This window comes from Nycticebus coucang, chromosome 6 (assembly GCF_027406575.1).
Source record: "Nycticebus coucang isolate mNycCou1 chromosome 6, mNycCou1.pri, whole genome shotgun sequence".
NCBI classification, from domain to species: Eukaryota; Metazoa; Chordata; class Mammalia; order Primates; family Lorisidae; genus Nycticebus; species Nycticebus coucang.
Genome location: NC_069785.1, coordinates 21,937,975 through 22,898,821, shown reverse-complemented (window position 1 = coordinate 22,898,821; position 960,847 = coordinate 21,937,975). Strand labels below are relative to the sequence as shown.

Genomic DNA, 960,847 nt, shown 5'->3' with positions numbered 1-960,847 from the left:
AATTTGTATCTAAAATATATAAGGAACACTTATAACCCATTAAAAGACAACTCAATTTAAAAATTAACAAACGTTCAGGGTGGCACCTGTAGGCTCAAGGAGTAGGGCACTGGCCCCATATACCAGAAGTGCCGAATTCAAACCTGGCCCCGGCCAAGAAAACTGCAGCAACAACAACAAATTAGCAAAGGTTCATATATAAAGACAGTGTTACTGTTTGAGCTCCTATGGAATACTGATGGTATGGAAGCTTTGGGCTATTTCTTGTGGTGCCATAAACATATTATAATGGAGAAACAGAGTAAGCATTACAAAAGGCCTAATGTGTTATTTAATGGTATCACATTCATCTAAATTGCATGCTTTGATCTTAAAGTCCAATTTTAATGATCAGATAAAAAAATAAAAATTGGCAAAGGATTTTAACAGATACTTCAGCAGAGAAGAGATGCTATTGAAAAATAGCATGAGAATGCTTAACATTTTTAGTCATTAAGGCAATGCAAATTAAAACCACAATGAGATACCACTAACACAGCACTAAAATGGCTACAGTTAAAAAGATTAGCCATATCATATATTGATGACAATATGGATCCACTAGAAATCTCGAACACTGTTGATGGAAATGTAAAATAATACCACTTCAGAAACAGTTCAGGTATACTTACCACACAGCCTAGCTATTCTGCTTCTAGATATTTACCCAAGACAAATGAGACATACGTGCTAATGAAGACTTACATACACACGTTCATATCAGCTGTGTTTATAATATCCAAAAGCTGGAAACAGCTCCAATATGCATCAAAAGGTGAATGAAGTTTTCCATATCTTTATAATATCAGTATAATAATCTATGTGGTCGGACAATTTAGTTTGTGAACTCATCCTAGAAAAAGTGCTGCTTACTACATTGCTGAATATCACTATGGGCCATCTTGGAGGTACTCAGAGTTCTTAGCAATAAAATGAAATAAATTATTAATACAATAATAAATATGTCTTAAAATAATGATTCTTAATGTAAGAGGCAGACAAAAAGGAGTAAAACCTGTATAATTCCATTTATATACAGTTTTAGAAAATGCAGACTTAACTACGTAATAAAGTAGATTAGTGGTTGCCTAGAGATAGGTAGGAGGAGAAAGATTTGGAGAGAGGAATGGATTAAAAAGGAAATGAGGAAACTGCCGGTAGTGATAGAAATGTTCACTGACTTGATTATGGTGGTGATTTCATAGGCATATACATAGATCAAAATTCATCAAATTGTACACTTTTAAAACGTGAAGTTTATTGTGCATCAGTTATACTTCAATAAAGTGGTAAAAAAGTGACATATTAATGCATCACTTTCTGATTGTGGATTATTCTTTTCAGAATACTAATTATATAAGAAGTAAACTTTTTTAAATGCCTGACAAGTTACAACTTCCTTTCTTATATGTTTGTTTTCAAGTCCTTTTTTCAAAGACTTTCCCCCCCAACCCCTTACCGCCCCTTTTCTAAACTAAAAGATATCTATTGAAAAAGTAGGTGAGCATTCACTCATTCTAGATGAGCTAGTTTGAATGAATTATGTTTGGAGTTCAAGTTGAAACCTCAAGGATAATGAATTCAGTTATTTGCTTCCTTTCCCACTTGCTTCCTTTCCCACTTTCCCAGATCCTACAGTGTGATGTGGAGCAGCTAATTGTTTTCACATTTAAAACTTTTAAAAATAATTTGGGTTAAAGTTTCCATAGAATGTAGTGACACTAGAACTTGATCTCAGACCACTTGCCTAATCAGAAACTCGTATTGACATAACAGTTAAACCCTATGTTCATGTTAAAGTTCCTAAAAGTGCTCTGAAAACCTTATTAAACTCTGAAATTGGATGACCTATATAAATATTGATGTACCATAGTTTCAACTTGTTAATTGAAAAGTAGCTGACTTTTTTCCCATGCATGTCCGGTTGGTAGCAGATAACTTGGTTGATAGGGAAAGGTATTTTAATACCAAAGAATGCTCTTTAAAAAGAGGACAAAAACATAACTGTGTATTTAAAGTTTTTTTTCAAACTACTTTCCTGCTGTTTATTATGTTTATTCTTTATAGATATCTTAAGTTCCATGGTAGTTTTTGTTTTAGCTCATTTATACCCTACACTTTTGGTAATTTTTATACTGCAGGTTACTTTAGGCTTTTACAGACATCATTTGTCTCTTACAAATTAAATATGTCAAGCAATAAATTATTTTAATTCTTTATAATTTTAATTGAGAAATAAGATAGGAGAACAGTATGTTGTCTTCAATGATACCTGTTTCAGGCCTTAACAAAAGAACATTTTGAAGAACATGGGTGTTGCAGCTGTTGAACTGTTACTTAAACATTACTTCTCACCAAGTGCCTAATAGACTTAATTATGGCTCATACAGTTGTTTCTTTATCCTCTCTTCAGATGGAGAACTATACAGATACATTGTAAACTACTATGAGAACATGTTATTAGGCTGTCTGCGCTGATGAAGGTACTTTCAAATTATGTGATAAAAGTCCCTGGCAAATAGATTCCATTAAGCACTGGTTTTCTCTTAGTTCACTCTTCATAGTTGCTCACCTATTGCACAACAGAAAGGTAACATATCCAAACTAAATGACCTTGTTGTGACTGGACCCAAATATTGACAAGAGCAACTAGTCTAAAATTCATTTAACATTGAGAAGAACCAATCAGAAATAATTCTCCAACTCTTATTCCACCCTCACTTACTAGGGAGTTCATACTTTAATGGAGGACACTATCACACATTAACTATCTCAAATCGAGTACATTTCAATAAAAGCCCAAATCCTGACTTGTAGTGCATTATTTCAGGGAAATGAAGTGGATAAAAAAGATCTGGAATCAGGTTTCATGAATAGCTAGTTGAATATTAGAAAATAACATGAGCAAAGAAATGAGAGGGGGAGAGTAGGCTGAAAAGGAGTGTACGAATAGCTATGGGAAAACTAGCCTACTTAAGAGAGGTAGTTTCTTATTTAAAAGTAATAGAGAATAGGATGGAAAAATAGGACTGATCAGAGTGCAGAGGGTCTTGAATGACATGAAGTGCAGTTGACTTTGAGGAAGTAGACGATCATTTGGTATTTTTAAAATAACATGCCTTTCAGACTTCAGACAAAATTTTTTAAGTATAAAAAGGCATTCCAGGGAACATAATTTTCCCTTTTAATAGAACATAACAAACAGATTTTTTAAATTTTTACGAAGAACAAGGATCTGAGAATAGCTGAGCAACTCCTAAAGGAGAAGGAGTAGGAGGGCCGAGGGAGGGGGAAGGCAAATTTCTCAGGGTTAGTGAAACTTAACAGTGCTGCGATAATTGGTTATTCATATGGGAAAAAATGGCCATACAAAATTCAATTTTATGGGCAAAATTATAAAATTTAGAAGAAAATATAGGACTTTTTCTAACCTTGGGAAGAATTTCTTAAACAAGATATAAAAGGTACTTAAAAGATTGATAAATTTGTCTGCATTACAATTAAGAACATCTCTTCAGTAAAAGATACCATATAGAAGGGGGAGAGGGGCAGAGACAAGATGGCTGACTGAAGCCAGCTTTCCACAGAGGCTCCTGTCCAGAAAGAAAGTTAAAGGACAGAAATTTAGCAAGTAACCTGGCAGATTAGAGCTGCGCCAAGAGAGAAGGTTGAAGAATGCACATTAACCCTGCTGAGGCGAGCTGCAACCCCAAGGACACAAACGAAAGGTACAAAATCCATCAACAAGCGGACAGGAGTCCCCTCCCCCATGACAACAGCTCAGGGTATCCCATAAACAAATGAGCAGAGTTCAAAAGTCCTCCCATTATACTCCATGGGAGAGCCCCTCTAAAAACTGGACCTACTTCCCCTACTAGGGTGCCATGGCAGGCATAAAACTGTGTAAAACTATATATATTCTCCAGGCAGGTGTAAAACTGTGTAAAACTGTATATATATTCTACCTGCAATTCTGAGGTCCCAGCACTCCCCTTTAGGCACTTCCCCTACTAGGGTGCTATGGCAGGCATAAAACTGTATATATTCTCCTCTTGCCAGGCATAAAACTGTATAAAACTATATATATTCTCTACCTGCAATTCTGAGGTCCCAGCACTCCCCTCCACTCTCATTCTGAGGTCTGGAGGCCTGTCCCCCAGGAGTCCAGATTCTTGGGTGATTTCTCAAGGGGTGTGGACAGGGCCAGGGCTGCTGCTGATCAATGCAGATTCTGCGGCACGGGAGTGAGGAAAGACGGTTGGCTGAGAGGGAACCATGCCGGAGCAGTGGTGCCCCGAGGTGCAGAACAGCACTCATTTTTTGAAACAATAGGGCTCACCCTTGGATATTCTGGAGTCACACCCCCTATCTCTCTGGGCAACTAGAGGAGGCGGGGCATCTTCTCAGGTGGCAACCACTGGCAGAACAGATCTGGGAGGGAAACACAGGCCCCGTGAGTAAAGGGTTTGCCTGAGGCGGTACCGGCCTGGGTGGAGCATGGGGACTAGAAAACGTATATGCAGTGTCTGCTGACTCCCAAGGCGGGGATGACCCAAAGAACCCCTTTACTGAGCCTAAGACACACCCGGCCCCCAGGGGATCATCAGCCTAGACAAAGGAGGGAGGAGGCTAGAACTGACAGCTAACCATCCTGTGAATACAAACTTTCAGCAGCAAAAACGGGGCCAGAGGCGCAGGTTCTGTGAAATCAAAACAGCTTCTCTTCTGCAGGGGAATTTAGCCGGGACAGAAACAAATTCCGCAAAGTTGTTCTGTTCTGTTAGTAACATCAATCGGGCAGGGCTGGAACTGAGTGAACAGCCCAGCCTCCATTAAGCTCCTGAGGTTGTCAAGCCTCACCTCCCCCTGCCAGAGAGTGGTAGAGAGGAGCGGCCTGGCTGAAATAAATTTCCTTGTGATTCAGGCAGGTGTAAACCCCTGGAGTATGTGCTTATTGGAGGCAACTGGGTCACAACCCTCCGGGGTTATCAGTGACCGGGTGTGACAGAGGTACAAGGTGGGGAAGGAGGCATCAACCTTGCCAGAATAATCTATTTGCTGGGTTAGTCCTCCTGACTTTACAAAGCACTGGAGCAAGTCATATTTGAGTTGTCAGCAGACCCCTGCAATCTAGTTGTCAGAGACCTTTTAAACTCTTCCACCTGAGACAGGTACTGACTGAGGCACTTGATTTGGACCTTTGGTTATTTTTTTTTGTATTTTTTTGATTATTGTTAAATCATATTTGTGTACATTAGTGCAATCAAGGAGTACAATGTGCTGGTTTCATATACAATCTGAAATAGTCTCATAAAACTGCTCAACATAGCTTTCATGGCATTTTTTTAGATATTGTATGTAGACATTTGTATTCTGCATTTAGTTGATTTGGACCTTTAGAATTGAGCCAAGCGCCTGAGGACTATCCAAGTGGTGCCCTGGGTGTGTGGTTGTAGGAAGGTTTGATTTTCCTTTTCCAATTGTTGCCTGTGGGGAGGGTGGGGTGACTTAATTGCTGGTATTTCTCCACAGCTGAGACATCAACCCAGAGTAACTGTTTCACTAGGGTCAGACAGAGACCAGCTGAAAACTAGACAGAGCCACTTAGACCCATCACACGAAACAGGTCCCCAGTTTCTCAGGCCGTAGCACAGTACAGGTCCTCAAAAAAGCTCCAGGGGAAAAGTCAAATGGTATAAAATAACCATAGGGCGAAATCAGCAGAACTCATTTAACATGAATAACCAGAGTAGATCAACACGCCCGCCCAAGGAAAGATATGGCAGATGTAACTGAAGATCCCATTCATAAACAGATGGCCGAGATGTCAGAAATCGAATTCAGAATTTGGATCGCAAACAAGATTAATAGAATGGAGGAGATGTTGGAATTAGAAATTCGAGAAGCAATTCAAAAGTTGGAATTAGAAATTTGAGGAGAAATTCAAAAATTATCTGAAGAATTCAAGGAATTTAAAGACAAAACCACCAAACATTTTGACACATTGAAGCAAGAATTTGCAGTCCTCAAAGATCTGAAAAATACAATACAATCCCTCAGTAACAGAGTGGAGAAAGAAGAAAGGATTTCTGACATTGAAGACAAAGCTTTTGAATGCTCCCAAACTCTCAAAGAGGAAGAGAAATGGAGAGCAAAAATGGATCATTCTCTCCTACAGCTCTGGGATAATTCAAAGAAGGCTAATATTCGCCTCATTGGAATCCCTGAAAGCGATGAAGTGGCTACGCAAGGCATAGAGGCTCTTCTCCATGAAATTATGAAAGAGAATTTTCCAGACATGCCAAGAGATTCTGAAATTCAGATAGCAGAAAGTTTCAGAACCGCAGCACAACTCAACCTGAATAAGACATCCCCCAGGCCCATCATAATTAACTTCAGTAAAGTTAATATGAAGGAGAAGATTGTGAAAGCAGCCAGACATAAGAAAACCATAACCTACAAAGGGAAGAATATTAGAATGACTGCAGATCTCTCTGCTGAAACTTTTCAAGCCAGAAGAGGGTGATCATTGACTTTTAATCTCCTAAAACAAAATAACTTTCAACCCTGGATCCTGTATCTAGCTAAACTGAGTTTCATTTAATGACATTCATATGTTGAAGAAATTTCAATAACCAAACCAGCTCTTCAGGATATTCTCAGACCTATCCTCCATAATGACCAGTCCAATCCTCTACCAAAAAAGGAAACTCACTCAGAAACTTTTGATCAAACACCAACTTTAACAGTGGCGAAAGGATTAAAAATGTCCACGGGACTTTCAAAAAACTCGATACCCAAAATTTTACCAGAATTATCAATATTCTCCATGAATATGAACAGCTTAAACTGTCCTCTAAAGAGGTACAGGTTAGGTGAATGGATACAAAAATTTAGGCCAGATATTTGCTGCATACAAGAGTCACATCTTACCTTAAAAGACAAATATACACTCAGGGTGAAAGGATGGTCATCCATATTTCAAGCAAATGGTAATCAGAAAAAAGCAGGCGTTGCAATTCTATTTGCAGATACAATAGACTTTAAACCAAAAACAGTAAGGAAGGACAGGAATGGTCATTTCATATTTGTTAAGGGTAATACTCAACATGATGAGATTTCAATTATTAATATTTATGCACCTAACCAGAATGTGCCTCAATTTATAAGAGAAACTCTAACAGACACGAGCAACGTAATATCCTCCAGCTCCATAATAGGCGGAGATTTCAACACTCCTTTGACAGTGTTAGATAGATCCTCCAATAAGAAGCTGAGCAAAGAAATTTTAGATTTAAAGCTAACCATCCAACATTAGGATTTAACAGACATCTACAGAACATTTCATCCCAACAAAACTGAATACACATACTCCTCATCAGCCCACGGAACATACTCCAAAATTGATCACATCTTAGGTCACAAGTCTAACCTCAGTAAATTTAAAGGAATAGAAATTATTCCTGGCATCTTCTTGGACCACCATGGAATAAAAGTTGAACTCAGAAACAACAGAAATCTGCATACTCATACAAAAACATGGAAGTTAAATAACCTTATGCTGAATGATAGCTGGGTCACAGATGAGATTAAGAAAAAAAACTGCCAAATTTTTGGAACAAAACGGCAATGTAGACACGAATTATCAGAACCTCTGGGATACTGCAAAGGCAGGCCTAAGAGGGACATTTATAGCACTACAAGCCTTCCTCAAGAGAACGGAAAGAGAGAAAGTTAACAACTTAATGGGACATCTCAAGCAACTGGAAAAGGAGGAACATTCCAACCCCAAACCCATTAGAAGAAAAGAACCAAAACTAGAGCAGAATTAAATGAAATTGAAAACAAAAGAATTATGCAACAGATCAATAAATCAAAAAGTTGGTTTTTTGAAAAGGTCAATAAAATAGATAAACCTTTGGCTAAGCTCACCAGGAAAAAAAGAGTGAAATCTCTAATTTTATCAATCAGAAATGACAAAGACAAAATAACAACAGACTCGTCAGAAATTCAAAAAATCCTTATGAATATTACAAGAAACTTTATTCTCAGAAATATGAAAATCTGAAGGAAATTGACCAAACTTGGAAGCACGTCACCTTCCAAGACTTAGCAAGACTCAAGTGGAAATGTTGAACAGGCCCATATCAAGTTCTGAAATAGCATCAACCATACAAAATCCCCCTACAAAGAAAAGCCTGGGACCAGATAGCTTCACGTCAGAATTCTACCAAACTTTTAAAGAGGAATTAGTACTTATATTACTCAACCTGTTCCAAAATATAGAAAAAGAAGGAAGACTACCCAACAGGTTCTATGAAGCAAACATCACCCTGATCCCCAAACTGGGAAAAGACCCAAGAAGAAAAGAAAAGTATACACCAGTATCACTAATGAATATAGATGCAAAAATATTCAACAAGATTCTAACAAACAGAATCCAGCAACACATCAAACAAATCCAGCAATACATCATGACCAAGATGGTTTTATGCCAAGGTCACAAGGCTGGTTCAATATACGTAAATCTATAAATATAATTCAGCACATAAACAAACTAAAAAAAAATAAAGACCGTACAATTCTCTCAATTGATACAGAAAAAGCTTTTGATAATATCTGGCATTCCTTCATGATCAGAACACTTAAGAAATTTGGTATAGCAGGAACATTTCCTAAACTGATAGAGGCCATCTACAGCAAACCCACAGCCAATATCATATTGAATGGAGTAAAATTGAAATCATTTCCACTTAGATCAGGAAACAGACAAGGTTGCCCATTGTCTCCACTACTCTTTAACATTGTAATGGAAGTTTTAGCCATCACAATTAGGGAAGAAAAGGCGATCAAGAGTATCCATTAGGCTCAGAAGAGATCAAACTTTCGCCCTTCACAGACGATATGATTGTATATCTGGAAAACACAAGGGATTCTACTACAAAACTCTTAGAAGTGATCAAGGAATACAGCAGCATCTCAGGTTACATAATCAACATTTATACATTGGTAGCCTTTATATATACCAAAAATAGTCAAGTGAAGAAACAGTTAAGGACTCTATTCCATTCACAGTAGTGCCTAATCAAGTGAAAAAACAGTTAAGGACTATATTCCATTCACAGTAGTGCCAAAGAAGATGAAATATTTGGGAGTTTATCTAACAAAGGACGTGAAAGATCTCTATAAAGAGAACTATGAAACTCTAAGAAAAGAAATAGCTAAAAATGTTAACAAATGGAAAAACATACCAGGCTCATGGGTGAGAAGAATCAACATTGTTAAAATGTCCATACTACCCAAAGCAATATACAGTTTTAATGTAATCCCTATTAAAGCTCCACTGTCATACTTTAAAGATCTTGAAAAAATAATACTTCGTTTTATATGGAATCAGAAAAAAACCTCGAATAGCCAAGACATAACTCAGACATAAAGACAATCTAGAAGGAATCACGCTTCCAGACCTCAGACTATGCTATAAATCGATAGTGATCAAAACAGCATGAAACTGGCACTAAAACAGAGAAGTAGATGTATGGAACAGAGTAGAGAACCAAGAGATGAACCCAGCTATTTACCATTATTTGATCTTTGACAAGCCAATTAAAAACGTACAGTGGGGAAAAGATTCCCTATTTAACAAATGATGCTGGGTGAACTGGCTGGCAATCTGTAGATGACTGAAACTGGACCCACATCATTCACCGTTAACTAAGATAGACTCTCACTGGATTAAACATTTACTTTTTTTTATTAAATCATAGCTGTGTACATTAATGCAATCATGGGACACCATATACTGGTTTTATATACCATTTGACACATTTTCATCACACTGGTTAACATAGCCTTCCTGGCATTTTCTTAGCTACTGTGTTAAGACATTGACATTCTACATATACTAAGTTTCACATATACCCTTGTAAGATGCACCACAGGTGTAATCCACCAATCACCCTACCTCCACCCACCTCCCACCTCCCTCCCCTCCCTTATTCCCTTCCCCCTATTCTTAGGTTAAACTGGGTTGTAGCTTTCATGTGAAAACCATAAATTAGTTTCACAGTAGGGCTGAGTACATTGGATACTTTTTCTTCCTTTCTTGAGATATTTTACTAAGAAGACTATGTTCCAGCTCCATCATGTAAACATGAAAGAGGTAAAGTCTCCATCTTTCTTTAAGGCTGCATAATATTCCATGGTGTACATATACCACAATTTATTAATCCATTTGTGGATCGATGGGCACTTGGGCTTTTTCCATGACTTAGCAATTATGAATTGGGCTGCAATAAACATTCTGGTACAAATATCTTTGTTATGATGTGATTTTTGGTCTTCTGGGTATATACCTAGTAGAGGAATTATAGGATTGAATGGCAGGTCTATTTTTAGATCTCTTAAGTGTTCTCCAAACATCTTTCCAAAAGGAATGTATTAATTTGCATTCCCACCAGCAGTGTAGAAGTGTTCCCTTTTCTCCACATCCACGCCAACATCTCTGGTCTTGGGATTTTGTGATATGGGCTAATCTTACTGGAGTTAGATGGTATCTCAAAGTAGTTTTGATTTGCATTTCTCTGATGATTAAGGATGATGAGCATTTTTTTCATATGTCTATAGGCCGTGCGCTGGTCTTCTTCAGAGAAGTTTCTCTTCAAATCCCTTGCCCAGCCTGCAATGGGGTCACTTGTTCTTTTCTTGCTTATACGTTTGAGTTCTCTGTGGATTCTGGTCATTAATCCTTTGTCAGAGACATAACCTGCAAATATCTTCTCCCATTCTGAGGGCTGTTTGCTTGTTTTACTTACTGTGTTCTTGGTTGCGCAGAAACTTTTTAGTTTGATCAGGTCCCAGTAGTGTATTTTTGAAGCTGCTTCAATTGCCCAGGGGATCCTCCTCATAAAATATTCGCCCAGACAGATTTCTTCAAGAGTTTTCCCTGCACTCTATTCTAGTATTTTTATAGTTTCATGTCTTAAGTTTAAATGAGTAATCCAGGGGCGGAGACATGATGGCTGACTGAAGCCAGCTTTCTACAGAGGCTCCCATCCAGAAGGAGAGTTAAAGGAAAGAAATTTAGCAGGTAACCTAGTGGATTAGAGCTGCACCAAGAGAGAAGGTTGAAGAATGCACATCAACCCCGCTGAGGCGAGCTGCGACCCCAAGGATACAACAAAAAGTACAAAATCCATCACCAAACGGACGGGAGTCCCCTCCCCCATGAGAATGGCTTGAGGGCCCCACAAACAAACAAGCAGAGTTCAAAGGTCCTCCCACTACACTCCATGGGAGAGACCCTCTAAAAACTGGACCTACCTCCCGTACTAGGGTGCCATGGCGTCCTCGTACCAGGCATAAAACTGTATAATACTATATATATTCTCTACTGGCAACTCTGAGCGCCCAGCACTCCCCTCCACTTTCACTCTGAGGTCTGGAGGCCTTTCCCCCAGGAGTCCAGATACTTGGGTGATTTCTCAAGGGGTGTGAACAGGGCCTAAACTGCAGCTGGTCAGTGCTGACTCTGGGGCACCGGAGTGGGGAGAGGATGTTGCCTGAGAGGGAAACACACAGAAGCGGCAGTGCCCCGAGGCACAGAGCAGCAACCATCTTTTAGCAACAATAGGGCTCACTCCCGGACATTCTGAAGCCACCCCCCACCCCCTGTCTCCCTGGGCAACCAGATGAGGCCGGGCATCTACTCAGGTGGCAACCACCATGGGACAGATCTGGGATGGAAACACAGGCCCCGTGAGTAAAGGGTTTGCCTGAGACGGTACCGGCCTGGGTGGAGCGCGGAGACTAGAAATACATACACAGAGCTGGGAAGTTCCCAGCGCGGGGCTGACCCAGAGAACCGCCTTACTGACCCTAAGATGCACCCGGCCCTTATCGTCAGCCTATAGACAAAGGAAGACAGGAGGCTAGAACGGACAGGTAACTGAATGCAAACCTGCAGGAGCAAAGACAGGGCCTGCGGCACAGGCTCTAGGAACTCAGAACAGCTTCTCTTCTGCAGGGGAATTTAGTAGGGACAGAAACAAATTCCCGCAAAGTTGTTCTGTTCTGTTCTGTCAGTAACATCAATCAGGGGCAGGGCTGGAACTTAATGAACACCCACCCAGTCTCCATCAAGCACCCGAGGTTGTCAGGCCTCACCTCCCCCTGCTAGATAGAGGCAGAGCGCAGCGGCCTGGCTGAGCAGAAATAGATTTCCTTGTGATTCAGGCAGGTGCAAACCCCTGGAGTATCTATTCACTACAGGCAACTGGGGCAAAGCCTGGCAGGACTATCAGTGACTGGGTGTGACAGAGATGCAAGGTGGGGAAGGAGGCATCAAACTTCCCAGACTGATCTATATGCTGGGTGGGTCCACCTGACTCCATGGAGCACTGGAGTAAGCCATATCAGAATAATTATGAAAGAGAATTTTCCAGACATGCCAAGAGATTCTGAAATTCAGATAGCAGACAGTTTCAGAACCCCAGCACGACTCAATCCCAATAAGACATCCCTCAGGCACATCATAATTAACTTCACTAAAGTTAATATGAAGGAGAAAATTCTGAAAGCAGCCAGACATAAGAAATCCATTACCTACAAAGGGAAGAATATTAGAATGACTATAGATCTCTCTGCTGAACCTTTTCAAGCCAGAAGAGGGTGGTCATTGAATTTAATCTCCTAAAGCAAAATAACTTTCAACCCTGGATCCTGTATCCAGCTAAACTGAGTTTCATTTATGATGGAGAAATTAAATACTTTAATGACATTCATATGTTGAAGAAATTTCAGTAACCAAACCAGCTCTTCAGGATATTCTCAGACCTATCCTCCATAATGACCAGTCCAATCCTCTACCAAAAAAGGAAACTCACTCAGAAACTTTTGATCAAACACCTTCAACAGTGGCGAAAGGATTAAAAATGTCCACTGGACTTTAAAAAAACTCAATACCCAAAATTTTACCAGACTTATCAATATTCTCCATTAATGTGAACGGCTTAAACTGTCCTTTAAAGAGGTACAGGTTAGGTGAATGGATACAAAAACTTAGGCCAGATATTTGCTGCATACAAGAGTCACATCTTACCTTAAAAGACAAATATAGACTCAGGGTGAAAGGATGGTCATCCATATTTCAGGCAAATGGTAATCAGAAAAGTGTAGGTGTTGCAATTTTATTTGGAGATACAATGGGCTTTAAACCAACAAAAGTAAGGAATGATAAGAATGGTCACTTCATATTTGTTAAGGGTAATACTAAATATGATGAGATTTCAATTATTAATATCTATCCACCCAACCAGAATGCGCCTCAATTTAGGAGAGAAACTAACAGACATGAGCAATTTGATTTCCTCCAGCTCCATAAGAGTTGGAGATTTCAACACTCCTTTGCCAGTGTTGAATAAATCCTCAAATAAGAAGCTGAGCAAAGAAATTTTAGATTTAAAGCTAACCATCCAACATTGGGATTTAGCAGACATCTACAGAACATTTCATCCCAACAAAACTGAATACACATACTCCTCATCAGCCCACGGAATATACTCCAAAATTGATCACATCTTAGGTCACAAGTCTAACCTCAGTAAATTTAAAGGAATAGAAATTATTCCTTGCATCTTCTCAAACCACCATGGAACTCAGTAACAACAGGAATCTGCATACTCATTCAAAAACATAGAAGTTAAATAACCTTATGCTGAATTATAGCTGGGTCAGAGATGAGATGAGATTAAGAAGGAAATTGTCAAATTTTTGGAACAAAACGACAATGAAGACACAAATTATCAGAACCTCGGGGATACTGCAAAAGCAGGCCTAAGAGGGAAATTTATAGCACTGCAAGCCTTCCTTAAGAGAACAGAAAGAGAGGAAGTTAACAACTTAATGGGATATCTCAAGTAACTGTGGAGAAGGAAGAACATTCCAACCCCCAGCCCAGTATAAGAAAAGAAATAACCAAAATTAGAGCAGAATTAAATGAAACTGAAAACAAAAGAATTATACAACAGATCAATAAATCAAAAAGCTGGTTTTTTGAAAAGGTCAATAAAACAGATAAACCTTTGGCCAACCTAACCAGGAAAAAAAGACTAAAATCTCTAATCTCATCAATCAGAAACGACAAAGGCGAAATAACAACAGACTCCTTAGAAATTAAAAAAATCCTTAATGAATATTACAAGAAACTTTATTCTCAGAAATATGAAAACCTGAAGGAAATTGACTAATACTTGTAAGCACGTCACCTTCCAAGATTAGCCAGAATCAAGTGGAAATTTTGAACAGGCCCATATCAAGTTCTGAAATAGCATCAACCATACAAAACCTCCCTACAAAGAAAACCCGGGACCAGATGGCTTCACATCAGAATTCAATCAAACCTTTAAAGAGGAATTAGTACCTATATTACTCAACCTGTTCCAAGATGTAGAAAAAGAAGGAAGACTACCCACCATGTTCCAAGAAGCAAACATCACCCTGATCCTCAAACCAGGAAAAGACCCAACAAGAAAAGAAAATTATAGACCAATATCACTAATGAATATAGATGCAAAAATATTCAACAAGATCCTAACAAACAGAATCCAGCAACACATCAAACAAAGTATACATCATGACCAAGTTGGTTTTATCCCAGGGTCTCAAGACTGCTTCAATATATGTAAATCTATAAGTATAAGTCAGCACATAAACAAATTAAAAAACAAAGACCATGTGATTCTCTCAATTGATGCAGAAAAATCTTTTGATAATATACAGCATCCCTTCATGATCAGAACACTTAAGAAAACTGGTATAGAAGGGACATTTCATAAACTGATAGAGGCCATCTACAGCAAACCCACAGCCAGTATCGTATTGAATGGAGTAAAATTGAAATCATTTCCACTCAGGAACCAGACAAGACTGCCCATTGTCTCTACTGCTCTTTAACATTGCAATGGAAGTTTTAGCCATGACAATTAGGGAAGAAAAGGCGATCAAGGGTATCCATATAGGGTCAGAAGAGATCAAACTTTCACTATTTGCGATGGTATGATTGTATATCTGGAAAACACCAGGGATTCTACTACAAAACTCTTAGAAGTGATCAAGGAATACATAGTGTCTCAGGTTACAAAATCAACATTCATAAATAGGTAGCCTTTATATATACCAAAAATAGTGAAGCTGAAAAAACAGTTAAGGACTCTATTCCATTCACAATAGTGCCAAAGAAGATGAAATATTTGGGAGTTTATCTAACAAAGGACGTGAAAGATCTCTATAAAGAGAACTATGAAACTCTAAGAAAAGAAATAGCTGAAAATGTTAACAAATGGAAAAACATACCATGCTTATGGGTGAGAAGAATCAACATCGTTAAAATGTCCATACTACCCAAAGCAATATACAATTTTAGTGCAATCCCTATTAAAGATCCACTGTCATACTTTAAAGATCTTGAAAAACTAATAGTTTTATGTGGAATCAGAAAAAACCTCAAATAGCCAAGACATCACTCAGAAATAAAAACAAAGCAGGAGGAATCATGCTACTAGACATCAGGCTATACTATAAATCGATAGTAATCAAAACAGCATGGTACTGGCACAAAAACAGGTAGATGTATGGAACAGAATAGAGAACCAAGAGATGAGTCCTACTACTTATCGTTATTTGATCTTTGACAAGCCAATTCAAAACATTCAGTGGGGAAAAGATTCCCTATTTAACAAATGTTGCTGGGTGAACTGGCTGGCAACCTGCAGAAGGCTGAAACTGGACCCACACCTTTCACCATTAACTAAGATAGACTCTCAATGGATTAAAGATTCAAACTTAAGACATGAAACTATAAAAATACTAGAAGAGAGTGCAGGGAAAACCCTTGAAGAAATCGGTCTGGGCGAGTATGTTATGAGGAGGATCCCCCGGGCAATTGAAACAGCTTCAAAAATACACTACTGGGACCTGATCAAACTAAAAAGCTTCTGCGCAACCAAGAACACAGTAAGTAAAACAAGCAAACAGCCCTCAGAATGGGAGAAGATATTTGCAGGTTATGTCTCTGACAAAGGATTAATGACCAGAATCCACAGAGAACTCAAACATATAAGTAAGAAAAGAACAAGTGACCCCATTGCAGGCTGGGCAAGGGATTTGAAGAGAAACTTCTCTGAAGAAGACCAGCGCACGGCCTATAGACATATGAAAAAAATGCTCATCATCCTTAATCATCAGAGAAATGCAAATCAAAACTACTTTGAGATACCATCTAACTCCAGTAAGATTAGCCCATATCACAAAATCCCAAGACCAGAGATGTTGGCGTGGATGTGGAGAAAAGGGAACACTTCTACACTGCTGGTGGGAATGCAAATTAATACATTCCTTTTGGAAAGATGTTTGGAGAACACTTAAGAGATCTAAAAATAGACCTGCCATTCAATCCTATAATTCCTCTACTAGGTATATACCCAGAAGACCAAAAATCACATCATAACAAAGATATTTGTACCAGAATGTTTATTGCAGCCCAATTCATAATTGCTAAGTCATGGAAAAAGCCCAAGTGCCCATCGATCCACAAATGGATTAATAAATTGTGGTATATGTACACCATGGAATATTATGCAGCCTTAAAGAAAGATGGAGACTTTACCTCTTTCATGTTTACATGATGGAGCTGGAACATAGTCTTCTTAGTAAAATATCTCAAGAAAGGAAGAAAAAGTATCCAATGTACTCAGCCCTACTGTGAAACTAATTTATGGTTTTCACATGAAAGCTACAACCCAGTTTAACCTAAGAATAGGGGGAAGGGAATAAGGGAGGGGAGGGAGGTGGGAGGTGGGTGGAGGTAGGGTGATTGGTGGATTACACCTGCGGTGCATCTTAGAAGGGTATATGTGAAACTTAGTATATGTAGAATGTCAATGTCTTAACACAATAACTAAGAAAATGCCAGGAAGGCTATGTTAACCAGTGTGATGAAAATGTGTCAAATGGTATATAAAACCAGTGTATGGTGCCCCATGATCGCATTAATGTACACAGCTATGATTTAATGAAAAAAAAAAGTGAGGAAGTAAGCCACAAACTGAGAGAACATTAGAAGTGTTAGTAATGAGCGAAGAAGTAGTTATTTGGAATAATTTTAGAAAGCCTATGAATCTGTAAGTTAAAAAAGGATAATTTAATTGAAACTGGGTAATAAAATTAGCTGAGCATGGTGGCACACACCTGTAGCCCCACATACTCAGGGTTGTGAGGCAGAAGGATTCTTAGAGCACATGAATTTGAGGTTGCTGTGAGCTATGATGACACCACTGCCTTCCAGTCTGGGTAACAGAGTGAGACCCTGTCTTTTGGAGAGAAAGAGGAAAGAAAACTAAGCAATAGAAACAAACAGGCATTTCACAGAAAAGGTGAATCGTCAAAAAACAGAAGCTCAGTACCAGTAGTAACCAGTAGAATGTAAATCAAAACCAATGAGATGCCATTTTACACTCAGTAGATGGTAAAAATTAGAAAGTCTGAAAATGCGTTGGAATCAATGTGTTTAGCATGTTGCTGGTAGGAGTGGTTAAGGAGCTATTGTGTGGAGCACTTCATTACAATATTGAAATAATCCATTTTAGTATTACTTCACGGAATTTTACTTCAAATACTCCATTTCTTTATCTTCCCTGAACAATTTTTGTGCATACTTACCCGAAGACACATGCAGGAAATTCTTAGTAGAACTGTTCAAAGGAGCAAAAACCTACAAATAACCCAGTTGTCTGGTTCTTTAGTTTCAATGTTTGTGTTCTCACCCAGATTAATATCAGGAGGTGAGGACTGGGGTGGGGTGGTTATTAGGCCGTAAGGACGGAGCACTCATGATTGGGATCAATGCCCTCATAAAAGAGAACCAAGAAAGCCAGCTGGTTCCTACTTTTCCGTTATGCGAGGTTATAGTGAAAAGCAGCCATCAGTGGATCAGAAGTGGACCCACACCAGGCATTTTAGTAATGGACTTCTCAGTCTCTGGAACTGTGAGAAATACATTTCTCTTGTTTATAAGCTACCCAGTCTGTAGTGCCTGAACAGACTAACATCTAGGGGCAGAAAAACGTGTTTTTTTTGTTGTAGGTTTGTTTGTTTGGGGAGCTGCAGTCTCACCATTTAGGACTTTTGTTATTACACCCTTACCCACCCTTCCATGACACTTGCAAGTTAGCACTCTTAGATCAACAGTTCTCAACACTTACTGGTGACAAGTTGAGATCTCTTTTCCAGGAAAGGCCAGCGTTCTGTTTCTTTTCTGGGTGTTTTTCATAGTGAAGTTAGTGAGCAGTGTATTTATGTTTGGAGAAGATCAAGGTATGTATGGCTGAAAATATAGAATATATGATAATTCTGGTGTCAAACTCTTGGCCTTAAGCAATCTGCCTGCCTCAGCCTCCCAAGGTACTAGGATTACATGCACAAGCTACCACACCCAGCCTATTTTTACTGTTTTTTAAGTGGAAACTGCTGACATTTTAACATAAAAGCCCTATCTGTGTTTTCCTTTCCTGCCTCTCATCTCTTCTTCTTCAGCACTTTTTGCCATTGTTACTCTTCTTGGTCTTTTTGCCAGAATGAGGCCAGCTGGTCATGTGCAGACATATTGATCGTAGTGCTGTGTTAGTGACTGCTGTCCTGTTTCCATGAGCCGTGGAGTCATCGCCCTCACCAGTACAAACCAGTCCTTGTGAGAGCAGCTGACCCTTTGAACATCTGTTGTCCTTTACGTCATTTATAGGAGTCAGAGATCCACTTGAAGTTTTTTCTGTCATACCACTGGGATTTTCTAAAACTTGTGTTATTTCCTGTAGCCCAGAGATTGTTTCATTTCCCTGTATGAGGGGGGAAAGGATCTAAATGCTTCCTGTGATTGCATAAAGTTTATTTTAGGAACTAAACTCTGCAGCTTTTTTTTTTTTTTTTTTTTTTCTGATTACACACTATCTTCCTTGCTGAAGAATTTCTAGGGAATGTTGAGTGATGTTTACTTACTTCTTTGCACCAAGGAAATGTTTCTCGTATTGACTAGAAAGTATTAAAATAAATATTTGGTGACCTTCCAGTTCAAAGTCCAGGCTTTTGATGTGTTTTGTGGAAGAGAAACAAAACATGCTCCGAATTTCTCTCCTTACTTGAGTTGTTAGCTTTCAAACTATTGCTTGAACCACCATTGTTTAGTCTCCCTCTACACTAACCAGTTTTTATAAATAATGTACATAAAATCTCACCAGTAAACAAAAGTATCAAAACCTCTTCTTAGGTTGTATGTCTTTTATGGTGAGGAAAGTTTTTTACTGTCTTGAATTAGCAAGTATGGCAATTGCTTTCTATTGAATCAGGAAGATTTCTTGTCCTTTCTAAGGAAGACTTTTCATATAAACAGTCTTTTGTATCTATGTAAGGCTTCTGATTAATTACAGTTTATAATGAATTATCAAAATGAAGATTCTGTAACGATCAGTTCATGTTAGAAAAGGATAGGAGATAGGAACTCTTTAGTCAACTTTCTTTGTATAAAATGAAGTATTTGAAAGGATAGGAAAATATGCCATCTAAGCATTTAGGCTGGAATCTGTATAATCCACTTTTATTTCTGAACGATGGCTTTACTGCCATGGTTTTTAGAATGCGTTGGTGTTCTGACTTGCTTCCTCATTTTCCAACAGCATATTTTCCAAATGCAGCCTAGGTGCTGCCACTTCACTTTTGGTTTCATTTCACAACCCTGTTAATAAAAATCCTTGTTGCAAACTAATTTTCCTTGACAGTTCATAGCAACCCTAACATGTTATTATTTTAAACAATAAATGAAGGAGTTACTAGTGCCCATGTAAAGAAGAGCATTAGTCATTATCCCTAAAATTAGTTTAAGGAAGAAGGAGAGGATGATTTCCTGATGATATGGGAGACCAAATTATGGGAATAATTTCCTTTTTGTTTAGTTAATTTATCTGTGCTTGAAGGTACCTTACTGGCTGGGCACCTGTAGCTCAAGCAGCTAAGGCGCCAGCCACATACATCAGATCTGGCAGGTTTGAATCCAGCCCAGGCTTGCCAAACAACAATGACAACTACAACCAAAAAATAGCCAGGCATTGTGGTGGGCACCTGTAGTTCCAGCTACCTGAGAGGCTGAGGCAAGAGAATCGCTTAAGCCCAGGAGTTGGAGGTTGCTGTGATGTCACGGCACTCTACCCAGGGTGACAGCTAGAGGCTCTGTATCAAAAAAAAAAAAAAGAAAGAAAAAATGTACCTTACCAAAGTGAATTTCTTTCCCTATATTTTTTCATATATTGGCAAGCCTAAGAGACACATTATTTTCAGGTGGACAAAACAGAATTGATAAGTTTAATGCTTTTGCATAGGTAAAACCATCAAGGGATAATATACACCCAGGAAGTCATCACAAGCCTTTATTAGCTGAAACAGTCCGCAGTATTCAGGGTATATCATTTGATTTGGGGTAAGATCCTATACACATTGCCCTACATTATACATTAGAATTTCCTTGCCTTATTTTTTGGACTGCCAGATATGAATTTGAAGGGAAATTTTAATTCAAACAGCTATCCCAGATAAATCAGAATAAATGTAAGTGGCCTTCTTATTGAATAAAATACTAATCGAGAATAATATAATATTGACTTATTTATTTTACTTATTTACTGTTTCCTTCCTCTGAAAGATTTATTTTATAGCTGTAAAGAAATATTTGCTTTCTTCATCTCCATTGCTCACACATATCTGCTTTGTTCCTCCCCACCCCCCACCTCCTCCCCGCCCCCCCGTCAAACTACAGCAAACAGCGTATCTGTTTTTTGTAATAGTTGGGAAAGTTCTCAAGAGAGCTTGGCATCTGGGATAAATGAAAAGGTTGCTTCTTGATTCCCCACCATGAAGGGAAGTGGAAAGGAAGTGTGGAGTGCTTGAAGTGATTAAATTTGCTCGGCCATCTGGTCATCAGGAAAAGGCTGTGTTTTCAATTTCACAGTGAATAAGAAATTTATTAAGAAAGGGGAGGGTTTAGCTTAAGGAATAAAGGAATCATACCTTTCTTCCACTGAGAGCTTCAGTTTGCATAATTGTAAAAAGAATGGTTACCTGGGGAAGGCTGACCACAGGCAGAACTATATAATGATGTTGTTTGTATCACCAGGGAAACTTGGAGATGGAGGATTGCGAAGGTGAACAAACATGTGAGGGTAGGCATTTGCCATGGAGTTACTGCAGTCCTCTGATGTCTCTCCCCACCTTATACGACTCTCATGGAGGGAAGAAAATGTGTCAAATGGGTCAATTTTTTCATGCCAAGGAGAGAAATCAGAGTGCCTGATTCCTTGAAATTTATTGCCAGAGCCTTAATCCGGGTATCAATTGGAAAGCTATGAATCAGTGTAATTGACTATAATCCATCCACTCATCTATTTATTGAACTACCTCATGCTCTAAATGTTAAAACCAGGCTCATGTCTTATTTACCACTTTTTAAATATAGTACTAAGTTCAAGAGAGGCTAGAGGAAGAAAAGAATAATAAAAGAAGTCCATGTAAAGAAGAATACATTTGCATTAAACGTTGAAATCGGAAGTTTGGCAGAGAGATAGCATTGGACAAGGATATGCAAAAAATTAAGACCTTGAAGCTGAGTTCACACATTGCCACTTGCTGCAGGTTTATCATCATCTTTGCAAGTAATTGATACAATTCTCTGAGGCTATGTGAATTGAACCTAGGATGCTCAAATACTAGATGTGATTGAGATTGAGTAGCCTGAAACTTCTTAAAGGGTTTGTAGAACCTGCAGTTCTACAGAAAAGTGAAGTTTGCTTCATTCAAGGTACACTTAATCACTAACTATAGGATGAAATTTTTCTATCCTTTGGAAGACTATTGCCGCATATGAAGAATAGATCACACCTATGGCCCAAGGTAAAGGAGGGAGGAGGGGGGATGAGAGGGGAGTGGGGAGGTCAGATTGAGGGAAGGTTAATGGTGGGATCACACCTATGGTGCATATTGAAAGGGTACATGTCAGATCTGTTAGTATAGAGTATAAATGTCTTAACACAATAATTAAATAAACAAGATGAGGTATATATTAACCAGTGTGATGTAAGCATTCCTACTTCTATATGAAATCACATTATACCACATAAATGCATTAATGTATACATGATCTATGTGTTTATGATTTGATAAAAATAAATAAAAATAAATAAAAATGAAAGACTATTGCCCAAAGGGCTTTTGGTATACCAGGAGTGCTTGTCAAATTGAGAATTTTTTTTGGCTTCATTTGAAACCAAAGTATGGAGAAGAGGGGGTGGGGCCAGGAATGCCAGGCAGGAAGAATGGAATGTGCAGAGGTTTGAATGCCAAGAACTTAATCTGTTCCTAGATCACAGACAAGGTCAGTGTAGCTGAAGCCTGGCTGGGCTGGGGCTGAGATAGAGTTGAGCTAGGAAGGTGCAAAGGGCCAGGTTACACAGGACCTTCATGCCATGCGAGGAGTTCTATGTTAGTTACAAATGACATTGAGGAATCTTACCAGATGCAGCTCCATGTCTGCTGACACCTGCCTGGCAGTCTTCAGTCTTTTCTGTTCCTTCCAAGCTGATGCTTAGGCCAGATTCCCAGCTTCAGTGTGCATGTGGATATTGCATCCAGCACCCAAGTCTCAAAGACTTTTTCAGTTTCCAAGTTCTCTACCTCCACTCCTGATTTTGTTCATTTTCAGATCTGCATCTGAAATCTGAAACTCAAGTATACCTCTGAATGTGGTAACATATCCTTCCTATTTCCACATTCCATTACTTTCACTAAATTTGCTTTTCAGGACTCTGGTACCTTAATGTCCCTTCACCCAATCTTCCTGTCTCCTGTATAACCTTCTGTATTAGTCAGGGTTCTCCAGAGAAACAGAACCAATAGGATGTGTACGTAAATAAAGAGAGGTTTTGTTTTAAGGAATTAGCTTACGTGATTACGAAGGCCGACAAGTCCAAAATTTGCAGGGTGGGCTGGCAAGCTAGAGACTCAAGCATCCAATGTTGTGGTTCACATCCGATGTTGTGGTTCAAGTGTGAATGCTATTTGTTGGCAAAATTCCTTCTTGCTCAGGTCAGTGTTTTATCCTATTCAGGCCTTCAACTGATTAAATGAGGCCCACGCACATTCTGAGGGGCAGTCTACTCTAAGTCCGTTGATTTAAATATTAACCTCATCTAAAACCACCCTTAGGAAAACATCCAGAACTATGTAAATATTTGATCAACTATCTAGACCTGTGGCCCAGCCAAGCTGACAAACAAAATTAACAGTCATACTTTTCTTTTCCAACCTAGACCTGCGCAAGGAATGGCTGTGTTTGCTGCCCTTAGCCCCTTACCGTGTTATGTAACCACTGCATCTACTTTGTTAATGCCAAACCTTGTATCAGTCCTGCAGTCTGCTTCCTCTCATCTTGAAACTGGTCAACACTGAAGAAAACCACAAGCCCAAATGTAGTGATGCTATAATAAATGTCTATTTTCCAGCTTCACATGGGCCCACATTGCTGGAAAGGACTGGTATGTCCCCGGTCAACTTCTTTATCCCCACAGAGGCTGTTCCAGACCTATGTAGTCCTTTGGGGTCCTTCACCCATCTCTCTCCTCTCAGCAGATTAACTTACCTGTTTACCTGTTACTGTACAGTGAAAATCATGGTCTCGGTTATGAACCCTCTCAACTTGCTGCCCTTCCTCCCTGTCCTAACCATTTGAATAATCTTGGTTTGCCCACACTTAATAGAAATGAATGAAAAGTCCAGTAGCGGCTGGGTATAATGGCTCATTCCTGCAGTCCTGGCTCCTTTAGAAGCTGAGATGGGAAGATCACTTAAGGGTAGGAGTTTGAGACCAGTTGGGCAACATAATCAGACCATGTTTCTTAAAAAAAAAAATTTTTTTTTTAATTTGCCAGGCATAGTGGTATTAACTTGTGGTCTGAGCTCAGAGGTGGAAAACCTGTGGCCTTCTATTTTGATAAAATCCTTTTATTTTTTATTGATACATTTTTATTTTTTTTACATATATAATTTTCTTTTAATCTAGGATTTGTTCTGTAAAATTTGGATTTAGTCAAAAGGCCTCATTTCAGGATCTAAAATGACCTACCTACTCTGGAGGCTGAGGTGCAAGATTTGCTTTAAATCCAGGAGTTCAAGGCTGATTGCGTTCCAGCCTGGGGGATAGAGAGAGACCCTGTCTCAAAAAACATACAAATGAAACAAAAGCCCACTTTGTGTTCAGAGCCCATCAGGAACGATCTGGCCTTTTCCCAGTTTGATTCTCCCGGTGCCTTGATTCCTTGTCCCATTTTCCAATTCACTGCCCTCCATTTCCACCTCATCTTCTCAGGTAGAAACTCAGTTTGAACTCAGTGTGCTGGCTTTGACCTTCACACTCCTCAAGGTCACATGTTCTTGTGGTGGCTCTCCTGAGGAAGGGAGGGGAGGGTGGTGGCTGGAGAGGCCTGCATTCAGTTCCTCTATCTGTGACTCAGCTGGATCGCACGCCTTGTTCAGACCACAGAGTTCCTGCAGGTGGCTCCACATCAAACATGACACTTGGGTGGCGCCTGTGGCTCAGTGAGTAGGGCGCCGGCCCCATATGCTGACGGTGGCGGGTTCAAACCCAGCCTGAGCCAAACTGCAACAAAAAAATAGCCAGGTGTTGCGGCAGGCACCTGTAGTCCCAGCTGCTTGGGAGGCTAAGGCAAGAGAATCGCGTAAGCCCAAGAGTTAGAGGTTGCTGTGAGCCATGTGACATCATGGCACTCTACCCGAGGGTGGTACAGCCTGGGGGATATTTTTTCTGTCTCCACAAAAAAAATAAATAAATAAAAATAAAAACATGACACTCTAGTTTTTACCTTACTAGCCTCTCATTGGCAAACTAATGCTTACAGCAATTACAAATCTCTATGAGGACGTCCCTATACTCTCTGGTATACTAAGAAGCTTTCAATCAATTCTCATCTCTGTGGGGTGGGAGACGCTGTGTGGTTCTCCTCCTTCACGGATGCTCTGCCCAGAAATGACTAGCTCACTCCCAAGTCTCACTGAAGGGCAGAGGCCATTACTGCTCCATCCTGACTCCATCTGGCCCTACATGGCAGGACTTGCCTCTCCTGCTAAATGTCCACTTTGAACTCTACATCTGGTCCAACAGCTCAAAGTGAGGATCCTAAATAGGATTTAGAAATGGTAGGACATCTGGATGTGGTTTGGGCAGATGGTGCCAGTCACAGAGAGATGGCGGTAGAAAGAGAGGATATTTTAGGAGGAAGATAATAAGTGATGTGGCCATGCTAGGCCATTGTGACCTCGTCACTGGATTTTATTCCTAGATCATACAGCCCAACCTTTTCCTTCCCTTCAGGCCACTGGGGTTCACTTTTCATTTGGGGGGTTGTTAAAAGGAAAAGTGCTAATCACCTAATCTCAGTCATTTAAACAAGAAGGAATTTGTTGTGTGCAACTGAAAGTTCACATTGAAATTCCTTTTTCACAGCAGAAATACACTATGTATACATCGGGACAACTCCTTCCTTGTGGCAGCTTTAGCAGTCTCTCAGCCTCTTTGAACTACGGTATCTTACCATCTTTGCCTAACTGTTCATGGTCTCAAGCACATCCCAAATGAGAGGATTCAGAAGATGTGGAGCTAGTAGGGGGAAATACCTTTAAAATCACCAACCAACCTGTTTTCTTATTTGGGTTAAATGTATAGTTTCTGCAGAACTATTAAAGTTTCTCAAAAGGAACTTTATATATTCATCAGTTAATCTAAGCATATAATGTAGCTTCTTCAATGCTAGTCACGAAGAGTAATGAGGACAGCACTTAAAGGCTCTGCAGGCAGCTGGGAGGGTCTGGAATTGTCAGTTGCCATTTGTAACATTGGCTGGCATCAGAAACAGGCATGTAAGAAACCATGTGCTGAGACATTGCCTGAGTGTATCTCTAAGTCCGATTTATTTCCTGCACAAAGGCCTACTCTTTTTTTTTTTGAGACAGAGTCTCACTATGTTGCCTTCAATAGAGTGCCTAGAGTACTATGACGTCACTGCTCACAGCAACCTCCAAGTCTTGGGCCCAAGTGATTCTCTTGTCTCAGCCTCCCAAGGAGCTGGGACTATAGGCACCAGCCACAACAGCCAGCTATTTTTTGGTTGTAGTTGTCATTGTTGTTTGGCAGGCCCCGGCTTGGCTCGAACCCGCCAGCTCCGGTGTATGTGTCTGGCGCCCTAGCCACTTGATCTACAGGCGCTGAGCCCAAAGTGCCCCAGCCCTGGGAAACAAAGGGGTCAGTCGAACGAGGGGACAAGAGACACGAAAGAATGAGAGCAAGTCAAGAGTCTGATCTAGCTCCGAAGAGTTTATTGTTTCAGCTGGGCTTATAAACATTCAAACGAGGAAGTAACTAAGGGCTATTCCTAACGGGGCCGGGAGGGGGCTAGTTTCTGGAAAATTACTAGGAGAAGGACCCTAAGGCAGGGGGTGCATTTTTGAAGAGATACGCAAGGGGAAAGTACCATTGCTGTTTACAGTTGAATTCCTGAGAACAGTTTGCCTGTAAAATCAAGATAGCAAGGGGTATTCTTGTGAGATGTTTTGGCTCCCAGCATCTCCTCCCTTTTAGTTTTTTAAATTGTTGGGGTCTGTCAGTTGTCAGCATAGAAGAGAGGGCATTAACCTTTTGGGGGGAAGTATTGACATGATTCCTCCCGTGGGCATAATGACCGCATGATAAGTTTGAGCGTCTTTTGGGGAGGAGAGGAGAAATTTTTACAACGCTAACCTCTATGCAAATCAGGTTTGCTTCCAAGGGACTCAGAGAGGCTGTTTATGCCTTCCCTCTGCAGTGTCTTTATTGCACCCCGTAAAAAGGTACCCAGGTTGTACTCACATATGATGGTGAGTCAACGTGCATAGCTCTGAGTGCTTACGCGGTTCCCAGAGGAATATCTTCGTTGTTAGGTTCGGCAAGGCCCCGGTCTGCAAGGTCGAGTCTATGATAATGGACTTGAATGGGTTTTGATGCCAGGGAGTCAATCTGTGATTTGATAAAATTCATGATTTTGTTAAGAATAATGGGTCCAAGGGTGATTATTAATAGCAAGCTAATAAGGGGACCTGCAAGGGGCATGAGTAAGGAGTACATGGAGGATTTCCACCATTCGTTTGCCTCAGAAGAAAATTTTTGTTTTTGTAAATCAACAAGCAAAGGGCTTGGTGACCACTGGAACAGGTTGGCCCAGTGCTGGGAGGCAGAAGATCAGGAGATAAGGCAGCATCATGGATGGAAATCTGTGGTTCTGGAAGGGAAAGGAGAAAGATAATCTCAGGGAGGTTTTTCTCCCTGGATTTTAGAATTGTTATCAATTTGTTTTACTAATCTTTCAGGCAGCCATCTGGCTGCATTTTCTTTCATATTTGGACTGCACATAATTAGTCTTAGTTGGGCCAGGATGTCTCTGCCCCAGAGATTGACTGGGAGGCCAGGCACAACATAAGGTTGGACAGTACCAGTGTTGCCTTCCTCGTCTGTCCATTTGAGGATTTCAGCACTCTGTTGGGGGTTGGAGGTTTGGCCAATACCCCGGAGATGGGTTAGGGAAGTAGTGAGGGGCCAGGAAGGGGGCCAGTATTTACTGGCGATTACTGTGGCGTCTGCCCCAGTGTCAAGTAATCCTTCAAAAGTTTTGCCGTTCAATTGTAGCTTAAGGAGGGGTTTTTCTTGTGTGATTTGTCTGACCCAATAAGCGTCAGAGGAACCGAGGTTATGAGTACTCCGGGTTTTTAGAGAATAAGGATGGTTGGAGGGTAAGAGGGGAAGTAATATTAGCTGAGCTATTCTTTGGCCTGGGTGAATGGTTATAGGGTCGAGGGAGGCGGAAGCAAGTATTTTAATTTCTCCGGCGTAATCGTTATCAATGATGCCGGGGGGAATAGTGAGGCCTTGCAGGGTGGTACTGGCACGGCCAAGAAGAAGTCCAAAAGTGTTGGGGGGCAAGGGACCATAAACCCCAGTAGGGAGGATTTGGATGCCCATTTCAGGTGTTAGTATTGCGCCGGTGGAGGAACAGAGGTCCGGTCCTGCGCTGCCGGCAGTTGCTCGGAAGAGGGAGAGGAGGCTTGGACTTGAGGGGGCGGGTTTTGGGGGACAAACCTGATAGCCCCAGGGGTTTGTGCCCGTTTGGGGGCCAGGGGCTGGCCCCATAGGAAGTTTCCCTGCTTCTGAGGTAAGGGATTGCCTTGGGCGTCTGTTTTTGAATGGCATTCGGACACCCAGTGTTTGCCTCGCTTGCATCGTGGACAAAGAGCGGGCGGTATGGGTCGTTCCGCCTTAGGGGCCGTGCAGTCTCTAGAAAAGTGTCCTGGTTGTTTACAACTAAAACAAGTTTTTTGGGTTGTTTCCCTGAGCGAATTCTTTAAGGGCAGCTCCAATAGCGAGTCCCATGGAGTGAGCGGTGCCGATACCTGCACAAAGTTTAACATAATCAGAAATGGTCTTGCCGCTGCGGTGAGGCCGTATGGCGGCTTGACATGCAGGGTTTGCATTTTCAAATGCGAGATGTTTAATGAACTCGCTTTCATTTTCTTGTTGGCCGACGAGCCTCTCAGCCGCATCGGTAAGGCGGCTGATGAAATTACTATAAGGCTCGTCAGGGCCCTGTCGAATGTTGGCCAAGGAGGTAGTTGCCGATCCCTTGGGAGGGAGCTTTCTCCATGCTTTAAGGGCAGCATTCTGTATTTGGGCCAGGAGGCCGGGGGAAAATTTAGCTTGTATGATGTTACTATCATAGGGACTACGTCCCATGAGTTTATCCCTAGTCCATTTCTTGGAGGTCTTATTTTCAAGATTACGGGCTGCTGTTCCTTTGCAGTTATCAGCATATTCGGTTCTCCAGAGGACATAATCACCTCCAGGCAGGGTGGCACGGGTTATAAAGAACCAGTCATTTGGGGTGAGCCACCGCTCGCTCAGAGATTCAACTATAGATATAGTGAAAGGGGCTGTGGGGCCATAGAGGGACACAGCAGTTTTTAATTCTTTAACATGCTTGAAATTCAAGCGACAATACTGCTGATCGGCAGTTTCAGCTTTTTCAGCATCTGAGTCAGAGGCCTCGTGGTCATTATCTGAGGCTTCATCTGCCGAGGGGTGTTCATCCCCATCAGAGGGGGGTTTTGGTTCTGATTCGGGAGGGGGATTCCCTTTTATCTTAGTTACAGGAAAGGCGTGCAGTGCCTTTAAAGGTTTTTGATTTGAGCTATGTTTATGAAACGTTGGGGTGGGGGGGGGATTTTTAGTTCTAATTCTAAAGCACATAACTCTTGAATGAGTTTTAAATGTTCCTTCCTTGTTTGGAGTAAGTCCTTAAGGGAGGAGACCTCTTGACATAATTTGCGTTTGACATTTTCAGTTGGTGTATCTACGCCTAGAATCGGAGCACAAAATGGAGGGGCAGAAGCATAGGAAGGGGGATGATTTAGGACGGAAGGGAAGGGAGGCCAGTCAGAATTGTGATACTTAGGCTTCCTCTTCCCGGGTGGTCGTTTCTTCCGGGGAGAGGGAGTCGGGAGGGGGCTCCTCGAGGGAGGGGTATAGGGAATTAATAGGAGGTTTGAGAGGTTCAGGATTGGGGGGAGTGTCAGACTCAGGCATAGGAACAGAAACAGAAGGGCAGGCTGAGGGTGGTCTGGAGTGTTCTTTAAGCGCCTTTTCTCCTTCTTTAACAACTTCTTGGATATCAGGCCATTGGTTGTAAGTTTTTAAAATATCATAGATCAAGTTCCAGTAGGAAAATGCCTGAACAGGGATTTTTTCGGGGCCGAATGTTCTATAATAATCTTTTAGACAATCACCGACTCTAGTCCATCTCAGAACATCAATAGTGCCTTCTTGGGGGAACCAAGGACAGATATCACCAATAAAAACAAAAAATTTATAGAGATCTTTTTTCTTTACCCGAATTCCTCGTGTCTTGAGGGACTCCTTGAGTCCCTGAATAAACAAGTCATGTTTACTTAACGTTTGTCCCATAAACTCGTTGCTTTCTCTTACCTTGACGGATCAGACTTGCAGGTGGGCAATTCTGCGGCGATCTCAGTGCGGATCTTCACTCACGTCCTTCTTGTGGCGCGGCGATCACAGTGCGGATTTTCACTCACAACCTTGGTGTTGCGGCAATCCAATGATAAGGGTACCCTTACTGGCAGCAACATTCGATGACACCCCCGTACCCTTGCCCCACGTCGGGCGCCAATTGCCCCGGCCCGTGGGGAATTCAGGGAGGACCTGGGAAACAAAGGGGTCAGTCGAATGAGGGGACAAGAGACATGAAAGAATGAGAGCAAGTCAAGAGTCTGATCAAGCTCCGAAGAGTTTATTGTTTCAGCTGGGCTTATAAACATTCAAACGAGGAAGTAACTAAGGGCTATTCCTAACGGGGCGGGGAGGGGGCTAGTTTCTGGAAAATTACTAGGAGAAGGCAGGGGGTGCATTTTTGAAGAGATACGCAAGGGGAAAGTACCATTGCTGTTTACAGTTGAATTCCTGAGAACAGTTTGCCTGTAAAATCAAGATAGCAAGGGGTATTCTTGTGAGATGTTTTGGCTCCCGGCACCAAAGACCTACTCTTAAAAGGCCATTTTATGAATTAATGATAGCAGATGCCAAGTATACACGTTTGTGTGAGCCCATGTACTTGAATGGTGAGCATTTGACACAGGTCTTACAGACCTTTCTATATCCTTGGAGTGATAGTGTTAGGAGTGCAGCTCCATGTCCACCCTGGAGCTCAAAACAGAGGCTGGGCTGCACATAGACTTTTGGAGGTCATTGAAATGCTGGTGAAGGTTGGAGCATTGTGGGTACCTTTTGCATCCTTTAGTTCCCAAAAGACAGGTCAACTTTTAAAATTCTAAAGTACTTCTAAAAGTACGCCCAAGTACAAAATTAAAGAGGACTCAGTGAATGAATATATGAATGAATGAACAAGTCCGTAAGTGCTCCCTGAGAGTAAATTAAACTCTTGGGAATGTTCCTTATCTTCCTCAGCCTACTTACAAATTAATGCCCTGGTATTCCTTTAGTGCCTGAGGTTCTCTTGTTATTCCTAAGCCAAAAGTAAAAAAATGATGGCTCTAACATTTCTATTAATTCATTAGTTAATGCTGCATATTTCAGGGGTCACCAAGGAATCACTGTCAGTCATTCAGTTTTCTTTTTCTCTAATGTATAGAGCTGCCCTAGATAATGTATGTGTTTTTCATTCATTCTTAGCTCTCCAAGGGAGGTGATGTCCTTAGGCCAGGAGACCAAACTCAGTATCTGTTGGTAGTAAAAGATTTTAATTAATGAAACCAAATATGTTTGGTTGAGAATACTGATAAAGCTATTCATTTTTACTGAGGGCTGTACTTGCTGATAGATGGTCAAATACAAGAAGGAAAATAAAAAAATAAATGCCACTGACTTTTTTCATTATTTTAACATTTTTCTATGTAGTCTATAGGTGTGAATAGGTACCAAACTACATTTAATTTTCCTGTTACCTCCTAGAATTGTAGTTGTTAGTTTTATATACTGATTCTTACAGGAAAAGGTACTCTTCTCTATGAAATTTGGGTGCTTCAACTTGATAATGTGATTCCTGCTTTCTAAACATGTTAGAGTTACTACAAAATTTAATTAATGAGGATACATGTTTAATGAGATATATAAATTATTTGAAATATAGATTAATTGAAACTTGCCTAAAATGAAATTTTTATGTTTCCATACCTTAATAAATTATATTCAGTATGGTCTATTTATCTTCCCTTGATTAATATGGATTTTTTCATGCTTCAGGAAATAAGCAATCATTTGTTCTCATTCTATATATATATGCAGATAGAGAGGGAGAAAGTAATTTCACTATATTTCTAGGATTAGCGTCAGAATTGGAGTTAAAACAACTAAAATCCTTTATTCCCATTTGGTTTCCTTTTGGTTGCCTCTTTAACCTCAGGGCTAACTGACTACTGTCCCAAATTCAATTTCACTATTTGAGGTTTTAGAATCACTACTAACCTTTTTTTTTTTCCTATTTCAATTGGCAGTCATACATTTTAATAAAATATGTTTAAGTTGCTGACTAAGGCAAAGAAATGAGTGTCTTCCAAGTAACAGAAAGCAAGCATTTTTTTAAACGAAATTCTAAATTAGATTACCGTAGATGTGACTGTATCTGCTGGTTGAATGCTGATTGAATCATCTCCAGTCTTTCTCCTAACTCTTCATTCATTGTTCTGGTAATGAATATTTATCAAGTGTCTACAGCCTGTCAGACAGTATGTCAGATGCTCAGAAACACATCAATGGCAAACTACAGTTTCTGCTCTATTGTACTAACAAGGTTAGTGGGGCAGCAGACAGGTCTCCTAAGCATCACTGGCTGAGAGGATCAAGGCTAGATTTCAAGTTCATTATTCTCAGTCAATTAAAAAGCAAAATTTTAGCACCTATCTTGGAAACTTTAAGTTTGACTCTGGCTGCCAATGTGTGAAAGAGACTTCAGTGATTCTCAAATTTTGATGTGCCTGGAATCAATGGAGGAGTTGCTAAAACACAGATTGCTGGGCCCCACCTTAGAGGTTCTGATTCAGTAGGTCCAGGTTTGGAGGGTCATAGAAGGGTGGATTTGTGTTTCTCTGCTTTTTGAGACAGAGTCTTACTATGTTGCCCTTGGTAGAGTGCTGTGACATCATAGCTCACAGCAACCTCAAACTCTTGGGCTTAAGTGATTCTCTTGCCTCAGCCTCCCAAGTAGCTCGGACTACAGGTGCCCGCCACAACACCCAGCTATTTTTGTTGTTGTTGTTGTAGTTGTCATTATTCGAACCCAGGCCAGGTTCCAACCCACCAGCTCCAGTGTATGTGGCCAACACCCTAACCACTGAGCTACAGGCGCCAAACCTGGTCTTGTGTTTCTTTTTTTTTTTTTTTTTTTAATTTACTAACATTTATTGCAGAAGCCAGGCAATTACTGCCAAGTATTCAAAGCTTAAATGATGGTACTAATTTGATGAAGAATAGGTTTCAGCATCTTAGAAAGAACAATTCCAATAGAACAAAACACTCAAGAACCTATGAAACTAATTGGTATAAAAAAGGGAGAGGGAGCCTAAGGCATTACTTTACAGTGTTTCCTAGATAGTTTAAATATACCTCACTCTCACTTAGCTTTACTTTCTCTTTAATATTTCCATCTCACTTATCAATTACTCATAACATCTAGAAAATAGAGAACTCCTATTCCTTACACTCTCAAACTTAACAGACTAAACCTCAAAACACTTAGATTTTAATTATAAAGGAAATTAATTAGAAAAAAATTTCTTCAAGGAAATTATACATCACTTTATGAGAAGATAATATTTCCACTTAGAATTCAAACATCTTGCCAAAGCTCTTTACAAGTCTTTTAGGAGTAGTTAGGCAATAAAGAACAATGCGAAGGTTGGACAGATGTCACGCAGTACTATCAGTCACCAATTTAGCAGCGCCCTTTCCCAACATCAGACACAATGAAATTACCATAACTTCTGAAAAGAAGACATTTTTTATACAGAAATACCAAGGGTGGTTATTTCACAACATTTCCCTAAAATATGAGTTGGAATGAAGGTGTTCAATCTCCTCTGGAGAATTCAAAGATATGGGTGTCTGGGACATTCTTTAGCCGTGGCCCACAGTACGGCAATAGTGAAGAAATACATTTTACATCAGAGTATACATAAACACATCTAACTACAAATATCTGTGCATATGTACTACGTTTTACAAAACAATGGGTTTTCTATTCTTTACTAATTCTTTTCATTGTTTTAAACAGTAGTCATTAAACTGATTTCATGTGAAGAGCTACAACTCATAGTCTTGAAAACACTGGACTGAGACCAACCTTACACTGGAGTATCCCTATATAGGATCAGGACAGAGCCAGACCCTATGCCTAGGAGCCCTGGGATTCCTGAGTATGTTTCAGGAGCCATGTAGAAGAGGGAGAAAAGAAAGGCTCAGCACACTCAGAGCCAGGCCCTGCCCCAAGTAAACCAAAGTTCCTCAACAATTATCTGGGATTTCATGTAAGATTTATCCTAGAGACAGGAAGCAAAAGGGTTAAAAAAAATTAAAAGGTTTGAAAATCACTGGGAGTTAGATGATCTTTCAAGGATCCCTTTCCAGTGTGTAAGTCTGGAAATATTTGTTCCAAACTACCAAATAAACCAAAAATCAACATATTACTATAGAATCAAAACCATATTAGACCACAGAAACTTTTAATACTGATCATTCAAAGCTTTGTAATTTATAATGTTAGAACTTCTGAACATACTCTTGATTAAAAGTGCTGAAGCCACCTCAGCCTCCCCTCAAATACCCTCCCCATCCTCTAGAAACATGCCCCAAGACTTCTGTACTAAAAGGAAGTTCTGTTCATGGTTCTTATTAATGAAGCAATTTTATATTTGCTAAATATGACATAATACTAGTAAACTCACTAAGCCACATGAATTACTAGGTCCCTTAGTGATCAATTTGAACAAACCAAAAACTCAGCAGCTTTTGTCACTCATAAAAACATGTATCTTCCCACTGGAATTACCTCCAGCCATTATATACCGAGTCGGGTGCATAGCATTGATGGAACACACGGAGACAAGGCACTCCCCACCAAGATAAGAATGCACCCCCTTTCCTGTCTTGTGGAAAATTTCTACCCGCTGTGGACAGGCCATGCTGGCAATTATGAAACAATCTTCTTGTTTAGGGTCCCACACAGCTTGGAACCTGGTCAGCCATCGCCCAGTGATAGTGTTGTGCCTGATGGTGGTGAGGAGCGGAATCTGAGAGGATATACAGCTGCTGTCTAAGACTGGTTGCCGGCGTGATTAGGTCGATCGAACACACGCAACCACTTGCCAGTTTTCCACTGTTTTTGTCCTCCTCTTGGGGTCCAGAAGTCCCTTGCTGGCTCCCTGTATCCTCAAGGGGATGATTATAGGCAGATCCCACCCGCCAGAGTCTCCCCAGACTCGCTGTTCCCAGTTGCAGGGAAGCTGTTACTCGGCCGCCATCTTTAATCTCTCCTCCTGGACTTGTGTTTCTAATGACTCCACAGATGCTGCTGTTGGGGACCACACTTTGAGAACCACTAGTCTAAATTATCTTGATCCTTCCAGGGACCACAGTAATGTTAATAATAATAATGAGAATGAGTCATATTTAGTGAGGTCTTGTGGAGTATCAGGTATTTTGTCCTTTACATCCATCATTACCATCACTCTTCACTATAATGAAATAGGCTTGGTTACTATCCTTATTCTACAAGTAAGGAAATGAACATTTCGAGAAGCAATTAATTTGCCCAAGATCCTAGAGCTAGTAAGTGACAAAGGCCAGGATTTGAACCTGAATCTTTTTGACACGTATCAGGGCTCCACATACCATGCTCTTCTGTGTTTCTCTGACAGCAGCATAGTTGGGCAGAGATAAAACAGTATAATCATAATTTCCTTAGGAGACACCCACGGGCATCTGTTTGACCTGTGTGCATGTACGCCTGCCCCTTAGGGGACTCTGAAGAGATGGTTCTTTAGGTTTTTGTGACAGTACTTTCCTTAATAATCTATTCTAGTGTCTAATAAGCTTTTGATGGAAAATTTTCTTTTTAATTGGATAACATGTTTCTGTTTTACAGATTTTTAAAAGCTATTAAATCATCAAGAATTAGATAACCATAGCAGAGTACCAAGTTAAATTGACCACAGCTCTATATAAAACAGAATTTGAGAGTGAAGCCTATAATAATTCTGTTGCTTTTTTCAGAAGGTTAATACCATCCCCTTTCCAATCCTTATCCATTTATAATCCTTTTCAAAAGATGTCTGCAAAATTAGTTTGAGCTTTTCTCACCTGTCTCAGTTGAAGTACTTTTTGCATATCTCCTGACATAAAACAGTAATTATCCAGTATATTAATTAATAGTCCTCTGAGGAGGGTTCAATGATCCCCATCCCCACACGGAAATCAGAAAATGTGCTAGTGGTCCATTCCCAGGATCCTGAGACATACATTTTGCTGTTTGACATTGTGAGGAATTGCTCCCGTCTCCCAACCCTGCATCAGACTCTGATCCCCCAACAAAGTGGGGAAGCCCTTCCAGGTGGGAGCTCAGAGGCCCATCCTGTCTCCATATTTGATCTTGATTCTTTGCTTCTCTTTTTCCTTCTTCTTTTTAATACCCATTTTTTATTTTCTCATAGAAGATCACTAAACCCTAACCCGATGTACAGAAATTATGTTATTGCCTTTACCCAGTGACTGATGAGCAAATGGAATATTCTGTCATATTCCTTGTCTTTAGAACCCTGTTAATGTGTCTTAGTCGTCTTTATGGAAATTGTGAAGCCTCAGCTCTGTTCATTTGCCAGATGTCAAGCTTTAAAAGTTAACTCTCCCGCTAGAGGCCTTTTTTGGAAGCCAGTCTGACCAAACTACTTTATTAAGTGTTAGGGAGTTCTTTTATTATTATTTTATCATCATCATCATCATCACTATAAAATAAAGCACATATGCTGAAAACAGTATAAAACAACTGTATAGCATAATTAATTATTTTAAGGTGAATATTCTTGAAATGATAGCCCAATCAAGAAATAGAACTTTGTTACCCACCCAGAAATGCATTGCGTTCACCTCATTCCAATCACAGGTCCTTCCCTCCCTGCAAAAGTAATTATATCCTGACTTGATCATAATTGCTTCAATGTGTTTTTATGGTATTATCTGGAATTTATATATCCTGAGCACTGTAGCTTAATCTTGCTCATCTTTAACATTTGATATGCCTTTAAATCTCTCTTAATTTACATATTTCCTCTCCCTCCTTCTCTTTTTCTTAAAATGTATGTGGACGAATCTAGACCATTTGACCTTTAGAGTTTCCCAGTCTGGATTTTGCTGATTACAGCCTCTTGGTGCAGTATAGCATGTTCCCCTGTCCTCTGTATTTCCTAAAAATTGGCAACTAGATTCAGATGCTGGATCAGAGTCATGTTTACTACTTTTGGCAAAATTCTAGATGGTACTTGGCAAGATCATAGGAGGCATATGATATCTGGTTGCCTCTCTTTTTGCCTTAGGAACAGCTTTTATATTTAACGTCTATATCTATTAATTCATTAGGGTTACAAAATGGTGCTGTTCTAATTCTGTCATTTCCTTTCGTATTTATTAGCTGGAATATACTTATAAAGAGATACTTGGTTACTATTGATTTCTCAATAGCATGTAGGAAAAGGAGGATAAATGCTCAACTCTTTCCTTTTATTTACTAATTCTCAATATCATGAATTATATCTAGTCTTCTGTATTTGTGGGTTCTGTGTCTGTGGATTCAGTGAGCCACAGACTGAAAATATTTGGAAAAAACCCAGATGGTTGTATCTGTACTGAATATCTTACAAATGTTTTCTTGTTATTATTCTCTAAATTTTATAGCATGACAACTATTTACATAATATTTATACTGTATTAGGTATTATAAGTAATCTAGAGTTGATTTAAAGTATGTGAGAGGATGTGCATAGATTATATGCAAATAGTATACCATTTTATATAAAGAACTTGAGCAACCATGGATTTTGGTGTCCACATAGGGAGCAGGGGGTATCCTGGCAGTCCCCCATGGATGTTAACTCTTGTCATTCTTTCTTGTACTTCAAAGGTGGCCAATTCTTTTTTAACAAGATCATTTAAGAACTTGTAGATTTAAACAAATTTAATAGGTCTCAACATTGCATTTATCATCACTATTGACGCTCACATCATCACATCTTCCATGGACAGTGGAAGCCTCTCCCTCAGACTCCTTAGTCCTTTTGACACGATCTGAGTAGTTTTTGATAGTTTTCTTTATAGTAGTGTGAGGAGATGTTCTTGGCTTGTCCTGTAAACTTCCTGTGCCACACCTAGAATTTACCATTTCTCTAATAAGTGAGAAATAGTACTTTAAAACACAGAGGGTGCCAAAAATATGTGTACACGGTTCTGATTTTTTTTTTTTTACTTTAGATTAATATGAGACTACGGATGATTAGGTTACACTGTTTGCATTTGTTAGGTAGATACACATTTTAAGAAAGGAAAAAACTATTGAAAATTGTGATAATCAATATATGCTGATAATAAAAGATGAATATGCGTCACATTGAACACTTCTTGTAATTGCAGAAGTCAAATGTGACTTGAGTATTACAAATGTAATACATACACTCTTTTCCTTGTTTAAAATGTGTATATATATATTTTGGCACCCTCTGTTTGGTGCAGGGATGCTCTTGGCTTCTGGATTTGTACGTTCTTAGGACTTGTCAGTAGACAGAGCTAGGAAAGGTGAACATATAGACACCTACATACATATGTGCACATAATTTGAATCTGCCCTTCCCCTCATTTTTTCATTAGTTGTACTTCGTATTATTTGTACTTTGTCTTTTTTTTTTTTTTGTAGAGAGAGAGAGACAGAGTCTCACTCTGTCACCCTGGGTAGAGTGATGTGGCGTCACAGCTCATAGCAACCTCCAGCTCCTGGGCTTAAGCGATTCTCTTGCCTCAGCCTCCTGAGTAGCTGGGACTACAGGCGCCCACCACAACGCCCAGCTATTTTTTTGTTGCAATTTGGCCAGGGCTGGGTTTGAACCCGCCATCCTTGGTATATGGGGCCAGCGCCCTACTCACTGAGCCACAGGTGCCACCTGTACTTTGTCTTATTTCTTAGCCCTCACATAGTCTTAATTCCATAGGTAAAGTGTGCATTTAATTCCTACCAGCAATTCTTATGTGGGTGCTAAACCTAGTCATTTAGGTTGTTTAATCATTTGTCTAATCATTTTGGCTTGTTCCTTGGGAAAGGCTCCGGGGATGATATTTCCTGAGTCATTGTATGTTGATAAGTTTATGCCCTTTATACTTGAAAGTGAGTTTTTCTCAATATAACATTATTTACTCATTCTTTCTTTGAGTATCTTAAATATATTACTCCATTTCCTCTGGCAAAAAGCATTGCTGTGGAAAAAACCTAATGGCAATTTAATGAATATAGATGTTATAATTTACGTGTTTTTTGTCTAGGTGCCCAGAGGATCTCTGCTCTCTTCCCCTCTTTGCCCCTCCTCTTCCCTTCTTTCCCCTCTCCTATTTTCTTTTTTCTTTTTCTTTTTTTTTTTTTTTTTGACAGTGTATTTTACTAGAATGTGGCTTGGTATTGGTCATTGTGGGTTGACATTTTCAGGTACATGTGTTTTCTTCAATATGCAGTTTCAAGTCTTTTTTAAATTTAGGAAAGTTTTTTTGTGTGAATTACAGTTTTTAGTATTTGTTCTATTTCCTAATTTTGGCTTTTCTCATGCAAAGTACTCTTACCATCAACCTGTTGACACTCATTTACATATCTTTAATATTTCAATACTTTTTTCATTTCTTGCTAGTTCAAAAATAACTTTTTTGTACATTTTGTTTTCTTAAGACATTATCTGTTGTATGTATTTGCTCTTATGTTCCTTCTCGTTTATTCTTGATTTCTGAACTGTTTTATTTCCAATTTTTATGACTTTTGTCACTTCATTTGAGTCTTTCTAAATTTGAGGGTTTTTTTAGTATTCTTTTATTTTCTTAATGTCTTCTAACTTCTTTTAAATTATTAGTTTACAATTTTGTTATTTTATGTACATGTCTTTCCAGCATGCTTTCTTTGCCTGTGGAATGCTTTTCAACTGATTCTCTTTTTCCTTATTTTAGCTTTGTGTGATATCTCACTTGAGACTTCTCTGTAGCTCATTTTTAGTGAAATTACTTTTTCTGAACTTTAGAATCAGGCAAGGTTCAGAAAAGCTTTTCTTACTCCACTGAGCCCCCTGCTTTGTTGTTTCTGTGTACTATTCAAATATATGGCAGCTTACTTCTGAGCTTTCCTGGCTCTGTTTCCCTCCCCTACTTTAGTCTGAACTTTCTGTTTCCTTTGTCTCTGCTGTTCTTAGTCTGCCCAGTTTTGATTGCACTCCAGCTACTTCTCACCACCATGGCCCCTGTCCTAGAAAGGGGCACTGATGAGTTGGTTGGGGAGTTCATAGGAACCCTCAGTCCTTCTTACTGCAGGCCCCTTACGCTCAATTGCTATCTGAGAAGGCAGCACCTCCCAGTTTCAACCGCTGGTCTTATATTGGTTCTTCATATTTTTCAGTGAATACCTATTGTGGTTTTTCTGTTCTCAGGTCCGTAAGTCAGACGCCCAGTGCTTTCTTCTTCCTCCTCCTGCACGGATGGGCTATCATGCAGGTCTTAGGCGTGTTGGTCGTTTGTTCCACTCACTCATATTTTGAGATTCGTGGGGATACTTTGTCATCTTAATTTTGTTATAAATACTGCCCATGGGTTTTGGTCTTTCAACTAGTTCTATTCTTATATGAGAATTAGGAGAGATTGAAAAACTATGCTTGCTGCTACTACTGTCTTCCCAGAGCTTCCCCTAGCAGAGAGCTCTTGACAAATGTCCCCCTAAGTCTCCTTCTCCCTTAGTGCAAGCACAACTATTTTACCCTCCATGGTGGAGACCTTGAAACATGTTTTTGATGGAGAATTCTCTCTCTATTCTTTGTTGTTGTTATTTTAATTTTAGATTAATATGAGGGTACAAATGATTAGGTTACAATGTTTGGCATTTGTTAGATGTCCCAAACTCGGGAGGTGTGCCATGTACCCTTAGCTTGTGCCCATTAGGTGGGAGCACATGAACCCTCCTCTTCCGACCACCCCCCTTCCCCCAACTTGAATTGAATTGAGTTTTTCTCTTGCGTGGATGTGTATTAGTTTGTCTACTGGCTTCATACTAATATTGAGTACATTGGATAGTTACTTTCCCATTCTTGTGATACTTTACTAAGAAGAATGGGTTTCATCTCCATCCAGATTAATCTCTGTAGTCTTTGACCTGTTCAAGACCCTCTTTTCTTTTCTTATTCTCCCAGGTAGGTTTAAGTAGGATGGAGGCTGTAGGCTTTAGAACTTAGCAGTGTTTGAATGTCATGATATATTGTAAAAAAAAAAAAAAATAGAGAACTTAGCAGTGTGACAGGATAATTGGAATATTTTTCTGTCTTGTTCTGCCTTAGACTAAATCAAAAGATGAGTGAAAGTGGAATGCTTCAGAGATAAAAGCTGTTTCTGCCCCACCTAAAGCTTTAGTTACTCACTCTTAAATGAAAGGAAATAATTTAAAATACACTTTTCCTGAGGCTGATATCACACTTCCAATTGGAGCAGGCACCACTAGGGAAGCCAGAACTGTGCCCTGAGGAACATTTTTAATGTTTATATTTGCGTGGGGGGGGGGGATCGGAGAGGTCTAGGCTTTTACCCTGTTACGGCAGTCAGTGTGAGTGCCCCCTCACTAGCCTCTGGAGGAAGGTAGCCGTGTGACCGAAGTCACTGCTCCTTCCCCCTGCTTAGCAGGCCCTGTCCTCCCCAGGTCAGTGAGGGACTGTCAAGTCATTGGGCTCTGCAGTTTTTCAGTGCAGGTGCTGGGCATTCTCAGCAACCCAAGCACTGTCCTGCTTGGGGTCCTGCCTGAAGGCTCGGGCTCCATTTGAGTGTGGACTAGGCCAGAAGGCCCCTTTGATTGGCATTTCCTTTATTAGCTGGGAACCTACAAACAATCAGCCCTTCTACCCCATGCCAGCATTCAGTGTTTGGCCTGCAAGTGTCTCTTGGTGACCTTTATTTGCATTGGCCTGTAGATAATAGTCAGTTTCCTTAGTGAGGAGGAGGCCGGAGGAGGTAAAGAGCATATGTGAAGCCTCACTATTAACTGTGAGGACTTAAGTATAGGATGTGCAGCCTGCGCTGGCAGCCTCAGCTCCACTCCCCTTTATAACGGGGACAATGACTGTCATTGGCCGTCCTGGTCAAGCACTGCTGTGAGCATTTTAGAGATTAAACAGCCAGTGTCCTTCAGAGAGCCCTAAACAGGAGGCCACACCTGATAACGATGAAAGGGATCAAACTTTGCCATGTAGGAAAATTTGAAAAACATTTAAGAATTTGTTGCCAGCATACAAATATCAGAAGACTGTATTTAAAAAAAAAGAAAAAGTTAACTTCTGGCTTTTCTTGAGAAACAAGAAAACAATTGGCTGGAGCTGAGTGGCAGCCATCTGCTAATTTAGGGGCCTGCATGCTCCTTGTTGCCATCGTCCCCTCTTTCTCCTCTACCATTACATTTGTACCTTTTCCTGGATTATTCCCATCAGCACACAAACCTAATGTTACTTCTCCCTTCTTAAAAATGTCAACGTTTTCTTGACTTCTTTTCTCCTCCTAGCTGCTCTCTATTTGCTTTTTCCTTTTTGTAACAAAAGCTCCTCAAAAGAATAGTTCATACTGTCTCCATTCCTCTGCTCTCACTCGTCCTGCAGTCAAGCTCTGGCCTCCCTGGCTCCACCCTGACACTGTGTGACATATGTCACAGCATGACACTTGTGATTCACCTTTCCCCTGGAGTCCACCTGTGAGCTGCCTGTGAGGTCCCTCCCTTCGTTCCTCTGCTGTGTACTCTCTGCTCACCCATCCTCCAGGTTCCAAACTTTGGAGCTTTGCCTTCTCTCCAGCCTCTAAGCCTAGAGATCCTTGAGTCTCTGCCCTTGGTCCTCATCTCTCCAACATACCCTCTGGGATGACCTTTAGTGTCAAGGCTTTAAAAATCCTGAACCTAAGTATATCTGCATCTCAGGCCTCCCTCCAGAGCAGCAGTCATAGATTCACTTGACACCTCCTCCTGAAGCCTACTGACCTCTCGTATCCTGCACATCAAGACTGAACCCTTGTTCTTTCTGCCTCGGCCAGCTCACTTCCATGCATCTCTCCATCCCCTGGGGAGAGTAACTTGTCTGCACAATTCTTTTCTCTGGCTTCTGCATGCTATATCCCAACAGGAGATCGAGGAGAGAGGAGAGTGAGATCAGGGTGTTTATTTCTGGGACAGCTCGGGGCTGGCTCCATCCTTCTGTCAAAGGTAAGTCAACACAGCCACTTCCACAAGGTTTTCTTTCTGGGTCTGGCAACCAGCCCCTTCAGGCCTAGGGCTAGTCACTGCCCCACTGTTTGCTAGCTTCCGGGTATCACACTATCACTAGTAGTTTCCCTACACCCAGTCCACACCTTTGTAAATAGCCCCCTCATTAAACCCTCCATGAATGATCCTAATTTGAGTATGCCATCTGTTTCCTGCTGGGACCTTGATTAGATTCCATATTGTCGCCCTTTTTATTTGAAGAGAACATTATTGAAAGTGACCATCCTTTGTGTGAGGACAGTTAGATAGTTAGATGTGTGTCTGTCATTTTAATGGTGCACTTTGCTGGAAGCCTGAGGGGGAAGCAGAGCCACACAGTCTATCCAATAAAGGTCTGTGACTAGACCTTCACCCAAGAGGACAGATAACAATTGGGAAGTAAACGCAAATGAGATAAATGAGCATTTACCTTAGATAATGACTCCTGTGATTCATTCCAGCTGTGGGAATATAAAGGTTTCATAGAAACCTTGAAAGAAGGCTGTGAAATGCATTCCTGTACAAATCCAACCATTTTTGCCAAGATACATATAGTGGAGTAATAGTGCATCTCCCTACTTTGAAGAGCAGGTATTGATTTAGCTGCCAGAGACACAGGAAGCCATTATTAATTTATCTGCAGACACTGACCCAGGCCATTCAATAAGCAGGAGGACCAATGCAAGGATTGTGTTTTATTGATATCATTGTTTACTCTTGTTAATGCTATTTATGTGCTCAGCAAAAACTCAAGCAGGATCTCAGTTTCTTAATGCTTCACATTCTTTTTGCGTTTGATTATGAAAGGAAGAAGTATGGTAGCTCATCTACTGCAGATGGTGGGGAAAGCAGAAAGGGAGACTCAGTGTGAAATTTTAAGGTACACAGAGAGTTTATTTCTAATTTCACTTCCACTTTCTCTTCCTCCCACCCCATGGCACAATCTAGAACTCCTTTTACGATTTAGTGATAGCCTTTTTCCTTTCTGCAAATCAAACAATCTGATAAATGTATTAACAGAAAGTCTTCAGAGAACAGATACGTGGATTTTTCCAAGGGCATTTTTGTCTTTAAAGCAACAACAACAAAAGAAATAGTAAAGTGTGTAAAGCATAAATCAAGATGAAATAAGAATTACTTATATTATTTGGGGAGGTCAAAAATTATTATTTTTTGTTTATTTTGTTTTGTTTTGTTTTGAGATAGAGTCTCACTATGTTGCCCTCAGAGTACAGTGGCGTCACAGCTCACAGCAACCTCAAACCTTTGGGCGTAAGCAATTCTCTTGTTTCAGCCTCCCAAGTAGCTGGGACTACAGGCACCTGCCACAACACCGGGCTTTTTTTTTTTTGTTTTTAGAGACAGAGTCTCACTTTATCGCCCTTGGTAGAGGGCTGTGGCATCACAGCTCACAGCAACCTCCAGTTCTTGGGCTTAGGTGATTCTCTTGCCTCAGCCTCCTGAGTAGCTGGGACTATAGGCGCCTGCCACAACTCCCAGCTATTTTTTTGTTGCAGTTTGGCCGGGGTCGGGTTTGAACCCGCCACCCTCAGTATATGGGACCGGCGCCCTACTCAATGAGCCACAGGCGCCGCCCGGTCAAAAATTATCTTTAAAAATTCTGTTTTGAAGGGGCTGTCAACTGAAGAAGGTGATGAGGTTCATAAATTGAAAAGGAGAGCTTTATTTCTCATAAAGGGTTGCAGCCTGCAGGGTGGCCATTCTGACAGGCTGGGAAACAGCAGCCTCAGGCAGAAACTCAGACCTTTCACTTCAAGGGAGGGACAAGAACTGGAATTTGTACTGAGATGGGTGGCTGAAGATACATTATTGAACAAGCTGTAGGAGGAGGTATGAATATTTATGAAAGGACGAACGTGTACATGCGCAGTTGCGCTTTATGCAGCTCTGTGTGTTCAGAAACTAGTGGCCTTGACATGATCCAGGGGTGGAGTTTTGGGCCCTCTGATGTCAAAAGGTGGAGCAGAGGGGGAGAAAACACTCTCTGCCCACTTCCCTAGACTGGTCAGAAACGCTGCATGGTCGGTAGTCTCTTATTAGGAAATGAATACTGGTCAGGTATTGTTTAAAAGGGAGGAACAGCATTAAGCGGTTGATAGAAATCAAATCAGCATTGGGGGAGGGGAGGATAATTAGGCAAAGATTTATGTACCAGAAGGTTTATTCTAAAATTGTGCATTCTGATAGAAGCAACAAAAATATCCTACAGTAGAGGAATAGTTAAGTAAATTGTGATATATCTATACATAGTTAAATAAATTGTTACACCCATAAGCACTCATCAAATAGTACCTTTTAAAGTATGTTTGAACATATAGGAACCTGTTAACGGTGAATGTTAAGTGGAAAAATCAGGCATGTGTTTAGTATTATTCCTGTTTTGATTACATATACACATATGTAAATACATATATGTATACTTATGTAAATAGATAAAAAATTGGGAGAGCATATGCCAAAATGTTAGCAGTGATCATCTCTGAATGGTTAGATAATCAATATGTGGTACTGTGTGTTGTATTTTATAGATTGTTTGTGATAAACATATAAAACCTGTTAATTTTATAATTAAATGTGGATAGTGAGGTGTGATGACATGTACACATAGTCCTAGCTACTCAGGAGGCTGAGGCAGGAGGATTGCTTGAGCCCAGCCAGGAGTTTGAGGCTGCAGTGAATTATGATGATGCCACTGAACTCTAGCCCCAGTGACAGTGTGAGACTATGTTAAAAAAACAAACAACAACAACAAAAAGAATAATTCAATTGGAAAAGTTACTCTTTAAAGAAAAAGTCTTATAGAAATGAATGGTAGAATTTCAGGCTGTGAGGAGTGGGCATTTTAATATGTGTAAGAGGCTTCTATTAAACATAATAGACATAGGTAATTAACAGCAAGTTTCATAGAATATTAAATAACAGTCATTTATTGTGTACTAAACATTTGCCAGGCATCATGCATTAGCACATCTTATATTCATTGTATCTCTTTTAATCTTCTTAATAGCACTGTGAAGGTAGGTCCTAGAATTATCTGAAGAGGCAATGGAGGGTTAGGAAGGTTAAGTATGTTGGTTAGGTTAAAACAAATTGCTGTAATACAAACCTGAAGTCTTCCCAGATTAACAAAAAGAAAGATTATTTGTTAATCATATCAAATCCTATTGGCAGCACCAGTGAGGCCTGGGGTTGGGTTTCTACTCCATGCATTGATGGAGGCCCTGCTGTCTTTAACACATAGATTCCAGAGTTACTCTGGATATTCATATCAAGCCAGAATCCAGGGCAATTGTGAGAGCAGAGGCCTGTGCAGTCTTTAGGTGCCAGTCCTAGAAGTGCTATAATTTCTACCCACATTCCAGTGGCCAGAACTCAATTATGTGATCACTGCTAACTGCAAGGGAGGCTAGGAAAGAGAGTCTGATTGTATGTCCAGACAGAAAGTGAAAAGGATTTGGTAAATGGCTCACTGATTTCTGCTATGTGAGATATCTTTCTAGATATCAAACACCAAGTAAGTGACAGAGCCAGGATCTGAATACAGTCAGTCCTATTCCAAAGTCGAGTTGACCATCTTAACCACCGAGCCATGCATTTACCCTATAGAGGACTAAAAGTTTAAAAATTGACTCCATTAGGTTTTGGCTTCTAGAACACCAGCTTCCTTGTCTTTCGTAATGAGATCTTCAACCTTTTGCTTTTACTTACTTTTAAAAAGGAAGTTTTAACATTCCCTACCAGAATGATACATTTGTTATATTAATAACTAATGAAACCTTCATTGATATTTCATAATCACCCAAAGTCCATAGTTCACATTAGGGTTCGCTCTTGGTGTTATACATTCTATGGGTTTTGGACAAATGTATAGTGACATATATCCATCATGATATTAACATTCAGAGAACTTTCACTGCCCTAAAAATCCTCTGTGTTCCATCTATTCATTCCTCTTCTTCCCCCTCCTCTTCTCCCTCTTATCTTTCTCCCCCTCCTCCTCCTTTTTTTTCTTGAGATGGGGGTCTGGCTTTGTTACTCAGGCTGGTCTCAAACTCTTTGGCTTGAGTGATTCTTCCACCTCAGCCTTCAAAGTAGCTGAGATTACAGGTGCACCCACTGTGATCTAGATGGCAAGGTCTTCTACACTATTTGACTTCTTCATGCATTATCTTGAGAAGTCAATCAGTCAAGCCCTCAAGATTCTCTTACTTTATAGCGCATGATATTTTCTCAGAGAACATATTAGAACAGTGGTTCTCAACCTGTGGGTCTCCTAAGACCATCGGAAAACACATATTTCCGATGGTCTTAGGAACTGAGACACCGCTCCTCATGTGTGGGGGTCACCACAACATGAGGAACTGTATTAAAGGGTCGCGACATTAGGAAGGTTGAAAACCACTGTATTAGAATGTAGATTTCTGGCCCTGCTTCCAGATTGTTTAATTTAGTAGGAGTTCTGATATAAGTGATCCATGGGCCATGTGTTAGGAATTATGGTTCTAGGCTGTGAGAAATCATATCCATGTCACTGCCAAAATCATAGATGTGAGAGTTGAACTATATCCTTTGATCTTAGCCTTACCATGATCCTTTGAAATGAGGTATTCAAGTCTGGCTACTCACTTCCTAAAGTTAGAGGGGACGTATGGGAAAGGTCTAGTGACCTGTGCCACAGATGAGCCTGAGAAGATGGCTCCATCTTAGTGATCTCCCTGTGGTATATGACCAGTACCTTCTGTTTTAAGTCTAGAAACAGTCTTTTCTGGACCCTGAGAGCCACAAAGTCACTATTCATTTATAATGAGAAGGTGACTGCCACTTGGACTAGATATTCAAATTTGCCTGACCAGCACACTCTTTTCTTATGACAAAACTATGTAGACAATCACAATAAATCTAGTAAGTGTCTTTGTAGATGCGGAACCAAAGTTTGTTAGATGAATAGAATGTTTTATAGAATGTGACTCTGATCCCCCATCCATCTCCACGGCATAAATATACCTATTAGAACAGCACTTCCCAACTTTAGCAGCACATCACACTCACAAAAAGATCTTTTCAAAAGCACCAGCCTAGCCTCCTCCTTTATTAACTGAATCAGAATCTCCAAAGCTGGGGCCAGGGCATTGGTACCTCTGTTAAGCTCCCCGGGCGATCTTAAGGTCCAGCCAGAATTGAGAGTGATGGTGCATGGGAGTCCCAGGGCACTCTCAGTGTTCTCACCAAGTTGTCTGAGGACTGCTTTTCCCTGGCCCCCAAGGGAGGAGTGTGGAGCCATCCCAGGCCAAGCGTGGTGGTTCAGGCCTGTAATCCTAGTACTCTGGGAGACTGAGGCAGGTGTGGATTGCTTGAGCTCAGGAGTTTAAGAACAGCCTGAGCAAGAACAAGACCCTGTCACTACTAAAAACAGAAAAACTAGCTGGGCATGGTGGCACATGCTTGTAGTCCCAGCTACTCGGAAGGCTGAGGCAAGAGAATCTCTTGAGGCCAGGAGTTTGAGGGTGCTGTGAGCTATCATGCCGTTTCACTCTACCAGGGTGACAGAGTAAGTCTCTAAAAAAAAAAAAAAGATGTGCATCCCAGAGAAAGGCCTAAATGCTTCTGGCACCGCTTTGGTGATTAGTTCTAACATAATGTTGTCTGTAAAAGAAGTAAAAGCTTGCTTTATGTGTATTAATTGGTTAATTACATAGCAGCCCTGTGACATAGGTACTTTTGTTATTTGCATTTCATAGATGTGGAAGCTAAGGAAACAGGAGTTAAGTCAATTGTCCACGGTCACACAATTGTTAGGTATGAGAACCAGAACATAAATGCTGGTGGCCACAGTCCAGACTCTTAACTCTTCTTTTTCCTTGTCAATCACTCACTTTGACTCCTCCTTGCTTCTCATTTTGGCTGATGGCCTTGATTCTTACTACCCTGAGAAAACCAAAGCCATCGGAAAGGCCTTCCGTCAGCTTCTATGACCTCCTCCAGCCACCTGCCGTGTCCCTGGCTCTCTTTTCTCTTTGTGCATCAGATCCCACCTCCTGTTGCTGCCTCAGGAACACTCTTCAAACACGTGAGCCACCTCTCTCCTCATAATCAGTCATTTCCTCAAGTGCTCTTTCTCACTAGCTGCGCACACAAAAGCTGTTACGCATATGTTATAACATCTTTCATGGAAAAAATCCTTCCTTTATCGCTTATCTGTCTCCAGCTGCCACCCCGTTTTCCTTCTCTCCTATACAGCATGGTTCCTGAGAAGAGCAATCTATACTTGTCTTCACCACTTCTCTCATTCTACTCCAGGCAAACTTTAGAGCTCTCTCTCCCCCAACACACACACAGTCATTAAAACAGCACTTGTCCAGTGACCTCCATACTGCCAGCTCCAGTGTCCACTCTGGGGCTCATCTCTCCCCACCAATCAGCAGCATCTGCCACATGAAGAGCCCCACCTGGAAGCTTCTGGGACCCTCTCTCAGGAAGGTCTAATCTTACCTAATGGATCATCCACTCACTTGCCAGTTCCCATCACCCCTTTCTTTTCTAAGCATTGACTGCCGTCATTTCCTAAGTTTTGTTATCCAGTTTGCCTGTAATGTTTCTAAATTATATTTCTAAATACAGTATTTTCATTACCATACAGTAGGAAGACTTTTTAAACAGAACATAAACGTGCTAACTTTAAAGGGAAAATGAATAAATGAAAATTAAATTTATTAAATTTATTAAATTTTATTTATTCATTAAAATTTAGATTGTAAATCAAAAGACACTATTCAGGGCGGTGCCTGTGGCTCAGTGAGTAGGGCGCCAGCCCCATATGCCGAGGGTGGCGGGTTCAAACCCAGCCCTGGCCAAACTGCAACAAAAAAATAGCTGGGCATTGTGGCGGGCGCCTGTAGTCCCAGCTGCTTGGGAGGCTGAGGCAAGAGAATCGCGTAAGCCCAAGAGTTAGAGGTTGCCGTGAGCCGTGTGACGCCACGGCATTCTACCTGAGGGCAGTAAAGTGAGACTCTGTCTCTACAAAAAAAAAAAAAAAGACACTATTCAGGGTGAAAAGGTAAGCCACAGTATAGAAGATATTTATAATGCATATATAAATATACGAAAGACCTATATCTATAGGACAAATAACTCCCATAGATAATAACAAAAAGGTAAACAAAGCAATGGAAACACGAACAAAGGCTTAAACAGCCCAGATCTCTTCCCCCGACTCCAGACTCAAATATACAACTGCATATTCATTATCCCCCCTTAACTGGGCATCTTAATAATTTCTGCTTCCTCCCTTCCCTCTCAACCTGCTCCTTCTCCAGTAAAAGGCAACTCCAGGTGCTAGTTGCATAGGCCAAAACCAGTGGAGTCATCCTCAACTGGTCTCTTTTATATCCTATATACAACCTATATTAGTTATATATTGCTAGGCAACAATTATCATACTTTCCTTTCTCTGTGTCAGGAATCTGGGCATGGCTTAGCTGGATCCCCTGCTCAGGCTCTAATATGAGGCGTTGGCCAGGGCTACAGTCGTCTCAAGGCTAAATCATGTGGGGACCACTTCCAAGCTCACAGACTCGGCTGTTGGCAAACAGTTACTTGCAACATGGGCTTCTCCAAAGGCAGATTACAGTGTGGCGCCTGGCTTTCCCCAGAGTGAGCCAGAGTGAGAATAAAGAAGGGACACAAGACAGAAGTCACATTTTGAAACCTCATCTCAAAATTGATAGACCATCACTTTTGCCATATTCTTTTCATTAGAAGTGAGTCACGAGGTCCAACCCACACTAAGGGAGACATCCAAATTATTGGCAGCTATCACAAAGGCAGCCAATTATGCAATTAATAGAAAATTCTTTTGTACTTTTGAAATATGTGGAGAATCTAAGTGCTTCTCAACCCTGCCCTTGCTAGAACCCTGGTCCAAGCCCCCATCTTCTCATACCTAGATTATTACAATAGGTTCTTTAAAAAAAAAAAAAAAAAAAAAACAGCTTCCTGGTTCACAGATGCAATCCAGGTGTGACTGTATCTGGAACCAACGACTCTTGACCTTGCTCCCAGGTTCGGCTCTCCAGCTCCTTCCCAGATTTCTGGGTCTGCCTAAACTTTTGTTCCCAGATTTCTCCACCCTAACTAGTCTGATGAACACATCGATCCTCAACTGGACATTTCTGTGAAGGGCGCAGCAAGATGGCAGCCGAGTAACAGCTTCCTTGCATCTGGGCACCATGAGTCTGGGGATATAGGACTCCAGGCATTTCTGGCTGGTGGGATCTGCCTATCATCACCCCTGAGAGGATACAGGGAGTCAGCGCGAGACTTCTGGACCCCAAGAGGAGGACTAAAACAGTGGAAAACCGGCAAGTGGTCGCGTGTGTTCAATCCGTCTAAACCCACCCGCAACTGTAAGTTCAGTAGCAGCGAGACTGCAAACCAGAAAGGCCTTACCTGTGAACTGTTTTGGTGTCTTTGGACTTGGCACTCAGCTGAACTGCCTTGGGGAGAGCCTGAGTGGGAGTGCGGAGAACTTTGGCCTTTGTCTAGGGCCCCAGTCTGAGCTGCTGAGCCAGACGGAGCTAATAGTGTTTGGCTCTGGGTCACAGGCAGACATTGTGAGCCATCTACCCCGGCAAGCTCCGCCCTCAGGGTCGCAGAGCTGGAATTGGGTGGGAGCTGGTAACCCAGCGACCAAGTAGCCTAAGAGTGGGGTCTGAGCCGCCTTGCAGCCCTAACCCTCTGGGGCTGACCAGTTTTGACACACAGAGGGAGACCAGTTTTGACACACAGGGTAAGTGGATAGCCACTTCAGCAGTGATTCCAGCAACAAGCACTTCCCTGAGAAAGCTTCTGCTCAGTAAGTGAACAAGTTCAAAGTGCCTTTTAAGTGGGCTGAAGAGAGATTTAGGGTGTCTACCTGCTGGGGTTTGAGAAACTAGCAGCCTCAGTCGTATCAGAACTGTGATTAACATCTCATACCCCAGAAGACCACATGTTGCCCAGACAATATTCAATAACATATACATACTGCTTTGTTTTTGGTTGTGTTTTTTTTGGTTTGGTTGTTTTTTTTGTTTATTTTGATGTTGTGGATTGTTGTTTTGTTTTTTAAGTTCAACCTTTTCCATACAGATCCTTTTTCTTTCTCAATTTTATTAAAAAAAATGGAGACTTTACATCCTTCGTATTAACCTGGATGGAAGTGGAAGACATTATTCTTAGTAAAGCATCACAAGAATGGAGAAGCATGAATCCTATGTACTCAATTTTGATATGAGGACAATTAATGACAATTAAGGTTATGGGGGGGAACAGAAAGAGGGAAGGAGGGAGGTGGGTGGGGCCTTGGTGTGTGTCACGCTTTATGGGGGCAAGACATGATTGCAAGAGGGACTTTACCTAACAATTTTAATCAGTGTAACCTGGCTTATTGTACCCTCAATGAATCCCCAACAATAAATAAAAAAAAGAAAAAACAAAACAAACAAACAAAAAAAACAGTCTCACTCTGTCATCCCTGGGTAGAGTGCCATGCAGCAACCTCAAACTCCTGGGCTTGAGCAATCCTCTTGCCTCAGCCTTCCAAATAGCTGGGACTACAGGCATGCACCACTATACCAGGACAGTTTTTCTGTTTTTAGTAGGGTCTTGCTCCTGAGATCAAGCATTCCACCCTTCACAGCCTCCCAGAGTGCTAGGATTACGAGTGTGAGCTTCCACACTTGGCCTACAAGAGGGTCTTTACCTTCTTCCCAAATTCCTACTGCTCACAATTTGCCATACGACAGTGAGAGTTAGCCTTTTAAAATAAGAGTGAGATCTTGTGATCTTCTGCTAAAAAATCTCCAGTGTTCTATTATTAGAAGGCCCTATGTGTTCTGTTCATGTCCTGACCTCTTCTGTTAACTCCTCCCTTTGCTCATTGCTCCAGCCATGCTGGCCTCCTCCATGTTCCTGGACTGTGCCAAGCATACCCCCACGTTAGGCCATGTTGTGTGTGTGTCTTCTCTTAGATATCTGCACGGCTGGGTAAATGTCACCTTTCAGTGATGCCTTCACTGAATTCATCACTTCACTCTAGATGAATTTATCACGTAACTCTATTATAAGTAGGGGCAGGGGAGTAGGGGTGTGGAAGAAAAGCCAAGGGAGGGATTGGATGTCTCCAGTCCTCCTGCAGCCCCTTCCAACCCATTGGTTCTTCATCCTCTTACAAAACCCTTCCTCCTTGGAGCCTCCTGGAATCTGTCAAGAAGCTGCCTGCTTGCTGTCATTTCTAGACACCACCTTTATCCAGTGTCTTAGTTCATATATACCCTCAGTACAGACCCCCTGTACCATGTTAGTGGTGTAGTGGTGAGTATAGCTACCTTCCCGACCCATGGCTCTTGCTCTACCTCTGAAATACCCATCTCTGACCCCAGTCTTCTATTCTTTTAATTTATTCCCTTCCTATTTGCTCTTGAAATGCACCAAAACTGCCTCCTTGCTCTCATCCATTTTCTGTCAGACGCTTATCCCCTTTTGGCTTCATCTCTTCCTCTATCCAGCCTAAATGCCTGATTCTGGTCTTATTTTGTACTGAAAAAAATATGCATTACTGATAGAAATGTGAGCTTTGCTGACACAGACATAAATTCAAAGTCTGGCTCCACCACTTGCTAAATCATGTGATTGTGGGCAAATTAATCTATCTAAAGCTCACTTCCATGGTTATAAAGTAAGAACACTACCTTCCTTAGAGGGAGGTTGTGAGGATTGCATGACATTTAGAAAAGCATGTTGTTAATAGAGAACAATAAATAGAACAATAAATACAAACAATTACTGTTGATATAAATTTTATTAATATATTTAAGATCTACAGCATGATGTAATAGATACATATCGATAGTAAAAAAGGCTACAATTATGTAGCAAATTAATATAATCCATTATCTCACATAGTTACCCATTATTCTTTTGTTTTTTTGTGGCGAGAGCAACTAAAATCTACTCATTTAGCATGAATTCCAGATATAATACAGTTTTATTACCTGAAGTCCTCCTGTGGTACTTAGATCTCTAGACTTGTTCATCCTACATTTCTCCTACTTTGTGTTGTAGTAGTAGATCAAGAGATTGACCCTAACTTCCCATTTCCTCTCCCCGGGCTCCCAACACTGATAACTACTGTTCTGCTCTTTACCTCTATATATCTGAATTTTTTAATATACCACAAAGATGAGATCATGCAATATTTTTTTTCTGCATCTAGCTTATTTTATTTAGTATAATGTCCTTTAGGCTCATCCGTGTTGTGGCAAAGATTCCATTCTTTTTTAGGGCCAAGTGATACTCCATTGTATGTACCACAGTTTCTTTATTCATTTGTCTATCAGGAGACACTTGGGTTGTTTCTACACCTTGGTTATTGTGAATAATGCTGCAATGAACATGATGAGCAGATATCTTTATGAGGTGGTGGTGTCATTTCCTTTGGGTATATGTCCAGAAGAGAGATTGCTGAGCCATATGGTAGTTCTAATTTTAGTTTCTTTAGAACCTCCATACTGTTTTCCATAATGGCTGAATCAATATTTATTCTGCCAACAATGTACAAGAGTTCCCTTTTCTGTATATCCTTACCAATATTTGTTATCTTTTGGCTTTTTGATAATAACCATTCTAACAGGGTGAGGTGGTAATCTTATAGTGATTTTGATTTGCATTTCCCTGATGATTAATGATGACCTTTTATATACCTGTTGGTCATTTTTATGTCTTTTTTTTTTCTTTTGAGTCAGGGGTCTTACTTTTTCATCTGAGTTAGAGTATGGTAGCTTAGTGCAGCCTTAAACTCCTGGGTTCAAGTGAGCCTCCTGCCTCAGCTTCACGAGAAGTTGGGACCACAGGTTCATTCTACCAGGCCTGGCTAATTTCTCTACTTTTTGTAGAGGCAGGATCTTGTTCCAGCTCAGGCTGTTTTCAAACTCCTGGCTTCAAGTGATCTTCCCATCTCGCCCTAAATTGCTGAGATTACAGGAGTGAGCTGCTTTACCCAGCTCATTTTTATGTCTTCTTTTAAGAAATGTCTATTCAAGTCTGATGACCATCTGGGTTACAGATCTGTCATAAATTGAATACATCCTAATTCAAAAGTGTACTTTCAACTTCTAATACTATAACCTCATTGTTAAGTGGAGGAGCTTACTGAATGCATATTGCGTTTGTACCATCCTAAAGTCAAGAAATTCTAAGTACATCAGGGACTGTCTGTATTAGTTTTTCCACTATTGAGTTCTTTATAAATTTGGATATAAACCCTTTATTAGATATTTTGTTTGCATCAAAGGGCAGCCATTTCATCTTGTTGATTGTTTCCTTTGCTCTGCAGAAGCTTTTCAGTTTGATGATGTACAGTTGACTATTGAACGGCACAGGTTTGAACTGCTGGGTCCGCTAATATGCAGATTTTCTTCTACCTCTGCTACTCTTGAGACAGCAAGATCAGCCTCTCCTCTGGTTCCTCCTCAGCTTACTCAGTGTGAAGATCAAAGATGAGGCTGAAGCCTCATCCACTTAATGGTGGACCCACATCCACTTAATGAATAGTAAACATATTTCCTCTTTCTTAGGATTTTCTTTTCTTTTTTTCCAGCTTACTTTATTGTGAGAATACAGTATATAATACATATGACATACAAAATACGAGTTAATTTACTGTTGATGTCAACAGCGAGGCTTCTGGGTCAGTAGTATATTGGTACATTTTTGCGAAGTCAGAAGTTAAATGTGTATTTTCAACTGTGTGGGAATCAGCACACCTAACCCCACGTTGTTCAAGAGTCAACTGAAGTCCCACGTATTTGTTTCTGTTTTTGTGGCCTAAATTTATGGTGTAATAACAAAAAAATCATTGCCAAGACCATTGTCCAGAGGCTTTCCCCCTGTGTTCTCTGGTCTTATATTTAGATCTTTTATCCATTCTGAGTTGATTTTTGTATATGGTATAAGATAGGGTCTGATTTCATTCTTTTGCTTGTAGAAAAGCAGTTTTCCCAGCACCATTTATTGAGGAGACTGTCCTTTCTCCTTGGGTCCTTTGGTGCCCTTGTCGAGAGTTAGTGGACTGTACGTGTGTAGATGTGTTTCCAGGCTCTCTGTTGAGTCCCACTGGTCTCTGTATCTGTTTTTATGCCAGTTTTCCCACTCTATTTTGGTTACTATAACTTAGTAATATAATTTAAAATCAAGAATTGTTTTGGCTATTCAGAGTCTTTTCTTTTTCCAAATAAATTTTAGGATTGTTTTTCCTATTTCTGTGAATAATGTCATTGGGGTTTTAATAGGGATTGTATTAAATCGGTATATTGCTTTAGGTACTATGGATACTTTAAAAGTATGTATTCTTCCAGTCCATAAGCAGCTTTTTTCATCAATGTTTTATAGTTTTCAGTATACAGATAATTCACATCCTTTAAATTTATCCTAGATATTTTATTTATTTAATGATTTTTTGGTGGTATCTAAATGGGACTTGTTGATTTCTTTTTCAATTAGGTTGTCATTTGTATATAAAAATGCTACTGATTTTTGTATGTTAATTTTGTACCCTGTAGCTTTACTGAATTCATTTATTAGTTCTAACTGTCTAATTGTTTTCTTAATGTGGAACCTTTGGGGTTTTAGATACAACTACTGATTTCTCTTCCCTTCATACTGAAGTTTCTTGAAAAGAAAATAAATAGCCTTTGATATTTTCCCCCTTGCTGTAGTGCTTACTTTTTCTTCTTTGTCACATGCATTGCCCAACTCTCCCATTAAGCTGTTTTTGCTTACAGTTTATAAAAACCATACACTAGTTTTACAGACCATTTAACATATTTTCATCACACTGGTTAACATAGCCTTCCTGGCATTTTCTTAGTTATTGTGTTGAGACATTTACATTCTACATTTAGTAAGTTTCACATGTACCCTTACAAGATGCACCGTATTTTTTTTAACTTGGAAAATGAACTGGTCTGATACTCTCATGTTACTGAATTGGTTGTCGTCAGCTTCTGACTAGAGAAAGGCTTTTATAGAAAGGCAGCCCAGGAGTGAAGTGGCATCAGGTGGGGGAGCCAAAGCTGTAACTAAAGCAATGTTGGTGCCTTTGGTCATAGATTTGCTAGGGTAGCACATTTAGAGGAAAATTTATAGCTTCTGCTCCTTAGTAGTAAATGGGAACTCACTTGACTAAGGCAATGAATTGGGGAGGAGGGGTTCTGTAATTGTCTCTGTGGGTGATCACCAGCCTCTTGTCAGCAGTATTAGAAGTCAGAGGTTTACTTTGCTGCCTATTTTACTGTACCTTTTATTGAGTTTTCCCACTTGGAGATTGGATAATAGCACATTTTATTCACAGAACAACTAACTTTTTACTAGAAACCAAGAAGATTACTTATTATGTCCCTGCCTTAGGGTCTTTTGTGTGATGTGTTTTGACCATATGGCAGGGGAGACCAAAAATGACCCTGGGGTTGCCACAATTTTAAGAGAATTTTGACACAGTATGCTTAGAAATGTTGAAAGCATTTGTTTTCTTACTTAACCTGATCAAAGGCTCATCTTTCCTGGAAATGTTTTATTAGCTTGGAAAGTACTTGATTATTTGGTTTTTAAAAAATATTATTCTAAATATTTCTGGAAGATCTGGCTAATATCCTCAGGAATGAATGGTTGGCATAATTAATTATACTTTTTTTTACCTTTCTATTTCCAGCAGTGGTTGTTTAATTAAAGGCTTATGGCATTATCTTTTTCTTTAGAAGGGAGAAATGTTTGAATTCATGAATCTCATATATTACATTAAGGAAACATCCTCAACAAATAAACTTCAAACTTCATATCAAGATAGTATATCCTCCCTGATCAGTTAGCCTTATGAATAGAAGATTAAACAGAAGTACAATTTATGAGTTATATTGACAGATATTAGGACATTGACATTCATACTAAATACATGGCTTATATACAGCACTATACAATTTGTGATCATAGGAAAATTTTCTCATGTAGATTAATCTGCCCTGTATCCCTTAGCTTCTTGTATATATTTGAATATATTCTATGTTTGCTCCCTAATTCTGTTATGCCACAGAATTGAAATGCCAACTCCTGGGATGGGTATTCTTTCACATTCAACCATTGTTCTATAGCTAAAGATCCCCTTTCAAATTCTGGTACAATCACTAGATTTTCTTAAATCTGATGCTTCAATAGCAAGATACTTTAGTTATTTGGTGTTTACAACATAGTGAGTAGGAAAGGAATTTATTTAATTGTTCACGGCTTAAGCTAACAGGACTAAAAACCCAGATAATATGTGTTACAAGCATATGGCCCCTTTTCATGACTAATAACTTAAGATATATAAATGGTGTCACCATAGAAGCAGCTGAAGGAATTATAAAAATATGTGATATAATTATGTTTCAGAGGAGAAATGACCAGTTATAATACAGAAGATCAGCTCTAAGAATCAAGAAACTTCTTATGTTTGGCCAGGATCAAACAGGGCTTTATCAAACAAACAAGTTCCAAACCAAAGTCCAGGATTAAAAGGACTGTTATAAAGGATGCAAAATGCTTAGTACAGTCGCAATCTTTGATGCAAATGTCACAGTTCTAAAAATCGCCTGGTAGTGCAGGGCAGCCTTTGAAATTTGGTTCATATGTCGTGCTTGTCAATACATTACCCATTCTGCCAGAGGCTTAAAATTGGTTCTTTCTTGGTTCCTTTGGGGTGGGGGTGAGGGAATGCAAAATTTGCTGCTCATTTATTATGTGTACAAGGCAACATCTGTTCTCTGCTAATGTTTCAGTTGCATTTCTGTCTTCAGAGTATATTAAGTAACCATAGAAATGAACTTTATAGTCGAAATTTACTAACCCAAAGGTGAAAATAGATAGGTAAGCACATTATTTGGGCTAGTTGTTCAGCAGGGATGTACCAGCTGTTAAAACACTAAACCTTTCCATGTTGATTGGTAAATAGCTGTGATCCTGATCTGTCCCAAGTGCTATCTGCCCTGCTGCGCCAACCCTGTCCTTGTGACCCTTTAGATCCTTCTGTAATCCAGCAACTATAGGGATAATACCTGGTAAATCAGGGTATTATGTTTACTATTTTGATTAGCACCTCTGCATATTGTCAGACTTTTTAAAAAGCAAACTTCCATAAAAGATGAAAATGTTACTACTCCTCAATATCGAGCAGTATCGCATTACCCGGTCAGAATCTAACACCAAGAGGATGACACACTGAAATTAAGGTAATCTGATCAGAGTCTATTTAAAATGGAACTATTGGGCGGTGCCTGTGGCTCAGTGGGTAGGGCACAGGCCCCATGTACCGAGAGTGGTGGGTTCAAACCCAGCCCTGGCCAAACTGCAACAAAAAATAGCTGGGTGTTGTGGCGGGTGCCTATAGTCCCAGCTACTCAGGAGGCTGAGGCAAGAGAATCACCTAAACCCAAAAGCTGGAGGTTGCTGTGAGCTGTGTGACGCTGCGGCACTTTACCGTGGGCAATAAAGTGAGACTCTGTCTCTAAAAATAAAATAAAATGGAACTATTTACAGAGATGTTCATGAGAGGGTAGGTATGTAGATGGGATAGGGGGAACCACAGACATAGTGTAGTAACCTAGGGCTAGGAGCAGCAAAACTGTCCTCACCCTGAGCCCTAGTGGATGTGATATGGAGGAGTCTGCCTTGAGAGAAGTGGCCTCAAATCAAGTCCAGTCAGCCTGAAGCAACTCTGGGGCATGGATTCTGAGAAGCCAGGAACAAGTGGCAGAGCTGCCTATTGGCAGAACCCAGTGGGAAGCCAGAAAACCCAAAAGCCCACTGACAGAGTCTGTAGGTTGTGCCTCCTGGGGCCGTGCTCAGAGTGGAGAACAGATCTGGAAGGGCAAAAGGAAGGCGCCCAGCCCACCCTCTAGTTATAATCCTTCTCCTCTGGAATTTTTCAAGATAATTCATATCGCACATCAAGCGCTCTGTACTTCACAAGGAGGATATTAAAGATTTAGCCAGTGTCTTTAGATTTACTGCATTGGATTAGGAGACATATGTTTGAGTTTTGTTCACTAGCTTCATTCTCTCTGTTATGCTCAACATCTCACCGGAGCCACATCTCTCAAATTGATTTTTCACAAAGATTTACACAAAATTTCAATATCAACATGATAACAAACAAACAAGTATGTAATTGTTCAATTGATATTCCTGAAAATAAAGTGACAGAAACTCTGACAGATGTGATTTCTTCTGAGGCAGGCAGTGTAATCATTTATTCTTAGTAAGATTCAGTTGAGTCCTTGTGATGTCTGCAGGTGTGACAATACATCCCTGTGGGTAAAAGCACAGTCTTTCTTGGAGAGGGCACTGTTATTTCTGACCGAGCTAACTTATGTTTCCTTCCCAAGTAAGAACGGGTGTTTACTATCTACGTATTAAAAGATGGAGAGACAAATTATAGGCGGAAGGGAAACTATGCATCTTTTTTGCCTCTGTTTCTTTCCAGTCTCTCCTCCAAAGTGCTGAACATACGGTGGCCTTCGTCGGAGTTGATTTGTGCTGCCTGTGACTTGCCTCCAGGTTTCCATAGGTTTCTGCTGACACATGTGCTCTCTTGGCACCTTCAGACTTGTAGGGAGCATTGAGGTGACAGAGCACATGTGTGGCTGGCCAGCAGTGGGAGAAATGGCTACTAAGAGGTGGGACAGCAAAAATCCTATTGCCCTGTTGACACAATCAATTTGGGAATATTGCCACTGCCTTAATCCATGAGGGACCCTGGCCACACTATGATGTTTGGACCATTATCCCAGGAGTAACATTCTTACACCTACAACCGGTGGCAAGGAAGAACTGAATTCTACATTCCAATTAGACAACTCTTAACTTCTTGCAATATGGGGATCCTGTTTAACTTCACAGGGCTTTGGAGGAGTAAGGACTACTCAGCACCGTGGCAGCCTGCCCTGGCCAGCGGAACCACTTCCCTTTTAGTCAGGATCGTGGAAGGCCATTTTCACTCCTTTGTCAACTGTGGCTTTTGCATTCATGGTGATGTTAGCCCTCCTTGGCACCATACTAAGGAAATTATTATGTCCCCAAACATACAGTTTGGGGATGTATTCTATCCAGACAGAAGAGGAGAAACAAAATGAGTTTTAAAATTATCTGAGTATTGAATTTTTCTCTTTTAACCATATAGCTCAATTGAGGAGCAAGAAACTTGGATAATAAAACTAGTTAATTCTAAGTTACTAAACATGTGTTAAGTGTCCACTAAGTGTCCAGCACTGTGTCAAGTATTAAAGCAATGATAGAATATGATGTCTACCTTGGCCTCATGAAGTTTATGGTCTGATATGAGAGAACATTTAGACTTAGGAGCACATGGGTTGCAGAGTAGGGAGAATTAGCAGTTAGTAGGAACAGGGAAGCCTTCTCAGAAGAGGTGGACTTGAAGGATATATTGTAAACAGAGGGAACAACCCAAGCAAAGGCATGGGATGTGACCAACAGCTTGGTGGGTTTGGAGAAGGCATAGTTGAGGAGGATGAGTCTGAAGAGGCACAGACTGTTATGGAGGGCCTGCATCCGGTATGCAGGGGGGAACTATTGTAGGGCCTTAGACCAGGCAGAGGCCTGTAATGTCAAATAGTACTCTAAAATTTGACATTTTAGAACCACCAGCCTCATGTAGGTGTAGGAGATTAACTAAATGTTAATCCAAACATTTGTTTTAGACCTTAAGATATGCTAAATAGCTTTCTAATTTACTTTAATTTAAATTAACAATGAAATTAATCATCTATCAGTCAGGAGACAGAAACCACATTAATTATTTTAATGGAGAGAATTTAACAGAAATAATTGTTAACTAGGTGTTGAAGAACTGAAAAGACAAGGAATACGTTAAAGTATTCATTGTGGTAGTGACTGAAGGAACAGTTACCGACCCCAGGGCTCCAGGGGGATGGGGAGAGGTGAGAATTATTAAAACATGAAGGCTTGGTGGATGCTGGTTACACACTATAAGCCTGGTTCTGTGAGTTTTAAGTAAAACTGCACTAGAATCTACTGTTGCTGCTGGATGAACTGCCCCTGGCAGGATGAGGAAGGGAGACTGAGGAGGCACCAACAAGTAGGAAGCAACCAGAAAGCAAACGGGAATGAGCAGGTCCCATGTTCCAGCCTTCCATCTCTGTCTAGCACTCCTTGGCAGAGCCTGCTCTGGAGCCAGCAGGCCAGAGAGTCCCAGCCCAGAAACACAAGCCAGAGCAGAGGAGTTTAGAGTTGAGAGAGTAACTAGCACGATCGTCATTCCCAGAGTGCATATCAGTGGGTGACAAAAAATGGGGCAGATATCCTGGCAGCTACAGATTCCCTAAAATACAAGGTGGACATAAAGTTCATGTGCAGTTTAAACAGTTACAACTATACTATTTGAATATCAAATGCTGAATCCACATGATCAAGCCTCCCAGGTTCAATTCTACAAACAAGTACAAAGGCCTACAAAGAGCAAGGCTGTGCACAGAGTACTTGCAGGGACATTAATGAAGTGGAAATAACTAAAGGAAGTAAGATTTTTCTAACAGTACACATAAATGCCTCAGATTATCCAAGATAACTGAGAAAATAGCCATGAAGTTGTATGCTCAAGATGGCACTGCCCACCTTTTGAGACACCTGGGCCTGTCCTTTCCCTTAAGCTCCCTGGTCTTTTTCCCTAAGTCTGTGGTCTCAGGGTAACAGACTTGAGGGGAGGGATGTTACTAAGTCCTAAGACATTTAAGAGAATGAGCACTAGAGGTCACAAAGACAGCTGTAGTACCCACAGGTAACTATGAAAATAAGTCTAAAAGGTGATTGATTACTTGTTAATACAGGTGGCCATAAAGTTCCTGTGCCATTTTGCACTTGTTTGTAGAATTGAACCTGGGAGTCTTGATCACGTGGATTTAGCATTTGATCATGTACTGTTGTTTTTCTCCAATTGATGTCTGTATGTAAGTCTTGCCTTACCCACTAGGTGGCAGTCTTTTTGAGGGCAGGTCTGTGTGGTAGGAAAGTGTGGATGCAGAATCAATAAATAGCATTGCATCAAATCCCAGCTCTGACCCTTAGTGAGTACTATAAGCAAGTAAAATAATCTCTCTAAATCTTCGGTTGTCATCTGCAAAATAGTGTACGTACCTATTTTTATTAGGTTTGGGTGGGTGAAGTGAAAGGATATCATAATACAGAATCTGGTACTTAATAGGTGTTTAATAACTAACTTGCTTTTCCCTCCCTTTATTTTGTATCTCTTTTAACATATATTTTTATGTTAATAGTAGGAAAGCCGTAATATTGGTGTGCCCCGACTTAACCAAAATAGAGTAGCTGTTGGGATCCTTTTAGGAGAGAAACTGAAATATCTTTATACAATGTTCTCACAGGCATCTAGAACATTGAGTACATTAATAACATTTTTTAAAACTATATAATGACTGGAAGTTATTTCTGAAGAGGAAGGTTGTCTTTGGTGTATGCAGATCCGAGTAGCCGGATACTGTGTCAGAACAATAGCTATTCATTGTGTCGTTTCATAGCTGGGAGCGGCCAGCTAGTATTTTGGTGTTAATTCTGGTTATCCCCACACAAATCTCAAGCAAAATTTCCATGACCTGGTGGATCAGTGTAAACAACTGGCTGCAAAGACTTCTTACGTGTATGCCCATGTCATTCATTCAGATGCTCAGTGCTTTTCAGGGGGTTGTGTAAGCACAGCTTAAGAATTAATGATTTTTTTTAAACAAATCCTTATCAACCCCTACCCTCAGGATGGTGTTTTGTCGCAGAGTACACATGCTGAATAGCTCAGTTCCTTCCACAGAGCTGCAGATGGGAGATACAGCCATCAGATAACACAAGCTGACGGAAAAGTCCTTTAAAAAGCACCAAAGCGTTAGCAGGCTAGTAAGGCGTACAGGCTGCCAGAGGTCCTGACTTCTGAGCCAAAGAATAATGGCAGGCTTTTTATTTTTAAGTAGTAGTTAGCATTTGATAGCACTTAATATTTGCAGTGACCTTTACAGCTATTGTTGTTAGTCGTTCCTCCCAGGGGCTCTTTGAACTAAATGACACAACTATTTTTACTCTACTACCCCCAACTCCTTCTCCTTTCACTCCAATCACAAGACTAGTGAGGTTCTCAGCACATCATGATGACATTTGCTGAAGCGTGAGCTCAGTGATAAGGAATATTTTCAAGTCAAAACAATATTAAATGTGCATTTTAATATATTCGGTGTAAGTCGGATCATGTCATTTCTCTGCTTCAAACACTGCAGTGGTTCTCAGCTCACTCAGTGTCAAGTCAGCATCTTTGCAATGGCCTGGAGGACCCACGACCACTCCTCTCACTGCTTGGATCTGAACTCCTCACCCCTTGCCTGGCTGCCCTGTCTGCGGCAGCCTTCTTGCAGCAACTCCAGCCAGCCAGGCGCTTGACCCAGGCTTTGTGCTGGATGTTTCCTTTGCTCAGACTTTCTTCTTTCAGCTACAGCTGCCTCTGTCGCCTATTTCAGGTTTTGCTTGATGTCACCTTCTCAAGAAGGTCTCCCATGCCAACCTAACTTAAAACTACAGCTATGATCAAATATTTTTTATCTCCTAGTATACTATATCATTTACTCAGTTATTATGTTTACTGTTTATTTTCTCTTTGCCCACAAGACTGTAAAAATCCACAAGGGTAAGGGTCTTTATCCATTTAGTTTGCTGCCATATAGCAAGGCCCTAGAACAATACATGTAGAAGGCATGCAATAAATATTAGTTGAGCTAATAAACTCTCTTCCTGTAAAGGCTGTCATCATGAGATTTGACCTGTAGACCTAGAGTGTGTCTCAATATGTGGTTTCTCTTTATATTTCTTAGCAGTAGTTCCTAAGCTTGTTTTCTGCCATAATTCATTTTGATAGCAATTTTGTAGAGCTAAATAGAGCACACAAATTCCTACGGTTAGAAGGAAGTGTTGCATAGAAAAGAACTTTGTAGGTATTCCTGTCCAGCCACCCTTCTCTTCTAATCCCATCAACTGTACTACCATTTGGCTTTGCATCTTCCTTTCCACCCTTACAAAAATAGTCTCTGCAATCGGGTGCCCCTGTCATATAATTCTTGTTCTGCCCATGACTGCCTTAAACAACATAGTGTAGCCTCTGAAATCCTAGTTTCCTCATCTATAAAGGGTAATAAAAATAGTACCTACCTCATAGGGATCCCCCCGATTTTTTTTTGTTGTGGCAAAATACACCTAACATTTACTATCTTACTCAATTTATAACTGAACAGTTTAGCAATAGTAAATTGATTCATAATGTTGTGCAAATAATGAGAGAGGAATCTGTAACCTCAAGGCCACATGTGGCCCTCCAGATCCCCAAGTGCACCCCCTTCCTTTGTTCTGTAAAATTTGGATTCAGTCAGAAGGTCACTCAAAGGTCCTGAAGGCCACAAGTGCTCTTTTTGTGACTGGCTTGTTTCACTGAACAGAATATCATCAGGGTCCATCCACATTGCAGCACGTATCTGAATTTAAATATTCAAATTCCTCTTTAAGTTTGAATAATATTCCGTTGTATGTACATGCCACATTTTGTTTATCCATTCATTTGCCTATGGACACTTGAGTTGCTTCCACATAGAGTTTTGTGATGATTAATGAGCTAAAGCAGGTAAAGAGTTTGGCAAATAGTAAGCAGTGAATAAATATTAGCTGCTATTATTATTTTTATTATTCTGATTTTTTTTAAAGTTCTTAACAATATGCTTAATGTAGTTTTACTAAATGTATCTAACTGATAAAACCCACTTAAATGATTTGGGGAGTACAAATAATAGATATGTCTTCTCCCCCACCCCCACTAATTGCCAGAATATCTTCCTGTTCACATAAACAGGAAGTCCAATATATATCTCTTAATGCCACTACCTCACACCTCTTCTAAACAGCCAAGATTGCCAAGAACACCCTGATCTTAATTCATTCCAAATGTAAGCAGAGAAAAAACTGGGAAGTCTGACTGGTCTGCCAATATAGCTACCTTCCTGCTGTGGGGCACCACTAAAAACTGGCAGCATGTGGATCAGTAGCCACTTCCCCACTGTTGCAGGGGTTCTCTGATTGACCTAAGTCCTCTGCATGGCACCTAGTGCTTGGGCTCCAAGATTACAGCTCTTCAGTTCACAGTGCTAAATCACTGTTCTCATATCACACTCACATTTAGAAGGGTTTTAGCCTAAGCCATAGGCTGGGTTGCAACCAACCCCCCCTCCCCCACATCCCTGCCACCCTTCATTCTGCCATCCTTAGATATGCCTTAGATCCTTAGGTCATCATCAGTCTAACTGGTCTCTTTTCTCATGGTGACTTTCTCCTTTATAGTCTTTATGTCCTTTTCTCCTGATGGCTTCTATGGGATCTATCCTATTCCATCACAGAGGTTCTAATAATGTCTTCTCCCAGGGGGCTCCTCTCATAAGAGACTAGTTCTGGATAAGAAGGGATATTGGAGCAGCAGGCCTTGTCAAGCCACACATAGCCCTACCAGGCCCTCCCCTCCAGGACATAGAGGGTAAGAATCTATGGCAGCGGTTCTCAACCTGTGGGTGGCGACTCACAGGAACTGTATGCAGCATTAGGAAGGTTGAGAACCACAGATCTATGGCATCCTAGCTGAGAGTAGCCACATAATGACTCTTCCCTGAATGGGAAAAGTCTGTATCCACTTACGCAGAAAAGCAACTGAGATTACCCAGATAATTAATTTCAGGCTTTATCCTAGCAGACAACCTGTTACACTTCTGTTAGCTGGGTCTGGTTCTACTTCAAGTCTACTTCTTTCTCCTTCCCTTTACAGACCTACACCAAATAACTACCCTGGATTCTTTTTTTTTTGCAGTTTTTGGCTGGGGCCAGGTTTGAACCCACCACCTCTAGTATATGGGGCTAGTGCCCTACTCTTTGAGCCACAGGCGCTGCCCCGAGTTGGATTCTTATCCATTGGCTAACCTCCAACAGGCCCCCAGTGCTTAACCCTAGGCCACGTAGCTCCTGGGATTCGAATCCAGGCTCCCAGACTCCATAGCCCACAGTGATGCAATGCTGCTTCCCTGATTCAGTTTTATAGAACAGAGGTACTTATCTCAGAATGTCGTGGTGAAGATTAGATGCAATCAAGTCTGAAAAAATTATTAGCACTGGCTCTGTAAGTGCCTTAAAAATATTCATTTGCCACCTTTTTCCTTCCATTCAAATGAACATCTCATATTTTAACTACTATACATTTTTAAGGTGCCTGACAGAGAGTGGGCACTCAGTGGGTGGTAACTACTATTATTACAGGATGTGCTTTTAAGTCTCTGTTCTCTAGCTCATGTAGATCTTAGATTGTGATGTCCAGAATCGCACATGCTTGTGTAAAGCATGTAGAAGGGGACAGTCACCTGCCTCCCCAGGGCACTGTGTTCTATTACTTGCAGTTCTAGAAGACATTACTTTTTTAGCTATTTATGCTGTCAACAGATACTGATGTCAAATCCTTGACATCGCCTTACTTAGGCTGTTGCTGGTCCACACCTTGCTCAGCCTATCCTTGATGTTTTCTTTTCCAAAAATGTTCTCTCTTTTTTTTTTTTTGGTGGTTATTTAAATGCTACTATACATTTGTTGTGGAAACTTTGAAAAATGTAGAAAAGCACAAAGAAGAAAATCAAAGTTACCTTGAATAACATGACAGCGATACCCACTATTAATATCTGCATATATATCTTTGTAACAAGTAGGTGTATCTCTTTTTATAAAATTAGACTCATACTGTCCAAAATATATTCTTAGTCTGCCACTTTTCACCATTTTCTCCCGGTCTAAGCCACTACTGTCTTTTAAACTACAGTAGAACTTACCTCTGTAAGTTGACCACCCTAGGCACTGTAACAAACTGGTCTACATATGGAGGTGGTCAACATAAGGAACCAGGCCTACTGTACATTGAGTATGTGTGGGGCATGTCTGGGCTGTGAAAACAGATCGACTTAAGGGGTGATCAGTGTAGGGAGGTGGTTAACTATGGAGGTTCTACTGTATTGCAAAACTACTAAACTATTATCCGTTAAAATTGATTTCCCTGCTTCCATTCTTAGCCCCCTACGGTCTATTCTCCAAAAAATAACAAGTGTGATCCTTTAAAATCATAACTCTCTTCTGCACAAAGCCCTCCAGTGGCTTCTCATATGACATAAAACACAACCCCGTTGGTGCTTACTCTGGCCTGTAGGCTCTGGCAGGATGAGGCTCCTCCAGTTTCATGCCCATCTACTCCCCTTTGCTTTCCGGCTCCAGCCTCATGGGCTTCTTTCCAACTCAGGCCCTTTCCATTTTGCTCTTCCCAGTACTGCTTGCCACAGTCCCTCATTTCAGTCCCTGATCCAATAGCATCTCCCTAGAGGCCTCCTGCCCCAACAGTTCTGCTGCCTCCATCACTCTCCTTTCCCTTGCTCTGATGTATTTTCTTCCTTGCTTAAATATGCTTTTATAACACGATTTTATTTATTTTTATTTATTTATTTGTGTCCTTTGACCTACATATTCCCACTGTCTCAATTCTGGACGCTGGTGACTACTGTTCTACTCTCCATTTCTGTATATTCATTTTTTTTCTTTTACATTCCACATAGAAGCAAAATCATGCAATATTTTTCTTTCTGTGTCTGGATTATTTCATTTAACGTAATGTCCTCATCCACATTATCATAAATGGTAGGATCTCCTTTTAAAGGCTGACTATTATCCCATTGTGTGCATGTATATGTATGTGAGTGTGTAGATCTCCATATCACAATTTCTTTTTCTGTTCATCCGTTGATGGGCACTTCAGTTGTTTCCATATCATGGCTGTTGTGAATGGAAGTACAGATATCTTTATGTGGTGGTAATTTCATTTGGGAGGACATATACGCAGAAGAGGATTGCTGGGAACCACCATACTTGACTACCTCCTTGAGTTGACCTAATTTTCATAGACTGGACATGCCCCACATGTACTCAATATACAGTAGGCCTACTTCCTTATATAGACCAAGTTTGCTACAGTCCCTTGGGTGGTCAATTTACAGAGGCTGTACTGTAATTCTGTTTTTAATTTCTTTAGAAACCTCCACAGTTTTCCACAATGGCTGCGCCAATTTACATTTCCATCCACACTGTGCAAACATTTCCTTTTATCCCCCCTCACCAACACTCATTATCTCTTGTGTTTTTCCTAATAACCATCCTAACAGGTGTGAGATGATATCTCTTTGTGATTTTGATTTACATTTCCCTGATGATTAGTGATGTTGAGTACCTTTTCATATACTTGTTGGCCATTTGTATGTTTTCTTTTGAGATATGTCTATTCACGTCCTTTGCCTATTTCTTAATCAGGTTATTCATTTGTTTGCTATGGAGTTGTGTGAGTTCCTTATGTAGATAATTACCTTTAGATAATTACCCCCTTATCAGATATATGGCTTATAAATATTTTCTCCCAATCCATAGGCTGCCTTTTCATTTTATTGATTATTTCCTTTGCTGTACAGATTTTTAGTTAGATGTAGTTTCACTTGTTTATTTTTGCCTTTGCTGCCTATAACATGATTTTAATAGCTGTAATATTATGTAATATGTATGTACTAGGGATTCCCTATTGTTAGACTTTTAGGTTGTTTTCCTCTTGGGGCAATACCACCACATAAAGATATCTGCAATAGTAATAACTTACCCTGGGTAAGTTATAGTGAATATTTTATCTCAGTAGCTTTCATTTTGTGAGATTCCAGAATTTCAGCCTGACAGAGGTGGTGGGGATCCTATTTATAATTATGACTTTTGTAATCGGCTACTGTTCTAAATGGTTTATATGGAATAATTTAATTTATCTCATTTAGTGAGGTAGATACAATTATTATCCCCATTTCCCAAATGAGGAAATTGAGTCAGAGAGTGTAAGTAACTTCCTTAACATCACACAACTAGTAAGTGGTAGAGCTGAAATTAAAACAGGTCTCTGCCTCCATAGCCTGAGGGCTCAACCCTTTCTCTACTTTGCCAGCTGTCTCCTGGTCTTTCTCCCAGCAGATGTCAGCAAAATTCCTTTATCCTGCTTCATTACTGCTCTCTTTATAGAGGGCACTGAAGACCAAGTCACATGCCATTCACATCCCAGTACAGACTAATGCTAATCTGTTCTGCAGTCCTCTCTGGGGATTATACGGTCAAGCCACTCTGAGTGCTCCTAATTGTATATCATGGAGGCTGTATTTTTCTACATTGTCAACAAAGAGATTATATAGCCTTTTCCTAACCGTTTCCTAACTAGATGGTGTCTATAGAACAAATTTACTCTCTAAGGAACCCTGTCAGAAAGGAGATGAGGTTAGTCTGACTAGCACTCATCTTACTGGGTCAATGCAAGGTATCTAATCTGTTCTAAATTTTTGCTAAAAGTCTCTGTTAATAAAATTGAGACATTTGCCCTTCTTCAGGTTTCTGTAAGTTCTACCATGCTTTATAAACTCATATTTTATCATATTGCTATTTTTTCCAGATAATGTCAGATATGGTGCTCATGAATGCTTTTTCTTTTAGAGTCCTTAGGGCTGTTTACTTCACTGTGCCTGTTGCAATATTCAGGTGCATATATAGACGCCACTGAGATGTAATTCATCTGAGCCTGGAGACTTAAATGCAGCAGCCAGGTGCATCCTATCTCCTTGCTATCTCAGACTTTAATTTCCTCTTGGCCATATTTTTGCTCTCTTTTCTGGCTCAGAGGTCATTCTTGAGAGAGAAGATGGAAGCAAAGTAGGAGTTGAGTAATTCTGTTTTCACTATATCATCTCTAAGTTAATTGTGTCATCTGCCACAAGCAGTAAGCCAAGGCTTCTCTTGTTCTCTTCCTTGTTCTGCACATACCCAGTGGCACTTCTTGCTGTTTTATGTATGTGTTCTCCCCAGCCCCAGCCTTCCAGTTCCTTGCCTGAACACTTCGTTTTTATGTACTCCTTTGTATCTGCTCTTGGCTGGATTCCTTCTTCCTGCCTTTATAAGCATCCTTGTAAAATATAGGCTTATTGGAGACACAGTGATTTCTTTGGATAGTTTTCTCTTTTCTTCCTCTGCAGAATTATTTATGAATGTACAGTCAGAATTAAATTATGTGGAGCCTCCAGTCTTTCTAGAATCAGGTTCTACATGGTTAGAATCTCTGCCCATGGAATTAAAGAGCAGTTAGCCTTGTGCCTTGCACACAGGGAACCCCTCAATAATGGTAGCAAAAGCAACGATCAAACCTAACCTGTACTGAGTGTTTATTATGATTGTAAGCTGTGCTAGGACTTTTATATACACTGTCTCATTTATTTCTCACAACCAACATATAAGGTAGGTATTATTATTTATGATTACAGGTCAGGAAAGTAAGGTATAGGGGAGTGGTATTTGCACAATAAGGATAGAGCCAAGAGTGACTCAGGTGTGTCTAGATTTTTGAGTGTGTGCTTTAACCTCCACATTATGCTGTCCCCTGAGATTTGGTCCACTAAATCACCTTCTTTTCTCTGGACTTTGGAGTTCTGCTTTCCTCCAGTCTCAGGAACACAAACTGCTCATCTTTCCTTTCTTGGTCCTTACAAATCATGTGATGACAGGGTCCCCTGTTCTCTCTAAGTGCCAGTCACTTCCACTCTGTCATCCATCTAGTTCTCCCTCACTAGCCCAAAATAGGTCAAAGCAGCAACTCTCTTCCTTTCATCCTTGTCCTTCTGTGACGTGAAGTTGTCAGTAGAGCGAGGCCTGAATGAGTTGGATGCTCTGCTCTGGCAGAGCTGGGCTCCTAGCAGACCTCTGGATTGTTCTTCCATAGTTTCTCAGCCTGGGCTGGCTGCAGCCATCAGCTCAGTCAGTCCTCCTGATCCCATCTTTCATTTCTGTGTCTTCTCTTGTGTTGTATTTTTCTCAGTCCCCACCAATTTCACTCCCCTTCCCGGTGCTGGTTAATGACAGGTGGCGTCTGGACAGGGACCAGAGTACAGAATAGTAGATATATACGCAGGTGAGGGAGTCCCTCCTGAGAACCAAGAAGTGAAACCGCGCAGTTGAGACAGAGTCAGGAACCTATGCTGGGTACTGGAAAGAAGCGGGCTCTTGTAAATAAGGAGGTGATGGCTTGTCACTGCCTATCACATAGCAGCATTGTTACATGGCAAAAGAGCAAAGTCTGAGAGCTCAGGGACCTTCCTGCAGGAGACTGAAGGAGTAGAGATGGTGATCGTGTCTCTATTGTAGCAGGATGAGAAGACTCCTGTCTTCATTGATTAGCTGCCACAGGAGCAGCCGCAGGAGGGCTTGTTGGCAACCCAGGAGCACCTTTAAGAGGCGGAGCAAGATGGCAGCGGAGTAACAGCTTTCTTGCATCTGGGCACCATGAGTCTGGGGAGATAGAACTCCAGGCATCTCTGGCTGGTGGGATCTGCCTATCATCACCCCTGCGCGGATACAGGGAGTCAGCGAGAGACTTCTGGACCCCAAGAGGAGGACTAAAACAGTGGAAAACTGGCAAGTGGTCGCGTGTGTTCAATCCGTCTAAACCCGCCCACAACTGTAAGTTCAGTAGCAGCGAGACTGCAAACCAGAAAGGCCTTACCTGTGAACTGTTTTGGTGTCTTTGGACTTGGCACTCAGTTGAACTGCCTTGGGGAGAGCCTGAGTGGGAGTGCGGAGAACTTTGGCCTTTGTCTAGGGCCCCAGTCTGAGCCGCTGAGCCAGGCGGAGCTAATGGTGTTTGGCAGTGGGTCACAGGGAGCCATTGTGAGCGATCTACCCCGGCAAGCTCCGCCCTCAGGGTCGCAGAGCTAGAATTGGGTGGGAGCTGGTAACCCAGCGACCAAGTAGCCTAAGGGCGGGGTCTGAGCCGCCTTGCAGCCCTAACCCTCAGGGGCAGAGTGAGACCAGTTTTGGCACACTGGGTAAGTGGACAGCCACTTCAGCAGTGATTCCAGCGACAAGCACTTTCCTGGGAAAGCTTCTGCTCAGCAAGTTTACAAATTCAAAGTGCCTTTTAAGTGGGCTGAAGAGAGATTTAGGTTGTCTACCTGCTGGGGTTTGAGAAATCAGCACCCTCCAGTTGTATCAGAACTGTGATTAACATCTCATACCCCAGAAGACCACGTGTTGCCCAGACAATATTCAATAACATATACATACTGCTTTGTTTTTGGTTGTGTTCTTTTTTTTTGTTTTTTTTTTGGGTCTGGTTGGTTTTTCTTTTGTTTATTTTGATGTTGTTGATGTTGTTTTGTTTTATAAGTTCAACCTTTTCCATACAGATCCTTTTTCTTTCTCAATTTTTCTAGTTTAATTATAATTTCCCATTGCTGTCTTTTTCAATAATTAGAACTTCATTTTTGCTAGTGTTTCTACTGCTATTATTTGGTTTTTCACCCAATTTTATCCCATAAAGTTTTCTGTTTGCTTGTTTTGGTTTGATATAGCATTTTTGTCTTTCCTCTCTACTGGGTGGAGGTGGGGTACTGTGTCTGATCAGGTTAGCAAAGAGCTGCTGACCTCAAGGGAACCACCCAACTGGGCACCCCCAGAAGGTGGGGTTTTTTTAAGGTTGTGTCAAAGTACCCTTACTGTACATATATATTGTTTGTCTCCCTCTTTCTGTGCCTCTCTTCTTTTTGTCAATATTCCTTTTACCCACCCCCTCTCCTTTCTCTATTTTTCTTTTTTTTTCTTATCACTCGGTCCTCCTTTCTTTCATCCCTTTTTTGCTCTTCAACCTTCTCACCCCTCTGGTCCTGTAACCCTTAGTCCACAGGCACGAGAACTTAAAGAGCAAGAGGAAGTGAAAGGAAAATTAGGGCAAGGAAACAGATAAAAGAAATCACTCATGAGGAAAAATCAGTAGAAAACTTCAGGCAACATGAAGAACCAGTCTAGAACAACCCCGCCAAGGGACCATGAGGTAGCTACTGCAGATGATTCCACCTATGAAGAAATGTTAGGAATGACAGAAAGGGAATTTAGAATACACATGTTGAAAACAATGAAAGAAATGATGGAAACAATGAAGGAAACTGCTAATAAAGTGGAAAATAACCAAAAGGAAATCCAAAAACAGAATCAAATCAGAGATGAATGATATGAAGAATATAAAAAGGATATAGCAGAGCTGAAGGAACTGAAACATAGTTTCTCAGCCTGCAGAGAACACAGCTTGATGGTGGGAGTGACAGGTGCACCCATGGTAGGCCTGAGGATACCTGGCCTCTGCCTCACCTCCTCCTCACTGAGCTTTTCATGCCCTAGAAATGTTATGATGTTTTGAAGGTTTTTCTTCAACTATGATTTAACCTGCCACCTACTCTCAAAAAGAATGTGAAGTAGTTTTCAATAAAACATCTCTAAAACAGGATAGTTAAAACTCATTTTTTAAAAGAAAGGCAGACAGAGAGGACAGAAATCACTTACTTCAATCCCCGACAAGAAGTTATGGCACATGAATATATTTGATCAATTCCCAGTGCAGATGTCTAGTGCACAGGCATTAGGAGAAAGAACCCTGCAGACAGGAAGAACCTAGATTCCCTGGAGCCCATTCCACACATGGAGTCAAAGTAAATGGCATCATGCCTCACAACATCCATGGATATATTCATTCATACTACCTCATCTCAGGAAGCCTCAAGGGGAGGCAACAGAGAGAAAATCACTTGGGTTAATTCTAAGTATAGGGAGCCAGTCTGCCTAAGAGGGTTAGAACCAAGATGATTCATCATTATCATCAACGAAGGACCACAATAAATTTGTCTTTAAATATTAATACTTAATTCACATATTATATAGATAGAACTCTTACGCTTAATTTATCTCTCTTATTATTTTTAAACACAAAAACACTACAAATCATAATGGAACTTTTAAAAATTACCACACTTACTTCAGGTGATGCTTACACTATGGCTTATCTGTTAGACAAGATTTCCAGCAGGGAATGGATGAGTGCGGAATGAATGAATGAATGCATGCACATATGGTCTATGACACCAATGAATCAGTCTCACACTACTTATGCCACAAATAGTTCATTCATTAGAGCTGGGCTGACCTCTATTAGCACTTCCTGTTATGACTTAGGCTGGCACTAGGTAGTACTGAGTCAGAGTCCTGGTCAGCAACATGACTCAGTGCATCCTGGGGCAGGGCAAAGGAGCACAGGCACTTCTCTGACCCTTGTTCAGATATGCACCCACCACTACCTGGATAGTTTTACATGCGATCAAGTTCATTCTACAGACAAATGGGAAAATGGAGAAGGAACATTGGTGGTAGAGGGTTGGCCTGTGAATTTCGTTATCACTAGAGATGTAATAAATACTCAAAGTGACAAGATGAGAGTCACTGAGGTCCCTAGTGGGCATTTTTGCTCCTTCGTACTCTTCTGGAGGGGCATTTCTGTAGTTTGTTGAATGAAATCAAAGAGAAACTCACTACTGGCCAGGTCCAATTAAAAGCAAACAAATAAGGAAATATCAGGCAAAAGATCTAACTAAAACTATTCTGTTAATTATTTCTGTTTTCTTAATGGGAAGGTGTTAAGCATACAAGTATTTATTGGACATATTGTAGTTATTTGCTTTAGGCAAGTACTGATACTCTCTTGGCTGCCGGAAGTCATTAAAGATGGGAATGATTAGTACAGGGGAAATGGCATTGGTAAGTATGGATGTGGCTGGCTTTTATTTTTTAGCTTGATAGAGTTTGGTGAGTAATAATATTTACACTTGTCTTGTAAGGCTGGATTAAAATACATTAAAATAAGGCTGGATTAAAACCTTTGGGATGATATTATAGCAAAACCAAGTCTTCATGAGGATTGTATAAATCATTAAATATTTATTACCTCATTATCCATTAACCATCAGTCTATCCATCTGCTCATCCACCCATCCTTCCATCATTTACTCATACAACACTTTTTTTTTTTTTCTCTTGAAACAGAGACTCACTGTGTTGCCCTGGGGTTGAGTGTCATTGTGTCATAGCTCACAGCAACCTCAAATTCTTGGGTTTGAGTGGTCCTCTTGCCTCAGCCTCCTCAGTAGCTGGGACTACAGGTGCCCGACACAACCCCTAGCTAGCTTTTCTATTTTTAGTCGAGATGCTCTTGCTCAGGCTGGTCTCATACTCCTGAACTTAAGTGATCCACCTACCTTGGCCTCCCAGAGTGCTAGGATTACAGGCATGAGCCACCACGCCTGGCCCAAAACAGCACTCATGATCAATATTATGGGCTGAATTGTACCTCCTGCCCCTAAGTACCTCAGAATGTTACTGTATTTGGAGATAATGTCTTTGAAGAGAATTTAGTTAAGAAGAGTTCCCTGGGGCAGGCCCTAATCCAGTTTAACAGGGGTCTTGACATAAGAAGGGGAAATTTGGACAGACACACACAGAGGGGAGACCATGTGAAGATGGAGAAAACATGGCCATCTGTAAGCCAAGAAGAGAGGCCTCAGAAGAAACTGGCTCTGCTGATGCCTTGATCTAACCTCCAGACTTGCAAGAAAATAAATTTCTGTTGCTTAAACCTCCAGACTTGTGAGAAAATAAATTTGTGTTGCTTAAAACACTCAGTATGTGGTATTTTATTATAGTAGGGCTAAGTAACTAATACAAGCACCTATAGTACACCAGTGCATTATGCTAGATATGAATGAAGTATATTTCTCTGCCTTCAAAGAGTTTGGCAGGTGCAAAATACTGGTAACTTTGGGGGAAATGATTATATAAAGCTACAATGATGAATCAAATGTTTAGTTCTATGGGATCTTAGCATTCTATAAAACCAAGCCCTCCCTCCTGTGGGTTGGAGGATAGGGGCTAAGATTGACATGTGCTCCTATTTTATTTTTAATTCTGACAAAAATGTTTTGGGGAGGGTCTGTTGAATGTTAAGTGAAATTGGTATCAGCCACAAGAAATTAAAAGGTGTTAGAGGTATGGGAGGTATTTAAATTCATGTGGCATCATTTAGGTATAAAACAGTCTTTAGAGCATTTTTGTTTCTTTAAACTCATCAGCAAACTCATTTTCCCTGTAAAATCCTGTCTTCATGGCAGATCCATTTATTCCCAGCTCACAGAGCTTCAGCTGATCTCCAGAGTAAGCAGAAGCTACAGCAGTGACAGCTGGCAGCCTGGTTCACTGAGATGCTGTTTGTGCAATTTCTGTTCATATGGGGCCACTGACTGAGGACACACATCACGGCTTGAACGGAGATGGAGGACATGGAGCAGGACCCTGTGGTTCTGGAGTAGAATGTAGTTACACATGCTAACAAGCAGCATGCACTAAATGGTGTAAACGTGCAATTTTGAGAGCTACACGGGACTTCGGATGTTGCCCAAAGCCTTCATTTTATATATTTGGAACCAGAGTCACAAGATCAATGTTAAATGACTTGCCTCAAGTCAAAAAGCCATAGCAGAAATGGGAGGAAGGCCTTTGTCTCTTGCTCTAAGTGCAGCTGTCTTTTCTGCCGCTATAGGTTCAGGTTTGGGGAAGTTATGGTCCACAGCTAACACCCTCACAAACCCCGTGTCTGTACTTCAGGTATATTGTGCTGAGGAGACAGTGCTATCTGCTCCTTGGTGTTGGTCTGACCAGTGAGACTTCCTATCACTTTGGGATACTGAGTCAAGAAAATATAGCCTGTTTCCACTCAAAAACAGCTGTTTAATATATAAAAAGGAGAAGAAATTGGAAAAAGAAATGAATGCCTGTTAGGTGCCAGCCGTGTGGCAGGCGATGTGCTGGCCCTTTAGAGCAACTTACATATGAGAAGATAGGATGGACGAGACTATGTCTCTTGTTTCAGATCTGGAAGTACCAGCCGACAGTTCCAGGGTTTGTTCTATTCCAGAGCCTGCAGTTCTTCCGCTAATTTACACTTCCTCTCTCAGCATAATTACATAAATGATACATTATGAAGCTAAACTAAGTGTATACCAAGATATACAAACATAGCGTTATATCTTATTTATTAACCTTTAAGTTTTCCCATTCGGTCTTAATGTAGCACTGGTTCCATCTCCAGGCTAAAATAGGACACCAATGCTACCCACTTTGAACATCCTTTGTCCAAGAATTTTTCCAGGGTTCTAAACCTTGGACTGCTTTACATCCAAACCTGTTGGAGGGAGTTTTCGTTTACCTGTGTAGAGAGAGATGCACCATCTCCATAGGTCTCTTGTCAGGTCTGTCTGTTTTTACAGCTGAAGTGTGGTTCCCTTTTATGAAGATCAGATTATTATTCCAGAAACGACCTTGGATACCAGGATACCACATCCTCTTCTCATAGAACTGAGAGTGCTTCAGTGTGCTGCATTTTGTTTTTATTTCATGGACACAGAAAAGAAGAGAATGACCACAGTGATATACAGTGTGGCAGTCTGGCCTACTTAGATTCTATTTGTGGAGTTCCCTTTTCTATGGAGCTAATATTTACTGAGCACTGATGTTCTGGGCACCCTGTGGTGTCCCAGGCCCCACACTAAGCCCTTTCTATGGATGGTCTCCTTTAAGACTCAGAGTAACCTTTTGTTCCACCTACCTACTTTACAGAGATGTAAACTGTTGCTCAGGAGGATCAGACAACTCAGCCTGTTGGTTCATACAGCCAACAAGAAGCAGAGCTGAGCTTTCAAACCATCATGCGTGCTACCTCTTGAATCTTTATTTCTTTGTGCATTTCTCTAGTCAGGAGGTTTTCCTCTACCTGCCTATTTATTTTCCATAATTCTTGCTCTTGGAACAGATGACTTCCAAGGTTTGAGTATTGAAACTCCATAACAGATTAAAGTTGTATTTTATGCAGTTTGATTAATTTGCATTAATGCCTTTGTTCATTCACAATGTTAATTTCTCTTCTGAAGGTTCCAGCAGCCTCTTAGTTTACTTATAGATTCTCCTTCTTATGTTAAAGGAGTCATGCTGCCTTTCCTAGAATAACATTTAAAACCCTGATTTTAAAAATGTAATTTAAAAACATATCTGAAAGGATTTTGCCATGGCATGCAACATACCAATTTTCCATATGGACCAAAATCATCATTTGAAGCCCCTGTTCTCTTGGTTGTCTTTCCCTAGCCTCACAGATGCAGTGCTAATTGCATGCAGATTTAGATCCTTCATGACATGAGGTAACAATTTGAGCGTCTTAGGCTTGAGTGCTACATTTGTTAGAAGTGCCAGGCCTGGAATTGGTGCTGAATCCACATGGAGACCAACTCAACTAAGCTTCCTGGAGAACCTTCTATTGTGCTCCTCTGAGATTCGGTATGAGAGTCAGTGGTGTGGCTGGTTCCTTTGCCAGGATGCCTTTTGGTCAGAGTTTTGGATGATGGCCCTTTTGGACCAGTGCAGGTGTTTGAATCTTTCTAGTCAAGCTATGCTTGTTGAAAAATGATTCCAGAAGTGATATCTCCTCACAGACCTACCAGTTGGGCTAGCTCTGGATGTCTGAGTGCCTCTTTGCAGCTCCAGGCAGACTCTGCTTGAGACCCATCTAAAATCCATTCTGATTAGATTAAGAAAACAAGGAGAGCAAAAAGAAAGGGGATGGCAGGATTCTGCAGTCATACCTGTAATTAGGGAGGCTTGGGTATCACTTTGGAGAATATCTTGCTTGACCTTGCTTTAGCACCTGGTCTGTGGTTCTAGTCTTTGGAGTCAGGCAAGCCTGAGTTCTAGCCAAGCTGTGCTCTTAATGCTGTGTGATAATGAGGACATCCCTCCACTTCTTGATTGTCAGTTTCCTCATCTGTAAATTGGGATGACATACCTCCCCCAAGAGGCTGTTGTGAGGATAACATGTGTTTGGTGGGGGGGTGTTGTTTTTTTGTTTGTTTGGAGACAGAGTCTCACTCCGTTGCCCTGGGTAGAGTGCCATAGTGCCATCATAGCTCATGGCAATCTCAAACTCCTGGGCTCTAGCAATCCTCCTGTCTCAGCCTCCCGAGTAGCTGGGACTACAGGTGCCCGCCACAATATCCAGCTAGTTTTTCTATTTTTAGTAGAGATGGGGTCTCGTTCTTGCTCAGGCTGGACTCAAACTCCCGAGCTCAGGCAATCTACCCACCTCGGTCTCCCAAAGTGCTAAGATTACGGGTGTGAGCCACCTCTTCCAGCCTGTTAAATCTAAATTAAAATCTTATTTTAAATATACTTAGGGAAACACAGAAAGGTACCTCACAGCAGGTTGTTTTATAAAGATTATAATCATTTTTGAATTTCTGTGTTAGAGGACTAGCAAAGGGGAAGGGACCTCCAGGAGCTGCTTGATCCTCGATCCAGTGGTCAGATCCCCCGCCTCCCCTTTGCCCCCTCCATGGCTCCCCCCTCCTCTTCATATTTTCTATAGATTGGAGAAACTCAGGTACCAGCTGACCCAGAGGGAGACCCTGCCTGGCCAAGGGCATCACAGGTTTACAGTGGATGATCCCTCTGCCTATGAGATGTAAGGGTTGGCTCTGGACTTTGAACCCAAGCTTCACCCACTTCTGAGTGCGGCCATTATTCCCCTTGCTTTACTCAGGGGAGAGGGTGGTATGAGGCTTGGGGCTGAATCTGCAGAAAATAGAAAGTCTGTGGGCAGCCATTGACTCATGAGAATAAGCCTGCTGTTTCCTCCCTGCCCCGCTCCCCACCCCTCTCCTTTGAACTATAGTGCCTTGGCTTCCTGCAAAGCTCAGGTGCCACTGGCCTTTGCCATGGCCTCTTGAGAGGCTTTTAAGTCATCACTTCCACCCCAGGGATTCAGAAACTATGTCTTTGAAGAATGCATGAGGATATCTGCAGGGGATACACTGGAGGGAAGGTGATTTATAGAGGGAATGGCTTGATCAGAGCCACAGAGGTGAACAACTGTGTTCTGGGAATATTGAATGGTTGTTATACTGGAACATAGACACAGCTAAAAGGGAATGGTAACAGTCTGGTTGCAGCCCAGTTATACAGGGCTTTAAATCCCTGGCTGAAGAGTTTGTCCTATATTTGGTAAAAAATAAAAAAAGTAAAGTCATAGACAGGAAGGAGGAATAATAAATGAGAGATATCTTTTCCTTTAGAGATGGAGAGGTTTTTGAAAGAATTTATTGCCATTCTCCTGTCAAAATTTAACACAAGTCTGGCTCAGCACCCATAGCACAGTGGTTATGGTGCCAGCCACATATACCAAGGCTGGTGGGTTGGAACCAGCTAAACAGCAATGACAATTTCCACAAAAAATAGCCAGGCATTGTGGCAGGCACCTGTAGTCCCAGCTACTTGGGAGGCTGAGGCAAGAGAATAGCTTAAGCCCAAGAGTTTGAGGTTGCTATGAGCTGTGATGCTACAACACTCTACTGAGGGCAACAAAGTGAGACTCTGTCTCAAAAAAAAAAAAAAAAAAAAAATTTAACACAAGTCTTCATGCCTTGAGACACACAAAACTTGTAAATCCTGTCATCCATTACCACCCCTTCTCCATCCCACGCCCCAGACTCCGGTACAGTGTGATGTGTGTTCTTTCAGACTTTCCTCCATACATAGAGATATGTAGAGATTCAAAAACTTTTAAACACAATTGGCTCTTGCTATACTTACTGTTCTGCAATTTACCTTTTTAAGCATAGTGTGGTAAAATACATATAACAAAAAATTAACCATTTTTAAATCAATAGTTCAGTGGTGTTAAGTACATTTATAGTGTTGTACAACCATCACCATCGTCTATCTCTACAACTTTTTTAATCTTCCCAAACTGAAACCTTATACCCGTTAAAACACTAACTCTACCCTCCTCCCTCCTTCTATCCCCGACAGCCACCATTCTGTGTTTCCTCCATGACTTTGATGACTCTAGTACTTCTTATAAGGAATCGCTTCTTTCACTTAGCTTAATGTCTTGAAGGGTCATCCATATTGTGGGATGTGGCCGATTTTCCTTTCTTTTGGGGGTTGAATAACATTCCATTATAGGTGTATACCACATTTTGTTTGTTGATCCATCAATAATGGGTGGGTTCCTACCTTTTGGCTGCTATGTTAAATAATATACTGTGAACATCTTTCCATGTGAGTTTCTATAAAGCTACCTCATCCTCCTTCATGGCTGCCTAACATTTTCTTAGATGAAAGAGACTGTGTGAAATCATAACCACCTAGTGGGACAGCATGGATTTGAACCCAGTTTTTTCTAGCTACAAAGACTGAGTGCTTTTCGCCACTCCAGGAAACATGAGGGATGTGATATGGCTGGCATGGTGTTATACCCAGACAAACATAAAATAATGTGGTCTGATTTGATTAGATTCTGAGAGGATTCTGATGAATGTGTGAGGCCATGTCTAGCCCTGAGTTAGGCATCCCTACCCTGTGTCTTCCCACAAAAAGTTATCACCAGCTCTTGGTTCATATTGACCTGGCCACTTTTCAGGTAGCTCTGGAATAATAATAACAGCACCTTTAGGCCAGCAGACCTTACAGTTCATCAGAGCCAATCCTTTGACTTAGGAGAGGAGGAAACCAGAGCCTGAGAGATGAAGTCCCCAGGCTATGTGTGAGTGCCCTTTGGCCTCCACTGAAAGGGTGTGGCTGCTGGCTGAGTAGCATAAGGAGGTGCTCCATGCTGTTTTCATCCCAATTAATATTGACTCATATAGTCACTATATTGATGTTGGAAACTTATTTCCCCAAGTGTATTATTTTTATTGTTTATTTCTACTGTATACATGTATTGTTCCAGCCCTGGCTTTATTAAAAGATATTTACGTTTTCTGATCACTCCCAGTTCCTTCTTCCTTCCAGGAATCCGTGTCATTAAGAGAATATTCCCTGAAGAAGGTTGCTGGCGACAGTGGATCTGTCATCTGACTTAGTTTCCTTCACTGAGCAATTGGAATTTCTTTGACAGGGAATGCGCCCACGTGTTATTTCGCCATCTGAAGCCAGTGCTCTCACTGACTCGCCAAGTTTTCATTCCCTTGTCTCTCTGTCATTGGCTTATCTGATCTCTTCGCTGATTAATTCCTTTCAAGGCCCTTCATATCGACCTTGTTTAATTTGTGTCAGAAAATTTCTGAGAACATTTCCTTTAGACTCTGATAAGGGGCATTTTTTAAAAAAATGTCCTGTTGGAGATCCCCTAGGGGAGAGAGGTTGTCTCTTGAATTACAGAGAGCAAATGCCAAAAAGATAGCAGGATTCTTCTTACTGCCAGGTCTGGATGCTTTGACAACAGGCAAATCTGGCTGCTAACGGGGCAGAAGCACCTGAGGGTGTGTCTTCCCAGCTCTAAAGCTTGTCTGAGCCAGCTCTAAGCATCCAATCCTGGCCTGCTGGCCACCCACCCTACCATCCAGGGCCTAGACTAGGGGTGGGGACCCTGTGGCCTTGGGGCCATGTGTGGCCTTTTGGATCCTTGACTGTAACCTTTTGACTGAATCCAAATTTTACAATAACAAATCATTTCAATTAAGGATTTGAGCCAGGCCACTTCATCAGCTCCTGTCTCATGCACCTTGATCCATAAATACCTTCCTTTTTTTTTTTTGTCTGTGATCTCCTCAGGAGCAGTTGGAGTAAAAAAATCTCAAATTTGGGGCGGCGCCTGTGGCTCAAAGGAGTAGGGAGCCAGCCCCATATGCCGTAGGTGGCCAGTTCAAACCCAGCCCCGGCCAAAAACTGCAAAAAAAAAAAAAACCCTCAAATTTGAATGTTTTCACTTCTGTCACAAAGAGAAGTGGATGGGGAGAACAAGATATATGGTTTCAAAGAGGAGAAGGAGATTCAGCTAAGAGCAAAACCCCATCCTGGACTCAGCACTGATTCACAGCACTGAATATGCCTTTTGAGGCGTGGTTACTCACTGTCTAGAACTAAAATTCTAATAGCTACTTTCCCAAACAGCAACTACCAGGACGCAGGGAGCTTGTTTATCTAACAAGATCAGACCACTGTGTCCAACTAATCTCTACTTGCAGATCTCCCCTCAGATAAGCTTCATAACAATGTGTAAATAAGATCTTAGAATCTTCTTAAAATTCCCTGAAAGCCGTCTCCAACGGCCTATCCCCTGGCTGGATCTGTCCAGGCAGTGGGTCTGGTGTCCCCTCTCTGTGGGAGGCTTCTCATGCATCTCCAACAGGAAGGCAGGGGCTGTAGCCAGAGACAAGCTCCCTACACAGCCTCCTGCATGCAAGGCAGGGCCCTGGGAGCCGCTGCGCAGGCTGCAGCGTTCGGCTGATTCATTTGTCTTCATTAATGTTGCTTATAGCTGAGGCCTTTTGTCACATATATGATTATGTAAGATTCAATTCTCATGAATGTGCAAACACAGAAAGCTGGTGTGAGGCTACAAGCAGGCTGCAGTCTGCAGAGAAGCTTTTCTGCTTATGCTGTCAGCCCCTAGGGATGGGACCACACTGGGGGACCCAGATCTTAAATGTCAGAAACTGGTACTTGGAGTGATAAAGGTTAGAAATGCTACTGCCTTGGTCCTTGGCCCCAGGCCCCAGGGCTTGCCTCTGTAGGCCAGTCCCTTCATAGAGTATGTCCTCCCCCCATGCCTCCCTCCCCTCGCCTCCACATTCACCAAGCTGGCTCAGTGCTGCCCCCTGAACATCTCTCCACTCTCTTCCTATATCCTCCTCCAGGGTACTGTTTTTACCTAAGGCCACCATCATCTTGTTGCTGGATTCCTGCAACAACCTCTTAATCATCCTCCCTACCTCCAGTCTTGCCCCTCTAATCCAGTTCTACACCTGCTGGTATCTCAGTCTTTCTAAAATGCACACCAGTGTGGTCATTCCCCTTCTCGGGGAGAAGGTCAGACTGTTTAGGATGCTTATTCTCTCAACCCCCCCACCCCCAACTTTCTCCCTCTTTGGGGGCTATACTTTGTCACAGGATTTTAAGACCATTTTACCTTGTGCCTAATATCTTAGGGTTTTCAGATAAAGTAATTTTTATGATTTTTTTACTCACCCACTGCACTATTTCTCAGATTAGAATAAGAGAACTTGGGATGCCAGACCAAGCGAAAAGTCCCCCCTAGTCACTGCTTTACTAGGCGTCACTTCTCAGTTTCCTTTTAGAAATGTTGTTCTTAAGCCACTTTAGGTACAAGAAAAAGAACAAACAAGTGCCCAAGGAAAGAAAGAAGGGGGGTTTTATTAAAGGATATGCAAGTGTAGGAATCCAGAGAAATCTGACTAACAAGGGCAGAAACAACTCTAGGGCTCAGCTAGTCTCTCTCTCTCTTCCTTTCCCTGTCTGTCTGTCTCTCTCTCTCTCCAGCTTTGCTTCTCTTCATTCTTCCTGTTTTGTCTCACTTCTATTTACTCATCTCATACATAGCCCAAAATGGCAGCCACATGCCCGGGGTCACATGAACTTCCAAATCAGCGCCTACTACCCACTACAATGTCCTCTAGTTCGAGAGAGAATGTGATGGTGCTGAGTCATTTCTCTGAGCCTGGCTGCACCAGCCCTGGGTCCTGGCAAGCGTGTGAATGTTGCCTTTCACTTAGACCTTTCCCCCCACTCTCTTCCCCCATAGCTTGGACTCAAGGAGGGAAGGTTACAAGGGTATCCTGCCTTCTTATTATGCTGGGAGTGGGGGCAGCTTATTTGTACACTGTGTGGCTTGAAGAACAGAAATGTGTCAGTGCTTGAGGCTCAAAGTCTGAAACCAGGGTGTCAACAGAACTGTTCCTTCTGAGGGCTGTGAGAGAGACTTTGTTCTATACCCTACTCTTAGCTTCTGGTAGCTTCAGTTATTCTTTGCCTTATGGATGGCATTCTCCCTGTGTCATCATATTGCCTTACTTAGGTATATGTCTGTCTCTAGGTCTAACTTTTCCCTTTTTATAAGGACACCAGTCATGTTGGGTTAAGGCTCACACTTACAAGCTCATCATAACTTGATCATCTGCAAAGACTCTATTTCCAAATAAAGTAACATTTGCTGTACTGAAGATTGAGAGGTCACAATTCAACACATGACAGGCTAAGGGCAGGGCCAGCAGACATATCTGTAGGAGCTCGCTGGTGAGCTTGCTTCGCGTGTGTCCTTCTGGCATGACTAGACACTAGAACAGACAGAAATGTTAAGTTGAAACTAAGGCTCCCAGTACAGACAGAAACAAACCTGAAAACTCCAGGTAAACGCATGTTCCACCCTTGGGAAGGAATACAGCCTTTCTGTTTTGTAAGACCTCCATGGAAAGATCATTTATACCAAAGATAGCCCTATAGCCATGACAGCAGCTGTTAACATGGTCACTGATAATTACAATAGTCATGGTGATACTGTGTACCACGTGTGGTACATTAGAGTTATCAAATGTTTTCACATACATTATTTTATTCAACCCTAACAATGACTCTGTGAAGTAGGAAAGGTAGATTTTTGTCATATTCTCTTTCTGTGCCTCAATTTCCTCATTCGTGAAATGAAGATAGAGATAATATCCATGTGAAGGGTAGTTGTGTAGGCTAACCGCATAAAGCACTGGCAGGCCCCCCAAAGCCCCCACAAAGCTGGAGCTGACCCTTACAGCTCAGGGGCGGGAGGGCCAAATGTGGAGCCAGAAAGGAGGTGCGTCTCGGCCCCGTCCCTTATTCCTGTCCTATATCCTGCAGTTACTTGGCTGGAGGCTCCTGTAGTTCCATTTCTTTAAACTATGTTTTCATTAATTTTATTTCCTGTCAAAGCTACAGGTGTACCTCTTTTTATTGCACTTCATAATATTACCTTTTTTTTTTTTTTTTTTTACAAATCGGAGGTTTGTAGCAACCCTGCACCGAGCAAGTATGTTGGTGCCATTGTTCTAACAGCATGTGCCCACGTGTGTCTCTGTTGTCACATTTTGGCAATTCTTGCAATGTTTCAAACTTTTTCATTATTATTATGTCTATTAAGATGATTTGAAATAAACGATCCTTGATGTTACTATTGTAACTGTTGTGGGATACTGTGAATCACATGTGTGTAAGATGGTGAACTTATTGATCAATGTGTTATGTTCTGAGCATAACCAACCAGCCATCCCCTCATTCTCTCTTCTCAGGCCTCCCTATGCCCTGAGACATAACAATATTGAAATTAGGCTAATTAATAACCCTGTAGTGGCCTCTAAGAGTCCCATGTCTCCCACTTTAAATCAAAAGCTAGAAATGGTTAAGCTCTGTGAGGAAGGATGTCAAAAGCCCCACTGACAGAAAGCTGTGCGCTAACCAGTTAGCCAAGTTGTAAATGCAAAGGAAAAGATTTTGAAGGAAAGTAAAAATGAACACATGAGTGATAAGAAAATGAAACAGGATTATTGCTGATATGGAGAAATTTTAGTGGTTTAGGTAGAAGATCAAACCGGCCTGACAACATTCTTTTAACCTAAAGCCTAATCCAGAGAAAGGCCCTAACTTCCTTCAATTTTTGTGAAGGCTGAGAGAGGTGAGGAAGCTGCAGAAGGAAAGTTGGAAGCTGGCAGAGGTTGGTTCGTGATGTTTAAGAAATTGTTTCCATACTATGAAAGTGCAAGGTGAAGCAGCAGATGCTGATGTAGAAGCTATAGCAAATTATCCAGAGGATCTAGCTAAGATGGTTGATGAGGGTGGCTGCAATAAACAGATTGTCAAGGTAGATGAAACAGCCTTCTATTGGAGGATGTCACTGAGGACTTTCATAGCTAAAGAGGATAAATCAGTGCCTACTTTCAAAGGACAGGCTGACTGTCTTATTAGAGGCTAATGGAGCTGGGAACTTTACGTGAAAGCCAATGCTAATATACTGCTCTTAAAATTCTAGAACCCTTAAGAATTATGTTAAATCTACTCTGCCTGTGCTCTATAAATGGAACAACAAAGTCTGAATGACAATACATCTGTTTACAGCATGGTTTACTAAATATTTTAAGCCCACTGTTGAGATCTCAGTGGCACCTAGTCACCCAAGAACTCTAAGGGAGATATACAAGGAAATGAATGTTGTTTACATGCCTGCCAACACAACATCCATTCTGTAGCCCAGGGATCAAGAAGTAATTTTGACTTTCTGACTTTCGAGTCTTACTATTTAAGAAATATATTTTAGGGCATCACCTGTGGCTCAAGGAGTAGGGCGCCAGCCCCGAATACTGGAGGCGGTGGGTACAAACCCAGTCCCAGCCAAAAACTGCAAAAAAAAAAAAAAAAAAAAAGAAAAAGAAAGCAATACATTTCATAAGACTATAGCTGCCATACATAGTGATTCATCTAATGAATCAATGAAAACCTTCTGGAAAGGATACACCATCCTTGATACCATTAAGGGCAAAATCAATGAAAACCTTCTGGAAAGGATCCACCATTCTTGATACCATTAAGAACATTCATGATTCATAGGAGGTCAAAATTACAACATTAACAGGAAGAAATTGGAAGAAATTGATTCCAACCCTCATGGATGACTGAGAGGTTCAAGACTTCATTGGGAGGAAGTAACTGCAGATATGGTGGAAATAGCAAGAGAACTAGTCAGAAGTGGAACCTGAAGATGTGACTGAATTGCATGCAATCTCATAATAAAATTTGAGCAGGGGTGGTGCCCATAGCTCAGTTGGTAGTACCCTGGCCACATACACAGAGGTTGGCAGCTTCAAACCTGCCCCACTCCTGCTAAGCAGCAATGACAACTGCAACAAAAAAATAGCCCGGCATAGAGTTTGAGGTTGCTGTGAGTTGTGACTCCACAGCACTCTACCGAGGGCAGCATAGTGAGACTCTGTCTCAAAAAAAAAAAAAAAAAAAACTTGAGCAGGTGAGGAGTGGCTTCTTACAACTGAGCAAAGAAACTGGTTCTTTTTTTTTGCAGTCTTTGGCCAGGACTGGGTTTGAACCCGCCACTTCCGGCATATGGGGTTGGCGCCCTACTCCTTTGAGCCACAGGCACTGCCCAGAAACTGGTTTCTTAAGATAGAATCTACTTCTGGTGAAGATGCTAAGAACACTGTTGAAATGATAAAAAAGGATTTAGAACAGTGGTTCTCAACCTTCCTTATGCTGCGGCCCTTTAATACTTTTCCTGTGGGTCACAAACCATAGGTTGAGAACCACTAATTTAGAATATTCCAAAAACTAAGTTGATAAAGCAGCCGCAGGGTTTGAGAGGACTGACTCCAATTTCGAAAGAAGTTCTACTGTGGGTAAAATGCTATCAAATAGCATTGCATGCTACAGAGAAATCTTTCATGAAAGGAAGCATCTGTTGATGCAACAGACTTTATTATTGTCTTATTTTAATAAATTACCACAGCCACCCTAACCTTCAGCAATCACCAGATAGGAGAAATTTCAAAAAAGGCTATGAGGATGGGCACAGTGGCTCACATCTGTAATCCTAGCACTCTGGGAGGGCCAAGGCAGGTGAATTGCCTGAGCTCACAGGTTCCAGACCAGCCTGAGCCAGAGCGAGACCTTGTCTCTAAAGCGCCTGTGGCTTAAAGCAGTAGGGCGCCAGCCTCATATGCTGTAGGTGGTGGGTTCAAACCCAGCCCCGGCCAAAAACTGCAAAAAAAAAAAAGAATAGCCAGGCATTGTGGTGGGCACCTGTAGTCCCAGCTACTTGGGAGGCTGAGAAAAGAGAATCGCTTGAGCCCAAGAGTTTGAGGTTGCTGTGAGATAAGATGCCATGGTACTCTACCAAGGGTGACAAAGTGAGACTCTGTCTCAAAAAAAAAAAAAAAAAATGTTGTATCAACACAAAGCTAACAGGAATATTACACTTATTTTGGTCTTCTAACCAAATCAATAATAACCTTTCCATTGCAGTAGTTAGTCCACTGCACTGCTTAGTGATAACTGATACTTCCCTGGGAGCATTGCCTTTCACAAGTTCCATTATTTTCACTTTATCCTTTATAATTGTTCCGATATTGAAGTGACTGAAGCCTAATGTTTTCTCAGTGATTAATGACATCTGGCCTTCCTCCAAATGCTTAATTATTTCTACTTTTGTTTCCACTGTAATCACCTTTCTCTGCACTGCAGGCTTACCTGGACTTGCAATGAACTTTCACTTTGGAGGCAAGGTCACAAGGGTAAACACAGACTTACAAAATTGAATAAAGAAGTTAAGAAGGACTAGTCACCAGCCTAAAGACCCTGCACCAATGAACCACTATGCCTGGGAATTTATTCACACGCATGGAAGAAACTAATTCCCAAATTATTAATTTAGTTATTTAATTATAAATTATCTTCATGGGGAGCCCGTTTGTAAGTACAGGTCATCCATAACCTGGAGACTGCCTATATTGGCTTTACTGTGGTATTTGCTTTATTGTGATGATCTGGAACCAAAACTGCAGTATCTCTGAGCTATGCCTATATTTTGTTTTTACCAAAACTAGGAAAGTATAAAGAAAATACCTTTAAGGAGAAAATAACATATGACTTTTAGTCTGAAAGGCATGCAATATATTCCTTTACCAGAAAGATAGGGAAAACATATACTCACATGTGAGTGCATGCCTCACTTATTAGAAGACTTAGGGGGTCTGGAAGATGTTACAAAATGTTTCTTTATTTTTCCCTTCAAGCCTTTCAGTCCATATGTCAGTCCTTTCGTTTTCTTCCTACATCTCCTGACCTGTCACCCTGTGGAGATTTCTTTCTCTCTCTCTCCCCTCCCTGCAGTCTCTTAGCTCCATTCTAGAATATCTTCGGTTGTATTCTCTAGAGGCTGCTGCCAAGAAAGGGAATCATGTGAAAGTGATTTATTAGGAAGCATGTTCAGGAAAAGTTAGTGGGGGAGTGGGGCTGGGAGGGAATGGATAGAGGGGTGCAGGGGTATAAAGTCCCACAGAGGCATTTTAGAGACAATGGAGGTCTTATGTCAGACTCGTCACCATTGGGAAGGGGTGGACAAGGAGCTGGGGTAGTTTGTACCCCTGCGGCCAACAGTCATTGGTTGTTAAGGGCTTCCCCTATGTTCCCCCCCAGGACAGAAGTCCCAGATCACTTCAGCTGTCTGTGCAGGCCTGAGGGTGGTCCTTTGGCAGGAGAACAGGGGAGGGCCATTGGCAATGAAGGCATAGCTGAAGCTGGGGCATGAAGGAAAAGGGGCCTGCTCCATCAGGTCTTGATGAAGCCTGACGGTTCTGGTTCCTAACTCCAACAGGTGGCGACAGGTCAGGAGGTGTAGGAAGAAAATGAAAGAGGAGGGTCTGACCTATGGACGGAAAGGAAACTTGATGGGGAAAATAACATCACTCCTGTAGGGCGCTAAGGGAGGCTTTAGATCAGCGGTTCTCAATCTGTGGGTCACGACCCACAGGAACTGTATTAAAGGGCCGTGGCATTAGGAAGGTTGAAAACCACTGCTTTAGATCCTTTAGAATGGAGAGTCTACAAAACAAATGTGCCTCTCTCCTGGCAAAGCTTTGATGGGTTTTGTGCTTAACAGGATCTGTTTTTATATTTGTCTTAGCAAACTCAGAGAAAGGAGAGAAATGATGAAAGTGAAGATTGTAGAAAACCCTACTAGGCCACAAACATAAATGTGTTTTAGTTCCACCTTCTTGACTGCAAAAATAAAATTAAGAATTGATGACATTTTCATGCCAATTAAAAGTATATCTCGGGCAGCACCATGGCTCAGTGGGTAGGGCACCAGCCCCATATACCAAGGGTGGCAGATTCAAACCCAGCTCGGGCCAAAGTGCAATAACAATAAAAAATAGCCGGGCATTGTGGTGGGCGTCTGTAGTCCCAGTTACTTGGGAGGCTGAGGCGAGAGAATTGCCTAAGCCGAGGAGTTGGAGGTTCCTGTGAGCTGTGACCACGGCACTCTACCGAGGGCGAGGGCGACAAAGTGAAACTCTATCTCCAAAAAAAAAAAAGTATGTCTCAGCCTTCAATCTCTGCCCTCCTTGGAAGGGTTCCTAGTTCAGTATCTAGTCCTCCTTGCCATGAGTCCTAAGACTCTCAACCCACATCTTTCTTTTTCTTTGTTCTCCTCACTCTTTCCTCTTCAACCCATGAATTGCCCTTGATTTCTTTATTTCCTTCTTTTATCTTCTTTGCAAGCCATGGGTTGAATAATAGGGGAGAATTTTGAGAGAGGGTCATTGAACATCCAGTCTGGATCACTTTGGGAACTGGAGTTTTATTTGAGGTGAGAAGAGACTCTGAGAGCTAACCTTTAATGCCAAGAATAAAAAATTATGTGTGTGAATTAAAAGGAATGGGGTGATAAGGAAGAGCATGAGGTCTGGACTCTGCGTCAGAGGGTGACTTTGGAAGAGAAGATGCATAAATGGGGAAGGTGGGTCTCTGGCCTACGAAAGACAGGATAGGGGAGGAGGAAGTGCTAGTCTGGGAGGAGGCTGCTGGCAGCCAGCACATGTGGCAGGGAACTAGGCCATTCACCTTCAGTGCCTCTTGGCAGAAAGGCAAGGTACTTCCTAATGGAGACTGAAGAAGCCGGAACTTGGAGAGATAATGAACTGAAACATTATTCCTCTCTGAATTGAATGTCAAGGCTGATGATAATAAATGCAGTTGTCTCTATTGAGCCCAGAAGCTCTACTATGTATGGGACTTCGTGAAATGAGGCCTTTCTTGTATAACAACAGATTGTAAGAAGAGGAATCTATGTTTAATTGCTGTTAAACAGAGCTAAGGAAAGTCAAGCATTAGCCTTCTAACTCCACAGATTAATCCCGCAAGCTAGGTGCTTGGAAATCTCTAAGAGGCTTGAAAGCTTCTGAAGTCTTTTGGCAACCTCTGAAAGGAACAGGTGCAAAATTCCTTCTGCTATAAAGGAGCTGAAGCATCTCAAGGGGAACCAGCAACTCCGAGGTTGTTTCTTGGAATGGAGGGACATCTTCAAGTCAGAAGTTTGTGATGTTCTGAAGCAAACACAAGGAGACAGAACTTCAGGTATAATCACGTCAAAAATCTAGAGAGATGTTTTCTGGCCTGGTGGGGGAGAGGCTATCAACAATATATTCCAGACTTTGTGTCACATGAAAGAAGAAACTGAATGTTTATCTTATGACAAGGTCACACAAGTCTAATGATCCTGGACACCTAATGTAACTCCCAAATCACTATCATTTCTACTGTGCAGAATGAAAAAAGTGTGATCTAGACCAGAGAGGTTTGGTTTTGCGGTTGAATAGTTTATTGGTTTTTAAAAATTGATATTTATCTGTATAACATTTGATATTTGCATTGTCACTCCCGACTCTTGCACAAGTTTGTGAACTTAATTGTCCAACCTTATATGTATAATCTGCGCTTTAGAAATTGTTGCTTAAGAATGGAGAAGCATGAATCCTATGTACTCAATTTTGATATGAGGACTATTAATGACAATTAAGGTTATGGGGGGGGAGGAAAATCAGAAAAAGGGACGGAGGGAGGGGGGTGGGGCCTTGGTGTGTGTCACAGTTTATGGGGGCAAGACATGATTGCAAGAGGGACTTTACCTAACAATTGCAATCAGCGTAACCTGGCTTATTGTACCCTCAATGAATCCCCAACAATAAAAAAAAAAAAAAAAAGAGGAAAAAAAATTAAAAAAAAAAAGAAAATGTTGCTTAAATTGAACTTGTATAAATCATAATTTTAATGATCAAAGGATGGAGATAACATCATTTGCAAAACATTTCAGCGTACAGGATCTCAGTTTTCACAACATCTTTTTGAGAAGGTGGTGTCATCTCCATTTTCTAGATGAGGAAACTAAGATGCACAGGGATTAAGTGATGTGCTCAAATCTTCTGCTTGCTGGATCGTGTTCAGAAATCAGAAATCAAAAGCCTGTGAATCTTAGGTTTTTCTTTATTCTTTACTCACTAATTAAATTAATTTCTTCTTAGTGTAAATATTCATTCTTTCAGGTTAATTTTTCTGTCGTATGTATTATGTATGTGTGTGTATATGATGTCAATAAATATTTATTTTTATTTATCAAATTGTTGTAAGGTGGGACACACCTAGGGTCAACATTGAATGAATGTCAATTAAGACTAAAATAAAGAGCATCGTCCTCATATTGTAGTTAAGAAAATGAAAGAATAGTAAGATTAAGTGAATCTTCTAAAGTCTTGGTGAAATGTTGGTATCAGCACTGGGTATTTCAAGCCTCCTGATTCGCCCATACAATACCACTGCATTTGCATTTCTGTTCTGATAGGCTGGTTATTGCAATGCCCATAAGAACACTTCTAATGGAAGCACAACACGTGAGTTTACACAAGACCCAGTGGCAGATCCAGTTTGGCATACCAGTTTTAAGAAGAAGAATACAACTTAATGAAGGACACTCAAGCTTAAGCTTTGTTAGCTTCACAGTAAATCCACTTCTGCCAATACCTGGCAGGGCTCTCTAGCAGCCTTCTTCCTGGTGGTCACCACACACCACAATCTGGAGTCACACTGTCCCAATGAGCAGGAATGAATCGATTCTTGTTTCTCTTCATCACTGGGGATACACCATGAAGATGTAGAGTGAAACCCCAATTGAGGACAAAGATTTTGAGAGCAGCTAGTCATTTGAGATGCATCCACATCTCTAAGATCAAATAAATTACTTTCCAGAGAACCAAAATAATTTAAAGAGATGATTAAGAAACTACCTTCAATAGTCTTTGAACAAATTACCAGGGAGTGAACATGAACTGATCAGAGGGGAAATTGTTACCCCAAGTTTCAGAGGTGGATTCTATAAACCACTTTGATAATCTTCACATTTAGTCACCAGCAAATTTTTAGAATGGGTTATCAAACCGTTTGTTCAAATGTAAAAAGGGGAGACATGATTGCTAGGTTTTGTTACCCCAAGTTTCAGAGGTGGATTCTATAAACCACTTTGATAATCTTCACATTTAGTCACCAGCAAATTTTTAGAATGGGTTATCAAACCGTTTGTTCAAATGTAAAAAGGGGAGACATGATTGCTAGGTTTTAACATGGATTCACTAAGGAGAAATTGTCACAAATTAAGTTCATTTTTATTAAAATACTAAACCCCAAAATCAGGGAGATACATATGGGTTATAGAAGGCTATTTAACAGAATCTTTTATGATACATTTTCAGACAAGTTGGAGAAGATTAAATTGTGGGATAATTAAGTAGATTGGTTTGATTGACTGATAGAGGGAAATAAATCAGTGCTGAAGTAGAAAGTTAGAAGAATTGCCCATTTCTTTCCAGCTCTTGTCAGGGATAATCAAGATACAAAGATGAATAAGATAGGACTCCTGTCTTCAAGAGTTCATCAGAGAAAAAATGAATATACACAACTAGTCCAGCTCATTATGGAGTAGGCTTAGCCAGGATATATAAAGAATATGGGAGTTGAAAAAACATTATGGAGAAGGCTTAGCCAGGATATATAAAGAATATGGGAGTTGAAAAAAACAGAAGACCAATGGACTCTATCCCATTCACAGTAACGCCAAAGAAGATGAAATATTTGGGAATTTATCTAACAAAGGACGTGAAAGATCTCTATAAAGAGAACTATGAAACTCTAAGAAAAGAAATAGCTGAAAATATTTACAAATGGAAAAACATACCATGCTCATGGCTGGGAAGAATCAACATTGTTAAAATGTCTATACTACCCAAAGCAATATATAATTTCAATGCAATCCCTATTAAAGCTCCACTGTCATACTTTAAAGATCTTGAAAAAACAATACTTCGTTTTATATGGAATCAGAAAAAACCTCGAATAGCCAAGACATTACTCAGAAATAAAAACAAAGTAGGAGGAATTATGCTACCAGACCTCAGACTATACTACAAATCAATAGTGATCAAAACAGCATGGTATTGGCACAAAAACAGAGAAGTAGAGGTCTGGAACAGAATAGAGAACCAAGAGATGAATCCAGCTACTTACCGTTATTTAATCTTTGACAAGCCAATTAAAACATTCAGTGGGGAAAAGATTCCCTATTTAACAAATGGTGCTGGGTGAACTGGCTGGCAACCTGCAGAAGACTGAAAGTGGACCCACACCTTTCACCATTAACTAAGATAGACTCTCACTGGATCAAAGATTTAAACTTAAGACATGAAACTATAAAAATACTAGAGGAGAGTGCAGGGAAAACCCTTGAAGAAATCGGTCTGGGTGAGTATTTTATGAGGAGGACCCCCCTGGGCAATTGAAGCAGCTTCAAAAATACACTACTGGGACTTGATCAAACTAAAAAGCTTCTGCACAGCCAAGAACACAGTAAGTAAAGCAAGCAAACAGCCCTCAGAATGGGAGAAGATATCTGTAGGTTATGTCTCCGACAAAGGTTTAATAACCAGAATCCACAGAGAACTCAAATGCAATAGCAAGAATAGAACAAGGGATCCCATCGCAGGCTGGGCAAGGGATTTGAAGAGAAACTTTTCTGAAGAAGACAGGCACGCGGCCTTCAGACATATGAAAAAATGCTCATCATCTTTAATCATCAGAGAAATGCAAATCAAAACTACTTTGAGATACCATCTAACTCCAGTGAGACTAGCCTATATCACAAAATCCCAAGACCAGAGATGTTGGCGCGGATGTGGAGAAAAGGGAACACTTTTGCACTGCTGGTGGGAATACAAATTAATACATTCCTTTTGGAAAGAGAGATGGAGAACACTTAGAGATCTAAAAATAGATCTGCCATTCAATCCTGTAATCCCTCTACTGGGCATATACCCAGAAGACCAAAAATCACATCATAGCAAAGATATTTGTACCAGAATGTTTATTGCAGCCCAATTCATAATTGCTAAGTCATGGAAGAAGCCCAAGTGCCCATCGATCCACGAATGGATTAATAAATTGTGGTATATGTACACCATGGAATATTATGCAGCCTTAAAGAAAGATGGAGACTTTACCTCTTTCATGTTTACATGGATGGAGCTGGAACATATTCTTAGTAAAGTATCTCAAGAATGGAAGAAAAAGTACCCAATGTACTCAGCCCTACTATGAAACTAATTTAGGGTTTTCCAATGAAAGCTATAACCCAGTTACAATCTAAGAATAGGGAGAAGGGGGAAAGGGAGGGGAGGGAGGGGGGAGGTGGGTAGAGGGAAGGGGATTGGTGGGATTACACCAGCGGTGCATCTTACAAGGGTATATGTGAAACTTGGTAAACGGTCTGTGAAGCTAGTGAATGATGCCCCATGATCATATCAATGTACACAGCTATGATTTCATTAAAAAAAAAAGAATATGGGATGACAGAAGGAGAACCACTGGGGTGAGGAGTGGGAGACCTTTATGGTGATTAGTGTCTAACTGTTGCATAGATTCTCTTATCAAGCAGTGAGGATTTCAAATAGAAAGGAGATAACTGTTGGGGAAGAACATTGAACCAGAGGGACCAGATTTCAGGTTCTCTTCAAATGCAGAGGTCCTGAGTTTGCTCATGGTTAAACCACAACAGCTGATCTCAGCATACCCAGGCCTGCTCAGAGGTCTGACTATGGACTTGACAGCCAGACTGGGTGGAACCAAACTGCTGAAGTGAATTTTGGAGTTGGCTTAGAGATCACAACCACACTAGGATTGAAGGAAGGGGACCAAGAACTTGTTAGCTTGCTCAAGTTATTGGGATCTTCACAAAAGGAATATATTTGGCTATTCAAAAAATTACAAGACTGGCTCAGCATCTGTAGCACAGTGGTTATGGCGCCAACCACATATACCGAGGCTGGCAGGTTCAAACCCAACCCGGGCCAGCTAAACTACAATGACAACTGCAACAAAAAATAGCCAGGCGTTGTGGCAGGCACCTGTAGTCCCAGCTACTTGGGAGGCTGAGGCAAGAGAATCGCTTAAGCCCAAGAGTCGGAGGTTGCTGTGAGCTGTGACACCATGCACTCTACCGAGGGCAACACAGTGAGACTCTATCTCCAAAAAAAAAAAAAAAAAAAATTACAAGCCAAAGGGTCCAGGAATTAAGGGAGTCTTGTGGTCCAGCGAAGGGAAGCTGGCAATATGGGTGGGAGGCCCTCCACATAGAGGGATTGTATTTGTGTCTGAAGAGTATGAAAACCCTCCGTACGGTCCTCATTTCAAGGCTTTTCAAGCCATTGAAAAGATTGATTCTGCTTTCCTAAGGAACAGTGTGAGTTATTTAACATTTATAAGAAATACTTCTGTTAATACCACCTCAGGGTTTGAAAACAAACTGGATGAGACACATCTTAAGTCTGAAAATCCTAATAATGTCAACCTTGTTTCCTGTGTAGAGCATAGCTAAAATGAAATATTAAGTCATTGAGTCATTTAAGTACCTGGAAACAATTCACATTGGACTGGGAAGAATTTATTAGAAAAACACATCTCAGTCCCGCCAGATATAGGAGCCTGTAGTTCACCGTGCCCGGTTCCCAGCAGCAGAGTTCTGTTAGATTCCATCACCTGCAAGAGCACCGGCCACTTTCAGACTGGAAATCTCCTCCCCGCCCCAGAGGCACTGTAACAAGATAGCTTTATAAACGTTTCTCCCTAGGGGCTCACCCTTTCTCAGACTGGCAGCCTCCTCTGAGGACAAAAACTGGGCATGTGGTGCGAGCAAAGCCCTTTTCATGAGGCCAGCTCCTAATTACGCACAGCCTTTCCCCAGTGTTCTCAGCGTCAAAGCCGGGCAAGCACAATTAACTCATGTTGCAGGGCTCCGGATAATGCTGGCCATTTAATGTGGTTGAATATCGCAGCCAGGGCCTTCCTGTTTCCAAACGAGTCAATAGAGCTATGGGCCCTTGAGTGTGTTTCACAGCCTTTTGCCATCCCCATGGGAAACAAAGAAGAGTTGGATGTGTGTGCCCTGAATGCTTAGCATAGGATGCTGAAGTCTGCCACCAACTCTGCACAGAGATGGAAGGTTGTGGCACCTAGACAAATTAGGGAGAGCTTAGTTTTCTAGGCAGCACCATGCCTCTTTATTCACAGGTCTCAACGTGACTAGAAAGTTCTTAAAATATTATCTATTCTGCACAAATAGACGTCATACTTCAGTTCCTCTGGGAACCTAAAATATTTGTTGAATTTAACCATCCATTTTTGTGCCCTGGCATTTCATGTTTTATTTGTTAAAACCACTTGTGTACTTTAAAGTTTAATGAAACAATATTAAATAAATAATCCAGAAGCAACATCATAAAACACCAATACATCCAGGCTGTGACTCTGCTCTGAGAAATGGATGATGTGTAAATCTTGCCTTCTTTCTATTCAAGGAACAAACTACCCTGCTAATCCACATGTGTGAGAAACCAGCTGGGATGGGCCTTTGCCCTTTGGCTCTCAGTAATAAAAGAGGAATACAGATTTGTACAGTGCAGCCTCTTCATTTTATCCATAATAGTTTGGCAGTCAGATTATTCTCACGTTTTGATTGAAAAAGAAATGCTATGAATAGCAATAGAGTGTGTGGAACCAATAGGTGTGAGTGTTTCAGGAGTGAGTGTCCAAGGCGTTCCTCTCTCCTCCCCTTTCCACCCAAGCCTCCACTTGTAAGCAGCACTATCCCAAACATCTCAGGCAGCTAGGAATGAAAACCCACAGAGATCTTGCAAAAAAGTACATCCTCGTGCTTTGACCCAGACAAGTCTACAAGTACGCAGGATGTCATGGCATACATTTGAATAATTTTTCTCCCTTCATTCATTCCACAGGCCTGTCTTTTTGTTCTATTTGACTTCTAGTCAAGCAATAGATGTAGGTCAACTCGTATTCCTTTTACACAAGGTAGAATGTATGGATGAATGGATAGATATATAGGTATAAACATAATTACATTATCATCTAGTAATAATAAGTATTTGCTAGATGATAGTTCTCCCTGGAACCCCTCCCCTGCTAACTTCAGATTCTAAGAAACACTGACTCTGGGAAATCTTTCATAATCTCCTAAGACTGGTTTAGCTGCCCTTGTTGTGCACTCTCATCTCATGTTATCTGTCCCTTCTCAGAGCGCCCTCCCACTAGGATGTAGTGTAACTGCTTGTCTCACTGTCTTTCCCACTGATCCGGAAGCTCTCTGAGATCAAGGACTGCTCCTGTCTCTTTCATTTTGATCTCCAGCGCAGATTGCATGCAATAGGTATTCAATAGACATGCATCGCATGAATGAATGACCTCACCATAATTAAAGGTCACCCTGGACTTCACAGAACAAATAAATGTGAATTGTAACTCCATTCAGTGCAAACACTGTGTTCTTTTCCTGGTTCTGTGTAGGTGACTGAAGGATACAAGGAGTGGCCCTGCTTGCAAATCACTTGCATGCTAGCTAGATAAATGAGACAATCAGAAACGTATCAGGAGCCACATGGAGCTGCTGACTTCGGCTGGAATTCAGAGGAGCAAGAGATGGTGGAGGCCTAAGAAGTACGGTGAGGGTTCAAGAAGTGAATGGGATACAGCTGGTCTTAAAGGAAGGGTAGAATCTGATTAGACAGTGAGGGTGAGGAGGGCATTGCAGGAAGGAGGAACAAGAAATGGAGATGAGGGCTCAGCGCCTGTGGCTCAAGCGGCTAAGGCTCCAGCCACATACACCTGAGCTGGTGGGTTCGAATCCAACCCAGGCCCACCAAACAACAATGAGGCTGCAACCAAAAAATAGCCGAGCATTGTGGGAGGCACCTGTAGTCCCAGCTAGTTGGGAGGCAGAGGCAAGAGAATAGCTTGAGCTCAGGAGTTGGAGGTTGCTGTGAGCTGTGATGCCATGGCACTCTACCCAGGGTGACAGCTTGAGGCTCTGTCTCAAAAAAAAAAAAAGGAGATGAGAACAGACTGGCATGAACAGAGCCAGGAGGAGCCAGATTCCACCAGCTGTATAAGCTGGGGTTCCATTATGGAGAATTTGAAAAGTCAGGCAGAAAGGTCTAGGCTTCAGACACAGCATTATAGGACATGGGTGTAAAATATCAAATAATTAAAAATAGTTTAGGAAGAAGGTCTTAGGGTCATGGCAGGGAAGACCAGACTGGGGAGATAGCTGTTCTGAGTAGGAGATGCTTCACCCTGAGCTAGGGCACTGAATGAATGAAGAGAAGAAAAAGTAAAACAGGAAAATATTTTGAAGAAAGTGGCTAACCTCACACAGAGACACCTGATGCTTTTTCAAGGCCTGCTTCTCCTGAATCTGTAAGTAGCAGCTGGGAAGCAGCAGCCAGGGACCAGGATGGCTAGTGAGGAGGAAGGAGATGGTGTTGAGGTCTTTGTGCTGCTCACGCCCCTGTGGGTTGCAGGCTGTGTCCCTGAGGGACTTTATGCTCACTCCCAAAGTATCGCCTTCTCCTCCCAGCTCCACTTTAATATTCCAGGCATGTGCTTTAAGGATAGTTGTCCTGCTGCCTTGCAGAGCTTTGAGTCCCTCCAGAACAAAGCACCCAGGCTGTGCTGGAGGCTGAGCTGAGGTCCATGTGCTCAGCAGGAGCAGGACGCCACTGGAGCTGGGGAAGAATTATTTTTTCCCAGCATGTACTATCCTTTGACCGCGACCACCTTCTCTAAGGCCTCATGGTCCTGCTTTCACACTTGCTTCCAATGGCTTTTCTTTGTGGTCTTAATAACCTTCCTGGCAACATCTTACTTTAAAAGAAAAGGAAGCGTTTTACAAGAATGTGCTCAGGAGGAGTTTCTGTTTCCCTTGTCACTGCCACACCCAGCTAAGCTGTCAGCCCGGAGAACTTGGGACCTTGAAGCCATGATTTATCATTCTGGTGTCATTCCCGGACAGCCTGCCTGCTTCCCTGGTGCAGCTTTTCATCATCATTTTGAGGCTGTTTGCTCAGCCTTCGCTATTGCTGTTGCAATTGTGTTTTGGATCTGACCTCCTGGCAAGCTGCAGAGCTTGGCTAAGGAGGCTGCCAGAGGCTGAGCCCAGCAGAAAGGAGCACGGAGAGTTCATGAGGAAGGGGAGGAGTTTGGGAAGGAACTCAGATACACATGGGCTTTCTAAGCTGGAAGAGGATTTGTGGAGCAAACAGACACTCTTTGGGAGCATCCCCCAGTGATGGGGGTGATGGGCATCAACCATTGCCTAGGGCTCACTGCTTGTCTCTCCTTAATCCTTACCGTCCCTTCAGACTTACATGGTGTTGTCACCTCCCAACAAAATGATAGTAATTCTCTCCACTTCCTTGAAGTGAATCCCAAAGCAGCCCTGATGGCAGGCACAGCTGCCTGCCTCCTTTTAGGAGCTGAGGCCTTAGAGTCAGAGGCCTTCTCAGCCTGCCAAATGCTTCCTCCTCCCACTTCTCCTACCCCTCAGCGTGAGCCTGCAGGCTGGCAAGACAGCCGAGAGCAAAAAGAGGAAAGGGCTTTGACCTGGACATCTGGAAACGTAGGAGTCCAGAACTGTCTCTTATACTGCTTTCTTGTTACTCTGCAGCAGCCTCCATCTTTGCCTACAGTGGGTGGGTTTAGCATTATTGATTATGTTTTATGTGTTAAGCTGTTTACATAGGCTGTTAATCCTCAGGGCAACTCTTAAGTAAATAGTAGAATCGGAAAGTAATTACCTAACACTGGATAGCTAATAAGTGCCAATGCTGGAATTGGGGTCTTCCTAACTTCAAACCCAGGCTTTTTCCTCTTTAAGGGGGTTATTCCTGGAGTTGGTGGAAACTGCCCTCCATGTACTCAATAGCCTGCATAGAAGGCTTGAGCCCTCTGGTGGATCTCAGCCAGTCCTGAGGCCTTCTCATGCCTCTCCTCCTCCTCTTCCCTAGATGACCTCACCCTTGCTCATGGCCCTGTCCTTAACTCCAGCTCTGCCATGGCTCATAGGTTACGTTATGTGTATCAACACCAGCCACCCACTAATGACTGCACGAAATAGAGTGCTGACAAGGAGGCTGAAGGTAAGTCTTGGTTTGGTGGGAAAGAGTAGCCTACCCTTGTTAGCAGTGTCCTCCACGGGTATGGCATGGAAAGGGCCGAGATGCATACTGGGTATTTGCTGTCTCTGCACCAGCATGAAGAGCTTGTTTTCCTGGCCTTACATCCAGTGTTTTGTGTTGTTTGTTTAATCTTTATTCAGCTCACACATTTCCCCCTTGGATGTGCAGTACCATTTTTCCTCTGATAAAAGAGTAGCATATTTAAAAGTACACATTTACATTTTATCATAATTCTCCTCCTCCATACAGTGATTTTTGGAGGAGGGCTACTCTTTTTACCACTGAGTTCTGTGGAAATCTTTGAAATAGGTATTAGAAATATAATCACTCACTAAAGAAGTCTTTTTTTTTTTTTAATGGGACAGAGGCTCATTTGTAGAGTGCTATGGCATCATAGCTCACAGCAAGCTCAAACTCTTGGGCTCAAGCAATTCTCCTGCTTCACCCTCCCTAGTAGCTGGGACTACAGGCACCTGCTACAACGCCTGGCTATGTTTTTTATTGTTGTTATTGTTTAGCAGGCCCAGGCCAGGTTCGGCCAGGTTCAAATCCACTAGCCCCGGTGCATGTGGCTAGAGCCCGAACCACTGAGCTATGGATGCCCCCACTAAAGAAGTTTTTATTGAGTGGTAATTATGTGCTAGAAATTTATAGTCCCATAATTTTGTACCTAGGGATACAAAAGTGGAAATGGCATGGACTCCCCTTGCAAGAAGTTCATGTTTTAGTCCAGAAAAGCCATGTGTTAACAAACTATAGATAAAACATGAAGCCATACCACTCCTCTAAGGGGAACCTCCATGATGTTCTTGAAACTGGAGAGTTTTTCTCACCAATTTCATTCTCTAGAGAGGTTGATCTATTGAAGGAAGAACTACTTCCTCCAAGTTGTTATCTATCAGTGATTCTCAGTTCCCAGTGACAGAGTGCCTTTAAAATGCTCTCAGGTAAAAACTGCTGAACTGGGCTAATAAATCTGACTGAAGTAGCAACAGACTGGCAACAGTTCTCACAACTATCCTGTTCACCCTGTTCTGCTCCATTGGTTGCCCACGCTGGCTTCTCAGCCACCTCTGCCTTGGGCCTGAGACCTTCAGGCTATGCTCCCTACTCCTGGTGCAACCTTACCCCCCACTGCGGGGGTCAGATTTGAGGCTTCATCCTAAAGCAGCATTTGGTGCCTTCTTGTGTGCATTCCACAGCTAACACTGCTGCCCAGCCTCACTGCTGCCTTCTCAGACAAGCCTGACCCATTACTGACCTGGCATGCTCAAATCCCATTTCTGATCAGAGTCATTGCACTAGAACGGGTCACCCGTGCAGTTGCTCAATAGTGCTAGAGCATGGGGAAATGCCTGAATTACTTTGGCAATGTCCAGGTATTTCACATTTGCTTTCATTGTGATTCTGGGCTGAATTTCAGTGCTCATCAACATGTTTGACAATACAGAGACACAGCCTTGGCCTGGAGAAGGCTTAAGCCATCTGTTCTTTTAAGTGACAGAAAGGATGAGACTGAATCTAGCTAGAACCAGGAAAATACAAGCAATGCTTTCTGAAGAGAATGACTCTGCTGGAAATTTTGCTTTGTGTGCATATACAGAGATCTACAAAACTGTTGAATGTGATGGTCAGAAATCCATGGTCCAGAGGCAGAAAGTAGATTAATGTTTGCCACTGGCTGGGAAGAGGGGAGGATGAGGTGATAAATATGGGTACAGAGGTTTTTTTGGGGGGGAGTGATGAAACATTTCTAAAATTAGATTGTGGCAGGCTAGGCATGGTAGCTTGTGCCTATAATTCTAGCACTTTGGGAAGCTGAGGCAGGAGGATCATTTGAGACCAGCCTGGGAAACGTAGTGAGAAATTAAAAAAAAAAAAGCAATTATCTGGATGTAGTGGCATGAGCCTGTAATCCTAGCTACTCAGAAGGTTTAGGCAGGAGGATTGTCTGTCTGTGCCTACAAGGTCAAGGTTGCAGTGAGCTATGCTAATGCCACTGGGATCAAGCCTGGGCAACAGAGTAAGACTGTCTCAAAACAAACAAACAAATAAACAAAAAAAAAAAAACACAACTAGGTAGAGATGATGATTCCTTAACTGTGAATATACTAAGAAAAGCACTAAACTATACAGTTTAAAAGGGTAAATTTTAGGCCAGTTGCCATGGCTCACACCTATAATCTCAGCACTCCAGGAGGCCAATGTGGGAGAATTGCTTGAGCTCAGGAATTCAAGACCAGCCTGAGCAAGAGTGAGACTCCTCTCTATAAAAATAGAAAAAGTAGCTGGGCTTGGTGGTGGGCACGAGGGGCTATAGTCCCAGCTACTTGGGAGGCTGAGGCAGGAGGATTGCTTGAGCCTAGGAGTTTGAGGTTGCCGTGAGCTATATTGACACCACTGCACCCTAGCCAGAGCTACAGAGCAAGACTCTATCTTAAAAACAAACAAACCAGATGAATTTTATGATATGTGAAGTATATCTCAATAAAGCCGTTATTTTAAAAAGGAAATCTTTGATATGCAGCAAAAACAGACAAACAAAAAAAACCCTGTTCACCCATATAATGAACATTAGCATCTAATATGCACCAGGCTTTGTCTCAGGCATTAGAGGCATTCAGAAATGAGACAAACAAGAAATTTTTAGCTCCAAATAACCAAAGATGTGTTAAAACATCTTGTCCTGCATCTACAGCTCCCTTGAAATTTTGTTAGCCTAGAGCCAGGTGTAGACACCCCCCTGGCCACAGTGGTCACCTTTGCATCTTCTGATGTGGAGATACTGCCTGTCTCGGCAACCTTTGAAGCCCTTTCATCTCCAGGGAGTGTTTCACTGATGAGCTGGCTTATCTCAGTTGTTACTTAATAATCACAGGAACAGAACTGGCTTCAGTGAATCGTTTTCTTCTTCCACGCTGTGGGAATCCTCCAGGCTTTTCTCTGGAGCACCACAATGTAGAGGTTGGGTAGTGAGAGCTGTCAAACAGGTCCTCCTGAGTGGGTAGCGCTCCTGCCAGGTGGAATTGGCTGGCAGTTCCAAGCAGTAGATGGGCCACCGGATCTAATTCTCATCCTTACCTTGTGGGGTTAAGCCCCCTGGAGGGGCAATTGTGACCTGGACACAGTGAGGCCCTACCTTCACTTCCTATCTGGCACACTGGATCTGCCTTTGCAGGGGCAACATATTATTTAAGTGAAATTGTTTTCAGCCATTGTACCTGGCCACACCTCTATCTATGACCAAAATTAAAAGAGCTTTAAAGAAATCCTGCCCTCCATAGGTTAACACTTTTTAGCTTCTGGAAATATCCAACATCTGTTCTTCAAACTTCTCTCTGACCAAAGCAAGGCCAGGACCTGACTGACCCCACTAAATAAAACCCAGTTGTTTGACACCCACCTCTCTCCTGTAGAACAAAACCAATTGCAACCAGATGAGAATTTCCATATGTGCCAAATGAGTCCCCAGGCAGGAGAACAAAGGGACAGTGTTGAAAAGCTGTCACCCAGGAGGGAGACAGGCAGGAGTCCACATCCTGGGGGCTCCCTGGATTTAAACTGTCCCCCAGGGAAGGGAAAGCTGTATAGGCAAGCAAGGCCCTAATGTTGTGCTTAGAAACTTCTGGAACAGTAAGGAGAGCTAGTGGGAGGACAGGAGGACTTGGCATCTAGAAAGTAGATACTTCCCATTTAGAAGCTGACTGGGGAGTCGGGTAGGAGCTGGTGATACCTTCTATAAAGACTTGATCTGGGTGGGGAAGCTTGCTCCACAGAGGCAGTAGAAACAAGACAGTTCATTTTTATTTTTTTTATTTTTTATTTTTTTTGTAGAGACAGAGTCTCACTGTACTGCCCTCGGGTAGAGTGCCATGGCATCACACGGCTCACAGCAACCTCTACTCTTTGGGCTTACGTGATTCTCTTGCCTCAGCCTCCGCAGCAGCTGAGACTACAGGCACCCGCCACAACACCCGGCTATTTTTTTTTTGTTGCAGTTTGGCCGGGGCTGGGTTTGAACCCACCACCCTCGGCATATGGGGCCGGCGCCCTACTCACTGAGCCACAGGGGCCGCCCAGTTCATTTGATGAAGTGAAACTTCAGCTTAAAAACAAATCTGTAGCAACCAGAGTCTATCTCACATATAAACACACAAAAGCACTATTGGCTGCAGCCATCCACCCTCAGGCATTGTGCCTTGAAAATCACAATAAGTGGCAGTTTGAAGGTCATGAACAGGTTCTATCTAACAGGAGGAGCAAACCTGCGGGGAGCAGAAGGGGAAGAGTTTAAAATAACAAGGGGGCTCTTTAAATAGAGCTATAAAACTGGGTGGCAAACCCAGTCCAAGGGTTAAAAACAAGCCTTTCCTCCAAAGTTTCTATGGTAACTAGATAAAATCTACAGCAAAAGTGTAGTTAATGAAATATTTCTTCTAGACCAACATGTAGCAGTAAGCAATGAAGACTGACTTTGTGCATGCTCCAACACAGGTTACATTTTTAGCTGCTGCTTCTCTGGCAAGAATTGAGCATAGAGTTTGGTGAGACTCCATTTACTATAGGCACTAATCTCTCTTTCTCGTAGCATAGAATCTTGAAAGCTGGGGCAGAATCCATGATGCTGATCCAAATCACTTGGAATGGAGAGAAACCACTCCTACCCTCTTTCCTCGCCCTCAGCAACAGTTTGGATTCATTTGATACAACTTGCAGTGTTAATCTGGACATTTAGAATAAATGCTTGTGGGTAATTTTATCTGTACACAAAGAGTAAACACAATCTGGTGAGGTTAGTAGGAGCTATTTGAGTTGCACATGACTAAGCAAGCTTAGACTTACAGGCCTTGAAATGATATTTTAACTTGGTCAGATACGTGCAGTGGGACTTTGGGCAAATTATTTAAATTTTCTGAATCCATTCCCCATAAAATAAGTCTGAGGATAGAACCCAAGCAAAAGTTGATTTAAGGATTAAAAGGAATTAAAATATATAAATGTGCCTAGCTGTGACTGGTATACAATGTATTCAGCAAGTGTGTATGGAACCTGATTTCTTTGGCTACAAATTACTTTGGGGTTCCAGAGAAGTTCTACTATATTTCTCACCAAGAAGATTGAATCCCCAGTCTATTTTATTAGAGTGGCTTATCAGAGAACAATGAAAAATATTAGATTATCCCAAGTGTATCTTAATTATCATCCTATAATTAGATGATAATAAAAGTAGCTAACACTGGGCGGTGCCTGTGGCTCAGTTGGTAAGGCGCCGGCCCCATATACTGAGGGTGGCGGGTTCAAACCCGGCCCTGGCCAAACTACAACCAAAAAATAGCCGGGCGTTGTGGCGGGCATCTGTAGTCTCAGCTACTCAGGAGGCTGAGGCAAGAGAATCACTTGAGCCCAGGAGTTGGAGGTTGCTGTGAACTGTGTGAGGCCACGGCACTCTACAGAGGGCCATAAAGTGAGACTCTGTCTCTACAAAAAAAAAAAAAAAGTAGCTAACACTTATGAACACTTATTTTGTATCAGATGATGTTCTAAGCACTTTATATGAATTTTCTTATAATCCTTATAAATCCTATGAGACAAGAAACATTACTGACACTGTTTAACAGATAAGGAAACTGAGGGATAGAGACATGAAAATTCTAGATAAAGTCCTGGATTGGTTAAGTTGCCACCACTGCCACCGTCATTAGCAAGCAACACTGACATTTCATAAGCGTGTCATGTGCTAAGCACTGTATGTGTATTATTTCGTCCATGTGCATAATGTGGTATTACCATTTTACAGCTGAGGACATAAGTGTTGTTATACTAAATAATTAGCCCAAGATCGCAAAGCTAGTAAATGGTAGTCATGATTCAATAAAAATAATCATGCCATATCTAAATAAAGACAGTTTTACTTTTTCTTTCAGATATTTCTGCTCTTTATTTCTTTTCTTGCTTTATTGCACTGGTTACAACCTCTATGTATAATGATGGCTAGAAATGGTAAGAATGACAACGTTTCTTTGTTCCCATTCTTGGAACAGGAAACAGCCAATATTTCCTAGTATGTTTGCTGTAGGTTTTTATAGATGCTCTTTATCATACTCAGAAAATTTCCTTCTATTTCGCATTAGCTTCTACAGTTGTGGGGGCTGTCTAATCAAGTCCAGCATTTGTAGGACAGGCCATCAGAAAGGCAGAATGGAAACTCTTAGGCAGGAGCTAAAGTTTCAGTCCAGAGGGAGAATTTTTTCTTCCTCAGAGAAACCTTAGTTTTGATCCTAAATCTTTCAGCTGAGTCAGACCCCCTCAGATTATTGAAGATAATCTCCTTTACTTAAGGTCAATTTATTCTAGATGTTGCTTACATCTACAAAATACCAGCAGAGCAACCCCTAGGTTAATTTTGGTAGCATAATTGAGGACTGTTGCCTAGTAGAGTTGACACATAAATCTGACCATCATAGTCTATCCTTTGTCACCTTGGTGCCCATACACATCTCCTTAAACCATACTTAATCTCATAATAATGATAATGACAAAGCCATACTTGTGTCTACCAGGACATAAGCATCCTGTATATATCCAACAATGCACAGACTTTTCTGAAGAAGATGCAAAGACCTGAGGTGGTGATCACTCTTCTCCTTAATGTCCTGTAACTTAAATACTGTCATGTAAATTACATGTTATAAATGCATCTTATGTTAGATGATAGAGGGGATGAGAGAGGGGAAAAACAAAAATATTTGATATATAATAAAATTAGGTATATATGTAAACATGTTTATAAAAAAATAAGAAAAAATACTCATAACAATTGTAGTCCTTATTTCTATTATCACATACTTCTAGCCGATATTTCTAACTACCTTCTTCCGCTACCATTTTCATATCCCCAGCAAGCATCTCATCTGGTTATGGCCCTTTCCCAGTAGGGTGACCCAAACTTTCATTTCCGAAGGGAATGAGCCACTAACCTGCTCAAATTGGGTAGTTGTAATTTGTCCACTGACTTCAATCTTGGGGAATGGCAGTTGTCTTAGCTCAGGCTGCTAAATGAAAATACCATAAACTAGGTGATCAAGGTGCAGGCTGATTTGGTTCCTCCTGAGGGTCCTTGTCCTGGTTTGCAGACAGACACCTTCTGGCTGTGACCTCACATGTTGAAAGGATAAACTGTTTCTCTGTGTCTCTTCGTATGAGGGCAATAATCCCATGTATGAGGACTCCACCTTCATGACCTACATGACCCAATTACCTCCTAAAGGCCCCACCTCTAAATACCATCAGTTGGGGACTAGGGCCTCCACATATAAATTTAAGGGAGATATGATCATTCCATCTGTAGCAGTAATACTAAGAGTTACCATCAAGGATCTCCTGTATTCTAGACATATTCTTCCTTACCTCCATTGTGTAGTACCATTGCAGTTTTCCCTTGATAATCAGTATCAAAACCCCAACCAGTACAATAATCCTCTTCTTTAACTGTTGACTTGGATGCCTAGGAACCCAAAGTGGCCAGATGTCAGTCTTAACTTCCAGTTCAATGGAATCATTCTTATGTCTCCTGGTAGAAGCATTTCTACCTTTGAAATCAAGTTCTTTAGACCATAAGGTCACATGTATGGGAAGCAAAAAGTTTTGCTAGTGGACCCAAAGAGGTAATAGTGACTGGTACTAATCCTATTTCCACTTATTGATGCCTGTGAATCCTGACTGTGGGAGAAGGAGCATCATATACCACATAGAATGGGCTGATTTAAAGCACATGCAGCCTTCTGGAGGGAGGTGCTGTAGGGTATTGATACCTGATTGGTGCTGTGACTGAGTTCTCCAAAGGCCATTCCATCATTCTCTCAAGCCAGCTGCTTCAGGAAGATGGGGAAGGGAGCAGGACCAGTGAATTCCATAAGCATGGATCTGCTCCCACATGCCATTTTCCTCAGGGTGACTTTTTTGATCAGAAGCAACTTATGTGGACCAGGACGGTGGATGAGATCAATGGGTAGTAGTTTGGGTAGAAACATTGTGTACAAGGGGAGAATTTCCATATTGAGAGTAAATATTTATTCCAGTAAATGTTTAAGAGAATCTCTTGTAAAAAACTATCTGGGCCTGAATTTTCTTTGTGGGAAAGTTTTAACTACAAATTCAATTTCTTTAATAAGCATAGAGTTGGTCAGATTTTCTCTATCTTCATGTTTTTGTTTTGACAGTTTGAGATTTTCAAGGAATTTTTCTAGTACTTCTAAATTGCCAAATTTATTAGTGTGAAAATTTTAACAGAACTGCCTCATTGTCCCTTAATATCTGGAGGATCTATAGTACCATCCTTTCTTTTATTCTTAATGTGAATTATTTGTATTTTTTTCTCTCTCTCTCTTTTTTTCTCAATCTTGCTATGGCATTATCACGTCATTATTTTTAAGAACCAAATTTAGCACGATGTTAATGTTCTTTATTGTTTCTTTGTTTTCTATCATTGACTTTTGTTATATGTCTTGTTTCTCTATTTCAACTTAGTTTGGGTTTAGTTTGCTTCCCCACCCCCGATTTATAATGTAAACAGTGAGATCTTTGAACTTAAATCATTATTATTTTCTAGTATAAGCTAAACATAAGGCTATAAATTTCCTTCTAAGCACTGCTTTAGCTGCAGCACACAAATTTTGGTATGTTGTGTATCATTATCATTCACTTTGGAATATTTTTATAATTTTCCTTGTGACTTCTTTTAAGTGTGATGTTTAATTTCAAATTATTTTGGTACTTTCCAGATATCATCCTTTTATAAGTTTCTAAGTTAATTCCATTGTAGTTCCAGAACATGCTTTATAAAATTTCATTGTTTTCAATTTTTTTAAGACACAGTCTCACTCTCACCCTGGCTAGAATGCCATGGTGTCAATCATAGCTCACAGCAATCTCATGCAATTCTTCTGCCTCAGCCTCCTGAGTAGCTGGGACTATAGATGCCTACCACAATGCCTGGCTATTTTTAGGGATGGGGTCTGGCTTTTGCTCACGCTGGTCTTGAACTCCTGAGTTCAAGCAATCCACCTGCCTTGGCCTCCCAGAGTGCTAGGATTGGAGGCGTGAGCCACCAAACTCAGTCAATTCATGTTATTTTCAAATATGAGTTCTGTCATGGAACTATTGCAGCGCAGACAGCTCAAAATAGGTTTCAACACATGAATTTTGGAAGCGACACAAACAGGCAGTACATAACAGTAAACTATCTCTTTTTTTCTTGGTTGCTTTTAATAATGTCTCTGTATCTTTTTTTTTTAGAGTTTGACAGATATATAATAGTTCTCTCTGTAATCGTCCTGCTTCGAGTTTCCTGAGTTTCTTGGATCTGTGGTTTGATGCTTTCCACCAGAATTGAAGAAATTTTAGCTCTTATTTCTTCAAATATATTTTCTACCCTATTCTTTCTCTTTATTCTCCACAGAAGTCCACTTACATGTGTGCCAGATGTGACTGTCCCATAGAACAAATGAGGTTTGTTCACTTTTTAACATATCTCTTATTTAGATTGGATGCAATCTAATCTAGATTTCTGTGCATCTTTCTTCAAGTTTCCTTATCATTTAACCTGAAGTCTATAATCGACTGCTATATACTGTACTTTCAGTTGTAGAATTTCCAGTTCTTTTCTATATTTCTAAGATTCCACATCTGTGCGCTCATCGTGCCCAGATACAATGTATTTGTAGCAGCTGCTTTAAAGCCCTGTTCTAGTAGTTCCAACATCTGGATTATCTTGCATTCTGTATTGTATTTTATTCCTTTAGCTTAGGTCACAATTTTCTGTGTTTTTGCGTGTCTCATAAAATTTGATTGTAACCTGAACATTATAGATGATGCATTATAGGGACTCTAAATCATGTGTAGAGTGTTGAGTCTTATTGTGGCAGTTACATCCCTGGTGGATTCCTTTTTGGTTCTGGCAAACACTACCTTGTTCCTTGCTAGGGCAGTTCTGTCTTGGTTTTGAATTCCATCCTAGGTTTGCCCTTACTCTGTGATATGGTCCTTACTCCTAAGGTGCTTTTTTCTAATGTAGGGACTTTATTCCTAAAGTACAGTTTTTCTAGGGTGTTAACTGAATTCTAGGCTGGAACTCCAGTGTCTCCCAGCACCACAAGGTACATTGCGACTCTGCAGCAGTCAATCCCTGCTAGGCTCCATGGAGACTTGCCCGCACAAGTGCAGTTCAGTCTGTGCTAAAAGGCCCATGGTGAATCCCCACTCAGACTTTTGGGACTTCCCCCTTGTACAGGTGCTTCTTTGGCACCCAGTGTCATAAATTCCAACTGTGTTAGCAACCTGGAACTGTAATCTCTGCGTCATCTGTTCACTTTGCCTTAGCTCCATCTCCCTGTGCTGTTAGGAATGTGCCCCAGGCAGAATGCTGGGCACTTGTGGGGCTCACCTCATGCTTCCCTTCTCTCAAGAATTACATTTCTGTGCTGCCTATTGTTCTTTTTTTGAAAACAGTTGCCTCATATATTTTGTTCATTGTTATAGTTTATTTCAGTGGGTGTCTGTTCCTGTGTCACTGTGGGAAACTGAAGTCTCTGAACACATCATCTTAAACCATTTTGAAATATTGTTAAAAAAAAAAAAAGTATGTGATGCTTGCTAATGAGAAGATCCAACTTCTGTAAAGAAAAACAGTTGTCTGTGATCTTCTTTAATGAATGTTTTAAAATGTTGCAAGTGAAAATGTAACACCATTAGTTCTTTTATCAAATAGCTTAGAAGTGTCTACATTTTTCACTTCATGTGTGCCAAAGAAGGATAAAATCAGTTCAACAAATATTCTTGATAACTCATGTATAAGTAAAGAGGCATTTAAAAAATAAGATGGGCTGGGTACGGTGGCTCACTCTTAGCTCACTCTTAGCACTTTGGGAAGCTAAGGCAGAGGGATCACTTGAGCTCAGAAGCTCAAGATCAGCCTAAGCAAGAGCAAGACCCTGTCTCTACTAAAAATACAAAAATTATCTGGGTGTGGTGGCATGTGCCTGTAGTCCCAGCTACTCGGGAGGCTGATGTAGGAGGATTGCTTGAGGCCAGGATTTTGAGGTTGGTATGAGCTATGATGATGCCACTGCACTCTAGCCAGGGTGACACAGCCAGACTGTCTCCAAAAAATAAAAATAAGGCAGAACCCTAACATCAAGAACCTTTTTCTGTACCAGGAAAGATAGGTCATTCATACAAAACAGATTAAGTGTGAAGGTAAGGCACAGTATGATTTTATGCTAAGACTGATTAGAACGAGTGAGGCAAACCCAGCTTACCTTCCTCTTCTAATTGGAGGCACCTCTGCTCACACAGGATCCCCCCCATGAACCCAAGTTATGGGAGCTGGGTTAGACTGAACACCTAACTATAAGGGTCCCAATCCATGGATAGGGCTTACCCAAACTAAGAATTTGAGTTAAGAAGCTCAGAGGTTGCAGTCAGATGGTAGTGGGTGTTTGACAGGTAGGATCATGTAGATTGGGCAGTGGAGACGGTAAGCCAAAGTCATGGCTAAGTCATGGCTATAGAGAGACATGGGCAAGTGGTCTGCCAGAAGACTAGAGTAGATGCACAGACAGAAAAAGAGATATTCCAGAGGCACAGGAAAAACTCATTAACACATTTGGCACCTGTGGCTCAAGCGGCTAAAGTGTCAGCCACATACACCTGAGCTGGCGGGTTCGAATCCAGCCCAGGCCCAACAAACAACAATGACGGCTGCAACCGAAAAATAGCCAGGCGTTGTGGCGGGCGCCTGTAGTCCCAGCTACTTGGGAGGCAGAGGCAGGAGAATCGCTTGAGTCCAGGAGTTGGAGGTTGCTATGAGCTGTGATGCCACGGTACTCTACCCAGAGTGACAGCTTGAGGCTCTGTCTCAAAAAAGAAAAATACATTAACAGAATCCTACTAGATAATTTTCTAGTTAAGTCTTCTTTGCTTCTTTCATTAGATTCCTAGTCAACTGTATCCTTTCAGTAATTTTCTTTTTACTTAAGATGTTTTTAGTGATTTTTTTCTTCCCCTTGCAGTGAAATATAGTCTAACTAGAACCATGGTTTAGGTGAAAGGTGCTGTAGGAGTTTGGCCAAGACAGAAATTACTCCAATTTATAGAAGTCAAAGAAGGCTTCATTGCAGAGATTAAACTTAAGGTTCATCTCAAAGGAAAAACTGAATGGAATAACATGTGGGTTGCCTTCACATGCCTCAGAAATGCCCTTTACAGTCCCTACTGTGCCGTCTTTAAAAATAAACCAGTAGCTTGAACTTTGTGCTATTTCCATCAGTCATCCACGGTTTCTCCTCTGTCGGCTACCTTTGTAAAAGGGTGAATCATCTGGTTCTTTGAGAGGCCTCAAGGTTTCAGTCTGCTGTGTCCTGTTCCCTTTTGGTTTGATATGTTATACCTCAGGCAAAGAACTACAGGCAAAAGTTACAGAAAAGCTATCAAAACTCCATGGAATCATTTTTATGTTTACTTCATCCTGACTGTCCCTCATGTCTGTTGTGTGCCTGTAAGGTGGAGAATCATTTAAGGTAGCCCTAGCACTGAACGAGAATCACAATATTAGGTTTTAATTCGAGGCTGGCTAATTCCTTTGCAGCCTACCAGCCTTATGACTCACTTTTCTGATGTGTAAAGAGAGTGAGTTTTGAAGTTCTTGCTTCCTCTCAGAATACTGTATCATTATAGAAATCGATGAAATCATGTTCATAAGAGGAATTTGATTTCTTCATTGTGGTAATGAAACATTAGAGATTGCAAACCCACCCAACAATTACAGTCAGCAACAGAAAATCTAAGGCGACCAGTGGTTTTCTTTTTGTATAGTTTTAGGAGGGTAAGGAGCTCCTTATCTGAGGGGACACACCAGCCCCGGCCCCCCCAGAGTCCTAGAATTGTGGGTGTGAGTCAACACACCCCGCTGAACACCACTGTTATGCTTGTTTTTCTCTTTCCATCCTTCTTCTCTCCTTTAAAAAAAAAATTTTTTTTTCTGTAATTTTAAAGAAGTTTGAGACTAGAAAAGGATGGGGTTGAGAAATGAAAGCCAGCCTTGGCATCTGGCTTTCTCTTGGAGGTAGATGGAGATAAGAGGAGCCTCAGAAGGAATAATTTCCTAATCCTTTATTCTGCATCACCACAACATTCTCACTGTCCCCTTTGACAGAGCACGTGAAAACAGCTCTGTCCTTAACTAATGTTTTCTTATTTGTTAGGATAAATGGTGACATTTGGTGTACTGGTAGTACAGGTTAGTTTGAACAATTGCTTTTCTGTGAAGGGATACTGCAGCAGAAGACAGAAGCCGTAAACAACGCCAAAAAGGAACAGTATTAAATTTGCAATGCCTAGTGAGATAAAGGGCCTCATTCTGCAGGTTTGGGATGGTCTGTGCTTATGTACAGAGAGCATTCAGATAGGTGTTGGCAGAAATATTAGACAAGACTGCATGAGTGATAATATTCCCCAGGAAGAGAAAAGACAGGGGCCAGAAGGCAACTAACTATCATAAAAGTAATTAATTGTTTTACTTTTTAACGGTCTGGCAAGATTGCTGTTTAAAAAATGAATCATACAAATGGGACCATGATGTCAGACAGATTGTCCATTGAGACTTAAGAGACTAGTTCCTGCTATAAATTATGTTAATGAGTTCATTTTTAAAATGTTTTATGAGGTTGAGAAGTGTGGTGTCAAATTATTTTTCTTAAATCTCACATTGCTTTGATTGCCTTTCAGAATTCAGAGGTTAAAATTTCCTTTCAAAAATTCCTTCCAAGTTTAGTGGCTGTTGTTTTACCAATCAGGTCTTTCTCCAAGGATGGTTTTAGTGCATGATTTTCATGACTCAGCTTAAAATGGACAAGACCCCATTGTTGGCTTTCTTGTTTTTGCACCAGCGTTATTGACAAGGTCTGCATGACTCTTGGAAAAAGGTCTGTTGTCTAACCAAGCTACTATGGAAACCTGATCCAGTCCATTTAGAAGCCTAACGCCTTTTCCTCTTGAATGTGTGAAGAATTTGAGGCTGGTCAAACTTCACTTAGAAAATATTCATCAGGGCAGAAGGGTACAGCTTATTCACTCCATTTCACTTTTCTTCTTAAATCAGCTTTGCAAAAAGACTCACTGGCCCAGAGTGATGGGGGCAGGCCCATGAGGTCGTTGTAAAGCAGGAAGATTTCACTCATTTTATTCCTTCTGTTCTGATGGGGCAGGAGCAGGGAGGACGAAGAGCTCGTCTTCTTCTTGTTCCTCTTTTTTTAAAGCGTGCTCACAAAATTGATATCTGGAAGAATACTATAGTTGCTTGCTCTACATCTGTATTCATGAGGAGAGCTGAAGCTTTGCCTCAAGCCTGCATGCTCTAAAGGGAAGCCCTGAGTCACAGTGTATGCTTTGTTCTCCCAGGAGAATTTCCATCTCCCAACCTCTTTCCCTTAGATATCAACTTCTGAAGTAGCAGAACACTTACAGAAAGTGGAGAAAGAGTCTATGCATCACCCTGGCAGTGTGCTCTACCCTCTTAGAGAAAAAAGCACCAGGAATACCCTGGACTGTGTCTGGTCAAGGACTTTCCTCAATAAATTCTTCAAGCCATTTCCTTTCCTAGTTTATCACTAAATATTCTGAGGCCTTAAAAGTGTAGAGAGAGGCTTCACTGCCAGTGTCTTTAGGTGAAAACCTCATCTCAGTAAAAGAAGCCTTGCACAATTGGTAATGTGGTTATTCATCATTATTTCTGACTCATATGTATGGACACTTTATGCTGACTCTGACCATAGCAGTCTCCCATAGAACACAGGCCCAAAGGGCACGGCTCTGGGGACATGTCCTTTAACATTGATAAGATTCCTCACTACGTAACAACCAGGAACTGGATATCTTAAATGAGTGACAGTCTCCTTCTTGAGTCTGATACACATGTTAAACCTGGGATGCACCTGGTAGGGTGCAGGACCTGAGGAGACCACAGCCTCTCACATTTCCCTTTCACCTTCCCTAGAGTAATGATGATACAACCTCATGATTAGTTCAGGTAATTGGGATAACCCAATTCACAAACTGTGCCTCTAATTCTCATTGATATTTCAAACTCTCTTCTGCTAGTCTTCTTATGCAAGATGAAAAATCAGTGCTATTAAGATTTATGTCTTTCCCCACTCCTTTATTCAAGTTGCGCTGATCTTTTCAATAGTGTTGTAGCAAAACAAAACAAAGAAAAGTGGTCCAATGCTGGATTAGCCACCTTCAATGAGCAGGAACTATGATCACTCCTGGCCAAGAAGGTACAGATGTAGCTGGGGTACAGCTTGGGCTTTCTCAGATTTCCCCGAGGAGAGGGAAGTTTCCACTACAGCCACCAACATAGAATCTAACCTATTAGCACAGAGACTTCAAGGAGGTAATCATATTCCTGGTGGATTCAATGGGAGGCAGATTCTAGGTCTGGGGGAAAGACTATTGCATTATAAAAATTAGATCTTCAACTGATTCAGTGAACAAATTTTATTTTGTATCTACCAGGAATACACTGAACAAAAAACATCAAAAATTTCTGCCCTTAAGGAGCTTACATTCTACAGTGGAAATAAATAATAAAAATAGGACAAATAAGTAAATACTAAGATAAAGGGAATTGGAGGGGAATGCAGTTATGATTTTAAGCAGTATTAATTAACCAGGTGGCCAGGATAGACCTCTGTGTCCCTCCCCTCCCTTTGCCGTTCCTACCACTCTGCTCTCTCACCTTGATTAATGCAACATCCTCCTGCCTGGTCTCTGCTTGCACCCTCATTCTCCTGTAGGCTATTGTTAGTACAGCAGCTAGAGTGACCCTTTTAAAGGTACCAGATCATGTCACTTCTCTGTTCAAACTTTCTGGTGGCTGCCTGTCTCCTGGAGAGGAAAAGACAAAGTCCTTATGAGTGATAAGGTTTGAGGTTATAGCGAGCTAGAATCATTCTGCTGCACTCCAGCCTGAGTGACAGAGTGGCACTGCCTGGCTTTGCTTGGTCCTGACCCAGCCTGTCCCAGACTTCTGGCTTGTCCTTCCCATTTCTCTACTCAGTCCCAGTTGCCTTCAGGGTGGTAAGTCAAAATAATATTCAATTTACAGTTTAAAACTTATGTATTCATCTTGCAAACATATGTGTGGCAGCTATTTTGTGCCAGTTGCTGAGCTGAATCCGGAGGATAAGAAACTTGGAATCATGCTTTGGTTTACTCAGGTGTGCTGGGATCTCTGCTTAGTGCCTCGTATCATCTCTTTCAGTTTCTTCCAACAACTCTGTGAGATAAAGACTGCTTTTATCTCCGTTGTACAGATGAGGAAACTGGAGCTTAGAAAAGTTAAAAATAGCTTTCCAAAGTCACACAGCGAGGAAAGGGTGAGCTATGATTTGAACCCAGGTGTGCCTGACCTCGCCTCTCTGCTCTAAAACAGAAATTGGCCATCTGTTTTTTGTGAAAGGCCAGGGAAGAAATGTTTAGTTTTTATGGACCACGCGGTCCCTCTTATTGTGGTGCTAACGCAGTCATAGGCAGTACATAAATAGGGGTGTGGCTGTGTTCCAATAAAACTTTATTTGTGGACACTGAAATCTGGATTTCACATCATTTTCATGTCATTAGATATTATTCTTCTTTTGATTTTTTCCCAGCCATTTTAAACTGTAAACAGCATTCTTAGATTGTGGATCATTAAAAACAGCAAACTGGATTTGGCCCATGGACCACAGTTTCAAGTCCTACTCTAAAAGATAAGATCTCTTACCTAATACACTTAAAACCTAGGAATTTTCCACACACAATTTATCAATTAGATTTTGATCCTTATAATTCTGATATTTAGAGATGAGGAAGCTGAGGCCCACAGGGGCTGTCACTTGCTAAACCACAGAGTAGAGAGACTGTCTTGGGTTTGCGGTATGCATTAGCGGACTACGGAGGTGGGGCAGGGGTCATTTCCCCATCTCTTATTCCTGCACACTGTCTGTAGAATGTCCAGGTCAACAGCCTCCTTGGAATATCATTGGGGTCCATGCAGCCCCTCAAAGTGCTTAGCTCTGGGGTCCTCACCTGTGCAATCTTGAGACCAGGACAGAAAACAAGTGCTAGTAGAGGAGACATAAAGAATATATAAGGGATTAATTACACATCTTTCAGAGACTTAGTTTCCAACATCAGAACTGAACAAAATAGTTGTCTCCCGCCAGGCTGTTGGCTTTGAATAGAGCTGCCTCGGAATGAAAAGGTCCAATGAATCTCCTACTGCATTTAAAGGGGTATGTAGATGAAAGAGCATCCCTTGGAGATGGAGGAAGATAGTATTTGGGAGGTCAATGCCTGATCCTTCTAGCAGTTGTCCCTTCTGAGTGAGAAGCAGACAACACAATGCCCTCACCTCACCTGGGTGAATGGCCCCTGGAGGGCACCTGCTCGTGAGTTGAGAAACTGGAGAGGGAGGAACTGTGGGCCTGGCCCACAGAGAGGGTCTGAGACCACTGGATTCCTCTTTTGGTGAACTGTGAGAGCTGATGGAGAGGAGAAGAGGTCAGCTTGGGGTGGGGGCTGTCATATGGCACAGCGCCAGCTGGGGTTGTGAGAAAAGAGGAACTGAGAAGACATCAAGTATAGTAATGAGGACGTACCGAGGTCAGGCTCTTCCTTACCCTGCTGCTCAAGTCCTGGTGGCTCTCTCCAGTTCTTGCCTCCAGGTTCCCCGCCTGGCCCTACCAAGGAGCCCACTGGCATCCCCGTTCTTGGATTTCTGTAAGAGTCCTTCCTATTAAGTTAAATCCCCTTTACTTAAGCTTGCTTCAGAGAGTGTTCCCATCACCCAGAGGAGCCGTGACTAGAACACAAGTTCAGTCATCTGCTCATTCACTAGGTCAATCTTAATTTCTAGGCTCTGTGGTCCCATGGTGAACAAGACAAAGCAACTGTTGCTATCAATGTCTCATTCTAGAGGGTTGGAGGAAATAAAGATGCTAAACAAGTAAATAGGTGAACATATACTATATCAGATGCTGGTAAGTACAGTGGAGGAATGTGAGGAATGCAGAGGGATGAGGGAAATGATAGAAATTCTCACTGATAAGTTCTCACCTTTCAGCAGAGACCTTAGGAAATGGAGGAGCCAATCCCACAAATATATGGGGGAAACATTCCAGGGCCAAAGCACAGTGAGCACAAAGGGAGGAGTGCGCTTCACATGTCTGAGGATCAGCCAGAGACCAGTGGGGCTGGGCTGAGAGAATGAGGGTGAAAGCAGTGAAGGGTGTTTCAGAGAGGCTTCAAGCTATTACAGCATTCAACAATCTTTATTGAACCTTACCTATGTGCCAGGTATCCAGAATGGCCCTGGAATCAGGAATTAGGATGCAAGTGTCTTTGCCCATCAGAGCCTCCAAATTTCACTACAGCCATCAGAAACTAAAATAATTGGTAGATTGATCCTGTGCTAGGAAAATGAAACAAATATATTACCCTGTTTTCCCCGAAAATAAGACATCCTCCGAAAATAAGACCTACTTACAGGAAAGATAAAACGTCCCCTGAAAATAAGACCTAGCGCATCTTTGGGAGCACACCTTAAAATAAGACACTGTCTTATTTTCGGGGAAACAGGGTAGGAGAGCTAAAATGATTGATTCTCTTACTTCCTGGGACCAGTATATCACATGGAAAAAGATAGAGAATTGCAGAATTGAAATGAGACTTGAAAGTTTTCTTTATCCACTTCCACCCCTGTCTTTCTGAGAGAATGCTCCCAGGTTGCCCCCAAAGGGCAACCCTATCTCCTGTGTTTTGAAAAGATTCAAATGAGGAATTCCCATAGCTTTCTCTGGACATGCCTCATCCAAGCCTGACACATTGAACTTGTGTAATTCTGCAGGCTCCCCCTTAATGTTCTGCTACTACCAAAAAATGTCACCAAGTGACCCAATTCCTTCATTCAAATGTTATTTTTAGTGAATGTCAGATAAGGGAAAAAGGATCAGGATGAAGCTGGGAACGAATCCCCTGCATGTGCCTCCTCTTTTCATCCGCCCACCTGTGAAGGACAAGCCTGACACTTGGCCAGTCTCACGAAGGAGATGGTATCGGACTAGATCCCAAAATAGGCATGCTGCAGCCGAAGGATAACTTCGCCTTTTCTCTTCCAAAGAAAATCAAAACTGTCCCCAAATTAAGTCCCTAAATGCATAATAACTCTGCTAAGTAATGGACTTGAATGTAATTTATCACTTCCCCAGAGACAGAAATAACATTAATAACTATAATTTGGATACGGCTGCTCCTCGGATTTACAATCAATCTAACAGATTGTTTCTGTGTCTTCCATGAAGCATCTACACAGTGACCTGTGGTCTCTTAAAGAAAATGCATGACAGTGAAATATTACCAAATCTCCCACTGTGTTCTTGTGATGGACAGATAGATCACTAGTCAATCTTGCCTCTGCTATTCTGCTTTTGGTGTCTACGTGTATGTGTGTCTACGTGAGCACACATGCATGTGTGTTTGTGTGCATGTGTGACTCTGTGTATGTAGGTTTGGAAGAATATGTTATAAGTCTGCCTTCTACTCATCCCAGTGCATTTCTACTTTTTTATTCCTTTTGTTTTACAACCCAGGAAAGGCAAAAATGCTTAATTGTCAGAAACACAGATCACTGCCATCTGTTTGCCAGGTTACAAAAATGAAAATTTTCAAGATAACACTTGGGATTTGATGAAAGCAGTTAGTTTCTTTGGGTAAAGTTCAGTACTATTAATTCAACTAGGGCACAGGTTTAATCCCTATGGGCCGCCTGAAGTTGAACAGATAAAACCAGCTTAACAGTCGGTATTTCTATTATCTAAACATCGACCAGTTATCACCTAAGTGTTTGCTGTTGGCCACATTTGGGAAGTCACATGAAGTGAGCTTGGCTGTATGAAATTATTATGGAGGAAGTGGCTCAAGGGCTGGCCTTGCTGATGGAAATACTGTCTTCATGAAATAACGAGTAAATGGCAGTAGACTGCCCACATTTGGTGCTTGTGTTAAATATAAGGAACCCAGCATTTGCATACGCATCTATTTTTTCAGTATGATAAATTTTATACTCAGTAGAGTCTATTAGTTAAGATTTTGAGTTTTAGAGTCAGAGAATTTTTCATTCAAAGTCCTCCTTCACTTCTTACTAGCTGTGTCAACTTGGACAAATTAACGAACCTCTCTAGGGCTCAACTTCTTGTTAAATTGATGTTTAATAGGGCCCAACTTATTATTATAAGGATTATATAAAGTGATACACACAAAACACTTGCAGTTAATACCCTCCTGTTAGCTGTTGTTAGCTGTTGTTATCCAATATTATTTGCTTCTATGGATAATAGTGTCTACATAATCAGGTTATTGCAAGCATTAAATCAGATAATCCACATAGACAGCTAAGTACAGTGCCTAACTCAGAGTAAGGGCTCAGTTAATGCTGGCCTTGATGACAGTGATGATGATGACAGTCACCTGAAAGATGGAGGAATGATCCAAATTCACACAGATGATACCCATCACCTGAATAGTGTACATTGTACCCAGTAGGTAATTTTTTATTTCACACCTCCTTCATCCCCCTAATGCATCTCCAGTGTCCATTATGTTGCTCCACATGACCATACGTGCCCAGTGGCTTACCTAAGTGAGAACATGTGGTATTTGGGTTTGTGTTCCTGGATTACTTTGATGGTTGGGTAGTAATCCATGGTATATGTCCTACATTTTCTTTATTCACTCAGCCATTGGTGGGCACTTAGGTTGGTTTTATATATCTTTGCAATTGTGAATTGTGCTATAGTGAATATACGGGTGCAGGTATCTTTTATTTTTTTAAATAAAATTACTCCTTTTCCTTTCGGTAGATGCCCCATAGTGGGATTGCTGGATTGAATGGTAGATCTGCTTTTATTTATTTATTTTATTTTATTTTTTTGTAGAGACAGAGTCTCACTTTATGGCCCTCGGTAGAATGCTGTGGCATCACACAGCTCACAGCAACCTCCAACTCCTGGACTTAGGTGATTCTCTCGCCTCAGCCTCCTGAGTAGCTGGGACTACCGGACTACATCACAATGCCCGGCTATTTTGTTGTTGTTGTTGCAGTTTGGCTGGGGCCGAGTTTGAACCTGCCCAGGTTTGAACATGCCACCCTTGGTATATGGGGCCGGCGCCTTACCGACTGAGCCACAGGCACCACCGTAGATCTGGTTTTAGTTCTTTGAGAATTGTCCATACTGTTTTCCACAGAAGCTGTACTAATTAACATTCTCACCAACAGTGTATAAACATTCCTTTTCAACTGCACGTGCATCATCTGTTTTTTTGTTTTTACTTTTTGACAATGACCATATGACAGGGGTATGGTGGTGTTTCATGTGGTTTTAATTTTCATTTCCCTGATGATGACTGACATTGAGCATTTTTTCCTGTTTGTTGACTGTATTATGTACTTCATTTTCTTCATTCATCTGTTGATGGATGCTGAGGTTGATTCCATATCTTAACTGTATGGACAGTGCTACAGTAAACATAAGGGGGCAGATATCTCTTGGATATATTGATATTTTTCTTTAGAACATATAACCAGTAGTGGGATTAGTGAATCATATAATAGCTCTATTTTTAGTTTTCGAGGAAACTCCAATCAGTTTTCCATAGTGGCTGTACTAATTCACATTCCCACCGAGTGTGTCCCTTTCTCCACGTCCTCAACGGCATGTATTATTTTGTCTTTTTGATAATAGCCATTTTAACTGAAGTAAGATGTTATCTCATTGTGGTTTTGGTTTGCATTTTCCTGATGATTAGTGACATTGAGCATACCTGCTGGCCATTTGTATGTCTTCTTTTGAAAAAAAGAAGGTTGCTTCTCCTTGGTTTGGAGAATCTAGGTTTTTCTAGAACCACATTTCTAATAAAAAGTCAGTTTCTTATACCTTTCTTCACATCATGAATTAACCACCCCTTCAATGTTCAATGAATTCATTGGTTGGTAATTTTTTATAGAATTTATCATATCTGGAAAGTTATTGAGTGCAGAGCAGTAGAGAATAACAAATGCACATCAAGATGACGTTGAAAATGACAAATTCCTCTGTCTCATAGAACTGCAGGGTCACACACAAGGGGGTAGGAACTGCAGATTATAAATACGCCAGTGTTAAATCCTCAAACGCCATGGGTCTGCTCTCCCCCGTGTAATTCTCAGAATATTGTTCTAGAACAAATCTTTGGAGAATTTGGGGAAAAGCCCAAAACAATTTAAAAGAACATTAACTTTAAACTGTCTCTTGGTATTTGCGTTATCTACAAGTTCAGATTTGATCAAATTCATTTTCAAAAGTTTAAATAAAGCGATATCATAAAGGACACCTATTATCATAGTCAGTGGTAGAGAGAGTTATTGTTTTTTGTTTTGTTTTGTTTTGTTTTGTGGAGACAGAGTCTCACTGTACTGCCCTCAATAGAGTGCCATGACATCACAGGACTCACAGCAACCTCCAGCTCTTGGGCTTAAGCGATTCTCCTGCCTCAGCCTCCCGAGCAGCTGGGACTACAGGTGCCCGCCACAACGCCCGGCTGTTTTTTTGTTGCAGTTTGGCAGGGGCTGGGTTTGAACCCACCACCCTCGGTATATGGGGCCGGCGCCCTACTCACTGAGCCACAGGCACCACCCGAGAGAGTTATTGTTTTAATTGCAGTAATTCATCAAGGTGGTTGAGATGGTTGGAGATGGAAAATGTACATTTCCTCAGGAAACTGAGAGACTGTTTTCTTCAACAAAACTCATTTAGAATTTTAGATTTTATCATATTTTTAATTGTATTTATTTACACCAACTAATTATTATTTTGGATTCAAGATAAGCATTTTTCAAAAGCCATTCTACCTAACAAAATTGGGTCTTACAGAGGGCAATAATAGATTTTATAGACAACAATCCCTGGCCTAAATGTTTCTGGGATATTATGGAAATACTTAAATATATTTCTCACTTTATTGTGTTTCTCTTCTCAGCAGAACTTTCCTCTCATTTTCATAATAGTGACAATTATTCAAGACATTCTAATGAGTGGTAGAGGAGGATAATGGGAAGGGCTCATAGAAAGAGCCAGTCTTAAGCAATATCAGACACCAATGGCGTAGGTTGTTTCTTACATGGTTAGGTGTCAGTGGAGAGCAGATGAAACTCAGCTCTCCCATGCAGGGTGCACTCCATGATAATAGAACTTTTCTGGAATTGGGTGGGAGGAAGAAGGAAGGAGTGGCATCCCTGGCTCTTGGTTCCTGCTTCCAGCAAAATAGTTTATGGATCATCTAACCATCCATGCGTGTGTGCGGTCCTTTCCCACACATGATACTCAGCACCCTTCCCTAATTGGCACTAAGCAATAAAGCAACAGAAAGCCCTCACTTGAGACTGTGGTGTGTATAGCAGACTTTATATAAATGTGGGGAGATGGAGGGATTTTAAAACCCCTGAAATGTAAACAACTTAAAACTAAATTTAGTATACCCCTGAGCTTAAATAACTGCTCCTGTCTCCTGAAATGTTGTTTAGGCTTCTCATTCTTACCTTTCTTTCCTCTCTTAAGGGCTAATTTATTCCATTTTCTTATGTATAACCATCCAGCTTTTCCTTTGTTCTACTTGCCCTTCTAGGTGCTATGTTTGGCCCATCTAAATGGCCACCAATGTGGTTTTTATGCATTCATTTTTTTCAGTAAGTATTTATTGGGCACCTACTACGTGCCTGGCACTGAGCTAAGCACTGAGGATCCAAAGAGGAATAAAAGACTGTTGTCCCTGCCCTCACGGAGCTTAGCAGCTAGTGCTCTTCACCAAAGGAATTCTGGTAGCTATGAAGTTATCACACTAATTCTTTTTACACTTCACTACATTATATGTTGGCATCCACATGTTCTAATTCATCATGACGTCCAATGTTCTGTTATCATCATAATTTCCAAGTGTGCCCTCATAAGAATATGGCAGTGGGCTATACATGTCCCAAGTAAGTTTCTGTACATTGAAATAAAGAAAGGGAGAACCAGATCTATAATAAATATTGAAAATGCTAAGTACAGAGGAGATTATTTCAAATTCTCCACAAAAACCTCCTTCAGAACTGTCATGAAGAAGAAGGAGAAAGAGCCTGGTCATCACTGCCTAGCTTCCTTCTTTTGGGGAAAAAAAAAAATACAAGGGAAGTACCCACCATGTTCCTAGGGGTATGGGTCAAAATAAACAGTGCATTGTGGAGGCATGAAAACAGCATTCTTCAAACATGTTTTAGACTTAAATTAGAGATTCCCAAGACACACAAGAGTGGAACAAGTGTGAGGCCAGGAGTCTTTTGAATCAGCTCAAAGGGAACCTTTTTTCTTCTCTTACAAGTACCATGCAGGTGCAACTGAAAGGGATTCAATTGGGGACAGCTAGAGACATGCAAAATAAGAGTCTAAGCCAGAAGACCCTGGTACTTGGGACTGGAAAGGAAGGCCAGCAGTCAATGGGCAGATTGTGCTGGCTTCTTATCAGGCCTCACAAGCTAAATAGTGCAGGGCTTGTCCAATATGCAGATGGGGAAAGAGCAGATTCTTGTTTTCTACTAATGGCCTCACTACTACTGTCAAGTGAGAAGCAACAGCAACAGACAGTGGGGATTTATATAGAGCAGGAGCGGGATGGCTAGTTTGGCCTGGCATCATGCAACCCACCCACACAGCTTCACGCGTGGGGCAGGCCTGTCTAGCAGAACCCCGGCTGCTGAACAGCCTCAGAACACTGATGTGGCAGGTAGTCTTTGTTAGAGAGCAAGATATATTTCCCAGGTGTTTCTGCCCCAGTACCCCTCCACCTCTGGCAAGAGAAAGGAAATGCCACTTTCTGGAAGCCTGGCACTTAGCAGAATATTTCAATTAGAAAATTTGGTTCCACTCTCTGCTTTTGTATTAAAAATATATTTGTATGTTATACTCTATGATACATTGATTTTAAATATAACATTGTTTAAATTACCAATTAAATTGCTTTATATGTCTCAAGCCCTGAATCTTTGAGGAAAACTTTAGATTCTAGGAAAATGGACTTGTTTATCCCGTGGCTACTAGTACCTGACACATGGTTGTATGTTCTCAAGGGGGGGCAGTGTGTGTGCTCTGGCTTGAGAAGTAGAGCTTGATGGAAATGAGGAGCAATACCAATAGACATGCTGTCTTGTGTATGCAGAGAGAGGGATGCAGTTGTTTACTGAGTCATTGTTTCGTCATTACCAACCCCACTGTCCTCCCTTTCCAGCCTGTGTCCTCATGTTGGTTCATTTGAATGTCAGTTCTCGCCAATTCTCAGTCACTTAATATGATAAACAACCACATAGCCACCTCCTTATATTGAAATCTACTCATTACAGTCTTTCACAGACAGAATCAACACAGTCCTGGATAGAACTATGAGGAATACACTGAAACAGCTATCCTAACCATTTGATTATCAATTTCTTCCATTTCCATCTTGGAGTGGAAATAATGAGAATAAAAAAAGATGGGTAAGTTCCTAAAATAGGATAGAAATAGAGAAGCAAAGAAAGTAAAAGAACCAAAAATATAATCCTTTCTCAACTTAACAATATGACCACTTTGGGGCAGGTAATCCATGTGAGAGATACTTGTGAGACTTCAGTTACATCCAAAAAGTCACATCTTTAAAGTAAAACAGAATATGGGAGAGAAATGCAAATCAAACTACTCTGAGATATTACCTAACCCCAGTAAGAGTAGCCCACATAACCAAATCCCAAAACCAGAAATGTTGGCGTGGGTGTGGAGGAAAGGGCACACTTCTACACTGCTGGTGGGAATGCCCACTAATACGTTCCTTCTGGAAGGATGTTTGGAGAATACTTAGAGACCTAAAAATAGACCTGCCATTCAATCCTATAATTCCTTTACTAGGTTTATACCCAGAAGACCAAAAGTCACAATGTAACAAAGACATCTGTACCAGAATGTTTATTGCAGCCCAATTCATAATTGCTAAGTCATGGAAGAGGCCCAAATGCCCATCGACCCACGAATGGACTAGCAAATTGTGGTACATGTATACCATGGAATACTATGCAGCCTTAAAGAAAGATGGAGACTTTACCTCTTTCATGTTTACATGGATGGAGCTGGAACATATTCTTCTTAGCAAAGTATCTCAGGAATGGAAGAAAAAGTATCCAGTGTACTCAGCCCTACTATGAAGCTAAATTATAGCTTTCACATGAAGGCTATAACCCAACTATAGCACAAGACTATGGGGAAAGGCCAAGGAAGGGGAAGGGAAGGGGGAAGTTTTGGTGGAGGGAGGGTAATGGGTGGGGCCACATCTATGGTGCATCTTAGAATGGGTACAGGCGATTGCACTAATGTACACAGCTATGATTTAACAATAAAAAAAACAAACAGAATATGGGGACAAGTATCAAGGTGAAGTTCTAGCTTCTTCCTAAATTAACACAAGTGAAATTTTGCCCACATGGCCCAGATAATTACTCATTTCCTATGGCAACTGAGATGATGAGTGCTCGCTCCAAATGAAGACTATGAATGCAACTGCTTAAGACATACCATGGTCAGAAGCACAAGTCCTTAAAAACTTAGTTGCAGGAGAAACTTTTCTTTCTTACTTTTCTCCTCTCTAGTTGGAAATGCCGCTTGAGCCACCCAGCAAAATTGAGGAGGCATTCCATCACAAAGTCAAGAATACATTTCCATGTTCAGGATGTGCCACTTGAGAGGAAATCAAAACATCTAACAAAGCTGAGGGAGAAAAGCTATCTTTTAACTTAGAGGTTTGTGTACAGGCTGACTCCTGGAAGACTTGCTGTCTTAAATGAAGCAAGAAACATCACGGCTTAGTATGAAATGCTCACCAGCAAGGGTAGGACCTAGCCGATGAAGATGCTGTCAGGGACAGCTGCCTTGCCAAAATCCATAGACAATGAAAACTCAAAAATCAAATTTGAAATCACTTCTGAAATTCCAGCCTTAAAACCAAAAAGAGAGTTCAGCCCTTGTGTTTTAGTAATTGCCAGTGAATGACACACTGTTATCAGGAATAAGAATTACAAAAGAGGCTCCTCGCCCAAACGGCCTGTTCAGGACTGAGTGGGCAGCACTGGCAAATAATTTCTACTCACCCAAAAGGTAGCCAGGCACGTTGTCAACTTTCCTTTTTAATCTTTTTCCTTTTTTAAAACCAAGCCTCCGAGGGTAAATCTCAGAGAAAATTGCCAAAATACAAAGCTGAGATTTTTTTTTTTTTTGGCCTAATTTGACAAACTCGTTAAAACCCCGTACTGAAAACTTAGGGTCACAGATCAAGTTGGCGAGGGGTCCCCACTGAGAGAAGCACCGGTGAGGCGAAACTAGTCATGGAGTCCTAAAAACCATCGACTGGCCGGATGGAAGAGAGAGACCTGGATGCCTGTTCCCACTCCTTCTATAGCTCTAGCTGCATCCTCCCAGAAGGGGCCTGGGCAGCCCTGCTGATGGAAGAGTCCGCCTGCCTGCCCTCCCTGCTTCCCTTCCCGGCGCCCAGCAGCCCAGACACCTGGAAGTAGCCTCCCGCCTCCAGCCCCCTTCCAGAGGGAGTGATCTGATGAACAAATTCCCACTGGCTTGTTAACGATTCGCTGCGGGATTTGTTGTCTTCTCTCAGGAGATAGAAAGCAAGGCATCTCTAACGATGGAATTTCACACATGGCATTGAGCAGAGAGGGAGTGTCGCCTGGGAAGAGGGCCTTCTCCTCTCCTCTCAGTGCCCATCACCTTCTCGGACTGGGGGACAGTCTGCCCACCCTCCCACACTCAACTCCACACTTTCTGTTCTGACACAGAGTTCGTCAAGGCTCCTTGACCCAGGGGAAGCCAGTCTTGCCTGGTGGATTGCTGTCAGAGGAAAAGAATAGAGCGACTTTTCTGTCTGGAGTCTGTGCAAAGGCAAACAGTTACATAAGGAAAGAGAGACTCACTTTGGTCCTGAGTCTTCGATGGGGCTTACAGTACCACGTGGGCTATTAAACAATAATGTGGGGATTATCACCATCTCTTCCCTGTTTGCTCTTCTGAGTCATGCTTGAGTTTAAGCAGCAAGAAAGGCAATGACCTTTCTCATGAGTTTAACTTAAAGAGTAGCTGATGCCTAATGGAAAATTTTGAAAGTTGTCATTATGAACCAATTCAATGGCTGGAGTATTTCCTGCGAGGCTGTTTTCTGGAGGTAGAGGTTTCAGGGTGAGAAGCTGACGTGGTGGGAGAATGATTTGGGAGGTCTAGGGAAGCATTAGGCGGCAAGAGACCGTGAACAAACTCTCCAGCACAGCTGTGGCACTCAGATTTCCTTGAGATTTTTCTGAACTTTTAACTTGAAGACATGCTTAGTTTGAAAGAGAATTCTTCTTTCTTAAGGATATTTTGGCTTATAGGCAGGGCAAGAAAGTTCAAGTCCAGACACTGGAGACTTTTCCTTGCTATGTTGATAACCTACCTGTAAGAAAACATTCTGTTTTCCTCTCTGGTGTGGAGGTGTTAATGTGTGCCCATATCAGTCTTACAAAAAATGTTTGGAAGATTATGTGGTTAATGTTTGGGTGAAAATCTATGCTAAATACTAAAGAAAAGAGCAGTTAATTCCTAATCTGAAAATTTTTTTGTTGTGATTCTCTTCCCATGGCAGAGGTTCATGAAGCTGTGTATTAGGGTGTGTTAGCAAAAGGCAGAAAGGTCTCATTATCTACTGAGTTATCTTTCCAAGCCTTCCTTGAGGGGAGATGGCTAATGAATGGCCAAGAGTATAGAGCAGTGCTTTCTGTACAGAAGACTGACACTGATTAATCTACTCTGCTGAAGTTGGAAAGAGAGGAAAAAAGGAACTTGTATTAAAGCAAGAGAGCTATAAGTTAGACATAATAAAGAACTTGTGATTATGAGCATTTTAGGTTGCTGAGGAGGGCAGGCAGAACCGTAATCTTGATTTGGCCAGTATAGAAAGCAATGATACCAGCCAAATTTTATACAAGGAGACAGTGGTGTCTATATGACCTGAAAAAGTTAGGTGTGTTTCTGGCATAAGCAGGTTTCATTTCCCCATAACCAGCACTCTAACCTGTAGATGTGGCAATTATTTTAGGTTCTCTCCCTAGAAAAGTCCCCTTTGGAAGCCTTTCTCCTCACTACGAAAGCAAATTCATCGACAGTTGGAAGACTATAGATTTTTTTAAGCTGAGAGGATTTTTTTTCTTTTCTTAAACCTTTTTATTCAGTCTATTAAACCACCAGAGATACAGATTCTTCCCAAGGGGCTATTTCCGCCTTCATTTATTGAGACTACCAGGTCATATCACTTGTTTTCAATTAACCCAGAACTATTTAAAACTATTGGGCCATTAACTGTTTTACTAGACGCCTGCTCCCCCCAGTCACCCTCCCCTTCCTCCAACCTGGTCACCCCACGATCCTTCTCTCCTTCTATATGCTCCTCTGTCCCTCCTGACTGTCTAAGCCAGTGTTTTTCAACCGTTTTTATCTCATGGCACACTTGAACCTATAGTTAAACTTCCACAGCACACTTAAATCATGGTGATCAAAAACAAGAGTAAAAGGGGCAGTGCCTGTGGCTCAAAGAAGTAGGGCACTGGCCCCATATGCCAGAGGTGGCAGGTTCAAACCCAGCCCCAGCCAAAAACTGCAAAAAAAAAAAAAAAGAGTAAAAAGAATATACTTACTGTTCTTTGAACTTCTTTTGAAAATAATTTAATTAATGATCTTTAAAATTTTTTGCAACACACCTAAGATCCTCTCACGGCACACTGATTGAAAATCACTACTCTAACTGGTGCTGTGGCTCACGCCTGTAATCCTAGCACTCTGGGAGACACAGGTGATGGATTGCTTGATCTCAGGAGTTTAAGACCAGCCTGAGCAAGGGCGAGACCCCCATTTTTACTAAAAATAGGTAAACTAGCTAGGCGCTGTGGCGGACGCCTGTAATCCCAGCTACTCAGGAGCTGAGGCAAGAGGATCACCCGAGCCCAAGAGTTTGAGTTTGCTATGAGCTATGATGCCATGATGCTATTCAGGGGCATAGAGTGAGATAGATAGATAGATAGATAGATAGATAGATAGATAGATAGATAGATAGATAGATAGATAGATAATCACTGCTCTAAACCCTCTGCATCTTCCTCTGTCCTTCAGAGGAAGCCCTCCTTCTGGACGGCTTCTTGGTGCTCCTTGTGAGCACCTTTTTAGTGCTTGCCACTCCTGGTAGCACGTCCCTCCGTCCCTCCCTCCCTCTCTTTCTTTCTCCCTCCCTTCCTCCTCTCTTCCTCCCTCCTTCTGTATTTTTCTCTCTTTCTCCCTTATAAGCCATATTCCCTGCACCTTCCTGAGCCATGGTTGGAAAAATTAGATTGCTTCCTGGAATCTACAATAAAACATCTAACTAAAAATCCCTCTGGGAGAGCTAGGAAAGCCAGAACAGGCCTTCAGATTTGTTTATTCATTCAACAAATATTTATTGAGCAGCTACTTATGTGCCAGGCCCCTGAGATTAAAACTATTGGCAATCCATAAGCAGAGAAAGAGATAATTTTACCCATCTGACATACAAGCTTAATTGAAGATTAGGGGATACACTAAAAGACCTTGTTGTATTCCCTAGCCCTCTGTTCATAATCACTGATTATTGCTACAAAAAAAGTATAGCCAGAGACCTTTCACAAATATTGTGAGCATCCTAATGGCCATACTGTTTTGCCTTGGAATGTCACTAGGATTGTGTGTGGTCATTAGTTTCCTTTTTCCAGCCAGGGGCCCTTCAGCATTGCATGTCTGGCTCTTTCAAATTCTTTCTAAGCAACCAGTTTCCAGATAATTGTAATCAGTTGTTTCCTATGGGCAAACCCTTCTCAATAATGAGCTCATCATCCCATCAGGTGAAAATATAGCAGTACGATTAATATTTGGGCATGCAAACAAATTACTGTTTCCTGAATAATGAGTTCTGAGTCCTGTTTTAAAGCTGAATATGCAGAGCAAAACCAAAATTTAATTCTTTTCATGAGAGCTGACAGACTTTACTTCAAACCAACTCTACTTCATTATAACCATGATAAAAGTCTGCAAGACAGCATAGAAATATCGCAATTGTAGGCTCACTGAGAAAGGGAAGAATCCTTATATTGTTCAAGTACCACACAATGGGTTTGTAATGGAGTCGCTCCATCCCAGATGGAGTCAGCTTCTCCTCCCTTACCATCCAGGTTCACTTCATGACAAAACGGAGGCAGCAACCAAAGCTGTCAACTCCTTTACTTGCTTTTGACTCTACAGGAACTGAGCAACCTGATTTGGGTACTGGGGGAGGATGAAGGATAATGAGGATGAGTTCCCTGTGAAAAAGTCTGGTACCAGGATCAACAGCAACTGGGTCAAGTCATGTCCAGCCAAGATGTGAAGGAGGGGAAGGTGCACCGAGGCTCACCAGGCCTCTGTGGGGGTGGAGATGGTGACCAATCTTTATGACTGCATTAGCGACCCTGCCCCTGGACTAGGGACTGGGGTCTGAGGTTCCTCGGGGAATATCTTCTCCAGGAAGCCTTTTCTTTTTTTTTTTTTTTGTAGAGACAGAGTCTCACATACCGCCCTCAGGTAGAGTGCCGTGGCATCACACAGCTCACAGCAACCTCTAACTCTTGGGCTTACATGATTCTCTTGCCTCAGCCTCCCGAGCAGCTGGGACTACAGGCGCCTGCCACAACGCCCGGCTATTTTTTTGTTGCAATTTGGCCGGGGCTGGGTTTGAACCCGCCACCCTCGGCATATGGGGCCGGCGCCCTACTCACTGAGCCACAGGCGCCACCCAGAAGCCTTTTCTAACTCTGCAGACTGTTGGATGGCTCCTTGGTGCTCCTTGCGAGCACTCCTTTATAGTTCTTGCCACTTTTTGAAATTCTCTACTTTTTCACAGTGTTGACACCAGGGTGTTTGGAGAAAGGCTGTATGGTTTTATTCCTAATTAGCTGTATGACCTTGGACAAGTCACTTAACCTCTCTGAGCCTTGGCTTCCTCATGAATAATATTTAATAGGATTGATGTGGAGAGTAAATGAGTTAGTAAAAGGCCTGGCATATGTATACTAATCATTATGACCATCCTCATCAATAATATCATTTTTCCCACTTGATCAATAATATCTTTCTCACTTCTCAAGTTCATGGTTCAGTTATTTATCTTCATCTAGTAAGAGCTAAACTCATAGATGTTCTCAGTAAATTCAATGGATTTCATATAAGTAGCTGCCAGATCGTAGAGATGCTGATGTGCCTCTCTCGGGAAGCTGATTATTACCCTGGAGAAATCTTGGAGTCCAGAGTGATACCGAGGTAGTCATTTGCTCTTCTATGTGTTTGCAGCAGTCGATGACAAGTGACAGGAATAGCCTTTACTGTGAGGGATTGGGATAAGAAAGATTCTTGATAAGAAGATGGTATGATGAATCCAGAGAATCTTTCACCAGAGTCAGGCTTCCAGTCAGACCTCGGGTGTGTCCATTTACAAGGGTGTGACTGAGGGGGCATGGCCACCAGGAGAAGCTCCCTGGAAAGGAGCCCAGAGCAATAGTAGTAGGGGTTATATATATGTTATGAGAGAGAGAGAGAGAGAAAGAGGGGGAGGATAAGAAAAAAAGAAGAGAAACTTACAGCATCTCTAACCAAATTGATTCCACAATAATGTTGCCCTTCTTAAAATTAACATAGCTAGTGAAATGAAGAGGTGACTGGTGACTTGGAAGTATTTCAGACAGCAGCATTTCTACCAATTCATCAAAGATATCATTAAGCCTAAGAATGACTAAAATCTGGTGATATAAATACTGCTTTCAGCAGCTTTTCTCAAGGGGTGAAACTGGCTCGCCTCTGGCACAGTGGACGTCAAAATTAAAGGGGGAGATATGCATGTGACATGGTAGCAAAATACAGCTTAGGAGAAAGCCTCATTACTGAGCAAGGAATAGAAGGGAAAATGCCGACTGGGAGTTTGGACCTCTGGGCTCTAGTCCAAAATCTGCTACTTACAAATATGTGACCTTGGGCGAGTCACTTCATTTCTTGGCACCTCAGTTTTGATATGTGGCATATCTTCTCCAGCTCTCATATTTTAACTTATTAAAGCACCAAAGAACATCCAAATGAAATATCCAATAAGACATAGCTATATTCTTTCCCTGTCTTTGCACACTGGAATTGTGCTAGTCCGTGTTTATCAGTGTCTAGACAAATACTTGAACGGGTTGCATATCAATTCTCTTACAAAAGTTTCCTGCAATGAAAATTGCTCTGTCATTTAAACAAATGAACAGATTCCCAGGTCATGGCATCTAATTCAGTAGATGATTTCTACAATTAATTCTTTCACCAAGTTACTTAATAGTCATGTTTCATACCAGCTCTGTGCCCAGTGTTGTTCAAAGGGAGATGGCAACAAGACCACCGCACTTAAAAACCTGCCTCCAAATGACAGCCCAGTAAAACACTATTGGCAGCATCCTGGAATCTGTCTCAGGATCTCATATGCATATTCATTTCAAAGTGAGCACGCACACGAGCATTTCAGCTGAAGGCAGCTTAGCCCAGGGTGTGCCTACCTGCAGCATCATATGAAATGCTTTCTTCAGGACTGCGTCAGCCAGGTTTGCATTGACTAACTTCAGTCAAGGCTGGCACAAAATTCCATTTCCTTTGTCCAGGGGACAATAGAAATATAAAGGGGAAGTTCCCACCCAAAGTCCAAAAGGACAGGGCCTGGGATGCATGCTAACTTTGCAGGGGATGATGACTGTCCCCTTTGTGTTGGGGCCATCCACTGGGTTCCACCTCCTAAGAGGTGGTACTAGGGGTGAAAACTGGCACCTGGCCATGGAGGATGTCCACTGCACATTTTCCTGTAGACTTTTCTCTGCTTCCCTGAGGATATGATCAGGCCTCCTAGTGCTGGTATTGCAAAGGCCCAAGTGTTTTAACTACCAAAAACCCATGAAGAAGCAAGTGACCAGCAAAGTGGGCACTACAGGTAAAGATGCAGCTTTGTAACATTCAACAGGAGTTTGTAAAAAAAGGTTTCTGACTTAAACCTTTAAGTCACTAACCTGTGAGACAGTGTGTGTGTCTGTGTGCGTATGTGTAAGAAATGTTTTCTCTGTTCTCCTTTCTTAAGTATTAGGGAGCCCTAACGGTTGGGGCAGAGCAGGGGCAGATATGACTGGTAGGAGAAATCAAGGCAGCAGTTCCCAACCCTCAGTCATCCTGGTTCACAAGAGTCTGCTGTACAAGAATTTGTACTGAGTCCTCTGCAAACTGGAGGAAATTTGAGAGAAAAGATAATCAAACACTAAATTGCAAGAGCTGTGCAATTCCTGGGAGAAAATTTGTCCTTAAGGGACAGAAAATTCTGGCACAGTAAGCTGGGCTTAGCAATAGGGCTTAAGGAGTAATGATCCTTCGTTCAGCATGAGGGCGGTTCCTTTAACCCACCCTGGCCCAATTATCTTGGTGTTGTATGCTACCCCTAGAGAGAAGAATGAATATTAAAAAAACTGGCGAAGCTGTGTTACCAAACTTTGTGATACCATGTAGCCCAAATGACTCCACTGCAGGATGTGGCCTCTCCCCCAAGAAAGCAAAACACAAGGTAGAACACTATTTTCTTTCTTTGTAAGTCTGCCATGTGACAGAGGCACTTGGTAAGGCTCTGCCCCCACAGCCTCAGTCGTAGCAGGGCATCAACCTGGATGGGCAGAGGCTGGCAGTATTGGCAACAGGATGTATACAGCAGGGTGTCACAATGCACCCATGCCCACAAGGAATCTCAAACGCATTTGAGACAACTCCCAGGTCTGCCAAGGACACCTCCGTGGTGAAGGACTGTGGAGAGGGAGTAATGCACGTTGAGTCCTGTGAGTCAGTAAAACTCTATATTAAGGGCCAAATTGAAGGCAGGCACAGTGGCTCATGCCTGTAATCTTAGCACTCTAGAAGCCCAAGGCAGGAGGATCACTTGAGGTCAGGAGTTCAAGACTAGCCTGAGCAAGAGCAAGATCCCATCTCTATAAAAAATAGAAAAAGTAGCCAGGTATGGTGACACGTGTCTGTAGTCCCAGCTACTCGGGAGGCTGCAGTGAACTGTGTTGATGCCCCTACACTCTAGACAGGGTGACAGAGCCAAACTCTGTCTCAAAAAAAAAAAAAAAAGGACCAAATTGCTTCCTAGGTTGATATGGCCTGAAGACAGTTGGGTCACGCTTCTGTGGAAATGTGATTTTAAGGGACATATCCAATCCTTATGTTTCATTTCAGATATGCTCAGCCTCCCTTGTCTTATTCCAGCTGCTGCAGAATGACCAGCTCTGCCTGGATTTGAACAACCAAGGGAACAGGTGGCTGATACTGTGGATATAAGCCAGTGTCTCTCCTCGGCTACTCAGTGTTTGCGCAATGATCCTGTAAACAGAGTGACCGAGGTAGCAAGGTTGGAGCCTATTCATGGGCCCAAAACTAGGGTTCCCTCTTGTTGGTGCTTTTCTAACTACTGTGACTGCCAGAGCAGAAACTGATCTTGATTCCTTGATATGACACCATTCTTCAAGGAGATCAGTCCACCATGTCATAATAGGATAGTTATGTTGGACCCCTGATACACTAACGGGGCAGCAATTCATCTTTACTGAAATAATACCTACTCTGGACATGGGTAATTTGTTTTTCCTTCTCATGGTGCCTCCACCAGCAAGATCATCTAGGCCTTTCCAAATGCTGGTAAATATAGGTGTGGCAGCCCTTATACTACCTGCAACCAGGAAACTGATTTTGTAGCAATAGCATAAGAAGTGTGACAATAGGCACAAAACTACAGGATCTACCATAGACCTCACCAACCGGGACCAGCCAGTTTAATGGGATGGTGGGATGGGCTATTAAATGCTCAGCTGAAACACCAGCTCAGGGAAAGTACTCCAAAAAGTTGGATCACTCTCCTTTGGGCATGCAGTTTGTGTGATGAACTAACAGCCAATACATGGACCCAGTAGTTAGAATACATGAGTCTGGGAAATAGGCATGACCTTGCTCATCATTACTCATAATGACCTTCTTATGGAATTTGTGTTTTCCATCCCCACAAACTTAGAACTTCCCAGATTCCCAGAGGTCAGTAAGGTTTCCACTGAATGTGAAGCTGCAACTTGCTACTAGCTCACTTGGGGCTTCTCACGCTGGTAGATCAGCAAGCAAAGAAAATCACTGTACTCAATATGTTAAGGAGCTGGTATTGTGCTGCATAATGTGAACAGAAGAAAGTAGGTCTGCAATCCACGGCACTCACAAGGATGTGTGTTAGCACATCCAGAGAAAATGCACATAGTAGCAATCACAGACCAAGGGCCCCTTGGTGAAGTAGGTCTTGATCACACTACTGGGCAAGCAGTACAGGTCAGAGCAAAGTGCTGGCCAGGGGTGACAGAAATCTAAAATGGGGGTGGGGATGTGAATGTCAAGTATGGCCTTAGGACCAGCTGCCACTACAGGGCTACATCTTACTTTACTCATCTTCTTGCCTTGGATCTTTTTGGAAATTCAACCGCCACCATCTTAAAGGAGACTATGACTACACCACTCCCTTCAAAGAAAAAATGAGGGCATCTTGTTCTCAGAAAATAGAGGCTCCAGAGTGTACCCAGTAAGCCAGATGATGGAGGGCACGAGCAGACCACTGGGGATGAGGAGTGCATCCTTAGACCAGCAGTCCCCAGCCTTTTAGGCACCAGGGACCAGTTTCGGGGAAGGCAGTTTTCACACAGATTGGGGGGGTGGTTTGGGATGATTCAAGCATATTACATCTTCACCTCAGATCGTCAGGCATAGCACTCTCAAAAGGAGTGCCCAACACAGGTCTCTGGTACACACAGGTCACAGTAGGGTTTGCGCTCCTCTGAGGATCTAATGCCACCGCTGATCTGGCAGGAGGCAGGTCTCAGGCAGTGATGGGAGCAATGGAGAGCAGCTGTAAATATGGGTGAAGTATCACCTGCCACGAACCTCCTTCTGTCAGCCCAGTTCTCTATCAGGCCATAGACCAGGCCTGGGGTTGGGGACTGCAACCTTAGGCTGTTCCTGTTCACCACTTTAAATCCCTTGGCTTCACTTGTCCTTTGTTCCAGATGTAACTGCAGCGAGCAGCTTCCCAAAGGCACAGCCACCCAGTGCTTTGCCTCACGCCCACCCTGTTACTCTAGGGCTAATAATCTGTTTGATACCAAGATGTAGAAATTCACAGCAACCCTTACATGTGTACAGTCTGGGTGCGGAGGAGAATGAATCCTTACAAATGAACCCTTAACTGATGGAAAATGGATGCAGGGGATAAATTCTTCCCCTTTTTTCACCTGGATGAACATTCCTGTGACATTGTTTGCAAGGCTTTGCTGAAGGTAATCCTGCGATAGTAATCCATTGTGCCTCGTGGTAGCCAGCTCATACTTCCTTGGACCTGTTTTGGTTTTATCTCCTTTTCTGTCTCGCTTTCCTTGTCCTTCCCTTCTGGTCCTTACTGTATGCTCTCTAACAAAATAATGGCATATAAGTCCTGCCTCACACTCTGCTTTCTGAAGAAATCAGCTAAGAAAGTTGTGTCCCTAAGGAAAGAAAAAGTGAATTGTACAAAAATGAAAATATTCCCCTCCATAAAGGAAAAGTAAGTCAAAGTTTAAACCTAACTGTAGATGAACAGCGCCCTAGAGAGATAAGATCTGGGCTTGAGTCCTTTAGTATCAAGCAGCAAAAGCCACAGAAGGGCAGTTTAAAAGCCTTTTCAAATTGCCACAGGACACCTCCAGTGGAGTTTCAGAAATACTTTGTACAGAATTCAAGAGCAGCAAACCCTATTATCAGGATTTGGGTTGGCCCAGGGTAACCTCGTAAAGAAGGGGAAGCTGATCTTTAATGCCTCTGCAGACAGTCTTTGAGCACCTCCCGCTCCTCTGCCCTAAGATATCCAGTGTTTATGTTCTCTTTTCCCTCTCCTTCATTCCAACCCTTTTAGCTACATGTTATTTGGAAGTGGTCACTTAAATTGATTTTCACTTAAGTATTAATGACTAATGGAGTTTAATCTGATAGTTCTCCAAGAATCCCAAGAGGTTTTTATATAATAACCCCTTACTCAAAAGACCATGTTTCTAATAGTAGATTTTCTGGCATCAACAATTGACTAGTAAAGATAGATTCAAGGGTTCCTTAAAATAAACCTCATTCACAATTAGTACTTTCCATTTATGTCTAGGACTTAGTCCAAGCTGTTTTATTTCTGTGTCCTTTCAGATAATGGTCTTTAACTATTAGAAGAAAGGGCTCAACAAAAAAATCCCTGATTCGGTTTTTCCCACCATATAATTATGAAAATCTTTATAGTAAAGTTGAAAGTTAAAATAATTTTACCTGAATACCATTATACCTATCACCTAGATTTTTGTCATTAATATTTTACTATACTTTATCACGTATCTACATATCTACCCATTGCTTTATCTATCTCTTTTTGATCCATTTCAAAGCAAATTGCAGTCATCTGCTCTTCTCTTTATATACTTCCCTGACTTGATTTTCCTCTTGAGTTGTCTGCATGTCAGAACAAAGCAAAGAAGAATTCAGCAACTGCTGCTTAAAACTCACTCAGTACTTTAGGAAGAGTGAAATACATGGATGGAATGAATTCAACCCCTCCTCCTGCTGTTTCTCTGGCTAGTAGGTGACCAAAGCTATAAATGTTTTCTGGAAACTAAAGTCCCAACTTGTCATCTTCATTGTGAGAAAGAGCCTCAGACATATTAGTTTTTATGTAGCCACATGCTATAGTAAAATCAGCTCTCAAATATTTATCTTAAATACTCAAATCATTCTGCAGTTGCTTTGTGTTTGTAGGTGAAAGTGTCGGAAGATATAAAACCTACCTGGAACTAAATGGAAAGTTTGAGTCAAACCAGCACACATTGTCTGATTGCATTCTTGACCTCCACAGATATTCTTTGTGCATAAAACAAGTTGTCCCATCTCAAGCCTTTCTAATCTGTGATTTCTCAGACAGGGCACCAGCCATTGGGATCTGGCTTCTCCACCAAGTGTCCCTTGGCAACTTCAGTCAGCCCTAGTACCCCTGGTCACCTGGCATAACTCTACTTGCTACCACACAGTCCAGCACTTAATTATTTTGTGTAGCTTGTTTCTTTCTTTCTTTTGGAGTCTGAGTTTTTAGAGGTAAAAGTCATCTTCTGAATCTTCTAAATTCACTGCTGGGGACTCTGCAAAGGCTCTTACATACATTTTCTCATTTAAATTTAATGTATAGTAGACTGCTTGGCCTACTTGCTTTCAAAAAGCTGGCTGAGTACTTTTAAAGTATTTCTCCTCAGATACGCTATCACGGCAGTTAATATCAGCCAGAATACTTTTCCAACAAGTCCCCAGGCAGTCATCATGAGCAGGGACTTAGAGACAGGGCTTTTCTGTGTCAGAGCCAGAATTCAGAAATGCCCTGCTTTTTTTGGTTAAAGGAGACCCTTTTTTTTTTCTTTTCAACACTCATTTGCACTGACCTCTTTTTCTGGTTTCTCAATAAAAGGATTAAGGATTCAGGAAGCATGGGGGGAGTGGCTTATTTAGCTAGAGAGAGGGCTTAGGCAAGTCTGATGCTGTGGGCTGGAAAAGCCATGAAGAAGCTTCCATTGCCATTTCTGGTGGTTCAGAAACACAGGTCCCTGTCCAACTCTGAGTCATGTCATAGCGATGTGCATGGCCATAGATTACATGTGTATTAGGTACACGAGTTACACTGTTCCCCTGGAGTTAGCAGGACAAGAGTGCTGAAGTACTGGGGTAATTCATTAACGAACACCATGACCTAAATCATTTATGTCAGCTTCCAGAAAGGTCCAATCTCCTCTGACAGTGTAGCCCTTGGCAATGGTTAGGTAAATAATAAATACATTGATATGCTTAATAAATGAAACTGGATTCAGGCAGAAGATGAACATGCCTTTCTTCTAAATATCTCTAAATAAACTTCCTTCTCATTTTGAATTTTATGTAATAGCAAAACCATCTACAAGTGCACCAGAGATATTGAAAACAATAGCATTGAGGTCTGGTGATAGGCAACAACAACTGGGTCTCACAGCTCATTCCTGACCTAAGCTGGGTTTAATTCCAAATCCAAGTGTGAAGTAGCCCTATTTTCATTATCCTTGTTTTTATTATAATTATGCAGTGGTTTCAGTGAAGAACAGATTGACAGAAATCTTTAGGGACTTATCATCAAAGACAGATATAGAAGCAGAAATATAAGGTACCCAGCAGGAAACCAATTGTCTAGAGAAGAGTGAGCCAGAATTTCTGCTTCTATAATTTTTCCTTCCTCTGTCATTCTATAAAATCATTGTCTTCAACATTTTTCAGAACAGTCTGCCCAGGAGTGATCTGGGCAAAAAAGGAGTGAGGAAAATAGTTTGTCAGAAGAAATATAAACGCACTAGGGAGCAAAGGTGGGGCAGCTATCTTGGCAAAGAAGCACCTGGGAGCACTAGGAGCCACTCAGTCCTCCCCTCCTCACCCACACATGTGACAGCCTTGCATTCCCAGTAGGACCTATTTGCTGTGGCACTTGGGGGTTGAAGAGATTCCTGCAGCAGCCTCAGACCTGGCCTCTGGGTTGCCAGATTGGGACCCCTGTGGCCCAGTAAGATGTAGCCAGCCTTGAAGGCCTGCTTGTTTTGCAGCTAGATCCTGCTCAAATGAAGTAGGGTAAGGGGTTAACAGCACACCCTTCTCCATTAAACCCTGATTCCTACACAAAAGGCTGTTATCAGGCCCATAGTCTATTCAAGGGAGTTCCCAGAGCAGATTAAAGAAAGTCATTCTCAGACTGGGGGGAGGAAGCATCTCACTCTACCAAAGGAGGACACAGCACGTGGTGAGCAAAGCCAACGGAGCAGCCGGAGCCAGAGATGGCAGGGCTTAACCCCTGGTTTAATAATGACAACATTGAATGTGATTGTTCAGCTGCTAGTAACAGAAAATCCAGTATAAGAATATCTTTGTTTACTTAAGAAGATCTTGAGCTAGGCAGTCCCAGGGTTGGGCTAGCATCTCCACAATGCAAGGACACTGAGTCAGAATCCTTGCAATTCTCTTTATCTTCCCCACTTGGTCACAAAACCATTGCCATAATCCCAGGCATCCTGCCTCACAAAGCCTCTTCCAAAGGCAGAAAGAAAGAATGCTCATCATGCCTGCCTTCTTTTATTAATTATAATACTAACTAACTTTTTTTAACATTTACTATAGATCAGGTATTATCCTAGGCTCTTTGTATTAAATCATTTAATTCTACAGTGGATAAGGAAAACCAAAGAACAAAGAACTTTGGTTTGACTTTCTCAGCCTCACTCAGACAAGAAATGGTAGAACATTAGCAGGGAGTTGTAGTGGGTACCTGTGGTCCCAGCTACCTTTGAGGCTGAGTCAGGAGGAGGATCACTTGAACCCAGGAGTTTGAGGTTGCTGTGAGGTAGGCTGACGTCATAGCACAGGCTCTGTCTCCAAAAAAAAGGTAGAGCTGGGACTTAAGTGTCTGACGCTTGGGCTCCAGAGCCCTTATGGTGCCAAATCACCTCTCAGTTAGGGAGGAGAGGTTTGTTTCCCAGAAGCCCTTGAACAAACTTTACTTCCTTCTCCACTGTTTAGACGTGGGTCACATGACCACTCTGGCTAAGGGAGGCAGAGAGTATAACTGTCTGATTCAACCTTAAGAAAAAAGGTGGGCTGTGAAGGCCAAGTGAGTAGCCACCACCCAACAGTGTCCATCTGCCACTCCCCACCGCCACTGCCACCACTGTAAAAGAAACAGTGGCCTCCGTTTGAGGGGAAAGGTCCTGGTGCACTAAGCGCTCAGGTCACTGAGGTCACTGGGCTGTTTGGCTCACTGCCATAGAGAGAAAAGCCAAGCTTCCACTCAAAACCAGCCAGAAAGAGCAAAAATGCCAGCAGCCTCACCATCTTGTCTTCCATCCAGTACTGGAGTATCTGTGCATAAGCAGTTCTTATTAAATTATTCATCCTGAGTTAACGGGGAGGAAATCAGATGCAACAGGTATGGTTCTTCCCATGTTGAAAGGCTTTAAAACAAGCTCTCAGACACTGGTTGCCGCAGGGAAAGCAGCAGGAGGACAAATCAGCTGTATTTTAAGCTAATTACCGAAATGCTACACTACCTGTCAAATGGGGACATTTTGTTCCAGGGTCAGTGGTCATAGAAATAGAAGAGAACTCAGGGAAGGAAAGAGGAGAATTACATAGGCAATTTGCTTTACATACACTTAAAAAAACCCATCAGATATATGACATGATTACACTCCAAGTGTTATTGTACCTGCCTATAATTCGGGTAGAATCTCATAAGCTGAGGAGACTTCCAAATTGCTACATTAGATCCAAAGCTCATTAAACTTGAAGCCTATTGCTATAATATACTGAAATATACAGCATTGTTTCCTGAATTTAAAATTTATTCCCACAAAGCAAATGTTAGGTGTACAATTCATTTGCAAATGACATGTGGGGAGAGGGAGGAAGGGGCGGGTCTCCAAAGGTTGTGCTTGGCTTGCTCCAACACAGTAGAGCCAGAGAAGGTAAATGATGCGACATCCTTCTGCAATGACTGTATTTGAATGCAACACGATATCTTAATAAAATATGACATGTTTTTCCAACGTTGGGTGGTTGTGTTTTGCAGTTTTCTAAACTGCGTAGTTGGTCGTTTTTGCCCCAATTTTTCTTTCTCTTTTTTTGGCCAAGAGCTCATTGTATTAGTTCTAACAGCTAAAGAATGCTGTAAAATGAGCAGGGTTTTGAATTGCCATTATCTATTCAGAGGATAATTACAGGTACACTGAAGACAGTCTGAAACAGGAAGGCAAGGAGAGCTCACAGCACAAACCTACCCAGGTCTGTTTTCGCTCTCCCCAGCTCTGGAAAGCTCTCACCTCCACTGTCTCTAGTGTCCCTGAGCCTCAGTTTTCTTATTTGCAAAATAGGGAACTGGACTGTGATCCGTGAAGCCTGTGATCTCTAGAGCCTTTGAAGTTCTGAAGTTCTATGATTCGGCACACTCTGATTCAGGATTTAACAAAATCCCCAAGTTTTAGAAATAATGCTAAGTCACAAACTGACATGCTTTTCCAGATGCTGCTAAGCATATTTCACAGAGAGATAAACTACCACATGCAAAGGAAAATATCTTCATACAAAAGATGGACTATTAGAAGAACAAATGCTTTGTGTGACTAGGATATTTTTCTCCATGGTTTCCTGTATCCACACTGACAAATACTGCTAACATGTGAAATTCTTTCAAGGCATGGAAATAGCTCGGTTGGATGTTGAAACGGCATTTCCACTACATTATGCTTTATGAATGGGAGGTTAATGACATTGTTTATGTCTCAGTTTTCATTCTGTAGATTATTTTGTAATAGGGGGAGACTGTCCTACCTTTAATTTGGTGTTTTATTAAATTAAATGCAATGCAAAGGAAGGACCATTTTATCCTGCTATTCTATCTTATATTCACTAGTAATACGGCATGCTAAACCCTTTCCCATATTGATTCTTTGAACAGTCTCCTGTTTCTAGAGAAATTGATATAAGAGAAAACTGAATTTATTTGAAACTTAAACTGAGGTGAGAGCTTCCTTATGGATTCCTATGGTTTGCTCTAGGAAGGGAAGAAGGAAGGAAGGAGGAAGGAGAGGCATTAGGCATGTCCCTTTACTCAGTGATTTTCACCTTGGGGCCTAAAGTATCTCTTCTCAACTAGGGGGCTGTTGGCTTCTAGGGGGACAATATTGGGTCTGTGACTGTTCATGCATTGCAAGGTATTTAGCATCCCTGGCTCCCACCCACTAAACACCCCCAAAGCCGTCCTTAACCACCCCCACACACATTTCCATATGTCAACTTCTCTGAAAAAGTCCAAATTTGTAGCATCCCTCTGGAGAAAGGAGGCCTCATAAAAAGAGGTTAGTTTTCATTTCTGTATGTGGAGAAATGCAGCTTCAAACATTCCAGCCTCCATTTCCAGATAACGGACCTTGACAATATTCCTGCTCCCCAGATGATGACACATATTTAGAGGAAAAGCATAAGATGTTTGAGAATCACGTGGCTTATTAAAAAATACTCTCTTCCTAGACCTTAAAGTAAGAATTAAGCCTCTCATGTTTCTCTTTCATACTCCATAGAATAAAGTGTGGTCCACAACAAAATGACCCTTCAGAAGTAAAGATCCTGCATACGAAACACACACAGAAGAATGAGTGGATTTTGTTTTCATGTTCCAGACTCCTCTGTGGTGTCAGGGTTTTGAATTCCAATAAGATTCAACATATAGGTATTGGGTGCTAAATGAGAGAGATGCTTGCTTTGGCTGTGGCAGTGTAACAGGTGCGTTATGTCTTCTGCCCATGAGGCTCACCCCTGTGCCTGGGAAACTGACTATTGTATACTTCAGATGTAAAATAATAAACACCATCAAGGAAGTATTTTTATGTGGCATAGGAATTTGGTAAAGGGACAGGTGATTTCACCTAGGCATGGGAAAGTGGTGGTGATGGGAGGAGAAATAGAGAGTAAGAGATCCAGGGAAAGCTTCTGAGAAAAGGCATCAATTGATTTGGGCCTTGAAGGATAAGTGGGCATTTAACAGATGGTGACAGGTAGAGAATGGCATGGTCACAGAAGTGTGAAAGAGAATGCTGAAAATCCAATGTGGTGGGACACTGATGGAAGGGTGGTGGAGAGGAAGGTAGAAATTAATTAAAGCAGCAGTAGGCTAAGAACTAAGGCCTTTATCTCATAAGTAGAAGGGAACCAACTTAAATTTTTAATCAAGAAAGTAAAATAATCAAATTTATGTGGGGACAAGAACTCTGATAGAAGTATAGAAAATGGGTAGATGAGACGAACTTTACCCAGGGATAGCAGTTAAGTGCCAGTGATTGTCATACTTCACTTTTAAGCACTCCTTCATAAAAAGATTTAGGAACCTAAGTGAATCCTTAGCAAATTGAAGGCAAATAATATATGTGAAGATTTTCCCCAGTGTAATTTTTAATGATTTACCCTATGTTCTGAGCATTCACTACAACGGCTCTTTCCTTCTGAACAAGGAAGCATGAAGCATTGCCTTACCCCAAGCTAGCGTGTTTGTGTGCTATATCCCCACTACCTACTACCATAGTCACAGTGGATTGAGTCAGCCACACCAGGCAGAAAAGCAGCCATTGGTGGGGCTTCCTGTGTGGGCTGGCTCTAGGTTCTGGCCAGTGATGACGGCCCTAGATAAAGTCTACCTAGCAGTCGGGTCCTCTCAGGGTATCTGAGCATAGGACGTAAACAGAGACTTGCAAAAAACACAGTGGTAAAGAAGCCACGATACGCAAAGAGAAAAACTTTCTGTGCCATGAATGGGAAGAAACCAGGAGGTGCTGAGAAGCAGAGGCCGGGCAGAAGCAGCAGAAAGGGAGGAGCTGACCCTGTGTGTGGGGCCCCTCCTGACAGGTGGGGCGGAGCCCCCGGGACTACTGTCCCACCATTAGAGCCCTCACACCACCTATGCAATGTTTGGGTGCCAAGGAGCTGGCTGTGTGGCTGCTCAGACTTTTCCCCCTGCTCTTTCTTATTTCTTATGTCTCTAAAAAAGTTAATTCAAATTAACTGAGATAATTTTTTTACTGTTTCTTGCAAACTGAAGGGACTCTAACACATCTCACTGAGATGGTAGGTAGCATTGCTTCAGAGTTAATAATAAAAACAGCCACCATTTACTCAGTGCTCTTTATATGCTGGGCATTGTGATGGGAGTTGTATATTCATGACCTCATTTAAACCCCATGACAACACTATGAGACAGATGCTTCCACTATCCCATTTTACAGATGAGGAAAGGAGTTTGGAGAGGGGCTATAATGTGCCAGCATTCACAAAGCTAGTGAGTGGCAGACTGGGGCCTGAATCCAGGTACCCTGGGCTCCAGAACTGGGCATTCTTGACAACTGTACCTTTGTGTTAGAGATGGCTAGATGGGCTCCACCTTCCCTAGAACTCGATTGTTACTGGGAAGTCCCCGCCTAGCTGGTCATTGAACTTCCCGACCTTCCTTGCTTCTAGGGGAATCCATGTGACCAGTTTGGGTCAGTGAAATAGGAGCTTTGGTTTTCAGCATCACCTGTGGGCTAAGATAGCTTCCTCCTCTCCCAGGTGCACTCTGAGAATAACAGAACCACACTGTGGAAAGGCCCATGTCCCTGACTCGTAACATGAAGGAAAACTACTGGGCAGGGGCACCGGCATTGTATTATTAATATTACATAAGCAGGACATAACTGAGATTTGGGGGCCAAGAGCAGGACCACAGGCTTAAAGCTTGAATCTCTGGTGCTCCGGTAAGTTACCCAAAGAGCTGCTGAAAGATTGTGGGAATGACCTTAGACGGCACTGTTTTCCCATACCAAGAGTAGCTCTCTCTTTTCATTCAGCATAACTGAAAAACCAGAAGGTGTCATACACACAGAGTGTGTTTGTAAACACATTGTTCTCACGCTTTCCCCAAATCCTTGAAAACTCAGGAGGAAAAAACATCAGAGCATTGAGCCTTGTAGCACCTCTCATCTGTTAGAAGCCCCATTCCAATCCAATTTATATTTAGATGTTATTTCCTATTTTATGCCCCTACCTGCCAAATTGCAGCACCTTTGGTGTGAAACACAGCACCTGTTTAATGGGCGTGCAAGAGATGACACAGCTGTTTCCAATAGTAAGCAAAAGAGTAACACCCAGGAAGAGACAGCGTGACTGGAAAGGAGAAAAGCTAGGAATTTGGAGAGTTTGCCTGTGATAGAGTTTGCCTAGTTGAGGCCTTTGCCACTGATGTGGGCCACTGGGATATACCCCACCAGGATCCTCAAAGGCAAGAGATAAAATGAACGCACCTCCGAGTTCTCTACCTGAGAACAGAAGAAGGAAGCACGTGCCCATTAGCTTTCATCCCTTGTTGGCCAAGAGCAGCCCTATGGGACATTAAGACCCCTGCACTTCCAGGTTGCACATTCACGAGGGTCCATTGCAGTAGGTCTATCAGGCTTGGGTGTTACAGAGGTCCTGTTAAAGAAGGAGAGGCTACGAGGGGGCTCCAGTAGTGTCTAATACAGACCTCAATACTAGAAAATGCAGGAAGGATTTAAGCCCATACCTTCTAATGCTGGAAGTGCCACAGGGCCAATGGCCACACACCACCGCTCACGTGGCTTGGGGAAAAGCTGCAGGCCTGGGAGAGGGGATGTTTGCTCTGGTTCTGGAATTGCTGCTGTTGGCTACTTGACTTAGGCAAACCATTTAGTATCTAAAATAGGGATATTGGAAAATTCATTATTTCCAAAAGTATGTTCAGTGGTCCCAAGTATGTTAATGGTAATGTTGCAGAATGTCAATTGAAAGGCATAGCTGGGAAGGAGTTTTGTGGCCAAATAAGGTTAGTAAATGGAGCTAAAAAAATTATGCACATTTCTACCCTGAAGGATATCTAGTTTTTATAATATTACATACATAGTGCACAAAATTCTTTACATGAGAGACATCTCCCAGAACCAGAACCAACCTTTTTAGCCCATATTTATTGAGCACTTAATGTTTGCCAAGCATCATGCTAAGAATGTTTCACATAATCACCTTTAATCATTTTATTTATTTAAAAATCTTTATTATGGTCTGCTATGTGCACCGCATTGTTCCGGGCACTGGGGATACCTTTATGAAAAAGACAAACTCCTTGATATTTACCTTGGGGGTGAAGCAGAGGAAGACAGACCATAAATAGTGGACAAATATGGAGTACATGAACAAAACTCTTGGCATGTGTGATGTTATTCTCACAACCACTAATGAGATGGGAACTATCTTTATCATATCATTTTATAAATAACAAGACTGAGGATTAGAGAGGTCTTCTTATTTAAAATCACAGAGGTTGAAATGCCAAATCTAGGACTATATCTGCACTAAAGTCTGCTTAAAAATGTTTTTGACATCTGTAACTCACAGAATTGGATTAATCATGTTCTGGGTCCATTATATACCTTGTCATTGACCCACCTCAAAGCCAGGCCTGTAACCAGTGTATTCTCAACCACTCTGATCTATTGTCTCTTCTTCTATCCTGAAGGTTCATACTCTGCAAAACATCAGTTTGAGAAACAATGCACTGGATAGTCTGGAGAGAGGACCTTTTGGTTCTAATAAGATAAGAAGCAGCAAGAGATTTCACTTACACATGGTGGAGAATTGAAACTTGAATGATTGAGAGGTGATGGTACTGCAAAGTGCATAATGCCTTATAAATTATGCCTCTCAACAATTCTCAACGTACTTACATTATTATTCTTTTCTTACCATAACAATTAAATTTTTTTCCATAAAACGTAAATGATGTTTGTGGAAGTTCTTGCAACTTTAATAGTCAAAGGAAAGAGTGACTTATCCGTGATAAGCTGATTTTAAAAGCATATACTTTATCTTGACGTCTTCCTTTGAAGAATTTAAAAAATCCAGGACCCAATTTTGATGATCCTTTTGTCTGTGATATCACTGTGAGAAATAATAAAGTAGGGAAAGGAGGATTATACTTTCTGCATATATGGCCTATTGAAGTGGTTAGGATTTCTGAATGTTAGAAAGAACAAAATATCCTTTGAAGGTATCAGCTATTTGTATGTAGATAATGCTTTCCTAAATGCTTTGCTGCTTTTTAGCATTAAAAGATTCCTCTTAAAACCCAGTCTAGATCTAATCTGATTTTAAAACTTCCCCATGAAAAGGAACTTGGGAGAGTTATAAGTTGTGAACAATCCCCACACCAAGATGGAAACATCACACACACACAACCACCACCACCACCATCACCGCCGCCACCACCACTACCACCACCACCGCCACCACCATCACCACCACTACCACCACCACCACCGCCACCATCACTGCCGCCACCATCACCACCACTACCACCACCACTACCACCACCACCACCGCCACCACCATCACCACCACTACCGCCACCACCACCGCCACCGCCACCACCATCACCACCACTACCACTACCACCACCACCACCGCCACCGCCACCACCACCACTACCACCATCATCATCATCACACACACATTTTTTCTACCACTTCCACTGATTGACATTTGGCTGGGTCCATATTCTTTAGAAATGCATTAGGGAAAGGAATGGGAACTGGAAAAGGAGCAAAGGAGTCAATGTATTAACCATTAACCATTCACCATAGACCTTTTTTTTAAACTTTTTTTTTATTATTAAATCATAGCTGTGTACATTAATGCGATCATGGGGCACCATACACTGGTTTCATAGACCATTTGACATGATTTTCATCACACTGGTTAACATAGCCTTCCTGGCATTTTCCTAGTTATTGTGTTAAGATATTTATATTCTACATTTACTAAGTTTCTCATGTACCCTTGTAAGATGCACCGTAGGTGTAATCCCACCAATCACCCTCCCTCTGCCCATCCTCTCCCCACCCTCCTCTCCCTCTCCCTCTTCCCCATAGACCTTTTTTTATAGCATCTTAGCTAAGGGGCTGAGGCAGGAATGACATATCTTTGATTTCTGAAACATGGTAAAAGTGACTTAGAATGCATTGGAAGCTTTGCTGAGTGAATGATGAAAGCCAAAAATTTTTTTTTTTTTTTTTGTAGAGACAGAGTTTCACTTTATTGCCCTCGGTAGAGTGCTGTGGCGTCACACAGCTCACAGCAACCTCCAACTCCTGGGCTTAGGCGATTCTCCTGCCTCAGCCTCCCAAGTAGCTGGGACTACAGGCGCCCACCACAATGCCCGGCTATTTTTTTGTTGCAGTTTGGCCGGGGCTGGGTTTGAACCCGCCACCCTCGGCATATGGGGCCCGCGCCCTGCTCACTGAGCCACAGGCGCCGCCGAAAGCCAAAATTTTTTTGTGACTTGCCACTACCCCTTAATGTAAGTCTCAAAAACTAGTTCTCTGCCTTCTTACAAGAAAATATAATCTGTGCCAAACCATTTTTTAATAACCTAGGTTTCATCAAACCCAGAGTAACTATACAGTATTCAAGTAGATGATCAAGGGAAATGAATTCCTTGTTCTAAATAGAGCATAACGGAAAACTAATTGCAGATGACTGCAAAAAGAAAATGGCAGAGTATATGGATAGTGAGATAGAAAAACACATTGTAAAGCAAACACTATCTCATTTGGTCTTTGAAATGATTGATTCAGGATTCCCAGGACCTGATTAAGAGGAAGTAAATGTTGAAGCTATAGATCTTGTCTGAAACTAGAAGACCATTTAATACCCCTACAAAAATCTTTGGATACTCACCCAAGTCTGAAAGAAGGGGAAAACCTCTTGCAAAGGAAACATCTATTCTACTAGAATGAAATAAGAATTAGAACTGCTTTCTAGCAATGACTGGTACAGTAGAGGTCTGGTTCTCTGTTTTAAAGGGAATTTAGTCCAATGCGGCCTCCTATGATTTGATCCTTTCTACCTTGTTACCACCAAGCTTAGACTTCTCCAGGTCAAACACCTATTTCTAGTCTGAGACAGCTTACTTTCTCATAAGGATGACACAACAGAACACCTCCCTCTCTAGAAGTTCCCTTTGCTCACTACAAGTATGATATTATAGTTACAGGTGGCTAATTTTCCCATTTACTGATTCATCAAACATATATTGAGTATCTGCCATGTCTCTACTAGGCCTTAGAACACCAAAGTGTTACCTTAACTTCATAGAGCTTTCAGTTTAATGTGAGTGATGGATAATATCATAGGAAACCATAGCATGGTAGTTAATGGGGGGAGATGTGAGGGCACAGGGGAGAGGGGTGCTAAGAAGACCTTAGGAAGTCAGTGAAAGCTGCCACAAGCTGTCCAGCAACAATGCCTTGTGAAGAGGGGACTCATAGTTGAGTAAAAATCCTCCCTTTATGCATGTTGTTATCTTATTGTCCAAGTGCACAGAAACCCCTTTTAGAAGCTACCATATTTTCTTCCCCGGAATGCCACCACCCTATGCTTTGGTGGGTTGAATGACTCCAGCTTGAGGACCTGTTGGTGGCCTCTTGTTTACCTTCACATAGTCTGACAGGCCACATTTGTTACCACATTGGTCTGACTCCTTTTCCAGGTTTGATACAAAAACAGGTCCAATGGAAGAGCACGACCTTCATCATTGTCTTTTAGCCGAAGCACAATGTCAGCTTTGTCTCTTTTATTATGCTAGTCACTGGCACCAGTCAAATTTAATGTTTTTTTTCCTAGAACTCTCATTCTTTTACCACACTGTTACTTCTTCAGAAAGTTACTTCTTCTGAAAATGTTTCATTTTCTAGAACTCTCCTTCCTTTACCACATTGTTACTTCTTCAGAAGAAGCTGGAACATATTCTTCTTAGTAAAGTATCTCAAGAATGGAAGAAAAAGTATCCAATGTACTCAGCCCTACTATGAAACTAATTTATGGCTTTCACATGAAAGCTATAACCCAGTTATAACCTAAGAATATGGGGAAGAGGGAGGGGAGGGAGGGGGGAGGATGGGCGGAGGGAGGGTGATTGGTGGGATTACACCTGCGGTGCATCTTACAAGGGTATGTGTGAAACTTAGTAAATGTAGAATGTAAATGTCTTAACACAATAACTAAGAAAATGCCAGGAAGGCTATGTTAACCAGTGTGATGAAAATGTGTCAAACGGTCTATAAAACCAGTGTATGGTGCCCCATGATCACAATAATGTACACAGCTATGATTTAATAAAAAAAAAAGAAAGAAAAAAAAAACAGTGTTTATCCAAGATGGCAGGAGTGGGTGTGAAAAAGAAGCCAATTGCAAAACATTATCTAACCAGAGATTCACATAAAAATAGTTAATATCAATTCAACAACAACAACAACAACAAAAAGAGATTATTTTGTGCCAAGTATAGGAAGTTAAATTTGAAATATATAACTTAATGTGTATGCAAATAAATACACCCATGGTTGTATGGATAGATGGATGGATATGGATGGAAGAACAGTCAAACAGGTAAGGCAGGTGCCTCTGCCCTCTAAAATATCACCAAAAGGAAAGTAATTGACACCACTCATGGGATATATGCCATAACTGCAGCTGCCATGTTGTCTAAATCAAGACTGCCAAGTACTGGCATGCTCATATCGATGAGCTGACAGAATATTTGAAACTGAGGTTGCCAGATAGCTAGGACTTAAGTTTCCTCTATCTATAACACAAGACAAAATAAAATCTTAAAAGAACAAATTAGGCTTCACGCCCGTAGCTCAATGGTTAGGGTGCCGGCCACATACACCAGGGCTGGTGGGTTCAAACCCGGCCCAGGCCTGCTAACCAACAATGACAACTGCAACAAAAAGAATAGCTGGGCATTGTGGTGCACGCCTGTAGTCCCAGCTACTTGGGATTAAGCTCAAGAGGTTGAGGTTGCTGTGAGCTGTGACCCCATAGCACTCTGTCAAGAGCGACACAGTGAGACTTTGTCTCAAAAAAAAAAGAAAAAAAACGTAATGACTTAAATGACTCACCTTGCTACTTAAATGACTCACATACTACTCAATGATAAAACCAAATTCCTGCCTTTGCCATTCACTATCTCTGTGGCTTTAAGCAAATTATTAATTTCTCCAAGTCTTAGTTTCCTTGGATGGATGGTTATTTTGTATTAATATAAGTAGGGCTTAGCAAAATGTCTGACATGTAGGAAGAAAATATTAACAAATATTATTATTAACAACAAAAAATAACTACAATATTACTGAAGTTACCTGATTCTGTCCATTGTTCTTTATGCATGCCAGTACTACCCAAACCTAGCTGGTCATCTGAATCACAGGATGTTATGTTTCTAGGCCTACTGCAGATTCACTGACTCTGAATTTTGACGTGGTTTGGAAATCTGAATGTTTGGAACGGTTGGTAGATGGTCCTAACAATAAGAACAAGGATTTGAACCAACTGTCTGTATTTACTGCTATTTAAATTTAATTTTCTTGGTCTTTGGATAAGAACACAGAATCATTTTGCAATGGTTAAGTCCTGTAAATGTAGGTGTAGGTACACAAGGCGGAGTGTACCTGGGTGGAGGGAGGGGAATTGCACATAATTCTGGCTTCCCAAGAGGTTAGAAACACACGTGTCTGTGCTCAAAAGGAAAGGATTGGACAGCAAGACTGGGAAGTGGGGTAATCATCATTAGAAGTAATTAATTATGCCCAAATGTGTGTAGTTTTGTGTAATATATTTGTATGCCTCTTAATATAACATATGCAAATACATCTTTAATAGCATAATTTGTTTGCCAATGTTGAATGCTAACTGTAAATAATTTCTATTTTCTGTAGTGTTTAGGAAACTTCAATATGGCACTTGCTGGCAGACAGTTGTATCTTCTAGATTTAGCAACATATTAAATAATCATTACAAAAACATTTTTCACTTACTACTAACAAAAGAAGTCTAGACAACAATCTGTTTTTGTCTTTAGAAACAGGATAGGTAAGACAGAAATAATTTACGTTTATGGGACATTTTTTAAATATGGACCTATAGTTTCTTTTTTCTTCTCCTACTAATTTTTTTGCTAATCCAGAATAAAATAAATAATTAGAAGTTTCACTTCTCCTTTTAGGGTCCTCTCAACAGCCAATAAAAAAAAAGGTGGGGGCAGAAGAATGAAGAGGGGCCAAGTAGTCAGTGCCTGGAAATACTATTCCCTGAATACCCACCTCTTGATGCCCTGGTTCCCAAACCATTGTTCTCAATCTGTATAAGAATCTCAAAAAGTCTTTTTTTTCCCCATCCTCAGGACAAGAATCTCAGAAATTCTGGTTTGACAAGCAGATCCCTGGGCCTTACCTCTGCAGTTTCTGATAACAGTGTATCTAGGCTGAACCTAGGAATATCCACTAATGACAATCTCTCTCATTCTTCAAACAACTCTGTGATTTTTGTCTGTCCTCCAGATAGACTTTGAGACACACCCTGGTTAAAGTAGAGCCCTGAATTTTTTTACAGGTCCTTGTCAGTAGCATCAAACTCAACATTACCTGAGAATTTGTGAGCAAGATAGAAAGCCAGGACTCCCCCCAGGCTTCTCGGTCAAAGTCTGCACTGATAGGCACATGCAAGTTTTACAAACACTGGGCTAGAGAAGGCATCTTCTTCCTTCTTTGCATGTGCCTGTTTTCCTTGCACCCTTCTCTTCTTAAATGGCCAGAGATTGCTTAAATCAGCGGTTCTTAAGATGGGTTCCCAGACCAACTGAGTCAGAAACTCTGGGAAGAGATCCCAGAAATGTGATGACCACTGGCAGAGTTAATATTATTGGACTGCATTTTAAAATGAATGTCACCAAAATACTCAGTATATTCAGTGTGTTGAACAAATATGCCAGTGCCACCAGATGCAGAGCAGATCACACGAAGCCTTGCTTCCTGTTGTCAGTCCTCCAGAATCAATCAATCCTATGATATCTCTACCTCCTGCTTCACTGATGAAGATGCTTTGACTAATGTTGAGTGTCAGAGGCCATCATCTTTTGTAGTAATTAGTGAAATGCCAGGAGCAGCCTGGACAGCCGTGCTGTACAATGGTATCAGAGGATGAGTAACTCAGAGTTGAGTTTCAAATGAAAAATAACTTCCTGATCCAAACACCTGGGAGGTTATAAATTAGTATTCTTTGCTTCAGATTGACCTGCCTGGAACAATGGGAGTGAAAACTCCAAGGTTGGATGATGCTCTGAAGAGAGCCCCTGAGCATGAATGAGGGTGCAGTGGTGGAAAGGTTGGGGGAAATAAGACTGGACCACTGAACAAGTCAGTTTCAGCTGAGTACATTCACTTTTTCTTGGACTTTGCAATAGACTATTACACTCAACTCCTAACCTAACACCAAATAGCTCCAACCAACTTAAGAGGTTTTAATTAAATTATCTTCCCCTCTCTCCATGTCATATGTCTTGGGCCCTCTCTGCTTCTCCATCTCTCCCCACTATCTCTGTGTTTCTTCCTCTGTCTGATTCCCTCCATTACAATCTATGTCCCTCTTTTCCTTTTTTTTTTTTTTATGCCCCTCCTTTCCTATTCCAGTCTCTTTAGTGGAAGATTCAGCATACCTCCCAGGGGATGAGGGTGGGGGTGTGTGGATTTCAATAGGGGTCAAGCAAAAGGCTGCCAGTTTTTGTGGGTACTATTGATTTTTTTTTTTCTGATGCTGCAGAGTTCCATGTTATCCAGCTATCTGTTCTTTTTTTTTTTTTTTAATTTGCAAGCGTTTGCCACAGATTATTATCATGCTATTTCTCGATGGAACTGTAGTACTAGTTTATCAAAATGTCAGCATAAAGACCAAAAGTCAGGCAAATTTGCTGCAATAAGGAAAGGCTGTAAATTTGCTGTCAGTTAAGAAAGTCTCTCAAAGTGCAAGCCCAGCTGAAAGCATTTTTTTGGTAATTGTGACTGAATGACTGTGAAGTTGACCCAGTGTGTACACTTTGATCTTGTGCCTTGTTAAATTTCTCAGTTTTAATAATTGGGGCTATTATTTATGCTATGATTCCAGGAGCTCAAAGGGAATGTCTAAAATATAAAATCAGGTTCGTTTTGCTAATTTCATTTGTTGAAACTCACACATCTATCCTCCTTTTATTCTTTTTGAATGTTAATGATGATGTACCCTAGAATAACTTTCTTCTTCAAGTCTTAATTATAGTTTGGTTGAAAAACTGAACCATTTTAACATTGAAAATATTTGGCAAATAAGCCTAAGAGAAATCTTATGAATTTTCATTGTGGTGTCTTGAACATAAGCACAAAGAGATAAAAGACCTCTATCTCCTCCGAATTTTAAGTCTTTTTGCAATACGTAAAACAGTGGAATCACAGAAGACAATAAAAAAAAGAAGATTTTCTCAAATCTAATTATCAAAAAGCAATTCATCTTGACTATCTCAATCAACGCATCCATGAAGCCACTATCTCGATTTGCCCTGTGTATGGATTTTTTTGTGTGTTACCATTTAGAGAAACCTCTTAGCATATGGTGGGGGGTGCAGTTTTGCTAATTTTATGTTTTATTTCTTAATGACCTACTTATCTGCAGCAGCTTTTGCAGAGTGGTAGAAGCTAGGTCTAATTTTTTTCTGAGTTCTGTACTCTGTGGTAGTGACTCAGCTGGGATAGAGCCAAGATGTTTATATGATGGGGAGGGGGGTTGCATCGCCCTCAGCTTTTGCTGCTTTTGCAGAGAGCTTACAAATTGTAGGCACTCAGAATAAGTGGTATCATCAGTAGGTGTAAAATGCCCAAAGGGTATGGGAATGATTTAGAACTCTGGGATTCAGTGAATAAAGAAGGCAGGGACTCAGGTGTTGAGGGAACTGGAGCCAAAAGTAGCATTGAAATGTGACCTTGAGGATATTACTTGACCCTGAATCTTTACCTTTAAAATAACATGAATATTATGCATTTTACTTTTATTGGAATGCTGCAAGTTATCAGGGCAGTATTTACCAAGCTCATGGAAATTTTTCCACTTAAAAAAAATTATTTTAGGTAAGGTTTGGCAGAAAATTATTTAACATAGGCAGGTTCACTGCTGGGTTTCCAGAACCTTAGCTATAGTCCTAGCTCTTGAAGGGTTTACCTTTTAGACTAGCACTCTTCAATAGGACTTTCTACTATGAAGGAAATGCTGTACACTGGTGCTATCTAATGCTGTTGACACTAGCCACTTGAGCACTTGAAACATGGTTAGTATAACTCAGAATCTAAATTTTAAATTTTATGTCAATTTAGTCAATTTAATTTAACTTTTTATTATTTTTTTATTATTAAATCAAAGCTATGTACATTAATGCAATCATGGGGTACAATGTGCTGGTTTTATATATAATTTGAAATATTTTCATCAAACTGGTTAACATAGCCTTCATGGCATTTTCTTAGTTATTGTGTTAAGACATTTATATTCTACATTTAGAAATTTCACATGTACCCTTGTAAGTAGTCAATTTAATTTTAAATAACTACACAACACCAGTGACTACCTTGTTTGACGACCATTTTAATTAAAGATAAAATTTAATACCCATAAGAATGTTATTGGCCGGGCGGCGCCTGTGGCTCAGTCGGTAGGGCACCGGCCCCATACACCGAGGGTGGCGGGTTCAAACCCGGCCCCGGCCAAACTGCAACCAAAAAAATAGCCAGGCATTGTGGCGGGTGCCTATAGTCCCAGCTACTCTGGAGGCTGAGGCAAGAGAATCGCTTAAGCCCAGGAGTTGGAGGTTGCTGTGAGCTGTGTGAGGCCACAGCGCTCTACCAAGGGCCATAAAGTGAGACTCTGTCTCTACAAAAAAAAAAAAAAAAAAAGAATGTTATTGGCCATACATAAGGAGATATATAAAGTAATGTTATTTTGCATGGAGGGGAATTTGAGGTGAGCCTTGTACGTTAAGATAAGACAGAAGGTGGAAAAGTGAAGGGAAGATGTTCTGGGCTGAGAAATAATAAACCAGCAACCCAGAGGCAAGAGGGCCTGGTGCTAATGGTGAAAAGTTAAGAGATTACCTTGATAGCAGCTGAAGATTCTTGCTGAAGAGGAAAGGTGACTTGAGGGTAAAGGATGAAGGGGATGAAAATGCTTTTTATGTACCATGCACCTCACATGTATATTATAATTTCCGTAACTAGTTGATGAAGAAGTTATTACTATTATCCTTATTTTATTCTTAGAGAAGTTATGTAATTTTCCCCAAGATCACATAGCTCAAGGGAGCCAAGCTTTAGAACCCTGGTAGTGTTCCGTTAGATGCCATGTACCTTAACCACTCACTCTACCGCAGTGGTTGAGAATTTGGACTCTGGATTTATTCAACTCTGTCTGTCTCTATTAGCATGTGACCATGGGCATCCATAAATTGAGGATATAAAAAGTACATCATTTAAGGCTACCAGGTTAGGGTCATATAAGATGTTGCCTATGGAACCCCTAGCACTGCCTGGCACGTAGTAAAGTCTCAATAAATCTTTACCTAATCTTATTAAGTTATAAATAGACCCAAAATCCAGCAAAGAAATCAGAGCTTGCTTGAGTAGGCATTAAGCAACCATTGCAGCCTCTTGAACTGAGCACAGGAAAGGAATGCAACTTTATTTCCCACAAAAACAGAAGTAATACATATTGATTAGGGATCATTTTAAAATTCCAGAAAAGGTTGGGGGGATTAAAATCATAGATAATACCACATCTAAGAGATAATCACCCTTGGCATTTTGGTATATGTCCTCCCAGGTTTTTATGTTTGTATCTGTGTGTGCTAATTCACTTTTCAAGTTTACTTTATTTACCTTCAATAAAATTCACACTTTTGGAGTGCTGTTCTGTGAGATTTGACAACCACACATACACTATTATGTAACTACCAGCACAGTCAAGATATAGAACAGTTCTACTATTCTCCCAATTCCTTTTGCTGCCCTGTAGTCAATTCCTCCTCTTATTCCTGTCTCCAGCCCATGGTGATCATTAATCTATTTCCTATCCCTGTAACTTTGCCTTTTCTGGGATGTCATATATGTGGAAGCCTACGTAGTATAGGATATAGCATTTTAAGTCAAGCTTCTTTCTCTATCTTTGCATAAAATACTTATTTGAGATTCATCCATGTTGTTGCAATATGAGTAGTTCATTTCCTTTTTTACTGAGGAGTATTTCACTGTATAGATGCACCAGTGTTTGTTTCCACTCACCAGTTGAAGGACATTTGAGTTGTCTCTAGTTTTTGGCAATTATGAATAATGGAACCACAAGAATCAAATAAAGGTTTTATTTTCAGAGTATGAAAGTAAGTTTTCATTTTGCTTGGGTAAATACCTAGGAATGGGATTACCAAATCATATGATAAGTACATGTTTAACTTTATAAGAAAATATCAAACTGTTTTCTGGAGTAGCTACACCATCTTATAATCCTACCAACAAGAATAGGGTTTCAATTGTTCCATACCCTGACCAGCACTTGGTATGATCAGTACTTTTAAAGCCACTCTAATAGATATGTAGTTGTGTGTCACAGTAGTTTTAATTTGCATTTTTTTCAGTAACTAATGTTGAGCATCCTTAGATGTGTTCATTTATGGAGAACATTTTCTCATTTCTAATCTATATGCATTTATTTCTTTTTCTTATTGTTTTAGCTTGGACATTCAGGATGATGTTGAATAGGGGTGTTGAGAGGATCCTTACATTGTTTTTATTCTTGAGGGGAAAGCACTCATTCTTTTACCATTCAATATGATGCTAGCAACAGGTATTTTTATACACAGCCTTTATTAAGCAATAAAGGTTAAGCAGTTTCCCTTTATTTTTTAGTTTGCTTAGAGTATTATGAATGGATTTAGAATTTTCTCAAATGCTTTTGTATATATACTGAAATGATTGTGTGAATTTTTCTTCTTTAGTGTATTGTAATTTAGTGTAAATTACATTGATTGATTTTTTCAATGTTAAACCAGCCTTGCATTCCCCAGGATAAGTCCTATTTAGCAATGACATCTTCTTCTTCTATATGTTGCTGTATTTGATTTGCTCGTGTACATGTATATTTTTTTATTTTTTGTGTATTTTTTTAAAAACAAAATCAATGGTAATGTATATACTGATTTATAATCTCTTTGAAATCTAGATTTAAAAATGCACATTTATAAGAAAAGCTCTTTCCAATTACTTAAGTAGACTTATTGTTTTCCTATGTTTCTTGTAGTAGAGGAGTAGATAGTTATTATGCATATTTTATTTCAGATTCATTAAATTAAAAAACTGTGATGAGAAATTTCAGCTCACACAAACCAACTCTTCTAATTAGCTGATAAACTCGGAAAAGAATGATTTCCATCTTTGACAAAATGTATAGAGGAAACTGCTTTAAGTTTGGAATGCCATTATAAATGGTAAGGGCAAAGGAATGAGCATAGATCTTTGAAATCCAAGCGGTCATCAGATATCTGAGGAGTCCAAAATCTGCCTTCTGTTGATAACCTTAAATAATATCCTTCGCCAGGTGTGGTGGCTCATGCCTGTAATCCTGGCACTCTGGAAGGCCAAGGTGGGTGGATTGCCTGAGCTCAGGAGTTTGAGACCAACCTGAGCCAGAGTTAGACTCTGTCTCTTGAAAAAAAAAAAAAGATATGGACCTCCCATGAGCCTCTCTGAGAACCCATTGAGGCTGTTAAGACTCTGCTTTACCTGTTGCTATGCAGGAGCATTTTTTATAACCTTTTGCAGTTGGCATGCTAAGTTCTGCTTGGTAGGTTGGTAGGCTGGTCCTTCCTCCCCAAGTGTGGGTAATCACTTGGGAGAAAATTAAGGTGGGAGACACCACGTTAGAGGCCTCGGGCCCTGTCTTGTCCTCCTTCCCAGGTAGGCAAAACCAACCAACCAACCAATCAAATAAAAGCTAGCAAACAAAACTCATTTCAGGGACAGAATTGCATTTTGAGAGTAATTAAGAATTTTTGGAGACAGTTTTGGCACACTGGAGCCTTGGGCTGTTGCCCTGGGTAGAGTGCCGTGACATCACAGCTCATAGCAACCTCAAACTCCTGGGCTTGGCGCCACCCAGACCTCCATAAGAGCTGTGCAGTGACCCCTGACTGGTGACCTGCACCCACCAGGCCTCCACATTCCCTGACCAGGAACTGCGGGAGCCATGCAACCCTGTGTCCTCCCTCCTGGGTCCTCCCAGCTTCCACACTAGCCCGTTCATCTGGACAGGGACTCTGGTAGCTGCGTGACCTTTGGAGCCCTCCCTGCCTCTGCGCAGAGCTCTTCTCCTGGTCAGAGACTGCTGGAGCCTTGGGCTCTCTGTGCCAAAGTCACTGGGCGCCTGGCACTCCCAGAACTGTGCACACAACCCCCAGCCCTGTTGCTGGATCCGGGTGTGTCACAAACTGGAGCTGCTTCCACAACCAGAACTCCCTAGCTAGAGCAGCCCCATAGGAACTACACAGGGTCACTCCCTACAAAGACCCAGCAACAATAGAGTGATCCCGCTGGTGTCTAATCTTGGAGAGACACCTCCTCAACTCTGAGGACAGCCAGAGGCAACGGTGAAAAACAATCATGAGGTGAAATCAACAGAAAAACTCAGCAATATGAATAATCACAGTAGATCAACTCCCCCAAGGATCAATGGGGCAGAAACAGCACAAGACCCTATGCACAAACAAATAGCTGAGATGTCAGAAATTGAATTCAGGATCTGGATAGCAAATAAGATCGAATTAGAATTCCAAAAATTATCTCAAGAATTCAGTGGATTCAAAGACCAAATGACCAAAGATTTCGACACATTGAGACAAGAAGTTGCATCCCCAAAGATCTGAGAAACACAGTAGAATCCCTCAGTAACAGAATGGAGCAAGCAGAAGAAAGGATTTCTGACATTGAAGACAAAGCTTTCGAATGCTCCCAAACCCTCAAAGAAGAAGAGAAATGGAGAGCAAAAACAGACCACTCTCTCAGAGAGCTCTCGGATAATTTGAAGAAAACCAATATTCGTCTTACAGGGATCCCCAAAAGCGACGAAGTGGCTTCACAAGGCACAGAGTCTCTTCTCCATGAGATTATGAAGGAGAACTTTCCAGACATGCCAAGAGATTCCAAAATTCAGATAGCAGACAGTTTCAGAACTCCAGCACGACTCAACCCAAATAAGACATCCCCAGACACATCATGATCAATTTCACTAAAGTTAATATGAAGGAGAAAATTCTGAAAGCTGCCAGACGAAAGAAAACCATTACCTACAAGGGGAAGAATATCAGAATAACTGCAGATCTCTCTGCTGAAACCTTTCAAGCTAGAAGAGGATGGTCATCGACTTTTAATCTCCTAAAACAAAATAACTTTCAACCCAGGATCCTGTACCCAGCTAAACTGAGCGTCATTTATGATGGAGAAATTAAATACTTCAATGACATTCACATGTGAAGAAATTTGCGATAACTAAACCAGCTCTCCAGGATATTCTCAGACCTATCCTCCATAAAGACCAGCGTAATTCTCTACCACAAAAGTAAACTCACCCAGAAAATTTTGATCAAATTCCAACTTCCACAGTCGCAAAAGGATTAAAAATGTCCACGGGACCCTCAAAAGGCTTATCAATATTCTCAATTAATGTGAATGGTTTAAATTGTCCTCTAAAGAGGCATAGGTTGGCTGACTGGATACAAAAACTCAAGCCAGATATCTGCTGCCTACAAGAATCGCATCTTACATTAAAAGACAAACATAGACTCAAGGTAAAGGGATGGTCATCTATATTCCAGGCAAATGGAAAGCAGAAAAAAGCAGGCGTTGCAATCCTGTTCGCAGATGCAATAGGCTTTAAACCAACCAAAATAATTAAGGATAAGGATGGACACTTCATATTTGCTAAAGGTAATACTCAATATGATGAGATCTCTATTATTAATATTTATGCACCCAACCACAACGCACCTCAATTTATAAGAGAAACTCTAACAGACATGAGCAACTCAATTTCCTCCACTTCCATAGTAGTTGGAGATTTTAACACCCCTTTAGCAGTGCTGGATAGATCCTCCAAAAAGAAGCTAAGCAAAGAAATTTTAGATTTAAACTCAACCATTCAACATCTGGACTTAAGGGACATCTACAGAACATTACATCCCAACAAAACTGAATACACATTCTTCTCATCAGCCCACAGAACATACTCCAAAATTGACCACATCCTAGGCCAGAAATCTAACCTCAGCAAATTTAAAAAAATAGAAATTATTCCTTGCATCTTCTCAGACCATCATGGAATAAAAGTTGAACTCAATAACAACAGGAACCTGCATACCCATACAAGAACATGGAAGCTAAACAACCTTATGCTGAAGGATAGATGGGTTATAGACAAGATTAAGAAGGAAATCACCAAATTTTTGGAACTAAACAACAATCAAGACACGAATTACCAGAACCTCTGGGATACTGCAAAGGCAGTCCTAAGAGGGAAATTTATAGCACTGCAAGCCTTCCTCAAGAAAACGGAAAGAGAGGAAGTTAATAACTTAATTGGACATCTCAAGCAACTGCAGAAAGAAGAACACTCCAACCCCAAACCCAGCAGAAGAAAAGAAATAACCAAAATCAGAGCAGAGCTAAATGAAATTGAAAACAAAAGAATTATACAATAGATCAATAAATCCAAAAGCTGGTTTTTTGAAAAGATCAATAAAATAGATAAACCTTTGGCCAACCTAACCAGGAAAAAAAGAGTAAAATCTCTAATTTCATCAATCAGAAATGGTAATGATGAAATAACAACAGACCCCTCAGAAATTCAAAAAACCCTTAACAAATACTACAAGAAACTCTACTCTCACAAATGTGAAAATCTGAAAGAAATCGACCAATACCTGGAAGCACGTCACCACCAAGACTTAGCCAGAACAAAGTGGAAATGTTGAACAGGCCTATATCAAGTTCTGAAATAGCATCAACTATACAAAATCTCCCTAAAAAGAAAATCCCAGGACCAGATGGCTTTACATCAGAATTCTACCAAACATTTAAAGAAGAACTAGTACCTATACTACTAAACCTCTTCCAAAATATAGAAAAAGAAGGAATATTACCTAGCACATTCTAAAAGCAAACATCACCTTGATCCCCAAACCAGGGAAAGACCCAACAAGAAAAGAAAATTATAGACCAATATCACTAATGAATATAGATGCCAAAATACTCAATAAGATCCTAACAAACAGAATCCAACAACACATCAAAAAAATTATACACCATGACCAAGTCGCATTTATCCCAGGGTCTCAAGGCTGGTTCAATATACGTAAATCTATAAATGTAATTCAACACATAAACAAACTTAAAGACCATATGATTCTTTCAATTGATGCAGAAAAGGCTTTTGATAATATCCAGCATCCCTTCATGATCAGAGCACTTAAGAAAATTGGTATAGAAGGGACATTTCTTAAAGTAATAGAGGCCATCTACAGCAAACCCACAGCCAATATCGTATTGAATGGAGTTAAATTGAAATCATTTCCACTTAGATCAGGAACCAGGCAAGGTTGCCCATTGTCTCCATTGCTTTTTAATATTGTAATGGAAGTTTTAGCCATTGCAATTAGGGAAGAAAAGGCGATGAAGGGTATCCACATAGGGTCAGAAGAGATCAAACTTTCACTCTTCGCAGATGATATGATCGTATATCTGGAAAACACTAGGGATTCTACTACAAAACTTTTAGAAGTGATCAAGGAATATAGCAATGTCTCAGGCTACAAAATCAACACCCATATATATACCAACACCTTTATATATACCAACAATAACCAAGCAGAACAAACAATCAAGGACTCTATTCCTTTCACAGTAGTGCCAAAAAGATGAAATATTTTGGAGTATACCTAACAAAGGACGTGAAACATCTCTACAAAGAGAAATATGAAACTCTAAGAAAAGAAATAGCCGAAGATGTTAACAGATGGAAAAACATACCATGCTCATGGCTGGGAAGAATCAACATTGTTAAAATGTCCATACTGCCCAAAGCAATATATAATTTTAATGCAATCCCTATTAAAGCTCCATTGTCATACTTTAAAGATCTTGAAAAAAATAATACTTCATTTCATATGGAATCAGAAAAAACCTCGAATAGCCAAAACATTTACTGAGCAATAAAAAAAACAAAGCAGGAGGAGTCACACTACCAGACCTGAGACTGTACTATAAATTGATAGTGATTAAAACAGCATGGTACTGGCACAAAAGCAGAGAAGTAGATGTCTGGAACAGAATAGAGAACCAAGAGATGGATCCAGCTACTTACCATTATTTGATCTTTGACAAGCCAATTAAAAACATTCAGTGGGGAAAAGATTCCCTATTTAACAAATGGTGCTGGGTAAACTGGCTGGCAACCTGTAGAAGAATGAAACTGGACCCACACCTTTCACCATTAACTAAGATAGACTCTCACTGGATAAAAGATTTAAACTTAAGACATGAAACTATAAAAATACTTGAAGAAAGTGCAGGGAAAACTCTTGAAGGAATTGGCCTCGGTGAATATTTAATGAGGAGGACTCCCCAGGCAATTGAAGCAGTATCAAAAATACACTACTGGGACCTGATCAAACTAAAAAGCTTCTGCACAGCCAAGAACATATAGTAAGTAAAGCAAGCAGACAGCCCTCAGAATGGGAGAAAATATTTGCACGTTATACCTCTGATAAAGGTCTAATAACCAGAATCCACAGAGAACTCAAACATATTAGCAAGAAAAGAACACGTGATTCCATCTCAGGGTGGGCAAGGGACTTGAAGAGAAACGTCTCTAAAGAAGACCGACACAAGATCTACAAACACATGAAAAAAAGCTCATCATCCTTAATCATCAGAGAAATGCAAATCAAAACTACTCTGAGATATCACCTAACCCCAGTAAGAGTAGCCCACATAACAAAATCCCAAAACCAGAAATGTTGGCGTGGATGTGGAGGAAAGGGCACACTTCTACACTGCTGGTGGGAATGCACACTAATACGTTCCTTCTGGAAGGATGTCTGGAGAATACTTAGAGACCTAAAAATAGACCTGCCATTCGAGCCTATAATTCCTTTACTAGGTTTATACCCAGAAGACCAAAAGTCACAATATAACAAAGACATCTGTACCAGAATGTTTATTGCGGCCCAATTCATAATTGCTAAGTCATGGAAGAAGCCCAAATGCCCATCGACCCACGATGGACTAGCAAATTGTGGTACATGTATACCATGGAATATTATGTAGCCTTAAAGAAAGATGGAGACTTTACCTCTTTCATGTTTACATGGATGGAGCTGGAACATACTCTTCTTAGCACAGTATCTCAGGAATGGAAGAAAAAGTATCCAATGTACTCAGCCCTACTATGAAGCTAAATTATAGCTTTCACATGAAGACTACAACCCAACTATAGCACAAGACTATGGGGAAAGGGCCAAGGAAGGGAAAGGGAGGGGGGAGGTTTTGGTGGAGGGAGGGTAATGGGTGGGGCCACATCTATGGCGCATCTTAGAATGGCTACAGGTGATTGCACTAATGTACACAGCTATGATTTAACAATAAAAAAAAGAAAAGAAAAAAAAAATAGCCAGCCATTGTGGCAGGCACCTATAGTCCCAGCCTCTCAGGAGGTTGAGGCAAGAGAATTACTTGAGCCCAAGAGTTTGAGGTTGCAGTGAGTTGTGATGCCATGGCACTCTACCATGGGTGACAAAGTGAGACTCTGTCTCAAACAAAACAAAACAAACAAACAAAAAAAACCCTTAAATATACATCAGAGAGCTCTAGCATTTGTAAAGAAAGTTTTCTTTCTTCCATTGGAAAAAATCATGTATGCATATGTATGGAGAAAGAGCATCAATAAACTTTTAATAAATTTAATTTTAAAGCATATTTTTACTTGAGGTGTTTCTTTCCTGGACAAGTGAGTCTTTTCATTAAGGAAAAGAAAATTAGAAATGTGAGCCTTCTCTACTCCAGAAACATGAAGTAAAGATTGATTCTTTCTATGTACCCACTTCAGTTATTTTTAGCATGCTAAGAATCTGATCCCCCTCCCCCAAGTTTTACTTTAGAAAATGCAATCTCGTTACTCTTCCCTCCTCATAAGGAAAATGGCATTGCTTTATTTTATACTTGAGACAGAGCATGACATAATGGTAAATCTTGCCAGAGGCCTCAAGGATACTAAGCATGAACTTTTGGAGGAATTTTTTTGTTTTGTTTGTCAGGGCAGGGAGTGGTAGGGTGTCCCTCATTCCCAGCCGTGGGTAAAGATGATTCTGGGTCTCTCAAAATGTTTGTATGAGAGAATGAACTTCAATGTTTGCATCATTCCCCTGTTTTATACTCTCCTCTCATAGACTACAGCTGAGAGTTTTAGAGAAAAGGCGCTTTCGGCAAGTGCAAAGTGGTATTGTCGTGTTGCTACTGGAGCTGTCTGTGACAGCCAAGAAAATAGGACAGAATCAAAAGGAAGTAAAATAAGTCATAGTGAAACCTTCTCCCTCAGAGGAAGGAAAGCAAACACTGAAATATTGCTTTTTCCTGGCTGCTTACTAAAGGGGAAATTTGCCTACTGTGCTGGAAGAGTCTTTTATTCATCATTCTGTTAATGTGAAGCACCCAAGGAGCTTTGTTTTTGTATGCACATCCCATTCTGTTTCTTAAGGTGAACTCTTTATCGACAGTCTATTGAACAGACTCAGCATTTCTCTGATTAGAAAAGATGTTGATTTGTTTTAATCATCCAATGATTTAAACTAGACTCAATTTCCTAAAACTGTTCAATTTTAAAATGCTTGCTGCAAAATGCTTTCACATTTCTAAAATATCTGAAGTCATTATTTATACGAGAGTCTTATTTTACTTTTAACATGGATCAGTTTGTTTGAAATAAAATGCTGTTTGGATCTTTGGTAAAATGTATGCAGTTTTGTCACTTTCAGAAATGTTTAGGCCCAAGGTATTGTAAGTTAATCAACAAATACAAAAAACTCAAGTTTGTAGGTATAGAATTGTAGTGCCACATCATGCAATTAAATATCCAACTTTCTATTTTCATAAGTCCAAGGTCATTGGTCTAAATTACAATTATGTAATTTCTGTTATGATTGTTAGTGATTAGTATAATTTGACTAATTATTGCCCAAACAATGAAAGTTGGCTGGGACTCAAACTGCAACAAATGCCTTTTTATGTGAGAAGAATAAAGAAACTGAATGCTTCTTTAATTTTGTCATTCATTGAGTGGGGCTGCAATTAATCATAAATATTGCACGAGGAGTTGGGGAGTGTAGAAAGCTTTCTTTATGTTCTAGGATCATCTTTCTTGAACAGGATAGAAAGCAACACTCCAGAGAAAAATAAAGGATCATGTTTAGAGAAACATCCCTTTGACTGACTAATTGGAAGGACAGTGGAAAAATCCCACAGGAAATGGTCTTGCAGCCTGTGACTTTTATAGTCAATACTCTTCTTAGGCAGAGCAAATATTACATTTAAATTGGAAGAACCATCTGCCCAACCTTCTAATCTGACCGTAGGTTCAAAAATTAACAGAGAAATAATGTTTTGTGAAATACAGGATGAATGTGTGTCTAGACAATAAGGCTGTAATTACAAATGAAGATGATATCTTTTGAAAAGGCACTTGTACTTTTAGGCAATTTAATTTACAAAAACTTGCTTAACCTTTTCAGTCTTATCAAGTAATTTCTTTGTCTGTTTTGACCACAAGCTCACTTGGTAATTGTCAGTTTCCAAAGGCTTATGATCTACATAAGCGCAGATAACACGGAACCCCACAAGTCAGATAGAAAAAATAGGGGAAAATTGATACAGGACAGGTGGCACCCCAGCAGGGGAACCAGCAGGCTGGAGGGAAGGCAAGGGGGACCCCACCTCCGAAGTTCTAGCAGCCAGAGGGGTCGGACAATTGCCTAGTAGATGGCCGGCACCTTGGTCTCTCCTTTCCCTTGCACTCTTGTCTGAACAGGGAACCCCATTTCCTATGCCCAGGTCAATTTCATGTAAGTTTCCTAGGCCTCAATTCCAGGAATGGACCCTGTCCATTCATTAATACATTCATTCACCTTGCCCCAGATGAAAGGACTGTATCCATTCATTTCCTGGCCTCATATACAAGGAATCCATGCACCTAATACATACCCCTAGACAAAGAGCCTGGGACAGATGGGGACACAGAGAGGCAGAGAAGGAGAGAGAGAGCGCGCTCCCCCTGCCACACTTGGGTTTTTTCTCTCTGCCAGGAGCTTTGGTGTTTTTGTATTCTTTTCTTTTCTGTAAATAAATCCTGTCTTACCACTGATCTGTGGTCCGTGGATTCATTCTTTGAATCACCGAGACCAAGAACCCACTGAAGACGAAATTCCGGTATCAAAATGGCATGCATAATTTTGCTGTGCCCTTGAAATGTTAGGAATTGCGCAGGGTTCCTGAGATTCCTCAGTTCTCTACTGAGGATAAGAAACCCGCTCTTCCCTAAAGGTGAAGGGTGGACTGTAAGGGTCCCACTGCTGGGGAGCTGGGACATCCCAGGCTCACTGGTCAGAGTTTGGAACAAGTTTCTTTCAGATACCTCAAGACAGTGAGGTTTTTACCCAAAGTCATATAGATGAGAATTCTGTCTTGTGGCCATTTCCCAGAATTCTAAGTAGAGAGCTGTCTCGTCTTCCCTGCCCCCTTGCAAATAGCTTTATAACTTGGCATGTGTTCACAGAGGCCATATTTCCATGCCCCTAAGTTTCGTATCCTCAATGCTAGAGAAATTCCTATTGAATAATAGAGTAAACAGCAAGTCTTCCTTTTTAATATCACATCACAAAATTAATAGTATGGCTTCTGAAGTACTAATAAAATAAATTACCTTTAGTGTAGTACAATGTAGGATAAATAAAAATATATAAGTTCCTTACTTAAGTCTCATTTGAACATTTTATGCTACTTACCTCAGAGACTGCCTCATTTCCTTTGCAACTAACTATAGGTAGGCAGAGAGATAAGCTGACTGTTGCAGACCTGGGCTCGTGGAAACGAAAGAAAAGTCTCCTTCTGCTCTTCACTTCTGGAAGGTAGTATATCGTACTTTTTAAACATGTCAGATCTAGACCCCAGGTGCTTGAGTTAAATTCTGATTCTCCCATTACCAATCATGAATCCTTAGACAAGTTGCTTAACTTCTTCAGGCCTCAGTTGCCCTCTCTGTAAAACAATATATATCTGCCTCAAAGGATTGCTGTGAGGGTTAACTAAGATCATGCTTGTCAAACATTTGATAAGTTTTGGATGCTGTTATAATTAATTCTATTTATCTACTTTGATAGTCCTTATTCTGGCCTTTCAGATTCTAGAATTATTTAGAATTATTATTATTGAGAGTTATGTGGTCTATCAATTTACAAAATAGTTATATTTCCAACAAAGTCTTGTATCTGTTTTCTTCTCAGAATTGATAGGATATCTTTAGTCCAAAGTTGTTTAAGTTGCCCAGAGCTTCTAAGAAATTAGGTAATTAAGTCCAAATTTTGCAAGCAAAGTTGCATTCTAATGATTTCTGAAAGTTGTGATTCTAAAGTCCGTGGTCCACTGGGGCACACTCATCTCTTTGGCTTGGTAGAGACAACTTTATAGTTGCACCACCCCCTTTCAGGTTCTTAGAACTGTTTTCTCACTTCGGAAGATACAGCAAATGAAAAGGGAGAAGGTCCTAGAGCACCTGTAATTGCCTCTCTGGTCTTTGGTGGCTGTGGTTTGGTTCTGAATTCTGCATTTTGGGTTGTGTGTGGATTAAAGGTTATTGGCTAGAATTTTTTTTTAAGTCAGAAAAAAAACACAGTTACTTTGGTTTTTTAGGTCATAGAATTCATGGATGTTATTAAAGATGAGAACAAAATATTTAAAAATCGTTTTCTTATTCTTGACCTAAAGAAGTAAAACTTTTCATTTTAACTTCTGAGCTTACCTTACAACACAAGTAAATAGACTGTAGCAATATTATGCTCCTTACCTGCAGCAGAAAACATTTTATTATTCTTGGATGCTGCAGAATTATTAACTGAAGAAGTCAAAGTCAAGTTATGAATTCTCCAAGATCTTCAGAAGGAAATAGCTAGAAAATACATAGAAGAAGTATATTTATCCTTATGATACATGCAAAATAATCTCAGTACACTTCCCTATTGATTCTACCATGCTACATAGGCTATGTAAGATTATGAATGCATCGAGTTTACTTAGGATGCTTTTGGGAATGTGGCATAATTGAAAGCTTTGGAGATAAAACTAGCATCAATTGAGTCGAAAAGTTTCTTTTTAAATAAGAGCTGTTAAATTATACTGCAAAATGTTGGAGGAAATATTACATACTATCTAAATGTGAAATTAATGTCTCCCTCAACATTGCTTTAAGTGGTGCATTTCAGCTTAGTTCATAATTGAATGAATTGTTTCTTTCGTTTCTGGTGATATAGATTTCCCATGTAATAACGTATCTTTTCATTGTCTCTTTCTGCAACCAAATTCTGCTGCTAGGTTATTGTGTTTGAACAAGTAAATGAGTGCCTCCTGGGAAGATTTTAATAAGTCATAAAGCAAAGAGGAATCTTTCAAGGGAAGAGGTAAACATATATACAGTTTTCTGAAGGTACAGCACGTTTGCTTCATGATTTTCCTTGTTGCATTAGAACCACAGAGCTCTTGCACTGGTGACCTCCCTTCTCTGTTGTGACTTATGAGTTCATTTGTGTGACTCGTTTCACTAACTAAGCTTGTCTCCATGGACACTAACCATCCAATATGCCGTTCTGTGGGCATTTTTATCCAAGACATAAATCAGCAATTCTTATGTTATTGTAAATCAAGGGGTATCTTTAGTTTGTAAAAAAGAAACTCAAGGTGCTATTGAACATTAGAATGAATGATTATATGATAACTTGATGTCTAAGATTTGAAATACTATATACTTGAAGTATTCTTAGTTACTGAAACAACTACCTAATCAGTCATTAAGTAAACAACTGAATCGTCTTAATGATATGTTATACCTGCTTCTATCTTTGAATTCCCATTTCTTTCACCCAAACCCATAAATTTGGAGGTACTGTGTTGACATCACAAATGTGTAAAGAAACTAGACTTTGCATCTTACATTTTACCACTCAGATTTTTAGACTCTGTAGATAAATTATCATTTAAATATTTAGCTTTCTTCGGCCAAATAAAATTATAGATACGTGAATCTCTTCATTTTACATGTGAGGAAACAAAGGCCCACAAAATTTTTAGGAATTATTTGAGTTTTGCCAATTTATTATTCTAGAGTTTTACCTAGAATCCAGGCCTCTTCCCACCACTGTTGTATATTTTTCTGGCTACACCAGACTATCTCTTTGGCAAAGCTCCATATATCTTAGAATGAATTGAGTTAAGGCAAGGGAATAATAAATTGACAATTGGCAATTTTGGATAAGGTCTATGACATTTTTGCTCAAAGTGTGACCTGATGATCACTTCCATTAATCACTTGGATGCCTATAAAAGGGGTACCTTTTCCCCCACATCTATTGAATCCCAATATCCAGGAGTGGGACCCAAGAATATATAACTTAAAAAAGCTCTCTGGGTAATTTTCATATATGCTAAGGTTTGCATTCCAAAGGCCAATGATCAACTATCCTGCATATTTCACTTGAATGTTATTTAATAAGTTTTAAATGGATAAAATAACAGAGTCCCATTTGAGGAACATGATGTTTTGTTGTAGATTCTAAAGAGTGGGCAGAGGAGACCTGTTGTGAAAGGGAAGGGCACTGAGTTTGGGTTCCAATACAGGCTCCACCACCTTGCAGTATGAGCCTGGGCAAGTTTTTCTTCTTTAAAGTAACAATAATAATGCCACCCTTGCAGGATTGCTGAAAGATAATGGATAGAAAAGAAATTTTAGGCACTGGGCCTGGTCTAGGGAAGGAATATAACTATTAATTACTGTCATTATCTAAGCTAATATAACTATTATTTTCCATGCCTCTTCCCTTCCCTCGTAAAGTAGAAATACACTGAATTCTACATTGCTCAGACTTAGCTATCATTTGTGGATTATTCCTGTCCTTTGCTCCTCCCCAACCCCCTTCTCTCAGGCTTCTTGCCTACTTCTTGGGCATTTCACTGTTCATTAGTCACCTCCATCAGAAGGAGGAACGGGAACATAAGAAATGCAACTCAAAACATCCATTTTCCCCATATACTTTTAGTATTAGGTATGAATTGAGGGATAGAGGCTGAATCATTGCCTAAAATAACATTTTTGAGTTTTCTGGGAGCTTTATTTACCTATTTTTTTTTTGACAATTTCTGTTCCTGCTCTCATTATGAATAAGTAGTAGTCATCTTCTTGAAATGCCCTTATTTGAAACAGTGATTTTACCCAACATTGCATGAGGAAAAGATATTTCTAAATAAGCCATTTTGAATCTTGTTTCCTTCCTTACTTTTTAGGGGAACTGAGATTTGGCTAAACGAAACTCATTAAGATCCTACGGAGAAGGAGCCCGAGTATGAAGTAGGTCAAATTGAGTCTCCTTGGTCATGCCCTGCAGGCACGGCTGACGCTGGTTTCCAGTTCAGCAGAGGTGGACTGTGTGTGGATGGATTCCTAGATTGCAGAGCTACTCAGTGTGGGCTCTAACCTAAGGAAAAGGTGCCTGTGAAAGGCCTGCAGTCAGAAGTCTTGGATTTTCATGTAAAACGCCCTCAGTTCCTTCAGATCTTCAGGTTTTTCCTCATGTAAAGCTTTATATCCCACGTTAATAGGCATCTACTGTTTGGAAAGAAGGAGAGCCACACTGCAAATGCAGCAACTGTGAGACTCCAGAGACAGTAACAAACCAAGGGATCACACAAAGGTGAGTGTGGCAAGAGGGAAAATTTTTCTAACCATCCTGGTGTGTAGCCAGACTCCAGCAGAAGAGTGCAGATTGTGGGTGGTGTGCTTTATTCACTGCACCTGGGATGGGGTCGGGCATAGAGAAGACACTCAGTAAATATTTGTTGAATAAATGGAGGAATTAAACATCAGATTTAAAAGATGTTTGTTGAAAGAAAGGAAGAAAAGGGGAGAAAATAAAAGAGGGAGATCAAATCATGGAATGATAATTGTCTTGGTTGAGCCAGTCTGATTATCTGAAGAGAATGCCCTTTTCAGATAAAAGAAGATACTTCTTTCTGGCTCTGCGCCCATAGCTCAGCATTTAGGGCGCCGGCCACGTACACTGAGGCTGGCAGGTTTGAGCCCAGCTCGGCCCTGCCGAACAACAATGACAACCACACCAAAAATTAGCCAGGCATTATGGCGGGCACCTGTAGTCCCACCTACTTGGGAGACTGAGGCAAGAGAATCACTTAAGCCCAAGAGTCTGAGGTTGCTGTGAGCTGTGACGCCATTGCACTCTACCGAGAGCGACATAATGAGACTCTGTCTCAAAAAAAAAGAAGATACTTCTTTGGTCAAAGGTATATGAAGTTTCCTGCTACTGGTAGACTCTCCAAATAAGGTCTCAGAGTCTACCCCTAATAGTATTAATGCTGCTGACTGGTTGGATTTGAAAAACAACAATAAAAATAATGATGAATAACAAAAACAGCAATAGCAGCAACAAACATTTTATAGCACTTAAACTGTGCATTATCTTTTCTAATTTATTTGGTAAAATTTAACAAATGATAATGAAAGTATAATGGCTCTTTGCTACAGCAGTGGAGGTTTGACATTAATATGGTATCAAGGGCATTCAGTCAAAGAAATGCACTCTTACAAACAGGTCCTAAGGGTAGCAGGTGAGTGTGGTTTCCCTAAATAGACACTGCGTGTATGTGTGTGTGTGTGCACAAACTTGTGTGTGTATGTGTGTGCATATAGCCTATTCAAAATCATTTTGGTAGTAACCTTGATTCTGGGATTTGGGTTGCTAGATAAAGCTAAGGGTAATCATTGCCTTAATACATATCCTTTTATTCACATCATAGTTTTCTGGAGTTTCCAAAACCACGAATGCAAATGACATATGCATCTCTAGAAATTTCCTTCTTAGGAAAATGGCAGTATACTAACAAAGGTGAAGTAAAGAGCATATTTACAAAAAGAGCCCTAACTAGTCCTGCATTTTATAGGTCTGCTATGTGACCTTATTTTGTCATATCTATTTGCTGCTTTAACCCTTTGGCACTTGAAGGCACTTTAAATTCAGTGAATCATTAAATGGTGGTGTCCTTGAACGTGTCCTCTGTGGAAGGCTGTGGACTTTGGAGGAAGACAGACTTGGCTAGCTCTGCTGATGATCATGTGTACACCCTTAGATGACTTTCTAAGTAATCAGATTCCTCCTTTGCAAAATAGAGAAAGAAATAATTTCTTGGTGTTGTTGTGAGGATCAACTGAAATAATACATATAAAAATGCTTAGCACAATGACATAGAAAGTATAAGGTGTGAACATAATTACTTCCTTCACTACCTGGTCTTACTCAGCATCCTGCGTAGTATAGACTTCCGGAAAGCCTTGACATCCTCAGGACTAGAATCTCTGGGAAGTCCCTTCTTTCTCTCCTATACCACGGCAGCTACAGGTAGACTTTGTGTGCCAGTCTACTCTCTACATTGCCTCAGTGTTATCTTAAACACACAAACACACACACACACGTTTTATTCTACTTGCTTCTTAGTTTTCTGCAGCCTGTAAGATAAAGCCTAAGCTCCTTGTTAACGCATGCAAAGCTTCCTTGTCTAGCTTTAGGTCTGTTGATTTCTTGCTGGTCCTGCACTGTTTCTTTGGCTTTGTCATACCCTTTTACACCTCTGTGCCATTGCATGTATGTTTGTGTCAGCCTGGAATACCCTTCTACTCCAACCAGTGAATATCTACTTTCTCTTCTTTTAAGGTAAAGCTCAAATGTAATCTCCTCTATAAAACATTACCAGACTGCCTGAACCTAGTCAATCCCTCCCTTTTAGGTCATTTTGGCTCCCATAGCTCTTTTTTTATATCTCTATTGCAGCAACATCCTGTGGTAATTAAAATACAAACATACCCAGCAATGACACTTTCTGGATGTGTGACCTTAAGCAAGTAGTTAACCTCTATCAGCCTTATTGCCTTTGTTTATAAGATGGAGACACTATTAGTACCTATCTGACAGAGTTGTTTTCAGTATCAAATAAGATAATCTCATGACTGATTAATAGTATCTCACTATAATATAATAATCTTTCTACGATTGAGCTACTTCATTTTTGTATGTACAGTATCTAGCCCAAACCCAGAACACAGTAGGTCTTTAATATACATTTGCTGGAAGGAAACAAGGAAGGAAGCAGGCAAGATACCTTTTTTTTTATACTGAAGAGAAAAGAAAATGTTAAACTGGATAATATTTATGAGAATGGCTCATTAACTGTCCTTGCTTTCACTCTTCAGTTAATAATCTTAGATCTTCAGTTTTACCAGCTATAAAATGGTAGCTCCCTTCCCTAAAAAGCTTATAAGTTATAATACGTTAAAACTTACAGGGCTGTAAAGCCTTTGGATACTACTTGGTATATAGAAACTGTATGTGCACCAATACTTCCCTCCACAAGGGAAGAAAAATGACTTCCTATTCTAAGGATGTATATAAACTGTGAAATTAAAGAACTTGGGTTAAATAGAGAGCAGACAAGCCATTTAATAGCATTTCTAGTGTTCTCCATATTCCGTATATAGTGCCAATACTTTTGTTTTCAGGAAAATTCAGTTACTCAATTATCAATTCATTTGTGTTCTGAATTGTTAAAAACATAATACTGTTGTCTTCTTGAAATTCAAAACTTAATTATTAAAAATAGACATTGTTTCTGATGGGGCATGGCGGCTCACACTTATAATCCTGGCACTTGTGGATGTCAAAGTGGAAAGATCCCTTGAGCTCAGGAGTTGAAGACCAGCCTGAGCAGAATTTTTCTACTAAAAATAGAAAAATTAGCCAGGTTTGTGGTGGGCATCTGCAATCCTAGCTACATGGGATGCTGAGGCAGGAGGATTGCTTGAACCCAGGAGTTCGAGGTTGCTGTGCGCTAGGCTGATGCTATGGTACTATATCCTAGGCAACAGAGTGAGACTCTGTCTCAAAACCCCCCCACTGTTTCATTGTCATGAACTATACAGCATTGCCTTTTTTGTCTGTCTTGAAGTGAAATGTGGCAGTGGGTAGCAAGATTCTAGGGTTCTAGTTCAGGAACAAGTATTGACAGGTCGATTAATCCAGCCAAATGTATAGTTTTCCATCCTAATGGTACTGCTGATTATTTCTTAGATACTTTGAATTTTTTTTGCAATTCAAGGTCTTAATTTTCAAGGAGAAAGTAAAAATACCTATGTGAAGATATGAAGGTTAAATGAATTTTATCCATAAAAACATGGTGCTTGGCAGGTAGTTAGTGCTCTTTCTCATCAGGATTTTATGACACCATGTTTTATTCAGATTCACCTGTTTACAAATGGGACTACCCCACTACCATGTGAATTCATCCAAAGCAGGGATTATGTCATTCTCATCTTAGGATTCCTAGCACCTAGCCCACTGATGCATTAGAGGTGTTTAATACATATTTATAGAAGGAAGGCAGGCAGAAAGAATGGCGGGGGGAAGGAGGGGAAAAAGGGAGGAGAGAGAAAGAAAAGGAGAGAATTAAGTAGTAGATAAAGTTGAGTATCATGGAACAAAAATCCCTATATGGTACAGGTTATTATATTTTAATTATTTATGTTTTATCATATTAGTTATAATAATTCTAAGAAATTATCAGCATTATAAAATATATAGTTAAATTCTTCTTCATAGTTTTGAATGAAAAGAACCAGATATATTCACGACAAGCATTACTAAATGAAAATCACTTGTCAAAAATACAACAAATGTGCTAGGGGACTGTGATTTTGATGGTATGTGTCACTCATGTCAGCAAAATGAGAGGAGTGTCACCATGTTTCAGGGCTCTTCTATGGCACTTAAAAAACTGCAGTGTGTAATCTACTAGTTCTGTGACATAGTCAAGGTGATTTATCATGGGTAAAATGCACGTGTTTTATGCCTTTTTAGTGACACCCTTGACACATATGGTATAAAGTTGCGATGCATTCCAATCAGAGATGTTACGGTTTTGGGTTACATAATTCAGTTTGAAAATACCCTATCTGTTATCAAGAAAAGAGTAGGAAGCTGGAACCAAGATCATTTTCAGCTTTTTCAAACAGATCCTTAGTAGTTCCTTCCATAAGGTGGGCTGTGGATCCTAACTTACTTTATTTTAGGTTTTTTGTGGCTCTTGTTCTTTTCTCTTAGTTAAAAATTGATTGCATTCTGGTTTGGATTTTTTTAATTTTAAAAAGTTTTAATCATAAACACTTAGCATAAAAGCATGAGAAGTAACTCCTTTTGGCCATCTCCTTACCTACCTTCCATTGTACCCCATCCACTTTTCCTCTGCAGGTTTGCATCCTCCAAACCTTTTCCAGTGTACTAAATTTATACATATATGTACACAAACATACACATATATTTGCTCATATAAATGATACCTGGCTATGTATATTATTAAGCAACATGCTTTTTTTCTTTATGTACTAATATATTGCAGAGATCTTTTCATATTATATGAATAGATCTCATTCACTCTAATAGTTCTGTACTATTCCATGCCAGTTTTAACATAACCTATTTAGTCATTCCCCTTTTAAACAGAGTGTATTTTTCATTTTTCACTAGTATAAATAGTACATCAACAGACATTCTTCTCTATTGACCTTTCCACAAAATAGAAGCCCTAGAAGTGGAATTGCTATGTTAAAGGGCATATCATTTCTGAGTGCCTCTTAAAACAATCTAATTATTATTAATAATTTATCTAATTAATAATAGCCCTTTAGGCTCGGTGCTTGTAGCTCAGCAGCTAGGGCGCCAGCCACATACACCAGAACTGGCGGGTTCGAATCCAGCCCCAGCCTGCAAAACAACAATGACAACTACAACCAAAAAAAATAAAATAAAATAGTAGGGCATTATAGCAGGTGCCTGTAGTCCCAGGCACCTCCCAGGCTACTTGGGAGGCTCAGGCTGCGCTTGAGCCCAAGAGTTAGAAGTTGGTGTGAGCTGTGATGCTATATCACTCTACTGAGGGTGACAAAGTGAGACTCTGTCTCAAAAAAAAAAAAAGTCCTTTGTTTTGTTATTTTTTTCTCTCTTTTATATGATGTTGGAATTCTGCTTTGCTTTAACAGATCCTGCAAATACTTTGTGATATCATCATAAAGAAGCTTTAGGTTCTCAAACAAAAGGGGGACGAAGAAAAGATTGTGTACTTTTGTTAATTTAATTAGAAACTTTTAATGATGTCTTAACATTTGGTTGTTTTTTCTTTCTTTCTTTCTTTTGAGACAGAGTCTCAAGCTGTCACCTTGGGTAGACTGCCATGGCGTCATAGCTCACAGCAACCTCAAACTCTTGGGCTTAAGCGATTCTCTTTTCTCAGTCTCCCAAGTAGCTGGGACTACAGGCACCTGCCACAATGGCTGGCTATTTTGTTGTTGTTGTTGTTGCAGTTGTCATTGTTGTTTTAGCAGGCCGAGGCCGCGTTCAAACCTGCCAGCCTTGGTGTATGTTTGTGGCCGGCACCCTACACACTGAGCTATGGGCACTGCCAACATTTGGGTTTTTATAATAACACGATTTGTTTTAAAGTTGAGTTTGGTTTAAATTTTATATTTATTCTATATTGCACCACATCCAAGGAGAGTAAAACTCTTTAAATAAAGTAAGTCCTCTAAAAAATTATCCCACAGTATGGACTTTAAGGTGCAGGCAAAAATGGAATGAAATACTTCCAGAGGAGGCAATTGTAATCCAGTTCTGTTAAAGCTCCACAAAGTGATTGCTACTAAATATAATGTACATTTTCTGGCTATTTTTTTTTTTTTTTAACAAATGCTCCCATTATTTCTTTTCTGTTAGAGCAAGAGAGGCATCTAAGAATTCACAATTTTTTAAGCATTGAAAAATGAGAAATTTAGGCTATAACTACATGGGTCATGTTGTTTTTAAAAGGTCATGGAGATTTCTAAGAATAGGAATCTATCACAACCTCCCACATGGAAAGTTATAAATAATGTTCAAAGAGGGTAAAGGAACCAGGGCTGTAGAATTCTGCAAAAATATTGGATGATGTCTTAAATTATGGGCCACTGGGCTGCAGCTCCAGGACTTCTCCTGTATTCTCCCTGCACCTTCTCGCACCTATTCTGTCTGCTGTGGTCCACAAATGAGAATTGACCTTCTTTATCTCTTTTGTTGTGAAGTCTGTGCTACAGCATAAAAATATGGAACATTTTAAAGTGGAAAATGGGTTCTTGGGGACCAGTGATGCCTTATTCTAGCCCTAAGCAACAAAAGTATGAGCAGCAGTCTGATGTAGTCATGGTTCATCTGTCTTTCCAAATGATTTCTACAGAATTTCCTTCTTTTACTTTTTTAATTAATTTAAAAAGATATAGATAAGGAAAACAGAATAAACTTAAGCCAAAACTCAAAACTCCCCCTTTCCACACATCTCAGAAGTACCCATTCCTTGGCCCTTCCCTACTCTGTTCATAACAGCTCCTTCTTTTCCTTCAGGCTCCAGTTAGTCATTTGAATAGAGTAAGTGTGTTCCATTTCTTCACGGTACATCAACAGACATTCTTCTCTATTTACCTTTCCACAGGATAGAGCCCTCGAAATGGAATTACTGTGTTAAAGGGCATATCATTTTTGAGTGCCTCTTAAAACACTCTATTATAACATTTATTAATAATAGCCCCTTGTTTTGTTATTTTTTCCCCTCTTTTATATGGTGTTGGAATTCTGCTTTGGTTTAACAGATCCTGCAAATACTTTGCAATATCATCATAAAGAAGCTTTAGTTTCTCAGAGAAACTAAAGAACCCTTCCTTGGTACGTATTTACTCCCAGCGGAGAGTGTTCTATCATGATTATCCCTACGGTTTGATATTGCTCTCCTGTTTGTCTCTCACAGTAAATGATGAGGAAAGGGATTTCTCTTTATCCCCCTATCTCTACCACCAAGTACAACACCCAACACTCAGAAAATGTTGGTCAAATGAATGGATAAATGAACAATTGACTGAATAAGCCAACTGGACAAACAATCATTCTTTGATGTCACAATGTATATTTCAGTCTAGAGAAAAAAGGATGGTTTAGAGGTCACTGTCTACTTTCTGAGTCCATATTAAAAGCTACAGTTATTCAACTTGTACTTCTTAAAGTCTTTGTGTAGAAAAACTAACCATTACTTTGGAAAATGCCTCCTGGGTGATTTAGTGTTGATGTGCCAAAAGCCATCAAGACAGCAACTGTCTGTCCATCGTGTAAGTCTGTGCTGCAGCGTAATTCGCTGGATTTATACTCAGCCCATAGTAGTGATTCTGGACGTTTGTTGCAGAGCCCTCTGACCAATTGGACAGGGACAAACTGGTGTATAAGCATTTGAATTTTTCCAGGCCATTGTACCAAGAAGCATTCCAAAATTTGCATGTGATTGTGATGAGGCTCAATTACTTTTTTTTCTTTATTAGGATGAATATAAGCATGATAAGACTAGTATCAGAACTAAATATGCTGTGAAAATTGCTAACCAGTGGCATTTGGAAAACATGGCTAAGTGTATGTGCTTTTATAAAAGCGATCAAACTAAAACATGATTAGCAAAAATTTAAGGTTCAAGATTAGTATAGAAATTAATTTCTGAACAAGCAGGTTGTCTTGTTTCATTTAATTACTTCCTGTGTGATTGTATAAAGCTTAAATTAATTTCTGAACTTTTTTTCCTTTTAGTTTGAAAACTATAGTAGTGCTTCTCAGTTATTTGTGTCTGTGTCTAGAATCCCAGTTGGGGTCCCCTTGACCATGTGGTAGCCAATCAAGGACCTGTTTCTGCCCTTGCAAGTTTCTGACAAGTTGCTTCTGACCCTAATTATCTCATGCATCACTTTCCAGTTTGTATCTGAACCATCCCCTACTCAGTTTATTTATTTATTTTTTGAGACAGAGCCTCAAGCTATCGCTCTGGGTAGAATGCCCTGGTGTCAGAGCTCATAGCGAGCTCAAACTCTTGGGCTTACGCGATTCTCTTGCCTCAGCCTCTCGAGAGCTGGGACTACAGGCGCTTGTCACAATGCCCAGCTATTTTTGGTTGTTGTTGTCACTGTTTAACAGGCCCGGGCCGGATTCGAACCTGCCAGCTCTGGTGTATGTGGCTGGTGCCTTAGCCACTTGAGCTACAGGAGCCACCTACTCAGTTTATTTTATTTTATTTTTATATTTTTTAAACAATTTCTTTCCTCTTTCACTCCCATCATGCAAGGCCAGGCAACATCACAAGTCACAATATCTGAATTTACTTTGATTATATTTTTGTTTCTCACACTTAAAATTATTTTGTATTATACTACCTACCTCTTTATCTAAAATCAACATTGTTGATTTTAAACTGTTATAAAGTCAGACTTTACCAAGGCATTTAAAACAATTGGAGAACCAGGCGGTGCCTGTGGCTCAGGGATTAGGGTGCCGGCCCGATATACTGGGGGTGGTGGTTCAAGCCCGGCCCCGACCAAAAAATGCAAAAAAAAACCCCCCAAAATTGGAGAACCCTGTGAATGAAAGAAAATAATTGCCTCCAGCCTATTCTTTTAAAGTAAAAGAATTTTAGGTATTTGCAGTTTACTAGACAATAAGACTTTAGGGGTCCATATGTCATATGCTCACCTCTTGTTATACACTGTAAACAAGGATAAGGTACCTCTGACTGCTGCCTATGAAGAATCTACTTTTTTAAAAATACATTCTTCACATTCTAAATATGATTCTGGTAGGTCTCTTAAGAGCTTATTTCCCAAAAAGAAAACTGTTACATGAAATCGTCCTGATTAAAAAAAATCTAAAGCCTTAGATTTGTGTGGAGTGAATATAATATGTGAGGTGAAGTTATTGCATTTTCCACAGTCCGATGTGCAAAGAAGCATGTACAAAAGAAACGTACGCAGCTTCTATTTCAAACTCCAGGCAGGATAGAATAGTGCATAGAGAAGAGAAGGATTTTCAGGTCAGATAGTGGAAGAAACAGTACTCACCTAAATCAGTAAGTTTGTGAGCAACACATAAATACACAACGCCATTCCACCATATGCCAGCAAGACCAATTAGAGATTGCACTATGATATCCACACATTTTTGAGAAAAATTCCCAAGCCAGCCGAATGTGGGTTGGGATAAAGACATAGGCAGTGTAGGCTCAGCGTCTGTAGCTCAAGTGGCTAAGATGCTGGCCACATACGTGAGAGCTGGCCAGTTTGAATCCAGCCCAGGCCTGCCAAACAGCAATGACAACTACAACCAAAAAATGGCTGGGCATTGTGGCGGGCACCTGTAGTCCCAGCTTCTTGGGAGGCTGAGGCAAGAGAATCGCTTAAGCCCAGGAGTTTGAGGTTGCTGTGAGCTGTGATGCCACAGCACTCTACCCAGGGCGACAGCTTGAGGCTCTGTCTAAAAATAATAATAATAGTAAAAAAAAATAAAAGACATAGGCAGTGCAGACGATCATAGCAAAAATGGTTAGTAAGATGGTGTTGAACATGGATTGCTCCCAGGGCTCCAGGATGGAACAGCAGCTAATGATTTGGTATTGATAGTAGAGCCAGGAGAAGTATTCCTTCATATGTCTGAAGTTCATGGTTGGTGCCTTTAAGCTGCAGAAACTTTATCCTGCCCAGGAGGGTACGGCTCTTGCTCCTTCACAAAAGGGTCCGTGCAGGTTACTTCTTCTCTCTTGGTTGCTGTTTCTTCATCTCCCAGTCCATGTTTCTCCTGGTGGCTTAGGTGAGCCCTGGCACTGCGGCTCCTCCCCAGAGGCTGCCAGCTTCCCTCTGCCTATTCAGTTTATTTTTGAAGATGATCCTCCTCTACGGACTCCACCAACCAATCCTGGGAAAGCTTCTTGAAGAGACTGCTCAGCAGCCTTGAATCTGCAAATGTTTAATCAGTATGCAAAGCCTGCTTCTCTGGTTTGGAGAATTAGTTTCCATAAATGTGTCTATTTTCAGACAGGCGGGTGTGAAGAGGACTAACCCTTAGAGGGGCCTATAAGAGGGTCTAGTCTTCTCACTTCTTTCAGGAATGAAACCCATAAGAAGGAAGGGCTGAGGTGACAGATGTCTCAGTGCCATATGCCTGGTTTTGTGGAAGTCTTCTGAGTTTAAGTTTCTCCTATCCTAGGTTCTATTTTTCTCCTTTCCACTGCCAGTTAAACCACTGAACGTTTATCATGCTTATCTTGGCATAACTCCTTAGATGCTTAATGTAATTTTTTACACCTACGTGAAATGTCAACATACTGAGCCCTTGTTAAGCTGGTACTGGTTGATCCTGAACAGTAGTTCTATTGCTCCGTTTGAAAGCTACTCTTCTTCCTGATATATTATGTATTCACTTGGCTTTAAAACATTGACTATCCAAAATTTCTTGGCTATTTTTTCATTTCTAGACTCCAAGTATTTTAAACCAAAAATGTTTTACTGTGATTAGGCCTTACAATGGTGATATAGTTAAGAATCAAAGTTACTCCTGTGGCCACCTAAAATATCCAGTGGAAGTTTAAAATGATCGAGAAAAGGAAGAGAAATGTGTAGGGCATTTAGATATTATATATGTGTTTGCGTATAGAATAATATTAGTTTTGTTTGGGTATTAGTTTTAAGAAAAACATGTTGAGAAGGGTAAAATAAATGCTAACAGTAACTCTAGAATCATATTAGTGAAGAAAAATAAACATAACAAATAGGTCAATAAACATTAAAATTCAAATGTGACTTGATGTTTAAAAATTAAAGAATGTATTAAAATTTCTAAGAACAGCACTTATTAGAATTTTACTAACTCATTTATTTTCGGAATTTTCTTTTAAATGCTATTTACATAAAGTATAGTTCAACTTCATCATTTAAAAAACATATACAAACTGATATAGCAGCATTACAATCTTTTAATCAATTATAATCAAATAAACTAGAAAAATACTGATTAACTCTTATCAGTAATTAGGAAAATGATAATTTTGGAGAAGAATATCACCTACAGTTATTATTTCAGTAACTTATTACTATAAAGAGAACATAAACAGCTTCTTTTAGCATTCTTTGCAGAAATCATCTCCTAATAAGAGTGCTGTTCTAATCTATGCCACTGACTTACTATGTGATCCTTTAGACCTGCGGTTCTCAACCTGTGGGTCGCAACCCACAGGAACAATATTAAAGGGCCGCAGCATTAGGATGGTTGAGAACCACTGCTTTAGACAGACTTTAGTATTTCCAACTATAATATGTAGCATAGGGATGAAAATGTTCAAACCCAATTTTTAAGATGTACTGACTGTTATGGTATGAATGTTTGTATCCTCCCAAAATTCATATGTTGAAACCTAATTCCCAATATGATAAAATTAAGAATTGGGTTTTTTGGGGGAGGTGAGTAGATTATAAGGATGGAACCCTCATGGATAAAATTAATTCTTTTATAAAAGAGGCCCAAGGGAGCTTGTTTGCTTCTTGTACTATGTGAGGACACAGTAAGAAAATGCCGTCTATGAGGTATAACTCTTCACCAGATGCCGAATCTTCTGGCAACCACCTTGATCTTAAGTTTCCAGCCTCTAGAACTATGGATAACAGATTTCTCTTGTTGATAAATTACCCAGTCTATGGGTTTTTTTAAATAGCAGCCCAAATGGACTAAGACATTGACTAAATGAAACATAAATGATAAAAGCATTATTTAAGAGTAGTCATACTGAATATTTATAATGGATTCACTAAACATAAATACATAGAGATATTGATAAATTTCTTGTAAGAACAACTTCCCAAGTATGCAAAACATATAATATTGCCACACATATGACATTTAAATCCAGTTGTTTGTGGTTGCTAAATAAAGGACCTGATGTAATCAAAGAACTTCTACAGCTCAAAGGATCTAAAAGAAAAACTAGTTCAATCTCCTTATATTATAAATGAGAAATTTAAGGTTCAAAAAGAGAGAAGATATTTTCTTATGTGTTCAAGGAGTTACAGCAGAGCTAGGTCTCCTCAGACCTGGTTCTTATTTCCAAACTGTTGGTTCAGATCCCTGAGAGGGGTGACTGTTACTAGGAACCCTTAAATATGCATACTAAGCATTGTCTAGAGATTTAACTTATAGTGTCCTTTGGGTACTATTTTTTCAAATGTATATAAATGCCATTGGGATTAACAAAATCCACTCAAAATGGTATGAAATTCATGGCTTTTAAAAATGATTTTGTATTTGTTCCATATTTTGTCAAAATACAAAATATCACGTGGAAACTCTTGAAATTTCTTGAAGTGAATCTGAAGTTTGGGAACCATAGTACAATATCCCTTCTGTCTATTTCTTAAAACTTTGGATGATTCAAAATGTCAAAAATATTAGAAAGGAATAATGATTTAATCCAGCATTATTCTTATGGTAACTATCATTAATGTTAACTATGGGAACAGAGGATCAGTAGTTGATACAAAGATGAGTCTGAGACCAAAGACTCAGACAAATGATCTAATGAAGAAACATTATTAAAAGAAAAAGAAAGAGGCTTGGGCACCTGTAGTTCAAGCAGCTAGGGCACCAGCCATATACACTGGAGCCAGAGGGTTCAAATACAGCCTGGGCCCGCCAAACAACAACGACAACTACAACCAAAAAATTACCAGTTGTGGGTGCCTGTAGTCTCAGCTACTTGGGAGGCTAAGACAAGAGAATCACTTAAGCCCAAGAGTCTGAGGTTGCTGTGAGCTGTGATGCTGTGATGCCACAACACTCTACCCACGGCGATAGCTTGAGACTCTGCCTCAAAAAAAAAGAAAAGAAACACTATAATACAACAAGAGTGTTGGTATTGGTATGCATAACGTGCCATCAAAGCACTGCTTACCATGAGCTCATACCAAGTGAAAGGTAATCACTTTGTTTTATGGGCATGTTAAGATACCTGGAACCTTTTATTTTAATGGCATCTTTCACTTGGCAAGAGAAGTATCCTGAGCACAAACACCTACTCTTTTATCCCAATTCACCAGCACCACACCTTACTCACTCTGGTTTTTAAGCACCTGTAGAGAAGCCTGCAAAACCCTGTAGAATTTAATCTTTACACTGAGCACTGTCAGGACATTTTTCCTTCTTTTTAACTTTATGGTAGTGTAAGCTCATTTTCTTTTGTTCATTCTTCCCTGCATCGTTTATGTGCTTAAAAATAGTTTTCCTCTTCTTAAGCAAAGGAATCCAAGTTACTTCAGCTCTGATGGAGCATATTTCCCATAAATTAGTGCACTCAGAAGTATTTGTATTAAGTTGTACTCAGTGAAGAGAGCGCAATCTGCCTATCACTAAAATAAAACAGACCTTTACAAAGGCAGCATTCAAAAAAATGTTCCAAGGCTTTCCCAGATAAAACAAGGACCCAGGATAAAATCCTTATTACCATTCAACAAACCAAATGGACATTCACAATCAGGACGTTCTCAGTGTTTCCTCTGCTATTATATTCTGTGGGTTCTTTGCTTGCCTTGATGTATGTGCCTCATCCCCTTTAACTTTCATGAGTTTTTACAAGCACATCAAAAGAGACTGATCCTCGTATGAGGAGCAGCCATTAGCTGTATTTCTTAGGAAACAAAATGCCACAGGAATAATATTACATCAAAATACGTGGTATGGCCAAGGTCTTCCTTAAGGCCTTCTCTCCACTGCAGAATCTGTCCCTTAGTTCTTCTTTGCATTTAAAGGACTTGGAGTCCATATACATTTTTGCATTTAAAAGAAAAAACTAAGATTTTTAGGCTAAAAATTTGGCAACCCAGAAAAACTAGTTTTTGTTTAAACAGCTTGTGAAATAGCACACATTACTAAAGAATTATGAATATTATTTGTATTGGACAAGTAATACATGTACAAATATTGACATTTTTAATTCTGCAATTTTTTAAATTCATTGAAAAGGGTTGATGTTTTAAGTTTTATGCTATACATTATGATTTTTATTTTTTATACTACTCTTACTAATGAGTCTACTCCTGCTCTTGTATTATTAATACCACCAGGAGGACTTGCGTAAGAATTCTGGGTTTTCCTTGTCTTAAAACACCTCTCTTTATCACTTTTCTTGGAATGTTCTGCTAAAAGTTTAATTACATTGAAGGACATGGAAACAGTATATAAAGGAGGGATGGCTTTTATGAAATGGAATTTGTGGAATGCCCTTATTTTGGATGTGTTGCAGACTTCCAAATTCCACAGAAACCCAAATAAAAACAGTTATATGCCAGTTAAAACAAGACTTCACTCAGTTTCCGAATGGCCTTTATGTCATTTGGTGGCATGTGGCTAACCTAAATGCTGCAAAACTAAAACCACGAGATTACAAATCTGACAGTAGAAGAGAAGAACAAAAGAGTTGATTCAAAGTGCCTCTAAACATTTGCAATGTGAGTTTTTAAAACACCCTAATCATATAAGTGATTTGAGCAAGTTCGTTGGTCAGTTACAAAAGAGAAAGTATTGTGCATTCCAATTTGCCACTTTCCAAAAGACTCCATCATCAGTCATCAATCTATATCTATTAGTCTGTCTGTCTTTTTTTATCATGTTTATAATATTTAAAACCAGAAATTATAAATGATAAAGCTATTGCAGTGTAACAGAATTTGGATGACTTATTTGCTCTTCACTAAAAGGTATGATCTATGGGCCTTCTCAGTTAAGGTCCAATCCTAGGACATGAAGATGAGCTTGTTGTAGGTAGGAATCATGCCTTTCATCTTTATATATCTAGCTTGAGCAGTGTTTGGCACACAGTGGGTATAAACTGATAGTCGTTGAATGAGAGAATATCTCAAAATAATACTCCAGAGAGAAAGTCTAAGATTGTATTCCACCAATCACTGTAATATTAAGCAATGTTTTAAATGAGAAGATTCAATTAGCAAGTGCAGCATTAAAAAAATCCTTTTCTAGGGGGACTTAAGAGAGGTTCTGGATCTCTAGATTATCAGCATTCCAAAAGTGTTTCTATGGGTACTTTGTCTGAAGACACCATTTCAAAGGAAGACATTTCCTTTTGTTCTCTATGTCTTGGGAGAGTTTGATAGGCAAGAATTCTTCCTAAGCTACAGGTGTACATAATGGTATTTGATCAGAAAATACCTTTAAAGATAGCAATTATCGTGATGATTTAGCTAAAAATGCTTATCTGAATGGTGGGCTGTGGCAGTGGATTACACTGAGTTAACTGATGAGATGATTGAGAAGGTGAAGAGTTTTACCCTCAGGTAAACACAAAGAATTGTCAGCAGCCTGCTCCCTTACAAGGCAAACGTACAGAACACTGTCAAAGCCAGAGCTCTTTTATTAGAATTAGGATGACACTTGGGATGCTTAGCACAGTAACATGAACCTGCAGGCCACACTGCGGATGTACACGTAGTAAATCTGAAGTGAGTATCCACACTGCAGTAGCCTTTTTTCTTTCTAATCCCTAAATCACTGTGGCACATGATTTCTTTGGGGCCAAGAAGTTGCCTTGCACTGCAATAGACTAAAAGACATGGCAATATTTTGAGGCATCAAATAAAAAGATCATTTTGAACAATAGTAAAACTGTACTCCCTTGGCTTAAAAGAGTTAACTCACTTTCAGAGATACTAACTGAAAATGAATAGGCACCAAGGAGAAGAAGGTTAGTTGTAGTCATTCCCTTTTGATTGATATGCCTCAGAAGTCCTGTGCAATGCTCATGTTATTGAGCTGGAGATCCTAATTGCAAGTGGATTAGGTAGAATATTGCTCACTGTTTAATACTCCTTTGCTGATTTTCTGATAGAATGAATGTACTGTTTTACAACAAAGTCAAATAGGATAACTGACATGAAGCTATTCTATTTGAGCAAGGAGGAATAGGAAAAGTCCAAACAACAATGTATTGCCAGTGAAGTAGAATGGCTGTAAAAATGCCCTAAAAGAGAGAGTATTTTATTTAATAACATTATATCTTTGACAACTTTTTGCAAGCTGGGAAAAAGAAACTGCTAACATACAAGGAAATGATTCTTGGGAAGGATTATAAGAAAAATATTAATATAAAGTCATCATTGCATTAAGAAAACATGTTAAGGATTTGTTTTGAAAATTTAGTCAAAGAATTTAAGATCCAGTGAAGTTTAACTCAATTATAAGACCAACAATCCAATTTAAAAATGAGCAAAATATTTGAATAGATATCAAAGAAGAGATATCAATGGCTAATAAGCACATAAAAAGATGATGAACATTATTTGTCATATAGCAAAATGTGAATTCAAGCTACAATGAGATACCACTTTGTACCTACTAGAATGGCTATTATAAAAAAGGCTGAGGTAAGTGGATTGCCTGAGCTCAAGAGTTCGAGACTAGCATGAGCAAGAGTGAAACCCTGTCTCGAAAAATAGCTAGGTATGTGGCAAATGCCTATAGCCCCAGCTACTTGGGAGGCTGGATCACTTGACTCCAAGAGTTTGAATATGAGCTATATAATGCTGTGGCACTCTACCCAAGTGAAAAAGCAACACTCTGTCTAAAAAAAAAAAAAGAGAGAGAGAGAGACAGTACTATTGTAGAGAAACTTGAACTATCATATGTATCTGGAAGGAATATAAAATAATTCAGCTGCTTTGAAGGATATTTGGCATCTTCTTACAAAATTAAACATAAATTTACCATTTATTACTCTTGAATTCTACCCATAAATATCTACCCCAAAGAAATGGAAACATTTGTCCATACAAACATTTGTATGTGGTTATTCATAGCAACATTATCTATAATTGCCAAAAAGCAGAAACGACATAAATACTAATTAATGAAGGAATATGTAGTAGATAAAACAAAATGTAGTATATCCATGCAATGGAATACTATTGAGCAATGAAAAGGTATAAACTACTGAAGCATGCCAAAACATATACAAATTTCAAAAATATTATGTTAAATAATAAGACAGATCTATAAGATCACATATGATTTAATTTATATGAAATGTTCAGAAGAGGCATATATGTCTAGTGACAAAAAGTATGTTGGTGATTGTCTGGGGGCTAAGAATGAAAATGGGACTGGTTGTAACTAGGTACAGGGAGAAAAGATGCCTGAATAGATGTCTCAGCAGAGGACCTACGATGGACTAGTGGATGCTCTGGATTACACTGCTTGGGGGCAAAGTGATGAATACATTTTAAGAGTCAAAAAAATTGTGGGCTTAGAAAGTACAAGGCAACCTTTTGGTAAAGAAAGTGCAAAGTAAATGACCATATAATTCACAAGGAACAGACTTGTTCTGGGAAATAAGATTCAAATCTAATGAAAAAGATTTTAGGATAAGTTTATATATAAAGTTTGGTTGAATATAAATTTACTTGGTTTCACCTGGGTGAAGTTTTGGGGTTTTCTTGAGGGTTTTTTTTTTTTTTTATCTTTGTGGGGAAAGATGCAGTAAGTGCCCTAGAAAAAACCCAAAGGTAAGCTAAGAGTAACAGCTTTGTCCTAGATATGGTGATGGGTGTAAGTGGGTGTGAAATTGTGAATCAGGAAGAAGTAAAGCCTGGTCTGCAGGCTAAACTTATAAAATTAACTTCAAACTAAATAATGTTAGAGTGGCAAAGAGACCATCGTATGGATGAGGAAACCAGTTCAGGGAGAGTCAGTGACTTCCAAAGATCACATGGTGGGAGAACCTGGGATAAGATTCAGGTCTCTTGACTCCCAATTTTGATGATCTTTTTACAACAGACTTATTTGTACATAATAATCACTTTACACTACAGTAAGACCATTTTTACCTTTTCTTTAAAAGGTAAAATTTAAGAGGAAAGGAAAGGAAGATGAAGAATCAAAAAGAAAAAGAAAGGAAGAAACACTTAAATTAAGACTAAGAGGGGAAAAAAGAGCAAAGGAAAGAATAAAAGAAAGAATTGAAAGATGTACTGTATGTGGTAGGCAGTTATGTTGCTTCAAGACAATTTATCTTGCTTTAACTTTTGTGTCTTTGTCTTTCTCAATTTTCAACCACACTGTAATTCAAATTTTTATTGTATAAGAAATAATATGCTCACTGTAGACAATTAGAAAATACAGAATGGCAAAAAGAAGAAAATAAACACTAACTATTAATATAATGCCACCATCTAGATTAAATTTCTATTTATATGTTGGTCAATAGTACCATCATTTTGTTTTAGAAATTTTATTTTTATAAAAATCATATTGCCTTCATTGTTCTACAACCTGACTTACTTTCCATATAAAATATTATGGCTATTTTTCTACTGCAGTAAATATGTGCTTCTAAAATGTTATTTTAGCCAGGTGCAGTGGCTTATGCCTATAATCCCATCACTCTGGGAGGCCAGGGTGGGTGGATTGGTTGAGCTTATGAGTTTGAGACCAGCCTGAGCAAGAGCAGAAACCCTGTCTCTAAAAAATAGCTGGGCACGTCAGGCACCAATAGTACCAGCTACTGGGGAAGCCAAGGCAAGAGAATGACTTGAGCCCAAGAGTTTGACGTTGCTGTAAGCTATGACACTATGGCACTCTATCAAGGGTGACAAAGTGAGACTGTCTCAAAAATAATAATAATTTTAAATAATTGCCTTCATTTTGGATTTATTGGTTGTATACAGCTCTTTGTCAATTTTTGCCATATCACTTTTATTTTATTATATGTTTGTAAAAATCTCAAAATTCCTAATGTAAATACATCTTATTGTATTTACAATAAAAATACATATATCACATTTTGTGGAAAAAATAAAAAGTAGTTATTTAATGTACATTTCTATAAGAACTAAAATGAGAAACAAATGAAGTATGTGATATAGCCCTGTCCTGGGCTGTGCTGAAGAGGGGTGGGAAGTCTAATTGGAGAAATATGAGTATTATTGTTCTGCACTATAAAATAAATATATATGAAAGAAGTTATATATTCATCAGAAAAATCACATTGTAGGCTTAGTGCCTGTAGCTCAGTGAGTAGGGTGCCAGCCACATACACTGAAGGTAGAGGGTTTAAGCCTGGCCCGGGCCTGCTAAACAACAGTGATGACTGCAACCAAAAAATACTTGTGTTGTGGTGGGCACTTATAGTCCCAGCTACTTGGGAGGCTGAGGCAAGAGAATCACTTAAGACCAAGAGTTTGAGGTTGCTGTGAGCTGTGACATCACAGCGCTCTATCGAGGGTGACATAGTGAGACTCTGTCTCAAAAAAGAAAAGAAAAATCACATTGTAATTTGAGAAGTATACAGATGGTCCTTGACTTACAGTGGGGTTATATCTCAATAAACCCATCGTAAGTTGAAAATATCATAAAGTCTAAAATGTATTTAATACATCCAACCTATGGAACATTATAGCTTAGCCTTGTCTGCCTTAAACATTCTCAAAACACTTACATTAGCCTACATTTGGGCAAAATCATGTAACATAAAGCCTATTTTATGATAAAGTGTTAGTCATTTAATGTATTGAACACTGAACTGAAAGTGAAAATCACAATGGTTGAAGTTATGGGTGTTCAGTAGTTTTTACCAAGTGCTATCACTTTCACACTATTCTTCAAAAAGTCAAAAATTGTTAAGTCAGACCATTGTAAGTTGGTGACCACCTGTATTTAGAAATATGTATATATTTATTGAACTAGAAAAATAGCCAAAATATTTTTGGCTTTTTGAGGAAAACACAGAAGCATGGATTGACAAAATAGGTATTTACCATCTATTATAGTTTATAATAGGAAAAACTAACAAATTTAATTGTAAAGTAATTAGCTACCTTATTATGGATTTCAGAAATTCCTATTCCTCACCAGTCTTTTAGGATGTTTCCTGATGTTTCAGAATTATAGCTGTTTTTTGCTAATAACACATTTACCTACCAGAGACGTGAGGAGATGTGTGGAAAGACATCTCACTCAACTTTCACAGGCTAATTCAGCAATTTCTTTAGCTAATTTGTATTTTCCAAAGTGATTATCTCAGGTGGCACTTCAAAATATACTCTAAATAAAGCCTTCTATTAGAAGTAAATCACTGACAAGCTAAGATGGCGGCTGTAACAGCTTCCCTGCAACAGGGCATGGTGAGTCTGGGGAAATAAGACTCCAGGCATCTCTGGCTGGTGGAATCTGCCTATAATCATCCCTTTGAGGATACAGGGAGTCAGCAAAGGACTTCTGAACCTCAAGAGGAGGACAAAAACAGTGGAAAACTGGCAAGTGGTTGTGTGTGTTCAATTGACCTAATCCCGCTGGCAGCTGTAATACAAGCAGCAGTGAGACTGCAAACCCGAAAGGCCTTACCTGTGAACTGTTTCGGTGTTTTGGAGTTGGCACTCAGTTGAACTGCCTTGGGGAGATCTTGAGCAGGAATGCGGAGAACTTTGGGCATTGTCTAGGGCCCTAGACTAAGCCGCTGAGCCAGACGGAGCTAATAGTGTTCAGCTGTGGGACACAGGGAGCCATTGTGAGAGAACTGCCCCAGCAAGCTCCACCCTCAGGGTCGCAGAGCAAGGATTGGGCAGGAGCTAGTAACCTAGTGATTGAGCAGCCTAAGGGACTGAGCTGCCTTACAGCCTTAACCCTCAGGGGCAGAGTGAGACCAGTTTTGGCACACTGGAGTCTCGGGCTGTTGCCCTGGGTAGAGTGTCGTGGCGTCACAGCTCATAGCAACCTCAAACTCCTGGGCTTGGCACCGCCTGGACCTCCATAAGAGCTGCACTGCGACCCCCAACCAGCATCACACGCCCGCCGGGCCTCCGCATGCCCTGACCAGGAACTGCAGGAGCCGTGCAAACCTGCATCCTCCCTCCTGTAACCTCCCTGCCTCCACACCGGCCCGCTTGTCTGGCCAGGGACCCTGGTAGCTGCATGCCCTCTGGAGCCCTCCCTGCCTCTGCGCAGAGCCCTTCTCCTTTGCCAGAGACTGCTGGAGCCTTGAGCTCTCTGTGCCAAAGTCACTGGGCGCCAGGCACTCCCAGAATCATGTGCACCACCTCCCGCCCTGTTGCTGGATCCGAGTGTGTCACACTCTGAAACTGCTTCCACAACAAGAACTCCCTGGCTGGGGTAGCCCCAGAGGAACTACACAGGGTCACTCCCTACAAAGATCCAGCAACAATAGAGTGATCCTGCTGGGGTCTAATCTTAGAGAGACACCTCCCCAACTCTGAGGACAGCCAGAGGCAATGGTGAAAAACAATCATGAGGTGAAATCAACAGAAAAACTCTGGCAATATGAATGATCAGAGTAGATCAACTCCCCCAAGGATCAAAGGGGCAGACAAAGCACAAGATCCCATGCACAAACAAATAGCTGAGATGTCAGAAATTGAATTCAGAATATGGATAGCAAATAAGATCGAATTAGAATTCCAAGCAGTAACCCAAAAGATATCTCAAGAATTCAACGAATTCAAAGACAAAAGGACCAAAGATTTTGACACATTGAGACAAGTAGTTGCAGCCCTCAAAGATCTGAGAAACACTGTAGAATCCCTCAGTAACAGAATGGAGTGAGCAGAAGAAAGGATTTCTGACATTAAAGACAAAGCTTTCGAATGCTCCCAAACTCTCAAAGAGGAAGAAAAATGGAGGGCAAAAACAGATCATTCTCTCAGAGAGCTCTGGGATAATTCGAACAAAACTAATATTCGTATTATAGGGATCCCCGAAAGTGACAAAGTAGCTTCACAAGGCACAGAGTTTCTTCTCCATGAGATTATGAAGGATAACTTTCCAGATATGCCAAGAGATTCTGAAATTCAGATAGCAGACAGTTTCAGAACTCCAGCACGACTCAACCCAAATAAGATATCTCCCAGACACATCAGAATCAATTTCATTAAAGTTAATATGAAGGAGAAAATTCTGAAAGCAGCCAGACGAAAGAAAACCGTCACCTACAAGGGCAAGAATATTAGAATAACTGCAGATCTCTCTGCTGAAACCTTTCAAGCTAGAAGAGGATGGTCATTGACTTTTAATCTCCTAAAACAAAATAACTTTCAACCCAGGATCCTGTACCCAGCTAAACTGAGTTTCATTTATGACAGAGAAATTAAATACTTCAATGACATTCACATGTTGAAGAAATTTGCCATGAGTAAACCAGATCTCCAGGATATTCTCAGACCTATCCTCCATAAAGACCATCATAATCCTCCACCACAAAAGTAAAGCCACCCAGAAAATTTTGATCAAATTCCAACTTCCACAGTCACAAAAGGATTAAAAATGTCCACTGGACACTCGAAAGGCTTATCAATATTCTCAATTAATATGAATGGTTGTCCTCTAAAAAGGCACAGGTTGGCTGACTGGATACACAAACTCAAGCCAGATATCTGCTGCCTACAAGAATCGCATCTTACATTAAAAGACAAATATAGACTCAAGGTGAAGGGATGGTCATCTATACTCCAGGCAAATGGCAAGAAGAAAAAAGCAGACATTGCAATCCTGTTCGCAGATGCAATATGCTTTAAAACAACCGAAATAAAGAAGGATAAAGATGGACACTTCATATTTGTTAAAGGTAATACTCATTATGATGAGATTTCAATTATTAAGATTTATGCACCCTACCAGACATACCTCAATTTATAAGAGAAACTCTAACAGACATGAGCAACTTGATTTCCTCCAGTTCCATAGTAGTTGGAGATTTTAACACCCCTTTAGCAGTGCTGGATAGATCCTCCAAAAAGAAACTAAGCAAAGAAATTTTAGATTTAAACTTAACGATTCAACATCTGGACTTAACAGACATCTACAGAACATTTCATCCCAACAAAACTGAATACACATTCTTTTCATCAGCCCACGGAACATACTCCAAAATCCACCACATCCTAGGCCATAAATCTAACCTCAGCAAATAAAAAAACAAAAAATAGTAATTATTCCTTGCATCTTCTCAGACCATCATGGAATAAAAGTTGAACTCAAAAACAACAGGAACCTGCATACCCATACAAAAACATGGAAGCTAAACAACCTTTTGCTGAAGGATAGATGGGTTATAGACAAGATTAAGAAGGAAATCACCAAATTTTTGGAACAAAATAACAATCAAGACACAAATTACCAGAACCTCTGGGATACTGCAAAGGTAGTCCTAAGAGGGAAATTTATAGCCCTACATGCCTTCCTCAAGAAAACGGAAAGAGAGGAAGTTAATAACTTAATGGGACATCTCAAGCAACTGGAGAAGGAAGAATACTCCAACCCCAAACCCAGCAGAAGAAAAGAAATAACCAAAATTAGAGCAGAATTAAATGAAATTGAAAACAAAAGAATTATACAACAGATCAATAAATCCAAAAGTTGGTTTTTTGAAAAGATCAATAAAATAGATAAACCTTTGGCCAACCTAACCAGGAAAAAAAGAGTAAAATCTCTAATTTCATCAATCAGAAATGGTAATGATGAAATAACAACAGACCCCTCAGAAATTCAAAAAATCCTTATGAATACTACAAGAAACTCTACTCTCAGAAATATAAAAATCTGAAAGAAATCGACCAATACCTGGAAGTACGCAATGTACCAAGACTTAGCCAAAATGAAGTGGAACTGTTGAACAGGCTTATATCAAGTTCTGAAATAGCATCAACTATACAAAATCTCCCTAAAAAGAAAAGCCCAGGACCAGATGGCTTTACATCAGAATTCTACCAAATCTTTAAAGAAGAACTAGTACCTATATTACTAAACCTCTTCCAAAATATAGAAAAAGAAGGAATATTACCCAGCACACTCTACAAAGCAAATATCACCTTGATCCCCAAACCAGGGAAAGACCCAACAAGAAAAGAAAATTATAGACCAATATCACTAATGAATATTGATGCTAAAATACTCAAGAAGATCATAACAAACAGAATCCAACAACACATCAAAAAAATTATACACCATGACCACGAGGGATTTATCCCAGGGTCTGAAGGCTGGTTCAATATATGTAAATCTATAAATGTAATTCAGCACATAAACAAACTAAAAAATAAGGACCATATTATTCTTTCAATTGATGCAGAAAAAGCTTTTGATAATATCCAGCATCCTTCATGATCAGAACACTTAAGAAAATTGGTATAGAAGGGACATTTCTTAAACAAATAGAGGCCATCTACAGCAAACCCACAGCCAATATCATATTGAATGGAGTTAAATTGAAATCATTTCCACTTAGATCAGGAACCAGGCAAGGTTGCCCATTGTCTCCATTGCTCTTTAACATTATAGTGGAAGTTTTAGCCATTGCAATTAGGGAAGAAAAGGCAATCAAGGGTATCCACATAGGGTCAGAAGAGATCAAACTTTCACTCTTTGCAGATGATATGATCGTATATCTGGAAAACACTAGGGATTCTACTACAAAACTTTTAGAAGTGATCAAGGAATATAGCAATGTCTCAGGCTACAAAATCAACACCCATAAATCTGTAGCCTTTACATATACCAACAATAACCAAGCCGAAAAAAGAGTCAAAGACTCTATTCCTTTCACAGTAGTGGCAAAGAAGATGAAATATTTTGGAGTATACCTAACAAAGGACGTGAAAGATCTCTATAAAGAGAACTATGAAACTTTAAGAAAAGAAATAGGTGAAGATGATAACAAATGGAAAAACATACCACGCTCATGGCTGCGAAGAATCAACATTGTTAAAATGTCTGTACTACCCAAAGCAATATATAATTTTAATGCAATCCCTATTAAAGCTCCATTGTCATATTTTAAAGATCTTGAAAAAATAATACTTCGTTTTATATGGAATCAGAAAAAACCTCGAATAGCCAAAACATTACTCAGCAATAACAAAACAGCAGGAGGAATCACAGTACCAGACCTGAGACTATACTATAAATCGATAGTGATCAAGATAGCATGGTATTGGCATAAAAACAGAGAAGTAGATGTCTGGAACAGAATAGAGAACCAAGAGATGAATCCAGCTACTTACCATTATTTGATCTTTGACAAGCCAATTAAAAATTCAGTGGGGAAAAGATTCCCTATTTAACAAATGGTGCTGGAGGAACTGGCTGGCAACCTGTGAAGATTGAAACTGGACCCACACCTTTCACCATTAACTAAGATAGACTCTCACTGGATTAAAGATTTAAACTTAAGACACGAAACTATAAAAATACTTGAAGAAAGTGCAGGGAAAACTCTTGAAGGAATTGGCCTCGGTGAATATTTAATGAGGAGGACTCCCCAGGCAATTGAAGCAGTATCAAAAATACACTACTGGGACCTGATCAAACTAAAAAGCTTCTGCACAGCCAAGAACATACAGTAAGTAAAGCAAGCAGACAGCCCCAGAATGGGAGAAAATATTTTCAGGTTATACCTCCAATAAAGGTCTAATAACCAAAATCCACAGAGAACTCAAACGTATTAGCAAGAAAAGAACACGTGATCCCATCTCAGGGTGGGCAAGGGACTTGAAGAGAAACTTCTCTAAAGAAGACAAACACACGCTCTACAAACACATGAAAAAAAGCTCATCATCCTTAATCATCAGAGAAATGCAAATCAAAACTACTCTGAGATATCACCTAACCCCAGTAAGAGTAGCCCACATAACAAAATCCCAAAACCAGAGATGTTGGTGTGGATGTGGAGAAAAGGGCACACTTCTACACTGCTGGTGGGAATGCACACTAATACGTTCCTTCTGGAAGGATGTCTGGAGAATACTTAGAGACCTAAAAATAGACCTGCCATTCGATCCTATAATTTCTTTACTAGGTTTATATCCAGAAGACCAAAACTCACAATATAACAAAGACAACTGTACCAGAATGTTTATTGCAGCCCAATTCATAATTGCTAAGTCATGGAAGATGCCCAAGTGCCCATCAACCCACTAATGGACTAGCAAATTGTGGTACATGTATACCATGGAATATTATGCAGCCTTAAAGAAAGATGGAGACTTTACCTCTTTCATGTTTACATGGATGGAGCTGGAACATATTCTTCTTAGCAAAGTATCTCAGGAATGGAAGAAAAAGTGTCCAATGTACTCAGCCCTACTATGAAGCTAAATTATAGCTTTCACATGAAGGCTATAACCCAACTATAGCACAAGACTATGAGGAAAGGGCCAAGGAAGGGGAAGGGAGGGGGGAGGTTAGGGTCGGGGAAGAATTATGGGTGGGGCCACACCTACTGTGCATCTCAGAATGAGTACAGGCGAAACTTACTAAAGGCAGAATACAAATGTCTACGTACAATAACTAAGAAAATGCCATGAAGGCTACGTTGAACAGTTTGATGAGAATATTTCAGATTATATATGAAACCAGCACATTGTACCCCTTGATTGCACTAATGTACACAGCTATGATTTAACCATAAAAAAAAGTAAATCCACAGAAATCCGTAAAACCTAGAGTGTTTCATAGTGATATCATCAAACATTTATTGAGCTCTCTACTAGTGACCTTCTAGTTATTATATAGAGCCAAATGTTGATTTGTTATTCCTATCTAGAGGGGCTCACACTCTAAATTTGGTCTAAAGAGAGTAGGAAATTCACAAAAATTATGTTCATGTAGTTAAAGAGTCAAGCAATATAAATTCCTGTTTCCCATTGTAATGATGTACAAATGACAGTGGTAACAATCTCAAAGAGAGAATTCAAATCTTTCAGTTTGCAACCCTTGCAATTATTTTTTAGCTTTATGGGGTTAACCCCATTCGGGTTGATTAAATTCAAGCTGTGATCTTTCATAAAAACTCAATGGAGGGTCCAGATGGCCCAACAATACCTCCTTTTGTGAGAGGAAATAATTTGAAGACTTTTGTCTAATTAAAGTATTTGTGCTGGTGGGACCTGAATGAATTGTTATTCTTTTAAAAGGAGTCTGCATTACAAATAATCTTTATAAAATACTAATTACTTAAAAATAGATTTGCTGCTTTTCACATTCAGTTATGTCCTAGGACCATAGTGGCATAACTGAACATGATGTTTTCAAGCTATACTCTGATACCATCTTTGGGATTTTTCCCTGAAAATACAATTCTGAAAAATCAACAGAACAAAGCTCTGTGGAACAGAATACCCAGAAGGTCAATGCATTACTTTCCTCCTGTTCCAGTTCCATGCTCACAATTACCTTAACTCTTGTCAAAATATTTTCTACAGTTACAGCCAAGACATAATTAGTGCCTTTTCTTCATGTTGAAAATATCATTAATAGCCATAAAACAAATTTGGGGAAAGCCCTCAAGCACCTTAACTCAACAAATGGCTACCATGGATTGGAATACCATGATTTGCCAACCTGCAGGAGTAACATGTCATCTTATCCTGCCATCCTCTTTCCACAGTAGTCCTAACTGAATGAGACAGGAAGAAAAAGAGAAGTCTGGGCAGGAGTTAGGGATAAGTCCTAGAGTACCAATGAGTTGTGAAATGCCATAGGAAATGAAACAAATAATCTTACCTGTGATTTGATTATTTAGTTAATTAAATCACTATTCTCCAACTTCTTTGCATATTTTGTTTGTAATCAAGGTGATATTCTGAGATAGTTTATTCTCCAAGAGCCTGTCGTGTATCAGAGGCAAAAATACTAGTCAACTTTGTTATGAGTGGAAAGTCTATTTGGCTATTAAGTTTTTGGTTGAAGCTACAGAAGCCAAAGTTGTTATGATCAAAGATTTCCAGCAGGGGGTGTAGCCGCTTCTGTAGGGTAAGTTCTTTTGAAGCTACATGGCATTAAATATTTGAATATTGTGGTGTTACCATTCATGGTAGAAGTTGGAATTGTGATAACAATTTTTTATGACTGCTATGTCTTTTGAGCTAAAAAAGACCATGCCTATTAATACTTCATTAGAATGTGTTGAAGAACTAGAAATTTGTGAAGAAAATTTAAATGAAAAACCTAAAATGCCTGACAAATCTTATTCTGCTAATTTTTCAAAGTAAACTATGAACAAAGCTTCAGGTGATTTTAATTGTCCAGTACAGCAGAATATAGGCTTAAATTTTTTATTCTAGATACAAAGAGTAGTCAATCTGAGAGGGCTTGGAAATACTAACCATTTTTCTCCCATACTTTGTATGTGTGTGTGTGTATGTAAAAAGAATAAATTCATTATCTTTTCAAAATTTCTCCTTTTCGGTAGGGAGGGTTTTTACACCTTTTTCTTTGAAGGTATGGCTCCTGATCAATTATAAAAGATGCCATCTTACCCTTTGTTTTTACCCCTACTTTTTAATGCCTTTTATTTATGGATACATAAGCATTATCAAGCAGAGAATGTTGCCCCCATTCTCATTTTCAGACTTTTATTGGTACAAAAACTGTATACTTTATTTTTTGAGAAAAGCAAATAATATAAAAACAATAAAAGTGATGGCTTATTTGTATTGGTAATCAGCTTTAGTCGGTTAATAAAAAGCAAAGTCCTAAATTTCCAGGCTCCCTAAATCAAGATGGATGATGTAGGACTAAAAATAATGTTGGCTATGAAAATTATTGTTTAAAAACCATTATTATTATTTTTTTACATTCTCTGTTGTTTTCTTTATGAGAAAATGCTATTCACCCCCCCATCATGTCCTATAACCAAAATATCACACAATTTGAATGTTAATGTTTCCCTTAAAAGCCCTGATTTGATTTTAATTTATATTAATACATGTCCATGATTATTCAAATTTTTGTTCATTTAGGAAATAATTTTTAAGGTATCTTTAGGGTGGACACTCGATAGTACTTAACATTTTACTCAGGTTATACCTTTGAATTGGCTTCACATATTTTTTAAGCGTTTTTAGTAAAGATCAAAAATACATTTAAATGCACTAACCTTCCCACCTAATTAAGGGTTGTGGATAACTGGACCCCTTCTCCCTTGTCCTTTTCTCAGTTTACTTTCATTCCAAATTTTCTTCAGAGTTCCTCTTTCTATCCTAAAGTTTGTAACTGAAAGAATTACCTACAGACCTAACTTAACCTATTCAGCAGGTAGCATTCAGATGCAAGGGAGTAGCTGGAGTAAGGAATTCTAGCCATGCATTTTTATAATTAGGATAGAAATATTAGAACTGTCTCTTCTGCCTTTATCTATTATAAAGATTACCTTTGAGAAATATAGAGAGTAGGAGGGCAGGGGAATGGAACAAACAAGCAGAACTTCTGCTGGAATATTATGACAGATTTACTGACAAATATTTTCTAACAGATTTTTACCAACAGGCAATTTTTGCTTTCTTTACTGACAAACCGTAAATATACTCCTGGCTGGCGGCAGCTGCATCATTATAACACTAAAAAGCAACCGTGGCTAACTTCAGTACCTTATGTAGCATAAGAAATAAAGAATAATTTGAATTTAAAAGACTTTTTGTATGTTAACTTTCCTGATGATCAACCACAGTATTTTTAGTGCAGGAAATAAATCCTTCCCAAAGAGAAGTTCCACCAATTATTTCTTCGTCTTAGATTTTCCAAAAGATTTGGGGTAGATTTGCATTTTTGTTCATTCTTTTATCTGCTGGCAACTATTTTAGGACCTCTGTGTAAGGCAGATTCTGTTGACCTTGGGAAAGTCATAGGGCTCCAGTTTCTTCAATAGTAAAAGCAAAGGCAGTGGTTTCTCCTGTCCTTTCTACTCCCTCATTGACTGTCAATGGGCTGATGATATACCGAAAGCCCAATGAACTGTACCCCCAAACTTTAGCAATTCTGTAAGTCTCAAAAAATAGTGACTATATTTAAGGCAGTTTAATAAAAGCCAGGTGGCCGGTAGTTCCTAAAGCAGGGCTTGGTAGTGTTGTCAGCAGGGGTCTTTGGGACCACTCTAAAACCCACTCCAAGTCTTGACATCTTGCTGAACTTCCATTGAAGAACGGACTGAATCAAGAGCTGAGGTCCCTCTGCGGCGTCGACAAAGAAATGGACTCCTCTTCTTGCTTCCATGAAGTTTGCCTTCTGGGTGAGTGTAGCTCCAGGTCCTGGGAGGGTGATGTCTGCAGTTGGGAGGCGATCCCCCGCCAAAAAACTGCCTGCACAAACTGCATGTATACCGCGAGCCTGTCCCTGCCAGCGAGCTTGCGCGCATATTTTCCTCCCTTCTATTCCTCACTGCTCAGAGACCACAGGATATATGGAGAAGCATGCCGTGCCCATGCCATGTTTTGCCAAGGCTAACACGGAAGGTTCCTTTGCAGTACTGTGGTATGCTCTGAGTTACGACCAGAAACCGGAACAGAAGGAAAGGGCTAGAAAGCAGGGGAAGTTCAGGGACGACGGTGCTGCTCTGGGCAGCACGACAGCAGCTTCCGAAGCGTGGAGGATGGGATGGAGGAGGAGCAGAACACGGAGAAAGGGGAAAGCTGAGGAAAAACACTCACGCCAATGGGTAAAAGGGAAAAGGTGAGAAGGAATGGAGTAGGAGAGGGAACCAATGGGTGGGAGAGGCGGAGGAAGAAGGGGAGGGGCAGAAGCCAATGGGGGCGCGGGGGGGAGAGGGAGCGGGGACGCGAGCGAGGACGCGGCCTCGCGCGCTCGCTCCCCTGCCTCAGGCTCGATTGCTGGCGCCTTCCCAGGCTCCCGGGAGACGAGGGCAGGGGCGGGGCCGTGCCGGGCGCGCTGCTCGGGAGGCGTCGCGAGGTGAGCGAGGCAGGGGTGGGGGATTGTGGGGCCGGGGGCGCGCGCGCGCGACCAGTCCAGGCTGCGCCGCTGCTCCGCCCCCGTCCGGGTGTGTGGCTGCGCGCGCGCGTGTGTTCCGGCGGTGCGCGCCGGGAGAGATGCTGAGGTAAAGTTCGGGAGAGAGGGGGAGATCCGTCAGCGAGAGGGAGCCCGAGTGGCCGCCATTACTGAGCCCGGCGCAGCGGCGGGCGCAGGGGCAGGGGGGAGGGACGGGGCCGCCGCTGGTGGCGGGGAGGGAGGGAGGGTGGGTTACTAGGCAGCGGGAGCAGCGGGGCTGGGGTTTCGGGGCGTGTGAGTTGGGGAGGGTGGGGGGAGGTGGCTAAAGGGACGCGGCGCACGGTGAGCGCGCCGGGGAAGAGAGGCGAGCAGAGAGTGGAGGAGGAGGTGGCGGCGGCGGGAGCGCTCCCCAGGAATGTCGCTGCCGCCGCCACCGCCGGGGCCGCTGCCGTTGAGGAGGAGACGGAGGAGACCGACGTTATTAGGTAGGACCTTGCGGCCCCCTGCTCCTCCGGGCCCGCCCGCCCCCTCCCTGCCCGGACGCGGACCCTCCCGCCGCCGCCGCCGGTTGTAACCAGTTGAAGGGGCTGGGGCCCCTCGGCCGCCGAGGGGAGCCTGGCGCAGCGCTCCGTCCTCGCAGGCCGGGCGGGAGCAGCGGCGGCGGCGGGGATACGGTCGGCGTGAAGGACAGAGAGGCCGAGGGAGGGGTGCTTTCTCCACAGGTGACGGGGCCGGGGTCGGCGGAGGCCTGCTGGGGCCGGGGGCCGCGCCGGCCGGGCCGGGCTCCCGCTGGCCGCCCGCACTTGCCCGGGGCGGGGATGGTAGGTGGGGAGAGGAGGCGGCGGTGGCTGCCGACCCGGCGGCTGCTGTTAACGAGTTCCACCTGGAAGGGGACAGCGGGCGGGCGCCGATCGGGGGAGCGGAGGCTCGGCTGCAAACTTAAACGCCTTCGGGGGGATCGGCCCTTTCACTTTTTCCTTATCTCCCAGACTCCTCCCCGGGTTCTAGAGACCAGTTTTCCATCTGCTGCTAGAGCTGGGGAAAAGGGAGGAGAAGTTGCACCGCGCAGCCTAAATACAGAGTCCGGTCGGCTGACTGCGTCCGGGCGGAGGCTCTGATACTGAGTTTTCGCTGGAATCATCTCTGGATTCTTCCTCTGTTTCCACTAAAGAAAAGTATCGGGGTGGGGGCGGGGAGCCGCGCGGGAGCGCGCGCACTTCTCCACACAGAAATACACGCTCGCTCGCTCACACCCGCCCCACGGCATTATTAGAAATGCAAGTAAGGTGGAGGCTGGGGGTGCCGCGGAGGCTGGAGGGTGCTAGGGAGTAAGGGCCAGCGGCTAGGACGTCTAGTAAAATTCCGAGAAAGTTGCGGGAGGGGGGGCGGCTCTTGTACTTTTCACCATATAACATGAATCCGACTTTGCCAACGTTTAGTAACTGGAAATTTAAATGTTTTAAAGCAGACCGAGACTGGCAGGCATGCAGATGGTTTTGTGCGCTAGCTTTTAAATTGAAATCACCGTCGATAATTTGCTTTTGCCTTGTAATAGGTAGGAAACTTTTTTTTTTTTTTAATGTTCAGGTGTGGAGCAGTGATAATGCGTCGCTAGTATTGACTAGTCCTTGCTTGTGCTGCCTTCTACAGGTGTTGTGGGGGAGGGGGGAGTGTGGCCAGTTCCTCTTAAATCCAACACCAATCTTCACTTTGAACAGGATGTTAGCGGATGTTTGTCTGTAGTATCTCATTCACTGGGAAGTTTTCCCTAAATCACCATTTAAAATAGTTCTAACAAAAACTAATTTAGACGAAACTGTTTGAAATTCTGAATAATATATGGTATAAAAATGTATTAGTAAAGTGTGTCTGGAGATATTTATCATCAATTCCAGTTTATTTGTACTTTAATATGATAAAACGATACTCTTTATTCAGTATTTTTTAGATAAATAGACTTAACCATATAGATAATCTACTGGATAGTTTCCAGAATAAGGTTTTGCTTTCATTTTAAATTTCTTTCTCATTCTCTTTCATCTATTTTGTAATTAACCCCATTTCTTTTATCTGTGGTATATAGAGCAGAGGAAAAGAGTGGGATAAGCGTTGGCCACAAAAAACTTGTAAAGGCAAATTAAGACTAAACACAGTGGAGTGAAAGGCTGGAGTTACCTGTGGCTTTCAACATTCAAGAAATAGCACTATTGATCTGATTGACTTCAAGCAGAATCAGTAAGATGGTACAGATGTTTAGATAACTATCAATTTGCCTTGTCTTGAGTAGGCTACATTTTTTAACCCAGGTCATATCTTATTTTACCAATCTTTGTGCATTAATTATTTGAAGGCATTGGGGAATTGGGTGGGTTACACTTCAATATAAGAAGTCACAGAATTTTGTTACTTTTATCTATTTTAGTGGCCCTTCCCTTCATTTAAAGTACTTTAGTAGTTTAAAAAATGTATTGTAAAATTAGTATCTTATTTTGTCATGTGGTCCTTATCCTAAATGTTTGGAAAACTATCTCCTCTTTTTTGAAAGGCAGACTTTTTGGATAGTACAGTAATTCTTTTGTAGAAAATGAATTACTTTACATGAAAGTTAAGATACTTTTTAGGGAATAAAACATTGTCTTTGCATTCCTTTTTTGAATTTGAGGTTTCAATACAGTATTAGAATAATGGCTTTGTGAATCACATTTTTTAATGGAAGACAAAGTTTGTCTCATGAAGACTGTACTAAACTTTTAAACATTATCATGACGAATAGTGAGTTTTGGCCTTCATTATTCACTTAAATGTGAAATGGCATAAGAGATTTTTCTTGGTAGTTTTGTCACAACTGCCGTCTTTATAAATACTCTTTTAAGAATTTCTGTATCAGGACTGTAAGATCCATAGTTCTTTTTTTTTTTTTTTTCTTTGCCGGTCAAGAAGGTATGGAATAATATAATTCACTCAAGAAACATTGTATAGTGATCTGTAATGTCTGTGTTCCTAAAAGATGTCTGTATGTACTACTAAGGTACACTAGGGAAATTTAATTTTTGAAAGAACTACAAAGAAACTTTGATACAAAGTGATGCATCATTTCATAATTTGAGTATTAAAGTTTTTTCTTAAATGCAGGCTTCTGTTGATGATTTTATCAAATTTGGAAAAACCATACTAAAAAGTTCAACATTAAGAATTTTAAGTATGAGCTTTCTTTGGTTTTCAAATTCTGTTCCTTGGATTCCTATGACTTTTCTACTTTTGTAAAAAAAAGAGTTGATCTGCATTAAAAAATGTTAAAGCCTCTGGTTTGTTATTCATTAATTAACATTATCTTTATTTAGCACTTACTATGTGTTTACCCTTGGGAATACCCAGATAAATTAGAAATAGCATAGCTCAAGCTATCGTTGGAGAGGTAGTAACTATAGAGGAGTAATTACTAAATAGTTAAAAATACTAAGAGGCATAGAGTAGAGAACATCTATTTTTGTCAAGGCATCTTTGAGAATTCTTCATGGAAGAAACATTTTGAGGTTTTGTTTTTGTTTTCTTTGAGACAGAGTGTTACTTTGTCACCCGTGCTAGAGTGCTGTTGAGTCACAGCTCACAGCAACCTCAAACTCCTGGGCTCAATCAATTATTTTGACTCAGCTTCCCAAATAGCTGGGACTACAGGCTCCGGACACAATGACTGGCTATTTTTAGAGGTAGGGTCTCCTCTTGCTCAGGCTGGTCTCATACCTGTGAGCTCAAGTAGTCCACCCAACTTGACCTAACATTTTGAGTTTTAACTGCAAGTACTAGTGTAAGAGAAACAAAAAAAGATGGTCTCCCCCATCCTTGTATTTTGGAAGCTGTCTACATGCCTAAAGTTTGTAGTGAGATGAATAAAAATAAAAGAAAAATAAAATACTAAAAATGTTAACATCTGGCCATATCTGTGTATTTTACTTATTACAATTAGAACTGTTAACTCATGAAAAGGATTTATGTATAACTTTTTAATTTCTTGATTAAAATATGAGTAGTATTAAGTCACTTGGTTAGATCCTCAAGCTTTTCATCATAAAGAGTTAATAGTAAAAGTGAATTTTCCTTTTTCTAGCTTCAGATTAGATTTAGTCTATTTATTACCCTGACCAACATTTTATTGAACAGCTAGACAGTGTGAGTGATATAAGATGTATAAAATATTGCTCCTTTAAAGAGCTTATTAGTTTAATGAAGAGAGAGTATGGCAACTTAGGTATTTGGGCTACATACAGGGCAGTACATACTGATTTTAAAATAGGTGTAATTTTTTTTTTTTTTTTTTGAAGACAGTGTCACTTTGTTGCCCAGGCTGGAGTGCCATGGTGTTTAGTCTAACTTACAGCAATCTCAAACAAGGGATCCTCTTGCCTCAACCTCCCAAGTAGATGGGACTACGGTGCCCACCACAATGCCCAGCTACTTTTTTGGATGAAGTCTTGCTCTTGCTTAGGCTAGTCTCCAACTCCTGAGCTCAAGGAATCCTCCCACTCAGCATTCCAGAATGCTAGAATTACAGGCATGAACCACTACACCTGGCCTAAAAATTGATATAAAGGAATATAAGGATATAAGGAGATGTTACTTTGTAAGAAGCGTTACTTGTGAGAAGTATAATATCTAAGGATTGGGAGGCTAAGGGGGAAAAGACATTCAGGTAAGTTAATGACCATGGGACCTAAAAGCACAGGGAAATGAGGGACAGATCTACAGGATATAAGGAGAAAATATACAGATACAGGAGCATCAGTTTATACCTTATGAGCTGGAGTGAAAGATTTGGGAAAATGTTAACACAAGGGTAATAGGGTGGTAGAGAAAGAAACACATTGGTGGGGCGGCGCCTGTGGCTCAGTCGGTAGGGCGCCGGCCCCATATGCCGAGGGTGGCGGGTTCAAACCCAGCCCCGGCCAAACTGCAACAAAAAATAAAAATAGCCGGGCGTTGTGGCGGGCGCCTGTAGTCCCAGCTACTCGGGAGGCTGAGGCAAGAGAATCGCTTAAGCCCAGGAGTTGGAGGTTGCTGTGAGCTGTGTGAGGCCACGGCACTCTACCGAGGGCCATAAAGTGAGACTCTGTCTCTACAAAAAAAAAAAAAAAAAAAAAAAAAAGAAACACATTGGTGTAATTATCTGTCCTAGTTGCTATATTTGGCTTTTTTTTTTTTTTTTGCGGTTTTTGGCCGGGGCTGGGTTTGAACCCACCTCCAGCATATGGGGCCAGCATCCTACTCCTTTGAGCCACAGGCACTGCCTCTTACTTTGCTATCTGATACCAGATGGTTTATTCATTTTCTTCCTGTTGATTATGTCTTCTCATTCAAAATAGTATGTTTCTGTACTTTCCAGAGTTAAGGTAATACCTCTTCATTGCAAAGAACTAGTAAAAATGTAATATTCCTATGATTTGGGAAATTGAAGGATCATGTTTATATTCCCCCTTATTAACCAAGTGTGTAATTCTTCAGTTTTTTGTTTTGTTTTGTTTTTGAGACAGAGTCTTACTTCATCATCGTGGGTAGAGCCCTGTGGCATCACAGCTCACAACAACCTCAAAATTTTGGTCTCAAGTGATTGATTCTCTTGCCTCAGCCTCCGGAATAGCTGGGATTACAGACACCCACCAAAGAGCCCAGCTATTTTTAGAGAGGAGATATCCCTCTTGCTCAGGCTGGTCTTAAACTCCTGAACTTAAGCAGTCCACCTGCATTGGCCTTCCAGAGTGCTAGTCTTTAGATGTTTCTTTATAAAATAAGAGTATTAAACCAAATGCTGTTTCAAATAATTTTCTGAAGTTTGTTACTTTCAAATTTGAATTACTAATCTTAACCTTGCTTCACTCATTTCATTACTGAAGTTTCATTTGTCTTTGGAAGTATCACCTGAAACTCTAGCGATACCACCATCTTTTGCGGAAACTGATTAGTTTTCTATTAAGAAACATTTATCTGTCTTGTATTTTATAAGTAGTAGCCAGTCTCCAAGCTTTCTTTGTCTTGAATTGCTCTTTTCAAGTCTATTAGTCAGGTGCATGGAGGCTGCAGTATTTGTCTATCTCTGGGGCTTTGTGTTCCACCATCTTGTATTCCACTTCTATACTAATCTGTAGTGACTTCCTGTTGCTTATTACAAGGTGTAACTCCTGTTTGCCCTAAGAACTATAGTCTTGTCTTACATGTTCAACCATATTTCTCTGCTTTCTACCGTGGCTACTACGCTCAATCACGCCACACCTGGAATGACTTCTCTTTAAAATCAAAACGTCTTATTTTTTATGTTCACTTAAATTTATCTTATATGGAACTATTAATCTGTTTCAGGGCTGCAAACTGTGGCCTCTGGGTCAGATCTGGCAGGCTGCCCATTTATGTATATAATGTTTTTGTACATTTTGAAATGGGGGAAAATTAAAAGATGATATTTTGTGATATGTGATATTATATGGAATTCAAATTTCAGTGTCCCTGAATAGTTTTATTTAACCTAGCCATGGTCATTCATTTAGGTATTGTCTATGACTGCTTTTGGTAGTCCATGGCAGAGTTAAGTATTGTGACAGATACTGTACAGCATGCAAACCCTAAAATATTTGCTGCCTAGCCCTTTTGTAGAAAAAGTTTATAAACCCTAACCTATTTCAATCTTCCGTTTCTTGGAATTCCTGTTGCACTTATCAGTACCACAGTAGAGCGAGCACATTGCCTTTATCTCCTCAGCCATGGTGTGGAAAGTGCTTTTGGCCTTTTTTTTTTTCTTTTAAATCAGCGATTCCTTTTCAGTCTGTACCCCTTCCTTCTATTCTTGTTTGACTTCTTCACGTTCCCATTTCCCATCACCAAGCATTCTCATCGTTAAGAAAATTGTTAATCCTTACCTGATGTTTGTTCCTCTTCTTTATAGCATTATAATACTGATTGTCAAGTTGACTGAGACACTGGGAGGTGAACGTGGTCAACTGACGTAGGGGACTTCTCTATACATACCTTTGTACTTTAAGAATTTCTGACATAAAGTTAAGCAGATAGAAGCTAAGCAGAGTAATTGCTAATGGATTATTTACATAGGTTGATATAAATGAGATGACCTTTGGTTCTTCTGTTTTCACCATAGAATAAGGAAATGGACTACATAGAATTGGAATAACTTGCATAGCAAGACGTTGGGTACATAAGGTTATCAAAGAAGGATATAGATTAAGTATTAAATAATAGAGTAGGTGGTTAGCCTCTTTTAGAATAGTTTTTAGCCATTGGTTTTTCAAATGTTTTTCAGCAGTGAATTTTTTTATTTTTTTTACCGTTTCTGGCCGCTGCTGGGTTTGAACTTGCCACCTCTGGGATATGGGGCTGGCACCCTACTCCTTTGAGCCACAGGCGCTGCCCAGCAGTGAAACTTTTTTTAAAACTAACTTGAAAAGTCAAAAGCTAAAAGTGGGTATTTGGTCACTGTATAAATTGTTGAAATGTTTGATAGGTTATCTTTTTATTCACTTAGTTATACTCTTAAGATTAATTCATAGTAATGATAATCTTTTTTTAGGGCTCCTTTCAACCTAAGGATTGTGTGCTTTGTATGGTAGAAACCTTGGTTCAGCAGTAAAAAAACAAAAATACAGAATAGGAGTGACTACTGTAGGCATTACATTGTTGAATTACCTAGCTGTCTTACGTATGTTAAGACTTCCTTTTTATTTATTTATTTATTTTGAGATCAAGCTGTTGCTGTGGCATCACAGCTCACAGCAACCTCTTGGGCTGAAGTGAGCCTCTTGCCTTAGCCTCCCAAGTAGCTGGGACTACAGGCACCCACCACAATGCCCCGCTGTTTTTTTGTTTGCAGTTGTCATTGTTGTAGCTGGCCCGTGCTGTGTTCAAACCCGCTAGCCTCAGCGTATGTAGCCAGTGCCCTACCCAGTGAGCTACGGGTTCCTCCCTGTTAAGACTCTCTTTTCCTCTTCACAGCATGGATAAATTTGTCATTGAGAATTAGCATAGAGAACCTTAAGAATAGTAATATATTATACTGTTCATTTTTTAGTATGCACTTGATTTTTTTATTAATGATACAAACTTTTGGACAGATTTGCCTAAGATTGTAGAACATATATGATAATCTTTGGGCTTGGATCTCTTTTGGATATTTGCTTAGAGTTATTCTATTTATTTGATTTAAAGACGATAGAGCATGTATTTACAAAGCTCTCTTGGTGTAATTAGGTGTTGGAAATATAATTTCCTATAATAAATATATATGATTTTTAAAAAGTCTTTAAGCATCCAAATATTTTGAGTCTACTTTATTTGGGTTCATACCTTCATTTTTGAAAATGTTGTTTTTTTTAGTGTGATAAAAATTAGATTATTATGTTGGCTCAATACATTATTATAGATTATAATTAGCCGTCATTCTGCTGGCTTCATTTCTTTTTTGTTTGTTTTGTTTTGTTTTGGGGGGGTTTTTTGGACATAGAATCTTGCTCTGTCGCCCTGGGTTGAGTGTTGTGGAGCCATCGTAGCTCACAGCAACCTGTAACTCTTGGGCTCAAGTGATCTTCTTGGTGAGACTACAGGCACCTGCCACAACACCCGGTCTATTTTTAGTAGACACAGGGTCTCATTCTTGGTTAGGCTGGTCTTGACCTCCTGAGCTCAAGCAATCTGCCTGCCTCGGCCTCTTAGAATGCTAGGATTACAGGTGTGAACCACCGTGCCAGGCTTGTTTGGTTTGTTTTGGTTGTTTGTTTTTTTGAGACTGAGTCTTTCTCTGTCAGCCTCATCCCAGCTGACTGCAACCTTAAACTCCTGAGCTCAAGTGATCCTCCTGCCTCAGCCTCCCAAGTAGCTGGGACAACAGTCATGGCGATGCACCCAGCTAATTTTTCTATTTTTAGTACAGATCAGGTCTCACTCTTGTTCAGGCTGGTCTTGAACTCCTAAGCTCAAGCTATCCTCCCTCATGGGCTTCCCAAAGTGCTAATCAGGATGCATGACTCAGCCTTATGTTTTAGAAGGAATACTCTGCTGTGGTATGTTCTTTTTTTTGTTTTTTTTTTGTTTTTTTTGTGGTTTTTGGCCGGGGCTGGGTTTGAACTCGGCACCTCTGGCATATGGGACTGGCGCCCTACTCCTTGAGCTACAGGAGCCGCCCTACTCTGCTGTGGTATGAATAGACCAGGGGAAGGGAAGCAGAGAAGTTTAGTTTAGAAGACTTTGGGCCAGAGGTATTGATGGGTGGGATCAGTGTTATAGCAATACAAGTAGAGAAAACTGGTAAATTATGGATATATTTGAACATAGGGCCAATGGGACCTTCCTTACGATATAGTAATTTAAAAACAATGTTTCTGAAATTCCACCTTTTATTAGTGCTTGTGACAGTTTTGCGAAAAGGTACAAAGCAAGTTTTAGTTTAAATATTGGATTACTGAATCTATTTTTTCATTTTTCTAGTTTCGATTCCATGTAAAACTTTTTAATTTGTAGAAAGCCACTTTATTACTAAAACTCCATTAAAAAAAGCATATAATATTTCTAGTAAAATATTTTATAAAACTTAAGTTGTGGAGATAGCTTAATTTTGACAGAAATAGTAGGACAGTTTTAGCCAAAAGTATTCTGAAAGGATACTTAAATATTTCCCCGAATAAATAAGTTTATAATAGCGGTTCTCAACCTGTGGGCCCACAGGAACCTGTATTAAAGGGCCGTGACATTAGGAAGGTTTGAGAACCACTGGTTTGTAAGATAATCTTAAAGGCAGAAATGCGAGACTGCATTGCAAACCATTAAAAGGAGCACTGTTATTTAAGAAAGTAAAAGATTGGGCCTCAGGAGACTTTCATCCTAACCTAAGAACTTTGAGTAGGTCATTGCTACTTTTGTCTTGGTTTCATCATCAGTAAAAATGTAATGGTAAGTGTTAGGAGAACAAGTTATATGAAAGTAATCTTATGTTAAAAGTAGAAAAGACATGCATGATTGACAGATAATACTGTTAGGCATATTTAAAAGTTTTTTTCCAAATTAAGCAGTCCACATGTAGTTGAAGACATTGGCCATAAGATTATTAGTGAAAGCATGAAAAACAGAAGGGTGGCTTTAATCTGGATGTTGGGGGCCAGTGGATAATTCTTACCTATATAAACTATCCCATGTTTCAAAATAAATTCCTTTATAACCTGTTACAGCCAGCTTCATGAGATCTGTCTTCCTTGAGGTGGTGATACCATAGCAAACTCCTTTTGAGGGCAAGGTGACAACAATTTCTTTTCTAGTCTAGGATTTTTCAAAGTTTTTGTATGTTTTGTTAACTTGAAGACACTTTTTTTTTTTTTTGGAACTAAAGCTTCTAAGTTAAGGAAACCTGTCAGGCAGATAAGGAAGACACTTCTCTGGTCAAAAAGCTAGAAAAGGGCAACCAAGTATTGGCCCAACATCCTCTTTCCATCTCTAGGTAGAAGAATATTTTTATCACTGGTAAATACTTTACCAGTCTGAAAATCACCATATGGTGGGTGACTAATGATTTAAGCTTTTTAGGAGACTTAAAGAACACCAGCAGGTAGTCTACCTGACAGTATTTGTTAATAAGGCCGTGACTGTTCCTCCCTCTGTCAAATTGGCAGTTAACTGTGAATTGGTGTGAAACCATAAGTCTCACAAAACTACTTTATTTTTAATTTAAACTTTAATATTCATGATTCAGAGGTTGCCACTACCAAATTAATTAGGAAGTCCTGAAGCTTTATTATCAAAATTTAGCCTCAACATAATAGTTTTATTTCTCTTTTAGATAAAAAGCCTTCTAGTTTCGGTGACCAACCAATAAAAGTGGTGATGACTTAATGCCTTCACTCTTCATTTAATTATAAGAGCTTTTTCTTTCTGGAACTCTGGAATTTTAAAAATACATTTTATTATAGGATGTTTTCATTTCTACTCTGCCTTTCTAAAGGTTTAGAGTGTATCTCATACTTTGGGGTTTATGCCATAGGAGAGCAGAAGTGAGTCTTTTAATGAGTAATAGTATCCAAAATTATATTATATTCTTACATAAAACATATATAAAAAATATAAATGAAGATGTGACAGTTATAGTAAAGATTAGGTTTGTAGTTGAATTTTTCTGCAATACTTACGGTCCTTATTATATTGTGGTGTTCTTCTATTAACCAATCTATGTCTATGAAACTGGAAGCCAAGGGACAGTAGTCTTACATATCTTTGAATTACTCTTAGTTTTCAGAATAGATGTTTGGTTAATAAAGAATTATATTTCATTGTGTAGTTTTAGTGTTCTTACTGCTTAAAGTAAGAATTCCCCAAAGTAATCATTAGATAAGTTTTCTTTTATATGAATTTTGAAATATATATCACCTAGAAATACATATCACCTATAAGTTTTGCTTTTCTGTAAAAAAAAGAGTGTATCTTGTCTTCTATTTTCTATTTTTTTCTTAGTTACTAGCTGTGAAATCATTGTACTGCTTTCACGTATAATTTCTCTTTTTATTACTGTGAATAATTTTGTTGTCCAGTTAATAGACTGTTTTCTTTCTTTCTGGTTTTTTTTTTTTTTTTCTGAGACAGGGTCTCACTTAGTTACGCTTGGTAGAGTGCTGTGGTGTCTAGCTCACAGCAACCTAAAACTCTTGGGTTCAAGTGATCCTCTTGCCTCAGCCTCCCAAGTATATGGGACTACAGGCATCCGCCACAATGCCCAGCTATTTTTTAGAGATGGGGTCTTCTTCTGACTCAGGCTGGTCTTGCATCTGTACGCTCAGCAATCCAACCTCCTCGACCTCCCAAGATTACAGGCGTGATATGTTTTCTTTTCTGTAAATATTCATAGATAGTCTGATTGTTCTTTACATAGTTTAGGTAAAAATGTTAAACTTGATGCTGGGTGTAAATATTAAGTATGACTAGATTAAGATTTTTAAGAATTTTCTTTAACAAAAGGAAGTTAAGGATTAGATGAGATTTCCTTAATTTTTTTTTTTTTGCTACTTATTTCCATAAATACTGCTGTCACTTAATATTTGTAATAAGTCTTTTTTTTTTTTAAATTTTGGGTATTCATTGAGGGTGCAAGCATCCAGGTTATGCTGATTGCATTTGTTAGGTAAAGTCCCTCTTACAATTGTGTCTTGCCCCCTGTAATAAGTCTTATCGCATTATTTTTCGTACGTTTCCCATGGTTGATCTAATTATATTTATTAAGACCCTTTTGTTTGCAAGGTACTTAACATTTTAAAAATGATTTGGTTCTTAAATTTGTATAGGTATGCAGTCCCATTTTATAGATGAGGTAACCATGGTTAAGAGGTTTAGGGCTTTACTGCTGTCATCACCTAGTAAATAATAGGAGTCAGATTTTGAAATCAATTCTATTTGCATGTAGTTCTACTTCCTTGCGTTGCTGCTTCAGTATGGTAATAGTTTTATTACAGAAATAAATCTAATACATCTTTTATTTTACTATTAGGTGGCTGATAAAATTGATACTTAGTTGGGGCTGTCAGAAGAAAATTCTTGAATACAAGAATAAATCTGAAATTTTGTTTTTAAAAATTACATATTATTGTTTTACCAGAAATATTAGTCAAGATTTTAGTTATAAGAACAATTTCTCATCACCATTACTATAGCAGATGTGTAGTATAATCAAAATAGATGTTTACTTGCAGTGGAGTGGTCAGTGCACAAACCAGAGGTAGTCTTTTCTTGTTCTTTATATCCTTTATTTTGTCGAGATTGAAGATAGTTTTTACACATGTTGATAGGAAAAAAAATCCAGTAATACTCCTATCTTATGAAATTTTAAAGTACTAGAAATGATGTATTGCTTTTAATTCAGCCTCAAAAGAATATGAAGACTCTTCAAATAAGACTTTAAAATGACTGATTCATTGCTCATACATAAATAATCAAAATTAAATATCATATAATTCTTAAAAGTTATGTAATGTTGCTAGTATATCAAATAATTATTAAAAATTGTCTCAAATATATAATCTTAAGATGCTTGGCGCTATTCAAAATGTGATTCTTGAGCTCTTTGTAACTACTTGGAGAAGAAATAAATCCAGAAATTAAGAATATTTAGAAACAATTTGACAATAATTTTATGTCTTTTGAATGTAATACAAAGTCAAGGCTTGGATTTTTTTTCTAAGTTTCATTTACATTTTACAAGAATATTTTATATTTTAAAATTTCATTTATGATTACTTTTTATTTCATTCCTTACAGATTTGAAATGAAAATTGCTCCTTCGTCTGCTTAGTTTGGGACCCTATGGTCCACTTAAATGGTTGTCGCTATTTGTATTAACTCTTCACTTATTTCTATTTCCCTGTTTAAATATTTGAATTCTCTTTGTTGCTGTGGTGCATAAAATTTGATAGGTTTCACAAGAGTGTGTTAAAACTTACTGAAACTTTCTTTATTCTAAAATCTTACTAAATTCTTATGAAATCCTATTTTAGGGAATAAGTTTTGAGAAACCCTATAGTGCAAAGGAGGTTGTTTTGTATTGAGGGAGTTGCTAAGGCAATTACTAAATTTTAGTTGCCACCAACATAGCCTTCAATCACAGAAGGCAGGAAAATTAAGGGAGTGGGAAATACTGGTTGTTTCTTCAAACTCACAGGAAGAGAATAATTAAAAGCAAAAAAATGTATGTTTGGTTAATAGAAGTTTATCTTAAAAGTTTGTGAGGCATTACATTAGATTTTGCATTTAATTATTTTAATTGTTTGCCTTAAATTTTGAAGTCAGCTTGCATTTATAACAGTAAATTATAAACTGTAATGATTTCTTAAAGTATATGTAACATGATTAGCATTACTATTAACTTGTATGGTGACTTGTTACAAACGTCTTTAATATGTGTAATTCATTGTATATAATTCATCATTAAGATGTGTCCTTTCTTTCCCTCTTTCTAGGAAGATGATCCATATGATCTTGAAGACCTTTCTGCAGAGAAATGAGGGAAATACAGAGCACCAAGTACACTTCTTAAATTTGGGATCTGTATTTTGAGATGATTTTATTTTCAGAATGAGAAGTATATGTGGTTACCTTTATGAATGTAGAGACATGAGAAGAGAGTTATGATGGCAAAAAACAAAGAGCCTCGTCCCCCATCCTATACTATCAGTGTAGTTGGACTGTCTGGGACTGAAAAAGACAAAGGTAACTGTGGTGTTGGAAAGTCTTGTTTGTGCAATAGATTTGTACGCTCAAAAGCAGATGAATATTATCCAGAGCATACTTCTGTGCTTAGCACTATTGACTTCGGAGGACGAGTAGTAAACAATGATCACTTTTTGTACTGGGGTGACATAACACAAAATGGTGAAGATGGAGTAGAATGCAAAATTCATGTCATTGAACAAACAGAGTTCATTGATGACCAGACTTTCTTGCCTCATCGGAGTACGAATTTGCAACCATACATAAAACGTGCAGCTGCCTCTAAATTGCAGTCAGCAGAAAAACTAATGTACATTTGCACTGATCAGTTAGGCTTGGAGCAAGACTTTGAACAGAAGCAAATGCCTGAAGGGAAGCTCAACGTAGATGGATTTTTATTGTGCATTGATGTAAGTCAGGGATGCAATAGGAAGTTTGATGATCAACTTAAATTTGTGAATAACCTTTTTGTCCAGCTATCAAAATCTAAAAAACCTGTAATAATAGCGGCAACTAAATGTGACGAATGTGTGGATCATTATCTTAGAGAAGTTCAGGCATTTGCTTCAAACAAAAAGAACCTTCTTGTAGTGGAAACATCAGCACGATTTAATGTCAACATTGAGACATGTTTCACTGCACTGGTACAAATGTTGGATAAAACTCGTGGCAAGCCTAAAATTATTCCCTATCTGGATGCTTATAAAACACAGAGACAACTTGTTGTCACAGCAACAGATAAGTTTGAAAAACTTGTGCAGACTGTGAGAGATTATCATGCAACTTGGAAAACTGTTAGTAATAAATTAAAAAATCATCCAGATTATGAAGAATACATCAACTTAGAGGGAACAAGAAAGGCCAGAAATACGTTTTCCAAACACATAGAACAACTTAAACAGGAACATATAAGAAAAAGGAGAGAAGAATATATAAATACTTTACCAAGAGCTTTTAATACTCTTTTGCCAAATCTAGAAGAGATTGAACATTTGAATTGGTCAGAAGCTTTGAAGTTACTGGAAAAGAGAGCAGATTTTCAGTTATGTTTTGTGGTGCTAGAAAAAACACCTTGGGATGAAACTGACCATATAGATAAAATTAATGATAGAAGGATACCATTTGACCTCCTGAGCACTTTAGAAGCTGAAAAAGTCTATCAGAATCATGTACAACACCTAATATCAGAGAAGAGGAGGGTGGAAATGAAGGAAAAATTCAAAAAGACTTTGGAAAAAATTCAGTTCATTTCACCTGGGCAGCCATGGGAGGAAGTTATGTGCTTTGTTATGGAGGATGAAGCCTTCAAATACATCACTGAGGCTGATAGCAAAGAGGTATATGGTAGACATCAGCGAGAAATAGTTGAAAAAGCCAAAGAAGAGTTTCAGGAAATGCTTTTTGAGCATTCTGAACTTTTTTATGATTTAGATCTTAATGCAACACCTAGTTCAGACAAAATGAGTGAAATTCATACAGTTCTGAGTGAAGAACCTAGATACAAAGCTTTACAAAAACTTGCACCTGATAGGGAATCTCTTCTACTTAAACATATAGGATTTGTTTATCATCCCACTAAAGAAACATGTCTTAGTGGCCAAAATTGTACAGATATTAAAGTGGAGCAGTTACTTGCCAGTAGTCTTTTGCAGTTGGATCATGGCCGCTTACGGTTGTATCATGATAGTACCAATATAGATAAAGTTAACCTTTTCATTTTAGGGAAGGATGGCCTTGCCCAAGAACTAACAAATGAGATAAGGACCCAATCCACTGATGATGAATATGCCTTAGATGGAAAAATTTATGAACTTGAACTCCGGCCCATTGATGCCAAATCGCCTTACTTTTTGAGTCAATTATGGACTGCCGCCTTTAAACCACATGGGTGCTTCTGTGTATTTAATTCTATTGAGTCACTGAGTTTGATTGGGGAGTTTATTGGAAAAATAAGAACTGAAGCTTCTCAGATCAGAAAAGATAAATATATGGCCAATCTTCCATTTACATTAATTCTGGCTAATCAGAGAGATTCCATCAGTAAGAATCTACCAATTCTCAGGCACCAAGGGCAGCAGTTGGCGAACAAACTACAATGTCCTTTTGTAGATGTACCCACTGGTACATATCCTCGTAAATTTAATGAAACCCAAATTAAACAAGCTCTAAGAGGAGTATTGGAATCAGTTAAACACAATTTGGATGTGATGAGCCCAGTTCCCACCAATAAAGATGTATCGGAAGCTGACTTGAGAATTGTCATGTGTGCCATGTGTGGTGATCCATTTAGTGTGGATCTTATCCTTTCACCCTTCCTTGATTCTCATTCTTGCAGTGCTGCTCAAGCTGGACAAAATAATTCCCTAATGCTTGATAAAATCATTGGTGAAAAGAGGAGGCGAATACAGATCACAATATTATCATACCATTCTTCAATTGGAGTAAGGAAAGATGAACTGGTTCATGGGTATATATTAGTTTACTCTGCCAAACGGAAAGCATCAATGGGAATGCTTCGCGCATTTCTATCAGAAGTTCAAGATACCATTCCAGTACAACTGGTAGCAGTTACTGACAGCCAAGCAGATTTTTTTGAAAATGAGGCTATTAAGGAGTTAATGACTGAAGGAGAACACATTGCAACTGAGATCACTGCTAAGTTTACAGCATTATATTCTTTATCTCAGTACCATCGTCAAACTGAAGTTTTTACTCTGTTTTTCAGTGATGTTCTAGAGAAAAAAAATATGATAGAAAATTCCTATTTGTCTGATAATACAAGGGAATCAACTCATCAAAGTGAAGATGTTTTTCTACCATCTCCCAGAGACTGTTTTCCCTATAACAACTACCCTGATTCAGATGATGACACAGAAGCACCACCTCCGTATAGTCCAATTGGAGATGATGTACAGTTGCTTCCAACACCTAGTGACCGTTCCAGGTATAGGTTAGATCTGGAAGGAAATGAATATCCTATTCATAGTACCCCAAACTGTCATGACCATGAACGCAACCATAAAGTGCCTCCACCTATTAAACCTAAACCAGTTGTACCTAAGACAAATGTGAAAAAACTGGATCCAAACCTTTTAAAAACAATTGAAGCTGGTATTGGTAAAAATCCAAGAAAGCAGACTTCTCGGGTGCCTTTGGCACATCCTGAAGATACGGATCCTTCAGATAACTACGCAGAACCTATTGATACAATTTTCAAACAGAAGGGCTATTCTGATGAGATTTATGTTGTCCCAGATGATAGTCAGAATCGCATTATTAAAATTCGAAACTCATATGTAAATAATACCCAAGGAGATGAAGAAAATGGATTTTCTGATAGAACCTCCAAAAGTCATGGGGAACGGAGACCTTCAAAATATAAATACAAATCTAAAACCTTGTTTAGTAAAGCCAAGTCATACTATAGAAGAACACATTCCGATGCAAGTGATGATGAGGCTTTCACCACTTCTAAAACAAAAAGAAAAGGAAGACATCGCGGAAGTGAAGAAGACCCACTTCTTTCTCCTGTTGAAACTTGGAAAGGTGGTATTGATAATCCTGCAATCACTTCTGATCAGGAATTAGATGACAAGAAGATGAAAAAGAAAACCCATAAAGTAAAAGAAGATAAAAAGGTAAGTTTCATTTATGGTTTGTGATATTTATGAAGTTGCTTGCTTTTATTTTTTAAAACGTGATATATGTATGTATATACATAAAGATAATAGATGGACATCAGCGACAACTTGGACTATCTTATTCACTCAGTAAATTAGTGAATTTGAATATTTTGTGGAGAGAAATTATTTCAATGCATTTTATTTGGGATAGAAGTTTGATTTCATATTCTGTAGCATAATTCTAAGTAAACTTTTTTTAAAAAAAAATACCCAGATAATGAAGTTGATTTTGCTCATTTTTCAGTTTATAATCATCCTATGTATCTGTTTTTCTTTCTCACCTACCAGTTTTGTGATATTAATTTGATATACTCCCTATCTTGCTTAAGGAATTAATAATACAATAAAACAACAATTTGTGGTCTTCAATATTTATTAAATTTTTCCAGGCAGCCTCTTTGTAGATAGTGGTATATTGCCTGAAGACATATAGAGTAGTTTCTGAAATTTGAATTACAGAATTCTGGTTCAATAGCATGTTTTCATCTTTCATACTTTTTTGATAGGTAATAATTCATCTGATGGTATTAAGCATTAGAAACCTAAATATGTATGCTATTAAAGTTGTACTTAGTAATTTTTATTTTTATTAGATCTTTTTCACAGTGATATTTTAGCAACTTCATTTCTAATACTCTTATACTAGATTGCACACAAAATTATATTCAAGGATTTTATCGTCTTAAGATAGCATCCAATAGGCTTTTATTCTAATATGTTGATAATTTCTTCATCAGTGAAGTCTTATAAATTATCAATACATTTTTTCCATGGCTGACTGCTGTTTATATGAGCCCCAATTGCAGATAGGGATATTTTGAATAAACTTATTCTAGGTAGTTTTCCTACATTCATAACTGTCCATTATAGTTGGATAAACTTTTATTTCCTAAGTTTCTGATTCTAAGATATCTAATACTTAATTCTAAGTATCTAATTCTAAGATATTGTATTTCTCTATTTTGCCATTAACAATTCTCTAGATAAGGCATGTAAACAGTTTTTATATAAGAAGACTCATCTAGACTTATCGCACATATACTTAATTTACAACATACACTACCAGCAATAATTATCTCTGGCATCTCTTTATACTCACCCTATTATCACTAGTTCCATCTATACATTTTATCACTGCCAAAGGACTGCAATATTTTTGTCTTAATTTGCTTACATGAAAACATCACAGCCCATTTTTAAATTGCTTTTATTTTTGTGTAATTTTTCCGTTTTTGTTCAGAAGTTAATTGCTTTGGTAACTTCTTATTTTTAGATAATTTCAACATAGAAAATAGTTGCAGGAATAGTAAAACACTCATATTCTTTACCCAGCTTTACCAGTTGTTTGTATTTTGTTCCACCTACATGAGTTTGTGTATATATGCATTCTTTTGAGCCCTTTGAGATTAATTGGAGATATTATACTCTTTGCCATTAAATATTTCTTTGTGTGTTCCCTAAGAACAGAAGCATCCTCTTCAATAGCATTAGTGCATATTTTTCCATATTGGTGCTTTGTCTTTCAAATTATATTTAATATAATTTTATACTTTTAGTCAAGGGGCAAATGTACGCATTTAGTTATAAAGTGATGGAGATACAGAGACCACAACAGAAATCAAGCTAAATGCTGATTTTTTAAAAAAGACTAGAAAAATAGAGTAGACAAACCTCTGAAAATAATGTTGAAAAAATAGAAGGCATTATCAGTACAGTAGGCCTAGTTTGTGTTGACCACTTCTATTTGTTGACCAGTTTGTCACAGTCCCTTAGGTGGTCAACTTAACAGAGGTTCTGTTGTAGTTACAGGTCATTCAGATTAAAAAGACAATAGAGAATACTATCAACAATTTTATATTTGTTTATATATATATTTATTTATATCAACAAATTTGAAAGTTTAAACAAAATAGACTAACTTCTACAAAAGTACAGTTTACCTAAACAAGAAAGCTTGGAATAATCCTGTAATTATTAAATAAATTTTGTAGTAGTAAATTTTCCCACCAAGGAACTAGTACGCTAAGATAATTTTACAGGAGACTTTTCAAGCAGTAAGTCATTGCAGTATTGTGTAAATTGTTCCAGAGAATAGAAGCAAAGGAATACATTCTTTAGTTTACTCTTCAAACTCACCTAAACTTAATTCTAGAACCAGACATGAATGGTATAAGAAAGGAATATTATAGTCCCATTTTAATCATGACAGTGTGTATAAAACTCTTAAATGAATGACAGGTCCATAGAATCCTGAGTGCTATTTCGAAATCCAATAGCCTCTGAAAACTCAAAATTTCAATTTCACAACTTGGTAACACAACCTGATTAGACCGCTTCTCATTAGTGGCAGATCCTGACTTGAACAGATGAGTCTGCTTATAATCATCCCTGCATTTCACTGTGAAAATTTTAATTTGTTTGAGTACTAGGTGCTGAGTTTGTTACATAATATACTTTGTGTACCATGTGAGGTCAAAGTCCTATAATTAAGTTTACAAACTTATCCTAGAAAAAGTGCCACATACTTCATTGCTGAATATCTCTAGTCACCTTCAAAGTACTCCCCTTGGCCATCTGATGACTGAGATGATACTCAACAATGACATGTAATATTTTTTCTAGAATGAGTTTGCCATCTTAATTGGCAGACCTTGTACATTGTTGCTAGTGACGAAAAAGTTTGAATTCTGAAATGTATCTTAAATCTGAGGGTTTCGTATGAGGGATTTGGGGTCTATAATATCAAAAAAGCCCAACATATCAATAGTATATAAAAGGAAAATTATGTCCATGTTGAATTTATACTACATGTGCAAAGGATGGTTTAATAGAAAATCTATATATGTGGTTTACTCCGTAAACAGACCAAAGGAGAAAAATACTACAATGGCAGTAGATGTAGAAAAAGCACTTGATAAAATTTAACAAATAAATGAGAAAACTAATAAATTAGGAACAGACGAGAACTTTTTTTTTTTTGAGACAGAGTCTCAAGCTATCACCTTGGGTAGAGTGCGGTGGCATCACAGCTCGCAGCAACCTCCAGCTCCTGGACTCAAGCGATTCTCCTGCCTCTGCCTCCCAAGTAGCTGGGACTACAGGTGCCCGCCACAATGCCTGGCTATTTTTTTTTTTTTTTTTGGTTGCAGCTGTCGTTGTTTGGTGGGCCCGGGCTGGATTTGAACCCCTCAGCTCAGGTGTATGTGGCTGGCGCGTTAGCCACTTGAGCCATAGGCGCTGAGCCTGGATGAGAACTTTCTTAATGTGAAAAAAGATATCCACAAATGAGCAAAATTTACAATGAAGATCATTTGTCATCCTACATAGGGAAGGATATTCCCTTTTCAATCAGAAAAATAATGGGTATACACAGTCATCACTCTTTTTCAGTAATCAAAGTTCAGTTTTGTCTCTGTATATCAGCAAAAAGTGACTAGAAAAAGTAATTAGAGAAGGCATTATTTATTTACAAAAGCATGGTAGGTTATCAAGTCCTCCAGAATAATCATAACATGTAATATCTCTGTGGAAAAGTATAAAGCTTTATTCAAAGACATTAAAGAGATATGAACAAATCACAGAATTAACTACTTTTTTGTCCATGAGTGTGGTATATCATAGAGAAGTCAGTGTTCTTCAGGCTGAACTTTGGTTGCTCTGTTGTTTTGTTGGCTGTTTCAAGAAATTTCCAGAAATTTCACGTGCTGATTCTAATCTATGTGAAAGAGTGGAGGACTTAGAATAACCTGGACACTTGTTAGAATAACCTGGACACTTGTGAAGAAGAAAAGCAGAATGGAATGGTGATGGTGGTGGCATGTATGCTTATTCTGTCATATAAAATAAAACTTTCGTATTTAAGACAGTGTGATATTGGTGCAGGGATAGGCACATTGACCAGGAGAGTAGGGAGTCCAGAAACAGACACAGACAGCTGCTTTAGGGCTGTCCTTTGAACACAGTAGCCACTTGAAACTGTTTAACACTTGATAAGTGACTAGGCTGAACTGGAATGTGCTGGTCTAAATGGTGAGGGAAGGCCTCCTTGAAAAGTACCATTTTTAGTTACAGCTGAGAGATAAATGTGTGTTAAGTTGGGGGAATGGTAGGGTGGAATGGAGAGTTATTTAATGCTGAATAAATAGTATTGTGCATGTGGTAGGAAGGAACACAGAATATTCTTGAAGGAAGTCAATGTGTTTGGGTAGGCATTGGCAAACTTCGGTAAAGGGCCAGATAGTAAATATTTTTAAAGTAAAGTAAAGTAAAGCTTTTTATATGTAGTCCCTGTTATAACTGGTTAACTCTGTTGTACTGCAAAAGTAGTCATAGATAATATATAAGCTAGTAAGTATAGCTGTGTTTTCATAAAACTATTTTCAAAAACAGTTGGCTGATGGATTTTGCCCCTGGCCATATAATTTGCTCACTATCTAGGGGAGAGAGTAGTATAAAGAAACGCAAAGTAGGGACCAGACTCAGAGACCTGTTAGCAATTTAGCCTAAGAATAACTGGAAACTAGGGAGTGAGTGGCTTTGTTTCTTGAGATCACTTATCACATTTGGTTACGGTATGGAGGATGAATTGAGTGAGGGCTAGAAAAGATATGGAAGACCGGTTAGTACATTATAGTAGTCTTAAGTTAACCCTGATGAAAGCTTGGAGTAGTATGGGTCCTCAGCAGAGGTCTGAGTTGAAGATACATATTTAGAAGACAATGAAATGGAGATGGCAACATGAAATTCCCTAGGGAGTAAATTCAGAGGATTGTCTGCCTATATTGAGGAACTGCCAATATTCAAGTAGCAGAGAGTCAGAGAATAAGAATAAACCATTTATTCTTTCTTAGCTGTTTCCCTCACCTATAAATGAGGAATTACATTATTTTCCTTGGAGTTGTGGTAAAAACTGGAAATCTGTGTTTCTGGTGCCTGGCACATAGCAGTGCTCAATAAATAACATAGTGTGCATACTATTCATTCAGTATATACAGAAATGTGTACTCTAGATAGATGTGGCCTATATTTAGAACAGCCCTTTGCCCCATTTGCTGGATTAGTTTTCTGACTCCTTTTTAAATATTCCTATAATTTTTCTTTGAGTTTATGTACTTCTTTGCTTTTTTACCTACACAAGAAAAGGTCACTGTTTTACCTTCATTCTTCATTCCAAATGGGAGCTCTCATCTAGGAATCTCAGATTCCTTGAACCCTGAAAAATCATAACTTTGGGGCATTAGTGGCATGTAAGGAAAGCTCTTAAAGTTAACTTTTAGTTGTCATTCCTACCAATCAGAAGAGGCTTTATGCTTGGCTGTTTTTTGTTTTGTATTCCAAAATGAGGTTAGTGTTAATTATAGGAGCAAAATCTCTAAAATATTTTTGATTGTAACCAGCAGACTTATTATTATTTTTTTCTTTTTTTTTTTTTGCAGTTTTTGGCCGGGGCTGGGTTTGAACCTGCTACCTCTGGCATATGGGGCTGGCACCCTACTCCTTTGAGCCATAGGCGCTGCCCAGTGAGAATTATTTTTTAAAAAATCATGACCCATTGTACACAAAGATATTTCTGCATAAATGAAATGCAATTTTACAAAACAATGCTTATCTTATTGTACAGTGGTCTCTCTCTGTCCATGGGTTTTGTATCCTCAAATTCAGCAAACTGAATTGGAAATACTCAGGGGGAAAAAAAAATAGAACGATACAATAATTAAAAGATACAAATTTTAAAACAATATAGTAAATGACTACAGTGGAAATTTCATAGTTGGACACCTCTCTGCATTGACCACCTCCTTAAGTTGATCTAATTTTCATAGACCGAACATGTACCATATGTCCATATCAGTACAGTAGGCCTAGTTCCTTTTGTTTACCACCTCTGCATGTTGACCAGCTTGTTACAATCCCTTGGGTGGTCAGTTTACAGAAGTTCTTCATTTAATAGCATTTATATTATATTATAGTATTATAGGTAATCTAGAGATAATTTAAAGTATAAAGGAAGATGACTGTAAGTATATGCAAGTAGTATGCCATTTCATATAAGGGACTTGAGCATCTTCAGATTTTATTATTTGCAGAGGTCTTGCAGGATACTGTGGGACAACTGTATTTGTTATTTTGATTTTCTGGTATATTAAAGTGAAAAATACTGATTGTGACCTATTGAATTGATTTAGCAACTACTAGTGTTTGAAAAGCAATACTTCAAGAGAATGAAGCTGAATGAGAAAATTTGAGTTGTATTAATAAAATGCCAGGGTTTTGTTTTGTTTTGTTTTATATTTTGGGAAAGCATCTTGCTCTCTGAGGCAAGAGTGTAGTGGTGTCATCATAGCTCCCTGCATCATCAAACTCCCAGGCTCAAGTGATCATCCCACTTTGGCCTCCTACATGGGCTTTCTTCAGTAACCAATTTCTGTTGCTTTTCTTTGGCAGTTTTTGGCCGGGTCTGGGTTTGAACCTGCTACTTCCGGCATATGGGACCAGTGCCCTACTCCTTTGAGCCACAGGCGCCACCCTTCTGTTGCTTTTTTATTGGCTAAACTGTTGAACCTGTGATAGATTAACTAGATCTATGGTGTTTCTGTAATTTCTCGTGAAGTTAAATTTTGTTTCTTCAGTAGCATTTTTGGTGTTAGCTGCATCAATTAATGTCAATATGTAAGTATAGATATAGAGTACAGGTATTTCTGCCTGTATTTTACTATCTGCTATTTCTTTAAATTTGTTTCTGTGTTGTCCATTTGACCATGATTTTTTTTTTAGATTTCAGATTAATGTGAGGGTACAGACTTAGGTTACCAAGTTTGCGTTTGTCAAGTAAGGTCCTTTTTGTAGTTGTGCTCCTTACCCAGAATGTGTGCCATATACCCTTACATTGCACCCATTAGGTAAAAATATGAAACAGTTCATGAATTTGCGTGTCATCCTTGCACAGGGGCTGTGCTAATCTTCTCTGTATCGTTTTCCAGTTTTAGTATATGGGCTGCCAAAATAAGCACCATTTGACCATGATTTATTGCTTTTCACATTCAGATTGAAATACAAGATTGTATCAGTGGCATACTTGTTTTCACAAATTTAAAAGTAATTTGACAAATTTTTTCAGTGTGGCTCTTTTCATGCTTTTTTCTTAGTGTTTGTAGCAGCATATTAAATAGCAAAAACCAACATAATTATTGAAGTTACTCAGTTTGAAGCATATTAATTGTAACTGCTAAAACATTTACTATGTCAAGGAGGTACTTAACTCCTGTAATATAAAAAAAATTTTGTTCTTATTATGTTAATGGATATTTTTTACTATTCCAAGACTATGGGTAAATTTATAGGATGGCCAGTTGTATGTACTCCACAATTTGGTGTACTACAAATTGTCTTAGTCCATCCTAAAAGATGTATTTTATAATAGATACAGTTTTATGATTGCTACCTCTACAGTGTTTTCCTGTCATCTCAGCTCATGTTATGAAGGAACACTCAAGTAAATGTGGCTTAATCTATGACTTTTAAAGGAGTGAAACCCAGGTCAGGCATGATGGCTCACTCCTATAATCCTAGCATTCTGGGAGGCTGAGGCAGGTGGATTGCTGGAGATCAGGAGTTCAAGACCAGCCTGAGCAAGAGTGAGACCCTTGTCTCTACTAAAAATAGGAAAAGTTGGCCTGGTATTGTGGTAGGCATCTATAGTCATAGCTACTTGGGAGGCTAGATCAGGAGGATGGCTTGAACCCTGGAGTTCAATGTTGCTGCGAGCTAGCCTGACGCCATGACACTTTAGCCTTGGGCAACAGAGTGAGATTCTTGCCTCAAAAAAAAAGAAGAAAGACACTTCAGAGGAAAAGAGGACTGCATTTTAAAAGTAGTAGTTTTTTGATGTTTCCAATCCTTAGAACAGACTATAAGGTGTGACAAAAGAGATTGTATGATCTTGTTGATTGTATGTAACTTTGTCCAAATAGAAGGTACATCTGCAGATTTTGTATAAATTGTTTTGAGCTTTGGGGAAATTGTTCTTGGCCTTTGAAAATGTGAGGGGAAGGCTTAGTTATGTTTCCTAGGAAAATGCACATGAACAGAATCATACTGGAGTTTTAAGGGTTTCACATCCCAGAGGCCTGTGGACTTCAATCTAAGAACCCAACCCCTATTATAAGATGTGAGGCAAGAAGACAAGATGCTGGAAATTTTTCTCCATTCTTTACTAATGTTCTGAATGACAGAGTAACAGAAAGTACCTAATAGGTGAGGGGGGAAGCAGAGGGAACAACAGAGTTCCTAAGAATGGGATGCTAAGTATAATAAAAAACTTATTTTCATTTCAATGTACTTGAAAAATGTACATTTGGGGAAGCTTGATAGAAATCTCCCCATTCACTTGAGTAGCTATTTTGCTGTAACTTGCTCCAGAACTCTGGGGTTTTTTTTTTATTAGTTCATTAATGGCATAAATGTCTGCCAAATAGATAATATGTTGTGTTGAAGTGCTTTATTGAGAAGATGCTATCTTAGAGAATAAAATTTCCTGAATCAAGGTTAGAATCATTTTGCCTGATCAGTGTGCACAACAACCTAGACCTCCATTATTTATCCTGTTATTTTCTCTTCCTTCATTAAACCTGTGTTAGAGTAAAAGTGTGAGAGAGCCTTTACGATGTCTGTTTTCTAAGTGTGTTTGGACTTTCAGACAGCTCCTGCAGCTTTATATGTTTAAAAGGGGAATTATACTTTCTTAGAATCATAAAGCCTTTTTTTCACATAATGTTGTGTTATACTACTGTAGTATGAGGCTTCTTCTTCCCATCTAAAGTAATCACTTTATATTGTGGTTTAATAATTTTTGTTTTTCCTCACTATGTGAGCTTTTTGAGGGCAATTACTATTACTCATCTTTGTGTAAGCTATAATAGCATTTTTTCAGTCTTGAGACATGTGTGGACCTTTTTTAAAGTTAAAATTCTCAGACTTTTTAGGAATATGTCTGTAGCCATTTCCCAAACTTGAGTTCTTGGTCCTTGTTTTTAGCCTAGCACAGTGAAATGAAAAACAGATTTAGTTGTTACCAGGGTTAGGGATGCAGGAGTGGGTGAAAGGAAGGGTGTGGTTGTAAAATGACAACACAAGAAATCCCTTGGTGATGGAATTTTTCTATTTCTTGACTTGGTAGGGAATGCACAAACCTCTATACATGTGAAAAATTGTAAAGAACTAAATATGCACACACATATAAGTACAAGTAAAACATGAAATTTAAAGAAAGTCTGTGGATCTTATAAAGGTGAATACCCTTGGTTATGATATTGTATTGTAGTTTTACGAAATATTACCAATGTGGGAAACTGGGCAATGGGTACATGGGATCTCTCTGCATTTTTTTATAATAGCATGTAAATCTGCACTTACTCAATAACATGTTTAATTTTTTAAAAAGCCATTGTAATAGTCAAGGTAGAAAGTAATGACAACCTTAAATAAGACTGAGAAAATGGAATGGAAGCAACACATTTTATACTGATACAAAGTATGATAATCAAGCCAAGTATGATAAATAGCAATAGTATGTAGCTCTGGCCTACAGTAATGCATTCCTGAAAATCTTACCCAGTTGTGGTAAGGTCAGGGAAGTAAAAGCTGGGACCTATAAAGAAAAAAAAAACTATTGAACAGGTACAGACATGCTTTGACTGACTTCTAGAACTTCACAGGAATTTCTTTGAACATAACATTTTGGTATACTAGGGTTTCTCAACTTCAGCATTACTGACAATTTTAGGCTGCATAATTCAGTGTTGTGGATGATGGTCTGTGAATTAGCAGCACTCCTGACTTCTACCGACTAGAAGTGGCATCCCCTCAGCGACAGCCAAAGATGTCTCTAGACATTGCCATGTGCTTTCTGGAGGGCAAAATTGACCCTGAGTTTAAAGAATTTTCCCCCAGTTTTGTTTGTATGTGTATTTAGTTCTTCATAATTTTTCACAATCATTGATTTGTGTATCTCCCACTACAGTCAAGATACAAATCAGTCCATCACCAAGAGATTCTTTGTGTTGTCCCTTTAAAACCATACCCTCCTCACACCTCCCACATCTCCATCCCTGGTGGCCACTAATCTGTTTTTCATTTCTATAATTTTGTCATTTCAAGTCATTTTTCAATGTCATTTTGTCATTCCTTGAAATTAAGTCAAGTTGTTGCATGTATGAACAGTTTGTTATTTCTGAGTAATATTTCATGGTATGGACATATCAGTTTTTTAACCTGTTGAAAGGCATTGGAGTATTTCCAGTTACTAACTGTCTAAAGTTGCTATGAACATTCAAGTACAGGTTTTTATATGAACGCTAGTTTTTGTGTCTCTGGGATAAATACACAAGAGGGCAATTGCTGGGTCATATAGTAATTTCATATTTAATCTTTAAGAAACTGCCAAACTCTTTTTCAGAACGGGTATATAATTTTAAATCTCCAAAAGTAATAGGTGACATGTTCAGTTTCTCCACATTTCCTCCAGTATTTATAGTGCAATAACTTGGTAATTGAAGTTCCTCTACCCCATTCACTATTATTTCAAACTGTTCTTTATGTTGCTTCCTGAGGGGGATAGCACAGTGTCTGATCCCTCTCCTTACAAAATACAGATGGTGCCCCAAAAACATATACATATTTTAAGAAAGGAAAAAAAAACTGCATTAAAAGTGTAAGAAATACTCAGTATATACTAATAACAAAAGATGAATACAAGTCATATTGAGCATCTCTTATAATTGCAGAAATCAAACATGACTTGAGTATTACAAATATAATGCAGTTTTTCCTTTCTTAAAATGTGTATACACTGTTTTGTCACCCACTGTATATTTATAGCCTCTGTATAAAGTTCACGTTCCTCAGTTAGGCACCTTACTGAGGTTAGGTACATGCAGTGTATGGCCCTTGCCTACCTTTCTAACCTCATGATTCACTCTCACATATACTCTTAAATTTTGGGTTTGTCAAAATAGATGTAAAATAGTAGCTATCTTAGAGGTATTGTGAAAATTAAGATTATGCACATAGTATTAAAACGCACCTAATATATAGAGGTCAGTAAATAAATGGCAGTTTCTAATGATTTCTGAGTCCTTGTCTTGACATAAAGTAATCACTGAAATGTTCAGATGAGTAAATGACTTACAGACTAGATCCTTTCTTAATTTCTAAAATGTCCTTGACCTAATTTTTTTCTGTACAAGGTCTACCTTTTGAAGTCTGGGCTTAAGTCTTACATCTAGTTATTTTGACACTTAATCACATACCATTCTGTATGCTGTTAATAAAATAATGGTGGTGGTTTTGAACCTTAAAAGATTATACGTTTCTTAAGGGTATTAAATTCCACAGGTTTTTGTGCTCATGGAAACCTAGCATGTTACAGTGATTTTTTTTTTTTTAGCTTTTCAATGCTGTTGAAAGTACATCATCTTATGTCCAGATGAAGTCACGTGGAGTTGACTATTCTTCCTGTAATTTTCTGACAACTATTATTTTGGCAAGTAACTATTTCTTTATTAGGTCAGGATGCTTAGGCTTAGACACTCCTATTTAGTGACTCTCATAAGAATAAAAAATTAGGTAAATGGAACTGTTTCTGTAAGCTGGTAAATAAACCAACAGTACTTTGTATTTTAACGGAAACGTGATGAAGGCTTTCTCTTGTCTGTTAATGGTTTTGTCTCCTTCCATCAATGTTTGAGTGTCAGCCATGTGCTAGATGTGCCAGGTGCAGGTACCAAAACAGGGAAAAGTGACCAAATTCTGGATAATGTTTTGGAAGTAATAACAGGGCTAATGATATCCTCACTGTGGAGAGTAAGGGAAAAGGGAAAATCAACATTATCTCTAGATTTAAGGTTTGAGCAACTGGGATTTGCTCAAACTGGATTTGCTGAGGTAGAGAAGACTAAAAGTGAAAAGTTTCAGACCAGAGGGAATAAAGACATGTTCATGCTTTTTATGATGCGTTTAAAAAAATCTATGTGGACACCCAAGTAGAAATGTCACAGTCTCTAGAAATTAGGTGTATGAATCTGGTACTTAGAAGAGTTATCAGGACATAAAAGAATTTAAACTTATGGGATTAGTTGAATTCACATAAGGACAGAGTATAGCTAGAGAAAGAGTTTAGAAGAAATGAGTTGGGATAGAAGAGTTGTTCATAGATGAAACTGAAAAAGGAATCCTTGATGAGAAAAGAAAAACTAGTTGTGGTGATATGGGACCCAAAAAGCCAAGTGTTTAGGAGGAAGTTTAAGAAAGAATGATGCTGAGAGATAAAGAAAGATGAAGAAAATTTCTTTTTATTTGATAGTACCTGATCTTAGAGGAATGCTTGGGAAACCCACATGGAAGTGGGTTGATGAGTTAGATGTGAAAATTAGAGACAGTAGATGCAGATGACATACTCAAGAAGTTTTGCTTTGAAAAGGAGCAAGAATTGGGGCAGTAACTAGAAGGCAATGTGGAATCAAAGGACAGTTTTCGTGTTTTTAAAGATAAGAGAGATTAGGGAGTATTTATAAGTTAGTAAGAATGATCCACGAGAGGACAAATTGATGCAGTGGAAGAAAAAGAGATGGGGAATAGGAGTAACTATGAAGGAAGAAAGAAATAAGAGAGGAAAAGGTAACATGGATTAGACAATAGGAGTTATATAACTGAACTTCATAGGAGGGAAAATTGGTGATAGGTTGTGACCAGTAGGTTGGTCATGGTGATAATAAGAGTTCTTATTATTTAATGATAAGTTCTTATTTTTTCTACTTGTCACTGAAATGTGATTTGAGGCCATTTGAAAGGGAGAAGGTAGGTAGTACATGTACTATATGAGTGGTTGGGGGGAGGTGTTGTATGGGTTTTTCTTTTTTTTTTTTTTTGAGACAGAGCCTCAAGCTGTTGCCCTGTGTAGAGTGCTGTGGCATCACAGCTCATAGCAACCTTCACCTCCTGGGCTTAAGTGATTCTCCTGCCTCCACCTCCCAAGTAGGTGGGACTACAGGTACCTGCCACAATGCCTGGCTATTTTTTGGTTGCAGCCATTGTTTTTGTTTGGCAGGCCCGGGCTGGATTCAAGCCCACCATCTCAAGTGTATGTGGCTGGCGCCTTAGCTGCTTGAGCCACAGGCTCCAAGCCTCTTTTTTTTTTTTTTCTTTTTTATGAGACTGTCTCACTCTGTCACCCCAGGTAGAGTGCAGTGGCATCCTCATAGCTCACTGCAACCTCAAACTAGACTCAAGCAATCCTCTTACCTCAGCCTCCCAAGTAGCTGGGACTATAGGCATGCACCGTGATTTTAAAAGATTAAAAAAAAAATCTGGCTGATTTTTCTATTTTTGGTAGGCTGTTTTCAAACTCCTGACCACAAGAGATCTTCCCACCTTGGCCTCCCAGAATGCTAAGATTACAAGCAGGAGCCCATCGCCCCAACCCTACTTGAGTTTCATTAACTGCAGCATATGCTAGGATATATTGGCAATCTCTTGGATGTGGGCCAAGGGTTTATGGGGACCAGAGAAGTCTCAAATTGGAAGCCATTAGGGAAAAATACAATTCCTGATCTCTCCTTTTTGGAAAGAGAAGGACTAAAATTTATATATGATAATTTTTTAATCTTACCAGCTTTTCTGGTAAAGGACCAAGTAATGTCGATCCTTTTAAAATAATTTTCTTTACAAAAGAAAAATAGATGACTTACAGTAAAAATTCTGTATAATTCCCCCTATTATTCTTTCTCTTTTCTAATATAGCCTCATTCCAAATCCCTAGGGTCATTGTCATAGTTTGGTATTTTGAATTTTTGCTATATTTAACATCAATTATTTTTACAGAAATGAAATGATACTGTTTATATTAAGCTTAAAATTTATGTAATTTGTGTGTGAATCTATTAGTAACCTTAATTCACATCTTTGAATTAATTATCATTAATTTTGACATACTTGAACTGATAAATAAAAGGAAATCATTTAAAATTTCTGTTACTCTGTTTTCATAGATGTTTGCTTATTTCTGCTGTAATATGTTGTTGCTTTTTGGTTTATTGAATTCTAGATACTTGTCAAGTGAGTTTCTTTTTATAGTTAAAAGATTTTTTTGCCTTGAAGACAACTCCAACGTTAATATTGCTCTTTTAAAAACAAAAAAATCATTTTAATCCTTTTATTTTCAGTTTTTGCAGTTTCTTTTGTAGGTTAGGTTAGTTTATACCAAGACTAAGAATCTTTTTCTGTAGCTGATCTTATTCTGTTTGTGTGTATATATTTGTTCAGTTTTTTAAAAATATTTTTATTTATCTGCTTATTTTTATCTTTAAATACTACATTAAATCGCATTTCAGTTTATTATCCTCATTCTACCCCATGAGTAAATCATACATACCTGTTGCACACTAGCATAATTGAATTATCTCTTGCATCACATTTCTTCCTTTTATGGTAGGTTGATGCTTTTGGTTCTGGCCTGTTATCAAATTATTTGTACATATTATAGCTTTACCTACAAAATTATAAATTAAATTTTATTTAATAGCCATACCACTGCTACTTAGAATTAGTTTTATGTTTATTTGTATACAGGGTTCACTTTAATGTTTTTCATGGCATAAATCTTTAGCGTAAGTTCTTTTTCATTGATGTTTCATCATGCATTTGACTTTTCACAATGAGTTTGAGACTCCTGTAATTTATGAATGATTATTATATATTTGAGAACTTTAAATAAATTTTAGTTACTGGTTATACACACCTGAATGACATTGGCTGAGTGAAAAACATTCTCCACACATACTTGTCTCATTAACATACCTGTACATGACTCTTCTGACTTCTACTTTTCCTGAGAACTCTGAGGCTAGTATGCTGTCTTCCTGTAGCTATTGGTGATTTTTCTTCAGCCTGGGTGCTTTTAAGATTCTCTGAAACTTGCTGTGTTTGATATGATACATATGCAACTTGATGAATCACTCTTATTTGTCTGTCTTCCCTAATACATCGTAAGGTCATTCACTCTACAAATTAAACTCGTTATTTTAGAGAAATATCCTCCTGGACTACTTGGACTAATTTCTTTCACAGACAATATTCCACGTGTTTGGGGTATGTTGCTGAACAAAGCAGATAAAAATTCCTGTCCTTGTGTAAAGCTTAAATTATAACAAGGGCCAAATAATAATAATAATAATAATAATAATACATGAATAAATTAAATAGTGTTGTGAGGATGAGGGCAGAGGAAGAGGGATTGGGAGTACTGGGGAGGGGCTGGGGAAAGACAGCAGTAGGTTTTTAATATGGTGACCAATGTAGACCTCATTGAGAAGGTAAAGGGAACAAACAGCCAATACAAAAGTCCTAAGGCAAGAGCATTTCTGACATTAAAGTAGCAAGGAAACCAGGTAGTTTGAGGAAGAGAATAAATGATGAAGAAAGTAGAGGGAAATGAGGTCAGAACATTAAGGAGCAGTATCTAAGGCATGTAATTCTAGCTCTGTGGGAGGCCAAGGCACGTGGTTTGCTTGAGCTCAGGAGTTCCAAGACCAGCCTGAGCAAGAGCACTGGGGCAGGCACCTGTAGTCCCAACTACTTGAGAGGCTGAAACAGGAGGATTGCTGGAACTCAGGAGTTTCAGGTTGCTATGATCTATGACGCCGCCAGGACAGCTCAACCTGAGGGCAATAGAGTGAGACTCTGTCTTAAAACAAACAAAAAACCCACCCTAGAGATAACAAAATGTCAAACTACTCATTTTTCTATTGCATTTCAAAGAAGCTTGATGACATTTTATAGCAGTTAGAATCATCTAGGCTTAGATAGTTTAATTTATGGAATAGGTTTTAAATTATATAAATCATTTTGTGTTGGCATTAGTTTGTAGCTATAGATGAGCAGCAACTCTTAACTGGGGGTGCATATCAATTTCAGAGTTTTTCAAAAGTCACATGTTTTACAAAAATGTCTTGAATTATAATGGTTAAGTACTATCATAGAAAAAGGAATTGTATTTGTATACATTTCATTCATTATAAAAGCTGATATAGGAGTGTCTAATTCACAACTTTTTCTGCATAGGATTTTCTTTTACGGCAGTGACATTAATCGGTTAAAAAAAAAAAAAAGTAAAGTCTCATAGATGTCCCCCCACCCCTAATATGTATTGATTAGAACTTGACTGTCAGAGCAGTTCTGTGTTAGTATCGTATCCCTTTTGAGTTGCCCAGAAATTTCTCACTGTTACCTTAGATTAGTAGCTCTGAATCTTGGTATAACTGCAGAAATTAAATAACTTGCCTATATAACTTTATGGGCCATACCTGGGACATACATATAATGAGAATAAGCCAGAAAACCTACCTTTTTTAGCTTTCTTGTCTTATCCCCCAGTTTAAGTATTCAGGGCTGCCTGGATAAAGTTGAGACTTCACTTTTTCCTTTCCTGTGACCCCAAGGGTAGGGATGAAATGATTTCATAGTCATTTGAGAGTAGATCATCTGCTAATGGCCATTATTAAAAAGATTTCTTCTCATCCAAGTAACCAGGCTCAACCCTGCTTAATTTCTGAGATCATGCATTTTCAGGATGGTATGGCCATAGTCCAAAAAGGATTTCTTAAGGGCCGATTGGGCTTAAGAAATCCTTAAGTCCTCTAGTTAGGACTGACTACCTAGCTAGCTTATTTGTTTTACAACTTTGTGTTCCTCAGGTGACAGTGCAGACTCTTTGTCTCTTCATTTCTGTTGCTCCTGCCACAGGTTTAGGCATTGTTATTTTCATTTATCAACCTAAGTGTCATTTGTTTCACTATTGTTCTCTCTCCAAACAACATCTTTGGTTCACTTTTCACTCTTCTAATCAAATGATAATGCAGCTAGTAGTTGGCAAGCTGCAAAGTTCCCTATCACTCCTGATGGCCCAGACACTGTACTTCTCTTTCAGCTTTGAGGTTATAGTGTCTTCATTTTCACTTCAGTGGAAGGATCATTTAAGGAATAAGGACCCATGCCACTTGAGTTATTGAGTTAGGTCTTGAACTGGGTTAAACAACACCCTGATGCCCTCTTAACTAGTTATGTTGTGTGTAGTCTGTACACTCCAAAGTTGCGTGTAATCTGTATCACCAGAGAGTAATAGTATATGAAGATTTGGATTTCATGAGTTCTGAGAGTTTGCTGGGTGAGGTTTCCTGAATTGAAAGGATTTAGTTAAGTATTCAAGATACCAGAGACTTGGAAGAATACAATGAGGGATTCATTAGAGGAAAGACTATTCTGGAAAGAATGAGAATTTAAGATGAAGACTTTGTTTCAGGCACTGAAAACCATGTCTGTGCTCCCTCTCCTTAAGACAAGTATATATGGATTTGTGATTTATACCAAAGAAAATAAAAATTTGTAGATAAAATTAGATTAAAAATGGAACCAGGGTTATCTATAAAACTGCTTTAGGGTCCTCTCTGAATTTTTTGAAAACTTTCTTATCTTCCTATACTTCAGAGATTATCAATGGATTTTGCACAATAGAATCATTTGTAAGAATGTGATAGCTACTCGAGAAAGATTGAATCAAAATTTCCCTTAGTTTGACTACAGACACTATTTCCTTAGCTTTTGAGAAGTTCAGTCCCTAGTTAACAATCATTTTCTTTCTAAAGCTAGATTGAAGTTATACTCTGAGAATTCCCCACTCCCCACCTTTTTTTTTTATTATATTGAAATTTTTTTTGAGACAGTGTTACTCTGTTGGCCAGGTTAGAGTGCCATGGCATCCACCTAGCTCCCAGCAACCTCAAACTCCTGGACTTAAGAGATCTTGCTTCAGCCTCCTGAGCAGCTGGGATTGCAGGTGCCTGCCACAACACCTGGCTAATTTTACTATTTTTAATAGAGATGAAGGCTCTCCCTCCTCTTCATGTTAGCCACCCAGAGTGTACTCTGAAAATTCTTATTTATTTTTGTTTTTAACTATTGTGAAAATGTTTTATATGTTACTTCTGAAAATTATCTTAACATTAAAGAAAACATCAATAGATAGGAAGAGAAAGAAAAATAAGAGACAAATGATGGGACTAAGAGTCTATGGAGTTACATAGCCTCAATATATAATCAATAATTACAGAGTATCCCAAAACAGTAGAGTATCCTTTAGTCACTTTAGTAGGTGACTCCTAAAGTCACCATAGCATAGGGAAAATAGGAAATAGAGGCTAAATGTACCTTTATTTACAAAATACTCCTTCTAGAATTTTACAAAAAATACATGTTAGCCACCTCTGTATAAAATTTTGGAATGAAATTTTGTAAATGTATATTTAGCTACAATTTCCCATTTTCCCTGTGTATGGCAACTTTAGGGGCAACCCCTGGGACACCCTATGTATTACGTTATTAAAAATACATGTAGACACAAAAACCTCACTTATACCTACCTCAAAGACCAGATAAAATTGACATGTCATACCTAAACTGAACCAGGCATTGCTTACTCCAGTTTGTCCCTGTGCTGGCATTGAAAATGATCTTCTAATCCCTCTCTACTTACCCAGTTTTCTCTTATTTTCCAAAGAGAACATTTTTTTTCTAGTCAGCCATCTTGTTGTTGTTGTTGTTCACTTTTGTCTCTTTATTGCTCAAGTTGCTGCTTCTAGCAGAATTTATTTGAGTCTCATGTTGATGGACATTTAGGTTGGGTGTGGGTTTTAAATATTTCTTTTGATGCAAACTTTGTATTTATGTTGCTTAATAATATTCTGAAAGAAATTAATTTTAATCATTTTAACTCGAATATGTTTTCTTATAGCAGAAGAAGAAAACTAAGAACTTCAATCCACCAATACGTAGAAATTGGGAAAGTAATTACTTTGGGATGCCCCTCCAGGATCTGGTTACACCTGAAAAGCCCATACCACTGTTTGTTGAAAAATGTGTGGAATTTATTGAAGATACAGGTAGGATAGAAGTACCATAGCAAGAGATTTGATTTAAAATTTCACTTTTGCTACACCAACACTGTGTCAAATGTTTGTGATTTGTTAAAGCTTAATTTTGAAAGATCTGTATAGTTTTCATTATTAGGATTGATTGTCTTGAATATTAACTCTTCAGGTAGTCATATGATAATTGAAAGAAGTTTTGTTGTTGCTCAGTACTGCACTTTCCTTGGACTTCTCTTGAACCTAATAAATGACTATGTTGAATGCTAAAACATTAAGCCTACGTTATTCTGGAAGTTAGGTTAGTTTGATTATTATTCTATTTAATTGAGAATAGTCATGGTTTCAATCAATAATTTGAAAATTTTTAGTAATTTTAAGTATCATACTTTTATTTGTATGACCCATTTTACACATAGTTCTTAAAAACTTTTTAACAATAATTAACAGATGTATGAAAGGCAGCTCATTCTATTTGTGCTGTTATTGTTTATTCAGCAATTTTAGCTTGATATGGTTTGACTTGAGTTGTATTCTTAAGGAATGTACAGATACTCTCACTATTAAAAAATAAGCCTGATTTTACATTCATTTTGCCTCATATAAACCATTAAAACTGAAAAAATGAGAGTTGGGCCTATCAGAGGTGGGTGATAGAGGCTAATGGTTGTTGAGTTTGAATGCATTTAAAATGAATATGAGTTAACCACAAAACCTTAGTGATTTAATGGACTACAAATTTTAATAGTTTGAAAATATGATCTGAGTAAGTTTTTGGCTTTATTTGGTCTTGATAATCTCTTTTGACATATAAGCATTGTTTAAGAATGTAGGATACCCATGTCCTATCTAAAAAATCATGATTTTTACACAAATATATACTTTATCCTTCAGTCTGATTATCAGTTATGTTCTACACAGTATATATTGGGTTGTCTGTTGGAATGCTAACTCTTCGCCTTTTTTTTTTTTTGAGACAGAGTCTCACTTTGTTGCCCTTGATAGAGTGCCATGATGCCACAGCTCACAGCAACTGCAAACTGTTTGGGCTTAAGTGATTCTCTTGCCTGAGCCTCCCAAGTAGCTGGGACTACAGGCGCCCGCCACAACGCCCGGCTATTGTTGTTGTTGTAGTTGTCATTGTTGTTTAGCTGGCCTGGGCCAGGTTCAAACCTGCCAGCCTGTGTGTATGTGGCCGGTGCCCTACCCACTGAGCTACCCTTACGGGCACTACCCTTATGGATGCTTTTTAACAAATTTACAAAATAACTATTAATCCTATTTTTCTGAGAGTTTTTATTCAAAATAGGTTTTGATTTTGTCACATGGTTTTTCTGCATCTGTTGAGACGATCATATGGTTCTTTTTTTTACTTTTTATATGTAATTTATATATGAATTATATTAATTGATTTTTCACATGTTAAACTAACCTTGTGTCCCTGGAATAAACACTGCTTAGTCATAATGTTTGCTAGTTTCAGTTTTTCAAAAAAAATAAGCATTTCTCCATCCTAAAAGATATGAGTCTGTAGTTCTTTTGTGGTGTCTTGGTTGGCAGTAGAGTAAAACTGGCAACATAGATCTGCGTTTATTTTGGGGAAGAGTTTGTATAGAAGGGTAATATTTCTTAAGTTTTGGTAGAAGTCACCATTGAAACTATTTGGAACTGGCATTTTGTTTGTGAGGAGAGTTTAAGATAAATAGCTATTCAGATTTATTATTTCTTCTTGAGTGTAAAGGTTGGTTATTTATGTCTTTTGAGAAATTTGTGATTTCATGTAGGTTGGCATAAGGTTATTTCTAAAATTTTTAATTATCCTTTTAATTCCTTGTAGCATCTGTAGTGATGTCTTTCATTGCTGATAATAAATTGTCTTTTTGGTTATTGTTAAGAAATTTATCAATTTTATTGATCATTTCCAAGAATCAGCTTTTGCTTTTGTTGATTTTTTTAATTCATTGAATTTTACTTTATATATCTTTCTGCTTTTGTTTTGTCTCTCTAGCTCCTTAAAATAGAAGCCTAGATCATTAAGTTAGACCAGTTTTCCTTCCTGTTATATACATACATACATACATATATATATATTATAAATATTTAATGGTTTAGATTTTCCTCTAAGCATTGTTTGAGCTGCTTAAGATTCTATAGATTTTGATAGGTTGTATTCCATTTTCAGTGAATTTAAAATACTGTACTTTGTAATTTCTCTCTTTTTTCTTTTTTTTATTTAACTCATCAGTTACTAGATTTCTAAATACTTGGTAATTTTCCACAACTATGTTATTTGTTTCTGGTTACTTCTGCTGTAGTTGGATTAAAAACAATTTGATTACAGCTTAAGTTTATTTGTACTTGTTTTATAGCCCAAAATGTGGTCTATTTTGAAGAATATTTCATGAGATCTTACACAGAATGTTTATTACTATTATGTGACCATACATGTCAGGTCAAATTCCTTGAGAGGTGGGTCAAGTCTTGATATCCTGTCTAATTTATTTGTTTGGGTTTGTTTAATCACAGAGTGCTGTTGAAATCTTCAAGTGTAATTGTGGGTTTATCTGTTTCTCCTTTCACTTCTGTTAGATTTTACTTCACATGTTTTGAGGTTGTACTTCATGAACTGACCTTCGTTATGAAACAGTTTCTTTACGTTTGGTAGTATTCTTAGTTCTAGAGCCTTCTTTGCCTAATTTAATTATAGCCTTTGAATGGTGTTCATGATGTATCCTTTTTTATATCTTTTTCTGTACTTTTGCTTTTAATTTATATTCTAAATTAGGGTTAGAAATATTACAAAGTGGATTACAATAAGTTACAAATATTCTAAAGTGGATTTCAGCATATCATTGGGTCTGGTGATTACTTAAATTTTCACTGGAGTGTTAATCATTGACTTTTAATGTTATCATTGCTGTAATTTTTTTTTTTTTTTTTTTTTTTTGAGACAGAGTCTCACCTTGTCACCTTGGGTAGAGTGCCATAGTGTCATAGATCACAGAAGCCTCAAACTCTTGAGTTCAAGTGGTCCTCTTGCCTCAGCATCCTAAGTAGCTGGGACTATTGGTACCCACCACAACACCCACCTATTTTTAGCAGAGACTGGTCTCAACTCTTGTGCAGGCTGTCTTTGAACTCCTGAGATCTACCTGAGCCTCCCAGATTGCTAGATGGCTCATGCCTGCAATCCTATCGATATACTTTTTTTTTAATCTGCCATCATATTTTTATTTTTTATGTGTCTTACATGATGATTATTTTTCCCACACACACACACTTTTGGGGGGATTAATTGAATAGTTTTGATTTTATTTTATCTGCACTATCAGGTTGTTATTTATGTCCATCTCTTAGGGTTTTTTAGGGTGTTTAAGTTTGTAATATACATCTTTATTATAGTTTACCCTCAAATAATGTATCATCATCATGTGTGCTGAGTGCTCTGGTACAGACTTGTATCCCAGCTACTTCAGAGATTGAGGCATGAGAGTTGTGTTTGGTCAGGAATTCAGGGATGCAGTATGCCAAGATGACACTTGTGAATAGCAACTGTATTCCAGCCTGGCCAAGGTAGTGAGACCTTTACCTCTTTAAAAAACAAAAGAACCTTGTAACAGTATACTTTGCCCTATCCTTTGTTCTATTACATATTTTAATTCTGTTTTAAACATTAACAAATGTGTATAAATTTTGCTTTGCATTAAGTGGGAAATTTTGTTATTTAAAGATATTTTCTTAAGATTATAATTCATATGTAACAGCTTTATTGAAATATAATTTACATACATACAATTCATTCATTAAAGTGTAGAGTACTAATTTAGTATATTCACCGAGTTGTGCAGCCGAGAGCACAATCAATTTTGGAACATTTATGGAGAGTTCAGGGGAAACACTTGAAGAAATTGGCCTGGGAGAATATTTTATGAGGTGGACCCCCTGGGCAATTGAAACAACACCAAAAATACATTACTGGGATCTGATCAAACTAAAAAGCTTCTGCACAGCCAAGAACACAGTAAGTAAAGCAAGCAGACAGCCCTTAGAATGGGAGAAGATATTTGGGGGTTATGTTTCTGACAAAGGTTTGATAACTAGAATCCACAGAGAACTCAAACTAATTAAGAAGAAAAGAACAAAGTGATCCCATTTCCTTGTGGGCAAGAGACTTGAACTGAAGCTTCTCTGAAGAGGACAGGTGCATGACCTACAGACACATGAAAAAATGCTCACCATCTTTTTACATCACAGCCATTTAATTATAATCTTTATGAGATTGGGGACCTCTGGTTTTTAAAACAGTGTGTGGCATATAATTCTTATAAATCTTTAATGTTTAAGTACTCATCATTTAATTCATTTTTAAATGAATTAAAAATTTTTAGTAGTCCTGTTTGTCCTTGTAACATTAGTTACACACAGGTTATTTTTCTTTTTAGTCTTTATTTTCTTTTTTTTTAGTCTTTATTTTCCATATTAGAATTAGCATGATTGTTTTTTCCACTAAATATAAAGAATGCATGATCACTGCAAAAGTTCAGAGATAGTGGCATTTGTACCACAGAGACTTTGTCAATAATTTAAATTTATATCAACTGAATAATTTGCCTTATGCTCATCATTAAATTCTTTTATTAAAGAGTTTTAAGTAATGAAACTTAATAAAATTCTTTTATTAAAGAGTTTACATTTCATAACAATGGATGATGAAGGAGATACATAGTGCACAAGATGCTCAGTGCTAATAAGGCAAGAAGAACCATTCTTAGGCAAAAGCTATCTCACATGCTTTATTTTTAAGTTAGATTGAACCTTATGAAACTAGAATTTTTTATTTATTTATTTATTATTATTTTTTTTTTTTTGTAGAGACAGAGTCTCACTTTATGGCCCTCCGTAGAGTGCCGTGGCCTCACACAGCTCACAGCAACCTCCAACTCCTGGGCTTGAGCAATTCTCTTGCCTCAGCCTCCCGAGTAGCTGGGACTACAGGCGCCCACCACAACGCCCGGCTATTTTTTGGTTGCAGTTTGGCCGGGGCTGGGTTTGAACCCGCCACCCTCGGTATATGGGGCCAGCGCCTTACTGACTGAGCCATTACAGTTGAAAACCAGATGACATACAACTATAGCACTTCTAGTGATTCCTTTCAGGTAAAGGGAATGTTGTGCAAGTCTGAAGAAACACTATCCTTTACCCTTTTTATCCCCAAAGTGAAATAACTACTTTGATAATACATGTATGATAATTAGCTTTTACTGAATGCTTAACTATTTACACACCTTACGCCTATTTATACACCGTCAGTGTGCCATTAAGTGTTTCATTAATTCATTTAATTTTCACACCTCAATCGTGCAGTTAGTATCTCCACTTTACAGATGAAGAAACTGAGGCTCAGAGAAATTAAATAACTTGTCTGAGGTTGCACAATTGAATTCTAGCCCAGGCTTCACTTATTATTACTGCTTTACAGGTGATTCTTGATAACCATAGTTTTTTTGGTTCTTTTTTAACTTCATTCAAAGTAATATGAGGGTACAATATTTAGGTTACATTGTTCTCACTTCCACTGTAAAGTTCCATTTGTAGAAGAGCCCCTCACTCATGGGGTGTGTTACACACCCTCACAATGTGCACGTTAGGTGAGATCCCACCTCATGCCCTCCCTTCTGCTTCCCTCTACCCCTGAACTGGACTATAATAGTGTTTTATTCTTTTTTTTTTTTTTTTTTTTTCTTTTTTTTTTTATTGTTGGGGATTCATTGAGGGTACAATAAGCCAGTTACACTGATTGCAATTGTTAGGTAAAGTCCCTCTTGCAATCATGTCTTGCCCCCATAAAGTGTGACACACACCAAGGCCCCACCCCACTCCCTCCCTCTCTCTTTCTGCTCCCCCCCCCATAACCTTAATTGTCATTAATTGTCCTCATATCAAGATTGAGTACATAGGATTCATGCTTCTCCATTCTTGTGATGCTTTACTAAGAATAATGTCTTCCACTTCCATCCAGGTTAATACGAAGGATGTAAAGTCTCCATTTTTTTTAATGGCTGAATAGTATTCCATGGTATACATATACCACAGCTTGTTAATCCATTCCTGGGTTGGTGGGCATTTAGGCTGTTTCCACATTTTGGCGATTGTAAATTGAGCTGCAATAAACAGTCTAGTACAAGTGTCCTTATGATAAAAGGATTTTTTTCCTTCTGGGTAGATGCCCAGTAATGGGATTGCAGGATCAAATGGGAGGTCTAGCTTGAGTGCTTTGAGGTTTCTCCATACTTCCTTCCAGAAAGGTTGTACTAGTTTGCAGTCCCACCAGCAGTGTAAAAGTGTTCCCTTCTCTCCACATCCACGCCAGCATCTGCAGTTTTGAGATTTTGTGATGTGGGCCATTCTCTCTGGGGTTAGATGATATCTCAGGGATGTTTTGATTTGCATTTCTCTAATATATAGAGATGATGTGTTTTTTCATGTGTTTGTTAGCCATTCGTCTGTCGTCTTTAGAGAAAGTTCTATTCATGTCTCTTGCCCATTGATATAAGGGATTGTTGGCTTTTTTCATGTGGATTAATTTGAGTTCTCTATAGATCCTGGTTATCAAGCTTTTGTCTGATTGAAAATATGCAAATATCCTTTCCCATTGTGTGGGTTGTCTCTTTGCTTTGGTTATCGTCACCTTAGCTGTACAGAAGCTTTTCAGTTTAATGAAGTCCCATTTGTTTATTTTTGTTGTTGTTGCAATTGCCATGGCAGTCTTCTTCATGAAGTCTTCCCCCAGGCCAATATCTTCCAGTGTTTTTCCTATGCTTTCTTTGAGGATTTTTATTGTTTCGTGCCTTAAATTTAAGTCCTTTATCCATCTTGAATCAATTTTTGTGAGTGGGGAAAGGTGTGGGTCCAGTTTCAGTCTTTTACACGCAGACATCCAATTCTCCCAACACCATTTATTGAATAGGGAGTCTTTCCCCCAAGGTAAGTTCTTGTTTGGTTTATCGAAGATTAGGTGGTTGTAAGATGTTAGTTTCATTTCTTGGTGTTCAATTCGATTCCAAGTGTCTATGTCTCTGTTTTTGTGCCAGTACCATGCTGTCTTGAGCACTATGGCTTTGTAGTACAGACTAAAATCTGGTATGCTGATGCCCCCAGCTTTATTTTTGTTACTAAGAACTGCCTTAGCTATAGGGGGTTTTTTCCGGTTCCATACAAAACGCAGAATCATTTTTTCCAAATCTTGAAAGTACGATGTAGGTACTTTGATAGGAATGGCATTGAATAGGTAGATTGCTTTGGGAAGTATAGACATTTTAACAATGTTGATTCTTCCCATCCATGAGCATGGTATGTTCTTCCATTTGTTAATATCCTCTGCTATTTCCTTTCTGAGGAGTTCATAGTTTTCTTTATAGAGGTCCTTCACCTCCTTCGTTAGGTATATTCCTAGGTATTTCATTTTCTTTGAAACTATGGTGAAGGGAGTTGTGTCCTTAATTAGCTTCTCCTCTTGACTGTTATTGGTGTATACAAAGGCTACTGACTTGTGGACATTGATTTTATATCCTGAAACATTACTATATTTTTTGATGACTTCTAGGAGTCTTGTGGTTGAGTCTTTGGGGTTCTCTAAGTATAAGATCATGTCATCAGCAAAGAGGGAGAGTTTGACCTCCTCTGCTCCCATTTGGATTCCCTTTATTTCCTTGTCTTGCCTAATTGTATTGGCTAGAACTTCCAGCACTATGTTGAATAGTAAAGGTGACAGAGGACAACCTTGTCTGGTTCCAGTTCTAAGAGGAAAAGCTTTCAGTTTTACTCCATTCAGTAAAATATTGGCTGTGGGTTTGTCATAGATAGCTTCAATCAGTTTTAGAAATGTGCCACCTATGCCTATACTCTTCAGTGTTCTAATTAGAAAAGGATGCTGGATTTTATCAAATGCTTTTTCTGCATCTATTGAGAGGATCATGTGATCTTTATTTTTGCCTCTGTTAATATGGTGGATAACGTTTATGGACTTGCGTATGTTGAACCAGCCTTGCATCCCTGGGATGAAGCCTGCTTGATCATGATGAATGACTTTTTTGATGATAAGCTGTAATCTATTGGCTAGGATTTTGTTGAGAATTTTTCCATCTATATTCATGAGTGAGATTGGTCTGAAATTCTCCTTTTTGTTTGGGTCTTTTCCTGGTTTTGGTATCAGGGTGATGTTTGCTTCATAGAATGTGTTGGGGAAGATTCCTTCTTCCTCAATTTTTTGGAATAATTTCTGCAGTACAGGAATAAGCTCTTCCTTGAAGGTTTGATAGAATTCTGGAGTGAAGCCATCTGGACCAGGGCATTTTTTAGTTGGAAGCTTTTTTATTGTTTCTTTGATCTCAGTGCTTGAAATTGGTCTGTTCAGGAGGTCTATTTCTTCCTGGCCAAGTCTAGGGAGAGGGTGTGATTCCAAATATTGATCCATTTCCTTCACATTGTCAAATTTCTGGGCATACAGTTTCTGGTAGTATTCAGAGATGATCTCTTGTATCTCTGTGGGATCAGTTGTTATTTCCCCTTTATCATTTCTGATTGAGGTTACTAGAGATTTTACTTTTCTATTTCTAGTTAGTCTGGCCAATGGTTTATCTATTTTATTTATTTTTTCAAAAAACCAACTCCTTGTTTCATTAATTTTCTGAATGATTCTTTTGTTTTCAATTTCATTGATCTCTGATTTGATTTTGGAGATTTCTTTTCTTCTACTGAGTTTAGGCTTAGATTGTTCTTCTTTTTCCAATTCCATAAGGTCTCTTGTGAGATTGTTGATGTGCTCTCTGTCTGTTTTTCGAATGTAGGCATCTAAAGCGATGAATTTTCCTCTCAAAACTGCTTTTGCAGTATCCCACAGGTTTTGGTAGCTTGTGTCTTCATTGTTGTTATGCTTAAGGAAGTTAGTGATTTCCTGTTTGATTTCTTCCTGCACCCATCTGTTATTCAACAGAAGATTGTTTAATTTCCATGCCTTTGGATGGGGTCGAGCATTTTTGTTAGAGTTGAGTTCCACCTTTAGTGCCTTATGGTCTGAAAAGATACAAGGTAAAATTTCAATTCTTTTGATTCTGTTGATATTTGTTTTGTGTCCCAGGATATGATCAATTTTGGAGAATGTTCCATGGGGTGATGAGAAGAATGTATATTCTTTATCTTTGGGGTGGAGTGTTCTATATGCGTCTATCAAGCATAATTGTTCTAGGGTCTCATTTAAATCTCTTATATCTTTGTTTAATTTCTGTTTAGAGGATCTGTCCAGCTCTGTAAGAGGTGTGTTAAAGTCCCCTGTTATGATGGTATTATCAGATATCATATTGCTCAGACTGAGTAAGGTCTGTTTCAAGAATCTGGGAGCATTTAAATTTGGTGCATAGATATTTAGAATTGAAATGTCTTCTTGTTGTAGTTTTCCCTTGACCAATATAAAGTGACCATCTTTGTCTTTTTTGACTTTAGTTGCTTTAAATCCACATGTATCTGAAAATAAGATTGCAACTCCTCTTTTCTTCTGAATTCCGTTTGCCTGAAAAATTGTCTTCCAACCCTTGACTCGGAGCTTTAATTTGTCTTTTGAAGCCAGGTGTGTTTCTTGCAGACAGCAAATGGATGGCTTGTGTTTTTTAATCAAGTCAGCCAATCTATGTCTCTTCAGTGGGGAATTCAAGCCATTAACATTTATGGAGATAATTGATAAGTGTGGTAGTATTCTATTCGTCTTATTTGGTGAGAGTCCATTGCTTAGTTTTGTCTTTTGCATCAGTGTGGAGGTTAGGTTCTGTCCTTTGATTTCTGAGTTCTTACTTTGCTGCTGATCCATTGTGGTGGTCAGTGTGCAGAACAGGTTGAAGTATTCCCTGTAGAGCTGGTCTTGTTGTGGTGAATTTCCTCAATGTTTGTATATCCGTAAATGATTTGATTTCTCCATCAATTTTGAAGCTTAGCTTAGCAGGGTACAGAATTCTGGGCTGAAAATTGTTCTGTTTAAGTAGATTAAAGGTAGATGACCATTGTCTTCTTGCTTGGAAAGTTTCATTAGAGAAGTCTGAGGTCACTCTGATGGATTTGCCCCTGTAGGTCAACTGGCGCTTACTCCTGGCAGCTTGCAGAATCTTTTCTTTTGTCTTGACTTTGGACAGGTTCATCACAATGTGTCTTGGAGAAGCTCGGTTAGAGTTGAGGCGAGCTGGGGTCCGATAGCCCTCTGAAAGCAGTGTGTCAGAATCTTTGGTGATGTTTGGGAAATTTTCTTTTATAATATTCTCTAGTATGGCTTCCATTCCTCTGGGGCATTCTTCTTCCCCTTCTGGAATTCCTATAACTCGTATGTTGGAACGTTTCATAAAGTCCCATAATTCTGACAGTGAACGTTCTGCTTTCTCTCTCTTCTTTTCTGCCTCTTTTACTATCTGAGTTATCTCAAAAACTTTGTCTTCTACCTCTGAAATTCTTTCTTCTGCATGGTCTAACCTGTTGCTGATACTTTCCATTGCATCTTTAAGTTCCCTGATTGACTGTTTCATTTCCTTCAGCTCTGCTATATCCTTTTTATATTCTTCATATCGTTCATCTCTGATTTGATTCTGTTTTTGAATTTCCTTTTGGTTATTTTCCACTTTATTAGCAGTTTCCTTCATTGTTTCCATCATTTCTTTCATTGTTTTCAACATGTGTATTCTAAATTCCCTTTCTGTCATTCGTAACATTTCTGTATAGGTGGAATCCTCTGCAGTAGCTACCTCATGGTCCCTTGGCGGGGTTGTTCTGGACTGGTTCTTCATGTTGCCTGGAGTTTTCTGCTGATTCTTCCTCATGAGTGATTTCTTTTATCTGTTTCCTTGCCCTAATTTTCCTTTCACTTCCTCTTGCTCTTTAAGTTCTTGTGCCTGTGGACTAAGGGTTACAGGACCAGAAAGGTGAGAAGGTTGAAGAGCAAAAAAGGGATGAAAGAAAGGAGGACCGAGTGATAAGAAAAAAAAGAAAGATAGAGAAAGGAGAGGGGGTAGGGATAAGGAATATTGACAAAAAGAAGAGAGGCACAGAAAGAGGGAGACAGGGCAATATAGGTGTACAGTAGGGTACTTTGACACAACCTTAAAAAACCCCACCTTCTGGGGGTTGGGTGCCCAGTTGGGTGGTTCCCTTGAGGTCAGCAGCTCTTTGCTAACCTGGTCAGACACAGTACCCCACCTCCACCAAGTAGAGAGGAAAGACAAAGATGCTATAAATGAAACTAAAACAAGCAAACAGAAAACTTTATGGCGATAAAATTGGGTGAAAAACCAAGTGATAGCGGTAGAAACACTAGCAAAAATGAAGTTGTAGTTATTAAAAAAGGCAGCAATGGGAAATTATAATTAAACTAGAAAAATTGAGAAAGAAAAAGGGATCTGTATGGAAAAGATTGAAATTAAGAAACAAAAGAACATCAACAACGTCAAAATAAACAAACAAAAAAACCCAACCAAACAAAAAAAAAAGAAAAAAAAATACACAACCAAAAACAAAGCAGTTTGTATATGTTGTTGAATATTGTCTGGGCAACACGTGGTCTTTTGGGGTATGAGATGTTAGTCACAGTTCTGATACGACTGGAGGCTGCTGATTTCTCAAACCCCAGCAGGTAGACACCCTAAATCTCTCTTCAGCCCACTTAAAAGGCACTTTGAACTTGTAAACTTGCTGAGCAGAAGCTTTCCCAGCTTTCTCGCTGGAATCACTGCTGAAGTGGCTATCCACTTACTCAGTGTGCCAAAACCGGTCTCACTCTGCCCCTGAGGGTTAGGGCTGCAAGGCGGCTCAGACCCCACCCTTAGGCTACTTGGTTGCTGGGTTACCAGCTCCCACCCGTTTCTAGCTCTGCTACCCTGAGGGCGGAGCTTGCCGGGGCAGATCACTGACAATGGATCCGTGTGACCCACCGCCAAACACTATTAGCTCCGTCTGGCTCAGCGGCTCAGACTGGGGCCCTAGACAGCGGCCAAAGTTCTCCGCACTCCCACTCAGGCCTTCCCCAAGGCAGTTCAACTCAGTGCCAAGTCCAAGGACATCAAAAGAGTTCACAGGTAAGGCCTTTCTGGTTTGCAGTCTCGCTGCTACTGAACTTACAGTTGTGGGCGGGTTTAGACGGGTTGAACACACGCGACCACTTGCCGGTTTTCCACTGTTTTAGTCCTCCTCTTGGGGTCCAGAAGTCTCTCGCTGACTCCCTGTATCCTCATAGGAGTGATGATAGGCAGTTCCCACCAGCCAGAGATGCCTGGAGTCCTATCTCCCCAGACTCACGGTGCCCAGATGCAAGGAAGCTGTTACTCGGCTGCCATCTTGCTCCGCCCCAATAGTGTTTTATTCTTAACAACATGTAATTGTTTATATATTATTTCATATTAGTATGGAGTACATCGAATATTTATTTTTCCATTCTTGTGATACTTTACTAAGAAGAATGTATTTCATCTCCATCCAGGTAAATGCAAAAAGTGTAAAGTCTCCATCTTTTTAATGGCTGAAAAATATTCCATGGTATACATATAGCACAGTTTGTTGATCCATTCATGGGTTGATGGGCACTTAGGTTGCTTCCACAACTTGGGAATTATGAATTGAGCCACAATAAACATTCTAGTGCATATGTCTTTGTGGTAAAATGATTTTTGTTTTTCTGGGTAGACACCTAGTAATGGGATTGCAAGGTCAAATGGAAGGTCTACTTTTAGATCTTTGAGGATTCTCCATACTTCTCTTCAAAAAGGCTGTATTAGTTTGCAATCCCACCAGCAGTGTTCTCTTTTCTCCACATCCATGCCAGCATCTGGTGTTTTGAGACTTTGTGATGTGGGCTAATCTTGGTGGGGTTAGGTGGTATCTTAAGAGGGGTTTTGATTTGCATTTCTTTCATGATTAAAAACAAGCTTTTTTCATGTGTTTGTTGGCCATTTGTCTGTCATCCATGGCGAAGTTTCTGTGTTCAAATCCCTTGCCCACTTATAGAGAGGGTTCTTTGCACTTTTCTTATTGTTTAATGTGAGTTCTCTGTAGATTCTAGTTATCAGGCCTTTGCCAGATTCACAACATGCAAGAATCTTCTCCCATTCTGAGGACTCTTTGCTCTGTTTGTGGTACACTTAACTGTGCAGAAGCTTTTTAGCTTTATCAAGTCCCAGTTATTTATTTTTAGTGTTGCTACAATTGCTGGGGGGTGGGGTCTTCTTTATAAAGGCCAATATCTTCAAGTATTTTCCCCACACTATCTTCAGGAATTTTTATGTTTTGTGTCTTAAATTTTAATCTTTTTTATCCAGCAAGAATCAATTTTTGTCAATGGTGAGAGATGTGGGCCCAGTTTCAATGTTCTGCATGTGGATAACCGGTTCTGTCTTAAATAAGGATTCTTTTCCCCATTGCGTGTTTTGTATATTCTAGAAACTCTATATTCTCTGTCCTATTCTATAGATCTACATCTCTATTTTTGTGCCAATACCAGGCTGTTTTGATCACTACAGCTGTGTGATACAACCTGAAATCTGGCAACGTGATGCCTCCCGATTTGTTTTTTTTTTTTTTTTTTTTTTTTGTAGAGACAGAGTCTCACTTTATGGCCCTCGGTAGAGTGCCGTGGCCTCACACAGCTCACAGCAACCTCCAACTCCTGGGCTTAAGCGATTCTCTTGCCTCAGCCTCCCGAGTAGCTGGGACTACAGGCGGCCGCCACAACGCCCGGCTATTTTTTGGTTGCAGTTTGGCCAGGGCCGGGTTTGAACCCACCACCCTCGGTATATGGGGCCGGCGCCCTACCGACTGAGCCACAGGCGCCGCCCTCCCGATTTGTTTTTATTTCTAAGAACTATATTTGCTATTTGGGTTTTTTTCTGGTTCCATATGAATCAAAGTACTATTTTTTCAAGATCTTTAAAGTATGATATTGGTGCTTTGATGGGGATTACATTAAATCTGGAGATTGCTTTAAGTAGTACAGACATTTTAACGACATTGATTCTTCCCAGCCATGAGCATGGTATGTTCTTCCAATTTGATTCTTCCCAGCCATGAGCATGGTATGTTCTTCCAATTGTTGATATCTTCTGCTATTTCCTTTCTCTAAGTTTCGTAATTCTCTTCGCAGAAATCTTTTATGTCTTTTGTTAGATATACTCCTAGGTATTTCATCTTCTTTGGTGCTATTGTAAAAGGACTAGAGTCTTTGATTTTGTGCTCAGCTTGGCAATTGTTAGCATATATGAAGATTTGTGGGTATTGATTTTCTATCCTGAGACACTGCTGTATTTCTTGTAGATCTTTGTAGTTGAGTCCTTGGAGTTTTTCAGGTATAAGATCATGTCACTTGCAAAGAGGGAGAGTTTGACCTCCTCTGTCCCCATTTGGATTCCTTTGATCTCCTTCTCTTGCCTGATTGCTATGGCTAGGACTTCCAAAACTATGTTAAATAGCAGTGTAGACAGCAGGCATCCTTGTCTGGTTCCAGATTTGAGTGGAAATGCTGAGTTTCACTCCATTGAATATGATACTGGCTGTGGGTTTACTGTAGATAGCCTCTATCAGCTTAAGGAATGTTCCTTCTAAACTTATGAAAGGATGCTTGATATTGTCAAAAGCCTTTTCTGCATCAATTGAAAGAATCATATGGTCTTTGTTTCTGATTCTGTTTGTGTGTTGTGTTATATTTTTAGATTTGTGTATGTTGAACCAATACCTTCCAAAACTCAAACCAGTATATATTGGTCTGTCTCCTCTACATTTTCATATTTCTGGGAATAGAGTTTTTTGTAGTAATTGTTGAGAATCTTTTATATTTCTATGGCATCTGTTATTTCCCCTTTATCATGTCTGATTGTAGTTATTAAAGATTTTATTTTTGTGTTTTTGGTTAGTCTAGCCAAGGGCTTATCAATTTTATTAATCTTTTCAAAGAACCAACTTTTTGTTTTGCTGATCTTCTGAATCATTCTTTTGTTTTCAATTTCATTTAATTCTACTCTAATTTTGGATGTTTCTTTCCTTACGCTGGGTTTGGGATTAGATTGTTCTTCCTTTTCCTATTGCTTGAGATGGCCCATTAGGTTTCTGACTTGCTCTCTTTCTGTTTTCTTGATAAAGGCATTCAATGCTATAAATTTCCCTCTAAAGACTACCTTTGCAGTATCCTACAGGTTTTGATAGTTTGTTTTCATTATTGTTTTGTTCCAATAAACAAAGAATATCATTTTGATGATATTCTTGATCTCATCTATGACCCAGCTATCACTTAGCACAAGGTTATGATTTTATTTGAGTATGAATATTTCTGTTGCTGTTGAGTTCAACTTTTATTCCATGATTGTCTGAAAAGATACAGGGGATAATGTCTGTTCTTTTGAATTTGTTGAGGTTAGCTTTGTGGCCTAAGATATGATCAATTTTGGAAGATGATCCATGGGCTAATGAGAAGAATTTGTATTCGGTTTTGTTAGGATAAAGCATTCTATAAATGTCTGTTAAGTCCATTATTTCTTTTAGTTTCTGCTTGGAGGATCTGTCCAGTACTCCCAATGGGGTGTTAAAATCTCCAACTGTAATAGTGTGGGAAGATAATCATATTATTCATATCTGTTTTATATATTGAGGAGCATTCAAATATCTCTTCATATTTTGTGTTTCCCTTGACCAGTATGTAGTGTCCATCTTTGTCTTTCATTATTTTTATTGGTTTGAATCTCATTGTATCTGCATACAAGATTGCAGCCCCAGCTTTTTTATGCTTTCCCTTTGCCTGGAATACCATTGCCCATCCTTTTACCCTGAGTCTTGTTTTATCTTTTGAGGTAAGGAGAGCTTCTTGTAGGCAGCAGATATCCAGCCTGAGTTTTTGTATCCAATTGGCCAGCCTATGCCTCTTTAAAGGAGAGTTCAAACTATTCACATTAATTGAGAGAATTGATCGCTGTGGCAGAGTTTTGGTCATCTTGTTTTTTAGAAGTCCAGAGGTTAATTTTATGCCTCTCACCTTTGTGGAAGTGAGACTTAGATCTTTAATTTCTGGGTAGGATTACTTTGGTGGTGTACCCTCCTGTTGATTGTTATGAAGAATGGATCTGAGTATTTTCTGTAGAGCGGGTCAAGTCATAGCGAATTTCCTCAGCTTGTGGATGTCAGTGAAGTATTTGATTTCTCTATCACAAATGAAACTCAGTTTAGCAGGGTATAGGATCCTGGGCTGGAAATTGTTTAGTTTTAGAAAGTTGAAGGTCTATGAACATCGTTTTCTGGCTTGGAAAGTTTTGGTTAAAAGATCTGCAGTCATCCTTATACTTTTCCCTTTGTAAGTAATACTGTTCTTACTCCTAACTGCTTGCTGAAGTTTCTCTTCATATTAACATTGGCAAAATTAATTACAATGTGTCTAGGAGATGCTTTGTTTGGATTGAGTTGTGCTGGGGTTCTGAAACTACTATCTGAATTTCTGTGTCTCTTACAGTACTTGGGAATTCTCTGCCATAATGTCTAGGAGCAGAGAATTTGTGCCTTTGGGACCATCCTCTTCTCCTTCAGGAATCCCTATAATTCAGATATTTGATTTCTTGGAATGATCCCATAACTCTCTCAGGGAATATTCTGTTCTTTTTCTTCATTTTTCTGTCTTTGAATGCTTGAGATAGCTCAAAAGTCTTGTCTTCTTTATGTAAGATTCTTTCTTCACACTGCTCAATTCTGTTTCTGAGGGACTGTACTGTATTTTGAAGCTCCTCAAATACCTTTTTCGATTCCTTAAGCTCTGCTATGTCTTTCCTCATTATGTCTATATCCTTGGTCCATATCCATATCCAGCCCAATTCATTAATTTCTTGAGACAACTTCTGAACTATTTTTTGGTTCTCTGTTTTCCATCTTTTCCTCTATTCCAGTTATCTTATTTGCCATCCATATTCTAAATTCTATTTCTGACATTTTAGCTATTTCTCTGGATGGAATTCTCTGTTGTATTTTCTTTGACGTCCCCAGGAGGTGTTGATCTGCTCCGATTTTTCATGTTGCCAGAGTTCTTTAGCTGATTTCTCCTCATGAGTATTTTCAGCTTCTTCCTTTTCCTCTTTTTTAATATGTTAATTATACCTTTTTAATTGAATTGATAGGTTGTCCCTAATGCATCCACTTCTCATTGCAGTGCCACCAGTGCACTAACAATGGCAGACAAATGGTGAATGGCTCCAGGGGAATAAAAATCAATAGGCAGTACTGGCCCAGAGTTACAATCAGAGTCGCTCTGCCCGTGTTGGCTCTGCCCACCAAATCAAGCTCACAAAGCTGCCCTGCTGACAATGCTGCCCCCAGAGTTCAGGAGAGATGCTTATGCCCTGGGCACTATCCAGCCAATCGAGTGCAAGGACTGCAGCTCTGTGGACAGCATTGGACCAGAGCTCAAACAAAGTTGCTCAGATACTAGACCCTGCCTGCCTAGTCAAGCTCAGGGGGCTGCTGCTCGCTGGGGGCACAGGTCTAAAGTTCAGATAGGAGTCACTGAGGCACCAGGCACAGCCCACCCAATTGAGCTCAGAGAGCTTCCACCCAGTGGTGAATGTTAATCCAAAGTTTAGTCCACAACAACTTAAACCCTGGCCCCACCAGCCCAATTGTGAGCTCAGAGAGCCTCCACCCAGTGGAGAGTGCTAATCCAAAATTCAGTCCAAAGTAGTTTAAACCTTGGCCCTGCCCACCCATTTGGGCTCAGAAAGCCCTGCCTGGTGGAGGCCAGAGGTCCAAAGTTTAGTTCAAAGTCACTTGAACTCCAGCCCCACCCACCCAATTGAGCTCAGAGAGCCCTGACTGGTGGAGGCCAGAGATCCAAAGTTCAGTCCAGAGTTGCTTAAACCTCGGCCCCACCCTCCCGGTCGAGCTTAGAGAACCTTGCCTGGTGGAGGCCAGAGGTCCAAAGTTATTTAGATCCTGTCTGCCTATCTAGTCAAGCTCAGAGAACCATGCCTGGTGGAGGGGGCAGGTCCAAAGTTCAGTCACAAGTCAAAGTCATTTAACTGGCCCTGCCCACTCAATGGAGCTCAGAAGTTATCCTGAAAATCAGAAAACAGCTGCCTGAGTATTCCTGAAGAGCTGGAGATGGGCAGTTCACCCTTTCCCCACCAATGCTTGGACTGCCATGCTACTGTTGTCACACTGAAGCTTGCTGGCCAACAGACTTCTCCAGGTTCTTAGTGAGCTGGTCAAACACTGGGAACTCTGTAGGGGGCAGTCCTTCTGGCAACAATGTGTCTAGGAGATGCTTTGTTTGGATTGAGTTGTGCTGGAGTTCTGAAACTATCTTCTTTATGCTGGTGGATGCAGGAAGGGCCATCTTGGTGCTCAGGATTGCAAGAAAAATATTTGGTCTTTTGTGCCAGGCACAATGGGGCCTAGACTTAGTGGTGAGACCTCAGTAATGGAGGAGGACTGAGACTTAGCAACTGTTCTCCTGTAAGATAAGGTGAGGAGACTTTTGAACTCGATTCGCTGGCTGGTCACCCACCACGGAACTCCCATTTGTGGGGAGGGGTTTCTCTTCCTCTGGGAGCTGGGCTTGTTTGTACTTGTTGTTTTTCTTCCACTTTCTTGTTTCTGCCACTTGGTTCAGTCTGGGTGATGCATACCTCACGCCATCCTCTCAGTGCAGAGCTCCTCTCCTTTGGCTTCCAGCCACTTCACTCCAATATCTCTTCCTTTGGGCACAAGCCTCTGGCAAAAGCTGCTTCTAGTCAGTTGTCTTCCCACAATTCAATAACCATAGTTTTTTTAAAGAAAGCAACTGACTATTTCATTATAGTAGAAAGTACAGATAAGTTCATAAGGAATGTAACTGTCACCTGTGATTTAACAACCATGAGATTTTTTTCTAGATTTACACAGTATATAATACATACTTAAAAATATATAATTTTTTGAAAGGGGAAAAATTAAACTTAAATGTTCTATAATATTTTTAATACCTGAGTGACTTTTTCCCATGTAATAAGACACTGATCTTTGGAGTTACTTTTTCTGGCTTATTTAACATGTTCTGACCTGTTATATTCTAACATGTTAATAATTCTTGTTTATTCAAGAATTTCCCCTATATCTGAAAGTCAGTCTCAAAAACATTTCAGTATTTTTGGCAGTTATCTTTTTATGTGTGCCTTTATATACTTGTATTTTTATTTTCTAGGAAAAATATCTAGATATAAAATTGCTCTGTCCAGCAGAGAGAAGAAACCATCCACGCACATAAAACAAATGAGAGGAATTTCAAAAGCATGTCTATTATATATCGAATGGAACAAACTAATGATCCTAGCTGGCTTATGGTGTGACCTTGAAGAAGTCACTTCACTTTTCTAAGCTTACTTCCTTACCTTTAACAAGGCTTCTTATTAGTTGGAATGAAAATGATACATGTAATGTTTACTGTGTGAACTTTTAATCATTATATATCATGAAAGTAGCAAAATGAAATAAACTGGAAATCTAGCTAATAGTTCAGTGGCTGGAAAGTTGTGAGACATTCTAAGTTCAATAAACTGAAGTTGTAAATATGTATATATATATAATGTGTATATGTGTGTGTGTATATATATATATCTCACACACTATGGAATTTTTTAAAAACTTGTTTGTGATAGATTGAGAAAAGAAAATACTGCCTTTAGTCTTTTGCATCTTGTAATGACTTTGTGCCTGAAACGTCAAGTACCACTGCTAAAAATTCCTGTTTCATTGATGTTATTTCATCCCAACCAGCTTTTATTTTATTTTAATTAAATCATAGCTGTGTACATTAATGCGATCATGGGGCACCAGACACTGGCTTTATATACCATTTGACACATTTTCATCACACTGGTTAACATAGCCTTCCTGGCATTTTCTTAGTTATTGTATTAAGACATTTATATTCTACATTTACTAAGTTTCGCATGTACCCTTGTAAGATGCACCGTAGGTGTAATCCCACCAGTAACCCTCCCTCGCCTCCCTCTCCCCCTTCCCCATATTCTTAGGTTATAACTGGATTATAGCTTTCATATGAAAGCCATAAATTAGTTTCATAGTAGGGCTGACTACATTGGATACTTTTTCTTTCATTCTTGAGATACTTTACTAAGAAGAATATGTTCCTCTTACTTTACCTCTTTTATGTTTACATGGATGGAGCTGGAACATATTCTTCTTAGTAAAGTATCCCAACCAGCTTTTTAGAGTGTGAGAAATCTCATTTCACTTAGCTTGAGTGGTGTTCCTTTAGTAACACATCATTAAATATAGCACAAGCATATTTACTTCAGCCATTGTTTTAAAACTAAAAATAACTGACCTCTTGAACTATATACTACGTAGTATCAGGAACAGTATGTTTTATATCACACATGGTGTTCTAATACGTGGCACATAGTGGGCATTTAAAGATCATTAAATTCTGTTTCAAATCCAAGCATACCATTATATGTCTCTTCATGTTCTTGTCTCTTTTGCCTTTACATATATCTTTAAGTAGCTTCAATAATTCATAGTCTCCTATTTAATGTTGATGTCATTTATCCATATCTGATTTATATTTGCCTTTAGGCCTGGGCCATCATTCAGTTATAAAAATGACTCCCAGATCGTTGTTTCTCACACCTCGAATACTTCCTGTATTCCTAACTGCATACTAAACATTTCCACTTGATGTTATGTCTTGGACTTAATGAGATTAAAATGTAATTCATCTTCCCCTAAACCTCTTTTCTCTTGATTTTCATTTTTCTTATAATACCATTTGCATTATTCCAGTTGCTGAGCTCAGATATCTTAATTATCTGACTTCTTTTTCACCTATTGTGCCCACATTCCATTAATTGCTAATTCTTGCTCATTCTTAGCAAGATTTGTCTTACATGTTTTACAGGATTACTACCACATTAAGATCTATAAAATCACATTTATATTATTCCTTCCATCCTTTTGCCTCCTCACTCTCAATGTTTCTCCCAGTTTAAAATGCTGGTTGCCTAGAAAGAAAATACCTAGATTTCATAGCCCAGGAATTGAGGCTTTCTTTGTCTAAATTATTTTGGTCATGAGTCGACAGAAATGCAAAAAATGTCTTTATATGAAATGAAGGAAGTCCTACTGAAGCAGGCTAGAACCAGGCAATGTTCTCTCAGTTTCTTTGTCATTCTTTTCTCTCTCTTGACTCATCTTGTCTGTCCATAGGTACCAGTTTTAACCATATGGTAAGCAAACCTGATACCTCTGGATCCCAATTCCAAATTTCCAGAAGAGTGAATCTGATAAGTCTAGCCTAGTTGACAATGTCTAATTATTTAATTTTACTTGCCAAATAAATAAATAACAGAGTGGCTAGTTACTTCTTAATTTTACTTGCCAAATAAATAAAATAATTCTGGGTGGCACCTGTGGCTCAGTGAGTAGGGTGCCGGCCCCATATACCGAGGGTAGCGGGTTCAAACCCGGCCTTGGCCAAACTGCAACCAAAAAATAGCCAGGTGTTGTGGCGGACGCCTGTAGTCCCAGCTGCTCGGGAGGCTGAGGCAAGAGAATCGTATAAGCCCAAAAACTTGGAGGTTGCTGTGAGCCATGTCACGTCATGGCACTCTACCGAGGGCGGTAAAGTGAGACTGTCTCTACAAAAAAAATAATAATAATAATTCTGATTGTTGTAGAATATGTTTTACTCCGTTGAAGTGTGTATTGCATGGTGCAGTTTTCTTAAAATATGATTTCTACCATTTAAGCATATGCTTCCTTCTGTGGTGCTTATATCAATCAAGCAGTAAGAATATACACTTAATTCAGTAGTATCTGGCTTCAGTAATATTTTATACTATTCGTGGGTTTTTCATTCATGTGGGCTTTTAAATTTCTTTTTGTGATATAACATTCATACAACATGAAGTTCATTTTAAAATGTACAATTTGGGGCGGCGCCTGTGGCTCAGTGAGCAGGGCGCTGGCCCCATATACCAAGGGTGGTGGGTTCAAACCCAGCCCCGGCCAAACTGCAACAAAAAAATAGCCAGGCATTGTGGCGGGCGCCTGTAGTCCCAGCTACTCAGGAGGCTGAGGCAAGAGAATCGCCTAAGCCCAGGAGTTGGAGGTTGCTGTGAGCTGTGTGACGCCACGGCACTCTATGGAGGGCAATAAAGTGAAACTCTGTGTCTACAAAAAAAAAAAAAAATGTACAATTTGGTGGCATTTAATACATTCACAATGTTGTGTAACCACCACCTCTGTTTAGTTCTAAAACATTTCATCACTCCCAAAGGAAACACTGTATCCACTAAGCATTCACTCCTCATTCTCCTCACAGTCCTGGCAACTGCCAGTCTGGTTTCTCTCTGTGGATTTGCTTTATGATTTTGTAGTAAGCTTTAAATTAGAAAGCGTTTAATTCTTCAACTTGGTCTGCTTTTTCAGGATTCCTTTGGCTATGGGGTTCCCATTCAGTATGAAGTTGAGGACCTACTTTTCCATTTCTGCAAAAACAGTCAATTAGCTTTTGGTAGAGATTACATTGAATTTGTAGATTAGGTTGAGTAGTATTGTCATCTTAAAAATATTTATTCTTCCAGTTGACAAACACAGGATATCTTTTATTTATTTAGGTTTCCTTTGGTTTCTTTCAGGACTGTTTTGTAGTTGTACCTTCTTAGTCAAATTTATTCCTAGGTATTTTATTCTTTTAAATGCTATTGTGAGTGGAATTGTTTTTAACTTCATCTTCATATTATTCATTGCTGGGGCATAAAAATACAACTGATTTATGTGTATTGATCTTGTATTCTACAACTTTACTGAAATTTGTGTATTAACTCTTAGTATGTTTGTGTATTCTTCGAGTATTCTTCTTTAATGTCATGTTATCTGCAAATAGAGATTATTTTATTCCTTTCCAATATAGATACCTTTTATTTATTTTGAGTTCCTTAAAGTTAGCCTAAATTTAAAATGAGATCTCTTTTAATTTAGATTTTTTCATTTTCACAACTGCAGATTTCTCTATAAACACTGCTTTTGCTGCATCCCATAGGTTTTAATGTATTTCTTTTTATTCACCTCAAAGTATTTTCTAATTTTTTTTGTAATTTCTTCTTTGATTTATTGGGTGCTTAAGAGTGTGTTCTTTAATTTTCACATATTTGTGAATTTTCCTCTTGTTACTGATTTCCAGTTTCATTGCTTTGTGATCAAAAATCATACTCTGTATTATTTCAGACCTTTAAATTTTATTGAGACTTGTTTTGTGGCCTAACATATGACCTATCCTACAGAATGCTACCTGTGCACTTGAAGAGGTTGTATATATTTTTTTAATTATTTAAGACCTTTATTAACAGGTGCTTGTGGTTTGTTGACTTCTTTAAAAAAAAATCTAGTTGTAAACTTTTATAACAAATTATAAATGAAGTTCTTAAAAATCTCAGCTTGACTAGATAGACACAAAACAATTTGAAAACGTTTAAAGGCATATTGGGAAAAACCAGGCTTTTACCAAAATCATGTTTGTTATTACCAAAAAAGCCATTTTTAGGTAAAAATAACAAAAACTCCATCTGTATAGATAATGCAGTTTGTTCTGGATATCTGGTCTGCGGGCAAAAGGCAAACACTTAAGGTCTTCAACTCCAATCTTTGTTCATTTCTTATTGCTGGAATTTCATACTCATTTCTTCTTGTTGGATGACTAAACCAGATGATGGTAGAAATGGTATGCCCCGTTCCTACTAGGCCAGAGATCTTCTAGTCAGTGGCCTGAGGGTTGGGGACCACAGCTTTTTAGCTGTCTATGAGTTTTTAAAAACAGTTGATATTTAAAGTCTTTGTCTAGTAAGTGCAATGGTTTGGGCTTCCTCTTAGACAGTTCCTATTAATTTCTTTTTTGTTTTTCTGCAATGAACCATACTTTCTTGTTTCTTTGCATGCTTCATAATTTCTTATTGAAAATAAGATGTTTTGAGTATAATAATATGGCAACTCTGGGACTAGATTCTTTCCCCTCTTTAGGATTTGTTTTTGCTGTTTGTTGGTTGATTGCTTATTTAATGACTTCTCCAAATATTTTTGTAAAGTTGGGATTCTTTGTCATTTGTTGTCACTGAAGTCTTTGTTCCATTATTTTAGTGGTTACCTAGTGATTTATTTCCCTAAATTCATGGAACAACAAGGGAAAAAAGTAATTTTTAATAAGTCTTCCTTGAGGGAGCCTCCAAACACAATTCTTTGGGAATAAGGTCATGTTTCTCCTTCTGGCACTTGTAATCTGCACCCTGAATGGTGGCTATTATCCTCATGACTGTGACCAATCAGGGGTGTGGATAATGGTATGTAGGTAATGTAATGCTATTTTCTTTACCAAGATTTCTTTTGGTATTTTTTAAGCTAAATCCCAGAGTTCTGCAAAAGTTGATTCTGACCCTTTTTGGCAGCCCATTTGTCACTTTTGTGGGGAGACTGAGCCCTGAAATTCCCTTTTTTACCACTTTGGGTAATATCACTCCCTCTGGATGAACTTACCTAATTTGTGGGTTATTTACTCACCTTGTTTCTTTATAGCCTTTTATAATCTATTTTATGATCTAAATAATTACTTCATCCTGAAGGTATAAAGAAATAAGCAGGGAAACTTTAATTTTAAATCTGTTAGCAAATCAAATAGAACTTAGACCATTTTATAATTTCAGATATTAGTAATACTGTGCTTAACCCATAATACTTGATGGTTAATGGCCATTTCTAATGAAAGGGAAAAAATGATGATACTTAGTCAAAAGGTAGTATTTATAGAGATAGATATTTAATCCCTTTATTGCTTAGCAGTCCAGGATAAATACTTCAGGTAATTTAAGTCTTAATTAAAACTTGGATAACATATTATACATCTGAGTAATCTAGTTGGTATTTTTGTTTTTTCAAGTCATTAGGTTATTAATAAGCAAAAGGAAAGATTTTAGCATGGATGATTAAGTACTTTAAAATCTTCATTTAACATAATATTAAACGTTTTTCACTATGAAAGAGTTTCTCAGCCTCAGCATTATTGACATTTGAAACTATTTAATTCTTTGCTGTTAGAGGGTGTTCCATGTATTGTAGGATGTACAGCAGCATCCCTTGCCTCTACCTATAAGATGACAGTAGCTCTCCCTCCTCCAGTTTTGCCAACGAAAAAGATATCTAGACATTGCCAAGTATTCCTTGAGGTACAATATGCCTCCAACTTAGAATCATTTCCCTGTGTAAAAACCCTTGAGGTTAGAAAGGCACTTCTGTGACTTTTAAGAAATTTGCTTCCGGGTAGAAGAATGTGTTTCACACTAGTACAATGTAGAAAGTATTAAATTAATAAGTGGCAATAGAACTATACATAAAGTGCTAGGGGAGTTCAAAGGAAGAAGAAATCGCTTCAAATCAGGGATAGCAGGGAAGGTATCAGGAAGAAATGTTTTAACTGGGCTATATAGACGAGGACAGTTGATTCACAAAATTAGGACAGATTTATCTAGAGTATATAGTTCATGTTATAGATAGCATACAAAAGTAATGTAAATGAGAAAAGTGGAAGAAAAAAGCTGAGAAAGTGCATTGGAGCTGGAGCTCAGAATGCAGTTTCACGTTATTAAATCAGTTGGTTCTTATAAGGCTGCATCTTTTCCAGTCCTTTCACAGAAAGAACGGCCCTTAGTTTATTTGTTTATTTTTTATTTATTTATTTTTTTTAGTATTTTTTTAATTAATTAATTTATTTATTTGCAGTTCTTGGCTGGGGCTCCGTTTGAACCCGCCACCTCCGGCATATGGGGCCTGCACCCTACTCCTTTGAGCCACAGGCGCCACCTAGTTTTGTTAGTTTGGGGAGGTTTTTTGTTTGTTTTGTTTTTTGCATTTGCTCATTGGTGTTTCTGACTTACAGGCCCCTCCATTGCCCAGTTAGGATCTATAAGAACTCCCAACGTCACCACCCCGCAAAAAACAAGCGAGGGAACTTAACTGTTACGTCCTTTTCAAAATTTCAAGATAGTTATTAACTGGTCTATCTTTTCTCTACTATTCAGAGGCTTCTTACATTTGTTTTTCATATGTTGTGTTCAGTGTTTTTAGCTCTGTCAAATGGGAGGAATGAGGAAAAATATATCTACTCATCTTTTTTAAAAAAATTTATCCTGAACCAGATTCTCTGAAGTCTACTCATTTTGTCTAGAATTGAATCCCTTAATGGTTTAAAATAGCAAGTAGTTCCTTAAGAACTTAGTCATTAAAAATGCTTGAAAAATATTTTATTCATAAAAATATTTTGTCACCATATTTTTGTAAGTAAATTGTATATAAGATTGAGTACATTCTTTGTAATATATAAATGTTTATAAAAGCATGTATATTTCTTTATTCTTTTAGGGTTATGTACTGAAGGACTGTACCGTGTTAGTGGGAACAAAACTGATCAAGACAATATTCAGAAACAATTTGATCAAGGTAAGATAATTACGTACAATAAAATAATTGTTTTGTTGTTTTCTTTATTAGAAGTTCGTGGTAAGAAGATTATCATTTGAAAACTTCCAAAGGATATAGATATTGGGGGGAGAGAGTTTTGAAGTGGGATTAGAAATACTAAATAGAATAGATAACCACAGAAAAAGTGCTGGAGAGCTAGACAAAATCTATTGTCTTTATACTGGCCATTGAAAACTTTGAGCTTTGGAGTTGAGGAGCCAGGTACTAAGGAATTTTAAAAGGAAGTAAGTGATATGAAACTTGTAAAATATACTTTCACTAAAAGAAAAGTTTGAAAAGAACAGTTAAGAGGCAATTGGGTCAAGAAAGCAGTCTTATATATGTTTTTAATGTAAGTGTGAAAGCAGAAAAGGAGCCAGGATAAAGAAAGAAGGTACTACAAAAGCAGGCATTCAGTATTGAAGGAGAGTCCTTTGTAGATCCAGAAGGAAAAGAATGTAGTAGGGTAAGTTTTGTTTTTTAAATAATGAGAAACTGGCCAGAAGCCTTGGCTCATGCTTGTAATCCTAGCATTCTAGGAGGCCAAGGCACGTGGATTGCTTGAGCTCAGTTCAAGACCATCCTAAGCCAGAGCAAGACACCATCTTTAAAAATAGCCAGGTGTAGTGGCAGGCACCACTAGTCCCAGCTACTTAGGAGGCTGAAGCAAGGGAATCACTTAGCCCCAGTGTTTGAGGTTGCTGTGAGCTATGATATGATGGTACTCTACCAAGGGCAACAAAGTAAGACTCTGTCTCAAAAAAAGAAAAGAAATAACGAGAAACTATTTCTTAATCTGAGACTACAGGAAATAGTATAAGATAAATACTTTTGAGATAAAATTAGATAATTTAAAAATAGATAATATATTGTCAGTTTCTTCCCGTATTTCATATTCCTAATCCAATAAACTATCTCACAAATAAGACTAACTGAATCTGTATAAATCTGTCATCAGAATTAGAAAAGTAATAAATTGACTTATGGGGGATCATCATTTTGTAAATCAAAGACTACTTATATAAAAGTTTTGTTCACAGTGTTGGGATAACCTGTAAGAGTTAACTGAATTTTTTGTTCAGATTATATTCTATATTCAGAGATTTAAATTTTAAAAATGAAAACTGTAAGTATTAGGGGGAAAAAATGAGTGACTATTTTTATGGTATTAGAATATGGAAAAGCCTAAACTTGATATGAAACCTAGAAAGCATGAACAAGATGGTAGACTGGATTACCTAAAAATCTATAATCTGTACAAGTATGTGGGTAAGTAAAACATGAATAAAATTAGGAGACAAACTATAATCTTGGGGAGGGTGTGATATATCATGCCAGATTAAATAATTTATGTCACAGAGAGTAACCAATAAATACCTGAAAATGGTTAGCCACTGTCAGTGATAAAGAAATAAAGATTAAAACAAAAAGGTTGTTTTGATCTGTTATCAGAATGAAAAAGAGTATTGATAGGATATAGTTACACTTCGTACACTTGGTACACTATTCATTGGGGGTGCCGTTTTAAGGGCAGTTTTTGAATATCTATTAAAATTCAGCTATCTTTGCTAGAAGCATATGAAGATAAACTTACAAGGGCATTTGCTGCAGCTTTGTTTGTGGGGTTTTGGTTTTTGTTTTTTTTTAATGTTGCAGGGGAACCACCTATGTGTTTTAATAAATACGATGAATACCAAGTAGCAATGTAAAATAATAAAGATTGTGTTTGTTGGAGTAGCAGAATGTTACTTGTTGGGGCAGGGTATGTATGCATGTGTATGCTTATTCCTAAAGAGTATTGTATAGTCTAGAATTAAATATTATTTGATTTAAATGTTACAGAAATTGTTTAGACTTTATAATATTAAATTGACAGAATTTCCCTTCCAATTATAAATGGAGGGTTGTAGTTCTTGAATTTGACTTCTTGGCTTTGTTTTCTGGTCTTGCCATTTTCTTTGTGCCCCAGAAAAGTTAATCTTTCTCAATCTCAATTTTTTCATCTCTAGAATGGAATAACTACAAGGATAATTAAATAATGCATACGAAGTGTTTTCTGTGTCAGGCACCATAGTACATGTTAATTGGTAGCTGCTATTATAAGGAATGTAGCCTAAACATGCAAGTGTTTCTGAAAGCATTTTCATGATTTTTTAAATGAAATAAACCTAAATGTTCAGTAATAGAATTGTTCAATCTTAGGGAAATATTATGTAACCATTAAAATTGTTTATATGGGGCAAAATGTTTAACATTTGGAGATTCTGGGTTAAGGATATTATGTTAAGTTCTTAGTATCATTCTTGCAACTTTCCTGCAAATTTCAAATTACATTATTAAATGTCACCTGGCCAAAACCAAAATATTCTTAAACATTGTTTGTGAAATTTTAATATTCTTAAATAATTCCTTAAAGTGAAATCTAGTATAAATTGTATTGATGATTTGGCTTTTTATTTACTTAATGAGCAGAAAAAAGCTGAAAGGGAACGTAATGTAAACAGTGATTCTTTCTAGGATGATGGGAACGGTACCTTTTTCTTTTTGCTGAAAAATATTTTTACATTGAAGTGAGTTACTAATATCAAATGAACTTTATGATATCCCCTTAGTATGTTCATATTTGTTCTATAAATTGGAGCTTCGTGGTAACTATTTAAACTGTTTCATGTAAAAATTTTAATTATGATGTTAAAAGATTCAAATTAGAATTTATGGAGGATAAGTATCCCTTATCCAAAATTCTTGGGAATCAGAAGTGTTTTTGATTTTGGATTTTTTGTTTTTCATATTTTGGAATATTTGTTTTGTGCTTAACCAGTTAAGTATTTCAGATATGAGATGTTCCAATGAGCATGTCCTTTAAATGTCATGTTTGCACTCAGAAAGTTTTAGATTTTGGAGCATTTTGAATTTCAGATATTTAGATTTGAGATACTCAACCTATATGCTTAAATATGCATAAAAGATATTTTAATCTTTCTATTTCCTTATGGCTTCTCATTTTTATTTTTATTTAAAACATTTTTTTTTAAACAGTCTTAATTCTGTCACCCTGGGTAGAGTACCATGGTGTTATAGCTCACAGCAACCTCAAATTCTTAGGCTTAAGCAATCCTTGTGCTCAGCTTTCCCAGTAACTCGGCCTACAGCCATGAGCCACAACACTCAGCTAGTTTTTTCTGTTTTTAGTAGAGACAGTGTCTCACTCATGCTCTGGTTGTTCTTGAACTCCTGAGCTCAAGCAGTCTACTCACCTCGGCTTCCCAGAGTGCTAGGGTTACAGCCATGGGTCACCGTGCCTAGCCTTAGAATAATTTTTTTAGAGACAAATCTCACTATTTTGCCCATGCTTGACTCAAACTCCTGTGTTCAAATGATCCTCTCGATTCAGTCTCCTGTGTAGCTAGGACTATTGGTGCATACCATCATGCCTAGCTCTTATGACACTTTCTAAATGTAAAAGATAGATACTAGTAAAGTTCTTAAATACACTATTAAAGCCTAACAGCGTTTTTAATTGTAGCAGTGGTTCTTGTTTTCCCTGACCTGTGTAGTTCAGGGAAAGTAGCTAATGAGAAGACTTAAATTTATATTCAAACTCTTCTTATATAAAGTAAAATCTTTAATTTTGTCTTATAGATCATAACATTAATCTAGTATCAATGGAAGTGACAGTAAATGCTGTAGCTGGAGCTCTTAAAGCTTTCTTTGCAGATCTGCCGGATCCTTTAATTCCATATTCTCTTCATCCAGAGCTATTGGAAGCAGCAAGTAAGTATAAACCTCTTTTTCCATGAGAGGGATGATAATGGCACTTTTTGAATATTGATTCCTGAGTATTAAAATCCATCGTGCACTAGAAAAAGTAGCTAATAAAAAGTTAGCTTCTTAGAACTCTTTCTTAGAAGTATTTTCCTGTAAATTAAAATAAAGTCAGAATCTTTGGAGATGGCCCTTGAAAATATTCAGTTTTAGCTAGCCTCCAGGTGACATAAATGCTCCTAAAACTTTAAAGATTATTGTACTAGGAGTTTGAAGTTTGTGTTTTTTAATTCAAACTTAAAGGCATTTTGAGAAAATTAAGTAAAGCCTTCAAACAAAGTATCTGTAATGTACTTCGGTGAAGTATTAACCTATGGGTGATCTGCACACATGTCCATATAAAGTTTTCTAAGTCAAAGAAGTGTATTTAGGCCTTGTCTTACCTGTTTTGTTTTGCTATGACAGAAGACCATAGGCTGGGCAATTTTAAATAAATTATAAAGTGATTTGGCTCAGCTCCTGTAGCTCAATGGTTAGGATGAACCTGGCCCAGGCTGCTAAACAACAGTGACAATTACAATAAAAAAATAGCCAGGCGCCTGTAGTCCCAGCTACTTGAGAAGCTAAGGCAAGAGAATTGCTTAAGCCCAAGAGTTTGAGGTTGCTGTGAGCTATGGCACCACTGCACTCTACCTAGGGTGACATACTGAGACTCTGTCTTTTTTTTTTTTTTTTTTTTGTGGTTTTTGGCCGGGGCTAGGTTTGAACCCGCCACCTCCGGCATATGGGACCAGCGCCCTACTCCTTGAGCCACAGGCGCCGCCCCTGAGACTGTCTTTAAAAAAAAAAAAAAAATTATAAAGTGAATTATAGTTCTGGAGGCTGAGAAGCCCAAGGTAAAGGGCCCCACATCTGGTGAGGGCCTTCTTGCTAAATCACCACATATACTAGAAGGTAGAGGGCAAGAAAGAACATGCTAGACACAGTAAGTGGGTTGAACTCATCCTTTTATCAGGAACCCACTCCTACAGTAATTAATCCACTACCAAAGCATTAATCCATCATTTCTTAAAGGTCCCACTTCTCAATATTGTTGCATTGGGGATTAAGTTTTCTTTTTTTTCTTTTTTTTTAATTGTTGGGGATTCATTGAGGGTACAATAAGCCAGGTTACCCTGATTGCAATTGTTAGGTAAAGTCCCTCTTGCAATCATGTCTTGCGGGATTAAGTTTTCAACACCTGAACTTTGGGGGGCATTTTGAATCCATAGCAGACATACTGTAAGTGACTTTTGGTAAAAGTAAGGCAAGAACTTGGGTGCTTAATATTTATTCCTACTTCGGCATCATTTGTTCATACGTTTTCAGTAAACAAATACTCATTTATCTGGAAAAATGAATCCTAAGGTCTATTTCAGCATCAGTTAACCTAGTTCTTCATTCACATTGTTTTTCAATGGCAAAAATTAATGTATTTTCTAAATATTTCTCTTTAATATTTCCTTCTGGTTATAAGTCTTCAGGTTTTTTAAGTGAGACGACTACTTTATAGTTTTTATTATGTTAAAGTTCTCAATTAATTTTTTGAATAAACTCTTTAGAATATTGTCACAGGCTATTGTTGCCTTATGCATGCTTCATATGTAAACTGGGAAAATGGGTGAATTGATAGCTTAGTTTTTCTGATTTCTTGACCCTAAACCGTAGCTCCAGAACTTCTCTACTAAGGGAATACTTGAGGTAATATGTAACAAATGGGAATTTGTTGGTACTTGGTTATACATGTGTTATACTACCATAATGATGTGGTAGGCACATTAGCCTTAAAAATGAAAAGAGGAAGAGCAAGAAAGTACTGTCTAATCTCCCGTTTATTGTAGGACTGTGTTTCCATTATCTTGTTTCATAATTACATAGGTTTGGGAGTAACTATGTTAAATACTTATAATGTCTACAGAGGAAATTTTTGTTAAGCAGAGTACAAGTAATTGTAGTGGGGACAAACCTCTGGCCCAAGGGCCATATTCAGCCTGTCACCAGTTTTTAAGCTGAGAATAGTGTTTACATCAAAAAGAAAATTTCATAGTACATTAAAAGTACATGAAATTCAAATTTCAAAAAGTTTCATTGGAATACAGCTACACTCATTTGTTACATATTGTAACTTTTGTGCTACAATCTGGGGTTGAGTAATTGTACCCACAAAACCTGAAATATTTATTGTCTATTGCATACATATTAAGAGTCTAACAGATTTATTAGTAATTAATTCTAAATGAATATCTAGTTATAGAAATTGTGTAAGTAAATTGCTGATAAGCCATTTCACATTTTACCAGTGCTGAGTCACTTGGATCTCAATAATTAGCTTTACTTGTGAAAAGGTTATAAGTAATAAATGATGTTACAGAAATAGGCAGTGTTAGTTGAAGTTATTTTTTAATCTAAATAATTTAGTAAGTTCTTTAGAACAGTTTTTAAATTTGTTCTAATAAGCTTCTACTATATTCTCAATTGTCTTTTAGTAAGAATGGCAGGAAGTTATCAAATAATTTTAAATGTGTGAATTTAACACAGATTCTTCACCACTTTAATTTTACAGAAATCCCAGATAAAACGGAACGTCTTCATATCTTGAAAGAAATTGTTAAGAAATTTCATCCTGTAAACTATGATGTATTCAGATATGTGATAACACATCTAAACAGGTATTTTTATTTTATTGGGGTTTTTTGCAAAGAAAATACACATTTTAAACGTGTAAACTTTAAAAATTGGGTAACTATAAGACAGGAAAAGGGACTCAAACATATGGTTCAGTTTTTATTCTCTAACATATTTTCTAGTTAATAAATGGCACATTTTATGGCTATAATTCAGGTCTTAAAGAGGTTCAATTTGTTTTTTCTACCACTTTGATATTGTTGTATATCTTGTTTATATTGTTTTGATATATCCATATAGTGAAATTTTATCACAAATGTTGTGTTACTACCTACCCTGTTTGTTACCTAAAATGTAGGGCACTATTCCTTGTCTTAATACCTAAAGTACAATAAGTTCAAGTTTATGCTTTGTTTTCTAAGATACTCTTCCCAACCATTTATTAAGTGAAAAGCAATATTAATGATTAAAAGCTCCAATTATGGAATCAAATAGGCTTTGGTTTAAAATATTGCTAGTTGTGACCTTGGGGCAAATTACTCATCCTTGCTAAATCTTGATTTTCTTAATCTTATTCTCATGAAAATGAGAATAGTAACACCTCACAAAGTTATTCTGAGAACTGAATGGAATTATTAATATTTGTATTAATTTTTTCAAAAGTCTACTCTTTTATAACCTTTCTACTGGCATTTTAATGAACTATAGTTTTTTTAACTAATAAAATCAAGGCCCAACCAAGTACATTTCAGTTTATACTTTTTAGAAGAAATATTAACCAATGTTTAAAGTTTTGTTGCTTTCAATGCAGTATAAAATTATATTAACATTTCTTACAACCCTTTCTCGAATCTCCTTCCCTTATGCAAAATATGGTAGTATATTACTGCAATTTCTTTTTTTGAAAAGTACAATACCCTATGAATGGTTGGGAGTGTGGTAACAGATATGTTTAGTATTCTATAAGAGACCTTATCCAATATATGGCGTGTAGGGATAGTTTGTGAACATACTATCATCTGGCTGGAAGAAAAATTTGGCTTCATTAAAGAGAGTAGAAGGGGGCAGAGGATGTTCAAAGAGTCGGTGCTGGCTCACCATTAGAATTCTTTTTCTTTTTTTTTTAATTTCAGATTAATATGAGGGTACAAATGTGTTTGTACATTATAGTGTTTGCATTTGTTAGGTAAAGTACCTGTTGTAGTTGTGTCCCACACCCAGATGATGTGCCAGATACCCTTACATTGTGCCCATTAGGTGGGAGCACATCAATCTTCCCTGCCCCAGCTTGAATTGAATTGAGTTTTTCTCTTGTGTGGATGTTATTAGTTCGTCTACTGGCTTCATATTAGAATACATTAGATACTTGCTCTTCCATTCTTGTGATCCTTTACTAAGAAGAATACGTTTCTATTCCATCCAGGTTCATCAGAATTATTTTAAATAATTAGCGTGTTTCAGAACCATTTGGCTCTGGTGTTACAACAAATAACACAGCCAAAAGTACATTTGATGCATTGAGGAACAGCAAAGAGGCCTGTGTGATTTGGAACAAAGTGAATGAGCATAGGAAGAGATAAGATCAGAAATGATTGCTTTTTGACTCTTCTTGGCCTTTTGGCTAAGGTCAAGTATAGAAAGGATTGCTTCTTGATGAAGCTACTGAAAAGGGGGAAAAGATCAGAAAGGAAAGAGGGATAGATGTCCTATCATATAGGACAGTACTATTAAGACTGATCTATTAACTAACCTTAGTCTTCAAAATGTCTAACTGAAAGGTGGTTGCTTCAAAATGTAAGTCTCATCATTAAGCCCACTATTGAGTTCAGCTAACATGTTTGTGGTTCTGTAGCAGAGGATAGATGGAGATGCTACCTTAATGGAAGAAACATTGTATGATTTACACTCTGTATAGGAATCTGCTGGAGTAATAGAGGAGTAATAGTATAAGGTTCTGTGTGTGCCAGCTATTCTAAATAGTCACGCATTGCATGGAGTTTACCTTCTGGTATAGGAGAGAAACAAAGAAATGCGTAATGGATGATGGATGGATTGTAGGAATTGCAAAAATTAACCTATGGAGTTATAGTTTGGTTATATTTCCTTTTACTCCATATCCAATGAATGTCAAATCAATTTTTTCTCCTAATTCTTCTGCCACTGCTTTATTTAGTTTCTTTATTGTTTCTCATTTAGGGACCTCTGATTTTGTTGTAATTGAGCTCTTTCTCTGCCAACTTTTCCTCCTGATCCTTCCTTGATCCTGTCGCCAAAAGATTGTTCTAAAAGATCTTTCTGTAAACATCGCTGCTGATTAAATAGCATCTGTTTCCTTAGAATCAAATCCAAACTGTTTGACCTGAGTGCCTCTAACTTCTACAGTAACTTTTACATTTCTTTTCCTTTTTCACTGCCCACCAAATAAACTACTATATTAAACTAATACCGGTTAACCAAAAGTTACTGCCTTGCAATCTAATCTATTTTAACTATCCCTTCAGGAGGTTCAGAGATACACTAAAGAACCAGTTTTGACTGAATTCCTCTCCCATTCACCATTCTTCCCATGCTCATCCCCCTTGATTCAACTCAAACATTACCTCTTGCAGGAGGTATACCTGGCCGTCCTCATCTCTAACTGATATAGTATTTTGCCTTTTGTGTTTTTTGACTCTTCAGTTAGGCCTGATGCCAATGCTTTTATGTCCTTCAACTTTATAGGTATTTCCAGAAACTTATTAGCACTTACTACTGCATAGACACCAAACTGGCCCTAGTAGCTACCTACCATTTTTTAACAAAACATCAATTTTGAATATTTTAATTTAGTCTTTTTTAACAAATTGTAATGACTCTTACCACAGAATACATGTTTTCAGGCCACGTATTTTACTGCAGATGAGCAACTTCTGTGGTTTTTTGGGTTTTTTGTTTTTGTTTTTGTTTTTTGAGATGTTCTTGTTCACATATTTCTGGACTATTTCTTTGTGTGTGAAATGAGAAGGAGTTGAATAAACTCCTAATTTAATAATTTGGAGATGGAATTCAAGATTTGTCTCTTACATTTCTTGCTTATTGAAGCAAGAATGGTGTAAATTTTTTCTCACATATTTAAAGGACTAGATGCAAATCTGTTAATGTATGACCATTTATAAATTATTGTTAAAATGTAAGAATTTTGAAGATACAATGTGTTGTTATGAACTAAAAATTGTCTTTTAAATGAAATTCATGTACAAGATACTTAAAGTTTAAAATGATTGTTTTATGGAATACTAAAAACTAATTTTTTTGAAGGTTAAAAAGAGATGTCATATTGGCATACCATAGTTAGACTACTATGAGAAATGAAAAGACGAAAGTTGGATATGCAATTACTATTTCCTATTTCTGTTTCCAGAAACTCATTAAACCTTTTTTTTTCATATGAATTAAGTATGTTTCCTTATGTAAAGCTGTAAACTCCAGGGCGCAACTTCCATTCTCATAAGAAATGGATTTTTACTGTTATTTCCTATTTACAATGTTCAGTAGTTGGCCCTCTGTATTCACATATTCCACATCCACTGATTCAACCAACCATGGATCAAAGATACTCAGAGAAATTAAAAACAATTTTAATAATGCACATTTGAGAACTACAGTTATGCTTTATTTCACTTAGCATTTGCATTATGTTAGATACAAGTAATTCAGAAATGATTTAAAGTATATAGGATGATATGCATAAATTATATGCATATCCTATACCAGTGGTTCTCAACCTTCCTAAGGCCTCCTATAATGCTATGACCCTTTAATACTGTTCCTCATGTTGTGGTGACCCCCAACCATAAAATTATTTTCATTGCTACTTCATAAATGTAATTTTGCTACTGTTATGAATTGTAATGTAAATATCTGTTATGCAGGATGTATTTTCATTGTTACAAAGGGGTCGTGACTCACAGATTGAGAACCGCTATACCATTTTATATAAAAGGCCTTGAGCATCCTTGGATTTGGTTTCTTCAGGGATCCTGGAACCAATCCCCATGCAAAGCAAGGGATGACTAGATGAATGTAGAATGCGCAATAAAGATGTAATGAGTTTTGATTTTTCTAAGTTTTTTTTCCTTTCATAATTTCAGGGTTAGTCAGCAAAATAAAATCAACCTAATGACAGCAGACAACTTATCCATCTGTTTTTGGCCAACATTGATGAGACCTGATTTTGAAAATCGAGAGTTTCTGTCTACCACTAAGATTCATCAATCTGTTGTTGAAACATTCATTCAGCAGTGTCAGTTTTTCTTTTACAATGGAGAAATTGTAGAAACCACGAACATTGTGGCTCCTCCACCACCTTCAAACCCAGGACAGCTGGTGGAACCAATGGTACCACTTCAGTTACCACCACCATTGCAACCTCAGCTGATACAACCACAATTACAGACGGATCCTCTTGGTATCATATGAGTAGAAAGTGATTGCAGACAGCCTGGAATTGAACAAAAGGCAAATATAGACATGCATGTTTCAGGGTTCAGTAGTATACTTCATGTTTCATACAGATAATTCACATTCAAAATGACATTTTCTCTTTGAAGTATATGGTATTCCTTATTCACTTACATTGCAAATCTAAGACCATGTGACAAGCATGATTGGAGAGGTTTAATTTTTATAACAAAAATAGCTATAAAAATCAAAATTGCTGCTGCATGAAACCTTATTGCAATCAGTATATCATTCCTGTGGCATTTTCTGTCACATTATATTGTGAATACAATTTTTCTATAGAAATTAAATGATTTAAAAACTCACATATATAATTAATGCTTTTCAGCCTGCTTTTTGGCTGGTTTTGTTATTTGATGTGCTAATTTGGGCAACTTAATTTACATTCTAGCAGTCAATATGGCTAACTAAAAGCCCAGTTGAGTATTTTATAATTTTAGGTTACTTATGCCATGCTTGGGATGTTGTTTGAAAGAAAAAAATACACTTAACATATTTCACATTTTTTCACCTTCATCTTTATTTTTAAGTAAAACCTGTGGATGATTTGATGATGGACAGATGAATCTATTTCATTTACACACATAACAAGGACATGCTTGTAGCTAAAGTGAGTTGATAAAGTGCTAAGGATAGTTGTTGCCATCTCATTTCTTTATGATACATAATGAAATAAACATTTTGTATACTGTTAATTCTGTAAACAGATGCATGTTTAAAAGATCTATGATGGTCTTGTAATCTTAATCTAATATATTTTAGATATTTTAATTTTTTCCCTCTTAGGGAATACATTTAGTATAGTGTAGAAAAAACTTCATGACATTTTCATATAAGGTTCTATAACTTTTCATACATAAACATGAAATTTGTTGTAGAAAATTCTTTAAACCAAACGTTTTAATCTAGGACTTCAATTTAATCTATTCCTTGAATCTATTTTTATGTGGCCCTGAAAAATATATATCCCCAAAATCCATTGCTAATATAGCAATAAAAATACTTCGGGTACTGACAGACTCTTTGAAGTGTGTATATTACAAACTTGTATTCATATTCTTTTCTCTGATATGTTGTACTGAAATCCAAAATGGTTTTTGTACCATTTTTAAGTCAATATTTTCCTTTGATGTTGGTACCAGAGTTGCTATATAAATGCTGCTTTTCGGGGTAAACATTTTACTAGTGAAGACATAATCAGAACACTAAAATATGGATAAAAATGTCAGAATAGGTGGCACAGGTAAATTTTATTATGCTTTATTCAAAATTCTTTCATTATCAAACATGCCACTTTTTTCTGGAAAGGAAAAGAATGGTTTGTTTTCCACTGCTAGGTTATATTTTGTATAGTAAAGAAAAAATTCTTTGGTCAATGTTGTAATCTTCATTCATACTGCAATTTTAAGGTTATCTTATGTGTATAGTAAATAGATGATTTTGAGATTCAAGGCTCCTCAGAGTTTGATTTGCTCCATTTTTTCCTAAAATAAATGTTATCTTTCCCAACTGTTATGTCCTAGGTATTGTACTTCCAATTTTAAACTTCTAAACCAAGATGTCGACATGAACCAGGCTGCTGTTGAAGTACATGTATATTATAAATTATCTTATTTGTGTTATACTCTTACATGTTATCTTTTCTAAGAAAACAAAGTCCCTATTATTCCTATTGCAAAGCACACAGGAAATAAGAAAGTACAGTAATTTAAAAAAAAATAATCCGGTAAATGTAGTATTCTTAACTTGTTCTATATTACCTATTGTCTATATAGCTTTAATTTATAGCTGTCAGTTTAACATTGGCATGTCTGGCAAAGAAAATTAAACTTTAAGAGTTTTATAACTGTTTCTAGGTTGCTAAAGAATTTATTTTTCTACTATATATGGTATAGACAAAGCATCAAACTATGTACAGGAAGAAAAGCCTGATTATTTCTATTGGCAGTAGGCTGAAAAGAGAATTTTCAGAACTGTTTGTGTCTTCAGTTCATTCTGTCATAACTTTGCTGTTGTAATATGTGAATCTCAGCTTATTTAAGCTATTCTCTTTTATACTGTGTTAATTTAATGTTCACCTGCATTTAGTACCATTTTTGTTATTATAACTAGCATTTACCGTTTTTCACATTAACCATCTTGTATCTTCCCCCAAATTTAGCTCCACTTTTTAATGCATCCTATCTTTGATTTGACACACTTCATAGTGAGCCATTTATATATTCTACATTTGGTTCAATTGACGAGTAGGTTACAGTTATTGAAAATTAAAGTATGGTTTAAAGCTCAGTCTGTTACACTGAATTGATTGTGTTTGTTTTTACAAAGGGTTTAAATGTTTTTAAATATTAGAAAAGTAATTCTAAGAACAGAATAATGTTATTAAACTTTTCTGGTAAGTTACTGGAAAGTTTTCACTGTTTAGGAACATATCATGAGAGTTTTGAAAGGAGTAAAAGAATAGTAGATAGTCACATACTTATGGGTAAACAAGACATTAAGTTTTACAATATTGGATAAAATTCCGTCTATACATGTCCCTATTGTTTCATTTAAGGTTTAGCTCTTATAGTTGTTAGAACATTGAATTTAACAGGATCTAGATTAGTAATATAATGAAGTATAGTGATACTGTTTCAAACTTGGAATAGACTTAAGAAGTCAAATTCTATTCAGCAGACACTTAAATATACAACTAATTTAAGAAAAAAATTCCAGACACACTTTTTTTCTGCTCAAAATGGTATTTGTTGGTAGTGCTTTTTCCCCCTAACATTTATGATGTAAATACTGTAGGTAACAACAATCTAAGTTAGCCAAAAAGCAGCTTTTATTTTCCATACTGTATGTAAATAATGTAGACTTGGGTTTTTCTGTTTGTTTGAGGTACTGGAATCTTAATTTCTAATATCTCTTAGATAAAAACAAAAGGGAACAATTGGAATAAGAATTTAGGCCTTAGCTTCCATGGTGATTTTTAGTTTTTTATACAGTAATAATTGTGATGCTATTTGTCAACTGGATATAAATATATATATATATATATAATTTTTTAAAGTTAAAAGTGCTTTGTTTCTTTGTTTATAATTAATGTAATTTTGTGCTTCACCCACAGGATGCTGCAGTAAATTAAATATTAGTGAAGCTTCTGATGTATAAAGAATGCTATGAATAAAACATTAAGAAGCTGTGTGATTTTAAGTTAAAGTTGCTTCCATTTTTACCACATTGTTGGTAAAAATCAGCTAACTTTTTTCGAGTTTAATGTGAAAAATAACTTAAATTTATATCAGTCTATTGAAAATTTTATTAGGGAGATGTATTATTGAGCTTCCATTGCACCATGAAAGAAGATCCAAAATTCATTCTGGATGCAAATAGATGAAAATTGGATTTTTAAAATGGTTGGGAAAAACAGTGCACAGATTTCTGAGACTCAGACGTTACATCTGAGTTTTGAGATTTGTCTAGACATTGTCTTTAGCCACTGGAAATATTTTGAAGCCTATTGTACTTATAGCAGAGCTGCTAACATCAAAGAATATATTTTTGTTTTCTCTTCATGGTTTGTGAATAGTAAGCCAAACTTTATAGGTGTTATGTTGTCAGATTATATGGATCTGGTGAGGTCTGTTTGACTTGAATCTTTGTGTAAATAACTTTATTCTTAGGCTAAACAGTTTCTGATTTGTTTCAGTATATATAAAACATGTTTAATTTTTTTTTTTTAATTGTACTGAAACTCTTGAAGTTCTTAGCCTTTTTGGTATATCAGAGATCTGAAAATAAAATTTAATAAGGGAAGGGACTACTCTTCAGAATCATTTTCTTATGGTAGTGTGTGTACTTGAAAAGACTGTACAAACAATATCATTTCATGTTCCAGCATCCAGTCATTTGATGTGATCTAAGTAGCATGGTCTTTTTAAACTGGTTGAAATCTGATCAGTGAACTTCAGGAATTTATACCATTAGTTACACCTCATCATTCCTATCTGCATAACCCCATATTTTCCTCCACTAGTTTTATTTCTTTATAAGGAGGAAAAGGGGTAGAGACCCACAGAATCTCATATTCGCATCTTAAATTGTATGATGATTGTTTTTCAGGGAAATTTTGCAGACAGTAAGAATGATTTTGAAAAGCTACTCAATGATAGTCAAATTTTAGATATCACCAAATACATAAAATTATAAACCTTAGAAATGAATGAGGTGCTGGCAGTTCTGGTTTAGTCATGTTTACCTATAGTTAGGAATACTAAGACTTGCAATATATGCACTTTGTGAATAGCTATCAAAGAATTTACAGAGAAACAACTTAAAACTTAATTTATTCTCACAGTGCAGATTTTCTGTTCAGTTTTATTTCTCTCAAATGGTAAAAGTTATTGTGAGCAATTTAATGATGTCCTAATAGTTTTCTTAATATTTAGTTAAGATTTTCTTAGTGTTTTAACATTTTTTCAGATTTATTTTTACATTAAATTTTATTTGAACATGTGAATGGGTTTAACAATTGACCTATTTATTTATTCGTTGCTTTGCTAATTCATCCAGATTCATTTTAGTTCTGTATCTGTATTTGCTCACCAGATCATTGTCTTGTGACCTTGAACTGTGAATGTTTTGTCCTAATGATTTAATATTTTCTAGGTACTTTGATTTCTTGAAACATTTTACCAGCTTTAAATTTGGGGCTTTAAGTTTTTTTTTCTCCTGATTCTTAGTATTTCATTTTGACCAAATAAATGTCTGTTAGGTGATCAAAGAAGCAGAGTTATATTTAATTCTCTAAAATGATCAGTAAAATCAGAAGCAAAACACACTATTCTATTCTGTTTGTGTAGCACTTGGGTTATTTTTAAATGTATAGGTGAAAGGATAAGAAAATACCTAGCTATCTTGGCTCAGCACCTGTACCTCAAGCAGCTAAGTTGCCAGCCACATACACCAGAGCTGGTGGGTCCGAATCCAGCCCGGGCCTGCCAAACAGCAATGACAACTACATCCAAAAAATTGCCGGCTGTTGTGGCAGGTGCCTGTAGTCCTAGCTACGTGGGAGGCCAAGGCAAGAGAATCACTTAAGCCCAGGAGTTGGAGATTGCTGTGATCAGTGATGCCATGGCATCTACCCAGGGTGACAGGTTGAAGCTTTGTCTCAAAAAAAAAGAAAAAGAAAATACCTAGCTATCTAGGAGAACATAGTCTTTAGATAATTCTCTCGTATTTACTTGGAAGTTTCATTTCGTGGTTTTTCAGTTGTTAAGAATTAAAGTCGGGGTGGCGCCTGTGGCTCAAGGAGTAGGGCGCCGGTCCCATATGCCGGAGGTGGTGGGTTCAAACCCATCCCCGGCCAAAAAAAAAAAAAAAAGAATTAAAGACATAGCTGCTCAATGTTTTTTGGTTTGTAGTATTTGATGTGAGGGAAACCATTACCAGCAGCGTACTTTTGAAATACAAACTAAAATCTGCTTTATCCAATACTTACAAAATTTCTATTGTGTTGTTACTTTAAAATCTATTTAAATTTAATATTATTTTTATGCATTTTTCTGAGAAAAGACAGTAAATTTCTTAGGCTTTGCAGGGCCATATGATCTCTGTGGCACTTCTCAACTCTGCTGTTGTAGTGCACAAATAGCCATAAACAATATAGAAATAAAGGAGCCTGACTGTGTTCCAATAAAGTTGTGTTTACAGAAAACAAGCAGTGGACCAGATTTGGCCCACAGACTATAGTTGGTTGATCTCTGGCATTGATTGTTAGTAAAATTAAATCCTCCAATTTTTATTTGTGTGGAATAATTTATGCTAGCTTTATTCAAAATAATACAGGTTGGAGTAGTTTTACAAAGGATAATAATTCTCTATATCTATCACCCTTTTTCCCAAAGAACATTATCTTTTTCAGTTTATTTAGTAATAATAAGGGGAACTATGTAAAATCATTCTTTTTTTATTACCTTATTAAAACAGTACATCTAGAGGTAGGACTATTGATATAATTGTGTACATCAGAACCCAATTATTTTCAACAGCCATGTTTCTGATCTTCAGGATGATTTAAAGAGTTTTGAAGGCAGTAATTGCTTCTCCACATTCTATACATTAATCATGACCACATAGTAATTATTTCAAATTGTGGTCCTAGATTAATGAAATTATTAATACTTCTAAACCCCCAAATATCAAAATTATATTTGGATATAAAAGTATGTGACAATTACTTAATGGATGTTCTCTCCTAGGTATAGGCCTTACTCACCAGTCAGTACTTAGGTTTCCTGGAAGAGTTGATATAGGAATGAAACTGTATGCATACTGATTATGAACAGGCCTTTATTTAGAGGGTAAATCTGATTGAAGGTCAGAGAATTCAATATGAAAAGAAACATGTAATAGTTGCGGGAACTTCTTTCAAGTCACACCTGAATGAGTATCAGCAAACATTCAGGAGGGAAATCTTACCATTATGGCAGTCTCCAACATATGGCTTGACTCAGGATTTTTCAGCTTTACAGTGATATGAAGGCCATATGCATTCATTACACTCCTCAACTTACAACAGGGTTATTTCCAAATCCATTTTAAGTTGAAAATATAAGTCATTATGAGGACATGGCCCAATGGTAAGTTGTATATAAAGTGTTATATATAGAGGCAGGGGATCACCAAAAGATCACATTTCTCTGTATGCCATAAAGCTCACCCTGGAGAGACCTGTAAAATGTATTGAATGTGAAAAGGTGAAGACCTGTAAATCAGTATGATGGTACATCAGAGAGTTTACACCAGCAGATATGAATGCAGTGACCATGGAAAAGCCTTCACCCAGAAGTCACAACTCAGTGTACATCAAAATTTCCTACTGGAAAGAGACACTATTACATATTGAGTGTAAAAAGTCTGTTGCTGACAAGTCAAACTTGCTTACTGAATGGAGCCAGTGTCCAAGATAGCCTCCAGTGGTCCTAGCTCCTGGTATTCACTTCCTTGCATAGTCCCCTACTTTATTGTACCAAGATTGGTCTGTGTGACCTCAAGCATTCTATGTGAACATAATACTCAATGGAATTTAAAATAAAAGAAGCTAAATTTGGTTATACAAGTTTTTGTTGTTTTTTTAACTACAATAATCGGGTATCTGGACCTTTCTCAAAGCATCTTACAGAAAGCCAGGTTCCCATATAGTTAGAACAAGAAGGGATTCCCTTCTTTTTACATAGGAAATTTGGACCACCCCAACTGAAGGCATCTAGGAAAAATGGACAAGATTGTTTCAAAAAATGAATTTGAAAGTCATTAAGAAGTTTACAAGATAGTGCAGAATTATAGCCAAAATTTGGGGAGAAAAAAGGCCCAACTTTCTGAAGGTACTAAGGAACAGGAATTGGAGTGCAAGACTTCCCAAAGTATTTCTACCGTTTTGAGAATTTGATGTCTTATCACAAAATAGCAAGGCATGTGTGGAGACGAGACAACATGAGTTAAAACTGACAAAACAGATAATGATATTCTTAGCCCAAAGAGATTAAAATCATGAATTTAGCAGGTTACTGGAAAAGTAAAGTTAATTTGCAAATGTATGTTGGAATTTCTGCTGTAACCACAAAAATAAAAATTTTTTCATGAAAAAAAAAAAAACAGAAAAGTACCAAATGGAAGTTAATAAAGCTGAACATTAAAATCAATTCAATGGATGGGCCAGCACAGTGACTTGTGGCTGTAATCTTAACACTCTGGGAAGCTGAGACAGGTGAATTGCTTGAGCTCAGGACCAGCCTAAGAAAGAGTGAAATCCCCCTCTCTAATAAAAATAGAAAAATTAACCAGGTGTAGTGGCTCACACCTGTAGTCCAGCTACTGAGGAGGCTGGGGCATCAGTGAGACTGTCTCAAAAAGGACTCTGTGCTTATAGCAGATTACTCAGTTGAAGAAAATTCATACATTGAAAGACTGGTCAGAAGAAAATAGAACAAGAACTGAAGAAATAGAAAATGTGGAAGATAAGAAAGGTCTATCATAAATTTAACTGAGTAATCCAGAAAAAGCAGAGAGGAGCAGAAGCAGTATCAATGTATTAATAGATAATTTTTGAGATCTTTCCACAGCTGTAAAGGTAAGCAACTGATTCAAAAAGGTTTGTCAGTGCCTGTAATCCCACCTACAAGGAAGGCTGAGGCAAGAGAATCGCTTGAGCCCAGGAGTTGGAGGTAGCTGTGAGTTGTGACGCCACAGCACTCTACTGAGGATGACAGACTGTATCTCAAAAAATAAAAAGGTTTATCAATCCCAACCAAGAAGGAAAAACCCATACCACAGCATAACATAAATCTGAAAAATCATAAAAGCAACCAAAGAAAAAATTACCTTCAAGAGTATCTCACTTAATACTGAAAGCTACTTTCTCAGTCAAACCAGAAGCCGAGACTTTGTGCCTGTAGCATGGTAGTTATGGGAGCAGGCACCTGCACTGAGGCTGGCGAGTTCAAATCCAGCCCGGACCGGCTAAACAACAACTGCAACAAAAAAAAAAGCCAGGCGTTGTGGCAGGCACCTGTAGTCTCAGCTACTTGGGAGGCTGAGGCAAGAGAATCGCTTAAACCCAAGAGTTTGAGGTTGCTGTGGTCTGTAACGCAACGGCACTCTACCAAGGGTGACATAGTGAGACAGTTTTCTTAAAATGTGTGTAAGTTTTTTGGCATTCTGCATATTAGACACTGCATCCTAATAACTAGCTATTTCCATTAAAAACATTATAAAAATTGAACAAATCCTGAACCACAAAGCAAATCTTAACAAATTTTACTGTATTAAAATCTATAGTTTTTTTAGAAGAAAACAGGACACTGGTGTAGGCAAAGAATTTATGGCTAAGACCTCCAAAAGTGCAGACAACAAAAACAAAAATAGACAAATGGGACTATGTTAAACTAAAACACTTAGGCACAGCAAAGGAAATAACAGAGTAACAGTGTGAAGAGACAATAATGTTGAATGGGAGAAAATATTTACAAATTCTTCATCTGACAAGGGACTAATAACCAGAATATACAAAGAATTCAACAATCAGAAAATACATGAATAGACATTTCTCAGAAGAAAAAATAATGGCCAGCAGGTATATGACAAGATGCAGAACATCATTAGTCATCATGGAAATGCAAATCAAACCTACAATGAGGTCTTAGTTAGAATGGTTACTATGAAAAAGAAAAAAGATGCTAGCAAGGATATGAAGAAAAGGGAGCCCTTACCCACTGTTAATGAGAATGTAAATTAGTATAACCACTATGGAAAACAGTATGGAGATTTGTTAAAAAAAAAAAAAAAAAACCTAAAGGGTGGCACCTGTGGCTCAGTGAGTAGGGCGCCGGCCCCATATGCCGAGGGTGGTGGGTTCAAACCCAGCCCCGGCCAAACTGCAACAGTAAAAAAAAAAAAAACCTAAAAATAGAACTATCATGAACTAACAATCCTACTATTGGATGTTTGTACAAAGGAAGAGAAATATCAAAGTGATACCAGCACACACATGTTTATTGTAGCACTATAATAGCACAATAGCAAAGATGTAGAATCAATATAAGTGTCCACTAATAAGAGGAGTGGGTAAAGAAAATGTGTACATATACACAATGGGATACTGTTTGGCCATAAAAAAAGAATGAAATACCATTTGCAGGTAACATGGATAGAATTGATGGTCATCATGTTAAGAGAAGTAAGTCAGGCACAGAAAGAAAAAATACCACATATTCTCACTCGTGTGGGAGCTTAAAAAAAGTTGGTGTTATGGAGGTAAAGAATGGGATGATAGATTCCAGAAGCTGGGAATGGTCTGTGGGTAAGAAAGAAGAACAAGGAAAGGTTTGTTGGGTATAACATATAGTTAAAGTAAAGTTCTAATGGGTATAACATATAGTTAAAGTAAGTTCTAATGTTCAATAGCATAGTAGGGTGACTATAGTTAGCAATGATGTATATTTCCAAGTAGCTAGAAGATAATTGAAATGTTCCCAGCACATACTCAAGGTGATGGAAACCCCAATGCCTAGAATTGGCTATTAAACATTCTATGCAAATAACAAATACATGTACCCCATAAGTATGTAAGATATATATCAATAATAATATCTACATGGCAGGGCACGGTGGCTCATGCCTGTAATCCTAGCACTCTGGAAGGCCAAGGCAGGTGGATTGCCTGAGCTCAACAGTTCGAGACCAGCCTGAGTGAGACATTTGTCTCTAAAAAATAGCCAGGCATTATGGCAGTTGCCTATGGTCCCAGCTACGTAGGAGACTGAGGCAAGGGGATCACTTGAGCCCAAGAGTTTGAGGTTGCTATGAGCTATAACACCACAATACTCTAGCCCAGCAGTTCTCAACTTGTGGGTTACAACCCACAGGGACTGTATTAAAGGGTCGGGGCATTAGGAAAGTTGAGAACCACTGTGCTAGCCTGAGCAACAGAGAGACTCTGTCTAAAAAAAAGAAAAAAACTACAGAGTTCTCTGGTCACATAGTATTAAGATAAAATCAGCGGGTGGCGCCTGTGGCTCAAGGAGTAGGGCGCTGGTCCCATATGCCGGAGGTGGTGGGTTCAAACCCAGCACCGGCCAAAAAAAAAAAAAAAAAGATAAAATCAGCAACAAAAAGGTAAAAAGGGTTTGGAAATTAAGTATATACTTACAAATTATGAGTTAAACCAAAAATGAAAAATAATTTTGAACTGAAAAAATCTGTGATGTTAAAAGTGTGGAAGTAACTACAACTATTATTAGAAGAATTTATGGCTTTGAATGCATACAATAGAAAATCTGAATAAATTATCAGGAGGGAGAAAAGAGTAAAAACTAAGGAAACAGAAAATGAATGTGTAGGAAAAAGCCATAACTCATATCTTTGAAAAAACAAATAAGGAGAGTTAGCCATATCACTAGAAAGGCCCATATGCCAGCATGTACAATAGTATTGGGGTTTATGGCAGTCTCCAACAGGAAAATTACAATATACACTAGAGTTCTGGAGTAGCTTGTACCATCTGCAACAGAGAATTATCTTTCAGAAAACACCTCCTGACATGCTCCTCAGCCCTGGAAAATACAGCATTACCACGGGCTATATCAAGTGACATATAGCTAGAACTACCTATGATGAGCTTGGTTCTTTCAGGTCCATCAAGTCATTAAGGTCAGACGAACCCAGGACCAGTCTTTACAGGGCTATCATGGAGACAGATGACCTAATTAAACTGTGTGAGTGAGTAGTCTTCATCTCAACTACCTTTACACTAGAGCCTCCTCCCCAGCTAAAACCATGTCCATGTGGGAGCCATGGTTTTGGGTTTTTTTTTTTTTTTTTGCAGTTTTTGACCGGGGCTGGGTTTGAACCCACCACCTCCAGCATATGGGGCTGGCACCCTACTCCTTTGAGCCACAGGTGCTGCCCTCAAATCTTTTGACAAAGAATTTTCTCTAGGATTGACATTCTTCAGCTACAGCCCTTTTTTTTTTTTTTTTTTTTTTCATTTTTTTTTTTGGTAGAGACAGAGTCTCACTTTATGGCCCTCGGTAGAGTGCCGTGGCCTCACACAGCTCACAGCAACCTCCAACTCCTGGGCTTAAGCGATTCTCTTGCCTCAGCCTCCCGAGTAGCTGGGACTACAGGCGCCCACCACAACGCCCGGCTATTTTTTTGTTGCAGTTTGGCCGGGGCCAGGTTTGAACCCATCACCCTCGGTATATGGGGCCGGCGCCTTACCGACTGAGCCACAGGCGTCGCCCCAGCTACAGCCCTTTTAGAAGCGAATGCAGCATTTAAACTCAAGATACATTCTCCTTGGGCATCTACAGCCAATGATCAAACATGAGGCAGGAGTGGGACAGATATTAGGGTCTAGCCATTTCTGCCCACCAGGGTCTTAACCTATGGATCATCCTTATACTTAAGTTCCTGTTAGGTTGGCCAAGACTTTCTCAGAGCCGCACTGCAGTCTGAGGCTCTTACCAAATTCTCCCTTCCCAATTTTCAGTTTCACAGTTTACAGTCTTACATTGTGGTCTGAAGGCTTTTGCTAATTATTTCTGCTTCTCATTTTTATCTTTCACAGACATTTTTACAAGTATATCTCTTGTACTGCTAACTCAACCTTGGTGTCTGCTTCAAAGTTGGTATTAGGAGTGATCTGAGAAAGCAGGTGGTAAGATGGGCTTTTGGGGTCTGGATCACTTACTACCCAGCTGGCAAGGGAGAGCCCATCTCAAGTGGTATGTTGAGTATGTATAGTCCCTGATAGGAGTTGGCAGCCCACTTTCACCAGTGTTGACTTAGGAAAACATCCCAATGTAGAAGAACACCTTGTTTGATGCAATGACGCTGGTGTTTGAAACACATAGAGAGTGAAGCATACAAGTTCAATAAGATTGGCCAGCTATTATAGATAATTGGCTCTACAAAGGGGTAGGGAGAAACTGGAGGTGAAATAAACATTTAAAGGCCAAGAACCTTTAGCAAATTACAAAGAGGGTCTTATCTCCTGCAGTGGGGGAGTGAACACAGCTAAGGAGCAAACTTGGACTTTAATATATTTAGGATTACAGACTTTCAAAGAAAATTAAATGCTAAATTAAATAAAATCTGTTATACTAAAGTCTGTGTCCAGGAGCCCCATAAAATAAAATGGGGACATCTGGGTGGATGATCAGAGGATTAATGCTGTGCAGACACCTCTAAACTCTCTGGTAGCCTAGGAACATTTGAGCGTACATCTAGAGCAGCCCATAACAAGAGTGTTCTGTCAGACCCATCAGTTCATAAAGACAGGCAGGCCCAGCACCGATCCATTGGGAAATAGAAATGGTATATCTGAGATTGCCCCTGAGCAGGATGAGAGGGTGCAGGTAAGCTACTAAGCTGGGAGTCAAAGCCTTATGTCATCCACCTAAGTCACACACGTTTACCTCACTCAATTCACTCCTATGTTGTATGAGGGGCCTCCCATGATGGGATAAAGGAGAGGAATAAAACACTCAAGCTTGATTTACAAGTTGGGAGCATGTCTTCCACATGCAAACTAACCAATCCAGAGCCATACCTCTTCTATCTGGCCCATACACCCCAGGAAACAATATTTCTCTGCCCTAACCACCCCGATAGCTTAGAGCCCACTAAAATGACTCAACCAAGCTAATCCTAAACTGTTCAGCCTGTCTTACCTCACCTTACCCAAGGAAAACCCAATAAAGATTCTGACCTAATGCTTTTCCCTCACTCTTGTTTTCTGCCTCCTGATTACCCTAGGAGGGTGGCGCTGCATGACATGCTGTGTCTTCTACATCTAGGACTCATTAGTGTAATAAAGTTTTCTTTTCTGAGTCTTCTGTGTCTCCTCTTGTGGCTATATCTAACTGACCATCACGTAAAAGAATACCAAATTTAGATAGTCTCTGGGTGGCTAGGAAAACATGGTGATGAAGGAAAATGTTCTTAATGAGTGGAGCTACTGGCGTGCTTCTGGTCAACCACTTGTGTAGTAGGAGAAGAAGCCTGAGATGGGAACATCTATGGACTTCAAGGTAGTGTGTGGCAAATAACCTGGCAGACTGGTCAGAGGCTTGGAAGAGAAAGGACTAGAAAATCATTACTAAAGGATTGGGGGAGGCATATAGATGGCCATATGGGAATGGGCATGAAGTATGAATCTTTGTGTGATATAGTAATGCCCATGATGGACGAGGCACTGATCAACCACACAGACAAGATGACTCAGCCAGTTAACATTAGGCTAGCCTCTTGTCATCATCATTCCTGTGGCACAATGAGCTCATGAACGGAGCACACTGAGTCAGTGATGAAGGCTATTTATGGGCCCAATCGCATGATTCTCACTTAACAGGGCTGATGTAGCTACTGAGTCAGGCTAATAAGCTACTCTGAATATCCAGTCTACCAGCAAGGCCCACCAAAGCTGGCCCTCTAATGTGGCACTGTTCCTGGGGAAACCAATCAACTTCATGCTGGGATTTTGATTACATTTGGCCTCTTCTATTCTGGAGGTCCATTCTCACAAGCATATAGATGTTAATTCCAGGTATGGGTTTATCTTTTTCTATCCCTAGAACCTCAACAGAAACACCATCTGGGGACTTGCAGCCCCAGGACTTTCCTCGTTTTAGCATTGAAAGACCCATATCCCAGAAAACCTCTCAGTGGCAGACAAACCAGGATGGTTGGCCACCCTAGTAGGCAAGTAGGAACCTGAAGCAGGGGAGGCTAAGCCTCAGTCATCAGACTGACTGCTGCTTAGGGCAGGTATTTTGAAGTGGTATAAACAAGAGACACAGGAATGATGCATTTGAAGAGACTAGGGGTGGTTGTAGGTAGTAGTCAGATCAAGTGGGGCATAGACCTCAGAAAGGACACATGCAGTCATGGGCCTTGGATTCACGGGCAGGATTCCAGTACCCCAGAGTATTAGCAAGGTAAGATAAGACCCAAATCACAGAATAGAAGAGCAGAAAATGAAAGAAATGACACAATGCATTCTATTCGAACCAGAATTTAGGCAATGGCTTCAATGATCTCAAACCAGTGTGGGGGAGTAGGTCAGGGACATGCAAAAACAAGCCATGCCTGACCCCCTTCCAATCATTGGTATGGAACTACATGTGTCCCTACTTTTTGGAAGCTATGGAGAGTTTGGGATAGGACAATCTACAAAACTGGCTTAATTTGGAGCTGATGAATGTTAGCTCTGGGGTTTCTTCCTTCACCAACCCTTGAGTCGGGGGCAAAGCTGAGTCTGTAGGAGAAAGCTAAATGACCCTGGCTATGGGGTCTAGATAGCTTCAGTAACAGCAAATGATGAGTATTCGTTCTTTATAACAGTGTCTGGAGAGCTAAATGTACCTATTCTATGACATTAGAAGCTGAGATCCTGTCATAGGCAATGTGAGTCCAGGACTCAAAGTTTATAAGGAATGCATTCATGTTAAAAACACAAATGCATCATTTATCACAGTAAGCCCACGGCCAAATCAGGATGAATTCTCAATCTTGTAACAAACCACAAGGCATGCTATCTCTTTATAACCATCTGCTTTCAAACAGGAAACACCAGCCAGTCTGGAGCTTGGCAGAGTTTCCCTCATCATCTTTGTTCTTATTCTTCCCTGCCTTTTTAATTTTTTTTTAATTTATTTTTTAATTTTAGCCTTCCCAACTCCCTGCTTTCAGAGAATTTCAAATCTTGATACCTGGCACTTTAATTTTTATCTTCCCAATCTACAATGATAACCCTAGTTAAATATAAGAAAAATTTTAAAGTATCACTATCCAAAAGTATTTTATAATTCTCTAGATTAGGCAATCATCTCTCGAGTGAGAAATAGATTATCTTGATAATAAGAAAACTCAGAATTTTTCTGGGACAGCAAACAGTGAAGAAATCTAACTAATGAGAAGGGATATAAGAAGTGGCTCATAACTAATGCTGTAAATTTGTGCTCTTCCACTCCACCCACACTCCTTACTCCATTGAAGGGAGGAAGGCTGCAGTAATGGGAAATGTTGGATTGTCATGTTGTCGAGAAGAAATCTTTTTTTTTGGCCAGGGCTGGGTTTGAACCCACCACCTCCGGCATATGGGACCGGCGCCCTACTCCTTGAGCCACAGGCACCGCCCTGTTGAGAAGAAATCTTAAAGATCCTCTACATTTCACCCCTAAAGCAGCTGAGTCCAGAGACATGACTGCTTTAACCAAGGTCATCACCAGGTTAGTGAGTCTTTCACTTCAACGGAGAATGATTGCATTGTCCCTGTGGAACACTGTCACGTGTGGTTCTTGATGGGTGTTCAGTACATTGTGACAATACCTTGTAGGTTAAAGAGGCTTTTGCAGGCTGGTTTGATCAGTCTTTCTATTGCATGATGTATTCTAGGCTCCCCTCAAATGGACTTACAAACAAACTTGACAATTGAAAACTGACTACCATGTGTGTGAGGTATGTGTTGTGGGATTTTAAAACCACAAGACAGGATGTGTTGTCGTTCTGAAATCTCACAATAAATACCCTTCCCTGGCATAAAGGGAGAGCAGCAGCATACAGTCTCATGTTGACCAAGACCTAGAAAAAGAAATATTAACATTTTTGACATCCTGGCCTAGTGTGTGTGCGTGCACATGCAAATATACTCACACAAATAACAGACATGAAAGTTTCCCAAATATTGCTTTCTCTTACTATATGTGCTCACTAATATTTTCTCTATATATTTTTAGTATCGATCATAACCAGCAAATTATAGTTGCAGTCCTACTAAGCGGTTTGTGATTTCACAAGCCAATAATAGATTAGGTTCCACCTTTTTAAAAACCATGAATGTGGAGAGTTACAGGTCTAGAAATTCAAGACTCTAAATATAGGTGGATATCAGTATATATTTAAAGATTAATTTGTCAGATATGAACAATTTATTGGAAGTCAGTTGTTTGGACTGAAAACATATTCCCCATTTTTCTTTAAGTTCAGAAGCAGACTATCCACAAAGTATCTTTCCGTATACTTACACACATTAATAGGACACCCACAGGGCAGCTGTTGGGGGGAGCAACCAGCCGCTTTACTCATGCCTCTATCTCTTCTATTGTCCTCTTCCACAGCCACTTAAAAAGCAGGATATTCTCTTTTCTACTAACACCAAATAAAATATTAACCAGGCTCCTGGGAAGTGTAATGCACCAAAAATGCAAAATTTCTTGAAACAGAACCTTTTGTCCAATCAATAGGATTATTAGGCATATGATATTTGGAACTTCCTAAGCCAGATCTAGGAGAAGAATTTTCATTTAATATAGATTAGATCCACTTAGAAACATGTTATCTCCACCAATACTGAAAAGGGGCAGGAACAAGAACTTAACAGGCTGCATGCTTTCTGTACTGGGCTTAGTAAATCTGTCGATAATCCTATTTTTATACAACCATACAAAATATGTGGTGGATTTGAAACCTAGTTCTTCCCTCTTAAAAACCCAAGTTTTGCACAATCTCATCTGCTTCTCAATCGCTTGATTTATTAATTGAGCAGAGGTGATGGAAACTGTCAGTCATGTGAAAAAGGAAAAGTCCAAAGTGTTACGAATTCTTACTGCACTAGGAAGTGGGAGGTAAGCCTGCAAAGTTGATACTGCTCCAGTTTTGATCACAGTGGAAACAATCCAACTCCAAAGTTGGAAACTTTTTAATTTCTGGAATTGCACAAAATAATGAAAATGAAATGAGCAGTGAGCAGATTCTTTCACTAAGAACTCTAATATAATTCTCATATTGCTTTCAATAGTTGATGGGGTGCTGACATTTTGTCCTTTCTCGCCTCGCTCCTACCTTAAGATAGTATTAGAGGCTTAGCATAAAACTTGAGAATTCAGTCAATCCTTCCTTTTCTGGTCAGGAAATAGTCAAACCAACTTGGGAGAATCATTTAAATAGCTGAAAGATGGCCTGGCATGGTGGCCTATAATCCCAGTGACTTGGGAGGCTGAGATGGGAGGATTGCTTGAGGCCCAGAGTATGGAGACCAGCCTGGTCAACATAGCAAGACCAACAATAATAAAAATTATCTGGGCCTGGTAGTTTGCACCTGTAGTCTCAGCTACTTGAGAGACTAAGGCAAGAGACTCTCCTGAGCCCAGGAGTTGGAGGCCACCGAAAGCTATGATCATGCCACTGCACTCCAGCCTGGCAATAGGGCAAAACCCCATCTCTGAAAAAAAAAAAGGAAAGTAAAAGATAACTGAAAAAGATTTCTTCTTTGGTGTGGTGTAATTTCCAAATTAAACCCTCCTGTAATCTATTGATCTGATACGACTGATAATATTTTTCTATGAGTTTACATCTTTCATCTTAATTTTTAAATTAATTCACACAAAGTTGTTCATCCATTTCTATTATCTTTTTAATTCTTGTGGTGTTTGTAATGTTCCCCTTTATATTTTAAATAATTATTTTTGCCTATTCTCTTTTTGCCTTGTTACTCTCACCAAAAGTTTGCCAATTTATTAATGTTCAAAAAAAAATCAAACTTCCTTTTTGATTCTTTCGATTGTGTCTTTGTTTTCTATTTCATTGATTTCTGCTTTTATCTTTATCATTTCCTCTTTCTACATACTTTGGATTTATTATGTTATTTTTATAGTTCTTCAGGTTGTTGGCTTAATTGGATGTATTTTATTTTCTCTAATATACATTCAAAATAAGTTTCCCTCTGGATAGCACATTAGTTGTATTCAACAAATTTTGATACATAGTGTTTTTAATCATTGTTTATTTGGAAATATTTCATAAATTCTATGTTTTGCTAAAGCATTTTAAGTATTTTATTACCAAGATAATATTAAAATCTTCTACATGATATGGAATTTGCCAGGTTTTCCTTAAGTTTTATCAGTTTTCATTTTACATAATTTGAAGTTCTTTTATTAGATACCTAACAGTTTATGATTGTTAAACTTTCTTGGTAGATAATATTATCATCCTATAATGTCTCTCCTTATCCCTCTTTATGCCTTCTCCTTTACTGTCTATTTTGTTTATAATTAATATTGCTCCACTATCGCCTGTAACTGAGCTGGTAGGACAGTGGCCCCATATACCGAGGGTGGCGGGTTCAAATCCAGCCCCAGCCAAACTGCCACAAAAAAATAGCCGTGTGTTGTGGTGGGTGCCTGTAGTCCCAGCTATTCAGGAGACTGAGGCAAGAGAATCACCTAAGCCCAAGAGCTGGAGGTTGCTGTGAGCTGTGATGCCACAATACTCTACGGAGGGCAATAAAGTGAGACTCTGCCTCTAAAAAAAAATAAATAAAATAAAAACAAATATCGCACCACTGCTTTCTTTTGGTTAACATTTGCTAAGCATGTCTTTTTTTTTTTTTACCCTTTAGTTTTCATTATAATGTGTTCTCAAACTTTAGATGTTTCTCTAATAAATGGCCTAGAGATACCTTTTTTTAACCGAAGGCAAATGTTGTCTTTGGATTATGATGTTCTATTTATATTTTTGTAATCACTTATATTCTTAAATTTATTTTTACCATTTTATTTTGTGCTTTCCATGCGCTCCACTTTCTCTCCCTCTCTGTTTCTTTTTTCTTGCCTTTTTTTTGGCTTTGACTGTATTTTTTGGTTTAATTTTCCTCCTCTACTAAGTGGAAATTTTTACATTCTATGTATATTCTTCTGGTGTTATTCTTAAAATATTAACATGCTTTCTTCACAAATTCTAAAGTTAGTCAATACTTCACTTAATCATTATAAGAGAGTAGAATGCTTTATAAGTCAGATCACTCCCACTTCAACTATATGTTTGTTTTCTAGTATTTTAGTTTTATTTTAATTATCATTGTTATTACTTTATATACTAAACATTTATTTTTATTTACTCATATTAATTATTTTCTTTGCTGATAATTTCTTATTTCAGACCTTTCTCTTGGGTTCATTTTCATTCTTCCTGGAATATATTCTATAGAGCTTGTTTTAGAAAGAACCTTTAAGTTTTGGTTTATCAGAAAATACCTTTATTTTATACTTATTATCAAAAAATAGTTTTATTAAATATACCTTTCTAGGTTCACAGCTGATTTGAAGATACTACTGTGTTCCATTATCTTTTATTTCCATCGAAGCTGGTGAGAAGTTGGCTATCAGTCTAATAATGCCTTCCTTGTAAATTATCTGTCTTCTTTATTTGCCCTTAATCTTATTTTTGTCTTTGGTATTTTGTTATTTTAGTGTGATGTGTCTAGCATGTATTTCTTTTCATATATTCTGCTATGGTTTTTTCTATTTTTTTTAATTTTCTAATATTTTATTAGGAAATATTTCAAAGATACAGTACAATTGAAAGAATTATACAGTGATCTATATATCCAGCACATACATTTTACAATTCTTTTATCCTTCTTCACATGTAGGAAATTTGTTCATAGGGAGGCCACAGGTTTTGTGTCCCTCATCACAATGACCCCAGATTCCTGTTGGGTATGTTATAAACAGAGGAGCCCTTTGTTCTGAGCACACCCCCTACTATGGGTTTTTAAAATTTACCGAACATAAGTTTTAAAATTTTCAATTTTTTAAAAGTTATCAATTATTATGTCTTTATCTACTGTGTCTTTTCCTATTTTATGTAGTCTTTATTGTTATGGGCTGAATTGTGTTCTACCAAAATCTATATGTTGAAGCTCTAACCTATATTGTCACTGTATTTGGTGATAGGCTCTTTAGGGAAGTAATTAATGTTAAATGAGGTTATAAAGATGGGGCCTTGTTTAATAAGACTGGTGTATGCCCATGCTCTCCCTCCCTCTTAGTCCTCATGTGCACAGAGGTGAGACCATGTGAGGACACAGAAAGAAGGCATCTGTCTATAAGCCAGAAAGAGAAGTCTCACCAGAAACCAACCTTGACAATACCTTGATCTTGGATTTCTAGCCTCCTGAACAGTGGGAAAATAAATATCTGTTGTTTTAGGCAGCCAGCCTGTGGAATTTTGTCATGGCAATCCCAGAAGACTAATATATCTACATTCTATAAAAGTATTCTGAAAAGTACCTACTCACTTTAGTCCCCAAGTCTCTTAAACTTTTCTATATATGTTCTAATATGTTTGTGTTATATTTCCTGTGGGTTCTTTCATTCTAATTTGCATTATAGTAATTCTCTTTTTAATTGTGGAAACTTTGGTATGTAATCCAGTCTTTGAGTTTCTAATGGGTTACACTTCTCATGTCTAGATGTTGCCTTTTTTCCTAGATCTATCCATTGGATAATTTTTAATTATCTCTTATTCCTAGGGCATATCCTTGATACTCTCTTGTTTTTTAAACATAGTAACTATCCATCTGGCACTACTTTAAACTACAATTTAATTTATCTAATATGAATTTAGTCCTAAAACCTATTTGAAGTCATACTTGTGATTAGGAAATATCAAGATAACATTTCTCCCATTCTATTCATAAATAATGCTGAGATTGACATATTTCCTAATTATCTTCTTCTATGTGATGAGTTTTCCTCCAAGTTCAACTGTACATTAGGATGAATCCTTTTAGAGTCTCAACTTATGCCATGGCCTTATTTTGACTTCCCATATTACACAAGCCCTCAGTTTCGTCTCCTGCCTCTTGCACAGTCAGTTAAAACCAAAAGCTGAATGCCACCAAAGACTGTCAGATGCTGCAGGCAGCTGTCCTTTCCAATGTTCATTATCTACCTGGAGGTAATTTTCTTGCCAGCTCTGCATTTACACTTTTTGGGAGGTGAGGGGACAGAGTCTCACTCTGTCACCCCAGGTAGAGTGCTACGGCATCATAGCTTACAACAACCTCAAACTCCTGGGCGCAAATGATCCTCTTACCTCAGCCTCCAAAGTAGCTGGGACTACAGGCACCTGCCACAATGCCCAGCTAGTTTTTTCTGGTGTTAGTAGAAACGGAATCTCATTCTTGCTCAGGCTGGTCTTGAACTCCTGGGATCAAGCAATCCACTTGCCTTGGCCTCCCACAGTGCTAGGATTACAAGTGTGAGACACCACTACCAGCCTGCATTTACTTTTACATAACATTTATTTTTTATTTTTCATTTTTTTGCAGTTTTTGGCCGGGGCTGGGTTTGAACCCACCACCTCTGGCATATGGGGCCGGCACCCCACTCCTTTGAGCCACAAGTGCACCCAACACATAATATTTATTTATCTTTTACCTCCCCTGGTGTTTTGCACTTTTTCACAGTATCTATTTCTCATATTGCCAGAAACAGAAGTCTAATCTTAAATGTGATTCATAGTCAATCAACCCTGTCTCATGTTTTATTTCTAAGTTGTCCAGTTTAATTGTACTAATAAACATCTCACCACAAATTCAGATTTGGGAGTTAATAGTTATTCTCCAGGGATGGCAAAATATTAACAACGGAGCCTTGTTTAAATTAGGAATGCAACTGATCAAGTCCACAATTAATTCTTTCATTCAAATATGGAATTCTGTTAAATGCCAACTTTGTTACAGGTACTATGTTAGAAATTGAAGATTAAATATGGACCAGTAAAGAGATAATTATGGCTCAGTGTTTTTGTCTAGGGGGGCTGAGGGCTCAGAAAAGGGGACCCAACCCAGATTCCAGTAAAAGTGAGAGAACTCTTGAAAGGCCAGGTTGCACAAAAAAGTTGCCATCAGCAATATGGCTAACTAACCATGATTTGTGAATTGATTAGGATAAGTTGTTTTTGAAGCCGAACTCATATATTCTTTTTTTTTTTTTTTGTAGAGACAGAGTCTCACTTTTATGGCCCTTGGTAGAGTGCCGTGGCCTCACACAGCTCACAGCAACCTCCAACTCCTGGGCTTAAGCGATTCTCTTGCCTCAGCCTCCCGAGTAGCTGGGACTACAGACGCCCGCCACAACGCCCGGCTATTTTTTGGTTGCAGTTCAGCCGGGGCCGGGTATGAACCTGCCACCCTCGGTATATGGGGCCGGCGCCTTACCGACTGAGCCACAGGCGCCGCCCAGGAACTCATATATTCTTTTATGCATAAGCTTCTTATCTAAGCTGTGGCCTGTCGTCACAAAAGCCACTTCTATCCCAGATCAGACTTCCTGCAGAGAAATGCAAGCAACAGATAATAGCAGGCCTAGATGAGAGAGAGAGAGAGATGGATCTATCACATTTTCACCCTTATTAGAAAAAAAAAATCTTACAGCAGATGTCCATGTGCTACAATGTGGATAAGAACATTTTCTTTTTAATTAAAAAACTGTTTTAGGGCGGCGCCTGTGGCTCAGTCGGTAAGGCGCCGGCCCCATATACTGAGGGTGGCGGGTTCAAACCCGGCCCCAGCCAAACTGCAACCAAAAAATGGCCGGGCGTTGTGGCGGGCGCCTGTAGTTCCAGCTACTCAGGAGGCTGAGGCAGGAGAATTGCTTAAGCCCAGGAGTTGGAGGTTGCTGTGAACTGTGTGAGGCCATGGCCCTCTACTGAGGGCCATAAAGTGAGACTCTGTCTCTACAAAAAAAAAAAAAAATTGTTTTAAAATGCAATCAGTGTAACCTGGGTTATTATACCTTCAATGAATCCCCAACAATAAAAAACAAAAACAAAAAAAACTTGTTTTTATTTTACAAGATGATGTTTCTCAAAAAGGAACATCTTTTTAAATGAAGGATAAAAGATAGGACATGGACATGATGGCTCATGCATGTAATCTTAGCACTCTGGGAGGCCAAGGTGGGTGGATTGCTTGAGCTCAGGCGTGCAAGGCCAGCCTGAACAAGAGGGAGACTCCATTTCTAGTAAATATAGAAAAACTAGTTGGATGTTGTGGTGGGCAATTGTAGTACCAGCTACTTGGAAGACTGAGGCAAGAGGATTGCTGGAGGCCAGGAATTTGAGGTTGCTGTGAGCCATGACATGACACCATGGCACTCTACCCAGGGCAACTGAGTGAGACTCTGTCTCCTCCCCACCCTCCCAAAAGAGATATTTATTCTAGCAAACAGAGAGTTTGGCTTCTCAGCAGGGCCTTTAAATGTGAATTTGATATGCTAACAATTCAAAAATTATTTTGTTGCTGCCTCTGACTTCTGTACATGGACATTTTATATAGATCACACACCCACTGGCCTAAGGGTCGAAAAAAATTCCCCAAATTAACAGAAACTTGTTTAAAAATAGGTATGCTCCAAAGGAACAGTAATAAACTACTTAGAGTTTGTGAATTTTCATTTCATGTTAGGACATCATAAAGGAGCGAGCAGCTGGTGGAGAAGGTAATAGTGGTTAGATGACATGTTTGCCTGAAACTTCCCAGAGAGGGTTTTATCATTTTGTTTTTTTATTTCAATTCAGTGAACATTTATTAAATGCTACCCTGTGCAAAGACCTTCAGAAAACCAAAAGACATTAGTCAGGTGTGGTGGCATGCACCTGTAGTCCCAGCTACTTGGGAGGCTGAGGCAGGAAGATCACTTAAGCTGAGGAGCTTGAGGTTGCCGTGAACTATGACGATGACCCTGCACTGTAGCCCGGGCAACAGTGTGAGACACCATCTAAAAAAGAAAGGAAGAAAGAAAAAAGAAGGAAAGAAAGCAAGAAAGCCAAAAGATAAATAACACTCTGCCTCTAATCTAATCTCATACTTCCAATTAGGAGACCAAGGTAAGTAGAGAAATGACTGAATATGTAAATAAGGTAAATAGAAAAGTACAAAATGTTTACGTGGATGAGAAAAACTTCAGTGTGAGATACTGTTATGATACAGTAGATAGCTTTTATTTTTCATAATGAACATTTTAATTGAAGTATAGCCGAATGTTAATTTTTTCATCCTAGAAAAAATGCTACATACCTTATTGCTGAATATCACTATGGTCACCTTCGAAGTACTCCCTCTGGTCCTCTGGTGACCACAGTGATTGATATTCAGCAATAAGATATGTAGCACTTTTTGTAGGATAAGTTTGAGAACTTAATTGTCAGACCTTGTGTGATTACTGCTCTGATGGCCATTCCAGAAAAAGAGTTCCAAAATTGCTTTGAAGCCTGGACTAGACACTGGCATTGATGCATAGCTTCCCAAAGGGAGTACCTCAAAGGTGACCATAGTGATATTCAGCAATGAGGTATGTAGCACTTTTTCTAGCACTCTATGACCCAATAATTCAGCTTCTGGAAATAGACCCGAGAGGAACTTGCACATATATGCATGAAGAAACTTATTTTATAGGGGTTAGAAAACTTTTCCTCGTAAGGAGTAGATTATAAATATTTTAGGCTTTATGAACTACGTGACCTCTATCACAACTGTTTATAACTCTGCTGTATGTGCTTTAGGTAGTAAATAAATGAAGAATCATTGTTGTGTTCCAGTTAAACTTTATTTATGGATATTGAGATTTGATTTTCAGGAAATTTTCATGTGTCACAAAATATTATTATTCGTTTGATTTGTTTCAACTGTTTAAAAATGTAAAAACTAAGCTGGGGATGGTGGCTCATGCCTGTAATCCTAGCACTCTGGGAGGCTAAGAATTTGAGGTTTCTGTGAGCTATGACACCAGCACCTCTACTCAAAGCAACAGATTGAGATTCTGTACCCCCCCAAAAGGAAAAAAAATAAAAAAAACATTTTTTAGCTCCTTGCCAATTCCTGTCTATAAGACCATTTTAAGCAGCCTTGTTTTGGTAGCAAAAACACAATCTAAATTGTGCTTTAATTGACACAATCTAAATATTCTTCACACAAGAGTGAATACATTTTACAACGGTGGTATATCCAGGCAAGAATACTATTAGCAGCTACATGTATTACTATGGTAAATTTAAAAATACAATTCTGTGCCAAAATCAAAGCAAAGCAAAAAAGTTACAGTAGAATATTATAACATAATTTAAATAAAGTTTTTAAACATGGGGAAAAATACTTTATATTGTTTATGGATAAATATATATGTGGAAAATTATTTTTTATACTGTATGAAAACTGGAATTTGAGGAAAGAGTAAGCTAGGAGAGTTATAAAAGGGGTTTAAGATATTTATATAATTGGGTGGCACCTGTGGCTCAGTGAGTAGGGTGCAGGCCCCATATACTGGCCCTACCAAACTGGAACAAAAAAATAGTTGGGTGTTGTGGTGGGCACCTGTAGTCCCAGCTACTCAGGAGGCTGAGGCAAGAGAATCGCCTAAGCCCAGGAGTTGGAGGTTGCTGTGAGCTGTGTGATGCCACAGCACTCTACCGAGAGTGATAAAATTTACATAATATATATATATATTTAAGTTTGAAGCAAATTGGGCAAGTATATAAGATTATATACTTTTTTTATATGACTCTCTATACTTGCTTATATATTTGAAATATTTCATTATTTAAAAATTATTTAAGATTTCATTAGTTTTCATGATAGTAACATGGTATAAAGTACATCTTGGTTTGGAAGAAAGTTCAGAGAGGTAAATTGAACACTAAACTTAGGACTAGACTCTTTTAGGAACTAGACAAATATGACCTCACAAAAGTCTTGTAGCACCTTTGCATCAAATAAAGGAAGTCCTATTTGAGTACAGTGTCACCTGTTTGAAAGAATTCTGAGAAGCATAAAACACAAAAAAATCCAAGTTTTTTTTTTTTTTGAGACACACATGGGCATGTGCTCACTTATTTTAAATCTTTTCCATTGTGAAATTGGTCCACGTATGGAGTATGGAAAAGTACATAAAACATCAATGTGTAGTTTATTATCATGAAGTCAAACCACATAACCACAACTCAGATTGTGCCAGCTTCCAGAAACCCCCTGACTAACCTCATCAACTATGATAATTACTTCCTTGCTTTTTTTTTTTTCAAGGTAGTATTTTTGTTTGTTTCAAGGTAATATTCTTGATTAATTTTGCTGTGAACAGAAGTCTTACAGTATTTCAAAGCAAAGATCTTTGGAATGTCTGTGGGTTCAGGAAGAAGGGGATTAGGAAATTCCTGAATGGATTTTTGCTAAGAACTCCCTCTTCTTCTACTAAAAGGGAGGCTCAGATTTATTCTGTACCTCAAATGGCAACACAGGCCACCACATTGAACTTATAAATGTGCAGTAGGCACTGTGTTGGGCATTATGTATACTTACCCCATTTAATCTTACACCAGCCCTGTGAGATGAGAAAACTGAGTTGCTCTAAGATCAAAGAGCCACAAACAAAGGTAAAGGAAAGAAAAGTTGTACTTAATTCATAAATATTTAAGACTAATCATTTATTTCAAATTTTCTCAAGGTAAATGCACAAAGCATAGCTCAATGTGACTGACTTTTTCATTTCATTTTGCCTCTTTAAAGCATTTGTATAATTGTCATTTATCTCTGGAGAACTTGAAAAACATTGTTCTTGTATTAAAAAAGTTTGAATATCTTTAGGTTTCACTAAAATTCTTAGGAGTGTTATATATATGTATATGTATACAAATATACAAATGTATATTAAAAACTACTGTGTATATTTTGGTAGCAAAATAATTGATACAACCTAAATATTCTTCATAGAATGTGTGTGTGTGTGTGTGTGTGTATGTCAGCCATGCTAGAAATCTGCTATTGCAGCTAATGGATATTCATTTGACAAAAAGTGAAATTGTTTGGCTGCTTTACTCCTTGAGCTCATCTAAACATGCATGGCACAAACTCAGGACAAAAGCAAAGCCTCGGATGAACTGTGCAAACAGTCCTCCAATCTAACCTGGGAAGACTGCCTGCCTGAAGTTAAAGACAGTCAGTCTAAGTGAATGCTCCAGAAAGACACTTCTAAAAATAAAAGCAGCACACCAATTGGAGAACAAAGACACTACAGGGCATTTTGACTATGGTTTTCTTTCATTAAGAAGTAATACTCCGGGGCGGCACCTGTGGCTCAGTCAGTAAGGCGCCGGCCCATACGGTGGGGTTCAAACCCGGCCCCGGCCAAACTGCAACCAAAAAATAGCCAGCGTTGTGGCGGGCGCCTGTAGTCCCAGCTACTCGGGAGGCTGAGGCAAGAGAATCGCTTAAGCCCAGGAGTTGGAGGTTGCTGTGAGCTGTGTGAGGCCACCGCACTCTACTGAGGGCCATAAAGTGAGACTCTGTCGCTACAAAAAAAAAGAAGTAATACTTCGGACAGCACCTATAGTTCAGAGGAGGAGGGCGCCGGCCCCATATGCTGGAGGTGGTGGGTTCAAAACCCAGCCCTGGCCAACAACTGCAAAAAAAAAAAAAAAAAAAAAAGAAGTAATATTCAATATATAGTTTTGAAGTGCCTATATTAAGGCACTATGGGGAGGGCTCTAGGAAACACAAAAATGAATGAACTACCATCCCCACCATTAAGAAGGTTATAGTCAAATGAGGGGTAAGGATAAGATAGGAGGTAATGCATGATAAGAACTAGGAGAAAGATGCAGAGGGGAAATGAACCAAAAGTTATTTGAGTAACTTTTATGAGTCAGACATGTTTCAAACATTGTCTTATTTTAATCCTATAATGATAGGATGAGGTATTTTCATTCCCAAATCAAGGAACTGTTGGCAAGCCCAAAGAACCAACTCAGGATTATATAAGTAAATGGCACAAATTCAGATTCAAATTCAGATACAACCTGCCCTAAGGTATATGTTTTTAATAACCTCAGATTAAGAGCCATGGGATCTATAGGAAGGCGGTCCTTTACTGACCATGCCTCTTGGAATAATGAGAAAGGATCAAAGAGGACAAACCATTTTATAATGACTCAGGCATTATGAGTGCCATCCAAGTGTGATTTGGAATAATTTTCTTACTCTAGAGTGTGACACATTTTCAGAGTAAGATTTGATCAACAGGCATTTTCTTGCTTTAGGCCATCAGTCTCAAACTCTACTTTTAAAAGATACAAGTAATTGAGTTTTATTATTCACACGAGTAATAACACTCTGAATATATTTTCATGAAATAGGTTAAAAAAAGACTAACCTCAGCCTCACTGTATAAATCGTAGGGTCCATTTCATTCTTTTTTTTTTTTTTTTTGTAGAGACAGAGTCTCACTGTACCGCCCTCGGGTAGAGTGCCGTGGCGTCACACGGCTCACAGCAACCTCTAACTCTTGGCCTTACGCGATTCTCCTGCCTCAGCCTCCCAAGCACCTGGGACTACAGGCGCCCGCCACAACGCCCGGCTATTTTTTTGTTGCAGTTTGGCCGGGGCTGGGTTTGAACCCGCCACCCTCGGCATATGGGGCCGGCGCCCTACTCACTGAGCCACAGGCGCTGCCCCCATTTCATTCTTATTAATATTACTATGTATATAGTCAGTCATTTTGATTATTTTCTTTTTGTTCAGGTGACTCTGTAACCTCAGTTGTGTTTCTCAACTTAATTGCTTACCTTCACTTGAATACCTCCTCCATGGTTTCTTAAGAGCCATCACTGTCATCATTATTTTGTAAGGCAAGTGAATATAAATATAGATTTTCTTCATGCATAGACTCACCTAACAATGAGGAAAATTTTCTCTTCCATGTGAGTTGGGTGGCATAGAAGGCCTCTAAGAGATTAGCCCAGAAAGGACAACTTGGTACTTTCTGGTTTAATTTCAGTTCTGCCAATTAGGCACTGGGAAGATCTTGTCGCCCTCCTGGAAGGCGAGGGCGACAAGCAAGCAGTGACTAATGATACTTGTTACCTGGTTGCTTTCCCTGAAGTGTAGATAGAGTTTACAAATGAAAGATAACACCATTTCTCAAAATGGTATAAGTCACAGTAGAAATTAAAATAATAGGAGATAATCTCACTTGTTTTGCCTTGCACAGGTCTGCCTGGCTTTGAGAAAGCTACTTCTTTTTAATGACAAGATTCAAGATCTTAATTGAGATTACTAAAATTATAGCTTTTCTTTTTTTTTTTTTTTTTTTTTTTTTTTGTGATTTCTGGCCGGGGCTGGGTTTGAACCCGCCACCTCTGGCATATGGGACCAGCGCCCTACTCCTTGAGCCGCAGGTGCCGCCCCTATAGCTTTTCTTGATGTCAAACATAACTAAAAGTCTAATGTCTAGGATCCCTTTATGTTTTTTATGTTAATAAGAACCAATATAAGTATTAAGAGATCAAAAGAAAGAATACTGTTGTGTGGTAAAAGATGCTTAAGCTAGTGACATGGTGTAGGTCAACTACATGGCTCCTGAACAAGGCTAATGTATGAGGTGCTAATATGACTTTTATTTATTTTTTACTTCTTCTAATTTTTTTCATATTGCCAGAATGCAAAAAGACTTTTAATAAACGGAAGACATGAGAAATGAGCAGAAGGCATAAACAAGCATTTCACAGAGAAAAAAACATGAATAGCCATTGAAATATATGTTCAACTTCATTACCAATCACTGATATGCAAAAGAAGATGACAAGATACAAGCTTACGTGCCTATTAAATATGCATAGATGAACAAGTTTGACTAGAAAACAGAGCAATAGAACCTCTTTGTATATGCTGATATAACTCTAAATTTTTTTAAAAATTTCAGATTAATATGAGGGTGCATAGAATTCTGTTATATTGTTTGCATTTGTAAAATAAAGTCCGAGTTGTAGTTCTCTCCTTCACCCAGGAAGTATGTCATGTACCCATGCATTATAGCTGTTGGGTGGAAACTAACTGAACCCTGTGTGTTCCAGCCTCCCTTCTTGAATTTAATTGAGTTTTTCTCTCATATAAGCATGTGGTAGTTAATCTACTAGTTTCAATTTAGTATTGAGTACACGTGATGCTTGTTTTTCCATTCTTGTGATACTTGATTTAGGAGAATGTTCTCTACATTCTTCCAGGTTGTTACAACAGATCCAAAATTTCCATCTTTCTAATCCATGGTATACATATACTACAGTTTATTATCCATTCATGGGTTGAAGGGCACCTGAGTTGTTTCCACATCCTTATGATTGTGAATTAGGCTGCTATAAACATTCAAATGCACGTGTCTTTCTGGTAAAATGACTTTTTTTCCTTTTGGGTAGATACCTAGTAATGGGATTACAGATAAAATGGAAGGTCTACTTTTAGTTCTTTGAGACCTCTCCATATTTCTTTCCATAAAGGCTGTTCTAGTTTGCAGTCCCACTAACAGTGCATGAGTGTTCCCTTTTCTTAGCACCATGCCAACATGGTGGGACTTTGTGATGTGGACTATTCTCATTGGGGTTAGGTGATATCTCAAAGTGATTTTGATTTCCATTTCTCTGATAATTAAAGACGAGCATTTTTTCATGTGTTTGTTGGCCATTTGTCTACCCTCATGAAAAAAGACTCTGTTAATGTTTCTTGCCCAATTTTTAATGGGGTTGATTGCTTTTTGCTTGTTAACTTGCTTGCCTTCTTTGTAGATTCTGGTCACCAGCCCTTTGTCAAATTCACAGCATGCAAATATCTTCTCCCATTTTGAAGGTTGTCTCTTTGCTTTGTTGATTTCATCCTTAGCTGTGCAGAAACTTTTTAACTACATCAACTCTCATTTATTTAATCTTATTGTTGCTGCGATTACCAATGGGGTCTTCTTTATAAATTCTTTCCCAAGGCAATAAGATTCAGAGTTTTTACCACACTTCTTTCTAGAGTTTTTTACAGTTTTGTGTCTTAGATTTAAATCTTTTATCCACAGTGAGTTAATTTTTCTTTTATTTTTTATTGTCTTTTTTTTTTTTTTTTTGTGGAGACAGAGTCTCACTTTACTGCCCTCGGTAGAGTGCCGTGGCGTCACACGGCTCACAGCAACCTCCAGCTCTCGGGCTTATGTGATTCTCTTGCCTCAGCCTCCTGAGCAGCTGGGACTACAGGCACCCGCCACAACGCTCGGCTATTTTTTTGTTGTTGCAGTTTGGCCGGGGCCGGGTTTGAACCCACCACCCTCGGCATATGGGGCCGGCGCCTTACTCACTGAGCCACAGGCGCCGCCCGTGAGTTAATTTTTCTAAATGGTGAGAGGTGAGGGTCCAGTTTCAGTCTTTTGCATGTGAATAACCAGTTCTCCCAGCACCACTTGTTAAGTAGGGATTCTTTCCCCAGTGTGTGCTTTTGTTTGCTTTATTTAAGATCAGATGGCGATATAAGGCTGATTTCATCTCTAGTTTCTCTGTTCTGTTCTATGATCTGTGTCTCTATTTTTATGCCAAACCAGACTTGTAGTATAAACTGAAGTCTGGTAATGTGATGTCTCAAGATTTGTTCTTATTTCCTAGAATTGCATTGGCTCTTTGGGTTTTTCTTCTGGTTCCATATGAAATATAGAACTATTTTCTCAAGATCTTCAAAGTATGATGTTGGTATTTTAATAAGATTGCATTAAATCTGTAGATTGCTTTGGGTGGTATAGGCATTTTAACAATAAAATACACAAACTTTAGGAATTAGATTTTTCTATTATCAGCCTATACAGCGTTTCTCAGGATCTAGACCCTGTTCAGACAGATTCTGAGAGGTCAGAGCATTTTCCAGAGGAATTTTTACAGAAAAAAAATTTTAATATAGATGAATATTAAATTTTAATATTAAAATTAATATTAAAATACTAAAATAAGCCAAAGCTAACACATCTGGATATTTGCTTTAAAACTAAGCATTGCCCTGAGATTTCAATATGAACCTGCACTATGTTTGCCATGTCATCTAACTGAGCTAAAGGACTGTCAGTGTGACAGTGTTTGTAACTGGCTGCTGTCAGGTTGGCATGTCCTACTATCTAAGTGACAGCAATGACTGGTGTCTTCTACAATAGTACATTGAATTATTTGTCAATGAAGGCAGAATTTCTTTTTCCTTGTGATAACATACATAAGTAACATTTTCAATAGCCAAGACCTTAGTTTCTTATGTTCTAAATAAATCAATACTTTGATTTTGTCATGAAAATAACATGCAACCAAGTAATGTACTACTTTGTAGGGGCTAATGAGAAATGAACAAAGGTAGACTGAATAATGTACGTGGTGCATTTGGACCAAGTGAAAGCCAAATACTTTCAGGACATGTTGTATAAGTAAAGGTGTAACAGTAATTCGAATATTCTAAAATGAAAACAATAATATTAAAATTTAATTGAGGATTAATTTTGAAGTGGTATAAATGAGTCCCTTTCAGCACCTACTAATCCCATTTTTTTTTTTTTGGTTTTTGGCCGGGGCTGGGTTTGAACCCACCACCTCCGGCATATGGGACCGGCGCCCTACTCCTACTAATCCCATTTTTGAAAGTCTGCACTGTCTGTAGTGGGCGCCTGTAGTCCCAGCTACTCAGGAGGCTGAGGCAAGAGAATTGCTTAAGCCCAGGAGTTGGAGGTTCCTGTGTGAGGCCATGGCACTCTACTGAGGGCCATAAAGTGAGACTCTGTCTCTACAAAAAAAAAAAAGAAAGTCTGCACTGTTAAACCTCATTTATGGTAGATGCAGTGCTGAGTCTGTGCGAAAAATCACAAGGCATCTGATGCCTTTGTTAGACTTATTTCAATATAGGAACCTGTCTGCCTTGTTTTGGGGGTGAGAGGGAATTTTTAAATACATAGATTCTCTCTGTTAATCCTTTTCTTTCTCTCTTGCCAACAATTGTTGGAATATTGGCCAAATAGAATCCCAAGCAGATATAAATAAAACACAATGAGACTTATTCCTTCTTTACATTTACTAGTCTATGAAGTCAGGGCTGAAACTAAAAAAAAAAAATAGCTTTAAAAATATTCGTAAGAATTTAGAACTTCTTTCAGGTAATCTTTTCTCCTCCAAATTTTAGCAAAATTGGACTGGATATATATCTAGTGGTGGTTTCAATTATATTATTAAGCTAACTCTATGTTGAACTCTATGTTCAACTCTATGTTGAACTAATAAGATAGCTTTAAAGAGTCATCAAGTAATATATTGGCAATAAAAGATTGCTCACTGGCAGTGTTAAGTATGAGGTTTCTTAAACTACCTACCATATTTCATAGACTCTCAGATCCCATCTATTGATATTATGTGCTAAGCCCTCTGGCCACATCTTTCCACTAGCAAACTCAACAATGTTGATTTTGTTTCAGCCAAAAACATCATCTACTATAATAAATTAATGTTGCTAATTTGAATTTTATTGATTTGTAGCTTTGTGTTTAATTTGTAAATACGCTTTGGTTTTAGAGTTGCATAACAGCTATAAGAAAAAGGAGCTCATACCCAGTTTTATGTTTATATATACTTAAAGAACAAGAGAAGTAATTTTAAGTAACACTGGAGGTCTAGGGAGAATTGTATGCTTTAAAAGCAGTCATATATAAATCACCCATGAGAAATTCTGCCCTATCTCTTCTAAGATTACATTGTTTAGTATTGCTATGATTCTAAAACTAACTTTTCTTGCAATTTTTATACTTACCTGATAATTCAAAAATTTTTATAAAGGTTTTTCTCTCAGTGTATTTGATCTCCTGCCAATCTTCAAAAAAAATTTTTTTTCTGTATGTGGTAAACCTTTTCCTTCTTTTCTGAATATAAAAATTTACTAAGTAGGGAGGCCAAGGCAAGTGGATTGCCTGAGCTTACAGGTTCGAGACCAGCCTGAGCCAGAACAAGACCTCTTCTCTACAAAATAGCTGGGAGTTGTGGTGGGTGCCTGTAGTCCCAGATACTTGAGAGGCTGAGGCAAGGGAATCACCTGAGTCCAAGAGTTTGAGGTTGCTGTGAGCTATGACGCCGTAGCCCTCTACCAAGGGTGACAAAGTGAAATTCTGTCTCAAAAAAAAAAAAATTACTAAGTGGTCATTCAAGAGTATAGCCTAACTCTGAAAGAGCACACAGCCTATAGGGACATTAAGTTCACCACACTGCAACTCTGACCATCCTTCCAACTATAGATTCTTCTAACCATGTCTCCTTTAATAGGCTGTTTAGTCGTAAGATCTTAAAGAGAGAACATGAAAAAATTTTGATATAGTTCTTCAAATCATAAAATTGAACATCAGTTTACTACTTCTTGATAGCTTTGAAGTCAGAAAGCCAGAAATAGCTTATCGGAAAGACAGGCCATTAGAAGAAATCTATCAAAGCATATTTTATTTGTAATTGGGCAATTTAATGCAATAGGAATGTCATTTTTGCCTAATTTTTTTTTTTTTACAGGGGGAGAGAACATGGTGTTTTCATTATTTTTCAAAAACTGGAAAGAAATGTATTATAACTATAAACACAGATAGGCTTAGCAATAATCTTTAAGGGCTTTCTGTTTCTTTCTTTGTTTAGATCTTGGATATACCAGAAACTCACATGATTTCACATTATTTTCTTTTGGTACATTAGAAAAATGGGTACTAGTGTAAAATTTTCTCAAAATTACTGATTTTTAGCAGGTTTAAAATTTTTAATTTAATATAATTTTTTTGAGAGTTTCATTCTGTTGCCCTGAGTAATGTAGTGGCCTCATACCTCGTGGCAACCTCAAACTCATGTGCTGAAGGGATCCTCCTGCCTCAGCCTCCCAAATAGGGCTGCTGGCCACCACCAGGACTAGTTTTTCTATTTTTAGTACAGAAGGGGTCTCTCTCTTGCTCAGGCTGGTCTCCAACTCCTGAGCTCAAGCAGTCAGCCTCCCACCCACTTCAGCCTCCCAGACTGCTAGGATTACAAGCTTATGCCACAGTGCCCGGCTCTTTTAGCAGGTTTTTACTTAAAAACATTGAGTCACAGGAAGGGATAGGACACCATAGGAAGGGGAAAAAGAAGCAAAACTCCAGTTATTTTATAAATATTTTGTATTCCTTATGAAAGTGCCATTTTAACACAACCAGGCAAATATTTGCCCTTCACTTACATTTAGAACTGTAACCACATCAATACCAGAGTCATTGAGCTTTGGCTCTCATTTCATAACGCTCAGGATGTAACCTGAACAACATGATTGCTGCTGTAGTTAAAATTAAAACATTTAACACTAAGGGAGTATTTCTTGCAAGTTGGTTTCCTGCACGTTGTATCATAACAGGGTAAGGTGCGAGTGCTGCGGAGTAATAAAGAAGTGCGAGAGTGATGCTCTACCTCAACCCTAAGTGCAATTCCTCAAACCAGCCTCTCAGGCCCAAAGTGTAGGTTTCAGCTTGTCCCTCAGTCCGAGGAGTAGGCGCGCCTGTGAAGGGGGTGGCCCCTGTCCGGGCTCCTCCGCCCCGCTCTGTGGCGCGTGCGCAGAACGCACACAGGCTCCGAATTACCTGGGGGAAACTGGGAAGACCAGGGGCGTGGCCGTCCAGGCCAAACTCGTGGGTCCCTGATAATGGCCCCAGACACTCGCGGTGATGAATGGGGAGCCTGGGTGAACTTGAGAGTGTGGTGTCGACTGTTCCAGAACTAGGTGAACTGAGTGGTCGAGTCTTTGGAAAGAATGGCCCGGACGGCTGAACTCTAGGCTCACTTGAGCAACACTTTCTGGCAGAAGGCCCCAATGTGAAGGGTGAATGAAATACTAGCGACATGTTCCATATTTTTCTGGCAGGACCCCTGCTCGACCCAGGCCCCTGGTGATTTAGCAGGCCAGTCATTTCCCCAGCTCTCAGAGGACCTCGGAGAGACATCACCTGCTTGGGACCAGCAAGGTCTCATTGCTCCGCAGGAGAAGGACAACGGAGAAGCTCCCGGCGTGCTCTCCGAGCGGAGCTCTGCGTCGGAACAACTTACAGCCCCGGGCCTGGGGCGGCCCGGTACCCAAGGTGCCCCGGGTGCTAATTTGCATGTCCCACCCAACAGGTTAACTCCACGGGTTAATCGAGGCCGGGTGCCCGGCGATCCGAGCAACAAACATACAAGATTCGTGATGTGGGTTCATTGTACCAAAAGTCCCTAAAGTTTGTGTAATAGAGGGGGAATTACACCTCTGGGTCACCGTAACTATAGAGGAGAGAGGCCACTGAACCTTATATAGGCTGTGGGCGGTAGCACAATCGTGCTCGCTTCGGCAGCACATATACTAAAATTGGAACGATACAGAGAAGATTAGCATGGCCCCTGCGCAAGGATGACACGCAAATTCGTGAAGCGTTCCATATTTTTTTCTCCTCGGTCCTGAGGAAGGTCGTCTCGTTATTTGCTGAGAAAAAGATGGGTCTCACTTAATATTGCAATTGTGATGTTCACTGAAAAATATGCGTGTAAAACATCAGAGTTAAGGTAAGTAATGTGTACAAATATGTTGCTCGGAAATGTAAAAATATCATCTGTGCCTTCTTTATTGAATTTAAAAATCTGAAACTGACTTACGATATTGTCTCCCTTAACACTAACTCCAGAGGCCCAGGTAGTTTGGTGTTTGTTCACTAGACGACCACCTGAAATGCTGATGAATGCTTCCTAAACCATTGCTAAATTAACGAGTCCTTACTATAAGGAACGAAACATGTGCGATCACTTCTTGCACCTACTTTGTGCTGTTTTTAGATTTTCCTTCACCTCTCAGTTTGCCAGCTGCACAAAGGCGGGGACAGTTAACAAGGGCCAGTGCTACCTGATAAGGTTAACTTACCTTATGCCTAGGGATTTTAGACCTGCAGGACCAATTCAATACTGGCAAGACTAACCAAGTCCATTAAAATCTGTTTTCGCTAGGTGTTGTTGTCATATAGTCTCTAAGGAGAACTCAGAAATGTTGGTTTACAAAAATTGGACAGATTCCGTGATGGGTGATTTTATTTAGGTTAAAAGCAGATTTCATTTTATTGTTTTATGACGCCCAGGGTAGAGTGTCGTGGCATAGCGCACAGCATCCTCAAACTCTTGGGCTCTAAAGATCCTCCTGCCTCCGCCTCTTAGTAGCTGGGACTACAGGCGCTTGCCACCACGCCCGGCTATAAAAGCACATTTTAATCAAAATCTGGATGTAAATACAAGTACTACCTAGGCAATTTTGTTCATGCTGGGTGGCCTGCTTGGGTACAAGACCAAGGATAAGCCCACACAGCTGCGCAGGGGTCCACGCAGTAGCCGCTGAGAGTAGGAAACTGCGAAGACTGATGTTGGTCCAAGTCTCCAAACAGAAGGGCTATTGTCGAATGACCCTTTATCTCCACAAAAATATGGAACGCTTCACGAATTTGCGTGTCATCCTTGCGCAGGGGCCATGCTAATCTTCTCTGTATCGTTCCAATTTTAGTATATGTGCTGCCGAAGCGAGCACGGTTTAACGTTGGCCCACAGCCTATATAAAGCTCAGTAGTCCCTTGACTCTTACACTTATGGTGACATAGCTGCACGTTCCCATTCTCTTCGGAGTCTTTAGGGACAGTTGATGCAATGAACCACATCACGAATCTCACATATTAGTTGTTCTGATCTCAGTTGGCCGCGACTGACCTGTAAATTTAACCTGTGTTTGGGACATGCAAATTAGCGCCCAGGGCACCTTGGGTACGCGGCCCCACAGTGGGACCCAGACCCGGAGCTGTGAGTTCTCTGGCCGCAGCCCGCGGAGCACGCCGGGAGCCGCTTGCGCTGTGGTCGCGTCTGAGCGCGCGAAGCCGTCGAGGGCTCTGGGGCAAGGGGGAGACGCCATGTCAGTGTGGCTGCTGCGGCGCGAAGAGGGCCGGCTCAGGATCGACGTGACAGCTTTAAAGGAGGTCGTTTCACCACTTACACTTACTATCATTAGTACATTAAAAAAAAAAAAAAGTAATCAGGCAGCCATTATCACGTCTAGAAAAGTTGAGGTAATTCCTTAATGATCACCTAATAGTCTACATTCAAATTTCTTTGCTTGTTTTGAAGATGTCTTATTATACTCGAATTGTCACAGAAGTCCAAACGGTGTCGCACATCGTAGTTGATGCGGTGCTCTTGGGGCTCTATTACCCTCCTTGGTCCCCACCTCCCTTCACGCGGTAGGTAGACTGGGGGAGCACAGCCTCCTCTCGCCTGGTCTGGCTCTTCGCTGCGGGAGCCCGGAGCCGGCGTGTTCCCTAGGCCCTGCCGCCCCCAGACCCTTCTACCCTTTGTTACGCTGTCTTATGTGGTAACAATTTGGATAAGCAAAAGCAGCCCTTCCTCACCTCCCCGCTTAACTCTGAACATCGGCTGGTGCTTCTTTTCTGGATATTTTGAATGCTGTTTTCTGTGAGGCTATACATTTATTTATTGAAAGCCTCATTTAGTAGGACAGTGCTGAGGTGTCCACATTGAAAGCCCTGGGTTTCCTTACCCTGTTCTCTCATTTTCTGTTAACACAGTTCTTTTTTTCTTCAAACTCTTATCCTTTGTACTCTTTTCCTCATATTTCTAATTCCTTCATCCAGCACCTCCCCATCTACATTTCGTACATCACTAACTGAACGTGTTTATCCAGTTCACATATGTCTTTTTAATCACATTTCATATCTTTATACTATACATTTGCAGCATTAAACACTATTGGCTTCTGCTGAATTAAAAAATATTTAAGATCCCATATTTGCGTTTTGACAAAAACATTTCTACTCTTATCTACCCTTAGTTAAGTAGATATGAATTTTCAATCCCTTTTTTAGGGTGAGTAGTGTTCTTTATCACATTTTTTGCAAGTCGTATATGAAACTTACGGAGTACGTGTCTATTTAGTTAAGTACCCGTTTAAATCTTGATTCATTTGAGAAAAAAGTTGAGCCTTAATAGGCATTGTTTAAAAATTTGTCCTAGGAGACATTTTCTAAAAGTCTTTTTCTCAGCTTATCATATTTTTAATAAGAAATAACTTATATTTTTATATTCTGGAATACTCAGACTCATAATCAAACATTATAATTTCAATTATTTTCATTAAGAGTACACTAAAATGAATACCTTTTCTTAGCATATGAAAAACTATAGTGCATCTTAAATCAACGACATTTTATTTAATTAATTATTTTTTGCATTTTTTTTTTTGTTGGGGATTCATTGAGGGTACAATAAACCAGATTACACTGATTGCATTTGTTAGGCAAAGTCCCTCTTGTAATCCTGTCTTGCCCCCCAAAGGTGTGGCACACACCAGGGCCCCAGACCCCTCCCTCCTTCCCTCTCTCTGCTCTTCCTTTCTCCACCCTCCCTCTCTTTCTGCTCTCTCCTTCCCCCCACCCCCAGCCCCACCATGACCTTAATTGTCATTAATTGTCCTCATATCAAAATTGAGTACATAGGATTCATGCTTCTCCATTCTTGTGATGCTTTACTAAGAATAATGTCTTCCACTTCCATCCAGGTTGATACCGAAGGATGTAAAGTCTCCATTTTTTTTAATGGCTGAATAGTATTCCACGGTGTACATATACCACAGCCATACATACATACATAATCCATTCCTGGGTTGGTGGGCATTTAGGCTATTTCCACATTTTGGAAATTGTAATTTGAGCTGCAATAAACAGTCTAGTGCAAGTGTCCTTATGATAAAAGGATTTGTTTCCTTCTGTATAGATGCCCAGTAATGGGATTGCAGGATCAAATGGGAGGTCTAGCTTGAGTGCTTTGAAGTTTCTCCATACTTCCTTCCAAAAAGGTTGTATTAGTTTACATTTCCACCAGCAGTGTAAAAGTGTTCCCTTCTCTCCACATCCACACCAGCATCTGCAGTTTTGGGATTTTTTTTTTTTTTTTTTTTTTTGAGACAGAGCCTCAAGCTGTAACCCTGGTAGAGTGCTGTGGCATCACAGCTCACAGCAACCTCCAACTCCAGGGCTCAAGAGAGTCTCCTGCCTCCGCCTCCCAAGTAGCTGGGACTACAGGTGCCCGCCGCCACAACTCCAGCTAATTTTTGGTTGCAGCCATCATTGTTGTTTGGCAGGTCCAGGCTGGATTCCAACCCGCCAGCTCAGGTGTAAGTGCCTGGCGCCTCAGCGGCCTGAGCCACAGGCGCCCAGCCAGTTTTGAGATTTTTGATGTGGGCCATTCTCACTGGGATTACATGGTATCTCAGGATAGTTTTGATTTGCATTTCTCTAATAGATAGGGATGATGAACATTTTTCAGATGTTTGTTAGCCATTCCTCTGTCTTCTTTAGAGAAGGTTCTATTCTTGTCTCTTGCCCATTGATATATGGGATTGTTGGCTTTTTTCATGTGGATTAATATGAGTTCTCTATAGATCCTACTTACCAAGCTTTTGTCTGATCCAAAATATGCAAATATCCTTTCCCATTGTGTAGGTTGTCTATTTGCTTTGGTTGTTGTCTCCTTAGCTGTACAAAAGTTTTTCAGTTTAATGACGTCCCATTTGTTTATTTTTGTTGCTGTTGGCAATTGCCCTGGCAGTCTTCTTCATGAAGTCTTTCCCCTGGCCAATATCTTCCAGTGATTTTCCTATGCTTTCTTTGATGATTTTTATTGTTTCATGCCTTAAATTTAAGTCCTTTATCCATCTTGAATCAATTTTTGTGAGTGGAGAAAGGTGTGGGTCCAGTTTCAGTCTTTTACATGTGGATATCCAGTTCTCCCAGCACCATTTACAGAAAAGGGAATCTTTCCCCCAAGGTATGTTCTTGTTTGGTTTATCAAAGATTAGGTGGTTGTAAGATGTTAGTTTCATTTCCTGATTTTCTGTTGGATTCCAAGTGTCTGTGTCTCTATTTTTGTGCCAGTACCATGCTGTCTTGACCACTATGGCTTTGTAGTACAGACTAAAATCTGGTATGGTGATGCCCCCAGCTTTATTTTTATTTCTGAGAACTGCCGTAGCTACAGGTTTTTTTTTCTGGTTCCATACAAAATGCAGAATCATTTTTTCCAAACCTTGAAAGTACAATGTTGGTATTTATTTTTTTTCAGGGTTTCTTTCTTTCTTTCTTTTTTTTTTTTTTTATTAAATCATAGCTGTGTACATTAATGCGATCATGGGGCACCATACCTTGGTTTTATAGACCGTTTAACACATTTTCATCACACTGGTTAACATAGCCTTCCTGGCATTTTCTTAGTTATTGTGTTAAGACATTTATATTCTACATTTACTAAGTTTCACATGTACCCTTGTAGAGATGCACTGCAGGTGTAATCCCACCAATCACCCTCCTTCTGCCCAACCTCCCCACTTCCTCCCCTCCCTCGCCTGCTTCCCCATATTCATAGGTTATAACTGGGTTATAGCTTTCATATGAAAGCCATACATTAGTTTCATAGTAGGGCTGAGTATATTGGATACTTTTTCTTACATTCTTGAGATACTTTACTAAGAAGAATACTTTTCCAGCTCCATCCATGTAAACATGAAAGAGGTAAAGTCTCCATCTTTCTTTAAGGCTGCATAATATTCCATGGTGTACATATACCACAATTTATTAATGTATTCGTGGATTGATGGGCACTTGGGTTTTTTCCATGACTTAGCAATTATGACTTGGGCTGCAATAAACATTCTGGTACAAATATCTTTGTTATATTGTGATTTTTGGTCTTCTGGGTATATACCTAGTAGAGGAATTACAGGATTGAATGGCAGGTCTATTTTTAGATCTCTAAGTGTTCTCCAAACATCTTTCCAAAAGGAATGTATTAATTTGCATTCCCACTAGCAGTGTAGAAGTGCTCCCTTTTCTCCACATCCACGCCAACATCTCTGGTCTTGGGATTTTGTGATATGGGCTAATCTTACTGGAGTTAGATGATATCTCAAAGTAGTTTTGATTTGCATTTCTCTGATGATTAAGGATGATGAGCATTGTTTAATGTGTCTGTAGGCCGTGTGCCTGTCTTCTTCAGAGATGTTTCTCTTCGACTCCCTTGCCCAGCCTGCGATGGGATCACTTGTTCTTTTCTTGCTTATACGTTTGAGTTCTCTATGGATTTCTTGCTTATACGTTTGAGTTCTCTGTGGATTCTTTTCTTGCTTATACGTTTGAGTTCTCTTTGTTATTAAACCTTTGCAGACATAACCTGCAAATAGCTTCTCCCATTCTGAGGGCTGTTTGCTTTCTTTACTTACTATGTTCTTGGCTGTGCAGAAGCTTTTTAGTTTGATCAGGTCCCAGTAGTGTATTTTTGAAGCTGCTTTATTTGCCAGGGGGGGTCTTCCTCATAAAATACTCACCCATACCGATTTCTTCAAGGGTTTTCCCTGCACTCTCTTCTAGTATTTTTATAGTTTCATGTCTTAAGTTTAAATCTTTAATCCAGTGAGAGTCTATCTTAGTTAATGGTGAAAGGTGTGGGTCCAGTTTCAGTCTTCTGCTGGTTGCCAGCCAGTTCACCCAGCACCATTGGTTAAATAGGGAATCTTTTTCCCACTGAATGTTTTTAATTGGCTTGTCAAAGAACAAATAATGGTAAGTAGCTGGGTTCATCTCTTGGTTCTCTATTCTGTTCCATACATCTACCTCTCTGTTTTAGTGCCAGAACCATGCTGTTTTGATCACTATCGATTGATAGTATAGTCTGAGGTCTGGTAGCATGATTCCTCCTGTTTTGTTTTTACTTCTGAGTAATGTCTTGGCTATTCGAGGTTTTTTTCTGATTCCATATAAAATAAAGTATTATTTTTTCAAGATCTTTAAAGTATGACAGTGGAGCTTTAATAGGGATTGCATTAAAATTGTATATTTCTTTGGGTAGTATGGACATTTTAACAATGTTGATTCTTCCCAGCCATGAGCATGGTATGTTTTTTCATTTGTTAACATTTTCAGCTATTTCTTTTCTTAGAGTTTCATGGTTCTCTTTATAGAGATTTTTCACATCCTTTGTTAGATAAACTCCCAAATATTTCATCTTCTTTGGCACTACTGTGAATGGAACAGAGTCTTTAACTCTTTTTTCAGCTTGACTATTGTTGGTATATATAAAGGCTACCGATTTATGAATGTTGATTTTGTAACCTGAGACGCTGCTGTATTCCTTGATCACTTCTAAGAGTTTTGTAGTAGAACCCCTGGTGTTTTCCAGATATACAATCATATCATCTGCGAAGAGCGAAAGTTTGATCTCTTCTGACCCTATATGGATACTTTTGATCACCTTTTCTTCCCTAATTGCGGTGGCTAAACCTTCCATTACAATGTTAAAGAGCAGGGGAGACAATGGGCAGCCTTGTCTGGTTCCTGATCTGAGTGGAAATTATTTCAATTTAACTCCATTCAATACGATATTGGCTGTGGGTTTGCTGTAGATGGCTTCTATCAGTTTAAGAAGGAACTGTTAACCTATTTTCTTAACTGTTCTGATCATAAAGGGATGCTGGATATTATCAAAAGCTTTTTCTGCATTGATTGAGAGAATCATATGGTCTTTGTTTTTTAATTTGTTTATGTGCTGAATTATGCTTATAGATTTCCATATATTGAACCAGTCTTGAGACCCTGGGATAAAACCGACTTGGTCATGATGTATAATTTGTTTGATGTGTTGTTGGATTCTCTTTGTTAGGATCTTATTGAGTATTTTTGCATCTATATTCATTAGTGATATTGGTCTATAATTTTCTTTTCTTGTTGGGTCTTTTCCTGGTTTGGGGATCAGGGTGATGTTTGCTTCATAGAACATGTTGGGTAGTCTTCCTTTTTTTTCTATATTTTGGAACAGGTTGAGTAATATAGGTACTAGTTCCTCTTTAAAGGTTTGGTAGAATTCTGACGTGAAGCCGTCTAGTCCTGGGCTTTTCTTTTTATGGAGATTTTGTATGGTTGATGCTATTTCAGAACTTGATATTGGCCTGTTCAACATTTCCACTTGATTTTGGCTAAGTCTTGGAAGGTGATGTACTTCCAAGTATTGGTCAATTTCCTTCAGATTTTTATATTTCTCAGGATAAAGTTTCTTGTAATATTCATTAAAGATTTTTTTGAATTACTGAGGAGTCTGTTGTTATTTCATCTTTGTCGTTTCTGATTGATGAAATTAGAGATTTTACTCTTATTTTCCTGGTTAGGTTAGCCAAGGCTTTATCTATTTTATTGACCTTTTCAAAAACAAACTTTTTGATTTATTGATCTGTTGTATAATTCTTTTGTTTTCAATTTCATTTAATTCTGCTCTAATTTTGGTTATTTCTTTTCTTCTACTGGGTTTGGGGTTGGAATGTTCTTCCTTTTCCAGTTGCTTGAGATGTCCCATTAAGTTGTTAACTTCCCCTCTTTCCATTTCTTGAGGAAGGCTTACAGTGCTATAAATTTTCCTCTTAGGACTGCCTTTGCGGTATCCTAGAGGTTCTGATAATTTGTGTCTTCATTGTCGTTTTGTTCCAGAAATTTGGCAATTTCCTTCTTAATATCATCTCTGACCCAGCTATCATTCAGCATAAGGTTATTTAACTTCCATGTTTTTTGTATGAGTATGCAGATTCCTGTCGTTACTGAGTTCAACTTTTATTCCATGGTGGTCCGAGAAGATGCAAGGAATAATTTCTATTCCTTTAAATTTACTGAGGTTAGACTTGTGACCTACGATGTGATCGATTTGGAGTATGTTCCATGGGCTGATGAGAAGTATGTGTATTCAGTTTTGTTGGGATGAAATGTTCTGTAGATGTCTGCAGAACATTTGATTCTTGTATGCAGCAAATATCTGGCCTGAGTTTTTGTATCCAGTCAGCCAACCTGCCCCTCTTTAGAGGACAGTTTAAGCCTGTTCGCGTTAATGGAGAATATTGAGAAGTTTGGTAAAATTTGGGGTTCGAGTTTTTCGAAAGTCCAGTGGACATTTTTGATCCTTTTGCCACTGTGGAAGTTGGAGTTTGAACAAAAGTTTCTGAGTGAGTTTACTTTTGTGGTAGAGGATTGGGCTGATCATTATGGAGTATCGGTGTGAGAATATCCTGAAGAGCTGGTTTGGTTATGGCAAATTTCTTCAACTTATGAATGTCATTAAAGTATTTAATTTCTCCATCATAAATGAAACTCAGTTTAGCTGGATACAGGATCCGGGGTTGAAAGTTATTTTGTTTTAGGAAATTAAAAGTTGATGACCACCCTCTTCTGGCTTGAAAAGTTTCAGCAGAGAGATCTGCAGTCATTCTAATATTCTTCCCTTTGTAGGTAATGGATTTCTTACGTCTGGCTGCTTTTAGAATTTTCTCCTTCATATTAACTTTAGTGAAGTTAATAATGATATGCCTGGGGGATGTCTTATTGGGGTTGAGTCGTGCTGGGGTTCTGAAACTGTCTGCTATCTGAATCAGAATCTCTTGGCATGTCTGGAAAATTCTCTTTCATAATTTCATGGAGAAAGGTCTCTGTGCCTTGCGAAGCCATTTCTTCACTTTCAGATATTCCAATGAGGTGGATATTAGCCTTCTTCAAATTATCCCAGAGCTCTCTGAAACAATGATCCGTTTTTGCTCTCCATTTCTCTTCCTCTATGAGAGTTTGGGAGCATTCAAACGCTTTGTCTTCAATGTCAGAAATCCTTTCTTCTGCTTGCTTCACTCTGTTACTGAGGGATTCTACTGTATTTTTCAGATCTTTGAGGGCTGTAAATTCTTGCTTCAGTACATCAAAATCTGTGGTGATTTTGTCTTTAAATTCGTTGAATTCTTGAGACAACTTTTGAATTTCTCCTCGAATCTCTAATTCTGACTTTTGAATTGCTCCTCAAATTTCTAATTCCAAATTTTCCTCCATTCTATTAATCTTGTTTGCAATCCAATTTCTGAATTTGATTTCTTTTTTTTTTTTTTTTTTTTTTTGTAGAGACAGAGTCTCACTTTATGGCCCTTGGTAGAGTGCCGTGGCCTCACACAGCTCACAGCAACCTCCAACTCCTGGGCTAAAGCGATTCTCTTGCCTCAGCCTCCCGAGTAGCTGGGACTACAGGCGCCTGCCACAATGCCCGGCTATTTTTTGGTTGCAGTTTGGCTGGGGCTGGGTTTGAACCTGCCACCCTCGGTATATGGGGCCGGCGCCTTACCGACTGAGCCACAGGCGCCGCCCTCTGAATTTGATTTCTGACATCTTGGCCAGCTGTTTATGAATGGGATCTTCAGTTACATCTGCCATATCTTTCCTTGGGGGGCTTGATCTACTTTGGTTATTCGTGTTACCAGAGTTTTTCTGCTGATTCTGCCTCATGATTATTTTACACCAATTGACTTTTCCCCTGGAGCTTTGTTGAGGACCCGTACAGTGCTATGGCCTGAGAAACTGGGGACCTGTTTGGTGTGGTGAAGCTAAGTGGCTCTGTCTTGTTTTCAGATGGTCTCTGGGTTGAAGTCTCAGCTGTGGAGAAATACAGCAGTTTAGTCACCCCGCCACCCTCAGGCAACAATTGGAAAAGGAAAATCAAACCTTCCTACAACCACACACCCAGGGTACCACTTGGATAGCCCTTGGGTGATTGGCTCAGTTCAAAAGGGCCAAATCAATTGTCTCAGTCAGCACCTGTCTCAGGTGGGAGAGTTTAAAAGGTCTCTGGCAACTAGATCTCAGGGGTCTGCTGAAAACTCAAATATGACTTGCTCTGGTCCTCCGTGTGAAGTCAGGAGGACTCACCCAGCAAATAGATTAGTCTAGGAAGGTTGATGCCTCCTTCCCCACCTTGCACATCTGTCACACCCAGTCACTGATAACCCCTCAGGGCTGTGACAATTGCCTCCAATGAGCAGATACTCCAGGGTTTTGCACCTGCCTGAATCACAAGGAAATGTATGTCTACTCAGCCAGGCCGCTGCTCTCTGCCTCCATCCAGCAGTGGGAGGTGAAGCCTGATAACCTTGGGTACTTGATGGAGGCTGGGGGTGTTCACTCAGTTCCAGCCCCACCCCTGATTGATGTTACTGACAGAACAGAACAACGTTGTGGGAATTTGTTTCTGTCCCTGCTAAATTCCACTGCAGAAGAGAAGCTGTTTTGAGTTCCCAGAACCTGTGCCTCAGGCCCTGTCTGTGGTGCTGTACAGTCGCAGGTTTTTGTATTTGCAGCACGGTTACCTGTCAGATCTAGCCTCTGCTTGCCCTTCTTTGTTTAAGCTAATGGTCCCCTGGGGGCCAGGTGCATCTTAGGCTCAGTAAAGCGGTCTTCTGGGTCAGCCCCGCCCTGGGATTCTCCCAGCTCTGCGCATGTGTTTTCTAGTCCCCGCGCTCCACCCAGGCCGGTACCGCCTCAGGCAAACCCTTTACTCATGGGGTCTGCGTTTCTGTCCCAGATCTGTTCTGCGGTGGTTGCCACCTGAAAAGATGCCCCGCCTCCTCTGGTTGCCCAGAGAGACAGGGGTGTGACTTCAGAATATCCGGGGGTGAGCTCTATTGTTGCCAAAAATGGCTGCTGCTCTGCGCCTTGGGGAACTGCCGCTCAAGCGTGGTTCCCTCTCAGCCAACCATCCTCTCCTCACTCCTGTGCCGCAGAATCAGCACTGACCAGCTGCAGTCCAGGCCCTGTCCACACCTTGAGAAATCACCCAAGAATCTGGACTCCTGGGGGACAGGGCTCCAGACCTCAGAGTGAGAGTGGAGGGGAGTGCTGGGAGCTCAGAATTGCAGGTAGAGAATATATAGTTTTATACACTTTTATGCCTGGCAGGAGAGTGCCATGGTACCCTAATAGGGGAGGTAGGTCCAGTTTTTAGAGGGTCTCTCCTGTGGAGTATAGTGGGAGGACCTTTGAACTCTGCTCATTTGTTTGAGGGGCACTCCAAGCCATTCTCATGGGGGAGGAGACTCCCGTCCGCAAATGTGATGGATTTTGTACCTTTTGTTTGTATCCTTGGGGTCGCAGCTCGCCTCAGCGGGGTTGATGTGTGTTCTTCAACCTCTTTTGGTGCAGCTCTAATCAACCAGGTTACTTGCTAAATTTCTGTCCTTTAACTCTCCTTCTGGATGGGAGCCTTTGTGGAAAGCTGGCTTCAGTCAGCCATCTTGTCTCTGCCCTCCCCCAATGTTGGTATTTTAATAGGAATGGCATTGAGTAGGTTGATTGCTTTGGGAAGTATAGACATTTTAACAATGTTGATTCTTCCCATCCATGAGCATGGTATGTTCTTCCATTTGTTACTATCCTCTGCTATTTCCTTTCTAAGGATTTCATAATTTTCTTTATAGAAGTCCTTCACCTCCTTTGTTAGGTATATTGCTAGGTATTTCATTTTCTTTGAAACTATGGTGAAGGGAGTTGTGTTTTTGATTAGCTTCTCATCTTGACTGTTATTGGTGTATACAAAGGCTACTGACTTGTGGACATTGATTTTATATCCTGAAACATTACTATATTTTTTAAACATTACTATATTTTTTGATGACTTCCAGGAGTCTTGTGGTTGAATCTTTAGGATTCTCTAAGTATAGGATCATGTCGTCAGCAAAGACAGAGAGTTTGACCTCCTCTGCTCCCATTTGGATTCCCTTTATTTCCTTGTCTTGCCTAATTGTATTGGCTAGAACTTCCAGCACTATGTTGAATAGTAAAGGTGACAGAGGACAACCTTGTATTAGCTGTGGGTTTGTCGTAGATAGCTTCATTCAGTTTCAGAAATGTGCCACCTATTCCTATGCTCTTTAGTGTTCTAGTTAGAAAAGGATGCTGGGTTTTATCGAATGCTTTTTCTGCATCTATTGGGAGGATCATATGGTCTTTATTTTTGCCTCTGTTAATATGGTGGATAATGTTTATGGACTTGCGTATGTTAAACCAGCGTAGCATCCCTGGGATGAAACCTACTTGATCATGATGTATGACTTTTTTGATGATAAGCTGTAATCTATCGGCTAGGATTTTGTTGAGAGTTTTTGCATCTATATTCATGAGTGAAATTGGTCTGAAATTCTCCTTTTTAGTTGGGTCTTTTCCTGCTTTTGATATCAGGGTGATGTTTGCTTCATAGAATGTGTTGGGGAAGATTCCTTCCTCCTCAATTTTTTGAATAATTTCTTCAGTACAGGAATAAGCTCTTCCTTGAAGGTTTGATAGAATTCTGGTGTGAAGCCATCTGGACCAGCGCATTTTGTGGTTGGAAGCTTTTTTATTGTTTTTTTTTTTTTTTTTTTTAAATCTCAGTGCTTGAAATTGGTCTGTTCAGGACCTCTATTTCTTCCTGGCTAAGTCTAGGGAGAGGGTGTGATTCCAAATATCGATCTATTTCCTTCACATTGTCAAATTTATGAGCATGGAGTTTCTGGTAGTATTCAGAGATGATCTCTTGTATCTCTGTGGGAACAGTTGTTTTTTCCCCTTTATCATTTCTGATTGAGGTTACTAGAGATTTTACTTTTCTATTTCTAGTTATTCTGGCCAAAGGTTTATCTATTTTATTTATTTTTTCAAAAAACCAACTCCTTGTTTCATTAATTTTCTGAATGATTCTTTTGTTTTCAATTTCATTGATCTCTGATTTGATTTTGGATATTTCTTTTCTTCTACTGGGTTTAGGGTTATATTGTTCTTTTTCCAATTTCATAAGATGGCTTGTGAGTTTGTTGATATACTCTCTTTTTGTTTTTGGAATATAGGCATCTAAAGCAATAATTTTTTTTCTCAAAACTGCTTTTCCAGTATCCCACAGGTTTCGGTAGCTTGTATTTTCATTGTTGTTATGCTCAAGGAAGTTAATGATTTTCTGTTTTATTTCTTCCTGTACCCAACTGTCATTCAACAGATGGTTGTTTAATTTCCATGCCTTTGTGTGGAGTTGAACGTTTTTGTTAGAGTTGAGTTCCACCTTTAATGCCTTATGGTCTGAGAAGATATGAGGTAAAATTTCAATTCTTTTGATTCCGTTGAGGTTTGTTTTATGGCCTAGGATATGATCAATTTCGGAGAATGTTCCATGGGGCAATGAGAAGAATGTATATTCTTTACCTTTGGGATGGAGTGTTCTATATGCATCTATCAAGTGCAGTTGTTCTAGGGTCTCATTTAAATATCTTATATCTTTATTTAATTTCTGTTTAGAAGATCTGTCCAGCTCTGTAAGAGGAGTGTTAAAAGTCCCCTGTTATTATGGTATTATCGGATATCATATTGCTCAGACTGAGTAAGGTCTGTTTCAATAATCTGGAAGCATTTAAATTGGGTATGTAAATATTTAGAATTGAAATGTCTTCTTGTTGTAATTTTCCCTTGACCAGTATAAAGTGACCATCTTTGTCTTTTTTGACTTTAGTTGCTTTGAACCCATGTGTATCTGAAAATAAGATCACAACTCCTCTTTTCTTCTGAATTCCATTTGCCTGAAAAATTGTCTTCCAACCCTTGCCTTGGAGTTTTAATTTGTCTTTTGAAGGCAGGTGTGTTTCCTGCAGACAGCAAGGGGATGGCTTGTGTTTTTTAATCCAGTCAACCAATCTATGCCTCTTCAGTGGGGAATTCAAGCCATTAAGATTTATTGAGATAACTGATAAGTGTGGTAGTATTCTATTCATCTTACTTTGTGTGAGTCCATTGCTTAGTTTTATCTTTTGCATCAGGGTGGAGATTAGGTTCTGTCCTTTAATTTCTGAGTTCTTACTTTGCTGCTGATCCATTGTGCTGGTCAGTGTGTAGAACAGGTTGAAGTATTTCCTGTAGAGCTGGTCTTGTTGTGGTGAATTTCCTCGATGTTTGCATATCAGTAAATGATTTGATTTCTCTGTCAATTTTAAAGCTTAGCTGAGCAGGATATAGAATTCTGGGCTGAAAATTGTTCTGTTTAAGTAGATTAAAGGTAGATGACCATTGTCTTCTTGCTTGGAAAGTTTCATTAGAGAAGTCTGTGGTCACTCTGATGGATTTGCCCCTGTAAGTCAACTGGCACTTACTCCTGGCAGCTTGAAGAATCTTTTCTTTTGTCTTGACTTTGGACAGGTTCATCACAATGTGTCTTGGAGAAGCTTGGTTAGAGTTGAGGCGACCTGGGGTCCAATATCCCTGTGAAATGAGTGTGTCAGAATCTTTGGTGATATTTGGGGAATTTTCATTTATAATATTCTCTAGTATGGCTTCCATTCTCCTGGGGCATTCTTCTGATTTCTCAAACCCTGCAGTGTGCAGACCCTAAATCTCTCTTCAGCCCTCTTAAAAGGCACTTTAAACTTCTAAACTTGGCTATGCAGAAGCTTTCCCAGGAAAGTGCTTGTCACTGGGATCACTGCTGGAGTGGCTATTCACTTACCCAGTGTGCCAAAACCTGTCTCACTCTGCCCCTGAGGGTTAAAGGCTGTAAGGTGGCTCAGTCCCCACCTTTAGGCTGCTCAGTCATTAGATTACTACCTCCCACCCGATCCTTGCTCTGCGACCCTGAGGGCAGAGCTTGCGGGGGGCAGTTCTCTCACAATGGCTCCCTGCGGCCCACAGCTGAACACTATTATCTCTGTCTGGCTCAGTGGTTCAGTCTGGGGCCCTAGACAATGCCCAAAGTTCTCCACACTCCTGCCCAAGCTCTCCCAAGGCAGTTCAACTGAGTTCCAAGTCCAAAAACATCAGAACAGCTCACAGGTAAGGCCTTTCCAGTTTGCAGTCTCACTGCTGCTGTACTTACAGCTGCTGGCGGGATTAGACCCAATGAACACACATAACCACTTGCCAATTTTCTGCTGCTTTTGTCCTCTTGGGGTCCAGAAGTCTCTCGCTGACTCCTGTGAGAACACACAGATGATATTCTCTTCGGTTAGTTCATAAGGAAGTCCTCCCAAGAAGATCCAGGCGCTGTCCTTGTACTCAGAGTGCCAGGACACCTTATCTGCCACCCCAAGCCGGACCTCTCGCTCATTCAGCTCATTGATCAGCTTCCTCAATGACATTTTAGATCCAAAGAGATGTGTCTCATTTTTCAGAGATAGAAACAGCTTGAGATGAATGTAGTGATTTTCTGGGGGAATATTAGCTCTGGTCCCACCATCTTCTGAGGCCAAGTTCCTTGCTTTTTCCACTCTACCACTTGTAGTGGTACTAGGTCACACATATTTGCAGTAATCTAGGGAGAGAAGGAAGAAGACTTCAAGGCTGCCATTTTACAACCATATTTTAGAGTTCTGCTCATTTGACTGCAACAATGGGACAGCACACAGTGATAAGCAGGAAGTCTACCTTGTTCTTTTTATTCACAGAGAAAGAACATTCAGTGATGTGACACAATTGAAAGTCAAAACCACAAGTCATTTCCCCTTCAGGAATTTTGCTCTAATTAAAAAGAAGAAGAAACTTAATCCAAATCCACACATCCTGTTTAGCAGGGAACAGATGAGTCACTTAGAACCACAGCATCAAGGACCAGCTTCATCTGGTGTGAAATTGGTGAACTCAAGCTGGTGAACAGTTTTCAACCTGGGGTGTAGGTTGTAATCAACACAAGAGCTTTTTAAAATACTAATGCCTTGTTGAGTCTGACTTCTTTTTCTTTTTTATTATGTGGCCAGTTTTCAACTCTTGGGCTTATAATTTTCAAGTAGCCAGGATTACAGGTGCAATGCCACCACACCCAGTTAGAGATTCAGATTTAATTGTTCTAAGTAGGGCTTGGGAGTCTCTTTTTGTATTCTCTCTCTGCTTCTCTATCTCCCCCTTGCCTGTGCACTCTGAGCCTATATGGGATCTGCTTTGGACTTGTCAGAACCCTTCTTTCTTTTCTCATATTCCTTTTTATCGTTCCATCAGACACAGTGTACATGAGGTGAAGTTTATCTTGAGTTCCCACCAAACCCCTTCCTTTGCCACTTCCTTTTATGTGGCATCTCTTTCCCTCATGTTGCACCCTTTGGCTTCTTAGGACTTCTCCTAAATGTCCCACTGAACTCTGAGGATCTTTAAAAACTTGCCAGATCTGGATTTTATTTCTTCAGGATTCTGCTACCTATTCCTACAAACCAAAATATGCTGGAACAGTATTCCCCAAGCTTGCCTATTGATAGATATCCAGACCCAACTTCTTACAGTGTCCAGATGATTGGCATATGCTAATGCATTCTTACCTATGTTTGTTTTTGTTTTGAGACAGAGTCTCACTCTGTCACCCTGGGTAGAGTGCTGTGGCGTCTTAGCTCACTGCAAATTCAAACGCTTGGGCTCAAGCGATTCTCTTGCCTCAGCCTCCCAAGTAACTGGGACTCCAGGCACAGGCCACAAGCCCGGCTATTTTTAGAGATGGGGGTCTCACTTTTGCTCAGGCTGGTCTAGAACCCATGAGCTCAGGCAATCTGCTTGCCCACCTTGGCCTCCCAGAGTGCTGGGATTACAGGTATGAGGCACCACACCCAGCCTCTTACCTGTGTTTTAACTGCTACTTTAAGGAAATAAAGTCACTCTGCTAAAGCTGATGTGAGATATTTTTATGCATGGAACCCTTTCACAGCAACCAGTTCCCTTAATTTGTCGCAGATAAGCCCACGTTGTGTTTTATTGAAGGGGGAAAAAAAAAAGACTGTCAAAGATGAACTTCCTTAATTTCTTGTAATTACTACAAACTTACCTATGCACATATTTATCCTCTCTTCTAGTCTCAGCGGAAAGGTGTCCCTTGCATAGGATAAACTTGTAACCAAATGGAAAATGCATTATCTGAAAACGAAAATCTGATTCCAATTCTATGGAAGCTATTTTACAACTCTGTAAATTGTAGATGACTGATACAAGTTAGTAATTCTTGTTCTTAGGCATGAAAATTCTGTCCTAACCACCTGAAGTTCAATTTACTGCTCTCTACCATTTTGGAAGAAGCTAGTATTACTTCCAATTGCACAGTCATTTCAACATTCCTTTATTCCATATAAATTTGTGCTTTTTAAAAAATTTCTCTTGAACTGGTTGAACATCTAACATGTTCTTTTACTGACAGAGATGTTAAATAAAATCTTTAATGCATGTTCATTTTTTATCTGTATGATAGGCATGTTTTTTTAAAAAACTGGAGTTCTTCCACTAATTTGCCTACTGGATTCAGCTAACAAAACTAGGTATCTTTTTTTTTTTTTTTTTTTTAACCAAAAGAAGCTTGGGGATTGCGTTAGCTTAGATACATTTTTTCCTTGGCTTCCTATGACAGAATTTTGCTTACTCTGTTCTAATTTTAATCTTTTTCTCTAATAATTTTGTAGTTTATCTTTGTTTTATTTCCTACCAATAAGTCAGTGTCCACTATTGGTAGCAAAGATTGGGAATTTAGTGTTAGGGTCTAACCATTTGGTCAACTTTGCGAATGGATTATTGATTTATAGAGATCTAGTCTCTGCTGGGTGACAGAATACAAATGTCTTTTGTCTATTTTGGGCTCAGATCAATTAAAAATGTTATGCCCATTAGGAAAGGGAGCAGTTCTATGATACCTGAGTTGCTAAAGTTTTTGTGCTGGTGTGTTGACCCATGACTGAAATTTTAGAATTAGAGCTATGAACTCTTGAGTCTGTATGTCTGTAATTCACAAAGGTCTTTATCTCTCATTGTGTGAATGTGTAATCTTTTCTAAAATCCGACTAGCATTAATAACTTATATTATAAAATTTCCTAAATCAAAGAACCCTGTTTTGATTGGTTTAAGAGATTAATAAGTGCTTATAAAAGTAAAGTAGTCCAATAATTCCCAGAGAATAAGGAGATGGAACTTCCAAAAATTTGAATGTGCTAGAGTTAAAAAGTATTCTGAAAGCAACCAGCTCAGAAGCATTTTAAGAATTCAAACTTGTATAATTTAGGAAAATCTTTCATAAACTAGATTATTTTATTAATTTGGTTTAATAAAAACAGCTTCGTTCTCTGATTTATCAGTGTTATATATGTATCTAATAATTGTACATATTTTTATTATACTTGGGTATGGTTTTTCTAAACATAATATAGGTTTATTAATCAAATAAGCTAGCATTACTTTAATGCTGGCTTATGAAAAATGTAAATTTGTGTTTGACCAAATTGAATCCTTATTCTGATGAACTTTTTTTGTTAGTATGTGAGGCTGAAGATAAATTTGTAGACCCAAGATGTAGATAACTTAAAATCTTGGATCAGTATTAAATTGGTCTAATTAATGAAAAGCGATTGCATACTTAGATCATTTCCAGGTAAGATAGAATTAAAAAATATTAATTATTAAGCATAATTTAACTTTTTATTTTAATATGCTGTGGACAGGCTGTATCTCTGTGTCATATTAATGAATATGTTCATTTTTGCCACTTTGAGAAATAGTATAAGGGATATCAGAGACTGTAGAAAGTTGTATTATGTGTATTCATGAGCTCTTTTAGTTTGATAAAATGCTGGGATGTAACACTTCACAATTATCCACCCCCACCCCACCCCAGTTTTCTCTGCAAAACAGCAGTTACTTTGGTTAAAAATTATAATTACTATAAGTAATTAAGACCACACTTAGAAACAGTAGTTTCAAAGAATATAACTTTGTAAGTACTTCTATTTTTTTCCAGGAAAAGAGTAGTTTTTTTTTTGGCCGGGGCTAGGTTTTGAACCTGCCACCTCCAGCTTATGGGACCGGTGCCCTACTCCTTGAGCCACAGGTGCTGCCCCCAAGTAGTTTTGTCCTAAATCAGCAGCATGAAGTTTTTTAAAATAATTATTACCTTATTTATTTATTTATTTTAGTCTCTCTAGTATCTGTACTGTGGTCTCCTCTTGCTCTCTTCTCCTCTCTTCTCTTTTTTTGAGACAGAGTCTCACTGTGTTACCTTGGGTAGAGTGCCATGGCATTATCATAGCTCACAGCAACCTCAATCTCTTGGGCTCAGGTGATGCTCTTGCCTCAGCCTCCCCAATAGCTGGGACTACAGGCACCCACCAGGATGCCCACCCAGTTTTTCTATTTTTTAGTAAGGGGGTTGGGGGATGTGGTATCTTACTCTTGCTCAGGCTGGTCTCGAACTCCTGAGCTCAAGGGATCTTCTCCCCTCAGCCTCCCAGAGTGCTAGGAGCTAGGATTAGAGGTGTGAGTGGCTGCTTTTTATTTTTATTTTGAGACAGAGTTTCACTCTGTTGCCCTGGGTTGAGTGCCATAGTGTCCTCAAACTCCTGGGTTCAAGTGATCCTCTTGCCTCATCCTCCTGAGTTACTGGAACTACAGGTGCCCTCCACAACCCCTGGCTAATTTTTTCCATTTTTAGTAGACACCAGATCTCAACTCTTGCTCAGGCTGGTCTCAAATTTCTGAGGTCAGAGGATCCTACCTGCCTTGCCCTCCTAGAGTGCCCTGATTATAGGCATGAGTCACTTTTTCCCACCCTCTTTTTGTTTTCTTAATGTTGGTAATTTGTATTTTCTTGATCTGTCTAGCTAGAACTTTATTGTATATTTAAAAAAAAATTATTGTATATTTTTAAAAAAAGGTTTGGTGACTCAAACTGTAATCCTAGTACTCTGGGAGGCCGAGGTGGGTGGATTGCCTGAGCCAGAGCGAGGGCATCCCCTCTAAAAATAGCTGGGCATTGTGGCGGGTGCCTATAGTCCTAGTTACTTGGGTGACTGAGGCAAGAGAATCTTTTGAGCCCAAGAGTTTGAGGTTGCTGTGATCTATGACTCCATAGCACTCTACTGGGGGTGACAAAGTGAGAATCTGTCTCCAAAAACCCCAGTTTTTTTGTTTTCTATTGTTGTTCATTTTCTTTGTCATTGGTTTCTGCTCATTATTTCCTCCCTACCTTCTGTTTTTACTTAGGTTTAATTTGCTCTTTTTTCTCTAGTTTCTTATGGTTGAAGTTCAGATTGTTGATTTTAGACTTTTCCTTTTTTTCTTTTGAAAGACAGGGTCTCACTCTGTTGCCCATGTAGAGTGCACTGGTGTCATCATAGCTCACTACAACCTCGAACTTCTGGGCTCAAGCTTTCATTCTGCCTCAGCCTCCCAAATAGCTGGGACTGCAGGTGCTCACCACAGTGCCAGGATTCTTCTTTTCTTTTCTTTTCTTTTTTTCTTTTTTTCTTTTTTTGAGACTGAGCCTCAAGTTGTCACCCTGGGTAGAGTGCTGTGGCATCACAGCTCACAGCAACCTCCAATTCCTGGGCTCAAGCGATTGTTGCAGCCGTCATTGTTGTTTGGCCGCCCAGGCTGGATTCTAACCCGCCAGCTCAGGTGTATGTGGCTGGCGCCTTAGCCGCTTGAGCCACAGGCGCTGAGCCAGAATTCTTCTTTTCTAATATAGACATTTAAAGACATACATTTATAATAGGCACTATTTTAGTTGTAGCTCACAAATTTTAATGTGCTATGTTTATGTTCTTTGTTACAAATATTTCCCTTTTTTTTCCTTTGTCACATAGGTTATTTAGATGTTTGTTTTTAGTTTCAAATATTTGAGGATTTTTCCATGTTGCATTCTTTTTCTAACTTAATTCCCTTGTGTTGTGATTTCAAATATTTTCAATTTATTGAAACTTGTTTTCTGGCCCAGGATATGGTATGCTTTAGTGAAAGTTTCATGTACACAGGAAAAGAATTTGCAGTTGGTTGACTGGACTGTCCTATAAATACCAATAGGCCAGGTTGGCTGAAAATGTTAAAATTGTGCATATCTTTACTGATTTTCTATACTTCTTCCATTAATCACTGAAAGGAGACTGTTCGAATCTCCAGGCATGATTGTGGAGTTCTCTTCATGACTTTTCAGGGCTGACATTTCAGTTGCTTCATGCATTAGGAAGCTCTGTTGTTATATACAATTTATATTTATTATTTTCCATGGCAACTGTCTCTATCACACACATATTTATTCATTTGCTTGTTTTCTGTCTTCCTCAACTAGAATAAAACTTCCAAAGAGCAAGACTTCATCTGTTCTGTTCATTGCTGATCGCAATTATATATAACAATGCCTGTCACAAAAGTCTGACCTCAGTACTTTCTGAATACATTAATGTATCATAAAGCCACACAACTATAAGAATATAAGATTTCCATGACTCAGCCCTAATTACTTCATGGTAAGATGGCCTCTGCTCACATGGGGGCCATTTCAGGAATAACTTCTATACCCCAGTGTGCTCTCATTTTGCGCAGCCAGTACCACAAAACAGTGTTGCCTTGGGTTCTCAGGGGCTCAGGAAGATGTTAGTAAGATAATTATTTGTTTTGACTTGCTCTTTTTTTTTTTGGAGACAGAGTCTCACTTTATCGCCCTTGGTAGAGTGCTGTGGTATCATAGCTCACACCAACCTCCAACTCCTGGACCTAGGCAACTCTCCTGCCTCAGCCTCCTGAGCAGCTGGGACCACAGGCACCCGCCACAATGCTCGGCTATTTTTTTGTTGCAGTTTGGTAGGGGCTGGGCTTGAACCCACCACCCTTAATATATGGGTCCGGTGCCCTGCTCACTGAGCCACAGGCGCTGCCCTTGACTTGCTCTTTTTATCTCAACTATCTCTACTCTTGTTAGGATTTGTACCTGAATCATTGCAGAATGATGGGTCTGAGTGACAAACACACAGACCCTGTCCCCTACCCAGGACACATGTTTTGAGCATTCACTCACTCCTTTCTCATGAGATATTCAAGCCCTTCTATAAGATGACTTCTGTAGGCCAGCCTCACTGTATCTAGGAGTGGTTTTGTACATCCCTAGTTGTAAAGGTGCGTGGGAGTTAGTTTCTCATGCAAAGAACTCAATACCTAAAGCATTCACCTTTCACATCTTCTTATCCACACTGTGGTTTCACTTCTCTCACCAATTCTGTCCATTCACACAGCTGAAAGTTTTTGTTTTCCAGGAAATTGAAACTTCAAGTCCACCAGAAAAACTGAGGCTTCTCGCACTGCAGTGTTCAATGGTGTTAACTGTGCATAAAACATCAATCAAATCTTCCCCTCTGATTTATTTTTAAAGAAGGAAAATATTTTACTTAATTGTGTTTGGGGTGTCATGGAAAGATATTTGGGTCTGATGGTCAGAGTTCAACCCCTAGCTCCCACCCTTGGACAACCCACATCCTCTTGTGAAAAAAGGGATAGTATGGTCTTGCCTGTTTGCCTCAACTTTTAAGGTTTCCTGTGATTGGATTTTTTCTCATTAGTTCAAGAAGAGCATTAAGGTAATTGCATTAGAGATCTTTACAACATCCTGAAGAGTACCTGCCTCTAACTCTTTTTTTTTTTGCAGTTTTTGGCCGGGGCTGGGCTTGAACCCACCACCTCTGGCATATGGGGCCGGCGCCCTACTCCCTTGAGCCATAGGCACTGCTCCCACTGCCTCTAACTCTTAAGTGCAGGAAAATAACCCAACATCCATTAGCTTTTACCTTGGAAACTATCACCATTTAAAAACAAAACATTGGGTAGGAAACAAAGTAACTTTGAGGAAAAGTGCACTTGGGGCCAGTTGGCCCCCCGCCTTTTTTTTTTTTTTTTTTTTTTTACCAAAATCTTAAAATATTAAGTATCTGTTTAAATGTGTTTCTTTCTTTTTTTTTGTAGAGACAGAGTTTCACTTTATGGTTCTTGGTAGAGTGCCTTGGCATCATACAGCTCACAGCAACCTCCAACTCCTGGGCTTAAGCGATTCTCTTGCCTCAGCCTCCCGAGTAGCTGGGACTACAGGCACCTGCCACAACGCCCGGCTATTTTTTGGTTGTAGTTCAGCCGGGGCCAGGTTTGAACCTGCCACCCTCTTAATCATTTCTATAACCCCCAAATTTTGTACATTTGGGTCATTCTTGTTAAATGCAAGATGAAAGTGAGATAAGATATTCTGTCATTTCTAGGAAGTTAAAACTTAAATGTCTTGCTACTTTTATGGGGTCATTACTATGAAAGTTGTGAGACAGACTATGTTATCGTCCATTATTTCACTTCCAAGAAACACAGTCAACAGCAACCTTTCTGATTCACATGTGCAAGTTTCAGCTTGCTTGGCTTACATGTGTTGCTGAGAGGGCTTCATTTGTTTCTGCAGGCACAGATCTTATATTTCTTGATTTTTGTGTCTCTTAAAACTTTCCTAACGACCCATGTACCTACTGCTAGACAACTGACCTTTGTTATTGTTTTGGCTGAATATAAACAGGTTAAGACTATATTCTTGGTTAGCTGTTAGGGTCTTCACGTAATCATTTAGAACTTCAGAGGGGGAAAAGCCCCCAACATTCAATAGCCCAATAATGTTTCCAATAGAAATTCCTTTGTCCTTCTGATAACGTATAATAATTCTGATTCGTGCTAAGTTTATAAACTCCTTATTTTCTGTATCCTTCATTGGCTACTCATTGTCCACAGCCTACAACTGTTGAGACTCTCAAGATGTGGTCCTGATTTCAGTAACTTTAGGGAAGCTTAGCCACCTGGGGTTTGATCTACAAGAGGTGCATGTCTTCATCTCCGGTTCAACAGAAGGTGCACCTCAATGTGCTCAGTATCTCCGTTCCCTGAACTCAATTGATTCAGATTCCTGGGTCCCAACCCTGTAGTCTGTAATTGAGTAGGCGCCCAGGGGATTCTGATGCAGGGCTGTATGGGCTACCCTTTGTGAATCATTGTGTTCTCCTGCTGGCCTGCTTTTTAATATTTGATTTTTATCTTTTACAGTCAAGGAGCCTAAAACTAAACTTCCACAGGTAAATACAGATTTCTTTTCCCTATCATCATTCCTGGGCCAGAGTTTTGCAAATGTAGTCATCTTCTTCCTTTCCATTTCCTCTCCACCTTCCTTCTTTTTTCTCCCTTCTTCTGCTGGCTCGTCCATTTATTTGCATTACACCTCATTCTCTTGGCCCTCTAAATCCTTACCTTCGCTGTCTCATACCTGGACTATCCAAAGGTCTTCTAGTTTCTTTCTTCGTGTTGGAATCGCTTTTGCATATAATCAACTATTATTTGCACAAACACCATTTTAACCATATCACTCAAGAAACAGTAGTGATTATCTCCCACATCAGATTAAAACATCAGTGATTTTCTGCCTTCTTCATTAGAATTGTATGTTTATCATCTACACATTTATTACTCCAAAATATTGCTTACAATTCATTATTTACACATAATTTCCTTACTCTTGCCTTTGATTATATATTCTCAAAAATATATTTATTGTTATAGAACTTACTTTGGTAAAGGAATTTTGCTGTATTGACTACACTATTATTATATAAATTCCTTCCCACAGTCGAGGGCTAGAGAGGAAGCCAAATGGCTGATTAGAGGAGAACTTTACATTCGTCTGTTTTATCACAGAGTTAAACTTCCCTTCTGTGGTTTCTTTAGATTGGATTTCTCTTGCTCAATTAACTTTGATCTTGAACCTTAAAGGAATGGAATACCTTTTAAAACATTGTATATTGATAACATTTCCCTGCTAACTATTGTAAAATGTTTTGCCCTCCTCCTTCCAGTCCGTCTATGTTCTCAGTAGCCATGCAGAAGCTTGTATTAGAAATAGTTTAAGTACTTGATAAATCAACATATGTTTCATTTTAGAGCACTTATTGAGGTTGAATGTGGTCCACCACTTTGAGACTTAACAGTTTTTTTTTTTTAGAGACAGAGTTTCACTTTGTTGCCCTCTGTAGAGTACTATGGCGTCACAGCTCACAGCAACTTCCAACTCCTGGGCTTAGGTGATTTGCCTCCTAAGTAGCTGGGACTACAGGCGCCTGGCCCAATGCCCTTTTTGTTGCAGTTTGGCCGGGGCTGGGTTTGAACCCGCCACCCTCCGTATATGGGGCCAGCACCCTACTCTCTGAGCCGCAGGTGCCGCTGAGACTTACAGTTTTTAACCTTTTATTTTATTTTATTTTGCCCATACCTGCTGTGATTTGAATGTGTCCTCTGTAGAATTCAGGTGTTAAAACTTAATGGCTAATGTGATGGTATTAAGAGGTAGGGCCTTTGAGAGATGAAGTTATGCAGGTTCCTTCCCTGATGAGGGCTTCAAGAAACACACTCCCTTTTTGTCTTCTGCCTTTTGTTATGTGCGGACACAGCATTCAAGGTCCCCTCCTAGAAACAGAATGGATGCTTACTAGACAACTAACTTGCCAGTATCCTGATCTTGGGCTTCCCAGTCTCCAGAACTGTGAGAAAATTAATTTCTCTCATATATTTTGTTATGGCAGCACAAAACATGCTAAATCATAGAATAATACCCCTACGGTGTACCCCTCTTTCTGGAAATAACAGAGGTGTACTGAATCAGTTGTTCTCAGAGTATCTGTCCCTTTCCCCCTCTCTGGGTGAGGTGGGCAGTGTGTGTGTTATTTGAGTTAAGTTCTTCAGGTGCCTCTGAAATGCTCACCCCTTCTCCTTTGGGAGTCATAGCTTTCAAATCTCCTAACTGCTGCAGTTTTAAAATAATCAACATTTATTGGCTTGATATCAGTTTCTGAAGTATTTGTGGTGAAAGCTGCGTCTTTATTTATGGTTCTGAAAAAGTTTTCATTGTAATGCTATCACTTTTGTTTTATATAATGAGGTATTACAAGCTCAAAATTGCTGTATTTTCTTGAGGTGTTTCTTTTTATCTTTGTGTAGTTTATCCTTTTATCCATGTTAATGCTGTTGCATTAACTTTTGTATTGTCTGATATTAATATTGCTAATATGTTTTCTTTTGGTTAATAATTTGTTTGGCATATCTTTACCTATTTTCCAACCTTTGGTGTGATTTTTCAAAATTTTGTTTCTTATAAATAGCATTTGGATAATAAAAATTGATCCAATCTCTTATCCCATTTTTAAATATGTTGGCAACCTTTTTCTAACAGGCAGTAAATATTTTTGGTACTGTGAGTCATGATGTGTCTGTTGCAACTACTAAAAGGCAGCCACAGACCATATGTAAATAAATGGGCACAGTGGGATTTGGCCTGCTAACCATAGTTTGCCAACCCTCTGGCTTAATCCATTTATATTTTTGTGATTGATGACATGTTTGGATTTCTATCTAGTTTTGTGTGTGTGTTTTACCATATGTATCATTAGGGCAGTACTAGGTGAGGTTACAGGTTAATCCAGAGACCTCAATGGCTCAGCACGATAGAAGTATACATTTTATCATGTACAATCTAGTCAGCGTCACAAATGGGATGGTCTGCTCCCTACAGTCATTCAGTGGTGGACCAATTTGTAGTAAACTTGGTCATTCAAACTATTTTCTAGCTTAGCACAGATGTACTTTTTTTTTAGATGAAGTGCCGTGGCATCAATCTAGCTCACAGCCACCTTGAACTCCTGGGCTTAAGCAATCCTTCTACCTCAGCCATCCAAGTAGCTGGAACTACAGGTGCCCACCACAATGCCAGGCTAATTTTTCTATTTTTAGTAGTGACGACGTTAGTAGTGACTGTGTTTCTTTCTTGCTCTCCATCTAGCAGTGGCTCTCAACCTTCCTAATTGCTGCATTGTTACAAATGGAAAAAAGGGGTCGTGACCCACAGGTTGAGAACCGCTGACTAGTGCTTCTCCCACTCCCCACGTGTGGACTCCAGTGATTACCAGAAAAAGGGAAAGAGATGGTAGAGAAGGCTCACCTGCTTCTTAACCACATCAACCTGTAAGTTATTATGTAACTTCTCACATTTCATTGATGAGAACTTATCACATGGTCCCACTTAGATGCAAGAGGGAGCTGGGAAACATAGTCACTGTTGCAACTGCATTTGTGTGTAGCCCCTTCCAACAGCAATCCTTCACTGTGTTAGAGGAACACAGACCTTTGTCAGACATCTGGACACTTCTGCCAAAGCCACCTTTTCTTTTTCTTCCTTCTGTGAAATTGATATATTTTTTTCCTATTCCCTGTTTTTCCTTTTGTTGGCTTGGAATATATGTGATGTGTTTTTCTTGTTTTATAATTGTCCTTACAGTTTTAACACATAGTTCATTTCTGAAATTTCTATAAGGACAAGGTTTATTCAGTATATCTCTTCTGTGGATAAGAAAAGAATCTCTTGGTTCCTCCCCTTCCCCTATATAGACACTTCACACATCTTACTGTTGTCTGGGGTTTTATTTCTTTTCTTTTCTTTTTTTTTTTTTTTTGTAGAGACAGAGTCTCACTTTATAGCCCTCAGTAGAGTGCCATGGCATCACACAGCTCACAGCAACCTCCAACTCCTGGGCTTAAGCGATTCTCTTGCCTCAGTCTCCGGAGTAGCTGGGACTACAGGCGCCCGCCACAACGCCCAGCTATTTTTTTTTGGTTGCAGTTCAGCCGGGGCCGGGTTTGAACCCACCACCCTTGGTATATGGGGCCGGCGCCTTACCCACTGAGGCACAGGCGCCGCCCTAGGGTTTTATTTCATCTTAAAAAAAAAAAGCAAATAAATAAAAAATAAAAAAATGCAAAAAGTTGTTTTTATAGTTAAGAATTAATTATACTGTTATGTTTTTGTCACTTTCTATGTGCATTGTCCTCTGGATTATTTCTTGCCCGAGTGCATTCTTCAGTTTTTTTTTAGTGAATGTCCCTGGGTGGTAAAATCCCTTACTCTATTAAAGCTGAATAGCTATAGGTGGATGATTATTTTTCTCTCAGTATGTGGTAGATAGTACTCCATTTTCTTTTGTCATTGATTGTTGCTGATGATAAATCCATTGACAGTCTAATTGTCATTCTTTCATAGGAATCTGTCTGTTCTCTCCAGTAGTATTTACAGTTTTCTGTAGTTTGACAACACTATGGTTGTAAATTTATTTTATTGATTTAAATTGCCTCTCAGAATGCATTTTCAAAATGTAGACTCTTATATTTCCTCAATTCTTTTTTTTTTTTTTTGTAGAGACAGAGTCTCACTGTACCGCCCTCGGGTAGAGTGCCGTGACGTCATACGGCTCACAGCAACCTCTAACTCTTGAGTTTATGCGATTCTCTTGCCTCAGCCTCCCAAACAGTATTTCCTCAATTCTTAAAAATTATTAGCCATTAACCCTTGAACATTGCTTCTCTTCCATTAACTCTGTTTTTCAGAGTGATTAGATTTATTTTGAGGCTTCTTTATGTAATCTTCATATATCTTAACCACCCTTTCATGATTTTTTCTTCTCAGTAGTATATTCTCCACACAGTTTTTCAATTTCCTAATTTTTTTTCTAGTGTATACAGACTGGAGGAGATCTCATCCATTAAAATTTCCAGTTTCTGTATCTTTTATCCACTTCTTCTAATTTCATTTGTGCCTGTTTTTGCTTCACTTTTAAAACGAATCTTATTCCTCCGTTGTCTCTGTGAGGATCCTGAAAATCTGTAAGTCCTTTTTTTTTCTTTTTTTCTTTGTAGAGACAGAGTTTCACTTTATGGCCCTCGGTAGAGTGCTGTGGCCTCACAGCTCACAGCAACCTCCAACTCCTAGGCTTAAGCGATTCTCTTGCCTCAGCCTCCCGAGTAGCTGGGACTACAGGCGCCTGCCACAACTCCCGGCTATTTTTTGGCTGCAGTTTGGCCCAGGCTGGGTTTGAACCTGCCTCAGTATATGGGGCCGGCGCCCTACCGACTGAGCCACAGGCGCCGCCCAAAAATCTGTAAGTCCTTTTTACATTATTATTTCCATTTCAATTTTGGCTGGCATTTATTGGTTGTTTTTCTTCACTGAGAGATTTCACACTCTCTTTCCCTCTTTTTTCACTGATCCCTCCCTCCCTGAATGGTTGTTTTACCCCAATCTCCTGGAACCTCAGCTCAGGTATTATGTGGATGGTGAGGATTACTGCCCTGTGTGATACTGAACATGTCATAGGTCCAGCCCCTGCATGTAGGCAGCTTTCTCAGGGCCTTGCTCAAGTTACCTGGATTTCAGGACTGTGCCAGTTTCCTAGATCAGCGGCTTCACAGTAGGCTCAACTTCAGGCAGCAGATGCAGTAGCTTTTCTGCACCCTGTCAGTTGGGTGAGGGACATTGTTTTAGTCCTGATTTCCCACAGTGAGCCTGGCTCAGGGTACTTGTGTGTGAAATCCCCACGAGTCCCCAAGAGCTGAAGTCAGCTGTGTTTCATTTTCTTTTTAATATACTTTTACATTTTATCTATTACTTCTCTGTATTTGGAGCAGTGGTGTTGGAGGACGTGGTCCCATTCCTGTTCTTTCAGGAAAGAATCTATTCTGATTTGAGAGCTTTACCCTTTTCTTTTGGATTCCATGCTGCTTGACCCATTTTTCATACCTCATATCACTGTCGGATCCCCAAAGGCCCTCAGAGCAAGCAGGCATGAGTTCTTGATAATTTTCCTTAGAGACAGATAGTGGCAACTAAGCCTGATGATGGGAGTGGGTTGGGTCTCAGTGGCCCTAGGTTAGGACATGGGTGCCTTGGGTGTGAATTCTAGCAAGGGCATTATGTTCTGTCCAACTTGGCTCCTCCTAATATCCTCTCTCCCCAGCTAGCCTGGCACATACTGATGGCTCAGCGCACTTAAGGGCTTGAGAAGGCTACCTTTAGTTTAGGCCAGTGGTTCTTAACCTGTGGGTCAAAACCCACAGGAACTGTATCAAAGGGCCATGGCATTAGGAAGGTTGAGAACCACTGGTTTAGGCTGACTCAGACATGATACCTGCTCCCTTTTCCAACACTCTGCTGTGTACCTAATTTATTTCTAGTCCCTGAGCTATGGGTTGTGGAGCTTTCTGTGGCTGTGGTTCGTGCATTATTCCTAAGCAGAGGAAGCTGCTGGGGCTGAACTTTAGTTAGTGCTCAACCTAGGCTGTAGATTTATGATTCCATGTTCATCCAGAGTGAGGGCCTTATAATTTGCACAAAGATATTGGTTACACTGGTGTAGCCATCCCAGGATGAATCTACATCTTCTTTCCAGGCTTCCCCTCACCTTGGTCAGGTCTTAAGCCCTTCATTTGTCACTCTTATAGACAGACTGTTGTTGAACCCTATACTGGGGATACTTCCCACTGGGATAAGGGGAAGGGAAGGTTAGAACCTATACCACGTTGTTGTGCCACCCCTCTGGACTGGTTAGACTTGTTCCCAGTCACTTTTCCTTGATTTTCTTCCAACGTCAGAAAGCTGGGCGGCCTTTCTTATATTCCAGTGTAGAGATGACAGGTGAGGTAGCAGCTTCCCCTTTTAGCTGGGTTGGACCTCAGACATTTTCTGTAGCTAATGACACCCTCAAACTGCCAAGGGGCCAGGTCTGTTCCCAGCCTGTATTCCTGTAGGAGTTAGATTTTTGTGCACAGTGCACTGACGCTCTGGAGCTTGGTCTAATTCCCGCCTGCCTCTCTTCTCCCAGTTGTGCTGCTACTTCTGCCCATAAAACTATTAGAGGTTGACCCCAGGGAAGGGGTTGCTGGAAATCCAGCCCCTGTTACAAGAAAAGTCATGGTAAAGACCACCTTGCAGTACTGCCTTGATACTCAATATTAAGTAATATTATAACGTGATTCCTTCTCAAGGGACCCTTTTGTGCTAGTGGCTAAGAGAGCATGAAAGCATGTGGTTTCCGGAACCAAACGCATGCTTCTTTTTTGTTTTGTTTTGTTAAACTGCTGTTTAGTATTCTTGCTACTTTTTAGGATTGACAGAACTTGCCAGAGAATTTCTTCAGGGAGGTGAGGGGGAAGGAAGGAGAGGCTCATTTGTAATAAGCAGGAAAGGCAGGAGAACGTAGGAAGATAGATAAAGAAAATCAAGGAAAAGAGACGAGCAATGAGTCTAATCTATCCATTGATTTCATGTTCTGATTGGTAAATTTGAGTTGGAAGTCTTGGTTCAAGAATGTCTTGTACTAGCCACTGTCCCTGAAGCCAGGGATTAGATTTAGGGACTACAAGGAATCTGTCTTGTGGCTGGGGTGGGGAAGGAGGAATCAGCCTAGCAAGATTCTATAGCATTATGGGGGCTTTTGATGAACTTTTCTTTGGGGAAGGATGTTATTAGGTTAGAAAGAGTTTACCAGTTGTAGGCAGGTAGCATTAATTTTTTTTTTTTTTGAGACAGAATCTTAGTATGTCACACTTGGTAGAGCGCTGTGGCCTCACAGCTCACAGCAACCTCAGTCTCTTGGGCTTAAGCGATTCTCTTGCCTCAGCCTCCCAAGTAGCTGGGACTATAGGCACCTGCCATGATGCCTGGCTAAATTTTTGTTGTTGTTGTTGCAGTTGTCATTGTTGTTTTAGCAGGCCTAGTCTGGATTCAAACCCACCAGCCCTGGTGTACGTGGCCGGCGCCCTAATCATTGAGCTACGGGTGCTGCCCAAGTTGCATTAACGTTTGCAGCAGGATAGTTCTTGTGTGTTTTCAGCTGATCTCCAGAAGATTGTATATGCCTTATGATTGCCATAAAGAAAATATCATGGGTCCCTGAATACAGTAGACCATGTTGGAAACATTTTCTAGAGAGTTAGATGGGCATGGATCCTGACATTATGAAATCTACCAAATTTCTTATAAAATAGAATCTCAGATGCCTGTTTGCACTCAGACCACAAAATCAAATGTGTACTACAGATATGAAAGCCTCTGGTACTGTGGGGGAGAAGTAGGAATTACCCATAAGAACTAGGGAGCAGAAAGTATATTCTTATGACTGCTGCATTTAGAGAGCACAAAGGGGAAGTTGTAGATGGATTACAAACTTTTGTGATGAGGATGGAACTTGAGACCCACCAGAAAATAAGGTTTTCATGAGTGTGGCCATTTGGGATACTGAGAAGCCAGAGCCTGAAAGAATTGACCCACCTTGTGCACGTGGTTTTTTCCACATCTGTTTCTATTCATCTCTACTTTCTGATCTACTTAAGCATCCATTCTCTCTTTCCTAGTTGTACCATTTTACCACCTACTCACAGTAGTCCTTCCCTACCATCATCAAAAGAGCACCTGCAATCCACCTCTAAGGTATCTTTTCTATCCACTGGAAAGAAAAATTGCTATAATGTGCTGGGCTTTGCGTACTTTATATGCATCGTCTTATTTCGTAGTCTCCATAATTCCGTGAGGTAATATTATGAAGAATCTTTCAGGAAATCTCCAAAGCATGTTTAAAATCCCCAGGCTTGATTATGTAAAAGTGTTTCCATCTCACAGAAACAAAGTATACTAGCAAAATGTGACCACCATTTTTAAACCAGGTTCACAAAGGGTACTTGAGAAAATACTGTAAGATCTACTCTCACTAATGGAAAACGAATAACTTATGCTTTGCTTGGGTGTTTTTAAACAAACACATCTAGGTTAGAATCAATTGCAAGTCAGGAAATGTTGGTACCTCTCTAGGCAAGTGTAATGCAGTATCATTCCTTACAGAGGAGGAGCAGTTGTTGACATTGTTGAATTGTTGAATCTACTGAACATACACTGACTCAGGAGAGACCTGGAAGGCTGAGCAATTTATTTCTCAGTGGTGGACCTGAGCTGGCCAATTTGTAGTAAACTTGGTCATTCAAACTATTTCCTAGCTCAGTACAAATAGACTTTTTTTTTTTTTTTTTGAGATGGAGTACCATGGCATCAATTTAGCTCACAGCCACCTTGAACTCCTGGGCTTAAGTGATCCTTCGGCCTCAGCCACCCAAGTAGCTGGGACTATAGGTACCAACCATGATGCCTGGCTAATTTTTCTATTTTTAGTAGTGATGGGATTTCTTTCTTATTCATGCTGGTCTCAAACTCCTGAGCTCAAGGGATCTTCCTGCCTTGGCCTCCTAGACTGCTAGGATTATAGGCATGAGCTTGCCCAGATGGAGTCTTTGATCTGAAATATTTTGCTGTACTCAAGGAGCTTATAGCCAAGGTACAGCCAGGAATTGTGAACAGGAGACAGTTTTCATTTGCCATAAGTCTGACAGGTCTTTCATTTGCCTGATGGAGTTATGTAATCTAAAGCATCAGCTTCAGGGAAAGATGGAGGCAGTGAAAGAGCATAGAAATCCCAGAGACTGCCTCAGCACCCATGCCCATAGCTCAGTGATTAGGGCGCTGGCCACATACACCAGGGCTGGTGGCTTTGAACCCAGTCCAAGCCTGCTACACAACAATGACACATACAACAAAAAAAGTCAGGTGTTGTGGTGGGTGCCTATAGGCCCAGCTCCTTGGGAGGCTGAGGCAAGAGAATTGCTTAAGCCCAAGAGTTTGAGGTTGCTGTGAGCAAGGACACCATAGCACTCTACCAGGGGCAACAAAGTGAGACTCTGTCTCAGAAAAAAAAAAAAAAATAAATAATAGAAAAGAAATCCCAGAGACTTCTTTCAGGGGTATTAGAAGAAAAACTAGTGGGATATGCATATAGGAAATGGAAGTCAGCCATTTCCCCAAGGGGATGATGGGAGAGAGAAATTCTCCCTGACTAAATGATCAAGTCATAGATTCATAGAGCTTCAGCAATGGGTGGAGAGCCTTAGCAAACATGTCCCTAATTGTGCAGGTGGGAAACTGAGGCTCTAAAAGATTTCCATAAGCCCCCACAGGAACGGATGGAAGTGGATTCCATTCATGTCTTCAGAGTTTAATTTTTACATTGTACTATGTGGAGTTGAATTTATTTTTTTAAGGTTTCTAATTCAGTCCTGCATCTGATAAGGCTAAATGAGTCTCTTATTTTCTTTAGAAAGAGACTATAGATTATTTTATTATTAGCATTGATGCTAGGTACTTATGAGAAGTTTATACACCAGAGAATGAACTCCCACTCATGGTCTGAGAGAAAGGTGGAAAAAATTTTACGTAAAAAGTAAAAGATAAAATAATATCAAAATCCTAACCCATTAATGGATCCAATTTTTATTACAATTTCTTTTTCCTGCTACTCCTCTTTATTTTTGCAATAGCTTTGTGCTTCCTGGAGTGAATGATGATTTGTCTTGAACAAAATAGAATTTGTTCTTGAATCCTGCTGGTGTAAACTCTAAGCCAAATAGATGGAAATAGATATAAGTCCCAGGAATAAATCATACTGCATGCTTAAAAAAGCAAGCACATAAGTCAGTTCTTTCTTTATGGTAGGTAAGAAATATCTGCAGGGCTAAAAGTCTATCTCCTTGCCCACATGTAGAACCTCACTCAAACTTTTTAATCATTTGTAGCAAGACTGGGTTTTCTGCTTCTTTCTTTCTCTTCATTATCACTCATTCTTGGGAGGGGTCTTTGGGAAACCGGAGGAAAAAAGATAGTGACTCTGACAGCACAAATAGCATATTGGAGTCATGTTATAGAAGTTGGTGAATATTAGCAAGGGAAAGTTGTATTATATGAGCCAGAGCCAGGACACATGAGAGAAAGACAAGGATCGAAGAAATAATGGAGACATGGGGGAAGAGAAACAGAAAGGAGACCAGATTAAAAAGGACCAAGTCTGCAAGGACTGAGGAGTGACGTGATGGGAAATGTAAAGGGACCCATTTGTATTTGTGATAACCTAATCATCAGAAACCATTAATGTTAGTGATTGGCTATACCTAAGGTGCAATACAACTTGCTGTTCCAAACAACCTTTTGCATGTGAAAGGGGTATTACTGATTATGCAGATACAAAGTTATGGGATGGACTGTCAGTCAAATCTGAATGTTTGGTCACAGACTATACCTATACACACTCCCAGGCCTCACTCATTCAAAATGGTTATTAAACACTGATGTGTCTGGCACTGCATTAAGCACTGGGGATGCAAAGCTGGCCCCGTTTATTTTTGTCCCATATGAGGTATCCTTTCTTCAGCTCAGACTTTCATAATATGAAAGAGCAAAGCAAAAGCTTCACAGCCCAATTCACCAATTATGGTGCTTCTTAGCAAGGCTTATGCATGTATGGCTTCCACCTGGCCTTACCCACGCGTGGTGGCTGAACGCCCTGGAGCACGATGAGTCAGAGCAGTGTGATTTTGTTCTGCCTCTGCCCCGCATAGGCTGGTTTTAATCAAATGAACACCTAATCCTGTAGTGAATCTTATTAAACCCTTTGCCCTTCCCCATTCCATCTGTTACATGTCTCATTCTCCCTCTCACAAATGGAATAAACTATTATTTTCTCAGACTTTTTTTTTTTTTTCTTTTTGAGTGGGATGTCTTTCAGAGATAAGCCTGGAGTCAAGAATTACAATCAGACTGAAATGGGACTGGCAGAGGATTTTCAGTATCCTAAGTTACTTTCTGTAATGGCCCCCTTCTCTTATCAGCAAGGCCTCTTATATTTTAATGTATTGTGTGGGAGAGCTTTGCAGTTGGTTTCAAAGACTTTCCTGCTAGGACCACAATTACTGTCTCCCTAGGGTGTAAAATCCTGATGGAGCTTTGGGGCAAACAGTTGCGGTGGCCTCCTCTTGGGTCAGTAGGTATATATCCTTCCCAGCCCTGCTGATGGATGAATCATGATCCCGCCTCAGTGGGCCTTTCTTACCTTTTTGATCTATAGGCTAGTTTACCATCTTACCAACTGAGTCATTCATACACACTATAAACAACTCAATTTGAAAATAGGCCTCAGGGAAAGGGAGCAGCTGGACAGAGTACAGACAACCTCCCCCCAGGCACATATTAATGTTTATTGTACTTTCTCTACTTGGTGATAAGGAGAGATAAGGTTCTACTCTGGAGGAATGAAAACTATTTAAAAGGTATTGATGGCATGGAATGTTCCAAATTTCACTCTATTTCAGCATCACAACCCCAGACACCTGGGCTCTGTTCTTCTTTTGTATTATTTTTTGTGTTGGCATCCATTTCTTGATAAGTTTCCTTGAGGGAAGTATTCTGGTGTCTCTGTCATCTTCCAAGCTCACCCTCACCCAGTGTTTTCCACAGAGAAGATAATGAATTTTTCCAAACTCAATGAATATCTTTGGTCTACAAATTCCTAGTTCTTTTCTTTTTTTTTCTTAGAGACAGAGTCTCACTTTATCACCCTCCGTAGAGTGCCAAGGCGGCACAGCTTACAGCAACCTCCAACTCCTGGGCTTAGGCGATTCTCTTGCCTCAGCCTCCGGAGTAGCTGAGACTACAGGCCCCCACCACAACACCCGGCTATTTTGTTGTTGTTGTTGTTGTTGCAGTTTGGCCAGGGCTGGGTTTGAACCTGCCACCCTCGGTATTTGGGGCCAGCGCCCTACCCACTGAGCCACAGGCACCACACAATTCCTAGTTCTTTTACTTGATGCTTTCTTTATACTGAAAGACTTGCAGAAAGGTTCTTAGAGAGAATGTATAACCACTTGAATGTTACCACTCAATGTCCTTTGAGCAATCAGACCATGCCAAAAAATGTGGAAAATAAGAGTCACTCACGGGTGGTGCCTGTGGCTCAGTCGGTAAGGCGCCGGCCCCATATACCGAGGGTGGCGGGTTCAAACCCAGCCCCGGCCAAACTGCAACCAAAAAATAGCCGGGCGTTGTGGCAGGCGCCTATGGTCCCAGCTGCTTGGGAGGCTGAGGCAAGAGAATCGCTTGGGCCCAGAAGTTGGAGGTTGCTGTGAGCTGTATGAGGCCATGGCACTCTACCGAGGGCCATAAAGTGAGACTCTGTCTCTACAAAAAAAAAAAAAAAAAAAAAAAAAAAGAGTCACTCACTCTGTGTGCAGTCCTATGGGGAGATTTTGCTACCCCAGATACACAATCTTCAGTCTTCTCAGGGTGCAGCTGATTCCTGGGTTGGTGCCACATCCAATTTTTTTCATTGTTCTGCTCACTTCTGCTGCTACCTAAAGTATATGTATACAAATAAACTCATTTTGCAATGGGTAGCAGAAAAGATGTCTTCAACCCAGGAACACTCAGCTACTTTAGGGCCTGTGGCCTACCTTAAAAGGAGCATCTAGAACCCTTAGTTGCTCCCAAACCAGATTAGACTAGTATATGTCCTATTTTGAACAAGCAATCAATCAAGCCTAAAAACCAAAGGGAATAAGACACAAGATAGATGGCCACTTGATTTTCTACATCCTATTTCTAATGATTGAGTATTTCACCTAGCTGTAACATACTCTTTAACCTATTTGACACTTTTATATTGCTTTTCTCTACTAATAGATAATGGGCTCTTGTCAGCCAGGGATGGTTATGCATCATTACTAGCTCTAGGTAAAATTATGATTGCCAGGAATTCTATTTGTGTTGTGTTTGAGAACAATTCAAATTTCTCCTTCACTGATTGGGATGGTGGTATCAGAACTGGCCATTATGCACACACACATGAAGAAGATAATGGATAATTCAGCATTAGGGAACTTCAGATGAGTTTCTAAGTAGAGAGGTATGCAAAAATATATTATAGCCACTTTCCCTGTTTGGAAAGTAGACTCTATTGTTTAGGTCTGGATTGTAAGAAACTTGAGATAGTATTTATAACTTACGTCATGAAGCCATGAATTTGGTTGGCAAAGAGGTGTCATATACTGGGCCAACTGTGTGTGGGGTATATAGTGTCCCTGCACAAAGCCTGCCTCCAGTCACCAAGAAGTGCCCCTACTCTCATTTGGGAGGAAGCAGAGACTTGTTATTTGTCTGCCCAGAGGGGGTGCCTTTTTTTTCATTTCTAGTAATACTAAGCCTTCTAGTCATCTACCTACTAGGAAGAAGGAACACTACCACTAAGAGCCATGTCTCCATTATCAAACCATGTTCCTGAGTCAGGTGAAGACACAGAATACAGTCTTTGGATTCAAGATAGGTATGCTTTTCCTAGTTGTATCATTTTACATTTCTGGAGCAATCCAGAAATGCTGGCTATTAAATTTCTTCTAAATGGCTTTTCCCTCTATCTCTTTTTCCGGGCTTCGTAGGTTAAAGCTTAGAAATCTTATCCAAGCTGGTGTGCACCAATAATCCCATCTACTGGGGATGTTGAGGCAGTTGGATTGCTTGAGCCCAGAAGTTTGAGGCTGTAGTATGCTGTGATCATGCCTGTGAATAGCCATTGCACTCCAGCCTGCACAACACTGCGAGACTCTGTCACTAAAAAAATCCTATCCAGCTCTACTGATGCCACACTATACATAGCTACTAAATAAATGCAGGGCTTCCAGTTCCTGGGAAATCTTGGTCATCACTGCCAACTACAGTACTTTATACAACAGCTGAGAAAGCCAAAAGAACTTTAGAGTGTTTTTTTTTCTTTTTTTTTTTGTAGAGACAGAGTCTCACTTTAATCACCCTCGGTAGAGTGCCATGGCATCACACAGCTCACAGCAACCTCCAACTCCTGGGCTTAAGTGATTCTCTTGCCTCAGCCTCCCAAGCAGCTGGGACTACAGGCGCCCGCCACAATGCCCAGCTAGTTTTTGGTTGCAGTTCAGCCGGGGCCGGGTTTGAACCTGCCACCCTCGGTATATGGGGCCGGCGCCTTACCGAATGAGCCACAGGCGCCGCCCTTAGAGTGTTTTTATATAGACGTAACAGCCAGGTAAGTTTTTTTTTTTTTTTTTAGACAGAGTTTCACTATGTCACCCTTGGTAGAATGCTGTGGGGTCACAGCTTACAGCAATCCCAAACTCTTGGGTTTAAGCGATTCTTTAACCTCAGCCCAGGTAAGGGTTTGATGGAAGACTTCCTTGAAGTGAAGAGATTGGGAGGAGATATCTGGGCTCTGGATTGGGAGAGAAAGGAGTGAAATATTCCAGTGAAGCTGTTTATGGAGGCACAAGCCAGTTGTGTTAGGTACAGGTGTTTTCTGAGTGTGGCTTGAATTTAGGTTTGAGGAAGGGAGCTAAATTTCAGGAACTTGATCTTTTAAACTCAGATTTAAGGAAAGCAATGAGATTATAAATTCCATAGGCATGGACTGTATCTTACTGATTAACTATCTTTGCAGCTGCCAAGGTAGTGTTTTATGCTTGGTAGATATTCACTTAATGGTCGGATTGAATTTTTTTAAGGTAAGAAGGAACTTGATGGAGAGTCCCGATTTTGGTATTTTTCAGTCCCTTTCCTCTATACAATTCTGTGATTCTATGAAGGCCAGGAGGCAAGAGAGAAAGCATCAGGTTTGAGAATCTGAAAGAGATTCAGGATGGCTGAAACATGGAATATAAGGGAATTCTGGTGAGAGGTGAGTCAAACTATACAAGTTCTCTTCCAGCCCCTAGGCTGCACAGCAGGAGGGGCGTTGCAGCAGGCCAGTGAAGCTTCAGCTTTATTTATAGCCACTCCCCATCACTGGTATCACTGTCTGAGCTCCGCCTCCTGCCACATCCGCAGCAGCACTATTCTCCCATGAGCGCTAACCCTACTGTGAACTGTGGTGTGAGGGATCTAGGTTGTGCACTCCTTATGGGAATATAATGCCTGATGATGTAAGGGCAAACGTAATGTGCTTAGATCATCTTGGAACCATCTTCCCAACCCTCCATCTGTGGAAAACTTGTTTTCCATGAAACTGGTCCCTGCTTCAAAAAGATTGGGAACCATTGGGTTAAGTAAGGCATTTGGACTTCACTCTAAAAGCAGAGTGGAGCTACAGAAGCATTTTTAGTGAGGAGTGTGATGTGCTTAGGTAAACACATTAGAAAGATCACTGGGTGCAACATCAAGAGTGGGTTGGAAGAACTCAAGTGTGAACAAGGAAACTAGTTGGGAAGTTACCGTAATGTCAGGAGATGATTTTGGCTTGAACTAATCTAGTGGTGGTAAGTAAAGAGTGGATGGATTCAAGAGAGGCAATTGGCAGATGTGAAGGAGCTAGGGTAAAAAGGGGCAAAGACTGAAGCTCTTTGATTTGGGTAATGACAGAAGATGGTGCCATCAGCAAGACAGGGATCATAGAAATAGGTATGTGGAAGTGCTAGATAAAGAAGACAATGAGTTCAGTTTTCTACAAGTTGAGTTTGAAGAGGTTGCAGGACACTCTAAAGATGTGTAGTTGACAGTCAGATGAATGGGTCTGAAGTTCTGAAGAGAGTCATCAATTGAAGTATAGATTTGGGAGTTCATGATATAGATATGGGAGGAGATATCTTTGTTCAGGGAAATACCAACATTTAATGGCTCGGCAGAGGGAGAGAGTGCATAAAGAAGCATAACTGGAGTAGTTATAAGGCAAACAGAGAGGAGTGTTTGGAGAAAAGATAATTTAAAGAGAAAGTAGTCCATCTCCCTTACCTTTAGTCATCTAGTCTCTAGGTTCCCGAATAATTTGAATTAATTTTGGTCAGTAAGTCCTAGATTAGGAAAAAGAAAACATCTCAAACCACTATTGTGTGAATGATATAGCCCAAGGTCATTGGTTTATTTTATTTAAATGTATGTAGGCTCTTCTCCCTCTGCAGATTTTACCTAATGCTAAAGAGAATGAGAAGAAATCTTTATATACTAAAAACTGTGTCAATAGTAGCCAGTAGGGAAATTGACCTATAAATACTCTGAATACATTAAGGGAAGTGCATTTTTTAAAAAGTGATGTCTTTTGGCTATGGTCAAATGCGATGGTTGGTGAAAATGGAACTGAAGAATGACAGGAAATATTAATGGAAGGTAGCACACAGTCCTTTGGCCTTAGAAAGAGCAATGGACTATATCTATTCCCAGAGGGAAAGTTTGATGAGTAATGACCTTGATACACATTTTAAACATTCTGACAGTGAGGTAATGGGTGCTGCTTTTACTCTTTGACCAGCAGATTCTCCTTTACTGTGGTTAGGTCTACTACTTCAAGCCTGTCTAGAGGTCCACTTCCAGGTGCAATGGCAGAACAGCACAATATCCATATTCCAGTTACAGGCAGTGAATGCTGTAAGAACCATTCTATATGAGGCTGCAAGTGGGTGCTGTAACATCATGAAGCTAAGGTCTCAAGAAGGTGTGCTTTCCCAAAACATCCTACTCCCCAGGTTGCTGATTAAGAGCTGATGTTTCACATTTAGATGCCCTTCCACTCCCACCCCCCCTTCCTAACAGCTCAAAATTTGAGTCAGGCCTGAACCTTGCTAAGGAAAACAGATTTGCTCTTTTTAGTCTTAGCAGCACTGGAGTCTAAAGACAGACTCTGTGGGAAGGCAGATCCTTAGTTACCTCCTCTCCAAGCTGTTGTAGAAATTTCAGATCCCTGCTTGCGAAAGCATTTTTTACAGAGTTGAGACTTTTTGTGGGGGGATGGGCCTCAGTTTTTCCCTGCTAACAGAGTCTAGATTAGAGACACCTTGAGGTCCCCTGGGCCTAGCCTGTGTCACCAGCTGGCTCTGCCAACAGAGAGCTTGCCTAGAGCTAGGCCCTTCCCCAGTATGCTTGGCTGCTCTATATTTGGACAAGGCAAGTCACGATATGTCAGTTTGCAGAGAGGAAGCTTGTTTGGAGTGGGAACACCATAGGAAGAGGCTTCTAAATTGAAAATGCAAGTTTCACTCTGAGGAATGGGAGCAAGACAAAGAGCCCCTGAGGGGTGTGGAAATCAGAATCCTTAGATTCTGCCTGGCCCTGTCAGTGCTTGCCTGATACCTTGGCCTCATCAGTTTGTGTTTACCTGTGTGAAGAGGCTCCAAGTTTAGAGAAAGGGTATTAGAGGCAGACAAACCTAGCTCTGTCATTTGGCTGTTGTGTGACCATGGGTAAATTGTTGGACTTTCTGCACCTTGTCTTCTTTATCTGTTAAATGAGGATGCCTCACTGGACTACAAGAGGAATAAATGAGATCTGTAATATATATATATAATAAATGAGATCTATAATATATAAATAAAAACGGTGGTACTGGCCGTGGGAGGGAATACGCACCTCCAACCCCAGTCCTGTTCACTTTCACCTTGCTCATAGGTTACTTCTCTTCTTGGAACTCATCTTTAGCGCTCAGTGAGGTCTTTCTGCCAGTCCTAGTGTGCGTTGCCTGGCCTCACATTTTAGAAACTGCCTTTTTAAATTGTTTCATGGGTTTTGCTCATTTAGATGAATACTCTCTGAGGGAAGGAGCCCATCAAATACTTTTATCTTTCTATAATATCTGATAAGGTGTTGAAGTACATAGTAGAGGCCTAAGGAATATTTGAATGAATGGCTATGGAAAAACTAAGTTACAGAGAGAAGGGGGATGGTATATGCAAAGGTTAAGGCATGATGACTTCTGAAACCAATTTGCTTGGTTTTGAATCCTAGCACTGCCAATAATGAGCTTTGTGACTTTTAAGAGAGTTGCTAAACTTCTCTGCTCCTCAGTTTTCTCATCTGTATAATGGCAGCAGTAAAAGCAGTACCTCTTTCCTATGGTTGTTATGAAAACTAAATAAGTTAATATTTAAAGAGCGTTGAGACCAGTGCCTGGCACAAGAACTCACTATTATTATTTTAAAGAAAATGGGCTTAAGATCAGACAAACTTGAGTTCAAAGCCTGCTCTACTTCTTACTAATTATGTGAACTTGGATAGAAGTTATTCAATTTCTCTGTGCTTCAGTTTCCTTCTCTATAAAATAGGGATAATATGCCTGCTTTATAAATTGTAGTGAAGGCACAATTGAGCTGGTAGCTGTTAGAAATCTGCTTCAGTCTCCCAGAAGCGTGAGTTCAATGGTGACTGCATGAAGAACAATTGCAGTGGCCCAGGCCCCTTTTAGGAAACTGAAAACCTGCGGTTCACCCTGACTGAGAAGAGGTGAGAGAAGAGTCGAATCAGGGGTCATAGATGCATTGCAAGAAGGGGTAGGGAAGTTTTTTGTGCTGATACTAATCTGTATCACCAAAATCCGGACCAAATTAGGTCATTAAAAGTATATTTGCAAGGGAGCTGGGGACTTTTGCCCATATGAAATTCCAATACAGGCCCATACTTGGTACCTTTCTGCATATCTCTGGTTATGTAAGATCTTCCTCGTGTTTTGTCCTTATGTAGCCAGCTGTGTTACTGTCAAGATGCTGCTGCAGGTGTGTGAGTGAAGATACTCCATCCTCTGCCAACCAAGCTGGGTCTGTGATTCTCATTCTCAGAGAAGGTAAAATTTGCAAGCACAGAGCTTTTGTATCTGAGAGGTGCCACTTGGCCTCTTCTTCTGAAGCTACCTTGGAACTCAGAGTCTTGATTTCTAGAGTTCAGGCTGTTATTGATTCTCACCTCCAACATCTGATTTGGTCCTAAGTGATGTTTTAGATCCTAGGGGGTCTATGTCCCCTTCTAACCTCTATCAGTAGTGAGGGGACTAACTGCTCTCTACTGTTCAGAGTAGAGGTGATCTGAGGGTATAAGTCCATTGGCCTTGCAGGGCGGTGTGTGGGGGGGGAAGAGAAAGCACAGGAGAGGCAGGCCGGCCATGGTACTAATGGCTTCCTCTCCAGGTGATTTGCTGTGTTTGCACCACAGGACTAGAGATTTGAACCTCTCCCTCTACCATCATCTGGTATGTTTAGATTTCTCATATCCATTTCTTCTCTCTGTCCCTCTACTGCTTCCTTATTTGAACTTTAATGCTAAATTCTGCAGGGTAATCCATTCTTTGGTAAGGAAATGTAAGATATTTCTATCTCAAAATCAGAAATTTCATGTGTATTTGCTATATAATCTTGCCATCTTATAAAAATCATGTGGCTTCATTATTAGCAATGCCAACAACTGATTTCAAATATCAAGATAACAGTAACCATTTCCTTTTTTTTTTCATTACCTCAAAGTTCTTTCTGAATATAGTCTTATTTTCACTTTATTCAGGCAGGAGAAAAGACCTTTGATTAATTTCATTTTGCAGAATAAAATTCAGATATGGGAAAGTTTAAAGAAGGTAGTTATGTTCAGGTGGTGGACCTGAATATACCAGTTTAGTGGTACCCAACCTGGCTATACACCTGAGGAGTTTTTAAAAATGATATCCATGTTCTACCCTAAGCCAATTAAAAATGATGATCCAGGTGGTGCCTGTAGTGCAAGTGGCTAATGCTCCAGCCACATACACCAGACCTGGCGGGCTCGAATCCAGCCCAGGCCTGCCAAACAATGACAACCACAACCAAAAAATAGCCGGGCATTGTGGTGGGTTTCTGTAGTCCCAGCTACTCGGGAGGCTGAGGCAAGAGAATCGCTTAAGCCCAGGAGTTGGAGGTTGCTGTGAGCTGTGATGCCACAGCACTCTACCCAAGGTGATAGTTTGAGACTCTGTCTCAAAAAAAAAGATGATCCATTGGGATGATGTCAGGGCAAGAATATTTTACACTTTCTATAAGGGGGTGGCCTTACAAAAATTAACGGGAAAGCCAGGTGCAGTGGCTCATGCCTGTAATCTCAGCACTTGGGAGGGTGAGTCAGGTGGATTGCCTGAGCTCACAGGTTAGAGACCAGCCTGAGCCAGAGTGAGACTCCATCTCTATAAAAATACAATTTGTGGGAAAAGTGAAAGTGAAAGCTAGTACCCACAGGAAACAATTGTGGCAGGCACCTGTAGTCCCAGCTACTTGGGAGGCTGAGGCAAGAGAATTGCTTAAGCCCAAGAGTTAGAGGTTGCTGTGAACTGTGATGCCATGATACTTTACCCAGGGTGACAAAGTAAGACTCTGTCTCAAAAAAAAAAAAAAAAATTAACAGAAAAGTACCTAATCCTGCAATATTTTAGTAACAGCTAAACATCAATCCTGTGTGTACTGCTAACAGGCACCCTGCGGGAGTTCTGTTTTCCACAACTCCTAAAAAAGCTAAACATATGGAAAGAGATGTAAAATTTTCTCTTTCAAAACAAATTTTTTTTTGAGAATCTGCTTTCCCAAGTTCCTGAGTAAACAGCTAGAGGATCCACAGGCTTCAGCCTTATCTGGAGGACAGAGTTACATCTCCTGTCATAATCTCCCGATAATCCCATCTCTGAAGAAAGGCAGAGAAGCCAACAGTTTTTTGTTATCTGTGTGCCATCAAGAAGAAAGAAAGGAGTGGACACAGTAGTTTCTTGACTGGACCAGGCCAATTTCAACTCCCTTAAAAGCAGCAAGCTACCTGGCCTCAGGGCTGGCCTTTCCCTCCTCTTTCCTTGGGACGCCACGCCACTGCCTCCTTGATCTCTTTTCTCCCTCTTTACACTCACACTTCCTCTTTTCTTCTAAATTTATTTTAGGCTAATTAATCCTAATTTAATCCTAATTTTTTAGTGGAGAAACCTGCGTGCACCAGCTCATACCCTAACACTTCCTGGGTGAATCTGATGGGCAAACAGGGTTTAATGTCACTGCTGAATTTACTAAGGCGGCAAGGCTTCATTTTACTATTTGGATTAGGAAATCACATGAATGAGTATGAAAGAATTTTTTTTTTTAAATGTAGCTGATAGGGTGGCACCTGTGGCTCAAAGGAGTGGGGCACTGGCCCCATATGCTGGAGGTGGCTTGTTCAAACCCAGCCCCAGCCAAAAACTGCAAAAAAAAAAAAAAAAAAGTAGCTGATAATGTTAAAACTTGTTTTCTGCCATTACTTTTCAGACCAATTAGCATTTTGCATATGGAGGTTTCTGGACAGCAATGGCTACAAGGCTTTGTCTTTGTGTTTTTCATTTTAAAGAATAAAGCTTCAGCGTACTAGGACCGAATATATCCACCTTACCTTTAATCGGGACCTTAAACCATGAATACATTGGCGTAACCCTTCTGTGTGCTCTCTTGGTGTATGATTGTGTTAACTTTAGTGATTGTGAGTGAACTTGAGCAGAGTTCCTGGAGGGGGCTATTCTGAGTAGCTTTTCTATAGTTAGGGCTTTTTCAAACTATACCACTCAGCACATTTCTGGCCCACCCCCATCCTAATCTGCTCCGTTATTTGATGAAGTAGTTAGTCTTGGCAACAGAGTATATATCTTTTGGGTATGTGAGGGGGAAAGTTATGTTGAGAGCCACAAGTTCCCTTTGCGCTCTTTTAAGTTTGGTATATTCATCCTTGTCTTTAGAGCTTTATGTGGGAATGTCAAGCTAGGAGTTGTGGAAAAACTTGGGACTGGAAATCCTTTTTCATTTTATCTGGAAGTATGATGCACATACAGCTGGAATTCTGTTCCTTTAGGGCAGAATTAATCCTCACTAGCCATGTTTAGACAATCAAGTGGCAAACAGGAAACCATTCTGGGCAAAAAGGAAACCATTCTGTATAAGATTTGTCCCAGAATGGCACCTATGGGTGGCTGTGTCCCTCTAAAGTCTTTGGGAGTCTTCAAGTTCCTAGCTAGGGTGAGTTGCTTTGGAGCCAGAGTTCTAATCATTAGCATTAGTGAGATGTTGCTCGTTAGCATTTGGGAGGAGTACCCAAATCACACCAACAAAGGATGAGAAACTAGCTGGGGGCTGAGGGGTGGGAGGGTGAGCAGGATTGTTTCTTTTGAGACTAATACCAGAGTTATTTCCCTTGGGGCAAATCCATTCTTCTCTATGTGGGAATGTTTAATGTTCAGACTGTTTGGTGAGGGTCTCATTCAGAGAATTTAAAAAATATATACCTTTTTCAATTTATCTAAACAAATCCATAAGCCCAACAAAATACTTCCTTTGGCAAAATGACGCCTTCAGAAAATTGAAAAGGCCTTTTGATGTGTGAGAGATCATTCCTGTCTTGTGGGTCTACCAGTCATTAAATCAAAGAATTAACAGCCCAGGGAGCCTTCTCTGGCAGCCTGCAAACTTTGTGCAGTAGCCAAGCTGGGGGTTGAGAGAGGCTGATACTCATTTGTTTGTATGTAAAGTTTTAGTTCCCAGAGTCTTAGATGTCACATACCAGGAAAAATGATTGTGAAAGGCAGGGACAAACTTAAATGTTTCCCGGGTGTTCTGGCTGTACTTGATTTAACTAAATCTGCCTGAAAATGTTTGCCACTTGATTGTCTAAACATGGCTAGTGAGGATTAATTATTCACATCCCACAATTATAAATATGATTGGATATGCCCATAAACCTAAATGAGTCTTACAATAAAACCTTTAGTCTGGACGTCTTCACTCCTACTTTTCTTTGCACTGTTGGTGAGTTTCATTCTGGAATTGTGTAGCTCTGTGCGGTATAATGTTTTCTGATACTAGTGAACTGTACAGAGGGCTTGTGCAGAGAAAGGTCCATCTAAAAATATCTCCTAGGAGCTGAAGTCTCCCTTGCTTCCTTTTCCTCCATTTTTCTAAACTGGATATAGCAACAGCACCCCCTAGTGTGTCACAGGGTAAGAATGGGCTCCTGGTTAATTCATTAAGGTGAAATATTCTGGCTTCACAGAGTAGGGTGTGGGAAACAGGTTGGCATTTATTAAACAGTGTAGTTGGAGCTAACTACGCAATAGCAGCATGTCTTCTAGGTTTCAATAGCTAAGAAAGGAAGATAGCGACAGCTGGAAGATAGAGTTTGAGGTTACTTTATGAAGTTGTGAAGGCTAAGGAGAGCCACATCAGGGAATCAAAAGGTCATCAGGGAAGGGAGCTGTTCGTATGTACAGTTTGCTAATCTTCCACTGAATCCAAAGTGTGGCTGTGTGCATTAAAAGGAGGATGGATGGATAAGGCCTGGCCACAAAAGCCTGCCATTGCTAGCTGAGTCTGGGGGTCTGCGATGGGGCCAAAGTCTTTTTTCAGATGTGAACCTGAAATTCCAAAGGCTCAAGCAGTAACTTGAAAGTTACTAAGGTATAAGTGATTGATAGAGGTTCACCTGATAAAAGTTTTGATTAAAGGACCAGGCGTCCTCAAACTTTTTAAACAGGGGGCCAATTCACTGTCCCTCAGACTGTTGGAGGGCCGGACTATAGTTTTTATTTTTATTTTTATTTTTTATTTATTTATTTTTTTTGTAGAGACAGAGTCTCACTTTATGGCCCTTGCTAGAGTGCCGTGGCCTCACACAGCTCACAGCAACCTCCAATTCCTGGGCTTAAGCGATTCTCTTGCCTCAGCCTCCCGAGCAGCTGGGACTACAGGCGCCCGCCACACAACGCCCGGCTAAGGACTATAGTTTTTAAAAAAAAGAAACTATGAACAAATTCCTATGCACACTACACATATCTTATTTTGAAGTAAAAAACAAAACGGGAACAAATATAATTCACACCGCTGCATGTGGCCTGTGAGCCGCAGTTTGAGGATGCCTGATCTAGACCTTAAGGAAGTAAAAGAGGGGTAGAGATGGACTATAGAGAGAAGGAAGGAGGGATGCTTCCTTCTTTCATTTTGTTCGTCTAACAAATATTTATTGCTGAGCTGCTGTTCAGTGCCAACTTCTGTTCTACACCACATGCTGGGAATATAGAGCCCCTGCCCTCATGGAGCTTACATTCTTTACACACTTTAGTCTTTGATATATAATTTTTTTTTTTTTTTTTAGAGAGAGAGAGATAGGGGCTTGCTATGTTTTCTGGGTTGGAATGCAATGATGTGATCATAACTCACTGCAGCTTTGAACTCCTGGGCCTAAGTGACCATTTGTCCTCAACCTCCCAAGTAGCTGGGACTACAGGCATGTACCACCAAGCCTGGCTAATTTTAAAAATTTTTTGTAGAGATGAGGTCTTGCTATGTTGCCCAGGCTGGTCTTGAACTGTTGGCCTTAAGTGATACTCCTGCCTTGACCTCTGACAGTGCTAGGATTCTAAGTATGAGCTACTGAATCTGGTGATATTTACATTTTAAAAGTACAATTTATTTATAGGCAGAATATTATTTGAAGACATGGAAATTATCTCTTGCCCAAAATTGTGTCCGTCTCATCCCTAGTCTTTCCTGAAATTTCTAAACCAAACCGCTTTGTTCACTGAAGATCTGTTTTCTGAGAGTAATAATGGCTTTAGTTACTTTGGCCCCATACTTATTGTTGGTGAAAACAATTTGACAAGACCTAGATGGCCAGCTGTGGCCTTGGGAGTTTGTTTCAAGGCCAAGTTTTCTTCATCTATAGAAACAATTGTATTCCTGTCAAGTCCCTCCTTGCTGTAACATTCTATTTCACTTGGCAAATGGCATCCATGAAGGTACAGAGCATGGGACACACCTGGGAACCCTCGATGGTTGTTTGGGGATAGGAGTAGGATCAGATTGGATGCTAAAAAAAAACAACACACACATGCGGAAGGAGCATAATTTGGCAATCAAATTTAGGCTATTTAAAAAGTGTTTCTAGGGCATTTATTCTTGGGTTCAATTTCTGACTAGAAACTGCCTAGAAGGGAAGATGGTACTATGAATATGATTGTTGCAGATTTTTCTGAGCAGCCCAATTAGTTTCACTTTTGTAGGTCAACTTAGTTTTGAAAATTATCTACTGACCTGACCCCCAAACTGCAATTGCTGCTTAACGAGCTGTCTAGTGTGTATTTTCTTGTGTGGAGTGTTTTCCCTTTAACTTTCCCAGCAGGCCCATATTCTTTGACTCCTAGAGAGCAAGTGACCTACTTACTATTGTACCTGAAATATTCAATTAGAGTATATTTTAGGAAATGCTTTTTTAGCTAGAAACACGATTTGGCTTTTGTGAGTATATACACGGGTAGAGAGACACTGACAGGTATTCTTGGCTGTTCTCCTGACCTGTTCTGTAACTTTGGATACTGTGTGACTTCTCTCCGTGGAAAGAAGCAATGTGAAATCCATGGGCTTCTTTAGAAAAGGCAGTTCATAACTATACTTTTATAAGTGCATATGATAAAGATTAGTTAAAGCTTTCATTGGGTTTAGATATTTTAAAAATGCAGGAGTTATTTGTCAGGTTTTATAACAGCTAGAAGATACTGATCCTGATATTTGCATTTTATTGGCCAGGCTTTCTTTGTAGTACTTCTGTTTTGCAGGTTCAGCCTCTCTGTGAAGAACAAAGTACTGTGTAAACAGGATTCCATGGTAGAATGTGAGTAGGTTTTTTATTTGTGAAATTTCTTACTGTACCTGGCTGACTTTCAAAGGAAATAACACCAAGGACCAACGAGAGATGGAAACCTCGGGTGGCTTTGGAATTTTCTATGTGTGTGTTCTGCCACCTGCTGGAAAAGGATCACTAAGCTTGGAAAACTGGCTGGCAAAGTGGAGGAGGGTGAGCAGTCATGGCCCTGCTATCCTTCTTCGATGGCTGAGCAGAGTACAGCAAAAGTCAGAAAATACCATAGATCTCCTTAACTAAGTTATCCCATGGGGATTTCCTTTCCAGCCTGCAGAGTTCACAGCCACCACCACAGGCCCAGGATGCTTTGGTAGCCTGCCTCACATCATCCTCAGGCCTTATTCCTTAGTAGATTTGACTGAGATTGCCCTGAAGTACTTTTCAATGGTTTTAAAGTAGAAACAAAATAAAACAAAACATTGATTTCAAAGTAGACAGCAGGGTGGTTGCCTTCCTTGCAGCATCAGTGTAAGAGGCTAGTGACTAATTCAGGAAAGGAATGACATTTTTTTCCTGAGATTATAGTTTCCCCACTTTTTCGTGTTAAAATGCCTGTTTACAAAATGATGTGGCTAGATTAGAGTTATCACTGTACACAGATATTTGCTTGGCAAGAGAAAAAGTTAGCAACTATAAATCAGTTCCTTAATTTTGAAGGAATATTTTTCTGTTTTTGAAATCCCAAAGTCTAGGAAAATGCAGTTTGCTGCTCCCTAAGGTCTCACCTTTTCCTTCATGTGACAACCTATTCGGAAAAGTTGGGTCAACAGTCCTCAGTTGTAACTTTAATATTTTCCCTGGCAAATTCTCCCAGGATTTTTCTGTGCTGTGACCCACATAGAAACACAAAAATAATAGTGTGGTAGAATGAGGATCATGTTTCTTCACTAACTGGGTCGCTGCTTTACAGATGAATTTTGATCTGTAGTAAATGGTTGGCCTGGTTTCGCACCCCTTTGGATCATTTTCTTCCTCTGGAGTTTTGGATGGAATGTGACCTTCCTGGATGGATGTGTATGTGGGACTCCCATGGGAAGAGTTAGATTTTTGGCAGCCATACCCTCAAGGCAACTGGAACAGGATGTAGAGGCCTAGTCTCCCTGCTTCTTGACATTTCTCAGAGGCATGTAATACTTTTAAAAGATTAAAAAATGGGAACATGCCATTTTAATATCTATGATTAATTTTTAAAAATTAGCAATTGAAGTAATGAAATTGACTTTCTTTTTCATTAAGGGCTATAATTACAGAAGACTATGATTTTTTTCCAAATGTTTTAAAGCCTTGATGAAAATAAAATTCTAATGATTAAAGAAAAAATAATGAATCTATTTTGAGGCAGATTTGATGGTTGGCTTCATGGAACCTGAATCGAAAATTGTCAGTGTGAGGGCGGCGCCTGTGGCTCAGTGAGTAGGGCGCCGGCCCCATATGCCGAGGGTGGCGGGTTCAAACCCAGCCCCGGCCAAACTGCAACCAAAAAATAGCCGGGCGTTGTGGCGGGCGCCTGTAGTCCCAGCTACTTGGGAGGCTGAGGCAAGAGAATCGCGTAAGCCCAGGAGTTGGAGGTTGCTGTGAGCCGTGTGACGCCACGGCACTCTACCTGAGGGTGGTACGTGAGACTCTGTCTCTACAAAAAAAAAAAAAAAAAAAAAGAAAATTGTCAGTGTGGAAAACCTGAATTGAAATTTGTTTTTGAGAAGCTATTTAGTTAAAGAGGGCAGAAAGTTGAGATCTGAGTAAGCAGAGCCTGGGAAAATGAGTTTGTACTGAAGCCAGACACATGGTATCCTTGTTGGAAGTAGGTATCCTGAAGAATAAGCTTTTTTCATGTATTTATCTATCAATAACAACTGCTTTTGAAGGAGCAAGGATATTCATGATCGTAGGGTGTGGTTTTTTTTTATGGACACACACAGAAGTTGTGACCTAAAAGGCCATGTGAAGAAGGTGGAAAAATTCTCCCCTGTTAATTTTCATGGGCCAGATTGTTAGAAATATGTCCAAGAAGTGATTTCATAAAACTTTTGAAAGTTGGCTGAAAACCCTGGCAAATCTGTATCATCTGGTAAATATTTAGGACTTTTTATTATTTTTAAGGAAAGGCAATAAATTGTAGAAAAGTGTGGTTTTTGTTTCTCCTAACAAAAATAAAATACTATAGAGTTATACAGTTTTTGAATCAGAACTTTGGTAAGAGGATGAATCTTGTTCTTTCCAGAGAGGAAAAAAGAGGCCTTATTTCTGAAGAAATTAGGTTAATTTAAATTCTCTTTTATGGAAAGTGACCTGATCAAAGTTTACTACGATCTTCTTATTAACTCAGCAAAGTCTTGTCATATAGAGGCTTCAGTTTTCATTGCTGGTAGTTTTTCCTTCTGACAGATTTTCTGAAAGATTTTCTTGCCTTGAAGAGCTTATGAGACATTGATACCACCTGCATCTTAAAGTCTTAGTATATGATTTAACAACTGAAAATGTGAATTCTCTTATATAGTGGGAAAATTAGAAAGCAGGCACACATCAAGTCCAGGTCCTTGTTTCAACAGTTATAGTCTTTTGTTAATGACAAAATCTTGTATTTCTTTCCCAGTGGGTTTCACTTCTGTCATCTATTTGTTTTTCAAATATATGTGTTAAGATAAATGGGTGATGGTGTTTTCATTTTAAAAGAGTCAGATGAATCTCCCTTTTTGTCAATCCATTATTTTACATGTAATAAGGATAACACAGAAATAACAACTTACTACAAGCCAAACACTGTATACTCATTATTTCATTATTTCTTGTGAGGTAGGTATATTCCTTTTTGCTCAGAGGTATATTCAGGTAAGGGAAGTGTGTCTTACAGAGATTTAAAAACTTGCTGAAATTTATACAGCCATTAAGTGGCAGAACTAGAACTGATCAGTCTCAGATTTATGACCTATGTTAGAAACTATTACACTGTACAGCCTGTTCAGTAACAGGCTACAGAGAAAGCAGCTTTCACAGGGCAATTGGACCCTGCCTATTACTGAGCTCACTGCGTGGTTTAAACCTTCTCCATATTCAACATTGAGATTTAGACATGCCAGGAAGGATTATGGAAGGCAACGGGATTGGCTTAGGGTCATCTGTCACTGGTAAGATCCCTCTCAACGATAATTTAAAACAGTGTATCAGAGATACAGTAAATGAATATTTTCTCTATGTAAAGGCTTAGTAAACAGCAGCTAAGTAATTGCCCAGTGTCTAAGCAGGCAAGCAGGAGGCCTCAAACTGGACACGCCTGCCCAGTGTATAGGCAGGCGTCATCTCACAGGCTTTATTCCCACTCTTCCCTCTTCCCTTTTCTGTTGACTTGGGCAGAATCTCAACTTTTCCTTACAAAAGATCAAAACTAAGACTTCTTGGCTGCCTAATCCAGATCTTCAACTAGAATTTGGCCACATGTCAGAAAAGACAGACTGAGTTGGCCTGAACTTTCCTCCCTTGGCATTCCAGGAAATTGAAACTCCACTGAAGGACCATAAAATCAGTAACTGTCTGTTTCATATCATGTTCATAGCTTTGACTCAAAATCTGAATATACCTGATACCAAGTAAATGGCAGCTTGGGCAATGCCATCAAGGGTACCTGGCTTTTAACCCATTTATTTTTAGAAACCTAGGTCTTCTCTTTCTCATTCCAGCTTTACACAAATGAAATGCTATTTGGGTGTAAAGCTAATTCTAAAAAGGGTGTGCTTTTTGGAATGCGTCTGTTCTTGCATCCTAGTAGCCATCTATTATTATTTAGTTGGTTATGAATTTTTAAAAAGGAATAATTTGGGAAAACACATACTCTCAATCCTGTTTGTACAAAATTCACCTTGAGAGAAGGTGCTGTAAATGCCTGACTTTGTACTGTTTGTTTTAGCAGGAGAAAAGACATGCAAGCTGTTTCTCTTTTCTCCTGGTTCTGTGAACTAGTGAGATCTAACTCTTCAGTTTCCCCCATAACTCAAAAATTCAAATAGCTCAGCTATCCACCACAATACAACATTGTAAGTGCCCTAAGAATTTTAGGAGGGAGGGTGTGGTCAGATGCTGCGTTCCTTCTCTTATCAGAGTCAAAAGGCATCTCCTCACTTTTTAATTTACTACAGAAAAGCTGACCTTTCATTTTAGCTTCTGCATATTAAGAACATGATTTCTAACATTCCATTCATTATAGCAAAAGCCCATTATTTTAGATGTCTGGTTTCAGATGTTCATTATAATGCCTTGTTTCTTCTTTTTCTTCCTAGGAGAAGGTAGTGTGCCTCACATGTGGTAAATGGGAAAGAGTTAAGTAGACAAGTTGTGACTCATCAACTAACACAGTTCTGGCTCCAGGCAGCAGGTGGTTCTTTTGATCTTGCACTAAACTGGGAATTTTATGGAAATAGCCCTTGAGGAAGGCAGTTTAAGTAACTTGGCAGTCTTGTAAGCAGCATATGTGATAATCTTTTCATGCCCTAAATAAATTATAAATTAGTGGTGGAACCAGATGCACAAGGACCCCAAACATGGGAGTTCTGTATTGCATATGTTGTTCACTCATGAGCAGGGAAGTAAGTATAGTTGGTGATGTCTTACCTGTGTTTTGAATCTCAAATTGAAGAAGGGGAATGAGGGGCTTTACGTTTAGCATGCTACATATGATACCAAGGAAAGTTGCAACATGGAATCAAGGAGTGAACATACTACGTTAACCTGAGCAAGGGACGGATGCATCACCATGAGAGTGAAAGAGGAACAAGAACGATAGCATTTGGCTGGGATTTAAACAACTGTTTCTGTGAGGCAGGGTAGATAGTTAAACACAAGCTATACTGCAGTTACAACCAGGTATCAAATATATGGAAATTCATATTAAAGATCAAGAATATTTTAGTTCTTCTTAAATCCCTTTGATATCCTTGAGAGAAGGGTGTGACTTTAAGTACCTTCATAGGCAATGTAGATAACATACTAGTGAACCAGGCCAGATGTAAGACAGTAAGGAGTGGTAGGTTCTTTACCACTGGTCATTGATATAAACAAACAAAGATACACACACGCACACACACACACACGCACACATGCATATACTACTTTCAGGAATTCTTTTTTTTTTTTATTATTTTTTATTTTTTTTGTAGCGACAGAGTCTCACTTTATGGCCCTCGGTAGAGTGCCGTGGCCTCACCCAGCTCACAGCAACCTCCAACTCCTGGGCTTAAGCGATTCTCTTGCCTCAGCCTCCCGAGTAGCTGGGACTACAGGTGCCTGCCACAACGCCTGGCTATTTTTTGGTTGCAGTTTGGCCGGGGCCGGGTTTGAACCCGCCACCCTCGGTATATGGGGCCGGCGCCTTACCGACTGAGCCACAGGCGCCGCCCTACTTTCAGGAATTCTTAAGGTCATATTTCAGCCATTATTATTGTGCTCTGAGAGGATTTCCCAATTTGAGGGAAGGGCAGGAAAAGAGGGACCTGAGGATCTATACTTACAGGGGAACAGCCATGTTTTAGTTTCCTAGTAAATTCGTCTTCAGCAGTATTGAGATAAAATAGATCTAGGGTTTGCTTTGTAGATTTCATGGAATGGGACCTCAAATAATATTATTTGAATAATCTAATCCCATTGAATATTTATACCAAATAGAAAGTTCCTCACAGGCGAGAGAGTTTAAGAAGATATACAGAGCTAAGAGTACTTTGGGTATTGTCGACTATACATATAATGTATTTTCAATAAAGAAAACATTCAGATTTCTTCTTTGAACTGCTATCCCCACCCCCTATTCTTGTTTTTCGTTCATTACATTGCTTTCTATTTAACTGACAACATTGAAGTAGTCAGTACAGAGTCTGCAGAGTCAGTCAGTGAAGAGTCTACTCAGCACAGACTGTTATGCTCTCAGTCATGCACCTACAGACATTCACCCTGTTTTCACTTCTCTTATTACAGATGAACTATCCAGGCTCCTGTCAAAACTCAATTCCTTTACTTCTGTGCTGGATTCCATTACCTCTCACCTAGTCGAGGACAGGGCTCCAGAAATTCTTTTCTCTTCCCTACATCATCAGTTTTTTCCTCTGCTAGAGTATTTCCATCAGCACACAATCTTGTCTTTCATCCTAAAACATGATTTTTGAGTCAATTTTCACTCCAGAAAATACCCTATTTTTCTATCCCCCATTTGCAGCAAAAATCCTTAGAAAAGTTGTCTACTCTTGGTGAGCTCAGATTTCATTTCCCCCATTCTTTCTTAAATTACATCCAAGTTTTCCACTCTCCCCACTGCTCACAACACTGAAACTTCTCTTGCCAAAATCACAAGTAACCTCTAATTTGTTAAATGTAATGCTCAGTTATTTGTTGTCATCTAATTTGACCCATCAGCTGCATTTTAAATAGTTAATTCCTCTGTACTCCTTGATAGATCTTCACTAGGTTTCCAGAATATCACATTCATAGATTTCTCCTACTTCACTGGTCACCGTTTTTGATTACCTTTGCTGATTCTTCTTTTTCTCCTTGGACTCTTAAATTGGTGTACTCAGAATTAATCCTAAGACCTCTTTATCCAGATTTACTTCCTTTGTGTTCTCATTTAATATTGTGCCTTCAAATACTACCAATGATGTTGATGGATCCTACATTTTTGTGTCTAGCCAAAACCTCACTCCTTAAGTCTTCTTACTAATCTAACTTAACATCTCTACTTTGATTTCTAAAAGATATCTCAAAATTACCATGTCTAAAACTGAATTCCTGATCTTGCTTCCTATGTCAGTTCAGATTCTTTGGGAATAGAAGCCAAGATGAAATTAGAAGACAAGAAATTTACTGAGGGAGAGCCCAGAGTGATATTAGCAAGATGGTGTGAAGTCTCAGTCTTTGTCCTTCCATAAAACAAAAATTAGAAAGCTATCCATGAATTAATATACCTCCAGGAAAGCCAAGAAGTCCAACTCAGAAGCTGCAGCAGCACAGTGGAGAAGAAAAAAGGAGAATAACTGTACAGAAAGGGTAGGAAGTTCAGTCTCATCTTGCCATTGTCCCATCCCTCAGGCTGGAACGTCTCAGAAAACTAAACACAAATCAGGAAAATAATACATGAACAAAATGAAAAGTTTTGTGAAGAGATAGAAAGGATAAAAAAGAACCAAACAAATTCTGGAGATGAAGAATACAATGACAGAACTGAAAAATTTAAAGAGTACTTCAATAGCAGATTCTATCAAACATATGAAAGAATCAGTGAGCTTGAAGACAGATTATTTGAAATTACCCAGTCAGAGAAACAAAAAGAAAAAAGAGTGAAGAAATTCTGGGTGACTTATAGGGCAACTTTAAGCAAAATGACTTACACATTATGGGAGTTCCAGAAGAAGCAGACAAAGAAAAAGGAGACAAAAGCTTAATTAAAGGAATAATGAGAGAAAACTTCTCAAATCTGGGAAAGAGAGAAACATCTAGATCCGTGATGCCTAAAATACTCCAAATAGGCTGAATATTGAGAAAACTTCACCAAGACACATAAACAAATTGTTTAAAGTCAAGGACAAAGAATTTTAAAAGCAACAAGAGAAAAACAATCCATAACATATAAGAGAATCCTCATAAAAACTTCATATCAGTAGATTTCTAAACAAAAACCTTGCAAGCCAGGAGAGAGGGGGATGGTATATTCAGAGTACTGAAGGAAAAAAAAAAAACCCCTGCCATCCAAGAATACTATAACTTGTAAAATTATCCTTTAGAAAAGAATATAATAAATTCTTCCCTCTGCAAAAAAAAGAATTAAAAAAAAAAAAGAATTTGTTATCCTAAATATACCTTACAAGAAATCCTAAAAGGGTTTCTTCAAATTGAAATAAAAACATACTAAAAGGCAACACAAAAACATATGAAAGCATAAATCTCACTGTGAATGTAAATATATAGACATATACAGATATTTATGTAACACTGTAATGATGGTGCATAATTTACTTTTAATCTTAATATTAAAAATAAAAATTTGTTAATGGATACAATACACAAATAAGCAAACTCTCACTATAAAACAAAATGTGTGGAAGGAGGGGAGTAAATGTGTAGTGCTTTTTTTTTGGCAGTTTTTGGCTGGGGCTGGGTTTGAACCCACCACCTCCTGCATATGGGGCCAGTGCTCTACTCCTTTGAGCCACAGCTGCTGCCCAAATGTGTAGTGCTTTTGCATGTAGTTGAAATTAAGTTATCAACTTAAACTACAAAGTTATGACTACAAGATATTTTATGCAATCCTGAAGTTAACCATAAAGAGAAAACCTATAATACACAATTAATAAAAGGCAGACCAGTGAAGAAAAGAAGGAATTTAGCTGCAAAGAAAACAACTAAAAAATGGCAAAAGTAAGTCCTCACTTATTACTAATTACCTTAAATGTAAATAGATTTAATTCACTGATCGAAATGTATGAGTGCTGAATGGATAATAAAACAAGACACAGCAATATACTGTTCACATGAAACTCACTTTAAAGATAGCTAGACTGAATGTGTAGGGATAGAAAAATATATTTCATGTAAATGGTATCAAAAGAAAGCAGAAGTGGCTATATTTACATGAGAAATTAATTTTAGGTAGAAAACTGTTTCTAGAGAAAAAGATGGTCATTATATAATAAAAGGGTCAATTCAATAGGAAGATATAATAATCATAAATAGATACACACTCAACATCAGAACACTTAAGTATGTAAAGAAAATATTGGTAGCTCTGAAGACAGAAATTGACAGGAATACAATAATGGTAAGGGACTTCAATACCTCACTTAAGATAATGGATACATTAATAAGCTGTGGTATGTGTATACCGTGGAATATTATTCAGCCACTAAAAAATATGGAGAGTATACATCTTTTGTATTAATTTGGATAGAGGTGGAACACATTCTTCTTAGTAAAGCATCACAAGAATGGGGAAGCAATTTTGATATGAGGACAATTGATGACCTAGTACACAGTGGGGGCTGGAGGAATGGGGGAACAGAGAGAAAAAAGTAGGGAGTGGGGTGGGGGATCATGGTGTTTGGCACATCTCTTGTGGGAGGAACACATTTATAACAGGGACTTTACCAGACACATGCAATTAGTGTAACCTGGTTCTTTGAACCCTCAATGAACCCCCAACAATTAAAAAAAAAGATAATGGATAGAACATCCAGACAGAAAATCAATAAACAGTTGACTTGGACAATGCCATAGAGCAAATGGATCTAATAGACATACACAGAACTTTCTAACAGCAGAAGAATATATATTCTTTTCCAGCACACATGGAACATTCCTTAAGCTATATCACCTTAGGTCACAAAATAAATCTTAACAAATTTAAGATTGACATCATTTGATCATTTCTGACCACAATGTACTGAAATGAAATTAAGAACACCAAGAAACCCAGAAAATTAATACATATGTGGAAACTGAACAATATATTCGTGAACAATTTCTGTGTCAAAAGAAAATCAAGGGCGGCGCCTGTGGTAGGGTGCTGGCCCCATATACCGGAGGTGGTAGGTTCAAACCCAGCACTGGCCAAAAACTGCATAAAAAAAAAAAAAAACAATCAAAAAGGAATTTAAAATATACCTAGAGACAAATGAAAGCAAAACTGCAATATATCAAAGCCTATGGGATGGAGCAAAGGCAGTACTCAGAGGGATGTTTATAGTGATAAATGCCTGCATTTAAAAAAGAGAAAGGTATCAAATAAACAGCCTAACTTTATACCTCAAGGAACTAGAGGTTTATTATGGAAAAGAATAAACCAAACTCAAAGCTAGCAGAAAAAAGGAAATAACAAGGATTGGAGGAGAGATGAATTAAATAGGGGATAAAAAAATAGAAAAAACAAAACTAAGCTTTCTTTAAGGATAAATGAAATTGATAAACCCTTAACTAGACTAAGAAGTAAACAAGACTTAACATCAAGAATGAAAGAGGAGGTATTAAAACAGATACCACAGGAATAAAGAATCACAAGGGACAATTATGAACTATTATATGTCCATAACTGGACAACCTATTAGAAATGGAAAAATACTCAGAAACATACAGAACAGAATCAAACATACCAAAAATGAATCAAGAAGAAATAGGAAGCTTGAACAAGGCCAGGTGTGGTGACTTATGCCTATGAACCTAGCACTTTGGGAGACAAAAGCAGGAGGATTATTTGAGGACAGAAGTTTGAGACTAGCTTGGGTAACATAGCAAGCTTTTGTCTCTACAAAAAAAAGAAATATTAGCTGGGTATAGGGTACCTGCCTGAGGTCCCAGCTACTTGGGAGAGTGAGGCAGGAGGAATCCCTTGAGCCCAGGAGTTAGAAGTTGTGGTTAGCTATGATAACACCACAATGCACTTTAGTCCTGGCAACAGAATAAGACCTTGTCTAAAAAAAAAAAAAAGAAAAAAAATGAAAAAAATGAACAGACCAATAACAAATGAGATTGAATCAGTGATAAAAAAAAATAATCTCCCCAACTTCTAACAAGAAGGGGGAGATTTTTGTGGGCCATCTCTGTAGGATTTCAGGATTCATGGGAATCTGTAGAGTCACAATCATCAGAGGCATTGATTCAGATGCCCTGTCTGGGTTCCAGGTCTTTCCAAGTAGGATTTTGATCTAGTTAGATTTTGCCTTGGCTAAGTATTTAAACGTTAATGGAGCAAGCCTATGGATTCTTAGACCTTGGGATTTGTCCTCAGCTCTGTCTTCTTTTCCACTCTGAGAGATTAAAGCCTCTTTGTAAACTACCAAAAGGCCTTTTGACCTTTGTACTTCATGTTAACCTGGTAGTAAGTGCTCTGGTTGTTCATTATCCCTCTGTGGGGCAGTGCAACTTAGTCATAACCAACCTGCTTCGCTATATTTTTGTGCATTGTTCTCCTTTTACCTTTCAAGTGCCTAAATCTTACTGGCAAGGGCATTCCCTCTAATGTGACAAGCCTCACATCACGACCAGTAAAATCTTCATCAGCTGGCCTATCACTTAGTGTCAGGTACTATCTGTGCCCTAGAAACCATTTGAGGTGTCATCCTCTTTGCCAGATGAATGGTAGAGAATCCCATCCCAAACCCCATCTTTGGGCCTGCTTTCTCAGACCACCACGGCTACCAGTTGTGTCATTTCATGTTCTTCAGGTGCTGATGCCCAGATGGAATCAGAAGTGCAAGGGGTTTATAGAGGAAACACTTGTGAAGGATGAAAAGGGAGAGCAGGGGTAGAATGCAGAGCCTTTAGATGACATTATCAGTTTGATACCTGTGAAAGGAGAGAGGGAAGAAAGGAAAGAAGAGCGAGCCTCTGGGGAAATCTCAGCAGGCAAAGATTGAAGATCCAGAGCAAAGATTACCATTAGAGGTATCCAACCTTGCCAGGGATAGCCCCCTCTTTAATCCCTGCTGCGCTCAGTCACTGGCAGAGAGAAATCCATAGTTTGTGGCCTTGGCTTGAATGCTAATTCAGAGCTTGGAGCTGCATCCCTTGGAGACTTCAGTGGCACACTTCCATGGCTATCACATCCCTGGCCGTTAATTTCTCTGTGGTCATCCCTATCTTAATGGCCATCAACAAGCCATATGTCTGAAGCTACCACAAACTAGGAGAAAGGCCTGGAATAGACACTTCCCTAGTGCCTTAGGAGGGACCATGGTCTTGCCAGCACCTTGATTTCAGACTTCCGGCCTCCAGAAGTGTGAGACAATAAGTGTCTGGTGTTTAGCCCACCCAGTTTGTGGTACTTTTGTTAGAACAGCCCTAGCAAAATAATACAGGTGGTTATCTCTCATTTAGATTACAAGAGCCTCTCTGTTGATCTCTGTGCTTCAGCCTTTTCCAACAGGGCAGTAAGAGTGATCTTATTTAATGTAGTCAGATTATGTCACTCCTCAGCTCAAAACCATCCAGAGAATTTCTGTGTTAGAGTAAAGAGTAACAGCCTCACAAAGCTCACATCACACGTGCTCTCTCCCTTCTCTGACCTTGACTTTCTCCAAGTCTGCCCTGTTCTGGCTTCCTACCTCTAGTCTTCAAGCAGGCCAGGCTCTCTTTCAAGTGAGAGGCTTTGCATAGCTACTTCCTCTCCCTGCCTTTCCCCCAAATACCCTCATCCCTCATTCTCATGTTTTGAGTCTTTGTTCAAATGTGACCTTCTTAAGGGAATCCTACCCTGACCACCCTATTTAAAATCACAGTCACATCCCTCTGCACACCTGATCCACTTTAACCTGTTTTATCCTGTTCTTTTTCCATAGCACTTGTTACCTAACATAGGATATAAATTATATGTAGTTCTTCGTATATGTCTTCCTCTACTAGAATGTAAGCTATAGAGGAAAGGAACTTTTGTTTTATTCTCTGATACACCCCAAGCAGTATAACAGTGCCTGGTTCTAGAAGATTTCTAATGTTTAGTGGATGAAGGAGTGGGCTTTCTAGGATAGGAAACTAAATAAAATATTAAACCTTAGAGTTTAACAGCACAAGTAAATCTCCCCACAATTTAATATCCAGTTTGAAACTTGTATCCAGAACTGACCCATCTTTGTTCACCTAAAATAAATCAAAATCACCCTGTGTCAGGATCAAAGAGAATCATGTTTGGTTTGTGTCTTTAAGGACTCAGAGCCTTATAGCTGGAGGCAGGCACATGCATGTCATAGGCTATCTTCTTGTTATCCCCCTTTTTTTAATATAGTAGAGATAAGGTGAGGGGGGCTTGTGAGTAACAAAAGGGCCAGATAGATTTATCTTGTTTCATTGAGTCCAGTTTTTCTCTAAGGTTAAGTCAAATCTAATTTCAGGTATCATTCTTAGAATCTTACTTCCCCTATCTTGTGTCTAATCAAACCAAATAGATGTCATTATCTGCAATATAATCATTAACCTATTCAAAATGCAGAGAGACTTCTATTGATAACAAATTATGGTTATTACTCAAACTTCTGATTATTATTATTATTTTCAGGCCAATTTCATGAAAACTAAGAAATAAAAAGTACTGCTGGCAGCATTATGCAAAAAGGAACCCCTCAACAAGATTTAACAAAGGCTGTGAATGCAGTGAAAGATAAAAATAAATTAGGTGGTAACCTATTTGTAATCTTAGGTAAGAAAATAGGTATTCTATTTGTAGTCCTATTCAGTAATAGCCAGGCTTTTATTTCTGAAATTTCTTTTCATGATCTGTCTAAAGGTTTGACATTTTTAAGTGTCTGAGAAACTTCACATTTTATTTAATCAAATTATTTTTCTTTAGTAGAAAAAAAACAGTTCTTGCTATTGTTTGATGTGACTTAGAAACCTTGAATGATGTCTCAAGGAAAAAATAATGCTTTAGGTGTATGTCTGTTTTTTTATCCATTTGTTTCCTTATTTATTCATTGTTTGTTGAGTGCCCACTACTCTAGATCATAAAAAAAGAGTATCCTCTCCATTTTATGGAGATCACAGATCTCTCCTGACCAGGGCAGGCAAAGAAGAAATTACCTGGTTTGTATTAATTGTAGTAACTTTTTGGCTGGGCACAGTGGCTCATGCCTGTAATCCTAGCATTCTGAGAGGCTGAGGCGGGTAGACTGCTTGATCTAAGGAGTTTGAGACCAGCCTGAGCAAAATTGAGACCCCCATCTCTCCTAAAAATAGAAAAACTAGCCAGGTGTTGTGGTGGACACCTATAGTCTCAGCTACTGGGGAGGCTAAGGCAAGAGGATTGCTCAAGCCCAAGAGTTGGAGGTTGCTATCAGCTACGATGCCATGGCACTCTACCTAGGGCAACAGTAAGTCTCTATCTCAAAAACAAATTGTAGTAACTTTTTGAGGGAAATAGTTTTCATAGCTCTTTGGATGAAAATTATTATTTTTATTATAGTAAGAACACTTAACATGAAATGTATCCTCTTAGAGAATTTTTAACTGCACAATTCAATATTGTTAACTATAGGCATAATATTTTACAGCCAGTCTCTAGAATTGTATAACTGAAATTTTATATCCTTTGAACAGAAGTTCCACACTTTCTCCTTCTCCTAAGCTCTGGCAACCAACATTCTACTTTTTGTTTCTATGAGTTTGATTATTTTAGATACCCTTTTAAAGTAGAATCATGCAGTATTTGTCTTTCTGCAAGTAGGACTACAGAGTAAAAAGCTTCTGCATAGCAAAAGACACAGAATGAATTGGCTGGAAATTCTTGTCTGCAAAGGAAAAAAGCCTTGTATATAAATGAATGAGGAAAAGAAGAGACATTGCCAGAGTTCAAGGTTTGAGGAAAAACATCTATATTTCTACCTCTAGATGACAATGATTATTTGCTTTAAAATATCAGTTTCTCCATTTTGGTCCATTTCTATCTTTTTCTCCAACAGAAGACCAGCTACCTATTTTCTTAATGATAATTTTAATTGATATTGCTTCCCTCTCTTCTTCAAGATGATAATTTCTCATTTTTTCATCTTTAAGCTGTTCCTTGTCCTATCATTTTTTTTTTTTTTTTACAGTTTTTGTCCAGGGCTGGGTTTGAACCTGCCACCTCCGGCCTATGGGGCTGGCGCCTTACTCCTTTGAGCCACAGGCACCGCCCCTTGTCCTATCATTTTGTGACATTTCCGCATTTATTATCTATATTCTAACTAACTTTTCAAAAGTTCTAGAAACTCATCTCAACATTTCCTTGAGTAAATCAAGTTATTCTCAAATTATTCCCCTACACTCCACATTCCTCATATTTTCTTCTTTGGCTTTTTTCTCCAAAGACATCATCCTATTATTTTTGCTTTTCTTTCTTCACTCTGATGTATAGTTCACCTTCCTCTTTTTGAAGTATTTTTGGTCTCACTGATTTTCTGTATTTGAAAATCTTTCAATAGATTTCAATGAGTTGTTCAATTCATATTGTATTCCTAAGAAAGATATTTTTTACCCTGAAACTTTTTTTCATATTTCTGGATGTCTCCTTTATTTCAGTTCCATCTTGTTCTCCTTTTTGTCTTCTTTCTGAAAGATATAAAACCTTCTGAATTGTCTTTGTTATCGACTAGATAATTCTTAGATAAAATGTCAGAGGTTTCTCCTCTTACTCTAGGAAGTTGATCCCAACATCTCTTCTTCTCTGGGCCTCTGGAACTACTGTGACTTTTTAAATTTTATTTATTTATTTATTTTGTGACAAGAGGCCAATTAAAATTAGCTAGAGTAGAATAACTTGCAGTATACAGGGATGACTCAAGTAGCCTGGAGCAAGAATGCAGCCAGGTCTTGGAAAGCCTGGAAGCAGGCATGGCTCACCACCATCTGATGCTTTCTTGCTGCCACTTGACAGAGTTCCTTTTTCTCTCTATAAGCCTGTTTCCTCTGCCCTTTGATCTACATGGCAAGTGGAAGATGGCCAACCCGAGGTCCCCAAGGCTATATTCAGGCATCCTAAGAGACTAAGCCAAGTTTTCTCTTCTTCATTATGTCAATTCAGGTATTGGTAAATAGACTCTAATGCTTAGACTTCATGCTATTCCTGGTCCAAACAGGGGGACAATCACATTATACAAAATCTCTTCACCTTTACTGTAAGCAGACAGTGAAGGATAGTTTATGTAAGGAGTTTCTAGAATTGGTTCATTAGACAAATATGCTCTAACATTTGTTCCTCAGCAAGCCATGGTACCACAAGAGATCCCCATGGTTCTGAGCAGTACACTGTGTCTTTGTTTTTCTACTTTCCGCACTTTCCTCCCTTACAGTGTTCAGAGCTTTGATGCCCCAGTCCCTCAGGGCCTAGGAAAGCAATAAATTTATCTTCTCATCCCCATTTTTTCAGGAAACGGCAGTGTAATATTTAAAGTTACAGCCTGGGCCAAAACCAAACCAAACCAAACAAAAATGAAAATGACAACAACCCCCACCCCACCCCAAATCTTTGTAGTAGATAACCACTAATTTTGACTCTGAGTCAGATGAGCCTTGGATTTTGGACAAACTAAAAGGACAAAATAAGGCATGAACTGGATAGGCATTTGCCTTAGCCCCAGATGGAAGTCTTAAAAAGAGTCTTAACATTAGGACAAATACAAAGATACTGTTCAACCTCATCACAACCAAATACTACTTGTTAAGTGATTCATTGTTTTTCCTGGAGGATTGCACAGAATGATGAATTGTTAGATGTGATATGTGACCACTGGTTTGAGACCATCTGAGGAGTAACAAAATAAATTATGTGGCTCTCTGTGAGTTATAGAAAGAATGGAGTAAGAAGAAGCAATTGTACTGCCTGGACACTAGTGTTTGTTCATGATAATTGGGCTGCTAGTGTTTTCAGGTCTGTTTCTAAAGGCCAGAAATGCCTATCAAAGAATCACCAACATAAGCAAGCTATAAAGTGAATGAATTTTGCAATCTTGACCTCTGCCTCCAAGTCTATTATCTTAATCCATTTGGGTTGATATAACATAAACTGGCTTATATCCAAGAAATTCATTTCTCACAGTTTGAGGCCTGGTCAAGGAGCCAGCAGATTTGGTGTCTGATAACAGCACATTTTCTGGTTCATAGATGGTACCTTTTAGATGTGTCATCATGTAGTAGAAGAGAAGCTTGTTTAAGCTCCATTGGGCCTATCTTATGAGGGCACTAATTCCATTAAGGAGGGATTCACCCTAATAACTTATCACCTTCCCAAAGGTCTCACCTCCTAATATGATCACCTTGGAATTAGAACTTCATATGAATTTGGGGGGGACACAAACATTTGGACCATTCAGACCGTAGTACTTGCCTCACACAATCATTCCACAAATCTTGGATGCCCACTATGCCTACTATATGCTGGGCACTGTGCTACTCTCTAAAACTCTTTCTTCTTTTTTTCTTTTTTTTTCAGACGGGGTCTCACTCTGTCACCCCTGCTAGAGTGCAGTAGACCATCATAGCTTACAGCAACCTCAAACTCTTGGGCTTGAGCAATCCTCTTGCCTCAGTGTCTTGAGTAGCTGGGACTATAGGCACCTGCCACAATGCCCAGCTATTTTTAGAGACGAGGTCTCACTCTTGCTCAGGCTAGTCTTAAACTCCTGAGCTCAAGGGATCTTCCTGCCTTGGCCTCTCAGAGTGCCGGGTTTACAGGAGTGAGCCATTTCCTCCAGCCTAAAACTCTTATTTAAAAAATCAACAAAGTATTAGATTTATGAGAGATTTTAAAAGAGATAATGGAGACCCATTCCATCTAGGAATCTCTTCCAGTGACACTAGGTATTCTTCATTCAAAGGAAGCATCTCCAACAGCAGCCATTTCTTTATGATAAAAGCTCTTCCATATATTATGATGGAACTCGATTTCTCTATTTCCACCCCTGGGTTCTAATTTGTCCCATTGAGAACATAGTCTCAGTCCCATTTTCACATGATGACCTCATAAAGTTTATAGATATAAACCTTCCTTCATGTCTCTTCCAAGGAGCATCCTCAGGCCTCTCAAGTTCCTGTGAAGTCATAGGAGCACTTTAGTTTGTAAATGTTCCTCTTCAGCATTGTGCTCAGAACTGGACACAGCAATATATAAGTGCATAATTTAGTGGGAGCGTCACACTGAGCTAGCAATGTGTAGCAAATGCTACAATTGCTTTAGTAATTATTATTATTATTTCTTTTTAGTAATTATTTTGAACACACTGAGTTGGGGTCATCTAGGACTCCAGGAGGATGTCACATCTCTCCTACCCCTTCCTACTCTCACTATTGATTTCTGGAATTCAACTGTATCACCATTGTAGTCAAAGAGGGCTGTATTAATTTCTTTTGCTGTTGAAGCAAATTAGCACAGATTTAGTGGCTTAAAAGAACATAAATTTATTATCTTATAGATCTGTTGATCAGATGGCTGATATGAATCTCCCTTGGCTAAAACCAACATGTCTGCAGAACTGCATTCTCTTCTGGAGGTGCTCAGAGATTCCATTTCCTTCCTTTTCTAGCTTTTAGAGGCTGCCCACATTCCTTGGCTTATGGCCCCCTTCCTCTGTCTTCAAAGCCAGCAATGTTGCATTTCTCTGTATATTTCTTCCATGGTCACATCTCCTTCTCATTTTCCTCTTCTCTTTCTTTCTTTTTTTTTTATTAATTATTTTTTATTAAATCATAACTTTGTACATTGATGCATTTATGGGGTTCAGGGTACTGCTTCGATATACAATGTGAAATGTTTACATTGAACTAAGTAACACATCCATCACAATTATACTCATTTCTTAATAATTTTGAAATGTACCATTGCATCATGCACATTAGGTGAGGTCCCCCCAAATACCCTCCTCCCATATTCCCTTCACTTCCCCCCAATCCTGTCTCCCCTCCCCTCTCTCTCCTTTTCCCTTCCTGGCTCTTTCTCTCATTTTAAGGACCCTTGTGATTACACAGGGCCTACCTAAGTAAATCAGAGTAATCTTGCTATTTTAAGGCTGGCTGATTAGCAGTCTTAACTTTATCTGCAACCTTAATTCCTCTTTGCCATGTAGCCTAACATATTCACAAGTTCTGAGGATTAGGATATTTTTGGGGGCTGATATTTTGCCTAGCATAAGGGTTACAATAGCTCCAGATACCATCTCCTCACACAACATCCAAAGACTGGAAAGAGGGCCAAGTCTTCTTTATGTTGCATTTTTAAAAGGAGGGAGGAAATTTCCTGAAGCCCCCTTACTGTTTTTACTTGCCAGAATTATGTCACATGGCCATTCCTAACCCAGTCACTGGCAAAGAAAATAAATCATCATGTTTAGTTTGACCTAATCAAGATCTCGTTCCTGGGCCTCAGGAGGGCTCAGTCTCTCATAAGGAAGTAGCCCTGTGACACCTGAATCATATTGGGTTTCTGCTGGCACAAAAGTGATCAAAAATGGCTTTTGGGTATGATTTATCTTATAACCACACCATAATGGCCATTATTTATCTTAATAGACCTAATAAGCTGAAGGAGAGAGAGGGAGGTGTTTTTTCTTCAATTATTTTTGCCTATACCCAACCATATAGAAGAGGTCAAAAAATTTTGAGATATCTAGAGAAAAGAAAGGGAAGAAAAATAATCAATGTATTTTAAATATATGGGTGCTAGGGTTCTATCAGAGAAACACAGAGAGCACCAAAAATAGGTGTACGCATTTTAAGAAAGGAAAAAACTGTATTAAAATCATAATACTCAGTATATACCAATAATAAAAAGTGAATACAAATCACATTTGTAATTGCAGAAGTAAAACATGATTTGAGTATTACAATTTTAACACAGTTTTTTTCTTTCATAGCATGTGCATACCTTTTTTTGGCACCCTCTGATTGTATTGCCCCCCAACCCTAGCTCCCACAATTACATAAGGTCATATCCTAAAATCCTTTCATGAATATATATATACACTACACATGTATATGTACATATACATAAACACATGTATGTCCATAAACATATATGTATATATACTCTGTGTGTGTGTGTGTGTGTGTGTGTATATATATACATGAATTTGTTACAGGGATGGGACTTTATGTAACTGTGGTAGCTGGTTAAGCTATCTCTGGAAGTCTGTCGTTCTTCAAGCCTGATATTGAAGCTTGTGGATATAGCATAGACAGGAAGGAGAGAGGGCTGTAAAGGGCAGAGTACAGGAAAGCAAGAACAAGCTGTAATCAGAAAAGCACATGTGGGGTACCTCAAGAATGGACAGAACCCATGCAAATTCTTGTTGCCTCTGATCTTTCTTTAAAGTCAGTTGAATTTTACTTGGATCCCGTATTTAATGTACTAAGGATCTATTGCTACACCTGGCTTTTGTTCCTACATTTGAACTTTTAAACATTTAGAACACTGGCGCATTTAGGCATTAGAATTGGTAATGTGCATTGATCAGGAATCCTTACTTCAAGGTCTTCATTTTTGGCAGCAGAATGGGGAAAAGGGAAAGGATTAGTTAAAAAGTTTACATTTCTAGTGTCTGGTTAGGTGGTTTCCTTTGCTTACCTTTCCTTTGCTATACTAAGGCTTGTGAGTGATTTAAGAACAAATTCTCTTGCTGTAAGTGAAGAAAATGAAAAAAAAAACCCTGCCCCCCAAAACCAAAACCAAACTTTTGAGTTGTTTGTTTCTCTTCAATAACCAAATATAATGGGTTACAATGGTTTAACAGTCCTGGTCCATTTTAGGGTTGGCCTTGCTTCTTGGTCACTGGATTGAAAGATTATATTTAGGATGAACTCCTTTTCTCTCTTTTTGTTCTGTAATTGTAGCATAATATAGTGTTTAAGGATAAGTTGTTATATGTTTAACTCAGAGTAGTAGTCTCATCAGACAAATATTGACAAACAGGTTAAAATTATATTTATTAATGATATGGACTATAGTCATTAATAATAGTACCACATATAACTTAGCAAGCATTTTTTGCAAAAATCACTCATGTTTGAATTAACAAGAAAATAATAAAATTTATTGAATGCCTAGGATTTTTCTGGCATAGGCTAAGTGTCCTCATTTCATGAATTCACACCACAGCCCTGTGGGAATTAGCTTTCCTAATTACAAGAGAGGAAACCATGCTTTCGAGTGGTCACTCATTTGTCTCAAGTCTCCTGAGGAGTAAATGGGGGAGCTGGCATTTGACCACATTTCTGTATCATTCCAAAGCACATTTTTGTTATTTAATTTAAAAAAATTATGACTGATTCTGTAAGATTAGGCTTCCTTAGTAAAGTTTGTATACGTATATTATAAGATAATACAGTTGAATATGCTGATTTGAAATGAAATAAAACAGTGGTTTATGCTCACATGTATGTATATATATATATATATATACACACACACACACACACAGATGCTCACATATATTCACACATATTTTCTATTAGGTGGGAGGAATCATTCACTCTGATACTATGTTAATATACTACATTAAGAAAGCATAGTGAAGGGCGGCGCCTGTGGCTCAGTGAGCAGGGTGCCGGCCCCATATACCAACGTTCAAACCCAGCCCCGGCCAAACTGCAACAAAAAAATAGCCGGGCATTGTGGTGGGCGCCTGTAGTCCCAGCTACTTGGGAGGCTGAGGCAGGAGAATCGCCTAAGCCCAGGCTGTGAGCTGTGTGACGCCACGGCACTCTACCGAGGGCAATAAAGTGAAACTCTGTCTCTACAAAAAAAAAAAAAAAAAAAGAAAGAAAGCATATGGTGGCTCACGCCTATAATCCTAGCACTCTGGGAGGCTGAGGTGGGTGGATTGCCTGAGTTTATGAGTTCGAGACCAACCTGAACTAGAGCAAGACGTCATCTCTAAAATTAGCCATTATGATGGTGGGCGTTATGGTGGGTGCCTGTACTCCAAGCTACTTGGGAGACTGAGGCATGAAGATCACTTGAGCTCAAGAGTTTGAGGTTGCTGTGAGCTGTGATGCCACAGCACTCTACTGAGGGTGAGAAAGTGAGACTCGCTCTCTCTCAAAAAAAAAAAAAAAAAGAGAAAATGTGCTTATTACAGCTCAATTTATAATCACCAAGTGTGGAAATAACCTAAGTGCCCATGAACCCATGAATAGATTAATAAACTGTGGTATATGTATACCATGAAATCCTATTCAGCCATAAAAAAAGATGGAGACTTTACATCTTTTATATTAACCTGGATGGAGTTGAAGCGCATTCTTCTTGGTCAAGTAAAACAAGACTGGAAAAGCAAGTAACGTACTCAATACTAATACGAAGCCAGTATATTAACTAATACACACCCACACAAGAGAAAAACTCAATTCAATTCAAGTTGGGGGGAGAGGAAGGAGAAGGGAGAGAGGAAGAAGGGACGAGGGAGGGGATTGTTGTGCTCCCACTTAATGGAACAATGTGAGGGTATATGACACACCTTCTGGGTGCTGGACACAACTATAACAGGGACTTTACCTAACAAATGCAAGCATCGTAACCTAATAATTTGTACCTTCATATTAATCTGAAATAAAAAGAAAAAGAAAAAGAAAGCATGGTGGTAAAATAGTTCTCCCTCCCTCCCTTCCTTCTTTCCTTTTTTTTGGCTTTGTTAGGTGTGTGTTTAAATACACAAGCTATTATATTAGCATGTTTATGCTAATTTTGATCTGCTTATGGCATTCAAAATACTCTTCTCTTTATTGATGCCCATATTAAATTCAACTATTACAGCAGACTATGATGATCAAAATTTACATATAACCATTATCTCCACTCCAAGAAGCTACTTTGAAAATGAAAAGTGCTGACTACCCAAATTATCTTACTCAAAACCAAAGTTTATCCACTCTTAGAGCTTCCTTTCCTTCTCTCTGCCCTTTTGTTCTGTTATCGTCAATATACACAGAGCTTCAATATAATCAAGTAGTCATTACTTTTGAACCATACTTTCAAAAGTTTAACTTGTAGATAGAAATGTGTAGGGCCAAATGAATTTATATTGCTGTTTTCCAAGCATATTCCTTTATTCTGTTCTCCCTTATTCAAATACCAGCTTCCACTTTTTATGGTCTATAAAGACTGAAACATGCTTGGATGAGGATGGATGCACCACTGATTCTTCCACCATGATAGCTGGCTCCTTCCTCACTCCCACTTTTTATTTCATGCCATGAACTCTGGGGCACTGAATATTATCTTCTTTTCTTATAAATCCTGTTCCGTTTCTAGTCTCTAAACTACCTAGAACTGAATTTCTTATAGAAACATGGAGAGGCAGGGTTTTTACTTTTAATGAAGCTAATGCTGTACAATTATGAATAATTTCCAGGATTAGAAATTGAATATAAATTTATATAAGTATTTTTGTCTGTTCACACAGACATTTATGGCTTTGTCTGTTTTGAGTGGATTCTCTGCTTATGTTCATGATGACTATTTCCATAACCACATGTCTGTATTTTGAAAACAATTAACTTATCTAGGCAGGAACTTTTCTGATGGTTTAATTTCATGGCCAGATTATTCAAATAACTTGCTCTAGGTTTGATTTGGTAGCATAGTGAGCAAGAAATATAAAAGTATTACAATTTGGCAATGTTTATTGAAATAGAAACACACACACATGCACACACACACTAACTCATCTATTAATACACTGTGGGCCATGGTGTCACAGCTCACGGCAACCTCAAACCTTGGGGCTCAAGTGATCCTTTTGCTTCAACCTCCCCAGTAGCTGGGAGTATGGTTGTACCCACCATACCTGGCTAGTTTTTCTTTCTCTCTCTCTCTGTCTTTTTTTTTTTTTTTTTGTAGAGACGGGATCTCACTCTTGCTCAGGCTGGTCTCCAACTCCTGAGCTCAAGCAATCCACCTGCCTCCACTTCCCAGAGAGGTAGGATTAGATGTGAGCCACTGTGCTCAGCCAATATATGTATAATCCTTTGATCCAGCAATCCCTCTATCAGGAGGAAGGAGTTTATTTTACTGAAACAGTCTGAAAATATGCAATGATACTAGTCAGTAGGTGGTTAGGTAAGGGCATGAACTTAGACTGGAACACTATAATGATATAGATCTATAAGTAACTATAATAACTGGAAAAAAGTAAGTTATAAAAGCGTGTTATAATATGGTCAATTTTGTCTTAAATACCTACATAAATGTACAAATCACATATGCAAGTATCTTTGTATATCATTAACAAAGCTAACTACAAACAATTGTTACCCTCTGGGGAAGAAGATTTATGGGGCACATATTTAAAAAATGTTTCAGTTTTTAATAATTATCATGTGTTCCTTTTGAGATAAAAAAATACTTAAAAATACCCTATGTCTTTCCTCATTGCTCCATCAAAACAAGCTGGGAGGCCCAACTGAGGAGTATTGGGTGTGAGATCCTGAGGGATCTGATAAATTAGGCCTTTAACATGCCTTCTCAGTATGATATTTTATCTAAAAAGTCTTATTCTGACTAAACCATCAAGCCTAATTAAAAAGAGAAAATTCATGGAAGGAGAGGCCTCCCTGTATGCCCCAGGGGACCCCATTCTTCTCTGGCTCCTTCTGGATCCTTTCAGTTCATTAGCTAAGAAAGAGTTAGGGGAGCTAGCTCCAGGCACAGCTGCTGCCTTCTTAAGTGTCACTCTGATCTGGTCAGCAAAACCCCTGGTGGAAAGCAGCAGGCTCTGAGTGGCTGCCAGCCCAGCCTGCTGGCTGCCTCCAAAGCCAGCCTGTTTGTCCTTCCCCACCCTCCATGGATCTCCTCTTCCCTCTCTTTCCACATCATTATGCCATGGATAATTATTAGAAAATACTGGGAATTGACACACCCTTATTCCCCAGGGTAGGGTGTGTCAAGAAGGAGGCACTCAGATCCTGAGACATTGCTAGGGAAAACCCCAGACCTAATGTCTTAGATATGACCAGAGCCAGTGGCTTTACTTGGGTGAGAAACATCATACCTTCTCTGGCTAGTGAATTCTGTACCACTGGGGTATAGCAAAGAATAAAAGTACTCTTCTGTAAACCCAAAGCCTCCATTGTGGGGATGCTCTTACACTCTCCAGGGCCCACGAGGAGACCAAGGAAAGATATAAGACAGAGAATAAGGATCTTGAGTGACTAACTGAGTCACACAGAAGTGGGTTCAGTTTGGAGACTGTGCACGTGACAATGGAAATGGAAGAAGGAGGTTCAGAGGTTCCAGTAGAAGACAGAAAGTTCGCTCAAAAGGTCCCTCTGTGCTTCAGAACTGTGCTCCCTGAGACTATGTTACATCACAGTTGGAAAATTGCAGCTTACTTTAGTAATTTTCTGACAACTGCACTAGAGTTTCCACAGCCTTGATTCTCTGCTGCCCACCCCTTTTACTGGTAATGATTATACTGACATCAAGAGAGATTCAGCAGGCAAAACCAAACTGGTTCTGTGAAAATAGCCTCTTTCTTCACACGAGGCCTAATAATTCAACTTTATTCACATTCTAATAAGTTTTTGTTTTAATTATTTAGTAAGAAAAAATCTTTCATATCTTGATTACTGAGATAATTTTACCTCTTTTCTTGTGTCATTGTAAAACACAAGTATTTTTAAAAACATATCTATGTGTAGCTAATTCCAGTAGGGCAATCTCTGTATTTCAGTAGGGATTCATCACACTAAAGAAATTGAACTCCAATGGTTTTGCTTCTGTTTTTTCAAGCCAAGAAATTTCCTGTTATGGCAGAGCCCTTGGAGACTCACTGATACATGAATCTGTGTTCTTTCTGCTGCACACACAGCTAGCCCTTATTTCTCAGCCTCCTTTGGTGTCCCCATACACACCATCCCCTGAATGGCCTTATGATTGGGTTTTAGTTAAAGGATTGTAAGTGGAGTATTTTCTTCCAGACCTGGGCCATTGAAAACCTCCCACAGACAAGCCCCACTCTGTCTCCATTTGTCATCTAAATGGAGAGTTTCAAAGACTTCAACGAGGTCATAACTATAAAATGAAGAAATTGTGTTCTGAATAACTTTGTAGAGCAGAGTCTCTTTGATGATCTTCATTGGACTGTGATGTGAGCAAGAATTAGTCTTTTAATGTGCTAACCACCAAGATTTGGGGGTTCTTAGCTATAGCAATGAGACTTTCCTAATATTTTATTTATTTATTTAATTTATTTTTTTTGAGACAGAGTCTCACTATGTCGCCCTACGTAGAGTGCCATGGCGTCACAGCTCACAGCAACCTCAAAATCTTGGGCTGAAGCCATTCTCTTGCTTCAGCCTCCCAAGTAGCTGGGACTACAAACACCTGCCACAGTGCCCGGCTGTTTTTTTGTTTCTGTTGTTGTAGTTGTCATTGTTGTTTAGAAGGCCCAGGTCAGGTTCCAACCCACCAGCCCTGGTGTATGTGGCCAGCACCCTAACCACTGAGCAATGGGCACCAAGCCTTATTTATTTATTTATTTATTTATTTAAATTTTGAGACAGAGTCTCAGGCTGTCATCCTGGGTAAGAGCGCTGTGGCATTATAGCGCACAGCAACCTCTAATTCTTGGGCTCACTAATATTTTATTTAAATGAGCTGCTATAAAATAGTGTTTGTAGGTGCTTTTGTATATTTAAACTCATTTTAACAATGAAAAATACTGCTTCTATTTTAGGTCTTTATTTAGAGAAAGAGCTAGTCTAGTCCATGGCATAAATGATAAATAACTCTTCAAAGTAAATCTTCATTTTCTTTTTTTTGAATAGCAATATCCTGTGGAATATTTATGGGCAGGTGGTCAGAGACTGTTTACACCAGGGTGCTGTTAGTCTCAAGGACAAAAACAGTGAATTTCCGTGTAGCAAGACTAAACATAATATAACTCTTTTTCATTGCAACATAATGATCAGGGGTAAGAAGCCATTGTTATTAGATCATTTCTAAGATGCCTTCTAGACACCATGTTCTGATCCTCTAAGTTTGCTTGTGGCAGAAGTTGGCTGACTCTTATTAAAAGAAAAAAAGTAATTTATTGAATAGATTTGTATAGTTCACACAATAACAAAATATGATCTCACAAGTGGAGAAGGCAGAGTAGCTCTGGGAATCTCCTTTGGAAAAACTCATGGAAAGCATCATAGAAAGTGATAGCTACTGTCAGAATGACTCGGCTTCATTTACCTTTCATCTGTTCTCTTGGCCCAACATTCCAGTTCCTGGGGGCAAAGATCAGATCCAGATTGTCGGCATACTTACCCCTTGGCCAAGATAGTATGTCAAGGCTGAGAGACCCAGGATACGACATGGAAGATGGAAAGGGAACTTCCCCAAAAGATGGGATTCTAAAACATCCCTTTAGAAACACAAAAGGTGGTAGCAGGAAAAGTAGGAGCAGAGTGAGATGGCGGTCACTCTGTTTCACCTGGTTGTGTCCTCTGAGGGATCTGTGTCCCTGTCTCGTATCTGAAAATATAATGCTAGGATGACACATAGAATCTTAACAACTGAATTATCAATCTTAAGACTAGTAGTAGGCATTATTACCTATTTTAGTCTGTCCCTACTGCCATAACAAAGTACTTTACCCTGGGTAATTTATAAACAGCATATAGTGCTCATCATTATGGAGTCTGCTTGCAGGTTTGGTGTCTGGTGAGGGATGGCTCTGGCTTCCATGATGGCATCCTCGCTTGACAGAAGGTTAAAAGGCAAAAAAGGGAATAGCTAGTTCCCTGGAGCACTTATATGAGAGCACTAATTCCATTCACGAGGGTAGAGCCCTCCTAACTTAACCTCCTAAAGTCCCCAATCTCTTAATACATTGGGCCATAGGTTCCAACATAACAAATTTTGGGAGAACATGTATCATCACTCATAGCATCACTCAAAAAGCTTAAAAAATTTCACTATATCCTGTTGCTTATAATATGAATGAGATTCCTCACAAGAGGTGAGATGTAATCATTATACACATGTGGCATTGTAGATAATTGCAGTTTTTAACACATTAACTGCCACTAGTTTAACTTACACTAGTTTTGAGCCAGGGGCATTGCGAAGCATACATAATTCACGCATCTCTTGACCTAATAAAATACCATGGCCCCAAGGAAAAATTTTCCTTTTCTAATGTGGCAGTCACTGTGTTAATACTGTGCTTAAATTAGCAACATTAACAGGTTTAACTGGGAAGTATCTTAAGATTAAGAGCAATTTTAAAGTATTCACTGCATTTTAGCGAGGAGCAACATTTGGGCTCATTAGCATCTGAGGTCAAAAGGACAATGAATAAATTAAATGAAGTCTGTTTAAGGATTTTTAAGTCACTGGGCTCTTAATCCACATTATCACCAACTCCCTTTCTGGGCTAGGTGTGCTCTGTGAATGCAGTTATGTTCTATTTTTTTTTTTTTTTGCAGTTTTTGGCTGGGGCTGGGTTTGAACCCGCCACCTCCAGCATATGGGGCTGGCGCCATACTCCTTTGAGCCACAGGCGCTGCCCAGTTATGTTCATTTTTAAAAGTTGTTTATTTGGAAATAATTTTAAACTTACAGAAGTGTTGCAAAAATAGTATAGAGCTCCTATATACCCTTCACTCAGCTTCCTCTAATGTTCACATTTATGTATTCATAGTTACACTCATTATTTAGTGGCTGAGTCATTTAGAGACAGAGTGACGCAATGAAAGGAATGGGATTTGGGGTGGAACATACTTGACATTAGGTCCTGTATCATATTTTGTAGCTATTTACGCCAGGTAAGTTACTTCTCTGTAAAAAGTGGCATGCCATCTCAGGGTCCTCGTGGAGGTCAAACATGGTATCATCTTGTAAGGCTTTGCTACTCAGTAATTCTTAATAAATGCTCATTTCTTCCTTCTCCTCACTTTCTTACCATTCTTCTTTTTTTTTATTATTTTTTATTTTTATTTATTTATTTTTATTATTTTTTATTATTATTAAATCATAGCTGTGTACCTTTCTTACCATTCTTTTGGCTCCCCTCTGTCCCTTCCTTCTCTTCCTTTTCACTTGATATGGTTGAATAATGCCAGTCTTTTCCAGGCTTTTGGTTTCTGCTTTCCTCTCTTTAGGCAGATTGCCTGCTCAGTCCTCCAATTCCAGCACATTCTGATGCTGAGGGAGGATATGGTCTTTTTGACCTTAGTATTCCCTAGCCACTTGCTGATTTAGCTTGAAAGCTTTAATGCTTATTATCAACTTGAGTTTGAAGTACATAATGTTTCCACATCAGTAACAAGGACATGGAGAAATTATAAGGAAAAAATGAAACCAACACAGTGTGTGTGTGTGTGTGATATAGGAGACAACTGGACAAGGATATAAAATCTGAAAGATAATTCAAGCCCCCCTACACTTTAACATGGGAAGGGATCCCTAGTCCATGAAATTTAAGACCCTAGATCTAAATAATCCAGATTTTGGCCAGTGAGATTCAGATCCTTGATGGACTAATCTGCCCTCATCATTTACTCTGATGAATGTCCACAGGGAAGGGAAACAGTACAATACTGGCACCATTTCACCTCTCAACAGAAATCTGCCTAAAACCAGATGCCTGGTAGCCATATGACAGACGTTCCACCCTGAGGAAGGGGCTTCCCTCCGGGACCAGGAGAGGCAGGGTGATTATGCTGTCTGTCTGCTTCCAAGCCTAATAGGCAGGGAGGGGAGATGGAGCCTTGAACATCTTGGAGGTGACACCCTCTGGGCTGTAAGTGCTCTATCCAGGATTTAGCCACAGCTCAGCAGCTGTCCCATGGCAGCAGCCCTTTATGCCATATGGGGGAGCAAGATCTGGCATGAAATTGGCATCCTCGGGCTGGTACAAACGCCATTACCCCTGTGAAAGTGTGGGTCAGAGAATTAATTTGAGAGTGAGGGGGAGAGAGAGGAGAATAGGTATTATCAATCCTCAATTGGATTTCTCTAAAAAAGAATTAATTCAAGAACTGTTATCTCGTCCCCAAGCCACAAGAGGAAAGAGAACTAAGTGTTACTTTTCCACCATTGGGGACTATAATAAGGAAAAACAACAATCAGTGTCTGGGTTTCTCCAAAAGGAAAAGCTCGCCCATGATGAGTTTATGCAGAAGTCTAGCAGGGGTTACTGGGAGCATCACAAAGTGAAAGCATGACTGTTCAGTAAAGAAAATGGAAACTAGAGATGAGGCAAGTAGCATTTCTGTACCAGCTATACACCTGGCTTTGTACTAGGGCAGAAAGCAGGGGGCTGAGGCCTGGAGGTGTCTCTACTGTGGGGGCTGCTGCTAAAGCCATGAGGACCAGACAGTGTCCTCTTTTACTGAGTGGTGTAGGGGTGAGTAGAGGAGGGGCAGTCAGGGACCTAATTTGTTATGGTTAGAGATAAAGTTATTAACATTAAAACATATTAGATTTTTGAACTTTTCAGAGGTGACAGAAATATGATTATTTTGACTAAGGGTTTAGTGTTAGGAATATTTGAGTTTATAAAAATATGTGTGTATGTATAGTCTTTTGAAAGTGAAATGCTAACATGTCATATCAGTATAGCCATACAACTTATTGGAAAAATGACTGAGAAATGAGAAATCTGATTTGTTGTCAAGGTTCTATTACTGATTTACCTTAGTTTTTTTAGCCATCAATGAAGATGATAGGATTAGCCATGTGCCAGGTATCTGAGTAGTTATATTTAATCCTCCAGAATGCCTTTGATACAGGTCCTATTCTCATCCTTTTCATTTTATAGTGAAGGAGCTGAGCACCGAGTTAAATAACTTATCTCATTTCCTATAGCTAATAAATGGCAGAGCTGCCATTTGACCCCTGGTCGTCTGACTCCAGAGCCTATATATTCAACTACTATATGATACTGTCTACTCTATTTACCTCTGATAGTATGTCCAAGATAAAATTGGGTAACAGATTAGTTTTGAGATGGCTGCTAGAATGGAAAGAGCCCACCTTTGGAGTTTGACAGGTGGTTTTGAATGCTTACCATTACCTGGTAACTAGCCACCAATTACTTAATTTTATAATTTTTTTTTTTTATCTTAAATAAGAAAGTAATACCAATTTTTCTGGTTGCTAGAAGATTATAGATACATATGTAAAGTGTTCAATTTGTAATAGGAATTTATCACTGCTCCTGTTTTCATATATTAGATTTGAGAATCAAGGTTGTATGTATATTTTGGTACCTAACTTTAGTTATAATGGGATTGGGCACAAAGTTGTCACTCAGCTATTAATAACAATGGCTAATGCTTATGGGCCAGGTACCTGGTGCCTAGAAGGTTCTTTACATATATTAACTCATTTAACGATTATAAGATGAAAAAGATACTCTTGCTAACCCAGTTTTACAAATGAGGAAACTGAGGCAAAGAGGTGTTAAGTAACTTGCTCACTGTCACTCAGCCTGTAAATGACAGAGCTGAAATCTGAAATCAGTAGTCTAGTTCTTTTTTTTTTTTTTTTTACTCCACAAGCCTTTATTGACACAATCTACTCGAGACAGTTCTGTGAATCTGTCCCACTGAGTAGTCTTCTCATGTCTCTTACTGAAATATAAACACAATTACAAATCAAACTTGTGAACTGCTAATTAAATAGTAGTCTAGTTCTTAATTACTATGTTTTTAGTCCTAGATTCATAGGCTCATAAAGTTGGAAGAAGAAATAAAGGTTTTATAATTCAATATCATACAGGGGGACTTGCTTGATATTTTGAGAGCTCCTTATTTACCTTCTGCTTATCTGTCTTCAGTAACGTGGTACTTATTGGCCCAAAGAGGCAACCCTTTTAATTGTTGGGCAACTCTTTGTGCCAAATTTATAATGTTAAGCTGAAACCAGCTTTCCCTTTCTCCTTTTCATTGATCTTCTAGTATTTGAGGTATCCAGACAAGGTTAAAGGTTAGCTCCCTCTTCAACATGGCATTCCTTTGCTATTTGAAAAGCACTTCTTCCTCTTTTCCAAGCCATCAACTCCAGTTTTTGTCAATGGTGACTCATTGCCCTCATTGGCCCACTGTCTTTTTTCATGTCTGGTAGAGTAAACTATGACTATTACTATCCCTCAATAGCACTTTATACTTTTTTCAGTGGAGGTTGAGATTACATTAGTTTTTTGGACAATCTTATCACACAATTTGCTCCCATTGCTAAGGTGCCTAGATAATGGCCAGTCTCCCTGTTATCTGAGGGTGATATGTCCCAAGATCCCTAGTGGGTCAGTGGATGGCTGAAACTGTACCCTTTACAGTATATATGATGATTTTTCCTATGCTTATATACCTATATGAAAGCTTAATTGATAAATTAGGTACAGTAAGAGAGTAACAACAACTAATAATAAAATAGAACAATTATGACAGTTATGTGGTCTCTCTCTCTTAAAATAATGTAGTATTTTTGGATTGGAGCTGACTGTGGATAACTGAAACCATGCAAAATGGAATCACAGATAAGGAGGACTACTGTCCTCAGTGTAGTCACAGAGATGGTCTGTAATATTATTTTAAGCCAGTCCAGGACTCCCCTGTAGCTGGGGTTGGAGTCAGTTCCATGGAAAGGATATAAGTGGAGAGTGGTGGAAGGTGGTTTCCCAGGGGAAATTTTGGGTCCTCTTTCCTAGAGAAAGCTTTGGATCCCTTGGAAAATTTGGAAATGGCTGTTGAACAGAAATAACAAGTATTTATTACAGAGCATTTTGTATGTGGTACCCCAAACAAATCTTCAGTGTAATGTTATGGGGATTTCCTTGGGTATTACAATATGGTATCTCTTTCTCTTCATATTCTTATTTATGGAAACTCATATTTTTATGTGCTAAAGTATAGGACTATAGTTCCCTCAGATTATCCTCTACTTATTTCTGAGAATTCCCTCATAGTCTTGTCACTTATGCCTGTCTACCCATTAAACAAATAAGTATTGAGTGCCTACTGCATACTAAGGATGCTAGATCTTGGGATGCAGCAGTGAATGAGGGAGAGATAGTTGCTGCCCTCATGGGGCTTTTGGTCCAGTATTCCAGGCTCATGGAGCTGCCACGCAGGTGCTTGCCCCTTTACAGCATCTGGCCCTGGGATATCTGATCTCCTTCAGGTCCTGGGTGTCCCACCACTATGCTGTCCTTGTCCTTGTCTGTACTGTGCCACACAGTGGGCAGGATCCTCCCTCACTTCTGCTCAGCATGGCAGAGACTGCTGGTGTGTCCTCCTCTGTACAGGTACACTGCTCTTCGACAGCACTTGTCACAGTTGTCATAACTTCTTTATTTACTGGTTTAACATCTTTCTCTCTGGACTTCTCATAAGGATAGCCACTGTGACTATCCTATTCATTCTGTTTTCCTTTGCATAGAGTGGCACCAGGAAGATAAGCATTCAGAAACTTGAAAGATCTACTAGATTGCCAAAAGTGGGCCTCAGCTGGGTAGGTGTGATATTGGTTTCTTTCACATAGAAAAAGGAACAACTTTAACTAAAGTTATCTTGGAAACACCCATTTTCCTAGGTAGTATTATGTTTATGCTAGGGGAATATTTATAAATGAAGGTTGATTGTTTTATTAATAATTTTTCTCAGGTAAGGGGCAGAAACTGGATTAAAAGACTATGGAGGCTGAGTTACAAGATTCAGTTGTAAAGAACTTGAAATCAAGTATCATGACCACCACGTCCTCCATGTCCTGCATCTGATGACACATAGGTATTTTCTTCCTCACTTACTTTGTCATTTTAGGTCAGATGTTTTCAGTAGCAAATTACTTTTCAGTATTTTAGGCAGCAATGGAAGGGATAAAAATGTACACATGTAAACCTTACTAAAACCTTTTAACTTTCAAAGTCTGGGGTGATAAGGAGAAAGATGCTAGGAAATATGTCTGCTCAAAATGGACATAATCTTGCTTTTCCTTAAAAAATTAAGCGTTAAGAATGATTTATTAAGAAATTACCTATTCCTTGGAGCATGCTAAAGGTTATGGAGAAATCAGAAGTTTTAGTACCCAAAAGAGCTGTCTACTTGAGTAGGCAAGATGGAGAACCATGAAAACATTAAATGCTAAAGCAGTAAAGCCTCAGAATACCAGTGCAGAGTTTAAACAGCTTATTAACCCCTGCTTCTTGTGCTTCCCTTCCTCCATATAAAGCAGCACAGTTGTGCTTCTATTGGCACATTAAAGCTACTTGTGTCTGAAGTTAAATCAAAATGAAGCAGCAAAACAATGGTCCTATAAAGTCAGGCAAGAGAAAATCTTGAATGTGAGAGGATGTTGAAAAATCTCTCAACTTGTTAGAGGTAAGGGTCTGTGGGCAAAACCACCCCAAAGTTCACTTCTGGTTCAAAATCTAGTGTTCACTGAGGAGCGGATCAACTTTCCCTGGGCTCATTGAGGCTTTTGGCCTTTGCTGGTGAAGTTTTGCCTGCAAAAGCACAAAGAAATGGAGCTCAGGCTCATTGAGGCATGTGGCCTCTATTATAAATCCAGGAACGTCTGGGAGGAAAGTCCTTGTGAGGACTGCTTGCCAGTTCTGGCTCTAACTCTAGCCTTTTGAAAGGTTTTAAACTCAAAGCTCGTGAACCACTCAGGGACCAAGAGCTTTTCTTTTTTTTTTTTTGGCCGGGGCTGGGTTTGAACCTGCCACCTCCAGCATATGGGACCAGCGCCCTACTCCTTGAGCCACAGGCGCCGCCCAAGAGCTTTTCTTTTCTCATCCTAGGAAGCTGCATGCTAAGGTGCTTATATACTCCACACCTCAGATGGCTTTGTGGATGAGTTAGGTCTGGTGTTTCCTGTGACTAAAACCCAACCCATATGTGGTTTAAGTAGAGACAGGGACTTTTTGACCCAATTAGGGGGAGGCTGATTTCTAGCTCAAGTAGTGTCACCAGAACTCAATTTCTTACAGATCCACTCAGCTCTGCTCTCCTCCTGTGCTGGCTGTGCTCTCAGACTCACCATTCTTTTTTTTTTTCTTTTTTTTGTAGAGACAGAATTTCACTTTATTGCCCTCGGTAGAGTGCCATGGCGTCACACAGCTCACAGCAACCTCCAACTCCTGGGCTTAGGTCATTCTCCTGCCTCAGCCTCCCGAGTAGCTGGGAATACAGGCGCCCGCCACAACGCCTGGCTATTTTTTTGTTGCAGTTTGGCCGGGGCTGGGTTTGAACCTGCCACCCTCGGTATATGGGGCCGGTGCCCTGCTCACTGAGCCATAGGTGCCGCCCAGACTCACCATTCTTCATTCCTGAATGCGAAATGGACAAGCAGCTTCAGACTTGACACCATTTTACATTCAAAATCAGCAGCTAACGGTGATTTCTACTCAAAATGTTTCATTGTATCTCAGTGGCTTCACTAGGATCCCACGTCCATGTCTGAATTAATTTCTATGGGTTGGGGAATGTAATAAACTGATTGCCATAAGACTGGGTCACATGTTCCATTTGTTTGTTTGGATTCCCACCCAAAGCATGTAAGAGCATATAAGTTAGAAAGTAGAAGAGGTGATGTCTAATAATAAATCCAAACATCGGGTAATGAAAGTAACTGAGTTTATATAACATTATTATGGCTGCAGGTTCTATTCTGATTGCCAGTTATTAATAATCTTCAGGCAACAGCTGGGTGCAATGGCTCTTGCCTGTAATCCTAGCCCTCTGGGAGGCCGAGCTGGGTGGATTGCCTGAGCTCAGGAGCACGAGACCAGCCTGATCAAGAGTAAGACCCTGTCTCTGAAAAAATAGCCAGGCATTGTAGTGTGTGCCTGTAGTCACAGCTACTTTTCACAAAAGAAAAGAAAATTAAAAAAAAAAAAAAAAAGAAAAGAAAAGACGCCTGGGCAGGGCCAGGCACAGTGGCTCACATATCTAATCCTAGCTCTCTGGGAGGCTGAGGCAGGTGGATTACTTGTGCTCAGGAATCTGAGACTAGCCTGAGGAAGAGTGAAACCCCGTCTCTACTATTTTCTAAAAATGGAAAAACTAGCTGGTCATCATGGTGGTCTCTTGTAGTCCTAGATACTCGGGAGGCTGAGGCAAAATGATCTCTTGACCCCAAGAATTTGAGGTTGCTGTGAACTATGGTGACAGAGTGAGACCCTGTCTCAAAGAAGAAAAAAAAAAAACTTCAGTCAACAATTTCTGCTTTTCATGATTTCCTAAAGAAAGCAGAGGGATGCTGAACATTCAACAGCAATAAGAGCCACACATGTTCATTTTGTCCAGTTATTTTTGGCCTCAAATATTCTCAGGAAGGATGTAAACTGTACTGATTGGAGCAGCATCTCCAATCAGCGTGGACTGATGGCCATGCAGATATGTGGCTGGAGTGTTTGAATACTTGTCTATTTCGTGAATGAAGTTCAATTTTAAAGCCAGAATTGGCCACTGCTGGTTCACTATACACTTTCTGTTTGTGTGTGAGATTTTTGACCTTTGGTTAACTCTGTAGCTCTGTTTTCCTGAAAAGCTGAAAATGGTAAAATGCCAACTGTGTTGCTAGATAACACTGTAGGGTAAAAATGACCTTTGGTTAATAAAAATGACTACCTTGGAGAGGGAGAATTTTCTGGTCCCGACTCTGCTATCCAAGAGGAGCTATTTTTTTATTCTGCCATGTCCCTGTCCCATTTGTTACATTCCCTAGCTACGTCTGAAGTAGATGATGAGAGCCCTCCTGGGTAGCTAGATTGAACAAACTATAAATTCTAAGAGGAAGCCATTATTTTGGGTTTCTCTGAGTGTAGTGACTCTTATAACTGGGTGTATCTCTCTGAAAGGTCCTAGAAATTATGCCTATGAAGTTGTTACAAAGATACTGGCTCCTGTGAGGAATGAGGCTTTTAAGGCTGGGCACTGTTGAACTTGCCTAATGTGTTCTTATCTTACTCTTGTTCTTGAGCTGTCACCTGGGGACCAGATGGAATAGCTCCTGGACACTGTGCAGATTGTTGCAGGAAGAAGAGGAATACCTGGTACTGCTCTGTTAGCAAACTCTCTAAGTAGACTGGTGCCAAATGTTAGCTAGGGTAGTCCTTTGTACCTGAATGTTCAGGTGAACAAAAGAAGACCTACTGGAGATATTGCAGACACACACATAAAATGCAGCCTGAAATAAGAATCAGATTCCTGATCTCATGATGTGGCAGAAACTGGATAACTGTGTTACAGCTGTTTCCTTTTCTTCCTTGACTCCATTTCCCAGCCTCTCTTGCAGTAGGTGTAGCTGTTTGACTGAGTTCTGACCAATGGATTGTGGGTGGAAGTGAAGAAGAGGACTTCCAGCCCTGGCCCATAAAAACCTTCCCTGTGCCATCTCTCATCTTCTTTCCCAGTTGCTCAATTAGTGTCCAAGACTCTATGGCACTAGGGGCAGGTGAAACCCCAAGATAGTGTCTCTGAATGACTACATTCAGAAGATCACCTGCCATCAGGAACATCTATTTAGCCTTCAAGTGACTATATTTTGCCAAGGTAATTAATTTGGGAGCTTCCCTTGAAATCAGTTATATTTCCCCAACTAATAGATACATTCCTCAGAACTAGGAATTTTCTTATTGTCTAGTAAGAGATGCAGGCCTGCTGCATTTTCAGGAATGGCTTTAAGAATTTTTAAACCCTAAAATACAAACGAAAGATGTATGTTTACATCATAAGCTGAAGTTTTGGAAGTCATGCTTAATTGCTTCTGAAATCGTAAGAATTTGGGATACAATTCTTAGTCTATTTTTGGCTGCTACAGAACACTTGAGATTGGACAATTTGTAAACATTCAAAGTTTATCTGGTGCTCAGTTGGGAAGTTCCAAGATTGAGGGGCTGAGTCTGATTAGGGCCTTCTTGCTGCATCATAAACATTATGGAAGGCATCACATTGTAAGACGGTGCAAGAGACAACAAAAATGGGGGTTGAACTCCAGTGATAACTAACCTATCCCTGAGGCACCGCCCTCATCATTTAAATGGTCCACCTTTTAATACCATTATAATGGTGATGAAATTTCAAAATGAGCCTGTAGTCCTAGCTACTCAGGAGGCAGAGGTGGGAGGATCATTTGAACCCAGGAGTTTAAGTCCAGTCTGGGCAGCACCACACTTCAAAATAATTCAGCATGAGTTATGGAGGGAACATTATATCATAGCTGAGTCCTATTTATAAGCAGCAAAAAATGGCCAGGAGGAAATATTTGTATAAATGTTGCTGTCTGTTATGACACCATAAAATTTCTGCCTTGTCAGTTTAGGATGGCTGAGAAAAATTAGAGGCAGACTAAGTTGTACTGGTAATGAGAAAAGTTTTATTTTTTTCTCTTGTGTATCCCCCAGATTGAATAAAGGGATTGGGGGGTTCTACCCCATTGCTTTATACAGTCATATTTCCTGTGCTATAGATGGAGAGCCAGTGAAAAGTTTGTGAAAAAAACATTCTATGGTTAAAAAGGAAAATACTGCATACTGTATTTCTCTCTATGGGAGAGTCTCAGATCAGTTACAAATCTTGTAAAAGGCCAGGTGTGGGGGCTCTTGCCTATAATCCTAGCACTTTGGGAGGCTGAGGCAGGTGGATTGCCTAGGCTCAGGAGTTGGAGACGAGTCTGAGCGAGAGCGAGACCCCATCTCTATAAAAAAAAAAATAGCCAGGCATTGTGGCAGGTGCCTATCGTCCCAGCTACTTGGGAGGCTGAGGCAAGAAAATCACTTGAGCCCAAGAGTTTGAGGTTGCTGTGAGCTATGATGCCATGCACTCAACCCAGAGCAACAGAGTGAGACTCTGTTTCAAAATAAATAAATAAATAAATAAATATAAATAAATAAATAAAATCTTGTAAGTGTGCAATAAGGGAAGCTGTTCTTAACATTATCAGTTTATAATAAATAATGATACATAAAGAAAAAAACAAAAAAGATACTATTACAATTTGGTATTTTATTATTTAAATTGATTTTATACTTTGCTAAATTATTATAATTGTATCTATAAATATATAACTTATTTATAATAAATTACCCCCAAATCTCAGTGGCTTAATGAAATAAAACTTTCTGTCTCACTCATTACTCGGGGTGAGTCAGTGGGTAGTTGAGAGAGGAGGGTGCTGCTCCTGGCAGTCATTCGAGGACCCAGTCTTTATCTACAGTATGGGGCTGTTATGTTTCATGGTTTCAGAATTCAGCTGGATTCTTAGCAGCCTGCTAGCAGAGGAGGGGAATGAGAAGAAGGTGTCTTGCCCTAGCTCTTAAGCACCCTTGGTGTGATATTCTTACTTCAATTCCCATTCCATTGGCGAGAAGCCATTCTAAAGCCCACCTAAGAGATATGGGCATTGGGAATGTGCTTAAGAGAAAGAGAACCTGGCTTCTGGTAAGCTTTCTCAGTAGCTGTCACAAGTTGTCTTGGTGAGCCCCAGATATCTCTTCACTCCCTTTCCCTCTACCAAGAGCATATCCAGATCCCAAGGGAGCCAGCTGAAGTTCCATCTAGCCCAGTGGTTCTCAACCTTCCTAATGCCGTGGCCCCAACCCACAGGTTGAGAACTGCTGATCTAGTCTCTACATTCAGCTGGAAGTCTAGGAGCTGGTGCTGCAGTCATCTCTCCATTGAGGGAAGAATGAGAGACACAGAGTGTCTCACGGGGTTTGCCCATGTTTTGAGAATTAGAGTCTATTTTAGAATTAGAGTCACCTGGTCAGCCATTTGTATTTCATTTTTAATCATTTTCCAGAGTTGCTCACAGCAGTTCTAAAATCCTTCTCCTCACTCCTGACACCACCCTGGCTCTGCTCTCCAGGAGAATTTTATTTTCTCATTGTTGCCTGTGGTCCTGGCTTTGTCCTCTGGGGGATGCCATGTCCCTTACCTTTCCTGGCCTCATTTTGGAAGGGAATGTTGAGGGGTAGGCCCTCCTTGGTAGCTATGCTGACTTTGCAGGCCATTTCCTAGCCATTTTATCCCAGAATCCAGAAGTTGAGACCTAAAGTTCCCCCACTAATGAGGCGAGTGAACTGTTAATGGTGACAAGTAACAAGGTTTATTTCCATGATGCTTCTGGTTTCTATAATGCTATTACGTACATTATTGAAGAGGAATGCAGGACCAGAGAGAGAGGCCACCTGAGAAGTCCAAGGGGACGTCCTTCTGTTACTTAAGAGTTCCCTTTTTTTAAAGCCAGCCTGGGCCATTCTGTGGTCCAGCTATTCAGCTAGTTTAGGTTGTTTAGAGTTTGACCTGGCTTCAGATTTGATAAGCTATCCATTTCTTTTCAAACAGATAAATTGCTTCTGTCAAAGAAGGCCAACAAGATTCTTATCATCTGGAGAAGCATATTCAAATTTGGAATGCCTGATCCCACCTTGCCCTCTCTTCTTTCTAGGACCATGGGAATTCAGCTCTGGAAAGGCTAATCTTGTTCTAGATTCAAGGCTTTTACTTTATCTTCTCTAGGAGCTGAGGTGTTCTTCAGAGATATCTGTATTACTCTTGGCTTCCTAGCCTTCCTAACCAAGGCAGTCTAGTTTTGATTTGTATCATTAAAAGAAGAAGTTCCACTCCTGATAGAAAACCTGAGAACCATAGTTATTAGCTAAATCCATTATCTCTGCAGATAAAAAAAAGCCCAGAGAGGTTAACTGACTGGCCTGATGTCACACAGATGCTCTAGGAGAAATTGGCATTTACACTGGGCTTCCTGAATCCCAGGTCAATGCTCTTTACATCGGAGTGGCTGCCTGTTACCTCCCTTGGTGTGTGCAGCATGTGGTCTATGGTCTCAGATAAAAGAAGATAAAAGGTGGGAGTCAAGTGTGGGAGCATGAGGGTCCTGGACAGGGAGCTTTACCTCCTGCTTTTGCTCTCCTAAGTCCTCATTAGGCGAAGCAAGACGCATCCTGGCTTCCCGTCCATGGCAGGGCTGCTCTGTGCATGCTTATGGTGTACTCTGTTAGGAGCTTGGCACTTCTCAGGCATTTTATCAGCTCCTATTTACAGAGACACTGCCTGAATTCCTTCTGCTGCCCCATCCCCCACCCCCTATGCTGGTGGTTAACAGTGCTGTTTTTTTTTTTTTTTTTTTTTTTTTGTAGAGACAGAGTCTCACTTTATGGCCCTCGGTAGAGTGCCGTGGCCTCACACAGCTCACAGCAACCTCCAACTCCTGGGCTTAAGCGATTCTCTTGCCTCAGCCTCCCGAGTAGCTGGGACTACAGGCGCCCGCCACAACGCCCGGCTATTTTTTGGTTGCAGTTCGGCCGAGGCCGGGTTTGAACCCGCCACCCTCGGTATATGGGGCCGGCGCCTTACCGACTGAGCCACAGGCGCCACCCAACAGTGCTGTTTAAAAATCTCAAGTAGGAGGAGACAATGTAATTGTCTCATCATGTTTGGGGCTTTTGGAATGTTGTTCTTCCCCAGAGCTGTGAAGATAGAGTGGATGTAGGTCAGCTCGATTCTGTTTTTCTCTGTGAATGGCTGCAAGTATTAAATATGCAAGAGATGGGCTGCTCTGTCCATGAACGCCCCCCACCATCCTTTCTCACCACATGTGTGTTTCTGCTCAGGACTAGAAAGAAGCGATTGCTTTAACATTTCTTTTTTTTTTTTTTTTTTTTGGCCGGGGCTGGGTTTGAACCCACCACCTCTGGCATAGGGACCGGCGCCCTACTCCCTGAGCCACAGGCGCCGCCCAAGAAGCGATTGCTTTAATTTGCTTTTTTTTTTTTTTTTTTGTAGAGACAGAGTCTCACTGTACCGCCCTCGGGTAGAGTGCCGTGGAGTCACACGGCTCACAGCAACCTCTAACTCCTGGGCTTACGCGATTCTCTTGCCTCAGCCTCCCGAGCAGCTGGGACTACAGGCGCCGGCCACAACGCCCGGCTATTTTTTGGTTGCAGTTTGGCCGGGGCTGGATTTGAACCCACCACCCTCGGCATATGGGGCCGGCGCCCTACTCACTGCCAACTGAAGAAATACCTCACTGTGTCTTCTAGCTTTTGTGGGGAGAGGAGAGGTGCAAGTAATCTCCTGTATGGTGGGCAGTCTTTTTTTTTTTTTTTTTTGTAGAGACAGAGTCTCACTGTACCGCCCTCGGGTAGAGTGCCGTGATGTCACACGGCTCACAGCAACCTCTTAACCCTTGGGCTTACGCGATTCTCTTGCCTCAGCCTCCCGAGCAGCTGGGACTACAGGCGCCCGCCACAACGCCCGGCTATTTTTTGGTTGCAGTTTGGCGGGGGCTGGATTTGAACCCGCCACCCTCGGCATATGGGGCTGGCGCCCTACTCACTGAGCCACAGGCGCCGCCCTGGTGGGCAGTCTTATTGCTCAAAGAGAAGAAAACAAACCCCAATGTTTGGAATGTCAGTGGCTTAGGAAGCTTTTTAGTGGGTCTGCCACTTGTTCCCACCACCAGGTTTGGTCTCAGAAAAGACTCCTGCATTTTGACCATGAGTGGAGGGGCTCCTTATAGGCCAAGAGAAGGGTCCCTAGAAATTGAGGGTGGCATGGTATGTCCTCTTAGATCCCAAAGCTCCATTTACTGCCCATCTAGTCAGGTAAGAGCTGGGGTTACTCTCCATGAGAAGGAGAAGGCTCTGTGGGTTGGTATCCATCAGGGAAATGATCAGGGCAGACTTTGTTGGCTGAGGGTTTATCCGTATTTTGAGAATTAAGTCTGTTTACTTAGTCAGCTGTTTATGTTCCATTTTTAATTATTTTTCTGCTCTCTGTTTTGTTTTTGTGGTCTTTGACAGATAAGTAAAAATTCTTATAAATAACTTTTTAAAAGATATCTTAGAATGCTGTCCAGAGAGGACAAAGTGATCACATTGCTTAATAGGGAAAGATTGTGCTTTTGAGTTCTTGTTTGCTTAATACTAAATCTATACTCCTCTCCTATCTTTTTTCTAAATGTGGAACAACAAAGGGAAAGGTGATTTTTTTTTTTTTCCCCAAAGTCCTTTCAGGGAAATCCCCTTTAAACCTATGGATTTTAGTCCAATAAGGAATCCTCTTCCTTTGGTCTAAATTTTGCATATCGTCTGTTTCTTACAGGGCTTCCGTATTGTCTCAGGCTCCACTGGAAATGCAGCAAGGATTCCTAGCACATCCCAGTTGCCATAGCAACAGCAGTCTTTCCCATAATGAGCTGCATCATCTGAACTGATGTCACAGCATCATGCAGCAGGTCAAACAAGGCATCTTCTAGTATTGCATCCTACAGATGTGCTGTAAACATCAAAAGAAGATGGTGGGAGCAGGAGATGGTGAGTGTTAAATGTCTGGGCCTTAATTAGGTGGCTGTTTTGTTGGTTAGTCGGTGTCTGCTAAGGTGGAGATGGGGGGATGTTGTCTGCTTAAAATGGACTGGGGAAAGAAGAGCTGTTTTACCTAAATCTGTTTTTCAGGCTGCCGGGTTAAGACAAAGGCCTGTAGGAGTCCTATAGGAATCAAAATATGTAGGATTATTCTTGCATCTCTGTCTGTTATTTTTAAGTGGTCTCATAGATTTGTTCATACATAGAAGATAATTTTCTATCGCAAAACCCCCAATAAGCTCTAAAATCAGTAGTTAGCAGTAACTAAATGTGGTAAAGATATATATTTCTTTTTTATGGGGCAAAGCTAATTGGTTCTCTATTTGTTCTTATGAGTTATAAAATATTTAGTGATTTGCAGTATGAAATTCAGTATGTACCTCAGCTGGGTTTCAGAGTCTTCATGGAACTAATGCTGAATAAGCATTTGACATGCCCTGATGGAAAGGAGATTTCTTACCATACTCAAGACAGAATTTATTATTAAAAGCATAAAGACCAAAACCACATGAAATTATTGGGGTCCTCTGATTTATACTGCAGTTCTTCAACCTAGGTCCACCACAGTTTGTTGAAAGTCTGCCACAATATTCTTCCATCACTAGCTGGTGTCTAAAATAGCTGGAGTTGTCTGCAGGCTGCCTCGTAACTGAGAAAGGAGCAAGCTTCCTCTCTGCCGCAGTTGCAGTGAAGGGTAACCCTGGGGAGAGACCGTGGAAGTGGCAGTGGGCTTACCAGCTCTTGCTTAACTTTAACCAAAATCTGGTATGTTAAATAAATATTAGGGTCCTCAGTGATTTCAGGGAATACAGATCTCTGGACTCCGTCATAAGCTTACTCAATCCTGAAACTCTAGATAAACACGTATCATTTTCATTTCAACCCCTAGCTCTGTCTTTAGGCATCTTCATCATTATTATTTTTTTCTAAAAAATGTAGCCTGACAGTGTCAGATAAGGAGCAGTATGGTCCCTTTTGTTTTGAAAAATGAAATGGATTTCCCTGGTGCAGCTGATTGCTGCTGGGGAGAGAAGGGAGGAGGCACATGTCAGCTGAATTGATCAATATGTCCACTTAGAATCAGGGAGTGGTTCTTGTGTCTCAGCCTGCCAAGTTGATAGTTTTTATTTGAAAAGTCTCATAGGAAAGAATGGCAACCCCTGAATTCCTTTTCTTTTAGGCTGATTATGGAATCTAGGAAATATCACAGGAAGCAGGAAAAAGCAATCCCTTTTGCTAGCACTGAGTGATTTTTTTTTTTTGCACAGAGTGGAGCATATTGGTCCCATTAGGCACTAGCTGGAGTGAGAGGCCTCAGGTTTTAATTAGTTTGTTTATACCACATCGCACACATGCTGCTCTCAGTCCTTTAAGCTTGTGTGGCTGACATGTAGCTGTATGGGATGGGAGAGGTCAGCTCAGTCTGGCTTTATCACAAGCAGTTAGGGGCATAAATTGTTCATTGCCTGCTTTTTTATGTCATATAATGGTAAGCTGTGCTGGGACTGCTGGGTGTGAACACAGCTAAGTCAGAAGCTCTAAGGTGACAGGGTGGAGTGCTAGATGGTGATGGGGGAAGGGAAGGAATGTCTAGATTATAAGTCAAGAGAAAATCACTCAGGGCCCATCAGAATTTTTTGAAAGTACCATTTCCAAGGAAAAGCAACCAAGAGAGACTTGTTTGGTAACATGAATTGCTAGGAGTAAAATATAACCAACGGCAGCATTTTAATGAGTTTTCTGTTTGCTGAATTCTTGTCGCTTTTGTCTAACATTACTCTCAGCTGCTTCATCAAGGGTGATTTGTATGATTACTGGAAGTCACAGAAGCTAGATTCCTTAAGGGCAGTGCTAGAAAAAGTGGAGTCATGCTTTGAGGGTGGGGAAGGGCCCTGGTGGGTGTTCCACTAAGATAACATCCTCCCAGTTCAGACAAGCCTGTGATTCCCCCCACCCAACCCACAAATGTTCAGAATGCAATTATAGTTCCTTAACTTTATGCTTTTGTGCTCTTTGGCTCCAGGAGAACAAAGCCCTGGTAATGGGAGCTGTCGTCCTGATGCTCGTTTCTTCGTTTCTTTGCAGAGGGCCACAGCCCGTGCTGCTCTCTGATGAGCTATGTGTCTTAATTACTGGCTAAGGCTATTTCAGTTGTCGTAGTTTTAATATATCCCCAAGGGGTAGATAGAGTGAGTGTGTATATGGGGGAAGGGCTGTGGTTTCATTTATTGGTGCCTCACTGAAACTTCTAGAATTTAAGGAATTTTGTTTCACAGTAATGACTGAAAGATCGTCAAAACCACGTAATACTATGTGGCCAAGTTTAGACCTGTGAAATCCTCACAAGAAGTTAGCCTCATCTGTGCTTTTGGTTATGGCTTTGGTAACTGAATACAAAGTTACAAAGAAGTTAATTCTTTGCTGATAACTGGCCCATAGTGTAGATGCTAAAAGTAATAATCATAACAACAACTATGACTATCATTTACTCAGTTTTTATTATGTTTCAGGTTCTGGAGTAAGCTTTCTGTATATATGTGTGTTTACATATATAATATAAAATATTTAGAAAGTATATATACATATATAAAATATATAAAATATTTAAAAGTATATATATACATACACATATACTTTTAAAATATTTTATTAAATATTAAATATGTATACACACACACACACACACATATATATATAGAGAGAGAGTATTGCTTTTGCCCTGGGTAGAGTGCAGTAGTATCTTCACAGCCCACTGCTACCTCAAAATCCTGGGCTCAAGCAATCCTCTTGCCTCAGCCTCTTGAATAGCTGGGACCACAGATGCGTGCTACCATTCCTGGCCAGCGTTTTTTCTACTTTTTGGTAGAGATGGGGTTTCACTTTTGCTCAGGCTGATCTTGAACTCCTGACCTCCAGTGATCCTCATGCTTTGGCCTTGCTGAGTGCTAGGATTACAGAAGTGAGCTACCACACCCAACTCTGGGTATGTCTTACTTAGCCCTTATAATAGCCCATGAGGTAAAGAGTAACAGGGTCACTTTATATATTTAGGTGTTATTATTCACATTTTGCAAAAGCCAATTCTTAGTCAGGTTAGCAAACTTGGCTAAGATGTAGTTAATAGATGATAGGGCCAGGATTCTAAACCAATGCAATCTGGCTGTGAATCTGTGAGCTTACTCATGGTCATCTCAATTTTATGACTTCTTAACTATATATACCGTGTAGACCAGTTGTCTACACTCTCATCACACTTACCCCACTCCTCCTCATTCTAATTAGAAATTCAGATTTCAAATGCAGAATGCAATCTCATTTACAACACTTAGATCAATTTTACTGTAAGGATGAGCATGAATCTTGATGATGTGAATATACAGAATTGATGCTCAGGCCTTTTGCTACTACCCTTGCTTGACAATCTTTCTTGAAGAATCTATGTGGAAAATGCAACATGGAATGAATGTAGCCATAATGGGGTTATACTAAAAGCAGGTCTTAACCTGAGTCAGTAATGATTTAACTCTGTTGTACCTGTCTTATCAGCTATATAGGTGATAAGTGTTCTGCTAACTTTAAAACATTTATATTCCCCAGCAATACCAGGGAATGACTAGAAGTAGAAACTTCTCTCACAGCCAGGGTGGAGAAGATAAAAAGAGAGTTTGTTTTGCTGAACTTATCAGTGGCTGAAACCAAACACTGTCTGTCTCAGACAAAGTACAAGAATGACAGTCTTGCGAAATATCCTGGAAGCCTTGTGTTTGAGAAGAGCTGATGTAGTCATCTCTGCATCATCTTGCCCATCCCCAGCTGTCCACACCCAGTGCCATTATTGAGCTCTCAGGGCTGTTCTTTCAGTGTGTGGCTAATGCACATACTGACAGCACATTGATATTGATTCCGGTATGTTGAATATTTAGAAATATTATTCCACAGGGCCCATTAATCTTTTCCATGTTCTGGGAAGAACTTAACCTTTGTCCTAACCCACTCTAAGGTGGCCCCAGATTGTGTCTATAAGAGACAGAGGAAGGAGAGGCTGATCAGAAAGAAACAGAGCCAGTAGGCACACTGACTGTAAGCGTTCAGTTCTTGTTAGGAAATAAAGTAGCCCATGGAATTTAGGGAAGTTGGCGGTCCCGCTACATGTCTCATATTTCCTTTTATTTCTAATCCTAGAATACATGAAAGGTAATTTGTTTTTATCTTACAGATTTAATTCAATTCAACAAATATTTATTGAGTATCTTCTACGTGTTAGGATTTTCAGGGAACATAGCAATGAACTTGACAGACGTAAATCTCTTCCCCTATTACATTCTGGAGGGGGAACAAAAATAAGCAGGTTAATTTGTAGTAGAATAATTTATTACCTGTAATACTCTAATACTATTTCTATTTACCTTCTATTACACATGCTAACAGATAAACCCATTATCTTTGCACATTTATATAAGTGCATATATATGTATGGTTTATATGCAGAGGTGAACCCATTCCATTAAATAGTAGTGTTTTTCCCTGTTTGAGTTTGTATTAAAATATTGCTGAGTGTGGACAAGGCCAATATGGCATTTTTTTGGTATAATTGATACTGAGAAATGTAATTGTAACCAGTCAAAAAGTACATGTCTATCTCAGTTATTAAAACTGACATGTGGAGATATGAAATGTATATGATATATTGTGGGCAGATATTTTCATTTTTGTAAAAGGTGCTTCTCACCTTTAAAAACTGTTTGTCCAGAGAGCGTCTAAATCCAAAGTTCCAGACCCGCTTGCCAGTGGAGGTATGTGCAACATTGGAGCAGAGGTCATCTTCTGCCTTGGCTATTTACCCTAGTGGGCCTTACAAACATCACTTCAAAAGGGAAACTTTTCCCCAAACAATTATATTAAGTAATGTATTTAAAAAGTAAGATTGTATTTTCATGACAATTTTGAGGTGCACATTCATTCATACATAAGGTATATTCAGCTTGTCCAAACAGGAACAAAAAAGTCACTTGCTGATTGATTGATCATTCCTCTCGGATGGCAATCGCACATGCCCAGCTCTGCAGATGAGCCATAAGTGAGAAGGTTTTTCAGAGGAATATCACTTTTTATAGGACTTTGGCCATGGCAACACAGTTTTATGTACAGTAGTCTCTGCTGCACTTCTACTTTTCACAGTTTCAGTTGCTAACAGTCAACAGCAGTCTGAAAACGTTAAATGGAAAATCCAGAAATAATTAATAAGTTTAAAATTGCACACTCTTCTGAGTAGTTGATGAAATCTCATACCATCTTGCTTTGTAGAAGCAAGTATTGAATCATGTATTTGTCTAGCACATCCACTCTGTATACATCACCCTCCTATTAGTCACTTAGGAGCCATCTTGGTTATCAGATTGACTGTCTTGGTATCAATAGTGCAGGTATTCAAATAATGCGGTTTTGCTTAATAATAGTCCCAAAGCCTAAGATTAGTGATACTGGCATATTGTTAAAATTGTTCTACTTTATTATTAGTTATTGCTGTTAATCTCTTACTGTGGTTAATTTATAAATTAAAATTTGTCATAGGTATGCATGTATAGGAAGAATACATAGTATTTATAGGGTCTGGGAGTATTTAAGGCTTCAGGGATCCACTGGGGAGGGGGGGTGTCTTAGAATATATCCCCTGGAGCTAAGGTAGGACAATTGTAATTTCGAATTATTAAGGTATAAGATTTCTTCTCCATAAACCCATACCTGTCAGTTTCTGAATCCCTGAGTTTAGTTAAGCCTTGGTGAAGATAAAGGAGCTACTTTGTTTCTTTTGTAATCCACTAGCCATGTTTTTCTGTTCAGCCATAGGGCCAGTCCAAACACTTCCAGCCATCTTGCCACTGTGTGCTTTGAGTCACCAGGGGAACCAGGGAGAAAATGTGGAATCTTTAAACAGGGTCTCAAACTGGCTAATGCATCAGCTGAACCTGCCTGCTAGTTTTTTACGGCTCAAGGTCAGGCTTCATGGGTGTGAAACCTTGTGCACTTGAATAGGGATCTATGCTTAGGAGGGTCCACATTTAGTTTAATGCGTTGGCGTTGCCATCTTGAAATTCTTAATAATAATTTTTTATTTTTTGAGACAGAGTCTTATTTGTTGCCCCAGGTAGAGTACTGTGGCATGATAGCTCACAGCAACCTCAAACTCTTGGGCTTAGCCTCAAACTCTTGCCTCAGCCTCCTGAGTAGTTGGGACTACAGGCATCTACTACAACGCCTGACTAGTTTTTCTATTTTTCTTTTTTTAGTAGAATGGGGCTGTTGCTCAGGCTGGTCTCAAACTCCTGAGCTCAGGTGATCCATCTGCCTTTGGTGCCTGGCAAATAATTTTTGAATAAGGGGCTATGCATTTTCGTTTTACACTGGACCTGTAAATTACGTAACCAGTCTGATTTGGCCCTTTTAGTAGCCCCGTTTCATACTACCTGAACTTCAGTTGAGTTTGAGACTTCCTTCCTTCTTCCCATTCTAGAGGAATTCAAATAGAAATTGTAGTGCTTAAAGGAGCTTAAAGGTAACCATTGTTACCGAAACAACCCAGAGCAAAACTCCTGTACGTGGTAACTTAGTGACACACACAGTAATTTAGCGACATTTCTTTTACAGGCAATGGGGGATATGTTACATTATACTTGATATTTGGTAGGTCAGATTTATTTGCCACTACCATTGCTTTCAGGGGAGAAATCAAAGCTTCTTTGCAAAGGAAGCTAATTAACCGCTCTGTTGGTTCAATGTTTATATTAATTCTCCTGTCCTTTGTTTACTATTTGATTACTTTTATCACCTTCTTTGTTTAACTCTCATTTAAATTGTGCACATATTTATGCTGGCTGGGTATTTTTTTAGTACTACCTTTTATTTTTTCAAATTCTCTCTCTCCAGGAGGCTGGGGGCCTGTAATTTGAGGTTATATTATTACTCCAGGAAGAGTTCATGTTTTTAATTAAAAAGGGAATTATATAGTCAATATTTATAATGAAACCAACTCCAGCAAGGCAGTTCTAGCCATGGTAATGTTCAGATCCACCATTACTGTTTATAATGAGATGCTAGTGACCAACTCCTGTATCTTATGGGAGATGAAGCATTCCCGCCATTACAGGGAGAAGTGGCTGTGTTAATCTACTAACCTGCAGATTTGCATAGAGTTGTTAGAGACTAAATATGAGTGATAGCACTTGCTACACAGGAAAGATATAATTTTTTTCTTTTGACTGTGTGAATAAACAGGAACCTGACAAATCTAGAAGGGGCTCTGGTCACTTCTTGGAAGTCTAAGGGTGGCGTCTTCTTCAAGGATCAAGCCCCTGGAACTCATTTGCTCCGTACGCCTGAATAATCCTGATGCTCACCATGTCCACCGTTATCTAAGACATGAAACCAGCTATTTCAGATTTTTTTTTTTTTTTTTTTTTTTTGTGACAGAGTCTTATTCTGTCTCCTTCAGTAGAGTGCTGAAGCATCATAGCTCACAGCAACCTCAAACTCTTGGGCACAAGCGATGCTCTTCCCTCTGCCTCCTGAGTAGCTGGGACGGACTACAAGCACCCTCCACAATGTCCAGCTAGTTTTTCTACTTTTGGTAGAGACTGGAGTCTCACTTGCTTAGGCTGGTCTTGAACTCCTGAGCTCAAGCAATCTATCTGCACTGGCCTCCCAGAGTGTGAGGATTATAGGCGTGAGCCACTGAGCTTGGCTTCAGATAATAACACTAGTAGTCAATTGACACATGCCTCAATTGTCTAGGATATATAAGATCACGTGCTAACAGAACAGACATCTTACAGATAAGGCCGACCTTAGCCACACACATGTGTATTACTTGGGAATGTACCTGAACTGGAGCTCCATGTGTATCTGTAGATACCCTCTCATTTTCTGTTCTCCTCATCCAGTTTCTTGATTTAAATACTTTTCTAATAATAACTTGTTACCTTTGTTGGCCCACTTGAAATCATTACTTCCAAACCCCCTCTCAGCTTTCTCGATCCTTAGGGCTCATAGTTTGTTTCTGCCCCACCCAATCTTCTATCATTATCATTCCTATCTACTCCACCCAATATGGGGACCATTCTGAACCCAACACAGCCCTCCTCTCTGCCACTGTTTATTCCAATTATTGACAGGTATAAAAATAGCTCGTCTAAAACCAAGTGACACTGCAGTTCTGATATCCTCTTGGGAGTAATCTGCTTGCATTTAACTTCTAGTACTTAGTTCAGATACAGGCCTATGTTTAATTCACTTTTTGTGTTTGTGTGAACCGAAAGGGAATGACTCTTTAAAACTCATACTAGTCACTCTTTGAGGCAGCCTGTATGGGGGATTGACGAGAAGTAAGTGAAACAGCAAGGCAGCTGTGGTAGCAGACCAGATGCAAATGGGAAAACAAGGATGCAAGTGCATTAAAAAAATCTGTCCCTTAAAATTATTGTCATATTTCATTTTTAACTAAAAATAAATGAAAGTAAGGGAGGTGGTGATGGGAAGGTTGGTAACACATCAAGAAGCCAGAGGATGCTCATTTTTCAGCCATAGCGAGGCCTGGCACTGGACTTTTAGAATGCTGTAGGGAATCACCTGATTCAGAAGCGCAGCTTTTTCAAGAATAAAGGACAATTCTGAAAACAAAAGTAAAACTAAAAACAGCCACAAAAATAGGTGTGATTGCTCTGAGGATGAATAAAGAATTGGACTGGTGAATTAAAATGTTATGATACTAATTTAGTAACACATAATTAATAACAACTTTAAATATTTGAATTTTGACTAAGTAAACTGAAAAGGAATAGACTGAGAGACAGAGGACCAAGAAAAAGACAATATAACCAGCTTAAGCACAGACATATTTCACCTTGTTACTTTTTACTTAGAGAATTTTTCCTTTTGTTCTTTGCTTTAGTTAGTACCATTTGTTTATTTGTTGTGAAAGTGAATAAACCTGTATATTTTGTTTTACTTTTAAGATATCATTATTTAAAAAGAAATTAACAGAAATCATAGTCTCTGGCTTGTTGTTCTTTTCCGATTATTAGATCATAACAGCATCCTTGTCTAAATACCTATACGCTCAGACACCCAAACAAGTAGTTAATTGTGAGTGCTGTCAGCTGGCTTAAGGAGCAACCATTTTCCTTTAAAAAACCTCTTTGCTTTGGAGCCTCGATTGTGGTAGAAATGTCACATTACCAAACCTATAGTGATCTTGTACACTAGCTTGTACCAAAATGGGAGGTTTCCGTTTTGTGTTTTGAATTCCTGAAAATTCCAACAGTGACACATGTATGTATGTGGACTGAGATTCTCTGAGCAGGGATTAGTGGTGGGGAGGTAGGTAGGAAGCGGATAGTTCTGTGTGAGCAACACTATAGTCTGGCTTCTTTTCTTGATTTATTTCATCTCTCGATACCCTGTCCCTAAACACAGAACAAAAAACAGAGCCAGGCAGGGTAGATTTTGGAACTGGATGTATTTAGTTTTGAATCTTAGCGCTACCATAAAATTATTAGTTCTGTGATGTTGAGCTTCTTAGATTCTCACTTTATCCAAATATAAAATAAGGAGAATATCCATTTTACATGATGAAATGGAGCATTTTGTGTAAAGTTATTGGTACAAAGTGAGCATTTGATAAATGAAAGTTATTATTTTATAATTTAGAAGTAGTGGGATAAGATTATTACTCCCCCAAGAAGAAAATGCAGTTTCTTCTCAACTCCAACCCTAATATCAAGGAAATCATTTTTAGAGCTTTTATTAATGGAAACAACCCTTTAATGTATTTTAAATGGTTAAATGAGGATAAGAAATGTGCTTTCTTCAGTATAATTTCTTTTCCCTGTCTAATGCTTTTCCATAACACTTATCACCATCTGAAAACTAAACATTTTACTTATTATTGCTAGTTTGTTTTCCCCTAGTATGGGGTAAATTGTACAAGAGCTGCAATTTTTGTCTGTTTTGTTCATTGATGTTTCTTTAGCACTTGGCCGATGGTAGGTGCTCAATAAATATTTATTGTGAGAGTGAATGAATCCGCATAACCTGATGAGGGAAGCAACATGATTATATTCAGTATATAGAAAATTAATGCTCTTTTGCAGTGATCTTTTTCAAGTTACTAAATGCCCTTGAGTTATTCTTGTATTATAGATAATATGCTAAGAAACCCTGGGGCTGATGGATAGGGCATTGTGTACCATTCAGTTATTATACATTCTTCCAGCAAAAGCAAGACTGTTGCCTGGACAGGTCTGATGTCCTCCTCTCTGTAGGGTTTCTATGAGGGAGCTGGGATTTCACAGATCATTTGAAAGATAAATTGATTTTTCTACTAGTGGTTGTCTTTTTCTTTCTTTAGTGAATGTGAGTCCCCTTCAAAAACAGAATTATTTATTCACCTTTAAATCATGAATCCTTAGCTGTAAGTCTTAAATTGATGGTTTGGTTGAATTTGAAAGAATCTTTGGTGAAACCACCAGATGGAGAGAATGATAAGCTGTGCGTCCAGTCCTTCCCTGTTGCTGTTAAAAATGCTCTAATAAGGGGGCGGCGCCTGTGGCTCAGTTGGTAGGGCGCTGGCCCCATATGTCGAGGGTGACAGGTTCAAACCCGGCCCCGGCCAAACTGCAACCAAAAAATAGCTGGGCGTTGTGGCAGGCGCCTGTAGTCCCAGCTACTCGGGAGGCTGAGGCAGGAGAATCGCTTAAGCCCAGGAGTTGGAGGTTGCTGTGAGCTGTGTGAGGCCACGGCACTCTACCGACGGCCATAAAGTGAGACCCTGTCTCTACAGAAAAAAAAAAAAAAATGCTCTAATAAGAAGTAAAGCAAAGCACAGGACACAATGGTGCAGTTGTTCATAGCCAGAAGAACATACAGCCTCATAAATGAAGGAAATAATGAAAATAGCCTCTTTCTGCTATTTATTTTGAATTCGAGAAAAACTATCTTTCGGCAGTGGATGTTTGCAGCTAAATTTTGTACCAAAGGCATATTCTAAATGTCATGCTTGTGAACTGAGTATCTATTTCTCAGGGAGCAGGTGTGAGGTTTTTATTTTTTTTCCTTGAAATTCAAACCATTTTGAAAGCATCTTATTTTTAGAATGCCTTCCTCTTTAGCAAAACAAATAATACCCAAAAGCAGTTAGAAAAACCTTCTGGGAGAAGGCAGTATTTTGGCTATATCATAATAATAACAGGCAGAATAAGAAAAAATAATGCTGTTAAAACTTAAAACTCAGTGTTATGTTATGATCACAAAGCATATTTAATATATTAACTTTTACAACCATAGCATGCTATAAGATCAAAGTTATACCTCATGAAAATATTCTTACATCTGTAATACATGACATGGCCAGTTGCAATACATGAGGACAAAAGTCATTTTATTCTAATCTAAGTCACAGAGCATTGGACTGGGAGTAAGGGACCTGAGTTTTAGTATCTGCTGACATATTCTTCTTGAGCCTTCACTATCTCTACAGTAGGACACAGGGTTAAATTTAAATGACTTTTGTTTAAATAAATAGTTCTAATATTTAATGCCTCGCAGGGTTCTCCCTATTTTTCAGTTGTTAAGTTTTGTGATTCTTCAAAAGATATTCAATAGAATATTTTTAATTAGCTTGGTGCCCTCATGTATAAGAAAAACATATTTTTTTTATTGTCTTCTATTTTTATTTATTGTCTTATTTGTATTGCTATAACAAAATACCATAAGCTGGGTTATAAACAACAGAAATTTATGTCGTACAGTTCGAGAGGATGACGGGTCCAAGATTAAGGCACCACCGATTTGGTGTCTGGTGAGTGCCCACTTTCTGGTTCATAGTTGGGACCCTTTAGCTGTGTCTTGACATGGTGAAGGAGAAGAGGAGTCTTTCCCGGTCCTCTTCTATAGGGGCTCCACCTCCATGACTCAATCACTTTCCAAAGGCCCTATCTTCTAATATCATCACCTTGGGAGTTAAGATTTCAGCATAATTTTTGGGAGGACACAAATGTTCAAACAATAATGTTTACATTCCATTTATATTTCACATTTGCATATTTCATTAGCATGTATTTCATAGTATGCTTGGTGGTCAATTTATAGTTAACACATAAAGTTTCATTTAAATTGGCAAATTATTATCTTTCATAAGAACAATTTTTTAGGCTCTGTGCCTGTGGCTCAAACGGCTAAGGCACAGCCACATATACCTGAGCTGGTGGGTTTGAATCCAGCCCAGGCCCACCAAACAACAATGACCTCTACAACCAAAAAATAGCCGGGCATTGTGGCGGGCGCCTGTAGTCCCAGCTACTTGGGAGGCAGAGGCAGGAGATTTGCTTGAGCTCAGGAGTTGGAGGTTGCTGTGAGCTGTGATGCCACAGCACTCTACCCAGGGTGATAGCTTGAGGCTCTGTCTCCAAAAAAAAAAAAAAAAAAAAAAAGAACAGTTTTTTAGAGTTTCCTTATCTTACAAATGTGTGTTTCTTATTCATTCTTTTTAGCCACAACATATATTTGCTATTAATGAGCTGGGTATGGAATCTTTTTAAAAATTCTGCTCTAGACATTCACATAAAATACAAGTGAATGTGCTTTCATTAGGTCAAACCCTATGGAATTCCCATTTTGTTTTCAGAAATGGTCAAATATCAGCAGTTTCATGTGGTTGAATCCAATAATTTGTTCATTATCATAACAGTGTTAGTCTTTACTTTTTTTTTAATTCAGTGATGAAAGCCAGTCCTTAAATGAGTTAGTGAAACGGTGTGAAGCACATATAGGGGCTTTGATGAAAGGTAGACTTAGGATTGAATTCTGCTTCTCTGCTACCCTCATTGTGATCGTGTGCAAGTTGCTCAACTTATTTGAAAAATGGAAATGATGCTGCCTGTCCCTCAAGCTTGCTAAGAAGAATGCTCATGGCTCCCAGAATGCTGTCTGACGTGTGCTTGGTACTCAAAGGTCATGATACTGTTACTAGTAACCATTTGTAACCATTATAGTAACTCTAAGTCATAAATATGTAAATGGACCTAAAGAGATTAGAAGAGAAGTAGTTACATGAAAGGGCAGATTCCTAGGAAGAGGAATCCTTCTTGGTATCATAATTTAGTGTCATTTCTGCTAGAGCACTGTATGTTTTTGAAAAGGTTTCCAAGGGACATTTTGGGGGATAATGGGAAGGTTACTTTTTTATGTCCCTCAAGTAACTTTCTGGAGCAATAATTCCATAATTCATCTAACATCTGCAAGTTTGCTTCAGCTCTTTCTTGTATTTTGTTTTTTTTGAGTGACAATAGTAAACTCCTATGAAGGAAACCACAGACTATTAAGTTGTTTGTATTTATAACAAATAGATTTAAGTTTTTTCTGTAAAGTTCTTTGGGCGAAAAAAGGTCACTAAGGTTAAATATACACAAGTGTTCTATTAATGCTTACTAGGTACACAAGTTTAATGTTTTATTTCATCTAAAATAACTCTCACAAGACCACGACCAGACCAGAAGGGACAGATCTTTGACTCTGTCCCTTTTCTCTGGATGATCGATCCATGTTGATGGTTTCTCCTATTGCCATGTGCTGATGGCTCATAAATTCAGATATCTAGCCTCTGATTGTTTTTGCTGAGATTCAGACTTATATGTCTCCTGCTTTCTTTACATCTTCTCCTGATTGGTCCACAGGCATCTTTCACTCTGCATACCTCAAATGATGTCATCCTTTCTGGACTTCCTGTCTGGAATAAAGCATTATCTTCAATCCCATCCCTTAGGGTGGAGACCTGGAGTCATCTTCAGCCCTCTGTTCCAGCTCTCCTCTTACCCGAGCCCTGTTGAGTCACCAAGTCCTGTCTTGTTTCTAAGTCTCTGAGATTTGGTGAAAATGAGCTTCGGGCCACCCATATAATTTTTTATTATGTGATAGATTTAGGTCATGCACTCTCACCTCCTGGCTTCCCTATTTCTCAACGATAGACCATAGAAATTTTTAGACATTCTCTTATGGAAGGCACTCCTATCTCCATGATCTTTCTAACTGCTCTCTGAACCTTCTCCAGGGTTGTTAAAACCTATTTCTGAGACAACCTCAAGTACCCAGCATGGCGTATGCAGTGAGCCTTGAGGAGGAACTAAGGGATCCAGTTGGATGGAAATAAGGGCATTCCTAAGTGCAAGTGCCCTCCTTGTTAAGCAAGTAGATTTTAAGATTATATATGAGGAAGATGATGGCAGAGAGAAAAGGTATTTGGAATGAGGCTCACGAGGAGGCTTAGATGGAAACAGAAGGGTTTTTCATTAAATGACTGGGTAAAATGAATATTTATATATCACATTTTATTTTTCTTTTGCTTTTCTACTGTGGGGAAAGTGTTTTCATAGAAAATTATTTGGGGCCAATGAGTGATAAAGCTCACAGTTAAAACTCAATATTGTCAAGAGAAATTCCACATTTTAAAATGTGCATTTACTTTTCTAATATAGATTCAATTCCCACAGGGGTGCACTCTCAAGTATTACAATGCTCTATATAGTTCACTTAACATTTTTTCCACCGGCATTGAAGACATACGCAGACACAGAGGTAACTCTCAGAGAACAAGATTGCCTACGGGCTTTTCCCAGGTATGCATAAAGTGTGGCCTTGAAAATGATTATGTGATTTAGCAATGAAGGGTTAATATTTCTTTAGGCTGTGGGATAGCCAGTGGTATCCCAGCTCGAATTGTCTCCACAGGGCTTCAGACGTGTATGAGTACATTTGCTGAATGTCTGCCCTGTGTCTGAGATGAGTTGGTGGTCTGTCCTATTAGTGCACCAGGGTGAAAAGAGATTTCTGGAGAGAACTCATCCTAAGACAGGTGGAGTCAGCCATGATAAGCTCTAATCACCAGAGTGATTCTGAGGCCAATTTGATGTGGGTTATGAGGAAGTGTCCTGTCTCAACCACTCTTGGAGTCATGGCTGAGTCCTAGAAGAGCTGGGGGTGGGGGTGAGTGAGCTGTTCCTATAAAGAATCTGTATGGGATGGACACACAAAGCCACTCTTTCAGTAGCCTCCAGCAGAGTACATTGTAGAGTGGGAGAAAGGCATATTCCCCTCTATTCACAGATGCTCTAAACCAAAGGTTTCCAAACTCTATTGATTGGCATTTTTGTCTGTTAAAAAGTATCTAATCCCTCTTACATATTACTATACTATATATTGTATAAAACATACATAGAAGTAAAAATTTTAACGATTAAAATAGAAAGTACACGGAAGTTCTGATACTTTCTTCATCCCCTCAAGGTTTGCCTTGTATCTGCCTTCATGATGAGTCCCTGTCATGGAGATCAGTACTCCGAGCATTAGAGGGCGGGTCTGGCAATGTGGAGAGATAGCAACTCTTCTTGGTGAAGGTGCCTGTGATGCCTTCCTGTGTGAACACATATGGGACTCATGCTGGAACCTTAGAAAATTCTACCTAGGGCCCTCTTTTCAGGGAGCTGGACTCTGGTGAGACAGCTAAGGGAAAGATGAAGAAAAATATAGGGCAAAATGTGACTCCATTTGAGCTTTTTAGGAGGCTAGGGAAACCTGAGTTGTACAGATCAAAAATATCTCCGAGACTGCATGTTTGTGCTGCATTTTAGAGTTTACCAACAACTTTCACATGTAATGTCTCAACAATTGTCTAGGGTATAACGGATAGAAATTGAGAATTAAGTTAATTTGATCACACCCAGACTTTAGGTTCTTTTTGGAAATCACAGTAGCTATAAGAGTTTGAGGAGGTAACAGCTACTCTCTTCCATAGTCATAATAATAAGTCATAATGGATGTAAGCCTCAGGCCAAATTCTTCCACAAATAGAGATATTTATTAGACTAGCATTCATTAGCAAAATAGGCACAAAATATTTCATACAACCTGTTTGTTTGATGAACTCCCAGTTCTATTTCCTTGTAGGTGTTCTAACTATATACTGAGTAAAAAAAAGATTTACTTGAGGTAGGATTCTGTGTTATTTAGTATGCATCATACAATCAGAAATCCTTCTAAACCACTGGTTAGACATAAGGAGAGATTAAGAATTGAGCCTCAGACAGTATTACAAGTTATGCAAAGTCAAAGCATCAGAGGATTCTTATCCTTTTTCCTACAAGGGTTCCTAAGCAATTTTAGCTAGCCCACATGTCTTGAATACCTTTAATCTCACCAAGTTAAACCCATTTCTAACTTTCAAATTACTAAATGGCAAAGTAATTGTGCTTATTGATTAATATTGTAGGAGAGAGTCCACTCCCTTTCTGTTGAAATGCTGCCGGGCATATACCATCGCTTCTGAACTATATGTTTCAGGTATTATTTTAGCTGACTTGGCCTAGAAATGAAACTTAAATTAATTATCGTGCATATCACACCAATTATACTGAAATATTTTAAAGTAAATTACAGATCTTGTAATATCGTATTACTGTTTTACAAGCATTGGAGCTATGGCACATGATTTTCCCAAAGGCTCTCAAGTGGTAAGTAGAGGCTAAAAAACTAAATCCAGGTGTAAATGACTCTCAATTCCTAACCTCTCTTCATGATCCCAGTGTAACTAACTATATGGCCACTCTCAGTGCTGGCCTCACAGTGCTAGAACTTAAGTGCTCTCTCTCCCTTGGCCACTTTGTCCAGTGTTAAAAAGGACTCTGACTCTTCTGTTGACCTGGTCCCCATTATACTTTTTTCTCAGGAGAGGAAAGATGATCTTCATCAGAGATATGAGGCTTTGCTTAGATTCCAAAAAGCTTGCTTTGGTTGTTGGTTCTTACAGTTTATTTTCGAACATTTGTGTGAAACCACCTGGCCCTTAAGGGCCAAGACCCAAGGGCAGGGACTGCTGTGAGTAGTGAGATGTGAAGACAGGGTGGGCAGGTCAAGAACATGGAGGAGAAAGCTGGACGGGATCATAGAAGAAAAGCATGAAGTTCAAGGTGTGCCAGACCAGAAATATGCTAGACAGATGCCGGGGGATTTTAGAGGCCTAGGGTAAGGAAGAACTGACTTTGCCCAGAAGAATGTAGGTTTTAGGACACAGAAGGAATAACCAAAAATTTAGCATGTTCTAAGATACCAAGAGAAAATCAGATATCCAAAAACAAATAGAAACCAAGAGTCTTTAGGAAGAAGAATGCGGATACTGAAAACCTTGGAAGACTTTTGTCTTATCAGGGAACTTTTGTTTGCTTTTTTCTCCTACTATTTCTCTTGCAATAAATACTTTTGCCCTGGACTGTCCAGCTTTCTGATACATCCTAAACCAGGGTGAGTTTTCTATAATGCTCCCCACCCAATAACTGCAGAGCCCAGACAATTCCTTGAAAGATGTGAATGGCAGTAGATTTTTCAGTCATTCCTATTCTTGCATCCTGAAGCCAGCCCATGGGTCCCAGGGTCCTCTTTACTGGGCCTCTCAGGACTTCCATCTGATTCTCGCGCCAGAGGATTGCTGTAGCCACTAAACAACCAGAGTTCTTGAGGTAGAGGCACTCTTACTAACCCTCTTGGGACCCTTGGGATTGGTTTTTAATTCATAAAAGGGACTCTCTAGTACCTTTTACTAGGGCCTGACTATATAACCTGTCATGCATTGAGAACAATGACTTTGATGTTTACACACAGGAATTGTTTGAAGGGGCCTTTTACAGATCTATAGGACAATAGTCATTTCCAAAGGGATGATATTGCAAAATTTCAAAGCAACAGCTATTTTGGGCAGTAATTCAAAACTGCACTCTATTGATGCTAAAGTGAATTTGCTTGTAGTGTTTTTTTTTAATGTCCTTGAAAATGTTTCCTTTAAATTTAAAACTTAAAAATGAGATGAGATCTTTAGTACAAAAGCCTTTTGATTTTATGGTTCTGCATAGATGCTTGAAAAAGAGGATAAATATTTTATGGCCAAATAATGCAGATTCCTGGCCTGAAGGGTGGAGGAGTGTCTCTTTCTTGGCTTTGTGTGGTCCTGAGCCTCAGAAATACGGAAAGATCTCTGGGCTTGTTAGAGTTTGATGCGATGGCTAATAGGATACAATTTTGGGTAGGATTCAGAACTTCCAAATTCATTATAAATGTGCATAGTAACAACAATAACCACAACAATGATAATGGCTTCCTTCATTTATTGAGTGCTGTTAAGAAGTGCTTTATGTATACTAACTCAAATACTCAACAAACTTATTAAAAGGTAGTTAAAAGAAATTACTAATGCCTAGATCTTGGTTATCAGATACCATTCCTCAGTAAACGAATTTCTCCTTGGAAAAATGGCTAACCATGGGGCTGAGGCAGTGAAAAATTTAAGATGAACATGAGCATCACATAGTTCATGAAAGTACAGATGTGCCCCCAAAAGCAAACGGATGGAGCACATCACAGAGATGCAGGAGCCAAGCTGAAAGAGTGTCTGTTGGCCAAATCTAGTAAATAATATGGTATTGTTTTATAACTTAAAGTATAAAATAAATACACATGAGTGCATAGTAATATAAATAAACGATTGAATAAATAAACAAACGGGGAGAAGAGGCAGATCTTCCCTATAGAAAAATTCCAAATAATGCCTGTAAATACTTCTGTCTTTAGAAGGAAGAGCTCAAGCCATTCCTGAGGGTAGACCAGGCTTAGTGACTTGCTTTCAGAGAACACACGATGGAAAGGGAAAAATGATAACTTTATAGTAGAGAAATCTGGTTAACATGACCTTAACCAAGTGAAGGTTGATGTCGCCAGTGATGTTATGTGGATATTGTATAGCCCTAGTAAGATACAATGAGAAGGATACTTCATCTGTATGGTATTCTTCCCAAATATCCATAACCCCACTGGGGACATTCTGCAGGATATCTGGCCTGTATTCCTCAATAGTCAAGGTCATAATAAACAAGGAGATCCTAAGAAGCTGCTATAGACCAGTGGAGAGACTAAGGAGATAGTACAACAAAATGCAATGTGGTACTCTGGCTTGGGTCCTAGGGCTACAAGAGGACTTTGATGGAAAATTGGTGAAATACAAATAAAGTTGGAGTTTAATTGGTGGTAATGTACCCAGATCAGTTTTATAGATTTTACACAGGTACCTTTCACATGTAGAAATTTCTTTCCTCTCTGAGTAGGAACTCTAAGCTCTGCCCATTCTAATTGCACAGGTAAATAATAATTAGGCATAAATTTTCTCAAGTATTTTCTATGATCTATAGGTACATACTGTAAAAATGTATAACTAGAACCTTGCTTTCCATTCTGTCCTATGACTTACTTAGTAGAACTGTGTCTAGTAAAAGCTACATCTTGGCTTCCAGACAAATCCAGAAAGTAATGATTTTCCAGATGATTTCAAAAGTTCATGAGAGAGAGTATTGCTTCCACAATAGCATTAAACTGTAAGCATTATACATCTTCATTTTTAAGCCTTTTAGATATACTTATTATAAACATTAAATAATTTTTCTTTTCTTTTTTCTTCCAGTCTAGATGCCTAAAAGAATCATTTAGGGGTGGCACCTGTGGCTCAAAGGAGTAGGGCACTGGCCCCATATGCCTGAGGTGGTGGGTTCAAGCCCAGCCCCAGCCAAAAAAAAAAAAAAAGAATTATTTAGACATTTCTAAATTTTTGTCATATTACTCAAGAACAAGATTATTACTTGTTCTGCTCTAAAAATTTGGATTCATGGAGTTTTAAGGAAAAAGCCTAAGAAATTTATAAATCATTAAAAAAATATAAGTATGGTTTGGAGTCCATAGCTCAGTGAGTAGGGTGCTGGCCACATACACGGAGGCTGGCGGGTTCAAGTCTGGCCTGGGCCAACTAAACAACAATGACAACTGCAACCAAAAAATAGCCGGGCATTGTGGGGTACCTGTAGTCCCAGCTACTCTGGAGGCTGAGGCAAGAGAGTCATTTAAGCCCAAGAGTTTGAGGTTGCTGTGAGCTATGCCGAAGGCCACCTAGTGAGGCTCTGTCTCCAAAAAAAAATAGAAGTCTCAAAGATGTTTCTACTTGATTACATTTAGGTCATAACTTTTTTGATGCATGCTAGTTGAAGTTGTTAGTGACAGAAATTGAATATACTGTATGTATGTGTGTATGTATACACACATATACACAATTATATCTATAAATAAAATTTAAAAGCATTACTTTACTGCTGGCTCAGGTAGGATAAGAATAGTAACCTCTGATTATCTGATCTAAGAGCTAAAAAAATTACTAATCTGAATAATTATAGGGTTTTTTTCCATCCCTCATTGACCTTGGGTCTGTCTGTGTTCCTCTTTCCCCTGTGGGTAGCCCTGCTGTAGAAGCTATAGAGAGTTCCACAGCTGTGGGCACTAGTTTCTGTGCAATCTTGCGGGGCTCTGTGTGTGTATCTGTGTATGTGGGGAGTCTTCAGCATGTTCCTCAGGCCTTTTCTCCTATTGTAGTCAATTCTCTCCTATTCCCAGCCCAGATTGTAACAGTTTTTCACTGGTTAGCCCAACTGTGCCTTTCCCAACCTCCCATTCCTTCTTCTTTTTTTCAAGTGTTGTCTTATTTTTTAATTGACACAATAATTTACATATTTATGTGGTTTACTGTGCTGTTTTGATGGATATATAATATTGCATAATGATCAAATCAGGGTATTTAGCATATCCGTCACCTTAAACATTTGTCATTTCCTTTGGTAAGAACATTCAAAATTCTCCCTTGTAGCTGTTTGAAACATGCAGTATTTTTAACTGTAGTCACCCAACTGTGCAATAGAACACCAAAACTTACTCCTCCTAACTGTAATTTGGTACCCATCGACTAATCTTTCTCCGCCTCATCTTTCCCCTTACCCTCTCAGCCCCCTGGAGACCACTCCTCTACTCTGTACTTATATATCAGCTTCTTTAGGTTCCACAAATGAGTGAGATCACGCAGTACTTGTTCTGTGCCTGGCTTATGTCACTTAATGTAATGTCCTCCATGTTCATCCATGTTGCCACAAATGGCAAGATTTTATTTTTTACTTGGCTGAATTGTATGTATATACCACATTTTCTCTATCCTTTGTCCTTTAATGGCTATTGTAAATAGTGATGCAGTAAACCTGGGAGTGAATTTATCTGTTTGGCATACTGATTTCATTTTCTTTGGATGAGTCCCCAGTAGTGGGATTGCTAGATCATATGGTAGTTTGATTTTTAATTCTTTGAGGAACTTCCATACTGTTTCCTTAATGGTGCTACTAACTTACATTCTGACTAACAGTATAAAGGTCCCCTTTATCCTAATCTATGCCAGCATTTGTTATCTTTGTCTTTTTGATAATAGCCATTGTAATTAGGGTACCAACCTCCCGTTTTTCAACCAAGGGCTGGCACTTCCTTGTAGAGAAATGTGAAGCTAAGTAATAGGAATCTCTCCATTGTAGCTAACTGATACAAGTCAGGCCAAAAAGACAGGCAAGTCAGGGGAATGACAGATGGTGGCATTTCCATCTTGCCACCTTATTCTCCTGGACATTCTGATTTTCTGCCCTTTTTATGGTCTCATTTGATTTTTCCTTGGAGTCTGTGATCTGTCTCCTATTCCTTCAATACATTTTTTGTTTTACTTCACATTAGACAGTTGGTTCTATTGCTTAAGAATTCTAACTGGTGAAAGTCTCTTAATTGGTAAGTTAAAGGAAAACATTTGAGTACCTGTGTCATTTGTTTTCTGACACTATGGGCCACTTCGTCCTTGAAACTTTCTGTACTTCTGAATCCCGCATGGATGCACTATCCTGGCTTTTCGCCTATCTTGTCCTGGTTATTCTCGGTTCTATCCTGCTCCAATCTCCACTACTTAAACCAGTTTTCCACGTTTTCTCTCTTTGTCTTGTTCTCACACTAACCTAGGGGTTCTTGAATTGTGCCCACTCTGGAGGTGGGGAATGCCTCTGGACCCCTTCTCAGATAGAGTTTATAAATATGTTGAACAAAATACATAAAATTACAAAGGCAATGAATTATACTGAAATGCCATTATAAAAATATTTCTAAAAATTGTGATATAGAAGTATATGTGCTTTTTCATTAATACATTAATAAAAGTGTATAGTGGTGAGTCTAACAACTACTGTAACTATGAAGTAGTAATGAGTATAAATGCTTTGTCAAGATATCTTTAATAACTATAATATGATATAAAAACACATGAGATTTCTACTGGGGATCACAGGTATTGTGATCTCATCACAAGTATTGCTAATACTTATATGACTTTTCACTTCCCTTTATAATTGAAAGAAATTTCAGTCCATGAAAACAAGGTAATTTTTTCCATTCCAGGTCTTGAACTCTTTAACTTTTACCCATAGAAGCCTCAGAAATCCAAGGGCTCCAGGTGAAGCATCTCTGCCTAAGTCTTCTGCCTGGGGGCTCTCATCCATGCCAATGCTTATTTCTGCTATCACATCTTTTTTTTTTTTAAATCAGCTTTTTAAATTTTTATTTATTTATTTTTTTTGAGACAGAGCCTCAAGCTGTTGCCCTGGGTAGAGTCCTGTGGCATCACAGCTCACAGCAACCTCCAACTCCTGGGCTTAAGCGATTCTCTTGCCTCAGCCTCCCAAGTAGCCCAGCTATTTTTTACTACTATCACATCTTAATGACTTGCGTTTTATATTCTCAGCCCTGCAGGATATAAAACAGTCTATATGTGCTGCTTTCCTAATATTTCTCCCTTGGGGCTGCTTTAATGATAATTTAAAGGGTTACAGCCTCTCATGAACCAGAGAGATGCCTGATTTGGAAGAAAGAAAATGGTCTTAGGAACCGTCCTGTTTCTCTCCTCTTCTGCCCATGCTAAGTCTGTCCATCTGACCAACACTGTAAAGATGATCCCCCCCACCACCACCCCCGCCGCGCGCACACTGAGAAGTAGAGTTTTTTGAGCTGCCATTCTTTTGGTTTGCAAATCTCACACTGATTCAGTACTGATGATTTCTTGGTCCTCTCTGAGCAGTAGCCCCGCAGAGTCCCCAACATTTTGCCTCTTTAATGACACAGGTTATGTATATTTCTTAGTCTTTCTTTTATCTAATATATCCAGAGACTTTCCTTTATGTGGTCCATATGCACATCTCTACCAAAATTTCCTTTTTGTACCTTTTCTTCTTCCTCGGGGTTTCTTATCTCTCTTCTGCTCTGTGGCTTACTTCCAGGACTGCTCCCTTCAATGCAGCCTCCCCACTACTGCCAGAATGATAATTCTAACAAGCTGAGATGCTCTAAAATCTGAGTACATCATTTCCTTGCATAAGATTCCCCTTCCCCTACACATTCAGATTCAAAGTTCTTTGCATCTCTTGAAAAGCCCTCCACAGTGGCAATGTGTTGTCTCTCTCCATCCTCCCTTTAATCTCTACCTTCTGCCTCTACAACTTACTTTAACTATATATATGTATTTGGAACTTCCTAAATGTCCCTTGATTTTTCATGCTTTGATGCTCTGTGCAGGCTGTTACGTGCCCTCACCTTGCCTACCTACTGATTCTAGATGGGCCCAGGCACCTTAGGGAATCTTTGTCAATGCCTCATGTATAGTTGACCCCTCTCTCTTCCTTTCTATGCTTGAACATGACATATGCCTCTTGTTATTTTGTATTGCACTGAATTACAATCATGTGTTCATATATTTCTGTTTGCCTCTAAATTATGAAGTTCTTGAGGAAAAGGACCATATTTTATTCATTTGTGTATTTCTAGTTTCTAGCATGATAGGATCTCTTGCTATACAGCCATTGTCCCCAACACGTATTTGTTGACATATTTAGTGTTACTAAAAAAGAAAATCACTATTATGTGATTCACAAAGAGGGTAAGTTTGTTTTAAGGATTAAGAGCAAATTAATGAGTTTCTTCCATGATAAATTTAGGACAAAATTTTAGCTTCACTGTGTAATATACCTCTCTAGTGGAGAAACTAGGTCAGTAACTGTTGACGTGCAGGGAAAATGAAACTGTAGACATTTTAAAAGTTGGTGAGTTTCTATGTATGTATAAAAGCTCAGCCAACCACGTCTGTTTTAAGGTACTCTTTTAGCTTAATTTATTATTATTATTTTGCGTGATATTGTCCTTTTCTCCCACATCTATAAATGTTTGTCTGGGTTCAGGTTAGATTCATTGCAAGTGGCAACTGGTAGAGAAATAACTTAAAAAGTCTTTATTGCAGACCAGTGTTTAAGAATTTAGAGATAGGCGGCGTTCATACCTCAGTGGGTAGGGTGCTGGCCACATATACTGGGGCTGGCAGGTTTGAACCCTGCCCCGGGCCAGCTAAAACAACAATGACAACTACAACAAAAAAATAGCTGTACATTGTGGTGGGCGCCTGTAGTCCCAGCTACTTGGGAGGCTGAGGCAAGAGAATCGCTTGAGGTTGCTATGAGCTGTGATGCCATGGTACTCTGCCAGGGAAACAGCTTGAGACTTTGTGTCAAAAAAAAAAAAAAAAGTGATTTAGAGATAAGGCCCAGCACAGTGGCTCACACCTGTAATCCTAGTGCTCTGGGAGGCCAAGGAGAATGGATTATCTGAGTTTAGGATTTGGAGACCAGCCTGAGCAAGAGTGAGACTCTGTCTCTACTAAAAATACAAAAATTAGGCATTGTGGTAGGTGTTTATAGTCAGGAGCATGAGGCAAGAGGATTACTTAAACCCAAGAGTTTAAGGTTGCTGTGAGCTCTGACTCCATGTTGCTCTATCCAGGGTGACAGAGTGAAACTGTATCTCAAAAAAAAAAAAAAAAAAAAAAAAAAAAGGAATTTAGAGATAGAATTACTGAACAGAAAAAAAAAAAAAGGAATTTAGAGATAGAATTACTGAACAGGGAAAAAGAAAGGAATTTAGAGATAGAATTACTGAACAGAAAAAATCTTCCAGGATATAATTAAATAATGGCTGCTACTAGCCCATATGGCACCTTTATGCAAATTAGAAAAAAGATGTCCCTTCCTCAAAACACTTTTCACTTTAGGAAATTGTCATCGTAGATTGATTTAATTAGAACAGAGTACTATCAACTCTGTTTTCTGGAAATTCACACTAATAAATATGCAAATCTATGATATTTGTGAGGTGAAGGACATTCTTCAGAAGGGGTGCCCTTGTGTAATGCCTTGCCTGCATTGTGGCTTATATGGCAGCCTTAGCTGTGGGATTCTATTTAGTATCTTCTCCTTGTGTGTGGTTTTACCACCAGTTACCTATCATTCAAATGATGTTGAAGGTTTGCAGATGAAGAAGTACCAGCTGCACTTTACTGAGAGGGAGAAGGAGCTAGCTTTCAGCACATCCCAGTGACCCGGAAACCGTATCCTGACCATTGTGTCCTACAGAATTGAAATAGGGCACCAAAGAGCACTGTTTTAGGCTGTTGATTATCTGTCTCGAAAAAAAGTATAGCCTCAAGGATTCTGAGACATATATATTAGCTATGGCTTCACAGAACTCTTAACTTTCTATTTGAGAACGCTGGAATAGATTTCCAACTACAAATTTTAGAACTCTGGTAAAGCCCCAAAAGTTATGGCTACAATCTTTGCTACTTCTTAAACTTCCTTGGTCTAGAACTTGGAATCTCAGTTCTTGTGTAAATTCTGTGGTTAGTACACAAATTCTGTGGTTAGTTCCCTGAAGCCAGGGAACTGTTTGATCCCTGAATAAAAATGAACCCTTGCTTATTTTCTCAAAGAAAGAAATTTTGGATCTATAAAAATTTTGATATACTTTGTTTTCCTTTTTTCCCCGTGTATGTTTGGTCTCTGGTGTATGTGTTGTGTGGGGGATGGGGCTAGGTATGTGGTAAGCCAGAGTAATTTAGGTGTATTTTGGTTTTTAATCTCTCCAAAGGACTGTCAAAACAAGAGAGCTAGCATTCTAATAAAACTATGAGCTACACAGAACATTCTGAGGATAGGTACAGGTTATAGGTGGGCATACTTACTTTAGAGCTGGTGTAGTAGGTGGGGTTTGCCAGGCAATAGTGGGAAGGGAGGAAAACTATATAGGATGTGGGCCAGATGAAAAGATGCCTGAGAAGGTATCAGCATTAGAAGCCCACTGGGTAAGGATCATGATCATAGATGCTGTATTTTCAGTGATGAGCAGCAATGGTAGAGATTTGAATCATAGTGGGGCTGATTGGCCTCAGAGCTCTGGTGTAATGTTTCATCAGAGCAGACACCTGCTGAGGTCCCAGGTGCAGAGGAGGTCTGCAGAAACTGAGCAGCTGGCAGGCTGGTCCCAAAGCAAGGTTGGCTCAGGACTGGCCTTAGATGGATGGAGGTGTCCTTACTTGACAATAACTCAGCTGACACTCATTGTGTTCTAAGTGCTGTGTGGGATTAAAGGACCTTTGCCTCTGTGGAGCTGCCAGAAAAAGAGAGATATAACAACTATAAAATAAAGTAGAATGAGCTGTATGCTACAGTGGAGTTTTTGAAGAGACGAAATTTTGGCATGTAGGGTAAGGAGCAATTTTTCCTCCTGAGAGGAGCCTTCTCTAAGAAGTTGATCTTTAAAAAGAAACATTTTTATTCCTGAGTTTTTTCAAAGAAAATATGTTCATTAAAAAAAAAAAAAACCCAGAAGTATAAAAACCTACATAAAAAAGCAAGAAAAAGAAACGGCATACTTTTAAAAAATGTTTATTTTGAAATAATTCTAAATTTACAAAAGAGTTGCCAAGATAATATAGAATGCTCCTATATGTACCCTTCACCAAGCTTCCTCTAATGTTAACATTTGATGCAACCATGGTGTATTTATCAAAACTAAGAAATTAATATTGGTGCATTACCATTAACTACTATGTAGACTTTTTTTTCCCCATTAATACCCTCTTTTCTATTCAATATCCAATCTAGGATCCTACATTACATTTAGTCATCCTATCTCCTTAGTCTCTTCCAGTTTATGACAGTTTCTGTCTTTTATGACCTTGATACTTTTGAAGACTAGTGTTTATGTATTTTGTAAAATGTCCCTCCAAGCCTATCTGGTATTTTTCCTAACTAGGTTGAAGTTATGGGTTAGGATACCACAGATGTGACACATTTTTCTCATCGTATTAGATATGATGTGTGTTTTGTAATATCCATACAATGGATTACTGCTGATTTTAACGTGGGATCAGATAGTTAAGGTGATTTTTGCTAGTAAAATTACTATTTTTTCCTTTCTATGCTCTGTTCCTCAGAAGCAAATTGTAAGTTCAGCTACACTCAAGGGGAGAAAAGTTGAATTCCAGGTCTTGGAGGGAGAGCCATCAAACAATCTGTGGGTGTATGTTAAAAGCACCACAGTCACTAGTAAGTCTAGGTGGGAAATATTTTGAGGCTCTGTCTTCTTTTTCCTAAAAATGTAGCCCACTGATTGTAGCATTTATCAATAGATCTCGCCTGCAGGAATCATTACTACGGTGTCATAATGTTGATTTTCTATTTCTCTCATTCCTCTACATTTATTAACTGAAAAATTTTCTGTAAGGAATTTTTATCACTTCCTCTTCATTTATTTGATCATTCATATCAGTATAGATTCATGGATATTTATGTTGTTATTTTGGATTATCCAGTACTATGGTTATTTATGGCATTGCTCAAATCGTTGCAGTTTTGGCCAGAATGTCTATTTTTGAGAAGCAGGGGAAGGTCATGTTGAGATGTGGTCTACCAGTAGAGGAGGAATCTGGTGAGATCAAGGAATCAGGGTTAGGCCCTGCTATAAATGGCAGAGGATAACGGGAGTGGGGATAGTGGTGGTGACAAGTGGGTTAGGAGGCCAGGGCTGGAAAGGAGGCAGCAAGCAGCTGAGCTGGCAGCTATTTCAAAGCACTGTAACTAATGAATCCCTGGAACATTTAAAGGGAGGCCATCTAATTTTTGTTTGGGATTCTGCTGAGTAAAGTATGATGTGAGGGACTAATTAGATTTCTTTATTGCCTGTGAAATATGTCTCTTTCCTACAGGGGATATTTCTGCAAATATGATAAGGATTGGATTCTTACTGGTTTTTATAAAAGCTCTTTTATATTTTATAAGGCTCAATTTCAACGGAGACCAGGGCTCACATAGGCTACAGGGAAAATCATTTGATTTCTGTGTGTTCATTTATTATCAGTTGGTTGCTCTTTCTCATTCACTGAGAGCCAGTTGGGTGTTGCTGTCCTTTAATGTTTCCAGAAGGCTCACTTCCTATCGTGCCGTGCCGGCTTATTGTTGAATCATGTCTCAGTAGGATTCTCTGATGGACGAGTGCTGGAGCTCGGAGAAGTCTTTTCTCTGAGCCTTTCTTTAGCACTGAAATGGAAATAATTTTCCTATCTCACATGTTTGTTGTAAGAATGATTAAGATGATTGATTTTTAAAATTTACCTAGCACAGTGCTTGGCCTATTGTAGGTACTCAATAAATGCTGGAAGAATCAAACAAGAACTGAGAGGGTCCTCAAAGGATTATCTAGTCTGCCTGTGGACTAGTGAGTGGCCCCAGCCTTCAGGTTAAATGTTTTATATTTTCTTTTTGAATATTTCCAGGCATGCAGACTCCACAATCGCCTCTAGCAGTAGTAAAAACATCTATTAAAAATAGGTGCCTGTGGCTCAAAGGAGTAGGGCACCAGCCCCATATGCAGGAGGTGTCGGGTTCAAACCCAGCCCTGGCCAAAAAAAAAAAAATCTTGTAGGTCAGTACTATATGACTTGTGCGTATTACAAAGATGAATTAGATATGTCATGAGAACCATTGAGTTTCATGTGTTGTAAGAGATACAGCTGTGTAGGCAAAATTAAAATTCAGCACACTAAAACAAAGTAACGTGGGTATAGTGTGAAAGAAGCAAATGAACTCTGCCAGCTTCAGAGAGAAGTTGACATTTGAATTGGGCTCTAATCCCAAATAGGAATTTGCCAGGAAAAAATGTGTGTGTGTGTACTTGTGCTTGTGTATATGTTTGGGGGGAGAGGGAAGAGACTGGTGGTGGTGGTGTTCCAGGCAGAGGGAACAGTGGTGCAAAGGCAGGGAAGCATAAATAAAGATGGCATGTACCAGTTGATGCAACTTAGGTATAAGATGAGTAAGTGGCTGGTGGAAACAGCCAAGTCACAGAGGGGAGCTTGGACATGGGGCTGGAGAGATGAATTGGAGTCATCCTAAGATGTTAAGACTTTATCCTATTGAATAAGGAAGTTATAGAATCAGATCTGTGTTTTAGAAAATCACTTTTCAAACATCTTGAAAGATCAGTCAGTGGGGGGAAGGAATGAAAGTGGTGAGCAGATTGTTGTTATAGGCCAGGTGAGAAGAGACAAGGGTTAGCACGAAGTGACTATGGATGTGGAGAGCATGTCTGTATTTTTGAAATGTATGTCAAGGCTTTGAGGAAGTAGGAGAAGAGAGAAAAGGATGAGCTACAGATGACTCTGAGGTTTGCGCTTCTGGGCACTGGAGCTACAGAGAAAAAACAGAGGGTTTCCTCCCTTACAGAATTTACCAGCCTAGTGGGTAGCCAAATACACACAAAAAAACCAACAAATAAGCCCCCTACCAGTAAGAGGTTAATCATGTACTAAGCGCTGTGTGAACACAGAAAAACAAGCTTTTAAATCCACCTGGGAGAGTACAGGAAAGTTTCCCAGGGGAAGTGCTGTCTGAATTTTCACTAAAAAAATGAATAAGTGGTTGCTAAGGAGACAAGAGGGCAATGGACATTCATTCCATGGTGAGGGAGCAACATTTGTATAGGCAAGAAAGTAATAAAAGGAGATGAATTGCACAGACATCAGCTGCCTCCCCCACCCCTGATAGATTGTAAGCTGTGTGAGGGCAGGGCCACATCTCTCTTGCTCAGCATCCTATCTCCAGTCTGGGTACAGGAGAGTGAACAGAAGAAGCAGAAGTGGCTCACATGCCTGTAGTACAGTGGTGTTGTGGCACTAGCCACATATACCAGGGTGGCAGGTTCGAACCCAGACCGGGCCAGCTAAACAACTGCAATCACAAAATAGCCAGGCATTGTGGCAGGTGCCTGTAGTCCCAGCTTCTTGGGAGGCTGAGGCAACAGAATCACTTAAGCCTAAGAGTTTGAGGTTGCTGTGAGCTGTGATGGTATGGCACTCTACCAAGGGCAACATAGTGAGACTCTAGCTCAAAAAAAAAAAAAAAAAAGAAGGAGGAAGAGGAGGGGTGAGGATGGAGGAGGAGGAGGAGGGTGAGGAGGAGAAGAGAAGGAGAAGGGAGTGGGGCAGGAAGCTGCTTTACACTGAGGGTGTAGAGACATGAATCTGGATCTCTTGTAAAAGCTGAGCAGGAAAAGGAAGGTATGAGAAGGGTAGTGGCAGGTTTGGGGAAAAATAAATCGATGTGGAAAAATGAAATAGATTTGGACCAATTCATTTCAGTATCTCTGGGATTCTTCAAGATGTTAATGCAGAGAGGTTTCTATCGCAACCTCACTTTACATTTCACCACAGCATCAGCCTTTGGAAACTCTGATTTTTTTTTTTTTGAGACAGAGTCTCAAGCTGTTGCCCTGGGTAGAGGGCTGTGGTGTCACAGCTCACAGCAACCTCCAACTCTTGGGCTTAAGCGATTCTCTTGCCTCAGCCTCTCAAGTAGCTGGTACTACAGGTGCTGCTACAATGCCTGGCTATTTTTTGTTGCACTTGTCATTGTTGTTTAGCTGACCTGGGCGGGTTTCAAACCTGCCAGCCTCGGTGTATGTGGCTGGCAACCTATCCACTGAGCTACAGGTGCTGCCATGGAAACTCTGATTGGATTATAGACTGCGTTTGCTGCCTGGCGGGCAGAAGCAGAATGGCTGGTCTACCTAACTGTAGGTTTGCTGATATAACATCAGGGTTCCTCTATCTTCAATCTGTTGAAGGGGTGTTGGGGTAGGACTGAGTGGGATTATTTAAGTATATCTAAGTAACTACTTTTCCCTTTGTCTAAGGTAAATGGTCATAATTTCTTTTAATCTTCACACTGGAGGTATTTTTCAACCATTCATTTATTTAGACCGTATCTTCCCTCTCTACTCCAAGACTACCCATTTCCTATCTCAGCTCCTCCTCACACTAGCTGAAGTAGAGATATACAAAGGAAAGGAGATAAGAGTTTTACTCCAAAATGAGGAGAAGGCTTTCTGAATAATTTCTCACAATTTAAATTTCAGAAGTCCCAACTGGGAAGATGGCTTTTCTAGATGATAATTGATGAACAGCAAGTCATGACAGCCACATTGGGGTCCCTTTCAGAATGTCTCTATTTTATTTGTTGTCAACTGGTAGATTTGAGTTGCCAGAGATGCTTTGGTTTTGGAATCAGGCATATAATTCATAAGTAGAGTTAATGATGGAATTATAAAGAATAATAGAATCAGGGAACAGCTTAGAAATTATGTAGATCCTAGACCAAGCCCCTTACTTTACACACACAGAAGCTGACACCAAAAGAGTCTGAGCTGTGTGCCCAAGTTACACATGGAGTCAGGCTGGGCTCTCATGGGGCTGCCACCTACACTTTGCGGCTGCAAACCTACAGTTAGGTGGACCACTTGGTCTCTGCCCAGACGGACGCTCCAGATGACAGGATATAGTGCCATTCCCAGTTGCTTCTGGAGCTGCCCTTATCTCTGCCATAGTCTCCTGAACTATAGGGCAGCAGTAGCTGTGTCATGTACGTCATGCCTGGACAATTAAGTTTTTTATCTAATGATTAAGTCAGAGGGGAGGAAGAAGAGCCAGTCTTCTGTAGCCCATTTTGTTTCTTCATGCTGGAACCCAACCTTTTCTTTTTTGTGGAGCGCTTGTGGGGTGTCTGATGTCTCACCAGGACTTACAGACAACCCCCGGACCTGGCAAGCCTTCCTTTGGAAACTAACCATATAACATAGCCTTGTCTGATTCGTTAACCTTTTTGACTGTTAATCCCAATCTGAACAGTTTCCTCCAGTTTCCCTGCCCCCCAGGGACCCTATTGTCTCCTGTAATCTCCCATGCGTGCTACTCCTGGGGTACTTGTACCCAGGCTGACTATCAGAAGGGCCTCTGGGCCACCAGCCAGTCCTCCTAGGCTTTTCTCCTATTCTCTCAGCAGCCAGTTCATACTTTCACATGAAACCCGTCCCCCCTCTCTAGAAGACCCCCCCCACTAGAAGACCATGCCCCCCACTTTACCAATAACTTGTTTATCACTGGGTGAGAACACCTGAGCTCCTGGCCGGCCTAGGCCTGCTTACTACCATTTTGCACCCACCATTTCCTCCTTCCCCAAAGGAGAGGTGTCCCTGCCCTGTCTGTAGTTGATTTACTCCTTTCCTGCTTCCTGGGCTTTTTGTTCATTGGTCAAACCCTTCTCCACTCCCTGGGTCTTCAAATCTCTCTTTATTCCTCATTGTTCCTTCCCCTTAGTATGTAAACACTCTACAATTTCTCCCATCAAAATAAACAGACATATAAGCCAAACCACACATTAAACAGCAGTCCAGTGATCCTCCCCTCACCATTTGCTTTTCCTCCTCCCCCCCACCCACCTTGAACTAAACTGGATGCTGAGGATCCACAGGAGTTAATTCTTTGCGAGGCAGCTGTCCTTTACTGGTGAAAACCTCCTCCCGATGAGCTGTCAGCCCAGCTGACAGCCTGTCTCTGACACCACCTAGTGGTTGAGAGTGAGTGTGGGTGGGGTGGAGTGGGGGTGGGCAGGGCTGTGGTCTTTGGCAGATACTCTCTGACTTCAGGCCAAGGTCTTTAGAAAACCATTATGAGTGTAAGACAATCTGTCCTGAGAACCAAGCCCTCTAATTTTTAGAATGTTGACTTTAACTGGCATTGCAATTTTATCTCTTGCTGTGAGAAATCTTTCTCTACATTTAGATTTGAAAATGCTGTGTATGTGCTGTGAAGTAGTGGTGGAAAGTAGTATGGTTATCAAAGCTGTAAAAATCATTTCCATGTGTGTTTAATCTGTTTAGCCAAAATGTTAATTATGAAAATTGAGGTGTTCAATTTTTTCAAATCTCAAACTTGTCCCCCGGGAGAAAGAAAGACTTGTGCAAGGTCATACACTGCTCAGAGGAGGCCTGGGGTGGACATAGGGGGATATAAGTTCCAGGGCACACTCCAGGGTGCTTTACAAACCAGCCGACTTCTCTCTTCATTAAGCTCCAGAAAAGGTTCTTGAAAGGGGCCTGCATGGTAGTCAAACTTAGGGGCATTATAAAATTCCCTGCAGTGGGCTGCTTTAACTCAGACTATGAATTATTCAGAAGGTCTTTTGGAAGCCCTTCTGGGAACAGTGGTCTCACTCCCCTGGGACTGGCTCCAGTGAATGAGAGAGGCCCAACTACTTCTTCAGACTTGGCAGCTAGAAATTTCTTTCCTGCCCTGCTAAGTCAACAAAATGACAGAGCCTCCAAAGCATACTTGGAAATCAGTGTCATCAGTTTGTCACATGGAGTCTTATCACAGGCCCAGACAGTGCGTGCACTCCTGTACCAGTGATGAGAAGTGTGGGTTAAGAATGTGAAGTGAATAGACATGTTCACACTTATGGAATTAAGTGGTCATCAACTCCATATCCTTGCTTGTTTATTTTTTTAATTATTAATTATTCAGGAGCTAAGTTTAGAAATGAACATTATCAAATATTATTTATTTTGAAAAAGATCAGATTTTTCTTTCTCTTCACCTAAAATTAAAGCAAACAGATTTTTCTTTTTCTTTTATTAAAAGTTGACTGCTGATTACAATAGTTATTTCTACATTTTCATGGATTGGAATGGATTGCCATCAACCACATTTTTATGATTTTAATTATCTCTTCAGCGACTGTACTACCTTCAGTTTGCTATTTGTTAATCCTTCCTTTTTGTACAATTGATACAGCTGATTTTCCTTCAGAGACATGTGGCGTGGCGGCAGGGATGAATTCCCAGCTATCTCAGTGAGGTATGCACTGGCACCTTTTCTGGACTTCCTTTTCAGTCTGACCAAATTGCTTAGCTACTTCAGTCTTTACTACTTTTCTTCTCTGCTACTTTCTACTAAGAATAGCCTCATCCAACTGCACATCTCTACTAACTCACAATTTGACCTATGATAAATATCTCTGGAAGTTCAGTGCCTCCCAGAAATGACATTTATTTTCAGGTAGCTTTGACTGTTGAGAAGCCCAAACTTGTTACTCTCTAATTTTCTCCTGTTGGTCCCACCAAGGCCATATAAAAACATGCTTAATTTTTTTTTCTAGAAATTTGAAGGCAATTCAGATATCCTTCATTTTCTCCTTCTCTTTCTCTCCTTTTCTGAGATAGGCAAAACTATCTCAGTTTCTGTTTTTCAGAGCAGGAAGGAGCTGTGTTACCTTAACACAAGGTACCCAGAATGAATGGTACAATCCATTTGGAGATTAAGGTAGGAAAGTCATCCCATTGCTTCTTATACTGTACCTTTATGATCACATTAGCATCCGGGTGCAGTGGCTCACGCCTATAGTCCTAACGCTCTGGGAGGCTGAGGCGGGTGGATTGCCTGAGCTCTCAGGTTCTACACCAGCCTGAGGCAGAGTGACACCTACCCCTGTCTCTTAAAAAAAAAAAATAGCCTGGCGTTATGGCGGGCGCCTGTTGCGCCAGCTACTTGGAAGGCTGAGGCAAGAGAATCACCTGAGCCCAGGAACCTGAGGTTTCTGTGAGCTATGATACCATAGCACTCTACCAAGGACCACAAAGTGAGACTCTGTCTCAAAAAAAAAAAAAAAAAAATCACATTAGCATATTCATTAACTCAAGTTATTTACTAATTGCTTGTCAGGTGATGGGCATTACGCCAGGCTCCTGCATGTATGGAGTGTGTATCAGCACTATCCCAGAACAGACTGGGGAGGAAAGAGAGAGACAGAGAGAGACATTGACTGTAAAGTATGATGAGTATTAGTTTAAGAGAAGCACAGGGTGGTATGAACATACCAAGTGGGAAGACATTTTCTAGCTAGAAGGTTGAGGAGGGCCTCCCAGAGGATGTGATTTTATTTTTATTTTATTTTATTTATTTATTTATTTATTTTTATTGTTAAATCATAGCTGTGTACATTAGTGCAATCAAGGGATACAATGTGCTGGTTTCATATACAATCTGAAATATTCTCATCAAACTGTTCAACATAGCCTTCATGGCATTTTCTTAGTTATTGTATGTAGACATTTGTATTATGCCTTTAGTAAGTTTCGCCTGTACCCATTCTAAGATGCACCATAGGTGTGGCCCCACCCATTACCCTCCCTCCCCCTTCCTTGGCTCTTTCCTCATAGTCTTGTGCTATAGTTGGGTTATAGCCTTCATGTGAAAGCTATAATTTAGCTTCATAGTAGGGTTGAGTACATTGGATACTTTTTCTTCCATTCCTGAGATACGTTGCTAAGAAGAATATGTTCCAGCTCCATCCATGTAAACATGAAAGAGGTAAAGTCTCCATCTTTCTTTAAGGCTACATAATATTCCATGGTATACATGTACCACAATTTGCTAGTCCATTCATGGGTCGATGGGCACTTGGGCTTCTTCCATGACTTAGCAATTATGAATTGGGCTGCAATAAACATTCTGGTACAGATGTCTTTGTTATATTGTGATTTTTGGTCTTCTGGGTATAAACCTAGTAAAGGAATTATAGGACTGAATGGCAGGTCTATTTTTAGGTCTCTAAGTATTCTCCAAACATCCTTTCAGAAGAAATGTATTAGTGTGCATTCCCACCAGCAGTGTAGAAGTGTGCCCTTTTCTCCACATCCATGCCAACATCTCTGTTTTTGGGATTTTGTTATGTGGGCTACTCTTACTGGGGTTAGGTGATATCTCAAAGTAGTTTTGATTTGCATTTCTCTGATGATTAAGGATGATGAGCTTTTTTTCATGTGTTTGTAGATCGTGCGTCTGTCTTCTTCAGAGAAGTTTCTCTTCAAGTCCCTTGCCCACCCTGAGATGGGATCACATGTTCTTTTCCTGCAAATATGTTTGAGTTCTCTGTGGATTCTGGTTATTAGACCTTTATCGGAGGTATAACCTGCAAATATTTTCTCCCATTCTGAGGGCTGTCTGCTTGCTTTACTTACTATGTTCTTGACTGTGCAGAAGCTTTTTAGTTTGATCAGGTCCCAGTAGTGTATTTTTGATACTGCTTCAATTGCCTGGGGAGTCCTCCTCATAAAATATTCACCGAGGCCAATTCCTTCAAGAGTTTTCCCTGCACTTTCTTCAAGTATTTTTATAGTTTCATGTCTTAAGTTTAAATCTTTTATCCAGTGAGAGTCTATCTTAGTTAATGGTGAAAGGTGTGGGTCTAGTTTCAATCTTCTATAGGTTGCCAGCCAGTTCATCCAGCACCATTTGTTAAATAGGGAATCTTTTCCCCACTGAATGTTTTTAATTGGCTTGTCAAAGATCAAATAACGGTAAGTAGCTGGATTCATTTCTTGGTTCTCTATTCTGTTCCAGACCTCTACTTCTCTGTTTTTGTGCCAATACCATGTTGTTTTGATCACTATTGATTTATAGTACAGTCTCAGGTCTGGTAGCGTGATTCCTCCTGCTGTGTTTTTATTGCTGAGTAATGTTTCGGCTATTCAAGGTTTTTTCTGATTCCATATAAAACGAAGTATTGTTTTTTCAAGATCTTTAAAATATGACAATGGAGCTTTAATAGGAATTGCATTAAAATTATATATTGCTTTGGGTAATATAGACATTTTAACAACGTTGATTCTTCCCAGCCATGAGCATGGTATGTTTTTCCATTTGTTAACATCTTCACCTATTTCTTTTCTTAAAGTTTCATAGTTCTCTTTGTAGAGATCTTTCACGTCCTTTGTTAGGTATACCCCCAAATATTTCATCTTTTTGGCACTACTGTGAAAGGAATACAGTCCTTGACTGTTTTTTCGGCTTGGTTATTGTTGGTATATATAAAGGCTACAGATTTATGGGTGTTGATTTTGTAGCCTGAGACATTGCTGTATTCCTTGATCACTTCTAAAAGTTTTGTAGTAGAATCCCTAGTGTTTTCCAGATATACGATCATATCATCTGTGAAGAGTAAAAGTTTGATCTCTTCTGACCCTATGTGGATACCCTTGATCGCCTTTTCTTCCCTAATTGCAATGGCTAAAACTTCCATGACAATGTTAAAGAGCAATGGAGACAATGGGCAACCTTGCCTGGTTCCTGATCTAAGTGGAAATGATTTCAATTTAACTCCATTCAATACGATATTGGCTGTGGGTTTGCTGTAGATGGCCTCTATTAGTTTAAGAAATGTCCCTTTTATACCAATTTTCTTAAGTGTTCTGATCATGATGGTCTAAGAAGATGCAAGGAATAATTTCTATTTTTTTAAATTTGCTGAGGTTAGATTTGTGGCCTAGGATGTGGTTGATTTTGGAGTATGTTCCGTGGGCTGATGAGAAGAATGTGTATTCAGTTTTGTTGAGATGAAATGTTCTGTAGATGTCTGTTAAGTCCAGATGTTGAATGGTTAAGTTTAAATCTAAAATTTCTTTGCTTAGTTTCTTTTTGGAGGATCTATCCAGCACTGCTAAAGGGGTGTTAAAATCTCCAACTACTGTGGAACTGGAGGAAATCAAGTTGCTCATGTCTGTTAGAGTTTCTCTTATAAATTGAGGTGCATTCTGGTTGGGTCCATAAATATTAATAATTGAAATCTCATTATATTGAGTATTACCTTCAACAAACATGAAGTGTCTATCCTTATCCTTCCTTATTTCAGTTGGTTTAAAGCCTATTGCATCTGCGAATAGGATTGCAATGCCTGCCTTTTTCTGCTTTCCATTTGCCTGGACTATAGATGACCATCCCTTCACCTTGAGTCTATATTTGTCTTTTCATGTAAGATGCGATTCTTGTATGCAGCAGATATCTGGCTTGAGTTTTTGTATCCAGTCAGCCAACCTGTGCCTTTTTAGAGGACAGTTTAAACCATTCACATTAATTGAGAATATTGATAAGCCTTTTTAGAGTCCAGTGGACATTTTTAATCCTTTTGTGACTGTGGAAGTTAGAATTTGATCAAAAATTTCTGGGTGGGTTTACTTTTGTGGTGGAAGATTAAGCTGGTCTTTATGGAAGATAGGTCTGAGAATATCCTGGAGAGCTGGTTTAGTTATGACAAACTTCTTCAACATGTGAATGTCATTAAAGTATTTAATTTCTCCGTCATAAATGAAACTGAGTTTACCTGGGTACAGGATCCTGGGTTGAAAGTTATTTTGTTTTAGGAGATTAAAATCAATGACCATCCTCTTCTAGCTTGAAATGTTTCAGCAGAGAGATGTGCAGTTATTGTAATAGTCTTGCCCTTGTAGGTGATGGTTTTCTTTCGTTTGGCTGCTTTCAGAATTTTCTCCTTCATATTAACTTTAGTGAAATTGATTATGATGTGTCTGGGGGATGTCTTATTTGGGTAGGGTCATGCTGGAGTTTTGAAACTGTCTGCTAACTAAATTTCAGAATCTCTCGGCATGTCTGGAAAGTTCTCCTTCATAATCTCATGGAGAAGAGACTCTGTGCCTTGTGAAGCCACTTCGTTACTTTTGGGGATCCGTATAAGATGAATATTGGTTTTCTTCGAATTATCCCAGAGCTCTCTGAGAGCATGATCTGTCCTTGCCCTCCATTTCTCTTCCTCTTGGAGAGTTTGGGAGTGTTCAAAAGCCTTGTCTTCAATGTCAGAAATCCTTTCTTCTGCTTGCTCCATTCTGTTACTGAGGGATCTACTGTGTTTCTTAGATCTTTGAGGGCTGCAACTTCTTGTCTCCATGTGTCAATATCTTTGGTCATTTGGTCTTTGAATTCATTGAATTCTTGAGATATATTTTGGGTTACTGCTTGGAATTCTTTTTTTTTTGCCAGGGCTGGGTTTGAACCCACCACCTCTGGTATATGGGGCCAGTGCCCTACTCCTTGAGCCACAGGAGCTGCCCCACTGCTTAGAATTGTAGTTTGATCTTATTTGCTATCCAGATTCTGAATTCGATTTCTGACATCTCAGCTATTTGTATGTGCATGGGATCTTGTGCTGTGTCTGCCCCATTTATCCTTGGGGCAGTTGATCTACTCTTGATTATTCATATTGCCAGAGTTTTTCTGTTGATTTCACCTCATGATTGTTTTTCAACATTGCCTCTGGCCGTCCTCAGAGTTGGGGAAGTGCCTCTCCAAGATTAGACCCCAGTGGGATCACTCTAATGTTGCTGGATCTTTGTAGAGAGTAACCCTGTGTAGTTCCTCTGGGGCTGCCCCAGCCAGGGAGTCTGGTTGTAGAAACAGCTCCAGAGTGTGATACACCTGGATCCAGCAACAGGGCAGGAGGTGGTGCGCACGGTTCTGGGAGTGCCTGGTACCCAGTGACTTTGGCATAGAGAGCCCAAGGCTCCAACTGTCTCTGGCCAGGGGAGGGGCTCTGCACAGAGGCATGGAGAGCTCCAGAGGGCACACGGCTACCAGAGTCCCTGGCCAGATGAGCAGGCCGGTGTGGAGGCAGGGAGGGTACAGGAGAGAGGGCGCAGGGTTGCACAGCTCTTGCAGTTCCTGGTCAGGGCATGCAGAGGCCCGGCGGGCGCAGGTCACAGGTCAGGAGTTGTGGCGCAGCTCTTATGGAGGTCCGGGCGGTGCCAAGCCCAGGAGTTTGAGGTTGCTATGAGCTGTTACACCATGGCACTCTACCCATGGCAACAGCCTGAGGCTCCAGTGTGTCAAAAACAATCTCACTCTGCCCCTGAAGTTTAAGGCTATAAGGCAGCTCAGTCCCTGCCTTTAGGCTGCTCAGTCACTAGGTTACTAGATCCCACCCCATCATTGTTCTGTGACCCTGAGGGCGGAGCTTGCCGGGGCAGTTCTTTCACAATGGCTCCCTGTGGCCTATAGCCGAACTCTATTAGCTGCGTCCGGCTCAGTGTCTCAGTCTGGGGCCCAAGACAATTCCCATAGTTCTCCACACTCCTGCTCAAGCTCTCCCCAAGGCAGTTCAACTGAGTTCCAAGTCCAAAAATACGGAAACAGTTCACAGGTAAGGCCTTTCGGGTTTGCAGTCTCACTGCTGCTTGTACTTATGGCTGCTGGTGGGATTAGGTTGATCAAACACAAGCAACCACTTGCTAGTTTTCCACTGTTTTTGTCCTCCTCTTGGGGGCCAGAAATCCCTTGCTGACTCCCTGTATCCTCAAAGGGATGATTATAGGCAGATCCTACCAGCCAGAGATGCCTGGAGTCTTATCTCCCCAGACTCACAGTGCCCTGTTGCAGGGAAGCTGTTACTTGGCCGCCATCTTGGATTGTTCTCCCAAGGATGTGATTTTAAATCTGCACCGTAAAGGAATTAGGCAGATTAGGGAGATGAGAAAGGAAGAGGTTGGGGAAGGCAAAAAATGTATCAGGTAGAAAGAAGAATGTACACAAAGGCCTAGAGGTGAGAAAGGAACCGAAGGTAATACAATCTAACCAGAGATTAGACTGTGAATAGGAGAAGGCAGCGATTAAGTTGGATAAGGAACTAGTGCCCAAACTGTGGACCCATTAAAAGCTAATCATTCAGCATGTGTTTGAGCACCTACTGTATACCGGGCACAGTACTGGGCACTGAGATTATGGTAGTTATCAACAACAACAACAACAAAAAAATCCATGCCCTCATAGAACTTATAGTTTATGGGATATTAAGAAGTTAAAAAGCATGCAGAAGAAATTTGAGTTTCCTTCTAATGGCAGGGGAAGCCACTGAAAGGTGAAGTAGGGGAGTGATGTGGTTAGAATCAGGCTGTTTAAAGTTAGGCATACAATTTTATCCAATGGGTACTTCTGAGAATGAAAAGGAGATTTATTAATAATTATTCTTGGGCAACACGTATAAACTGGACAAAAAGGATGGGCATCCCTTTAAAATGTGGGGAAAGAATGGAGGGAAGCAAGACTGGAGATAGGGATTGGCCATTAGAGGGGCCCAGGTGAATGATAACTAGGACTGAATGATAACCAAGATGTATAGTGAGATGTAGAAAAGTGGGTGGATCTGAGGAGTGCTCAGAGGAGAAACCTGTTGTCCAAAATACACTAGGGACAGTAATGCAGTGTGGCACCAAAAACTTCCTCCTAGACCAATGAGGACCCCCAACCAGTAACTGTTAGATAAGGTCATTAGATCTGTTACTGATTTCTTATTGTCCTATTTTGTCCACACCATGACCAACTGAATCAAAATTCTTGATGAAGTTTAGAAAGGTATACACAATGTATATATTTTCTGAACTACTTGTCCTGCTTCAAAATAAAAATATAGGGAGAGGTTAGCCTGACATGACTTATTCACAGTGAATGTTCTCTCTCTCTTTCTTTCTCTCTCTATATATACAGTAGGTGCTCTCTTTCTATATATATATAGAGAGAGAGATCTTATAGAGAGATATATCTTATATATATATATCTTATACATATATATATCTTACTTTTTTTAGATATATATATTATGTGTGTGTATATATATATATATATATATATATATTTTCATTTATTTTTGAGACAGAGTCTTGCTTTGTTTCCCAGGCTAGCATGTAGTGGTGTCATCATAGCTCACAGCAACCTCAGACTCTTGGGCTCAAGCAATCTCCTTCCTCAGTCTCCCAAGTAGCTGGGGCTATAGGTACATACCACTCACCTGGCTAAATTTTCTAGTATTTTTAGTAGAGACAGGGTTTCTGAGCCCTAGGCTGGTGTCCAACTTCTGAGCTCAAGCAATCTTTCCACCTTGGCATCCTGGAGTGCTAGGATTATAGGCATGAGCCATTATACCCAGCCGTGTTCTCTTGATCTTGGATCACTATTTCCCTATCTTTGAAATACTGGCTTATGAGTAATGCACAATACATTTATTAAAATGTTTTAAAGAATATTTTCCTTTCTTACCTTGTTTCTGGGATATAAAAGAAAAAAAAATCTTTTCCTTAACAAGTGAGGGAGTGAACAATTCATTTTAAGCATCAAGTTTATCCCTTTAGGGGTTAACTTGCTCCTAATATTTTTATTATTCATCGGGATTTAAACAAAACAAAACATGTAAGTTCTCTTTAAATTATAATCCCCTAGAGCAACTTAAGATGGGGCCATTGCATGAACATTATTTCTGAGCTAGTGTGTTTTCTTCTACTTTGGTCATAGATCATGTGATGCATGGCATTTGTTGGATAGGGTCAGAGGTTCTGAAATATCTGCCATCTGTCAAAAGGGGACTTAGTACAAGACTGAAAGACTGTGGAAAAATCAGCACAAACCAGAAGCTGCTGTTGGAAAAGAAACCTGGTGTCTGACCTCAGGGGAATGGCATCACCTTCACACAGAAGGGAGAGGCTTCCTTATCCTTGGCCACCATCAGGTTGAACTTCACAAAGTAGTGCTATTGATCTGATGGTAGTGTTCCAGGTTCTTATGCGGAATGCTTATAAAATGTTCCCTGAGTGCTACTATACAAACTGCTATTAAATGCTTAATTACTAGAAGTGAACCTAAATAATGACTAAGTTTGACTCCCTACAAGCTAGAACTGTTTTTCCTGATGTGCGACCCCAGAATAGAGCCCTGCAGTGTCTTTTATTGCAATCCTGAGGTTTAGCCATAAATAACTTATTGATCAGAGAGGAAACCAGTGGTTCTAATAGTGCTGTTGAAATGGGAGAAGGACTGAGTAACCTGCATTAAATAAATCTTTTACTTCACTGTAAACAGTGGAGGAGTGGGTAATTCTCTTAAAGCTCAAACATATTATTCTCATGAAGGCTCTCAAAATGTAAATAAATGACTAAGGGATTAAAGATTTATTTGGAGTTTATATTTTCTAGGTTTGCTGGCATGCAAAAGCTTGGACAGCTCTTAGTACTGGAGGGACCTGCCTCATTCTTTGTGCATCCTCTTTCCTTGTGTATGAGGAAGAGGAGTGACTCAGGATGACTTGTTTTAATTTCAGTAGATTCCTGAAGGTGCAAAATGGAGTCAATAAATCATCCTGTTTAAACTCACTCTGGTCGGTTTCTTTTGAGGAAAGCTATTTGTTAGTTTAAATGGTAATGCTGAGAAGTGGAGGAATGTTATTAAACAATTGCAAGAGAACCCCAGAAACTTGCAAATTAATTAAGTCCTAAAAATAAGTTATTTTCTTGTTTTCTCTGACCTAAAAGACACCATAAGCAAGACATATGAGTTGATAACTTCTACCCCTAATGAATATACATGGATTTTAGAGAGAACATGATGTGTAAAAATCACCTTAAAATCTTTTCTGAAAAAAGGATAGATAAACTGTACAACACAAAGACTACTGTTTGTGTTTACTTAAGTATTAAAATGATTATATAAAAATTGGTGCCGTTGGTCTGCAATAGAGGGAAAGAGGAGGGGGTTACGGGAGATGAGGGAAAGATAGGTGAGGAAAGCTTCATGAAAAAGGTGGAACTAACTCTTGTTTTTGAAGGATGAGGTGATAAGAAGTCAGAAAGAGTCAAGATACTTCTAATGTGGCAATAGAAAGAACTGAGGTATGGCTTGGGGTCAAAGACCTAGATTTGATTACTGAATGGAAGTTCTTTAGGCAAGAAGGGCAGTTTCCTTACTTGTAAGATATGCAGATTATTCTTTTCACTTTTCTTTCTTCCCTACCTCCACACCCTCTTTTTCTTTTTCCTCCCTCTCTCCCTCTCTTCCTGCCTTTTTTCTTTCCTTCCTATCTGCCTACACTTGTTTACTAAATAACTACTTTATTCCTAGCATTGTACTATGCACTGGGGATAAAGAATGCTCCTCCCACCACCTTTGTAGAGATGAACACATGACTTGCCATACAGGATGGTCCTGAGGGGGCTTGTTTGAGGATGGAGTGGCTAATAGGGTGGCAGTCAGGGAAGGCTTGTTATGCTTTTGCAGAAAAATGAGGCCCAGCAGAGAGAGAAAGAGAATTACCCAAAAACCAAGATAGGGAGGAAGGGCTTTATTTCAGCTGTCAGAGCCACGGTAGACTAGAGTCAAAAAATGGCTGAGCTCCCTGACTGGCTCTGTCCTTTCCCTTTTATCTCCAGCCAAGGGTTCCTTGTCCATGGGTACCCTTCTCATTGGTCAGTTTGAATCAAGCTGGAGAAGGTGGATGCAGGCTTTTACAGAAGCAGAAACAAGCGTTAGTTTCAAGGTCCCAGGAAGTTCAGTTTCTACAAATTCCTAAGAGCTGAGTCACTGAGAACTTTGCAGGAGTGTCCTTGGGTTCCTATGAGAAGACTTATGTTCTTTCAGACCTTACTTTTCCCAGGTATCCTCTCTCAATGCAAATCAAAATTGTAACCACTTTATAAATGCTGTTTATTAATTTAACATTTTTTCTGTTCTTTCTGATAGATCTTTTGTGGGGTTTAAGATTTTTGTAAAGAAATACACCATTGGCAGGAAGAGGAGTGTTTGTTTTAGTTTAGTTAAATGAAACTTGGACCAATGCAAACTTAGTGGATCAGATGTAGTGTTTATAATGGATAAGATGTACTAGTCATCCAAATCCAATGCTATGACAATGAACCCTCATATATTATTTTTTTAACATAGTAAAAATTCTTTATAATAACGTAATTCTTAAAACTCAACATTTTTAATTTTTTAAAACTAGAGAAAAAGGAAAGGGACTGGCAAGATTTAGGTTTTTGGATAGAGCACTGAATTATTAATTGACAAGAATTTTTCTGAAAACAGTAGAAGGAGGGATTATGAGCTCCCAAAGCAAAATGTCATTATCTTTCAAGAATGAATGGTATGTACAATTTCACTTCTGCATCTTTTTGTTGCTATGTGCGTGTATGTTCACAAGTGTATGTGTGTGTCTATGAGAGAAAGAAAGAGAAAGAAAAAAGAATGGGACACTGCTATGGAATTTTTAGTAATTTTGGGAGATTTCTTTTGAGAACACTGAGAATAATTAGAAGGATGTGAAGTTAGAAGTTGTAGTGTTATTGCTAACTGCCAGCTGTTAAGTTTTAAGGAAAGATGAGGTTAGGTGTAACCTTTGGTAGAAATTCTGAGGGACTTCTCAGTGTTTCAGAGTCTGATGATTCCAGGTGTTTATAATGTAAAATTTCATGAAAGATCGTAAGAACACCTGGCACATGCAACAGAAGATGGGCAAATTAACACTGAGCAATGTTAAAAGGCCCAGTAATAGCCATGTACAACTTTGCATAAGAAATAGCACACCTCTGAGTCTAGTGTTCAGTTTAATTCAGAGATATGTATGGAGGGTGTAGAATGTGTTTGGACTATGCTGGATAGTGTATATACAAAGATTAGGGGACAATCATCAAGGAACAGCTACGGCAGGTGGGAGAAACACATATATAAGCACCTACCACAGCTCAATACAGTAAGTGCCACAGTACAATTCTGTGAGAAAGAGGGAAAGGGAGAGACATGGAAAAAATATCAATCAGTTAACTTTGTACAGGGAGTCATCCCAAGGGAGATTCCACTATTTTTAAGAATGATTTGGTGTTTGTCAGATAGAAAAATAATGGAAGAATCTTCTTCCAGGCATCGATAAAAGGATGACAAAGCCTTAGCCATGGCAGTCTATAAGACATTAAGGGGATGTTGATTCATTCCATTTGGCCAGAACATAAGGTGCAAATCAGTGAGAGAATGGGAGGCTGGAGTGGTAGATTGGAGCCAAGTTGTGAAGAGCCCACCTAAGATATCAACGTTTTATTATGAACAGTTTAAAATATAGAGGAAATTGGGTGGCGCCTGTGGCTCAAAGGAGTAGGGCGCCGACCCCATATACTGGAGGTGGTGGGTTCAAACCCAGCCCTGGCCAAAAAAAAATAAAATAAAATAAAAAAAATATAGAGGAAATTGAAAGAATTCTACAATGAGTATTGTACTAGTAACTTTTTGCTATAGTTGTTTAATCATGGATCTATTGATCCCTTTGTAATCCATTAGTTCATTTTACACATTTTAGATATTTCGGAACAAATTATAGATTACAATACATTCCTCTGTAAATACTTCGGCATGAATATTGCTAACTAGAGTTTATTGTATGTTTAGGTATTTGATGTAACAATTATAATCTTTATAGATTTTAAAGTATGGAAATAAGATAATCAATTTTGTATGTAAGAAATGTCATAGTTGGAAGAGGGAAGCAAATCAGAAACCTACTTCATAAATCTGAGAGATGATAAAATGTGATGGGGGGCAGAGCAAGATGGCCAAATAGAAGCCTCCAGTGATCATTCCTTTGCATAAGCACCAAGTTTAATGACTATTTGTGCAAGAAAACACTTTCAAAAGAACCAAAAATCAGGTGAGCGATCATGCTACCTGGTTTTAACATGATTTCAAGGAAGAGAGCACAAAAGGGTGCATTGTCTATACCAGCCCTCCCCCATTGCCCAGCAGTGCTGTGCCAACATTCCCAATGGAGAGAAAAATCTGTGTATCAGGGGGAGGGGGCGTGAAATATTGTGGTATTTGCATTGAAATCCAAGGCTGCCTTGGCACAGGAGAACATAAGACAGGGCAGAATTCTGCTGGTGCCCACTGAGAAAGCATTTAGACCAGCCCAGCCATAGAGGAATCCTCTGCCCTGAAGCCCAAGATCCAGCTAGTTCTACCACTAGCTGACAAAAAGCAGCCCGAGACCTGGACAAAATTCATAAGGTAGTCAGGCCACAAAGGCTGCAGACCTTTGGCAATTCCTGTGGCTGTGTTGCTTGGAGCCAGTGGACTTGAAGTACACAACCCGATGAGACACTAGCAGTGGCAAACAAGTCAGTGCCTGTTGTCAACCACCCCCACCCCCACCCCCAACACACACACATACACACCTATACACAACTGTAGGCAGTGCAGCTCAGGGAGTCTCTTCTACTTGGGGAAAGGAAAAGGAAAAATTCAGAGGACTTTGTTTTGCAACTTGAGTACCAGCTCAGCCACAGTAAAATAAATACTAGCCACCCTGAGTCCAGGCCTTATTCCTGGAAGGCATTTCTGGACCCAACCTAGACCAGAAGGAAGCATGCTGCTCTGAAGTGAAGGACTCAGTCCTGGCAGAATTCACCACTTGCCCACTAAAGAGTCTTTGGGTTTTGAATAAATATCACAGGTAGCCAGGCAACAATCATGACAGGCTGTGGGTGAGACTGAACTGGCTTTAGGTGTGACCTAGGACTGGTAGCCAAGAGGGAGTGCCCATATGGTCCTCCCCCAACTTCAACAACCCAGCACAGAGAGTGAAGGAACAGAGTGGACACTCTGCCTGGTAATCCAGGGAATTCTCCCATATCTTACCCAAGTCCACCAAAGTAGTACCACCTGGAGTCTGCAAGAGTCACAGGATTACTGAGCTTGCAGCACCCCTAGTGCTTATGTGGCTACAGTGACCAAAGACTTAAATCACAACACTCAATTCCCTTTGAATATCTGGGAAGCATTCCCAAGAAGGGTAGGTTCAAGCAAACCAGACTGTGAAGATTAAAATAAATACCTAAGTCTTCAATGCCCACACATTGATGAACATCCATAAGCATTAAGAACACCCGGAAAAACATGACCTCATCAAATAAACCAAAGTACCAGTGATGAAGGTATGTTACCTTTCAGACAAAGAATTGAAAATAGCTGTCCTGAAGAAGTTCAGTGAACTTCCGCATAATAGAGAGAAGGAATTGAGAAGCCTATCAGACAAATTTAGCAAACAAGCAGAAAATTCTGGAGTTTAAGAATTCAATTGGCAAACTCAGAAATGTATCAGAGTCTTTAAACAGCAGTATTAAAAAAGCAGAAAAAAGAATTAGTGAGCTTGAAGACAGGTTATTTGAAAATACACAGTTGGAGGAGAAAAGAAAAGAATAAAAAGAACTAAGTATGACTATTAAGATCTAGCAAACAGCCTCAAAAGAGCAAATCTAAGAGTTATTGGCCTTAAAGAGGAGCTAGATAAAGAGATTGGAGTAGAAAGTTTATTCAAAGAAATAAGAACAGAGAACTTTACAAACCTAAAGAAAGATATCAATATTCAGGTACAAGAAGATCATAGGACACCAAGCAGATTTAACCCAAATAAGACTACCTCAAGGCATTTAATAATCAAGGTCCCACAGGTTGGGGGAGGACCATGTGGGCACTCCCTTTTGGCTACCAGTCCTAGGTCACACCTAAAGCCAGTTTAGTCTTACCCACAGCCTTTATCTAGAAGTTCCTTCTAGATAAAGAAAAGGTCCTCAGGTAAGCAAGAAAAAAGGAAAAAGTAACTTATAAAGGAACACTGATATGTCTGATAGCAGACTTCTCAGTGGAAACTTTATAGGCTAGGAGAGAGTGACATGACATAGTCAAAGTGCTGAAGGAAAAAAAAAAACTGTAACCCTAGAATAGTATATCCTGCAAAAATATCTTTCAAACATGAAGGAGAAATAAACACTTTCCCAGACAAACAGAAGTTGAGGGATTTCATCAACTTAAGAAATGTCTTACGAGAAATACTAAAGAAATGCTAAAAGGAGCTTTCCAATTTGAAAGAAAAGGAGGTTAATGAACACTAAGAAACCATCTGAAGGTCTACAACTCACTGGTGACAGTGTAAATGTGGTGCATAAATCATTTATATATGAGTAAGAAGACTAAAAGACAAACCTATCAAAAATAACTACAACAACTTTTTGAAAGAGAGATAGTACAAAAGGTATAGATGGAAACAACAAAGAGTTAAAAAGCAGGGCCAGGGGATGGAGTTAAAAGGTAGAATTTCTATTAGATTTCTGTTTGCTTATTTATCTGTTTGCTTGTTTGTTTATAAGTGGTGTTGTGTATGTTTATGATTTTTTCTAAGTCTATGGTAACTTGAAATAAAAAAACCTGCAACAGATAAACAAAAAATAAAAAGCAAGAAATTAAAATATATCACCAGAGAAAGTCACTTTTAACAAAGGAAGACAAGAAGGAAGGAAGGACCAGAAATCAAATAACATGTCAGTAGTAAATTCTTACCTATCAATAATAAAGTTGCATATGAATGGACTAAACTCTCTAATCAAAAGACATAGAGTGACTGAATGAATAAAAAAAAAAAAAAGCAAGAACCAACCATATGTTGTCTGCAAGAAACACACTTCACCTATGATGATACACAGAAATTAAAAATAAAGAAATGGAAAACATAGTCTAGGCAAATGGAAACCAAAAAACAATAGGAGTTTCTATCAGATTAAAAAGATTTAAGACAAAATCTACAAAAAGAGACAAACAAGGTCATTATATAATGATAAAGAGTCAATTCAGCAAGAGGATGTAAAGAATTTTCTCTCTTTTATATATGTGTGTGTGTATATATATGTTATATATGCACCCAGTATTGGAGAACCCATAATCGAAAGCAAATATTATCAGAGTTAAAGAGATAGACCCCAATGCAATAATTGTTGGGACTTCAACACTCTACCTTCAGCATTGGACAGATTATCCGGAAAGAAATTGACAAAGAATCATTTGAATTAATCTGCACTATAGACCAAATGAATTTGATAGATATATAGAGAGTTTCAGAATACATGTTCTTCTTCTCAGCTCATGGATCATTCCCAAGGATAGGACATATGTTAGAACACAAAATAAGTCTTTAAAAATTAAAAAAAAAAAATTGAAATCATACTAAGTATTTTCTCTGATCATAATGAAATAAAAGTAGAAATTAATAATAGGAACATTGGAGACTATACAAATACATGATCAATCAAGAGAATAAGAAGGAAATTTAAAAATTTTTTGAAAACACAACATATCAAAACCTATGGGAGACAGAAAAAGCAGCAATAAGAGGAAAGTTTATGGCAATAAATGCCTACATTGGGCGGCACCTGTGGCTCAGTTGGTAGGGTGCCGGCCCCATATACCGAGGGTGGCGGGTTCAAACCCGGCCCCGGCTGAACTGCAACCAAAAAATAGTTGGGCGTTGTGGCGGGCGCCTGTAGTCCCAGCTACTTGGGAGGCTGAGGCAAGAGAATCGCTTAAGCCCAGGAGTTGGAGGTTGCTGTGAGCTGTGTGACGCCACAGCACTCTACCGAGGGCCATAAAGTGAGACTCTGTCTCTACAAAAAAAAAAAAAAAAACCCCAAAAAACCAAAAAAAAAAAAAAAAAAAAAAAAGTGCCTACATTGAAAAAAGTAGAAAAGCTTCAAATAAACAACCTACTGATACATCTCAAAAAACTAGAAAAACAAGGGCAAACCAAACCCGAAATTAGTAGAAGAAAAGAAATAATAATCAGAGCAGAAAATAAAACTGAAATAAAAAATATCCAATATAAAAGATGTAAAATATTAATGAAACAAAAAGTTGATGTTTTGAAAAGATGAACAAAATTGACATACTTTTAGCCAGACTAAGAAAAAAAGAGAGACAATCCAAATAAATAAAATTAGAGATAAAAAAGGAAACATTGCAAATGATACTGCAGGAATCCAGAAGCTTGTTAGAGACTACTATGAGCAACAATATACCAATAAATTGGAAAACCCAGAAAACTGGATACATTCCAAGACACATAAAACCTACTAAGATTGAACCAGGAAGAAATCCCAAACTTGAATAAACCAATAAGTAACAAGATAGAAACAGTAATGAAAAGTCTCCCATTAAAGAAAAGCCCAGGACCCAACGTCTTCACTGCTGAATTCCACCAAGCATTCAAAGAATTAGTATAATTCCTACATAAACTCACACTGATATCAAAACAAGATTAATGGCATAACAAAAAAGGAAACTATTACTCAATGTATAACTGAAAGTAGCTGGAGCAATCAGACAAGAGAAAGAAATAAAGGGTTTCAAAATTGGAAAGGAAGAATTCAAATTATCCTTGTTTGCAGATGATATGATCTTATATCTAGAGAAACCTAAAGACTACACAAAAAACTGTTAGAATTTATAAACAAATTCAGTAAAATTGCTGGCTACAAAATCAATATACAAAAATCAATAGCATTTTTCTTGTTAACAGCAAACAATATGAAAAAGACCAAGAAAGTAATACTATTTATCGTAGCTACAAATAAAATGCCTAGGAAAAAACTTAACCATAATAAGTGAGGGAGCTCTGTAATGAAAACTATAAATCATTGATGAAAGAAATTGAAGAGGACAAAAAAGGGAAAGATATTCCATGCTTGTGGATTAGAAGAACCAATATTGTTAAAATGTCCTTACTACCCAAAACAATCTGCAGATTCAATGGAATCCCCGTCAAAATACCAATGACATAGAAAAAAAAAAAATCCTAAGATGTATATGGAACCACAAAAGACCAGAGTAACCAAAGCCATCCTGAGCAAAAACAGCACAACTGAAGAAATCATATTACCTGACTTCAAATTATACTACAAAGTTCTAGTAGCCAAAATAGTATGGTACTGGCATACATGAAGACCAATGGAACAGAATAGAGAACCCAGAAATAAATACACTTGAGCATAGAGTGGGAAAAGACAGTCTTTTCAATAAGTGATGCTGGGAAAACTAGATATCCATATACAGAAGAATGAAACTAGACCATTACCTCTCACCATATATAAAAATCAAATCAAGCCAGGCATGTGGCTCACGCCTGTAATCCCAGCAATGTGGGAGGATTGCCTGAGCTCACAGGTTCAAGACCAGTTTGAGCCACAGCAAGACCTTGTCTCTAAAAATAGCCGTGCATTGTGGTGGGTACTGTTAGTCCCATCTACTTGGGAGGCTGAGGCAAGAGAATTGCTTGAGCCCAAGAGTTTGGGGTTGCTGTGAGCTATGATGCCACAGCACTCTACCAGAGGTGACAAAAAAAAAAAAAAGTCATATCAAAATGGACTAAACTTTAAATCAAAGACTTGAAACTACTAAAAGAAAACATTGGGGAAATACTTGGGGAAATTTGTGTAGGCACTGATTTTTGAAGTAATTACCCCCCAAATGCAGCCAACCAAAGCAAAATTGGACAAATGGGATCATATAAGGCAGGCTTCTGCATAACAAAGGATACAATCAACAAAGGGAAGAGACAATATGGTTAGATAGACAGAATGAGTGATATTTGATAACACAGCAAAGTGACTATCATCAACAATAAGTTAGGGTATACTTTAAAATAACTGAAAGAGTGCAATTGGAATATTCCTGACACAAAAAAATGATAAATTCCTAAGGTGATAGATAGCCCAATTTACCCTGATTGGATTAATTCACATTGTAACAGTGTATGCCCGTATCAAAGCATCACATGTATCCTGTAAAGATATACGACTATTATGAATCCACAATAGTTTAAACAATTTAAAAAATATGAAAAAAAAAAAGGATGTGATCAGAGTCTGTAGTAGGAATGAAGCAGTGCTGATTAATTCAAGAAATAATCCAGCACTACAATCAGTGGGTCAGCACTACATTCAGTGGTCACTGAATGTGGGGAGGGAAAAGTAGAAGGCAAAGGCAGGGTTGGGGGAGTAGAGAAAGAAAAAAATGATTTCAGAGTTCTCTAGCCTGGACAACTGGGTGTTTGATAATGAGATGTATAATGCAGAGAGGACAAGAGGTATAGAAGTAGATCAGAAGATACTAAGTACAGTTTTGAGCATGTTGAGCTCAAAGTGCCTATAGGACATTTTGGATGGGTACGTTCAAGTGTTCCTTGGAAATACTCACTGGAATTCTGGAGAAATATCAGGGCTGGATTTGTAGATATGGGATGTATCAGGCTCAGGAAGTTGAAGCCATTACTCAAGGAGGGCATTTAGAATAAGAAAAAAAAAAAAGTGGCTAACGGAATAATTCTAATGAAAGCTAATATTTAAGGAACCCGAAGAAAATACTAAGTACTTCTAAGGGAGACAAAAGGGAATATTCGGAAGTCTGGAAAGGAAGTCAGACCCCAGACAGAGAGATAGATAACATTTATTACATGTCAGACATCCTATGTCCTTTATGTTCATGGGCTCCTTGAATGTAATAACATCCCTATTTTATAGATGAGGCGATATGGAAACTCAGAGACAGAAAATCAAGCAATTTGCTGAAGGTGTTACAATTAGTAAGTGGCAGAGTCAGTTTTTGAATGAAAGGTGTTCAAGCTTGCCTTATCATGGTGGCGAAGGAAAGAAGGAGTTTTCAGGAGAGAGTAGTCAGCAGGTCACAGTCATCCATGATCTGACCCTAAACTACCCCTTTTCAACTTGTCTTCTTCATTTACTCAAGACTGGTCAACTTAGAAGGCTCCATATGTTTTCTGCACAAGCTTAAACTCTACTAAGATTTTCCAGTGATTTTTTTGATTACTAGTTCTATGAGATGGTCTGTGAAAAAAAAAAAAGTGTCTTATCGTTAAATAAGTTTGAGAAATGCTGCTAACTCTATTCTCCTCTTGGAAATTTGCAAATTTATTAGCTCATCCAAGGTATTGAAAAGTCCTGCAGTAAAAAACCTATTCTGATTTTGTCTACCAAGTGTTTCCCAAAGTTATTTGAACTTATTTGAACTAAGAGTTTGAGGTTGGACACTGCCCCCTAATCCACACACTCAGAAAATCTATAAACTTCCCTCAGAATCAGGTTCTGAAACACTCCAAGTGAAGTTAGTATTTATTTTTTTCCCTAGTTCATTTTAAGTGAGCTACACCAAGCTTTATCTGCAATTGTTCTCAATGGCCATAGAACACATTTTCCCCTGTGATATTGTTATTTGTACCCTGTACCCCTGTTGTGGCCCCAGGAAAATGGAATCCCCATGTCTCATTTTGGGTTATTGCATAGAACCTAGTGCAATGGCTTTCATACAGTAATTGTTCGATCTGTCTATTGAATGAATAAATAAAATGCACAAAACAGTGGAAATATTCATGCTTTTTGTTTTAAATAATGCTAAGTTCTCTCTTAGAATAACTTATCTGGCTCAAAATGTGGATGTAAATTTAGACTTACACGAGGCTTTTATTTAAGAGTAGGTAAAATGTATGTTTTCAGTTTTTGTTTTCATTTGAGCCATTTTCTTTTGGGTTCAGTTGAGGAGTAAATTGAAGAAAACAACATTTTGGTTATTTCTGTCCTGACTACATATGGGATATACCACGAAGTTTTGGAAAGATCACTTTTCCTGAGTGGTTCTGGTCTTGTTATATAATTTAAAGTCAGACTTGGATTTCATAGCTAAATCAATGCATGCCTGTACCCTTTGAACCTTTCTTACTGATTTGATGCAATTATTTCCTTTGCTCATTCTGGCTTACTGTTGGCAGCAGTCCCAGTGGTTTCGTTATTTCTGTTGTGAGGCCTTATATGGAATTTAATCAAATGTGATGTTCTATCTGATATTTCTTTCCTCTCAATTGTATGACACACTCAGCTATGCCTGCCTCTGTTTTCCCCGTGGGGATAGAGACGAGCCTTCTCTGACTCCTCCACAGTCTTTTCTGCTTCATAACTCCCACATGTGGTTAAGTCATATAGTAGTGTGTGTGTGTGTGTGTGCGTGTGTGTGCGCGCGTGTGCGCGTGCACATGTATGCCAGAGTATGATAAGTTGAGGGGAAAAGGCAGTCACAGGAGCATGTGAATCCTTAGAAAAGGTCTGAGCGTTTGGGTAAAAATGGCTCCTTTCCTCCTACACAGACATCAGCTCCACCTGTGTTCAAGTTTTGTATGCTTCTTTGTTAGCAGGAAGTCCTACTTCTGGAGCAGAACACCAGAATCCTTGTGAGTTTAGAGGGTTCTGTAGGAGTTTTATTAACTTACAATACTTGTTTAAGAGCTCCTGATGAATCATAATTATTGTTTTAGAATGAGTCTGAGGCTTTTTATGGAGAAGGTAAACTGTACTCGGACTATATTTGCTTATTTTCAGAGTATCGTCAGGGTCATGAAGAGTAAGTTGTTTGAATTTGCATATGTGAAAGTGGTGGTGGTACATTGAGAATCATCATACAGAGGCAATGAGCATGGTGGACACTTATACTGAGAGTTCTATATATTATATTAATTATTTGCATTTTGGAAGAGAAAGAGAGTCCTGAGAGTCAGATCTGACTATGCATAATAAAAGAACATTAAACTATCAAGAGTAATTCCCATCATCTCCCATAGTGACTTTACGGTATACAATTAAAATGGCAATATTTTGCATGGAATGACAAAATTTTATTGCCATGGCCTCTATGTCATATAGTGAGAAGATTAATGTTTAGCATCACTGTAATAAAATTGAAATATTTATAGTAAGCATTAGATTTTTTTTTTCTAGAATGAACAACTATTATGATATCATCAAAGAGTATTGGCAAAGGGAAGAAAATATACTTTTGGCTGAATACATGGGTAATGCTGATGGTATTCATTAAGTGTGAAATAATAAGAGGAACAAAATTTCCATCTCTGTCCCCTCCCCCACAAAATATCTTTTGTGTGTTCAGCACTCCCTTTGAAGTCAATGTATGATCTCTGCTTTAATCCATTTTTAAAGCTTCCTTTGAAGTCAGGCAGAGCTTGTGCCTGGAAGGGAGGAAAGTGGCTGAGGATTGGGTGCCTGCTGGGGAAGAGGGACCGGCCTAATCATCACCAGAAAATATCATTTAGTGACTGTCCCCATGTGCGTGATCTATGGGGCTCCACACCACAGTGATTGTCACATTGGTCTGATTTATTTCCAAAACCAGTAACTACTTTTTAGGCTAGTATTTTTTGTTTTATATAGTTAAGGGGGAAAATTCTTAGAAACGGAAATAAGTCTTTTATCTTCACACTCTCACAAATGTTGTTTCACCTAAGTGAATTTTCCAGATAAAAGAAACTAATAATTATCTAATAGAGTAATTCCTCCAAGGACAATTGAAGAGTCTGGGAGTATGTTCTTCTGTATGAAGTTACATCAGACTACTGAGCTTTTTGCTTAATTTATTAAAGGTTTTGGAGTAGGGTAGAGAGTTTATTTTCATTTCTCCTGCTGTTTCTTTCTGGCTGTCAGTTGTCCTCTGATGCTGGTTCTCTGTTGCTCTTTTATCTTACCTAGAGTAGCCTGAAGAATGGCCTGGAGGTATGAGGTAGGTACATGCCTTTCCTTTAGGGTAAAGTAGAAGACTGCCCTCTCCCTTGTTTCCTTTCCTCTCCCCTCATCCTGTCCAGTTTCTCACATTTTGTTCTTCCTTTCTTTAGGCCTCCTGCTACTTTTCTTTTCCCCTTTGCTCCACTTCCGTGATGTCAGCCTCCTGTGAGCAGAGGCGGCCTGCCTCCGTGTTTGGCTTGTGGACTTTGGTATCAGGCTTGAGCTCTGCATCACTGGTTGGCTCTTGACCTGAATGCCTCTCAGGGCCTCAAACTCAGCACTTCAAAACTCAGCAGCTCCTGCCAGGAGCTTTATTTCCAATTTCTGTGTGTGGCATCGCCTTCCATCTAGCCTCTAAATAGTCTGATAATCTGTGAATTGTCCTTGACAGTACCTTTTCTCTATGACTTCATTTCTAATCATGTATCAAATCCTGTCGCATCCACCATAGACACTGATCTGCCCATCTTCTCCACTCCTCCCTGTCCCTATCTCTTCTAGTCCCTTATCTGATCCTGGGGAGGACTATAACTGTCTCCTCTCTAGTCACTGTCGTATAAACTTGTCTTCACACTGTTGCAAGTTTTCTTCTTAAAATTTAAAGCTGACAATGTCAGTCTGAGACTTAAAATGCCACAGTGTTTTTTCAGCTGAGCATCTAAAGCCTTTTATTATACAATCCTATCTGACTCTAGCAATTTTTCCATCCTGTGAGCCTATTGCTCCTGGCCTTGGAAATGCACTTTGCAAATGTCTCTATGTCCTTCAAGAATGGAGGGAGTATGTCTTCTAGGAAGGCTTCCCCCAGGGTTTTCAGGTAGTCACCTGCTCCTTCTCTGGGTTACCTACCCTCTGTTCTTTGCTCACTTGTAATAATTGGTCAGGGGAACTGTGATGATCTGTTTCTATGTGTCTCTTGCACCAGAACGAAAACTCCTGGAGAGTGCACTTTACAGTTTAGTTCTCTCCCAATCTCTATCACAATGCATATCTAAGATCAGGTATAATAAATATTTGGTGAATGAATATTTGGAGAGGTCCTCTTCACTTACGTTTGGGCTTGAATTTGTGTTTTATGAAGTAGGTATTGAGATAATAATAACTTTTTAAAAACAGGTTCTCCCTTTAAGATGCATATAGATAGAAAATATATAAAACTTTGCCCCTCATAAGAAGAAACAATGCCAGCATATTGAGGATGGTTCTTATTGATGTCCTGATGGAGTTCTTGTTACATGAGAAATGCAGCCCCTGTCGTTAAAACCACTGTAGTTGGATATAGAGAGCACAGCTATCTGCTTCAAGGCTTTGCTTCTCAAGATTCTGAGGAGATTTCAGTTAAGACTGAGCTTTTTTCTCTTAGTGTTTTTAGTAGTGATCAGAAATCAAATAAACAAATCTCCAGAGTGTTATTTTTAAAAATAATAATTCAGTGGGAGAAACATGCACTCAAAGCAGTTAACCTATGGTAGGAACAAGAAATGTTTAAAGAAATGTAGAAAATATGAGGAGAGGCTCCTTACTTATGAAGATAAATTTGGCTCTAATTTCAGTGATGTTTCTGGGTAGTAGAGATAGAAAATTATCTGTTTAGCAAATTTAAAACTGGAATGGAAACATTTGACTTTATTCAATAAAGATACAAAATAAAAGCGTACTTCTGTTCCGTTGCTTGAGCCATTAAGGGAGAGAAAAATACAAGATGAAGTTCTGGAGGCAGAGCTGTGGGGGAACTAGGAGACGGCAAAGCTTGCAAGAGAGGAAAAGGCTGGGAGGAAGACATCAACTTCTACTTCCTTGGCTATTCCTTTAGTTGCCTCTATTCTTCCATCAATTTTTTATTTTAGATTTCTGCTTCATCATCCTTCTCTTTCTTCAGACTCACCTCATCTGGCCCAAATCATCTTCTGATGGATGTCTACCCAAGGCTCTTCAGGTTCTTCTCTCGGTTTCTAACTAGCCTCTCACTGGGTCTTTCTCCCCAAACCCCCACCTGCCTCAGGTTCAGGATCCTACTCATTGTGTGATCTCATCTCTTTCCCCTCTTTTCCTAGATGAATAAAAATTTCTACTTGCTCATCTCCAGCTCAGTGGAGTCTTAACTTACCTTTGGTGTGTTATTTGACCTTGTGGACCTCAGGACTCTGATCTGTGAGAAGGGGATTAGTGATATATGTCTTATAAGACTGTGAGTCACTCAGCAGTTCCTAGACAAACATTCATTTCCCTGCTCTCCTTTGCTCTTTCCATCTTTTCCCGTTCCTTCACTTCTCAGTTGGTATCGGTGTTTTTTGGTCATCTCAACAACTAAGTCATCTGCTGGTCATTTGCCTCTGGAATTCTGCTTGGAGTCTACCCCTATGTCTGAGAGTAGACTTTCAGAGGGAGACTCTGAAATAAGGACATCTCTGTACCAGCTTCAGAGTCCAGCATCATGAATTCAAATCCTCATCCATTTATTCACTGTGTGAGCTTTGGGAAGGCTGCATGCTATCTTTGTGATCTGGTTTCCTCATCTGTCATTTGGGGATAATACTTATTTCTACTTCATAACATTATGTTAATAATAAAGATTAAATGAGCTACTTCATAAAAAGTGTTTAGTATATCACCCCCCCCCCCCATGTTGTAAGTGTTCAGTAAATGTTAGCTAGCGCTAGTAAATACTTCCATTTAGAAAATTTGTAGAGGGTTTTATGACCAAGGACACAATGTACTCAATGGTTCAGCTTTATCTTCTTATCTAAGAAGGAAAATTGGGCAGGATTCAAGTGCTTGTTACAGTGGCATGTCCAGAGTAGATTGCTGCTGGGCTTCACTGCCTGTGGTAGAGGGGGAGTGTGGAAGTATGTACCAGCTTCATTTTTTATGGAAGAGAAACAGTGTCAGTGTAGGAAACTCTGGGTGCAAGGGAAGGAAGTGGTGATTTGGATGTGGCTGCCTGGAATAGGAGAGAGGTGGTGGCAACCAGGCTGAGGAGTGTGGGCTGACAGAGTGCTGCTGCCCCCACCTGCACACCTTTGGTATCTCCAGTAGCCTTACCCTTTGGACAACAGCTCAGAAATTGCTAGTAGCACCAGAGCCCTATAAACCCTCACCCCCCTTTTTAAAATGCTACTTTAGAAAAATCATACTTCAGTTAGAATTAGAGGTAGAATTTTGATATTCTACTCAAGAAGTCAGATTTCAGGTTTTTTTTTTCCCCCAGTGAAAGGTAGTGAGAGAGGTTGAAGAGAAAACTATTTCAGCAAAATGTTTAGGTGTGCACACACATACACACAAAAAATAATTTCCTTAAAATAACTTTAAAAGAATATCTGTTATTTAACAGTCAAAAATAACATTATTACATACTTGCCATAGTAACCAATGCTTTTTAACAGAAAACAAGGTAGGACTATGTGTGAGTGTACACGTGTATATTTACAAAAAGGTACTACGTCATTTCCTAGTATAGTCTGAAAAAGTAGATGAATTATCTTTCAAGGGCTGTATTATTTTCTGGAAGGACTGTAATTTATCACATGCTTTGAGGCTGAGACAAAACATCTGAATTTGGCCAGTCCCGAATAATAGAGTATGCTCACTTGATGACATTGTAGTGGAGTTACATCAGGTGACATCAAACATATACAAATTCAACTGGGAGCATCTGGAAACAAATTTAAATATTGTGAGTAATTCTGTACATCAGTTCACTCAGTAAGCCTAGGCCTGCCCCAGGAGGTCAGCTCCCTGGGGCCTCACATCCTGAGAGCTTTTCCCTATGCTGAAGGTGATTCTGGAGTTTAAGCACAGCTCCTGAGGGCAAGCCAACTTTTACACCTATTGCTTAACTCAAGAAAGAGTCATCATCTGTTCAAAACCTATAGGAAAACAGCGTTATTGAGAGGGCAAGTATCAATTTCAAATGGATTTTCAAGAATGATCTCAAAGTGAGCATCTTTTTACCACATCTGCTGCCTTGAGAACGTAAAAGCTCTGATGAAATGCAGTTCTGCACTCCACTTCTGGTTGCCTTTCATATTTGCCATTTCAGACCCCCTTGCTTCACCCAGTGTTCTCTTCTTTTGCCATCACGCGTGTAAGTGACATGGGGTAGGCTGCTGATGGGCCGGTTCTGGCCACCAAACAGCCATCAGTCATGTGGTGCTCAGAACTGGGGAGCACCTGATTAGGACCTAACTAAAGGCTTCGGTTTAGGAAAATGCTATGTAGGGCAAAATCTCTTAACTTTTGAAACCAGGCTATAGATCCAAAAGGAATCTTTGGTTCTGTGTTCCCTTTTTGCTAGATGATGGGAGGAAGGCTTCCTTTGTAGACTAGTTTAATTCTTGTGATACGAGAGCAATAGGTATGGATTCTCTGTCTTGTGTTGCCCTAAGCTGAAGGGTATTCAAGGTATTCTTAATACCACTAGACAAATTTTCATGAGGGAGTATGGGTTAAAACCTAGGAAATTCTAAGGTTGTCACCTCATGTTTTGTTACTGTTGCTTAGTGGTATGGGGAGGAAAAACCACAGGATAGCTGATAATGGCTACTGATGAGAAGTCATAGAACCACAGAATTTTGGTAATGGAGGGTTCCTCGATTCTATTTCTTGAATTTTAGAGGGGTGAAATGATTTGTTTAAGGTGGAAAATATGTGGCAGAGCTAGGACCAGAACCTCAGTTTCCTGGCCCCAGGCTGGTGTTACTTGTTCTATTACAATGTTTCTGACAAACTGGTTTAGTAGGAACTGGTTTAGCCTGTTTTATGGTAGTGCAGCTCCACCCTTCAATGAGCTCCCTGAAAAGAGGAGAACAAAGACCACATTATTATTATGGGTTTTGGTTTTAGGGGGCATGGTTGTCACTGGCAAAGTGTCAAGTGTGCATAAACTTTGAAAATATTTTGTGCTTGTATGTGCCAGAGTTGAGAGGGATTAGAATAGAATGGGTTAGGGTAGGTGAAGGGGTATGGAGGATCCCTACAATAAAAGCCACAATTGCCAAAATTGATTCCACTTATGGTAAGGGATGCTTATAGAATTAATAGAGTTTTTATGACTATCCCACGCTTTGAAGTGTTGGCATTAGGGAGATCTGAAGGGAGCAAATTTGAAAGAGTAAATAGCTCTAGACTACTTTCTTGGTGTTTCACATGTCATGATGCTGTCATGGTCTTGCTTTCAGTCCATTTTCAATAAGAAATTTCCCATAGTTTTTTCCAGGAAACCCTGGAAAAAAGGGTGGGCCTAAGAAACATTTTCTGGCGTTGGTGGAGTATGGAACAGCAGCCACATGCAGGTTGGAAGTATTTAAGTTTTTACTCTGATTTAAGCTTTGAAGTCCCATAGTTCAGGGCACATGACCATAAAAAGAGAATTCTTCCTATTTATGTATTTATGTATATATTTGAGCCTAAGTCTCACTGTTGCCCTGGGTAGAGTGCTGTGGCAGTGGCGTTATAGCTCCCAGCAACCTCAAACTCTTGGGCTCAAGCAATCCTCTTGCCTCAGCCTCCAGTAGCTGGGACCATAGGCATGTGCCACCACATCCAGCTAGTTTTTATATTTTCAGTAGAGATGGGATTTTGCTCTCGCTCACCTTGTCTTGAACTCCTGAGCTCAAGCAGTCCACTTTCCTTGACCTAGGATTATAGGTGTGAGCCTCTTCTTTTTTTTTTTCTTTTTTGAGATAAAGTCTCAAGCTGTCACCCTGGGTAGAGTACCATGACGTCACAGCTCACAGCAATCTCAAACTCTAGTGTGTAAGCGATTCTCTTGCCTCAGCCTCCAGAGTAGCTGGGACTACAGGCACCTGCCACAATGCCCAGCTATTTTTTTTGTTGCAGTTGTCATTGTTGTTTAGGTGGTCTGGGCCGGGTTTGAACCTGCCAGCCTCTGTATATGGCTGGCACCTACCCCCTGAACTACGGGCGCCGCCTGTCTCTTCTTTATCTTTTGATAGCATTGGTTTGATTGGAAGTTCTGTTTTATTAAGATTATTATTTTTTGCTTGCAACTAGTGGCCCCTGTTTTTTAAATGTTGCCCTTTTGAAACACACGCTGTACCAAGAGGCACCAGTGTATAAGGGGCTATTCCTCTGTTCTGTGAACACAGGATCTACGGTTTGTCCCTAAGACCCAGATGTTTCTTCTCAATGACACATAACTAGGTGCTTTACTCAGAACTTTGTTAAAGCAGCTGAGGAATTAAGTGCCACAGACCTCATGTGGCTAAATGGAAACTTAAAGTGAATGACAAATGACATGCAACATCCTTCTGCCATCATTCTCTAAGGCTTCCCGATTAGGAAGTTGCAAAACTCCTTGGCTGAAGGATCTCTTTGCTATCTTATTTTAATCATCTTCTCTGATGCCCTCGTCTTGAGTCTTCTGCTTTTCTATCTCTACTTCCCTCTTCCCAGGTTTTTATTACGGACTTGGAAAAACTTACTGTGTCTTCAACAGCAGTAACTGAAAGTTAGTATCTTTTTGGCTTTAGTGACCTGTGTTCCTACATGTTTCCACACAAATATGGACAAATCCAGCCAGCTATTAAGAGGTTTGCTTTCCTCCCTGACTACTGAGCAGGTGAGAGAGCACCTGGATTCTTGTTGGGAAGAAAGCAGCTTCTCAGTGACTCTGACCTAAAGCCTCCTCTTCATCACAGTAGTCACTGAATCCATACCTGACCTGCCTGGGCCACATCCGGCAAGTGCCCACATAGACCTGGGGATGAGGATAACTTTTCAACCCATTTTTGGGTGAGCTAAATCAAAATTAATAGTATTCATATACAAATGACTTCATCATGAATCTTATTCCCAAACATAGCTCAGCAGGTTTACAAGCTTTCTGGTTATAGGCCATGCTGCTTTACTCATGCTGTCCATGAGGAGAGACAGAGGGGTTGGGAAGAGAGAAGAAGAAGAAAAAGAAGAAGAAGAGGAGGAGGAGGAAGAAAGAAGGAACATTATAGGTTGTGGGCAGGAAAGGGCCAGAGAGTGGAGGTGGGTAGGGAGAGAGGGAGAGAGAACGAATGCGAATATCTGTCTGAAGGTAGAAAAGATGAAAAAGGAGACTTTAACTTCTGCTAGATTACATTCATTGTGGATTTGGTAATAGACTCATTATTGAATGATGTTCTGAAAATGAAGATGATGGATTTCAACTGTGTGTGTAAGGACGCATGTCTATGCTAGACTCTCAGATATGCCACAGGAGTAATTTGGCTGTATTCTAGGATGTCATTAAAGAATGGAAAATATCTCTATAATTCTAGCATGAGATCTGGAAAATTTAGCTTTTTATTTCCCAGAAGCAGAAACCTAAGTACAATGGTACTAAGTGACTTTTCCAGAGGTCACCAGCTGGTTAGAAGCAGAGCAGGGACTTGACACAATTCTCCTTCCATCTAAGTAGTGACAGGCCTGACCCTGGGAAAATTCTTCTGACTCATATATTCTGTGGACTTTGTGCTGTTGTACCTTGGACACATGTGCATGAATCAAATGGGCTTGAAAACTGACAATAGCTAAGTGAGTCTAAGAATAAAGGACAGATTGGAATTGAGTTTGAGGTAAAGACAGGAAAGACTGACATGTTCTGTAGCAGGAACAAGGTTGAGGTCAAGGAGATTTTGAGGGAAGGGCCTCCTCAAGGAAGACTGTGATGGAGCAAGGTAGGTTCTTAGTTCTGGAAGAAGAATCTGGTGAGAAGTAATGCTGTCTGCTAAAAGTAGACCATTGATGTTGAGTTTGTGATGAGAGGAATAATAGATACCATTTCTTCTGACCAAAGGAATGGTAAGTATACATGACTGATAGCATTCATATCTTGACTTGTCTGGCTGGGAGGAGAGTTAAAGAGCTGAAGCCTGGGCACAGTGTCATTATATGCCTATAATCCAAGTACTTTGGAGACTGAGGTAGGAGGACTGCTTGAAGCCAGGAGTTTGAAACCATCTTGACCCTGTCTCTGCAAAAAATAGAAAAATTAGGTTGGTGTAGTGTCATATACCTGTAGTCCCACCTACTGAGGAGACTGAGGCAGGAGGATCCCTTGAGCCAAGGAATTTGAGGTTTCAGTGAACTGTGATGATGCCACCACATTCTACTGCATCAGAGTGACAGCCTGTTTCTAAAAAAAAAAAAAAAAAAAAAAGCTGGACAGCCCAAGGCATCTTCTCTGAGAAAGAACTTCAGAGAAAGGAAATGTTGTATGCCTAAAATTTATCAAACTGACTCTCCAGTCTTACCTTTGTTGGCCTGCTTTAGGCAGGTAAGTATACATATCCAAGCATATTTATAGGGGAGCAATTGGCACACAAAGAACTTAATAGCAATTGACACTAACAAAAATATGATCTGCAAAGAAAAATTTATTCACATTTCAGATCTGAGATCAACCTATGTACATATCTGGGGGAACTATTTTCCTGCCAGATTACACTGATTGCATTTGTTAGGTAAAGTCCCTCTTTCAATCCTGTCTTGCCCCCAAACGGTGTGGCACACACCAAGGCCCCACACCCCTCTCTCCTTCCCTCTCTCTGCTCTTGCTTTCCCCACCTCTCCCTCCTTCTTTCTCTCTTTGCTCTCTCCTTCCCCCACCCCCACAGTGACCTTAATTGTCATTAATTGTCCTCATATCAAAATTGAGTACATAGGATTCATGCTTCTCCATTCTTGTGATGCTTTACTAAGAATAATGTCTTCCATTTCCATCCAGGTTAATACGAAGGATGTAAAGTCCCCATTTTTTTTAATGGCTGAACAGTATTCCATGGTATACATATACCACAGCTTGTTAATCCATTCCTGGGTTGGTGGGCATTTAGGCTGTTTCCACATTTTGGCGATTGTAAATTGAGCTGCAATAAACAGTCTAGTACAAGTGTCCTTATGATAAAAGGATTTTTTTCCTTCTGGGTAGATGCCCAGTAATGGGATTGCAGGATCAAATGGGAGGTCTAGCTTGAGTGCTTTGAGGTTTCTCCATACTTCCTTCCAGAAAGGTTGTACTAGTTTGCCGTCCCACCAGCAGTGTAAAAGTGTTCCCTTCTTTCCACATCCATTCTAGCATCTGCAGTTTTGAGATTTTGTGATGTGGACCATTCTCGCTGGGCTTAGATGGTATCTCAGGGTAGTTTTGATTTGCATTTCTCTAATAGATAGGGGTGATGAACATTTTTTCATATGTTTGTTAGCCATTTGTCTGTCATCTTTAGAGAAAGTTCTATTCATGTCTCTTGCCCATTGATATATGGGATTGTTGGCTTTTTTCATGTGGATTAATTTGAGTTCTCTATAGATCCTAGTTATCAAGCTTTTGTCTGATTGAAAATATGCAAATATCCTTTCCCATTGTGTAGGTTGTCTCTTTGCTTTGGTTATTGTCTCCTTAGCTGTACAGAAGCTTTTCAGTTTAATGAAGTCCCATTTGTTTATTTTTGTTGTTACAATTGCCGTGGCAGTCTTCTTCATGAAGTCTTTCCCCAGGCCAATATCTTCCAGTGTTTTTCCTATGCTTTCTTTGAGGATTTTTATTGTTTCATGCCTTAAATTTAAGTCCTTTATCCATCTTGAATCAATTTTTGTGAGTGGGGAAAGGTGTGGGTCCAGTTTCAGTCTTTTACATGTAGACATCCAGTTCTCCCAACACCATTTATTGAATAGGGAGTCTTTCCCCCAAGGTATGTTCTTGTTTGGTTTATTGAAGATTGGGTGGTTGTAAGATGTTAGTTTCATTTCCTGGTTTTCCATTTGATTCCAAGTGTCTATGTCTCTATTTTTGTGCCAGTACCATGCTGTCTTGACCACTATGGCTTTGTAGTACAGCTTAAAATCTGGTATGCTGATGCCCCGAGCTTTATTTTTATTACTAAGAACTGCCTTAGCTATATGGTTTTTTTTCTGGTTTCATACAAAACGCAGAATCATTTTTTCTAAATCTTTTTTTTTTCACATGGAATGTAAAATTTAATGAATTGTTTAAGGCAAAACCCCTGTAACCACCATTCAGATCAAGAAACAGAACTTTGCCAGTAACAGCCAGAGTCTTCATGTGCCTCAGGTCAATCAAAACCTGTCCTCCCCTCAAAAGTAATTGTACAGGACTCTTGAGGTAACTTCACTATTGTATTTCTTTCTTTCTTTCTTTTTTTTTATTGTTGGTGATTCATTGAGGGTACAATAAGCCAGGTTACACTAAATTGTTAGGTAAAGTCCCTCTTGCAATCATGTCTTGCCCCCATAAAGTGTGACACACACCAAGGCCCCACCCCCCTCCCTCCGTCCCTCTTTCTGCTTTTCCTCCCCTCCATAACCTTAATTGTCATTAATTGTCCTCTTATCAAAATTGAGTACATAGGATTCATGCTTCTCCATTCTTGTGATACTTTACTAAGAATAATGTCTTCCACTTCCATCCAGGTTAATACGAAGGATGTAAAGTCTCCATTTTTTTTAATGGCTGAATAGTATTCCATGGTATGCATATACCACAGCTTGTTAATCCATTCCTGGGTTGGTGGGCATTTAGGCTGTTTCCACATTTTGGCGACTGTTAATTGAACTGCAATAAACAGTCTAGTACAAGTGTCCTTATGATAAAAGGATTTTTTTCCTTCTGGGTAGATGCCCAGTAATGGGATTGCAGGATCAAATGGGAGGTCTAGCTTGAGTGCTTTGAGGTTTCTCCATACTTCCTTCCAGAAAGGTTGTACTAGTTTGCCGTCCCACCAGCAGTGTAAAAGTGTTCCCTTCTTTCCACATCCATTCTAGCATCTGCAGTTTTGAGATTTTGTGATGTGGACCATTCTCGCTGGGCTTAGATGGTATCTCAGGGTAGTTTTGATTTGCATTTCTCTAATAGATAGGGGTGATGAACATTTTTTCATATGTTTGTTAGCCATTTGTCTGTCATCTTTAGAGAAAGTTCTATTCATGTCTCTTGCCCATTGATATATGGGATTGTTGGCTTTTTTCATGTGGATTAATTTGAGTTCTCTATAGATCCTAGTTATCAAGCTTTTGTCTGATTGAAAATATGCAAATATCCTTTCCCATTGTGTAGGTTGTCTCTTTGCTTTGGTTATTGTCTCCTTAGCTGTACAGAAGCTTTTCAGTTTAATGAAGTCCCATTTGTTTATTTTTGTTGTTGCAATTGCCGTGGCAGTCTTCTTCATGAAGTCTTTCCCCAGGCCAATATCTTCCAGTGTTTTTCCTATGCTTTCTTTGAGGATTTTTATTGTTTCATGCCTTAAATTTAAGTCCTTTATCCATCTTGAATCAATTTTTGTGAGTGGGGAAAGGTGTGGGTCCAGTTTCAGTCTTTTACATGTAGACATCCAGTTCTCCCAACACCATTTATTGAATAGGGAGTCTTTCCCCCAAGGTATGTTCTTGTTTGGTTTATTGAAGATTGGGTGGTTGTAAGATGTTAGTTTCATTTCCTGGTTTTCCATTTGATTCCAAGTGTCTATGTCTCTATTTTTGTGCCAGTACCATGCTGTCTTGACCACTATGGCTTTGTAGTACAGCCTAAAATCTGGTATGCTGATGCCCCGAGCTTTATTTTTATTACTAAGAACTGCCTTAGCTATATGGTTTTTTTTCTGGTTTCATACAAAATGCAGAATCATTTTTTCTAAATCTTGAAAGTACAATGTTGGTATTTTAATAGGAATGGCATTGAATAGGTTGATCTGTTCTTATGTGTGAATTCCATCATCTCTATTATTACGAGTCTGTTTATTTCACCTGATTTGCCTCTTGATTATAGAGACTTTTTTTGTTGTCATTCTCTAAATCCCTAGTAATTTTTGATTGAATGACAGCCATTGTGTGTGTGCTAGTTTTTGTTGTATTTCTTTAATGAGTATTGAAGTTTTTCTAGAAAAAGTTGGGTTACTTGCAAATCAGAGTCATAAGCTATTATGGTACTGGTGTAGAGTAGTTTTACTCTATAAGTAATCTAGTCCTACTGTTTTGGGTTTGACTCTTCTGGAGTCTTTACTGAATGCCCGGTGTATTTGAGGAAGTTTTTCTACTCTGGCTTGTGGAAGCTCAATTGATTTCTAGTGCTGTGTGAGCTCTGGGAATTTTTCAGCTTACATCTCTCATTAATTTTTATTTTTTAGGAAGTTGCCTGGCCTTTCGGGATTTAATCTTATGTATGCACAGATTAAATCATGTAAAAAACTCAAGGAGATTTCTATTTATATTTCTGGAGTTCTTTCTCTATAGCTTCTTCTTTTCTGGTATTCTGCCCTGCTAATTCTAGTTGCCCGTCCCTCTTCAAACACCAAGTTTAGTCTTTTCCAATTCAGTGAGATCATTAGCTGTCTTTGGGTTCCCCATCCCTACACTAAGTACTGGAATTTGCCCCTAGGCAGAAAGCTGGGGTTATTTATTGTAGGGTGGATCTCAGTAATTTTCCTTTTTCTGGGAATCCCCATCCTGCTTCTGCCTGCCTTTCAATGGCTAAAAACCAAAACTGAGACTAGGGTGAGGCAAGGCACCAAGGGTATAAAATTCAAATACAAAATTCACTTTCAGGGTCACACATGCAGGGACAGCCTTAAAAAGGAATGTGTCCTTAAAGTTTGCATCTTAAATCTAAATACTTTTCTTGCCTCTCTATAGTCCTAGGCCTATTCTTATTTGTTTATGGTAGGAGAGTAATTCTGGGCACTGCTTAAGTGCCAGAAGTGGAATTTCCCTGTTATTTGCATATTTAACTTAACAATATGTTATGAAAATCTTTCTAGAGAATTTAGATATTTACCACCTTTTAAAATGATTATTGCCTCATGTTCCATTGTCTGGATGGAGCTGAGAAATTATTTAAAGGAAAACTCATTTCTTAAAAAGTGTCCTCTTTTCAGATGTGACATTAACATATCATTGTAAATAAAATATGTACATACACAAAAAAAGCATTTCATTTAGAAATTTGCAGCTGAGGCACAGTGGCTCATACCTATAATCCTAGCACTCTGGTAGGCCAAGGAGGGAGGATTGCTTGAGCTCAGGAGTTAGAGACCAGCCTGAGCAAGAGCTAGACCCCTCTTTACTAAAAATAGAAAAATTGGAAGGGGAATGGGGAGCTCATGCCTGTAATTCTAGCTCTCTAGCTAGTTAAGGTGGGAAGTTTGCTTGAAACCAAGAATTTGAGACCATTCTGACCCTGTCTCTACAAAAAAAATAGAAAAATTAACTGCAAATAACAGTGTGCCCGTATAGCCCTCAGCTTCTTGGGAGGCTGAGGAAGGAATAATGCTTGAGCCCAGGAGTTTGATGTTGGAGTGAGCTGTGATGATACCTCTGCACTCCATCTGGGGTCACAGAGAGAGACTCTGTCTCAAAAAAAAAAATTTATTTTTTGGCTTTATATTGAGAATTTAATGAAGAAAATGTAGGAAGAAGTATCATGAAAAAGTCAGGGAGAGAATCAATGTCCATGTTCATGCATGGATTCAGGACTGACATTAATTTTGGAGTTAGACCTGGATCTAAATCTACGTTCCATTAGGTATTGTTTCCCCAACTTTACTAGGAAATGACTGTCCTGAATTCCCCATATGTCATATACTCAGAATGGCTAATGCCAAAGAATATCTCATTTCATAATAATAATAATAAAAAAAATAATCCCAACATGTCTCCTCTTGCAAGTGAGTCCTTCATTCTCAGATTACCTTATTTAGTTTTAATCTTACAATCTCCGAGAAAATTTGAGTTTGAGGTTGTTTTGGGAAGCATTGTTTTAAAAAGGTGACTTAATTTGCTTATATGTAAACTTTTTTCTGATATTAAGGCCATGAGTGACATAGCTAAGTATGACTGAAGGCTAGAAGATTTGGTGTTTTCTGCCTTTGGAAAGTGCAACTGCAGTTTTATCAGTGAAGATAGTTGTATTTAATAGTGAAATCTGAGGTTTAGCACAGGCAAAGATGGAAAACTTTACCATGTAGTCATTTCCAGCTGCCGTGAATTCTTACTACTGCTCAAAATCTGTGATGAATTGGAATTGGAGATAATGAATATAAACTCATGGTTTTTAATGTATACACATAGATATAAAGAAATAGATATTGATGGCCAGGCGTGGTGGTTCACGCCTATAATCCCAGCACTTGGGAGGCCGAGGCAGGTGGATTGCCTGAGCTCATAGGTTTGAGACCAGCCTGAGCAAGAGTGAGACCTCATTTCTAAAAATAGCCGGGCGTTGTGGTGGGCGGCTGTAGTCCCAGTTACTTGGGAGGCTGAGGGAAGGGAATTGCTTAAGCCCTGGAGTTTGAGGTTGCTGTGAGCTATAATGCCACAGCACTCTACCAATGATGACAAAGTGAGACTCTGGCTCAAAAAAAAAAAAAAATAGATATTGATGTTTGTGTATGCATGGCTTAGTAGAGATGTGTGTGTGTGCGTGTGTGTGTGTGTGTGTGTGTGTATTCCCTATTCTGTCCACTGAGAGGGCCTTAAAGCAATGAGTAGCCATGAGCACTGCTATCTCAAATCTTAGTTTCTAAATACCTTTTCTAAATAAAAGTGTCTTTATTTCTTCAGAGAAATGGCTGATTCTAAGACCAAGACAGAGAAAGTGTAAGATAATCCTAGAGCATCTTATGCCAGAAAACAAGCCTGTACTGAAGAACTCACTGGGATATGTAAAGTATAAAGAGGAGCCAAGTTGAAGGAGCTACTACTGGCCAAATTGAGGACAGTCTGAGCAAGAAAATAAGTTCTGATAGTAATGGATTATAATTCATAGAATAAAATAAATATCTATGAGATTATAGAGTTAAAATTAATAAATGGGGAGAAAGGAGATCCCTTTTTATAGGATTCAAATTAATAAATGTAGAGGCTGGGTACAGTAGTTCATGCCTGTAATCTTAGTAATTTGGGAGGCCAAGGCAGAAAGATCAGTTGAGGCCAGGAGTTCAAGATCAGTCTGGGCAACACAGTGAGATCCCATTTCTTAAAAAAATTAGCCGGGCATTGTGGCACATTTGAGACTTAGCTATTTGGTAGGTCGAGACAGGAGGATCACTTGAGATCAGGAGATGGAGGTTGCAGTGTATATATTATGCAAAAACTATTGGACAAAAATATTTGCATAGTTTCAAAGTATTTTTCCATAAAATACCTATTAATTTCAAAGGGAACAACAATAATTTTGTAGTGTAGAAACCTGGAAGACACCCCTTGAATTGAGTGACCAATGTTAACATCATCAATAATGGGACATATTGACATCATGTGTCTGTTAATATGTACACTGAAAAAGGTACAATATCACTTCTGTGATATTCTTGCCAAAAATGTATAACATAACCTAATTATAATAATGAGCAAACATCACACCTAAATTGAAGGACATTCTATAAAATAACAGGTCAGTACTCTTTAAAATTATCATGGTCATAAAAGACAAAGAAAGATTGAAGAACTGTCCCAGATTGGAGGAGACTACACACGACAAATAAATGCATCAAATGAACCTGAATGGACTCTAGACAGAAGAATATTAGTGAGACAAATGGCCGAATAAAGTTGGTAGATTAGTTTCTAATATTGTCAATGTTTATTTCCTGGTTTTGACAAATGTACTCTGGTTGTATGAGTTGTTAACATTCAGGGAAGCTAGATGAATAGTTTACTGGACTTCCTTATACTATTTCGCAATTCTTCTGTAAATCAAAATGAAAAGTTGAAATTTTTTAAAATTAAGAAGAAAAGTTATAACGAGTAGAGATTTAAGGACAAATACACGTTCTAGTTCTCTTCTTGGCTATTATTATTTCTGGACATGACAAATAATGATTAAAAAAAAGAAAATGCTCCTGCTCTGAAGAAATAGATATTTTCATAAACACTTCAGATTTGCTGTATACTTAAAAAGTTATTTGTTCTAAATCTAACTGGCAAAGGTGAATATGAGTAAGTGACAGAATGAGGTATGGAAATCAAATGGAAAGAATTATTTTTTAAAGAGAAGAGAAATCAGGTAGAAAATATCTTCCTTCAACTAGGTTCCCTGGGCTTTGATTATTGCATATTTTACAGTATTTTTTTATTTATTTTTTTTTTGGCCGGGGCTGGGTTTGAACCCGCCACCTCCGGCATATGGGACCGGCGCCCTACCTGCTGAGCCACAGGTGCCGCCCAATTATTGCATATTTTAAATCAATGATAATCATCATCAAATGCTCTCCTTTACAGAATCATGTTAAATGATTATACTGAACACAGTGCATGAAGTCTGCTTTTCTGAGTATAGTTAATGACTGGTACTATAACATCCATTAAGATGAGATTTGAGTAGTGTATGAAATCGAAAACTTCTAGGAGGAGTTTTTCTGATGTTCTTCTAAAGTCATTTTCTACTATCATCACCAAAAAAGATTACTGAATATTCATGATGTGCTGAGTGTCACTCACAAGGGATACATTCTCTGCTTGTCTGGGGCAAATATTTTGTGCTTCTAAAGATTTAGGATTCCAAAGAGACAGAAAGTATTTTCATAATGTTGGGGAGATAAAGGTTTAAAGCTGGGACCATGGATGGAGTAGAATGAAATCTCTGGTCTTATACTTTTACAGAATGAGATGGAACATCAGAATCAAAGTCTCAAAAAGAATAAAATAAAAAATGGTGGAACTCAGGAAATGTGGGGTCACCGATACACCATGACAAATAGACCAAAGAGCGTTCTGAGAGGAATTTACATTCACCTCACGAACTAGTTCTTTTCCCCTTTCTCTTCTCTGTACCTAAACACACACACATGCATATATAGACACATGCACAGTTACGCCTGAACTTGGCTGTACTGTATTTGTTGCATGTGTCGTTTTTGCTGGTGTGATCTTCGCTAGCTGGTAAAAACATGTAGCTTTATCTTAATTTTGGTTCTGCTATTTATATGATAACATGGCAATATCCTAAAACTGCCCTCCCAGCCTATCCCATCAGGCTGTGAAAATAGATCTTGTTCATACCCCGTATATACAGAATGGGAAATCCAGGAAAATGTTCACTTCCTGGGAGGCTAAGTATCATTCCATCTTCTTTATCTTTCACCCCTGAGAGCACAGGAAAATACCAATGGCAACAACAGGATTATAGTGATAACATTGAACCTGGTCTAATTTATTAAGTGGTAAATTATTTGCATACACCAGCACTTTATTATTAGTAGTAGGTTATTCCCAAGGTCTCTTAACAGATAGATACAGCCCTTGAGTCCCTACGTGGAAGAGGAGCATCTGCCCTGAGACAGTTTCCCTGTAGTCTTATGCAGATGTAATGTTATGTTGTCTATGCTGATTTCTTTTTTTGGCCGGGGCTGGGTTTGAACCCGCCACCTCTGGCATATGGGACAGGCGCCCTACCCCTTTGAGCCACAGACGCTGCCCATGATTTCTAAGGATTATCCAGAAACTTATGTTTATTTCTGCCCCTTTTATCCTTCAAAAGCTTCCTGGGTTATCATCTCCGTCCTTCATATGTGCGGTGGAGTTCACTGCTTTGACATCAGTGATAAATTTACAGCCTGGGCATACTTCTGCTACTGCCTCCACTGCACTTTGCATCAAGTTCATTTGCTCATGGCCCTGTCTCCCCATTACACCTTGGGTCTTATAATTGAGGATTCTTTGCTATTGCATGTCTTCTGTTTAGCACTGTACCTGGTTTAGAGTTGCTGTTCTAATTAATGTCTGGTAAACTACGGAAATAGTTCTAGGGTACATTACTTGCATGAGAAAAATAATGTTAATTATAATGTGTATTGACATCAGTAGAGACTTGGCCAAAGAGCCGCTACTATTCAATAGAGAATTATATTGTCTTAGAGTTGGAGAAGAGGTAGAATAAGGCAGGAAAAAGAAAAAGGAACTAGTTTTTCTTTTTCATTTGACACCTGTGTTTCATTGTGAAATCTGATAAATTTTACTTCAGGCTAATTGCAATTCAGCGTAAGTGTTTGTGGTCTAGGCTTGCCAGCCTCAAGGTGTTCAGCCTTCCCTGCTAGGTCAAGAGCAGATGATGTTTTCCCCTAGAAGCATGTCAGAAATGAATTGGCCTTGGGGCTGTTTAACTATCAGGCATTCCTTCCTTCTCCACCCTAGGATGCTGACTCCACCCCAGTTGCAGGTATGGGCCTGATTGCTCAATCCCATTCTTCCTGCCAGCTCTTGGTTCAGGGATTGAGTATGCGCAGCCCAGGATAAAAGAGGAAGGGTATACTGGATACTTTGGGGAAAGTTTGCCCTCACTCTCTGGGGAGAGTTTCCTTAGATGAGCCCTCTCTCTTCCTCTAGAGGCTTTTTGTGTGCAGGTATGAGACAGAACAGTCACTTTCACCTTGTTGGCAGCTTGAGAGTGAAATTAACCCTCAGAAGAAGGAAGGATGAATAGAATTGGGGGGAAACCAAGACAGGGCTGGACCATAGAACCTTCCTGTATGCTAGTTTTCCAGTTATATAAGCCAATAAATGTTCTGATTGTTTAAGCCAGTTTGTAAAGCGATTTGCAGCCATAGTGTTCTAACTAGTTAAAAAAAAAGAAAAGAAAAAACAATTGTCCAATTTTGAGTTGATAGAAAGCAGAAACTAGAGACAGTGAAAGATAATTTGATGAGTAGGAGAACAAAAAGTCATTTTTTAAATCACAAATTTCTGTGGCTCAGTCTCAAGTATTTCCAATTCAGTAGCCCTGGGTAGGTCCCAGAATTTGCATTGTTAACCACTTCCCCAATGTTCTTGTGCTGCTGATCCAAGGACCACACCTTGAGAACCACTGCATTAGACTTCTAAGCATGCTGCCTTTATGCCAGGAAAGGCAAGGGTGGTGGGGAGGGCCATGTCGAGAAATGATCTCTAGCTGATACCCAAAGGAGCTGTTGAGCCCCTCAAAGCAGGTTGGTCAACCCACACAATGGTGCAAGTTATCAAAATACTTTTCATTGAATTCTTAGACCATACATGGTTTAGTGAGGAGAGGTCTATGACGTAAACTTCTTTGTTCCCGGTAGGATTTAACACACAGCTCCAAGCATACTTTAGGCGTCCAACACTTGCTTAACTCTATGGAAAGGCTTATCTGCTAAGCCTTTGAGGTTGGATGCTTTAAGGCAAGGGTAATTAGGACATAAGGAAGGTGAAAACTAGCCCAGTATGATAAGTATGTAAATCAGAGCTCACTTAGTTGCTAAGAAATTCCAGCAACTTTTCCCTTAGGGAAAGTGTAGCACTGAGGTTTCTTCTTCAAAGCCTCAGGCTTCCGAACACAAAACCTGTCATCGCCTGTTACTTTCTACTTTCCACACTAACCACAAAGTAAATCTCTGATAATGCTCTACTAGTTTGACGATGTTGCTTTTACCCTCAAGTATTTATACCCTCTGTGGACACATAAGCTCCAGGATTATAGTCAAGGAGAACAGTGTTTCAGATAAATAACAAACTATTACTTTCTAAGAGAAGAAACCCCCTCTTGATCTTTATGTAGTTTCCATTCAGACAAATAACTGTTTCCTAAATAAAAAACACAACTGGTGTTTTAAAAGGGCTGGGAGTGCTTCCACACTTTCTTCCCAGCAGCAAACAATGGTCCCAAATGCAGTGAGGTTCTGCCTCAGACCTCAGATGGAGGGAAATCGGCAGGTGGGAGGTCTTCTCCCTGGCGGAGAGGATCTGCTTTCTGCAAGCCTCTGTTAAACCAGGTATTTGTTCACCCTGAGACAGGTTCAGGCCAGGGCTTCTTGGCTTTAAGCCATTCTTTGTGTTTCTTTTGACATTGGGTTTTGCCTAGTGATTCACAAATGCTGGAAATGCAGAGAAGAACCTGAGGAGTGTCATTTCCCTCAGCCTTGGATGGATTAAGACAGAAACATCAAATGTGATGGTTTGACACATTTCTGCGCTTTCCAGCCATCCATACCGTGTTCAGGAGCACCTCCATACCGTGTACTGAGGCCTCTCACTGGCTCCAGGTTTCTGCTGCATCTGGCCAGAAGAAGAAACTGTGGGCTTTTATTTCTCCAACACTGGAATCACATTTTGATTTGGTGCAAATTGATTTGGTACTCTTGGCAAACCATATTTTGCTCTTATATTTCTACACATTATTAGAAATGAATTTTAAAGGGAAACACTTCTTATTGAGAGAATCAGAGCAAAAGCTATAATAAGTTTGATAAAGAAGATGAAGGGTGGAGCAGTGGCTCCCAGAGACCAGACCAAAGTGGAGAGGTTCAGGCTGGGTTTATTGAAAGGGGACCAGGACAGGCCAAGGCTGGGCAAAGATAGCCTTGTGCCCAAGGGCAATTAGAGACTTTTTTTATATGAGGCCATAGAGGGTGGGCAAATCCCACAGCTTGCCAGAGGAGGGCTTTGGTGAGTTAGGGTCCTTTGGCTGAATTTCAGGGGTGGGGCTAACTAGGTCCTTTGTCTTGGTGGGGGTGGTGGTGGAGAGTTCATGTGGGGCCATGTTAGGTCCCCAACAGAAGACTCACTCAGAGGTGCAGAGATTTAAGTTTAATTTGGTACTTCTGAAATGTTTAACTTTATTAGTAAAATATAACTAATTAAGTGAAAAGGTTAAAACATGATGAAGTGGTCTGCAGAACAAGAGATTTCACAAAACTTTTAATCAAATGTTCTCCCTATACGCCCCAAAATATCATCATAAGTCATTTAGGTATTGTCTAATTTCTTACCAAGTTACAGCAGGGAATGGGGGTAAATCTCTTCATGTCATGGTGGGGGTAAGGATTGCATACCACTTAAAACATGGTTTTGTAGAGACTCCCCAGTTAGATACCCAAAGCGTCAAACACTTTAGGAAGTAAGTAGAGAAGCTGAATTCAAGCTTCCCTAGTTTCTCTTAAAACTCCTGTTGCAGCCCACATTTATTTCTTGTTGAAGTCATGCATTTCTTATCCAGGATGATAGAAGCTGGACATTTCCCTAATATATCTTTGTTTCGAATCTGCTTGATTCTTTTTCTTTTTAATTAGTATCTTGTTCTTTCTCCTGTTTTTAATTCCTTCTTTTATTTTTTAAAAACAGTTTAAAACCATTTTGTCTTATAACCTGTCCTAATAAGTCTATAATATGAAGTTCTGTTTGTTGTTTTAGCTGACTTTATCATGGTGACATGCTTCTCCAAGCATGTCACGATTTAGGGTTGTAAGCTTTTGTTATTTGTGAGAATTCTATGTGACCTAAGTTGAGGATACGTTTTTACCAAGAGGCTTCTTGTTTTCTTCAGCCAGAAAGTCAGCAGTGACATCTGGGAATCCATTTTCATGTTAACTTCTTTGCTTACGGTTCACCTGCCCTTTACAGGTAGTGTAAATCCATATCTCAAATCCATATGAGGTAGGCATGAGCATGGGTTATAAATTATCTGGGGAGATTTTTCCCCCTCATCCCGAGTTCAGCCTACCCTGTTTTCCCGAAAATAAGACAGTGTCTTATTTTAAGGTATGCTCCCAAAGATATGCTAGGTCTTATTTTCAGGGGATGTCTTATCTTTCCTGTAAGTAGGTCTTATTTTCGGAGAATGTCTTATTTTCAGGGAAACAGGGTAAGATAGAGAAGGTTGTTGGCTCCTTCTAGGAATGCATTTTTTCCCAGCCGATTTTCAGATGGTCCTGATTCAACATTAGAATCTCAGTCCTATGTGTCTGTCCTCTGTATCAGTTATACACAAGATCTTTTGTTACTGAGATTAGCAATGACCTTCAGAGTAAAAGAAAATTGAGTACCTATTTTTCAGGTTACTCTTCGTTTTGGACCTTTGAGGGTTTCACTTTTATTCCTGAGCGGTTAGCTAAATACATTTAAAAGATGGTTGGCTGGGAGGCTAAGGCGGGTGGATCGCCTGAGCTCAGGAGTTTGAGACCAGCCTAAGCTAGAGTGAGACCATGTCTCTAAAACTAGCCGGGCATTGTGGTAGGTGCCTTCAGTCTCAGGCTGAGGCGGAAGGATCACTTGAGCCCAAGAGTTTGAGGTTGCTGTGAGCTATGATGCCACCACACTCTACCAAGTGACAAAGAGAAACTCAGACTCAAAAAAAAAAAAAAAAAGATAATTTTTATACAGCATTTCCAGGTGTTTGTGGTTGTAGAATTTTAGGATATCTAGTTTACTTTGAGCAAAAAAAAAAAAGGGAGTAAGCATTCAGAAATGCTAGTGACTATGACTTTCTTTTTTTTTGTAGAGACAGAGTCTCAGTGTACCGCCTCGGGTAGAGCGCCATGGCATCAAACAGCTGACAGCAACCTCTAACTCTTGGGCTTACACTATTCTTTTGCCTCAGCCTCCCCAGCAGCTGGGACTATAGGCGCGCGCCACAATGCCCGGCTATTTTTCTGTTGCAGCTTGGTGGGGCTGGGTCCGAACCTGCCACCCTCGGCATATGGGGCCGGCGCCCTACTCACTGAGCCACAGGCACCGCCCATGACTGACTTTCTTTGGTCATCTTAATGGTTGTATTCTCCTTCAGGTGTTGAGATTCCAACATCCATTCCACTCTACTCTAAACCAGTGGTTCACAAATGTAAGTGCATCTGAAATTGCTTGGAATTCTTATTAAAACACAGACTTCTGTGCTTCAACTCTGAAGATTCTGATTCAGTGAGTCTGGAGTTGGTCCTAATAATTTGCATTGTTCTCAGGTGCTGCAGATGGTCTGGTTACTGCACTGTAAGATTTAGTCATGGTAATCCTAGTCCTCATACTGGTGATTAGGGTAGGAAGGGCCTGTGGTCTGAATGTAGTGGGAGAGATGCAAGAGGATGTCTGCTGGAGGCTTCCAGTAAAGGTTACCTCAATCATGAGGAGAAAAATAGGAAAAATTGGTTCTATTTTTTCTCTGGACATTGTCACGCCAGGTCATGATTCCTAGAACTGCCATAGGCATCTCACCTTCATCCTGAGAATTAAGTGATCTTCAGTGGAAGAAGCCAAGAGAACCTCAGGGTGGCAGAGCTGGGATCCTGCTTCTGTTATTTTATTGTGTGAGACACTCTGTAGATGGGGAAAAAAAAATTTCTTTTTTTTGGTAGAGACGGAGTCTCACTTTATCTCCCTCAGTAGAGTGCCGTGGCATCACACTACTCACAGCAATCTCCAACTCCTGGGCTTAGGTGATTCTCTTGCCTCAGCCTCTTGAGTAGCTGGGACTATAGGCGCCTGCCACAATGCCCAGCTATTTTTTGTTGCAGTTCTGCCAGGGCTGGGTTTGAACCCGCCACCCTTGTTGTATGGAGCTGGCGCCCTACCCATTGAGCCACAGGTGCTGCCTGAAAAAAAATGTTTTTTAGTCGAAATACAATTTGAACTATGGTTTTACATTATTCCCAGTTCTAAATAGTCTAAGCAATGCAGCCATCATATAGTTATGCTGAGTTTTATTCCCTGTGGCCCCAATTTCAAAGTATGTGAGTTCATTTCAAATTATACTTTCACTTCTTTCTTTCCTTCTTTTCCTCTCTCTTTCCCTTCCTCGCTCCCTCATTTCTTTTTTTCTTCCCTCCCCCCCTTTCTTTCCCTCTCCATTTCACTTTCTTTCTTTCATCTCACTCTGTTGCACAGGCTAGAGTGCCGTAGTGTCAGCCCATCTCACAGCAAACTCGAAGTCCTGGCCTCAAGTGATCCTCCTGCCTCCCCGGGCATACCCCCAATCTCAACTTCAGGTGCCCAGCACACCACCTGGCTAACTTTTCTATTTTTAGTAGCGATGGGGTCTTGCTTTTGCTCAGGCTGGTTTCAAATGCCTCAGCTCAAGCAGTCCTCCCACCTGGGCCTCCCAGAGTGCTAGAATTACAGGCATGAGCCACCTTGCCCAGTACCATTTCTTTTTTTGAACTACTAATTTTCTATGACAATTTCTTCTCTACTTTACCCCATCCCACACCCAATCTCACCTAGTCCTCTGAGAATTTGCTATGACACTTCAAAACTGGCAATCTTTTGAAAGGAGAAAACTACTCCCAACTTGCATTTCATTTGCATGTGTGGGACTACAGAATCCATTTCTGGTTGAATGCGTGATAGCAATTTTGCTGGATATCTTCATTCTCATATTCTATTTCTATACATTGCTGTTTTCTGGAAACCCTAGCCAATTAGTAATTTAATCTGTCTCCCTTCAGACTTTCATTCTAATTTTTAGAATTTTCCAATCAAGTCAACATTAATTCTAGCAGAATTTCAAATATGCCCTGCCTTCCTGTGCTGTATTTTGCGGAAAGAACTGTAGCAGGAATCAAACCTCGTGATGCAAATGCCTGAATCCTGAATCGTGAGGAGGATTGCCAAGACAATAAAGAGGGAGTTCTCTAGGGAGTTGAGCTAGCTCTGCACCTCCACATGGAGTCCGACAAAGGAACAGTGGGGTTTCCCCCCCTCTTCTATTTAATCCCAGTTTGTACAGTTTCTTTATTCAGAACATCACAGACTGTTGACAGTTGAAAGAAAAGGGTGGAGGCTCCTGGGATTGCTAATGAGATACAAAGCCACCTTGGAATCAAAATAAATTTCTATCTGTTAGCTCCTCTGTCCACAGGGAAATGAGTTAAGAGCTTCAAGCCAATTTCTACTGACAGATAGTCCTATCAAGGTTAGCAGTGCAGCATACTTCTAGTTGGCTTGTGGGAGGGAAGGCCAAGGGTTTCTAGTCATGTGATAGCTGGACCTCCCAGCAGATACCTCAACTGAGGTGACCTAACTGAGAGTTATGGGGCAAGAAGCACGCTATCTGAGAGGAAAACAGGATTCTTAATGTGGTTAGCATATGCCATTTTTCATAAAATTACATTTTTCAGCCCACAAATTTAGTCAAGTGTTAAAATGAAGAATTTTATTATTTCCTGATATCAAATGTCTTTTCTTACTTTCTCTCTAATCCTAATTATTTCTCTAGTCTAGTTTATATTTCAAGTCCTCTTTTGAAGCTCTGCCTGATAACCGAAACTAGAAGTGATATTTCTTTCTTCTGTGTACCTGGAGAAGTAAGTTTGTCTTATTTTACAAATTGAACTATATAAATCTTTGAAAGTAGGAATTGTATAATATATATTTTTTTGCATTCTCCACACAAGATCCAGCATAGTGTTTTGCCCAAAATAGTTGCTTAATAAATATGTATTGCTTGGTTAGTTGATTCTTTTTTTGCACTAAAGTATATACAGCAGCAGCAAGGTAGACTCAGAAATCATCTAAGAAGGCCTATCGCATCAAGGCTTCTACAAACTCTTTGAAATTGAGACATTTTCTGGGGAGAAGGACTGACTGCAGCTGCCAACAGAATCATAAAGGGGTTCTTGATTCCCTCCAATGATGAGAATTACTGAACTAGGTTATTGATTTTCTTTTTTTCTTGATAAAATTAGATCCTAAGGTGTTGATGCTGCTCTCATAACCTCACAAATGCATTGGCAGTAAGAACTTTCTTGGAATACCTCAATTCCTGTTCTTTGTTGTTGTTCCAGAAAGAGAAACAAAGATTAAATGGAATTCATGTGCTATTATTAAGCAGATTGTATTTTTCCAAATTGCCTATCATTAACAAGACTATGCTCCCAAGCTCCAGTAGAAACGGCATATGCTATGATGGTTAGATTTGTGAGCCCAGAGCCAGGCCGGTCCTTGTATCTCTGCTTGTTACTTAACTGACTGTGTGACCTTTGGCAAATGACTTAAACTCTTGAGTCTCAGTTTCTTCATCTGTGAAGTGGGAATAATAACACTGATATAACTCTTGGAATTGTTCTGAGGATTAAATGAGTCAATGCTCTAAAAGCATTTAAAGTAGTGCCTTTCACACATAGTAAATATAATGTTGATATCAGTTATTCTTATTGCTATTGCTTTTGTTGTTGTTCACCTCTGGCTCTCATTTTCATCAACACAGATTAGGCATGGTAACTGTATTTTCTGCTGCCCTTCTCACCACTGAATTCTCTTCTGGGTAATGCCATAGGTGTCAGAGAAAATTGATGAATTAATTTTGCTGAAATTACATGGTTTTATTCTTTGCTAGGTATAATTCTAAGTTTTCTTTCTTGAGTTTGCTTGGCACTCTAAGGTCAAGTTCTCACATATGAGGGTATTTAAGTCATGTTAAATAGTACCAGTCCAGAGAATCTATATCCTTTGAATTTCAATGGATGTGCCTTTTTATACCACAAAATTTAATTTTTTGAAAAATATTAACAAACATATTCTTTAGTATAAGAAAACCTTTTATTGGAGTCTTTTAGTCACCATTACAGTTGCAGTTAACTTGGAAAAGGATGAAATGAAATGCAGGGGGTTGGACAGATTGAATTCAGCAATTCCTGGAATTAATTCTTTGCATTAGCTTTCACATTAATCCCTTTAAATTGATGAAAGGTTTTGATTAATTCTAGAATGTATAAATTTAAATTGCAGAAATGGTGTGTTCTTTGTCCTCAGTTTGGAGAGAAGCAGAAAAATACTGAACTGATTTTTGTGAGTGGAGGGGTTGTACTAAATGAGACAATTTGTCAGATTTTATTCTTATGAGTTGACTGGAAGCTTTTTTTTTTTTTTTTTTAGAGACAGAGTCTCACTTTATGGCCCTCGGTAGAGTGGCATGGCATCACACAGCTCACAGCAACCTCCAACGCCTAGGCTTAAGCGGTTCTCTTGCCTCAGCCTCCCGAGTACCTGGGACTACAGGCACCCACCACAACGCCCAGCTATTTTTTGGTTGCAGTTCAGCCAGGGCCGGGTTTGAACCTGCCACCCTCGGTATATGGGGCCGGCGCCTTACCGACTGAGCCACAGGCGCTGCCCCTGACTGGAAGCTTTTGAGATGGGAGGGTGATTTTTAGAGGCCGTGCTCTTTAGCAGATTTCTCAGCTAAGTGCACACCCTGTGATTCTGCCCACCTCCCAACAGTGAAACTATAATTAAACAACTAATATCAACTGCTCAACTTTCATGATCCTAAGAACCCATGGAATTAGGATATACATATTTAAAGAGGAGAACATTTTTCACTTGAGGTCTAGGATAATGAAAAGTGATGAAAATTGTGGTTATGAGGAGTAAGGATGTATATTAGACAGGGTCTCAGCAGGAAATAGTTGATACGTACAAATTGGGCATTTTTAGAACTTAAGGTGTAAATTTATAAAGGTGTGGGTAGAGTATAGGACAAGTAGTAAAGGTAGAGTGATATTTTTAGTCTAGTCAGGGGTGACTGGCGTTGTCTTTCCACACCAGGGTCTGAACTGGAATTACCGTAATCAAGGTGGGGCGGGATATGATTATTGAGAACTAGCTGTGTGGGGAGGAGGGCCTCTGATAAGAGCTGTGACCTCTGGTCAAAGTCACAGGATTTTGCCAGACCAGAGCAAGTCTACAGGGACAGGGAGGGATGAAGGCTTCAGCTTCACTCTTCTCCTTTTCTGATCCTAAGCCAGTGATCTCCTATAAAGCATTTAGAGGCCAGAAGGGCAGAGAAGCCATTCATGTGCTCTATACTGACAGTGGTGTTTCTGAGTCTCAGGACAGATAATTTTTAACCCTCATCCCCTGCTTATATAAGAAAAAATTATTTTCAATAATAACCCTCTGTAATCATTATTTTCTTGATTCCTCCTTAAGTTTTAGAAGAAATGTAATTAAAAATTTAAAGAAACTAATTACAATATCGAAGTTATTCAAATTCAATAAAATATTTCAAGTGTTCCAGGCACGGTGGTTCATGCCTGTAATACTAGCACTCTGGGAGGCCAAGGCAGTAGATTGCCTGAGCTCTGGAGTTCAAGACCAGCCTGAGTAAGAGCAAGACCTGGTCTCTAAAAATAGCCGGGCATTGTGGTGGGCACCTGTAGTCCCAGCTACTTGGGAGGATGAGGCAAGAGGATCACTTAAGCCCAAGAGTTTGATGTTGTTGTGAGCTATGACGCCATGGAATTTACTAAGGACAACAAAGGGAGACTCTGTCTCAAAAAAAAAAAAAAAATACAAGTATGATCTAAAATTTGCATTTACTAAACAAAAATATTACATATTTTAGTTCACATTTGTTTCACTGCCTTAAACACGAATTTTTTGTTTTTTTGAGAGAAAAATTCTTTTTTTTTTTTTATTGTTGGGGATTCATTGAGGGTACAATAAGCCAGGTTACACTGATTGCAATTGTTAGGTAAAGTCCCTCTTGCAATCATGTCTTGCCCCCATAAAGTGTGACACACACCGAGGCCCCACCCACCTCCCTCCTTCCCTCTTTCTGCTCCCCCCCCATAACCATAATTGTCATTAATTGTCCTCATATCAAAATTGAGTACATAGGATTCATGCTTCTCCATTCTTGTGATGCTTTACTAAGAATAATGTCTTCCACGTCCATCCAGGTTAATACGAAGGATGTAAAGTCTCCATTTTTTTTAAAGAATTCCACCCGGCCGTGCAGAAGGACCGAATTGATATAACTGAAGTTTTGGTTTTTCCTCTTGACTATTAGTGTTTCTAATATAACAAGGGATATTTGGTACTCTGGGAGGAGTGGAGGCCCTGCTATTGCAGCAAGCTTTAGTGGTTCTGGGTCCTTGGAACTTGTCCAGGAAAGGATTGTCTGTAGCTGACCCTCCATGTCAGGGCTGATGGTGTAATTAGAAGCTCTCTGAGATAACTTCCATGCAGAATGCAGTGTTTTCAAAAAAGAAATTTTAAAAAGAGAGAGAGAGATAATTTGAGGCCTACACACATGTAAAAACTGCCACAATTCTTGGTTTTAGAATTTTAGCCATGGTGTTAATAAAAAAACAGGTTGACTTTTGGCCAGTTTATTCTTGTTTTCAAAATCTCCCCAAGCTGTTCATTACCTTATTGTCTGTATAGGGACACAGAACAAGGTAGAGAAGGGTAGAGAGTGAACCCGGAGGGGGCAGCTTGCCCAGGACTTTGTTATAAATTGAAAACTTTCCAAGTCACTCCTGTCTTCATGAGATTGTCAAGCCAGTTAGCTTCATTTCAGATTTTCTGACAGCCATGTACTTGACGTGAGTGCTTGAGTAGGAATGATTATAACAAAATGGAGGAAGGACCCATAATTCTGTATAACAAATGAAAGTCTTAGAATTTCTTTTTGCTATAAGACTGCTTCCTAGAACTTGTGGCAAGTGCCATTCTAGGGTTATTTTGTACCCCGTTTTATTCAATTCTCTTTCCCTGGGTGCCTCCAACCCTTACCCCAGTATGGCACCTCCGTTTGTGTGTCTTCCTTTTCCCCGTCCTTCCACATGTCATGGGGACATGCTGGTTCCTTTTGCCTTAGTGGCTTTCTTCTCCCCACCCCCTTTTTGGCTACCTCTGTTTCCTTCCTCTTTCTTCACTGGACCAGACATGAATTTTTTTCTGGGAACTTTTAGTAATCTATGGAAAAGGTTGTTAAAAGGCTTCATGTCAGATGTTCAGTTGCTTAGTAACTCAGAGAACCTCCTGCCAAGTTTATGTTCAGAGAATTAGGCAAACCATCCAGTCCCCGCTGTTCTCAGGCCTGGGCTGTGTCAGCTCTCCAGCTCAGCTGTGTCTGAGGAGATCACTACACAGGCATGAGAAGGAACTCAGCCTCCACAGAGCTGGGAGGTGAGGGCAGAGGCTGAGCGCACTTGGCCAGGCCTGAAGAGGAACCTGGGGAGACTGACCTGAACAGAGGTGCAGGCATGCCTGCAGAGCTCCTAAAACTGGTAGTCACTGCATCTTGGTGAGGTGGTTTGAGATTTTTCTCAGTTTTTATTATTCTTCCTTTGTTCTACTCTCTGATTTATCTCTTAATCTTATTCTAGTTCCTAATGGTTTTTAGGAAACCCATAGCTTTAGACTCTTAAGGCTCTCTGACAAAAGGTACCCAGGTACCCTCAGAGCAATGGCATAGAACCTGTCTCTTATTACTAACCTCCATAAGCACACAAAAACCAAATAAAATATCCCAGAATTCTGGATTGGGAGATACCAACCTGGAGGAAACAGGGCTCCTACACTGGTAGGCGGGATAGATCTAGGTAAATAAAGTTGTTTTTCATACCTGTTATGAAAAACAGGAACCGAGGCACCAGAAACCCCAAAGTCCAGCAAAGAGTTTCCTTGCTGGATACAGATGGGGTTTATTGCCAGGTGATGAGCAGAAAAGTGCCTGATGATCAGGTTGTTTCTGGGACATGTTAGAATCCTGTTACCTGCACTAATCACTGGCCTTGAAACTCCCCAAAACTGTAACACAGAGGAGGTTGAAACACTTCTAGGAAGACAGGCGTTGTCACAACAGGAGTAAAGATTACTGTTTGGCACACCACGCCTCGCACTGAGGAGTGGGTGGCTGAGCAAGATCTATTCCAAGACTCTGGCTGGCTGGGAGCCAGGATTATTCAACTGGAAATGAACAGGGAAGGGTGGGAAATGAACAAAAGTCCATTGAGGGATACAATAAAAAATTTAATGACTCTTCAAATGTTGCATTATCTTGTAAAAGTAGTCATTGCATTATTTGCAAATTAAACTTTGAAATGACTGACTCAATGGGGCTAGAGACAGAAATGATTAAAAGAATAGGTCTCAGATTAGCAACAATACTCCTACAAAAAGTTTCCAGGGTAACAGGATTCAGTGTAATAGGATGGTTTTTGGTGATGGTTTTAACTATTGGGAGCTCACTTAATTTGCAGTGAATGGATGAAGAACCTCTCTAAACAAGAATGGGAACTTAGGTGTCTGTTAGGGGGGTTACTTGTATTCCTAACCATACAAGTAAATTGAGTGTAATTTAACGTTAGCCTGTTATTGTAATCAGCGCTATTAATTATATTTTGCTGTAGTTTAAAAATATCTCCAAGTAGGTATACGAAGGGAAGGAAGATGATCTTTGTGCCTTTACTCTCCTGGCTTTGGAGTAGGAATGAGGATCATGGCTTGGTGGATAGATACTGGTGCAGGACGAAGCTTTCTTATCCTTGAGGAAGATGATGCTAGTGAAAGGTTGCATGTATAGGATGATTAGTCCATATAACCAAACTCGTGAATTGAGCAATCCTTCTGCTTCAGTCTCCTGAGTAGCTGATAGCATCTTGCTATGTTGCTCTGTTTGGTCTAGAACTCCTTGCCTCAAACAATCCTCTTGTCTTGGCTTCCCAAAGTGCTGGCATTATAGGGATGAACTACTGTGCTTGGCCCTTATCCCCTCTTATATGATAACATCAACTCTGAAGGTCATCCTTGGGCAAGGTGATGTCCGCATAAAATAATATATACATTATGCATTATATGAAGGAGCTCCACTTTATCAGATGTTGTAGCCAAAGGAAAATTACTTCTTATTTTCCTTGGTGGCCCTATTGAGTCCTTAGGAAGTGTGTCTAAAAATTCACTGCTGAATATTGCATAGCAACTACCAATAGTCACATTCTTCAAGGCTCCAGGAGATGATCCCTCTGAAATGAATCAACATATGCCTGTGTGTCCATATGCACAGTGATCTTCAGTAACACACACCATGGATAATGCTATCAGCAACCTGCCTTGATCTAGTCCTATACTTTTCAACAAATAAAAAAGATGGTAGGGTGGGCTGAGAGTAGGTATAGACGTTGTGATTTTGTTTCAGTCTTCTTCTTCTTCTTTTTTTTTTTTTTTAAAGAGACAGAGTCTCACTTCGTTGCTCTCGGTAGAGGGCTGGGGCGTCACAGCTCACAGCAACCTCCAGCTCTTGGGCTTAGGCGATTCTCTTGCCTCAGCCTCCCGAGTAGCTTTGACCTCAAGCACCCGTCACAAGACCCAGCTATTTTTTTGTTGCAGTTTGGCTGGGGCTGGGTTCGAACCTGCCACCCTCGGTATATGGGGCTGCTGTCCTACTCACTGAACCACAGGCACAGCCCCGTTTTAGTCTTCTTGATTTTCATTATAAACAAGCTAATCGGTTTTACAAATGTGCCATTTTATTTACAATGGCTCCTAGATTTCTGCTGTGGTGGTTATCCAGAGTGGATATACTATTTTAAATTGCCTTTCTTTTTAGCAGCTTATGTTCATCACCAAAAGATTTATGTAAGAATATCATTAAATAGGTAAAGAAAATCTTAGGGACCAAAAAAAAGTACTCAGGGAAAACTGTTCTTAAATCCTTGTAACCTACAAGTACAGCCACGGAATGGGGGAACCTCACAGTTACTGAACCACACATTACTCCCTTACTTCTTGGGCCATTCATCCCCAAAACACAACTCAAAGAGAAATGCCCTGCTGGTATACTTTTTCTGCTGAATTCTCTACAGCTCTTAGCGTAATGTTTTTGAGGAGAGAAGGAGGTCTTTGAACATTTCTTCACTGACTGATGGATGAATCCAAGCTGCAAGAAACGTTGTTGTATTTCTCTGTCTCTACAGAGCACCTTCTCCTTGTCTCAGTTAAAGTGGGACAGACCTAAATCCATGGGTTTATGCACAGGATCAAAGGGAAAAGCTAGACACTGGGCACAAAAGAGGCCAGTGTTGAAAGGTAGTCATGGGTTTGGCTAGCCAGTACCTAGAAGGCAAGGCCATAAATAAAGTCCCAGGATGCAGCTAAGAAAATGTCAAAAGGGGCATGAACTTATAAAACAGCATGGAAGATTCAGATTTTGAAATGAAAAGATAAATAAAATGAGAAACTAGCACAACTTACAGTCTTTTCTTCTTTTAAATCTAGCAGCCTGTGGTTGGGTCAGCCTGGGCATGAAGAGTGCTCAGAGGCAGGGTGAGAAAGACCTCTTGTTTTTCAAAACACAAAGTCAGGAATCTACACTGTATTTGTATACAAAGAATACTTCCAGTTTTCTAGAGCATTGTTCCCTAAAGTGTGTACCAAAGAGTGTTGGTTCTGTTAATGCCCAAAAATGTGTTTGGAAAAGACTGAATTATACAAAATCAACACATTTCTTTCTGAAGAAATAAAAGCCCCGATTACAGTAACAGAGTTAATGTGTGTTGTGCATCTCCCATAAGGTGTGTGTGTCAACGGTGTTTCTCAGATGTGTCGAACTCCAAACATTTTTTTAATAAGCAAGTTGTAGGACCAGTATTGTGTGGACCATGTTTTGGGAAATGATGCTCTAGATATTATCTATATTCACATTAGAATCTCCATAATCATCTGCTTATCATATTTCGTTCTGCTAGTTGTCAGAGCATACCTTATGAAATTCTACAGCAGAATGAATTGGTCTTTTTGTTTGCATTTGAATGAGAAAAAACTGACTTGAAGTAGCTCTACCACAAAGAAGTTATTTTCATCTATACGTATTTTATCCTTATTATCTAGGCAGTGTTTAAGATGACATAAAGCATTAAGGAAACATTTGAAGCCCCTTTACTTTATAGCCAAGTTAGAGAGAATGACCAATGGAAACTTCTGGGTAATTCAGATCTCTATTGAGTCTTGCTCTAGGGAGCAAATGACCTTGAATAACTTTCCAGACGAATGTACTCACTGGGTTAAACTTGCCTTTGTTCAGATAACTAAATTGGATATATGTTTAGTTTGAAGCACAAGTAATAATACATATTTTTTAACTCTCCACTCAGTTTTGAATAGAGCTAATGGATCCAATTATAATCTAAGAAATGAGATTCTGGATATTTTTTTTCCTTAAATATTTCACAGATACAAACATAGCTGGTGATATTCATGGAAAACAAATAAAAAACAAGAAGAGGGGGTAAATTAACGTGACTATGAATTCTTTGAGAGATATAAAGTGCTATGTAGGTACTGAAGACCCTCTATAAGCCATTGGATAATGCCATCTCACAATGTTATTGTAATAGACAATGCATTTAATACATTTCTTAAAGTTTGTGTGTGTGCGTGTACACCTGTGTCTTAACTAAACCTTTGTTATCTTAAGACTTTTAATTACCTTTTGAAGGTTGTATACTGAATTATCTTTTAATTAAAATCAAATCATGTATCAACTTGACACTTGATGTTAACTTAGCTGATAATTTTGTATTTATTTATTTATTTTGAGACAGAGTCTCACTTACTATGTCACCCTGGGTAGAGTGCTATGGCGTCATAGCTCACAGCAACCTCAAACTCTCAGGCTTAAGCTAATCTCTTGCCTCAGCTTCCCGAGTACCTGGGACCACAGGTACCCACAACAATGTCCGGCTACTTTTTGGTTACAGTTTTAATTGTTGTTTAACAGGCTTGAGCTCGCCTCGAAGCCGCCAGCTTTGGTATGTGTGGCCGGTGCCCTACTCACTTAGCTACAGGTGCTGAGCTATTAACTGATACATTTTAGACCTATAAATATGTTGATCCATCCATACTTCTATTACTAACAACACTCCGTACTTACTTCCCAGAGCTTTTTTCTATCTTTAAAAAAATTGTGGTAAAAATATCTAACACAATTTATCATCTTAGCCATTTTAAGTGTACAGTTCAGTGGTATTAAATACATTCATAGTGTTGTGCAGCCATCACAACCATTCACCTCCATAACTTGTTCCATCCTGCAAAACTGAAAATTTATACTCATTAACAATAACTCCCCATTTCACTCTCCCCCCAACTACTAGCACCCACTATTTTACTGTCTGTCCGTATGACTTTGACTGCTTTAAGTAACTCATATAAGTGGCATTATATAGTACTTGACTTTTTGTGACTGTCTCATTTCACTTAGCATGATGTCCTCTGGGTCATCTGTGTTGTAACATATGTCCGAATTTCCTTTCTTTTGTTGAGTATACTTGGGTTGCTTCCACTTTTTAGCCATTGTGAACATGGGTGGACAAATATTTCTTTAAAGTCTGGTTTTTAATATTTTGGGGTATATACTCAGAAGTTGAATTGCTGGACCATATTGAAATTCTACTTTTTTTTTTTTTAGTTTTTTTTTTTTTTTTTGGCTGGGGCTAGGTTTGAACCCGCCGCCTCTGGCATATGGGACCGGTGCCCTACTCCTTGAGCCACAGGCGCCGCCCTGAAATTCTACTTTTTAATTTTTTGAGGAACTGCCATACTGTTTTCTACATTGATTGTATCATTTTACATTCCTATCAACAGTTCCAACAAATTGGAACAAAGGTTCCAATTTCTACCTATCCATACCAACACTTATTATTTTCTGGATTTTTTGATAGTAGCCATAGAAATGAGTATGAAGTGGTATCTTATAGTTTTTTATTTGCATTTCTCAAATTATTAGTGACATCGAGCATCTTTTTGTGTGCTTTTAGCCATTTGTATATCTTATTTGGAGAAATGTTTATTCAAGTCTTTTGTGTGTGTGTGTGTGTTTTTTTTGTTGTTGTTGTAGAGTTTTAGAAGTTTTAAAAATATATGTATATTCTGAAGATTAGTCTCTCAATAGATATATGATATATTGCAAATATTTTCTCCCAGTCTGTGGGTTGTTTTTTCACCCTGTTGATATTGTCTTTTGATGAACAGAATTCTTTAATTTTCATGAAATCCAATTTGTCTATTTTTTTGATTACTGTTTGAATAATAAAAACCAGTGTTACTTATTACAAGATTACAAGCGACTGCTTCATAGTGTTTTTCTCTCTTTTTTATTTTTCTTAATTAGGCCCAGGTGAGGTTCAAACTCACCACCCCTATTTTGTAGGGCCAGCATTCTAACTACTGAGCTACAGCACTTAGCTACTGTTTGATAGTCTGAACTCAAGATGCTATTTTAAAATGTTCTGCCTTCATAAAGAAAAGTATTTTAAATTAGGTAATAATCGTGCCTGAACACTAAGATTCTGTTATAATATAAGCCTTGTTATATTTAAGTACATATAAATCTTGTCTTATTTTAACAAGATTAAATGTAAACCTTGTTACGAGATCCCTACAAAGTGATAGGCAGATACTATCTTTTTTTTAATACAGACTGAGAAACTTGGTTTAAAAATACAGATAATTGCTCTTTATGTTCAAGACCAGTTTTTCTCCAACCTTTTTTCTCTCTAGAGTTCAGTTGAGAAGTAAATATACACAGAAGCTGCCTGTTCCTCCTTTCCTGGACTTGAAGTTTCTGGAGGGTGGAGGATCATCAAATGTAGACTCACTTGTTTGCCAGAACACAAATGAGTGCCAAACAAAGTAAGATCCTTAATAAATAACATTTTCCTATTAAACTATGGTGTACACAAAACTGTCAGGGCAGTATATTCCTCTGCCTCCTTATAAATTTGTCAACATTTGTTTTCTTTTAAATATTCATGATATTTTGCACATTAAAGCATAGAAAAACAACATGCTCTCTGCTGTTGGCATTTTATACTATGTTAAAAAATAAAATAAATCTCTCATCTTATAGATTCCAGCTTAATTAAAGGTCATTCCAAATGCTCTTGTTTAAAAACTGAGTCAGCTGAATGTTAATGACATATTCTAGATTATTCATTTTCAGGCATGTGAGTTTCCATTTCTTGTTAAGGAAACGCAATCAAAGGACCTTACGTATCCAAATCAGTGTCTGAATCATGTAGCACTATTAACAGTGACAGGATCAGGGCAAAGAGCACAATGAACGGTGGTTATGACAAACAGAATTTGACTGAGATTCATTTGTATTTGGCTACAAGTGACTTGAGACTAAAAGCAGCTGTGTCATGTGATGGCTATGATTATGAAGCATTAACTGAAAAATTATAAATAGATGATTTCTAGAGCCTATTGAGAAGGACCTGTTGTTTCTGAGTGTCATATCAATTATGAGAAACTATTGCTAACAAAAAGAAAAACATGAGAAATGGAAATAAAAAGTTTAGGGACAGTCAACTTTGGGACCATCTGAATCACTCTTGGATGGCAGCCAGCCGCCCAAGCGCTTGGATATTGACAGATTATCCAAGATGTACCTACCGGGAGTAAGAAGCAGAAGGCTCAGGAACCATGACATCTCTTAGAAACTGCTTTTTCCTTCCTTCCACACCACAGCTAGACTTTGGTTAGTGGTAAGTGATAAAATTGAATGGCTGAAGGGCTTTCTGTTTTAACTTAGCCCTTACCACTCTTATAGTGGAGGAGAGAGAGTATGGTTTGGCCTGTGATAGTGTTCAGTGCTTTTCCCCTTACATCCCTGTGATTCAGCTAGGCCCCTAACTTAAACAAATACAATCTTTTTTCTGTCTTTGCTGAAAGACAATCTAGCAAAGTATCTGGTTAATAATCAATTTATGACTAATTTTCTAAGGTTGATGAAAAATCTTGGTGGGTCTTTTTAGAGGCTTTTAAGTCGTTAGCTCTTACCCAGTGTTTACCAATGTTGCTATTTATTTCATTAAGCAAGAGAATACATAATTATTTAAAAAGAGACAAAAATTCAGTGAAGGTAAATTTATACTAAGCTGGTTCATATTTCATGCTTTTATTGTCTGCTAGCACAAATAGAACAAAAATATTTATGAGCTTACACCATCTACTTCCTACTAGAAAATATGTATTTTATTTTTCTTTAAAGGCCTATGATATATAACTTTTATTCTAGTGATTATTTTTCAAAACACCAATTCATTCTGGAACAAGTCATACTTGATCAGACACCCACCTTCAATGTAGGTGGCGGATGGGGCTGAAATGCTTGACTTTTTAATGAATTTGGTGAATTTTAAGCAAAACCATTGTAAAATATTTAAAATAGGTTCTACCTCACTGAAATTGTTTCAGCATGATAGAATTCTATTCCTTTTGTAATAAAGAACATTCACAGGGAGGATCTCTGATCTTGTCAAATCTTTGGATATTAAGAGTCATGGCATTTCCCATTAGTATTTTTTAATCTGATCAGAGTCTTCTAAAGAAAACTCTTTTTGCATGTCTAGGACTTTAGGGTGAGTAGGAAATAATAGTGAATAGAAATAATGCTTTTGAAAATCCTGGTCTTTATGAGAATGCATCACCCGTAAAATGCCTTCTGTTTATGAAAGAATAGCAGTGTGGGTAGTAATTTGATGTGTTCTCATGTTACAGCATGAAAGCAAAAGCACAAGGTAATGTTATTGAAAGCTTTGGCTTAATTTATTATTTGATATCTCATCCTGATTCAGTTGTCTTTGAAAATAAAAGTTATTCACTCAACCTACTCATGGGACGAATAATGAAATAACCTCACCTTCAACTTGATCACTTCATCATTTGTGGTTTTCATCATGAAATTAGGTTTAGTTCATAAGAAACCATTCTTTTCTATAGGGATTATTTGAATGAAACAAATACAACCTTATTATTGAATTGAGCCACAGTAAGCATTTTGTACTAAAAAAAATAGTGTTTTAGGAATGGGTAGGCACAATTTTGAACTCAGCACTGCAAATTTAGCATCAACCAAGTTGTCCCCCATCCAGTCTTATGACATTCTCTATAAGAATCAAAAGACAAAAAAACAAAAACAATTTTTTTTTCTTAGTCAAGTAAGTTTGGGAACTAAACTTAAACCTATATTCCTATCCACCATTTGGAAGTACTCAATGCACAGGAGAGTTCCAAAACCCTGTCCTGAATAAAAGAAACCCTTTAAATTTTTAATCTAGGTATTTTTAAGTTTTATGTTTGCTTACAAGTACTTAAGTCCAGTAGTTCTGAAGTTCCTTAAGACAAACAGCAGTCCCCAGACCCCTGCTTTCCTATTTCCCATTCTCCAGAGGCAACTACTTTCCATCTTTTTTTTTTTTTTTTTGAGACAGAGTCTCACTCTGGCACCCTGGGTAGAGAGTAGTGGCATCATTATAGCTCACAGCAACCTCAAACTCTTGGGTTCAAGTGATCCTCCTGCCTTAGCCTCCCAAGTATCTGTGACTACAGGTGCCTGCCATGACATCTGGCTAATTTTTCTATTTTTAGTAGGGATGAAGTCTTGCTGTTGCTCATGCTGATCTTGAAATCCTAAGCTCAAGGGATTCACCTGTCTTGGCCTCCCAGAGTGCTAGGATTACTGGTGTGAGCCACCACACCCAGCCTCTACTTTGCATCTTTTAACTGATTTTTTGGTAATAATCTCCATCTTGAAACAATAGGATGGTATGTCTATTTCCTGAGTGTTTTTTTCTTAGCTTTAGCTAATGACTTCTCACTATGAAAGATGTGAATATATTGAGCTCATTTCTCTGCCCTGTCTCTCTCTCACGTTCTTTCTCAAAGGATTGCACATGCACATGTGTGCACAGATTCACACTTTTCATTCTCCCCGTAAAATTATGTAGTGATTTGGGTTGTAGCAACACTTAGTTTTTAAATTATTAAGAAGCAGCAAATATTGGGCGGCGCCTGTGGCTCAAAGAGGTAGGGTACCGCCTGTGGCTCAAAGGAGTAGGGCGCTGGCACCATATGCCGGAGGTGGCCGGTTTAAACTCAGCCCCAGCCAAAAACTACAAAAAAAAAAAAAAAAAAGAAGCAGCAAATACAATTTATAAATAAACCACACAGAGGAATATGGTTCTTGTTCTATATTTTATACAATTTTTTGTTTCTTTTGGGAGTTTATTTTTACTTAATTTCTTATTCACTTATTGAGTAAATCTTTTCTGGATATGTTAATTCACATCGCATTTCCTTTCATTGTCCATTTTTTTGAAGCAGTCTTGCCAGCGGGCCTTCTAACCTGTTGCAGACTGGGCTGGAAGCCTTTCTTCCCTGGTACACAGCTGCCACCCTGGGATTTCCCCTCCACCTCACCCTGGGGAGCTACGCCTTCTATTTTCTGCATCTCACGACTTCTTAGTTTAATCCTTTGTATTGGTAAGGTGTAGCCTCTAGTATCTCTTAAGAAAAGTGGGAGATTGATAGTTTGGGGTGTCTTTTTATTTTAAGCATATGAAAATATCTTTACCTTTACATTGATTATTAGTCTATATTTTTCTAAATTAGGCTAGAATTCTTTTTCCTTCTTAAGTAGAAAGTTGCCTTCTGGCTTCCAGTGTTTTGTGGAGACGTCCAAAGCATCCAATTTATGATCCTTTTTAGATGCCTCCCTACCTCCACTCCAAAGCTCATTTCCCTGAGATTTCAAATAATATGTTTTTTGTGTGTGTCTCTTATACTAGATGGGTGTTTTAAATCTAGAAACTCCTGTCCTTCATTTCTTGAAAGATTTCACTGATGATTTTCTCCTTTTCCTTTCCTTCTGCCTTTGGGAATCCTGTTTTATAGATGTTGGACCTCCGGGATGTGTCTTACTTTACTTTCTGCAAGATTTTCTCAACTTTATTTTCAAGTAATATATTGAGGTTTTAATTTTTGCTGCATATTTTAAATTTCCAAAGTGCTATTTTGTTCTACAAATATTTCTTTTAAAATGTAGCATCCCCTTTTTGTTTTAGGTATAATGTCTTTTCTGTGATTATCTTTTTCACCCAAATCATTTCTTTCAGTGTAGAGTATTTACTTCAGGTTTAACTTTTTTACTGCACACTTTGGCTCTGTTATTCCTACTCAATTTTTTCCTAAATCTCTCTAATCCTTGACTGCCTGCTCTATTTAGGAGGAGGAGATTAGAAAGCGGAAGTGATGCTCCAAATACCTGGGTGGGCCTCCTGACAGGATGACACTGTACGCTGACCTAGATGTGCCAATGTCAGTATCTCCTTGTGTCCTCAGACAAATCAGATCTTTTAGAGAGGAAACTTCTGGTCTTCTGACTAGAGGGTAAAGGCGTTGCTGTCAGTGTTTGATGATTCATGTCAGAAGAGGGCTGTGGATTTCAACATTCTGAATGCCTGGATTTACTTAATCCTCCTGTTTTCAGGATACTACTATCCTCAGTTGTTCTGGGTATCCGTCAATCCACAGAACCTGTGACTTATCCTTTCTAGGCAGTAAACGCCAGCCAGTCTTCTGCCTAATTGGGGGTAGGAGCAACCACCCAGAAACACAGTGTAAGGAGCAGCCTAGAGTTCTACCTGCTTTTCAAACCTTTTTTTAAATTTCAGATTAATATGAAGGTACAAACTATGAGGTTACTTTGTTTGCGTTTATTAGGTCAAGTTCCTGTTGTAGTTGTGTCCCTCACCCAGAAAGTGTGCCAGGTACCCTTATATCATGCCTGTTAGGTGACAGCACACCAATCCCCCTCCCTCCTGTCCTCTCCCCTATATTTCTTCCCTCCTTCCCCCAATTTGAATTTAATTGAGTTTTTCTCTTGTGTGGGCTTGCATTTGTTTGTCTATTGGCTTCATGTTAGTAATGAGAAAACTTGATACTTTCTTTTCCATTTTTGTGCTACTTTACTAAGGAGAATGTTCTACAACTCCATACAGATTAATACAAAAGATGTAAACCATCTCTTTTATGGCTGAATAATATTTCACAGTATACATATATCACAGTTTGTTAATCCATTTGTGGGTTGATGAGCACTTGGTTTGATTCCATGTCCTGGTGATTATAAAGTGAGCTGCAATAAACAATTTGGCCCATACTTACCCAATAGGGGAGATACCACGATCACGAAGGTGGTTTCCCCAGGGTGAGGCTTATCCATTGCACTCTGGATGTGCTGATCCCTGTGATTTCCCCAAATGTGGGAAATTCAACAGCACAATTTGTGGTAGTGGGGGACTACATTCGTGGTATCCCCTGTAAAAATAGAAAAAAAAAATTAGTATGAATGTCTTTATAATAAAATGATTTTTTTTCTTCTGGGTAAATACCTAGTACTAGGATCGTGAGATCACATGGAAGGTTTATTTTAAGTTCTTTGAAGATTCTCTATACTTCTTTCCAAAGAATTTTAAACATTTTTGGATCAAGTTCAATTTTCTTGACTTGTCGTTACCTCTTTACCTAGACATAGGGCATACTGAAGGTTAAGTACACAGTCCTCCAAGACTGTCAAATCTGCCCAGTCTGAAACCTGTTGCAAGTTTGGGGGTTGCTAGGGTCATCCTTACTTCAGACCAGTTGCCTATAAATTTGAGAGCTCATACAGACTCCCTCAGATTTAATAATACACTAGAACAACTCATAGAACTCAGGGAAGTGCTACTTATGACTACAGTTTCATAATAGTAAAAGAAAACAAGTAAGAACCAGCCAAAGGAAGGAACACATAGGGAAGAAGCCTAGATGAACACAAAGCTTCCAGGTCCCAGGGATGCATTAGCCTCCTGTCACTGGTGTATGCCAGTGCACGTGAAGTATTGCCAGTTGGGAAGCTTGCCCAAGCTTCAACATCCATAGATTTTATTGGGACTTCAATTACATAGGTGTGATTGATTGAATCATTACCCACATGGTTGCCCTAAGCCTCAGCTCTTTAATCACGGGGTTGCTCCTTCTGTTTGGCCGGCCTCCATACTGAGTTTTTTCATTAACATATACTTATGGAGTGTGGTCTGAGGGCCCCATCATGAATAACAAAGATATTCCTCACACACAGGAAATTCCTAGATTTAAAGGTTACCTCCTAGGAGCTGAGACAAAGACCAGACTTCTCTTTGAGTAAAATTAATTTTTCCTTATATGTCCTTCCACCTTTATACTTCCAGAGGTACCTAGTTCCACAAATTCCAAAACACTTTAAGGATTTTGATGTAAAAATCAGATTGGTTCTTTGCTTTTCATACTGCTGGCTTAAGATTTAGTTTTTGTGAGTTGCCTAGACTTTTCACTTGTTAACCTAATTTCAACCTTCCAAAATGTTTTCTCTTCCCATTATTGAGTATACTTAATAAAAAACCCTTTTCAGTAGTGTTAGTGGGATTTCTAGAGGGAGAAAAATTAAATATGTATATTCAGTTGGCTATTTCTACTCAGAAATTGCCTAGTACCCTCCTAATTTCTTTCCAGTAGCAACTTTTTGTAGAATAACTATTTAATACCTGGTAAACACTGAATTAGCCAAAAGTCGTATATTATTACATTAATATAGTTAACTATACTAATTTAGACTTAATAATCACTAAAGATGACTCTTCCCTTACAGCTCATTTTTTTCTACTTTATATATTGACGTCTCAAATATAAATAGCTTCTTATCACTTGTTGACTAGGGATAAAAATGTAGGAGAGAGACCTTTATCTTCAATATCATCTATTTTTACGTTTGAATTAATATATATTACTTTTTAATTAATTAAAATAATTTTAGAACATGGAAAAGAGTAAAAACATTGCATAAAATGATCTTCAGAATTTTTCCACTTCAAATCTATGATGCTAACAGTGTAAAGTAGGGTTAATGGAGAACTAAAAATGGAGAATTCTTTTTATATTTAATGGATTAGGTAGGACAGAGCACAGAACTCTTTTAATCATTCTGATCTAAAAGTCAGTTACATTCATTCCCTCTCTGTACCTTTTCTTGAACAGTAGAAAGATGGCTGCCTAATATTTAAAGGTGATTTTTAGCAACTCGGGGTGAGGGTGAGAAGTACGAAGACTCTTTAGTCATCACTGAATCCAGGTCCACACACTGGTAACCACAGTGTCATTTCAGCTGATTGGCGGAAGCAGCTAGATGAATCTCTGTGTGACAGGCACTGACTGCTGTTGTGGAGGAAAGAAAGCACAGGAGGCATGGAGACCAGCTGAGTCAATCAGTATTCCTGTCATGGGGGAGAATCTGAATTATCGGGGAGAGGTTAGGAGGAGGGGCTAAGGGAGCAGGATGATTGATGAAGTGTGTTATGGGGGACAGCAGACACTATGCTCTGGGCAAGGGAGTTTAGCTGGTATTTGAGGGAAGACCTGGGAGAAGGTGTGTGGTCTCTAAGTGATTAGCAGGATGGAACTGGCCATCTGCCTGGGGGCACAGCTATACACAAAGGAAATATTAAAGAGGGGAAAAGACAGAGAGAGAGAAAGAGAGAAACACCAATGATAACACCCACAAGATCTTTTAAACTCTAGGAATCAGTCTGGGCTGCCCTCTGGACATGCCATTTCCTTGCTGGTGTACTTGAAGTCCTCCTCACCTATATCCACTTGCAGGCTGGCCTGTTACTGCAGGAGGATTAGAAAGTGAGACTAATCTGGGGTTACTGCAGTGATCTCAGTAAACAGTGTTCCTCCAGGTGAGTGCTGGAGGGCATTGGGGTTGGCAGGGAAAGAGGGCAAAGCAGAGGAGGCATTAGACAGAAATCATGGACATTTTCTTAGGAGCATCGTAAAGAAGCCATTTCTTCTTTTTTCTTTAAGTACAAATTTAACTTAAAACTTGGCAGTCACGGGCGGCGCCTGTGGCTCAGTGAGTAGGGCGCTGGCCCCATATGCTGAGGGTGGCGGGTTCAAACCCAGCCCCAACCAAACGGCAACAACAACAACAAAAAAAAAAAATAGCCGGGCGTTGTGGCGGGCACCTGTAGTCCCAGCTGCTCGGGAGGCTGAGGCAAGAGAATCGGTAAGCCCAAGAGTTAGAGGTTGCTGTGAGCCGTGTGACGCCAGGCCACTCTACCCAAGGGCGGTACAGTGAGACTCTGTCTCTACAAAAAAAAAAAAAAAAAAAAAACTTGGCAGTCACTCTCTGGCTCTCCAAATAGAGTTTAAAACCATTTAAAGTTTACCAGCTCTTGACCTAACAAGAGACGAGACCAGGGAGGGAAGCAGACAGCAAGATGTCAAAGTAGGTGATGAATTAGATCCCCATTCATCCGGGTAGGCGGCAGCATTTAATGAAGCAATTTGTCAAACTTGTTTTTGCCTTTTTCTTTGTAGAGCACAGTTCTAATATCCCAGAATAAGATATACCTCTTGCGTATATCTTATATAAGATATACCTCTTGAGTTTCTTTCTTTTTCCTGAATGCAATAAAATCATGAGAGCTAACCTTAGACAAAAGACAAAGCAGTTAAGAGGAATTTTTTTTTCTTTCTAAATTCAGTGTTTGTATGAACGGGCTCTATGAAGAGTGAGTGGTTATGAGACTATGTGAGAAAGAAATGAAGGGACAGAAAAAGGACCTTTAGTGATGCTTCCTGTAATTGTCTCTACCTCTGTTTTGTAGTATGTGCTGTGTAGCAAGCAAATCTGTTAATTTGACTTGAATCATGCTTGAACTACTCAACTTTTATAGCACAGAGACTGAGAATAAGTATTTAGGCTCAGGATTGATTTACATGAAGACAGGACTGCATCTCACACTGCACACGTGATGGTGCTCTTACTTGGATAGAATCATTTCTTCCTGAGAAAAGAGAGAGAGCCTGAATTTACTGAGCTAAGGTTGGCTTTGGCAGCTGGTCATGTTAACGTAGTACAATTAATTTATTCTGCTTTAGAATTGCTTGTTTATTTTTATTTTTATTTTTTGAGAGTACAGTCTTGGTTCTTCTAAACCATGACTAGATGTGCTCTGTTCATCCAAATACTCTTTTCCATAGTGATCCTTTTTTTGGCAACTGTCTACTTTTTCTCAGCTCACTTATCTCTGCTTGTTTGCAAAAGGCCTGTCTGTAACTGCACAGTCCTGGGGCTTATACATTAGCTTCCAAATAGGGACTGTGTAGCAGTAGCAGCCCTCTCTTAGCAAGAGATTTAGGCCGCTAAGGGCGTATGAAGCTGGTGCCCTGTTGGCACCAGCGTCCTGCTGGCACAGAGCAGCCTCAACACTGGCTTGTATATTGTTTGGCCATAAGAAGAAAACAAGAGGGAGGACAGTGGGAGCCAGACGCTTAATCCTGAAGGGCCCCATTAAGGACAAAAGCATTTACAGTGAGTACAGTCGGTAGATAACCGGCATTTCTGTTCTTTAATTTAAGAGACAATTACAGAAGAAAGAGGTGGGCAGCTTTGATGGCTATGTAGCTGGATTTTTTTGCTTCCTGATTAAGCCAAGGGACACTCTCCTGATTTAAATGTGTCTGTTTTTTCAAGTTCAATGCATTCTGCTGAGGTCAGGCTTCAACCCAAACCTTGTGGACAGTGAGATACCAGAACCAGTCCTTGTTAGTAAGCAATCCATGGCATGTTTTCTTCTGTTTCTATAGGGTGACAAATAGAGTAAGGTGGAAAACCTCCTTTCACCATTTGTTTTAAAGCTTTAAAATCATTACTACTTTCAGCTTTTGCACAGCAATTATTACCTCTTTGGATTTGTATAAAGGAAAGGATTTGATGGATGTTATTTTTAACAGCAGCTGGGATAAAGGTGGCATTATCTCTAATGCTGGAAAGGTGGCTACAGACAAGCATTTGATGAGGGGGAGGGATGCAAGAGGTGTACGAGGTTCCAAAAAGCTGGTTGATCACTCCTCTCATGCCTTGGAGCCAGAGTTATAACTCAGTGGATATCTATGTGCACTTGTTCTGATGTTTTCAGTTTCAGGGCAGAAGTTGATGTCTGGTGGCTTTTTAAAAAATTTCCCTGTGACTAGAGAGGACTGTTACTGCAAGATGACTTGTAAAGGAAGAATACAAAAACAAAAATACTTTCAGTTTCTAAAAGTGTAGACTTGTACTCATTTTCCTATTATTTGTTTTCATTCAAATGGAGTAATTTAATTTGATATGAAAGCAAGCTTGAGCAGTCATGATGAGGACAGGAGAAATATTCAGAAATACTGTTATTGTAAGTCCCCACAATTTGAAGAATTTTCTTCTTTGAATTAAATATGTGTTATCTTTTAAATTAGATGCGATTTTGTGAAAATCACAAATAGAATATGGTCATCTGTGGGTGATACAATTAAAAGTGAACTACTAGAATTGGAAATCAAATGTTTGTGGTAATTGCTTTCTATTAATTAATTAATCTATTTTAGGCCACTTCCAAGCTTTTTAAGTTATGATAACATTTATGGTATTAATATATTCTTTTCCAAGTGGCAAAGGTATATATGAAGGAAAGTAACAGAAGTTACTGTTCTGGGTTATAGAAATTCTCTTGTGCACAGTCTGTTCAGTTAAATGTGGAAAAAACACACAGGTGGAAATTTTATAGATTCAGGACAATTTTGCTTTGGCAGCTTGAAGGTGAAATTTCCTTGTACTTTTCTATCACATCTTCACATAGCTAGCTGTCCTTTCCAGCTATACTTTTTGTTAATTTTTTTTTTATTTTATTCTGTTTGTCCTCTAGATATATAATCAAAACTGTATTGTCAGTCTTAAGTGGAAAACTCCTAGAGGCAAGAATCTCCCAAAAAAGCACTTTATGTAAATCATTATTTACACATTTATAGCAACGTACAAATGTGTAAATAATGATTTACAAAATGCCTTTTCATGATAATAATTAATTTCTTTCCATTAAGTAGGAAAAATCAATTGATACCACTTGTGTACTTTGGTAAAATGAAGGGCTGTAACTTAGAGGCTATCCTGTTCTCAGTTTAGGCAGAAAGCTTCCAAGAGCTTCGAAATTTTTGGATAAATAACTCTAGGCAATCATGAATGCTTAGGGTCAGATGGGATCTTACTGATCATCTAGTTCAATTTTGTCATTCTACAGATGAGGAAACGGAGGCTCAGAAATGTGAAGCATTTATTGCAAATCACAGAATTGCATGTGCTTGCTTGATGCATGGTGGTATGTGCCCGGTGGTATAACAGAGACACTGTAGGCTGGGACAAAAATTGCACCGAGCTAATTCTTTGGTATGTTTTTGAGTTTATAGTAGGACATGTATTCCAGAGAAGGCTCTGCCTTGATTTAGGAATTTCAGAGAAAACACAGTCTCCAAGTATTGTTTGTCAGTTGTACAGGGCTTTTGAGCAGGGTTCTGGGGGCAAGTGGGTGTGAGTGAGTATAGGTGAAACAGTCAATTGTATGTTGCTCTGGTATTTAATTTTCTGTTTTGGATGAATCTGGTTTCTTAAAATAGGGAGAACACCAGTATTGTTTTCATTTGTAACCAGTTCTGTGTCCTTGAACTAGAACCCTTTATTAACCTTTGTGTATCGGATTCTGTCTCTGATTCTAAACTGATCCCCCAGAGGGTAGTGAATTGATTAATAATTTAAAAGTGTTCTAGGAAATCAAAATCCGAGCCTGTCTGAGGCTGGGATAAGATATATGGAGAAGTGGTATGGCAGCTCACTCTTCCTGGGCTTCATCCCTCCCAGTGAAATTTTGCTATGTTCTAATTGTTTTTTTTTTTTCTTTTTTTTTTTTTTAATAGCCAGGTCTATTATTATTGCTATTTTTTTTTTTTTTTAAAAAACAGAATACAAAATGGTTGAAAATGTGGAGTGTGGATTTCTTCCTCTTGGAATCAGGCAGAAAAAGCTTCTGAATTGAAGCAAGCCTAAAGCCTATCACTTCTGAGGCAGGCATTGAAGTGATAAACCTGTGTGGTGGAATACATTTCACTTTTTGCAAGTAACTTTGCTTTCAAAAATTCATCCGTAAACCTCCTCGTCATTTAATTCAAAAGTTAGATGCTTAAGAAATTAGGGAAGGGGGTTATACTGCAACATTGGACAAGTTCTGAAATAATGTTACAGTTTTAATGTCTTAAAACTGTTGTCAATTCAGCAAGTCATTTTCTTCCCAGTGCCCATTCCTGCATGGGAAGCTACATGTTCCTAGTCAAATAGGAGCTTTTAAAATTTATCCTCCTTGTATTTATGGGTAAAAAATAATTTTGCTTTTGTTGGTAAGTGAATATTTGTTACTAAATATGAGCTCTCATCACACATAATATCTGATCTTTTGATCTGCCTTTTGGCTTTGGAGGAATGAACTTAAATGTATGAACCAGAAAAAAATTTAGAAAAGAAAAAGAAATCCATTACCTTGAGTAGAAGTAGCTGCTGTTAAGACTAAAAATAATTTCTATTTAAAATGTTTATTTTAAAGTACAAGAAGCTAAAAGTTATTTTATATTAGACTGATTCCAGAAGAAAGAAATATAATAGCTGGCTCATGAAACTAATTAATTTCATCTTAAAAAGCATCTTTCTTTATTATGAATTACACATGTTATTTTAAACATATTTGATTAACATTTTTACTGTTACGTATCTCAGAGCAATTTATTACTCTCAAAATTCCAGAAGCCTCTAAAAAAGTTCAGTATAAACAAATATTAATGTAATTTAAGTTAAGAGTTAATTATAATAGATCTATTTTATATAATCCATGATTTATACTTTGTAGGAAGTAAAAATTTGCGATTGCATGAATTTTCTATTTACCTAACAAATCATAGAAAGGAGTGACATCGCCTGAATTCAGAGTAATGTTTCTAGAAATTAGAACATCTTCCATCTTAAGCTATCCCATGTATTGAATGTATTAGTTATAGTCAAAATGATATTTGGATGCTTATAATAGGAAAGCCCAAAATTATCATGGCTTGAATAAGAGAGAAGTTTTTTTTTTTTCTTTCATATAAAAGAAGTCTAGGGTAGCAGTGAGGACTGATACGGTAGTTCCTCTTCATCATGTGGGTCTCATGTTCCATCCTCTTGCTCCACCAGCCTCTCTCTACCCAGCATCCTCAGGTCTGAGTTGGCAGCTGAAGCTCCAGCTATCGAGTCTGCATTATAGGCTGGAAGAAGGGGGGAAAGCATAAGAGCAGAAAGTGGGTCCCTCCTAATTAAGTCAGCTCCCTTTCAACCACTCTTCCAGAATTTTTATACAGCAATTTCACTTACATCTCATCGGGCAGAAATTAGCCGTATAATCACACGTAGGTGCAAAGGAGATAGGGAATGTGGTCATAGATTCTGGACAGGAATACACACAGGTAAAAACCAGGAATTTGCTACTAAAGAATGAGAGAAGAATGGATATTAGGATAGGCAATACCACTAGGTTTTATGATCCTATTATATGCTGGCTCTTGAGGGTACCATGTAGAAAATCAAAATACCTCTTTCTGTTTTTGTTATGAGCTATGGTTTCTTAATTTAGAAATCTGTCTTAATTTAGAAATCCTGTTTCTTCCATGAAGTATCTTTTCTTTATTTGGCAATCTTGACTGACTCTTGCTTTCTTCTTTCCTCTTGCCTTTCAGCTGTTTTGGAAAGAAGTAAGGTTTAGACTTCTTCATGTTAACCATGAGTGTGACACTTTCCCCCCTGAGGTCACAGGATCTGGATCCCATGGCTACTGATGCTTCACCCATGGCCATCAACGTGATGCCTACTGTGGAGCAGGGTGAGGGGGAAGAGGCAATGAAGGACACAGACTCTGACCAACAGTATGAAAAGCCACCTCCACTGCACACAGGGGCTGACTGGAAGATTGTCCTCCACTTACCTGAAATTGAGACCTGGCTCCGGATGACCTCAGAAAGGGTCCGGGACCTAACCTACTCAGTCCAGCAGGACTCGGACAGCAAGCATGTGGATGTACATCTAGTTCAACTAAAGGTAAGGCAGGTCTCCGGTCCTCTGAGGACAAAAGACTGTGGCACCTACCACCTGAGTTCTGTTAATTCCCACTGAGGAAATGTCCAGAAAGAAAAATATAGTAACAAGTTTGAAACCATTATCCTTGTAGGGAAATGTGGACAAAAATGAATTCTTTCCTGATTTTATTTCATGTGCTGATATCTAAAATAAAACTGGCCTTTGGGGATAGTACAGTGAAGTGGGGCAAGAGAGAGGCATTTTTGTGCAATATCAGAGAAATCAGTTTTAAAGAATGAAAGTATTTTTTAAACTATACAAAAGGTTTGATAAAAGACTCTTATAGGTAAAATAATCAAACTGAGCTATGGTTATGAATATGTGTATCTGATTATTATCTTCTGTTGAAGCCAATGATGCTTTTGTAGCAAACAATAGATTCTGGTGTGGAGGGAAAGGGCAAGGTTCTCCTTTTAGAATGAATCCTTTCATCTAAGTACAATGCATCATTTAGAACAAAGGTAGTGATTTTATAACAACTCATCAAAAGTGCAGACATTTAAAAAATGTCTGTGGCTTCAAGAGCCCTTAAAAAGCCTGACTGTTGGCAGTAATGAAATGGAGGTGCTAGTAGAGAATAGTTTTTGGCCTAGGGACCTCAAAGTACCATGACTCTTACCCTGCCACAGCCACATCTCTCTCCTAGCTACTTGTGGGGAATACAATGGTCAACAACCAGAGGCAGGTTTATAATCAATCAGGGCATTCACTGGTCACAACCCTCAGTATAAATTTCTAGTCTGTTAGACGGGATCCTAAGAAAAAAAATCCATCACCTAAGCTAATTCATCCTAAATGACATGAAACGAAAGGAAAAACAGTCTCTTAGATCTTAACTCCTAAATGGCTTACAGGCTACAGCCATAAGTATGAGAGGAAAAGATGGTCAATTAAAAGAAAGCATATGCCTTAAATCCTGAAGCAAACCTGGCTCAGCCTTCTGGCTGGTTCATTGGCTCAGGATCCATTGAGTGTTCAAGTGAGTGAGGGGAAAAAACAAAAGAGCCAGAACCTCAAAGGCGGCTGAACTTCACCCAGCCTGAGCAGGCCTGGTGTTTTCTTTCAATAGGTTCTTGGGAAGAAAAGTACAAAAGTATAACAGGGAGATGGCTGGGAATTAGCTCCAACAGCATTAAACTCCAGCCAGCTTCCTGCTATGGCAGCAGGGAGTGATGTGACTCAGTCCGCGAAATGTGGTTTGTTTAATCAGAAGAGCTGCTCTCCAGTTCTTTGGGGTTGAGAGTAAAATAGAAAGTAGGAGGCTCCACATTGCCGCCTTCTCTTCTCTAGCCTCTCCAATGCTACACTTACATGTGACTCCTATGAGTAGGTTCCGGGTCAAGCTTGTAAGGAAAGATAACTACTGCTCTCTAGAATCTTTCAGATTTACACAGCAAAGGAGAAAAGGTGGTAAATGATAAGGGAGAAAGGGAGCAGAATGGAAATATCTTTAGGAGATTAAAAAATCAATAAATAAATTGCTGTTAAGGATTCTTTTTTTTTATTATTAAATCATAGCTGTGTACATTAATGTGATCATGGGGCACCACACACTGGTTTCATAGACCGTTTGACACATTTCCATCACACTGGTTAACATAGCCTTCCTGGCATTTTCCTAGTTATTGTGCTAAGACATTTGCATTCCACATTTACTAAGTTTCACATATACCCTAGTAAGATGCACCACAGGTGTAATCTCACTAATCCTCCTCCCTCTACCCTCCTCCCCCCTCCCTCCCCTCCCTTTCTCCTTCCCCCTATTCTTAGGTTATAACTGGGTTATAGCTTTCATGTGAAAACCATAAATTAGTTTCATAGTAGGGCTGAGTACCTTGGATACCTTTTCTTCCATTCTTGAGATACTTTACTTAGAAGAATATGTTCCAGCTCCATCCACGTAAATATGAAAGAGGTAAAGTCTCCATCTTTCTTTAAGGCTGCGTAATATTCCATGGCGTAAATATACCACAATTTATTAATCCATTCGTGGATCGATGGGCACTTGGGCTTTTTCCATGATTTAGCAATTATGAATTGGGCTGCAATAAACATTCTGGTACAAATATCTTTGTTATGATGTGATTTTTGGTCTTCTGGGTATATGCCTAGTAGAGGAATTATAGGATTGAATGGCAGATCTATTTTTAGATCTCTAAGTGTTCTCCATCTCTCTTTCCAAAAGGAATGTATTAATTTGCATTCCCACCAGCAGTACAGAAGTGTTCCCTTTTCTCCACATCCACGCCAACATCTCTGGTCTTGGATTTTGTGATATAGGCTAACCTTACTGGAGTTAGATGATATCTCAAAGTAGTTTTGATTTGCATTTCTCTGATGATTAAAGATGACGAGCATTTTTTCATATGTCTGAAGGCCGCACACCTGTCTTCCTCAGAGAAGTTTCTCTTCAAATCCCTTGCCCAGCCTGCGATGGGATCACATGTTCTTTTCTTGCTTATACTTTTGAGTTCTCTGTGGATTCTGGTTATTAAACCTTTGTCGGAGACATAACCTGCAAATATCTTCTCCCATTCTGAGGGCTGTTTGCTTGATTTACTTACTGTTTTCTTGGCTGTGCAGAAGCTTTTTAGTTTGATCAGGTCCCAGTAGTGTATTTTTGAAGCTGCCTCAATTGCCCGGGGGGGTCCTCCTCATAAAATACTCGCCCAGGCGGATTTCTTCAAGGGTTTTCCCTACACTCTCTTCTAGTATTTTTATAGTTTCATGTCTTAAGTTTAAATCTTTGATCCAGTGAGAGTCTATCTTAGTTAATGGTGAAAGGTGTGGGTCCAGTTTCAGTCTTCTGCAGGTTGCCAGCCAGTTCACCCAGCACCATTTGTTAAATAGGGAATGCCACTGGCACTTCACTGAGGGGCACAAAGTGAGACTCTGTCTCCAAAAAAAAAAAAAAAAGCTGTTAAGGATTTTTAAAAACGTTAATGGTTCACTTGACTTCATTCAATTATATCAATAATTTGGAAGTAAAAATTTAAATTTTAGTTTCAAATAGGAATGTAAAATTTTACACAATTAACATAGTGTTATATTTAGCATTTGAGAAATCTCTTGTAGAGTGATTTGTCTTTTTGTCATTGGAACTACCTGTCACTGTATCAGGGGGAATGGCCTGAAAAAAAGGGTAAAAATGGTTTCTGTCTCTATAAAACCTAACCTACTCTGGAAGTTAAAATCTACATCCTCTCCTCAGAGCAGTGGTTGGGAGGGGCAGGGAAGTGTCCTTTGTTCTTTATACCATAGGAGATGGCTCAAGGGAATTGTCCAGAGGAAGTCACATAAGATTCTCTTAGCCAAAGATGGGATGAATCATAGCCATCAACTATCCTTGAGCAACAATAGCCTGAAGCTGAACATCTCCCCTTTAAAAACTCTGCCAAGCCAAAACATGACTCTCCACCCCACATGTTTGCCTACAAATCCTGGGACTCCATCTCCAAAATATGCTCTGAAGTCATTGACTTCTCCCCAACACGACTGTTGCTTGCTAACCTCATCAAACCATGTTACTGTTTGTCTGGGCTACTTTTAGGACTTCCCCACTAATCTTCTTGCTCCGCTTTTATCCTACCTTTATCACCCTTACAGTTTATTCTCCATGTAGTAACCAATGGGATCTTTTTAAAATGTAAATTGTATCGTGTCACTCCCTTGCTTTCTATTGGACTTAATAAAACTCAAATCTTTTTTTTCTTTTTGAGACAGAGTTTCACTATGTCGCCCTCAGTAGAGTGCCATGGCATCACAGCTCACAGCAACCTAAAACTCTTGGGCTTAAGCGATTCTCTTGCCTCAGCCTCCCAAGTAGCTGGGACTACAGGTGCCCATCACAATGCCTGGCTATTTTTTGGTTGTAGTTGTCATTGTTGTTTGGCAGGCCCAGGCTGGGTTCGAATCTGCTAGCTTTGGTGTATGTGGCTAGTGCCCTAGCTGCTAAGCTATAGGTGCCGAGCCCAAACTCAAATCTTTTCCTGTGACTGCACTTTTCCTGTTACTTTCTTCCTGTTCATAAAGTTCCAGGTGCATCAGAAGTTCCAAAGAAATGTAAATTCTTGTCACAGCTCTTCCTGTTCCCTCTGTCTAGAAACTCTCTTCTTCTGTTGTTATATGGCAGATTCTAAATCCTCACCACGCTGACAGCCAGAGGCACAGGCATGTGCTAACATCTGGAGGTGCAAGCCTGGGAGAGGGATGGGCGATACATGGTGGTGAAGGACACGCACAAGAAGAAGCTGCCCTTTACCTAACTTGTCCACAGGCCTCACACTCCCTTTCACATTGCGTACTCTGAGTCTTCCCTACCATGGCATCAACATATAATGTTTTTAAAAACTTAGTTGAAATATGACTTTGGAATATGCTTAGGGTAGGCTCTGTCTCTGATCTTATGTTAAATGTCACATTCTGAAACAAGCAGTTCCTGATCCTTATTCTTAAAACACCCACCACTCAGTCATTATCTAGTCCATTACTCAGCTTTATTATTTTTTTGCTGGTTCTTACCACTAGCTGAAATGATTCTTTTTTTTTTTTTTTTACTTCTCTGTATTTTCCCTAAGGACTTCAAATGTCCAATTCTCTGCTTTATCTCTGTTTCCTAGGGTAGGGCCAAGCACGTAGTGGGGGCTTAGTTCACATCTGTGGTTGTGTAGGTGAGTCCAAATCTGTTTGGTCAGTGCCTGCTCTCCCCATAGGCAGGCTTGCACACAGCAAGTCACATAAGGACAACTGCTCAGTGAGGACTGAATTAGGACGAAGGTAGTGGATAAATCAAGGCCTAAGTATATTTGGGGCATTGCTGTCCCATTAGAAAGAATCTGTGAGTGGTTCATAAATCTTGGAGATCGTGCCTAGCGAGTCTGCCTTGGAATCTATTCTTTTTGTAGATAGCTGTGCCTAAAAATCCTCCTCTTTTCTATATGACTCTTTTCGTCCTAATTTTGGTTAATAAGTGTTCTTTCAGGTCTTCTAGACCCAGAGCCACTCCTTTTCTTTAAAAGTGACTGTGTTTATCTTTGATTATTGTGTTGATCTTAAAGTTTATCTCTCAGAGACTACTCTTATCTCCCTTATTGCCAAGTTATTAGGGGAAATTTTACTGTTACCTCTAGATTGAACTACAATGCACTATTACAAAGTCCCCATGGTAGAGTGATTATTCTTTTTTTTTTCTTTTATTGTTGGGGATTCATTGAGGGTACAATAAGCCAGGTTACATTGATTGCAATTGTTAGGCAAAGTCCCTCTTGCAATCATGTCTTGCCCCCACAAAGTGTGACACACACCAAGGCCCCACCCCCCTCAGAGTGATTATTCTTAAGAGTGAATAAAAATAATTATAAAATTATAATTTTTAATGGAACTTATTATAATGAATACTTTTCCCCATTATTTTTCAACTGCAAATGCAACCTACATATTTTGCTTCTTAGCTTCCAGATATTCTTTAGTGACAAGTATGAGAAACCAGCTGAGCCATTTTTAGAAAATCTCCCTCTCCCTCTTTGGATTCAGAAGCCGCGTTGTGCAAAGAAAATCAGACCAAGAGTCTTAAAAGGTTTTGACTTTAACTGAGACCTGACTTCTGGGTGGATGTATTTTGGGTGCTAAATAGGTAAAACAGACAGCTCTGCTTCCTGATTAACAATCTTCTCAAGGAGAATATTATTTTTATTCTTGAAAACATGGTAGCAGGAAAGAGGGGTTAGACTAGCTAACATAGGCTAAATGGTGTGGCTGTATAATAAACAGAAATCTTGACGTGACTTATCTGGAATTGGCCTTTTAAAAACCCATTTTAGATAGAGTATACTCTAAATCACTTCCACGTGGGGTTTGTGCCTGCGTCTTTGATTTAGGCCTGCTTCTCAAAGTTAGAGCATTCAACAGAGACGCTGTTTGCAAGATGTTCTGACTGAAATGTGCCTGACATTTGGAATTAATGCAGACATCTAGTAACTCACATGGGTTCTTGAGGGCCTACTTGGAAAAAGGGTATAATCCTTTCCACATCTGGGATTCGGCACATGGAAATCCAGGGATAATCGGGCTCCTGGGCTCATGGTCACCATGGGGCAGTCTGCCCCAGTGTAAGGAGAGGAAGGGGAGTGGTGTGTTATGGTACAGTATGTGGCTAGCCCTGAAACCAGTCCTGAGCAGGTACCAGGGAAGTGTGGGTAATTGGGGAGGGAAAAGGGCTGTCGGTGTGACTTAGAGGACCTCCTGATTGGCTAAGGCTGGCTTTCCTCTTGTTTGGCAAGTGCAGAGGGAAAGAGTGTTCTCTTTTTCCCACTGCTAGAGCATAACTAGTGAGCTCTGCCTGAGATCTCCTCAGTGCCACCAAGATGACAGCTATAGGTGTAACAGTCTGATGGCTGTGAAGTGAGCAACAGCCAGGGATGATTCTTGGCCATATGTAAAGCACACCCTGGGATTCTCAGAAATACCTGATAAAGGGAATTCTGAGTGGAACTAAACTTCTGACGTCAGTAGTTGGGGGTTGGGATTTAGAGAATTCTGATTCTAATGTTAGCTTGATCATGTAGTAAAGCCTTAAGCATTCAAATTATACCATCTTTGAATGGTTTCCAATACATCTTAAATTAAATGTTCATTTAAGATTGAAAGCAAAATATCTTTCTTTTCTGGGAAGAGTATTTTCCTTTTTGCCCTTTAGACCGTTAATTTTTGAGAAGTCATTTCTGAGAAGTTTACAAACCATTTAGTGGGTTGTAAAATCAATTTAGTGAATTAAAGAGATAAAACAACGAAGTGGAATAGAATTACATAAAGCTCAGGTAAGTGCTATGTTGGTTTTAATTATATAAATATATATGTGTTTGGTCATGTAAAATTTATGTCTTTCTCTGAGTCAAGGCCAGAGCAGAAAGTTATTGTTTTAGACTGTTCTCAACTTTCCTTAGTATCTTTGAGATGCACTTTAATTTTGGAACATACCATGTGTAAATGTAATCTGGTGCTATTTTGTACATTTTGTTTTTTTTGTTCTTATATGGGATTATAACTTACACGAAATGCGTGTTAAATTGGGAACCCCCAAGGCATATGCCAAATCTCAGGAAACTGGAAGATGGAGCTGATTTATATCTATCTGTTGGTGGGTATGAGGATGTTAAAAATTTGTATTTTCTCAAAGCTCAGATTTGTGGCTATAATTTTTTTTTCTCTTTTTTGGCTGATGTGTGCTATAGTCTCAATGTGTCCTCCCAAAATTCATATGTTGAAACTTACTCACCAGTGTGGTCGTATTATGAGGTGGGGACTTTATGAGATGATTAAGTCATAAGGGCTATACTCTGGTGAATGAGATTAGTGATTACATAGAAAAGGTGTAAGGGAGCCAAGGCCGGCATCAAGTGCCATCTTGGAAGTAGAGAGTGAGCTACCCTAGACAACAAATCTGCTGCTGTCTTGAGCCTGGACTTTGCAGCTCAAGAATTATGAGAAAGAAATTTCTATTGTTTATAAATTACCCAGTCCAAGGGTTTTGTTGTAGCAGTCCAACCACCTGACGAAGTGTCTTTTTAGGGAAGCTGGTTACTAGTAATCAAGTGTCTTAGGAGGTTTCAGATTGGTGCTTAATAGTGGAATTTTTCCTATAATTGGTTCCTGCATTGTGTAAGAATATATGGCATTGTTGACTAACAAAAAAAAGTTGAAAAAAGGGATGTTTGATATTTGAAAGGCTAATTTTAGATATTTAAAAGACTCAATTATGTTGAAAAATCTGTCCCAATTAATTATTGAGTAATTATTCTCACCTTCCACCCAATCCAATGTTTGAAAACAGGCTAAGTGCTAAATAAATACTTGTTTTTTTAAATTTCAGGTTAATATGAGGGTACATATGATCAGGTGACATAGTTGCTTTTAAGGCTAAAGTCCAATTTGTGTCTTTCACCCAAGAAGTGTGCCATATACCTGCGCAACGTAACAGTTAGTAGAACTTACCCAACCCCGTTCCTCCCCTTCTCTCCTACTTGAACTTGAGTTTTTCTGTCATGTGAGTGTGTAGTTGTTAATCTACTAGTTTCAAATTAGTACACTGAGTACATGTGATGCCTGTTCTATATTTCTACGATACTTTACATAAATACTTTTTGACTATTGAATGATTAATGTATTTTCATCATGACTTTGGGGTATGATATAAGTCTTAAACCTAGCACCTGTTTTGTACTACATATGAGCACTCTTGGTTAAGACATGGGAAAAGAAACCAGCAAAAATTACCTTCGGTGGTTTTGACATATATTATTATGGAAGATCTTTGGTTATCATGAACCTTAACCAGATGTGTTAATGTATTTAGAGTTCAGAATGTATTGGGAGCATTAATTGTTGAGGTGGCTCAACAAGTATACCAGATTGTCCAGCTGTGTAATTTTTAATTAGCAAAAGTAGCATGGAAAATGAGGATTATCACAGACTTCATAATTTGAATGAAACTATGAAAATAGAGTTTAGAATAAAGTAATAAATATAAAAGGAGTTGAAAATGAGTCCAGTGAGGAAAATCTAAAGAAACTGTTATTATTTTGATTAGAGAAGTTATTAGGCATTGTTACTTAAGAATGTTTGTTTAATAAAATACTGTGAGCTATCACTGAACAATAGCCATCTGTTTTTGAAGTTTTAGGGGATTAGATGTTTGGAGGGGCAATCACCAGTGGTAGAATATAAGTTAACCTGTTCTTTGCCTAGAGAGTTTTCAGTTCAGTAGCATTCATAGAGTGCCTAATACATACCAGGAGTTTTACTTTCTTTTTCTTTTTTTATTAGTATTAGATCATAGCTGTGTACAGTAATGCGATCATGGGGCACCGTACACTGGTTTTATAAACAGTTCAATACATTTTCATCACACTGGTTAACATAGCATTCCTGGCATTTTCTTAGTTATTGTGTTAAGACAATCATATTCTGCATTCACTAAGTTTCACATGTACCCTTGTAAGATGCACCGCAGGTGTAATCCCACCAATCACCCTCCCTCTGCCCAACCTCCCCCCTCCCTCCCCTCCTTCTCCTTCTTCCCCATATTCTTAGGTTATAACTGGGTTATAGCTTTCCTATGAAAGCCATAAATTAGTTTCATAGTAGGGCTGAGTACCTTGGATACCTTTTCTTCCATTCTTGAGATACTTTATTAAGAAGAATATGTTCCAGCTCCATACATGTAAACATGAAAGAGGTAAACTCTCCATCTTCCTTTAAAGCTGCATAATATTCCATGATGTACACATACCACAATTTATCGATCCATTTGTGGATCGATGGACACTTGGGCTTTTCCATGACTTAGCAATTGTGAATTGGGCTTCAATAAACATTCTGGTACAAATATCTTTGTTATAATGTGATTTTTGGTCTTCTGGGTATATACGTAGTAGAGGAATTATAGGATTGAAAGGCAGATCTATTTTTAGATCTCTAAGTGTTCTCCAAACATCTTTCCCAAAGGAATGTATTAATGTGCATTCCCACCAGCAGTGTAGAAGTGTTCCCTTTTCTCTAGGAGTTTTACTTTCAACATCTTATTTAATCCTGACAACAATCCAATGTTAGAGATGAGGAAATTGAGCCTCAAAATGTTGGTAAGTGATTGATTAGCTTAGGAGTCACATGCTTTTTGAGCTTCAAGTCTAATGTTCTTTTTACTTTCATGCATTGGCCTCACACCCTTTTACAGCTGTGAGAAATTTAAGTGGTTATTAAGTACAAGACATCCCCTGTTCTGGCCAGGTGTCTGCAGTTCCAGCTACTGGGGAAGCTGAGGTGGGAGAATTACTTAAGCCCAGGAGGTCTGGCTTGTAATGCACTATGTGGACTGGGGGTCCACACTAAATTCAGCATCAGTGTGGTAACCTCTGAGAAAGGCCAACACCAAGTTGCCTAAGGAGAGGTGAACTGGCCCGGGTTGGAAACACAGCAGGTGAGAACTCCCGGCCCTGATAGTAGTGGGATCATACTTTTGAATAGGCACTGTACTCCAGCCTGGCCAATACAGCAAGACCTCAGCTTGTAAAAAAATTAAAAAGATCATAGTTCCAGTTTTCTTGTACTAGACAAGATGAATGGATGCAAGGGTGGGGAGCTTATTTATGTTGTAATTAAGAAGAAGATCCAACTTGTGTGCATTTTAATTCATCACAGTAGGAACATGAGTAGTTTGGAGTGGGGATATAAATGAAGTCCTGGGGTCCCTTTGAGGAGGGTGTCACAGCTACCCTGAATAAGGTGAGAACTTATTTCCTCCTTTTGTTGTTTTTTTGCTACCTTGACCACTCTTCCCTCTTTAAAATTTTACAATTCAAAAGAAGGGAAGCATGTGGTACAATTAAAGTAAAATGATACCACTGTGTGAATTACTAATATCCTAACAAGTAAATGAATAGAACAAGACACAAACATCCTTAAGGAGAAACATTAACAAATTAATTTATTTCCAGGTGTGGCATGTGTAGAGACCACAGCTCTCACCTTTGGCTGCACAGTGGAATCTCTTGGAAAGCTTTAAAGAACGTGCTCAGGCCACGTTCCAGACCAGCTACCTCAGAATCTGGGTTTGGACTTGGGCATTAATCTTTCAACAACTGCCTGGGTGATTTCACTGCACAGCCAAAGCTGACAACTGTGGAAGGGGATATTTTTTCTTTTTGAACCAAGTGTTTTTGGATACATCTTGCTTTTCCCATTCATGCTCCTTTTCCTCCCAACCAGACAGCCACTTAAAGTAACTTTTTTAAGGAGTGAAGTCTTCTATATGGTTTGTTTTAACAACTCTTGAGGTTTTCAAATGACCTAATAAAGTCAGGACAAGCAAAGGGAAGGAAGGAAATTAAGTATATGCCAGATACCAGCCTATATACTTTAAATTTATTAGCTAGGTTATTCTCTTAAATTTTTTAAATACAAAGAAATGATTGAAGGAAAACTAAATAGACTTGTGGATAGTTGGCAGCTCTTCCTTAGGGAGAGTTAGTTCCCATATCTACAATGTAAATCTGAGGGTGTGACTATTTTCATTTTGTTTGTCCTAGGACACGGCATCCTGGACATTTTGCACTTTAGGGGTATGAGTTGTGGGAGAAATTCTCACCACAAAAGTTCTGTTTGCAATTTCAAAAATAGTGCGTCAATGAATATTTAGAAGTAAGTCATGTTGGTTTAAAAAATTGAGGTTATTAAAAAATGTTGCTATAAGAAGATATTCGAAGATGATGAGATATTTTAGCTTATTTGACTTTTTCTGTTCATATTTTGTATAGACAAATGTAGGATTTGCATAAGTGGGTACATAATTGCCTCTTTATCATGGCAGAAACTACTTGTTAGACACCTATGTGGACTTGACTTGCTGGATTCTGTATAAATGTCTTATTTCTGGTAGTTTTCCTTTAAGTCTGTATCTCTGTTAGATTATGTCTTTTACAATAAGTAATGATCTATATAAATTCAAAAGAATCTAAATTGTATGGATTAATACAAAAGATGATACCTACATGTATCTCTTCTTATTAGTTATAATCCTGAGGCTTTTTAAATAATATGCATTTTAAAATTTTCCATAAATTAAGTTGCAGATATGTAAAAATATATTGTTGGAAAGTGATGAATTTTCTCAGAGCTGGCAGATAGGTCATCTGTTTTGTTGTTTGGGTTTTCAGAACTGATGGGCTTAGCATTTCCTACAGATCTATAAGCAACTATATATATATATATTTTATTTTGCCGCAGGAACATAAATGTAAGAATAAATATTTCATAGCTGTTTAATGTGGTTATCCTAAAATTGAATGCATCTTTTAAAATGTAAGTGCATAAATGCACTGCAGATTTCCAGAACTAATTTATTAAAGCTTAAAAGCGTTAAGACTCTATAAAGACTATGCATTTATTTAATAGCATTTTATGGTTCCTGCTTTTATTTTTAAAAGCAAATATTTTATCAAACTAAAGTTTGATAAGTTTTATTAAATCAAAATTAACTCTTTTATTTGTTTGTGGTCTTTTATTGATATTTTTATAGATTTATTAGCCGAAGATAGCCCAAAAATCTTATTTTAAACTAAAGCTATTTAAGATGATTGTTTCTCTTTCCTTATTTTATTTTATTTTTTTGATACAGAACCTCATTCTGTAACTCTGGGTAGAGTGCTGTGACATCATAGCTCATAGCAACTTCAAACTCTAGGGATCAAGGGATCCTCTTGCCTCAGCCTCCCAAATAGCTGAGACTACAGGCGCAGGCCATAATACCTGGCTAGTTTTTCTATTTTTTAGCAGAGACGGGGTCTTGCTCTTGCTCAGGCTGGTCTCAAATTCTTGAGCTTGACCTTCCTAGGATTACAAGCATGAGCCACCTCTCTCAGCCTCTCTTTCCTTGTATTATGACCCCCGCTAGACAGCACAAGCTTGAATTCTGACAACTATTCTCATCCACATCTGACATCAAACTAGTAATCTAGTAACTACCACACACTCTTATTTTTACTGGAAAGCTTTCATGTATGCTCAGACACACTGCTCTAAGAGCATCTAGTCTCTTAATTCATAATTTACCATCAGTATTTGCTACCTGAGATTTATATTTGCTTTTTTTTCATATGTTGTTTTCTAACCTCCTCTAGTGAGTTTAACACCTTTTTAAAGGCAGGTTCTTCCACTTCTTTGTATAAAATTGCGAATACTATTTTGGTTAACTCATTGACTAGATCTTCACATGCCATTTATAATTTTCCTTTTGCTCTAAATGGCATTTGTAAGCCAGAGAAACCATTACATCCCAAGGATATTTCAGATAAATAATAATATGTGCTCATAAGCATTTTAAACTTAGTATAACTTTTCATAGAAGTTTGAGGTTAGGGCCTGGCCAAAAAAGCAGAATTTTGCCAGAATTAACTCAGAGAAAATTTGACATTTTTCTTAATAAGAATGAAATGTTGAGTAGTCTTAAGTTTCTTCCGAGACAACAGACTCCAGTTAATATCACCCAAAGTTTGGGCCAAGTTAAATCGCAAAGCCCTATAAAAGTCCTTCATGAGTCCAATTCTTCAGAATTTTCATTGTGTAACACATTTGTGTTTGAGAGGAAGTAGAAGCATGAACTAACTCCATGTCGGACTAGTTGGCAGCTTAATACTTACTTATACCCATCTCCACCATCCAAGTGAGAGAATGTGCTCACTCCTGACATTTCCTCTAACAGCTCCTACAGTGGGAGCGTTGGTTTCAGAGGTTAAAACAGATACACTTAATACATTTACATCAATCATACATCTACTGGATACACTTCTTATTCTATAGCAAGGAGAGCAAATGGGAAGGACTAGAAATGAAATGCACTGACCTCTTGATTAATGATACCCAGGACCAAAGGTCGTCTTTCAAGGAAGGAAAAATGTCTATAAATCAGGTGAAGCTGGGTGATTTTTGTTTGTAGTTGGATCACAGTAACTTGTGGCAGCTTTTTTTGTTCTGAATTGACTGGACTTGAACCAAAGTCTGGTATCCTAGTTTTGTTACTAATTTTATGATGTGGCAATGCCTCCTTTTTCTGAGTCTCAGCTTTCTCATTTGTACAGTGAGAGAACTACAGGGCACCTTCTAGCCCTAATATTTTATGAAGATAACCAGGCATACCATGAGCAAACTATGAGGTTAAGACAGTTAGGTTTGTGAGCTTCCCACCACGTGCTTACATTGGCAGCACTGCACAAACAACTCAGTAAGGTTTCACAACCTTGGTATATCAATCCTACAGTTGTGTTCATGTCTATGTGTGGTGGTGTCTTGCTGAGTGGCATTTATTATTGTTGAATGTTCTTGTATTCTGTTGCGAGAATGTTGGACCTTGAATTAGAGCAATGAACAAACAAAGTTTCTTGTTAAACTTGAATGGAAGTGAAGTCAGGAACAGATTAGTCCAAGTTTATGGGGATAATGCCATGAAGAAAACGGCAGTATACAAACAGATTAAACTTTTTTTCTGAGGGTAAAGAAAGCATCACTGATGAAGAGAGGTCAGGGTGGCCAGTAATGAGCAAAACTGACAAAAACATTACAAAAATTCATTGAATTGTGTCAGAATCATAGGCTGACTGGGAGAAGCATAGCAGAGCAAGTAAACATCCATAGAGAAATAGGAAAATCTTAACTGAACACCTTGGCATGAGAAAGGTGGCTTTTGCATCATGACAATGCACCAGCTCACAGGGGCCACTGTCTGTGCCTTAGTTTTTAGTCATTAAAGAAATAATTGTATTAGAACATCCTTTCTACTCACCTGATTTGGCCTCCAGTGACATTTTTCTTTATCCAAAGATAAAGGAAAGACTAAAGGAAGACATTTCAATGACATTTAGGACATTAAGGGTAATAAGATGACAACTCTGATGGCCATTCCAGAAAAATCAGTCCCAAAATTGCTTTGAAGGGTGGACTAGGCACTGGCATCAGTGCAGAGCTTCCCGAGGGGAGAACTTCAAAAGTGACCATAGTAATATTCAGTGAGGTATGTAGCACTTTTTCTAGGATGAGTTCTTGAACTTAATTGTCACACATTGTATAAATTCTGCTAAATTTGTGGCCTGGATCCCTAATTTCCTCTTTCTGCAACTGGGCGAGGACTCTTTCTTCCTCTTAAAGTGCCTCAAGTCCTTTATGCCTCTAGTAATAATATTAACCAGCTACCCAGCCTTTGTGCTTTGTTTTTCTCAAAGTTTGTGTATTACTCAAGTTATTCATTATAATGATATAATACCTGACCCTCTGGTGAGGTACCTGAGGCATGGAGAGCTTAACTGATTTGCTAGGAAGTGGTAGAGCTAGGATTGAAAACTAGGTCTTTCTAATCCTAAAGTCTGTGTTAACCTTTTTTAGAATAGTAATTTCTTTGAGAATATGATGAAAACTACAAGCCATCTTGTCAAGACATTGTACATATATGCCCATTATATTTTGCATACTATTTCAGGATACCCTTGAAACTCATTCATAGGCAGTAGAAAAATTGGTTGTCTCTCTTGCTTGATATTTGCAAATAGATTGGAGTTAGGAAAAACCTGTGAATATATCCCTCCCACTTTGTGCAGGTCTAAAAGTCTAATTAGCATTAGCTGGTTTGCATGATTCTCTAAGACTAAATTTTATACTGGCTGGTTTACAAGAAAATACGATACTTGCTGTTTCAGTACATTTTGATATAATAAAAACTTATAAGTAGAAAACATGAGCTTCCTAATTGCCACAAATTAATTCAATGAGTTGAATAATTTATCATCCTTTAAAAAAAATCTGGTCTTGCTTTCAATGCTCAAGCTTCCATTTTCTGCTTCCTTCCATTTATCACTTTTTCTTTTTGGTCTGTTATGCAGAGCAAGCACAAAAGATACAGCTTTCCTGGCATAAAGCTATTTATTTGCTAGTGGCTAGGAAACTTGCCAAATTAGCACAGTTGTGCCAAGGTATGGAAACTATGCATATAAAACATGCACTGGGGCCTTGAGTTGCAGACACAATAGCTTCTTAGGTAAAGCTGTTGTTGACTAATTTAATCCTGTATCTTATAGCTATAGGTCGTCTCCTAGATATAGGTTGGTTGATATTGTTGTTGTCAATGTTTAAATAAAACATTTAATATTTTTCTGATGATACAGTAACACATAAAATAACTATGTCTGGCTCAGCGCCTGTAGCTCAAGCGGCTAAGGTGCCAGCCACATACACCAGAGCTGGCGGGTTCAAATCCAGTCTGGGCCTGCCAAAACAACAATGACAACTACAACCAAAGAATAGCCAGGCATTGTGGCGGGTGCCTGTAGTCCTAGCTACTTGGGAGGCTGAGGCAAGAGAATCGCTTAAGCCCAGGAGTTAGAGGTTGCTGTGAGCTGTGATGCCATGGCATTCTACCCAGGGCGACAGCTTGAGGCTCTATCTCAAAAAAGAAAACAACAACTATGTCTACACTGTCCAATATGGTAGTTACATGTGGCTTTTTAATTTAAATAAATGAAATAAAACTGAGAAAATATCAGTTCCTTAGTCACATTAGCCATGTTTTAGTTGTATTTAATGGTAACTGTACTGGATGGCAAAGAAAACCATTTCTATAATTGCACAGAATCCTATTGGACAATGATGATGTTTTTACCTTACTTCCTCCCTTCCTTTTCTCTAACTCAAAGGTATAAGAAGTGATGGCCATAGTTTCATTTTATTAACTGTAGTTTTGTGTTGTCATTTTAAATGCTGCATAATATCCTACTGCCTGTATGTGTTTTAATTCATTTTCTTGGTTTCCTACTGATAGACATATAGGTTGCTTCTATTTTTCCCTATTATTAAAAGTATTGTGATTATTATATTTGAGCATACATCTTTATGTACATGTCTAAAATATTTTAAAATTGAAATTGCTTGATCAAAGGCTATACATGTTTTCCATCTTGGTATATATTGTTAAACTGCCCTCCCAGGACTGTATCAATAAACATTTCCTTGATTGGTTATGAGAGTACATTCATAGGTACTGTGGCAAGTCAGTAATCTCTCCAAGTCTCATTTAATTTTTTTATTCAAAATAGGAATAATAGTCTCTATCACTTACCTTACAGGGTAGGTATGTGATACAAATAAAATAATATATATATATATATATATTTTTTTTTTTTTTTTTGCAGTTTTTGTCTGGGGCTGGGTTTGAACCCTCCACCTCCAGCATATGGGGCTGGCACCCTACTCCTTTGAGCCACAGGTGCCATCCCAAATAAAATAATATTTTAAAAAACTAAAGGAAAGTGCTGCTGTCACAAATGATATTCATACTATTAAACCATCTGTCAATTATAAGGTAGGAAGTTAGGGACCCTGAATCCTCTGTGATCTAGTTTAATACTCAAAATAAGGAATGGTGATGGTGGTAGTGAGAACATGACCATTAAAGACTTACTCAGGGGAAAGAAACCCCTAGCTTCAGAAACATCATTTGTTACCAACATAGCACACCAATAGGAAATTAGGATTTTCCATACTAGGACATTTAGAGAAGTGGGATATTTTTTGTTTTAATGTTAGAATGGGGCAAGAATGGAGTGGGATATCATCCAACCACTTTCACGCCTCATTATAGAAGTGAGAAAGCAGAGGCCCAGAGAAGTTAAGTGAATTCTCAAGTTTACTCTGTGGACATGTGGCGGAATCTAAGTCAGACCCCAGCCTCTGACTCTCCACCCAGTGTCCTCTACACCCCACAGCACAATGCTGCAGTGAGGAGGTGGCAGGATTTCTACTGCTCCTGATGAAAGTTAAGCCAACGTTTTAATCTGGTTTGATGACTACTATATTTTGCTGTCTATAATGTGCACTTTCTTGCTCATATATTTGATGAAAAAATAACGATGTGTATTATACAGGGGTGATACTAATTCTGTATATATATACATGTTTTAAATTCTTTTATTTATGTTTATGTCTTAAAAGTGTAACTCTAGAAAGCAATAATGATATCTGTATGCAGAATAATGCCCTGGAATACAGTAATTGTGCCCCCTCCACAGCTGTCCCCTCACCAGCAGACACTGGAGATGCGGGAACGTTCAACTGACGCTGCCACCTCTGCCATCTTAGAAGTGGGCATGCTGCCAGTGGTGATGTGATGGTTAGTGTTGGAACCTTAGCAAAAGGAGGGTGGAAATGGCTGCTCGGTGAAGCTGAGGCGTGAGATACAGAGCTGGCCGCTGTGGAGAAGCTGGGAGTGAGCCCAGGGGACAAGTGAGAGTAGTCCTGGCTCTGGCCCCAGCCCCTCACACCAGCTTCCCAGGAAATAAACCCACTGGGCTTCTCAGCAGAGCAGCCATGGCCATGTTTCCACTGATAGAATAGGTGGGAATAAGAAATGAGAGGATGCAGGGATTAGGGTGGGCCAGGAGGGAACAGCTGGGGAGGTCAGGTGCCCTGGTCATCTAGCCACTTCCACTCTCCTTTAAACAATTAAAACAAAAGATTTTTTTTGTAAGTTTGGGCCTAAAACTTTTTTTGGGAGCACATAATACATGGCAAATATGGTAATAGTTATCTAGAAATTTATTTTTGAAATCAATGTTTGTGCAGACTAACTGGGCCATTTGAAAATTAGGCTGCCAAATTCTTATTAGCCACTTGAAATTTCTGTAATGATAATAGAATTTTTCAAACTGACTCTAAGCCAAATTACAAGTCAAATCTGTTTCTCCTGAGTGGCATCCAGCATTCCTTAGAAACTCTAAGAGTTTCTGTCTTTAGCTCATCTCTGAAGTTTAATTTACTTTATGCTAAGAAATCATGAGTACAGAAAACCTCAAGTTACACAGGAGATTTCAATCAGCCTATGAAACCGACCAGATGGCCAAGTCCTCCCAGAAGCATCTGAACATGCCTCAAAATTCTTTCTCTAAATGTCTGTCCCCCATGGCCTCCCTCAAAATCTCTGTTTTCACTGGCATTTTTGTTTTTGAATATCTGATAACTGCTAGCAATACGTAACTTAGAGAAATTAAGGTTGATGGCCCTCCTATTTCTTTGCATCATCTTCTAAGAATCAGCAGAGCTCTTACATTTAGAAAGGCAAGACCCCTCCACTGCTTCATGTGCTGGAATGCAGCCAGTGTGAATGCTTGTCCTTCCATAGGAACCAGAGGCTCGCAAGGTTTCTGGGCAGAGCACGGCTTCTCGTGTGGCTATACCTGACTACAGTGCCACAGGGTTTTGTGTCCATGGCAACACTTGGGCTCACACTTGCTGACATTTTCATCTATAAAACAGTAACAAATGAGGTAACACAAAACAAAGACTAAAAGTTTGCTGGAGCCAATCAATAGGAAGAAAAATTACAGTGAAAATTATATTTTTACATGAGCTAAAAAAGAGGCAGATAATATATTTTCAGTTGTTTAAAGAGTTGCTTATTTCAGATTTCTCTTTGCTACACATGTAGTTAAAAAAGCATATAATTATAGATTTTCAATGAATAAGGTTATGGCCCAACATAAATGTGTCTTTAGGTTAAATCATTTGCTTTCTTTCATTTGTTTAAAAATCAGGTTGACTTTCATGAACAAGACACAATTGAACAGTGTGAGAGGGTGGATGTGAGATGATCCATTGGGATGTTATCTCAGCAAAGTTGCCCTGTTGTCATTGAGCATGGTTTACTCAAAATCTCAAGAAACTCTTCCTGAAAATAAATATGCTTGCCTTTTCCTTCTTTTTTGAAGCAAAATCGGTTCACCTCAAAATTTTCCTTTAGCATGTTGATGCAAGGAGGGAAATACAATAAACCTTGTAGTCCTGTCCCCTTTATCTGCTTTAGACCCACTCTGATCTGATTGTATCAATTCTGTCCTGTTTTTAAATTATGTAACACTTGCAACCTACCCTAAACCCACTTTAGAAGTACACGAAGTATAAATCCTAAACAAATGCCTGATTTACTGACTGATTGTCTATCTGTCTAGATAAGGTGGGTGGGTGGGGGAAGGTGATTGACCAGAGGAGGGCATTCTGGAGTGGCTATTTTGAAGAGAGTAAGGGATAGAGCGAGGGATTTTGTTGTAACTTTTACTGGGAATTTTTTTTGAGAGCTGAAGATATTTTACTTGAGAGCTGTCTTTCATTTCTGCTTTTTTAGTGGTAAAGGAGCATACATATGTAGAACAGGGCAGATATATACATGCATTTCAAAAATTTAGAAATGGTTAAGATTTGATAAACACATGAGTATATTTGATTATAAAGCAGGTACAATAATAGTGCCCAATGCCAATAGGATCCAGTAGGTTGAAATATCATCACAGTGCTTATATGAAAAGCAATATTCACCATGGTTTGATGCATGCTTAACAGTCCTAGAGTACTTTGAATGTCGTTAGTACCATTGTATTTAATTTGGCAAATCTTTCCAAATGAAAGAAGTGGAAATATCAACAGAATTGGATCTGTCCATAGACCTCAGCTATAATAACTCTTAATGGACTTGCTATTTCTTTAGTGCCAATAATTGTGTGCAATTTAATCAAAGAAAGATATTTTACCCAACAGGAGGCAATAATTTAATATGAAAAAAAATCAGTGATCTACGTGTGGTATCCAAAAAAATTGACAATCTTCAAACTACTTTTGAACCTTCAAAATGCCTGATGGAAATTATACATTTATCCAAAATACAGCTTCACAGATTGACTTATAAAATTGCTCTCTGAAATTATATCAAGTCTATGAGGTAAATAACACCTCTTATGTCATATTAATCAAGGAACTCTGAGCAGCAGTTAACATTTGTCATTGATTAAATGGGAAAGAAAAAAAAAAACAGAAAAATTAATCATCTCTGAATAAATTCAGTTTGTTCCACAGGCACAATCTTTCAAAGTGTAGATATTCCTAGGAAAAGGATTGGATATAGTGAGGAAACTAACACAAGAGGTTTCTTGGCAAAGACAAAGTCAGACAACTAATGAATTAATCTACTGAACAGGGCCTTTACCATCTACTAAGTAGGGCCTGAAGAAGCCCAGTATGGAAGAGGTGGGTATGGATCAAGTGGAAAAGGGGAAGGGCCTAAAGCTTCTTAGGCAGTGGACGTTTTTAGCAATATCAGTTATGGTCACACAGAGTCGGAATTCTACTTTGTCTGCTTCACTCTTTGGACCTCAAATGGCCCTAGTGTGGAGTGGAGGTAACTCAGAATTAGAACCTTGCTTTGGATAACTGACAGCAAATATGCTGAGAATGTTCCCTCCTGCATCAAACCCAGCAGTGTGCTGGGACAGGCAGAGCTCAGAAAAATCTCAAGCTTCTTGTTAATCTAGGATCAACTTTAGGACTTCAACACAGTGCTAGATGAGGGAGTGAAACCAAACAGAAAGATACTTCTGTGATGACCACATTGGAAATTCCTCCCTGTGTGCTGCTGGCGCTGACATCCTGATAGAGTTCAGGCGCCTGGTGAAGCTGCACAGACAGGGCCTGGTCTCTGGACCACATGCTTTCCATCTACGTCACAAACATGACATTTTTGAATTGTTACATGGGCATTTTCATCTCTGTTCAGAAGCCATAAGCCTTAATTGTATAATTTGGATGCGTATCATCCCAAAATAGAAAATTTGAAGGTTTCTCTTCTGTTCATTGTTTGAGACCTCTTTCCCTAACTTTGCAAGGCTGACCTTGCAAAGGAATTCACAATTATTTACTTTGCCATTTAGGGATTCCACCAGAAATAATATGCTACAGATATTTCCTAATGACTGAAATCATATCTTATACCATCTGCCTACTTGGTAGCAAGTTAAGAGTGAATAAAAAGCCTTGACAAATATATATATATATATATATTATATATATATACAAGAGAAAGTTAAATTGTTCAGAATGGAAGGCCTTTACCACCCGGGAGCTGTATTAGCAGTCAGAAATATTTCAAATTTGCTTTCACTTTTTAAAAAGGAATCCAAAGGCCAGGCATGGTGGCTCACATGGGTAATCCTAGGACTCTGGGAGGCTGAGACATGTGGATTGTCTGAGTTCAGGAGTTTGAAATCAGCTTTAGCCAGAATGAAACTCCATCTCTAAAGCTAGCTAGACATTGTGGAGGGTGCCTGTAGTCCCAGCTACTTGGGAGACTGAGACAAGAGGATCTCTTGACCCTAACAGTTTGAGGTTGCTGTGAGCTATGAGGCCATGGTACTCCAGTGAGGGCAATAAAGTGAGACTCTGTCTCAAAAAAATAAAACAAAAATAAAAATAATAAAGGAATCCAAAGCAGGGAAAATTCTGTGTAGAAAAGACAATTTTTCAGATTAGAATAATGATCTTTGTTCCAATTATGTACATCTTTGCATATGGTCTGATAATTAGTTGCTTACAGTTGTAATATCTTACTATAAACTTGAAGATTATTTCAGATTTCAGAATATCAATTTCTTCAGTAAAGTAAGGATAAATTCTGACTTCATTAAGTTCACAGATAGTAACAATGCCACCTAATTTCTTTTTTTTTTTATTAAGTCATATACACATAGATCATGAATACTTTTATGCATATGTGGGGTACAATGTGTTGATTTTTTAATACAATCAAAAAATTGATTGGTTTGCGCTTACATCAAACCAATCAACATAGCTTTCGCCTCATTTACTTGATTATTGTGTTAAGACATTTATGTTCTACACTTGACAGATTGGACTTGTATCCTTGCAATATGCTCCATAGGTGTAGATGCTACCTAATTTCCACAGAAGCTGTATAATTATATGTGTTTGTTTTACATATTCTTTTCTCAGGAAGTTTTCTCATATTGCTTGTAATTGAAGACTTTACATCCTTCGTATTAACCTGGATGGACGTGGAAGACATTATTCTTAGTAAAGCATCACAAGAATGGAGAAGCATATGTACTCAATTTTGATATGAGGACAATTAATGACAATTATGGTTATGGGGGGGAAACAGAAAGAGGGAAGGAGGAAGGTGGGTGGGGCCTCGGTGTGTGTCACACTTTATGGGGGCAAGACATGATTGCAAGAGGGACTTTACCTAACAATTGCAATCAGTGTAACCTGGCTTATTGTACCCTCAATGAATCCCCAACAATAAAAAAAAAAAAAAAAAAAGAAAATACCCTTAAAAGTATTATTAGTAGTCAGAATAGTAACATAGAAAATGAGCAACAGAAAGGTTGATCATCGTATAAAGTTATTTTTTAAAGAATAAAGACCAGATTAATATCTTTATAGACATTGAGAGCATGTCAGAAAGATGTGTCTGCAGAACATATGAAAATGATACCTAGTATTTCTAGCGGAGCCACAAGCAATTAAGAAAATCATAGAAGTATGATATAAAAGCCTGAATCAGAATTAGAAAAACACTGACATATAATTGAAGAGAAGGACGATTTTAAAAGAGAAGTAAAAAAGCTCAGGAAAGAATTAGAAATAAAAGGTAAAATAATTTCAGGAATGAAAAGTATGCTAGAAGGAAGGAACCAAAAGGCAAATAAACACAATAGATAATACCTTAAGAAAAACAGAACGCAGATAGGAAGAAAGACTTATTCATGATAGCTGCAAGCTACAAACAGCCCAAATACCCATTAGTTGGTGAAACTATAAAGAAAATTTTATTCCTATGTACTCAATTTTGATATGAGGACAATTAATGACAATTAAGGTTAAGGGGGGGAAGCAGAAAGAGGGACGGAGGGAGGGGAGTGGGGCCTTGGTGTGTGTCACACTTTATGGGGGCAAGACATGATTGCAAGAGGGACTTTACCTAACAATTGCAGTCAGTGTAACCTGGCTTATTGTACCCTCAATGAATCCCCAACAATAAAAAAAAAAAAAAAGAAGCATACTAGGAATTCCCAAAAAACAAAACTAAAACAGTAGAATAGAACCCTATTAACCTTTCTATTTCATGAAAACTTTACTGAAATAAATTTTTAAGATTGTCACCAGAATTTTTTGTCAGTTGATATTTTTTCCCCAGAAGACAGTGGAGTAGCATATTTAGGAAAATGGGAGCTAAGGGCTCGGTCAAATAGAACTTCAAGTATAAAGGCCACAGACAAACTTGGAAGAAAGCGAGGTATATTGCTCCTATGAATAGTTACTGAGGAATCTCCTGGAGAATGTATGTTAGGTAACCAGAATGACAGGAGAAACCTCTGTGTAAGGACATCTGGCAGTGATTGTCATTGGCTGATGAAAATCACAAAAATAGACAATCATACATCTCAACAAAATCACACAATGCTGCTCATGAATTAGTCTTGCCAAAAAGAAAGAAAAAGAAAACTGAATGTAATCCTCCCTACCTCGTTTCCTTCCTTTCCCCCCCCCACCCCCCCTTCTTCCCTTCCTTCCTTTCTTCTTTCCTTCCTTCCTTTGAGACAGAGTCTCACTCTGTTGCCCTGGGTCTTAGCTCACAGCAATCTCAAACTCTTGGGCTCAGGCAGTCCTCCTGCCTCAGCCTCCTGAGTAGCTGGGACTATAGGTGCCACAATGCCTGGCTAGTTTTTCTATTTTTAGTAGAGACAGGGTCTCGTTCTTCCTCAGGCTGGTCTTGAACTCCTGAGCTCAAGCAATCCACCTGCCTTGGCCTCCCAGAGTGCTAGGGTTATGGGCATGAACTACCATGCCCAGCCATGATCAAGCCTTTAAATCTGTCAGTTCTCAGGAAATAAGAGGTGGGAATGTGCCTCAGCCTTTGGAGACACTGGAGTAACAGGTGTGAGCTACTGGCCTACCTGACCTACTTTTCCATAAGACACTTCATCTTTTTCTCAGCTTACATTCGGGACTCTCCCCTCAATTTCTTCCCTTTTGCCATCATTACATGTTAATTTCTCTCGTTCATTTGTTTTCAGTTTCTATTTTCTTCTTTTTTCAGAAGTCTTCTTTGCTCATCCCCTGCCCCTTTCTTCTATAGCAGTGATTGTCATTTCTTTTCCTGGTTGTGTTATAGATATTATCGCTTCTTCCTCATTTTTGCCCTGTCACCTCCCTTTCAAAGACTTAGATTCTTTGATCAACTGAAATGGTGAAAGGAGTTGTCACAAGGCAGTCCTAGGATAAGAACTCAGACCATAGCCATCAGAATCTAGAAAGAATTGTGATTTTTCTACTCAAAAATTATTGAGAGGAACACTGGCACTTTGAACACACTAGGTACTTCTGTTAATATTAAGTGATGACATCAATGAAGAAGAAATGAAATGACATATTTAGAAGAGCCAGTTTCATTACTAAAATATTCCTTACTGTATCCCTTTTGAGGAGTTGGACTTGGCTTTTGTCCCTGCATGCCTTGGTTTCTTTCTATAGGAGATGAACACACTAAAGCCTTGTGAGACAATGCCTCGCTCTTTCACGTAATGAAGTTGGCTCACATCTGTCAGTGAAGCACAGAACACTAGAGTGGGAGCCCCTCAAGGGCAGGTGCTTTGTTGGTTCAAGTTTAGAACCCAGTGCTTAGGCATGCTGAAGTTGTGGGGTGTTGCAGGATGTTAGACTCAGTGTTAGGAGGGCGCTCTGCTAGTTCACACATCTGTGTTACTGGGAGTTAAGGCGAAACAAGGCTTTGCTTGTTTGTTTTTGTCCACCTACCTTTCATCTTTGTCTCTCCATTCTCTCTCCCAGATACTCTGTACCCTCATGTAGTTTCCTCCTGATCACAGCCCAGCCTTCAACTGTCCAAAGTCTTGTTAGTTCTCAGATGTTCTGCCTTCTAACTGGACTTGACCCTTTTGCTCTAACAATCTTATGTTGCCTTCGTCGTCATTATTGTTTCTAGGCTGCTGATCTTAGATAGAACATTTGTTTTAAGTGATTCTTATTAATATATGAATAATTAGTCCAAATTAATCTCTGCCTAGGGGTATGTATAAAAACACTGTCCTAAACTCTTTGTGATGCTATCAGAAGAGGTATTAACCTAAGAGGCATTCCCATAGAATATTTGCTGATTCCCCTCTGTTTTGTCACTCCTCCCAGACTCATGGGGTTTACCAAGAGAGCTAATGCTGTTTGGGGGAAGTACTTTGCTATCCTGCCATGAGACCTTATGCCAGGAAATCATTTCTAGGCATTGTCTGGTAAAGTTCATCAACTTGCTTTGAAGCAGACCTGTAAAAGCAACAATGGGTTTTTTGTTGCTTTTAAACAATTTCCAAGGGAAGAGATTTTCACAGCCTATTTATTTATTTATTTATTTATCTGAGACAGGGTCTCACTATGTCACCCTCAGTAGAGTGCCCTGGTGTCATAGCTCACAGCAACCTCAAACTCTTGGGCTTAAGTGATTCTCTTGCCTCAGCCTCCCAAAGTTGCTGGGATTACAGGTGCCCACCCCGAACACCTGACTATTTTTTGGTTGTAGTTGTCATTGTTGTCTGGCAGGCCTGGGCTGGGTTCGAACCTGCCAGTTCCAGTGTATGTGGCTGGCACCCTAGCCTCTGAGCTACAGGCACCAAGCCTTCACAGCCTTTTTAAAATGCAAGTTTATAACAAACTTTGTTACTACTAATATTATCCCCTACTAATCTAAGAAGAATTCAAGAATGCATGCATACAGATGTTTATGCATTACAAAAACTATTGGTTTTGTTACATATTAAACTACCAATAGATTCTTAGTGTTTCTTAGTAGTAGAAAACTTTAAAAATGTGTCCAGTACTCTGTAAAAAGAACTCAAGACACTTTTGATCTTGATCTGTAAGAAAGTGGGCAATATTTAATGATTAATTAAATCATCAGTTGAATCCTGGCAAAGAAAGATAGTAGCTGTACATTTACCATTTACTTGTGTTGTAGCACCACCTAGTGTTTATTGAGAAACAAGCTTTTTTTACAGCTTTCTTATCTTGCCTTTCTAGATAAAAGAAACAGTATCCTCATGGCCTGTCTGCCAGAGAAATGCTACTCAGAGATGTTTCTCAGTTGTGAGATGTAGATTGTATTACATGTTTCCAAAATGAAGGATTATGTCTTCCTTACCTAAAGATCAGAATTGATATTTATTGACATGCATGTATGACAGATTTTATTGCTTTTCAAAGCAAATATCTTTTTAATTTCCTAATAAAATAGTATATAAGTGTTGGGAAATTACTGTTTTGCTTTGACTTCAGTTGCTTTTTCAACAATTTTTTTTTTTTGAGAAAGACTCTCACTGTCACGGAAGCTAGAGTGCTGTGGCAGTAGTCTGGCTCGCAGCAACTTCAAACTCCTGGGCTCAAGCAATCATCCTGCCTCAGCCTTCTGAACAGCCGGGACAACAGGCACTTGCTGCCATGCCCAGTTAATTTTTAAATTTTTAGTAGAGACAGGGTCTCGCTGTTACTCAGAGTAGTCTTGAACTCCTGAGCTCAAGTGATTCTTCCATCTCCGCCTCCCAGAGTACTAGGATTACAGGCATGAACCACGTCATCCTGCCTCAACAAACAAATCTTTAGAAGAATTAATGTTTGCCATTTAAATGTGATTACTAATATAAAAGCATGTCATACTAGAGCCAGGGTTAGTACTTACCATCACTCCCTTTTCTGTACCTGTGATAGAATCTTCCCCACTAAAAAAACCCCACAAAACATCAACTGGGGTATTGATGTTTAGAGTTTTGCTACCCAAAGTGTGGTCTGTGAACTTAGGCAACATCTGGGAACTGTTAGGAATACTGGATCTGTCTTTTCCCTTACTCCCTGCATTTCAACAAGATCCCCAGGTAATTCAGGTGCACATTCAAGTTGGAGAAGCACTTGTTTCCACATTTCTTATACTTCCCCTACAAAAATAATTGAACCTTAGTCAAACCAAGATTAAAGTCTTTTATTACAGTTTGGATTTAGATTATTTTATTCTGGTAAAAAGTTAGGTGATATTCTTTTCTGACTCATGGCCTATTTCATATACATTGTATCACTGCTATTGGGACTCCCATTAGCAATTGAACAAAGAAGCCACAGTCCTGGAGTGGCGCCTGTGGCTCAGTGAGTAGAGCGCCGGCTGCATATACTGAGGGTCGCAGGTTCAAACCCGGCCCCGGCCAAACTGCAACAAAAAAATAGCTGGGTGTTGTGGTGGGCGTCTATAGTCCCAGCTACTCGGGAGGCAGAGGCAAGAGGATTGCCTAAGCCCAGGAGTTGGAGATTGCTGTGAGCTGTGACGCCACAGCACTCTACCGAGGACTACAAAGTGAGACTCCGTCTCAAAAAAAAAAAAAGAAGAAGCCATAGTCCTTTCCTGCAGGATCTGTCAGCTTCATTTCTGGGGAAATATAATCAGGGAGCTTTTAAAGCAGGCAGAGGTAAACTGCCAGCTCTGAAATTTCAGGGCATGCAGTGCTAACAAAATATTTAAGTTTGCTGTGATAGAATTATAGTTTGAACAGATAATAGGAGGTGAGGTTTAGATAATTCCTGACAACTGAAGTAGAAAGGAACATTTACAGCTCGCATTATTATTAAAGTTGGAAATTTTAAAGCTTCTTTTTTCTTAAATCTTAATTATCTTATCCATCTCTTTCTTCTATTTATAAATCTAGTGAGTTTGCCATAGAGATAAGTCACAACTATTTGTTTTTTGGTTAATGTTCAATTAGTTTGTAAGTTTAACAAGTCAATGTCATTTAAAACTTTAGTTAAATTTCCCATTTAATCCACCTAATGACTACAAATACTTCAGGAACATAATAGGATAGACTTAGAAGCCTAAGTAAGCCAAATCTTTCTATGAACTGAGACAAAGTTTGAAAATGTAATAAACCAGTTTTATACATAGTAACTGTGATAAATAACTTTTTTTTTACATTACAGAATTAATGAAATTCTTACCTTTTAAAAAATCATGGCTGACATTAAACATTTCAAATTAAAACTTCAAGGCAATATTTCAGATTTTTAAAAACATTTCAAAAATTTTAAATAATGAACACCAAGATTATCTCCACAATCAGAAAGTATACTACTAAATTTGGCACGAAGTACTTTGGGTTAGGCTTATGTCATCATTTCTTTTTTTTTTTTTTTAATTTTATTTTATTATTATTTTTTATTTTTTATTTATTTTTATTTTTATTTTTTTTTTATTTATTTTTTTTGTAGAGACAGAGTCTCACTTTATGGCCCTCGGTAGAGTGCCGTGGCCTCACACAGCTCACAGCAACCTCCAACTCCTGGGCTTAAGCGATTCTCTTGCCTCAGCCTCCCAAGTAGCTGGGACTACAGGCACCCGCCACAACGCCCAGCTATTTTTTGGTTGCAGTTTGGCCGGGGCCGGGCTTGAACCCGCCACCCTCGGCACATGGGGCCGGCGCCCCACCAACTGAGCCACAGGCGCCGCCCTATGTCATCATTTCTATATTTCTACATTTTTCTTGTGTTTCAGTCACTTACACAACTAAAGAAAGCAAAAGCTATCTGACCCGTGACCAATTCTGTAAACGTTTATGGCACTATGGACCAGAAAGCAAGACCTTAGTTCTACTTCTGAACTGTGATTATCATGCTCCACTTTCTTATAGCTTAGGTCTTCCTTATCAGTGGGGAAATCCAGCTTCCTGGCTGCCAGCTGGGACTTACTTTCATGACCCAGTACAGACTTTGTCCCTGCAATGTATTCTACCTTTATTCAACTTTTATTTGTAAACTCTTTCAACATTCTGTCACCCAATTTGGGTAGATGGACTTCTGTACCCCAGGGCTACAGCTAATTTCTTCATCACATAATCATTGTTAATTGAAACTTGTACCTCTAACTGGGGTATAAATGTCTTTATGGTTTATCATCTGTCTTATAGACCTCCATTTTATAGCAATTCTATTTTTTAAAAAATTAATTTTAGATATTTAGAGGGTACAAGTGCAGTATTTTTTCATGGATGTATTGTGTTGTGGTAAAGTAAGTTTTTTTGTATAACCATTACCCGAATAGGATATGTGGTAGGCATTTACTAATTTCTCATCCTGCTCTGCTACAGTTGTTGACATTGCTTCAAGACTGGAGTCTGGCTCAGAATGAGACAGTAGGCAGTGTGTGACTGGGCTCTCGTGCGGAAGTACAGGTAGTGCAGTGCAGCATTCCAGTTAGGACTTCGGGTGGCATAATCACGAGTAAACCACAAAAAATAGTCCTTATGATAGACAGAAGCCTAGTGGATAGTGAGTGAATTGTTGCTTAAAAGAAATGTGAAGTTTAGAATTTACTTTTTATCGTCATAAGTTGGGTTGCCAGAAAGCAGATACTGAGGCCCTGAGATTGGCATGCTGGACATTTACTGGGGTCGAGCCCTTGGGAAAAGCACTTAAGAGAGGTGAAGTCAGTCAAGCGGATGAGGAGTTGAACTGCAGCTGTGACAAAAGCTTCAGTCATTCGTGCTGGGAATTCTGACATGGCTCCTCCCCTCCCCCAGGCCTCACGCCCCTTCCAACTGAGCAGGCTTCAGCTGTGCAAAGCTGGGGAAGGTGTAACCTTGGGTAAGGCAGTTCAGGGCAATTCTCAGAAAGGGTCTCCGCTGAGCACAGTCTGCAGCCAGCACTCCTGGCAGCTGGGGAGTAAGTGCCTCGATCTGAAGGGAGGATTAGGGGGAGAAAAAGTACAAATGCTGTCCACAGCATTCACTACAAGTGTTTTCTCTATGATTGTTATTAAAGAAGGGCTAGGTCCAGAAAACACTTTAGTCTTTAGCCGTGGAGCTTGATTCTAGACGAGGCAATGTTACAGCAGACCGATCCCTGTAATGCAAATGGCAAGGACTCTTTGCTGGGAGGCATTGTGGGGAGTGCTTGAAAACAGGGCAGAGATGTTGGCAGGGAGCTGGCAATGAGGTTCTCTGAACCAACTGTCTCCTGCAGCTGTGAAAAGACACACAGCCTGGCTGCCAACTGTTGGGCTTATTGTGCTCTGGCTGAATTTAGTTCCCTCTTATGTCAACTTGCAATTCTCTGTTGAAGAAAATTGGTCTGGTCTGCCACCATCTCCATTTCTTAGCAACTGAGAGAGATTGAAACAACAGCTGGGTAATTTGATATTGGGAACTTAAAGGTCGTGAAAACGGAATATAATGGCTGTTTGTATTAAAGGGGGAAAAAAGAGAAAATGATGTAATCCTAATGCTTAGAAATGTTTGGAATGCCACATGAGTTACAAAGACTGAAATCCAGCTTAAACTGGTTGGACTATTTCTCTCTCAGAATGATTAAAGTTGAGCCCAGAAGCTCACCCAAATACATATATTTGTTTAAATATAAATCCCTGTGGAATGTTGGAACTTCAGTGTGGAAAATAGTTTATTCAGTATGTCCTCTGAAATCGACTTTCAGCTTTCTTAGCAGAAGTTTTGGAATAATAATTCTAAAATTATTGACAGCTTTAAAAAGTTATTTGTTTGTTTATTGAGACACAGTCTTGCTCTGTCACCCAGGCTAGAGCGCAGTGGTGAGATTATTATAGCTCACTGCAACCTCAAACTCCTGGGCTCCAATAATCTTCCTGGGTCAGTCTCTCACGTAGCTGGGACCATAGGTGTGCGCCACCATGCTCAGCTAAGTTTTATATTTTTGGTAGAGATGGGGTCTCTCTGTATTATTTGAACTTCTGGGCTCAAGTAATCCTCCTACTTTGGCCTCCCAAAGTGCTAGGATTACAAGTGAGAGCCCCTGTGCCTGGTAGACAGGTTAGCATTATTTTTATTTTTATTTTTGTGGGCAATGGGGATGGTGACCAGGGGTGAAGTTGGAAGGAAATGAAGCGTGGTCCTCAGAGGCAGCGTTATGCTGGAAACATGCTTCCCCGGCTGTTTACAGCCTATGAAGGCTCTGGGTTACACATACAACAGCTAAAATGGAATTGCCTAAATAAAAACTAGAAAATGAAAAGGGAGAGCCAAATGAAATTGTTGAAAATAAGTTGTTTTCCCTCTTCCCTGGGGCCAGTGAAGAGGCCAGCTGGTTTTCAAATTAGGAAAACCAGAAAATACTGTGTTTGTTCTCACAACAAATAAAATGTCATATTCTAATGGAAATTCCAAAACAGGGAAGAAGAGCTTGAAAAGCCTGATTAGTGGGTCAAGCTGCTCGTTCTTTGCATTCCTGTAGGGTCATAATTTAACCATTTTCTTACTGTGCAGTAAGCCTGCCTTGACAAAGTTCGCTAGAAGGGGTGTGGATTATAGGGGAGGGGACTTAAAGTCTAGTGTGTTAGATGGTGGGTTACTGTCTGGTCTGTTTCTCAGATACTTGTTCATCCACATATGTGGCTTTCTGTGCAGTGGGCAGGAAGCCATTGTTTGTTTTGCTTAGTGGCAACACTTCTCGACTCGTCTGGTATAGTTGGGTCTTGGATCTACCGCTACTGTCAATGTGAGCATCCCTTGGCTTTTTTCATCAATGCTAAAGTTAATTCCTTCCACAGGAGGTGGTTCTCATTCCTTAAGTGTTTGGTTTTTATGACACAACAACTTTCAGGAGGTGAAGTAAAAAATTCATTAACAGGGAATAAATCTCTTCTCATCCACCCACTTATCTCTCCAACACCCCCAAGACTCCATCCATCCAACTTACAATAAATGATGTGGAACCATATGCAACTGTTGTTTTTCTAAGTCAGAGGTAATTGAATATAGGTAATTTCACAAGGTTCTACCTCTGTGTATATAAGCAAGTTCTTTGATTAGAAAAAGCTGAGTGACTTCAATAGCATCCTTAGAATTCTCTGAGGAGAAAAGAAACGCTTCAAGGGAAACAAACTTATTTGTAACCAAATTAAATTTCAAGTGGGGCTGGCTTACAATTCACAGACACATAAAAGAAATGGAGATTGCTTTTTGCAGGAAACAGTGCCTTTCCCTAGGGAAATAGGATTTAAGTTTCTTTTGTGGAATGTTTCCAGGTCACTGGGTCCCACAGTTATTTTAGAAATTCTGCATTTGACTTCTTTTCCAACTTGTTCCGATGCTAGATTTCTGTGTTAAATTTTTATAAATTTGTTTATGTGCTCTCTGCTTTGGAGACTAGGAAGTATATCAGTTTCTTGGCAAAACACATGTAAACTCTCATCTTCCATTCGGTTTGGAAAGAGGCGTACATATGTTTGTTTCCACAGACCTAGCACATTCGTTCTTCATTTTATATTTTTATTTGAGACACAGAAACTACATTTTTAAAAATTTTCTGTCTGGAAATAAGCATACAGACATGGAGTCTGATGATATATTCTACGAAAATTTTGAGGCAGCCTGTGTTATGGCCCATAATGTCACTTTCCAAAAACACAGTCGACAGTATCCTTTGTGATTCATCTGTGAAGTTTCAACTCGCCCAGCTCGTTGGTCTTGCTGGGAGGGCTTCATGTGTTTCTGTCAGCACAGATTTTCTGTTTCTTGATTTTTGTGGATCTCAAAACTTTTATAATGACCCACACGTAAAGGAAGGGGCATCTCACTGGAGTACTCTTTTACACCTCACTTTCAATCATTTATGAATGATTAGTAATCACAGCGAAACACTTACTGTGTCAGGCACGTTGTGTGCACTCGCACAGTTCCACCCTCTTCCAGTGATTGTGGGTCCCAGTCCTAAATTAATTTAGGCATGCCCCCAATTCATTTTTTTTTTTTTTTTTTTTTTGTAGAGACAGAGTCTCACTGTACCACCCTCGGGTAGAGTGCCGTGGCGTCACACTGTTTGTTGTCAGTTCTTATTTTGAAAGGGATATTTGGGCAAGGTGTCTTGAAGGACTGATGGCGGGTGCATATTGACAATCCTATGAAGAGCAATCCTTCAAAAGAAGTATCTCATAAATTCTCTGAATTTGGAGGATCAACCAAAACCCCAGCTTGTTTTTTAGCATTAGCATACAACCAACACAGTTGCCTGCATCTCACATCTTAATCTGATGAGCAGAATCTGCAGCCAGAAATCATTTTAATCTCTTTTAACTACCTACATAAAAATTTTAAGCTCACTTTTAACTTGCTGTACTCAGTCTTATAATTATTATCTATTCAGTGCCTCAAGACTTTTCTGTTTCTATGCAGAAACGAACATTTAATATATTGTTCTTAACATATTTCTATGCTATTTTTTCTGTATCAGTTCAACAAATGTTTATTGAGTGCCTATCAGATGTCAGACACCATTCTTAGCATAGCAGTAAACAAAACTGACAAAAATTCTGACCTTGTGCCCTAAATATTTTCATAGTGATTGGTTTTTAAAAGGGTTATCAACCCTAGGGCAGGAGGGTAGGTCTATACAAGCAATTCCTTAGACAGATTTGAGGGGCCAAGAAAGAAATGTATAATGCTTCCTTTCTCAGCAGTCCCCAAAGTCATCTCAGACACCACTGGGAGAGGAGTAAACAGCAAAATGGGAGCGGCAGAGGTGTAGGTTGAACTTTCCTGTGTAAATTCTCCTCAAAGATGCATTGTATTAATATATTTATATAGGAATGCATGTTTCCTATTGGGTTTTATTCTGATTTCTAGTAAATCAATTTTTGTCTAGTCATATTTTACTAGTACCAGATAAGGATTAAAACTTTTAGATACTGGGCCCCAAGTTGAAGACTTTTCTGAGTCATTGTTTAAAAAATAATAGAGAGAAAAAGAAAAATCTACAAGTAGAAGCAGATGAAGAGGGAAGCTGAGGGTTTACAGTTCTCCCAAGCTGTGACTGAGGCCGGCTGATTGAAGTTCACCTCTGAGGCAACTTAGTTTCCTGTGTGTTTGAGCGTCTGTCCTGACAAACTCATTTAATGCTGCAATTCCAAGACTAGTGCATCACAGATTTGCAAAAATGCCTTGTGGCATAATTATTACTTTGGACCCAAGAATCAGATTTAGCCGCCAGATCTTTTCAGTTAATGAAGCATTTTTAATTATAAAGCTCTTGCTACAACTGAGGGACAATTTAGGGTGATGGTGAAGAGAGTCGATCTTGGAACCCAACTGAATTCCAATTCCAGCCCTACTTCTTACATGAGGCAGCTCACTGTGCCTCATTTTCCTCTTTTTTAAAGTGATGGTCATCCACTTCATTGGATTACAATGAGGTTAACTTGAAGAGCATTTATGAAAGGGTTTGAATTATGCCTGTCCCTAGTAAGCAATTTATAAATGTAGCTAGTGTGAAAAGAGAGTCTTACGTTCCCCTGTCAATAGGCACGGCATGGCTGAGGGTTAGTAGCCTCCCTGTCAGTCTTTCACATACTTGACAGACCTAGTGGGCACCAGCCCTGAATGCTGAAAGCAAAGTCTACAACTCAGAGCAAAGCTGTGCCCTGAGCATTGCCTAAGAGCAAATGACTAAGAGCAAACATCAGTGAACATTTGCTCAGCATCACACACACACACACACACACACACGCACATATGTGTGCCCACAGGCCAAGTCCCTGTGTGATTGCCATCAAATGTGTTAGGAAGACCTCATGTTCAGATCTGTGACACTGTGGAGGTCAGGAAATGAGGTCCCTTCTGCTAAACAGATGCCTGAAGGATTAAGTAAGTGAATAGTAAGGAGGAAAATTCCAAGCTCTAGCTGGAATGAAGATGTGAAACAGCAGAAGCTAAGCTAGCAGCCCATGGGTGACAGGATAAAAGATGGATGGAATGTCCTCAGAGGGAAAGCCAAAGGAATAGAGGACACATCAGGGAGACCCTACCATCAAAATACACTCACATGTAATTTGATGCCAGAAAGAGATAATAAGCTTGTAAAAATCTAGATTTAGCCTTAATATAGGTGCTGGGTAGGGGAAAGAAGGTGAACATCTGGGTTGACTATAATATGGAGTGCCTAGAACACAGACCACATTGTGATGACTAGAAATGAGGAAAGATGATTATGGCTCTTTCAGGCAGGAGATGGGATGGGCAGAGTTCAACTGCACAGGCAGAGGGAGAGAAGAGGGCTACATTAAGTCAGGAAATGGAGGAGAAGCATAGACAGGGTTCCTTGATGTGATGGTAATTTCTACTATGTGTCCTCTTTCACTTAGAGCAAAATTAATATCCAAGAAGAAGGAGACAGTCTCAAATTAGAAGGAGTAGAAACAAGGAAGGAGCTGCCTACTCCCAACTGCATGAAAATTTAACATGTTCAGGACCCCGAGGATATGGGGAGAATGCTCTCTGAGGAGAAATTTCATTGACTCATTGGGTTTAGTCTTAGTAACATATGACTTATAACAAGTGAACAGCCACTTTCTTACTTTCTTACTTTCTTTTAAAAAAGCATTGTATACAATTTCTTTTAAGAATATCTTCTATTGTTTTCTGCTGACTATATAAATAATATATGTTCTTTTTTCTGTAGAGACAGAGTCTCACTTCATGGCCCTCGGTAGAGTGCCATGGCCTCACACAGCTCACAGCAACCTCCAACTCCTGGGCTTAAGCGATTCTCTTGCCTCAGCCTCCTGAGTAGCTGGGACTACAGGCGCCTGCCACAACGCCCAGCTATTTTTTTGGTTGCAGTTTGGCCGGGGCCGGGTTTGAACCCGCCACCCTCGGTGTATGGGGCCGGCGCCCTACCGACTGAGCCACAGGCGCCGCCCAATAATATATGTTCTTATAAAAATGGGAGAAAATAGAAATCACCCATGACCCACTAGAAATACCTACTATTACCAGTTTTTGTTTACATATATAGACGGATTAGACTCCATCACAATGTCATACATCATTTCTTTAACTTAATATTATATCTTGAAAATTTTTTTTGTGCATGTCATATAAATGGACCCATATATTTATTTTTCTCACAATTCTTGTGCTCTGGGAATCTTCCATGAGTTAATTACTAAAGGGTTTTGATAAGGTCTGAATATGTGTGTCCCTCCACCCCCAATTTATGTGTCAAAATCCTAATCCCAAAGTGATGGTATTAGGAGATAGGGCCTTTGGGAGGTGATCAGGTCACAAGGGTAGAGCTCTCATGAATGGGATTTGTGCCCTTATAATAGAAACCCAGGAGAGACCCTTGCCTTACTATCACATGAGGACACCTTGAGAAGGAGCTATCTATGAACCAGAGAAAGAACCCTTGCCAGACACCAAATCTACTGGGATCTTGATCTTGGACTTCCCGGCCTCTACCACTGTGAGAAATACATTTCCTTTGTTTATAAGCACCCAGTTCATGGTATTTTGTTATAGTTGCCCAGATGGACAAGGCAGGTTGTAGAGGTCTTTAACTTTCTCATACTGGTGTGTGATGGTTTATGCCCTGTGGAGTCAGTTTTGGATTTTCAGGATGCCTTGAATAGTGAGAGGAAAAAAACAATATTGTAAGGGAATTGAATCTTGAAGTTGGAGTTTGTGTCTCTTTTTAATTTTTTTTTTTAAGACTATATGTTACTCCATCTCCCAGGTTGGAGTACAGTGGTTTGATTATAGTTCACTGCAGCCTTGAACTTCTGGGCTTCAGCAATCCTCCTGCCTCAGTCTCCAAATAGGTATGACTACAGCCACTAAGCCTGGCTATTTATTTATTTATTTATTTTAGATATGAGGTCTTTCTGTGTTATCCAGGCTGGTCTCAAACTCTTGGCCTCAAGTGATCCTCTTGCCTCAGTTTCCCAAATAGCTGGGATTATGGGGGTGAACCTCTGCACCTGGCTTGTGTCTGTTAAGGTCTTTGACTAAACGTCTATTTCCTAAATCAAACAAATGATAGGGAGCTACTTAGTTGAGAGAGAAATATTGGCTACTATGTCAGATATTGCAACTTGGAACATTCTGAAGGGCCATCCCAGTTTCAGAGTTCCCTATGGGGTGCGGTGGCATGTTAGTTAAGACTGTACTATAGCCCAACTCTGCTTATTTTCTTCCCCTGCTTTAGGAGGTCATCCCAGGACCACTCCCTAATAAACTTCATGTACTCTGATCTCCTTTTGGAGTCTGCTTCCCAGGAAACCAACCTTCAACATCCTCTGGTGGTTTCCTATCTCAGAATAAAAGCCTGACGTCCTCGTAATGGCTGTGGCCTGTCCCTCTCTTGCCACTGTCAGCCTTTCTGGCTGCGTGCCCTATGTTCTCCCCTTTGTTCTGTTCTGTTCTGTGTTCCTGACTACTCTGAGCCTACTCCCACTCCTGAGCCTTTGCACTTTAAGTCCGGGGATGCACTTTCCCCAGACATCCTCCTGTCTCAGCCCTCATTTCCTGGAGGTCTGTGTTCAGACATCACTGTATCAGAGATTCTTTCCTGGCCACGCTGTAAAAAGAAGCATCCTCTCTATTGCCATGGGTCTCTCTACTCTTCTCTTCTGCTTTTCTCTTTCTTCAGAGCACTTAACATCATCTGACACATATTATATTTTACTGTCTTACTGTCTTCCTTTCCATGTTTTGTTCTCTGGGCCTAGAAAATTGCTTGGCACAGAAAATGTGTTCAAGTAACATTTATAAATGAACAATTTTTTTTTTATGTCAATGTTGCATCTTTACATAAACGTATTACATGTTACTTTTTTTCCATTTAATATCTCAGAAAACATCCCAAATCAGAATATTAAGAGCTGTCTTATTAGTCCCAGCTGCTCGGGAGGCTGAGGCAGGAGAATCACGTAAGCCCAAGAGTTAGAGGTTGCTGTGAGCCGTGTGACGCCACGGCACTCTACCCGAGGGCGGTACAGTGAGACTCTGTCTCTACAAAAAAAAAAAAAAAAAAAGAGCTGTCTTATTCTTTTTAACAGCTGTGTATTTTTTTACTACAAGTAAAAACACAATTTTATCAGTCCTCTATTAATGGATGTTTATTTATGTAATTTCCAATATTCCACTCAATAACTTTGTAATGTTATCTTGTATTATGTGAGTAATACAAGTATAGGAAAAATATTTCTAGAATTGTAATTTGCTGGGTCAAAGGATACATATAAATAAATATCTATATTTATAAAATTTCTATTGATAACAATTATAATTTTTTTCCCATAAATCTTGTACTAATTTATATTCTCTTCCAGCAAGATAAACTTTGTTCTTTCAACACAACTCTTTAGTATTTTGATGTTGCAGATTGGATAGGTGAAATATGGTATTTCAGTGTGGTTTTAAGTTTTAATTCTCCTCTGATCAATGAAGTTAAATATCTTTTCATATGCAGGAGAACCTCCTTAGTTTACTATCTCCCTACATTGACCACTTCCTTAAGTTGACCTAATTTTCATAGACTGGATGTGTACCACATGAACCTGTCTGTATAGTAGGCCTAGTTTCTTATGCTGACCACCTTTGTACATTGACCAGTTTGTTACAGTTCCTTGGGTGGTCAACCTATAGAGGTTCTACTGTATTTAAAAGGCAGCTATATTCCCTTCTGCATAACCTTCACATTAATACCTTTTCTGTAAACTTTGTTGAGTTGTTGTTGTTTTACTTATCGATTTATAGAAATTAATGTGAATATTTACAAATACTTTTCTTAATTTTCCATTTACCTTTTTGTTTATAGCATTTTATGTTTTGTACAGGAATAAAAAATTTTTATGGTGGAATCTATCGTTTTTTCTCTTATAAGTTTTGTGTCTTTATAGTTTATTTTTCCACTTAAATTTTATAATCGGCTTGTCTACTGTCACATAAAATTACGTTGGTGTTTTTATTAGGATTATGTTCCATTTAGAGATGAATTTAGGGAGAATTGACATCTTCGTAATCTCAAGTCTTTTTATCTGGAACATAGTATTTGTTATTCTTTATCTGTTCAAATCTTCCTTTATTCCCATCAGTGCACCTATTTTTCCTTTTTCATGATTTTAAATTGGTATTTATGTGTATGTATAATTTTTTAACTAAAAAAACTTTAAAACAAGCATCTGATCTATAGCCACCTAGATTAAAAGACAAATAGAACTTTGTGGGGAACTTAGAAGCACCCCACATGTTCTTCATCAAATACGTGAATGCCCTTCATCACTTCAGAAATAACTAACTTTCTGACTTTGCGACCATCATTTCTTTGCTTTATACTTTTACTGCCCATGTAAGCATTTCTAAATAACATAGTTTTCCTGTTTTGATGCTTCAAATAAATATCGTCATGCTATATATATCCTTTAGTATCTGGCTTCTTTTGCTCAACATATGCTTATGAGGTTTTCCATGAATGGAAAAATCAAAAGACTTTTTTTCCTGAATATATTGAGATCACCCTATGATTTAAAAAAATTATTTTTCAAACATGAAATTGACTTTGCTTTCTCGGAATGGATCAATCTAACTTGGTCATGATTCATCTTGTGTCCTTTTCTGGTTTACCTCTACTTTTCTGGAATGGGCCTTTAAAGCTGCAGTCTCCAACCCCAGGCTACAGTCCAGCACCAGTCCATGGCCTGTTAGAACTGAACTACATAGCAGGAGGTGAGTGGCAGGCCAGTGAGTAAAGCTTCATCTGTATTTATAGCTGCTCCCCATTACTCACATCACTGTCTGAACTCTGCCTCCTGTCAGATCAGCGGAGACATTAGATTCTCCTAGGAGCCCACTGTAAACGGTGCACGTGAGGGATCCAGCTTGCACACTCCTTGTGATAATCTAATGCCTGATGATCTGAGGTGGAGCTGAGGACATAAGCAACACACTTTGGGTATCACTGTCTCTCATCACCCCCAGATTGGGACCATCAAGTTGCAAGAAAACAAGCTCAGGGTTCCTACTGATTCTGCATCATAGTAAGTTGTATAATTATTTTATTGTATATTACAATGTAATAATAATAGAAATAAAGAGCACAGTAAATATATGTGCTTGAATCATCCCAAAAGCATTTCCCCTCCCTGCTGCCAGCCATCCCCAATCCATGGAAAAATTATCTTCTAAGAAACCGGTTCCTGGTTCTAAAAAGATTGGGGACTGCCACTTTAGAGGTCCTCTCTGAAGCCTGGGTTTTTACCAGGGTGTCTTCACCTTGGTGAGTTCCGAGCTCCGGTTTTTGCCCGTGTGGCACTGAAGACTAGTAGAACTTCAGCTTAGCTTCTTAACCTCCAAACTCTGCTTACAAATCTGCAATGTCCTTTGTGGGGGTGGGGTGGGGGGGAGAATGGTGTCAAATATCTTACCTCTTTGCATTTCCATTCTCTGTAGGATCTTAGGCTCTGAAATCCCTGCTCCCTTGCCAACTCTCTGATGCCTTCAAACTGATTCTTGTTTGTCCAACTTATTTTTCTCAGTGAGGTGGTTGGTCTGTATAAGCTAGTTTGCTGAAACCAGAAGTAGAAAACAAGCTGGGAACAGTAATTATGATTTTATGTTTAGTCCTCTGAAAGGAACAAAGGTAGGTAGCACCAGCTTCCCTAAAACAGCTACCAAGAAAGCCATGCGACATCCCAAAGGCTGTGAAGGTGGTGTGGCTGTGGCATCTGTCACTCTACCAGTATCAGGTTGATTCTGACCACCTCAGTAGCCACATGGCATCTCCTTTTTTCCTAAAGGCGTTATGCGCATCCCACCAGATGATGCCTTCTGGGTTTTCCGTGCCAGGTAATGAGAAGGTTATTCACCCGCATCTTCTCTGCATCTTAATCCACTATGTCTAAACTGAATAATGTCTTTTATATCTCCGAAAAGTTTCTATAATATATTTATTCCTTTCCATCTCCACTGGCTTTGCTTGGGTCTGTCATCATCCTTCGTCTGAGTTATTAAAAGGTACCTTATTCTCATTCCTTTATTCAAGCAAGAAAGGATGCCTCTAAAATACAAAGCTCGTTCAAACTTTTAGTATTATGCTTACAGTCCAACACTGAATCTCTGTAACCCACAGGATAAAATCATACATGTTACACATACCTCCCCTGCAGCGGAGGCTGAAGGCAGGCAATTTGGTGATGTAAGATACTCAGAGACTTCTGTCCTTGTACAGGGGATGCACCTTTCTAGCATACGCCTGGAATAGATGACAACCTCTCTGGACCTTGGTTCCCTCTTCTGCAATAAGAGGAAATGGAACCAGATTTCCAGCTTCCAATGACTTTGTGATTCTGAATCATTTCCTTACAAGATATTATGTGTACTGTTAAAAATGAAGCTTATGTTTATACCAAGATATTAGGTTGTAAATATTATATACAGCGTAATATCAAACATCAGTTATGTAATTTTCATGTAGCAATGATCGATTTTAACTGCACTCAAAGGGGATCTAAATCATGACTGACTTGAGTTGTTTTCACTGAAGTTCTTCACTGTTGAAAGGCCCGTAGAAGCTGCTCGGGGTTAAGATACATGCAACCCATGATCCTAGACGTCCGTTCCTCTGGGCCGGCCTGAACTGTGCGGGGCTGTTTTCTTCTCCAGTTCCATCTCTTGCCTTCTGCTCATTCCCAACCTTGCATGCTAGGCTTTTCTCATGCTGGGATGTCTGCAGCTCCCTCCACAAAAGCACCTCATACCGTTCCAGGTCTGCTCCTGTGATGCTTTTTCTTCCTTGAATGCTTTCTCCCCTAGCCCATGTCTGACTCTCTCTTAACTTGTTCTTTGGAACTCAGCGTTGCTCCACCTCCCCTGACCAGCTGCTCTGCCTCATCCTGGATTAGGCACCCTCCTCTTTTCCTTTCTCATCACACCCTCTGCAGATATCACTGTGCTGCTTAAACTACATCGTAACTTTTTAGTTATCTGTCTCTCTAGATTTCTTGAGACAGGGATTGTTTTCTTTTCACTTTTAAAATTCTGAGAGCTGAGCACAGAGCCTGCAACGTAATAGATGGTGAACAAACAAATTTTATTTAAATTAATGAATATAATTTCACAGTGAGAGCTATTGAAGAAATAGATTTCCCTTATAGGTATCTTAGAAGAATCATCCTGCTAATTAATTTCATCAAATGCCTCTAATTATGACACTATATATAGTCCAGATACTATATATAAATATACACACACCAATATATAAACTTGCCGTGTGGTAGATTCATGGAAAATTATGTTCGGATGTTTTAAAAATTCTCTTAAGAATATGTAGATTTTCTTTCAAAACTGATATTAATACTTGGTTCTGGTCAGAAAATCTTGCCTTCATTTTGTCATCTTTCTTTTTTCATGCTGGCAAGAGCTGACAGCTATTTAAACGAGAATTAAAAATAGGACTCTGTGAAGTACATGTTCCTTTTTTTTCCTGCCAGGATATAACTGACCACAGAGCTGGGGTTATCTCTCTCTCTCTCTTTCTCATTCTCTCTTAGAAAAACAAATGCTACAGGCTATGCTTTCAAATATAGATAAAAACAGTGATGAAAAAAGTAACTCCGGAGAGATACTCCAGTGGTCCAAATACTTTCACCACTCCTAATAGAACATACGCTTTTTTCTTATTCCTGAAAGATTTTTAAAGAATTTAAAGGCTAAAATGCCACAAGTTTATGTGAAACTGATGACAATTTCACATATGAAATGCCGTTATTAAAATCTGTGATTAATTCACACTGTGAGCTGGCTTCCCTTCCTGCATTATTACCACAAATGGAAGAAACTCAGCTTGTGAAAAGTGGGAAGTGGGATGGTGGAGAAAAGAGGTAATTGTAAGACAGAGAGGGGACTGTGTGCAAAAGCCTTTGGCTCGGGGAAGGCATATACTTATCATTAGAACTGACTCGAGCACGCCTAGCTGGAGACGGGGGCTGGGAATGGGCTCTAAGGCATACTCTTTCTAAAGATTTGACATACAGTTCGTTCATTTGTTTGCTCCTTCATCAGATATTCATTGAATTTTATAATGTGTTTTATAACAACACATTATAAATGGAATCGTGTTGCCTTAGAACTGCTGGTCACACTGAACTAACAATATCTCAGGAAAGTGGGAATTATGTGAAGGTAGCTTGTCAAACTCAGATGCAGGCCAATATGTGTGCCCATTGGTTCCATAACATTCCGAAATTCATTCATTCAGCAAACATTCATTGATGTTTGCTGATTTAAAACAGCACTGCAGGCTTGGTGCCTATAGCTCAGTGAGTAGGGCGCTGGCCACATACGCTGGAGTTGACAGGTTTGAACCCAGACCAGGACTGCCAAACAACAATGACAACTATAACCAAAAAATAGCCAGGTGTTGTGGCAGGTGCCTGTAGTCCCAGCTACTTGGGAGGCTGAGGCAAGAGAATCGCTTAAGCCCAAGAATTTGAGGTTGCTGTGAGGTATAATGCCACAGCACTCTACTGAGGGCAACATAGTGAGACTCTGTCTCAAAAAACAAAAAACAAACAAAAAACCCCAGCTCTGCAAAGATGAATGTGACAGAACAACTAGCAACCTAGAGTTCACTGTCTGGAGAGAGAGGAGGGAGGTAGAAGAAACCATTAAGATGTCAGGCAGGGGCAGAGCCTGGGGGCCCCGAGGAGGAGCCATTATGCCAGGCTAGGGGAGTTGTGAGGCGTCCGGAGGAGGTGACTTCTGAGCTGACTGTCAGGAAATTTGAGAGTGGGAGCCAAGGAAAGGTAAGGGACTTTCAGACTTTACTTATTTTGGTACTCTCTCTTTTGGGAGTCCATGGCTAACCATTCCTAACAGATTTATTCATCTTTTTATTTAAACTTCTCTGACAGGGAGGTTGGTAAGTAGTTCTCAGCAAATCTGCAACCCGGGAAATTCTTCCTTCTAACTTACGTCTGCACACTCTTGGAAATTCAAGCTCTCTCCTAGAGTTCTGACTTTTGTGGAAACCATGAGTGGAGTGTTGATGAGGAAGTTGGAGGGTTCGTGAATTTATCTCATGTTGCTTTTGGGAGTCCAAATACTCACACAGTGCGCAGGAACTCACTGGTAAGCAGGCACCATGTAGTTTGCTTCTGTGGTTTCTTTTTTTTTTTTTTTTGGTTATTTCTCTTCTGAAATATGTGTCTACAAAACTGTCATATTAGCCAGTAGGTGGAGTACTTTATTAGAAGTAGCATGCTTCAGGAGTATATCTTAAATGGTAGAGGGAAACAAAGTTTCATAATTATGAAAAATGTTTAGAATATTTTTGTATTTATAGCTTTCTCTATGAGATCCTAGAATGGAATGAATAATCTTAATAAGCTTCTGGGCGGTCAGTTTACTTTCACTGAGACTTCTTCTGGAATGATGCACTATGTGACTGTAAACTGCCAGTCAGAATTTTAAATTGTTTTACAAAACAGCTGTCCAAGTCACTTGCATGCCTCTCCTGAAGGCTATACTCCTTGCCAATCCATATCTCTAACAAAGCTGTGATTACTCTGTGCTTATTCATGATGGGTCTAAGCTTTCTGTGGGTGTTTAAAGATAGTTGTATAATTTCAGTTTTCTCCTCAGCTAAAGTAAAAACCCATGTAGGGGGCTTTTGAGGAAACACTGCATGCAGGTTATAAGCTTCCCATATGAGCTTTCTGTTGTAACCAAGCAACTGACATTAGATACCCCTTTGCCATCGGTTTACATTCTCTGAGAACTTAGGTCAGTGCCTAAAATAACCCTGCTAATTGTGAGGGGCACATGTGGAATGAAATTCCAGTTTGCAGTCTGGGAGCTGAGTGCAAAGGATTTGAAACCTTAGTGTAGTTACAGTTCATAGCAAGCCTGTAGGCAGTTAGGCTGTCAGGTATGGAAAGAAAGTCTTAGGCTGTGTTTTAGATTCTCTGTTGGTAAAGGTAGTTAACTCGTGACAGCTGGTTAAAAACCAAATCGACTTGAGTTATAGGATCTGGGCTTTCTCTGCTCTGCTTTCAACCTGTTGGTTGGTGGGGGAGTAACTGACAGAAGCGGATAGCTTGGCTGAGGACCATGAGATTGCAGCAGCCTGTTTAGGACCCTCCATTCTGGAAATCTGCTTGCTGTGCAGCTCAGGTAGGCTGTTGTTCATGTGGAATTCTTTGTAAGATCACAGAAGTCATTAAACTGTTCGATTCCAGAGTTGGGCATGAGCGTCATAAGCATGTCCACTGCACACAGCCTGCCTGTAGTGGTGGGCACTATGTTTCACTGCCCAGCTAGACAATATGCCAAATGAAAGTCTTCATATTGTTATTCAAGTGTACTTGAATTCTAGGACATTAGGGAAACTGAGGGAGTTCATACAAAGTGTGATGTATCTGCCATGTAGTAAAATGCCATTTTAGAATTTACCTTTCTATTTTCTGTTTTATTTTCCTTATTCTAGTTCCAAAAGGCAGGCTTTTATATTTGTGGCAGACAGTAGGAGAAATTGTTAAGCCTCTTAGTATGTTCCAGAACATACTATTTTCATGTATTTTTAAATTGCTTAATGGGGTCTGGGTTTTATTTTCAGACTAAGATCAAATCACACTACTCTTTTCCAAATAATCTCATTTAAACTAATAACCTCACTTTAAACTACCACTTGTGCCTTATCAGTGCAATGACGTGAAATGCTGCAATATTAGTGTTCTTCTCAGTCCATTGTTGACCTACATTGTAACACATCACGTTTAGTTTTGGCTTCCAAGTATTTGGCACATAAAGTAAGTGTTATAAATACTGTAAAGATGCTTTGGAACTTCCACCTGAGTGAGTTATTTAACTTAGCCTTTATTCAAACTTGTATGTCCACTTATATCATATGACAGGCATATTCCTGAAACATATATGTACTCAGTGTTTTGTCATTGGACTGATTTAAGCAACCTTTGAAACCTGATCACTTTTAAGGAACCCATGTATAAAATGATTAGGAAGTCACAACTTAATTTATGCTTTGATAGTTCTTTCTTGTATATCATGTTCTTAAATTAATCATGTTGCATAACTCTGGATAAATTTCTTAGGAAGAAAAACTGCCTTTTAGTTATTGCAGACCACACATACACATACGTACATATTTAAATACATTATGTAATCACATGAAGCCTTCTGGGCATCCCTACAAGGACGTCTGTGTGGTGGGATTTGGGAGTGGCCTGTTAGATACATTGGTCGTTAAATTGTGCCTTTGATGGGGAAGGATTTCCTGGAGACGAGGGTCATAGTCTGAGAACTGAGATGTAAGGGAGTAAAAAATAGAAGTTGAAAAGAATATTATCCTACTGTTTATACATTAACATCAATTTAATAAACTTGAAAAGTTGCAGTATTATTGCTCTTCTAACAGAAAACTCTTGAAGTCTTATTTTTCTAGCTTGAACAGTATGAAACTGTCAGTATTTGACAATCCCAGACCTATTAAAAATGGCAATCTTAACCTTGTTGTTTAATGAACATTAACTCATATTAATGAAGTGTTGGCCTTTAGCCCCCTACAATAGTAGTAAGAGGTAAATATTCTCCTAATTAAAGTATAAGAACTATCTAGTTAAAAACGAGATTATCAAGGTTTGTTTCCTGTGAATAAATCCAGCATTTGTGTGTTGTATCATTCTTTTAGTTCTTAACGTCTTTGATCTTTTAAAAAGAACTTGCTGTTTCTGCCAAGTGCTGCCTGCAGTGTTTACCGTCAGACCCTGTGACTGTGACCGCCGGCATGTATCTCCAATGCCTGAGAGTTGATATTTAGCAGGGCTTGGGATGTCTTTAAGGAAAATCATCAAATGTACGTCATATTTTTAGGGTTTCTCTATGTGTAATATCTTAGTGTTCTTCTTCTAATTTCCCATGGTGAAATCTCAGTTCATTGATTTGGGAACTTTCCTCATTTTTTAAATGTAGATGTTCAGTGTTATAAACTTTCTCCTGAGTACTACTTTTATCAACAGTCTGAGAATTTGTATGTTATACATTTATTTTCATGTGTTTTAAAGAGCTTTCTCATTTGTCTTTTGACTTTTTGACTCACAGGTTATTTAGAAACTTATTATTTATTTTCTAAATATGTGAGGGTTTTCCAGATGTCTTTCTGTAATTCCGTTGTGGTCAGAGAGCATATTTTTGTTTGTAAGTTGAATCTTTGGAAAGGTATTGTGACATATTTTATGATCATGATCTATCTTGGTAAATGTTCCGCGGGCACTTGAAATGAACGCATGTTCTGGTGTTATTTGGGCAAGTCAGTTGACTTTCCTAACTGACCTAAAATGTAAATTAGGTCAAATTGATTGCTAATGTTGTTCAAATCTTATCTCTATGTCCTTAGCAATTATATATATATATAAATATATTTTCCTATCAAATATTGAGAGAAGGGTATTGAAATCTCCAATTGCAATTGTGATTTTTGTTTATTTCTTTTTGAAGTCCTATCAGTTTTTGCTTTATGTATTTGAAGCTCTCTTATTTGGTATGTTAATGTTTAGGATTGTTATGCCCCCTTGATATTCCTTTATCATTATGAAATGATGCTTTTTATCCCTGGTAATAGTGTTTGCTCTGAAATTTACTTTTTTCTCATCTTAGTACTGCCATTTCATCTTTCCTTTAAAGGCTTTTCTCTTTTAGGGAGTTTCAATCTAAGGTACTTATAAAAAATAAACTGTGAAACTACTTTATTTATTAATATACTTATTTGAATAGAAGTATAAGTAGAATTCACAGATAGTTTTCAGATGTCCTACCATTTCATTTTTAGAGTGTTAAGCTTCTATAGCCCTTCACATCCATTGTCATGTTGTTGTCATTTTACAGTGAGTAACTTTGCTTTTATATAATTCATGATATTTAAGTATCTAATATTTAGTATGAAATGAGCACTGACCAATCAGAGTGGCTGCCAGATACAAATAACAGGTGGAGCATCACTGGTTGTGGATATCACTCCTGAATGTGTAATAATTGTCATTCCCTGAGTCAGGTGCAGGAGCCGTTTTTCCATTCATTCGTGTACCTTTAAAAGAAAAAAAAAATGAATCTTTGCCGGTTAGAATCCTTAGATCTATTAAGTTATCAAGTTAATGTGTTTATTAACATCTGAACACATAACTTCTTTATAGTGAGAGTGAATTCAATAATGAAAGTTATTTTTAAACTTTTGTTTTAGATTTTGGCTAATGTTTCAGGTAGCAAATATTCATTCCTTAATTCACCAGTAGTTTTTATTGAGGTTCTTCTATATGTCAATTATTGGGATTTCAAGGTGTTTCAAGGGTAACACCACTTGCCCTTAAGAATTTACTGTGGTTGAGTGGAGAGACCTATACCGGTTCTAGAATACTCAGGATGGTGATGGCGCAGAGGACTATGTGGGCAGACTGTGGCCTTGTAGCATCTCTTAGGATAGAAAAGCCAAAAATAATGTAATTCATTCCCTTATTTCCAAAAAGGTAGCAACTATTTTATAATATAGTTGTCTATTTTAAATTGCACGCAAACTTTATGGACACCCTGTATATCTTGTTTCATTCTTCCACCAATTTCAATTGCCTTGATACGTTCAGTGGTTATTGTTTTTGTCCATGTCTGTGGTTTTATCAGAGCTCTTCCTCTGCTTGCTGTGTTCCATTCAGCATGTACTACCTAGTGGAGTGCCCACATGCTGCTGGTGCTCAGGAAACACTTGTCAAACAAATTAATGAATACATGAAGGAATATTTGCATCTGGGACCATGGAAGGTATAGGAGGAAATTGGAGCTTTTATCAGCCCTGTCACTAATTGAGTATTACCCTAAGAAAGTGAATATCACCAGAAGATACTCCATTGTAACACCTAGGAAAAGCATTCTCAGGGACCCACGAGTGAGCTATCAGGTATGCTTATAGGGGTGAAATCACATCAACAAAATAATTTTTTTTTGTATTAAAGCTTCTGCCTACTGAGACTAGAAGGAGTGGTTCAGAGAAAGGCAGCTTACAGCCCCTTGGGTCCGGATGGGATTTACACATACCCTGTTCCTTTCTACACAATGTGGCCTCAGCCTCCTTGGCCACAGGAGTGAATTAGTTTCAGTCACCATCCTAGGCCAAGGTAGCTCCCCAAAGGGCTGAGGGTGGGGGATTAGACTGGTCATTGTACTATTGGGAGAGATGCTTAGAGGATCAGGACACTTAGGAATCTATACTGTCATGTCTATAATAGTTGGTGGCTAAACAATTCTGCCCATCTTCCCTGTTTTTTCTCTTTTTATTGTGAAAACATTTTGGAAAATTGTTAAGTAAACCCAGTTTAGTAAATGAGGGAAATTTCTAAAGCTGGGAGATGTATACATGAGTGCTCATTTTATTCTTTATGCTTCACATATAAATGACATATTCTGTGTCTTCAGACATTTTTCGTTATAGAAAAGACCCAGGATATAAAAAAACTTTCAGACATAATGATAGGCAAAAGAAGCTAGGCAAGAGAAAGGATGTACCCTGTATGATTCATTAGTGTAAGGATCTAAATGGAAAACAAACTATTTTATTTAGACAAGTAAAATTTAAAGAAAAACAGAAAGTGATTACTGTAAAGTAATAGGCTCAATAACCTCTATGCAAAAGGGATATGGGAAGTAACTTGGCTGTCAGCAGTGGTTTAATTTCTTCAATAGAGTGGTGGTTACACTTGTATTTACCTTAAAACTATTCGATATGATACAAATTTATCATTTATAAACTTTTATCTATATAAGCCATATTTCACAAAACAGAAATTTAAAACACAAGTGAAAAAATACAAATAAGTGTAACAGAAAAAGAGAACAAAGAATTTTAATTTTTATTCACTCATCTAGGGCTGTCATTCTTTATACAATTAGGAAGGTAGCTTTTTTTTTTTTTTTGTAGAGACAGAGTCTCACTGTACTGCCCTGGGGTAGAGTGCCGTGGCGTCACACGGCTCACAGCAACCTCTAACTCTTGGGCTTACGTGAATCTCTTGCCTCAGCCTCCCGAGCAGCTGGGACTACAGGCGCCCGACACAACACCCGGCTATTTTTTTGTTGCAGTTTGGCTGGGGCTGAGGCCTGAACCCATCACCCTTGGTATATGGGGCCAGCGCCCTACTCACTGAGCCACAGGCGCCACCCTCCTTGCTTCAGTTTTTAGATGATGTTTGGTTTCAGTCTTACAAAGATAGGTCTTTTCATTTAAAATTTGAACTGTTCAGAAGATGAATATGGTAGATAATACAAACTATTGATATTGATGCCCAGAATAGAACTTGGACAACATTTTTTAACATAGTTCAAAAAATGTTAAATATTACTATTAACACATTATATGATGTTTGGGATATCACTATGAAATATTTATCAGGTTTTTCATACTTACTATCATTACATACTCATTATAAAACTAAAAAATGACATTATTATACATTTCAAATATTTAATTTTTTCAAGCATTAATCACTTAAAAAGAGAGAGATTAGGCATAATATTCATTTGTTACATGGTTTTTAACTTAAAAATTTTACCGTTGCAGTTGATAAATACTTATTCATATCATATATCTATTACTAAAAGTAAAATTTTTTCAATAAGTACATACGTACCTGGTAAAAATTAAAGCTTTTCAGTAAGAATTTATATTTGTATGTACTAAAAATAATGTATCTATATTTTATCTATAAAATTTTAATTACAATTTATATGCCCCAGAAATACTTGAAACTAAGATTTTAATTCTTTTTTTCAGTATCTTTGTGCTTGATCTACTTAGTTTATATCTTTACTTTCAAGAGAAGAGAGATGAAAAGAGGAAAGGAAGACTCACTTCACACATTTTATCAGCTTGACCCTGGGGATTATCAACAGGAAATACAAACAGATTATTTTTAGCTATGATCTTGCTAGCATGAGATTTTAATGAGCTTTATGAAGTAGCTACCCAGGCATATCCCAGGCCTTGTTCATTTGTCAGATTGCTATGAAGTATTTACTTGATAAGATAATTTATTGATATGTATGTTAAAATGAATATGGTAATATGTCTGAAGGATATTATAAGGATAGAGGGACAATATAATACTCGACCAAATTGCCATTTCCTGTACTTGTATCAATCTGTGACACAGAACATATTTCTCCAGAGTCTCAGATTGTAAGGAGGACACACATGCCATCTCGGGTATACAGGTGCCGATGGTTAAAATTGCATTCGTGCATCAGTCTACCCAGAACTGGTTCAGTGTTTCTGGGGTGGGTGCCAGTCCTAGGACAAATGGTGAAGATTTGAGTATGCATGAAGCTTCCCTAAGCAGTTCTGTGCTTTTGCACTAATTACCATGTGTGGGGAAAAGCCTGCATCAGAAAGGCTCAGTATTTTCAGTTGAATTTGTATCCCCGGCCTTTTCTCCTTTTGTTTGCTAGTTTTGGCAATGTGTCTGGCATCTAAAGGTGTGATGGCCGTAGTCACCATCGTGTCATAAGATACTGTTCCCCCATTCTCTTTACCCTGGCTTGCTATGTACAAATCTGTCTTTCCTTTATATTTACTGGGGTGATTATGTATACAGGGACTTTGGAATGAACTCCTGAATGAACAAGAGTCAAGGCCTTGAAAGTGCAGTCTGGTTTGTGATATAACACTGTGTCTAGAGAGCTCTTCTCTATGTAATTATTCAGGAACTGAGGCACCTGCCATCCTGAGGAGCACTGTCTAATAAAATATAAGCCACAAAGTGAATCACGTGTATGATTTTACATTTCCTAAATTAAAAGGGCAAAAATAAACAGGTGCAATGAATTTTAATAATATATTTTATTTAATCAAATTTGTCTAAAATATTAACATAAATATATCATCAATATAAAAGTTATAAATAAGCTATTTAAAATTCTTTGTTTCCTACAAAGTCTTTGAAATCCAATGTGTAATTTACACTTTAAGTACATCTCAACTTGGATTAGTCACATTTTAAGGGCTACTGTATTGAACAGCGCAGATCTAGAGGCCCATTTTTCCAGGACCTCAGAATTCTCTGGATCTCCTGAATCCAGGTAATAGATAAGAAAAAGAGAGTGTGGCCTACAGACATATGAATGCTCATCATCTTTAATCATCAGAGAAATGCAAATCAAAACTACTTTGAGATATCATCTAACTCCAGTAAGATTAGCCTATATCACAAAATCCCAAGACCAGAGATGTTGGCGTGGAGAAAAGGGAACACTTCTACACTGCTGGTGGGAATGCAAATTAATACATTCCTTTTGGAAAGATGTTTGGAGAACACTTAGAGATCTAAAAATAGATCTGCCATTCAATCCTATAATTCCTCTACTAGGCATATACCCAGAAGACCAAAAATCACATCATAACAAAGATATTTGTACCAGAATGTTTATCACAGCCCAATTCATAATTGCTAAGACATGGAAAAAGCCCAGGTGCCCATCGATCCACGAATGGATTAAAAAATTGTGATATATGTATACCATGGAATATTATGCAGTCTTAAAGAAAGATGGAGACTTTACCTCTTTCATGTTTACATGGATGGAGCTGGAATATACTCTTCTTAGTAAAGTATCTCAAGAATGGAAGAAAAGTATCCAATGTACTCAGCCCTACTATGAAACTAATTTATGACTTTCACATGATTGCTATAATCCAATTATAACCTAAGAATAGGGGAAAGGGGGAAAGGGAGGGGAGGGAAGGGGGAGGTGGGTGGAGGGAGGGTGACTGGTGGGATTACACCTACAGTGCATCTTACAAGGGTATATGTGAAACTTAGTAAATGTAGAATGAAAATGTCTTAACACAATAACTAAGAAAATGCCAGAAAGGCTATGTTAACCAGTGTGATGAAAATGTGTCAAACGGTCTGTCTATAAAACCAGGGTATGGTGCCCCATGATCACATTAATGTACACAGCTATGATTTAATAAAAAAAAAAAAAGAAAGAAAGAAAGAAAAAGAGAGCGAATGCAGGATCTCAAAAGTGGCACCAAACTGTATCCCTTCTACCCACATTCCATTGGCCAATACTCAGTCATAAGACCCCACTGAACTGCCTGGAGCCCTGGGAAGTGTAGTTTAGTTGTGTGCCCAGGCAGAAAAGGAAATAGATTTGGTGAGCACACAGCAGTCTCTGCCACAGCAGATGAGGTATATAAAATGCAATAAATACATTTTACAAATCAGGAAACTGATGCTCAGGCAGATAAACTGATAGGTTAGTTAGTGGGAAAATGTAAGTAAATCGTTGCTCTTCACATCCTAGAGGGATGTTTCTTCCATCAGACTGCCCTACTTCTCCTTTATTTGTCCCTGGGCCTCCCCCTTTAACTCTGTCTATGGAGATGGAGTTCTTGCAGTAAACGTTATATCTTTAATATTTTATCACATCAGCTCTCCTGGCTGCTCTGTGACTTAATGACAATATACTATTACTGCTGGTTTAGAAAATGTCAAGCAGCCCAGTCTAATGAGGCAAACATGCCTTATTACTGGATGGCTCAACTAATAGTACTATTATGAGCATTGCATTATCATTTTGAGTGGGCCTCTTCCTTCTTCATACTGACTCTCCTCATTCAAAGCGCAGGATTATTAAGGTCCTCATCAAGCCATTTCAATCAATGTATAAATTGCATTTTATGTTGTAACGAGCAGTCTGTTCAATTGAAGTTTTTAGCTTTTTAAAAGTGCTTAGAAGAATAGTAGCAGAAGTGCTCTTAATGGTGAAATTATTGAACTGAAGTGCCTGGATAAGCTGCTTTATTTCTTAGATGGAAGGGAGTATTTTACAGGGAGAAATGAGATAATATTCCTCAAAGCACAGCACTGGTAAAGAGTGCTAGTTGTCCATGGATTACTGATTCTAACACTTGCCCATCAAGGGCAGGTTTCATCGATGATAATGTAATCAGACCACTGCCCTTCAGCTTTAAATTACTTAGAACAAAGTGGTTTGGAGTTTTTTGTTATCTTGTATTTTTGAATATGAGATATATACACAGGTCCAAAATTTTTAAATTATGAAATGATACATAATGCAAAATCCCTCTTTTACCCTCCAGCGCAGAAAGTTGGACTTTCTCCCTTCTGATTCCCAACCAGGGAGGTACTGATTTTTATCGATTTCTTCCATGTTCCTTAGTGTTTGTGTATGTATTAATAAATAAATACAAGTATATATTACTAGTTTTTCTCCTATTTTATCTATGTACACTGTTCTATATCCTGCTTTTTTAACTCATGATCTTTCTATGTCAGAATACACAGAGCCTACTTACCATCATCATTCTTTTGTATTGTAGCATAGTATTATTTTATTGTTGGGGCTACTTCTAGACCTACTTTTCCCCATTGAATGCATTTATGCACCAATATCACACAGTTGTAATTACTGACACTTTATAATACATTTTAATATTTACTGGACTAGGCTGCCTTCATTTTCCTCCCACCCCACTCCCAGTTTTATCTGGCTATTCTTTTTTTGTTAGAATCAGACTACTTTTCATCCCTTTCCTTCAACCCCTTCCTCCAATAAAAAAGCAAACATGTTGTTATTTGTACTAGGAATCACATTAAATTTATAAGGGAAGGGTGCTATTTTAGTGATTTGGAGTTCTCCTATCCAAGAACATATTTTGTCATTCCATTTGTTAATCCCCCCCCTTTTTTTTAATTCCTCAGAGGTGTTTTAAAGTTTTCTTCATTTAGATTTTCCACATTTACCTTGAGTTTATTCCAAGCATTTTATCTTTATTGTTGCTATATTGATAAGGAAATCTTTACTTATAACTTCTAAGAGCTTGTTTTTTGTGTATATGATAATTATAGATTTCAAGGTATTAAATTTTTACTCTGCTGTCTGATTGAATTTTTTTGTTTGTTGAAATTTTTGCATAAATTCTTGAGTTTTCCTAAGCATACAGTCATATCTTTGGATAGCCATAGCCTTACCTTTTCTTTCCCCTGGTTTTGTTAGTTTTCATTAAGTTATTCTGTGGCAGCAAGCGACTCCCAAGGCACACTTATGCTCACGGTACACGTCCATCACAGAGTCGACTTCAGCTCTGCTGCAGGTCTTTATCATCTGGAACCACGCGGAAAGAGGGGCTCCATCTGGGATATACTAGTATTATGAAGCCAGGAAAGAAAGAGTGACAGCGGAGCTGCTCAGGGCCTCTTAGAATTCTAGCTACTTAGTTTTGGCTTTCATTTCATTGCTTGGCTAAAGCAAGTCCTATAGGCAATCCTGACACCAGTGGGTCAAGGAAACACAACCCTCTCACCAGGAGAAGCATTGGCTATTAGAAATCGATAGTATAAAAAAAAAAAAAGAAATCAATAGTATAATCTACTGTAACCTCTAATTTTCCAGATTTAAGATGCAACCTTGAAATGATATAATCATAATTCTTAGAGTCCACTACTCTCACATACTCAATTTGTATAGACCTATAATGGAGTCCATTGTTAACAATCAGTGGCACTTGCTGCATGACAAACCATCCAATTGGCTGGAGGTGGCTGATGTTGGCTGGGCTTAGCAAGAGAGATTCTTCCTTACATATCTCTCTTCTTCCTTGAACCTTGAGATGGGGACTAGGGTGATGCAAGTGAGGGATATGCCTCAGGCACAAAATTTAAGATGGTGACCAAAAGAATTTCGTAATCAAGATATATAATATTATATGCAATATTTTTAAAAATCAAAATAAATGCAGACAAATCCATGATGAAAAAAATCAAAATTTTAAATACAGATCAATAGCAATGCTGTCCCAGCCGTATTAGAGCCTGAAGCAAAGTGAAAATCAATAATACCTATCCTGTCTTTATGAATAAATTATTGAAAAAGCATATTTATTGACTATTATGTATATAAGGCATTATATGTTACATGCATAATATATATTTATATTTTATTTATGAGGTATATATAAATACAAATAGATTCCATTTTGTTAACCAGTCATAGGTATTTATATCAATTCAATGCAGTCCTTTTCACAATTGTAGTCTGGTAATATGAACAGTAGTTTGAGAATTCATTTTTTGTAATCTCCTTTAGAGATTTTTTCATACTTATTGAAAAATCTTTTATCCTTATTAAAATCCTTCTTTCATTCTTTTTATGGTAGTTTTTTATTTGTTTTGGAAAACAGGCAAAAATTATTTAAGGCCAAGAATTGAGTAAGTAAAAAGGGTTATTAAGCTGATTGTTAGAATGTGAAGTCATGGTATTCGTTTGTGAAGTCATGGTATTCGTTTTATTGTGCAAACTTGTGAACTTGTTTTGAAGTCAGTTCCTAAAGGAGAATTCTAGAAATTTTCATTTGAACTGTATTGTTGAAAAAGGTAGATGGCACTATGGTATTATAACCTTGAAGGAAAACACTAGTTTTGGATGTATGAAGTCTAGCATTAATGTAGCTCCTCCACTGGGTCAACGATTTTGAAAGAGTATCCTAAAGTCCTAGAGGATGGGTGGGTGCTGGGGAAGGGACTGTAACCCTTCTTGATACTTGACAAAACCATTCTATAAAGACTGAATCCACTTTGTAGGTTGTACAGCACAAATCAGAGTTCTATTTGTTCTGCCATGGTATAGAAATTAAAAATTAAAAAGGCTACAAAACTGTAGTAAATGTCTATTATGAAGGGAGCAGCCCCTACCACATTCACATAATCTGTTCCCTGCCCCTTCACTCCAGAATTTCAGTCATGCTATGGGTAGAAGATCTAGTCTTGATTATTTATGCATATGTGGGTTTCTAGAGTTTAGACACACCCAGACTTATCCTGCTCCTGATTCAGAAACATATAAGCAGGCATGCGACCCAAACCCATGTGTCAATATATCAATAAGAATTAAAAACTTTATGGCATTTAGATTTTGTTAATTATCTTTCATATGCATATCTCATTTTAATTCTTTTACCATAAAGAAATTGCTATATCTTTTTTCTGTGTGTATATGTAATTTTATACACACCCATAAACATACTTTTTAGGGAAACCATAAGAAAAATAAACTTGTTCTCTAGATACTGGCTAAGAACCAGTACATGCCTGAGTTACGGAACAGGATGGGACATTAGTAACTAGAATAAGATAAATATTATTAGAGGATTTTTGTTTATTTGTTGGCGAAGTTATTAAGTGAGATTGTTGGCCATCTTCCTTCCATCTTAGTCATTTATACATGTATTATCGCTATCCATCCTAGAATTACTTATTATTTGTTAACAATATTAGTCAGTTAGGACATGTATAGAATCATTTTAGAAGGGTAATCAGACGTATTGCAAAATTTGTAGTATAATGTTTGCACAAGGCACTCGTGTAAATACTAGGATAGATAAGGTACAATCTTTTCCCTCAAAGATCTTATCATCCATTACCTCAAAGTATAAAAAGTCATCTTGCTTTTCAGGTAAAAGATTTTGATGTTAGCAAACCAGAAACAGTAGTCCCAAATTAAGTTCTACATTTAAAATAAGAAAGATAACCGAAACTTCAAGATAAGTAGCTATGATTATAAAATGGTGTGTTCTAGTATCAGAATACTGTGTATTTGGATGGTCCACCACATTGTGGTAACTTTTACATTTCCACCCTTCTTTTCCTTCTGATATTCACTATTTCACTCAGTAGTGAAATATCTACCATTGCAAGGAAACCTGTAATTAAGTGCTGGCATGAGTGAGGCAAGTGCTTTGGGGGATCAGAGGACAAAGAATTCAGTGTGGTCCCAGACAGGCATTATGGAAGAGACAGGGCTTAAACTGGGCCTTAAAAAATTTGACTGGGCACAGAGGTGGGCCAGAAGGATAATTCTGGCAAATTATCTGTGAGCAAAAGGCAGGAACCAGAATGAGTCAGGCTTATTCCAGGGATAGTCTGAAAACTTTCTCTACTGAAATGAGTACTGGGTAGGAGGTGAGGCTGACAAAGTAAACTGGGTAGGAGGTGACAGATTGAACAAAGAACAGGAACAAATCGTGGCCTGAGGTCCAGAGACCTGGGGTCTGTCACGTGTCAGCCTTGTCCTTGACAAGTCATCGCATCTTCTGAGCTTCAGTTACCTGAGAAGTGAAATGATGCTTTCAGACCAAACAAACAAACCAAAACAATCTCTAAAGTAGCTTCCTGTTTTAAAATATTCTATGATTCTTTTATGGTGGACCTCAATAAATTAGAATAAGGACTGAAAACTTTAGGGTTGTCTAAACAAGAGAATCTCATAATGAAAGAGGGAATTCATCACATAATGAAAGAGGCAATTATTGGTATTAAACTCAGTGAAGAATGATTGCCTTGGGAAAGAGGATCAGACATCCTGGAGAAGGAAACCAGCTTGGAGACTATGCCAATAGTTCTTTTGGGAACAGGGTTAGTTGAAATAGAAATAAAAAGAAGGGGACAGACATTCAAAGTTTGTTTACTTTTTACTGATCCTCAAAAACTATAATAGGTTCTGGGAATCCAGTGGTAAACAAGACAGAAAAGGCCTCTATTCTTGTGGTACGTACATTCTAACAAAAGGAAAAGCTCAATAGGATTTGGCATTTGACCCAATAGGGTATTTGTGCTTTTAAGAGAATGACACCTAGTCCAAGGCCAAAAGTCCAGCTATGACGGACTGGGGACTATTGTACCCAGTCGGGAGCAGTGGTTCACACCTATAGTCTTAGCACTCTGGGAGGCCAAGCAGGTGGATTGCTTAAGCTCAGGAGTTTGAGACTAGACTGTGCAAGAGCAAGACCCCATGTTTAAAAATAGACAGGGCTTGGGCGGTGCCTGTGGCTCAAAGGAGTAGGGTGCCAGCCCCATATGCCAGAGGTGGTGGGTTCAAGCCCAGCCCCAGCCAAAAACTGCAAAAAATAAAACAAACAAACAAACAAAAATAGCTGGGGGTAGTGGAGGTGCCTGTAGTCCCAGCTACTCAGGAGGCTGAGGCAAGAAGATTGCTTGAGCCCAGGAGTTTGAGGTTACTGTGAACTATGACATCATAGCACTATACCCAGGGTGTCAAAGTGAGACTCCGTCTCAAAAAAAAAATTGTACATTTATAAAATGAAATAGGAAGTAACCATAAAGAATTATGAAACATTTATTGGCATGAAAGAATACTCATGAATATTTATGGCATAGAGTAAAAAAACAACACAAATATGGAGCATAATCTAGAAAGTTACATCCCATTTTGTATGAACAGTAGGATTATTGGTGATGTACATAATTACTTGTCATTTATAGCCAGGCATTGCTTGGGGCTCTAAAGATAAGTGGTAAACAAGATGGGCATGGTTCCTGATTAAATTTTTGTCTTCTCCATTTTGCAATAAATCCATATTATTTCTGTTGGAAAATAGTTTTTAAAAAGTTCATAAAAAATCCACCCATTGGCCATTTGTGTGAGGTGTGCCTTTAATGGATTCTTGACTGTGCATGTAGTTTGGAGAATGCACTGTTAGAAATGGCACTGTCTATTTCTTCTTGGCCTTTTGACTAAGATCAAATATAAATGACACTGTCCTGTCCTGTGTCTCATCCAGGTCTTACACAAGACAGGAGGTGGCTTCAGGACACCAGACTCCTGGTTGGGGTTGGTGGGGTCAGAGTAGTCAGGACTCTGGAATTTGGTCTGGCTCCTAGGTAGATGAGAGCCCTGCTGTGAGGTGGAGACTCTGCTGGCTATTTACAGGCCCTTCCCTTTGTGGGGCTGGTCACTCCAATGTTGGTGTCCATTTACATTTGCCACATGTTACTTGATGCTCTTTTATTCCTGTTGAAGTTGCCTCTCCCGGAAATCTCTGTCATTCCGTAAACCCTGGCTACTGCCCACTGTGCAGCTGAACTCCCACAGTCTGAAAAACAAAATGTATTCTGGCTACATTTAAAGGAAGTTTGGGGTCAGTTCATGGGTAAAGGCTTGGCTGTGGGATCTTTGTAGGCAGAGCAGTTAAAAGAGGATCTAGTGCAGGCTATCATCAGATTCCAGGGACCTTACACAAAAACTTCTGTGCTATTTTTTCCTCCCCCTGCCTAACTCTTCTCTCAGGACTACTAATAGTGTCTCTTTGCTATGATGCACCCATCATGCCTCCTATTTTTAAAATGCTGGGTCTTTGTGTATATGCTGATAAACAAACAGGCGAGTAAACACTGAATTATTAAAAAGTATTCCACATTTCTTATAATAAAGTAGAATATATAATTAAACATATGGGTATACATATGGAGAAAAATTACTTATAATACTATTCCCCAGCGATATTTTGGTATTATTGGGGGGGGGTTACTTACTTTGCTTTCTACTCACCTGGTTCTTCTAAGCTTTTGTTCTACTACTTATATAGCCTATTTATAGGTCTTGAGCTGTGTCTGTACCCACATTTCCAACCTAGGGCCTGTTCTTTCTATAGAAAACACATGCTATTGTGATTTGGTACTTAAGCAACAGCAAGATGGCCTCTTAGCCCTCATCATATAATGGCAGACTGTCATTTCAAGGAAACATCCATTTATTTTTCCTGTTAGCTCAAGCTGGAGGAAATAGAGTCAAGGTAGCTAAACTAATCATTATTCTTTGGAGTTCTGTGATGAAGCTTTAGGGACCTTTTAATACAGAGGGCTCCTCTAGGTTACTGATAGTCTTGACTTTTGCATCACCCTGAGGGAGAAGGGAGAAGAGGTCCCTCTGGACCAAATTATCCTACCTGTACCTCCTACCCTCTGCTTGGAACATGAGAACCCTTTTGATAATTGTCTGAGCCGTCCTAAAGGGGTGGACTAGTGACTTGGACAAAGTTTAACTAGAGTGTACTTTTTGCTAGCGTCTGACCCCAGTTTTCCTGTTGCCAGTGTCCTCTCCCTGGGTATTGAGTTCAGCACTCTCTACACCTGGCTTTCTCTGTTGAATCTTACCTCTGTCTTCCACTCAAAGCCCTACTGATTGTCACAAAGTTGCCATGCAATTCTAAAGAAGATGTTAGATGCTCTCTGTCTTTCTCTAGTTCATTCTGCTTATAGTAATCATCCACTGCTACCCTCTTGTATTAACTATTGATAATCCTTTTATTTCTCTAATTCACATACTAGTTCTTTTTTTTCTGCCATCTACTTTTGATCACACACTTTTTTCTCCTTTCAAAGAGCTAAACTGAGGGCTGCATTGCAGTAACTGTCTCATTTTAAGTGTCTTATACATGTTTCTCTCTCCTGGCTTTTAAAATTGACTTTAATAGTGCATTTTACCATATGGAAGTCACCTGGTCTCTCCCCTTTTTGAACTTCTGTGAAGTATAAATCATAGAGAAATAGAAGCCTCATTTTTGTAATTCTTTCATGTAGTCCTTTTTTTTTTCTCACATTTTCTGTATCTCCAGCTTGGTTACCCTTTTTATTTTATTTATTTATTTATTTTAGAGACAGAGTCTCACTTTATTGCCCTCAGTAGAGTGCTGTGGTGTCACAGCTCACAGCAACTTCCAGCTTTTGGGCTTAGCCAATTCTCTTGCCTCAGCCTCCCGAGTAGTTGGGACTACAGATGTCTGCCATGACTCCCAGCTATTTTTTGGTTGCAGTTTGGCTGGGGGTGGGTTCGACCCCGCCACCCTCGGTATATGGGGCCTGTGCCCTACTCAGTGAGCCACAGGCTCCGCCTACCCTTTTAATTTTGTTTCTTTAATTTTATTGCTTACTTTAGTTGTTAATTTATTTGTACACATCTGGATTTTCACTAGACATTCACAAGATGGTTTCTGCCTGCAGTTAAATGGCGGGGGGGAGAGGGATATGGATAAGATTTAGGATATTGTGGGGAGAAACTGATCAGTCATGGATTAAATGTTAAAGGAGTGGTCTGAGGTTTGGTTGATATTTGTGCTTGCTCAGAGTTTGTTTATTTGTTCTGCTTTTCCTTTTGTGTGCTTTCTGAAACCCTGCTCATTGTTTGATATGAACAGAATTCTGTGTGTATAATCAGAGAGAAGAAAGTTCATCCTCACTAAATTTATAGTCAATCTAAGTAAGCAATGAGGTTAAAAATAACTTTATAGGTAAAATTAATCTGAAGGTTTAGAAAGTGCATTGAAATTGAATTTATTTCTTAGCTGGTAGTTGATTTCAAGAGTAAAGTATAGTGTCCTTTGAGGAGCCATAATCAGGGTTACAGAATTATTTGAATGGCCCTTTCATCCTCCATTTTGATGTATCATTGGGACATTAATAATAGATGGTTGCTGCACTCGGTGATCAGATATGTTATTTTGATCCATTTTTATTTCCCAAAGGGGACTCTGGAAAAGGGCAATGAGGGTAGATTTAAAACCACATTATTGGAATTCGATAACTTTCATCTTGTTTTGTATGTCCTGAGCTTGCTGGAGAGTAGTTCTAATACAGAGAGTCATTCAAGCATAGAGCAGGCAAAATACTAAAATGGATTTTTTAAAACTAAGATATAAGCTGGATTCTGTGTTTTAATTCAGGCTCTGATGCTCAGCAGTAAAATTTTCCAGAAAATATTCTAAATCAAATATCTACCAGTACAAATTACTTGGGTTGATGAAATTAAACATGTTTATACAAATCAATTATCAAAAGTTATGTATTGTGATAATTCCTAAAGAATTGTGAAGGACTAAAATTTTAGTCATGTGAAGTGTATCCCCAACAGAGCACCATGTTCTCAAATGTCTTTATACCCCCAGTAATTACTCAAAGGCTTGAAAGTGGAAGATTCTGAATCGTAGGTGTTGAGGTCAGTCCTAGAGGTAAACATGGTCTTGCTTTGTCAAGTGATGGAATCTGTCCTTGGAAATGTCCCCTCCTTTGTGGGTTTGTATGAAAATGAGAGTCGGAGATCTAGTCATCCATACTCTGGAGCAAATCAGTCAATCAAATTAAAAGAAGAGGGGATGAGATCTACATTCCCTCTCTTACTTCTGATGAATAAATGTCTTTTCCTCATCTACGTCTTTATTTCAAGGCTGATTAACTTCAAAGCAATAAAAGCAAACCCAGTTACAAGTTCTAATGATCAGTTTTAATAATGTGTTATTTATCTGTTAGTACCTGGCTAATAATACCTGGCCATCTGACATAGAGGCCTAAAATACCGAGGATGATTGTGAAATGAAGTGACAGGCTCCCTCCTTACCCAATAAAGAAATGACAGAAATCCAGAGATCCTGTTGCTTTAACACTGGTTGACTTCATCCATTTGTCTTGACATTAGAGTACTTTATATTATTGTTATGCAAAATTTGACTTGTGTTCTTTGACTGTTGTTTTGCTACAGAACTAACTTCCCTTTTTTATTGTTTAATTTTTCTTTCTTTTATTTCTCACCAAAGAAGTAAATCTGTAGTTGAGAAATTTTTAAGAATATAAAAAAGTGCCACTTAGAAAAAATATTGCACTATGATAGCTTTGACATCTTTTTTAGTTCTGAGTGTACACACCTAAAATTTTTATAGGATTCTTTTAAAATTTACTTTGTCTCAGTTAACAATATGCCTTATACATCTTCTGATGCCATTAACTATGTATTATAACATCATTTCTAGTATCTGTGAGTTTTTTCGTAATATATTAAACTAATTTTCTCTTTTCATCTTTTGGCTGTTATGATTTTTCACCATTATAAACAACTCTGTGATAGCATTTCAGTAGGTAAATCTGTTATTGCCTTAGGAGATATTCCTAGGAGTGAAATTATTGGGTCAATGAGCGGTAATAGAAGCTTTCCCAAAGGGCAGTTGACAACTTTCATTCCCATCTGCCCTACATGGAAAGGTGGCATTAGCGTCAGACCTGGATTTGTTGTTTTCTCATTTTCTGGGTCCTAATCATGGCCTCTAAAATTAGTTTCTCATAGGGATTATGATCCTATGAGTTTTCATTTCCTGTTCCGGACTCTCAGATATGAGACCTAAAAACTTGTGTTCCTAACAGGCTTATTGTAGGTGTTTAAATACAAATCAACAGTCAAACTAGTTGCTGTGGATATTTATGTGGGGGAGGAAGACCTAGAAATACATCCTTAGAAACCGTGCTATGGTCTTGGGTGATCTAAATATATAAAGAGTACATCTAAGAAAGAGCTGCCCAAGGTCACACCATGAATCAGCAATGAAATCCCAAATACAACTTTCATGTCAACTTCTTTCTTTCAATATATAAAGTATTTAAAAATAGGTCAAGAGAAAGCATTTATAAATTAATCTATAAGGCAGCGTTCGCAACCTGTGGGTCACGACTCCATTTCACAGGGGTCGTCTAAATATATCCTGCGTATCAGATATTTACATTACGATTCACAACAGTAGCAAAGTTACAGTTATGAAGTAGTAATGAAAATAATTTTATGGTTGGGGGTAACCACAATATGAGGAACTGTATTAAAGGGTTGTGGCATTAAGAAAGTTAAGAACCACTGCTACAAGGCTTGTTTTCCAAAATTTCAAGAGTTTCTAGAAATTTTCATTTCAGATAAAACAAATATAAGTTGTTAATAGGTATTGATAGATTTTTAGAAGATACAACCTTAGATGACTGCAACCATGAGAAAGAGTCTGAGGTAGGATAGGCAGATGGAAATGAACCTTAAAGCATAGTGTGTTTATGTTGCTGAGAGAGAGGTCTGGTCTGCCTTAGGAAATGGGGTGGAGGACAAATGGTCTGAACCCACCATAAGGAAAGCGACCAAATGGGCTTCCCAGGGCACTGACCCTGGGGTAGGAGGTAGGCGCCTGGATTTTTACTGTGAATGAACCAAGGATCTTTCCTCCTCAGCCTGGTAGTATGGATCTGCTATTTCAGAGCCTGTGCCAGGGTGACATGAAGGAGCCTGGGAGGTATCTTTCAATGTCTCCAGTAATGGAACTCAGGTCTCCTGCTCTGGCTATGAATTACGGGAGGAGTACACAAAAAAGAAAAAGAAAATCTTTGAGCTTGAGAATGGAGATCACCCACATTTTTACATTTTTTTTTCCTTCTGGAAGGAACTTGAAGATGGTAGAGGAAGTTACAAAACTCCCAAAGTTTTAAACTGTATACTGTGAACTGTGGTAAACACTGTGACTGAGGGATAAGTAGCATTGTCTTTATAGAAGAGGAAATTGAGGCTTAATGATCTGTGGGGACACAGCCAACCAATACACATCAGGGCCAAGAACTCAGACTTCCTGACACCCAGCCTGGTGCAAAGCAATCTAGATATAACTTGAGTTTCATTTCTTCTTTCTCATGATCATTTTTTCAAGCTTTTATTTCATGGTTTGTGAGTTTACTATCAGTAACATCAGCAGCATGTTATTAGCAGCCTCTTATTAAGAATCTATTTGTGTACTCTATAAAGTAAAATAGACAAATGCAGTGCCTGCCCTACGGGATTTCCTAAGGCAGACCAGACCTCATGGAAATAGACATAAATGACATCTATACCAGCAAACAAACAAACCGACTATGTAAATTACACAACTTTGCCATGCAGGATAGTGAATGAAGGGGTGCTCACAGTCTCCCCACTGAATAGCACTAAACCAATAAGTAACAATAGCCCTATGGCCTGTAGTTGTTATATTGGAAAGAAAAAAGGAGAGTGTACTAGGCATCGGCAGCACTAGGCTACAGTTTCTTTGGTGTATTATCGATCATTGCCTTCATTGACTCCCCCCGACCCCTTTGGCATTTTCTGTGAGAGTCTGCAAAAGCTACAAGGGTCTGCTGAGGGAGGAAGCCTCTCGAGAATGCTTTCTGCAGCCAAGGGGCTTTTTCTCCCTAGAGGGAAACTATTGGTTCTGTGGTTCTTAGGCATGTTTTTATTGAAGCTTTTTTTTTCCTTCTGGAAGGAACTTGAAGATAGTAGAGGAAGTGAAAAACTCTCAGAGTTTTAACCTGTATACTGTGAACTGTGGTAAACACTGTGACTGAGGGATAAGTTCTTTTCTCTCAAAGAACCAACCAAAGGTGAACCTGCTCTCTTCTGTGGTGATGAAAGGTACCTTGACCTGGTATCTCACCAATGACTTTCCTGCTCATTTGCTTCAGGACCAGTGTTATCAGTAGTAAAATAGTATTAAATTAGTATTGTTATTCTGAGACTAGCATAAAACAAAGGAGTGATTATGGGATCTTCTAATCACCTCCCTCCTCAAGTGTTTGGGAACCAAGATTCTTGGTATAGAAGAAAGGAGATTTAGTATAAGGAGATATTAGGTAAAAACTCTTTAATCCTGAATTTGAATTGGAAATATCAGTTATGAGCTGGTAAGGTGTTTGATTTTAAAATATACACTTTCCTAGCTCTGTTAATTAAAAAAGCCCAGAAGTAATGAGCAGTTCTATTGCCCTGTTGTTAGTCTGAAAAAATTTTCCCTCTAAAGGAAGCAAGGCTTCTTATAAAAATGTCTGATTTTAGGTCTGGAAATATACAGGATGAGCAAGAAAGCTCTCAGAGACTACTAGAAAAGTCAATTTGAAGAGAAATTTAAGAGGATCCCACCAGCCAAAGATGGACAATTTGAGCTTCAATAAGTTTAAGGAGTGCGGTAGAGCAAAGCTCGTCAAATATGTTTAGACCCCTGGGTAGACACTGGTATTAAGTAAGCCAACTAGTTGGTTACCTTCTAAATATGACAAAGAACTAACTCATTTTCTTGAAAACCAAGTAAAGAAGAGGAAAGAATCAGGTATTTCTTTTGACTTTCCTTTATGAATTATACCACTAGAATCAAGTAGTTGATAATGGGAAGCATCTTCTATTTAAACGATTCTAGCTAATAAATAAAAACAAAATGATAGAGTAACATCCTTTTGTAAGAATATCATCATTTTGTAAACCCCAATACATTGACAGATCTAGGAACTGTCAAACACCAACTGTCAGAAAAGAACAAAAATCACTTAAGTACTCCTTGATTTAAAAAACAGTACTGTTCTTACAGTTTTGTCAAATAAATTGAAGCTGAGAGTAATCAGGCCCCAGGATCCAGATGCCAATTTGTAGGCAGTAACAGGACAGAGAAACCAATAGGCTGGACTCCCTCACTTGGCTTCAACCAACAAATCCGAATTGTGGGAAACTGCAGGTGGGATGGCCCAGGTTCTTCAATAGATAAATTGTGTGAAATAGAAAGTATAGTTGAGACTTAAAAGACATATCACTATAAAAACTGGACAAAAGCAAATGATTATTTCCAGGCATACCTGGGTGATAAAACCAGAAAGAGATGTAACTTGATTGTGTTGTAAGTTAGGGCAGTGGTAGAGAGGTGAAAACTGTGATGGGATGGGGGTGTATGGATGCACTTCTGGCACAGTTCTAAATTTTAACCCCACTAAGTGTTACATGGTGTTTTCCTTACAATAATTTACTCTGTTTAATTCTATAAGAATGTTTTAAAACAGTAGAAGAAAAGAGAAGGCATGTTAGGAAAACCTACATACCTGATACTGCCCGAGAGATTATCATAACATGTCAGCACTTGTAAATAAAGCTGTGGAAAATTGTTTCTGGGCGCACAAAGAATGTAAATTCTATGGCAGATCTATCTGTGTGATGTCCGTGGAGGGCTGCCTTTCAAGTTGCTGGGAGGCTTTATTTTTACAGTTGTGTGGCAGCAGGTAGGCACCTGGTTCCCTAGCCAGTGTCAGTCAGCCTGGTCACTCGTTGTGTGGTTGATAGAACACTGGTATCATGGCCACCACATGTTTAAGAAAATACAAGTTTCTAAAATTAAAAATATGTAAATTAATTAATTAAACTGAAATTTAATAAATAAATAAATTTTAAAAAAGTTTTGCACCCTCACATTAACCTGAAATTTGAAATAAAGACATTAATTAATTTAAAAAAAAAAGAAAATACAGGTTCTTTGGTCCCAGCTGTCGTCAAAAGGAGTGGCCAGGAGTATGTGTGATTAACAATCACCCTGTAACGTGAGAACCATCGCTGGCTTCTCTGTGGATTTCTACCTGAAACACTGCTAAAAATTTAGTTCTCTAAAGATAGCTTGAGGAAAGTACAGATATTCTGAGCAATTTCCAGATTAGTTATTAAAAAAAACCATAGCCATGATTTTATTAATGAAAAAACCCATTATTTTGAGCCTGTATTTAATTCACATGTTAAGTGTGTCTAAGCAGTAGCCCAATTAGAAAAACAATTTCTCTAATGTACAATAGCAATGGGCAATTTTCTTCCCAACTTTTTGTTCAGGGTTTATTCCCCCTTAATAAATCAGAGGCTAGGATGAAATATTTAAAGCAGTAGCTCAGGCAATGTCAGGTATGGCCTGACAGAAGGTAAAGGAGACTTTCAAAGATGGGAACACAGAAATGTGAAGACTTCCAAATTTGTATTCAGTGTCTTCATCCTTGTTCTACCATCTCCTCCACTCTCCCAGATCTGTTAGGTCTGGCTGGACGTTCACTGGTCTCCCAGTTTCTAGTGTCAAGAATGAGTACTGGGACCAAGTCAAGCTGATGGCAGAGTGATCACAAACTACAAAGACATTTTATACAGTTTATCACATAAAAGAAAGAATGGAAGTAAAGAAGGAAGCTACACCAAGTGAAAATACATTCCCGAGAGAGAGAATGGGTCAGTCTTTGCAAGTGGAGAAAGACGGTATCTGAGCACATGATGCCTTTTGTAAGTTCTCCAGTTTGTCCTGCTTTTCTCCTGGCCAGATTACTTGTCATTTCCCACCTTTGGGGTGATTGACAGGCTGGTGTTATATAACAGGTTGGCTATATAACAGTTTCCCTTTCTAGGCCACGTGCCTCTTCCCTAGAATCTTTTACAAAAGCTCCACCCACTTACACTAATTAGATGGTAATGAGCTCCAGGCCAGTTAAAGGTTACTAGGAACTCCTTATTAGGCATGTCCCCACCAGGGAACAGTTCCTAGCTGTATTTTGGTTCCGAGCTACAGTACAGTTGGCCAGCTACACCCGTAGGCACTTATTTGCCAACTGTTTACCCTCCACTAGACCTAACAAATGCACCTGCCTTTTCAGCACCTTTCCTAATCAAAACAGGAGATAATCCAATGCCAGTTACTTCCATTTGCCGAACACGTGCTGATTAATGTTGGAAATCCTTTGGAAAGGAAACTAACCTAGTACTTGCTTTTTAACTTGTGAAATTCAGTATTTTATCCAATTGAATTCAATACTGCAAATATCCTTTGAACACTGCCCACATGCATGGCAGTGCCTACTTGTGCGGCATTGTAGATACAAAGACAAGTCACATACATTTCCTGCTTCTAGAAGGTGACAGTCTAGTCAGGGAGTTGGGTGAGTAACAGCTAATGATAACAGAAAAATCATTTCCACATAAATTATCTCATTTTCATAACTGCATTCATAATTTTAGCAGTAAAAAGGGTAAGGATAACTACAGTTTACATAGTTCTTCAAACTTCAGAGAGAAGTACAGTGATGACCATAAAAAAGCTCAGCTGTCCCATTGCTCCCAAGAGGAAACTAGGATCATTAGAAAAGTGTATTTGCTAAAGGAAGGGGGAAAAAGTGGTGGTCTAGTTCATGTGTGTTTTTTAACTTTGTTTTTGAGAGCAGTTTAGGTTCACTGACTAAGCAAAATTAAGAGGCAGGTATGGAGACATCTTATATACCACTCCCCCCCCCCACACACACACCACAAGCATAACCTTCCTCATTATCAACATCCCCCACCAGAGTGACACAGGGATACACTTGCTACGATTGACAAACCTTCATTGATATATCATTATCAGCCAAAGTCCACAGTTTACATTAGGTTCACACTGTCCAGTACATTCTGTGGATTTTTGATGACTATATAATGATGTCTATCTACCTTTATAGTACACAGAATATTTTCGCTTCCCTGAAAATCCTCCACGTTCCATGTATTCTTCCCTCCCCGCCCTGCCCCCAAACCTTTGGCGGCCACTGCCCTTTTTATTACCCCTGTAGTTTTTCCTTTTCCAAAATGTGGCATAGTTGGAATCATTCAGCCTATATATAGCCTTTCACGTTGGCTTCTTTCACTTAGTAATAAGCATTTAAGTTTCCTCCATGTCACTTTAGCATCGAATAATATTCCATTCAATGGAATTCTAGTTATTCAACGAGGTGTACCATAGTTTATTCATTCACCTAATGAAGAACATTTTGCTTCCAAATTCTGGTTGCTTCCAAATTTTGGCAATTATGAATAAAGCTACTATAAATATCCATGTGAAGGTTTTTGTGTGACGTAAGTTTATTAAAATTATTTCAGATTAATATGAAGGTACATATGATTAGGTTACAATGTTTGCGTTTGTTAGGTGAGGTCCCAGGAGGTGTGCCATGTACCCCTACATTGTGCCCATTAGGTGGGAGCACCCCAATTCCTCTCCTCCCCCTCCTCTCCTCTGCCCCTAACTTGAATTAAATTGTGTTTTTCTCTTGTGTAGGCAGGTATTAGTTCATCTACCAGCTTCATATTAATATTGAGTATATGGGGTACTTGCTTTTCCATTCTTCTGATACTGGACATAAGTCTTTAATTCCTTTGGGTAAGAAGCAAGGAGTGTGACTGCTAAAGCATATAGCGAGAGAATGTTTGGCTTTGTAGGAAACCACCAAACTGCCTTCCAAAGTGGCTGTATCCTTCTGCATTCCACTATCAATGAATGAACGTTCTTGTCATTCTACATCCTCACCAGTATTTGGTGATTTGTCGGTTTTCTGGATTTTGTCCATTCTATTAGATATTAAGTAGTGCCGCCTTATTGCTTTAATTTGCAATTCTCTGGTGAAATATGATGTGGAACATCTTTGCATATACTTATTTTCCATCCTTTTACCTTCTTCAGTGAAGTATCTCTTAAGTTTTTTTGACCACATCTTAATTGGATTGTTTAGTTACTCCTGAGGTTAAAGAGGTCTTTGTATCTTTTGATTGAAATCTTTTCTTAGTTAAGTCTTTTGAAAATATTTTCTCCCAGTCTGTGGCCTGTTTTTCCATTCTGTTGACAGTGTCTTTCACAGACAGACATTTTTAACGAAGTTTTTTGCTTTCATGGATTCTGCCTTTGGTGTTGTACCTACAAAGTCATTGCCAAAACCAAGGTGATCTAGATTTTCTACCAGGATATCCTGTAAGTGCAGTGGTTCTCGACCTGTGGGTCGCAACCCTTTTTTAGCAATGAAGTATTATTGCGGCGTTAGGAAGGTTGAGAACCACTGCTAGGATTTCATTTATAGTTTTGCATTTTACTCTTAGGTCTTTGTCTGAGTTTTTTGTCTGTTTTTGCCTGTAAAGATCCAGTTGTTCCAGCACCATGTGTTAAAAATACTGTCTTTTTTTACTTTTGGCTTTTTTACTTTTTAATAATAGTCATTCTGAGTGGGGAAAGGTGGTATCTCATTGTGGTTTTAGTTTGCATTTCTCTGATGATTAGAGCTACTGAGCATTTTTTTCATATGTTTGTTGGCATTTGTGTGTCTTCTTTTGAAAAGTGCCCGTTCATGCCATTTGCCCACTTTTTCATTGGGTTATTTGTTTTTTTCTTGTTTTTTTCTTATAGTGTTGTTCAAGTTCCTTGTAAATTCTGGATATTAGTCCTCTGTCTCTGCTGGGTAGGGTGTAAACCCCTTCTGCTTACAAGTACGGGGGAAGTTCTCATGCAAGGGAGGGTGTGTGCTCTGGCTTTCTTTGTCCCAAGGGGAGCTTTGGTACCCTTCATTCTCCCTTCCTAGGGGCAACCTGCCCTAAGTGTTAAAACTTCAGGAATTCCACAGTTACCCTGGGATCTGCCGTCCCTCTGTGGCTGCTGCAGTCTGAGTGGGTGCTGAGGAATATTTGCTGGAGGCCCAGCAATGTGAGGACAGAAGGGCTAGGACTCCCTAACAGGGCAGAGGGCCACCACAGGTGCACCACCAGTATTGTCCCTGCCACCTCAGTTCAGGTCCAGGGAGAGGGCGAGCAACCCTGCATGACAGTGCTCGGCTGTTAACAAATTCCCAAATCACCATCTGCAACAGTGCTGGGACTCTCAAGGGTAGAGGGCTCTCTGACAATTCAGAAGACAGTAGTCTGCTGCAGGGATGATGGGAGCAAAAAAGGGCATCCACATCTACCCTTTGCAGGAGGCTCCAAGTTCCTTGGGGGTTACTTACCACCCAAATTTTGATTCCTTTTACTTTTGTGCTCTGGGTTTTTCCCATGGGTTCTCTGGTAGGTTCTGGCTCTCTTCCCCCAATGTTTCACTTGAGCTGGGCTTATTCACCTGTAACTTTGGTTCTTCTTTTTGAGGAGAGCTGATGAATGACCACTGTCTTTAAGCAGCCATCCAAAATTGGTGATTCTCACATGTGCAAATTTTTGCGTGACCTGCAGATAGCAAAACTACTCTACCATGCCTGGCTCTTTTATTATCTTTTAAATTATCACACAGCAGAATTGGCTTTCTTATTGGTGTAAAGTTCTACAAATTTTAATCCACGTGTAGATTTGTATAACCACTTCTGCGATCATGATACAACACAGTTCCATCACCCCTCAATGCTCCCTTGGGCTGTCATTTTGCAGTGGTGCCCTCCTGCCCCCAGTCCCTGGTCGCCACATTTCTGTTCTTCATGAGTATAGTTTGTCTTATGAGGTTGTCATGTGATGGAATCAGGCAGTGCAACCTTTTGGGACTGGCTTCTTTCACTTAGTATAATGCTTGAGATTTATCCAATTGCTGAATGTATCAATGGTTTATTTTTTAAATATTCCTGCAGGTTATATAGAAGTACCATGGTTTTTTTGTTCATTTATTGAAGGACATTTAGGTTTTGGTGACTGTGAGCAGAAATTCTTTTCATTTTTGTGTGTCTATAAGTTTACATTTATCCTGGGCAAACACTCAGGAGTGAGATTGCTGGGTTATGTGTTAACTGTGTGTTTAACTTTATAGGAAATTGCTAAGCAATCTTCCAGAATGACTGTACCATTTTGAATTCCCATCAGTAGCATAGGAGAGATGGCTCTGGAAGTCCTTAGCATTTAGCACTGTCAGTAATTTTTTATTGTAGGCCTTCTATTGGGTGTATACTGGTATCTCATTGTGGTTTTAATTTGCATTTCCCTAATGGCTAATGAGGCTGAACATTTTGTCATGTTACTATTTGCCATCATTATATCCACTTCGATAAAGTGTTCAAGTCTTTTGCTCATTTTATAGTGGGGTCGGTTATTTTCTTAATCTTAAGTCTTAGGAGTTCTTTCTATATTCTGGATATAAGTCCTTTACTGGATATGTGATTTGCGAATACTTTTTCCCAATTTGTAGCTTATCTTTTTCTTAAAAAAAAAAATGTCTTTTGTAAATGTTCAACATCACTAATTAATAATCAGGGAAATGAAAATCAAAACTGAAATTTATTTTAAAAATAGAGATGGGTCTTGCTATATTTCCCAGCCTGGCCTCAAATTCCTGGCCTCAAGCAATCCTCCCAACTCAGTGTCCTGAGTGGCTGGGACTACAGGTACACATCACTGTACCCAAGATATCTAGATCTCTGATTCTGAAGGGATTGTTTCTTTTCATATTCCTAAACACCATGGCTCTCCTCTGAAATTACAGTTTCCCCTGGGAGTCACCACAGTGATTGCAAATCTGCTGTCCACTGAGCAGGTCAGCCCTGTGAACTGAGTCTGGGTTCCAGGGCTATCTGCTCGACTCACAGGTTCAATTGAGTCAGAGGAGCAATGATTCCTCACATGTGTCAGTTAGGCCCTGGTCCAACACCTTCCTTCCCCAAGGCTTCCACTTCACCGAGTTAAATCTAGTGCCTGCAGGGCCTCTCATGGTCAGATCTCTGTGAGTCTTTAATTCCAAAAAGTTCCTGGTGGGAGACAGCCGTTCAGCAAAGTGTTTTTAAAAGTCTCTAATATCTAGTTATCTGACTGCATTAAAATAAACAGAATGTCCATAATCTTTAGCTTACTTCATAAAAAATGTCCAATAAACTGGCAATGGTTAATGGGCTAAACATTAGAAGCTTCAAATTAATCTCCTTCTCCTCCTCCTCTCCCCTACCCATCCTCTTTTTCTTCCCGGAATTTTGCTTTGTTGACCAGGCTAGAGTGCAGGTGGTGCAGTGGTGTCATCTCAGCTCATTGCAACCTCAAACTCCTGGGCTTAAGCAACTCCTTTGCCTCAGCCTCTTGAGTAGCTAAGACTGTAGGCGTGTACTACCATGCTGGGCTAAGTTTTCTGTTTTTGTTTTTTTTTTTTTGTAGTGAGGGGGTCTCACTATAATTCTTTTTTTTTTTTTACTATAATTATTCTTTATAGAATTGTTCAATGTTTACATAGAAGAAGAGGGAAAATAAGTTTTTATTAACAGAGGTAAAAATAAAGATCACATGATCCTCTCAATAGATGCAGAAAAAGCATTTGATAAAATCCAGCATCCTTTTCTAATTAGAACACTGAAGAGTATAGGCATAGGTGGCACATTTCTAAAACTGATTGAAGCTATCTATGACAAACCCACAGCCAGTATTTTACTGAATGGAGTAAAACTGAAAGCTTTTCCTCTTAGAACTGGAACCAGACAAGGTTGCCCTCTGTCACCTTTACTATTCAACATAGTGCTGGAAGTTCTAGCCAATACAATTAGGCAAGACAAGGAAATAAAGGGAATCCAAATGGGAGCAGAGGAGGTCAAACTCTCCCTCTTTGCTGACGACATGATCATATACTTAGAGAACCTCAAAGACTCAACCACAAGACTCCTAGAAGTCATCAAAAAATACAGTAATGTTTCAGGATATAAAATCAATGTCCACAAGTCAGTAGCCTTTGTGTACACCAATAACAGTCAAGATGAGAAGCTAATTAAGGACACAACTCCCTTCACCATAGTTTCAAAGAAAATGAAATACCTAGGAATATACCTAACGAAGGAGGTGAAGGACCTCTATAAAGAAAACTATGAAATCCTCAGAAAGGAAATAGCAGAGGATATTAACAAATGGAAGAACATACCATGCTCATGGATGGGAAGAATCAACATTGTTAAAATGTCTGTACTTCCCAAAGCAATCTACCTATTCAATGCCATTCCGATCAAAATACCAACATCATACTTTCAAGATTTGGAAAAAATGATTCTGCGTTTTGTATGGAACCGGAAAAAACCCCGTATAGCTAAGGCAGTTCTTAGTAACAAAAATAAAGCTGGGGGCATCAGCATACCAGATTTTAGTCTGTACTACAAAGCCATAGTGGTCAAGACAGCATGGTACTGGCACAAAAACAGAGACATAGACACTTGGAATCAAATTGAAAACCAAGAAATGAAACTAACATCTTACAACCACCTAATTTTTGATAAACCAAACAAGAACATACCTTGGGGGAAAGACTCCCTATTCAATAAATGGTGTTGGGAGAACTGGATGTCTACATGTAAAAGTTTTTTCATTATTAAAAAGTATTATAGATTCAGAATTACTCAGTTACCTTTCTCAAAATAAATCTCATCAAATGTGCAGAGCAAAGTTCATATTTTGGGGACTGGGACACACATACACAAAAACCTATAGTTCTTATTCTACAGTTTGTGTGTTCATGTGATTTTTGACAACTGGTGGCAGGGTAGAGGGCATAAAAATAATTAAATAAATTAATAGACTCCAGAAAGTTGCATGATGCTATGCATTACTTAGCTTGGGAGGTCAACATTTGTAGGGGGAGTATGCTCCTGTGGGAATGGAGCCACGTTACCTTACCCAGTCCTGGGAGGAGTGGAGTACGGGAACCTAAGTTAACTGGCACTGGTAATACTTCAGTGTCCCTTGTAGATCATTTTCCCTGGTTAGCTGCCTGGAAATCTTGACTTATGACCAGGCTCTGAGTACATTGCTACATCTGTTATAAAGGAGCCAAATCATGTAGAAGAGGGGTGATGGCATGTGCTTTGTTTGACATGAGGTTTTCGTGGTGCCAAGCCTATATATAAGCTTTTGTATTGGGGGATGATGTGAAGTAGGTGAGCTACTTCAAATAGCCAAATAGCTATTTGGCTATTTGGAGGTGGCATAAAGGTTACTCAAGCCTTTCCCTCTCAAAGGGACACTCGGGAGACAGAGGCTAACAAATCTGAGTTCTGAAGTCAAGGGTGTGAGGAAGTTGAGATCACTCCCAGGAGTGTGGTTGATCTCTGCAAATGCTGTGCTAGGAACAGGATGGTATATGAGAAAGGGCCCATGGAGGGGCTGGTGGCCTAGATGAGGTTGTAGAGCACTAACAGTGAGAGACAGGAGTGAAGAAGTTGAATGCATAGCGGATTTTCTGATATTGTTACACAGGCGGAGTGACAACAAATCGAGAGTGCATCTATGGCAGAGCCTTGTCCCAGCAGAATGGGTGTGAAGGTCCTGGGAGCTGTGGAATAAAGGAAACTCGAGGCTAGAGTGTTGGTTGGTTCATCAGTGTGAACGTTGAAATTACCCAGCATGATGGTGTGCTTGGTATGGAGAGAGTAAAACATGACCCAGATACATTTTTCAATGGAGTGTTGAGAGGTGAAAGGGAAGAATGTAGGTAACAGCACTGAGGGAGGAAGACGGTAAGCTTTACAACAGTGTTTTTCAACCTTTTTAATCTCATGGCACACTCAAACCTATAGTTAAATTTCCACAGCACACTTAATTATGTTGATCAAAAAAAAAAATAGGAAAAAGAACATACTTAATTAACTGTGTTTTGAACTTTTGAAAATAATGATTTTTTTTTTTTGAAACAGAATCTCATTCTGTGCCCTGGATAGAATGTGGTGGCATCATAGCTCACAGCAACTTCTAACTCTTGGGCTCAGGTGATTCCCTTTCCTCAGCCTCCCAAGGAGCTGGGACTACAGGCACCTGCCACAATGCCTGGTTAGTTTCTCTGTTTTCGGGGGGTGGGGGGGTTTCCTCACTTTTGCTCAGGTTGGTCTTGAACTCCTGAGCTCAAGGGATTCCACCCACCTTGGCCTTCCAGAGTGCTAGGATTACAGCTGTGAGCCACCACACCAGCCTTAATGATCCTGAAAAATTTTCCCACACACCAGTTGAAAAATCACTGGTTTAATATAGTAGGCACCTGCTGGGAAAGAAAGGTGTTAGTAAGAGGTGAAAGGGCAGTGGTCAGAAAGTGTCAAAGTGGCAGAGAGACCCCGAGGCCAGCCTTTCCCCCATCAGCCTTGCCCCCGTCTCTTAGGTGAGGGACAGGAGCATGCACAGCCTCCCCTGGGAAGGAACGGGGGAACCAGGATGCTTGACTGGAGTGAGACCAGGAAGTTGATGCAGCATTCTGCAAAGAAGTTAAGAAATGTTTTTACAATGGAATGGGGGTACTAGTCAGGTAAATATGGAGAATTTGGAAGAGGCCAATAGTAGGGAGGGAACGTCCAAAGACAACACAGAACAAGATGGAAATAAGCATCCTTTATTTATTTATTTATTTGTAACATAAAAGTGTACATTAATGCATTTATGGGGTACAATGTGCTGATTTTATACACAATTTAGAATGCTTACATCAAACTGGTTAACATGGCCTTCACTTCACTCAATTATTTGTTGTGTTAAGACATTTATACTCTACTCTTAGTAGATTTGACATGTACCCTTGCATTATGCACAATAGATGAGGTTCCCCTGCTCTCACCATCCTCTTCCCTCCTTCATTCTGGGCTATAGTTGTGTTTTATCATTCGTGTGAAAGTGTGGGTGATTATATATTGGTTTCATAATAGCCCTGAGTACACTGGATACTTTTTCTTCCATTCTCGAGATACTTTACTAAGAAGAATATGTTCCAGCTCTATCCATGTAAACATAAAAGATGTGAAGTCTCCATCTTTTTAATGGCTGCATAATATTCCATAGTGTTCAAATACCAAAATTTGTTCCTATTAGGATGCTTATTTCTATGAATGGATTAACAAATTGTGGAAATAAGCATCCTAACAGGCCAAAGGAAATGGAGCGTTTGCCTTGAGGTGGTGGTAAAGGATACCACGAATAAGAGGTGTGGGGGAATATGTGGAGTAGATTCTTCAACTAGAAATCCTGGGTAATGTGGAATATCTGATGATAGCAATTACAGCCCAGCAGAGACTAGCTAATCTGGCTATGATTGGTTCCCATATACTGGTTAGTAGGTTAATATATTTGTCCCCAATTTCTGTTGGACCACATTAGTTCATGGGCCACATTTGTAAGAACCTTACCTAATTAGGGTACCAAACTCTACTTAGTTTAAACTTTTTAATCTGTGCCAAGTTATTTTTACCAATTATTTCCCTATCAATTAGTCCTTAGGTTTCAGTAACTAATATTCAAGCATTCATTAGGATTATATCATAATTATTCAAAATTGAGTACAGTTTCCCATTATTCAGTAGTCCCTTTTTGCCTATTGTTATTGTACATTGTTAAAGACAGGTTGTGTATTTTACTGTTTCTCTTTTAAAAAGTAACTGAATTATGTGAAATCAGAAGTTACATTTCCAGCATGGCGTGACTGTTTTGACACTGATGATAGGGCTCAGAGCACAAATGCTATCTTAAAATTTTCGCTTTAACAAAAATCATAAATAAAAGCTCCATTTAAAAAAATCACTGATGCACAACTAAAAAATGAGTAACTGGCCCTTTTCGCTGACACCTATACATCATTTTGATGCTTAATGGTCTCATAAATTGCCCAAGTAAATACTACCACTGGTGAATGGCTTTCATGCTGCTGGCCTCTGACAGCACAATGAACATCTGAGAACTTGTAAGAACAAGTGCCTAATAGTATGTATAGAGGAAACCAAAGCTTTGATTTTGTTTAAAATGTCTGGGTCTTTTAAACAAAATGAAACTGTCTTTTTTCATCCTTGAGATTTTTTTGGCTTTCCTTCTTAAGAGTGATTCTGCTTATAAAGTATAGGTTGAAAATTTAGATATCCACTGTGATTTTAAATCCTGTACTTGTGGGAGAGTGACAAATGTCCCTTACATCAAAGACCCCATAGCTCATTAAGAATGGCTGGGAGTTCCTATGAAGTACACATTCTGGCGTGTCTTTCTTTATACCTGAAGGTGTTCATGTCCTGAAATATTGATGCTTAGTATAGTATCTGCTAGCAAATGGAACAGCTATTGGCTCCCTTCCAGAATCCCAAATAAATAGTAACAAAGAGAACAAGAGAGTGGATTAGTTAGATGAACCTTTTACCTTGGCTGAACTTTGATTTAGGGCATCAGAAAGAGTAGTAGGAATTGTGTGGTGTAGAAAAAAGATTAACTTACTTATATGTAACAAAGGCCCAGATCACAGAGAGATGGCCTGCTACTATGTATCGGAGCTAAAACAAAGGCCAGGTATCCCACAGGAGCTACTTTTGGAGTGTTGATTGGTGTTAGCTGAGTTACCTTTGTCACCACCCCACCTCCCTCTGGGATAAGGCAAAGTAGTTCTCACATATTTTGCTTTTCTTTGCTGCAGGACATTTGTGAAGATATTTCTGATCATGTGGAGCAAATCCACGCCCTCCTGGAGACGGAGTTCTCTCTGAAGCTGCTGTCTTACTCTGTCAACGTGATCGTGGACATCCACGCCGTGCAGCTCCTCTGGCACCAGCTTCGCGTCTCGGTGCTGGTCCTGCGGGAGCGCATTCTGCAAGGTCTGCAGGACGCCAATGGCAACTACACCAGGCAGACGGACATCCTGCAAGCTTTCTCTGAGGAGACAACTGAGGTGAGGGTCGTCTTGGAAGTCAAGTCATACCTTGTCAAGTGTGACCATTTGAAAAGGTTTTCAGTTTAGGGAGGTGAGATAGGAATTCTTTGCAGGTAAATAAGCAGGCCCTGAGCCAGGCTTTCAATCTAAGAGCAGAATCTAAGGCACTCTAATGTGAATGGGGCTTTATTATTGTATTTATTTATTTATTTATTTATTTATTTATTTATTTACAGTCTCATATTCACAGCAACCTCAAACTTTTGGGCTCGAGTGATCCTTTTGCCTCACCTTCCCAAGTAGCTGGGACTACAGGTGCCCACCAAAATGCCCGGCTAATTTTTCTATTTTTAGTGGAGATGGGGTCTTGCTCTTGCTCAGGTTGGTGAATGGGGCTTTAGACCCGAGTTAACTCATACTTGGTAATTTGCACAGATACCATCCATTGTTGTTGGTGCTAACCTGGCTTCCCGTCTTCCTTCAATTATTTAATAAATATTTACTGAGCACTTAATACATGCCAGGGGCTAAGTGGTAAGAATATTATAATGATCAAAACGTGGTCTCTGCCTTCGTTAGAGTGGAGCCGAGTGAATGGACATTGAGGCCAGACTGCTACTGGCACAGACCCTCAGACTCTCCCTAGACCTCCCATTCGATCCTGCAATCCCATTACTGGGCATCTACCCAGAAGGAAAAAAATCCTTTTATCATAAGGACACTTGTACTAGACTGTTTATGGCAGCTCAATTTACCATTGCCAAAATGTGGAAACAGCCTAAATGCCCACCAACCCAGGAATGGATTAACAAGCTGTGGTATATGTATACCATGGAATACTATTCTGCCATTAAAAAAAATGGAGACTTTACATCCTTCGTATTAACCTGGATGGAAGTGGAAGACATTATTCTTAGTAAAGCATCACAAAAATGGAGAAGCATGAATCCTATGTACTCAATCTTGATACGAGGACAATTAATGACAATTAAGTTTATGGGGGGGGAAGCAGAAAGAGGGATGGAGGGAGGAGGGTGGGGCCTTAGTGTGTGTCACACTTTATGGGGGCAAGACATGATTGCAAGAGGGACTTTACCTAACAATTGCAATCAGTGTAACTGGCTTATTGTACCCTCAATGAATCCCCAACAATAAAAAAAAAAAAAAAAAAAAAAGAAAAGAAATTAACAGGGGGCTTAAGGGGAGTCACAGCCATGGCTTTATTGGGGCTTCTGTTCCAGCACAAGGGAGGCAGCACCAAGGAAAGTGATTAGGCTGACTCCCTGAGGGGACTTCAGGAAGAGTTTTAAAGAGGTGTGCAGGGAGGGACAGGGTGATGTATAAGCATGGTGCAGGTGGAGATTTTCTTACTCCTGTGTGGTTTTATTCCCTGCTTCTGCACTCGTGGTATGTCTCATTAGCGTGTTAAATCTCCACCCCAGGCATGACTTTTAGCATTAAAATGAGATTTTTATAATAAGGAAAAAGTCAGGGTAAGGTCATTATTGGGGTCTATTCTGGCTTCAGGCAGTTAGATCTGGATTCTTTGTAGCTAGGTGCTGTATCCGCTTGTGTGGGTGTTTTATTTTAGTGGTGGTAAAAACATGACTCACGAGACAGTTTAGCCCTTTTCTTCCATGTGTATGGGCTGAATTCTGGTAGTTAGGAAACTGTTTGTCTCAGCCTTTTGTGAATAGCTGAGTTGGGTTATATTGAATTCTGTGGTCAGAGGTGAGGGGCCGGAGTCCAGTTCCCATTTTTCTCAAAACTGTAACCAGTCTCCAAGAAGCCACAGGAGGACAGAGAAAGGAGCACCTAATTCAGACAGTGAAGGCTTTCCAGAAGTGAGTTTAACCTGTGACCTGAAGGAGAGACAGGATTAGATTGGTGAACAGAGTAGAAAATGTTCTAGACTCAAGAAATGGCGTGATCAGAGACCGGAGGCAAGAAAGAGGGTGGCAGGCTCTGATAGCTGCTGTTAGCCCTGGAGCAAAAAGAGAAGGACCAGGAGGCAGGGTTTGGGATAATAGGTACGTGGAGGTCAGATCATGAAGATTAAAAAAAATAAGCTTCTAAAGCCATATTAAGAGAATTGGACTTTATTTTGAGGATAAAAGAAGTATTTGTTCAGTGAACTGCTATGATTAGATTCATGTTTTAGAAAAATCATTCTGGATACTGTGAATCAAATGGACATTGGAATGTTACATACCCAATAGATTTGAGTTTTTCCTGTTTATATTGAGTACTTTAATGAGTTTATTGTTATTCTTGATGGATAACTTAAAAACAGACCCTGTAAATTTGAATCCAAGTGAACTCTCCCATTTGCAAATAAAATTGACATATATTTGTAGAAAACGTATTGTGCTTTCTAAGCAGTGGCTGTACGATACAAATGGATATCATATACGGATGCATTTTTGTGTGTGTGTGTGTGTGTGTGTAAAGTCCCTGGCTTCTTAATAGCCACTTTAGTGCTAGAAAATAAATATTCTCTAAGTTTATAAGGCACTTACATAAATATGAAGATTAAAGGCCTTCTAATGAGTGTTTCATAATTCACTAGCTTATTAATTTATTAATGTTTCAGTGGCTCTAACATCAACAACGTAAAACAAGTCTGTATTTATTCCCATAAATGATTTATTCTTGTTGATTTTTGTTTGTTCAAAATAAAGATGCTCTTGCTGTGGCACCCTCTCTCTCTGCATGACCTTAGCAGGGAATCCAAATCTACTAGGCTCACCTCTAACTTTAAGTCACAGTCCTTGTTTTTGGTTAGTTCTCCCTGTTACTGTGGCAGTGCAGAGGTGGTAGACTTCAGCAGAGTAACCACAGGATGAATAGTGGGTTGTGTGCTAGTTCCCAGGTGCCACCCTTTCAAGTTAGATCTCTGGAGGGCTCTTAGTTGGGACTCTTGTGGTGACAGGAGACTGCAAAGACTCTCAAGCTGACTAGCTCTTCCCCAAATCTGCTATCCACTCGGGTATGTGCTAATGGAGATCAGAGATGAGGGAGGTTTGTTCACCTTGTAGAAACCTTTCTTTAGATATCTACCTTAGCCTTCTTCAACATCCAGTACTGAACAGTGATTGAATCTTTCTATTTTCTACTGCTGGTGGGTAGGAGCATTAAAAATAATTAATTCAAACCAATTTAAGTTACATGTCTATTTATTCATTCAATAAATCCTTACTGATCATCAACTCTTTGTTGTAGGAGCTAGGGATATAGCAGTGTTTTAGGGCTTATTGTTACCATTGTTGTTATTGTTGTTTTGTGGAGTACATTCATCATGCACTTACTTGAACTTGTATCATTCCTGAAGTTACAGCTCAAGAAATGAAAAGCATAGAGGCCAAAATGGTTACTGGCCACTGTTTTCATAGCTATGAGTTTACATTGAGTAGCATGCATTAAGGTTGTCACAATATGAACTCAATTATTTATGGATTTGGTTAGAAGCAATTTAATACATTTTTTATGTTTTTAGGTCAGTCTTTAATTCTGCTGTAGAGAGAAAAGAATATTTTGTGTGAGTGGTAAAGAAATGGTGCATTTTCAGTCATTTGCTCTGTGGGTTTTTTTTTTATGAATTGAAGTTCTGCCTCTGTTATCATCCTTCCTGAAACTGGATTTCTAATACCATTTTTTTGAATTTCTGGTGTAACTATAAGAGAACATTTAAAAGCTGCTTAGTTTTATTTTTTTGTTCTTCTAGAATACTGGAATTATGGTTAATAGGTGAGGAATTAGGATAAAATTTTTAGTTTTGTCAGAATAAATTCGGCTATGAAAAAATCTGTAGAATGCAGAGGGAAATGATGAAAAAAAATTTTTTTTAAACAGAAAAATAAACCCAAAGTTGGTAAACCAGAATAGTAGATTTCCTTCTAATAAAGGTGATTCATTATTCTCTTGTGAGAAATGAGTTGACTTTCAGAGTCACACGTAAGAGGAAGTTTGAAACTCAAGAAAATGGAAAGTTCTTTTTTCCATGAAAAAAGAATATAAATTTTATTCTTTACTTAAACATGGAGCAGACCATATCTAGTAAACAAATTGGCAAATTCCTTGCTAAAATAAAAAGTCAACAACCAAAAAATCAGAAATATTTTAAGGCAAACCTCAAAATTGTGTAAAAAATGTGTTATACTGAAATTTTCTATATCCAGAGCTTATGATAAGCACTTTATACTTGTTTCATCTAGCATGGAGTATTAAAAGCAGTTCCATTTTATACATGAGATCAAATTAAATTTAAGAGCAGTTAAGAGAATGCTTAAGGTCGGAGGCGGAGCAAGATGGCAGCCGAGTAACAGCTTCCTTGCATCTGGGCACCGTGAGTCGGGGGAGATAGGACTCCAGGCATCTCTGGCTGGTGGGAACTGCCTATCATCACTCCTATGAGGCTACAGGGAGTCAGCAAGAGACTTCTGGACCCCAAGAGGAGGACTAAAACAGTGGAAAACCGGCAAGTGGTCGCGTGTGTTCAATCCGTCTAAACCCGCCCACAACTGTAAGTTCAGTAGCAGCGAGACTGCAAACCAGAAAGGCCTTACCTGTGAACTGTTTTGATGTCCTTGGACTTGGCACTGAGTTGAACTGCCTTGGGGAAGGCCTGAGCGGGAGTGCGGAGAACTTTGGCCGTTGTCTAGGGCCCCAGTCTGAGCCGCTGAGCCAGACGGAGCTAATAGTGTTTGGCGGTGGGTCACACGGCTCCATTGTCAGTGATCTGCCCCGGCAAGCTCCGCCCTCAGGGTCGCAGAGCTAGAAACGGGTGGGAGCTGGTAACCCAGCAACCAAGTAGCCTAAGGGTGGGGTCTGAGCCGCCTTGCAGCCCTAACCCTCAGGGGCAGAGTGAGACCTGTTTTGGCACCCTGGGTAAGTGGATAGCCACTTAAGCAGTGATTCCAGCGAGAAAGCTGGGAAAGCTTCTGCTCAGCAAGTTTACAAGTTCAAAGTGCCTTTTAAGTGGGCTGAAGAGAGATTTAGGGTGTCTACCTGCTGGGGTTTGAGAAATCAGCTGCCTCTAGTCGTATCAGAACTGTGACTAACATCTCATACCCCATAAGACCACGTGTTGCCCAGACAATATTCAATAACATATACAAACTGCTTTGTTTTTGGTTGTGTATTTTTTTTTCTTTTTTTTTGTTTGTTTGTTTGTTTATTTTGACGTTGTTGATGTTCTTTTGTTTTTTAATTTCAATCTTTTCCATACAGATCCCTTTTTCTTTCTCAATTTTTCTAGTTTAATTATAATTTCCCATTGCTGCCTTTTTTAATAACTACAACTTCATTTTTGCTAGTGTTTCTACCGCTATCATTTGGTTTTTCACCCCATTGTATCCCCGTAAAGTTTTCTGTTTGCTTGTTTTGGTTTGATTTATAGCATTTTTGTCTTTCCTCTCTACTTGGTGGAGGTGGGGTACTGTGTCTGATCAGGTTAGCAAAGAGCTGCTGACCTCAAGGGAACCACCCAACTGGGGCACCCCCAGAAGGTGGGGTTTTTTAAAGTTGGGTCAAAGTACCCTACTGTACACCTATATTGCCCTGTCTCCCTCTTTCTGTGCCTCTCTTCTTTTTGTCAATATTCCTTATCCCCACCCCCTCTCCTTTCTCTATCTTTCTTTTTTTTTTCTTTCTTATCACTCGGTCCTCCTTTCTTTCATCCCTTTTTTGCTCTTCAATCTTCTCACCCTTCTGGTCCTGTAACCCTTAGTCCACAGGCACAAGATCTTAAAGAGCAAGAGGAAGTGAAAGGAAAATTAGGGCAAGGAAACAGATAAAAGAAATCACTCATGAGGAAGAATCAGCAGAAAACTCCAGGCAACATGAAGAACCAGTCCAGAACAACCCCGCCAAGGGACCATGAGGTAGCTACTGCAGAGGATTCCACCTATACAGAAATGTTAGGAATGACAGAAAGGGAATTTAGAATACACATGTTGAAAACAATGAAAGAAATGATGGAAACAATGAAGGAAACTGCTAATAAAGTGGAAAATAACCAAAAGGAAATCCAAAAACAGAATCAAATCAGAGATGAACGATATGAAGAATATAAAAAGGATATAGCAGAGCTGAAGGAAATGAAACAGTCAATCAGGGAACTTAAAGATGCAATGGAAAGTATCAGCAACAGGTTAGACCATGCAGAAGAAAGAATTTCAGAGGTAGAAGACAAAGTTTTTGAGATAACTCAGATAGTAAAAGAGGCAGAAAAGAAGAGAGAAAAAGCAGAACGTTCACTATCAGAATTATGGGACTTTATGAAGCGTTCCAACATACGAGTTATAGGAATTCCAGAAGGGGAAGAAGAATGCCCCAGAGGAATGGAAGCCATACTAGAGAATATTATAAAAGAAAATTTCCCAAACATCACCAAAGATTCTGACACACTGCTTTCAGAGGGATATCGGACCCCAGGTCGCCTCAACTCTAACCGAGCTTCTCCAAGACACATTGTGATGAACCTGTCCAAAGTCAAGACAAAAGAAAAGATTCTGCAAGCTGCCAGGAGTAAGCGCCAGTTGACCTACAGGGGCAAATCCATCAGAGTGACCGCAGACTTCTCTAATGAAACTTTCCAAGCAAGAAGACAATGGTCATCTACCTTTAATCTACTTAAACAGAACAATTTTCAGCCCAGAATTCTGTACCCTGCTAAGCTAAGCTTCAAAATTGATGGAGAAATCAAATCATTTATGGATATACAAACATTGAGGAAATTCGCCACAACAAGACCAGCTCTACAGGAAATACTTCAACCTGTTCTGCACACTGACCACCACAATGGATCAGCAGCAAAGTAAGAACTCAGAAATCAAAGGACAGAGCCTAACCTCCACACTGATGCAAAAGATAAAACTAAGCAATGGACTCTCACCAAATAAGACGAATAGAATACTACCACACTTATCAATTATCTCCATAAATGTTAATGGCTTGAATTCCCCACTGAAGAGACATAGATTGGCTGACTGGATTAAAAAACACAAGCCATCCATTTGCTGTCTGCAAGAAACACACCTGGCTTCAAAAGACAAATTAAAGCTCCGAGTCAAGGGATGGAAGACAATTTTTCAGGCAAATGGAATTCAGAAGAAAAGAGGAGTTGCAATCTTATTTTCAGATACATGTGGATTTAAAGCAACTAAAGTCAAAAAAGACAAAGATGGTCACTTTATATTGGTCAAGGGAAAACTACAACAAGAAGACATTTCAATTCTAAATATTTATGCACCCAATTTAAATGCTCCCAGATTCTTGAAGCAGACCTTACTCAGTCTGAGCAATATGATATCTGATAATACCATCATAACAGGGGACTTTAACACACCTCTTACAGAGTTGGACAGATCCTCTAAACAGAAATTAAACAAAGATATAAGAGATTTAAATGAGACCCTAGAACAACTATGCTTGATAGACGCATATAGAACACTCCACCCTAAAGATAAAGAATATACATTCTTCTCATCACCCCATGGAACATTCTCCAAAATTGATCATATCCTGGGACACAAAACAAATATCAACAGAATCAAAAGAATTGAAATTTTACCTTGTATCTTTTCAGACCATAAGGCACTAAAGGTGGAACTCAACTCTAACAGAAATGCTCGACCCCACCCAAAGGCATGGAAATTAAACAATCTTCTGTTGAATAACAGATGGGTGAAGGAAGAAATAAAACAGGAAATCATTAACTTCCTTGAGCATAACAACAATGAAGACACAAGCTACCAAAACCTGTGGGATACTGCAAAAGCAGTTTTGAGAGGAAAATTCATCGCTTTAGATGCCTACATTCGAAAAACAGAAAGAGAGCACATCAACAGTCTCACAAGAGATCTTATGGAATTGGAAAAAGAAGAACAATCTAAGCCTAAACTCAGTAGAAGAAAAGAAATATCCAAAATCAAATCAGAGATCAATGAAATTGAAAACAAAAGAATCATTCAGAAAATTAATGAAACAAGGAGTTGGTTTTTTGAAAAAATAAATAAAATAGATAAACCATTGGCCAGACTTACTAGAAATAGAAAAGTAAAATCTCTAGTAACCTCAATCAGAAATGATAAAGGGGAAATAACAACTGATCCCACAGAGATACAAGAGATCATCTCTGAATACTACCAGAAACTCTATGCCCAGAAATTTGACAATGTGAAGGAAATGGATCAATATTTGGAATCACATCCTCTCCCTAGACTTAGCCAGGAAGAAATAGAGCTCCTGAACAGACCAATTTCAAGCACTGAGATCGAAGAAACAATAAAAAAGCTTCCAACTAAAAAATGCCCTGGTCCAGATGGCTTCACTCCAGAATTCTATCAAACCTTCAAGGAAGAGCTTATTCCTGTACTGCAGAAATTATTCCAAAAAATTGAGGAAGAAGGAATCTTCCCTAACACATTCTATGAAGCAAACATCACCCTGATACCAAAACCAGGAAAAGACCCAAACAAAAAGGAGAATTTCAGACCAATCTCACTCATGAATATAGATGGAAAAATTCTCAACAAAATCCTAGCCAATAGATTACAGCTTATCATCAAAAAAGTCATTCATCATGATCAAGTAGGCTTCATCCCAGGGATGCAAGGCTGGTTTAACATACGCAAGTCTATAAACGTTATCCACCATATTAACAGAGGCAAAAATAAAGATCACATGATCCTCTCAATAGATGCAGAAAAAGCATTTGATAAAATCCAGCATCCTTTTCTAATTAGAACACTGAAGAGTATAGGCATAGGTGGCACATTTCTAAAACTGATTGAAGCTATCTATGACAAACCCACAGCCAATATTTTACTGAATGGAGTTAAACTGAAAGCTTTTCCTCTTAGAACTGGAACCAGACAAGGTTGTCCTCTGTCACCTTTACTATTCAACATAGTGCTGGAAGTTCTAGCCAATACAATTAGGCAAGACAAGGAAATAAAGGGAATCCAAATGGGAGCAGAGGAGGTCAAACTCTCCCTCTTTGCTGACGACATGATCTTATACTTAGAGAACCCTAAAGACTCAACCACAAGACTCCTAGAAGTCATCAAAAAATACAGTAATGTTTCAGGATATAAAATCAATGTCCACAAGTCAGTAGCCTTTGTATACACCAATAACAGTCAAGATGAGAAGCTAATTAAGGACACAACTCCCTTCACCATAGTTTCAAAGAAAATGAAATACCTAGGAATATACCTAACGAAGGAGGTGAAGGACCTCTATAAAGAAAACTATGAAATCCTCAGAAAGGAAATAGCAGAGGATATTAACAAATGGAAGAACATACCATGCTCATGGATGGGAAAAATCAACATTGTTAAAATGTCTATACTTCCCAAAGCAATCTACCTATTCAATGCCATTCCTATCAAAGTACCTACATCGTACTTTCAAGATTTGGAAAAAATGATTTTGCGTTTTGTATGGAACCAGAAAAAACCCCGTATAGCTAAGGCAGTTCTTTCTAACAAAAATAAAGCTGGGGGCATCAGCATACCAGATTTTAGTCTGTACTACAAAGCCATAGTGGTCAAGACAGCATGGTACTGGCACAAAAACAGAGACATAGACACTTGGAATCAAATTGAACACCAAGAAATGAAACTAACATCTTACAACCACCTAATCTTCGATAAACCAAACAAGAACTTACCTTGGGGGAAAAACTCCCTATTCAATAAATGGTGTTGGGAGAACTGGATGTCTACATGTAAAAGACTGAAACTGGACCCACACCTTTCCCCACTCACAAAAATTGATTCAAGATGGATAAAGGACTTAAATTTAAGGCATGAAACAATAAAAATCCTCAAAGAAAGCATAGGCAAAACACTGGAAGATATTGGCCTGGGGGAAGACTTCATGAAGAGGACTGCCATGGCAATTGCAACAACAACAAAAATAAACAAATGGGACTTCATTAAACTGAAAAGCTTTTGTACAGCTAAGGAGACAATAACCAAAGCAAAGAGACAACCCACACAATGGGAAAGGATATTTGCGTATTTTCAATCAGACAAAAGCTTGATAACCAGGATCTATAGAGAATTCAAATTAATCCACATGAAAAAAGCCAACAATCCCTTATATCAATGGGCAAGAGACATGAATAGAACTTTCTCTAAAGACGACAGACGAATGGCTAACAAACACATGAAAAAATGTTCATCATCTCTATATATTAGAGAAATGCAAATCAAAACATCCCTGAGATATCATCTAACCCCAGTGAGAATGGCCCATATCACAAAATCTCAAAACTGCAGATGCTGGCGTGGATGTGGAGAGAAGGGAACACTTTTACACTGCTGGTGGGACTGCAAACTAGTACAACCTTTCTGGAAGGAAGTATGGAGAAACCTCAAAGCACTCAACCTAGACCTCCCATTCGATCCCGCAATCCCATTACTGGGCATCTACCCAGAAGGAAAGAAATCCTTTTATCATAAGGACACTTGTACTAGACTGTTTATTGCAGCTCAATTTACAATCGCCAAAATGTGGCAACAGCCTAAATGCCCACCAACCCAGGAATGGATTAACAAGCTGTGGTATATGTATACCATGGAATACTATTCAGCCATTAAAAAAAATGGAGACTTTACATCCTTCGTATTAACCTGGATGGAAGTGGAAGACATTATTCTTAGTAAAGCATCACATGAATGGAGAAGCATGAATCCTATGTACTCAATTTTGATATGAGGACAATTAATGACAATTAAGGTCATGGGGGGGAAGCAGAAAGAGGGATGGAGGGAGGGGGTGGGGCCTCAGTGTGTGTCACACTTTATGGGGGCAAGACATGATTGCAAGAGGGACTTTACCTAACAATTGTAATCAGTGTAACTGGCTTATTGTACCCTCAATGAATCCCCAACAATAAAAAAAAAAAAAAGAAGGGCAAGAGAATGCTTAAGGTCATAAAACTAGAAATAATTAAAAAAAAAAACCCAGTTTTTTTTGACTTGTTACAATAATAATTATTCTTTCTTTCCTCCTTTTCTTTCTACCTTCCCTAAATATTTATTGAGTTTCTACTATGTCTGAGATGCTATACATTCCAAGATGAGAAACACACATTTGGAATCACCCTCATAATTTTGTTTGATCCTGACACAGTTCTGGGAGGTGGGCAGGGCACGTGCTGTTATCCTCAGTTTATAGGTGTTAATACTGTGTCCGTCTTACAGAGGAGAGAACTGAGGTCAAGCAAGGTAATGTCACATAGGTAGTGATAACTCTTAATAATATTAACATAACAGCTAACTTTGACTGAGAGCTTACCCTGTGCTGGATGGTGCGCTGAGCACTTTAGCTGCAGGATGACCTTCTCTGTGGGGATGCGCGGGTCCTTCCAGAGTGCTCACCTCACAGTGCTGGTGGATTCTTCCACTAGCACTTACCACGGACTGATTTATAGCATGACAAAATACAGGGATGTGCTATATTTTGAACTACATGAGGGTTGGCTCCAGATTATATTCGTCTCTGTCTCCCATCTCATCTAGTTCATACGGCTGTGTGTAAAAGTCTGCTGAGTTAATTGGATTACGTCATTTAGATAATAACCCTTTTGGACATAGAAACAGGAGAGCCATTTTAGGTTGGTGGACTGGAAATTAATCATAGAGGTTAATTATCTAATTTATAATTTCAGCTTATAGAAAAAGGAAGTTCTTAAGAATTGTTAATATAGCATAAATGAACATACTGAAAAATCTCCCTGGGTTTTTCCCCTTGCCCATCAGAAACCGACTTTTGCTTTGCTTCATATTCCCAGTCACTGCTGCTCCTCTCAACTGTAGAATCCCAACAGGGTAGTGCTGAAAGGAATCTGAAAAGGGTCTAGTCTGAATGGTCTGAAATGCTCTGGCATTCTGGTAAGAGGTCTGTCAATTTATATGTTAGACATTAAATCATAACAAACACCATGTACTAAAATTAGGGAGCAGGAGAAGGAAAGAGGGGCATATAACTTTTTTACTGTTCCCATAATTAAAACAGTGAAAGTCTATTTCTGACTTTCTTCTTAAAACTGACCACTAAGTAGCAATGGACACTGATATGCCCTTAGGGCATGTTAATAGGGCGATCTTTAAATCTCTAAATTGTGAGTACTAAATCTCATGTTCAGTTAATGGCAAAATATAGTGTTAAAAAAAGAAAGATCAGAGAAGGCATTTGAAACTAGGCTTCAGTTAATTTAATTATAATTTAATTTAATTAAAGAACAAAGCAACATGTCTTGCTTCAGATTAGAAAAAAGGGGGTAGGGGTTCCCTTGATGCCTGAGACAAGACTGATTCTAGCAATGGAGTGAATAAATTGCCACCTCCGTAAAATGTAGCCTTCATCTGACAAGCTGCTTCAGAACGATTAAATGGAGGTGTACTTGAGTGGAGACGTCACTAGGCAGCTCTGACACAGCTACCTGCACTATGTAAGTAAATGTGGTATTTCTGAAATAAAGAGGGCAGTAAGGCTAACACGTGCTCATCCCATGCTCTATACCCTCCTGAAACTTTATTACTTACACTCGTTAGAAAACTGTCTGGGAAGGAATGGGGCTAAAAATATTAGTACTACTGAGCAATATTTTAAGAGATGAGAATCCTTATTCATCTGCTCTGAGAAACTTCAGAGAACTTTCTTTTTTTTAAATTGCCTCTGCATGGTGAAAGGCTAAGTGCTGTTTTTGTTTGCTTGTTACTTTTTGTCCTTTTCAGGTAGGGATTTTTTTTTTTCATATTAAAAAATGCAGTGTAAGCAGGATGCAGTGGCTTACACCTGTAATTCTAACACTTTGGGATGCTGAGGTAGGAGGATTGTTTATGGCCCAGAGTTTGAGACCAGCTTGAACAACATAGCAAGACTCCATCTCTACAAAAAAATAGAAAAATTAGTGGGGTATAGAGACACATGCTTGTAGTCCCAGCTACTTGGGAGGCTGGGACAGGAGGATCACTTGACCTCAGCAGTTTGAGGTTGCAGTGAGCTAGGATGACGCCACTGCATTCCAGCCTGCGTGACAGAATGAGACTCTCTCAAATAAACAAGTAAATAAAGCAAAAATGAAACACGAATAAAAAATAGTTACTCCTAAGTGACAATCACTCAAATCTCAGTAGTTGAGATAGTCTGGCTGGGATCAGGATGCGAGGATTAAGCATTTTCGAGTATGGTATTTTCATTTCCAAACTAGGGACTGGCTAGAGATTTCTGAAGATTCAAGATAAGGCCACCAAATGAGATGGTCATTTAACAATATATTCATCTGACATCATTTATTGTGTGCCTTTTATGCTTGAGCAAGATAGTATTCCTGGACTTAAGGTGCTGTGACCACCAAAATGGGGACCAAATGTATTTGCAAGGCCGTGGTGCTCCTTGCTCATCCAAAGGCAAGAGGGGGTCTAATTTTTATATGAATTCTCAGATTTCTTTTTTTCTGTACTTATTATAGAAACTTTTTTTTAGTGTCTCTTGAACCTCCTACAAGTATTTCAGTACAGTAACTATGATAAACGTAGTAGAAAATTATGTTGTAAATTTTAACTTGTTATTAATTTAAATGGGTCTTAATGGGATGTCTTTGGAATTTAATCATCATTTTATAATCCTACTTCTGTAAAATAGTAAGTTCTGAGTAATGAACAATCAAATTAAAATATTTTTTAAAAATACAACCTGCTTTTCAATTGAGAATCTCACTATTACTCTTAAAAAGTGCATAAAGCATGACTTTCGTTTGACGCACTCCTTGGTGATTTTGGCTTCTGAGTGTTATTTAAAGAAGCTAGCCTGGAGCTGAAGCACAAAAGTCACACAATTTCATTTAGGTAACCTTTGTTGAGATTGGCAGCTAATATTGATTCTCACTTTGTACAGTATAATTTAGCATTAGCACTAACTCACAACTTGGTGAAACTCAATATTCATTATTACTAAAAATAATAATATATTAAGAGTGAAAATTTGCTGAGCAGTTATCCATGTAGCAGACTTGTGTGTTATCTCCGGTAAGCCTCTCAACACTCCCATGGCATGGCTGAACAGCGGAAGGAAATGAATCTTAGTGACCTCAAGCTGCTAGCTAAAGTCACATAGCTAATTAGTACTAGAGCCAGAATTTCACTCTGAAGCTTGGGGGTTTAATTACTGGAGTCAACTAAAACTACATAATCAGAGGTAGAAATTACATGAAGTAGTATAGAGAGACACTGGTTTTTTGAATGTATGTACCTTTGAGTGCTATTTCTACGCAGGTCACCCTGTTAAGGGCTACAGGTACCCTCTTAAGTCAACTAGATCTTAGGATAACCTGGTTGTAAGGAACATAGGGTCCAGCAGCCACAAGCGATTGATCTGGATTCAGTTGTCTCACCCATTTCCTCCTCCAGGAGGAAGGAGATCTTGGGTTATAATGACCATTCACTTTTCAATTTCCTTCCTTCATTTCCTAAGGGGCTAAATTAGACCAGGCTATTCTTCAGCCTAGTAGGCATAATAGGATTCCAGGGGCTCTTCTACCCCCAATAAAGCATTGATCAAAAATCTCTCCATTTGTTACGTGATATGAGAAACTGCATTAGTAATAAGATAAAAGCCTTCATCACATACTTAAAGATTAAAAAATTTAAAATACTTACAGTGCTAAATTTGAGCATGGGGGAATTTCAAATCAGCCTTCCTGGAATTATAAATAGTAACAGAGGTGGGCACCTAGTATCTAAGATATACCAGTTGGGGTGGGCAGAGAAATGCATGCAGAGGAAGGAGATGGCGCAGAAGACGGTGAAGTTCTGACACTATTAATTTTCTCCTGGGTTACCTCTGTTCACCTTCAAAAGGGTGGAGCCAAATAGAAACTGGCCCTACCCTTGCAAATTCAGTAGTTCACCTGCCTGTGATATGTGAATATATATTTAGCATGACTGGCTCAGTATAATTAATACTTAACTTATTGAGCATCCACTATTAGCTAGCCACTGTGTAGCTGGAGTGATAGCAAACAGCAAAACAAGTGTTCATGGAGATTTTACTTCTACATTATTTTGTTCCCAGGAGTTGTATGACCTAAGACTTCAGTCATGAAATGCTTATTAAATGAACAACGTACTATTTTTGAATAGAAAATTAAGGCAAAATGTATATTTTTGCCTTGATCTTGAGCATTTCTATTGAGGTTCTGTACTCTAGATTAAAGAAAAATCTTTTAAGTATTTGAACAAGATACTATATTAAGCAATGTGGAAATTGATTTAATATGCCTTTCTGTTTATCAGACCAGAAGCAATCAAGACTGATGCATTTCTGACATAGCCTCCTGTACTGAGATTTCACTTGAACAGCAGTTGAGGATAACTGATGTTACATTTACTGAAACTTGTTGCCATTGTCTGTTTCAGGGCCGGCTTGATTCTCTCACAGAAGTGGATGACTCAGGACAGTTAACTATCAAGTGTTCTCAGAATTACTTGTCTTTGGATTGTGGCATCACTGCATTCGAACTGTCTGACTACAGTCCAAGTGAGGATTTGCTCAGTGGCCTGGGTGACATGACCTCTAGCCAAGTCAAAACCAAACCCTTTGACTCTTGGAGCTACAGCGAGATGGAAAAGGAGTTTCCCGAGCTTATCCGAAGTGTTGGGTTACTTACAGTGGCTGCTGACCCCATCCCTTCCAGCTGCAGTGAAGCAGTTAGTGAAGAGGCATCTCAAGTATCTCTTTCAGCAGATGACAAAGATAGATATAAGGACAGTGGTGCTTCTGCAGTGGAAGAGCAACCAGGCATGGCACTGGAGATGTCATCTTCAGGGGAAGCTCTAGCAGATACTGTTCAGCCCTCTTCTGAGACTGGGAAGCAAGACTCCAGTTCCTCTTCCCATCTTGGTGCAAAGAACCAACAGCCTCTTCCTTGTGAAAACGCAACCCCCAAGCGATCCATCAGAGATTGCTTTAATTATAACGAGGACTCTCCTACACAACCCACGTTGCCAAAGAGAGGGCTTTTTCTTAAAGAGGAAACTTTTAAGAATGATGTGAAAGGTAGTGATGGAGGGGAAAAGGTGGTTGATCTGAAGCCTGAGATGAGCAGAAGCACCCCTTCCCTGGTGGATCCTCCTGACAGGTCCAAGCTCTGCCTGGTATTACAGTCTTCCTACACCAACGGCTCCTCTGCTGCCAGCCAGTCATATGAGTGTTTGCACAAGGTAGGCGATGGGAACCTTGAAAATACAGTCAGAATTCACATTAAAGAAATCTCTTCCAGCCTGGGAAGGCTTAATGACTGCCACAAAGAGAAAATGCGACTTAAAAAGCCACAGAAAACCTCAGAGGAGGTGCCTCTATGCAGAACACCCAAACATGGAACTGGCTCCGGCAAGCAAGCTGAAAACACGAGGAATTCAGGACTGCCAAATGGAACGCCTTCTTGCACTTCCAAGGCCATAGAAGGGTCAGAGGCAAATTCTCCTTCTTCATCTTCACTCGAGCCTTGCAATCAGAGAAGTTGGAAAGCCAAATTGCTAGCACAGTCAGAAACGTCGAGTTCACCACCTTGTACTCAGAGCAGCGAATCTTCTACTGGCTCAGACAACATCATGTCTCCAGTACCCCTTCTTTCAAAACCCAAAAGCAAAAAAGGTCGCTCTTCCTCCCCAAGTCATGTCACCAGGAATGGTCAGGTTGTGGAGGCCTGGTATGGCTCCGATGAGTACTTAGCTCTACCCTCTCACCTTAAGCAGACAGAAGTGTTAGCTCTGAAGTTGGAAAACCTTACAAAGCTTCTGCCTCAGAAACCCAGAGGAGAAACTATTCAGAATATTGATGACTGGGAACTGTCTGAAATGAATTCAGATTCTGAGATTTATCCAACATATCATGTCAAGAAAAAACATACAAGATTAGGCAGGGTGTCTCCAAGCTCATCCAGTGACATAGCCTCTTCGCTTGGGGAGAGCATTGAGTCTGGACCCCTGAGTGACATTCTTTCTGATGAGGAATCATGTATGCCTCCCTCCGGCATGAAAAAATACACTGATGAAAAATCAGAAAGAGCTTCATCTTCTGAGAAAAATGATAGCCATTCCACTACTAAATCAGCTTTAATTCAGAAATTGATGCAAGATATTCAACACCAGGAGAACTATGAAGCCATTTGGGAAAAAATAGAGGTAAGGTGATCTTAACCTGAATGGTGTTTTTCACATGGATTTTTGGAAGTAATACTGGTAGAAGGTCACCTCCTCCCCATCTATTATAAAATGTGTTGCTATTTTTTGTAAGCCTAACTGATTCCCCAAAGAAAGAAAAGAAAAAGCACAATGACCACGGCATATGACAGAGGATGCATCAGCAGGAACTGGCCTTGTCAATGCATTAGCTTATGTGCCCCTGGTTGGTACAGAATTCTCTGCTGATATTGCTTAAACCTAACATGGCTGGAACCCACTGGATATAATACAATGTAAAATAGAGCAATAGCTGTCTGCTCACCAGCACCTCAGGATCACATGAAAGGACTATTCCAGCACTTTTTGATTGTTCTAACCTCAGAATATTGTCCACATCTCCAGGTTACCACCTTGTAGGAATAGAGCAGACATTTCTAATTTATCAGGAATCCTTGTTTTTCTTCTCTCTTCCCCCTCTTTGAGAATTCTGGCTAATAACCATACCCCCTGTACCATATACCACCCATGGGCTTCTGGGATGAGGAGTGACAGTTTGGGGAAATCTGTACTTTTTGAACAAATTATTAGATGTAATTAAATATTTGAGGCCAAAACCCAAAATTCTCAGGGCTGAGCTTTGTAATATAGTATTTTGATCCTTTAAGAGGCATCTTGGCTAAAAAGATTCACTACAATTATTGTGGTGATGGCCCTTTCCTCAGAAGACCCTTGGAAATAGACCCCGTTAACTTGATAGTTATTATTTTTTTTTGTTTGATGACATATAAATGACTGTGCCTTACATAATTTATATGGCACTTACAGTGTGCAGAGCTCTTCAATATATATTTTTTTCTTTTTATTGTTTGGGATTCACTGAGAGTACAAAGAATTAGTTACACTGATTGCATTTGTTAGATAAAGTCCCTCTTATAATTGTGTTCTGCCCCCAAGAGGTAAGACATTCACTGTAGCTTCCCATCCTCTTCCCTCCCCTCTCTCCACTTGCTCATTCCCCTACGCCTCCCTTGTTTTAGCTCATCTAATGCCTTCATATTAGAATTGAGTACATTGGATTCTTGCTTCTCCATTCTTGTGACGCTTTACTAAGAAGAATATGTTCCACCTCCATCCAGGTTAATACAAAAGATGTAAAGTCTCTATCAATATGTATATTTTTACTTGATCTTCATAGACATTCAATGAAGAAGGCAGGTCACACCAGCTTAGTCTCCCTTTACAGAGATGGAAACAGAGGTTCAGTGACCGTAAGTGGTTTTTCCCAAGATAAAATAAATATATAGATAAACAAATAGAAAGAAAGATCATTTTGCTTAGAAAGCTGAGACACAGACCCATGTATTCTGACTCTTAGTCCAGTTTCCTTTTATAGCATCACGTTGCCTCTTTGAACAGGGTCATACTAGCTTCCTCTTTGGGAGACTATGAGCCAGCCGTATTGGATGGAGACCACTGAGGATATTCTCCCCGAATCTCCCAGGGTAGTCACTGTTGAAACCCTGCTCTGGGAGCAGCATCACACTTGACACCAGATAAAGTAGAGTGCATACGGACAGAATAACCAGGAAGAAGATTCACATTTATAAAACAAAGAGGGAAAAGTTAGCAGAAATATTTAATAATAATAACAACATATTAGTAAACATTAACATATTTCAACTATTTATGTGTCCAATCCTCACAATAACCCTAATGTCAACCCCTTTTATGGATGAGGAGACTGAGCCGAGAGAGACCAGGCAGTCTGCTCCCGAGCACACTGTTAACTGGACACTCTCATGCCGCTCCATAAGGAAGCCATTGGTAAGTGCGGCAGGAAGCACCGTAGTATTGCGGAGAAGACATACGATCAGTGGAGTGAGGGTTTGCCTGGGAAGTGCTTGCAAATTGTAAACTTTGAGTTGGGCTTTGAAGGATGTGTAGGATTTAGATAGGTAGAAGGAAAGTGGGCATTTTAGTCAAGAGGCACATAGAGGTGGGAATGAGAATGAGTGTGGATATGGGGGTATAAAGAGAGCTGTCCTGGTGGAAAGATCCGTGATCAGAGATCCGTGAAAGTTCACAGAACCCCTGTGAAGCTCTGAGGACCACACCCAGGCAATTAGGATCTGTCCACCAGGCATCCACCGCAACTTCTCTGAAAGGGACTGAGTGTAGATACAGCCCACAACTAACCTTGAGTTCTTGTTTTGTATTAGGCTGTATGCTAACTATTTTATCTGCCTTGTTCTCCTTACATCCTAGGAGGTAGGAATTTTTTAGATGAAGAAGCTAAGGCGGAATGTGATTAGGAAATTTTGTACTAGTAAGTACAAAGCCAGGATTTGAACCCAGCGTCAAATGGGGTTAAAACAGCATGGGTCCCATCAACAGTGTTTCTGGAATGCTTATTTGACAACAATAGGAAAGACAGTCCTGGTAGCTGTGGTGGTGACTGGGAGAGGTTGTCTGTGGCAGCCAGCCTGAGAGACTCTTGTCATGTGGACCAGGCAAGGGGATGGAGGAGTGTGTTGGGAAAATGAACCAGAAAACTGGCTGCAGGCCTTGTGAGTCGTTGAAGCCTGGTATGCCCATAGCTCGTCATGTCCCATTCTGCACATGATGACTGTGATATCAACTTCCAAGGGTAGCAGGCTTTGATTCTCTAATTCTACAAAAATGAAGCCCAGTTTTCAGCATCTAGAGACTGATGTATTTTTTTTTTTTTTTTTGGTAGAGACAGAGTTTCACTTTATCGCCCTCGGTAGAGTGCCGTGGCATCACGTAGCTCACAGCAACCTCCAACTCCTGGGCCTAGGCGATTCTCCTGCCTCAGCCTCCCGAGTAGCTGGGACTACAAGCGCCCGCCACAATGCCCGGCTATTTTTTTGTTGCAGTTTGGCCGGGGCCGGGTTTGAACCCGCCACCCTCGGTATATGGGGCCGGTGCCCTGCTCACTGAGCCACAGGCGCCGCCCGAGACTGATGTATTTTTAATAGAAGGAAATAGGAAGGAGATGAGTATCTGGTTGGAAGTAGAGATAGGGCAGGTAATTTTTTTAAAACTATACATTGATATCAAATACATGATGAAACTTTAAAAAAGTATTTTATAGACAGTTGGAAATCCTGTACTGGAGTTGGGTTATGAGGCAAAGGCTAAAAAAGGTGAAGTCCCTCCCTCAGGTCACCCTCCGTTCCCTAATTCAGCTGAAGGCAGCTGCCAGTACCCAGCCAGTTGACCCTGGGTATCACTCCAAAGATTTAGTCACTCCTCTGAGTGACCCAGAGAACCTGTTCACCTGCAAAATGCAGTAAGAGAAGCTTTACTTATTGTCTTCCTTATCCCAGGCATCTGTTTTGCACTTTACCTACAATAATTCTCTCTAGGACTCTTATAACAGGTAGGCTTTTTAAATTCTAAATTAAATCCTTTTCTCCCCCCTGCAGGGCTTCTACTCTGGTCCTAGCCACCATCCCCTTTTGCCTGGATTACCAGTAGCCTCCTCAGTGGTCTCTCTGCTTTTCTGCTTCTACCACTACAGTCTGTTCCCAACACAGGATCCAAAGTAATATTTTTAAAACATAAACCAGTTTATGTGACCCCTTTGTTCAAAACCCTGCTATCTGCAACAGAGGGTTGCCATTGCATCCAGAAGTCCTCCCTGGACTGTCCCCTGATTTCCTCTCTGATGTTATTTCCGACCTCTTTTCCTGGGCTCATTTCACTCCATTCCCAGTGACCTCTTGGCTGTTCCTAGGACACACGGGGCATGCTCCTGCCTTCAGAACCTTTGTTGATTTCCTCTGCCTACATCCTCTTAGCAGATGCCTTATTTCTAATTTTTTCACCTCTTATGGGTCTCGGTTCAAATATTAACCTTCTAAGAGAAGCCTACCCTGACCATCTTTTAAAAAGTATAACCTGACCTCTTTTTCTTTATTTTCTACAACATTTGTAATTTTATATAATTCTCTTATGTGGTATGTTTATTATTTTTGGTTTGTCTCCCTCTACTATAAGTGGGAAGTCTATGAGGGCAAAAATATTTATCTGTTTATTTTACTCATAAACCTCATGTACTTAAAACAGTATTTGGTTCAACTAAAGACTGTTGAATGAATGAACCCCCATTTTAGAGCAGAGGAAACCAAGTTCAGACAGATGAAATCACTTTTCCTAAGCAGCACAGCTAATAAGGAACAGAGCCACACTTCAAGCTTCCATCTGTTTTACTCTTCCCACTGGATAAAGACTTTAGAATACCCTGTTTCCCCAAAAATAAGACATCCTCCAAAAATAAGACCCACTCACAGCAAAGATAAGACGTCCCCTGAAAATAAGACCTAGCGCATCTTTGGGAGCACACCTTAATATAAGACACTGTCTTATTTTCAGGGAAACAGGGTAGATGAATTCCTTAAAAAAAAGAGGACAGATAGAGGCAAAAATACAGAGATTCAAGTCATGGCCCAGTTATGAGGAGGGAACAAGGAAGAGGCCCAACTGCGAGGACCAGAAGGGACAGAAAGGATTCTTGGGTGTTGAATAAATGGAGAAAGAAAGAGACATTTCCTAAGATGGGCATCATACTTTGTTCTTTGAGAAAGGTAGATCAAGCTGAATGAGGACTAGGGGGGCGGGAACCCAACAAACAACAATCTTAGATTTGTTTGAAGGAGTCAGTCAGGACCTCGGAGGAAAATTGACTTAATGAAGGAATGGAGGTGGAAGGTGGATTATAGAAGATTAAGACTTGAGGAAGGATCATTCCTAATAGCTCTGGGACTGCGCTGTGAAAGTGAGGAGACAAAGGAGGCTAGCTAAAAGTAAAGTCAAATCAAAGTTTCTTAAAAAAAAAAATTAAAGCTTATTTGAAGGCAGAAGTGGCAAGAGAGCTTCGAGCAGCTGGAACGAGAGTGTAAATATGGCACCTTCTGAGGAAGATGTGAGAAGAACCCCTTGGGGAGAATTGTGGCCTAATAGGAAAAGTGATAAAATATTGACGAATACATCTGATTCTGATTCCATCTCTACCCAGTTGAGAGTGGTACATTTATTCCTCTTGTTGAGGCTGCTAAAAGCTACTAAGTAAACTCTGTGGTTTCCCATGGTGTGGTCCATTTCTCAATCTCTCTGTGAGGTTTGAGGGGATTTTGCTCAACACAGGGTGGTTTACCCTGATCTTTTATGTGGATAAATTAATTGAGCATCTTAGGCCTGAGTGCTTACTACCTGTAGGATCTTCTTAAGGCCTAAAATTGAACATGAAATAGTGAATCGAGTCATTGAACCAGACTCATGTGTTCTGATACATTCCAGAAATAGAATAAAATCAATGAGGAGGAAGGAGGAGAGAGCATATCTGGAAGAGACGGAATCAAACAGAATGGTGCAAAATTAACTTAGCATGATCTTTGGACATATGTGGTATAAATAGTAGGGGCTAGCAAACTATATGCTATGGGCCAAATCTGGGCTGACCCAATGTTTTATTGTAACATAGCCATGCTCACTGTCCACAGCTGCTGTGTGTTACAGTGACACAGTTGAGTAGTTCCACAGAATCTGTACAACCTACAAAGACTTAAGAGGTTTACTGTCTTGCCTGTTACAGAACAAAGTTGCTGACCCCTGCACTTGATTAAGGACAAAGGAAGGAAAGTAATTTCTGATCAGTATCTATTGTGTACCTGGTTCTGAAGTAGATTCTTTCATTTAATTTCTATAACAACCCCGTGGAAGAGCTGTTATTGGTCTCATTTTACAGATGAAGCATCTAAGCTTAAATGCAAATGACTTGTTCAAGGTCATCCTGGTGCTCAGTGTGAAAGCTGGGATTCCGATGGGGATGCCAGAGCTGACCTGGTTTTCTTCCTGACATGTATTCAGGTGCCAGGGAATTTAGACAATAACCACATGCACAGATAACTTCTATTTATAAAGTTCAAAAACCACTCCTAGATTAATAAGCGAGTGGTGTGGCTTCTTCCTCATGACCTGGATAAAAGTCAACTGCCGGCTAAGTAGCCGCTTGTCCAAGATGGGCAGTTACTGATGGCAGGTAACAGGAGTGTGGTCCCTGGTGGGGGGTGGCATAGTGCAGGGCAGGCAGTGCCACCTCAGTAAAGCATTTCAGGAGATGTGTCTTTTGGGGGACAACACAAGGTCCACTTGTCACATTACAGATTTTCTTCTTACACTGGATTCTCCAAACTTGTCCTAGAAGATACGGCTTTGTTAGGTTAGACTGAGTGGTACCTAGAAAATGTATGCATGACACAGCTGAGCCCGTTTCTCCACAGAGATATCAATGGCTTCAAATGCCAGATTTTGGCATCTCAACTACAATTCGGTGACTCAGCATTGTTGAATTTTGTGGTAGGAACCCATAATCCAATTGTAAAAACTTCTTTAGCACCAGATAAGGATGTCCTTTCACATAAGTTATTTTGGATTCAGTGCAGCAAATATGTAGATCTGAAGAGCTTGTTTTTTGTAACTAGGCTGGGTAAAATTCCATGCCCGATTTTGTGGTAGCACAAAGATGGCCACCATTGTTCCCGCCCAGAGACGGATCTGGACAGTGGTGGTTAATTCCTGTTAAACATGAAGGTTGAGAGATTTTTCCTTGGGTTAACTTGGTACTGATATTTACCTTTTTATTCTAAGAGGTAAAATGGGTCTAGACAGGGCCCATATTATCTCTCAACCCTCGTTTTGATTAGATGTTGACATATCAATGCTGCCTCACTGATAGTAGCAGTCATTAAGACAGGTTTTTTCTTTATTGTGATAAAATGTGCACAACAAAATTTACCATCCTAACCACATTTTTAAACTTACAGTTCAGTGGTGTAAAGAATATTCACATTTTTGTAAAAACGGATCTTCAGAACTTTTTCATCTTATAAATCTGAAACTCTTTATTCATTAAACAACTCCCATTTCCCCCTCCCCTGGTAATCACCATTCTATTTCTGTCTCTATGATTTTGACTACTCTAAGTACCTCGTATAAGTGAAATCATGTAGTAATTATCTTTTGGCAACTATTTTATTTCACTTAGCATAATGTCTTCGAGGTTCATCCATGCTGTAGCATGTGAGAGGTGTTCTTTCCTTTTGAAGGCTGATAATATTCCATTACATGTAGTTACCACATTTTGTTTATACATTCACCTGCCAAGGGACATTCGGGTTGCTTCCACATCTTGGCTGTTGTGAGTACTGCTGCTCTATACATGGGTGTACAGACCTCTCTTTGAGACCCTACTTTCATTTCCTTTGGGTATATACCCAGAAGTGGGATCACTGGATTATACGGTAGTTCTATTTTTAAGTTTGTATGAACCTCCATACAGTTTTCTAAAGTGATTACACTGTTTTGCAATCCCACTAACAACACTCAGTGTTCCAGTTTCTCCATCTCCTCACCAGTACTTGTTACTTTCTGTTTTTTTTTAAATAGTGGCCATCCTAATGGGTGTGAGATGATATATCATTGTGTTTTTGATTTCATTTCTGTGATGTTTAATGATATTGAGCATTTTTTCATATGCTTGTTGGCTTGAGAAGAAGAGAGACTCTTGTTTTGGAGTACAGGCTAAGCTGCTGTAAACAAAGAGACCCCAAAATACAATAAAATAGAAGTCTCTGTCTCTTTCACTGAACAAGAGGCAGACAGTCCAGGGAAGACAGAGAGTCATGTTCCTTCTCCGCTTGCTGTTCTTTGGCTCACCAATAGCATGTCTGGGTTTCAGCTCACAGGAATTGGAAATGGAGGGCAGCTGCCATCTTTTTATGAATATGACTTAGGAGTTTTGCATGTCAATTTGCTCACATCTCACTGGCCCACACTTTGTCACATGGCATCACCTAATTGCAAATAAGTTTTAAGAATGAGCCTCTAGGCTACCAATATTGGGAGAGGGATGTCTCTTTAACTGCTGGTTAGAATAAAATTTGTTAAAAGGAAGGGGAATATAAGGTATGGGGTCATGGCTTGGCGCCCATACCTCAGTGGTTGGGCTGCAGGCCACGTACACTTGGGCCAGCAGGTTTGAACCTGGCCCTGGCCTGCTAAACAACAATGACAACTATAACAAGAAAATAGTTAGGCATTATGGCAGGCGGCGCCTGTAGTCTCAGCTACTTGGGAGACTGAGGCAGGAGAATCGCTTGAGCCCAGGAGTTTGAGGTTGCTGTGAGCTGTGATGCCATAGCACTCTACCCAGATTGACATAGTGAGACTGTCTAAAAAAAAAAAATAGGGCCAAAATATGAAGAACTTTGAATTCTAACTGTTTGCATAGCTTAAATAAATACTGACTAATGAATGCATAGATAAATGAGTATGTAAATGAATGAGTAGTGAATGTATCTTTGAGTCTGATCTTCATCCTGTAGACCAGGGTTACAGACCAAGGTGACGGTAAGAGTCCCAGCAGGTAGTGATGCACTGAATCAGCTGCCGTGTACAGGACAGGTCTGAGGAGCAGCCACTACTCAGCTCTGGGGGATGGTTTCAGGGGAATGTGAACCCTGTGTGGTAAGATACTACAAGTTTTTAAAAAGAAATAGGAAACTTGGCTTTTATGTGACATCTCCCTATTTTTAAATATTGGGTCCAAACAATTTTAAACAACCTAAATAAAACACAGTTATGGCATTGTTTGGCTTTCAATTCACTAATTTGCAATCTTTTTTTTTTTTTTTTTGAGACAGAGTCTCTCTATGTTGTCCTGAGTAGAGTGCCATCGCGTCACAGCTCACAGCAACCTCAAACGCTTGGGCTTAAGCAATGCTTTTGCCTCAGACTCCTAAATAGCTGGGACTACCGGAGTTGCCACAAAGCCTAGCTATTTTTTTTTAATGTAGATGTCATTGTCATTTGGTAGGCCTGGCCAGGCTGGATTTGACCCTGCCGGCCCTGGTGTGTGTGGCCGGTGCCTTAACTGCTGAGCTATAGGCCCCATGCCACTGACTTACAATCTTTGTGAAGACAGGAAACAACTTAAATTTTTAGCCCAGAGACCTGGTAGTTTAAGAAGGTCATTAATGTGGCCATGGTGTGCTGGATACACACCTCTAGTGCAGTGGTCGAGACAACTGTGGCTATACATTATATTCACTGGGGAGCCTTTAGAAAACCCCAACCTCAGTCTCTCACCCACACCATTTAAAACAATCTCTGGTGTTGAGTATTTTCTAAAGCTCTTCAAGCAATTGTAATATGCAGTCAAGGTGGGGACTTTGTCTAATTCTGAGAGTTACTGCGAAGGCCTGGTCATTTGGTAAAAGGGTCTTAACTATGGTTTTGCAAAACAGACTGAAGAAAGACAGAGGTGGGAGATGTTATAAAGCAAAAATTAAAGCTATTTTTAAATGGCAAAGTAGAAGAGGAATGAAGTTTAAAGAGTTGAGATTTTCGACATAAAATGTGGAGCTGAAAAATGTAAGGAATTTAGCAAATGATTCCCAGGGACATATGAAATTAATAAGGTACAGAGTAGAAGAGGGAGGGAAACGTAAATGTTACTCAAATACCTTGGGCCAAATCCAATGTAAGAATTATAAATCAAGGTTTTTAAAAATAAGGCTACAAAATTCTCTCCCTTTTCTTTCTTTCCCTTTCCTTTCTCTCCCTTCCCCTCCCCTCCCCTCCCCTCCTCTCCTCTCCTCTCTCTCTTTCCTTTCTCTTTCATATCATAACATTAAGGAGGTACAAGTGTTTCTGTTACATGGTTGTCTTGTATAATGCCTATGTCAGGGATTTGGGTGTGACCATCACCAGAATAGCAGTCATCTGTACCCAATAGGTAAGCTTTCATCCCCATGCTCACCCTCCTGCCTTCCCCTCCTTTTGGTTTTTCATGTCCTTTAGTTGCTTACTATTAATATAAAATTCTTTTTTTTTTTTTTTTTTTGTAGAGACAGAGTTTCACTTTATGGCCCTCGGTAGAGTGCTGTGGCCTCACACAGCTCACAGCAACCTCCAACTCCTGGGCTTATGTGATTCTCTTGCCTCAGCCTCCCGAGTAGCTGGGACTACAGGCGCCCACCACAATGCCCAGCTATTTTTTGGTTGCAGTTTGGCCGGGGCCGGGTTTGAACCCGCCACCCTCAGTATATGGGGCCGGCACCTTACGGACTGAGCCACAGGTGCTGCCCGATTAATATAAAATTCTTATTAAGGATAATAAGAATCTTTTTTTTGGCGTTACAGTTCACAGCAACCTCTAACTCCTGGGCTTAGGGAATTCCCTACATAGTATCTGGGACCACAGGTGCCCACCGCAATGCCCGGCTATTCTTTTTTCTTGCGGTTTAGCCAAGGCTGTGTTCGAACCCCCCTCCTCTGGTTTGTCGGGCCGGTGCCTTACTCACTGAGCCACAGGCACCACCCCAATAATAAGAATCTTTTTTGTGTATTTTACTTGTCACAATGCCAGGAAACAAACTATGAATTAACATTGCTAACGGATTTGTTGACACAGCATGTCAAGGTCATTGCTGAAGGTTGTTCTAGGAGAACCAAAAGGATCCAAAGCAAATTCCTTCGTGGTAAACACGCCAGGAATGTTTTAGTTCCATCTGTTTGGTTTCTGCAGAGCCGCCAGTGGCTCGTGAGTTTTCATCAGTGATGATTTAGCACCACCGTGAGGCCGTATCCAGTCACTGCTCCTGGTTATTGGCCTATGAAATATGTAGGAAAGATGATCTGTCCTTTTGTTTGCAGTTTTGAACATCAAGATGGAAATAGTTCTCTGTAATTTTCTTGGTAGGGAGGCTATGATTTGATAACATCTTTTTATATTAAGATGATGCCATAACCTGAATGCATTAGATAGAAAATATTTCTGTGATGATGAAAATCAAAAGAGGAATAAACTCAATGTTGCATGTTTTTAATTCAACTAAAATAATTCTTACGATATTAGTCAATTATTTTTTACCCTTAGGCCTAAAGTAATAACTTTACATTTATTTTACATTTATTGTGTTTTGAAACGATAACAATTTAAAAAATAAAACCTTGACATTTATTGCCCCCTTGCAACGCATCAGCCAAGGTGCTAAGGAGTTTGTTCATTTAGTATACCGCCCCATTTAATTCTCAAGAAAAAAATTCCTTATCAACGCAGATGATGTTGTATCATATCCGCATTTTATCAATGAGGAAAGAGAGAAGTAGAGAAGTTAGAAATTTACTCTGGGGTAGGACTTGAAGGCAGGAACTTAGGGCTCAGTTTCCAACCACAATTTTTAATTATAAATCCTTGAATAAGTCAATTAAAGTTTACTGTATAAGCCACCTAGTCTTTAAAATGAGACATTAATTATGCTTTTCATGCCTCTGTACAGATAGATTACTGTATGAAATTATGAAGAGCAAAGGCTTTGCTGTAAACTCTAAAGGCTACATAAACATAAGTCTTGGTTGGGGGCGGTGGCTCTTGCCTATAAGCCCAGCACTTTGGGAAGCTGAGATAGGAGGATCACTCAAAGCCAGGAGTTGGAGGCTGCAGTGAGCTATGATTATACCACTGTACTCCAGCCTGGCTGACAGAGTGAAACTGTCTAAAAAAAATACAAATAAAAATAAAAGGGGGGTGTGGGTGGGAGAAAAAAAAGTCCCATCATTATTATGACTTCTTCTATATATCCAGAAAATTAGCACCAACTATATTGAAAGAACTAGAATAAGAACCTGAATTCTGCCTCTAAATAGCATTGTGACCTTGGAAATTAAACCTTATAAGCTCTCAGTTTTAAAAAATAAACATTAATAAATGTTATGAGAGACTATGAGGAACCATGCAGAGAAAAGCTAAAGCAGCCATTTCTCTGTGAAATGTTCCTTGGGATATATCACTTCAATATGGCTGGCTTTGTGTTCCAGGGAACTCTGGGTGAATTTGAATTTTCCTTGGAAGATTCTAATGGTGAGTGAATGTGAGGCTATGACATAAATGAGCCTGGAGGTATGAAACTATTTGTGCTGCATTCCTAGTACTGTACTATGATAAGAACCAGACATCTTAAAGGAATTTGAGGTCTGGCTAGAGTTTAGGAGATGCCAAGAGACCAGGCCCAGTAGTGACAGTAAACAAGTGAGCAACCCAGTAAGAATTAGGTACAGATTACTCTGAATTTATAGCAAATAAAGTCATGTAAATGAAGCAAATTGGAAACGTTTGCTTTGTCAGACTTGGCATTGTGTTGTCTTAAAATTATCCCTCAACCCTGAAGCTTTTTGCTCTTTTCAGATATATGGGGGAAAATAATTTCAAAGTATGGGTTCTAGCTGGGCACAACAGCTCACGCCTGTAACCCTAGCACCCTGGGAGGCCAAGGTGGGTGGATTGCTTGAGCTCAGGAGTTTGAGGTTGTTATGATCTGTGATGCCGCAGCACTCTACCCAGGGTGAATAGAAAGTGTGAGTTCTGGGTCAAGGTCATGATGTCATACCATATCAGAGGCTGTGAAGAAGATGGCCTGGTATATAAGCTGCCTTATCCAGGAAGGGGGCTGCTGTGTACTTTTCGTTCTTTGGGCTGATGAGGCTCAGTGTGTTGCTTTTTTAGGAAGCCAGTGGCTTTGCTGTTTGCCTTCATGGTTTATCTATGCATTAGGGAAATTATTAGTACTTTCTTCTTTAATGTGTTAAGAAAATCAAACTGGAGAGGAGTCATTTATAGGCAGTGCTCTGATATTTTTGGATTTGTCTGGAGACTATTCAGCACTACTTGCTTCAGACAGGTGTGTGTGTGTGTGTGTGTGTGTGTGTGTGAGAGAGAGAGAGAGAGAGAGAGAGAAAGGCCATCGCAATTGTCAGTCTTGTACTCTTCTTCTTCTACATGAGACTTGAAATAAACCTAACAAATTGAATGAACACTTTTTTTTTTCATTTCTTTATTTTCTATAGCATAGAGAAGGCTATTTATATGCTTTTAAAATACTGTTTTATTAAAACCATTTTCCATATCCTTTCCTTATTATGTCCCAAGTCTTATATGCCATTGTTTTGTCCTGCCTTCCTGCCTTCTTTCCTGTCTTCCTATCTTTCTGTCTTGTTTTTTTTTTTTTTTTTTTTTGAGACAGAATCTCACTCTGTCGCCCGGGGTAGAGTACCCTGGCATCAGGCTCACAGCAACCTTAAACTCTTGGGCTCGAGCAGTCTTCTTGCCTCGGCTTCCCAAGTAGCTGGGACTATAGACATGAGCCATCATGCCTAACTCCCTTTCCATTGTTTTCAAGAGACTGTTGGCCAGGGTTGTTTTAATAACATGCAGGTCACATGAAAAATCAAATCGTGCCCTCTTTTTTTCTGTAGACACTTATTTACAGAGAGTTCTAGAATAGCCTTGCTCGAGGTGCTAAAAAAGATGCACATTCAGAAAAGTAGTAGATGGAACACTATGGGAAAGGAAAAAGTACATTTGATACTAGGAGATTTCTAGGGCAATGAATCTTAATGAGTGGGGGATTTTGGTGCTGGATGGGTGTGAAGCACGGTATCTGAGAATGTGTGCTCTGGGGCCATATTGCCTACATGCCAGCTTAACACCTCTGTTACACTTATTACCTGTGCTGTTTTCAGCAAGTGACTTGACTCCTCTGTGCACCAGATTCTTTTTCTGCAAAAGAGTATTAAAGGGTAACTTACTAAATGTAGAATGTAAATGTCTCAACATAATAACTAAGAAAATGCCAGGAAGGCTATGTTAACCAGTATGATGAAAATATGTCAAATGGTCTATAAAACCAGTGTATGGTGCCCCATGATTGCATTAATGTACACAGCTATGATTTAATAATAATAATAAAAAAAGGTATACCTACCACAAAGAGTTGTCCCAATTAAATGTCTTAAAATGTGCAAAGAGCTCAGAACAGAAGCTGGAATGTGCAAGTACTCAAAAAATGTTAGCTCTTGTGGTTATGATTGTTATCATTACTACTACTATGGGAGAGAAGGGGTCAGGTCTTAGCACTTGTTGTATAGAGATGACTCTGGCCTTTGGGGATCAAATGCCACCACCCTATTTTCTCTTCTCACCTTTAGCCGCCTAGTCCTCGTGATGCTTTGGCCTCCTGCACTGCTCCCCTCAACAGCCACCCCTCCCTCTTCTTGGAACCTGTGATGGCCAGCCCAGGTTCTGGCACTCTCTTCTCCATGAGACTCTAGGCTCCTGCCTTGACAGATGATTCGTATATTGTGTTAGAGACAATTCTCCTCTAATTGGGCCAATAATTTTAGTTAATGCACTTCTTTGACATCTTAGGAAGTTTATGTAAGGGAATTTATGCTATAAATGGGTGTTCAGACAAATACAAACAGCATTCTAGTTTATAATATTGTCACACCACAACCTTATAAATAATCTGTACTTATTTACTTATAATTTGTATTTGTACACACAGTTGTCCTTTGGTATTCATGGGGGATTTGTTCCAAGGTCCCCTGCATATCCAGAATAGGTGATGCTCGCATCCCTTATATAAAATGGTGTAGTACTTGCATAAAACCTACACACATCCTCCCATGTACAAATCATCTCAGAATTACTTATATCTAATACAATATAAATTCTATGTATATAATTGTTATACTGTATTGTTTAGGGAATAATGATAAGGAAAAATGTGGGTATGTATTCAATACAGACATAACTATCATTTTTTTCTGAATAAGTTTAAAACATTTTTTTGGAGACAAGGTCTCACTCTGTTGCCTGGGCTGTAGTACAGTAGTGCAATCATAGCTCACTGAAGACTCAAACTTCTGGGGTCAAGTGTCCTCCTGCCTCAGTCTCCCAAATAGCTGTGACTATAGGCATGCGCCATCATGCCTAACTAACTTTTAAAATTTTTGTAGAAATGGGGTCTTGCTGTGTTGCTCAGGCTGGTCTTGAACTCCTAGCCCCAAGAAATCCTCCTCAGGCAATCCTTAGCCTCCCAAGTACTGGGATTACATCCATTACCCTCAGCCTTTTCTGAGTATTTTTTTGGTCCATGGTGGTACAGAACCAGTGGATATGGAGGGCCCATAATGTGTATTTATAATTGTGTGCTTGTAAATCATAATTCCCCTAGCATTCTAGTAACTAGAGGCAGTGTGTTATGGGAAGAAAAAGGCCCTCCAATAGGCCTTTTGAATTGTCCCTCAAACCCCTCACTGCTAAAGATAGAAAACTGAAGAAAGTGTGTTGGAAAGTCAGCCATATTTTGAGATGTTTGTTGGGAGGGGAGCGTTTGAGCTGGATCTTGAATGATAGATATGGAGAGTGGAGGGTATGTGGAAGAGAGAGGTAAATCCTCTGAACATCTCAGGCTTTGAAGGAGGTTCTATATGCAAGAACCTCTGATGCTAGCAGTCAGAAGAGCATGAGAAATTGTTCCACTCAATGCCCTCATTTTATAATCAGAACCTTTCCCTCAGTCCAGAGTACTTCCTGTTGCTACATTCTGTCCCCTGGTTAGACCAGATCTTGCAAGCTTGTCACAAAGTGGCACCAAGTACTTTTTTTCCAACATCAACACTAAAATGTTCCCAGTACCTCACAGCAATTGGCTCTTTACCTTGGTAGCCCTGAAAGTCTGTGAAGAGATTTCCCTTCTATGACTTCAGTTTATATTTAAAGAGTTTCACAGTTGGTTTCAAGGCACAGCCAGTGTCAAGAACCACTGAGACAGACAACAGAATGGAGGACTAAGGTGAAGAAAATTGAGTGCACGGCATACTCCGGCCTCACGATGAGGAAGACACAAGTGTATCCTCTTTATACACTGTCCCTAGTTATCTCATCCATTGGATTTCCTCCAAGAATCCCCCACTGATGCCTCAAGTCTGAATTAAATGCTTTTCCAGTGACTCCTGGGCACTTGGGATCATCTGCAACAGAGGTTCTCTGACTGTGGGCCAGTCTTTTCTAGGGGTTCTCAGGACCCTTTCAGGGGACCACAAGGCCAAAGCTATTTTCATATTAATGCCAAAATGTTATTTGTCTTTTTTACTCTCATTCAATGTATACTGGAATTGTCCAGATGCCACAAGACATATGATACTGTGATAGATTAAATGCGGAAGTAGAAATAGTAATACAGTTGTCTTGTATTAAGCTAGACATTCAGAAGATTTGCATAAAGCTAAAAGAATGCCACTCTTCACTTTTTTTGAAAACATAGTTATCTTTATCTAATCTATCTGTATCTAATAATACATAATAATGCATTATTTATGTTAATAGGCAATAATTATTATTTAAAATTATTACATATTTTTGTCCTAAAATAAACATTGATAGATATGAGCCAAAAAAGCAAAGGCTTTTGGGCTCTTAATAATTCTTAATAGCATAAAGAAGTCCTGAGAATAAAAGTTTGAGAACCACCTGTCTACAATATTATACATATTACATTTATGTTTACTATGCTCTGGACTCTTTAAAGGAAGAATCTGGGTCATTTATATGTGAGTCCTAGGCCACGGTGCAATTTCTGATAACGATAAACTCAAAAATTAATTTTTGAGTAAAGGATCTAATACTATGTACACTCATATGCATGTATATACTTACATGGAGTTGAAACAAAAAGACAATTTAATACTTACTTCAACTGGCCTAATGCTACCCAATCTAAATAGTCTATACCATCAACTAAACCAATAATATTCCGAAATTTTGCATTATTCTTAAAAGGTCTAGTTCTATTTTTTTCTTTTTGACCTCCAGAAATCTTGTCCAAAGGATGTCTTGAAAGCTCTAAAATAAGTAGTTAAGAGTTCTATCCCTGAGGACACACGCCTAGATTCTTCTGGCTCTGTTACTTACGGTGTGTGTTATCAGCCAGGTACTTAACCTTTCTGAGTCTCACTTTTCTCATCTCTACAGTGGAGGAGGCTTAGATGGGTTGTGAGGGCCATTTGCAAGCTGGGTCCATGCGTCTGTTCTCTATGGTAATGCTTCTCTACTCTCCTTTAATCCTTTCCAAGCAGATGTATTTAGGTAATACTACTTTCCGTCTTCTTGGTCTTAGTGATAACATAACTGCCAAGTTGTTGTTACCCTTTCCTGACTTGCTGCCCTCAAGTTCCCTGGTAGTGGGTCATAGCATTTTCTTCATCATTCAGTATGAATAACTGGAGTTCTAAAATTTTTCTAAAAATAATAACTTTGTTATTACTAAAGAACCATATATTCCCTGAAAAAATTTATAATATTTAAATAAACAACTGAACAATTACTTGTAATCTTTTGAACAACTTTAATGTTATATAAATACTCCCACCTCATCATGGGCATTCTTGTTCCAGATACTTAATTTTCAAGGAGGTTTTATTAATCAGGAAAGTATTCAGCGCTAACCCAAACACAGGATTGTGACAACATTTTTACCTCTGCACTTTAGTGTCCAGGAGCCAACTGTTTTCATTCAAACTTTTTGGACATATCTTAAATGTTGTTTATTACAAGTGATCGTTTAGGCCCCAGAAGATTAGGGGGGACCCTGAGCTATAGAGAAAGGAGAGAAGGAATGAACAAGGAGAAAGAAGGGAGAGAGAGAGGAGGGGGAACAGAAAAGAGGAGAGAGAGCAAGGGAGGGGAGGGGCTACAAGAAGGAAGAAGAGAAGAAAAAGGTGGAAGAGAAACAGTCAAGAAAGAAGGAAAAAGGGCTGAAAAGTGAGTGTATAGTATGGGAAGGATCAAGAACGGGGCTGTGATGGTTGAGTTATGTGGCGAGGCTGAAATTCTCATGGAGACTTGGGAACTAAGAATGACCAACATATCACTACTGTCCTTTGTTTCCTCTCTGTGTACCCTGTGGGAGGAAGTCTGGTTAGAGAATATGGCATAGTAGCCCAGAGCTTAGAATCTCAAACACAGCTATTTAATAACCATTTAATGGGCTTGGCGCCTTTAGTGCAGTGGTTAGGGTGCCAGCCACATACCCTCAGGCAAGGGGGTTCCAACAACAATGACAACAGCAACAACAACAACAACAAAAATAGCCAGGCACTGTGGCGGGTCTCTGTAGTCCCAGCTACTTGGGAGGCTGAGGGAAGAGAATCATTTGCTGTGAGCTGTGACACCATGGCACTCTACCCATGGTGACAAAGTGAGACTCTGTCTCACAAAAAAAAAAAAACAAAAAAACATTTAATGGCTTTTTGACCTTAAATAAATTATATAACTTTTTTACGCCTAGCTTCCTCATCAGCACAATGGAGAAATTTGTGACTGTTCGATAATCTCGTAAGTTATTAGAAGAACAGCTGGTAGATAGTGCATGAATGTTAAGTATTGTTATTTGTAGTACTGAGCATGAAAGCCTACAATTAAACTATTATATTATATAATTCTTAATTCTAAGGTGTGAACAAAAGTCTTCATTTGACACTTTGAGTCCAATAAAGATGATCTCATCTGCGTGTCCAGTGCCTTTGGAAGACGAGGGGTGCTCCAGGCCAGGCCTCACCTGGAGGAAGTCAGCCAAGCTTTGGGGCAGTTAGACTATCTGGGAGCATCCCCAGCTTTATTCCTGACTCACAGCTGTATTTGACCCTTTCTGGGGTTCACTTTCCTCCCTATAAAATGGAGAGTGTGGGACTCTTTCATTGAAGAATTGTTATGAGGATTAAATAACTCCCTAGCACATAGTAAGCAAGTGCTCAATTAATAGTAACCTGTTACTTGTTCCAGTTTATTCCCATTTCCTTTATTCATACCTATTTTATTACATATTGATGACATGCATTCCAGTCTTTTTTTTTTTTTTTCCCTTACAATCATTGATCATTTCTTTTTATAAACCCATAGAGAATAGCTGAACTCAAAACTTCTAAATTTGCTGAAGGAAAACAACCTTTCCATCACAAGGATCAGGAATTTTTCTGGGTTCTTCTTTTCCTAGTTGTAACCATCGTCAATAGTATTTGAAGGAATAGTGGATTCAGCTCAATTTATCCCTGCTACATGATGCTGAGTTCAGAATAGAACTTCTCACCTGGTACATTTTAGATAGTACCATTCCATGCCTTGCTTTGCTGTCTCTTCCCTACTGACAGTTTTATCTTTGTTCTAGGACAATTTTATTAGGAATATTTTTATATTTTAAAGCCATCATTCTTTAGAAAAGAAACTAAACATTTCATAATGCATTTCAGTATTTGAGTTTTTTTGTTTTTTTTTTTTTGTGGCATCAGAGTTAACAATGCCTGAAGCCATTTCATTTTCTCTTCAATCTTTGCTCTGAAAGTTCACACCGTTTCTTCTCTTCTGTCAATTACCTGCATCACATTGGATTTTGTAGGTAGGAATGTGGGTAGATGAGTGAGATGGTGGAGTCCAAAGCACCACTGTTAACTCTCTAGCTAGTACCCTACCTTGAGCCTCTGGCTCTTGGTGGTACATTAAGTACAAAGATAGGTAGTCGGGAAAGGCAAATTGCATTTGAGTGCTGTTGTACAAATATCTAAATTAGACATGTTATATAGAAACTATACAATAATTACGGGCAAAAATGGAAGATTAAATATATATTTTGGTGAATACACATGTAAAATCTGGATGCAAAATTTTTCTTCTAAATGAGTTTTAATTTTACTAGTTGTTAGAGTCTAAATAGAGCTCTACTGTGGGTAAGAGGATTGTGATGTCGTTTAGCTGCTATTCTGTGGTACCCTCATTGCTAATGTGCAGATAGGCTCCAAAGAATGTGACCTGTTTTGAAAAACTAAGCCAGATTATTCTTAAACTTGTGCTGGTTAATATAGAACTGTGATCCCCTCCAGATCCACTGGGGAAATAAGGGTGGTGGAATTCTTGCTAAACTGCGGGTTTGGGCGCTGCCCCTTCTGTACGACCTCGTGGGTGATGTGAAACAGAAGCCCTGGCTCCCTCTTCCGAGCACCACCTCAGAATGTGACTGTGTGGGGGCTTTTCTTATTCATGCCCCCTCTGGCACCTACCACGTTGCTGTAGACTTAGTGAATAATAAAAAAAAAATGTAAGTAAATGACATAAAAGATCAAATTGGAATGTATTGATTAGGAATTATTTTTAAAAGCCATTTATCAAATCCTTGTTTTACATCAGACTTTAAAATACGTTTTTTCTCACAGTCCTTCTGCACCCTCAGGAGGAACATTATTGCCCCTGTCTTGGAGATGAAGACGCTGAGATTCAGAGGCATTAAGGAGCTCATTTGGTTTATACCTGGAATAAAAGTCACTTTTACCCAACTGAAGTGACTGTTCTCTTAACATTATCTTAGCACGGGTTCATGATGAGCCATTGTTATTTTTTTTTTCCTTTTCTTCTTTTAATATACTATCCCTCAATTAATCCTCACAATTAATCCTCATTTAAATGCTTTTTGACTTCTTATTTCTGCCAGGGACATGGACGAGCTGTTAAATCAGCTGGCCATTCACAATTTTATGTGGGGCCAGCAGAACACTGCGGGTGCAGGTACTGAGTTCACGGCCTTCTGACTGTAGGGGGTGGGCAGGTCTCTTGGCCTCTTGGGCCTCTATCTTCTCATCTGTATAATGGGAGTGACAACAGTAACCACTACCCAGGGCTGTTATGAGAGTTACATCAACTATGGAATATAAAATATTCAAACCAGGTCCTGGCCCCTAGAGAGTAGTGTCTGAGGGTCAGTTATTGTTTCAGCTAGAATTCCAGATGAAAGCATTCACGGAATCCTTTAACCTTGGAATACTAAGAGGTGAGTACTTTTTAATAGGTTAAAAGAGTCAACAGCAGAGCTGGCCTATTTTTTAAGAATAAATATAATGAAAATCGTCTGCTTTGTGGATGCTCTACAGCACGTCCCCCTGAGAAGGTGGCTAACTTGATCCCAGACGGGGTCAGACATCACACTGATTTCTCGGTCCACTAGTTAATGTTAGTCTTTCTAGGAGTGAATAAACTCGTGTTTACATATACATTCAAACAACTAACACCTAAAAGAAATGAGCAGATCCTGGGGGTTCTAACCTGCCTGGGGAGAACCCAGGGCCATCTCCTCCAGGATTAAATGAGTCAAGCTCATCTATAATTGAGGCACTGTTAGAAAGGGCTCACTCAGATATAAATCCCTGATAGTTTTCATTTAACTCTTCTGTAAGGAAGAAATGAACTTGATGGTGATCTTAGCTTACTTAGAAAGAAAAGTATGTGTTTCTTGTTAAACATTTAGCCTCATCACAAATCCCTCTTCATAAAAAATAACAGAGAATAGTGAATGTGAAGGGGGACAGACTTAGAGCTTAGGGAATGTTATCTCAGAGCCAAGACTGTAGGATTGGGAACAATGCCACTTCTAAGAGTGCTGTTTCCAGAGGGCAGTTGGGCTGTGAGAGAAAGTGACTTTGGAGCATTCAAATCCCATCACTCATCTTCTCTAAACTTCTGTTTCCTCATCTGCAAAATGACCAGAATCAGCACCACTTCCCAGAGTTGTGGTGACAACACACTGTCTACTTCCTGTTGTGTATGTCCCCTTTCCCTTTAGAAAGATAAATAGTTGTTGATTTTGTTTTGGTCTAAAATCACCTAAACCCACGAAAAAAAAAATTACCCCTGGACTTTGAGTTCCGTATCTTGTTTCCACTGTGTCACTGTTCTCCAGCCCTGTATCTGACACAAGGAAGGTCTTCCTTCTTATCCCAGCTGCATATGACAGCCTTGGCAAAGGGTAAGGGGAATCACCCTGGAGTTTACATTCAACCGAAAGAGGCTCATTGCAGGGAAGAAATGGGTAAAAAAAGAAATAATGACTATTCTGAACTTGTCATGAAAATGTGGCTATTTGCAAAATTTGACTGTAAATGTTCCCTGTGAAAATAATCTTTAAATGTATTTTAGCCAGCTGAGGGCTCTAGCAAATTCATTTTCACAAATTGGTAAGTGTACATTAGTGTGCACTTTCACCATGTTTGTTAGGTTTTTACAGAGATGGATGCTTTAGAAAGTTTCAAAGTTGGTTTTTTAAAAGCACCTCATGAAGGAACTTTCAAAATGCAAATGATTTGGCAGTGGGAGTGTGCTGCCAGGGAGTGGTAGCAGAACCAGCTGCTGTTCCATGTTTTCTGCAAGTTAGATGACTGATATTTCTTCTTGAGTTTGAATACTGACTTGGCTCCACTCAAGGGTTTAAAGACTCTCAGGGCCTGCATCAAATATGAGTGTGTCCAGGGACCCACTCAGAAGGAAACAGTTAAGCTGTGAGAGGGAGTAGGGGAGACTGGGGCTTGTGGAATGAGCCACCTTCCACAAGCTCATGGTCAGCTTGGCAGAAAGGCAGAAAAAAGTAATGGAAGAAGAGCAGAAAGGGGCAACAAGAACATTGGTGGTAGAAAATGACAGGGATGAAGCTTAACAGGTACAGTGGCAAGAGTTTGAGCAATGAAAGCTAAAATGTGGCTTTTCAAAGGTTTGTACTTCAGTGTGTGGCAGAGTTGAATGTACATAAAATGTGCTTTTTATATAATGCAGTGGAGGGAGGCATTGGGTTATGTCAAGAAGAAAATCTGATCTTATTGTTGTTTTTGACTTTCCAGGTAAGTGTGAACTCAGAATATTAGAAAAACACACATAGATAAGTCAATACTAAGAACAGGAACAAATTTGGATACAGACAAAAGCCTGAATACACCTCATAAGACCTAGGAGAGTGTTTCAACTATTTACTATAAAACTCTTTCTTTACCTATTAAAATTACTCAAATTCAATGGTTAGACATGCTTTACATTCTGATGAATTTTTTGCCACAGTGACATTTATCTTTGTATTCTCTGTAATGTCTAGTGGTATGTTTTGCACATACTAGGCACTTAGTAAATATTTGTTAAAAGAATAAGCGAATCATCAGTATTTATTGTACTAGGATTTGAGTTGTGTTTTATAATCTGAGGTGAAGTTTTGGGGTACTTTTCTCCATTTCCTTATGTTGTTTCTTATGTCAGCCTCATTTTCCTTCATTCACACCACAAAGACTCCAGCAGAGCTTCTGAAAATGAGCATCAAATATTTTTTGTATATGTCCAAATAGGAAAACTTCTGCACCTCCACATGATCTGTGTACTGAGTGGTCCTTCCTTGGTCTTTCTAAGGAGAACATCTCATATATAGGGATAGTACACCAAAGACTGGCCACTATACCCTTAATGCTGGTGACAGTACAGATAAAGGGCCTAAGTGGGGTGGAGAAATAGCAGGGGACAACAGTATTGTAATCAGATGGATTCTAGTTTCACGTGCTCTCATGATTTCTGTTTATGTTCTTGAAGCTACACTTAGAAGCAGGAAGGGAGGTAGAAAGCTAAGAGCTCCCTAAGAGGGAGTGGTGCTTAATTTTTCTTACAGGTTAGGAATACTGGGATTTTTCAGGTTTCTTTTGTGATCAAATAAATTTTAGCATTGTCAAGAAGAGAGTTAGGAAAACGTGAACAAATGAAAATTTGTGAAGATGGGATATAATTCAGAAGAAACCCAGAAAGAAGCCTTGAAAAGAGAACTTGGTTTCCTCTAAATCAGCCAGCTTCATTTCACTGTCTGGCCAGACTATACCCAAGTATCATCTAGAAAGTTCCCCCCCAGGTCCCAAGGGTTCTGCCTACATTGCATTTCCTGGATTTCAGCTAACCATGTAATCATGGTTCTGTTAGTAAATCTGACATACACTGTTTAATACCCTTGGGCTAAGACTAGTCTTTTATGAAGAGGAACCGATGCATTCACACACACACACATATGACTTTGTTTCTGAAAGGAGAGAAGATAATTAATAGTCTGTAACTGGTTATATTTCAAATAACATCTTTTACTATTTTTCTTATTTAACTAGTCATTTACTAAATAGTTTGCTTCCTGACTTAATTTTCTCCCTAAAACATATTTTATATACAGATACAGCAACCTAAGTCCAAACTCAAATAGTAAATATTATCTAATACTACATGTACTATAAAATACTATGTTCATTTCACAATTAGAAACCATATAAGCTTCCTTTTCTGAGATGATTGACCATACTTCTGTATGTACATCAGGTCAGCAAAGGGTCTTTTAGTTTTTCTGCCAAAATTATGAGTATCAAGTATAGGACTTAGTTCTAATAGATTCTGTCCTTACTTCTCACAAATTTACTTTATACATTTGAAGGCATCTATAGTACAAATCAGACATGAATTTGTGACATATCCTGAGTCCTAGGTAGTCTATTAGAAATAGTTTAGAGAATGATGTTTTGAACAGGTAGGAGGCTCTCCTGAAAAGATCAAGCTTGAATATACATAACTTGTACATTAAAAGACTCAAGTTTTTATGAAGAAATGAAAAGCAAAGCAAATCTCAAATTTATAGAAATGCAGAAAAAGAGAAAAAGCAGACAAACCAATGCCCTAAATATATGGAAAAGGGCAAAGTAAGTTATTTGACATGGATTTCTAACATTTAGAAAAAGTTGTAATAGGCAGGTATGAGAAAATTAGGGAAAAGGCCAATTTTGGTGGCTCGTCAGGAAATGCGTTTGTTAAGGAAGCACATCATGACACCTTCTCCGCTGGACTCGGTTTCACCTCACCTGGAAGGAATCCTTCTGAGTGATGACCAGGGAAGGGTCATGGCTCCATGACTTCATTAGCTCAGGGCTGCAGACTAAGACTTTAGGGACATTGAACTTCATATAATTCCCAGCTCAGCTGATTGTAATTGCATAGATCTCAGTCCCTGACTATATGTCTCTAAGATTACATTTCTTATTGACTTTGCCAGAACTAGCTGATTAGGATAGAATTTCAAAATAATATTAAATGAGAAAACCTTCATTTGTAATCTCATGGTGATATGTATATTTAGCTGTGGGTGTGATTGTCCTCAGATCTGGCACGGTAGGATCAGGCGCAGTTTTCCACAGGGAAAGCTTTGAGTAGCATTTATAAACATAGGAAAATATATGATACCCCACTGTGTGGGGTGATAGACTGAGCTCCACATACATTAACAACACACCAGAGGATGGAAGGACAGTCAGATCTGACTACGGCCTTTCTGCCTGATTTCTGCTAGATCCCCCTTTAATAGACAGGAATGTATTTTCTGGGTGTTGTCTGCCTTTTTCTTCACCACTCTCCTCAATACCATTTTCTCTTTTACTAATCATTCTTTTGAGGCAAACCAATTGCTTGAATTAAAGGGTTATAAATCTCAAACTGCTATCTAGGAAAATACTATATGTTAATGACAAAACCTGGCTTCTGAGAAGTATGATAAAGAAAATGAATTTTAACCTCTTTTAACTTCAGTCTCATAACATCCTCAGTTAAGCATTAAAAGTATTAATCAAAATTAATCAAATGGCAAATCTGAGGAATGGGCTAAGTTTAATAGGGAAATAGGATCCCTACGGATCTCCAAGTACAAATGTAGAAACTTGCTCTTTCTCCATATAACCTCCAGGTGGTGCTGTTTACCTAGATGTAGAAAGCAGGAGCCCAGCCTCGTTTCCTTTGCTTTAGATTTGCAGTTGGCCTTTCATTTTTTTTTTTCCCCCAAATATTTTCTGTTTCTGCAGATGTATTCTTTTAAATGGTCAATAAAATTTTATAACCACTGTTTGAAAAATTGCAAGATTATTGTGATTTGTGCTTCCTAGCCAAGAATATTTTTTATGTCCATGCATACCCAGAATCAGGTGTTTATGCTCATTTGTCCTCTATCCTTCCTTGGCTGTTTAGCACCTGGGCTCAGCCACAGATCCTTGGGCTGTGGATGGAACTCACCCAGGTTCCTTTAAACACTTACGTGATTGAGAAATATATTTCTGGTTCAGCTATGGCAATTGAAGTCTGTAGGCTTCTGAGGAAAGAATGCTATGTTTGCGGGAATACTTTTACCCCCTGAAGCCAGTAAGTGTTTCTAACAGACCTGACCTGATTTGGGGGCAAGGATATGCTTGTCAGATACCATAAATGTTTTGATGTTTTGAGGTCACCTGTACAGTGACACCCTACAATCAAAATTCCTCAGAAAAGGCTTGTTGGGAGAAAACCGAGAGGGAGAGCATTGACAGTTTCTTTGCTATTTTGATAGATTTTAGGGCCCAGCAGAAATTCCATCACAACAAAGATGGAACTAGGATGGGAGCACAGTGGTATCAATTTCATCATGCCTGAAGTTTGGAATTTTTAGGATTGGCTTTAAAAAAAAAAAAATTAACCAACTAACATGCCTTTCTTGCCCTTTTCCCCTTTTCTTTCCTATCACAAGGGATTTGTAAACAAGCTGGATGAATTCATTCAATGGTTAAATGAAGCCATGGAAACTACTGAGAACTGGACTCCTCCTAGAGCAGAGATGGATGGCCTTAAACTGTACCTGGAGACACACTTGGTAGGCCAGATTGTATTGTTCTTGTCAGTTATCAAAAGATTTGAATGTGCTGCTTGTTTGTTTATGGAGAATATCAATTTATTTATCAAACATTATTATATGCTAATGTGACCAAGTTTTAATGGGGTAAACTACAGAAGGTGAAGATTTACAGGTATTTCAAACAATACTATGAAATCGAATCCTCCATATTTCAAGCGACTTTTCAAGGCTTTTTAAAGAAGGGTAAGTAATTTTCTTTTTTTTTTTTTTAAAGACAGAGTCTCTGTTGCCCTAACTAGAGTAGTTCCCTGCAGCCTCAAAATTCCTGGGATCAAATGATCCTCCTGGCTCAGCTTCCCAAGTAACTGGGGTGTTACAGGCACCCCTTACCATGCCTAGCTATTTTTTTCTATTTTTGGAAGAGATGGGGTCTAGCTTTTGTTCAGATTGGTCTAAAACCCCTGAACTCAAGGGATCCTCCTACCTGAGCCTTTCAGAGTGCTAGGATTATAGACATGAGCCACTGCACTCAGCCAGGATAAGTAATTATTTTAAAAATACCTGAGAAAATTTTACTAGACCTTTGCTCTCAAAAGTGATGATGGAAGGTTTTCCTCTTCTTAAAAATAAATAAATAAATAAATAATTTTGATGACCATTCTAAGCTTTCTAGAATTCTTGTAAAATTAATGAACCTCTCATTATCAAGAGGGTCTACTTCATCTATTCTACACTGGGTTATTTTAATAAAATATTTAAAATGATGATCTCCATCATTTTTGCTGCTGTGTGGGTTTTTCAGCGTATAATTAATACAACTGTCATTACACTCGTCCCTGTGCACAGGGGAAACCATGGAGGGGAAGCGGAAAACACTTGGATGAATATGCTTCTGAATATGTTAGAAGCAAGAATTATAGACTGGGGGACATTTGATGAACCTCATGAGGTTTTTCCTGAATGCTTCAAATGGCTGATATCAATTATGAAGGGGTGGAAACCAAGTAGTGGAGTGCGATAAAGCATGAAGAAAAAGCACGTTGTCATAGGAAATGAAAATTCAAGCTTTGAGGATCTCATCTTTATTCCTTTCACTGATAGCGTAAAATTGACAAAGGCAATGAACATGAATCCTTGGGTACCCAACTGTGGGGCTGATTTTCTGCCCCCTTTACACACTCAGAATGAGGATTGAGTAAACATTCTGTGTGAGTCCTACATGTAAGCCACTTCACAGGGTTCTAGAACTGTGGTTCTCTATGACGTTAAGTGAGTGAGGGAGAAGGGAGAGGCCGGGATGGGGAGAAAAGAAGGGAGAGAGAAAATGTTTCCGTTTTTGGTGTTTGTGTTTTGCAGCATATTTTATATGATTGCAAGGAAAATAGCCTCAAAATCCTATTGCCGTATGCAAACAGTCCTGGGATGATGAAGACTGACAGAACGGTGTGGTGGGGGATGAGTGAATGCTTCTTCCCTTTCTGGAGACCTGGGTTGATGGTGTGTAAAAATGCCAGTGACCCTGACCACCTCTCTTGTACGTGGGTTTTTAAATACTGCCCTTAGTACTCAATTCCCTGTTGAGCAGAGTTTCAATTTTTTTTTTAAAGAGGGCATTTCATAATAGCAAGATAAAGATATTCAGTGCTTTATAATGTAAATTGTATTAATTAGAATGTCAACTTTTCACTGGCATTGTTCTGACAGAAATTCTAATCTGTGTTTAAACAGGAGTGTATGAACTTTATTTCACATCAAGTGTGCTGTCTTAATTTCTCTAGATTTAATATTTTATGGAAAACACACATTTAGTTTTTGAGGTCCCAGAGGGCATGGGGCCATAGAGAGCACTTTAACTCGAGCTTATTTGTTGAAAGCCATGTTAGGAGAGTATGAACCAAGGTCTTTTTCTCTTTGTTAAGTTGAATGATATGGCCCCTTCCTGGCCAATGAATGCTCCGTTCTCAAATGTGACACAACAGAATCCCTTACTTGGCATCCTGGTGCTTGTCTTCCACCGCCTTCTAGCCCATCACTGTTCACTGAACGTTTTGTGATGACAGAATGTTCTATATAGCACTGTCCTATACAGGACCACTGCCCTTATCTGTCTACTCTGCACTTAAAATGTGGCTAGTGCAACTAAGGAAATATGTTTTTAATAACTTATGCTTTAATTTAAATTGCTTGCATGTGGCTAGTGGCTGCTGTATTCTATCTGGCTTTATACTCCACTGAGTATAAAGGAGGCAGCCATAATGAATGCACTATCCAAACCTGCCTCATAATGACATCATCCAAAATGAGAAAGTCGTTATCCACTTTGTTGCGGATTGTCAGTATAGACATCCATAGCAAAGGCTCCTTTCTAAGATATTTATCTCTTAAAGAACAGCCTTGTTTCTGCCAAATGATCAACATTTTCTTGGATGAGTTTTCTCTATAATCATATCTGATTATTTTAGTTGGAATAGAAATAACATAGGGACATCTTTATTTCTGCTGTGCAAAAAGGGAGGAACCGTGATCTCCAGACCTATTGACTGGATGTTAAGTTATGATCTCAAGTTTGACTACTGAAATTATGAATAGGTATGTCTCACGGATACTGAAGACCTAGTGTGTGTGGATTGCCACTGAGCTACACTTAAGGACCATCAAGAATCATTGTTACACTGCATGCTGTCTGCTACTCCACATATAGCCCACAGCTCATACATCTTTCAAACAAATTCTCAGTTTCTCTGTAAGTGTCTATATTGTCCTCCTGATCAATATTGTCATTTATATTTTTTATCGTATTTCTTTACTGTCATGCTGAGTTAGTATAAAGTTATTCTCAAAAGAAGGCAAAAAAATCCACTTTTCTACAAAAGAAAATATATGAGCAAGACTTGAGATTTATTTATATTCCTTAGTTCACCCTTCATAAATCATTACTTCTTCTTAATGAGGGAACAAGTGATATTTGCAAGATTATCTAGTAGTAGAAATAGCTACACAAGTTTCTTTAAATATGTCTCTAGATTTTATAATTTAACACTCAATCAACAGAAGTGCAAGCCCGTAGGTTCAGTCTTGCCTGATTTAATAATGCGTTAAACTAGCTGGTACTGTCCAATATTTAGTATAGGGAAAACAAATAAAAAAGGAATTTCAAAAGTTGCACATTCATATTTTGATACTTAATTCAATTATTTTCCATGATGGTAACGAAGGGTTTTTACCAACACAAATCAATTAATGCCTTACAATACCTTTATGAGAGACATGAAGGGGCCTTATTTTAACTGTAAGAAGCACTGTGAAATTGTGATGATACATCAATGATTTCCCATGATAATTAATCATCTGCTTGCAACCTGGCTGCTCCTTTCAAAAATACAATTCCTATCTTCCTAGCAAATGACATTTTCAGGAAAATGTCATTCTGGAAAGGTATTTTGTAAGTATTGAACATATTGAACATTCCTCCTTCTTTGAAAACCCCTTTTAAAATAGCCCTGTACAGATATGTACTTGGACAGACTCCCTTCTCTTTCTCCCTTCCTTCACCTTTGTCATCTTCCTATCATTTTTATTTAAAAAACAGCTTTATTGCGGTATCATTGACACATAGTAAATTCAATATAGTTCTTACTTTTTCCTGGGGGATATGTTCTAGGACCCTTCAGAGGATGTCTAAAACCACAGCTAACTGTGAACCCAATAAATGCTGTGTTTTTTCAGTCTGATAACCAAGATGGCTGCTAAGTGACTAACAGGTGGTAGTATATATAGTGGTAGAATATATAGCTGGGCAAAGGGAGGATTCACCTCCCAGGTAGGACTGAGAATGACGATGTGAAATTTTATCAAGTTACTCAGAATGCATGCAATTTAAAATGTATGAATTATTTATTTCTGGAATTTTCCATTTAGTATTTTTGGACTGTGATTGATCACAGGTAAATAAAACTGCAGAAATTGAAACCACAGATAAGGGGGGAGGGTTTGCTGTATATAACTTTATAAGTTTTGACAATCTGACATGTATATAATATATCCATGAAGCTATCACTATAATCAAGATGGTGAACATAGATATTACCCCGAAGAGCTACTTCAGGACACTTTGTAATTCCTCCTTCCTGCCCCTGCCTGGCCTCTCCTCCAGCCCTGAGCAATCTCTGATCTGTTCTATGTCACTATTAAGTTAGTTTGTGCTTTCTAGAAAGTTGTATAAATGGAATCAGATGATAATGCACTTTTTTCAGTCTGGTTTCTTTCATTCAGCATACTTATTTTGAGATATGTTGTTGCATGAATGAGTTGTTTATACCTTTTTATTGCTAAGTAGTATTCCATGGTATGGAAATACTGCAATTTTGTTTATTCTTTCACCAGTTAATGGACATTTAAGCCATTTCCTTACTACCATTTTTATTAGCTAAAGAAGCAAAAGTTACCCAAAGTACATTTGAATAGAAATATAATAAATAGAAGCATAGTAAATAACTGTCATAAATAGTTTTTTAAAAACTGAACTATTTATGCTTTTCTTCCCTTTAGGAAAGTTTATAATATCATTGAGTTAGAATGTTTAAGAGTAGAGCAGCAGAGCAGGGCAGCAATTTCCCCCTAAAGAAATTTTTATTTCATATCCATTTGCTCCTGAAATGATAACTCTGCTCTCCCAAGTCATTTTTATGCGTGCCTACTCATCAAATTCAGTCATTCACAGAAAAACAGACCAGCAGTTCTTTTATCTATAGCCAATCAGAGTATATCCAGTAGGAGAAAGAGAAGTCAAACCAACATTAGACAGCTGTGCAGAATTTAGGACAAAGAGCCAACCACAGGGCGTGGCTTACACTTAGGAAGTATATTTGCATAGGCAGTCCCACAGTATATGACAAACGTTAACCAACCTCTAAAAATAGCCTTGGAGAAACTATGTTCTCAATTCAATTTGATAAATGAGAAACACGGGGGAAAATGGTGACTGTAAACTAAGTCCATCTATATCAAGCACCTGTGAGTGCCAGGCAGTTATTTAGGTGCTAGGAATACATGATGAATAAGCTTGATTTCTTTCTTTGTGGGATTTTCAATGTAAAGGAGGTGACCATAGATTATGTGTAGTCATCTGTAGACCCATAAATGACTAATGTAATATAATTTTGATCAGTAAACTTCTTGTAGGTTAAGCACAGTGTTCTAAGTGGTACAGAGAAAAATTTTATTGATTCTTTCTGGTGGGGGGAGAAGATTCAAAGAGGTAGTTTAATGTCGACCTAAAAGGCCATATATAATTGTGTTGGGTAGAAAGAGGAGGAGAGGAGCTGGGAGGAAATTTCATAGGCACAGCAAGGGAGGCATGGTGAGCCATTTGCAGTGGCCGAGACTAGGTTGGAGTCTTGCAGTTTGAGGCTGAGTGGTAAAGGAGATGAGTATCTTTTTAATAAATTGACTTTTTCTCTGGGACAATGGGGACTCACTGAAGGTTTGGTTTTGTTTTCAAATGGGAGAGCGACATGAATCAACCATAAATTCAATGGGGGCAGGATCAGCCTAGTATAGATTAACTGGATGAGGTTCATGGCTTAGACAACAAAGCAACTCAGTATAGTATTTGAAGGATATGCTGCTATAGGTAAACTTTTGTCAGTTTTAAAAATTGTGTTTAAATTCAGAAGGTAAATAAAGGCAATGAAAAGGTAAAAGTCTCCTTTTCACTCATGTTCCCCAACCAGTTCTCCTACCTTGAGGGAACCTTGTTGCCTGCTTCCTTTTGGCATTTCAGATTTATTCCAGGTATTTAAAAAACAAATGCGTATATGTACTTAATTTTATTCCCTTAATTTAGATTGGCAAAAATTCAAAACCATTAAATAACAAACTACATCATCCTTTTGAATCACTACACAGTAATCTATTTCCCTATATGCCATAATGTATTTAACTAGGCCTTTATGATGGAAATTTAGGGGTTTACCATCATTATCTGTCAAATGGAGCTCTACTAACTATCCTTAGAAATGTATCATTATCTTGCATAGTATAAATATATCCTTAGAATAAATACATGTGAAATTTCTGGGTCAGAGGTTCTACACATTGAAATTTTTTATGTATTCCTAAACTGTTCTTGATAGAAATTTCACCACTTTATACTCGGCAATGCATGAAAATGTTTATTATCAGTACATTCTTGTTATCTGGGTATGTTATCACATTGGTTCAACTTTGTCCCTCTGATAGTTGCAAATGGCATCTTACTGCAGTTTAGTTTGTATTTCTTGCATTTTTAAATGACATTGTTTCTCCCTATTTTTAGGAGCCATTTGTAGTTCTTTTTTGAAAACTATCTGCTTATAGTCTTAGCCTATTTTTCTGTTGGTCATTGGTCTTCTGCTTCAGGATTTACAGGAGCTTTTTATATATTGAGGAAATTAGTCTCTTGCCTGTGAATAGAAAATATTTTTAAAAGAAACTATTCTGGAGGTTCTGTTCCAAAAGAGTATGAGTATCTCAACGGTTTGAGGAATCCAGGGTTAGGGAGATCTAGAGTGCCAAGCTGAAAAGCATGTAGCAAGGCTCTACCCCAGTAAAAGTATATTTGGATTCCAATTCTGGAAAGACTGGTGTATTCTAAAGATTGCTCACTTAGACATGGAAGGAACAAGCTTAAGGTCAGGGAGGCTATAGTTGAATGAGTGGATTAAAGGATGTTTGAGCAATGAGAGAAATTGTAAGGATGTGGGTCAGGGTTGTGGTGTGGTCAATCGGAATAGAGAGAAGAGATAGATTAGAGAATGAGGGATAGACTGGAGAGACATGTCAACCATTCTCTTTTTGAGGATAACTCTAATCTAGTCAGGAATCTCATGAACAACATCTGTTGTGTCTGTCCTGATCTCCCCCTGAGGCAACTAATATCCTTGAAGAGCAGCACGAGAAGGCCCATTGCCCTACAGCTGACAGAATCTGGGCACGATTGGAGTGTAATGAATAGTGTAGAAATTGCTGAGAGCGTCTTTGCATATGGAAGAAGACCAAGGCTCTAGGGCCATTCTAGAGAATGTAATGTGACATCATAAACAGTATTTTGCCTGGGAAAAAAAGGGACAGATGTCATAAGGGTGCACTCAGTATCAAGGGCACGTGATGAAGGTGGAGTAAACTGTCTTTCACACATCTGCTGTAACTGTGGACCTTTAGTTGAAGAAAAATATTGACTTATACTCACTGCAAAAAATTTCAAACTGTATATCAGAGCATAAAATTAAAGATAAAAAGCTTTACCCTACCTTGGGGCTAACCAATGTAAACAGTGTGTTCTATATTCTTGTAGACCTTTTTATGTAAAAATGCATACATTTTAAGGATGCTTTAATTCATCTTATAAATACCTTTGGATGTGTTTTGTCTTTTGTATTAAAACACTTGCAGATAACCTTCCATCTGTGTATGAAGATCTATTGCACATTTGAGCGGTTCCTCAATATTGTGTTATGTAGGTATGCCACATTCATCATTCCCATCATGCTGGATGTTTAAGATGCCTCCTTTTTTATACTTTTGCAAACAGTACTCAATGAATGTTTGGGTTATTTTAACAGGAGTCTCCTCAGTGTCCCATTAGTGTCTGTGATAGCAACTTAGAACTCCCTGTAATGAAAGTCTGTCATACTCTAGGGACTGCTTTTTCTTTCGGTTCTAACAAATGAGTGGAGCCAGCGTTAGTATGTGTATGAGTTTTGGGTTGTGTTTATAGGGATAGACTTTTTAAAGCACACCTTCCTGAATTTTGCTGTTCATTTTAGGATTGGTACCTGCAATTTGGGGTTGGTGCCACATGGTGGCACAGGAGTGTCAAATTCCTGCAGATAGTGCTTATCATCTTGGTATCTGTAGGGTTTGAACATTTTTCCTTATTGTATCATTAGTCTAAGTACTTTTAAAAAGAGATTGGATTTTTCTATAATGGGTCTAGCTAACAGAAATTCTCTGCAAAGATTTTGCACACATTTATCTATATTTAGATCTTCACGTATCATTTTATTAAATAGCTTTCATTTGTATTATAAGAAAAACCAATCAACATACTTCTTACAGAATTTTTATACATACAAAAATAGTTTCAGCTGTTTTTCTTGGGCTCGCCCTACCTTTGCTGCATTTTCATTGGTTGAAATTAAGAGTTGAGGGGGTTTTCTTTTCCCCACTTCCAGGTGCCCATCTCTCCCAGCCCCTGAACAGGCAGCCATGGCTTCAGCAGGTTGAGCTTCACAAGATCAGCCATTCAGCTGCTGATCTAATGGGGACAGTCTGCCAGGCTTCAATCTCCCAAGGTGTGTGAGTTTGGCTGGCCTGCCCCTGACTCCTATAGCCTTGAGGAGCAGGTGTGTGGATGCCCAGGAGTTTTGAAGTTTTTTTTGTTTTTTTTTTGCTTGCCCCTCTTGACTCCCACTAGTTTAAGGGGAGTAGCCAAGAGTTTAGTAGGAAGTAATGGCATTTCTTTTTGAGGAACTTGAAACAGTACTCAGCTCCCAACTTTCAGTGTCTTCCCTTGGTCCCTCAGGGATTGGAAGGATCTTTTGAGGTTGATGCATGGGGACAGGGTGTCTAGGAGGCTCATTTTGGACAGGTGAACATTCTGAACCATGTTCCTTGGCTCATATAACTCTTAATTCTGTACATAATAGGAAAAAAATAGTATTTAGTGTTCCTTTTTGTTTAAATGGGATTTCTGTACTGTGTAAAGCTCCTGGGAATGTACTTTTTTTTTTTTTAAGGTATATGTATTTTTTTAATTTATTTTTTATTTCAAATTAATGTGAGAGTACAAATTTTTAGGTTACATTGTTTTCACTTCCAGGGTAAAGTTCTATTTGTAAAAGAGCCCCTCAGCCAGGGGGTGTGTTATTCACCCTTACAATGTACAAATTAGGTGAGATCTGACCTCATGCCCCCTCTCCTTCTGCCAATGGTCCTCACCCCTCCTCCCTCCACACTAGACTATATTTGTGTTTTATTGTTCTTATGAGCATGTAACTGTTTATATATTGATTTCATATTAGTATGGAGTACACTGGATATTTATTTTTCCATTCTTGCAGTACTTTATTAAGAAGAATATATTTCAACTCCATCCAGGTAAATGTAAAAGATCTAAAGTCTCTGTCTTTTGTAATGACTGAATAGTATTCCATGGTATACATATACCACAGTTTGTTGATCCATTCATGGGTTGATGGGCACTTAGGTCATTTCCATGACTTGGCAATTATGAATTGAGCTGCAGTAAACATTCTGGTGCAAATGTCTTTGTGGTAAAATGATTTTTGTTCTTCTGGGTGGATACTAGTAATGGTATTGCAGGATCAAATGAAAGGTTATTTTTAGATCTTTGAGGATTCTCCATACTTCTCTCCCAAAAGGCTGTATCAGTTTATATAGAACCCACCAGCAGTATAGAACTGTTCCCTTTTCTCACATCCACACCAGCATCTGGCGTTTTGTGACTTTGTGATGTGGGCTAATCTTGCTGGGGTTAGGTGATATCTCAGAGTGGTTTTGATTTGCATTTCTCTGATTAAAGACGATGAGCATTTTTTCATGTGTTTTTTGTTCATTCGTCTGTCATCCTCAGAGAAGTTTCTGTTCAATTCTTTTGCCCACTTGTAGAGGGGGGGTGTTTGCACTTTTATTGTTTGAGTTCTCTGTAGATTCTAGTTATCAGACCTTTGTCAGATTCATAACATGCAAGTATCTTCTCCCATTCTGAAGGCTGTCTCCTTGCTTTGTTTGTGGTACCCTTAGCTGCGCAAAAGCTTTTTAGCTTGATCAAATGGGGATGTACTTTTTGCCAGACTCAGTTTAAAGACTATTGGGCCATAATATACTATAGTTCTATTGTTCTGAAAATTATTGGTGCCCAGATATTTTACTGATTTATTGCTTTATTTATTCTTCTTTTTAGGCAGTAATGGCTTGTTTTAATAGAATACCAGGGAAACATTGCATTTATTAAGCACTTCCTATTTAGGCGGTCATATACTAAGCTTTGAAGAGAAAGTTACAGACAGGCCTGTATCATGAGATTCCATGCACAGGCTGGAAGACACTGTATGGAAGAGAGACCTGCCATCCCTCTCCTTGTGTAGACCCATGAACATATTCTATGTATCCACTGTGTTACATGGAAGTTTGGAATCTTGAAATAATTTACCTATTATTGTCTGGGTGCAGTGATTCATGCCTGTAATCTAGGCATGAACTTTGAGAGGCCAAGGCGAGAGGAACAGTTGAAGCCTCAGGAGTCTGAGACTCGCCTGAGCAACGTAGTGAGAACCCTGTCTCTAAAAGAAAAAAAAAAAAAAAGAAAGAAAGAAAAGAAAAAAGAAGTAATTGGCCCAATATAAATAACATTAAGATAAAAGTTGCAGAACTTTAGATCTTTACATTAGCCAGAAAAATGCCTGTCACATCTCCCTATGGTTGTTTTGAAGATCAAATAAACATGTTTTATGTGAGGATGCTTTTTTCAGGTGATCATGTGGTATGAGAAGCTTGGTGTTCTCTGAGAAGTTGAAATTCTCCCTCCATGTCCTTTCCTCAATTCTTGTGGCTGTCACCTACTTGAGGGATGGCTTAGGTCCCCTTGGTGTCTCCTCTGACACCTAGCCTTGCACGTGCACCATAGGTAGTAAAAACACCTGCTAAAGGAATGGGTGGGCATTTGTAAAAGCAGTGTTACAAACCATCACAGGCAGCAAATTCTAACTGTGCTGAAAATCATCAAATAATAACTGACTGTCTGCAAATTAAATTATTTCCTCTACTATTTACAAACCAAAATGGACTCTAGTTATAGGGCTCTCTAGATATTGTCTGGTATATTTGTGGCAAGGAAAACACCTATAAAAGGAAAATATAGAAATTGTTTCTATGTTTTCAGGATATAATTCATCCTCTCTGGCAAAAATCATGAGGAAAATTAAAATGTTAACTCAGATACTAGGAAAGTTTTTTTTTTAATTCTACAGGTTAATATTATTGTTTCAAAATGCGAAAACTAGATAGTTAATGACTTGACCCTATACAATTTATTAAATTTATTTTTAAAGTGGTTTGGTTCCCCCTTTTCAAATGTATGAAGCATGTGGGAGTTGGAATAGATCTGCCCCAGGCTACCAAACAAATTTTTAATGGAAGTGGAGCCCTTCAGGGATTGTCCTAAATCCACATAATATTCTTAAGTCCTGATGTTTGCACTGGGGCCTGTGTATTAGCAGATGCATGTGTGAATAATATACTTATATCAATCCATCTCCCTGGTGACTCCACAACTATAGGGCTGCTGTACATCAATTATTGTACCTCGGGGGTAGAAAGATACTTGGGCCAGCATCGTCCTCCTTTTTGATCAGGGCCTCTAAGCAGTATGTTCTGGAAGTCAAATGGTCCCTATAGACAGAACCTCTGTTTGGGGATCCATCTGGCCTAGTGTGGCCATTCTAGGAAGTCATTGTGATTACATATGTCAGGTGTGGCGGCCGCACCCAGAGAAATCAAATGAAAACTGTGTCACTCAGAGCCACTGTGAACATTTAGAATCTCTCTCATCTAACTTGCATAAGACACTAGCCAGTCTGTCAGAAAAGAATGTCAACCTTGCTAAAATGCATCTACTTTTCACAAAAAAAATGCAACTGTTTGTTTGAAATACATTGCAAGTTGTTTGAAGAGCTAAATTCACTTTCAAATTCTTGGAAATGTTTTTATTATCTTAGGTTTCAGGAAGAACATCTCCTCAGGAAGAATGAGGATTTTTGTCTTTATATCTTAGTGTCCTTTTTTTTTTTTTTTTTAAAGAAAAACAGAGATTTTATAATGCTTATCTTTTTATCAAAAACTTGGAACTTCTTTTTCAAGAGTACAGTGTTCTTTTAATTTTTTTTTTTGAGCTCTGATATTATACCTGGAGGGGTGTTACAGATCGTCATAACTGATAAATCAATGAAAAATGCAGCCACTTCATTTTGTCAGGAAAATATACAGTTGTGGTAGTGGCTGACCATTTAGTTATGTGGTAAGTATCACCTGATGAGAGGGTAAAGTTAATTGATGATTTGGGCTATCTCAGCCAGGATACAGTTTACATGGCAATTATGCTGGGATCATCTAAGTGTAACTGGCAAGTAATTTTATAAGTGAAGGAACATGACAGCTCATTTACATGGTGTTCGCTGAATAAAATTTGGGGACATTTATCAACCACTTCCAAGTAAAGAGTGATTGCATCCTTATCTCCCTAAATGCTGTAAGCTCACCCTCTGGGGGCAAGACATGATTGCAAGAGGGACTTTACCTAACAAATGCAATCAGTGTAACCTGGCTTATTGTACCCTCAATGAATCCCCAACAATAAAAAAAATAAAAAATTCTCTGAACAGTAGCTCTTTCCACACTGCACATGGGAAAGATGGTTCTTAGATTAGTAGTCAAAATGTACTCACCATCGCTCCAAAGTCCAGGCCCTTTAAAGAACATCTCTCATTCCTCATTAGCCTTCAAAGTCTGGCCCTTCTGCTGTGGTTCTGTCTGTCCAGAGCTGAGGACGTGTTTGAGGGGAGGATCTGAGTAGCTCTTGTGTATTTCTCTCCCTCCACCAGCGGGTCCTCATCTCTTCATAGAAGACCACTCTGCAAACTTTTCACCTGCTATTCTCACACATGAAGTCCTGAAGTTTTGGTATGATGGTTTTTGAGGTTTTGTTATAATAACTTATGAAGTTAAAACTTGTTTTAAGGGGAGCGAAAGCTACAATATTGTCTCTGTATGTTCAATCTATGTTATGTATATAAATGTTGGACCTAACTTTCCAAATAAAATTTGTTAGTGTTGTCACTCATTTATTGATCAAAGAACTGTGAATAATGGAGGAAGCATTGAAAATCCCCCTTTTCCAGCACTAGCACGAGACGCTGTGGGCAACAAATTGCGCACCCTAGTGGCCAAAACGAGTAATTATCATCGCAGTATTAATTGTAAAAGTCAGAAAGAAAAATAAAGTTACACCCCTCCCCCTCAAAAAAAATAAAAAATAAAAGCTACATAGAAGGGTTTTGGTACAAATTTCCATGCATTTGCTGCCTTGAATATTTGTTAGTTGTGTGCTGTGTGCCAGGCACCATTGTAGACTGAGGATACAAAACTGAGTGCAAACAGTCATGCCCTTCAAGGAACTCATACGGGAAGGAGACACATCTAAGGGTAATTTTAACACATTGTTGAAAGTGGAGGTTACTTACTGGACAAGTGTTAATGAATGCTGAGTGAGGGGAAGTCAGTAGGGTAGAAGATGGTCAGGATAAAGTTTGCTAAAGACGAATTTTAAAGGATGCGTAGGGCTCTTCTGGGGAAAGATCTTGCCAGGCAGCGGTGCCAGCAAGAGTAGAATCTTGGGAAGATCAAGATGTTAAGCAGTTCAGACACATTTCAAGGCAGTTGTGGGGCCTGTGAAGCTGACTTGGCAGAACTTCAGAGGGCCCTGAAGGTCATGCTAGGGGGCTGGACCTTATTCTGCAGCCTTGGCAAGTCCTTGGAGTGTCTTAAGAAGGGGAAGATCGTTGTGAGAGTTGTTTTGTGGGCAGAACATTTTGTGCCATAAAACACTTACTGTGCTATTATGCCATGCTGGGCTCTGTTCTATGTGATCAAGGCGTTTATCTCCCGAACAACTCCACGAAGTAGGCACTAATATTTCCGACTTTTTACAAATGGAGAAACTGAGTACAGCAAAGTTGCCCAGAGCTAACAGTGGGTGATGGAGGAGCCAGGATTTGAACCCAGGCTGTCATCACCAGCCCCCTTCCATACCATGTCATAGCTCTCTTGACACAACTGATTGCAATTTCCTGTTTATACAATACCCTCCCCACCTAGGACCCCTACACACATACATGCACACAATTTATCTTGTTCAGAGCCACATCCTTCAAACTTAAGGCATGCCCACAGGTAAGGAATAAGCACAGTTTTGGGGGGGTGCTGTGACTGGAGCCTGCTGTTGTCAACTTGGCAGGGAGGCTAAGGAGGCCCTGAGTGTAAGGCAGTGCTAGTGGGCATGGAGAGGTGAAGGTGGAGAGAGAAATCGGCCGTGCTTAGTGATTGCTTGCACGCTTGGATTTTGTTGGCGGATTCTCACAGTGTCTCTGACTTCCAACTCATACTGGAAGGATGACTTGGCAGAAGAATCCAAAGCAGAGGGAAGCTCATGTTGCTCTTCACAGAGCTCTTAAATTCCTGAGAAGAAATGTGGACTCAGGATGAGAAGTTAGAAGAGACTTCCCTGGAGGTGATTAGAAATAAAATGGATACATCTGCCTGGGATGGTTGAGGGACAGAGTTGCCCAGGGGCAGATGAGTGGCTAGATGGCCTTTGGGGTTCTTCCCCTTTTGAAAATTTTCTAGTTTAAAATAAATAAAAATTCTTCCAAGCTGCCTGTACTTAACTGCCTGGCTTAGAGAAAATAAAATCAAGATATTCACGGACTGGAAAACACTGAGTCCAAATGCCTGGGTTGTAGATAAGGAAACAGAAGCCCAGATGGGTTAAATGACTCATCCAAGGGCACATTCTTGAGACAAAAGGGAGACCCAGATCACTGGCTTCCTGGTCTGGGCCTGCTCTCCCCATGTCTTGCATGGCAGCATTTATGTTTGGGGTGTCCTCTGTGGCAGCCTGTGCTGGGTAGTGACACAAAAGCAAAGGTGACCTGGGATCTGCCCTGAGGCATTCAGACATCCTTAACAACAAGAGACACTTGTCATTAGAAAAACGTCACAAAGTACCATCTTTTACATAGGACATTTAGAAAATAGAGAATAAATTTAAAAAGTCATAATGAATTTTAGGTACCCCACCCCGCCCACCCCCTGGCCCATTGCTTGGCATGGCTTTAATGCTAATTCTTACAACCTAGAAGTTAGGTAATATTCTGTCCATTTTATATCTCAGAAAATTAACCCAACTAGAACTTCCTCCATAAGATCAGATCATAGGAACTTCAAGGCCTACCCTGTATAAATGATGTCAACATTTCCTTGTGTTTCCTTAGTCTCCTTGTTTTCCTATAGATTGAGACTGTTTATTTACATGGCTATAATTTTATCATAGAGACTATTTTGAATCATCATGTCTGCTTGTAATATGTCCTAAGTATTTTCCATGTGATCGTTTCGTTTTCATTGTAGTGGCTATGCAATGTCTTATCAAGTTTTCAGGAGGTTCTTCAATGTTTAGTCAGAAATTTTCCCATTCTTGGTACATGTGGCATTTTAAAGGCATACTTTAAAATGAATTAAAGTATGAGGACCAGTACACCCAACCATCCTCTCTGAATGGCATTGTTGGGAGGGGAAGCAAAGCTGCACAGGGAGCATGACTTCTCCTCCAGCAGGAGCCCCTCTGAGAATGGAGAGTGGTGCTGGGCGCAGCTCCAAGTGGAGCTGGGCCGGAGATGGCCTGAGGCAGGTAGCGATGACTTTTCAAGCCTTGGCTTTTCTGACTGAACACACATTCTTCCTCTTGCCCTTGTAAAAAGGCAAGTTTTCATTTTCGTAGGGTAGTAAAAATCTTTTGTGTGAAGAAAAAGTGTCATCAAGTGTCTTATTCATCAGCATATATACCATCTCTTTAAAATGACAGTGGGAGTAAAAGTTCATCAGTTCAATATGTCTTTCACATTTGGAGACTCCTGACTAATAACCTCTGGTATTTATCATCGGAACAGCCAAAGAACTAAATTCCCGCACACGCTGCTCTCAAGCACTGAGAAAAACTTATAAAGACAGAAGATTTTCTCCATTTTTCCTTCTTCCATTCATTTAGAAGGAAAAGCATACCTTTTTTAATTAAAAAAAATATATGAGCATGCAGAAACCTCTGGCCTATATTACCATAACAGCCCCCCAAATGGCCTCCTTCTCTCCAGTCTGCCCTACGTACAACAGCCAGAAAGATCTTTCTAGATCACTGATCTGTACCAGTCACTCTCTCGTTATCACTGACATTTACTTCCCTGACTCTCTTATGGTTCTTGAGGTCAAATCCTGTGCAGCCATAGTGCCGTCCCCCTAGCTTGCACCCTACCCAGCCACACCTAGCTGCTTGGGACTCCCTGGATCATGCTACAGTAAATGGAGTCTTCAGACCTGTGTGCACTTCAGTCCTTTCTCCACAAGCTCCCTGCGAGGTCCTGCTGTGCCTGGATTCCAGCTTTGATCCCAATGGAGCCTATCCAGCACTTATTATATTCACATGCAATATAGCCATGGTCTCATTTCTGTTTGGTCAGCATAATACTTCAATTAAAAACAAAAAACTTCAAATCTCATTGGGCAAGACATATCACTGTTTACTTTGTTTGAAGTTCGCCACTCTGTATTATACACCAAACCCTAACAGCACATTTATTCTATGCTGGGTCACATAAGACTACCAGTTTTCTTTCCCCTTTTATCCAACAGAATAAAAGCTGCTTGAGGACCGGATTGTGTATTATAAACTATTATTATCTACAGGCCTGCCAAGGACTGCTCAATAAATATTTATTATATAAATTTATGCCTTAAAAATCTAAAATTAGGTCAGAAAAGATGCAATAACTTTTTTTGGTCTCTCTGTTTACAGTGTCTGTTGGTGGACCCAGCAGATACTAAGAGTGTTCAGTGGGGTGATTGAATATCTGTGTTCATGAAATGATGTGCCAGGACTGCATCGCTTTGAGATTTGAACCTTTGAATGTGCTTCTGGCCTTTCTCACTACCTCCTGTACCAGGAGATCTGTATGTGTTCTCAGGGTCCCTCTAAGTAGTCGTTCTTTGTGTTTTGTTGTTTTGTTTCCATCCAGGCACACGTTTCCTTGGTTTCCTTTCATGTCTACATGACCACCACACTCCCATCAAGCTAGACTATTCAGAAATATGACTGGAATAGGATTAGATGTATTATTTTTTTCACTTTTTAAGGTCTGATCATGATCAAAGCATATTCAGTGAGCACACCCGAATTTCAGCCCTGACAAGAGTAACACACCAAGATCTGTGCCAGCTGGTGATGTCACAGAGTGTAGTGGCTGTGCTCGCTGGTTAGTCTCTGAGGCGTTATCTGTCCATACTCTACTGCTTTGTTTTTGTCATCCTAGTTTTCCATTTTCTTAGTCTCTCCTACTTGTTCAGTTACATGCTGCTTTAAAAACACTAAAAAAGATTTGGTGTCCCCCAGGACCTAGATTACTCATATTTATGGAATTTCACATAATCAGTGACACAGGACCGTGGTACCTGCCTGTGGCAATGTTCTTGCCATAAATTCAGTCTCCAGAGAACACCCCGTGTTCTCAGGGAGTGCTGTGGGTATTGCAGAGGCACTATACACCGTGAGGTATTGCTGAAGCAACGTGTTAGTAGCACAAGAATAGAAATGTGTCCAAGCATCAAGTTCATGGAAAGAAAAGAAAGAAAATAAAACCCTTTCCTCTGAGCTTCCTTCCCTAGGGAAGAAGTGGGGGCAAAATGGGGAAACCTTATTATAGAATCCTTTAGCAGGCAGAAATTTCATTGACAGTTTTGTTAATATGACTACTTGGCTGTCTTCTCAGAGGCCCATTTTGAATTCCTTCATTGATACTATTAACGGCTAATGGGTGCACCTGAAAATCAAACAATAGTGTACCATTTTGGTAATATGTTATGTTAAATGGTTCTTTTCTACAGCATCAAGCTTTTCGGGTTATCTTTTTTCTAATAATGAATACCTCATCTTTCCCAATTTCCTGATCAAATGCTTCCACGCCATCTTGAAATAGAGCTAGTCCCAGCTGCATCTCTTCTATACTCTTGGCTTCAATTATGTCAAATTATCCAACCTACTCACAGGTCCTCAGCTTCTCTCTTGCCCTGAGAAATAGGCCTTCTGATTATACCAACCATTCATAACAAGGCTGTTGTAAGTAAGCAGTGAATCAAAGAGCACGAGCCTAAATTTACATCGTGAGGGAATGTCTGGAATCGGCTCCCTCCTAAATTCTGATGCTCTCAGGTGGATCTTGGGTGTCCTCGTCCCTGTCGCTTCTCCCTGAAACACACACGTGCTTCATTCTGTAAAGCATCGCTTCAGAGTTGAAGATTGCTGTGGCAGTGGCAAAAAGTAAATGGAGCCATGTTTTGACCGTAAAGGAACAAATCCTATTTTTTCATAGACTCTTCATTGTCTGGATGGATCAGGAGCATCAGATGCCCTACACATAGACACAGTTTGTTTTCAGGGTTGTCCTTTTCTTCCCCTCTGCTGCACATTGAAAGAAGAGTTGTCATGGGCTGTGCATTAAATACACAAACAATAATGAAAACTGATTAGCAAAAAAAAAAAAAAAAAAAGTCCATGCATGCTTTTCCTCATATCAAACACCACAGATAAGCAAAAGTGGTCCTCACAAAATCACCATGTAGTCCGTGAACTGCAGGTTGGACACCCTGGTAATTTTATTCAACCAAATATCTGCAGCTGAAAGAGGATAATGCAAGAAATAGTGAACAAGCATTTCATTTGAGGAAACCTAATATCGTCATTTTGTGTCATATTTGGATGAAACTTTACTATGACGTATACATCTCGTCCAGATGAAATGATGCATCTTTTTGGACTCACTTTTTTTAATTCAACATTTTAATCTTTTTATTTCATGATCTAATCTGTATGTCCCTATCTCTTTCATTTCTAGTTCTCTTGATTATTCTCTTTCTGTCTTCTGGGCTTTAAAAAGATCCCTTTTCTCTAGTGAAAGCAGAGTTCAGACTCATTTTTGCACAGCTGAGATAACTATGGTTGTACTTTGTTCTCCTAGCACTATAGTCAGTTGTCCTTTGGTACCAGAGGCCATGATATACCCCTGAATCTGTTATCCAGCTCAGTGTACAGAATGGGCGTAGTACACGGTTTCTAAGTGAGGGAATCAATGAATATCCAGTTTTACAATTTATGGTCATTTAACCTCTTTTATCCAAATTGCATTCTAGTGGTAACTATGTCATTTCAAATTTCTGTTAAATATTCTTATTACTAACTGTAGTGAAGTGTATGTAACTATTGCTCAAATAAATGTTTAGTGAGAGCAAAACCTGTGTGTTTGGAACCATGGAGAAGCCAAAATTTGGTACACAGTATTTTGAAATCCATGCTTATTCTAATTAGTCAAGTCAAGGAATGAATTTTCACCCTAGAGGCTGACCGTTGATTCGACAGACTAGTTACTGTAATTACTCTCCATTGGATTTCCTGTGGTTGAAACACCTTGTAACATTCCAGAAATGGAAGAACCTTTGGAAAACCATCTGTATTTCTTGAAATATTTAAATGGAAGCCTTTCCCTTCTGAGAGTGTTATTATTGATCAAATTCAACAGATATCCACTATTTCTGCAAAAACATGTATGGAGCACGTTGTATGTGATATGAGTTGAAGATAAATGTGAAACTGGCAATTCTTCAAATTACTTGTAATTTGGTATCCAAGGATGGAAATAAAGTAGCATATAGTAGGATAAATTCTACAACAGGAGCAGTCCTAAGGAGCAGGGAGAAGGGAGTAATTAACTCCACAGAAGGCATTAGGGAAAGTTTCCTGAAAGAAATGGCTCTGTGTTGGGTTTTGCCCATGATAGCAGTTTTTATCTTTTGGATGACTATCGTGAAGGAAAAATACTCCTTATATGCTTGATATATTCATTTATAAAAAAGTGTCACATTTTAAGGAGTACACTTGGAAAAGCAAAAATCGAAAGGCATGCGACTCCTTAAAACAGCATCTAGGTGGCGCCTGTGGCTCAGTCGGTAGGGCGCCGGCCCCATATACCGAGGGTGGCAGGTTCAAACCCGGCCCCGGCCAAACTGCAACCAAAAAATAGCCAGGCGTTGTGGTGGGTGCCTGTAGTCCCAGCTACTCTGGAGGCTGAGGCAAGAGAATCACTTAAGCCCATGAGTTGGAGGTTGCTGTGAGCTGTGTGAAGCCACGGCACTCTACCGAGGGCGATAAAATGAGACTCTGTCTCTACAAAAAAAAAAAAAAAAAAAAAAACAGCATCTAAATCCACCTCTATATTCTATGGTTTGTGTAACATCTGAGAAACAGAGCTGAAACACTATGTGAACACATTTATATGCATGCATGTAAGGCTAATATATTTTATGCTGCCAATTTTTTGTGGTTTCATAAATACTGCCATCACTAACATTTCTAAAAAATGAAGAAAAGAGTGCATATGTGCTAGTAGAAATTTAGTGTGTTTTATAGAACCCTGCTACTCTTGATTTAGCCTATGGGATGTGACTTTTCATAAAAACCTAATGAATTTCTAGATTCATCAGCTGTTTCCAAACAGATGCACTCAGCTAATCTAATAGAAACATTCTGAGCCCAGACCCCAAATATCAATAGCTTTTAGTATTACAAATTAGTCTGTCTATTGGGTAAATTGGGCTGTGTGGTTCTTGATAAAAAGTAGCAAGTGATTTCGTATGGATGTCTTATGTGTAAGTACCTTGCCAGGGTTTGATTTCATATTTTTCCTTGCAGAGTTTTAAGTTGAATGTGGACAGTCACTGTGCTCTCAAGGAAGCTGTGGAGGAGGAAGGACACCAACTTCTTGAGCTTATTGCGTCTCACAAAGCAGGTAAATCCTCCTGAAATATTGCAAGTCTTTATGTCTCCAGACTATTAAGAATGAAGAGGCATTGCTGTAAATTACTGCATATATTCACTTCCTTATGTATTATTAATATTTACATTATCAGATTGACCTTCAAGATTTATAAATGTTTCATATACTGCATACAATGCTGTGATACTTATAAGATGAAATACTGCCTCCAAATGGTCTGTTCATTTTATTTGGGGCTTACTGTTCGCTTGAGTTGCGATTGAAATCACATTCTTGAAAACTTCACATTGACGTGCTTTTTGATGTAGCTGCTCTGGAAATAACATTAAGATAATGAATGAGAATTGTACACCTAGTTATAATGCATGTGTGTTAGGGTACTTATAGATACCATTACAGATACAAGGCAGGCAGTCTGGAGATATCTGATTCTTTCCCTGCTAATTCACACACATGAACATTTGGCATGTTCTTGGCTGGTCTTTGCATAAGCAGAGTTTTTGGACTTCAACAGATTCTTACCCCAGTATTAATATAATTACGAGGAACAGGTTGTAAATAAAAAATAGTTTTGTCATTTGGTTATACTTTTCCTGATAGTAAAAGACCACAAGACAGGATGACTTACAGTTTGGCTCTTACTCTGAGCTAAGTAGGAAAAGAACTATATTAATCAAATTTGCTGGTATTAAAGACTGCTGTGTTAATTCTGACCCGTGTACTGGATTTCTCATTTGTCTATTTCCATACATTTTTCTGATTACTTTAAAGCAGCGGTTCTCAACCTGTGGGTCGCCACCCACAGGAACTGTATTAAAGGGCTGCGGCATTAGGAAGGTTGAGAACCGCTGCTTTAAAGTCTCTACACAGGTACACACACAGCCTTTTATTTGGAATGTGAAACTGTAGTTATGTTAATACTTTTTGTACATTGTGATTTTCCACATGCATTTTTTTTTTCAGTCAGTACACTGAATCTAAGTCAATTTTCAAACTTGTCATCTATATGGTTATCATATTTTTGTGTCCTTATGTTTAGAATGACCAGTCTTTATTCTGAGTGACAAATGCTAATATGGTAGGTGCTGGTAATGGTCATTTGGAAATCCATATGTTGTGTGAAATAGCTGCCTGACTTAGCAAATAAAAAATGCTAACGGTAAAGATACAATCAGGTCCACAACTTGTCTTTTCTCTTCTTTTGGAGAAGGGCTGAAGGACATGCTGCAGATGATTGCAAGTCAATGGAAGGAGCTGCAGAGGCAAATCAAACGGCAACACAGCTGGATTCTCAGGGCTCTGGACACCATCAAAGCCGAGATCCTGGCTACTGATGTGTCTGTGGAGGATGAGGAAGGGACTGGAAGCCCCAAGGTAAGTGGCTTGAAGTTTCCCTTATTTCCTCTTATTTCTGTCTTCTTTTGAACTAGGCACCACTGAAGTTTTCTTTCCAACCCTAAGGCTTTTCGTTTCTACTGGGTAAACTTTATCTCTTTCTCTCTCTATATATAAACAAAATGAAATGGATTAGTTTAAAACAATAAAAAAAAAAAGCATACAACTTTCAAGTTTTCCAGGAAGAGGTCTTTTTGTGAAAGGTGGCTGGGTAGGAGGGAGACAATGCCTTAGGGGTGAGGGAAAGGGGAACATAAAACATTTAGTAAACAAAACATAAAGCATCTTTAACATGAATAATCAGAATGGTTTTAAATTGTTTTGTTGCAACTATAAATCACTATAATCAGTGCAATCACTCAGCTCTGACATCCATTAGCCGCTTGGTTACAGCAAATTAACAAAGAAGAGAGAAAGTGATTCATTATCTCCTTCCTGTTAATGACTATCAGATGCATTGCCTAATTAGGGGATGGTCATTGTAGTGGGAAGAAGGTCATATGCTTTGCTACAAATCTTTTTGCTCTGAGTGTAAGTTCTCCATAATGGTGCATGCACCGAATACAACAAGTACTTTAAAAATGAGTATTGATGTGTTTTGGTTATTTGTTTTAGATTTACTAAATAACCCATATGGCATACGCAATTGAACTTTAAATGAAGCACCTTTTAATACAAAGTGCCACTGTTCTGAAGGTATCTTTGGACTCACAGTGTGGAAAATAATTTTATTAATTTGATATGGCCATATAATCACCCCCTTCTTTTGTATCTGTTCCTTTGTGAAAGTAAATGCAGCAAACCAATGTCCTAATAAACGCAACATTGAGACATACCGTAACACAGGGAAAACAGACTTAAGAGTTCTCAGTTTCTATTCCTGGCATGGACAGAGTAAGTAAATCACCATCAAATCACATTTATTCAGCATCCGTGTGGGTTGGCATTGTGCTAAGTGTATACAGAGCAAGTTAAACAAACACGTTGCCCTCTTGGGCAGCGTAGAAACCCAACCAGCCCTGCAATGGTGAGGCCCAGGCAGACAGTGAAAAGCTCAGGCGATTTGCAGCTTTGGAACGTCAAACGGCAACTTTAATGTATTTGTTGGAAACAGAGGATAGAATGATGAGCTCAGTTTCACTTAAATAAGAATACATGGAGGAGGTCACATTTCAGGAAATACTTGAAGGATGGAAGAGAAGTGGCTTGGCATGTGAGTGCATATTTTCGGAAGTGATGTGCTGAAAGGTTCAAAGCTGGAACTAATAATGTGGAATGGAGAGTGTGTTCAGCAGGCTTCCCAGGAAAGACGTGGAACTATTCTAAGGAGCAGGCTGCAGGGAGAAATTTGTTGGGCTAATGCTTTGGCTCTGTGTGTGTGTTGGGGGTGGTGGTGGAGAGGAAGGATGATGAGAAAGGTTACAATTAAAAACTTCATTGTGTTTTATTTATTTAATAAGAATATACCAAGTGCCTGCTTTTCAAACACTATCCTGTATGGGATGCATTCTACACTCCAGAGGCTGTGCTATAGCACTTCTTTTTTTTAATTTCAAATTAATATGAGAGTACAAATTTTTAAATTACATTATTCTCACTGACAAGGTAAAGCTCCAGTTGTAAAAGAGCCCCTCACCCGCGGGCATGGTATCCACCCATGCATTGTGCCAAATGCCCTCCTTCCTTCTGCCATTTGTCCCCCCTCCTCCCTCTAGCCCAGTGTCATTTGTCCCCCCCGCCCCGATACTAGGCTATATTTGTATTTTATTGTTCATATGAGCATGTAATTGTTCATATATTGGTTTATATTAGTGTTGAGTACATTGGATATTTATTTTTCCATTCTTGCAATACTTTACTAAGAAGAATGTATTTCAACTCCATCCAGGTAAACATAAAAGATATAAAGTCTCCATCTTTTTTATGGCTGTATAGTATTCCACGGTATGCACATCCACAGTTTGTTGATCCATTCGTGGGCTGATGGGTATTTGGGTTACTTCCAGGACTTGGCAATTAGGAATTGAGCTTCGGCATAGATTCTGGTGCAAATGACTTTGTGGCAAAATGATTTTTGTTCTTCTAAGTAGATACCTAGTAATGGGGTTTCCGGATCAAATAGAAGGTCAACTTTTAGTTCCTTAAGGAGTCTCTGTATTTCTTTCCACAAAGGTTGTATTAGTTTGCAGTCCCACCAGCAGTGTAGAAGTGTTCCCTTCTCTCCACATGCACATTAGCATCTGCAGTTTGGGGACTTTGTAGTGGGGGCTAATCTTACTGGAGCTAGGTGATATTGCAGAGTGGTTTTGATTTGCATTTTGCTGATGATTAAAGACCATTCCCCCTTTTCTTCTCTTTCACAGCATATCAAGGTCTGTGAAGACATAGATTATTAATGTCTGTCCCCAACACTTCACCACAAGGCACTGTGGCTGAGTGTTCCTCTCTTATTCCTGGCACCATACCTGGGCCTGAGCAATACCAGTGAGAGGCAGCATGCTAGGTGGTAATGAACAAGGTTGGGCCAGGAGAAGCGATTTAGATCAGGGCATTAGGGAGGCGTCGTTGAGGAAGTAACATCCTGTGAGTAGGCCAGCGTGGTTAGAGAGGGAGGAGTGTGGGAAGCAAGCTGTGTGGCCTCTTGTCAACGAAATGGAAGATTTTGGAGGAAGAAGAGAAATGAGAGTGATAGTATAAAAACCTGTTTCTGGACAGGAGTGGTGGTTCATGTCTGTAATGCCAGCACTTCAGGAGGTTGAAGCAGGAGGATCACTTGAACCCAGGAGTTTGAGGCCAGCCTGGGCAAAATAGTGAGAGATTGACTCTACCAAAAAATATTAGGTGGGTGCTGTGGTCCTACCTAATCAGGAGGCTAAGGTGGGAATTTGAGGTTGAGGCCACAAGTTAGAGGTTGCAGTGAGCTGTGATTATGCTACTACACTACAGCCTGGGCAAAAGAGCAAGACCCTATCTTTAAAAAAAAATAAACAAACCTATTCCTGGCCTGGCTGTAGTGTAGGGTGTGGGTGGGTGGGTAGAGGTGAATGGATGGTAAGTTGAGGGTGTAGCACTGTGGAAATAGGGCAATCATCTAAATTAGTAAAAAAACTATGTTGTCAACAAGTAACTCCATTCACTAAGGCCAGTGTGAAATGGACACTTTTAAATCAGCTCACTTTGGGGGGAGATACTGAGATGCAATGAAACTAATAATAACGCAACGAGAAGGAGAAAGTATTGTTAAAAGAAAGGCAATGTCAGTATTTCACAAAAGGAGACCTAAATGCCCAGGCCCCTCTTCAGACCATATTTGAACTTTCTAGATTAGGGCCCTAGAATCAGCATTCCAGCAAACTCCCAGAAGCATTCTCATGGGCCCTAAGAAGGCCTTTCTCCAGCAGGATGCAAACAATTACCATTAACTAAAATGTTTAAAACAGGAACTGTTTGATTAAATGATGCTACATTTTGTTCTAATGAAAGGTTATGTATTCATTAAAAAATGTTTTAGCAGAGAACTGTAAAAATTAGAAGAGGTCTATACCATACAATTATATATTTTTGAATGTCTTTGATTTTTTTCAAATCTCTGTTGAGGAAGAATTATTATAAACAGAAAAATAAAGAATACATGTAAAATAGAAGAATTAAAAAAGTGACTTGAAAGGTAGAACAGGTGAAATTGCGCTGAGGGGATTTGAGAAATGAATTTAAATATCAGGAGGAAAAATAAGTACATTTGGTTCTTAATGATTTGGGGGCTTCACTTCTTAAGAAAAAAAACAAAACAAAACCAAAAAACCCTTCTGTGTAAATCATTACGAAAGTGAAAATGCCTTGAATTTATAAAGAATAGCATACTTGTTTTTCTAGTTAATTAGCATTTCTATTCCAAAGTATGTTCATCACATCATGCACACAAGCATAGTCCATTTAGAAGCAGCTACAGTTAGAGGCTTTTTTTTTTTTTTTTTGTAGAGACAGAGTTTCACTTTATGGCCCTTGATAGGGTGCCATGGCATCATACAGCTCACAGCAACCTCCAACTCCTGGGCTTAAGCGATTCTCTTGCCTCAGCCTCCCGAGTAGCTGGGACTACAGGTGCCTGCCACAACGCCTGGCTATTTTTTGGTTGCAGTTCAGCCGGGGCCGGGTTTGAACCCGCCACCCTCCGTATATGGGGCCAGCGCCTTACCGACTGAGCCACAGGCGCTGCCCCCGTTAGAGGCTTTTATAGGTATCTACAGATGCCGAAGCTGAGTGAGGCACAAGGTTTGAGACCTTGGCACAGCAGAGCCAGCAAAACCCCAGACCTGCTACCTCCCAACCAGGTGTCTCTTCCACCATCTGGTCTGAATTTTCTCTGGACAAATGAACTAGTCCATATTCAAGGGTGAATGTGAAATCAATTTAACACGAAGAAAATGTATTTTTTAATTTAAGCTTAGGAAACTATGAAAAAATCAGAATGATCAGGCTTTCTCTTTGTTTAATGTTCATGAACTGTTTCCCTTAGTCCCTCAGGCAAATATATAGAATAATAGAGATAGAGTCTGAAGCAAGACTGCCTGAGTTCAACTATTAGCTGTGTGTTCTTAGGAAAATTACTTAACTTCTCTGTGTCTCAGGCCCATCACTTGTAAAATAGAGGTAATGAAAAATCCACCTCAAAGGCTTGTGATGCAAATTCAGAAGAACTGACATACTTAAAGTACTCAGAAGTGCTTGGCACACAGGAAATTCTAAATAAGAGTATGTGTAGAAGCCTTCTTATTCTAGTGGTGGAGACAATAAACAAATAATTATTGCAGTTCTTATAAATAACAGGGCTAGGTATAAAGTACACTGGGTACGCTGAAGAGGGAATAACTAACCCTATCTGGGGGCATCAAGGAAGGATTTACAGGGGAGTTGCTATTTTAAATGAGGGATAGAGAGGATTTTTGCCAGCGTGAAAATAACATGGGCAGAGAAAACAGTACGTGCCGACACACAGAGGTGTAAAAGGCTGTGGGGTGGCTGGAACCTGGGACTTTGTTGTGGATGATGATGATGCTGTCTGGCCGTAGTCTGCACTGAAGCTCCCAGAACGACAAAAAATGATCTTTAATGATCAGTGAGTTGAGGATTAATTGCCCTTTTGTCTCTAATTGACACAAACCAAGCCAGAGTGAGGCCTCCACATAGAATGTTTCTAAATATTCTATTTAAGCAGAAATTTTCCTTGCCATATTGCACTAAATAGAGCAAGCTTGAATGGATTACCCTGAAGTTCTCCACGAGTAAAAACTGGATTCAGCTCCTTATTTGTCACGTCAGTCCTTCTTCCACGATGTGACCTTGCACAGGTCATGTACAAATTGTGCCATGCAAAGCAACTCCAAGCGCAGCAGTTATGATCATCTATTTCATCTTAGACCTAAAGAGGAAGTAAAATTAAAACATAATAAAAAATAACTCCAACATTCATCTTAGGTTTACTTCACAAGCTACTGGGAACTTGAGAAGCATAATAGAAAATCTAAGGGATATATCTAGGGGATATTTTTCTTTTTTACCTTGTTTAAGAGACTGCAGAAAGGACTTGGTCTTAGAAATCTTGTAAAGAAGGAGGATAGGAGGAAATTCAAAGACTCCGGGAAACTTCTCCCCCAGGACTCGGCAGCATACCTTATTTGTTGTATTTCATTTTTTAAAAAAGTGTTTTCCCAGGACTGTGAGATCTTTTATACATGGAAATCGAGAACAGAATTCACCAGTTCTAGAAACAGAGCTTTAGCACTCATATTCAAGAATTGAAAATATGCTTATAATAATGTATTTTATACTTGAAGATAGATTGCTAAAAGTTTATCACCTTAAACTAGGCTATTAGTATGCTAAATTTTTAATGGTGTATAGCTGGAGGGATTTTGAAACACAGTGAATATCCAGAGCCTAACAAAGCCTACATTCTTTTCTTGACCTTTCAAGGCAAAAAGTAAAATTCTGAAAGCAGGACAGCATTCTTAAATTTTGCACACTGCCTTCTTAGACTATTCTCCGTCTCTATTTCTTTACTTTTTACCAAAAAAAAGCATGCATCCTTACAGATGTCTTAGAATCGAGGCCTGGTTTTCCCCATATGACATATCAAGCTTTGCATCACCAAAGGCATGCAACAACAGTTCCTTTATCCTTTTTAAAGAAACAAAGAATATTTGAAGATTTGTTTTTTTATTGTAAATTCAGAAAACTTTATGCTCCTGAAAGGGTGACCTAGCCTGAGTCCCCCATCAGCATCTTCATTTCCTCAGTGAAAGGAGAGAGTGGTTTAGCTGCTTTGAACTCTAGGATTGTACCTTCTTTGAGGTTCTTAAGATTGAAGTCATCATCCTTGGATATGGATAGCAGACTGTGAAGGTCATCAGTATTACCTGTGCAACAATAGCAGAAGAGTGTGCATAAGGACATTTCTTTTTTTTTTTTTTGTAGAGACAGAGTCTCACTTTATGGCCCTCAGTAGAGTGCCGTGGCCTCACACAGCTCACAGCAACCTCCAACTCTTGGGCTTAAGCAATTCTCTTGCCTCAGCCTCCCGAGTAGCTGGGACTACAGGCGCCCGCCACAACGCCCGGCTATTTTTTGGTTGCAGTTAAGCCGGGGCTGGATTTGAACCCGCCACCCTCGGTATATGGGGCTGGCGCCTTACCGACTGAGCCACAGGCACCGCTCAGGACATTTCTTAAATATGTCTCCTTAGCCCTACAAACGACAGTTTTAGATAATGGCTGAGAATGCACTTCTTTGTGGCCTTTCACTTGGGTGCATCACTAACAACCTGGCCTTTCTTTAGCTGTCAAGAGAGGGCGAGTCCAATATTAGCATATGCTTTTGTTTGTATACCAGATGCCCACGTCTTAACCTCATCTTTATGCTAATGACCTAGGGGTAACTTTCTTTAACTGAAGGAGTGTAAAGGACATGATCTGGGGAGCACCTTGGTAAGATATTTTCTATATATTATATGGTGACTCTTGATTAGTAGTGCAACTAGGTATTATTTTCCTAGAATGGAACTTGATCATGATTCTTTCAAAGCACTGTTGAGACCAAGCAGTGTCTCAACATTCTTTCCTTTTCTGGCTCAGAAGTTTAGCAGTCCTTTAGCCTGTCCTTTAATATAAGATCCAGCTGTGTTGCTGTTTGAATTTATATGTTCTTAGTTCTGCATATACTGATGCACACGTGTATAAAGAACTATTCGAGACACGTTGCTGTTTTCCTCATGCAAAGAAGAACAGAGGTCTGTGTTGTCACTAGGAACCAGGAATGATACAGAGAGATTCGATGGTGTCCTAAGTAGTGGAAAGAAAGACACTAGACAGAGACCTGGCCATTATTTATTGAGTGCTGAAGAGAACTCTGCCTGGTGCTGGGCCGGACATGTGAGAAGACATGCTTTCTGCTCAGTGGGCTTATCATTTCCATGTTAGCACACAGGGTAACATCTTGTCTAGCACGGTTTGGGCTATCTTAGATCTAGAGTAATAGATTACCTAAGATTTAGATCATCTTAATTAGGATGTTGGCAGATTGAAATGGAATGGGGTTCTCGATACAAGCAAATGAATAGTAGTACATGCATTACCAATTCTACCTCTTCCGTGCAGAATTTTTTCTAAAAGCCAGTATCTGATCCAGTTCCTCTCCTGCTGAACTGTATAAACATAGTCCTGATTTTCAGTACCCAGGGAGAGCTCTTTCTTCTACTGTGTTCTTTTCAATAGTCCTTTGTGTGTGTGTGTGTTATCAGAAGGACAGCTTTTCTTCAAAAATGTTTTTCGAAAGACAGAAACAAAAATGAGTTACTTCTTTGAAGATCAGTATGGTTACTAAGTTTGTGATAGAAGCCAATAAAAAATAGTTCCTCTAACCTTCTTGAGGCACTTAAATTTGCCTATTATCATCTATATGGGAGGGTATAAGATGAGGAATTTTTTAAATGGTCTGACATTCTATCGAGGTGACTGAAAAAAAATGATTGAGAAAATAAGGATATACATTAGGTCAAAGGACAGCTATCGTTCATCTGATCATAGTGACCGTGGTCTATAAAACCATAGTTTATCTCGTTGTTTCATATTACACTTCCATGGCTGGTGGCCTTGAGGATGGAAACATTTGGCTCCGTAAGAATCTGGGAGTGAAAATTCTTTGGTGCCTTTAATCAACACAGGGAAATGTCTTTGACACAAGTAGGTAGTTTGCTTTGTTCCTATGTAATCCAAGAGTGCCTAACCTCTAAATTAATTCCTAGAAGTTGCAAAGATGCATAGTATTGGATACAAACATACATTCTATGGAAAGCAACCATATCCTCTTAATAGAAGTTATATTTTGTACCTCAGTCTGACCTATTTTAAAGATAATATATAGCAAATACATTAGAAGGGCTTTTTAATATGTAATAGAGGTCAACTTAAAAAAATCTATAGGTATTTAAACACAAAAAAAGGAAGGCAACATACAGAATAGCTTCTCAAAGTGCTTTAAAATTAATAAGTAAATTCTTTGAAAGTGAGAAACAATTACCTCAGTGTGTGATTTGCACTTTTTCCTGGAATGTGTTGTTTCTGGCAGGGGAACCGGCTGAGCAGGGAGAGCCCTTCCTGCTGAAGGGGTGACTCTGCTGTGGCTCTTGTGTTTATTGAGTCACCCAGGACTTCTTATAACATGGCAGCTTTCAAATGTACACACACCTGCACTCAGCACCTGAGTGCTCCCCGTGCTTGATTAACTGTTCTCACACCCAGTGGATCTCTCTCACCTGTAATCAAAAGGCCCTGAATGTCCACATTTTCCTTTTTTCTTCTCTTTGGAATTCAGTTAGACTATGGAAACATTAACTAGATTGGAGGTCCAGGTGGGCCAGAGCTCAGGGACCGTCTCCTGCAGCTTCCAGGCTGTTTTGCCTTGGATTGGGGCAGTAGCTTTCCACCTCTTTGCTCACTTGTTTTGCATTGCCCCCTGCAGGGCTAAGCAAAGCCATGAGTGTCAGGGAGTGAGAAAGGGAGAGGGAGAAAAGGAAGCCTAAAGCAAGAGACCAAGTGAAGGGAGAAAAGAGAAAGGAAAGAAGAGAGAAGGAAAAGAAGAGGAAGATGAAAGAAGGAAGTATGTGTCCAGTGAAATGCAGTGAAAACTAAAAACCATTGTTTCACTATCTTGAGAGGCATTAGCTCTCAGGCTGCCTAAGTCTGTTTCATTAATGTTTTCATGAGGTCTCTGTCGCTCTTATTCTTTTCTTTTGCAAGCTCTGAAAATAGAAATCAGAAAAGTTTTCATTACTTTTGACATATTTGATATCACTGTGAAACCAGTGCATGTGTTTATGTAACATACTTTGTTAATGGGGCTAGCATTCACAGCAGGCTTACTATGGTCTAGTTTCATTTTATCTGGACATTTTCATTCATTCTTCCCAACAAAGATAGGAGTCCTAACTTCTATTATAATTTTCATTTTACTGATGAAAAAACTTGGGTTTCAAACATACAAGATGGACATGAAGTTTGCATGCAATTTAAATTTAAACTGCACCTGAACTTTATGTCCACGCTGTTTATTATGTAATAATTCTTACTGAGACAGTCTTCTTAGAAACTTTCCATGACAGGGTGAAGTTCACATTCCTTAGTGTGTTATTTGATTCCAATTGCTGAGTCAAGATTCATGTCAGTGTTTGATTTCTTAATTCTTCTAGTTTAGCCACTGACTTACAAATGCAGTTTTCCTTTTCTTTCTCCTTACTTTTGCTTTCTCATTCTCCCTTTCTATACTGCTCTTATCCATCCTTAAAATTAATAAATGTTGAGGATGTAATTATAGTGTGAATTACTATACTAATTACTCTGGACTGGGCCTGCACATTCCTTGCTCACTGCTCAGCAGTGGAGACAGATATATACACATCCTTTTAAATTAGGGCAAATCGTGAGATAAATGCTATAATCAGGGACTCATGAGAGAGGGAGATTGGGGGAGGGAACATTATTTCAATCTGATGGCCTACAGAAAGAATGGATGTTTGTGGGGTTCTCTAATATTCAGCTAAATTGGCAGTAAGAAGATATTGGCAGGAGAGCATTCCAGGCAGAGGAAATAGCATAGCCAAAAATGTGGAAAGGGGAAAATATGAGGGCATCTGGAGAATGATGAACAGTGAATGATTTGGCTTTTTTTTGAGACAGAGTCCAGAGTCTCATTCTGTTGCCCTGGGGTTGAGCACTGTAGCCTCACAGCTCACAGCAACCTCAAACTCTTGGGCTCAAAGTGGTCCTCCTGCCTTACTTTCCAGGTAGCTGAGACTATAGGTGCCAGCCACAATGCTAGGTTAGTTTTTCTGTTCTTAGAAGAGGCAGGAGTCTCCCTCTTTGCTCAGGATGGCCTTGAACTCCTAAGCTCAAGCAATCCACCAGCCTCAGCCTCAGCCTCCCAGAGTGCTAGGATTATAGGCCTGAGCACCATGCCCAGTGCTGGTTTGGCTTTCTTGAGCATAGAGTATCAACGTGTTTACAGGAAGGGAAAAGGGTCTAGTGGAAAACAAAGCCTGAAAAGCTTCAAGCTATATATACATAGATATATATATCTAACCTTGGTTACCATAGGCATTCCTCAAGGCTCTGTCACACTTTTACCTTATTTTCATACAAGTCTCTTACTTGTTAGTATCACCTTCCAAGGTCACACACACACATATATGTGTGTATATATATGTATCGGGCAGCTTATCAAGCTGAAGAGTTGCATTTTACCGTATGTTTGGAGCATTTTTAGTTATTGAATTTGGCCACAGATGGCAAAGATAGAATGATAAAAGGACGGACTGAAAGTTAAGATAGTGAATTAGGAAACTAGTCCAATAACTAACAGTAGCTGAGGTAAAGTAGTGGTCGTGATAATATAAAGAAAAAAATAACTGATATTATGAAAGAAGAAATAATAGGATTTGGTATCTAGGGGAAGGAGCCTCAGGGAAGAGTTAACAAAGACTTAAAGGAACTGAACATGAGCAGTGAGAATAGTGGTACCATTAACTGCGGTTGGGCACGTCTCGATAAGAAGCAGTTTGAAAGGGAAGATAATTGACTCTGTTTAGTACAGTGATCTTGATGCCCAATTAATAGAATATCTGGGTATATAACCTGGGCATAGATATTTTTATAACCTTCCAGGGGACTCCAAAGTGAAGGCAAATCTGAAAACAGTGACTTGAAAATAGGAGGAACCTAAAGATCATCTTTGTGGGCATGTGCAACACTCCGTTGAAAATGCATGCCTGGAACTTGGAGTAGAGGTCCATGCTCAGGTCCATGCCCACCTTCCAAGGTGATACTAACAAGCAAGAGACATGTGTGAGAGTAAGGTAAAAGTGCAACAGAGCCTTGGAGAATGCCTGTGGTGACCGAGATTAGGTATGCCATAAGAAAAGTGGGGATTAAGTGAGAATCTATATACTCAACCCCTGCTGTCCAGCTTGCTGGCAGCCAAGGGATAGTGACATCATCACAGGACGGAGTTAACTTAGTGTGAAGCTAAAGAAGAGGACTAGTAAGAAAAGGACAGTTTTGAGGACAAGAAAGCAGATGAACAGTGTATTGGTACAATGATTCAGATGAGGGAGAAGAAGTGAATCAGATAGAGCGGTGATGTGTATGTTATACATATACGAAGAGGGAAGGAAGCCAAAGAATTAAGCATGAGGACAAACTCAATGAGAGTAAGTCAGTGGAGCAATGATTTGCTTGGAAGGAGAGCTGAGGGAGAGGGGGGACTAGAGAACAGAATGAGATTCAAATGCTCCCTCTCAAAAGAGATTCCCTGAAATTTTCTAGGCCTGAGTGATCCACCTCTAAACTCTATTGCATTCACTATTTGTACCACACATTTGGTGATTCATCAGACAAGCCCTAAGAGATCATTTCCATGGTATTGAACTTCCATTTGTATGTTGTATAGTTAACCTTTAAGACGATTACCCTCCACCATGACTGCATACTCCATGGAGCAGCAGCTATATCCTAGACTTCTTTGTTTTTCTCACACTTTATTCAAGCTTCAAAATATATTTTAGATACATAATATTATTTTAAAAGGCAGGACCCCGCTTTATCTTCTCATCTTTCAGTATTGTGTAAATAGTAACACAACCTCCATCTTATTAACTGTTCTTCCTTTCTAGACTTCTCTTCCATTTTCTTTGCTCTTTGTTTTTATTACTGTAAATAAAGCAATCTTTAAATAAAATTTTAAAAGAGGCATTTTAACCAGGCATGGTTGTGTGTGTCTGTAGTTCCAGCTAATTGGGAGGCTGAAAATGTGGTGAGACTTCGTATTATTTTCTAAGAAAAAAAAAAAAAAAAGGAGAGAGAGAGAGCAATCTCACTTACCTTTCCCAAAATAAATACCAATTTGGACCATTAAAATGTGATTTTATTATTATTTTTGTACTTCCTTGAGGCAGATCTAGTTGGCTAATTGTTTTCACAGGTTGTTAGATTTAAGTCTTTAAACAGACTTGCTGAAAGGATCTGCTCTGAGTTGCCTTTTTGAAAAAAACTAAAAGCATCTAATGTGACTTAGTAGTGGACCAGCATGCTTGTTGATGAAATTTGTAGTCTTTGCTCTAAAGCTCTCTAACAAGATTAAGTGAGATTGGACCTGAGAAGGTAAAGGTCTCTAAATTGACATAAATTCAAAGGGCAGAACTAGATCACACCACCACTTGAATCTCTAACAAAGTCTAATCTCTGACATATTATATTTGGCCCACTGTAATTGTGTACATACACATCCTTCAAGTAAATGATAAATGAGGTTTAGTTAACATAATGTAGTTTATATACTTTCTAGACCGTATGGGAAAAAACAGGGCTGGAGAGCTCTGCTCTGTGAAACGACCTGGATCACTTTTCTGGAGCACAGTCTCTATAAAACACACACAAACACAAATAATCATGCATTTTTTCCACACCTTTTTAGTTGAATTTATTTTCCTGCTGTCTTTCATTTGATACCTCTTTTGTGTACTCAGGTGTAACTGGATAGATGGAAGCCCAGGGTGGGGGAGATACCAAAATTCACCCCATAGTTTCATCTGGCTAAAACCAGTAAAACCATTCATTTTTATGGAAATTTTTGGTCCAGTTGTGGGACTAGAAAGGAAGTCATTAAGCTTTATCAATGTATTTGACATTTTTAGTACTTATCTGAACTAATTGAAATTTATCCATAACTTGAAGTACTATGCGTTTGAATTATGGAGAATTTTGAAAAACTCCTGTGTCTCGGCTTTTCTCTTTCAGCTGCTCGATCTCCAAAGCTTTTATTCCTTTTCAAACTGAACAACACTAAGACATAAATTCATGATTCTGACACTGAGGAGGCTCAGCAGCATCAGGGACAGTGACTGTTGCAGGGTAACGCCAACCAGCTTACGGGGCTGGAGTTTTTCCATTTTTCAAGACTTTGAAGCTTCCAGAAACTGGCCTGTTTACACTTAGCAAGTGTCTTCACATTGTGCCCATTTTTTTTGAACATACATCAGTCCTCCCCTTAACAAACTCTTTTTTACACACATGTGTTTTAAATAGCAGCTTTTGGGTCCTATTACCCATTCTCATTAATGAAGGTCTTGTGTCACAATGATTTTTTTCTCCCAAGTGAATTAAACTGATATGAGTGAATAGAAAACAAAATGTATTTTTCAAAATTATCGCCAATCAGTGCTATTATTAATTTTCATTGCATTTTAGAATGAACTCCTCTCATTTCCTAATAAGTGAGAACTTTGGAACTATAACCACTAATCAGTAATTGCAAATTTCCCCTCTTTTTTGGCTTAAGGCTAAGAATTATTAACTGTATAATACAGGACAAAGGGAACAGTGATGTGAACAAAGATATCACTGAAAAAAGATAAATTTGATATTCTGAGTGTTTTTCTTCCTTTGTAATTATGTTTGTATTTTGTCCAATTGTGTAGTGGTTTTCAGTTGTCGTCTTGCTTCAGACCTTTGACAAATAGCATCTTCTATCGTTATCTGAAGAGTCTTTTAGTCTCAGTTGTATGCAAAAAGCTTAACAACCATCCTCCATTGCCTCATATACAAAAGGGAAACCAGGTAAAAGGGTTTGAAGATAGACTCTCTTTGGAAATCGTGCATTTTAAACAGACTTTCTCTCATAACAGCCTTCTGTCAATGAATGCCTCGAAATAGAAGCTCTTGTTTTGTACACTTTTCCAAGACAATCGATAGATCTCTTTCTTCCCATAAATGGTAAAATTGGATATTAAGAAGTGTAGGCACACTCTCCTTCTAAAATGGGAATGTGGTGAGGATGCTGCACTAATGATAGAATCACCAATAGCAGCATCAAATAGTGTTTATTATGCTTAATTTAACAGGCACTGTGAGCTGACAAACCAACAGCCATTTCCCTCCCCGTTTACCTACCAGAACTACAGTGTATTTCATCTCCACACCTCTCTTTTCCCATCCTGTGTTCTTCAGGTGAGGTGGACCCTGTTCCCCAGCCCAGGTAGGGAATCTCAGGCAGTCCATTAGGCAAACATAAAGGCCCTTTCGTCATGTTAATAATTGGCTTAGGCTTAGCTAATTGGCCTGGGAGAAATAAAAAATCTCTTTGGGGCTTTGGGAAAGGTTTTCTTTCTTAGAGAAAGAGACAAAAAAGAAGAAAAGGTTCCCTTTCAAATTCTGAATGTTTTCACAGGGACAGGAAGCTGAGGTCCCATAGCCATTTTGCCACTGTGAGTAGGGCTAGGCTGAGGGCAAAGCTTATATGCTGAAGATGGCAGGGAGGAAAGATGGGTTTTTAAAATACCACTGAACAGTTGAATTCATCACTTCTGGAGGTATCTTGCCTATCTTCAGCATTTCTTATACATTTCTTTATTTCTTTCTTTTTTTTTTAGCCTTACACTATTGGAGTCAGAATTTTCTGTAACTGGGGACATAGGTATCCTAAACAACACTGTCTAAATGAAATGTACACTGCCCTGCCAAGTGTTACACAATTGGAATATTTCTCTCCCTGTTACATGTTAAAATACTTTGTTTTACCTTTTTTTCCCCCCACTGCTAAACCATCCCTTTTTCAAACCTCTTTTCAGCTTGCTCACTGCAATGTGATGCCTCTGTCGAGTCACTCTACTGAAATGATTCTCATCATTGTTCACTCACGATGTCTTGGTTACCAAATCAAATAAATATTCTCTGAGTCTTAGCTTCCTAATCTGTAATATAAATAAAGCATTTGGTGCTTATTGGTAGTTTTCAATTGAAATTATTAGCCCATATTTTATTTTTCCAAACTAAACATATAAAACAAACCAAAGTAGAATTTCATGGTTGACTCAGAACCTGGGAGCTTCATGGCCCCTGGGCTGTCTTTAGCTCTCCCTGTTGCTAGCCTCTTCAAAGCTCACAGGTCCCACAGGACATGGTTCTAAAACTAGTGTCAAATGTGACCTTGGTGGTGCCACTCCTGCTGTTTTTTCAGGTGCACTGTACCTCTCTCTCTCCTACCTGGAATACCTCAGTGGCTTTCCCTTACCTGCGTATAGAAGCTCCTTCCTTTCTAGTCTTGTGTCTCTGTGTCCCCCTTATCTTCCTTTGCTACAGCCACATGAGACTTTTGTCTTTGTTTTCTATGTTCTTTTCATTCACATCCCTGTATCTTTGCCCATCATTGCCTGTTTAATCCTCTCCATTACCACAGTCTGTACCAGGGCTCTGTCTTCTACACAGCAACCATCTATGTTAAAATGACTCTCAATTTCCTATTGTATTTGAACCTTGATTATAGCACATATCACATTCTGTCTTTGAATTTTATATTAAAGATACTCCTCAAGTTACCTGCTTCTGGAGGTAGGGAACCATTCTTGTTTATTATTCTGTACGCCGAATACATCCTTCAGAAAGTATTCTCAAAAAAATTTCTTGTTGGATGACAAAAAATTTACGACAGAGATCAAAATCCTTAAATTATGTAGGTATTTTTTTTAGTCCTTTAAATATTTGTATTCGTTTTGTAAGTTGACACTCTTTGAGCTTTTTTAGAATTAAATTGATTAAATTTTGTTGATATGATGGAATCTAGGAAAGTCATGAAGTTATTTTTTAATGCAAAATGTTTTAAAGCTTGGCATTTCATTGTTAGAAAAAGAAAAACAAAGCAGCCTCCTTAGATCCATGCTTGGACATTTAAAGCAGGGTTATTTATGAGTTAGTTAGCTCACTGATAAGCTATGCATACTAGTTATGAATTAATGATAAGTGTGGCAGCTGTACTAATACTATAATTTTTAAACACTTAATTTTCATTTAAATAATTGTCATTGAGTTCCCAGGGGGACAATCAAATATGTAATTTCATTAAAGTACATCTCCTTTTGTATTTATTTTCCTATTTCCTATAACCTCTGTGAGATTATCATTCCTTAATAGAATATGTATGTCTGAGAATTGCATTAAATTTAATAAAAATGCCAAAAGTTGGAGAAGGAAAGAACACATCACTGTATAGCTCTTCAGTTAGTTTCTACTGTTGCATTTTAGTGACTTAGCGCTTCGTAATTTTAATATATGTCATTAATATCTCTTAAAACTTTGGATGATGAGGAAGAGCTATGTTGACTCAGTAAGTTAATACATATTTCAAACCATGATAAAATATATAGCATATGATATGGCACAGGATGTCCCCAAAGTTGCCATTTATAAGGAAATGGGATATCTAACATGCCTCACGATAGGCTGTTATATGGTACTAGTGGTGGTGGTGAGAGCTGTAAGGGGGACCCAAAATTCAGTCCCAGCATAAGACCATGGCTTCTACAGACCATCCTATGTTGTCCAGGGTTCCTTCTTCAGTACAAAAATACTGATCCTGTATCCCCCTACAGATTCGGTATGTCACTTCTTCATACTTTTAAGCCCTAGCATTATGCCCTAAGATGACTAGATCCTGAGATTTAAAAGATTCAGGATCCAAACTCTTAAAATATGATTTGAGTGTTCGTTATTAGAAATTATTGTTATGGTATTTAGTTAAGGGTCTTTGATGTTAAGGTTTTATTAACATGTATTTAGAGATCTACAGTAAACTGCTTGTAAGGTTGTATATTTATGATTTACTAGGTCTAGTATTTATGGGGTAACATTTGAAACATGACAATTGCCTGGTGGTTTAACAATCACTTTTTGCTGATCCCCTTCCACTGCCCACATCTCCCTACACCTTGTGATTAATTCTGTATGACTCAGTTTAAATCAGGAAAGGAAAATGAGTCACTTAAAATGAGTATAGTCAGGAAAAGTCTCTGACTGTTATGGCTTTGCCCATAAGAGTCTCACTAATTCTTTTCTGCAAAGTATTTGACACTGTATGCTTAATAGCCAATGATATTGTCACTGCGAGGTCAATACCTACAGATAGGGAACTAATTTGCAGACAGAGGAAACTCTAAAGAGGGTCAGAGAAGGAAGGTTTTTCCAAGTAGCTTTACCTGTTTCAGCATATATGGCCAGGTCTTTAAACTCCACGGAGCAGTATTTCCTGTCCTAATAATTTCCATATCTTGGTCTCCTAACAAGCACTGAGCAGTAAGTGGGCTTCACTGTCTGTCTGCCTCTGACTGCCCTGACTGTGTTAATCATCATCTGCTCATAGAAGCATGGAAACCCTGGGGAATTCGTGTTTGGCAGAGTCAGTAAATTGGTTGGTTTGTGCAAAATTTGGGGAGAAAAGAGTAGAGTGGCAAAGTGAATTAACAATGACAACATGAGTAAAAGTGGTGCTGAAAATGCAGAGGATGGCCTCCTATCTAATTGCATTGTGAGTGTGAAAAGAAAGAGGATCTTGGGAAATACAAACTTATTTTCAGTGTTAGCAAGAAGCTATTCATCTAGTGCAGAATAAAAAGTGAGCCTGTGGGCTTATGAGTGCAGGGCCCCACACAATTTGCCGAGAGCATTGGAAGATACTTGTGTTAGGTGACCATAAATGACGACAAAGCACAGGACTAATGGGACAGATGAAAATATGCTGTTCGAGAAAAATAGCCTTATTTTCATAAAACATGACATTTCTGTACCCTGCATCTTCCATGATATAATGACCCTATTAACAGAAAAGAAATGAAAAATAAGGAGTCAGCGTGGTTGTTACCTAAACCCATCATAACATTTTAAATTGCTTAAAGTTGCAATCTCCTGAAAAGAAATTACAGTTGTTGAGTGCCCCTTTTAGTTACCTGGCAAGATCTGTAATTCAAAAGATTCAGGACTTAATTCTTATGGAATTTTGTTAAGATTTCTCATGTAAAGGGGTCAGAGCAATTTATATATTATAGAAAAATAGGAGACGATTAAGGCCAGAAAATATAGGCAGGGAAAAATAAGAAAACATACCTCTTTCCCTGTATCATAAAACTGTGGTGGAGTACTAAGTAAGACAAACCACCCTATAATTAGAAAGAAAATTATGAGAAGTTATTTTTATTCTAAAAAAAATCACATTAATGGCTTTGTCTGAAGCTCAGTTATTACCAATTGCCATTAACTTGTTGGCACAAACAAGCTTAAAATTTATTTCATATTCTGTAGTCCTAATAATTTTTTTTGGAAAAAACGTGGCATTTGAATGGTATAATTAAAACAAGTAGAATAATAAACATATATTTATGAAGGATTTGTGTATATGTTTGTTTCAAGTTGAACAGATAATTCCTAGTGATTTTGTGAGTCATATGGTGAATAATTAAAATAAATTTAAATTCCAATATTAACATTTCAATTTCCAGCTTGGTGAACATAAGCAAATTATTATAAGTTTGTTTTCAATTCCTGCAAAGCATATTAAAATTAACTTTTCCTCAATTTAAGTAATGTGTATAACTAAACTTCCTTCCTACTGTGAAACGGTTTCATTTATCGCTATTTGTAAACTGCCTAGGATAGATGCAGAGTGGATTGGGCTCGAAACTCCTTGAACAGTTTCTTTTGAAATAACACTACATACGTTAAGCTCAATTACACATCCAAACAGCCACAGCTCACTTTTGGTAATTTATTCATTGATTTAACATAGTACCCAGAAGAGCCATGCCTGCTGTCATTTTTGTAATATATTATGTTTTAAATATACTCATGCTCACCCATGCACACCATTAAGGTGTGCATAAACCTGTGTTTTTCTCTCTTGACAGCTATAAATGTTTGTTATTATTACACAAAACATATGTTCATGTTGTTTTTGTCTAAATTATTCTATCTGGGGCTATAAAGTTTTAATGTTATTAGTTGCCCTTAGAATTTTAATGTTTCACTGCCATAACCTTCTTAGGATTTCTGTGCAATTAAATAGAAACTATTTCACTACAGCCTGGAAGAACAATTTATTTTATACAAATAAAAAAAAAATAAACCCTCCTTGCTCCATTTTCTTTCAGTGTAGTAGAAATGTTCGCTTGATGGTTTTTCTTTTTGGTCTACAGGAACCTCACCTGTGGTCAATACCCATGCACCAGCTGTGTATCGAACAATTCTCTCTCTGCTCCTAGCATCTGCTGGAAAGATATGAGTTAAGCACCCTTTAAAATTAAGGGGTGATTTTTCCCCAGCCTTTCAGGGATCATAGCAGGGGTTGTTTAGATGACTCCACTTTGGCCCAGCTTCTGTCTAGTATGTACAGAGACCAAAAGGCACTAATTGGTAAGCCCATTTTAATAGAAAAATACATGTGTAACTTGAATTGTTTTCTCAGCCTGGGACAAGGGTGGTTTTATTTACAAATCCATGGGAGCATTAGCATTTGGTGGAGCAACAGAGATGTTTTTCTGTCTCCCTTCTTTTTCATACTCACTGGCTGTACTTGGTCCAGTCTGAGAAAGCTGTAGATTTACCTTGAAACCTAATTTCCCACAATTAGAATAGCTGAGTTACAAATGATTTTTATTTTACAGGTATGTTTCTGAGAGTATCCTAATTGTTGGCTGTAATACTATAGTAAATATCGGCAGGGTCCACTCCCACCCCAGTGCTCTTTCCTGTATACAGTGCTGGGGCTGAGTAATGTCACTGATTTCTAATTCTATCTCAGCTTCAATTTTCTTCTTCTATATACTGATCACTATCCTTCCATTGTCATCTTCCACATGTTAGGCAGTTAAAGAACAGCTCTCGTGGGGAAGGAGGACATGGGTAGAGTCCCCCATGGGTAGAGTACCGCCCATCTTATTTTGTCCCAAGTGATTGCTCACACTTGGGGAAGAAGGAACACCATACCAATTTACCAATCAGAACTTAGCATGCCAACTACAAAAGCTATAGAAGACTCTCTAGCCTAACAACAGGTGCAACAGAGTCTTGAAGGTGACCTAGAACAGCCTTAACATTAATTATCATGTGGCCCATCCCCCATGGGCTCTCAGAGAGGCTCCTGGGAGGTCTGCATGTGCAGTAAGACTCTGGTTCCAAGGTGACCTCTGCATCGTGAGGTAGGCCCTACTCAGGCAAAGAACCCCTGGGCATGTCCAAGGCCTCTTTGCCTACTTACTCTGGTATTGGAGGCACGTTGACTGTCTATATTGAATGTATCCTGCTTTGTAAACTTTCTTACTCTGTAAACCCATCTTTTTCTTCCTCAATAAATTTTGTTTCATGCTTGCCTTATTTCAGAGTGTTTGGTCATTTTTTGACCAAAAGCACTCCAAAAACAGAGGATCCTGGCAGCTGCCTGAAACCCTGACATTTCAGGATGCAGGCAGCTGCCTTGAAACCCAATTCTAAGATATATGTTATATCATGTCCAACTCAGGCTTTTCCAGCACCAAGTCACTTTTCTAGGGCTCCGTGGCCCTTCGTTCTATTTTACGGTCTATACCTCCTCCCCACTGGTCTACTCTGCTTCTCCAACACTACGTTTGCCCACAGGACAGGGTAGGAGGTGGGAGTGAGTGTGCTTCTCTCTACTTCTGTCCAGCCACCAACCATGATTTCTTCAAAATCCAGCCGAAATACTGTGTCATCCATTAAGTTCTTCCCAGTTCTCCCTCAGTCAAAATTAACCACTTCTGCTGCATTTCTCCCGTATTTCATTTTGTCTTACGTTATTCACTAGATTATAAACTCCTTGAAGGCAGGAACTGTATGCCTCTTTTATCTCTGTTTTGTTCTTTTTACCAATGTCCTACACAATTATTAGCAAATGAATGAATATTTATTTTTTCTTTTTCTAACCTTGGAATAATTGGGAATCACTGAACTAATCAGTATGATATCAACTCAATCTCCCTGCACGTATGGTTTTGTGGATATGGGTTTAAACTAATGTGACATACCTGTAGAAAAAGAGATTATATATTTCCTCGGAGCAACACATTATGTTAGTGGGAAAATCCTGGTTAATAAGTTCCTTCGCTTACTTTTGAAAGAACCATCAACTGCTCACTTTGTTTTGTATCTGACCTCAGAGGAATCAAGGATTACATTGCCTTTATTTTTTCAATAATATCCTACTCAAGTAAAAACTCAATGTGAAAATCAGAGGAACAAAATAAATAAACTTTGAACTTGGGGTGTGTAATATATCAGCACTGCTTAACTTCAACTTATAGCCCAATTTGACTTCTAAGAAAATTTGTTATTAATCAGGTTATGATAATACTTTGTTTTTCCAGGTCATGGGCTTCAGATGCCACAAAAAATTGGAATTATTTTCTACAAACTTGATCCATTCTTCACAAAGATATAAAATTTCAGAGCATCATGAGTTTATGGTTTTTTTCTTAAATAGCACCCCTAAAATAACTTACATTATGGAATGAGAATTTCTCAATGTTCTCAGGAGCTGAGCTTTATAAGACATTTTAGTAGAAAATAGGGTTAGTATCTCTTTCTTTTGTTCTGGCACCTTCCCCTTAATGGTAGTCCGTAGGAAAGGAAAATAGGAAATGAAGTTCTTAAAGCATTTGTAGAAGTTTCTCTTGTTAAAATCATCTGTTTGCATTTTTTTCTTTCTGTCTTCCACACAGCTAGGTTTAATACCACATGCAAAGCCCAGTTAGGAAGAGATCTAAAGAGCCACATTTAACTTCCGTCCCTGGACTTCCTTTAGAGTGGTCTCAAATGATGGAGACTAGGGTCTTTAACAGGCAACAGTAACTGCTCACAAATAGTAGATCTCTCTAATTTACACCATTTTTTTTTTTTTTTTTTTTTTGTAGAGACAGAGTCTCACTGTACCGCTCTCGGGTAGAGTGCCGTGGTGTCACACGGCTCACAGCAACCTCTAACTCTTGGGCTTACGCAATTCTCTTGCCTCAGCCTCCCGAGCAGCTGGGACTACAGGCGCCCGCCACAACGCCTGGCTATTTTTCTGTTGCAGTTTGGCCGGGGCTGGGTCCGAACCCGCCACCCTCGGCATATGGGGCCGGCGCCCTACTCACTGAGCCACAGGCGCAGCCTAATTTACACCATTTTAATTACATCTAAAGTTTTTGTCAATCATTCAGGGAACTTTGCAGGGCAAAGAAAGGAGGTTGGGTGTGCAGCCTGAGCAGTTTTCTGTTTTAAAAGCAGAAAAACCTGTAATGGAAAAGATGCAACATTTGTTAAAAGAGCCAAGATAACAGAATGGTAAATTAAGGTACTTGGTTACATAATTATCTCCCCTAGAGTTACTCATTCCTGCTAAATAACTGTCTGTGTTGCCAGATTTCTCAGTAAGGAAAGGGTCAAGGAGGTCACTTGACTGGTGGTAATGACCGTAGCAGTCATTAGAGGGTAGTAATGCTATTAAGAATAGAACCTTAACTTTTTATTGAAGTTTTTATTTAAATGATATTAACTTCAATTCAACTTTCAATTGAGGTGCAACCATCCAAATTCTACAGTTGGGTACCAAGAAGTAATGAACATAAAATTACATGTTCTTTTGATAGGTTGATGGGTCTTTATTAGAATTTCAAGGGCCTCCACAGAACTGTTATTAGACACAAACTGCTCTGAAGTCTTCTATTAGAATTAGGGCTGGGGCTGGGTGAATGATTTTAGGAAATAATTTCAGCCTGGACTACTGAAAGGTTTAAAAAAAAAAAAAAAAAGGAAATCTGAGTAAAGAGATTCTTGGTTTGTTTTTGCCTTAATTTTCAATTATCTTTTTGAGGTGAAAATGACAATTTATATGCCTAAGTCTGTATGTATTTGCCAGGCCTTTAAAATGTATTCTTTTCCTTCCTTCCTTCCTTTCTTCCTTCCTTTTTTCCTTTCTCTCCAACTGAATGGGAGTAGAAAAACAGTCCAAAAAGTAGAAGGATGTTTCCTCTCTAAATTTTAAGAAGGCTCATCTCTTGAGAATTTAATACATCTGTGTGTCACTGGTTCTGTTAGGGTAGCAATATCTGTGAGAAGTCAGAATAAAATAAACACTCTATTAAAATATTTAACTTAAGTAAAAAAAAAGAAATGATTTATGATTTATAAATGATCTATTTATAAATGATCTATGATTTATAAATAAGCTATTTTCTAAATAAAAAACACCATCCACCTGTACTTCTGATCTCTTAGAGAAGTGGGAGGGATACACAGTTTGGGGAGGGAATCTGATGTTGCTGCTTCTTAGGAACAAAAGAGAAATAAGGCAATTTCGAGGTTCATAATTTTACCTCTTTGAGCCAAGAATGAAGGACCTATGAGTAGTGAATCATTTCATAAACAAAATCGTCCCCTACCTAAAACCCTTTATTTCTTCATAATTATCAGCTTTATAAAGATTTGGTATTAAGTTATTTGGCTGCCATTTACAGCAAAGAAATTTATGAAAGGAATTTATCATGGCCCTTTTTCCTTTGGAAAAAGATTTAAACTATTTCACAGTTTGGTAGATAGCCAGCATTTTGTCATTTAGACATGTCACATTCCTATGAAAACATCATGCATCATAACACAGCATAACAATGTGATTTGCTGAAGTGCTAGTTTCTAAAAAAAAGAAAGAAAGGGTGGGAAGGAAATAGAAAAAAAAAAAAAAAGAAATGCAAGAAGGTAGGCATATTTTCTCTCAATGTGATAGCCCTTTGGTGTATTTTTCCTTGGGATCCTGTGGAAGTGAGAGCTTAAATGGGTCCCACATCTCTGGGTGCTCAGCTGTAAGTGCGCCTCTTCTGTAAATGTGAAAGGACAAGCCTACGCTTTGTTTCTAATAAGAGAAGACATGTGAGATTATGACATGTTCCAGCGCCGCTAATTGCATATAAACATTTATTTGTCAGGAAGCCAGAAGGACTGGAACCCAGATTTTTAAATATAACTTAGTACTTCAGTATGACTTGAAATTATATTTTTTATGAGAATGATAATACTCTGTCATAATAGATTGACTACTAACCAAAGTATTAGTTTGGAATGACCTTCATGTGGGAGGAAAAGAAAACAGCTTCTGAATGGCTAGGTTGATGTGACCATTTCTGCGTGACACTTGGAAATGTATTCTGATAACATAGGTTTTCTCTTCTCCAACGTGCAGAACTGAAACTACAGCTCTCAACTGCCTCTTCTTGTCCCCACTAAATAAAGTCACAACATGTACGATTTTAAATTGAAGATCTCTTCTCATTTCAAACGTGGGCTGTGAGAAGATCTTGTTTCACAGGCCCGTTTAATTTACTTCAAACCATCTTTAAATTGGAATTAGAATTAAGGTCCCAGATGAGACTATAAGCAGCTTATTATATTGTTCAACATTTAGAAAATGAAGGATTTTTTTTCAACTAGAAAAACAGTAGGATGGAAATTACTTCATGTTGCTATTGTGGAAAAGAAAAGCAGTATAATGCATTACTTGTAGAATTTGACGAAAAACCTGTTAATGCCATGGAATTGGGTATCAGCATTGATTTTATTTTCTAAGACATTTTTGTGGTAATTTTTATAATAGTTCAGGGAAAAAAGAAAGATACTTTTGGACCAGGGAGAAAATGTTTCTATCAAAGCCACCACCCGATAGGACTTAGAAACAAACAATCACCCTAATAGAAGTGAAATTATAACCTGATATTTGGGCCTCTAGCATTCTTTGGAGTCTGAACTAAAACGTAAGTTCTTCCATGCAACACTTATGAAGGCTGCTTAACCACGTAACCTTTTCCTGATACAAAAGGGTTACTTCTTTTTATGTTTTAAATAATTCATTGTTCTTTCTGACATTAGCAGTAATAGATATTTATTTAGGAAACCTGGAAAATAGAGTAAATAATAAAAAATAAAGTCACTACTATCTTACTATTAAATGACAAGGATAGATAACATTCTGATGTATAATATTTCCTTCTAGTCTTTTTTGCACTGTTAATAGTTTTGGAAAATTTCTAAAAATTCATAGATTATATGAAGATATTTAAATTAGATAAAGATATTTTATACTTAGTATTTTCCACTAATTTAAGAAATGTGTTTTCCATGTCTCATTTTCCACAAATGACATTTCATTTTGTTGAGGAGGATTGGTCTCATATTTAATTTTCTAAAATCTCACATTGTGACTGAAATACCCCATCTATTGTTTACCATGTTATTTTTAGAAAATTATTCTTTGAGCACTCCGTATTTGTGTTTAAGATTAAGATCAGTACCACTTCTGTGCTTATGCAAATAAACTCATGATGTTTTAATGACAGGTTTTATATTTACCAATTTTCCACTTTTTGGAATGCCTTTTTAGATAGTTTATGATTTCATGATTGGATTTCATGATTGAATAGTTTATGATTTTTTAAGATTGAGATTGGTGAGATTTTAAATAGGTTTTATAAATATAGCAAAACAGAGTTAGTAAACACTGTATATTACAGTTGCATAGTTGCACAAAACTAGGAGAAATACATTGATCTCCTGAGAGCAGTAATTTCAGCATAAAGAGATGGGATTCTATTCATATTCTTCTAGTGCTTCAGAATTTGTTGCTGTGATTGAACCCAGAACTTCAACATTTCACCAGTAAGACGCAGTTCATAAGATTATTTGAGTTTCTCTGTTGAAGGTAGCCATAGATTTCACTCTTCGCAGATGATATGATTGTATATCTGGAAAACACTAGGGATTCTACCACAAAACTCCTTGAAATGATCAAGGAATACAGTAGCGTCTCAGGTTACAAAATCAACACTCATAAATCGGTAGCCTTTATAAATACCAACAATAGTCAAGCTGAAAAAACAGTCAAGGACTCTATTCCGTTCATAGTAGTGCCAAAGAAGATGAAATATTTGGGAGTTTACCTAACAAAGGACGTAAAAGATCTCTATAAAGAGAACTATGAAACTCTAAGAAAAGAAATAGCTGAAGATGTTAACAAGTGGAAAAACATACCATGCTCGTGGCTGGGAAGAATCAACATTGTTAAAATGTCCATACTACCCAAAGCGATATACAATTTTAATGCCATCCCTATTAAAACTCCACTGTCGTACTTTAAAGATTTCAGAAAAATAATACTTTGTTTTATATGGAATCAGAAAAAACCTCGAATAGCCAAGACATTACTCAGAAATAAAAACAAAGCAGGAGGAATCATGCTACCAGACCTCAGACTCTACTATAAATTGATAGTGATCAAAACAGCCTGGTACTTGAACAAAAACAGAGAAGTAGATGTCTGGAACAGAATAGAGAACCAAGAGATGAACCCAGCTACTTACCGTTATTTGATCTTCGACAAGCCAATTAAAAACATTCAGTGGGCCTGTGGCTCAGTGAGTAGGGCGCCGGCCCCATATACTGAGGGTGGTGGGTTCAAACCCAGCCCCGGCCAAACTGCAACAAAAAAAAAAAATAGCCAGGCGTTGTGGTGGGTGCCTGTAGTCCCAGCTGCTCGGGAGGCTGAGGCAAGTGAATCACATAAGCCCAGGAGCTGGAAGTTGCTGTGATCCGTGTGATGCCACGGCACTCTACCGAGGGCAGTAAAGTGCCCTACAAAAAAAAAAAAAAAAAAAAAACATTCAGTGGGGAAAAGATTCCCTATTTAACAAATGGTGCTAGGTGAACTGGCTGGTGACCTGTAGAAGACTGAAACTGGACCCACACCTTTCACCATTACTAAGATAGACTCTCATTGGATTAAAGATTTAAACTAATACATTAAACTATAAAAATACTAGAAGAAAGTGCAGGGAAAACTCTTAAAGAAATCAGTCTGGGCGAGTATTTTATGAGGAGGACCCCCTGGGCAATTGAAGCAGCTTCAAAAATACACTACTGGGACCTGATCAAACTAAAATGCTTCTGCACAGCCAAGAACACAGTAGGTAAAGCAAGCAGACAGCCCTCAGAATGGGAGAAGATATCTGCAGGTTATGTCTCCAACAAAGGTTTAATAACCAGAATCCACAGAGAACTCAAATGTATAAGCAAGAAAAGAACAAGTGATCCCATCTCAGGGTGGGCAAGGGACCTGAAGAGAAACTTCTCTGAAGAAAACAGGTGCACAGCCTACAGACATATGAAAAAATGCTCATCATCCTTAATCATCAGAGAAATGCAAATCAAAACTACTTTGAGATATCATCTAACTTCAGTAAGATTAGCTCATATCACAAAATCCCCAAACCAAAGATGTTGGCGTGGATGTGGAGAAAAGGGAACACTTCTACACTGCTGGTGGGAACGCAAACTAATACGTTCCTTTTGGAAAGATGTTTGGAGCACACTTACGGAACTAAAAATAGACCTGCCATTCCATCCTAAAATTCCTCTACTAGGTATATATCCAGAAGACCAAAATCACACTTTAACAAAGATATTTGTACCAGAATGTTTATTGCAGCCCAATTCATAATTGCTAAGTCATAGAAGAAGCTCAAGTGCCCATCAACCCACAAATGGATCAATAAATTGTGGTATATGTACACCATAGAATATTATGCAGCCTTAAAGAAAGATGGAGACTTCACCTCTTTCACGTTTACATGGATGGAGCTGGAACATATTCTTCTTAGCAAAGCATCTCAAGAATGGAAGAAAAAGTATCCAATGTATTCAGCCTTACTATGAAACTAATTTATAGCTTTCATATGAAAGCTATAACCCAATTATAGCCCAAGAATATGGGGAAAGGGAGGGGAGAGGAGGGCGATTAGGTGGAGGGAGGGTAATTGGTGGGACCACACCTACGGTGCATCTTATAAGGGTACATGTGAAACTTACTAAATGTAGAATATAAATGTTTTAACACAATAACTAAGAAAATGCCATGAAGGCTATGTTAACCAGTTTGCTGAAAATATTTCAAATTGTATGTAAAACCAGCACATTGTACCCCACGACTGCATTAATGTATACAGCTATGATTTAATAAAATAATAGACAATGATATATGACAGTAGATTTGCAAAAAAAATGAAAGTAGCCATAGAATAAGGTATTGAAGTTGTCACGTAAATGAGGTGTTCAAAATGACTTAAAAATTTACAACAACATTTTGATTGTCGATTTGGGTAAAGGTCTTTAGAAAGCAAATACAATATACTCTGGATGTGGTTATACTGTGAGTTGTCAATGTTCTTTTATAAGCATGGTTAGTGTAGTAGATCGTTACAATAAAGTCTTTTTAGACCTTGATGACATTTTAATAGCATTCCACAGTATTTAGGAAAAGGCATTTTAGAAGATGGAAGTCTGACAACTTTCTTTACCTAATGTTAGAATTTTCAGCATTAAGTTCATCCCTTTTCCCCAGGGCTTATCAACATTTTTTTAAACAGGGAAGGGTAGAAAGTGATGTTATGACTAGGATATCTATTTTGCTATGAACCATCAACCATACTTTTTCCTTCTTGACCAGGTAAACAATAACAAATATTTATTAAGTATCTTATGTGAAAAACATATATTGAGTTATCTTTAAATAAATGTTTAGGAGCTTTTGCTATACAGGAGGGGCTTAACTGGAATTAATCTGTCGATTCATTTATCATGTGCAATTTAAAACTGCATGTGAACTTTATGTCTACCCTGTATTTTGTATGGGACTGGAATAGTTTGTTGCATCAGCATCCACAAAGAATCAACAGGTACAACTCTCCTAACTCTAATACCATTCAGAGTAGAAAATCAAGAAATTATGGATACAAGTTATCTGGGTCCCTTCTCGGTCTACTTTTTTCTACTTTAGTTTCATTTTAATTATAATGAAATAGAGCATACTGGATGCATAACCACCCTATCAATTCATATAAACTGTCTTTGATTCACATTTTAATGTTTAACAGATTTTAAGCACATGATGATAAAATTATACAGCATGAGGCTTTTACACCAGAAAATATGGGAATAGGACAGCAGTTGTTCTCTTTAGGACAGAGCCCTCTATCCAAAGAGAATAAGAGATTTTATCCCCTTCTACGAAGTTTACTCATTTCGGTCTGTTGCTTTAATTTATACTGACAGCATGTGCAAAGAGCACAGGCTTACTCTGGGAGATTGCATTATTGTTCCCACGATTCACTCCCCTTTCCTGTAAGAGGATTATACATCCTTCCCTAGTACCACGTGACTTGCAGGCCCCCTGTGGAGGAGGATGCACCCCTACACCATCAGCTTTGAGCTTGGCCAGTGTGATTCACTTTGGACAATGGTGTGTGAGCAAATGCTCTGAGAGCCATTGCATGCCTCTGCCGGTTCTCTGCCTCTTTTCCTTCTGCCATAAGAGCAGCATGTCCAAATAGAGGCTGCTTCCTCAGCCTGATCCAGGAATGAAGACAGATGGAGAAAACCCACAACTCACTCACAGCCTTCCAGAGCAGGCATGTAATGTAAGTGAGAAGTAAACATTTGCTTTTGTAAGCCTCTAACATCCAAGGGTTATTACTGCAGCAAAGCTTACCAAATACAATTACCAAAGCTTGACTAAGTTATTTCTCCAACCTCGGCAAACCAGTCTGCACTTTTGTCCTCATCTCTAAGTCTTCCTCCAACATTGTTCTGATCACAAGTAAGGGATCTCACTTATCTTCCAAGCTCCTTATTTCAAATGAGAAACTTTTCTATTTCCAAGGCAACCTTTAATCTAATTCACATCTCAAAATTATTTTCTGTTTTCACTCCACACAGCCTCCATCACTAGTTGGGTCAGTTTCTTCATTGTCCTACAAGCTCTACACATATGATTTGGGCCTTTGTGTAGAGAGGCTAAGAATGGCTTCTAGACTGAGATAGCCCAGGATTGAACCCTGGTCCCACCACATGTTAGCTAGGTAACCTTACAAGTTACTCAACCTATCCAAGTTTTAATTCCTTATCTGAAAAATCGCATTAATAGGAGTACCCAACTCACTGTGGTATAATATTAAATAATGTTAGGTATATAAAATGCTTAGTGTGGTGCCTGTCACATAGTAAATGCTCAACAGTGTTACCTGCTGTTATGTTCTTGTCTTTACCCAGAATGCTTTTTTCCCCTTCTTATTTATTTCTCCTTCTTTTTTTTTTTTTTTGAGACAGAATCTCACTTTCTTTCCCCCGATAGAGTGCAATGGTGTCATAGCTCACAGCAACCTAAAACTCTTGGGCTCGAAGGATCCTCTTGCCTCAGCCTCTTGATTAGTTAACCAAACTTCAAGTTTGAATTCAAAGCCCACTTTCTCTGTGAAGTCTTACCTTGTATTGTTTTCTTTCTTTTTATGCTTTTACTTCATCATTATTGTTTCCTGTGAATTAGTCTCTTCTTTCTGGTTCTAACATTTCTGAAGATAAACAATGAGTTAAACCTATCCTTCTATGGGCTGAGGACATCATGACTACACAATCTAGTTGATTGATAGTAATTCCCCTGTGGAAGTTATTCATTTTGAGAGTCAGTTAGTTTTGAGGGGAGGGGGATAGGAGGATAGAGAAGGAATCAGTGTAGCCACAGTTTTGACAGAATATTACTTTTAGACTATTCTGGAAATGGTTAACATTGGTCATGTCAGCCAACTCTTTTCCTAAATAGTCCTCAGACTTGAAAGAATCATGTAGCCATAACAGGAGGTTCGGTGTTAAGATAGAAACATGTCAAGAATTCAAAGCTAAAGGAAGTGAGGCCCAGGCATAAGGATTAGTTTTCAGGGTAAAGCACAAGAGTGACCTCACTTACTGAGATTAATCAGGGGAGTTTTGAAAGAGAAGATCATTCCTAGCTAAATGATGTGTATGTTCTACCAAGGTCAAGCTATATTATTATTTGTGACTCACTGCTGAATACTTTATTAATTGTTTTCAGATTGGAAAATAAAGTTTCAGCTTTTCCAGGAAACTCTGAGAATCAGTTTATTTTAGTGAGGGAATGGGGGCACGGGAAAGCAGCTTGCCAATTCTGTACCCCTGTGAAGAACAGAGCATTATGGAAAGCTTGCTGTATGAGTCATGGTCAGAGTAAAAATCCTTGCTTAAGGGATTAAGGTGTTGTAAGTTATGTACAAAATACATAACTGAGGATCTGTATGGCTATTTTATTGTCCATTTTAATTTATATAATTCACTAAAAAAGTATGACATAAGCACATCACTGATCCATCTGTAATTATTAAATCAAAAATAATTTTAGAAAGGACTTCCCTCAACAGGGAACTCTATTATTAATTTAGATGTGGCTAGGAAGCTGTCTGGAAGCTGGGAGCTAGTCTTAAAGCTAGACTAGATGATTGAGTTAGAATAAAATCTGAGAGAAAGAATACTGGTCAAAATAGACAGGGGATATGTTCAAGGTATTAATAATTATAGTAGGGAAAAAGAATGTCAAACATTTTTTGGGAACATTATTGCATTCGGTGGACATATTTTAATAAACACATATGAAGAATGTTGAAAATGAGGGATTAATTATAACCTAATTTTTAAAAGTATGAATCCGAAGGTTGCAGGAATATATATTTCAAGCCAAATAATGGTAGAAAAGGAGACTGCTTCAAAGAATAGGTTGTTATGAAGCCATGTTTATTAGCTTTTGTGAGAGCAATGCAGCGCCATTCAATTTAGTCGTTGCTTTACATTAGGTAGTTCTCAAGAGACCTGAAATCCACTATTAAGCTTACTGATTTACATGCAAATAGCGATCTCTTCCCTCAGTTGTATATAGGCTAGTATTTGTAAGGACTTTGTATTTTGCCTAAAAATGTTTTACACTTCTTTTAAAAATTCTTTAAAATAAAAACTGTCTCTGTATCTATTAGACATTTTAAACTGAAACCTATACCTTTGGAAATAACAGATTTTGAAATGCAGCAAATGGCTCATGTACAGAAACATCTACACACACACAACATAATTGCTGGCAATCAAATGACTTGCCCATCAAAACAAGCAAATGGTGTCTGTTGTAGTCTAAATTCGTGGATGCTGTCTTCATTAGGAATGTTAACTTATCAAAACATCATTTGTTACACTTGGAAAATGATTTTTTAAATTTTCTTATGTATATGATAGATTTTGAAAAACATTCTTTTGATGTGAGGTTCAAATCAGGACAGCTGAGTTAGAAATAAGAGATTGAGAAGCCAATATTTGAGTTCCTCTATATTGACAGGAACTCTGAGTGGTATTGGTGGTTCAAAGTTGAGAAAGTTCCTGCTATCCCTGCAAGAACTGAGAGTTCGATGTGAGAGAGGGACGGGCAGCTCCATTCTGTGAGTGCAAAGTGGTGCGTCGGAAGTCACAACGGTGGAGACAGGTGTCTGTACCTGGGATCACGATGGCTTTCTGGATGGGCCAAGTTCTAAAGAATAAATAAAAATCAGTCAGTTGAAAGTGTACTTCAAGAAGTAACTTAGTGTGACACTGTCAGCAAACAAGAAGTGATTTCACTGGGCATAAGGGAAGGAGGAAGTGGCAGAAGATGAGGCCAGGAGGTAGGTAAGGAGCAGATGATGAACAGACTTGCATCATAGCTGTGACCACTGAACCTTAATATGATAGCTAAGCAGCACCTGTGAAAGTTTTTATGCAGGGAAGTGACTTGATCAGCTATGCAGTTCAGAGGGGTCTCTGACAGCAGTGCAGAGGATGGATAGGAGAAACAAAATCAGATAAAGCCTGAAAGGGTGGGGCCTCAAAGTTGTGACAGTGGGAATAGAGAAGAGAAAATAGATGTTACTGGGATGTTAAAGAGGTAGAAGGACTTTGGCCTGGCTTTTCATGTCTAGTTATAATTTCTGTGTTGGTAACATGGGAAGAATAATAATACCATAGGTTGTTTTGTAAGGAATAAAGGTAAAGCATTTAGCACAGGACTTGGCACATAGCATAAGCTCAATAAATACCAACTTATGATGTGTCATAATACACCAGTAGAATTGGTAGCTGATGGAAAGATAGAAAGGACAGAGGTAACTGCAGGCTTTTAAAGAGGTGATGGGTGAATAGTGGTACATTCTGAGATAGGTAATTGTGGAGGAGGGATTGATTCTGAAGGATAGAAATCAGATTGTTACAGGTTTAAGAATAAAATTCAGAGAGAAGAATTATAGAAAAGGTAAACTACTTTAACAGGATACTTTACTGACAAAAAAGAGAAAAGTAGTATCATTGCCAAAGGGAAATGTTTGATAATTTTTTTTTTTTATAACATACGTGAATCTATGTTTGATTGAGTCAAGAGTCAAGAGGTGGTGGCAAGGGGGTGATTGCTGTAAAGAACCCTGAGATCTAAGATGGAAAAAACAGGAGAGCAGAAGAGAGAGCTAATATATGGGCAGGTATTAAAATTACTCAGGATGTGTCTGGAAAGAATAAATGCATTGACAGAGGATGGGGAAGAATGCATGAGCTGGGAGAGTTGGAGTTTGCAGTCAGAGAGGGGCATGACAACCTCTGGCGCTTGATGAAGTTTGGGGGTCATGGAAAAAGCCCAAGTGCCCATCGATCCACGAATGGATTAATAAATTGTGGTATATGTACACCATGGAATATTATGCAGCCTTAAAGAAAGATGGAGACTTTACCTCTTTCATGTTTACATGGATGGAGCTGGAACATATTCTTCTTAGCAAAGTATCTCAAGAATGGAAGAAAAAGTACCCAATGTACTCAGCCCTACTATGAAACTAATTTAGGGTTTTCATGTGAAAGCTATAACCCAGTTACAACCTAAGAATAGGAGGAAGGGGGAAAGAGAGGGGAGGGAGGGGGGAAGGGGTTAGAGAAAGGGGCTTGGTGGGATTACACCTGTGGTGCATCTTACAAGGGTATATGTGAAACTTGGTAAATGTGGAATGTAAGTGTCTTGGCACAGTAACTGAGAGAATGCCAGGTAGGCTATGTTAACCAGTGTGATGAAAGTGTGTCAAATGCTCTGTGAAGCTAGTGAATGATGCCCCATGATCATATCAATGTACACAGCTATGATTTAATAAAAAAAAAAAAAAATAAGAGACTGGGGCGTGGGCGTTGACATTCACATTCTAGATGTGGCAAGAATATGATTATGGGACTCGGTTGCAGAGGGGTGTAGGTCACTGGAATGTGGGAAGAGTCAACCTCACTTACCCTGGAATTGTACAAAGCAGAATGGCTGTCGGGGTGAGGGGAGAGACAAAGATCCTGAGGCAGGTGCCATAATCCTCCAACAAGTGGGGAAAAAATTACCAGGAATAAAAAGCCACACAGAGAGGCTCAGGATGAGTCTCAGGGATGTATTTTTAAATTAAGGTAAAGAAGCAGTGGTTTGGAAAAGGCTATAGGAACACGAAGACTGACTCTTCTGCATGTTGGGAGTGGAGGGGGGAAGAATTGGAAGTTTCTACTTCCGCAGAAAAAACTAGTGGGGATCTCAAGGGGAAGATAAATTGGGAGCAGTGCTGGGGTGAGAGCAAGTGAAAAGACAGAGAAAGAGGCTTCTCTTTTGGGTAGTGAAGAACGGCACAGACAGGAGGCATGGTGGAATTAACTGGTCCCCAGACTTCCATTCTGACGCGGGCAGAGGCCCTGGAGTGTGTCTGCAGCCCATGGCCTCGTAGACAGTATGTTCAATTCTGTATTTTTAATGTCTCTGTTTTGCGTCTTTTTTTGTTCTGTGTCCTACATTTTGCTTAGTTCACTTTGTATTAGCATTTCAGCCAGATAATTGAAGAAATGAGATAGTGAGAAGGACTGCACATGTAATTGCTACATGATTGCATATTGTGAGGAAACTGAAAAAATTGTTGAGTTTTTGTGAAATAACTTCTGAAAAAATTGATATTCCCTAATGACCTGATCCAAGTAAAACGGCATCATACATGAGAAGGCTGTTTTTTGTATCTATCTCCTTTTCTTCCTTTCTCTTTCCCTCCTTTTTCTACTTTATCTTTTTTTTTTTCTCCTCAATCCCATTTAAGACACATTTTTTGAATTTTAACTATCAAAGCTCTGTCCTTGGTTGTTAGCAGGGTGAAGTGTTAGAGGGGGCACAGAATCAAAGGAACTTTGTTCCTACTCCTAAGGTTGTTAATAGATAAAAAAACAGTCTTGACAGTATACGGCATAACTATAATGCCAACAAAAGTCATCAGGGATTAAATGATATGATACGGAAGTATAGAGGAAAACACAATTAAACAATACAAAATACCTCATGAATTTATATGTCTTCGTGGGAATTTTGGTCCTGATATGGCAATAACACTCCCTAAATTAAAAAATGTAGGGACTTCATATATGTGGTATTTACTTTGGTTTTCTTCCATCAGCGTGGGTAATTGGCGTATGTACAGTTTATAATATTTAAGTGCTATTGCTACTGAACCGTTGACACTAATGTTATGACCCATTGACACAGATAAGCCTTGGAGATAATTAAAGGAACTACAGGTGATCCAGAGTATCTAAGTTCTTTTTGCATGGTTTTACATGAACTTATGGTCTGTGGCTAATCATTGTTGTATTTGCTTGGAGAATAGAGGTAGTTGCTCATCAAGAATGGAAAGTTTCAAGTATATGCCAAATTTTTATGGAAAGGTTGCTGCAGCCATCATCTATCTCAGCTAGAACTAATGATTAATTGTGTTTATATAGCACCTACTATTCTACTGAAAAAATGAAAAGCATTCATATGTTCATTTGTTCATTTATTCATTCAATTGGAGAAATAGTAATGAGTAAAATCAGATAAGATTGTCCCCTCATCGGGCTTGAAGAAGATAGAGAGCAATGTAGTATTTTCACAAAGATGAGTAAAATTGCACCTGTGAAAAATGCCACAAGGATGAAATACAGAATGTTGTTATGGAAGAACTTGTAGTTGATTTGATCCAGTCAGAGAGGCAGGGCAGGTGTTCATCAAGCAAGCAAAATGGACTGATATAAACAATTATTAGGCATTTAATAGGAAACAGGGGAACTAAAAGTGTTTTCAGGCTGAGAGATTATGGGTGGTTATGAGCCTGGAAAAAATGACCAGGGTGCTGGAGGAGGGAGTTCAAAGAGGGCCGCAGTGTGGGCAAGATTTGGAGGGAGGGAGGGAGCCGGACTGTGTGAGGCTTTGTAGTTCTTTGTTGTGAAGACAAAATACACAGAAAGTAAACTCAATTTTTATTCTTATCTTTTGCCTTAATATAGGCACATCTCAAGGCAAAAAAAAAAAAATAAAATGGAAAAGATGTTATTGTGATAGAATATTTTAGTAGAATGTAAAAATGATAATATTCCATATTTTTTCTTTCCAATAAAAGCAAGATAGCACACCTCTTCTTCACTCATAAAATAAATAAATAAGAGGAAAAAATAAGATCTCTAGCTCCTATCTTGTTTATCCTAATCAGGATTAGCTTTATCCTAATCAACAATCTTATATTCAACCTTAATGATATTTCATTAGCTTCTCAGAACCACCTTTCCTGTCTAGGTCTAATTATATCTAATGTAATGTATCTCAACTCACTATATTAAATCATTTTTTAAGAAGCATTTAAAAAAAAAGAAACATTTTAGAATCACTCCAGAGCTTTGATTTAGGCCCTAGAGAAGATGGAGTTCTCTTATTTCTTTTAGAGGCCCGTGACCTTCCAATTTTCTCCTTAACATGCCTTCTTTATTCTCTTCATATCTTAAGGAGATGAAAAGAAACAATTTTCCTCTGTAACAATTCATAAGTGTCTACATAAATAAGATGCTAACATAAACATCTGTTCTAATCAATCCTCAAAATAAGGCAGTTATTCAATATGCCTCACATTGTGAACCACCTTGCTTTTGCCTGTGCTCACATTAGCCCCCACAGATAACCCTTGATTGATTGAGAGTCTTAGGCACAACCAATAGTATATTCTAATATCCTATTATCCTCCAAAGAGATCAAAGTTCTAAATCTCATGAATGCTAAGCCTCAAACAGAAATGATACAGAAATGCTACTTAGGAGAATCTGTATAGTAGTGGCATGAGATTCTGTTACAGAAATACACAAACAAATGTATGCAAACAGAGACGTACAAACAAACAGAAATGTACAAACAAAAGTCTGAACATGTAAAAGACATAGTAAGGAACCATTCGCCGCTGTTACTTCCCTTTGATGACCTTTTGGTGGCGTGTTTTCATGAACTGCTGCCCTTGAAGGTACTATGCGCAGAATCTGCAGATTTCTTTCAAGGCACGTCGTGGATACTGTTTGTAATGGGGGTGCAGAAGAAATAGATTCCTGCTCTTCGACTCCCTGGAAGCTTCTTGTGAATTCTTTTTCACCAAAAATATTGTCCTGTATCTAATAAAGAAAAGCATGCCCATCCTCTATCTGTGACAGTAATGAGTAATCAGGTGTGCATTCGATTAAACCTGGCATGCATTGTGTACAGAGCTATAGATCTGAATGCAAAAGAAGAATACGAATTCTATAAACGGAAGAAGTGGAATATACAATCATATACAATACAAGAAAGAAAATCAGAAAGCCAGATCTTTCAGACAAAGAGAGAGAAAATTTCTTGCTATCTCCTAAGTAAAAATTGAAAGACATATGTTAACTAAGTCTATTGAACTTTCACTTTGGGCTTGTTTCTAAGAGTAATGGACAGAAATGATGGTTTCTAGAGGCCAGACCTTGAAAACCACCGAGGGAGATTGGTTGAATTCAGTGTGGTCCCTAAATTCCACTCTGTGAGAAATAACAATAACTATAATGGGAGCTTGAGGAAAGGGCAGTCTATTTGAAGAGACTAAAAATGGTGTAATCTATAGGGTTTTTTTTTTTTTTTTGCTAAAATTGTAAATAACAGGGTGTGAGTGTTCCATTTAAGAAAAGTAAGGAACATGTTGTTTTTAGCGGATTGCATTTTAACCTGGAAAGGAAAAAAAAAAAACGACGATGTTCTTATGCTAGAAATTGTTTTTGAAAATGTTCTTAGTGGCTGGGGATTTGGAGATGGCAAATCAGCAAACAAATGAAGGTATCTTTAAGGAAAAAGACTGTTAACATTATTTTTCTAGAAATGCAATATCATTTACTTGGAGGAACAGAAATGATTAATATAGTCTTTTTGTTCGGGGAAGCTATTCCACAAGATAAAAGGCTAGTAATCTAATAACTAGCATATCAGTATTATTTTATTTGCTTTTTCCTGTTTGCAAAATAACTTCAGTGCTATCTTGTTATTGTTGTTATACTTGGCTAGTTATACATCTGCGATAAGAGAACATAATTAATGTGAAAAATTATACTGAAATGGTTGTGTTTATTTTGTGTCACTTTAGCAATGCCCCTTCAGGAGTGCTGTTCTTATTTTCCACTTGCATTCAATAATAGGCTTGCAGCCAGTGGCATTGTATTTACACAGTTTTTGTCAAAACAATTTTATCTCTAATAGATTTTGATCTACATTGGCTGAAAACTTCTGTTTCTGTTTAAAACTTTAATGTAATTTCTTGTGTCTCTATTTCAGGCAATAGAAAAACTTTTGAACTTATACATACTTGGCAGCTGTACAGTTTTTTCCTTCACTAAGTTGATTTATTTTTTTAAATAGGGGGAAAATGTCCTTAAAATTAGGCATCTCGTTTTAAAAGGGGCTCGGAGGAGAGCAGCAAATTAAACATAGTCTATTCCATTCGTTCACCACAGAAGGGAGCATTTGAAAAATACTCCACATGCTATGACCTTCAGATGGTTAGAACTGGTTACAAACAAAAATGAATTCCTCATAAACATTAAATGAACCCCCAAGAAACCTTAGTTGAGAATACATAGGGATATATTTTCATTTTGATGCACAGGGATTTACATGTGTGATTCCCCATTAGCATTACTCAGGTAAATCCCATTAAAAAATGCATATGCCTTTGTGTGTATAAATTTATACATGAAGCACAGTTAAAGTATATCAGTGTTAATACCATACCATGGGAATACTGGATGGCGAGGAAATCGGCAATACAATTAGAGTTCCACATAGAATTAGAATTTCTTTCATCACAATAATAAAAGTTTTCATGAAAGTGTAAGAGGATGAATCAAGACTTACTGGGACAACTAGATCCAATCTGTTGTATCCAATATCGATACAACTCTAACAAAACAATTGTAATAAAGAAGATTAATGCTCTGCATCTCCTATAAGGAACTACTCTTTTATCATTGTGCCGTCCTCATGAATGTTTGAGATCTTAGAGCCCTGAAAGCAGAAAGTAGGAATCCAGGGTAAAACCCGCCCACCAGGATGGATGTCCCCTTGAGAAAGGTGTTTCCTGTTTGCCTCTCTTCCTCCCTTCTTTCTTTCTTTTCACTTTCATTTTCTTTCTGTATTCTTTTACCTGTGCTTCTCTCCTTTCCCCCTTCCCTTTTTTTCCTCCTGATTCATGAACATGTTTCCCTTTTTAAAGAAAAACATTTCGTCTATTGAAGAACGGTTACCATGTGTCATCAGAGATAAACAAAGATAAGAGACCTGTCCTTTATGAAAACCGACATTTGAGATGCAATAAACTTAATACTCAGTCTGGTTCTCTGCTTAGACCAAAGCCATCTGAAATGAAATAAAAATGCACAATTCTTCATCTTCAGTAAGGATTCAATTCATAGGCTTCAATAAACTCATAATGCAGACGCTAGTTATGTGCCTTTCCCCCCAACACTCTGAAATATTAATGAATCCTAAAATGCTCATGTGCGTACACGGGGCACATAATTTTGACTTATGAATGCCACTCAGTTGCAGACCCTTGAGAGTGAGATATTTACTGGAGTAGACCATTCCCAACAGATCATTTGATGTTAAATGGTCTGATTTAGTTTGGTGATCTTCTATTTGCCACAGAAGGATGCAGAGGCATTTTAAGTCCGATGTTCACATAGATCTCAGTCCGGATGTGGTCAGATTCTTCAGGAATTTGAAAGGGGTATTGCGGATAGGAAGTTGCTACTCCAAAGCCTATCAAATAATGTCCAGAGAAGTGATGCTCTCTGTGAAGGTCATTTCATTGTCCTATCAAATGTTTCCAGGACAGCATCATAGAAGAAAGCTGTCAGTAATTTTTAAACTGGGTAGGTTATATCTGGTGACCTTGGAGCAGAGAAATTCTAACACAGTACTGGTTTTTTGAGACATTCATTTGATCTCTCTATAAATACTGCCCAGGGGGTTTTGTTTCTGGGATGCTCCCAAGAGTTCAGCTGGCCTGGGCAGTAAGAAAGGTTTTAAGTATTCAAAAGTTGTATTTTAGTTTGCTATAAAGTGGCACAAAGTCTATATAACAAGGCCTTGGATTGCTTTTGTTCTCTGTTGTGTTTTGGGGACCAAGGATTTTTTAAATCCCTTAGCCTATCTGTCTTTCTCTTCCTCTATTTCTTGTTTTCTTTTCTCCCTCCTTACCAACCAGCACATACTGAAACATATCTGTTTTCCTGAATATATAACTTATTTTTAGCTTTCTCGCTTAATGTCCCCAACCCCAATTTCTTGCACAAAGAGCCCAATAGTTCTCCTATGATTATGTAATAAAATTCCTTTCTATTTTGCCATGAAAGGCTTCCTCTTTTTCCAAAAAGCACCCATAATGCTTCTGGTCTTTGACAGACTGACAGGTATACTTACTGTAATCAATGGATCGTTCAAATACAAAAGTTAAAAATCAATCACCTCTGGGTGGCGCCTGTGGCTCAAGGAGTAGGGCACTGGTCCCATATGCCGGAGGTAGCAGGTTCAAACCCAGCCCCAGCCAAAAACCACAAAAAAAAAAAAAAAAAAAAAAAAGAATCACCTCCGAGTTATGGATTTATTTTGGTGCCAAACCTAAATATTTTGCCATCTTTGCTGTAAAACATGCATTGGTTCTTTAACTGGATAATAGCATCATCATAAAAGAATATTTACTTTTGATAGTGACCTAATCTCAAAAGGTTAAATTTTGACTCTGTGCATAGGAAAATTAGGTTAATAAGTGAAAATCCAATTATCCATTTGTATACATAGTATCAGGGAAAGTGATTTCATCCTAAAAGGAGGAAACATTGAAAAGCAAAGTAGTGCTGAGGAAAATTTCCACCTTAAATGTTTTATTTAAATGCCGTTAAGCTATCAGTAATGTTTTCTGCTTTTTTTTAATTTCCATATTATCAGTATATTTGTGACCAAACAGACAATCTCTCTATTTTATATCTGCTCTCTTTCTACCTTGTATATTTCTCTTTCCTTTTTTTTTTTTTCTTTAAGTCAGGGTCTTGCTATGTTGCCCAGGCTAGCCTCCAACTCCTGGACATAAGCTATCCTCCTACCCCATGTTCCTAAGTAGCTGGGAACTACAGGTTTGTATCACTGTGCCCGGTTACCTTATATGTTTCTTGATGGCAATGTCTAGTGTGGGTGACAGGGAATTCACTGTATTGATGAGCTCACATGCTCAAAACAGGGCTGTGTTGCATTCAAGTAAGTCTGGCAAGAAGAACAGGTGGGTGGTAAGGGAGGCAGACATTGTTTATATATAAATCTTGGGAACCTGGCAGAAGGATCAGAGCATAGCAGGGAGGAGTATTTGAAAAATATCACACAAGGCTGAATAGCACTTTTTAATGGAAAATTCTTGTTTTGACTCTAATTTTATGCTTAAATGCTTTTAATTTGATCCTCATTTAATTTGGCATTCCTTAGAGGAGGCATTGATTATATGAAAAACTATCTGCTCTATAGCTGACAAAACAAGATTGGTTTCAGGGCTACCACGATGACCCTGTATTTTAATAGTGCCCACCTAGAAACAGGGGAGCACACACCTTTGGCGTCATCCCTACCATCTCTAGGCCCACGCTTCTGGTTTGCCTTGCTCAGTAAGAGTCATGGTTTTGAAGAAAAGCAGGTCAAGACCAAGTATTAAAAAAGTAGGTGAAAACCTAAGTTTGGACATTTGAGTTATAAAGCATCCTAAAGGATCATTTAAAGAATTAAATGGTAGTTGTACATCTGAGGACACATGTGAAATCTAAGAGATATATTTATGTACATCTGGATTCCCCCAAACCCCGTTATTTTGACACGACCGTGAAAAGTAATAGTACTCAACATTGATGTGACAAATTTCAGAGAGATGTAGATAGAGATTCTGAGTTTAGGCAAAGTAACATGGTAACAATTATTTCAGTTAGAAATCTGAAACTGCATCTAAGATCTACCACAAACATTTCTATATTAGAAAATTAGAGGCTCCCACACTTTAAAAATTGGGCTGCCATTATTTCTGAAATTCTAATGGCTGAACTAGCAACAGTAAAGATGTCCAGGTTTCAATGAAATATTTCATGGATTAGCTTATCATTGCTCTGATTTAGCATGCCTAGCAGGTGAGAGACAAAACATGTGTTATCTTCCCTAGGGAACCTTCAATGAATGTCATTCTGCCTTCATATGTCTTTCTTTTTTCCCCTTCTTGAGCTGATATAAAATTCTAATGTGTGCTCTCTAGTTCCATCTTCACTGAAATCTAGCAAAACTGCTGAAGGTAAGATAGTGGCAATGGTGCATGAAAAAAGGGAAAAGGCGTACAGTGATTCATAGCATACTGGAAGAAAGTTGCAACTGTTAACAGTGCTACTTTTGTATGGAGACAAGTTAAAATATATCATATATCAGTGTTAAAAATAAAGTTACTCATGTTGGCTGGTTTCTTAAAGTTCATAGGAAAGGCATTAAAACAATATTGGTATCTTGAAACTATTTCCATATGTATCTGAGGGCATACTATGTCACTGTCTCCTAAAACAATAGTCAAGGAAGTAAAAGTATGTGATAGAAGTATCAGAAATCTCGACAAGTAGTTGTTTGAATATCGGAACTGGTAGGTGTTACAAAAAACTTGGTTCTGTTATTGTGAAAATGAAACGTGACAGTCTTCAAGTATCTCAGGCCAACATTTCTTATCTCGGAGCCTTTGTTCTTCTATGCAAATGTGAACCTCTGATGCAATCACCACCTTGCAAATGGTGTTCAAGGGTCTTCACATCTGCAGATACCAGTGCTTCTAGAACCAAATGATCCTTCTCTTTAGGAATTATCTCCATTTGGTAGATGAGGAAACTGAGGTAGAGGACCACGTTTTCTTTTACTGGTAAGAAAAACAGAATCTTTGAATCCTTCTCATTTTCAGTTTTTGCAGTCCTCTTTCTGCAAATGAAAACGTGCAGTCCTTTTCCCTGATCTTTTTATAGGAAGACTGAACAGACTTGAAATGGCATCCTCAGTTTTTAAATGCAGCAGCCTGGCAAAAGCTTTGACTAAGATTTTTTTTCCTGATAATTAGTAAGGTAGGAGGAAGGTATACCAATAATTTATGAACAGTCTTCAAAAAAATTCCACATTGTTGAAATTAGACTGCTAAAATCTAGCCCGTTGAAATTGGCACTACATAATATGAGTGTTAAAGTTACTATTCTTCGTAGCAATTGAAGCTCAGAGGTTCATGCCCATGGGAAGTTGAGCTACTGTCATAGCACTGTGCCGGGCTCTAGAAAGTACGCCTTGATTACTCAGAGCACAAACATATTCAGAAACGCTTCTGAAGTTAATGGAAGAATTCAAAGTATGATATCATTAGCATGACGATACTTGCTTATTCTATCGCAAGAGAACATATGTAGGTGTATCACAAAAAGGTATTAAGTATTAGGCTATAGTTAAAAAAGATAAATTGTGATATATGGAAGTGTACCAAAATAGGAATTTATCTAGAGTCTTCAGTTGAGTATTTTTTCCTTTATTGCCTTCCCATTTAAAATAATGCAATGGGCACTATCAGTTTTTGTGGCCTTGACAATCATGAACATGAGAATTGATGCGTCCTCGTTTCTGTGACTACAGTAAGCCAGAACTGCGCACTGAGTTCCAAACTTAGCTGGAAGAGAGTTCAGAAAGAGTTGTTTCAAAAACAGGCATTTAAAAGAAAATGTTGATTTGAGCTGGTTTGGATTTAAAAATTATAACATAGTATCTCGTTCTTGAGTCAGGTTTGGTTTCTATCAGTTACCTTTCAAGTTATGGCTTTCTTAGGAATTGCTATTTGCCCATGTAGAAATGAGTGTTTTGGCACTATTTTGTAAATGAAAATGGTGCTCATTTTCAGAATCATGTTTTTGGTGAGCAAGTATGAGGGCATTTCTTTGCGTGAAGCACGTTAAGCAAGAGAGATTGGGTCTTCCTTTCTTATTTATTACATTTCTCACTCTGTCATTATCAGGCCTAATGTTTAGTGAAAATGGTTTCCAGTTGCTTGGATGTGCTTTGACGGCACTGACAGTAGAAACTGTGTCTTAACTTACTTGAATCTGGGCTGGGGAAGAGCACCCAGGCGTGCTGGAGACAGCTTTTATGAGGTACATTTTGTCAGTGTAAACACCATGAAATCCAGCACATTCGGAAGTGCAGACTCTGTGTTTGTTAGAATGAATGAATCACTAATGGATTAAAGAGCACCGCCAAATAAACTTAGACTAGTCATAAGCATATGTGGCCTAATATTCAAATGTAGGAAATCCAATTAAGCTCCAGCTCTCTCTGGTTTTTCATTCATGAGACAGTACCCCCACTGAAAAAGCAAATAACTAAAAAGTTTCTTTTACCAAAAAAAGGCATTGCATTTTTAAAATATAAGTTTGAAGTTAGTCTTCCACAGATAGCCAATTTAATTATGCTAAAAATGACATTTTTAATTAAACACCAAGGTAAGCATAAATGGATTTCAAAATAATTAATCAAACATCAAAAAATTGAAACCTTTTTCTGCTTGAGCAGCAGAAATGAAAGAACCAGTCTTCGGGTCTCATAGAGATTCAATCTAATTTAATTCTCTGTCTTCTCTAAATAAACATTCCTAAAACCTTTTTTTCATCTGGGGGAATAAGGATGAGAGGGGTAATCAATATTTCTAGCATTTTAATTAAAACCGTTAGTGGAATAAATCCATTTAATTATCAGTTAATGAAATACAAGGTCATTTACCTGACAGGAACTTTGAGGGTGGATTACTAGCTGGAATAAAGCAGAAGAACCCAATGTCACAGCCATTTAACTTCTGTCAAATTTAAGGTTAAAATCCTTTTAGACTGTTTAACCTATTCTCTACCATTTTTCTATTATGTATGCCAATTGGCAGGAGAAATGCATGCTAAAATTTATTTTACATTTAATTGTGCTGCAAAGTTAGCATTAAATTTCTAGAAATTTCTTTATATTTCTAAGTCATGAACTGAAAGGTTACAATAGATTCCAATTTATTTTTATTTTGTGTTCATCCTTTATAAAATTAAAGAGACATTTGTTTTTTTCTTACTACAAATCTTATGAATTATTTCTTCTTTTTACAAATATGAATGAATAAAATATAAATTTAAAAATATGAATATAAATTTAGGGTGCAAAGATGGAACAAATATGCAATAGCAAACAAAATAGTTTAAGTAATTTATGGTTAATTTTAGATAACCCCTTTCTGAAGTGATAGGCATTTCATAAGAATCATATAAAAAAGTTAGGGCTGGTTGGTCACAAAGCTAGGTTTGCAAATTGGTTTGGTAAGTAGTTTAAAGTTGGTTTAACAGATGAAGAGAAGGGACAAAGAGTAAGATGCAGAAAAAAGTTCCTTGTCTTTGATGGTACTGTGGATTTCTCTAAGTAGCACACACGGCTAATATTTTATATAGATCCCTTTTTAAAATAGAGCCCAAGAAGGGCTCTTGTTCTTTCTATCCCCAACATAGATGTTAAATTAATTATCTAAGGATTGGAATTTATTTTAATTTTGTAGATTTGAGTTTGTCTCATGGCTATAAATTTCAGAGATAAAAAAGATAATTTGTTTTGGGGCCCTGTTTTTCCTTTCTAAAACGAAATTCTCTAAACATTACAGTAGTGTACAGTGCAAATGAATGTCTAGCGTAGTCTGTGGTACTTTTAGCTCTCTGCCCTGCAAGAAACCTAACAAACCTCACTTAAAAGTTTGTCCTTTTAATGAAATGCAAGTGAACTATTCTAACTTCTAAATGCTAAGTACAATTAATTTACAAAAATCCATGCCTCCTAGAAACCAAGAAAAATATCAATTACCAGTTCAAATGTGTGTGTGTGTGTGTGTATGTGTGTGAGTTTTGTTTTGGCTTTATTTTTTAAGAGATGAGTCTCACTATATTGCCTGGGCTGGACTTGTAACCTGGGTTCCAGCAATCCTCCCACCTCAGCCTCCTGAGTAGCTGGGACCACAGAAGGGTCCTACTGTGCCCTGTGCAGGGTTCCCCAAGAAGGTGGAATAATAGTAAAAGGAATATTGTTAGTCCTATTTTGCATTCACCTAGACTGTGCATAGATTTTTAATACTTTGCGAAAATAACAAAACCTATTTGGAGGGATGGTTTAGGCTGGGTAGTTCCAATAACTCTCTTTCTTCTATTTTATATTTTAATAAATGTAATCTTTGCAACTCACCAGAGAGGATTGTAAAACTTGCTTGTTCTAAGCCTTAAGGTGAGACATATAAAAGAAAAAATTATCCATAATACCTAATTATTCCACTTTTGATTGGAATACAGAGAAACACCAGAGACAGCAGTGCGAGGACCAGAAGGTCTTGGCACTTGTATAGTTGTTTGATGCTCTTCATGGTGACCTTGTTACCCTGCCAGCAAGGACTCAGCTCCTCAGCAATAGAGGCTGAAAGTAATTTTCACTGTCTTTTTCCCTTTATTTCCCAAATGGGAGCCAGCAGCCGCCAAGTCCTACTGAATCTTCCCTGGTAAGGCTTCTTGAAATCCCGCTTTGCTATTTTCCCAGCCTAGGCCTTTATCTGTTTATGTCTAGATCACTCCACCTACCTCTTATCTGGTTTTCCTTTTTTCTCTTAGAAACCCAGAATATCAAGGAGCTGAATTATTTTAAAGCATTCTTTCATCTTCTGATCTTTATAAAACCACAACACATTTCTTAAAGGGAAATTCTATGTATTATCATCATGACTTAGTGGATCAAATCAAAGGTATTTCATCTTTTCTTTAAAGATGTTCCCAGTCATCATACCACATTAATTTTTTTGCTTCCTAGTCAATATGACTTTTTGTTCATTGAGCTGCAGCTTCACTATTGTCCTCTAAGCTTGTTTATCTGTATCTTCACTTGCTATTTTCTTCCCATTCCTCTTTCTGAATGCACACCTCTAAAATGTTTGAATCCATTACTGATTTACTGCCAGGGAAACTTTGGATGTTATATTTAAAGCGCGAAAGGGCCACTCTATTAATTGGGACATGTTTGGCCTCAATTTAGAAGTTCTACCATTGAAAGTTTAGTTACCATGTTTGGCCCTTTTTTCTCCTTTTCCTTTTATTTATTAATAAGTGAAGCTTGTTAAAATTATTATGGGTACTTAACTGTCTTTATAGGGTATATATGATGTTTTTATTATTAATAACGTTTTATATCCATTTCCTTATCTATAAAATGGGAATGATAATACTTACCTTAAAGAGCATAATAAAAGCCACAGGTATTAAGTAATTGGTTTGTATTTGTTCATTTCTATCTCTGGTGTCTGTGACTAATAAAACTAGAGCAAACAAAACATTGCTTCGTTTTTATTTGTAATCATGAATTAATGGGTTCAACATAAAAACATAATAATTGATTTCCAACAATTCACATTCATGTAAGTTAAATAAGTGACAATTTCCAGGTTTCTGCCTATTAAAAATCTGTACAGGCTCAATAGTAGCAAATCAGAGAGCCCCTGTGCTGGGCCATTTGGGTTCTTCTGCCATGTGCACAAGTCTTATTAGAGATCATTGTACCTTAAATTCTTAACTAATTGCTCAAACTTAATGTCATTATTTCAGATTTTTATTTAAAATCAGACTTTCCCCTATAAAATGCCCATAACTTTTAGCAGCTATATATCCGCTATGTAATTTTCTTTTTCAAAAAATGTCATGCTCAATTTAATATTGGTGTGTCATTTGCAACTGGCTACAGGAGCTTTGTGAAGCCATTATAAACTCTAGTTTCAGAAGAGTTGGAGACTGAAGCCTGCACCACTGACACTCTGGGTCTGCTTTACTGACAACAGTCCCAAAACATATTCTAATACCCTAAAGGCTACCCTAGGGAATGTTCTGTCATGAAATCAAATGGCATTGACTAAAATGAGAATTTTCTCCTCTGTGAGAAAGTAGATTGAGAAGAACCCAATCACCAACGTAACAAATCAATCAAAACAAAACACACAATTCTGTGGATTAGAGTGAGATTATACCAGATGTATAGTCTTTTTGAAAGATACCTTGTATACAATTAGAAATATTATGAAGGTGCTAATTTTTTTTTTTTTTTTTTTTGTAGAGACAGAGTCTCACTTTATCGCTCTTGGTAGAGTGCCATGGTGTCACAGCTCACAGCAACCTCCAGCTCCTGGGCTTAGGCGATTCTCTTGCCTCAGCCTCAGGTGCTATTTTTATACAATAAACAAAGGATACAAAAGAATCATATTCTAAGGACTTGTATAAATTTCTAAAGTTAACTGTAACTCACGCTACAGTATACCATACAGGCCAAGCCATACAGTATATTTGAACAATTTATTATTCAAATATTAATGTCAGGTTTTACTCTGACGTGTCAAATAGGGTCGAAATGTGTTGGGAAACACCTTAACTTTAAAAAGCTCGCGATTTAGTTAGGAGGCTAAGACTTACACACCTGAACTGATAGATCTCTACCAATGCCCCTGGTTAATGATACATAGTGAATGAACGGAGGTATAAGAGGTAGAACTGGGGAGATAAAACAGATATTAGTGTTGGCCTGTAGAGGACTTTTTGGTTTCATCTAAGTAAAAGAGTGGATTAGAAAAGACATACCATGCAGGAGAAAGGTTGATTGCAAAAACTCAGGGGTAGTAAGCATTCCTATTTGGGAGCCAGCCATAAAATACACAAATTGCCTGGGGAAGGGGATTGCATGGAAAGTAAGGAGAGACAAGATTTAAAAACTGGGAAAGCCTTTTTTGCCAACCTAATTTTATTATCTAGGTAGGTGGGCTGGGCTATATCATCCCAGTTTTATGATGATCATGTCGTATGGAAAATAATCAGAAATCTAAAGAAAGTCGATGCATGTTAAATCTGTCTCTCGTAAGATAAATCCATCTATTTCTCCCAAGATAAATATCTCTCTTTTAGATGTTTCCGTGAAAATCATAAGGAGTTGGTTGACATGAAACAAGGTAATGACCTAGCCATCTTGGTGAGGTACAAGTGTTAAAAGCCAGGGCAGTCTACCAACAGCATTGTCTTTGATTTTTTTTTTTTTTTTTTTTTTTGCAGTTTTTGGCCGAGGCTGGGTTTGAACCTGCCACCTCTGGCATATGGGGCCGGTGCCCTACCCCTTTGAGCCACAGGTACCGCCCTGTCTTTATTTTTTTTTTTAAAGAAATGTGTTTGAAAACCTCATCCTCAAAATGCATTTATGAGGCAATATTTATAACAGGGATGACTATAAAAATACATTAAACATAAACATAAATCTTTCTACTTTATGTGACTTTTATTATCTGCCCATCAAATTTTGTTAATTATCAGAAGTGACTCTATTTAATAAAAGCTTTCTCCCAACAAAACCTATTTTCTTCTCCCACACTAATCCATAAGGGAGTTATGAGATTAGGTACTGAATATTTTGCTCATTTTGATGGCCATTTTCTGTAGTGTGATAAATAGGAGGCTGCAGATTTATCTCCAAATTTACTCTGTATAAGCATTGCCTGCGAGTGCTGGTTTAAACCAACCCATCCCAAGAAACTAAGATTTATTAATCCTAACTGGGCCTGGGGATCTGCATTTTGGTAAAACCACCAGCTGGCTCTTAAGCTGTGATGAGGGCTGCTTTCTGAGAAACATTGCTCTAGAATGAAGGGGAATACATCAGTTTAATAATAGAGCAAACATTCACTCACAGGCAATTGTTTTAAATATTATATGCAGTTAAGCAGATGGCTCAGTGTTTGATGCTATGAGTCCACTTGTGTCTCAGGTCCGAGGAACTTAAAACCAAGAGAGACGTTTGTGAGCATTTGTCGTACATTTGCACATCTAAAGCAGGGTTTGGTGCATCTTAAAGCCTTGGCTATAAATATGTTTTTCTCTGTTAATTCTGCTTATACCTTTCCTGAGTGAAATCTAAATGACTTTAAAGATAGAGCATGGCAATCCAAGATAATGAATTTTGTCATGATATAATCTATAGAATAGAGAAGAATTTGATAAAAAGGCTCCTCAGTTTACCTATACAGGTTGGGCACAGTGGCTCACACCTGTAATTCTAGCACTTTGGGAGGCTGAGGCAGGAGGATTACTCAAGTCCAGTAGTTCAAGACCAGCCCGGGCAACACAGTAAGACCCTATCATTACATAAAATAGAAAAACTTAGCTGATTATGGAGGTGCACAAATGTAGTCCCCGCTAGTCTGGAGACTGAGGCAGGAAGATCACTTGAGCCCTGGCATCTGAATTTGCAACAAGCTACAATATTGCCACTGCACTCTACCTGGGCAACAGAGTAAGACCTCGTTTCAAAAAAAAAAAAAAAAAATTTACTTAAACAGAATTGGGAGGTGACTTGCACCTGTTTCCAGAGTACTGCCCTCAGCACTGATCCAGGGACAATTCCGGGTTCCCATGTGGTCTCCAAATAGCCCAGGCTCTGATTTGCCATAGGGAAAAGGGCTAAGAAATATACCATTACTTGGGGAACAGCTTTGCAAACCCAAGAAACACTTATTTCCTCATTTGTTAGCTATAAAAGAGTGCGAGGACAAAAAGTAAAGACGCTAATTCATGCTGCCCCTGTGGTGACCGTGGTAAAGGGCCAGTGGTAAATACAGAAGTGTAACCTGATCCTTTAACGTCACTGGAAACAACCAGTTCCAATGTTGGAAACAGCTTAAAACAGCAAGTGAGCTTACAGATCTGTGTGCTACTCCCCAGATCTTTCTTTCATTGCACCAACATTTACCAGAAGGCCCCAAATTTCTAGGATTTTCAGTTCAGATTTAAATATAAGCCCATAAGATCCAGGACATTTTTGTTGTGGTCATTCAGATATTTCTGTATGTAAATATGTAAAAGACTGCCTTATACACAGTAATGGTTTACTAGAAACCATTTAAATTTTGTGCAGTACTATGAGTGTTTTTCTTAATATCTAATCAGAATACAATTTATTTTTCTATAAATATGTGTTTTAAAAGGCTTGCTATATTCTGTAGTATAATTTTAGCATGTCCTGGGACACAAGAATACAATAATGTGCTATATGGATGCCATTTCTACAGTACTGCTATTTCATATAATGATGAAGCTATTTTCATTAAAGAAATCAAAAATAGATAATGTAGAGCATATGAATAGGACTTGGAAATTGGCATATCCTATTGATCTCAGTAAGGAAAAACATAAAAGTGAATTTTGTGTTTAAAAAATTAATTTTTGGTTATCCAGCACGTGGTAGATTGTCAATTAAGAACTATTCTTGTATGTTTGAATCTTACAGATAAAACAAGGCAACATGTATTGTTTTAAAAATGAAGTTTCTGCTAGTTTGAGACCTCAGGTGTTAAATATCATCAGAGAATGGTGTTCTTTGCTCTGTGGGAAGGACTAAGAAGAGGTTAGGAGGTAGATGGTCACATCAATGATGCTACTCTAGTATAGTAATTGATTTATTACAAAGCAGGAAGGTGACAGTCTCTGGGGATTTTTTAAGTCAAAAGTCTTCTGCCTTCCAAATGATCCCTACAACATTAAAATATAATTCATGTTTGAAATGGGAAAGCTGTTTGCTCTATAATGTCTAAAGAGCACTGTTTTTTACTTTGTTGGAATTTTCACTCGTATTGTATGTATCTCCCTGTTTAATATTTTTAATCTGATGTGTACTTCAAAAGTGATAGCTATTTTGTGATTTACAACCTTAGAGAAAAATAACATAGTAGTCATAACTTTCCCGTTTTTTGTGATGCATGAAGATCACATTTTTTTAATGTTGGTTAATGCTTTGCTAATTAAAGTATGCATGTTAATTAAACCAGAGGCTAATGTTAATTACCTATATTAATGGAATCTCGTGTAGCACCTGCCTGAAGCAATGGGTTCAATTTTCAAAATATCTCAATTAAGGCTGAAACTTTTGATTTGCATCTAGTAGGGTTTCAATTAACTGCATTGAAAACTTAAATAACACTCTTAGGGGTGCAAAATTTCAGTGATTATATGAAGCACAGTGGAGTTTGGTAGGTTCATTTTTAAATACCCTTTTTTTTCTTTTTAAGCATAACTGCATTCCTTTCTTGTCACTGGATCAAGATTTTGGTGCATGTTGAAATTCTGTCCATGCTCAAAGACCCAGTAGAAACACCACTTCTTCCATGAAGTGTTTTCCAATTTCCTTCCAATTATCAGTGCCTCCGTTTGTTGCTCAGTTCTTTCATATATTTCTGCCTTATATTAGAGCTGGTACAGTTTGTGTCCCTTCCTAACTAGAAGCTCCTTGTCCTCATCTCTCACAGGGACCAACACACTGGATACTACATGAGCATGTTTTATAAGTTGAAGATACTCATTTAGCTGTTGACTAAAGAGGAAATCAGTGAACATTTGGCACACGATGATCACATTGTTGCTACATTTAAGGCCGCAAGTAAAGCACGAAGTTGGTGTTTGAGATGTAACAGCTTGGTAAAATGAAAGACTGGTATTTTTGTTAATTTCCATTATATACAAGCTGGAATGGGGAAGGAGATAATCATTCAAGATAAAAATAGTGTTACGAGACCAGAGAACATGTATTTTTGCTGGCAGGGGTGATGTTAACATCCTCTTTCAGTCCCAGGTTTCTCATCTTCCCACACTGCAAGCGGATCTGGCTTGTGGCCATAAGCTCACACACTTTACATAGTCTACTCATTTAATAGAGCCATAGGAGGTTTGGATTATTTTGGAAGACAGCACATGGGGTTATCATGTAGTGATAGTCTAAATCTTAAAAAAATTAATTAAAAATGTATATGAGGCCACATGTGATGGCTCATGCCTGTAATCCTAACACTTTAGAAGGCCAAAGAGGGAGAATTGCTTGAGCTTAGGAGTTTGTGACCAGCCTGAGTGAGACCCCTTCTCTACATAAAATAGAAAAATTAACTAGAGTGTGGTGGTCCCAACTACTTGGGACGCTTGAGGCCACTAAGTTGAGGAGGTAGTGAGCTCTGATGATGCCACTGCACTGTAGCTGGAGCAAAAGAGTGAGACTCAGTCTCAAATATAAAATGTACTTGACTGGCAACAGGTACCTTGTAATTAGTATGCATATCAACTCTCCTGCACTTACTGTTATATTTGCTGAAGTCCCAATAACAACCATTCCCACCGGGCCTTTGGAAGGGATTACGAGCTAATGGTGCTAACCTTTTTGATATCTAGTATAATCATAGTTTCAGAAAAATAGTTTCCATAATTGAAGGGAGCAATAATCTCCTCAGTAAGTATGCATAAATAGATGACACACTGATTTACTGTCCCTAGAAATCAGCATTGATAACTGCTATGCCTTGGCTGACTTTGACTCTGATGACCGACCGTCCATCTCAGAGGGCCAAGATTTACCTTCATTCAGCTACAGAGATTATCAAACAAGCATAAGATTTCCATGTGTAAGGTGTAACTGACACGATAACACAAAAGGCACATAACTGCTTAGTGTCCTGATGTGCTATTGGTATGCTGGTAAAAAAAATTTTTTTTAAGGTAGAGGGAACAGTATTTCTTGGGCAGTAAGATATCAGCTGTTGTCCTGATGGCAGGACATTTCAAGATCAGAAATAAGATGTGAGTGCGTTCTTTAATAAAAAGTGATGCAGGTTCAGATGTGACGGGGACAGTTCCTGTGTACCACGTCACAACTGGCTCACTATTGGTTCATTAGTAGGTGGAATAAATGCAACAACGAAAGCTGGAGAAATGTGAAAAATGTGTGTATTAGACTTTCCCAAGATGAAGCAATGGGCCAGGTCTTTACAACTCCAAGAGCAAAGTCACCAAATCATCCATTCCCCGTTGTACCACCATTAAGGTGCCAGATGGCAGAGCATTAGCAGAAAGACATTGAGAACAGCTGGAAAACATCTGGTAGGAAGTGACAACCTAATGGGTATGCTGGGCTGTTTCTAATTGTGAGGCAATCACTCAAAAACCTGGAAAAAACTTCAATGTTTTGGTTGATGGGAGAAAGGAGTTGGCGGAGCAATAAATTGTAGTTCATGGATTTGAGGAAATTCTGAAAAGAAGTGACTTAGAGCTTAGTGAATGGATTATAGAGCATAATGTGCTGTCCTCCTAAATTCTAAATAAGAACAAACTTTTAAAGGAGTCTGTGAGGCCTCTATGGTTGTAGAATATGCTTTAGGAAAATATTTGATTTGTGAATAATATTTAAAACATGGGATTTTGAGGGTTTATGGGGAAAGGTTAGGTGTTCTTGGAGAATATGGAAATGCTAATTAAACTGGGGTGAGAGAGGTGGACTATTTAACAACTCAGTTCCCCATTCCTCTTTCATAATTTATTTACTGTATTATGACTTTTCTGGAACCTAAATGAAATATAAAAATGCTTTTTGAGGCTATTTCTGGATCTGTAGTTTTTCTTCTCTTTTTTTTCCTCTCACTCCAGCCATCTATGTTTTTGCTCAGGCTCCTGCTTTCTTGCAAGGATCACCTAACTCTTCATGACAAAACAAAGAGCAGAAAATTCACTATAAGCAGGATCTTACTCTCTCAGTTTGCAAACGTCTAGGGTCCAGATGTCTCCTCTAGAAAAAGCAGGTTGCTTTGAGGACCAGGACCAGGACCAGGTGGAACCCAGCTGTGGAAGAAGTAAGGCAGAGGAGTGAGTGAGTGAGGACCCAGAGATTGGAGGGGAAAGGGTGAACAAGTATTGTTGAGTCAGGATGGCACAAGCATGAAAGCCCTGGAGGGATGGTAAAGAGAAATGGTGGAAATGGCAGAAAGGAGGTCAGAGGCAACAGGGACAGTGTGCCCAGGAAGGAATTGTGGGAAGTCAAGGGTTCAGCATGTGCTGCTACCCCAGCCCTAAATTTCTAAGTTACCACAGGACCCCCTATGAATCCTTGGTATCAACAAGTCATGTTAATTATAATAATGTTGCTGAGTGGGAATCAGCAGTTAAAATTAACAAGAAAAATATCCTCACAGAAAGGCTTCATTGCTTACCACACCCTGGACATAATAAAGGGAGGGAGTGACATGGTGGTCGAGTGGTGAGTTAAAACAGGGTAAGGATCCCGTAGTGATGGTGCAGAGCCACCAAAGGGACAGAATCTGTGTCACTTATGGAGGTGAGAGGAGCAGGCAGTTTTGACTGAGTTCAAGACTCAGAGGCCAAAGTGCATGAGCCTTGTAGAAAGTGACTTGCTCAGTAGACTTGATGCCACACCCCAGCTCTTTATTTCTTCTTTTTGTTCCTTTTTTTTTAAGCTGTTGCATTTTATTATTTTTTTTAATTGTTTTTTTATTTCAAATTAATATGAGGGTACAAATTTTTAGGTTACATTGTTCTCACTTCGAGGGTAAAGTTCCATTTGTGAAAGAGCCTCACACACCCTCACGATGTGCACAGTAGGTGAGATCCCACCTCAAGTCCTCCCTCCTGACAATCGCCCCCTCACCTGCCTTCCTCTAGCCCATACTAGACTATATTTGTGTTTTATTCTTCATATGACCATGCTAGTTGTTTACATTTTGGTTTCATATTAGTATGGAGTACATTGGATATTTATTTTTTCATTCTTATGATATTTTACTAAGAAGGATGTATTTCAACTCCATCCAGGTAAATGTAAAAGATGTAAAGTCTCCATCTTTTTTAATGGCTCAATAGTATTCCATGGTAAACATACCACAGTTTGTTGATCCATTCATAAGTTGATGGTCATTTAGGTTGTTTCCATGACTTGGCAATTATGAATTGAGCCACACTAAACATTCTGGGGCAAATGTCTCTGTGGTAAAATGATTTTCGTTCTTCTGGGTAGATACCTGGTAATGGGATTGTAGGATCAAATGGAAGGTCTATTTTTTGATCTTTGAGGATTCTCCATACTTCTCTCTGAAAAGGCTGGATTAGTTTGTAATCTCACTAGCAGTGTAGAAGTGTTCCCTTATCTCCACATCCACGCCAGCATCTGGTGTTTTGTGACTTTGTGATGTGGGCTAATCTTGAGTACCCCAGCTCTGTAGTTGTTTATCTTTGTCTGTGCTGGCCTCCTCAGTCAGGGATGCCATGACTGAGAAATCATAGCCTCAGGACCACTGTCGAGAGAGGATACCTAGTATGGTTCGTAAAGCAGCACTGAATTTAGACCCCAAAACCTCTGGCTCTTTTCATTAGCTATGTAACTGGGCAAACTAATTTATTTGATCTCTGACTTCTCCATCTGTTCAGTGGGGTAATAATACCTGACCTGCCTGTGCATAGCACAGGTTGTTATAGTTATCAAATGAGATAATATATGTGAAATTGCAAGCCATGGGAGAATAAATGTTACTATCAAAAGTAGCAATATCCTATTACCAGGTGAGCAGAACATTACTCTCAATGATGATTTAAAAGCATTTGTCGAGGTATCCGGTGAATAGTGAGCTGATATAGTCAGTAGATAGTGAACCCGGGATTACTACATCCAATTAATTTGCTAATTTACATGCCATTTCAAATAATAGGACAAAATCAATACTTGTGTCATAATATAATAGATTATTTGGGATGAAACTATAAAATATAGATATCTAATTATGTAATATATAAAATTTTATCGTTCTTTTTGAATGTCCTATAAAATGGTACAGAGGTTCATTTTGGGTGTGAGATTCTGACTATTAGTAAAATGTTTGTCATTTTTAAAAAAATATACCTTTCTCTTAGGACTGGTTCTAAAGCTATGAAGTGGTAGATTGCCAGTACAAAATGAATTAGTCTCTCATTGTTCTGGCATGCTTCTTTCTACCTTAGAACTCCACTCACAGTCTTTAAATGCCAACTTGGAGAAATCAAGTGACCCTCCATGTTTCATGTACTAGATTTTTCTGATTGTTTCTTCATGGTGTCTCTTAACTTTTTCCTCTACCCCCTATTTTCTATAAACTGGAAATTTGGACCAAGGACTTTAGGTTAAGTATTTTTGACATGTATACTTCAAATGGCATCCCGTTGTGTTAGATTGTGTACTATCTGTGAGGCTGACATGGTGACAGTCAGATACAGGAACCTTCTTTGTGTAGATGATGTTTCCCTTAATTAAAAATTAGCAGGTAATCTACAGATAATGCATTGTATGAATATTCAATTAGTTCCCATCAAAGATTTGCTTAAGAGTTTTGGCGATCCTTTGATGATTATTGTTGGAATCTATAATCTTTGGAGAGTTAAGTAATATTTAAATTCCATTATTTCTTCCACATTTTTAGTTGGCATTTTATTGACTATAAAACTTTCTCTTATTGATTTCAGTTGAGCTACAGTTCCTCTTTTAAAAAGCAAGTGAAACGCTCTTCCCTTTATTTACCAATTTTGGGGATAGAAGTTAGTGTCATCTTTTTTTTTTTAAGTGTTAGCTATTTTATTTATTTATTTATTTTTATTTTTAAATCATAGCTGTGTACATTAATGCGATAATGGGGCACCATACACTGGTTTTATAGACCATTTGACATATTTTCATCACACTGGTTAACATAGCCTTCCTGGCTTTTTCTTAGTTATTGTGTTAAGATATTTATATTCTACATTTACTAAGCTTCACATGTACCCTTGTAAGATGCACCGTAGGTGTAATCCCACCAATCACCCTCCCTCTGCCCATCCTCCCCCCTCCCGCTCCTCCCTCTCCCTCTTCCCCATATTCTTAGGTTATAACTGGATTATAGCTTTCATGTGAAAGCCATACATTAGTTTCATAGTAGGGCTGAGTACATTGGATACTTTTTCTTCCATTCTTGAGATACTTTACTAAGAAGAATATGTTCCAGCTCCATCCATGTAAACATGAAAGAGGTAAAGTCTCCGTCTTTCTTTAAGGCTACATGATATTCCATGGTGTACATATACCACAATTTATTAATCCATTTGTGGATGGATGGGCACTTGGGCTTTTTCCATGACTTAGCAATTATGAATTGGGCTGCAATAAACATTCTGGTACACATATCTTTGTTATAATGTAATTTTTGGTCTTCTGGGTATATACCTAGTAGAGGAATTATAGGATTGAATGGCAGATCTATTTTTAGATCTCTAAGTATTCTCTAAACATCCTTCCAAAAGCAATGTATTAATTTGCATTTCCACCAGCAATGTAGGAATGTTCCCTTTTCTCCACATCCACGCCAACACCTCTGGTCTTGGGATTTTGTGATATGGGCTAATCTTACTGGAGTTAGATGATATCTCAAAGTAGTTTTGATTTGCATTTCTCTGATGATTAAGGATGATGAGCATTTTTTCATATGTCTGTAGGCCGCGTGCCTGTCTTCTTCTGAGAAGTTTCTCTTCAGGTCCCTTGCCCACCCTGAGATGGGATCACTTGTTCTTTTCTTGCTTATACATTTGAGTTCTCTGTGGATTCTGGTTATTAAACCTTTGTTGGAGACATAACCTACAGATATCTTCTCCCATTCTGAGGGCTGTCTGTTTGTTTTACCTACTGTGTTCTTGGCTGTGCAGAAGCATTTTAGTTTGATCAGGTCCCAGTAGTGTATTTTTGAAGCTGCTTCAATTGCCTGGGGGGTCCTCCTCATAAAATACTCGCCCAGACCGATTTCTTCAAGAGTTTTCCCTGCACTTTCTTCTAGTACTTTTATAGTTTCATGTGTTAAGTTTAAATCTTTAATCCAATGAGAGTTTATCTTAGTTAATGGTGAAAGGTGTGGGTCCAGTTTCAGTCTTCTACAGGTCACCAGCCAGTTCACCCAGCACCATTTGTTAAATAGGGAATCTTTTCCCCCCTGAATGTTTTTAATTGGCTTGTCGAAGATCAAATAACAGTAAGTAGCTGGGTTCATCTCTCGGTTCTCTATTCTGTTCTAGACATCTACCTCTCTTTTTTTGTGCCAGTACCATGCTGTTTTGATCACTATCAATTTATAGTAGAGTCTGAGGTCTGGTAGCATGATTCCTCCTGCTTTGTTTTTATTTCTGAGTAATGTCTTGGCTATTCGAGGTTTTTCTGATTCCATATGAAATGAAGTATTATTTTTTCAAGATCTTTAAAATATGACAGTGGAGCTTTAATAGGGATTGCATTAAAATTGTATATTGCTTTGGGTAATATGGACATTTTAACAATGTTGATTCTTCCCAGCCATGAGCATGGTATGTTTTTTCATTTGTTAACATCCTCAGCTATTTCTTTCCTTAGAGTTTCATAGTTCTCTTTATAGAGATCTTTTACATCCTTTGTTAGATAAACTCACAAGTATTTCATCTTCTTTGAAACTACCGTGAATGGAATAGAGTCCTTAACTGTTTTTTCAGCTTGACTATTGTTCGTATATATAAAGGCTACCGATTTATGAATGTTGATTTTGTAACCTGAGACGCTGCTGTATTCCTTGATCACTTCTAAGTGTTTTGTAGTAGAATCCCTAGTGTTTTCCAGATATACAATCATATCATCTGTGAAGAGTGAAAGTTTGATCTCTTCTGACCCTATATGGATACCCTTGATCGCCTTTTCTTCCCTAATTGTGATGGCTAAAATTTCCATTACAATGTTAAAGAGCAGTAGAGACAATGGGCAGTCTTGTCTGGTTCCTGATCTGAGTGGAAATGATTTTAATTTAACTCCATTCAATATGATATTAACTGTGGGTTTGCTGTAGATGGCCTCTATCAGTTTAAGAAATGTCCCTTCTATACCAATTTTCTTAAGTGTTCTTATCATGAAGGGATGCTGGATATTATCAAAAGCTTTTTCTGCATCAATTGAGAGAATCATATGATCCTTGTTTTTTAATTTGTTTATGTGATGAATTATATTTATAGATTTATGTATATTGAACCAGCCTTGAGACCCTGGGATAAAACTGACTTGGTCATGATGTATAATTTGTTTGATGTGTTGCTGGATTCTGTTTGTTAGGATCTTGTTGAATATTTTTGCATCTATATTCATTAGTGATATTGGTCTCTAATTTTCTTTTCTTGTTGGGTCTTTTCCTGGTTTGGGGATCAGGGTGATGTTTGCTTCATAGAACGTGTTGGGTAGTCTTCCCTCTTCTTCTATATTTTGGAACAGGTTGAGTAATATAGGTACTAGTTCCTCTTTGAAGGTTTGGTGGAATATTGACGTGAAGCCATCTGGTCCCGGGCATTTCTTTTTAGGGAGATTTTGTATGGTTAATGCTATTTCAGAACTTGACATTGGCCTGTTCAACATTTCCACTTAATTCTGGCTAAGTCTTGGAAGGTGACGTGCTTCCAAGTATTGGTCAATTTCCTTCAGATTTTCATATTTCTGAGAATAAAATTCTTGTAATATTCATTAAGGATTTTTTGAATTTCTAAGGAGTCTGTTGTTATTTCATCTTTGTCATTTCTGATTGATGAAATTAGAGATTTTACTCTTTTTTTCCTGGTGAGGTTACCAAAGGTTTATCTATTTTACTGACCTTTTCAAAAAAACCAACTTTTTGATCTGTTGTATAATTCTTTTGTTTTCAATTTCATTTAATTCTGCTCTAATTTTGGTTATTTCTTTTTTTCTACTGGGTTTGGGGTTGGTATGTTCTTCCTTTTCCAGTTGCGTGAGATGTCCCATTAAGTTGTTGACTTCCTCTCTTTCTGTTCTCTTGAGGAAGGCTTGCAGTGCTATAAATTTCCCTCTTAGGACTGCCTTTGTGTTATCCCAGAGGTTCTGATAATTCGTGTCTTCATTGTTCCAAAAATTTTGCAATTTCCTTCTTAATCTCATCTCTGACCTAGCTATCATTCAGCATAAAGTTATTTAACTTCCAGGTTTTTGTATGAGTATGCAGATTCCTGTTGTTACTGAGTTCAACTTTTATTCCATGGTGGTCTGAGAAGATGTAAGGAATAATTTCTATTCTTTTCAATTTACTTAGGTTAGACTTGTGACCTAAGATGTGGTCGATTTTGGAGTATGTTCCGTGTGCTGATGAGAAGTATGTGTATTCAGTTTTGTTGGGATGAAATGTTCTGTAGATGTCTGCTAAACCCAAATGTTGGATGGTTAGTTTTAAATCTAAAATTTCTTTGCTCAGCTTCTTATTGGAGGATCGATCCAACGCTGCCAAAGGAGTGTTGAAGTCTCCAACTGTTATGGAGCTGGAGGAAATCAAGTTGCTCATGTCTGTTAGAGTTTCTCTTATAAACTGAGTTGCATTCTGGTTGGGTGCATAGATATTAATAATTGAAATCTCATCATATTGAGTATTACCCTTAACAAATATGAAGTTACCATTCTTATCCTTCCTTACTTTTGTTGGTTTAAAGCCTATTGTGTCTGCAAATAGAATTGCAACACCTGCTTTTTTCTGATTACCATTTGCCTGAAATATGGATGACCATCCTTTCACCCTGAGTCTGTATTTATCTTTTAAGGTAAGATGTGATTCTTGTATTCAGCAAATATCTGGCCTGAGTTTTTGTGTCCAGTCAGCCAACCTGTGCCTCTTAAACAAGTCAGTTTAAGCCATTCACATTAACGGGCAATATAGAGAAGTCTGGTAAAATTTTGGGTATTGAGTTTTTTGAAAGTCCAGTGGACATTTTTAATCCTTTTGCCACTGTGGAAGTTAGAGTTTGATCAAAAGTTACTGAGTGAGTTTACTTTTGTGATAGAGGATTGGGCTGGTCATTATGGAGGATAGGTCTGAGAATATCCTGAAGAGCTGGTTTGGTTATGGCAAATTTCTTCAACATATGAATGTCATTAAAGTATTTAATTTCTCCATCATAAATGAAACTCAGTTTAGATGGATACAGGATCCAGGGTTGTAAGTTATTTTGTTTTAGGAGATTAAAAGTCGATGACCACCCTCTTCTGGCTTGAAAAGTTTCAGCAGAGATGTCTGCAGTCATCATAATATTCTTCCTTTGTATGTAATGGTTTTCTTATGTCTGGCTACTTTCAGAATTTTCTTCTTCATATTAACTTTAGTGAAGTCAATTATGATGTGCCTGGGGGATGTCTTATTCAAGTTGAGTCGTGCTGGGGTTCTGAAAGTGTCTACTATCTGAATTTCAGAATCTCTTGGCATGTCTGGAAAATTCTCTCTCATAATTTCATGGAGAAGGGCCTCTGTGCCTTGCTACTTCATTGCTTCAGGGATTCCACGAGGCGGATATTAGCCTTCTTCGAATTATCCAGAGCTCTCTTTGAGAATGATCTGTTTTTGCTCTCCATTTCTCTTCCTCTTTGGGAGTTTGGGAGTGTTCAAAAGCTTTGTCTTCAGTGTCAGAAGTCCTCTCTTCTGCTTGCTCCACTCTGTTACTGAGAGATTCTACTGTATTTTTCAGATCTTTGAGGACTGCAAATTCTTGCTTCAATGTGTGAAAATCTTTGGTGGTTTTGTCTTTAAATTCATTGAATTCTTGAGACAACTTTTGAATTTCTCCTCGAATTTCTAGTTCCAACTTTTGAATTGCTCCTCAAATTTCTAATTCCAAATTTTCCTCCATTCTGTTAATCTTGTTTGTAATTTAAACTCTGAATTTGATTTCTGATATCTCAGCTATCTGTTTATGAATGGGATCTTCAGTTACATCTGCCATATCTTTCCTTGGGGTTGGGGGGGGGGATTGATCTACTCTGGTTATTCATGTTACCAGAGTTTTTCCACTGATTTTGCCCCATGATTATTTTACACTATTTGACTTTTCCCCTGGAGCTTTGCCAGGTACCCATACAGTGCTACGGCCTGAGAAAATGGGGACCTGTTTGGTGTGGTGGGGCTAAGTGGCTCTGTCTTACTTTCAGCTGGTGTCTGTCCGACCCTAGTGAAACAGTTACTCTGGGTTGAAGTCTCAGCTGTGGAGAAATACCAACAATTAAGTCACCCCACCCCCCACAGGCAACAATTGGAAAAGGAAAATCAAACCTTCCTACAACCACACACCCAGGGCACCCCACTTGAATAGTCTTCGGGGGATTGGCTCAGTTCAAAAGGCCCAAATCAGTTGTCTCAGTCAGCACCTGTCTCAGGTAGAAGAGTTTAAAAAGTCTCTGTCAACTAGATCGCAGGGGTCTGCTGACAACTCAAATATGACTTGGTCCAGTGCTCTGTGAGGTCAGGAGGACCCACCGGGCAAATTGATTAGTCTGGGAAGGTTGATGCACCTCTGTCACACCCCACATTGCACTTTTGTCACACCCAGTGACTGATAACCCCGCAGGGCTGTGACCCAGTTGCCTCCAACGAGCAGATATTCCAGGGGTTTGCACCTGCGTGAATCACAAGGAAATCTATGTCTCCTCAGCCAGGCCGCTGCTCTCTGCCTCTATCTGGCAGGGGGAGGTGAGGCATGATACCCTCGGGGGCTTGATGGAGGCTTGGGGTGTTCACTTCGTTCTAGCCCCGCCCCTGATTGATGTTACTGACCAAACAGAACAACTTTGCGGAATTTGTTTCTGTCCCAGCTAAATTTCCCGGCAGAAGAGAAGCTGTTTTGAGTTCACAGAACCTGCACCTCAGGCCCTGTCTTTGCTGCTGCAAAGGTTTGTATTCACAGCAGGGTTAGCTGTCAGTTCTAGCCGCTTGCCCCCCTTTGTGTAGGCTGATGATCCCCTGGGGGACCAGGTGCATCTTAGGCTCAGTAAAGTGGTCCTCTGGGTCAGCCCCACCCTAGGAGTCTGAAGCACTGCATGTGTGTTTTCTAGTCCCTGCATTCCACCCAGGCCCATACTGCCTCGGGCAAACCCTTTACTCACGGGGCCTGTGTTTCTGTCCCAGATCTTCCACCGGTGTTTGCCACCTGAGAAGATGCCCGGCCTCCTCTAGTTGCCCAGAGAGATGGGGGGGTGTGACTCCAGAATATCCAGGGGTGAGCCCTATTGTTGCCCAAAATGGCTGCTGCTCTGCACCTTGGGGCACCGCCGCTCCAGCGTGGTTCCCTCTCAGCCGACCGTCCTCTCCTCACTCCTGTGCTGTAGAATCAGCACTGACCAGCTGCAGTCCAGGCCCCTGTGCACACCTTGAGAAATCACCCAAGAATCTGGACTCCTGGGGGATAGGCCTCCATACCTCAGAGTGAGAGTGGAGGAGAGTGCTGGGAGATCAGAATTGCAGGTAGAGATTATATACAGTTTTACACAGTCTAGGCCTGGCAGGAGAGCACCATGGCACCCTAGTAGGGGAAGTGGGTCCAATTTTTAGAGGGTCTCTCCCATGGAGTATAATGGGAGGACTTTTGAATTCTGCTCATTTGTTTATGGGGTACTCCGAGCCGTTCTCATTGGGGAGGGGACTCCCGTGTGCTTGGTGATGGATTCTGTACCTTTTTTTGTATCCTTGGGGTCGCAGGTCGCCTCAGCAGGGTTGATGTGCGTTCTTCAACCTTCTCTTTTGGCGCAGCTCTAATCCGCCAGGTTACTTGCTAAATTTCTGTACTTTAACTCTCCTTCTGGACAGGAGCCTCTGTGGAAAGCTGGCTTTAGTCAGCCATCTTATCTCCTCCCCCCGAGTTAGTGTCATCATTATCTATAGTGTTGACACTATTTACCTTTCTTTTGAGTATAATTACAGACATATGGATTTTGTATTCAATATACAACAATCAATTACAACAATTCTTTTTGATGCTTGTATTTCCCACATTTGCCAAAAAGGAGCCACTTCATAATGGCGCCTGTGTCCTTTTGACAGATCCCCACTGATCAAGGAATGCTTTTGGATTCCTGGTACATGAAGATGTCCCAGGCTCACCTTGAACTTTCCTGCACAAAACTTTTAGAAAGACTTTTAAAATGATATCTTCAGCACTGCTTAGAAACAAGCACTACCAGACTCTCTATTTTCCTATCCATTCATTCAGCAAGTGCTTACTGAGCATCTGCTCTGTGTCAGGAACCTGTGTGTGATCGCAAAACAAATCTGGCTCAGCTGTCCCTCGTGGGGAATGTAGGAGAGAGGAGTCATGAGTAACTATAAGGTGGAGAGAGGTCTGTCTTATACTAGAGTGACAGATCATGTGTCAGGGAAATTCAGGTGATGGGGGAGGTTCTTGAGCCTAGGGGAAAATGTGAGATGTCGAGTTGCAAAAATGGAGGAAAGCCTGGAAGCAGAGGTGGTAAAGCTACATACCTGGGAGGGACACAGCATAGTCTGACATGAGTATGGGTGGGTTTTGCTATTTGTCAGAAAAGGAAGTCATGGAGGGCACATGGGGAAGGTGAACTGAGATTCAGCTGTAATGCCAGGTATTTAAATACCAGGCTCAGACTTTAGATTTTCTTCTAAAGAAAATGGCAGTCATAAGAAGCTTTTGTTCTTTATTGTCATTATTTGCTTTTTAAATCAAAACAACAGTATGACTGAAAATGTGCTGCAGGAAACCTTGTAGGGAGGCCTTTTTCTCATCCTAAGGGGAAATATAATCATATAGGTGGTAGGTTGGATGCTGGATAAGCTGACCTGGAGAAGGTATAATGACTCAAATTCAGGGTCACTAGCTACCCCTATGACTTGGCTGTTACATGCAACTGAAGATCACTAGAGGGATTTAATGCTGCCTCACAAATAAGGATTGGTTCAACTGCCCATAAGCATGAGGAATTCAATGCAGCCCAGGTAGCTTTCTCCTAGGCATAGCTGTCCTTCCTTCTTAGTTCTTTGTCCACACCTTGGTAGAGCTATACTTCCAGGTATTATTTACATGGTCAACTTCGACTGTTAAGCTACAGCAGAAAAGCAAAATGTCCTGAACAACCAAAATACTAAGAATTCAAAGCCTGGAAGACCATGATATTGAAATGTGACTTCTTGTGCTTTTATTCTGAGGCTACTTACTCGTGTTTTTAAAATATATTTATTAGAACTTTAGTTATTCAGCTTCTCTGCTTCATTTAATATACCACATACGAAAGAAATGAAGAGCAAGGAATAACTCTTCCATCTCGATGTAGTTGAAAACATAAACTATGAAAACAGAAATAAGAACTCAAAAATCATTGGGTCTAAAGATGTTCTATGTGAATAAAACATCCCTAATAATACCTGTGAGTTTAATTGCATGTTAATAGATGTTTATATTTTAATAGTCATCCTTAGAAGGAATTCTGTTTGAGAATATGAAATATCACAGACTTCTAACCTAAATGGAAGGAATCAAATTTAAAAAAGCATTGTTGGCATGTAAAGAGGTAAATTGCTTCATCTTTCTCCCCTTTGATAATTGAAAGCTAAGTTAGGTACATTTTGGAGTCTCTAGAGAGCTCAGTTTGGGGGTTTGACCATTTAATAAGCATTTTCATTTTCCTTTGGTTCCTTCATGATTTGAACTTTCATAACTCCTACATGTTATTCAGCTGTTCTTCCCTACTATGATTTTGAGAAATCTGTTTTCCTTCTATTGTATGGAATACAATATATTTTCTTCATGTCTTAGCTTAGTTGGGTCTTTTATCTCCAAGGTTAAAGTTTCATAGAGACTTTCTAAAATTAAACATCATCACTTTAAATTAAAACATAACAAGGAGGCTTTATAGCCTATCAGGGCTTTTCTGTTTACAAATTTTAGGCAATCTAAATCCACTTTTTAGACTGAAGGAGTCTCACGAGACTTTGGTCAAACCATCCCTTTTAATGGTATTTAACCTGCCATAGCTCAGGGGAAGTCTTTTGAAAGCAACCACTCACATTTTACCTCTCAGATTGGCAGTCTGAGCTGTTTGTCATTCCTGGCCAGGAATCTCTGCTTTCTATAAGGATGTTGCATCTCCTTTTAGCCTCCTACCAACACAGTTCAGTGAGCTTTCACTCAACTCATTCATTCAACACACAATTTCTGGAGGTTGGGGATACAACTATGAACAAGAAAGATATGGTCCCTGCCTTGTGGAATTTACATTTCTGGATAGGGATAAAAAGTAAGCAAACATGCCAATAAGAAAAATAAAGTAAAAATTACCCAGTCAAAGGATATGAAGGTGCTGTCCATGTGAAGAAGAGAGGAAGAAAATTCCAGGCAGAGGAAACAGCATGCCCAAGGTGAGAATGAGCTAGATTCATCGAAGGAATTGAAATTGAAAGAAGCTCAGCATAGCTGAAGTGTGTGGGCAAGGGAAAGAGCAGCTTCGGAGGAGGCTGAGGTGATGGACAGCCAAGGCCAGACAAGGTAAGGTAAACAGCAGAGACTTTTGTACCCAGTGAGAGAGGTGTCTGCAATATACTGGTTGAGGCTGAGGTCACGTCTTTCCTTTAAATAGATTTTGAGTATGGTATCTAAGATCTACATTTGCATTATCATATCAGGGGGAAAATAGTATAATATGGAGAGATTTTTGTGGAAATTAGTCTGCTTAGGAACCCTTTTACAAATGATCAGTCTTTTGGTTTAGGAGATTATAACAGTTCATTTATTCATTCTAGTCCTAAAATAAAGAAAGAGTAAAAAACATCTAATTTTGAGATAAGCAAAATACAGGAAGAAAGCAGGAAGATGTAATTATGCTTAACCTGTCCCCTACTTAAAATATCAGTATGTCTGATGGATAGGGAGTAAGCCATCGAAGAGGAAAAGAAAATCTATATTTGTATTTATTTTTCATTCTTCTCTGGTTATGTAAATGTGCATTTGTATTTTTTCTTTCATTCTTCTCTAGATAGACCCTGTATTTTGTTGTGTAAAATGTGCTTACTCCCAAGTATAATGTGTGCCCCCCTTTTTGACCTAAACTTTTAAGTAACCTCCCCTCCAGAAAGTGGCTGGCTCTTGGCTGGTAGAGCCACATCTACTCACTCCCCTGGTGAAATGCATATTCACCTCTTTCCTGAGAGCCCTTCCCTCCCTGCTAGATCAGGGACTGCGCCCCAGATGGCGATGCATTTGGCTGGTGGGGTGGGAGCTTCTGAGGCCACTCAGCCTGCAGGCAGCCAGCTGGGTTCCTGGAGCCTGCATGAGGCTCCCGGTCCTCTTGTGAGTGGCCAGGCCTCAGGCTCTGTTCTTGCCCTACACTGCCGGCCACAGCCCATCTCACCAGCTCTGCCATTGCCTCCTCCTCTGAGCTGAGCAGAGGCTGCTCCAGTCCACTCCCACCAGGTCTAGAACTGCTCTCCTGAACTGGAACCCTGTGTGGACTGGAACTCCGTGTGTGGGGTTTGGGGGTGGGGGGCGGCAGGAGGGAAGGCCCCTCAGCCCAGAGGCCTGCTCGGCTTTCTGCTCCTGAGCTGTACTACACATGTATAATGTACATCCTTATTTTTTCCCCAAACATCTGGGCAAAAATGTGCACATTATGCAGGGTAAAATATGATAATAACGAAGATGTTGTGAGAAATTTCAGGAACAACTAAGCAACAAGTCAAGTTTTATAAGCGCCAGGCACAGGGGTGATCTATCCATGTAGTCGTAAAGATGGTACCAAGTGGGTAAACACTGTGGCAGAGTTGTGGGTGTGGCTTTGTCACATCTCTACCAGAAAACAGCCCTATTGTTCCTTTTAATATTTGGTGAACTTGTAGAAAAAAGGGAAGGATTATTGGATATGGTTTTGAGTTTTAACTTAGTCCTAGAGTTCGACTTTGGAGAAGATTATTCCAATGGCAACTTACAAAAGAAATTTGTTTAAGACCATTCCATTTGGGGTTCTATGAGCACTATTATGGTAACTGCTCTCCACAGAACATACAGGCTTGTATTTTCCCCTTGCTCTTCTACTAACTTTATTCTCCTCATCCACCTTCTTTGTGTGGGGTCTCCTCTTCAGCTGCCTTGTATCAGCCAGGTTCTGAGGCTCTGTGAGCTTCCCCAGCTGTGCAAATTGAGGCCCCATAGGAAATCCCAGCTTCACATAATCTCCGGAGACCCAGACCATTAGGATTTGGACCAGGATGAGTCTTAGGCATAGATGAGGAAGGTAAACGTCTCAGACTTGGAGGCTTTTCCAGTTTCTCTCTCCCCTGACTATGCAAGTAGATTTCCATCCATACTTTTTCTTAAAATTATCTTGTAGATTAATTCATTTCTGTCTTTAAGTAAAGAATATTGAAATTCATGAACTTAGAGATATCCTCTGTTAAGATGTCAATGCCTGTGAATACTTTATATAAACTAGTACATCAGATGTCTTCCCAATTCAATAGCTATCAAGAGTGTGGATGGGGGACCATGGGCAAGGTCCCAGGTAGTGGGAAGCTATAGCGTAGAGGCCATTACATATGACTTCGAGAATTACTGGAATATCCTTATCCAACATTTAAGGTATTTAACTTACTTAGCATCCTCTTCTTCCATTAGAATTTTTCAATTAAACATAAGTATCTATCTTTACATTATTATTATCCCTTTAGTAAATTGATTAACAACCAATTTATTAAAAAGCAGAGTTTTCCCTAGAAAAATATTTTGTTATTGCCTATAAAATTAGCTGTAAATAAAATATCTAATGTAGGTTTTAAAATGACTGTTCTGATTTTCTTACTTTTCTGCATCTTTAAATATTTCTTACATACCAGTGGATCACATCTCAGTATATTATCTAGGTGAAATATATTTTCTCCCTTTTAAATACTTTTATATTCTCATCTGTTTTTTATGGCATGTTACTGCACGTCTCCAGAGGCGCACAGAATTTTTATTTTCAAGTAAATTTATATTAGTTGCAGTCTCCAGCTGTTTTAGATATAGGATCATTTCCTGTTGGTACTGTTTCCAGGACAATTCTTTTTTCCCTTCACAAAAATGAAAAATGTAATTTAACAAAGTCATCCTATAATTGCCTTCATATCTAGCAAGGTATCTAGCAATCTAAATACTTCATTTTATTTAAAACATCTGTCTACATAATATCCAGTGATTGTCCAGGGCTATATCATCCTTAGGAAAGGCAGCTGCTGCCATTTTTATTTAATTTATAAGGAACCGTCAAAAATGCCTTCTTAATATATATTAAGTCTTCTGCCACTATGTCATATGAAATGTTTTTTAAATGAGAATTTTTTTTGGTGCTTGCCATTAATTTAATATTTTTCAAATTGGGAAAGACCATTATTTAAAAAAATCACTATGGAAATATTCTAAGAATAGTAAGCTTTTGTTGTATATATATCAAAGTATCATAATAAAAATGTTGGTATGCTGCTTTGCTCAAGTAACTAGCTTCACGCTGGAACTGTATTTTAATTGCTAAGCTTTTTTAATGTCATTTTTCTGTAATGTTTTTTTCCTTCTGTAATAAAAATGTGGTCTTTTTTATTGTGAAGGCTTTTTGCGGATTAGAGCAGTCAGTTGATATTTTCTTGTTATTTTTCAGAAATTGAATAGAGAAAGATGGCAGCTTCTATGAAAGCTCTTTTTCTTGGAAGTAATATGGGGTTTTGCTTGTAGAGGAACCTATTTGTAAATTCTGTGCATTGTGCATGACCCTTGGAGCCTAAAATGAAGTGTTTAACTTTTAATAGATCATATCAATTTAGGCTCAGCTGAATGCCAAAAACAGCAGACACTCGGGCTTACAATAGTGTGTCTAAATGAGAAAGTTTACCTTTTCCAGGGAAATAATCAAAATATTCCTTTTTGGAACACTAAGAGTATGAAAGGGAAATGATTATGGTTCCCTACTGACATACTGTTATGATTGACAGGAAAAACCAACATGCGTGCCACCTGAGACATCTTGTTCAGGAACTTTCTGGAGAGTAGTAAATTGGTGTTGGCACAAACACAAAAAAATAAAATGACTTGATTCAGCACTTTTCAATTCTAAATCCCCAAACACTAAAGAAAGAAGTAAATATTCATCAAATGATCAAAATTTATATTGATTTTTATTCTACATTAGCAGCTCAAAGTCAAGATTCTTGACAGGGTGGATGTCGGTTTGAATGATTCTCTTTGAAATGAGGATATAGGCACCGAGCTGAGTGCTACCATGCATTGCTGAGCCATAGGCCCTGATTATCAGAACCCTAGGAGGCTAAATTTTTAAAAGAACAGTATAAAGGCACCCTTGTTGGGTTCTGTTTTGATAACTAAATTGTTATTATTAGTATGTAAAGTAATTCTTGTTGTTCCTGTTTCATTCCTTCCTTTCTATCACCATCTAAGGACAATTTTATAGAATTTCAAAGGAACTGGAGTGCACATTGTTGTAGTCACACAGTTAATAGCAGCATTTGCCAGCATAATTGTACTTGGGAAGGAAGTGCCAGTCCTGCAGGGCAGAAGAAGCTAAGATTGTATCTTCACGTTATACATCTTTAATTTTTAGTTTCTGCCAGAAAGTAAATAAGAATTTGCTGTAGTGGAATTTAGAAGATGGGAAATAAGGATGCTGCCATAGAATATAAACAGACAATGCCTATGTCATTGTGCAGAGATTTGCTAAGAAAACAGTCGTGGAGAGATACCGAAAATTCCAATCATCCTCTCCAGTCCACACAGTATAATCACGCTCCCACCCTAGCTCATGACATAAAATGCTAAATTTTTTATGAGGTTAACAAATTGCATTACAAAAAGGAGGGGGTGGTGGTGGATGGAGCTCTCCACAAGTGCAATTGTTTGATATATTTGTTCTTTATATTTGTTAGGTAGATACGTTTTTATTGTTGTTTTTAATAAACATCTCATACGGCATTAAAATGAAGGAAAAGGACATGTTTATTTACATATCAACAAATGCAGAAGAAATAATGAATGTAGCATTAATGTTAATTTCTACACTTTGTTTAAATGCTTACCATTTAACAAACATCATTAAGGACAAAGCTTTAAGTGGAATTTTCTAAATATTATGAATGTTTTTAATGGTTTGCAAACAGTAAGTTAATAGAAATAAAGATGACCTTTTAAAGGTTATATTTATATACATTTTTTTACTTAAATCAGTTGTCCTGATGTCCTTAGACACATGATCTGTAAGGAAACTGTGAGAACCTAAGGCTTGATTTTCTGGAGCTGCCAAAATGACCATAGTTTTGTTACATACAAATTAGTATATGCAATAGTCTTTGCTTTGAGAGTCTTTGTTAAGTTTTTGATATAGATTTAATTTTTAACCAAGGAAAATATTTACTTTTATAAAATGTTCATGACTTTGTTATCCAATAATAAATAAAAAGAACATTCTAAAAAACTGGCTAATTATTTGTCAACATTTATGAATTGTGATATTGGTCTCATCTTTGAGTGAATATTTGCACTCCTATTCTGTGTAATTTTCATGTTATTCTAGATCATACATTTCCCTGAGGCTGGATAGGGTACCTGACGCAGAGGCACACTTTTCCTCACATGTAAGAGACTCTCAAAATATACTAGTTGAATGAATAAATGAAATTCCTTAACTGACTTTACTCCAAAGAAATACATTGTTCCTTTAGTCCTATGACTCCCTGCTCTGACTTTGTGCAAAGAAAGCTTTGGCACCCACACATTCAGTCACATATGCAGACTGGAAGAGCAATGTGAGAATCTCGTTTGTTATAATGCCAAATGTTATTTGCATTTAGCCAGAGACAATGCATCACTATCACATATTGTATTACTATCACATATTTATATTTAGCCAGAGACAATGTATCACTATCACATATCACTAATTATAGATGTGTGAATAAATACCCATAGAGAGTTCATTTCTGGACAAAGAAAATGCACTTTGAATTTAATCTGAAAGGTGACTTATTTTAGAAATTATGAGCCACCAACAATGACACTAAAACAAAAACACACAAGATAACCAGAATCTTAGGGAAAAAACACTGTAAATGTGACAACTACAAATCCTTGAATGAGTGTGGGGACCCGTGCCAAACAAAAGAGTAGACATTTCCAAGCATAGATTCTAATCAATCTTGGAAATCACTGGAAAGGCCTCATGTGGGGGTCTGAGACCTGAAGGTCTTTGCAAATGAGGGAGTCATTCTGGGCCAGTTGAGTAAGAGGAATGACACTGGGGGGAAAGAGGGAAGGCACAGTATCTGTGCAAGGAAGAAAAAATAAAGGCATGATCTTACGTGCTTAGAGATACTGAAGATAAAAAGGACTGTAGTAAAAGTAAGAAAATATCCTCACATGATGAAAGTGTTACCAGAAAAATTGGGTTCCCCCTCCATCAGATCCAAGGATCCCTGTGATCTTGAGCTACTGTAGACTCTTCAAAATGCAAACTGTGGCGTTGTTGATATCTCTTCCAGAAGCCCAGGGGGTTCTTGAATTAAAGAAGCTTTTCTTCTCTCCTTTTATTTTTATGGAGAATAGTAAACAAGTTATATATTTCAATAAGCTTCTTTCTTCTGTCAAAAGAAAAAAGTCTCTTTCCTAAAGGAGAATGAAACCAACGATTTTTTTAAATACTGAGGGTATAGCCTTCAAATCGTCTATTCGTTTGTGTTTTTTAAACTTTTAGATTTTCAAACTCATTTTCATAAATTCAAAATTTATTCATTCAATTTGTAAAAAGTATGTGTGTATGTGTCACACACCCTGTGCTGTGTGTTTAGGACACAGCAGTGAACACATGCACACAAGCCCCTGCCTTCATGGAGCTTCCAATCCACTGGGGGGAAGTGGGATGATACAGAATACGTAAAAGGTTTGGCTTCATATGGTAGGTATGTAGGAAGGTGGTGGTGAGCCTGAGTTGTGGCTTTAAGTAGCAGATCAGAAAAGACCTGAATGACAAGATGACATTTCATCAGAGGGCTCGGGAGGTGAGAGACTGAGTGGTCAGCAGACAAGATAAAATGTCCCCACCAAGAACACACCTGGCAGCTTGGCTGGAGCAGGCAGGAATAGGTTGAGGACTGAGAAGGGACCACTGCAGGAGGACTGTGAGCAAAAGCCTGGGTGGAGTGTGCTTGAGAGAAAATGGAAACACCAAGAATGGATAACACAAGTAAAAGTGGTTTTAATGCAGTGAAGAACAGAGAAATGGAGTTAAAGCAGAGCAGAGTACTGATGGGTGTCATTGGAGTCTATTTTCCTTTCTTTTTTTTTTTTTTTTTTACCATGGGGAAAGAAACAGCTCTTTTTACACCAATGTGCTTATGCCAATAATGCAGTAGAGAAGAAAAAAAAAAAAAACTTGCTACAAGAAAGAAATGTGATTTGGGAGAGTAATCGTCTTTGTGTAGGTAAGAGGAGGCCAGATGCAAGGCATCGGCTCTAGAAATATGGACAGCTTCCCCCAAAACGGGAGGTAGCAGAGGGCAGGGGCCCAGGTTGTTTGCAGGTAGGTGGCAGATATGGGGACCTCTAAATTCCTGTACAAGTGAGGAGGGAGACCTGCAATGGTATGAATCAAGAAAGAATAAAATTAATTTCAATATTCTCAGGATGCTTAATCCAGCAGAGAATCCTGGGACATGTAACGATAATGAAATCATTATTTCTTAACTAAATTAGTGCTTTTCAGAACAAGGATAAGGCATTTATCTATATGTGATTATAAAAGTGAGTAATTTTTAATCCTTCAAGATTATTATATTGACTAAAATTTCTCCCCCAAAATGTGTCATGCACTATTTTGTTATTACTTAGATACACAAGAGCAGAGGGCAGTATGTGGTTGAGTAATGATTTGGGTCCCAAAGATGGACATTAAATTTGAATCACCATGGACCAAGCAAAATCTCAATAAAATATTTTACAACACTGTGTTTTGTGTCCTGATTAAATTATTAATTTGTAGTCTAAATTCAAAGAGGAATATCTCTAGTGATTTAGGCACTATATGCATACAAAATAAAGGGGGGAAACATGGCTAGCATTGTTAAGTAATGAAGCAATTGTATTAAATCTTAGATGAGAAGGCAGTACTTCTAACTTTATTAGGCTACTGTAACTGAATATTACAGACTAGGTGGTTAAATAAGAGGAATTATTTCTCACAGTTGCTGGAGGCTGGAAGTCCAAGATCAACATGTCTGTGGGTTTAGTTTCTGGTGAAGACTCTCTCCTTGGCTTGCAGACAGCAGCCTTCTCCCTGGGTCCTCACATAGCTTTTCCTCTGGGCCTGCACACTTCTGGTGTCTCTTCCTCTTCCTATAAAGCAGGCGTCCTCAAACTTTTTCAACAGGGGGCCAATTCATTGTCCCCAGACCATTGGAGGGCCGGACTATGGTTTAAAAAAAAAACTATGAACAAATTCCTATGCACACTGCACATATCTTATTTTGAAGTAAAAAACAAAACGGGGACAAATACAATTCACACGGCTTCATGTGGCCAGCAGGCCACAGTTTGAGGACGCCTGCTATAAAGAAATCAGTCCTATTGGATTAGGGCTCCACCCCGATGACCTCATTTAACCTTCATTACCTCCTTAAAGAGCATATCCCTAAATATAGTCACTTGGGGGCTTAGAGCTTCAAACACAGGAATTTGGGAGTAGGAGGACATGATCCAGGCCATAAGATGATGTTAAACATTTGCTAGATGTACTTACTAGTTCCTAGGCTCGCTTAGGCATTCTCATGGTTTGGTGTACTGAGGATCCAGTGTGATGGGGACTGCCGATTCTCTTCCCCCTGCAGTGTTTTCACAGCACAGCAGGTGGCAGAAGTTCTACTAACGTGTTTGGACTAAGCCATCAGGTAATTATCTTGTGATGACAGAAAGTGAAGATGGAGGAAGAGTAAAGCCATCACAGAAACAGTTTCTTCTGGCACTTTGTTGTACAGGAGTAGCACCCCAGTTCCCTGATGTGACATTCTCCATAGTCTATCTCTTTCCACTCTAGTCTCTTCTTTCAAATTCCCCAAAGCTCCGGCCACTATTCTCTGAACTTGCCACCTCCTTCCATGACTCTGAGCCCCTGCACAAATGAATTATTCTGCCTATAAAGATAGGTACCTGCTTCTTCACCTGACAAAGACATACTCAGTATCTCAGTCCTGGGCCAAATGCCACAATAAATGCCAAGCCTTTACTGCACCCACTTCAAATAATAAATTGTTTTATTTTCTGTCCTCCCTGACAATAATTTCATTTGGACACTTGTGGTTATCTGCTGTCGTGGCTCTCTCCCCCACCACCCTGCATTCCCTCAGGAGAAGCATCTATGGTTTATTCTTCCCTGTACCCATAGTTCCAAGTGCAGTTCCTGAGACATCGTAATGTCTCAGTGAACACGTGAGCAATAAATGGAGGGGTGCCTGGAAGTACAAGTCATTCATTCAACAATTATTTACTGAGCCCTCACCGTGTTGCAGATATGGCCAAAGTGCTGGAAATGCAAATGGCAAAGGAGACACACAGTACTTTATGGAACTTGGAGACATAAAAAATGTAACCAGCAAATGTAAGAATTTTAAATTGTGATATGTTCTACAAAAGAAATTAACCTTGCTCTGAAATAGAGAAAAACAGAGGGAATGTACTTTTGATAGGACAGTTAGAGAAGGCCTCTGTGAGAAGTAACATGTCAGCCGAGAGGTCAAGGGTGAGAAGGCATTAGCGAGAGAATGTTCCAGAGAAGGGAACAATATATGCAGAGGTCCTGGAGCGGGAAAGAGCTGTTTGAAGAACTGAAATGTTTAAGACTTGAAAGAAGGCAAAGAGGACAAGAACATGGTGATTAAGCGAGATTAGTAGGGGAAGAGATCTGGGCAGGCGGAAACCAAATCTTAAAGACCATGGGGAGAAGTTTGCTTTTCAGGTCTGACGCAATAGGAAAGCAGCTCACATTTTATACAGATGGCTCTGGCCACTGTAAGGGAAGAAACTGAAGGGGTAGGAATAAGTGAAGATACACGTTGGAAGATAATTGCTGTCCTGCAGGTGAGAGATATGGTGAAGCCTGGGACTAGGCTGGCAGCAGTGCAGATTAGAGAGAAAGACTGGAGAGACATTTTAGAGGAAGAAGCAACGTTATGGGAAGTAACTTGCTGGGGAAATGAAGGAGTCCAGAATGACTGTCAGGTTTTTGACCTGAGCAGTAGATGGTGCCATTTATTTAAAATGAAAGGTCTAAGCACAGAAAGAGTTTTGGGGGGTGTGGTGAGGATGGGAATAACGAGTTCTGTTTTAAACCTCAAGGCCGAAAGCAATCCAAGTAGCAATGTCAGGGGCTTGGTTGGATATATAAGGGTAGAGCTCAGAGGAGAGGATTGGAAGGCATTCCTATAGTTGGCATTTAATGCTATGGAAGAGAGTATAGAAAAAGAAAAGAGGTCCAGAATCAAGCCCTGCAATAACACACCAATGATCTCAGCTATCACCCAAAAAGCTCAATGAATAAACAATATATAAAACGATTTGAAGAGGGAGAATCCATTGCACTGGGTGAGCCAACATATAATACAGGTGTAGATTAATGTAAGTGAAAACTGATCCTTTTTCTCTCCTCAGTGTCCCATGGCACTCTGATTTCATCTCCTGATGTCAGCCATTGCCTCTATATTGGTATTTTGATCATAATGTTTCTACCCACTTGCTGAACACCCCATTCTTGGAATCTCACCAATACTTCAAATTAAGACCCCTCCGTCCCCCCAAATCCAGCTTGTTTCTTCCATCTGTCTGTATTGCTCTGCTTACAGAGCACCCCTACTTCTGCTGATGGCACCATGGGTCTCTTGGTGACCTAGGAATGAAGACGTGGCTCTGTCACTGAGTAGTCTCGTTTGTTTTTTTTTTAATGAGTAAATTGCCAAATTATTTTGATTACACGTCTTTCATATTATTTAATCAAGCGAAGTTTCCATTTGCAAAATATAGTCACTTTTAAAAGTATCCACTGTTTTCATAGATGCTAATGAAATTCTTTCAACCGGAGATCGTGTTACTATTTTTAAAGGACTATATTTTCTTCCAGTCTTTCTCCTAAAAATTTGTCTTTGGACTGAGATATAGTACGAGAAAAAGTTAAGACAACCTGCAGAGAGATTCAGACTGGCAAAGCCATTCAACCTTAGCAGAAGGGATGACTTTGGTTCTATTTTTATCACATTTAAGAATGAATCACTGAAAGCAGATAAGAACCAGAGAGGATAGCAAAGACCTGGGCCATCTAATTCATCTCCTCGTTAGTGCAGGGAAGTTTCCCATGTCAAATGCCGGTGAGATATTGTGCAATAAACGTTTCAGATTACAACATTTCAATCACTTTGTAAGGTGACTAATTATCTTTCTAGTTGCTCTCAGCTTTGTTCTCTGAATTCCTTTTCCTGTATCCCTGTCATAGGGAGAGGTGTTTCCCTTGGTACCCAAAAAGGGCCAAGGATCACAAAGGGATGAATGGGGATTATTTTCTGTAGTAGTGATGAGACTATATTAGCTTCCTGCTTTATGATCCTTTTTGTGACCAGTAACACAAATTTGTGAAGTTATTTACCCAGAACGGTGCTCAGCTTATTACTTAGATGGTTAAAAACTAACTGTAACTTCTAGATATCAAACACATCCCTTGATACCTCGTGGCACAGATGCATGATTGCTGAGCACCTTATTCTGAGGTCAGTGAAGACTTAGTGTGGCTATCATATTTATTATTCCCTATAGACTTTTGGTGGAAAAGAGGGGGTAGCATTTGGAAGGAATATTGTTTTTAAGTTCTTTGACTGGGGTCTTGTTTTTTGCTCAGGCTGGTCTCAAACTCCTGAGCTCAAGCAATCCACCTGCCTGGGCCTCCCAGAGTGCTAGGATTACAGGCATGAGCCAATGCACCCAGACTTAACATTGTTTCTTTAAGTTATTCCTTGGCAATCTGGACATTCATAGCTAGTTTCTTATGAAAAACAACATAGGAGTGGGCAATGCCTATGGCTCAGTGAGTAGGGCACTGTCCCCATATACCGAGGGTGGTGGATTCAAACCTGGCCCCGGTTAAACTGCAACAAAAAAATAGCCGGGCGTTGTGGCAGGCACCTGTAGTCCCAGCTACTTGGGAGGCTGAGGCAAGAAAATCGCCTAAGCCCAGGAGTTAGAGGTTGCTGTGAACTGTGACGCCACGGCAACTCTACCGAAGATGACAAAGTAAGACTCTGTCTCTAAAAACAAAAAACAAACAAAAAAACACAGGAGTTCTAGAATGGTTTGAGACCTCAGTTTTCATAAGCTATCCATTTCCATTACAGAATCCTAGTTTGGATTTTTACGCAGCTGCCAGTTTATAAAATTCACTTTTTCTCTACAGTTGAGTCTGTACAACTGAAGACCAGGTGAAAGGCCTTGGTCAGCTGAGGCTACTAAGAACAGGTGGTCACGTCTGACTGGACTTTTCTTCATATATGTTATAGAAGTCTGGCAGCTACCCAACAGCTGACCTAGGACTGTTTTTCTGAGGAGAATATGTAATAAAAGTACAAAGTAGCAGTGTTAAGATTTATCAGGAATGTTAAAGGACATGCTTGGGTTTAGTGAAGTACACTACAAAAAAATAGTTCTTTGGTCCACAATGCATGTGAACTTAGCGTTGTCCCCTTCCCGTTACCATGGACAGCATGCCCCTAAGAAGACTTCATTCTCAGTCTCATCTGGTGTTCTAGGGATCCCTAAAGCCACAGAAATCACAACAGCTGCAATAAATAAAGCATCTATTCACTACATTTCCATGCCAAATATTATTCAGCATTCTTTTGGCCTTGGTTTGATAGAAAACAGCATGGTGAACTTACTACCTCTCCTTTACTACAGTGAGCCCCAAGTAATTATGAAAGATTTAACAATTCAAACGTGCATGTAAGCAAAATCACACTATTCCCTCTCCCTTAAAATTATTAAGTCAAAAATAAAGAGAACCAAAAAATGGAATAAAGGTCGATCATCACTATTGAAGAGGTAACAGAAGTAGTACTTGGCTTTTTTATTCTCCACAGAGAAGATATTAGAGAAGCATTCAGAATACGTGTCCATGCAAATGTATGGGTTGGAGCGGAATCTTTAAAAAATATGTGTTACATATGTGGCAATATGAGGAAGATTATTATTGAGGAATTTCACAGAATTTTTATGCAAAGTCTTATCACGCAGTATTATGATCTCAGGGATATTTTGTGATATTTACAGAGTCTTCTGAGGGTTTCTCTATTCAGGTCATATTTTAAGGATGAACTTATGCGATTCAGATCTAAAATATAATTTTGTAATATGCCCAGCTGATCCCATTAAATTCAACTCAAAAAGGAGTAGTATAATGATACGAACAATTCCTGTTCTTTGAACTGTTACACTTCTCTTGCAATGCATTCCTTTTGAATTAAAACAGCAATTCCTGCCTGTTTCCGACTCTAGGCCGAGGTTCAGCTGTGCTACCTGGAAGCACAGAGAGACGCTGTTGAGCAGATGTCGCTCAAGCTGTACAGCGAGCAGTACGCCAGCAGCAGCAAGAGGAAGGAGGAGTTCGCCGACATGTCCAAAGTTCACTCAGTGGGAAGCAATGGGTAGGGAACTATTCCTTTTGTTGTTTTATTCTCAATGATTTTCTACTAGTAGGTGCAGGCAGGCATTTCCTCCCTAGCTAACAGACAGGGAGAAGCTCACCAGGCAGGCATTTTGTGCTTCTCCATTCGTGCCAGAACTGAAGACTGTGGATTTTGTCAGCCTCCATCATCTAACCCAAACTTCCTAACTTCATTATTGTATTTTTAAATACAGCCTTATGATGTTATGAGTGTTTTATGACCACGTTGTATCTACGTATACAGTATTGATCCTTTTTCTCCATAACTTATTTTTTTCCTTATATTTCCTCCCCCTCCCCCCCGCACTTTTAAGCTTCACTATTTCTTTAAAGTCTATTTAAGGAATTCTAAACACTAGAACCTCACTGGAAATTTAGTAGAACATAATTTTCCTGATTAACATAAGAGCTTAATAATTGTTTACAGACCATGAGCTGGATACTTAGCTTCACATAAAGTCAGTTGGTATAATAGACTAACACTTGAATTTGCATGGTCTGTGAAAGGGCCTAACGCCTTCAGGGACCTGCCAACAATTTCCATTCAACTTGAGACATATGGCCGTACTTATACTAACTACCCGTACTATGGAATAGTTAGAGCACATATTCAGATGTTTTTAAATGACTTTAAAGTTATGCAAACATTGTCTCTATATATTTTTCATCTTTTCTGAATCAGTTTTAATATTTAATAGGTGATTATTAAGGAATGAAAGAATACTGATGAAATTTAATTATTTCATAGTTTTAATAACTTAATAATCATAAAAATGAGAATAGTGACCTATTTGACTCTTATACTTCAACCAGACAACAAGGGGAAGAAACTATTCCCCAAAGTTACATTATATGTTAATAGCATTATACAAACCTGAAAGGTGTAACCCTAGTCAAGATAGTCTCTGAAAAGATAGGAGGAAAGAAGCCTTTTCAGACACTTATTTGCATTTACTTTTAAAAGTATGTGTAGTTCTGACTGGACTTATAATCATCATACAAAGTTTTGGGATAAATTAAGTACACAGATTACACATTCTTATTATCAAAACCCAGGCTTCTTAGAATACAGGGAATCAAAGTCATAATTCTGTTTCAGAAAGGAGAAAGGATTTTTCTATGTAATTTCTTGCTTTATCAGTATTAGTATATTTTTTATACATAAGACCTATTATATATATAGTCCGTTCTTGTTAGTTAATTCAGTAGAGATTTATGCAATAGGAAGAAACATAGCCACAAGTATGAAAGAAAAGGTTAAATTTTGAAGCTTGAACAATAAGCTATTTTGAGGCCTTAGTGTGCTTTAATTTCTCTAAATGCCTGAACAGTCTCTGGTGTATATGCAAGCATAAACTTTAGGTCACATTTTCATGTTTTCTAAAAGCCCTGGGGATTGAGCAGCACCACGTGCTTCTGACCCCAGATTCCAAGAACCCCACCTGAGTACTCACTTTGGATTCCACAATCATAAATCTGCCCTGGGAATTGCTTAGTTAACAGCAAGCATTGTTTTGTGAAGTGGGAGTAGGTGAACTTGCCTGATATCCTTTGTTTATGCTCCTTGGGGTGCTGAAGGCTGTGCATTGTGCAGAAATTTAAGAGTGTGCTGAAGGAAAGCCAACAATTTAATATGAAGAACAAAACTCATATACTCCTTTCTATTTTCTGTTTACATACAGAAAAGCATTGTTTGAGAAATGCATGTGGGTGAGGTTATCTGGGGTGTCCTGCCCCTAAAACTCTGTTCCCACAGTGAAATCCTTAATTCTGAAGCTTTAAGAACATAGTTTTGTAAAATTATCTGCTCCAATGATGCATTAACTGTATTAACCATTCTTGTTGTTATATAGAATGAACATTGTTTCTATTAGGTAATTGTGGGACTAGTGTGGGCATTCAGGGGTCTTCATTCCATATGTAGAGATTTGATATACAAAAGAGAAATTATGTTGGTATCCATTTCATATCTTTGTATTTCCTCCTTAAGCCTACATGCATGATAAAAAGATTATATGTACTAATATAGTCAAAAAAAGGAATGAGGCTACTCCAGAAGACTCAGCTGCTACGTAGAATGGTGGCCTTGAATTTCTGAGAAGTTTATATGACCAAAATATCATTTAGAAATTAATTCATAACCTCTCTGGCTTGATGAAAAAGCATGCATCCAGGTGATATATCACAGCTCATATACATCTGTGAATTGTGTCATTAACAATCATAAATATGTGCGGTGGGAGGATTTCCCTGAGTGTATGTGAGGCTGTATGGGCTCTAGAAACAAGTTTGTTCACCTGTGGGAAGCATCTGGCACTGGCCCCAGCACCTCAAAGTGGGACCTGGGCTCCTGGAGGGAACAGCAACGTGTGAGTCCCTGGGGACTGTTAGCAGCCACAGGAGTCTGTGCTTTTCAATTTAAGCAAAATCACTTATTAATCACCTTATTTTTGTTATCCAATAAATATTCATTGGAGGCCTACTACGTACATGGCATGATGCTCTAGAAATAGTTTGTCCAGAACACTTATATTCTGTGTATTTTGTACAATGTTGTAACCATCTCTCTTTCAGATGCCTCTTGCTATTGAGAGCTTATATGATGAAATTTTTCTAATGAATTTCAAAGATGCTATTTAATTCATTAACTATATCATACTTGCTTTTAAAAATTAGTGTAGATTAAAAACCATGTCCTTTGTTCAGTCACTAAATGAGAGAATTGACAGGCAAAAAGTCTGGGTGACTTACTTTTCTGGGATAGAAGCTTTAAGGTAGAGCTAAGACTTCAACTCAGGACCCTGGGTTGAGAATGCGTCAGATAATCCATAAAGTCACTCACTGCCTTCTCTTGTAAGATATCATTTAGACCCTGGATAAACTTTATCCCCCATGATCCTGTGTTTCATTCATAATGTATGAAGTTTGAATTAGGGTATCTTCTTACTGTGGAGAAAGGAAGAGTCTTAAGGAGATTTCATTAAAACCACAAAGAAGTTTGGGCAAAACATTGCAAAGAAGGGCTAAGTCGAAACAAAATCAACCCACTCATTAGTTTTACAAACATCTTTCAGTACTTTCTATGTGGCAGGCTGTGTATGAAGCGCAGAGATTAAAAAGGTGAAAATGAAATGGTTGCTACATGTGGGAGGCTCACAGTTTGATAGAAGAACCAGATGTTTGTAAATAACATGGAATAAAGATTCAAGTTCTGAGTGAGAAACCTGGGTAGGGAAGAGGACAGGGCTTGTTGAAAGCAGAGCTCAATTCTGATTGTGTCAGGTGCAATTGGAGCAGGTCTGGAAAGACAGCAGAGAGAGAGAGAGGGAGGGCTCTGGAGATGAGTTTTGAAAGAGGCTAGGTTGGGGAAAAGCTTTTCACATTCATCTGAAAAACATTTATTGAGACCCACAATGACAGAACACATTGAATTTACGGTCTAGGGAGAGAATGTGGCATTAAGCCAATATTGACCTATGCAGTGAGGGGGAAGGAAAAACAGAGTGGTAGGGGAGCATAGAGCCAACGGGATGGGCTCCGTGAGTTGGCCTGGGCCTGTCATGTCCACTGCACTCACCCCTGCGTCTGGTCCAGTGCCTGGCACATGCAGTTGCTCAATGAATGAGTGGATTCGTGACTGAGTAACTAAAACTGATCTGGGGCTAAAAGTCAGAAGTCAGGGAGCATAGGGCTAGCATATCCAACTGCTGTTTCACAGGACTGGAGAGCAGGGTAGAAAGTTGGAGGTAAGAAAAATACAGCTTTGGGAAAAGGTGAAGTCCAGATCCTAGAGTTAATCCTTGAATTCATGGTTCTTTTTTTTTTTTTTTTTTTCTTTTGAGACAGAGTCTCACTTTGTTGCCCTCGGTAGACTGCCATGAAATTTAGCTCATAGCTCACAGCAACCTCAAATTCTTGGGCTCAAGAGACCATTTTTCCTCAGTCTCCCAAGTAGTTGAGGCTATAGGCACCTGCCACAACACATGACTAGTTTTTCTATTTTTAGTAGGGATAGGGTCTCACTCTTGCTTGAGCTGGTCTTGAACTCCTGAGCTCAGGCAATCTGCCCACATTGGCCTCTCAGAGTGCTAAGATTACAGGTGTGAGCCACTGTGCCCAGCCTGAATTCATGGTTCTTAACCAGAATAGTATATCAGTATCACCTGAAGGAGCAAAAGCAGAAAAATGCCTACTGTCCCACCACTACTGAAAATAATGACTCAATAGGCAGAAGTGAATGATAATGATAATATTCCATTAATAATGCTCACTACCAGTTGGGAATCGTTATTCTGAAGTGTGGTCTCTGGATCAGTACCATCAGCATCTCCTAAGAATTTGTTAGAAATGTCATTTCTGGGTCCCACTATAGGCCTAATGAATTGGAAAGTCTGAGGGTGGAGACCAGCAATCTTTGTTTAACAAGGCTCCCAGGTTATTCTGATGCTGAAGTTTGGAGAAACAACACTTTTGAATAGTGGAGATTTTTAGGCTGGGAATTAATGGAGAATGGATTGGAGACTAAGACCAGAAAGAATTAGTAAGCCTCAGTGACCCATGGGTTGAGGGGGCTGAGGGAAAGAGAACCACTTTGATGCCCCAGTGACTGGATCAAAAAGGAGAAAGAAAATAAGAGTCTTAGGATTCAAATGGCTTTGGGGTAAGTCAACATTTAATATGTATTGAACACCTATTAAGTACAGGCTGTGCTAGACAATGCAGACATGGAGGCTGTGGGTCACAAAGGATGACAGGCATATGTAACTTAGGAACACCTAGAAATGTCAAGGAGGATGGCCTGGGGTCAGAACAGTGTTTCCCTGAGGATGCACGGTGTGCACAGATGGAACCACCAAAGGATGTCTACCATGACTAGGCTGGCTGTTGGCAACAATTTTCTGGTGACAGTGTGGAGAATAGATTGGTTAGGGCAAGATCAGACAGAGGCTGTTCCAGTCATCCAAGCGAGAATTAGTTAGGGCCTGAGCTAAGACAGCAGCGAAGACCTGAAAGAAGGAAGTTGAATTCACAAGGTGTGGTCACTCAGCAGATGGGGGTTGTTGAGGGAGGAGGGTTTAAGAACAGAACTTCACATTTCAGGCTTGTGCACTCTGACTAACGGATGTGTCATTCACTCAGGGAAAGTGAGGAGAAGGAGGGGGAAAGAAGCTGAGTACTGGGGACATAGTTCTTTTGATAATCTGTGGAACGTCCAAGCGGAAATGCCTAGGAAATGTTTTGGGCTTCTCAACTGTCAGTAATTGACTATGGGGGTGGTGGTGGTGGTGGAAGAGGCTGAGAGAGCTAGGAGCTCTTCTCATGATTGACTATACCCCCACCTAGGTGAACATAACATTATCTTTTAGGAATGCATGTTTTAAAAACTATGGGTAATCAGAACATTTTTATTTCAGTTAGAATTTTTCCTGCTGTATTATACAAGGCTTACAAAGTAAAGACTAGATCATTAAGAATTCCAGGTTGTAGCTCTATTGATGGGATTAAAAACTACAGTTGACTACTATTTCCCTTCTTTATCTGTATAGATAAAAGCACTGGATCTTAGATATTAGAATGTCAGATCTGCTCAGATTGCTTCCAACTACATAATTAATACCTATCTCTAGGGATAGTCCTGCATTCGGGCGGCGCCTGTGGCTCAAGGAGTAGGGCGCCGGTCCCATATGCCAGAGGTGGCGGGTTCAAACCCAGCCCCGGCCAAAAACCACAAAAAAAAAAAAAAAAAAAGAAGGGATAGTCCTGCATTCATTCTAGACTAATTTCCTAAGTGAGGAGAGGAAGCGTACTAGATTAGACATTAAGGATAGAATTCAGGTTGGCCCTCAGCTACTTTTCAGCTGTACAGTCTTCATTGGGACATTTACCTCACCAAGATGCAATATCTCAGTCTATAACATGGGATTAGTTATTCTAGTCTATGACATTTTTTTTTTACAGCAAGGAAATATAATAATTAAGAAAATATCTAAAATACCTGGAATGTAATAGATATGTGAAAAATAAGTTAATGAGATGTGAATCGTGCAGCTATTATGTTGCAGGGATTGGTACAAGATGCTAGGAATGAAAAAGATAAGTAAGACTTAATCTCCACAGTCCTCAGTGCTGACAGACACACACAGGACACTTAGATCATTCTTATAAAATAGCAGGCAAAATACAAGGCACAGTGTTATTAGCGGTTCTGAGGGGGGTTCTGAGGAGGTTCTAATCCAGTCTGGTTGAAAGGGGTCAACAAGGCTTACAATATGAAGGAACATCTGAGCTGTCTTAAAAGATGAAGCGATTTTAGCCATTAAAAGGGGGCTGGGTAGAGGGAGGGTAAGAATTTTAGCCACAGAGAGTAACCAGGTAAGGAATGTGTGTCCATGTGTGTTGGTTTAGCAGCATCAGTTGTTGCTGATGCAGAAGGGGCAAAATGATTCCTGACTCTGCTTCCTGGGATCACAAGGGATTCTCAAGCAAGTTCTTAGGGAATTATACCCTTGTGGTGAAGTGAGGGTGTCCAACCTACCGCCCGCAGGCCATGTGCTCATTATGTGAGGACTTTTTTGCAGCTATCATGAAAATTATTCATGGACCTTTTTTGTTTCTCCTCAGCTTTTGTTAGTGTTTGTGTATTTAATGTGCGGCCCAAGACAACTCTTCTTCTTTCAATCTGGCTTAGGCTGGACATCCCTGTTAGAAGATAGCTCAGCCTCATCAGACATGCGCCAGACTTCCTCTGACTGTGGCTGAAATTGGGCAGTGTCTACAGACAGAGATGTAGTCAAGGTTTAGGCTCTGTGTCTAAGAATATGGGAGTGATTCACTCCTCATCCCACAGGCTTTAGTGTAAATTTCCTTCCCAGTGCAAACAGTGTTCATAGGTTATTCCCAAGCACAACAGGCTGAATGAAATGAACTTAAAACAAATGAAAATAGGTAATAGATCAAGGTTTGGCGGGAAAGATGAGTTTATTTTCTGGAAAAAGTACCTCTGGATTGGTATAAAAACACACATACAAAATATATATAGTATATACTAATATATGATAAATTACCATGTATATTTGTGCATAAAATATATAGTAACATATATAGATATGTTTATATATTGTTTTTTATTTATATGTATCTTGTATACAGAAAACACCCCCAAAGAGAAGTAACATTGACAAGTGAAAACAAATAAATCACTATTTAAAATATTACTTGAGTAAACACCAAATTTGCCTCTCTAAATTAAGTAGTAAGAGTAAGATATGCTGAATGACTTTTGTCAACTACATAAGAAGGGAAATAGTCACTCTGGATTTCATTGCCATTGGGTGATCTTTCTGGTTTTCACCAGATAGAAAAGTGTTTCTGTACAGTTGGATGAACATTCGAACTCACTCACAGACTCTGTCCCTGTCTTTCTCTCACACACTCACACACACACTTTGACTATTTTGAATTTCTGTTCAGTGAATATTGTTGGAACATTGCTTCATAAATTGTTTTTATTTTGGTATATGCCAGCCATAAAATGAAGTGCTACTCTTATATGTGCCAGAGTTGAGAACGCACTTACAGATAGATTAAATCACTAGACAACCCAAAGAAACCTTATTCCTAGCATGTATTTCCACTTCCTTCCCCTTTCTCTTGCCTTGTCTCTATCGAACGGTGGCTCAGTGCTCAGTCCAGGCCCTCATTGCTCCTTCCCTGGTACTCTAGTGTTGGGATAACAATGCAGCATGCAATCAAAAGGAGAGAAAAAGTACCTGGGTACTCCTTGGGTAACTGATATTCTGATCGCTCTGTGTTTATTACCATAGTTCTTTGTGAACTAAACCAAACAAAAAATTTCACCACTGGAAATGTATTCATTTGGGGTTATGATATTATGTCCCGTTAATGTGCAACTACATTAAACTAATTGTAGACTCAGACCATCTTCCACTTGCGTGATCTAATGCCATCCATGACAGGAGCCCACGAAGGACAGACCAGGGAGGTGGAAGCACACTTTCTGGGAAGTAGGATTTCACAGTTAACAGTAAGGTCAACTAATACAAAATGTATATATCCCTTCCATCTTAACAATGCTCAATTTATGTACAGTTTTGGGAGGTTGATGAGGGGCCTTGAAGGGGAAGAGAGGTTCTGACAGGGCCAATGAGAAGGCACCTAAGACAAATCTGTTCTACTTCACTTTAGTGTGCGAGCTTAACTCCTTTCTTTAAAATTTATTATTTTGTTCATTCCCCCATTTCCTTCAACAAAGGATTTGAGTCAACTTGCAAAAATATCGCCAGTATTTATAAGAAAATAAATAAATGTTGATTTTATGCATGTTCTCGAGGAGGGCTAAGATTTGGTCTATGCTATCACACCCCCCCAAAATAGAGTGAAATCTTGTCGGTCAGAAAATTCAGTGTCCTAAGACTGAAAATAATTACTTACCAAGTGAAGCACCATGTCTTATGATGTTGAGGCCTGGGAGGAATTTCTCCTGTAGTTTTTTAAGGCGAAGGCAGATGTCTGTGATGCTACACCCCTATAAGAGAAGCCAAATCCCAAGGCAGTTGTTTAATGTAGGCTGCAGAAGTGATGTTAAAGCATTATTCAGCAAGAGCAGTTTTCTCATAAACTGAAACCCAGTCCGAGCACAGACTCCCTGGGCAGAGTCGGCCTCAGTGAAGGATATGGATGAGATCATCTTGGGAGAACTTTCATATTAATCCTGCTACCAGGCTTTTGTTAGGATTGGGAAAAGGACAGTTATTTCCAGGTTGTTTGCTATTGCCTATTAAATCTTGGAAAATTAGTGAAGCCTAGAGTAGGGTGGTCCTTTTAGGAAAGAGTTAGCTCTCCAACTTACACCAGCATGCAGTAGCAGGTCTGGATTTAGTCTCTTATTAACAGACAGTTGATGACATAGGAAGATTTATCTCTTTAAAAAAAAAAAAACACCATCATCTCTTGTGTTTAATTTAGTATTTTATTCATTCCCCCATTTCCTTCAACAAAGGATTCGAGCCAACTTGTAAGAATATTGCAAGTTGTCTTCCTGGCATTGACTTGTGTGGTCTTCCTATCAATTTTTAAATTCTTCAGAATGTTTTCTAGTTCCTTGGGTAGAATTTAGTCCAGAGTATTATCTAAAAATTTGGACAAGGGTTTGATTTCCTGACAGCCTAACAGAATCCTCTGAATATACCCAGAAATCTATATTGATATTTCTAATTTTATGGATAATGTTGGTGATTAGAATTTTATGGAATATATTGATGCTTTACGTCTTTTGTTTCAATAACAGGTGTTTGTAGACAGATAATCCATGAAAAACTGGGCCAGTTATTAACAAGATTGCAGGCTTGATTTTATTTTTCTTAGACATTTTCACATGTATGTGGGTATATATAAGAATTGAGAAAATTACTGCTGTAAAGAACTCCATATTCCTCTTTATTTATTAATAGCAAAGGCAGTCTGCTTTTCTCATGAGGAAGTTGCTCATGAATTTTCATTCAAAATAGTAAATTAGTGCCCACACTTTAATATGTTTAGAGTGGAAAGGGATTCTACATGCAACTGTGCCTATCAGATTTCATGTCTGGAAAGCTAAATTTTATTCTTTAATGATATTATTATTGGGTGAGGTGCCACTGTTGTATCTCCGTCCAGTGCTACGCCACATGGAGTAGAGGATGATGGGAAATTCTGATCTATTAAAATACTCAAACTATATTTTTGTAAGATTTCATTACCACTCCCTTTAGTGTCTTTTTAGAAAACCAGAGACAAACTTCCCTAGGCAAATAATGTGAACAGTGAACACTTAGTGAATATTTGGGGAAAGAATCAATATGCTACAAAAGCTAGGAAAATTGGATCATTTCATAGAACTCCCAACATAGACAGGGCAGTATTTCAGGAACCAGTCTGGTGTTTTTAGATGTTAGTGTGAAATGAAATTAAGCATGCGGAAGGTGGATTCTTAGATGCCCCCAAATATGTGTGTGTATAAAATTATTGACCCTTAGGTAGAAAAACTGCACGAGCTTTTAAGTGTTATCTTTTCTTCAACCCATAATTGCTCTATTTTTGATGATTTCTTAATTTGGTTGTCTGTTTTCATCCAAACCCCTTAGTGGGCCAAGCTGAAACCTCATATATTCATACACACCTCCCATTGATTTCACTTGGGTGAAACTTTATCGTTTAAGCAAAGTTTAAGTTGAAATGCTGAGTTAATGATGCTCACTTTAAATACCAAAGGCTGAATGCATTTATGTATTCAAACACTTAGCTAGTCAAACATAACTCCCATCAGGGTTTAGAAGAAAGATTATTTCTTAAACTATGCCAGCCTCACAAGTAATATATTGCTGTCCAATCTGCAGAAAAATGATACTAAATACGCTTGTTAGTATTTTATTTATTTGGAAAAAAGCCCTGGGACCATTTTTAACCTTAAAAAGGCAGATAAAATAGTGGGTGAGATGTTGAGCAATACTTTGGCAATTACTCACAGTCGTTAAACCCAAACTTATAAATAAACACTAAAAAAAAAATTGCACACCTATTTTACTATAGTCTTGTCTTTATCCCTATTAGATTCTTATACCATGAATATATATATTCATCATTTTTATTTATCTAATAAAAACTTTGAATTTTCTTCCCACTACATGATTGAATTTTTAAACCTCCTAAAATATTATACCTACAACAGAATGTCTAACTCTTTTTGTTGCAAGCCCATTTAAGGTCAAGTGTATGGCAATTTAAAGAAAAAGTATCCAGAATCCCACTTTGGTGATGTGTTTGCTTTATAACACTTCCACAGAGAATGTAACAGATTGAGAGAGTGCTGAAATGGTATGCTTTCAGACCTTTTAACATCTAGGAGATTACCAATGAGAATGAATGAGTTGACATAAACCCAAGCACAATTACCAAGAAAATTTTTATGAGGAAAGTTCCTTCAGAACACTAGTTCTTAAACTCCGATTCCTATAAGATTCTGAGCTACCTGCCACAATTTCAATCACCTCTCTCTCTCTCCAAAAAAGAAAAATCGAGGCATTTGTCCCTAGAAATTCAGGAGAAGTTAGCATTTTCTTCATGGGGATATAGACCCGCCAACCAGTTCTGTGCTACCCTTGATAAATTCACTCCTCTTTGATCTCTTCTGTTTTCCTGCGTAGTTGCTAACACTTTCCCTGGACATATTGTCTTTTATAAAATCACTTTAAAAAACACGTAACACACCTCCGCAAGAAAGTAAACTACTTCCTTACAGAAAAAAGTTCCTTGAAATAACGTGCACATCAAACTGTAGTCATTTCAGAAACTTTCAAAAGGGCCAACGAAGTTCAGTAATTTATTTCCTCTTTGCTTCAAAGCTGCATGTTTGATTTCACTAAATTCGGAAAAATTTTAGGTCTTTTCCAATGTGTGAATTAACGCATGGCCAAGACTCTAAAATGGGCACCAATGCGTTAAACAGAAAATCTTTGTCTTCTGTATTGACACTTTGTGAGAATTTACTGTTGTCTAGGACAACAGTCTGGCCTTCAGTCTGTGCCAGTGAAACAAAATATGATACCGAAGCAAATCAAGGATAAAACCTAAATATTCTCAGCTAGGATGGAAGCAGACTAGACTGGAGAAAGGGCGAGTATCAGTGTTAGGTTTGTCTGTCACTCGCAGGTCTCCAGGGTAGACGGAGAAGTCTTAGGTACATGTAACTAGGAGAGATGGCTTTTGTTCGAAGGCCCTTGATAAGGAGAATCATAAAAGAGGAAAAGCTCAGTAGATAGAAAGGCCTGGTAAAGCCCATGAAGAAATTTCCATAATTCTGAGCATTTTATTATGATATATATATATAATTTATTAAAAAATCTATTTAATTGTTAATTCCCATTTTTACAAACTCCCAGTGACTTTCACTATCGAAAAGAGATGGAGATGAAAGGAATGGGAAGACAAGTAACATTAACTGAGCATCTACTACACGTACTACATCGTAATGATGTTAAGTAAGCAAATGTGCCATCGTGCTCTAGTAAGGACAAGATGTCACCTACAGAATGAATGAAGAAGTCTGTGTGGCACTGGATGCTCTGCTATCAGCGTTTGGGGATGAGATCCGATTAATATTATCTCTGTCCCATGGTGCTCATCCTCAAGTCAACCTTGCCCCCACTGCAGGTTTTTGGTTTCATTATCTACATGCGTTTATCATTATTCAACAGGCACTATGCCAGATACTGAAGATGCAAAAAATAGTAAATCTACCTGCTCCTCCTACCTTTGTTTCCTTCCTATTCTCCAAATATGATGACGTAGAGAGTGAGCTTTCCCTTTCCTTTCCCCCATGCTTTTAATATTTCCTTGAATCACACTGTCCTAATTTTATGGTGGCGTTTCACCTTTCCCCTATCTTTATGATTAAAATGTGGGAGGGCTCAAGGAGAGAGAAAGGGGGACCATAATTCAGGAGGTGTTTCTAAATGGTTATGCCTGTCACATAACCAAATACTCATTAGGTGTTCCTAATTAGTCCCAGAATTAATAAAGAAGCCTGGTGGTTTATTTTTCATTTGTCCCTGTTATAGTGGCTGGCTTGAATTTTTTTTAGTATTTTGAAATGGGATTCTAGTTCAGATTTCACATGTATGCCAGAAGTCCTTGCTACTCGGAGTGTGGTCCATGGACCAGCGATGTTCCACAATTGTTAGACATGCAGAAACTCAAGCCCCACCCTAGAACAGTTACTGAATCAGTGCTTTCACTTCAACAAGATCCTCAGCTGCGCTGTGTGCACCTGAGAAGCTCTGCTCTAGGCCACCACAGCCTTCCTGAAGGTTTCAGCCACATCAACTGTACTCATCATTGGCATTCGGTAAACATTTATTAATCATTTCCACACGTTAGCAAATGGTAGGCCCTGCCCGTGGGTACTTATAGTCCTAATCAAGGATCTTTATGGTAAAGAAATTAAAATAAAATAGACAATTCTAGAGCTAGTTTCTCCCCATCACCAAGCACATCTTAAATATTTTTGGACGGATTAATTAAGATCAAATTGTAAGTTATTAAAAGTGGATGTTCCTTTTCTTGGAAAGCATTCATTTAATGTATAGAGACAGAAATAGTAATAAAATGCCCAATTGATAAGTTCAGGTTCATACCTGAGTTTGCAGCTTCATTCGTGCTGACAGGGTTTTGCTCAGTTACAGTTTGACCAGACTGTGATTTCTTTTAGGGGGATAATTTTAGAGGGAAGGACAAAGTCATAGTTTTTCATCCTGCACTTTCACTTTCTGATCACAGTGTTTTAGGAGAATCTGGGCTTTACTTATTCACTAGGCTTTCAATAGAGAATCACATTAATCCTTTTAAGCTCCTTATTCTAATGATTTATTTTGTTGAAAACTATAGTGATCCTCCTTTGAATTTTAATGATTGCTGGCTATTCAAAGATTCATTGTTTTGACTTCCTGTCCTTACCTTTGTTTCCTACATGTCTGTGGGGAACACCTGTCTAATACGGGATCTGCCAGTGGTTCTCACTGGCTTACTGGAGTCACTCAAGCCTATCTCTGAGTGTTCAGCTGAAATGCTGGCTACTCATCCATGACAATAAATGTAGGATATATATTTGCACAGATAGGCAGATACACAGCCGAGGGGCAGATAAGTGATTTAGTCATTTTCCAGTGAAAATATTTTGGATATTGTGATCATATAGCCAAATTAGTTAAATTAGTATTCTTACTCATATGTCTGTTGGCATGTAATATGTATGGAAAATATAGAAGATGAGAAAGAGGCTCAAATTGGGGGGGGTTCATTTCTCACCCAAGTTTCTGGACCATGTAACCTTCCACAAGTCACCGACCTTCCATATCTCTCCATCTGTTAAGTCGGTGCTCTTTTTTCGAGGATGTAGGAGGGGTCGTTTTGTTCAAGTGCTGCGGATTCTCATCAAGAGTTAGCAAATGGAAATATGAGTTTTGGAACTGCTTGCTGTGTTTTCAAAATCTAAGAGGTGGCTATGGCTCAGGATTGGTTCCTATTTTGCCCACCGTGTAACAACAGGGAGAATTTTTCCCTTCTCTTTCATAGGTATCACTAGCACCCTTGTGGGTTTTCAAGAATATATTATTCTAATATGAGATGTTAACAACTATGCTGTATTTATGCATACTACGTTTTGTGCCTTATCTTCAGGCTTCTGGACTTTGATTCAGAATATCAGGAGCTCTGGGATTGGCTGATTGACATGGAGTCCCTCGTGATGAACAGCCATGACCTGATGATGTCAGAGGAGCGGCAGCAGCATCTTTACAAGGTTAGAACTACCCTTCCTGCCTTTACCTGGGAAGATCTGATTAGCCTGACAAGTCTCTCTCTCTCTCTCTCTCTCTCTCTCTCTCAGGGTATCTTTTCGTTCATTGTATGTATCACGGTGTCTATTAGAATTCCCTTCCCTGTCCCCAAACTCATTTCCATCCCTGGTGTGCTGACAGGCTGCACCGACATCATAATTGCAAGAAAGTTCCCTTTATCACATTCTATTTGGTGTAATTCTATAGAACTACAAAGATTATCTTCAAGATGAAGAGCAATAAATGAAACTGCATTAATAAATAGACTGAAACAAAACAAAGGATAAATGGACTGGTAACGTTTAACAGAATATGTTGTGATTGGAGCACTCAGGTGGGTTCTATCCACCCCTCAAATCTTCCCAGAGAAAAAAGAAATTTCCCTTTGGTTGAGCTTTCTGCTGCCAGAGTACAGGGCTCATCCAATTTAATGTTTATTAGTGATGTGTAGAGCAGACAATTGTCATATTAAGTCAATACATTTGCATGTGATTTAACAAACCTGGCTGGAATCGCACACATATTGATTGCAGGCAATCCATCTAATAACAACGCATATTATTTCTCATGTCTACTAATACACCCTTAACCTAGTGTGTTTTTACCAATTTTACTCAGTCTTAGAAGTTCTTATAAAACAATCATGTGATTTTGACTGGGAAAAAAAAATGGCTGCAAGATTCACTGTGCCTGAAAAAGCTGTCAAGGAGGGAAGAGGAACTTTCCACTGAAATATCAGACTGCAGTAAATCTTCCTCATTTAGGCAATTTTTATTGGAGTAATTCTGACAGTTGTCATCCTTGAATTGCTTTGAGCATATGGCATATTTCAAAGAGCAGATTGTGAATCATAAAAAATAAAATTAATAACTAACCACAGAATCAGCAACAGTATAATGATAAGAAACAACTACCCTCTAGTTTTTTAAAAAATTTCTTACAGAGTAGGAAGTACATTCAAGGTCAAATAAAAATTGACTTCTTTCTTCTCCAGTTTTATCATTTTAAGTTACCTTTCTTTAGTAAATAATTTTAACTTTCACCTCCCCTAAAGAGAAATATCTGTAGTTTTCAAGAATCTGGTTGACTTTAATTAGTATCCCCCCATGGGAATCATGTTAGTTAAGAGAAGATACAAGCTCCCCGAGGACTCGGCAAATGGGAACATTTTACTCTCTAAAAATTCAGTCCAACGTTAATCCAGTTTGTTGACTGTTAGCTGTTTCCTGTATGGATAGCTGTCCACATTAACAACAAAGCTATCCAATATATCTTCTGGCATATGCATTGTTACAGTAACAGTCTCAGCTGAATGTAACCAAAGCTAGGTAATTTCACATTTTATGTCAGGATCAAGAATTGCATATGAAAAATGCCTATAAATCTATATTAATTAATGATAGAAAAATATTTCCTCCCAAGACTTAAGCATTACAAACTGAGCCAAAGGCAAAAATAAATAGAAAAAGGTATCTTATCGTTAGCCATTAAGACTGTATTATACTCACGGTGCCAAATTGCATTCTTTTTTTCTTTTGGATACATTTTGTATTTTGTACATAAGTCACTATTTTTTCAGAAAACAGTGCTATTCTTTGTCAAAATCACATTCATATAATTCACATCACAATTAATAGGAAATCATTGAACAAAAAGTGCAGTCTTCTTTTTCTTGTGGTTTCCTTGTGAGTGCTTTGCCTGAGAATTCCCATTCTGGCATATTAAAGCCCATTGTACCACCTACTCAGTACTGCTGAGTAAGAGTATTTTTCCAAACTTTTTCTGTACTGTGGTTTTTCATCTGTGTCTCATGTCCTGTCACCATTCTTCTGCTTTTAGGTGGTCAACATAGCTCCACTCGTTAGACTGGCACTAACTTTGCATTTGGCTGATAAGCAAAATTAAAGATTGAATTAGAAACCAAGGAGCAGATGCTACAGGTCTGTAGGGTCTTTGTTTATGGGAGGCCCCTAAATTATCTGAGAGGTTTAGAAATCTCTAAAATAATCCTGAGGATATTTACTAAGGAGTCATTATGAACTTGGGGTGGCTCCTGAACTAGAACTGATGGAGGAGGATTAATTCAGGTCTTCCTTAAGAATCCCCAGGTCTCCCAGATCAGCTCAGCATTTTCTTTTTTTTTTTTTTTATTGTTGGGAATTCATTGAGGGTACAATAAGCCAGGTTACACTGATTGCAATTGTTAGGTGAAGTCCCTCTTGCAATCATGTCTTGCCCCCATAAAGTGTGATACAGCATTTTCAACAGTCCATTCCTCTGTTTCATCTTCTTTGCCAGAAGTCAACTGGACTGATGCACTGGGAAAGAGAGGGATTTGTGGTCTGTTGACCATAGAGACCCCTGAAGGAATAAAGTTTTCAGTTGGTCCCCAAGCCTTCCTAGACTTTAAATACAACTTGAGGCACCTTAATCATTTCCAAGCTTTATATTTGTCGGCCCCCAAATATATCAATTCTTTATCAACATTTCTTATTAAGGGTACCATTGACATTTGAAGCAATACAATTTTTTGTTAGTCTGTGGGACTATCCCTTGCACTACAGAACATTGACTCTTCATGTTCCGGACCTGCAACCCATTTCACAGCATTTTCAGCCCATCTCAATCTATCTATATCAGCTTCATTTATTAAAATACTTACAGAACACCAAGAAAAATACCTCGTATTTGTATTCAATACATTGTTGAACAAACACCTTACATGGCTGATATTGAGCTAATAGCTCTTGATTAAAAAGTTAAGGATGAAAATAAAGGTCACAATTCCTGATATTAAGGATGAAGGTAAAACTTTAAAGGAAGATCTTCAGGTGCATGGTGTTAAAACCCTAGTAAATATAAACCAGGACTGAATCTTTGTTCTATCACAACATTTGAAACTTTTGTTCTCCTCTCCCTGGGTGATGAACTCCTTTCCTGGCATAGAAAGTTATGCCCACACCCAGCATGCATTTGTCCTGGGTTGATCCCCAAGGTGCACATTTGGAAACGTCAGAGTAGAGAAAAATCTAATAAGATGGTAGGTAGTGAGAGTTTACGTAGCATTTTCACCATTAGGCACTACCTTCCTTACTTTACCTGTTTTTATATTCTGCTCTCTACTAGAAAGTCATTTGGCCTTCACACCTAAATATGAAACTATAGGTAAATACTCCAAATTACTTACTCAGCAGACCTCCTGAGGGAGATACCTGTTGTGATATTTTGGTTACTCAGCCAGAAAAATACACAAGGAACTTATAAAGACAAAGAATTGGATTTAACAGGCAAAGAATGCATTGATACAGCTTGACATAAGTTAGAAACCTTAATACTACAATGGGCTATAAAGTGGATTTTCTGTTTAAACCATTTCTTGTTATTCTCATATTGTCAGAATTTTAAGATCTTTTTTGAATTAATTTTAAGCTGAAGAGTCATAAGAGCAGCCCAGTTCTTATTAAAGAATTTCCCTCCCTTCAATATACTGTTTTCCTTGTTTTGAGACCAGGACTCACACTGCCCACGTCTTGTAAGCAATATACTGTTTTCCTTGTTTTGAGACAGTGCCTCACACTGCCCGTGTCTTCCCTCCCTCTGTGCTGGTTGCCCTGCCTCTGAAGAGGACCTTCTGTACCTACTTTCTAATAAACATTGGCAGTATCATCAGCCTAGAAAACACAAATGTAGTCCGCTCTTGTTTTCTCTTCCTCAATCTGAGAATTACCTCCAAGGAGGATTTTCTCCCACTCCATCTTTCTCTTCGTTCCTTCTACCTTCCTAACTAGGACAATTTAATTTGTCAAAAGTAACCACCATGATTTTGAAAGTTCAGCTCCTATTTGGACTAGAGTTACGCAGTCAGAATTCATAATCACAGGGAGCTGTCACTCTGCTGGTCTGCGTGTGCATTAACTATTAATGGAGAAATATTTAAAACCCACTTGCGAAGGAAAAGCTGCACTTTTTTTTCATTTCTGCAGATCAAAGGTGGCATTATTCTTGGGCTCAGGGAAGCTCAAGACACCTCCTCTTCCATCCTATAAATTTTATAGATAGAGTGACCTGGAAGCTTTTTGCCCATTGGAGAATGGTGGCTCCGGCTGCTGCTGTCCTTTCCTCCCCCACAGTTACCGCTGACTGTAGCACTGCAAGGGTGTGCCTTTCAGGGGCTCTTCTCTGTGCACAAAGTACTGCCAGGTCTCTATGTGCAGAACACAGCAGACAGAGCTTCTGGTGGATCGTAATCCTAGGTTGGTGTGGAGTTCCAGAGTCCAAGGGTTAATTTCAAGGGCAAAATTCAAAAGTTACAGGCTGGTGATTATTGTTATAATTTAACAAAAGTTGTTTTCAGATAGTATGAAACTCGCTAAAATGCCACATTGATAGATCACTTCCTTGAGTGAATAGCTTAGCTGCTCCTCATCAATAAAATATTAGATTATAGTCATGTACTGCATAACAAAGTTGTGGTCAGTGATAGACTGCATATATAACAGTTGTCCTATAAGAGCATAATGCCGTATTTTTACTGTGCCTTTGCTATGTTTGGATATGTTTAGACACACAAATACTTACCATTATGTTACAGTTGCTTACCGTATTCATGCTACATGCTACAAAGTTCCGTAGCCTGAGCAATGGGCTCTATACCGTGTCCCCACCGTGTGTAGTAGGCCACACCAGCTAGGTTGTATAAATACACTCTATATGACGTTTGTGCGATGGCAGAATCATCTAACACTATAGTTTTCAGAATCCCTGTCAATAAGCAACATATTACTTATACATGATTTGTAAGAGGTTAAAAATAAGGCTTCCAAAAAAATTAAATAAATAAATAAAATAAGCCTTCCAGTTTAAAATTGATGTAAAATAAACATATACTTTAACCTTTTGAAGGTTTGTTACTCATCTGGTTCTGGTTTTGTGAGAAAAATGCAAGTTTCCTTTTTCTTGTATTTTCTTTCTCCATTGGTATGTTTTAATAAACATGTCCTATATGTAAAAGGGAAAGGATCATTTGTTTTGCGTAATAATATAATGGTTTATTAATCAATTATATTTTATCCTGCTATAATTTGAGATTGTTTATAAGAACCAATATGAAATAATACAAATATGTTCAAATTATAAATATGAAATAGAACCAAGGGAAATACAAACAGAACTCTTCTGTGAAAAAGGTAATATGTGGGCAGCGCCTGTAGCTCAGTTATGGCACCGGCCCCATATACCAAAGGTGGCAGGTTCAAACCCGGCCCCTGCCAAACTGCAACAACAACAAAATAGCCAGGTGTTGTGATGGGCGCCTATAGTCCTAGCTACTCGGGAGGCTGAGGCAATAGAATCGCCTAAGCCCAGGAGTTGGAGGTTGCTGTGAGCAGTGTGAAGCCATGGCACTCTACCAAGGGCGATAAAGTAAGGCTCTGTCTCTACAAAACAAAACAAAACAAAAAAAGGTAATATGCCTGCATATAGACTGTTAAGTCCTATAGAATCACTAAAGATGATCCCAGAATTTTACTTTGAGCTTCCTAGCAGTGAAAGCAAAAAGAGAAATAGGTTAAATGATAAAATCTGCATTTTCCATGAAAAAAATGCATATTTTCTTTGAAGAAATTGTTTATTTTGATACTCAGATATGAAAACATTTTCTTTTAAGATTTTTTTACATAAGGGTGAGAATGGTATGGTAAAGAAATTTCTAACCATAACATTTCTTTTTTTTTTTTTTTTTTTTTGTAGTTTTAGACCGGGGCTGGGTTTGAACCCACCACCTCCGGCATCTGGGGCTGGCGCCTACTCCTCTGAGCCATAGGCACCACCCCAACCATAACATTTCTTAAGAGTAAATTTCTAGCCATAAAACTTCCAACATGTGAGTTAATTATTTTTCTATTTATCTGGCTCTGTTGCCAGATAATATATAGAGACAGCTCCCATCAAAAGGTGGCTCCTTTCAGTAATAGCTTGGCCAGGTGGGATTAATAAGAAAAGATGTCAAGGGGCGGCGCCTGTGGCTCAGTGAGTAGGGCGCCGGCCCCATATACCGAGGGTGGCGGGTTCAAACCCGGCCCCGGCTAAACTGCAATCAAAAAATAGCCGGGCGTTGTGGCGGTTGCCTGTAGTCCCAGCTACTCGGGAGGCTGAGGCAGAAGAATTGCTTAAGCCCAGGAGTTGGAGGTTGCTGTGAGCTGTCTGAGGCCACGGCACTCTACCGAGGGCAATAAAGTGAAACTCTGTCTCTACAAAAAAAAAAAAAAAAAGAAAAGATGTCAATATCATGTATTGGAAAGGAGGAGATTATTAGGAAGGTGAGAAATATGTATGTTAAAAAATTAGTTAAAATACTAAGTTAATCAAACAAGAAAGAGCAAAGGAGTAAATTAAAATCATGGGCATGTAAATTAGTACAACCTCTCTGGGACACAATATGGAGATACCTCAAAGAACTAAAAGCAGATCTACCATTTGATGCATCAATCCGAGTCCTGAGTGTCTACCCCAAGGAAAAGAAGACATTTTATCAAAAAGATACTGCACTCAAATGTTTATTGCAGCAAAATTCACAATCGCAAAGAGCTAGACTCAAGCTAAGTGCCCATCAATTTATGAGTGGATTAACAAAATGTGCTATCTATATATCATGGAGTATTACTTAGCCATAAAAAGAAATGAATTAATGTCTTTTGCAGCTATTTGGATAGAACTGGAGACCATTATCCTAAGTGAAATATCTCAGAAATGGGAAAAAAATACCACATGTACTTCCTAATAATTTGGAACTAATTAATGGGCACACATGGGCACAGAGAGAAGTAAAAGTCATTGGAAATCAAGAAAGGGGATGGGGAAAGTGGGGAGGAGTGAAAACCTACCTAACAGCTACAATGAACACTACTCTTCAGCTGATAGACCCACTAATAGTCCACACTGAAGCATTGTGAAAGCTCTCCATGTAACAGAAACATTTGTAGCCCCCTAATGTTTTGAAATTTAAGAAATCATGGGTGGTTGGATGAAAAGATAACAAAATACTAAAAAAAGAAAAGATAATACAAACAAACAATGAAAGAATTGGTTCAGAAAAAATCGGGTAACAGAGAAAGTGGTAAATTTTAAAGGAGTAGGGGAAATGTTACTCTAGAGATTTTGGGTGTTAAAAGACAAGCAACATGACTTTTAAAAGAAATGTGTATGGAATATGATTAGAAATTCAGAGGAATAAGAAATATAGAGTAAAAGAAGAAAAATGGGACATAGTGACTTATTTTTGTAAGTATTGAGGCCAAAATGATGTTGTCATAGATATTAACTGATCGTAGAAAACAGGTTAATTGTTATTCCTATATTTTATAAATTCCAAGATTTCATTCCTGTGGAATAGATCTCTTTTATTTTGCTCTGGACTACATTTATGTAAATAATTTCAGATGTGGTTTGATACCCTCATGACTGAACTTGAGTTCCTAAATAATGTAACGCTAGGCTAGTTCATAGTCAGGGTCACAGTAGCTAGACTTAAAACAGAAGAAAATCCATTAACTTTAATAAAAAGAAATTTCACGTGTTGGTGTATAGAAGTACATGTCAAAAAATTAAATTCTGTTAATTAAGCCTTATGTTGGGATTTTAGTACTGAGTTTTACATCTCTACCTTGATTGTTCAAAATGAAACAAATTACTAGTTATTGAAGCAGTCAAGGTAAAATTGTACCAGATATATCAGGCTCAAGAACTTAATGATAATTTTTCACCTCTTTCCTAGTAGATTAATTGTATAGCTTAATTGTATGCTAGATTAAAACTCCATTAAGATAAGAAGAATATACTTAAAATCATTATAATATTTCAAATAACATTTTTAAAGTGAGCAGAATGGCTAAACCTATGCTGTCTCCACTGCTTATCTAGAAATGAGTTTGTTGTTCCATTTTCATTAAAGTTCAAAAAGTCTTGAGATTAACTGTCATATTAATTTGAACTTTGATGAATCAGTGTTTGCTATGAATACTTGAAGATATTTTTTTTCTTTTTTCTTTTTTGAGAAAGAATAAAACTCATCCTGGAAATGTTAAGGAGAAGAAAAACAGATGAATGTGGTTTCTGAGCAGTGTATGAAACACTGCTCACGCCGGAGCCTGTAATTCCTACTTGAATCACTTTTTTAAAAAGAAAAAAAAAAAAAAGATGTTAAGAGAATAGGATGCCAAGAAAGAGTTGGCTCTGTGTGTGCAGGGGCAAGGAAGGGAAGCCCCGCCAGCAGTTTTTGTCTCTCGCGGGTGAGCCACTGTCCGGAAGGTGCGGCAGCTCTCTGGGCTGCCCTCTGAGGCATTGTGCGGCTCCCTGTCTCCCTGGCCTGGCCAGCTCTGGCCTAGAGTGGATCAAACAAGCCGTGGGGAAAGTTCCCCTCATTTGCATCACTTCTAGACAGCCCTGTCTTACTCTTTGCTGACAGGAAATCACTGTCTTTGTCACCTTTTCTCAGGGCCCTCCTTTTGGCGGAGATGGGCCATGTGACCACGCTTAATCACAACAGGGCTGGCTCGGGGACTCAATGACATGTTTTCCTCAGCACTTCAATAAATGGGCTAGAGGAGTCAGTAGGAAATGACTACATTAATTTTAGAGTGAAAAGATAATTAACACTTGAAGGACTAATGCTACAACCTTTGGAATTATTATTCAAATTAAAGTTAATTTATCAAAAAACTTGTGAAAACTATCTACCCTAATGCAACTGTTTAAAAAATAAAACTTGAGTAGTAAGAATTGGGCAGATTGAAGGGAGAATGGGAAGAAGGTGGGGAGAGAGGGGGTTTGGACAGAGGGGAAGAAACTGAGGGGGAGAGGGGCAGTGGGGCAAATCATAGCAGGCATTAGCTATGTTTGAAAAAGCAACTTAAAGGGGCTAAAACTTCACCATTTGGGGCTGAAGGCTAGAGCATGTAAAACGCTTACTTAGATGATATGAATAGGACACTGGCGAACAAAGCAGCAGTGTGCTCCTAGAAAACTGTGCTTAAAGGAGTTTCCTTGGCAACAGAAATGCAGTTCCAAAAGTAGACAGAACTTTCCTCAGAAAACATACTATTAATAACAACCTTCCGGAACAACTTGGAACAATTTGACGACTTGGCAATAATAATGCCAAGTGTTCTGCAAATTAATCTAACACATAGCAGTTATATTTCTCTTGCCTGTAACTCTGCTGGACCCTACCTAGAACTCATTGCTTTTTAGTGGCACAAATGTGAAAAATATTTCTAAATGCTGTCATGGAAAAAGAAAACCAAAAGAAATGCTGGTGGCCAATGATTGTATTCAGCCTTTTGGAACCTTCCAAGAGATCTTAGTTTAATGAAATGATCTTTTTTTCCCCCAAAATGAAAGCTACTGCACTTACTCTCTCTTCCAGTAAAGATGCTTCCACAATCAGAACTTGGTAAAGGGTTAACAGCCTGAAACTTGCTGTCTTGGGAAGTGCATCTGAGGCCTTTGGTTATATAAATGCAACACCCATTAAATATGTGCTGAATATTATTTTTAAAAGCATCATCATTTCTTGTCAACCCACAGAATAAACTCATCTTGGATCTATTTAGCCAATGGGAATCATTTGAATTCTCCTGCAGGCTATCCCTTTGCCAGCCAGGAGTGATAGGGTGTTCCCCTCCTGTGACCTTTCTTGAATCCTTAGTTCTAAAGGTTAAAAGTAATCAATATCTCATTGTGCTGCCTGGTTTCAGGGTAATAAGTAATAACCATCATGTTAAAATCCAAATGATTACAGATAGCACTTAAATGAGTTGACCTGTTTAGGAGATTTTATTAATTGCAATCAGGATAACCATTAGAGTGTGCGAATAAAATTTGGACTAAATAGCAAAAATTTTATCTTTAATTTTTTGAAAAATGACTTCTATTTAATTAGATGAGAATGTGCAGTGTTCCATCCTTTGTCAAGCTGAGAGCTTTGGCTTTAACTCCAGATATTTGTAAATTCCTTTCTGATTTCTATAAAATAAATTAGAGGAACGTTTAAATTCCTAATAAGAAAGGGTATGTTGTTCACTGCCGTCTTTGGCTTCTGAACTATGTAACAATGTGTGTATGACTTCATGGAAATGGCCCTTGTCTACTTTTTTAGCGTCTCCTATTTTTTAAATTATTTACTTTAAGTAGTTTTATTCGTATTGGAACTAATCTGGTTTAAAGCTGGAAAAAAAATACATGTGTGATTAAATTTCACAGACAACCCTGATATGAACTGGGGTTATTTTGTTTTGTCATGTTTTTTTAAAAAGAGTACCAGAGTTTAAAGATAAAAACCAAAAATGATCATTGACAAATGGATATTGATATTTTATAAGTAGGATAAATTTTAGGCTTAATGTTCTATGGACTTATATCAGGAAGTCATTGGTAATCATCAATCTAACCCCAAGGAAGTATATGTTCCATATTTTGCCATATACTATGATCCATGTATCATATTTGTCTATGTTTCTATCTTCTGGCCCAATCTTTTAATTTTTTAATTCAAATTTTTATTTGTTTATATTTAGGTACTTGGTTTTTATAGTATAAAGGAATTTTAACATTTTTTTAATGTTATGGTATAAGAAATGTTGTGTAACAAATAATTACAAAACACAAGAACATGGGAAGCTGAGGTGGGTGGATTGCCTGAGCTCAGGAGTTGAAGTCCAGCCTGAATAAGAAAGAGCAAAACCCCATCTATATTAAAAATAGAAAAATTAGCCAGGTATCTGTAGTCCCAGCTGCTTGGGAAGCTGAGGCAAGAGGACCGCTGGAGCCCAGGAGTTTGAGGCTGCTGTGAGGTATGATGCCATAGCACTCAACACAGGGTGACAGAGTAAGACTCTGTCTCAAAAACAAACAAACAAACAAACAAACAAAAAAAACCCCAGATACAAGGCACAAGAAATTTTACATACTAGTAATAAATAGCACTAACTACCCATGTATAATGTACATCCTTATTTTTCCCTCAAAAATGTGGGCAGAAAAGTGTGCGTTATTCATGGCAAAATATGGTATATGCTATTGAATCTAAATATTTTGTCTTTATTATTATCATAGTTTTTACAAATTATTAGAATTTTGTGCATGTATGCCTAAGCAGAAAAATGAGGCTAGAATGTACCTAAATAATGCTTTATTTATATATTTATTCAGCCACAGAGCTTTCACACGTAAACTCAGTATCATCCTTCCTCTTTGTCCTTGTCTCATAACAGTGTCTAACGTTGGAAGGAGGTAGATTTGTGGTTGTCAAAGGGACACTTTACCGGATGCAGATATTCTCTGGGAGTGTGGGGGGTGGAGAGAATAATATTGAATTAAATTATTAAAATAATTAATTTTAATTAAACATTAAATAATTTTCAATTAAATGCCATTTTTAACATCCACCTTAAAAGGAAGGGCTTTGGGAAGGGAAGAGAGTGGGTAGAGAGAAGAAATCCAGATAAGGGACCAAAACCAGATACTGCCTCCTTCACATTTGATAAAAAGGGAAGTATAATTCTGTATGTGCAGGTGTGTTTGTGTGGTGTGGGATGGGAGCAGCGTGGAGGGAGAGACAAACTAACATGAGTCAAACCTCACTATGTGATTGTCTTGGTGCTCTGTTCACATTGTCTAATTTAACAAGGATTATGTTTCCTAGTTCATAGACTCTGAGGCTGAAACACAGAGTAGGTTAAGTGTCTATCCTAAATCATGCAGAGCTGGTTTCTGAATCAAGTTAGGCGAGGGTGTGGTGAGATAACAACCAATTCTTAAATCTCAGAGGCTTAATGCAGGAGAGATTTATTTCTAACGCTACTACGTTGTGCCTCACAGGTTGGCTATTGGCTCCATTTGGCATTGTCCTCACTCCAGGACTTAGGCGAATGAAACAACCACCTTCTTAAATATTCCCTCACTATGGCAAAGAGAAAGAAATGTTAATGGTGCATCTGCAAAGAAATCCTGATGGACTTGGGTTGACTCTTTAGCTAATCATCAGACTGTTCTGTGAAAGCTCCCAAACTTTCTTAAGCACCTCAGCACCCTGGGGAAGTGTTGCCATGTGGAGCCTCACTGGGGCCTCCTGTATTTTGTCAGATTCAGGAAAGCTAAGGCTGAAAAAAGTAATGCTTTGGGGGAGAGGCACTAAAGGCAGCATTGCCCCTAGGAGGATTCAATCTTATGGATCCTGTTATTGCCAAAGGAAGTTGCTGAAGAAGGGTCCCCACAGAGAGACCACTCCATAGGAATATCATTTGCAGAAAAGCCATTTTCCAGTCCTGTTGAGGAAGCAATTTCAGTTCTCAGAAACAAGGGCATTCCAAAGCATATTTTCACTAATGTGGCATTTTTTTCACCTCATGCATTCTTAAACTAGGCACATGGGGGTAAGCTAAGAGAGAAGGAGTGGTCTTCCCGCTGAACTGTGGCTTATGTACAAATAAATATGTGTGTGTGTGTGTGTATTTTCTTTTTCTGAAGCTAGGAAGGAACCAACCAGGATAATACCCTTTTTGCTTTTGGATTGTATCCAATTTTACTTGTAAACTTTCTTGAACCACAGAGTTCTAGCTTTTCTCCAGAATGATATTATCTATACCCCCCTAAAACTTACCTGAATTTACAATTTCAGCTGCTTTTCTAAGTAGTTGATTCCATATGCATAAGTGTTCCATTTGCATAAAAAATTGTGATTTTTTTTTTTTATATTCCCCTTGTCATCTCATTTCAGCCAATGAAAACTGGGAAGTTTGTGGAAGACATATACAGACACAAATGTATTTATGCACACACATTTATGTGTATATGAATACACAAAGTATTAACTTATTTGATTAAAAAAACTTCATCAGGATTGAATTTGGATAAATCCAGATTCCTTAAACTAGATGTGCTTTCAGTCCCAAGACATTTAACTCATGCATATATAAATAACTATATAAAATTCCTTCAGATATGCCAAGTTTCAGTCTGGAACACATCTGTATGAGCCTTGGCATATTGGATTTTGCCATCTTCCTTACAATAGTAGTACCATTTTCAACACAGACAGGTGGCTCCCTGAAAAAGCCCTCCTTGAGAATAATTTAGCTGTGAGTAATTGGTTATTCATTAAATGCATATTTTAAAATAATGATGGTAGATTTGGACTTTATGAACCAAATTTAAGAATCTACACTATTGGAGGGCAGGGTTTATGGCTGCTTACTGATGGTTTATTGATATATCTCCAGTGCCTGGGCACATAATAGAAACTCAGTAAATATATGTTGAAAAACATTTCTAACAAGGCATATTCAATAATCAGTTAAACTCCATTAATCAGAACTACACTATCAATTCATTACTTTTTCAAGAAAACAATACTATTTTCTTACTGTGATAATTAAGTCTAATACTTTGTGGTGTTTTATATTGTACTGTATATAAAACAAAACCAAAAATCTCTCTTCTTAGAAAAGCAAAGTGTAGTAACTACAGCTCTTAATACTAAGAGTGCTCAGCCTTGGCCAAGTTGATAACAGGGAGGAAAGAGAGTGGTAGGAAAGAAAGGGGGAGGGGGAGGACGAAGACACCCAGGTCTGAGACGTCCACGGTACCAAGATGCACAACTAATCACCCAATTCTATGGCTAGTCTCCAACTCCTTGAACTATTCCATTCTCTGATGTTTTCTTGGTTATTTAGGTAAGTACCAGGATGTTTATTTATACATATGAAGATACCATGTATCATGCAGATGTGAAATGTAAAAATTAAACCATAGGTGAACATGAATGGTCATTAGAAATGGTAGGAATATCAGCACAATTTGTTCTTGTACCATAGTTGGTAGGAGGATTTACTGACACAGTCATTGAAGAAAACTACATCTGACTTCAGATGAGTGTGTGTTTCAAAAATGAAATCATGAAGCAGGTGGGAAAAACAATAAGGGGCTGGCTTTGAATCCAACTCCATCATGATGGGAGGCAAAGAAGAGAGGCTAAAAGGACAACTTATCTCCCTAAGGCTATAGGTAACCAATTCAGAATATGAATTTTTTTTCTTTTTTCTTTTCTTTTCTTTTTTTTTTGTAGAAACAGAGTCTTACTTTATAACCCTCAGTAGAATGCTGTGGCGTCACACAGCTCACAGCAACCTCCAGCTCTTGGGCTTAGGTGATTCCCTTGCCTCAGCCTCCTGAGTAGCTGGGACTACAGGCGCCCGCCACAATGCCTGGCTACTTTTTTGTTGCAGTTTGTCAGGGGCCGGGTTTGAACCCACCACCCTTGGTACATGGGGCCGGCACCCTACCCACTGAGCCATAGGCGCCACCCCAGAATATGAACATTTTAAAATGAAATTTCACTGCTGTAATACCAGAAGAGGGCTAAAAGACACTTTTGAAAGTTTTCCCCATAATTTCATTTTTTTTGTAGTTTTACACTATTCATAATTTTAAAAAATGATCCTTATCTATGGTCATTTATAATTTTTTTATTTGGCGATTAATTGTGAACTTTAATGATTTTAAAGATTCAAGCAAAAGCTAAAAGTTGTAGCATTTAAAATTAGAATTTGATAAATATTTCTGATAAATTTCCTTCTTGGCCCTTTAGTGTCCACCTTGATGTCCTTCTGGGTTTACTGTCCTCCTGCTGAACTTTGTCCTTCCTCCTCAGCTTTCCTCAATTGAAACACACTGAGATTTAAAAATATGAATGATAAATATTCTTGTCTGTGTGATTTTTCTCTTGTTCTTTCTAATCTGCTTGGTGGCAGTGAAGACCCATTCTCTGAAACAATCATTGTCTTATAAACCACAAGTAAAAATCCCATGTTCCCTAAAACTTAAGTATACATGAATCTCTAGGGTTGAGCTAATTGAAATCTTTTTCTACAACATGGAAATTTAGCAAAAGAATTCAAATTTGGCTAGCATCTTATAATCCATGTTTTGATGATAATTTCACAAGGCTCTATCCGTCCAAGTTTGGGTTAGAAAAAGAAATAAAGTATGGAAACACTGTCAGAAGCCTTTTCTGTTTACAAAAAGATCCAGGGATACCATGAGTACTGCCAGAAATCTCATGTGACAGCCAGCTCTTGTGGGAGTTTTGAGCTTACTAAGTTCAGGAAACATTCCAGAAAGCTGATTGGAACACAGTTTTTTTTTTTTTTTTCTTCTAAATTTTTAACTGAAGTGAATAATTGTGTTCCCTGTCTGTTGTCTACGCGGCTGCTCAGACTTGTGCCCTGCTGGGGTGGACATCTCCCTAGGGTGAGGTGATATTTGGCACTCAATAAATACTTGCTGAATTGAATCACCTGCTTAATGACAGTTGTCTCCTGAATATTCCAGTATTAATCTATTAGAGGTTTTGTACAGTTATTTGGTTCAATGGAAAGTGAGAATTTCAGTGGAGTTTCAGGACTGTAAGTGACCTCGAAAGGACTTTTATTTCATTCCCTCTCTTTGAAGGATTGTTTTTAAAATCCATTCTAGATAAGAGAGAATTTAAAATCTCATGTTTAAAATCTTTAAACATCTTTAAAGATGTTTCCAGAGAGAATTCCACAACCTCCTGTTAAAATGTTTAACAACTTTCCCTGCCCCCAAAGTCGTCTTATATCTAATATAAATCTCCTCTGTTGTTAGCTTTAATTGTCAAATCAGCCAGAATCCATGTGCTGTAATTAAACCTCTTCTGTTTCCTATATAATCACATTTTCTCAAGCTTTTGCAGTTTTCACGTTAACATTTTTTTTTAAGTCATTTATTTCAGGTTTGTCTACACTCCACCTACCCGAAACCACTTCCATCCCCTTTTGTAGGAAAAAATATGCTAATATTGAGAGACTGCTGGTAAATCTGTATATTTGACAGGCTTTAACAAGGTCCATGGATTTCTCCAGCAGGTTTTTTAACTTTCTCTTATTAACAGTTAATAAAATACTTCATGGATGGTTTGGGAGAGGAATGTGGCCTGAGATGACTTACAGTGTATACCTTAAAAAAATAAGAGTTTAAAAAGAAAAAGAAAATGACATGAAAATGGACCAAAAAATACTCTTTCCATTTAGGGACAAAGCTTCTGCTTCTCCCAGTGGCTACATAATATATTATTTATGTAAGAGTGAGTGTCGTGTTTTTGGCTCATGTTCCATTTGGAGCATACACAGTGTGACAGTTTCCTTGGCTTATTGTTGTGTATGTGGTTATGTTTAATACATTGCTTTTGTCTCTTTTTCATGCTTGCTTACATCTGTTGTTATAAAAACTGACATAAAGTTTCTAAACATGAAAGAAGTGATGGAGAAAAAGATGGTAAGAGACAAAGAATATTTCAAAGGAACAGGAGGTGGAGAAACAGGCACAAAGTGACCATGGATGGAAACCAAAAGCAGGAGGGTCAGAACAAGTGTGTGCAGTCACAGAAACACACTGTCGTGAGGCTACACCAAGTGTTTCTAAGGTAGAAGGAGTGTAGGGCATTTGCCACCAAATTATTTAAACATCTTAAGCTTCAATTTTCAAACCTAGGAAATAGGGATAATAACTCTTACCTTGAAAGGCTGTTTTATGTAATAGATTTCACCTGGTGCTTGGTAACTAGCATGTGCCCAATACATAATACAGAATCAGGCATTGACAAACTATGGCCTACAGGTCAAATCTTATGGCCCACAGTCTATTTTTAAATAAAGTTTTATTGGAACACAGGCACATTCATTTGTGTAGTATCTATGGCTGCCCTCACACTACTCTAGTAGAGTTGAATAGTTTGAACAGTGACCAAATTTGCCAAACTCTGGTATAAATGATAACTATTATGACAACACTTTAGGAATATATTTTATTATACAGCCATGCATGTGATTACCCAATTTGGTTTTCCGTCTGCTGTGTTGCAATAATACTTGTTTTCCATTTGTAACAACCCAAACTCCAGTCTTGCTGCTTTTCCGTGTAACGTTAAATGGTGAGTTGGTTCCTCTCACCACCAGGTGGCCTCCTATGCTCTATTGTGCTTGTGGGACCCAAAGAAAATCAGAAAGGGGATCCTGTAGACTTCTTCCAACTTTGGCTCTTACTGTGCTCTTATGGTATTTCTCTGGCTACTGGACTGCTCTGAAATTGCTCTGTGAACCCTATTCTTCATTTTTGGTCCTGAAACATAAGTAATTTCACACTGACCTTTTTTAGAAAATGAATTCTAGAGGAGAATGAGAAATGTTTAAAAAGAGTAAAATCAAAATAAAAATATTTTAGTGTATAGTTGTACAGAAATAATATTTTAATCCTTACTCATACATACACATGTACATGCACCAAAGTGTATTTTTAGTGGGAGCTTAGTTGTCACTCTAATAGCTTTACTCTGTCCTCACATACATATAGGGTTAACTGATACTAAAGCTTTCTCAGGAAAAGACAAAGGCCACTGACACTTAGATTTCCATGTTAATTTCTCTTGTAGGGAATGGGTAGACCTCAACTCAGTGCCCCAGTTTATGTTATTTTATTCTATAGATCCCTTTTCGAGTTTTCTTTGATCTCATTTTTAAGCTTTGCTAAAGACCAGTGTTAGCAAAGGAAGATTGAGAAACCATGTGATGAAGCCCTAGAGAAGGAGTCCAAATTCCCCTTGGGCAATTATTCTTATCCTCTCTGGTCTCATTTTCTTCATCTATAAAGTACGGGGGATGGACTGAGTGTCTCTAAGGTCCATTCCAACTTCAGCATTCTCTCTGTGGTGAAAAGAATCAAAGATTACTTCAATTAGTAATTGACTTTGCCTATAAGCAATCTGGCAAAATCAGAATTTTAGGACCCAATTTAAAAGGCTAACGGAACAAATGCGGCGGGTAAATATAATGCAGGCACACCTCAAAGACACTGTTAGTTTAGTTCTAGACCACTGCAATAAAGCAAGGTACACAACGTTTTTGGTTCCCAGTGCATACAAAACTTGTGTTTGCACTATATTATTGTAGTATGTTAAACAGGCAATAGCATTATGTCTAGAAAATATATTTACCTTTTTAAAAACACCTTTTTTTTTGTTGTTGTTGTTGGGGATTCATTGAGAGTACAATAAGCCAGTTACACTACACCTTTTTTTTTTGCTAAAAAAAGTTAGTGATCTTTAAGCCTTCAGCAAGTCATAGTCTGTTTGCTGGTGGAGAGTCAGTCTTGCCTTGGTGATGGCTGCTGACTTATCAGAACAGTGGTTGCTGATGATTGGGGTGGCCATGGCAATTTTTTAAAATAAGACAAGCCTGAAGTTTGATGCATCAGTTGACTCCCCCTTTTATGATCTCTCTATAGCATGTGATACCATCTGATACCATCTCACCCACAGCAGAGCTTCTTTCAAAATTGAAGTCAGTCCTCTCAAACTCTGCTGCTACTTTATCAACTAAGTTTGTGGAATAGTCTAAATTTTTTGTTGTTATTTCAACGATATTCATAGTTATCTTCATCACGAGTAGATTCTATCTCAAGAAATCACTTTATTTGCTCATTTATAGGAAGCAACTCCTCATTCATTCAAGTTTTATTGTGAGATTCCAGTAATTTGGCCGTGTTTTTAACTAAAAGGTTCTACATTTAGTTCCGGTTCTCTGGCTATTTCTACCACATCTGCAGTTACTTACTCCACTGAATCTTAAACCCCTTCAAGTCATCCGTGCAAGTCGCAATCAACTTCCAAACTCCTTTAACTGGTATTTTGACCTCCTCCCATAATTCATAAATGTTCCTAATGGCGTCTTAGTATGGTAAATCCTTTCCAGAAAGTTTTCAATTCACTTTGCGAGATCCATCAGATGAATCACTATCTATGGCAGCAATAGCCTTACAAAATGTATTCTTGAAAGTCAAAATTACTCCTTGATCCACAGACTGCAGACTGGATATTGTGTTAGCAGGTATGAAAACAATAGTAATCTCCTTCTACATCTCCTCCAGAGCTCTTGGGTAACCAGGTACATTGCCAATGAGTAGTAGTATTTTGAAAGGAACTCTTTTTTTTGGCAGTTTTTGGCTGGGGCCAGATGAACCTGCCACCTCTGGTATATGAGGCCGGTGCCCTATCCCTTGAGCCACAGGCACCACCCAAGGAACCTTTTTTTCTGAGGAGTAGGTCTTAACGGTGGATTTAAAATATTCAGTAAACCATGCTATAAACAGATGCACTGTCATCCAGACTTTGTTGTTCCACTTAGAGAGCACAGGCAGAGTAGATTTACCATGATTCTTTAAAACTCTTTAAGAGTCAAGGAGCACTGGCTTCAACTTAAAGTCTCCAACTGCATTGGCCTGTCCTTTGAAGTTTTGAAGTCAAGCATTGACTTCTCTCTAGCTGGATAAGTCCTAAATGGCATCTTCTTCCAATGAAGGCTGTCTTTTCAACATTGTAATTCTGCTGTTAAGTGTAGCCACCTTCGTCAATAATCTTAGCCAGATCTTCTGAATAACTTGCTGTAGCTTCTGCATCAGCACTTGGTGCTTCACCTTGTAATTTTATGTTATAGAGATAAGGCCATCCTTTAAACCTTGTGAACCAACGTCTTCCAGCTTCCACATTTTCTTCTGCAGCTTCCTTATCTCTCTCAGCTTTCACAGAATTGAAGAGAGTTAGGGTCTTGCTGTGGATTAAGCTTTGGCCTAAGAGAAAGTTCAGACCACTCAAACTTTCTCCCTATCAGTAGGAAGGCTGGTTCATTTCCTTTCATTTGTGTGTTCACTGCATTAGCTCTTTTATTTTCCTTCAAGAAGTTTTCTTTTGCATTCACAAAAGAATGGTACAAGAAGCCTAGCCTATCTTAGCTTCCAACCAACCTTCCTCACTAAATTTAATGGTTTCTATCATTTGATTTGAAGAAAGAGACCTGAGACTATCTTTTCATCTGAACATTTAGAGACCATTGTAGGTTTGTTAATTGGCCTAATTTCAGTGTTATTGCATCTCAGGGAATAGGGGGACCCAAGAAAAGGGAGAGAAAAGGGAGAACTGCTGATGGATAGAGCAGTCAGAACACACACATTTATGTATTGAGGTCCTGTCTTATGAGGGAGTGGTCTGTGGCATCTTAACACAATTACAATATTCACATCAGAAACCACAGATCATTGTAACAGATATAATAATAATGAAATGCTGGACATGGGGGCCGATGGCTATAATCCTAGCATTTTGGGAAGTCAAGGCAGGAGGACTGCTTGGGGCCAGGTGTTTGAGACCAGGCTGAACAAGAGCAATACTTTGTCGCTACAAAAAATAAGTAAGTAAATAAATAAAAGAAAAAGAAAAAAGAAAGAAAGAAAAAGAAAAAAATTAGCCAAGGGCGTTAGCAATTGCCTGTAGTTCCAGCTACTTAAGAGACAAAGGCAGACGGATTGCTTGAGCTGGTATTTGAGGCTTCCATGAGCTATGATGATGCCACTGCACTCTACCCAGGCAGAAGAGTGAGACCCTGTATCAAAATAACGATAATAATAAAGTTTTGAGTATTGTGCGAATTACCAACAATGTGACACAGAGACATGAAGTGAGCATGTGCGGTTGGAAAATGGCATCGATAGACTTGTTCCACACAGGTTTTCCACAAACCTTCAATCTATAAAAATTACAATGTCTGTTAAGCACAATAAAATGAGGTACACCTGTTTTTTTGTTTGTTATTTTAGCTACCATAAAAAGGCTGGGCATGGTGGCTCATACCTATAATCCTAGCACTTCAGAAGGTTGAGGTGGGAAGATTGCTTGAGGTCAGAAGTTTGAGACCAGTCTGAGCAAGATTGAGACCTGTCTCTACAAAAATAAAGTAAGACTCTGTCTCTACAAAACATAGAAAAATTAGCTGGGTGCAGTGATGCACACCTATAGTCCCCACAACATAAAAGGCTTAGGCAGGAGAATGGTCACAGGTTGGGGGTTGCAATGAGCTATGATGATGCTACTGCACTCTAGCAGAGGCAACAAAGTAAGACCCCGTTCTCAAAAAAAAAAAAAAAAAAAAAAAAACAATTAAAAGTGTGTAGTCCTTAAATGCCATATTGTTTCTTTTTGTTGTTCATTTTAGGTAGTACCATAAATACATATGGAACGTGTTAGATGCTTTCCTTTACATTTTACTTTTATTCAGTGGTAGACAACCATTCATTTGGGTTCTCTATAGTGTTTTTTGCTAAGTCTGTCATGGAAGGTCAGCTTTCTCTGTAATGTTTTATTTTCCATACGTTTTCATTTTTCTTTTTCTGTAGATTTAATTACCAAATGCTCCTCGTTTTTTTTCATAGCATAAAACAGATATATTCACTTATTTTCCATGGAAAATGGATCATTTCATGTCATATGAGCAACCTGTTCTTTCCTTCTGCTTGTATTATGATGCACACTTTGCTGGTTTGTACAATATTTGAATTGTCACATTGGATGTCACAGCAAATGCAGCTAAAGGCATTTAGCCGTCTATGAGGAAGGACCTGCATGGTCCCTAAGGCATTTCAGTGAAGAACTGGCTCACGTTTGAATTCAAAGTCTACCCTGGGAGACCTAGTGACAGGCATTCAGTCTAATTTCAAATTCCCTACTGGGGCTACTTCTCTGGAGAGCTGTATGGTTGAAGGCAGATTCATATTTGCTTGGGGAAAAAATTGATTACAAGTTTTTCTACTTTGTAAACTGCGCTAATTGGTATCAAACCCAACTAACAACTTATGAAATTTTTATTACTTCCTGTATGCCTAAGTAGAAAGATGTTTTCTACCTTAATCTCTCATTTTGCCACATATATTTTGAAAAGTACATAGTTCATATGTCTGAGCATGTGTATTAGGAATTAATGGTCTAATAATTCCACCTTTTTTAAAAAAAGAGTAAGGAATGATGTTATCTTTTATTAATGACTATATGAGGATGAGGAAATAAGCATTTGTTAGATATTATGTATGGTATGCTACAGAGAACCAAATAAAAAGAAGAATATTTTCTGAAAGTAATGTATAATCCATTTAGAAAAGTAAAACCAACTTGTGGACCTTGATATTATATCCTGAGACATTACTGTATTTTTTGATCACTTTCAGGAGTCTTGTGGTTGAGTCTTTGGGGTTCTGTAAGTATAAGATCATTTCGTCAGCAAAGAGGGAGAGTTTGACCTCCTCTGCTCCCATTTCCCTCTCTTGCCTAATTGTGTTGGCTAGAACTTCCTGTACTGTGTTGAACAGTAATGGCAATAGAGGACAACCTTGTCTGGTTCCAGTTCTAAGTGGAAAAGCTTTCAGTTCTACTCCATTCAGTAAAATATTAGCTGTGAGTTTGTGAAAGATAGCTTTGATCAGTTTAAGAAACGTGCCATTTATGCCTATTACTCTCCAATAACAGCCAAGATGAGAGGCTAATCAAGAGCACAACTCCCTTCACCATAGCTTCAAAGAAAATGAAATACCTAGGAATATACCTAACAAAAGAGGTAAAGGACTTCTATGAAGAAAATTATGAAACTGTAAGAAAAAAAATAACAGAGGATATTAACAAATGGAAGAACATACCATGCTCATGGCTAGGAAGAATCAACATTATTAAAATGTCTATACTTCCCAAAGCAATTATAGATTCAATGCCATCCCTATTAAAATACCAACATTGTACTTTCAACACTTGGAAAAAACAATTCTTTGTTTTACATAGAACCAGGAAAAAAAACTGTTTAGCTAAGGCAGTTCTTAGTAATAAAAACAAAGCTGGGGGCGTCAGGCCTAAAGTCTGTACTACAAGGCCATAGTGGTCAAAACAGTATGGTATTGGCACAAAAATAGAGACATAGACATTTGGAACTGAATAGAAAACCAGGAAATGAAACTAACATCTTATAGCCACCTAATCTTTGATAAACCAAACAAGAACATACACTGGGGGAAAGAATCCCTATTCAATAAATGGTGTTGGGAGAACTGGATATCCATATATAGAAGAATGAAACTGGACCCTCACAAAAATTGATTCAAGATGGATAAAAGACTTAAATTTAAGGCATGAAATGATAAAAATCCTCAAAGAAAGCATAGGAAAAATACTTGAAGATATCAGCCAGGGGAAAGACTTTATGAAGAAGACTTCCATGGCAATTGCAACAACAACAAAAATGAACAAGTGGGACTTAATTAAACTGAAAAGCTTCTGTACAGCTAAAGAGACAACAACCAAAGCAAATAGACAACCTACATATTGGGAAAGGATATTTGCATATTTTGAATCGGACAAAAGATTGATAACTAGGATCTATAGAGAACTCAAATTAATCCACATGAAAAAAGCCAACAATCCCATGTATCGATGGGCAAGAGATATGAATAGAACCTTTTCTAAAGAAGACAGACGAATGGCTAACAAACATATGAAAAAAATCATCCATAGATATTAGAGAAATGCAAATCAAAACCACCTGAGATACCATCTACCCCCAGTGAGAATGGCCCAAATCACAAAATCTCACAACTGCAGATGCTGGCGTGGATGTGGAGAGAAGGGAACACTTTTACACTGCTGGTGGGACTGCAAACTAGTACAACCTTCCTGGAAGGAAGTATAGAGAAATCTCAAAGCACTCAAACTAGACCTCCCATTTGAGTCTGCAATCCCATTACTGGGCATCTACCCAGAAGGAAAAAAATCCTTTTACCACAAAGACCTTGCACTAGACTGTTCATCGCAGCTCAATTTACAATTGCCAAAATGTGGAAACAGACTAAATGCCCACCAACCCAGGAATGGATTAACCAGCTGTGGTATATGTATACCATGGAATACTATTCAGCCATTAAAAATGATGGCGACTTTAGATCCTTTGTATTAACCTGGATGGAAGTAGAACACATTATACTTAGTAAAGCATCACAGAATGGAGAAGCATGAATCCTATGTACTCAATTTCAATATGAGGACAATGAATGACCTAGTACATATTGGGGGGGTGGGGGAAGGGGAGAGCAGAGAGAGAGAGAAGGAGGGAGGGGAGTGGGAGAAAGGAAGAGCAGAGAGAGGGAAGGAGGGATAGGGGTGGGGGTCTCAGTGTGTGACACACCTTTTGGGGCAAGGCACAATTATTAGAGGGACTTTACCTAACAAATGCAATCAGTGTAACCTGGTTTCTTATACCCTCAGTGAATCTCCAACAATTAAAAAAAAAAAAGGTAAAGTAAAACCAAAAATAATGAAATAATAGCAAAGATAGCAAATCCTGTGGTATGAAAAATAAATGCTTATCTTCTTAGAAAGGCTTTATGGAAGAAATGGTATTGAAACTGGACCTTGCCAGGTAAAACTTAAATAAATGGCATGGGGATGGGTGGACTGCAGAGAATGTAATAAAAGTAAACAGCCTCAGATCTGGAAGTAACTTGACATACTCCTAGGGCTTTACCAGAACGGTGAGACATAGTGGAGAAGAATAAAACACTGTTGGCAAATCGTAATAGCTTTTATACCTTTAATGAAAGTCAATGAAAGACAAGTTTTTTTTTAATTATTCTATTTTTTATTTTTTTTATTTTTTCTTTTTTTAATTAAATCAGAGCTGTGTACATTAATGCAATCGTGGGGTACAATGTGCTGGGTTTATATACAATTTAAAAATTTTCATCAAACTGTTTAACATAGCCTTCACGGCATTTTCTTAGTTATTGTGTTGAGACATTTATATTCTACAGTTAGTAAATTTCACTTGTACCCTTGTAAGATGCATTGTAGGTGTGGTCCCATCAATTATCCTCCCTCCACTCATCCTCCCCCCTTCCTCCCCTCCCTTTCCCTTTTCCCCATATTCTTGGGCTATAATTGGTTTCATAGTAGGGCTGAAATTGGATACTTTTATATTGGATATAAAAGTATACTTTTGGATACTTTTTAAAAGTATACATATTGGATACTTTTTCTTCCATTCTTGAGATACTTTGCCAAGAAGAATATGTTCCAGCTCCATCCATGTAAACATGAAAAAGGTAAAATCTCCATCTTTTTTTTAAGGCTGCATAATCTCAATTTCTGGATTCAATGTTTCATTTAGTAAAGAGAAGTTATATATCAAAATATGCAAACTAGTGGCATAAAAATAAATGAAAAGAGTTATACCATAGGTTGTATTTTCTTAGCATACAACTTTGCATGCTAGAAAACATTTGAACAAACATTTGTATGTAGTGCTTGTTATATAACAGGAATTATTCTAGTATCTTCATATATATTAACTCATTCAATCCTCACAGCAACACCATGAATTAAATGTTAATATCACCACCAGATGAGCAAGTAATGCGCAGGCAGGGATATAGTAGTCAGTACAAGCAAAGTTTGAACATAGGCAGTCTGATTCCAGGCAAATATCTTCCCCCTTTGGGTAATTCAACATGTTCCTTCATCAAAAAAAAAAAAAAAAGTAACATTTTGTTGTTGTATTTAGATGAGAATTGAATACACACACACACAGAGTTTATACCTTTCTAATAATTTCACCCTGATGTGACTTATTTTACTCTCTAATGTCAGCAGACCATAGTAACAATACATTATTTCTAAGAAGATTAAAAGAATGGGAAATTTACAGTCTTATTTACACATAGGCCAAAAATCTTATTACTAAACACTGTATTAAAATCAAAGACTTTTTTTACTGGTGCAATTTACATAGAGATCTAAAATTTCTTACACATATGTTCTGTTTACTCCTTAAAATGTCTGTGGTAGGTGAGTGTTCCTGTTTTGCAGATGGGATGACCAAGGATATGAAATTACTTTCCTGGGATCACGTGGCAAGCCACAAACAGAACAAAGAGAGAAGTAATAGTCACAGGCCTGGTGGTGCCGAGTGAAGGGGTTTCCTATCCATGGTGCTTAGGGAAAATCCTCAGCATCCCACCTTTCAGTGTCTGTTTCTTGTTTATAAGTTGCCAGTTGTCCCGGCTGTAAGCTGTGTGAAACGCCACATTTGAGTACTGCTTCTGTTGGTTCCTATCTCCTCTTAATGAATTTTTTCAGCCCTTATGCAAATTTTTAACGTCATCATCATCATATTCTTTCATCTGATTATTTCAGGGAAGTCATTCACTGAAGACCTTCTCTCTAGCAGTAATTTCCTTCCTTTTATGCAGTGCTGTTTATTTTTATGTAGTTTTTATGATTTATTTTCTGTAGACTAGTAATTGGTTCCCTATCTGGCTAAACTTTTGTAATTCTCCCTGTTGACTTAGCACTTTCTCTTTACATATCGTCGCCTTCCTTTTGTTCTCCAAGTCTTTGCTTCTTGCTCTGCCTTACTTTTATCCCTCTTGTCTCTTGTGATTGGATACACGCATACTCACATACACAGGCGCGCGCGCACACACACGTTCTGTTTCTGTGTGATGGAACATTCTAATAAACAGTTCACAGTCCCTGCATTTTTATAGGGGGATCCTTCACGTAGCTGGAAAAAATGCTGAAAAGCAGTTATCATAACTAAAGTTTGCTCTTTTAATCTTAATTTATACCAGTAAATTTCCACTCTTACCCTACAGCTGCTTTAAACTGTGAGCCATCATTCTTTTCAGTGACAAGCATGACTAGCAGTGAGAAATCTCCTGTCTGCCCTGTTAGCCTCAACCTCATGCTATTAAAAATCTATGGAGTTTTCAGTTGGGCATGGTGGTTCATGCCTATAATCCCAGCACATTGGGAGGCCAAGGTGGGAGGATCACTTGAGGCCGGGAGTTCAAGACCAGCCTGGGCAACATAGCAAGACCAAGTCTCTACAAAAAATAAAAGTAAAATCTATGGAGGTTTGGAGAATAAGCCCAGAATGAATCTGGCTGTAGAGTCTGTAAGTGTGGGGTTCTTAAGTGCATTTTTACCACTCCAAAGTCACTTTGAATGGCCTTCTTGTCCTTATCTATGTTATACTCTCTGGGCCTACCAATTTCCTCAGACTTCTGGACTGAGATCAAAAGAAGTGTTTTCAAGAGCAATAGTATGGTATAACCCAGCAAGCTAAGCTGACATTCCTCCTGTCTTTTTTTTTTTTTTTCCAGTTTTGGGCTGGGGCTGGTTTTGAACCCACGACCTCCAGCACGTGGGGCTGGCGCCCTACTCCTTTGAGCCATAGGCACCGCCCCATTCCTCCTGTCTTGGTTTTAGCACTATCTCACTGACCTTGGGCAAGTCACTTAGCTTCTATGTATCCATTTTTAATCTCTAAGGCAGAAGTAATATTACTAACTTTCCCAATGGGCTTGCCATAGGAGAGCAAAAGCAGAGAACAATCCATTGAAACGAAACTCAAGCTTTCTGAGGCTGGAGCAATAGTGCTTAAGGCTTAAAGCCTAAAATTCTAAAATTTATTTTCTTCTAATAAGCTGCCTTTTAAATATGGATAGGTACCCCAAGTAAACAAAATGCATTAGGGGAGCAGCTAGAACAAAAAGGGTTTTAAGTTTATATAGTATATTGTTGTTAAAACTGAAAATTAAACTTGGCCTTGTATATCCTGATCAAAATTCTTACTGTGAGAAAACACTGCCTCATGAAAGATGCCCTTAAAATATTCAAAGAACTGCTGTCACTGTCCTCCTTTCTTTGATAGATTTTATAGAAGCGTTTCTTTTGTTAACCATTTCTGTACATGGGAAACAATGATTTTTGTTCATGGTTTCTACCTGAAAATTGACAATAATATTTCTGTATTAGATGTTTTACCAAATAAGTTTTCCATAGAGAATGAAGTTCAAAGATAACTAAAGTGATCACAATGGAAGACTCATTTCTGTGTACTAAAACTCTATGTGGCGTACATTTCAACAGCTGACATATGCCCACCGGGGCTTTCTTTTGGGAGAAATTCAAATGAATACATGTTTTCTAACTTCCTCCTCTATCGAAACCATAATGCTAAGAATTGCAGCAAATAGCTCACGGTCCTTGACCTCATACAGTCCACTTCAGAAGCGTATAATCTAATTCTGAAGCCACACTTGTCCTTATATATAAAAGTGAAAGAGATACCCTTTCACTTTTCTGAGGGTACCCAGAGATACCCTCAGAAAAGTAGCCTAAGGCATCAAGTATTTTTATCCTACAGGGATTTGAGCAGTCATCAAGAAAAATTCTATACCATCATTCACCTATTGAGATTATTGGTCGGTATGAAAACCTTTGAGAAGTCCAAAACACCTTATTTTAAAAATTACAATGTGAATGCATAAAGATAGGATAGCATTTGCAGTGGCTTTTGGGAACAGGCAACTCTGGAATGCTTTGGTCAGCTCTGTCTTAGCACCTGGCATCACAGGGTAGATTCTGGTGCTGGAATCCTTAGTTCCTGAGGAATGGATACATTTGTGCTAAACTTAAAACATTTACCTTACATTCTCTGTGTAATGACAGAGACAACAAAGACAGTGGTACTCTCAGTGTTTGGCCAGTGATTGGCCAGTGATTCTTTCAGATTTCAGAAGTTCCCATGTTCTGGAGCAGCACCTTTTTGATAAACTATGATCATTGCAGTGTTCTGTTTCTCACTGTTATTCTGATCCTCAGAGAGAAAGCAAGGCATCTCTCTGAGGAAACATTATCAACAGAGTTAATGTAAGAAATAGCCTCGTTTTTATGAAATTAATTTGGCATTATTTTTGAGGAGTGCAACATCTTGGCAACTGCTTTGGTTTAAAACTCTTTGAGATTTGGGGAAAGCACATTTCAGAATGTTTAATTCAGCGATACAAAAGGCACTAATGAAATATGCATGTATGAATTTTATATCATATTAGTTCCCTCTTTCTTGAAATCTGAATAAAAGCCAAACATCTGGATTATGTTTGAAAAGCCTGAAGTTCCAATTTTCAGAGAGATCCAGTCTATTTTGACACTGCACACTTAGCCTTAACATTTACAGTGTGCTATTAACATTACTTGCAATTGTAGGGAAAAAGTCCAGATTTAAACAAACGTGGTGCCTCCTAATGCTAAAAATATATCTATATTTGAAATGGCTGCTGCTGCACAGCGATACACATCCATAGTTTAGGCTTCATCAGCATTTTCATTATAAGCTGGCCTTGAACAGACCTGTAACTCAGCTATACAGATACATGGTAAGCTTTGATATATAAATTCTTCTATGATTGTGTATTAAAACAACAGACAGCAATTCACGTATCAGTTTGAGAAACTATTCATTGACTCAGGGTTTTCTGAAGGTGTCAAATATTCAGGATATTCCATGTTCAACCAAAGAAGACATAGCTATCCTTCTTTGAAAATTTATTGTTCAAATTTACAGGACAAATAAGATTTCTGTTTTTATAGATATTTGAGTGGAGTTGGGCAGCTAGACAGAAGACAAGTGGATATTTTTGGTCATAGTTTAGGGGTGTAAATATGGATATCAATGCTTTATCTCATTTGAATATCATAGTTAATTTAGGACATAGCTGGTCAATCAAGCTTTAGGTGGTGAGGCAAAAAGTGCTATGTCTGCACGAGAGGTCAAGGAAGACAGAAAAATGTGACTGTTGTGTTTGAAGTTTGCATGATAGTCATTCTTCAGGGGACTTTACTACACTTACATTTTTACTGGATTTCTTATAGCATACATTAGATAAATTTGTCCCTTTGTTACACATGGAGAACAGCTAAAATCAAGGATATTTCTTTTCTCTTTTTCTTCTTCTTCTGCTTATTAAAAATCCATTAAATTATAAATTAGATAGTAGTGCTGAGCATAGTGGTGTGTGTTTGTAGCCCCAGGTGTTCAGAAGGCTGAAGCAGGTGTATGGCTTGAGCTCAGAAGTTAGAGGCCACAAGTTACGATGATCATACCTGTCAATAACTACTGCAGTCTAGCCTGGCAACTTAACAGAGACCACCATCTCTTTAAAAAATGATATAGTAGTGCCCAGTTAAAAATAGCTATGGTTGAAGGTGTTCATTTAGATTGGGAGGTGAAAAAGAAAAAAAATGATACTTTTATTTTTTTAAGTAACTGTTATTTTATATTTGACAATATTATCTATACCTATACAGGTTTTTTTTTTTTTTTTTTTCTTGAAACAGAGTCTCACTTTGTCACCCTTGGTAGAGTACTGTAGTGTCACAGCTCACAGCAACCTCCAACTCTTGGGTGATTCTCTTGCCTCAGCCTCCCAAGTAGTTGGGACTATAGGCACCTGCCACAAAGCCCGGCTATGTTTAAATAGGGTCGCTCTCTCTGGCTCAGGCTGGTCTCGAACTTGTGAGTTCAGGCAATCCCCCTGCCTAGGCCTCCCAGAGTGCTAGGATTACAGGTGTGAGCCACCTTGCCTGGCCTTAGAAATGATACTTTTAAATTGGAAAATTTTTTGAAGGAGAACTGAGTTTCATTACATTAATTGCTACTCCTCAAGTCTTTTTACCACCTTACATTGCAAACTCTAATAGATATTACATAATTGCATAAGTGTTCTTACTATGTGCTGACATGACATTACAACAGCCCTGAGATGGTGCATCATAATGAAATGGTAATCAGAGTAGTCATGGTGTGATCCACATCATCACCGAAGTGCATTGGAATATGCAGAAAACCCACTGGGATGTGTAGAATTTTAACCTAATAAAGTGCAGCCATGGAGTTTCATAGCATGGACAAGAGATTGCCATTATGCCTATGCTGCTGTTGTTAGGGGTTATAACCATTTCTTAGATTCTGTTGGAGGAAGGTCTGTATTGGTGAAAGGAAATTTTTTTTAAGTCATATATATATATAGATCATGAATACAATGGAAGGAAATTTTTGAGTGCATTTGTGAAGGTTATGTCTTTAAAAAAAATCTACAAGAAGGACCTTGTTGAAATATAGGCCTAATCACAGAAATCCTATAATAGAAGTCTCCTATAATGTATTTATCAAGTGGCTCAGCACCTGTACCTCAGTGGCTAGGGCACCAGCCACATACACCAGAGCGGGCAGGTTTGAACCCAGCCCCGACCTGCCAAACAACAACGACAATTGCAACCAAAAAATAGCTGGGCATTGTGGCAGGCGCCTTAGTCCCAGCTACTTGGGAGGCTGAGGCAAGAGAATCGCTTAAGCCCAAGAGTTGGAGGCTGCTGTGGAGACAGCCATGGCACTCTAACCAGGGCGACCTAGTGAAACTTTGTCTCAAAAAAAAGAAAAAAAAAAAAATATATATATATGTATGTATATATATGTATATATCAAGTAAAAGGACTTGAAAGATTTCATTCAGAATCTTAAATCCGATGAGATGCTTCTCTGAAGCAGGATGGACTGCAGATGCTTTCAGAATTTTCAGTCCACCTTATCCTGCTTTCAATTTCCACGTCCTGTATCACAGCTCACATTGTGTATGGTTGTGTCTTTGCTTCACTGTTTTTCTCTCCGGTCTTTCTGCATGAGGATTTATATCTGAATCTTATTCCAGCAAGTGATAGCTTTTTCTTAACTTGCTGTTTTTCAATGTTGGCATTTCTTCTAACCACAGTAATGTGATTGTTATTGCTGATCCTATGAACGCAGGCCCAAGAAAGCTCAACTTTCTAAAACAAAGAGGAACCTTAGACTCTGTCTTCCAGGCCAATTGTCATTCAGTGCCTCATTATCCCATGAAATATCCCAGCCAGGTAGATTTGTGGTTTCTGCCTGAATACCTCTGGAGTTCCCTTTTAAACCTCAGTCTTTGATTATCAGCCTGACTTCTGATTTTCTATATAAAAGTCCTCTAAATATTCAAAATCTGCTGAGATGTCCTTCTGCTCTTCTCTCGCCTCTCTTGTTTGCCCCTTGACTGAATACCTCTAACTCCCTCAACAGCTGGACCCATGAGGAAGTATTGAATGTCCTCCCCACCATGAGTATCTCATTGGACATTTAATATGTTTTCTAGGTCCCTTCAGAAAACGAGACCTAAGCAGAACCAGGAATGTGGATTTGGGCCTCATCAATCACAGTCAAGCTAATTTATCTATTATTACCTAAGAAGCTGGGACTATAGGTGAATGCCAAAACACCCAGCTAATTAAAAACATTTTTTTTCTTTGAGATGTGATTTTGCTATGTTGTCCGGGCTTATCTTGAACTTCTGGCCTCAAATGATCCTCCCACCTTGGCCTCCCAAAGTGCTGGGATTATAGATAGGAGCCAGTGAGCCCAGTCTATTTCCTTTTTTTATATCTACCCTCCATTGTCTGTTGATTCATATTGAACTCAAAGGCAATTGAAGCCTAGTTACCTCCATTCTTTATGCAGTTTTAACATTTTTATCCTTTTGGAGGGGAGCATGGGGTAGGGTGGGATGGGGTGGTTATTAACTATGTCAGGCTTGATGTTTGTCATTTCTCCTTCTTAGACTTAAACCATTATGAAGTTGTTTTATTCCTTTTAGAGTCTATTACCATCTGAAATAAACATTGTGAAGTAGTTGCTAGCAGATTCAGATCTAAGTCAGAGACAGTTTGGCCTGCGTAGTATTAAAACGTTTTAATGGAACAAATACAAATTATGAGATTTTGTATGAAAACATGTTTTTTGGGCTTCTCTTAAAAAAAATACCTGGCCATACTGAATCTATATTGAAGCCATATTCCCACATGGGAAAAATTGTCCCTTTTATGGGGGAATATGCTTTCCCATCCTCCACAGTTCACATGGTTATCTCCTCACTGGGATTAGATGTTAGTAATAATCACATGTATGCATTTTTTATCTTTTAGTAGAGAAAATCATTCTCTTTTGCCATGATGCCAGTGATGTTTAGAGAGAAGACTTGTCCTTGCCACACTCAACTCCTTCATATCCCCTGCCTGGTAGTGGAGTGTTGGAGCTGGCTAATACGGACTTGTGAGGAATTTTGGCAGTAGTCACAACCATTAGTAGATTGGAATTAGCCACGGTGGGAGTGTTTACACCAGGGAAATCAGCAAACACTACAAATCAGGGATTTTTCCTTTTTTTTTTTTTTGCAGTTTTTTGGCTGGGGCTGGGTTTGAACCCGCCACCTCCGGCATATGGGGCTGGTGCCCTACCCCTTTGAGCCACAGGCGCCACCCTGGGGATTTTTCCTTTTTATCCCCAGAGATCTTGTTCCCTATTATACCACTATTTTAGGTATTTGAGTTTATGATCTCTAAGCTAAAATATTTATTACTCTTTATTGATCAATGAGATTAGTATAATCTGGCAATGTGATAGCTATATTCATGTTTTCCTTATTTAGGTCTCTAATAAAGTATTGAATAAGTATAGGCTAAAGAAGAAGAATATTCATTAATCAGTGATTTTTACATTTGGTTGTTGGACAGGTTCTCACCAAAACATCCTGTACTTGTTGTGTGTCTAAATGATTGCATCCATCTGCTCAATTTATGCTTATGAAAATCTGATGGAAGTACCTACACCTGATCCAGGAATTTACATCCTTGCTGTAGGGATTTAAGTCATTAGATTTTGGGTGTATGTTCTTAGCAATTTAATTATGTTTAAAATCTGGTTAGTAGTGTAGTAAATAACTGGTATTGCTACAAAATTGCATTGAGAAGGTAATAGGATTGAATTTCTACACAAGTTGGCACTCAATTAAAATTTCCATATATCCAGTGAGTTAGCCAGTTCTTGGCTGGGGAGCTGGAGCAAATGCTTTCTACTAAGCTGATCACTTGAAAACAGGCAAAATTTGTAATAGAATCAAGTCAGGACTAAATGCATCAATTAAAACTGTAGTTTGGCTTATCAAATACAGAGCAAAAGCAAGAAATAGACTAGAGAGTACACAGGATAGATTTTCCTTAAATTTCTTAATTTTTTATTGACACTGGAGGAAAAAATAGCACATTAAAACCTCCTTACTGAATTAGTATCCTAAACCAATAGATCCATGGGGCTTGTTCAGCTAAAAGCCACAACAGACTTTGTAATGCAATGATGTAATCTTGGCTTTGTGTCATTTATATTCAACCTAAAAAAAAAAACAATTTTCCTGAATAGACAGGCTGACAACAATATTGTTCAGTGTGGGTTTTTATTTGGATTCTTTCCAAACGGTTCACATGCCTTCACAGTAACACATCATGCCTGCGTACTTTTTTTTTTTTTTTTTGCTTGAATTCTAAACTTTTCCCCTTTTACTAGCTTTCTATTTTTCTTTTAAGGTCTCAGTTATGTTTGTAAAACTAAAAACAGCTCCACCACAAAATTAGGATGTATCTTGCAGAGAGCATTCATTTTACTTTTTGCATATTTTTCCCGAGGTCATGTCAAGGTTAGTTTGAATTCCATCCTACATTAAGACTTCTTTCACAGCTATTTAGCTCGGCAGCTTACTCCCCGCTGGGGTCTGCCCCTTGGGCACGTCAAAGCTTCAGACCTGACAAATCACACACAGATGAAGCTGTATAGTTTTTTAAACAGTTTCATCAGTAACTTTTTTTTTCTTTTTTACTATCCTCCTTCATGTTAAGGTTTTTTTCCCTCTGAATGATCATTTCAGGAATGTTGATTTCTGTTGGAGACAGTTTTTTACATCAGGGTTGCAGACTAGCAATATCATCTCTTTTATAGTAAAGAATATTAACAGCCTTCTGGTTGTCAAGAGTGCAGACCTACATCCCACAGACCATTCCTCACTAGTCTAACTGTAATTGCATTATTAAAATAATTTTGTAGCAGGAAGCTTAGTGTTGGAAAGGTGGCTATACCAGAGTTTACTGGAATCTGAAAAGTGTCAACCATAAAAATGCATCCAGTGTGTAAGTATTATGAGTTGAGCCTGGAAATGTTTCTCAAATGATTAGTAATATGCTTTTATCAGTATTTTAGCAAATTGTGAAACTAATGGTACAACTCCATTTCCTGTTTAATTGATGAAGTTAAAGTGCTTGGTTGCTAATGAGTGTATTAGCAAACAATGTCCCCTTTACAGGCTTAAGTAGATCAGGAATTTTAAAAAGCAGTTTACTGTCCTTATTTTTATTGGATGAAAAATATTGACCGCCACAGAATTGCTAGATCAACTGAAGAAATTATGTAATTATTGCTGTACAGTCATTTTGGCAATGTCAAACAACCAGATTATAGTTTTCTAGTTCCCACACTAGAAAATAGGTTTTTTTTTTTTTCCCATTATATTTTCATCCAGGACAAACAACACCTGAAGATCTTAACTGCAAACTAAGCAAAAAACTTAGAAGTGAGGGGAAATATAATATTTGAATGATTCTCCTCTCCTCCGTCCTCCTTTCTAGTTTACTCCACATGAAAGTACCCAGTAAAGGGTTCTATAAAAGGTTACTTGGTTGAAACCAATTAAAGACAGGTCTAAATAGAAAAAGAAAAGAAAAAGGGATCAAAGGAATCACATTAGGTGTGTCAAGACGTCATTTGGGACATTTCATTTAATTTTTGTAATTCCAGGAAAATGGCGAATTCTAAAAATGTGCATTTGGGGACATAATTCCTTATTTGTGTTATTTTACGATCAGATACATGTCAATAGGAAAACATCACGAAGAAATCATTCGGGTATTGGCGCATTAACACATTGTGGTGAAAAGAGAGGCTGTGCTTTTCACGCAGTGCATTTCAGTCTTCAATTAACTTGAAAGCACTACAATGCCTATGCAACTTCTCCTGCCTAGTGGTGCACCATTTATCATTGCAGTTTTACATTGACCTTGACACCCACTTCATTAGAATAAAGATTGTCTACCATTTAGGTTACATTGTTCCTCTGCACAGAGACCCCATGCAAATTTCTGTTCAGATAGAAGAGCTGCGAGGCTGTCAGAGGTCATCTGCATTAAATGATTGCAGCTATTTTCCAACTGCTTCTTTTCATTCTACTCAATTCAGGCTAGGAGGATCAATCAAGTTCTCTGCCTGAAACAGTGGGACTGCTGGGAATATAACTGTTTTTGGTAGTAGTGTATATGCCCTAAACAGTATTAAATATTTAATATAAACTCATTAAAGGCTATGCAAAGGCTTTAGAAAGATATCAAATTTATAGAAATATTTAAGGGGCTAGAGAATCTTTTTTAAAAAGTAAACAGAATAATAACGATCAATTTTATAATTTTACAGGACGTGATCACACTAGTTCTTAAACTTAGTGAATCTTGCCTAGAAGAGACTTTTTTCTCACCCCTAAGCTGAGTAGTGAAGGGAGAAGACAGGTGGACTTAATGTTCTTAGGCAATATTTTATATTCAATTGACATGAAAAGTTTTCAGTTATTGATGTTTTTATTTTTGTTCCATAACAATGAATTCTGCTCTGGCTGTATTTATTATAAAAGACTTAGATATTTGTTATGGAACAGAAATGATTGGAGAAATAAGTTGCCAGGTCTCCTACTTAAGTTCTCCGGGTGATATAATTGGAATTAAATTATTAATGGGAGATACTTTAAAAAAGATTGTTTTATGATCTTCTATTAGGGAATTTGCAATTCATTTTAATATTTGTAGTTTGATTTATATTAAAGATAATGCAATCTATGTCCAATTAACAATACATGGCCAATGTAATGTGATTTCCCAGATCATGCAAATGGAATAAGCTAGAAGAGGGGGGAAAACTCAATGCTTAACCTCAGATGTAATTTGCTGTGCGAGTTCTGGCAATTTTAAATGACATTGCACTTTTTAATTTTTCCAAAGGCTCAGCAGCAAATTTATCCCAATCAAGAAAGCCTATTATTAATTTACAAGGACAATTGTAGGCGTCTTTATACTTTTCTCTGTGCAATTACTCACCATAAATTCTAATGGTAAAATATAAGGAGTTTGCAGGAAATGGCGACTACTATTTGTCTTGGGCTTGAACCCTCTTCTTCAGTTTGGAACATCTTCTCAAAGCGTTGGTGATACTGACTCTATGTGACACACCGTGTGCATATGAGATGCTGGACAGTGGTCTGAAAAAGGGGGCAGCACAAGGGCTGCTGCAAAGGCAACACCGGCACTCTGCATGTACAGCTGAGCTGTGGATCCTGGACTTTTATATAAAAAGACTCTTTGTTTACCACTGAATGGCATTAGGCATGGACTTGCTGAGGGGCCACCATGAAGCCTCAAATGAGGAGGGCAAACACTAGCCAGAAAACATGTGAGAGTCATAGACAAATCCCAGCATTTTGTGCAAAAGTGCACATTTTCACACATAATTTTGCCAGTAGTTTGGTATTTTTGTGCGTTGCTAGCATGTGCTTTCTTATTGATAGACTAAGATAGGTTTTCTATTTTCTCAGTGTATTTTATCTCTCTGCCTGTCTATCTATCACGTATGTTTGAAGAAGGGGATCTTGCTGGATATACAGGTGTTTGTGGTATTAACTTGCACCTGGAAAGATATTTAAATATGTCATTCTAATAAATAGCTCCTTTTCTTTTTTCAACTCATCTTATTATAAAGTCACCTGAAGCCCAGTTAAAGTAACATAAGATGTAAATACTCAAACCCTGATGACACAGAATCCAACAGCCCTATTCTGATAATCAAGAAAATTCTTTGGTTAATTCTTGTGTTCCTCGTAGCCAAAGCTTCACTCTCGGTTCAGTAATGTCTGGTCTCTTTTCAGCATAACCAACAGAAGCACCATACAAAAGTCTTACAATGGATGTCTTAATCTCTCTGTGTGCTTGTAGAGCATTATTTTGAATTCCATCATGCTGCCTTTTTTCTTCCCTCTTCTGAAGTTTTATTACAACAGCAGAATTCCCAGGGAGCTTTGGGGGCAAGGTTCACATAATATAGCCCTGAAGTTTTGCTTAGGTGGAAGCCATCCCCCAATCCTAGCCATCTTTTGATGATCTTTCTATTTCAAAAAGAATCACTGGGTAGAGTCTTATGGCATTAGCTGTATGTAGTTTAGTTTTTATTTTTTTATTTACTAGACAGTGAGCATCTACAACCCTTTCATGACACTTTCTTTCTCTGACCTCACAGTGACAAGGCATCTTGTTCTTTAACATTGAGGGAGGCAGAAAAATGCTTGAGTTGCTCAATGTGTGCCTTCTATACCAGTTTCAAAATGGCTTATTCTTCTGGTTTCCATGGTGACAATTAACACTGTTTCAAGGCATTGTTCCAGTCTCCATTTGGGCAGAATTTTCAGTGTGATTTTTTAACAACAACAACAACACACACACAAAAAAAGGTTTTGGGGGGGAAGAAAGCCGTTAGCATAACTGTCAAAAAAGTTATCTCAATCAAGTCTTCATGCATTTCTAAGTATATTTATTTCAGAAATCCTTGTTTTTACTGGCGTTTTATAATTTAGTTTTAACCTTTGTGCTTTAAAAAGTAGCAGTCATTAAGAATTTTCTAAAAACTTCTTTAATTCTTACTTAAAACAGTCAGCTAGTGTTTGTGGTTATTCTTAATTTTTTTTTTCTAATTTTCTTCATATTTATACACACAGGAGTGGCATGTAGAATAGTAGTGGCCTGTGTCTTTAATTTAGATTATTCACATATCTATTAGGAGGCTTCATTAGTCAAAATTGAATTGGCCAAGCAAATACACTTAATAATGTAAATACGCCCTTTCAAGAGAGTATATTTTATTTTTGACTAGACAGAGAGACCCACAGCAGGTGCTGTGGGGAAATTAAATACAGGATGCTTATTTACCTTAGCTCTCAAGAAAAGCCGTCTGACTTTAACTTCGTTAATCTCATTTTTGGCTATTGAAGAGTAGTCTATATCATAACATCCCCAGACTACAGGACACAATGGGGCAGCCTCTGCTCACTTACTGCTGTGGGTGGAATGAATATGAAGATTAAATTATCTTTTCACCACAGGATAAAGTAGCCCTTCTTGATAGGATGACCGAGAACTGATAGAGCTGGCAGTTGATTCTCCCCGTCTAATGCTTCTGAAAAGATGTTAGAGAGAGAAGAGCAAAAACGTAGTAGCATCAACAAAAATATCACCCTCCTACAAAAAATGTCACCCTCCTGGCAGTATTGCACATATAGCTTGAGGCCCTGAATCATATCAGATTCAACCTTCAGAGTGCTTCAAAAATTAATATAAATATTTTCACCTTAAATTACAAGCAATTCTAGTACCTTTTATTCACATACCCATACATCTAACAATTAACTGGATTCTCTTAGCTTTTATAGTTGGGTGGCAGTGTCCATCAATCACATCTTTTTCATCAGGCTGTTTATACAGTAAAGCTACATGGTCACAAAGACAGAGGACATACAGAAAAACAAAGGTTTTTTTTTTTTTTTTTAAATATAATAACGTCTTATAATAGCTATTGGAGTGACTTCCTAACCCCATATTTCACAGAGAAAAGTGTGTTATTACATCTAAAATTAAATTAGTTGCTTTTTATATTTTTATTTTTACAAAACTGTCATTTTTATGGAGCACACTTAAACTGTTCTTGGTTTTGGCTAACCTGCTACATAAGAGCTGTTCCAAGTTGGGGTAAAGACAGGGGATGAGCTTGTCACAAGGTCAAGTGATAACTGGTAGAGGCCACTCCCAGGTGGCACAGCCAGAGGACTCCCTCTTTTGATTAATACACCTCGCGTAAGTAGAAGACTTGAATAGGATTCTTCTGCCTGCCTGAAATTCTGGTTCCCCCATATTATGTCTCAGGCTTACAAAATTAATTATGTAAATCTTTGTCAGCTACATCATTCTAGATGGGAATCTGATTACATATAGCAGATTGCTCTCTCCTCCAATCATCACTTTGACAAGTAAAACACTATCTAGGTTTCTAGAATACTTGTTGAGTATCAAGTCCAGAAAACTTGAGTGGACAGTGTTATTTTTTTAAGTGTTGGAATAACGTGGTCCTGGTAATTGCCTGCCATTAGAAAATGCAATCAGGATTTCTCATGTATCACAGGCCAAATTCTAAAAGCGCTCTAAAGCAACCCTTGATTTTCTTCACTATGCATATTCATGTAATTTTGGATTCTCTGACACCATGATCAACATTCATTAATAATATGAAATGCTTTAAATCACCTCATTTAAAACATTTTGTTCTGTGATCCACAAATGACTAACATTTGGAGAAGTTTACATAATACAAATGATGTGCATGTTTAGTGTAAATGAAAGATTAAAATATGAAACTAAAAGTATGCAAACATATGCACGCAACTGCTGAAGATCTATTAACCGAAACAGTGATTTCACACCTTCTTTTCCTTTAAGCTGCTTCCAATTGTATTTTAGTTTGGAATCTTATATAATACCATGATTTCAAGGTGAATAAAATAATCTAAGTGCTTGGGCACGTTTAAACTTGTTTAGTTGCTGCTTTCACCAGACAAAAGTTTTCATCAAATCTGATAGGGGTGCTTAACTTATCCTGGGGCAACCTTGCTTATTTAGGGCAAAGGAACAATGCTACCACAGAACTCAATGACCTGGCTTTGGTGTCACAAAGAAGGAAGTTTTAGAATTGCCATTACATTTTGGAAATGTGCTAAAAATGTAAAATGCATTTAACTTTTTAACCAGAATCTGGTTTTTCTGTTCAGAGGTGTTTTAGCATGTGAATTTAAAAAAATACAACCACAGTCATTTATAACCAACCCTCCATAATGTAAGACTAACTATGAAATTATCCAAATAGAGATATTTAAAGAGAATCACCATAGTAACTGTCATATTAAATAGCATTACATTATCGCCAGCAAAACATCTTTTAGGAGAGGCTCACTTGGCAGTTTGTTCGAATACAGTGTATTTTAGGGAGGAAGGTTCTATAATCAATTGTGATGTGTGGGGACATTTTACAGTAATCTCTAAAGAAGCATAGATTTGATCCCATTCCTAGAACACTGGTTTTCTTTTTTAATCCCTCTATGTTCCTTTTCTCTAAGGCCACACAGAATTTTTAAGTACAAGAAAAATGAAACAAAATGTTAAACTGAGAATCCAGAGAATGTATAGGATAAGGAGGACATCATATAATCCCTATGGATAATTTTATTTCTACCACTTTGAGACTAGTCCTTTAAGGTAGTTGAGCCAAAAGTTGAACTAAATTAACTGTAATATTATATCTGCCTAGACCAGGCATTTTCCCATTTGGAGTATTTTAAATTAAAGATTAGATGTGTGTGGAAACTTCAGTTTAAAGAGACATAAATCTTAGTCAACTAAATGTCATCGCTTAGATGTTTATGTGTGTGTAATGTATATATCTTTAACTATATCAGCAATGTTCCTCAACTACTGGAAGTACTTAGGCTTAGCATCCCTGTAAATTTTATTGGGAACAGAAACATTCATATCAGTACACATCAGGAACTCTGTATTCACAGATTTTCTAAGAACACCTCTCTTCCTAATGATATCTCTTTCTTGCTTTCTATTTTAGCGATACAATGTGGAAATGTCCATCAGACACCTGAAAAAGACAGAGCTGCTTAGTAAGGTTGAAGCTTTGAAGAAAGGTGGCGTTTTACTACCAAATGATCTCCTTGAAAAAGTGGATTCAATTAATGAAAAATGGGAACTGCTTGGGGTATTTGCATTTTTATTACTGTTTGTAGGTTATATGTACATTTTTTGCGTAGTGAAGTACTCTATCTGTCTGATTCCTAATTTGAGGCACAAATATCTCTCTCTTTCAATTCACTACCTACATTTCAAACAAGCTATTCATGCTATTATGGGGAAAACACTGCTTTTCCTTTTCTGTTGATTTTTCTTTTTTATTCTGAGCTTGTCTCCTCTCATATTTTAATAATTTTGGTCCTTTAATACATAAAAAAGTAAGTAAAATATGCCATGTATTATGAGTATGCACCAAGTCAACTATAATACAGTATATCTGATATACACTTACTGTCATACTTGAATGAATGTTAATAGAATTTATTCTGATGGTACATTTAAGAGACATCCAGTGTTTAACTATTTACTGTATCCTTAAGATGAAAAGTAGAGCTGTTACTACAGCTTTTAAGCCACCAGAACAAAGATGCAAATTTGCCCCAAATCTGAATTGCAGAATTAAGTCAGGTTGTGTTTTGTGCCTCAATTTCCAGCTCATTTTTAACAAAAGCAAAAAAAAAAAAAAAAAAGTTTCATGTAATTCATTTCACGCAATAATGGGCTGGGTTTCAGCCAAACATTGAGATGCAAGAATCTGGCAAAAAGGCAATATAGCGATTCTGTTACCCAGAGACCAGGATGGCACTGTGCAGGAGACAGTACTGTCCTTTTGTTGGAAGACAGCTGAGAGAAGGAGAAGTTAAACTGTATTTTTTTCAACAGCTTCTCTCCTAAATTGCCTTCACTTCAAATCAGGGGTAAGCTACATTTGTCAATTACCTAAATGATTAATTACAACAGCTAAGTGTGGGTGGTGTTAGTTATGGAGCATGGTTTTGTATGCCTTCCCTTTTTCTGCCTTAAAAAAAAAATTTTTTAAAGAAATAATATTCCAAAAATATTTTGAATAAAAAGCTCTCCATGTACCGTAATGGCTTGGAGGAATGCCAATATTCTGTTTATGCCATGCTTAATCTAGGTGATTAAAAATCTGCAAGTTTAAGTCTTATGCTTCTCATCTAAATTCACTACAGTTTACAGTTGTGTAAAAGTAACTTAAAATGTTAAAAGTTTTTAATCTAATCTACTGTTACGTTGCTTTTTAATAGCAATTAATGACTTTCACTTTATAGTGTGATGATTTAAATCAGAACCTCCTAAATTCTACAGAATTCATTGATCTCAGACAGGAGAAACATGGTTAGCATATCACATTTTAAAAGGTTATTTACTAAATAGATAAGAACAACATTATGTGCTTGATAGATAAAGTGATAGTCTGTTTACAATGCATTTAATATACTTATTGCTAACTTGATAAACAATAATCTTTTTAGAAAATTATTTAAAGTGTGGGATATATATTGCTTCCTCAACAAAAATTTTAAATTAGCATCATATTGGAAAAAGAAACAGTGTTTAGCTATGCTTTATGAATCAGAGACTTAAAATGGTTGCCATTTTGACAAAATATTATTCAAATACAACATGCAGGTTTGCAATGATTTGGGGAGACAGTAGGGCAAGGGAAGATTATAACAAAACCTGTGCCACACTAACAGCACCAAACACACTGTTTTAATTGGCATGATTACATTTTAATAGGCATGAAAAAAAATTAAAGACAAGGATTTTAACTTCTCACAATAGTAAAATAGAGGGATATGGTTTTTAATATTACTTTCATCTAAGGTGAACAGTGTGGAATGGAAATACATTAGAATGAACTGTCAGTGGTGCGTACAGTTTAATCTGTGAAATTTTGTCCCCTGTGCTGCATATTACTCTGTCTCAATTGCATATTAAACAACCCTATCAAGGCAGGCATTGGCATCTGCTGTGCTGACACAAATTGTGAATTAAATGAAATTGATGTCCTCCGTCGTATATTTATGAAGACGGACCATTCTCTGAAGTATTCTGTTTATGAAGAATTTATGATTGCAAACTGTTCCAGAACAAAAAAGTGGCAATAAATTCTTTTTTGTGACCCTACCCTCCAAGGGCATTGATTTCACCTCCTGCTGCTACTTTTGTTACAGCATAAAAACAATAGCTAAATCTGGATTCCACTGAGGGTCTTCAAATTATCAATATTTGCACCATGAAAATACAAGGGTGCTGCCAAGAAAGGCTATTTTTTCTGTTACGATCTCCTAAAGATACTATTTGCAGAACACTACACAGCAGAGGAATGTTTGTTGACTTAATTTTATTTGTGTTTTAAAGCTTATTTTTGTAGGTTTAATTCATCATCATAGATTAAATCCTATTGATTCTGGGTGCTTTCCACTAAAAAGAAAAAAAAAGAAAAGAGCCCTCCCCATGAATGCCCTGGTGCCATAGTGGTTAATTTAAACAGGCTTGTAGCATAGTAAATTGGAGATCATTTTAAAACATATCTGGTATTAGAAAGTCTAGCATGCAGAAATGTAAAATGGAAAGAATGGTGGGCTTGAACAATTTCCAAGTCAGATAAAATCAGCAACAGCATCAAGGAAGCTACCTTTCCTAAAAGCCCTCAGTCATGTTTTGGAAATTAAACTTCGCAAAATTTACCAAAAAAAAAAAAAAGCAGTTTAAGTCTCCTTCTACAATCTCCTCTTGGCCTTGTTAGTCTATTGATCAAACTCAGACTTCTATCTCATGGACATTTTATGTGGGAATTTTTTTATTAATAAACTCCCGTCGTAATCCAAATGAATTTTATCTGTGGACATGGTGAACTTTGGGGCCGAATTTCCTTTATGTTAAAGGAAAGTACGAGCGAATAAGATCTTAAGCACCCACTGGTAGTCAGAACAACACAGGCTGTCTGAGAATTTGAACCCTCAGTGGAATAACCAGCTAATCTGAAAGGAGTGTCAGTAGCGAGGTGACAGGTACAGCTGGACACTTCCGGGTGGCTCTTGTTACCAGCCCAACCGTCATGTGTTTTTGGTACCTAACCTAATCTATGTTTGGGTTTTTTGTTGTTGGTGGTGGTGGTGGTGGTGGTGGGTTTTTGTTTGTTTGTTTGTTTTATCTCTTGTTTTTTAATCTCATGCATTAGAAAACCCTTGGAGAGAAGATCCAGGATGCAATGGCAGGGCACAGTGGGTCGGGTCCACGTGACCTGCTCTCTCCTGAAAGCGGAAGCCTGGTAAGGCAGCTGGAGGTCAGGATCAAAGAACTGAAAGGGTGGCTAAGAGATACAGAGCTTTTCATCTTCAATTCCTGTCTGAGGCAAGAAAAGGAAGGAACAATGAATGCTGAGAAACAACTGCAATACTTTAAGGTAATAAAAAAACAATCAAAGTTGATAAAAAGCTCTCTTTATGGTAGGGATGAAATATTTATCAAGTACGTAAAGTATTATACCATGTATCTGTGTATCACTGTGCACTTAACTGTTTCCTTGAATTTATAGACACCCTCCACATTTCTTACACGCCAGCGTCTGGGTGTGTATAAAGATGAACATTATGCATAGTAAAATACACATCGTATAGGGGAAATCTCTGCTGCTTGTGTATTTTGTAAAGTGATTATTGACAGAGGACTTTGATAAACTAAAGACAGCTCAGCAAACACTAAAGATTACCAGAGACCGTGAAAGTATTTTCTAGTATTCTTAACCAAGTTAAAAAAAATAGCATGTCACAAATTGGTATGATAAAAGTGCCTGATGTAATTGAAGGCCATTAATGTTAACGAAAGGAAACTTTTTTTTAAATATATGAGGAGTCAACTATTTATGGAGGGAAGAAATAAAGTAAAAGAGATTCCTACATTATAGTCATATTCCACCGTAGAACATGCCAGCTTTAGCAATGCAACTGTGTTCACATTCATGGTTAAGTTCATAAAGAAGTATTTCCCCTGGTTTATTTCTATTGTTTACACAATATCTGTTAAAAAAAAACAAAACAGTTTAACACTCCAATATTTTCTCTATTGCCTAAGGTAGGCCATGCTGCTTGAACCCTCTAGTAAATGCAATCATTGTTCAGGTTCTGGCTGGTGTCAGCCTGAGGCTTTGGTGTTGTAGAAGTTGAATTTGGTGATTAAGAAATCTTTAGGAAGCCGGGCGCGGTGGCTCACGCCTGTAATCCCAGCACTGTGGGAGGCTGAGGAGGGAGGATTGCTTGAGCTCAGGAGTTCGAGGCTTGTCTGAGCAAGAGTGAGACCCCGACTCATGAAAAAAAATGGAAAAACCCAGCCGGGCGCCGCGGCGAGCGCCTGTAATCCCAGCGGCTTCGGAGGCTGAGGCAGCAGGATGCCCACAGCCGGAGTCTGAGGTTGCAGTGAGCTACGATGCCATTGCCCTCTGCTCAGGGCATAGGGTAGAACTCTGTCTCGACAAAAAAAAAAAAACAAGGAAGAAATCTTTAGGAGGAAAGAAAGGTCTGAATGTCATGAAGAGGAAAACCAAGAAGGAGAGAACTTCTTGGAACTAAGCAACCATTTCTTCAAAAAGTCTGCTAGGACCAGGTTTTACTCATCCCACCCCACCCAGCAATCTTTCAGCAATCTGTGTGGTTGACCTTCCCTCTGCGCAATAGGCAGGCTCATCTTGCTTACCTGCATAACCCAAGAGATGGCATCCTTAAAGTTAAGACCACAGTACTTCCCAATAGACTATCTGTATGACGCAATTATAAACTGCTTTGGTAAAAACCCTCTTCTTTTGGTGTTTAATTGGCAAGAGCAAATGGGAAGTTAAATGAAAGTGTCTTGCTAAGGCAAATGGGTTTTATGGTCTAAAATCTAATACCCCGATGATTATTTCATCTCCTCTTGTCCCATCCTAACCCTAGTATGGGACGATGGAGTCTTCAGATATTTGCCTCTTTGTTATTTGAACTTAGCATACACCTTATAAAGCATCTTGACAGTTAGTGGGCTGGATATTGTGATATATATATATTTTTCTCTATTACATCTTTATTACACCTTTAGTAAACTGGTTAATGGACCTGGCTTTGGGATTAGATCAAATCTCAGCCTCGTTGTGGGAACACTTGGATGAACCCTTGGTGCCTAAATTTCTTCCTTTATTAAATGGGCTTTCAATAGAGTTTATTTCCCAGGGTTTTGATGAGTTCACATAGGTATTTCTACTATTTGTATTTGTACATTCATAAGGGATAGAAATCTAACATTGAAAACTCAGATTTGTTACCTAATGGTGATTGTAAATAATATAGAATGTTTATTACAATTATTTATCAACCAACCTACCTACCCACATATCTCATACATAGATATTTGAAAGCAATGCTTTTTTAAATGTGCCATTATCATACCTGGAACCATGAGTTCTGCATTAATTTTGTTGTTGCTTCCAAAGGACATTAACTTTATTCTTTGGCTTTGTACAATGACATCAACATCATTTTCAGGTATGCCCTCATAACAAATCTACAAGGATTAAGGATGGGGGAAAGAAAGAGAGAATTAGAGACCCAGATACAGAGAGACTGAGGCACGTTAGAGACGAGGGGCGAGAGGGCCTGTATGAGCCGGCTCTAGGCTTCCAGATAATTCCTGTCATAGTCTTTAGCTTTTTGCTAAAGTTTCACTAAACACTTTCTAGCCACCAGAGGAATGGGCACTATACCTAATTCATCATTTCCCAAGTATGTCTTTGTACCTGAAATTAAGTTTGGAATTTTTTTTATTTTAAAAGTACCATAGAGTACTATCATATGACTTTTGCTATTTTCTTTTTTTTTTTAATTTAAATTATGTCTCATTTCTTTTTGCTATTTTATTTCTTTTATTCAAATATATTGTTTTTTCTTGCAGTATTTTTATGTTTTCAGTGTCACTAGTCATTAAACTTACTACTTTCATACCCTACTCTATTTAGCTATTTTTAAAAAATATAATAAAAACATAGACTCTCCCACCTAAAATTCTCCTACCATAGACTTCTCTTATCCCACTCTATTTGTCTATTTTTAAGTAACATAATAAAAACAGGGAATCTCCTACCCTAAAACACTGAAAAATATCTTACACCTTACCATGTGGTATCTTCTTCTGTGCATCCCTGGCTTTCTTTGCCTAAGGTCATCATGATCCTGAGCTCTGTATTCATTGTGCTCTTTCCTTTCACAGGAAAGAATATTTTTAATTTTAGTTATTCTTTAAAAGGTAATCATGCTGTGAGTTACCTTTCGTTACTTCCTTTTTTATGAAATATTATAATAGTACAATTCATTCATGCCGTTTTGTACAACTGTAATCACTTATTTTGATTACTGCGTAATGTTCTATTGTGAGTATATACATGGGGCTCATTTAATCCTAATAAAAATGGTATGGGGTTGCTATTAGGATCCTGATTTTGCAGATATAGAAATAGAGGCACAGAGAGGTTAAGTTTTGTGTGTCTAGGGTCACATAGAGTGAGTGGTAGAATTAGGGTTTAAATCCAGGGCTGTCTGTTTAAAGTATATTCTTTGAGGCACTATGAAAATCGATATTTATTGATATTTAGTGAGTGCCCTTCTATACCAGGGGACTCAAAGAGAAGAGCAGGTCAAAACTAAATTTCATTCTTTCTTTGTGGTAGATTATCAGTCTTTATCTTCAGCAATTCAGCAGTAATTTTAGCTACTAAAGTTATTAAGAGAGGGTTCTGAAAATATTTCTGAGTTGGTATTTTTTCTTTTTGCATTTTGAAACTTTATCAAAAGTTTGCCATGTGTCATCCTTTAGCTTTAAACTTTTCATACTTTTTGAGGTTATGGAACCCTGATGATTTTTTTCTTTATGACCTAAAGCACTAATTCTTTTGTAAAGTTGATCTAAAGAGTCTGACCAGACATGTTAAGGGGAGCTAGAATGCTAGCACAATTTTTATTGTTTCTAAAGAAAATTTTATTCATGTTTATTAGAAGAAATGTCTTTCTTAGCCAGAATTTTAAATATTTCTGAGATATTTACTCTTAGTGCTTAGTATGTGATCAATCAAGTGTTCTGTGTATTACCACATTCATTGGAAGAATGGAAGCAAATATTCATAATGCAATAATAATGTAATATTTATACCTTGATAAAATTATAATTGGTAGCAAGAATATCCAGAATAAACATTTTTAACTTGTCAAAAATATAAAGAATAGATGCCCTATGCCTTTCTAAGTGATAAAACAGCTCAGATAGAAAAGCTATTAAAACATCTGTATATGTGGGAAACTCTTTGCCATACTTTGACTCTTCTTGTGGGTTCCTGAACATCTCTTCTCATCATTGGTCACATAGAGGAGGGAAGGCTTTCTCGACAGAGTTTAGTTATGATTCTTCATTTTCTAAAATCTCAGCCTTTAAACAGATCTGAATTCCTTTATATGACACCAAAAGTAATGATAGACAAACCACAGTACACTGTCCAGGAGAACAGGAGGGAGGGCACTGTGTTTAGAGCTCTACAGAAGATCTATAGCGTTCTGCAGGTAGGACTGCAATTTCTTCTCAGAGTTTGGTCTAAGATGAGAGAAGGGATCAAGATCTTCAGTTTTCAGAAAAAAGAAAAAGGAATTGTGGAATGTTTTCTTTTTCTTTAAGGCATAAAAATGTGATAAATGTGGCAGTAGATATAAGAGAAAGAAAATTTTATTTGATAAAAAGAGTCAAATTCCAGCAAGTGCTAAGAAACGTGAAGGTATGAACTTAAGAACCCTGGAACAAAAATCAAAACTGTCAAGGAGTGAACACACTCTGATGACAAAATGTGGGAGAGCTTGGCAGGAATTTAATGAGGCCGCTGGCAGAGGGCCCCATAGAGCTGTGTGTGCAGGTCCCATATCATTGGCTGGAAAGCACTACATTTTAATGATGACCCTTCAGAAAGAAAAGAAAAGAATTACTTTATCATGTGTTCCTTGTATCCCATAACCAAATTCATTATCCTAAAGACTCAAATTGGGGAGAAATTTTACATTACCAGGCTGAAAGAGGCCACAGCACTGACCAGGGCCCAGAATCAGGCTGGGAGGGGCAAGTTTACACCTGGTCAAGACTTTATCATCAAAAAGCTAAATGGATAGATTAGATTTGGTAATGATTAATGCCCCAAATTTGCTTAGTAATTTAAATTTGACTAAGCCCTTCTGTGCATGTTATTATACTTAAAATGTGTGCTAATTATATAAGGTGAAAATTATAATCACCTTCGTATGTGTTTTTATTTATTTTTAATAATGAAGAACCTGAGTCGTGGAAAGGCAATATGACTTGTCTGAATCCACATAGCAACCAGTATCAGGGACAGCAAAAATGATCATCCTTGGGTACAAATTATAGTTTTTTCTCAGCCTGTCATTCACTGACCTTTCAAATAAACATTGAAACTTTGTTTTACTCTAAATCAAGAGTTGACAAACATTTTCTGTAAAAGCCAGATAATATAATGACTGTTGCAATTACTCAGCTCTGCCGTCATAGTGCAAAAGCAGCCACAGATAATCTGTAAATGAATAAATATGGTTCTTTTCAATAAAACTAATTTGCAAAACTATTTACAAAAGCAGGCAGCAGGCTAGTTTTAACCTATAGGCCATAGTTTCCTGACCCTGATCTAGATTACAAAAATTATTATAAACACGGAAATGGCTACCATCTTCATCTCCTTTAAGGAAAAGAGACCATGCTAAAATTGCATTAGGAGGACAAAACATTCTTTTAATAATTATAACAACCACAGCTAATACTTACCAAGTGCTCCTGAATTACAAAGCACAGTTTCTACGTGTTTTACCTACATTCGTTTATTTAATTTTCATCACCATCCTAAGGCTGGTGGTGGTATTATCTCGATGTATAGATGAGAAAACCAAGGTGGGGAAAATTGAATTAACTTCATAAAGGTCTTATAGTTAATAAATGATAGAGCCAATACACCTAGAAACTGTTCCAAAATCTGCCACTGTGAAACAGGCTTAAATAGGGGAGAGAAAAGATGGCTGACCGGAGACACCAGCTGACAGATTGTCTAGAAAGAAGAAAAAGTTTTAGATGAAAAGGGAAAAACAAATAATCATAGATTGGGAATAATTCCAAGGAAAAAGTACCAGATCCTACCAGAAATTCCATGGGAAGAATCTTTGGAACAGAACAAGAAGGAGCAAGATATTGGCGGAGGAAAAACCCCCCAAGAGGGTTGGAGTCCACCAAAAAGGGTAGGTGGAGCGATTTGTTTTTCCTTCCCTCATACCTCTGGCAGTCAGTGGACTCTTGGCATGCTGGAGAGTCTTTCTATCCTCATAAGCTCAAAAGCTGCTGCCACCAGTGAACTGGGAGCTTCGTAAGGACAAAGTTCCATGCTGCCAGCCCCCCTTGGGGCATTTCCCATCACCACAGACCCAAGCCAAGATGGCCGGTGCCATGTTGCTTCTCCACACAATGTGTGCCTTTGTCCTCCCTATGGGGCTTCATTCCCTCAGTTTTCATTTTGCTTGTTCCCACACAAACATTTCCCATCTCTGATCCAGATTATGGGAGCACAGGGAACCAGCCAGTTGTCCCAGGGGATCTGCCTGACCCCAGAGCCTGGACATTCCAGGTGGGCTACTTTCCTGATAGAGGTACAGAGACCAGAGTGCTAACTTTTCTCCATTCAGACTCTTTTCTTCTCATTCCCCTCCACTGCCTGCAGCTGCTGGGAAAGACATTTGAGCCAGGGCTCTCATGAGTTGCTTCCCCCTCTCTATTGGGCCTTTCACAGAAAGTAGGGCTTAAATTTTTCCTTTTAAAGACCTGCAGAGGACTAAGGCATGCTTGGACTATGAGCTCCCAGCTCACCAGCACTCTCTGGTGCTGCTTCCCTGGCTGCCCCATCATATCAGGGCATTTCTTGAAACAGAAGGATATCAAACCTGCTTGAGCACCCCATAGGCAACTCAGGACAAGCACACTTCACCTCAGTATGGGCCAGGATTGATCTTTGGGGAACTGAGGACAGGCCTGAAGGCCAGATCCTATACCCTAAGAGTCGATCATGTTCCTCAGGGCCACAGAGGGGAGATTTGTGAACTAATCTCAGGAGACAAGAGCAGAATGAAAAAAACCATAGTACCCTGATGGAGCACCCCTTGCCCCACAGGAAAGTCATCACCTGTCAGATCAGGGCAGCATCCTGGTTAAGGAACCTCCAAGCCAGCAGTGCTAGCTACTGCTGGGGAACTCAGCTAGTTTGAGCTCCTGCCTACCGGCTGGAGAGAGGACCACAGAGCAGGGGAGGGGGCCAAAGAGTGAAACCCATTCCTGCTAGCCAGATTATGGATCTTGGATGTCCCTGCCTCTGTAAGAAGATTTTCTGGCTGGGTGGGATCACCTCAGCTCCTCCTTGGCAGCTTTCCCCAGAAATCTCAGTGTAGACCTTTAACCCCTGCCAAAGCAGTGAACTTACCAGCTTTGGTGGAGCCTGAGGGAAGGTACAGCCAACTCAGCCCCTATCAGTCTCACCCTCCCACCTGCCTGTGCTATGGTGGAGAATAAAGACTCTTGTGGAAATTCCAGGGACCCACCCACTACCTAAGGCATATAAGTACATACTCTGAGAGGCTAGAGCTGATCACAGGTCCCCAAAATAACACTGCAGCTTGTTCCTTCAAACAAGCACCACCTACTGACAGGGAATTCAATTTGCACAGCTCTTTACAGCATTTACTGACTCAATTATACAGGGTCTGGTTGTATCTTACGAGGACCACCTAATGTGTCAAATATTAAATTGGGTGCACCAAAACAATTCACACTGTTAAGAAGACTACAGGAGTGGGAAAGAGAAAAGATATCAAAGACTTCTATCCTCCTTCATCAAAAAGAAACAGAGAATCTTGTCACACACATACCTCACCACTACTACAGCCCACAAACAACTAGCAACTGAGAAAACCACCACACTAAGGATATCTAGAACTAACGTATCCATTCAGAACCTAGATTCTCATTAAAGTACCCACAAGCAAAGCCAAAGGTTCTTACCCAACATGTGCTACGGACACTCTCCAATGAGTGAGGGGGAAGAAAAAAAAATCCCCATCTACACCAAAGAAAATCCAAAAATAAGAAGTGACAGCGACCTTAGATGAGAAGATCCCAGCACAAGAACTCCAGAAATATGAAAAATTAGAGTGAAAGTACACCCCCAAAAGGGGATACCAGCTCTCCAGCAGTGGTTAACAACCAAAATGAAAATAATGAAATGACAAAGAATTATAACTATGGATTATAAAGAAGCTCTGTGAAATCCAAGAGAAAATGGAAAACCAACTGAAATAAACCGGAAAAATTATTCAAAAAAAATGAATGAAAAATTCAATAAAGAGATCAACATATTAAAAAAAAACTTATAGAACTTCTGGAAATAATTCATTTAAGGAAATACAAAACAGTAGAAAGTTTTAAGAATAGACTAGAGGAAGCAGAAGAAAAACTCTTCGACCTAGAAGGCAGCTCTTTCAAATTGAATCAGTCAAAAATAAAGAACATAGAATTTAGAGGAATAAACAGAGCCTATGAGAATTATGGGATTATGTAAAATGGCCAAATATTAGAATCACAGGCATTCCTGAGGGTGAAAAAGAAAACATATAAGGGCTGGAAAACCTATTTGAGGGAATCATTAAGGAAAACTTCCCTGGTCTTGTTGGCAATTTAGACATCCAGGTATAAGAAGCTCAATGAACAGCTGACAGATTCATTGCAGAGGTGATCACCAGGACACAGAATCATCAGACTGGCCCAAGTCAACACATGTGGGGAACTCCTGTGAGCTATGAGGTTAAAAATATCAAATAACTTACAAAGGAAAGCCCATCAGGCTAACTGCAGACTTCTCAATGGACATCTTATAAGTTAGAAGGGATTGGGGCTCTATCTTCAGTCTTCTTAAACAGAACAACTGCCAACCTGGAATGTTGAATTCTGCAAAACTAAGTTTCATGTATGAAGGAGAAAAAAAGACTTTCCAAGTCAAGCAAACACTGAAGGAATTTAAGACCAGATCTGCCATGTAGGAAATACTCAGAACCTCATTATACATAGATCAGAACAAAAGACACCTGCCAATGTAAAAACACCCAAAACTGAAGCTCAGAGCTCATATAAAATAAGATCATAAGAAATAAAACAAAGCAATAAGGTACTACCCAACAGGATGAACAGAATAGCAGACAATATATCAATTCTTTCAATCGTCGAGAATGATATGAATGCTCTACTCAAGAGACACAGGCTGGCAAAATGGATGAAAAAATGCAACTGAAGTTTCTGCTGTCTTCAGGAAACACATGTAACTCACAAGGACTCATACCTACTCAGAATAAAGGGATGGAAAATAATACTTTGTGCAAGTGGACACCAAAAGAAAGCAGGTATAGCCATTCTCATAGCAGATAAAATTAACTTTGAATCCACAATAATAAAGAAAGACAAAGATGGTCATCATATAATGATAAAGGGAGCAATTCAACAAGGAAAAAAAATCCTAAATATTTATGAACTGAGCACTCTGGAATCATAAAGTAAACCCAACTAGATAGAGAGATAAACAGCAACATTATAATTGCCAGAGACTTCAACACCCCCTAACAGAACTAGACAGATCATCCAAGTCCAACATAAATTTTAAAAACTGGATTTTTTTTTTGTCCAAAAACTACTAGATATATATACTCTTCTAATCAGCAATAGAACATTCTCCAAAACTGATTGTATCTTAGGTCACAAAATATATCTCAAGTAATTCAAAAAATAAATATCTTACTGTGCATCTTCTCAGACCACCATGGAATAAAGCTAGAAATCAACCCAAGAGAAACACTGAATTCTACAAAAAAAATTATGAAAATTATACAACCTACTGCTGAATGATTATTGAGTCAATGACATTAAGATGGAAATTAAAAGATGCCTTAAACTCAACAACATGGAGACACAACTACCAAAAACTATGGGATTCAGCAAAAGCAGTCCTAAGGGGGAAAAATTTATAGCCTTAAATTCCTACCACAAATAGAAAGATCATAAGTTAGCAATGAGACCCATCTGAACAAACTAGAAAAGAAAGAACACACCAAACCCAAAGCTAGTAGATGAAAACAAATACTAAAGACAGAGCAGAACTAAATGAAATGGAAAACAAACAAAAAAACAGTATAAACAAAACTTTTGTTTTAATGAAACAACAAGTTGATTGTTTGAAAAGGTACACAAAATTGATAGACTTCCTGGTATACCTCTTGCTAGATTGACCAGAAATAGAAAAGAAAGGATCCTACGAAGCTCAGTCATAAATGGGAAAAGAGATATTACAACTGATATCACATAAATACAAAGTATCATTTGTGAACACTATGAAAATATCTACACGTATAAAGTCAAAAACTTAGAGGAAGTGGACAAATTCCTGGAAACCCAAAACCTCTCAAAACTCAATTGGGAAGAAATAGAACTCCTGAACAGACCACTATTGAGCAATGATTGAAGCAATAATAAAAAATCTTCCAACAACAGAAAAAGCCCTGGACTAGGTGAAGTCACAGTTGAATTTTACAAGACCTACAAGGAATGGGATACTATGCAGCCATAGAAAAGATGTGGACTTCATATCTTTTATGTTTACCTGGATGGAACTGGAACATATTCTTAGCAAAGTATCTCAAGAATGTGGGGGGAAAGTATCCAATGTACTCAATACTACTATGAAATCAATATGTAAGCACCTACACATTCATACAAATGGTAAAACATAACTATAGTCCAGAAAGTAGAAGGGAAAAGGAGAGAGAGAGGAGAGGGTGGAGGGAGGAGGGAGGATACTTAGGGGCACCTCACCTAATGTGCATGATGCAATGGTATATTTCAAAACTATTAAGAAAAGAATATAATTGTGATGGATGTGTTAATCAATTTAATGTAAGCATTTCACATTGTATATCAAAGCAGTACACTGAACCCCATAAATGCATCAGTGTGCACAATTATGATTTAATAAAAAAGATGCATTAATAATTATAGATACAAAATATGGAAAAATAAAAAAAAATACAACTATAATCTTAAAAAAAAAGAAGACGTACAAGGAAGAGCTGGTACCTATACTGTAGAAATTATTCTGTAACATTAAGAAAAAGGGAATCCTCCCCAACTCATTCTACATTGTTAGTATCACCTTGATACCAAAGCCAGGAAAGGATATCACAAGCAAAAAATGAAACTACAGACCAATACCCCTTATGAATATAGACATAAAAATCCTCAATACAATACTAGAAAACTGAATTCAATAGCACATAGAAAAAATCCACCATGACCTTCAGACTTAATCCCAGGCATTCAAGGAGGGTTCAACCGAAGTAAATGAATAAATATAATTCAGCCCTTAAACAGAAGCAACCTCAATAGCAATCTCAATAGATGAAGAAAAACCATTCAACAAACGTTAGTACCCTTCCCTGCGAAAAGCCCTCAACAAATTAGGCATAGAAGGAACATATTTCAAGATCATAAAGTCATCATATATGACAAACTCACAGTCAAAATCATAGTGAATGTAGAAAAGTTGAAAGAATGCCCCCTAAAAACTGGAACAAGACAAGGGTGCCTACTTTCACCATTTCTATTCAATATAGTTCTGGGAAGTCCTAGCCCAAGCAATCAGACAGGAGAAAGAAATACAGAGTATCCAAATTGGGAAAGAAGAAGTTTAACTATCACTTTTTGCTGATAGTGTGATCTTATATCTAGAAAACCTCAAAGCAACACCTGGAATCGAAAGGTAAATTCATCCAAGTCTCAGGTTACAAAATCAATGTACATAACTATGTAGTATTCCTACACACCTGTAACAGTCAAAAGGAGAGTCAAACCAAAGACTCAACACCATTCACAACAGCTGCAAAGTAAATAAAATCCTAGGAATGTACTCAACTAAGGAGGTGCAAGAGCTGTACAAAGACAACAATGAAATATTGAGGAAAAGTAATCACCCCAGAAGACACAAACACATGGAAACACATGTCGTGCTCATGGATTGGTAGAACCTAGTTAAAACATAGTTAAAATGTCTATACTACCCACGGTGATTTACAGATTCGATGCAATCCCCATCAAAATGCCAATATTGTATTTCACAGATGTAGGAAAGTTAATTCTACATTTTATTCAGAACCAGAAAAGAGCCTTAATAGCCAAAGCAATCTTAAGCAAAAAGAACAAATCTGGAGGCATCACATTACCAGACTTAAAATTGTAGTAACCAAAACCAGCATGGTATTGACAAAAAATACAGACATAGACCAATAGGACAGAACAGAAAACCCAGATATAAAACCACCCAAATATAGCCAATTGATCTCTGAGAAAGCAGACAACAATATACACTGGGGGAAAAAATTCCTATCCCATAAAGATGCTGAGAAAATTGGATAGTCCCATGCAGAATGAGTATTCACAGCTCTCACCACTCACAAAAATGAATGCAAGATGGATAAAATAGTTAAATGTAAGGCATGAAGCCACAAGAATTCTGTAAGAAAATAGTGGAAAAACTCTTCTAGTTATCAGCCTTGGCAGAGAATTTATGAGGAAGACCCCAATGGCAATCAAAGAAACAACGAAAATAAATGTGGCTTGATTAAATTAAAAGCTTCTGCATGTCTAAGGAAATAATCAACAGAGGAAATAGACAGCCTACAGAATGGGAGAAAATTTTTACAACCTATATATCCAATAAAGGGATAATATCTAGAATCTAAAAAGAGCTCAAGTAAATCAGCAAAAGAATAACAATACCATTAAAAAGTGGGCGAAAGACCTAAATAGAAGCTTTTCAAAAGAAGACAAATGGTCCAATAAACTTATGAAAAAATGCTCAACATCACTTATCGGGGAAATGTAAATTAATACCACAAGGAGACATCACCTTTTTATGAAAAAGTCCAAAAACGATAGATGCTGGTATGTATATAGAGAGAAAGGAATACTTACACAATGTTAATGAGGCTGCAAATTAATACAACCTCTATGGAAAACAGTATCAAAATTCCTCAAGAACTACAAGCAAACCTACCATTTGATCCAGCAATCATGCTACTATCTACCCAGAAGAAAAGATGACATTAAAAAAAAAAAAATCACCTGAACTCAAATGTTTATTGCAGCAAAATTCACAATTGCAAATATATCGAGTCAACCCAAGTGTCTATCAATTCATGAGTGGATTAAAAAAAAAAAAAAGTTCTATGTGGAATACTACTCCACCATGAAGAAACGTGAATGAAGGCATTTTGAAACAATTTGGATTGAACTGGAGACCATTATCCTAAGTGAGGTATCTGAAGAGTGGAAAAACTAATACCACATGTACTCCAAGTATTAAATTGGAACTAACTGATGAGCACACAAGTGAACAGAGGGAAGTAAAACTGCAGGGGGAAAGGGGAGGAGGAAATAGGTAAAAACCTGCCTAACAGGTACAAGGAATACTTTCTGGGTGATGGACACACTGACATCTATGACTCAAGGCATAACAAAAACAATTCATATACCCAAAACATTTGTGCCCCTATAACATTTTGAAATTTAAAAAACACCATATAACATAGATTTAGTTCTAACCCACTGTTCCTTGCCCTTTCAGAAACCAATATCCTGAGCCTGCTTTTTCCCTCAGTATTTTGGTAACAGTCTCTATATAAGTTAATCAAGCTTATGCTTCATTAAGACAGAAAGGAATACTTTTGCTCTTGGGGATAATAATAGTGATAAAATAATATTATTTTAGAAAAAAGAAAGAATTTGCCACTGTGTAGACTTAGCAGTCCTTAGGTCAAAGATCTGTTTCTGAGAAGTGAAAACCATTCATTGGTAGCTTATTCTTTTGTTTCTTAGTTCATTTCTGATTACTTGATGGCCAGATAATGGAAGTCAATGAGTCAGTATTGTAAATCTTAGAAATTAAAATTTATACAGTAGGGCCTTTAGAAGGATTTCAAATTAACTATGAAATATGCAGCACTACCAAGTAATTACTCTGAAAAGAGATCTCACTAATGTACTTTTACAAAATAGAAAAATAAAAGAGCTAAATAGTTCAGATGCTTACTATATCCTCAAATATCAATACATAATTTCCAGAAATAAAAATAAGACTAATTTCATCAAGAATCAAGATATTTCAGGGGAATTTCTCATGTCCACTGTGACCAGTCACCATTGGCACCACAAATAATCCTACTTCCTGTGACCTCAAAGCCTATATTTTAAAGGCGATTAAGTTAAACAACAGGAAAGTATATTTTAGAAGTTTCAATGTATGAGAAAAGTCGCCATGGTTCCTGTAGATGCCTGGATCATCCCTGCTGCTCTATCCTGGAGCCATTAGAAACTTTATAATGATGCCCTGGCAAAACTGCAAACATGAAATTACAGTAACTCAATCTGACTTTAGCAAAAGCATTTGAAACACATAGTCTGCATAATCCTTTTATGTCATAGATAACAGTTTTTAAAAAGCTATTATTTTAACCAGGTATGTTTATCAAAAGAAAACCAATGTATGTCCGTCAAAAATGTTTATCATTTTTTTCCCCACCACATATTAAAATACCCATCACCTCACACTTCTTTGGAAACAATTTTAAATAGTTGGATACAATTCAGAACTGCCTTTTAAGAAAAGGTAGCTGGGTTAATGTTGAAATTCAAATACAGATTTAAATAAGTATTCAGTGTACTCTCTGGAGTAGGGGAAGACTCAAGGGAATTTTTATAAGCAGTCCTGTACCATTTTCTAAAGTAAAAGAAAATGGAACAAAGGCCCAATTTTTTCTGTTTACGTGTTTTATTAGAAGGTGCTGAGTGATTCCTTTGAAGTGGGGAGTTCTGCCCCAGAGGACAGATACTGCTGTATACTCATTTCATATGTGTTGTTTGTATTGTGTTATATTATTGTTATCAGTAAAACCAAATTCACAATGCTAATCTAGAAAGATTAGGGAGAGATTTCATGCATCTTTATTTGATCATTTTGAAAATTAGAGCAAACTGCATTTAGACTCTGAAACCAGAATGATGAATGTTTCTATTCTTAATAGTTTTTTTAACATTCCTTAAATGCAATTTTCTTTGTTACTAAACTCAAATAAGGAAGAAACTGGGAGAACAGAATTGCCAAAGTGTCTCCATGCTCTCCATTTGAGTTAAGTGTAGGATTGGAAAGGTGAATCGGCACCAAAAGTATAAAAGGGTAAGAGTATGGGTTCAAGATCCTACAGTTTATCCCGACTCTCTTTCTAATTGATGATCTTCCTGAGAGCTCCAGGTTTCTCATCTTAAAAATGTGGATAATAGTAATACTTACTTTAAAGAGTAATTACAAATAGTAAATAAGATAATGAATATACATAGGGTGCCAAGAAATATATACACAATTAAGAAAGGAAAAAACTGTATTAAATTGGTAATACTCAAGTCATGTTTGACTTCTATAATTACAAGAGGTGCTCAGTATGACTTGTATTAATCTTTTTTATCCATATATATGTATTACAATTTTAAATAATTTTAATTTTTCCCATTGATAAATTTATTCAATTATAGATGCCATTTAATTCCTTGAAACACTTTCAGTTTGACCCATTGGATCCAGCCAATTCTTATGCCAGAGTTCATATTTACTTCACTGAAAATGATGCTTAATTGGTGGGACCACACCTACGGTGCATCTTACAAGGGTACATGTGAAATTTACTAGGTGTAGAATATAAATGTCTTAACACAATAACTAAGAAAATGCCGTGAAGGCTGTGTTAACTATTTTGATGAAAACACTCAAATTGTATATAAAACCAGCACATTGTACCCCATGATTGCATTAATGTACACAGCTATGATTTAATAAAAAAAAGAAAGAAAGAAAATGATGCTTCAAAAGGACAAAAGCATCATTTAAACCAAAGTTACAATGTTCTTGCCTTTGGCACCATAACAGCAAGATTTCCCTTTGTGCCTATTTCCTTTCTAATATTATAATATCTTTATAATTTGATTACAGATGCTGGCTTAAAATGAGAAATGAAAAAAATCCTAGTTACAAATTTCAGTCAGGAGTGCAGGACTGATAACATGACTATATTTTTACTGGTTTATAAATCAAGAGGGACTTGTTTGATTGAGTCATTTTTTTTTTTTTAAGTAGAAATAAGTACACCAGTAAACTGCTGGTGCAGTGATGACAAGCAAATGTGCAGGTCTGTAAGAAATGGAAGACAGAACTCTCTTGGTTAAAATTAATGACCAAATTGAAGAGATGGAAGATTTGAATCTAATAGAACTAATTAGAAATCCCACAATCAGGCATAGTCTATATTTCTTTCTCATCTCTTAGGACTTGAAGTCCTTCGTCGTATCTGTAAAGGCTTAGTATATCCTTGCCTGTCCTTTCATTAGCAATTTTAAGGATCATATTATTTTAGGCAAGTTTCTTATAAATCGCATTCTAACCAAATCTGAAAATCTGTGTCTTTTAATAAAAAGATCAAGCCCATTCACCTTTATTTTCTTAAGATTACTGATCAGTTTTATCTCATCACATTATTTCATTTATTTGTTCAATAAATATTTGTTGGATACCTACCAGGTGGCAGGCATTGAGCTGAGTGTTAGCAACACTTGAAGCTTACACTGTGACTTTATTTAAATATTTTGTTGCATGGAGTGTTCTTTTGTTCATTTTCACTCTAGTGAATTTTATATATAATATGAATATATATAATTATATATATAAATATGACTATATATAATATAATATAAATATATTTTCTATATTTATGTAAAACTACTAATGAATATTTATATATTACATTTATATCATTTATATATATTTCTCTTATTTACAATATCAAGAATGAATCACCCTTGTATTGATGCCACTTGTAAAATAAAAAAAATCAACCTTGTTTTTTTTCTGTATTCTCTACCCTATTACTCCATTTTTGTTTCTATAACCTTATATTTGATTATTAGCTATTATTATTTTACTAATAGAATTATATACTTTTCATACTGTCAAGAATTTCTTTTGACATTTGTATTATGTTTTATAAGAATGTTGAAAGTAATCAGAGTTAATTCTTCATATACTTGTTATTTTTCAACTTCAGAGTTTTTAAATTGCAATTTTCCTTTTTTAAAAAAATTATCCTTAGTATTGGCTGCTGGATCATCTTCTAATAATTTTCACAGGAGAAATAAATTCCTAGCATCTTTCCCAAGCCCTTACATGTTTGAGAATGTATTTTACTTTTACCTCACCTATAAACAATAGCTTTGCTGAATATAAAATTTTGCTAGGAGAAATATAATCTTTTACCATCAAAGCTACTAATGAGATTTTTGGACTGGAATGCAGAGGCACAACCATAGCTCACTGCCGCCTCAAACTCCTGGGCTCAAATGATGCTCCTGCCCCAGCCTCCATTATAGCTGGGATTACAGGCAGATGCCACCACACCTGTTGACTTTTTGTAAAAAAAAATTTATTTTATTTTTTATTTTTTTGCAGAGAGTGGGATCACCCTTTGTTGCCCAGGCGGCTCTTGAATTCCTGGGCTCAAGGAGAAAATAAATGTGAATGGGCTTAATCTTCTTATTAAAAGATGCAGACTTTCAGATTTGATTAGAATGTAAGTGATCCTATCACCTTGGCCTTCCAAAGTGCTAGCATTAGAGGCAGAGTCACTGCTTGGAATTTATAATCATAAAGGAGAAGTTGGAGTTTTGTTCCCACACAGTAGCTTTTTTTTTTTTTTTTTCACTTGTATAGAACTGGGTGTTAATCTTTTTTCACTTTTGTTTGTTCGTTTTTTGCTGGGAACATGGTGAGCCCCAGTTAATTTTGAAAACTTAAATCTTGTTTTAGATCAGGAAAGTTTAGCCCACTATTTGATTATCATAACTTTTCCATATATTTAGTTTCCTCCTTTTGGAAGTCCTACTCTGCATATTGAATTTCCCAGATATTGCCTTCACTTAAAAAAATATATTATTATTTTCACTTCGTCATTGAGGGACTTCTGGTAGAATTCTCAAGTTTGTTTTCTGTTTCTTCAATACTTAATTTTATAATTCATTGTTTTCATTACAATTTTTAATTCCACAAAAGTTATTTTTATCTGTGTAGAATCTTTACTGGTCTTAATTTGTTCCATCTTCAAAAGTACCCATGTCAGTGTCATGGACACAATATCCTCATGCATATTTTTGAGGTTTTCTTTCTATTTTGGTATTAATTTATTTCACCAGGAGTCTGTTGCTCTGAGTCCTCAAATTGGGCTCTCCTTTGAATTACAGTATCCCTCGATGTGTGTATTGTCTTTCATTTATTCTTAAGGAGGAGTTTTTATTATCTAAGATTGGTTATTGACACATGTTTATGGAATAGCCAATTGTCTATTGATACTTAAGCACAGGAATAGCTGTCTAATGTCTGGTGGGGCTGAGAGCAGAACAAGTAGCCTACACTTGGCTCATTCACCAGGGTTGTCCTCAGCGTTCCAGTGTAGAATGGTCTCGCAGAGTGTGTGTCAACCAGCCTGGAAAGCTTGATATAAAGCAGTTATAGTAGTCGGGAAGAGACTGGATTACCCCCCACCCCTGGTTTATTAAGGTATAATTGACAAATAATAATTATATTTATTTACAGTGTACAACATGTACACTGTTTTTGTACAACATGTACATATACATGTTTTTTGAGACATGTATATGTAGTGATGCGATTAAATCAAGCTAATTAATATATCCATCACCTCACATACTTATTATTTTTCATCCTCTCTAATTGAAACTTTGTACCTTTCAAGCAGCATCTCCTTACTTCCCTACCTTCTACCCCACCCCATCCTGGTCCCTAACAACCACCATTGTAATCTTTGTTTTTCTGAATTCAGCTCTTCCAGATTCTACATATTAGTGAGACTTGTCTTTCTGTGCCTAACTTATTGTACTTAGTATAATGTCCTGCAGGTTCATCCCATGTCACAAATTAAGGTGGAATAGTATTCCACTGTGTGTGTATGTGTGTATATATATCACTTTGTAAATTCCTTCTTCCATGGATGGATACGCAGTTATTTTCCATATCTTAACTATTGTGAATAATGCTGCAGTGAACATAGGAGTGCAGATATCTCTTTGACTTATTAATTTTGTTTCCTTAGGATATATACCCAGAAGTGGCATTGCTACTTCTGATAGTTCTATCATATGGTAGTTCTATTTTTTCTCTTTTTAGAGATGCTCTGTCACTCAGGGAGGAGTGCAGCAGTGTCATCAGAGTTCATTGCAACTTTGAACTCCTGGGCTTGTAATCCTTCCACCTCAGCTCCCAAGTAGCTGAGACTACAAGTATATGCCAATCACATTTGGCTAATTTTTTCCATTTTTTTAAAGACAAGGTTTTGCAATATTGCACAGGCTAGTCTCAAACTCCTGGCCTCAAGCAATCTTCCTGCCCCTGCCTCTGAAATTGTTGGGATTATAGGCATGGGCCACCATATTTGGCTTTATTTTTAATTCTTTGATGAACCTCCATACTGTTTTCCATAATATTCAGATTAATTTATATTCCCACTAACAGTGTGCAAGGGTTATCTTTTCTCCACATCCTTGTTAACACCTGTTATCTTTTGTCTTTTTGGTATTAGCCATTTTAACAGGTATGAGGTGATATCATGGCTTTAATTTGCATTTCTCTGTTGTTTAGTGATGTTCAACATTTTTTTCGTATACCTGTTAGCTGTTTGTATGTCTTACTTTGACAAATGTTTATTCAAGTCCTTTGCCCATTTTAAAATTGGGTAATTTGTTTTCATTTTTTTTTCTTTTTTTTTTTTTTTATTGTTGAGGATTCATTGAGGGTACAATAAGCCAGGTTACACTGATTGCAATTGTTAGGTAAAGTCCCTCTTGCAATCATGTCTTGCCCCCATAAAGTGTGACACACACCAAGGCCCCACCCACCTCCCTCCTTCCCTCTTTCTGTTTCCCCCCCCATAACCATAATTGTCATTAATTGTCCTCATATGTTCTTCCATTTGTTAATATCCTCTGTTATTATGGTATTATCAGATATCATATTGGTCAGACTGAGTAAGGTCTGTTTCAAGAATCTGGGAGCATTTAAATTGGGTGCATAGATATTTAGAATTGAAATGTCTTCTTGTTGTATTTTTCCCTTGATCAATATAAAGTGACCATCTTTGTCTTTTTTGACTTTAGTTGCCTTAAATCCAAATGTATCTGAAAATAAGATTGCAACTCCTCTTTTCTTCTGAATTCCATTTGCCTGAAAAATTGTCTTCCAACCCTTGACTCGGAGCTTTAATTTGTCTTTTGAAGCCAGGTGTGTTTCTTGCGGACAGCAAATGGATGGCTTGTGTTTTTTAATCCAGTCAGCCAATCTATGTCTCTTCAGTGGAGAATTCAAGCCATTAACATTTATTGAGATAATTGATAGGTGTGGTAGTATTCTATTTGTCTTATTTTGTGAGAGTCCATTGCTTAGTTTTATCTTTTACATCAGTGTGGAGGTTAGGTTCTGTCCTTTGATTTCTGAGTTCTTACTTTGCTGCTGATCCATTGTGGTGGTCAGTGTGCAGAACAGGTTGAAGTATTTCCTGTAGAGCTGGTCTTGTTGTGGCGAATTTCCTCAATGTTTGTATATCCATAAATGATTTGATTTCTCTAATTTTGAAGCTTAGCTTAGCAGGGTACAGAATTCTGGGCTGAAAATTGTTCTGTTTAAGTAGATTAAAGGTAGATGACCATTGTCTTCTTGCTTGGAAAGTTTCATTAGAGAAGTCTGCGGTCACTCTGATGGATTTGCCCCTGTAGGTCAACTGGTGCTTACTCCTAGCAGCTTGCAGAATCTTTTCTTTTGTCTTGACTTTGGACAGGTTCATCACAATGTGTCTTGGAGAAGCTCGGTTAGAGTTGAGGCGACCTGGAGTCCGATAGCCCTCTGAAAGCAGTGTGTCAGAATCTTTGGTGATATTTGGGAAATTTTCTTATATAATATTCTCTAGTATTGTTTCCATTCCTCTTGGGCATTCTTCTTCCCCTTCTGGAATTCCTATAACTCGTATGTTGGAACGCTTCATAAAGTCCCATAATTCTGACAGTGAACGTTCTGCTTTCTCTCTCTTCTTTTCTGCCTTTTTTACTATCTGAGTTATCTCAAAAACTTTGTCTTCTACCTCTGAAATTCTTTCTTCTGCATGGTCTACCCTGTTGCTGATACTTTCCATTGCATCTTTAAGTTCCCTGATTGACTGTTTCATTTCCTTCAGCTCTGCTATATCCTTTTTATATTCTTCATATCATTCATCTCTTATTTGATTCTGTTTTTGGATTTCCTTTTGGTTATTTTCCACTTTATTAGCAGTTTCCTTCATTGTTTCCATCATTTCTTTCATTGTTTTCAACGTGTGTATTCTAAATTCCCTTTCTGTCATTCCTAACATTTCTGTATAGGTGGAATCCTCTGCAGTAGCTACCTCATGGTCCCTTGGCGGGGTTGTTCTGGACTGGTTCTTCATGTTGCCTGGAGTTTTCTGCTGATTCTTCCTCATGGGTGATTTCTTTTATCTGTTTCCTTGCCCTAATTTTCCTTTCACTTCCTCTTGCTCTTTAAGTTCTTGTGCCTGTGGACTAAGGGTTACAGGACCAGAAGGGTGAGAAGGTTGAAGAGCAAAAAAGGGATGAAAGAAAGGAGGACCGAGTGATAAGGAAAAAAAAAGAAAAATAGAGAAAAGAGAGGGGGTGGGTAAAAGGAATATTGACAAAAAGAAGAGAGGCACAGAAAGAGGGAGACAGAGCAATATAGGTGTACAGTAGGGTACTTTGATACAACCTTAAAAAAAAAAAACACCTTCTGGGGGTGCCCAGTTGGGTGGTTCCCTTGAGGTCAGCAGCTCTTTGCTAACCTGATCAGACACAGTACCCCACCTCCACCAAGTAGAGAGGAAAGACAAAAATGCTATAAATCAAACCAAAACAAGCAAACAGAAAACTTTACGGGATAAAACTGGCTGGAAAAACCAAATAATAGCGGTAGAAACACTAACAAAAATGAAGTTCTAATTATTGAAATAGGCAGCAATGGGAAATTATAATTAAACTAGAAAAATTGAGAAAGAAAAAGGATCTGTATGGAAAAGGTTGAACTTAAAAAACAAAACAACAATCCACAACATCAAAATAAACAAAAAAAAACAACCAAACCAAAAAAAAAACCACAACCAAAAACAAAGCAGTATTTATATGTTGTTGAATATTGTCTGGGCAACACGTGGTCTTCTGGGGTATGAGATGTTAATCACAGTTCTGATACGACTGGAGGCTGCTAGTTTCTCAAACCCCAGCAGGTAGACACCCTAAATCTCTCTTCAGCCCACTTAAAAGGCACTTTGAACTTGTTCACTTACTGAGCAGAAGCTTTCTCAGGGAAGTGCTTGTCGCTGGAATCACTGCTGAAGTGGCTATGTACTTACCCTGTGTGTCAAAACTGGTCTCCCTCTGTCCCCGAGGGTTAGGGCTACAAGGCGAGTCAGACCCTGCCCTTAGGCTACTTGGTCACTGGGTTACCAGCTCCCACCCAATTCCAGCTCTGCAACCCTGAGGGCGGAGCTTGCCGGGGCAGATCGCTCACAATGTCTGCCTGTGACCCAGAGCCAAACACTATTAGCTCCATCTGGCTCAGCGGCTCAGACTGGGGCCCTAGACAAAGGCCAAAGTTCTCCGCACTCCCACTTAGGCTCTCCCCAAGGCAGTTCAGCTGAGTGCCAAGTCCAAAGACACCAAAACAGTTCACAGGTAAGGCCTTTCTGGTTTGCAGTCTCGCTGCTACTGAACTTACAGTTGCGGGCAAGTTTAGACGGATTGAACACACGCGACCACTTGCCAGTTTTCCACTGTTTTAGTCCTCCTCTTGGGGTCCAGAAGTCTCTCGCTGACTCCCTGTATCTTCATAGGAGTGATGATAGGCAGTTCCCACCAGCCAGAGATGCCTGGAGTCCTATATCCCCAGACTCACGGTGCCCAGATGCAAGGAAGCTGTTACTCGGCTGCCATCTTGCTCCACCTCCTTCATTTTTTTTTTTGAAAGATTTTTTTTTTATTATTATTAAATCATAGCTGTGTACTTTAATGTGATCATGGGGCACCATAGACTGGTTTTATAGACCATTTGACACATTTTCATCATACTGGTTATTTTCTTAGTTATTGTGTTAAGACATTTATATTCTACATTTACTAAGTTTCACATATACCCTTGTAAGATGCACCACAGGTGTAATCCCACCAATCACCCTCCCTCCGCCCGCCTCCTCCCTCTCTCCCCTCTCTTTCCCCCTTCCCCCTATTCTTAGGTTATAACTTGGTTATAGCATTCATGTTAAGCCATACATTAGTTTCGTAGTAGGGCTGAATACATTGGATACTTTTTCTTCCATTCTTGAGATACTTTACTAAGAAGAATATGTTCCAGCTCTATCCATGTAAACATGAAAGAGGTAAAGTCTCCATCTTTCTTTTGTGATATGGGCTAATTTTACTGGAGTTAGATGATATCTCAAAGTAGTTTTGATTTGCATTTCTCTGATGATCAAAGATGATGAGCATTTTTTCATATGTCTGTAGGCCGTGCGCCTGTCTTCTTCAGAGAAGTTTCTCTTCAAGTCCTTTGCCCAGCCTGCGATGGGATCACTTGTTCTTTTCTTGCTTATACGTTTGAGTTCTCTGTGGATTCTGGTTATTAAACCTTTGTCAGAGACATAACCTGCAAATATCTTCTCCCATTCTGAGGGCCGTTTGCTTGCTTTACTTACTATGTTCTTGGCTTTGCAGAAGCTTTTTAGTTTGATCAGGTGCCAGGAGTGTATTTTTAAGCTGCTTCAATTGCCCATGGGGTCCTCCTCATAAAATTCTCGCCCAGACCGATTTCTTCAAGAGTTTTCCCTGCACTCTTTTCTAGAATTTTTATAGTTTCATGTCTTAAGTTTAAATCTTTAATCCAGTGAGAGTCTATCTTAGTTAATGGTGAAAGGTGTGGGTCCAGTTTCAGTCTTCTACAGGTTGCCAGCCAGTTCACCCAGCACCATTTGTTAAATAGGGAATCTTTTCCCCACTGAATGTTTTGAATTGGCTTGTCAAAGATCAAATAACAGTAAGTAGTTGGATTCATCTGTTTGTATTCTATTCTGTTCCAGACATCTACTTCTCTGTTTTTGTGCCAGTACCATGCTGTTTTGATCATTATCAATTTATAGTATAATCTGAGGTCTGGTAGCGTGATTCCTCCTGCTTTGTTTTTGTTTCTGAGTAATGTCTTGGCTATTCGAGGTTTTTTCTGATTCCATATAAAATGAAGTATTGTTTTTTCAAGATCTTTAAAGGGATTGCATTAAAATTGTATATTGCTTTGGGTAGTATGGACATTTTAATGATGTTGATTCTTCTCAGCCGTGAGCATGGTATGTTTTTCTATTAGTTAACATTTTCAGCTATTTCTTTTCTTAGAGTTTCATAGTTCTCTTTATAGAGATCTTTCACGTCCTTTGTTAGATAAACTCCCAAGTATTTCATCTTCTTTGGCACTACTGTGAATGGAATAGAGTCCTTAACTGTTTTTTCAGCTTGACTATTTTTGATATATATGAAGGCTACCGATTCATGAATGTTGATTTTGTAACCTGAGATGCTGCTGTATTCCTTGATCACTTCTAAGAGTTTTGTAGTAGAATCCCTGGTGTTTTCCAGATGTACAATCATATCATCTGCGAAGAGCAAAATTTTGATCTCTTCTGACCCTATGTGGATACCCTTGATCACCTTTTCTTCCCTAATTTGGTGGCTAAAACTTCCATTACAATGTTAAAGAACACTGGAGACAATGGGCACCCTTATCTGGTTCCTGATCTGAGTGGGAATGATTTCAATTTAACTCCATTCAATATGATATTGGCTGTGGGTTTGCTGTAGATGGCCTCTATCAGTTTAAGAAATGTCCCTTCTATGCCAATTTTCTTAAGTGTTCTGATCATGAAGGGATGCTGGATATTATCAAAAGCTTTTTCTGCATCGATTGAGAGAATCATATGGTCTTTGTTTTTTAATTTGTTTATGTGATGAATTATATTTATAGATTTACGTATATTGAACCAGCCTTGGGACCCTGGTATAAAACCAACTTGGTCATGATGTATAATTTGTTTGATGTGTTGCTGGATTCTGTTTGTTAGGATCTTGTTGAATATTTTTGCATCTATATTCATTAGTGATAATGGTTTATAATTTTCTTTTCTTGTTGGGTCTTTTCCTGGTTTGGGGATCAGGGTGATGTTTGCTTCATAGAACGTGTTGGGTTGTCTTCCTTCTTTTTCTACATTTTGGAACAGGTTGAGTAGTATAGGTACTAATTCCTCTCTAAAGGTTTGGTAGAATTCTGACATGAAGCCATCTGGTACCGGGCTTTTCTTTTTAGGGAGATTTTGTATGGTTGATGCTATTTCAGAACTTGATATGGGCCTGTTCAACATTTCCACTTGATTCTGGCTAAGTCTTGGAAGGTGACGTGCTTCCAAGTATTAGTCAATTTCCTTGATATTTTCATATTTCTGAGAATAAAGTTTTTTATAATATTCATTAAGGATTTTTTGAATTTCTAAGGAGTCTGTTGTTATTTCATCTTTGTCATTTCTGATTGATGAAATTAGAGATTTTATTCTTTTCCTCCTGGTTAGGTTAGCCAAAGGTTTATCTATTTTATTGACCTTTTCAAAAAACCAACTTTTTGATTTATTGATCTGTTGTATAATTCTTTTGTTTTCAATTTCAATCTAGCAGGGGGAGGTGAGGCCTGACAACCTCAGGCGCTTGATGGAGGCTGGGGGATGTTCATTCCTTTCCAGCCCTGCCCCTGATTGATGTTACTGACAGAACGGAACAGAACAATTTTGCGGGAATTTGTTTCTGTCCCTGCTAAATTCCGCTGCAGAAGAGAAGCTGTTTTGAGTTTCCAGAGCCTGCGCCTCAGGCCCTGTCTTTGCTCTTGCAGGTTTGTATTTGGTTACCTGTCAGTTCTAGCCTCCTGTCTTCCTTTGTCTATGGGCTGATGATCCCCTGAGGGCCGGGTGTGTCTTAGGCTCAGTAAAGTGGTCCTCTGGTTCAGCCCCCCGCCCTGGGAACTTCCCAGCTCTGTGCGTCTGTTTCTAGTCCCCACGCTCCACCCAGGCTGGTACCACCTCAGGCAAACCCTTTACTCATGGGGCCTGCGTTTCCATCCCAGATCTGTTCTGCAGTGGTTGCCACCTGAGAAGATGCCTGGCCTCCTCTGGTTGCCCAGGAAGACATGGGGTGTGACTTTGGAACATCCAGGAGTTTGCCCTATTGGTGCCAAAAGACAGCTGCTGCTCTGCACCTTGGGGCAACACCGCTCTGATGTGGTTCCCTCTCAGCTGATGGTCCTGTCTTCACTCCCGTGTGGTAGAGTCAGCACTGACCAGCTGCAGTTTAGGCTCTGTCCACACCCCTCAAGAAATCACCCAAGAATCTGGACTCCTGGGGGACAGGCCTCCAGAACTCAGAGTGAGAGTGGAGGGGAGTGCTGGGAGCTCAGAGTTGCAGGTAGACAATATGTACAGTTTTATACAATTTTATGCCTGGCAGGAGAACACTGTGGCACCCTAGTAGGGGAGGTAGGTCCAGTTTTTAGAGGGTCTCTCCCGTGGAGTGTAGTGGGAGGACCTTTGAACTCTGCTCATTTGTTTGTGGGGCACTCCGAGCCATTCTCATGGGGGAGGGGACTCCCGTCCACTTGGTGATGGATTTTGTGCCTTTTGTTTGTATCCTTGGGGTCGCAGCTTGCCTCAGTGGGGTTGATGTGTATTCTTCAACCTTCTCTCTTGGTGCAGCTCTAATCTACCAGGTTACTTGCTAAATTTCTGTCCTTTAACTCTCCTTCTGGACGGGAGCCTCTGTGGAAAGCTGGCTTCAGTCAGCCATCTTGTCTCCGCCCATCGGGTAATTTGTTCTTTTGCCATCAAGTTGAGTTCCTTGTATATTTTGGATTTTGACCTCTTATCAGATGTATGGTTTCCAAATATTTTCTTCCATTCATAAGTTTTCTCTTTATTCTGTTGATTATTTCCTTTGCCACATAAAGGACACAATCTGTGCCTGGCTTATTTCACTTAATATAAATAAACTAAAAAGCCTGTGCCTGGCTTATTTCTATTTACTTTGATGTAATTCTGTTTGTCTATTTCCTTTCTGTTTCCTGTGCTTTTGGGGTCATATCTGAGAAAGCATTGCCTAGACCAATGTCAAGAAACTTTCCCCCATGTTTCCATCTAGTAATTTTGCAGTTTTGTGTCTTACATCTAAATCTTTATAATCTATTTTGAGTTGGGTTCTGTATAATGTGAGATAATTGTCCAATTTCATTGTTCTGCATGTGGATATCCAGTTCTCCCAGCATCATTTTTTGAAGACTGTCCTTTGCCACCCTTGTCAAAAATAAATTGACTGTGAAAGCGTGGGTTTATTTTTGGACTCTGTTCTGTTCCATTGGATTGTATGTGTGTTTTTAATGCTAATATCATGCTGTTTTTTAGTAATTTTTTCTTCTCATGGCCTCTGTGACTGTTTGTTTATTTATTCTCATAGTCTTGTGCTGTTTTGATTATATGCTTGGTAGTATATTTTGAAATAAGATAGTAATGCCTCCAGCTTTGTTCTTTTTTGCTTAAGATTGGTTTGCCTATATGGAATCTTTTGTGGTTCTATGTAAATTTTAGAATTATTTTTTCTGTTTCTGTGAAACATGTAATTGGAATTTTGATAGGGATTGTATTGAGCCTGTAGCTCACTCTGTATAATATGGCTATATTAACAATATTAACTTACTCAACACAAGAACACAGATATTTTTCCCATTTATTTGTATCCTCTTCAATTTCTTTTATCAATGTTTTATAGCTTTCCTTATACAGAACATTAACCTCATTGGTTAAACTTATTTCTACATATTCTTTTTATGCTATTGTACATGGGATTATTTTCTTGATTTTATTTCTGGATAGTTCATTGCTAGTGTATAAAAATGCTACTGAATTTTGTTTATTTTTGTTTCTTGAAACTTTAAAGAATTTGTTTATTATTTCTAACAAGTTTTCGGTGGTATCTTTACTATTTTCTATACATATTATATAATCATGCCATCTACAAGGAGAGAAAATTTAACTTTTCCATTTTGGTTCAGATGTGTTTTATTTATCTTCCTTGCCTAATTTTCTCTGGATCAGACTTCTAGCACTATACCGAATAGAAGTGATAAGGATAGGTATTCTTGTTCCGGACCTTACGAAGCTGTGTGTTATGTTAGTTATTGCTATATTGAAGTGCATTCCTCCCAGACCTCATTTGTTGAAAGTTTTTAACATGAAAAGATGATGGATTTTGTTAAATGCTTTTTCCATATCTATCTATTGAGATTATCATATGATTGTTATCCTTTATTCTGCTAATGTAGTCTGTAACATTTACTGATTTGTGTACATTGAGCCATCCTTGAATGCCTGAGATAAATTCTATTTGATCATAGTGTATGATGCTTTTAATCTTGTTAGTGTATTGTTGAGTTTGGTTTGTCAGTATTTTGTTGAAGATTTTTATATCTATGTGTTTGGTATGGAGACAATGCTGGTCTCATAAAATGTGTTTGCACATGTAGTTTGTTTGGTATATAACTGTACGAGGTTGTCTCTCTTTTTTTTTTTTTCCGTGTTTCCTGAGAAGTTTTTAATAGTTCCAGACATAACTGTATAGACTAATTGTGTGTAGATTAAAATATCGAAGGCCTGCTAGCTTATAAGATATTTTTTTTGGGGGGGGCTTTTTTTTATTGTTGGGGATTCATTGAGGGTACAATACGCCAGGTTACACTGATTGCAATTGTTAGGTAAAGTCCCTCTTGCAATCATGTCTTGCCCACATAAAGTGTGACACACACCAAGGCCCCACCCTCCTCCCTCCGTCCCTCTTTCTGCTTTTCCTCCCCCCCATAACCTTAATTGTCATTAATTGTCCTCATATCAAAATTGAGTACATAGGATTCATGCTTCTCCATTCTTGTGATGCTTTATTAAGAATAATGTCTTCCACTTCCATCCAGGTTAATATGAAGGATGTAAAGTCTCCATTTTTTTTAATAGCTGAATAGAATTCCATGGTATACATATACCACAGCTTGTTAATCCATTCTTGGGTTGGTGGGCATTTAGGCTGTTTCCACATTTTGGCAATGGTAAATTGGGCTGCAATAAACAGTCTAGTACAAGTGTCCTTATGATAAAAGGATTTTTTTCCTTCTGGGTAGATGCCCAGTAATGGGATTGCAGGATCGAATGGGAGGTCTAGGTTGAGTGCTTTGAGGTTTCTCCATACTTCCTTCCAGAAAGGTTGTACTAGTTTGCAGTCCCACCAGCAGTGTAAAAGTGTTCCCTTCTCTCCACATCCACGCCAGCATCTGCAGTTTTGAGATTTTGTGATGTGGGCCATTCTCACTGGAGTTAGATGATATCTCAGGGTTGTTTTGATTTGCATTTCTCTAATATATAGAGATGATGAACATTTTTTCATGTGTTTGTTAGCCATTCATCTGTCGTCTTTAGAGAAAGTTCTATTCATGTCTCTTGCCCATTGATATAAGGGATTGTTGGATTTTTCATGTGGATTAATTTGAGTTCTCTATAAATCCTGGTTATCAAGCTTTTGTCTGATTGAAAATATGCAAATATCCTTTCCCATTGTGTAGGTTGTCTCTTTGCTTTGGTTGTTGTCTCCTTAGCTGTACAGAAGCTTTTCAGTTTAATGAAGTCCCATTTGTTTATTTTTGTTGTTGTTGCAATTGCCATGGCAGTCTTCTTCATGAAGTCTTCCCCCAGGCCAATATCTTCCAGTGTTTTTCCTATGCTTTCTTGGAGGATTTTTATTGTTTCATGCCTTAAATTTAAGTCCTTTATCCATCTTGAATCAATTTTTGTGAGTGGGGAAAGGTGTGGGTCCCGTTTCAGTCTTTTACATGTAGACATCCAGTTCTCCCAACACCATTTATTAAATAGGGAGTCTTTCCCCCAAGGTAAGTTCTTGTTTGGTTTATGAAAGATTAGGTGGTTGTAACATGTTAGTTTCATTTATTGGTGTTCAATTTGATTCCAAGTGTCTATGTCTCTGTTTTTGTGCCAGTACCATGCTGTCTTGACCACTATGGCTTTGTAGTACAGACTAAAATCTGGTATGCTGATGCCCCCAGCTTTATTTTTGTTACTAAGAACTGCCTTAGCTATACGGGGTTTTTTCCGGTTCCATACAAAACGCAGAATCATTTTTTCCAAATCTTGAAAGTACGATGTAGGTACTTTGATAGGAATGGCATTGAATAGGTAGATAGCTTTGGGAAGTATAGACATTTTAACAATGTTGATTCTTCCCATCCATGAGCATGGTATGTTCTTCCATTTGTTAATATCCTCTGCTATTTCCTTTCTGAGGATTTCATAGTTTTCTTTATAGAGGTCCTTCACTTCCTTCGTTAGGTATATTCCTAGGTATTTCATTTTCTTTGAAACTATGGTGAAGGGAATTGTGTCCTTAATTAGCTTCTCATCTTGACTGTTATTGGTGTATACAAAGGCTACTGACTTGTGGACATTGATTTTATATCCTGAAACATTGCTGTATTTTTTGATGACTTCTAGGAGTCTTCTGGTTGAGTCTTTGGGGTTCTCTAAGTATAAGATCATGTTGTCAGCAAAGAGGGAGAGTTTGACCTCCTCTGCTCCCATTTGGATTCCCTGTATTTCCTTGTCTTGCCTAATTGTATTGGCTAGAACTTCCAGCACTATGTTAAATAGTAAAGGTGACAGAGGACAACCTTGTCTGGTTCCAGTTCTAAGAGGAAAAGCTTTCAGTTTTACTCCATTCAGTAAAATATTGGCTGTGGGTTTGTCATAGATAGCTTCAATCAGTTTTAGAAATGTGCCACCTATGCCTATACTCTTCAGAGTTCTAATTAGAAAAGGATGCTGGATTTTATCAAATGCTTTTTCTGCATCTATTGAGAGGATCATGTGATCTTTATTTTTGCCTCTGTTAATATGGTGGATAACGTTTATGGACTTGCGTATGTTAAACCAGCCTTGCATCCCTGGGATGAAGCCTACTTGATCATGATGAATGACTTTTTTGATGATAAGCTGTAATCTATTGGCTAGGATTTTGTTGAGAATTTTTGCGTCTATGTTCATGAGTGAGATTGGTCTGAAATTCTCCTTTTTGTTTGTGTGTTTTCCTGGTTTTGGTATCAGGGTGATGTTTGCTTCATAGAATGTGTTGGGGAAGATTCCTTCTTCCTCAGTTTTTTGGAATAATTTCTACAGTACAGGAATAAGCTCTTCCTTGAAGGTTTGATAGAATTCTGGAGTGAAGCCATCTGGACCAGGACATTTTTTGGTTGGAAGCTTTTTTTATTGCTTCTTTGATCTCAGTGCTTGAAATTGGTCTGTTCAGGAGGTCTATTTCATCCTGGCTAAGTCTAGGGAGAGGGTGTGATTCCAAATATTGATCCATTTCCTTCACATTGTCAAATTTCTGGGCATAGAGTTTCTGGTAGTATTCAGAGATGATCTCTTGTATCTCTGTGGGATCAGTTGTTATTTCCCCTTTATCGTTTCTGATTGAGGTTATTAGAGATTTTACTTTTCTATTTCTAGTTAGTCTGGCCAATGGTTTATCTATTTTATTTATTTTTTCAAAAAACCAACTCCTTGTTTCATTAATTTTCTGAATGATTCTTTTGTTTTCAATTTCATTGATCTCTGATTTGATTTTGGAGATTTCTTTTTTTCTACTGAGTTTAGGCTTAGATTGTTCTTCTTTTTCCAATTCCATAAGATCTCTTGTGAGATTGTTGATGTGCTCTCTTTCTGTTTTTCGAATGTAGGCATCTGAAGCGATGAATTTTCCTCTCAAAACTGCTTTTGCAGTATCCCACAGGTTTTGGTAGCTTGTGTCTTCATTGTTGTTATGCTCAAGGAAGTTAATGATTTCCTGTTTTATTTCTTCCTTCACCCATCTGTTATTCAACAGAAGATTGTTTAATTTCCAAGCCCTTGGGTGGGCTTGAGCATTTTTGTTAGAGTTGAGTTCCACCTTTAGTGCCTTATGGTCTGAAAAGATACAAGGTAAAATTTCAATTCTTTTGATTCTGTTGATATTTGTTTTGTGTCCCAGGATATGATCAATTTTGGAGAATGTTCCATGGGGTGATGAGAAGAATGTATATTCTTTATCTTTGGGGTGTAGTGTTCTATATGTGTCTATCAAGCATAGTTGTTCTAGGGTCTCATTTAAATCTCTTACATCTTTGTTTAATTTCTGCTTAGAGGATCTGTCCAGCTCTGTAAGAGGTGTGTTAAAGTCCCCTGTTATGATGGTACTATCAGATATCATATTGCTCAGACTGAGTAAGGTCTGCTTCAAGAATCTGGGAGCATTTAAATTGGGTGCATAAATATTTAGAATGGAAATGTCTTCTTGTTGTAGTTTTCCCTTGATCAATATAAAGTGACCATCTTCGTCTTTTTTGACTTTAGTTGCTTTAAATCCACATGTATCTGAAAATAAGATTGCAACTCCTGTTTTCTGCTGAATTCCATTTGCCTGAAAAATTGTCTTCCAACCCTTGACTCGGAGCTTTAATTTGTCTTTTGAAGCCAGGTGTGTTTCTTGCAGACAGCAAATGGATGGCTTGTGTTTTTTAATCCAGTCAGCCAATCTATGTCTCTTCAGTGGGGAATTCAAGCCATTAACATTTATTGAGATAATTGATAGCTGTGGTAGTATTCTATTCGTTTTATTTGGTGAGAGTCCATTGCTTAGTTTTATCTTTTGCATCAGTGTGGAGGTTAGGTTCTGTCCTTTGATTTCTGAGTTCTTACTTTGCTGCTGATCCATTGTGGTGGTCAGTGTGCAGAACAGGTTGAAGTATTTCCTGTAGAGCTGGTCTTGTTGTGGCGAATTTCCTCAATGTTTGTATATCCGTAAATGATTTGATTTCTCTGTCAATTTTGAAGCTTAGCTTAGCAGGGTACAGAATTCTGGGCTGAAAATTGTTCTGTTTAAGTAGATTAAAGGTAGATGACCATTGTCTTCTTGCTTGGAAAGTTTCATTAGAGAAGTCTGCGGTCACTCTGATGGATTTGCCCCTGTAGGTCAACTGGCGCTTACTCCTGGCAGCTTGCAGAATCTTTTCTTTTGTCTTGACTTTGGACAGGTTCATCACAATGTGTCTTGGAGAAGCTCGGTTAGAGTTGAGGCAACCCGGGGTCCGATATCCCTCTAAAAGCAGTGTGTCAGAATCTTTGGTGATGTTTGGGAAATTTTCTTTTATAATATTCTCTAGTATGGCTTCCATTCCTCTGGGGCATTCTTCTTCCCCTTCTGGAATTCCTATAACTTGTATGTTGGAACGCTTCATAAAGTCCCATAATTCTGACAGTGAACGTTCTGCTTTCTCTCTCTTCTTTTCTGCCTCTTTTACTGTCTGAATTATCTCAAGAACTTTGTCTTCTACCTCTGAAATTCTTTCTTCTGCATGGTCTAACCTGTTGCTGATACTTTCCATTGTATCTTTAAAGTCCCTAATTGACTGTTTCAGTTCCTTCAGGTCTGCTATATCCTTTTTATATTCTTCATATCGTTCATCTCTTATTTGATTCTGTTTTTGGATTTCCTTTTGGTTATTTTCCACTTTATTAGCAATTTCCTTCATTGTTTCCATCATTTCTTTCATTGTTTTCAACATGTGTATTCTAAATTCCCTTTCTGTCATTCCTAACATTTCTATACTGGTGGAATCATCTGCAGTAGCTACCTCATGGTCCCTTGGTGGGGTTGTTCTAGACTGGTTCTTCATGTTGCCTGGAGTTTTCTGCTGATTCTTCCTCATGAGTGATTTCTTTTATCTGTTTCCTTGCCCTAATTTTCCTTTCACTTCCTCTTGCTCTTTAAGTTCTTGTGCCTGTGGACTAAGGGTTACAGGACCAGAAGGGTGAGAGGTTGAAGAGCAAAAAAAAGGGGATGATAGAAAGGAGGACCGAGTGATAAGAAAAAAAGAAAGATAGAGAAAGGAGAGGGAGTGGGTATAAGGAATATTGACAAAAAGAAGAGAGGCACAGAAAGAGGGAGACAGGGCAATATAGGTGTACAGTAGGGTACTTTGACACAACCTTAAAAAACCCCACCTTCTGAGGGTGCCCAGTTGTGTGGTTCCCTTGAGGTCAGCAGCTCTTTGCTAACCTGATCAGACTCAGTACCCCACCTCCACCAAGTAGAGAGGAAAGACAAAAATGCTATAAATCAAACCAAAAGAAGCAAACAGAAAACTTTACGGGGATAAAATTGGGTGAAAAACCAAATTATATCGGTAGAAACACTAGCAAAAATGAAGTTGAAGTTATTAAAAAAGGCAGCAATGGGAAATTATAATTAAACTAGGAAAATTGAGAAAGAAAAAGGGATCTGTGTGGAAAAGATTGAAATTAAATAAACAAAAGAACATCAGCAACATCAAAATAAACAAACAAAAAAACCAACCAAACAAAAGAAGAAAAAAATACACAACCAAAAACAAAGCAGTTTGTATATGTTATTGAATATTTTCTGGGCAACACGTGGTCTTCTGGGGTATGAGATGTTAGTCACAGTTCTGATACGACTGGAGTCTGCTGATTTCTCAAACCCCAGCAGGTAGACACCCTAAATCTCTCTTCAGCCTACTTAAAAGGCACTTTGAACTTGTAAACTTGCTGAGCAGAAGCTTTCCCAGCTTTCTCGCTGGAATCGCTGCTGAAGTGGCTATCCACTTACCCAGTGTGCCAAAACCGGTCTCACTCTGCCCCTAAGGGTTAGGGCTGCAAGGCGGCTCAAACCCCACCCTTAGGCTACTTGGTTGCTGGGTTACCAGCTCCCACCCGTTTCTAGCTCTGCGACCCTGAGGGCGGAGCTTGCCGGGGCAGATCACTGACAATGGATCCGTGTGTCCCACCGCCAAACACTATTAGCTCTGTCTGGCTCAGCGGCTCAGACTGGGGCCCTAGACAACAGCCAAAGTTCTCCGCACTCCCGCTCAGGCCTTCCCCAAGGCAGTTCAACTCAGTGCCAAGTCCAAGGACATCAAAACAGTTCACAGGTAAGGCCTTTCTGGTTTGCAGTCTCGCTGCTACTGAACTTACAATTGTGGGCGGGTTTAGACGGATTGAACACACGCGACCACTTGCCAGTTTTCCACTGTTTTAGTCCTCCTCTTGGGGTCCAGAAGTCTCTCGCTGACTCCCTGTATCTTCATAGGAGTGATGATAGGCAGTTCCCACCAGCCAGAGATGCCTGGAGTCCTATCTCCCCAGACTCACGGTGTCCAGATGCAAGGAAGCTGTTACTCGGCTGCCATCTTGCTCCGCCTCCGTCTCCATTTTTTTTAATAGCTGAATAGTATTCCATGGTATACATATACCACAGCTTTTTAATCCATTCCTGGGTTGGTGGGCATTTAGGCTGTTTCCACATTTTGGCGATTGTAAATTGAGCTGCAATAAACAGTCTAGTACAAGAGTCCTTATGATAAAAGGATTTTTTTCCTTCTGGGTAGATGCCTAGTAATGGGATTGCAGGATCAAATGGGAGGTCTAGCTTGAGTGCTTTGAGGTTTCTCCATACTTCTTTTCAGAAAGATTGTACTAGTTTGCAGTCCCACCAGCAGTGTAAAAGTGTTCCCTTCTCTCCATATCCACGCCAGCATCTGTAGTTTTGAGATTTTGTGATCTGGGCCATTCTCACTGGGGTTAGATGATATCTCAGGGTTGTTTTGATTTGCATTTCTCTAATATAAAGAGATGATGAACTTTTTTTCATGTGTTTTTTAGCCATTCGTCTGTCATCTTTGGAGAAGGTTCTATTCATGTCTCTTGCCCATTGATATATGGGATTGTTGGCTTTTTTCATGTGGATTAATTTGAGTTCTCTATAGATCCTAGTTATCAAGCATTTGTCTGAAAATAGGCAAATATACTTTCCCATTGTGTAGGTTGTCTCTTTGCTTTGGTTGTTGTCTCCTTAGCTGTACAGAAGCTTTTCAGTTTAATGAAGTCCCATTTGTTTATTTTTGTTGTTGTTGCAATTGCCATGGCAGTCTTCTTCATGAAGTCTTTCCCCAGGCCAATATCTTCCAGTGTTTTTCCTATGCTTTCTTTGAGGATTTTTATTGTTTCATGCCTTAAATTTAAGTCCTTTATCCATCTTGAATCAATTTTTGTTAGTGGGGAAAGGTGTGGGTCCAGTTTCAGTCTTTTACATGTAGACATCCAGTTTTCCCAACACCATTTATTGAATAGGGAGTCTTTTCCCCAAGGTATGTTCTTGTTTGGTTTATCGAAGATTAGGTGGTTGTAAGATGTTAGTTTCATTTCTTGGTTTTCAATTCAATTCCAAGTGTCTATGTCTCTGTTTTTGTGCCAGTCCCATGCTGTCTTGACCACTATGGCTTTATAGTACAGACTGAAATCTGGTATGCTGATTCCCCCAGCTTTATTTTTATTACTAAGACCTGCCTTAGCTATACGCGGTTTTTTCAGGTTACATACAAAACGCAGAATCATTTTCTCCAAATCTTGAAAGTATGATGTTGGTATTGTGATGGGAATGACATTCGATAGGTAGATTGCTTTGGGAAGTATAGACATTTTAACAATGTTGATTCTTCCCGTCCATGAGCATGGTATGTTCTTCCATTTGTTAATGTCCTCTGCTATTTCCTTTCTGAGGATTTCATAATTTTCTTTATAGAGGTCCTTCACCTCCTTCGTTAGGTATATTCCTAGGTATTTCATTTTCTTTGAAACTATGGTGAAGGGAGTTGTGTCCTTAATTAGCTTCTCATCTTGACTGTTATTGGTGTATACAAAGGCTACTGACTTGTGGACATTGTTTTTATATCCTGAAACATTACTGTATTTTTTGATGACTTCTAGGAGTCTTGTGGTTGAGTCTTTGGGGTTCTCTAAGTATAAGATCATGTCGTCAGCAAAGAGGAAGAGTTTGACCTCCTCTGCTCCCATTTGGATTCCCTTTATTTCCTTGTCTTGCCTAATTGTATTGGCTAGAACTTCCAGCACTACGTTGAATAGTAAAGGTGACAGAGGACAACCTTGTCTTGTTCCAGTTCTAAGAGGAAAAGCTTTGAGTTTTACTCCATTCAGTAAAATATTGGCTGTGGGTTTGTCATAGATAGCTTCAATCAGTTTTAGAAATGTGCCACCTATGCCTATACTCTTCAGAGTTCTAATTAGAAAAGGATGCTGGATTTTATCAAATGCTTTTTCTGCATCTATTGGGAGGATCATATGATCTTTATTTTTGCCTCTGTTAATATGGTGGATAACGTTTATGGACTTGCATATGTTAAACCAGCCTTGCATCCCTGGGATGAAGCCTACTTGATCATGATGAATGACTTTTTTGATGATAAGCTGTAATCTATTGGCTAGGATTTTGTTGAGAATTTTTGCATCTATATTCATGAGTGAGATTGGTCTGAAATTCTCCTTTTTGTTTGTGTGTTTTCCTGGTTTTGGTATCAGGGTGATGTTTGCTTCATAGAATGTGTTGGGGAGGATTCCTTCTTCCTCAATTTTTTGGAATAATTTCTACAGTACAGGAATAAGCTTTTCCTTGAAGGTTTGATAGAATTCTGGTGTGAAGCCATCTGGACCAGGGCATTTTTTGGTTGGAAGATTTTTTTATTGTTTCTTTGATCTCAGTGCTTGAAATTGGTCTGTTCAGGAGGTCTATTTCTTCCTGGCTAAGTCTAGGGAGAGGGTGTGATTCCAAATATTGATCCATTTCCTTCACATTGTCAAATTTCTGGGCATACAGTTTCTGGTAGCATTCAGAGATGATCTCTTGTATCTCTGTGGGATCAGTTGTTATTTCCCCTTTATCGTTTCTGATTGAGGTTACTAGAGATTTTACTTTTCTATTCCTCGTTAGTCTGGCCAATGGTTTATCTATTTTATTTATTTTTTCAAAAAACCAACTCCATGTTTCATTAATTTTCTGAATGATTCTTTTGTTTTGAATTTCATTGATCTCTGATTTGATTTTGGATATTTCTTTTCTTCTACTGAGTTTAGGCTTAGATTGTTCTTCTTTTTCCAATTCCATAAGATGGCTTGTGAGATTGTTGATGCGCTGTCTTTATGTTTTTCGAATGTAGGCATCTAAAGTGATGAATTTTCCTCTCAAAACTGCTTTTGCAGTATCCCACAGGTTGTGGTAGCTTGTGTCTTCATTGTTGTTATGCTCAAGGAAGTTAATGATTTCCTGTTTTATTTCTTCCTTCACCCATCTGTTATTCAACAGAAGATTGTTTAATTTCCATGTCTTTGTGTGGGGTCGAGCATTTTTGTTAGAGTTGAGTTCCACCTTTAGTGCCTTATGATCAAAGAAGATACAAGGTAAAATTTCAATTCTTCTTATTCTTTTGATATTTGTTTTGTGTCCCAGGGTATGATCAATTTTGGAGAATGTTCCATGGGGTGATGAGAAGAATGTATATTCTTTATCTTTGGGATGGAGTGTTCTATATGCGTCTATCAAGCACAGTTTTTCTAGGGTCTCATTTAAATCTCTTTTATCTTTGTTTAATTTCTGTTTAGAGGATCTGTCCAGCTCTGTAAGAGGAGTGTTAAAGTCCCCTATTATTATGATATTATCAGATATCATATTGCTCAGACTGAGTAAGGTCTGTTTCATGAATCTGGGAGCATTTAAATTGGGTGCATAAATATTAGAATTGTTGTATTTTTCCCTTGACCAATATAAAGTGACCATCTTTGTCTTTTTTGACTTTAGTTGCTTTAAATCCACATGTATCTGAAAATAAGATTGCAAGTCCTCTTTTCTTCTGATTGCCATTTGCCTGAAAAATTGTCTTCCAACCCTTGACTCGGAGCTTTAATTTGTCTTTTGAAGCCAGGTGTGTTTCTTGCAGACAGCAAATGGATGGCTTGTGTTTTTTAATCCAGTCAGCCAATCTATGTCTCTTCAGTGGAGAATTCAAGCCATTGATAAGTGTGGTAGTATTCTATTCATCTTATTTTGTGAGAGTCCATTTCTTAGTTTTATCTTTTACATCAGTGTGGAGGTTAGGTTCTGTCCTTTGATTTCTGAGTTCTTACTTTGCTGCTGATCCATTGTGGTGGTCAGTGTGCAGAACAGGTTGAAGTATTTCCTGTAGAGCTGGTCTTGTTGTGGCGAATTTCCTCAATGTTTGTATATCCATAAATGATTTGATTTCTCCATCAATTTTGAAGCTTAGCTTAGCAGGGTACAGAATTCTGGGCTGGAAATTGTTCTGTTTAAGTAGATTAAAGGTAGATGACCATTGTCTTCTTGCTTGGAAAGTTTCATTAGAGAAGTCTGCGGTCACTCTGATGGATTTGCCCCTGTAGGTCAACTGGCGCTTACTCCTAGCAGCTTGCAGAATCTTTTCTTTTGTCTTGACTTTGGACAGGTTCATCACAATGTGTCTTGGAGAAGCTCGGTTAGAGTTGAGGCGACCTGGGGTCCGATATCCCTCTGAAGGCAGTGTGTCAGAATCTTTGGTGATATTTGGGAAATTTTCTTTTATAATATTCTCTAGTATTGTTTCCATTCCTCTGGGGCATTCTTCTTCCCCTTCTGGGATTCCTATAACTCGTATGTTGGAACGCTTCATAAAGTCCCACAATTCTGACAGTGAACGTTCTGCTTTCTCTCTCTTCTTTTCTGTCTCTTTTATTATCTGAGTTATCTCAAGAACTTTGTCTTCTACCTCTGAAATTCTTTCTTCTGCATGGTCTACCCTGTTGCTGATACTTTCCATTGCATCTTTAGGTTCCCTAATTGACTGTTTCAGTTCCTTCAGCTCTGCTATATCCTTTTTATATTCTTCATATCGTTCATCTCTTATTTGATTCTGTTTTTGGATTTCCTTTTGGTTATTTTCCACTTTATTAGCAGTTTCCTTCATTGTTTCCATCATTTCTTTCATTGTTTTCAACATGTGTATTCTAAATTCCCTTTCTGTCATTCCTAGCATTTGTTTATAGGTGGAATCATCTGCAGTAGCTACCTCATGGTCCCTGGTCGGGGTTGTTCTGGACTGGTTCTTCATGTTGCCTGGAGTTTTCTGCTGATTCTTCCTCATGAGTGGTTACTTTTGTCTGTTTCCTTGCCCTAATTTTCCTTTCACTTCCTCTTGCTCTTTAAGTTCTCGTGCCTGTGGACTAAGGGTTAGATGAGTCCTTTTGGTACAGGACCAGAAGGGTGAGAAGGTTGAAGAGCAAAAAAGGGATGAAAGAAAGGAGGACCGAGTGAAAGAAAAAAAAATAGAGAAAGGAGAGGCGGTGGGTAAAAGGAATATTGACAAAAAGAAGAGAGTCACAGAAGCAGACAGAGCAATATAGGTGTACAGTAGGGTACTTTGACACAACCTTTAAAAAAAACCACCTTCTGGGGGTGCCCAGTTGGGTGGTTCCCTTGAGGTCAGCAGCTCTTTGCTAACCTGAGCAGACACAGTACCCCACCTCCACCAAGTAGAGAGGAAAGACAAAAATGCTATAAATCAAACCAAAACAAGGAAACAGAAAACTTTACGGAATAAAATTGGGTGAAAAACCAAATAATAGAGGTAGAAACACTAGCAAAAATGAAGTTCTAGTTATTAAAAAAGGCAGCAATGGGAAATTATAATTAAACTAGAAAAATTGAGAAAGAAAAAAGATCTGTACGGAAAAGGTTGAAATTAAAAAACAAAACAACATCAGCAACATCAAATTATACAAAAAAACAACGAAACCAAAAAACAAAAACAAAAAAACAGAAAAAACAAAGCACAACCAAAAACAAAGCAGTATGTATATGTTGTTGAATATTGTCTGGGCAACATGTGGCCTTCTTGGGTATGAGATGTTAATCACAGTTCTGATAAGACTGGAGGCTGCTGATTTCTCAAACCCCAGCAGGTAGACACCCTAAATCTCTCTTCAGCCCACTTAAAAGGCACTTTGAACTTGTAAACTTGCTGAGCAGAAGCTTTCCCAGGAAAGTGCTTGTCGCTGGAATCACTGCTGAAGTGGCTATCCACTTACCCAGTGTGCCAAAACCGGTCTCACTCTGCCCCTGAGGGTTAGGGCTGCAAGGTGGCTCAGACCCCACCTTAGGCTACTGGGTCGCTGGGTTACCAGCTCCCACCCGATTCTAGCTCTGCGACCCTGAGGGTGACGAGGTTGTCTCTTATAGTCCTTTGTGTTTATGTGGTATCAGTTGAAATGTCTCCTCTTTCATTTATAATTTTATTTATTTGAGGCTTCTCTCTTTTTTTTTTTATCTAGTCCAGCTATAGGTTTGTCTATTTTGTTGATCTTTTTGAATAATCAACTCTTAGTTTCATTGTTATTTTTATTACTGTTTTTTTGTTTCTATTTTATTTATTTCTTTTCTGATCTTTAGTATTTCCTTTCTTCTACTGATTTTGGTTTTAATTTGTTCTGCTTTTTTTAGTTTCTGGAGGTGTGAAATTAGGGTTATTTGAGATCTTTCCTTTCTTTCCTTTCCTTCCTTCCCTTCCTTCCCTCCCTTCCTGCCCTTCCCTCCCTTTCCTTCCTTCCTTCCTTCTTTCCTTCCTTCCTTCCTTCTTTCCTTCCTTCCTTCCTTCCTTCCTTCCTTCCTTCCTTCCTTCCTTCCTTCCTTCCTTCTTTCCTTCCTTTCTTTCTTTCTTCCCTTCCCTCCCTCCCTCCCTCCCTTTCTCTCTCTCTCTCTCTCTCTCTCCCCCCCCCTTCCTTCCTTCCTTCTTTCTTTCCCTGGCATCATAGTTCATAACCTCAAACTTTTGGGCTCAAGTGGTTCTCTTGCCTCAGAACTCCCAAGTAGCTAGGACTATTTTTAGAGGCACCAGTGCCTGGCTGTTTTTAAAGATAGGGTGTTGTTCTTGCTCAGGCTTGTCTCCAACCCATGAGCTCAGGCAATCCACCTGCCTCGGCCTCCCAGAGTGCTCGAATTATAGGCATGAGCCAGTATGCCCAGTCCCCGCCCTTTACACTTTAACTTCTCTCCCCACAAACACATTTTATGTTATTGATGTCACATTTTACATGTTTCACAATATCATGTTTCTATTACCAAACTATTATAGTTATTATTAATAATTTTGCCTTTTAACTTTTATATTAGAGTTAAAAATGATTAATGTATGTATTAGATCATTCTGAATTTGACTATATTCTTACCTTTATGGTGAGTTTTGTGCTTTCATTTGTTTTCATGCTTTTAGCATTCTTTTTCTTTCAACTTTAAGAACTCCCTATAGCATGTCATTTAAGGTAGACTACTTAGTAGTGATGAGCACCTGTGACTTATATTTCTCTAGGAAATTTCTTGTCTCTTCCTCAGTTTTGAAGGAAATCATTGCCAACTGTACTATTCTTGGTGTTTTTCTTTCAGTCCTTTCAGAAAATTCTCCGGTAAAAATTTCTTTATATTTAATTTAGGTGGCGTTCTTTGAGAATTGGAATGTTCATGTTCCTCTCCAAATTTGGGGAGTTTTCTGTTATTATTTCTTTAAATAAGCTTTCTGACCCATCCTCTTTCTTCCATTATTCTAAGACTCTCATATACATCTCTTGGTTCACCCCATATGTCATAAGCATTCTTCACACTTTCATTCTTTCTTTTTTCCCCCTTTAACTTGGTTACCCCGAATTACCTGTATTCAAGCTCACCAATTTTTTCATCTGCTCAATTGAGTCTGTTGTTGAAGCTCTCTGGGAAATTTTTCAGTTTAGTCATTGTGGTCTTTAGCTCCAGAATTTCTTTTTGGTTCTTTTTTATGGTTTCTGTTTCTTTTTTGAACTCTTGCTTATGTGTTGTTTGCCAGATTGTTTTTATAGTTGTCTATCTGTGTTCTCTTGCAGTTCACTGAGCTTCTGTAAGATAATTATTTTTAATTCTTTACCAAACAGATCAGAAATCTCCATTTCTTTAGGGTTGTTAATGGGGCTTTATTTTGTTCCTTTGGTGCTATCTTATTTCCCTGATTATTTATGATCCTTTTGACTTTGCGCTGGTGTCTGTACTTCTGAAGTAGAAACCTACTTTACAGACTGGCTTCATTGGGGAAAACTCTTTACTATTCAGCTATCCAGAGATTCTGACTGGGACATCTTGTGGGGTCCATGGGAAGGCTTGCTGCTGGAGTCTTTGAGCAAGTTGGCCTGATACCTGAGTCAGCAGGTGGATGGGCTTAGTGCCTAGGTTCATAGAGGCTGTCTTTGTGCCTAAGTCTATAGAATCATGCCTGGATCTGGGACTGGGACAAGCCTTGAGCTAGAATCCACTGGGATGGGCTTGATGCCATTGTCTTTTAGGGACTAGGCTGCAGCCTGGCTTTACAGGGGCTGACCTGGTACTCTGTGTGCCTTGAGCCTGAGTTTGTAAGGGCTGGCCTACCATTGGGAATTGGGATGGACCTGGTACCTTGTTTTATGGGGTCAGAACTGGAGACTGAGTCTGTGGGGGCAGACCTGGGACCTGGGTCTTATCTAAAGCCTGAGCTCACAGGGGTGGTGCTGAGGCCTTAGGAGGTGGGTATTTTAGCCCATTTGGGGGGGGTATACTGAGGTAAGCCTGGACCTTGGGTCTGCTAGAGTAGGGCTAGGCCCTGGGTTCACTGGAGCCTAAACTATAAGGACTAGCCTGAAGCCTGAGTCCATTGGGGCTGCTCTTGAGTCTGTCAATGGGTTCTGGTCTGGTGTTGACCTAGAACATGGTTCCATGTAGGCAATCCTGGAAGCTTGGTTTGCACATGCTAACCTAGTGGCTAGCTCTGCAGCAGCTAGCTTAGACCCTGAGGCCATGGGGCTACTCTGATACTAGAGTGGGCCTGGAGACTGGGTCCCCTGGGAGCTGACCTGGCATTACTGGAATGGCTCTCTTTCCTGGGTCCCTTAGAGTATGAGACTGAAAGGCTTTCCTGGAGCTGTAGACCACAGGGCACAGCCTGGGCCACCATGGAGACTGGGGCCATGGGTTCCAGCCTGGTGGCTAGACTGTAGGTACTTACCCATAACTAGGTTATGCATGTGCTAACCTGACACGGGAGCAGACCTAGAGGCTGGTTTCACAAGGGCCAACCCATAGTCCGGAGCTGAAGGGAACAGCCTGGGACCTGAGTGCTGGCCTGATGCTAAAGTCCCAGACTAAGTCAGGTTCTCACTTTACTCTCCTGCCACCTGGCAGTAGGTATCTCTCCATGCTGTACTACCTGGGCTTGAGGGAAGAGTGACACCTATAATGTGAAACTATCTGACCTACCCTTTTCAATGGATCTTTTCTTATTTCTGTACTATACCCAAATGTGGTAATCTTGCACCTGGTTTCCTTAGCTTTTATAAAGGTATTTTTGTGTGTAAATAGTTGTTCAGATTGATGATGGACTATTGATTAAATCCTGTTATACTCTGTACATTTAGAATATTATATTCTCTTCCCCAAGGAGATGTGTTTTTTTTAATATACGTCCTGCAGATAAGTGTAAAAATAGATCAAGAGGTCTGATGTTGAAAGTATAGACTAGGTAGTAGCCCTGCTTCTTCCTTCCCCTCATGCCCTCTTCCTTTTCTCAAAATGTCCTTCTTTATTGCTTTTTAGTCATGAGCAGGAGAAATGACTTTTAGGAATTGGAGGGGTGTTTTAAGACCAATTTACTCCTTTATTTGTCAGCCAAGACCACCAGCAAGAGAGTCAGTAGGTACCCATTCAACCTCGCCATCCTAACTCTCAATAAAATACTGCTGCAAATAGAATTCAATGCTTTGCCAAAGCAAAAACAGTAGTAAAGTTTTCAATCATGTGTGCTTTGCCTAGGCAAGTGATTCTCACTATAAAGTTATTTGGAGTTAGACTCTGAAGATGTTAGAACATGACCAAGACATGAACAGTATTGGAGACCAAGGAAGGTTGTCCATGCAAGTAATTACAGCAACACACTTAACTAGCTAAAGCAGCTGTCCAAAGTTAAGGCCAGCAAAAATAAAAATAAAAATAAAGAAGACATATAGGAAGTTAATAGTCCATCATCCCTAGAAGTTTATCAGAGAAGATGACAGTCAATGTATATCTTATTTGAGAGATGTTCAAAGTTGTATTTATAGTTCTATTTTAAAAGTCCATCTCAGACCACCATACAATGTTTGTCTCAGAATAAGGTTGTGTAATACCTGACGCCAGCTATTTTAGAGCTGAAAGGATCATTGCATTTTAGAGACAGGGTTTTTAGGATTTACTTGAGATCACTCTTAGGACAAACCTTCTAAGTTGTATTTTCTTCCTCAATCCAAGTTGCTTCTCAATTGTTCAACTAAAACACTGTTATGATTAGATGACTTTGTCTTGCTGCCAAAATGTTACATGTGTTCAGTCTTATCTGGGGGAGCTGACTGGAGAGAAGTGTGGTGTGTCTTCCCAGAAGAAAGGAAAATATATTCCTCTAAAGGCAAGTTATCTGTGCTCAAGAAAATTCTCTTGAAAAATTCTCCTGGACCTCCACTATGTTTTAGCTATGAGAGAGTTTAAAAAATTAAGTTATTACATTTCCTTTGCACAAGTTTCTAAAATATCCCTTTGAGCTAAATAATCATTATAACAATTTACCAGTTGGCTAATATTTACTCAACATCTCTGTACTACCTAATATAATAGTTGAAGGACTTCTAAATGACCCCCAGAGTGTGGTTGGCATTATTGCACATCTGGGAATACTGAAAACTGGTAAAAAAAAAAAAAAAAAAAAAAGAGTCAAGTTGCCCTGGGCTTCTATCATAAATGCAAAGGAAAGAGCTAAGAAGCAAATTCCCAATGGTCCAAACTCACAGAAAAAATGTCCTATTTATTTTAGATGCTATGAAAATAAAACCATGAATATGAAGTTTATAAAGCTATTCATACCTCTGCTCCTTTGTGTCAGGGAGGAATAAATGAGTAAACAGAAGAGTCTTTTCTAATGTTGACTTTTTCTCCCTAGTATCATTTTCTTTCTCTTTAGAGGTATTATTCCCCATCGCCTGACTCTCTTCCTGCATTCTTGTTACATCCCTGCAATTCTCAAATCCATTTATCTCCCATATGTAGAATTCTGGAATGACAGGGACACTTCCCTAAAATATTTGTTCCTAGCTGTTGTACTTCAAGTAACACTCTGATCTTTGTGATAAGTTCTCAGAGTAGCTTCAGAGGTAATGAAGACTATGTTAGCCAGAGATAGTCTGGAAAATTAGGGGTTTGATAGAGGAGAGGGGTAGAGAATAGCTATCTGTGTATGGACGAGAGAGCAAGGAAATATCATGCAACAGGGTTGAGCAAGTTGTGATACTAATTAGTCCAGGGATCTGTCCTCTCCCATGAATCAGGTTGCTTGTGTGTGCCACATTTTCCCTAGGAATCCGTTTTGGGTCATCCTGGCTCCTGTGTTCTCTTGCTTTCCTTCATAATGCTATTTATTCTCCTCTTGTGGCCTTTGTGATGATTCATTCTTCTTTCATAGATTTTACCTTGTCAGACAGAATTCCTTCTTTCTTTTCTGCAAGACCATCTTGGATATCCTTTGACCTCACCAGTGAATACCCAAAATCCATTAAAAAACCCTGGTTATTTCAGGTAGCCAGGATCGACAGATAATCTAGAGAAGAAAATCACTTACATCCATTCCCTAGAATTACTGTGAAATAATTCCCATGGAATCAATGAAAGATAAAAGTCACAGTAAGTGTTCTAAATATAATAAATTTCAAAATATAATAATATAAAAATAAATGGTAATTAATGTTCATCTGCTTATGGAAAGAGCTGATTGCAGGTTTTAAGAAAAAGTATTTTGTAGTATAATGGCTAAGTTGCATTTATATCTAGCACCCTTTTCCTCTTATTGCTAGAAGTTACCTTTCCATAATTGTAGACTAGTTTAGCATCTTAACAATAATGGACATGTTTTTAACAGATTATTGCCAAAGTACATTCTTTATTCCAGGGAGACTCTCTAATAGACACTAGCATTTTAGTAATGATAAAGGCAATCTGTAAGCTATTACAGTTTTCTTTAGAGTAACTTAATCTTCGTATTGTTTTGTATGTATGGAATTTTAATAGTGTTTTTAATTTAGAAAAGAAAGTATATAACACATTACTAATTATATATGAATATGAACTAAGCACGTGACACTGAGCTTGATTCTTAAAAACAAAACATATTTAAAAGTACTTAACCTAGTATAGGGAAAGTAACAAAGAAATTAAAGAATGCCACATAGGGATAACAACAGCTTTCATGGAACAACTCTGTGAGGGTCTGGATTTTTATTATATTTTGGACCACCGCTTAAAAAAAGAACCAACAGAAATAGAAATGTTCCCTTCTAAGTGAAATTCATATGTATTTTTTCAACAGAAGAAAGTCCTAACAATTAAAACATAACTATGAATATTTGTAAAAGAATAATTAACTTTTCCCTGATGGCACCATTCATGCAAAGATGTCTAAGAATTTACAGTATTAATTAAAAATCCTGGTGATTCAACTTGATGGGTGGTTATACTAGATTATAAGAAAAAGTAAGATTTTTATCTGGGCCAAAAGGTCAGGCTGATAAGGCTTTGGAGGCAAAGGTGACTGTATTATTTTTAGACTTCACTTATCTGCTGAGGAGCAGATGTGGAGAGGGAAAATAATTTTTTTCAGGAAAATATTTACTGAAAATATCTTTATTTTAAATGATTATAAGAAAAAATTTAGTGTTTCAATCTAGACTAATATTATCGTGTATAATTTCAAAACTCTTTTGGCATACATCCCAGATCCTCTTTAAGGAGCCAGTAGAGTTGTGCTTGGTGAACAAATTCAGGGGGTGTTACTGCTATTTTTAAAATCTAGCTTTTTTACATTAGATAAACCAGTTTGCTATTTTGAAAGAAGTTATAATCTACTTAAAACTGTCATTCTCTGTTTCTGACTGGCAATTAGATGGTATTTCCAAAATGTCAGTCCTAGATTCTGCCTCTACCATCACCGTAATAAAATGTGACAGCCAAGATATTATATCAATACCTTTTCCATAATTAGCAATAAGGATCCTGCCAAGGGTTAACTAGAAAAGTTTCATAAATGTTTTTCTACAAATGGTCCTGAAGGCAGTACTATGCTTTCAAAATCTGCTAATGTAGCAAAGACTCTTGACAACCAGGAGACAAATCTATGAGCAAAACTGTTTGGAGAGAATAGTTTTGTGGTGTATGATGTATGTTATGTAAATGGGCTTATTAGGACTCTCATCTATTTTATTATTGGTGACCAATTTAATAGAGGCATTTAAAAAACAATATTTCTGCCTGACTCCTAGAAATGAAGAAGATACATTGATATAATTGAGAGCAAATTATTGCATGTCGTGCCATTTAATCATGTCATTTTTCAATTGCTATTTTTTGCATTTCACTGCATGCTTATAGAATACTTAGCTTCAATATAGATTAAATCCTAGGTTTTATAACTGAGCTGAGTTTCTATATTGGCTGACGTCTTTTAGGTTTGAATCACTTAAAATACCCAGATGTCATTTGACCATATATACTTTCAAATATGCAAGTCATCATTCACACTTTATTTGATGTGTTTTGATCTTTTTTCCATTTTGAAAAATTACTTCTTTATAGTCCCAGTTCTTATCTGTGATGTTTATATACTAGGTATAGTTAAGTATGTAATTAGCTGGAGAATGACACTGTCAGGACCAAAAGAGCTGCTGCCCCTTTGCGGAAAATGTTTATACTCATTCACTTAATGAATGTTTCCTACTTTTGTTCAGTCTCTTCTTTATTGCTTACATAATTTGCATCTTAGGAAAGAAATCATGCCCACTGTCCCCTAGAATATGAGGTCCTTGAGAAAAGAAAATTTTGTCTGTTTTGTTCACTCATGTATCTCAAACACTTACAACAGTGCATATTATAATGGATGTTCAATAATATTTGTTCAGTGATTGAATTAATACTTTTTCCATCTCTGCTATTATAGCCGCCTTGGGCTTCAGTTTTTGTATAGATTATTAACTTACATATTTGTAGGCCTTGGAATGAGTAGAAGAGTGAACCTCTGAAAGGTGTACAAAAAGTGGTTGTTGGGCCGCTTCTGGCAAGATAGTCTGAAAATACAGAAATCTTACAAGCTTCTTCATCTTTCTCATGAAATTAGTGTAGCATTGTGTTTCTGTGAATCAGCTTTGGATTCAGCTTACCTGGGTTCAAATCCTGACTTTGCTGAGTATTAGTTGTGTTACTATGTGCCTGTGGTCAAGTACTTAACCTCTCGGTGTCTCCATTTTCTCATTTGTTAAATAAATGAATGACAAACACACACACATGTGCACATACACACACACGAGGTCTGACAATTAAGTTTGCAAACATATCCTAGAAAAAAGTGCTACATACGTCATTGTTGAATATCACTATGGTTACTTTAGAAGTACTTCACCTGGGAAGCCATGCACTGATACCACCACCTAGTCCACACTTCAAAGCAATTTTGGAACTCTTTTTCTGGAATGACCATCAGATCTATCATCACACAGCATACAAAAACATGCATCAAAAAAGAACACCACTCAGCAAGACATGTTGACACAAACACAGCTGTGAGACACTAATATACCAGGATTATGAAACCTTAGTGAGTTGTTTGTAATATATATACATATATTATATATATACATAAATATGTATAATAGTGTTGTTATGAGGACAATATATATGTATATTGAATATGTAAAAACTCTAAAAAATACATGACACACAAAGACTGTTGGCTACTAGTATTAGAAATTAGAAAAAATAACTAAGAAAATACCATTAAAAATAGTGCTCTAGTGCGTTGGGGGCAGTGGCTCACACCTGTAAATCCTAGGACTCTGAGAGGCTGAGGCAGGTGGATTGCATGAGCTCAGGAGTTTGAGACCAGCCTGAGCAAGAGCAAGACCCCATCTCTACTAAAAATAGAAAACTAGCTTGGCATAGTGTGTAGTTAGGTACAGTTAAGTATGTAATTGGCTGAGAATGACACTGTCAGGACCAAAAGAGCTGCTGATCGGGAGACTAAGGCAGGAGGATTGCTTAAGCCTAAGAGTTTGAGGTTGCTGAGAGCTATGGTGCCATGGCACTCTACCCAGGGTGACAAAGTGAGACTTTGTCTCAAAAAAGAAATAGCGCACTAGTGATTGTTGGTTAATATTTTGCATTCAAATGAATCTTGAAATATTTGAAGAAAATGTTAACATTTATATTTTGTATTGGTTCAGATACATACAGTCAACTCAGAGTGATCTTGGGTAAAGTATATGAGGCACAGGTTTCTTATTTTTGTACTGACACCAGCAACACACTATATTATATTCTCATAAGATGTATATGATTATATACGAAACTCATCACTGCAATAGTTAGATTTAATTAACATTATTCATTTTCTACATTTGTTTCAACTTCTCTTTCGGATCCATGGTCTTCTATGTATACTTTTCTGTTTATGTTATATGCTATTCCCAGAAGTAGGACAGCTATATTAAAAATTGTGCTGCATTATTTTTATCATATAGCAGAATGTCTGATCTGTTGACAGAGATTTATTGGTTTATAGAAAATCCCACGAAATTTTATTGCCATTACCATTTTTAAAAGCTTTAAGTTTGCATTTTTAAGTATATTAATCCTTGAATTGACCTAGGACCAATTTCTTCCTAGGGATATACCCAGGAGAATTGAAAACATATGACCACACACAAAACAAATATTCATAACAGCTTTATTTATAATAGTGAAAGAGTGAAACCACCATATGGATTATATGGTAATACTATGTTTTACTTTTAGGGGAAATACACTATTTTCTAATGTGGCTGCACCATTTTGCAGTACCACAAGTGATATATGAGGGTTCCAGTTTTTCTACATCCTTGTCCACACTTGTTATTTCTTTTTTATTTTAGGCATCCTAGTGGGGGTAAAAGTGATACCTAATTTTGGCTAAAATTTGCATTTTCCCAATGGCTATTGATGTTGAGCCTCTTTTCATGTGTTTGTTTGTTTGTTTGTTTTGCCATTTGTGTGTCTGCTTTAGGGAAATTTCTATTCAAATACTTTGCCTATATAAAAAATTGAGTTACTTTTCTAGATACCTCCTCCCATTCCTGTAGATTCTTTTCACTTTTTTGGTAGTATCATGTGAAATACAAAATCCAAATGTCTCAGCTAAGAAACCATTGTCTAACCCAAGGTCATGAATATTTACTTTTATATTTTCTTTTAAAATTTGTATAGTTTTAGCTCTTACATTTAGGTCTATGATTCATTTTGAGTTTGTTGTGTAGATGGTATGAGATAGGAGTCTAATTCATTCTTTTGCATGTGGATATCCAGTGGTCCCAGCATGATTTGTTGAAAAGACTCTTCTTTCCTGACTTAATTGTACCAAGAACCTAGTAATTTCACTTATTTTATTAATAAGCATCCACTACATAATCATTAATACATTAATCATAAAATAAACCTTTTTATGGCATAAGTTACCCTGGATTTTATTAATATTATCGTATCTATTACCACATCAGAACAGAGATTATTTTACAACTAAACTTATTATGTGATCTCACCTCCTCAGAGAAGCTTTATGGAAGATCCCAACTAAACCAAGTCCTAGCCACTTTCTGTCTTATTATTTATTTATTTTCTATTTATTTATTTTTATTTTCTATCATTTAATTTATTTATTTCTATTTATTATTTTTATTTTCTATTTTTTGAGACAATGTCTTGCTCTATTGCCTAGGCTAGAGTGCAGTGGCGTCATCATAGCTCACTATAACCTCACACTCTTGGGCTCAATTGAACATGAGTAGCTATTTTTTTATTTTCTGTACAGACAATGTTCCCACTCTGTTGCTCAGCCTGGTCTCAAAGTCCTGGCCTCAAGCACTTCTTTTACCTCACCCTTCCCAAATGCTGGGATTACAGGCATAGGCCACCCTGCCTGGCCCTGTTTTATTTTATGGCTGTTATCACTATCTAATATTTTCCCATGTATTTATTCACGTTTTGTTTCTAGCATTTCACCACCCACACACATACAAATCTGAATGTTATTTCTGTGAAAGCAGAACTTACATTCTTGTGTATCTTAAACTCAGTAGCTTGCTCACTGCTAAATCCCCACCATTAGGGCAGTGCATGGTGCACAAAGGAGGCACTTGGTAAGTGCATCCGAATGGATGGATGGATGGATTGATAATTGAATAGTGATTATCACCATACCCCACTTCAACTTCCATCCTGCTTTAAAATGTTACAAAAATTCTAGTTTCCTGTACTTTTCATATGTGTGTCCACTAATATGTAATGCCTGTCCTCCCTTCTCTCTACCTTTCCTATCTTCAGCAGCTTTCACAGTCTATTCTTAGTCCTGTGAATTCTTTTTTTGTGTGTGTGTGAGACAAGTCTCACTTTGTTGTCCAGGCTACAGTGCCATGGTATCAGTCTAGCTCACCATAACCTCAGATTCCTGGGTTCGTGTGATCCTCCTCCCTCAGCCTCCCAAGTAGCTAGGACCTTTGGGGCCCACCACAACTCCTGGCTAACTTCTGTCTTTCTACTTTTAGTAGAGACAGGGTCTTGCTTTTCCTCAGACTAATCTTGAACTCCTGATCTCGAGGGATCCTCCTGATTTGGCCTCCTAGAGTTCTTAGGATTCAGGCGTGAGCTACCATGCCCAGACCTAGTCCTGTGAGTTCTAATCTGTCTACTAAATCTAGTAATGATCTTTCTTATTCCCCAGATCAAGCCCATAATTCAGCATATCTATTAACCCCACCTTATATGTGGGGCATGGCCTCAGAATTCACAAAGCACATTTACCTCCCTTACCTTATTTAAAATCTGCAACAACCTGATGTGTTAGGTCTTATCAAAACCTTTGTTTTATACTTATTTTCTGCACTTTAAGGAATCAGGTTGTTTTTCTCTCCAGCCAGATTATAGGCTCTTAAGAACAGGCACTACATAGATTTTATAATATACCTTTACCCACCAATGAATAATCCTGTCATAAAAGTATAATGCTTGCCACATAATGGATACCCAATGGATGCTTTTGCTATAAGAGATACTATTCATGTGACCTTTGTCAACATTGTCCCCCAAAATAATGATCCTAAAGCAACCAGTCAACAGCATCTTCCGAAGAAGCCCAGAAGTTCCAATGTAGCTTTTTACTGTTGATACTTGCTCTGTGCTCTTACTAGAGCATGGCTGTAGGCATTACCATTATCTGTATCCAATACCTTGTACTTTCCAAGCGATCATCATCATTTTGTTATACAATTTAAGCTTTCAGAGAGCAGAGCTTCTATTTAACTTAACACAGTGGCATGTGTGTTCATCATTAATTAGTAAATTGATTAATTTGATGAAATAACAGAGTAAAATCCCCAAATGTTGGATGCAAATAAACTAATACATCAGCGTTCTTAATAAGTATATTGAAAATTCTGGAGATCAAGAAAATATTAATAATGTAAAGATAGTGTGAGTTCAAAGATGTGTAGTGGCACCAGAGAATTTGGGGTTCTAGCAAGTTTCTGGGTGATGCTAGTACTTGGCCTGGGGATCACATTTTGAGCACCTCTATTCTAGAAAATATGGTCACAGGTGTCAGACAGAAAATAACGGCCAACATCATGAGATTAAATGGTAAAATACAGAAAATGTGAAAAACATATGAGTAAGTGTAGGAGATTCTCACAAGGGTATGGAGCTGCCCTCTTGACTCTATTTAAGCTAGAAGACCTTGCCTGATTTGTTTATTCCTCCTTTCTCTCTGAGTGCTTCCTTAATCCTACTAGATTAAAAGGGATGAGCCCCACATATGTAGATTGTACCCTTTTCATTGTGCTTGACACATGAAGGCATGCTCAATAGTTATTGTTAAGCAGTTGATCAATCTATAAAAAGGGGTCATACCTGCCCATATAAATGGGATTGCTTCATAGATATTTTTTAATTTAATAGATCACCTAAAGACGCACTGCTTTGTTTATATTGACTTACCTAATGATGCTAAATTAACTGCTACGAAAATGACCTAATAGATATTGGACACAAAGCTTTGGAGTTTCTCAACTTTGTTTCTCCATGTTTTTAACATATGCTTAGTTTTAGTATTTCTTTTTTTTTTTTTTTTATTGTTGGGGATTCATTGAGGGTACAATAAGCCAGGTTACACTGATTGCAATTGTTAGGTAAAGTCCCTCTTGCAATCAGGTCTTGCCCCCATAAAGTGTGACACACACTAAGGCCCCACCCCCTCCCTCCATCCCTCTTCTGCTCCCCCCCCCATAACACTAATTGTCATTAATTGTCCTCATATCAAGATTGAGTACATAGGATTCATGCTTCTCCATTCTTGTGATGCTTTACTAAGAATAATGTCTTCCATTTCCATCCAGGTTAATACAAAGGATGAAAAGTCTCCATTTTTTTTAATGGCTGAATAGTATTCCATGGTATACATATACCACAGCTTGTTAATCCATTCCTGGGTTGGTGGGCATTTAGGCTGTTTCCACATTTTGGCAATTGTAAATTGAGCTGAAATAAACAGTCTAGTACAAGTGTCCTTATGATAAAAGGATTTCTTTCCTTCTGGGTAGATGCCCAGTAATGGGATTGCAGGATCAAATGGGAGGTCTAGCTTGAGGGCTTTGAGGTTTCTCCATACTTCCTTCCAGAAAGGTTGTACTAGTTTGCAGTCCCACCAGCAGTGTGAAAGTGTTCCCTTCTCTCCACATCCACGCCAGCATCTGCAGTTTTGAGATTTTGTGATGTGGGCCATTCTCACTGGGGTTAGATGATATCTCAGGGTTGTTTTGATTTGCATTTCTCTAATATATGGAGATGATGAACATTTTTTCATGTGTTTGTTAGCCATTCGTCTGTCATCTTTAGAGAAAGTTCTATTCATGTCTCTTGCCCATTGATATATGGGATTGTTGGCTTTTTTCATGTGGATTAATTTGAGTTCTCTATAGATCCTAGTTATCAAGCTTTTGTCTGATTGAAAATATGCAAATATCCTTTCCCATTGTGTAGGTTGTCTCTTTGCTTTGGTTATTGTCTCCTTAGCTGTACAGAAGCTTTTCAGTTTAATGAAGTCCCATTTGTTTATTTTTGTTGTTGTTGCAATTGCCATGGCAGTCTTCTTCATGAAGTCTTCCCCCAGGCCAATATCTTCCAGTGTTTTTCCTATGCTTTCTTGGAGGATTTTTATTGTTTCATGCCTTAAATTTAAGTCCTTTATCCATCTTGAATCAATTTTTGTGAGTGGGGAAAGGTGTGGGTCCAGTTTCAGTCTTTTACATGTAGACATCCAGTTCTCCCAACACCATTTATTGAATAGGGAGTCTTTCCCCCAAGGTAAGTTCTTGTTTGGTTTATCAAAGATTAGGTGGTTATAAGATGTTAGTTTCATTTCTTGGTGTTCAATTCGATTCCAAGTGTCTATGTCTCTGTTTTTGTGCCAGTCCCATGCTGTCTTGACCACTATGGCTTTGTAGTACAGACTAAAATCTGGTATGCTGATGCCCCCAGCTTTATTTTTGTTACTAAGCACTGCCTTAGCTATACGGGGTTTTTTCTGGTTCCATACAAAATGCAGAATCATTTTTTCCAAATCTTGAAAGTATGATGTAGGTACTTTGATAGCAATGGCATTGAATAGGTAGATTGCTTTGGGAAGTATAGACATTTTAAGAATGTTGATTCTTCCCATGTATGAGCATGGTATGTTCTTCCATTTGTTAGTATCCTCTGCAATTTCCTTTCTGAGGATTTCATAGTTTTCTTTATAGAGGTCCTTCACTTCCTTCGTTAGGTATATTCCTAGGTATTTCATTTTCTTTGAAACTATGGTGAAGGGAGTTGTGTCCTTAATTAGCTTCTCATCTTGACTGTTATTGGTGTATACAAAGGCTACTGACTTGTGGACATTGATTTTATATCCTGAAACATTACTGTATTTTTTGATGACTTCTAGGAGTCTTGTGGTTGAGTCTTTGGGGTTCTCTAAGTATAAGATCATGTCATCAGCAAAGAGGGAGAGTTTGACCTCCTCTGCTTCCATTTGGATTCCCTTTATTTCCTTGTCTTGCCTAATTGTATTGGCTAGAAGTTCAAGCACTATGTTGAATGGTAAAGGTGACAGAGGACAACCTTGTCTGGTTCCAGTTCTAAGAGGAAAAGCTTTCAGTTTTACTCCATTCAGTAAAATATTGGCTGTGGGTTTGTCATAGATAGCTTCAATCAGTTTTAGAAATGTGCCACCTATGCCTATACTCTTCAGTGTTCTAATTAGAAAAAGATGCTGGATTTTATCAAATGCTTTTTCTGCATCTATTGAGAGGATCATGTGATCTTTATTTTTGCCTCTGTTAATATGGTGGATAACGTTTATGGACTTGCGTATGTTAAACCAGCCTTGCATCCCTGGGATGAAGCCTACTTGATCATGATGAATGACTTTTTTGATGATAAGCTGTAATCTATTGGCTAGGATTTTGTTGAGAATTTTTGCATCTATATTCATGAGTGAGATTGGTCTGAAATTCTCCTTTTTGTTTGTGTGTTTTCCTGGTTTTGGTATCAGGGTGATGTTTGCTTCATAGAATGTGTTGGGGAAGATTCCTTCTTCCTCAGTTTTTTGGAATATTCCTGCAGTACAGGAATAAGCTCTTCCTTGAAGGTTTGATAGAATTCTGGAGTGAAGCCATCTGGACCAGGGCATTTTTTAGTTGGAAGCTTTTTTATTGTTTCTTTGATCTCAGTGCTTGAAATTGGTCTGTTCAGGAGGTCTATTTCTTCCTGGCTAAGTCTAGGGAGAGGGTGTGATTCCAAATATTGATCCATTTCCTTCACATTGTCAAATTTCTGGGCATAGAGTTTCTGGTAGTATTCAGAGATGATCTCTTGTATCTCTGTGGGATCAGTTGTTATTTCCCCTTTATCGTTTCTGATTGAGGTTATTAGAGATTTTACTTTTCTATTTCTAGTTAGTCTGGCCAATGGTTTATCTATTTTATTTATTTTTTCAAAAAACCAACTCCTTGTTTCATTAATTTTCTGAATGATTCTTTTGTTTTCAATTTCATTGATCTCTGATTTGATTTTGGAGATTTCTTTTTTTCTACTGAGTTTAGGCTTAGATTGTTCTTCTTTTTCCAATTCCATAAGATCTCTTGTGAGATTGTTGATGTGCTCTCTTTCTGTTTTTTCGAATGTAGGCATCTGAAGCGATGAATTTTCCTCTCAAAACTGCTTTTGCAGTATCCCACAGGTTTTGGTAGCTTGTGTCTTCATTGTTGTTATGCTCAAGGAAGTTAATGATTTCCTGTTCTATTTCTTCCTGCACCCATCTGTTATTCAACAGAAGATTGTTTAATTTCCATGCCTTTGGGTGGGGTTGAGCATTTTTGTTAGAGTTGAGTTCCACCTTTAGTGCCTTATGGTCTGAAAAGATACAAGGTAAAATTTCAATTCTTTTGATTCTGTTGATATTTGTTTTGTGTCCCAGGATATGATCAATTTTGGAGAATGTTCCATGGGGTGATGAGAAGAACGTATATTCTTTATCTTTGGGGTGGAGTGTTCTATATGCGTCTATCAAACATAGTTGTTCTAGGGTCTCATTTAAATCTCTAATATCTTTGTTTAATTTCTGTTTAGAGGATCTGTCCAGTTCTGTAAGAGGTGTTTTAAAGTCCCCTGTTATGATAGTATTATCAGATATCATTTTGCTCAGACTGAGTAAGGTCTGCTTCAAGAATCTGGGAGCATTTAAATTCGGTGCATAAATATTTAGAATTGAAATGTCTTCTTGTTGTAGTTTTCCCTTGACCAATATAAAGTGACCATCTTTGTCTTTTTTGACTTTAGTTGCTTTAAATCCACATGTATCTGAAAATAAGATTGCAACTCCTCTTTTCTTCTGAATTCCATTTGCCTGAAAAATTGTCTTCCAACCCTTGACTCGGAGCTTTAATTTGTCTTTTGAAGCCAGGTGTGTTTCTTGCAGACAGCAAATGGATGGCTTGTGTTTTTTAATCCAGTCAGCCAATCTATGTCTCTTCAGTGGGGAATTCAAGCCATTAACATTTATTGAGATAATTGATAAGTGTGGTAGTATTCTATTCGTCTTATTTTGTGAGAGTCCACTGCTTAGTTTTATCTTTTGCATCAGTGTGGAGGTTAGGTTCTATCCTTTAATTTCTGAGTTCTTACTTTGCTGCTGATCCATTGTGGTGGTCAGTGTGCAGAACAGGTTGAAGTATTTCCTGTAGAGCTGGTCTTGTTGTGGCGTATTTCCTCAATGTTTGTATATCCATAAATGATTTGATTTCTCCGTCAATTTTGAAGCTTAGCTTAGCAGGGTACAGAATTCTGGGCTGAAAATTGTTCTGTTTAAGTAGATTAAAGGTAGATGACCATTGTCTTCTTGCTTGGAAAGTTTCATTAGAGAAGTCTGCGGTCACTCTGATGGATTTGCCCCTGTAGGTCAACTGGCGCTTACTCCTGGCAGCTTGCAGAATCTTTTCTTTTGTCTTGACTTTGGACAGGTTCATCACAATGTGTCTTGGAGAAGCTCGGTTAGAGTTGAGGCGACCTGCGGTCTGATAGCCCTCTGAAAGCAGTGTGTCAGAATCTTTGGTGATGTTTGGGAAATTTTCTTTTATAATATTTTCTAGTATGGCTTCCATTCCTCTGGGGCATTCTTCTTCCCCTTCTGGAATTCCTATAACTCGTATGTTGGAACGCTTCATAAAGTCCCATAATTCTGACAGTGAACGTTCTGCTTTCTCTCTCTTCTTTTCTGCCTCTTTTACTGTCTGAGTTATCTCAAGAACTTTGTCTTCTACCTCTGAAATTCTTTTTTTTTTTTGTAGAGACAGAGTCTCACTGTACTGCCCTCGGTAGAGTGCCGTGGCATTACACAGCTCACAGCAACCTGTAACTCTTGGGCTTAACGCGATTCTCTTGCCTCAGCCTCCCGAGTAGCTGGGACTACAGGCGCCCGCCACAACGCCCGGCTATTTTTTTGTTGCAGTTTGGCCGGGGCTGGGCCTGAACCCGCCACCCTCGGCATATGGGGCCGGCACCCTACTCACTAAGCCACAGGCACCGCCCCTCTGAAATTCTTTCTTCTGCATGGTCTAACCTGTTGCTGACACTTTCCATTGCATCTTTAAGTTCCCTAATTGACTGTTTCAGTTCCTTCAGCTCTGCTATATCCTTTTTATATTCTTCATATTGTTCATCTCTTATTTGATTCTGTTTTTGGATTTCCTTTTGGTTATTTTGCACTTTATTAGCAATTTCCTTCATTGTTTCCATCATTTCTTTCATTGTTTTCAACATGTGTATTCTAAATTCCCTTTCTGTCATTCCTAACATTTCTTTACAGGTGGAATCATCTGCAGTAGCTACCTCATGGTTCCTTGGTGGGGTTGTTCTAGACTGGTTCTTCATGTTACCTGGAGTTTTCTGCTGATTCTTCCTCATGAGTGATTTCTTTTATCTGTTTCCTTGCCCTAATTTTCCTTTCACTTCCTCTTGCTCTTTAAGTTCTTGTGCCTGTGGACTAAGGGTCACAGGACCAGAAGGGTGAGAAGGTTGAAAAGCAAAAAAGGGATGAAAGAAAGGAGGACCGAGTGATAAGAAAAAAAAGAAAGATAGAGAAAGGAGAGGGAGTGGGTATAAGGAATATTGACAAAAAGAAGAGAGGCACAGAAACAGGGAGACAGGGCAATATACGTGTACAGTAGGGTACTTTGACACAACCTTAAAAAATCCCACCTTCTGGGGGTGCCCAGTTGGGTGGTTCCCTTGAGGTCAGCGGCTCTTTGCTAACCTGATCAGACACAGTACCCTACCTCCACCAAGTAGAGAAGAAAGACAAAAATGCTATAAATCAAACCAAAACAAGCAAACAGAAAACTTTATGGGGATAAAATTGGGTGAAAAACCAAATGATAGCGGTAGAAACACTAGCAAAAATGAAGTTCTAGTTATTGAAATAGGCAGCAATGGGAAATTATAATTAAACTAGAAAAATTAAGAAAGAAAAAGGGATCTGTATGGAAAAGATTGAAATTAAAAAACAAAAGAACATCAACAACGTCAAAATAAACAAAAAAAAACAACCAAACAAAAAAAAAGAAAAAAATACACCACCAAAAACAAAGCAGTTTGGATATGTTATTGAATATTGTCTGGGCAACACGTGGTCTTCTGGGGTATGAGATGTTAATCACAGTTCTGATACGACTGGAGGCTGCTGATTTCTCAAACCCCAGCAGGTAGACACCCTAAATCTCTCTTCAGCCCACTTAAAAGGCACTTTGAACTTGTAAACTTGCTGAGCAGAAGCTTTCCCAGCTTTCTCACTGGAATCACTGCTGAAGTGGCTATCCACTTACCCAGTGTGCCAAAACTGGTCTCACTCTGCCCCTGAGGGTTAGGGCTGCAAGGCAGCTCAGACCCCACCCTTAGGCTACTTGGTTGCTGGGTTACCAGCTCCCACCCATTTCTAGCTCTGCGACCCTGAGGGCGGAGCTTACTGGGGCAGATCACTGACAATGGTTCCGTGTGACCCACCGCCAAACACTATTAGCTCTGTCTGGCTCAGCGGCTCAGACTGGGGCCCTAGACAACGGCCAAATTTCTCCGCAGTCCCGCTCAGGCTCTCCCCAAGGCAGTTCAGCTGAGTGCCAAGTCCAAAGACACCAAAACAGTTCACAGGTAAGGCCTTTCTGGTTTGCAGTCTTGTTGCTACTGAACTTGCTGCTACAGTTGTGGGCGGGTTTAGATGGATTGAACACACGCGACCACTTGCCGGTTTTCCACTGTTTTAGTCCTCCTCTTGGGGTCCAGACGTCTCTCGCTGACTCCCTGTATCCTCATAGGAGTGATCATAGGCAATTCCCACCAGCCAGAGATGCCTGGAGTCCTATCTCCCCAGACTCACGGTGTCCAGATGCAAGGAAGCTGTTACTCGGCCGCCATCTTGCTCCGCCTCCAGTTTTAGTATTTCTTTCTTCAATATTCTTTTTCTTCTTAACTAACCTTTACCTACATTTGGTTGTATTTGGTTCCTACATTATATTTGTTCTAAAAATTCTTGGTCTAATTGTGGTTGTTCTTTTTTTTTAGAGACAGAGTCTTACTTTATCACCCTTGGTAAAGTGCCGTGGTGTCACAGCTCACAGCAACCTCCAGCTCCTGGGCTTAGGCGATTCTCTTGCCTCACCCTTCTGAATAGCTGGGACTACAGGCACCTGCCACAACACCCAGCTATTTTGTTGTAATTTGGCCGGGGCTGGGTTTGAACCCACCACCCTCGGTATATGGGGCCGGTGCCCTACCCACTGAGCCACAGGCACCGCCCAATTGTAGTTGTTCTTTTATTATAAACTTATTTACGTCCTTTTGTGATGTAGACTACACTTGTTTAATGTCAAGTATGTATGTATCCAAGTAAATATTAATGTAATCTTTCTATGTAGTATGTTTGCATAGTTAGCATATAATGAAAAAAGTACAGGAATTGAAAGTCTTCCCCTCAGCTGTGTTAAATTGAAGCCAGTGTGAAGAATGAAGTTGCATCACATTTGGCTTGGTAATATGAGTGGTTAAACAGTTTAAAAAGTTGACAGAAGAAGTCAGGGGAATGAAAAAAAAAACCCAAAACACCTCTGCGCATTGCCATTGGTCCATTGAAAGTCAAACTGATGGTTTATCAATGTAAAACAAAAACCTTTAGTCTTTTGGCAACTGTTATTATGATGTGATTTTTAAAAATGTAATGTGTTTAGAGGATTAGAAATGTGATCATTGTAAAGGAAAATAAGACATTTTTATTTTACTTTGGTATACTTCTTATTTTTATAGAAAAATCTGCCTTTTAAAGAAACTCTGTGGAATTACGTAGAAATTTAAACAAATAAAATAGGTCATTAGAAATTTATAAGTAGCACACAAAACAATTGGGTTCTGAGATAATGCTAAGGTACAATGATAATCTCCATACTAACCTCCATATCCTTGAAGAAAGGAGTTGTCTAAATATTACCCAATGATAAGAATAACTAACTATAAAAAAGCATTTGAAATCCTTTCCCCTCTTGTGGCAGTATGACTTTGCAAGGGAACCAACTCATCTCAATAGATGTCAAAGAAAATGCTTCAAAGTTGGCAGTAATGAAAAGCATTCCGTACTTTTCTGTTTCCTACCCCCTTTTCTAGCTGCTTCACTCTTTCTCCCCAGTAGACTAGGCATCCCCACTGCTCAAGGCTATTTGCTTATTTTCCAACTCACCACGCCTCTGGGACTTCTATCCTTCTAATCACCATTACCCATCTTGGGCCACATCTGGTTCACACCATTTCCCTGGTGATTTCATCCACTCCTCCAAAAGCAACTTGCACACACTTTTGTTAGCACCTCCCTCTCTGCATGATACTTGGTACATACTGACTTGAATAGAAATAATAACTTGTCCCTTTTTGAAACGTTCATTCCTGGAACAGTTCCTGGAGCATGGAAAGTACAGTACATATTTGAGAAGGTCAGGGAGATAGGGATGAGTTCGTCTCATTCTTATGCCTTACTTAGATTGCTCAGCTTGGGTTTCTTTTTAAATGCATTTTTTCCTGAAATGTAAGTCAAAAGTAGTTATAATAATCATTTGTTCCTATGTAACTATATTTTAACATTTCTCTATGCATAGTTTATTATGGAAATATCATAAACTACTGATTCTAAGAAACATTGCCAGCAAATCCACTGATATTATTTATTATGTGTTTATGATTATAAATACATATGTATATTTTAATGGTTGTCATGGAAACCCATTTATGTAGAAGAATATTATTTTTATCTATTATATCTCCTAGATACAAAAAAAGTACTGAAAAATATGTTTTCCATGTAAAATATCTAATTTCCCCCTCCTTTTTAAGAGTGGCATTATTTCCTAAGTGTATATGTAGGATAAATTATTAACTCAGAATGTAGACTAGACTCTTTGGTTACTTAAAGTAAAAAAAAAAAAAAAAATGCAGAATTGTGAAGATCCAAAACTCAAATATTGAATATCAATAGTAACTGCTTTCTCAATTTTAAAACCACAGTATCATCTTGACTGATTCACGTTAAGATGGGAGGGGGGAGGAATCATCTGGATATGTAAATACCAAATATATTCTAGATACTTACAAAAAAAATTATGGCCAATTATCTTTATGAAAATTTCCCCTAACAACCTCTCAAGTGTCGTGTTTCAGAACTTTGAAAATGCCTGAGAGGTAAAGGAAGTCCATTGGAGTGCTTTGCAGATGTTACCTGACGTGGCCTGTGCTAACTCTGCATACTCCCATAGTGCCATCTATTGCAAATTTCAATTTGCTAAGAACTTTGGTACTTTTTGTTGGCTTGACAAATACAGTTATTATTCTAGTTAACATCCAAGTTGGTTTTGCAAAATCCAGTTCTGTGGCATAGAAATATCTCTTGATTTTCCCACCTGTTTTACTTTTAACAAATTAACAACAAAATAGAAACAAAACCAAAATCCTCAGTATTCATATTCATGGGACTCACTTGGATCAATTTCAGTTGCCCATAAGAGTATCTTGAAGTGTAATATTGGGCCAAAAATTGGCCAGTATTAAGTGGGCTTCATAGTTTGACCTGGCCAACAGTTGTTGTAGAATAATAGAGCAAATTAAAGGGGGACAGATAGAGAGGGGAGAGAAAGAAAGAAAGAGACCAGCAGGTTTTATCTGTGAATGTCTAGGGAGTCTCTCCTAATTCAGCATTGAACTAATGAATAGCATTGGTAAAGAAATTTGTCAGACCTAGTGGTTATATCAGGAGCTTTATGGAAAAATAGTAACAAACCCTAGGAAAATAAATAAGGATAAGTTCAGGAAACATTACTGCAATGCTGCACTGATGTAAATTGAATAATAAAATTCCTAGTCATATTTTGCTATAAATAGAGGTTTGGGGATTTGTCATTCACCTTATTTAAAATTCAGAAATATTAGAGGTACAGGGTTCTCTCATTATAGAAATAATAGAATTCTAGCTATTACAGAGTTGGGGTCATTTAAATGGCTGTAGCATGCATTATATCAATAAGTGGAACATCTATATGAAACGTCCACCTGCTGATCTAATACCCCTAACTCTCTGCACATTTCAGCGAACTGCTCTTAATCATTTTATGACTTCTATGGGGCGGCGCCTGTGGCTCAGGGAGTAGGGTGCCGGTCCTATATGCCAGAGGTGGCGGGTTCAAACTCAGCCCCGGCCAAAAAAAACCACAAAAAAAAAAACATTTTATGACTTCTAATGAAGCCTTATCTAGATTAACATTTTAAGCACAAATACTTTTAGACATTAAAACTCTCACACTAAATGAAATTGCATTGTCTTATTTACCCTTGTTGATTAATAAGCAATCTGTTAACTGTTAGAACAGTCCAATTGTGGCAGTAGAAGATGATTAGTAATTCAGTGATGTTTGTGGATATAATCATCATTTCTCCCGAAGGCTTTGAATTAGAATATCACTTATACACTATCCGTAGGCAAAGAAAAGATATAATATTTTTAGACATGTGTACCCACTATTTTGCTTGAATCATTCAATTTAGGGTCACTGCAGCAATATAAATGCTTCGGGGGGCAAAATGCTATTCTGATGTATGCTTATCCTTCTTAAATAGTGTGAATGTTTACTAAAAGGAGCACAGCAACCAACAAATAGTGCAGTAATAATCCAATATCTTAATTTTTGTTTTCAGAACATTGCTTTGTTAATCAAGCTTTGGAAGAAGAATATTGCTAATATTTTTTTTCAGATGATAGATTTCATATATCAAAATTCTTTGCAATCTTATTTAACTTATTCTCAAAATGGAACATTTTGCCTTCAAAGAATTTTAGAAAAATTCCATTTCCTTTTGGAGGATTATTGTTCATTTTTCCTTTGACCTTGTATCAAAACATGTCAATCTGTTTGGCATTCATATGACCTAAATGATTTATTTCATTAGGTTAGATATTGTGAATTACCTAGGTGTCAAGGGAGGACCCTACATGTCAGAGGGATACATCAATACAAAAGGAAGAGGAATGAGAAGCAGCTGATTTATTTAGCATTAGTTTGCTATCAAAAAGTCTCTCCAATCTAGAGGAGACTTCAGGGCCCTTTTTCTTGTCCTGTTCTTAGCTGAAGGTATCACAACAATTTGAAATTGTGGTAGAAGAGGGTATTTCATGTCTTAGAGATCTCTGCCTAATAAACACTCATTGATCCATCTCTCTCTGTTTCAGTCCCTCTGTCGTGAAATCAAGCAGCGACGCCGAGGAGTGGCTTCCATCCTGCGATTATGCCAACATCTTCTGGACGACAGGGACACCTGCAATCTGAATGCAGACCACCAGCCCATGCAGCTGATCATCGTGAATCTCGAGAGAAGGTGGGAAGCCATTGTCATGCAAGCCGTCCAGTGGCAGACGCGGCTACAGAAGAAGATGGGAAAGGAATCTGTGAGTGTTTTCTTTTTTCTTTTTTTTTAAGCACTATGGTCTCTCTCTGTTGTGTGTTTTCTGTTTTTTTTTTAAAGGCAAAAAATAGTTATTTTAGGTCTTGGAAAATGGGGTCATCCACTAAATGAAACTCTATTTGTAATAACACAGAGGTTTATTTGCCTTACTAAAATGCATTTTAGTGTATCTCTTTGTCTTTTTTAAAAAAATCACATTGAGATTTTGCTTAACCTTACCAACCTAAGTCATTAATTTCTTCAATCATTCCTTCACCAGTTATATTCACTAATCATACAATACCACATGAATATTTTGCTAAAAGGTGGCTTAATACTCAGAGTGCATGGAGCAATGTGTATGATCTGCAGATAATGTGATGAAATAAAATATATTATTTACCTTTTCCCTACATAATATGAGTTAACTCTGTCTATTTGTATGCCAGTCCCCCATTGTTCCTCCTAGGAGCTTCTTCTGATAAAGTTATATTGCCGAGAATTGACAATTCCTGTCAGAATTTTAATACAGTGCTTAAGGTAAGGTTAGTGATTCCTTCTAAGGTTTTTCCAGACTGAGGGCAGGTTCAAGCTGTTGCTAGGTGAAGGAAATATATGTAACGAGAAGTAGTTTTATTATAATATAGAATGCACACTTGTCCAGAAAGCTCTCATATCCTTAAGGGGAAAAATTTATCCATAAAAAGATTGTACTTCCCAAATGAACTTGAGGTGAGTAAATATTACTTGATGACCCAACTCAAGTGTTTAACTTATATAAATGAAACACATACATACACAAATAGAATGGAAAGCTTTCCTTACATGTTTATATCCATCAGTTCTATGTCTTTGGAAAGTTCAAGATTCAAAATTGAAAAATCAAATGTCAATACTCTGTTCCTGAAAAATGATTTCCTCCTATGAATTCTAATTTTAACCAAGGTTTAATATTTGCTATCTGATCTGTTTGGCACTGGGGACTGGGAACAAAAAGAACAATGAATCAGTAAGCCTCCTCATTCTTTTTGCATTTGTAGCTATATTGAGTCTAGGGGGTGATTTTATCCTCAACAGTTCTGTTTAATTGTTTTGAGCTGAAGTTGTTAAATTTCTTAAGACTTTCAAGTTATTACCAGTAATCAGCGTCTACATAATTGGATGTCTTTTCTTGAAATGACCTGTTTGTTGTGAAGCTATTTAGCTGATTTGCTTTATCGCATTTTGTTTTTTGAAGTCTCTACTTTTCTTTAGCTTGGCTGCTGAATATATAGGCTGTTTGAAATGATGAAAGTAGAAAATAAGGTCCTCTATGCTGAAAAGTTTGAAGATCACTGCCAAGAAAGGGATGGAGGAGTAGAGAGTGATCTAATGCCTACAATACAGTGAGCACAGGTTACATCATTCACTGGGGGATATTTCTCTACTTCTGATCTCTGTTGCTTGGGCAAAGAGTCCAAGTTACTTTGAGGAGCAGACAAGTACTTACTTAATCAATGTGGGAGGCTGCCTTTGCAGAGAATTAGAAGCCTCTAAGACTCCGTGGTTCTCAACCTTCCAAATGCCATGACCCTTTAATACAGTTCCTCATGTTGTGGTGACCCCCTACCATAAAATTATTTTTGTTGCTACTTCATAACTGTAATTTTGCTACTGTTATGAATTGTAATGTAAATATCTGATATTAGACGACTCCTGTGAGAGGCTTGTTCGACCCCCAAAGGGATTGCGACACACAGGTTGAGAACCGCTGCTCTAAGTGGCTATTTGGTTGTTCATCATAGGTCTCCACTCCTATCTCATCATGCTTGTACATAGGAACTTTCACTAGGACATACTTGCACGTAGTAGGTGTCTGATGAATGAGTGAGTACATGGTTCTATTTAATAAATTTTGTTTCATTCTGGCATTTGGTTTGGAGTTACTGTATCTATGTTAATTCTACTTTTTCACATTTTCATAAAGTAGCTTTGTACCATTATGTTTCTATAAGAATATTTTACCCTCCTAACACTAAGACAATGACCTTTGACCTGCTCAGACTCCAAGACCTAGCTCTTCAACTCGAGGAGACTGTCAGTCTCTGCATGGAGTCTGGGAAGGCCAAGGTGGTTAATGTTACAAGGCAAAGTTCCAGAGAGGATGGGATTACATATACAGGGAGCTCCAGAGGTGCTCAGAAGAATCCTCTCAAGGCTTCAGCAGAAGAAACCACCTGAAAGGATTAGAAGGAAAAATCCATGGAGCTCAGTTCCCTTTGCTGTCAGTAGAAACCTTCATGACTTATAGGACATGTGATAGAGTACTAAGAAGGGCTTTGCCTTAGAAATGGAGCAAAGAAATGAAAATTAGACTAAAAATTGCTTTTTTCTTCTCCCAAAAGCTTAGAAGCAAGGCCTGAATGGATAAAAATGTTTCAGAATAATTTAACTACATTCCAAGATGAAGCTCAAGAATATTTATAGGAGTAAAAATGCCCAGTATCCAACAAGGTAAAATTTAGTGTCTGGCATCCAAACAAAACCTACCAAATCTGCAAAGAAGCAGGAAAATTCAGCTGATTGGGAGAAAAATATCAATTAATATAAACTTATCCAGAACTGACACAGACTATAGAATTAGTAGACTTGAACATATAAAGGTGTTATACCTGCATTTTGTATGTTCAAGAAGCTACAAAAAACAACGAGCATATTAAGAAGACACAGCATCAGCGAGTTATGAAATATCTTCAAGAAGCCTAATATGTGTGCAATTATAATCCCTAAAAAATGGAGAGAAAGATGATTTTTGAAGAAATAATGGTGAAAATTTTCAAATTTGATGAAAATGATAGGCTCACAGATCAAACCTAGACAAACCTCAAGCACAAGAAACATGAAGAAAAGTACACATCAGAATCATAATAAGAGAATATCTTGAAAGCATCTAGAGGTAAAAGATACATTATCTATAGAAGAACAAGAGGAAGAGAGAGAGCAGACTTCTTATTGGAAATAATTCAAGTCAGAAGACAGTGGAGTAACATCTTCAATGTATTGGAAGAAAATAACCCAGAGTTCCCTATACCAAGAATATCATTCAAAAAGGAAGACAAAAATAAAGAGCTTTTCTGCATCAGATGCTGAAAATATTCATCACCAGCAGACTTGCTGGTATTACAAGAAATGTTAGAGAAGTCTTTAAAACAAAAGGATAATGATACCAGATGTAAACCTGGATTTGCACAAAGGAAAGAAGAATGCTCACTATGTAAAACACAATTACATGGGTTAATGTGAAATACTTTTTCATATTATTTAAATAGCTTTAGATGGTATCTACTAAAGATAGTAACAATATTTGTGGAATTTATAACATATGTAGAAGTAAAATGTATGACAACATTATCACAAAGGCCAGGAAATGAGAAATGGAACTATATATGGTTTCTATTCTATGTGAGGTGCTATAAAATGATTAAAATGAAGACTGTGGTAAGATAAAATGTATACCATAACGCTTAAAAGAAAAAAAACTATAACTAGTAAACCAACAAAGGAAATGAAGTGGAATCATTAAAAAATTCAATCCAGAAAAAGAGGTAAAAAGAATAAGAGACAGATATACCAAATAGAAGAAAAGAAAGATGAAAGATTTAAACTAACTTTTATATTAAACCAAATTTGATAATCTTATTAAGTGTAAATGGAATAAAAAACCTCCATTAAAAGACAATAATTGTCAGCTCAACTGAGTTATATGTTTATTCAGAGCAAAGAACATTATAAGATATAATGAAGGGCATTAATGATAAAGATGTCAATCAATAGGATAAAATATTACTAAATTTCTGTGGTCTAAAACAGAGCTTATAAATATGTAAAACAAAAACTGATACAATTGTGAAGAGACAGGGAAGCACAGACAATTTTGAGCAGAGATTCCAATACCTTTGCTCAATAATTGATAAACCAGAATATCAGAATATAAAAGAACTTGAATGACACTATAGACCTACTTGACCTAGTTGACATTAAAATACTCTGTCAAGTCTTTTATCCAAATAACAAGGGATAACAAATGTCGGTGAAGACTTGGAGAAAAGGGAACCTTTGTATGCCATTGGGGGGGCCTGTGGATTGGTACAGCCACTTTGGAAAACAGTATAGAGGTTCCTAAAAACTGGCACTCTCTCTTTTGAGTATATATCCAAAATAAATGAAATCAACACCTCATAAATATATCTTCACTCCCATATTTATTGCAGCATCATTCATATTAGCCAAAATATGGAAACAACTTAAGTATTAATTAGATGAATAGAAAAATAGATTGTAATACACACATACATACACACAGTGTAATATTAAGCCTTAAGAAAAAAGATTCTGCCATTTGTGACAACATGAATGAACCTAGACGATGTACTGTGCTAAGTGAAATAAGCCAGATATGGAAAGAAAAATAGTACATTATCTCACTTATATGCAGAATTTAAAAAATTTTAAAAATGAATACATAGAGAATTACAAAGGGATAGGGAGCAGGAGAAATGGGAAGATATGGGTCAAAAGAGCACAATGTTGCACTTACGGTAGAGGTAATAAATCTAGATATCTCATGTACAACATATTGACTATAGTTAATTACATTGTACATTGGAAATTTATTAAGAGAGTAGATTTTAGGTTTTCTTAGCTACCTCAGAAGCAAAAAAGGTATCCATATGAGATGAGGAACATGCAAATTATCTTGACTGTAGTAAGCACTTTCTACATTTATCAAAACATCGTGTTGTACACCTTAAATATATACAATAAAAATCAGTTGGCTTGGTGCCTGTAGTTCAGTGGCTAGGGCACTGGCCACATGCACCAGGGTTGGTGGGTTAGAACCCAGCCCAGGCCTGCTAAACAACAATGACAACAACAACAACAACAAAAAAAAAAATAGCCAAGCATTGTGGCGGGTGCCTGTAGCCCCAGCTACTTGGGAGGCTGAGGCAAGAGAATCGCTTAAGCCCAAAAGATTGAGGTTGCTGTGAGCTGTGACATCATGGCACTCTACCAAGGGCAACATAGTGAGACTCTGTCTCAAAAAAAAAAAAAAAAAAAAATCAGTCATGCTATCCAACAGCAAAATATACATTCTTTTCAAATGTACACAAAATATCTGCCAAAACTGACTCTCTTCTGAGCTATAAGCAAGTTTCAAATATAAAAGAAGTCACATCATACAAGTGACTTGCTCTTGTATGCTCTTTGACTATAATGGAATTAGAGATAGATAATAGAAACGTACATGTATCTAGAAAATCTGCAGATACATGCAAACTAAGTAACATTTTTATATAAAGCTCGTGGGTCAAAGAAGATAAGGGAAAATGGGAAATGTGAAAAAAATTGAATAGAAATAAAAAAAATTGAAATTTGTGGTTGCCACCAAAATAACATCTTAGCTTTCACTAGAAAAAGAAGAACAAATTAAATCCAAAGTAAGTAGGAAAAAATAATAATAGCAACAAAGATTAGAGTAGAAATCAATGAATTAGAAAACAGAAAAAAATTTAATGAAATAAAAGCTGTGTGAGGTTTCTTTTTGAGATTAGTGAAATTGATAAACCTCTAGCCAGACTGATTAAGAAAAAATGAAAGAATAAACAAATTATCAATATCACGAACAAGAGGCACACATCACTACAGATTCTACTAATATTAAAATAACATAAATAAAATTTCATGAATAATTTTATATCTAGTGAATAAATTGATCCATTAGTTAAAGCCTCCCCCAAAAAAGAACATCTCAGGCCTAGTTGGCTTTATAGGTGAATTCCAACAAACATTTAAAGAGTAAATGATGCTATTATGCAAAGTTTTCTAGAAAATTGAAAAGGAAGGAATATCTTTCATTCTTATTCTTTGGGAAAGCTTTACTTCAGTATCAAACCCAGAGATGATATAAGAAAACTATAGACCAATAAAAGATTCTTAGCAAAATTTAATCAAATCAAATCAGTAACATAAAATAGATATTACATCATGATCATCTCAGGTTTGTCCTGGAAATGCAAATTTAGTTTAACATTTGTAAAAAACAATGTAATCCACCATATTTACAGACTAAGAAAGAAAAAGCCACCATATTTACAGGCTAAGAAAGAAAAAGATTATCCCAGTGGGTGCTAAAAGGCATTTGTCAAAATCCAACATCCTTCCTGACAAAAACTCTCAGAAAGCTAAAAACAAAATAGGAAATTTCTGAATTTACTAAGAATATCTACAACTAATCTATAGTTAACATCATACTTAATGGTAAAATACTGAATGCTTCTCTACTAAGATCAAGAATAAGGCAAGGGGGTGCAACTTTCACCATTTCTATTCAATGTTGTACTAGAAGTTTTAGCCAGAGTAATAAAGCAAGAAAAAGGAATTAAAGATAGGCCACTTGGAAATTAAGAAACAAAATTATCTATATTTACAGACTTTATGTAGAAAATGCTACAGAATCTACAGAAAGATCCTAGAACTAGTAAGAGAATTTAACAAGATTATAGGATACCATATCAATATACAAATGTCAATTATGTCCTAGATATTTTTGCCGAACAGTCAGTAATTGAAATTAAAAACAATATCATTGATGATAGCAAAAAAGATACGAAATGATCGGGGATCTATCTAACAGAATATATGAAAGAATGAATGCAAAAAATATAAAATATTATGAAAAGAAATTAAATAACTAAATTAATAATGAACTATACTGTGTTTATGGATCAGAAGACACAATATTGCTTAAGTTAATAATTCTCCCCCAAATTTATCTATAGAGTTAATGTAATTCCAATGAAAATCTTAGTGATTTTTTGTGTAGAAATGTATAAACTGATTCCAGAATTTATGTGGAAATGCAAAAGACCTAGAATAGCCAAACAATTTTGAGAAAGATGAATAAAGTTGGTGAACTGATAGCTTGTGATGTCAAGACTTATAATAATAATGTTACAAAAGTTAAGATAGCATGACATAGATGCTAAGGTCAACCAATAGATCACTGAAACAAAATAAATACTTCAGAAATACAGCTACATATAAATGGTCAATTGATTTTTGAAAAAGGGACAAAGGCAATTTAATGGAGAAGGAATAGTCTTTCAAGAAACGATCCTGACACAATTGAATATCTATAGGCACAGATGTGAGATGGAAGTATAAATTGTACCATGAAGTCAAAATGGATCATTTACCTAAATGTAAAATGTTTAAAAATTCAGGGAAAAATCACAGGGCACTACAGCAATTAGACAAGGTGGTGAGGAATCTTTTAGGGGTGATAGATACATTCATGTCTTGTTTATAGTAATGACATTGTTTGTGTATTCTTACATCAAAACATATGAAATTTTAAATTATAAGTATGTACAGATATTTTATACAAGTTATACTTCTATAAAGTGTTTAGAAAACTTGAGCATATTAAGAATTTTACACAAGCGTATTCAGAATTTTAATTACAAAGGTATTGATAGATTAGATTACCCTGAAGCCTGACAGTGAGTATCCCTGCCTTGGAGTAAGTAACTGAAAATATGCATTCCTTTTCTGAAAACCAAACATCAGTAATAATAGCTATCATAGCATTTGATATATATCAGGCACTGTTTTAAGTGATTTGCATGTTAAGTCAAATATTTAAGACTCTTAATAACCATGTAATGTTATGGTTCCCTCTTTCACAGAAGTAGAGATTGAGGCAAAGAAAGTTTCAGCAATGTTTCCAAAGTTGTAAATGAAGTGAGATTTGAACCTAGGAATTCTAGCTCTAGGTTCGGAATTGACATGCTAGGCTGCCTCTCTTAGAAGCCTTCTTTAATGATAAAAATGGCACTTTAATGTAATATTGGAAATGACAGTTTGCATATCATTTTATCACATGATATATGAAGAAGTTTTAATTGCCAAAAATTAACTACATCTCAGTGGTCTCTGAAAAGCGGTAATTTCCTCTGAGAACCTTCAGAGGAATAAGCAAGCATTCTCCCTTTCTAAGTATTAGAGAAAATAAAGAGAGGATTTGGGCTGCTGTGTGGATTGGGCCACCACTGATAGCTCATTGATACTTAAGCATTTCCTGTAAGTACATAGGGCTTCTTGCTTATTGAATTTACACATGCTTCACAGAAACTCCTGACATTTGTGAAATTTGTAGTAAGGAGGCCAGTCTTCCAGCAGTGATTTGTATATACCACAAATCAAATTTCTCTTTTCAAATGCCATCTTTTTATATATATATATATATTTTTTTTTATTAAATCATAACTGTATACATTGATATGATCATGGGGCATCATACACTCGCTTCATAGACCATTTGACACATTTTCATCACAATGGCTAACATAGCCTTCCTGGCATTATCTCAGTTACTGTGCCAAAACATTTACATTCTACATTTACCAAGTTTCGCAAATACCCCTGTAAGATGCACCACAGGTATGATCCCACCGATCCCCCTCCCTCTACCCACCACCCTCCTCCCTCCTCTCCCTTTCCCACTTCCCCCTATTCTTAGGTTATAACTGGGTTATAGCTTTCATGTGAGAGCCCCAAATTAGTTTCATAGTAGGGCTGAGTACATTGGGTACTTTTTCTTCCATTCTTGAGATGCTTTACTAAGAAGAATATGTTCCAGCTCCATCCATGTAAACATGAAAGAGGTAAAGTCTCCATCTTTCTTTAAGGCTGCATAATATTCCATGGTGTACATATACCACAATTTATTAATCCATTCGTGGATCGATGGGCACTTGGGCTTTTTCCATGACTTAGCAATTATGAATTGGGCTGCAATAAACATTCTGGTACAAATATCTTGGTTATGTTGTGATTTTTGGTCTTCTGAGTATATGCCCAGCAGAGGAATTACAGGATTGAATGGCAGATCTATTTTTAGATCTCTTGAGTGTTCTCCATATATCTTTCCAAAAGGAATGTATTAATTTGCATTCCTACTAGCAGTGCAAAAGTGTTCCCTTTTCCCCACATCCACGCCAACATCTCTGGTCTTGAGATTTTGTGATATAGGCTAGTCTCACTGGAGTTAGATGATATCTCAAAGTAGTTTTGCTTTACATTTCTCTGATGATTAAAGATGATGAGCATTTTTTCATATGTCTGAAGGCCGTGCACTGTCTTCTTCAGAGAAGTTTCTCTTCAAATCCCTTGCCCAGCCTGCAATGGGATCCCTTGTTTTTTTCTTGCTGATGCCTTTGAGTTCTCTGTGGATTCTGGTTATTAAACCTTTGTCAGAGATATACCCTGCAAATATCTTCTCCCATTCTGAGGGCTGTTTGTTTGCTTTATTTACTGTGTTCTTGGCTGTGCAGAAGCTTTTTAGTTTGATCAAGTCCCAGTAGTGTATTTTTGAAGCTGCTTCAACTGCCCGGGGGGTTCTCCTCATAAAATACTCACCCAGACCAATTTCTTCAAGGGTTTTCCCTGCACTCTCCTCTAGTATTTTTATAGTTTCATGTCTTAAGTTTAAATCTTTAATCCAGTGAGAGTCTATCTTAGTTAATGGTGAAAGATGTGGGTCCAATTTCAGTCTTCTGCAGGTTGCCAGCCAGTTCACCCAGCACCATTTGTTAAATAGGGAATCTTTTCCCCACTGAATGTTTTGAATTGGCTTGTCAAAGATCAAATAGCAGTAAGTAGCTGGATTCATCTCTTGGTTCTCTATTCTGGTCCAGATATCTACTTCTCTGTTTTTGTGCCAGTACCATGCTGTTTTGATCACTATCGATTTGTAGTAAAGTCTGAGGTCTGGTAGTGTGATTCCTCCTGTTTTGTTTTTATTTCTGAGTAATGTCTTGGCTATTCGAGTTTTTTTCTGATTCCATATAAAATGAAGTATTGTTTTTTCAAGATCTTAAAAATATGACAGTGGAGCTTTAATAGGGAGTGCGTTGAAATTATATATTGCTTTGGGTAGTATGGACATTTTGATAATGTTGATTCTTCCTAGCCATGAGCATGGTATGTTTTTCCATTTGTTAACATTTTCAGCTATTTCTTTTCTTAGAGTTTCATAGTTCTCTTTATAGAGATCTTTCATGTCTTTTGTTAGGTAAATTCCCAAATGTTTCATCTTCTTTGGCACTACTGTGAATGGGATAGAGTCCTTAACTGCTTTTTCAACTTCACCGTTGTTGGTGTATATAAAGCCTACGGATTTATGGATATGTTGATTTTGTAACCTGAGATGCTGCTGTATTCCTTGATCACTTCTAGGAGTTTTGTAGTAGAGTCCCTAGTGCTTTCCAGATACACAATCATATCATCTGCGAAGAGCGAAAGTTTGATCTCTTCTGACCCTATATGGATACCCTTGATCGCCTTTTCTTCCCTAATTGTGGTGGCTAAAACTTCCATTACAATGTTGAAAAGCAATGGAGACAATGGGCAGCCTTGTCTGGTTCCTGATCTGAGTGGAAATGATTCCAATTTAACTCCATTCAATATGATATTGGCTGTGGGTTTGCTGTAGATAGCCTCTATCAGTTTAAGAAAAGTCCCTTCTAGACCAATTTTCTTGAGTGTTCTGATCATGAAGGGATGCTGGATATTATCAAAAGCTTTTTCTGCATCAATTGAGAGAATCATATGGTCTTTGTTTTTTAATTTGTTTATGTGCTGAATTACATTTATAGATTTACGTATATTGAACCAGCCTTGAGACCCTGGGATAAAACCAACTTGGTCATGATGTATAATTTGTTTGATGTGTTGCTGGATTCTGTTTGTTAGGATCTTGTTGAATATTTTTGCATCTATATTCATTAGTGATATTGGTCTATAATTTTCTTTTCTTGTTGGGTCTTTTCCTGGTTTGGAGATCAGGGTGATGTTTGCTTCATAGAACGTGTTGGGTAGTCTTCCTTCTTTTTCTACATTTTGGAACAGGTTGAGTAATATAGGTACTAATTCCTCTTTAAAGGTTTGGTACAATTCTGACGTAAAACCATCTGGTCCCGGGCTTTTCTTTTTAGGGAGGTTTTGTATAGTTGATGCTATTTCTAAACTTGATATGGGTCTGTTCAACATTTCCACTTGATTCTGGCTAAGTCTTGGAAGGTGGCGTGCTTCCAAGTATCGGTCAATTTCCTTCAGATTTTCATATTTCTGAGAATAAAGTTTCTTGTAATATTCATTAAGGATTTTTTGGATTTCTGACAAGTCTGTTGTTATTTCGTCTTTGTTGTTTCTGATTGATGATATTAGAGATTTTACTCTTTTTTTCTGATTAGGTTGGCCAGAGGTTTATCTATTTTGTTGACCTTTTCGAAAAACCAGCTTTTTGATTTATTGATCTGTTGCATTATTCTTTTGTTTTCAGTTTCATTTAATTCTGCTCTAATTTTGGTTATTAGAGTTATTTCTTTTCTTCTACTGGGTTTGGGGTTGGAATGTTCTTCCTTTTCCAGTTGCTTGAGATGTCCCATTAAGTTGTTAACTTCCTCTCTTTCCGTTCTCTTGAGGAAGGCTTGCAGTGCTTTAAGTTTCCCTCTTAGAACTGCCTTTGCGGTGTCCCAGAGGTTCTGATAGTTTGTGTCTTCATTGTCGTTTTGTTCCAAAAAATTGGCAATTTCTTTCTTAATCTCATCTCTGACCCAGCTATCATTCAGCATAAGGTTATTTAACTTCCATGTTTTTGTATGAGTATGCAGATTCCTGTTACTCAATTCAAGTTTTATTCCATGATGGTCCGAGAAGATGCAAGGAATAATTTCTATTCCTTTAAATTTACTAAGGTTAGACTTGTGACCTAAAATGTGGTCAATTTTGGAGTAAGTTCCGTGGGCTGATGAGAAGTATGTGCATTCAGTTTTGTTGGGATGAAATGTTCTGTAGATGTCTGCTAAATCTAAATATTGGATGGTTAGGTTTAAATCTAATATTTCTTTGCTCAGCTTCTTGCTGGAGGATCGATCCAACACTGCCAAAGGAGTGTTGAAATCTCCGATGATTATGGAGCTGGAGGAAATCAAGTTACTCATGTCTGTCAGAGTTTCTCTTATAAATTGAGGTGCATTCTGGTTGGGTGCATAGATATTAATAATTGAGATCTCATCATATTGAGTATTACCCTTAACCAATATGAAGTGACCATTCTTGTCCTTCCTTACTTTTGATGGTTTAAAGCCTACTGTATCTGCAAATAAAATTGCAACACCTGCTTTTTTCTGATTACCATTTGCCTGAAATATGGATGACCATCCTTTCACCCTGAGTCTGTATTTGTCTTTTAAGTTAAGATGTGACTCTTGTATGTAACAAATATCTGGCTTGAGTTTTTGTATCCAGTCAGCTAACCTATGCCTCTTTAGAGGACAGTTTAAGCCATTGACATTAATGGAGAGTATTGATAAGTCTGGTGGAATTTTGGGTATCGAGTCTTTCAAAGGTCCAGTGGACATTTTTAATCCTTTCGCCAGTGTGGAAGTTGGAGTTTGATCCGAAGTTTCTGAGTGAGTTAACTTTTGTGGTATAGGATTGGGTTGGTCATTGTGGAGGATAGGTCTGAGAATATCCTGAAGAGCTGGTTTACTTATGGCGAATTTTTTCAACATATGAATGTCATTGAAGTATTTAATTTCTCCATCATAAATGAAACTCAGTTTAGCTGGATACAAGATTCTGGGTTGAAAGTTACTTTGCTTTAGGAGATTAAAAGTTGATGACCACCCTCTTCTGGCTTGAAAAGTTTCAGCAGAGAGATCTGCAGTTATTCTAATATTCTTTCCTTTGTAGGTAATAGTTTTCTTTCGCCGGGCTGCTTTGAGAATCTTCTCTTTCATGTTAACTTTAGTGAAGCTAATTATGATATGCCTGGGGGATGACTTATTGGGGTTGAATAGTGCTGGGGTTCTGAAGCTGTCTGCTATCTGAATTGCAGATTCTCTAGGCATGTCTGGAAAATTTTCTTTCATAATTTCATGCAGAAGGGCCTCTGTGCCCTTCGAGGCCACTTCATCATTCTCCAAAATCCCAATTATTTGTATATTGCTTTTCTTGAAATTATCTGAGAGTTCTCTGAGTGAGTGATCCATTTTTGCTCTCCATTTCTCTTCCTCTTTGAGAGATTGGGAGCATTTGAAGACTTTATCTTCAATGTCAGAAATCCTTTCTTCTGCTTGCTCCATTCTGTTGCTAAAGGATTCTACTGTAGTTTTCATATCTTTGAGGGCTGTAAATTCTTGCTTCAGTGTGTCTAAGTCTTTGGTGGTTTTGTCTTTAAATTCGTTAAATTCTTGAGACAACTTTTGAATTTCTCCTCGAATTCCTAATTCCATTTTATTAATCTTGTCTGCAATCCAAATTCTGAATTCGATTTCTGACATCTCAGCCAGTTGTTTATGAATGGGATCTTTAATCACATCTGCCGTATCTTTTCTTGGGGGGGTTGATCTATTCTGGTTATTCATGTTACCAGAGTTATTCCGCTGATTCCGCCCCATGGTTATTTTACTCCCTTTGATTTTTCCCCTGGGGCTTTATCGAGGGCCCGTACAGTGTTGTGGCCTGAGAAACTGGGGTCCTGTCTTGTGTGGTGGGGCTAACTGGTTCTGTCTTGTTTTCAGCTGGTTTCTGTTCAATTCTATTGTAACGTTTACTCTGGCTTGAAGTCTCAGCTATGTGGAAAAACCAGCAATTAAGTCACCCCGCCTGCCCACCTCTGGCACCAGTTGGAAAAGGAAAATCAAACCTTCCTACAACCGCATACCCAGGGCACCGCCTGCAAAGTCCTCAGTCTATTAGTTCAGTTCAAAAGGTCCAAATCGATCGTCTCAATCGGCACCTGTCTCGGGTGGGAGAGTTCAAGAGGTCTCTGGGAACTGGATCTCAGGGGTCTGGTGACTTCTCTGATATTGCTTACTCCAGTGCTGCATGGAGTCAGGAGGAGCCTCCTAGCAAATAGATCAGTCTGGGAAGGTTGATGTCTCCTTCCCCACTTTGCCCCTCCGTCGGACCCAGTCACTGGTATCTCTGCAGATGGCTAACCCAGTTGCCTGTAGTGAACAGATACTCCAGAGGTTTGCACCTGCCTGAATTGCAAGAAAGTCTGCCAGGCCCCTGCAGTCTGCCGCTATCTAGCAGGAGGAGATGGGGCCTGACATCTTTGAGTGCTTGATGCAGGTGGTGGGAGGGAGGTGTTCACTCAGGCTTAGCCCCGTCCCTGATTGATGTTGCTAACAGAACAGAACAGACAACTTTGCGGGGTTCTGTCTCTGTTTCTGCTAAAATTGCCTACAGAAGACGGGCTGTTCTGAGTTCAAACATCTTTGCTGCTGGAGGTTTGTGTCCGATTACCTCTCTGTGTCAGCCCTCCCCTGGAAGCTTCCGGGGTTTGTGAGCAGCGTCAGGAAAATCCTTTTCTCACTGGTGGCCTCCTCTGGTTGCCCAGGGAGACAGGGGGTGTGGCTTCAGAATATCCAGAAGTGAGCCGTTTTGCTTTTGTTTGCGTCCTTGTGATCACAGCTTGCCTCAGCAGTGTTGATGTGCATTCTTCAACCTTCTCTCTTGGTGGGGCTCAAATCCACCAGGATACTTACTAAATTCCTGTCCCTTAACTCTCCTTCTGGACGGGAGCCTCTGTTGAAAGCTGGCTTCACTCCGCCATCTTGTCTCTCCCCCTCAAATGCCATCTTAATAAACCTCTCTACTAGACAGGTTTGGTCTGGTGTCAATCAATCCCCTCAGGGGAATCCCAAAATTGCTAACACAGGAAAGTATCTTATACATTATGAGGAAATACACTTCTAATTTTTTTCCCCTTGTTAATTTTGTTTGTTTAATTTCCTGGCAGAGATCCCTCTAAAAAGCCATGTGGTGTGGGGTCAGTCACCAAGAGGGTTAGGGGTAGGGTTGTTGTGTTATTTGATAGCAGTGTTCAGTATGTCCTTAATACTCACTGTGCTGTCATTTTGCATAAATCATCTTATTTGATCTTCTTAACAATTACAGATGAAAAAACTAAATTTTTGAAAGATTAAGCAAATTACCAAAAGTCATACAGCTAATAGGTGATGGAAGATCTGGACCCAGGCATATCTGACTCTAGGACTTCAAGCTCTTTCACTCATAAACGGTTTATGCCTTTCTTCCTAATAACTAGTTTAGTTGGTTATCAGGTCTTGTGTTAATGATTGATATTCTTCCCTCTTATTAGAAATTTCCTGGAATTCCTTTTCGAATTGAAAACAAGAAGAATCATATAAACAATGATAGTATGGTAATTTCTGTTAGTATCTTATTTTCTATTAGCTGGTCAATCCTAAGAAATTTTGCATGACATGTTAAATACTCAAATTGGATTGGATTCAGTTAGAGAATACCCCTGGGAAATGGAGCCATTGCTTCACTTCACTCTCACTTGTCTCTTATATAAAGAGTTGGATTCATCAGAAAAAACACATGGATAGAATTAAGTATTGGTATTTAGAAAAATCTCAAACCGAACAATAAGAAATCACTGAGAGGAAAAATATTTTTTAATTATTGAAATACAAAATTAAACTTTGTGTACTCAATTTTGATATAAGGACAATTAATGACAATTAAGGTTATGGGGAGGAGAGGAAAAGCAGAAAGAGGGATGGAGGGAGGGGGGTGGGGCCTTGGTGTGTGTCACACTTTATGGGGGCAAGACATGATTGCAAGAGGGACTTTGCCTAACAATTGCAATCATGTAACCTGGCTTATTGTACCCTCAATGAATCCCCAACAATAAAAAAAAAAAAAAAGTTTGAATAATTGAATAATACAGTTTAGTTTTTTTTGTTTTGTTGAGACAGAGACTCACTCTATCGCCCTTCCTAGAGTGTGGTGGCATCACACAGCTCACAGCAACCTCCAACATCTGGGCGTAGGTGATTCTCTTGCCTCAGCCTCCCAAGTAGCTGAGATTACAGGTGCCCACCACAACACCTGGTTATTTTTTCTTGCAGTTTGGCCAGGGCCAGGTTTGAACCTGCCACCCTTGGTATATGGGGCTTGCGCCCTACCCACTGAGCCACAGGCACCACCCTACAGTTTAGATTTTTAAACATGTATTTTTATGAATGAAATACTTTGAATAAGGTTATCATACAGGGTGTCATTCAATTTTTTTTTTTTTTACTTCAGAACTAATTTTGAAGTAATAGAATGAGTTACATGTGAAAATCTCAAGTTTGCAGTTGCAAGTTTTTTGAATTGAAAGACAAAAAAATGAAGGGAAAAATGACCTAACAGTTAATATATGCATTAAGCTTAGTTGGAAAAGTACTTTCCAAATCTTTCAAATATAAGGCTCTTTGGGTGTTGATTAGGAACATAGTCTCGAATTTTGCTGTAAATATCCCCTTTCTGCTAGTCTTTAAAAGATCTTTATACTGTACATCTCCTTTCTTTCATAACTTTTCAAATTCAGATTATTTTATCAGCTGTACCATATGAATGAACGCTATTCTTTGGAGATAGTCAAACTTAATCAAGACGTACACTCATAAATAAAAGGATAGAAAGATCTCTTTAATTTTCAGAAAAAAAAAGAGAAGTTGGTGAAGACACAGGGATCCTACTCAAAATTGAAACTGGTTTGACAAAGTGTATATGTATTGATGATGTCCCCCAATAATCTAATTCACTGCTAGATTTTTGAGGAGAATGTCCGGGGGTCATTCATAACAATTTAGGACACCACCAGCATTGAATGAGTGGGTCTGGAGAGACAACAATGATGTATAGAGCAATGATATATATGGATGAATTTTCCCACAAATTCCACTAATGTGCTTTATTCTATAACCATTCCCGAGCACTCTTTCTTTCGTGTATGTGCTGAGGACCAATCTCTCATAATGTACATATTTAAAATACTCAGTATGGCTCTGCTTTGCCCTGTTAGAAACAGAAACCTTTATCTGAATAGCAAGAAAACTTTTTCTTTCCTATCTCTTGTTTCTTTGCTCAACTCTCATATAAGGTCTCCAAGGTCCTATCACTATTTTCTTAGGACAAGTCGCTGTCTGTAGCAAATTATTCTTGCTTTTCAAACAAAGGTATTAAACAGAAATAATCTGGATTTTATTTGAAATACCTTTATTTCAACAAGTGTGCCTTTGAATCTTTAGTGAATTTATGGTTTTTAGTTTTTATTCTTCAAGCAAATATGTATATTTTTCCTTTTGCCCTGAGACTCCAGAGCTCTAGCATTGAAAACAGAACCTGTGTCCAGAAAAACCTTGCACATTTATTGGCCTTGAAAGTATGCAACATCCACCCACATAATTGAAAATAATAAGGCCAGGATAAATGGGATGGCCCCAGGGTAAAACACCCAAGGGATTCAATTGGTGTCACTTTGCATCAATGTCCATGCATCATGGTAATTGAGGTAACATAACCAATTACCACATTTTAATTAGAGTTCTAAGAACTTGGGAAAATTTTCAATGATCAGACAGCTCACTTTAAAAAAGAAAGAAAGAATGAAAGAAAGGAGAGGGACCCATACTTTTTCTCTCTCAATCTTATTATTTATTGATGTATTTTGAGAAACTAAGTATTTTAACATGCTATTCTGTGACTAAAGCAATAGTATTCTCACCATAATCTGGCTGATTTCAGAAATTTATGAGCCAAGAAATTCTGTACAATGCAACCTTTCTTATAATTTAATTTCCCATCTAGGTGCTATTGTAATTTAGGAATTCATTCTAAGTTTTTAAGTCAGTGTCTGAACATAGTGACATATTATTAAATCACATATTTCTCTGGGTTTAGTTGTTGAACAAAAATAGATCTAGATTCTACCCCTACCCCCAAAATTAAAAGCAGAATTACTGCATTTAGAAAATAATTTTGACTTGTGGCAATTATTTTTATAAGGCTAGAGTTTAAGTGAAAAACCTCCTGTAAAATTTAATGCTGCTACATAATCAAGTAATTATGTAATTACTTGTGCTTAATTACTTACAAGAGAGATTGTTGTTAAAAAAAAATCTTTATACATGTCAAAAACAGCTCTCTTCTTTAGAGTATTTCTAGGCAAGCTTCAAATACCAAAAAGCTCTTTTAAAAGTAATCTCTAATGAATGTTTCTTTTATAAATCCACTACCATTCTCTTCAAATATAGGAGTACTTTATATAGAGATCTATATGCCCTCCCTCCAGTTTCCACTTCTTATAGCCAAAAGAGAAAGGAAGGTAGGAAGAAATGATTTTAAATTATGGTTAAAGGGCTTGATGTTAAATATAAGATATGTATCTCCTTAATGTAAGGACTTCCAGTAGACGGAGTAGATTCTTGAAAGAAGCAGGGAATTTCCTATTCCTTAACCCGTATATTACTTAAAAGTGTGTTGTTTAATTTCCCAATATTTGGGGATCTTTCAGCTACCTTTCTGTTATTGAGTTAATTTGAGAGTATACAATGCATGATTTCTATTCTTCTAAATTTGTTAAGGTGTGTTTTGGTCCAGACTGTAGTGTGTCTTTGTGATTGTTCAAGTGAGGTTGAGAAAAACGTGTATCCTGCTATTGTAAGATGAAGTATTCTATAGGTGTCAATTAAATCAAGTTGAGCAATAGTGCTAGTCAGGTCTATATATCTCTACTGATTTTCTGCCTGCTTGATCTGTCAATTATTACATAAAAGGTATTGAAACATCCAACAATAATATTGGATTTCTGTCAATTGCTGTTCCATCAATTTTGCTGCTTCACATATTTCCATGTTCTGTTGTTAGGAACAAACATACATGTTTAGAATCGTATGTCTTCTTAGAGAATTGACCCATTTCTTATTGCATAATGCCCCTCTTTTATCCCTGATCATTTTCCTCATTTGAGTTTGCTTTGTCCGAATATAAAAACTCCATTTCTTTAAATTAATGTTAGTGTCGTATGTTTTTCTTCATTCCTTTACTTTTAACATAGCTAAGTCCGTGTATTTAAAGTAGGTTTCGGTAGACAGCATATACTTGGGTCATTATTATTTTTCTGCTTTGATAATCTCTATATTTTAATAGTATTATTTAGACCATATTTAAAGTGATTATTAATATAGTTGAATTAATATCCATCATGGTTGTAACTTTTTTGTTACATTTGTTTGTTTTCCCTCTCTTTTTCTGCTTTCTTTTATTTTAATTAAACATTTATATGATTTCATTTTGTCTTATTTTTAACATGCCAGTTATACTTATTTTTTAAACAAATTTTAGTTTTTTCTCCTAGAACTTACAATATACATTTTAAACTAATCTTGGCCAGGTATGGTAGCTCATGCCTATAATCCTAGCACCTGGGAGTCTGAGGTTGGAGGATCACTTGAGGCCAGGAGTTCAAGACTAGCCTGGGCAACATAGCAAAACCCCATCTCTACAAAAGATATAAAAATTAGCCAAGCATGCTGGTGTATTCTTGTAGTCCCAGCAAGTTAGGAGGCTGAGGCTGGAGGATTGCTTGAGCCTAGGAGATAGAGGTTGTAATGAGCTATGATGACACCATTATACTCTTTTCTGGGCAATAGTGCAAGACCTTGTATTAAAACAAATATAAAAAAAAAAACTAATCCAGGTCTACCTTCAGACAGTACTATACTGCTCCACATGTATAGTGCAGGTAACTTACAACAGAATATTCTCAATTCCTTCTTTCTGTTTCTTATGATATTGCTGTCATTCATTTTATTTATTGTATATAAAATTATCCAATACATTATCACTAATACTATTTTTAAGAAGTTATCTTTTAGATTTATTAAGAGTGGGAATGATTAAAGATTAAAGATTTTATTTTACTTTCATTTATTCCTTCTCCAATGCTTTATCTTCCTTTATTTGAATCTAAGTTTTTGACTTCTATTATTTTCTTCTCCCTAAAGAACTTCTTTTAATAGTTCTTGCAGAGCAGTTCTGCTGGTAATGAAGTCCCACTGTTTTCTTTCTCTGAGCAAATATTTCTTTCTCCTTCACTTTTGAAGGAGAATTTTCTGAATATAGAATTATAAGTTGGTAGATTTTTCTTGTAATACTTTAAATATTTCACTCCTTTGTATTCCTATTTGCATGGTTTCCAATGAGAAGTCTACTGCAGTTAAAATGCTTGTTCCTTTATAGATGTGATTTTTTTTTCCCTCTAGCACCTTTTAAGACTTTTTTTTTTGTCTTTGGTTTTCTGCAATTTATATATGATATAAAGGTCCAGAGTTTGCAGTATTTATCTTGGATTTTGTCTTTGTGATTTGGTATCTGTCATTAATTTTGGAATACTCTCAATCATTTCACTTTAAATATTTCTAGTCCATTTTCTCTTTCTTCTGTCTGGTTTTCTAATTACCCATATGATATACCTTTGGAAATTGTCTCACAGTTCTTGGTTGTTTCATTCTCTTTTTTATCAATTTTTTTCTCTGCATTTCCCAAAATTCAGTTTGGGATTTTTTTTTTTTTTTATTGACTTATCTTCAAGCTTATTGATTCTTTTTTTTTTTTTGTAGAGACAGAGTCTCACTATACCACCCTCTGGTAGAGTGCCCTGGCATCACACGGCTCACAGCAACCTCTAACTCTTGGGCTTACGCCATTCTTTTGCTTCAGCCACCCGAGCAGCTGGGACTACAGGCGCCCACCACAACGCCCAGCTACTTTTTTTTGTTGCAGTTTGGCCGGGGCTGGGTTTGAACCCGCCACCCTTAGCATACGGGGCTGGTGCCCTACTCACTGAGCCACAGGCACCACCCAAGCTTATTGATTCTTTCCTTGGACATGTCATGTCTACTGATGAGCCCATCAAAGGCATTATTTATTTCTTCTACATTTCTTTTTTATTTTTAGCATTTCCTTTTGATTTATTCTTTTTTTTATTAAATCATAGCTGTGTACAATAATGCAATCATGAGGTACAATGTTAAAGGTTTTATCTCTCTACTTACATTACCCATCTCTTCCTGCATGTTGTCTACTTTTTCCATGATAGCTTATAAGATGCAGCACATATGTTAAGTGTAGTTATTTAAAATTTTTTCTGCCTTATAATTCCATAATAGGTGTCATATCAAGTCTGGTTCTGCTGCTTGCCTTGTCTCTTCAGACTGTTTTTTCCTTCCCTTTTAGTGTGTCCTATAACCTTTTTTGGTTGTTGAAGGCTAGACATGATGTATCAAGTAATAGAAACTGAGTAAATAGGCATTTTGTGTGAAGTAGTATGTTAATAAGGCTACATGTTGAACTGTATCTTGTTTGCTATAGTTGTAAATCTTCTATGCTGAGCTTCAATTTCTTTACTGTCCCAGATTTTGTCTTTCCAATGGTCTTTGAGGTTTTCTGAAAATTTTCCTCAGATATCTTTTAACTACTTCAGTTCAAATCTACTGCTATTAATAAACATACTGGAGACCAGCTGGGGTAAAGAATGGGGGAGGATTAATGTTTTATAATCTTAACTCTTATTCTTTTAGTGACTATGACTCACAAGTGATTCTTAGTTTGCCCACCTGCTTAGGTAAAAGAGGAAGACTAGAGGGAATTGAAGTCAGAGAAATGCCCTTTCTTTGTGCGGAATAAAATTCTGGTGAAGTCTTTTTCTCTGGAGAGTATGCCTTTGTTATAGACAATGTTCTGGATTTATTTCACAATGTTCACTCTTCCCCTCCCCCAGCACATGTTGGCTAGACTACATACTCCTTAACTGTATGTTTTTCTCCAAGTATCTCATCCAGTCTACACAGCATGCCACTAACTGGCTTAAATGACTGAAATGTGCCATTATAATTATGTTATCGCACTCAGCAAGGATATATTTTCATTCCATTTTGCTGATAAATCAAAGTTTGCAACCTTTCAAGCTTCCATAAACTAGTCCTACTCAGACTATACAAACCTTTTGCCCCAATAATAGCCAGTCTATCCAGTTCTAACTATATAAATATCAAATAAAGAAATGGGCTAAGGATATGACCAAGTCATTCACAAAGTAATAAATACAAATGGTTACTAAACCTATGAAAAAATATTCAATCTAACAAGTAATGAAAGGAATGCAAAGTAACAATTTATCAGTTGCTATTTTTTTAGCTATCAAAAAGAGGAAAAATTAATGACAAATTCTAGTGTTATAGTGGTGAGAATGGATCGCAAACCAGCATAATCATTAGCTATTTATCAATATCCTGAAAAGCGTTCACACCCTTTGGCTTAGTATTTATCTTTCTCAGATTTACCCACAGAAAATAATTTGAGCTATGCATATGAAACTATTTATCATGTTTTATTTATAAAACCAAAAAATATCTGAATTTCTAATAATAACTTGTTGATGGAAAAGAAGCCATATTCAGTGAAGTAATTTAAGGAGGTTTATTCTGAGCCAAATTTGAGGACCATGACCTGGAGCCACACCCAAGAAGCCTTGAGCAAGTGGACTTATGGTGGTGGGGTTACAGTTGGGTTTTACATTTTAGGGAGATAGGGATTATAGGTAAGGTCATAAATCAATATGTGGAAAACATACATTGATTTGGCTCCAAAAGGTGGGACATGGGGAAGTGGGGAGCTTACCTGTGATAGGTGGTTTAAAGATTCTTTAGTTGACAATTGCCTGAAAGAGGCTTTGCCAAAAGACCAGGAGTCAGTGAAAAGGAATGCTTAAGATAAATGGTTTGTTAATTAGAGACAAAGTACTGGACAGACTCAAGTAGTTTGTTATGTATATTAAGGACCTACAGACAGGTATTGCATAGCCTGGCCTGTTACTGAGTCACAAAGGACATACCTAAGAAGGGTAGGGGGCCTGATGAGGCATGTCTGATCTCCTTTCTCATGGTTAGCAATTCTGTTTTAGGGATCCTCTTGGCCAAGGGGGAGTTTAGTTAATCAACTGCTTATGGAGAGCTTTAAGATTTTATTTTATGGCTCGGTGCCTATAGCACAGTGGTTATGTCACAAGCCATCTGCACCAAGGCTGGCAGGTTCAGAACTGGCCTAAGCCGGATAAACAACAATGACAACCGCAACAATAACAATAAAATAGCCGGGTGTTGTGAAGGGCACCTGTAGTCCCAGCTACTCAGGAGGCTGAGGCAAGAGAATTGCTTAATCCCAAGAGTTTGAGGTTGCTGTGAGCTGTGATGCCACAGTACTCTGCTCAGGGTAACATAGTGAGACTCTGTCTCAAAAAAAAAAAAAAATTATTTTAGATTGTATTTTATTTTAGATTGTTCACAATATATTTTACGTTGACCTTTAATAACATTTAAAACCATTAAAATTGTGATTCTTAGAAATAGTTTATGAATTAAACTATAAACATTTTTCTCTACCCAAATCTTGAATCTGAGTGATCATTTCATTCATTCTATTCTTTCTTTTTAGGCAAACTTACCCACACCTGTAGCTTCAAGAACTACTACTCTGAACTCCAAACTCCTAAATACAGCTTTATATAGCTCTACTGAGATTTCCCCCAAACATTTCAAATTCAGCTTGTCCAAAACAAAACTACTGATCTTCCTTGACAAACTGACCCTTCTCTTGTGTTCTGGCTGTCACTGAGAGAAACCATAATGCCTTCAGTTGTGTAAAGCCAAAGAACATCAATCATCCTCAATACCTCACTCATTATCAGTCCATCTGGCTCATCTACAGGTCCAATGGGTTTTACTTTCTAAGGAGCTCTTGATGAACTCTATGTCCTTTTCCCTAACTGCACTATCACCATCTTAGTCCAAGGTACCAGAATCTCTCATAAATGAGTTAATAACTGTAAAGTGCTTAGGACACTGCATGGCACAGATAAAGTGTCCAATAAATGTTATTTGTAATTATTCTTGTTCTGTACCACTGCAGTAGCCACTAACATTACCTTCCCCATATCAACTTTTGCCCCCCTCTCCAAGTCTATTCCCTACCACGCAGTCTGTGTAATCCTTTCAGAACACTAATCTGATCATCCCATGTTGCCTGCTTCTTAGATCCAGTTCCACTCACAAAGTGTCTCTCTCCGCAGGCCAGACTCTGCCTATTGTCAGGGCCTCACATGCAAGATGCTTCCTCCTATCTTAGAGCCTTCTTCCTTCTGCCTTCACCATTCACCCAGTAAATCCTTATTATCCTTCAGAAATCATCTCAAAAGCCAATTCCTCAGGCAAGCATTCCTGGCCCCCTAGAATAGATCAAGTCCATCTTACATTTTATCACAAATTATAATCTGATCTACTAGGTCTGTTTTATTCAGTACTTAGTATTCAATCAGTTTATGTGTTTGAAGACATAAATAGATAAGCTGAATACATATTTATTGAATGAATGAATGAGGCTATCTGAAAAGTTCATGACAACTTACTTGTTCTTCATATCTCTGTCGGTGATTAATTTGGCTTCATTGAGCCACCCCTCTGTCTTCTCATATATTCATGGTTTTGCCAACCAGAAAAGCCTCTAGTTACAGTCATCTGCCCAGCCATATACCCCAAATGAGTCAGTTGTGGCCTAAGCTATTGAAACCCTCATCACAGGGGCAGCAGGGCAGAAGTGGGTGGAGTACAGCCTAGTTGCCTTCTGCAATGGACAACTACCTTCTTTACCAGTTTGCAGCCTATATTAGTGCTTTCTGTGTTTCATGACTTGAGAAAGGTTTGTAAGCACTGGTCTAGAAAAAGTAGATATTAGGCCTATCAACTCTTTGATCATGAAGCAATAGTCACATTTAAATTTTGATTGAAGGGAAAACACTTAAGTGGAAATGCCACTGGGGTCAAATAATTTTCTTATCCCACTATAGGAAGATCAGATTTACTCTGATTTTCTTTTTATTCAGGTCTAATAGTTTAGGTCTGTTATTTCACTTGAACTGTGTTTATGATTTTTCAGCATATAAATGGCTAAGTTTGTTGTATGTCAAAGACCAGATGCTGTTTAGTCATCTGGGGGTTGACATTGAAATACTGATACTGAATAAGCTTATTTTTTGCATACAGGAGAATAACAGTACAAGCAAGCCCAAGGACCCAAGGCCTGAAAAGCTAAAGCTATTTTAACATAGATTAAATACTCTTCCTATAGCCTTAAGACCATCAGTATATCTTAACTGCTGGCTATGCAAGTATTGGATACTGAATATTTATTTACCTAATTTTTTAGCCTAGTGTGTGTTGCTATAGGATTCTAAATATTTAATCTACTTGCAAGAATGGTTTGCTATATGATTCCATTTGGTCATGAATTATAAGGAACTAAACTTGTAGGCAGATAATCAGAAAGTGCCCCTTGAGTACCCGCTACAGGCACAGCACTGTTCTGGGATTTGCTTACACAGGAGGGCAGGACACGATCTTCACTCTGAAAAGATTCTCAAGTATATGTAGTGATGGTAAGATAATATTGACATAGATGAGACAATAATTATTCTAAACTATGTTTGGGATGAAAATGACGGCACCAATTACAAAACTAAATACAAAACTAAATACAAAACTGCAAGATACTGGAGAAGTGAGTATGTGCTTAGTTTACCTTTATATTTGCTCAGTACTCGAGCAATACTATGTAATAAGTATTCATCTGTTGAATGAATCAATGAGTGTAAGTGCCAAATCAGAGGTCTGCAACTGTTTTAGCATTAGGGACTGGTGTCATGGTGGGGTTGGGGGTGGTTTTGAAATGAGTCTGCAAGCAATTGATGTATTATGTTCTCTGTGCAGTCAAACCTCCCTGCTGATGATAATCTGGGGATCTTCAGGCATTAGGTTCTCATAAGGAGCCTGCAGCCCAGATCCCTCACATGCACAGTTTACAATAGGGCTTATGCTCCGCGAGAATCTAATGCTGCCCATCTGACAGGAGGTGGAGCTCAGGCGGTGAAGTGAGTAATGGGGAGCGGCTCTAAATACAGATGAAGCTTCTCTTGCTTGCCTGCCTGCCATTCAGTGTGGCCTGGTTCCTAACAACAGTGTTTTTCAACCTTTTTTTTTTTTTTTTATCTCACAGCACACTTGAACCTATAGTTAAACTTCCATGGCACACTTAAATTATGTTGATTTAAAAATGAGACCTAAAAAAACAGAATATACTCACTGTTCTTTGAACATCTTTCAAAAATAATTGAATTAATGATCTTTAAAATTTTTCACAGTAGACCTAAGATCATCTCATGGGACACAAGTGTGCTATGGCACACTGGTTGATAATCACTGCTAACAGGCCACAGACTGCAGCCAGGATTGGGGCTACCATGCTAAATTGTGTGGTTCTATTTCTCATGGAAGCATCAAATTAGGTGGAAATCACTGAGGACTGAGTAAACAGAGAAATCTTTAGAGGCATTTAAGGCTGAATTTTGAGAGATTGGGGTAAGTGCAATAGAAAGTAGGTTCATTCATTCAATCATTCATTCAAAAAATACAGAGGGTGCCAAAAAAATGTATACACATTTTAAGAAAGGAAAAAACAGTATCAAAATGGAAACACTCAAGTCATATTTAACTTCTGCAATTACAAGAGGTGTTCAACACGATTTGTATTCATCTTTTGTTATTGGTATAAACTGAGTATTATAATTTTAATACAGTTTTTATTTTCTTAAAATGTGTATACACATTTTTGTCACCCTCTGTATTTCTTGACTGCCTACTATGATCAAAGGCCTGGTGACACAAGAGAGCAGGAAATATTCGTGAGGTAGTTACTATAGTGAAGGTTAGTTTGGGGTAGCAATAACAGTTAAATTTCAGTCATGTGATGGGACCAGATGATGGAATGCTTAAAAGTCAGTCAGAAACATTTAGAAGAGAAATAGTCACTGAAGGTTTTGGATTTGGGTTTTTTTCCCCCCTATTTAGGGAAGTAATACAATGAAAGGTTTTATTTCAAGTAGCTAGGTTTAAAAGTGATATGTAAAAATTATCCTAAACACGTTATTGTGTCTTTAGTCTAAGGATAGGTCTTTCACAGATTTCCATGAGAAATGTATGGGAATGTTTAGTTTCCCTTTTAATAATAACTCCAACTCCCTTGACATTTCTCAAATGGGTCATTTCCCAAATTTTAAGGAACCTTCCTTAACTAGTAAACGTTAATGATTTCTAACTAGATTTACCTGCATGGCCCCGAGCTCTCCCTTTGTTTTTATGCTAAAGCAAGAGTGGATCATAATGATGATTATCATACTTACTAAAGATTTTAAAGGGCTAGCAGCTACTCAAATAATCACATTTCAAGAGCAGTTTTGCATGTAAAGAAAAGTCAACCTTATCTCATGCAGAAGAATTTTAATGTGGTGTAGACTAAAACATCTCACGTCATTCTTACCCTATCACCATCATCATTTGTGTTACTCTTAGCTCTTCACATAGCTCTGGTCAGCCCCAAGAATCAGAAAGGGAGTCACAGCAATGAATATCCAGAGAGATCCCTTCCTCCCTAGGACATCACTATATCTAGCTGAGGTCAGGAAGGGTCACCTGAATGACAGCGAGCAGGGACGAGGAGAGAAGACATGTGGGCTGAGCACTCTGGGCAGGTCGTCCCATTTGGATGGTGAGTTCTGAAAGAGCTCTACTTGACCTCCCTAACCAAGGACTTTATTCTTACTTAGAGAGCTCAGTGTTCTGCTGAAATTATGAAGGGTAGAAAAAAGGCTAGGTAAGAATTCAAGTCCTTTGTATTTTAAAGGTCATTCCTGTAAGATCATTAACACATCTTGTCCAAATTGAAGCACATTAAAATTGTTTTAACTCACAAGGCAAGTAGAGAAAATATTAATTAGGTGATCCAAAATAACCTGTGCCTTTTTGTACCTTTTAATGCTTGGTTTACAGTCTGAAAGAACCCACTTCAAATGCAGAAGGGAGTCCAATTTTCAAAACACAATTCCTCCATGTTTTTTCTCTCTGAGCATCTCTCATACAGTAGCAGTGGTAAAATAAACAACGATGTGTTGAATTTTGTTTCTCTTTATCTATATGACATTTGTGTCATCGCTGGAGCTCTAATCCATATTCAGGTCTTCGTGTTTGGTGTGCAGTAATATGTAAATTATCTCGCCAGCTGCATGGAGCAGTGTTTGTTTATTCTATTTCTTTTGGCACTGCACAGAACTGAATTTCTGCCAAAATGGGGATGCTTCAGGGAGCACTAATGCTCCAGGAGGAAGTTTTGAAAGGAAACGCACATCATAAGTCTTCATTCTGTGAAGCAGCAAAATCAAAACAAACTTTTTGTTGACTAAAATATTGGTATTATGAATGTAAAATAATGTGTTTGTTAAAATATAATGAACACGCTGCCCATCTCCAGGATGCTCGGGTACGTGGGCTTTGGAAATGAGGACACAAGACGGAGAAAGCTGGTGCATTTTTATTCTTAGAAAGAAAGTAGGTGAAAAGGAAATAAGAGACAACATCTAGAAGTTTAAGGGAGAAAGAAATGTTTTAACATGCATATTGATCTGTGGAAACACATGGCATTTACATACATTTGAATGTGGACAGCTGTGGCGTTTAAGTGTTAAAAAATTTCATTAATGATGCATAGAGCTATCTACTTCTGTTGGCAGGCCTTTCAGTCTTCAATCTGACACTTCCTTTTTTATCCAGCAAGCTAATTTCCCCTCTTTTGTGAGGAGTAACTGTTTTCACACTACTGCTTACCCAGCAAGCCTCCTTATTGTTTCATGGTTAATTATCTTCTCCAGCTTCACCTTCCCCAGCAAAAGGAGCCTGACTGTTCCTCCCCAGCACTAATGAAAGCTGGGTTTTATGGGTACACTGTGTAAATAAACGCAAGGTCTGATCAGACAACATAATAAATGAGTTCCTAAAGTTTATGGAATCACAGCTCATCTAGTAGCTTTACTAATAATGAAGCAAAATGATTAATTTGGTATGTGAGGGGGGAGCTTCAATTTTAGAGAAAAAAATAAAGCTGTTGTCAGCTTGTTCTGTTGTCAGCATGTCTGCAGATACACACAAGGGAACTTTATCCAAGTTCCTTGTGCTTCCTAGTAGCAGCAGTGACGTTTGCCAGGAGAATGTCTTGGAGAGTAGGCCTTTGAAAAATATTGTTGATTTGGTAAAAGGTGGAGGTCATCTGGCATTATATTTCCTTGATTACTTGCTATTTGTTCAGAGAAAAAAAGCAACCAAGCTTTATGGAGTGCAAAGTACGCTGCACTCTTCACTGAATGCAAGCGAAGCAGAGACATCAGTCACAAATGCTACCATTGTCCAGTGCCTGGAGGAGTAAACTCAGCAGGTCAGACCCAGGCAATTAGCTCTACTGGCTTTCAGTGTCTTGCCTCTCTGTGCTGCTATGTAAACCTGGGATCGTGTCTTAACTGCCAGCTTAAGGACCCATATCCAAAGCACATACAAAGTGTTTGGGGCTTATAGATGTTTTTGTTTGGTTTTGTTTTTTGCATTATAAAAGGATTTTAGAAAGTGACCCTAAGCTTTTAATATTACTTTTTTTTTAATTTGCAAAATGCATCACGTTTTAAGATCATTTTTCTCTAGATGGAATTTACATTTCTTTGATTTGGGAGTCTTGATTTGGGTTATAGTTGGAAGTAAGATCCTGACATTTAAAACTCGCAAGAGTCTCCATGAGAGCCCAGGACCACAGCATCTATTCCAGTCAAGATTGAGCTTTTAAATTTAATCGGCTGTCAGGGTCCCCAGTATATCCTCTTGAGATTTCAGAAAGAAAATCCCTCAGGGAGTCTATGTTTTTTAACATGTATGGGGACTCTGGAATAGGAATCAGAGTATAAAATCTCTTAGAAACTTATTTCAGAGACGTTTATTATCTTCTAGGAAAATTCATACTGAAACATCAAGCAACCTTTCCAGCACCAAGTATTTAACTAGTAAACTTTCTAGTTATTTTTTTTATGGGGAGACTTTCTAGTTATTTTTTTAGGGGAGACTTTTAGAGTAGTCACCTTTATGAGAAGCTATTAAAGCAAAGATATAAATCAAATGAAATAAAATCAAATGTAAAAACAAGGCTTAAACCATCCTAAGAAAATGAATCATAGCTGATCTGCCTATTCACCAGCCTAAACCTTGTGCTAATCAGATGATAAATATGAGAAAAGCAAGATAAGTGTTGTTGACTGTTGTAGATGATATAGAAAAGAGACTAAGATAAGGTATGCCATTTCTGGTCATTCTTAATCTGCTAATTCACATTGACCAACATTTTATTTATTTATTTGTTGAATGATGAGTTGTAATCATAGTCTCAGAATCAAAAAAAAAAAAAACAACAACAACAAAAATCACGCCTTATTTATCTGAGAGGAGCAAACAATTAAAAACAGTAATAACACAATGTTGGCTCCTACTATGTATCCTTATTCAGAACGAAGACCCAAAATTCTCTCCACAAATACACACTTTGTAAAGGGCACCGATTCTGAACATGGGTGAACCCTGTTATTTGATGGCTTTTCAGGCAGACCTGCTTATTAGCAAAGCTAGCCTACCTTAGGTTCATGCCAAGAATACTGTGTTCTTAAAAATAGAGTTAGCTAGATAGAATGAACAGTGTTTGATATCAGAATAAAGTGACTATAGCCAACAATCTGTCAAGGTATACTTTAAAATAAATAAAAGTGTGGAAATGGAATGTTCCTAACACAAAGAAATGAGAAATGCCTGGGGTGATAGATACCCTAATTACCCTGATTTAATTAATTAATATTGTATACCCGTATTGGAACATCACATGTACCCTATAAATACTATGAACTGATATATACCCATGATAATTAAAAATTAAAAATGTTTAAAAATATTCAGAAAATTTTTTTTTAAAGAATATTGTGTTCTGAAAATTTAATCTGGAAGTCAGAAGTTTAAGATTTTCTTACAGAACAGCACATGTGTTAGAAAACATCACTTATTATTCACCTCCTCTTTTCTAGCAATATGCTTTGTAAGTTTTAAAAAATTGTAGCTTTTAATTAATGTAAGATCGTTATCATAAAGGAGGGTGAAGGGTGTACTTTTCCCTAAGGCAAAGGTAAGGAAAAATTATATCCAGAGGTGCAAAACTCAAATGTTACATCAACTTCTGACAGTCAACTTTTGACAGTTTGGCAAACACCAAACAGCTAAGCAATGCTCCGCCATGCCCCACAAAATGAAGCAAGATGTTATCATTAGGGGGAAAAAAATCTATGCAACTTGGCATGTGGTTCTGTCATTGTCATCCAAATAGATTTACCATGGGATAGAATGAAGAAAATGCTCCCATTTTACGCAGTTGGGCTTTTTACAGCTTCATTGAAGTTTTTTTTTCTTTTGGACTTCCTTTTACTTGTTTCATTCCTACATAATACTAAAGAGGTCAGAAAGAGAAATTCTTTTATTTAAGAATCTCTTCCTACCTTTTTAAAAATTCACTTTTAAACAATTCTAAATGTAGTTACTTTCTTGAAACTGGAAGAAAATTCCAGGGAAATACAGAATAGTGACTGAAAAGAGAAAAATAAACCAGTTTTGCTTTTCAGTTTGTTCTGAGTATGATAAAAATTTCAGCATGTTCACATATAAAGTAACAGTCAAGAAAAAATAATTGCCAGTGAAAGTAGATTATTTTTCTAGTTACTTCTAATAAAACCTTCAGAGTTGGGTGGGGAAGGTTACTTTCTCTTATAGCAGATACTTAACAAATATGAATAATGCTTTATACAAAAATTAACTTAATGGAGAAAAACATAGTTTGATGCAAGGCGTTCATATATTGCTGCTTAGCTTTAATAGTACCACGGTGATATTATTACACCTAAGAATTATTGGGAAATTATGATAACATCTAAGTTTCTTTATTTTATTAGGACAAATTCTTTGCTTCTCTATAAAAATAGTTTTCTATACACAACAGTTATGACAGAAAATGTGTGGGTTTTTTGCACACAAAGCAACTGTCCATTCTCCAGATGCCAGATGGGTGTCCTACCATTTAATTCAATTTGACACTATCTACCTGGAGTTAGTATCAGATCTCACAAGTTGGAGGGCTCAGTTCCACCAGACTGTCTTCACTTCGGATACTAATAGCACAGATGTCTGATTTCTGACTCACAACTTATAAATCCCCACAACCCCCTCTTCAGGTTCCATAATTTGCTGGAGTGGCTGGAAAAACTCTGGGCAACTTTACTTATATTTACCAGTTTATTATAAAGGGTACAATTCAGGGACAGACAGTTGTATAGGGCAAGTGGGTGAGCAAAGCATCCATGCCTCTCCGAGTGCCCCACTGTCACAGCACTCACAGGTGCTTTGCAACCTGGAAGCTCATTCAATCTCATTGTTCGAGAATTTTTATGGAGCTTTAATCTGTACACCTTCCTTCCCTTCCCAGAGATCCTTAGGTAGAGCTGAAAGTTAGTGCCGCCTAATCCTTTGGTCTTTCTGGTAACCAACCTCATCCTGAGGCTATCTTGGGACTCTACCCTAAATCACCTCATTAGTGTAAACTCAGGTGTGACCAAAAGGGGCCATTATGAATAACAAGACACACTCTAATCACTCAGGAGATTCCAAGGGTTTTAGGGACTCTCTGTTCCAGGAGCTAGGGACAAAGGTCAGGTATATTTCCTGTTACATTTCTTAATCAAAATAGAATTTCTGTGGGGGTAGACCCTACAGTGAAACTGAAGTTACAGGAACAAAGACAAGAAAGAATTGCTTGGATTTTTTTTGTATCTCTTTCTTCTGGGAGATTCCATCCTACAGACTCAGGAACACATTGTTTATAGAGCATTTAAGTTCTGGGCAATCCATTCTTCACATGCATAATCAAATTCAAAAGCATCAAATAGAATTTCTTTGGGGGGGGTTAAATACAGACTCGAGATGAGCTACCATATTTGGAGTTGAGGGGAGACGGGCTAGAACAGTTGAAGAGCTTCCCATACATTCTGTGGCCTCTGTAGTTTTGGCAGTTCCTCTGTCCTTGCAAGACTGACACCATAGGACAAGAAAGGTGGTGAACACAGTAGGATCATGCTGCCATTTCAACTGCAGTTTTACTGGGGAATGGGACACTCCCCTCCAGCCTGTACTTGTTTCCTCAGGACCCCTACTCTAAGGACCTACCCTGTCTGACTTTCTTTGTTTTATCAGGGACTTTTCCTTAATTTACATAAAATTAATCATTTTTAAGTGAGCATTTCAGTGACATTTGGTCCATTTACAATGTTGTACAATCACACTCCTTCTACTTTCACAACACTGTCATCACTCCAACGAGGAATCTCCCTGCCTACCAAGGAGTTGCTTGCCATTTCTCCCCTCGCCGTAGCCCTGGCAACCACCAATCTTCATTCTGTCTCTGTGGATTGACCTATTCTGGATATTTTATATAAATGGAATCATATAATACATGACTTTTTAAAACATCTGGCTCCTTTCACTGAGCATGTTTATAAGGCTATTAGCTTTTTAACTGAGAGGTGGCACAGAGATTGCCACAAAGTTAGAGATTGTCCTGACGGACAGCTGAATACCAGGACTTTTCTCTAGGTCCCTTCAACAGTTCATGAGACCACAGGCAAGTCATTTTCCCTTCAATTCACTCAGTAAATATTTGCTGTGAATCTACTCTAGGCCACGCACTGTTTCTGAAGTCTCTAGTAGAGACAGGACAGGCAAAACTCCTTACGAAGTTTATTTATGGGAGGAAAATCCCCGCATCTCATTATTGGGTTCCCTTTTGTCCCTGGTCCCTGTTGAGAACAAAGGCAATTTTATTGTTATAAAACTTTCTTTGAAAAACATCTCGTGGATTTTTCATTTTCAACTATCTCAGAATTATCTGTGTCACCAAGACTAGGAAATATATCCGTGTCAGTACTCATTTTAGTGAGATTTGTAAGATGACTTTGGATTTTACTTGTCTGTTTTGAGTTTCTGATCAGCTTTGTTATTGAAGAAGAGCATTCACTAGAACAGTTTTTGATCATTAGTGTGAGATAGACTTCAAAGCATTTTCTGAGCTGAGACAAGTTACTTTAACATTATTGTCAATCTGATAGATAGTGAGCAGGGTTTGATTGCTCTAATGTGTCGGTTGTGATAGAATTTCACAATGGACATGCCTTTTAAAAAAAGATTATTTTCAGGAAATAGAAAGTCCTTGAGCTATAGGCCTTGCTGAGGGCTGGGCAGGTGTCTCTTCTCATTTGGTTATCTGTACGGGATAAACCCAGCCAGAGCATGCAAAGACACACACATCCCATTTATGATACAGTGGGAGTGAGTAAGGGAACTAATCACTATTAATTTCATTGAATCCCACCCGTGTGGTTGTACTAAAGATCTTAAGGGATATGCTGTTACAGTTATTTAATATTCAGCCATACTATCCCCCCTTCCCTTCAGCACAGCGAGTATATGCCGATAGCTGCCAGTCATTGTACCTCCTGCGTGCCAGGGCCTCCCTATAAGACTTTATGTCCATTTTTTAGCTTTGCTCTCAAAAGTCTTTTAGGTAGACACAATGTGCTGTGATTGTTCCAGATATATACCTACTAGAACTGAGGCATATGGAAGTTAAGTAACTTGTCTAGGACCACACAACTAACATATGGAAGGGGGGATCCAGAATTCAAATCCAGAGCTGTTGGAGTTTCTGTTCCCAATTCCCAAATGGCTGATAAATGTGAACCTGTTTTTTAAATCCTATTTTTATTTTCTTCTATATCTTTTCTTGCTAACCCTGAATCCATTTCCTGCTCAACAAGAGGCAAGAGTACTGCAAACTCAGAGTTCTCCTAAACGTTATCTTTCCGTTTGCTGAAGACTACCTCTTTGCTCTTGCAGTTGGTTTGTCTTTATAAAATTTCCACCAATGTCTAATTTAGGAAAATAATGCTGTAGCTAATGCTCAGACCCTTTGGTGTTAGGCTTGGGTTGGGGGCTAGGAAAAATACTGCATCCACAAAAGCAGAGTGAATATATGAATGTTTCCCCTCATGGAAATGGGTTCCCCCACCCCAATCTACATATTATTTTCTTTCTCTGCATCACCTTCTCAAACCTCTATATGTTCTGCTTTTCCCTCTAAGGTAAATTACATATATGTTTCAGTATTAACTGAAATTGAATATTTCTTTACATTTGAATACATATTACAATGTGTATATGTGTATATTATATATTACACATATCTTTCAGTATTAACTGAAATTGCATATATCTTCATTCAATTTCAATTTGAATGAAGATATATGCAATTTCAGTTAATGCTGTTTTTGTTTTTGACATTTTATTTGTTGGTATGTTTTTGCTGCGCTCTACTCCTCTACTGATAAGTCTCTCCACCCAAGTTTTTGCACGTGCTGCTTCTGAATAAACTCCTGGAGGAGTTTATAAATAGATAGGGGGGCGCAAACTGCAAGATCTCCTGATGGTTTTGCACATTCTGAGCACCAGAAGTTTGACCGGAACATTCAGTTCATCTTAGTCTTTTTGAGACTTTTTAGAGAAAGTCTTCCAAAAGATACAACTTTTTAAAGGAAATTAAAGGAATCCAGAGATAGGTAGATCAGATCTCTTTTAGGTGGTTGTTTTGAAGACTGGCAAGTGCCTTTGTCTCTATTCTCTAGCTAATGCATTTCTCTTCTCTTTATGAGCTTCCCCTCCCCCTCCCCCTCCCCCTCCCCCATTTAATCTAAAATCATGAGAAAACTCCAGAAGTGCAATCCTGGGGAATCTAATTCAGTTAAAACCATACAAGTGCAGAATACATCAATTCAGATATATATTGCTGGTTACAATAGGAATCTTGGTTCTTTCCTCACCATTGTTATTTCTCTCACCACTTTTAGTTACTTTCTCTGTATATATTGTGTTATTGTAATTAAAATACTTCCAAGAATAATAATCACAAAATAAACTGGCACCAATTAATTCCATTTGTTCCTTGAGAAGATCTGTACAAATATGTGTTTGTTATTTATATTGTGCCCTTGGTTTAGGCCAAACATTCTGTAGTCATGGAACAAGTTTATGAGTGATAGACCCTTGCATCAAAAAATGTAATTCAGAATTACTTTTGGAATAGCAGGTTTTCTACTGGGACCTCATTTACTACTCACCATCCCTTTGGTTTCATTCAAATACTCTTAGATTTTATTTATACTCTTATTTAAATCCAGGTAGATTTACCACTTTATCAAAGATAGGTACATTTGTGCCTTTGAAAAAAGTACCAAATAATTCTTTGAGGAAAACAACAAGACAACAAATTCTTGATTAGCTGGAGCATTATTGGTTATGTGAGGCTATCATCAAAAATAACATTTGACCAAATAATTTTCCCATCAGTTGTATCTCTATATATGCATTTATTTTGATTCCACAGCAACTTTTTTAGTTATATAAATATTCTAATGTCCTTCTTCTTGGAAACTTTTCCTACTTTCTTACCCCAGGGGTATGTTTTGTGATTGAGGTTAAATCCTAAGGAAATGGAGATTTTTTTGGAAAATATTGACTTAATTTAATCCATAACAGGAGTGAGTGGAGGCAAAGCGAGTAGCACTTTTTTTTTGTTTGTTTGTTTGTTTTTGTTTTTTTGGTTTTTTTTTTTGTGAGTAACACTTTAAAGCCTAAAATGAATGATTTCCTAATGGATCCTATCTGATACTCCCTGGAATTGACATACAAAAATTTCAGAAATCATAACAAATTTAAGAGGTTGAGAAGGGAGAGAATTAAGAAAAATGAAGGACAATATTATATCCAAAAGTTTAATCTTTCCTATGAAAATTTTCCACTCCATCTACAATCTTCCCGACTACCCCAACCCCTCCCCCCTGGCCAGATATCAAAATCCTCGGATGCTCAAGTTCCTGATATAAAATGCTGTTAGTATTTGCATATAACCTACACACATCCTCCATATACTTTGCATCATCCTAGATTACTTATAATACTGAATACAATGCCTACACACATTACGTTATTCACACGGATTCAATATAGGACTTGGCACGGGGAAGATTCAATTTTTCGCTTTTTGCAATTTTATGGATTTTTTTCCAAATATATTTAATCTGCAGTTGGTTGAATACATGAATTCGAAACCCACAGCTGTGGAGGGCCAATTGTACTTTACTGAGCCAAAGGTCTGTTCCTTTAGGTGCTGCTATAAGTTTTAGACTGTCTTCGGCTGGACTTTGTAAAGTCACAAAGGCATCATTTAGTCAGGAAATGATGGTGTCATGGAAGAGAAGTCTGAGTTGTAGGCATCACTTGGGCTTAACTCCTGGCACTTCCAGGTGGCTCAATTCCTGTGTCTCCACGTGAGCCCCCACATTTGGGACCCTTATGGAAAATCTGTGCTGCTAAATGTTAAAGTCAACCAGAGAGTTATAAAGAAAGCTCTTTTGAAAGACTAGTTCAATTATTTATTAGCACTCTCAGAGTACAGTGTCAGCTAAGATAGTATTTGAAATTAATATACTATTTGATTAGACTGATTGATTGTTCCTACAGCTGAAGATTTTAACATTCATTAGCCATACTAACTGGTCATTAGTACTTCCTTTATCAGCAAGCAAAGAATAAACAGAAATTCTAATAAAAATTCATCACAGTGAATGTGCTCCATATCTAAGCGACTGTGATGATTGCGGATGTACTAGATTAACTGCTGTAACATTGGCAGCAGGAAAGATTTCTGTTAGAAAATTTTAAAATATCCCTTAATTAATGTTTACTTTGTAACTAGACTCTTTTAAACTTAAGTAGACTGTACAGATAATCTCTTACATATCCACTATAATAAAGTGTTAATGGGTATTTTATACTTACTGTATTTGTGTGGTATCCTTCAACTATTAGTTTTAGGGAGGATTGAGGCCTTCTGAGGAAAATTCTGCTAATGTACTACAGGTGAAGCTTTCCCCTCCACTCCTGAGGAATAAAAGCATCACAGTCTGTGTTTCAACCAGACAGTTAAAATAATTCTAACTTGTCATGCAAATATGCTGACCCGTGATGCTCTATGACACATCTCTCTACCCTCTTGTCATGAATCCTTTGTGATTTTAATAGTAAATTGGAAGGAATGATGAGAAAGAAAGAATGAGGTTGGCAGGGGAGCCCTTTATGAATTGACTCAAGGCCAATCCAGAGCAATTCTATAGATAAGAATTAAAGCGGCCTAATGCTGACTGCTTCTTCAGCATTTGACAAGTATTAGCTCATTTAATACTTGCAGTGATCCTGAAAATAGATAGTGCTATCCTCACTCTGCAGGTGAGGAGACTGGAGCTCAGAAAGGTGAGCAGCAAAGTCAGCCTTTCAGCTAGTCTGCTAGTTCCAGTGCCACATGCATCCACCTGGCCAACCTGCATATGTGGGAGCCAAACTTGGAAGTTCTGTTTGTGTTTCTGTCTGTATGTCAGCCTGTCAGGGCCTGGACTGTGTATATCACCTTTCTTTTTTTTTTTTTGTTATTAAATCATAGCTGTGTACATTAATGCGATCATGGGGCACTGGTTTTATAAACAGTTTGACACATTTTCATCACACTGGTTAACATAGCCTTCCTGGCATTTTCTTAGTTATTGCGTTAAGACATTTATATTCTACATTTACTAAGTTTCACATGTACCCTTGTAAGATGCACCACAGGTGTAATCCCACCCTTCACCCTCTCTCCGCCCATCCTCCCCCCTCCCTTTCCTCCCTCTCCCCCTTCCCCATTATATCACCTTTCTTGGCTATAGCATGCATTCAGACAGCTGGACAGCTGGTAAGGATGGCAAAGGAATCTGGACAGAGTCCAGGAGCTCAGCCAGCTACTGTGTCTTGGATGTGTCAAGCTCTTCCTGGGAAGAGCCAGGAAGTCCAAAGAAAGTCAAGGGTCCCAAGTGGACAAGTAAAGAGCACCATAAGGCAATCTGGACTGTTTCATCCTTGGAAGTTAGGAAAATCTTCAGATAGTTATTTGGGGCTAGAGGTGGGCTGGGGGGAGAGGTTCCTGCCTGTAAGAAATAAGGGCAGGACTGACTGTAGTGATACACATTGACAAGAGTCAAAGTGAAATCTCTGTCAAGGAGAGAGACTGGGGAAGAGAAGGACTGAAAGAACTAAGATTAAGGAACCTCTCTAGAGTACTCAGGGTCCAGGAAGATACTGAAGAGGAAACCAATAGTGTTGCTGGTCTTGAGTCTGACCAGCAGCAGGACCAGGATCTGAAGAGGCAGAGTCCTGAAAGGAAAGACAGAGAAAGGGATTCACAGACAAGATCCCCTGGCCCAGGCCACTACAAATCTATTCTGAATGCCCAGGGAAAAGCTACTTTAAGTGGAGAAGCCAGGACATGAGGCAAGGGGGAGTTTGCCACATGTGGCTGCAGAGCGCACTCTATGCTGGCCCCTGGAGCTCCAGTAGTATCAGGGTGAACATCCCTTAAGAGATGTGATGGGTTATACACTTTTTATTTCCTTTTACCTGGCACTTTTATCTTCACCCAATCTACGATTTTAAAATGTAAAAGAATCAATCAGAAATGGTTAATTTCATAAATTACAATGTGACTATAATAGTCTTACATTTTAATCTATATTATTGCCTTCACTGACAGATTGCTATTGATAGAAAAGCCTATTTCAATAATTTTTGGATGCTATCACAGTGAGGAATAGAGTTAATAATTATGCTATCTTTCAGATCCATGCTTGAGACAGTTTTCTTTCCTGATTCTTCCAAGGGATTTTGAATGGATAAAATATTTATGCTTGTTTTCTCTAATTCTTCTTCTTTTTTTCCTTCCTCCAATGTAGGAGACTTTGAATGTGATTGATCCTGGCTTGATGGACCTAAATGGGATGAGTGAGGATGCTCTGGAATGGGATGAAACAGACATAAGTAACAAGTTAATTAGTTTGAATGAAGAATCAAATGACCTTGATCAAGAGCCCCAACCTGTCATGCCTTCCTTGAAACTTGACGAGACAAGTAGTGAGGATCCTGGTTATGAAGAGGAGGCAGGTGACCACAGAGGACCGCGGTATGCCTCAAATATTACTGCCCCATCCAGTCCACACATTTACCAAGTGTACAGCCTCCACAATGTTGAACTCTATGAGGACAACCATATGCCATTTCTGAAAAACAATCCAAAGTTCACTGGCATGACACAGCCTAATGTTTTAACTAAGAGTCTCAGTAAAGACTCTTCATTTTCATCTACCAAATCTCTGCCAGATCTCCTAGGGGGTTCCAATTCCGCGAAGCCCTCCCCATGCCATGGAGGAGACATGAGCCAGAATTCAGGCAGTGAGAGTGGAATTGTCAGTGAAGGAGACACAGAAACCACTACCAACTCTGAAATGTGCTTGCTCAATGCGGTGGATGGGTCCCCAGGTAACCCTGAAACTGAACATCTGGACCCACAAATAGGAGATGCAGTTAACGTGTTAAAGGAAAAATTTAAAGATGAGGAAGAAGGCATTAAGCTTCCGAATAGCTCTCAGTCATCTATTTCACTAGTGGGTTCTATAAACGGAAAAGTTGGAGATTTAAACAGTGTTACCAAACATACCCCTGATTGTTTGGGAGAAGAATTACAAGGAAAACATGATGTGTTTACATTTTATGATTACTCATACCCCCAAGGCTCAAAACTCAAATTACCAATGATAATGAAACAGTCACAAAGTGAAAAGGCACATGTGGAAGACCCCCTGCTTCGCAGTTTTTATTTTGATAAAAAATCCTGCAAATCCAAACATCAGGCTACAGAGTTACAACCAGATGCACCTCCCCGTGAAAGGATTTTGGCAAGTGCATCCCATGAAATGGATCGCATTTCTTATAAGAGCGGTGATAGAGAAAAGGCCTTCACCGGCATGCAGAACGCCAAGCAGCTCTCCCTTCTATCTCATAGTTCGTCTATTGAGTCCCTTTCTCCTGGGGGTGATTTATTTGGATTGGGCATCTTTAAAAATGGCAGTGACAGCCTCCAGCGAAGCACTTCTTTAGAAAGTTGGTTGACATCCTATAAAAGCAATGAAGATCTTTTTAGCTGTCACAGCTCAGGAGATATAAGCGTGAGCAGTGGCTCAGTTGGCGAATTGAGTAAAAGAACATTAGATCTACTGAATCGTCTGGAGAATATCCAGAGCCCCTCGGAGCAAAAGATAAAGCGGAGTGTTTCTGATATCACTCTCCAAAGCAGTTCGCAAAAGATGTCCTTTACCGGCCAGATGTCACTGGACATAGCATCTTCTATCAATGAAGACTCAGCAGCCTCTCTTACAGAACTCAGCAGCAGTGATGAGCTCTCTCTGTGCTCAGAGGATATTGTGTTACATAAGAACAAGGTCCCAGAATCGAACACATCATTCAGGAAGCACCTGACTCGTTCAGTGGCTGATGAAAGTGATGTCAATGTCAGCATGATTGTTAATGTCTCTTGTACCTCTGCTTGCACAGATGATGAAGATGACAGCGACCTCCTCTCCAGTTCTACGCTCACCTTGACTGAAGAAGAGTTATGCATCAAAGATAAGGATGACGACTCCAGTATTGCAACAGATGATGAAATTTATGAAGACTGCAACTTGATGTCAGGGCTGGACTATATAAAGAATGAATTGCAGACTTGGATTAGGCCAAAATTGTCTTTGACAAGAGATAAGAAAAGGTGCAATCTCAGTGAAGAGATAAAGGGCAGTAAAGATTTAAATAGTGGTGAGGTGACCAATCCCTCTGAAACCCTGAACATTGAGGCCCTTCTAAATGGCTCCATAAAACGTCTCTCTGAAAATAATGGAAATGGTAAGAATCTATCCCATACCCGTGAAGTTGAGACAAAGGGTGAAAATAAGAAAAATATTTTCAAAGTTAATAAAGATCCATATATGGCTGACATGGAAAATGGCAATATTGAAAGTATTCCAGAAAAGCAAAAGGACAAACCGAATGTCCCAAATCCTGGTTCAAATGGAAGAAAGATTTCAGAGGGTGAGCATTGTAAGTGTATGGCCTTTGTGGATAGTTCAGATGATTCAAATACTGCTAAAAAGGAATTGGTTTCCCAAACTGTTAGCCATGTTCCAAAGAAATGTCCAAATTACCACCATTTTGAAAATCAAAGCACTACTTCTACTGCCACCGAGAAATCTTGCCCAGAACTGACTTTAGATACCACGGTTAACAACAGAAAAGACTGTGAAGTACTGAAATCTTCAACCGATGATGCACCAAGAGTGACAAGAAAATCTGCTGGTTGCTGCCTCGCGCCTGAGCAAAACGAAACAGAGGAAAATGCTTCCATCAGTGACGTTTCCTGTTGCAACTGTGAGCCAGATGTTTTCCATCAAAAAGATGCTGAAGATTGTTCAGTACACAACTTTGTTAAGGAAATCATTGACATGGCTTCAACAGCCCTAAAAAGTAAATCTCAACCTGAAACAGAGGTGGCTGCTCCTACTTCATTAACTCAGATCAAGGAGAAAGTGTTGGAGCATTCCCACCGGCCCCTCCAGCTGAGGAAAGGAGACTTTTATTCCTACTTGTCTCTCTCATCTCATGACAGTGATTGTGGGGAGGTCACCAATTACATAGAGGAGAAAAGCAACACTCCATTGCCACAAGATACTACCGACTCTGGATTAGATGACAGGGAGGACATCGAGTGCTTCTTTGAGGCCTGTGTTGAGGATAACTCTGATGGAGAGGAAGCTTGTTTCTCTAGCACTCCTCTAAACGAATCTGCTGTTCCCGATGAAGCTGCAGTGCCACCACCAGCAACAGCAAGTTCTCCTAAGTGCAGCGACACTTCTCTCGTAGCTGGTGATACAGACCTGGTGGCTCTTTCAGCTCCTCCCCTTCAGAAAGGAGCTGATGTCGGAAACGAAGTAGATGATTTACCCCAAACATCCATTGCCTATAAAGAAAACTCAGAGTTCACTCCTTCAAGGCTGGGCAGTGAAAAGGAGAGTTCTGGAAAACAAGGTGAATCTGGATTGCCAGAAGAACATAATTCTGCTTCAGCCAAGTCTGAAGCTCAAGTCCTCTCCTTGAAAGCAAATCAGCCAAAAGACAAGGCTGTATTACATCCTAACCCCAAAACTTTAACCTGTGAAGAAAACCTTCTAAACCTTCATGAAGAACGACATAGAAATATGCATAGGTAGAATGTAACCCTCTCCCAAGCATGAAAATCATCTCATCGAAAGGTACGTACAGTCCTCGTGACACATATATTATGCTTAAGATAGTAAGTGTGAGTCAACAAAACCATGGGAGGAAGAAAGACTAGTCAGAATAACTGTCGTAGAAGGTATTTATGTGAATAAGACTTTGGGGTAGAAGAAACAGTCCTAACAATGAAAGTAATTGTGAAGCAAAGAAAAAACAAAGCAGTGAAAATGGACCTTTTTTTTGTTTTTTTTTTTGTAGAGACAGAGTCTCACTGTATTGCCCTTGGGTAGAGTGCCGTGGTGTCACACGGCTCACAGCAACCTCCAATTCTTGGGCTTACGCGATTCTCTTGCTTCAGCCTCCCGAGCACCTGGGACCACAGGCGCCGGCCACAACCCTGGCTATTTTTTGTTGTTGTTGTTGCAGTTTGGCCGGGGCTGGGTTTGAACCCACCACCCTCTGCATATGGGGCCCGTGCCCTACTCACTGAGCCACAGGCGCCACCCGAAAATGGACCTTCTTAGTGACATTTTCCTATTACAACATTCTGGCAGGAAGAAAGCAACATTTGAGGAAGGAGTCGAACAATTTAAGGCCTCAAATTCTATCATTGAGGGAGGAAAAAAAGATTATCCAAATTGCAGTTATATCCCATGGTCAAAATGCACGCACAGTACCAGCGAACGCTCCCCACTTTAGTTTCCTGCACACAGAGCTGCCCACTCCATTCACTGTGGGGAGATGAACAATGATTCGCTACAGGCCGCAGCTCCCGATCTGGGCCGCCTTTTATACTTCCGTCTAATGTAACTATCATCACATTTGCTTCCCTGGTGGGAGACTGTGCTGTCACAGCTCCTAATCATGGCCACGTCTAAGGATTCAAGCAGGAGGGGAAAGTTGACATGAAAGAAGAGGCTCTTATTTATCCACACACAGATTGAGAACAGGCACAGGAAGCAAATGCAGAGACAATACATGACAAGTTAATGGCATTTTGATAAAAACAGAATTTTTGAATTTTGCCTGAAGGTGACAGGCTGATTTCCATCAAATTTTTTAAGAAAGTCATTCCACTCTTCATATTTAATAAGACAGCTATTGATTGATAATTCTGAGATGATGATATATCTCTAAAAGTGATACAAAGATTCTGTTATTTCCCATTTCTAAGCCCCAATGATGAATATGCTTTCTCAATCAAGTTTAAGAAAGAAAATTTGAGCTTTCAAATGTGAGAGTCGCATTTCACCAAAGTGTGAGGTGCCTGATGCCTTCTCCACCCCCCACTCCCAAAGCTTAATGCTGTAACCTAAACTCGTGCTATAGGAAATGAATTACAGAAGCAATCTACCCTAATTTGTTAACTTATTCAAATAACAGTTATTATACTTAACTATGCTAAAGATTATCTTTTTTGTGGCAGATTGTTTATTTTTTGATGAGCCTAATTACTGATTTTCTAAAAGTAATTTACATTTATTACAAATACATCTTTTGAAATGTGACAGATAAATGTTGTTCCCATAATGTATTATGAAAAAAGTTACTATTTAAAAACACATTATTTAATTTGAAAGATGAATGGCAAACATCATTATTTTTTTTCCTGCAACACCTGTGCCCTAAGCTCATTAAAATGTGTGATTCTGTGTAGAGCTGCTAGAAATGGGGAGTGAGGGGGGGATCTATACCATACATATACCCTAAAAATAAACTCAGTATGCAAAATCGAAGAAAGGCATCCTACTTACTAATATAGCTCAACTAATTTTCCGTGTTTCAGACTCTATTTACAATTGGCTACAAGTGAGAACAAAAGTGGGAGAGATAGAAATGTATTTTCTGTAAAACGTGTCCACCCTATAATCACATTCTCCATCAGTATGCAGTAAAACTGACCATTAAGGGCGAGTGACTGCAATTCCATAAGCTGCTTCAAAACAAGTTCTATTAGAACTGATTGTACTGCTGGCTCTGCCAACCTCCGCAGAAGGGCTGGTAGAGCCTGGCTGATTTTGTTTTCTGAAAGGGGATAAAGGCTTGAAAGCAACACCACTCTGAGCATAACATCATGTGACCGTGACCCTCAAGTCACCAGTCATGCTGAGAAGCAGAGCTCTAGAAGCCCTAGCCCTGGAGAAGACATACTCTCCCTTTCATCTTCTGGGAATTTCTTCCTTCTCCTGTGTAGACACAGAATTAAACTAAAATGTGAGCAATGAGCAGCCCCATCTTTAGCCTTGGAGGAGGCAAGTGTGCTGGTGAATCTGTGTAGCCCTCACATTTTACAAGCAGGGACTATCAGCCAGCCCACCTGCCAGTCAGCAATATTTTTTGTTGAGCTCTGGCGATGCCTGGCCCTATCTTGGGCAAAGGGAGAAGCAGCCAGATTTTACTTCCGCAGAACTCACATCGCCCCCAAGTGACTCGTTATAGGCCTCGAGCCTTTTAAATAGCCATATTTACTGGTCCTACTCAGTTTTTCTCAGTATCATGTGGACAAAACATCTGGGGTGCCGGAATTTTTCTCCAGTTATTAGCATTGGGTAACTACATATAAATAGTCACATATTGTTTAAGTGCTATCAGCCAGGATGAATGATTTAATTTCAAAATGTTGACATGCCTTTAGTATTTCATGTCAGGAATATGAACTGAAATTATTCAGTAAACATGAGGTTTCGCATCTATCAGAGCCAACCTGTTGTCCTTGTTCTTTCTGTAAGATTCAAAAAGCAAAAGGAAAAGCCCTGCTTTTTAAAGACATTTGGAAACCATCAGTTGGGGTGCTCTTTTTATCATGACAATAAAATTGACCAAATTCAATTTGCTGGGTTTATTTTTTTTCCAAAAGTAAGTTTTCAGATGATGAAATGATTATAATACCAACCGGAGGAGATACCACTTAGAATAGCAGATACAGTCTGCACTAGTAACAAACGTTTTTTTGTTTGTTTCTTTTCCAGAATAATTTGAAAAGGTTTTTTATTTACTGTGCTCTAATTAAAAGCCCATTGAAACTGTTTGAGAAGTTTTAACGTGATCTAACAGTATGCATTTGCACCGATTTCCAGGCACGCTGCTGTGCTTTTCACTATTTTCATTGATGTGTCATGTTTCTGTAAAAATAGAGAGGTCAGTTACAGCGAATCACATCAAAGGAAAGGTAACTGGATAGATCCAGATCTTTCTGCCTAATTTGGAGGAAGCACATAATGTATGTCTGGAGTGCCTCCTAGGACCTGCCTGAGAGATGTACTTTGCACTAATCTTTTTGCTGTATTCTGACAGTTATTTCTTCATAATCCTCATCATAAGCCTCTGATCTTTGATGAATGGTTTAACCCTAAACTTCAGGCTGGATAAATCTTGTGGTATAAAAATTTAACTCATCACATGCAGCCAGTGTGTACCTTTTTTTTCCCCTCTCTTTTGTTTTGCTTTGCTCTGCTGGTCTGGGGTTTCGTTTTACTGTGTGTGCATGGAGGATGAGGTGAGGAGCTGTATTTGTTTATAGCACATGTATTTCCTTTACACCTTTTTAGCTTTACTGACGTTTCTACCTTATAAGTCTGTCAATGTGACAGTTGGCAGCCTGTACATTTTAGATTTTAGGCAATTACTTGTACCCATGGCTGCTCGAGTGTACGCATCTATAGTTTAACACGCTGCCGCCAGGTTTTTACAAACTGAGGAAGCTGGAAGAGCCAACGTTTCTCACGTACACGGCACAAATTCTCATTCTAATAATTGGATTGACACTAAGAGCTCGATATTTTCCAAAGCTGGCCAAGCAATTTTAAGAAACTACCTTTGGTGATTGTATATTAACTTTTTCCTAGCCAATAAAGGTATAATCTTATCAAATTTACTTTTAAAACCACCTCAATAAATCCCGGTTTTGCTGGATGTGTGAAATATTTTTTAATTATCCAGCACTTCTGAATGACTGGTCCTGCCAAGCTAAATAACAAAGATTTCGTGAGATATTCCACCCCCCTCCCCCAACACACACACAGTTCTGTGCCTCAGCCAATTTGGCCTGCCTACTTTCAAGTAGCCCAAGTTGAAAGAATTAATTATCCAGAGAGAATTTAAATGCCAACGTTTAGTAAGACCAGATTTGCCTCACCTAAGGATTCCCTGCTCAGTGGCCAGATTTTAAATGAGTCATGTCCTCAGCATTTGAACAATGCACTGTGCTTTCTCGTGGTACTGCGTTATTTCACTGTACCAAATTTCATCCCATCTGTTCCTGTCTGTCTCCTCCTGTTCTCCATCAAACTTTCCTTCTCCCCCCAAATTCCCATGGCTGCAGCCAAACCACTTTTTGTTAACATTTTCTGGCTCTTTCACATGTTGCAAGATTGTAGAAAATGAAAGAGCGAAACAGAGAGAATGAGAACATTTGTTCTAGAAGGGAAATGAAACAACTTGACTTCAGACCTCAGAACTCAGCTTAGCCCCAGGTCAGAGGGCCCACGGTAATCCTGCATTGCCTCAACCTAGAATTTAGGTGTTCCTACATTTGACCAGTTGCTCTTAGCCATTTAGAAATAGGCAGAAGAGATTGAATGTGGAACAAATTTGTATCTGAACCATCAGATGTACAAAAATAATTGAACAATTTCATTTCCACAATGCCGTCTGTACCTTAAATGGAATACATTAGTATCTGAGCGAGACATCCCAATCAGATCCTTTCATAAGCAAGGGGCCAAAACTTTTAGGATAATCACAGTATTATGAATATTTCACCACTGTATAATAGTGGAACTGTCCAATATCACACATAAAACCACAGAAGGAGGGGTTAAAACCAAGAGCATAGGCTCCCAGTCGTAGGATCATTGTAAACACTTTGCTACATCACTTAGCATCAGCAGCCTCACATTTTTGTATTGTTTTTGAAGCTATCTTGATGTTCAAAACTGAGTTCACAGGCAAAACAGTGGATAAGATCCACAGAAAAGGTCAAACTTGATGGCTTTTCTTGTTTTCTTTGAAACCATGTCTTAAAAAAAAAAAAAACCATTGTATTTTTCACATCTACACTGACACAGTTTTTGTCAGTAATGTGAACTTAGGGCTATTAAAGTCATTATTTAATATTTTATGTTTGTATCCTTTTATTTCAGACCATTCATGGTTCCTCAAGGGGGTTGGTTTTATAAATGGAAAAGACCTTTCTGAAACCTATTCTTGTCACTTTTTTGTTTCTTGCAGATAGGCCTGGCTGCAACTCAGGGTGGTCTCATCTTCCCGCCCTGGGCTGGTCTCTGGTTCCATCCTGTTATCACTGCCGGTTGTTTCATTGACTCCTCCCAAGATGAATCTTCCAAATGCCATTTCTCCACATGAACCTTGTGATCTGGATGTGTGCACTGGTTCTCTTTAGGTGATCGTCCTTGAAGTTCAGCAAAGCTGCTTATCCTCCCATGGATTCCTGTCCCAAGCTACCTCTACCAACCCTCCCTCTCCAACCAGATTTTTGTTTGCTTCCTCCCTTCCTGGTCAGCTCTTTAAAGTTCTGCAGTCCACCAACCGATGGTCCATTACATTTCCCTGTCTGGAATGACCCCCTGCCAGTACTTGACCAATTTCATGTTTCAATCTGGACTTTTTTTATGGTATGATGCCTATGTTTATTGAAAGAGTTTTACCTAAAAAGCCAACACTTGATTTGATTGCAGCATAGTGTAAAAACACTGGTCCTTCTTTTAAAATTAAGCAACCTTTCTTAATAAAAGCTCCATTTTATTTATTTCCTTTAAAAAATAATCTATGCAGCACTTCAAGAAACAACTGTATGGTGTTGTATATTATAAACTAGTGACATTCTACTATTAAATTATGTACAACATTTTCATTTTTTATGCTTCTTGAGGTGGTAATGAGAAAAAAGTTTTTTAAAAAAGTGTGCCTTGCTGTATTTCTTATACCATTTATTAAAAAGCTGCTTTCATGGTAAAATTATGTTGGTTTGAAAAGAGGGAATAGCAAGGTTAAGATGTGTGAATAATTTCTGTATATATGTATAACCAAGTACAAACATTGATGTATAATGACAGTATAAAATGCTTTCATGTTTGTGATGTCTAGTGATGTGGAAAATATAAGCCTTAAATCCATTAGATTGCATGGTAATTAAAATTGGCATAATAAACACAGATTATTTGGGGGAAAGGAAAATTAGTGATCTCTTCTACCTGTGTTCCTTACCAAATTGTTGCATCTGGGTCTGAAAAAATATAGCATGTTGCAGCTGCCCAAATATCTATATTGCTTAAGCTTAAAATTACTAAAACTAGAGATTAGATATGAAGACTTTACAATTTTTAAAATCTTTTGAGTCACCATAAAGATCTCAGAATAGCAAATGATTCAACACCAGTTCCCCTAGACTAATAAAAATTGATATTAGATTTTTAATTTCTGTTTATTAATGGTTTGCTGTTGGATTTCAGGATATCTTATATGTCTTAAGTTATTTTAAATAATTCTTTTGGATGGGTTTGATAAAAATATGGTAGAAAAGGGTATAGGATTTGACTATTATTTATAGAATTCAGGTATATTTATTTTGTGTAAAAGAAATTAGCAAAGAAATATTCCATTTAGTCTTTACTGACTCTTGTTAAAATGCTGTTTTAAATTTATATCCCAACATCTACTAAAGTGCCTGACATACAGTAGGTATTCAGTATAAATCCGCTGAATTGAAGTATTGAATTAGGTAATTAGGATGACGTCTATCCCTTCATTTTGGAGACCCACACTAAAACATGCACACAACTAAAGAAGCATAGAAGGTAATATGCAATCACACACAATATAGGATCGTATTTCAAAAAGGGCAAGAATGTTACGGGTTCATGTAGTCACAACAATGACAATCAATCATTGAACAGATAGTTCAGAAACACTTTTTATCTGCAAGGTACTATTCTAGATTCAGAGGACGCCATGATTAACAGAGATGAAGGCCCTGCCCTTGGGAGGCTTACCTACATTAGGGACAAGCGAACACACAAATGACATGCAGTTGTCCCAGAGGTGAAGACAAGACAGAACGTGGTGAAGGAGGCACAAAGGCAGGCACAGTGTTGGGAGACAAGGAGGAAGGTAAAGGGTTGGGAGACAAGGAGGAAGGTAAAGGGTTGGGAGACAGCAGAGAGTTTGATGGCAGAATGTCTGTGAAGCTTGATTGCAGAAGTAATAGGAGAAAAGGTAAATTGGGAGGACTGTCTGAGGGATCATTTAAAAAGTTAAGTTGGAGCTTTTGTATGTGACATGGTAGGTAGTAAGGACACGTGATAGAGTCTTTGTTTTGCACCTGTTTATATTTATCATTAGGACCACACCAAACCCTTAAAGAATGTCTATCTATAATGCTACCCCTTTAATAACTATTTGTATTCTAATCTTCTCTGTACTTATTTCTAAATGGATGAATCATTCTAGGATTTGTATTAATAATAGGTAGTAATTTGTTCAAAAGGGGGTTAAGGTAGACATCTAGTTGCAGTGCTCAAAAGGATTACAGGGGAAAGAGTTTAGAGATAATTGTCTAGTTAGGAGGCAGATGGGGAAAATAAGCTCGGTTTGCGATGATGACACAGTACACAGGGATCGAGGCCAAGGATACAGAGAAAGGACAAATCCCACAGGCTCTGAAATGCCCAAGAGCATTCTAGACCTCTGTTAGGATGTGGTATTATGTTACATGCTGAGACCACCTACATTTTTCCAGGGTAGTAACTAATGTTTAGTTTACATCTATTGGTAAAACATTCAAAGAACAAATCGACAGTAATGTTCTATTTATCATTCTATGCTCACAGAAGACCTTGAAGTATTGAAAGTATTTATTATCTGCTTAGTATTAACACCAAATTTATAGAATGACTTCCAGGTTTACTGAACAATGCCTTTTCTGGTTGGAAGAGATAGAATAGCCTTTTTCTCTCATCCTATATGTAGGTGCCACCTCCCCCAAAACTTAAAAAACCCTTAAAAAATTCTGCTTACACACTTCCAGTAACAGTGGTTCATTACCTGTTAAGGAAAACTGTTCCAGTGTTGGGCAGGTCTTTGTCAGAAAGTTCTTTCTTAAGTTGCTGAAATCTGCATATTCCTGTCCCTTCCCCCCAACCCCCCATAATTCTGCTCCCTGGTCCTAATTCTGTCTTATGGAGCAGCTCAGAGTATTTCTACTCCATCTATCTCATGGCAACAAGATGGTAATTGAAGCCAGTTTCTCGCCCACTCCCCACCATTATTCGCTCAACCTCCCTTTCTGTGTCATGATTTTCAGATCCATTTCAACCTGACAGAATGTTGACAGAATTCTTGCAGTTGAATAACTGTCTTCATCTAAATACTTGTAGAAAAGTATCTGAACATTTAAGTGCTAAGTTTTCTCTAAAAATATATTCAAGATATATGTTTATTCTATTATTGTAAATTTCAATAAATAAATAAATAAATAATCCACGGCTTCCTTCAGTGGCGCAGTTCAGTGCCGAAGTCATCTTGAATCTTTTATTTACATGAAATGCAAACTAAATCTGTTTCCACATAATGAAGGGCACCCCCTCCATTTATTTATTCATTTGTTCATTCCTGTGTGAGCACTATGTTTGGCATTAGATAGACAAAGGCAACTAAAACTCGGTCTCTGCCTCCAAAGGGTTTACAGTTTTTCTTCTGAAAGTGCCTTTCATGTCCTTAAGTAGAGTGATTGTGACTTCTCTCCAAATTAAATGATGACCCTGTTTACTTTGTTTCTTACCTAGTTTCTCTACATTTTCAAAATTCTAGTGAGCAAAATAGTATGCGAAATGATCTGGATCTGACTATTAGAAGAAGTAAAGTGGTTTTAATTATAGAAAAAAAGTACTTTTCAGATTTTTGGTCTCTTAATAAAAATGCATCTTATACAACAACAGAACAATTTAAATTTAGGGATTTTGAGAACCTAAGTCTGATGATTTGTTGTCTTTGGTTCACCCAGCATAGATTTCACTATTCTGTAATTCCTGTGAACAAACTAGATGAAAATATCAAACAGTGAAATGACAAAGTCCCATTGTTTTAATTTCTGAATGAAATTGGAATTATTTCAGAATTTTAAAGAATAACTGGATTTTCAAGTATGTAATCTTATATTTCAAATATAACTTGAACCAAAGTAAATTTACATCTATACCCCCTTTTTTCCTATATAATTCCTTTTCAAATTTTTATTTTGAAACATTTCAGACCTATATAAATGTTGAAAGAGTAGAGCAATGACGTTTCATACTCATCACTTAGATTATTTATGTTAATATTTTGCCACATTTACTTTATCTCTTTCTACACATTGAAATTAAATAGTAGGGTATAACACTTCATCCACAAATACTCAGTATATAGCACCTGAGAACAAGGACATTCTTCTAAGTCTACAATACCATGTTCACCCTCAAGAAATGTTTAACAATACAATATTATTATATGATAGTTTATATTGAAATTTGTCCAAATAATGCCTTTTATAGTTATTTTCTTTTTAATTCAGGAGCCAAACAAAGATCACATATTGCTTTTAGTTTCCATGTCTTTTTTTTTTTTTTTTGCAGTTTTTGGGTGGGGCTGGTTTGAATCCACCCCCACCGGCATATGGGGCTGGTGACCTACTCCTTTGAGCCACAGGCACTGCCCAGTTTCCATGTCTTTTTTATCTTGAATAGTTCCCCTGTGCTTTTATTCTTTCTTTTTTTTTTTTTTTTTTGTGGTTTTTGGCTGGGGCTGGGTTTGAACCTGCCACCTCCGGCATATGGGACCGGCGCCCTACTCCTTGAGCCACAGGTGCCGCCCTCTTTCTTTAATATTGGAAAACATTGACAGTTCTGAAGAGCTCAGGCCAGGGTTACAGAATGATTTACAATCTGGACGGGTCCAATTGTTTTGTCATTAAACACAGTAAAAATTTTTGTCAAGTACACAGGTGACTTTGTGTTCCACAACCACTCTTTAATGAAGAATGAGTGAACCACTGACATTCTTGATGTTCTCAATTTACTCTCACTAGCTCACACTTCATTAGACTAAGGCTGGGGTCAGCAAATGCGAACTATGGCCCAGGGGGCCAAATTCAGCCCACTGCCTATTTTTGTTTCACCTGTGGGCCAAATGTGATTTTTACAGTTTTTTATGTGGTGGAAAAAAATCAAAAGAACACATTATGATTTGAGAAAATTATATGAAATTGGAATTTGGGTGTTTATGAATAAAGTTTGTTGAAACATGGCCACACACATTTGTTTACATATTGTCTATGGCTACTTTTAGCTCTAACTACAGAGTTATATAGTTGTGATACAAACCATATGACCTTCAAAGCCTAAAATATTTATTATCTGGCCCCTTACAGGAAAAGTTTTCTGATTTCTGGTCTATGATAGTCTAAATTCTGGCACATTTTCTTGGCGGCAGATAGATTTCCATTTGCAAAGTCAATGTAACATATAATCACCTACAACAGTTATTTTTTACTTTTTTGGATTTTATTGTATTCCCAAATTTTTTCATATTAGAAAAACAAGTGTGCTTTATTTCATAAACTTAAAGATTGTTTCACATCCACTGTTTAAGGATTTAAATTCAGTTTATTAACTCTTACTGCCTGGTTTTGATTGATTTAGTGGGTTAGTCAATTACAGGCTAAATAATTAGTTCAATCAAAGCCATCAGAAAAATTGACACAACTTAAGCTCACTCCAATGCACCCATAAACTAGAATCCTTTCTTTAAATGTTTTTCTGAAGCAGTCCAAGAAATTAAATCCAGGCCATTTCACAGTTATTTTCACATTTATTTTTCAACCCAAAGGCAAAGTCATGATCAAAGACCACATTTCCTGACTCCTGATCATAAATAAAAATCTGAATTTGCCAGGGAAATAAGTATTCACCACAGACCTTGCTGTGGCCATAGGTGGACATTCTGAATAGAAGATGTTCAAAAGGCACCGTCCTTCTTTACTTTTCCTTAATTCGCCTTTGGCAGCTCTGCCATGTCCCACTGCCACATACCTAGGAAGGAACATTAAAGAAAGCCTTTTAGCCACTTCTTTAAAAGCAATCACATATCTTCCATATAGCAATGGCCTTATAATTCGAGGCTTGCCACATATTTGTATTCCCAGAAAAAAAATAATAAAATGATGTATATGGATTAGGCCCACAGTAGTTACAATTTCTTTAGCAAAGGCACTTTGGTCAATACCTTAAGATCATTCTGATACTTGATCCAGGGGCTCTCACGATAGCAGAAATCATGCAGAGCTTATTTGTCGTTGCATTTTGAAGTAAATCAGCACCTGTCCTACATAAAGCAACTTTTCTGTTGCAACACACAGAACTTGGAAGGTATTTGCTTGTGTGAGACTTTCTTTAGTCTGCCTTAGGCTGTTATCACAAAATACATTCAACGGTAATTTTAAGCCACAGAATTTATTGCTCAAAGTTCTGGAACCTAAAAAATCCAAGATCAAAGTGCCAGCAGATTCAGCGTCTGACTAGGGTTCACTCTCTGCTTCATGGATAGCTCCTCCTTGCTGTGTCCTCCCATGGAAGGGGCTGTGAACAAACTCACTTGGGCATCTTTCATAAGGGAACTAATTTCATTCATGAGGCCTCTGCCTTCACAACTTAATCACCTCCCAAAGGCCCTTAATACTAATCACATTAGTATTATACTCTTACATTGGGAACTAGGTTTCCACATGTGAACTTGAGGAAGACACGAACATTCAAACCATGGCAGAGACTCTTTCAGGCTTTTGTCAAACATTAATAAACAATTTCCACTGCAGGGAACAATCTGCCCCTTTTTTTACCTACTCAAAGAGAGTTATCTCAATACAGCTGATTGGAGTGACATTGCTCTAAAGTTAACTCTGAAGCTGACCTAAATGACACTTAAACAAAAAAGTATTCTTAAAATTTGGTACTCTATTATTGGGTCACAAACCCCCCTTTCACATCATGTTGAAGAACCACTTACCCTGAGGCTTACAACCTTTGCTTGAAATGAGGTGCCCCCATACCTGCTTAAGTCTCCTAAAGAACAAGACAGCCAACCATGCTGTGCAACCCCAGCATAAGGCGGAATCTCTTACTACATACAAAAATTAATTCAAGATGTCTAGAAGACTTAAATTTAAGGTATGAAAGCATCAAAATTCTACAAGAAGACATACGAAAAACTCTTCTAGACATCAGCCCAGGCAAAGAATTTATGACTAAGACCCCAAAGGCAAATACATAAACAACAAAAACAAACATACAGGATTTAATTACATTAAAAAGCTTCTGCAGAGAAAAGGAAATAACAAAATGAACAACCTAGAGAATAGGAGCAAATACTAGGAAACCATACATCTGACAATGGACTAATATCTAGAATCTACAAATAACTTGAACAAATCAGCAAGGAAAAAACCCATTAGAAAGTAAGCAAAAGACATGAACAGAAGTTTTTCAAAAGAAGATAGACAAATGGCAGAGAAAACATGAAAAAAATTCTCACCATCACTAATCACCAGAGAAATGCCAATTGAAACCACAATGAGATATCACCTTACCCCTATTAGAATGGCCAATATTAAAAAGTCAAAAGAGAATAGATGCTGGCATGGATGCAGAGAGAAAGGAATGCTTCTACATTGTCGGTGGGACTGCAAATTAGTAAAGCCTCTACAGAAGGTAGTATGGAGATTCTTCAAAGAAATATAGACCCATCATTTGATCCAGCAATCTCCCTACTGGGTTTTTACACAAAGGAAAAGAAGTCATTTTATTAAAGAGAAACACCTGCAAAAAGAAAAAAAGAAAAGACACCTGCACTCTAAAGTTTATTGCAGCACAATTTACAATGGCAAAGATGTGGAATCAACTTAAGTGCCCGTCAATTCAGGAGTGGATAAAGAAAACATATACTCATACACACACAGACACACACCATGACGTACTACTCAGCCAATTTAAATGAAATAATGTCTTTTGAAGAACTGGAGAAAACCAAACCCCATATACTCTCACTAATAGGTGGGAGCTCAACGATGGTACACGTGGGCACAAAGGACACTGGACACCAGGAAGGGGGAAAGGTGGCAGGGGGAGCAAGAGAAAAACTTACATAACTTAGTGTTACTTACAATGAACACTATACTGGTGACAGGCACACCAAAAGTCCTGTCTTAAGCATTATGCATGTAACAAAACCATATGTATCCCTTTAATATTTTGAAACTTATAAAAAAAAGTTAATTTGAAAAGCAAATGTAAATGCGACAGAACTTGGCTTTAAATTTACATTGGAAAAGGGGCGAGTCTTGATGATTTGGCCCCAGGGAACTTCATCCCCTGTTAACTACAGAATCAGACAATAATGGAACATCAATGTTTTCCAAACAGGCGAGGTACCCATTGCTCAGTGGTTAGGGTACTGGCCACATACACTGGGGCTGGCGGGTTTGAACCCAGCCTGGGCCTGCTAAACAACAATGGCAACAAAAAATAGCCAGGCGTTTTGGTAGGTTCCTGTAGTCCCAGCTACTTGGGAGGCTGAGGCAAGAGAATTGCTTAAGCCCAAGAGTTAGAGGTTGCTGTGAGCTGTGATGCCAGGGTACTACTGAGGGTGACATAGTGAGACTCTGTCTCAAAAAAAAAAAAAAAATTTTTTTTTCCAAACATACACCAAGGCCTTTTGTATCTCTATCTCGTAAGCTGCCATGTTCATCAACTTCATAGGCTATACCACTATTCTTTTTCCCTTCTTACTCATTTTATGTGGCAAGGTCTGACTAGCATCACCAGATGTAAATTTTGTATTTTTTCCACACCATGAAAATACATAATAATGGATTTTAGTAATTTAATATAAATAAATATATAATTTAGTAAGAAGGATGGCTAGAATAATTAAAGCATTTCTTTGTCCTCACGCCTTAACTGCTACTAAAAAAAAATCCCAACTCTACAAATGGATCACTACAGACATAAAACAAATATTATTTAGCAAAATTTATTCAAGGACTTGAAATGATTGAAGGCATTATGAACATAAAAATGCATAAGATCTTCTTTTAAATCCCAATATTCCCTAACCACTGGTTTATAAAAAATACTCTGAGGTTTATAGAATTAGTTTGGTTCTATTAGTTGATCAAGTTACTTACACTAAGTCAGCAATTTAAACTAAATAATTCCTTGTGTGTGTGTTTGCTTGCTTACAAATGTTTCATTTATTTTAAAGTGTCTTTTAATATAGGAAGCCAAGTTGCTGAAATTCATCTTGTCATTACGATGGTGTAAAAATCAAATCCGTCTTCACATTTGGGTTCTCATCCCTGCCAATCTCAATGACTAATGAGGCTTACAGCAAAGTTTTTTAAGTGAAAACTCAACTTTCCAGAGAACAATTCCATTTTTACATGTACACTGTTTGCCTTTTTTCCCTAAATACTTCCATCCATGTTCTAAGTTCCAAATATTCTCTAATTTACCAATGATATCTTCCCACATAAACTATATTTTAAAATATTTTTTATTATGAAAAGTAAAATTAGTAATCATTTACAGGTCAAGGCATTTTCTCTGGGAATGAAATGATGCTCTAATGGGTAAATTTTTTAAAAAAGATAAAACAGATTTTGACTGATTCGGTGATTCATCAACAGACTTTTCTTGTCAACCGAAGGCCCTGATTACTTAACTCATAGGTGACCTCCTGGCAAGTCAAATATTTTAAAACAAAATTTGATCTTTGATAACAACATTGCCATATGATTGTCCATTATTGTTTAATATTAGAGATGAAAAGTTATGGGAAATCAGGTTAAATAAGTAAACATACTCTCCACATTTTTGTTCAAAATCAACCTAACAATAATGAAATAAATCATTGTCACTTGAGTGTTTCCTCCGTGCCGGGCACTGTGCTGAGCACGCTATGGGTTCAAATGAATCCTTGCAATACTCCAGGATTGGTGATGCCCATTCAGATAAGGAAATTGAGTATGGAGGAACTAAAAGCAATATTTAAAGGTTATTTGCCATAGAGTAAATAAGGATTTAAGTACTCCTCCCTCATCCATGGTTTCGTTTTCTGCAGTTTGCTACTCATAGTCAACAGTGGCCCCCAAATAGTAAATGGAATAGTTTAGAAATATTTCACAAATTCCCTTTCAGGCCTCTCCAAGTGTGACGAAATCTCGCGAGTCCTGAGTGACGATAAAATCTCGCGCCCTCCAGCCCCGCCCACAGAGAAGTGATTCCCGCCTCCCCCGGGATTCTGTGGCTCAAATGCCACCCGTTCTCCGGCCCGCTGGTCACTTGATAGTCTTCTGGGTTATTATATCCGCTCTGGATGCTGCGTGCGTGTGTTCCAGTTACCCTTATCTTACCAAAACGTCTCTGTGGGGAAGATGAGTTAAATTAGGCCTTCTCGCCTGAAGGCCACCAGGTGCCTGATTGTTTTGAAAACTATGACTAAGCTGACAGGTGCGTAGTGTTTACTGTGGAGTCACTGTTGTTCTGGCTACTAAGGCCCCGAGGCTTTCCGCCTGGGGGAAAAGCAGCTTCCTGTGCTAGCTCGCTGTCCCCACAGCTGGATGAGGGCAATGTCCCCATGCGTGCTCCATGGCCGCCATGAGTTGAGTAAAGGGCATGTCACAGACACCTTCGGCTCCCCGGTTCTTTCTCGGTTTGTCCGAATCCAGTTGTGAACCTTCTGGCCGCAGCCATTGTCACTGCAGTCCCCAAAGCCCAGGAGTAATGATGCTGGTAATCTGGATGTGCCTAAGAGCAGCTCTAAGGTGCTCCCTTTAAGTGAAAAGGTGAAAGTTCTTCAACTTCAGGACAGAAAGCAAATCAAAAACCGAGGTTGCTACCATCCACGGTAAGAATGAATATTCTATCCATGAAATAGCTAAGAAGGGAAAAGAAATGCACGCTAGTTTTGGTGTTGCAAACTAGCTATGGCCGCAGTACATGATAATTTTTATTCAGTATCGTGTAATTAGTTTTCTGTTTTATTACTAGTTACTGTTGTTAATCTCACAATGTTGCTAATTTACAAATTAAACTTTATCGTAGGCATGTGTGTATAGGAAAAATCATAGTATCTGTAGGGTGTAGTACTCTCTGAATTTCAGGCATCACCGGTGGTCTTGGAACATGTCCCGCCAATAGGGGGGGTACGCCTGTATTGTGCAGTGTTCACTTAACATGTACGCTGCAAGATTCCCTGCCTGTATTAAATGCCTATTGAAAATAAAAAACAACAAAGAAAATACCATTCGTGCCAAAGCGGAAGAAAAGACTTTCATTCTAAAATGTATTTCTTACAGAAATTCTATAGGAAAAAAATGATAGCTAAATTAGCACTTGAAAAAGGCCAAAGAAAATTATATACTGTATATAATTATGCCTCATTATGACCTCTGCACATTTTCCAGAAAAGTTAGACATTAAAAACACACAACGGGAACACCTTAAAGGTCAGAGCCTGATGAAAGAAAAATGCAATAGTTAATTATGAAGGACGAGATTAATGTTCCGAACATACATTTTGTCATTACATTTTGCTTAAGAAATATTTTAAAATATGCAGTTTCTCATCTATGTATTTGTTTCATATCAGAAAGAGAACTACAGTTTTATAAAGTGTAAGTATAAATTACAATCCAATTTAAGGCTAAAAATGTAGGCTTTGCTATGATTCTTAGCACCTTTTATGTGTTGTTTTTTTTTTTCTTCCCATGTCTCTTCCCCAGCAAAAGTCTTCTAGCTTTAAAAGTAAATACTGAGGTCTCACTTTGCAAAAATTTACCTCAAAATTTCTCATTTTTAAGAAAAAAAAAATTTTTTTTGCACTTTTTGGCTGGGGCGGGTTTGAACCCACCACCTGTAGTATATGGGGCCAGCACCCTACTCCTTTAAGCCACAGGTGCTGCCCTTTTTAAGAAATATTTTTCCAAATCATGTCTTTTGGACTCATCACTGGCAGCAGATCTACAATAAAAATTTAGAATAACAACAAATGACAACTGTTTTTAAAGTTTTTATTTAAAAATAACTTTAGATTTGCAAAATATTGCAAAAATAAAAATAGTACACAGTACATTCACCTATTGCTACAATTTTACCCCATTTGCTTTATTATTTACTATCTCACTTTATCCATCTGTTTTTTATTTTTCTGAACCACTTGAAGCTAAGTTGTATAAACCATGGTCATTACTCTTAAATACTGTATTATATATTCCCTAACAGGGATATAGCTATATTCTCTCACATAGCTATATTGTTATCGACTTTATAAATTTCCATCCATGTGATATTTTTATCTAATCTATCTTTCACATCCCAATTTTGTCATTTTTCCTAATAATATCTCTTATAGCACTTCCCCGCCTTCAGTATGTGATTTAGGTATTGAATTTAGATGTTATATTTTTTTAGCCTCCCTTTAATCTGGAAACATTTCCCCAGCTTATCTTTATATTTTTATGACATTGACAATTCTAAAGAATAGAACTCCCCTCACCATTTTTTTTTTTTTTTTTTTTTGCAGTTTTTGTCCGGGGCTGGGTTTGAACCCGCCATCTCTGGCATATGGGGCCGGTGCCCCACTCCTTTGAGCCACAGGCACCGCCCCCCTTCACCTTTTTTTTTAAAATTAGATTATTCCTCAGTTTTTGTTTGTCTGATCTTTCCTCATATTTAGATGAAATTGTGCATTCTCAGCAGTAATATTTCATAAGTGATGGTTTTTCCTTCTTAGGGTATCATATCTGGAGAAATATATCTGCACTCTATAATTAAGTCAATTTTGATCATTTTGTGGAGAAACACTTCATTTTTAGTTATTTATTTTATCTTACTTTTTTTTAGAGGCAGGGTATCACTCTGTTGCCTAGGCTGGAGTGTAGTGGCCCAGTCATAGCTGAATGCAGCCTCAGTCCTCCCACCTCAGCCTCCCAAAGTGCTGGAATTATAGGTATAAGCTTACGTCTGGCCAAGTAACAGTGTAAAACCATGAAATATCCTGCCCCTCTTCATATTTTCTTCTCTATTTCGCATCCATTAATAATTCTTATTTTGCGGCTAAATGGTTGCAAAGTTAGGAATTTCCAACTCTAACACTGTCTACATTTTCCATTTGATCCACTGTCTACCTATTCCTCAGCAAGGTACCTCTCTTCACCCATATTTACCTATTTATTATAGACATGAACTTATGAATTCCTTTTCTCTCCAAATATTTGTAATTTATTACTTAAGTTTTTTTGGTGCTCAAATTGTCCCAGATTTGGCCAGTGGGAGCATCTACGATCTGATTCATATTTTTGTGACATCTTTTAAGCAGTTCCTTACTTTATGATATGACGGAGCATTCCAGTCTATCTTGTACCTATGTGTTCCAACTACCTCAGTTCTTTTTAGTAGGGAATAGAATTAGAGATGAAGATTCGAATGCTAGGTGTGGCTATTGCTACTGGGTTATCTTTGTTTCTTGACCCTTAGGAAATGCGTGGATGTCTATACACATTAATGTAGAGGTTACATAAGCAGAAAGGCATATTCACACACACACACACTTATATGTACACATACATTCTTATTTTTGAAATCAAGAGCTCACAACGGTATCTCCAATTTCAGTCCATTCCTGCAAGATCCTTTCTTGATTTCCCTGATTCCATATTTATATTTCCTTTCTTCCAGTGTGAGAACCCGGATACCAACAATCACACATTTACTTATGTGCAGTAATATAGTGCATTTAAACTAATATCAGAACCATTATGATAAGCAAATGTTCTTTATCATTCATTTGTAATTCTCCCATTACCCTGCCTCCCCTTCCCACATAGCCCACTCTGGTCAATACCAAGGGGGTATGGTTAAGTACTGTGTCCTCAAGTTTATCAGTTCCTTGAACTTGTTTCTCTCTTCCTCCTCTCCCTCCTTTCTCTCTCTCTCTCTTTTCTTTCTTTATAGTTATGATATTCATTTAATAAAATTAAGTTTGTTTCAGTTTCTTTTCAGTTTAGTTTATCTTTTTCTTCCCTCCTAATCTGATTGACCTAATTTCATTTTTGAATATATGGAATAGTAAGTTGCTTTCTAACTTGAAGTTATACCAAAGGTGTACTTAGAACACCGTCACTCCCTCCCCTCTTTCTGCCATCCCATTTCCCCCCTTTATTGTAAATATAAAAACCCACTGCCTTCTAGCTGATTCATCCTCTGTTTCTTCCTGAAATAATCAGAGAAATGTATATTTTCTCATTTTCCCTTATTCCTATCCCTAAATGTGCCATACTAAATATATCCTTTGCCTTAGAATTTTTAAATTTAATGCCCTCTGGAAATCACTCTACGTTAGTTCTCTGATGCCCTCCTCAGTCATTTTATAAATATTTGACACTCACTGAAATCATAATCTTTTGAGATCCTTTAAAATATACAAAAGAAGATTTGGATTCTGTTCGTGCCTGTGTTATGTGAAGGGATTAATGACACGAGAACAATTTTTCACAAAAGGCGTTGGCATAAATGATCACGTCTGCTCTTCCATTGTTGCAGAGCACCAGTGCCTGGAGTCCATTGTTTCACACTTCTGTTTCGTTTTCTTCTAGCAGTTATTCCTATTCTCCTGTCTTTTAATTACAGTCTGTGCAACCAACAACTGGGCTTTTCCTAGGCCTGGAAAGGTGCTTAAGTATTTGCTTGGTCAAAACTTCCTCTCAGCAGTGTTTGCAGGCGGTACCCACACTCTGGGCTGGAGAGGCCGATCAGGATGAGACCTACCAGTGTTCCACAGGCCATGTCCTGCCAGCACCCGTGTGGGAAGAAGTCTACCTGGGGGGAGGGTGCATTGTCCTAATTTTCAAAAAGCCACCGTAGTGTCTAGGAGCCTTGCTCCTCAGCCTTCTTCTCTATCGTGTGACCTCACGTCTCCGGCCCACGCAGACACACTTCACAGTTCTTCGGGCCCTCCCATTCATTCTCCCTCTGCAGCCTCAGTTCTGCCTCCAGAGCCTGCTTGAAACCTCTCAACCCCAACTCCTCAGGAAATTATAATTCCGCCGACAGCCAAGAGACTTTGGGTGCTTGAAACCTTTTCCAGAAAGCCATAGTTCTTTAGTTTTCTGAGGCCTGGAATTCTTCCTTCCCCCCTCCTCTTTGACTCCTGTCTCCCTTGTCCACTGTGTGTCTTCCCCTGAGCTTTCCCTTCTCCTCCATTCACATTACAGTTCCTATCTGAGTTCTTTCTCTAGGTGTAAAATTCTAGCATTTAATCTCTAAGCTTGAGTCTTCTCAGGAATTCTAAGTCTAGGTGCTTTATTCAGCTGTCTTCTTCACTTGGTGGTTTCCTTAGGAAACAGATACTTAAGCACCTCATTCTTTAAAACCAAACTTACAATTTCCTGCTCTTTTTTGTTCAGAGTCTCACTTTGTAGCCCTTAGTAGAATGCCATAGCATTGTAGCTCACAGCATCTCAAACTCTTGGGCTCAAATGATCCTCTTGCCTTAGCCTCCTGAGTACTTGGGACTACAGGCACCTACCACAATGCCCAGCTAGTTTTTAGAGACATAGAGACGGGGTCTCCCTCTTGCTCAGGCTGGTCTTAAACTCCTGAGCTCAAGGGATCCACCTGCCTCAGCCTTCCAGGTGCTGGGATTACAGACATGAGCCACTGTACCTGGCCCCAAATTTCCTATTCTTATATGCCATCCTATCTCAGATAATGGCATTGACATTTTCCCTGTTGGTCAAGGTTCAGACTTTGGGATAGCTGTGATTTCTCTCTCTCTCTCCTTAATCCCTTATATGTGACTAGATAGGTCCTAGTGGTCCTTCTTCCCCATATTTTGAGACCCTGTTGAGATACTTTCCATTCCCACTGCCACCCCGGTGCTAAGATTCCATGATTCGCACACTGTTCATAGCAATGGTCTTATGATTCCTTACTCATTTAGGGGTTACTCGCTATGTTTAATACATTGTCTTGCAAATTTTAATTGAGTTCTTTGTGAATATGTACATTTGTGCTCCATTAGAGCTGTAGACAGTGCTAGCAAACCATAAAGTATATCTTTCTCTTACAGGTAGTTTACCTCCTCTGGGAGACACACTTATACTTAAGCTGGACCAGGTTCTCTGTCTTTACTGTGTGGAAGACTCATCTGAGTTGCTTGTGAAAATGAAGATTCCTAGACTCCACCTTGACTGACTCAAACATGGGATAAAGCCTAGGAGTCTGCATAACAAACATTCCAGGTTATTCTTTTGACCAGTTTTTGAGACATTGTTCCAGGCAGAGCCGTTCTAGTATCCAATCTGTATTGATGAGATTATATTTTCGTACATGTTTACTCATCCCCTACTTCTAAAAGTGATGTGTGGTCTGAGGTAGCCTACAGTAAAAGTCACAAAAAGTGGAAAACCATTAATGTATAAAAGACACAAACCCAGCAATAAAAATGGTGAGGTAAAAATTAAATGAAAATCCAGACAGAGGAAAAATACTGAAACTAAGCTTAAAAATTCACAGTGAACTTCTCAGCAGTCGAGGTAAAGAAGAAAACATGTCCAGTGTGAGTACGTCTTATCTAATAAGAGCAGTAACTTTCTATTCCTTATAACTTGGGAGGCTTTTGCCCTGTAGATCTTTATTCATGGACCACTGAGTGATATAATGAATAACAATTTAAATCTTTTTTAAAAGTCCACATAGAGCAACTTCTTACAATAAGCTTACCTGAGAAGTGAGGGCCTGAAATGATTGCATTTTAGAGAATCTTGAAGTGAGTGGCTGGTGGTGCCCTTGAGTCTCAGGCTTTTGATAAGAGAGGAATAGATGATTCACAACAGAGATTTGAATCCACGTCTGTGGACTCACAGATAGTCCATATTGCTAATTAAAAAAAGATCCAATGTGTAGATGACAAAGATGTCATTTCTTTGTGAAAATAAAAGGACTTAGATCCTATTTTTATTTTAATGGAGGGTCGTTTCACCTCTGTACAACAGTGAGACAAACAAGCCCTTTCAAACAGGCCAAGTACAATTCTCACAAAACAATTCAGTGCCTCCACAAACTGTACCAGAAGATCCAAAACAATCGGTCTGTCTTAAAAGGTTTTGAGGATAGGAAGCACCAAAGGTCTGCCTTCACCACAGAAGATGCTTAACATCTGTGCTCCCCAACCCTTGGGCTGCCACCTGGTGCTGCTTCATTGGCTGTTAGGACCAGGCCACACAGGGGGAGGTGAGTGGAGGATGAGTGAGCAAAGCGTCATCTGTATTTACAGCCACTCCCCCTCACTCACATCACTGCCTGAGCTCTGGCCTCCTGTCAGATCAGCAGCATTAGATTCTCATGCAAGCTTGAGCCCTACTATAAACTGTGCAAGTGAGGGATCTAGGCTGCGGGGTCCTTATGAGGATCTAACGCCTGGTGATCAGGTGGGGTTGAGGCAGTGATGCTAGCACTGGGGAGTGGCTGCAAATACAGCTTATCATCATCAGGGAGGTTTGACTGCACAGAGACCATAATAAATAGTTGCTTACAGACTCGTATCAAAACCATTCCTATCCCCCCAGCCCTGGTCTGTGGAAAAACTCCTTCATGAATCCAGGTACTGGTGCCAAAAGGTTGGGGACCTAAGATGACTCCTGTAAAATGTTTAATTTGGAGATCAACTGCATCCCAAGGGTTAACCAGGTAAGTCACACTTTGTGACCGTTAGAACCAAGTATGGCACCCAGCTGAGCAGACTAATTTAATATGATCCATCTGTGCCTCAGGGTTTGCCTATCAGAATTGATCATTTTGATTTTAGAAAATTAATATTTATCAGCTTTTCCCATCCTAAGTTGGCCAATATTTTGAACTGCTTGTCAGAGTAATTCTGTGAGCATAGAGAAAGGAAATATCTCATGAGGGGGGGAAGGAAAAGCAGAGAAAGGAAATATCATCACACATGAGCGGTGCCTGTCTTGATGTGGCTAGGTCATTTAAAGACACATAGATAATGTTTTTTCATTTAGAAAATGAAAAGGAGGACACTTGGGATCTGGTCCTGTTTTATACCATTTAAAATAGACATTTCATCTGTCAAAAAGAAGGCCTTTCCTACCCATGTTAATATGTGCCACATTGGCCAGCAGTAATGGCTCTAAGAGAGAATTATGAGCAGGCTTAAATCTACATTGAGATCATACAAGTACACTTAGGCCTCTTTATGGATTCAGTGACCAATGATAGATCAGTAAGTTTCATGAAAAGTCTTAAAACGCTGCTTATAGCTTGAGAGACTACACTGTCTCTTCAGAAGTAGATGCTGCACTCTGACTTCTCATCTCCCTTCCAGTTATCCACAACCGATGATCCTAATTTATCCTCAGGCCTCTGCTTATATACTCTCTTGTACTAGTTGTTTTTGCATACATCTTTTAGCTTGCACCTGCTTTTTTAATTATATCTTCCAAAGCTTTGACAGTCATTCCATAAACGTATGCCTTCTGTAAATATTTGCAAACAAAAATAATGAATGACTGGTAGATGGATGAGTGAATAGATTAATAGTTCCTCCTTTGGTCAGGATCAAACATAAAGTTTCTAACCAAATCATTTGGATGCACAGAAGAAAGGGACATAAATTCAAAAAGAGATGAATTTGATCCGTATCTTTTGGCTTGAGAGATTGTTTTGGCTTTCTGTCAAGGAAATTTGGGAATACATCACTTGAGATTTTCAGAGTATGGATTGTTGAGAATGGGTGGAGTCTGTCAGCACTTAGAATGGACCCATAGACCTTGGCGTGCTGATCAAGCCAGTGCATGTTCCTGTTATGCTGATATTCTTTTCCTGAGGAAAATCAAAGAACACCCAGACAGTCTTAATGATGAAAGCTGCACATTCCTTAATTTTCTCATTTTTGTCCTGGCTCCTATGTGTACATCAAGGAGTTGTATTCAGCCTCCAAAAAGCTTTCAGTCAATTGACACATATCTGTATTGAGACCCCAGCTCTTTTTCAGAACATCATACAACCAAGTTCTGTATTTTTCACCTCATGGCATACACAAGTGATGTTCTCACACTCTGGAGTAAACAGAGGAGGCTGCTTATGGGGCTTTCCCTACAGTCCCTCATACAGGATTAGTGTCTAGCCTCAGCACGACAGTGACACTGTACCCTGGTGTCCTACAGAACGAAGTTTGGGAAGCTCTTCTGTGTGGTCTACAAAATCGAAGTCTTGGGGTAGAAAGTGGTCCAATTGTTCATGCCCATAAATTAGATTTAATTACTAAACATCCAGGACAGTGGTTGTTTATCCTAAATTTAAATATTTCTAGAGGTTGACCGGGCACAGTAGCTCACACTTGTAATCTTAGCACTCTGGGAGGCTGAGAGATGGGAGGATTGCTTGAGCTCAGAAGGTCAACACCAGGCTGAGCAAGAGAAAGACCCTGACTCTACTAAAATTGAAAAATTAACCAGGTGTAAAGGCCAGATACCTGTAGCCCCAGTTATTCAGGAGGCTGAGGCAGGAGTATCACTTGAGCCCAAGAGTTTGAGGTTGCTGTGAGCTGGATGATACCATGGCACTCTAGCCTGGACAACAGAGTGGGACTCTGTGTCAAAAAAAAAAAAAAAAAAAAATCTGGAGGTGATACTTCGTCTCTGTGGAGAGACTATCCTGCCGTGTGAATGTTGTTCATCTACAATAGTCCTTACCTCAACCCACTTGCTCTCCACTACACAGTCAGCACCTTTATCTTCTCGTAAATGAAAGTCAATGTTCTCATAAAAACTATCCTTTGATGGCTTGAGCAAGTCATTTGTCAGTCTCTTTTCATGTAAAAATGTTTTTTTCTATTTTTCCCATGGGAAGTTTCTTATTTCTGTAATATTTTATTTTATCTAATTTTATTTTTTGTTTCTCTAAATTCACTGTGATTTCTCCACATATTTTCTAAACTACAGAAATCAAAACTTGACAAATTAGGGCATAAAAATCTGGCTGTCTCTTTAAATGGGCTTCCCCAATTTTCACCATGGTCCACAATCCTTCTTGTGTATTTTTCCTTTGTAAGTGGAGTCAATTGGTATCATTTAGACTTCTTTTTTTTGTTTGTTTGTTTGTTGTTTTAAGATAATCACTTTGTCAACCCTATAAAGTGCTGTGGCATCACAGCTCACAGCAACCTCAAATTCCTGGGTGCAAGCGATTCTCTCACCTTTGCCTCCCAAGTAGCTGGGACTACAAGTGCCTGCCACAATGCCCAGACATTTTTAGAGACCAGTTCTCGCTCTTGCTCAGGCTGGTCTCGCACCTGTGAGCTCAGGCGATCCGGCTGCCCTAGCCTCCGAGAGTGCTAGGATTACAGGCGTAAGCTACCATGCCTGGCCTTGTTTAGACTTATTTTTAACACACAAACCAGAAAGTAATGTAAATAAGGCACTCAAATAATAAAACAATCAGTATTAATGTTGATCATAGTAACTGTTACTGAGTTAATAGTGCCTGACAAATGTTCTCATTTGAGTCTTATAACAACCTACCAGGTAGATACATTATATTGAAATTTTATAGAAGAAGAAACTAAGGCTCAGGGGCATTTGATAACTTGCCCAAGGTCATTCTTAGGTAAAAGCAGATTAATTTTCTGACCACTATGCCTCACTGTCTTCAAGAACTACTGTTCTGAAAACTGATGGTCAGACTGACTAGCGATGTTATTCTGCTTCTTTTTGTAGTTACCTTGGCGTATACATGCCAATTCACTTCAAAAGGTGATTTCTAACTTCAAATTTTGTCAATCACCTCCCCAAGAGAACCACGTGAAACCCCACAAGAGTCAATGCTTCTCAAAATATGCTTTTAAACATACTTTCCTAATCCGTAATGATCGTGTTGCTTCTAGAAAAACAAAACATTTGTTTAGCAACTAGCCACATAGCATAACTAGGTGTCCAGATACTCTTCTGGGTACTTTAAAAATATGAACTCACATAAGCCTATAAATTTGGTACTTCTTTAAAACTAAAGGAAATGAGAGACACAGAGGTTAAATAACTTGCCCAAGATTCCAGTAATAGTGTGGATTGGAACTGGGATCTGAACCCAAGCACCAGAACCGAGCACGCAGCCTCCATACAGTCCCCCAGGGCATGCTCGCAATGCGTTATTTAAAGAATATTTATGACCATTTTAATTCTACTGGGGAACTTGAAGCCATAAAGTGTACATTTGTTGGTAGGTGTGGGTAGGTAGACATGTGCACACAGATACACATTTTAAAATTTTAAGTAAAATGGAAACAAGCTCTCTTATCCACAGATGGCTTCATTCATAGAAATATAAGCCAAGACACCTGTGGTCACGCACACTACCACCCTGAGGTTTCCAAGCTTCCAGAGCGAGAACATCAGCAGGTGCTGTCCCTACACTCTTTCCCTGGGGAGGAATACCTGAGTTTGCAAGTGAATCCGAAATTTGGTGTCTTGGGTGCGGCTCTAAGCAGCAGAGCTCAAACAGGACTGAGTCTTGCAAATACCCTAGATGTCCCACCCACGAGGAAAATTGAGGGTCCTTGGATACATTTTGGCCTTGAACTCATGGAAGTGTCTATTCTGCGTCTGCTTTCAACGTTTCAGCTGTGACATAGCTGTCACTTTTTAATGGCAACTGCATAAATACATCACTGCTATTTTATGTTCTCAAACAGCAGTCATTGCATTTCTCATAAAAAAGGCTGCTCAATTCAAGTTAAACAAAGAATTTTTATCACATGACACTGTCCACCTGGTTAATGTTAAATGTAATTTGGAATATATTTGGAAGTTCCTTTATATCTAATTTCCCTATAAGAGAAGCGTGGGACACTTTGACCTTTGTTGCAATGGCATATATTTCAATTTGAGGAAAGGATGGAAAGAATGTTCTCTTTGTAGGTTATATTTGTTATGTTTAGTTGCACCTAAAACAAGACACTAACAGTCATGTATTAAGTGGAATTTTAAAAGATACCATATGTAAATATAGGTATTGCCTAGGCAAGCCGTAAAACCTATAGGCCACACTGCTAAAAAAAAATGAGGATTGGCTTGATGTGTTTTGGACACACACCAACTGCAGTAGAGAAAAGAGCCCTGGGCACCGGAGGCGCAGGGCCTCCATTGGAATCCAGCCCTGCCACTTGCTGCCTGTGTGTCTTTAGGCAAATTACATACCCTTTCAGAGCCTCTGATCCCTCAGTTGTAGAATGGGGATGGAAATAATTTCTAAGATCGCTTGAGTAAGAGAGGTGCTACATTCCTTAGCCTGGTTCCTGGCATTCTGTAGATACATATTTTTAAAAATGGCATTCTTCTTTGTTACAAAGTTCTATGTTCTTTTTTAAAATTTTAATATGGGAAGTTAACCAAAGGGAAAAAGAAATGCTTGTGGCATTATCAAAATGGCCAAAAGCAGGCTCAGGTTCCCTCCCAGTGCTCCAAAGCTGGTGCTTCATGGGAAAGTGTATCATTTTGGGCAACCGGCATGTAGAATCCAATGTGCTGCTCACGGCGGGACCAAATAGTTTACTCTGTCACCCTAGCTCACTGTGAGATTTTTTATTAAAAAAAAAAAAAAAAGCAAAATAACACAACTCCGGTCACTAGAGAGGTTTTCATGATAGAGACAAACTTACCTGAGCTAGGATTCTGTAGCCCTGGCTAAGAACTATACAAAGTTCCAGCAGAGTCTGTGTACACTTCCCCATATGGAGTGCAATGTGATAAATTATATCTCCACAAAGAAACCACTCTTATTCAAAGCAAGTTTGGAAACAATATTTCAGGAGTCTAACCCTTCTCTAATCATACACTTTGATGGAAGAATGTTCTTATGCACATCAGCTCAGCTCAATTCCTTCCAGAAGGACTGACATCTTAAACTGCACTAAACAATGAATCACCTTGTCAAATAAAGTGCAAAATGGAAAACCTGTTACCAAACTCATCTGATATAATGACATTTACAACAACATGTTTGAGGTGATAAACCGACAATAATAATTATATTTCCTTTAGACTTTGATTGTACTTTGAAAGTTTGATGCAATCATACTTTCTTCCTTCAAGAAAATTTTACACCCCGACATTTAATTTTTGAAACTTCAAACCTTCTATGAACATGCAAATCACAGTTGGCATTCAAAGAAGCATTCTCAGCTCCCTCTCAGGAGCCTGGAATAATGATGATGATGATGATGCAAACAATAGCTGAGAACAGGAGACTTCTCCTGTAATTCAAGGTTGATGGAAGCATTTCAGTTCAGAAATGACAGGTAGGGCACTTTTCTCTCCCGAACAATAAGAATTTGCTGGTGGACTCTGAGGAGGAGAATCAAAGTAGACTCAAGGTCACAGGCTAGAGCTTTTGTACACAGTAGGCACTTAACTATTCCTAAATGAATAATCATTTCTGGGGATTTTCAGTCTAACATTCAGCATTCGGAAGACTAGGTCACCCCTCTCAGCTGGGGTTTTAAATGCCTTCCCCGAGCTTGCAGGGATTCTCCCCAGGTGAAGTTGTGAGGTTGTTTCTGGGCCTTCAGACATTCCTGGCTTCCTCTGTTGCCCTGTCATCCTTTTTGAAGAACAGCCCCACTATGGGCAACTGGGCCAACACCTCACTTCCCTGGGGTGGCCATGCCTTGGATCCTCTCCCACATTCCTAACCTCTCACACCAGCCCAGCAGTGTGCAGATGCCTGTGACTTCATGCTCTCTAGAGTTCTCAATTTTGCTATTTGTCATTAGCTTTGGCCAAAAGTGCACTAGAATAAAACATTAAAACCTTCAACTGCACTGAGGTTGGAGATACTCTTTACAGCTACCAATTATCCATGTCCTGTCTCAGAACTCCCCAGAGAATCAAGCCAGACTATGATCTCTTCCCATAATATTTGTGATTACAAAAAACAAAAAACCTATTCATGACACCAAAGTTCAGAGAGTAACAGACAACATAAAAATTGAGTCACATGTAAAACTGGGACTTTCATTTCTAGATGTTACTGAGGATCCACCTGTTTTGGGTGCTCTACCAAAGTGAAACTTGTCTACTCTGTACTGTTGAGGAAGTGTAATTTCACAGAAAGTGGTGGACAGGCGTTTCTTTCTCTATAATTCTGCAGATCTTAGAGGCCTCCCCTGATAGTGATAATAAACTAATGTTCCAGACCTAAATTCTGAGTGGGTGTATTAGGTTATTTGTTTGACATTCTTTGCCCACATCTGCATCAACTGCTAGACTACCATGGTCTGTATCTCAGTCTTTTGATGGCAGCACTATGCCTTCCAAAATAGTAGCCCCTAGTAAATAATTTGGTACCACTAATGAAATACATATAAATACTTAAATAAAGATTACCTTGGGGTTTTTTTTTTTTTTCCCTATCAAAAGGCAATTTGACATAGTCTTCCAAGAGGCAGGGAGATTTCCAGAGGAACTTGACTGGTGTCAAACTTAGATGACCTAATTCTGCAGTTCGTATTTGTTAAGTGAATAAATGGGGAAAGACAGGAAGGTGTTCAATATATGAAAAGTAAGAGACAATTCCACAATGTGGTGCTGAAGGGAAGATGGCCCTGTTGATAAATGCTATGAGAATTTAAACCATAGTATGGGCAGCAGTAATGACAGCTATGGTCACTTATCACATGGCAGGAAGGTCGTACATACTCCCTCTGCTATATGTGCTGTCTCTCATGCTCACCCATTCCAGAGATGAGCACAAGCAGCTTTCCTGAGGCCAAACAGCAATGATAAGACTGAGCCCATTTCTGCAGTCAGGCCCTTCTCTTCCAAAGCCTATTATTTTTCTTCTACCCTGTGCTGCCCTGCTCACTGTCTCCTGAAGTGCACAGGTATAACCAAATGGGATAGGGAGGATGGAGGAGAGAGGAAAGGGTATCAGGCTTATAACATTTCAGAATAATTATAGGTGATGGAGATTTGATGTTGTGCAGCCAGTTGGAAGATGATACTACAACTTTGCTGATTCTAAACGTGAAACTTCTACATGTACATGCAATGTGACTCTAGCAAATTTTTAAAAATTTCTTTTGACCCATAGTATAGAATAACACTTGCCTGTTCTTTTGAAAACAATAAGAGATGATTGGTGGCTACATGCTGAAATGCTTATCTTCCCTCTCCTCTGCACATCATTATTTGTAAAATCATTGAGAGGGGAAAAGGATAAAGACTCCATATTGTTCAGGGTACTGCCACATTCCAGTAGCTTTGTCCCTTTCTTAAGAAATCAGGCAAGAAACTTGGCTAATTGGAAGGCCAGCAGGCTCATGAAGCCAACATAATGAATTTCAGGGGCAAAGACACATCACATTTCGCATTCTGGTAAATGCTTTAGGAACAATGAACTCTAGAAGTCGCCTTCCCATATGTGGTGTCCACAGGAATAAGAGCTGCGTGTAGCCTGCCAACATCACATGTAGAATCTGGGCTAATGTCTGCATTAACTTAACTTTTTGCTGGAATTGCTGTTCAACTTTTTTCTTTTAAATGAATCACTGCTTTACAAAATGGAAAATCCATAAAATGTAGTAAAGACACTCTGACAATTAGTGCTGTATGTTCTTTTTTAATCCTCCTTTGGAAACTGAATTTTGCATGGTTCAGATACTGTTCCAATAATTAATTTGAAAATTTGCTGTATTTTTCTGAATTAGTCTTCTTCATTTTTCTCTAGGGAAGAAGGTGAGGAACTCCAAACCACTTACCTTCGGAGCAACCTGGTGGAAGCCACAAGTTAAATGATAGCTCTGGCAGCCATCCTCCTCCGTGTCCCTTCTCTAGGCCAGTGAGGTCCAGCGCACTGCCACTTGGCAGCCTCTGCCTTCATCACACAGCCACGGAGAAGAGATGGTAAGCGTCAGAGTCAGTAGTGTGGGCAGATTTGGGAAAATCGTGTCCAGAATATTCATGGGTACTTCTCAATTTCTTAGTTACTAATCTGTAGAAGTCTAAGCTCAGCTCAATTTGCTAATTCAACAAGCATTTTGGGGGCATCTACTACATGTTAGGCTGGATGCTACACACTGGGGATCCAGAAGTTTCTCAAGCCAGAATCCTGGAAGTCACCCAGATTAGCAATGTTCCTTTATTTCCTGCATTTCAGTGCTTTAGTGAGGCCTATTGATTCTATATGCAAAATATATATATTTCCCCATTTCTTTTGAGAAAGTCCAAGATATCATAATTTCTTGCCTGTACTACAGTAGCATTTATCCATCCATCCATCTGCCCATTCACTCAGCAAACATTTATTGAACATCTACAATGTGCCAGGGGCTTTTATGGGCTCAGGGGTTACACTGAATAAGACAGACAGGGTCTGTATTCCCAAGGAATAGCATTGTAAAGAAAGAATACAGAAAATTTGAAAAAGAAGGAAAAGCCAGTTAGTGATTAATATACCAATGATAAGATAGCAGTAAGAAGAGATATGTCCCATTTGTCCTCAGGCCTTTGCATTCGGACGAAATCTGGTCTTTGTCTTCGACTTCAGCCTTTGCAAGGCCCAATAGCTGAACAGCTACTGCAAGATCATTTCTGGTATCCTTAAACTTGTTAATAGCTATTGATTGGGTGATCATGTAGATTTCAACATTACTAATCAGAGTAACAACATCAGTAATACAACAAGGCATATCATTAAGAGATGGTTAATTATGAATATCCATTTTAAACTGACATAATTTGCAGTGAAAATCTACTTTGTGCTTTAAATTTTACATGGAATCAGTTAAAAATGTATATTATTACAAGAATAGTTGCTATAATAGATGATGATTATGAAAATTGTTAACTTTATTTATGTTCTAAACCCAATTATAAAGAATTTTCGACCACTTAAATATTGACAGATTGACCTATAAACAAGAAAAACCCTCCAAGTTGGTATATATTTAAGTTTCAGTTATCATATTTCTTGGGTTATAATTTGAGAAAATGTCCTCTTTTGGAATTCTTAACACCTTATTAAGATGAATTTAAAGGAAAATGCCAACTTTTATACTTCCAAATTAAAAACCATATAAAAGCATGTTTAATAATATCCATGGCAAACCACCTTTAGACTATTCATAACATAGACCATAAAGGTAAAAAGAAACTATCAGAGAAAAGTCAGGAAAGCAAAAACTAACTTGCTCTTCTACTGAGGTTAGTAAGAACTAGCATTAAAAACTGCAGGAGTCCAGTGGCTGACAGTGCTGAGAAATTATAGTGCCTGCAATAACAGTTCAGACTTCCAAAGTCCACTGTTAAACCTTTCGTGACTGGGCCTGGCACAGTGGCTCACACGCTGGTAATCCTAGCACTCCAGAGGCTAAGGTGGGAGAATCCCTTGAACTCAGGAATTTGAGTCCAGCCTGAGCAAGAGTGAGATGCTGTCTCTACTGAAAATGGAAAAATTAGCCAGGTGAGACTGAGGCAGGAGGATCACTTGGACCCAAAAGTTTGAGGTTGCTGTGAGTTATGATGACACCACAGCACTCTAACTTGGGGCAACAGAGTGAGACTCTGTCTAAAAAAAAACTTTCATGATAAAATTTGGAAATATGTATTTTATTCAAATGTTAAACTTTTTAATCTGGAAATTTATTTTCTAATGAACTCAGTATGAACACTTAGCAATTCAGTATCGATCCAAAACAGATATTAGCCAAAAAGGCCTTTCTGAGAAGGTGGCTCTGAGCTAGATGTGGACTAGGAGAATGAGACATTCTGGCTGCTCTGTTCTTGGCAGAGCAAGAAGTCAGTCAAGGCCCATAGGGCGCAGCCAGCTGATCACGTTTGAAGGGAAGAAAGATGTGGCTGGAGAAGTGGCGACAACAAAGGATCCCAATGTAGACCAAGGGGTAGGCAAGAGCAAGAGCTGGACTTGTCCCTGTCCACCAGTGTACTGTCTCCCAGGCCCCGTCCTTCCAGCCTCGGAGTCCCACAGGATGGGCTGTTTACTGTGCCACTTGCATGTTGCCACTTCTCTGCTAGGCCCCCTTCCATGGCTTCCCACAGAACTCAGAACGGTATTAAATTCCTAGCCACGCCTCCAAGACCACAAGGACATGGCCCCTGCTGGGTTCTCTAGGCGGATTTCAGACTGTGTCCCCTTTGCTCTGCTCATTCACATGCTCTGTCTCTCCGTCTGTCCTCTTCCCAGTACCCTTCCTCTCCCTGGGGTGCACTTCCCTCTGCTCTCTGTGCTGTGTCCAGCTCCTGATTCCTCAAGTCTCAGCTTCACCTTTTATAGCCCTTCTCTGACAACAACTGCTAAATTGCATCTCCATCCTTCCACTTCTACCCATGCGATTTTTCCCTTTGAATTTCTTTTTTTTTTTTTTTTTTTGGCCGGGGCTGGGTTTGAACCCACCACCTCTGGCATATGGGACCGGTGCCCTACTCCTTGAGCCACAGGCGCCGCCCCCTTTGAATTTCTTTTCTTGCTTGTTGACTGTCTTCCCCAGTGGGCTGAAAGCTGCCTAAGGGCTGGTGCCATGTTCCTTTTTTTTTTTACCACTGTGGCCTCAGGATGGTGCCTGGCAATGGTGGATGTTCAGTAACTGCCCACTAAATAGACAAGAGAAAAAGAAAAAGGAGAAATAACAGTGATATTTTAAGTTATAACCCAACAGAGAAATAAAGAAATAAATAAAAGTGAATAGTTCCCATGTACCACACATGTACTGTGCTAAACATTTTCTTTATTGCTCTCAAATCTATAAGCAAAATAATTACCCTTCCTGCATAGTTTTAAAAACAACTAGGAAACTAGAGGCTCAGAGAAAAAAAATAAAAAATAACTTGCCCAGAGTTGTAGCTGGTAAGTGGTAGAACAGTGTTGTCTGTGGAAGGCCTTGAATTCCATACTCAGAATGAAGACTTTATTTAATTGACATTGGGAGGCACTATGGGTGTTTTGTGAAAAGTAAAATAATTCTTAAAATATTTTATTAGATGTATTCATTTCCTGAATTATAATAGACCATTTGTACTTTTAACTCAGTGAAACCTACATGGAGCTGATACTGAATTTCCCTTCCAGGCTTTGCCCAAGGACTCAATTTCTCATTCTATTCCCTCAATTAAATAGAATTAGGTTAACTTTTTGAATGTAAAATGCTCCTCTGACACAAATAATCACAAAGATGATTAAAATGATAAAATGCTAGATTAAAAGTGAAATACCCTCAAATATAATTTCTTCTGAGTGTTTATATTATTTTTAGACATAAAATTGTGAACTGTGCAGAAACTAATAAACTCTAATTTTTCAAGAAAGAAAGCAGCACAGTCACCATGAGCTCTTCCTAAATGTGCTTTTAGCATAACACATTCTTATTTCTATCAAATTTTTAATGTGAAATAGTTTTCACGTATCTGACTTGGTTCAGTCCTATTAAATAACAGAAGACTGCAAAATAGATTTCTCTACATTGGCTGTATACATTCCTGGGCTGTGAAGAAAGAAATTATGTCCTTAGATTCTTATATCTTCTCAGTTATACATAGAAATTCAGGCACAAAATATCTATCCTTGGGCAACACAATAATTTGTGAAAAGGCTACACAGCTAACCAGCATTTTGCTAAGATTAAAAAAATGTATTAATAAGGGGGCATTCAAGCACAAAGAAATTCAATTTTAAACTATAAAGGCTAATTTGAAAATTTTAGAGAGGTATAGTTTACATACAGTTATGTGAGTTTTTTTCTTAAAAATCCAATTTAATCATTTTTATATGTCATTAAATATTCTTCATGCTTTGTATAATAAATGTATGGTAATTCAACACAGAGCTATGTCATTGTTTCTTCAACAAAGCTTTCTTTCACACAGCTAAACTTTTTTTCCAATTTTTTAGTTTTTCAGTTTCAATAATGCAAAAAAAAATCCCACTGGGATGAAAATATTTTTAAATAATCAGCTTCATTGTGCTAAAATTTGCTTACTATGTAATACATATACCCATTTTAAGTTTATATTTCAAAGAATTTTAAAAGACATCTATACCTATGCAGCCACTATTACAATTAAATTGTAGATTATTTCAGTCAAAGGGGGTGTCCCTTTGTGTCCTCCACTTTCCTGGCCTGGGCAACTGTTGATGTGTCACTCAGTAAGCTGTACCTTTTGAAGAATTTCCTATCAATGGAATCACAGAATATGTTTGCTCTTGTTTTTTCTTTTACATTCAGCATAATGTTGTTGATATCCCTCATGTTGATATGTGTGACAGTTCACTGCTTTTTTGTTGCTGAGTGGTGGTGGGTAAAGTTTATTTGTTCTGCCATTTGGATCTTTGTGTTGTTTTAGATTTTGTCTATTTTAAATAAAGATGCTCTGAACATTTGTTTACAGGTTTTCAAATGAGATACTTTCATTTCTCTAGGACAAACACCTAGGAGTGTGATTCCCTCGTCATATGGTAAGTGGATGCTTAATATTGTAAGAAACTACGAAACTGTTTTTCCAAAGTGGTAACCCATTGTGCCTGAGCATTCCACTTTCTTCCAATCCTTGCCAACACTTGGTATGGCCAGTCTTTTTAGTATTAGCCATATTCCTGGCCGGAATCTCACTGTGGCTTTAATGTGCATTTCCCGAGTGACTTCCGCTGTTGAGCATTCTTCTGTGCTCATTTGCCATCTGTATGTTAGTATCTTTGGTGAAATGTTCCTTCCAATCTTTTTTCCTTAAACATATTGTTTATCTTTTTGAGTTTTGAGACTTCTTTATATATTCCAAATATAAGCCCTTCTGTCAGAAATACATACTGCACATGTTCTCCCATTTTGTGACTTGTCCTTTTATTTCTTTTATATTATAAATATAAAAAGTTTTGGGTTCTTTTCCTTTAAGACTTGTCCTTTGTGTGTCCTATCTGAGAAATTGTGTCACTGCTAGCATTTCAGTAAACTTTGCTAATTTACCAAGTGAAAACAAGTGTCTTATATTTTTCTAATATGTAGGTCACTACAAAAGTTTTGAGGCAGACTGTGTTAGTGTCCATTATTTCACTTCCACGAGACACAGTTGACAGAATCTTTTCTGATTCACCCATGTGAGTTTCACCTTCCTCTGCTTATCAGTGTTGCTGGGAGGGCTTTTTTATTTCTGTCAACATGGGTTTTATGTTTCTTCATTTTTGTGTATCTCAAAACGTTTGTAATGATCTGCATATTAAGATACATTTAAACTCTGTTACTATGTAGGGCTGTGTGAGCAATAAATGAGATCCATGTAAAGAAGTTAGTCTGGTGACCGGGGCTAAACTATTCAAAACATGTTAACTTAAGTGTTTGTGTTCATCAGTTACTTGTATTTTCTGTTTTGTAAACTTCTTCCACCTCACCATCTTTATAAAGGTATGATTGACAAATAAAAATTGAATATACAGTAGAACATCTGTAAGTTGACCCCCCAAAGGACTGTAACAAGTGGTCAGCATACACATGTGGTCAACATGGAAATTCCATTGAGGACATTGGTGCATGTCCAGTCTATGCAAATTAGGTCAGCTTAAGGAGGTGGGCAATGTAAGGAGGTGGTCAGCCATGGAGGTACTACTATGTATGGTACAACTGGCACAAAAAAATGATGGGGAAGTGAAATCAGTAAATTATTTTGCAACCACTTATTAGCTATTTAAAATTTAGAGCCTCACTTCACATCATAATTCAAAATAAATTATAGGTGAATTAAAAATCTCAATCTAACAGTGAGGCAAAAGTCAAATAAACAGGAACATGGCATCCTGCTGCCTTTGCTATGCTCTGTTGGTTAGAGCAAGTCCACACTCAAGAGGAGGTGTTTGTAAATGGTGTGGCTCGTTAGAGGAGGTCACCGGGGGTGTGTCCATCAGGGTTACTGATGCATGTAGGTACACAGATGACTCTCAAAATCATTATGCTGAGTAGAAAAAGCAAACATACAAAATAGAACATATACTTAGATTTCATTTACATAAATTATAGAAAATGCAAGCTAATCTATAGTGATATGGCCACCCCACCAGGTACAACTGGGGAATTCAGAGATGTTAGCACCTGGTGGAGAAAATCTTTGGCTCATCAAGAACTATTCGGATCTTCCTCAATAGCAAAATATGTAACAGAACCTCACACCATTGTATTTGGCTTCATTTCTTGCTGATGCTTAAGGGATATGGAAACATTTAAGGCTAAAAATGCTCAGCCATAACTGTAATGAGAAATGAAACCAAATGCCAGTCTCCAGAAGTTGCAGAACTGATGGTGTGGTGTCACACCAAATGTATAGACTAACCTTCATCTTCTCTGGAGTCAGTAAAATCTGAGAATAGATTGTAATTCAATACCAAATCCTATATATGTAGGAAGCTTCTTGAATGCTGTGATTTGAATTCAAAGTCTCTATGTCCCCTTAAAACTACTCATAGCCTTGCTAAAGTTCCTGAAATTCTTAGGAGTTGCCTCTTTAATTTAATATATAGATGTCAGCATATCTTCTTAAATTGGAAAATGTATTTTAAACTAAGCCAACCTGTTGAGAATATTAGAATGGATTTATTTACCAAATTATGGGAGAATTTATATTTAAGGAAATAGTACATAGAAAAGGAAAATTTTAAGGGAAAAATATCTGCTGAAGATTCCAGAAAGAGTCTGGAATCTAGGATTCCCTGAAAAGATAGATTAGAAAAGGCTAGGTTGATATAACTAATAGACCCGAGGTTTAGTGGCTCCATAACAAAGGTCATTTCTTGCTATGCAATAGTTCACATTGATCCACATGGCTTTCAGAGATCCAGGCTGACAATCGCAATGCCATCTTCAACATGTGGCTTCAAAGATCACCCTAGGGGTTACCTCCAAATTTTTGCTGGATACAGGATCCTGGGTTGAAAGTTATTTTGTTTTAGCAGGTTAAAGGTCAATGACCACACTCTTCTAGCTTGAAAGGTTTCAGCAGAGAGATCTGCAGTTGTTCTAACATTCTTCCCCGTGTAGGTTATGGTTTTCTTACGTCTGCCTGCTTGCAGAATTTTCTCCTTCATATTAACTTTGGCGAAGTTAATTATAATGTGTGTGGGAGATGCTTTATTTGGGTTGAGTCGTGCTAGGGTTGCTAATTGAATTTCTGAATCTCTTGCCATGTTTGGGAAGTTCTCCTCCATTATCTCTTTGAGTAGAGCATCTGAGCCTTTCAGGAATTTCCTCGTTGCCTTCAGGAATTTCTTTAAGGTGAATATTAGTTTTCTTCGAATTATCCCAGAGCTCTCTGAGAAAATGATCCAGTTTTGCTCTCCACTTCTCTTCCTCTTTGAGCCTTTGGGAGCATTCAAAAGATTTATCTTCAATGTCTGAAATCCTTTCTTCTTCCTGCTCTTCAGGAGCAGGAAGAACAGGAAGAAGAAAGGATCTTCTGTTACTGAGGGATTCTACTATATTTCCAGATCTTTGAAGGCTGCAAGTTCTTGCCTCAATGTGTCAAAAGCTTTGGTGATTTTGTCTTTGAATTAATTGAATTTCTAATTCCAACTTTACCTCCATTTTGTTAATCTTATTTGTAATCCAAATTCTGAATTTGATTTCTGACATCTCAGCCATTTGTTTATGAATGAGATCTTCTATTGTGTCTACTTTGTTATTCCTTGGGGGAGTTGATCTACTCTGATTATTCATTTTGCTAGAGTTTTTCCGCTGATTCTGCCCCACAATTGTTTTTCACCATTTGGCTAGATGAGCAGATAAGGTGAAATTGGGTTGGGGGCTCCTGGAGTAGTGATTAACTAGTCCTTTGCCCAAGAGCTGGGACTAATGACTGCAGCTTTTCCCCTACAGCTTTACAAAGAACCCATACAGTACTACAGCCTGAGACATTGGGGACCTACTTGGTGTGCTGGGGCTAAGTGGCTCTGTCTTGTTTTTTGCTGGTCTCTGTTCAATCCTAGTGAATCATTAACTCTGGGTTGAAGTCTCAGCTGTGGAGAAATACCAGCAACTAGGACACCCCCCCACCACAGGCAACACCTATAAAAGGAAAATCAAACCTTCCCACAACAACACAACCAGGGTACCACCTTGGATGGTCCTCAGGTGATTGGCCCAGGTCAAGAGTTCCAAATCAATTGTCTCCTCTCAAGTGGGAGAGTTCAAAAGTCTTCAGCAACTGGATAGCAGGGGTCTGTTGGCAGCTCAAATATCACTCGCTCTGGTGCTCCGTGGAGTCAGAAGGGCCCACCCAGCAAATGAATTAGTCCGGGAAGGTTGATTCCTCCCTCCCACCTTGTACCTCTGTCACACCCAGTCACTGGTAACCCTGCAGGGCTGTGACCCAGTTCCCTCCAATGAGCAGATGCTTCAGGAGTTTATACCTGCCTGAGTCACAGGTAGATCTATGTCTCCTTGGCCAGGCTGCTGCACTCTGCAACCAGCTGGCAGGGGGAGCTGAAGCCTGACAACCTCAGGTGCTTATTGGAAGCTGGGGAGTTTCACTCAGTTCCAGCCCCACCCCAGATTGATGTTGCTGCCACTTAGATTCTTGCAGAATTTGTGTTTCTGTCCCAGCTATATTCCCCTGTGGGCCAGGCGCTGTTTGAGTTCTCAGAAACTGCGACTCAGCCCTGTCCTGTGCTGCTGCTGCCACTGCTCCAATTCTCACAGAGCTGGTGTCTGAGTCTCCACTGCACTCTGTGTTGGGGCGGGCGTGACTAGAGCTCACAAACAGGTCTCAGTTCCTGCCCCTCCCTGGGCTGATGCTGCTGCCATGCCTGCTTTTGTCCCAGCTATGCTCCCCTGGGGGCCGGTTGCATCTTCTGCTCACAAAGCAGCAATTCTGACTCAGCTTTGCCCTGGGAGTATGCCACCTCTGCAGCATGCAGATTCTATTCTCCCTGCTGCATCCCACCCAGGCAGGTACTGCCTCAGGCATACCCTTTACTTACAGGGCCTGTGTTTCCATCCCAGATCTGTTCTGCCAGTGGCTGCCATTAGAATAGAGGCCCAACTCTCTCTGGTTGCTAAAAGAGGGCAGAAGTGTCTCTCCAAATATCCCCAGGATTGTGAGCCCCATTATTCCTGTGGCTGCCACTGCTGCACTGTGCTGTGGGGCACCACTTCTCCCTTTCCTGTATCACTCCCTTGTTCCATAGTCCCCGTTCCACACCTGTGCCACAGACAAGCACAGACCTGCAACAGCCCAAGCCCTGTCCACACCTCTGAAGAAAATCCCCAAGACCCTGGACTCCACAGGTAACAGCCTTCCATACCTCAGGGTGAGAGTGGATGGGAGTGCTGGGAGTTCAGTATTGAGGGTAGTGTCTATGTTCAGTTTTATGCCTGGTGGGAGAGTGACCATGGCACACTAATGGGTCCTCTCGGGGAAGGAGTTCTGGTTATTAGAGGGTCTCTCTCATGGGATAAAATAAAAGGAGATCTGAACTCTGCTTGCTTGTTTGTAGAAAGTATACTGTGAGCCATTCTCATGGGGGAGGGGACTCCTATACACTTGGTGATGGATTTTGTACCTGTTGTTTGTTTCCTTGGGGTCACAGATTGCCTCACCAGGGGTAATGTATGCTCTTCAACATTTTCTCTTGGCTCAGCTCCAAACCATTAGCTTACTTGCTAAACTTCTGTCCTTTAACTCTCCTTCTGGACAAGAGCCTCTGTGGAAAGCTGGCTCCAGTTGGCTATCTTGCCTCTATGGACCAGGTTTTAAATATCACACCCCTTCCTATCTTCCATTCCAGAGCCCAATCATAAGGTACACCTAAACTCCAGGGAGGCTGGACAGTGTAATCTACTGTGTATCCTGGAAGTTAAGGAAAACATATTTGGAAAAGAACTAGCAATCCATAAGGAGACAAACCCTGAATGGGGCTTGGCTTCTGAGTTGAGGTATTTTTGAGCCCTCTATAGTAACCCATGGAAATCAGATGGAAAGTATGGGAAATAAACTTCAGTATTACCTATCTATTGGTCTATGGCAAATTACTGCCAAACTTAATGTCTTAAAACAACACTGCAATTTATTTATTGTTTCTGTGAATCAAGGGGAGCTCTAGCTCAGGGTTTCCATGAAGTTTATTCAGATATTGATTGAAGCTGGAGCTACTAATGGCTTTACTGGGACTGGAGGATCCACTTCTATGGCAGCTGAGTCACATGGCTGGCAGGTGGATCCTGGCTGTTTCTCCTCCCCTGGGCCTTTCCACAGAAGTGCTCAAGTGTCTTCATTGTCTTCATCATCCCAACTTCTTCTAGAATGAGTCATCTAAGAGTGCAAGGTGGAAACTTCATTGCCCTTAATGACACGCTGTCACTCTGCCATATTCTATTCACTGTGAGAGGACAACACACAAAGATGAATACCAGAGGGGAGGCTTGTGGGAGAACATCTTGGAGGCTACCTACCAAAGATTTCAAAGATTAACTTTAATCCACAATTGACTGTTCTGTCCATTAATGAGCACTACATTGATGAATCGTGCAAATTAGCTACACACAGTAAGAGGAGACCAATTCAATCTAATTTGAAGCCTGCATATTTACGTTTCTTAAGCATGAATCACTTGATACTTGAAAAAACACCTAATAATTTTTGAAGCAAGTTTCAGAAGTTTCCTTGTTTCCTGTTTTAAGTTCTCATTCTCATTCTCCAGTGAGCTCACATCACACTCATGCCTCTCCCACCTGCCCCTGCCCACCATCGTCCCAAGAGCACAGTGTCTTAGATTTTATTCTGAGTGCCTCATGTGTATAATCCCTAGCATTCTGTTTATTTTAATCTCCATTCTCATTAAGAATTTAAAATAGCAAGTAAGAGAGAGATCAGACTTCATCTTTCTGTTTTCTCTGGGAGATTAATATTATAATCACAAATATTAATCTGGAGTTCCTAAAAAAAAAGTGATACCTTATTGGCCAGGTTTAACCTAGCAATGATTGGGTGGAGGATTTATTAACAATAAGGGTATTGTTGTCTAAAGTGTTTATTCCACCCCTTAACTAAAATCCTCCCTTAACTAGGATTTTATTTATTTATATTGCTTAGGTAGAAAAAAAAGAGATTTCTGAAACTTTATTGAAACTGTGAGTGATGACTATGCACCCTGACAACAATAAATGTACAGAAAAGGAAAGGGGTCTTTCTCTCAGAAGGCTGTCCAGACTGAACTTTAGAAAATGAAAGCTGACTTAAAGAGAAATTCATGATTTTTTTTTTTTTTTTGCCGATAAGAAAAAAACTGTTTATAAAATCTGAGTCAAATTAATATTGTTTCTTAAAAACACACTCACACACACACATTGAGTTCTACAATCTGAGTGTTAGTGTCCTCCCGACATTTATATATTGAAATCCTAACCCTCAAGGTGATGGTATTAGGAGGTGGGGCATTTAAGAGGTAATTAGAACATGAGGGTTCTACCCTTGTGACTGAGATTAGTGCCCTTTTCAAAAAGGCCATAGGGAGCTTTTTCATCCCTTTCAAGTATGAGGACATAGCAAGCAGGTTCTCACCAGATAAGGAATTTAAGTCAACCTGTTGTTGTACTTCCTAGCCTCCAGAACTGTGAAAAGAAACTTCTGCTGTTTATAAGCTACCCCCTGTGTAGTTTTTTGTTACAGCAGCTCAAATGGACAAAGATACTAAATAAAAATACTTAGTTTTTCTTCTGGATGTAGACTTATTCACTGAGGATGTCTTTGTCATCTTCCTCTTTGTACATATAAAAATAATGTTCTGTAAAAGCATCGATTTCTGTTCTTTCATGCTTATATTTAGCACTGTTTACTTTTCTGGCTATTTCTAAATGGATAGAGCTTGAATACATATTTCTTGAAAATTCCCTAGAATTATTTGTATATTAGTATGTGAAAATCTTATTTATGTGCTCGGTAAAATATATTAAGCAGATGATAAAGAAAAAGTTTTATGATAGTAGATTCCTCCTCAAACTTAAGATTAACACTTGCATTCACCTGACTAACTGGAATGTAGAAATATCCAGCCAGTTTACCTGTGAGTAAGCATGACTTCATCAGTTTCTCTAGAGGTACATTAAGAAAATGATGCAGTTGACAATAGTCAATGCAGGCTTGATATTATGATGCTTTAATGTTTCCTTTTTCTTTTTTACCCCAATACTCAATCACAAATATTTTATAACATTGGTTTATAAGAAAAACCTCATTTGGAATAATTCCATATTCCAGGATAATTGCAAGACTTCTGGTTCCTTCTGGTCAGGACAAGAGGATGAGAGTAGTTTCTCTGATGTTTTCAGGATGAAGTGCCCAAAGAAAGGACACCCTTGTCTATCAGAAACAATTTGCTGTCTTACCTCTGTGGACTGGAAAAGCTGTCCAAATTAGACTTTACACAGCAAGGATACCCTTGACTTCTCCAAATGTGCCATGTTCTCTCACAACTTCCTGATCTTTTGCTTTGCACATCTAACTCTTCCTTTGATGAGAGCACAGAGGTGTCTGCTGGTTTTCAGATAAAACCATTGCTCAGTCTGTCACACTAGATGGTACTGCCCCAAAGCAGTCTGGAAGAAGTCTTACACTTGCTCAGGCAGCTGTCATGTACCTCCACCATGGAAGCTATTCTGTAGGATAGGATTGTTTGCATGCGGGCCTTCCCCTCTATAAGAGCAGTGTGGACAGGAAGTGTCATCAGTGAAATGTGAGCACTCCAGCTCAGCTCAGTACAGGGTACAGAGCACATATTCAAGTATTATTTAATAAATAAATACATAGATTAATTTTATACTCTCCAAGTGTGCTTTGGATCGTTTATTGGGTCACCTCTGTCCAAGATAAACAGACCTTTTGGCACTTTATAAAAGCTTCTTCATACACTTAGATGGAAATTTTTCTTCTTTGCAAATTTGGATTTCCTTTGTTAAAAAATTGTAACTTAATATGAGGGTACAAATTTGGGGGTTACAGTATTCTCATTTCCAAGGTAAAGTTTAAGTTATAGTTGAGTCCTTCACCCAGGGGGCATGCTGAACACAGTGAAGTTGTGTACATTAGGTGAGATCTCCCCAGTTGCCCTCCCCATCCCATGCCCTCCTTCCACTTCCCTCCAAATTGCTAGACTATATTTGTGTGTTATCATTCATGTGGGTGTGCAATTGTTTATATATTGTTTTCATATTATTGAGTATGTTGGATTTTTCCCCCCGATCTTAAGCTAGTTTACTAAGAAGAAGGTGTTTCAACTCCATCCAAGTAAACATAAAAGATGCAAAGTCTTCAACTTCTCATATGGCTGTATAGTACTCCATGGTATACATATGCCACAGTTTGTTGACCCATTCAAAAGGTGATGAGCATTCGGGTTATTCCCACGACTTGGCAATTGTGAATTGAGCTGCAGTAAACATTCTGATGTGAATGTCTTTGTAGCAAAATGATTTTTCATCTTCTGGGAAGATACCTACTAATGGAATTATGGGATCAAATGGAAGGTTGACCTTTAGTTCTTTAAGAATTTTTCATACTTCTTTCCAAAAAGTTTGTATTAGTTTGCAGTCCCACCAGCAGTACAGAAGTGTTTCTTTCTCTTCACATCCATGCTAGTATCTGCAGTTTGAGGACTTTGTGATATGGACTAATCTGACTGGAGTTAGGCGATATCTCAGAGTGGTTTTGATTTATATTTCTCTTATGATTAAAGACAAGCATTTTTAAATGTCTTGTTTTGCCATTTGTCTGTCAACTTCAGAGAAATTTTTGTTCAAGTGTCTTACCCACTTATAAATGGAGTTATTTACTCTCATTGATTAATTTGATTTCTCTGTGGATTCTAATTACCATGCCTTTGTCAGATTGGTAACATGCAAAAGTCTTCTCCCATTCTGAAGACTATCTGTTTGCCTTAGTTGTGGTACCCTTAGCTGTGTAGAAGCTTTTAAGCTCAATAAAATCCCACATATTTATTTGTAGTGTTGCTGCAATTGCCAAGGGTGTCTTCCTCATAAAGTCTTTCCCCAGGCCAATATCCTCAAGTGTTTTCCCCATACTCTCTTTTAGGTTTCTTATTGTTTCATGTCTTAAATTTAAATCTTTTATCCAATAAGAATCAATTTTTGTCAGTGGTGAGAAGTGTGGGTCCAGTTTCAGTCTTCACCATATGATTAACCAGTTCTCCCAGCACCACTTATTAAATAGAGATTCTTTTCTCCATTGCATGTTTTTGTTTGGTTTATCAAATAGTGCTAAATTTTCTATTCTACTCCATAGGTCTATATCTCTATTTCTGTGCCAGTACTAAGCTGTTTTGATCACTATAGACTTGTAGTACAACCTGAAGTCTGGTAACATGATGCCTCTAGGTTTGTTTTTATTTATAAGAATTGTATTGGCTATTTGAATTTTTTTTTCTGGTTCCATATGAAGCAAAGTATTATGTTTTCAACTTCTTCTAAGTATGACATTTATGTTTTGATGGGAATTTCATTAAATCTGTACATTGCTTTGGGTAGAATGAACATTTTAATGATGTTGATTATTCCCAGCCATCAGCACGATATGTTTTTCCATTTATTAACATCTTCTTTCATTTCTTTTCTCAGGGTCTCATAGGTCTCTTTATAGATATCTTTCATGTCTTTTGTTAGATGAATTCCCAGGTATTTCATCTTTTTTTTGTAGCTACTGCAAAAGGTATAGAGTCTTGGGTGGTGCCTGTGGCTCAAAGGGGTAGGGTGCCGGCCCCATATGCCGGAGGTGGTGGGTTCAAACCCAGCCCCAGCCCCAGCCCCAGCCCCAGCCAAAAACTGCAAAAAAAAAGATATACAGTCTTTGATTTTATTCTCAGCTTGACTGTTATTGGCATATATAAAGGCTACTGATTTCTGGGTGTTGATTTTGTATCCTGAGACAATGTTATATTCCTTGATCACTTCTAAGAGCTTTGTACTTGAGTCCCTGGGATTTTCCAGGTATAAGATCATATCAGCCACAAAGAGTGAGAGTTTGACCTCTTCTGACCTTATTTGAATACTCTTGATTTCTTTCTCTTGTCTGATTGCAATGGCTAGGACTTCCAGCACTATGTTGAATTGTAATGGTGATGGTGGGCATCCTTGTCTAGTTCCAGATCTGAGTGGAAATGCTTTGAGTTTTATTCCATTCAATGCAATATTGGCTATGGGTTTGTTGTAGCTGGCCTATATCAGTTTAAGAAATGTCCCACCTAAGCCCATTTTCTTAAGTATTCTTATCAAAAAAGGATATTGTCAAAAGCCTTTTCTGTATCAATTGAGAGAATCATATGTTCTAAATTTTTTATTTTATTTATATGCTGGATTATGAATTCATAATTTATGAATTTATGTATGTTGAACCAGCTATGCATCCCTGGGATAAAACCAACTGGATCATGGTATATAACCTTTTAAATGTGTCTCTATATTCTTCTTGCTAAGATCTTACTGAATATTTTTACGTCAATATTCATTAATGATATTGGCGTATAATTTTTTTGTTGTTGTTGTTGGGTTCTTTCCTGGTTTTG

At 38.8% G+C, this 960,847-nt stretch overlaps 3 protein-coding genes, 4 non-coding genes and 1 pseudogene across 13 annotated transcripts; 4 read left to right on the top strand and 4 right to left on the bottom strand.

The window, feature by feature from the left end:
• Positions 1-183,657: 183,657 nt before the first annotated feature.
• LOC128588605 (serine palmitoyltransferase small subunit B-like) lies at positions 183,658-187,220 on the bottom strand. The gene is made up of 3 exons (XM_053595511.1): positions 187,082-187,220; positions 186,657-186,781; positions 183,658-183,792 (listed from the first exon to the last, which is right to left on the bottom strand). Exons 1-3 carry the CDS (start codon positions 187,218-187,220, stop codon positions 183,658-183,660), a joined length of 399 nt encoding a protein of 132 aa, XP_053451486.1.
• Positions 187,221-205,973: 18,753 nt separating this feature from the next.
• On the top strand, positions 205,974-285,896 carry ARHGAP5 (Rho GTPase activating protein 5). Of its 4 annotated transcripts, none has more exons than XM_053594224.1 (7): positions 205,974-208,060; positions 222,313-226,200; positions 245,087-245,231; positions 271,668-271,745; positions 275,409-275,540; positions 278,134-278,239; positions 282,326-285,896. In XM_053594224.1, exons 2-7 carry the CDS (start codon positions 222,481-222,483, stop codon positions 282,651-282,653), a joined length of 4,509 nt encoding a protein of 1,502 aa, XP_053450199.1. In that variant the 5' UTR covers positions 205,974-208,060; positions 222,313-222,480; the 3' UTR covers positions 282,654-285,896. The 4 variants fall into 4 exon arrangements, with proteins under 4 accessions (XP_053450199.1, XP_053450196.1, XP_053450198.1 ...); XM_053594221.1 differs by having other exon boundaries at positions 205,976-208,060; positions 245,084-245,231; XM_053594223.1 differs by lacking the exon at positions 205,974-208,060 and adding an exon at positions 208,416-208,442 and having other exon boundaries at positions 245,084-245,231.
• On the bottom strand, positions 233,147-233,255 carry LOC128589383 (U6 spliceosomal RNA). Its single transcript, XR_008380975.1, has one exon. It is a non-coding gene; the product is annotated as a U6 spliceosomal RNA (small nuclear RNA).
• A 16,775-nt stretch (positions 285,897-302,671) lies between the features above and the next one.
• Positions 302,672-302,788, bottom strand: LOC128589513 (uncharacterized; annotated as a pseudogene).
• A 16,421-nt stretch (positions 302,789-319,209) lies between these two features.
• On the top strand, positions 319,210-319,316 carry LOC128589305 (U6 spliceosomal RNA). The gene has a single exon (XR_008380900.1). It is a non-coding gene; the product is annotated as a U6 spliceosomal RNA (small nuclear RNA).
• A 23-nt stretch (positions 319,317-319,339) lies between these two features.
• On the top strand, positions 319,340-922,673 carry AKAP6 (A-kinase anchoring protein 6). 4 transcript variants are annotated; one of them, XM_053594741.1, is made up of 15 exons: positions 319,340-319,433; positions 412,276-412,487; positions 518,715-519,072; positions 598,957-599,208; positions 614,625-616,391; positions 642,680-642,802; positions 663,408-663,504; positions 664,700-664,866; positions 745,896-746,044; positions 760,297-760,417; positions 801,875-802,021; positions 805,106-805,330; positions 870,755-870,970; positions 910,808-914,209; positions 919,404-922,673. In XM_053594741.1, exons 3-14 carry the CDS (start codon positions 518,749-518,751, stop codon positions 914,165-914,167), a joined length of 6,948 nt encoding a protein of 2,315 aa, XP_053450716.1. In that variant the 5' UTR covers positions 319,340-319,433; positions 412,276-412,487; positions 518,715-518,748; the 3' UTR covers positions 914,168-914,209; positions 919,404-922,673. The 4 variants fall into 4 exon arrangements, with proteins under 4 accessions (XP_053450716.1, XP_053450717.1, XP_053450715.1 ...); XM_053594742.1 differs by lacking the exon at positions 319,340-319,433 and adding an exon at positions 412,097-412,153 and having other exon boundaries at positions 664,703-664,866; XM_053594740.1 differs by lacking the exon at positions 319,340-319,433 and adding an exon at positions 412,097-412,153.
• LOC128589304 (U6 spliceosomal RNA) lies at positions 320,330-320,436 on the bottom strand. Its single transcript, XR_008380899.1, has one exon. It is a non-coding gene; the product is annotated as a U6 spliceosomal RNA (small nuclear RNA).
• LOC128589559 (U1 spliceosomal RNA) lies at positions 510,229-510,392 on the top strand. Its single transcript, XR_008381101.1, has one exon. It is a non-coding gene; the product is annotated as a U1 spliceosomal RNA (small nuclear RNA).
• Positions 922,674-960,847: the final 38,174 nt, after the last annotated feature.

Bases quoted from the DNA above. Each gene is read 5' to 3' on its own strand.
- LOC128588605 (XM_053595511.1), bottom strand. From the start codon at position 187,220: ATGAACTTCAGACATATGAAGGAATACTTCTCCTGGCTCTACTATCAA. The intron at 186,782-187,081 runs GCACTGCCTATG...ACAGACGCTGAG, and splicing joins CATTTTTGCTATGATCGTCT to CCTACACTGCCTATGTCTTT. The intron at 183,793-186,656 runs GTATTTATGTGT...TTTATGCTGTAG, and splicing joins ATATGGTGGAATGGCGTTGT to CACAGACTTCACAACAAAAG.
- ARHGAP5 (XM_053594221.1), top strand. From the start codon at position 222,481: ATGATGGCAAAAAACAAAGAGCCTCGTCCCCCATCCTATACTATCAGT. The intron at 275,541-278,133 runs GTAAGTATAAAC...TTAATTTTACAG, and splicing joins AGAGCTATTGGAAGCAGCAA to AAATCCCAGATAAAACGGAA. The intron at 278,240-282,325 runs GTATTTTTATTT...TCATAATTTCAG, and splicing joins GTGATAACACATCTAAACAG to GGTTAGTCAGCAAAATAAAA.
- AKAP6 (XM_053594741.1), top strand. From the start codon at position 518,749: ATGTTAACCATGAGTGTGACACTTTCCCCCCTGAGGTCACAGGATCTG. The intron at 746,045-760,296 runs GTAGGGAACTAT...CCTTATCTTCAG, and splicing joins CACTCAGTGGGAAGCAATGG to GCTTCTGGACTTTGATTCAG. The intron at 802,022-805,105 runs GTATTTGCATTT...CTCATGCATTAG, and splicing joins AAAAATGGGAACTGCTTGGG to AAAACCCTTGGAGAGAAGAT.